We start from the raw sequence: 1,153,433 nt of genomic DNA, 5'->3' as shown, positions 1-1,153,433 counted from the left end.
TGTTTGCATTAATGAACACTTCTCCTCCATCCAAAGCGAATGGTTCTAATTCTGTATTGTAAAACATTACTGTGATGTTATTGGAATGTTTTTCCTATTATGTTGGTATAGATAACCTACCTAATATATTTAAACCCACCTAAAAATTTACTTAATAAAAAAATGATTTAAAAAATTCAAAATTGTTGCATAATTTTATTACACAAACTGTACAAATTTTAAGTACATTTCTCCTTCATATATTCCGGACCTCTCCAAGACCCGCATTAATATAACCCTTCCTTCAACCTCTTCCTTAATCCGCCCCGCAACCCTGCCCAACCCGTGGCGATATAAATATATATATCTGTACAGACAGAGGCGCTCTTGTGAGATGTCACAAAAAAAACTAAGAGTTTAAAGAACAGTTTTTTGTACCTCCTGTAAAATTTGATAAATGGAAGTTATGCATTATACATTATACCGATATTAAGTGGACATAAAGCCGACAATGTATGACTTTACTGTGATTTTGATCATCATAATTATTTTATTTTTTTTACAAATTTTACCAATGTGCGTTTATAGGCGTAATTGGGGAGATATACATCTGGCGTTCGGCTTTCTCTGATTGGTTCTCAAGTATTCTATAACCCACCCCAATAGGCTGCGCCCCTTCCGAATTCGAAGGTCACCTGGACTATGAGATCGCCTTAACTATATAGGAAGATCCCTGTAGTGTTATGCTGTACACCATTTCTCCTCCCAATCTTCTCATATTCTCCTTTCCAATCCCTCTTTCCACTCACTCGGATCCTTCTCTCTCTCTCCCCCTTATTTTCTTTTCATCTTTCCCCACCCTCTTTCCGTTCACCCTTTCCCCTCATTATTTTCCCTCCATCTTTCCCGCACTGTTTCCCCTCCCTCTATCCCCTCTTTCTTTGCCTTCACTTCTTCCACTCCCTCTTTCCTCTGCCACTATCTTTAGTTCCCTCACAACAATTTAGAGATAATACCGTAGTTCCAATTATTTTGGAGTAGGCCCTGTGAAGTACATAATAATATTTCCAATTTATTTTTCAATTGGCCAAGAAAAAAATCATTTCAAAATATACAAAAAAATAGTGTTTAAATACGGGCTAAGGTCGTATCTAAATAAGCAGGAAGAGAGTGAAATTCATGATTTAAAAAAAAATAATCTACCTAAATTGTCTAGTACGTTGCAATTCAATTGGTAGTACGTGCAAGAACACGAAGACTTGCAGATAATAAAACTTATTGATGTAAAAGGGGATAAATTTTACCATTGTTAGTTAAAGGACTGGATACCCGGCAGACAGAACGGAAATAATAGAGTCGTAGGTAAAAAGAGCAAAGAGCAGGCAACTGCACGAACCAAACGACCACTTTTTACTTTCTCTGCACCGCGGGGAATCGGTGCTTTACACGAGGATTACTCAAATATGAATTTAATGTGAGATAAATTTATTTTCATTAAGTTTTAGAAAAAAAAAACACTTGAATGATTTGATTACAGCCACAATAGAGTGCTTTATTCAAGGTAGGCGGCTAATATTTCACTTTGAAATTTCGGCTCGAAGTACTTTCATTGGATAACGAATGGACAAACTAATATTCTTCTTGAAAGATATACAGAACATTGTTGGCTAGAAAATTGTGTACACCACGGAGAAAAATGATCCTGTTGAAAAAATGACAGCATGCGAACTTCCTGATAAAATATTAGTCATTCAGAATATATCGAGAACACGTATTCTTTTCCTAATACATATAACGGAATATTACAATATAAGTACATTAGTATCAACATCAGTATTTATTTGAATACGTGTATCGCTGTCTTCAGAAAACCTTTGCTTTTGACTGATACTGTGTTAGGAATTCTTGCACTTCATTCTTTATAGGACCGCAGTCCCATTTTTAACAGGAAAACAAATAATTTGACCAGTTTTTAAATAATTTTTGAGGGCCTCCGTGGTCGGGAGGTGAGGATCTCGACTAGCAAGCTGGAGGTTACCGGTTCAAATCCTGGCGTGCGCAAGTAAATTTAATTTTATTCATTTGTGTTTTGTCACTAATTACTCATTAAAAATAATGATGGCCGGATAAATCATCATAATGATAATTCATCACATCTTTAAAAAGTTATATAAAGTCACGGAAAGTGATAAATAAAAACTTTATTAACTGGGTTAAGTAGGTTAGGTTAGGTTAGGTTTAGTTTTTTTTTCTTCATATCTTCTAATGACTTTATATCACTTTTTAAAAGTGTGTTGAATTGTCACTGTGTTGAGTGATCATGGAACCAAAATAATATATAGTATATTTAGAGAGGAAGATACTCTTTTTATCGCCCTGGTGTAAGACCACCATTAACAATTAAAAGGTTGTTTGAAATGGCTTTGGCCATGTTTGGTGACCAGATGTGAATATCCAGTTACTTCCCCACCTTCCTTTCTCCTCATCTTATATATTTACTATCATGTAATATTAATATGTGAATAGATTTTCAATAAACATGTTAAGTAGGTGCACACTTAGTTAACACCTTTAAACTATTCCGGTTAGGTATTGTTCATAGCTTTGGCTTTGAACGTGTTTAATTTAGTGACACCTATAACGAGCAACTCCTTGCAAAGTGTAAAGTTTATTAACTTTGTCCAAGTTCGTATATTAGTAGAATATTACTGTACTTGGAACTTTCAGCGATTTATTGTTCTGACACGATGTATTGATGAATATTTAAGTTCAAGAAGATACCATGTGGAATATATTGAAGAAGATTGTAGACATTCGTTCGAATGTTCAGTCGTTTGTCGGAAAGTATGAAGTTCTGACAAAGTTGCCAGTTCATGTTTTCGCCGAGTAATGCGGAGCTTTGTGAAATTATACAAAGGTGGCGGTGGTGGCGTGATTTAGGGGAAATTTGTTTGGTTCTGCCAAACAAAGTTTGGAGGAAAAATATTTAGTGATGTAATGGATTGGAAATCCGTTATATTATTTTGTCTTATAAAATGGAAATGGAAATGCAACACCTGGAATGTATAACAGGATTGTGGAGAAAAAGCGTTAATGGACAAATCGATATTTTTAAAAAGGGTAAAATAATTTTTAGTACTTTATAAGTACTGTTATTTTCTTCCAATTAATTTATTTATTTTGACGTAAATTTCTTTGGAACAAATCTAAAGATTTAAAAAAACAGTTTTTTCGGTTGATAGTTTCTCGTTTTGCAGTTTGAAATTTATGTTTTTTTTTTTTTTTTTTTCAAGCACGCAAGAGGCCCTGAGCAAAATAATTAAGGTGGAGATAGAAATCTGAAGGTCAGTGTGCTCGGGAGTGACGGACATTTAAATTCATGTCTCTCCCACTATGGTGTTAGGTGAGGTGTAGAGAGTCCGCCTGGAGAAGTCAAAAGGTTCCTTTAACCGGCTTCATCCGATCGGCCCCCAGTTGACCTCACCCCATGAACACGGACACCCTTGCTAAGTCACCAAACGTGGAACAGTTAGGGGTGGGGGGGTGGGCGTGGTTGAGGTTTTGGTTATCTCATGAATAGTTGCCGGAGCGGCGCGGCGGTACCTATACCTACTTCCAAACTGTCTCTTGAACTGTGCATACAGTAGGCACAAATAATTTTGTTCGGTATTTTCATTACTTTAATCAGATTCACTTTGAAAATGGAGTAAATTAACAAACTGATGAAATTCAATAAGTAAGTTTTTACCTACCCCAATTCCTTATAATTTTAAATATATAACTCTTCTCATAAAATCATTGCACTGCAGTGATCCCCCTTCGTGTTCTGTTCGCGGAAGGACGAGTTCCCGGATTTGCAGCCTTAATGAGAACAGGGATCAACAACTCCACAAATGTCATTAAGGAATTCCGTCAGAGTTCAGGTTCTAGTATTGAAGCAATAGGAGAGATATATTAGCCCCATACAATCTACTATAAGATGGATCAATAGCGATAGAGAAAAGCTAAAGCGACCCTTATTGACATAAATTTATAGTTATATTGTTAATATATAATTTTATCTATTTCCAATAAAAAAAAACTTTATTGTAGATATGTTACTAATTTCTTGTATACATAATAATTATTTAAACTCTATTGGATGTGTGGGATTGCACCAACCTCCCGAAATTCTGGAATAAAAAAATATTATTATGATTATTAGAAGAATAAGATATATAGATATCCATATTCCCATTCCCACTTTCTACCCCTCTCTGATCTATAGTTATATACTGTCCAACTTTGTTTTATAATAGTTGTAATCCGTAAACACGAAGAAGTAATACACAGCCCTGAAGAAGCTACGGTGGTAGTGAAACCATGTCGGCATTTAGTGCCGCAATAAATTGCAATATATTTGTGTAAAATAAAGTGGTTCCTTTTCCGTGTTATTTGAAGATATTTTTGACGGAGAAAAATGGGTAGGTAATGCTAATTCATTAAATTATTCGAATAATTGGTAATCCTGTTAAAAACGGGATTGCAAGCCGCTACCTGTTATTAAATTCACAATAACCCGTACATACGCTAAATGAATATTTATTAATTTATTTATTTATTTGAGGAACATAAACAGTCTTAGTAATACAATATACATAGGAGGATAACAAAAAAACAGACCAATTATTAATGTTCACAAATAGATATTCAGAAACATAAAACTAACCTGTAAACTAGAATATTTAATAAAAATAGAAAAAAAAACAGAATAAAGAAGCAAATAAGAAAAAATAATAATACGAATGTAAATTCAACAGACGATAAACTTATAATATGCCTACAATAAACAGCAATAAAATAAATGTAATTATAACTATACTTAAATAGACTTGGGTTGGAACGGGAAAGGGGAGGAGAGGGATAAGGAAAAGTTGCCACGCAAGTAATATTAAAATATTAGGTACAATCAATTTAACAGTCGTGAATATGAGTTAGAATGTGATACAATGAAATTCTGTAGTGATAATAATTAGCAGTGAATATGTCAGCACGAGTGTCTATATTTGCAAATTTATTTTTTATTTATTTTTTTTTATAGTGAATACCTCACAAGAGTCCCAACTGCTCCCGTCTGGAGCCAGTGAGACTATGGCATCCCCAATTGTGGGGAAGGGAAAGAGGAAGGTGGGGAAGTACCTGGCTATTCAGATCTAGTCACTAAACACGGCTAAAGCCATTTGGAGCAACGTTTCTATTCTGAATGGTGGTCTTACACCAGGGCGATACTGGTAGTATCTTCCACTCTGTAGTAGTTAAGTAGGTACATAATAATATGATGAGTACATAAAGTGAGAATATCTTGCAGTTGACAGAAGTTGAGAACAGGATGATATAATAAGGTAATATTGTGAGAATACAATAGATATAATAGTAATGAAGTTGCAACATGAGAGGGAGGATAGCGGGCGTGTGGAGGGAGAGGGAGGAGTATACAATAATAATAGAATGAGCAGTATTTTCTTATGAAATTTTCTGGAGGTCGTCTTCCCTCCTGACTAAAAAAGCTGGTGAATTATCGTTTTTTCTCACTAAGATCTTACAGTCCTTTACCCATACAAATCTGAAGCCTGCTTCCCGTGCCTTGCTTTTAACTTTCGAGAGCAGAATCTTATTGTTAATTGTTAAGTGGTTGTTAACATAAATTATTGCTTCTGGTCCGGAATATTTCAGGTCGGTACTGGTGATCTTCCTGGCCTTCTTAGATAGTGCAAGAAATTCCTCCTTTCTCCGTTTGCTTGCAAAACGGATGATTATCGGCTTAACCTGGGCGGACTTGGTAGCCACCAGAGATGTGCAAAATGGGTACCCAAAACCATTTGAAATGCAAAATGGAAATGGGTCAAAACTTTTCCATTTGAAAATGCAAAATGCAAAATGGTTTTTAGAAAAGCATTTCAAATGCAAAATGCAAAATACCTATTTTCAAAATGCATTGAAAATGCAAAATGGTTTCTCAGGTCAATCAAACAGTTTTGTCATTTGATAATGGACATCAATGTAGAACAAACATATTACATGATAGTAAATCAAAAAATGCCAAGACTACGGATTATGAACCACAAAAAATTTGCGCGGGACAAATGTTGCCAACGTAAAAACATAGAAACTGCTATCTTACATTTAATATTACAGCGTCATGGCCCCATGTTCAGTTCTTGAATCAGTATTTTTTGTAATGGTATCACTCAATTGCCAGGGCTTCTACCAGGGAGCAACTTGACAAATGTAAATTATCTCTCATAGCGAGGTTGACGACCGACTGATATTTGGGGCTTATGAAAAAAAGATGAGTGGAGATAGTAGGAAGAATGTTGCAAAAAAGCATTTAAAATGGAAATGCATTGAGAAAAGCATTTAAAATGCAAAATGGAAAATGGTTTTTAGAAAAGCATTTAAAATGCAAAATGGAAAATACCCATTTTGCATTTTGCATTTCCATTTGAAATGGATTTATTTGAAATAAAGTACATCTCTGGTAGCCACTCGCGTCACTGTGTCCACATCTTCTGGTTGTAGTTCAAAACCAATCTGCTCGCCTATAATTTGAAAGAATTGATCTTTTATAAAGACAAAACTATTTATTCATATTCATATTACGTATGTACGGGCGGAAACATATAATTGGTCTTAATATTTTAAGGCCAACTGTAATAGGTACCTTGTTCAGAACGAAACTACAACAATGCCCCCCAGCGGAGGAACTAAGTTTTACTAGACATTTAAAGACAGTTCTGTACTAAAAAAGTTCTGTTGAAATTCGTAATATGTCACTAAAACAATGTCATGACACAAGTAAAAATAAATTACTACTAAATTGCAACTTATAAATTCACATATTAATTTATAAGTAGCATGTGATAAGTTATAAAAATATGGGATTCGAACCCGGGTCCTGCATAACGAGTGTCGAACGCTCTGCCTCTAGACCGCGGTTATTACGTATTCGACCAAAATATCATATAGTCAAAATATCTAAAAGTCGCAGCACGAGAGCATTTTATCACTTTAAAAAAAATATATTATTAAAAAAATCACAAAAAGAAAAAAAGTTCAAATATTTATTTGACATTTAAAAAAATATATAAAAGTGATTACATATAAAATCGTATTTCCATTGGATTTAAAAAATATATATATTAAGAGATTTGAATACTACTCTTCCAATGAAGCATTGGCTTGTGTTTGGAAGTGGAGTGTACAGTACATTATTGGAGTTATTTATAAGTAATTAATAATAAAATAGTAGTAAGTATTATTGGAATAGCATTTCAACTCGTGCGGCTGGGTGGGTTACAATCTCCTGATCACTTAGCGACTTAAGCCGGGTATTGGTACTATTTGGATTTCTGATACGGCGGCTAACTATGATAAATGTTCTGGACCTTAGGCAAAAGAAGGACTCACTACAAGAAACCATCGGGAGATCTTAAATCCAGCAAATCCACAAGAAATGGGATTTATTGCAGCTCGCTCAGATAATCTACCCGATGCTGGTTGACCTACATTATTTTCATGGGAAACTCAAATAGGTGATATTATAACCACCATGTTGTACTTATTTAAAACAAATAAAAAATCTTCCAGATTTATTTCTCCACGATTTGACATCTAAAGTTTTCTGAGAAGAAGTCAAAAATATGTGATTTTTTGTACGATTTATATTTTTTTTTCTTTCAGTTACATAAATGCAATGATAATTACGAATAATTTTAATATGCATTTTTAAAAATTATCATTTAATTATCATTTAAATTATCATAAAAGAGTGTACTATGCAATTGTAAAATCTATATTACAATATGGTATTATTGGCTGGGGAGGAACTTATAACAATATATTAAATCCACTTAAAATAGTTCAAAGATTGATAATTAAAGTAATATTAAAAAAAAAACATACAAATTTTCTACTGAGATTCTCTTTTCAATATTCAATGTACCCACAATAGACAAAATATATAAAAAATATTCAATTCTACAAATTTATAAAGAAATACAGTTAAATAACTTACAATTCAATTAAATATCAAAATATCAATCAAAATCAACTATCAAAATCCCAAAACTTAATACAAAGCACACACAAAATACCTATCTCTATCTAGGTATAACATATTTTAACATCCTTCCATTATATCTAAAAAATATTGAAGATATTCAGGAATTTAAAATAAAATTTAAAAATTACCTAAAACTACTATAAAAGTCCATATCTTACTCTTATTATTATTTCTTTCAAATCTTGAAACTGTATTATTGATAAATCTTGCCTATTTCTTACTTATCCCTTTGGTTTTGCAAATATATTATTTACTTACTTACATGATTCCATATAATTGAGCTAGGATTCACTCACCAAACACAAGAGCCTCGTCTCTTTATGGTGAGGAAAAGCTATTATTATTTACCTTGATAACACTGTATAATATGTATAATTGTATATTTATTGTAAAAAACATACAAATATTAAATAAAAAAATAAAAAAAATAAAAATAAAAATCTTTATTTTTACCAATAATTTTACAACATAAGTACATAGATTTCAAGATTTTTTTTCATGATTCGGTTAGCGATAGGTTCAAAAAAAGGGATTAATATCTACCACAATGTTGAAAACCACTACGTCTAAACGTCATTATCATTTTCTCGGTAAAAAATGGTACAATAAATTATTATCTAATCATAAACATAACACAAAGAACAAATCGACTAAGGACATTTTAAAATACAGAAAAAATGAGGATTTAGTTAATGATTGCTAATAACATAAATAAATTCTCCTGAAATTACACAACACCAAAAAAACGAAGTAAGTAAAAAACAAAGTTTTGACTATAATAGATCAGAAGATTGAACCATCCTACCCAATAACTGAAGTCAACAACTCTACCAACGTCGCCAAAGCCGATCGGGTATGACTTAACTGCTGTAATGTCATCCTATTTCAGAGAAATGCGTATATATCCGTGTGTGTATAAGTGATCGCCACCAAAGGTTGATAGAATGCATTGTCATCAACAACGAGTCTATCTGTTTATTTTCAGTTTGATCGGATTACGGGAGGTGGGATAATTTCTACTTTCAAGATTTGCATTCATTCATTACGGAAAACAAAAGTGAATTTCAATAGTCGAATTTAAAAAAAGACATATCCTCTTAAAATCTTATATTTACTTTCATTATACAATTTATTGTTATTATTATTGTTATATTTCTTTCAAAATTATTTATCGTTTCGTTACTATCTTCTTGACTTATTGTTTCGTTTCTATCCTAAACATTATTAATACGTATTATTTATTTATTTTCGGGAAGTCGACAGTTTTCATTTTTTTCAGTTTGAACATAAGTTTTAAATAGCCAAAATAATACCAATTATGGATTTCCTCCTTGTGACTTTACCTCTACTGAGACAGCATAGTAAGGAATAAGTAAATAAAAATTGCAAGAAAGGAATATGAATTCATAAATTTATTTACAAAAGAAAACATTTATTTATTTTATTTTTTTTATTTATTAGCGTTATAAACAGTCTTTATACATGCATATATGACAGTGATCAGAATAGTTATGTCATTGACCAATAAAATAACGACAAAACAAACAATAACAGAAAAATACATAACAACATACCTAATACAAATAATTCTGATAAAGTACATCAATTATCAAAAATTTATTAATCAATCGAAATATTAAAAAAAATTAATGAAATATTAAGTTTTTTAGTTAAATAAGATGCAGTATCACTTTTTTACGGATGCTGTGAATTTAGCTAGGTTCGTGTTAAACACATCGATGTTTGGGCATAATCTATTAAATGTGCTACAGCTTCTTCTTATAAATACATTTTCAAGGTAATTTGTATTGCTTTTAGGAATATAAAACGTATCCAGAGATCGAGTTACTCTTTTTGGACATTTGAAATGAATATTTTGTAGTAAGTATGGGCTATCAATATGGTTATGAAGTATCTTATAGAGCATTAATAGGTCTCTGATATCACGGCGTTGTTCAAGAGATTTAAGGTTTATGGGGACATAGTATTTATCATTTCGCACGCGATAAGAGACATATTTGATAAAAATTTTCTTAACTCTTTCTAGATTAGCTCTATAAGTAGAACAATGAGGGTTCCACACTGTTGAAGCGAATTCCAGGTGGCTTCTGTCGTAAGATATGTAAAGAATCTTAAAAGTTAGTGGATTTTTGAAAACTGAACTTACTCTTTACTTTATACTTATAAATCCCAACATTTTCAAAGCCTTCGACGTGATATGCTCGACGTGAGATTGAAAAATAAGCTAACTGTCTAATAGAACTCCAAGATCTCTTATTACATTTACCCTGTTTAAAATATTGTTCTGAATTAAGTATGGATATAATATTGTGTTTTTCTTTCGAGAAAAGAAGATGACGCTACATTTATCTGCATTCAGAAGAAGACGATTTTCTAGACAATATACATTAACCAGAGAGTTCAGATCATTCTGGAGCTCCATACAATCCATCTCAGACTTAATTATTTTGAAAATCTTTTTGTCATCCGCATATAGATACAGCTGAGAGTTATGGATAGTTTTGTTGACATCATTTATAAAAATATTAAATAAAAGGGGACCAAGATGAGAACCTTGTCTATACATTTCAATACCTTAACAATTCAAAACCTTATCAATACATTTATGGTAATCGAGATAGTTTGTAGATATAAATCATATCATAATAGGAATATAAATAATAGAGACATAATATTATTCAAAAACCATCAGAGAATATTCTTTTATCAACCCCTTGTATTTGGTAAGTTCGCAACTGAAAATATCCACCTTGGATAATACGCTATTGTAATTATTTTATAGTCTGTTCAGGCAAGAATAATATATTTATTTTTCGGAATAACTTTATTGAGTAAAACCTCAAATTGTAATATTTAATTATTGAAGACAATATTAGCGATTTCTAAACGAAAATCTGAAACAAAAAAATCAGAAAAGGATACGGTCACATCTAGGACTCGAACCCAGGACCCTTGTCTTTCCGGGACACCGCTCTACCAACTGAGCTAATGGGACCCTATCCCCCTCGGTAACTCTTTTAACTGTATCATACTTCGAATAAGAACTACCAACATTGTCTTCATTTTTTCACCGCACATTTTTATTGGCAACTATCTTTATGTATGATCGCAAGATTCAACCCGAACTAAATGCAATCTAGACAGCGTCTTTTTAGATAAACCTATCTTATTTTTAATTATTTTTAATGTGCGACATCTATTGAATTTTTCTTCAAGTCTAGAATGAATATTTATTTTTCGGAATAACTTTATTGAGTAAAACTTCAAATTGTAATATTTAATTATTGAAGACAATATTAGCGATTTCTGAAAGAAAATCTGAAACAATAAAATCAGAAAAGAATACGGTCACATCTAGGACTCGAACCTAGGACCCTTGTCTTTCCGGGACACCGCTCTACCAACTGAGCTAATGGGACCCTATCCCCCTCGGTCACTTTTTAAACTGTATCATACTTCGAATAAGAACTACCAACATTGTCTTCATTTTTTCACCGCACATTTTTATTGGCAACTATCTTTATGTATGATCGCAAGATTCAACCCGAACTAAATGCAATCTAGACAGCGTCTTATTAGATAAACCTATCTTATTTTTTTTATTTTTTATGTGCGACATCTATTGACTTTTTCTGCAAGTCTAGAATGAATATTTATTTTTCGGAATAACTTTATTGAGTGAAACCTCAAATTGTAATATTTAATTATTGAAGACAATATTAGCGATTTCTAAACGAAAATCTGAAACAGAAAAATCAGAAAAGGATACGTTCAAATCTAGGACTCGAACCTAGGACCCTTGTCTTTCCGGAACACCGCTAATATTGTCTTCAATAATTAAATAATATATTTGGAAATTTACCGAATATTTTATTGCTAGAGTTATAAGATTTTAAGTACATATTCAATTACACATAGTAAACCTACCTATTATTTAAGTCCTTAAAATTTCTTGATAATATCGTCAGGTATTCAAATTATAGTTCGTGATCCTTTCTAATGATCTAGTTTTTAGTTACAATCACAAGAAATACCTATGTTCTATAACATTATGCACTTAAATTAAAACTGTAATTTCACTACTTCCCATTTAAAACCAAAAAAAACAACCTTGAAACATTTTGTGCTCGTAAAATCAATCATGTAAAACATAAGTAATAAAAAAATGTAATTTTACTAATAAAACTGATAACAACAAGTAACTACAATTTATTAATATTTATTTATATATAGTTTGCCGGCAATCCGGTCGTTTATTGTATCGAAAAAAGTTTTTTGACAATGTTGGTAGGTAAGTTACCCGTTTCACTAGACAACGTTTGTTCACAGACATGTAATAAATAAATAATATAGAACTGATTTGAAGGAGAAATATTAGGTAGAATTTATATAGAACAATTTTGTTATAATACAGTGGATCAAAATAATATCATATGTCTCATTTTAGAATAATTATGTAATGCATCATAACATATTTAATATAAAAACTTTAAAAACATATTACATAAAATGTACACAGTCAGATTATGAAAGAAAGTGTATAGGAGATAACTCCTTTGAGGATGGTTGAATATTATATCATATCATAAATAGTATAAAAATATAAAAACGATTAACATAACAATGTTTTCAATCTTCTTACAAAGCGTGTTAAATCGTGAAAACATCCCCGTTATTGGTTGTACATTAAAAAACGTTTGAAAGTGATTCGCAGCAATGTTTACCTGAACCGTAATACAATATTTTTCCAATCGTGTTTTCAGTGTTTTCATAAATGTAATTTGAAATGAATTTTTCATTATAAATTTGAAACGAATTGGAGAGAAATAAATCACGTTATTTTCATTCTCCGAACGAGTAGGGACCGTTTATATTTATCGTAAGTAAATTTAGATTTCTCGGGGAATTTGTCACCAAATACTATCAACTTTTTCAATACGTTTCCTTGAAAGATTGACTCATTTACCTACCTGAAATTTGTAAAACGCCCAAGTGAAATGCTTTTTTTTCTAAAAAAAAAAGCATTTCACTTCGTTACCGAAAGCATGTACAAATGTTTATAACTTTTTTATTGCGAATATTTGTGTAGTATGAACGCTACAAGTTGGATAACCCGATAAAATTGGTAAAAATATGTAGGTTCCGTCATCAAACAAAAAAAATCGTAAAGTAATTATTGTTTTATGCAAAGAATTCTATTCATTTTTAAAACAAAAAATGTTTCACATCCAATCAGTGATTTAACATAATTATAACCAGAACATTAACTTTGTTACTCGGTCTATAATTAAAATTGGAATAGACGTCAGACAGAAGAAAATTTCCGTAGATGATTGATGACCACGAAAACGTGATAAAAAAACACGTGCTAAATCGCGAACTCAAGGTTTACTTGCCAACAGTTTCTGATTTAAAAAAAACGGTTTTAAAGTTTTTGTTTTCATATTTAAATACATTTTATGGCCTAAGGGTTGTTACGCCAAGGGGCGTGCATATTCCAAAAATAGACTATTGTCAGTTGCTGGTTAAAGCGCATACGCCATCGTTCGCTTACATCGTCGAGCGGGTAGGGGGTCAGTCCTAAGTAAAAAATAAATGGTTACGTGGATTATTCGTGCGTCGTCGAGTAGATATTGAGGTGTTCTATAACAAGCTCAGCAGAAATATAACAAAACTTTGTAAAAAGAAATAATCTACTACTCACCCAAATTTTTATGTCGGTACTTTAAATTTACGCAAGTGGCAGATACTCTCAGTATAGCCCTGGCAAAAGACCACCAATTTTTTTGAAATGGCTTTAACTGTGTTTGGTGATCAAATCTGAATAGCCAGGTGCCACTTGTTACTTTCTCTTCCCTATCTTCTTCCCTACACTCTACCCTCACAACATATCCTGTTTGGAGATACCATAATCTCCACTGGCTCCATTGCTATGCGGTATTCACATAAAAAACTTGATGGAAAGTTAAATTTGAAATTGTGGAGAAAAATATGTTAATTAAAAATAATTTTCCTCACTGGTTTAATTTATTATTTAAATGACCGCTTTAATAATATTCCGAGAAATCGCGGAACATGTAGAATAAAAGAGATTTAGCGCAAAGCAGCCAAATCCATTTATTGGTCTGGACCAAAGATATTAGAAGAACGAGATATGCTATGTTGGCCGCCGGACCGTAGCCGGAGTACTACCTAATTAGGGTACTTTGAACGGTATCGGGACGTGTACGCACAGAAATCTGTTCTATTTATTAGTGCGGATACCTTAGCGCAAGCGTAGGTGTGCAGTAGTATTGGTGAACAAAACCGGCGACACTCGGCAAAACAATTCCACTCAGTACGAACTGCGCATAGCACATCTCGTTCTTCTAATATCTTTGGTCTGGACTAATTTTAAATGTTTTATTTTATTTAATCGTTTGATGTTGGAATTACGGTATAATTCAGTATACCTTGAGATTTTCTTCGCTTTGAATGACGTTTTTTTATTAAATAATAATGTTCAGCTTCAGCAACCATGTACAATGGTTATGTTATATTTCTCGGTAGTCAAGTACTTGGAATATGCTGCCGATTTGGAAAACCCATAATATAACATGTACATAGATAATGTTCGGTCACCGTTGACTTATTCTTACTTTAAGCCCCCGCTTACCCAATTTATACCGATTTAAAACAAGTTTCTCGTTAACTCTTTAAGTTTTTAAGTTCCGAGAAAAAAATGTTATTGTTGAAGAAAATAACTATAATACATTTGTTACCCTGAAACGTTAATTATATGAAATTCATTCAATCGCAAAGTTAGCTCCGAAAATATTATAAACACGTTTTGTTCTGTTATTTAATATGTTATAGTCATGAAAAAATTCACAGTGTATCTTTAAATGCAACTAAAGCCTTTGTAGAGAAATTTTTGTTCTTTTTCAAATGAGTCGTGTTTTATTAAATATTTTCATAATTTTCGCTTAATTATTATCGTTTTTGAATATTAGCGCGCTCGCTCTAATATTCGTTTCTCCCTTTTAAACCATATTTGAACGCTACCGTCCCCCCACCACCCTCTTTCTGATCCTTTTGTCATTGGGTAAATTTATATATATATATATATATATTTTTTAATGTTAAACCGTACAAGAGTCCCTACCGCTCCCAACCATCAAGAGCCAGTGAGACTATGGCATCCTATGGTTATGTTATAAGGCTGAAGATGGTGGGAAGCAGAAGACTTGCCTATAGAGATCTGATTATCAAATACAGCCAAAGCAATTTCAAGAAACGATTCAATTCTGAATGGTGGTCCTATACCAGGGTGATACTGAGAATATTTTCCAATCAGGAACGTGCCGTAAATACCTGTACTAAATTTTACTAATTATTGTGCCCGTAATTAGTACAATTTTAACCGTTCAACAAAAGGAGCAATTACAATTTTTACTTCGGGTCTGGATTCTAGTTTATAAGAATTATCAAAACAGATAGCATAAACAGTATTCTAAAAGATTTTTACTTCGCGGCCTGCATTCCAGTTTACAAGACCTATCGAAACAAATAGCATAGAAAGTATTCGAAACAATTTATACTTCGCGGTCTGCATTCCAGTTTACAAGACCTATCAAAACAGATAGCATAGAAAGTATTCGAAACGATTTTTACTTCTCGATCTGCATTCCAGTTTACAAGACCTATCGAAATAGATAGCATAGAAAGTATTCGAAACAATTTATACGTCGCGGCCTGGATCCCAGTTTACAAGACCCATCGAAACAGTTAGCATGGAAAGTATTCGTAACAATTATTTTGAATATTTTACCTTTGGCTGATGTAACATAATCTACATCTAATTCTAAACAATAATGTTGTCTGTACCGAAGTCCTATCCCTTATTAATTTTAACATAATTTTAGACGTACCAGCCATAAAGGAAATTTTATTCTACACTTACTAAACAAATGCAACGGCAAATTTGCCAATCAAAAGTGCTCTATATACCTCCAATAATACTTGCCCAAAGTTTTCGAATTCAATGCCAACATTTAAAAGGAGTTTATGCCGACGATATTTATTTATTTAAGTTAAAATTGTACCTACATAATATTATGTACAGTGGTTAAATATGAGCTTATATAAAAAAAATTCGTCAGTACTTTTTAATTTTTTTGGTATTTCTTGGAAGCTCTTCACCACTCTGTACCGTAATAAGTTCTGTGATTTTAATTCTATCGAAAGGGAAGTTTTATTTCAGTTTTTTTAGAGAGATTATGTCTGTGTTGATGTTGATGTGATTTGTTTGATTTTGCATTTAACAAAAAAAAAACAAATAATTGAATTATTTGTTTAAAAGACAATCCGCTTAAATCCATCAACATATTATTAATTTTGGAATATTTGTTTTTTCTTCTCCTCCTCTTTTGCCAAAAACAATAAACTCCTATTCAAAATATAATATATAAAATACAATATAAACTGTTCAAGAACAATATTTCTCACACATACAAACACATTCACATATACCTACACATTTATATATAACTTACATATCTAACACACGTAAGATTCTTTTTACGTATTTTGATTTCCTAATAACTTATTTTATTCTTTTTCCTTAAGGGTGGACGTCTTAACTACAAGTTGCATGGGCCTCTCCAATATTTTTGTCATACATTAAACATTTTTTATTCACGCATTTTTTGAAAAATGACGGTAATCGAAAAAGCGATCCATAATACAGTGTTACAATCGGGGGAAATTTTTGGCACCTGCTTCCAAAATCTATGCGGAAATATTTTCACAGGGAAGTTTATTGAAATAGTAGCACGTGGCAGTTGCCAGATTACACGTGACACGTCACTCTTACACGTGGGGATAGCAAAGGAGAATCACAGGGTTACCCAAACCAACCTTTTTTCTTTTCCACCCTTGTTCAATTCATATCTTGTCATCGGTATTTTCTAAACAATGTACAATGATTTTAATTTTTTTTGATTCTTGTTCTGTCAGATTTTTTTTTTAGTTCACTCCCTTGAAAAATTAATTATTTTAATTTTTGGTACACCGTTGAACAAGAATACATTTTGACAGTTTACAAGACCTATTGCACAGACGCATAAGAAGCAAAGAGAAAATGTTTTCTAGAAAGTCAGAGAGGCCATATTAATAAAATAAAAAGAAGAAACTTCAGTGTTGATTTTGTCCTCTTTACAGTTTTCAATGTATAAATGTTAGAATCGGTGGTAAAATTGCCGCTTACTTGTTAAACATATATTTAAGAAAACTTATTAACGTGTTTTAAAACCAAATGTTTCTTCATAAGTATGCAAAGTATAATTTAGACTTACATATATGTATATATATATATTACGTTATTATTATATATTATTATGTATATATAATAACGTAACATTTATGTAGCGCACTACATAAAAGCTCAAATAATATAATACAAAAATGTATAGTAAATTCAAAGCGATTATAAATTAGTAAAAATTATAATAAAAAAACTATTTATAAAATGATTACTCTATGAAAAACTTTTATAAATTAAATAAACGGAATGATGAAAACTTAGGCTATGAAAAGTTTTGATAATTTTTTTTAATAAAATAGTGGTTTAAACGAAGTTGATTATTTTCATTAAATTTTAAAGAATTTGTTTAATAATGATAAACCCTCCCTATTTACACGTCTTCAATTCCACATAAATTCGAATTAACCAACCCTTACCTACATTTTCCCAATCCCCTTATCTCAACAACACACGATGGCAAGTCAATTCGTGTAATCCACGAGTATTGGCACAATGAATTGCGAATTCACTCGCCTACCGTTTGGGTCATTGTACATGGTACCTACATCCTTAAATTTACTCATTTTACCAGTGGATCAACTTATATATACTATATTTTTACTGATACTGTTGATCGTGGCCTAAACGGTTAGAACCATAGAAGGATAAATAATTATGAAGTTATCCAGCTAGCAATGCTAGAATAGAATTTGGAAAAGAGGCCCCCTTTGAACTGGTATTAAAGCCAGAAAACAAAAAATCGTGATATTGTACCAGAAAAACTGGGTTAAAATATTAATCGGCAACCCTGCTACAGAAAATGTGCTATACTGTTGAACATGCCCTTATTGATTTTGTAAATAAGTTTTATCATCGATCTTTAACAAATTTCATAACTTCAGGATATTTTTGGATTATTGTAGAAGTGTAGACTTTTCACTTTTCATAAGTTAAATTTTTTGTTCAGATTTGATGAGACTCATTTGTAATTGTATCAGCGTATTTTACAAAATCTTAGATCTTTTTCCAACTAGGACAAATTTTTAAAAGTTTATCGAGGTTTTCTCAGAAACCTGATAAACTCGAATGATTTGAAATACGTGAAGCACATGAAGAAATAGTGGCGTCTAAGGAGAATTAATGTTTTTTGCGAAAGTGAATGGTAGTAGCAAACGGGGACGGCCGAGGGAGATGTACTAATGTGGAAATCCAAAAAGATTGCAAGGCTGCTGTAAGCGTAACAAGTAAGATTATGAAAGGGACGCTTTGATGGTTTAGATACGTGGAGCAAACCAACAAAGAGAGGCGTATAAGGAGATTTAATATTTCTCGTGAAAAGAATAATAGAAGAAGATGTGGAAACCTGAGGGAGACAGTAAATAAAGTAAATTTTATTGGATTAATTTGTGTTATTTAACAAATTTCTCGTGTAAAATTATATTTAGTGTATTTGCCGCACGTTCCAGAGTGGGAGATACTCTCAGTATCGCCCTGGCGTAAGACCATCATTCAGAATAGAAACGTTGCTTGAAATGGTTTTGGCCGTGTTTGGTGACCAGATCTGATTAACCAGGTACTTCCCCGACTCCCTCTTCCCCATCTCCTTCCCTTCTTTACTACCTTCAGCCTCACAAAATACCCCAATTGGGGATGCCATAGTATCACTGGCTCCAGACGGTTGAGAGCAGTTGGGATTCTTGTGCGGTTTTACAGGCGGTTAGATTAATACTTGATGTCCACCCTTATTTGCTATCTCCTCTGTCTCTACAATACTTGACAACTAACGCCATAAATGGGTAACCTAACAGACTTATCTAGTGCCATCCATGTGTGAGTTCATACATTACAGTTCACATACATCAGAGTTCATATTTACAGTAGTATTTTGTCTTAGTATAAAGTGTATTTTATTTGTGGCATAGCGGCTATCACACGTAAAGTAATATAATATGAACTATGAAGGTACCTACCTACTTTAATTATTTTAATGATTATAAAAATAACTGCAAAATTTGAAAACAGAATGACTTTATTCATAATTCTAAGAAACATGTTTGCCATATTATAATATGTAATTAAGAGTATTAAGTTACTTTAATAAGATTATTTTGCAACCACCCTTAATTCAAATTCTACGTCTGTGAGGCACTTCATATTTTAGGTCTCACCACTTTACTAGCGCGTAAAGCACAAAAGTCCTGGGAATATAAAATAGTAATAACTAGACAACCCCCCCGTTCGTCTAGTGCTCCTTGGGTTACCTCCCCACACTTGACACTTCATGCAGAAATTCCTGGTTTGATATTAAACCGAGTTTAAACTCTGCCTGTGACAGTAATTATAACCAAAACTTTAAAGCTATGCCGCGGAGTAGCAATCCAATTTAATTGCATCTGGGGTGCATTAAAACGGGTGTATACAATAATTACCGCATTGGGATTGCCCAAAGGAACCCGATTAGGACCACTGTTATATTGTTATTAATTTACGTTAATAAATGTTAGATTCTTAAAACATATTATTTTAGATAATCAAAGCTCTTAAAAATTGTATTTTTTATAATGCTATAACATTAAAGAGTATCCCATCTGTTCGGAACCAGTTGGACTATGGCATTACCAATTTTGTGTAATGTTGTGTGATGAGAAGAAAATGAAGTTTTGATATGCTAACTATAAATGTGCATTTCAAAAAAATATGTACGTGAGTAGGTACTTACTGCTCATATATATCGAATGTCATAATTATCAATCGAATGGAACATCTTATTAGTCCTGTTACACACGCTTTTATGAAGGTATTGAAAAACCTTCTTCGTACTGTTTACTACCGTATTTTTCGTTTAACAAAATGAAATCTTATATCTCATTTCTATTTAAGAGTCCTGTAGGTGTATGCTTTTTACCTTCTCGATATAAAATATTATACCTCTTATTACCTATCACAAATATATTCATGTTTTTTTAAACTAAAATTTAATTTTACTTATAGCATGATTATTACTTATCACATACAGAGGTACAATTTTCCAGCCTTTATAAATTCAACAGCAAAGATGTGATTGTTTTTAATTTGTTCATTCATTATTGCATTAGAAATTCGAAGAAAAACAAATCAAATCTTTGTAAATTTTATTATTTTGTACAATTTAAAAAGGCACAATTAAAACTTTTAATATTATTCCGGTGTCTAGACAATTTGTAGGCACTGCGAAAATTCCACGCCAGTTTTAAGACTCACGGGAATTTTATTTTTCAATTTAACATTTTTACACTCCATTTTTCGTTTTGGGAAACAAAATACCGCCAATTAATTCTAAAAGTGAGTTAAAAACCACTTGATTTTATTATCGTGGAGATATATAAATATTTTCTCAAATTAATATTGATGAAAAAAAAAGGAATATTTTTTTTACGTTGTAAAATTTTTCTATCATTAGATTTGGAATTTCTTTAGGATGACGAAATAGGTCCCTTTGGGAATATTGTATTTGTTTTACCATATTTTTCTCTTGGGCCCGATGCAATATCTGGAGACACACAAAACACGTGCCATTGACCAAATTGACATTAAATTTTGTAGAATTGACTACGAATCCATCATTTTCATCCCAATAGCACAGTCATATAAAATGATTTGCTGGCTTTCATCCCCCCCTTCTACAGAATGGTCTTTTCAAGCCGATTTTTCCTCTCTTCAAAAGGATTTCACACAGAATTCCTAAAAAAGACTAGGTCTTTGTTGACATCTATCTTCAGTATCACGAAATATCTTAAACGGATTAAAATTTGATAGAAATCAGGTACTGCAAACTAACAATTTTTACAAAAAAAAGAATAAAAATAAACATCAACGGTTAATTACTTCATCGATGTCTTATGTGTGAATCGTACCAGAAATTATTTATTTTGAAAAAAAAAAAACAACCGATTATGGCAATCTGTCAATGTTTTTCTATGAAAACTTATCATACACACAAACATATAGTATGTCAATCGATAATTTTGCATTCGATAATGGTTTGTCGAAGAAAACGGGGATGGAGGAAATATTAGCTAGTTATCAAACATGGCTAAAAGTTTCAATTCTCAATGGTGATCTTTCAACAGGGTAATTCTGAGAATATCCCCCACTACATACCTACCCTTATGAACTACAAGTGAAAATATTATTTAAGGGCTTTGCTCCCTTAAGCGAATCACTCAGCAGATTTATAATATTTTTTCTGTTCAAGAAACATAATATCACATTATATGAGCTTATTTTGTACACCGATAAAGTTACAATAAATTTTAATTAAAACATGAAAATCTTGTAATTTTAGTTGTTGAAACTGCTTATCCCACTCACTCTTCTCCATGCAAGGCTTGTAGTAGCATGTAGGCTTATGTACTTTAGCGGAGTAGTACGGAAAGTTTGTTTGCGCGGTCACTGTCAGTGTTGGGAGTCTTGCGGGAAGTGGCAAATATTAGGATCTGTGGCTTCCTGAAATAGCTGACTGAAAAGAGCCTGTTTTGTGAATAGACATTTTGAAATGAAGGGAAATATTATTTTTGGAAATTTTGTTATATTTTCAATATTTTATGCGTGTCTTTAATGGCGAACTAAGGATTATTCCAGGTTTGTTTTGTTGTATATTTCAGGCAAAAATGCATTGGATCTTATACGATATAAGGAGTGTCCTATTCTACCATTAGATGGTAAACGTCACACCTCTATGTAAGATTTGATAAAAAGATTTTAATTAAACATTACAATCAATAATGGAACTCGGCATCATTACTAGGGCTGCGTCAATAAAAAATAAATTGACATTCAGTTTTAATACTAATTAGCGTATCAACCATTTTTAAAAATTTTCGTAACTGAAATTTAAAACATGATATTCAAAACATGCAGTAACTTTCCTTAACAATGACATAAATACCTTTAACACCTCACAAAATATTAGCAATGGTAGAACAAGACATGCACACCAACTAAAAATACCTAAAACCAACCAACCAACCTTTGGAAAAACACACTACAGATAACATAAAGCTATACAATTCACTTTCAACACAATTGAAAACACCTAGACCCTAGACCTACAGAATCTAAAAAAACATATATGAAGTCGATTTTATATTTAAATTGTTTCCTTTTCTTATATGATGTAATCAAGTCTTAAATCCAAATTTTTATATACCAAAAAACTTAAAACACTGCCTTTATTAAGTAATTTAACATTGCAAAAATCCTCCACAACACAGGTGAACTCTTCGGGGATAACAAAATATACTATTGTAATTTAGGTACGTAAATCTAGGATTCTTAAAGCATATTATTTTAGATAATCAAATCTCTTAAATTTTTTATTTTTTATATTGCGTTAGAGTATCCCATCTGTCCAGAACCAGTTGGACTATGGCATCATCAATTTTGTGTAATGTTGTGTGATGAGAAGAAAATGAAGTTTTGGATGCGCCAGTCTTTTCAGATCTATATAATAAATATATATAACAACATAACCTATTGGTTTGACAGTAATAAACTCATTTGTCGTTTTAAGCTGCACACACATAGCGTAGCTTAATTTAAAATAATTTTTTTTTTGTATATGTGTAATAAAACTATTGTATTTACGTAAGTACTTCATTTTTTAATACCCAATTTAAAAAAATGTTATTATTGCGTATTTGAAAAAAAACTATTCTATTTATTTTTAATACCTATTTTAAACCTTTTTATTTAAAATATGTAATAAAAATACCCCATAAAATATAAACTATTTTATGTACCCATAAATGATTTTAGTTCAAAAGTTCGAGTTGTTTATTCGATGATGACGTAGATAGTGATGCCATTGCAAAAATATTCTGCGGAGAGTTTCCTTTCTGAAGTTCTCTAGCCACAAGAAATATAACAATTAACCCCTATCTAAATATTTAATAACCTACCGATTATAATTTTTGCGGCATGGCATCACTGGATATTTTCTTAGATCAAACTGACTCGGCTACTCGGCTCGGTCGTGTATGGCCCCCTTATTTGTACCGTGAACAAACGGATTCAGCTAAATGTTTCGGGGCCAAATGGCTCAACCTTGTGTGTCCAGCTTTACAATTAAACAAAACAAATATCGAATATATTATCGTCTTGTTGGTTGAAATTTACACCAGGTACCTAGATATGATTTGAGATTTTCACGACTAAAAGTGTCAAAGTGATTTAATGTAATACTATTCGGCTTAATAATGGCTAAAGAAGGAGGTAAGGCAACGGGCATAATAACCCAAAAATAAATCACTATCACTATCAGGTACCTATCTTAATACTAGCAGATACACTACTGATTCAATCCATAAATATGAATATTTAAACAACTTAATTGCTGTAATACGTTTCTTCATAAAAATATATTCGACATGAATTTTAACGCCGTTTCCGAAAATAATAACAAATATTTGGTAGGTATTTAGTGGTAATCATAAGGCTATATAACTTAAGTATTTATGGATTAGATTATTTTGACATGCAGCGTCGTTCTACACCGTTTTGACTCAAATAAATTTGGATGCTATAATTGCTTTGCTCCCTAATTGCAATAAAAGTTAGTCCTTAACTTTTACCGCTTTTACTTTCCATAGTTTACGCAAATTCTCCAAACTTGCTAATAGGTTGGATGCATTTAGAAATCCTCCAGAGGATGCTGTGGGCATAATTTACTTTCCGCTTTCTAGCTTCTAATATGAGAAATGTGGAAATTACCACTTTGGTTTTTCATGAAATGTGTCAATTTCGTATTTAAATGGCGGAATAAACATGGAATAGATATTATTTTAAGAAATTCAAAAAAACTTGAAATACCAATTGGATTCGACAACAATCAAATTGATTTAAAATTAATGAAAATGATCCTCCACAACATAGGTGTACTCCTAGCGTAGTGGTAAAGATAAATATTCACACAAATATTTTATTAAAATAATTACATGGTGTTAATGTTCATGGTTGCATAAACCAGTGAAACTTAAAAAAAAATACATGTTGAAAAAACAAACATAAATTTTGAAATAAAAACATAAAGGCGAATTATAGAAAAAGAGCATTAACTTTAATAAAATGACAAAAAAGGGATTGAAAGTATATAGATAGATAATGTAAAATTAAAGTAAGTACCTACTCATGAAAATAATACATACCTACTTACATCCCTAGGCGGCTCTAAAAGTCCATAAGTGGAATCTCCGAAGACCCCTTAAAAATAAATTTAAGCAAACGTCAGACATGATAGTGTTTACCTGCTTTGTCTGTGCCTGCGAAAATTAAAAGTGACCCACGGTGGGTACATACAATAGCTTCTCATTTGGACGCTAAATGGCACTGGAATAAATTGAAAAAAAACTTTCGAATCTGCACGAATATTAAAATTTAATTATTAATCGGGTAGTTTGTAAAATCTTTTTTTTATATTAATACTTTTTATTGAAGCATATCTTTGAGAGGTCATAGACCAAATGACCTTCATAGAAAAGCCGCCACTGCTTACACCATGAAATAATGTTCAAAGGTAAATAAATTGTAAAACGGAAACAACGTGATGAAATAGAGAAGCTACTGCAACAAGCTTTACAAAGAAAAACGTTTATTTTCTCATCACAAAAATGTAAAGATAACGTCAGTTATTCAGCTACCAAATATTTTCAAAACACACCACATTTTTAGTTTTTATGGAATACAGGCTTACATGGTAATCTAACAAAATTCGTATGTTATTATTTACATTTCACAAGAATTCAGGATTGCTTTTATTCAACAACAATTAATAGTGTTTTTAATTTTGTGAAAATGAAAGTAATAACAAAAGGATCATATTCAACTCATCTTAGTAATTTTAATTTTAAATAATTACAGGTATTCGTTCGGGTGGCATGGCAGATGAAGGAGTTTCCACGGAAACAACATTTGTAAAGGAAACTTAAGTGAAAGAACCGGAAAGTGGAAGATGACGGGTGACTGTGATAATTTATGACTTTGTGGGTCCCTACTTACTTCCCTGGCAACTGTAACCATAAATCTAAATAACTTTGGTTCATTTAGTTATGAAAATATTTGTGTTATTGATGACACATTTTAAAAACCTGGTAAACGGAGGAAAATAAATATACACAGTATCAGGAAACTAGTAGTATAAGTCGGAATCTGGTGAATAATTTTTTTTTTTTTGGTTATTTTTTAAAAAGTTTTTTTTGACTTAAGGGCGAAAATATTTTTGAAGCCAGATCTACAGATTTTTATGAAATTTCTTTACTCGAAAACCGAATGTGATGTAGATTCATCAGTTCTGATTGTTCAACGTGTTTCCGTACACCGTGTATACCGTATTTGCTTTATGTGGGAATTCATATAAATATATGTGGGTATAATTTAAGCCGAACGATTTATGAACGTTGGTTAAACAGATTAACAGGGTGACTGGTACTATGCGAAAAATATCCATAGGATAGTTAACAGAGGAGATATATTTTTAAAGCATAACATATTTTGGGTACACACTGCACACAAAACTGTATATTCTTGGATATTGTGAAATTAAGAGAGAATTGGGAGTCTTTTATGTTCACATAGTACATATTTATTCTGAAATAATACTTGCTATAGATAATGAACATTATGATACAGTTGTTATATCATAAGGAAAATCAGTTGTTATACCAAATGAAAAGAACATTTATTGAAGACATAGAAAGGTGGCAACCGCTAGCCACCTTTCACCTGGTGATAGTGCACCTCCGATAGGAGGGAGCGTCAGAAAAAGAAGAGCTTAAAACAAATAAAATTTGCTGATACATTATTTTAATTCATTTTTTAAACACAGAAAACTTATTTCGAGCACAACATTTTTATAATAAAAAACTCGTTTTATTATTAATTTTATTTAAAGTCACTAAATAAACTATAATTATTCAGCAAATTTTTCGTATTTTATCCCATTAGAAGACTTACAATATAAATTCTAATTAAATACTCACAGGCGTAAAATAAACGATTAAACTGTTGAGAACTTTTGCAACTCTTAAACTTGCGAATACCAATAACAACATGACAAAATATCCACTGCAGCACACATAAGAGCAATTACATTGCGAACTTCTCAATACAACGGTTTCCCACTATGGGAAACCAATACTTATATGATGTCGATATACCTAATATTAACTTTGCTAATTTTGTAGATAGCGTAAAAGATTTATTCCAAAATAGAATTTGTATTTTTGTAAACCAGTCAAATCACAGTATTTTTTAATTTATGTTCTTCTTCTTTTTATTTTTGTTTCATGCATATATTTTTTAATGTAATTATATTTTTACTATTTGTTTCTTATGTTTCAAAATTGTCTGTCATCAAAATTGTACCACTTACATGTAAACTCCCTCTGGGCGTTAAATAAATGAATAAAAATAAATTAATTAAAAATATGTTTTTTAAGGTGTATGGGTAGTTAGTTATCTTTAGTTAACGTAAAAATGATTAAAAAAATATTTTTGTTTTACAGATTATTAGTGTAGCATTACATATTTTAAAATATATTGTGTGTATGGTTTAACCAACTGTTGGTATTTACGTTAAGTTTAAATTAAATTTTCATGAACAATTCTTCAGTACAGACGACATTCGCTCAAGTAACAAAGATTCTATTTAAAATTCAAAAGAGCCCGCCAAACCACGCACACTGGAAAACCAAGTTCCTACCAAGTCTCCCTCAAGTCCGAATATTTCACACAGATATATTTATAGAAATTGATGATTTTAAAGCACGGTTTCAGCAAAACACGGTCCAGTTTGTTGTGAAATTCCGAGACGGTCGGTGAAATGAAAATGTAGACGAGAGTTCCACAAAAAATATCTTCAATCTCTAACCGTACAGTTTGATTATAAAATGAGATAAATAAATATATTAACAAGGATAGTGAAATAAGTGTACATGCTTAATGCATAATTTTTCTAGTTTCACCGGTCTGCTTTCTGAAATAAATTAATTGTGAATTTTCAGTCTACTTTTAATTGTCTGTTTGGTTTTGAAAGCAGAAATTCGTGTTGAAAGTGTCCCAAATTAGACCGGAAAACGGGACTTTTACGTCTTGGGAAATAACAAAACAATGTGAAGAAAATCGTAATATTTTCAGACTTTTTGAAATCGAAGTTTTAAAGAGTTACATAGAATTGATATAATATCTTTAAATAGTTAATAATAATTATAATAAATGACACATGTCCAATTTTCAACAAAAATTAACTGAAGGCAACTTCAAATGATATAAAAGAGGTGAAAAGTGAAAACTGTTGGAAAATAAAATCAACTGCCTACAGATATTCTTGAACCCAGCCAGTAAAAAAGCTTTTGTTGGAAAGCGGAAAATAATTCCTATATTATTTGGGTCACCGCAGTCCACTTTTAGATCATTGTATTTTTTCCAGACGATGTAGAAAATTTGTTGATTTTATTCAAATGTTTGTTATCCATTGGAACCTGTCAATATAGATGTTATCTCTGTAGCACATGCTTCTAGTAGATGCTTGATATGTTTTAAAATATATATTAATAACCTTTTTTTCCTAATCTGACGGTTATCTCTTTTCGCAAAAGTGTCAGCAGTCTCTAATATTACCCAATCTATTCTTGTCTCTCCTAGGCAGTGGCGGTTCGTGACTTTTGGATGTTCTAGAGTGCTAATATTAAAAAAATGGCATTATTGATGTTGTTGTAGCTGAAAACGACTTTTTACGTTTTTTCGAAAATTTTGATCTTTTGCATGAAGATTTTCAGGAAATTTCAGTTTGGAAACTCTTTTCCTCGTTTCCTGAAAATCTTCATTATAAAAATCAAATTTTCGAACAAAAATAGGAAATCTTTTTCAGCTACTACAACATCAATACTGTCATTTTTTGTAATATTAGCATTCTAGTACACCCAACAGTTACCAGCCGCCACTGTACTCCTAGGAGAAAGTGAAATATTTTGGCGGATATTATTATTTGGTTGTAGACTGGCATCAAGTTATGTGTCTTGGCTCAAAAAAAAATGTTAGCTTAAATTTTTAATTTTATCTGAATTCAATAAAAATAAAATCAAAACCGTTTTTAAATATGAGTGTATTTTTCCTAATTTTAAGGTCGTATACATTGTGGGTGATAAATTAAAAGTGAAAAGTCAATATATTAAAGATGACTTCGAAATTATCAGTGATTCTAACAATCATTTTATGGTGTTGTTCTGTGCAAGGGGACGCCAATGGGAAAGATAAAAAAATTATCAAAGTTGGTAAGTTGGCATTCATTCATTATAGCAGATAAAGGCCAAAGATATAAAAAAATGTATCTAGATTGCATGTAGTTGGCAAGACTCTAGCAGAAATAGTAGATGTGTTCAACTGCACGGAATATAGTTACAAGAAGGCTATAATAACACACCTTAATAATAATAAATCAATATTGAATAGTAGATGTGTTCAACTGCTCGGAATATAGTTACAAGAAGGCTATAATAACATACCTCAATAATAATAAATCAATATTAGCATAATACTTTTCTTCCGCATGGGTTCTATTTAATTTAAATAAAAAAAAATACTTCAAGATTAATATTCCACAAAATCATTACGCATATTATATGTTTGTTAAGGACTGTTAACAGTTTGTAATATGGGCGGCAAAAGGCAGTCCCAACCTTACAATGATCATGGCTGTGGGGAGACTGACTACGCTTTTAAACCATCTTTCTTCAGAGATGGACATTTTTCAGTCAAACCTCAATGAATTCAAGATTATTTATTTATTTACAAATACATGATATTTGAAATATACATTTACAGATAATATGTGTATTAAATCAATACACTAGGCGGCTCCCCGTTTCATGGTGATCAATAAAACATAGTTATATTGTATCAAGTCTAGCGTAAACATATGAATGAAATATATGAACATGATGAAAATTTGAAGACTTGAATAGAAAGTAGAAAAAACTTGCAAAATGATTAGATTATATACCTTCATATAAATATATCTGTTTACACACGTATACATATGTATATATATAACACATATCTACAAACATGCACACACAATTATATATATAATAATTATAATTATTATATAAATATAATTATAGACATTACATTCATGTGTGTTACGAATCTCATACCACGGACTCTAAAAAGCGTTCGAAACCTCCCCAAGAAGACAAAAATTTTTAACACGAAGCTGCATCGCAACTGATATAATTAATGTATGTGATTGATAAATGTACTCGTATAAATATAATCGATAGTAAATATTGTGAAGTGTTACTGGAAACAATTTTTCACAAAAAAATCAAAACGAAATGGTATTTGCATTGTCTTGGGTGTGTATTTGTACATGCTTATACAAAAAATCTTATTTTTCGAGTTGCAATGTTTTGATCGAATCGAAGAAACGAAAGTAAAATGCACCAACCGCCTTGCAGTGGAAGCTGTTTTACATGCTTAAATTAATCCCAAGTTTAAATAAAGTAATTTTCGAGATACTCCAATAACAAAGTCACCGGAAACATGTGTCGTAATTTTATTTTACGACCCAAAATTTTCAGAATTGCGCCTCGTGCTAACCATTTTCTGATTCGCTTTCTAAGGATTGACCAGTCTATTTTTTAGCACTGGATAAAATAAAACCATTGATTCCTCTGTCAGAAAACTTATATTGAACCTCTGCATCAAGCAATTGACGGAAAACTTCCGTCAAACATTCCTTTGTGTTTTTGTAATATTGTGTCTGGTGGTAAAAATAATTGTATTTTTTCGATTTCCATAAATTCAGAGAACGCCATACGGTTGGAAATCATCCAAAAAATGCAAATACGCAGAATGTAAACAATCTGACATTCTGTCTATGCCTGAAACATCACAATTTTCTTGAAATTTTTTTAATGTGATACCGCAAAAGAGTCCCAACTGATCCCAACCGTCTCGAGCTAGTGAGAGTATGGTATCCCCAATTGGGGTATGTTGTCAGGTTAAAGGTAGTGGGGCGGGGTAGGAGATTGGAAAGAGGATGGTGGTTATTCAGATCTGGACACCAAACACTGCTAAAGCTATTAAGTCTGCATCTGATAAAGCTATATCTATATAAAAAGTATCTTTAATTAAAAAAAGTATTACATTAGATTCGCTTATAGCATGGTGCAAGTAGGGTTTGCAAATCCCGCACCTTTTTTTAAAAATCCGTGGGATTGCGGAATGGAATTTAGAGATCCCGCGAGATTTGCGGAATTTTTTTTCCAAGGGGGGTTAAATTGAAATAATGTAAATTTTTCGTGAATGTATTTTATTATTTGGTATCGACTATCTTTAATACAAGTAAATTATAAAAAAAGATATTGAAAAGTTAACTCAAGAGAAGATAATTCAAGAGGGCTTTTGAGTTGTAATTTTTTATATTTTTTAGCATTTCAAAAAACGTTTAAAAATGCTGCCATTTTTTGACATTTGACAAGTAAAAACTACGTCATTAATAAAAATGGAACAATAAAAGCTTCAACAACGCATTGAAATTATTAAAATTCACTTGAGTGAATCAAATGCAAATCATATTGAGTGATGAGGCCCATTTGCACCTCTGTGGTTTCGTCAATAAGCAAAATTGTGGCATCTGGGGTTCGGAAAACCCAAGAGTTATTGTTGAAAAGCCTCTTTATCCTCAATGTATGACTGTTTGGTGCGGTTTATGGTCCGGCGGAGTCATTGGACCTTACTTTTTGAAAATGAGGCTGGAACAACAGTTACGGTGAATGGATTGCGCTATCGAGAGATGATTAATGATTTTTCATGGCCGGAATTGGATGGTATTAATCTGGACAACGTTTACTTTCAAGAAGACGGCGCTACGTGCCACACAAGCATCGAAACCATTGATCTTTTACGATTGAATATCAAAATAACACCTCTTATTGAAAAACCCTGTATTACTTTAATCCCGCCGGATTTGCTGTTTTATTATGGTATTAATTATGTTCTTACCTCTACCAGTACTTGCCTGTAGAACGTGCAAACATAATATTCTATATCTTAGCTTTATTTAGAAATAGGACTGGATATGTAATGTTGACTAACGGAATAATATATTCTTTAATTTCCCAGCATCTTCCAATGCGTGAATACATTAGAGCAGAGTTTCTTCTGATATGGTTTTAAGAAGTGCATTCATTTTTCTATTTGTAGAATAACGTGGATATACGATATGGAATAAACCAAAGCAATATTTTGCAAAAAATGCTTTAAAAACACTAATAAATATATAGATAGAAAATACTGAACATGAGAAAAACATGATTTAATCTGTATTTATAAAAAAGGAAAACGTTATAGATATTTTTTTGTTTTTTTAAAAATATCTATGAATTTTAGTTTACTTCCAAGTCAAAACAATAGACACATTTTATTTTGCCAGGTAGTGAATTTGTTTTCAATTTTTAACGGAGCCACTTTTCTTTATTTTTGAGTTATACCCATCAATGTTATATATCATTGAAGAGAAATATAATACTAACAAATCTAAATGAAACATGAAACAGAACAAGACCCAGAAAATAAAAAAAAAGGTGACGGTCACAACAAGGAATCGAACCCAGGATATCTTGGGTTACTGGGACAGCGTATTAAACATTTGATCATTAGGACCTAGTTATTAATCGTCATATTTGTCAATAGTGACAAACCAATTCATTAGAAACTTGCAGTCATTAAAAAAAGGTAGCTGTCAAAAATATCGGAAAAAAATAGATTCAAGATAATATTGTTAATTCTAAATTTGAAATATGAGATCGACATATGTTACGTTAAGTACTAGGTCCCAATGGTCGATTAATTAAGACAAGAGATCCTGGGTTCTATTCCAAGTTGTGACAGTTGTATTTTTATTTTCTGTGTCTTTCTCTTTTTCACGTTTCGTTTAGTTTTATGGTGTTCCACAAGTTTATCTTATTTTTATGTGGCAACTATCACTAAAACGACTATGACTGAAGTTGCCTTTAAGACCCATGTTTCACCACTGTTTCAATTATTCACCATGTAATCCCATATATTTTTTGACGTAAAGAACTATGGTTTTGAAGTTGCTTACGTCTGTGTATCTTTTCTTTGTTCTGTGGTCTGCTCAACGTATTCATCCGTTGTATGTTTTATTTCTTTATTCTGTCGACGTGTTTATATTATTCCGTACCTTGATCACCGTAGTTGTTTCTTCACTTGTTATAACGATTATTTCATTTCCAGGTGGTATCTTCCACGAAAACAATTATGATGCTGAGGTGGCTTTTAGGTACGCTATTGACAGGGTCAACATGTACAACAAGGATTTTTTGATCAGCCCAATTATCAAAACTATTACAACTACTGACAGCTTCAAAGCGGGGAAGATTTGTAAGTATCAGACATCTATAATAGTGGTGATTAAAAGACGGTTTAGGAAGTCATTTTTTCACTAATACATTAAAATAATATTGATTGTGATGTCTTTTAAATTACGACTAATCTTCAGATTCCTTAGTAAATAAACTGTGGGAGACTTCAGTAACATTTTAAATGGTTTGTCAAGATTACAAGGTTGTTTATTTACGATAAGAATTACAAAAGTTCTGTTACAGGACTGACGTCCATTTTCTATTGAAATTTGCGAATGAAGCCGCCTGCCTTCACGGTCGGCTATTTTCGCAAACTCGTCGGAATCATTCGGATTTAGGTGTGCGCGCGCATCGCTCGCTCATACTAGCGCTACCTGTCGTAAAATGCTTAAAGTTTTACAAACTTGTTAGGAAAAACTTTTTTAAAAATTTCACAATTTTTTATAATAATCACAAATTTTGCAATTTAAAAAATCCTCTATCGCATATCACATTTCATTTTACAAGACATATTGTTTTTAAAAATTTTGTGAACAAAAATGTGTTTAAATAAATTGCGTGTATTATTTTCAGCTTGCGAATTGACTTCCGAAGGTGTAGCAGCCATATTTGGCCCTGAGTCTATAGAGTCAAAAGGGATCGTAGAGTCAATTTGCGAAAACTTGGAAGTTCCCAACATTCAGTTCAATTGGGACCCAGAACCTGCGGGTAGGGTCACTAAAATGTCCATCAACTTCTACCCCGACCAGAACCAACTGTCACTCGCTATGGCAGCCCTGGTGGCCGACTATGATTGGACCAGCTTCACAATACTGTACGAAGATAACGATGGTAAAATTACACTTCTTTAATACTTATGTTTTTAAGCTGTTAAATTAGAAAAAGAAAAAACAACAGTGGTACATTATACATTATAACAGGAGTGACCTGAGAAGTTTACATTGTTTACATATTATATTTATCAGTATAACATATTATATTTTGAAGAAAAATACAGTTTAAGATCATAGATTAAACTGTTGAGTTTAGGTACTTATTATTAATTGAATGATCACTTCCTCAAATAGTTTAAGTTTTTCTTTTGAATCATGAATATAATTCATATATATATTTTTTTTGATAAACAAGTTCTGCTGAGTAGTTATTATTAAATGTGTTTCTGCCTTTGAAGGTAATTTCAAAATGTAGTGAATATATTTTGTTTTTCCGAGCTCCGAGTTCCGATTCCGAGTGGATCAGAAATTATTAATGATTATTAATTACCCTTTAAAGTTTCATCAATCGTAGCATTGTTTAAATTTGACCAAAGGCCATTGAAGTAAGGTATTTCTAAATAAAACATTTAGATGAATCAAGAATTTCTCGTTCCGCTTTCTTAACTTGAATTTTCGTGTTCTATATAATTGAATATGGTTGGTACAGTTAATTATATACGGGTTTCTAACACTTTCGGCTACTTATAGACTAAAATTCAAACAGCACTGTTCTGGTAGAAGCAAAAGATCAAAAAAGCTCACTTTGGAAAATGCTAATGGCACGGTTTTGTACAATACAAAAATGCAATTACTCACAGAATACATTCGTTACGTAGAAAAATGCTAGAAAATCTTTTTAAAGACACCCTTGTTTGTATAGTGGGGTTCTAGATGGATAAAAAAATAATGAAATTGAACAGCATTTTTTTTGTTTGTTAGGAAGCTTAAAAATGAAATAAAGAAAATATAAAATAACGTTATCGATTTGAATCGCAAGTCCATATTTAAACTGATTTTTGATACTGATCATATATTGAAATACTTGTACATAAAATAACACGGAGAAAACTTACTGATATAAAATACTGTTGTTTTATTAAAAAACTGATCAAATTATTCGTTTTCGTTTTAAAAAAAGGACTATAAGCCTTTAACGAATCAAATGGCAGAGTTCCTAACAAAGTTCAATCAGTTAAATGAAATTTTTTTATCTTAATTTCGTGAGGACCGCGGAACACGTATTCATACAAATATTGATATTGACATACTGATATTGTCGCATTTCGTCATAATATTCTGAGTGACAAATATTTTATCAGGAAATCAGCATGCTATCACTTTTTAACACGATAATTTTTAGAGATTTACAGTGGAAGTTTAAAGGTAAGCAAATCTTTTTTTTTAAAGAAAGAAACATTTTTAAAGAGTTACGAATAACCTGACAATATTTGAAAATCTTCTACGACCAACACACTTAGCGGGAAATGTTGCTTGTGTTGTGATGGAGGACTTAGCCAGCCAAGGAATTGAACACACTATGCCTGGGTGGGGCCCAAACTCGATGTCAACTCAGCCACCGACCGGTCATATATATGTGTAGTTAGTTATCAAACCTGCTCAGTGAAATTTTTAAGCCAGAACTCATCTATGACCCGATTAATTGATTAGGTCCTCAACGGTATCCATAATGTTCAGGTGTAAATAAAAAACTAATTAACATCATCGATTTAATATTTTTTCCAAGGACTTGTCCGCCTGCAAGAGGTGTTGAAGCAACACAAGGCCACTGATCCTCCAATAACGTTGAGGCAGTTGGACGTTGGGGAAGACAATAGACCCCTGCTGAAGGAAGTCAGAGTATCTGGAGAAGTTCACATCATACTGGATTGCGCCGCTGAGAGGATTCTTGATTATCTCAGACAGGCTAATGAGGTCAAACTCATGGAGGACTATCAGGTATTCTTATTGAAATGTCTTGTAATTAATCCCATGTCAATTTTTCGCAGACTCCAAAGCTTTTGTAAGATTTTTTGTTTGTCCTCCAAATTCGATAAAAAATATGTTTAAATCTTTATCATCGAAAGATTTGGTTTCATTTATTAAATCATTTTTAACACCCAGATGGCTTTTAAGTACTATTACTATTATTTATTTATTAGGTACAATATTTTTTACAATTCAAGTTTTCCAGTAATGTAGGCCTCACTGGGTGGCTTGCCCGTGCTGAGGCCTTATATATATATATATATATATATATATATATATATATATATATATTATGTTGTACATACTTCGTTTTTGTGATATTGCAATGAAAATTTAAGTAAAATTATAAAAGATATAACAAAATACGATATACAGAAAACAAAAGTATTAAATATAAAAACAGAATCATCTGCGAGCATCCCTCAAATTAATGTTGCCATTAATAAATAAAAAATGTTGTTAACAATAATTTATAAATTAGACAAAAATATTTGCACATAGGGCATTTAAAGATTGCTAAGTTCAAATTATTGTAAAATACATTTACATACTACGTTTGAATATTTGTTAGTAAGACTGTGTAAACGTTTTGTTGGGGAGTGAGTGGTCGAAATGAGATATCCAAATGGAAAATGTTTATGTATGTCTGTTTACGTACGTATAGATTGATTAAATCCAAGAGTTCACAACAATAGAATACTTTCATAAAGGTCAATTAATTTATGCGCTTTAAAGGTAAGTTGTGTTTGAAATTTGTGAAGCGTGGAAATTTTCTTTGAATTCTTTCTACATTATCAATATGGATACTGTAACTGGGCGAGCACACAATTGATGAATGTTCTATTAAGCTTCTTACTAGGGATATGTACTCATACTCATTTCCTAATTTACTTCAATAAAGTTCATTCCTTTATTCTAGTTTAATCAGCGTTGACGTTTTGAAATTGTGCATGCACTTTCAATGTATTTAAACATGTCTCCACTGTCTCTTTTTAGAGTTATATTCTCACATCCATCGATGCTCACACCATTGACTTTGCTGAGATGAAGTACGGAAGGTCAAACGTAACTTGCTTCAGGATGTTGGATCCCACCAGTCACGAACTGCGAAGTGCTGTGAGAGACTGGGAGATGGGGGAGAAATCGAACAAACGACCAATCGATATCCAGCCTCAAAATGTTAGGGTAAGGAAACCGTATTACTTCTAATATTGTAACTATACATATTTGGTCAAATTCTTGGTGATTCCATCAATGGAAAAATATAAGTAAAAGATTAAAATAATGTGAGAAAATTCCTGACAAATATAAAAAGGTAGCGGCATAGATGCGTCACAAGCTGTAGAGCAAAACTTAGGAAATTAGGAGTTTAAACCCAAAGGTAGGGTACTCGATGGGCACCAATAGTAGGGTACCCCATTTAAAAATCGAAATAATAGGCCAACTGCAACAAAACTTTGCTGATAATGCTAGTACGAAAATCTCGTTTAAATTTTTTTTACTGAATTGGTTTTCAGCTTGGCGCAGCTTTGATGAACGATGCAGTCACCCACTTCAGCAAGGCGTTGGTGGACTTGTATGAATCTCAGGGTGTTGAGACGATGCCCGTTCCTTGTGATCAGCCCAACATCTGGACCCACGGATTAGGGCTGGTGCAGTACATGAAAGTGGTAGAGTAACGGCTTACGTATTTTGTTGGAATACTTAATCTAAACAAGATTTAACAAAAGAAATGCTTTTAACATTTTGTGTTGTAATATGTTTCAATGTTGGTTTTAATTCTTGATTATCGATTGAAAATGTTTCATTTTTACATCGACTGATGCTTGCTTTGAAATGTTAATTGGTAGTAATAACATTATTTGTTACAGATTGCGTCAGAGGGACTTACGGGAATGCTTAAATTTGACGAAGATGGCAAGCGGAAAGAATTCATATTGGACATCATTGAACTTTCAAAGGCTGGATTTAAGAAGATTGGATTCTGGGATGCTATGAAAGGAGTTAACTACACGAGAACATCAGCAGAAGTTTTCGACATTCTAGCTGAGAAGTGGCAGAATAAGACTTTTATTGTCACGTCAAGACTTGGTGCTCCATTTTTGATGAATAGAGAAAGCAAAAATGGAGATATTTTGGTTGGCAATAACAGATTTGAAGGGTACTCTTTGGACTTGATTGATGGAATCTCCAAGATATTGAATTTTACCTACGTGTTTGAGTTGGTACCTGATGGAAGATATGGATCATACAACAAAGAGACTAAGAAATGGGATGGGCTTGTGAAGGAATTGCTTGACAGGGTTGGAATATTAACTTATATAAAATGTGACCTAAGCCTCAACTAATATACGCAATACCCAAGTCTCATAAGGGGACAATTTTCCGAGTGTCACTTATAAAGTTCTATAAATATGTTAATAAAGCCTTGTTCCGTTTTATTTCAGAACGCAGATCTGGCAATTTGTGACCTGACAATCACCTACGAACGGCGGACAGCAGTGGACTTCACTATGCCGTTCATGACCTTGGGAATTAGTATCTTGTTCGCCAAACCTGACAAGAAGGATCCCGATCTTTTTTCCTTCCTCTCTCCACTATCCATCGAGGTCTGGATTTACATGGCTGCAGCTTACCTTGGCATTTCTGTTCTGCTGTTCATCCTTGGAAGGTAATGGTTTTATGTTCACATTGATAATTCATAATCACTGCATTTTCAGCATAGTATTAATTTATTAGTGCGTACAGAAACAATATGTTGCCAATGTTTTGTAACAAACTCGTTACTTCATAACAAAAAATTACTATAAAATGTGTTAGCAGGAGCACAATTTTTTGTGATGTTACAATGATAATCAAATTGAACCTTGAAAATTAAATCCGATGAACCCTCATGTAAGCACGAATCCAAAAGTAGTATATTTTTTGCAAGAACTGTCTTTTGCAAACTTGTTTTCTAACCATCACACGCATAAAGAACGAAAAAAACTATTTAGAGTATCTAAAAGTTTAAAAAAACATCAAAATACGAAAAACCTCATTTTATGGAGCATCGTGCATGGTGATTTTGAAATTGAAGATAAGATTTTTGAGTTTATAAAATAGTATTTACAGGAATTTTGTGCCTATTTAGGATGTCACCAAAAGAATGGCTAAACCCCCATCCCTGTAAGAAGAACCCCAAAGAGCTGGAGAACACTTGGAACCTCTTGAACTGCCTTTGGCTGACTCTGGGGTCGCTAATGGCACAGGGCTGTGACCTAATGCCAAAGTAAGATCAAAAACGAAATGAAAAACAATAATCAGAAATTGTTAATCACCGAGGAACCCTCCTCAATACAAAATAACTGTAAAGAAATCTAAAGAGAATAAAATTGTTTTTTTCTGAATAGTTTGTATAACTCGCTAAAAAATTACATACCATATTAGTAAATATCGATCAGGAAATAAACTATCAACTCTTCCTTAACAACAATTTTATTCCTATTTGCAAAAGTAAGACTATTATTGCGTTACTGATTTATTGTAGTCCAGCCTAATATTATGCATATTTTTATTAATTTTCATAAATGTGCCGTCGGTGTTGTTGCAGTGTCCCATTCCGTACACCTACTCAAATAATAATAAAAAACATTTCTTTTCAGTTGCTTTTGGTGTTTTATCCCGATGGGTGTTGTCGTTTTATACTTATTATAATGTTTTATTTCAATTAATTATGTATTTATATTTTTATTTCTAACCAAAGCTCATTTCATGTGAACGTGCAATTTATTTGAAACCCGTTCGTATATAAATGTTCAACAACGTTCTGAGGTCAACAACTTTTCAATCACAGCTGAAAACACTCCCAAGCGGGAGATTAAGTGTGGCAAGAAATGAGAACTCCTACCTACCCCTCATACTTTTTTCCTAGCATGAATTTCCTCTCCTTCCTTTCCCTAGAAATATCGTACACACAGAATCCCCATAGATGACCTGTGTGGAGCTAATGTAAAAAAGAAATTGCCCATTGCTAATGCAAAACTAATAAATGTATTTGTCTCGTGGCTTTTCAACCCCCGTACAGGATGTCTCCGAAGGAGTGGTCCAACCCTCACCCCTGCGATGACAAAAACCCTGAACTAGAAAACATCCTGACGCTGACGAACTCCATGTGGCTGATGATGGGTAGTCTACTGCAGCAGGGTTCGGACATCATGCCAAAGTAGGAAGTGGTCGAAGTAGTAGCCCTTGCGGGATTCCTTTATTTCTAGAGATCATTTAGAATCCCTTTTGGCTTGTGGATTATATTATGAAAGTTTGGAAGGATACCAAACGTGTGAAAATTATTTGAGACGCTCAAGTACATCATATACAAGATTTTTACAGTACCTGAAAGTAAATCATAAGTACACATGCTTTAAAAATAGGCAAGGTTAAAAGTGTCTGAATTTGGTTTAGCCTGTATCTTTTCAATCAGTGTTAATTTCTCTACTTTAACTTTTATTAGAATGTATGTAAAATATCGGTAAAATTATAAGGATTAAGTTTTTATAAAATAGTTAATTTTTAGAGTCCGAATTAGAATGGTATTTTGGGACCTTTTGGACAGTTGTGGATTGACAAACCATTACAATCTGCGATATTCATTGATTTTTTTTGTGTTTCCAGTAGTTATTTTGTGAAGAGTCTTCACTGCATGTGATTTTCGTTTTATAGGCCTTAGAGCGTTGAATACCCAATCTTTAAACTTACATAATAATCTTTCGTGTCAATTTTTTTTTAATTCTATAATAAGACATGCAAAACACAATTCCATTAAGGCAATTTTTCACAAAGTAAAATGGGTCAGTAGAAATGATCCTCTTTATATTCATAAAATAATTCGAGGTAAACAATATTTATGGAAAACCATATTTTATTTTATACCTACTTGTGTCCATATAAAGCTTTATTTTTATTGTAATACTATTTTAGAAGTATTTGCATCTACGCACATACAGAATACTCTAAATCCAGCTACACGTTTAGTACAAATATATTATATAAAACGTGAACTTTCACAAAAAATATCTATTCTTTTCCTTTGAATATATTATTTTATCGTGATTTAATCTTTACAATCTAATACATTGTGTATTCAAAATTCACATTGCATGGCAATTATAATGAAACAATTGAAAGAAATAAATAATTTTTGGATGACTTAATGAGCAAAACCACAAATTGTAATATTTATTAATTGAAGATAATTTAAGCTTCTCCCAAATAACAATTTAAAACAGAAAAATCGGAAAAAGATTCGGTCCCATCTAGGAATTGAACCCAGGACCTCACACTTGCCAGGGCTTTATTCTATCACTGAGCCAATTGGACTTAATTCGGTAGTTCTTAGTTGAAGTATGATACAGTTCAATATGGCCGAAGGGGAGAGTCGTTAATATTGTCTTCAATGATTGAATATAAATGTGTTCAGTGAGCTTCAAGATGTGTTGTAGGTTCGTTCATTCCTTGAATAAGGTCATCCAAATATTCGTGTTTTGAATGTCATTTCATTGCTTCAACAACAATTCTGTTGAAACTTAACAAAAGCTGCTCTCTTTGTTGCTAACTACAGTTGCTTTGAAATAAACTATCTATTTGTTCGAGTTTAACCAAAGCCGAAGTTTTTTAGTCAATAACCCGTAGTTTACTCATGATTATTAAACTAACACTTATAAACGTGATCAGCATCTTCCAGATAAAGGTTAGTATTATTATGTTCAATACAATAATCATAATTTCGAACAAATTTTTACTTACTAAGCTTCTAATATCGAGTCAAATGTTTTAAAAATCGTCAGCTTTTTTGATATTCTAAGACATTACCAGACGTGGTATTTAAAACAAATATAAAAAGGTTTCTAAATACATAAATATCAATTTTATTTTGGAATATTTAAGATTTTTCAGAAAGTCTTTAAAAAAAATTCTTCTAAAATATTTGTGATTTCTCAGGGCTGTGTCAACTCGGATGGTAGCAGGAATGTGGTGGTTCTTCACGCTCATCATGATCTCCTCCTATACAGCTAACTTAGCCGCTTTCCTGACCAATGAGAGGATGGATGCGGCCATCTCCAGCGCCGAAGATCTTGCCAAACAGACCAAGATCAAATACGGAACGTTGGCGGGCGGATCAACCTCAAGCTACTTTAGAGTAAGTATTTATCAAGTTTTACGCAAGCTATGAAATTAGGTAATCTGAAACAATTTCACCCGCCAAAATTCTGTTTCAACATTCAATGTTAGAAATGTGCCGTAGATTGTTAGGTCAGGTCACTCCAGTGACTTACAGTGTCTATTATCAGGGCAGATCTCAGCATCTTCCGATGATGGACAATGTAACGCTGTCCAAAACGTTGACAATATACTACCATGGAATTCCTTGAAGGTACCACATCTTTGCTATTATCCTTATATCCACCATACTAGGCATAAGAACACAGTATTAGTCATAAAGTGTAATCTCTACAGTTTCTTCAGTTACCAGCAGAAGCTATTACAAAGTATATAAGAATCTATTAAATGTATCAACCTTTAAAGGGTCGAAAAGGACTTCAACAGTCTGAAAATATGGGTGGATCTTAAAGTGTATTAAATAATTTATTTTTTCAGGATTCCAACTTTTCTCTTTATTCTCGAATGTGGGCGGCAATGGAGTCTACCAGACCTTCTGTATTCGTGAAGAGCAATGACGAAGGAAGGGACCGAGTATCCAAGGGAAAGAGGCTGTATGCATTCATCATGGAGTCCATCTCTATTGAGTATATTGTGGAGAGGAACTGCGACCTGCTGCAGGTCGGGGGGCAGCTGGACAGCAAGGGATATGGAATTGCCATGCCGATGAGTAAGAACAAAATTATTGCTTTTAAAAGTTTTTTTACATTAACTCCACACATGACGCCCTGAGAAAAATAATTTTCAACGACACACAAAGGCACAACACAAAGGCCGCAAATCAGTCCACAGCCAAGCTGTTAAACTCAATAACGAGTCGTAAATAATAGAAACGACCCTTTCGCATGTGACAACAATGTCAACCATGTAAAATTGTTAGGCCCACGTTTAGCGTGCACCGGTTCCAGAGGAATAAATGACGCTAGTTCCTCGGAGCATCTTCAATTGAAATACCGGTAAAACAAAGACAGCATTCTCACCTGACGCCCGTACTCTAAATATTGCAATCTGTTCGCAAATGTAGTGAAATCTATCAAACGGACCGCCAGTTTCTGCACAGAGTTTAGGATTTTTTCAGGTATTTTGGAGCTCCAGACCAGAGGTGGCTTCCAAATAGAACACTGAGGTGCACTTTGCGATTTGCACGGGGTCAGCTGTTGCGTACTATTAGAGTATCTGTGGGCCATGTGTTGTCCGCCGGGCTTATGAGAGGCAGTCTTGACTCTGGTTTCGATGGATCCTCTGTGCTTGAGCTGGTCACTTAGAGTTACATTAAAATAATGATATTACCAATTGGTTGAAGAGCCTTTAACAACTTTTAATAATTGTTGGGTAGGCTCCGTTAGCAAGATATTGACATCAAAGGTGCTTCTCCCTTATACGCCTTTAGGAACAAAGAGCGTTAGGAATTCGAATAAACCCTTTACATAACTTAAAATGAACTTTGATGAATTGTTAAAATTCTATGAAACAATTCTCCCTAAGCTTAAATGGCTCCACGGTGCGAAGGCAAATACCATGATCTTAATCATAGGGAACTTAGGTGGATGTAGACGTTTTTGACTGATTTAGTTGTGTATTTACGTAACTGTGGAGGATTGTCTCAATTTAAAATATATTTCTTTTTTAGATTCTCCATATCGAACGGCTATCAGCGGAGCGGTATTAAAGATGCAAGAAGAGGGAAAGTTATCTCAACTGAAGGCAAAGTGGTGGAAAGAAATGTATGGTGGGGGATCTTGTAAGGTACGAACACAAGCGTTGTATTGAAGAAAGATAAAATGAAAAAAGACAAAAACAGCCCTCATAAAGCACCCGACTCAATTTGAGAGAGTTCAAAGGACCAAGATGAACAATTTGATATAATAAACTTAAGAGAATGGAGAGACGTTCGAAAAAAACATAAAATATTATAAATTCTTGATGTGTCCATATTCTGTAATCTGAATTGGAATTTTTTGTCTTCAGGATGACAGTGCGGGTGACGACGCAGCCAGTGAAGCAGAACTCGGGATTGATAACGTGGGTGGTGTCTTTGTTGTCTTGGGTAGTGGTTGCGGTATAGCCTTCCTCATATCCGTCATAGAGTTCTTATGGAACGTTAAGCAAGTAGCAGTTGATGAGAAGGTAAGTTGATGAAAAGGTTTTCCTATGGAACGTTAAGCAAGTAGCAGTTGATGAGAAGGTAAGTTGATGAAAAGGTTTAATCTTGGTTTTCCCTATGTCGCCAATGTCCCAAAGAGGTTTATTCGGGGGATCACAAATTAGAGACGTCTCTTTTATTAAGAGAGTTTCTTAGGTTTGGGTTTTTCTAGTATCGATGAGACAGGCAAACACTCAACATTTCTCGGTATTTTGTTTTGATGATAATTTACGAGAAGGAACCACATCAATGTGAATTGCCATTCCATTCGTAGCAAAAATATCCGTTAACTGTTGGTTGACGCTGCACGACTGTCAGTAACGTTAGCTTAAAAAGAGGAAGTATAAGAAAGAAGGCAGAAATTGAAGGACAAAATAATAAAAAGCCTGACAAAACTCATTGTAAAATGTACGCAGATTTGAAGTTAAAGAGAGCAACACATTAAAGTAGAGAGAGATCAAAGATTTCTAAGAATTAATTGCAAGAGGAAGCCCGATTGGATTTAAAAATAATTAGTAATTTATTACATATTAGATCGACAAGTACAGAAGAAGTCTTTCTTACCCGCTGACCCTTAATTGAAAGCGGACTCAAAACGATACTATCCAGATCATCTAAGATTTCCCTGAACTAATGACAAAACGTTGTATATCGAAACAAAGAGTGGAAGAAAGAAAGAAAAATGGAAATAATTTTTAACGTCCATATGTTTTATGGTAATAACGCAATTTCTGTAGGAAAAAATATATGTTTTATGGCAATAACGCATTTTCTGTAGGTTTTCATTTACGGAACAGCAACTCCAGAAATCACCAACGCCTTACCAAAATCAAAAGAATGGCGTAAATTTATTAAATGCAATGTGAACTACAAAAAACTATTGATTAGTAACTAACTAACTAACCATCACGCCGTTTCCTCGAAGGGGTAAGGGGTAGGCAGAGAGGACTGTCACTGATTTTTAGATCTTGGATCATACTCCTTGCCTCATTCACATTCATACATTGGTAACAATGTATGAATGTGAATGAGTTTTTTGTGAATGAATTTTCTCTGATGTTCACATATTATTATTTGCTGATGATATAAAAAATTTAAAATCATTAAAAATATCAATGACTGTTTGTCCCTACAATCCAATTTCAAAAAATTTGCAGAGTGGTGTTCCATTAACAAACTTACACTCAATATTAAAAAATGTCAAATTATGAGTTTTTTCAGAATAAAAAACCCCATCAAATATAGTTATACACTGAACAACCACATTTTACTATCTGTACCTGAAATTAGGGACCTCAGTATAATCTTTGATAGTAAATTATCATTTAATAATCACATAAATGTCATTACTAGTAAAGCAATGAAAACGTTGGGCTTCATTACTAGAATATCTAAAGATTTCAAAAATATCCATACATTAAAATTACTTTATACAACTCTAGTCAGAAGTCAATTAGAATATAATTCGTCTATATGGAACCCTTCCTACAAAAACCATGCAAACTCCATTGAAAGAATCCAACATAAATTTCTCAGAACAATTAACTTCAAATTAGGAATTCCCTCTGTTTTTCCCTCTAATTTTTTTATTTAAAATAATCAATCACCGGTTTGACTCCCCTGAATTAACTTCGTTGATAAACTACCATGTTCCCTGTAGACCAACTAGACTCAAGTCACCTTATTATTGCAACAATACTGGAACAAACGCAGAACAAAATTCAATAATCCATCGCTTGCACAGATTAGGCAATGAATATTCCAACATCGATCACGCTGATTGTCTATTATCATATAAAAGATGCATAAAACAAAAATTGTCGAATAATACCATACCATCATAATGTTTATGTACTTCAGATTAAAAACTACTAGTACTCGATAGGTAGAAGCTGATATCAGTGCATTATATATCATAGTCATCATAGGTAGGTACTATGTAAAACTTTATCGGACTGTCAAGCAATGTCGCACATTATTATTATACACGTGATTCTCCCATTTATTACTTTTGTTTCCTTTTCATATTATAAAATAGTATTTATTTTATTCTTTTCATTTTCTAATAGTATATACCTTTCTAATTTTATTTTATTTTATTTTTTACAATCTCTTATTGCCTTTCAGACATTTTATAAGCACTTCATTCTTGCTTATACTACTTTATTGTATATTATTACATATAATTTCTTACTTTGACTACTATACTACAGATTGCCACTTATATTTTATTTATATCTCTTTTTTCATACTTTTAACCTTACTACTATTTACTGATTATACCATTATACTTAGATTTATATTGTTGCATTCCTTATGTCGCTGTACTATTCTCTGTAATTTAGTATGTGAATGGCACATGTTGTGCCGTATTAAAAAAAAAAAAAAAAAAAAAAAAAAAAACAAGTTAGCATAGTATATGATATGTAAAGTAATTACTTGAAAAAAAATTCACTTTAAAAAATCTATTGTGTTAGTCAAAAGAAACTTGTATTACACAGGAAATTAACACTACACGTTCATATTAATACCCAGCCAATTTTCTTTTCTTTGTACTTTTTAAAATCTTTAGTAAGAATATTGAATTAATTTTGTAACTTCTCGTATCTGAAACATCACGGATTATATAAGTTCAGAGTAATAATTATTCAACTCAAGTTACACAGAAAGTGAACAGGGCATTCAAAATGATATTTCCACTTCATATTTCTAGACAAGCTTTCATTCCTGGGGACGCCATTAAGGAAAAAGCGACTCAGCTTTTGCCTCCCCACTAATTGCATTAAAATACGAAAAATCGCCTCCCGAGGAAAAGTGTCGCATGTCAGAACTTGTTGACTTTGAGATGGGTTGAAATGATGACGCATGACACATACATCGTCTTGCGAGAAAGATTTGATTTACTTTGTATGAATGAGAAATAATTTATATTTTTGTTCAATGTAATCTAGGCAATATTATATTATGAAAGTGTCAAATGATCACCATTCTTCTTGGAATGATTTTAGATAATATCATTTGCAAACGCGATGCCGGTTTGTTTAGTTGACTATGTAATAGATTTTTATATTAGTTCGATTTCCGTCACTTTGCTAAATACAAATAAAATCAAATGTTTTAAACACCTTCACACGAGATCAGGAATAATATTTCACACATTCACACGGAGTCGGTAATAATATTAAAACCTTCACACGGAGTCAGGAATACTATTTAACACCTTCACATGGAGACAGGAATAAGATTTTGAAATAAAAATTTGGGTCTGTTGTAAACATCGAATTTCTTGTATTATAATGTCGATATCTTTTGTAAATTTGTTTGGTAAATTATGTAGGCGAGGAATTGGCGAGTTTGCTACATAATTTGTTTGTGAAAGGTGTCATTGAAAAAGGTCCTTATGCCTAGTGTGTCGAGTAGGTGCTCGTACATTGACTAGATCCAATATTGAAGATATTTATTTATTTATTATACGCTCATAAGAGCTTTTACAAACATTTGATAATATGAAAATAACAATTCAGTGAAACAGTAATCAATATTAAAATTATACAGAACCCATACAGAAGAATGTTATTATGTTAAACTTAATTGTTATTATTACTGAGGTATGTTATTATAGCCTTCTTGTAACTATATTCCGTGCAGTTGAAATATGAAGGAGTATAGAAAGGGAAGAAGGGAGACAAGGGAAATAGTCAGTTTGAGAAGTGCTTGGAAATGCGTTTTTGGTTTTTTTTAACTCAGCTATAGTAATCAAAAATCTATATTCGAGTCGTTGATTGAATTGTGTTCTCCAACGCGTTGTTATGAACATAATTAGATTTAATGGTTTCTAACATTTGGCAGTAATTGACGCTTTCCAACTTATAGCTCTTTTCTAATGGAGATGCAAATTCACTTACTTAATTACAAGATTTTCTGGAATTATTTTCAGCAGTCTTTTTTAAAATATTCATTGTTAGACATTAAAACCAAGATTAAGTGGAAAATTCTAAAATTTAACTGAATTTTCAGAAGGAAGAATAGATTAGGTAATAAGCTAATTACTGCAAATGATTTTTTTGCTAAATCCTTATAATTTGATACAAAATGAAGATAGCTACTGAATAATATTTTCAGAGCATTAACTATTGTCAATAACAACTATATTTAAAAAAATTAATTTGTTTAGATAATTGAATTTGAAAGTTAATAATAATAAAACAAATTTGAATTTAAAATTTTATTGGAATAACTTCTTTCAATTAATTTTATTTGAATAACTTCTTTCAATTAATATTATTCGAATAAATTTTTCAATTAATTTTATTGGATTAACTTCTTTCAATTAATATTATTGAAATAAATTCTTTCAGTTAATTTTATAAGAATAACTTCTTTCAGTTAATTTAGAATGTTTTACCCATTAGTGTTATATATAATTGAATAAACAGAACAATACATAAAACAATACAAAGGTAACGTTCTCAACTGGAAATTTAACCTAGGATCTCTGTCTTACCGGAACAGTGTCTCTAACCACTCGGCCATTGGGACTTAATTATTTTACTTCATTATTGTTGATCTCATATTTCAAATTTAGAATTAACAATATTATCTTGCAACTAGTTTTGCCACATTGTTGACAGCTATCTATAAATATGCATTACAGTTTGACTTAAGTATGTAGTTAAAATGAATACATGCAATATTGCATAGATGCCATGTTTAATCCTGTTAGTATGATGTGACGTTTGCCGAAAGATTCAACCGTAATCTAAATACACGCAACTTATTTTAATAACCTAAACTAAGAATCCAAAAACCCAATTTGTGCATGATTTTCCATCTCCCCCGACATAAATAGTTGTATGTTGTATTAATTATTTTGAAACAAATTAATTAACTTTGGCATATTTAGTTGTAATCTGAGAATAGAAATTATACCCTCTTGTGGAGCATTCACATAAAAACAATATCGATTGAGTCATACTCGCTGTAAAATTTAATAAAAATATTTGCTCGTTAGAGTAATAGAGTGCTTGTTCAAACAAAATAATTTTTGCTGTATTTTTATTTGTATAACTATTACCAATGTATCAAAACATTTTTCAATAATTTTTTTAAAATGCGTAAATACAGCAAAAAATTAGTCAAAAGCAAAAAATTTGTTGTCAATAATGGTTTAAGAAACAATACACATATTAGTGCTCATCGATCAAATCAAACAATATTTTTTATTAATAACTCACATAAAACAATACTCATATTAGTGCTCATCGATCAAATCAAACAATATTTTTTTAATTAATAACTCACATAAAACAATACACATATTAGTGCTCATCGATCAAATCAAACAATATTTTTTATTAATAACTTACATAAAACAATACACATATTTTGTTCATCGATCAAATGAAAACATCATTTTTATTAATAACTTAAATAAAAAAAATACTCATATTGTGTTCATCGATCAAATCAAACAACAATGTTTATTGATAACTTACATAAAACAATACATATATTAGTGCTCATCGATCAAATCCAACAATAATTTATTTAATATCATCGGTATAAATATATCATAATTAATGATTGCATGTCACAGTATACAAGCATAATCAAATACTAGAAATATATATTTTTTAAATATCAATTAACTGTGGCTTTTGAACGTAAAATGACAACAGACAGTATAAAATTAATACTAGTTTTGGAAGAACTTAAAAATAGGAGATACAAAATATAATACACAAATTAATATTGATTGAAAATATATGATAGTATAGCCTTCTTGTACCTACTTTTTGTGCCGTTAAATAGATCCACCACATCTGCTTATCTGTTACTAACTTCATGTAATCTAGGTACGAGCGAGTGTTTAAAATTATCTATCCTGGTATTGTTGCATTTAAACAGGATTTTGGAACGAATAGCTCTCGCAGGTAAATGAAATTCAATGAGGATATTTAAATCCGAGCTATCTATATTAACATTTACGATTTTGAACATAAATACTAAAATGGTACCAACATCCTTGACAATAACTGACAAATGTGTGTAGAAACTAAAGCAAACTGAGAGGGGAAATAACATTGTTCTCTCCCATAATACACTGGAAATTTATTGTTTTTTTCCGATAGTGATAATTTTTGTATTATGTTTAAGATTAAGTATTATCATTTTCAGCCAGTCTGTATATGCACAATGAAACTTTATATTTATGACTCTATGGCTAAAGGATTGCACAGTTAGGTAGCTCAAAAATGAAAAAAATCTTACGTTCAATATTTTCTCCCGACACCCACATAATTTTAGGTGTTCCTCAGCAATGCATCTATTTATTGGATTCATAATTAAAATATTACATATTTTAATTATTTACATTTTGAAGTAATCAGCCGACCCAACCTAACCCAACCTGATATAATTACTGATTCTGATTTCGAAAAATCAATAATTATTAAAAATTGTAAGTACTAATTTTATTATCTTGTTCCAGATATCGCTTGGCGATGCATTCAGATCTGAGCTAAGGTTTGCCTTAAACGTCTGGGAAACCACTAAACCCGTCCACACAGCCTCCGAAACGTCATCATCATCATCAGGCTCTCAAGGTGGGAGAGAAGATCGAGGTCCTTCGGAAGCCAGGAGTATCGCTGCCAACGTCCTGAACGCTGCCACTTCTTTCATGCGATTAGACAAGATAAAACAATAATAACTGAAAAGTTTTTAAAGGATAAAAATATTTGTAATTGTTTAGGGTACAATGAGACGTACCCGGTAGACTTAAACAGGGATTCCTTAAATTGGTAAAGTTGTCGAATTCCGCCTAATACAAAGTACTCGTGTAAACATGCACAGGTTTTTTAGTTGTTAGTCTGGGTTATTTCAATAATTACTAGGTTTTTCTTAACCATCAAAGTTAACTTTGATTTTAGAAAATGGAACTTTAATGCAATGTAAGATAATCTCAGTATTGTCCTGATGTAAGACCGTCATTCAGAATGGAAACGTTGCTTGAGATGGCTTTAACCGTGTTTGGTGACCAGAACTGAATAGCCAGGTACTCCCCCATCTTCCTCTACCTATCTCCTATCCCTCTCCACAAACTTCAGCCTTATAACATACCCCAATTGGGGATGCCATAGTTTCTCTGACTCTAGACGGTTAGGAGCAGTAGGGAGTGTGCGGTATTCGAGAAGCGGAATTCTACAAGTTTTAATTTTTTTCAAGTGAAAATGTAAATGTCGTTTTGGCATCAGATGATTATTTTTTCTTATTAGAAACAAAAAGTAAAAGTGTCAGTATGATTACCTCACACCTCACACCCTAAAATAAATTTTGCTATTTTTATATACTATGTGCTCATGGAAAAATTCTGATATTATATACACTAAAGTAGCATGTATTTTGAAGGAGTCGGGATCATCTCGGATTTCCGTTATTTTGTTTTCGACGTAAAAACTAACGTGGTTAGATGTGTAGCTATAATTAGAGTGACATTTTTGTTGTCATTTTTTGGAATTTTACATTTGACAAATTAAGTGTTCTTTTTTCATAAATTAGAAATTTTTATTCAAAATAAATTCTTTTGCGCTGCCATTTTACTTTTTAAACTTATTATTATTGTACACTGAAACATTACAATACTGTTCCACCTTCCGCGAGTTACATCCTCTAGCAACTCATTTTTGTAAAATGAAATAATTTTGTATAATACTATAAATAATAGAAATTAATTAACATTAAATAATGGTGATATATAACAAAATACCTCTTTATAATTTTTAACAATGTGTTTAAGAATTGCGATCACCTTACCTTCAGTTATCATTCAGATATAGACGAAAAAATATAGCAAACGATGTGGGTGATTGAATATCATTTAGCTAAAAGCAATTATCTTGAAGATTTCTTAAATTTTTGTAAATCAAACCGTTTAAATTTTTTCCTTAATAACAAACATGTATTCCAAAGGATTTAAAACGTAACCAAACGTTTCCAAATGATTTCTAAAATGCCAGTAATTAATAATATTTTTTTAATACATAGGTGTATTTTGTAAACATTGTTATGATTCATGACTTGTTATTCATTTTTAAAACACTAACAAATGTACGAAATGTGTGATCTGAAATTTAAATATTAAATGTTAATAAAAACATTGACTATTTTTAGACAGTTTTATTACTATGCTATCCTCATCTTCAACCTGAATTCCGTCCTGTCATTTTCAGCATGCCCCGGTCTCTCTATTGGGTTGTTATCACTTCTTGTTTAATTTGTGTGAACGTTGTTCACGACTACTAACCTAATCCTAATCGAACATCACAGAAAAAAAAGCAAAACAACGTAAGGTTTGCTAAATAATTTTTTAATGAGTCTCGCATTCATCTGTGCTAACAATATCGTTGGGTAAAAGCGAAAAGTAGCTAATTAACAATTTTGCTAAATAGTTTAAAAAAAATCATGATAAAGGAAATCATGAAAAAAAATCATGGTAAAGAACACAGTAAAATTTGGAAAAATATTCATTTGTTGCTCTTAACCGATGTGTTAGGGTAATGCAATGTGGGGTAAGAGGTAGTCAATCAATTTCTGAAGGCTTTGGTAAACGAGCAAATTTTTATAGCAATAACTTGTTGGCAATAATTGCAAAAAATTTCCGTAAAAATTTGCTAATTACAAGTTACATTTAAATCTTCGTACTTGTAGTATATGTACACTTATACGACAATTTTGAACCAAATAATCGGTAACCTAACATAACAATCAAATTTTTGTAAGTCCATAAAGATAACATCAAAACTTTTTTCTGTCCGACTAATAAGTTTAAAAAATTCCAACATCATATGAATCAAATAAAAATGATACATCTGTGATAAATCACCAAATTATATACAATTCAGCCACCGATAAGCATCGAGAAGTATCCCAAATATGATAAAACAACCGTGATATGCGTTTTTAGCTTGTTTATTATTATTTTTAAACAAACTATGTTAACTGCCAACTGCATAGTATTAAGCGCATACTATACAAATTATTATGCAAATATACTATTCAAATTAAGCCCATACTATACAAATGTTATACAAATTAAGCGCATACAATCAAATTATTATATAAATATACTATACAAATTAAATGCACACCATACAAATTAAGCGCATACTATACAAATTATTATGCAAATATACTATACAAATTAAGCGCATACTATACAAATTAAGCGCATACTATTAAAATTATTATATAAATATACTATACAAATTAAACGCACACCATACAAATTATTATACAAATATATTATACAAATTAAGCGCACACTATACAAATTATCATACAAATATACTAGACAAATTAAGACATCCTTTAACAATGAAAAGTTACGTGTTTATGTGAAATACCGCACAATAGTCCTAACTGCTCCCTACCGCCAGGAGCCAGTGAGAACATGGCATCTCCAATTGGATACGTTGTGAGTCTGACGGTAGTGGGGAGCGGAAGGATATGGGAAGGAAGAAGGAGTGGGAAATATTTATAAACGATATTTCAGAAGTAATTCTGCATTCTAGGTTTCTTCTCTTAGCTGATGACTTAAAACTTTTCTTAGAAATACTAACTTTAGAAGACTGCAATCGACTCCAGTCAGACATTGATAGAATTTTTGAATGGAGTAAAATAAATCGGATTGAGTTTAATGTTTCTAAATGTTTAATTTTGTCATTCTCTAGGGCGAGTCATACCTGGTATTACCGGTATACAATGGATGCCAGAAGTTTAAAACGTGTCTCGACAATGAAAGATCTTGGAATCATGTTTGATAGTAGGGTGACATTTCATGCTCATATTGAGACGGCATGTAGCACTTCACTGAGAATTCTGGGCTTTGTTCTAAGCACTGCAAGGAATTTTATAGATAATCAAATGCTTATAGTTTTATTTAATTCCTTAGTAAGGAGTAGACTTGAAAGTGGGTCGGTGATTTGGAGTCCACACCAGGTAAAGTATTCTCTCATGTTGGAGAGAGTTCAGAAGAAATTCTTGAGATTGTGGCTCTATCCCACTGACTTTCTTTTGGGTATGCTCGGAATGAACTATTTACGGGTCAGAAGGGATGTGCCCATTGCTACACATTTCTTTAGAATGATTCGTGGATGGTTTGAAAACTCGGTCATCATGGATAGTATTCATTTCTATATTCCCGGTGGTTATCTACGTCACCAACAACATAGACTATTTTATCTCCCGGCCCGCAGAACTAACTTGCCAATGGTCATGCCTATGGGGAAAGCAATCTTGCTGTTGAACAGAATCAATTCGGATATCGACATTTTTAGCATCAATGAAGCTTCCTTTAAAAGGCAAGCTCTATTATCACTGGTATAGTTGATATACACACTGTTAATATTAATTTAAGAATTATTATTATAAAAATATTTTTAAAACGCATCGAAATTAACGATTTTGTAATGTTTTTTAAATGAATAAACAAAATTGAATTGAATTGAATTGAATTGGGAGAGCCTGGCTATTCAGATCTGGTCACCAAACACGGCTAAAGCCATTTCAAGCAACGTTTCAATTCTGAATGGTGGTCTTACACCAGGGCGATACTGAGAGTATCATATATATTATTTTGCACTATAGCAAGTATACTGTATATTATTTTTAATGAATAAATTGCGAAATAACACAAATTCAAATATCACAAAGTAATCAAATCACAAATAAAGACAAAACAATGTAAAATATCACAAAGCAATATAGAAACGTTCATAAGTACGTGCAAAGGTAGAAGAAAAACGGAAATAATTTGTACACATGACTGTACGTTGTGTAAATTGTGAAATAAGACAAATTCAAATATCACAAAGTAATCAAATCACAAATAAACACAAAACAATGTTAAATATCACAAAGCAATATAGAAACCTTCATAGGTACGTGCAAAGGTAGAAGAAAAACGGAAATAATTTGTATACATGACTGTACGCCAATTTTTTTTCACAAAACTGATTTCCTCTCTCTAGTAAATGCACATTTTCCTGGCGTTTGCCAGTGCGAATTGGAGGGAAGGTTGATTTTCAATTTGAAATAAGCCCGCCAAGCCGTGCATGCCGGTAAGGTAACTCCCTGCCTCGTTCGGTCCATGTCCGACTAATTTAACCCAGATATATTAATAGATTTTGATGATCTTAAAGCACAGATTCAGCAAAACACGGTCCAGTTCGCTGTGGAATTTCATGACGATCGGTGAAACGGAAATTTCCCGCGAGATCCACACAAAAACTTTCGCTGTTCGCGTAACTAACTTTGGTTTTAAATTGAGTTTTAATTAATTTATCATCGAAGTGTCAGCGGTAATGATTGAACTACACCTATTCGAAATTTCAATGTTATATTTTGCCTGTCCTCTTTTTAAGATTGTCAACTTATGCGTTTTATTTTACCGAGTTTTCGAGATGCATCTGATTTGTTTTGGAAGCTGACATCCAAGTGTCCCAAATTAAATTGGATTAATGTCTCAAGAAAAAACAGTGCTGCAATTTTCACAAGTCGTAATTACTTTTGAATGATATTCGAGTGTATTGAAAACTACTGAGAAAAAGAAATAGTTTTTTAATGAAACCATATTACTTCGTTAAAACCACTTTTTTATTATATATCAACGCCGACTGGTTTCGAAACTACTGTTCCTTCCTCGAGGTAAAAAATATTCTAACCCTAATTACGAAATTAGGTGAAATCGTGACTAGAGATTGGTGATGAATTAGGGGAGAAAGAACGGACGAGGAATGGGAACATATTTAATATGGGGCTGAAAGATAGTATTTTTTTTGTTAATTATAGACTGATTATCGTTAAGGGTTTTCTTAATTCCTAAGGCTTATAAATTTTCTAAGCGTTTGACATTATCTCTAATATCTAATTAGTATAAAACAAAGTCATTTTCGGCACCTGTCTGTTTGTGCGCTAAGTTCTTCTAAACTATACGATTTTGATAGGATTTTCAATATCATTTAGAAAATTTATTTTGGAAGGTTAATACATAAATATATAATAAATGTATATTGTATTTACAGAAAGAAAAAATATTTTCGGGCGCTCACATTGCCAAAGTTGGCTTAACCTTATGAGATTCATCAAAGTAATGTACTACGTAATTGCATATCTTAAAAAAGCCTCACAACCTCAAAACCTTACCCCAAATCACAAGTCCCCGGGCAACGCCGGATACACGTCAGCTATTTATTCATATTTAGAATATTTATACCTGCCTTTTAAAAAAACCTTTGATTATTTGCATTAATATTATATTAGCTAAATAGGGAAAAATGATTTTTATTAAATTAATTAATTAAATTATGTCGAAAATACGGATTGAGTTACAGGTAAAATGAAGATGTGTCATTAAAATTCAGTTTATATAATATATACCGGAATTAGTCAATTTACTGTCTTTACCTATAGCAATAGTTTATGTATACCACAGTGCGTCAATTTTAGTCTTTACCTTTATTAATAGTTCATATATTATACCGGACTGAGTCAATTTAAAATCTTTACTTTTAGCAATATTTTATGTATACCGGAGTAAGTCAATTTATAATCTTTACTTTTAGCAATATTTTATATGTATCGGAGTGATTAAATTTATGGTCTTTACATTTAACAATAATTTATGTGTACCGGAGTGAGTCAATTTATAATCTTTACCTTTAGCAATAGTTTATATGTACCGGAGTGAGTCAATTTATAATCTTTACCTTTAGCAATAGTTTATATGTACCGGAGTGAGTCATTTTTGTTATTTGTTTTTGGGGTATTATGCCGTGTTGCGCTAACTCCTTCTTTAGCCAACGTTTCGGACAGCATTGCAGTGTCCATCATCAGGGCAGACGTGTTATTTAATAAACAAATAACACGTCTGCCCTGATGATGGACACTGCAATGCTGTCCGAAACGTTGGCTAAAGAAGGAGTTAGCGCAACACGGCATAATACCCCAAAAACAAATAACAAAAATACTTTTGGACGTGAAAATCTTAAATCATATTTTCGGAGTGAGTCAATTTATAATCTTTACCTTTAGCAATAGTTTATATGTACCGGAGTGAGTCAATTTATAATCTTTACCTTTAGCAATAGTTTATGTGTACCGGAGTGAGTCAATTTATAATCTTTACCTTTAGCAATAGTTTATATGTACCGGAGTGAGTCAATTTATAATCTTTACCTTTAGCAATAGTTTATGTGTACCGGAGTGAGTCAATTTATAATCTTTACCTTTAGCAATAGTTTATGTGTACCGGAGTGAGTCAATTTATAATCTTTACCTTTAGCAATAGTTTATGTGTACCGGAGTGAGTCAATTTATAATCTTTAGCTTTAGCAATAGTTTATGTGTACCGGAGTGAGTCAATTTTAGTCTTTACCTTTAGCAATAGTTTATGTGTACCGGAGTGAGTCAATTTATAATCTTTAGCTTTAGCAATAGTTTATGTGTACCGGAGTGAGTCAATTTTAGTCTTTACCTTTAGCAATAGTTTATGTGTACCGGAGTGAGTCAATTTATAATCTTTAGCTTTAGCAATAGTTTATGTGTACCGGAGTGAGTCAATTTATAATCTTTACCTTTAGCAATAGTTTATGTGTACCGGAGTGAGTCAATTTATAATCTTTAGCTTTAGCAATAGTTTATGTGTACCGGAGTGAGTCAATTTATAATCTTTAGCTTTAGCAATAGTTTATGTGTACCGGAGTGAGTCAATTTATAATCTTTACCTTTAGCAATAGTTTATGTGTACCGGAGTGAGTCAATTTATAATCTTTAGCTTTAGCAATAGTTTATATGTATCGGAGTGATTCAATGTATGGTCTTTACCTTTAGCAATAGTTAATTTAGGAAGTTACAACTGTTGTTTCAATCTAACATTTGTTATAAATATTTTTACACCATTAAATGTGATAAAATATTTTGTTAGGAAGCCGAAAACTAAACGGTTTTTCTCAAACTAACTTCATTAATGTTTTGTACAACAAGAGTATAGAATACATTTGGATACAAAATTAAATATTTAAAACTTAACTACTATTTTTAGAAATACCTTTTCATGATTCAGTAAAATTCCCACCATCTTTTATGATTGCTTGTTGATCAAGTGTCAGCGCGTTTGACTGCGTTTTGATCTACTTTATTTTAAGTGCACAATAAAAATTTAGCGGTTTAAATTTATTTTTTATTTTATTTTATTTTCGTATTTTTTACAAAAAAATATACAATAAAACATAAGCGAAAAATTTGACTAGCGAACTAGGAATGGATTCTGTTATTCCATTATATAAATTCGTTAAACTTATGATAGCAGTTCTATCAAACTTTACAATCAGTACAATTTTTTTTTCTAAATCTGTGTCTTTTTGCACTGCGACGATTTGGGAATTTTTAATCTTCCGGCCCCAAAAAACTAGACCTAGAGCCTGTCAAAAAGTTTGACGTCTATCCTCACAAGAATGTTTTTTTTCTTCTTTATTGCTTATCTGCTAGAACCTTCACAATGCTATTACGTATTCATGAAAGACAGATATCTCCGTAGCCCACACTTCCAGTAGATCCTTATTATGTCTGTAGTCTTCTATGTAAAACATATTACCACACAACGGTGTCAAAGTTTAACCCAAATCTGAGCCTTCTCTCTCAAAGTGTTCGCAACTTTTGTGGTAATGCTCATCTTTCTCAGAACCAAGGAAATGGTTGGATATCTGAAAACTCGGAGCAAAGTGGTTGTTCAATTGTTGTTTAAGAGCTAAACTTGCTTTAATAATGAGGCGATACAATTTCTCATAATAATCATACAGAACAGTCATAATTATCATTCACTGGCAGATAAAAACCCGCTGCCGCGGTTCGAATACTTCAATGTTTCTTTTTGAAAATAACAGAGGGCACCACTTCCGTTTACAACATTACTAAACTGCACAGGCATTACAATAATAATATCAGATAGTACGTACATAAGTCGTTACGTTTATTACAGTCAGAAATTCTCGAAGTTTAGAATTATAAAAGTTAAAGCTCACGTAATCATTTTATGAATGCCATTAAACACGAAATCTTAAAGTTTAAAACTTTCATCAAGGACATTGTGAAATAATATTTTAGGCATAGATGTTTGGTCGTTAGTTTTTTAACTACATCGATACAATTGGAATTCATAGCTTTGTTATCTTTGACAAAATGAAGCAAAACATAAGCAAGTTAAACTTACTGAAAGTTTATTTTGAAATCTTTCAAATCATTCGTTAAAGGCCTGCAATCCCGTTTTTAATCGGATTATGATTAAGAGATTTTTAGGATGGGTTGTTTTGGAGAATTCTTCAAATTTCAAAGTTAATTTTCAAGTTTTGTGAAAGACTTTTTCAAGTTATGTTATTATTTCAGTCCTGTCATGCAACTACCCTATAACGATATAATAACAGAACTTGAATAGGACTTTCACAGAACCCGAAAATGAACGATGAAATTTGATGAATTGTTCTAATTCTCCGAAACAACCCGTCCTAAGAATCTCTTCAAATTATTCATAATCCGATTAAAAACAAGATTGCAGGCCTTTAACGAATGAATTGATAGGTTTCATAATAATTTTTCAGTAAAACATGAATGTTGGAACACGTGTTCAATATTTTAAAATTTAATTAGATACTAATATTATAACATTTTGCCATTGTATTTTATCAGGACAATCGCAGGTGCATGAACACGTGTTCCGACATATGACAAATGTACTTAAAGTTCAACAGAATTCTCTTTTTCTATCCGTGCAGTGTAAAAGTGATATATTTCATTTGTTAATCTTACATTTACTCATAAAAAGAATTTTTAAATTGCCTTGTTGCAAAAGTTTATCCAGACTTTCTAACATTTACAAAAGTAATACGTTACGTGGACATAGTGCGATGTTTAAATATAATCAAAGGAAATAAGATAGGATGCAAGTGGGAAATTATATAACTTTATTTACACTGAACATGAGTTGCTGCACTATACACAAACTAAACGACTTTGAAATGCGCCAAAATTAGACGTGGCTTCTGATTTATCGTCTAAATGCCAATTTCTCGGACAAATTTGTAGAGATGACTACAACTCGACCCAGAATGCATGTAAATAGAGTTGGTACTATATGACAGATGGTACGCTAGTACTGTAGAAGTAATAAGGTGAAGTAGTATGAAATAATTTGTCTAGAAAGTTGTTATCTCCTAGTTCAGTGATGAGCAACCTTTTTAATCGGAGGCCCCCTTTATCCATTTTCAATTTATTTGCGGGCCAAAGGAGGTAAGGTAGTGTGGTTAATGTTTGCAGTGAGTGATTTCGCAAACCAACCAACCAACCAACAAAGTATTTAAAAAAAAAACTATAATTTTGAATGGAACAAACATATAACGTAAACTGGAAGCGCCGCAAGTGTTTTTTTTTTATCTCCAGGGCTAAACCAATATATTCTGTCGATTTTATCATTATGAAACATTAAACAACATATTAAAAAATACTTAAATGATAAGTTTGTTGTAAAACCCCTTCGTGTTTTATAAAAACGTTAAATAATTAATTATAGCACCCGGATTAAAATAAGAAATATCAAAATTACTTTTTGTTATTTTTATGTTTTCGAAATTATAATTTGGAAACGTATCTAACCTTTTAAAACGGAACCCACTAAACATATCAAGATATCAAAAGTAAAATTTTCTGCTAAAACCCTTTTTAAAAAACCAAAATAGAAACTCTAATGTTTTGATATTTTATTTAGCCAAATATAGGGGCGTGCGAAGTATCGCGGGCCGTACTAAATACAAAAATGGCTCGTAGGCCGCATGTTGTTCATCGCTGTTCTACTTGGTGAAAATATAAAAAAATATTCAAAATTATAATTAAATAATTCAAAACGAAATCAAAATTATTATTGGAGATTCTCACATTCCAATTTTTGTGTATTTCTGTTCTCTCTAACGAAAAAAATCAAGAGAAAGTATGTAGAAAAAATAAGTGAAATAATTCAAGATGAAATCTAAAATATTTCTGACGATTCTGACATTCCAACTTTTGTGCAGTTCTGTTTTGTGTAAAGAAAAAATTCAAGAGAAGATAGTTTTCAAAGTTGGTACGTTGAAGTTCATATTATATTAAAGATACAATCGCAAATTTCATCCATTAGTAAAATGAATATATATATATAAATATATTTTTTTCTTGATCAATCTTTAATTTTATCTTGGTTAGCGTATTCATTATTTAATGTATTAATTATTATCATTGCTTACTTTGTAAATATTATGTTCATATGATGTAGTAGATGCTTAACTGTCATCATTTTAGGTCTCAACAAATTATATCTTACATATATTATGAAGGTTTCTGCATTTTTAAAGAGAGACAAACATTTCCTGGATACGAATAAACTGACAATATTTTAATTCCCTCAAGACTAAATGGAAAATTATGTTGCGTTTAAAAATGAATGATCGAGTTAGGTAAATGAAAATTTCTTTTCTCTCGGAAAATATCATTTATTAAGAAAATTTATTGATACACCGTTACAGTAAAAATAAGGCAATATTTTAAACTTTTTCAATCAAATAAACCTTACAGCGTGTCGATCTGACAACGACCATATTACAAACAATATTATAACTTACTAACTACTCACGCCGTTTCGTCCAAAAAAACTCGGTCTTGGCACACACTCCTTGCCTCATTCACATTCATACATTATCTTCTAGATACTCTTCTATTATTCTGCCTCTTGACATGGCCTGACTCAAGTATCTGATTCACTTAATCTTGTCTTCTGACTTCTGCTACCATTCACATGCGCGTAGTATATTCTCCAATCATTAATTATTATATTTTTTACGTAGGCATTTCAGTGCTGCACGAAAGTCAAATCCAAACTTCAAACACAAAGTCAAATGCACTACCACAACGCAGTGTGTCATTTTGAATTTGAATATTTTGTACTTAAAAAAATTGAATATAGTTGGAATATTACCAAGTACAAAGCAATTTTTGGCACACTCTGTTTACAAAGCCAACGGAAATAGGTGACATATTTTATACCTCATGAAATTTTCGGAATTGTGCCTTACGCTGAAATGATTTTCTTGTACAATTTCTTTCAAGAATTGATCAATCACATCATTTTTTTTACAATTATTATTACTTCGTAATATAAATTCAGCAATTCCTTACTGGAGAAAGCACTTCCATGATAAGTAATTGACGGAAAAATTCCGCGAAACATTCCTTTGCATTTTATAAATTTAGCTGGTAAAAAGAAATGTTATTTTTGTTCGATTTTCTTAAATTCATATAATGTCTTACCATTGGAACCATTCCAAAATATGACTGCAAAATGCATGTTATCGCTTCTTATTAGATATAAAGAGATAGCAAGAGAGATAAACAGAATTAACAAAATTGATGTTATATAATAAACTAAAATACTTTGTTTAATAACCACTTAATTTTTATTAATTTTCACATCTACCAGTTTCGCTTCAGTTAAGCTTCATCAGGATGTTAATTAAAAACTAAAAACTAAGACAGAGAATGGGCTTATATATAGGAGGACAGAGGGAGACAGAATATAATATAAAACGGTAAGAGTATATAAAAGAAAGAGACAAAATACATGGAAGAGAAGACAAAATTGCTAGTTGATATGTGTGAGGGATTCACTTTGTTCATTCATTCATTCAGGAAGAATGGCTACTCGACCACGTGACCGTAAAATCGCGCGTTTATCACGGCATGTTCAAATCGAATCGAGTGTAAGCTTTTAATTGAGTTACTCGCAGCGGACACCTTGTCACACTGAACTGTTTCGACGCTATTATTCAAATAGAAGCGTTGAAGCGTCGCTCCGTGCGACCGAAGCTTCAAGCCTTGGTGTTTTCATAAGTAATTATGCCCTTATCTTTGGATCCTCATATCTACAAGTTGTCGAAATGTAATGAGATCTATAAAAAATGGCTCGAATAACTCATCGTAATAATTATTCCTCATTTTTTTTCATATACTCTAGCTTTCACCCTTCAAAGGTATTCTGAAGGTGAATTTATATTTTACTCTTATTTAAATAGGCAAATTTATCAATTATAAATTCATACTTCGACGAGATGAAATTATTTTTTAGAACTTGCTTGTGGAACTCGCAAACAGAAATATTTCTTCTATATTTCAAATAAACATATACATGTAACGACGAAATATGTTAAGTTAAAGAATATTAAGTTTTTTTTACATCCACGCATCTTCTAATGCATAACCACATTAGAGCTTCGGCTTTCTGTTATCGTTTTATTATGCGCATAAATATTATCTCCTTTTGAAGGATATTACTGAGCACATACACAAAATTATGGAATAATTAAATGTGTATTTTTTTAGAGAGTGAATTGAAAAGCATGTTTAAATAATTTGACAGTTAATACCTACGACATATTACAATACTTATACACGAAGACGTCTAAAAACATTAGTCAAGGTTTACTAAGGAACTATTTGGAATTCGCACATGGGCCTCGATTCTCGACGAAGTTATTCCAATCTAACGAGTGGTTTGACCCGTTGGTTGTTCGAGTGAAATGACTTTTGATGTTTGGCGAATATAAGTGTGTACCTTCGACCTCGATTGCGAGCGGCCTGTATTGGAGAATCGATACCATGCTATGTTGTATAATTTCTGTTTGAAGAGATTCATATTAAAAGACTCAATCGTTAGAAAATGTTAAAAAAAATTTGATGGAGATCATCTTAAATTTCACAGTTTTTTGGATCATCTTTATACAAGATAAGAGACAAACTTTGCTATTTTTAAATGATATACTAATTTTTATCAGACAAGGTTTTCATGTACATCACAAAGGATAACAAATTTATATGAGCAATAATTTGACCAGCCAAAATATTTCACCAATAAAATTTAGATATAATATATCTCGACGCTATCTCGTAGGAATTCAGAACTAACAAGACCTTACCTACAAAAACATTATAAAAATGTTTTTTACACAAAATTTAGTTTAAAAAAAAAAAACAAAAAATCATAAAAGAAAAAGATAATAACTAATAAATTTAACGAAAGGTGATTTTTTTATAGAGCGGAGATGGTTTACATATAGTTGAAGTGAGCACTTAGGCCATAGGCCCATTGTGCTATCTCCCATTTTACCTCATTCCTTTAACAGTCACCCGGTCCCTTTTATAAAGTTCACCAGGGTTGTTATAGGATATGTGGCTATGTCTTCTGGTTACACACACTGTGTGTTCCCAGGTCTCATTTCTCCTCTCCAACCTCCCTTGGTTACCTGAAGGCCCCACAAGGGAAGAGAGCCTCATCTCTCCTCTCCACTCCTCGTTGGTTCCCTAAAGGCCCCACGATGCAAAAGGACTTGGTCTCTCCTTTCCACTCCTCCTTAGTTCCCGAAAGGCCTTAGGATGGAAGAGGGTTGCGTCTCTCCTCTCCACTCCTCCTTGGTTTCCCGAAGGCCCCGCAACGGAGGAGTCTACTCTTCCTTGGTTCCCTGAAGGTCTCAATAGGGAAGAGGCCTTCGTGAAATAGAACTTAAAAAAAACACAACAGTCACAACTAGGAATCAATCCGAGGATCTCGGCTTTACCGGACATTGTGACCGTTTTCTATTTATTTTCCATGTCTTGATCTATTTCATGTTTCGTTTAGATTTTTTAGTATTATCCTCTTCTTCAATGATAATAATTGATGAATATAACCTTCAAAAGTGAAAGAATTTTTTTTCACATTTCGTCACTATTTACTCAGCAGAATAACTGTTCAACCCCTCATCTTGACCCTAACTGTCTTTTGATTTTTGATCCTACTGATTTTTGATGATTTTAGTTGTAAAAATAAATTTAAACCGGAGAGCTAATCTTTAATCTTTCCCCGAATATTGTTTATAAAAATTAAAAAAAAACAATAAAAATTAAAAACAATAATGGTCCTATATTGGATCCCTGCGGCATACCAGAATTTGTAGGTATGTATTAGAGTTGAACTCACCATAAGACATGAATTGATCTCTTTCACTCAAGTAGTTAATAAAGAATAAGAGTATTACAAGAGCATTCCAAACAATGTCAGGAATCACTGGTGAAAGGAAGTCACATACGTCCCTTAACACCATGTATAATGTTAACACTGAAATTGATAAAGTCCTAAAATTTTAATGCAGATCGTTGACGTATTCCTTAAAAAATATGAGGTTATCTTTTCGGGCTAATTATAACATATTTTACTCCTGGCATAGTTTTTTGAAATGAACGTATTATGATTTAAAATAAAATAATGACTTAGTTAACATTTATTTTTTATACTTGGTTTTGCTACAATCGTAGCTTCATCAGGGCTGTATAAAACATACAGACCTGCTTTATACAGCCGTAATACCTGCCTATACAGCCTGCTATATTCTGCTTTACACAGCTATAATAAAGCTGGTGGCTAAAGCACCGGTAAAACACCAGTGAGGCTCACATTACCAAACAAAATACTTATAGTATATGAATACAATTTATTTATAATTGTATTCCTTAAATTTTGCTAAAATTGTAGCTTCATCAAAGCCGAATAAAATATATAATCCTGCTATATTCTGCTATATACAGTTGTAATAAAAGCTGGTGGCTAAAGCACGGGTAAAGCTCCCAGTGAGGCTCACGTTACCTCTGTAATATAAACAGTATGCGGCAGTATAATATAAACAGTACTGACTAATATATCCATGCTTTATACAGCCCTGACAAAACTACGGTTGTAGTTACACCCGGTCGGCATCAAGAAAAAAAGGTTGTGTTTAATCAGTTTTTGTTTTAGTTTAAATCATAATGTCACGTCACAAAGTATCTGCTTCATATGAACGAATATATTATGTGTCATTAAAATCGCCTCGGTTTGTTATCGGGAATGATTTTCTGACTCTTTTCGATGCGTGAAAAAGCCTCTACCATATATTCTAAATAATTCATATAACCACATCCATATAAATACCACCCTTCGCTCAGCAAATGCCAGACATCTTCCATTCATCTTATTTATAGGTGACATCTCACATGAAAACATGCCGCTGAAATTTCATTCAAATTTCCTGTTTACTATTATTTCGTTTTCATCCACTTTGAATCTTTTTCTTATTTCTTTCTCTTTATCCTAGGCGCTATCTTCAACAAAACAACTACAATTCAGTTATAATGTTTATACAATTCTTATATTATTCTATTAGTTATCATGTTTTCAGTTATCATGTCTATCCAATTTTATATTATTCTTTTAATTATCATGTTATCAGTTATCATGTTTAACCAGTTCTTATATTGTTCTTAATTATTCTATTAGTTATCATGTTATCAGTAATCATGTTTATCCAGTTCTTATATTGTTCTATTAGTTATCATGTTTATCCAGTTCTTATATTGTTCTATTAGTTATCATGTTTATCCAGTTCTTATATTATTCTAATCCGTTCTGTTTATTTTATTTCCAGGTGGCATCTTCCACGAAAACAATTATGACGCTGAGGTGGCCTTCAAGTATGCCATCGACAGGGTCAACATGTACAATAAGAACTTTCAGATCAGCCCAATCATCAAAACAATTACCACATTTGATAGCTTCAAAGCGGGGAAAATTTGTAAGTAATCAGATAGATTTATTATGTTTTCGCGTGTATCAAATACTTTGTGGATATACATAATTATAATAATTACAATAAAATAACTTAGTTTTTATCACCAGTTTATGGTAGACATAGGGCCCACTTCGGATGAAATGAAAGAAGTTAGATTATTTCTCAAAAACATTTTTTACTAGTTAAGGCAAAGCTTAATGCCAAATCACTATTTTGATTAATCTTTATAACAAATTGGTGTACATTATAAATACCAAAATTATGTTTTAGATAAATTAAAGGTTTTCCTATCGTTTTGCTTGAGTAGAGTACAAATATAAAAATAAATTAATCATCAAAAAATATAAATGTAAAGTACTAAAAAAATATATTTTCAATAGAAATTTATGAACGCATAAAGGAAGACAACTTTAAAAATTACAGTATTATAACTAAGATTATCTGCGTCAGTTTCACAAAAATCAAACGTTTCTAGACTCCGTTTGTCAAAAGATTTTAATGCCTGTTACCTACAATATAAGGTATACAAAGAATATACACATTTTTGGCTTATAGCTTCCTCTTAAAGACATGATAAATATGTAGGTAGGTACCTATATTTGAACGTGAATATAAATATTATTACCCTTACAATTTTTCCCTGACACTGCGTGGAGAAAAATGAGGGTGGTTGATTTATTAAAATCTTGTCAAAATTGTGATGGCAATCCATTTCCTGAAAAAATATTGGTCCATACAGAATATATCAGAACGCGTATTTAGGCTAGTGTTCTTTTGCTGATAAATATCACGACGAAATGCGACTATATTAGTATTTTTATGAACACATGTTCTGCCGTCCCTATAACACATTCGCGTTTTACAAATCCTTTGTTAGTTTTTGTCAAAGGCTTGCAGTCCCGTTTTTACCAGGAATACGAATAATTTGACCAGATTTTGAATAATTTAGGAAAACATCAGTAAGTTTTCTCCATGTGTGAGTGCCTAGGACCCCTGGGCCTCTAAGTCCGGGCCTGCTTGCACTACGCTCTACAAATAAGTTAATACGGAACTTTTAATAGTGTTGGGAATTCAGCATTCATCATTAATGTGATAATTTAAACGAGCCAGTTGAGGACAGTAACCATATGAGCTTAGAATTTAAATGCGGTTTATATTCATTCCTATTTCGTACACTCTTATAACTAAGTATAGAAAGGGAAAATTTCACCTGAAAGCCATCGCGTGGGGATATATTTGAATAGACCTTTCACAAGCTATTCATTCTACCCTTCTTGCTCATTTCTAAAGTACGAATTTTTTTGGACAATGAATGTGTATAATTTTCTTTTTCATTTTTAACAGGACTGACATTGGCTCCATCAAATTAACTAAAGGATTTCTTGATTGATGATTTGCTTTTTGAATGTAATCTATTGCGTTGAAAAGTTACAATGGATTTAACAATTTTTTAAATCCTGTTTATTGGAGCGATAATCCCAAGGATAATCCATTCATTTTTAGTATTTAGATATAAAAGTGAATACCTACACAACCCACTCAATCATTTACGTAAAGAATGCCCGAATAGAATAACGATCTAGTAGAACGAAAGTTGTTCACGCATTCGCAAAGACTTGGTGGATAGGAAATCTTAAATTCTGCAATTGTCCTACTTACCCAATGTACCCATCTCAAAAAAATGTCACAATGGCCCGTTGTTGTTGCAAAATGTCAATGCTCATTTGGAGCTCTGCAGGGCAATAACTCCGATCGCAAATTGGAACCGAAATATTGTGACGTCATATGTTTGGCTAACTATATCCACCAATAAAAAACTCTGAAAATCTATGGAATACACTTTCAAATTTTTTCATTGGTAGCAGGGGTTCCCAACCATGGCGCCCGCGGAACGATTCGTATGTGCCCGCCACTATTCGACGGTGATATAATTTTTTCATAAACATTATTAAAAATGTGAATTATTTTTATTTATTTGTTAGTTGTAATTTTTTTGAGTGCCTTGGTTTATTAAATACCTTTTCTATGTTTGCGTTATTGTATGTGTGAGTGGTTCCTTTGCTGACAGTACTTGTCGCAACCTGTCTACCGGCGAGCCAGACTGCACTCTTCACGCTAGCCTGGAACGGAGAGTTCTATTTGCACATCACTTCTTGTACACGCAGAAAACCCGAATTGAAAGAACGCCACGAACTGAGCCGATGAACGCTGAATTTGCCAAAACATATGGCACATGACTCTGCCAGCTCTGTCTGTCAGTGAAAGCAATAAGCATGGCCCCGACAGCCAAACTGACAGTAGTGCTCGTATCGTCCCGATCGGTTCGCCGATCATCGGCTCACTTCGTGTTTTCGGCGTGTACAAGGAGTGATGTGCAAATAGCATTCCCCGCCTGGAACTGCGTTGTTGTCATTTTTATTGCGATTGCTGTCCCGAGTTTGTCGATTAAAAATAGGTGGTGCCCGCCACCATATCGATATTTTAGAATGTGCTCTAGAGTACTCTAGAGGCTAGAGTACAAAAAGGTTGGGAACCCCTGGTGTATAGTATAGAAGTTGGCTCCCAATGAGAATTTTATGGTCTATATATTGGCATATATTTGTTTTTTTAGGTTCAATTTGTTTCATACAAAAAGTCCGAAGTTATCGATCTAGTGAGTTTTTTTTATTTATGGGGCTCAGTGTAAAATAGTATCAGGGACAGGGAGGATTCACCTTGAGAGCCACAACCGTGGAATAAATTATTTTGTAAATAACTTAATATTCATATTTAGAGTCGAGTCGAGAAATTAAAAACAAAATTATTTAAAAATTCTTACCATTCATAAATCTTAAATTCTTTTCGATATTTTATAATTGTTTGGTTTCGGTTGCCCCCTTGTACCTTTTAAAATGTCTGCTCAGAAGATTCACATTTCTGAGCGCAAAGTACCTCCTCTTTTGTATTATGTCTTTAGTTTTAATATTCCTGCTGTCATTGTTATTCTAAGTTTTTTCATCACTTTGTATAAACGGTGTATGTAGTGTTATTATATTAGATCTGTATTGGGTAAGGCACACTGTAGGAATAATTTTAAGATCATAACCACTAATACTAAATTACCGTTTTTAAGTTATAATTAAGCGCACATGAAGTGACATGACACTAAACTGCGCTATATAAATTCCATGTTATTATTATTAAAGATACTTTGGTTAATACATTTACGGAAAGCCAACATTTTTGTGACGACCTGCCTAAATGGGATCCACTCTTACCTCCATTAACATCCCATACACCCCCAATTTTCTTTTCATTGACATCGCCCAGTTCAATTCGACCCCTGAGGGTCCAAATACACCAATTAAGGAATGACTGATATAAACAAACACTTTGAACCGTTCAATTTTTTAAAAGCATCTCTTCATCCAGACTCAAAACTCTTTCTTCGTCAGGACAAACGTTTAAAACTGTCAAATTAACATACGTATTCAGATAAATGAAAAGTTTTTCCAAGACTGTTTAAATCAAATGCGTGATTAAAAATAATCTGCATGGTGTATGGATATGGAAAAAAATCTTCGTTTTCTGTAACAAGATTTATCAGAATTTTCTCAATTCAAATTCCACATTAAACAAATCGTTACACCTTTCAATGCGTAAATATCATTATTTCTTAGCTTTGAGATTTCTAACAATGATAAAACTCTAACAGGGAGGCACAGTTTTACATTGAAGGTAAATAATGATTGTTAAGTTAATTGTAGTCGTTGGGTCGTTTAATATTTAGAAGTTACAAGTCTACCAGACAGTTTTTTGATTCCCCTCACTACTTGCCCTCTATTCTCCTATACGGTGTAGAAGGGCATATGACAAATGCGGGATGTTTGTTCTGCCCCGCAAAGTTCCAGAGGGTATTTACCCTGTAAATTTATTCTGACATGTAGCGCACACAATACACCTGAATATTTCACAACCTGCGCGAAGGCTTTCACGAAATGAAAAAAACCACAACGAGCCTCCAGCCATCCCATTTGCGGCTTTTTTATAAAACAACCCCAAATATAAAAAGGTTCCCCGCAAGCGTCGGAGGAGGAAATGGTCTGTTTGGATACTTAAGTCCTGCCACATGATGAGGCCTAATCATACATTTATATTCAAAGGACGAAGCCATATCACTGTGTTATTACTTGTTCTATGGAATGGTGCTTATTATACGCTCAGTTTAATACATAAATAATATTTAAAAATATGCAATATTTTATTATTATTGAACACAAATAAGATACCTGATTATGTTTATCTTCTGGTTCTCTTTTCGAAAGGTATCAACCCAAAATCAAAGAAAAATACTTTTTAATACGTAGGTATTTTTAAGTTAATCCATTGAATTTGTATGCCTGGAATGTTTGTCGGTGTCTTCACATAGAATGACCTGCCTTCATAAATGAAATACAGGGTTTTCCAATAAGAGGTGTTATTTTGAATAGCCCGCTATTTCAGTAGATGTTACTTTCGAAGCTGTCATTTTTTAATATTTGACAAGTAGAAACTACGCCATTGATAAAAATGAAACGATACACGCTTCAACAATGCATTGAAATCATTAAAATTCACTTGAGTGAATCAAATGCAAATCACCTTGAGTGATGAGGCCCATTTCCACCTCGGTGGCTTCGTCAACAAGCAAAATTGTCGCATCTGGGGCTTAGAAAACCCAAGAATTAATGTTAAAAAGCCTTTTTATTCTCAACGTGTGACTGTTTTGGGCGGTTTATGGTCCGGCGGAGTCATTAGACCTTACTTTTTCAAAAATGAGGCTGGAGCAACAGTTACGGTGAATGGATTGCGCTATCGAGAGATGATTAATGTTTTTTTATGGCCAAAATTGGATGGTATTGATTTAAACAACCTTTAATTTAAACAAGACCGCGCTACGTGCCATACAAGCAACGAGACCATTGATCTTTTACGATTGAATATCAAAATAACACCTCTTATTGGAAAACACCGTAGCTGATTACGCATTAGCGTTGAAATCGTAACGTCCTAGAAGAATTTAAATAGATTTATATGTAACCCGGATGACTTGGCACCTCGATAACCTATGGAGGCACAAATAATTTTTCCCTTATGCTAATTTGATTGCACATAACCATATTACAATGGCTGTTTTCAGAATTTTTTAGGTATGATATATGAAACACTCCTTCATCAAAAATCACAACGTTTATTAGCAAACTTGTAAGAAAATTATACACAAATACGTTTTTAAAAAATAGTCTTATATTTTGTCAGTGTGCATCAAAATCAATCAGTGTTTACGCTAGTCGAGTGACACATAAAGTGGACTATTAACACTTGAAATTATTAATAACCACTTAATTAATTTAAGCGTTCTAATTTTTCCGCTTACCACGAAGGTCATCAAACATTGTCGTCATTTTAAATATTTTTTTTTTTTTTTTTTTTTTTTTTTATTGGTTTTCAAGTTACAATCCCGTTAAACTTCAATAAAGCAGTTTGTCAACAGGATGTTAATGATCAATTACATACATACACACATAATATTATTACTATAACTATACAATTAACACACATAAATTAATATAAACTATCTCTATTTAGTAACCATTGTTTCAGTATATATCTTAATCTATTTGTGGAATCGCAATTTTTTATATTAATGGGTAACATGTTAAGCATTTTTGGCACGTTAAATTCTAGGGTTCGTCGTCCGTATTTATTATTATATTTTGGAACAAGCATTCCTTCATTCTTCGTAAACCTTGTATTATATTCATGTTCCACTTTTCTTTTATAATCAGACTCAGATATATGTTGAATCAATATTTTGTACCATAATAAGGCCTGCACCGGTAATATTGTTAAATTCCGATACAACAATGATATGTTTCGTCTCTGTGAAAAAATATGTTTTTGGGCTAATAACTTCACCATAGAATTTTGTACTGATTGCAGGTGGTTTAAATTAGTTTTACAAGAGTGACCCCAAGTAGTTAAACCATACCGTAAAGTTGATTCTGCGAGTGATAGGTAAATAATTTTTAAAATATTCACCGGAACGAAACATTTCAGTTTGTATATCCTACCCACTATCGCTCTCAGCCGCTTGCAAGTTTTGTTTATTTGTGAATCCCATTTGAAATGACAATCAACAGTAACCCCCAAATAAACGTATTCATTTACCAGTTCAATACTTTCACACATACATGGCTGTAAAATGTTTTGATGAATACATATAAAGTTATGTGAAATTATTTTAGGCATGATCTGAAATGAAGCATGTGGAGACCGTATGTGCATCAATTTAGTTTTCTTGGTATTAATGATTAGACCTGCGTCATGTGACCATTTTATCAGGGACGTAAAGTCATGTTGCATATATTTAATCGCAATGGATAATTGTTCATCAGATATGACAAGAGCAGTGTCGTCAGCATATACAAAGTGTCTTACATATTTAAATATTTTTTTCATTATTGATACAAATATAATATAAAGGGTTGGACCCAAAATCGACCCCTGCGGGACTCCAGCACAGATTTTTTTCCTCCCACTCATTTTTTCTAATATTTTTACACATATATGTCTATTAGATAAATAATTTTTAAACAAATTAAGTAGGTTACCTCTAATTCCAATTGCTTCTAAGATTTTTAATAATTTTTGTGGGTCAATTGTATCAAACGCTTTGGAGTTATCTATAAATAGTACTAAAACATGTCTTTTATGGTTTAATTCATTATTAATATAATTTGAAAAATCCTGTAATAAATGCTCTGTGCTTTTTTTCTTTTGAAAGCCATATTGTTTTTGGTCTATAATGTCAAATTTTTCTAAGTATTTATTTAATTTTAAGGAAATATATTTTTCAAAAATTTTTTCAAGTGCAGGCATTATACTGATAGGTCGATAGTTTCCTATTTCTGAGTGCTTTCCTCCTTTGTATATAGGTCTAATAATAGCACATTTAAGATCATTTGGCAATTCAGCTTCTATAATAAGTCTATTAACTAAGTGCGTTATAATAGGTCCTAAAATATCTATATGTCTTTTTATGTCGTACATTCTTATGTTGTCCATTCCCAAGGATTTTGAATTTTTCATTTTCTTAACAATATTTTTTATCTCAGTGAGAGTTGCCTTTGGTAAATACATACTGTGAGGTAATTCTATTTGATTAACATTGGATGCCTTAAAATCACATCTGTGCAACATTTGGCTTATACTATCTGAGAAATAATTTACATATTGGTTTGTTACACTTTCCACCGTTTGTTCCTTTAACACATATCGTGAGATGACTTCATCACAATTACTTTTAGTTTTTCTTCCCAACAATTTATTTATTTCATCCCATGTTTGCTTAGTATTATTGAAACTACGTTTGAATTTATCTTTAAAATAACAATTTTTTCTTTTAGTAATTAATTTGTTGACATTATTTCGCATGTACCTGTATTCATTTTCATAAGTTTTATTACAAGGAGAATTTTTCCATCTTCGAAACAATAAATCCCTTTTTTTTATTAACTCTAAAATATCTGTAGTTATCCATTTTTTGATCGCATGTGGTCTTTTGGTTGGTTTTTCAAAAAATGACACAGTGCTTTTTTCATATAAATTAATGAAATTATTTTTAATTTGATGATACAAAAAGGTACTTTCTTGTTCATTAAGTAAAGAATTCCAATGTATTTCTCGGATGTGATTATCAATATGTTTTTGGGACAAAATTGTTATCTTTTTCATGTTTTTTAATGGTTCTTTTTGCACATCATATTTAATATTAACGGCTGTCATATAGTGATCTGCTATGGAAATCTCGCATACACACGCTGATAGCGAGTCCACTTTTTTAAGCCCGTTACTGTACCTAACGTATATATGATCTATGCATGATTGTGTTATGCGCCCGCTAACAATTGCTTCACGCGTCACACCGTCTATGCATTTGATCAAATAATTGCTTGCAAGAATATTTTCATATGAGTTTACTACAGGATCATTAAAATTCATCAAGTTTATATTAGTGTCCCCAAAGAACAAAACATTGTCTCGAAGGCCTATGAAATCCGTCAGAATAGATTCAATTTCCCTGATAAAAGATAGTTTGTTAAGATTCGGTGGTCGATATATCGCTAATATACTCAAACTTTGTTTATTTGGAAGAGTAATTATACCAAAAACATTTTCAAAATAATTTGATTCTAGTGGTGATTGTTTAAATACCATACTGTTTCTTATATATAGCGATATGCCCCCACCTGATTTATTATTACGACAATAGTTGTAATTTGAATAGCCCGGAATCTCATACATATTAATTTGGTCAGCTTGTATATTTGTTTCGCTAATCATTAAAATATCTATACGCTCCCAACAATTTCTTAAATAGACATGCAAAACATCCCAATTCTTACATAATGATCTGATATTTACATGAATACAAATTAATTCCCCTACATCACTTTTTTTAATATTTATCCACTGTTGTAGATCGTTAGTTCTTAAAAAATCTACTTCATTATCTTCTTCTAGATAATTACTTAAAGCAATGTTTTATAAAATAATTAGTTCAAATTATGTGCTATTAATATGATAATTTATTACAACCTCTCTGGTTACTATACCTAAGTATTTATTTGAGTAATGATTGAAAGGTAGGTTTACATATGTCATTTTTATATTTATTTCAATTTTAATGCAGTTTGTAAGAATTATTGGGTAATCTAAAATATTAACAATAATGAATTTCGTCAGAATGAGTACTGCAACACCTTTATTATTATTTTTGTTTATTGTCGTCTGAATATATTTAAAATAAGAGTGCCGCCGTTGATAAGCAATCGGCAGTGACTCATGATTTGTAAATGGCTTGTTTAACACTATGCCGTCAGGCTGAATATTTAAATTATTGATTTTAATTAAAATAGTTAATTTATTCTGCATTGTAATCAATTTTTTGTTTGGCAACTTTTAACATATAATTTCTAAACTTACATGCTATACTATTTGGTAGGTGATCCGTAGGGAAATTTTTTTGTTTCTTTTGATTAGAATCCCAGCAGTTGGCACATTTGGGGGGGCAGTCCAGAGATTTGCATTCCCGGTATTGGTGGTCCCCGGCGCAGTGCATACATCTTGGATCCTTTATTTTATCTAGGCATTTATGTGCAGTATGGCCAAATCTTAGACAATGGTAGCATTGCGTTAAAGGGTAGCAGTCTTCAACATATATCCTCAAGAATCCTAAGTTGACACGTTTTTTTCTTATAAGGTAATCTCTCATGTTTCCATTTGTTTCGACAATTATATTGTGGGACTTATTTCTTTTGTTGTCGGTGATAGCTTTCACCTGAAATATATCAGGATTTTGATCTGTCATTATTTTAATGTCATCATTTTGGAGTCTTAAGTCTGTTAAAAATTCTTCTTTTGTGTAATTTGTTTGTATTCCTTTGAATATTACACACGGTTTTTTTCTTTGTATTTCTTCTGCCGTAATGTCTTTTTTTGATATTTTGTTTATTTCATTTTTCAGTTTGGTTGCATCTTCTTTTTTAGGGCAAGTTATAATTAATCTGTTGTTAGTTATTTTTTTCATGCTGTTTACTCCGATGCCCAGAGCAGATATTTTAATTTTATTTTGTATTGTTTCCTTAAGTTGGTCTTGATTTTGGTTCGTATTTAATGAAGTTATTATAATTGGAAAGTTTTTTTCTTCAATCTCTTCTTGGTGATAGTTGGTTTTTACTGCTGACGCGTACGTTACTCTTTCATTTTTAGTTTTTAGCATTTCCTTCAGCATTGTATTTTTTTCTTTCAGTTTTGCTAGGTCTATCGCCATATGCGAAATATTTTCCATAATAGAGCTCATTTTTTTCGAGATTTCTATTTTTGTTTCTTTTGTGATTCTTGATTCATCGAATAATGCGGTCATTTCAGCAATTTCTTTCTTAGCTTTGGATATGTAGTCATGCGGATCAACTTCTTCCTCCATCGCAACGTTTTATTTATCCTGTTTTGTATTCGGGTCTCAACGTGTTAGTGCGACTAACGTACAGTTACACGCGTCCGTTGCCTGCCAGGTTGCAGACTGTACTGATATTCATTTATATGATACTCAGAACTATGTTCAAAATACAAGCAATTTTCATACAATCAATTGCGAGTGCACTACAATAATGTACACATAATGCTGTTTGGCCTACAGCGTTACTGCAGCGCTTCAACGATGTATGCGAAAGGCCGCGTCCACAGCTCTGCCTCCCTCATGAGGCACCGGGCCGCTGGTCTGAAGGGAATACTCACGGGTTCCCCGGAGGCGGTACCCGTGCCCGCCTCCAAAATCGTAATTGTATTTATATAAAAGAAATAGCTAATTCCAACAAAACTCCAGGATAATATTATAGTGTCATGTCACTAACTTTGATTTTAATATTCTAACTATCGAATAGCTCATACTTACATTAAAGTCTGGATCTTTGATAGAATCGTAAGATATTAAGAAAAAAAACTGTGATTATTGTTAAAATTGAGTATCCTATAGCAACACAATACGCATTACAACAAAGTTGCAACAAATCACCACAGTGTTAATGCGCGTTCGGTGCGTAGTTTGTGCGCACAACGACGTACATATACGTGTTGTTGTTTGTATCTGAAAGCGAAGGCGAAGCTTAATGCTAAATCACAATCTTGATTAATCTTTATCAAGAATTGGTGTATATTTTGAATATCAAAAAATATGCTTTAGATAAATTGAAGGTTTTCCTATCGTTTCGCATGAGTAGAATACAAATTAAAAAATAAATTATTCAGTAAAAAATATAAATGTAAACTACTAAAAAAAATATTATTGTATGAATGCGTAAAGGAAACAACTTCAAAAAATACAGTATAATAGCTAAAATTATTTGTGACAGTTTCACTTGATATTTTTTTTTGTTTTCTTATAAAATTGTTAACAAAATAAATAAAAACCAGTTTCGTGCTTGAAATCAAACGTTTCTAGACTCCGTTTGTCAAGCGATTACAATGCCTAATAGGCATTAACAGGTGAGTAGTTAAGAGGAAGCTACAAGCCAAAAATTTATATATTCTTGGTATACCTTATATTGTAGGTATTACCTTCTTGCAGCTTCCTCTTGACGATTCACCTGTTGCCATTTTTGAAAAGGTTTTTTTCCATATAATTTTCATACGGAGAAAACAATGATCGGTGGCCAGGAATCTAACCGATCAATCAAATGCGATGGTTGTTAGAAAGACAGACAGCTATATTTTGTTGAGGTGGCTTAATATATGAACTCTACTCAATTTTGACGAATTTTTGTATAGTTTTTACACTGATTTGTATGTATGAGCTTTTCGTGGAATTGAACTAACCTTCCAACATACTGACAAAAGCTTTTCTATAATATTACACATTATCTATTCATTATTATTATATAATATCCAAAATAAGTATCGAATTAGTTCAAAAGAGATAAACTCGGTCATTATCCCACAGAAGGGTATTGTTCACACTACTTACCGACTAGAAAAATGCCTATTGTTAAGTTTTCAGTAAAGAAAAAGACATTCCGGTTTAAAAATATTCATCTGCGTGTATTTACAATGCAAACAACTTACATGATGACTAGTACCTTTTAATCTATGCCCAGATAAAGGACGGCTTGCCTTCCCTGATAGTTCTGAAAGAACTGCTTTGCCCTGCGTACGAAATAGAAGAAGGGAATTTAAGGGAGCTCATTGTTTTATAAAATACAAGAACTAACAGAACCTGTGTTTAGAATCTTCGCCTTTGGCCACAGTACAAATCAATACAAGTCACAGTTTATTAAAAATCCCTGAAACATTTCTTATTCTTTTCCAACGAACCAACTTAAACATCTTCCAACCTCTTGTACGAAAATGTCGTCTGTATAAAATTCACCGTAGTGGCAAGATTCTGGACATATTTAGCGTTAGCCCTTAGAACAATTTTTTTGGAATCTGTTGCGATGGTTGAATACGTGCTCGGTGTTGAAAGTAAACCATGTAATATTTTATAATAGATTTATTACAGCAAGTATTATTTAAGTCATCGCAGCGCGAAAGGAGTAAGTTATTTTGATTAGGGTGTTAAAACATAGCGCGTAGTTAGTAATTATAATAATTAATTAGTAATTATAATAATTAATTAATATAATTAGACTGACTGAGTTCCTTCCCGCTGTCGCTTATATAAGGTGCCTGTATGATTCAAGTTGCACCTAAAAACGTTCCTGAACTTTCTAGTTGCTATGGCTACAAATATTGTCACCCGTAACGCTGAGCAACGGCCGAAATTTCCAGCACGTTCTATGATGGCCTAGGTACCTTAGCTCTTGGCACTGTGTATTAAGTAGTATTTGACACCATCCGACTCGGGTAGTGACATACCACTACAAATCTCTTGTTTTAACATGACTTCAATTTATTGTCGCTTGTTTTTCTATTGTTACTGTTTTACACACTTATCGTTTTTCTGTTAACATACCGTTGTACGCCGTTATTGGATGATTGGCATTCATTCTTCGTAATTTCTTTTGTTAACCATCTACTCTGTTGTTTATATTAATAAAATAAAATATTTTTTTGTTTCTAGCTTGTGAGTTGACTGCCGAAGGTGTGGCAGCCATATTTGGTCCGGAGTCCATAGAATCTCTGGGGATTGTCGAATCGATCTGTGAAAACCTGGAAGTTCCCAACATTCAGTTCAACTGGGACCCGGAACCCGCGGGCAGGATCACCAAGATGTCCATTAACTTCTACCCGGATCAGAACCAACTGGCTGTCGCGATGGCAGCCCTGGTGGCGGACTACGATTGGAACAGCTTCACGATACTGTATGAAGATAATGATGGTAAAGAAATAACCGAAGTAACTCAAAATCACGGGATATTTTAAATTAGTGAAGTTGTAAGTAATTATAAAATATCATTGAAGAAGAAGATAATACTAACAAATCTAAACAAAACATCAAACAGAAAGAGACGCAGCAAATAAAAAAAGTTAACGGTCTCAACTGGGAGTCGAACTCAGGATCTCTCTTTTAAATGAGATAACGTCTTAATCCACACATCCATTAGTACCTTTACTTTTATTCTGAATTTAACTATTATTAAATTGAATAAAATTCGCCATAAATTCAGAATTGAGAATATTGTCTTACAACTAATTTGGGGCCATATTTTTGGCAGCTATCTTCTTGAAAGTTCTGGAGAATCGGTTTGTAACCTAGATAAACAAACTCTCGGATAAACATATCCGATATTAATTTTTTGGGAATACCAATTGACTTTTTCAATAGGTTTTCACAAGAAGTCTAAAAATAGATGTATTGAGTTTGACTAAGGATTGAACCTGAAGGGAATATCACTTTTGTTTTCTTGAATAAATGTATGAATCTTAAAAGCGGAAATTAAATCACTCGATCCTGCTGAAACTCGACAGACTCGTTGTCAATGATAATGCATCAACTTTTGGTGAAAATCACGTACACACACGTGTGTAAAGATGGCATCACAGCAAACACACGAAATATATGTCGGTCATACCCGATCGGGATTTGGCTCAGTTGTCAGCACTGGGAAACAATGTTCAACTTTTATTTATCAATTCAATCTAAATAAATCTTCAATTCATATACATAAAAATGTTCGTTTGTTCAAATTCTTAAATATCCGAAAGTTCTTCACAGATTGCTTTGAAATTTTAACCCCTTGTTGCATACGAATATGTGTTTTTATATACCTATTTTACACAGATGTCACCTGTGACATATAAAAAAAGCGCCATCTGTTGAACGTAAACGCAACACGCGCCATTGTTTCTCTGTTTACACAGACAGACTGAGCCATCGCAACGCGTGGCGGGGTACAGCTAGTTTATTACGAAAAATAGATGTATTTTTGTAAAAATTTAATTAAATTTTGCGGGTTGATTTTTTTTTATAAATTAATATCCAAAAACACGCATCAGGTACTATTCCAATACAATGGATGCATACAGTAGAAATAACCAATGTGTGCATACAGTAGTAATAACTAATGGATGCATACAGTAGAAATAACCAATGTGTGCATACAGTAGTAATAACCAATGTTTGCATACAGTAGTAATAACCAATGGATGCATACAGTAGTATATATCCATTGATTGAACTTTTGATTTTCAAAATGAAATGCTCTTAATAATACATTCAAACTATTAACTTTTGTGATGAATGAATTTTTATGAATTTTGTGATGATTGTGATGAATGCATTTGTGATACAAATTACAACAAAAAAACCGACTTCTCTTAATTGCCTGCCAAATTTAAACAATAAGTTTAACTCTAGTAATCGAGGAGTTGTTTTAATAAACTTCAAAATCAGCGGTGCATTTTAATTGTGAAACTCTGCCATAAATAATGAAAGTATTCTCTCGGGTCCATAAATCAACGTCTGAATATAAAAGCTTAATAAAAGCCATTGCTATAAATACATAATTTGCTGATTTAGTTCGTTAGCGCCATATCCCATCAGAAAGCCACTGACCGGAAAATTTTATTAGTCACTCGATATTTTTTACGAGGGTAACGTTTTCGCTATAACTCTGTGAACCCATACTATGCAAACATCTTTAATGAAGTTTTGAAATATTGAAGGGGAAAATATGGCGGATTAGCTGTCGGATCAGATAATTAACGATTGAAAATCGTCGATGTTTAAAATCGTTCTACTTATAAGTAAATAATGCCGTGAAATATTGTTTTTTGTATTTCCGACAGAAATCCAGAATGCAAGTTAATATTTTGTATTCATTTTGATTGATTAGGATGATTTTCTTTTCAGGTGATTTGATTCTACAATACATGGAGAAATCTTCCTGCTAAAAAATTATGGTATTTTATTAAAAATCTCTTCAAATTATTCGTATTCTTGTAAAAAGCGGGAATGTGGGGCATTAACGAATGAATTGATAGGTATCTTACCTATCAATGTTTTGGAACGATGTCCGAACAAGTGTTCATAATAGTCCTAACATTTTTCAATTCAATTCATTTCTTTTTTTTATTCCTTTAAAAACAATACAAAATTATATTTGAATTCTAATTTGTAAAATGGTATTACATAATAATTAGGCGGTGTATCAACTATACTAGCATCAATAGAGCTTGCCATTTAAAGGCAGTTTCACCGATGCTAAATATGTCGATATCCGAATTGATTCTGTTCAACAGCAAGACTGCTCTCCCCACCGGCATGACCTGCAGGCAAGTTAGTCTTGCAGGCCTAGAGATAAAACAGTCTCTGCTGTAGGTGACGGAGATAACCATCAGGAACATAGAGACTAATTTTCAAACCATATCAGTTAGAAGAAGTGTGGTACAATATGTACATTTTTTCTGACCCGTAGATGGTTCATAACGAGCATGCCCAAGAGAAAGTCAGTAGGATAGAGCCATGGGTAGTAGCCATACTTCCTCAGGTAGAGGGATCTCAGAAATCTCAGAAATTTTTACACTTCGTCATGATACAATATTCAGACAAACGTAGGTGGATGAACACGTGAGCATTTACATGTGCAGTCCCGTTTTTAACAGGATGATTAACAATTTAAAGAGATTTTCAATAAATCAGCATTACTCATTTTTTCCCGGTATAAGTACAAGTATTAATAAAGACGCCGACATAAAGATACACACCACTGAAAATGAATAAATCCTTCAAACGTGTTATTTTGGCACTTGCAATTAATTCAACGTGAAACATCTTCCTAGTATACTTAAGGTAGTGCAATTCTAGCACTTAAAATTTCCGCCTACGTAATTTCATCATGTAACCATTAATAAAGTAGAGGATAACGAAAAACCTGTATCGATTAATAAGCATTGTATTGTATTGTTTCATAGGACTTGTTCGTCTGCAAGAGGTATTGAAGCAGCACAAGGCCTCTGATCCTCCAATAACACTGAGACAGCTAGCTATAGGAGAGGATAACAGACCACTGCTGAAGGAAGTCAGGGCAGCTGGTGAAGTTCACATCATCTTGGATTGTGCTGCTGAGAGGATCCTCGACTATCTCAGACAGGCCAATGAGGTCAAACTAATGGAGGACTATCAGGTATATAGATTATTTTAAATCTATTTCTACGATATTATAAGGTCAAAACTGGAAGAATACAAGAAAAGACAAGAAGGCATTTCTTGTGTTCTTCATTATTCTAACAAAAAATGTCCAAAAAAGCGAAGATAGCAATTTACAATGGAGTGCTGGTACCTACACTGATTTATGACAGTATGGCAGAATGCTGCAGAAATGAGAACCCTGAGGCATATGTGTGGTAAAACCATGTGTGATCGTTTAAGTAATGTGGAACTAATGAATAAGATTAAGAAAGAAACGTTCAGATGGTTCACGGGATGGGCATGTCTGAGTTGTTTGGCGGTTTGTCGGTCTCTCTGCCTAACCATACGGGGAAACGGCGGGATGGTTAGTTAGTTAGTTTTCTTTATTCTACGATTGTTGAGTATTTGTTTCATTACCGTATTTTCAATTTTTCCTGTAGTGTGTTGAAATGTAGGATAATAGTCTGCAAATTCTTCTAGGAATTCTTGGTGATTACTTTGAGTTCCGTCAAAGACGTCAACATTCAGATTCACTTATTTTTTTATTCGATTTGAGTGTTCCTTCCACCTTTATTTTCATAATCTATATACATACATTATATTCGTACCATACAAATACAGCCAGGGAAGATACCATGATCATCTACGTAACCCACAAAACGTAACGGCATAGTAACGAGGTATGTCGCTATCATATAATATTTATAAGACTGTTAACATTTTTAAAAGTAGTCTTGAAGAATTCAAAGGGCTTGTAAATGCCATACATTACCCATTTGTGTGCTATACATTACACGAGACGTGTGGGCCTGTACAAGAAAAAAATGTAAATAATGAGCACTGGCACACACAAGCCCTCGACCTGTGCAATGATTTAGGTAAAACACCCTTAGGTATTCTATCAAAATAAAAAACAATTTAAAATAAAATTAACAGTTAAATTACATTTATTGTACTAGTATACTGAAAGTACAAAGGGGTATAGCTTATAGATACTTCCTATTTTTTATAGCCAACACAATTCACAAGAAATGGAGTATGTATTTATATACTACTGTGTTTTAATACACAAACAGAAATAGAGATAATCGGTTTGTGGACAGTATCTGTTTAACGCGTAGTGACACATGTCCAAAAAGAATGCTTTCAGTGATAATGCGAATTGGAGCACATTTGTTGATTAGATCAGCGTGCCATACGATACAGCAGATAGCCAGTGGTTGGTGGCCAGCAGCGATGGCTAACAGTCGATAGCCAATTGTAATTTGTCAGCCTAAGGTGACCAGCTGCTGTGATCAGCAGTTGGTAGCCAGCAGTCATTGGCCAGCCTTAGGTAGCCAGAAGCGGTGGCCAGAAGTCGGTAGCCAGCAGTAATTATCCAACCTTAGGTGGTCAGTACTGGTGGTCAGCAGTCAGTAGCCAGCGGTAATTGGCCAGTCTTGGTGACCAGCAGCGGTAGTCCCAGGACGTCTGCGGCGGAATGTTAATTTGATCATAGACGCCCGACTACTGTAATGTCTTGATAGAGTTGCCTTCGCTTCATCAGCTGTTGGAGTGCCGTCAGTATGTAGCTCGTCGCACTTAGCAGCCGGTTCATTTGTCCAGGATGTCAGCGGTGGCTGTGGAAGATAAGGCAGCTTTCAGTTGAGAATCAGAGATGGCAAGTCAAGCTTTTAGAAGTTTTAAGTTTTTTAGTTTGATCGCGTTTGTAGAGTGTTGTATCGATCAGTTGTACATTTTGAAAAACATAAATATTTTGGGTTTCGGTTAATATATAATGCCTCCGCAGGTGTTGTTTTTTTTAAAGTTTTATGCAGATGTCGAATTGAGGTCAACAATCTGTCTTTGGTTGTAAACAACATAAATTCATCTCGAATTGTTTCGCTTAGTGACAGTTGCTTTGATGCATTTAATAATATAAGTACCGTCAGTATTTTCAACTTATGATATGATACTTGGTCATCGAACTAGCAGGTGTTACTTAATGCAGGCGACCAGTAGTAAGCAGCAAGGTTTTATCTATCCTAGCTTTTTATATTGTACATTTTATGTATCCATATTATTTGTGTGTATAATATTAGGCATCCACGTTCGATATACCATTATAACAGCTCGGCTGTGGAACGAACTGCCGGCCTCTGTGTTTCCTCCCTCCTACAACATGGGACTCTTCAAGACCCATGTTCACTCCTTCCTCTCCAAAAAAAGACCCTCCACACAGCATCCCCAAAGATGACATAGGCCCCGAGGGAAATTATTTTCTTCTGGGCCTCCTGTGTGGAGTAAATATAAAAAAAAAAAAAAAAAAAAAATAAATAAAATAATAATATTATTTTATGTTTCATATTTTTTTATTAATACTCGTATGTAGTTTATGTAACATGTGTATTGTAAATGGACACAAAGTCTGCTTTGCATAAAAAATTCTTCACTGTTTGCTTGTCTCTTTCAGAGTTATATCTTGACGTCAATTGACGCTCATACCATTGATTTAGCTGAAATGAAGTACGGAAGGTCAAACGTGACGTGCTTCAGGATGTTGGATCCCACCAGTCACGAACTGGAAAGTGCTGTGAGAGACTGGGAGATGGGGGAGAAGTCGAACAACCGACCAATCGATATCCAGCTAGAAAGCGTCCGAGTAAGTAATCTTTGTCTAACATTTAGTTCTCGGAAAAAAATATCTTCATTTCAAGTATACCTTCTTTTCCACAGAAGGCCCTGAGGAAGAACATCTCTCAGGGCCTATATCATTTTTGGGCATGCTGTGTGGTCTTTTTAGGAAAAGGAAGGGGAGGACGTTCTGGGGAGCAAAAAGGTATGAGAGGTTGATATGAGTCTGGGGTCAATCTGTTCAGGAGCGGCGGACTCTGCGGTGCAAGGTGATGGGTTGAGAAGGTCCAGCCGTAGCGGTCAAAAGGTCTCCTCAACCAGTCTCTCCTGATCCGGTCGCTGTAGGTGGGAAAACGCATCCGACGCCAAGACCCAGACAAACCTCACCCCATTAATCCATTCATCACTGCTAAGTCACCATATGTAGCAAACCACTTGGTGTGATTTATGGCAGGGGTGTTATTAATCCAATAAATGGTTTCCGGTCAGCGTTACCCATAACTGCCTCCCAAATTGTATAACATGGTAATTTCAGGTTTACACGAATGTCATGTTGTTTTAAATTAACTGAAAAAAAATTGTATCCCAGCTTGGCGCAGCTTTGATGAACGATGCAGTCACCCACTTCAGCAAGGCGTTGGTGGACTTGTATGAATCTCAGGGCGTAGAGACGATGCCAGTTCCTTGTGACCAGCCCAATATCTGGACCCACGGATTAGGGCTGGTGCAGTACATGAAAGTGGTGAGTAATACCAACATTTTAGTTGTGCTTTAATATGTTTTTATCATTGCAATATTATTTTTTTATCATTGCAATATTATTTTTTTATCATTGCAATATTATTTTTTTATCATTGCAATATTATTTTTTTATCATTGCAATATAATGTTCATTACAGGATCTCAATATTTACATTGCCATTTAAATATATTCTGAACTAACAATCTCTATTATTTGCTATTTTACACGTCCATAAGTGCTGTTCGTTACTTACACAATTCTTATTTCGACGTCTATTGGTTTTTCGCCGGGCTTTTACATGGATTTTTAGAACAGGATATAACTAGTGAGCTATTGTAAATTATAAACCATGTTTTAAAGCATAAAATAACGTTAAAATGAAATACTGAATATGAAACAATAATCATTAAGCATGTAACAGTAACATCAAATAATATAAAAACTAGAAAAATACTTCATATAAGAAAAATCACAAAAACTACATAACCAACGCTACTATAATTTGTAGGATTGTGGCACAGGTTACGCTTAATTCTATAAATGAAGTCAGCAAATATATATTAGTACCTCAAAACTCATTGCCCAGATCATGCATTAACCTATTGGTTAGTGAGTGTGTCTGATAGTTGATGTGTATGCTTTACAGAAGAATGTTACATTTTGTCTTGTATTCCTAGTCGTCACACGGCGCATTATATACCTACCCATAAGCACTTACTATTTACCTCATCTTTATCTTAAGTTAATAAACATATTTTTTGGCATTCTGATATTGTATTACTTAAACACGATATAATTTTGCTTTTTTATTTACAAACTATGTTACTAATTTCTATTTACTATTCTTTACTAGTTTACGTGCTTATAAGCAGTCTTTATCACCTACTTACGCAATTCTTATTTTGTGTAATAGTTTATATTATGAGTTATAAGTTAAAGCCGAAAAGCATTAATGATATAAATAAATGGTTCCATGATAACTCAATACAGTGACAATTCAACACACTTTTAAAAAGTGATATAAAGTCATTAAAAACGATGAAATTTTTTTTTTACCTAACCTAACCTACTTAACCCAGTTAATACATTTTTAGTTTCATCACTTTCCATGAATTTATATAACTTTTAAAGATGTGATGAATTATCATTGTGAAGATTTATCTGGTCTTCAAATAAATATAAGGTGGATATTCATAGTGAAACCAGCAATTTCATTCGCTCGGCGAACGTATGTCGAAGACTTCAAGAATATGTGGAAAACGATAAGATTAACGATAAGAGTCTGACAATGACGAATAAGACTACCCGTGAAATTCAGGATAAAGTGTCGCAATGTAACAAATATATACAATATAGACCCCTATGTTACTTCCGGATACCCGAACAGCAGTATTTATTCAACCTTCGCCTTTTACTCTTAAATTTGTGTACGAGTTCCACGAGACACATATTTTACATTCAATATATTTTGTCACTAATAATATATAAAATTGGGTGGCTTTGTTTTGACAGAATAACAGGGCCTATAAATCCTACTGATCCCTCAACATAAATATTTAAAAAATCTTTCGTAATCCTCATGATAATAATATTCCTACATAATAATCCTACATAAATTTATAATTGGTGAGTAAGTTTATATTAAATTATTAGTATATTAACATACTCTACATCGTTAGTATATTATAATAGACTAAATTTTCCAATTTTGAGTATATTATAATATACTAAATTGTCCAATGTGATTAATTATTAGTATATTATAGAAGACTAAAATTTCAAATGTCATAAATTATAAGTATGTTGTAATAGGCTTAATTGTCTGACGACATAAATGTAACATGGGGTGAACTAAAGACGGAAAATTACCCACGCTTTTATAATTTTTTTAATGAAATTGAATTTAAAATTCTTTATTTTAGAATTTCGCACGTTTCAATAGTTGTTTTTTACAGTAACGAAGTTAAAGCGAACCGTCATTTTGGTTAATTATGCATATAAGAACAAATCACTGTGACACTGCTAAATTCCGTAAGCATGCGTGTACGTACCCCTGTCACCCATTTTCTCTTTCATTATCAACAAAATTTACAGGCTGTCCGAAATTATCTCTCCGCTCCGCTGCAATAAATAGACTGTCACCAATAATACCCCATGGACTACCATGGCTACGCGCATTATTCTATATCAGATTAACTGGTCGACATTCGACGCACAAAGTGCATCACTTCCCAACTGCGCCCGACGCTATTCGTCGGATAGAAATGTGTGTCCAGGGTGAATTGAGTTTTGCTGGGTTTGGGCTTTTCGTTTTTCAATAGTACCTACCTAATTTGAAAACTAGTTTGTTCTATTAAAAAAATAGCGGGCCAGCGCTTGGCTTTAAACTTTTGCAATTTGTTATTCATTGGTTCTGTCCACATGACGCCTGCACAACGCGCAAAGCCTTAACAATAAATAATAATATGATAATTCATATAACCCAGTTTTTGTGAAAAGTCGCTTCAAAGGCACTGTACAATTATGAGATGCTAAGCTAATCTACACTTATTATTTACAAATAGATACTAAAAACATGCTTACCTGGCAGACCAATTCAGATAAACACGCTTTTAACAGAAACTTTAAATAAATTAACTATAAACTTTGTTTTAAAGCACTTCATTTGAGTTATATAGGTTGACCGGTTTCAGTTGCAATCAACTTTCTTCAGGACAGTGGGAATATTTTCTTAAGTTTTTAACGATTTTTATTGCAGATAAAAAAATATCAAATTTTCAATTATTTAACCTGAAATAACTAACCGCCCAACAGCTCGGACTTGGCACACACTCCTCGCCTCATTGACATTCATACACCTGCTCATGCATAATCTTCTGTTATTGCGACTCTTGACAGTGACTCAACTCAAGTATTTGGTTCATTTGTTTCATCATGTCTTCCTCGGGCGTCCCCGATTTCTTTCTCACTCACATTCACATTCACGTCATATTATAATTGTCATATAGTGGCTCAGTTCCCCACTCAATGAGCGATGGATGCAGATGATGCGGCGACCTCCCTGATGGACGGTTTGATTTAATTTAATCTTTTTGTTTAATTGTATTACCTATTTATATGACTATTTTATTTTTGATTTATATTTTAATTTTATCTTTAGGTACCTGCCTAATATTTTTTTCTCTTTGTTTTATCTTATTTTCATTTTTATAATTTTTTAATTTATTTTATTGTTTCCCTGTTTTACTGCATTTCATGTAATATGGCAGACTGGGATTGAACTATCCTCCCAGTCCTGCTGGATTAAAACTTAAATAAATAAAATAAATAAATAAATGTATCTTCCTTATACTCCTTTCTTTATTCATTAATTCGAAATGTCCAAAATATCTAAACGTTCCTTTCTTAATCTTACTCATATATATTAATAACACAAATTAATCATAAAAAAACATGTTAAAAACATTTTGGTTTACTATCGGGGGATAATTTGATACCTATTGCAGATGTGAAAACGTACGGAAAACTGGTATGCAGGAGTAAGTACGTAAGTGCCCGGTTTAGGGTGTTGAAGGGGGAGTTTAATTAAAGGCAGGAAGTAACCCGGAAGTACGTCATTTCATGGATGAGCTCCGATTAAAATCTCATTTAGACGAAACTGGAAAACTGATATAAACACCAACAGATTTGTAGTCACGTCACTTCCGGCCCGAACTAATGAATGAAAAGTCCTTCCATTAAAAAGGAGTATTGTTGATTTATTACGAATCTCTTGAAATTATTGGTAATCAAGTTTAAAATGCCGTTTCATGATATTGTAACACGTATTCAAACACCTGTGTTTGTCTAAGTAATATATAATGACGAAATGCGAAAATGTAAGGATTTATCGTGATAAAACATTGGTATTTTCTTAAAGTTTATCTGGATACATATCAATTCATTCGTCAATGGCCTGCAATCCCGTTTTTTATCAGATAACAAATACTTATTGACGTCATAAAATCAATAATTATTACAAACGAATGATGAAAGGGGAAGTGCGAGTGGAAGAACTATACATTATCAACGACTAAAACCCAAATTTAAAAATAACCGATTCTGAAAAAAGGGAAACAATTTTTTTTTTAAATTATCAACAGATTTCATTTCAGTTATTCATCCAGTTACGTGGCGATTATGTTCTTAACTAATAATGCACGTCTTTTTTTCAAAACCCCCGTAGGTTGCACTCTTAGTTCTATTGTATTGCGAAGTGACCGATAATTATTCAAAGCTCTCGCGACGTTTCCGCGCTGCGAGGATGTACGAGAGGATCGCGCTGCATTATGATGCAAATTCAGTTCAGTGTTTTCAGGGAACGATATTTTCAGGACTTAGGGAACAAATGGACAGCACTTAGATTATCGCACATAAAGGATGTGTAGTTTTAGTAACCGGGCATTGTATTATGTGCCTTCTTTAAAAATACAGCCACAAAATTCAGTGAAAAAGTCTTGTTAAAGTTCTATTCACGTTCTGTGAATCATCTGGCCTATAATAATAGTGGTATCGTAATAAAACTTTGAAATTTGACGAATAATTCTATTTCTGTGGAATAACTGGCCCTTGGCGTTTTCAGGAAGTTATACATTGTCATTTTAAACCAAACGTAGATTTGAAAAGGGATATTATTGTTAGTTGATTTCACGAAAGAATAAAAATAATATTTTGGAGTTTTCGGTAAGAGACAGTTGTATCGGGTAAACACAAAATGTATATTGTAAACTTTTTCTGCATCCTGTTATAACGTAGAAAAAATGTTCTTTTATCAGCTGAACAGCGTAATAAAATGATTCAGCGTTGTGTCTACGCTTGGTAAAGCTTCTGCTTAGTGAATAATGCAAATGTCGTAAATTCAAGATCCAGGCAACAAACACATTGAACATTCAATACAACGCTAAAGAATATCTTTTGTACTGTGCGGTTTGGTTAAATAAAACATTTACTTTTTAATCTATAGAATGATATCCATAAGTTATGAAATCTTTTAAGATATTTATTTTTCTAAGTGTATATGTTTGGATACTACATTTTTCTGTGTTTTATCATTTGCGTAGATCTATCACTTTCTCCTCACACCCCTAGAACTAAAGCGTATCTGTTCCCTGTTTCCTTCAAACCGAGATACTACGAGATACAATCAAAGGAAGTGAAATCTGATACGCCAATATAAATAACATCGAAGGATTGAAGAATTTATTATGATACTAAGCACATAACAAAACCGAAGATTCCGATGACACCGGCACTGTCTTTTCTTCCCTTGAACCAATAATTGAAAAAAATGGTCTGAAATTAAACAATTTTGTTTTGTTCCAGATTACTTCAGAGGGTCTTACGGGAATCCTTAAGTTTGATGAAGATGGCAAACGGAAAGAGTTTGTGTTAGATATCATTGAATTATCTAAAGTTGGCTTCAAAAGGATTGGATATTGGGATGCTGTAAAAGGAATCAACTACACCAGGACATCAGGAGAAGTCTTTGATATCCTCGCTGAAAAGTGGCAGAATAAGACATTTGTGGTCACGTCGAGAGTCGGTGCTCCTTTTCTATTGGAAAGAGTAGCAAAAAATGGAGAAATGCTTGTGGGCAATAACAGATATGAAGGATACTCTATGGATTTGATTGATGGAATTGCAAAGATCTTGAATTTTACCTATGTGTTTGAGTTGGCGGCTGATGGAAAATATGGATCTTACGACAAGGCGACTAAAAAATGGGATGGGCTTGTAAGAGAACTGCTCGACAGGGTAAGAAAGTTGAAGACTTTATGCTTTGAATAGTTTGAAATATTTATGCAGTTGGTCCACATTTAAGAATATTAAAAATTGCCATTGCATGAATAAAGAAGACAAATATCTCCTAGTTAATACTGAGGTGCATCTATGGCGTTGTTAAATTTTGGATCAACACGAGTAATCCGCTTTCTCCGGACCAGTGGCGGCCGGTGGTCAAAATATGTGGGGTTCACCGGATTACAACATTAAGTCATAAAATAAATTAAATAAAGGTACATACCTATTTATAAAGAAGTTCTATTCTCTGTTCATTTTGTTTAGCAAAGACCTCTATCAATGCTTAACACTGATAGTGCGTTCAGTCTGTCCTGGCTCAACGTGTTAAAAGATTTTATTCTTTTTAACGTTGAGAAACATCTTTAGCTTTCAACTGAGGTCATTCCAAAGGTCACGAATGGTGCACAAAAGTTTTAGTAATTTCACAGTATCGGGAAAGTCTTCTAATAAACAAGTACTATAAAAAAGTTGTAAAATTGATAAAGCGCCGTTAGCTTTTGAAAAATCGTCGCGGGCGTAAATTGCACAGAGTTTACCTTTTAGGTACTGAACTTTATTTAGGAAGTCATACGTTTTAAGCGTCACATTGAAATCATGTTCTGGGAAATTTGACCTGTATCGATTTTTATTAAATAGCTCATTATGGTGTTTACCTTAGGCACGGTAGCCTGAATCCAATTGCATTCTGATGTCAACTTTTCCTAAAACCTTTAAGCTCAAAACTTTTTGTAAATGTAAATGATAAGAATTATGTTTTTTGATTTTTTCAGAAAGGTGAGTTACATCAGTAACACCGCTGATTGTCCAAACTGAATCAACATCGTAAATTAAACACGTAAAACAAAATAAATTATTCAATTGATCACATGCACAGAGCTACAAGCTTTGTTATACATTGTTTTGTTAAATGATCGAGTAAACTTCTTCGATCCAGATTTGCACTCTTATTTTATTATCAGTTCAGGTTTTAGGTGGACCGGCATTTTTTATTATCACTTTGTTTTCAAAACTCGACCTATTATTCTTAATGTATTCCACATTCAAACTCATTCTTAATTTATACGTTGAACAAACACAAAAGTAATCATAAATTAGTATAACATGCAATTGATATGCTTTATTAATAATTGATATACAAGATCGATATAACCTGCAATTAAACTTCAAAACTTTCTCAGAGTAAGAAAAGTTTTAAATTCAAGAGACAATGCCTGGCAACGGCGAGTACTGGCTGAACTGATAATAAGTAATCTGACCATCACTCATCTCTTAATGACAAGTTTTATCCTGTATGCTTGTATCGAATAAGCGTAACATTCGCTGAAAAATAGCAGATGGTAAATTGAAACAACGATATCGACAATAATATCAAACATACGCGTTTTAGTTTAACTTTCTACTGAATAAACCGTTCCTTCTGATGTGGTGGTAAAACTCCGAACGCCGTTCTTGATATGGTATTATTTGCAAAGAATAGTATGTAATGGTATGGACCCACGCTTTCGACTGTTCCACAGAATATGGGACAAAGCAGTTAAATTTTGGATCGCAATCGAAAACGAACTGCTACGAACATAGGCACAAGTCAAAGTCGGTCTGCAAGTTAAGCGCGCTTAATAAGTAGGTACCTTTTGAATGAGATATTATAACCGAACCGAGTTTCGTATTGTGATTAGCCATGTCGGAAATCTTGTTGGTTGTTCGGCGCTCGGGAGCACATATTAGCTGGCCGCCACTGCTCCGGACTCTTGTCTTCCCATTATATGATGTACCAAAAGATACAGATTAGACCACTGAAGATACTCGTTGTATCTTTTTATTTCTTATTTGTTCCTTTTTTTCTTCTAGAAAGCAGATCTGGCCATTTGCGACCTGACAATCACTTATGAACGTCGAACAGCCGTCGACTTCACAATGCCCTTCATGACCTTGGGAATTAGTATCTTGTTCGCCAAACCTGACAAGAAGGATCCTGATCTCTTTTCCTTCCTCTCTCCCCTTTCCATTGAGGTCTGGATTTACATGGCTGCGGCTTACCTTGGAATTTCTGTGCTGCTTTTCATCCTTGGAAGGTTGGAAAATTTGGATTTTCGTTTTTTCAAAGTTGATTTTTTATTTTTTTACAGCACATTTTGATCCTCTGTATATGTAGCCATCAAAACGTAACCTGTGAAATTATAATTATTGAAAAGTTGTCGAATTGTTTATATTTTGCTTTTTTGATATTTGCTGTACCTTTAGATTAAATTTAAAAAAAAATTGATTGGTCAAGTATTTTGACCTCAAATCCAAATTTACGTTTTATATGAAGAAAACTCTTACTGGTATGTTTAATTTGTAAAATAATATTGAAATTTGATGTACTGAATTTTGATCACCAGAATTTTCCTACCTAGTAAAAATATGAACGAAAGTACAAACAAATAGTAAATATAAACGTGGTAAAGAAATAATTAGAATAAATATTATTCTTGTAAAAACGACAAAAAGAAATACTGAGAGAAAAAATTTATTTTTATCTCTTTGATATTGATTGAAGCTATTGAATTTTAGTGTATTTTAGTCGTAGTATAGCATTTTATGCCTATTCAGGATGACGCCGAAAGAATGGTGAACCCCCACCCTTGCAAGAAGAACCCCAAGGAACTGGAGAACACGTGGAACCTCCTGGAATGTCCTGGATCCTTTGGATGACCCTTGGGTCATTAATGGGACAGGGTTGTGACTTAGTGGCCAAAGTAAGGAGAAAGGTCAATAGCGCGATGAAGGACATAACTTTTTCAAAACTCTGAGATCTGTGCTCTTCAGTTGGAGGGTATTTCAGAAACGGAATATAATCGATTTTACCGAAGAGTTTGAATATACATTAAACACTAGAATAGAAAATGACTATTGATACATAGCAATTACAGTGATACATAGCAAGTCCCTACTCTTTTACCATCGACGATCAGTAAAAGTTGATTGAGTTTGAAATTGAAAAAGTAAATTGATTTCTGTAATCTCTTCGGTAAAATTGTTTTCATTCCTGTGTTCAGAAGTAAACATGGAGAATTTGTTTCAGTGCAGTCCAGAATAATATTTATTTATGTGCTATCGGTGTTGTTGCAGTGTCCCATAGTTCAGCTGCTTTAGGTGTTTCATCCAGAATTGTGTCGTTGTTTTCTATTTAATAAGTACATGTTTTCTTATTTAAACATACATTTTATTATAACATGTTATATGTCCTATCAACGTTAGTTAAAATAAAATTAATTAACACCAACTGACTCATTCTCTCCGCTGCGCGCTATACCTATCTAAAAACAGCAAATGACTGCTATAAGGGAAATAGAGGATTAGGTGATTTATTGATTTGATTGAAATCTGTATTCTAATAAAGTTTTATTAGTCGTACCTGCAAAATATATCAATCACTCATTGCTTATGTGAACTTACTAGTAATATTTGTCGTGTATCTTTTCAATCCCCGTACAGGATGTCTCCGAAGGAGTGGTCCAACCCTCATCCCTGCGATGACAAAAACCCTGAACTAGAAAACGTCCTGACTCTGACGAACTCTTTGTGGATGATGATGGGTAGTCTGCTGCAGCAGGGTTCCGACATCATGCCCAAGTAGGAGTGTTCCAAGTAGTAGCCCTTGCGGGAACCCATTTTGTAGATATTTTAGATACCCTTTTAGCTTGTATGGCGTTGGATTTGAGTGACGAAATTGAGTAAGATATCGAAACACACTTTTACATTGATTTGTAAGAAATCTTTTGGCAGCATGCTCTTAATTGAATCTTTAAATTAAAATTGTTTAAAAAACCACTCCAATTTTTTCCATGTACAACAGAGATTTTGTATGATTTTATCACATCAGCTTAATATTATTTTCATACATCACCAAAAGAATTTCTTTACAATAGTCCATTTTAAAAATGTTATTTGAATCTAGCATGATTTGTATCATACCGAGGTAGAAAAAATAACAATAAGAAATTTAAAAAAAAAAGCTTTTTGTAGTCTTCTTCAAGACATCGCATGTGTTTTTTTTTTCTAAGATCGTTGAACATGACAAATCATCCGTTTTTAGGGTCGAAAAATCATTTTATATCAAAGTAAGAAAATAGTTTGATTACAAAACCTTGCTACTGTCTTGTATTCGATATATCGGAGAAATTTCCAGTATTGATTTATTTAAATTTTTTTTATTTATTAATATTATTTTTTTCAATATTCATATTTGTCAAATAATTTGCACGTCACCTAATTTAGAGATTAAATCGTAGTATTTTTATGAGTTTTATGAGCTCTCAAATTCGCATGGAAACATGAGATTTATTTTGATAATACAATTCATTACAAATATTATTAACAATGACTACGCACGTTATAGCGTCAAGATAAAAGTTGTTTTGTGCATTCGAATATATAAACTGATAATATTGTTGTGTTTTTAACGATTAAGGTATTGCAGAAACAGGCAAATATACTGTTTAAGGAAAATAAGAACGTTATTTAAAATAACAAAATAAACTACTCACCTTGGAAACATTTAAAATAAACATTATTAGCTTTTGTCCGATCAATTATTTAGAATAAGAAATGTTGTTTTAACAACTAACACTAACATAAAAGTTTTATACTTCCGGATAAAGGTAAGTCCAGCTTTTTCATAGCTATTTCAATGTTGAACAAATACAATGTTGCCAGATCGTAATCTACCAAGTAGCTTATATTTGATGCTTCATTATAAGTAATTTTCCATGTTTTAATAACTGCGCAGTAAGGATATCCAGCTATATTTTTTTAAAATAAGAATGTTAGTGAAAGTCTTCTAAATTATAAAAATATCAGTATTTTTTTACGAATGTCGATTTAGAAGATAAACTAATTTTCAAGATAGTTTTAATAAGTTTTTATTTTTTAAAGTCCGCCAAATCGATCGAAATCTGACTGGGTATATGCGTCACACGTAACTATATTTTGGGGTCGGTCAGTCTGAAAACAAAACAAAACATAATTTGAACATGAAATAATTTGTCAACCAAGCGCATAACAATAGGCCACTTGCATGGATTTCATAACGACTTGGAAAAAATCGTGTGGATAGATCTTTTTACTAAGATTACGAAAATGTTAGTAAAATTTTGTTGAAATGTACATTTATTTTTATTTTTAAATAAATAAATCCATTATTTGGGCTCGTGTCGTCACTACATGAAAATGTCCCGTCTACTGAAAATGTTCCTATTAATTTTGTAAAATTCCACACTGATTTAATTTTTTTATATGGCATCACTTTGATTTCAGGCGAATTTTTGAATTCGTTCACTAGATTTATTGTTTGTTCTCTGCGAACTTTTCATTTGGTTTGAATTTTTGACAGATGTGAAGAGAACCCCGTACAATTTAGATGTCGGTACGTGTTTTAGAGGTATAATGGTTATGGTGCTGATTTTATCAAAATCAAATTTTATATTCTTATTATTATTATAATTTACAAGTACAAGTATATTACATTGGATTTATTAATATAGACGTTGTACATTATAATGATTTATGATCAATAAGATGGATCAAGGAAAAAAATATTTATGAGATGTAATATTTTTGGTATGCCTCGTTATTCTGCTGTGTCATTCGTGTGGAAAACGTTCTTTTTTTTTAAAATTATTTTCGGCTATGTAATCATTGTTTTTTCTCACCTATAAAATTATGTCCCGTCTTTCCGGTTTATAAAAAAAGGTCTGATTTTTCGGAATGAAATTTTCAAAAAATCCCCAGGGTTTCAAAAATACGATTAAAAAAATAATAATAGTACAGAATGTCTTAGAATATTTTCCTTAACCGGAAAAAAAAAATTAAAAAATATGATGCAAGTGGCCTATTGTAAACCAAGAGTCTACGCAGCGTAACGCGCAACAAAATAGTCCATTCTTAATGCACGCGGCCGGCGAGATATCAGAACCCGCCAACCAATCACAGGCCGTTTTAGTGTCTCATGGTTTTAATCGTTGTAGTATATCGATTCATTAATTCTATGTGAAATAAAATACTATAAAACTAAAAAAGAATTAGTGTTTGTTAATCTAATTTTTAATTAATCATTTTATTTTCTGTATAATATATGTGCTATGTTAACACTTCTTAATTCCAAGGGCCGTATCTACGAGGATGGTGTCAGGAATGTGGTGGTTCTTCACGCTTATCATGATATCCTCCTACACTGCCAACTTAGCAGCCTTCCTGACTAACGAGAGGATGGATGCTACTATCTCAAGCGCAGAAGATCTAGCCAAACAGACCAAGATTAAATATGGTGCAGTTGCAGGCGGATCGACCTCAAGTTTTTTCAAGGTAAATTTAGTACAGAGTCTACGAAATTAGATGTGCATTCTGTATCTCGTGGGAATTGACTGCAAAATTCACAGCTCTTCCTTCTTCAAATTTGACTTACATTATAAAAACAAAACAGGACATAGGTTACAATGGTAGTGATGATATTTCACATATAAAATATTTTATAGTGGGTACCAATAACATGTTTCTTTGTGATTTCTCATTTGTGGGACGTACTGGTGTGGTAGAGACTGGTCGAGGGAGATCTTTTAACCTCTATAGCAGGTCTTTCTCTGAACATCGCCTTCAAATGCAGTAATGAGTAATTTATTGATACGTCACTTCGACCCTCAGATTCCTATCCCCCCCTTATAATTTTTTTCCTTCCAAGAACTTCCTTTCCTTCCTTTCCTAAAAAAAGACCCACACACAGCATCCCCAAAGAAGACATAGGCCTTGAGGAGAATTATTTTTCTCAGGGCCTCCTGTGTGGAGCTAATGTAAAAAAATGTACATTGAGAAATTACCGGGTTTAATGTATAGTAAAGTGTAAAGGGTGTGTTTACGTGTGAGTGTATTTGTTGATGTTAGAAGTGGTGGTATACAGATAAAGGATGTGTGCATTGAGCAGTCCAACAAAATGTCGATGTTAGATTAGGTTAGGTTGTTTCACATAATTTGAAGTTCTGTAAAAAGTTCTATTAAAGTTCTGTTATTATTTCATCATGTACCTATTCTTTCATAATACTTGGATAATAACAGAACAATCATATGTTTCCTTATAATGTCTCATATGTGGTAAGTATATTCAGTAATTACCGGGAGAAGCGTGTAATGTATAAATTGTTTTTGTGTGTATGTGTGTGTGTATATGTATGTGTGGGTGTGTATGTATGTATGAGGGTGTGCGCGCGCGCGCGTGTGTGTGTGTGTGTGTGTGTGTGTGTGAGGGTGTGTGTGTGTGTGTGTGTGTATACGTATGCGCATTGAACAGTTTATAATATTATTGACATGATGCTACTTATTGAATGTATGAAGAGCACGGTTAATTGGGATGTTTGATGCTGCATTTGTTTTGTATTTAAGCATCCGGAATAACGCTGTACTCGTATGTCGTGTACGTCTCAAAGATATGTTAAAATAAATTAGAGACAAAAATTCGGCCCATTCGAAGTTATTGCTTAAAATTCTACGTATAAATGTTAAAAGATAGAAATGTACATTCAAAGATATTATTGAATTAGGGGTTTGATAGTTCGTAAATTTGTTTTGAGTACGTTCTATGCTATCGATGTACAGTTTATATTGTAGATTTCGAATTCATTAAGCATATTCCAGCGCACTTCTGACTAATGCGAAATATAACGTTTGTAAGCAGATATTCTATAGAAATGTTAAACTTACGGTTGAAATCTAATATTTCATTTTTCATTTCAATCAGGATTCAAACTTCTCAACTTACTCTCGAATGTGGACAGCAATGGAGTCCAACAGACCTTCTGTATTCGTTAAGAACAACGACGAAGGAAGAGAACGAGTATCCAAGGGAAAGAGACTGTACGCATTCATCATGGAATCCACCTCTATTGAGTACATCGTGGAGAGACACTGCGATTTGGTGCAGGTTGGGGGACAGCTCGACAGCAAAGGATATGGAATCGCAATGCCGATGAGTAAGGACCAATTGGTTTAAAGTGTAAAAGAACTCCCGATATTTTACGGATTTGCTAAAAAAGTTCAACGATTCAACGAAGTCACCCTCATCGCATTTTGATCCTAGTATATCCCATCGTTAAATCCGAAGTTACATCGAACATTCCCAAACAAAGATTAACCATGGCCCGTATTCGTAGAACACGTATAATTTCGAATAATCCCTTGAATTCCCATATTTTGTTGAAAAACAATTTAAAATATTATATTATGGAGCGTTTTTGAATTTTCTAACCGAAGGAATTGTGACATTTGTATCTGGTTATAACACAACAATCTATGTTTATTTTAAATTTAAAATATATAAATATCAAAATTTTAACAAAATTCTATAAAAATGTGTTTCATAGAACTGCTTTTTCGCAATATGGAATTAATATTAGAGGCAAATTGGTTTATTTTACGTATACAGTAATATTCCCTGAATAGTTGAAGAAGATTGTGAGAATATTTATATTCGTCAAAGTGAAAGTTTGCAAATGTTTGACACGTGAAAGTTTGCAAAATCCGCCGAGTTTAGGTCGTCGTGTCTAGGACTGTCAGAGAATTGAAATAAAAAAAGCACCTTTGAAAAATATATTTATTTATTTGAAAACCTATTAAAAATATTTACAGTAATTAGATGTAGTCAAAAAAATGTTTTACTTAATATGAAGAAAAAATCGTGAAACTAACATCTCAATACATCATTATTATATTTTATTTTCATAATTATTATTTCCGATAAAATATTGATTATCTCTAAATATCACTTCATATTTATGATTTAATTTATCACCCTTATGTAAAATTCTTTTTAGGCGTATCAATAAATAAATATTTAAGATCCATCCAAATTTCGATACGGCAACCAACATCAAGAATGTTCCTTCATGGAATGAGTATTTATTTATTTATTTTGTGACGGTATGTTGATGGCCTCCTTGGTCGAGGAGTATGGTTTTCGAGTACAATTCCTGAGGTTGCGGGTTTAAATCCCGTTCAATTCAAAATTTTTAAATTCAGTTTTCGAAACCTAAATTCATTCGAAATTCGCTCAGTTTCCAATAAAATTCAAAACATATTTGCATATACTTGTATATATTTAAAAACATATATATACAGTACAAGTAAAAAAGAAAATTAACTTTTTTCAAAATCCAACACTTGATGGTGGTGTTGAGGTAAAAAGTTTGAATTGTTTGTATGGGAAAATAAATATTACTTTATAAAACATTTGTATGGAAATTTTTTTTTTCGAAAATACTAATTATCTTTTCTATTTCTACCATTATGTAGAATCACCTCCAGAAGTGAGCTCACTTTATCACCGGACACCCTGTATATATATATATAAGACCTAATTTAATGACGTCATCAAAAATACCATTATCTCTTAAAGGTTACCGTAAGGACGTTAACAACAGAAATCTTTGAAGTTCTTTGTTCAAAAGATACAAAATAATAAATTTAATTATAAATTTTCATATTTTTGTTTTTAAAAACCTTTAATTTGATTTTAATATAGTTTTGAAACGATTTGGAATCATTTAATTTAAAATTATAATAATGAACCATTTATTTGCACAGCCCTATCCATTTCACATGTAACCTGACACACGCTTATTTAAAAAAAAAACAATTATATTTTAACTTAACTACTACAAACCTCGAAATATTAGGACAACGCGGATACTGATGTGATATGGTCCAGCGCAATTATTAAATAATAATAATGATAGTTGGATAATTTGTATAGCGCCGTTTTAATGAAAAATCATCTCAAGGGTGCTGGTTCACTTGATCGTGCTATGTATTCCTCGGACGTCTCCGACTTATTTTACCATTCACATTCGCGTCATACCTTCTCCTTTCTTCGTTCATCGATTTTTTTTTTTATAAGAAAGACAAATATTCCCGGGTTACGAATAACCTGACAATATTTGAAAATCTCCTACTACCACCACAGTGAGCTGAAAATGTTGCTTGTGTTATGATGGAGGACTAAGCCAGCCGAGGATTTGAACACACTACGCCTGGGTGGGACCCAAACGCGATGTCACCTCGGCACCTCAAAAAATTGGAAAATGATATTTTATAAACAGTTATAAAGTAAGAAAATAACTTTCAACACATTTTTGTTATTTGTTTTTGGGGTGTTATGCCGTGTTGCGCTAACTCCTTCTTTAGCCAACGTTTCGGACAACATTGCAGTGTCCATCATCAGGGCAGATGTGTTATTTGAGGTTGTGTTAAAATGTGAGCTTATGTATGAGTTTGTGATACCGTGTTGCCAGCTCCAACCCTCTGAGCTAACATTAACGTATCATTTTTTTTTTTTTTTTTTTTTTATATTTAAAGTGGTTTTCTTCGTTTAGCTCTGGTGTATCCGTCAATTACCGGATACCAAGAACTATTGAGCTTAGCTCCATCGTCTCTATTAATGTTTACGGGATTTTTATGAATTTCAATGGCTTCCGTAATCAGCCGTGCTCTATAAGTTTTGGGTCTCCCCAGATGATGGACACTGCAATGTTGTCCGAAACGTTGGCTAAAGAAGGAGTTAGCGCAACACGGCATAACACCCCAAAAACAAATAACAAAAATACTTTTGGCCGTGAAAATCTTAAATCATATTTTTCAACACATTTGTTCAGTTTGCAAAGTTTTCTGTGTATTTCATATATTATGCTCTATTAATTTTTTCCCGTAAAAACAAGTACTGTTTTAGAAACTAGATAAAATTATCTTTCTTGTGTATGTATTTAAAATAAACATTACTATTTCTAACGCTAACCACAATATCACTTAATTTTTTACTCCAATCGTAGAAAAATTGAGAGAACTCGATATTTCGAAAACACATTTGTTTTGTTTGGGGAATTTGTAAGATAACTGAAACTTCACTTTTATCTCGTCCATATAATGAAAAAAATGATAAATAATTTTTAAAGCTTAACCGTTATTTACCATATGAATTATTCATTTTAACTTTTTTTTTTTTTTTTGTAATTATTTTTTATTTTTAATAATAAGTTTACATGGTACATAATTCATTTTACATCGTGTATTTTTTTACTACTCTTCCATTGAAAGCATTTGCTTGTGTATGGAAGGGGAGTGTACATAAATGTTGTTGTTAGTTAGTACTTAAATAATTCTTTTTACATAAATGTATGTTTGCTGTAGTATTTTTGTTGATAGTAGTGATGGATAATATATTAATTTATTAAATTTAAAAAAGAAAGGAAGTTATGGAAAACTAAGGATATTTGTGAGATTAATTAAATGACAGTAGTTTTTTTTCAGAATATTTTTAAAGTGTCTTTTGACAGAGAGCAGTATTCGGGTTTTATCATTAATGCTTCTGATTTCTTCTGGTAGACGATTGAAAAAAGTTCTTCCCTGGTAAGTATAATGATGTTGTGCAAAAGACGTATTTAGTTTTTGGCATAGAAAAACATGTCTAAGTCGCGTTCTGCTTTCATTTAAAAATTGATATTTATCTTTTCTTTTTATAATTTGGATTAATGAGTTTTTAATATATAGGTCTTTAAATGTAGGTACTTGAAATTCTTCAAACAGGCGTTCTGTTGGGTAGTCAAAGGATTTTTTTAATATAATTTTAATAATTGTTCTTTGTATAATTTCAATTGGAAGAAGGTTACATTTATACGCGGATCCCCAACTAATAATAGCGTATTGTAAAGTGGATTGAACTAAGGCATAGTAAATTAAATATAGATTTTTTATCGACAGAAAGTTTCTAATTCTTAAAAATATATATATTAATTTTCTAATTTTGTTTACTACTTGACATATTTGTTCCTTCCATTTCAGATTTTTATCAATAATTACTCCTAGATATTTAATTTTATTTGTTGTTTTTAGTACTGTACAGTTTGATTTGCAATAGTTTTGGCTGTGAATTTTAGTATTATTATGTATGACAATGTTAAAATTTTTAGGAGTATCATTTGTATGGATTGCAAATGGAATTACAAATGTCTTTTCATTAATAAGTGACAGTAAATTAGTGTCGAAAAAATTCTTGAGCGTGTTGATGTCTTCTGTGGCCTTTAATTCTACATTTTCCCAAGTCTTATCACTTATTATTAATACTGTATCATCGGCGTATGACGTAATTTGACCGTGTAAAGGTTGAAAAAAAATATCGTTTACATATATAGTAAATAGAATTGGTCCAAGCACTGTACCTTGGGGGATTCCAAAGCTTGTAATCTCTTGATCACTATTAACACCATTGATTTTTACTACTTGAGGACGGTTTTTTAAGTAGTCGGTGATCCATTTAATCGCGTTGCCTTTTATGCCGATATTATTCAATTTTTTTAATAGCATCTCATGGGATATGCTATCGAATGCCTTTCTAAGGTCAATAAATATACCCGCACATTTTTTACCTTTATCTAATGATTCGTAAATGTATGAAGTTACGTTAGCAATAGCATCTTGTGTGCTGAGTGATTTTATAAAGCCAAACTGGTTTTTGTGTAATATTTTATTATTATCTAGAAAATTTACCAATTGTTTTTTTACTATTTTTTCAAAGATCTTTCCTATATTAGAAATAAGACATATTGGGCGATAATTCGTTGCTTGATGTGGATCTCCAGATTTGTAAATAGGTGAGATTATTGTGGTTTTGTAGTTCATTGGAAAAATTCCATTTGTTAAACTTAAGTTTATTAAATGAGTGATAGGTTTTATTAAGTGAGGTTTCATAGTTTTTAACATGTGTGTCGTAATAGAATCAAAACCGGGGGAAGAACCTCCTTTCATATTTTCTATTATTTTCGAGATTTCACATTCTGTTGTTGTTTCAAAAATTGAAAGTATATTACGTTTCTGTATATTTTTATTTTTATGGTTTTCTTGGTTTGAAGGTTTATGAATATTTTTCGCAAGATTTTTCCCAACATTTGCAAAGAAGGAATTAAATATGTTTGCACATTGTTTAGGCTGTATATTGGCATCTATAATTTTTTTATCATGTTCAATGTACTTAATGTTTTGTGTTTTTTTTGTATTTTCTATGGCGAAATTAACAGTTTTCCACATTTGTTTATGGTAAAACTATTTTAAACATTTTACTAATGACATCCAATTTAAATTTTTTAGGTAAACTGTAAAAAAATATTATCTTTCTAAGGTTAAACAATTACGTATTTTCGCATGATAGAAAAAAAAACATACAAATAATTTTATGAAATATTGACGCCAGGTCATATAAAACGCTGGAGTGGTTAAACGTTTCAATTTTGATCGAGTAGGAGAGAACATGCATCGATTTAACAATTTTTTATTGTTAAATATCATTTTCGAGACGATTTTTGATGTTATGGCCACAGGTGACTAAGAAAATGCAGAAAACCGTAAAATATTGAAATATCCCTCGTGTCATCTTCACCTTCAATAAATATGTAATTACAAAGTTTTGGACCCCTGCTTCTCATCATAGGTAATTCACAGATGAAGTAACTAGGACTATTATGATCATCCTTCCAGTAAAGTGGTTCCAGGAAGAGGTCGTATGAACGTCATCGACTTTCGTTCATAAAGACGAAAAACACAGAAGTTTCTAGAACGATGACGTCACGTACGACACCCCGTCTGGAACTAGTGTAGAGTTTTTTTTTTTTTTGTTTTAGGCAATTTACCCTAAAAAGAGTGCTATGTGCCGTTAAAGTTAAGGGAGATGGTTATAATTTTATGGGAAATCTATACGGGAATAGGAAATCTCAAATATTGAAGTCATTCAAGTCTATGAACTTGTATAGAACTGAGAAAATGCGAGAATTGTTGAGAGAAAGTAAATAAGGAATACTAAGGGGAGATTGGTGGGTGATTTTTATAAGTAAACGATAAATGCCTTTGAAAGATGAATGATTTTTACAATTAAAGAAAACATGATCAAGAGTCTCATTTTCCATGCCGCACTGGCAGAGTGGACTATCTAGGACCCGGGTTTTAAACAAATGGGATGCAATGGAGCAATGACCAATTCTCATTCTCGAGATACAGGATATAAATATTTTGGATTTTTTCTTGCCGTCGAACCAAGGTTTACTTGGAATAGTGTAGAGTTAGTAACCATTATTCAAAATCCATTAAGTCGAATCCAGAGGAAATATGTCCAGATGGCTAAGCTGTAAGATGTAGAATCTGAAGGAGAGTGATTTTTGTTGACGTCTTGTCAAAGCGACGGGTCAGCAAAGAATAGTCAAATTCTAAGTATATATTTTTTCAGATTCGCCATATCGAACGGCTATTAGTGGAGCAGTTTTAAAGATGCAAGAAGAAGGAAAATTACACCAACTGAAAACAAAATGGTGGAAAGAAATGCATGGAGGAGGATCTTGCAAGGTAAGGGCATCAATTTAACTGTACGAATTAGTAAAGAGGATTTAGTGAAATAGTACATAAGAAACATACGAGAAATGAAAACCCTAGATAATAACAAAAAAATGGTAACGGACGGACATAACAGAAATTATGTAGGTACTTGTCTACAATTTCTTAGCTCTAGTGATGGCCTATTATTGATGGTTGGAGAATAACTTCGAAGAGATGACAAAACTGTGGGGATAAGGGCTATCTAAATAACAATTGTTTTTAATATTCCGATGGTCTTTATTATTTGTTTTCAGCAAGATGGTGTGAGTACCACCGCGGCCAGCTCGGCGGAACTTGGCATTGATAACGTGGGCGGTGTCTTTGTGGTTTTGGGCAGCGGATGTGGTATCGCTTTCCTCATTTCTGTCATAGAGTTCCTGTGGAATGTCAAACAGGTTGCCGTCGATGAAAAGGTACGTTATCGATTTGTGAAATTACCAAAAATTTGTTGGTGAAATACCTACTGACAAGTTCAGATGTGCAGTATTAGTTAACTAACTAACTAACTAACTAACCGCCGTTTCCCCGCAGGGGTAGGCAGAGAGGACGGACCGCCAAACAACTCGGTCTTGGCACACACTCCTTGCCTCATTCACATTCATACATCGTCTCATACATACTCTTCTATTGTTCTGACTCTTGACATGGCCCGACTCAAGTATCTGATTCACTTTGTCGTGCCATGTCTTCCTCGGGCGTCCCCGACTTCTGCTACCATTCACATTTGCATCGTATATTCTCCTAACACTCCTATCTTCGCTCATTCGCTCTTTTTTTATTTTTTTTTTAAATTTTTAAATTTTTAATTTTTTTTTTATTGATACATTACTCTACAGTAGGTACTTCACATTTCAATTCAGCAACGTTTGCCTCACCAAGTTGTTCACCCGTGCTGAGGCCCCCATTTTAAAATATACGAATTTATACATTTAAACAAAAAACAACATTAAAATAAAGATAAATTTACACCAAAAATAAAGATTAGAAATCAAAATCCAATTCTCACACCAAAATAAAAACATTAGAAGAGAATGGAAATCGGCACTTACAATGATCTATGTGCTTGTGCGTGCCGCTTGCCTTATACATTTTTTTGTGTTGCGTGTATATGTTTTATTCTCTTATGTTATTTTGGAAATATTGTCTTTTTTGTTCTTTAATCCATTTTTTTATTTTGTGTTTGAATTTATTTTTATTTTCCTCAATTTTTGTTTCAAGTGGAAGACTGTTGAATGCTTTAATAGCGTGGTATTTATGGTGTCTTTGTCCAAAGGTAGTGTTTACCGTCGGAGTTTTTATGTTTTTTTTATACGCTTTTCTGACCGGTCTATTAGTGATATTTTGTGTTTGTTGGGGATTGTTTTTTTGGTCGAAAATGTAGTTTAGTAGAGTTTTAACATATAATTGGCGTATATCAAGTATGTCACAGCTTTTAAATATTTGGTCTGTGTCGGATAGTTTATGTTTTTTGAGTATTACCTTTAATATCGTTTTCTGTGCGATTTCTATTTGAGTGATAGCTGCGTTTGTTGCTCCTCCCCAAGCAATTATTCCATATTCTATTATTGATTGGCATAGTGCATAATATATTGTTTTCAATTGTTTTATTTTATATATGTTTCTTATATTTAGGAAAATGTGTATTGTTCTGAGGAGTCTATTTGTGATTTGTTTGATGTGATGTGTCCATCTAAGATTATGGTCAATTACGATTCCTAGATACTTTATTTGTTCTGTTTTTTCTAGAGGGGGGCAATCGCAGATGTTGGTGTTTATGCATTCGTGTATTTTTATGGTGTTTGTATTGTTTTTTGGCTGTCCTGTGTTGGTTATGCTGTACGTTGTGAATTTTGTTTTCGATATGTTTAGTGTGAATGTATTTGAGTCCAACCATTTTTTCACTTGCGTGATTCCTAGATTCGCTATGTTATAAACCTTATTCCAATCCTTAGATTTAAATAGTAAAACTGTGTCGTCTGCGTAGCTAATTATTTCTCCATCTATTTCCATGCTGTAAAGTTCATTTATGTAAATTGTGAAAAAACGGGCCCTAGTATGCTTCTTTGTGGAACTCCGTGTGTAATCGGCAGTGGTTTGCTAGTATAGTTATTAATTTTGACTTGTTGTGTTCTGTTGCTCATGTGACTTTTTAATAGTTGTAGTTCTTTGTCTTTGATACCCATATTTTCTAATTTTTTAAAAAGTGTTTTGTGGCATATTGAATCAAAGGCTTTAGCCAAATCTAGATATATCGCTATGCATTTAAACCCTTGATCTAAGTTGCTATGTATATAATCTATTGTACTTGCTAAAGCTTCTTTTGTGCTTCTTTTTTCTCTAAATCCATATTGTTTGTCCGAGATTAATTTGTTTTCTTCCAGGTATTTTATTATTTGGTTTTTTAATAGTCTTTCGAAAATCTTTGATAGAGAGTTTAACAAAGTGATTGGTCTATAGTTAGTTATTTCCGTTTTATCTCCGGATTTATACATAGGGATTACCAGTCCTTTTTTAAGAGTATTAGGAAAGCAGGCATGTGTTATGCTAAGGTTGATTAGGTGTGTAATAGGTTTTAATATTTCATTTTTTATTATTTTAATGCAATCCGTTGTTATCTCATCTAATCCAGGAGCAATCCGGTTTTTTAATATATTTATTATTTTGTTAATTTCCATTTCCGAACTTGTTTTTAATATAAATCTGTGTTGTGTTGGTTGGGTATCGATTTTTGATCTGTTTGTTAGTGTGTTTGTGCTGTGTTTTTTACGATTCGCTAAAACTTTCCCTATAGTTGCAAAAAGTTATTGACGTGGTTTGCCATCATTTATATATTTGTTTTGGCATCTATTTTTTTCGAGTTAATATTTAGATGTTCGATAGTATTTTTTTGTTTGTATTTTTGTGTGTATGTAACTTCCTTTAATATTCTCCATATTTCCTTTGGGTAGTTGTTTGCTTTTTTAAGTTTTTCTTTGTAGTACAACTCCTTAGCTACTCTAATAATTTTCGTGCATATGTTTCTATATCTTTTATAGTAATTAAGTTGTTCCATGTCATACGGTGTTTGTTTGTGAATTTTGTCTCGTTTACGAATACAGTTTAATATTCCTTGTGTTATCCATAGTTTAATTGTTTTTGCTTTGTGTGTAAGTTTTACATGTTTTATTGTAGTGTAATTATTTATTTCTTGCGTTAGCGTATTTGTAAATGTATTCCAGGCTTCCTCGATATTACCTATTTGGTATATTGTATTCCAGTTTATTTTTTGGAGTTTTTCTTTTAAGTTTGAGTATTTATTTATTTATTTATTATTGGATAATTTGTATAGCGCCGCTTTTGTGAGATATCACCTCAGGGGCGCTTTACAGTTGATGCAGGTATTACAGAAAATATAAATATTACAAAAATAGAGTGAAGTTAAGTTAAGTAAAATGAAGTAAAGGAACAGCTGACACGAAGATAGAAGATAGAGACTCTGCAGCAAGAATCCCAGGTGGTGAAGAAACTGGTCCAGCTGCTGCAGCGAAAGAGTCCACCGCGTCCACCAACAGTGCCAGCACGAGGTTCGTCATCCGTCCAGGTATGTGTCTGCTGCTAATAAAGCGCTGACACACTATCCTCTCACAGATACCAGACCTTGACAGCACCGCTGTGACGTTCTACGAAGATAGAAGATGGAGACTCTGCAGCAAGAATCCTAAGTGGTGAAGGAACTGGACCAGCTGCTGCAGTAAGAGAGTCCACCGCGTCCAACAACAGCGTCCAGGTATGTATCTGCTGCTAATAAAGCGCTGACACCTCACATAGATAAGAGACCCTGGCAGCACCGCTGTGACGTTTGGCAAGTCCATCATTTATCTCCATGTAATCCTGTTCCTGGTAATTGTTGAAGTGGTGCATTCTGTCCGCAATAAAAAGCGACGGTTGGGTAATAAATTGCCCTGGGCTTAGTAAAAAACTTGCCAGTGTCCAAGCTTGCCCAGTTTCCGAGAATTTTGTTGAAAACATCTGGAGTGCATTTACCGGTCGCCGTTCGTTTCGAAAGTCCGATATTTTTGAGCAAATTTCAGAATATTCACTTTAAAACACTGCACTCAAATCACATATTATAAAGTTCTAATAATTATTAAGTTTATTTTTATTTAAGTTCAAATGTTGATGGATTTCGATTTTAAAAATAATTTCAAAGGGATGTTGCCTCATTTCCCTTGAAAATACTAAAAAAACACAAAGCGGTTGGAGGAAGCGTTAGGACGCGTCCTGCTGCCACGAAGGGCGCGTAGTCAATTATTTTTTTTGTAAGTATTTTATGTTGTTTAGAAGTAGTGTTTTCGGTGTCTATTGCTATCATATTCATGTAGTGATCAGTGATTGTGCTTTCAAGTACTACTGTTTTGGTTTTTAGTTTTGTCTTGATCATTATATGGTCTATACAGCTTTTAGTGTTTTGTGTGACCCGTCTTGGGACATTTATTATTGGCTCCAGTCCGTGTTGTGCTAGTATTGCTAGGTATTCTATGTTTTGTGGGTGTCCGTTTTGTAGAGTGTTTATATTAAGGTCTCCTATGATGATGATATTTTTGTATTTGTTGAGATCATTTAATGTATTATTAAGATCAGTTAAGAAATTTGTGATGTTGTTTTTGGATGGAGATCTGTACATAGCTAGGATACATGTTTCTTTTTCATATGTAATTTGTATGCAGTTGGAGTCTATGATGTTTATTTCTTGAATGGTTGTGTTATTTTTATCACTGATGTATATAACTATACCATCATTTTGGTTTTTGTGTATTTTTGTATGGTGTGTATTATAGTTTTTGATTGTTTTTGGTATGTAGTTGTCATTCAACCAGCATTCTGTCAGCACAATGACATCAAAATTATTTTCAAGCTGTTGGAGGTTTATAAAAAATTCATCAAAATTTTTATTGATCGATCTGATGTTTTGGTGTAATATTTTGATTCTATGTTTTTCTTTTGTGAAGTTGGTCCAGAGGTTAATATCATTTGTACTTTCACAGTAGTGTTGATTGTCCGAATCTATATATTCCATGTAATCTGCCATGTTGGTGTGTATTTGTGTAAGTAAGTGATGTGAGGTTGTGTTAGATATACAGTCGTGTTTATGTCAGTTTATTAGATATATCGTTTAGGTGTTTTATTTCCATAACCTTTGAGTCTTTGGATTTTCTGACGAGAATTTTTCCCGATTTTACCCAAACATATTTGTAGTCTTTTTCTTGGGCTCTTTTTCTGGTGTTCCAGTGCAGATTTTTGTAATATTGGGTTAATGCCGCATTAAGATAAACATATTTGGCTCCTTCTCCGTTGAATTTTTTTATCGGGTCACTGTGTTTGGATGCTAACATGGTTTGTGCTTTTGTGGTATCCTTAAAATTAATCGTTATTTTTGTTTGATCATTTGTTTTGTTTATTGTGACTTTGTATGTATCCTCTGGGGACATCGTAACGCCTGTGAGTTCAGCGATCCGTGTAACAGCGTGGACTGGGGATATGTTGCCCTGTAATTTTAGGCCGTTTATCTCTATGGAGTTCAGCAGGGCTGCTTGTTCTATATCCGCCAGGTGGATTCCTACCGTAGACAATCTGATTTCTTTATCCGCTAGTTCCTCCTTGATTTTGTTGACGGTGTTTGGAATGTCCACTGCTCTACATGCCCAAACCATCTAAGCGTCCCTTTCTTGATCTTACTCATTACGCTTACATCAGCCTTGCACTCTTTGCGGATATCCACATTCCTCACACGATCATACATGGTTTTACCACACATACGCCTCAGGGATCTCATTTCAACAGCATTCAATCTACTTTCATCCTTTATTTGCCAGTTCCATGCCTCACTTCCATACATCAGGGTAGGTACCAGCACTCCATTGTGGACTGCTAACTTCGCTTCTTTGGACAATTTTTTGTTATTAGTTAAATACAGAAAAAGTTAATCTGTAGGACAGCTGGAGAAAAGCTGATTAAATTGTCCATGCCGAGATGTTGCTTGTGTACCGATATCATTAGAGTTGTCGCCGAGACATTCAGAGAGACTTTTAATCATACCTCTCCAATCTTACCGCGCAGTTGTTGCTTTGGTTATTTCTTATTCGGCAGTGGCCAACTTCCCTTTTCCCAGTACCCCCTTCTAACCATTACTTCTTCACGGTTATGATTCAACTCGCAACGGTGTTGCGATTTTTGAAGAAGATACGTATCGGAGCGCAGGCGGGGCAACCCTCGTTCCTGAACTAAACTAGGCATCCTTATATACTATCGACAAGAGTTTAGAACCCGCGTAAACGTCGATTACACAAGGACGAGATTTCATGCACTTCACTGGCAGGTAATTTCGTTGGTAAGTTCAGCGAATTTAGATTACTAGAAGAGCTCACTTCCTACCACCTGTATGATATCATTAAACATGTCGTGCACCTCATCTCTATGCTAACAAAATAAGCTTAAACGTGCAGCAGTAATGATGGTTCCATGATAACTCAACACAATGACAATTCGACACACCCTTTAAAACTGATATAAAGTCAATAAAAGCGATGAAAAAAAAACTAACCCTTACACCAAAACTATAGGTTTGATTTAAACGTAACCTATTTAATATAGCTTTGTTTCATAACTTTTCATGACTGTATATCACTTTAAAATGGTGTCTTTTTTATTGGCATAAAATACATAGACAGATAGATATTATAAAGTCAACATATTCGTGGGCAAATGCACCTGAAATACTTAAAACATACACACTTAAAGATATAATTATTCAATTACACGCATACAATCAATGGATACTAATATAATTATAAAAAATGTCAATATAAAAAAATATTGATCCATTAGCCATTTTGTCAGCTTTTTTAAGAATCCATTGAAATCTTATTAAATATAGAAGGTACAAAATAAGTGAATGTTCGTACATATCGTGTTTTATAATAAACTGCGTTTAGTTTTGCGGTCATGGTGTTAATTGTTTAGTTAGAAAAATTTTACAAATTTCCATGCTAATGAAAATATGTAAAATATTTGTTTTAATTTTTGGCAAACATTCACATATCCACACTCGTAACGTTTATTTAATGGAGATGCAAATTCATTTAATTACAAGTTTTTCTGGAACGGCTAGCGGCTGTTTAATTTTTAAAAGAGTCCATAAACTTGCAAGCAAAATTTCCGCGAAGGAATACGGAATTTAAAACAATTAACATTGCTTTCTCACCAAAATTTTCAATTTCGCGGTAATTTTTAAACTATGTTGTTTTAAACGTACTTACTACTCGTATGTAATAATTAATAATTATTAGTCTTGAAACAGTTCATGGAGAAAAATAAGTATTGCTAATTTATTAAAAATATATTTTTTATTGTATGTATTCAAATATATTAATATTAAATTAATAAAAGGTTTCCGGGTTCATCGGGTGAGGTGTGTTTAAGATGAGAGCGGCTGATTTGAGGAGACCCTTTGACCTCTCCAACTGGTCATTCTTGAACCATTGCCTTACGCCGCAGTGATAGATTCATACGTCCGTCACTCCTGAACACAGATTTCCTAGATTCCTACCCACCCCACATACCTTTTTGCTTACCAGAATTTCTCCTCCCTCCTTTATTTAAAAATACCCTCCCAGAGAGCATCCCCAAAGATGACGTAGGCTCTGAGGGAAATTATTTTTCTTACGGCCTCCGTCCGTCCGTCCTCTCTGGCTACTCCTGCGGGGAAACAGCGTGATGGTTAGTTATTTAGCACTCTAGAACATCCAAAAGTCACGAGCCAGTCCACATTATATCCTGCTCATTGATCATCAAATTTTCAAAAAAGTGAACAAACATAAATTATAATAACTGAGGTGAGGGTACTTTTACATTAAATTTTTTTTTTAACTAAATGCATTTATTTTTAAGGTTTCTCTTGGCGAAGCATTCAAAGCAGAGCTGAAGTTCGCTTTCAACATCTGGGAGACAACTAAACCAGTCCATACAGCATCTTCTGAATCAGGGTCATCATCTGCCTCGCACAGCAGCAGGGACAAACGAGCTCCTTCCCAAGCCAAGAGCATGACAGCCAATGCCTTGAATGCTGCCACTTCGTTCATGCGATTAGACAAGATATTTTAAGGAACTTCTGCCTAGAAAGAATATGAAATTGGTAAAAAATTTGACGGGAGATTCCATTTTAATAGCTGATATTCATTACGCACATATGGGATATGGTATTCATTTCGGACAAGCTATTGGGCAGTATTGGTATCTTTTCAACGGGTAGGTTTGTTTTCACATAATTCGAATGGCGGGCTGTTTTAAAGTTTGGTAAAATTGTAATACAAGTTTGTCGTATTTTCTTATATTTTTATAGAAGTTCATTGTATTAACACACTTTAAGGAACACCGCGATTGTGTTTAAGCAAGGGCTTAGGTATGGTATTTATATGGGGGGAGGGGGAACTCCAACCTTGGTGGGGGTTTAAGGGATAGTTAGGGGGGGGTAGAGGTTGAAAAATTTATTAGAAAGTTTTTTGGGAGCCCTACTTATACCACTAAATATTTACGTAACATCGATGAAAGAGATGGTGCAAATAGTTTCTAGGAATATAATCTAGCTGTACTATTTTCCATTTTCCTACGTAATACTAAGGCCGATAGGGGGAGGCGGGGGTGTTAGAAGCTTCTAACCTCCTATCCCCTTATATACGCTCTTGTGTGAAAGTAAATAAATTTAGAATGATATTATTAGTACAGTCTAGTTCGTAACTTATTTTCGCCAAAAATTGGGCCATGCAAGATATGATATGTTTTGATGATATCTAAAGATCTTAGCTCCAAAAGAAATCTCAACAGTGGACTATTGTTTTTTTTATAAAAATTCTTTACCCACTATATTGAACTACAACAATATTGTTGTAAAGATTGTTTTTTTCGTGTTTGCAAAATCACAAAAAAAAAAACTGAAATACAAATAAGTAGGTTAAAGAGAAAACATTGAACTATCTAATTATTATTCGCTACTTGTTAGAATTTTGAGAACTATGTATGTATTATAATAATTTATTTTGAATGTGATTTCTTGTGATTCAATGATTGCTTATAAATATTCATATAGTATAATTGAAATTTACTTACGGCGTTCTTGCCATTTTATACCAACGCGATATTACTGGCTTAAAATTAAAGTTAAAATTCATAGTCAAGGTACAATGCATAAAATTAAGAGCAGAGGATGTGCGGATCTGATGGACGCGAAAGTTTTTGAAAAATGAGACGCGTTGAAATTTAGAAAATATCATTAAATTATTGTGTTTACCTTCCTTTGAATGTACGACGAATTAATGTTATTTTACCTTATCATCAAGTAGAAACCTGATAGTGATTCTGTAAATGGTAGATATATCTTGTTATTTAATCAATTGAATTTCTAAGAAAAATATTAACCTGCAGCACAAACACACACATGAAAAGAAGAAAAAAAATTAAGTAAGATCCCCTTCAGAAAAAAACCCAGAGACACAAGTCGTTGATGTCCGCAGCAATGGAGAGATTTGGTGAATTACCAGAAGAAATAAAATTAAAAGAAAACTTTTAAAATTTGGAAAAACATTGGTAGTAGGTATTATTTTTTTGTAAATAATACATGTGTATAATGATTGCATATGTAATGAATGACTGTACCAATTCAAAATACAAAAAATAACAATATAATTAAAATAGAAGACCTCGTATCTAAAAAAGAATGATTCTAATTTTCTCTTATTTAATCCATCAATACCAAAATTTCCTCTGAAATCATTAGGTACTTAAATACCCAGCTACATAATTATAAAAAAGTTACTTTGAAATTGAATAATTCCTTATTCACTTTCAAATAAAGAATAATACAATATTTCCCAAGAAACGGTACCGTAATATTGATTATTCGGATTCCGAAGTATGAAATCAAGGTTCGTAGAAAAATCCAGCGGTGATTGGCTAGAAAATCGTGACGTCGCTAGTAGCCCATTTTCCACTGGGAGATTTGAATTTACAGCAATATAAGTGGCGTCAAGCAACTCGGAATGCATTTACAATGATTGGTTAAAAATGCGTTGGTGATATTATACTCATTATTATTTTAAAACTAATTTTCGGAAAAATGGGAAAATCCCAGGAATATTTGCATTGTTACTTATGCATTGATGATGTAGAATCGAGGTTATATATTAGCGACTTGTACATTATTTTAGACATTATTTATGAGTTTGAAAACATTTAAATTTTCAAATAGAAAGTCTCGTTTCACACACAAACTCTTTTCATCACAGCTAAATGGAATAATTAATTTATTTATAATAAAACACAATTATACTGAACTAAGCCCAATTTAAACATTGTTTTCAACAAGCATTTTTTAACAGCACACCCACACAGGAGCCCCCTAGGAAAATAAATTCCTCAGAACCTATGTCATCTTTAGGGATGCTGTGAGGGGTCTTAATGAGAAGACGAGGTTTTGAAAATGGGTCTTGAAGAGACCCCTATTGTAGGAGGGAGAAAACACGAACATTTTTTCACATCCGAACTATTGAACTCATAACGAGTCGTAGAAACGTGCCGTTGTAGTGAAATAAATAATGTCAAGCTAGTATAAAAGTTGGGCGCGCATTGGTCATGTATACCAAACACGCACCGGTGCCGAATGGATAAATGATACTAGTTCCTCGGAGCATCTTCCATTGAAATACCGGTAGAACAAGGATAGCATTCACATCTGACAGCTAAGCTCTAATGAATGCAATCCGTTTGTTAAGACAGGGGAATCAAACGGACCCTCGTTCCTGAACTGAGTCAAAGGTTTTTTCAAGTATTTAGGGGCTCCAGACCAGAGGTGGCTGCCAAATTCCACAATGGTTAAGAGTACGTAATCGTGATGTATTCAAAGTATGTAGTGGTATGTACAAACCTATAATCTTTCCATATTTAAGTATTTGTTTCACTCGAACGCGAGTGACGTCACCAGCTTGCGAGCGGTCCTCCGAGTGTTTTTTTTTCCGAAAAGTTCCTGTATGAGCCGACTTTGTTAAATAAATTTCCAATGAACCTACCTGCCCGAATAATATTTGCAAAAAGAATTGAAATTAGATAGCGACGTTTCTTTGGACAATTTGTATAATTTCTTACATGAAATAAAAAAAACCGCTCCTTACAATATATGGTTTCTAACTTAGTAGGAACGGTTTTAAGTACTTACTTACGCAAAGTAGGATTTAAGAGGAAATCTTCGTTTTGGTCTACTGTTCACAGAACTACTAGTATAGGCATAAACTATGTTTATATTAAATGATATAATAAATGTTGTGACAAACCACTTAATTTTTTGTGTTGTGTAACTTCTTATTATCCTCTTTTCGTTCCAAAGTTCTGGGAAAAGTTATCAAAAATCCTTCCGTTCATCTTTAGCACCCTTCAACATTGACAAACTGGTAAATTATTTAATGTTATCAAACCACTTTGTGTACGTGTTCTTCCTTGCGGAAGAATGCAGAGGACTTCTGCTTCCGCAATAATCTTCGTAATTGAATTTGATCTTGAGGGGTCTTACAATTCGTGGGCAATGTCATTAGCTAGCTAGCTTCAAAACTTGCAAATGCGAATATTGCAGCCTTTCTTGAAATCTACTGGTATAGATGGTCAGTAAAGTGATGGTATGCCTATTTCCTTATAAAACAATAGTCATTTAGAATATTTCGAGAATACGTGTTATTTTCTTAATAAATATTACGACGGAATGCGAAAATATGAGCATGTTTGTATGAACACGTGTTCTGCCATCCTCATAAAGCATTCGCTTTTAACTATACTTTGTTAGTAACTATTTTAATTCTTCAGTTATAGATCTGCAATTCCCCTTTTAACAGGAAAACGCATAATTTGACCAGATTAAAAAAATACATTATTTGTGCTACTCGATGATTAAAATTAAATTAAATTAATAATAATTGAGTATCCCACATTAAGAGGAATCTACAAGCCAAAAATGTGTATATTATTGGTATACCTTATATTGCAGGTAATAGGCATTACAATTGCTCGACAAACGGAGTCTAGAAATGTTCCATTTCAAGCACAAAGCTGGTTTTTACTTAATTTGTAAATAATTTTATAAGACAGCAAAAAAGTTAATCAAGTGAAACTGTCACAGATAATCTTAGCTATAAAAGAGTATTTTTAAAAGTTGTTTCCTTTACGCGTTCATACATTTCTATTGAAAAAAATATTTTTTTGTAGCTTACATTTATATTTTTTGAGTAATTTTTTATCTTATTTGTATTCTACTCAAGCGAAACGATAGGAAAACTTTCAATTTATCTTATTTTTTGGTATTCATAATGAACACCAATTCGTTATATAGATTAATCAAAATAGTGATTTGGCGTTAAGCTTCGCCTTAATAAAAAATTAAAATATTTATTCGAGACACTATCTAGGTTACAAACAACTTCTTTAGAACTTTGTAATCATTTTAGCATTTTGGCTAATCATCAGTTAAAAACATGGGAAAAATTAGGTATTTTAAATATTGTTATTTCCGAATGTGAAATAGACATTGACAAAAATTACATAAAATAATTAGTTGCCAATGACAAAGTGGTTAGAAGCGTTGTCCCAGTAAGACAAAGGTCCTAGGTTCGATTCTCAGGTGAGACCGTTACCTTTTATTTATCTGTGTCTTATTATGTTTCGTGTTTCATTTAAATTTATTAGTATTATCTTCTTCAATAATAATAACACGATGATAAAAAAATTCTTAAAACAACGATTATAGCATTTGTAGGTTAACTGCGCCAAGGAACTATAAAATTCAATGAAAGATTTGTAGGGAAATCTACAAATGGATTACATAAATGTTTCAATAACTTTATTTAATGAAGGGGTTGGTCTGTGGATGATGAACTAGCCCAACATTTACTTACAATATAAAGGTTGCTTTGTTACCGTCACGTATTTACTCATCACACAATCCGGGCCTCTTAAAGATCCGCATTAGTAAATTCCTTACTACAGTCCTATGCATTGGTAAATTAATAAATGCAGAATAATCGCCTGGAGAGGAACATACAATAACCACGTGAAACCTGAAATTGTCCAGAAGTCTATCATTAAGATAATGCACCAGAAGACCAAGACATATCCCACCGATAAATTGTTTAAGGGAACTGACATTATGGAACTAAGGCGGATCTTCTGTGTCCAATGTCTTAAATTGATAAGCACTGGTCCTTATAATTTCTGTAAAAATCCAAATCGTTCCAGCCAGAGACACAACATATGCGTGTACACAGTGCCTCACTGCAAAACTAGGCTAGCCCAAAGACACATTAACTATATTGGCCCAAAATTGTTTAATTCCTTGCCGAGTTCCATCAAGATGTACCAAAACCTAATCTCGTATAAAATAAATGTTAAAAGCTGGGTAAGAAAAAATCTGGAAGTGAGAGAATTTTTTTTATAATTTGTACTGCGAATATGATTCCTAAAATATGCCACTATCGTCAGAGATGTGCTTTATTTCAAATAAATCCATTTCAAATGGAAATGCAAAATGCAAAATGGGTATTTTCCATTTTGCATTTTAAATGCTTTTCTAAAAACCATTTTGCATTTTGCATTTTAAATGCTTTTCTCAATGCATTTTCCATTTTAAATGCTTTTTTACAACATTCTTCCTACTAACTCCACTCATCTTTTTTTCATAAGCCTCAAATATCAGTCGTTCCTCAACCTCGCTATGAGAGATAATTTACATTTGTCAAGTTTCTCCCTTGAGGCAATTGAGTGATACCATTACAAAAAATACTGATTCAAATACTGAACATGGGGCCATGACGCTGTAATATATAATGTTAGATAGCAGTTTCTATGTTTTTACGTTGGCAACATTATTCCCGCGCAAATTTTTTGTGGTTTCATAATCTGTAGTCGTGGTGTTTTTGGATTTACCATCATGTAATATGTTTGTTCTACATTGATGTCCATTATTAAATGACAAAATTGTTTAAAAATTCTACAATTATTTTAATTGTTTGACCTGAGAAACCATTTTGCATTTGCAATGCATTTTGAAAATAGGTATTTTGCATTTTGCATTTGAAATGCTTTTCTAAAAACCATTTTGCATTTCGCATTTTCAAATGGAAAAGTTTTGACCCATTTCCATTTTGCATTTCAAATGGTTTTGGGTACCCATTTTGCACATCTCTGACTATCGTCTACATTTAAAAAATAAAACTTCTATTTAACTTCAACTTTAACTGTTTTTTTTATTAAATTAACTTACATAACTGACCAACCCCGTGGCACTCTTATAGTTCCCCTGTTTTTTTACACCATATAGACATGGGCGCTCTTGTGAGGTGTAGATAACGCAAAAAATAATAATTAATTATAGCTTCAATAAGGTTGAAGTTTTCTCGAGTTCGGAGAACTTTCGACTTCGAGTACTCTTCCGCTCTTACGAGACTCCTACGATGTAACGAAGTATTTACCAATTCAATTTTTTTTGTTGTATGTCGTATTGACTTAAATAATTATACGAATAAAGTACCAGTCCCAACGGTTCGCAACTGTGTGGAGAGTCAGTGAGACTATGACATTTTATTGGGGTATGTTACCAAGATGCCAAACAAAACGTCTGTAACCATGTGGGTCTTCCGACGACCCCATGCATTGTTCTGTCTTATAGGCTTTTAAACTATAGAAATCCTAATTATCCAGTAAATTATTAATGTTAACTTATGTATTTGCGCAGGGACACATAAAATACTAAAATGATATGTCAAGTATTTAAGCTGATATAAGGAGGATAATAATTTTGGGTACTATCTACTCTCTCACTTGGCTGCGGGATAGTTTAGGAAGTGGGTTGGAATAGTTGGAATTTACCTGTGTATATAGATCTGGTCACTTTATACACGGATAGTGCTATTTCAAGCAATGTTTCAGTTTTGAATTTTGATCTTTCAGCAGAGTGATATTTTGAGTATAGCAGTCCTCTAGAGAGTTTGTACGTACGTCATCGACGAAATATCTTCCTTCTCACGTTTTGTTTGTAAGTGAAAAAAGCATATGGTACTAGAAGGTAACGTCACGTACGTCCCTTCTCTAGGACATATTGTATGCCTGTATATATTATAAATACATGATAATATATTTACATTCTAACGCAGAATCACTTTCATTGGTCAAATGCATTGTGTATGCAATTTGTTAGCCATACGTTGATAGAAGTATGTCTAGTCTATAGTTAATATCAAGATAGATCACTGTAGAAATATATGATATTAATAGGAGGAAAATTATGTATATTAATAATAAAATTTCTAATTGCTTAACAAAAAATGTACCTAATGAAATTCTTCCTGTATTTTATGCAAATAGTAAACTTAAAAATTACATAGTAAATAATAAAGATAGAGATTCAAAAATGAAAAAAATCTTGAATATATAAATTGAAGTATTGAAGATTGAATTGAATTATTGAATTATTGAATTGAAGTATTGAAGATTGTGGTTTCTTTTATATAGGAAAATCTTCGAGAAACTTTGAAATAAGTAGAACATATGAAATCTTTAATCAATGACAGTTTCTCGGAGTTTGCCATCCATTTGTTGGAATCTTGAGTTTGCCAACCATTTGCTAGTCATACCTTTAACTTCAATAGTGGAATAGAATTAATACATTGTAATGTCAATGGCATCCAGTTGGATAAAATAGAAATTTTAGAGATTAGAAAGAGCGTGAATGCAAAATTGAATATTATTAAAAATCAAAAATTATTTTTAAATGACCCAATATTAAACCTATTCCCTTTGTAAATTGTTCCATATTGCCTCTCTTTCCCCTATCCGTTTTATCTTTTCATTGTTGTCATTGTCTATGTCTATTATTTCTCTATTGACACCATTGTCTATGTCTATTATTTATAATAAGTATTATTAAAAACCCTGAAGAAGTGAGCGTTGCTCATGAAACATGTTGGTAATAAACAATAAAAGTGGTAAAAACGAAGTATTTTGTTAATTTCAAATATATGATATATTTGTAGAGCATCCTTGAGGTGATTTTTTCATAAGTGCTGCTCTATACAAATCATCCAAATACAGGGTTTTACAATAAGAGGTGTTACTTTGATATTCAAAGAAACTTTTTCCGTAAAAGATCAATGGTTTCGTTGCTTGTGTGACGTTGTCCAGATCAATACCATCCATTTTCTGCGTTAAAAAATCATTAATCATCTCTCGATGGCGATCCATTCACCGTAACTGTTGCTCCAGCCTCATTTTCGAAAAAGTGAAGTCCAATGACTCCGCCGGACTATAAACCGCACCAAACAGTCACACGTTGAGGATAGAGAGGTTTTTCAACAATAACTCTTGAGTTTTCCGAGCCCCAGGTGCGACAATTTTGCTTGTTGACGAAGCCACCGAGGTGGAAATGGGCCTCATCACTCAAGATGATTTGCATTTGATTCACTAAAGTGAATTTTAATAATCAATGCGTTGTTGAAGCGTATATCGTTCCATTTTTATTCGGCATAGTTTCTACTTGCCAAATGTCGAAAAATGATATATTCAAAAGTAACATCTACTGAAATAACGGGCATTGATTGTGTTGAATCGTTAATCCTCTTAGGGCCGGTAATTCAGAACAATAATAATTAGTGAAATTAGTGCTTCAACAACTTCATATTTCTGTATAATCTGTCGTCGTTGAAGGATCTACTGACGTCTGCTGGATAAATAAATCGCCGTCGTTATTCATAAACGTCGTTAAAAGGCACTACTCCACCACTGTGAGGCAGGTCCTTTAGTAATGGCGGCTGACTAATAATGAACTTAGCGTTTAATTTTCTGCCCCGCTGAACGTTACCGAGAACAGAGCCTATGTGATCACGAATAAATGATACAAAGGAAATGCACAGCAAACAGATTAGTTAAACAAGTATTTGAAATAATTAGTTAATCAACAAGAAACACAATAGGTTATTTGATCAATCGTTATTTATAATGGTAATCTAAATTTAAACAAACTCCGAAATGGCGGTAAGCGGTCAGTCACAGCATAACCAACGTACAAAATGAACAAAAAAAAATGTTCTCATTAGGCTTGTGATGATAATAAGTGATTTGAAATTTTTTTGATAACGACATTCATAAATATTCGTACATATTTGAAAAGGGCAATGACGTTACAATATAACTAGAATTGTTATTGTCTCAAAAAATTAAGATAATATGTGACAAGTATAAAACACTCTTATGTTTTCAGTAAATTCTTATTCTTTTCAGTAAAAAATAAGTGGAAAATTACTGTCTCCATCTCATTTTGATGCCAGGGACACCACTTCAGCTAGCATATTATGCAGAAGAGTGTCTCAGTGTAGGGTTTGTTCGTTAACTACATTTATAACTACGTTTTATTCAGAGATTGATGACATTTTGAACACTTGGCCTTCAAAACTGAATGAAGGTCACTGTCTACATGAGATTTCGAAAAACCACACCCACCCCCCCTTTCCCCACCCCCATTTCCCAACCATTTCTTAAAATAAAAGCTGATTTTTAAACGTCTTCTGATGAAAATTACTGTCTACATCTAATTTTGAAAAAACTTTTTTTATAGCGGGAAACATCGTGGAATTCAGCTAGTTATTATTATTATAAAGCAAATGCATCGGCAGAAAATGAATTTATCGTAGTTACAATAATAAAATTGATATTTTAAGTAAAATATTAAAACCGCAAACTTATGATAGATTCACAAAAAAAAATACAATATTAATATCGACATTTTGAGATGAACAAAACCTCAATATTGATTTGAAGACCAAACTGTATAATTATTATTATAATCAAAAGATAGCAAACCTAATATAGATATGTCGTACTTGATTTATATGGGGTTTAAATTTTAAAAAAAAAGATGTAAATTCAATTTTTCATGATTATTTGTGAGTTACATTAGTTATTAAATAAAATAATTTTACTCTATTTGCTGTAAAAATAACCCAAAATATAAAATAAAATAAAGGTAGTCAAAACAAGAACTTTGATGGGCGTAAATTTAAATTATAAACTTCCGATTTACGTTGGATCAACGAATTATCATACATAAATTAAAATTTATACACAAAAACGCCCTTTTTAAGATGTAATAGTATACATTTTTATATTACACTGAAGTAGTAGGTAGGGAAAGAAAATACTCGAAGATATTGAGAATTTTAACTAACTAACTAACTAACTAACTAACTAACCATCACGCCGTTTCCCCGCAGGGGTAGGCAGAGAGGACGGACCGCCAAACAACTCGGAAGCATATTTTAAAGCTATTAAAAATGGTTTTTAATGTAAGTATGTATGTTGTGTAATTTAATGTGTAGGTAATTCTTTCCACGCGTAATTTCATTCGTAATTCCTGTAGCTTAATATTGAAACGTAATTTTCACGCCTGTGTAATATTGTCATGTAACCTATTTTTGTTATATAATTCTACTAATATGATATTCTGTACCGCCGGAACGATATTCGTATTTTCCCTCTAAGCCAAGTCGGGTTTTACGAATAGTCGAGTTTCTGTAAATGGAGACCTGAGTGTTCTTACATAATTAAAGTGAACTAGGGATAAAAACAAGCTTTTAGGTTTAATCTTATTAAGAAGGTCTTTGCATTAAATTATTAAACCCGTGCCTTGTGGTCACCGTATCGGTACAATAACATATGTAGGGCGTTGTGACGAAACAGCCGGGACAAAAAATTGGTTTTCGAAAAAAATCGTTTGGTTACAAAAGAGCACTGCTACAATTGCCCAGTAGAAAGGTTTTTCGGGTGTGACGCTTCATAAGAGCTCACCTCTGTATGTTTTGTTAATCCAGGAGAATTTCATAAGTTTAAAACCGAATTGGTGTCTTTGTAAGGTGGGTTTAATATAAGGGTCTGTGAGGTGTGATTTGTTAATGCTGACCTTGAAGAATCGGTGATTAAATGGAGGAGAAAAGACGAAATTTTATCTATATATAAGCATGAGTCAGAAATAAACTCGTGCTAACGTCTTTAACCACTGTGACAAAGTAATTTGTCTTATCTGCTGTGATATTCCTAAGATGGTGCTAGTAAAGAATACTTATAAAACAAACTCAGAACACCTGTGTCGTAGAGATGGCATTTAATCCGTTAGAAACGGATTGTTTTGCAGATGAACAGTCGTCCTTTACACATATATGTATAAGTACAGGGTTTTCCAATAAGAGGTGTTATTTTGAATAGCCCGCTATTTCGCTAGATGTTACTTTTGAAGCTGTCATTTTTTGACATTTGACAAGTAAAAACAACTTTTTTAATAAAGATGGAATGATGCACGCTTCAACAACGCTTTGAAATTATTAAAATTCACTTGAGTGAATCAAATGCAAATCATCTTGATTGATGAGGCCCATTTCCACCTCGGTGGCTTCGTCAACAAGCGAAATTGTGGCATTTGGGGCTCGGAAAACTCAAGATTTATTGTTGAAAAGCCTCTCTATCTTCAACGTGTGACTGTTTGGGATTAGGCTGGAGCAACAGTTACGGTGAATGGATCGCGCTATTGAGAGATGATTAATGATTTTTTATAGCCGGAATTGGATGGTATTGATTTGGACAACGTTTGCTTTCAACAAGACGGCGTTAAGTGTCACACAAACAACGAAATCATTGATCTTTTACGATTGAATATCAAAATAACACCTTTTATTGGAAAACCCTGTAGTAAATCAAGCACCGAAGTGACCCCCTATGCCAACTGTCGGATAAGATCGGTGGTACTGGGTCAAAAATAATTGGAAATTATTATTAATTTATTTGTTCACGCCTTAAAGGCCTTTTCATGTATACATTTGTAAGTTGTTCTGGAGTATAATAATAAGACTTATAGTACAACAAAATAATCTAAGCAGGCGCAATACAAGTTATCATAGAAAGTTCAATTGTACAAATACTTCATTTGTTTATACTATTAAAAGTACAAAATAAGTATTTTTTTTTTATGTGACACCTCACAAGAGTGTCCCTGCCTGTGGAGTGCACAGACAGGGGAACTATGTCACCACCCGGTTGGGCGGCGTTGTGAGGCGGAGTAAGGTAGGGGCTGTAGGAAGGGATTTGTTAATGCGGGCCTTGAAGAGGCTCGGATTATAGGAGGGACAAAAAACAGATGCCGGTAGCTCGTTCCACATACGAGCCGACTTACACAAAAACGAGTCGTAAAAACGGCCCGTTCTCATGAAGCCAACGTCAACCGTGAACGGGTGTTCAGTTGGTGTCCGTCGAGTTTCGCGCACGTGCACCGGTGCATCAGGAATCAATGCTGCTAGCTCCTTGGAGCAGGCTCTATTGAAATACCTGTAGAACAGACACAGCATGCCTACATTGCGTCTATGCATTAGAGAAGGCAATCGGTCTGTTAACAACGGATTGTCAATCAGACGGATCGCTCTCCTTTGCACAGATTCAAGCAGGTTTATCAAGTATTTTGGGGCACCAGCCCAAAGGTGGCTCCCAAATTCAATAGTTGGGCGGACTTGAGACTTGTACAGGGTCAGCAGCTGGTCACTGTTGAAGAATCTCCTAGCCCTGTACAAGACGCCCAACTTTTTGGAGGCCTGATTTACTCGGGCTTCTATGGATCCCCGATGCTTGAGCTGGTCTGATATAGTAACTCCAAGCATTTCAATGGAGTCTTTATTGGGGAGAGTGCTCCCATCAAATTGCACCGGACAGTCATTGATCTCCCTCTTTGCCGAAATCAGACACGCTTGGGTTTTTGAAACGTTGAAACTGACCAAGTTGGCCTTACCCCAGGCATGAACCATCTCTAGGTGGTGGTCAATTTTTTGCTTCAAAACTTCCCGAGCTGTTTGGACATCATAGGTGGAAGGGGGCCTGTCAAAAAGATAACCCTCGTGAACGGTGCTGTCATCAGCGTAGCAGTGAATTGGTGCACATTCAACGAGATCATTGATGTGCAATAAAAACAGCGTCGGAGACAGCACAGATCCTTGTGGCACCCCCGCATTGATTTGGTGCGGTGAGGAAGAAGAACCGTCAACCACGGTTTGAATTGTTCTTCCCCTCAGAAAGTCCGCAATCCAACTATGCAGGGTTGGGTGGATCCCATACGATGGTAACTTCCCGATAAGCGCCCGGTGCCAGACTCTGTCAAAGGCTTTGGAGATATCCAACCCAACGGTTTGGGTTTCACCATAACTTTCCATGTACCGCCCCCAAATATGCGTTACATATTCGAGTAGATCGCCACACGATCGGTTTCGACGAAATCCATATTGCCGATCGCTTAGGATATTGTTATTCTCGAGATATGTGAGCAATTTGTTGTTAACCATCCTTTCTAATACCTTCGAGAGTATGGAAGTGATGGCTATGGGGCGGTAGTTAGAAGGGTCGGAGCGGTCCCCCTTTTTTGGGATTGGGTGGACGATTGCCTTTTTCCAAAGATCTGGCACCTTTCTACCCTTGAGAGAGAGCCTAAATAATTTCGCGAGCACTGGAGTCATTTCTGCAGAACACCTCTTGAGGACCAAGGCAGGTATTCCGTCCGGCCCACTGGCTTTGTCGACTTTCAGCTCGTTCAAGACTCGGAGAACCTCTCTGTTTCGGATCTTCGGTTCCTCCATTTGAAAACCGCGGTGCGGAATGGAAGGGGGAGTCTCTCCGTTATCTTGAAAAGTTGAGTTTTCCGCGAAAATTTTGCCTAATAATTCAGCTTTCTCACGGGCCGAGTTAGCCAGCCGACCATCAGGCTTGGTCAGAGGTGGGAAAGTGGTTTTGCAGAAATTTCTTCCGATCGAGCTAGCGAGTGACCAGAAAGCACGGCTACCAGTGGGGCAGTCAGCCAGCTTTTTCGCAATTCTTTGGTCGTGATCGCTCTTAGCTCTATTTAGAGCTCTCTTACATTCCCTTGCCCGTTTTCGGTATTCCGAAAGGTTATTCATGGAGCTAATCTTCCGGAGTGCATTAAAAGCCGTATTTTTGAGTCTGACAGCTTCAGCACAGCGATGGTCAAACCACGGTTTTGTGCCCGCTCCAGAGGATTTGACGGAGAAGGGAATGTAGCAATCCATTGCTGATGTGATTACTTCTCCTACCTCACGTGCACAAATTGATGGGTCCTCGGAGCTAAAGCAGACAGTACTCCAAGGAAGGCGCCGAAGAAAGACCGCATACCGTCCCATTTCGCTGCCCTGTAGTGCCATACCTTCCTCTTTACATGTTTGTCGGGTTGACGGTTCATGGAGGATGGGACAGAGGTGGTAATCAGGCAGTGGTCAGAGGATCCTAAGGGCGCTGTCACCTCCACTCTGTACCCGAGTGGCTCACTAGTGAGAAACAAGTCGAGTAGGTTGGCTCGATGTGATGGGATGTCTGGTATTCTAGTCGGAGATTCTACGAATTAGTTAAAATCAGTTTCCATATGGGAGGCGGGTATGGGTACCGCCGCCCCAAGAACCACTTATACGATAGCCAACACCTCTACCATGATTTAACCTAAGTGGTTCCTTACGTTTGGAGCCCGGGTTTATGGGAGGGTGAGGTTTGTCTAGGGCTGCGATATGCTTTTGCCCACATGTTGAGAGAGACTGGATGAGGAATTTTGATCTCACCGGCCAGACTCTCTCGACTCATCTCCTTGCACCGCAGTTGAAATAATGGATTCATATTTCCATCACCCCTTAACACACTAACCTCCAGATTCCAATCCACCCTTCATACATTTCTCCATCCCAAAACTTCCTTTCATTCCTTTCCTTAAAACTACGCACAACACAGCATCCTTTAAGATGATATAGGCCCTGAAGGAAATTATTTTCCTCAGGGCCTCCTGTGTGAAGCTAATGTAAAAAAGTACTTTAAATTACAGAGCAATGTTAAGGTCCCGAAAGGAAAAGCCTTAAAAAGTTGAATTATTTGTTTATTCACTTCACAAAATGTTGAGCAGTTATTATGATAGGCCTTAGTGTTCTAACACGGCATATAAATACAATATTTACAGTCTAGAATACCACTGAAGAACATGGGAGAAAATATCTTATTATATACCATATCTATTTAATATTGGTTAGGAATAAATAAGGGTCAAAATAAATAGAGCTTTTGGAAAGTTACCCATAAGTATGAAGTTTATTGATATCAATATTTAATTAGTTCTGATAATGACAATTACTTGGATGAAGATACTGGATGTTGTTCTATTAATATCTCAATAAACATCCGATTAAAAATGGAAAGTTTTTACATTAGAATGAGATATTGATAAGTATGAAAATAGCTATGTTCAAAGGTGAATATTTATAGTTGGGTACATAACAACATTTTTGATATTTCAGCGCCTTTGGGGTGATTTCTCACGAAAACGGCGCTATATAAATTAGCCATATTTTATTATTATTTATAAAAAAAAAGTTTTTTGTAAAGGATATTTGTATATAGAAAACCTTTATTACGCTTCTAACTTTTATTGAAGAATCTGTTATGCAAATAATCTTATTCTAGAGTCTGGAGCATCAATAAAGAATTGCTTCCATTAAGGCTACCATGATGCGGCTTTTTTGTCATAGGCTCTTTTGACTTGAAATGGTTTAGTAGCGGTTATTGTTCCCAAGTCTATTATGTCCCCATCAATAATACTTTCAAGTAGGTTCAACAAGAGAAATGGCCTTCAAAATTACCATTCTAATTGGTTTACAAATTTATATCAAACATATTATTGATATCCTTTGCACAGTGCAACGAGAAAGTTTTAAGTGCAGTTAACTCGAGATTGGAGTGTTCGAAATTTGACTTACTGCGCTTTAAAGTTCTGTACAGTTTATGAAATGAAGCGAGCCGGGAGTTAACAATGAACTGATGCTAATTAATTTCAGTTAGTACAACCTGTAGTACGTCGACACGGCTTTTTACTTGCACTTTTAAAAAGTCCACAATGAATCGTATTTAACTTATATCAACAGATTTCCTTATTAAGGCGATGCACTACGTTGTATAATATGTTAAATTGAGCCGCTATTAAAGACAGCCCTTACGTAGATGGCGATAAGGTTTAAATTCCCGCTTAACACCATCCGCCTTTTTTGATTTATGCAAGAAAAAAACATGGCCAAAAAGTGCCTTTTATTTTATTTTATGGATGTTCAGCCATAAATATTTAATTTTTCTCCGATCATTTTGTAAATAACTCTTTAAATAAATTTGCCACATTATACAATAAAATCATAACCGAAAATGGGTTCGTAAGTAGGAGATTTTGAACTTTAAAGCAGTTTTAATAGGCCTTATACATTATTTTTTTCTGGGCTTATAAAAAGACTTGTCTAAAAAATACTCGGTTATTTTAAAGACCAAGATGTATTCTACTTGAAGTATTTAATTAAAGCATCTGAAACATTTCTAGGCGACCAAATTTTCAAACCAAAAACACATGATTTTGCATTACTATGTATGGCATCGCCTTAAGACGAGACCCTTAAATATAGCCAGCATCTTAACTATCGCCCTGGTGTAAGACCACAAATCATAAATAAAACTTTGCTTGAAATGGCTTTACAAGTGTTTGATAACCAGATCTGAATAACCAAGTACCCCCCACCTTCCTCTTAACCATCTCCTTCCCCTCCCCACTACATTCAACCATACTCCAGCAACAAAATACTCCGATTGGGGATGCCATTGTCTCTATGGCTCCAGATGACTGGGAGCAGTTGGAACCCTTGTTCGGTATTCACATAAAAATAAAAATAAACTTCTACACACGATATTTTATATTATACTAATTATTCAATGAAAATTTGTACATTTAAATGGAAAAGCTTTGTGCATTACACTCTTACATTACTGTAAAATGAGATATTGGTACCTATTACCATTTTACTTCTGTTTCTGCGAAATGCGAAACGAAACGTTTTACAAATCCTTTATAAATAATGCTAACAGCGTGGAAGAAACCTTTTTTGTTGACTTAATCCTTCGTCCATCAATAACCATAATTTATTCGTGTGCACACTTACGAAAAGAAAATACAAATCGATCAACTCAAATGTCTGAGCTGGTTAGCAAGAATACAATTCGTTGTAGTTCTCTAATTTTTTTCGGCATACTTCAAGAAGCTTAAGAAGGAATTCTGATCGGAAGTTTGCACGAACAACTTTGAGATAATCTGTCAGCATTGATTGATGCACCGTACTCCCATCTTGTGGAAAGACTTCGCCAAAATTTATAGATTTTAACAAAACAAGGCGTTTAGCTGAACGTGATTTATCTAACGGCGATCGGGTTTCCTGGCAGGTATTTAGGGATAAAATTAGTACCTCAGATATCAATCGCTGATTGGATAATTGGATCCTTTTTTATGTTATTTTCGGTAGGTATCAAATTACTAAAGACGGTTGAAAATTACCAGCAGTAATTGTTTGATTGGGGGATTTGATTTTGGTACTTAGAAATGTCAGGGAACCGAAAAAATCTATAATAATAATAATAATAATTGGATCACCTGTATAGCGCCGTGTTTGTGCAAAATCACTTCAAGGGCGCTGTACATACATTTACAGTTATCTATGTTATTACTTAACTATTTATGGAGATAATATACAGTACAATACTTACCTGGTAGGTCACTTGAGATTAAAACTTAATTCACATTATCTAATTGTTTATTAGCGAAATTTAGATACAGGATTTAGGACTTAATTGGAAAATTGAATATAACTGGACTTTCTCTTAGGAATGGTATATTTAATTTAAGGGTACGACAGCTTAAAATCCAAGCCTTCGGCCCAGATACTCCGAAAGCGCAATCACCAAACTTAGTATTTGGCTTGCGCTTAGGTTCTATCAGTCTGCCTACAGCTGATGATGTTGCTGATCTAATAGTTGAATGCCTCAGACCAGTGTTTTCCGGGACGCATAGTTCAGAGATGTAGGGTGGGGCCATGATTTCTTTCCTCGGATAAAAACGTTATACACACACGTAGTTACAATATTTTTTTATGTGAATACCACATTAGAATCTCAACAGTCCCCAATCGTCTGGAGCCAGTGAGACTGTGAAATCTTCAAGGATTGTGAGGCTGAAGGTAGTAGGAGAAGGAAATGTTAAAGCCAATTCAAGCAACGTTTCAATTCTGAATGGTGGTCTCACACCAGGGCGATACTGATAGTATCTCTACTCTGGAAATTGTCGTAATGTTTAATTTTCAAAACTCAATTTTAATTTTAAATGTTTAATATTTAATATAATTTGCATCTTTCAAAATATATATTATACTAAACATTACAATTTTTTTGCTAGGTCGCTATATTAACTCTCTGAACGCCAAGAATTCAGTGGCGCAGAAGAATGGTTATTAATATGCTTATATTATATGCATGTAAGTATACTCGGTTCGGCAATACGTGCTATAATCTATTCTAGATGCCAAACAACAACATGTTTAAGCACTATATATGCTGAGGTATTACACTAAGCTATAATCTTCCTCGGGAGAGTGGGTCAGATCAAGCGGTCAGATCAGAAACTTCCACGGAATATCATTTATTTGTATGGGATCACCTTAAAAGATGACAGCCGCGTACTTTGCACCCGTAAATTGTTCCCCTTCTTCTGCCGTTGTTAGCAGGAGAAGGGGTTAGCAAATCACGGTGCTACATCTTCGCCACGCCTACACTTCAACATCATCTTTCAGGTGTGACAGGTCTACATGGGATTGTATGGCGAGCAATATTGATTTTTTAAAAATAGAGCTAAAAACGTTATTTTTTACCTCCATTACTCTTGCACTACAATATCTTCTGATTTTCGAGAAAATTCCACCTGCAGAGAAGAAAATGTATCCTGTTATGAAATTAATCATTCATCCAAAATTTATTGAAAATTAAGCCAAGTACAGAAACAGATGAAGTACATTTTGGTAGCATAAGACATTGCAAGTGAAAGAAGTAGGATTTTTTTAAAGAGTTATAAGACATTTCCGTTATATATATATATATACAGGTTTATCGCATTTATATAATATTTTTATGTACGATGTAAGATTTTCGGTAATTTTTATTAAATTTAATTAGATATCTGTATTATCACATTAAATGAGTTTTGAATTGAAAAACATTAGAAATTTGCCGATGTTATATCACAAGTAGACCTTTCATTATTATAATTATTCGTGGTGCCAGATTTATTATGTTTTTAAATTATTACATTTTGTATAGTGTTGCACAAACAAAATACAAATAATACGACCACACTCGTAGTTGGCACCCCACTAAAAGTGCCAAGTAGTACTAGTAAACGCGTGCTTGGTAATCAAAGGGTTAATAGAAATCACATATTGAAGACGTGTAACTAATCAATTATATGGTTCAATAATTGAAAGAGTAGGCAAGTTTTTTAAACAAATTTTCCGTTATGTTTTAGTTCAAATAAAAAAGTTAAATAAGAGACATAATTTAATGATTGTATTTATTGTTATCAAGTTTAATTTATGGAACTCCATTTTAATAATAGTCATTTTTTAATATTAACTAAAAGTATTATTTAATTAGTAGTTATATCCAATTTTCCAATTATGTCCTAAATCGTGTATCTAAATTTCGATAGTAAACAATTAGTTAATGTTGATCTCAAGTGACCTACTAGGTAAGTATTGTACTGTATATTATCTCCATTTATAGTTATTAATCTTTTTAACCAATGTTTAAAGGAAAGTTATACGCCTTTAGATTGGAGAAGGGCTGTGATCATGCCATTATACAAAGGTAAAGGGTCACGTATGGAATGTGGGAATCATAGGGCTATTAGCCTGCTTAGTTCAGTTGGCAAGCTGTATGGTAGAATTTTGATTGAAAGAGTAAGAAAGGAAACAAAAGATAAAATGATGGATGTGCAAGGTGCTTTTATGAGTGGAAGGGGGTGCATGGACCAGATCTTCTCATTGCGTATGCTCACTGAAAAGTTTCTGGCAAAAAACCAGAAACTTTTCTGTGCCTTTGTAGATCTACAAAAAGCATACGACCGAGTCGACAGGTAAAAGCTATGGAAAGTGTTGTCCAAGTATGGAGTGAATACAAATCTGACTCAGGCAATTGCGTCTCTGTATGAGGGAAGCGTTGCATGTGTTAGGGTGAACGGTGATTTTACGGGGTGGTTTGATATCACAAAAGGTGTTAAACAAGGCTGCGTAATGTCACCGTGGTTATTCAGTCTATACATGGATAGTTGTATGCAAGAATTGAAAGAGGTGGGATTGGGCGCGAATTTGAATAATTTGAAAGTATGTTGCCTGTTGTATGCTGATGATGCGGTGCTGATTGCTAATAGTATAGAATATCTACAGTCTCTCGTGTCTAGGATGAACGAAGTATGCATGAAGAATGAGTTAATGATGAATGTAAGTAAGTCTAAAGTAATGGTGTTTGAAAGAGAGAGTACGAAAACAGTGTGCAATATAATTGTGAATGAGGAATACTTGGAGCAGGTGGATGAGTTTGTGTATTTAGGAAGTATGTTTACGAGAGATGGGAAGGCTGACAGAGATATTGAAAGAAGGGTAAATGCAGGTAATTCCGTTAATGGAGGACTGAACGCAGTTGGCGCTAACAAAAAAATGTCCAAAGAAGCGAAGTTAGCAGTCCACAACGGAGTGCTGGTACCTACCTTGATGTATGGAAGTGAGGCATGGAACTGGCGAAGAAAGGATGAAAGTAGATTGAATGCTGTTGAAATGAGATCCCTGAGGCGTATGTGTGGTAAAACCATGTTTGATCGTGTGAGGAATGTGGAGCTCCGCAAAGAGTGCAAGGCTGATGTAAGCGTAATGAGTAAGATTAAGAAAGGGACGCTTAGATGGTTTGGGCATGTAGAGCGAATGAGCGAAGATAGGAGTGTAAGGAGGATATATGATGCAAATGCGAATGGTAGCAGAAGTCGGGGACGCCCGAGGAAGACATGGCACGATCAAGTGAATCAGATACTCGAGTCGGGCCATGTCAAGAGTCAGAATAATAGAAGAGAATGTAAGAGACGATGTATGAATGTGAATGAGGCAAGGAGTGTGTGCCAAGACCGAGTTGTTTGGCGGTCCGTCCTCTCTGCCTACCCCTGCGGGGAAATGGCGTGATGGTTAGTTAGTTAGTTAGTTAGTTAGTTATAGTTATTAATAACATAGATCATTGTAGAAATGTATTGTATATTTGTACAGCGCCCTCGGGGTGATTTTGCACAAAAAGGCGCTTTACAAATCATAAAAATATTATTATTTATTGTTATTATTATCTCTCACTAAATTTAGTTCTATCTTATTCAAAGATCAAAAAACAATAAATTAAAATCTACACATAACTTAAGAATAATGTGACATATAACCACATAATTAATTATTGGTTCTTTGTTGATATCTTTGATATTATGATCATTAAAAAAAGATCATTTTATGAAATTGTTTTTATAAAACACACACGAAAACAGATATATACTGGAGATAAATCAATTTTGTTTGTTTTAACCTGCTTTTAGTTAGACCTGCCCACAAAATTCCAAGGGGTTTAAGTACCCTGTAACCTATCCATGCAACAATTTAATATCTGACATCATAAGGATCGAATCACAAGATCATTTAAAAAAAAACTTTAATATTTTTGATGGAATTTTTTAGTCTTTGGACAGAGAGTTGAAATGATCGTTTGAGTTCTAGTTTAAATTCGAGAAGATCTTCTTAGAAATGTCTGCATGTGTTGTTAGGTGCAAGATATTATTCTTGCGGCTTCGTCAAAGTGGGAGATAAAATCAGTTTGTAAGCTGTGGTTAATTTCTCAACCCTTTTGGCCGGTAAATTTCAATAGTTTCTAAGAAATCCTCGAAATCGAGATACTAAATAAAAATTCTTCAAAAATGACGGTTTGAGGATTGAATATCAATCGTGAGATCTCAAACCCGCTCTCCAGCTGTAATTGGATACTCGAGGATTCTCGTATCATAAGTAATACCTACTACTTGTGCACCTAAATTTGATTGTACGTTCCGTTTCCGGTTCAAGATGGTAGGCGTTTTCATGGTTCATTAAAGGTTATTTTTTCAAATGCGAAATGGTTGTGTTTATTTTGCCTTTCTGATAAGCATTTTTATAAAAAAATATTATGGTACCTAACTACCGGTAAACATTGAAAAATAATTGTCTTGATATAGTGCCCATTCTTTAGAGAAATTGCAGTTTCCATCCTCTATCTTCATGTCCCTGTTCCTTTACTTCATTTTACTTAACTTCACTTTCTATTTGTAATATTTATATTTTTTATAATACCTGCATCAACTGTAAAGGCCCCTGAGGTGATGTCTCACAAAAGCGGCGCTATATAAATTAGCCAAGAATTTCTTATTTGCAATAAAAAATTGTTACATACAAAATGGTGTTTATTATTAATTAGAAAGGTATTTAAGTAAAATTTTATTCTTATTACACAGAACTACTAGTTTCAACTATGTTTAAAAAAATGTGTTTGTCTGTTTGAATGTAAGTAAGTTAATTAATCACGAATTCAGCACATTTAACGACTTAAAAGCAAAGAAAATAGTAACTTTTATTACAAATTGGTTTTGTAAAACCAATTAATAGGTATTTATAATTAGAATATTATAAAATATGTAGAATATGAGAAAATATGTTCAATGTAATTAAAAAAAAATCTTTCAATATACGAAAGGTCGGGTTTAATAAATATCAATTAATATGTCAATTTTTTTCTACTCACCCATTCCAGCACAGACTTCCTCTTGACATCACCATCCCACAAAACGCTCAGCCAGTAATACTTTTAACAAACATTATATTAATGGTACATTCCACACATTCCTAGGTTAACACTTTCGGCACCGGACACAGGTAACGAGGGCCGTGGGCCGGGGGGCCAGGCCAGGGTAAGTTAGGCCGGCACATGACATAGCGCCGACCCGACAGTGATTGATGGGCGGACCCGGCCCCGGGCTCAAAAGACCCGCCTGAGTCTGTGAGACCGCTCCTCTATAAATTATTATTCATTTTAATACAAACACTTTGAGAACTTCTTAGGTTTTGTATTAAATAGTTTAATATCTGTTTATCTTATTAATTTTATGTTCCAGCAAGACTGGAAGTATATCTTAACCCCATTCTGACATATTATATGATTTATTACATTTGAAATAGATAAAAAAATGAATTTCATAGATAATTGGTAATTTCATACACACTGTTGGTGGACGCGGTGGACTTTTTCGCTGCAGCAGCTGGTCCAGTTTCTTCACCAGTTAGGATTCTTGCTGCAGAGTCTCCATCTTCTATCTTCGTGTCACCTGTTCTTGTACTTTTATTAATTAACTTAACCTCACTTTATTTTTGTAATATTTTTGTATTTCTTGTAATACTTGCATCAAATGTCGCCCCTGAGGTGATATCTCACAAAAGCGGCGCTATAAAAATTTTCCAATAAAAAAAATGAATTAATAAATAGGTAGGTACTTAATGACAAAATTAATAAAAACATAGAGTAACAAAAGTTGTAACACAACAACCTTAAGTCCGCCTCAGAACAGAAATACCTAGTGAGGCGAACTATGGACAAGGTACACACTAGGCGTCATGAACACACTCTGAGTACAGTATAACCACGAATGCAGGGCGCTGTTAGGCCTCTCTTGGCGATGCAGCACCTCACAGATATTCGTACAGGGATAGGGTGCATGGGTTTGCTGCCTTGATGCGCTAGAAAGTAGTAAGGACGAGTCAGCGCTACCGGAGACCCGAAAACACTCTTGTGCAGGCCGTTGCCCAGTTGAAGGGCGTTATGGAGAATTTCCCCCAAGCCACCCTAGTACAAGTACTAAATATATTTAAATATCACGTAATTTATTTATTTACACGTTTTTATAATGCAGACAGAGTATTGCAATCACCGCTCTTTTCAGCTGAAATAATTTTTTTTAATGATTATCATCATAATATGTATTTTTAAGAGTCATTATTAAATCAATAATTAAAAAAATAGCTTAAGCTATAATTTTTAGTAACCATATCTGAATATCCTTACCCTGCTGAACATCCTTTAACCTCACAATATTTCGTATACACGGAGAGAAATCGGTTTTCGCCCTCACGATAAATTATAAAAAAATATAATTTTATCAATTTGCCTTGAAAACACAAAGAATTTTCACTGTTATGCAAAAAAGGATTTTCATGAACTCTTCCGACATCATGATAATATGTTCGTAATTTAGTAAAGTTTATAAGGAAACCTTTTAATTCATTCGTTATGATTGCAATCACGCTTTTAACCGGAATTACCAATAATTTTAAGAGATTCTTAATATATTAAAGAGATTCTTAATATATTAGCAATAGTAATCATTGTAGGAAATTTCCGAGTTCCACTGCTTTTGGGTAGTTTGAAATATTATAAAAACACATTTTATTAGTTTCGTTTACAGAAAAAAAAAATTATAAATACATACAGAAAAAAATATCTTTAAAATGCGGTCTTTAAAGTGTTAAATATTTTATGATTCTGCAGTAATATGTTTACTGAAGGACCCTTTCTTTGTTTACACCGCTACCATTTTAGTAAAGTATCAATACAGAACCAATAATGCCAATGATTTATTATCTACCAATTTCCGCTAAAACATACAATATCTAAACCCAATGAATCAGCCCCTAATCATAATGTTGATTCAGTCTTACTGAGAGAAGTAGTCTGGTATCGCATTCGCCAACCAATCAAAACAAAGTTATTAATTTGTTTTTGTAAATATATATGGCAAATAAAAAAAACGTTTTAATGAAAAGCTTTTTTTATTAATGGATATTTTCAGCATTGGAAAAATATTTATCTATAATTATATATCGAAGGGTGTCTATGACTTGCGGCATGGATTTGATTTTTATACAAATGTTCCGATTTATTCAGAGATTGATGAAATTTGCACAATTGAACTACAACAAGATGTAATTCACTGTGATCTTGAGTTCTCTAAAAACCACTCTCCATCCCTTAAAGCCGAATTTGATGCTTTTTAAAGAAATTTTGCACACAAAAATTTTGACCTTCAAAATAAGAGGAAAATTACTGTCTACATCTCATCTATGAAAAACTTTGCGTAAAGCTCTGGAAACACCGAGGACTTTGGGTAGTTGATCATAAACAATAAAAATAACAGCTTTTCAAATGTTTCTGCCTTTCACCATTCAAGGGTGTTCTAGGCCATCATTTCAAATTATGGAGAGAGGGAAGGTGAATTTTTATATTAATTTTGTTCAAATTGGCAAATTTTAAAATTGAATGGCAGATTGGAGTCCTATTCAGACGTTTAATCGAGGGGAGGGAATTTTAGATAAGGCTTGATAGAAGATAGGAAATTTGTTTCGATAGGGATAACCAAAAAATATGTCATCTAAAGTTTCCACACATAGACCACAGAATGTACAATCTGAGGAGTCAAGCACATGAATGTTAAAAAGGTGAAAACTAACGGAACAATGTCCAATCCTCATTTGAATAAGTAAAGAAATTTGTTGAGGAATTGTTGGTTTTGATTGGATATTCCTTTCTATTGAGGCATAGCAGGCTCCCTTAGATTGACTACCATTGTGTCAATACTCTTTCCAAACAGAATAGAAATAATAGTAGGTATTTAAAAAAACTACATATGGGATAAGACCGGGATCTTCCACTAAATAGGCAATTTCTTTGACCAATAAATAACACTAGTGCACATAAAAAAATGTTACTTCACAAAGAGAATACACTGTTTAGCGTTCTTTGTTGGGAAACGGAAGCAGAGGTCGCCTTCAGAGAGAGATAAGTCGGACTAACGATTTGAAGATAACTGCAGGCTTTGGATGGGATGAGAGTTGTCAAGGATCGGCAAATCTTCAATCGAAGCAGGATGCTAGAAGACTTGTAAAGAAAAAAAACGGGTTAGCATGGTAGTACACAAATTTGTTTTAAGACGGAAGGTTTCTTATTCGATTCCTGCCGCAACAAAGATAGCGACAAAATTGAGGTTATCTTCACAATTACATCAAACTCACCAACTACTTAATTTATCAGGTAAATAAGAAAGTACGAACATATTTTTTATTCATAATAGCTTTTAGCCATGCTCATTTGACAGCTGGATGATGGACCCTCCAGTTTTTTCCTCATTCTTTACAATGCTGAGATCGGACATAGATCTAGTTACACTAGTGAGTTACGGTTTAGTGACGTAGTGACCACCAAGAAGGTTAAGTGTGTGTAAGCCAGTACCATTCATTGATAGAAAACCTTAAACATTATTGTAAAATTAACCTATCCTAAAATTCACAGTTCTTACGGTTTATTAGAATCTGAATCTGTGCATATTTGATGACTTCCGCGGCATAGTGATGTACACTACAAAGACGAAGTATTTTGAGTAGATGCTACAAGTAACTTGTTGCTGAAATCCATAACCTGTCCAACATTTGATTTCATAAGTTTCTAGTATTAAGGTACGTCCGGTTACAGATGGGATTCTGTATTCAAAAACATATCTCCGCAAACCCTAAGTCATAAATTTCTTGGATTCCTTCGTATTGTTACATTACCTTTAGGTTCAATTGATGCTTAGAGATTTCCTCTACCGACCGTATAGTGTGTGATTAGTGCATACTTGTTAATTACAGAAATAAATCAAATAATAACTTAGCTAGATTGAAAATGCGAGTAAAGAGATACGCGATGCTTCTTATCGTCCAGTACTGATATAAATCAACAAACTAACCAATGACCCTGATATAACATTAACTAATAAAGTAAGGAAAATTATTTATTACCCACATCTAAGTATGTTCACAACGCGTAAACTATAAAACATATTTAAATAAGTTAATAGGAATCACGTCTTAAACAATTAAGATTAATACATTTTTATAAGCAATAATTAGACGCCTGTTATATCAATACAAATAGAAAATATTTCCCAAGTAAAAATAAATGCCGCCGACGGATATTGAACCCGCAACTTCTGATGTCCGATCAGACGCTCTGGACCACTAAGCCACGTCGGCTTATTTCCAACTCGCCAAATAAATCAATATGTATTAGTATTTCAATCAAAAATTACTGCTTATTATATTTTTTTTTTACCTGTAAACAACTAAATTTATTTTTTAAGATGGAGATATTTTCAATTTGCATTGATATTTCAGGCGAATAATTATTGCTTAAAATAATTTACTATCCTTTGTGCTATACATAAAAACCTTTTCTCAGAAAAATTATTTTATCATTAAAAAAATAATAATTAAAATTACTTTAATGTGGAAAAACGGAGTTCAAAATATCCCACCGAATAAGAAATCTATTATCATAATTATTTTATCAGTAAATCGGGTAACTGGTAATAAATCATAAAATTTATATTCTGAGGGAGTAACATAAAATCATATAAATAAGTCGTCTAAACGTTGCATGACCACAGTTTGAAAATAGCCTTGAAAGCTGAAACAGCTGTAACAATAATAAAAACCAATGACGAATTTTGTAATAATATTATTAAATTTGATTTATATAACATGTTTAAAAAACGACATAGGTCTTTTCATAAAGATTCGAAATTAAAAAAATACGGTTTCTATTTATGTTACTATTTTATGTGGAATATTGCACGTTTATTTCGTTTGATGTTTAATATTGGTAAAAAAAGACAACAATACGTTTTATTACTAATTTTGAACGTGTGTTACTGTTCGCCATTTTGAATTTTGCTTGTATTTGTGATGATTGTTTGACGGCAAATTTATTTATTGTTATCATCAAGGTGTTGCCATTTTTTTGAATTTTTTTTTGATTTAGTACCTATCCAAATATATTTTTTTATTCTAATAAGAACTATCTGTAAAAATCGTAAATAAATAAATAATGATTGTGCAAAGCAAAGATTTTTCATTTTGTTCCCGAAATAGTTTCCATACTAATGTGGATCGGTAGGATAACTTCCATAAATCTTTATTTCCAGAACTACACTACATTTAATATTGTAGTTTTTTCGAAGTACTCACCTAAATGAGTCGTAGCCTCAAGTGACCACGCTTTACTTTGTCTCAGCCGCCCTCAGCCCTTAGCCCTAGCGGGGGTGGCATATGAACAGCCCCACCGTCAATCACCGGGGCCCGCCGGAACGCACCGGGCGCCGTGGGGTGTCGGACCCCTACTCACAGTGCTCACACTCGTGCTGCGGCTATTTTGTTTATCCTCCTTTTGTTTCATTTTTTGTCCCGAAGAATTCCGACAATTCACGACGCGACAAGAGGGTCGGCAACACGGTATTCCGGAGGACTTCTTTGGGGATGGTTATTAACCTGTCAGACCGAAATGGATTCGTAACACTACTCGACTGCTAAACGCAAAGCCTTCTGAAGAGTGATGGGGTGTGTTTTAAACATCACTTTGATAGAGCCGGCTGTTTAAAGTAAAACGCTCACATTAAACTGATCTGAACTCTCTCACTTTTTAGCTGGTAATTTTTGGAGTCAAAGCGCACGAAACAACAAGCATTGTAGGTACTCGAAAGTTTTTTTAAGTTCCTGATATTTTATGACGTATTCTATTTATATCCAATGTTCCGAATGTGTAGATTGCCGTAGAATATGACGATATAGGCATCTTTATAAACAGCCTCGTATATTAAAATAAAAATATATGCTAATTTGTTGATATATTAAATAGACGTGTTTGAACTAAAAATGATGTTATTGCTTTAATATTACTTATTTTCTTTCTTTTTCTTTTTCTATGTACTAGATACTTACGATGATATATATTTTATTTTGCTTTTATTACTTTTCTTATTTCACCAGTAGTATCTCCACATAGTAATAACTAAACCACAATTTACACACGCTGTGAATATTTTGAATTGGAGTGTTAATATGTGTGCACATCCCAATGGCAATTTCATTAATGTAATTAACTCTCTGTAAATGTTTCAAACAATAAATATGGTCTATTATGCTGATAATTTGCAGTAGTATGCATATTTCAGATATTTGTGACGCATTGCAGCATGCTATTACAATATACAAACAGTTTAATCAATTCTTCAAATGATTCAGTGTTATGATAGGGAAGTGCAGTAAGTGCTAATAATTCTAGACATACTCTCGCACCGGGTGTTTCAACATTTTTTAACCTTTACTGGTTGTCAAATACACACTTTAAAAATTTGTTCGATGTAAAATAAAATCAGTGATACCATTCTTTGTTCATATTGAAACGGCGTGTAGCACTTCATTGAGACTTCTGGGCTTTGTTCTACGTACTGCAAGGAATTTTAGAGATACCGGGGTTCTTATAGTTTTAGTTAATTCCTTAGTAAGGAGTAGACTTGAAAGTGGGTCGGTAATTTGGGGTCCACACCAGGTAAATTATTTTCTCACGTTGGAAAGAGTTCAGAAGAAATTCTTGAGATTTCTCTACATGAGGGAGTATGGCTACTACCCGTGGCTCTCTCTTATTGACTTTATTTTGGGTATCCTCGGAATGAACTATCTACGGGTCAGAAGGGATGTGCCCATTGCTACATGCAATGCCCATTTCTTCAGACTGATTTGTGGATGGTTTGACAACTCGGTCATCATGGAGAGCATTCATTTCTATGTACCCGTTGGTTATCTCCGTCACCGACAACATAGACTATTCTATCGCTCAGCTTGCACGACTATTCCCTCAAGTGAATTTTAATAATTTCAATGCATCGTAGAAGCGTGTATTGTTCCATTTTTATTAATGGCGTAGTTTCTACTTGTCAAATGTCAAAAGATGACAGCTTCAAAAGTAACATCTACCGAAATAGCGGGCTATTCAAAATTACACCTCTTATTGGAAAACCCTGTATATTCAAAGATGACTCTCCTTTGGTTAATTAGGTCACGTAAAAATACTTAAAAAAAACGTAAAAAAGCTCAACGTAATTCAAACCCTCATTTATGGTATAAGAAACACGTTTTTCGTATGAGCTGCCCGCTGACATATGAGGTGTCCTCTCAAATGCCACCAATAAAAGTGTTTTTTTTCTTTCAATTCCACTCATGCGTAAGTTTTTTTTTATTCCTACCCCATGCCTTCACGAATGAAGACAATTTATTTAGTACTTCAACACTTTACCACTATACGACATAGTAATTTCATTTTATTTTATAAGTATTTCTTAGTTGGTTTCTACAAAGTATTATCCACATGTCTGGATAAAATATTTAGACGGCCTCGGTGGTCGAGGGGTGGTTGCGAGTTCAAATCCCGGCGTGCTAAACTAAATTTTATTTGGTAAATTTGTGTTATTTCACAATTTAGTCTTTTAAAATAATAGATAGAGAGTGGAAGATACTCTCAGTATCGCCCTGGTGTGAGACCACCATTCAGAATTGAAACGTTATTTGAAATGGCTTTAGTTAGCAGTGTTTGGTGAACAGATATGAATAGCCCGATAATCCCCCCACCTTCCTCTTACTCGTCTCTTCCCCTGCACACTACCGTCAGCCTCACAACATACCCCAATTGGGGATGCCATACCATACGGTTGGGAGCAGTTGGAACTCTTATGAGGTATTCACATAAAAAAACGTATTATTATATTTTTTTTAATAACATATAAAAGCATTACATGACATTTTACGACGAAAATATTTTATAAGGTGTTTGGTGTTCACATTGCTTACTGCAAATAATGTTAGGTAAAACTGGTTACAATATGTCAAGTATATCCCTTAACACCATGTTTAGATAACTTTACACTTGATTTTAAACAATACTAAAAACACATCGCCAGATAAAAGTTCAAGTCTCTTTTTACACATTTGACTTATAATTATAAGTTATGACAATAACCAAACATAACGTTCTAGAAGAGCAGACAAAGGAGATCTATGTCAGTCATGACTGGATAGATAACCACCCGAGTACTTATAACATATTTTCAGTAATTACAGTGCAAATAAATGAATAAATTTAAGGCAAACAACAAATTTCACAAAAAGAACAGCTCACGTTACAATTTAGCTCTTTGATATTGTAGCTTTTATTGCGTTAGGTAAGTCCCTACATTGATTTAAACGGACTTGCGAACGGGTATATTTTGGATTTTAATTAAGTATATACTATTGTTCTAAACTTGAAGGATATTTGAAAAGAAGTTAGTAAAATAATTTAACGCTAACGAGCAACAAAATAAGTTTCGGAGAAGAAAATGGTGGCGGAAACAGACAAAATGGTGCCTTGAGACAACGCCAACATCTTTTTCAAATTTCACTTCTCTTCCACTTTGTCTATCTCTTCCACTTTCTAATAGTATTTAAAGTCAAACGACGTCGAGAACATTAAGATACTATTTTTTTTAAATTTATATTTTTATATATTTTTTTATTGATACAATAATATGTAGATATGTATTGACATTTTAAAATAATGAGTATCTCTACGCCAATGGAAAGAACTAGCTTCTGAGTTTTCTGTAGGAGTTAAATAAATAAATCATTTTTTGGATAATCAACACCTCTGCCATAGGTTACCCCAAGTGTTTCACTACGTTTGGTGACTAGCAGGGTGGCTGGGTACATGAGGTGAGGTTTGTTATGGGTCAATGCGTCTGCCCACCTACTGTGTGGCCGACTGGATTTGGAGAGACTGGTTGAGGCGGATCTTTTTTCTAGACCCTCTTTGTCTAGGTCTTGGCGGCGTACGTATTTGCTTACCTGTATCGGGAGAGACTTCAGCAGGACTCTCTAAACCCATCACCTTGAACTGACTTTCGGAGTGATTGATTCATACGTCCTTCACTCCTGGACACACATTAACCCCCAGATTCTTACCCACTTCCACCTTTTTCCTTCCCAGAATTTCCTATTCTTCCTTTCCTTAAAAATACCCTCCACACACTTGTCACAAAGATGACACAAGACCCGAGAAAAATTATTTTCCACAAGGCTTTCTGTGTGGACCCATTGTAAAAAAATGAAAAAATAATAATTATGGAGTGTACAAACAATGTATATTAAGTACGAGAGTAAGATTACATTAAAAAATATATTGTTTCCGAATCAAGTATCTAAGCGTTTAAAGTAGCATTTAAAAGGTGCGGAATAAAAGCTGAACAATGCGTGGACTTGTTAGAACTCAATTTTCATAGGAATAGAAATGTACTAAAAGTATGTGTATTGAGTGCAAAGTTCATTGCCTAAGTTAAAAATACTTAAAATAAACTTAAATACATGACTTCAATGACTGGCAAACTTATTGAATCACGTTCTATAGGTAATGGCAATTAAAAATAAACTATATTGGAGTACGTAATTGGATATTGTGTGAGTAACGTCGGCAAGTATTACAGAATTTCTGATAATTTTTTTATGTGTAGTATATTTCTTTCTTTGGTAAAGTATGACAGAGATGCACGAATAAGAGCACGATTGTGTGGGTACTGCTTTGTGTAGTATATATGTGTGTTTGTTAAAGTGCGACAGGGATGCACGAATAAGAGCACGATTATGTGGGTACTGCTTTTTGTAGTATATAAGTGTGTTTGGTAAAGTATGATAGAGATGCAAAAATTAGAACACGATTGTGTGGGTACCACTTTGTGTAGTTTATATGTGTGTTTGGTAAAGTATGATAGAGATGCACAAATAAGAACACGATAGTGTGGGTACTACTTTGTGTAGTATATATGTGTGTTTGGTAAAGTATGATGAAGTTTTATCTTTTATAAGCATAAACTTTTTAATATAAGTGTGTTTGTCGAAAGTGACTTGCCAGGTAAGTATGTTTTGGTATCTTTTCTAAATAACAAATGTAGATCCTAGGAAATAAATTGTACAGCGCCCTTGAGGTGATTTTTCACAAAAACGGCGCTCTACAAATTATTATTAGTATTATTATTATTAGATGCACGAATAAGAACACGATTATGTGGGTACTACTTTGTGTAGTTTATATGTATGTTTGGTAAAGTGTGACAGAGATGCACGAATAAGAGCACGATTGTGTGGATTTCAATTTAAATGTATGAGCCTTGCAAATTTGGGGTAACAAGTGACAGGTCGGTTGTGTGTCTAAGATTAAACCTCACATTGTGAATCGTGATCTGAATATTATATTCTAAAGTGAAGCTGGACTTTTATTAATTCATCCTGATAAATCAAGGACGTAACTCCATGCATCTTGTTAAATCATTTGTTCATGTTGATAAAAATACTTATCCACTTTTTAAAATATGAATACCGCACAAGAGTTTCAACTGCTCCCAACCGTCTATAAAGCCAGACTATGGCATCCTTTATTGGGGTAAGTTGTGAAGCTAAGTTAGTGGGGAGGAGAAGGATAAGGGGAAGAGGAAAGTGGGTGGTACCTGGCTATTCAGATCTGGTTACCAAACACTGGAAAAAGCCATTCAACTAACTAACTAACTAACTAACCATCACGCCGTTTCCCCGCAGGGGTAGGCAGAGAGAATGGACCGCCAAACGACTCGGTCTTGGCACACACTCCTTGCCTCATTCACATTCGAGTCACGCATAGGAAAAAAAGACGACCAGTACTTCATGGTACCGCGACTGAGCATAAAGGCCTCATAGCCGTTGAAAGGCGCAAGTATATTCATGCCTGGCAATTCGATGTCAACACTACGGTCGAGGATATTGTAAATTTCCTTCTCAATATAAACAAAGAAATTGTTTACGATGTTGTCAAATTGACAGCCAAAGCTGACTACGCCTCTTTCCGGATTGGAGTCCCGGAATCGAAGCTTTCATTTTTTATGGACCCGAACATATGGCCAAATCATGTTGCATTCAATGAGTGGTTTTTTCGGAAAAACGTTGCAACCAATGATAAAACGAAACACTCTAAGAGTGAGAAGTAATTCTAACCTCTCTATCTATTACCAAAACGTTCGAGGGCTAAATACGAAATTGGCAGTATTTAAAAACAACCTATTTGCTCGAGATAGCTTAGATTTAATAGCAATCACTGAATCGTGGCTGAAACCAAGTGTGCATAATTCAGAGCTATTTCCAGAAAATTATGTTGTCTTTCGTCGTGACCGCCTCACACGAGCGGGGGGTGTCGTCCTGGCTGTTCGTGCTGATTCTGTAACCCATGCTGAGAGGATTTCTTCAATGGACCTCCCCGACACTGAATCCCTGTGGGTGAAGCTATCCTTGAAATCTTCAACTGTTTTCGTATGTGTGATATATGTGCCACCTCGTTCTTCAACTTCGTTATACTACAACATGTTCGAAAAAATAGAAAGTAATTATAATCTTCTCAGTGACAAAAATATCTTAATATTAGGTGATTTGAACCTCCCTTCCTGTAACTCCAATATTGTGAACATGTTTAACTATTTTAAATGTTTCTACGGTTTGCAAGAATATAACTTGATATGTAATGATTATAATAACACTCTGGACATAGTTTTATGTAATGCCAAGGATCTTATAAAGTGTGTTGAGAAATGTCATGACCCTATTACAAACGAGGACAAGCACCACCCTGCTTTGTCTATAAGTATAAGTGAAACTCACTCAGGTGTTGCAAATTCATGTCTAAACCCAAGTCCAATAGAAGTTCCCTCCTATCATGGAGCTAGAACCATAAACGCATGGAGATTCAACAAAGGAAATTTCCACTTATTATATGAATTGCTTTCTGAATGCTCATGGCAACCGGTCTGCCAAAGTTCAACAGATATAAATGCATTATGTACAAATTTTTACAATTCAATTTACAATATAATATATTCGACAAGTGTATACCCATTTCCACACCTCGCACTACGGCACACAGAGTATATCCTAAGTGGTACACCAATAGTATTATTTCAAATATTAAAATTAAACATATTTTTCATAAGCGATGGAAAAAAACACGTCACAACTTGGACTATGTTAGTTTTTCAGCCTATCGCTCCATCGTAAAACATGAAATCAGTGAAGCTTTTAAAAATCATTTAACTTCAATGGAAGAAAAATTATCTATCGATCCCAAACAGTTTTGGAAGTACATTAAGGATCTAAAAAAATCCAACAACTCATTTAAGTCTATGATTCTTGACGGAGAGGAATTGACTACTGATGATAAAATCGCAAATAGTTTTACGACCTTTTTTCCATCTGTTTACAAAAATGTCCAACCAACTCTCAATATTGACTCTACCCTTCACACTGTACAGATTGGGCCCTCATTCGACCTGGTCAGTATTTCAGAAAAAGATGTTAAGGAGGCACTCTCAAATTTAAAGAAACCTCACTCCATCGGTCCTGACAATATTCCAACATTTATACTAAAGGGTTGTTCCGACCTTTTAATACCACCATTATGTCATCTCTTCAATGTTTGCCTAAAAAACGGGATTCTCCCAGACATCTGGAGATTAACTAAAATAACCCCTATCTACAAGAAGGGAGATAAACGCGATATCCGGAATTATCGACCAGTTGCCGTTCTATGTTCCATCATGAAAATATTCGAGAAAATTCTACATAAATATATACTTAATCACGTTAATCCAATTCTTGATGACCGTCAATATGGTTTTAGACCCCAGATGTCAGTAACATCAAACCTCTTATGCATCTCAGATTTCTTATCACAAACTCTCGACAATCGGGGACAGGTGGATGTTGCTTATTTCGACCTGGAAAAAGCATTCGACAAGGTTGACATCGACATTCTTCTAAATAAGCTAGCTTCATTTGGTTTTTCCAAAAGACTACTCTGTTTTTTTTGCTTCATATTTTCGAAATCGTAGACAGTTTGTTTATTATAAGGGTTCCAGTTCTTTGGAATTCACAGTTTTTTCTGGAGTTCCTCAGGGGTCTATCCTTGGACCACTTCTGTTTCTGATTTTTATCAACGATATTGGTTCAGTCATCACACATTCGCTGTATTTACTATTTGCAGATGACTTGAAACTATATCGTTCAATAAAAAACCATCTTGACTGTATTCTCCTTCAACGTGACATTGACTGCGTCTCAAAATGGGCCAAAATAAATGGCTTGAACTTCAGTACACCCAAGTGCAATATCGTCTCGTATACAAGATCAAAGAAACCGCATGTATTTGAATATACAATCAATGAAATTATTCTCCAACACCTAAATCAAATCAAAGATCTAGGAGTTATTTACGACAGCAAACTAACCTTTCACCAACACATCGATGATTTAATAAGCAGAGGATACAGGCTTCTCGGCTTCGTAATTAGAAACTCATATCCGTTTCGTAACACAAAAACACTGACGTTATTATATAACACACTAGTCCTAAGTGTACTTGAATCAAACTCGATCATCTGGGCTCCACATGAATTAACATACACTTTACGCATTGAAAGAGTCCATAAAATTTTTTTAAGGTTTTTATTCTCGCGGCTCTATGGACGTTACCCTTGGCTTTACCCATCGATTTATATATTAGGCATGACCAATTACCACTCCCTAGAGACACGTAGAGGTATTGCTTTGCTTAAATATTTTTTCCAACTAATAAACGGTCACTTATCTAATAATGAGATACTGGCCCAATTAAATTTTTTTGTACCAGAGTCTCACTCTCGAGGACGTCATCACAATCTTCTATATAGTAGAGCAAGCCGCACAAATTTATTAATGAACTCACCCGTGGGGAGAGCTACGTGCTTTTTGAATGCGGTAGATAAGAAATTAGATTTATTTTTTGTGTCCTATAGCGCATTTACGAGATTTTTGGCATTGCATATACACTGCATATCAAATCAAATCAAATCAAAAATTATTTATTGTAAAATTAAAATTACAAAAGGTATAGCTTATGGGTAGACCCCATTTCTTCCAGCTAACCACATTTATTTAATTACAATGTTTATACACATAAAATAACAATATACCAATGAAAAAATAAAAAAATACAAATATATATACCAATAAAAATAGGTGTTTCATTTACGTGAGGTATTCACTCAACGTGTAGTGACATTTATTAACAAGGAAAGTGTTTAGTAACGTTTTGAATTTGTGTGTATCTTGTATTTGTTTAATGTTATGTGGAAGGTTGTTATATACTTTAATGGCCATGTAGTATGGTCCTTTTTGGAATATTGTTTTGTTTGCTTTTGGTATTAGTAAGTTTTCTGTGAGCCTTGTAGCGTATTTATGTGTTGAGTTTTTTAGTGGGAACTTGTCTGTAGATGATCGCACTAACATGCATAACTCCAATATATATATGTCTGTGACTGTCAGTATTTTCAGATTTTTAAACATAGGTCTACATGAGTCTAAACGATCAGAGTTTGTAATTTTTCTTATGCATCTCTTTTGTATGATGAAAACATCTTTAGCGTTTACCGAGTTTCCCCAAAAAATAATACCGTATTTTATTATTGAGTATACATAACCATAGTATGCGGCTATTACTGATTCGGTGTTTAATATTTTTCTTAAGGTACCCAGAACATAAGAAAAACTACTGATTTTTGCTACAATTTTTGAGACATGTTCTTTTCAGTTTATGTTTATATCTAATTCCATTCCCAGTAGTGAACAGGTTTGGGAAGGTTCGATAATATTATTATTAATGTTTACATTTATATTTATCGGTGTAGCTTGCACTGGACAAAATTTTAAAATTTGGGTTTTGTTTGTGTTGAGTGATAGGTGTTGCGATAACAGCCAGTTTGCAATTAATTGGCAAGTCTCGTTAACTTGTTTGTTAAATTCGTCAACGTCTCCATTACATTCAAACAACAAAGCGGTGTCATCAGCAAACATTGAACATTCTGTGCCAGCAATTATTGGAAGTTCGTTTATATAGATAAGGAAGAGGAGAGGCCCAAGAATGCTTCCTTGTGGCACACCCTTGTTTATTGTTCTCCATTTAGATTCTACCATGTACTGGACCATTTTTTCATTGATATTTGAAATTTGAACTTTCTGCTGACGATTTTTTAAGTACGATTCAAACCATTTTAATGCTAGACCTCTAATACCCACATGTTCAAGTTTAGTTAGAAGAAGCTCATGATCAACATTGTCGAATGCTTTTGAGAGGTCGAGAAAGATACCTACAGTTTTTTTACTAATATTAATATTTTCTAGAATTTTGTTCAAAAAATTGAAAACTGCCTGTGTTGTTGAACGGCCTTTACGGAATCCAAATTGTTGTGGACATATTATCTCAAAGTTTTCGAGAAAGTTATAAATGCGATTGTACATGGCTCTTTCAAATATTTTTGAAAAGTTTGGTAATAAGGATATCGGTCTGTAGTTTGAGATTTCCTGTTTAGGACCCTTCTTATACAAAGGTACAATAATAGATTGTTTTAATTGTTCTGGGAAGGTTCCTGATTCAAAAGATTTGTTAATTAATATTTCCAACGGGTAACTTAACGCTTCTGCACATGCTTTTATAATTTTTATAGGGATTTTGTCAGTGCCGACACTGCTTTTATTTTTCAGTTTTACGATGATTTTAATAATTTCCTCCCTGTTTACAGGCGTTATAAAGAATGATCGCGACTGTTTGTTTTTGACTGTTTTGGCAGATTGTGGATGTAGAGATGTGTTTTGTGGTGGTGGCGGTGGTGCAAAGAAAATGTTAAATTCATTTGCAATGTTTTTTGGTTCTGATACCAGGTTATCATTTATTTTAAGACAGATTTTTGGTTTACTTTTAGAATTAGAATTATTTGAGTTCTCTTTTATTATGTTCCACGATGTTTTGGTTTTATTTTGCGCGTTTTGAATTCGTTTACTATTGTAATTCCGTTTAGCTACCTGTTTTACTTTACTGAGAATTTTTTTGTATTGTTTGTAATTGTTTATGATTGTGAGGTCATTTGTGTTTTTTTGTTTCATGTCTTTTTTGTTTAATAGATATCTTAATACCAGTCGTTACCCAATTTATTTTGCGTTTTTGGGGATATTTATACTGTTTAAAGGGAAAACAAAGCTTCATACCACTATTTATTTAATTAATGAAGTATTCGTAGCTGTCATTAATGGATTCAAAGGATTTCAGTGGTTCCCAACATATACACGATAAGTAATTGTTAAAAATGTTTGTGTTTTCTGTGTTAAATAATTGTTTTTTTTGTATACCACGTTTGGTTTATATTATATTCTGTTTTTACGTGCATTAACTGTGCCATATGATCTGATACAGCTAATTCTATGACTTCCCATGTGTAAGAGCTTTTTGATATATTTGTACCTATATGATCAATTATACTTTTTTTATTTCCTTTTATACGAGTAGGTTTATCAATAATCAAGCGTATGTTGTGAGATTTTAGTGTGTTTTTGAGTGAATCTGCGTTTTTGTTCTTGTAGCTTGTATCAATATTTAAGTCACCGCAGAGTATTATTTGTTTTTTGTTGTTTTTGCAAATTTTGTTTAATAATAGTTCAAGTTGTTCAAAAAAAATATTTATATCAGAGTCATTATAGTAAACTGTACAAATTATCATTTTAAGCTTTGGGATTTCAATACCAACACATTCAAATACAAATTCTTTCGTTATTTGTTTAACGCTTTCTAGTTCTGTAAAAGCAATGTTTTCGTTTAGGTAAATGCAGACACCTCCATGAATATGGCTCTCTCGACAAAAAATTGAACCTAATTTATAGCCCTTAAAATTGATAGATGTCGCTTCACCCTTTTGTAACCAGTGTTCGCTAGCACAAAAAACGTCGATATTTTTTTCACACAAAATATTTTCTAATTCTAAGATTTTATTTCGAATGCATTGTACATTTTGATGCATTATATTGATGGTTTTTCCGGCTCTGGTGGATAACTCTTCATGGTGAGCAGGCGAACTTTGTATGTTATGGATGTAAAAACTCTCTTCGTTATCTGATTGGTTGTCCGAAGATAATTTTATGTTACTGTTTACCATAGAGCAGGTCTTTAGTGACATAAAAAATCGATTTTCTTTTTTTCCGCTTCAATTTTTCTCATGTGCACAGAACATTCATCACTCCAAGCAAAATGGTCAGTTGGCAGTTGTAATTTTAGTCGATCATTTATTTTCTTGCAGTTAATGCATTGGATGTCGTTTTGACAGTTTTCATTGTCGTCGTCATGTATTCCGGAACAACGAGTGCATGCTTTTTCATTTCTGCAATCTTGTGATTTGTGCATGTAGCCATTGCACTTGTAACACTTTAAAAGTGAAATGTTGTCGAATACTCGACATCTGTCCCATCCAATATTTACTCTGCCTTCTTGTAACATTCTATGGTATGTTTTTCCGTCAACTTCCGCGAAAATGATGTAGTTAACGTCACCTCGTTTCGTTTTGACTTCTTTTATAAATTTTATTTCAATTTTTGATTCAATTGTTTCGAGGTAATCATTTTGCATTTTAATTTTCGATACAATTTCTTCCGGAGTGAATTTATCTGTTAAACCAATGATTTTTAGTTTAGGATTCTTAGGTTTAGGTGTATTCACGACATATTTTCCTCCCATCTTTGAGATTATTTGCTCCTCCATCTTCTTTGTTGCAGCTGTATTTTTGCATTCTACGATTACTGCTCCTTGTTTAAAATTTCTTATTCCGGTGACACCGAAATTAACTGGATCTATATTTTGTTTTATTTCATCCTTTGTAACTGTATTTTTTTGTTGTTTATCTTTCGGCTTAACAATGACTATTGGTTCATGTTTTTTGCAGTTTGGTGGTTCCACATTATTTTTGTCATTTCTTGTTATTTCCGCATACGATTTTATTTCCGCATTTATTTTAATATCTTCAATGTTTTTGTCAATTTTAGTTGTGACAGCTTTATTTTCTTTAATAATTAATTCTTTGATCTCAAAAATATGCTTGGCCAGTGGTCGTAAATTTTTTAACTCTCCCCTCATTTCAGACATTTCCGTGTTCATATGGCCGACCAAATCAAATAAGTTTTCCATAACAACATAAATAGTTTCTTTTTGTAATACAGATATCTTTCCTTTACATTCAATAATCGTTGTTTTTATTGTATTAAGATATTTTCTTACTGTTGTCATTGCATTTCTGTTGTTGGTACAATTATAACGTCTTAGGCTTTATTACCTGTAATTGTTATAAATAAATGTACAAATTATATATATAAATAAATAAATAAAAATAAATAAACATTCATACATCGTCTCATACATACTCTTCTATTGTTCTGACTCTTGACATGGCCCGACTCAAGTATCTGATTCACTTGGTCGTTCCATGTCTTCCTCGGGCGTCCCCGACTTCTGCTACCATTCACATTTGCATCGTATATTCTCCTTACACTCCTTTTTTCGCTCATTCGCTCTACATGCCCAAACCATCTAAGCGTCCCTTTCTTGATCTTACTCATTACGCTTACATCAGCCTTGCACTCATCTCCACATTCCTCACACGATCATACATGGTTTTACCACACATACGCCTCAGGGATCTCATTTCAACAGCATTCAATCTACTTTCATCCTTTCTTTGCCAGTTCCATGCCTCACTTCCATACATCAGGGTAGGTACCAGCACTCCATTGTGGACTGCTAACTTTGCTTCTTTGGACAATTTCCAGCTATTCCAGCAACGTTTTAATTCTGATTGGTGGTCTTACATCAGGGCGTTAGTTAGGATTCTGGCTTTATTTTAGGGTATTGCCTCGTTTTAATAAGAAAGTCTGTTGATATAAGTTAAATACACGTCAATGTGGACTTTGAAAAGTGCAAGTAAAAAGCCGAGTCGACGTACTACAGGTTGTACTAACTGAAATTAATCAGCATCAGTTCATTGTTAACTCTCGGCTCGTTTCGTTTCATACACTGTACAGAACTTTAAAGCTCAGTAAGTCAAATTTCGAACACTCCAATTTCAAGTAACCTACCTAGCCACGACATGCCTTCTTAGGTAGGTACTTCTGTAGATATTGCAAGGAACTCTGGATTGGAATAAGTCATTTTTATTGGCCGGATCTGAATTGCCACATACTTCCTAACCTTAACTTCCCCCATACATACACCAAAACGGCGATGCCATGGTCCTTTTATCTCTGGACAGACGGAAATCTTGTGCGCCATTAACATAAAATTTCTGAAATTAACGTGTCTTGAATTTATATAAACTGAAGTAGAATTTTGAAGCTTTAAAAAAAACAGTTAAATTCACAAATAAAAAAAATAATTTTTAAAATAAATATCAAATGTGGAATACGTGTGTTTTCTGTATCTATTGTAAATAATTTAATAAAGCCTAGAAAGTTATATTTGTTCAGCGTCCTTAAGGGGATTTTTCACAAAGACGGCTTTAAACAAAATAATTCAACTATTATTATTCTTGAAATTAATAAAATACTTCGTTATTACCACTTTTATTGTTTATTACCAACATGTTTCATGAGCAACGCTCACTTCTTCAGGGTTTTTAATATTGGGTCATTTAAAATTTATTTTTAAATGACCCAATATTAAACCTATTCCCTTTGTAAATTGTTCCATATTGCCTCTCTTTCCCCTATCCGTTTTATCTTTTCATTGTTGTCATTGTCTTTCTCTATTATTTTTTAATTACACCATTGTCTATGTCTATTATTTTCTATTGACACTATTGTTTATGTCTATTATTTATAATTAGTTTTATTAAAAACCCTGAAGAAGTGAGCGTTGCTCATGAAACATGTTGGTAATAAACAGTAAAAGTGGTAAAAACGAATTATTTTATCAATTTCAATTAAAATGGTGCCACAAAATAAGTTTGCTGTGTTAGAAGAAGTATTATTATTCTGTATGCTAGTTGCATACCGCACGACTCAGCATGTTAAAATTTCACTTATTTCAAAATACTTACACCTCCATCAGCCTAAGTTCTGCCCATGGGTGTATTTTACTTTCCATGACTTGAGGAATTTGTAGAGTAAACTTTCTGTCCAGGGGATTAACTCACGGACCATTCGACCAAGGGTGCAGCCCACTTTCTATGTAAATTCTTCCGCTCGGTCGACGTCGCGACGCTGCGCCGACGCAAGCTCTGGTAATGACGTTAACGCCTCGCGACGTCACCATTCACTCTGCCTGGCGACGGCTTGCGGAACTTTTAATTGGACGTGTCTATGCTATTACCGGCCAAACCACGTGAAAATTTTAAATTAATAGAGAAATCTCTTAATTCGATTCTTTGCATATAATTTAAAAAATATGGTCTTCAAGTACTTTTTTTTGCAAAAAACTTTTAAAAATGAAACTCGCTTTCAATAATGATCTGCGAATTAAAACCATTTCGTTAACTCCATTTAAAATTCAAATAAAAATCATTCTGAAAAACCGCCACAGATTTTATGGAAGATACCTATTATATTCATCATAGAAAAGTTGCTTGAAATGACTTCAGTCGTGTTTGGTGACCATATCTGATTAGCCGGGTACTTCCCTACCTTCTTATTCCCCATAACCTTCCCATTTCTATTACTCCCAACCTCACAACCTACCCCAATTGGGAATGCTATAGTCCTACTGGCTTCAGAAGGTTGAGAACAGAGCGCTTTTAATCACTGTCCTACATTGCATGACATCGAGCTCGATGCGTGTTAAGATTTGTTTGGGCTTGATGAAGTCTTCAATAACAGACGCATGGTTTTTTTGTTTTTACTTCACAAAACTGCATTTTTTACTTTATTTAATGATACAAAGAGTTATTAATTATTCCCGACACGGACAAAACACTTTTACTAATGGTCTGTAGACCATAATGACTGCTTGTTACTATTTTATAGGAGAGAAAGAAGAAGGAATCCAGTCGGCGAGGCTTTTTATAATCTAACCAAGTAAAACACATTGACAAGCTAATTGTAAACAAACACTGTCTAAGAAAGCCAATTGATAAGGCAAAAAATCTGTTTTATCTGTTAGCCCTAGTTTTACCTCTGACCGCTAGGTGCTAGGCAGGAGCCTGTAAAGTAACTGGTGGTGAACTTTGCTAATAGTTCGTACATTTTTAACAATGCGTTTAGCCATATTTTATTATTTTGTTCGCACAAAATTTCCAACAGCTCTCAAACGTCCGGAGCTAGTGAGTCCATGAGCACCAATTGCAATGTATGCAATGTGACTGAAAGGAGGAGGTTGGCAAGATATACGGCTAAAGCCTTTTCAAAAAACATTTCAATTCTGAATGGTGATCATTTACTAGGGAGACACTGAGCTACAAACCATAGCTGACAGTGGTGTTGCGATTATAAAATATGTATCGTCTCGATATATGAAAGAAGAAAACTATTGCCTTCCATATTTAGTTGATAGTCCGGTATTACTAGAATTGATAAGCTTCCGGATTCCATAACGTAATATTAGAAGCCAGGTTTTATTCCAGTGCAGAAATTCTGGGACTAACTACCATATGTATTCCTCTTTGCCCAAAATACTAATGAAAGGGAAAAAGTCAGTGGAGATATTCAATTTATCTTTAAACAAATTTAAAAGGTTGTTAATGAAGCAATTCAGTTATGTACAATAAATAATGCATATTTCTCAATATTCGTATGTAAAATCCCCGAAAAAGGGCGTTAAATAATAAATAATAAAAATATAAATTTGAATGGAAACGCTAATGACTTAGTACTTTGACTCTATACCATTTAGCACGCGGTCTCTCTCTCTAACACTCGCTTGAATTGTATATAGTCATTTTTCAAAATTTTGAAACCTCACAAGTGTCACAACTGCTCCCAAACGCCTGGAGCCAGTGAGACCACGTCATCACCAATTGGAGTAAGTTGTAAGAATTTCGCAATCATGCTGAAACAACGTTTTGTTTGGAAAAATGGCTCAAATTGAGCTTATATTTGGATGACGAAACATGCCCACATGGCATTTCTTGTTTTTTTCTTTATTTTGTGTCCTTTATTAGTGTATCTGGAATTAGGATTTTTAGAAAAAGTATTGAAAAGTAATTAAAATATTTTTAGGTGTTGGAGTCATTTATGAAATCTGTAAGAAAAAAGGTACCAAGTAACTTTTTTATAAAATAAAAATATTCTACAACTTTTCTACATAAGTAAAATTATTTTATGACCAGGTAGGTACTAAAAAATTGCCAAAAGATAGTTTTGATATCTATGATTCATGTTTGAAACGGTGATTTCACAAAATTATTTTCAAAACAACACTACTCTTATTCATTCGCAGTTCCTCCTAAAATTTGAGGCAAAACAGTGGATTGGATTAGTTTTGCAAAATTCCATCATCACAATGAGAACAAAGCTGATGAGATCTAGCTTCGGGGATGACAAATGAAGGGTTCAGGGTTATAGGGACTAACGTCAGGAAAATTATGATTTATGAATGTGAACGTTTAGCTTTATGATTTAGGGTAAGTGAACTTCTATGGGAGTTATTAAATAAGATAACCTTTTTGTAATAAAGCAGAAGGTTGGTTTTATAATATGGTATACTAATGGATGATGGAATTTTTAGCAAAGCTTAAAAGGTAGGGTTTTGAAGGATACTGAAGACGGGAGGAGAATAAAGGAGTTTTCTAGAAAATCCACTTTAAGTGGATGACTTAATTGCATAAAATTTAGAAAGTCACGTCCAGGGTCGAAATGCAACGAAATACAATTTTTCGTAGTAAGGAGATGTTTAATTTTTTGGTCTCCTTTCCGATATCATTGATCTGATGGTGGAGTTTATAAGATAATATACTAGTACTAGCAGTTAAAAACCCGCTCCGCGGGTTTTTGCTGCTAGGCCCTGCGGGCGGCACTTCTTGCACGGCACTGATATTAACTGTTATGGTACCTAATATAATTTGCTCATAGGAGACTTGCAGTGCTTAAATATGTGTTACAACCGTCAATGTCTATAAGTTGAATCAATATCGTATAGTTGGTCACAACAATTAAAGATATTTATAACAAAGTTGACTGAAATAATAGATTATTACATATTGATTAATTGTACCCGTGTTTATGGATAAAAGGAGGGTAATTGTGCGATGAGATTAAAAGTCGGTTTAATTAAAAGGTGTAAATTTTACTCCAACTGGTGGTAATTCTTTACCTAAAACTGTTACTGTATCTAATAAAGTTTAAAGTTAGAATATATATACAACTTCATCAGGAGAGTAAAAATCTATATATAAAGGTAGATTATTACAATATAGCGCCCCTGAGGTGATATCTCACAAAAGCGGTGCTATGCAAATTGTCCAATTAATAAATAAATATAATGTTTACATTTTATTATGTACGTATGGATTGATATACAATGGAAATAGATAAAATAATGTTATCCTATTAAACTTTATTTTATTAAAAAACAAATAACTTTTTTAACATCACTTTATTATATATAACCAATACATGTTTCATGAACGAAGTATACACCGAAGTCAAAAATTAAATATAGATTACAATTGGAAAAAAGAAGTGGAAGGAGGGGGGAGGGGTAAGAGTAGGCTGGGTTTATAAGAATTTGGAATTACAATATGAAAGACCAGTTAAGTGGGAAAATATTTAAAAGAGAGTTTATAAAAAAAAATTCTTGTTAATTATATCTACTTTTATAAACATGTTCTCTTATTTCTAAAATTCCGAAATTATTTATTTGTGATGCTTTATATCCTGTGTGAAGTATTTTAAGACCTGAAAAAAAAATTGCATAAAACCATAAAACAATATATTCATAAGACAAATAACATTCAATAACGGTTATTCTAATAAATTGAAAGTTGAAATACTAAATAAAAAAATTAAACATATTCTCTTCAAACGGTATTTTTACCCTATTTCTTAAGATATAAATAAACAATCAGGATTAAAGCATCGCAAATAAATAATTTTTAAATTTTAGAAATTATAAAACATGTCAATATAGAATCAGATATAATTAATAAGCAAAAAAAATTATAAATAATAATGAAAAATGCCATTGCAAAGTTTAAATAAACTTCCAGAAGAAATTTATTTATTTATTTATTATTTAAATATTCGCGCCAGTTATTTGGTTAGTTTTTACACCGCCAGAGGTGCGCTCTGTGTCGGCCAGCTATTGCCGGCCATATTGAATGAACGCGTGCTTTTTTCGTCAAACGTCAAACGTAATCACGTAATTGTGGATAATTTTCACTGTAATTTAATTAATCCAATGGATTATAAACTTTCTAAAACATATTTTCTTCGATATTATCCAAAAATTATATGAGGAGAAACGATATTTTGGAAGAAATATCGTATTACATGTGGCGATTCTTTTTCAGTATGAAATCGTGTCTTAATTTTAATGTCTTATTTTTTTTGTATCCAGTCGCCTGCAAACCGAAATGAACCTTACGGTTGCTTAAAATTGAGGGGCAGATTGGTATTTTTTGCCTGCAGACCCCCAATGCAGGATTTATCCGAATCACATAATATGAATTTGACCAATCAGAGGGTCTACATCGTCCAGACGCTGGGACAATAATACTATCAGATAAGGTGTCTGGGGGTAAAGCTCACTAACTTCGGAAGGCATGATACTTCATGATTGTACAAGTAAAAAAAACTTTTTTAGTAATTCAATTTACAATTTAAACTAAACAATTACGCACAAACTAAAGGGAAAAATATTTCCCGTTGAAAAATATTTTAATATGAGAAAAAAATGGATTTTGAAAAAAATATTTTCTTTTAAAAATTTTACTTTCATGATGAATCACCTTCCGATTTTGCATCTTTCCCCTCGTACCTGTATATTCTTGAATTTCATTTTCATACAAATCAATTTGTGTCTCGGGAGATTGTCACCGAATCATATGTAAAACAGTTTTGTAACAACATTGAATGAGCGCTCCTGAGGTGATGTCTCACAAAAGCTGCGCTTTACAAATTGACCAGTAAATTAATTGAAAATTATGAAATAATTTTTTTTAGAAAAAAAAAAAACAGTCTTTTTATGATATTTTTATGTAATAATATGCATGCTCTTGTACCTGCGAAATCTCCCCGCTTTGAAGATCGTTCAATCGAGGGACTGGTGATAAAATATTACTTAGTTCTTCTGTCTTCACATTATTCTGATAGAAAAGCTCTAGTTAGGTGTCACAAACATCAAGACAAAAATATATTCTGACTGTCAGCTCCGCTTTAGCAATGATACGAGAGTTTGCCAAGAGTCGAATTTTATTTTCTTTCTAAATAGATGCAGTATTTTTTTGTAGTACCTTCAATCGCAAACGTTACTTTGTCAAAAATATGTTTTACAAAAAAACTTACTACGTCAAAGAGTACTTGTACCTCATTGATTGTGAGGCCTACCAATCGCAGCAATACAGCGGCAGATTGGATGACACCGTATCACGTGACACATTGTTGGTTGGTTGTGTACATGAAACTCGAATAAACAAATACACTGTGCGCATATTAATTGAGCCTCGCTCCTCAAACTAAGAGCTTTTCAAAATAGTTATTTCTTAGCTGTAGATACTAAAACAATGCATAGTTTAAAAGCTTTTCGTATTACCGAACTTACCACGCGAGTGAAGTTTGTACAAAATGATGAATGAAACATATTTTCTGTTCGCAAATTGTGGTTATACTGAAAGTTGTTATGAGATATATCTACATTTGTTTAAATTGGGTACTTTAAAACCTATGAATACCGTTAAAAATGTGTGGAAGACTTAGATCAGGTTGTTTCGGAGAATTTTAATAAAAAAATACACTTAGCATTTATGGTTTATAATTAAGTAGGTAGGCTGAAAGCACCTAGGTACTCACAAATCTTATGATTTCAGATGAAACGGGCTATACAACAAATGATTATGGAAGTTATATTGTATTTTAAATACCCCTAACTATTAATTATTTCTTGAAAGACAATAATGAAAAAATACATGAGTTTTTAATAGTTTGCAGTTTAAATCTGCTGAGAGAAATCTTTAATAACTATTAAATAAATTTTAATAGTTATTAAAGATACAATTGAGTCAAAAATCAAAACTGCTTAATTCAATTGAAAATTATTTCTCCTGTTTGAATTGGGGAGAAGCGCTATTATTGTTTATTAGGTTGTCACATAGTAAACAATATAAACATGCATGCGGGTTGAAAGATCTATAAAAATGGATAATTTTGTTCTAACGTTGCTATTATCGACGTCTTATGGATTCTCAATTCTCAGCAAATTGAGAATAATATCTTTTCATCGAAAACTTATCTCTCAAGTGATTTAATAAATTTTTGACGAAGAAAAATAGTCTTTCCTAAGGGACTTCTGAGATGTATCGATTTGACGATCAATTGAACCCGACATCCCAATTCTCTGTTTCAGATCTCTAGAGACGAATTGTAGGAAATTAAGGATCTTCTCGAGATAATGGAAATAAAAATAGAAAACTCGAACAAAAAGGTTAAAAAAATATATGTAATCAATATTGTTTCCGTAGTGTAGTCTTATCAGCTCTTATCCCATGGGAATAATTCATCCTTATTTTGGGGTTTGTTGTGAGGCTGAAGTACGTGGGCAAGGGAAGAGATTGAAAAGATGAAGGATTATTAAGTATCTGACTGTAAGGGAAGGGGAGGAAGTAAAACAATTATATTCGGCTAGCAGATCAAAACATATCATTTACGCCACGCCCACATGGTTAATATATAATCACTCGTCTGTTATGACTGTACAGAATTGTATGGCGAGCGATACGGTGATAATGGCCATACCCAAATACAGCATGAGAGAATGGCTTACTTTAGGCAATATATTTGTCAATTATTTTTTTTAATGATAAACTAATGTTTATAAGGCAAGGTTTTATGCATAGCATAAAGGATAACAAATAATTATAATTATTTTACAAGCAATAATTATTAGCCTGAAACACTCATCCACATTGAAAAATCTCCTGATAAAAGATGAAGACACGGGACAAGAACCCGTGTCCTTTCGATTTCCGGTCGACAACTCTGACCACTGAGCTATGGCGGCTTATCTCTTATCCGCGAAATAATTCAATATATACTAGTGTTTCATTCAATAATTACTGCTTGTTACATTTTTTTTCCCGTTAGCGTCATTTTAATTTTTTTTAAATTTTTTTAAATTTTTTTTTATTTTAAAAAAGAAAGACAAACATTCCCAGGTTACGAACAACCCAACAATGTTTGAAAATCTCCTACTACCACCACAAAAAGCCGAAAATGTTGTCATGTATCTTTTATTAGGAAATTTTTCAATATGGATGAGTGTTTCAGGCTAATAACTATTACTTGTAAAATAATTGTTACCCTCTGTGCTATGCATAAAAAATCTTGTCTTAAACATTAGTTTACCAAAAAAATAATAATAAATAATTATAAGCAATAATTAGTTGCTGAAATATCAATACAAATTAAAAATATATCTCCCGAGGAAAAATAAATGCCGCCAACGGGAATTGAACCCGTGCCTTCTGATGTCCGGTCAGGTGCTCTGAAACCACTGAGCTATGTCGGCTTATTTCCAACCCGCCAACTAATTTAGAGAGAAATTTAGCACTAACAAAGCCTTTCCTACAAAAATAAATTTGGTTGTTTACAGGTGGGGAAAATATAATCAGCAGTAATTGTTGATTGATTTGACTTGACATCAGACGGTACGGGTTCAATTCCCGTTGGCGGCATTTATTTTTTCTCGGGAAATATTTACATTTGTATTGATATTTCAGGCGACTAATTATGGCTTATAATTATTTTTTTTTTCAATGTACCTGTCCAAAAGTGACTGTAATACAGTTGGGTAGTGTATTTTAGATTTAAAATTTTATGCGCGTGAATAACATTAATACATAATTCATACAGATAGATCGGGTCGCTTTTACTACTATTATAAATAATAGCTAGACTATGGAATGGCTTGCAGCCTTTTTCATTATCTTTCATTTCCTCTAAAAACATAATAATAAAACCTGGGTATTTTCATAATAAGGGTTCTCTCGTTTCCCCTCTTCACAGCACCCTTAAAGATGAAAAAACGCCTGATACTTAGAGATTATATATTTACTACACCGATGTCACGTTTCATTTTATTGGGGAAGTCCACGTGACATCAAATGAGTCCAGTAAAGCTGTCGGATAATATCCACGATTATATCTCAATTTCCCAGGCAATAAGTTGCGCCCCGCCGCGCCCACCCTCTACGCCAGGGTTCAACAAACTTTTCTTGTAAAGGGCCTGATTGAAAAAAATTACTCTCGGTGGGCCAGGAAGCAAACTCGAGGACAGCTTTGTAATTCAACTTTATTATGAAAAAAAGGTTATCACGTTTTTTATAATATGTCGAAATGTAGGTAGGTAATATTTTTTTTACTATATGGTGATAATATTTATATAACGACAATATAATTTATATATTTAAAGTCCCCGGCGTTGCCTGGAATATATTTTTTTTCTTTATTTATTCCCAATTTTTACATGAATTACATACAATATTATAAAAATCAATACGAATAATGGGAACCCACTAAGGCGCAGCCTGTGCGTGGGTAATATATATAAGATATTATATTATTGTACCTAGAAATAAACAAACTACGGGCATAAAAAACAAAAACAAGATTACATTTTGTCTAAGCGGTTTGTATAAAAAGTGTTTACAATAGTGTATAGTGAAATCATAAGTGTTTAGTGTAATATATGGTGAATATTTTATGAGAAACATAAATTGATACAAATGAAATAAACAAAAGTTTTAACTGCTGTATCGAAAAGCATTAATTTTAACTCTTTTAAATATCAAGGAAGTTTAGTTAAATAATTTTTCTAAATCAGATGTAGATACTATCCCTCTTACTTATAAATATGTTTTAAATTTTACACAGCTGTGTACAATTCAAAACACGTTCATTGGTTAGGCCATAAGTGTGCAAATTTTCACAAGGATGTAGATACTTAAATTCTGCATTAATGGGTGCGAACAGGGTATGGGAGTGGTTTTTCAAAATGTTAATTGAAAAATGACTTACCTTGTTTTGAATATAAGCGTGCAAAATTTCTCGGTATAAAACTGTAGATTTGCATAAAAATAGAAAAAATTGAAACGATTAACTGAGCGTAACAATAATATTTTAGTGATTTGTTTAGCGCCGTTTTAGTGCAAAACCACCTCAAAACGCGCACTTATCATTGAAGAATTATTGATATATTTAGTAAATCTTTTTCATATATGTCATATGACGGCAAATAGAATATTATTATATAAACTTGTTTAAAATTCAAATACCTATAAATTTTTTTAAATTACAACTTATAGTTTTGTTTCTCATTTTTAACTTAATAATATAAATAGTTATACAGCTATAAAATAAGTTATAATAATAATAATTAATACTATCATGTCTTAAGTCTGCGGCCTGCCACTGCGGTTTGCAGTCTGCTGCCGACCGAAATCTGAATCATATCGTAAGAGTTGGACACTGCCTGTTTGATGTAGGTACAAGACAATTATTAAGATATTGCAGTCGATGAGTTAAATACCGTTTTCTTAAAGTGTATAATATATGTATTTTAAAATGGTTTTTTAGATTGGGAAACAATGTTAAACCCATTATAAAAATAGGCAGCGGGCCGGGTCGGGCCGCGGGCCGTAGTTTGCCGAATCCTGCTTTATGGTGTGGCCTACCGTTGCCCGTGTATGATTTACTCAGCGCGATGAAGACGCATCGCCCGATCTCCGCCCTACAAGTACAAGGTAGAAGCAGAGGCCACGTCAGCAGAGATGACCCGATTTATGGGCTGGTGATATTGCCAAGAATGTTTTATTCGCGTAAGGAGTTAGGTAAGGTGATATTTTCTGATAATATCTAGACATAACGATTAAATGATCACTAGGCATTTTTTGGAATATAAATTCCAAAAACAAAGTGTTTGGTTCAAGTCAATTATAACACGCACTATATTTTTTTATTTAGCTTCACTCAAGAGGTAGTTTCAGTTCAGTTCAGTTTCAGTGCGGCAACCCGTGCGTTTTTTTAAGGTTGGTTCTGTACAGATGTTTTTTTTCATTACCCTCCTCACTAGACAAAGTCTGTTCTGAGGCTGGTAATTAAAAATTTATATTTTAACCAAATGTTTAGTAAAAAATAGTAAAATAAAAATAATAAGAAAAATATTGGTAAAAAAATGAGTAATATAAAAATAGTAAAATAAGTGTAGTACTATATGTGTTGAAAAATTATGTATAAAAATATGAAATGAGTATTTCGTATTATAATTAATTGTAAAATTTTGTAATTTTGTTAGAATTTGTGTGCAGTATGGTTTGTAAAATGCATTAGATGCTTAGAATATTTCTAATATCTGTTCTTTCTTTTACCATCAACCAGTTTACAAATCTTTTGAACACCCAATTCAAATTATTTGGTAAGACGTAAGTTTTAGTTTTGGTTAGGAACATGTTGAATATGGGAAGAGCCAGGTAAGATTGATGTCTTTTAGCGAAATTTGATTTGATATACGGTACTTATAATTGTTTGTGTGTAATTGCTCTCGTGTTTTGCGAGTGAGTTATGTGATGTGGTAATTTTTTTATGCAGTTTTTGTAGATGATCTTCTTTATGAACAGTTTATTTATGTCTAATAAGTTATTTTCAATCATTAGCTGTTCTGTCGGATGTTGATAAGGCTTTCTAAACATATTTCAAATTATTGATTTATGATTAATTTTAAGGGATTTGAGATGAGTGTCTGCTGCTACTCCCCATACTGAAATACCATACATTAGAATAATTTGACAAAGTGCAAAGTATATATTTTTTAGCTGATTTAATGACATAATATTTCGTATTGTTTTGAAGATGTATGATAGTTTCCGGATTTTTTTTGTTATTAGGTTAATTTGGAGATCCCATTTTAGATTATGGTCAACAGTTAAGCCGAGATATTTGATAGTTAGGAAAATTATTTTCCTCAAGACCTCTTGTGTGGAGCTAATGTTTGTCATCTTTGGAGCTTTGTCATCTTTGGAGATACTTAATGTAGGGTTTTTTCGGGAAAGAAAGGGAAAGGAAAAGTTATGAGGGGTTGGTAGGAATCTGAGGGTCAGGGTATCCAGGAGTGATGAACGTATGAATCCATCCCTCCCACTGAGATGTCAAAAGGTCTACTGATCCAGCCCGCCAAGTGGTTGGTGGAAAGACGCATGTGTCGCCAAGACCCCGACAACACTCACCCCATGAACGCGGGCACCCCTGCTAAGTCACCAAACGTCATGGGGTGACCTATTACAAAGGTGTTGGTTATCCAATTAATGGTTCACGGGGCAGCGGTACCCATACCCGCCTCCCGAATTGAATTGTAACTTGTATGATAAAAAATTAGTATGAATTCTTAAAAAAATTCAATAAAGCGAATATTAGAACAATTTTAAATTATCACAAATATTTGTGTTCTGAAGAATATGACTAAAGACACGCCTCGCATCCATAAAAGCAAGTTTCTAATTTTATCTTATTTAATGAACCAAAAACATAATTTTCTCTGAAATCATAAGATTTGTAAGTAGGTACTTCAACACACTATTACTTAATTACTTGATATATTAAATTTTATGAAACATTTAAAATAAATTTCAGATACGAAATTATACACTCTGTTAAAAAAAACGTCACTATATCAATTACAATTCCTTTTTCATATTTTCTTCAGGTAGATTTTCTAAAAAAAAATAATCGTAATTTAATATAATAATAATCGTATTACTTAATTACTTGATATATTAAATTTTATGAAACATTTAAAATAAATTTCAGATACGAAATTATACACTCTGTTAAAAAAAACGTCACTATATCAATTACAATTCCTTTTTCATATTTTCTTCAGGTAGATTTTCTAAAAAAAAAATAATCGTAATTTCTGAAAAATTGCAAATAAGGAAGTCCAAATGAAACAAATTATTTTTTACTGAAGAATAGTTGTTAAAGTTAGCCACCTAATGAAAGAAATAATTGCTTGAATAATAAAGTGTTTGTAGTAGATTTTTGAGAATGGAAACGGAACGCACAAACAAATTTACAGACAAATGATTGAGATAAATATTTAATGCCAAACGATTGAGATAAAACAGGTGTTCGTCAATAAACACGATTATTGTTTATTCACTCTATTGTGTAGCTACACCATTCTGATAAAATATCCAACTGAAGATTTGTAATGTGGAAAAATAGAGAAACTCAGACTTAAATGAATAGTAAATTAAAATTGAGGAACATAAAAATAAATTCACACACAAAATTACAAAATGGATTAAAGAACAAAAAAGACAATATTACCAAAATGTCATAGCATAAAATAAAAATAAAACCTACACGTAACACACAAAACCAACATAAACACACATCACTCACAAACAAACAAGATTATTTTCATTGTATTTTTTTTTAATTTTAAATGTATTATTATGTATTTCGTATTTTTAATTTTAAATTTATTATTTTCTTTTCAAATTTATTATCTTCTCTTTAAATGTAATATTGTTACATTAGCGCCTGATAACGTAACTTATAGTTATAAGTTGTTACATTAGCATTCAAGCCAAGTAATATGCTAGGGGTGAGTACACAAGCTGAGCTTGTACTCCAATCTCCAGGGTGTGGATTATATATAGTCAATTTCCCCAAATGAAACAAGTCTCTTGGTATGAGTTTTTATTGTACAGGTAATACAGGTAATACAGGTAATACAGGTTATCAAACAGATCTACAAAAGGTACATAGCTCTTTAAGGCCTGACTTGTTTCTAGCAATCTATTGACTCTAAGGGCTCTGATGGACAAAGGTATATTATTCGCTCACGTGTAAACTAGGCTGAAGCGGTGAATGATGAGCAGGGGCCATAGGCAGGTGCCTAGGCAGGGTGCAGGACGAAGGGCGGCTATGATGGGCGGCTGCCATAGCACGGCCTAGGCTGATGCGGTAGGGCGGGAATACGACGAAGGGCGGCACAGAAGCGGCCTGAGGCGGCCAGGGCGGCTAACCTCGTGGGTGGCAGAGCGGTGGCAGCGCGAAGGGCGGGAATACGACGAAGGGCGGCACAGATGGAACCTCGTGGGCTGCGGCGGGTGCACGGCCGCGGCCCAGGGATATGACGCAATCATATCCATGATAGTGTAGTCGGCTGAAGATTGCCTGGACGTGATAACTGAGTCTAGAGACGCGGCACATTATAAAACGAATGCAGGCCGATCCATTATTATGGGCGCCTTTTGGCGGTAAAATGCTAATCACGAACTAGTCTCGAACATGTTGGCTGCTACGCGTCTCTCGGGGAACTGAAGCGTGGGCCGGCTTGCGGGGGGAAGCTTGTCCCTTCCACCTCTATTTTTGGTGCCTGTTCCGATGCCCTTATAAGGACACGTTTTGCATCTTAGCCATATGATTGGTTGTAGGTACTTATAGGCCTACGTGACCAATATCAGGCGGAGACATCGCGGATGTACGTGTATGTATTGGTGTTCACCCGATTGTAGACACGCCGAGATGCGTATATATTAGTGTGTTTACACGCTCTGGGTGCATGTTTGATTCCCGGCCTCGCGTGCTTGACATACATAACTATACAGTAAGCTCTTGCAAGCTTTGTGCAAACATAACACTACCCTCCTTGTCGATGAAACAAGATCCCAGGCAACGTGGCTGAAGCAGGGCAACGTCCTCTTGTTTGCCGTACGAGAGGTACAAAGCTACCTCATTTCACAAAGATTTAAACACTCCCTAACGAGCCAAAACAAAAATTTAACTACCTGAGAGCCAAGTTGAACAATCCCTAACAAATACACTGAACAAGGGTTGCCAAACCTCTTTCAAAAATAATTGCAGAAATGATCTCCAAGGCGCGATACAAAACACGCTATGATTTACATACACAACTTTTTTCCAAACAAAAGAAAACACATGGCCTTCTTCCCAAACAGAAAAGAATACATACGATTTTTCCAAACAGAAAAGACTACACATCACCTTCTTCCCAAACAAAAAGAATACACCTGGCTTCCTTTTTTTTCTTAAAAAAAAGACAATACCAAAACAACCAATGTAGCATACAATGTGGTATTACCGAATGGATGTACACAATTTACCACCAGGCCTACACTTTCCATTAAACCACAAAAGAAGAACAATTAACAATGTTCACAATTGTACAATGTTATACAAAATGATATTCTGGTTAGAGAATATTATACGCTTATGCGATTGACCAAAATCAACCCATATTTCGCGTTTTTTACAATGAAATTCTTAAACTAGACATGTTTTTTTTTATACACAAAATTCCTGTTATGGAATGTGTACGCTGATTATATCATGCGATTGATCGAAATCAACCCATATTTGCGTCTTTAACAATGAAATTCTTGACACTATACAACACAAGTATCAATACACATGTTATGTTATTTCTTATTATCCATTGATAATTTTGAAAAACGGAAAACAACAAAAATTCTACTCAAGATTTTAACAATATATTCTCATTTAGTCATGGTTTGTCTGGTTGCTAATAATTCTTAGGCATATAGACCAATCCTCTCGTATCGCATATTGATTATACAGGTCAACGCTACCAAGACCTCCCATGTAATTAATTATAAGGCTAATATTATCCTATGACATTTAACGATTTATTTCCTATAAACCGTACAGCGCTGTACCAGGTGTTAACAAGAAACACCAGCACGTCGTAACGAAAACGTTCGACAAAATTTTCAGAACACTCATAAAGTGTTCTCACCAAATGACCAGACAAAACCCAAAATGACCTTAAGTGCAATTATTAACCCAATTCATTGGTTAAGATTCAATAATGTCCCAAAATGACATAAATATGCAACCACCATTTGTCCTTAATGACCAACAATTTTAGATTTCCAAATCTAAGACATAATTACGTTATCTTTACAAAAACTATTTCTTCTTACCGGGTATATATTATAATTCATCTTCCTATGAGAACATACACACCGCACTTGACATGGCGTAACACATATTACAATTACACAATTTTATTTCGTCTCAACTTTATGAAGGACTTTACACGCTGGTTTTTTTTTATTGATACCGAGGCAATCAAATACGTGTTTATAATTAAAAAAAATTTACACCATAATTGACATGGCATAACATATAATACAATTACACAATTTTATTTCGTCTCAACTTTATGAAGGACTTTACACGCTATTTCTTTTTATTGATACCGAGGCAATCAAATACGTGTTTACAAAAAAAAATTCACACCATAATTGACATGGTGTAGCATATAATACAAAAACACAATTTTATTTTGTCTCAACTTTATGAAGGACTTTACACGCTGGTTTTTTACCATATTGATACCGAGGCAATCAATTACGTGTTTACAAGAAATTACAATACACAACCCATAACTAATTAATAATTAGTTAGGGAACAATTACACAATTTTAATTTACAAACATATTACATACCACTCAACAACTACTGTGTGTGATAATTCAATTTCTGTTATATAAGACTTATTCGAGTCTTTTTAATTTAAAAATCGAGAACTACATAATCCGATTTCTAGAGATTGACTTCCTTAAAAATAACGACACGTATTCACTGCGCAAGAAGGAGAAAAGAAAAAAAATTCCAGAAAAAAAAAACAAATAATTGGTATGTAACCAATTAAATACAAAAACATTTGACATAATTTTCTATATAAGAGAATGTCTGAACAAAAACCACATACGGGGTTTCTCATTTGAACTATACAATTTATAACACAAGATATTTGAGTTATATTTACAAAATGGGTTCCTAATCTACCACTGATAACTTTAAGTGATGAAGAACGAAATCATCACTTCAAAAGTACAGGACATTTCTTACGCCGTTTCTTGTCAACGAAAAGAAGATTATTTATACAAATATAACCTTAATTTGTACTAAAAATTGGTATATATTCTTAGTACAATAATTCCACGAAATATAAATTAAGTTTATTTTTCGGTCCCGGGCAGGATATTGAATGCTTAAGGCGGTTTTTTCCTTACTATAATAAAAAAAATTCCACTAAAACTTAAGGTTCTTGAATTTAACCCTCAATCAATGTAACGTGTCGTGTTTCGTAACGAAATATATACAAAAATGTATATTTTTAAATATAATTTTATATAACTTATGTAGTTACTTCATAACTACAACTTATATCTTCTATAACACAATACTCACTTACTGTGATAAAGGTGTCTGAGTTTCGATTTATTGTTATTATCACTTTAAAACGAGTTATAGTTATGGAAGAGATAGGTGAAAAGAGAGAGAGAAAAAAAATTTATATTGTATTTCTATAAGATGTCTGCTAGCTAGTCAGAATCTCACAGAAACATAATAGAATAAACAGAGTGGCTACTATGTCAGCCAAAATAAATGTACTCAAAGATTCATGACGTCTTTGAGTTATAAACATTGAATGACACATAGCCCCTTGTTTATTCAAATAATATTATTAAAAATGCACGAAATATGTATTATAGTTTACATAATATATCGCATTAAACTGGGTGCGAGAATGAAATATACGTATCAACATGAAAGCGGCGACCTTTGACGAATTCATATTTATTATTATTATGCGTAAATATTGTCTGTTGCGACGCGGGAATGGATCCTTTGTCGGTATTTTTAATAGTCGTGAATTATTAAGATATATCAAGTTACTGCTCGTAGCGTGTTTTATTTTTGACCAAACATTTATTTTCTGTGTAATATTTTTCTGTTGCGAGTTTTTATTCTGATCCATGATTTATTTTTTGTTATATTACTTTTGCGGCAAGTTAATAATAATAATTCCTTGTCGATATATTATTAACAGTGAAATTGTTAACGATATTTATTCTCAGACCGGATGAGCAAAGTGATTGTAATTGTAATGACCGCCGTTGCCTTTTCAAAATTTAAAATTCTACCAATATTGGGAGGATCCATGATTTAATAATGGGAACGACCGGTAAAGTCTATGGATCTTAATTTAAAAACAACCAATACGATATTTATTAAAGAATGTGAAATAAAATAACTGAATTTAATCCTATCGCAAATTGACACTTGGAAGTTCTTTATAGTATTTGAATTATTTCAACTTATTATAATGAAACAGATAAGCAAAGCTTAACCTGACAAAAAGAATTATTTCTATACGAAACAATTAAATTGCATTTCAAAATTGAAATAACACCTCTATCTCTTGGAAACAACCACATTTAATGTTTATTACGCCGTAATTTCTCGTATTTGTTTATTGCGTATTTAGAAATTGGAACTGCGCATTACGTACATGCGTAACCCGGCGGACAAAGCGCGTATTACTACGTATGTGTACCGGTCGACGGAACAAACACTCCCGAATCAGAAATGAATTATAACACACAGCTGTGGATAAAAACATTAATAGACAAGAATATTACAGTAACACATTACAAGAAAAGACACATTCCATCGGGTAATTGACTATCCAGTTGTGGCGCCAGTGTTACATTAGCGCCTGATAACGTAACTTATAGTTATAAGTTGTTACATTAGCATTCAAGCCAAGTAATATGCTAGGGGTGAGTACACAAGCTGAGCTTGTACTCCAATCTCCAGGGTGTGGATTATATATAGTCAATTTCCCCAAATGAAACAAGTCTCTTGGTATGAGTTTTTATTGTACAGGTAATACAGGTAATACAGGTAATACAGGTAATACAGGTTATCAAACAGATCTACAAAAGGTACATAGCTCTTTAAGGCCTGACTTGTTTCTAGCAATCTATTGACTCTAAGGGCTCTGATGGACAAAGGTATATTATTCGCTCACGTGTAAACTAGGCTGAAGCGGTGAATGATGAGCAGGGGCCATAGGCAGGTGCCTAGGCAGGGTGCAGGACGAAGGGCGGCTATGATGGGCGGCTGCCATAGCACGGCCTAGGCTGATGCGGTAGGGCGGGAATACGACGAAGGGCGGCACAGAAGCGGCCTGAGGCGGCCAGGGCGGCTAACCTCGTGGGTGGCAGAGCGGTGGCAGCGCGAAGGGCGGGAATACGACGAAGGGCGGCACAGATGGAACCTCGTGGGCTGCGGCGGGTGCACGGCCGCGGCCCAGGGATATGACGCAATCATATCCATGATAGTGTAGTCGGCTGAAGATTGCCTGGACGTGATAACTGAGTCTAGAGACGCGGCACATTATAAAACGAATGCAGGCCGATCCATTATTATGGGCGCCTTTTGGCGGTAAAATGCTAATCACGAACTAGTCTCGAACATGTTGGCTGCTACGCGTCTCTCGGGGAACTGAAGCGTGGGCCGGCTTGCGGGGGGAAGCTTGTCCCTTCCACCTCTATTTTTGGTGCCTGTTCCGATGCCCTTATAAGGACACGTTTTGCATCTTAGCCATATGATTGGTTGTAGGTACTTATAGGCCTACGTGACCAATATCAGGCGGAGACATCGCGGATGTACGTGTATGTATTGGTGTTCACCCGATTGTAGACACGCCGAGATGCGTATATATTAGTGTGTTTACACGCTCTGGGTGCATGTTTGATTCCCGGCCTCGCGTGCTTGACATACATAACTATACAGTAAGCTCTTGCAAGCTTTGTGCAAACATAACAATATGTAGATTAGATTTTCATATTATAAAATGAAGGCCTCAGCACGGGCAAGCCACCCAGTGAGGCCTACATTACTGGAAAACATAAATTGTAACAAAATAATGTACCAAATAAAAAAAAAAAAATACTATCTCTTAATAGGATATCGATTATTCGAATAACAAAATAAAATCCCAATAAACAGAAGAAACATTAAAAACAAAAATTGGTGACCTTTTGGGTATAACTCTTTGGGTAAGATATCTGGAAGACCTTCGTACATTAAATATGTGAATATGTTATAATAGTAACCAAAAAATTATGTTTGTTCTGGTGCAGGTTGGTGTTTTTGTATAATTAACCCATCGTAGTGATGGGCAATATCAATATCTTTCTAAAATAATAAGATTTTATATAAGTCCCATTTACTAAAAACTGAATGTCACCCTATCTGTCTTTATTATCTACTTTGCTTCTTATTTTGAATAATGATTAATGATTAGTTATGGTTCAAATATTGTTACAATATACTGTCAAATTACCCATCTGTTAACACATCTAATACTTACTTTTTCTTTAATTTTGAAATATTTTGTGTTTGTATGTAGAATTACTTTATGTTTGTGATTACTCTTATGTTTGCTTCACTCAAATGTAAATTGTTAACCTCGATACAGGCCCAGTCCTAGTGAGGTTGATTTTTATGAGAAAAAAGTGTTTTATGTATAGTGAGATTCAATAAATAAATAAATAAATATCCATATATTTATCTCGAAACTTTTTTTTTAACATTAATCCCACACAATAGGACCTGAAGATAATAATTTCCCTCAGAGCCTATGTCATCTTTGGGGATGCTGTCTTTTTAAAGAAAAGAATGGAAAAAAAGTTCTGGGAAGGAAAAACGTTTGAGGTTTACCAACACCTTGGTAAATTGAATTTGGGGATCAGTGTATCCTGGAGTGACGGACATGTGAATATCTCCCTCCAGCTGCGACGCAAGGCGATAGGTCTATAGACCAGGTGGAGAGTTCAAAGGGTCCCCCCTCACCAGCCTCTACCGATTTGGTACGCCAAGCAGCTTATGTGTAGGCGCCTTCTGAACACACCTCACCCGATGAACCCCGGCAACCCGGCTAAATCACCAAACGTTACGATCCAATTGGGGTAACCTATGGCAGAGGTGTTGGTTATCCAATAATAATGTTTTAAGGAGAAGTTGTGATAGTTCCTAATTTTTTTTGGAGACGATTCTTTTAAAATCGTCGTGATAGATTCGAATTATTATTCGATTATCTTGATATTTCGAAATCGAAAAATTACATACAAAAAAATTGTCTATGTGTGCACATCACTTTCATCAGGCGTATTAAACAGATTAATTCTGATCTAAACCAGCACGTGAACAATGGCCAAACATTAAGATGACCGTTGAATTAGCGAATCGGCTTTCCCGAACCGAGGAAGCCATCAAGCAGGATGTTATGTTAGTAAATTAATTTCTAACCGGTAGTATAATTGTTATGACTGTTCAAGAAATAGGATATATTAACGGTATAAAGGAGAGCACAAACATTTAACACAGTAAATTATGATGAAACCTTGCCTACGAATAGAGAATACGGGTTAGTCCCGGCGGTTCCATGCTAACTCAACACGGTGACTATTCAACACACTTTTAAAAAGTGATATAAAGTCATTAAAAACGATGATATATATATTTTTAAACCTAACCTAACTTAACCTATTTAACCCAGTAAATAAAGTTTTTGTTTCATCACTTTCCATGACTTTACATAACTTTTTAAATATGTGATGAATTATCATTTTGATGATTTATCCGGTCACCAGTCCCGGCATGTAATACATATTATTTTATTCTTTATTTTAGGATAATCATATTTACATGTACGAGTACCTTCACAACAGATAATAATGCGTAAAATTGACATATTAACTTTACTATTACAATGTAAACAAATCGAATGAAGATTAAATTTCACATAAAGTTAAATGGACCAACGTACAAAAATGATCATGAATTTCTGTTATTTATTATTTAAAAATATATAACGAAAGATAAAAACTTCTCAAAAATAACTAATTGAAGACAGCATGTTTTTGTCACAAATTAAACTTTAAACATCTATCAGTCGTGGATGCTAATTTAAATATTAAATGAAAAAATACACTTTCTAAAACACCACATTTATTTTGAATTAATATTAACAGTCAACCAGGTTTCGCTTAGCACAAGCTTCGTCAGGGCTTATTATATCAACTAAAGTTATTTTCATACAGACACTATATATAGAAGAAAATAAAACAATGAGTGAAAGAGATAGAAATAAAATGCACGAGTGAAAGAGATAGAAATAAAATTTCTCTTATTCTTTTTTATTTATATCTCTTTCACTCGAGTATTTTATTTCTATATCTTTCACTCATTGTTTATATTTTCATCTATATAATATGTGTCTGTATGAAAATAACTTTAGTTGATATAATAAGCCCTGACGAAGCTTGAGCTAAGCGAAACCTGGTTGGCTGTTAATATTAATTTAAAATAAAAGTGGTGTTTTACAAAGTTTATTTTTTCATTTAATATATAATGTCACATCACAAAGTGTTTGCTTCCTTCGATAAAAAAAGCTAATTTAAATGCTACATAATAAAGAAACTTTATCTTAAATACAATTCAAACTTAAAATCAGTCACCAACAGCTTTGGCTTAAGTAATGTTATGCTCTCTACATATTATGAATTTTTTTGCACTTAGTGCACGATGCACTTGACTTTCTTCTTGCTTTAGTGCTACAATACTTAAAGTAAGAACGTTTTTAGGATAAAGGCTCTTCTGCAAGTATGAATCAGAGTTAGAGACATCTTTTGACAATAATTATTTTAGTAATAATGCTTATCGCCAACCATTCCGCCTACCGAGATACTGCAGCGCTACAAAATGTTCCTGTTACTTATATCGCAGACTACGCCAATCAAATAACACAATCATAACATCCATAGTTGCCTGGATGGAGTCCCCCCTGATGGCCCTCTGGAGAAGGGAGATGTAAAAATATCACCCATAAACGGCGTGCTTTTGTGTTTATCGTTTTTTGTGCTGAATATACGAATTATTATTTTTCTTATTCTAATTATTTTATATATTATTTCAAAATATGCAATGCATTGCATTGCACTATCCCTGCATACATTCTGGAATCAGAACATATTATTATTTAATTATATATTTACTAAGACATACACAGTACAATAAGATACAGTTAGGGATATTTTTTGTTATTACATAGTTGTACCTATTACGTGTGTCCGTAAAATATCATAACGTAATTTCGCCTGAGATTGTTAAAAAAGGAAGAAAGTGTGTGGAGAGAAAAAAAATAAATTGAAATCATGAATTATAATATGCTCACGAATTGCAATTGACTGTTAATACATAGAAGTTTTGAAAAATGAAGTGAAAATATTTTTGAAATATTTTATTAGTTTTGTATGTTAGAAAGAAATCATGAAAGATGTCTAATTGTAATAATTTTTGTAGTGGGTGTAAGTTGTGATTGCGCGAGTAATTACCGAGTTGCTGGCTTATTATTATTATTAAAAAATATATATAAATAAATTTGAGAACGTTCATACATTTTTAAAGTCACTTTAAAAATAATCGTACGTAATTTTTACTCTCATAATCGTTATATTTTTAAAAATGGTTAAAAAATCACGCGTACACCTAAGTACGGGGTACTGACTGAGATGTCACGAACGCTAATATATCATACATTATTAAGTAAATCATTTTTTTATACTTGGAGCAGGTGGATGAGTTTGTGTATTTAGGAAGCATGTTTACGAGAGATGGGACGGCTGACAGAGATATTGAAAGAAGAGTAAATGCAGGTAACTCCATTAATGGAGGACTGAACGCAGTTGGCGCTAACAAAAAATTGTCCAAAGGAGCGAAGTTAACAGTCCACAATGGAGTGCTGGTACCTACCCTGATGTATGGAAGTGAGGCATGGAACTGGCAAAGAAAGGATGAAAGTAGATTGAATGCTGTTGAAATGAGATCCCTGAGGCGTATGTGTGGTAAAACCATGTATGATCGTGTGAGGAATGTGGATATCCGCAAAGAGTGCAAGGCTGATGTAAGCGTAATGAGTAAGATCAAGAAAGGGACGCTTAGATGGTTTGGGCATGTAGAGCAAATGAGCGAAGAAAGGAGTATAAGGAGAATATACGATGCAAATGTGAATGGTAGCAGAAGTCGGGGACGCCCGAGGAAGACATGGCAGGACCAAGTGAATCAGATACTTGAGTCGGGCCATGTCAAGAGTCAGAACAATAGAAGAGTATGTATGAGACGATGTATGAATGTGAATGAGGCAAGGAGTGTGTGCCAAGACCGAGTTGTTTGGCGGTCCATCCTCTCTGCCTACCTCTGCGGGAAAACGGCGTGATGGTTAGTTAGTTAGTTAGTTATTTTTTTATACATAGCCGAGAGCTTTATCCCCCGGCCGTCCAAAGAATCACGGAGTTCATCTACTGGCAGACCTATGAATGATTGTAGTATTGAAAAAAAAAATTAAAAGAATTTTTTAAAAACATCATCATCATTCAAAAAATGTTGTATTAGTTATTTTTTGAATTATTGAAAATGCAATTTCTTATATTTTACCACGATGAGAAATTCCTAAAATTTCACTATGTTATGGAATGTATTATTAGGTACAATTTTCTAAACACTGGCCATTTTTCAGATTTAATCCTAAAGTGTGAATTAGGAAGCTACCTACTAAGCATAATGAGCACGCCTAATTAATACGATTAATATTTATAAGCACCCAATTAACATTAATAGGGATGATGTACGGATTAAAACTCAACTCGGTACCCGGCGTTGGAATGGGATTTGCGGAAAGCGACGGGTGTAGCACACTAACGAGGATTGACTGTGACATGGTTTTACAGTATCACATATACACCATACACGTTACAACGTGTCGAAAATAATTATGGTTGTTACGGTAAAAATTAAATAGAAATTTAGGGCGTAAATGGCATTATAAGAGATTGTGTTCAACATATATTGTAATAACGTTTTCTCTTATTTAGATATATTTTCTTCTGTTGTAATTGTAATACCGATATTTTATTTTAAACACATATTCCCTTATAGTTTTAAATTATACACAACAGATAAGAACCGTTTTTAATGCTTGTTTACCGGTTTTGTAAAATTTTAAGCACGTTAATTAGCTAGGCTGATAATGTATTATTATTATATTAAGTCATTAGAAACGATGAAATTTTTTTTTAACTTAACCTAACTTAACTTAACCTATTTAACCCAGCTTATAAAGTTTTTGTTTCATCACTTTCAATGACTTTATATAACTTTTTAAAAGATGTGATGAATTATCATTGTGATGATTTAACCGGTCACCATATAGAAGATACCTCTAAAAAAAATATCTGTATTAGTATAAACAATAATATATTTTTTAGAGGCCGTTCATTCGTAATAATGATCGGTTATCAGAAGGTCCAGTTATAGATTCTCCAATTCAGGTCGCTCGCAATCGCCGTAAGTACGGGGTTTTCCAATAAGAGGTGTTATTTTGATATTCAATCGTAAAAGATCAATGTTTTCGTTGCTTGTGTGGCACGTAGCGCCGTTTTGTTGAAGTAAACGTTGTTCAAATTAATACCATCCAATTCCGGCCATAAAAATTATTAATAATCTCTTGATAGCGCAATCCATTCACCGTAACTGTTGCTCCAGCCTCAATTTCGAAAAAGTATGGTCCAATGACTTCGCCAGACCGTAAACCGCCCAAACAGTCACACGTTGAAGATGAAGAGGCTTTTCAACAATAATTCTTGGATTTTCCGAGCCCCAAATGCGACAATTTGGCTTGTTGACGAAGCCACCGAGGTGGAAATGGGCCTCATCACTCAAGATGATTTGCATTTGATTCACTCAAGTGAATTTTAATAATTTCAATGCGTTGTTGAAGCGTGTATCGTTCCATTTTTATTAATGGCGTAGTTTCTGCTTGTCAAACGTCAAAAAATGACAGCTTCAAAAATAACATCTACTGAAATAGCGGGCTATTCAAAATAACACCTCTTATTGGAAAACCCTGTACATTGGTCGAAGTTCCTATTCTTGAGTCTCTTCGAAGGTACATACTTACGAGTACATACGCCAGACGTCAAAAGTCAATCCACTCGACGAGTAGACGGATGGAGTGGAATGACTTCGTCGAGAATCGAGTCCCAGAGATCACACTTGCACATTAGTTTGTTAAGATGCGAAACTAGTTAGATTTCGTTCAGATATTGAATTATCAAACTGTCTGTGAGTGATTGTAATTCTGTTTCAATGAACTCATAAGTGATTGTGAAGAAAAGCGATAAAGCAACTATAGTATAATAGTTTAATTAAAAAATATTTTAACTGTCATTGTCACAAATTCTATTCGATGTATTAAGAATTCGGTCGAGCGATAAAGTACCCTCCTATATTTAAATTCTATTTTTGAAACGTGTATTTATTTTGTTACTTGGGTTAATCAACAATTAAAGCCAGATTTTGTGATTTTCAAAGGTTCACGCGTTTTCCATTTCCAGGAAAACGTTATTTACTAACTAGATTTACTTACGTATTGTTTAATTTACGGACAAAATGTAATTGTTTTGAATCTCATTATTATTACGTCATGTTGGAGCACAAAATACTTACTTTTCTTAGATTTGACAATATTATTTCTGAAATAATTGTGTGATCTCAGGGGAGTATGGCTTTTGAGGCTTGAGTTTTAATTATTATCGTTCTTTATCCCGAGGCAGTATTTTCATCTTTCATTATTTCGAGGAAGTTTATATTTAGGTATTATGTAACTTGAGCGGTTTGTTAATTTTTGTTTAATTTGTATTTTCACCGATCTTATTTCACTTTACAATGTAACAATACACGTTATAAATGTTTGCCTTTTAATTTAAATACGGGTATTTTTTTAGAAATATCGATTTCACAGTTAAAATAATATTCAAAGTTTATATTTTTTAAAGTCAACCAAAACGATCGAGATCTGACAGGGTACGCGTATACATGCATACCTCGGTTAACAATAAGGTCAATTCCACTCGGGTCGGTATGAAAATAATAAGAAAACTTACCAAATAATACCTAAAACTTTAATTCTTTAAAATATATTGTAAACCGCAGTAGTGGCTCGTTTGCGATTATACGCGGCGTAACTTGGAGCACCACATTCTTAACCCGCGAGGTCGCGATTTAAGTGCTGTCAGAACCCACCCACCAATTACGAGGCGTTTGAATGTAATGTTTTTTTATCATTTTGAAGTATAGATTTATTAATTCTACAAGTAATTGTATTTAGAATAAAATATATCTTTATAATATAGTGTTTGTTGATCTATATGAATATATGTATAATTTTAAAGCCGCAATATTTTTCACTCAAATTCTTTAATAATATCTGAGTGTATATCATCTGGACCATGGAAATATTATTAAAACTCTTATATCTGCGTTGAGGATAGAATATTTTATTCTGTTCTCCAAGACAAAGACCCAAAACGCTTGCCTATTTACGAAAGCAATTCAAATTAATAATGCCGATGGGGCTAAGCTCAACAGTTCTTGGTATCCGGTAATTGACAGCTACACCAAAACTAAACGCATAAAACCATTAAATTATACTGTAATACCAGCTGTTCCATAAAATAAAAGGCAAGGATGGCGTGAAAATCTCAAATCATATCGAATCTTTTAAGGATCTCGGTATCGATTCTCCAAACCAAGGCCGCTCGTAATCGCCGTCGAAAGTACATACATTGGTCGATGATCTTATTTTTGAGTTTCGCTGAAGGCATATACTTACATACGCCAAATGTTAAAAGTCATTCCACTCGAGCAACGAGTGGGTCGCACCACCCGTTGTTCGAGTGGAATGACTTCGTCGAGAATCAAGGCCATGAAACGCCGCCCCCGACAAAGATCTGGGCCTCGATTCTCGACAAAGTCATTCCACTCGAACGATTGATTTGACCCACTCGTTGTTCGAGTGGAATGACTTTTAATGTTTTGCGTATGTAAGTATGTACCTTCGACGAGACTCAAGAATAAGACTGTCGATCAATGTATGGCGCGAATTGTAGAAGTAAGGAAGCAAGTACCAAGTAGAATTTATTTTCGTTTTTCCATTCGGCTTTAATCATAAAAGCCATTAAAAACCACTACGCAAGAGATAAACAGCACGATTAAAATAATGTCACAATATTTCTTTCAAAATTTCACTTACACGATTATACGCCCATAGTGTGCCATTTTCCACATACGTCACATAAACTTCGCTGATTTTGCTCCATCATTCATACATGGATATGAAAAATTCCTTCGGTTAAAAAACGAAATTAAATTCTCTCTTTGTTTTCGTGCGTATCCGCTTTATGTGGAATTTTTTTATCACACTCAAAGTGAAATTTCTATGTGAATTGTCACTCAAGTCGAATATGAAATTGGCAATTTTGCCCCAGAAAAGCTGTTTAGCTGTTTGATATTCGAAGTTGTAACACTAGAAGTGTCAAGGAAAAGTTACTTCGGGGATCTTACTTCTCCTCTGCGTTACATATTTGAAAGGTTAATGTTAGAATTTACATACTGTACTTGGTACATTCTTGGGGCTGATGTACCCACCGGCGGATTCTGCGTAGGAGTGGGAAAAAAGTTTATATAGAGTGTCATTAAACAGTTAAAAAGATTAGATTAGGTTCAAAACATTAGATTAGGTACAAAAATATTTTAAAAGACGCATTAATATAGACCGGTCGGTGGCCGAGTTGACATCGCGTTTGGGTCCCACCCAGGCATAGTGTGTTCAATTCCTCGGCTGGCTAAGTCCTCCATCACAACACAAGCAACATTTTCAGCTTACTGTGGTGGTAGTAGGAGATTTTCAAATATTGTCAGGTTATCGAAATCTGGGAAAGTTTGACTTTCTTTTAAAATAAATAAATAAAAAAATTAGATTATGAACAAAAAGATTAGATTTGGTACAAACGATTAGATTAGGTACAAAAGATTAAATTAGGTACAAAAATATTAGATTAGGTACAAAAGATTAGATTAGGTACAAAAAAATTAGATTAGGTACAAACGATTAGATTAGGTACAAAAATATTAGATTAGGTACAAAAGATTAAATTAGGCACAAAATATTAGATTAGGTACAAAAAGATTAGATTAGGTACAAAAGATTAGATTAGGTAGAAAAAGATTAGCTTAGGTACAAAAGATTAGATTAGGTACAAAAGATTAGATTAGATACAAAAGATTAGATTAGGTACAAAAGATTAGATTAGGTACAAAAATATTAGATTAGGTACAAAAGATTAGATTAGGTACAAAAAGATTAGATTAGGTACAAACGATTAGATTAGGTACAAAAATATTAGATTAGGTACAAAAGATTAAATTAGGCACAAAATATTAGATTAGGTACAAAGGATTAGATTAGGTACAAAAAGATTAGATTAGGTACAAAAGATTAGATTAGGTAGAAAAAGATTAGCTTAGGTACAAAAGATTAGATTAGGTACAAAAGATTAAATTAGATACAAAAGATTAGATTAGGTACAAAAGATTAGATTAGGTACGAAAATATTAGATTAGGTACAAAAGATTATATTAGGTACAAAAGATTAGATTAGGTAGAAAAGATTAGATTAGGTACAAAGAGATTTTATTTTTTCACCTTGATATGTTATACATATTATATGCTGACTGGAAAAATACCATTTTACTGGGTTGATTACTTAAATGCTACATTTGAGAATTTTTATCCGATTTGATCTTTATAAAGTTGAGATATTAACTTACAAACATAAAACAATTTATTTTATGTGTGAAACCCGGTGAAACCGCACAAGAGCTCAAATTGCTCCTAACCTTCTGGAGCCAGCGATAATATAGCATCCCGAATTGAAGTATGTTGTGAGGCTGAAGGTAGTGGGGATGAAAAGGAGATGGGGAAGAGAAAGGTGGTTGCTATTCAGATCTGGTCACAAAACACGACATAAAGCAACGTTTCAATTCTGAATGGTGGTCTTACACCAGCATGATACTGAGAGTATCCTCCACTCTGGAACTCTTTGTATCATTTTAGTAGTTATGATCGTTGGCTACAAATCCAGAGGTCGCAGGTTCAATTTTTTAATAATACTTTAAATGCATAGTATAATTATGTCACTTGTAGATTTTAGATTTTAGTATGCCCTGGCGAAGCTACGGTTTTTGGCGAAATCTGCTTGGCATTATGTATAACAAATAAAAGGAGGTTTATAAAGTTATGTAATTTTTTTATTTTGAATCACAATGTCACGTCACAAAACGTCTGCTTCACAATTAAAAACAAAATATCTCACGATTTTTTAATTAAGGCGATGCCATACGTAGTAATGCAAAATCATGTGTTTTTGGTTTGAAAATTTTGGTCGCCTAGAAATGTTTCAGATGCTTTAATTAAATACTGCGAGTAGAATACATCTTGGCCTTTGAAATAATCGAGTATTTTTTACACAAGTCTTTTTATAAGCCCGGAAAAAAATAATGTAAAGGCCTATAAAAACTTCTTTAAAGTTCAAAATCTCCTACTTACGAACCCATTTTCGGTTATGATTTTATTGTATAATGTGGCAAACTAAGTTATTTATAAAATGATCGAAAAAAATTAAGTATTTATGCCTGAACATCCTCAAAATAAAATAAAAGGCACTTTTTGGCCATGTTTTTTTCTTGCATAAATCAAAACAGGCGGGTGGTGTTAAGCTGGAATTTAAACCTTATCGCCTTCTATGTAAGGGTTGTTATTGATAGCGGCTCAATTTAAAATATTACACGACGTAGTGCATCGCCTTAAGAATAATATCTAGCATATTTGATACAGAGTGGTAGATACTTTCAGTATCTCCCTGCGAAAGACTATCAACCGAAATCGAAATTTTAATAATAGCCAGGTTATACCCTACAACCCTATTTCCCTTATCCTTCCTATCCCCACTACCTACAACCTCACAACATGAATTAATTGGTGATGCCACAGTTTCACTGGCTCCAGGCGGTTGGGAGCAGTGGGACTCTTGCGCGGCAGGTCCCAACAAAACACAAAAGAAAATAGATCATCAAACAAGTTAAGTATTTTAACAATGTTCGATAATAAATTATTATACAGTAAATTCTTGTAATAGAAACAGATGGGCGATATAAACACATACAATGGGAGTCGTAATAGATACCACATTGTTTGTAACCTCAAGTCCTGTCAATATTATGTTGTCTACCTACAGTTCAGTATTTCCAGAGATGCAGTGTTGACCTCAATATCGCAAAGCCACCTCAGTTGAGTTCAGGTTAACCAACAATGTGAGGGTAATTATCAATAAGCACAAAATGTGGGTAGATATCTTCACACCGTCGTGACGTCTCAATTAAATATGTTATTGACGACTCTCTAAGCATTTGAAATAGTTCGTGACTGTTACTAACCTATTACATATACAGTCTTATAAAAAATGAGGTGAAAATTAAATAAAATTGATAAACAACCGTGTATTTGAAAATATTACTAATATAGAAACTGACATAAAATAGTTAAGGCGATGCACTTCGTCGTGTAATATTTTAAATCGAGCCGCTATCAATAATACCCCTTACGTAGATGGCGATAAGGTTTAGATTCTCACTTAACACCATCCGCCTGTTTTGATTTATGCAAAAAAAAACATGGCCAAAAAGTGCCTTTTATTTTATTTTGTGTCGCGGATTTTCAGGCATAAATATTTAATTTTTTTCCGATCACTTTATAAATAACTTAATTTGCCACATTACACAATAAAATCATAACCGAAAATTGGTTCGTAAGTATGAGATTTTGAACTTTAAAGCATTTTTTATAGGCCTTATACATTATTTTTTTCTGGGCTTATAAAAAAAACTTATCTAAAAAATACTCTATTATTTCAAAGGCCAAGATGTATTCAACTCGCAGTATTTAATTAAAGCATCTGAAACATTCCTAGGCGACCAAATTTTCAAACCAAAAACTCATGATCTTGCATTACTGCGTAGTGCATCGCCTTAATTGAAAGAGCTTTAAATTATTTACACAGCCAAAACGGGTTGTTTATATGTTGTATAAAGATGTCGTAAAAACAAATACCGTAAACGATGTATTTTTTTGTTCAAGCAAGTGATCAAGTAAACCTTGACTAAATATTTGGTGTCGAAACATCACAGTTACCTCTTGTGTTAAATGTCTTTCTGGAAAGAATCATCTTTGTTCTTGATTTTTAAAGGCGTGTGTCCTTGTACTTGAGATGCAGACCAGTTTTGGTGGTTTTAAAAAGATAACTGTAAAAACAATTGCCTTTTTATGAACGTCACACCGAAGGCAATTTCATATATGAAATAAAATTTGTGTTTATGAAATAACATATCACATGAAATGTATTTTTTGCAAGCTCAAATAAACGAATTATCATAAAACGTGTAGCAGGTAGCCGTGTGATAATAATAATTCCAGCGACAGGAATGAGAACTGAGCGCTGCCCCATGTCAGGGCGCTACACCAACACAACATAACATAACACAATACAACACAACGCTTATGTATAATCCAGTCCTAAATAAAGGGAACAGAGAACAGGGTCTGCACAAACTGTCCAGATTAAAACAGTTGACCCCATAAATCAGCTGCCACTTCACAAGCTTTCGTATTTCAGGGGCGTGCGATTTCTCTTATTTTTCATCATAGTTCTCGAAAACTGCAAAAACACCAGAGGTTTTTGGTGTAGTGTTTGTGACCATAAATTATATTTTTATTTGTTTTATTTCGAATTACCAAGTTTGGTTTGTTCACAAACATATGTTCTACAAAAATATCTGGTTTTTTTATGTACGGTTTTGCCAACCCAACGCCAGCAGCTCTATTTATGTTGCTAGCTTATTTCGTTTTATGATAATATTGGAATACCAATGGTCATCCTTTAGCCTTGATGCATATAATAAACAAACAAATAAAAGTTTTGTCGCGGTTGGACGTGTGTAATCACAGCATTCTAAAAACAATACCACGAATGTCGGTGGAAAAACAAGGTTTTGCGATTATAAGATACGTCTAGACAAATGGTTTTATCCTTGGTAATATAACCTGAGAGGAACCTAAACCAACCTCTTTTATTTGTCAAAATGTCTCAAGGGAAGCGATTCCTGGAAATTGAATTATTCTAAAAAAATATTTCTGTTGCCTCGAAAATTTGGAAATATAATTCAATGGCACTATAACATTTCTAAAGCCATTTATTGATAGGAGTTATTGAATACTAATATCATGTCGAAACCTGTTCCGCTAGCGATAACCGCTGTGTAGACCAGATGTTTGCAGTTTACGGTCGTTCGGCGTTAGAGCGTTGGAAGCATTGGAGGCCTAATCAGACTAATTGGATGTTCAAAAGTGGAAACTATTTTTTTAGTATATAACTCATGCAGGAGAAAAGATAAAATCAATATAAAAAATAACTCAGAATAAAATTATGTTACTTAGAAATTATATTTATTATTATTTTATATTTATAGATTTAAAAATGTATTTTAGTAAAAGAAAATCTCCCCGTACGCCACTGACTTCCCGCTGCAGGGCTAAAGAAGGGGAGAGGAGGGGTAACCGGACCTCGCGAGTTATCACGCGCCATACGTCATCACCACGCGCGTTAATAATATTTTGTTTATCAACGGGTTTGTTTACTTTCTACTTGTTTTCAGTTATGGTAGCAACCCTGATAAATATGGAAATGGTTGCGATGAAAAATGAAACTCATAATACGAGCTGATGTTATGGTGCCATGCGTTAATATGGAAATGTGGATTATCCCTTCCCAAAAAAAACCAATATATTTCATAACTTTTTCTTATATAATAAGATTTTATATAAATCAAAATTTTATATAAATTTGATAAAAAACTGAATGTTACCCTAGCTGTCTTGTTTATCTACTTGTTTCTCCTTGAGAATAATTAATAAGTATTTATGGTTCATACATTATTACAATATACTGTCAAATGACCCATCTGAAAACTCATAAAATATTTTTTTTTCTTTTTTTTTTAAATATTTTGTGTGTTGTATGTAGTATTACTTTGTGTTTGTGATTACTCTATGTTTGCTACAATCAAATGTAAATTGATAACCTCGATACAGGCTTAGTCCAAGTGAGGTTCATTTTTATGAAAAAACGTGATTTCCGTATAACTAATATAAATAACTAATAAAATAAATTTTCTGGCCGAATTTTCAAGTTTTTTAACACTTCTTTCACCGATTTTTTGAGCAGACTGTTTTTTGTTTAAATCCCTCAGGGCCTGTTTCATCTTTGGGGATACTGTGCGGATGGTATTTTTAGAGAAAGGAAGGAGAAAAAGTTCTGGGAAGGAAAAAAGTATGATGAAGGTTAGTAATCTGGGGGTCAGTGTGACCAAGAGTGACAGACGTAATAATAATAATCCTTCCAACTGCAATGGAAGGCGATGGGTTGATAGAGAGTCCGGCTGGAGTGATCAAAAGGTGTCCCTTAACCGCCACGCAGCAGATGGGCAAATGTATCCGCCACCAAGACCAGACAAACTTCACCCCAGTGAGTTCAGTTGACTTCAGTACAATTCACCATTTATCAGTTTTTAAAATGTTTGAAATCATGAAAAACTATTACTTTAGTTCCCGTAACATATGTGACACATAATTTAATAAATTTAATTAAAATAAATAAATTTCTTCTGTACTTAAACAAATTAATGTGCATTGGATTTCTGTTTCATAACTGCTCTTCACTACCCCCGTAAAAACGTTTTATTATAAAAAATAATCTATTCAAATTGATGGGACAACATTTTGTTACCATCATTTAAATAATCAAGGTACAATATTATGAACAGCAAGTATTATTTTCAATATTGGAATTAATTGTGTGGAGAATAATTATTCAGATAAGGTATAAATAAGGTTTTTAAATTATAATCACAAAATTATTTTATATTTATTATTATAATTCCATATTTGAAATGTGTATTATTTCTTTTGATTAAATTTTACATAGATTTCGAGAATTTTCAATGGGTCTACGCTTTCTTCATTTTAAAATGATTTCTTCTTAATTTTTTACCATAAAATAATTATTACATTTACTAACGGTGTTCATAAGAAAAGTAAATTTCTGAAATTATAATTATCGTTTGGTTTAGACCCAGCGGTAGCGCAGACAGGTGAACTTTTTTCCTCTTCCGAATACTATTGGTCTCAAAACAACAATTTTTTGCTGGCACTAAAGTGATAAACTTATGAATGTGGAGTGGCTAGATCGAGCGAATTCATCATACTTAAGGTGAAAATCATTAAATATTAAAATTAAAATTTCTAAGACTTTTCTTGAACAGAAAATGAATTCATTTATTTATTTCAAATAATATGTAGTATACTTGCGGCTCGTTATAGAGTGGAAGATATTCTCAGTGGCACCCTGGTTTCAATTCAGAATTGAAAATTTGCTTGAAGTGACTTTAGCCGTGTTTGATGACCACATCTGAATAGCAAATAAATCTCCCACCTTCCTCTTTCCCATCTTCTTCCCTACGCTACTAATTTCAACCTCACATCCTCCAACAGGGGATTCCATCGTCTCACTGGCTCCAAACGGTTAAGAACAGTTGGGACTCTTGTCCGATATTCAAAAAAAGTAGTAATTTTGTGTGTACATTAAACATATTATTATTATTATTATTTTTTTTTTTTAAAGAAATTCAAACATTCCCAGGTTACGAATAACCTGACAATATTTGAAAAAATCTCCTACTACCATCACAGTAAGCTGAAAATGTTGCTTGTGTTGTGATGGAGGACTTAGCCAGCCGAGGAATTGAACACACTACGTCTGGGAGGGACCCAAACGCGATGTCAACTCGGCCACCGACCGGTCTTGTCTACTATATCTTGACATGTATGGGCAGAAAATGGTTTTACACATTTACTTAATTTAGTTAAAACATTGTTAAGTAAGAGGGTCTTATAAATAGTTGCTGGTCTTTAAAAGTCTTCTGATTTAAACTGATGAAATTTCAATTAATTATGACTTGTACCCCTTTTGTCCAAAGCCGCCTTAGATGGCCGAACATTTCTCCATACAATTTTCAGGGCCCAGCTTTTTCCGAGTATTATTTGTTTGAAAGAATTTCCATGTTCACCGCACAAAGGGCGAGGGTCGGCAGATTGAAAAGGGTTTTAATAAAAAGGAACTTAATGTCTCATACAGGCAGTGGCGGAATGGGGATGTGTCACCGTCTTTATTATTGCGAACATATCCATTCAAAGGAGCGGCCCCGAGCAAAAAGCAAATAAGAGTCCGTTCGCAAACAATGAGGGAATTCGTTGAAAGCATCCCAAATTTGAGGGTTATGTATAATTTATTAAATACAACAATGGGGAACGGAATACGCATAATTCATGAAACATTATGCAACTTTCCCCTTACAACTCCTGCCACTCTCAATTCTTGGAAAAGTTTTAGCAGGAACATGTTTGTTGTTAAAGGACATAGCACAGCTAGTCATAGCAGTCCAGAAAATGTTTGTGTTCCTTTCCTTTGGCTAGGCAGAAAGTCTTCCTGACGAAAGTTGAAAGAATGGATACGAAGTAAGCGAAATTAACAAGATTAGGTAAGTGACGTTCAGATGATTTGAAGGTGTGTAGCGGATTGATGGAAAATTAGTTTAAGGAGATTATCAAGTACGTCTCAGGAAGACATGGCACAAACTAGCAAATCAACTACTATACGAACAATTTGAAAAATATGAGTTGTAGAACGTTTCGTCCTCTTTAAATAATTAATGAAAAACAATACTGAAATTGTACATTCCGCAGAGAAGCCATAATATAGAAAATAGAAATAAAATAATAACATTTCAAGTGATAGAAAATCATTAAATACATAGACAGATAGATATAACATAGTCAACATACTCAACAGGTATACATAAACTCAAAGGTACACAACTCATACTTAAATACGCTTATAGGCATAGTAATACAATAAATGGATACTAATGTATTTATAAACAATACCAATAATTTTTTTTAGTAAACCATCAGGTTTTTTACATCTTTAAATAATAAACTTATAACAATACAAATAAAATTTAATGACATATTTTCAGATAAATATCAAATTGTAACAAAAACTAAAGGTCCAGTATTCGAGGGCTAAAATATTTCCAAAAATTCAAATTCGTAAATTTTAAAAATATAAAAGAATAAGAATACAAATAAATTACAATAAATTATCCTCACTACACCAAAAACAGAAATTATCACCAATATATACCCACAACTAAACTGAACACATGTTATTTTGTTTAATGATAACTAATGTTTATAAGACAAGGTTTTATGCACAGCAAAAAGGATAAAAAAAAATTATAAGCAATAATAAGTCACTTGAAATATCAATACAAATTGTAAATATCTCTCGACTAAAAATAAACTTGGTTGTTTACAGGTTAAAAAATATAATACGTGCCACAGGAAGTGGTTGAGGAAAATTCGTCAGTGATTAGTCAATAAGAGGCGCTATTTCGTGCTAATATCACGTCAACACGTGTTTCAATATTATAACGCAATAATTGGAGCGGATAGACCGGATTTAGTAGTCGGACGTACAATAGTGGAACCCATTTATTCGCTTCATGTCTCATCCAATTATAATACTTCAGTGGTTATCATCTCTAAATACTATAAATTAAAGTCGCTATCCGCGTCTGTCTGTGCGCTTAGTTCTTCTAAACTTCGTACTGGATTTTGAAAGAGTCTTAAGCATCATTTAGAGATTTTTTTCCGAAAGGTTTACTCACATAATAGGTGCATTATTATATTTATAGAAAGTAGAGAAAAGTAAATGTTTTATAATAAATTAGTGTAAGTATATTTTCGTGCGCTTACATTGCTAATGCTGTCTAAACCTTATGAGATACATCAAAACAATGTACTACGGAATTGTATATCTTAAAAAAGCCTACAGAAAAGTACACAATGGTATATGTCTATATCCTAAGGATAACCCCCAAAAACGCTGGGTACACGTCAGCTAGTTCAATATAAAACAAATCATTATGTTACGTTGCGAGTATTGGAAACCCACGCAAAGTTTCGCCCTCTTATTTTGTGAGCGCTTACAGAATATTGCATACTATTTGCTCGATATTTCTCCTGATGTTGAATTTACATCTCAAAGCGGACTTTGAAAGTTTCACAACTAACTTTTATACTTGGGGAAAGATCAAATATTAAAATTGTCCTTAGGCATCGATCTAAAAGGATATGTACGCAGATTCTCTATTTGAATCGTAAAACAAGTTACAAAGTGAAATTCTATCATTGAGAACTACATAATATGTGGATTATATTGAAATTCGTTTCATAGTGGTATTATCTTGAAATCAATTTAATTTGCATTATATATAAATTCACTGTAACTGTCCACAATTAGATAGTATAATGCTTTTGCCTAGAGCTTAAAATCTGCCCCTACTTAACGTTTAATTTTTATAATAACAATGTCAATATTAGAAACATTAAATACTTAGATTGAGACATAAGATTAGAAGGATAAATTGTTACATCACATCCATATTTTAAGAAGAGAAATAATCAATTTGGAAGGTGGGTTTGGGTACCGCCGCCCGGGAATCATTTATTGGATTACCACCACCTCTGCCGAAATGTAAAAAATGTGTGTTTGGTGTTTTAGCAGGGGTGCCCGGGTTCATCGGGGGAAGAGCGCCTGCCCACCAGCTGCGTGGCACACCAGATCGGGATATCCTGGTTTGGGGAGACCCTCTGACCTCTCCAACTGGTCTCTCGACCTATATAATGATTCGTCACACTGATCCCTAGATTCCTACCACCCCTCATTTTTTTCCTCCCCTTTTTCATTCCCAGAACTTTCTCTCCTTCCTTTCCTTAAAATAGACCCTACACAACAGAATCCCAGAAGAAAACATAGGCCCTGAGGGCCAGGGTCTCCTTTGTAGGGTTAATGGGTTAAATAGGGTTAAACAACAGCTGATTCTGACAGATCCGTATTTAATGACAAAAGTAGTGAAATTAAAGCAAATTTAGCAAATAATCAAAGTTGAAACATATAAGCTAATGAAAAATTAATCAAAATAATAGTGTATTTCGTGGTGACAGTGCGAAATAACTTTACATATTGCCCTGAAAAATTACGCATAACGAATTCACTGTCATTGTAAACCACAACCACAGACAATTTATGTTTTCGAATTTTTGAAATCTTTTTGAATTTGTGAAGAGGTTTTTTTTTTGTCATAGACAAATAAGTTAAATTATTTTTAACTCAATAAGGGGTATTTCTGAACAACTGTAAGAAACCTACCCACAAACTAAGAAATAAATAAATAAATCAACCAAAATGTCTAAAACTCGCAAGGTTTGCAGTGCAAAGAAAGATACATCTTCACCTTTAGCAACCACGTCTGGCCCTATTGATTCACCGTCGGCGCATCAGTCAATGATTAACATTGACACTGACTCATTAATCAATTTTTTTGAGTCGAAACTTGAAATCATGCGCACTGAAAACAAGAAAGCAATTGACGCTGTTCAGTTAAAATTAGATGCGCTGTCTAACGAGTGGAAGGATCAATACACAAAAATTCTGGGATGTGTGAGCGTTCTCCAAGAAGAAAACTCAAACCTCCGGCAAGAAGTCCAGTCACTCCGAGATGCACAAGATGAGATGGAGCTGCTCAGCAGAATATGCAATGTAGACATCCATGGGATTCCCGAAGCAAAGGGCGAAAATTTGATGACATTAATAGAGAAAATAGGATCCAACATTAACGTCCCGCTTCCAAGTAGCTGTGTGGTTTCTGCGCATCGCGTCGCTCGCGGCCACTCCTCGCCCTCCAACCGTCCACGCAATATAGTCGTCTAGCTCTCCACAAAGCGACTTCGTGATGATGTCATCGCTGCAGCAAGGACTCGCCGCGGCCTTACCACGGAACAATTAGGATTTGGTGCTCCCACCACCAATTTTTATATAAACGAGCACCTTACATTGAAAAATAAAATCCTATTTGCCAAAACACGAGCCGCCGGAAAAGCTAACGGCTTTAAATACATATGGGTGCGGAACGGCAGTATTCTGGCGAAGAGGAACGATCTCTCTCGGGTTTTCACCATTCGCCGTGAAGGAGACCTTCAAAAGATAATCACACATGATCAGCAAAACATGTGACTACAAACATGTTACTGCTGTCTTCGGTATCCGCTTTCTCACAGTATTCTGTATCCTGTAATTTGTTTCTTTCAAAGCTACTTTATATTTTTGTTTACCGCGCAATATCCCTATAAATTTAAACCAATACCATGTTTCTCACATATTCATTCACATTCTAAAATGTCAACATATTTCACATTCCTTGATCTAATAAGTAGTCTATGTTTTTTATGTAATTTCGAAGCCTCATATGCCCTGCATAATGTATCACTCGTGCGATTGTGGAATATGTCAAACAGCACTCCTACTCTGGTAAAATGATCTCATCATCATCTATATCCGTTTATTACCAGAACTGTGGTGGTATTAGGACCAAAACCCAGGAGCTACTAATTAATGTATTATCGAATAACTACGACGTTATAGTTCTAGTTGAAACATGGCTTGTATCAAGTATAAATACGGCTGAATTCATAGATTTGCGTTACACGGTGTTCCGACGTGATAGGGACCGTACACTCACTGGTAAAATGGACGGAGGCGGTGTGTTGGTAGCAGTGCGCAAAGAGCTTGCATCTTCCCGGCTCGATGACTGGGAAAATGGTCAAATCGAACAAATCTTCATTTCTATTCCGTTAAGGTCTTTCAATCTCATCATATATGCAGTATACATACCTCCTGCCTCACAACCTACGGTCTATGATACGTTCTCCGAAAACCTGGAATCTGTATATTCATCACAACCAAATAATACTTTTTGTGTACTAGGAGATATGAATCTACCAACTCTGACTTGGTCATTTTCCGAAGACAGCAGTCAAGGTCTCGCCTCCTCAAATACGGCTGCATCGAAAACTTTGCTTCAAGCAATGTCATTGATGGACTTACTCCAATATAACTGTATACCTAACCATAATGAAAAATACTTAGACCTCGTATTCTACAGTCGCGAAACAAATGTTAAACGTAGCAACAACCCTCTCCTCTCAGAGGATAGACACCACCCAGCTCTTGAATTTGATATATCCTTCGTAATTCAACCAAAAATCAAAAACAAAACACAGCGTAGGCGCAATTTCAGGAAAGCTAATTATGCTCAGATTAATGAGGACATTAATTGTATTGATTGGTTATCTGAAATTGCAAATTTATCAGCCGAAAAAGCAATAGATCGATTCTATTTAAAAATAAACAATGTAATTGATAAGCTTATTCCAGTATTGGCACGACGAAATGACAAATTCCCCATATGGTTTACTCCAGAACTTATTAGGTTATCAAGGAAAAAAGATAAAGTCTGGCTCAAATGGAAGACATATAAAGGTCTTTCTGACTATTGTGAATTTTCCTACTTACGTGCTACATACAAAAAATTGACTTATGAAACCCGAAGGTTATTTTTTGACAACATCGAAAGTTCATTGCAAAATAATATCAAAAGCTTTTGGTCATACATATCCTCATTAAAATCGTCTGATGGATACCCTGCTGCAATGTCCTTCGAAAGGCGCAAATCTAACGATGCCCAGGAAATTTGTGATATGTTCTCTGAATTCTTGAATTCTTGAAATTCTTGAAAGTCAACATTTGAACCTTCCTCTATCAATGACCCAATTATTAACATTGACCAACTTGAAGAAGTTCAGGACTCTGGACTTGCGCACATTCACACAATTAAACTAACGGAAAAAGAAGTACAATCGAGTTTAAAATCGATAGACATAAACAAGGGTGCGGGTCACGATGGAATACCGGCGTTTTTCCTTAGATCTGCTGCGTCGTCACTGTGTGTGCCGCTTACCATAATATTTAATAAATGCCTGAGTGATGGGGTTTTCCCTAATAGGTGGAAGTTGGCCTATATTATACCGGTCCACAAGGGTGACTCGCGTCGAAGAGTGGAAAACTATAGGCTAATATCCATTCTCTCGGCGATCCCTAAACTATTGGAAAGTCTTGTCCATGACAATATATATCCCCAGCTTGCTGCCAAAATTACTGAACAACAACCCGGGTTTGTAAAAGGCAAATCTACCACGAGTAATTTACTTATTTACTCAAATTTCTTATTTAATAGCATGGATCGAGGTCACCAGGTAGATGCAATATATCGCGATTTCAAAAAAGCTTTCGACAAGGTTGACCACCTTATTCTTATTAAAAAAATTATGTACAATGGAATTAGAGGAAATTTATTACGTTGGTTTATCTCATATATAACAAAAAGACAACAAACCGTATCATTACGAGGACAGACTTCTACATGGGAACCAGTTACTTCTGGCGTGCCACAGGGGTCAATCCTGGGTCCGCTGTTGTTTATTCTTTTTATTAACACTGTTACTAAATGTTTCGTGCATTGTTTATATCTTTTGTACGCTGACGACATAAAAATATTTGCCATTGTTCGGAATTTAAACGATTGTCAACTCATACAAAGCGACTTAGTAAGGTTCGAAACGTTTTGCAGTGAAAACAAAATTTACCTAAGTTACAATAAATGTAAACAAATAAGTTTTACTAAAAATCAAAACGCTATCAAACACAATTATTGTATTGGTAATTATTTACTCGAGCGCGTTTACTGTATAAGAGATCTAGAACGGACCACACTCTGGTCCGTTCTCAACTTGAATACTGCACCTCCATATGGAATCCACTTTACGATATCTATAAAGAAAATATTGAAAGTATTCAAAAGAAATTTCTGCGATGCCTCAATTACAGAATGAGCGCACCCAAACGCGGGTACATAAATATGCTCTCGAGTTATAACGTCTCCACTCTATCTAACCGGCGAACATACCTTGATCTCATGACTCTGTATAAAATCTGTAACAACATTATTGACTGTCCCGACTTACTGAAATTGATAAACTTCAAAGTACCACCCAGAGTAACAAGGCTTAACGACTTATTCCACATTAGCAGGACGCGTACAAATGCTGGTGTCAGGGATCCAATCAGAAGAATGTGCGAATCACTTAATCAGTAATAACTGTAGAGAGCTACAAAGTGACTTAGACAGGCTCTGCAACTATTGCACAGCTAATTATTTGGACCTCAATGTTTCAAAATGCCACACCATGTCCTTCACCAGAAACAAGCATATAATTAACTTTCCCTATTCACTCCGCGATGAACCCGTGATCTCAAAAAGCGAATGTAAGGACCTTGGAGTTTACGTAGACAGTAAACTTATATTTAATACGCACATTTCTTCAATAACTACCAGATCTTACAAAATGTTAGGTTTCGTACTGCGTCTGAGTAAATTATTTAAAAATCCACGTACGCTAGTAATGCTTTATTCCTCACTAGTCAGAAGTACACTGGAATATGCATCGCCTGTCTGGAATCCCAAATACACTTACTATGTCAATAATATAGAGCGCATACAAAATAAATTCATTAGGTACCTAGGTTATAAATACAACAATAATTATATCTGCACTCTCCAATCCCTGAAATCCAGGCGAACGGTAGCTGACATGACATTTCTCCATAAAATAATACACAACGAAATAGACTGCTCAGAACTTCTATCCCAAATAAATTTTAACACCCCATCTAAAAGAACTCGACACACCAACCTTTTTTACACAACTAGTAATAATACAAACGCTGCAGCCAATTCCCCTATTTCTCGCATCCTTCAAACATTCAACTCAATTCAAACAAGCACAAATACCGATATATTTTTTGATTCTCTCCCTCTATTTAGGAAAAACTTTTTTAGCACACTGAATTCGCCCACATAACACATACAACCACACACAGACACACATGCACACGTACACACACCCTCACAAACACTCACACACACCTCTCTCCTTCCCCAGCACACTAATTTAACTTAACTTAAAAATGTAACTTAACCGTAAAATGTATAATATACCTCATATGCATATATGTCAGCGACATGTCATTGGTACCAATTATTGTACTAACTTTTATAATTTTGTAACTATTGTCATCTATGTAATTATGAACTGTTTGTTTCTGCAATAAACAAAAATAAAAATAAAAATAAAAACCTCAAGGACTCTGACTTATTTTTTGATACACGCACTACTTTTAGTAGAAAAATGAAGACTGTTTTCCTACAAAGTTCAAAGTAAACAACTTAGACATACTTCGTTTAAATATATTTATATTTTTTTTAATTTCTGTTAACATTGTTTATCTATTTATATATATTTTTTTTTGTTTTACCCTCTAAATTTTTTTAAAAATAATTTGTAAATTCTTAAAAGGATATTGCGCATTTCTTTCATATCTCTATTTGTAAAATAATATTCTTATGTATATATTTTTCCAATATTTATAAGTGAAAATATTTTTAAATGTTTTTAACTGCTGTTTAAGTTAATTCGTGAGAAATAGTTTGGATGCAGGTGAATTTTCTAGTTGATGTTTCGTATATATTTTTGTCAATTGATATCTGTATCTGTTTTTTCTTCTTAATAATAATAAAAAAAAAATAATAAAAAAATAAAAAAATAAAAAATTAAAAAAATCAAAAACTTTTGAAAATAATGGAAATAATTAAGCCGTGTCACATCTAAATCTACCATATCTCTCTCTCTCACTCTCTCTCTCTCTCTCTCTCTTCACACTTCCCACCATTGATGTTTACTAGTGATATTGGAAAAGTACCGTACATTGCCCACATTAACCTGACTGTGCAACTACCTACTTAGCTATGTGCTTTTATACTAGTTCGTGTTCCATTACAATACAATTTATTACTTTTCATAACGTTTCATCACGATTCATATATATTTAATTGCATTTCATCACATTCGGCACATTTCAACATATTTCATCACATATCAACAGATTTCATCAAATTTAATATATATTTAATTGCATTTTATCATATTCAGTACATTTCAACGTGTTTCTTCACATTTCATCATATTTCAACACATTTAATCACATTTCAACATGTTTCTTAACATTTCATCACATTTCAGCACATTTCATCACATTTCAACACATTTCAGTTCCATGATAAGTCAACACAATAACAATTCAACACACCTTTAAAAAGTGATTAAAAATGAAAAAAAACCAATCTATAAATCTAACCTACATAAGTTTTTTAAACTAGTTTTTGTTTGATTATTTTTCATGAATTTATATTGATTTTTAAAGGTGTGTTGAATTGTCATTGTTTTGACTAATAATAATAAATGATAGTAATAATGTCAATTACTCAGATTTTCCAGCTCGCAACAGAAGCAAACTCTGGTGGAAAAAAGGTGCTATCAAATACGGCTACCATCTACCACAGGATTGACTAGACATGGAATACAAACGAATGTGGTCGACGAGTTTGGTTTGTTGAAAGTGGTCGAGTCAAAACAGGACTTTGCCACTAAGCTCACTCAAATATGAAAACATGAAGATTGTGAAAAGTTATAAATTTTACGTGGTGGTATTTATTGATCTCGCGTAAAACACTTCCATAATGGGCCCCATGTCGAGAGGGGCTTAAGTCTGACACATTGTTATTGATATTCCAATAACTTAATGTCCAATGGAGATTTACAGGCACGGACAGCATCAAGTTCTTCGTCCTTTATCTAATATTTGTCCTCCCAGGCGCCTTTTCATATGAATAATGTTTCCATTATGTCGGTACTTCCCGTGTCTCGTTTGAAAGGGAAGCGGATATCTCCCATAGAAACTGAACGCGTCTCTTATGCCATACAATAAATTCTCACTTAAAAAGTAGAATCGTTTAAAAGTGAAAAAAAAGTTTCGTGGAAAATTGTTGTTTTAGCGCTTGTAAAGGTACCTCAAAAACAGTGGCGGCTCGTCTACAGAGGTATTTTGGTCGGTGACCGGATAAATTATCAAAATGATAATTCATCACATCTTTAAAAAGTTATATAAAGTTATGGAAAGTGATGAAACAAAAACTTTATTAACTGGATTAAGAAGGTTAGGTTAGGTTAGGTTTAAATTTTTTTTCATCGTTTCTAATGACCTTACATAACCGCGGTGAGATAGATACTACGACTCTAGATTAATAAGGTATTAGAGGGAGATGTGAAAAAATGTTAGCACAGTCATCTTAAACTTGAATATAAGTTCGCAAATTTTTTTATCTATTGTTGACGTAATTTGCATGGAATAATTTAAAATGTCAAATTCTGTGGATATCATATAGGAAGAAATCGCAAACAATTCACTGAATCACGACAAACGTATTAAAAAAAAGTAATTAGTTTATGTTAAAAGAGAGAAAAATAAAGAGGTTGAAAACAAAAGTTATCATTTTATCAGTGCATTTGTGGGTGCAGTAAAATTAACGTATATGTACTTTTGCTTTCATTGTTTACTTTGTAAATCTACTGATAAACAATTGACTGAGTTTGGAGTAAATACAAATTATTAATATTTAACAGGAAAAGATCTTTAAAAGAAAACAAAACATGAATTATAAGTTTTTAGATTCTCACGGCCAAAAGCATTTTTGTTGTTTGTTTTTGGGGTGTTATGCCGTGTTGCGCTAACTCCTTCTTTAGCCGACGTTTCGGACAGCGTTGCAGTGTCCATCATCAGGGCAGATCCGGTAGATCCGAAGATGTGATCACATCTTCGGATAGTTAGCGCAACACGGCATAACACCCCAAAAACAAACAACAAAAAAAACATGAATTAGTTATATTTGTAAATAAATAATCTCAAATTAAACAATATTATATTACTGGTTTCAGAATAGGTGGGAACCGCCAAATTAATTAAATACATTGGCGTTTTTATAATATGTATTAGCAATATGTATTAACATTTCATATAATTTTTTTTCGATTAACCTTTATTAATCCACCTCTGGACCCCTGGAGCTTCCTCTGCCCGACAATATAAAACCTCCTTTACTATACGGCTTAGATCAAAATATCAATTTCCTTTTTCTTATGATAATATACGTTTATTATGTGAAACCGTACAAGAGTCCCAACTGCTCCAAACCGTCTGGAGCCAATTTGACTATGGCATCCCCAATTGGGGTATTTTGTGAGACTGAAGGTAGTGGGGAGAGGAAGGAAATGGGGTAGAGGAAGGTGGGAAATACCTGGCTATCTTCCACCCTGGAACCTGTCGCATATATACTGTAAAAAAGGTGCCTTTGTACGGAGTCTTACCAGTGTACATTTCGGCGTTAGCTCAGGTGGTAGAGAATAGAGTTCCATATCTTCAGGTTTTAGGTCAGCCGACGGGTTTTTACACGGGGAACGAATGCCAAGTCGACCACTCCATATTCGTCAAAAGAAACACAAAATGAGAGTATGAAAATATATTCAGAAAGCACATTTACATTACAGATACACAAATGAGAAGGGTTATTAACATCCTAAATATTTCTAGCTGTTTGTTAGGAACAATCTCTCTCTATATTTAAGAGTTCTGGCTGGCAAGCCTGGATTTTGACACGATTCTAATCATAAAAGGCACAAAAGGAGAAATGGTAATTAATCAGCTTAAATGAATTTGCAGGAGGAACAACACGTACATGTTGAATCACTAATATGGCGGGATATCTTCTGTACTGTACGCGCTATTGCGCGTGCAGTTCTCCATCGTAAATTGGTACAAAATTAGATACCGGTTTTTAAAGTACTTGCACAAAAATAGCCGTTAATTTAGGCGCGCTACGGGAGCGTCTTTGTTAATTGCAAAGCACACATGTTGTCAAGGCCGTGGTTAGATTTTAAGTGAGGGGGCCGTTGATGATTTCGTCAGCCAGCGTGCGCGAGCATTGTGCAGTTTGCCAACTTGCTGTGCGCAATGCGAACGCATGCTCACAGCGAACAATGGTGACAACTGATAGCTTACTAATTTGAATTCGCGGGAGTTTTTAAACGTGTTGATTTGTTACGTGACAATACTATATATTATTTTAAATGAGTAAATTGTGAAAGAAAATAAATTAATAAAATAAAAGTTACTGCGCATGACGAGATTAAAACCTGCGACCTCCGGCTTGCTAGACGAGAGCTTTACCCTCGACCATTGAGGCCGTCAAAAATATTTCTAATGTTAGTACCTAGTTCATCACTTGCGTGATTTTCGATAAGTAAGTACCTAGTTCCAATTTTGAAAATTAAAGGTCTTCGAACTCGAATAAGCATTAGTTATGCATTAAACAAGAATGTTTCACACTAAACACTTACGCACAATGTACCTATTACCGACAGCCGAAATTATTATGTTTATTTTTTAATACGTTATATATTTATGAAAGTCCAAATATTTTTACACGTCGTCATGATACAAACCGCCCTGAATTTTCTTGATCATATCATGACGAAATGTAAAAATTTTCGGATTTTCATAAACACGTGTTCGGACATCATGATTGTATTCGTAATTAACTAAAATTTTATCAGAAAACCTGTTAATTCATTCATAAAGATTGCAATGCCGCCTTTTAACTGGAATTACCAATAATTTGAAGAGATTCTTATTAAATTAGCAAGAGTCATTTTTCTCTTTGTGAGCAGTTGGAACTACAATTAAGACCATGTATGAATACAAAATAAGCAAGTAGTGTAATTCCAGATAGTGAGATGACAGTCCATCATATTTGCTTACCTCTGCGGATAACCGTGTGATGTTTATTTATTATTTATTTTTATTTAAGTACATAAAACAGGTATGGTTCCCAAAAATTTACATACATGGATGTTTAAATACATAATAATAACAAAAATAGTAACAAAAAGAATAAGCTAAATATGCAGAGTAACAAATAAGAATGGGTAAAAGGTAAATACAAATATGTTCATAAACAATTTGTTATTGTCACACCTGTACTGGTGAGACACTGATTAGATAGGTACAATGTTGCTTCTCTTTAAATAAGGGCTTCCAATATCTGCTGTTATGTTTAGTTACTTAGCCAGTTGGAAGGAATATTTATGGATAAAATGTATTCTAGGCCAAAATAAAATGTACGAATATTAAAACAAATAAGATTTAAAAATGATTGATAGATTATTTTAATATTAAAAATATCGAGATATAAGAGAAATGTAAGAGTTATGCGTTCAAAGATAAATTTTTAATGTACATGCTTACAATTTAAAACCGTTTCATGTCTTAATAAATTCGTCTTAGCCGACAAGAATTAGAGCCGAATAAATAAATTGCTCACATTGACAATATTTATTGCATTATAGTCCTATTTGTGTTGAAATAGGTTGCATTTACGTGAGTTTGCTCTAAATAACGTGATTTAGCTGTAAGTATCGGCATTAGCGTGGTACGGCGGATGTAACTAGGGCAGGGGTTGGAAAATCTCGGCTGGCGAGCCTTTTAATAAAAATTTGTGATTCTTCAACTCCTGCATAACCTTCAGTCCGCAGTCTCACTAGAAGAACAAAATACACGGCTGCCAAACGATCCCAAATGGCAGATTTCAATTTCTCAACGCGCTTGTACTTTATCTTTATGTCCTCAATACTAACGCTATCGACGAAAACTTTCGACACAAGGAGTATGAGTATGGTTGATTTATTGAAATCCTGTTTTAAAAGGATTTAATGTTTTATTAAGAAATGGATTCCAATTCATTTCATAATAAAACATTAGTCTATTCAGAATATATCGCAACATGTGTTTATGCAGGTGTTCCTTTCTTGATCAATATAATGACGAAATGTTACAATATGAGAATATTTATGAACACGTGTTCCAACATCCTAATAAAAAAATCGTGTTGTACCGACTATGTATTAGGAAACCTGTTAATTTATTCGTCTGCTTTCAAGGCTTGCAGTACCGTTTTTAACATGAATTTACAACATTTTATGTCAGTAAGTTTTCTCCGTTCGATAAACAATATGATTGATTGAGCGTAGCGAAGTCCTGTTTTAACTTGACCGTTTATCATTTTATCTTTCTCTAAATTTATTTGAGTGTGTTTCATGTGATCTTTGGTATTTATATTAAACACTTGGCACTGTTTAATTACTTTATTTAGACTTGCTATACAGGAGAGATTTTAGAGATTCGAACTTGCTCGCTGACAATACACATAGAGATTTACTATAGACACTTGACAGTAATAATAGTGATGGCATTAAAATTTAGAAGCTGATCTCTCATGTTGGAGAGAGTTCAGAATAAATTCTTGAGATTTTTCTACATGAGGGAGTATGGCTACTACCCGTGGCTCTATCCCACTGACTTTCTTTTGGGTATGCTCGGAATGAACTATTTACGGGTCAGGAGAGATGTGCGCATTGCCACACATTTCTTCAGACTGATTCGTGGATGGTTTGAAAACTCGGTCATTATGGAGAGTATTCATTTCTATGTTCCCGATGGTTATCTACGTCACCGACAACATAGACTATTTTATCTCCCGGCCTGCAGAACTAACTTGCCAATCATCATGCCTGTGGGGAGAGCAATCTTGCTGTTGAAGAGAATCAATTCGGATATCGACATTTTTTGCATCAACGAAGCTTCCTTTAAAAGGCAAGCTCATTATCACTTGTTTAGTTGATATACACACTGTTAATAGTAATCTTAGAATTCTTATTATAAAAATATTTTAAAAACGCATTGAAATTAATAATTTTGTAATGTTTTTGAAATGAATAAACAAAATTGAATTGAATTGAATTGAATTGAACATAGTGATATGACAGTGCGATCCATTTCCGGTTCAGGATGGTAGTCGTGTTGGATACTACCCTTTTATCCCGCCAGAGTTCGAATGAGCGTTGTACTACGAGCTGTCAAATCACAAAAAATAATTTAATGGGTAGATAACCCGGAGAAAGATTAAAAATGAATTATTGTGTAATATTTTATAAAAAATGAAAAGAATTGAACAAATTTCATGATTTATTATTTGAAATAAATATAAAATATTATATTACGAGATTTTGTTTTGATTTATTAAAAATAAATATTAATTTTTTTTTATTTATTAAAACTGTTTGCATCACTACTAGTATTATTATTGATAATATCAACTAACTAGAAAGAATATTATTCAACTCAACTGAACACTGTCAACTGATTATGATATATTGATTTAGCAGACAGGCGCAAAAAAAGTGCTACAGTTTACAATTCGTGAACGATATTAAGAGTGATTCGTAATTGTCTTTTTGTTATGTGTCTTATTACTAGATTTTTCGTCATTAAACTTTATATGCATAGCTATAGGTAGTGAACATTTATGTAACCTTATGAAATTTTTTGAACAATTTGCCGACCAATGACTTGGGGTTTGGTGGTATCACGTATCACATGATACGAGCACCGGGAGTCCGGATGGTGTGGGGCCAATACGTCCCGGTCCCAGGGCGAGCATAAATCGGGGGGTGATCCTACTGGTGGCTATGATTGTAATCTGCCCACCGTTAAACAATTCCCAATCAGGGTGGGGTGACCACGACTCATTGGGAATAATTACACTGACGATTTTTAAGTATTTTTATTTGGGTACCTACTTGCATTTTGGTGAAAATGCCTAACCAGAAACGTCGAAACTATAAGTATCGCCCTGACAAAAGACTATTATTCAGAATCGGAACGTTGCGCGTTGTTTATAATATATTTCGCCGTATTTCTTATGAGTAGGTATATAAATATTCAGCTACTTTCCAACCTTCCCTTGTCTCATCTCCGTAACTTCTCCATTTTACTGAGGATGCCATAGCACCACAGTGTCTGGCATTTGGGACAAAAAATGTGTAAAGAATCGGGAAAATCTATATGTAAAGAACAGTGTTTGTGTAGCGGTATGGCTAAGCAAGAAGAAGGTCACTATCTATGTCAGATTTAGAAAAACTACATCGATTCAATAACTCAAATTCATAAAGATTGAAATTCTTTCTACGTCTGATTAAAACTACTCGTAAAACCCGGACAACGCCGGGGACGTTAACTTTAAAGTAAATTTTAACCGTCGCGAATTCTTTAATAATTCAAATTCAAATTCACATTGAAAACGGAATAGCAGTTTTTTATTGTCATTGTTAATTCATCACATCACGGTGAAGGGTGATGTAAAATATGCACTTTTCAATATCGTCGGACAGAAAAATTATATTTACGTTTTCAACTCCAAATTTGCTCAGGAACCGCTGGTTTAAATTCTTCGTGTACGTGTTGTTACACCTTACAAAATAAAATAAAGATACAACCAATACATCTCTTTATTCTATAAGCCAAGGCAATAAATAAAATATTATTTTTAAGTGTAGCGAAAAGAGATGTGGTCACTCGCCTCGTTTCATTATCGGGTCATAAAATACAATCGGGCACCCAACCAATCGCTGTGTATAAGGCACAGTGTTGGGCTATTGTGCCGTGGTGATACTAACTATTGAGCGCTGTATAGTGTGAAATGAACAAGGATATTGAATACAAAGGATGGAATCCATCGAAAACTTTTTGATGAACATTTCTAAATAACACCTATGCTTTTGGGATTCACCAATATATATAAAATGACGGTAAAAAACATATAAAAATTAAAAAATATATGTATATCAACTAAATTTCCTCTTAAATAATAAGATTTGCCAGTAGGTACTAAAATATCTACCAAATTAATTATAAACCACCTTGAATTTTATGTACGAATTATTTATTTATTTATTCATTTATTTAACACCCAGAGGGCTTTTACATGTAGGTGGTAAAATTTTAGTGACAGTTTTGAAACATGAGAAAGAAATATTAAAAATAAAATAACATAAATTAAAAAATACAGCGATTTGAATGGCTTACAAAAATATAACTTCCATTTAGGAATAGTGTTTAAATAATTCTTTTACGTAATCCACAAAATTCGCAAAGTTAATATTAAATATATCGACATCACCTAAGTATTGGTTTCCCATAGTGTGAAATAATGAATTATATAAGTTGTCTAAAGGAATGTCGTTTTCCCAAAGACAATATTTTTTTTTAAATTTTCTTCAAACAGGTAGGAGCCATAATATTGAAAAAAAAAATGCGAATAAGATAGTCTAAATAAATACCACAATTTGACACTCGAAAAAATAAACTTTACTGAACCATTAAAGCGGCCACCAGTTTGAATCGAAAACGGAACCTACAAACAAATTTACTAACAGATGAAATGCAAAACTGTCGAGTTAAAACAAGACTTCGTTACGCTCAGTCAATAATCTGCGCAATAAAACAGGGCGAATATTTAAAAGAAGAACATAATAATTATGGTTGAAGGATTGAAAAATTTTAACATAAGAACCTACCTATTTACACAGATGTATGTATAAAGCTATAACTAAAATTATAGCTGAAATGATGTAATATATCATAGATGTATCCCAATATCTGTCATAGAAACCATCCCTAGTATTCCAGGTTCATTGTGCCGAATATAATATGTGCCTGTGGCGCGCGCGATGACGGCCCCTAGCGGCCGTTACCACAGGCGTAATTCAAACGTCAAACGTCAGCTGTTAATGCGGCCGCCATCTTGGAAAACGGACAGCACTGATTGGATAACCAAATTCAAATGGGGAACTTGCGTGATTTGTTTTAGAATATTATCCATATCTCATTCAGAGTGGCGATTTCACCGGTTCCATGACCAAAAGGAACAGAAAAGAGGAGAAAAATGAAGAAAAATAACGCATATGACATACATAACTTACTAACGTAATCTTTATCTGTAAATAATAATAATATTTGGATGATTTGTGTAGCGCCGTTGGCGTGAAAACTCACCTCAAGGATGTTGTATAAATGTTTTTTTCCAATTCTCATCACTAACCAATATGAAAACGTTTGGCTAGAAGATTGTGTCTACCAGTTCATCGATCAATATACGACTATATTATGTCCCTGCAATGCTTTTGATAAATGAATGCATATAATAAATAATAACCCAAGAAGCGTCTTGTGGGCGTATTTTGTGATCCAAATATACGCCCAATCGGGGCCCATATTTCCATACAAAACTCTATTTTCGAAATTGAAATGGGATGGAAATCTGCGGTGTCAGGTGAGTGTAAGTGAGACGGAGCGCTAACAGAATATTTGTTTTCATTCAAATTTATATGGAAGGCACTTCTAGTGTTATATTTTTAACGTCTATGAATGAATATGATGCTGCCTTTAACGAATGAATTGACAGGTTTCCTTATAAACTATCAGTAAAAAATGTGTTATGGCGATGTAAGAACACGTGTTTATAATATTTTTTTATATTTTCGCATTTCGTCGTTGTGTAGGTACTATAAGGGCAAACACGAGTACTTGAACACGTGTTCCGATATATTATGAATGTAGTCAAAGTTTATTTGGAAACGGAATGTTATATCATTTTTAAAAGGATTTTAATAAACCATTAATACTCATTTTTCTCAATGCGTTATCAAATTTATGAAAACAATGCAAGCTTTGTGGTCATGATATGCGATATTTCATGATTCATGGGGTGAAATTTATGATTGGTACTGTCTGAAGGCAAATCAAAGATATAATCCATTTGTGGAAAAATCATCGTTTTTACTGATTTGAAGTTTTCAATGAGGCGAGGAATTGAAAACTGTTTACATACTCTCTAGTGGACCGAGATTTTGGACTGTGATTTTGGATTTGCAGTGAAAATAATTATTCATAATAAAAATCTAAGTGTTGATATTTCACCAATTTAAGGGTAAAATTTGAACACAGCGATCAAATATTGAAAGCGGTTTTCTCGACCTCTATAGAAACAAAATACATAAAAAAAAATCATTTTCGTTTTTTTTTATTTATTTTTTGTTTGTTTTATCCTCTTTTTATACGCCTGTGAGACTTTTACATTGAATACATTGAAATTTTAACATTTTTATACATTATGGTTAACAACGGTCTACAATAATAATTTATTATATTATAGTGCTTTACAAAAACACAAAAGATACAAAAACGCATTATTTTTAAACTGAAATAAAAATTTCACATAAAAAATTGTTTAAATATGTCTTAAAGGTTAAATTTGTTACATTAAAAATGTCGATAACATTGGTATATTCAATTCTAAGCTATGTAGGCGAGGAATTGACGAGTTTGCTACGTAATTTGTTTGTGAATAGTGACATTGAAGTAGGTCCTTATACCTGGTAGAGTAGGTACAAATATTGATCATCTGAAGACAATTCATTGAAAAAATGCAATTTTCGATTGACAAAATATTAATTTTATCAGTATTGGTTTTCTAAGCATTGTTTGATTGAATATTTCAAATAATAGCACTGTAGTTTGTACACAACGGCAAGATTCAGAGATATACTCCAACATTACAATCCTCTAACAAACCACAGATGATTGACGTCAGCCATCGACATGGACAGAGCGCAAAAGCGAACGAAGCATTTTGCTAAAAGGTAAGCCAATGCGGTTTACAGATGAACAAATTTTCCAGCGGTGTCTTTTGTTAGCAGGACGAGCGTTCCACTGTTTAATTCGAGGCTCCGGATTAGTTTGGACCGGTAATTATTTGTGGAAGTTCCACAATTACAAGCCATTCAGCCGTAGAACCGTGAATGTGGAACTGATACTCGGGCGAAAGTAAATTGCTATCATGCACGTCGGAGGTGGAACTGAGGAAAATTTAGAATCAAGGTACCTACACAACATACGGTGGGTACTATTCAGTAAATTTTAAATCATGTCAGTAATTCAAACTGAGAGACTTGATTTCGACATTTTTGAAGTAGGTATCATTGTATTTTTTTTTTACATATGTCAACATACCTTAATAGAAATATTTTTGAAAAGGCGTGTCTGTGGTAGTCGGGAACCGGGTGGGCGTCGAGTGGGTGGGGAGGATTAATTTTTTGTACAAACTTACAGTTTTATTGTAAGATTGACCATCAAAACAAGAGGAAGGTCACTGTCAACATGATTTCGGTAAACTCTGTGTAAACCTAGAAAAATATAATTAAACCCTGGGTTCAGTATCATCTGACCTTCACATTCCGTGAAATTTTAATTTATTAATGATTTCAGTCCATCACAAACATATATATCATTTGCAAATAATAGGTGGAAGTCCCAGTTAAGAGGTTGAGTGCTCAATGTATTAATGATTTAATGGTTTTAAATAAACAAAAATCTACATGAACTTAATGTGTAGATTTTAAAAACTGATAAAGTTGGGAGTGAGGGTCTTGGATAACCAACACCCCAGCCATAGGTCACGCCAAATGGTTTGCTACGTGAACTAATACTTTTTTTTAACGCAGAACTTCCTCTTCTTTCTGTCCCTAAAAAGACCCTCCACACAGAATCTCCAAAGATTACATTGGCCACAATCCCCCAGAAGGGTTTTTTTCCTCAGAACCTCCTGTGTGAACCTAATGTGAAATTCATTTAAAAAAATAACAACTTAACAAGTGTTTTTTATTGCGAACGTGTAAAGCAGGGTACTCATCAAGCCGTGTAACGTGTAACGTAACTGATACTGTATCAAGTGAGTACATAGGCGCGAGCCTACTGCGAGCCGCTCGCGGGTGGAGCGCAGTGTGATCGCAGCGAGCCGCCGACGGCGGATTCACTGCAATCACACTGCGAGCACTAAAGTCGGATCCGGGAGCTCGTAGCTGGATACGCGGTTACCGTGGACGAGCCGTACCCACTTGCAGATTGATACAGTATCAGTTACGTTACACGTTACACGGTGCTACACTCTTGGTGAGTACCCTGCTTAAAACGTTAATTGTGTTGATTTTGTCCAACCAGTATATTGCGATGTGTTAAATAAAAGTTCGCTATGGCAGAATATAAGAATTTTTTATTTACTAAGTACGGGTTTCACAGAATTTGAAAAATTCATCAGATTTCAAAAATATTTTTAAAGTTCTGTGAAAGTCCTATTCCAGTTCAATTATAATATCATCATTACTGTTACATGTTACATTAGTTACTGTTTCATGTTTTAATAACATTATTTTATATTATTTACCTTTAATATATATTTTTTGTATAAATTTCAATAGCCTAATAGCTACATTCTGTTTTAAAATGCATTTAAAAGACCAGCTGGGCATAAAACTTAATAAAATAAAAATTTTAAGTTTTGTGAAGCAACTGGCCCATAATGATATTATAACAGAATTTGAGTAGAACTTTCACAGAACTTGAAAATTATCTTTAAAATTTGATGAAATGTTCGAATTTTGTAAAACCACCAGTCTTCAGTGTCTTTAATAATATATGGATATTATGATTTTTTCATTTTCTTAAATTACATTACGTTATATGATTGATTGAGCTTGAATTCATATATTTAAGTTTCCTTAAACATTTTTGCATACATTAATTTATTTACGATGTAATAAATAATTCATTTCGAGCGGTGTAAGTTTAAAATTGTAATGGGAGGTGAAACGTGAATAACGACTCCACATTTTATTTCCGTTTTGCTGAATTTATTTCCCTTTGCTGACTTTATTTCCTGATTGATAAGAGTTTTATAGATAAAGTTTAACCACCGGTTAAAGCGTTACTGCCATCGTAGCTAAGTCGAACAATAAATTCTATTATTGTTCGACTTAGCTAACATTTTTAAAGGACACTATTCGGATAACTTCAGTATTTTTATTTATTTATTTATCAAAACATACACAGTACAATAAGATACAGTTAAGGATATTTTTCATTATTACATTGTGTTAGTACCTATTACGTATGTCCATAAAATATCATTATGTAATTTCGCCTGAGATTTTTCTGAAAACTAATGATTTTAAGTTAAAATCAATAAATTTAAGTGTTAATTTTTGTGTGAGTAGGTAATAGTTATAAAAGGAATAAACTGTGAAAAGTTATAAAAGGAGAGAAAAAAATAAATTGAAATCAAGAATTATAATATGTTCATGAATTGACTGTTAATACATAGAAGTTTTGAAAAATGAAGTAAAAGTGTTTTTGAAATATGTCACGCTAAGAAATTTAATAAGTTCAAGAATCATGAAAGATGTCTAAGTCTAGTAATTTATCGTAGAGGATGAAAGTTGTGATTGCGCTAAATGTTTTATGCGTTACTTGAAGAAATTCCATATTAATTAGTTAATCAAAAATGGAAATGTGTATTCCGGACGTTTTAAAATTATGTAATCTTGATTCGTTTGCATATTAAGGCGATGCCATACGTAGTAATGCAAAATCATGTGTTTTTGGTTTGAAAATTTCGTCGCCTAAAAATGTTTCAGATGCTTTAATTAAATACTGCAAGTAGAATACATCTTGGCCTTTGAAATAATCGAGTATTTTTAACATAAGTCTTTTTATAAGCCCAAAAAAAATAATGTATAGGCCTATGAAAACTGCATTAAAGTTCAAAATTTCGTACTTATGAACCCATTTTCGGTTATGATTTTATTGTATAATGTGGCAAATTAAGTAATTTATAAAATGATCGGAAAAAATTTAATATTTATGCCTGAACATCCACAAAGTAAAATAAAAGGCAATTTTTGCCTATGTTTTTTTCTTGCATAAATCAAAACAGGCGGATGGTGTTAATCGGGAAGTTAAACCTTATCGCCATCTACGTAAGGGTGGTTATTGATAGCGGCTCAATTAAAAATATTACACGACGTAGTGCATCGCCTTTATGTCTATATTACGTATCTATAATCTTTAAAAGAGATGATAAAAAATTAAAGTATAACATCTAACCTACTTAATCTATTTAATCTAGTTTTTTTCTGTTTCATCACCTTTTATGACTTTATATCACTTTATGAACCTGTCATTTTAATGAGTTATCCGGTCATTATTATAGTTATAATTATAACACAATAAGTGCCTTGTGGAGGAGTTTCGTGGTCGATACCCAAAAGAGGCTTAAATTTGCAATACTAAACTATGTTTACGATATTCAAATAGGAAAGTGATCTACGATGTCAAGCCAGTGTAAGTGAGACAGAGCGCTGGACTATTCAGTTATATGGACCATTTGTTTCCATTCAAATTTGCACGGAGGGCAGATCTTCGATATTCTTTACTTTATGATTATAATAAATTAATTTGTTACTCCATGTATATGATATGAAGAGTCTATAATGTTTACGTCATTCTTATCAATTATTTTTAGCTTAGAACTGGACTGACGGATTAAATTAACTTCAGTGTACATTGACATATTGAAATTACACAAGCCATCCGGGGCTAAAGTGCAGTTACTTCGGAAGGTAATTCTGCATTTGATTACGCAATATTATGTAGTTTAAATCCTATGTCTTTCATATAATAATAATAAGAATTTATTCCAGAATGTATGCAGGGGTATTGCAATTCAATACATTCCATATTTGAAATAATATACATAATAAGTAATAAAAATAATAATAAGGTAGGTAAATAACATAGGTAATTCCGACAGGCACAAAAAAGCGGAATTTAAGTGAAAAAAGATAAAATATAAAGACAAAAATGAGTGTGAACAGCCGTTTATGGGGGATATTTGCACATCTCCCGTCTCCAGAGGGCCATCAGAGGGGACTCCATCCAGGCAACCATGGCAGTGATGATTTTGTTAATTGATTGGCGTAGTCTGCGCCATAAGCTTCCCATGTGATGGCGGAGAAGCGCTCTGAAAGAGTCTACTCATCCCTCCAGGAACATTTCTGTGGCGCTGCAGTAGCTCGGTAGGCGGAGTAGTTGGCGGTAAGCATTATTGTAAGCGACTTTTAGCTTATGCCATTGAGATGCAGTGTAATCCACCCACAGAGTGAAGTGCAGAATGCGTTTAAAAGTATCTTTTCACATTTGTACTGTAAAAGTGAAAACGCCTTGACAGCATACCTGCTCTAATGGATATCGCTCTTCTTTGCCTTTCCATATCCTCGATGTCTTTCAGGTCGTCTGTGATAATATGTCCTAGGTATTTGACGCTACGACTAACATCCATTTTCCTTCTATCATAGTAACTGCATAAAATAAAGTAAGAAGCTTCGTCGAAATGACCACCCCATGAACCCAGGCACCCGTGCTTAGTCACCAAACGTGGCGAACCACTTGAGGTGACCAATAGCGGAGGTGTTGGTTATCCAATTAATGGTTCCCGGTAACTCAGTACCCATACTAGCCTCCCAAATTGGAAAGTTATATTTTATAGTAATTAATTTGAATTGAGGTGTTATTTAAAAATATATATATATTCGTATTAAAGCTTTCCCAGCGATTTTGATAACAAAGTTGATTCAGTACAGTAAAGTTCACTCGTGTTAAAATAGTAATAAATTAATTTTTCACCATTTTGTTTTGCAAACGACAAACAATATTATATGCGACTGTATAGCTGTATGGTATATGGGACAACGATAAAACGAAATGTAGCGTTTTAATTATGTTGATGTGACAAAAGTAACATGCTGCATTTCATCGTTTGTTTTATTGAGGTGTGTTACAGCTTGTAATCCGCTTTTGCTGTTAAAATAAATTGAAAATAAAAAATACAACTTTTAAACGATATTAAAATGTGTTAATTTGCAAAGTAATATTTTAAAGTAATGTTTCATTTTCTCTCGGGAATTTTAATGGCCGGCCATAAATCTATACGCAAATACCCTTCTATAAAACTCGTCGTAAGACGGGAGGTATAAAAAGGGAATAACTGAGGACATAATGTCCAAAACATGTGTCACAAATTCAAGATGGCGTCGTTTATCAGTTTTATTAGATGTCATAGAAAGGTTATGGTCTCTACCGACAGAGCGGCAAAACTGTGATTAAAAAGCGGGAAATTAAAGTTTTTACAACTTTAATGGAATACTATTTACCCAAGTATACTTATTTCAATTCGTAGAATGTCAGAATCAGGTGCTCTGTATCCATTGAGCTATGTCGGCTTATTTCCAACCTGCCAAATGATTCAATATGTACTAGTACCTCAATCAACAATTACTGCTTATTATTTTTTTTCACCTGTAAACAACCAACTGTATTTTTGTAGGAAAGGCTTTGTTAGTGCTAAATTTCTCACTAGATGGCGTCGAGACATATGATATCTTCATTTATTGGTGAAATATTTTTGACTTTTCAAATATTATTATTTTTAAATGATAAACTAACGTTTACAAGACAAGGTTTTATGCATAGCACAAAGGATAACAAATGATTATAAGCAATAATTTTAATCGGGAGATATTTTCAATTTGTATTAGTATTTCGGATGACTAATTATTGCTTATAATTATTTGTTAAAACTAATTTTGATTAAGAGGCGGTTACTCAAGATTCCAGGTAACGTAAACGTTTTGAGTGCATATCATTTGTTTACTCGAGGTTAAATTTTATCATAATTACACTATTGTATGGCAAGATCACGTGAATCAAATACTTGGACCACGTCAAAGGTCAAATTAGTATAAGAGTACTGTATGAATATGAATGAAGCAAGGCGTAAGGATGGCTTAGCAAAATATAGTTGTGGGGCGGTTTATCCTCTCTGCCTACCTGTGTGGAGATTTTTTAAAGACATTAACTCCACACCAGGAGGCTCCGAGTAAAATAATTTCCATCAGGGCTTAGGTTATCTTTCGAGATGCTGTGTGAAGGATGTTTTGAAGGAGAAAACATAGGTCTTAAAGAGACCATCTTGTAGGAAACATGAAGAGCGACACGTTCTCTGTGACAAATGTTAAGGCGATGCCATACGTAGTAATGCAAAATCATGTGTTTTTGGTTTGAAAATTTGGTGGCCTAAAAATGTTTCAGATTCTTTAATTAAATACTGCGAGTAGAATACATCTTGGCCTTTGAAATAATCGAGTATTTTTTATATAAGTCTTTTTATAAGCCCAGAAAAAAATAATGTATATGCCTATGAAAACTGTTTTAAAGTTCAAAATCTCCTACTTACGAACCAATTTTCGGTTACGATTTTATTGTATAATGTTGCAAATTAAGTTATTTATAAAATGATCGAAAAAAAAATATTTATGCCTGAACATGCACAAAATAATATAAAAGGCACTTTTTGGCCATGTTTTTTTTCTTGCATAGATCAAAACAGGCGGATGGTGTTAAGCGGGAATTTAAACCTTATCGCCATCTACGTAAGGGTTGTTATTGATAGCGGCTGAATTTAAAATATTACACGACGTAGTGCATCGCATTAATCGTGTACATATTTATGTTAAGCGCATTTGGCATGTTTCCAGACTATGCAATTGGGTAGAAGGGATCAATCCTCGGAAAATTGCGCGATGGTTGGATAGTTAGTTAGTTCATCAGTGTATAGCATTGTATGCCTAAATAAATGAATAAAAATCCATTAAATAATGGTTGAGAAATTTATCAATAAATGCTACAAAACATTTTTATAACTCAAAAAGAAAATTAGAACTTCGTAAGGGTCGTTTGAATTTGACGTAGAATTCTTATTCATTCGAAGATGAATTCGAATCGAAAAGGTACTTTCTCAAAGTTAAATAAATATCGGAAAGTCGAGCAGCAGATGAGAAATCATGAATATCCGATGTGAAAACTTTGAATATCATTTGATTAGTTTTTAAATATGAGAAGTTAGGGGTATAAGGTTCGTAGGTATCTGTTATAAGTATCAAATTGAATGATATTTTTCTCCGGTCTTTTATTTGAATTTAGGACAAATGGAAACGTTCAATAATTGAGTAGTAGATAGTCATTAAAAAAAATAAAAAACTGTCAACTTAAAATGTTATGAGGGCTTAAAGTTTTTAAGCTAATGCCAAATTTATTCTAAATTCTGTTTAAATTTGATTTTTTTGGCCATATTGGATCTATCGCAGCTTACTCCTCAATTACCTACTGTTTCAACTAAATTAAATATTTCCTCACTAAAAACCGCATTAACCCTTTCGCAATGAGATAATGAATATTATCAGGGTGTTAAGAAACGCACTTGACTTAATTTAACCAGTGATTTCTGATGTTATTTGTAATAAAAAATGTTAATTACATTTAAGATTTCGGTGACTTATTTTTGATCTATAAACAAAAAAGCAGTAGGTATTGGAAACATTGGATAGAGGTTTGGGTTTGAGGGTTGGTCATTTACTCAGCAGAATGACCAGGGACGGTATGTAAAAGATTTTTTTTTGTTTTGAAAAAAAATTAAACAACAATAAATTTCACAAATGGCGGACAACTTCTTCAACATTTTTTATTTCGAACAATATCAAGAATGGCTGGTCAAAATAAGTCAGGTTTGTATTTTGATAGATAAAAAAAACTCATTTATCTATTTCACCACCATTCGGAATAGAAACGTTGCTTGAAATGGCTTTAGCCGTATTTGGTGACCAGATTTGAATAGCCAGGTAGTCCTGCTTCTTCTTCTCTTTCTTTTTCCCCTCCCCACTACCTTCGGCCTCTAACTGGCTAAAATAATCTAACTGGCTCCAGACGGTTTTGAAAAGTTGGGTCTCTTGGGCGGTATTCACGTGAAAAAAAAAACTAAAAAATTGTTGGAACTGCAATCAAAAGCATGATTTTTAATAATGTAAGTGTATTCAAATCTAAAAAAATCGATTACATATATATATATATATATATATATATATATATATATCAACTCGTGCGTGTTTCTAGCGTAGAAAAAACATGTCGATAAATGAAGGAAACTGCTTCTTTCACAAACTTATGAGATAGGATTAACACTGATAGTGAAAGGGTTAACCGAGATAATATTTTATTGGAAAAGCAAGGTAATGGTTGAATGCATCAAAAAGTTCAGTCAAGTCGACTTCATCAAATGAAATGTACTAGTTTCGAAATATTGCTTGCTCTAAAAATCATAATATAATTTAACAACAGTTGGGTTATGTTAGGTTAGGTTACGACTGGTAAACCCTATTATTTTATTTTTAAATATCTCTATTTCAAATTGGATTTTGTTTTCTACGATGAATTTTAAAGGAATGAAATGAAGTGGACTCGTTGACGATGATAATACGTTCTATTGTTCAATCTTTTGGTGGAAATCACGCATACACACGCGGTAATAAACATAAAACATTTACATTTCATAGTCTGCTAACGCAAGAAATACCGTGAATGGTTTAATTTTAAATTCTATAAGTTGTTGGGAAAATGTGAAAAGTTCCGAGTGAATTTTTTTTAGACAGTGAGCTTTAGAATTCTACTATTAAATATAGATCCGAATTTTAAGTAAAACTTATTAAAATTGTCATGTTTATAAAGAATTTAAAACATTACAGTGGGAAGATTTCCTCAAAATTTTTCCTACTTACTACGCGTACAGAATTGATTGATAAATAATTTTTAGTATTGCTCGGCTAATATGGCAGACTACAAAGTGATGGTTAGGATTATTTTTTTTATGCTGAATAATCATTGGAATTTAGAAAAGGAACATTAAGCCGGAGTCACGTCGCCCTAAAATCAAACTTTCAGTCAGGCTGTTTGGCATATATAATAGATATTTCGCCCCTCATTGTTGCCAAAGTTTGGAGATAATAATTATTTCACCCCTCAAAGCGACCGAATTATTTATTGTCTATGTTTTACAAGAATGGCAACTAAATGGGAGCCATGGAACTATTAAAATTCATAGAATTTTGGGTTGCCAAGGGTAAACAAATTTACGGTTATAATACGGTTTCTGTTGGATCAGTGTTTGTGGGATTCAGCCTTTGCAAACTGATTATTTCTTTATTGGGATGCTGTGTGAAAGGTCTTTTTAAAAAAAGTAGGGAGAGGATGTTCTAGGAAGAATAGAGGAATGAGGGATTGGTAGGAATCTAAGGATCTGTGTCCGGGAGAGACGAATGATCTTTCCCTCCTGTTAGGGCGCAAGTCGATGGGTCCAGTCTCCTCAAACCAGCCTCTCCCGATATCAATAAATATTTACTTCATATTTCTAAGTGGTAGATACTTTTAGTATCGCCCTGGTGAAAAACCCCCTTTCAGAAAGAAAAGTGGCTCGAGATGGCTGTGCTTGGCGACTCACTCAATACACTCTACACTACGCAGCTTTACAATTTAAGTGAAGCAATACGATTATTTTTATGTATCCTTCTGAAATTTTTGACCTAGGTATATTGTTCGATAGCAAACTAACTTTTGTGTATCATATTAATAACATTATCAATAAGGCTCTTAAGACTCTTGGATTTGTTTTGAGAGTTTCGAAAGACTTCAATAATTTAGGCACATTTATTATGTGGTTCAAAACCCTTGTTAGATGCCAACTAGAGTATAACTCTACGTTATGGTCTCCCTTCTACAATATTAATTCCGATAATATTGAAAAGATTCAGCATAAGTTTCTGAAGTATATAAACTATAAATTGCATATTCCTGTAAAAAAATTGATTATAACTACTTACTAGATAAATTGTCCATATTAAAACTTTCAGAAAGAAGAATAAACACAGATTTAATAGTACTACATAAAATACTTCATTACAAAATTGACTGTCCTGGGTTACTCCAATTAATCAGCATCGACATACCCAAAAGATCTTGCCGAAATTTACTACCCTTTTATTTTTACAACACCAGGACACTGTCTTATCAAAATTCCCCGATTCCAAGACTTCACAGTCTCGGAAATAAATACTCTGATCTGGGAGATATATTTCATCTTAAAAATAATCAATATAAATATTTTTTATTTCAATTCTTTTATATATCGAGACACAAATGGACATCTATAATTTCCGCAATATGTTTATTTATATTTTTATTTTGAATATCTATTTATGTGAGACTTCTTATCATTTTTACTAATGTATATTATTTTATTATATGCTTTTCTTGTGTAACATTTAATATTTTTTTCTTTTTTCGTTGTATTATGTTTCCTTTATTGTTTTAATTTTGTAGAATTTATAATAACTGTGATACTCTACTATTAAACTTTGTAGTGTGTAAAAGCCCATAAGGGCGTGTAATAATAAATAAATAAATAAAGTAGTAGTCGAGGTTATCTACTATTGACGTTGAAATGCTTTAATTGAAAGTTGTATTGTTTGCTTGACAGTCATAAACTTTTATGAAAGAATATCTGAGTTGCAAACACCAACTGAATAAATATATTCTTTATTCTACACACTATGCAGACATATGCACCATTTAAATTTGCAGATATTGCTGTCAATACAAATGATAAAATTAATCTCATACTGGAATACTTGATGGTTTTGGTTAGCCAAATGGTTTTTCACAGTTTTTGAACCAGGCGTGGACGTACGCGACGCTACGGATGTGTTAACAAATACGCGATAGCGAATACAGTTGTATTCTTACTCTACTTATTTTAATAATCTGTTTATCGATGCTCCTTAAGGGGAACGGTAGCGCGGCCCTTTTCATACAAAACTTTAATTTGAATTTGAGGCCAAAATACCCAACCAAGCTGAATAATATATATTTTTTAATCAAAGGGCCTAGTATGTGCTACTTTACTTATTTGTGTTTCAAATTATAAAATGTGGGTACTTACAGAAATCGATATTTCACGATTTTAGAGGCAAATTTTGCAATTAGTTGCGATTTAATGGTGATGACTGAGAATTAATCTTACGATTTTTAGTATACAAAAAAATGATAAATAAAATACGAATTACTAAGATGGGTTCAAATATAACTCTCAAACGACCAATTTACGCAGGAACACAAATTTGTGACACCAAAAACTCTTTTTTACAATTAAAAATAAACACAAATTCCTAAGACACATTAACTTTAAACCCGGTATTCCCATTGAAAGTATAAACTGTAATTACTAAGTGAAAAAATTAAATTTATTAAAACTCTCAGATCGAAGAATTATATCCGACTTAATGTTTATTTTAAAAATTGTAAATGGTAGTGTAGACAGCCTTGATTTAATTAACCTCATTGAATATCATGTACCCATAAGAGCTACTCGTTCTAAAACCATCTTTAATTGTAACAATTCTAAGACTGAACATTTCAAACACTAGCTAGATTACATGTAATTAGTAATAGGTACGCAGATGTAGCGGATCTGTTTAACTGCACAGAAGCTAGGTACAAAAATGCTTTCATATCATATCTTTTAAATCGTGACCAATAAAATATAAGTCTACTCATACTTACGTAAAAAAATAAATAAATATGTATATAAAATGAACTGCCTGGGGCAACTTAGGAAACTTGGGTCAATAATAATAGTCAATACGGCGAACCAACAGCTTGATTGGCACTTACCTACTTTCATCCAAAACCTGAAAATAAATGCATATATTTAAGCTATTGTAATATATTATATCACGTATCTATACTATCATATATTTCAATCAATACTAATCTAACCTAGTCTACTTATAAGTTTTGCATGTACTTGTATCTCTAACTTTTTATATCCATCTAGAGTTTCTGTTAATGGTATATTTTCTGATGTCATTGTTTATAATTTATTGTATATGGTATATTTTATACCATTGATATTAAAATAAATAAATAAACATAGTACGCTGACGATCAGCAAGTTTATTTTTACTGCGCTCCAAATTAAATCAATAGTCTCGAAATCCGTATAACTGAATGTCTAGAAGCAATAACTCGTTGGATGTCTTCAAACAAGCTGAAGCTCAATCCATCTAAGACTGAGTTTCTCTGGGCAGCCACAAACAAACTTCAACATTTCATGGACAATACACCTATTATTATTTCCGGCAGCGATATCATCCCAAAAACAATAGTCAAACTTCTCGGCGTCAATTTACATTCAGACTTTTCGTTTAAAAGTCAAATAAATAGGACTGTAAGCACCGGTTTTTTTCACCTAAGACAACTCAAATCTGTCCGAAGAAACCTTCCTACAGAAGCAACAATACTACTTATCAACTCTTACGTAGTCTCATGTTCCGATTACTGCAACGGCATTTATGCCAGCCTTCCAAAATATCAAATTGACCTACTTCAATCAGTGTTTAATGCAGCAGCACGGCTCATAACCGGGGTTTCAAAATATTCGCACATTTCAGAACACCTTCGTAACCTTCACTGGTTCAAGTGCCCTGAAAGAATCCAGTACAAACTGTGCTGGATGGTGTTTAAATCCATCAATGAAATGGCCCCACCCTACATCTCTGAACTATGCGTCCCGGCAAACACTGGACTGAGGCAGTCAACTCTTAGATCAGCAACATCATCAGCTCTAGGCAGACTGATAGAACATAAGCGCAAGCCAAATACTAAGTTTGGTGATCGCGCTTTCGGAGTATCTGGGCCGAAGGCTTGGAATAAACTCCCTCCGGAACTAAAATCCATAACAAGTCCAACAGAATTCAGGTCTAAACTAAAAACTTACCTTTTTAAGCTGTCGTCCCCTAGATTAAATATACCATTCCTAAGAGAAAGTCCAGTTATATTCAATTTTTCAATTAAGTCCTAAATCCTGTATCTAAATTTCGCCAATAAACAATTAGATAATGTTAATTAAGTGTTAATCTCAAGTAACCTACCAGGTAAGTATTGTACTGTATATTATCTCCACAAATAGTTAAGTTATAACATAGATCACTGTAGAAATGTATTATAAGTTTGTACAGCGCCCTTGAGGTGATTTTGCACAAAAACGGCGCTATACAAGTCATCCAATTTTTTTTAATGCTTCCGATTTTGTTGTCCGGGTTAAATCTTCCCTATAGGAAAAACTAAACCCTTCCACCCACTTTTCCACAAATGATCAGCTAGTCAATCTACACTATGCAAGTGCATTATATAAGTAAAATAAATACAAAACAATACAAGAACAACAACACGTCAACTCACCAGAGATCAAATGGGAAAAAAAATACACCGACTCCAGATATTTTCATATCAGAGGGTTCGGCTCGGTAGAACTTCTAACAGGGCCTATAAATCCTACTGATCCCTCAACATAAATATATAAAAAAATCTTTCGTTATTCTACATGTATTCAAAATGACCGACTTTTGCATCTTTATATATAAATTTTTTGATAGATCTAATACGCCTAAATTTTTAATGAGAGAGCTAGGTATAATGCCAGTAGCCGAAATAACGAACGGTAATATTTTTATAGTCAGAGAATGCCAAATTCTTTTAATCTCATTTCCTAAATCTGTTTATTTTCTTATTTTTTCATTAACAGATTTTTGAATATTACAGGAATTTGGAATAGCGACATCAATGATATAAGTTATTTTATTTAATTTTGTCATGTAAAACTATATCGGGTCTATTATGTCTAATCGTTCGGTCTGTTAGTATAGTTTTATCATAATATATTTTATAAAATTCATTTTCTAAAAATGAATTTGGTTCGTATTCATAATATGGTATTATATTACGGCAGTCAATCAAGTTATGTTTAATTACCAAACTTTGGTGAATTATTTTTAAAAATTGATTGTGCCTAAATGTATACTCGGACGGTGCTAATATAGAACATCCCGATATAATATGTTCTATAGTTTCCGGAAAAGCAAAATTTTTTAGGAAAAATTATTATTATTTTATAGTAGTTTTTAATTAACTCACCGAAAATTATCAAATTTGTCTCTAAAATTGTAAAAAAAAATTTTTAAAAGCTTACATTTTCTAATTTAAAAGACAAATAAATAAAACATCATGTATCTGTACTAGAAATTTGCATATAAATTTGAACATCTTTTTTTTTATTCAGTTTTTCAAGTATTTTGGCCTCAAATCCAAATTTAAGTTAGCGTAGCCGTTCCTCTTAAAATAGGTGCAAACTGCATAGCCTTTCAGATAGTTTAATCAAACATAGCATTGTGTGTAGCAACATCAATTTTTAATTTGGTAGGCGGGAATGGGTACCGCCGCCCTGGGAACCATTTATTGGATGACCAACACCTCTGCCACAGGTCACCCCAAGTGGTTCGCTACGTTTGGTGACTTAGCAGGGGTGCCCGGGTTCATGGGTTAAGGTTTGCCCAGGTCTTGGTGGCGGTTGCGTCGGCCCACCTTCTGCGTGGCGGGCCGGTTGGGAGATGCTGGTTGAGGGAGACCCTTTACAACCGGTTACCGCTGTCCGGGCCGCTCGATAGTACAGGGGCCCGACCCTCAGGCTCACGACTAAGGGTGGGCTGCCCCATCAGCGAGTGAAAAAACCCCGCCACTGCTGTTGTGCCGGTTCGTGACCGGAGGGGACCCAGCAGCAGCGTTTGGGGCGCATTGGATGCCCTCTCCAGCCGGACTCTCCCAGCCTATCGCCTAGCACCGCAGTGGGTGGGCTGGAACCAAACGCTCATCACTCCTGGACAGCCTGAACCCCATATTCCTACCCACCCCTCATACCTTTCCATTCCAGACCTTCCTTTCACTTCATACCCTTAAAAAAAAAAAAAAAAAAAAAAAAAAAATTAAAATCATGAATATACATAAAAACAAACTTAACATCTTTACAGCGGCGAGTAGCAGGCGTCCCCGGTGCGGGCCAAAACTGTTGGTAAATTTTGCCAACATTCGCGGCCTGCACACAAATTTAAATTCCGTCCATCACCATCTTTTGTCCCAACGTCCCAAACTTCTTTTCCTATCCGAAACTCAGATAGCCGAGCCGCCAGACTCCTCCTATCTGGGCTGCCCGGGCTTTACCCTCGCAAGCAAATTCCGACTGAAAGGAGGAGTCTGCCTCTATAGTCGAGCTGACGTCAACTGTGTGCGACTATTGAGTCTGGAAAACTCCAAATTCGACGTAATGTGGGTGCGCGTCAATCTTGCCAGTACGGCAAGATTCTACGCATGTCTATACCGCTCACCGAACCATAGCGAATCAGACACTTCCGAGCTCTTCAAACATTTGAGCGATACTATTTATGATCTCTTGCCCCGCTACCCTTCGGCCGAGTTTGTTGTTCTGGGGGACTTCAACGTTCATAACGAACCATGGTTGAAGTTCTCAGGCCCAACGGACTCGGCTGGCCGACAGGCGGAATCCTTTGCCATTTGCTACGGATTAGAGCAATTGGTTCAGGAGCCTACAAGGGTTCCTGATGTCCAGACTCACCGCTCCAATCTGTTAGACCTATTCTTAACTACTGTGCCACACGGTTATAAGATTGACGTCACAGCGCCTCTGGGATCATCTGACCACTGCCTAGTGACGACATCAATCCCCGTTAGCCTCAGACCAACCAATGAGAGGCTGAGGAGAAAAGTGTGGCACTATAGGTCAGCAGATTGGTTCGGTATGCGGGCCCATTTCAATGCTTTTCCGTGGTCAGCTGTTTGTTTTCGGACTTCGGACCCTTCAAGATGTGCCCAGGAGATTGGTGAAGTCATCAATTCGGCGATGGATGGCTTCATACAATCGACTTCTAAAGAAACTGGTGTGGGCTCAAAGCCGTGGTTCAGTCGACAATGCTCCGAAGCAGTTCAACGAAAAAACGCGGCTTACCGAGCCTACAACACATCTCGAACGCCCGAAAGCAGATCAGCATACAACAAATCGGCAAAGGAATGCAAGAGAATCATCAATAGGTCAAAATTTGAACACGACCTGCAGATCAGCAAAAAGCTGGCTGCCTGCCCGCATGGCAGCAGAGCATTCTGGTCGCTTGCGGGCTCAATAGGTCGAAATTTTTGCAAACCCAGTTTGCCACCTCTTACCAGACCTGACGGCTCACTAGCAAACACCGCCACCGAAAAGGCAAACCTTTTAGGGAAAATGTTTGCGGAAAACTCGACCCTCGACGACGGGGGTGCTGTTCCGCCGTCGGTTCCTCACTGCGGCTTCTATATGAAAAAGCTGAGGATCCGGCATCGGGATGTACTCCACGTCATACGGGGGCTCGATGTTAACAAAGCTAGTGGACCTGATGGAATACCTGCCCTGGTATTGCAGAGGTGTGCTGCGGAAATAGTTCCAGTTTTGACAAAGCTCTTCAAAATGTCCCTGAAGTGTGGCACTGTGCCCTCTGGTTGGAAAAAAGCGGTAATTCACCCTATTCCCAAGAAAGGTGACCGCTCCAACCCGGCCAACTACCGCCCCATAGCGATCACATCAGTTCTGTCCAAAGTGATGGAACGCGTGATCAACGACAAACTGCTCACATACCTCGAGAAGAACAAAATTATCAACGACCGTCAATACGGATTCCGGCGGAACCGCTCGTGCGGTGATCTTCTCGCGTATGTGACGCATGTTTGGGGGCGGTGCCTGGAACGTCACGGTGAGACCCAAACGGTCGCACTAGACATATCCAAGGCCTTTGACCGGGTCTGGCACCGAGGACTTGTCAACAAATTGCATTCTTACGGACTTCCCGCATCTCTGTGTACGTGGATTGCTGACTTTTTAAGGGATAGGTCGATTCAGGCGGTTGCTGACGGTTTCACCTCTTCCTCGCACTCCATAAATGCTGGCGTCCCACAGGGATCGGTTCTGTCTCCAACTTTGTTTTTGTTGCACATCAATGACCTTTTGACATGTGCACCGATTCATTGTTACGCGGATGACAGTACAGTTCATGATAGCTTTTTGTTTGACAAGCCCCCAAAGGGCACACAAACTCCAACGGCTCGGAGGGCTTTGAAGCAGAGAATGGACGGTTTTCTCGAGAGTATTTCCTCCTGGGGTAAAAATAATCTCGTCGAATTTAATGTTTCAAAGACCCAATCCTGTCTGATTACGTCTAAAAGGGATCCAAATGATAATCTAGTCTCCTTCAACGGAAGCAATCTTCCGAACAGGCCTTCCATTGATATGCTTGGTGTAACTATAAGTGACCAGCTCAGGTACGGGGGCTCCATCGAAGCTAGAGTAAAGTTGGCCTCTCAGAAGCTGGGCGTACTGTACAGGGCCCGCAGATACTTTAATAGTACACAACTGCTCACCCTGTACAAATCGCAAGTGCGCCCTACTGTCGAATTTGGCAGACATCTCTGGTCTGGAGCCCCAAAATACCTGAAAAAAACCCTTGACTCTGTGCAGAAACGGGCGGTCCGTTTGATAGATTCCCCAATCTTAACAAACGGACTGCAATCTTTAGAGCACAGGCGGCAGGTAGGTATGCTGTCCTTGTTCTATCGGTATTACAATGGAAGATGCTCTGAAGAACTAGCGTCATTGATCCCTTCGGCACCGGTGCGTAGTCGGGATACACGCCAAACGCGCGCCCAACATTTGTACACAGTTGACACTTGTCACATGAGAACGGGTCGCTTCTACGATTCGTTCTTAAGTTCAACAGCTCGGCTGTGGAACGAACTGCCGGCCTCTGTGTTTCCTCCCTCCTACAACATGGGACTCTTCAAGACCCATGTTCACTCCTTCCTCTCCACAAAAAGACCCTCCACACAGCATCCCCAAAGATGACATAGGCCCTGAGGGAAATTATTTTCTTCAGGGCCTCCTGTGTGGAGTAAATATAAAAAAAAAAAAATCAAAACAACAAAACCTAGCAACACCGATAATTTTTTATTATTCTAAAATTCCTATGCTCAGCGTACGAATATAACCCGTAACCTACCGACAGAAAGTCAAAAGAGCACACTGCTCCACCACAGTAGCTTACTTGAGGTTAGTACCTAATTGCAAGGGCGGCAGGTAACCTCTCATAAATTTATTGTTTGTAATTGTAATTTGCTAAGGTACCTATATAAAATCAAATATTACTATGTGTGTATTACGCCATTTCTCAATTTGGGCACGGGTATCGTCGCCCCGGGAACCATTCTTTTGAAAAACAACAACGCCTCTGTTACCGGTCACTCCAAGTGATTCATTTTATGATTTAAAAGAGGTACCGGGGTTCGTTTGTCTAAAAGGAACGAATGGAAGGGAGCTAGATCAGATGAAGTCAATTAAGGGAGAACCTTTGACCTCTCCAGCCGGACTCTCTACACCCAGCCCTTGCATCGCATTAGTAGGGAGACCCTTCTCATAAACTCTTCCTTCCTAGAACATCGTCTAATTTCTTCTTAAAAGGACCCTCCACACAGCATCCAAAAATATGAGTAAAAAAGCTAAAAATGAAACACATATTCAGCGTTCAATTTTCTGAAGATTTTATTTGAATATATACTACTTTAAAAATATGAATCAAAGGAAGTTATCGTATTACATGCAACACGAAGACATATCTTAGAGTAATTTCTTCCTGTTTGTATCTGTCTCATATATTCAGTGTCTCACCAGGAACGAGACAATATTATGACGTCTACAGTACCAGGTACAAGTTACTTCGTTTCACTGCATTTCACTTTATACCATTTCGCGTTCACTTACTCTCAACTCACTGATCTTCATTTCACGGATGTCCCGTAGTATTTATCTTGTAAGATAAATCTTGCTGTATCTCTAAAATGAAATATTTTATGATTTGTGTAGACGTCCATCGTGAACGATGAAATATCTTGGGTATATTTTTTTTAATGGATGTCCATTATTCACGAACAAGAGTCTTAACTGATCGCAATCAGTCACTATAAGTTAACACATTGAATTAACTGGCTTAAAGTTTAGAGTTAAGTAACGTAAAATCTGTGAAAAATCACGGGATATTAAACTATTTGCAAGATCGATAATTGCATATTGAGCTGCAATGTGCAGATCCTTGAAAAATAACGAAATCTGGCTTTAGTTGTAAAGTTTAAGAAATATAAACAAAGAAAAAGTCATGACCGCACAAGAGTCCCTATTGCTCTTAACTGTCTGGAGCTAGAGAGGTATGGCTTCCCCAATCAGGGTATCGCCACTACTGTCTCAGTATCTCATCAGTACAGTTGATAATAATAAATTGTTTATGGATATTTTTGTATTCAACTTTTACCCATTCTTGTTGGTCATTACGTATGCATATTTAGCTAATTATTTTTATCATTACTGTGTATTAAAACATCCATGTTTGTTAATTTTTGGGCATCATGCCTGTTTTATGTAATTAAATAATAAAAAATAATTTTGTAATAAAATACCTCAATATCAATCACTTTCACGGATTAGGAAATAAATAAGAGTGTTTAATGAAATATGTTTAAATTGTGACATAAATATAAATGAATAAGTTAAAAACATACTTTAGCTCGTTTTTTCATGGGTGGACAATTAAAAGAGGGATGAACTTAAATAATTAGTTACCGTGAAAATATTTCAACAAAATGAAAAAAAAATATCTTGTGATATTTTTATTGCAGACCACAATGTAAAACAATATTCACTCTCTCTTAATCTGTGAATAGAGATTATGAACAAAGTATTTTCAGCAAATGGATCCACTTTCAAGTTAAATTATTCACGGGGATATAATCTGTAAGGACTGCTTTTAGGTTAAAAGCAATTAAGGCTGTATTGCTGGGTTACCTGATATTTGTAAACCATTTTCACTGAGCATTTGGTCCAATTGCTTTAGCTGTATGAACTACGCACTCCCGTCTGATATTATTTTTGGAATCATTTAATCGACGTGAATTATTGTTGTAGTGCTAAGCTTAAAATTACACGGAATAAGTATCTGCTGTTAAATGAAAATAGCGCGGTAGTTAAAGGAACATTTTATATATTATTTTTTTAAATACGTTGAATTTGGAGAGCTAATGAATTACTAATAATTGATGATTCTAACAAATTAACCGTTAAATTAAAAAAAGTTTTTTTTTCTTATGAATATTAATTTGTATTCACTGGTTGGTATCCGATTGGAAAAATCAAATAAAAGTAGACAAATCCGACAAAGTGGACGGGTTCCCTTCTAGGCTTCAAGGGTTCGATACTGTGTTAGGTAGGAAAGTACAAAGCCAGATTTTTTGCAAATTTGTTTATTTATTTTGGAAAAAAATCAGCACATATATGATGAGTGGTTAACAGTTTACCAGGTTTTAGAAATAATCACAAGGATCGCTACCAATGACATGTTTCTGTGAAATATCTGTTCAGTGATTATATAAATTTTTTTCAGAAAGAAGTAAAAACTAGGGGTATTACATAAAAATGGAATTGGAAGTAGAAAAAAAAGAAAACAGTCAACAATACCAACAACAAAATTAAATCAAATTAATTTAACTGATAGTCCAATATGTAATTTGTTTCTCCTTCTCCTGCTTAGCCTCCTATAATAATTTGTCTCCCACTTTTCCATTTGAATCTCTTTTTATTACCAATGAGGTGTCTTCTTCTTTTCTATTTTATTTATGTATTTATGTCTGTATATGATTATGATTAGTTAATATACAAGCTCTCATGAAGCTTGAGATAAGCGAAGCCTGGTTGGCTATAATTTATTAATTCAATAAAAATAGTATATTACAAATTACAAAGAATGTTTTTTTTGTCATTTTATTATAAAAAATTAGTACATTATTACATGCTAGGGAATGATTTTTGATAAACAATAAATAAATAAAAAATGTGAGGTATAAATGTGATGTATAAGTGTAACTTGTATGTTTACCAATGTGTTTGATGGTGTTAAGCAGTGGAGCGTTGTCAGTACTTGTTTATTAAGTTACCAGTAATATTTTTCTTAATTGACGGCGAAGGTTACTGAATGTGTGGAGATCGCGGTAATAATGCTAGAAAGAGGAACAGTAATAGTAATTATAGTGAAAGGAAAAAAAATAATGGTATTAATTAAGTAGGAGGAATAATAATAGATCAATAATAATAGTAGTAGGAGGAATAATAATCACGGAAATGCAAAAATCTGTCATTTTAAATACATGTAGGATTACGAAAGATTTTTTAAATAATTATATTGAGGGATCAGTAGGATATTTATAGGTCCAATTAGAAGTTCTACCGATAATGTTCCCTTAACTCTGATATGAACATATCTGGAGTCAGTGAATTATTTTCTCATTTAATCTCTGGTGATTTGACGTGTTGTTTTTGTATTTATTATGCTTATATAATGCACTTGCATAATGTGGATTGACTAGATGATCATTTGTGGAAAAGTGTGTGGAAGGGTTTATTTTTTCCTGTGGGGGAAGATTTAACCCGGACATAAAGTCGAAAAAAATAGAAGGAATAATAATGGAATAATAATAATGGTAGTAGGAGGAATTAATAAAATAGTTAGGTAACTATGATGTTAGTTCTGAATGTACAGAATTCGACAATGCCAATACGTAGACATAATTGTGCCAGTATATTAAGGCGATACACTACGTCGTGTAATATTTTAAATTGAGCCGCTATCAATAACAACCCTTACGTAGATGGCGATAAGGTTTAAATTCCCGCTTAACACCATCCGCCTGTTTTGATTTATACAAAAAAAAAACATGGCCATAAAGTGTGTTTTATTTTTTTTGTATATGTTCAGGCATAAATATATATATAAATATATATTTTTTTTTTCGATCATTTTATAAATAATTTAATTTGCCACATTATACAATAAAATCATAACCGAAAATGGGTTCGTAAGTAAGAGATTTTGAACTTTAAAGCAGTTTTCATTGGCCTTTACATTATTTTTTTTGGGCTTGTAAAAAGACTTATCTAAAAAATACTCGATTATTTCAAAGGCCAGGATGTATTCTACTCGCGGTATTTAATTAAAACATCTGAAACATTTCTGTGCGACCAAATTTTCAAAACAAAAACACATGATTTTGCATTACGTTATCTTATTTTATGTTTGTTTTTTTTGGACTTTTCACTCTCCAGTCTACATCACGTTATTGAAACTGCTTTAAAGATCGGACATGAATAATGTTCCCTCAACGCGAGTGCAAGATTCTGATACGCTTACACGTCTGACCTATCACTCTTTATCATCTGACCCTCTTCAGTCAAGTAGGTATCTCTCATATCTGTCAGAAGCGAACTCATCATTCTCTCTTCACATTCACATATTATAATATGTGCCAACATTGACTGCGTCTTTCAAGAATAAATTTCCTTCAACAATTTAAAAAATATTAGGATATTAGAAATGTATTAAGGCAAAGCTTAGTGCTAAATCACTATTTTAGAGAATTCATAACACTACACAACAACCAAAAAACAACATAGTAACTTTTAAAATATTTCATTCTAATATCTATTCTTTATATAATAGAGAAACTTTTTTTTGACAGTCGGGAGTCCAATTGGGGTAGGTTGTGTGGCTTAAATTGATGGAGAGGGGAAGGGAATGGGGAAGAGAAAGTGGGAAAGTACCTGGCTACTCAAATATGGCCAACAGGGTGATACTAAGAATATCTTCCACTCTGGAACTTGCTGTAAATAAACAATACGTATATAATTTTTAATGAATTAAATAATGCACTTAGTAGAGAAACATTATTTATAGTGCTATAGAATATTTTTTTTATGTTTATAGATGTTGGCGCTTTAAAACCTTATTATGTTAAAACGGAGAACGGAAACGGAGCTCTTGTAGATTACATTTTTTTAATGTGAAGCCGCATAAGAGTCCCAACTGATCCAAGCCGTCTGGAGCCAGTGAGAATAAGGCATCTGCAATTGAGGTATTTTGTGAGGATAGAGTTAATGGAGAGGGAAAGAGATGAAGCGGAGGAAGGTGAAAAAGTACCTGGATATTCCGATCTGTTCACCAAACTTGGATAAGGCCATTTAAAGCAACGTTTCAATTCAGAGTGGAGGTCTTTAATTGAAATGACTTTGGTCGTGTCTGGTGACCAGATCTGAATAGTTGGATACCTACTTCCTTACCTTCATCTTCCCTATCTCCTTCCCCTTCCTACTAACTTAAGCCTCTTAACATACTCTAATCGGGTATGCCATAGTTTAACTGGTTCCAGACGGTTGTGAGCAGTTGGGACGGTTTCACATAAAAAAATGAGTCAAACAATAATCTAAATAATAATAACGTTGTGTGTTTTTGTGGGTTTATATGCCAAGTATGTGTTATATTATTATATTTGTGTGTTTATACGCCAAGTGCGTACGTTATTATTATATTTGAGCACGCGAAATTGGTTTAATAAATTTGGTTTCACATAAAAATACCATTTCCAACAATCTCTGGAGAATATTCCGAAAAGATAATAATGTAAAATGTTAGATTGCCATCATAAATAAAACAGGTGTTGCTTAAAAACTTGATAATATTATAAAAAAATCAGATGTAGTGGGTCCTTGAATTTAAGGAGGTCACATACTCTCGTGCGAAAACTGGAGAGGTTTTCAAAATTGAATTATTCCGTTCGGAGGAAGCAGCCCAAAATTGTCGCCCGAGGTCTCAAAGGCTCGACAAATCTTTGACATTTATGACGCGGAATTTTATTATAATGGTCAGAAAGAAAATGTCTGAAATTCTACCTTGGATTTTTGCAGAAAACCCAGGAAAGGACGAGACGCTTGCTGAATAAATTTTATAATACACCTTAGTTAGCCTAGGTAAGCAGAACATTTATTTGTAAAATCACGTACACGGTATTTGATTGCATGAGTTATTCGAAACAAATTTTTATAATGTTTGTAGTTTTTCAATAGACTATCGCTAATTAGTTTTATTAAATTTACAAAACAAAATGCGAATACTAAAACAATCAAATGAAAGAGTTGGCGTTTCGTTTTAACTTTTGATAAATTCCTATCTAAGAAAACACACTGGCCGAAATTGTTCAGTTTGTAGCGATCGTAGAATCATCTTGATTGTCTCGCTAAATGTAGACAATACGACTTACCTGTCTACGAGTACCTACTTGCGAGTGAACTACCTACTCGCGACGTCTAGAGCTACCTACGACTATACGTTGCGAGTTGGTCTAGAACATTACGCGAACTCACTAAAAGGTTCTAGCCTGTTGCCTAGACATAATTTCAGCGCCAACGAAAATTCCAGTAGGACCCAGACTGAGCGAGTTGTTTCCATTTTACCTGCGATCTCGCATACCTACTGATGCCATTGACCGGTCTATATAAATAGGCCCGACGCAGCAAGCAGTCAGTCAGTTATCAGTCAGCTAACAATTAACCAGGCTCAACGAGTTACAACCCGCGTGTAGGACAATATTCCCGGCTCTGCAAGGTCCAACCATCGACTCCATCGGGATATCATCACAGCGCCTTGGCCCGGCCATCGTCCCTGGCCAGCGCTACCCGCGCTTGACACATCACCGCCTGCATCCGGAGTGTTCAACATCGGTCCTAAGTCATCTCACATACGGCAACCTGACTCAATAAAACACTGTGACCTTCACGACTTCTTTCATTTGGTACCTCCTCGCCAGATCCCCAAAGGTTAAATAACAACATTTTCGACGAAATGATTTAATTTAGCGAAGCGTTGCACTTTCGTATATTTTTTGTGAAATATGAAGCATGATATTTTTTTAATGTAAAATATTAATTGTTTTTTACAATCAACCGGAAAATATGTTTAATGACTTTTGAGGTAAATATTAAATGATCTTGCTTTTCTTACTCATCCTCCACTTATTTCGGACAGCCTTGCAGTATACATTGCTATGATAAAATGTGTTGATAAGACACACTTTTTTGTCTTCAACTTATAGGTTACCTCTGACAATTATAGTGAATTCTCGTTAGTGTCGCTTGTCTCCCCCAGAAGCAACATACGATCACTGAAATATCTCTAATATACAAAATTGTCACAGAAAGATATATCATTTTTAATGCACTTTGCATCTGTCCTGATAATTACAATGCAAGTTTGTTCTGAAAATTGGTTATAAATTAAAAATTCAAATGTTGCACACCGACGTCTAGACAATATATAGTAGATAATGCACACTGATATAAAATACATAACATTTCAAAATATGCGTAAAAAATAAATATCTTTCTTGAAAGAAAAAATCGAAGGAGTAAATAAAAACTGATTCAATAATATTTAGAATAAGTAAATAAGGATCATGATGTATTTTAAGACTTTACCAGAATTTAAAGGTTCTAACAAAAATGACTCCATTATAACCAGAACATTCAATTCAGACGACGTCGTCTCGGTAAAATGTTTTTTTCAGTTAGTTTTCATGGCGCAATAAACCTTAGCGCCTTTTTTCAAACGAGCCAATTTGGTCTCAGACAAAGCAGAAAATGTCTTGAGGGTCTGAATTATATTGGACAGAAAGATGAAAAATTTTGCGTTTTACTTCTGGTGTGGAAGCAAGATGAGAAAAGAAAAGTAGAAATAATTACTCTTTGACTGCTTTATTATTACGTTTCGGATGGGTGGTGAAAAATATAAGTAAATATTACAATTTTCATCCATCATAATTACTTTGGTGAAACGGCAAAGCTTCCATTGTTTGTTTTAAAGTAAGTGTTCTGAAAATTATCAACCAAATTAATCAGAAGATTTTAATGCGCAATTCATCTGAAGGCATTAGCATAAAGAGGACGGTTTAAATATTGCTTTCATTTGAATTTAAAAATATCTCTCAACCTTTTTGGTTTCTATTTGCAATCGTGGTATTTGTTTCTTAGTTGTTTTTATTCCAGTTTTGCTACCCGACTTCACCCGAGTTTTGCACAGAACACAACGTCGACACATTATTACTATTTGAGAATATCATAATTAAAACGTGGGAGGTTGCTGTAAACAGTTTTGATGCCATTTTCGAAAGAAATCTATGAGAAAGAAAAAAATGTATTATCAAATTTCATATTGTTAAAGAGAATGACTTGAGTGTTCCAACACGGAATAGTTATAGACCAAAAACATTTTTTGCTCTATTGGTTTCGAAAAAAAGTGTAAAAATTTCATTGTTGACACATTATTTTTATTTTTTATTAAAATAATATAAATTTTTACTGTCTAGTGAAAAATCTAAAATTAAAGGAGACACAGAAGATTAATAGATTTTTTACGAACTTAATCTAAAAGAACTCGGAAAAAAGAATTTAACATAATTTAAAAAAACAGTTATAAGTTAACATTTTGTTTTCTATACACTTATTGTAATTTGAATAATTTTGAGTATGTTTATACTGTTTACTTATTTTGTGATCTTTTTTTGCAACTTGAGTATGCTTCGGATGGTGTTAAAACATGAGATATGATTGCCATTGAGTGCATCCCGTTTCGTGCATTACCCTTAATATTAATAAGTGCAGTCATTTTCGGGAACTAAAAGCCTTTTAAATGGTTTCCGATTCATATTTTCCCGGTCGGAAAAAACTTTTTCGATTTCCGGCTGTGATTTGAATAGATACAAAATCGTAGCTTAAAATCCGCTGGAATTTTGTAAAAGCAAACGGAGTATTGTACAATCAGTCAGAATATTATAATATTCAGCCAGATTATTGTAAATCATAGGTACTGGAAAATGATGATGGATGATGGAGATGGATTTCTAACGGAGAGGAAACATCGTTTCAATTAGTTTTAGATAAAAAAAAAATTATACTGAAGAGAAATTTTTTGTATTATTTTGAAGATTATGCAGTTGAAAAAGCACAGCTTAACAAATCGCGAGTATTTTCAACATTGAAACTATATTCATAAATCGGTAATTTTTTAACGGCGAGTGTAGATTTTTTAAGTGATGCATTTAAAAATATTAAATTATTGAAGACAATACTAGTGATTCTCAAACGACAAATTGGAACAGAAAAATCAGTAAAAGATACGGTCACATATAGAACTTCAACCCAGGACCCTTGTCGTGCGGGACGCAGTACGGAACCTGGGTTTAAGTCTTAGATGTGACCGTATCTTTTCCTTATTTGTTGTTTCAAATTTTCGTTTAAAAATCGCTAATATTGTCTTCAATAATTAAATATTACAATTTGAGGTTTTGCTCATTAAGTTATACCAAAAAAATGAACATTTCAATGATGTTTTTTTGGGGTTACGAGGAATTTTCTTTAAAGCAAATTATTAATATTTTCATCATTATAATTAAAAAAAAGAAGGACAACTTTGTAACAAACAAACTGATACCCGTCATTTGAATGAAGTATAAGGATCCTTATACATTTTCTCATCAATCATTTTTGTTTCTAAAAGTAAATTAAATGTTTATTTTGCTTTTCGTAGGCTTGTTTCAGAGGAAATGGATACTTATCATAGGAAGTTCTAACCGCATTTGGAAATGACCAACTCTTGCCTTTTTCCTGATATTTGCCACCAGCAAATTCTTCCTGCAGTATGCCTTACCGGAGCTGTCCCAATGTTATGAATCTCACCATTGACGCCCCAATTATATTAATTTTCGTTGTTTGTCAAAAATATCCGAATTGTTATGTTAACTATGATTAGGTAATCTTATCCCATAGTTCTTCACGTTTTGAAATTTGTACAAAACATAATTTATGTCATATTTTATTACCTAATGACCATTAAAGACACAAAGTATAATAGTATGTGTTCATAGTCCTCCTTACTAAGAATTCCTGTTCCGAGGTGGACTGTGGATTATTGTGTTGTTGTTAAATCAAATTTTTATGATTTAAAATTAAACAATTACTTTGTAAAAATCACTTTTAGTACATACTTTGTGAACATCACTCATCAAATTTTTATGATTTCCTCATCTTTATGTTTGTTGATTTCCCCATCTTCTTGTTTGTAGACCTCATTGTCATGTTGGTTGATTTCCTAATCTTTATGTCTATCTTCTGTAGGTTGTTGTGTTGTTGTTACTTTAAATTTCTATGATTTTCTCTTCTTCATGTTTATTATTATTATATATATATATATATATATATATATATATATATATATATATATATATATATATATATATATTGATATTTTTTATCTCCTTTTATATTTTGGAAGGGCATCATGCAATTTTGTTCATTGAAATTATGGTTTTTCTGGCCAAAAATGTTTATAATTTTGAAATGAAAATAAAATTATATTTTTTGTTGTCCATTGATGTGTTGGCTAGTAAGGTAATATTTTTTTCCAATTAGCGCTCGTGGTGGATTGAAAAATGAAATGTTTGAAAAGAAAGTAGAATTAAAGTATCATTATTTGTTCAGTTTGCAAGCTCTGTCTTAAATTGTTCCATTTTATCTGAATACGAGAATGTTAAAGTTTTAAGTGGGTGCGCTGAAGAAACTTTGAATTTTAAACGATGGAGTCTCCGTTGCCTGTGCGACCGGCTAAAAATAATTGGATATCTTTATTATAGCAGAATTTACTCTGCAAGTATCACTGCATACATCACTGGTTTTTTCAAGATCTTCAAGGCAATCACGAAAGCAAAATATAGTTAAATACAATTAAAGCTTTTAAAAATACAACTCGCAACTTGAAACTCAAAAGATGATATTTTTGATAAATAAATGTTTATTTTTCTACTACTATTTTATTTATTTTTTTGCTCGTTAAAATTGTTATTTTCCGGTGTCAAATACAAATGTGATTTGAAAGTCAAACTTCAAAATATGTACAACTAAGAAAATGGACTTTGAATTGTTGCATCTTCAATCTGTATATTAATATTAAAAAAAATAATTAAAAAATACTACAATATATTTTTTTAAATTATAGAATAGTATATTAAAGTATAAGTGGATAAACAGGTCTTTAAAACACGCGCGATTTTTCGAGCACGACGGCGTAGCCGAGTGCTCGAAATAAAGCAAGTGTTTTAAAGACCAGTTATCCACGAATACTTTATGCTATTTTTTAATTGGTACACTTTTAAAACATAAATATTGATATTATTATTAAATATTTGGAAATAAGAACTATTAATGAATTCGTGATGTGACATCACAATATCTTGTTGTCATGGAAATGAAAAACACAAACATTAATTTGCAATATGTCACATAAGATTAATAGTTGGATTTATAGTTAAAAGTTGACATTTAGACTTCACATTTTGTTGATTTGTTGATGTTGCCATGGTAACTTTAAAAAACGCGCGTTCCATAAAGTGCGATATAAACACGCTAGAGCGTACTTTAAATGAGTAAAAAAGGGCACCAATAAAAAAAAGAACTTATTATACTTTAAAATATCTTATAAGTACTTATTATGTGTTGAGAGCTCTAAAAATATGTATGTAATGTGGCAGTTTAGGAATTAATTTAATCAGCAGTATAGGTTTGGCTTTTACGCTAGGTGTTCTTTTAAAGAAACATATGTAACCACCAATTTATAAATAAAACTGCTAGTAAATTATATTGATAACATATTTGACAGCGTCAGGATTTATTGGACGTATTGCACTAAGTTGTTAAGATACTATGAGGTATATAGATATAGTCAGCTTGGGCATTTGAAGTATGGGCCACGCAAATCGGATCATTGTCAGATGTGATATATCACGGTCATCAGTCGGTTAGAAACGCTCGCCGGGCACCGGTCTCCGGCGATAACTTCATAATGCCGACTTGCTTGCTGAGATATTATACAAGTTGTACTGGAAAATATAGAAAAGGCGAAATATTTCATTTGTAAGTAGGGTATTATCGTAATCAGTAGTCATGTAAATTTACTTGTTAATGTTAAAAACTCATGGAGCATTTGTTATTGCCGATCACCTTCGATTCGTTCGTTGAGTTCGTTCGCGGTTGGAAGGATTCGGGCGACATCGACGGTTGTCACACCCCCTTCCTACTTCCCGTACGGGAACAATATTTCACATTGATATTGGAAGGAACGTAGACTATGTATAAGTAAAACTAAATGTTTAGATACAATGTGCCTAGCTTGGTGGTCTAAAAATTCCTAACTCTAATAACCATTTCACTGAATAAAGAAATAGAAGAGTTGGAGAGCAGGATCAGTTACACATTTTTTTTTGTAGTATCTCATGATTCACCTTGATTATTTTATCAGACTGAACCGATTTCAAACAATCCCGTTCATCTTCAGAATTCAGACTAGTAGATATTTTCGCAAGTTATGGTGCATTTTTTGCAGCACGGTAGAAAACAATTTTAATAATGTAGTAATAATAATGAATCACTTCATGTGTTTTTTTAAATTTTATATAAACTTTTACATAAGATGAATTACATTGTGTTTTTAATCGACGAGATACAAAGAGTTTTCAAAATGTTACACCCCTAACCTTTCGAATTACGACATTAAATTACGTAGAAAGTATGTTAGCTTGAAGTACATCCATAATATTTTGACATAATATGAAGATTGATCAATTATTTGTTCATAAATTGAGTAGAGGTAATAAGAACGACACATAAAACAAGACAAAGACAAATGTTTTATTAAATTAATACGAGAAGAGTTTAATAAAACCTTGTCCATAACGTTCAAAGTTTTTTGAACTTGAACAAGCCGCAGTATGGGACCTTGTTTAATTTATATTAAACACAACAGTTAGCGAGGTGATTCATCTCTGTGGGTCTTGGTTATCATACAAAAATGAAAACTGAGGTTCAACTTTTCCACGAGAGTATCAAATAATGTATCGTATCTGGTAGTACTGGCATATACACGGCGTATAAAATGTGAAATATTTCATTCCGGGCTCCCGTATCATTTCCCTGGTGGGGGATTTTTGCACCGAATTCACCGTTATGGCGAATATTGAAGTTATGAATATACTTCCAGTGCAGAGATGACTTCTTGGGGCTTGCAAATAAGAGCATTCAATCTGCTTTTATTTAAATTCCAAGCAAAAACAAGATGTTTTACGCAAAGATTAATTGGATAAGTACCGACCTGGAGTAGAATTAAACACACGTTGATTATATATTTTTTTCGGAATAACACTATTGAGTAAAACCTCAAATTGTAATATTTAAATATTGAAGACAATATTAGTGATTTCTAAACGAAAATCTGAAACAGAAAAATCAGAAAAGGATACGGTCACATCTAGGACACGAACCCAGGACCCTTGTCTTTCCGGGACACTGCTCTACCAACTGAGCTAATGGGACCCTGTCCCCCTCGGTCACTTTTAACTGTATCATACTTCGAATAAGAACTACCAACATTGTCAACCATTTTTTCACCGCATATTTTTATTGGCAGCTATCTTTATGTATGATCGCAAGATTCAACACGAACTAAATGCAATCTAGACAGCGTCTTTTTAGATAAACCTATCTTATTTTTTATTATTTTTAATGTGCGACATCTATTGACTTTTCTGCAAGTCTAGAATGAATATTTATTTTTTTCGGAATAACTTTATTGAGTAAAACCTCAAATTGTAATACTAGATGTGACCGTATCCTTTTCTGATTTTTCTGTTTCAGATTTTCGTTTAGAAATCACTAATATTGTCTTCAATATTTACATGTTGATTACTTTAACCACTAAAATCTCTTGAATGGTGAGTTCCAGTCTCGTTTTATTTATAAAGGCGTTTTTCAGGGTTAATATATGAGTCAGCAAGTTAAAGTAAGTTAATTCTTCATATTAATAATACAGAAAAACGCATAGATAACATAGAAGCATTAGAAATTAGGAAATCTCTAAATAATAATGAGTATGTTATTAAGAAAAAAAAATCTTCTCCCCATCTTAGATATGTACCCATTTAGTGTTCGTTCTATCTCCTCCACCCACTCTTTACTAAACTCTAGACTTCAACACTTAGGACGGGTTGTTTCGGAGAATTTGAACAATTCATCAAATTTCAACGTTCATTTTCGGGTTCTGTGAAAGTCCTATTCAAGTTCTGTTATTATATCATTGTAGGCTAGTTGATTGACAAAACTGAAATAAAAACAGAACTTGAAAAAATCTTTCACAGAACTTGAAAATGAACGTTGAAATTTGATGAATTGTTCAAATTCTCCGAAACAACCCGTCCTAATAATATATGTTGCCTGAAGGAGGAAAGGTAACGGTCTCAATTGGGAATCGAACCCAGGATCTATGTCTTACTGGGACAATGCCTTTAACCACTCGGCCATTGGGACCTAATTATTATACGTAATTTTTGTGATCTCATAAATTAAATTCAACAATATTATCTCGCAATAATTTTTTCACTTGTTTTTGACAGCTATCTTTTTGAATGATTACAAAGTTCCAAAGACCGCTACCTTATTATTTTTCTGTGTTTTGTTCTATTTAACGTTTCATTTACATTTATATGTATTATTTTCTTCTCCAATGATTTATTGTTTTTATTTAAGAACAGTTTGTTCTTTCAAACACTTTATTTTAATACTGAAGTCCTTATAAAAAAGAACAGATTTTCTCCTGCATAGAAAGTGGCCATTGATCAGGTTGCAACATTGGCTACCTGACTTAATATTAACCTCTGGCGTTAGTAGTATCGAGTGACGTTTTGAGATCGATCGGTTTACTTTATTTACAAAGGAGAAATTCAGAACGGGAAATTCATATGAAATATACGCTTTTTAAACACCGATTTATTTGAGTTTCTAACGAATTAGTTTAGGAAACAACCGAGCAATCTTTGACGTAAGGATACAAATTGATAACAGGTTCTAAAATAAATATAATCCATTATATAATTATGTTGCAGCACATTATGACCTGCATAATTTAACAGTGTTTTTAAAACAATATTACGGATAAAATTATCCGAGAGGCGGTTGGTCATGTCTTCACTACCAAGCTTAAGAGGAAGCTACAAACCAAAAATGTGTATATTCTTGGTATGTATTGTAGGTAATAGGCATTAAAATCGCTTGACAAACGAAGTTTCAAGCACAAAACTGTTTTTTATTTATTTTGTAAATAATTTTATAAGAAAGCAAAAAGTTAACCAAAGGAAACTGTCACATATAATCTTAGCTATAATACTGTATTTTTTTAAAGTTATTTCCTTTACGCGTTCATACATTTCTAGTGATAAAAAATATTTTTTGGCAATTTAAATTTATATTTTTTAATTGAAAAATTTATTTGTATTCTACTTAAGCGAAACGGTTGAAAAGCCTTCAATTTATCCAAAGCATATTTTTTGGTATTCATAATGTACACCAATTCGTTATAAAGATTAATCAAAATAGTGATTGAGCATTAAGCTTCGCCTTAAAAGGAATGAACAAGAACGGAAGATGGATGGTCGTAAGGGTCTTTATTTACAAAGGTACAAATTACCACTATAGGTTCTGTTACAGTAACTGAAATAACTCCTTACATAGTAAAAAAAACATCGCCCCACTACTGCTTGTCCTCCGTTGAACTGAAAAATTTGTATTTAATTAAATTAGTGCAAACTTCATCGCCCTTTGATGAAATCGACCGCTTCTTCAGCGGTCTTGGGAAATTCCTCCAATCAGGTCATAGGCAGTCGCTGGTTGTAACCCAGCGAATTCTATAAATCATCATCATATTGGTGGACATTCTTTTCTTAAGTTAGATACATTCAGTACAGCGCCTTATAAATTTAGCAATAGTGCATGTAATGTGCACCGATACTCATTTATTGGCCTCCAAAAATATTTAATATTATCTGCAATAGTAACGACTTCACCGCAAATTATCTTGACACTGAAAACTTTAAGCCATTCAAAAAATGCGCCATTCAAATCCTATTTCACTAGGTCAAACCAATATACGTAGGTATGCCACAACCGAACAAGAAAACAAGCAATGTACGGAAAGGCTTTCTGTTATTACAAGGCGAAACATTCTAAATTTGGGGCAGGGTTGGAGCTGAGATTTTTATATCTCTTTCATCCCGAGCCGTGTTTTGTTCCCGTTTCGATACATCAGTTATTGGATCATTTCGGTTTATCGCGTGGGTTGCTTTAGCTTTAGCCAGGGGTTTGATGTGGAAACTGTTAACGAATGAGAATACATTTAGTATAATGATAAGAAATGTTGATTTTTGTAATTATTGTATCTAGGATAATCTAATAGAATATTTGAAAAGATATCTAACTGACATAGACAACCATGGTGCACATTTTGGGTGTTTGACAGTTGTGATTTTTGTAACTTTGCAACGTTAAAAGATATCTGATAATTTCTAACAGAATTTTTCCCTGTTGGTAACAAAGACAATCATGGTGCATTTTTTTTGGTGTTTGACAGTAGTGATTTTAGTAGTAGGCTTTGGTCGTGTTTGGCGACTAGCTCTGAATATCTGCTTCCCTGCCTTCCTCTTTCCCCACTACCATTAGCCTCACAATATACCCCGATTGGAGATGCCATTGTCTCACTGGCTCCAGATGGTTGGGAGCAGTTGGGACTCTTGCCACATGCCTAGGACATCTGTATTAAAAACAACGACAATGTTCAAGGAACAGTTACAGTTAAGTAACATTATCGGAAGTCAGTGTTACGAGAGAAAATATTTTTTTTAAAATATAAACATTTTCCAAGCTGTTAGATACAAGTATGTACTAGTACTTCCAGTATGACAATGTTAAAAATAATATCATTAAAAATTGACGGCTTTACAGCTAATTTTGTTAGGTTTATACAATGCATTGAAAATATATATTATTTTATTTAGTCATTGGGTTTATTTCACTCCAATAATCAGCAACACAACATCTAGTGCAGTGGTTCTTAACCTTTTTGGGGGTACCGAACCCCACCAGTTACATATGCACATTCACCGAACCCCTCCTAATTTGAAAAATTAGGAGTTAATGTCTATGGTCCGTATATAATGACTATGGTCATTTTCGGGCGGCCATCTTGACCGGTAATCGCAAGCTCTACCGCTGCGTGATCACATGCAGCCAATGATGGACAAGCGGGGCATGTCACCACGAATCATATAAGTCGGGGGTCTTGACCTCCACCGAACCCCCGAGACTGACTCACCGAACCCCTGGGGTTCGATCGAACCCAGGTTAAGAACCACTGATCTAGTGCCTTTATATGAATAAAACCAATATTATTAATAAAGGTATGTTATATCTTTGGGGTTATGTTTTATTAACATTTGCCTACCTTGTACCTTCTATATTAAATAAGATGTAAGGATGTAAAAAGCAAATCAACTTGTAACACTGAACTAACACTAAACAAAAAAAAATCTTCTAGATTTTCTATATCGATTTTGTTCATAAATACAGAATCCGTTGATTGTACGCATGTAATTTTTATAAATATGTCTATGAGTGGGTGTAAGTATTTTGTTTGAGTATATGTATCCCTATGATGTATGTGGACTGTGTTATAACTATCTATCTATATATATTGTATGACTTTGTATTGTAGTCACTTGAAATAGTATTCATCTTGATCTATTTTCTGTAGGGTGGCTTATATTTTTATGTGTGGTTTATTTAAATGATTTTTTTTTAAATCGATCTAATGACAAACTGCTTTGGCAGTTGAGCGGGTACTTGTAATGAAAAACAAAAATATATTATAGGCATAGATTTATTTATTGCAGCCGTTTCAGTCTTTTTTCCGTTCCAGTGCTTTCGTTTAAGAATTATTTTCAATGTCAGCTCCAACTTTCTTATCAAAATCACCAAGTAAAAATAATGATATTTGCTGTAAATCACAGCATTTCTACTGCCTTTCCCGTGTGACTATCAGTTTCCTTCTTATTTCTTCTTGTTTTTTTCTACTTAACCTCCCTTTTTGTTGTACTATTTTGTATGAAAAACTTATAATTTTTTATTTATTTTATTTTATATTATAGAAACAAACAGTACATGATTTACAGAGATGAAACAATATACAGGAATAAGATATTTCATGTTGGGTGCCAATGATATGTTTCTTTGTAATGCCTGCTAACTGGTATGTTTATTCCTTAATTACCAGGTGACGTGTGTAGTTTATAGGTGTGTGTGTATGACGTGTGTAATGTATATGTGAGTGTTTGTTTGCGTGTGTCTGTATGTATGCGCATTGAATAGATTAAATTATTGACATGATGCCACGTTTGAATATGAGCAGTGAATCCGAAAAAATGTCAATGTTAGAGTTAAGACTTATTATTTGGAGTATGAAGAGCTCCGTTAATTGTCGAATTAGATGCTGCATTTGTTTTATGATTAATCGTGTAGAATAGCACAGTATGTCGTGTACGTCTCAAAGGTATGTTAAAGTTAATAAGGGACAGAAGGGTAAAGTTAATAAGGGTACAGTCAATGTCATTGTTTAAAATTCTGTATATAAATATTGAGTCATCTACTGCTCGTCTTCGCTGCAAAGTTTCAAATGTACAATCAAAGTTATTGTTGAATTTGTATGTAAAATATTTTATAAATTTGTTTTGGATACGTTCTATACTATCTATGTAAAGTTAAAATTGTGGATTCCAAATAGGCAATGCATTTTCCAGTGTACTTCTGACTAAAATTAAATTATAAGAAATAGCAAAAAAAACATTAATCGTATCCACAAAATAAATTATTAACTCTGAACTTAATTAAACTCTGATAAATCAAACGATAAGACGAAAACCAGTAAAACTGTCTTTCAAACAAACCCATTACCTAACCTACGCGTTTTTACCAATCTCTAAATATGAATTAAAAATAAGATTTGTGCTATCACAGAATTTTCCACCCCTGTGCAAATAAGGCAGCCTCGGCAGTGGAAAGAGCCTATTTTTATAGCATTTTTGTTGCTCTTTGGGGATCGCGTATTGTTTCCGTTTACAAACTTCCGTCGGAAGTAAAATTTCCTCAGATTATTATTTTCCCTGATTTTTACGAAGTAAAACAAATTCCAAACTGGGAGTTTTTTGTTCGGAGAATTTCCGAAGACAATTAATGGAAACAAACGAGCATCCAAATTATGATACGGAAAATTGAATGTATTAAAAAGAAAACATTTGTTCTAGGAATGATTTGTATTTGTAGACCCATACATAATCAATTATGTACCATCAATATATCGATTTAAAAATATAAGCATTTAACGAAAGGGCTATTTTTCTATGATTCTCAAAGCAATTACTGTCCTCTACTAAATTCCCAATAGGTATGTATTGCATTTCTATATGAGCCATCAGTGTTAACGCCGTTAAGGCGATGAACTACGTCGTGTAATATTTTAAATTGAGCCGCTATCAATAACAACCCTTACGTAGATGGCGATAAGGTTTAAATTCCCACTTAACACCATCCGCCTGTTTTGATTTATGCATGAAAAAAACATGGCCAAAAAGTGCCTTTTATTTTATGTTCAGGCAAAAATATTTAATTTTTTTTCGATCATTTAATAACTTAATTTGCCACGCTATACAGTAAAATCATAACCGAAAATGGGTTCGTAAGTAGGAGATATTGAAGTTTAAAGCAGTTTTCATAGGCCTTTACACTATTTTTTTCTGGGCTTATAAAAAGACTTCTGTAAAAACTACTCGATTATCTTCTACTTGCAGTATTTAATTAAAGCATCTGAAACATATGTAGGCGACCAAATTTTCAAACCAAAAACACATGATTAGTATGGCATCGCCTTAATAAGTTTAAGAGTTGATATCGATAGTGCCATTATTCTGAATAAGCCAAAACTTCGAATAATGACACCAGCAAACATGAGCAGCAATATTTAGAATGCTGGAATGTTAGAAATACTGGGTGTCTTGGCAATACTGACAATGCCAGCAATACGAGCATGTTGTGTTGTGTCGGTTTAAGCCCGAGTGACTTTATTAACCTTTTAGCTTCGCCTCTGTCTGGCTGGCTCGCAGACTCACTAGGCCAAGAATGCTTCAAAACAGAAAAGTTTATGTTCGAATTCGCAATACGGCCTTATTGTATCACACTCGGATTACCCCGAAATAAGGCTCCCGAAAGTCGTGAAGCAGCGCTTCTAAAGCTGTTGATTATAATATGTACGTGCTATGGAATAAAGATGAACTAAATTATTTTTTTAAACATAGGAAAAAAAAATCGATTGGGCATAATCTGTAAAATCGCAGTCTGGTGACAGAATGGCCTACCCGAAGTTATGTAGGTAACTCAACAATTCGTATGTTTTGATGATTCTGCTGTTTTTATAATTTTGTTTTTTTTTTGCATTTTGCATTTCGTTAGTCGGGTAGAAAATTCGAATGGTTTTAAAAGTTGTTTGTTTATTTACTTTTTTCTAGATATCTATGTAAATAAATTAATTACTAATTTTATAAAATGGTCAAAATCAAAGCAAATTTTAATTATTTTATCTACGACCAATTTTTTTGAAGTAGACAGGGTACCTACTGAAAAAGAAAGAAATATTAAACCTTGAAACGTTCCTCACAGTACTTTGTCTTCTTTTTCTTCAAATATATTTTCTTATCGGCCGTAGGCTGTAATAACAGGGTAATCGTATGTCGAAGTTATGGTCCAGAACAACTTTACCGAATTGAATTGAAGCAGTTTCGAAGGTGTCAAAGCCACGAAAGGCGACATCTTGCTCTGCTACATCTTGCCGTACGCATTTTCCACTACTAATTCGCTTTATACTTCGCCAATTTCTAATCTTTCTCGAAACTATGGGAAAACTGGTTAAAGTTTTATTTGTTAATTGAAAAATTCAACCCAGTGTTTTTTGCTGTAATTCACCTGTTTTAAAATGTTTTAAAACTTAAAAAAAAACCTTCCTACCCAGGAACTAGTGTCGACCACTCTACCAACCTCGCCACATACCGATCGGGTAGAACCGAGATTTATTTCGTATATTAACTGTTGTAATGTCATCCTTTTTCAGTGAAAAGCGGATATTGAAAAGTTGAAAGAATGCGTTGTCATCGAAAAAGAGTCTATCTGCCGAATTACAGTTTGATCGGATGTCAGGAAGTGGGTTCATTACCTAAAGAAAAAGTGAAATTCATATAGCTGTTGATTAAAATAAAACAATTTTAACCACGAAACTTTATTTACGTAATTTTTGTATAACCGACCGGTTTTGATTAGTACATAGGAAATGGGATATGAAATTAAACTTATCTGAAAATAAAATGTGTGTCCTTATATACATATAAAATGACTTTTCTCTCTTTATATGTATAAATAAACACACATTGAATTTTAGAATACTTTTATTTTATAAACTGATTTGCTTGTACTAACCGAAACCAGTCGATTGTAGAAATTTAAATTAATAAATTTTCGTGGTTGTAAACAAAGTAATTGTCTTATATTCATCAAATTGTTCAGTAATATCGAGTAGATATATTTAAAAAAAATCCAAACATTTTGAGAGGCGTCAAAAATATTATATTATGCCAGTTTTATATCAGCGGTGATGGGATATTTTGGGTATTGTAGTCAGGTGCATATACTGTAACGACGGTATCTTCCAGATAACTGGTGCTACCACCCCTCGGATAAGGGTTATTACGGGAAAACCAATCCATGCCCCGCATAATGTGAAATACATACTTTTATAAGCACACAAATAAACAAGTACCTACTTTTACTTATACTATCATATTTTCGTAGATTTTCAAACATTCCCTTATACGTACTGCCAACCAGTCATTTTTATGTCAAGGACATATTATAACGGTAACCATATTGCGTTGGTACGTATAAAAAGGCCATTGAGTACCCAATTTCCTAATTTTGTTGTTTCATTATTTTTATTACAGGATAAAAGGTAGCAATAAAATATTATGTTTTCTTGCGCATAAAAAAACCCATTTTTTGTGGAAAAAGCGATCAAAAACATCTTGATAGCATATTTAATACATGTTTTATTGTTGTTTACATTTCAATAATATCACGCGCAGTGACTTTCATGTTTGTGCGGAAATCGCAACCATTTAAAATCTCTGAACTATATTTTCTACACACTCTATAACATTTTCTTCCAGATATGTATAAAAACGGCCACCACATTGAAAAAATTCAATGTAATACTTTAAAATAATATTTTTTAGGTGCATTTAAAAACGAAAAGTAATAATTTTCTTGTATTAATTCTCCTTTCTCTCCCTTTCTGTCCCCTGTTTTTTTAATCAAGCATAAGTCATAGCTCAGAATTCCAATTGATTACATTAATGATTTAAGTTTGATGATTCAATTGCATCTAATTACACTGTCTTACAGGAGAATAATATCAACCCTGGTTGTTTTATACAGAATCATTAACAACTAAATTAACAGTCCTGCCATCATTGCCACTATGAAATTCCATTTGCCTACTTATACAAGACAAAATACAACATTCTTCTGCAATACATTAGAGTGGCGTTGGTAATGAAGTTTTAGAGATTTGTCTTATATGTAGTATTGTTCTAGTCACTATAATAGTTTATGTTACTGTTACATGTTTTACCATGTATATTTTTCGATAGCTTACTAGATATATTCTATTTTTAAATGCATGTAAAAGCCTGGCTGGGCGTATTACATAATAAAATAAAATAAATTAATAATCTCTTTTTACCAATGTCTGGTAGGAATTTACAAATATTTTTTTGTAAATTCCTACCTTGGCTTTGTGCTTATGTGTACATCCATGCTTGTTTATTTAATTTATTTTTCTTGTTTGTTCTACTTAAAACCCCTTTTTTTCTTTTTTTGTACTGTTTTGTTTGTGTAACTTATAACTTTGATATCAAAATGCCAATGTTAATCTGCACCTATTAACTTCCACGTATGTATATATTATGTGCCACAGTTGTAAAATGAGGTTTGTAATTCAAATCAAATGTATCCAATACGATCATATTTTAGGTAAATGGTATGCAAGCCAATTGAGCATTATACAATTTTGAAATCTTAACGTAATTGTTAACTTGTGCAAATTAAATCAATTTTAGTTTGCGCAAATTAACGTTTTGGCGTCTTAACGTACATGCTTACTTGTGCAAATTAGAGTTTGTACAAGAAAATAAGTGTAAACGGGCCTTAACATGAAGGTATTTTAAATTTGTATATGTTTATAAGAAAGTGGGCTTGTTACCACCACGATGCGAAGAACGAATTGCCTATAAATATTTTTCTATTGGTTTTCGCTCCGAAATTCAATCGAATTTAGCTCAAAGGTATTTTGTTCAAGCGAAATTTTCTCTTAATAGAAAAATCGCCCTCATTGTCTTTAGTACCTATTTATGTTTTTCCGTTGCTTGTTAAATTTGTGATAGTTCTATTTATGATAGTAAATAAAAATCGTTAAAAAATGTATTCGAATAACGAACAAGAGTCTTCTGCTGTTCAACTGCTCCCAAACTGTCCTCAGCTAGTGGGTGTATGGCATCCACAATTAGATATATTGGTGTATATGTTATGTATATAAATCGTAGACTAAGAATAATTTGTACCAGTCTGAAGATGGCTTTAACGAGCTGAAGCCGGTTATGGTCAGTAAAATTAGAATGGAAATAAATTTTACTGTAATATATTATAATGGAATTCCACCATAATTGTCAGATTCAAAAATAGAAAAATTAAATTTTCTTGTTCACACCAGGATTTAAACCCACGGCCATTATATTATAATGGAATTCCACCATGAATTGTCAGATTCAAAAATAGAAGAATTAAATTCAATTTTGCACACCAGGATTTAAACCCACGGCCTATGTATTCGTAGTCAAGTACCTTAATCACTCGACCACAAGTACAAAAAAACAATCCCAAGTAGTATTATAAAAATGAAGAAGAAGATAATATAAATAAATATAAAATACAACAAGACACATAAAATAGAAAAAGGTAACGGTCGCAACAGGATAGAATCTGAGGACAGGACTTTTATCTTACCGAAACAACAATCTAACCAAATATTGGGAGCTGATTATTTTACGTTATTTTTATTCGATCTCATGTTTCAATTAAATTTTAAATGATATTATTCTCAATTAGAATAAATATGGAACTGAGAAAATAAATAGTTAACAGAATATATCAAATAAAATAAACAGTTCTCAATAACTCAGTGGTAAGTGTTAAGAAAAGTCATTAAAAGAAACTTAAAATTGTATGATACAGTAAACAAAATATTACATAGACGTGTCTAACCTTCAAAAAATTTATTCAAATAAACTTGCAATTGCATGAAGCAGTAAAAAAATATATTACAAAGGCGTGTATACGTGTATAGCCATCAAAAAAGTCATTCAAAGAAACTTACAATTGTATGGTACAGTCAAAATTTTAACATAGACGTATTTAACGTTAAATAAGTCATATTTGTAATTAGAATTTACTTTGTGGCCCGTCATAATTTACAATAAAAATACATAAATTTGTTTTAGACCACTTTAGAGTGTAATTAAAATAAAAGTGGTATAAAACAAATTCATATATTTTTAGTGTTAAAAAAAGTCATTCCAAGAAACTTACAATTGTGTGATACTATAGTAAAAAATATTATGCATACATGTATAACCATAAAAAAAGTCATTCAAAGAAACTTACAATTGTGTGATAAAATAAAAATTATTCTAATATAAGAATTTAAGAGGAAAAAACCATGAAAAAGTGAAAAATATTTTACAGATATGCATTTAAACAATAAGTTCTGTGACGTATAAAATTGGTTAAATGTATGTTTTTTTTAATGTCCCTTTCAAATACTTAATTTATCTTTTGTTGAAAAAACTTCTCGGCGATAAATCCTATTAGGTTGGAGTTCAGTTTGAATTCGTTAGAATAAAATAAAACATTTCTGCGAATAAAAGTACAAACTGCCACTATTCGTTTTGGAAAACCACAAATCTGTTACGGCACGCCTCTGATGTTAACTAAAAAGATTGTGTAACAATTTATCACCCAAATATAAAATAAAATATAATGCCAGAGTTTTTTGGTAGAGCATATAAAAGAAGATTAAAACAATGTCGTTGTAACGTTAAATCTTAATGAGAAATCTTAATAAAAAACAATTAATTGAATTAAGTGATGTAATATTCAAAAATTGGTTTCTGAATAGTTACACGAAACTGTTCGTTTTGAAATAGAATGATATTTTTATTGTTGTTTTTGATGTGAAATGTCTAAAAAACTAACGTTTTACTTTTTGATAGTCGTGGCGGTCATTTTCGACTAGCAATCCGGAGGACGCGGGTTCAAATCTAGACGTTTACATACAAGTACATTTTATTAATTTATTTGAGTTTTTTCATAATTAATTCAATAGTAATAATGTGTACCATATTTGATGCACGTTACAGAGTGATTCAGAGTTGAAACGTTGCTTTAAATGACTTCTGCCATGTTTGGTGACAGCCTCATAAGATACCTCCATTATATCGGAGATAATTTTTTTCCGGACGGCTTTTTTTTGTAATATTGCTTTGTGTCTAAATGAAAAAGTTAATAATCAGATATTATTGTAATCTGAATAAAAAGTACAAGAAGCGTCACAAAATTTCAAAGTACGATTTTAAGGCAAAAGAAGTAAAAAATACGGAATAATGTGAAAATAGGTAAACCATTTTTTGTTGAGTTTAAAAAAAAGCTCCTCAAATGTGGATGTCATAGTCTAGCTGACTCTAGATGATCGGGAATCTTTTGCGGTATTTAAATAAAAAAATAAAGTTACATTTTAGCATTGTTATTTGGCTATGTTTAGAGGTATTCAGATATATAAATCACTAGATCTCAGGGTCAAAAATATATCTAACAAGCAATTACAAATACAACATTTGGGCAAAAGAGCTTCCTATACTATGGTACTAAACTCTACAACAAAATCCCATTCTTATTCCAAACTTATGTCAATATTTAAATATCAAATAAAAAGCTAGATACACAATATAGGGAGATCATAAATCGATAATAAACTGACACCAAATACAGACTGAATCCGAAACCACTCAACTGAAGAAAAAACACCTTGTAATCAATTTATAATTATTTCAGAAAAAAACAATAATCAATCTATTCATAATTATTTTATATTATGCTTACTAATTAATTTTAATCATATGTAAATGAAATCCTCAGCACGGGAGATCCCAGTGAGTATATTATCATATCTGTTTGTTACAAAAAAAAGATAATAAAATAATGATTATTATTATTATATTTTGGTTCCCCAGTTTATGTTTTCACTTAATAATTTAAAAAAGATTATTTAAATGAAATCAGATTTAGCGAAATATTTTTGTAAAGTTTGAGGGTCATGAAATTATTATTCATTAATTAATTCAGTCATTGAAAATAGAAAATATCATTTTCGTTTAAAGATGGAATATATATTATTAATATTTATGTGTTCGATTAACGGTAAATTAGGAAGAGTAACATTACATACAAACTGTCGAACGTGCATTAACAAATTGAAATATAATTACCGCGAAACAGCGTTACGCCTCTGTGCAATACGTTAAATAATTTGGTTCACTGTAATATTTCAATGGCCTCGCTGAAAGAAAATTCCATGGGCGTAAGCGGCTGCCGCCTACAGGGTTCTTATGAATTATAAACACATGTGCGCTGATTAAATTTACATGTGATTCAGCACAGGGGCGGACATGTTTATTTTTCCACTGTCCCATTGCAGCCGGTTCCGAAATTATTCGTGGTTTTGTGGATCAGCGATTCTCAAATATTCTAACCATGGTCAAAGAAAATTTAAAAAGTAGCCCGAAAATTGTTTAATTTTATTGCCTAGCATTAGTTACTATATTGTTTTCAAAGACATAACTTGTAGTATTGGTATCGCCTTAGTGAAAAACCAATATTTACGAAGGAAACGTGACTTTAGTAAGTGGTTTTTACTGTATTCGGTTACGACTCATATTCCTTCAGTATACAACATATATTATGGTAATCGAATGACCGTAATCAAATGATCCTAATCAAATGATCGTAATCAAATAATCATAATCAAATGATCGTAATCACATTATCGTAATCAAATGATCATAATCAAATGATCGCAATCAAATGATCATAATCAAATGATCGTTATAAATTATCGTAATCAAATGATCATAATAAATTGTCGTAATAAAATGATCGTAATCAATAGATCGTAATCAAATAATCGTAATCAAATGATCATAATCAAATGAACGTAATAAAATGATCGTAATCAAATGATCCTATTCAAATAATCGCAATCAAATGATTGTACTCAAATGATCGTAATCAAATAATCGTAATCAAATAATCGTAATCAATTAATCGTAAGTAACGTTGGCTAATAATAACAAATTATTGTAAGCAATTAATACAAAAATGGTGATTTACAATCATTCACGATCAACTGATACGATCTGTATACTTCCGATCATTTGATAACGACCCAAACTTCACAAACCGGCTCCTGTAGTTGGGAGTTATGTGCGATGTTCACATAAAAAAAAACTAATTATACCCCATATAAAAACATGCACATTTTTTAATTTTTTTTACCTAAAATATTTCAACAAGTACACAAAGAAAGAGGTACGCAAATTTAAATTGTTAAAGTCTTAAATTTTTGTTTCGTTATCTAAATAAAATAAAACATTTATTTTTATTGCTTATTATAATTATGTTTCTTGTTGCTTTTTCTGGTGACGAAAATTATTGATTTCGCCACATGGGTAGTTTGTTATTATAAACAACGTTGGTGTTTATAATAAATGAAAAACAATAAAAAATGAGCTACACAATAGCCTCCTTATTAAAAAACGTATTTTAAATTTTATACAACCGCTTAGCAACCACTTGCAATATATTAATGGTTGTTTACCAGTTCTTTAAAATTTAAAACATATTTATCAGTAAGGCCTAAGTATGATAAAACTAAAAAAGATTTACCAAATCCGTAACTACTTCAAAGTACCTATTTATTTATTAACGTCATATTAGACTTTAACAATAAGAGTATAAAATAAATTTTAAAAAGTAATAATCTCAATAACAGAAAATAAAAAATAACAAAAACATAGAGTAAAATACATGATACTTTGTAAGTCAAAAACACGATAACTAAAGAATCCTGAAAATACAAAAAATAATATATTACGAATACGCACATGCGTACATATTTCGTAGTTGAAATTTAATAAAAAGTGATGAATTAATTTGGTTCTAAATGTATTATAATTTAAAATAAAAATATCAGCAAATTATTTTAATTCATTGCTAAATCTGTAAATTCTCTCCACGACATAATTCAACAAAAAGTTACTGTCGTGAAACAATATGTAAGTATATATCTAGTAGGCTTCGGAAGTACACGCAATGGAAATAAATTAGTAGCATCAGGGCAGTCCAATCTAAAATTAACAATTTTAAACAATAAAAGCTGATCAAATATGTTTCGCTTTTCAGGTAATTTCGACAAATTTAGTATACTTCGTAAGTTCATATAATTGATTTCATTTACAGGAATACTAATTTTGAAATTACAAGCGTAAAAGTTTATTTTTTTTCTATTTGTAAGCAATGAAACCAAATGCATGAATTATATTTTACAAGACTTGTAACCAGAGATGTGTACAATAATTTTATGGTTTTTAGGTTATTGAAGTCTTTAAGTATATCTGTTACTCCTTGGTAGATTTTTCAAGTGGTTCTAGTTTGAGAAGTACTGGTCTACGTATGTAGATATATTTTTATACTCGTAGTCCATTACTGGAAAGCGTTATAAAATGTTATTACAACGCAGTGTTATTATTGGTCTACGTTATACGTGTACTTAAACCGTAAATTTGAATATTATTTTTTACTAACCGTATGGAACCCAATTCCTCTTGAAATAAAATGTTCTGCGTCAAGATATAAAAAAACAACTTCGTCGAATTTTACTGTTTATTGTTTTTATTAAAATTTGTACACTTAAGCTCACAAATGACAAATTTATTATACCTTTCATTATATAAATTTTTTTACTGTTTATTGTTTTAATTAAAATTTGTACATTTAAGCTCACAAATGACAAATTTATTATAACTTTCATTATATAACAATTTTTACTGTTTATTGTTTTAATTAAAATTTGTACATTTAAGCTCACAAATGACAAATTTATTATAACTTTCATAATTTAACAATTTTTACTGTTTATTGTTTTTATTAAAATTTTTACATTAAGCTCACAAATGACAAATTTATTATAACTTTCATAATATAACAATTTTTCTTGTTTACTGTGGTTCTCGCAATATATTTTGAATTTACTTATTGATGAAGATTTTGAGATTCCGGCAGCGCATAATAATATTTTATCCCATTAAAAGGAAGCTACAAGCCAAAAATGTATATATTCTTGGCGTACCTTATATTGTAGGTAATGGCATTAAAATCGCTTGTCAAACGGAGTCTAGAAACGTTTGATTTCAAGCACAAAACTGGTTTTTATTTATTTTGTAAATAATTTTATAAAAAAGCAAAACAGTTAATCAAGAGAAACTGTCACAGATAATCTTAGCTATAATACAGTATTTTCAAAAAGTTTATTTCCTTTACGCGTTCATACATTTCTATTGAAAAAAAAAATTTTTGGTATATTATATTTATATTTTTTTTGAGTAATTTTTTATTTTATTTGTATTCTACTCAATTGAAACGACAGGAAAACCTTCAATTTATCTAAAGCATATTTTTGATATTCATAATGTACACTAATTCGTTATAAAGATTAATCAAAATAGTGATTTGGCATTAAGCTCCGCCTTAAAGTACACTGTTATGCGTATTGGGCTTGTCCTTTTTTGGTAATCTGGTTTAGCGAAAGTCCTTGCGTTATGTCTGTAAATAGCCTTGTTTAATATGCATAAATTTTCTTTAAAAATATTTTGGTTTGAGGTTTTTTATTATTTTATGTATAAATATCATCGCGTTTAATGTCAGCATCTGTATCACTGTAAGCCAATCGAGCTCCGTTAACATTTCTTTTTCTACAATATATTTCGTATCTTCGATAATATAACTATCGTTTTTATTGCTCTATTTTAGAGATTGTGCTAATGAATTGTTGTCATATAATAATAATGTTGTCATAATACTGCCGCGGTACCTTGAGATTCTCAAAGAAAACATTGTGTTTTAATTTCAACGGCAATTGATTTAATTATTTTATTTTAAAATATATATTTTGGTCATTACATAACTTCATATTGAAAAATTCATTTAATAATAAAGAAGATATTTCGGAGGAGTTGCAAACATAATCGCATAATGTGTAATACTATTTTTTTAATGTAAATCTGTCAAATTACTATTATAAAAAAAACCGCCGGCAAAGGTTATCATAAAAAATTTTATATTCTTAGTTATCAACTGTTGTTATTTTTCGAATAATACTCAATCCTATTATTGCTTGTAATATTGTATAGGTAGGTACCTACTTTCTGTGAAAAAAGACTTATTTGGTGTAAGTCGAAAAGAGTTAAGAGAAGAAATAACATTAATAACCAGATAACAGTGTTACGCCAATCCGTTTTTTGCAGTTTTCCATAACAAAAAAATGTTTGTTTTTACCAAAGTCATCCATTCTTTTTCTTAAATCCTCAAAGAATTCTGTAAAATGTATACAGCTTGGGTGTACACTGTACAGTAATAATAATTATTAGGGAAGTTTATTCAATTTAAAGATTTCCAAAGTAAACAAGATGGGGGGGAGGGGTGCAATTTAGCGAATGACAGAAAGTAAAGGACGCGCCCGTATGCAGAGAACGAAAATATTTGCTCTACTTAGTTTTTGTAGAAGTTTTGTATATTACGATCGTTTTGCAGGAATAGCACCGTAACTTCGAAAATCCAACCCCTCAAATTAGTTATAGGTTAATATGTCAAAAAAGTTTTACGGATGGTTTAACTACAAAATTTATCGGAAAGTCATCTTACCATCGATGTAAAATCTGTTAAAAAAACTCTGAATCCTTCTCGAATAGTTGTTTTAATCTGTACGAACACTTGATTCAACTGTAGGTTACTGAGCTAATAGAAAAGTGGTTATAAGTTATTGAAAATGGAGAAATATTTGTGCAAGTCACTGTCACCAAAGTCACATCTATGTTTGATTATAATATATCTGTAGATATCTATTAGGAATAAATATTAACTTACATATTTCTATTTTTGAGACCGATAATTCGTGGTGGAATTCCATTATAATATATTATAATAAAACAAATTAAAAACTTTATTCCACTTAATTTTATTTTGACCGTAACCGGTTTCAGCTAGTCAAAGCCATCTTCAGACTGGTACACACAATTCTTAGTCTACGGTTTATATATACAACATATGGGGGAGGGGGGAGAGAGGTAGTTTATAGGGTTTTTAATCAATTTTATTTGTTACTCAGTCGTTTAAGATTGTGGAATTTCTAAATATTTGGTATTCCAGTAAGCTAATTACAGTAAGCTTGGGTTTGTATGATACCAACAACAACTACTTGGGTTTGTATGAACAAACCCAAGGTATTAAGCTTACTGGAATTACCAAATATTTAGAAATTCCACAATCTTAAACGACTTAGTAACAAATAAAATATATTAAAAACCCTACAAACTACCCCTCTCCCCCCTCCCCCATATGTTGTGTATATAAACCGTAGACTAAGAATTTTGTGTACCAGTCTGAAGATGGCTTTGACGAGCTGAAACCGGTTACGGTCAAAATAAAATTAAGTGGAATAAAGTTTGTTATTTGTTTTATTATAATATATTAACTTACAATTAATTTAACCTACTCAATAAAACATGATTACGTTCTCTCACAATCCATTGTTAGCTCTTTTTGAGGTAGATGTTCCCTCAATATTCAGGGACAGTATTTTTAATTGTTCCCCGATATTTTGTGATTTCCCTTGGCCGAGAGATTTGTCGGTCTTCGGCCACTTATGTAGCGGCATAATTTGTGGTCGAAGGCTTAATTAAATTGGGTGCCGCATCACTTACTGCCCTACCTACACAGGCGGTACAATAAACGTGCTGGCGACATCGCGAACAGCGCGACGGACACAACCTTTGCTTGTGGTAGTTGGTGCACTACTACGGGTTTTCCAATAAGAGGTGTTATTTTGAATAGCCCGTTATTTTGGTAGATGTTACTTTTAAATGTTTTGACATTTGACAAGTAGAAACTACACCATTAATAAAAATTGAACGATACTTGCTTCAACAACGCATTGAAATGATTAAAATTCACTTGAGTGAATCAAATGCAAATCATTTTGAGTGATGAGGCCCATTTCCACCTCGGTGGCTTCGTCAACAAGCAAAATTGTCGCATCTAGGGCTCGGAAAATCCAAAATTGTTTAAAAGACTTTCTATCCTCAACGTGTGACTTTTTGCTGCGGTTTATTGTCCGTCGAAGTCATTGAACCTTACTTTTTCGAAAAAGAGGCTGGACCAACAGTTACGGTGAATGGATTGCGCTATCGAGAGATAATTAATGATTTTTTATGGCCGGAATTGGATGGTATTGATCTGGACAGCGTTTACTTTCAACAAAACGGCGCTACCTGCCACACAAGCAATGAAACCATTGATCTTTTGCATTTGAATATCAAAATAACACCTCTTATTGGAAAACCCTGTATTAATTTATTTAAAAACAACACGAAAAAGTTAACGGAGTCAATAATCATGTGTTCCATTTAAACCTTGTTTTTGTGCAAACAGTCGTTGCTTTATTCAGGTAGGAACCTACCATTTACTTCATTCAATGTTACTATTTTTCAATTTATATTATATGCTTTATACTGTGTTTTTATTGGATAATAAATAGCCTCTAGACATATGTAAAAAATGAATTAATTAAATAAATACAAATTTCTAATGGCAATTTGAATAATGAAGTTTTTAGATCGAAAGAAAGTGATAAAATATAAAAGGTGGATCGGATGTAGGTACCTATCGCAAAGCTTCTTCTAACAAAAATAATGATTTGAGTTTTTTTTATAGAACCTTTATTATTTACCTACAATGGTGTATTTTGTTGACAAAACGACGATACCGACCGATGTCCGGACGAGATCATCAATATTCCACGTATTACTTTTCTGTACATAAAAAAGTTACGCAGTTTTGGCTCTGTGCTTAGTTACAAACAATACCACGGTCATAGTTTTGCTTCAGTATTTAGGGGAGAGCTCCCAGAGTCAGGCACCATTCGGTACTGTATAATAATATTATTTTTTATGCGCCAGTAAAATTTTAGCACTTTTGGCTCTGACGTCTCTCTTTGTTCTTGCGCCGTTTAGCCCCAGCGTCCCCTTTATGGAACCAAGAAGTCCAAACAAAACAATGCCACAGAAGAATTTGTAAATCTCGGTTTATTCTGAAAATCTAGGTTCATTTTGTTTACAATTTAGAATTATTGTTTTTTATTTAAGTATTCAGTTCTATAACTTATGTACTTAGTCAATTCTTAGATTCCTGCCAGAATTACGCTTCACCGTTTTTTAAATATAATTTGGGAGACGGTTATGGGTACCGTTACCCCGAGAACCATTTATTTGATAGCCAAAACCTCTGTCACACATCACCTTAGTACGTTTGGTGACATGAGTGTGAGCATGGGTGCCCGGGTTCATGAGGTGTAGGTTTGTACTGGTCTTGGCGGGGAATGCGTCTGCCCACCTACAGCGTGGCGGGCCGGATCGGGACACACAAGTTGAGGGAGACTCTTTGACCTCTCCAACAGGATTCTATCGACCCCTTGCCATTTCGCCACCGTAGAGGGAGAAATGGATTCATACGTCCGTCATTCCTGGACACGTTGACCCCCAAATTCCTATCAATCCCTCATAAAGGTTTTCTTCCCAGAACTTCCTTTTGTTTACTTCCTTTAAAAGACCCACAACTCAGCATCCCCAAAAATGATATAGGCCACGAGGGAAATCATTTTCATCGGGGCTCTTGTAAAAAAAGGTGTTTCTTCGCAAGGATAGCCAGAAATGATAGATCATTCCATAGCACCGTTTTGGCACACACTCCTCGCTTCATTCAGATTAATACATCGATTCATACATACTTTCAATTTTTCTGTCTCTTGACTTGACTCTACTCAAGTTTTTGCTTCACTTACTTGGTTGTTCCTTGTTTTTTCGAGTGTCTCACACTGCTTCTAACATTCACTTACCAGTAATATATTTTTCTGACATTGAAACAAACTATGCGTTCCTTTCTTAATCTTATTCTTCAAGCTTACACTAGTCTTGCATTCTTTCCGGGTTGCTACCGTTAGTTTGCCCATTTTCAGGTTTTTATTAAAGTGAACTTGAAAATATTTTTTTTTCCTGTGTCAAATTACCTTTCCATCTACTTACGTCACCTCTCACCAACCCTTATCCTTTTTCTGTATACCCCTTCGCCCTTTCTACGCCCATCAACATAGTTAATGTGAAAATTTCCCTAAAATTGTCAAACTTTACTTAAATCATTTATACTATCAGCAGATGGTGTTTGTTAAGATGAACAGCTGCGCGGCCTTTTACATACAAAACTTTAATTTGGATTAGAGGCCAAAATTCTTAACTTCACTGAAATTACCCTTTTGAATTAAAAGGTGTAGCGAATATCTATTATGAATATGTGCCATTTTGTAAACTTGTATTTTAAGTAACAAAATATCAGTAATTAGTAATTTAATTAAGGGGGGGGGCTAGGGTTAATTCGTACGAAAAAAGGCATTTTTTTGTGAATTTTTTGTGACAACACAGTTAAAATTTCTTTATTAAATCTAATAAGACAGTAAAGTATGACATTTTAAAAATGTTGTATAAAATTTTCACGGAGAAATATTAAAAAAACACGGCAATGGCAGCAATTTTTCGGACGTGTCTCAAAAAAAGTAGAATGTCGGTGCCCCTCATAACTCGGTGCTGGGTCATCTGAAATCAAAAAATCAAAGTTCATTCGTTAGATAATAGTTTTTCCCAGGTAACGCTAGGAGGGTTTTTCGAAATTTTAATTTTTCACTTTTTTGGAACACTTTGAAGGGAAAAACGCTATTTTTAGTGAAAAAAATCGGCTAATTTGTTATTGTAAAATAATAATTACTAACAAATTTGAAAAAAACTCTCCAGCGTTACCTCGTAAATTATGTACAAAAATAGTTTTTAAAATTTCAAAAGGATCGGTGCAGTAGTTTTGAAGTTATGACGGGCACCGACTTTGAAAACGTGAGTTGTGGGAAAAACGCTATAAAGTTTTCAACACTAAAAAATCTGGTATTAAACGTTTATTAGCAAATTTTATCGGCTTACCTCAAACTGAATCATCAATGCCAGGTCCATAAAGGATGTTGCTATCATCCATGATGTCTAAAGCACCTTTTTGCTCCTGTCTACGACGAATCCTGCCTTCTTTAGTTTGTCTCTCAGCTTCCTGCTCTGCTCGGCTTATACGTATGGTCGGGTAGGGATTAAAATCCGACAGGTATAAATATACTCGTAACTTCGTCAATTTTGTTCCAATCAATTTGAAATTTGAACACAATATTCTTTACATATTAAGCATTTATTTAATTTTTTTTTTTTTTAAATGCAAAAAAAAAAAATTAAAACCCTAGCCCCCCTATTAAAAAATCAGTCTAGTAATTTTTTCACGATTTTAGAGGTAGTTTTGGATTTTTTTTGTGAGTAAATGATAATTATTAAGAAAGTAATCTTACCCAATCTAATATTATATATGCTAAAATATTAAAATCTTATTAATTTCTATTAAATACATGGTGTTGTAAATCTGCAACAATTGTTTTTTCATCAAATATCATTAAAAAATTTAAAAAAAAATTCTTTATATTTCCTTTCATATGCATGTAAAGATCTACAAAATATATTTTTTTTCAGAAAAATAAATAAATCATGCATTTAAGGGTTAAGCCGCCACCCACTCATTCTGACTGCTGCGAGGCTGTATCGAGAACTTAGCTATTTTGGAGCGCGTGAGTCTGTAATGTTCCTGATGACCATCTCAAACAAAATCATCTTAGATTTACTTGAATGACCAACCTGCCAATGGTTTTCCCAATGGAGAAGAGAATTATATTGCTTCTGAACCAAATCTCTTCCGATTTTAACATAATATATTATTTTGCGTCAGCTAGGAGAGATAAGGAAAATTCAATTGATTCTTTGAAAGAGTCTCTCAACATTAAGGCGATAGTAATTCAAAATCATGTGTTTTTGGTGTGAACATTTAGTCGCCTAGAAATGTTTAAGATACATTAATTAAATACTGTGAGTAGAATACATTTTGGCCTTTCAAATAATCGAGTATTTTTTAGATAAGTCTTTTTATAAGCCCAGAAAAAAAATGTAAAGGCCTATGAAAACTGCTTTAAAATTCAAAATATCCTACTTACGAACCCATTTTCGGTTATGATTTTATTGTATAATGTGGCAAATTAAGTTATTTATAAAATGATCGAAAAAAAATTTAATATTTTTGCCTGAACATCGACAAAATAAAATAAAAGGCACTTTTTGGCCATGTTTTTTTCTTGCATAAATCAAAACAGACGGATTGTGTTAAGCGGGAATTTAAACCTTATCGCCATCTACGTAAGGGTTGTTATTGATAGCGGCTCAATTTAAAATATTAAACGACGTAGTGCATCGCCTTAATGTGATCCACTAATGATTGTTGAAACTTTTTGTTGTTTTTAATATTTGGTATTTAATATCTTATGTCTTCGAAAATATTTTTTGTAATTTCTAACAAAAATTAAATTTAAATAAAACTATGTATGTTAGTTTATTTTAAGAATTTATGTTAATTTTCCCAAAAATGTATTCAAAAAAGATCTTCTTCAGCTGTTCAAAGTTCATTTTCCGAACAAAATCATGCTTTCCTGATTACGGAAGTTTGGCCTATAAGCTTTTTGAGTGTTTCATATTTATAAAGTCCGCTGAAATAAGTTTGCCCAAAATTCAGACCTTTTTTAGGATTCCGCGTTTTGATGCGATTCGAAGCGACGCGACGAGACGCGCCTCACTTCACTCGGCAGGAATCTCAGAAGCACTCGGATGTTTCAAACAATATTATGTTAGGAGATGTTCCCATTTTCATACACGAAAGTTTCGAGAAGTTTTATTAATTGTGTTGCCCTAAGACCCCGGGCTGAGCCAGTACGGGAATTGCGTACTTTCACTCAGGAACTTTCAGACAGAAATAAAACTAAATCGCCTCTGCAAAAAGATAGAACCTGTTCAGGTTTACTTCAACAAGTAGTCTTAAACAAAAATTATTTGTTGAATTGATTCACTTGATTTTTTTGGATTCTTTCGAAATCTTCCAACTACATGTGTAGCCACGGCTTTCACAAATACCCTTTGGAAATTAACATCAGCATTATTTATGAAGGTTTTATTATTTTGTCTGCTTTTAGAGTTACATTAGGTTAGTGTATTCTTAGATATTACGATAGATTTCGATCCTAAATCTCCATAGTAGTAACGTGTTCATCTTAAACTTACTCTTCAAAATATAAGCATTAGCTCAAAAGGGCGCATTTGAATATTAAAAGAAGTAAACGATTCTTATGGGATTCAGTAAATAAGATTAAAATGAAGACTTTTTCTGCTTCACTGAATATCTATCAAATACATTTATCGTCACCTCCATGTTAAAGTTGCAAATAAGCCATTTTCGCGTATATGACTGTTTGATTAATATTTTTTGTTATATATTTGATGGTACGCACTGTAGAAAAAAATTCTATCTCGTGCCGTTACGTAGTTATCAAACTTCAAATTTGAGAACCTTAATTATATAACGTTTCATTTGAATCAACCAACGGTAAATTTACAAAAAAGTTGATAGAAAAATTTACCGTGGTGTATATGTATATTTAAATTTAGATTTAAGGGATTCAATACTTCGTTTGTGTTAAAGCACTATGAAACAATACATGATTATTACTTCAATGGTGGAAACCAGAGATGAAGCCCCGAAAAAGGGCGTTAATTAATAAATAAATAAAATATGAATTATCAATAGATAGTGACCACTTTTAACTTGCGAATATGACTTATAAAATTAAAATGACGATAGTTTTTTGCACTCCTGAAAAGTAGAATTTTTGCAGATTAACGAAATTACTTTTGAGTCTTAAAATTCATTCTTTAATGAGTTACGTTTATTTGCTAAATAAATTTGAAAAATCCCGAGTAAGAATTTGTGAAACTGAAAGTATTTTTAAGAAATTTTGCCTTTCAAAAACAGATCTTGAACAAAATCGTTGGAAATAGACATCTCAAATAAAGTGAATGAAATAAAAACCAAAATAATTTTCTGATGGTAGGCAGCTGTACTTAATTGTATTTTCGTGTATTGTCCACACAATCCAATTCCAATTTTCAATTCAAATTTGAGTTCATTACGCAAGCATATTGCAAATCACAGAAAACCGGAATATAATTTTTTTTTTTTAAATTGAAAAAAAAAATATATTACGCGATTATAATAAATTAATTAGATTACGTTAAAGAAACATTATTTTTATTCTATCATGAGGTTTCCCCAGGGTAAGTTTGTACCGTATTTGGAGATGCTGGAGCGTAGGAGGGTAATTAGGAGAGGCAGGACTGAGCCTGATTCTTAAGGAGATCCATGTTAGGAGGTAGAAAACGTTAGCCGTTGGGAAAAAAGAACGAGTAGCAAAAGTGACCCGTCCTCATAAGGCAAGGCGATAGCATATAACTTATAACCGTGCTGGAATGTTAGCAACGTTTAGCTTTTCCCAGTGGTGCACCTGTATCGATGGGATCAAAGGCGGCAGTTTTTATGATTTTTTTAAACCTATGATTGGAAATGGCAACAGAAGAATAATAATGAAATATAAACACTTCCGTATTCAGTTCAGTAATGAGTGAGTCTACAAATGCGAGTGGGCGAGTTAGGTCCAGTAGCTTCGCCGACTTTGATCGCATTAAAAAACCTACAGCGATTGGATCCATGTTTTGCCAGGCCCAAGGGATAAATCTTGGCCAATACCATTTTTACACTAGAAGAACTATCGACTTGAATTATTTTTATAATTATTGTAGAACTTCACAGAATCTTTTAAATAGGTACAATACTTAACCATCACCGTTCCGATGTCCATTTTTGTCCTGTTTCTTTAGCTTGTATCTTTACATCTTCTATAAATATAATGCATATATCAATTATAAAAATAATACTAATTTGATAGGGCGCTGTGATATTGTTTTTCAAAATGTCGTATTTGTTTAATTTTTATATCTTGTTATTTGGATTATGTTAATAATGGAGCAGGTTTCTTAAAATCATATCTTAATATCGTGTGTTTCGATATCTTGTATCTTAATACCGTGTTTGTTAATATCTTCCGTCTTACTTTTCTGTATCCTTACTCTTATGTTTTTTAGGCTATCTTACTATCAAAATATCACGATACACTCCAGCATGCTACGAACTCCTGAGGTTTATCATCAGAACGAGCCAACAGGACCCAGGTGTAATGATAGCCATGTTCGAAGACATTATTTATTTATTTTATTTTATTAATACAATACTTAGAGGGTACATATGGTTTTTGTGATATTTCACCCTCCATAATATTGATTATTCCGATTCCGAAGCATGAAACCACGGTTCGTAGAAAAACCCAGCGGTGATTGGCTAGAAAGTCGTGATGTCGCTAGTAGCCCATTTTCCACTGGAAGATTTGAATTTACAGCAATATAAGTAACGTAATATGACTCGGAATGAATTTCCAATTATTTATTTATGATGCGTTGGTAATATTATACTCATTATTATTTAATTTTAATTTTATTGATACATGATTTAGAAAGTACATGTGGTTTTTTGTGATATTTCACCCTATGATGACCCTGTGTTATGACGGGTGAATTTTACAGTTTGAACAGAATCTATACATTACTATGATATGAAAGAGAAAATAAGAAAAATGATGTCAAGCTAGTTTGGGTTGCAAGAAGAGAATGGAGAAGTTAGATAATTATAAGAAGATTATAAGATCTATTTACTGATAATTTGAGAAATTATTAGTAAATAGATCACACTAATTATTTATGTTAATACTATACCGCTAAGTTAGGGAATAAGGATATGTTATGTTTTGTCTGAAAGATGATTAAATTGATAGAGTGTAGAATGAATGGGTAATGGGTATTATAAAAAGTAAGTTGGAGTATGCTGGTGTTGTATTGATTCCGTACCGAACTAAATATATAAATACACTGAAAAAAGATAACTTAAAATTATTTACGTCTATATACGAACTCATGGTGCTTATCCAAGGTTCATGACATCAAGATACCACAAGGGAGAATAAATGTTCAAGCACAGAATAGCATGACACGAGCAATGGTGCTGTTGAATGAAATATCAGAAACAGTGGATGAATTTATTTCCCCTTTAAATAGCTTTAAGATAATTTTTGAATAATTATATTTCACAAAGAGTATCAGAATGAGAAGATTTTCTAATTTATCCTGGATTTTATTTATTATGTATTAAAAATATTTGTGGATTGGTCAAAAAAATATATTTTCTTATGTTTTTAAAATCCATCCAAAATATTCCACGTCATGTATCTGTAAATTGTAGTGTTTTGGTTCCTCGCCCCCAGGAATTATCCCATCAACTGTTAAGCCAGCTTACGGCCATGGCAGCGTCACAGAACAATATGAAACTCTAGCGGGCCACACTGTCTTTGACAAACATAATTAGCAGCCAAAAGCCGTGAAATTACATTTTCACAAGCTTCTGATTTTAGAGGACCATAACTTGATTGACGTTCAGTTAATTAAACCGCGACAAACTACCTTACACCTAATCTAATGTGGATTTTAGTTGCCTTCTTAAAAAAAACTTCTCTTAACTGTGTGTTTAATTTATAAAATATTGTATGCCAGTTTTCCGTAGGAACCAACTGAGATAATTTGACGACACACACTTCGGTCACGTGACACAACCCGCTTTATCCATATACATATTCACATCACATATTATATAACATTATAACTTGAATCCTTCAATAATATAATTATTAAGTTCTGCAAGTATTTTTTGGTTTTGGTTATTGTTACAACTGTTTCGGCTTTCAAACTGTCTTTTTTGGTTTTTGTTATTGTTACAGCTGTTTCGGCTTTCAAGGCCATTTTGAAAGATATTAATTAAATAAATAAAAAATTAAATTGAGTTCTACGAATTGAACAGAAAAACAATAAATAAATTGAATCCTTCACATCAGTTTTATTTGATAAAAACAAATGATTCTGAGAGAAATATCTACCAGTCACGCACATACAATCATGGGTTTTGGGTTTTAGCTCCAGTTCCAGAATACCATATAACGCCGCATTGCTTTTTCAACATACGGTAAGTAGTAGCAGAAGTACAAAATAGTTTTTAGGGCGTCCACTGTATATTATTTTGTATGGTGACATTAACCTATGGACAAACGAAAATTACTATGCATATAATGCTCGTATATAATATAATACAAACTATACTATAGATATTCATCACCCGTAGTAATGGTTCGACCGCCTCCATGGGCAAGGGGTAAGGCTCTCGAATAGCATGTTGAAGGTCACGGGTTCAAAACCATGCGTGCGCAAGAAAATTTTATTCGACTAATTTGTGTTATTTTACGATTTATTCAATTAAAATAATATAAAGTGTTCTTGTGGCACGTTCTAATGTGAAAGATACTCTCAGTATCGCCTTGTTGTAAGACCACCATTCAAAATTGAATTGAAAGCAATTGAAATGGCTTTAGCCTTATTTGGTGACCAAATCTGAGAATAGCCAGGTACTTTCCTCTTCCTCATTTCGTTTTCCTCCTCACTACCTTCAGCCTCACAACATACACCAATTGGGGATGCCATAGTATCACTGGCTCCAGACGGTTGGGAGCAGTTGTGCGGTATTCGCATTAAAAAACTTCTGAATATGCTAAAGTTGCATCGTTGTAGTGATATTGGGTTCAATAAAACTTCAAGAATAATTTTTTGCACTTCAAAAGGTATCAAATTTCAATTCGGTATTCATTTATAATTTCCACACTGGGACAAAGACTCGCCTCGAGTCATGAACAACCTTTGAATGGAATACGCCATAGTATATATTATTATATAAAATTTTACATATAACTAACAATTTATTAGTATTCTCTCGAGTACCATGAGCATGCCTGTATCATGGTAGTCATACATAGGTGATAAGTACACTCGTGGGAGCTCTTGTTATGATACGAAAGCGAGGAATTACGCCAATCAACAGATCGACTCAACTATTTAACGACTCTGCATTGACCATCGACATTTTCAACGTCACTTATAGACTTTGAAAATCAGCGACTATACTTTGACGTATGTCACAAAATGGTAAAACTGCCTCCGTGATCTTTTTATATGAACATGCACCTCGAATTTGTAATTGGTGTTTAACCGGGTTTTATTACAAACTCTTTTTTTAAATAAAACTCCGGCTTAAATAAAACCCTTGGACTTTAAATGATTGATAATGGGCTCTGGTATCTCATTTAGCTAGCGGTTGGAATAATGTAGACCCTGACTTTAAGAGGTATACCTTATATTGAAGGTAATATGCATTAAAATCGCTTGACAAACAGAGTCTACAAACGTTCGATTTCAAGCACAAAACTGGTTTTTATTTATTTTGTAAATAATTTTATAAGAAAGCAAAACAGTTAATCAAGTGAAACTGTCACAGATAATCTTATCTATAATACAGTATTTAAAAAAAGTTTATTTCCTTTACGCGTTCATACATTTCTAGTGAAAAAAATATTTTTTAGCAATTTAAATTTATATTTTTTAATTGAAAAATTTATTTGTATTCTACTTAAGCGAAACGGTTGAAAAGCCTTCAATTTATCCAAAGCGTTTATACATTTCTATTGAAAAAAAAATTTTTAGTAGTTCACATTAAATTTTTTTATTGAATCATTTATTTTTTTATTTGTATTCTACTCAAGCGAAACGATAGGAAAACCTTCAATTTATCTAAAACAGCATATTTTTTCGTATTCATTATGTACACCGATTCGTTATAAAGATTGGTAAAAATTGTGATTTAGCATTAAGCTTCGCCTTAATGTTAACATCTTAGTTATTATACACCCGGTCTCTACAATACTGACCGACAGCCAACGCCTTCAATAGGTTACCTAATAGACTTATATCTAGCGCCATGGGTGAGCTCTTACACTAATATCTAGGATAGTACAGTAATATTCTCCATAGCGTACCTAGCGTATTGTGATAAACGAGCTCGATCACTTCCTCATTACACCGATAGACTAAATTTCTACAATGTACGCACCCTTGAACAGAGAAGACTAAATATTGATTTAAATTTTCTTTTCAAAATTGTTAATGCTCTAATAAACTGCCCTTTTTACTCTATCAAATTATGTTCAACGCTCCTAGAATTGGTTGCCGACTTATACATTATATTCCGTTACATATTAAAAAATATAAAACTAAGCTGGGGTATGACTCACCTTTACCGAGAATGTGCCGTTATTTTAACGAGACATATAAAAGTCATACCATTGATTTGTCAATGTCATCATTGGCCACCTTCAAATCAAACGTAAACAAGACTTAAAGCTACCTATCATGTTGATCTAAAAAATAATTACTGTTGCTGTTATGAAATGTATATGTAAGTGTATGTATGTGTGTATACATGTATGCATGTAGGTGCATACATGTACATTATTCTTTACTTACAGTGTTGTGTTCATCAATGTTGTGTTTGTCTGTAATTAGTGATAGTATCAACCAAGTTTAATTAATGTTATTGTATTTTGAGAGCTTTGATATGAATCACTGTTGACAAACCTAAGAAAAAAAAAATATATTAATGCATAAAGGTTTTATGGAGAACACGAAGAAATAAAATAATTATTATAAAGTAGTAAAAAGAATAAAATTTTGGGTAGAAATAAAAATATAAAAAAATACCAAAAATTAGTTTAAATTGACTAATAAAATAGATATTTTCAAGAAAATAAGAGTAAAATTTATAAAATTTTAAAAAGCAGTGCCACAATATGTGAAGTGTGATTTTTGTAACTTTTTAAAAAAAGCTCGTCCCCTTTTAAAAATCTAATGTTGAACGTGAATAGTAAAAATGGATATTCTTAGCATTATTTGACTTTCTATCGGTGCTCAATGCTTTGTATATTTTAGGAGCGATGAACCAGAATTGCCATTGTACGTATCTCTTAATAGAAAAAAATAATGCGTCTGTCTGTTTGTGTGCTTAGTTCTTCTAAACTACTCAAAGGATTTTGATAAAGTTTTCAATATCATTTAGAGAATTTCTTCAGAAAAGTTTGTATATATACATATATAATACATGTATATTTATAGAATGTAGAAAAAAGTTAATGTTTATCCTAGAATTTACAACCTCAAAAGCTTACTCCAAATCATTTACAACTCCGAGCAACGCCATGTACAGTAATGTACACTTCAGTAAGTACTTAATATAAATATTATCCATTTAGACTTCTAGTACGTACATTATAAAGTTTATTTATAAGGCAAAGCTTACAAAATGGCTTCACATTCATGGCAAGTGTTATGAGACGGACGAAGTAAACATTAGGATGAGAATGCATTTCCTTAAAATGCATTTGTCCAATCCGAGCGATCAAGACCGCACGAACGTTAGTGAATCTCCCATTTCCTTTTGAGAAATGAGGAAAATCACTTATCATTAAACCGTTCACGTCTCCATGGATATTAGAAGGGTGTGGATTCGTAAGATATCTCTATGAAAAATATTTGTCAATTTTACAACTATGATGTTAATAATACACCTTTGTTAAAATATTGTGAAAATTTAATCCCCAAAAATGTTTTTTTTACCCTACTAGGTCTATTTTAAAATGTTTTTATTTTATTTATTTTTTGTATGGACTGAGTATTTAGCCTACCTAGAACTCTACGAATCTCGCCAAATGCCGATCGCGTGGGACCGATATTTATATCAAATTGTAAAATGACACCTCTGCCCTGATGATGGACACTGCAATGCTGTCCGAAACATTGGCTATAAAATGAAGTAGCGCAACACGGCATAATACCCCAAAAACAAATCACTATAATACTTTTGGGAGTGAAAATCTCAAATCACATATAAAATGCAGCTTTAGCATTCCCCTAATTTGACAACCAGTTAAATTGACGGAGAACACAATAATTTCCACAATCCTTTTTCATCTATGCAAGTATTTTTTTGTGGGAAAAATGTGTAATTAGAACATGTAAACGGTACAACAGTGCAAGGTGTTGAAGTTCTAAAAACGATTTAAATAACAACAATCGTAAAAACGATGTGTTTAACTTGCTGATGATAAAACTGATTCGAGAAAGTCGCAACTATTTCATTGATCACTTCTTCATTTCACTTAACTCGGCAGTTTTTTATAAACGCATTTCAAAGACCGCATTGCCGTTTTACTTCAACGAAAAGCACTAAAATTATAAAAGTTTTATTATTATCATATTATGAGGTATCTCCACCCACGTACGAGCGTAAAACTGAACCGACCAGGCGCTCGGAAATATCCAGACGTGAGACTTTTAAAATGAAAAACGTGTGAGAGATATTAAATGCCTTCAGGATGCTGGGTCCTGTCCCCGTCATCGCTCAAAGAAGGTGTTTTTATATATTCTCAAGTCTTATTCAATCCATCTGCTGCAGTTGATGGTGCACAAATAAAACTTTTAGCTTGAAACTTAAGTGCTTTGAGATAATTTTAACGTAAATTCTTGCTAGTATTTATTTATTACACTTAAAGTAGTTCCATTTGATGTGTGATCTAACATTTTTTATTACGTACAAAATTTAACATATTTCTTTAAATATGCTCATTGCTCAATCTAGGTATATTTAGTATTTCACTGGGAACTGCGCTGTACATTTGGATGTCTTCATACAGAAATAAATCTATGGTTTAATTTGTTGATTCTTTTTGTTTTAATATTTTCTTTTTGTCTCGTGTAGTGGGTGCAGAAGTCTTTATTTTAATGTAGTAATTTGGTAGTAAATTTCTTTAAAAAATCTATAGATAAAAATTTAAGAAAACATATTATATCTACCGATGCAGCTCAGTGGTCCAGAGCGTCTGACCGGACATCAGAAGGTGCGGGTTCAATTCCCGTCGGCGGTATTTATTTTTACTCGGGAGATATTTTCAGTTTGTATGGACATTTCAGGCGACTAATTATTGCTTATAATAATTTACTCATTTCTTTGTTCTGGATTATTTCGAGTTGTGTTAAACCAAGCTATATATACTACTACTAGAACCTTCAGAGACCATTGTCTATACAATTGTCAACCTGCACTTTGAAGACAGACGGATTTGTTTTTCCGTTTCGTAATTTATTACTATATTTATTACTTATGACTCATATTTTTGTCAAACTAATAATTACATAGATAGTAAATAAGTTAAAAAAAACTCATAAAACTAAATTTAAAATAATATATCTACTTTTTTTTATTTTTTGGTTTGACTGAGGATTGAACCTTCTTACCCAGGGACTAGAGTCAAACGTGCTATTAATTTCGTACATTAACTGCTGTAATGTCATCGAATTTCAAATATGTCCGGATGTTTTTGCGTGATTTCTACAAGTTGATAGAATGCATTGTCATCAACAATGATTCTATTTGCCGAGTTTCAGTTGGATCGGATCTCGGGAAGTGGGTTAATTTCCACTAACAAGATTTGCATATTAATTCGTTCACGAAAACAAAATCGAAATTTAGATAGATGTATTTAAAAAGAAAAAAATACCACAAATAATAATTGACTTCAAAGTCAAGATGGAAAAATCAAATGAACAAAGATGATCAATATTTTGTGCGAAAAATAAACAGAAAACAGAATATTGTCGCAGAAGATTACCCTTAAAAAAATGTTTGTGATGTTTTAAATACATCTCGTTAGCTCTGTCCACTATCCATATATTTATTTTTACATTGTTGCAAGCTAACTAATAAAAAGTATGCTGTGATGTTTACTTATTTGTTTAAGGTTGTCCGTTATAAATACGAATTTGAATTTAAGGTAAGAATCACTAATTAATAAATGCTTAGCTTTAGATTATAGAATAGTGTTGATACAAAATAAGTGAATAGACTCAATTTAGTGAACCCACTTCAAAACTCTTGTTTATTATGTCAGAGACAACTATTAATAATAAATGTCATCGAAATTGCACGTTAGCCTTTGACTTTCCTCTTGAACCACTGAAACTTCATCACCACGTGTCACGAAGTTTGGCAAACTTATCTAGGATATGTCCGTATCTCGGTTAAATTTTGCTTCTCATTATTAACATTGTGAGATATTCCTCACTAAGCTATTCTTAACGGGTAATTTTAATTGAAAAAGAACTTGACACATTTCTAGTAGTAGCGGCATACCCACTCTTCGTAACAAATAATAAAAAAACACGTAAACACATTTTGTTAACATTATTTTATTCACATTAGCTCCACACCAGAGGCTACGAGGAAAATATTTCCCTTCGGGTCTTATGTCATCTTTGGGGATGCTGTGTGAAGGGTCTTTTTCGGAAGGAATGAGAGGAAGTTCTGGAAAGGAAAAAACATAGAATATAAAACATAAGAAGAAACTAAAATTCCCTTCGATCTTAATTTTAATGGAAATAAATATCGCCACTGCCTTAGAATCTTTTGGTTCTAGCCCATGTAACACGCGTTCTGCCTTACTTACACTCGCTTGACACTGTAGATCTCCATCACATTTGGATTTCGTATTCATTGTAAAACACAGTTTTGCATTGGAAATTAAAAGCCCGATTGGCCAAATCTTTGTGACACGACACACGTCCACAAGGCAATTCTTGTTTTATTATTTTTTTATATGGGAAAAGGGTACAAGGGGTGGGTAAGAATCTAGAGGCTAGTGTGCCAGGAGTGATGGTTTTATGAATCCATCCCTCTCATTGTGGTGCAAAGCGATCTTCCCGGAGAGACCTGCTAGAGATGTCATAGTGTCTCTATCAAGCAGTCTCTCTCGATCCGGTTTGTCACGCATCCACCGCCAAGACCTGGATAAACCTCACCCCATGAACCTAGGCACCGCTGCTAACCACCAAACTTAGCGAATTACTTGCGGTGACCTATGGCAGAAGTGTTGACTTTCAAATAAATGGTTCCCGGGGCGGCGGTACTCAAATGAATTAATACTTTACAACTCTGGCCACTTTCCACCGTTTTAATAGTCAATTTTAACCTAAATATAGTTAGTTCTCGTGGCATCACTACATACTTAACTAATTTTGAAATATTTAAATAAAAAATTTAGAGGCCCGAGTGATATTTTTTTTCAGTGGATTGCATATTAATACAGGGTTTTCCAATTCATATTCAATCGTAAAAGATCAATGGTTTTGTTGCTTGTGTGGCACGTAGCGCCGTCTCGTTGAAAGTAAACGTTGTCCAGATCAATACCATCCAATTCCGGCCATAAAAAATCATTAATCCTCTCTTGATAGCGCAATCCATTAACCGTAACTGTTACTCCAGCCTCATTTTCAGAAGATGATTTGCATTTGATTCACTCAAGTGAATTTTAATAATTTCAATGCGTTGTTGAAGCGTGTATCGTTCCATTTTTATTAATGGCGTAGTTTTTACTTGTCAAATGTCAAAAAATGACAGCTTCAAAGTAACATCTACCGAAATAGCGGGCTATTCAAAATAACATCTCTTATTGGAAAACCCTGTATAATAATGCGCCTACGCAACAATATTTTCTTTTGAATTAATTGGGGTAGTCTCAAAAATCACGTAACTTATTTGTTTATTTTTTAAATAAATTTATTGAGTAATACCTCAAATTGTAATATGTAATTATTAAGGACAATATTAGCGATTTCTAAACGAAAATCGGAAACAGAAAAATCAGAACAGGATCGTTCCGGGGCACGTGCCCCGGCAAGGCAATGGTCGTTCGAGTCCTAGATGTGACCGTATCCTTTTCTGATTTTCGTTTAGAAATCGCTAATATTGTCTTCAACAATCAACTTATTTGTGTTCACTGATGACTTTAGTATTGTACTAAAGCAGTTCGTGGTTAATTCTGTCTAACCACAGTAAATAGAAATGGCCATTTTAATTTATTTTTTAACACAGTGATAAAAAACGATTAATACGTTTTGACAGAAGTAAGAAAAAACATCATTATAAGTGTATAGCAGACAGAGCGTTAATATTAAGAACATTAAAAGGTAATAACAAAGTGTATATACCAACCGTTCAATGACGGTGTACAACAGTTAGCTATTTCAAATGATCTGCATAAGGATAAGTACATAGAATATGTTCCAAGCTGTTAATTATCACCTCCCTAATTGAGAATAACTCGTGTTTAGAGAGGGAGTGTCGTCTTAAGTTTTTAACATCATTTTAGGAACACTACCATACATTCAAACTTTAAAATGATGAGCATATGTGTACAGAATAACACATGACTTTACACCAAATATTACAAAACAATTTTTTTTTACATGTATACATATGTTTTTAGCACTTATTTTTAATACAATAATATACCAGACAACCAAATTAGTTTGAGGTAAAGTGTATTATTAGTTTATTCTTAAAAATTTTATTACATAATTTTTTTCAGCTTTTATTTCTTTAAGAAGTTTGTTAAAATATTGAATAGCCGAGTATGTGTAATGGTGTTGTGCTGTAATTGTATTGAGTTAAGGAATTATTATTTGTCCCCTGGTTCTCCGTCTGGCACTCAATGACTCTACTATTAGTTTTTTCTTTGTGAATTTGAAGTAATGCTTTTGTTTGGTAGATTTTATTTAATTTTAAAACATTAAATTCTTGGAATAATTCACGAGTCGCATTGTAATTGTAAATTGCTACGGTGGTAACAATGTATCAAAGTAATGGCCACCTGTGCAGTGGCTTTTATTGGCCAGAAAATGACTCCGGACTAATTTAACACTCTCATCTGGATGCAGTTTGAGTCCGTTTGCCATTGCACGTACGGACATGGGTGAATTTTCATCTAAAAATAATATGGCTCACCGCAATGACATCACTTTTTAGACAATCGTCTTATATATCTGTTCACTTGTTAAAAATTACCTGGTTATGGTCTGGATTGTAAGCCACACAGACCATCAGGCAATAATTAATTCCCTATAAAAAACAGGTTGATTACAAAATTCACTCTGCAGGCAGCGTAACAAATTATCTTAGCTACCAAATACATAAAACAGAGAACTCACCGAATATATCACTCGCATTGAGATTGGCAGCAATTCCTTAATCTCCGAATTCGGCAGCGGACGGCAAACAGCACAATAAAACTCGTATTCGCACCATGAAATAATGATCTGTCACGACAAGCTCTCAAGAGAGTAGAATTTAGAATAAATTGAATTAACACATTGTAATCCAAAAAGTAGGTCCTACTGTCACTTTCTTGTGAAAAAAAAAAAAAATTTTTAGTCTTAAATCGACCAAACAGGAAAAGTGGTGCCCTCTTTTGTCAAACAATATAATTCAGATGAATCCAGCTGCTCAATGCACAGATGACTGTATTTCATTGTCACTTACCTGCAGAGCAACATCTATACAATAACTGACCAGAGATGTCTATCCTATCCACTATTTTTAATTTTAATTTTCAATTTATGTTAAATAATTTTTGTCTACTGCTTCTCCATTACCCACTAACTTATTTCTGATTTCACCATTATTTTTTTTTCTGAATGAATTTTTCCTAAGAAATACACGCTAAAAAAAATTCAATACCTGCCCCGAACGTTTATTCCAGTTTTTTATTGTTTTTTTTAATGTGATTACCGCACAAGGGTCCCAAATGTTGAGTGAGTGAGACTATGGCATCCTCATTTGGGGAATGTTGTGAGCTCAAATGTAATGTGGAGGGAAATTATATAAGGAAGAGGAAGATGGGGAGTACCTGGTTATTCAGTTTTGGTCACCAAATACGGCTAAAGCCATTTCAAGCAACGATTCTGAATGGTCGTCTTACACTGTGACGATATTGAGAGTATCTTACACTCTGGAACGTTATTTCTATTTCTTCTAAACAAATATGACTTAGAAGTTTAATTTGTTGAAATACCTGTTAATTTTGATAAAATCTTCGGAGGGCGAGACAACTGTCACGCGTAATAATAATTATACAGTAGAGCCAGTTTAAAAATAAACAGTTATTTTTAAATTTAATTTATCATAAAAATGTAACTATTAATATTGGATAAATATATTTCTGAAGTATGTATATTTTTCATTATCCTAAATCAGGGGTGGGGAACCTTTTTCCCATCAGGAGATTTGAAGTATCACTCGTGAGCCGCACATATATTTTCTGGCGAAGTGTTGGTGGGGGGATAGGGGATAGGGAGGGACTCTCGATGTATTATTATAACCCTTAAGAATTTTTTGTTTAAAAAATGATAAATTACTAACCAAGCGCATGTTCACAAATAAGTTTGCAACTATAGATTTTTTATTGCACTCGAAACCAGATAATGCTTTCCCTTGAATTGCGTCGACGGAGGAGTGCAATTCAAATTCTAGGTTCGTTCAAAATACATTAATGGTTTTAACATAAGAATCCATAATGTTTACACGCGAAAAAAGCAAATAGTTACCTAGGAATTTTTCAGCTTATAGTGTGGAACTCATTTTTAAACTACACTTGAAACATGATAATAGTTTCCCCCACGATGTGGCAGCAGATGAATCCACAACTGGTATTATGTCCGATTAAAATTTTATTCACCACCCCGAACATAAAAACGGAAATGCGTTAGCACATAATTTATCTCTGCAATCGGAACATAAAAATGGTTTAATGGTTTAAAATTTTAACCTAAAGGTGATTCTGCTTAAGGATCCAAAGGCTGAAATAATGGCTACACGCGGAGTAAACAAAAGATTTTCCTTCAAATTTAGTAGCTTATGGTGTGCATATATAATTTCAAAGTGCGCTCTGAACATGATAATGGTTTGATTGGATATTCGTCAGCTGAAGATCCACAACTGGAATTTTATAATTGTTTTCTGAATGCAAAAATTATTTTAAGTTAACCATTAATCAGTAATTTTACTTTAAAATACCTTACTAAAATCTTATTCTTCCTTCATATTTCCTTCGTATTTCTTTAATTTATTCTACTTTGGTGTTAAATTACTGTTAATTATATTTGCCAGATGGCATTAAATTATCTAATAGATATTAGATAACCACATATGGTTTTAATCACCTTCAAACTTGATTCTTTTCATTTTTTAAATGCAATAAGTTCACAAATCTGATATTTTTGGAGTATCTGACATTTTAAACGTAGGTCAAATTTATATTCTCTCACACATTTATTTATCGGGAAAAAAAATTTGGCATAAATTTTTACCAATATAAAGAAAAAGACACAATCTGGAAAACCTACTAACAAATACATTTTCTAAAATAATTTTCAAATAAAATGTCAAATGTAGAAAAACAAGTATCACAAATCTATTTAAAATTTGAATATATCTGTCCTTGCCAAGTCAAGAGAGTAATGAATCTAGTTCGGAGTCCACCGTACACCAGCTTATATTTCAACAGTAAACGATAGTAGTTTTCCTGCATTTAGCAATATATTTATGTTCGGTTGCTACATTTTTCATATTCATTCATATGTTTTAACTTCTAATTGTTGTTTTTCATCTCTACCTAGTGATAAATAAATCATAGATTATGCATTCTGTGAACATTTTTGACAGGATTGTATCAATTTATAAACATATTACGCACTCTGTAAATTTTTCAAAACAAAAGTATACACAAGAAATGAAAACCCACTAAGGCACTGCCTGAGTGTGGGTAATATAAAATGATTACTATATTTCAAGTACCTTAAGTATAATATACATTAGTAGAAAGGTTTTTTTGTTTATAGTTATTATAAAAAGTAAAGAGAAAAACATAATGTACAATAGTTTATAAAGTTTCAGCAAGTGAGTTGTAGAAAGGATCAATAAATTTATAGTAAAAGCGTTTCAATATCTGCCTCATTTAGCCATAATTTTACCTCTTTAATATATTCTATCTTTTTATTTATCATTTGAGTTTGTAGTCGTAGAAGGTTAAATGTACGAGGACCAATGAAACTGCTATGTGTCTGCATTAATTTAGTATTGGTTTGGGGGGTGTAAAATATATTATTTGTTCTTTTGCTCATTCTGTTTTCATTTCTTTTGAAATTATTTTTGTTTTTAAATAAATATTTCATAGTTTGTAATATAAATAATTTACGAATGTTAAATAATTTAGATTCCTTGTATAATAGGTCGGTCGAGAATGTTTTATTTTTGTTATATATGACTTTAATTATGTGTTTTTGAATTATTTGTAGAGGCTTAATAAATGTATCAGGTGCACCACCCCATCCTATTATGCCATAAGTGATTGCAGATTGCACCAGAGAGAAGTAGATCATTTTCAATTTTTCATTAATTCGTGTTTTATATATATATATTTATTTAAATAACATACAAATGTGTCTAACTTTTATCGTATTCTAGATATAGTTTATTTTTCGTGCTGTGCTTCCATCAGGTTGCACAAAAAATGCTCCCAAATTCCCCACCCATGTCCTAAGATTTCATATTCCTATTTAGGTTAGTGAAGAAAACTTTGCGCAAACAGATAAATGGATTTAAGAATGTAATAACAAAGCAAAGTTTCAAACAGAATACCTGTTTTTAATGATCATGTTTTCCGGTCCTGAATGCAGTAGAATTGGAGGAGTTGAGGAGTATAAAAGGAGTAGAGCACCGCCTCGCAGTGAATTTCTCCCACCATCTCGTGAAGAATGGTTCGTCTGGACTGTCGCAAATCCCATAAAATGAAATGGAAATTTTACCAACAAAGAAGCCGCCTGAGATGCACATCGCTGAAACTAGATTTACAGACCTTATCCGTATCTGATAAAATAACTATAACTCAGACACTCCCACAAAAAAAACTGTATCAGGAAATTAAACTCTTGAAAATAGGAAAATTGTACGAATACAACATATGCCTCCTAATCAACAAAATTTAAAATGGACTTATACACACAAACACAACATTTAAACAGAAGTCACAAGTACATGAAAATTGCCTAGTAAGGCAACATAACAAATTGTACACAAATACTGTAAGGACTGAAAGTGGCACAAGAAGCATTGGCCACGAGGGTGTACAAATATACAATCTCCTTCCAGATAACCTTAAAACGGAGAGTATAAATTTATTTTAAAAAATCTTTTTAATCTTAAGTTATGAAAACAAAATTTCAAAACTACTTGTATGTACTTATTTAAGTTAAGAAAGTGAAATGTAATATTTATTTTAACTTCATAAATAAATTTAAAAAAATCTTTATTTTTCAACAAAACGAAAACAAAATCAAAAACACTTATATAACATGCAAATTGTTATTTTACAAAAGTTTTACTTTAATCAAAGTTATCAATTAGATTGAAAAAAATACTGTTTATCCATATCAAATTTCAACAGTTTTGACGTACCACAAATATTATGCCAAAATATACCATTGAAGCTATTAAAAAATATGGACCACGTATCTATCGAACTAGATCGGATAAAAATGACGTAAAAAACTTTGACAGTTATTAAAACCTTTTATTACTAAAACGGACATTCCATTCACACCGATGTAATTATTTATACAGTGCGTTTTTAATGAACGTGGTCGAATTATCTCCGAACTGTTAAACTCTGTTGCAATAGACCATGTCGTAAATAAACAATACGAACCAAATTAAAATCCCAGTGATCCATGTCACAATTAAATAGCACATTACCAGATTATATGAAATTGAAATAGAACCATTATAATCACCATTTTAAAAATATTAGCGCTCTCAAGGTAATTTTACCATCGTGAGCAAAATTAGTATCATTTTTGATCGTGGCATCATTTTTGCGATGTTATTAATATTATTAATTTGCTTTGTTTCTATAACTAATACTTATACCATTCAATAACACCAACAAATATTTTCACCATTATGTTACACTCAACGATCTGGAATAGTTATTCTGATTAAAAATATTTTTACCCATATGTAGCAGTCAACGATATGGAGTAGTTATTCTGACAACAAATATTTTTACCCATAGGTATGTAGCACTCAACGATCTGGAATAGTTATTCTGATAACAAATATTTTTACCCATATGTAGCACTCAACGATCTGGAATAGTTATTCCGATAACAAATATTTTCATCCATATGTTGCACTCAACGATCTATAATAGTAATTATGATAACAAATATTTTCATCCATATGTTGCACTCAACGATCTGGAATAGTTATTCGTATAACAAATATTTTCACCCATATGTTGCACTCAACGATCTGGAATAGTTATTTTTATTCGGAATAATTTTGAACAGCGGCGCTATTATTAAAATAAGATTTTTCGGAAATTATGTTTGGCAAACAAGATGAAAATACTACTGAGCTTTTCATTTTCCGTTTGTGCAGTGTTAGCAGTTCCACCACGATCTCTTCAAAAACATCGTTAAAAAGTCGAGCTGTCTGTATTCAAATAATTTTTAGGGCACAGGCGATTATTTGTTGATTATTGGCATAAAAATTGCTACAAATTGTGTTGGCATTTTCATTAATTTAGGTAGTAGTTCTTTATACAGCAGACCTCGCATAGTATCTATTATTCCTATTTGACAATCCATAACGATCATGCGAACTCTAGCGAGATGAAAAATGTACTATCCAACACGGCCGCCATCTTAAAACGGACGAGATTAAAAAAGGTGTTAGTTAGTAAATTTACGAAAAACATCAAAGTTTTCAATTTACTTCTGCGGTTTGATAAATGCATTTTTAGAAACTATTTTCATGAACTAATTTAAAGTACCAATGTCTGACATAGGCACCTCTAGTAATTATTGTTAGTGATAAAAATGGTTAAGGCTTGTCAGTTCCCCTCAGTTTTTCCTTCCTTCACAACTTGACAGCGGAAAAATTGCGGTGGCATCTTTTATGCGTGGATTCGAAACGTCATAGTAAATAATGTTGCACTTTTTGTGTCTAGAATGAAATATTGCGAAATCTGTATGCAAGCGCTTGGAATGTGATTCGGTCGCTGCAGTGGGAGCTATTCGCTCTAACTGGGTGCAACACATGGCGTTTGTTGAGAGGTTTTGGTTAAAATTGCAATAGCATAATAAAAAATAAAAAAAATTCTGAAACCATTACTAAAAGATGACCACATAACACTTCTTGTTCAAACGTTTTAGATTATTCTCATAAGATTTTTAGATAATCTAAAGTTTATTTAACCTTTAAGTAGCTGAATGGTAAAAAATACATACCTACGATTTGAAGGGGGTCACTTGGTCCCCCATGAAGTCACCGAGCGATCATGTGTCTTAATCCCCGCATTCTCAATTTCTATCCATTTATAAGAAGTTTCTCTTTAACTCTTTAAGTTTTTAAAAAACAAAAAGAATATTTTTACATCTATACATTTGTTATGCCAAATGTATCTTTAAATGTAACTAAAACATTTGTCGATAGATTTTTGCTCTATTTCAAACGAGTCATGTTTTATTAAATATTTTCACTATTTTTGCTTGATTATATTGTTTTATAATATTAATGCGCTCTCTCTATTATATCATATCTCCCTTCCAAACCATATTTAAACGCTTACTTTAATGAAGTGAATAAAAATTTGCAGGAAGGTTTAAAAAAATTATTGTAGTTGAATAGAAACAAAAAAGAACCTCTTAATAAAAAACGTATTTTCCATTGATGCATAATGATGAGATGCAATCACAAATTGAGAGAAAAAATTATTCACCCTATAATACGACTTTCTCAACAAATATTAAATTTATTTATTTATGTTTTTTGTTTAATGTTAACACAACACAATAGTCCCGACTGCTCTCAACCATCTATAGCTAGTAAAACTATGGCATCCCTTATTAAGGTATTTTGTGAGACTGAAGGTAGTGGTAAGTGAAAAGGGATGTTGGGGAATTACCAGGCTGTTTAAAACTGGTCACCAAACACGGTTAAAGTTATTTCAAGCAACGCTTCAATTCTGAATGGTGGTCTTACAACAAGGCGACACTGAGATTATCGTCTACTCTGGAATGTGCCGCAAATATACTATATATTATTTAAATGATTAAATTATCAAATAAAATTTACTTGCGCACTCCAGGATTTGAACCTCTGACCTTATGCTTACTAGTCGAGAGCCTTACCCTTTTGATGGCTGGCCAGTAGTTATTGAAATGCCTTTCTATTCGAAGTTAAAGTATTATTTAATAAAATTATATCTCGTGCTAAGGGTTACTTGCTACTTCTTTGTATTTTTACTTCGAAGGCTTTGGGCAAATATTAAATCGATTGGATGTAAAATTGTCCCGACGAGCTCGGCGGAAGAGGAGGCTTTTTAGAAGAATAAGGACTTAGCAGATAATAGGAAGTTAATCTGTGAAAACAGCTGGTTTAAGATGAAGTCTTCACGTTTTCAGCCTCTGGTGTTGCCTAATGACTTAACTCAAACTAGATAGTTTAACTATATTATTTTTAATCCTTGTTTGTTCAAAGATGATTATGTTTGTTGAAGCGAAAAATCTGCTATTAAAAATACTGCTTTGAATAATCTGCCATGAAGAAAATTAATTCTTTTCTACAGTAATAATGTCTAGCTACATAATGATATCTTATATTTTAAAGAAATGAGACATTAAAATTTTTGGAAATTACGTTATTTGCTGAAAATAGTAAGTTTTTGTGGCCCAAAGAATTGTTTTAAACATGGTGTCTATATAATGTTTATATATGTAGATTCACCAGTTTCCAGTTTATTCAACGAGTTTCCTGACACCGTGTAAACAACAACGCCTTAACGATGTTTACAAATAAATCACGTTATTTCAGCAATATTATTCGATTTGGAAAATAAAGATGATAAAAGAAAACATTTTTTTATTGGGTTGATACTTATTTTGTAACCAAATACCAAATGAGCAAGGTAGTGTATTGGTAGATTAAGTTACTTTTTATTTTTATTTTACTTTAATTTTGACAGTTGCAAATCGATCTCGTGCTAACAAAATACCGCATACAACAATAATGATTACTCATTATTTTTTTTGGTAAACTGATGTTTAAGACAAAAAAAATTTTATGCATAGCACAAAGGGTAATGATTACATTACAACAGACAAGACTAACACATTACCACCCACAATATTTATTACACTGACCTCCAATCAAAACACTTCGCAAGACCCATAAATTTCCTCATCTCAAATATCCAGCAACACCTTAAATAATTCATCTGAAAGTAAAACAAGCCTCTATCTCTCTCGACAAGGACTTGTCTTGATATGAAAGAACCCGCGAGTAGTCTACATCATTCATACTTTATTTCACGGAGCAGGAATCACGTCCTTGGAATCATGTGTCCGCTGATATACGATGTGCTCTCCCTAACTCAACGTTCTAAGGCAGTTTCTGTTTCAAGAAGCATATTTTCTTACTGATGTGGGGACTCTCATTCTTTCCCATTACTTTCTGCCTTCAATTTTCCTATCAAATTTAAAATGATTTTTTTGTTGTTTATTTATTTATTTTCATGTACACGTCACAAAGTAACCAGTACATAAGTTAAAAGTAAAGAAGGTAAACAAGTAAAAAGTTCAAAATAAAAAAATATATAACGTAAGAGTAGGAAATAAAAATTCAAAAGTGAAGAGTAAAATATAAAAAAGGAAAAAAAAGTTCAAAAGTAAAAAATGTAATAAATAAAAAGGAAAAAAAAAATGATTTGTAAAAAGTAAAAAATAAAAAAAAATTGTAATAAATAAAAAATAAAAAAATTAGAATGTTAAAGTACGAAGTAAAAACTCAATAGTGAATAGAGTAAATAGCAAAATTTTATAGTGATAAACAATTCCTTTGTATTCAAGACTTGTTTTGAATTTCAAATGTTAGAAAAAACACTTTCGCCATGGTCTTTACCAGAGTAAACACGATAAAAAGTCAGTATAAAATAAAATGTGGTTTTCGAAATATTTGAAATATCTGGCATCGTCATTTGATTTTAATGAACTAATTTTAAAGAAATTTCATATTTCATCTGACAATCAAATTATAGAAGTTATATGTTTTTGTTAATAGTCAACTATTGAAATAATTTTGTTTTTGACCACGATAGTTTTATTTTCACTCTACCGGTTTCGGAAGATCCCTTCCTTCGTCAGGAGAATATTTAAAACTGTTTAATAAATATTTAAAACAGTTTTAAATATTCTCCTGACGAAGGAAGGGATCTTCCGAAACCGGTAGAGTGAAAATAAAACTATCGTGGTCAAAAACAAATTTATGTGTTTTTATTATAAATTATGATGAGCCACAAAGTGAATATTGAAATAATAATTAGAATATATTTCGGAGTAATAAAATGACATACACCCTAATAATATGCACTTTATATTGCCGACCAAAAGTTTGATTTTGTCTTGAAAAGACAAAAGTACTTATAAGTAAGCAGATTCATAAATTTACACAAATAATATTAAACTATAGATTTGAAACTAACGGAAATATTCAAATATATTCAGAGTTGTACAATATAAATACGAACGCTATCCGAATTAGGACATGAAAACCATTCGTTCAGTGCATAAAAATGTAACAAAATTTTAGTTGACCGTAAATTCAGGTTGATTTGATTATTATTCCCATTGAAGATTGCTTGCAGCATTTACTCCTACTGTGAGAAAACCTGTTTGAAATACGAAAGGTTTGAGGATTAAATTGAAAATCACTAACGTAAATATAAAGCATAATAAATAAATAAGTATTATCGTGGCGGAAAGCGCCAAATACAATTATTTGTATAAATTCATGGAAAGTGATGAAACAAAAAAATATTAACTGTGTTAAGTAGGTTAGGTTAGGTTTTAAATTTTTTTATACACCTACAGGTACCTTGTTTAATCTTTTTTTACACCTGTTCCAGAGTAGATGTTTTGCACGGTGATTGCTAAAACCCTATATCAGTACGATATTGACTAAATCCGCCATTAATGGTCATTTAACGATATTTGCGAGCACGGTCACCATATCATGATTCCGACAGTCGTAAAGACAAAAGTCGCCGCTTTTGGCGCGGATTTGTGTCGGTTAATTGTCAATAATCACATTTTTTTAAATTTCATTCGGTATGCAAAATAACTTAGTTATTAATTAATGGAGATGAGCTAACAAAGCTCTTAGAATTGAAAATAATCGTAAACGTAATCCATAGGCCTAATTAATTCATCTAAGACGCGATCAATTCATTCCGTTCCAAGCGGAGTGGTTAAAAATCACTTCTTGTGACCAAAGACTTCATTTACTAATTGAAGTTTAGAATTGAAATATTAACTGCCAATGTATATTACAGTTAATATTTCAATTCTACACTGTCAATGTAATAATATTTTTAATTATTACGAAGCCGTTTCAATCCATACACAGATACACTAGTGTTGCCACCGTACAATAATTTCCGATTTATTTCGCGTCAATATCAGTTTTACTATCGACAGCGCAACCGTGCTAAGGATATCGATACAAAATTGTCGGTAGTTGAGCATATCGATCCGACATTGCCAAGTTATCAATTTGATCGTGAAGAAACATTTATCCAAATACAAAAGCTTTCGTGAATCTGGACTTGGATGTGCCGCATTTCTTCACCTAGTTTATATTCATGAAGATAGCAATTTGAATTAAGGTAAGTAATATTAGGTATTATATATATGTTTCCAGACGCCCTAATAGAAGCTTTACATTATAAATTCCTAAAGATGTAAATATTTCAATATATGCAGTAACATTTTTGATTAAATGAAATAATCATCCTAGGAGTCAAGTATATGCAAGTATCAAATTCTGAGATGATAAATAATATTATTAGAAACTTTCTCGATCTTTTGTACAAAATTTGGTAGTTATTTCAAAATATTACCGAATAATAAAGATTTCAATTTGTGAAACATGATTTTGGGGAACAATTTACTACATACTCGATTTTAAAAAGAGCTCACCATAAAATGAAGAATGGAGCTCATTTTTACCGTAGTAATAAACCATCTTGGAAAAGCATTTATTATAAAATTTCTTGAAAATACAGTACCTAGCGTGACTACACTTTACACGATGATAAATAAAAATAATAACATTTTATAACGAACAAGGCTATATATGAAAATAGGCAATTAAATGCTCGCTGTAAGATGTGCGTTGGTATTAAATTACGGGTCCAGTAGATTTTATTTACTATTTCAATATAGAACTTTCTCATTTTATACTAAGGCTTTCTTTCTAGCTAAGGTTAACACGAGGGAAAGAGGTCGGTATTCTTTACAAGGGTATTTTTTAAAAGAATATACGATCGTTTAAAATGATAATAGATCAAGAGGAATAATCGAGATTACAATGTAGGTAGATCTAGGAAGCGGAGGATTTTATTTTGTTGATGCGTTGATTATTCCGAAAACGAATACGGGCGGCGCACAAATTATTACGCACGTGGAAAACAATGAAGCACATATTATTTGGCAAATAGAGTATTTTAAGTTCAGATTACTGCGCACATTGAGAACTCGAATATGAAAACTGAATATGAATTATTATTATTAGGACTATGAACATAGAAGAACTTGTTTATAAATAAACTCTTTTTATAAATTGAATAATAGTATTATTGAGTATATAAAAAGAATTTAAAAAAAAACTATGAATGTTTTTAAATATATAAAAGGGGCTTATTGATTGTTTAAAAATAGCGCCCTTGAGGTGATTTCGCACAAAAACGGCGCTATACAAATATTATTATTAAAGCGAGTTTATTCCCGAATATGGGTAGGTTTGTGCAATCCCACACATCCATCAATCGGTTCCATGATAAATCAACCCAGTGATAATTCAACACACTTTTAAAAAGTCATATAAAGTCATTAGAAACGATGGAAAAAAAAAATTAAACCTAACCTAACCTGCTTAACACAGTTAATAAAATGTATTGTTTCATCACTTTCCCTGACTTTATATAACTTTTTAAAGATGTGATGAATTATCATTTTGATGATTTATCCGGTCACCCCGTAAATCATATACAATAATAATACAAAAATATATATAACGATTATATACAATAATAAAAACGAACAATATAATTTTTTTTAAGACGTTAAACATTAGATTAACGAGGCGAACACCTTTCTCCAGCGTGCTGCGATGCTGGAGTTTGGACTTCCACGATAAGGATATTTTAATAGTTGTTTGTCCTCTTGTGAAATGAAATGCACATTGCACAGTTTGGGAAATTTTGAATATCAAAATCCTCGTTGTTACACGGAGAAAACTTATGATATAAAATATTTCTGATTTATTATAAATGTCTTCAAATTATTCGTAATCTTGTTAAAAACGGGACTGCAGGCCCTAAAATAACGAATTGATAGGTTTCATACTAAACTTTTATAAAAAAATAATGTACTAACGTGACGTCGGATCACGTGTTCATAAAAATCATTACATTTTCGGATTTCGTTATTATATATTAACAGGGAAAACGCAGGTGCATGAACACGTGTTCCGATGTATTCGGAAAGTACTCACATTTTATTAGGAAACGATTTGCTGTCTAGTATATAACAGGATTGAAATAAATCAGCATTACAATTTTTCCCCGTGTATGTAAGAACCTTCTACCAAAGGAATACACAAGTGTCTGACACTGATTTTGTGTATTTATATCGCAAACAACTTGTCACGCACAGTCCGTGCACGTCAAGCATCAAGCCCTACTGAAAACTTCACCATTTCACCTGAACTCTTGTTGTTTGTACAGGCCAGATACTAAATGCTCAAGTACACGTTCTTAGCCATCATACTATCCAGCAATTCAACCACCTTAGTTTTGAACTCCTTTTATATAACTATGAAATAGTTATTAGTTAACTAAAACAAGTTGCGACTGAAACTGCTTACGAATTACATCTTCAGAAGCGCTAGGAAATGGACTGTAAGTAGTTTAAACGAAACTAAATAGTGTTTGCTGGAGATGTGTAGTAAAAAGCAAGGTATGAAATAAAAACAGGATGAACAATCACACAATACAATTAAACAGTTCCTTTTTACTTCAATAACACAAGGACACTAGCTTACCAAAATTCTCCGATTCCAAAACTTCACAGTCTCGGAAACAAATATTCTTATCTGGGTGATATATTTCATCTTAAAACTAATCAGTATAAATGTTGTATATTCTATCACTTTTATTCTTCTAGACACAAATAGACCTATGTACCCATATAAATTCTTTGCTTCTAATATTATGTTTTTGTTGAATCTTTTAAATTCAATATATGCGTTAGGATTCTTAGTTCTTGTTCACATTTTTAAGTATGAATTTTGTTTTGTGTTTTTTTGAAATCTTTTTTGTCATTATTCTGTTTTTCATTGTTCATATGTATTTTGTTCTGTATTTTTTTGCAACCTTTTTTGTTATTATCTTTACATTTTTCTTTATTGTATTAATTTTAAGTGTTTACTTTGCAAATAGCTTGTATTTTTTTACAGAAAAGCCTACTAGGGCGTGTAATAAATAAATAAATTATGCACGAACAACACCGACAAATTGCTTCAACAATCTTTCTTCTGTTGTCAAAAAAACTGCACTCGAACATGCAATTTTATTATCAATTGTTCCAAATTTAAATAGTTGCCATCAAGATGATGCTTACGGAGAGGTAAGAACTGGATGAATGAAATTCCGGTAGGAACAAAGCATATTCTCATTTCAAGACCAAACAATACGTTCAGCTTATTCTTGTTATAATTCAAAGAATGATATAACAAAACAGGACCTAAAGTGAAGTATTGTTTTTACGGTTAAAATGCAAAGTTTTGTCTTTTGTTCTGGTTATTGTAATATTCAGAAAAACCTGAAAAGGTCTACCAGAGTAATTTATTTTGTTCTTATAGCCGAGCATAAACCAAAGATTCTAATTAAAATCAGCACGATCCATCGGTTTTCTTGTATTAATAAGAGTAATTGAAAGTATTCCATTGCGGGTGGTACCACCCCATTCTACCAAGGGGGTAGTACTTTTTCCCACGCAATAGATTTCTTCTTGTTTTTCGTTCACGCGAAAAATGATTTATGAACCAAAAAAATTGAGATAAACCAAATATTTATGAGCGCGCCTGTTTAAAGTTTTTTCTATGAAATCACGTGTGAAGTAGTATCTTCGGAGTGTCTACGGAGAAAACTAGAAATAGGTTTAGGTTTTATTTTTTCATTCGAAATTGAAGGTCTTTGAGAAAATAATTTATCTTACGGCCTAATTCATCTTTGGGGATGCTTTGTGGGGGTCTTTTTGATTAAAGGAAAGGGAGGAATATCTGGGAAGGAAAATGGTATATTTGTCGGTAGCAATCTGGGGGTCAGTACGTCCAGGAGTGAAGGACGTATGCATTTTTCCTTACCACTGCGGCACAATTCGATGAGTTGAGAAGTCAAATGATCTAATTTAACCGGACCAGTTGAAGGACAGACTACCAATAAGACATGTACAAATCTCATCATAAAAAATTTCATCATTTCGAAAATTTTATTGTTGTGCATTTGTTGTGTAGAAAAAAAAGTTTTGATGTGTACACCACTTGTTTTGAAACCAGTGGGATAAACATATAATGAAATTTATAAGAAGAGACAAATAAGTACCGATAGACAAATATATTTCAATGATCAAATATATTTCAATGATAAATATATTTCAATGATGATTAATTAGTTTTTGTTATAAAAAATATTATTTTAAAGTAATTAAAACTATTATTGTAAAACAGGTAATTACTGTATTTATATAACAATTTTTTTAATAAATTAACACAACAAGACTAAGATGTCTTAAAAAAAAAAAGTAAATTATTACGAATTAAAATATTGAACTGAAAATAAATTTATGAGAAGGCCATTTTTTTAAATTATTTGGTTACTATCTAATAATATTTAAATTACTGTGAACGCTTTTTCTAATTTATTAAATTTCAAAATTACGTAATTATGAACCCATGGTAACTATGTCAAATTTTTAACCCTTTATTCAAATCAAAATACGGATTTGTTTGCAAAACGTGGTTGGAAAATTTATAATGATAATAATAATTAATCAAAACACCTGAGGCACTCTTTAACTACAGTATTAAAATTTCGTGTAGTCTTAACTGTATAAAAAAAGTAACAATCGTTAAAAATTAATGTACAAATCCCCGATTTGTATAAAATATCATCTTTTTCATTTTCAAGTTCAAATAGTTGTAATGTGTTATCTTTGAGTATTTGTAATATTGAGTTTTTTTATTCTATAATTTTGAGAATTTTGTATCTATATTTTGATTGTCTCTTCATTATGGTGGTACAAAATTTTCTTAATTATCTGTCTTATGTATTTAAAGATTGATATTGTTAATATAAACTCCTGCATTGATTGTATTGTTTAGTTAAACTTATTGGATAAACGTCTGCAAATAACACACTCTATTACGCAAATCAGGAAATGCATAAGCTGGTGTTAATAACATATTCCCATGTTTTGAATCTAGTAACAAAGACTCTCACTTGAATATTATCCGAGATTACCAAAATATGCTTATTTCTCAACCTATACTAATAAACTGTTTTGTTTATGATAACTTTGCGATGATATTCATAAATAAAACAATAAAGAACCTTATAGTGATTTGTTTTTAGGTGAATGTGCCGTGTTGCATTACCTTCTTCTTTAGCCAATGTTTCGGACAGCATTACAGTGTCAATAATCAGGGCAGGTATGTAAAGATTGTGGTGAAGTGTGTGATTATGATTATGTAGATGTGATACCGTGTTACCAACTTCAATCCTCTAAGAGCTGGTATAACATTATAATTGGACTTGGTTTTCTGCTTTTAGTTTTGGTGTAGGCGTCAATTTGCTCAAAAAGTTCAGCCTGGAATGCAAAGTATAACGTTTTAAGGCGGTGTTAAAAAAGCCTATAAATACTTACTTACTTACTGTCATGGGGTCTTCTAGATTCACATTAGTGAAAAGAGATACTTCGTCAAAACTGACAAGAATATCTCCTTCCTTAGTATTAACCTTCTGAAGCTTACTGATCAGTTCTGAGTAATCCATATTCCACGATTCAGAATAGAAGCAGACGTTTCAATTTATTTTTAAAAATACCGAGAGTATTCCGGTTTAAAATAAACGGTTACTAAAAACCGTTTAAAATTAACGTCATACATTACAACAACAAAAAAACTTGCCATAAATAGCTTTAACCGTGTCAATTCATATCCAAATTGACCCATTGCCTTGCAGCGCAGTGGGAGGGATGGATTCATACGTCCGTCACTCCTGGAAACACTAAGTCCCAGATTCCTACCCAACCCTCTCATCAGAGCCTTCTGTGTGAGAGAAAAAAATAGGGATGGCTACTCGACGCATTGACCCCAAGATACTACCCTACCTACCCCTTATACTTTTTTACTTCTCAAACATTCTCGCCTTCATTTCCATACAAAGACCCTCCGCCAGAATCCCCAAAGATGACTTCAGCCTTGAGCTTTATTTTCCTTAGGGCCAGCTGTGTGAGGCTGATGTAAAAAAATGGGGATTGCGTACTCACATTGGCCCCATGGACTTATTGGCGGTATTCACATTTTTATAAACCAATTATAAATGTGAATACTTATTTGAAACGTTTCGGCAACGGCTTACGGGCGGATAATTGTGAACAGGCTGGTAACCGTTTAACAAGAAAGCGTTTAATAAAGAAACGTTTCTTTGCATCGGTTTGCGGACGACCAATCGCGGGCGTGCGGAAGCGCTTCTTTGAACGGCTTACGGGGGGCCAATAGCATTGTTATTGCATCATTTATTGGTTTATTGCAGGTCTAGTTGTACGTTTTTTTAACGGCTATCCCAAAATTCAAAAAAACTGTTGAAACCGATTCTGAACTTAAGCACTTAGGAAAAACTGTTTCACGTTATTTTACTCTCCTCTAATTCAGACCCCACAAGTAAATACCTATAACACTTCTGAAAATCTCAAATCATATCTTAAAATATTTACTTAAAAATACCTAAAAAAAAAAATTATGTACATCGTAAAAATTGACAGACATAACACAAGGATGTGCAATAAAATTAGACCACCAAGAAAATACAAAGCTAATACGCCAAACAGTTTACTCTGCTAAGGTATGAAATATTAAAATGCGCTGCAGAAAACTATAAAGTTTGCACCAATTGGCAGGTTCAAGATGAATTGTACATTGTAGGAGCCATAATCAGCAAGAAAAAATATAATAGTATGTAATTTATAATAAATTAGTTGTTTATAAACGTAGATGTACAAATAACTCAAATAAAATTTATAAATAAACATGTAATAAACCTGATAGATGTAATGTAATCAATTGCCTCGGATATTGTAAACCATGCCATAAAAAATGTATAAGCGGTTCGCTTAAAGTTGATCATTCTAAGAAAATATAAATGAAAGCATTTTTATAAAAGTGGTTTCTTCAGTGGAAACAGTCATAGAACAAATTATATTCATTCTCAAGATGCGTTTACTGTCAATGTTAGCAAATTACCAAAAAGTACAGCCACGAAGTTCTGCTTCAGGCGATATTTCCTACAGAAAGCTCAGTAATATTAGCATTGCACTGCAGTCCTCGGCCCGAAACAACAGAAAGGAATTATATCGACTGTGGTTTTTTAAAACCCTTAAATCCCCAAAATGAAAACTTAACAGGAGACGATAAAAGATAATATTAACACATTTTTTATCTTTAAAATGAAATATTAAAATTTATAATTATGAAAGATTTGAGTGTCAAATAATTTATATAAGTATTTTTCAAAATAACCTAAAAACAATTAATCATAAATTAACATTAAAAATGCCTTAATCAGCAATAATTACTTTACCATTTTGTAATTTGAACTGAATTACCAAAGCCCAGCTGATATGCATTATTTTAAATACAATTTAATGGATACTATTGAACTATTTACAACAAATCCGATACATATTTTTTATCCCTTTACAACTGCAACTTATTGCGATACTACTGCACGTATACAAGTTCCAATATTATTAAATTACAGATTTTTTATTTTTTTTGTACACTCCTTTTCCAATCAGAAGGAAATGTTTATAAATTATTTATTTGTAAGAAACAAACAACTCATACATAATATAATACAAAGTCCTGTACAATCGATGATCTAAAAGTATTAAGATAATTAAGGTTTTTCCAAAAAGTTCACTATGTCAAAGTTGCTTGGAGATTTGTTATGTTTTAAAACTAACTCTTAGGTAAAATCTGGGGGAGGACGAATATAGGATAGAGATAAGAGATACTCTCGATACATTCCAATTAATTAATTTATGTATTATATAGTAGCTATACCCCGCGTTGCTGTTTCTCAGTCTTTCTGTACAGCTAAACAATTTTTTTTTTTTTTTTTTAAAAAGAAAGACAAACATTCCCAGGTTACGAATAACCCAAAAATGTTTGAAAATCTCCTACTACCACCACAGAAAGCCGAAAATGTTGCTTGTGTTGTGATGGAGGACTTAGCCAGCCGAGGAATCGAACACGCGACGCTCGGGTGAGACCCAAGCGCTATGCCCACTCAACCACTGACCGGCAATAGCACATGTTGCCTTTATATCCAACAGATGGTGATTTTTTTTTTTAAAAGCATCATTTTACATGTCAGGGGTGAAATCTGTATAATAAAGGTATATAAAAACACACGCGTATTATGCAACGTTGGGTCAAAATTTTGGGGTAATCGGTGAAGAATTTCGGACATTTAGGATTTAGAACATTTTTATTTAAATAGAAATAAATTCATTTATGATCGTATAATCTAATAGTACCATTAAAACCTCCGATGTAAAAGCCACCCTGTAAAACCTGTCATATATGTAGGTACCCACCTTTAAATATCTTTCATTGAAATTATCATTATTTAAAACAACATTTAATACAAATATAAATTACTTTATATATTGGTTTTTCATTTCTCAAACAAGGTTCCGAACTACTCCCAATCGTCTAGCCCCAATGAGACTATGGCTTCCCCAATTGGTGTATGTTGTGAGCCTGAAGGTAGTAGGAAGGGTATGGAGAAGGGGAGTGAAAGATGGGGAACGTTTCTTGGGTATGAAATAGAAAGTGGAACGAAATGGAACTCTGAGAGGATGCAACCAGAATATTGAAAGTCCTACTTTTGGTCTTGTTGTCCTCAATGTTTCCTCTCTCTGACAGCACAAAAACTTCACGACGAATTACACGTAGTCGTGGTAATAACCTGTGGTCGGTTGCGCGGTCTTCCCGTCTCCTGGTGACAAAAGTAATACGACGGGTAGGTAGAGAGTTAACTATTAGAGCAGATAACAAACGGATATATACCCGAACAGTACATGGCTATTCAGATCTGGTCACCAAATACGTATAAAGCAACGTTTTGATTTTGAATAGTGGTCTTTCACTTGGGCGCAAAACTGAGAGAATCTTCTAGTCCGAGAGCGCTCTTTCATAATTTAACAATAAACTAATTTTTTTTAACCAAAAAACTGTTAACCTCTAACGCATACTAAAAAACGATCTACCTATGGAATAAAATAGTTTTTACTGAGCGATTCAAGAAATCCCAGATTTCTAAAGTGAATCAATCTAATCAGTGAATGTTCAGTACAAACTAGTTTTATTTCTAGTCCTGAAGTTTTACGAATAATTTTTTGTGTGCTTAAAATCTTGTAATAGCGACTTTATTTTTACGGTTAAAAACTGCAGACCTCTTATCTTATAATATTATTTTAACATGCATTTCTTACGTGTCCCTTACTGGCCGTAACTTTAGCCGTGTGTGTCGCTTCTTGGCCTAGCGCCAAAAAGGTTGGCATTCAAGACTTCGGTTCTTGCGTTAAGTGGGTTTCAGAGGCAATGTTGAATTATTCCTTTGTCGTGTCTGGATACTCTTGCAGGAAGCAAATAAATTATATGGGACAGTGGCGTGGCGAGACATTTCCAGCCCCACGGAAAAGCAAATAAACTAATTAGAAAACCTCACCCTTTTACCCAGTTTGATGTTCCTGAAATTCACTTAACACTGCATGAATTTAGTTTTAATTTTCTTTATTGTATAAATTTATTATCAAAGGCATATCATGCCTCCTAGCACAAACTCATCGATAAAAATATTGATGTTGGAAGTTATCTTTTCATCGTTCCCGTGCACGACTGCAGATTGCCAAATATCTGTTCACATCGACAAAAAATGCTTATTTCAGTTGACGTGAAATGTTTCCATGTGGATATAAATAATTATCTGTAGAGTTATTCTTAATCGTCGACGTTATCGATAAAATCTTTACCGATGTGCTTGTGGTGATAGGTTTGCATGTTATTATAACCGTTAAATTGTTATAAATATTGGTTTTTATTAGACTTTTAACACTTTTGATGAAATTTGTAAGATAAAAATGTTAGATGACAAATGTAGGATTTTAGATGCAAAACGTTCCATTACCCCAAACAGTAGTTGGTAGATGATATAAAACTTCAGCCCCTCGTGTAATGATATTTTTTTAATATTTGAATATGACTATTTTGTTAACACGCTTGTTTTAGTGATTTAAGACAGATATTATGCTCATTGTCGTTAATGCTAATTGCTCATTTGTAATTTGTTCCCTCAAGAGGAAGATACTCTCAATAACTTGGCCACTGATCTTTATCAAAATGCTGATTAAATGACTTTTGAACTTTATTCTGAATCACAGAATTTCATATAAGAATATGGGTTCGAATAACATGAAAATATTTGAAAATCTCCTACAACCACCACACTAAGCGGACAATGTTGCATGGCTGTTATGGAGGACTTAGCTAGCCGAGGAATTGAACTCACGACGCCTGGGTCGTGAGACACAGGTCTGAGTCACCCAGACGTGATGCCAATTCGGCCACTGGCCGGTCAACATATTATGTTGTAAAAGTACGACTGACTACGTACAATTGGGACTGTTGTGCAAAATAATATTTAGTGATTGACCACGAAACATCGTATAACATTGGTCCCTCAAATGGTTTCTTCACATTCTTTTTTTATTTTTTTTATAACATATTTTTGGTAAACAAATATAAACATTTCATTTTCTAACTTAATATAAGCTTTATAATATTAACACACATAAATATTACGTATAATAATGTAACTCACCCTTGTAATGATCTGCCCTTTCTACTTCAAACTTTTCCTTCTCTTCTTTCTACGATAAATTTTCCTTAAGTCCCGTAGGTAACTTTTCCATAAGGCTTTGGTTATATATATATCCGGGGTAGGAAGGTCCTCCCTGCCGTTTTTTCTTTATTACACACCCCTTCAAGTGTGTACATCCTAGTTTGTCTACGTGACGTACGACCTTGAACGTACTCATTTCACGTGACGGTTCAGTATAAAAAGGCTTCACCGAACGTTGTGTTGGTTTTTTGTTTCTCGGTTTAGAAACCTAGTTATCTATGTATGTGTGGTATCCCTTGGTTCTTTTGAGATAGAGTGAGTTGAATCCATTACCGCTGTGTTTTAAAACCATTTTATAAACCTTATCTTCTAAGTCGCCTGCTCCCCCCCCCACTAGCTACTCGATTCTACCTATCGTAGGGTAATGTGAATATAATAAGGTGTTAGATTTTATATATGTGATATACATACGATAAATTTACGGTGTTAGTTGTCGGCGCCATCCATGTATATATTTTAGGAGGGGAAGGAGAGGAAAGGAAATGAATTTTTTTCAAGCTAAGATTGACTCCTCCTCTTACCAAACAAAACTGATGGATGATAATTTGAGCAAGGCGATCGATATCTACGTGTCTGGATATCACAACCGGCCGGGTCTCCCCTTGTTCCAAATCGGCAACCGTCACGCCAGAATAAAGAAAACCAGGTCTCATCACCAATTTCAGAATTGCCCCAATCTCATACACCTCCAGGAAAATCTACTTTACTGAGTGTAGAAGGGGAAAACCATGACATCCCTTGTCACGAATCTAGTCGCGAAAATGTGACACGCAAGGTCCTAAGTTGCGTGCCACCTCTAGAAAACGTTGTAACTCCCACGCCGTCGGGGATTTACATCCCTTTCTAGGTCAATACATAGATAACACACGACGATCTTGTCGACATTTAGCCTGCTTTTTAACGATAGGTTGTGTGCCTACCCATTCAGCCAATTATCATGTGAGATATATGTAAGGTCTACTCGAAATGCCAAATTTAGGATGAGGACTGTCTGTATTTTAATATTCGGTTCTAGTAATTATTTTATGAGGTTACTAGCATCCTCGTGTATTAGGTATGGGTAACTCCTACTGAATACCTATCCTCTCAGGTAGGTATAAACGGATAATTGGTTTGATTTTTGCATTTAATTTAAAGAGGCTGCCTACCTCTCGAAAGGGACCTGTTGAGAAAAGTTGTTCGGTTGGTAGTTTTATCTCGGAGATTACCATCTCCCTCTTTCGACTTTAGATTTGTTTTTGTGCATCCCAATTCGTAACTTAGAAAGTCAAACAATAGATGAAAAGTATTAAATTAGAAAGTCAAATAACAGAAGAAAAGTATTCATTCTGTTTTGTCTGGTTGCATCCGATCGCTTTCTATTTGGGCGGTCATACGCTAGCAAAACTTCCCCTTTGACTGACTGTACCTGCGTCTTGTCCTATATATGAAAAGGTCATCGGCCCGTCTCCCTTTTCCAGCTGGTAGATAGTCTGATTGACACATTCCCTTTCGAAACATTATTTGGACGACAGGTGTCGTAAACTTGGATGCTGTATCCGTCCTTTAAAAGGGACTTCTGTTGTTTAATAAATAATATAAAAAAACTCACCCTGCTAGTCACCTCCAAATCCTAGTGTGAAGCTTACCTGGTTACACACTATATAGCTAAATCAGTTTAATTTTCGGTCTCCTCCCTACCGGCATTCCATTACATTAATCATTTTCTCCTTTTAAGTCCTTGTAATTTGTTCCATTTTGGTCCCCTCCCTACGACTTTAAAAGGGTAATTAAATATTCCTGTAAATAAAATTGTACCTCCCTAATCTGTCAGGATTCGAACCCACAGTTAATGATATATTTTGATTCTCTGGTTTTCGGTCTCCGTGGATAGAATGCCATCTCGCCAAATCTATAACTTAGCCCGATTAAACACTTCCTGCCTTTATACGTTCACTCTGTTTTAAAAACGCAATCATTATTTTTATCATTTCCATGGTTTTAAGACAAGTCACTTAGTTTGAACTACATATTTACGAAATCACGTTTAATCTAACACACTTTCACTTCACACAAACACCGGATCAATAATCTTTCTCTTTAATTCAATATTCCACAATATTCTCTAATACCATTTGAATCCAATAATTAACTGTAATTTCACATATCACTTCTGACTTGTATTGATTTCTTAGAGCTGTCAACGTATCTAAGTTCAAGACTCGACTGCCTGTACCTGCGCCCTGTCCCGTGTGAATCTGTTTACTCCAGGCCTGTCTGTCAATAAATCTTCCGTCGTTGTCTAAACAAAAAAATTTTTTTGAGCACGTTCGTTTATTATTTATCGTTTATTTATGTGGATGTTCAAAACATCACACCCTTTCGTAAAAGTTGAGAGTTGTTTACAATATTTTAAAACTTTCCTTAAGTCGATAATTTTTCCAGTCAGAGAGACGAGGATTTCATCTCCTTGATTAATGATAAAACTAGAACAAAATGCTTCTAACTATCAATATATTTGGCATGTAATGCATGGGAGAGAGATAAACAAAAGAATTTTACAAACGTGAGTTATTCTGATTGAAGGTAGCATTCTCTTCCAGGCGTGTTCCTCTGGATTGAAGGTAGCACTCTCTTCCAGGCGTGATCTTCTGACAAGACCTCTTCTGGCTGATGTTAACGAAGTCTATCTCTCATGTCCGGGAATCAAGCGGCAAAAGCGGTATCCTCTCTCAGCCAACTGCGTAAATATGAGCGAGACGATGACAGCGTGGCTCTCGGCACAATTTTCAGTGCTTGTTTTCAACACCAAACGAGCACCCAACAAAAAAAACGCCCGCACCAACCATGGCAACCATTTTTCTTAATGTTGGTAGTCAATGAGCGCAAGAAATCACGCCGTCAATGGGAGAAACGACTAACTCGCTTGAAAACTCCTTTAAATAAGCCTAAATAAAACACGATTTTCAAATCTGCGTCAATATTTCAGTCAAAATCCGGCTTCAGCCTCGACAAAAGCCAGCGCCAGCCCGCAAAAAACAAATCCACGTCGCTCTCCATCTTGTCTTCTTACGAGTACCAATGCCCCGCTCCGCTGTCTCCACTTTCACCGCTCAACATGCTATTGCACAAAAACAAAGTCTATCCACATTTCTAAAAGTGGTTACGTTAAATTATTTTACGATCGAACAGTTTTTCTTAAATATTGAAGACAATATTAGTGATTTCAAAACGAAAATCTGAAACAGAAAAATCAGAAAAGGAAACGGTCACATCTGGGACACGAACCCAGGACCCTTGTCTTTCCGGGACAGTGCTCTACCGACTGAGCTAATGGGACCCTATTCCCCTCGGTCACTTTTAACTGTATCATACTTCGAATAAGAACCATTAACATTGTCTCCATTTTTTCACCGCACATTTTTATTGGCAACTATCTTTATGTATGTGTCCCAGATGTGACCGTTTCCTTTTCTAATTTTTCTGTTTCAGATTTTCGTTTAGAAATCACTAATATTGTCTTCAATATTTAAATATTACAATTTGAGGTTTTACTCAATAAAGTTATTCCGAAAAATGAATAAGTTTTTCTTAAATTTACTTATTAGATTCTCCGTTTTCAGGCTATCGGGAAGGAGATTGTAAATGTTTAAACCCTCATGGCCTAAGCTTCTCATTATTAATTCAGTATTTAATGTATTAGTTTAAAATTTATTATTTTGTCGTGTATAGAATTCGTGTACTTGTGACGTTTTTATAAATGTTGTGTTCGAGTCCATTTTGTTTTTTGTAGATTAAAAGGCGTGTATATCATATCTCTCGCTCATCGAGAAACGTCACCCGGGAACATCAGTTAACATCATACGCGCAAAGCGTGGATGTCAACATCAACCATAGTATTAAAATTTCTCCGAAACATAAACGGCGTTCGCCAATGCCTCGTAAACTCTTCGGTGAGATGGCGCCACTTTAGTTTACAGTTCGCATACCGATCATTTCAGTAGATCGGTACGAGCTTCAAAATTGCTAATTGCTAGTATCTTTGACCTGGCGATGGCGTAGGGATAGATATTGGCAATATTTTTTAGCGTACTAACTACAAACGTAGTATAAGCCATGTGTAAGTTTTAGTACTCCACTGCCACGGAAATATAAATATTAAATTTTATTATCTTCGTAGGTCAAATAAATTTTACTACTTCCGTGATTGGAGCCTAGTTTATAACTTTTGTTATATATTCTACGCAGGACTTCGCGATATATTATATAGTTTTATCATTTCCCATCTCGTCTTTGTATCCCACGGATAATCTTATTTTATAAGTTAAACCAATAAATTTTATAATTTGATGTATGAATTTGGCCAAGTCTCTTTGACAACGGTTCACTCAAGGTTTTGTTACATAAGTGAAACTTGTTATAGATATGTTATATCGGATAATGCGTCATGAATATGTAAAAAAAGTAGAAAACTGTTTCACCAATGTTTTAAAACTAAGCAACCACAGTGTGAAGTAAGAAATAACCCTTGGAAAAATATCACTTCTCATCCTCTTACCTACCCCTTCATTTAGCCTTATAACATACCCCGAATGCGAGTTCCCGTTATTGTCATTTGTTCCGGATATCTGAATCCCTTTTTTAATTTATTTATTTAAGTTATTAATCTAGCAGGACAAGGAGGATATTGCAATCCCAGTTGTCCAAATTACAAGTTATATATACAACGATTGCATTAAAGAGAAAAATAAGAACAGCAAATATAAAATAATGATGAATAATGAAAAATAAAAATCCATCATATATGTACGTTAAATTAAATAACCATCCATCAGGAAAGTCGCCAGATCTTATGCACCTATCATTAACATGCATCATTAACATATCACAAACATGCTGAATATACCCAAAAGAAAATTGGAAAAAAGATATCTTTTTTGGGAAGAATTCGCAAAAAACTGTCCGAAAAAACTGCAATCACCATTTATAACTCCATTATTGCTCCACATTTTAATTACTGCTCAACTATCCTTTTCCTGTGTAACGACCGAGAGCAAAATAAATTTCAAATGCTCCAAAATAGGGCAATGAGAACAATACTCAGACGAAATAGATATTCAAAAGTAAATAAAATGTTAAACGAACTAAATTGGCTAACGGCGAACAGATGTTGACCTTGAACACGATGATATTTTTACACAAAATAGTAAACAACCTGCTACCCAAATATTTTTCGAATAAAATTGTATACAACAAGGACATACACAAACATAAAACTAGGACGTGCAATGAAATCAGGCTACCAAAGAAGGACAAAGCGAATACCCAGAATAGTATATTATATAAAGGGATGAAATACTATAACGCGCTGCCGGAAAACCTTAAGTCTGCACCAATTGAAAAATTCAAGATGTTGTGTGTAGCCACATCAACCAAAGAAAAAAAAAACATAGTATATTTATATGTAACAATTAATTAGTCATTTGTAAACTTAAATGTACAAATTACTAAAATAAAATCAATAAATAAAAAATAAAAAAAATAAAAAAGTGGAGAGGTGAGTTTCGTGTAGTACCCCAGATTATATTCATGATGTTTTCTGTAAGGACGTGTTCCAGGTATTTAGCCTGTGAAGCATCAAGCATTTCATTTCCTTATACATATATTTGTGGCATATAAGTAAGTTAAATTATATGAAGTGAATTATATCAGGGAAGTCGCTACATCTTCTGCACCTATCATCAACTGGAGAGGTGAGTTTCGTGTAGTACCCCATATTATATCCATGATGTTTTCTGTAAGGAAATGTCCCAGATATTTAACCTGTGAAGCATCAAGCAGTTCATTTCCTTCTAGATTGGTGGAATATTTAGTGGCTTGAAAACTACTATGACTGACTTTTTAGAATTGTATAACAAGTTAAGAGAGTTTTTGTACTCTTCCCATATTTGTTCAAGTCATCTCATCGCTTTAAACAAAGGTGCCAGCAGCACCATATAATCTGCGTAATTATAACATATATGCCAACCTGGAGTATAATGCAGTATCAATTACAAAACAAAACACAATGAAGATCCTTGATGAGATGTCAACTCACTGAACACATCAAAAGACAGAACTTTTTGCCAACATTTCTTCAGGTCTGTATAGGTATCTATAGTTACATTAGTAAATAAATTATTTTTAACTGATTTCAAAACGAAGTTTTTCAGATTTATTCCTTCTTTGACATCAAAATTAAAATGTTTCCCTTCCATGAAAATATACAAAATGAATATAGGATTGGCTTAGACAAGGGTATCATTCATTTTAATTAATGAAGCGTTCGGATTCTCAAAAATATCGGATTTTTGAGCGGTGTTCATTCGGCTGACTCCATAAAAGCGTACTTTAAAATTTGTATAAATTTTTTACTATTTACAGCCTCAGTGGTGTTCAAGCCTCCGTGAAAACGTAACGATGCCTCCGGGCGTCCATTCTGTTTTCAATTAAAACTTTTCAGATGTTAGTTTTGTATTCTTCTTTAGTCTTATTAATATTCAATTCTCAAAGTTCAGTCGGAACAATTCAACTTTCAGCCTTCAGAAATTTGAATTATTTAAACTTCAGTTAAACACATAATTTTAATTCAAGTACGCATCAAAATTACGATTAATTTAATTTTTTATGACGAAAAGTTTTTTTAGCTCTAGGGATATGAATGTTTTAACTGGGAATTTGTACTTCGTAACTTGATCAAAACTTATAGATATATTAAAATTTGTTTTCTTAAAACAAAAAGTAGTATTATAATTGGAATCCGCCTTCCAATCTATTAACATTTGTACCTGGAATAGAAAAAAATAGTGGCTAATGTCAGTACTTGAGTTGTGTAAGTTGTATAGTTGTCCAATACATATTAATTAATAATGAACTTTAAACTATACGCATAAATGTAATAATTGCAGATGATAGTATTAAGAGAAATATACTTTTAATAGTACCCTAGTAATAATGAAATCTAAGAGAAAGCTCTTCAAAAAATAAAATCCAATGCAAAATTCATTTTTTATAGTGGTCAAATTCTGACATGGGTGTGATAAGATCCCCCATTTTTTATATTGATCAAATTCTGACGTAGGTGTGATAAGATCCCCCATTTTTTATATTGATCAAATTCTGACGTAGGTGTGATAAGATCCCCCATTTTTTACATTGATCAAATTCTGAAATAGATGTGGTAAGATCTCACATTTTTTATATTGATCAAATTCTGACATGGGTGTGATAAGATCCCCCATTTTTATATTGATCAAATTCTGACATGGCTGTGATAAGATCCCCCATTTTTTACATTGATCAAATTCTGAAATAGATGTGGTAAGATCCCACATTTTTTTATATTGATCAAATTCTGACATGGGTGTGATAAGATCCCCCATTTTTTATATTGATAGAATTCTGACGTGGGTGTGATAAGATCCCACGTTTTTTATATTGATCAAATTCGGAAATGGGTGTGATAAGATCCCCCATTTTTTCTATGTTTTTAATCCGAATATAATCGTTTTTCGAATTCTTAAGATTTTTAGTCTTAAGACCATTCCATTAAAAAAAGCATTTTAAAGCTGCTCGTGCAAATTCTTATGACAATTTAAAATAATCATTGAAATCAGAACACAAAAATAAGCAACCTGTACAATATTCAAAGTGATAATTACTACTTCTAGTTTGGAACAATATCTTCAAGGGGTGAAAATAATTAATTTATAGAAGGTACTCCAATCAAAAGCTATCAAGGAATAATTTTTGTAATCAAACCGATGTTTATTATTAACTGAGAATTATTGTTTACTCAATCATATTTTATAAGAAAACCAACACTTTATACAAATAGTATTCCTGAAAAATATAAAAGTAATAAATAAATCCATTCTGCGAAACATTAATTACAATTTAAAAATTTGTCTAAATCCAGTGATCGAGTGATCAACGATCACTCGAGCGCTTCTACAAATAATATAATTTTCTCTGAAATCACTCGATAAAAAAGTATTTTTAAGATACGTGCATTTTTACCATTTTTAAGTATGAATGGAAAATGATGAAATCGAAATATAGTCACTTAATTTATTTAATTAATTGGAATAGCAGTTTTCTATTGCGGACTGCAAATATAAAATTTTCTTCTGTGTATGTTGCATCTCAGGCCCATCTTTTTATGGATCATCTTATAGTAGTAGTTGCTACGGCTTATACGTACAAATACCTTTACAAATTATCTGTCATAGAACTAACATTATGTTTTGTTGGTCTTATTGCTTTCACCATACTATTATGACGTTTAATTTACGCTGCAAATGTAAATAAAACATTAAAATACTGTTGAATCACTATTCCTACAAATTCTTTGCAAAATTTTATTGTTTCATTTTCACTACAGTATTACCATTACTTCAAAATTAACGTTATGTAACTACTTATATTAAATTTAAAAAAAGAATCATGAAAAAATTGTATTACATTATTATAAACTATCTGACATGTACCCGGCATTGGTGGGAGTTATCCTTAGAATATAGACATTGCGAGCTTTTCTGTTGGCTTTTTTAAGATATATAGGGTTTTCCAATAAGAGGTGTTATTTTGAATATTAATTAAAGAATTAATGATTTTTTATGGCCGAAATTGGATGGTATTGATCTGGACAACGTTTACTTTCAACAAGACGGCGCTACTTGTCACACAAGCAACGAAACCATTGATATTTTACGTGAAAAGTTTCCGGGCCGTGTTATCTCTCGAAGAGGTGATCACAATTGGCCACCGACATCTTGTGATTTAACACATTGCGACTTCTTTCTTTGGAGCCACGTGAAAGAGAAGGTCTACGCCAAAAGCCCAGCGTCGATTCAAGACCTCAAATATGGAATTCGTGAGGCTATCGAGGACATAAGGCATCCACTTTGCGATTTGGTTATGGAAAATTTCATGAAAAGGATATGGTCCTGTAGGTGTGGTCCTGGTGGTCATTTGGCTGATGTTATTTTTCACTATTAACGGCATACTTTCTTCTTTATAATGAAATAATTATTCGATCATTTATATTGAAAAAGGGTATTATTTTGATGTGTCTCATAAGGTTTAGACAGCGTTAATAATGCAAGCGTCATAAAATATTCTTTACGGCTTGATTATAAAACATTTTTTACTTTCTATAAATATAATATGCATGTATTATAATATGTATAAACCTTCCGGAAGAAATTTTCTAAATGATAGTGAAAACAATATTAAAATCCGGTGGGTAGTTTAAATGAACTAAGCGCACAAACAGACAGACGCAAAATGCGACTTTATTTTGTACTATTTAGTGGTTACGGATACTGTTACATTAAAATTTACATCATAGTTAGCTTGATCTTTTATTTTATTTAAAATTGTATTTCTATTCGTATTTTACAAGTAATATAACCCAGATTATTATTACATTACCCACAGACATGCACTGTCTTAGGGAGTTCCTTTTACTTGCCTTTCTTTTGTATTAAAATGCAAAATTATTTTTAATGTATATACTTACTGTAAAACTAATTGGAAAACAATATTATTTTTTTAATATGTAAGTTACTTATGAAGAAAAAGAAATAAATTACGATGTATGTACGGGACAACTTAATAATAAAATTTTCAGATGAATAACTTTAACAAATAAAAACAATAACAATTTTGTAAGCAGAGAGCATTAGGCATTGATGATAGAACAGGAACAAAAAATTGCAAATTCAAAAGAACACATTTCTTCATTAGCTGAAGGGCCACTAGAGTGAAGTGCCTATGACAGAAATTCTTGTAAATTTAAAAGAAATCTCCATAACTTCAAAGAAATTTAAATTATCTTTGGAAAAAAAGATTTAAGCTGGATCACAACATTGGATCAGCTATTGCTGCTACTAAATTACCGTAAGTACCCTATTTACCCTAACTACCTAAGTATTTAAAACCTTTATTAAGTTGATAAAGACGCAAATAATTTGATAAAGCACCATGAGAAACTGTAAAAAACATTACAACTATTGTTTTATGATAATTGGAAAAAAATAACTTTGTTTTTAACAACACTTTATCGTATATATTTACAGTAAATAAACCAACGGTTTCGGTTCTCCCTGAACCTTCATCAGGGTTATATAAAAAATATATCGATACGTTTTTATAACCCTGATGAAGGTTGGTTGGTTGGTTTTATTTATTGAAAATGTATTCAATAAAGTGGTGTTAAAAACAAATTTATTTTATTCTACTTATTATAATTAAGTATACCCACAAAGTGTTTGCTACAAGTGAACATTACAGCTAGAAAAAAACATTATTTTCTACTAATGATAACTAAATAACGTTCTGCAGTTCATTTACGACGGCATCAATGTGTTTGGCCGCCAACAATATTCAGTGTGGTTAAAAATTTGTATATTCTTAAAGTTATTAGTTAAGGTCGTAAATCAATATCCAGTAACAGCATCTTAAAGGGAATCAAATGCGTTTCCTCTGAGCATGCTTACAGTTGAGTGGGCGTTGAAATTTTCGTACACTGACTTATTTTCTTTAGTTTTCTTTATAAACAGTATACGGGCACTTTGAGAGAATGAAAAAATCGATTTCTAAGAGCATATGAAGATAAATTTTCCGACATAAAAGTAAACAGGAACGCGAAAGAACAATTTTAAAGTGGGTAAAAGTTCCGCATCGCCGGAGTGGTTTCAAAGTCTGCTTCAGCCCCACACAAATGGAGCCAGAGTATGAAGCCATCAAAAATCAATTTTGAGTTCAGATTTCACGTCAAAACTTGTTATACCGCAAAAAACACACACTGTAGCAAGTGATGCGTTCAGAAAAGAAAACATTACACTAAGCGCTAGTGTCATTAAGCCTTTACTCAAATAAAAGAGGAAGAAAAAAATAGGTGTTGAGGTATTTAAATTGTCCGTATAAATGCTGTCCATATTACTAGAAGAGGTATACCATATATCATAAATCCAAATCAGATAAAATGTAATGTATTGTATAAAATTACATAAAGAATGTTTGCTATACATTATTTTGTCGATAAACCTTGTTTCAAATTTGAAACTCTGCATCTGACGAGATTGATAATATTTCAGTCCACAATATAGAGAACGTTATATCCAAATTACTTTTATTTCCTTGATAATTAATCACTCCTTTGATAAAAAATACAAAACTGAAAATTAAAAAGAGCAACGTTTAAAATCGCGTTTTTGTACACATATCATAATATTTTGTTTCAATTATACCCAGAATTCATCCTCATGATAAAGAGCACGTGTTATTTGGCTCACGATATTGTTAAAAAATCGTTTTGTCTCTTCAATAACATTGTCTTATTGGTAAAATGAAAATATTTTCATTTTGAATGTTATTTTGTGTCAATCAATAAGTGCACAAACCCACACACTTCACACACACACACACACACCCTCCCTCACCCTCACACACACACACACGCAAATGCACACACATACACACACACACACACACACACAAAATTAATAATCATTTTTTGAAGCAACACACCTAAAATATACCATTCAAAGCATGTGATGAATCAGGGTCTCTCCCGAGGTAAATGATATAAGCCATCATAGTAGAGCCACCTATCGGCACAGTCGCATATGAATTACAGGGAACTGCATACAAAGGTGGGGGAGTTTCCTTTAGGTTTGCGACGGAATGATTGGATCGGCCAGTCATGGTCAGATAGAGAAGGAGGGGGCGCGACTTTCTGACAGAACAAAGGGAATTACGTGAAAAGGGGTGTGTTTAGGCTTTGATTTATATAGCATCGACCTTGGAAATATTCCCACAAAATGAATAGGTGAACGAACGGGGCTAGAGTCAAGGTTGAATCACTTGACATCTTAGGGGTTCAAAACCTTTATTTTTGGCACAACATCACTTGGAAGAAGCGAGATTTGGTGGCAACAGGTCTGTTACTCGAGGTTAAAAGAACTAAAGGGGTTGTCGATTTCAGACACTTGTAAGTGTTGATTTTAGGAAAAATTCGAACATGGTTTTGCGTTATCTAGTCGGTAATAACCGTTATCGAAAGTACTTAATTTTATACGTGGCTTATGGAAGACGAAAATACATTAAAATTAATGTATAAACGTTTGGCAGAGGAATTACGACCGAGTACATACGAGTTTGTTATGACGGGTACTTGAAACCTCTGATTAATGTGAGGTGAGGGGAGAGACAAAGACAAAAGATAGGCGTGTGACAGGATCATTAGGGCCAACACCCATAATTGCAGAGAGGAATCGTGAAAATCCAGTAATAATTCTTGGAATAAAAATGGCCGGAGAGATAAACAGGCTATCAAACCGATGCGGTCTCGGACAGAAGGCAAGGGGTAAGCGACATGATGTGTACTGGGACATTTCAACTAGAACAAGTACCGAAAAGACCTTAGGGGGTTGGAATAATCAGTGAAAAGTGTGATTGTTATACTAAACTACGAAAAGGGAAGGTGAATAAATGTGCAATGTAAGAGACGACCTTACGCAAGGGATTTATCATACGGAGGAATGGGAATGTTTGTCAGAAGTGATCGATTCGGAAGGTAAAGGGAGGGACGAACGTGTACACCATTCAATTCAACAAAAGGCGAGTTGCGAGTTCTATTTTCACACGGAAGAAAGAAGACTGAAGGTAGGCTGTAGGAAATGTCCACGAAAACGGAAAGTTAAAAGGAAAAGTTTGGCTAGTTACGCGTAAGAGGGTGTCTTAGCGCGCTAAAGGGAAGGTCATCAGAACACATATCACGGACCAAATAGGAACGCGAAAAATTTAAATTAGAAAAACAGGTCAATTTTGACAAATTAGAAGGCACCTGCCAGAATTAAACTTAAGAATTTCACCAGTACGGGCCTGTGTTGTGAAACAGCGAATGCCCATTTTTTCTGAGAAACGCAGGATTATAGGCCTGATAAGTTTTAAGTGACACAGGGGATATTGGGCGAGAAATGTAAGGCCGTAACGCTTCGATAAAGGTTGGATCGCAATGACAAGCGTAGTTAATTACTGTTATAAAACATCATGCGCGGGCACAAATCGGGGAGTTCGTCACAAGTCGCCGAGGACCTTTAAGGAAGTATACGCGCCGCGTTACGAGGAATTATCACTTTGGTAAATAATTCTGGAATTCAGAGATTTTCTGGTCAAAAACATACAGTTCAATTCAGTGTTTGAAGAAATTAGACTCAGTGTCCTTGACGTAATAATAAATTCAGGTTGAAAAGTTTAATTGGTCGAAATGAATCGTAACTAAAACTAATAAACGCTAAAATTTCCTTCTCGAGTAAAGAAGAACGCGAGTTTTATGTTTTAAATAAAGTCACGGATTATAAACGAGTTTTAATTAAAATTAATAAACGCTAAAAATTCCTTCTCGAATAAAGTTGAACGCGATTTTATGTTTTAAATAAAGTCACGGATTATAAACGAGTTTTAATTAAAATTAATAAACGCTAAAAATTCCTTCTCGAATAAAGTTGAACGCGATTTTATGTTTTAAATAAAGTCACGGATTATAATCGAGTTTTAATAAAAATTAGTAAACGCTAAAAATTCCTTCTCGAATAAAGTTGAACGCGATTTTATGTTTTAAATAAAGTCACGGATTATAAATGAGTTGTAATTAAAATTAATAAACGCTAAATTTCTTCTCGAATAAAATAGAACGCCAGAGTTAAAATCTCTCGCTTCACTTTGGTGAAGCCTCGGACTAAAAGTTAAATTTATAATTGGAAATCAATTTACCTAAGTATCTTGCTATTCGCGCGATGGTCTCGATCGAAGCCGTGTTACAACGAAATTTTTCAATAACTACTAGGTTAGGGAGGGGATATCGAAGCACATTCATTACGGCCGGTAGAGAGGGTAACACAAGAAAAATTAGGAAGATAAGGTTGAGGATGTATCAGGTAGAGGTAAAAATTATTATGTATAAGCTCAGGGAAAATCTAGTGATATTCGCGAACACCCCCCCCCAAAAAATGGCAACGGTTGTGTAAAACCCAACCTGGATGTTGTTATTTAGCGGACAGGGGCTGGGTAAGTGTTTTTTTTATTTCCAATTCAATTCAACCAAATTCCCAGATGGACTTGGAACGCGCGATGCTGATATTTGCCGACTGACAGTTACTACTTATCCACTTTAATATGTACATAAAACCAACATGTCAATTTTCAGGATTCCCCGACAAAATCAATATTATTACCCTCAAACCTTACCTCATTCCCAAATTTACCCCTCGACTTTAAACTTCATAGTTGGTTAATGTCTGATAGTGTCGCTGCAAATCCGTATCACACAAATACGGACTAGACAGAAGGATTTTTTTTCTCACGCTATTACGTGAGAGGGGTTGCCAACGTGCACGAATCAGGCCAACGGAGCGCTGGAGAACTACTCCCTCTAACGGGGCCGTGTAGAGTCAAGGGCGCGAAAGTGGAATGAAAATTATGAAGCCAACTGGTAATGAACGAGAACATGGCCTGCAGTTGGGGCGTTTAGGATGAAGGCACTTTGGACGTCTGTGAAAATCCACGTGGAGGGCGGCGGCGTAATATTTCGTGGGGATAAGTCCGCAGCGCTATCACATTATCCAGTGGTGTCGACCGAGAGGCTGATGTAAGCCAACTGGAACGCTCCCTTGGCGGAATTACAGCAGCTTCTTTGAGGTGAACTGTAGGTCTGACGGCACGTGGGAGATTGAGCTTCATCAGGCAAAACCTACACGACACACTTTTTGCGTTAGTATCATGATATGGGATGCAATTACCTTCCCCATCTAGACTCAGTAAAGTAGTTCGTCCGGAGGAATGGGCGTTGGAGCGATTTCGGAAATGGCGTGATGACTTAATCCGCTTTCTCTTGGACGTGAATGGATTCGATAGGTCAGGGTACCTTTATGAAATGGGTCGCCAGCTATGGGGTATAGTCTAGCCACGTCGGAGTCAGCGTTTGATTTCTGATCACCATCCACCGTTCTCGTATTTGGTCAGCGGAGGAGCCAACGTAATTTGCAAAAAAAAACATTTCGATCATATAGTTTACCCTTCTTCTCCCCCCCCCCCTCTCGTCCCTTCCCTATAAAAGATTAAGTGTCGAATAACAAAATTAATATATGTAAAACAGAATGGAGGCGACCCCGGAGCTGAGATGACGAAAACCGTCGCACTATGCATGTCAACACCATACTATACTAATTTATGCAATAACGAAACTATTTCATGTCCTCGGATTTATTAAAGGTAGGAAAGAGCTTAAAAGGAAAGGTTTACAAGCGATAACCACTGTATAAGAGTTAGGCGTACTGCAGGTGACAGGAGTAGGCTAAACACGCGGTCTTGTAAGAAAGTTTAAAAAAAATTTCAATGGTAAGGGGATCATTCACTCTAATTTAAACGAACCAGGATTACCACAAATATATGCATTAATAGCCCGTTCATATCTCATATGAATTTCAAAACCAACAAATACACAACGCTGAAAAAGGGGCATTATTGCGAATTAAATCTTAAGATCTTCTGCCGTATGTTCCATACGGGGGTCGAAAGACTTAGCTAGGGCTTCTTCTTAAGGTAGTCCTTTAAGGGCGCCACCAACAGCTTAGGAAAATCGAAGGGCGATGACCAGGATGTTACAACATTTTGCAGATCAGACAGGAGAAATAACCATTATTTCAATATAGGTATAAATGTAGAAGGATGGAAACATTACAAGCATGGCACATCATCTTGTCTTCGGTAAAACTTCATTAGCATCCAGCCAACTTACTGGTACGTGGATAAGACTTATTTGAATTTCCATTTATCTTTGGTTTCTGGAGGATAAAAAATATTCCACTAGGTATTTCATAAGCTCACATGGTTTTGAACTACGAGTACCTATTAACTATTCGGGTTAATACAAAGTTCTAGCATCGTGCAAATAAATTTTTAAAGTGCATTATTTTTCCCTCGTGTACATGTTATTCAACGACGATGTCAGTCGACGAATTCTATACTTTAAGTCTGACCACAAACGTTAAAACCTCGTAAAACGAAGAAACGTTTTTAAACTGTTTGGCAATTTCTCATTTCTAAAATTCCTTATTATGAGAAGGGTAGCTAAAAGTTATTTGGTTTCCTAACTACTGCAAACGACTATTATTGTTGCTTAGCCCATTGATACCTGCATTAAAAAATAAATTTACTTCTTGGGTTCGTCATTAGGACATGCAAGCAGTTCAATAACCAAGATGCCATGTTAGCATTGTTCGATGGCATACTGAGAAGCAAACTGGAGTATCCGAGCGATGTTTGGGCACAGTACCACCAGAAGTACATTGAAATGATAGAGCAAATCCAGAAGAAATTCCTCAGGTATGTCTTTATGCAGACGCATGAAACCTATCCCAGGTTCATGCAACATATCGACTTACTTGAGGAAACTAATTCTGTGAGTCTGGAAACTAGGCGGAAAGAAAGCCTAGCCATTATATCTTTCAAAATTTGGAACAATTTTATTGATAGCCCATTCCTCTTGAGATGCTATGATTTATATGTACCGGACCACTACAGCCGAAGTCCATGACTTATTCAGAGTACTAAAAGGCAAAACCGACGTCCTGGCAAAGCATAGCATGACGAGGGGAGTGGTGCTGTTGAACGAACTAGCAAAGAATTTGGATGTAAGTGACTGTTCTCTAAATGACCTAAAACAATTATTGAAGAGTCACTTACCCAAATGCTGATATGATGTAAAATTGTACTGTAATGTAGCTATACTAAAGGTGTTTTAAAGAAATTCTTTACTATTTTTGGTTTTAATCAATTTGACGATGAATTCGTGTTTAAACAGCAATGCCAGCCGAAACTTGATTTGAAAAGCGTAATATTATTACGCAAATCTTATCATCAGACTTTTAATGTAATATAATAATATTCAGAAGATATCTTACAACTTAGTATTATTAGAAGTATAAGTTGCCTGGACTTTATGCAAAGTTTTCATCAGATTAATAATTAGTAATTTTAAAGAAAAAAAATCTGCTATTGTTAAATAATATGTTGCACTAATTATATTATGTATTACTTGCCTCTCTTACTTATCTGTAATATTTGTGTGTCATATATATTTTTAATTTTGAATTTTAATTTTAATTTTAATTTGTTTTATATTTTAATCTTTATTTAGGTATTATTTCCTATGGCTGAGTAGATTTTGGTAATTGTTGTACCTATTTGTATATTAACTGAGTTTTTATAACTGGATTGTTCTCACGTAAGTGAGATCGTCTGTAAAAACCCAGTATAAATAAATAAACGTCAAATGTGCAAAATTTCATTAAGAAGTATCAAATTTAAGGGGTGGGAAAAGGGGATGTGGGGTTGATTTTCAAAATTTCATGTATACAGTGACCTTCCTCTTGTTTTGAAGGTAATTGTGCAAAATATCATTAGTTACGGAATAAAATGTATGCAATCAGCCGCCCAATATCCGCCACAGACAATCTTCTTAATAAAATTTAATTTTGCACACGAGAGTAACGGTAGACGTCGTGTTTTAAGGCTTTTTTAAAGTAAAACTACACGATAAAAGGTAGCCAGTATTATAAAACAAAATATTAACAAAGTTCACATTGTTAACAGTTTTCGTAAAAAATAAATATTGAGTTGCATTGTCGAACAGCTACCGAGAGAATTGTTCAACTGGCACTGTTTTAAACAACAGAGGGTCTCAGAGGGATGTGTTACAGCATCGCCATCTTACGGAGGTTTCGCCCAAGTAGGTACTTAGGGTTACTTGCGGCTTACTTGGCCAAAGTTTGAGTCGCCCGAGCAAGATTGAAAGCAGGTGTCACCATTATTTAATTCTGAAAATTAATAAAAATATTTGTCTAGAAGAGGCACCGAAATAAGTTCTTTTTTGTCTTCTTTGCTCAGCGGTCAATAGATGCATCGAATTACAATATAAAATAATAATTAATGAAAAAATATATTGTAGGTAGTGCACATCAATATAGGAGTCCGATTGTGATTGTAGACATGTGTTTTATTTCAAAACATATCGTAATTATAACATTTACAATTCACAGTTTTTTATAAGAATTAAGAGTTTTGAAAATATGATTATGCTTAATTACTTTGAAGTTTTTTAGCACACAAATATATTTTCATAAAGACATAATTTTGCAAACAGTTGGTCGGGTGGTTATAGCGCAATACATTGGTCCTAGGGCCTGGACCGACATAGCTTCTCCCACCCTCGCTTCTCATACCTCCACGCGGTGACCAACGGGCAACGGACTGGAGGGTGAAGTTGATGGTAACCAATCCGTCGGGGGACCCCAAAAGTACGGCTAAAGTGAGAAGCAGTGAGCGTCTGTTCCGCATGTTAGTGGCGGCTCACAAATGGTGGGTGTGGCAACTCGACATATTCGGGTACTAGTAGCATACACCATATCTAATGGGTATCCAGGCTCATTAGTTTAATCCGATAATTGACCATAAACGGGCAATGATAGCGGATCCAGCCCTAGTTAGTTGGGTCACTCTGGTTCCACGTCTGACGACCATCGGTGGATAAAAACCATAGTCAATCAACCAAAGCTTCATGGACTACCCTGTCTGGCAGCGAGGGGGAATCTCTCCTCGGTGATCCAGAGACTGACATTATGTTAGGGTCAGCTTGCAGGACTCCAGGGGCAAGCAAAATGAAGCGGAGGAAAGCCAGTCGTTCTGGGTTTGAATTATAACCTGAGAACGAGAAGAGCCGACCCCGACAGCCTACCTAGGCAATGAGTTGGATAGTGCTAGGAAGAAGAAGAAAACATAATTTTGCAAACAAATTGTGGAGAAAAAACTGTTTTTTGCGAAATTCGGTTCAAAATACCAAAAAAGTATTTTTTGAAACTAATAATAAAAAAATTGGTTTAATTTATTAATACCAACCGGTTTCGCATAACACAAGCATTAATAGGGTACAAATTAAACTACTAAAAATATATATGGCGTGTGCTTACAAGAGTGAGACAAAATGTAAAATAAAGAATCAACGAGATAGTATGAAATTATAATATAACATGTAACACCGTTTTTCAGGTGGCGGGTTCAAAACCCGGCGCGCGCAAGTAAATTTGTGGCAGGTATTATTTCACGATTAAATCATTAAAAATAACATAAGGTATATTTTTGGCACGTTCCAGAGTGGAAGATACTCTTAGTATTGCCCTGGTGTAAGACCTCTATTAAGTATTAAAAATTTGCTTGAAATGGCTTTAGACGTGTTTTGTTACCAGACTTGAATAGCCATGTACTTCTTCCTCTTCCTCATCTCGTTCCCCACCATCACCTTCTGCCTCACAACATATCAAAATAAGGGTTGTCATAGTCTCAATGGTTCCAGACGGTTGGGAGCAATCGGGACTTTTGTGCGACATTCAGATACAAAAAAAACAGAGACAGAGACAGATAATTCGTGTATACACGGTGTCCGGAAACTCGTAGTACAAGCGGGAAACTGGAGAATCTACACCACATGGGGAACCCAAATAAACATAAAGTTTTATGATTTGAGCATTTTCACAAAAAAAAAAAAATATATATATATTTTTCGGCTATTTTAGGGTTAAAGTTTTTTCTGGTGTTTAGGGTTGAACAACAGATGTTTTAACCCTGCAGAGCAGAAATATTTTATGATTACACCGGATTAAATGAAGGGTGATTTCAAAATAATGCTTCAAATCCGAGTTTCTTCATTTGTTTTAATTAGTTGGGTACTTTGATCTTCAGTAATAATTTATAAGAATTTGATTAAAAAAAAAATAAAATAAAAATAAATCAACTTCTAACTCGATTTACTCGATAGCGAAAGCTTAAAAAAAAAAAATATACTACAAAATCGACTCCAAATGTGATGTAGATTCACCAGTTTCCCGCTTGTACTACGAGTTTCCGGACACTAATGGCTTATCATATAATATGGAAAGAAACAAAGCGACAACTGAAGAGATGATTTAGGGATAGTGGAGGGAATTTAACATTATAAAAAGTCTTATTAAATTTAAAAAAAATCGTGGTTATGAACAAAGTTATCGTTAGTTTCAGTAATTATCAAACAACAAAGTGACTGATTTCTACCAGAATATAAAAAAAAACTCAGAATTAATTTAGATTTAATTTATCATTTATCGAGTTAGACTAAAAGGTAGATTGCGAAATATTTTACTTTTATAGTTATTATATTTGTAAAATTTGTTTCAATAGTTTAAAGTCCCTGCCAGAAAGAGCTTTAGTGCAACACAAAGCTGTGCAGGGAAGGTTTATTACAATATAGAAGCGCTGATGGTTCCCAAGTTACTTGCTTATCAATTAATTACGCAAAGCCTAAACGGTTGAATTCAGGGCATATTGTTGCCGGAGTATTCTGATAGTTGAATTTTGACGCTGAATTAATAGCTCATACAATCAAATTAAAAATAATATTGTAATGCATTTGTATTTCACATTAAGTGTTTTCTGTTATATTTGGATTGCGGAATAATAGTCGAAAGGCTACAATTAAAATAATTTATTATTTTGGATGACAGGTGTGTCCAAAGAGATACTGGACCTAGGTATTGGACATTGGACATTGAACAACCTAGCACGATCTTACCTCTTATCCCTATAAGAAATAGCTCTGAAATGTTCAATAATCTTAAATTATATATTATTGTGCCAATGACACAATATTATTATTAATGAACAATATTCCTTTATATTCAGTAATACAAAACATATGAAAAAATGAACTGACCTTCCAATTGACATACTCGGTCAATCCTTCCATAACTTAGAGTGTCTTCCTTTCTTGTCTTAAAATAGCCACAGATGAATCTTTCATCCGTGAAAATGGACAAACAAAAAATAAAATATTTAATTTCCTACCTATTATTCCTATTTTTATGTCTCTTATTTTTCAAAAATATACGAAACTGTCATAAAAAGCTAATTTTAAATTTCTGGAACGAAATATTATTAGCACCCCAAAATGGCTTTCGGGAAAATCTAAGTACACTGATGCAATAGAAAATTTAACAAGCATAGCCAGAATATAGATGATGAGAAATTTTTTTTGGCTTTATTCATTGATCTCCAGAAAGCTTTTGATACAATATACCATAAAATAATACTGTCTAATCTAAAAAAATAGAAAAAAATAGAACAATGAACCTGTTGACGACATACATAACAGAGCGAGAACAAGTACAGATTGGCAAAAAAAGAGTAAACTATTTTGCTATTAAACTATGGCGTCCCCCAAGGAAGCCTACTGGGACCGATTCTATTTATTTTATAAATTATGAATCGATATATAATCAATAACCTTAACGTTAAAGGAAACATAATCAGTTTTGTTGATTAATACATTTATATTTTTCAAGAAGAAAACTGGACGAAAACATCTTATGTGGCTGAACAAGGGCTTAGTACACTTCAAAATTGGCTGAAAATTAACTGGCTACCCTAAATATAAGCAAAACCAAATATATAACATTTTCAATGAACTCAAAGGGCCAACCAGTAAAATCATTTAAACAAAAATTACACGGAAAGATGGGACCTAAATATCAAAGGTATCACGGAAAAACTTACAAAATATAAATTTAGTACTTATTTTATTATAATATGTTAAGTTATATTATAAAACATATTATACTTCTCATAAAAATTAAAACATAATATTACTTCATATGAAAATGCATTTCAAAAATTAAAACCGAATTATGCTTCTCATCAAAATACAAGTATAGAACTTAAAACATAATACCCCTCATCAAATTTTAAAACTTAGAACATAATAATACGGTAACCAGATAAATCATTACAATGATAATTCATTACATCTTTAAAAAGTTATATACAGTCATGGAAAGTGATGACAGAAACTTTATTAACTGGGTTATGTTGGTTAGGTTAGGTTAGGTTAGGATATATATTTTTTTCATATTTTCTAATGACTTTATATCACTTTTTAAAAGTGTGTTGAATTGTCACTGTGTTGAGTTATCATGAAACCAATAATACTTCTAATCTAATCAAAATTTATTAATAAAACTCAAAAAATAATCCTCAGTAATGGAAAATAAAAGCTTTAACAAAATGACAAGGTGACTTTTATGCAAAACCGTTGTGGTTTTTCAAAACCGAAAGAGACATTTATTTGGCTCGTAATTTGTGAAAACTCAAATTTTCAATAATAATTCTATTTCCGTAACTTTCAATGCTGGGGGGCAGAGGCGTGATGTGACTTATTTCTGGTTTTGGCGAGCACAAAAAATTGCTTGAAATTTTGCTTTTCGATTTTTGGCTTTTTGTAGTAGTGAAAAATCTGTCCATGAAAAAAGTTGTATAAAAATAATATTCTTGCTATTTGTAGATATTAGTTTGTTGACATTGTTTTAATCACTCGAAAAAAACTATATGTAATCGGAAGAGACAAGAAAAAGAGAAAAATAAAAATAAAAATCATTAAAAAAAATGGTTAATATTCCTGGATTACGAACAACCTGATAGTGTTTACGAAAAACTCCTACTTAGAAATAATATAGATCTTTTATTAAAAAAAATTGAATAGAGCCAATCTTGTCTTTGGTATTACAATGAAAATTCCTTTTTAAGCCTACAAAAATGTTAAGAATCTGACCTGTAAAAAAATGCTTTAAAGTTTAATCTCGTACTTAAAAACCCCTTATCGGATGTTGTTTTATTGTGTAATGTTGAAAATTAAGTTCTTCAGAAAATGTCGGTAAAAAATTTCCATATTTGTGCCTGAACTTCACAATGAAAAAAAAATGCTTTTTGGCAACGTATTTTTTTTCACTACAAGAAACAAAAGGTAAGGCAAACGCCTAGTACAGATGTGATCTATTTTGTTTATTTGTATTATAAATTATAATATGTTGGCCGTAATAATATAATTTTTCATGATTTTCGCAACCATTCCTTTTGCGGGAATTTCAACCTTTTCACCATAATAATAATAATATTTGAAAAATTAAAAATTGGTTTATAGACTCATTTGATTGCTCCCCTCCACGGAAATCTTTAGTAAAAGGCGAAAGATTTATTCGTTATTGAAGGGAAACAGAAAAATTTGTATAGCGCCGTTTTTGTGCAAATCACCTCAAGAGCGCTGTACAAATATATGATACATTTCTACAATGATCTGTGTCATTACTAACTATATATGGAGATAATCATAGACATATGAATATTAGTAGACCTGCCCTAAGTGATTAAAAGCGTACTATCCCCACTCCCCATACCGGTTCCATTGGAGCCGGCTGTGCTCGCGTATGGCCTCAAGTGAAATTTTAAAACGTGACGTCATCATTCTTGTGCGAACTATGGTCGAGGCATCATCGGTTCATTTTACGAAATAACACGGCAAAATGTTGACTTGTACTATGAAAACTTGTAAAAATAGATGTGAAAAAGAGAATAAACCAGTAACGGTTATGTCACCGCTCCTAGAGTCATCAAAATCATAACCAGACGGCATCTATTAAACAGCCGAGACAGCAATTATTCTTTCGAGACTTCAATAATAATATATCGGTACATCATACGTAGACTGCTGACTTGCATATAGGGTGATGCAAACGCCCAGACAATAAACCGAGTCAGCGGTTCTGCGGGTTCGAAGTCCAGACGCTACTCCAACCCGTGCCAGACGAGAACAAAGGAATCGGCAGCTATATAAGCGGTGGAGGACCTAAGTACGTCAGTCAGTCATCATCGGTCTTCATACCACATCACTCCAGTCAACAAGTTCCACGCGACATCATCCTACTCGAGATCTCCGACTCAGCGTAATGGAGGAATCGGCCACCATGGCCGGTTCCCCCCACGTCACGCTTTGATCCTTCTTCACCTCAAGTCAGTCAGTAGTCAGTAGTCAGCCAGTCATCAATCTGCCGCCAACAATTTACTAATCTCACGAGTGACAACTGGGGGGCCCTGCGCCCCTCCGCAAAGGACACATACCCAGCTTCGCCCGTACCATCATGGACTCTACCGGGATATCAATATAGCGCCTTGTCCGGATCGTCGTCCCTGGCAAGCGCTCCTCGGATTACAAGCGCCCTGGTCCCAGCGTCTCTGACCAGCACTTCTTCCACGCATCATGACCACCACGAGGACACGCAGCATCCTCACTGGTCACACCGCGCCCGTTCAACCACCTACAAGGTCCACCGCACCTTTGGCCGTCTCGTCAGCACTGAAGTGCCTGAAGACCTACGTTCTTCGCCAGTGCCTGACCTTCATCGAGTCCCGGTCACCAGTGCCCGGCGTCGACTCACTGACCCGCGCTTGACCATCACATCATCGCAGCAACCGGAGTATCCAACATCTGTCCTACATCATTTCCTCGTCATAGCAACTGACTCTCAATAAACACCACAACAACAACATCCTTATCTTTCATTGTCTCACTACCAATTCTCATAGTATATGGGTTTCCCATACATATGGGACAAGCATCAATTCCCATACATATGGGACAAGCATCAATTCCCATACATATGGGACAAGCATCAAGCAAAGAGGAAGTCATCATCGCTCAGGCAGGAGACGTCCAGGTGGAGACGAACCGATTGCAATGGGCAACTCTCAGCGTACTATCAGCAGCAGTGCTACTGGCCGGTATTTTCTACACTTGGAGGAGATGCGGGAAACATTACAGAAGTCAAGCACTGGAGGAATTGAGTTTCAGCGGCGGACCAGCCCAAGGATGTTCCAGAACCATCCCTACCGAATCGTGAGGTTCCACCTCACTGGGAGCGGACCCTGTAGCGGTTATGTCACCGCTCCTAGAGTCATCAAAATCATAACCAGACGGCATGTGTTAAAACAGCCGAGACAGCAATTATTCTTTCGAGACTTCAATAGTTATATCGGTACCATCATACGTAGACTGCTGACTTGCATATAGGGTGATGCAAACGCCCAGACAATAAACCGAGTCAGCAATTCTGCGGGTTTGAAGTCCAGACGCTACTCCAACCCGTGGCAGACGAGAACAAAGAAATCGGCAGCTATATAAGCGGTGGAGGACTTGAGTACATCAGTCAGTCATCATCGGTCTTCATACCACATCACTCCAGTCAACAAGTTCCACGCGACATCATCCTACTCGAGATCTCCGACTCGGCGTAATGGAGGAATCGGCCACCATGGCCGGTTTCCCCCACGTCACGCTTCGATCCTTCTTCACCTCAAGTCAGTAGTCAGTCATTCATTCCACATCGTTCCAGTCATCAATCTGCCACCAACGATTTACTAATCTCACGAGTGACAACTGGGGGGCCCCGTGCCCCTCCACGAAGGACATATACCCTGCTTCGCCCGTACCATCATGGACTCTACCGGGACATCAACCTAGCGCCTTGTCCGGATCGTCGTCCCTGGCAAGCGCTACTCGGATTACAAGCGCCCTGGTCCCAGCGTCTCTGACCAGCGCTTCTTCCACGCATCATGACCACCACGAGGACACGCAGCATCCTCACTGGTCACACCGCGCCCGTTCAACCGCCTACAAGGTCCACCGCACCTTTGGCCGTCTCGTCAGCACTGGAGTGCCTGAAGACCTACGTTCTTCGCCAGTGCCTGATCTTCATCGAGTCCCGGTCACCAGCGCCCGGCGTCGACTCACTGATCCACGCTTGACCACCACATCATTGCAGCAACCGGAGTATTCAACGTCTGTCCTACATCATCTCCTCGTCACGGCAACTGACTCAATAAATGTATTATCCTGACTCTTAATAAACACTACAACAACAACATCCATATCTTGCATTGTCTCACTACCAATTCCCAAAAACCCAATTGTCATATTACATTCCATATATAAGCATTATTTTACTTTATTTTAAGCATATTCACATCGTATAATATGAATCAGTTGTTACTATCACATCGAGAAACGTCTGGACGCGAAACACAAAGCTGGTTGGTTGCTGGGAAGTAAATTATGAACATTTATAAAAGTGTCTTAACTAAATACTCTGAAACTAACTACGACTCTGAATATAGAAGCTGCCTTACTTTGCCGAATTTGGACTTCGCAAATTTGTTCATAACGTGGCGAGTAATTTGCGCTCCCATGTAAAAATGTCTATTCATTCAAAAGTAGATTTTACTTTTAAGAAGTAAATGGTGATATTATAATGCGAGATGCCTATTTACTGTCAGATTGATTTATTGAAGAATCACAGTCAGCTTCACTCCCTTCGTTCTTCAACAGTTGATTTTACCCCTCGCCATTATCTTCTCGTCTATTAATTCCTATGTCTGTGGAGATAATATTCAGTACCATACTTACATAATAGGTCACTTAAGATTAAAACTTATTAACATTAACTAATTTTTTATTAGCGAAATTTCGATACAGGATTTAGGACATAATTGGAAAATTGGATATAATTGGACTTTCTCTCGGAAATGGTATATTTAATTTAAGGGTATTAGAGCTTAAAAACGTAAGTTTTTTGTTTAGACCTGAATTCTGTTGGACTTGTTCGATTCCGAATGTTATACGACAATGTAAGCGGAAGATGTTGCTTGTGCAATGATGGAGAACCTAGCCATCTGAACTAAACGAACTTTTCAACTCAGCCACCAACCGTTTTAACTACGATTAGCTTTTCTTTCTGCCTTTTGCTTTGATACAACAACTTAAGTTATATTTTCAATTGCCAGCCTCCACAAAAGTATTATCTGAAGTACCGGGTGTAGCATCATTGATATACATCCAGAGAAGCGTTATGTCCATACTAATAGAACAAAAAATATAGCGCGTTCCAGTTTCTAGATGCAAAGCAAATAACGAAACGCATAAGAAACGAATATCCAATTACGATGCGTGAATAGATGAAAAGTTTAAATAACAACACGAATTATTGAGCACACACGAATGGAAAGAAATTTTATCAGATTTAATTTTTCTTGAGAATGATTTGTGCAACAATCAAAAACACAGAAAGGAACCTTTTCACAAAAAGAGCCAAGAGCGACTCGTTCGTGGCAGCTGATGACAGCTTGTCTTCCCAACGTATGCGTGATACTAAACGCAGTAAATCTCAAGTATGTCTATTGGACCTAGTTCAGCGGAACCACGCGCGTTATATCAGTAACCTACATTCTCTTTCAATGCATCAAAGTCCAGTTTTATGTTTTTCGTTAAATTCTGCAAAATCGCACAAACAGAACTAAAACAAACCAGTGACAAACAAAAGTTAACGTTTTTTGGCGAATAAAAAAGTTCAAACTTTGCGATCAAAACTCAAAGTTTAATATTTATTATTGGGAGTCGACTGAGTTCGCTACTGCGAACCTTATCTTCGGTGGAAGCGTATTACGTAGGTAGTACTGTATGTCTCGCAGGATCTCAAGTAAATTGGTCCATGTCCCGCAAAGTAATTGGCCCGGGCGGTCTCCGCATTGCCTTTTTTGCGCGTGCTCGTCATACCTGATTAGGAAATATGCCAACAGGCAGAGGACTTAGACATTTTCAAAGTTTTAAAAATTGGTGTTTTGTTAAGAAGTTGTTCCTTTCGAAATGGCTTAAAATTTCTGTTTGGAAATGATCAAGAAAATGTTTTCAGATTTATGCGTCAATAATCACTGGATTTTAAGTAGCGATGAGTCGTTCACGAATGAGCCGCACAATTGAGCTGGCTCTTTTTGATGAGCCGTATTCATACGACTCCTGGTAAACCGTACCACGAAACTTTATTTTGTCATATTGACTGCTTAATTTAATTATTTACTTGCTAGTTAGGAGCTGCTCGGTGCGTTGTGCGTCGAAGTCCGAAGCCAATCACTCTTCTTGGATATTCTTGAAGACAAGGATATGTGCCGAAATCTGTTGATTTTGAATCTGAAGGTTAAAGTCCAGCCAGTGGAAAGTTTTGCACTACAAAAAGGTGAAGTCGTAGCGATTTTGATATATTTTGCTTAGATCAGGTCCCAAATGAAAAAAATTCAGTATATTTTTTTAGAAAACATTTGTTTTATAATACTAAGACTTAAAGGGTTACAAATGATGATTTTCTTCAAAAAATCGTTAAATAAAAGTATTTAAGTATTTAAAGAATATGACCACTAATACTAAATTACCGTTTTTAAGTTTGTTATAGTAAAACGCACTTGAAGTGAAATGACACTAAACTGTGCCATAAATAACTATAAATGCCATGTTATTATTATTAGACGTTATAAAGGATTTAAAATTTTGTAATATTTGTATGTAATATTTAGCTTATATTATAATGTATTTGTTCAGTAAACAGATCTGGGTTGCTAGTTCAATACCTCGCAGACAAATAATATAGGTATCTTCTATTAGAAAGTATTTTCTCTCAAAAAATTCAAATTTGAACTTCTTTCCAGAGGGTTTGGTATTTTCAGGATCATTTTCTAAGGGCCAGTTTTTTCTTATAAGGAAATTCAGTCAATTAAAAAAAGAAATATAGGAAAGTTCACTTTAAACTAAAATTACAAATGTCAATTTCATAGTTAAAATAATTTAATAGAATTTTCGAAAGCCCTCCAAAACGATTGAAATCTGACTAGGTACGTATGACGTCATTCGTACCTGGGTTCAACAGTTAACAGTAAGGACAATCCTACGCGAGTCAAAACGTTACAAAATACAAAAACAAATTCTTTTGAATTAATTTGTGTACCACAGCGGTAATCCGTGTGCGAGTCTACGCAGTGCAATTTTGCACAAAAATGTTTGCATTCTAATGCACGCGGCCGACCGACCCATATTGTAGCGGTGTAAGTTCTATCATAACCCGCCGACTAATCACAGAGCGTTTAAATCTTATTTTAAATGAAAACTTACACATTCAGAATCAGCGTATGTTGATATATATGAACACATATTTTTTAGGCTAGATATCATATTTTTCACTCCAGTTCAGTTATTAATAATTCATCAAATTTCAAAGTACGAGTTTTGTAAATGTCCTATTCAAGTTTTTTAATTATATAATTGCTAGCCAGTTATTTCACATAACTGAATTCATAACAGATCTTGATTTTTATTTTGATGAATTTTAAAAATTTTATGAGAACCTGTCTTTAGAGATTTCCGTCCTGAAAAACCAAAGCTCTAGTAAATAAGTCTTATAAATAAATTTAAGTATCCAAATATGAAGAGCCAGGTAGGTACCATTTTTGTCCCGCCCCAAAGAGTTCGCTGATTGGTGGATCAATGTCCCACTGGTTTTAGACTAAATGTCTTATTTTCTATCCCTGATACTTGATAATATACCGTAGAAAGGGATTGAACTCCGATAATAAAAGTCACAATTTTATTGAGGGAACGGACGAAGTTAAACTTTATGCTAAGGGGAATAAATTTCTTTTTCACTTTAATTTAATTAATGATACTTTAAAGTAAGGCTTCCTGTTAGATTGTAATGCGAGACTGCTTTTACTTAGCCGGCCTGAGCTCAAGCATGGAAGAAATGAACTTATTTTTAAGAACCTACCTGCCTATCCAGGGGGGAAAAGCGCTACAGACGCGTATTGTTTTCGGTAGCTACTCACTGGCAACATTGGTAAGAATACACTGGGCCCAAGTACATAATGTACGCAACGCATTAATATAATTGGACAACTTACAAATCATACATTTTCTATGAAAATAGTTGCTTCAGAAATACACTTACCTACTCTTCCCACGCCGATCTGCGCTGTCCACTGTCCAGATTGGCGTGGAACGTGTGCAAGAAAGGTGGCGTTGGTGGAATGCCTTCCCACGAGCTGATTTGATTTGATTTTGGTTGTTTTGTTGTGGCGCTTGGCGTTTACTGACGTTGCTCGTTTTGTTGTTCAAATGGAAGATAAACAGTTGATAACTAAGAAAGTTGCAGTTGATCTACCTCTGATGAAACTGTGTTGTTTTGGTAAAAAAAATAATAATTTGGGATAGATTTCAGGACCATTTTCAAGGACCAGTGATTCAAAAAGCTTAAGCTAAAGAATCATCATCACTTTTGGCTTTACAACCCCTGGTGGGTCTTGGCCTCCTCAAGAGTCTTCCTCCACTCATCTCGGTCCCGCGCCAGCTCTCTCCAGTTTCGAAGCTCCAAGGCAGACAAATCTTTGAGGACGTTGTCGCTCCATCTTAACCTTGGCCTTCCCAGGCTCCTTCTCCCTATCGGTCTTGAGCTCAGCAGGGACTTTGGTTCTTGATGCTCGGTCATTCTCTCCACATGACCTAGCCACCGAAGTCTTCCCAGTTTTATGAACTTTGTGAAGTTTAGCCCCTTAAACAGAGTAAAGAGCTCATTGTTATAACGTCTGCGCCAAAATCAATTTTCTAGAACCGGTCCGAAGATGCGCCTCAAAATTTTCCTATCAAAAAAATCCAGTGCTCGCTCATTCTTCTAAGTTAGAGCCCACGTCTCAGCTGCGTACGTAAGCACTGGTCTAATTAGTGTTTTGTACACTAATACCTTGGTGGTTCTGGAAAACAGCTAAAGAATAAGGGAAATCATTGGCTTTATGAGTGTCGTCTCTTTTATTTTGAAATTAGGAGTAATGAAGCTTGATTTCCATAGGTTTGGAAAATATCCAAGGGATAAGAGACGGTTGAATAGTGTAAGTGGTTTAGATATTGTAGTTGAGCATTTTAAAAGGAAAATTGGTGAAATGTTCTCTGGGCCAGCTGATTTATCAGTGTCGTAGGAAAGTAGACATAACAATTGTAGTCTAACTTAATGTATATCCGGTATCATCTGGGGTTTCTATTTCGTATTCGTTTTTGAAAAATTCCGAAAAAAGGTTTACATTGTCCTTTGTATTGATGCACTGACTCCAATCGTACGCATTTTATATAGTCTGTTTTGTAATGTTAATTTTTTTAAGAAATTTAACTATATTGTAAATTAACTTTATTGTAAATACATTTAAATTCCTTAAGTAATGGCACTTAAGTCTATTCTGTATTTCAGAATGTAATTATCTTATTATAAAAGTATTTACAACGTGCATATATTTATTTTAATTTAGAGAAATTTAACGAAAACATATTATCCAATTCGAATGCCCAAGAATTATGATTTATAGGTGGCTGGCTGAGTTGACATCGCGTTTGGGTACCACCCAGGCGTAGGGTGTTCAAGTCCTCCATCACAACACAAGCAATTTTAATTATCGTAAATTAAAAACCACAAACAGTCTGCTAGGCAGTGGCCTGCAATGCTCTATGGCTCGGTATATCGGATGATGTAAAGCTCGGCTTTGTTGAAATGTGGAGCTTAATGCGGCTTGGAACATAATCCATAAATATGTCGGAATCCTAGATATCAGCAATACTACACGTATCGCATATGGTTTTATTAGAGGAAAGTTCTTGATTTTCTATGCTGCGTGAGTAGTTTATCTATGCTCCTACATCATCGGAAGATCGAAAGCTTTCAAAATGTCAATTTTTTTAGTTTTAATAATTTACCAAAATTTTTTGTTAATTTTTCCCCGCTTCAATCAGCACGATGCTATACGCAAGAATACTAATTAAAAACAGTATTTGTTTTGCTATTATCAATGCACAATTCATGCAATTTTGACAAACAAACCGCTGAAAATAGTGCCCTGATACTGAAAAATCGTCGTATACTACCTTACCAGACTATTTTTCTATTATCGATTGATTAATTTATAAGTTTAAGATCCCCCTCATCGCTCGATTTAAAAGTTCACACAGATAAAATTATGCAATAGTCCGTGAGATTGGAGTACGTAATTACTTACGTAAATGTCATATTTGACATTTGTTACTGCTAGCGCCTCGGTGTCTAAAAAGGGAACTATTCCGCGGCTTATCAAGGTTTGCGGCCGATTTAGCCAGCTTAAATTTGGGCGAGGAATATCGCACATAGTGGGGATACGGACTAACTGATAGTTAGGCTAAAGTTTTTTTGTACTTCTGATATAATTTATCGTGCATTTTACTATCATCTCCCCCTATTTGTTTCGACCAACTGAATAAATAGACGTAATAGTTGAAGTTCCTTACAAAATTCACGAAGAGTATACATTTTTTTTAGAAATTTGTCAATGTTTTTGTCAACTTTTAATTTAATTTCGTGGTCCGTTTTTTTAGGGTGGGCACAGCTTCAACCTTTCGACCTTTATGGACTGCACGCCACTGGTATAAGGTTTATCAGAAAACGGTCAGTAATATTCTACAAAAATATGTACATAGAGGTACATAAAGTTATACAGGTAACTCTAAACCGCGTTCCACGCCCATATCTGATGACCTCCGTGGTTACGGGATAAGGTTCTCGATTAGCAAGCCAAAGGTCGCTGGTTCAATTCTTAGCGCGCGCAAGTAAATTTAATTTTATTAATTTGTGTTATTTCTCAATTTAATAAATTAAAATAATAAGTACTTACCGTACGATCCAGAGTGGAAGATCTGCCGTAATGACGCCGTGGTGACCGACGACCATTCGGAATTGAAACGTTGCTTAAAATGGCTTTAGCCGTGTTTGGTGACCAGATCTAAATAACAAGATACTCCCCCACTTTTTTTTCCTCATCTTCTTCCCTTCTCCACTATCCTAAGCCTCACAACTTACCCCAATGGGGATGTAAAAGTCTCACTGGCTCCATACGGTTTGAAAAAAAAAACCTGAAACTTTGGAGCGTAATTTCATTTATGAAAAATGTTGACTTTTTTTTACTTTTACGGTTAACAAAACGATCGTGAAAACACACTTCTATAATAATTATTATTTCTACGCACTCGTCAGCTGTTCTATAAATTACATTGATTTTGAATTTACACCATTTAACTTGCATAATTTTCCAAAAAACTGGTCGGTGAATTGACCGGTCGGTGGCTAAGTTGACAAGCCGTTTGGGTCCCACCCAGGCCTAGCGTGTTCAATACCGCGGCTGGCTAAGTCCCCCATTACAACACAAGCAACATTTTCCGTTTATTGTGGTGATAGTGGGAGATTTTCAAATATGTTTGAAAATATTTGTCCTACTTGTTATAAATTACGGTCCTTGTAATTAAAACTCCGTTCTTGAGAGCAAACTGAATCACTTTTGTTTAACAATAAACCTCCACTATCCCATGATATGACTAGGCACTTTTTAATAAATATTCTGGGTACAGGCTTGTTCCTGTAGTTCTTTAGGATCTTAAAATTAAAGTTACGATTACACTAGATAATTCATATTATATTTTAAAAAAATAACTTAATTGCTTCGATTAAAATACTTTTTGGGGATTTTTTCCCCAAATTTTCGCAATATGAGCGTGGAAAGCGGTGTATAAACATAATATTAAGTTTTTTTTATCAAAGCACGAGTTTTATTGAGCACAGGGAAAAAATATCGTATGAATAAAATGATATATTCAGGGTGACGCGTCAGTTCGTTTCTGTTCCCTCTACCGAGATCTATTTTAGGCCAGTGATGCCGGTTATGGTCGGATTTGAAAAGTGAGCCAAACGCTGGAATACTTTTTCTCTTTTAGTTATCTTTCTCTGGAACACATTTGGAAGACACAATTTATATCGACAAATTTTTTTGTTGATGTATCTTTTGGTGTTTTTCTTTGTGACGTCGAATGGAAACGGTAACTTCATCTTAACTGGGCGAGACAAAACAGCGATGTCGGAAAGTGGCGAGTTTTTCGAAATCAGATTGAAAGAGTAATTATTTTCTTTTTTTGAATGTCAAGTGTGCAAAAATTTTATAAAGAAATATAAAAATTCTGCTTTAGGGGGTGGGAAAAAGGGATGGGGTTCTTTTTAGAAATCTCATGTAGACAGTGACATTCCTTTTATTTTGAAGGTTAAATGTGAAAAACATCATCAGTCCCGAAATAAAACTGCAGATTTTTGTATGTATATTATATATATTTAAAGCACATTTTTTATTTTAAAAATCTTCAGTAACTTTATTCCGAGATTGACGAAATTTTGCACAATTAACTTACAAAACAAGACAAAAATCACAGCCTTCATGAGATTTCATGTATCACATACAGTGGGTGGCCAAATTATTATACTCAAACAAAAAAACGTCGCTATCTGTGAAAGTGGTGGCTATAATTAATTGATAATCTACAACAACTAATTTATTGTCCTTTACAAATACCATTGTTAAAGCCTTGGAAGACAACACTCAGGTTGACGTACTCTATACTGATTTCTCCAAAGCCTTTGATAAAGTAAATCACTCGATTCTCATGGCCAAACTTTATGCTATAGGCATTAGAAACCCGTTGTTATCATTCTTTCGCTCTTACTTGAGCGATAGAAAACAAAGGGTTAAAATAAACAACTTTGAATCCTTTAACATTGACGTAACGTCCGGCGTTCCCCAAGGAGCTCATTTGGCCCCGCTTCTCTTCAACCTTTTTATTAACGATATCACCAAAGTTTTTTCTCATACACGCTTCTGGCTTTTTGCGGATGATAATAAGATTCTTCAGACAATTAAATCCTACCTTGACTGCTTACATTTTCAACGTGATATTGACTCGTTTAATAATTGGTGCAAAATAAACTGCATGGAACTTAATGTTGATAAATGTAAAATTTTGTCCTTTTATAGAACCAAAAAACCTATTCAGTTTGATTATAAATTAAACAATGTTTGTTTATCTACTGTAACATCTATCAAGGATCTTGGGGTCACTCTAGACTGCAAACTTTCTTTCCGTGAGCACATTAACAACATTGTTAACAAATCACTTAAACTACTTGGCTTCGTTCATAGAATAACCTCTGACTTTAAACATATAAGTACCCTTAAAACTCTTTACTGCTCGTTAGTTCGCCCTCACCTTGAATACGCTAGTGTTATTTGGTCTCCTTTCTATGCTGTCCACATCTGTCACATAGAATCCGTACAACATCGCTTCCTACGAGGAATCGCTTGGAGGTTGGGTCTTGAAAGAGGAGAGTACTCATATGATGAAGTTGAACAAACTTTAAACATTTCTTCTTTGGAGAAACGTAGAAGGGACACTGATCTGATTTGCATATTCAAGATTATCAATGGTATTACAGACTCACCTGCTTTGTTGCAACTTATCCAATTCAACATCCCTTCCCGTAGACTCCGAAATAATGAATTGCTGTTTGTCAATCAACATTCTACCAATTATGGATACCATTCTCCTTTGTCCAGAATGTCGAGACTTGTCAACTCACTGTCAAGTCAAAGCATTGAATTTTGTGGTATATGCCTAAATGACTTTCGACAGTCAATACGCAATGTCTAATTTCTAATGCCCTTTGAACCATCTTCATGCTTTGACTTATTATTATCTCCCATTCTTACTTTTATATTATTATTGTTATTGTTATTGTCTTCGCTCCTCATTTATATATGCTCTCCTTTCACTGTCATCTCTCTTTATAAAACTTATTCGTGTAATTAATATGTTGTTAATGGACTATTTGTCCGTAAATAAATAAATAAATAAATAAATTATTGGAAAAATGTTATGGTTTTTCAATTTACTGATTAGCCACTATATCTGGCAACACTTTCATCAGTGTGGCAACACATAAATGTTTTTTTTTATCAAAATGGTGGCTGCTAGTATCAGTACATGTCGAAAATTTTACTGTGGTGGCTTGTGAGAAGTCTTCGAAAAAAATCTTGGCTTCAGTGTTATCGACTTATTATTCAGTAAGTGTTCGATTTTTTTACATTTAGAATTATTCTAGTACTCAATCAATACATTGTGATCATGTTTTAGTTAGTTTTTGTTTTTTTTTGTTTTTTTATTGGTTTTCAACCGACCTAACCTAAAAATGTTTATTAACAGATATGGGGAAGTGTGCTGACCTCACACCAAGGAAAAAAGCACAGATTTCGACAATGTTACGGCATTCTCAATATACCCAGCGTCAAATTGCTGATTTGTGTGATGTATCACAGTCCAGTGTGCGTAATATCAAGCAAAAAGTGGACGCCGAAATACCGATCAAGGAGGATCGAATCGGTAAATGCGGGCGAAAACGCATTACTCGAACTGAGCGAGAAATACGTCGCATTACACTTGAAAACCGTCGAAAGCCACGGCTCGTCATAAAACAAATTCTTAATGATAATGGAGTACAAATATCAGAGCGGACTCTCAGGCGAAGATTTGTAGAAATGGGACTGAAATGTTGTCGGCCACTAAAAAAACCAAAACTCACTCCTGCCATGAAGGCCAAACGTCTGGCCTGGGCCAAGGAGCATCGACACTGGACACAGGAAGACTGGAGCAAGGTTTGAATAACCCTTATACAAGAATACACATGCTTAGAGTATCGTTTTTTACACATTTATACAAAAACAATTTCTTGCAGATTTGTTTCTCGGACGAGTCGTCAATACAGATTCTCCAAGATAAAACTGAGTTTGTTCGGCGAAAGACGCATGAAAAATTCAATGAAGACTGCATTGTGGAACGTGTAAAGCATCCTGCTTCAGTGATGATATCGTCCGTCATCAGCAGTAAAGGGACTGGAAGGCTGTACATCGTCCAAGGAACTATGCGTCAGGATCAGTATAAGAAAGTTCTGGAGGAAAAACTGATCCCACAGATAGCAGAATGGTTCCCTAATAGGAATTTTATATTCATGCAAGACTCTGCTCCCTGTCAAAAAGCCAAATCTATCACAGAATACCTAAAAAACAAACAGATTAATACCCTGAACTGACCTGGAAACTCGCCTGACTTGAATCCTATAGAAAATGTGTGGGCAGTCCTGAAAACTGAAATGTCAAGGGATAAAATTATAACAAACAAAAGAGAACTGATTGAGAATATCATTAGAGTATGGCACAACACTCCAAAACTCCAAGAAGTAGCCATATCATGCATTGAAAGCATGCCACGCCGCGTTCAAGCCGTCATAGAAGCTAAAGGCGTAGTAACCAAATACTGAATAATATGTATTTCTCTTTTAATAGACTATTCAACTTATCTACACATGTTTAATTTTTATTCCTAAATACACTTACTAGTATTAAAACAAAATATATTAGTATATATTGTATATATTGTTTGTTATTTCATAACAAACTGACAAAATACAAAGAAATAGTTTTGAGAATAATAATTTGGCCACCCACTGTAAGTTATTTTTAAACTCTGCATCTGAATAGAGATTATCTTAAAAATACATAAGTGTTCAAATGAAGTGTTTTATATCTTCAAATAAAGTGTTTTATATTTATATCGGTAGAAATTCAGAATGTGGGTCGAAGCGATGGAGTTTTTCTGGAAACGGTATATGAAAAACTGATAGTCTTATGAAGAAATGTAGATGTACCTACATTGTAAATATATAGTGTGGTCTAACATTAGTTCACCGCCAAAGCCACAATCAATTCTCTAATGAAACATTTTTCCTTTTTTTAAATTATTTCATGCAAATAAAACTGTATGGTACTAAATACATTAGTTCTGTATTATTTCACCCACTATGGGCTAGGGACGTCCCTGTGTTATGGGCTAGAGATCTCTCTGTGTTATGGGCTAGGGGCGTCCCTTTGCTATGGCGGATGGGCTAGGGACATCACTGTATTATGGCAGATGGAGTTTACAGATTAAATTTATTCTTGATACGATTGATAGTAATAACTACACAATTAAATTTGATTTAAAAATATTTTGAATGATTATGTAATTAAATAGGGAATGTGAGACATGTATGAAGCGTGTTTATGTAAAATTTAGTAAGAGTGTGGAATGCATAGGTATTATGATTGAAATGTACTGCAGAAGTAAGGATCCATGTCGTTATTTATGTTTTGAAGGTATGGAGTTGGGTTTCGGTTTTTAAGTTATCATGGAGAAGATTGAAAATTTTAGTTGCTGGATAAATGAATTGTCTTTTTGCTGACTTAGTATGTAGTTTGGATTCGTTGTAGTGTCAGTTGGTTATAGTTCTGGTGGAGTAATTGTGTTATAAGAGAGTTGTTTGTTACATTTGTATAAGGAATGAGTTGGCAAAGATTCTAAATATAGTTAATGTAATTATTTTTGAATGTAAGCTTACTTTATCTATCGTCATTCTGATTAGTTAAGTTCTCTCAACCAGAATTGAACCGAAAACAGTACTCTAACAGTAGATAGCATGTTTCAAGCTAACTTGATATTTGACTTCACATTGTTTTATATTTTTTGTAAAAAAATGTTTAAAAAATACCCCGGAAAATAAAGCTATTGAATCTAATAAAAAATAAAAAAATCATGACACTATTATTTATTACCATTCTTATTACTTTTTAACCTTTCAGTTTAATTGCTATCACGTACATTCTAGTAAGAATTTGCTTTTCTTATTTGCTTAGTCTTTGTGTAGCTAGATTTTCAGTGGTTTGGTCGTGTTCTAGATTTTTCTCTCGTTTACGTTTCTTTCTGACCTTTTGTGTTGTAAACCCGAGGCCAGCTTGTTGAGAGTGTCGTAACGAAATTCGACTTCACCGGAACGGAAAAAAGGTTATTCGCCTTCAAAGTGTTCTTTAAATCTAGAACTGAACATCGAGAAGGTAAATGCTAGGCTAAATAATATACTGATCGTTTAAGAATTTTCTCGTCGAAGTCCAACAGCCTTAGTGATAATAAAACACTTCACTTCTATCCGACGGTATTTCAGTTACACATTGGATAAAGACTGTGCAGTATCTTTTTCGAATTATTACTAATGAAAAATATCTTTAACCATTCGAGTGCTCGCGTCAATAATTAGAAAATAAGTTGAGTGTTGGGGGTTGGAGTTGTCCCCAGTTGTTTCTTGTCCTCATTAAAAAATTCCTGCATCTGAAATTTAATACTGAGACATATAAACTGAATAAAGTGATATACAGACAATAAGTTTTCCAAAATTTTGCCGTTTATTTAAAATTTTTAGAATTCATAAAAAAAATATTGAAAAATCGTAAATGTGCAATTTCTGGTCGATCACTCAAGACGTTTTGCAAACTCGGCATAGTATGCCGAAAATCATTCAAATGGTTAATTAGCTCCGAAAGAACTGGCAAAATTCCATTATGGCTCATATTTGACAGATACAGATTTTTGATACAGATTTTAGTTTTGATTTTTGATGAGTGATTCAAATCACGTGTTTGTTCATAATTTTTATTATAATTACCAATTTATTATTGCATTTGAATAATTTAATATATTTACGATTATTTGTGTTATTTTTCGTCAGTTTTAGACATTAATAATGTCATGTTGTGAATTTAGTTTCATGTTAACTTAAAAAGAAAGGTGATTTTGGACATATTATTTTTAATTGACTTTCACCGCGTTAAATAACACTTAAAATATCATAACCTACTCGTAAATGCCATATGCAAGTGAATGAAATACAAATTCAAGAAATCAGCATTTTTATTTTGTAAAATAAATCAAAAATTTTTAGGTTGTTCTCTGGAATTAATTATAATTTTTAAATGTGTGATCGACATAAAAAGTGAAGTAACAGTTTCCTCAATTATTGAAATAAAATTTAAAAAAAAAAACTGTGAATGAGTTAATGTTTGACTTTATCTGGTCCAGCAAAGTGTGGACTTACCCATCACGATATTGAGGAACTACAAGCAGTATCAAGTCCATTTCACAATTATTCTTTCACTCCACCCTAAAGAAGATTTTTTTTTCATTTTTATAATATAGTTCGAGGATTGAATCGTTGTCATTATTCCATAAGTTGGCTTTTTTAATAACAATAATTGTTACGACCAAAAGTATTAAATATATTTATTTTTGAGATATTGTGCCGTGTTTCGCTTCCTCCTTCTATCTCTAATGTTTTTGTGAGCGTTACAGTGTCCATCATGAGGGCAGTTGTGTAATGTGTAATTTCACATCCCAAAAACTAATCACTATGATACGAACAATTCGCCCAATTCATTTGCAAAGTTTCGACAAATTATGTTAATTACAGCATTACTTCAAATACCATGATAAAGTAAAATAAATTACTATACTATACTATACTATACCGAGAATATTTCTCTACAAATTGGGTAAACAAAAAAAGTGATGTCTGATATGAAATGTAATATATTTTTATCTCTTGTGAATATTTACTTTTTTTCTAAATAAATTAAAAAAAAACATATAAGTGATTAATTCTACAGGCTAACTTATTAGGTTTTTTTTTAACAAACAGATACTATCCGTATATTCAATTTGTTCGCTATTGGTACAGCTCATATGGTCTGACAGATCAATCGCTGTCATAAATAAAATAAAATACCAAGCATTATATTCAAATATAGTAGTTAACCCCAGAATCATTAAAATGTACACCTCTATTAAACCAAAGGTTCCGACCGCAAGTTGATTTTGATAAAAAAATTATGAAACTTTGTGAATTTTTTATTAACTATTTTCTAAATAAACATATAAATAATAAAATGAGGTGACCATAATATTTGTAATACATTTGTCTAATACAATGTTATAATTTTTTTATATAATTCATTTTAGTTCAGTTTTTAGAGAAATAAACATAAGGTGAGCCATTTTTAAAACGTTAAAAATTTAAAAACCAGTTACCATTTTTCAAATAAGTTCAGAAATATCTTTTTTTTTTGATTTTATTGAGAAGCGAAAATACACCCAAATTCTCTGACATACTGACGACATCTATTTTTTATTTTTATTATTCTTCAAAGTACAATCCCATTAAACCGCAATTAAGCAGTTTGTTAACAGGATGTTCATGTTCAATTACAATATAACATAATATGTACATAATATCATTGCTAATTACGATACAACTTATACATAATATTTAACACTAACCACTGCCAAAATCTATAGTATTACTAATACAGAGTATCTCTGCTTAGTAGCTATGTTTTCAGCGTAGCTGATCTGAATCTCTTAGGTAATTCACCATTTTTATATTGCTTGGTAACATGTTGAATATTTTGGGCACGTTGTATTCCAGGGTTCGCTGTCCATATTTATTGTTATATTTTGGTACAAGCATTCCTTCATTTTTTGTAAACCTAGTATTGTGTTCATATAAGGAATATAACCGTCATTATGTCAGAGAAGGCTAGTAAAGAAAAACATAAAGGCTTATTGTAAACATTTTAAAGTGTCAGGAATCTTATTTATTTTCCTTTCTTTAAAACTATCAACATTTTATCGTAAATCAAATAGTGTGTTCAGACTAGAATTTTGTTCCTATACTGTTTTTGCCCGTCTACACTATTAAAAACGATCCTGGCAGGCACGCTACACGCATTACTCAACTTCCTAAGCCCCTTTGTTATAAACGCAGAAGGTTCCCTATCACTGCGAAAAACGATTTTCATTCGAGGCCACGCATCTAATATTTAACAGTCAAGAAGTTCCCGGGTTTCCTTGTGCCGTACGATAAAGGAAGCATCTACTGTATTTTATGTAGTACTAGCGTTACACGTCAAAACTCACGAGATGTAACTAGACTTGCATAGTTCCTCTTTGAAAAATGACCTGCAATTATTATGGGTCAAATCTATTCACTAGATTTGAAAAGATTCTAATTAATTTGATAATTTAATAACACAAGGATTCATTTTCGGTATTCCCAAAAAATAGAATTAATTTATTGTCACTGAGCTTAATTTGTAGATCTCCATTTTAATTTTAAGTTTTTCTTTTATATAAACAACAATACACGGAGGAAAACGAGTATTGTTAATTTATTAAGAATTCCTTCAAATTATTCGAAATCCATTGAAAAACGGGATTGCAGGCCCTTAACGAATGAATTGAGAGGTTTCCTAATAAATTTTTAGTAAAATACGAATGTATTGTAATATTATGATAACGGAATTAATGATAACGCATTTAGACACTATATGTATTATCAATGTAAATGCAGGTGCACGAACAATTGTACAAATATATTAGGAATTTATTAAAAGTTACAGGAAGCGGCCTGCAATCCCGTTTTTAACCGGAATACAAATAATTGGGAGAGTTTTTTTGATAAATTAGCAATATTCATTTTTCTCCGTGAAAAATTATCTAAGTTGTTAAAAACAAGTTTTGCTGTGTAATGCGTGACAGCTGTTTTGTCTTCACAACGCATTTTGATAATAATAATTACACTGCAGAATTTTTCAATAAATAATAGGTTTTTATAAATATAAAAATTTTGAATATATAAAAGAAAAAATAGACAACATTACGTTTATTTTACTTGATCGTCTCCATTGACTGAAAAAACTTGATCTAAGTGATATATTTAAATAATCGAAAGGATCACTCCAAGCTTACTTTCGTTTTATCCGTTTATATACAAGGATAATAAAGGATTTATAATATAATGTAACATTTGTATGAATTAAAAATACTAAAACTCAGTTAAAGTAGGTTAACATTCCTGTTTCACATATTACATTTTTTATATTTATTTATATGGCTCTTACAGTCGAATCTTCCAATTGATGCAGACTTTATGGTTTCCGGCAGGCAGTGTAATATTGTATTTCTATAATATTATGTGTACTAGTTTTGTCCTTTTTGGTAGCTTAATTTCATTGCACATTATTATATTAGGGTTGTGAATGTCCATACTAAATATCCATAGTTGCACATAATATCATTGAAAAATATTTTGATAATAGGTTGTTTATTATTTTATGTACAAATTTCACTGTGTTCAAGGTGAATGATCTGTTTCACTAGTGAATGTCCATAGTTCACATAGTGAACGTCCATAGTTCACATAGTGAATGTTTACAGTTCACATAGTGAATGTCCATAGTTCATATTGTGATAATAATAATAATAACATGGCATTGATAAAGCTCAGTTTAGTGTCATTTCACTTCAGCTGCGCTTAACTATACCAAACTTAAAAATGGTAATTCAATATTAGTGGTCATGTTCTTAAAATTATTCCTACAGTGCGCCTTACCCAATACACATCTAATATTATAACACTAAATATACTGTTTATACAAAGTGATGACATAACTAAAAACCATACTTCTCATTGTGTATGTTCATATTGTCAATAGTTCATATAGTGAATGTTCATAGTTCACATAGTGAAGACCATAGTTGTTCATAATTTTATTGAAAAATATTTAGATAATTGGTTGTTTATTTATCTGTTTCACTGTTAGACAATTTAGTTCCATTAAAATTTTGAAAATTTATTTAGTATAATTCTAATTGATTTATTTTGTAGAATATGCAATTTATTTTGTTATCCGTCATTACATAAGAAAATATTCAGTATATCGTCTTGGTACCTATAACTTAAGATTTGAATGTGAAAAACCAAACTTCTTCAAAAGCGAAATAAGTTTTATTTTACTATTTATTCATTGCCGCAGAAAAGAAATCGGATTGCGATTGAACTGAACAAAAATTAAAAAGTAGGAATTTTAAATAATCCTTCTTCAAAAGCTCCTCTTTGAGCGAGCTTATCTGTGTGATGCCGGATTTCCCGTAAAGCATAGTCAAATAAACAACCATGCTAAAGGAATCCGTATTAAAAACTTTTCGTGCTTTCGTAAAAAAAGCACGAATAAAAAATGTTTGAAGCAACCCACGGCTTACCAAGTTAACTTTCCGATACTGGGTAAACGTAGTGATAATTTTGTTTATATGAGGCTTTTAACCAGGGAGGTTAAATATTAACCTGTAGACGTAGATAATGCTTTTGAAAATTTGAAATACTATCATGCGTAAAAGTAACTAAATTTTATAAAAACGTTATATTCAATTTTTGTCAATGTCATTTTCCGTTTGCTATGTTTTTTTAATTTATTTTTTATGTGGTAGCTCATAAGAGCGCCCATGTATTTACAGTGTAAAGGCAGAAAAATTATGTCACCACCTGGTTGGGCAGCATTGTGAGGCGGGTTGAAGTAGGGGCTCTAAGAAGGGATCTGTTAATGCGAATCTTGAAGAGGCCCGGATGAGAAAGAAAAGATGCCGGTAGCGCGTTCCGTAGAATGGTCGTAGAAGCGGCCTGTTCTCATGTAGCCACCTGTAAATGGGTGTTCCGGTCGAGTAGGTCCAGTTTCACCGGGGATCAATGCTGCTAACTTGTTAGAGCAGGCTCCATTAATATACATTTAGAACAGACTGAGCAAGCTCACATTGCGTCTCTCCATTCGAAATGGTAACCGGTCGTTGAAAAATGGATTATCAATAAGACGAACCGCCCTCCTTCACACAGAATCAAATAGGTTTATCAAGGATTGATGAGCTCCAGAATAGAGGTGGCTCCCAAATTCAATTGTTGGGCGTACTTGAGATCTGTATCGGGTTAGCAGCTGGATAAAGATATTTAACTTATACATGTATGTAGATATCAAGGGAGCCAAGCCACAAATTTGGCGAAAATGACTTAAGTGCACAAAAGCATTTTAACAACTATCAAAGATGGAGGCACAAGAGGCCTAAACCTTTTGACTATCACACCAGTGAAATACCTGCCAACTGTTCTTTTCAATATTCAGTGGTTAAGAGATATTAATACACATAATTTTAATTCAACCAAAATAATACAAGTATAACAATTGTGGCGAATCAAATTTCGTCACAAGTAAATTTGAGTTATAAAATGAGCGTGTGCGCCTAAAGACAAAGAAAGTGTTGACAGACGTGGGTTGAAAGGAAAGAAGGGAGAAGTGCGGGGTAGAGCACAGGTCCTGCGAGTTCATCGAGGAGGACAGTCAATACGGGGATAAGAGAGAAAGGAGCGAGTTAGGAAGAGGTTCCTAGGAAGTTGAAGAAAGCGAGTTATATAAAATGGACAGTCAATATATCGTCAGTTAATTAAAGCATGAAGTGAATATTGCTAAAACGAGATAATTTTACGCATTGCAAAGTAATCACATTGAAGGTTTCACAGTCGTCATTTAAAAATAGTTAAAACGAATAAAATGTAACATTTTTGTCGCAAAACAATCTTTTTCTGCCATTTTCTCAGCTTTAAGATTTTGTCGTTTGGCTCCCTTGACATCCGCGTTTACCCGCCTCTTTCTGGTCAAATTCGGCTATGCAGTTGACTCGAATTGGCACAACAGACAGATAGTGTAGTTTATAGAAGAAATTCGATCGGAAAATTGATTAATAAACCTTCACGATAAGCAATTAAACGGGATAATTTTAAACTCGTATATAAATATTGAAGTGTGCTGAAACGAGGAAGAGAAGTATTATTTGGTTTTAATAAAACGAGTTAAATTTAAATGAGAGCTAAATTTTAAATTAACTTCTCTATGATTTAATTAATTAATTAACCCAGTGAGGCCAACATTACTGAATTAGAATATGAAATATTGTAAAATAATGTTTCAACAATAAAAAAATAAAAAAAATGTTGTCCGTAAAACACGTTTCTTTTATAAGAGTATTTTTACCTGTGTTTATTTGTACAGACCGACTTTTCAGGTTCACCTGAAGCCGAAGCACTAAAGCGGTGTGGCTAGCCGCAGCCGCCGTGGAATAGTGCGGCTAAATTCCAAAGTGAAAGTTTTTAACTGAGAGCTTTCCGGATTGCCTACGTTGAAGTCGAGAGACATTTCTAAATAAAATTACGTTCTCAAAAGTCGATGTTAAAATCAAGAGAGCGAACTCAACCAAATCGTTTCTTTACGACTGACCTTACTTAGTAATTAGAATATTGTAAATTTTAACTTGGATTCCGCCTAAGAGTGCCAACTGCTCCCCACTGTACAAAGACAGTAGGACAATGTCATCCCACAATTATAGGGTTATGTTGTAAGACTGGAGTTAAGGGAAGGGAATTAGCTAGGGAAGAGGAAATTAAGAAGTATGGCTATTAAAATCTGGTCACCAAATACGGCAAAAGCCATATTTAACGTAACGTTTCGATTGCGAACACATGTCTTTGACCGGAGCGGTACCGAAAGTACATATCTCTAATCACATATAGGCTGTATCTGATAGTATTAATACTTCAGCGTCTGGACGGTGTAGGCCCTCTGATTGGTCAAATTTAAATTGTCTGTTTCGGTTAAATTCCGCCAACTTGAAAATGACACGATTTCATACTAAAATAGGATCGCCTCATAATAATACGAGATTTCTTCAAAAGCATCGTTTCTCCTCATATAATTTTTGGATAATATCAAAGAAAATATATTTTAGAAAGTTCATAATCCATTGGATTAATTACATTACAGTGAAAATTATCCACAGTTACGTAATTATGTTTGACGTTTATAAAAAAATCACGCGATCCTTCAATGGCCGATACGCACGGCTTTAGATTAGATCGCCGACAGAGCGCACCTCTGGCGGTCTAAAAACGAACCAAATGAACTTAAATATGCAGCTCACAATATTTGAGTACTTACGATTAACAAGCAGATTTCTTCTGGAAGTTTATCACTTTGTAATGGCATTTTTCATTATTATTTATATTTTTTTTGTTTATTAATTATATCTGATTTTATATTGACATGTTTTCTAATTTGTAAAATTTCAATATTATTTATTTGCGATGCTTTATATCCTGAGTGAAGTATTTTAAGACCTGAATTTTTTATCGAAAGTGTGATCATTATTCAAAAGATGATTTGCAAACTCAGATTCACTATTTCCATTTAGAGCCGTGCGATATTCTTTAGTTCTGACTTCAAAATTTCTATTGGTTCTACCTTTGTAAAAGAAATTACAATCATCCCAGTTGAGTTTTTAAACTCCTGATTTTTTTGTTCAACTGTCATTCTTATTGAGAATATATTTCTTCATTGTTATTAGTGTAAAACGCCAGTTGAATAGTATCAGGATTGTTTTTATATATAATTTTAGAAGTATCGTTATCCACAAACAGAATTCTACGCCATTGTTTATTTCTATCTTTAGAAAGACCGTTTGAAGAGAATATGTTTAATTTTTTTATTTAGTATTTCAACTATCAATTTATTAGAATAACCGTTATTAAATGCTATTTGTCTTATGGATATATTGTTTTAAGGTTGTATGCTATTTGTTTTTTTCAGGTCTTAAAATACTTCACTATAAATAATATATAAATTTTGGAAACGAGGAAACATGTTAATATAAAAGCAGATATAATTAACAAGAATTTTTTTATAAACTCTCTTTTAAATATTTTCCCACTCAACTGGTCTTTCCCGTCTAACGATATTGTAATTCCTAATTATTATAAACCCAGCCTACTCTTACCCCTCCCCCCTCCCTCCTTCCACTTCTTCTTTCCCAATTGCAATCTATATTTAATTTTTGACTTCGGTGTATACACAATAAAATGTAAACATTATATTTATTTATTTATTGGACAATTTGCATAGCGCCGCTTTTGTGAGATATCACCTCAGGGGCGCTATATTGTAATAATCTACCTTTATATATAGATTTTTACTCTCCTGATGATGTTGTATATATAATCTAACTTTAAACTTTATTAGATACAGTAACAGTTGTAGGTAAAGAATTACCACCAGTTGGAGTAAAATTAACACCTTTTAATTAAACCGACTTCTAATCTCATCGCACAATTACCCTCCTTTTATTCATAAACACGGGTACAATTAATTAATATGTAATAATCTATTATTTAAGTCAACTTTGTTATAACTATCTTTAATTGTGACAAACTAAACGATATTGATTCAACTTATAGACATTGACGGTTGTAACACATATTTAAGCACTGCAAGTCTCCTATGAGCTAATTATATTAGGTACCTAAGATAACAGTTAATATCAGTTGTAGACATGTAGTCAATAATAGTGTTTCATTTGAAATAATCCATCACAAATACGTAAAATTTAATTTATTCAAACAACTGTCATTCTTATTATGCGTAAATTTAGCATGTTATTATTAATTAACTCCTTTCTGTTCCGTGTTTTAACAATATATATACTCACCCTCTCTCTGTGAACGTCCTAATATCTATCTATTAAATGTAACTGTTGTTAATATCACTTAAAATGGGCGAAGCCCAACGAAGAGCCGCCCGCAGGGCCTAGCAGAAAAAACCCGCGGAGCGGGTTTTTAACTGCTAGTTGAATATAATTGATACAACTCGCAGAATAATAAAAATAAAACGTAATCCCTTAGTATTTCAGATGTAGGTAGGCAACGATGTTTTTTTAAGCGGGCGTCATATAAATATGATCATAATATAACATTTTTATAAAACCTGGAAGTCTTAATAAAATTCTGATGAAGTCTTGGTAACATGGTAGTACTTATTTAAATTTTATGAAAGTTTCACGAAGAAAGGAGCAGTGTTAAACTTACCTCTATTTGTAAAATGCAGTTGAAATATTTTGTAAAGGGACATAAAATAATGCAGAAAAATATGATAACCTTACGTTGAACAAAAATTTGATTGAAAAACAAAATCTTTCAGTAGATGGCAGCAAATAGTTCAAATTGTCGACGAATCAACTTCAAAGTAGTGCTCATCGAAAATTATATCCCATGGAAAAAAATATTTTCTCTTACGCATGGACAAAACGTATAGTTAGATATACTATTAAAAATTTAGTGCAAAACAAAGGCACAAAAACTCGGGTAGAAATTTAACTCCACACACCAATAAAAAAAATTGGGATTTTTGGGATAGACCACTACGTCACGTACGCCGTAAATTTAACCTTTTGAATGCCATGCGTTCCCAATTCTGTTCCGCTGTAATTAGAGACTGGAAAAAATGCAATGTGCATTTTTTGCATTTTTTAAATGATTAGTGCAAATTAAGCATTTTCTGATAAAACAGGCCAGTTTCCCATACTAGAAGTTCTACTTAATTACTTAAAAAAATGTTATTCTAAAAGCTCCAACACGCGTTCAATTTTACAAGACAAATCTCCCGATCTCAATATCTAGACGCAGCCATATTTTTACATACAACAATTACGATGAAATTAAAAGTGTAATTGACAATATGACCGACTTTCCCTCCGCCACCCTAAAACACTTGAAAGATCTTTAATAAGAGATACGGAGCATAGACATCAAAAATAATAGACATGAACTCTGGTTATCATCTCAACGAGTTAGAAGCAAACCACGCAACCATATTTTTGGCACCGGGAGGATTTGAGAACGCTTTGAATAAACTATGATATCAGTCGTACATTGACCACCAAAGAGCGCACTTTGAAATAACCAGAACATATGCAGAAAATGAAAGTTCGCTAAAGTAAGGCAAAGGTAGCGACTCTAATATCGAGTGAAGTGGATAGATTATAACACATTTGTAAAAGTGTTTTATTTTGAAAACAAGCCCGAAAGTTTGTTTACCCGATTTTTGGAAATGTAGTTAAGTTTTTTACGCAGCTAGAAATTTGCGAGACATTTTTAAAAATGACTTAAATCGAAGCAGACTTTATTTTCGAGGACCAAATGGTGATATTACAATGCGAGTCACGCTGCTTCCCGCGCTCCGTGCATGTTGTTCTGTTCCCCTTTCCCCGATTGGCTAGTCTATTTATTTATATGTCTATGGAACGAAGCTAAAGAAAAAAATCTTAATAAAAACATATCATTCCATTGTACCAAAAACTATTATTACCTTTAGAAAGCACATAAATAATATGTTTCCTTAGTAGAGTCAGTTTGGTCGCTCTATTATCGAGTTGAATCGGATTGCGAAAACATCTGGAGTAATCGAATCGGTTATCAAAAACACATTTAAGTCTGTGATATAAAATAGGTTTTGATAAATTGGCATTTTGTAAATAACGTTATTATCTGATTTTTATATTTTTTATAATAAAGTTTTTAAAACATAATCTAAGAGTAGTATAATCGTATCTTTACTTGTTGGAGTTGTAATACACGTGGTCGAATAACATCTGAGGGGGTTACAGTAGTTATTCATCTGGAAACATTTTCAAACTTTCATTAAAAAGTTTAAAAATTAAAATAGCGTACATTTAAATCAATTTTATTTAAAGAACAGCTGACCAAGCGCAGAAATATAATAATAATTATAAATGTGTGTTTATACGAACGTTTTGTAAACCGCACAAAAAAAGAAACTTATCATATCTTTTTCACTGCTGAGTTTTTCATTAAGGCGATACACTACGTAGTAATTTAAAATCATGTGTTTTTGGTTTGAAAATTTGGTCGCCTAGAAATGTTTCAGATGCTTTAATTAAATAATGCGAGTAGAATGCATCCTGGCCTTTGAAATAATCGTATATATTTAGATAAGTCTTTTTATAACCCCAGAAAAAAATAATGTATAGGCCTATGAAAACTGCTATAAAGTTCAAAATCTCCTACTTACAAACCCATTTTCGGTTATGGTTTTATTGTATAATGTGGAAAATTAAGTTATTTATAAAATGGTCGAAAAACATTTAAATATTTATGCCTGAAAATCCACAAAATAAAATAAAAGGCACTTTTTGGCCATGTTTTTTTCTTGCATACATCAAAACAGGTGGATGGTGTGAAGTGGGAATTTAAGCCTTATCGCTATCTACGTAAGGTGTGTTATTGATAGCGGCTCAAGCATTCCCCAAAGTTTTGCGGTATGTGGGAGGAATACGGTGTTTAGGTAGTATTTACTCGTATTTCGGAAAACATTGAAGCTTCTGTCCTATTCACTTGAACAGTCTTCTTTCTAATTTCTCAAGGATAGACAAAAGAGTATTATTTTTTATCCACGATGTACCTATTTTTTACTGGCCTTCTTCCTGCCATTCAAATGTTTACTGTTTTGTGTCAGTGATTTCAATTTTCGCTACCCGCATATTCTTAAATGTCTTTCTTCATCACTGTTGCGGTATGATGTGGTATGATGCTTTTCTGGTCACCGGTTACAGTAAAAGAGTCTTTTAGGTCTTTTGAGTCTTTTTAGAGAAAACAGTCTTTTAGGTGCCACAGATCATTTTGGAGGCACGGATTAAATACCCGAGCCTTCGGTTTTAGTGTTAGGTACTTTCACTCCCATCATTGGCTTTAATTTGGCATAACATGAAATTTGAACTTCTCATAACGTTATGAAACTTCTTGAATACTATTGCCAATTGTTCCAGGGTCTTAAGCACCTAAACGTTTATTTTAAATTAAGAACCAAATTAATTTTTAAGTAGAGCAGTTGAAATAAAATTCTTTGATGACCTTGGCAGCTGCTGAGAAAGTGGTTCGAGCTAAAAGGGTTTATTTTCCGTATAACAATGTTAGTTTAAGCTCGTTTGAGCTCAGCATGGGAGTAAAAAGAAATAAAAAATAACATTTCTGGAATAAAGCCTTTCTTTATAGCTAGGGCTATTGTTTTTTTTTTAATGTAGCATTAAAATATTCACGGTCGTTTGAGAAGATACCTAGAAGTTATATGTTGGGCTGCTTGGCAGTGGCTTTATGAAGAATCTCCAATGTATAAGACATCATTATGGTAAAAGAAAATCATATTTTATAATTGGTTTTTTGATGCTGTGCGAAAATCTCAACTGATGGTGAATTTTTTACATCCCCAGACTGATACAAGTGAGGAAGGGTGTGATGTTTTGGACATCCACAAAAATAAACGATAAATAATAAAATAACGTGCTCTAAAAAATTTTTTGTTTAAACAACGACGGAAGATTTATTGACAGACAGGCCTTGAGTAAACAGATTCCCACGGGAAAGGAGAGACCGGAGGACAGTCGAGTTTGGAACTTGGGTGGATTGACAGCCCCGAGAAAGGGATACAAATCAGAAGTGTTGTTTGAAATTGCAGTTAATTATTGAATTCAAATGGTATTAGAGAATATTGCGGAATATTGAATTAAAGTGAAAGATTATTGATCCGGTGTTTGTGTGAAGTGAAAGTGATTCGACTCAGTGGGAAAACAATTAATAATAATGACAATAATAATAATTGGATAATTTGTAGAGCGCCGTTTTGTAAAAACCCACCTCAGGGGCGCCAGGTGTTGTGCAATCGCGATTGTGTTATAAAGTTGTGTTGATTTAAACGTGATTTCGTATACAGTTCGAACTAGATTGCTTGTCTTAAAAACATGAAAATAATAAAAATAATGATTGCGTTTTTAAAATAGAGTGAGTGTACTTAAAGGCAGGAAGTGTTTAATCGGGCTAAGTTATTGATTTGGCGAGATGGCATTCTATCCACGGAGACCGAAAACCAGAGAATCAAATAGATTATTAACTGTGGGTTCGAATCCTAACAGATTAGGGAGGTACAATTTTATTTACAGGAATATTTAATTACCCTTTTATAAGCGTAGGGAGGAGGTCGAAAATTAAAGTGATTTAGCTATATAGTGTAACCAGGTAAGTTTCACACGAGGATTTGGAGGTGACTAACAGGGTGAGTTTTTTTATATTATTTATTAAATTTCAGAGGACCCTTTTAATAATAATAGGATACAACCGAGGTACAGGAACCGAGTTTGCAACGCCTGCAACCCAAATAATCTTCCCATAAGTAGGGATACGCTAGACGCATTGTCAATCAGCTGTGAGCGAGAGACGAGTCAACGACCTTTTCATATATAGGCCGAGAGGCGCGGAGTACAGTCAGTCAAAGGGGAAGTTTTGCTAGCGTATGCCGTCCCAAATTGAAAGCGATCGGATACAACCAGACGGAACAAAATGAAAACTTTTCTTCTGTTATTTGACCTTCTAATTTAATACTTTTCATCTATTATTTGACTTTCTAAGTTACGAATTGGGATGCACAAAAACAAATCTAAAGTCGAAAGAGGGAGATGGTAATCTCCGAAATAAAACTACCAACCGAACAACTTTTCTCAACAGGTATCTTTCGAGAGGTAGGCAGCCTCTTTAAATTAAATGCAAAAAATCAAACCAATTATCCGTTTATACCTTACCTGAGAGGATAGGTATTCAGTAGAAGTTACCCATACCTAATACACGAGGATGCTAGTGACCTCATAAAATAAATACTGGAACCAAATATTAAAATACAGACAGTCCTCATCCCAAATTTGGCATATCGAGTAGACCTTACATATATCTCACATGATAATTGGCTGAATGGGTAGGCACACAACCTATCGTTAATAAGCAGGCAGAATGTCGACAAGATCGTCGTGTGTTATATGTGTATTGACCTAGAAAGGGATGTAAATCCCCGACGGCGTGGGAGTTACAACGTTTTCTGGAGGTGGCACGTAACTTAGGACCTTGCGTGTCACATTTTCGCGACTAGATTCGTGATAAAGGGATGTTATGGTTTTCCCCTTCTACACTCAGTAAAGTAGTTTATCCTGGAGGTGTTTGAGATTGGGGCAATTCTGAAATTGGTGAAGAGACCTGGTTTTCTTTATTCTGGCGTGAAGGTTGCCGATTTGGAACAAGGGGAGACCCGGCCGGTTGTGATATCCAGACACGCAGATATCGATTGCCTTGTTCGAATTATCATCCATCAGTTTTGTTTGGTAAGCGGAGGAGCCAGTCTTAACTTGAAAAAATTCATTTCCTTTCCTCTCCTTCCCCTCACAAAATATATACATGGATGGCGCCGACAACTAACACCATGAATTTATCGTATGTATATCACATATATAAAATCTAACACTTTATTATATTCACATTACCCTACGATAGGTAGAATCGAGTAGCTAGGGGGGGGTGAGCAGGCGACTTAGAAGATAAGGTTTATAAAATGGTTTTGAAAAACAGCGGTAATGGATTCAACTCACTCTATCTCAAAAGAACCAAGGGATACCACACAAAACATAAATAACTAGGTTTCTAAACCGAGAAACAAAAACCCAACACAACGTTCGGTGAAGCCTTTTTATACTGAACCGTCACGTGAAATGAGTACGTTCAAGGTCGTACGTCACGTAGACAAACTAGGATGTACACACTTGAAGGGGTGTGTAATAAAGAAAAGACGGCAGGGAGGACCTTCCTACCCCGGATATATATATAACCAAAGCCTTATGGAAAAGTTTGAAGTAGAAAGACCAGATCATTACAAGGGAAGAAATTTGAGAAGTACTGGGTCAGTCAGTTCTTATCTCTACACATGGCTATGTCCATTTCACATGAAGTTTCAATGAAGAAAGATGGGATTTTATTAGGTCAATATGAATAATTTCCTCTCTGGAACCATCTAACTAACCACCCCGCCGTTCTCCAAGGATATACAGAGAGGATTAATTACCATTCAACTAAATTCTTCAAGAAGACAAGTTATTTACTTTATTATGTACTGATACATTATAATTGTTTAAATTTTTGTGTTATAATATATTATATTATATAATTTATATTTTTAAAATAATAAGAAACTGGCGTGGGCAATTAAATTTTATTTGATGAATTTGTGTTATTTCACAATTTATTCAATCAAAATAATATATAGTGTTCATGCGGCACGTTATAAAGTGGAAGATACTCTCAGTATTGCTCTGGTATAAGCTCTCCATTCTGAATTAAAATGTAGCTTTAAATGGTTGTAGCCGAGTTTGGTGACCATATATGAATAGCCAGTTACTCCCTACCTTCCTCTCCATATATCCTCCCTCTCCCCTCTACCTTAGCCTTACAATATACCCTAATTGGAGATTAAATTTTCTCACTGGCTCCAGTAGGTTGGGAGCAGTTGGGAAACTTGTGTGATGAATTATATATATACAGTGTTGTGGTGGTGAATATCCAATGTTGGGCATATTATTCTAGACAGGTTGTCGGTGAATTACAAAATTGAAATAAAACGTGACCATTAACAATACTATTATATGTCCAGTAGGTTCTTAACGTTTTTCATGTACGAAAGAGATAGACATTCAAAGAATAAGTATGTATGAACGAAATAAGCAATATGACCGGGCAGTGTTTTCATATTTAAGAATTGCCTTGAATACTACATGCTACATCACGTATTGTATGTCCCAGCACTGTTACTCACTGAATGTTGTAGATTGTAGGTAACATAGAAATAAAGTTTATGTATAGTTAAAATATTTTATATGGTTTAGTATGAACGCTGCAGACGCATTTGTATAGGGAAATTCGTGTGAATGTACAATTCGAATAATTCGTAATAATGAGTATTTATTATCAACATCCTACAAATACAATGTCGTTTCATAAATATCCTGTTTATACCTCTGGGAGATTAATATACGATCTCTGCCCTCGCCCACACTACTTGAATATCATTTGTAAACAATCGCACACGGTATTATTATTTTTAATTAGAAGTTACACAAATGTATGATAAAATTTCTTATTCGTAAGGTGTTGAATGGGGTTTAAGTTTTCCTCTAGATAATGAAATAATAAAGGAAACTTAAATGTCAGTTTGTACCTTACATTGGAAACAATGAAAACAAACATATTTTAGTTCATATAAGTTTGCCGCGAGTGTAAACGTTCTGGAAACTATAGTTCAAAGCTCCGCAAAGCCTTCAGAAGGTATTCTAGTCACGTGGCAAGACAGTTGTATTAGTTTCCGGAAGTATGCTTCACCCCATCCCTTATCGATCACAATACTCCGGAAACGGCGTGGTTACTTACACGCCATCTTTTGTGGCGGAAACAATGTAAAGCTCAGTATTTGAGTCAAACAAGTGTTTGAGAAGTCAGCATAAAGAGTATTAATTTTATAAATCAATGTGAACTGTTAAGATACTTATGATTGAAAAATTTAAATGAAACATTGCGTAATATTAAAAACCCATCTTAAAACAGATTTTCGAGAAACAAGCGAAGAAGGATCACGAATCTTTAAATATTTTGATATTATTTTGCTTAACGTTTTGTTTGATAATTTCTGCACAATTTTTACACACTTGTATCGTAGTTAAAAAATTGTAATTTTTTATTATTTGTGGGAGTTTATTTATTTATAAGTTACATACTAGGCTAAATAATGATACATATATATATATATATTGGATATATGCAAAATGATATTTACAAGTAAAATGTACAGTGAGGAAAAGCTGCAATACCGGCGTGAATACATTATGGCCCAGTTAAGAAAGGAATCAAAATTAGTTCTTCTATAGGCAGTGTCTAGTCATGTCCTTAATTTGTGTTGTTTGGTGCGTAATATCAAATATTGTAAATTAAACAAAATATATAAAAAAAATAATTTATATAAATATTATTATTTTTAATCCATCGATGAATTCAGCGATGAAACCTGTGATGAAATCAGTGATTTTATTTAATTTTTTTTTTCTTTTAATTTTTATTGAAACATATAAACAAGGTTACAATTTTATAACAATATAAACACAGATATTTCAATCACTCTCCTAATAAAGCAGCTGCTTGTGTTTAGGAGAGGACAACAAAATATTTTTACATTTGTTTAAATTCAACAAAAATATTAGTAATTTAACAAAAAATAACAATAAAAGTAATAAAAATATAGGTTAGTTAATAAATGATTCAAATAATTGAAAAGGCAAAAACATATTTCTAAACAATAAGTAAAGTTATGAGGTGGTACAAGAGTATTTTTTTTTTTTAATATTTTTCGTAGTTTTCTTCCGATCGTATATCAAGGGGTAATTTATTAAATAATTTTACACCCTTGAATATATAGTGATGCTGTGCTGTTGTGGCTGTGATGAAACATGCAATGAAACTTATGATGAAACATGCGATGTAATAATCACTGATGAAACTGGCAATGTTGTGTTGAATCAAGTGATGAAGCACGCGTTGAAATCACTGTTGAAACTGGCGATGTTGTGTTGGATCTAGTGATGAAGCATGCGATGAAATCACTGTTGAAACTGGCGATGTTGTGTTGAATAAAGTGATGAAGTACGCGATGAAATCACTTGTATCATTAGTCATATTAATTGACGTTTTTCTCGATCGAGATCCAGGACATTGGCAATTGTAATAATTCAATAATAATACTGTCTCCAAAATTTATTAGTTCTTTGTTTTTCATATTAAACCTTTGATAATCACCCACCAAAAAAGTACACCAAGAAACGAATTAACAAATCTCAGAAAACTGTATGAATATAACATAAAATGACCATTAATCTACAAAATCCAAAACTGATTTATTCACACGAACACAACATTCATAAAAACGTCATAAGTACACGAACACTACAAAAGACAACATAATAAATTATACATTAATTCAGTAAAGACTGAAAGTGATAAAAGAAGCATTGGCGATAAGGGTACATACACATACAATACCCTTTCCGATAGCCTGAAAACAGAGAGTGGATTAAATATATTAAATAAATAACTATTTAATCTTAAGATTAATGAGCAAAATCAAAATATACTTTTACAGGATGTCCAGCAAATAAGTACACGAACTTCGAGAGGTGATTCTGCATTTTGGTAAAACTAAAAAAAAGATAAATAACTTTTTACTAAATTCCGTTGGTTTTTCCCCAAAAAAAATTTTTAACTAAATAAATAAATTAAAAAATAATCATACATGAAAAAAAGAAGATTTTTTTTTTTTGCTTCCTAGCATAAATAAAAAAAAAGTTTAAATGAACATTTGAAGGAGAACTAGAATAGGTACCTACTAAAATATGCCCAAAGGGATATTTATACAAATGTTATTTAAAATAAATTACATTTAATTCTACGCACGCGATGGAGATTTCTTTAAAATTCTTACATATTCATTAATTGTTTTTATAGTGCAAATTATGTTTGTTATATTATAGACTGTGTGGGTAATTTATCAACATAATAATTACGGTTGAGGGGTGTTATATTTTTAAAATGAGGTAAATACAAGATAACAAAAAACTTGTTGCCGTATATGACGCATTGGTATTCTTATAATTATAAACGGATGTGAATAAATTTTAACAGGACAATGTTAACAAAGAACGTGTATGTTAACAACAATGGTATCAACTAATCGGCGGGCACAGCGAGGGAAACAGGGATAATAATGATGTCACCCTCTTAATAATTATACGTTCACAGGATGGACGGGCGAACGTGACAATGGCGTGATTGTTGCCAGCGATAACACTGTCGTAAATACCTAATCTTGTGTAATATTATGTAGGTACTTTCAGTTTGCATAACAAAATAACTACATTATATTATGTAGAGCACCAAGTTCTAGTTTTTAACATTTTTTGGTTTTAATGATGTACCTCACGTTAATTACTCTACAATGGTGTACCACATAATGCTGCTACAGTAATTAAAATTTTGTAATTGACGTGTGCTACAATGATGTACCTCACGTTAATTGCTCTAAAATTATGTACCACATAATGATGCTACAGTAATCGACGTACGCTACAATGATGTACCACAGAATTCTGTTACAGTAATTAACATTTGGTAATTGACGTGCGCTACAATGATGTACCTCACGTTAATTACTTTACAATGATGTACCACATAATGCTTCTATAGTAATTAACATTTGGTAATTGACGTGTGCTACAATGATGTACCACAGAATGCTGTTACAGTAATTAACATTTGGTAATTGACGTGTGCTACAATGATGTACCTCACGTTAATTACTCAATTTTGATGTACCACATAATGCTGTTATAGTAATTGACGTGTGCTACAATGATGTACCACATAATGCTGCTACAGTAATTAACATTTGGTAATTGACTTGCGCTACAGTGATGTACCTCACGTTAATTACTCTACAATGATGTACCACATAATGCTTCTATAGTAATTAACATTTGGTAATTGACGTGTGCTACAATGATGTATCATAGAATGCTGCTACAGTAATTAACATTTGGTAATTGACGTGTGGTAATTGGGGTTAAATATCACATCCTTTAAACAAATTATTTACTTTAATACGTTATTTTTAATCTAAGGAATATATATTTTTTTTAAATATAAATATATTATAAAGTGTTTTTTAGTCCAGTTGAGTGGTTTCGGTTTCTGTCTGTTAATTTTTTTACCTCTGAAATCCATACAGTGCTGTTGTAATTTTTTTATGAGAGTGTAGTTGTAGATTTTAGTACCATAGTATAAGAAGGTTTTATGTCCAAATGTTATAAATGAGTAATGTTAAATAGAATTGTTTAATTTGACTTCATGTTAAGGTTGTTGAAGATGTCGTCTGTGCTAGTTCGTAAAGGAATGTTCAGTTTAATTTTTTCATTACAGTTTATATTAAGTGAATTGAGAATATTATTTTTGGACTGCCCCATCCGATATAACTGTATTTGATAAGTGATTTGCAAAGAGCCAATTTTATTAATTTTTTTCACCTTTGGAGATAAGTTACATGGTCAACGTTTTCCAGTGAGGGACAATTAAAATGCCCATTCAAATGATGCGAGCTATGAATTTTCAAGTAAAGGATTCCATCCGAATTTTTAAGGAAACCTGAAATTGAAATAGTCTTTGGACGGACTCATGGGAAACCTGAAATTGAAATACATCTTTGGACGGACTCATAGAAAACCTGCAATTGAAATACGTCTTTGAACGGACTCCTTGCGTACTTATTATTCACATTTCTTCCTATACATACTTGCAATTCTGTGTTTTTTGTAAATTTTTTTATTTTTTTACTGTACGACAAACCAGTTAGTCCAATTATGGTACAATTTTACAATAACTAACAATACATGTACATAATTTTTTTAAACATGGTATAGTGATATTAAACACATCTATATCCGCTGGTAGGGCATTTGGCAAGGTCATACCTCTTATCATGCTATGTTGGGCAATGACATCTGTCCGACCCTGCGGTATACAGAATAGGTCGTGGCTACGATTTCGACAGTATTTATTAGGAACGAATAAGCCACAGCATGACAGGAGATATGGACAATCGATAAGGTTTTTTAGTAACTTTAATTCAAATACCATGAGTACGGCATTACGCCTGGTCTCCAGGCTTTGGTAATTTGTCTCCTTTAGCAGTTCCACGTGATGCATGAATTTCGGATATATTCCGTATGAACGCATGTAAACATACCTTAGGAATTTGTTTTGAATTTGTTCAATCATATTTATGTATTTAAGTTGATAAGGTATCGAGACAGTACTAGCCTACTCCAGCTTGCTTCTAACCACTCCGTTGAACATGGCGGTCATTGCTTCTATGTTATTGAATTGTTTGCAAGTTCTAATTACAAAACAAAGAGCTTTGGAGCAAGCTGAGGTAAGCTGCACTTGGTTTGAAAATGTCAGCTTGGGATCAAAGATCACCCCAAGGTCCTTAATGATGTTTACGCGTGTAAATACTTCACCATTCATTCTATACTGGCAGAATAGCGAATTTGTGAACGACTATAAGTCATAAGAATGCATTTTTTAATACTGAAGTTAAGTTTATTTTCTACCGACCATATCATGATTGAATCAAGGTCGGCCTGCAGTTTCAAATAATCATCATCTGATTCGATTTCCTTCATCAGTTTCATGTCATCCGCGAATAGGAGACATGAGCTGTGACATTTGCAGTCCTGAATGTCATCTATCAGAATAAGGAATAACATGGGACCGAGATACGATTCTTGAGGAATTCCTGACAGAGCTGCAAACTTATGGGAGTCGTATCCATTTACATTTAAATACTGAATTCTATCTTTTAAATGTGACGCAAAAAATGTCAGTAAGGGTTGATTAAAACCTATTTTATGCATCTTTTTTATTAGAATATCATGATCTACTCAGTCAAATGCCTTTGCGAAGTCCGTGTAGATTACGTCCGTCTCATGCCTACAGTCTAGGCCTTGTGCTACCCGTCGCACAGTGTTTCGTTTCATACAAGCTAGACGGAAAAAACTCTTTTATAATTATAAAGTGTTTGGAACCCTCTTGTGGGGAGTATTTAATCTGAATGTATTGAAAATTTTGGTTAAAAGTGATTAATTTAATTTTTCAACACATAAACATCTTTAATTTTTGAACAAGTAAATTTAACACTTCAGAGGGAAGTGAGCTCGATTTTTTTCTTGGAACCTCTCTAAAACTATTTATTATTGGATCTGATGTAATTAATAGCATGGTTAACATATCTCTGTTTGTTGATGTTCGGTCGATTTTTCTGGTGTGCAATTACCTAAATCTTCTACAGTCTTTATTTCGCGCCTCTTGCGCCTCTTCTGACAGCTGCCCAATAGGTACAATGCACGAACTAATCACATCAAATGAATGGTATAAAATTTTATGAACAGTTGTTGGCATGGTATACCAATCATATAGGTTAAGATATAACTCCTTAGTGTCCTGCACATACTGTTCAAAATGTTCGATGTTAATGCTATACCCAGAAGCTATTGTAATCAAAATTATGCAAAACCTCTTGATGAGCCCCGCATCTACACCTGTTATCTCGGCACTCTTTTCGTGCTCTCGAAAAAACCAGTGTTTGTGTTGCCAAACCCAGGTTTTGGCTTATCTACAATTAATCCTATTTCACTTTTAAACCGTTCCTGTAATTCCTTTTTTCTAGTACTTAAAATTAGTTTATTTACATCCCCTCTGACTTGCCAGAGTTGTATTCGGTAAGCGATATGCAAAAAACATTCAAAAGTTTTTATCCAGGCATGCAATGTAGATAAGCCGAAGGAATAAAATTCTTGTCGTCGAACTCTATTGATAACCGTAGTATTAATTTCACTGGGTTTGGCACCACATATATAACACCACATAGTCGACTTGTTTCCAGTCATTGCATTGCAAATTTTGCCATCTACCATATTAAATAACATTTTAAATTTTACATTTTCAAATCTACATCTTCAATGTTAATTCTAAAATTTATCAAATCCGAGAAACTGCGATCCACTTTTTGGTTATATTCAAAGATATTAACTGTACTTGGCTTTTCAAATTTTTGACGTTAGAATTTACTTAAAATATGATTATATATTCCCTGAAACCTTTCTTTCTTGGGTAAACTTCTCCACGTCTCGAACAATTCCTGCCTGGAAATCTGGTATGTGGTGCCTGTGAAATGACAAATTATGATTGGTGAGCATTAATGAGCAAAAATATCGAAACTGATTTGAATAGAAAATTAATTGTTCAATCTACAAAAAAAAAAATCACGGAACCTTATTGATACTTTATCCGAAAAAAATTCTCGAGAAGTTAGAAATTGAATATTTTTAAACCACAAAAAAATACACAAGTTAAACTTTATTTTTTTTAAAAACTGTTATGTTTTATATTAAAATTTTACAATTATAACATACTACATACCTTCCAAAGTAGTTTCCATTTTTTTTAGAACCAAAACACATTATTTTAAGCACATAAACAACCTTACAGCTCGCGCGACAAGATACGAATAAAAGCAACTGATAATTCATTAATTAATTTACCTAACTTTGGGGCTCTGGTATGAGTCAATCCGTGCATTAATTACCACAATTACAAAAGCATTTGTCACACTAACTACCTGTTAATACCCCCATGACGTCATTTTTCAAGAATTCCAAAGTGACTTTTTTCCGTCTAGCTGTATGAAACGAAACACAGTGCGTCGTGAGAAAGAGAGTAAGTTGGTTACCGTTGATTTCTTCGGTAAGAAGCCATGTTGATTACCTCTTAAGAAAGGCGTGATTTGTGGCCTGATTTTATCACAAATAATCATTTTAAAATTTTTTGGAATTTTTGACAGTACTGCAACTGGTCTATAATTTCTGGCGTCAGTCTTTTCATCAGCTTTGTAAATGGGGCTGACCCTCGTTAGTTTCCAACACTGTGGAAATGTGGAAGACATGATGCAGAGATTAAATATGTACGCAAGGGATACACAAATATTTGGATAGGTTTTTATAATTATTGAAGGAGGAATACCGTCCGGTACCGTATCGTAGCCTTATCAAGTCGGAGATTCCGGATGCAAGCTTCTATTTCCTGGATGTTGGTCAATCCGAGTGAGATATCTCCAACGTTCCAGAGTGATGCTATTGGGAAATTGGTTTCAAGTTTCGGGGTTAATTGACTTTAGACGGAATGAAAATAGTCAGCAAACTTATTAACAATTGTGTCAGGGTTAGTAAAAGTTACGCCTTCCTCAATCAAGCATGTTGGTGAGGTTGGGTTAACTTTTTCTGACCTAATATAGTTCCAAAAAAACTTTATGTCGTCTTTGATCCCATTCTGAACATTTTTCATGTATTGTTTTTTAGCAAAATTGATTTCAGATTTGTTTCTAATTTTAGACATTACATTTTTCGTCATCTGGATGCTCCTGCCAACCAGCTGTGTGGCGGGCCGGAAAAAGACAGGATGGTCCGGGGAAACTTTGACCTAACTAAAATCTCTAACTGGTCTATCTTGAACCATCGCTTTGCTTCGCAGCGGAAGAGATAGATCATTCGTTCGTCACTCCTGTCCCACACCGATCCCTAGATTCCTATCCACCCCTCATAACTTTTCCTTTCCCAGATCTTCCTCTCCTTTCATTCCTTGAAAATACCTTCCACACCGCATCCCCAAAGATGACAAAGGGCCTGAAGAAAATTATTTTTCCATCAATATTATAGTAAAAAAATCAAACCTGATACACAATAACACTTTACCTAAGACTTTCGAAAACCTCAGCACAGGTTCCCTTAGTGAGATGTTCACAAATCATTCCTTCTGAACCATTTACGTCCATAATAATGTCAATGATATATATTAAAATATTTTTTAACTTTTTTCCTCTAATTTTTTTGTAATATATCATTATAATGGAATGCCACCACGAAATTACAGTATCAAAAACAAGGATATTTACATTCAGTTACTGATTACTTTACACTTTGCTACCGTGTTTTATATTATAAAAATATATTATGTTACCTGCACTTATAATTTAATAATCGGTGAGATGTATGGATGAGTATATGATTAATTAAAAAATGTATTACCAATACAATATAATTAATTACCAGTTCAAGCTACTTGTAAGATATAAACAACCTACTTTTAGTTATTGACGAAATGGATGATAAATCTATCCAGTAATAAAGCACCTTGTAGTTCCTTTGTACCCGGACTTTCTTTGTACATTCAAGTTCATTTAATAGTTTATGGTTCAACAAATTTTCACCTGTTTCATTGTCATGTTGAGAGACGGAAATAGAGGCTATAAAATGACCACGATCGTAAAGCTTAGACCCAAGCAATAATAGAGCTTCCTAAGAAATGCCATAAAACCGCTTTTCGATCAACTTTACTTGTGCTCTCTGGACCTTTGTGAGCTGTTTTTGGCGTAAAAATAAACACTTAAATAAATTATTATAAAAAATTATCCTTTGGAAAATACTAAAAATGTTGTGGTTTAACAGTTAGCAGAGTAAAGTGTAGAGCTTGTCTAAGTTCTTGGTATTTTATTTTGTTTGCGAAGGCTCTTTGTCGAGAATCTTCCAACATTCGCCTACGTGATGTGTTGTTTTTGGCACAAAAATAATAAATCGATTACGTACTTATGTACATAAATCGTTGCTTCTGTGAAAAATCGCCACATGTATCTACTAACCTAATAATTTATTTATTTATGGTATTGTAAATAGGTACAGAGTTATGTTGAAATACAATCCTAATTATTAATTAAAATACGTAATAATAAAAAAAAATCAAAAAATCAACATTTTATTTACATTTTATTTTTTCTGATAATTCGCCAAATATATTCATTGCTCCGTACATCAAAGACTTTTTTGGTTTTTTCTGAAGCCGAGTCTAATTTAAATTCTTTTCCACATCCAATGCGTGTGTTTTTACTGCAGGTTTTTATATATGTATATATATATATATAATATATATATAAAGATATATTTAAAAAGAGGAAAATAAGATCAATGTCAAATAAAAAAAGTTCTAATCATTCTATTAAATTTTAACATATAATTGTTGTGTTCGTACAAACAGGCCTCCAACTCATCTTGGAAGGAGTTTATAAATAATGGTTCTTTTAGATTAATAAGGGATTTATTATTACTCCGCGTTATATAATGGTGACTCTACAGTCGACCTAACAAGAAGCTGGCTAATTGGAATATGAAACAGAAAGTTTCTCAGGGAGCCTTCCCACTGGCCCTGGCGACTACTGGCCACTGGCTCCATCTTGCGGACTTCTACTTAGCTCTATGCACTGCCATCTGTGCGTGCATCTACGAAGTTTTTACATCCCAACAAGAAAATCCCAGCGAGGATAATATATCACAGTCTCTTACAAAAAAGAATGATAATAAAACATACAATATTATAAATGTTTTCTATAAAGTATTCTTTCTCTCCCCAATGAGAAAAAGCAAATTTAATAAAACCTTTCAAACTATGAAAATTTTCTTGAAACCAAATTTTACACGATTATCCTAAGTAGTATTTGTTTTGCAATTAATTTCAATAAATAGTTTTTATTTTATTTATAATTATCCATTTTAATTTTAGAATTCCATTTAAATTATTTTTCTTTTACATAATCAATAATATTAATATGTAATTAACAAAAAAAGGTTCTGCTGTGTACTTATCATTACGAGTGACAGCTGTTTCGCTCTCTGAATGCCTATCAAAAAAGTTAAATGTCGTTTATAAATAAATAAAATAATGTAAAAAGAATAACAATAATATTACAAAATATTTAAAATAAAATTTAAATACAAATAAATTAATGAAAATCTTCCTAAGCAATAGCTACACTAAAAACACAAATATTATTCTCACTTATCTTTTTTTACACTTTATATTAACAATTACAGTATGAAAAATATTACTTAGCAATAAATTACATAGCCAGATATCCGATGTAAGGAAAATTAATTGTATCTCTCCGCATTTGAAAAATTATATTTTTATAATATCACATTCATCCGAGATCTGCACTCGTAAAAGATTCTTTCAATTCGTTTCAGAATAATGAAATTACATTTACCACATTTTGTTTTCATTTTCCTTGGATTCATGAAAGGTATTTTATCATTCACAGCAGCGGCTCTCAGTCAGGAAAGAAGCCTTGCTTATTTCAGCATCTGAATGAAAAATAGAATGAGGTACGAAGCCTTTTTCTTATTTACTCACATCAAGAAAGTGAAACGAAGGAATATCTATCATTCAGAGAAGGTCACTTTCTTCTATTGTGTTTTAACACGCTCCCTTTTAACGCAACGTTTAAAATGAAATGTTATATATTTTAATACTTTAAAAAAAAAAACGATACAATTATATTAAAAATCGATTTTATTTTTTGAAGATGAAGATAATACGAGTACTAATAAATCTAAACGTAACATGAAACACATCAAGACAAAGAACAACGTCTTTAAACGCTCGACCATTGGAACCAAATTATTATACGTATTTTTTTCGGTTCCATGATAAATCAACACAGTTACAATTCAACACACCTTTAAAAAGTAATATATAAAGTCATTAGAAACGATCAATTTTTATTTATTTAAACCTAATTTAACCTAACCTACTTAACCCAGTTAATAATGTTTTTGTTTCACCACTTTCCATGACTTTATATAACTTTTTAAAGATGCGATAAGTTATCATTTTGATGATTTATCCGGTCACCATTTTTTCTAATATATCTCATATTTCAAATTCAGAATTATAAATATTATCTCGAAACTAATTTTTCCCATAATGAATCTTATTTTTGCTACGTTCAACTGATTTATTTACTATATTACACGACACGCCCATAAGAATTTTTACAAACATGTGATATATTTTAATAACTTAGTGGAATTTTAGTAAAATTAGTATAAAAAAGTAGAAATAGAGTAGTAATGTAATGAATGGAAATTTCAAGCCCTCATATAAAAAATCATATCTCTGAATTTTTGTACGGAGACATATAAAATGATTCTAGTTCTATATAGCCAATGAATTCACCAACATTTTACCGTTTATTGTATATTTATAGGATTCATTAAAAATATTAAGAAATCGTAAATTTGCGAATTCTGCGAGTCAAAAATGGCATATTATGGCGTGCGATCACTCAAGACGTTTTGCAGCCGAAAATCTCTCGAGTGGCTAAAGAACTCACTCCTAATAGTTTGTTGCAATCAAAAAGATTTTATGATCGAGTATTCCCATTTGGTGTATGGAAGGTTATTAAAAAAGGCTGAGTAAATCAGGGCTGTCTATAAGACCATTAATAATTAAAACAAATAAAATAAATGACGATTTTAAATATTAATACTCCATATTTATGCAGTATAAGATTTATTATTGAATGAGCGAACCGAATATTATATTATAATATAATATTTTATTATTAATATTATAACTCGACCGTTTTGCATTTCACCTGTCTGTAAACTTGTTTGTACGGTCCTTTTCCGTTTCCGAGAATCTGCCTAAGCATTTGGAATTTAAAAAATGTTACCTTAAAAGAATATTATAAATATGCTGGTACCTACCTGCTTTATTTAGGCAGGTTGGTACCAGAATATTGAAAAAGTGCGAGTAAGAATATTTGGAAAAAATAGTCAATTAATCCACAGTCAAAGTTAGTCATCTCGTCAAATTGTTAACTTCGAAGCAAATCTCTCTTTCAAATCCCACATATATGACATTGTCTCCCGCGCCAACAAAATGCTTGGATTTGTTCTTCGTAATGCGAGATCATTTACTAATGGAATTGCAATACGGAGAACATATGAAGCGCTTGTCCGCAGTATCCTGGAATACAGCTCCATTATTTGGCTCCCTTCTGAACAAAACCATATCTCAGAAATAAAAAAGTACAAAAAAGATTTATGCGTTACCTGTACATGAGGGAATATACATACTATCCATTCCTGTATCCATCCTTGTTCTTAACAGGAATGCTCGATTTCAATACATTAGAAGCCCGCAGAAAAATATTTTTAGGCAAACACTTTTTTAAGTTAATCTCTGGTACAATACATAATCCGCCTATGTTGAAAGAGGTTAACTTTTATGTCCCTAACAATTATACTCGAGGGAGATCCCATGCACTCTTATATGCTCCGAAAGCGAGGACTTCTGCCTATCAGAACGCGCCAATAAACAGAGCGACTCAACTGCTTAACGATTCTGCATTAGCCATCGATATTTTCAATGTCACCTACAGAAAATTCAGTAACTATCTTATAACGCATGTGACAAAATAGTAAAACTGCCTGTGTAAACCTTTTAATTTGTAATCTTCTCCATGATATATTGGTGTATAACCGTTTCATGGAGAACATGAAAAAATAAATAAATAAATAAAAAAAGTGATTTTCAATATGGGGGGCGGGTTAGGGTACCGCCGCCCCGGGAATCATTTATCTGATAACCAACACCTCCGCCGCAGGTCACCCCAAGTGGTTCACTAAATTTGGTGATTTAGCAGGGGTTCCCGAGTTCATCAGGGAGTTTTGTTCAGGATGCGCCTACCCACAACCGCGTGGGATGCCAAATCGGGAGAGGCTGGTTTTGAGACCCATGTCCTCTCCGACTGGTATTTATACGTCACTCTTGTAGACACTGATCCCTGGATTCCTACCCAACCCTCATACCTTTTGCCTTCCCAGAATATCCTCTCCATCCTCTGCTTAAAAAAATCTTCCACGCAGCATCCAGCCAACGCAGTTTAACGAATTTAGCATGAATGAGATAAAAGATTGATTAAATGTATGAAGAATGGTTAGGCTGTCGGTTTCGACAATATTCCTGCCAAATATTTTTAAAGTATTATATATGTATAACATGAATAATTTGATTAATAGCTCATTCCTTTTTGAATTTCATGGCTTATAAATGCCTGAAAACGCCGTTGCCGTCACCACGCCTCATTCAAAAGGTATGGTACTATAAAACGTTATTTTTTAAAAAGTAGATATATTTAATTACTCTTTAAAGTTTTTGGTATACTAATCTTCCCAAATGTTAATGATAAAAACAAGAATTTTAAAACTAGTAATTTTATGAACAGAAAATCTTGCGTCCAGAAAGTATGTTCCTAATATTCTCTTATATAATAAATCAAAACAAAATATTCTCTCAAATCTCAACATTTATAATTAGGTACTTAAACACTAGCCACTTAATGTTATATATTTTTCATCATATAACATTTTAATATTTTTACATTTTTCCCTCACAGGAGGCCCTGAGGAAAATAATTTCCCTGAGGGGGGCAAAGATCTCCCCCAAAAAGTCTCTCCAAATTCAGCTCACCATACTGTAGGTGAACGGACGAATATGCCGCCAAGACCTAGTAAATCCTTGCCCTATGTACCCGGGCACCCCTGTTAAGTCACCAAACGAAGCAAACCACTTGGGAGAGGTGTTGGTTATCAAAATTAATTTATATCGATACAACTTGGTTTATATCGTTAACTATGAGAAATATTGTGGATTTCTTGATGTTTAATGTTTTTGGCAACACTTGCCAATGGCTTTCAAAAACCACCATTTTACTGAATATTCCATATTATTGTTATAACTTTACACTTAACGGACAAACAATCTGGAAACGAGCCACTCTAGACGTCCCAGCTCTGTAATAAAGAAATATTGGAAAAATAACTCATAACAACAAAGCGGCCAATAATAACAAGGCCGACAGTGGCCAAAGCTGTTACAAGCAATATAAATACATTAAATCTACAAAATTTCGAACATCATAATTCACACAAATAAAAGCATCATTCCAAACTACAATAATTTAGCAATTTATTTCAGTCATCGATATCTTTTATGGTTGCGAAACAAAATATAAAACGCAATAAAGTAATAATTTCATGAACAACTGTACGTAAAAACAAATGGGATTCTCCTTCACGACACAAACGGTTAAAATAATCATATTATTTTCCCCTATAAAAAAAGAGAGGCCTCCATAAAATTGAATGAAGTTATTCATTATTCTATTCTTGGAACCGAGGCAGATTTGTGACAATTCAATTCAACTTTTTTATACCGGACAGAATTCCAATTAGTTGAATCTCGTTCAAACCCTTTCAGGCAACAGTGGAATTGAAATAAGTACTTCGAACGCCTGCAGAAAGTTATATTTACTTTCGTCGAAAGATTAATTGTAAGCGAAGAATTAACAATTAAGCGTTTGTTTTGATTATTAATGAAAGTCCGTTAATATTATCGTAAACAAATTATGATTAACACGGGAAGTTATTAAAAGTCTGACAAGGACCTAAAATCAACTGTTTATCAATGAATTTACCTAACCCATAAAGGTAGAATTAGTTTTAATTAAATTTCAGTAAATTAGTATCCTTTTACAGTGATTTTTGATCTTTATCTCCATGGTGAGAGACCACTTTTAAAAATTTAACGTTAATTGAAATGGCTAAAACCATTACGTTTAGTAACTATATTATTTACATACCACTTAGCAGACATTACAAGGAAACATATTATAGGTACTTAACATGAAGTATCTAATTCCTTTTTTTTTTTTTTTTTAATTTTTTTATATATACAATAATATTATTATTGGGTTTATAAAAACAGTTTATTTTTACATTATTTACAAATACGAGTGCACATTGAAGTACTTAATTATACTATTAAAATAACCCTATGAGTCATCGTTTGGGAATAACTAACATTAAGACATTCAGTCAAATTTAAACATTACACTAATTGGGGAAACTTTACTAGGGTAATAACCATCAATAATTTCTAACATTTTTACACAGAAATCAATTAAGAAATCAGTAATTGAAATTAAAATACCTACCTAGAAATAATATAAATGTATCGTCTGTAAGTGGGCTACCCACAGTTTGATAATGCCTTTAGAGGGCGAAACAGCTGTCACGCGTAATAATAATTACACAGCAGAACTTGTTTAAAAATAAACTGTTTTTATAAACCCAATAATAATATTATTGTATATATAAAAAAATTTAAAAAATAAAATGGAGTTCTACAAATTAAACTTAATAACAATAAATATCTAATTCCTGTATATTGTTTCATCTCTGTAAATCATGTACTGTTTGTTTGGATAATATAAAATAAAATAACCAATATCTGATAGGTCAGGTACCATTTAAGTACTTTATTTCTCTTCTTTTCGTTATCTCTGTCATTTTCTACAGCCTGACCATATTAGCGAGGTTTAATAACAACATCAAGCCTACGACATCCGTGGTCGAGGGGTAAGGCTCTCGACTACCAAGCCGGAGGTAGCGGGTTCAAATCCCGGCAAACGCAAGAACATTTTATGTAATTAATTTGTGTTTTTTCACAAATTACTCATTTCAAAAATAATATATTATGTAGTAGAATGTTCCAGAGTGGAAGATACTCTCAGTATCGCCCCGGTTCAGGACAATTAAACACAATTAAAACGTTGCTTGAAATGATTTTAGCCGTGTTTAGTGACCAAATTTGATAGCCAGGTACTCTAATACCTTCCCTTTCTTCATCTTCTCCCCACTACCTTCAGCCTCACAACGTACCTCAACTGGGGATGCAATAGTCTCCGTGGTTCTAAAAAAAAAATTATATTCCCTAAATAGTGGATGTCATAGTGGTATCGGCTTTAGGGACTTGAGAAACTTGTGTGGCACACCTAAAATTTTTAAGAATACATGTATAACGCAATGTAATATTTTCATGTACGTTCCATAAAACAAACATAACACGATGGAAGATAATGATTTCGTTAAAAAATATTAACTTTGTTGAAGATGTTAGTTTATTAAATCAATTGAAAAAAGAAAATAGCTCTTAAAACATGTGAAAAATACACAAAAATAAATGAAGGAAATTTTTCAGTTGGGTAATTTCTTCGAGTTCTCGTTATGATTATTAATTTCATCCTTAAATCTGATGGGTAGGAACTCTGGCCCAGATATGCAGTCGAGTAGGGGTAAACCATTTTCCATTTTACGATATTTTAGTCGTAAAGGAGGTTCTATATCGGCAGGATATGCCACACGAAGGCTTAAGCGCGGCCATTAGCGGAGTACGTGTTAGGGAGGCCGCACTCCGTTGGAACTCTGACCGGAAAACCTGTGCCCACGGCCTGTGAAGGACCCTGACCTGGTAAAACCTCGCAAGCCGGGGGTGAGTTAATTGATAATTCGTGTGACGAGTGTGATTGGAATTAAATACGGAAAGTCTTCAAGAGAGTGGTATTTTGACGGGTAAATGTTTGAAATACATATTAAGTACTTATAAAAGGTCATTTTTGTCAAAATTTGTAAACGTTTTATCATTTTTGTACCTATATTTTTATTTTACGTTTTATTACCACCAATACCAGATTATTATTAGAACTTTTTCGTATTATTGCCGAAATTATGGGATCAACTCCCATGGTATATTATGTGCTCCTCATTTCCCAGAATAATAACGGTAATTCCATTGTGAGTGATAAATTGAAGATGTCCACAGAAGAATCAATATTATTATTCATTAATAAATAAATAAAAATTGCTAGGGCACTTCAATAAAGTTAAAAAAATAGAAAAATAAAAAAGTATAAAAACAATATAATTGTACATTATATTATAAACTATTTTTAAGCAAAAGTTTCTAAAAAGAACGTTAAATAAAATAAATGTGGCCACGTAGTGGAATTAACAGAATTTTACCACATGTTAATTTATTAAAAAACAAAAAGAAACCCGCAGTAGCTGCTTTTTATTTGCCAGTTATGGATGGATGTGAGCAATGAAATGTTTTACAATTAAACTCTTGAGGTCACCGTACGATTGTTTTTTCGTATCTAAGGCACTGTGTTTTTTAGTTGTAAGCGACGATAATTATGTAGACTGTTGTTGTCTATTAATATTGGTAATCGTGATTTGACGCGTGACGTCTTAATCTAATAAGTACTCTCAATCATTACAATTAACCATAGAGATACATAATTTTATACATACATCAATGTTGCTAACCAGTTAAACTTTTGATTGCACACTTATTGAACTGGCATAGACTAAACTAGCTATAACATACTTACTCTTCTTGGTCTTATCAACACACACATATATAAGTTTTTCAAAAGGCTCCCGTGCTAATGTCCCACCAGAGTTAGCGATGAAACGTTTTGTTGTCTCCAAATATTTAAATATGTCTCGTGGCCCAAAGGTTGTGGCGCCAAGTGGCGTGTACATTTACGTTACCGTGCGTTTAAAAGGAGAGCGATCAGATAAGAGATGAAATTCACTCTGTGACGGAAAAGGTTAAACGAATTTTCTGTGTGTCGTGTAGATCTTAAAGTGCCTTAAAAAATAGCTGAGCACAAAAACAAAAATTAGGCCCCAAACCGAAGAAAAAATAAAACACTAACGTTACTAAAAATGTAACGGTAGTGAAGAGATACTACCAAGCCAATTTTTTTGCAAATAGGTATGGCTCCAATACGCAAACTCCAACAGTAGACTACTGCATGCTAACGATTGCATTATGGAGAACGCCTGTTTTTGCAAAAGCTTCCACGTCGAAAACACAATTCATCTAAAGCTCTTTCGTTAGTCATATCGACTTCTGACTTCTGACTCAACAAATTTCCAAATTCCGAAAGTTAAAGTTTAAATAAAATAAAATTTTAGAATTTCTTTAGTGCTTCTAACGCTTTTAATTCTATCTATTCTAACAACGATGGTATAGGTTTAATGTTCGAAGGGTATGAAAAATGATATATGCTTTACTTAAGCCTACAAAATGTGAATAAGAATGCCGTTGTGTTTATCTACGACGCCCTTTATCAACATTTTCCAAGGTTAATTACGTTATTACAATATTACACATGATTAATTCCAACAGCAGAATTTTTCCCCCGTGTTTCAAATTTACTTAACGGGTCATAAAATTCTATTGTTTCGTAAAAAATGGTCACGGCTATTGAACGATGATTCCGAAATCGATTAGAATTTTTTTTTGTCTGTGGAACATTTATATTGACAGAAAAAATTTGATATGTACACTGTTTTTTGAAATTATAAATTAATCAGCTTCTCTTTTGAAAAAAAATCTATCGTCTTTTAAACTAACTGCACAGAAATTTATTTATATACATATATACGCCTAAAAAGTCTTTTACATTTTTTTTTATTTTTATATTTACTCCACACAGGAGGCCCTGAAGAGAATAATTTCCCTCAGGGCCTATGTCATCTTTGGGGATGCTGTGTGGAGGGTCTTTTGTGGAGAGGAAGGAGGGAACATGGGTCTTGAAGAGTCCCATGTTGTAGGAGGGAGGAAACACAGAGGCCGGCAGTTCGTTCCACAGCCGAGCTGTTGAACTTAAGAACGAATCGTAGAAGCGACCCGTTCTCATGTGACAAGTTTCAACTGTGTACAAATGTTGGGCGCGCGTTTGGCGTGTATCCCGACTACGCACCGGTGCCGAAGGGATCAATGACGCTAGCTCCTCAGAGCATCTTCCATTGTAATACCGATAGAACAAGGACAGCATACCTACCTGACGCCTGTGCTCTAAATATTGCAGTCCGTTTGTTAAGATTGGGGAATCTATCAAACGGACCGCCCGTTTCTGCACAGAGTCAAGGGTTTTTTTCAGGTATTTTGGGGCTCCAGACCAGAGATGGCTGCCAAATTCGACAGTAGGGCGCACTTGCGATTTGTACAGGGTGAGCAGTTGTGTACTATTAAAGTATCTGCGGGCCCTGTACAGTACGCCCAGCTTCTGAGAGGCCAACTTTACTCTAGCTTCGATGGAGCCCCCGTACCTGAGCTGGTCACTTATAGTCACACCAAGCATATCAATGGAAGGCCTGTTCGGAAGATTGCTTCCGTTGAAGGAGACTAGATTATCATTTGGATCCCTTTTAGACGTAATCAGACAGGATTGGGTCTTTGAAACATTAAATTCGACGAGATTATTTTTACCCCAGGAGGAAATACTATCGAGATAACCGTCCATTCTCTGCTTCAAAGCCCTCCGAGCCGTTGGAGTTTGTGTGCCCTTTGGGGGCTTGTCAAACAAAAAGCTATCATGAACTGTACTGTCATCCGCGTAACAATGAATCGGTGCACATGTCAAAAGGTCATTGCATAAAAGTGATACATGATGCAGTGTTCATAGAAAAATATCTGTATTATACAGGAGATACTGACAGTAAATAGATGTAATCTATTGTAAAGTATTTTATTTTCTCTCCCAGAAATCTACATCCTCTAATTTACTTTGCTATGTCACTACCTTAATCGAAGCTGTCGATAAAGGTCAACAGATATACAGCATCTACACTAACTTTAGCAAGGCCTTTGATAAGGTAAATCACAGATTATTAATACATAAACTAAAACGCATGGGTGTTCATGGTACCTTGCTAAACTGGTTTTACTCCTATCTAACTGACCGTGAACAAAGAGTAGTATTTGATGGTTATGAGTCAAGAGGATTAGATGTGCCGTCTGGAGTACCTCAAGGGTCGCATTTGGGCCCAATCTTGCTCCTTGTTTTTATAAATGACTTGTGCGATGTTATTTTGGATTCTGAAATTTTATTGTTCGCCGATAATTGTAAGATTTTTAAATTTTCCACACATTACTTGATTCAATACTTCTTCAAAATGATATCAACAGAGTTTCTAAGTGGTGCATTGACAATAGAATGTTTCTGAATTCTTTAAAATGTGTCCACATAACTTTTACACGTAAACGCAACTCTATCTCAACTAAATATTTTATCGATGGTACTAAACTCCAGGAAGTCACAACCATTCGGGACCTAGGCGTAATATTTGATAAAAAACTAACTTTCACACCTCATATCGACAGCATTATTTCTAGATCCCTGAAAATGCTAGGATTTATCAAACGAAATAGTAAAAATTTTCAGAATCCCAAATCAAAAATAACGCTTTACAATTCCTTCACCCGCAACGTGTTGGAGTACGCAAGTTCTATATGGAGTCCAACCTACAAAGTTCATATTCAGCGAATAGAGCGGGTTCAAAAACATTTTATGTACCACCTAGCGTATTGTGATAAGCGAGCTCGATCATTTCCTCACTACACCGATAGACTAAATTTCTACAATGTACGCACCCTTGAACAGAGAAGACTAAATATTGATTTAAATTTTCTTTTGAAAATTGTTAATGCTCTAATAAACTGCCCTTTTTTACTCTATCAAATTATGTTCAACGTTCCTAGAATTGGTTGCCGACTTATACATTATATTCCGTTACATATTAAAAAATATAATACTAAGCTGGGGTATGACTCACCTTTACCGAGAATGTGCCGTTATTTTAATGAGACATATAAAAGTCATCCCATTGATTTGTCAATGTCATCATTGGCCACCTTCAAATCAAACGTAAACAAGACTTAAAGCTACCTATCGTGTTGATCTAAAAAATAATTACTGTTGCTATTATGAAATGTATATGTAAGTGTATGTATGTGTGTATACAAGTATGCATGTAGGTGCATACATGTACATTATTCTTTACTTACAGTATTGTGTTCATCAATGTTGTGTTTGTCTGTAATTAGTGATAGTATCAACCAAGTTTAATTAATGTAATTGTATTTCGAGAGCTTTGATATAAATCACTGTTGACAAACCTAAGAAAAAAAAAAAAAAAAAAAAGTAGGTATAAAATACACAATTGTAAAATTGTGAATGATTACAAGTATAATGAGAAAATATTAAGAAATAACTAAAAGAAAAAAAAAACTAAATATGAAGCAAAATTATTAAAACGTAAGACTAACATAAAGTAAAAAATAAATTACAACAACACTACATATAATACAAAACATTAAAACTAATTTACCAACGCTACTCTAGTTTGTAGGATTCGACAAAGTGTTGGTATGGATTATGCTTAATTCTATAAATGGAGTCAATAAATAAATCAATAGCACCCCCATACTTGTTGCCCAGATCATGCATCCTATTTGTAGTTGGTCGTGTATGTATTGCAGAAAAATGTTATATTTTGTCTTGTATTCCTAGTCGGCACATGGAATTAGAGTTTGGACCACACATTCATAAACATTGTCTCATACATTGTCTACTGTTATTCTGTCCCTATTCAAGTTCTGTGGAGCAACTGGTCCATAATAGTATGGTAACTGAACTTGAGTAGAACTTTCACAGAACTTGAAAATTAACTACGAAATTTGATGAATTGTTCATATTTTGTGGACCAACTTGCCCTTAATCTAGCATGTATAATGATTTTGTTTAGTTTCATAGCCATACGACTTGATTTTTATTTCTTGTATTATATTTAAATGGGACATGAAGTGACAAAATAGTTCCTACTTTCGTACGTTTAATTAGTCTGATTTAGCTTCCAACCAACACTCTCAAGCCGAACGACCGGAAAAAAAACATTTAAAAAATAAGTTATTTCTAACAATTAAACTGAATACTACTAAGTTTTATAAGACAAAAGAAAAAACAACGGAATAAAAGTATTATTTAAAAGTGAAGAAAAAAGTGGAACACGTTTTGACGAGATATTAGTATGCAATGGCGCCTCAAAATGTACAGCTATGTGTGTGACTACACCTATGTGTAGAATTTACTTAGTGTAAACGCAACCAAAAAGAGAAAACAATTTTTACCATATATTATGCAAGTCATGCAAAACCTTTTCTGTAGTTTTCATGATATGTCAAACTTTATAAGTAAGGCAAGCTGAAGCTTTTCGAAAATTACTAGTAATGACACAATGTTTTTTGTAACAACAAGAATTTTTAATTTCCGGCTTTGCATCCTAAAACTAATAACAAGTTAAAAGTTTTGATTCCGTGTTAATGTTCAGTCCCCATATGCAGCCCGTAAAACTTGTCATAGATTGGGAAATTTTCGCTTTCATTTTTCTCCTACTGAGAATTTGTTTGTCGTCTCAAACTGTAGGGAAAAGTTTCTCTGCGCTTTCCTTTCCTGTCCCGTAATGTTCCATACAAAATGTCTTTTAGAAGTTCCATTCAAATATAAATGCTTCCAGGGAGGTTGTTGTCCATAGAAAGTAGGTTTCTCATTGCCTGCAAACTTTGTTTTTTCATTGCTTGGGCCAATGAGAGCCAATGCAAATCGAAACTATTTTCTTTGTAAAGTTAATTAAAATATTTCCCGAAGCTTTTAAATGTGTTTATGTGGCTGAAACCAAGTTTATTTAAAAACAAATTTGTTTTGTTCGTTGGAAAAGTTGTATGCATTTTTTAGAACCTATTATTTTTAATATGTAGGTACTCGTATTATGATGTAACCTAGAAATTTAAGAATACAGTTTTATGAAGGTAGGATTTGCGATATTAATTTATTAAGCATGAAATGGATTAATACTCTATGTATGAAATTTGAAAAAAAAGTAAAAAATATTATGATTAATTGTTATAGTGTCAGTAGCCTATTCCAAGTACTCAGATAGAGATGTATATATTGTTTATATGCGTGAGGATGCGTCATATGGGTGTATGTATACATATGTTGTTATATGTATATTGGTATGTCTGCTGCTATATACACGTGTGTGCTTGCATGCACACATATTAAAATTATATATATATAATTATGAACATTTTTACAATCTAATGCTAATTTACTTCTTTCTCCTTTCTAATTTCTATCTTTTACTTTTTATTACAATTTTTCCAAAATTTTAGCTTCATCTATAGTTACTAATTTCATATGTTTACACTAGATTTCATATTTCATACAAAGTGTTTACACTTAATTGGTCACCATGAAACAGGCAGCCGCCTAGTATGGTGATTCATTATATCTACTTTATGTAAATTTCAAAATAATGTAACATGTATTAAATAAATAAAATAAAAATAAATAAATAAATAAAAATTTATAATTGAGTACTTCTGTACTTTGTTCAACGTATAGTAAAGTTAGATACAGTATATATATAGACTTGTTATTGTCTCACAAAATTAAGACAAAATGCGGCACGTAATAAACACGCTTATGTTTCCAGTAAATGTTTAATTCAAACGTTGTTCATGTATGATAAAGATAAACATACATAAGTCGAATGCCACTCGTACATGCTGCATTACGGATGTGACTGCGATGACAATGTACGCTTACTCGCTTACACTAAGATGAGAAGACCTACTGCTAATAGGTTGTCCTTCTTAGACTTATGTGTTACTACGTTCGCTTTCATACTTTCTCAAATGGCACAGACAATCTTCGGGAAACAATATAATTAATTATAATAAGTGCGTGTATTTACGGATGAAATTCCTTGGCGTTTTAGAGTAGTATATAAAACTTTCTCGTCATACACGAGGGCATTTTTGCACTTTGTATGCAATTCAGTTAAAGGTATCACACGACCTTATGCAACGCGTGACAGTTTAGTACTAAAACTATGAGATCGAAAGCACGACAATTAGCGTTTCTTTTGTTTGCCGCTTCGCGAGCTTTATAACGCATCTATTTAAATTGTAACGTCATTGGTTATTTTTTGTTTTTAATGAGTTTTTATTATTCACAATGTACATTTGTTACGTATAAATTTTTTTATAAAATTAGCGACTGGTTTCGACACGTCCGTGTCATTAACTAGCTATGTTAAAACTAATCTCCCCCTCCCTCAAATCCCTCCCCCCAAAGAACCAAACTAAATAAAACCCCATATTTCTGCACTTAAAAATTTAGTTTTAACATAGCTAGTTAATGACACGGACGTGTCGAAACCGATCGCTAATTTTATAAAAAAATTTATACGTAACAAATGTATTTTTGTTATTTGTTTTTGGGGTATTATGCCGTGTTGCGCTAACTCCTTCTTTAGCCAACGTTTCGGACAGCATTGCAGTGTCCATCATCAGGGCAGATGTGTTATTTTGCAATGCTGTCCGAAACGTTGGCTAAAGAAGGAGTTAGCGCAACACGGCATAATACCCCAAAAACAAATAACAAAAATACTTTTGGCCGTGAAAATCTTAAAAAAAAAAATCTTAAATCATATGTAACAAATGTACATTGTGAATAATAAAAACTCATTAAAAACAAAAAATGTCTAGAAATTGTTACATAGTGAATGCCAAAGAAATACAAAAAAAAAGTCATTGGTTATCCCTATTTTATTTGCTGTCCGAAGTTAGCATTTCGATTGTTAGATTTTCTTCCAGAGTCTTATATAATGCGTTCTATTTTTAAATCAAATTTTGAAGTCTTTGAAAGAGCTAAAGATTGTTACTTTATTTGGAATTTCTTGGTGGGTACATCGAGGGCTTTGTTAGTGTTAAACTCTTATAAAGATACATGTTGTAATGTGAACCACAAAAGTCCCAACTACCCCCAACCGTCAGGAGCCAGTGAGACTGGCATCCTCGTTTGAGGCATGTTGTGAGGCTGAAGGTAGTGGGGACGGGAAATAAATGGGGAAGAGGAAGGTGGAGCTGTTCAGATCTAGTCACCAAACACGGCCAAAGCCAATTCAAGCAACGTTTAAATTCTGAATGGTGGTCTTACACCAGGGCAATACTGAGAGTATCTTCCACTCTGAAACGTGCCATAAGTATAATATATTTTTTTAATTGAGTTAATTGTAAAACACAAATTGATCAAATAAAATTTATTTCACCAGGATTCAAACTCGCGACCTCCAGCTTGCTAGTCGGAAGCCTCACCCTCGACAACGGAGATCGTCAATAATAAGTTTCATTTAATATAAGTTAAGTGTTTTTGTGTATTACGTACATCAGTCTGAAAATGATAAAATAAAAGCGTATTAAATGCAGTGGAAGTAGTCTGTTAGCTCTTTGAAAAGACTTGTTTGTTATCTTATATGTTTTTCCACTTTTTATGTCCATAGGGGTCTTAGAGAGATATGGGTAACTATAAAGACAAACAAAATAACTGTGTCCGGCGGAGGGACCCAGTTATGGGGTACTTTTATAACAAAAGCTGATTGTATCGTAAAATGACATATCATATTTCTAATATTGCAAGGTTTTATTTCTACTGTAGCATAGGTATCAGCACCAGTGCTAACACCAACTTTCCAATTGCCTGAAAATGGCCTGTTTTAAAAATTTTATTCGACTAGAGACAAATGTAGTCAAAATAAATATTATAAAAAAATATATATCTACGGTAAAATTACAAAATAATTTTCCGACTTTTCAAGTTCGAACATCTTACCAAACCTTTGGTTATTACACTTTCTAATTTTGTGACACATTACGCACCAATACGTACAATCCTAACTGTGTTTTGTTTCATTAAACTTTAAGGCACTATATTTAAAAGTAAGAAGTAAAGTGTAAATCTGTGTAAGGGCCCTCCTACTGATAAATTATAAATATATAAACTTTGTATAATTAAAATACAACCATTTTTGGGACCGCTCCTATTTATTTTATAAATTAATGTTATAGTAAAGTGCCTAAAGTACTGTTTCATTAAACTTTTTGCAGATGACACACTTTTATATATTATAGCAAATAATATTGAAGATGCATAGTCAAAAATACAAAATGAACTTAATGAATTATCTAAGTGGTTAAACATAAATAAATTGAAATTAAATGTAACTTAAAGTAAATTCATTGTATTAGGGAAAAAAAACTAAACGTACATACTGTCCTAAATATAGACAATCAAAATTTTGAAGAAGTAAAAAAAATTAAATACTATCATAATTCATAACAAGTTAAAATTTAACACTAAGTTTGAAATTTTAAATAAAAAAATTGCGAAAAAGGTTAATTTCTTAAGTACGATAAAGGGAAAATTGGACATTAAAACAAGCATTTTGGTCTACAATACCACTGTGGGATCCCATCTGAATAACTGCAAAAGTGTAATCTTTCTGAGTAACAAAACCCAAATTAAGAGAATGGAAATAATTCAAAACAGAGGCATGAGGTCAATACTGTGTTGTAGCAGGTACACCAGAATAAAAACCATGCAACGTCAACTCAATCTCTTCAGTGTGTGGCAACGATTAGTTTACAATACCTTAGTGTTTATTTATAAGTTAAAACATAAAATGTTATCAGACTATATGTTAAAGAATGTTAGAATTAATAGTAGAGTTCATTTATATCCTACGAGAAACTGTAACGATTATAGTTTTCCTAAAACAAATTTATTGGGAACACAGAACAATATTTATTATACAGGTTTTAAAATGTTCAATGAACTCCCGGTAATTGTTAAGGAAGCTAAAAGTCTTGCAGTTTTTCGTAGATTATGTCTCAATGTTGTGAAGTCCAAATTTTAGTATGTATGAAGTAAATAATATTATAGTAGTCCTAGAATAGAATATATTAGATATAAAACGTAAAATTTTATAGCTAAATAAAATATACTTAAAAAAAACCATTTCCGACGCATTAATGTTTGTTTATCAGATGTGTAAAATTTAAATCACGTTTATAAATAAGGCCCACAGTTGGTTAAAACAGGGCACCGTCCGTTTGATAGATTTAATCTTTTACACGAATCGGTTTACATTATGGATACCAGGAGATATGATTTGGATAAATTGAAGCATTTTTTATCGTTTCCTTTGAGAAGAATCAAGTAAAATTGTTAATTATTTTCTGAAAAATAAAAGAGGAAACTACTAAATATGTATTTTTCAATTGGAAAATTTAGATAGTGTATAAAAATATAGAAATGAATTAAAAAATAATCTTTTATGGCAAAGATTATTTCTGACAGTTTCACTTGTTTTTTTTTTCGTTCTTTTGAAATCATATCAAAGAATAAATGTCGCTTTTGCGCTTAAATTGACCATTTCTAGACTAGATGTAATATAAGACTAATATTTGTGCTTCTGTATTTCTCTTAACGGAAGGATTGCAGTCTATGAACAGACGTGAGGTGGGATTGTTGTCCCTTTTTCACCGGTATTTCAATAAAAGATGCTCTGAGGAAGCATGAAGATTGGCACCGGCGCACAGTCAGAAACCCTGCAAGACGTGCCATTAACATTAATTTGTACACGGGTGACATTCGTCACGTCAATGTGGTTTCCACAACTGGTTTACGTGTTCAACAACTTTTTTTAAATTGTGTTACCTTTAAAAATTACAGGTCTGGACGTCTTGCACGAACGATCGATAAAGTCCTATGTTAATGCTTTATTGGCTAAATCTGTCATCTATGGTCAGTTAGCGATATTTGCGAGCACGGTTAACGATTGATAAGAAATTCTCCGACCGACGATTATACAGGGTTTTCCAATAAGATGTGTTATTTTGAATATCCCGCTATTTCGTTAGATGTTACTTTTTAAGCTGTCATTTTTTGACATTTGACAAGTAGAAACCACGCCACTAATAAAAATGGAACGATACACGTTTCAACAACGCATTGAAATTATTAAAATTCACTTGAGTGAATCAATTGCAAATCATCTTGAGTGATGAGGCCCATTTCCACCTCGGTGGCTTCGTCAACAAGCAAAATTGTCGCATCTGGGGCTCGGAAAACCCAAGAGTTATTGTAGAAAAGTCTCTCTATCCTCAATTTGAGACTGTTTGGTGCGGTTTATGGTCCAGCGGAGTCATTGGACATTAATTTTTCGAAAATGAGGCTGGAGCAACAGTTACGGTGAATGGATTGCGCTATCGAGAGATCATTAATGATTTTTTATGGCCGGAATTGGATGGTATTGATCTGGACAACGTTTACTTCCAACAAGATGGCACTACGTGCCACACAAGAAACGAAACCACTGTTTTACGATTGAATATCAAAATAATATAAGTATGTATCATATAAGCTTCGGTTTACTGTCAATACACACAATTTACTCCGTTTTTAGTGTTAAAAAGTAAATGCGGACTGCCAATGCATATTAAGGTTGGTATTTGAATTCAACATTGCCAATTTATTAATAGTTTTACGTAATTGTTTGACGTTTTATTCTTAGATAGCACCTCCAGTGTTGCCAGCGTATGTCGACTTCTAATTTATTCATCAAAATCGGTATAAAATCGTCAGTAGTTATACTTATCGATCCAATATTGTAAGATTATCGGATTCACAGTGTAGACAGCACTAAACAAAAAGTTACGACCAACGCCATCAAAATACCGTTTATCAAGTGATTAACTGTCTGTCATGTCTGGGATGATATTATGGCGTGGGCTGTCCATTATACGATTAAGTTATAACGTATTCAATAAACCCACTAACAGGAATAAACGGTAATATTAGGGAATACAGCTAGATGAGAAGGTATAGTAATAACGGCGTTGCTGAAAGATTTCCGGAGTGTTAGTAAGTTAAAGGCTTAGGCAGTGTTTTAATTGAAAAATAAATCACGCCGTTTGAATAAAACATAGAAGGGCACGTATGTACGGGGTTCGGTAATGAAGCGGATTAAGTTTGCTTTTACTGGGAAACATGCGAATAACCTTGAATGGTTATGAACATATTAAGCTAATAAAACTTAAGCTATACTAACGTTGGAATAATCTATGAGGAACGCTATTAGGGTTCTAATCTATGCTACCTTTATAAATATATTATTTGTTCCATCAAAGTGCAAAATTGAGAAGTAAGTCTACAATGCCATAAAAGTCATTATACAGGGTTTTCTAATAATAAGTGTTATTTTGATATTCAATCGTAAAAGATCAATGGTTTCGTTGCTTGTGTGGCACGTACCGCCGTTTTGTTGAAAGTTAACGTTGTACAGATCAATACCATCCAATTCCGGCCATAAAAAAATCATTAATCATCTCTCGATAGCGATCCATTTACCGTAACTGTTGCTCCAGCCTCATTTTCGAAAAAGTAAAGTCCAATGACTCCGCCGGACCATAAACCGCACCAAACAGTCACACGTTGACGAAAGAGAGGCTTTTCAACAATAATTCTTTGGTTTTACGAGCCTCAGATGCGACAACTTTGCTTGTTGACGAAGCCACTGAGGTGGAAATGGGCCTCATCACTCAAGTGAATTTTAATAATTTCAATGCGTTGTTGAAGCGTGTATCGTTCCATTTTTTTAATAGTGTAGTTTCTACTTGTCAAACTTTAAAAAATGACAGCTTCAAAAGTAATATCTACCGAAATAGCGGGCTTATCAAAATAACACCTCTTATTGGAAAACCCTGTATAATAAATCGTGTTGTATTCTGTAAATATGGAAGAAACCATTATCAAAGATAATATTTTTAAAGTAAACGTTTTTAATTAAAGATTTTGTCAATTCTTATTTATTTTATTATTCTTTATTTTTTAAATTCCTTTATTTTCCCCAATTTTTACATTAATCACATACAATATTATATAAATCAATACAAATAATAGGAAGCCACTAAGGCGCAGCCTGTGCGTGGGTAATACATTTAAGTTATTATATTATTGTACCTAGAAATAAACAAACTGTGGGCATATAAAACCAAAACGCACATCACAGATAACAAAAATAAGCTTGATTAAGCTAGGCATCTGTCTATCTAAGCAGATACCCGTGATTTTAGAAATAGAACATATCGTAGATACATATTTTCAAACAAATCTTCCCCGATAACAGATTTGTTAATGACGTCATATAATTATGATTTAAATTACGCACAGCAAAGCTGCGCTCGCGAATCCACAATGTCTATCAAAATCGGAGCTACAATTATTTTTTTTTTAAACTGCTCAAGTACATGTTTTTAGTGGCAATTTAACAAACTTTTGAAAAATGACACCAAGTAATAAAAAGTGGTGCAAAAATGCCTATAAATCTATCCAACATAATTTTTGCATCACTTTTCATGACTTTATATCCGTTTTTAAGAGTATGTTGACTGATGAGGTTTATTGAAATGTCCTGAGTTACACAGTTTGTAGCAGTCTTGCTATTTAGTTCCTACCGAAAGCGGCTGACAGGATTCTCAAGTTGCCGTTTTAATTTGCGAGCTACGGGTGTGAAGAGTGCTGTGTATGGTTTCAATTTGTTCCGCCAGTTGTGGCGAGATTCTCGGGGACACGTGACAGTTGTTGAAGCTTCCTGGCCATGGCGGACTTAGGATTTTACGTAAGATGCCTTACAAATTGAGATTGACATTTATTCATTAGTATCTTTAGGGATTACTTTCATTTTTAATAAAAAAAAATTCAGAATAATATGATTCTGAGCTGGCACCCTGTAAACTCTTTATAGCATCTTTATTTGTGTTCTTAAATTCAATTGTCAGGACTTGCATTTTATGTCATCTATCGAGGTTAATTTCTAACTCGACACGCCTTGAGTATTAATGCTATTATATTGAGTCTCATGCTAAATATTATTTTTCTAGAGCAATATGTGTGGTTACAGTTTATATAATAAATGATAAAGTTGTTATTAGAGTTTTATTTAACTGGTGCACACAATATCCTACCCACATATAACATTGAGTTCCCTTTTAGGTTTTTAATAATATTAGTAAAACTCTTTGCTACCAGTTACCCTTCTTTACATTTTACATATTCTTTGAATGTTATGACCCAGTTTCAGTAATTATTTAATTTATTTGCCACTCAGAATAGTGGAAATATAAGACACTTTTGAAAGATGATGCAAAGTCATTAAAAGTGATGAAAAAAGGCATATAAGCCTAACCTGACGTAATCTATATAACCTAACCTCTCTTGTTTACATTATATATAAATGACATTAACCGTGTTATTAGTCATTTTTTTCCTATTTTACGCAAATGACATGAAATTATATAAACTTATTGACTCCACAGATGACTGCAACCTGTTACAAGAAGACGTAAACAAAATGAAATAATATTGCGATAGCACTCAATCTTTATCTAAATAAAGAAAAGTGTAACGTTATTACATTTACACGTAAAAAACAACCGATTAATTATTCTTACAAATGAAACCACGTACCCCTACAATGAGTGGAATTAATCAGAGATCTTGGAGTACTGCTAGATTTTAAAATGTTATTAAAGGACCATATATTGAACATATTTTAGAAAAAGCTTATAAACAATTGGGATATATTATACGCATTATAAAGCCTTTCACTGTAGCACACACACTAATTCTGCTATTTATGTCATATGTAAAGTCACAACTCGATTTGCCTCAGTCATTTAGAATCCTCAAAATCAAACATACATTGATCGTATTGAAAATATCCAATCAAAATTTATTAAACACCTATCGTATCGCTTTACCGGTCATCGGTTTGACTATACCGCTTTATATAAACGCAGAAAATTTTCTGATGCCTTATTCTTATACAAAATCATTAAACAGTCTTGTTGATTCATCATATCTGCTAGAAAAGATTACATTTCATTGCCCTGAAAACAACACCAGATCAAACCACTTATTTAGAACACCACACTGTAAAGCCAGATATGCGCAAAACTCTTTAATAGGACGTATCTGTAAAACTCACAATGCCTCTAGAGATGTAGATATTTTCAAGTGTAAATGCAACTTACTAAACTGATAATTCAATTTTTTATTTTGTGAAATAATCATCTTAGTTTATTTTATTGTTTTTTTGTTATAATCATGCGAAAACTGTATTACTACTAACTGTCTTTAATTGTTTTTATAACATTTTGTAATTCCTTATAATGTTCATTCTTATATTTTTTTGTTATTTATAAACATATTGTATAATTGAAAATATCGAATTAACGACTAGAATTAATGGAACATTATTAGTCTTATATTGTAAATAATTGCTGTTTATTCTAAATAAATAAATGACTGTTTGTTGCCTAAATAAAAAAAAATTGAAAAAAAAATAAAAACCTAATTTTTGTTCATCAGGACTTTATATCACTTTTCAAGAGTGTGTTGAATTGCCACCACCATGAGTTGCTCGATTGCCTATCTTTGGAATAATATTCTTTGAATGTCATTGACCGTTTCATTAATGTATTATTTAATTGTGTTCGATCACAAAATTTTGCATTTTTACGTCAAAATAAATTATTCTTGTGAAAAGGCTGTTTAAAAAAAACTTACACCAATGAAACAGGAATAAATTTTCAAACCAAATAACTTTTAGTTACAATCTAACAAGTCACAAAGTGTGAATGATGGTACATTTACCTTGTATCTCTATTCCCAGTCTCAACAGTGCAACATTAACGATAGCGCTAAGCGTGTTACATTACTCCGCCCTATCTCTTCTCCCATCTCCCGACTTGTTCCCGTATATATCTGCATTAACCTGTGACTTTCTAACTATTCATATTAAGCGTATTATCAGGCAGGGATCTCACTCGCTACACGGCGCAGGCAATTCCCCTCTTTAATCTGACGGAAATCTTCGCCCTAGAAGGTCTTAATTAGCATACTCGCAGAAATTCAATTTTCTATGTTAGGGTGTGGTTTGATTTGAATTGAGAAAACTTTCAAATGTGAATAGGTATATTCTCTTAGGATAAAAATCAAGCTACGATTTTTTTCTTTACTTTTCAAAAAGTTGTTGTAAGCAATGAAATATCATAAACTGAAATACTGTTCTTTTGTAAGCAACATAAATAAATAAAATATCATATTTGAAATTTGTTGATCAAAGTGGGCCTAGCAAATATAAATGCTCTCAATTATTTAATAGAAGTGTTAAATATTTTGATAAATACAACAATATTTGTATTGAAATAGCACAAGCCTTTAACAATGTTTAAGTCGAAAGTGTCGAGTTATTAAAAAAAAACTGACATGTCGTGTTTTCTAATCAGTTTGTGGTGGACTGTATTGAATATTTCAACTTTTTAAATTGACACAATAACTTTAAATACCTGTTTAACAGTTATTTAGAATTGGAAGGGAGTCTGACTTCTGAAACATACGCGAATCGATATTTTATTAACAGACTCGATATTATGTACCCTGGGGGTCACTTAACGTGTATACTGTACTGCACAGGTTTCGTTGAATTGTTGAGATTGTCACTGAGGTAGTCTACACTGTCAGAAAGGGACAGATAATTGGGTGAATGGGAGATGCACATAGTAGCGTCAACACGACGAAAGAAAACTTTATTTCATTTTGGAAATTGACACAATTAATTTTATCTAATCTAAAATCCATCGTTGACCTCTTAAATATATAGTCTATTTGCCGATCTTAAAATAGTTGTGATAAACCAATCCCAGCCATAGACACGTGTAATATGAATAATATAATTAAACATACCTACTAATTTCGGTTGTTGGTGAATGGGTATGTGTATGTAGGTAATGCTAACGTTATTAAAGTTCAATGAATTTTTAATTTTAGAATTTGTAAATACTTATTGGAACTACTTATCATATCAGTCAGGGGGTATGACTCCGATCGAAAATGTGAACCGTAGAAAAGACACGGTAATCTCCGTTGCTTGTGATGTCATATTGTTGCCTAACTATAACCACCAATGAAAAACTCGGATTGTCTATGAAAAAACTGTTGACAGCTAAGTACTGGATGAGTGGTACATTTAAGGTTGTTTGATATTTTTATCTCGAACGACGCCGTTGTCGTGTAGTTTTGGCGGATTTGAATATATTGTTTATCCAATATTAGCGAAGTGTCCGTCAGTTTGTGAGCCGTTTGTCAGTTAAGCTATCGCTTAATCGAAATATCTCGAACATAAAATAAAACATGTGTTTGTAACCAAAAACAGATGAGAAACTTAAAAAAATATTTTTTTTTAAAGAAAGACTTTCAACCATTCCCGCCTAGCAAATAACCTGACAATATTTGAAAATCTTCTACTACCACCACAGAAAGCCAAAAATTTTGCTTGTGTTGTGATGGAGGACTTTTTCAGCCGAGGAATTAAAGAGACCCACGCGCGATTTCAACCCGGCCACTGACCGGTCTGTCTTTGTTTTGTTCCTCATTTGCTAAAACTAACTAATCATCACGCCGTTTATCCGCAGGGGTAGGCAGAAAGGACGTACTGCCAAACAACTCGGTCTTGGCACACACTGTTTGCCTCATTCAAATTCATACATACTTGTTTTTAACTGCACAGAAGCTAGGTACAAAAAGGCTTTAATATCATATCTTTTAAATCATGACTAATAAAATGTAAGTCTACTCATACTTACGTAAAAAGACAAATAAATATGAATATAAAATGAACTGCCTGGGGTAAATGAGGAAACTTGGGTCAGTAATAATATTCAATACGGTGAACCAAAAGCTTGATTGGCACTTACCTACTTTCAACCAAAACCTAATAGTAAATGCATACATTTTAGCTATTGTAATATATTATATCATGTATCTATACTATCATATATTTCAATCAATACTAATCTAACCTAGTCTACTTATAAGTTTTGCATGTACTTGTATCTCTAACTTTTTATATCCATCTAGAGTTTCTATTAATTGTATATTTTCTGATGTCACTGTTTACAATTTACTGTATATGGTATATTTTATACCGTTGATATTAAAATAAATTATAAATTATTCTGACTCTTGACATGGCCTGACTCGAGTATCTGATAACTTGATCGTGCCATGTCCGGCGTCTGACTGGGCGACGGACTTCTGTTATTAAATTTGCCAATTTGTAATAGTCTTAATTTAGCTTTACCGCAGTGAAAATGAATCTATTTTCTTTTTCAAACAGTATCCGTGTTCCTGCTAGGTATAATTCAATCGTTCTGCCTTATACATTAATGATTTAACCTTAGGTATCTATAATTTATTGTCTTGATGAAACAAAAATGAATAACATGTAACTTATTTTTTATTTTTTATTTACCTGTCGTGAGGTAATATTTCGACATTTCAAACATTTCATTTTAGGCTAAGAAGTAGGCTCCTAATGGGAATTATACTGTCTATGGTCGCGCTTTTTTATGTTTCCTCTATCCTCATCGATGGTGTGTGACGTACGAGTAGTATTGTCGCACGCATAAATTTTGTCTAAATATTGGCATATCTATGGTTAAATAATGGACCAATTTGTTTCACACAAAAAGTCCAAAGATATCTAGTGAGTGGTTTATTTATGAATAGAAGACGAGCGTGGTTTTACAGAATTAGATTCAGTGGACATACTTTAGCGGCCCGTTCATATACATATTAAATGAATGGCTATCCTATCATAAGTGGTTCCACATTTTTTGTTCAAATGGTATGAAAAAAGTGTCTTGTATTTTAATAATGTCATTGGATAGTTGTCATTATTTTTCAAGTTTATTTACATTTGATAGACAGATTTCATTCTTTGCAAACTGATGCAAATATTTATTTAAACACACTTTCAGCTTAACAAATCCTACAACGATAATATTCAGTCATTTTTCAAGGATCTGCTATAGTGTTATAATAATTACTCCAACTTTAGTTGGAGAGTAGAGACAAGAGTGATGCTGCGATTTGTCATATGCTTCTTTCTTTAACATATGTTCCTGCATTCGTCCACCGAATTACCTGTCCTTGTCTGATAGTGTGTAATACCTACATTCAGTGAAATTGCAACAATTTATTTATTCATGACCAGTCTGTTAAGAAAACTGATACAGTGAACATATCTCTTCAGTGCGCTTAATTTGAGTCTGTTACAAAAGCTTTGTACAGTGCTGACCACGCAGTGTCCCTTAAGTCCAATATCGATCGAAAAAACAAAGGATAAATCAGAATCCTTTCTAATTCTGACTGTTGACCACAGTTACCCCGATAGTTGTGTAAAATTTTGCGGTACTGCGACTAAAGCGAAAATTACCAATATTGTCACATAAAATTTTTTCAACCACCTTGATTTCAGCTTGCGGTGTAAATTTAGAGATCCTCATGCGGTGGTTGGCTGCTTGTGTATAAGTAATTGCTAAAGTTTGACCTATTCTATGCACGGTTGTGATTTATGTCTTTGTGGAGGAGACTATAAAAGGGTGCTCGCTAATAAATCATCGTCTTCTAGTTACAGATGTTCCACTCTAAGATTACCATAAAGTCATAATACTTTATGCGAACAAGATGTGAACATATGACAGCACTCAGTGTTTTAGTGCCATACCTTTGTGAAGAGAGCGTAGCATATTGGATTGAAAAGAATACGAAAAAAACACTTCTGATATTCAATCTTGTAAATAAATAGAGTGAATAAAACATTTTTCTTGTATTCTAGATGATAGCAAATTATATATTTTTAGTTACGGTATGAGAAAAGATTTATTTTGTACTGAAGTATACGATCCTCGACTAAGAGTCCAAAGTAAGCGGAATCAAATCACGGTGTGCCCCAAATTTTCTTTCTCACCATTCGCAATATGTAACTGCCTAGTGTATTTGCAACAAGATCCTCTCTGGAGACTTGGTGAAACATCACCATTCATAATCGAACCGTTGCTTGAGATGAATTAGACGTGTTTGATGACAAGAACTGAATAGCAGGTACTTACCAATTAGTCGTCACTTGGTCGTCACACTGGCTTATTCATAAAAGACACATTTTTTTTAAGCCAACGATGCCATTCCATGTTATAATTGCAGTGTCATGCAAACGTCATGGTATCACGTCAGACCAGTGAAAAATCATATTTTAACTGCGAAAAGAAATTAAAAAAAAAAATATTAATATTACAGGTAGGTGTTAAGAAACAGTTTCAATTTTGAAAATAACACTTAAATTCAAAGCAAATCCGAGTTCTAGAGTTCATTGAACCGGAGTTATAGACACTCAACCGAAATTAGTTTTAAATAAAAATTAATTTAAAAAAAATAATAGTATTAGCTATTTAGCTTTGTAGTAAGCTTACTAGATACAACATTCAAAAAATGATTTCGAAATAGTTTTATGAATATAATAACGTTAATTTTGCCTGATTAAACCGAAAGAAAATAGAGTACAGTAATTGTAGGCAGTTAAATAACAAATAGATTTTAAAATTTTAAAATGAAGTAAGATGAATGAAATACAGTCTGACAAGAAATAGTAGACACAATTTAATGGAGAGCATTGGGAGCAAATAGTTTTAAAGGACAACACCAAGATGATTGATATAAAATAGTGTTGAAAACAAAATTTTTATTTTTTTATTTTTATTTTGTTTATTTTTGTTTATTTTTTGGTTATTTTTTTTTTGTTTTTCACATCGATATCAAACAGTGTTATGTGATAAGTGATTATTATTTTTTTATTTTTTTTATTAGGTTTGACAACAGTGATTCATACCAGAGATCTCGCAAATACAATTACATTTAACATGGTTGATACTATCAATAATTACAGACAAACACAACATTGATGACAATATAATGGATAATACAGAGTGGGGCAAAAGTAATCACCCTATTCAAAAACACTATAACTTTTGCAAATGGCGCCAAATGTCAATTCGGTTTTGACATTTGTGAAGTAAACAAAATAAAAATTGACAAAACATGATTATGGATTAAATAAACAAATTTCACAAGCAGTACCAAAGTTTATCATTAAAAAAAACTACAGCAAAAGAACATCAAGTATAATTATAACTTTTTTTATTTTTTATGTATTCAATAATATTGTTATTGGGTTTATAAAAACAGTTTATTTTTAAACAAGATCTGTTGTATAATAATTATTTCGAAGGACAGCTGTTTCGCCCTCTGAAGGCATTATCAAACGTGTAACGGAGTTGCATTATTATTGCATTATAATTATAAGAAACTTAGTGATAATAAAAAAGTGATAAAAATAAATAAATAATAGTAAACCAACTCCGTTACACGTACAAAATAGAGGCGGTAAACTGAATCTTTTAGAGCAGTTTGAAATTAACAAAAACTCTAATAATCCGAAAGCTATTCTTATTAATGAACAAACAAATATAATTCGTTCACCCCTACTAGATATCTTCAAACCTAGTGCAAATATGAGTGCATGAGAAGTACTTAATTATGATATTAAAATAACCCTATAAGTCACCGTTTGGGAAAAACTAACATAAAGACATTCAGTCAAATTTAAACATTACAGTAATTGTGGAAACTTTACTGGGGTAATAACCATTAATAATTTCTAATATTTTACTCAAAAATCAATTATGAAATCAGTAATTGAAATTAAAATACCTATCTACAAATAATATAAAAGTATCGTCTGTAAGTGGGCTACCCACAGTTTGATAATGCCTTCAGAGGGCGAAACAGCTGTCACGACTAATAATAATTACACAGCAGAACTTGTTTAAAAATAAACTGTTTTTATAAACCCAATAACAATATTATTGAATAAATAAAAAATAAAATGGAGTTCTACAAATTAAACTTAATAACAATAAATATATAATTATAACATAATGTATAATATGTTTCACAGTATATTACACCCAACAAGAACACCATAAGTATAGAATAATGTACAATGTACATGTATGCACCTACACACATACATATATACACAGTGCGGACTCCTTCTGGATATTGTAATCTGAAAGGGTACGTCCATCCTCGAGCTGTTTTCTGGCGATGATCAACCTCTGCTGATCTAGAGGGATTCTTTCATTGGCTTGGATCTTGGCTTTGACATTTTCGATAGTGTCAGAGGGCTCTACCTCAAGGATGATGGTTTTACTCGTAAGGGTCTTCACGAAAATCCTCATTGTGGCCACTGAAGCGCAACGTGGTCGCTAAATTTATTATTTATTTATTTATCCTATGACAAGATTTATCACTTTCTAAGGAAATTTGCAATTCGAACTATTTTTTGTCATAATTACATGAAAATGTTATTTTTGTGTTTTTGAAATCAATGCGGCAATTTATTATGATGATTATGTTAAATCAATTAAAAACCATTTGGAAGAAATGCAAAATTGATTTAATAAAATGAGTTATTTAATTATTTTCGGAAGTCAAAAGTAACCTCACATTATTTCAAATCTATCATATTTTTTTCTAAAATCGGTGTACTTAGTGTTGCCTCAGTGAACACAAGTAACAGTAACAATCGCTAATATAGTCTTTAATAATTAAATACTACAATTTGAGGTTTGACCATAGACATATGAATATTAGTAGACCTGCCCTAAGTGATTAAAAGCGTATTATTCCCCACTCCCCATACCGGTTCCATTGGAGCCGGCTGGGCTCGCGTATGGCTTCCCGTGAATCTTGAGAATGTGACGTCATCATTCTTGTTCGAACTAGCGTCGAGCTATGGTCGAGGCATTTTATGAAATAACACGGCAAAATAGTGGCTTGTGATATGAAAACTTGTAAAAATAGATGTGAAAAAGAGAATAAACCCAATTGTCGTATTACATTCCATATGTAAGCATCATTTTAAGCTTATTCACATCGTATAATATGAATCAGTTGTAGAAACATATACTATTACATCGAGATACATCTGGTCGAATGTAGCGATTCTCAAGTGTGCGCATCGTTGTTACTGGGAAGTAAATTATGAAAACTTATAAAAGTGTCTTAACTAAATACGTAAACAAAATATAAGACTCTGAAAATAGAAGATTTTTTTTTTCCGAATTCGGACTTCGCAAATTTGTTCATAACGTGACGAGTAATTTGCGCTCCCATGTAAAAATGTCTATTCATTCAAAAGCAGATTTTACTTTTAAGAACTAAATGGTGATATTAAAATGCGAGATGCCTATATACTGTCAGATTGATTTATTGACGAATCACAGTCAGCTTTACCCCCTTCGTTCTTCAACAGTTGATTTTACCCCTCACCTTTAATTTCTAGTCTATGTATTCTTATGTCTGTGGGTTTGACGCACTAAGTTATTCCAATAAATACTACAATTTGAGGTTTAACGCATTAAGTTATTCCAATAAAATAAAAAAAATATCATATACTTTCAGAAGTCAATAGATAATTCAAATAAAAAATAGGATATATTTATCGAAGACACTATCTAGATTGAATTTAGTTCTAGTTGAATCTTGCGATCATACAAAAAAATAGCAGCCAATAAAAATGTGCGATGAGAAAATAAATATAATATTGGTTCTTATTCGAAGTATGATACGGTTAAATATGTCTGAAGGAGATGAGGTTCCATTAGCTCAGTTGGTAGAGGGGTGTCCTGGCAAGATGAGGGTCTTAGGTTCAAGTCCTAGATGTGACCGTATCTTTTTCTGTTTCAAATTTTCGCTAAAAATCGCTTATATTGTCTTCAATAATTAAAATTACATTTACTCATCAAGTTATTACAATTTAAATTAAATATATATTTTATTAAATTTCTATACTTTGATGACGCACAATTTTTTTGATTAATTATTATTATCGTTCGCGTCATTTGAGATCTACCCAGGCAATTAGGAATTTCATTACATGAAGCTTTGAAGTAAGAATTCCCTTATAAACACACAACCGTAATGAGGGAGGAATATAGGTAGCAGTCATATAATTTTTCACGAATAAAAGAATACGCCTCGAGGTACGTTTCTTTGAGCAAGGAGATTGCGTCACAATAAGGGTAAGGTTGCTTCAAAGCATGATTGAATTTTATATTTTTACTTGACTCTTAAATTGCTCCGGGAGAATTTTTAGAAGTGTATACGTATTTAAGGATAATATTTGTGACTAGTAGTTGTAATGGCAGAGGCGGATTTGCCCTTAGGCCTATGTAGGCCCGGGCCTAGGGCGGCCAGATATTAGGGGCGGCACAGAAAAAAATAAAAAAGACACAGATGATAACAAGAAATTTCTTCCTAAGTACCTAAATATTCTACGTACGAAATAGCGATATGCAAGAGCGTGTTCACACACAGCACACAGCGCGCCCCCACGCCCCACAGCCGCCCTCGCCACACCTATGATGGGTACTGAGAAAGGGGCGGCTACATGGTCTGGGGCCTAGGGCGGCCAAGACTGCAAATCCGCCTCTGTGTAATGGGTAGTTGCTTATAAAAACTATGTTAAATAAACTGGGCTAGCAGTGCACAATGGAGTCTTGATAACAATCCTGTTTAAGGTAGGAGCGATAGGATAGTGTTATATTGACTCTACACATCGAAATAATTTCCCTCAGAAACCATGTCATCTTTGGAGATAATGAGAGGATTTTTTTGAAAAAATTAAGGAGAGTAAGTTCTGGCAAGGAAAAGGCACGAGGAGTGGATAATCTGGGATTCAGTGGGTCTAAGAGTGACGAACGAATGGATCAATCCCTTTTACTGCGTTTTACTTTTACTGATGGGTCATGGGAAATAGGCTGGAAAGGGAAAGGGTCTCCTTCAACCTGTCTTTCCCTATTCTGCCCACTACTCAGTAGGCCACACTCTTGCTAAGTCACGAAACTTAGCCAACCATTTGGGATGACCTACGGCCTCCCAAATTGAATTGGATGCAGCTATGTGGACAAATAATAGAAGATAATATCTGAGCATATTGAATAATGCATGTAATATTATTATTAAGTAAGTAACGAAAATGTTACACGCTGTGATGCTTATGGGTTCTGAACGTCTTAAGCCAATGAATGCAGAAAAGAGTAGGAAGTACAAGCGGATGGAAGAAGAAGTTGAGTACGTCTAACATGGATAGCTTGCATTTGAGATGAAATGTGAACACTTTTTAATAGTGAATACAAGTGTAACTGCGTTTTTTCAATAACATGTTTCTACCATGTAGGTGCATAATAATGTTTTTAATTGTTATTTGAGAAAATGTTTTATTAGTTAAGTAAATGCATTTATTTATAGATTTCCACATTTTCAATTAAAATCTACGGACAAGCATGGTACTACAGCTAGTATCATACAAAAATCGTGGAAAAATATCGGAAAATCAAAGTTTTCGCGAGACGGAGTCAGTGAATCGACTCCACCTTTGTGTTGATTTAAGTTGAAACGTGTTACTTGGGAACGAATTATTTCCGTCACTGCAGCAGCATGCTACGTTAATAGCACGAATAAGCAAACTTGGATAAAGCTTGCAATATATCGCGAATTCCATATTTATTTATTTATTTATTTATTTATTTATTTATTTATTTATTTATTTGAAAAAGTTGACAGCAAATCTTTAATTATATAATGATACAATAATAATATTATTAATTATGCCAATTATGAACTTTCCACTGATGAATAGTTAATGGTGTTACAATGGTGTACAATGGCATAGAGATGTTCTCTTAAATTAATTTCTTGTTTAGTTAGAAAATATTAAAAATATTAAAATAAAGGAGGGTGGGGGGGAGGAGGGGGAAATATAGGATAAGGATTAAGAGGCAAAGGACGGGAAAATGTTATCACATAGTGACACCTTGTCGTTAGTTGTGGTAGAACGGAAAGCATATATTATTATCTTTTTAACTATTAATATAATATAGCATGGTTAAGACGAAGCTACAAGCCAAAAATGTGTATATTCTTGGTATACCTTATATCGTTCGTAATAGGCATTAAAATCGCTTGACAAACGGAGTCTAGAAACGTTCGATTTCAAGCAAGAAACTGGTTTTTATTTATTTTGTAAATAATTTTATAATCAAGCAAAATAGTTAATCAAGTGAAACTGTCACAGATTATCTTGGCTATAATACGGTATTTTTAAAAAGTTGTTTCCATTATGCGTTCATACATTTGTATTGAAAAAAAAAATTTTAGTAGTTTGCATTTATATTTTTTATTGAGTAATTTATTTTTTTATTCGTATTCTACTCAAGCGAAACGATACGAAAACTTTCAATTTATCTAAAGCATAGTTTTTGGTATTCATAATGTACACCAATAAATATGTTATAAAAATTAATCAAAGTAGTGATTTGGCATTAAGCTTCGCCTTAATCGTAATGCGACATTTATGCGTTCATAAATGGCTTTATTTCAATTATTTTATTAAAATACACTTTTTCAAGTTGTGCTTTAAATATGAAGACCAATTATTTATTGATGAGAATACGCAATATGAATATGAATAAATAGTTTTGTTGGTTTAAAAACTCAATTCTTTCGAGAAAGGCATAAAAATTCAATATTGTACAGATTTTTCAATCCTATATTGTATTTCTATGCCTTATTTGAAAGAATTGATTTTTTTTACGGACAAAACTGTTTATTCATATTCATATTGCGTATGTACTGGCGCAAACAAATAATTTGTCGTAATATTGTAAAGCGATACCTTGCAAAAAGCGTATTTTAATAAAATACGTTAATTAACGCCATCTATGAACACAAAGAATATAAAAAGCGTCGAATTTAACCTTAAAACCTATGAACTTTTTCAAAAGTGACCAATGGAAAATAAATTATTATGTACTGTTGTGTTCCCACAAACAGTTCTCCAAGTCATCGTTAAAGGAGATAATAAATAATTGGTTCTTTGTTATAAATCAGGGATTTATTGATACTTCGCGTATTACAATGGTGACTCGATAGTCGACCTAACTAGAAGCTGGCTAATTGAGATCTGAAACAGTGAGTTTGTCTGGGAGTATTTTCACTGGCCCTGGCGACTACTGGCCACTAGCTGCCATCTTGCGGACTTCCACGCAAGCTCTGTGCACTTTCCTCTATGAGTGCATCTGTGAAGCTCTTAATTCCAAACATATACCTATTTTCTTTTCGCAGAATGGTACTGAAACCAAGTTGTCAATTTAAAAAGGTTTTTTCTTTTAAATAAATAAATTTATATCTTTAAAACAGTACAACAATATTCCAAAACCAACATGAGGATACTCCAAACTAATTTAATTAATCATTGCGAAAATATTGTTTTATAAATTTACGTTGTCTAGACAAAGTTCAAGGGATTGGTCAGCATTATGGTCATATTGCTATAATTGTCCAATATCAAATTTGATTCGTGTTACGAATAGCCAACTCCCAAAGTTCACTCCAACTACGTAAGCCCCTCAAACCTTATTTGCATGCTCCAATAATATTCTACTCGTTAGATGTCGCTCGGTCAATCGGTGATCAAGGAAAATAGCCAAGTTCCGAACCCGAAACTAAGTTGTGATTTATTGATGCTAACTTTGAAGTGATTTATTAGTTTGTACTTGATAATTATCCAGATACCTTCAGGGTGTTACGTTTGATGATAAGGTAAGTTCATATTAAATAACTATTCAGATTACGCGTAGTATTACCAACTTACCGCAGACTAATATTGAAATAGATGCGTAATTAAATAATATTATTTTTTAATAAATTTTATCTAATATCCTCGCACTTATATTTGTACAAAAGTCGAATTAAAGTCAATTAAATAGTAAAAATGTGGTAATCTAGAAGGAAATGGTAGAAAAAGCGGGCATGCCCGAGGATCACTTAACACGCATTATCTCTGCACTAGAATGAAATACGGAGTCAAATTAAATTCAAATAGTTAATTTTTTAACAGTTACAATATGGTGTACAGTAGTGAAAGGTATAAAAAGTCGGGGACGCCCGAGGAAAAATTGGCGCAATCAAGTGAAAAAAAAACTTTAGTATGGTAAAATTAGGCGTATATAATGACCGGAGAAAGGAGTGTAAGTAGAATGTATGTCGTGATATGGTAAGTGAATGGTAGAAGACGTGGAGGACGCCCAAGGAAGACATGGCGAGATCAAGTGAAACAAATAAATAAGTAAAAAAACGTTTTCAATTCTTAGTAATAATATTATTTATTTCTAATTTAACTACACCCTGTTTTCAGGTAAACTAGATTTAACAACGTCAAACTTTACTATATAACCCTGAACAACGTCGTGTATACGTCAGCATTAAATATAATTTTTGGTATATCTTTCCACGCACTTATGTTGGTTTGTACACACCACTACATACTTTATATATAATTTTTTCAAGGTTTTAACCACTGCTGAATTTGGCAGCCACCTCTGGTCTGGAGCCTAAAATACTTTAAAAACCCTGACTCTATGAAACGGGCGGTCCATTCGATACATTCCACTGTTACCAAACAGTTTTCATTGTATTGAGCAAAGCCGTCAGGTGAGAATAGTGTTCATGCTCTACCGGTATTTCAAAGAAATATGCTTCAAGGAATTAGTATCATTTATCCCTTCGGCACCGGTACATGTTGAGAAACATAAAACACTCGATAGATTCTGAATGGCTATCAGGAAATTATCACAATCAGCGACTTACACACCGCAGATATGTAGATAAAAAATATATTTATGTAATTAATACCAAAATCCGATTATCTAGATACAATACGTATCAATGAATAAACGGTAGGGTAAATTATAGGGAGTTTACATCTGCCAAAAATAATGACAACATTACTTTTACCTAAATTCATGTGAGATTGGTATCACTGTAAGCCTAAACGCGATACCTCGCGTGGCAAATATTTTATTCTGTCTCCAGCGGTCTAGCCGTCGGTTTAGTCCAAAATCTCCTTAACCCTAGATTCATAACCCTATCTAAGAGGAACATTATTCATAAACATTCGTCTCACAGACGACTAAATTTAAGTGACGAGTTTTGGGGTACTTGTAAATAAAATAAATAAATTAAGTATAGCACTCTTTAATATGTTTAATAAGGTAACAAAAAAAATTATAAACAAGTTAAAATTAAATTTCATCGCTAAATTCCACACACATGAGGCCGCGATGGTCCATGCACATATAATTTTTGCATTGCTTGCATTGGAACCTTGTCATATGCCGTTTTTTATAATCACAATAACCACAAACCTTTTTTGAGTACCACTTGGACCAGGTGTGGCAATGGTAGGCATTTCATCTAAAACTTCGTCGATTTTCCTTTTTAGGCATCTCTTCAAAGTTGGCATTTCGTGTCTTTTACGTAACCATGTCGTTATCATTGTCGGAATCTGTCGGGAACATTTCATCTAATTAATAATAATAATAATAATATTGGACAATTTTTATAGCGCCGCTTTTGTGAGTTATCACCTCAGAGGCGCTTTACAGTTGATGCAGGTATTACAAAAAATATAAATATTACCAAAATAAATTGATGTTAACAGAAGTTAGAACAGGAACAGGTGACATGAAGATAGAAGATGGAGAATCTGCAGCAAGAATCCTAGGTGGTGAAGAGGCTGGACCCGCTGCTACAGCGAGAGAGACTACCGCGTCCACCAACAGTGCCAGCACGAAATTCGTCATCCGTTCAGGTATGTGTCTGCTGCTAATAAAGCGCTGACATGTGTCTGCTGCTATTAAAACGCTGACACAATATCCTCACATAGATAACAGATCTTGGCAGCACCGCTGTGATGTTCGACGAAGACAGAAGATGGAGACTCTGCAGCAAGAATCCTAGGTGGTGAAGAGGCTGGACCAGCTGCTGCAGCGAGAGAGACTACCGCGTCCACCAACAGTGCCAGCACGAGGTTTGTCATCCGTTCAGGTATGTGTCTGATGTTAATAAAGCGCTGACATGTGTCTGCTGCTATTAAAGCGCTGACACAATATTCTCGCATAGATAACAGACCTTGGCAGCACCGCTGTGATGTTCGACGAAGACAGAAGATGGAGACTCTGCAGCAAGAATCCTAGGTGGTGAAGAAACTGGACCTGCTGCTGCATCGAGAGAGACTACCGCGTCCACCAACAGTGCCAGCATTAGGTTTGTCATCTATTCAGGTATGTGTCTGCTGCTAGTAAAGCGCTGACACAATATCCTCACATAGAAAACAGACCTTGGCAGCGCCGCTTTGACGTTCGTCGAAGATAGAAAAATGGAGACTCTGCAGCAAGAATCCTAGGTGGTGAAGAAACTGGCACAGCTGCTGCAGGGAGATAGTCCTCCGCGTCCACCAATAGTGCCAGCACCCACATAATCTTCGACATCACTGATTTCTACATCCTTTTGCTGAATGGTAAAATCATCATCATCAGAATCAGATAAACGATTCAAATAGTCATCAATATGCCGATCATCCATTCTAAAATAAAATAAAAAGATTTGATGTAAAATACACACAATAATACATTTTAAACGATAAAATAAGATGTAACTATAAATAATAACTCATATAGAATAATATCATATACTTACTTTTACTCTATATAACCAGAACTCATCAAAAACAATGTTTTTAAAATAACTTGCAGTGTCTTCAAAAGTTACACTATTCATAAACATTCGTCTCTCAGACGTTCAAAGGTCTATGACTTGTCCACAAGACTTCACTGCGAGGCAAACGCACCCGCGTTACTAATGAACAAGCGATCTAGGAAGGTACTTGAGAGGTCATCATTCTATCTCTTTCACTCGAGACACTAGAAACAAATTTACGTTTTGCGCGGTCTGTGGGACGAATGGTTATGAATCTAGGGTTAAGCGTACGCGATCTGTTTTGTTCATAAAATTATTGTAACGTGAGTTTTGTTTAAATACAAAATAAATTGGAAATGTCCGAATTCTCATTCACACCGAGAGTAATCACGCAACCTTGGATTCTGCGGATTGGAAAACCACAGAATCATTCAGCCAACAATCCATTTAAATTGGCGATAGTCACAATCCTCCACAAAACTAAAGTTAATTGTTAGAAAGAAAGACACTTTGTAAAATACAAATTTAAAAACAACTGAATAAATAAATCATTTAAAAAGAAAATTGTATGGAAACTGACCGTTATTTAGAATTCTACTGTATAAATATGAACTTAACATCTAAAGAGGAGATATCGCGAGCAAAGCAACTCCGAGTCGTTGCAAAATTGCCCAAGAAAACAAAAAAAAACACTGAAGTTGTTCTAACTTTCAATCGCACGAAACAAGGGACAGCAAATGAAGTTATGAATGGAAAAGTTAAACTTTCATAAAGCCATGAAATTACATCGCCGTTTAGTTGGAGGAATGTTATTTTAGTTTTGCCTTAAAATGATAAATGAGTTCCTCTGCGGAGATATTTCTCCGCAGTTCAGTGAGCACTGAGCGGAGAACAGCTCTCGCTAAGGGCTTGTAGCTAGTTGGATATTAGATGTCGGCCCACTCTTGCTAATACCATCATTTCCTAGTAAATCTTCGTTTCATTACTGCCTTGCGACTTGACTCGTGAAGTGTGTATTATTAATGCGTGCTCAAGTTAGTTAGTTTTTACCAGTGGCAGTTCGTGGTCATCCTAAATAGGGCTACAATAATTAGAGAGAAAAAATAAATTCATTAAAAAAATCACTTAAAAATCCGTGGGATGTGAGTACATGTATATGTTTTTGAGATTTTCACGGCCAAACGTATTAGTACAGAGTACCACGTAACATGCCTCATGACGAATACTGTGCCGTCAGAAAGTTTCCCACTGTTGGCTAAAGAAAAAGGAAACCCAACACGGCATAGTAACTGAAAATCGAATCACGATAACTTAAATTAATTATTTTTTATTAGATTTGAATTTATGTTGACATCAAATCATAAAAATTTTGGAAAAGCGAATAAAAATTCCAAAAATAATATTTTCTTACTGATCAAACAACTAACCAACACGCCGTATACCCGCGGGGGTAGGCAGAGAGTGTAGACCGCCATACAACTCTGTCTCGGCACACACGCCTTGCTTAATTCATACTTGTCTGTTATTCTTCTCTTGGCATGACATGTCTTCTTCGGGCGTCCCCGACTTCTTTAATTTTCAAGTTCTGATAAAGATTTTTTCAGGTTCTGTTATTATTTCTGTTCTGTCAAGCAACTAGCCTATAATCATATAATAACAACTTGAATAGGATTTTCACGGAACCCGAAAATGAATGTTGCAATTTGATGAATTGTCCAAATTTCGAAGTTGATTTTCTTTTTTAGGAATCCAACTTTTTTAGCAATTTTCTTTGTTATGTATTCTAAGTGTTCATCAAATTTTAATTTTTCATCTAATATTACACCCAGATATTTAATACTACTCACCCTTTCTATGTTTACGTTATACATTTTAAGTATTGCCAGCTCGTTTCCCCCTACACTATCTACAATCAAAAACTTTGTTTTCGTAACATTCAATTTTAGTTTGTTTTGGTTTAACCAAAGTGTTATAAGTCGATTTGTATTTTTTCAATGGCGTCCTGTAAATTTTTACTTGCTATGTATAACAATGCATCAACAGCAAAGAGTTTAATTGCACAATTCTTTAACACTTTGATAATATCATTCATATATATCATGAACAACAATGGACCTAAGACAGAACCCTGCGGAACGCCTTTATTAGTGTGATGTGGTTCAGATGTTGTACCAACATTTTTGTTACTTGCGTTCTTTCTGATAGGTAATCAACGAACCACTTATTTTCTTTACCATTAATTCCATTATTTCTTAATTTTTTTATTAATCTATCTCTGTCGATTGTTTCAAATGCTCGTTTTAAGTCTAGAAATACTGCAATGATATTACTTTTTTATCTCAAATTTTTTTCCACTCGTCTATTATATAGTTAATAGCAGTTTCACAGGAACATTTTTTTCTAAAACCAGATTGTTGTCGAACTAATATCTGCTTGGCCTCAATGTATTCATTTAGCTGTTCCTTTACAATGAATTCCAGTATTTGTTCATATTTGGGTAAGCAATTGATAGGTCTAAAGTCGTCAAATTTTTTTGGGTTGTCAATTTTCGGAATAAGAGTTATTACAGATGTCTTTCAAGTCTTGGGAAATACTCCACTATTTAAAGATTCATTGATAATTTGGACCATCGATTCGCCAATAATATTTATAGAGTCTTTGAGTATATTTATTGTAATACCATCTGTGGATTCCTTCGACTTCATATTACTCAGCACTCTCTTTAAGTACGGTAAATCTATATTTTTAAACTTAAATTCTTCATCGGTGCACACAAGCTTGTCTAGTTGGTTCTCCGAATGTTGTGAAATACTTTCAATTATAAGATCTATGCTCGAAATAAAATTTTAGTAAAATGTAGGTACCAGGCTTTGTAGAAAATATACTACACATTGAACCTTGTACGTAATTTTATGACCGGTTTAAAACTTGACTGAAATTGTCAAATCTTATGTTATTTTTTGTTTTCATTTCTTCTTTTGTAACTTTATTTTTTTATTATTTACTATTAAAGAAAATGAACACCTTAATTTTATGTTTGTTTTATTCTTTCCATAGAATTGTGAAAAAAATTTTTAAAATACTTACACACAAGCGTTGCCTTTTTTAGCTTTTGGGATGTTTTGCTTCACACAACATTGTAATTTTATTCGTATAACTGTTCATTATGTACATATGTATCAAAAAATTCAATAAAAAAATGTTATTAATTCACGTTCATCGTCTTTGCTACAGTTTGGAAGTTAACTGCCTATACGACCCTTCGAGAAAACCGCCACTGTTTATCACGGCTGTTCGTAGCTCGCTGCCTACTGTCTGCTGTCGGAGGCCGTGTTATGCCTCGTCTTTATCACCCCTTTCCCGTGCCTACTGCCTATATGGGAGGGATACACGTTGCGGATATCGTTACGCATAGAATACACAACCAGCCAGACCAGAAAAGAGTTAGGTAGGTGGAAGATTCCAGTCAAATTATGTATGTTGGTAGTCACCTTCATCTGTTGATATTTTGCAGATAAAGCACGAAGCAAATTATTTTTGATAAAAAAGTTTAGAGTTTACTTTTTTATATAACTAGAAGGAGAAAAGGGAAAAAGCATGATTATTTTAAATAAGAAACAACATTTTTTCCGATCACGAGAAGAGTATGTAAGGTTTTGGGTTATAAAAGCACAAACCAAAAATGTTTGTACTTGAATATTGGAAAGTGATCAAAATCATCCATCTGCTAAATTACATTACATTGTGTTTTATTTTTTATAAATAACTAGTTGACATGTACCTGGCGACACACGGAGACTTATGCATGATTCGAGGTAAAGTTTAAGGGTGCATTTTAATGATAGAAATAATATAATTTTTCTGTAGTAAGTATTATTTCACTTGATGGTGCCATGTCTTCCTCGGGTGTACTCGACTTTTTGTATTTACATTATCACGCTCCCATCTGAATAAATAAGTTTGTTCATGTGACATTTCAATTTGGGAGGCGGGTATGAGTACCGCCTCCCATTCTTATTCATTCATTGGATAACCAACAACTCTGCCATAAGTCACCCCGAGTGGTTCCGCTACGTTTGGTGACTGAGCATGGGTGTCCGGATTAATGGGGGGTGAGGATTGTCTAGGATCGGCTTCGGATGCGTCTGCCCATGCTGGTTGAGGGAGATCTTTGTACCTACACAGCAGGACTTTATTGACTCATCAGAGATGAATTTAAACGTCCGTCACTCCTTTTCTACCGACTCCCAGATTTCTACTTACCCTTCATACCTCTTTCCTTCCCAGATTTTTCTCTTATTCCTTTAATTAAAAAAACCCTACACACAGCATCCCCAAAGATGAAATAGGCCCTGAGGGAAAATATTTCCCTCAAGGCTTCCTGTGAGGAAAAAAAAGTGAAGAACGCAATAAAAAATGTTTTAACAAGAAGCGAATGTGTGTAAAATTTGTTTTAAGTCATTAGTCATTGGCTCCAGTGCCCTGAAGGAATCCAGTACAAATTGTGCTGGATGGTGTTTAAATCTATCAATAAAATGGCCCCACCCTACATCTCTGAACTATGCGTCCCGTTAAACACTGGACTGAGGCAGTCAACTCTTAGATCAGCAACATCATCAGCTGTAGACAGACTGATAGAACCTAAGCGCAAGCTAAATACTAAGTTTGGTGATCGCTCTTTCGGAGCATCTGGGCCGTAGGCTTGGAATAAACTCCCTCCGGAACTAAGATCTATAACAAGTCCAACTGAATTCAGGTCTAAACTAAAAACTTACCCTTTTAAGCGTTCATACCTTTAAATTAAATATACCATTCAATTATGTCCCAAATCTTCAATCTAAATTTCAATAATAAACTATTAGTTAATGTTGATTAAGTGTTAATCTCAAGTGACCTAACAGGTAAGTATGGTACTGTATATTATCTCTATAAATAGTTAGTAAATCATTGTAGAAGTGTATTATATATTTGTACAGCGCCTTTGAGGGGATTTTGCACAAAAACTGCGCTTTACAAGTCATCCAATTATTATTATTATTTATTAGGCCGCTATATAAATCATCTAAATATTATTATTATATCATTCCTACCTACCTACCTACCGACGTAAGATTTCGACACATTCTGTATTCCTTTACGTGCTGCATTAAGAATTCACGGCAGGCTTTTTATTAGTTTGTCAACAATGCGACCCGACGTCCGATGGGCCCCGCCGTGTTTGTCAACTTGTCAACGGCCAGTTTGTCTGAGCACCAACCAACCGGTAGCTGATAAACCGACAACCAACCGCTTGTTGATAAATCGATTGACGAACCACGTACTGCGATGTACACATACGTTTTTTTTATCAGCCTGACGTGTTGGCTAACAAACTGTTTGGGATGTGACAGCAACCGTTATCCAATTTGCTAAGGATCTACATTTGAAACATCCGCTGCAACATTTTAAAATTGAACGAATGAAAAAAGCGCCAAAATATATATTTTTTGTCGTTTTAATGCTCCACACTTCTTTCCGTTCAAGCCAAAAGTATTTTTTTACGCACCTGTTTAAATTTTATACAACTGATAAACAAGCGTTTTCCATACATACGTAGTTGTTTATCAGTTGTGTAAAATTTAACACACGTTTTTGGTAAGGGGTAAGTCCAAAGGATGTTACCAAACGTTAAAAGATTTTCTGGCCGATCTCAAATAATTGGTATTATTGATTTATTTTAAGAAACAAATAGCTTTCATTATTATAACGATGCTTATCTACACATATGAGGTTAATAATTATTAGGGTTAAGCCAGGAAAGCTCTTTATGCTAAATTTGTTAGATACATACGATACGATACTATTGTACCATCCAAACCAGGAGCACTCCTGTCGCGGTGCGACCGGTACATCAGATTTTTTCGGACTTGGAACACGTGCTCTGAGGAGAGGAAGGATTTTGGAGTTTAATCGACCTCTATACAGGCAATCTAATAAGCCAATATTTGTATTTAGGCTAGACAGGAATATAATAATTGATTGAGCGTTGTTTTTTTCCTTATGTCTTCCTTTTTCATGCTTCTTTTGGATCTTCTTGGTTGTTCTTTGCTCTTCTTGTCTCTTTTAGTTCGTCTTAACTCTTCTTGCCTATTTTTGGCTTGCCATTAAATTTTATTGCATTTTCTTGCCCCTTCATAACTCATCTTGGCACTTTTTGGCTCTTCTTGGTTCCATTAGAATATTCCTGCACCTTCTTGCAGCTTCTCTCCCCTCTCTTGCTTATTCTTGTCCCTTTTGGTTATTCTTGTCTCTTCTGGTCTCCTCTTGGTTATTCTTGACTCTTCTTGCTTCTTTTGGTTTATTTTGGCTTCTCGCTCTTCAGGCTTCTTCTTGACTATTCTTGGCTCTCCTAGTATTTTCCTGCATTTTCTTGCGTCATCCGGCCCTCAATTTGTATTTCTTAGTTCTTCTTGTCTCTTCTTGCTTCTTCTTGGCTACTCCATCCCTTTCATATTATTTTTTCTTCGTCTTGCTTCTCCTCCACCCCTCTTTACTTTTCCATGCCCCTTTTTGCTTCGTCTCGGTTCTTTTTGCTTCTTCTTAAATATTAGCACCAAACATTATGTGAGTGTATAAATCTGTGTACGATAAAGAACTCTCTTCTGAAACACATAAAAGTGCCGATTCTAAATCTGAACAGAATGGGGTAAAAAAGGACTGCAAATAAACATAATCGATTAAGATAAATATATAAGATCATTTCTCAAACCTTATTCCCTTTGTAATTCTGTGCACATCATTCACTAGGTATTGACATCGAGATAAACAAACACGTAATTAGGGGTGCAATTCGTAAGCTCGACATAACTTTGTTATTTTTTTATTCCAAAACTGTCATTAAATTAGACCTCATAACCATAATCCATGTCCGTTAACGCTTCGAATGCTATCAGATATCAAAGTTCAGTGCCATACAACCTTTTCTTACCAACCGTATATATGAATCCTGCAAACTGAACTTTAATAAGTAATAATAATTTATTAACATCAAATTTAATTCGACTCCGTATCTCATTATGGCGCAGAAATATTACTTAATGTATTCCTCTGGCGTCCCTGACTTATTCTACCATTTAAATATTTCTAAACACTCCTGGCTAATAAAAACAAGCATTAAAATTTTTAGCAATATCAATCGACTTATTTTCGCGAGCACAAACATAAGCAGGCTGAATTTTAATATACTGTTTGAAAAACTAGTTCGAATTTATCTCAACCACTTGGAATGCATAATAATATAAAACGTTGTTCTGCCAAAGACCGCCTTCTTTTAAGGAAGTTAAAATTTGTGGTTGTATGTATTTATGGAAAAAATAAATTCCGCCTTCTATGTAGAGAAGTAAAAATTTCAAATTCGATGTATGTAGTTTTTTTAACAGTAACATTGTGGTATACAGTAGAGAATGTAATGTAATGTAATTTATCTCAACCACTTGGAATGCATAATAATATAAAACGTTGTCCTGCCAAAGACCGCCTTCTTTTAAGGAAGTTAAAATTTGTGGTTGTATGTATTTTTGGAAAAAATAAATTCCGCCTTCTATGTAGAGAAGTAAAAATTTCAAATTCGATGTATGTAGTTTTTTTAACAGTAACATTGTGGTATACAGTAGAGAATGTATTGTAATTTACATCAGACAATATCTACCGTATTATTGCTCACTATTATTGACAACTCCAAAACGGAATCACAATTGTATAACCCTTCGCCGTGTACAGAATATGGATAGTGATTATAAGGATGTTGTTGACATATTTAACGCATAAATCACTAAATGTAAACAAGTTGAATTTATATCAGCAATCAGAACAACAAATCTAACTAAACAAACTGCCTAGCTCTGCCTTGACTTATTTCATATATTTATTGCACAATTCCAAATATACTATTTTCCCATTTAGTATTGTGCTTTTGTGATGTTATGTTCATTTAGATGTTCGTTGTATTTAGAAAAACACATACTAGCCCAGCTGGTTATGAAATTAAAAAAGCAATATTTTATCGTTTATGAAAAAAAGCAATATTTTCATTTATTTTTAATTTTTATTTCAACCAAACGTGTTTCGGAAATTTTCGAAAACAAATGGTGTAGTATTGGAGAGTTGAGTCCAGAAATAAAAGGATTTATGCTTGCCATTCAGGATAGAGTCTTTATTAATAAAAATTATAGGAAGCACATGATCAAAGATACAAATCAAATTGATGATTTATGTAGAAAATTTTTGGTTTTTCCGGAAACTATAGAACATATTATATCGGAATGTTCCGTATTATAACCGTCCGAGTATACATTTAGACTCAAACAAATTTTAAAAATAATTCACCAAAGTTTGGTAATTAAACTTAATTCGATTGACTGCCGCAATATAGTTCCATATTATGAACACAAAAAATATCATTTTTAGAAAATGAATTTTATAAAATATATTATGATAAAACTATGCTAACAGACCGGACAAACCGAACCGATTAGTCATAATATACCCGATATAGTTTTACATGACAAAATAAAAAAAACTTATATCATTTATGTCTCTGTTCCGAATTCAAAAATATGTTTCTGAAAAAATAAGAAAATACACAGACTTAGGAAATAAGATTAAAAGAATTTGGCATTCTCAGACTATAAAAATATTACCATTTGTAATTTCGGCTACTGGCATTATACCTAGTTCTCTTATTCAATATTTAGGCGTATTAGATCCGTCAAAGAATTTATGTATAAAATTGCAAAAATCAGTCATTTTAAATACACGTAGGATTACGAAAGATTTTTTTAATATTTATATTGTGGGATCAGTAAGATTTATAGGTCCAGTTAGGAGTTCTAACCCTCTGATATGAAAATATCTACAGTCGGTGAATTATTTTCCCATTTGATCTCTCATTATTATTTGTGGAAAAGTGTGTAAAAGAGTTTAGTTTTTCCTGTAGGGAAGATTTAACCCGGACATAAAGTCGAGATTATTGAATCCACTGCACCAATATCCATATTATTTGTACTACCCTAACTCCAATACTCAAATAGTTTTTGTCTAGCCTAGGTTACTCTGATCAAACTTAAAACTCTGATGAGCTAATCTAAAAAAAAACATTTTTAGTTCATTTACTCTTGTCAAATGATATATCTTTTTTATCGTATCTCTCTAAAATGCTCAAATTACTTATTTTAAGACAAACAATCCCAAATCCTAACATGCATATGTTATTATATGGTGATGCATATCCCAGTTATGCATATCATAACATTTAGTGTATTTCTGCTACTTCTCTTGTAAGCGGAACATGTTGCTTGTGAAATGGTGAAGGATTTAGTTACATATTATCTGTAACAGTTCCTTACTTAGTTCATTAAGGAATATTTTTGCCCCATTTGTTAAAAATGTGTCCGCATTGCTGCACATTTCTTATGACTGATTCTTGGATGGTTTGAAAACTCGCTCATCATAGAGAGCATTCATTTCTATGGTCCCGATGGTTATCTCCGTCACCGACAACATAGACTATTCTATCTCCCGGCCTACAGGACTAATTTGCCAATGGTCATTCCTGTGGGGAAAGCATTTTTGTTGTTGAACAGAATCAATTCAGATATGGACTAATTAACACCAATAAAGCTGCCTTTAAAAAGCAAGCTCTATTATGACTAATATAGTTGTTATACCCACTGTTTATATTTATGAAAGGTTTTTATGAACAAATGTATTTTAAAAACGCATTTATTTATTAAGTAGTTTTATTATTTTTTACAATTTGAGGTTTTACTCATAAAGTTATTCCAAAAATCAAATATTCATCCCAGACTTGCAGAAAAAGTCAATAGATATTGCACATTAAATAAAAAATAGATTTATTTATCTAAGACACTGTCTACATTGCATTTAGATCGAGTTGAATTGCATTTAGTTCAAAGTTGAGAAAATGAAGACAATGTTGGTAGTTCGTATTCAAAACATAATACAGTTAAATATATATTATTAAATTATATATATATTATTAAATATAATATATGCGCTAACTGCAACTCAGCTAACAAGAAGATAGAAATAAACTCCTTGAACAGTAAAATGAATGAAGTAGACCACCGAACAAACAGCGAAACATGTAAGTTCCGATCTTACATGCTTAAATTAGCCAAAGAAAGAATTAACTACGACATTGAATAAAAATCTTATAAATAATTTTGTAAAATACAACCGAAAATGCATTAAATGGATGATTTCTTAAGTAACGAATTAGAGTTAAATATTAAAATTCAAGAATATAAATGTATATGTACCGATTTGTGTAACAAAATTATTTCTAAAAACATCAATGATATAATTATTATGCACATAAACATCCGTAGCATTCAAAAAAATTTAGATGAATTAATTCTAAAAATAAATAATTTAATTAAAAAACCGGACTTTATGGTGTTATCCGAAACATTTACGAACGCTGAGTCACCGTCTTATCACTTACCTGAGTACAACTATATTTTTACCAAAGTGGACATCAATAAAAATTTGGGAATAATAATATTTGCAAGCAATAAATTTAGTACCTATTGTTAACATAATAGAACATCCAATACACTTAGTAAACTGCATCGAAGTACATTTCAAACTCGACAAATCAATATACCATCTAATAGCTATCTATAGAACGCATAGCTCGAGTATTATTACCTCAAATACATATTATTAAAATTAAAAAATAAACTCTGCTTCATCGTAGGAGATTTTAACGTTAATATTAATGAAAAAATAGAAAATAATAACAAAGGTTCGAGTCCTAGATGTGAACGTATCTTTTTCTGATTTTTCTGTTTCAAATTTTCATTTAGGAATAGCTAATATTGTCTTCAATAATTAAATAATTTTATCCTCTGCCGCATGGTTTAGTAACAAAGCAATTTTACTAATAATATCTTTTATTTGAAGTAGTTACATAAAAAAGAAAAACAGGACGAAAGTGAAGCAAAAAAGGCACATTTACGGTACTCAAAAAAATCAAGTGTTTGTTATACAATCATTTAACCTTCTGCAGGTCAATTTTTTAAAAATAATATAAATATTTACTTCAACGGGTGTAAAATATTAATTATTCGCCATTTCATCGCCTCATAACTTTAAATCGGAAGAAAAGATAAATAATGCTTTTTTATGGCAATATTGTGTATAATAATACGTAGATTGTTACATATTATGTTAAAATGTATAATTTTTCATCAAACCATAATATGTTTTAGGTATTGTAACCATTTAATACAGTGGTTCTTAACCTTTTTGGCTGGCGACCCAAGGTACGAATATATTTGAAGTACGCGACCCTAATCTAATTTTTTATTTTTTTTCCATTGACAGGTTATGTAATTTTACACTATAAAATTTATACGATGTATTGGTAAAATTAGAAATAAACAAATTTATTTAAATGTTCTGTATTAAAATCAGACCAGCATTAAAACAGTTAAAAAATTTACAGCAAAATAATCAGTGACTACCCTGGTGTTGTATTTTTGAACAAAGATCATGTATACGTGGAGTTATGTTTATAGAAAGTGCACACCGCATGTCATGCTGAGGATCCAACCTATTCCTGTACTTATTCTTCATAACAGCAAGGCATGAAAATCCTGCTTCACATAAATAAGTAGTTGGGAAAGGTAGCAGGGCTTTTTCAGCTTCATTGCTCAGAACAGGCTTCCCAGATAATTGTGCCCAAAATTTTGTGAGACTCGTTCTGGCAAATCTCTCTTTTAAAAGTGCATCACCTTGCATTTCGAGCAATTCTTCTTGTAATCCAGCTGAATCGTTTTCAACGCCCATTACATCTACTTCAAATGGATTTCTTACCCAACTGTATTTCACGATATGGACATTTTGTGGAATATATCTTTCCATTTCATTTTCAAGTCTTCTCAAATGTTCTAAAAAAATAGGCATGGTCTCCACGAAAATACGGTTGCCATTAAGATTAAGATCTTCCAAAAACAAGTTTAATGTTGGAAACGCTGCCAATTGACAATATTTCTATTTCTGTTTTAAGAGAAAGAACTCTAGCTAGAATCTTTCCGCGGGATAGCCAGCGAATATCCGAATGGTATAATAAATTCTGGTGTTCTGAACCCATTTCTTCGCACATCAGTCGAAATATCCGAGAGTTCATAGCGCGTGCCTTTATGAAATTTATAATTTGTATTACGTCCTGTAACACCTGATGTAGATCTGGCTGCATATCACGTGTAGCCAAGTTTTCTCGATGTAAAAAGCAGTGTATTAAAACAACCTCTGGATTTCGTTCCTTGACTTTGGCACAAAACCCGATGCGACTCCCTATCATTGCCGGTGCTCCATCTGTACAGACTGCGAGACAATTGTCCCACAGTAATTGGTGTTCCACAAAGAACTTGTCTATTAAAAGAAATATATCAGCCCCAGTTGTAGTTTCAGAGAGCTTTTCACAAAGCAGGAACTCTTCATTGAAATTTTGTGGAGTTCTGTATCTTACGTACACCAACAGCTGTGGGAAATCTTCAATATCAACTGATTCGTCGATTTGAATTGAAAATTTGATGGCTTTTTTGAGATCCGTTATTAATTGTTCTAAAATATCTGATGACATTAAATCTATTCTCTTTTTCACAGTATCGTTTGAAATTGGCACCATTTCCAGCTTCTTCGCAATTTCATCTCCACAGACAGTTCTTGACATGGCTATTGCAGCTGGTTTAATCAACTGCTCAGCAATACTATGGGGTTTTTTACATTGAGCTACTTTTAAAGCTACTTCGAAAGAAGCGTAGGTAGTTTTTTCTAACGAAACTGTTGCTGAACTTGATGGTGCATCAAGTCTCATGCGCTTTGTTTGTGTTTCTTTTTCTTTCCAAAAAGCAAGCGGTTTATTTGCGTACGTTGGATGGACTTTTTCGAGATGTCTTTTCAATTTGTTTATTTTTAGCGATTCATTTGAAAGAAGTTGCATACAAACCACGCATTGTGGACGTGGCACACCAGAGCGATCTTTTATTTCAATAAATCCTAAGGCTAAAAATTCTTCCTTGTATGTTAACATCCGTTTCGCCATGACTGTCCACAATTCGAAAGACTTACTGAAACAAAACGACAAATTATAGAAATATACTATTCTATTCGTTCATCGGCGAATTGTAGGCTAACAATGTCATTTATTGGAAAAAAATATTTTACCTTCTTTCGATAACAGCAATCGCGAGTTGCACTTTTAATCTTCCACAATTGATTATCACAATTTTGTAGCACTTTGTAGTTGTCAACAAAGAGTGTATTGTAGTCAAGTATAAATGTTATTCACGTAAAACAGTATGAGAACGTGCGTGCAATCGTAAACAAACTCGCTAGCAAACTGACCGAGATGAGACGAGACCGACCGACCAGCGCGGTGCGGCGGGCGGCGCGGGTGGTGACCGAGCCGAACCGAGCGATGCCGACTGCGTGAGCCGAGCGGTGGCGATGGCGCGCACTCCTCGCTTTGCGCCCCGCGCCCTTCCGCCCATTAAAACAGAACTAACATGTCGCGATTGTGAACAATAGATGTCCTTGTTCTGAGAGTAGTAATAATTGTGACTATACTAGTTTAGTGACATCGATCGGGATATCAATACGCGATTTCCGCGACCCAACCCAAAACCTCTCGCGACCCGAGGTTAAGAATCGCTGATTTAATAGATAAACGCACATAAAATTGGAGGTCAACGGGGTCCTTAAAATGTCAAAAAAACAAAATGGCGCTGAATGGTCAATTAATGTAAAATGTAATAATGTAAAATTTAAATTTGTTCGAAATAACTGAGCCTCACAGTATCAACGTACCAATATTCCTCCGTGGTTCTGATCTTAGTTCTTTCCTCTCTTATCTTTCTGACTTGAAAATCAGAATCAGGCAACGGTCCAAAAACAATAATTTATATGTTAGTAAATAAAATCAAAAGTCTCTTAGGAAAACTTCTCGGTAAAAATATAATTAATGAATTATGCAAACGCGAATCTAACTAACGTAGAACGGATCTTGGTTTTATTCGCACATTAGCAAGAGAGTGGATGCTTTTATCATTATAATGCAACCAAATGGCCTTTGCACCTTGCAAAGTAGCTTAATAGTTAAACTTTTGGATTAAGTAGAGCAAACGCCGTAATACAGAGATGGAAGCAGCAACAGTTTTTAAATAAAAATCTTAAGTGGATACTCGTACAATAGTGCAGGTTCACTCAGTTATCTTGCTATTTTTTTCCATTGTGTCTTGAATACAAAAAAAACATTCCTCCATGATGAAAGCTAACACCTTCCAGGGCATACCGCAGACGAAAGACTTTATTTGCGTCGACAGCCGCGTTGCAAAAGTTGCGGGCATAAAAATGCATTACCGTATAAGTAAATACGCACACGAGCGATGCTACCCCAGGCAGATTTGTTTTGGATTTGTATGAATTTTGTTCCTAGGTAAATTATGAAGGATGGGTTGTTTCAGAGAATTCAAACAATTCATCAAATTTCAAAGAAGATTTTCAAGTTGTGTGAAGGTTCTATTGAAGTTCTGTTATTATATCATTATTGCCAGTTGTTCTATAAAACTTGAAATAGAAACTTCACAGAACTTGAAATTCAACTTAAAAATTTGATGAATCGTTCAAATTATCTGAAACAACCCATTTTAACCCTTTGCACTCCTAATTTTTTTTTTTAATTACCTACTACCAACTCCTTAATTAATTTACAAAAAAGGGATAAAAAGTGGCCTCAATAAAAAGTTAAACAAAAAATTTTAAAATATGTAATTTTTATTACTCTTTCTTTACATAGAGTACAAAAAACATAGAAATATATAAAATTAACAACTTAATATGCCCTTATTCACTACTAACGAAATATTTGCTACTAAAAACAGTAAAAACAAATGTAAATACACAAACAGAACAAAATATTATGTGATAACAAGTGAATAGGTATAAGAATCCTTTGTTATGTGTTGGGAGAAATCCCTCAGCGCTTCCTATTGTTACGCAGGTAGACAGGCAAGTACCTACCTACTTACATGCGTCGCAACCAAATAACTGCGCAGTGCATTTACAAGGTTAAAAATAATACGATTTTAAAAATTATCTAAAAGGCGAAACTTGACGAGATATATGTATTTTGCGTATTCGGAATATTCAGAATGAGATATAAAGTGTTTAAAAGAAAAAAAAATACATTTGATAATTTAAATTATTTTTCGAAATTGCGTTACTATAATGTCGAGTATGACTCGACATAGGAGTTGGTGTAAGAAATATAATGTCGAGCCACACTCGACAAAGGAGTGGTATGAGTTAAGTCAGTAAATTCATTAAATTAAATGCTATTTTGTACGGAATTTTGTAATAGTTTTTACCTGTCGCATGTCGCTGTAATTTATGACTCACGTCTGCAGGCGGTCAAATTTTAGAATTGGCGAACAAATCAATGCAATAAAATAAAACCAAAAATTTTATAAAAATGATAATTTATTTGTAGATCTTTGTAAAAATATTGTGTTCCCTAAAATATTTATGACACTGTCCGTTGTTCGCTTTTCTCGTTCTCCCCCTTATTAGAGATTTCCTTTGCCGTTTTGAGTACCTCTTCCCTAAGTTTGTTGACAGCCTGACAGGCATATTCACACTTCTTTGCAGCCACTATTGACTCTTCATCATACTCACAGACTATCTTGCAGGCCTCTGCAAAGTCTTCGGAAGGGTCTCCAATGATGGTGCAAGAAACGTCGGACTTTTCCAGCATTGTCATCAGGGATCCATTATTTCGATCTTTGCCATTGTTATTGCTATTTTTGGCAGTCTCATTGTTAGCATCTTCTTTGTAAATTTCTGCTGCATTCGTAATATTGTATTTGGTTTCACTTTTATTTATCGTTTGCATTGCAATGTTTGATTTGGTATTAATTATTGATATGAGGTCTTCATCTTGTTCTGCATCAGATTCTTCTTCGTTATAAACTTCTTCATCATCTTTGGTTGGTGTTGCAGAATCTTCGTTCTTTGCATCAATAGGTTGAAGCTTGCCTTTTGTATTGTCTATCACCTTAATTGTACTATCCTTGATATTGTGTTTAGGAGGAGAATTGTTTCTGAAACTGCTGGCTGCTCTCATGACGTCTTCGGTACAATCTCTGGCGAATTGTTTAAATTTTTCAAGAGCGGCTTTGAAGGAGCTTGCAGTCTTGTTTCGGTCATCCATTTCAAAGTGTTTTCTTTCTTCTTCTTGTAGAAGAGAAACTTGATGATGCAGATTACTATAACGTAGAAAATTCAAGTAACGTATTTGGGATTTTGTTGCCTTAATTTATTTCCAGCGTAAGTTCAACTAAATGGATAAACATACGATGACGAGAATTTCTGAAGCAAACCGAATAATAAACATTTTTCACAAAAAATTTGCAGCGGTAAAATTATAAGGTTATATCTTTATTACGCAAAAGACACTTATCTTCAAAGACAGTTTTTGTTTTTATTGTGTTTTTTGGATTTAATTTTTTTTGATTGTCTACGACATAACAATAGATTTTTCTTCAATTTTTTATGACTAAAATTTTTCACGCTGACACATTTTGTGAAAAATATTTGATCATAATTTGTTCTATTTTTCAACATATTATGTTTCTAAAGAATTAAAATTCTTATTTTCAAAAGTAAGAACCTACAAACGAACTAAGTTCAAACACTCGTTTTGAAAATTATATCACAGTGTTTATTTTAGTTGTCTGCTATTTTCCGGTGTCCTACCCAACGGAGCCGTACGATCAGAATTATAAATTTGGTTATTGATGGCTCTTCAAAGAAAATGTTTGAGTAAAAAATTTCTGTCCAAATAGTAACATGAAAATGGCTGCCAAGATGGCGGCAACGCAAGACCGTTTCCATGTTTATTATTCAGTGGCTTAATATTTTACTAACATTTAAGGGCAGCAAAAGTTATTTTTTTACTTATCATAACCTATCCCATTTAAATAAAATACATTTCGTTTTGCACAATAGTGCATTTAAGTAAAAAAAAAAATCTGGCAAATCTAGGACTTTGTAGAAAATATCAAGGAAATAATAATCAATTTTCGATCCTTGGATAAATAATTTTTCATGAAATGTATTGTTTTCCCTCATATCGCACATCTGTGAAGTATTTTTTTTTTCGCTACTACTGGCACTGCTTAGATAATTGAAAAGTGCACTTATACCACAAAAATGTTAAAAATATACCTATGAAAATGGAAGGTATAATACAAGTCAAACAGTTGGAAGAGTGATTTCCTAGTATCCCATTCTTAGAAAATTATTATTACCTCTTTCTCAAAGGTTTTAAACATTAAATGCCGGTATATTACCTAACATTGACATTTTTTCGGATTTACTGCCCAAATTCAAACGTGGCATCATGTCAATAATTTAAACTATTCAAAGCGCATAAAGACAGACACACACACACACACACACACACACACACACACACACACACACACACACAAACACTTACACATACAATACATTGCACACACACACCTATAAACTACACAAGTCACCTGGTAATTAAGGAATAAACATACCACTTAGCACACATTACAAGGAAACATATCATAGATACACAACATGAAGTATCTTATTCCTGTTTATTGTTTCAACTCTGTAAATCATGTACTGTTGGTTTCTATAATATTAAAAAATATATATTATACTTATTTTTCGGAATAACTTTATTGAGTAAAACTTCAAATTGTAATATTTAATTATTGAAGACAATATTAGCGATTTCTAAGCGAAAATTTGAAACAGAAAAATCAGAAAAGGATACGGTCACATCTAGGACTAGATTTGACCGTATGTCCGTGTGTCCTAGATGTGACCGTGTATGAACGTATGAACGTGTGTCCTAGATGTGACCGTATCCTTTTCTGATTTTTCTGTTTCAAATTTTCGTTTAGAAATCGCTAATATTGTCTTCAATAATTAAACAAAAATATGATAAATCATTGAATGCTGAAAATTGATATTTCAATGAATATAAATATCTATATAAAATAAAAATTATCATTGAAAAAATTAAAAAATAATTTTTTCTAAATCAAAATATACTAGCCCCGGGCCGCACCGTATTTTTACTGCTCCTCAGAATTATTTTATTGTGCAGTGCCAATACTTGTACGACGGCTGCTTGTTAAAATCATGAAATATAAAATTTTTCAGGTTTTATTGTCATAAAGAATAAACTTTTCGGTAAATACAATATTAACTAACAACGTACTTAAATGTCGTACGCTAAAACATGTCTAAACGATAAAATAAATTGAAAAAATGTTTGACAGGAACGCTTTCCTAAGCTTTCACTTAGCTGTGAAATTAAATTCCTTCTGTTTTTTTTCGGAAACACTTTTATACCCGTTGGCTGAACAATAACGCGCCATCTTGAATGTTTATTTAATCAACTTGTTTTCAAGCTAATATTTTATAACTAGCCGACTGACAGTTCGACAGAAATGGTCTGTTAACAATAGTGTCATTCGTCATTCTGTATAGACGACTGAAATTTGACAATGTAGTTTAAAAAAAACGTAGGTGATGAAACTATTATAGTCTCTGTTTAATAAGAGATGATTGTCTTCTCTCTCTGTATTACAAGGGCACTTCCATTGTTTATTCTCTATTCAATGCTTCAAGCAATGAAAAACTGCAGTTTATTATATATTTTCATTTTGTATTAGTACTCGTATGTGAGAAACAATTAAAAAATATGAATGAAGTATATATACTGTATACTTTGTTATGGTTTTAATATTTCTGCCTACCGCTGACAAAAATGGCGTGATACCCTTATGTGTGATGGACCAATAATCAGGAAAAAGTTTAAAACAATTTTTATTGCTGACATTATTCATAAAAGCAGCTTACGTGTGAAACTACCGAGAAATGTTTTTCCATCCCCTCCAATCATACGAGCCACGCGTGTGAACACTCCCTTCCCCGGGGAAACCTTGCACTAGACTAGATACATACATGTACCAACTGCGGGATATTAAACATACCCGACAGCAAGTTGCGAGGCGGTATCGCTGTGCGCTGTGCGTATAGGGTGGCGAACATGAACACGTTGAGAAATTAATATTATTATAATATCAGTATAAACATCAGGCTTCGTCGAGGCATATTATTTTGTATCAGTTGATAGGTTCCATGACAAAACAGAACAATGACTACTTTAATATTTGCGTGGAGAATTTTGTGGTTTATACAAAATACTTATTCCAACCATATTCTTAAACCTTCTTATCTCTTTGTAAACCAATTTGATAATCGTATTTAATAAAAAAATATTTTATTTATATTTCATGTATATTTTTTAAGTATTTAATTTCTTATACATGTTCAAAAGTAATTCTCATTTTAAAGTTACACTATCTTCATTTATGTAAAATGGGCGTTAAATAAATAAATAAAATTAAAAGCAGTGTATTTATTTATTATTTCAGGAATTATAACATTCTAGAAATTTTGGTACAAACTACCATATGTATTCCTCATTACCCAGAAAACTTATGGAGGAAACTATTATACTGAGTCAGTGGAATTCTTTAATTTATCACTTAACAAATACAAAAGATTGTTACTGAGGCAGTTCATTTATGTATCATAATTATGTACTTCATAAATATATAATTTTTACAATGTAAAAGCCCCTAGAAAGGGCGTTAATAAAGTATTAAATACATAAATATGCAGTGCTTTCCAGAAGGGCAGATACTTTCAGTATCGCCTTGGTGAAAGACCAGCATTCATAATAGAAACATTGCTTGAAATGGATTTATCCAGGCCAAATATGAAGAGCCAGATCCTCACCATTCCTCCACCATTATCTTTTCCCATCTTATTTCCCTCCCCAATATATTCAGCCTTATAATATACCCTTATAAAAAATGCCATGGTCTCACTGGCTCCAAAGGATTGAAAGCAGTTGGGACTGTGCGGTAATCACACAAAAAAGATAATTGAAAATAAAAATAACTATTTTATTATAATAATAATAGTTGGATAACTTGTGTAGCGCCGTTTTCATCAAAAATCATCTTAAGGTTGATTCTACTTTATGTTCTGTTTAATCCGGTTCTAGATTGTACGTTTTTTTAATGAAAGTTTTTATGTTTAAACGGAGAAGTTGCAAGCTGTAAAGCGTTGCGTTTTGCGTTTTCCCTGAATATCCAGACAGAAAATCTCTGCGTTTATGTGACTAAAGCTCGAATAAATATCGTATGTTTTATTTTTTTTCTATGACTACAGACACAAGTTGTAAAAATTTGTAAGCATATTATTGTTGTCTTGTTTTTATCGTGTAATAAATATCCTGCTTCCAAATTCAAATCTCTTCAGATTCAGATAGATGTGCACCAGTCCTTGTTAAAACAATGCTTAATCTGTTCTTATTCACATGGCTCTATAGAAAACGCTTCTTCCTTTTAAATAAATAGGGATAGAATAAAATGAATTTGTCAAAAAAGCCATATTTTCGATCGTTGATCATCTATCACCGTTGATTATTGATCGTTTAACACTTTGATTCCTTGTACAGTGTAATTTTACTCGATTTTAAAATTACGGATCACTTATCAAAATCCAAATCCATAATTATGCGTAAATACAATAATTCTCCTACGCCCATAGAAAAAGGATTTCACGAATAAAAAAAAAAATAAAAAAATGTACACACGTTACTCATCACACCTAAAATGCATGATTCCTGCAACAAAAACAGCTTTCACCAAGCGACAGTTCTCTTATATTGCTCCCAAAAAGCTGATGATCTTTATAACACCAGTGTTGGGAATTAGATATTTGTTAAAGGAAGGAATTGGATTTATTTAAAAAAACGCTTATTATTTACTTTTTTAACTTAATTAAAAATAAACTCTATTTCCACAAAGTAATGTTATATGGTTTTAAAACTATTATTTTTAATTTTATCACATAATAATATTTCATTGAACTAAGCCTGGGTTCTCACTGCCTCGCAAAACCTGGTCCGCCATCAATAGGTTAAGGTGCTCCCATAGCCGCTGTGCCCACATGATGCACAGATGGGGCCTTAAAGAGTCGGCGATGTGTGAATGTGGTGCGGTGCAGACTACCGAACATGTGGTCAACGAATGCCCGCTCCATTCATTCCCCGGCGGGATTGATGAGGTCCACATGGCGACGCCTGAGGCCCTAAAATGGCTCGCAGATCTAGATGTCCCCCTCTGACCCCCCACCATACGAAAGAAGAAGATTGAACTAAGAACTAATAACGGAACAATATCTACTGCATTTAAATGTTACTTTAGTACTTTTACTTTTACCCTAATATATTGACGATTAGTCACTCAATCTGGCTCTTTTTTATAATAATTTATTAATTATTCTTATACTACGTTTACATATCTATTCATCTTTTTGAATATTCTAAGATAAGTTTTTATAATACATAATGTACATCTTATGTCGAGGCCAATATGGGAGCCATTTGTTGGATAACCAACATCTCTGCCAGAGGTCACCCAAGTGGTTCGCTACGTTTGGTGACGTAGCAGGGATGCCCGGGTTAATCGGGTGAGATTTGATCATGTTTTCAGGTTGTTTGGCAGAGACCGGTTTGGGGAGAGCCGTTAACCTTTCCAGGTGGTCTCTCTCAACCAATCGTCTTGCACCGCAGTAAAGGGGGATGGATTCATACTTAGGCATAGGCATAGGCGTAGGCCCATAGGGGCATGTGCTTAGTCTGATAATCATGTAAAAACTGTTGTGAAAAAACGATTATATGAATAAAGATAAAAGGCCAACATCCTGTATAAATAGTCATCAATAATAAAGTCTCTTCGGAAGAACCTTATGGGCTGTTTCACCTCATTTCCAAATGATGCAGTGACTTGCATGGATGCAGCCACAGCTGGTGCGTTCAACGATGCCGAAAAGCGCGCTTAATAATTAAGTCACAGTTGAAAATAATTCAGGGTGAAAAGTTTTTAGGTCAAAAAAAGAACTAACTATTTACCTTTTAAAATAAAATAATGGCATATTTGTAATAAGCATTTTTTTGTGGCTTTTCATAATTTATAATAAATGATATAAATTTGTTTTAGACCACTTTAATTTTAATTGCACTCTACCGGTTTCAGAAGCACCCTTCCTTCGTCAGGAGAATACATATTAAAACTAACCTATGATACAAAATATTGACAGATACATACACAAAAAAATATAAATTAGGTGTTTGAGTGGGAGGTCAACAAAGGGGGACGGGTAATTGCGGGAATTCTGGCAATAACATAGCTGTTTATTGGAGATATATCTAGAATGGGACTAAACGATAAATTAATTTGGTTATTCATTATACAAGCGTTATTATTAAGGGATTTTTTTTGATTTCAAGGGCTTCTAAGTTATCTAATATTTTGCTTTTATTATTACGATGAAGAATTTTAACCCTTGTGTCCTTATTAAAAGTATGATTGGTGGAAATAAGATGATTGGCAAACTTAAAAAAAATATTGTTAATTAAACATCTTAAATTTTCCTTTGTTAACCTCCTACTCAAAAACCTAATTATATTTTTTGTGTCTGTCAATATTTTGTATCATAGGTTAGTTTCAATACTCTCCTGATGAAAGAAGGGTGCTTCCGAAACCGGTAGAGTGCAATTAAAATTAAAGTGGTCTAAAACAAATTTATATCTTTTCTTTTAAAATAATGAATTTTAAACACGGCTTTTAATTTTTATACCAATTTTTAAGTTCTAAAGTCAATACCTCTTTCAGATATATAATCTTCAATAAAAATACTCTATTCAAATTACTGCGTTTCATTTCACGTGGAACTAACAAGTAATGCTTTAAATATCTAAACTACAAAGGCCCGATACCTCCTTGGTAGTCTGAAAGACCTTGCTGGTTCTGCGGTTATAATTCAAGAAGAAAGTTGCTTTGATATTCTTGAGAGTAGTTTAAGAGGTTTCTTATAGATAGCACTAAATAGTGGTTTAAGAGATTGCTCATAGATGGCACATAGCTGTCGATAATGCATCCATTGAAACTAGTTTTAAAAATATTGCAACCTCAAGGTCGAGGCCCTGAATAATTCCTACTGCATGATATATAATCCATTAGAGCTCATTATTATTAATCAAAAATAAAGTTCAAAGTGTTTAGTTGACACTGGATATTTTATTTAAAGATATATTTATCTAATACTAACATTAAATGACGAGGTGGATCAGATTAGGGACATGATTTTTAGACTAACTTATATCCACAGACTTAGTCAAGTTCAAAACAAAGTGATTACATAAATCAATAAGCAACAGAGGGCGGCTATTAACCTTCAAAATTATTACAATAGTAAAGTCTTTAACAACCAAATAAACTTGAACAAAAGTCCGATACTAAAGATGTTCCCTATTTATAAAGAGCACTTTTGTCTTAATTCTCTACCTGGACTGGACTGGAGCCGTTAGTCCGTTCTTTCTAATGCACTGTAAAAGTATCTGTACCACATTTAATTTTTGTATTGTTTCATTATACTGCCCGATAAAACTACGGTCCTAGCAAAACTTGGTCGGCAATAGGTATAACAATTGTTTTGTGGGCAATTTCGCCAAAATTTGCACACGTTTTATCATTTTTATACTTTTCATTCAGTTACTTTTATGTTTTATTTGGAAGTTTCCACTAACACCAGAATAATAGAGATCGGGGATATTTTTTTCATTGTAGAAATTCTGGGACTAACTACCATACTAAGTTCTTATCTTTGCCCAGTCAATGCAGGGTAATAACGGGACTCTTCAGTGGACATTTTCAATTTATCACTGAATAAATACCAAAGATTTTTGCTGGGGCACTTCATGTACATGTCTGTTTAATTGTAATACAATTGTAATTTTTTTATGAACTATTCCTTTGTAAACTCTTCTAAAAAAGGCGTTAAAAATAAACATATGGTCGCTAAATGAAATTTACCAGAAATTTTAAACTTAATGTTTTTCTTGTTTTAAAACCACGAGTTTTTAATAATCTTTAGAACCGACCGGTTTTGCTTTACTCAAGTATCTTCAGGATACAAATTATTACTGATATTAATAATTCAGTTAAAACAAAAATATTTTATTTAATTAAATATGTCAAACCACAAAGTGATAGCTTTCTACAATAATATTATTTTTTTTCAATGAAGGTTCAAATTTTTGTAACAATGGTATATTTCCGTTGTGTTACTCACATCATTTTATTTAATTATTTCTCATAATACCTTCAGCCTCGTAACATGATCCAATTAGGTTACATAGTTCCACCTGCTTCAAACGTTTGGGAGCAACACAAAATGAAATTTAAATGACGGTGTGACTATTGAATTAAAATATTTTAAATTTTAGATAAAATTGGCTATATATTTTAAGTCAACAGCCAGAATTCATATAAAATGCCTTAAACTTAAATATATCATATTTTGATTAAAATTACTGTAAACTAATATGAAGTGCCTCGACTGCCTAGCATTCCCCGGGAAAGCTTGTGTATAAAGTTTGCATATTTTGTAAAAAGAAGGTACATAGTTGGTTAATTAGTTAAATTCCGTGATTTCTTAATTTTTTTTTTAGAAAGTTTACGGCTGAAAAAGATTTCTGGAATTTGCTGGACTGAAGTGTAGTGAGAATAAGCAACGCATTTTTTGTAAACATTTCATATTTTGTATCTAGAAAGAAATACTGGGTTAATTGAAATATAGAGGTACTAGGTAAGCGGTGGGAATATTAACATTTCTTTTCAGACCCAATTCTATAAAGATTTACACTAAAATGGCTAAGATTCAAGTCGTCTGAGATTTTCCGACCTCACACTCAAGTAACTTTTAGATATTTTCTAAGATAAGTTGTCCTTGAATACCGTAAAAACATTCAATTCTCAGTCCTAGCATATCCGTTCCTATCAATTTCGTAGTCGGGTTTGGGCACCGCCACCAAAGTTACCACCGTTAGATAACCAAAACCACTGATATAGGTCGCTTTCCTAAGTGGTTCGCTACGTTTCGTGATTTAGCAGGGATCCCTGAGTTCATCGGGTGTGTTCAGTATACGCCTGCCCACCAGCTGCGTCTCTCGACCAATCGGTTTGCGCCAGAGCGGGAGGGATATATTCATATGTCCGTCACTCAAAGATTCCTACCTAACCCTTATCCCCTTTACCTTCCCAGAACTTCCTCTTCTTAAAAAAAAACCTCCAAACAGCATCACCAAAAGATGAAATCCTGTGTGGATTTAATGTAAAAACATTTTCCAACTTAATGTTTGAGAAACTACAACATTTTCACCATGGTAAAATCTCATAAATATTAATATTAGGGACAATGAAGGTAAGCTTAATAGTTCTTGGTATTCGTTATTAGACGGCTACACCAAGGCTAAACGTAGAAAACCACATTACGAGGATACGGTATCACTCATACATACATAAACACTTCACACACTTCACCACAAGCACATTTGCCCTAATGATGGATATTGTAACGCTATACGAAACGTAGGCCAAAGGAAGTAGCACAACACTACATACACAAAGAAAAATGAGTATTGCTGATTCATTAAAATAGGGATTGAAGGTCGTTTCCTATTAAACTTTTAGTATTTTCTTAATATATCGGCCGACGTGTTCATGCGTTTATCCTGATAATTTACAATGACGAAATGCGAAAATATTAGAATTTTTATGAACACGTGTTCCTATATCGTGATAATACATTCGTGTTTAACTGAAAGTTTTTTGGGAAACTTATCGATTCATTTGTTAAAGTCTGCAATCCCGTTTTCAACCTTATTACGAATAATTTGAAGAGATTATTAATAAATTACAAATACTTTATATCACTCAGTTTTCTCCGTACAATAAAACAAAAATATAGCCGATTATTAAGATTGTGGTTCCAATCCCTATCTAAACATATATATTTATATCATGTATCTATACTATTATATATTTCAATCAATACTAATCTAACCTAGTCTACCTATAAGTTTTGCATGTACTTGTATCTCTAACATTTTATATCCATCTAGAGTTTCTGTTAATTGTATATTTTCTTATGTCACTGTTTATAATTTGCTGTATATGGTATATTTTATACCGCTGATATTAAAATAAATAAACATGCATGCAAAATAAATATTTTTTTTGTTGATTAATTAATTCAAGCATTAATATAGTAAATAAAATAATAGCACCTTGCAAATCACCTCTATTGACAATGTTCCCCGTTATGTTGACTCCTCCTTCCGTTTCCCTCTCAACCCCCTCCCCCTCCCTCAAATCCCTCCCACTAAAGAACCAAACTAAATAAAACCCCATATTTCTGCACTTAAAAATTTAGTTTTAAAATAGCTAGTTAATGACACGGACGTGTCGAAACCGGTCGCTAATTTTATAAAAAAAATTATACGCAACAAATGTACATTGTGAATAATAAAAACTCATTAAAAACAAAAAATGTCTAGAAATTGTTACATAATGAATGCCAAAGAAATACACAAAATATTATTGTTTTATATTATAGCAAGCATAACCCAGCCATAGTTCTTTGTCTAAAAAGTATCGAAAATTCAACATCTGCAACATTCCTCATTTTTATTATGTTATGACAGTTTTGTCGTAAAGCAGAATAGGTACACTAGTACAAAGATGCACAAAATAAACGATAAAATTCGTGCATTCACATAACCTTGGTCATAGATTCATCTCGAAAGTATAAATGAAGAAAACAAAGTTATAGAGTAACCCTCCAGCCGGTTCATCCTTTTAATTTTTTTTTACTTTTTATGTTTCTTTGTTTATCTCACCAAATGTTGATTTTATCCACTTCGGTGTGGTCTCATTCAGCACCAATGAAAACATAGAAAGTATATAAAATAAGCGATATCTCACTCGACCTGGTGTGAAAACATGTATTTAAAACAAATCCACATCCCTCCTCTCCCTTGAGGTGCACGGTGAGAAATAGATTTTTGCCTCCACAATAAATTAACAGGCTTTATTAATAAAATATCAACTTAAGAATGTTCTACCGATATGCCTCGTCATGATATAACGAAAATATTCGGATTTTCATGAACACATGTTTTGTCATCATAATATACTAAAAGTTTATCAGAAAACTTGTCGATTCATTCGTAAGGCGTGCAATGTCGTTTTTAACTCGAATTATTAATAATTTAAAGAGATTCTTAATAAATTTACCACAGTTAGTTTTCTCCGCGGTGTGTTTCAACACTTTTTTAAGCGAACTCTTCAGATCTTCATTGATACTTGAAAGATAAATGTATAACCAAAGTTTCACGAATGCACGAAGTTCGTAATTTATCAAACGCTGTTTTACCTGTAGACAGATAGATATTATATGCTATAGATTGTGTCTCCATTGTCCCCTTTCTAAACATTTTTTTTCAATAAAAACACATAAATTTGTTTTTGACCACTATAGTTTTATTTTCACTCTACCGGTTTCGGAAGAACCCTTCCTTCGTCAGGAGAATATTAAAAACTGATCTACTACACAAAATATTGACATATATATATAGAAAAATGTTAAGTGTTTGAGGGAGGGGTGGACAAAGTGGAAGGGGTAATTACTGGAATTCCAGGAAGAACAAAGCGGTTAACTGGAAATATGTCTAGAATATAAGACAGATTAATTTGGTTATTTATTATACTGGAGTTATTATTGAGGGATTTCAAGTGCTTCTAAATTATCTAATTTTTAGCCTTTATTACTACGGTGAAGAATTTTGACCCCTGTATCTTTACTAAAAGTATGATCGGTGGGAATGAGATGATTGGCAAACTCTGAAAAATTATTGTTATTTAAACATCTTAAATGTTCCGTGATTCTAATATTTATATATCTAGTTGTTTTACCTATGTAGAACGATGGACAATCATTGCAACATAGTTGGTAAATGCCTGAGTGGCTAAATTTGTGATCTTTATCTTTAGTATTTTAAGTAATTTTCCCAAGTTGTTATCAGTATAGAACGCGGGTTTAATGTGAGTAGGCAAATTTTTTGCACTAAGTGAAGAAAAATTGGATATGTATAAGATTTTACGCCATTGAAAGGGATTTATGATTTTATTATTAGTTTCAGGTGTACCAAATTAAAATGTATTCGTCGAAATGAGTTTAAGTTTCTTATTCAGGATTTTATCAATTAAGTGTGTCGAGTAACCATTATTAATAGCAATTTTTTTTATTTTTGACAGTTCAATTTCGAAATTAACAGCTGATAGTGGGATTTTTACTAAGCGGTGTACAATTGAATGATAGGCAGAATGTTTGTGTGATATCGGGTGGTTTGACGTGTAATGTATAGTTATATCCGTGAATGTCGGTTTAAGATAGATGTTAAATTCAATTCTATTATTTATTGAAGTTAGTGTTAAATTCAAAAAATTAATCGATGCCTACCTCTACAGTGAATTGAATGTTTTTATGAAATGAATTTATAAGAAGAAGGAATTTAGTTAGTTGCCGCTCTGTTCCCGTCCAGATACAAAAAATATCGTCTACATATCGTTTCCAAGTGAGAACATGATTTAAAAGTGATAACTTACAATTAAAAATCTTATTTTCTAAGTTATTCATAAAAATATCTGCCAACAGTGGGCTAGTAGGATTTTTTTTTCATTTTAATCCATTTCCACTTTGGCAAATTTCTTAAGCTACATCAGAAAACATAAAAATTATTAGATTCGTTAAAATATTTATTTCAAAACGCTACTTTTGAAATGGTGAAGTTGTAAAGATTCACGGTTCAGCCATTGCCAACAAATGCTTCTGTGAACAGGTCAGAGGAAGCGCCACAAAGCTCACGCAAGCTTGACACCTTGCTGGAACAATTAAGCTCTTTCAGAGAGGTTATTTACACCGAGACTTTCAATCAAATGCTTTTTGTTCTCTTTTGAAACTATTTAACCCCCTTGTATTGTTAACTTGATGTAAGAACTTTTTTATTTCATTCTTAAAGCGGTAAACTATAAGTGACCAACTCATGTACGGGGGCTCCATCGAAGCAGTAAAGTTGGCCTCTCAGAAGCTGGGCGTACTGTACAGGGCCCGCAGATACTTTAATAGTACACAACTACTGACCCTGTACAAATCGCAAGTGCGCCCTACTGTTGAATTTGGCAGCCATCTCTGGTCTGGAGCCCCTAAATACCTGAAAAAAACCCTTGACTCTGTGCAGAAACGGGCGGTCCGTTTGATAGATTCCCCAATCTTAACAAACGGACTGCAATCTTTAGAGCACAGGCGTCAGGTAGGTATGCTGTCCTTGTTCTATCGGTATTACAATGGAAGATGCTCTGAGGAACTAGCGTCATTGATCCCGTCGGCACCGGTGCGTAGTCGGGATACACGCCAAACGCGCGCCCAACATTTGTACACGGTTGACATTTGTCACATGAGAACGGGTCGCTTCTACGATTCTTTCTTAAGTTCAACAGCTCGGCTGTGGAACGAACTGTCGGCCTCTGTGTTTCCTCCCTCCTACAACATGAGACTCTTCAAGACCCATGTTAACTCCTTCCTCTCCACAAAAAGACCCTCCACACAGCATCCTCAAAGATGACATAGGCCCTGAGGGAAATTATTTTCTTCAGGGCCTCCTGTGTGGAGTTAATATAAAAAAAAAACAGATATATATTTTGTTTATATTATTTGCGTCTTTTTACATATTAATGTTCTATATATACCAACTCTAAAACAAATAGATATAGGAACTCCTCCAAATAAAACAACTAAATAATAGCAACAAAATAAATATATATTTTATAAACATTGTAAAAATATTTCTTATGATAATTTTTGTCTACAAAAAAAAGAATATTTTTGCATTCACACTCAATCCATTATCGAATAAATGAGAATTCTTATAACTAAAGTGCATACGCAAAAGATGCTGTACAATTCTGTACATAACCCTAGTCAGAAGAATTATTGAATATATGCAAATATAAAACATGCATTCACAAAAAATGTAAGAATACCGCATAAATTTTGAAGACACATAAATAATAAATTACATTTTCTAATTAATTGAACTACCCGAATTGAAATTTTATTATTATTTAAAATCATTAAATGACAATTAGACAATTCTTACCTGGTGAGTATGTTTAATTATCGCATTCCGAATAAATACACTGGACTCCATGATCAATTTGATGTAGCTGCCTCTGGCACTAATTTTATGTATAATTCTTTTTCTCATAGATTGCATCGTTTGGGAAAGAAACTTGCACTATTGACATATAACTTTAAAATATACATGCAGATGTGCAACTAATCCTCAACTGTATCAGTTTGTCATAACTACGAGTAGTATGTATATACTTATGTTCTTATAAGAAATAAGTTTTTAATAAATAATCTTTTTTAATTTTTAATCTTTAATATCTTATTTTAAAATAAGTTATATTTGTAAAAGTTCAATAAATAAATGATGATCAAAATAACTGGATCGAAAAATTTATTTGTATATTTAAGAGTGATTTTAAAAATTATGCATTAGTACAAGTATTGTTGGCCAATGTGTTTTTCAACATAAATATATAACTTTTTCCATTAAATGTTTTGGTAAAACCCTGCAAGGCCTATTTTTTTAATGTCACTTTTCAGTGGTTTCATATAGAATAGTTATTAAAGTACAACATGGTAAAGAATTTTTTTCCGACTGAGGAATTTTTAATACAAAAAACACTAAATTATTGCTTTTCTTTTTTTTGGATTATTTTAGAAAACCGAATATGAAATTACTCAACAATCAAATTTCTCAATATTATAGACAGAATTGTATATAATAACGTTGAAATTTTGAAAAAAAAACTCTTTCATGTTAATTTCAAGATTTTAAATTATATTTACGAATGCGTAAATAATCATTTTTATCGTCTCCTGTAAAGTTTTAATTTTGTGATTTTAAGGGTTTTACCGTACCACATTCAGTTCTAAATAAGGCTAAGACAAACTCTACGAAAATGATGACTGAATTTGCCTCTAAAATTAAACCGTTCTGAGAATCGCTTTACTTACCATCCTGGATTAACAAGTACGTCTTTAGTTTTCATTATAATTAAATATATATACTATTTAGATAGCTGAGCTCATCCTGTGAGCACAGTTATCTAAACAACTTCATCATAATAACAATTATTGCGCCACGTTCATTACGGTGCAATTTGGACATATTGTACCATTTGAGTTTGCTTGCTTCTAATTAGCTAAACCTGATATAAGTTAATAATAATAATTTAATAATATTTGGCTAATTTATATAGCGCCGTTTTCGTGAGAAATCACCCCAAGGGCGCTGTACAAATATATTTCTTAAATAGTTAATACTAGAACTACTGACTTATCTCTAAGACTTATATCTAGTGACTTACGGCCTATAACTACTATTTTAATGACGTATATACGAGTATTCACATATTTAGCAATTTACAACTAAAATTAATACTAACAATCTAATCTTACTAACGCCAGAAGAAGAAGGGAGTTCTATTATATTAGGGTGTTTTTAATGGTTAGCTGGATATATATGTTAAATGAATGAAATTAATGAATAAAATCAATCGTTAATCTTAAACGCATTTAGATAATTCATCTGCCAACAATTAAACCAATTGACTTGTTATGTTCCCGCTGATATTGTTCATTGTCCATTTGTAGGCAAGTCAATAGCAAAATTGAATGAACGGAATCGCTAGATAATGTGACAATTACGGTATAAAAAAACAGTAAATATATTAACTTTGAGGAGTTCGGTACTGAAGAGGAATACTTTATTAAATATTGAGATTTATTTTTTAAAATACTCATCAAATAAAGTCATTAATTCAGTTTTTCACTGAGGAGACCTTATCTGGCACACCGCCCACTTTTCAAGAATATTTTTCTTCAACGCCCCCCCTCTCTTATCTCTCCATTAACTATATTATGGCGGTGTACACGGAAAAAAACGCCGCAAATGATTTTTTTTCCATTCGCCCAGGCGTTGCGGGTTTGATCCTCTACTAGTTTAGTCCCCATCATTGCGCAAGTCTTATTTTTTACTATAATAATGGAGTTAGATGAATTTTCATTGTATAACCGTAAAATGATGGATTCTAAATTAAAGTTTTTTATTTATGGTTTTTGTGTTTAATTCGTAGAACTCCATTTAATTTTTTTTATAAATTTAATTTAGATTAAATTTGATAATATTATTATTAAGTTCTGCAAGTGTTTTAGTTTTTTATTATTGTGACAGCTGTTTCGGCTTACAAGGCCATTTTCAAACTGTGGTTAGTCCACATTGAGACGAAGTATTTATACTATTTCAAATGTAAATTTTTTGAAGGTGCATACATTGATTTATTACTGGTTACACCGATGACATGATCTATTGTTGGTTAAACCAATCTATGTTTTCCCCTCAGTAAATGGTAATGAGTTCTTAATTATTTACTAATGACTTTATTGCTATGAATTATTTGGGTGCATTATACTGCTTGGGTTTTGTGAAAATACTGAGAAGTGGTGAGTAAATTATTTTCCGTACTTTATTAATTAGTGTTAAATTTGGGTCATTCGTTCGTTTATTGATTTCTAATTGTTCAAGTAAATTTAATCTAATGCCCTTTTTTTCCCTATATGCAATGGTTTAGGACCCTTGTTGTTAAGTGGGGTATGATTATTCACCAAGAGATGTTCTGCGAATTTTGAGGATGTGTTTTTATTATTATAACATCGTATATATTCTTTGAATCTAGTTGAGAATGCCCTCCCCGTTTGTCCGATGTAAGTGGCGTTACAATCGGCGTGGTCACATTTTAATTCATATATGCCACTGTTATTGAGTATAGGGATTTTACTTTTAGAGTTTTTAAGGCTTGTTCCTAAATTATTGTTTGTTCGAAAAGCTATATTTAAACCACATTTTTTAATTTCTTTTGCATTTTTTTCAGATATTGGGCCGAGGAATTCGAGACATGCAAATTTTTCTATATTTTTGTTATTTACCGGATATATTAAATTGATTTTATTTTTATATTTCTTATTTTTTATTATTTTTTCAATGTTATTTGCCTCATAGCCGTTATTGGGTCATAACGAATTTGGGTCATAACGAATGACCCAAATTTAACACTAATTAATAAAGTACGGAAAATAATTTACTCACCACTTCTCAGTATTTTCACAAAACCCAAGCAGTATAATGCACCCAAATAATTCATAGCAATAAAGTCATTAGTAAATAATTAAGAACTCATTACCATTTACTGAGGGGAAAACATAGATTGGTTTAACCAACAATAGATCATGTCATCGGTGTAACCAGTAATAAATCAATGTATGCACCTTCAAAAAAATTTACATTTGAAATAGTATAAATACTTCGTCTTAATGTGGACTAACCACAGTTTGAAAATGGCCTTGTAAGCCGAAACAGCTGTCACAATAATAAAAAACTAAAACACTTGCAGAACTTAATAATAATATTATCAAATTTAATCTAAAGTTTTTTAAAACAAAATTATCAAAATATCAACAAAAATACTATTAATGCTTCAAAAATACCCAATTCCAAATTAAACTGTTCAAATGCACGATTCTGGTAATGGTGTACCGTCGACATATTTAAATTCATTTCAATTTTTTTTTTAAACTTCCTAACCGCCAATTCAGCCCTTCACCGCGCACTCATAGCCATTCACCGCCCCCTATTTGCCCTTGAGGCCACTACCGCCCCCGTTAGTAATCATTGGTCTAAAGATTTAGTTTCGCGTCTAGGCATCGTCGGTTAAATTTTTTGGAAGCTACCATTTTGCACAAGCTATAATTTCACCTTAGTAGAAAGCAGAATAATTAGTAGAGAGTAAAAAGAATTGTAAGGTGATCTTGAAAATAATTGACTTAAAAACAACGTTAATTCATCTAATGTTAAACCAATCTAGTGGTAGAGTAAGTCCGAAGAAAAATCGTTGTAAATGTATTATGCAAATTACTGAGGAAGCTCTAAAAAATTATCTAATAGCTCTGCTATAAATTCAACTTAATCCAAATTTCGACCTTCAAGATCTGTCAAGTGAGTTATTTCTTTTCATAAATCACAATTTCTTTTATTTCTCGACTATTAATGTCACACATAAACAGAGGCCTACAAACTCTGCATAGACATTCATTGTACGCATTTTGCAGGAAATGGAAACATTATATGTCTATATTTTTTAACGCAAATCTCTTTTTGTAAAATATTTGAGGAAATCTCCTGCTTTTTAAAACATTTCTTTTTTCACTCAATGCTCAGATAACAGGAAAATAATAACAAGAAAAGAAAAATTATGATATAGAAATACTGTTTTCTAAGCTATTAGTGAAGTAGTGGTAATAATATAAGGGAAGTACATAGTTATTATTCATGCGCTTTTGTGAAGCCATTTGCAAATGAATGCAAATGAATAATTGATATTTTATAAAATAAAATAGCCTTCCAGACTTACAGAAGCTTAAAATATGGAAGCAATAAAATACTCTCCGGTCATTCTTTTTCATTTCAAGTTAATATTTCAAAGCTCTATAACTTATGATGGAAATGACCTTTAAAATAGAAAACAATTTCCATAACTTAGTAAAACGATAATAAAGCACTTGCGTAAATTTTTAAACGCCATGGCTTACATTTACCGAATTTTCAGAAAACAAATGAAAACAGAAAATTTCCCGTTTTATTGTCATAATTCTAAATTTTAACAAAAAAACTTCTCATTTTTTAATTCAATTTTGAAATTGATAACATTTGTCGAAAATTTCTGTCAATTACTTGGTTTTTAATACATATAATAATAAATCAATCGTTGATTCAAAGCGAGCAAGAATTCAGTAGTTGAGTCTCGAAGTGTAATTTATTCCGTCCAGCCTCCAGAACTTGACCGGCTAAGTAATGTCTTTCATCACTGGTCCAAACGAAGGCGTCTCACCGTCTATGAGAGATGAAAATTCAGATACGCACAGTGAATCTCACCACACCCACCCCTACCGACTAGCCGCACCGAGCATGCGCCAAAACCACCCCAACTCATTTAAGGCTTCACCGCTGGGTCCATTCGTTCTCGGAGGCTGCACGCGCGCGTGTCTCTATCGAATGCAGTGAAAATACTCGACAAATCACCAGATCCTACCCACCAGTGTTTATCCATGAGATCTGAAATAAAATTTCGAGTTTTCGCGTATTCTGCAAGTGACTCTGTGAACATTATTGATTTTAATCGGGCTTACGGCGAGTCAAAGGTTTTTGAAAGGATTCACATTTTAAGGTTGTGTTTTCGCTGTCCATAGGCGATATCTCTAGTGGCATCTTTTGAGGTTATGTGATTTTTTGGGATTTCAGTGTATTGACAAAGTGCCCAGTTTTGGTTGGAGTCATCACATTAATGATTATATAAAGTGGTAAGAATCTTCATATATTTACAAACGTGTTGAATTCATTTTACAAGCAAAACAAGATATATTAAACGTCACTTTAAATGATTTTTTCACTATTGTATCATACCGCAAAAATATTGTTTACACATAAAACAAGTGAATTCTTGCTTTTTTTTTAAAAAACACATGAAATTTTTTTTATAAATAATTGTAATCTCGAATGAAAGTTTGCTTGTTTGATTATTTTAAGTCAGTGTAAAAAATATGTTTTTGATTTAATATTTTGTGGCATTGTAAAAATAAATGAATTGTTTAAATCAGTGCTTTTCGAGATATGACAAATAATACTATAAAACTTGGCTGATGTCCAAATACGAATCTTGGCACCCTCATTCAAAGGCTTTTTGCGTGAAAACGAAGCGATGGTTAGAAGGGTAAGACATAAAACAAACGCATCAAATTCATAAATAACAAATAATATTATGGTCACATTGCACGATATCGTTATGACATAAAACGTTGAAATAAAACATTTTTTCAGTAATTTCAGTAAAACGTGACGGGAACATGAAGAAAATAAAAATATATATTTTTTTATATTTAATGAGCTTTGAAAAAAAAGTGTTTTGTACATTTTCCGAAAAGTAAAAACAACTTAAAAAATTGTTGAAGCATTTGAATTTGTGTAGGCTTTTTCATTGCTCGAATAAATGATATTGCTCTAGTATTTGTCACAATACAATACAAAATGTTAAATCAATTTCAAAAGTTAAAAATAAAAATGATATTTTTTTAATGTTTCGAGGAGTTTCAAACATTACATATTTGATGACACCTTGGTAAAAAATACTTTTGGTGCCTAAATACCCACTATCCTGTAAAAAGCGAGAGTGAAAATAAAACAGACAGCATAAATAAAGCATTACAAAAACCTGTTAATTATTTACATACTCTAAAGTTTGATATAAAACCTCGTACAGATCATTGGATGAATCCAATCATTGATTTTAAAATGAATAAAAATGCTTTCTCATTTAATTCACATTGCTTATCTAAAGGTTTTGAATTTATGATTTTTTACAGCTGTCAAGAAAATATGTTCGTCACTAAGACGATATTTAAAACCAATTATATTTATATTAATTGAAAAATTTTCTTTCCTAAAGTTTACTATTGTCAATTTTTTCTATATTATTACTGAGATCTCTCATTTTAAGAATAATAATATATAATTTTGTGTAATTCTAGAACAATAATATGTTAGAAACTTTCCGGTTAGAATGCTGTTAATTGTAACAGTGATGATTAATGCTTCCGTTACCACCCCAAGCGTGTGGCCCTTGTTGTGTCACTGTTCTCGCGTTCTTTGGCTTGTACAGTTTTGTCGCTTATAATAACGTTTGCGTAGGTGGTGCAAAAAGTGAACATGACTAGTCTTTTACCTAGTGCAGTGAACTATATAATATATTAATTTTAATGAATCTATATTTCGCGCAATTGAACGTATATGGTACAATTATTATTTTTTTTAAATTTTTTCATCGAAGAGTGCCAAAGGAAAAAAATTCTAACTGGAGTTAGACTGTAATATTGCACTTTTTTAATTGTTTCTTGGCGTCAATTATTTCACCGAATTTGAAAAATTCATTAAATTTTGACGATAATTTTCTAGTTCTGTAAAAGTTCTATTCAATTTCAGTTCGGTAAAACAACTGGACCGAAATCATAAAATATGAACAGAACTTTCACAAGTATTGAAAACTAATTTTTAAATTTGGTGAATTATTAAAATTCAGTGAAATAACTGGATCTAAGTGTAAAAAACATTTAAAAAATCATAAAAAATTTTAACGTAAAATTTTACATTTGTTTTCCATTTTCGTAAAGTAAGCAGTACTATAATAGCTTCTTTGTTATGGGGATTGTCATGAAACCGAAGGAGGTGGAAAATTGATTAGATATATATATATATATAAGAGTCCCAACTGCTCCCAACCGTCTGGAGCCAATGAGACTATGGCATCCCAATTGGGGTATGTTGTGAGGCTGAAGATAATGGGGAGGGGAAGGAAGTAGGCAAGAGGAAGGTGGGGAAGTACCTGGTTATTCAGATGTAGTCACCAAACACAACCGAAGCCATTTAAAGCATCGTTTGAATTCTTAATGGTTGTCACACTCCGGTACGATATTGAGAGTATCTTCCACCCTGAAACGTGCCTCAAATATTTTTTTTAAATACATTTTTTTAAAAAAAATTTTTTTTAAAAGAAAGACAACATTCCCGGGTTTCGAATAACCTGACAATATTTGAAAATCTCCTACTACCACCACAGTAAGCGGAAAATGTTGCTTGTGTTGTGATGGAGGACTTAGCCAGCCAAGGAATTGAACACACTACGCCTGGGTGGGACCCAAACGCCATGTTAACTCGGCCACCTACCGGTGTATATTCTACATATTATTATAAATGAGTAATTAATCAAATGAAAATGCCACCTCTAACTTGCTAGTCGAGAGCTTTACCCCACGACCACGGATACTGTAGTGCAATTAACCTGGGTGAAATGAATATTAGCATCGACCCTAGCACGAGCTTGCAAAAAAACCCCTCACTTTAAATACGTTTTAATTTTGTCCCTCCGGTACACAACCTGTGATATTTGGTCTATGAACCGAAGAACTAACCGCCTTGCCATGGAAATTGTCCACTCGAATTTAATATCCACTTTGTTTTTTATTACTTTAATACAGAACCCGAAAGCGAAAATTATCTTGTGGGAGTTTTAATAAAATTATTTTTAATTTACTTCAACCACGCGCTCTAATGGCACACCCTGCAATATAATTTTCTTCACTCCCCGTTTTGTGAATCTAATCACATAATAGATTCTTTTCATAAGTTATGGCTATTATCTATGTAATGTAAGTACGTAGTTATTTTAAAAGAAATGATTTTATTTTGATAGTAAAAAAATATTTTTCCACATTATGTTCTTCTTCAGTAAAATTTTTAATTTACATTATATTTCCATTTCTCCGACAAACGAGAAAAAATAAGGTCAAGTACCTATCTATAAACGAACGTAAGTTTTTTAAAATTTTTAATATTTTTTTTTTGTTGTTAAATTAAATTATTAATCGATTTACAGAGTATAATTATTTATGTTAACTAAAATAATTCGTATAATTAGTTTTCACCGCTTTTGATTATTTTTATTATTTCTCTTCTATAGATGCTGGTGCTTGTTTCTAGAAGAGTGGTGAGCATCAAGATGAAGAATATTAGTGTTTTAAATTAATTATGATTTAAGGAAATATAAATATTAAAAAAAAATTACAAGTTATTAAGGTGATAGTTTTATAATTTTGGTATTTTAAGTATATCGTTTTCTCTTATTCTGATATTTTCAGGTAGGCTGTAAGTATTTTTCCCTAGATATATGTAATGATGTTGAACAAAAGTGGTGTTACATTTTTGTGTTTTTGACTAGTACGACTTTCGAAAAGCTTTGATTTTGTTTTTCTTTTATTATTTGAATTTTTATGTTCTTTCGGACAAGATCATTAAATTTTAATACTTTAAATTCTTCAAATATTAGGTGTTTTGGATAATCTCTTGGTTTTTTCAATACAATTTTTATATTTAGACGTTGTTCAATTTCAACAATTAATAAACCTACACATCATGATTTCACTTTATATAATCAGTCCAACACTAATCAATATAGCCTACATAAACGAATCTAACCTACACAAACAAAAACACACAACTTTGCAAATGTGATCCTAAGTGAAGCTTACAAATACTTTAAAATCAAATGATTTTTGGATTTTTTCCTGCTTTCGAAATCCTAATAATGCCAAAATTGAGAGTTGCTTCAAAAGGTGCTGAATATGAGTTTGGAAATGGTCAATGATCAATGAACCGGGTGTCATTTTCAGACCTCGATTACATTTTCTTCTATATTTAGAAGAGGATTTAGCCAAAGGTTATTGAAATATTGTGGTTTCTCCATACGAGGTCAAAATTTTACATTATTACATGAAGTAAATACATATACAGCTAAAATCAAGTATCAAAACTTTTTCTTGTCTTGTGTAGAGTAGGTACCTACTTCTTGTTTCATAGTTCGTCCATTTAAAAGGGACACAAATATTTATGGTCTAGGTTCTTTCAGTCCTTTTCTATTTTCTAAAACAAATATCATTTAGAAGTTCGCAGACAACCCAATAGGTTAACAAAACTTAAAATTATCCAGATCATAGGAATGATACAAGCTTTGAAGAGTAATAATGAAAAATCAAAACAGCAAATGCTAAAGAAGTTTGCAGGCAATAACTTATAGCTTAAAAAAACTTTAAGTAACCCAGATCAGAAGAATGAGACAAGGTTTGTAGAGTAATAAAGATAAATCAATACAGCAAATGCTAAAAAAGTTTGCAGGCAATAACTAATAGCTTAAAAATTTTCCAAGTAATCAAGATCAGTGGAATGAAACAAGCTTTGAAGAGTAATAAAGATTCATCAAAACAGCAAATGCTTAAGAAGTTTGCAGGCAACAACTAATAGCTTAAAAAACTCCAAATAATCCAGAATAGAGGAATGAGATAAATTTGAAAGTGTAATAGAGATGAAAATGTAATAGAAAATGCTGAAGGAGTTTGCAGGCAACGCAACTAATAAAAAAAACTCAAGAAGCTGTGAAGAGGTCTCAAACATTGTTTTGTATTTGGAAAAGGAGTAGGTATGTTGTGAGTGAATTGAGTGAATTTTGTCTTTTACAAGGACGATTCTGAGATTATCTAACATTTTAGAATGTGTCGTAAATATAGATCCTATATTATATTTCGAATTTTCATATTTTCCCCACTTCTTTCGATCTCATAACATTCCCCATTTATATTTTTTATGTGAATACAGCACAAGAGTCGAAACTGCTCCCAACCATATAGAGCCAGTCAATTCAGAGTATTTTGTGAGGCTGAAGATAGTGGAGAGGAGACGGAGAAAGGCAAGGTGAGAAAGTACTTAGCTATCCAGAACGGTTCACCAATAATTCACCATAATTTCAATTCTCAATGTGGTGAAAGGAGAAAAAAGGGTGAGGCTGATTTTATGAAATCCTTTTAAAAACGTGATGGCAATCGATGCAGGCATTCTGTTCCTAATTAATCTAATGATAAAATATGACAATATTAGTATTTTTATTAACACGTGTTCTGCCATCCTCATAATACATACGCGTTTTACTTGTTAGGAATTCACAGAATTGACGAAAAATTAGCAATATTTTATTTCACCACAATTTTTCTGAGTGTGGTTTTCAACCGGGCGATACTGAGAGTATATTCCGCTTAGTTAGAATTACCATATTTCTGGTGGCTCCAAGCAATTGGGAGACTTGTAAAGAAATCACATCCTCTCATCCATTATTCTCTACTACTCTCTTTCTATGCCTTAGTCTATAGTTCAGGTCGTCAAAAGTCGAAAAGAGGTCAACTTACCCGACTTCCGAAACAATCCACTGCCTGATACTGTAGACTTACCGGTTCATAAATTAGAAAGTTTCTGCTTCTCTGCATATTCCTTCATGCCAAAAGAATTCCTGGAACCGAATACCGATATATTAAAGTGTGCTACTTACGCCTGACAATGTGCAAACAATCCATATTTACATTAAAAGTAACTCACAGATGTCACATTTAATGTATTTTGGATAAATTTTACAAAATACAACGAATCATTCTGGTTTCGAAGAAAAAAAACTCTTTTTTATATAACGTTTCAATTTGTTCCTTATAAAAAAGTATGTTTATTTGGCGTTATCTATTTTTGTAACATAAATGTTGACCGGTCGGTAGCTGTGTTGAGGCTTTTGAGTCCCACCCTGGCGTAGTATATTCAATTCCTCGGCTGGCTAAATCCTCCATCACAACACAAGCAACATTTTCTGCTTACTGTGGTGGTGGTAAAAGATTTTCAAATATTTTCAGGTTATTCGTAACTCGGGAATGTTTGTCTAACTTTAAAAAAATAAAAAAGTATTTTTTTTTCAAAATCAGTGTTTATAAGGATGAGATAGGATTTATTATTTATTTCATTACATTTTCCGTAATGATAAAGAATACATTTTTTACAATGAGGTTTTTCATCTTTCTGAGCAATGAAATATGAATACTCTTTTTTTAATCTAAAAAAGTCAACGAAGATATTTTTATTTTATTTTTAACTTGATGAATAAATTTTCCATAATGATTCAAAATGTGCTATTCGTGAAATCGATGGCGTTGTAGCCAGTTGGAACCATTTCGGCTTATGTTGTTTTTTTTTAAATAAGTATATAATTATGAATGAATATATTAAAAATACACACTTTTACTGCAACGATCAGAATGAATAAAAAAATCATAAACTTTAAATCTTCCACACATCTTTAACGGTATTCATAGTTTGTAACTAGAGTCATACATCTCCATATTAATTAAATACTTTTAAAGTTCAAGAAGTTTTTTTTTTTTTTTACGGTGAATACCTCACAAGAGTCCCAACTGCTCCCGTCTGGAGCCAGTGAGACTATGGCATCCCCAATTGGGGGATGTTGTGAGGCTGAAGGTAAGTGGGGAAGGGAAAGAGGAAGGTGGGGAAGTACCTGGCTATTCAGATCTAGTCACTAAACACGGCTAAAGCCATTTGGAGCAACGTTTCAATTCTGAATGGTGGTCTTACACCAGGGCGATACTGGTAGTATCTTCCACTCTGGAACGTGCCGCAAATATACTATATATTATTTTAATTAATTAATTGTGAAATAACACAAATTAATCAAATAAAATTTATTTGCGCACGCCGGGTTCGAACCCGCGACCTTCGGAATGGCAGTCCAATGCGTTACCACTGGACTATGCCGGGCGTCAAAGTAGTGCTCCATTCAATTATTTTAATTGTGCAAAAGTATGCAGTCAAATAACTCGCAATCGCGTTTTGCTGCATTGCATTTTAATGAATAAATTTCAAAATTTATTGTCCACTGACCCTGATGGCAGTTTTGGCAAGAGTCTGTGATTTTGGAATAAATATTACCTACATACAAACCGTTCAGATATTATACACAAGATGGGTCATTCGCTTATATTCGATCGAATTATGATCCCGTTTCCTAAAATTTATGTCGCAAGCCAAATAAATTTATTTGTTTAAATTTTGATATCGTTTCTGACTTCATCATAAGTAAATGATACAAATAGATAAGTAACTAGTTTCGAACTCATATTTAGTGATAAATACTTTCAGTGAAGACTACCGTAGCGTTGCTCGAAATGGTTTAAGCTATTCTCATTAACAATATCTGGACAGCCAAGAACTCCCCAACCTTCCTCTATCCCATATCTAACCTCTTCCCGGTCCTATCAGTCTCGCAATATTCCCAAATTGAGAATGCCATAGTCTCACTGGCTCCAGGTTGTTGAGATTCTTGTGCGTTATTCACATTAGTATATATAAAATCATCTTTTGATGATGCTAACTGATCTTTAAGATCAAAATTACACATCTGCCCTGATGATGGACATTGCAATGCTGTCCGAAACGTTGACTAAAGAAGGAGGTAGCGCAACGCGGCATAATACCCCAATAACAAATCACTATAATACTTTATGCCGTAAAAATCTCAAATCATACAGAATGTATATATTACTTTAAATGAGTAATTTGTGAAATAACACAAATTAATCAAATAAAAATTAATTGCGCACGTCGGGATTTGAACCAGCGTCCAACATTTTGCTAGTTGAGAACTTCAAATCTCGACCGCGGAGGATGTCAGAATTTGGACTAAATGGTTAAATCTAGGAAGATTCGTAGATAAACTGGTGAGTTACCAGTGTCGACATGTTGAAGATTTTAATATTTTTTATTTTTGAAAAAACATCAAAATGTCACCGGAGACCAAAATTTCATTAACACTGTTTTACTCCAAAAATGTAAGGAATCACTGGTTAAATAAAGTATGTCAAGTACCTACGTCCCTTAACATCCTGTATACAACTAACCAATGAGAATGTTTTAATTTAATGTTGAAATTATTTAAATGCCTGTTATTGATGTCTGAAAATACAATGTAGTAAAAAATAAAATCTCTTTTGCTTTTGAGTTTGCTTGTATTAGACCCGTCACTCGTTTCAAATTTAGTACAAGTTCTAGGGTTGGGTTAGAAATAATAACGAATATAAAAAAAAATTATTTCGGCAAACAGCTAAATTGTTGATTTGTTGGCTGGTCTAATAAAAAAGGAAACTCAATATAATTAAGTATTGGATTAATATTACTGAGGCATCGGCGAATAATGACAAACTGTTCCAAAAACACGAAATTATGATACGCATCATACTTTTATTAGAAATGATGTGTCACTCCCATCAAAATAATATTTTTTTGCTTTTAAATTCATTCTAAGGATATCTAATATTGTATAGATACATAAATATTATGTAATAAGAATTATCGTGGAAAATTATAAATCATACGTGATAGACTTAGTAACCGTTTTCTCGACGATCTCCGTAAACGGGTGTTTAAAATATACACAAGTACTTCTCTTAATCATGATTACTGTTAAATGTTAGTAATGTCCTCTTATTTAATAAATCAAAACCTAATTTTTCTCCCAACTTAAAATTTCAAATAAGGAATAATACAATTTGTCCAAGGAAAGTTCTTTATCACGTAGGTACCGTAATATCGAAAAAATGCAAATAAATACTCAGATTTAAAATTTGAAAAAAGAATCTTTTCTGAACCATAGTCAAAGTAAGGATTGCTTGAATAATAAATTTAAAACAGAATATTTTCGAAAATAGAAACGGAATGCACAAACAAATTTAAAGACAGAAATGCTAAACGATCGAGTTAAAATGGACATTGTTACGCTCAGTCAATAATCAAAATAGATCTATGCACATTAAATTATATTTTGAGATCTATAAAACATTTTTTTTTATTCAAGCATCGTTTGTAAGATAATAAGTAATGTATTTAATAAAATAAGCAAGGACGGTAATAAAATTAACTCAAAACTAATAACAGTTTTATCATAACCATTATAAAGTCATCAATAAATTAAAGAAATTCAAAAGATTGGTAATTATATTACTGAATTTAATTAAAATTCAAAACATAACCTTAACAATAATGACTTTGTAAAATTCTAATATTTCAGATATTGTTTTAATGGCTGAAACTATCGGCCCAAACTTTGAATGGCAAATATTAAATATTCAGCTCACGAATATCGCCTACATTGCTGAAAATAAGGTGTAACGTAAAAGCTTTGTTAATTAATTATATTTTCTCTCAACTTTCACGATAAACCGAAAAGGTTACGCCTAATAATGAAATAATTAATTAATCCACTACAAACAAGCAAAAGTGAAACGATAACATTTTCAAAGCAAAATTGAAGCTTTTAAAAACACATTTGTTTTTAAGAATGAATGTTGTTTCAATTTATTTTATAGTCACGATATAAAATGTGTTTTTAACACATTTTGTACTATTTCAATGTGCTTTAAAGAGTTGTAACATATTTTTCTGAGAAAATATATTGAATAACCCGAATATAATAATGTAATTATCAATTAAGGAAGCGGGTATGGTTATGACCTTGGGAGTAATTATTGGATAACTGACACAAATACTATATGTCACTCAAAGTGGTTCGCTACCTTTGGTTACTGTACGCAGAGGTGCGTGATTTATGGGGTGAGGTTTGTTTAGGATTTGACGGCGGATGCGTCTGTTCACCTACTGACGGGTGATCGAGAGATCCTTTGACCTCTCCAACAGGACTCTATCGACCCATCGCCTTGCACCACAGTGGGAGAAATGGATTCATACGTCCGTCCTTGAGGACACACTGATTCCAGATTCATAACCTCACATCATACTTGTGTCCCTAGCAGACCTTATGAGCTAATGTAAAAAAATCAGCATTATTATTTATTGTACTACGGGTTTTCTAATAAGAGGTGTTATTTTGAATAGCCCGCTATTTCGGTAGGTGTTACTTTTAAAGCTGTCATTTTTAACATGTGACAAGTAGAAACTACGCCATTAATAAAAATTGAACGATACACGCTTCAACAACGCATTAAAATTATTAAAATTTACTTGCGTGAATCAAATGCAAATCATCTTGAGTGATGAGGCCCATTTCCACCTCGGTGGCTTCGTCAACAAGCAAAATTGTCGCATCTGAAGCTCGGAAAACCCAAGATTTATTGTTGAAAAGCCTCTCTTTCTTCAACGTGTGACTGTTTGGTGCGGTTTATGGTCCGGCGAAGTCATTGGACCTTACTTTTTCGAAAATGAGGCTGGAGCAACAGTTACGGTGAATGTAAAAGATTTTTCATGGCCAGAATTGTATGTTATTGATCTGGACAACGTTTATTTTCAACAAGACGGCGCTACGTGCCACACAAGCAACAAAACCATTGATCTTTTACGATTGAATATCGAAATAACACCTCTTATTGTAAAACCCTGTATTTGTCTTACAAGTGGGAGCTGGCAGATTTATGAACATACAGAGGCAATAATATAGAATAGATATTCATAATATTCGGACAGGTATATTCGAACTAAAAGATAGACTTACCGCTAGGCGGTATTTTTATCCAAATTATCCAATATTAATAATAAAAAAATAATGTTTCGTCTCCCGCGTGGTGGTTTCCCACTATTAATTAAATTATATATTCGTATTCACTGAGGGAACTGGTAGAACTACTAACGGGACACTAATACCTAAGGAGACACAATATAAATAAAACGTTGCAGGAAATATGAAGATACTTAAATAATTAACGCATGATGCCGATGTCTCTTCATGGAGGAAACAAGGCTAAACTACCTGGGAAGACACTAGTTGTGAAACCTGGAGACATAGCTGAATATCGAATGACAACCCTGCTGGACTATTTCAAAGGGAACAATTTACTGTCAAAGGAATGGGGTAAAATGGTAATGGTAATAGACATTTAAATTAATAGACTTGCCTTAACATGAAATCTGGGTATTATTTCGACAAACTGGAGGTAAACCACGTGAACATATTTTTGGCACCAGGATGGTTCAAGAATGCTTTGAATGAACTACGACATCAGTCGTTCACTGACCACCGAAGAGCGCACATTAAAATAACCAGACCCTACGCATAAAAGTAAAGTTCGCTGAAGTAAGGCAAAGGTTTGCATCGCAGTCGATTGTGGGATCTGGATGATCGTTTTTAAACGAACCGACTGACGTAGCGACGCTAAAATTGAGTGAGGTGGGTAATTTATAACACATTTGTAACAGTGTATAGCTAAATAATGTAACAAAATAAAACAATCTGGAAACAAGCCCGAAGTTTTGTTTACCTGACTTAGGATTAGCAGTCAAGTTTTTTTACGCAGCCAATGTAAAAAAGAAATAGTAATTCGTAAGCAGATTGTATTTTCGCGGACCGAATGGTTATATTACAATGCTGTCGGATTCATTTACTGACAAATGACAGAAAGGGAGATGGTCACGTCGCCTCCCACGCTCCGTACTCATGGTTTGTTCTCCTTTCTTGGCTCGTCTATTAAATTAAATGTCTATGGAGATAGCACAAAGGGTTCATGCCCTAAGTGCTCATGGGAACTATGTAAACCGTCGACGGGGGAAACATGCATGTGTCAAGTTGTGTGGAGTTTCTGTGTTCATTATATTTAAAAAAAAATTGTCTAATGAATAAATTTTCAGAAATTAATATAGCTTTTAGTTCTGAAACATGTAGTCGACTCGTTCACAACTTGTGCCACAATGCCAGGCAGACATAAAATAATACATGGAATAATTAAAGCACAGTTTGGATGATCGAGATTATTGTTTCTGAAGTGTTGGAATAATTAGACGCACCGATTTCCCGTGGAAACTTCAAAAGTACGCCAATCTCACTTTTTACCGAATGAAATTTGAAATAAAGGATTATTAATTGAATGATTCTGTGTGTTTTATGAATAAATCCTTTATCAATTAATACATCCATACTATTTGTACTTCTTTCCACATGGATATTTGTGTCAAATTTACCTTGTCTAACTGCAGCGAGGATAAAATTTAATAGAAAATAACTTTTATGTATCTTTTATGGATACATGCATAATAAATTTAGACTATTAACATTATATAGAAACTATAAAACAAGTATGCAGCTAGAAATCTTTTGTATTAGAGATAATAGTATTAAACAACAATGCATGTATTTGCAACATTTGTACACGCTTGATATTTGTCACATTAGAACGGGTCGAGTCTATGACTAGTTCTAGTATTCAACAGCTCGGCTGTGAAACGATTTGCCGGCTTCCGTGTTTCCTACCTCCTATAACAAGGCTCTCTTCAAGATTCACGTTCACTCCTTCTTCTCCTCAAAAACACCCTCCACACAGCATCTCCAAAGATGCACAGGCCCTAAGGAAAATAATTTTCCTCAAGGCCTTTTGTGTGGAGTTAATGTGAAAAAAATACTAGTAATAAAATTTCGGTAGGCAACATATTTAAACAATGAGGTATTATGTAGTCCAGCATTCAATGGTACTATTTGTTTAAATGCTTAAATACGATTAGTCATTCATTTAAAACGAGTATTGTTAGTGTGGTCCAGTCTATTTATATATTTAGGTCTATTCATATGCTGATATATTATTATATACCACATAATTGCTCTTACTGAGAGAATTTGGAGATTCTGTCTGGAATATTATGACTTTCAAAATAGCGGATTCTTGTCTTATGAAAGTCCAGTTGTAGAATTGCGAGACTCAATTCTCTTCAACACATCAGCGTGACGCGGTGTACGTAATAGTTTCATCACCTCCTCGTGAGAACATTGTTGTCACATAAATATTGTCGTAGCGCGAACTCAAGGCACAAACAATGTGCTTCCCACACATAGTACTTATTCCTTGGAAGTGGCATATTCAACTCGCCTAGATCTAAGGCGAGCATAACCAAAGTGCCTGGCACCGACCCTTTAATTTAAGGCAAAGGGGTAGTTTAAGTGAAAGTGATGTTTACATCAAGGGTTTTTTTAGTAGGTTATACCCACGGAACACATTTTCTAGTACCTTAAAAATCACCAAAGAACTCGTTCGAGTTTGTTTGAAATACATTCCTAGTCTGGAAGTGACTCTTTGGTATAATTCAATTCAATTCGCTCGCCCAATTTTGATTTTATCGAATTACAGTTTTTTGCTTATCAGTTTCGTGGCTCGTGAACCTTTAGAGAACAAAATGGATGGTTTCAGAATTCATATTTTATCGCGTAACTGTATTCTGTATCGAAGTAATTTGGCTTTCAAGAACTGGGCGTCTTTTCTAGTGCTAGCAGATTTTTCAATAGTGACCAATTGTTGACCCTATGAAAATTTCAAGTACGCCCAACAATTGAATTTGGGAGCCACCTCTTTGCTGGAGCCCCATAAAACTTGATTCCATACAAAGGAGGGTGTTTCGTCTGATTGACAATCCGTTTTTAACAGGCCGATTGTCATTCCTAATGTATATACGCAATTTGGGCATGCTGAATCTGTTTTATAGGTATTTCAATGGATCAAGGAGCTAGCAGTATTCAGAACAGGGTCGTTTTTGGGTAAGTTGTCCGGGTCTCTTCAAAATCAGCATTATTAAATCCCTCCCTACAGCCCTATCTTGACCCGCCTCATACAGCTGACCAACCGTGTAGCGACACACACAGTAAAATGTAAAGGCGGGTTCCTTTGCCTCTACACTGTACAAAAACGAGCGTTCTTTTGAGGTGACTTAAAAAAATAGGTATTTCAACCAATTACATCTTAAAATTTCAAGCATAAACATTTTAAAAACATTACATAGAAAAAATCGCTTTTTTACCTTAAATTTTTTCTAAATGGCTTTAGTCGTGTTTATGGATCAACTTTGAATAGACTGGTTCTTTCAACCATTACTTAATTTTCCACCTCCCGGCACCCCCTTTAGTCTCACAACACACATTTGGGAACTAAATTATCCCGCGGGCTCTAGACTGTTATGACTCTTGTGTCGTATTACAAAAAAAAATCTTGTAAATAGTTGTTTATTTAAGTGGTATTTGAACCAGTGAGGCTGACCACAACCACGGAGGCTGTCGAATTTAATCGTAGTTTGTCTTTTACCAGTCGTAATTCAAGTGTTTGGATTACATCTGAGAGAATCCAGGTTCATGCCTAGTAACAGTAGTTATGTATTTAGAAACATGTTCCAGTTATCATACGAAATATAAACAAATAACGTAAAATAAGTAAATTCAAAATAATTGTAATTTACAGATTAGCGGACACAGCGCGGCTCAATTATAATTATTACAATGAAGTCTTTACGCAAACGTTTTGTAAACTGCACAAAAAAATAACAATTTTTTCATAAATTTTATCAAAGTTTCGTAGTATGAGCTTGCAACACGATGCATTTCCAGGAAAAAAACATTATTATGGCATTGTTGCATTGGGAAGAGCCTACAAAACCTCCACTGTGCTGCTGAAAATTACTCAAAGACTATTAATCAAAATTATAATTAAAAAGTCGCGCCGATAAAATATCCATATTAAAAAAAACTTACTTTAAAACACAAAGATATTATTGCAAACAAGTCGCACCGTGCCTTTGTGTGTGTTGAGTGCATTAGCAAAACAAAACGGGTCGCTTGTGCACTCCATTAATGCATACCAGTTTTGTAAAACACTACTAAAGATAAATCATATGTTTAATTTGTAATCTAAAACACCGAATAAGTAACTGTATAAACTTACATTGTAAATACAATTTAAATCGATACAGCAGTTGAAATTATTTTTATTTAATTTGTATCAATTTATGTTTCTCATAAAATATTCACCATATATTACACTAAACACTTATAACTTCACTATACACTATTGTAAACACTTTTTATACAAACCGCTTAGACAAAATGTAATCTTGTTTTTGTTTTATATGCCCACAGTTTGTTTTTTTCTAGGTACAATAATATAATAACTTAAATATATTACCCACGCACAGGCTGCGCCTTAGTGGGTTCCCATTATTCGTATTGATTTATATAATATTGTATGTGATTAATGTAAAAATTTGGTAAAAATAAAGGAATTAAAAAAAAATAATAATAATAATTGAAAAAATCTTTAATTAAAAACGTTTACTTTAATAATATTATCTTTGATAATGGTTTCTTCCATATTTACAGAATACAACACGATCCATTATACAGGGTTTTCCAATAAGAGGTGTTATTTTGAATAGCCCGCTATTTCGGTAGATGTTACTTTTAAAGCTGTCATTTTTTAACATTTGACAAGTTAAAACTACGCCATTAATAAAAATGGAACGATACACGTTTCAACAACGCATTGAAATTATTAAAATTCACTTGAGTGAATCAAATGCAAATCATCTTGAGTGATGAGGCCCATTTTCACCTCGGTGGCTTCGTCAACAAGCAAAATTGTTGCATCTGGGGCTCCGAAAACCCAGAAATTATTGTTGAAAAGTCTCTTTTTCCTCAACGTATGACTGTTTAGTGTTTGGTGCGGTTTATTGTCCGGCGGAGTCATTGGACCTTACTTTTTAGAAAATGAGGCTGGAGCAACAGTTACGGTGAATGGATTGCGCTATCAAGAGATGATTAATAATTTTTATAGCCGGAATTGAATGATATTGATCTGGACAATGTTTATATTCAACAAAACGGCGCTACGTGCCACAAGAGCAACAAAACCATTGATCTTTTACGATTAAATATCAAAATAACACCTCTTATTGGAAAACCATGTATTATCAAAGCTATTTAGCTGTACATTCTAAAATACGTACATACCTAGGTACGTACTTATATTATTATGTAAGCATATAAGTATGTAAGTAGGTTTTAAATACCAAATCGATATTTCCGTACGTCCATTTGGATTTGATGTTAGCAGAGTAGCCACTGAGTTAGTACCCATGAAGAAGCCATAGTATATTGTACAGTAACATATTATTTAATCTTCATTTTTCGTTCCGGAGTCAACCCTCTGCGGTAAGCTGATTGTGAAGCTTCTTTGTTTTTCTTTGTTCAAATAAATAAATTGGTTCGAATATAAAGTGACCGAACCACTAAATTACCGTTTACGGTTGAACAAGCCTGGCTCCATCCTAATTGGCCGGTTTACTGGACTAAAATGGCTCGGATAACGATTTTATTTTATTTGTTACATTGGAAAGAAACTAAATTATCTTTAAAGCTTTAGAAAATAGTTATGCAGTTTTTTTTTAATTTTTCGTGAAAATGTAGCGCCCACCGTTCCAACCATTTGGATCCAGTGTTACTACGATATCCACAATTGAGGTATGTTTTGAGGCTGAAGGTATTAGGAACGGGAAATGGGGAAGAGAAAGTTGGTGAGGTTATTTATAAAATGTAACGACAACCGTTAAAACCGTTTGGAGTCAGTGAGACTACGTCATTTCTAATTGAGTTGTGTTTTGAGGCTGAAGGTATCAGGAAGGGAAAAAGATGGAGAGAGAAAGGTGAGGGAGGTTATTTATATCGATTATTTACCTGCCTGTACTCAAAAATTCTAGGGCATACAATTATCTCAGAGAATAAATATATTGGCCTTCCATACTGGCTACCAAAATGTTGTAAAAGTTCTGCCCCCGTAAAATAAAGAAGAAAACTTTAAGTGCCTTTAATACAAATTTGAATGGAAGCAAGCGTCGCCACTGACTTTGTACCTTTGGGTTCTAGACCATTTAGTATGCGGTCTCATTTGAATGTTGTCATGTTGAAACAAAGTTTTGTATTGGACATTTAAGACCCGATTGGCCTATTTGGATCACGAAACACGTTCACAAGGCGTTATTCTTTATTCTGTGACTGCACCTATGTAACTATATCCTGATACCTTTTACTTGCTTTAGTTACACGCATACATGAATAATCTTCGTCATAATCAATGATCAAACGTTTTCTTAAATATTTTGTTCGTAGGTTTCATTTTCTAGAAATTAGTAATCCATGCAAATTTATCGATCGCGAATCGGATCAAATCTGTTTTGCTCATGTTTCTTCTCTTTATTTTTAAATTTATCTATTCGAATTTTACTTTTGTTTTCGAGAATAAATTAATGCAAATCTCGGAAGCGGAAATTAACCCGCATCCTGACATCCGATCAAGCTGAAATTCGGCAAATAGACTCGTTGTCGACGACAATGCATCTTTGGTCGCAATCATTTATACAAAGGCGGAAATATCTGCATTTCTCTAAAGTTGGATGACATTACAGTAGTTAATATACGAAATAAATGTTAATCCTATCCTATCTGCATTTGGCGAGGTAAACAACACATTTGGCTCCAGTAAATGAGATGAAGGTACAATCCTCAGTCAAAACAAAGTTTTGAAAGACATTTTAATGTTCTTTATAATAGATGTATTATGTAAAAAAACTTTGTTTTTAGCCTGTTTGTTTTTTTATATCTTCTTCACTTCATTCTACCTTTCATGCAAAAATATCATTAAATCCATTTAAAAAAAAAAACTTTCAATAAAAATAATCGTTATTTCACAACCAAACCATTACAGTAATGTTCTGTCATGTTCTTTGACGAATGGACGAGATTTATTATTGCTGAAGATAAATAAAGTAAAAACTGGTCAATAATTCACAAACCAGTCTTTGGAAAATGGTGATGCCACGTTATTCGTTTATTTACAATTTTCTTATTACCGTGAAATGCATAAATACATCTTAAAAATCATTACAACGTATTAAAGGAGTTGTATCTTTTCGTACCAATTATTGACTTCAACATTATATTTATTGAAATAATAACAGAGCTTAAAAAGAACTTGAGAATTAACTTATAAATTCAATGAATGGTTCAAATTTTGTGAAACACCCGTCCTTAAACTACCGGATCCAGTCTACGCGCACCGTTTATCGCGTTCTAGTAATGGAACAGGTTTCAACGAAATATTAGTAGGTACGCAGTAGAACATAACCCGTTAACCCGTTCATAGAGCTACATTTATAAAAAAATAAGAAACTTCCAACATAGGTAATATATACTACCTTTTGATGGCCTCCGTGGTCGAGGGGTAAGGTTCTGCACTAGCAAGCTGGAAGTCGCGGGTTTAAATTGTGTCATTTCACAATTTACTCATTTACGAATGAGCGAAGAAAGGAGTGTAAGGAGAATATACGATGCAAATGTGAATGGTAGCAGAAGTCGGGGACGCCCGAGGAAGACATGGCACGACCAAGTGAATCAGATACTTGAGTCGGGCCATGTCAAGAGTCAGAACAATAGAAGAGTATGTATGAGACGATGTATGAATGTGAATGAGGCAAGGAGTGTGTGCCAAGACCGAGTTGTTTGGCGGTCCGTCCTCTCTGCCTACCCCTGCGGGGAAACGGCGTGATGGTTAGTTACTTAGTTAGTTAAATAATATTTAGCATATTTGCGGTACGCTGCAGAGTGGAAGCTACTCTCAGTATCACCCTGGTGTAAGACCACCATTCAGAATAGAAAAATTGCTTGAAATAGCTTTGGCCTGTTCTGAATAGCCAGGTCCCCACCGTCCTCTTCCCTTTTTTCTTCCCCTCTCTACTACCTTCAGCTTCACAACATATCGCGACTGGGGATGCCATGGTCTCACTGGCTCAAAAAGGTTGGGAGCAGTTGGGACTCTTGTGCGGTTTCACAAAAAAAAATAATAAAAAAAACCTATCAGCAAAAGTCAAAAAATTGAAAGTCAATGACGTAGGATGACTTAATTCTCAAAATACATACATGCCAAGGAATTTATCAAAATAGTAAGGTTTATCATTCCTCTGTCCCACTATAGCACACTACAAAAGCTTCAAATAGCTTGGAATCGAAATCGGTGAAGAAATATATGAAAACTTCCAAGTCTACAATGTACAAAAGCTTAATTTAAAAAAAAATATCTAAATACTGAATATTCCACTGCCCGATATTGATACACAACCAGAGCAATAAGCCAAAATATACTCGTTACTCCCAGTTTGAACACATCTTTTATGCAGAGAAATATTAAATTCTATTCTACGAAATTATACAATGCTCTACCAAATCAAACAAAAATATAACTGAAATGAATATATTTAAAGCAAAATTAAAAACATGGCTGAGAGAAAAAAAGTGATATTCAACTTAGATACAAACATTATGAAGACAATGTAAAGACAACTTGAAACTAAATACAAAAGTATAAAAACTATAGTCCGCTTCAGAACAGGAAACCCTAGTGAGGAGGACTGTGAAATAAAAATTTAATTTATACTTATATAATACTTTATACCTACATTATGTAAAAACTTTGATATTGCAACAAAAATAAAATATATATATCTACGGAGCTATAAAGATTTTGACAAAATGTTACAAATTTTGGAATTAAGTTACAAAAAAATGTTATTGATTTATACTAAGGAATGTTTGATGGTACTAGAAAGTACATTTTAAAAGTATAATAATTCAATATTGGGAGTTTGTGTAATATTTTTAAACATCTAAATATAATAATATTGGATAGATAAATACGAAGGGTTGCATTTTTAATATCCACATTCGAATGTATGCGGCGTACAAATGCTCACTTTCCCTGTACTAAAACAGTGTTTTATGGGGGTCATTTTAATGCCACTGAAAATATCATGAAAAATGTAAAAATATCAATTTAGCGCGAGTAGGAAAGGCAGTAAAGGAGTTACGACTGTAATAATACATTTAGGATTTGCGTACTGAAAAAAGGTGCTTCCCAAAAGTTTAATGTTTTTTACTTACAAGAATTTTGATAATATTTTTTTGTACCTTCATTAGGACAGATTCTTTTTATCATGTTTAAAGTTGTATATATCTATGGTACATAAAAAGTTAAAATAAACGACAAAATATAGTGTTTAAAGCAATTTTTTATCAAGAAACGGAAAAAAAACAATCTGTAATCTATCATCATTTAACACTAGAACGACCGGGTGCTGCTACATACCTATAAAGACCGCGACCGTCATATTGACGGCTGATCAGATGTGAATGTAATTTTTTGGTAAAATATAAAATAAATGAAACAATAGTTAATCAAATTGCTTACTTTATTTAATTAGGTACACATTTGGCAGAATATAATCTACAAAAACACAAATAAAACGAATATTCGGTGATTTGAAATATCTAGTAGAATTTTAGTAACTGACACCAAACTATAGAGACCAATCAACGTACAGATCGAGTTCGAATGAAAAACATTGTGAACAAGCTCAGCTCAATGACTCTAACCGTCACATTGGTGGCGGCGGAGGTTTTTGTAGGTATAAATCATTATATTTCAAAAAGTCAATAAGATATGTACCTGTTTTTTTATCACCGTAGTCGTTCTATAAAGAATCATAAAAAGTTTAAAAAAAAAAATAGTAATTGGCGGAGGTTTGTAGGTATAATTCATTATATTTCAAAAAGTCAATAAGATATGTACTTGTTTTTTATCACCGTAGTCGTTACATAAGAATCATGAAAAGCTAAAAAAAATAAACTTTAAGCAAAATATGGTCGCATTACATCGGGCAGCCGACAAAATGACGGCTGATATTTCAGTCGGAAATTTCAAGGTCAATACGATTTTCAATTTATTTTTCGAATTGAGAGTTTGACCTTTAAAATATCATTATAACTGTCAAATAGTGAAACTGCTCTCTTGATAATATTTTTCAATCTTACTGTAGAAAGTTTGTACATTTAGGAAAAAAACTTTTTCGATTTTCATTCAAAAATGACGTTTTTCTGCGATAATTGAATATGTTATAATAAAACTGTCATAAATACCTAATTTGTTATGATATGAAATTTAAATTCCACTTTATTATATTTTGTTTTGATATTTAGGAGAACACTCTTATAACTCTGTTAAAATAAATTTCTATTACTACTTTCGTTGCTGATACAAATGTATTATAAAAATAACCAGCGAGAAAACTAACGCTTTTCCTTAAAATCATAATATAGAATGAAAAATGAATTTGTTTTATAACTGTACTATGAAACCAACAATATTGCCTAGCTGCACTTCTGTACTTTATTTATTTATCTATGTTCTCTAGTCCTTCAACCCGTCTTTATCGTAATCCTATGTCACTAAAAACTCTTTACTGTAGCAATCACCACCACTAGTGGATAATTTATCATTGGTTTAGTTAACTATTTTTACATGTGTATTAATTTTAAAAATTGCTGTCAACTTTCCCGAAAAAAAAATGCAAGTATCAATTTTTGTTATAGAAACGGGTTAGTTCTTACCATATTTTCAGGCACATACTCGTCTATTATTAATCCTATTGACGTGACCTAAAAATACCGATTAAATAAACACTTGAATCGTAAATCAGGAGACAATAATATATCATGTTGTTCAAGATGTTGTGGAAAATGCCTGTCCATATAAATAAAGCGATTCACGTTCATCCGTAAAATTATTAAAAATAAACAACTTTTTCAAAAAAAGAACACGCCTAGGCCGTTCACATCCTAAACGAAAAGCCCATACAAATATTCTCCAGTTGGAAGGAGAAAAAGTATCCGCAATATGATGTTCAGAAACGTGTAAGTGTTGGGAATGTGTTCATTGGTACAAAGGAGACAAAACAAATAGAATCGTTCGAATTTTCCGTTAAAAGAATCCGTTTTATTTGTGTTGTGGAATGGGGAGCGGTTTTTTGGGAACACCTAGTACGGATATGCCAACGAAATAATATTATATATGTACATTTGTACATTCTATGGGTGGAAAAGAGGTTTCCGGTTTGGGTCGTATTGTATCTCGATACTTAGTATGAATATACATTATCAAATATAATATAAACGTACTTTTTCACATTTATTCTTGTTTTTTTTTTATGTGGCTTGTAAAAGCTATAGTTATGAACGAAATACTTAGAAACAACTTTTTCTTTTTAACTTAATTTGAAGGTGATACCCATCCACCTTTAAAAATGATATAAAGTCATTAAAAATGATGTAAAATTTAACCTAACCTAACCTAACCTACTTAACCCAATTAACCCATTTACGCCTGCCGTGCCCAAACGAGGACGCCTTCAAATCTACCCACCATTTTGTTATTAATGTGGTAAGTTTTGCTAACAGTGCATTATTGTCGAGTTAATTGATGTGTCTTACATTTTATATCAAACATTTTGGATAACACCATTTATAAAAAGTATTTTAGTGTCATAAATAAAGTGAATCTCAGAGTCGCGGTGATTACCAAATGTAAGTATTTTTTTTATATGTTTACGTTCGTAAATTTTTAATTTTTCTACATAATCTTATTGAACACTTTGTTTACTTTGGAATAAAAATTTGATAAGTTAAAATATATAATTTACTGAACTGTGAACTACTTTTTTTTGTTGGTGTCCCCAAATAGGGACAGTGGGCACATAAAGAGTAAAATATTCTTTTTTTTTACAGAATTTTGACTGCACATAAATATGTCAAAACGGCAATTTGAAGTAAGCGATAACTATCATGGACTCCAGAAGGCCCTTGATGCTATTATGGCAGAAGAGTACTCAGATGTTGAATTTGATATCGTTGCTCTTCCCCCAGAAACAAGTATCCTCACTGACGAAAAAGAAGGCGATGAAGACAATATTATTACCAATGACATGCCAAGAGATATTCCTGGAAATATCGAAGTTTTTGTAAACAGAAACGAAGAAGATTGGGACAGTTCTGATGAAGAGCCTTTGTCGAATTCCGCTAGAAGGCAACGATGCAATGTTGGGCCCCGTTGGCGTAAATGCGAGCCTAGCTACGATCACATGCCTTTTGATGAGAATAATGTACAACAACGATGCAAAAACCTAATTACTGATCTCAAAGGTAAAAATCCTGTTTCAATTTTCGAGAAGATTTTTGATCAGGAAGTAATCGATATGATTCTTCAATATTCTGATTTGTATGCATCACAAAACAATAAACATGATATCAATATTATCGTTGGTGAGTTGAAAACATTTTTGGGCATTCTATCTCTATCTGGTTATCACACTTTGCCTCGCGAACGTCTATTTTGGTCTTTAGACGAGGACTGTAATGTACCTGTTGTTTCTAAGGCAATGACGAGAAACAGATTTTTAGATATCAAAAAGTACCAACATTTTTGTGATAATACTGTAGCTGCTGAAACATCAGATAAAATGTTCAAGATGCGAACCCTTGCTGAGGTTCTCATGAAGAAATTTATGCAATGGGGAGTGTTTCACACAAATCTGTCAATAGATGAATCCATGGTGAAATATTTTGGACGTCATCCGTCGAAACAATTTATTCGAGGTAAGCCTGTACGCTTCGGTTATAAAAATTGGATGCTCGCTAGTGCTGATGGCTACTGCTACAATTTTGATATTTATTGCGGCAAGTCGCAAATACCCACCAATGAGCCGTTGAGTACACGAGTTGTGAAAAACCTGTTGAACAAGCTAAACACAGATCCTAGAGACCATGTTGTGTTCTTCGATAATTTTTTCACTAGCTATGCATTGCTGCGGGATTTATGGGAATCTGGCTACAGGAACTGTACGTGAGGGTAGGACCTGCAAATTTCCTCTCACACCCGTCAAGGAGATGAAAAAGAAAAGTCGTGCTGACTTTGACGACCGGTTCAACACGGTCAATAAAATATTGTTTGTTCGCTGGCTGGATAACAGCGTTTGTACAATGGGAACAAACTACGATAATTTTCTTCCGAGCTCAATCTAAAAGAAGAAAATCGATGAAAATATTCCTCAAATATTTATGAATTACAACAGAGGCATGGACGGTGTCGATCAAGCCGATCAGTCGATTTCAACGTATCGAACTTCAATACGAGGCAAGAAGTGGTGGTGGGACTGGTGGGTGTTATTTACATACATGTTCGATCTACACATACTTAGTAACGACGTGAAGATGGACCAGCTACGATTTCACCCATCAGCCTCTGTAGTGCTCAATTTACAGTTTGATGGTTTTGGCCACTTTCCGGAGAAGTTGACAAAACAGTTGCGATGCACTATTTGCCATAGTAAGGCACGTGAGGAGTGCAAAAAATGCAAAAAAACTTTGTGTATCGAAAAACCATCCTTCGAGAAATACCATACTGAATGTGCCCAGTGTCCCCATTTGAGCACGGCACTTTTTTTTCTAGTAAATAAAAAAAAATTAAATATATTTTTTTTATTTTTGTTTAAAAACTCTATTTCCTACTACATAAAATGAATTTATTCTTTTTTCTACGATTACTTTAGTCTTGGGCGTAAATGGGTTAATAAAGTTTTTTTTCACTTTCCATGATTTTATATAACTTTTTAAAGATGTGATGAATTATCATTTTGATCCGGCCACCCACTGTAATATATCATTGAAGAAGATAATATGAACAAATATTAACAAAACATGGAACATTACAAGATACAGAAAAAGAAAACGGTCACAACTAGGAATCGAACCCAGGATCTCTCGTCTTTCCGGGACAGGCGACTTAACCAATTTGACCATTTAGACCTATTTCTTAAACGTAATTTTTATCGCCCTCATATTTCAAATTTAGAATTAACAATATAAATATCGTTACCTTTTAGTTTTTCTGGACCTTGTACTGTGTTACGTTTGGTTTAGATTTATATGTATTATCTTCTCCTTCAATAAAATACTTAGAGTTTGGAGTCCAGAGCAAAAAAGAAACTTGTTATTTTACTGGCATTCTTGCGACAGAGAGTTATTTCAACCTTCGCTGTGGCGGAATTTAATAAAACAATGGTCTCTATGTACCGGCCCTACAGTACTGCAATGACACAAATAAACTTTATACACATTTACTGGTAATAACTCAGTTTGTTTCTCTCTTAAAACTCTTGTACTTAAAATACATACGTGGATGCAGGCGCACTAGAGAAACTTTTGCTCACGCCAGTAAATAATGCAACGTATTAATTTTTAAAGTAATTGTAATTTGTTGCCACCCAGGTAACCATTTATTTTATCACCAATACCTCTGCCATGGGTTATCCCAAGTGGTTCGCTATCTTTGGGGATTCCCAAGTGGTTCATCCGGTGAAATGTGTTCAGGATGCGTCTGCCCAACAACTGTGTGGCTTGCCAGATCGGGTGAAGCTGGTTTGACAGCTCCAACTGATCTCTCGACCCATCGCCTTCGCTGCAAAGGATCTCTCCCTTTGCAGCATATTATATATTCATATGACCGTCACTCCTGGACACTCTGATCCCTAGATTCCTACCGAACCCTCATACCCTTTACCTTCCCAAAACTTTCTTTCCTTCCTTTCTTTAAAAAAAACCTTCCACACAGCATCCCAAAAGATGAAATAGGCCCTGAGGGAAATTTCAATAATTATGAGTGAGCAAAAATAATTCTCGATCATAAATAAAAAAGTTATCCGTACATAGATGCTGTGGGTATGTTCGCTTTGTCAGGTCCATATGGGATTTTCCCAGAATATGGTTTCCCAATTGAGCGTATTTACAGAAACTTGGTAAGCAGTAATCCGTTTATCTCTGGTTTTCATCATTGAAGTAACAATCATGTATTGTTTCATAGTGCCTTCAAACAAACGAAGTATTAAATTCCGTATTAAGTCTAAAGTTGAACTTTAGTGAGCACAGTATACGCAAGAGGTTCCCTATCGATTATCAGACCATCCGATCTGCATTTAAATGCGAATTCGTAGAAGAAATGGTAGGTTCGTTTTAAGTATGAAAATTTCCAGGAAGAGTTCAAATAATACAGATCCAGTGGTAAATAGTACAACGATAAAAAAAATCATTTGGAACAACAAACATTGAATCCCAATACATCAGTTTCATGGGATATGTTAACTGTACAATTAATAAATCACTTTCAAAAACTGGCAAATCTAATCGCCATGGTATGCATATGATCCAGATTCCTTTAAGATACGGGATTAATAATTGTAAACAAATTTTCAACGAATAAAAAACCTTTTTTTTCTCTTAAAGTGCCTTAAATCATACATTTGTTTTTGGCGGTAATATTGTACAAAAAACATTTAAAAGTCAGCCGCTATTCTTCATTTTAACTACTATATAGAATGAAGCTTGTTTTTTTGGTTCAGGAAAAACTCCCCGAGCTTTGCTGTCCTGTTGATATACTCATATACCGTTTTACGCCTGGAATTATAGCTTCATATCCATCAAGTTCTGAAATATTAATTTAGCCTTTAAAAGCATATAGGACTCGGTGCATTTGTACATAAATTAAAAAAATATTGTTGATTAGTGTTATATCTGCGTTACTATGTAGATTCGGTGTTGGGAACTCTTAAAAATTGTAAAAGGTTCTTTATTATAATTGTGTTTATTTACGTTACAATTAATAGGTCTAGATTTAGCTACACTGTTCATTACCCGAAGGTTTGTAGTTGTCTCATTCGAGAAGATTGTTCCCTGGCAATTTGATCTCTCGAGTACTTGTTACACTCTGGCAACATCTGTCGGACTCTGGAGTAAGCTCTATGACTAGCGCCATCTATCGATTAAATACTCAACCTTATTACCATACATCACAATAAGCAAAAACAAATAAAAAAATTCTAAATATGTGCTTTTAAGATTTTCATTTTTTTCATTTTCTTTTATACATTAAGCGATATTATAATTTAATTTATAAAAAAAGTTCAAACTGTTTGATGAAACCTTCGGAAGGCAAAAGAGTTGTGACGTATAAAAATAATTACATGGCAGAACTTGTTTATAAAAAAACTATTTTTAAATATTTACAGGAAAAACTCAAGTTTACAAATTAAACTTGATAACAATAAATTAAGTATTACTTTCAGGACACGCTGTACTTGTGAACAAGCATGAAGTATCCACCCACATACTAGCATTGTAAAAGAGTAAACCATTTAGGAACACTCTATATAATGTACCCCGCATATAGGTATATGCGGGAAATGGAAACGTTTTTGGGTACCTTTATTTTATTATATTATTAGAACTTTAGGTTGGAGAAGGGAGTGCGCTGTTTTGGAACGTACTGTATTTTTACGTAACGTATGTATGTACCATCTCGAGTTCAAATGGAGAAATGTAAATTTTTCATGACAACTAGTATATAATATATCAGTATGTAGGCATATAATATAAGTGAGCAATGTAGTCAGAAGGCCTGGAAAAATGAAATTGTTTTATAAATGGGATTGAGTTATGTAAATTCACCTTTTTGTTTTCAAAATGTAATAAATGTATCTCATTTTGTTTGCGAACATTTTACAGGTAGACGGTTTGAACAAATATAATCAAAATTGGAAAAAATCATTATTTTTTTATATAAGTTAATTTCTCAAAGATTTCCAAAGTTTCGACCTTTCCTTTTCGATTTGATTGCCAGCCACGTATGTAATCCACTCACTCAGCTTTTGAACGATGTGAGAAGCAATTAAAAGAAAACCCCTTGCCCTTGATGATTTTATCACAAGCAGGATACACATGTCAGAATGTCTTGAATGTAATTGTAATCGAATCTTTTGCTTCAAGGAAATACTGCTTTAGCGAAACCAGCCATTATTTTCAGAACGCGTAATGCACATAAGTCAGTACTCAGCTAATACCTAACCAATACTTATCAAACCATGCTAATACTTAAAAATACCTATCAAACTAAGCTAATACCTAACAAGTTACTATCAAACCAAGGTAATACCTAGCAAATACCTATCAAACTAAGCTAATATCTAACAAAAACCTATCAAAAAAGCTTATACGTAACAAATTATTACCATCCTCCAAGTCTCTAAAACATTCGTACAATTTATTTAATATTTATAAAATTAAGTATTTATGTCACTAACATTTTTTAATTGAAAATATGCTTTCGATGCATTTGTATTTTTATATTTGATTAAATCACATTGGTTATTAATGTGTTGCTTTTTCGTTCTTCTATTTTTAATTAAAATATATTGAGCACAGTTTTCGACTTCCATAGTGCGGGCATGTCCCTAGTGTGGTAGTAGAAAGCCGGTAATAAAACTGTACACATAAACTTACAAGTATATAGAAAAAAGATAAAATTACGATCCACTCTTTTTATTTTCATACTTTTTAAATACGATAAATAAAAAAATTATAAGATCTACTTATTTGCATTGATTATTTGTATGCTGAAAATATTGAGTGAAAAAATATATTGAATTTCAGTTTATTTTACTTGTGGGTCCGCTTGACCTCCGCACAAATATCTGTCGCCACAGGAGTGGCTTTTTCAGCAAAAACAAAAAAAAATAAGCGTCGGGCTTTTTCAATTCGATTTTCTTTCTTCTCTGTCAGCTTTTTCGAATCAGAGAAGTTTTCCGTATTTGCTCTTATTTTTTAATGTCGGAGACGAATCTGAATTGGTTTTCTTTGATGCTTTTTTTCTGTTTTCTTAAAAGGGCCTTGAAAATAATTCAAATGTATACGAAAATTCGTCATCTCGATTGGATAAAAAATGTGTTTTTATACACGTGTAACCGTCATATTTTTAAACACGTGTAAATTATATTTTTTGCATAAAAAAAAGTGATATTTAAAACAGAGTTTTAATTTTAAAGGAAAAAAAACTACAGCCACCAATAACATTAGAAATACTACCTCGATACATTTTTCACCCAGGTATTATTTTCATTTCATCTGTGTTATTTAAAAACGGTGAATATAAGGTATAATACTCGCAATGTATCGTGTTTAATCGTTTTAGTAAATTATATTGAAATTTTAATTTCAGTATTAACCTGTCTATGGAGAGAGTGAGAGAGAGAGAAAGAGTATTATAATAATGGATTGTAATGATAAATAGTCGTTTGATTGCAACAATCATCCACACACTAAAGTGTCTCGTTAAATTATTAGGCTTTATAATAAATCACTTTTTATAAACTGCAAGTAATTATTACTTGTCCAAAAGAATTCACCCTTTGCAAGATCTTACAAGCAGTCAAAATATATATTTGGAGGGTTGTTTTTTCAGAACTTCTGAGACCCAACACAGCCTTAGGCGTCGCGATGCCTTATCGCGTTTTGTCGCCTTATATCTCGAGGGTGAAGACGCCTAGATTGAGGTATCACGTTTTATCACCCTGTCCTGTTTTGAGGGGAGGTCCTAATGGGGATTGCGGACCTTTTATTGTCAACCCAAACAAACACACAATTGAAAACGATATCAAGCATGCAATCATATTTTAGTTCTCTCAAAATAAATGTTTTCTTAAAAAAGAAATTTGATTTCGACATTCTACGATGTAACCAATAAAAAAATATTAGAAGAGGGACTGGGAAATAATAGAAGCAGCTGGCTTATTTGAAGTACCTTATGAATATTAAGTAATAATTATATTATTTTTGCAAAAAAGTATTGTTGAAGAAACATCAACTTCAAATTAAATCTAATAACGTTATTACATTTTGATATTAATTGTTACGTAGATTGAAAGATTAACATTAAATAACCAATAAATTCCTCATTTGGTATCAAATATCTAAGAAAAAAATGTTTCCAACATAATGGCCAACAAGCACACGAAATAATTTTTATAATATCATTCTTTTTCCTGGAATTTAAAAAGAAAAATATAATTATATTGTGAGTGAAGAAAAATTAATAATAAAAGCTTTTCCACAATTTTTCATAAGTCAAGTCCATAAAAATCATCTTGTTAGAAAGTTTTTTTAGTAAAATACATTTATTTTTAAGCGGCTGTTTTTAAAAATAGAATAATAAATAATGGTGTAGAAATAAAGACGTTTCCCGGTAAGACAGAGATCTTGGGTTCGATTGCCGGTTAATTTTTTTATTTTTTGGGTCTTGTTCTGTTTGATGTATCGTTTAGATTTATTAGTATTATCTTCCTTTTCAATGATATATTACATTGATATGAAAGAAAAGTTGTACCAATAAAAATTGAATTTTTTAATAGTTTTGTGAAAAAGTGTAATATTTCATTAAAATATCTCAAAAAGATAGTAATTTTTGTTCCTCTAAAAGTTTTAGGTAAATATTCATAAATAAAACTTATAAATAATAACAAAACAACACGAGCGGCACTAATTTTCATGAATGGGTATTCGACATTATAAAGTAAAAAAAGTTTAGTGCGGATCTTCCAAACAACTTAGCTTTTGTCAAGTATTAAAAAATCAAAACAAAGCTTAAAAAGTAATATTTTGTTAACACACTTTTTAGGTTACAAAAGCGTAATTTTGTTAATCCCAGTTTAAAAACAGTAATAAAGGGAGGTTGATGTTTAAATGTTGCTGTCGACGTAGACAAAACATTTAAATTAATGCTTTTGTAGAATTAATTATATTTAATGCTTAGCTACTTCAAAATTCAATACCAAACACTTGGTTGTTTCAGAGAATATGAACAATTCATCGAATTTCGGAGTTAATTTTCAAGTTTTAATAGTATTATTTCATTTGAATTGAAATAAAAAAAAACTTTAAATGTATTGTTAACATCAACGAGTCTATTTACAGAATTTCAGCTCTATGTTGAGGATGTTGAGAAGTGGCTTAATTTTCACTGCCAAAATTCTATTCATTCATTAATTTATCTATGTATTCTTTCAAGAAAACAAAATCGAAATTCAGATATATTGATTTTTTGTAGAGTATATGAATGAGCTATGAATCTTCAAGAATATTGATAATGAATCTTGTAACTTACATTAACATTGTATAATTTAATTACCTCTGAGAGTGCGTCTTCTTTACCCGCACAACAGCATGCGTGCGGAATCTGGGACCGCAAGTCTAAATCTAGACTGACATGTTTACTCCATCACTGCGTAAATTACACAAGCGAACGTGCAGGCAAGCCACCGAGGCAACCAGGGAATATCCTGAAAGTTTCGGCAACGTTGTCAAACTTACAAGCAAACATAGTTGAGGACTCATAGACCGCGCGCGTGCGACGACACCAACATCACCAACTGTATGTAATCAACATGTTATCAACATCTTAATCATCCAGTCATAATATTATAGTATTTTCAAATCTGAATTTCTTCATCCTGTTCGTATTCAAATTTATATGAAATGCCAAAAAGTTAAATAAATCAGAGCCTTATATAATACTATTTAACATATTCTAATCATCTCGTCTGAATTTCCTCATCATGTTCGAGTTCAAATTTTTGTGAAATGTAAAAAGGTTACGGAAATCAGGGCCGTCTATAATTAACAATATTCTAAACATTTCATCTAAATTTCCTCATCATGTTTGTATTCAAATTTATGTGAAATGTAAAAAGGTTACGGAAATCAGGGCCGTCTATAATACTATTAACAATATTTTAATCATCTCATCTGAATTGCTCATCATGTAACTGATGTCGATCCTGTATGAAGCCAAATGTTCGCGGACTACCTTTAACTTCGCAAGGTGCTGTTAACAGAATATTTGACATGAAAACACCTGTAATAATTCGCATAATGTCACTCTCCAGACCGCTTTAGTAGCTTTAGGAAATATGGCAAATATTCATCGATATAGCAGTCAGACACTTCTTAGGATTGTTCAGGGAATTCAGAGCATTTCATGCCAACGAAACTCGTCGATTTTTGTAACAACGCCATGGAAAGTCGGGGATTTGCATAATACATACATATTGTATTTTTGAGGCCGATCGATTCAATTTTGGATCAGGATTATCAGGATTTTCCAATAAGAGTTGTTATTTTGAATAGCCCGCTATTTCAATAGATGTTACTTTTGAAGCTGTCGCTTTTTGACATTTGACTAGTAAAATCTACGTCATTAATAAAAATGGAACGATACACGCTTCAACAACCCATTGAAATTATTAAAATTCACTTGAGTGAATCAAATGTAAATCATCTCGAGTGACGAGGCCCATTTCCACCTCGGTGGCTTCGTCAACAAGCAAAATTGTCGCATTTGGGGCTCGGAAAACCCAAGAGTTATTGTTGAAAAGCCTCTCTATCCTCAACGTGGGACTGTTTGGTTCGGTTTATGGTCCGGCGGAGTCATTGGACCTTACTTTTTCGAAAATGAGGCTGAAGCAACAGTTACGGTGAATGGATCGCTTTCGAGAGATGATTAATGATTTTTTATGACCGGAATTGGATGGTATTAATTTGGACAACGTTTAATTTCAACAAGACGGCGCTACGTGCCACACAAGCAACGAAACCATTGATCTATAACGATTGAATATCAAAATAACACAAAATGAAACACAAAATAACAAAATTAATTTTTTGAAATACCAACTCACATTTTCTCAACCTTCCACATTTTATCTTACACTTAAAATTCACCTTCCCTCAACCTGCCTCTTTTATCTATCACTTATAATTCACCTTCTTTCAACCTGCCACATTTCATATATCACTTATAATTCACTTTCCCCCAATCTGCCACATTTCATCTATCACTTATAATTCACCTTCCCACAACCTGCCATATTTTATTAATTTACTTATAATTTAACTTCCATCAACTTGCCACATTTTATCTATCACTTATAATGGACCCTGAGTAGAAAATAATATAAATTACATATTTCTTGAATTTTAGACGCATTAAGTTGTAAATAAAAACGTAAATTTAATTGTAAATCACCCAAAGAGTGCCGTAGATTTGTCGGCATAAATATGTTTTTCATACTCTAAAAATCTTTATCCAATATGAGAATACAGTAATGCCTTAAATTTTGTATCATTGGTCGACCTGATATTTAATTGTGGTGTAAACTAAATACATAGTCCAATATTAGGTCTGTTTCCAATAAAACCATAAAAAAATTCCCAGTTCTCCTTACCTCCTTACCACCATGCTAGTTGATGCTTTGTTTCTCCCGATTGATATAACCCATTAGTCTACATAATTATCTGGCGGTTTTTCCATTACTTGTGCACTTATGTTTATGTATTTTATGACCGTCTTTGTGTTGCTTATATTTGTATCATGTTGTCTCCCTCTATATTTTGTTATATATATACACACATTATGTACTTCTTGTTTAGTATTAATTTGTACCCTGATGATGCTTAAGTAAAGCGAAACCGGTCGCTTCTTAAATTAATAAATATCGTGGTTTTAAAACAAAAAAGTGTTTTATTTTATTAAAAACATTTAACCTCACCGTTTTTACATTGATATAAAAAATAAAAGCAGCACGTTGCATTTTTATACTTGTTAATAATTCTTTTCAATAAAAACAGAATTCAGCACAACAAACGTGATAAATGGATTTTTATAAGGCCATTAATTAATTTTACTTCCCGATTTATAGGGTTTTAAAACTCCGTAATCCTTTTTATTTATTTAAATGATCACTTTTATTTATCGTATTTTAAAATTTCAGATACCTGTCTATTTAAAAAGCTTAAAAAACAATCGGATTAAAAACATGGATTTGGGATATGAGAATTTTCGACTGGATGGTCAACCATTGTTGTAAATTCCACATTATGGGGGGGTGGGTGACGTCACGAATGTGGTCACAGTGGCGTTACCCGCACAGTGGCGTGCAGTGGCGCACTGCGACTGACAGAAATTCGCCCCGGGGTATTTACTGCGTGCTTATGCTCACAGCCACTGAACTGGATTTTATTTTATTGCAACTTTTGGACATCGAGTTTTGCTTGCGGTGTTTATGCTTTCGTTATACGGATTTAATTATTTGTACAGTCTTACTTTAAAATAAATTTGAACAGAATTTGAACAAAAATAACAATTAACTGTGGCATTTGATCGTAAAATGATGACAGAGAGTATAAAATTTATAGAAGCTCTAGAAGGATATATAAGTAGGAGATACAGAGACATTAAAAATATTATTAAGTAGTCTAATACTGGCTGACGTGTAGTCGGCGTTGTTCGTTTTTTCTCTGCTTTCTATAAATATAATATACATGTCTTATATATTTGGGAGAAATTCTATAAACGAGAGTGAAAACTCTTTCAAAATCCGATGCGTAGTTATGAAGAAGTAAGCGCACAAACAGACAGATGCCAATAACAACTTTATTTTAGTAAAATAGAGGATGTTTGAAAATAAAATATATTATAGCCTTCTTGTACCTATCTTCCTTGCGGTTAACCCTTGACTTACCCGGTAGGTCCTTGGGACTTCATTGCAAACTTTCGGCGCTCATAAAACCGTGCGTTTTTGGAATTAAACATTGTGCGTTCCAGTACCTTCACGCAGTGACGCGCCAGACGCGAGGGAGAGCGGACGTCGATGTGCGTGGCTCCGAAAGGTGAGTAATCACGCTAGTGGAGTCCGTGGGACTCCACCGGGGTATTAATATTACAGTTTTAGTCTATTTACGGAATTTCATACAATGTATTTTTTTTCCCCGGAATGAGAGAAAGTATTGTCACCTGTGTCCACCGCGTCTAAAACGGAAAACTGAATATATTTGCCATAGTTGAACTAAGCCTGTGTGCTTTGGCTGTACAAAAAAAATAAGCGATGACTGTGTCACCAACCGTGACTGGAAAGTCTTGCACTTTTTTTTTGTTCGAACCATGTTTTTTTTTTTGCCTTTTATAAGAATTGATTGTGTTTTTGTAATATTTCTTTAAAAATTTGTTTGAAAAATTGTTTTGTTTTTGAAATGTTGAGACTAGAAGTTAGGTCTCGTATTTTTTTTACAAAAAGTGTCATATTCTAGAAGTTCCTTGATAAAAGGCCGTAATTCTATAATTTTAAGTAAAAACCTATGCCACTGTAAAACCAAATATATAATAAACAAATGTAACTAGCATTTCATTTAAAAAGGGTTTTATTTCATGTTAAATTAACGATTTTATTTCCGGGAGTCCTGAGGACTCCACCAGGTAAATTGCGTATGTATAAAATCACCGGGTAAATCAAGGGTTAAACTCTATTGTTAATTACATGTAATCTAAATATAGCCTTATTTGCTCAGTCCTGGTTTCGTACATTTAAACAAGAGTTTGAAACGAGTATCTCTCATAGGTGTGTAATACAATGAGATTAATTAAATCAGGGCTGTCTACACTACCACTTACAGCTTTAAACATAAATATTATAAGTATTCGGTTATTCAGATGTGGTCACCGAATTCGGCCAAAGTCATTTCAAGCAACGTTTCAACAAGAGTGGTGGTCTTACACCTGGGCCATAATGATAGTATCTTCACTCTGATACGTACCACAAATGTATTCTTTATATTATTTTAAATTAATAATTTGTGAATAACCCAAATTAATCAAATGCTGTAAAAAACTTAACCGCACGTTGGGGTTCAAGCCCACGATCGCCAGCTTGCTAGTCGAGAGTTTTACCACCTGACAATAAAAAAATTAAAACGTGTTTTTTACTAAAGGGTTAGTGTTTATTTAATAGAAAATCGTTAAAAAGGATCTACGCCGATTTTAAAGAGAATTGCTGTCGTCAATTTACATGTGACTTTTTCACTTGCTCTGCACAGGCCAATAAAATTAATTATACGTCTGTATCTAGTACATTTCTTTGTGTGAAAAAGTTCGATCAATTACACCTAAAATAAGAGAAATATGATCCTACTTGGAAACCCAGACACATCCACAAAACTTTTCAAATGATTTGCTTCTTTAATGATGTAAACATTAATTTTATTAGGTAAGTAGCATATTTTCTTGTATTTCTTTCCCCTAAGCGTAAGTTACTTTTGGGGACAGTGCATTGTAGCGACATTCGCTTAAAATTAATGAGATTTGCTGAGAATGCATTACCCAAATTTTTTTTGTGCTTGCGGGATTAATATACTCTCAGTTTCAGGGCTATAAGATATTTACAGCATGCAATTGGAGCTAACATCAAAAACTACGAGATAAACGTTGGCGATGCGTTTATGAACAATGTGCTAATTACATAGTTATGAGACTATATCGAGTATTGATTCATCGCAATATATTTAATTACTACACTTTCACAATTAATTCACCCCCATAACACAGGGTCATCCCTAGCATGGAGGGTGAAATATCACAAAAAACCACATGTACTATGTATCAATAAAATAAACAAATAAAATAAAATACGTTTCGATAGCCCTAATATATTAATGTTGATTTACTTTAATGTTCCTACCATTAAATCATGGCTCCCTAGTGTGTGTTATTATGACGGTTTCATCCTCCAGTTTTCTTATTAATAGATTACACCCCATCGGTCACTCTTATGCTATGACATCTGATGTTTTTAATTTGTCTTTAATTAATTATAAACCTTTTTTAATCAAACATTTTCGCAGTGCACATTTCCGTAATCAAAGAAAAAAGTATAAATAAAATATTATTTTTTTTTGCCGACATTTGTCTCAAATAATGATTCAATTTAAACATTGGATAGTAGGCAGGTATCTACGATAGCTTTCCTCAAAACGCATATTAAATGGCTGTACAATGTACATTAAAATTTTAAATATGAACAAGCAGTAATGTTGCGGTGTTTAAGCTCATTGTAAAGGATTTTTGATGAAAAGTCCACCTGTAGGTATTTGAATACTTGAGAGCTCTTCTTTGTATAACTTTTTTTACATGTGGTCATTTTGGTATTTCACAAAAATAAACCCCACGTATGGCGTACTGGAAAAAAATAAGCCAGGATTTTTTAAAGTTTGCCACAAAAAATTCGTGCACATCCAAAATAATTCTCGGAGATGTGAAAAATCCAAAGAATTTTATAATCTGGGCTAAAAAATGCATTAAATTTCCCTGGAAACGGTGAAATTACGGACCACATGCAAATACAGAATGAATTTTGTCACAGCGGCATTAAAATACACGGCTTTGTTAAAAAATAGCAACTAATACGAGGTAGGCTTAAATTAAATACGTGTGTTATTTGATTATGGCACATTCCAAAACTCCTGCAAAAAAAAAACAATTTTTATAGTTCCAAACTATTTTCCCGGTATTTTACCCGAAAAATCTAGTGACGTAATAGAGTAGATAAATTTAAAAAAAGTGTTTTATGACTTTCGACTGAAATCAGCTAGAAAATTCAACGTTTCACTTATATGACTGCGGAAAAGTGGTGTCCGGTGCTGTCACTCTTTAGGTCAGTGAACCAGTTAGGAGTGGTTTTTTTTATTAGATATACCGTATTAATATTATTAAACATACTGATTTCGGACGTCGGTTGTAATGGTACAACCACGAAAGGTGCCGAAATGTAACAGTGAACGACAAATTGTAGCATGTGTATCAATTACACAGGTTAAAAAATAAAAGAGCACATTACAGAAGACAAAATTTTATATTGAATATTGAAGTTAACAGTTTCAAAAGTAAGAAGATGTAGGATTAAATCAAAAACTTTATTCATTTACTCAATTTGTTAATTAACACAACAACTTATTGGTCAAATTAAAATTCAAGATCAAATAATAACTACTGGTTCCATAGGAGGTTTACCACGAATGATCCATAATGCCTTATGTCAATACGTATTGACTAAATTCGCTATACCTATATGTTTGCAATATTCCTTAGCACGGTCAACGATTGATAAGAAATTCCGACTAAAACCCCAACAAGTCTAATGCTAATCTCCTTGGCCTTTGGTTAAATTTGGAACACTGTTGATATACGCTACTTTTTTAATAATATCATTCTTAATGCAAAATTACTGGTTTATTACTGAAGGTTTATACTAACAAAGCTCGTAGGATTGAAAGACGTGATTTATGCGATCAATTAAATCCGTTCGAACTGAAAAAGCTAAAGATCTAATTGACCAACTAATTCCCTTGTGAATATATACCTCATTAACTAATTACCTCATTATTTAGTGCCAAAAAGTAAATACGGACTGTCAATGCATGTTTAGGTTAGTATTTCAATTCAACTTTCCCAATGTATTAATATTTTTACGAAACTGTATGAAGTTTGACGTCAAATACCTCTAGTATTGTCAATAACTTTAATACCGGACCGTTAGGCGGAACTACCGATGATATTGCATCGATTTACCTAGCGCAGTCGAACTATTAATACTTTGATCTATATTGGTAATGAAAATTGACATAAGTTGGCAATACTGGAGCACATATCTGTGAATTAACGTCAGACGCTACGTTAAAGTTAAAGAAATAATAAATTCACCATATTGAGTTGAAATAATAGCATTAATATGCATAGCCACCCAGCATGTACTTTTAACACTAAAAATTAGTTAAGGCGGGGATCGAACCTCGGTTCTTCACGACGACAGTCAGGCGCTTTGTCTCTAGACCGCGAAACTGAGTTTGGAGAGTGACCTAAACTAGGTATATAATATTAGCTAGGCTCCTATAGCGAAATGATCACGGTTTTGTGTGACGGTCATGAGTCGGTTTTACTCCTGTCCTCGAAAATACATGACGCGCGTAAAGAAGTTTCACTTCAAAAAGGAGTTAATTAGTTCGTGAGGTCTATGAGGAGGAGGAGGAGTTATGACGTACAACCATTGTTCCTCCAAGTTGGAACGGAATCATTTGATTGCGTTTCGATCGTTCACGGATCGTGTATACGATTTCATTCAACTCCAAGGGCTTTGTTGGTTCATCTCTATTAATTAATTAGCCAGTTATTTTGCACAACGAAAGAGATTATCAAAAATGTCACCCATATCAGCTTATACGACACATTGGAGGGTTCGCTAAAAGCAGCGGCTTTTGTCTACCGACTGTCCAAATTATATTTTGACCGTGCTCGCGAACATTACAAACTGACCATAGATGAAGGATTTCGACAATATCGTATTGAAATAGGACTTTATGGATCGGTTTAAAATCATCGGTAGTTACGCCTATCGATCCGACATTGTTACCGATTTCACTGTGCTAGAACCCCAGGGCGCCATATCATTTAGACATTATGATAAATTAATAACATCGTAAAACCAAGTTCAAAGTTATTACTCAAAATAAATGTTTGTTTATGTTTTTTGCTGGTGTCGCTATGTTGGTTTAGCTCGTGGTGAATCCGTCGTTTCACCTCTCTGTCTCTCTGCCTGCCGTGAACTGAAGCCATAGATTCTGTTCAGCCGTCACCAAAGTTGGCATCTGGTGAATCACTGTTCTGTAAAATCAATATTCTTATAGCGGCAGCCTTTGAAACGATGGTACATTTATGCGTGATTGTGTCTTCTTTGTCCTAACCCGTAAAACCGCGTTCTCACTTGCGAGCTGTACCACTGTGTTCGCAAGCAACTCTCGGCGAACCGAGAACCTGGTTACCCTGTCTGCAACTGAACAGGTACGCATCGTGTTGCTAGTGAGTACACGGCTTTACATGAACTCAAATTAAGTTTGTATTGTCAAAATTGGGACTGATTGAGCAGACAAGCATTAAATTTCCTAGGTACCTAAATATTATTATTTTACCAGCGGTAAAGTAGGCACCAACATAATTTAATTAATTTATACATTTTTTTATTTGGAAATGTTGGTATAAATATATAAATAATATAAACAGATAAATATTTTTCACAGATGCCTCGTAGATATCGTTATGTTAGTTTACTAACTTTCGAAGGGATATTTCTTGGTTTGCATCCTGAGCCAAATATTTTTTTAAATAAATACTCTCAGCTTCACAAATCCTACAATTATAATATTCAGTGATTTTTCACGGGTCTGCCCTACTTATTTCACAAAATTGTAAAATTTTTCAATTTCTATAGCAAATCTTTTTTTTTTCATTGAATATTTTGCATTCAGTACTAGTTCGGCTACGGGAAAGTACATGAATATAAAATGGAAATTCAATCGGTTCATTCGATTATTTAGTTAGACACCTTTGAAATTATTTAACGCTCGTGTTTACTCGAATATGAACATTCGATTAAATGCTTTATGTTGAATGCTCTTGGCTTAACATTTTCTGAACGTTGATTTTAGACTTTTAGGCAACACTTTTACAGAAAATGGGAAATGCGTTTTTTCGACATTCTAAATAATGTTATATTCAAAACTCGTTTTTTAGTATTTGGAAACGTTAAATTTGAGATTTTTCTCTTTTAAATTTGTACAAATACGTCAAACAATGTTAAACATCTTGTATAAAAGAAAACGTAAGACGTAGGTAATATATCCACTTGCATTAGTGGTAATATGCACTCATTTGTTAGCTACATTAGTCATTACTTGGCATAGAGCGCTCCTAATAGTTTTTTTTAATGTTTATTTTAATGTTCAGTACAGCTCGTATTTTCTATTACCTATTAGATAACTAGTTATTAGTAAGTTATGAATAAACTGTATAGTAAAACCATACTGGAAAGTGTGCTTTTATACTGTACCTACTACACAAAAGTGTTAATGTTGTGAATTAAAAATAATATTGTCTATTTTAGCTCTCTGACTCAAACGTGTCGACTGTATTATAATAATAAACAGTGTGCTGAAGTAGACATTTTTGTCAAAAATATATACAGTTTCCTAAAAAAATATCCTGCTATTGCTCAAACTGAGCGCCGCGATTCCTGTTTCAACTTGACCACTCTGCATTGCAAAATATTTGTTTGTGTGTTCCGGGTCTGGTCAATTCTGTTTGTAAGTAGCTGTCTACAGAGTCACTATGTATCACTTGTGCTTATAACAACTCAGTTTTTACAACAGTTTTATTCATAAATAAATTTGATGAATAGATAATGAAGAATTTATTTACAAGGCAGACAATTAATTATAGGTAATTACCGTACTTTACTAACAAAAAATCTTTTGATATCTCTCAACAATAAACGTCATTAGCCATCGCCAGAATTTCAGGTAAAACGCAACTGGTGTCCAATGAAATAAACTGTACGCTTATCCCCGGTAGGTTCACGTTAATTCCTTGCGCTAGTTATCGGAATTTACCTTCCCTGTATACAAGACTATGTTTTTAAACATAACCTACTAGTCAACAGTGTTACTGCTGTGAATTAAAAATAATATTACTTTTTTTAGCACTCTGAATCAAATGTGTCAATTGTATTACAATAACATGCAGTGTGCTGAAGTAGACATTTTTGTCCACAATTTATACAGTTTCATAAAAAAAAATTCCAATGAAATAAATTGCACGGGATCACATTAATTCCTGTGGATAGTTATCGGACTTTACCTTCCTTGTATACAAATAAGGCTATGTCTGAAGTAACACGAAGTAGTGATATTGTAAATATTGTGTGTGCCTAGAAAACGGAGAAATAATTTACTATTTAGAAAAGTTGTTTCTCCTTCGTGAATTTACCTACCTACTTAATTAAATTATCTAGAAAAAGTTCGTTAAATTTTTTTTTCAGTTTTTATATCGCCAGTTTCGTGAAATCTCACTTCAAACATAACAAGGTAACTAAAATTATCTCTAGCCACTCTTAATGAATAAAAATAATCGTATTAACAGAGTGATAGAATGCCAATTTCCTGATAAAATATTAGTCATTCAGAATATATCGAAACACTTGTTCACGCACTCTTCTATTCGAAATAATTATCATGACGGAATGCGACAATATCAATATTTGTATAAAGACGTGTTCCACCTTTTAACTGAGAGTTTGTAAGGAACTCTGTCAATTCATTTGTTAAAGGCCTGCAGTCATAAGCAGAATAATTTTAAAAGATTTTGAATAAATTAACAGTATTTTGTGTCAGTTAGTTTTCTTCTTATAATCCGTTTGCAATTCTTCCGTATTCCTTTAGTATATTTTTTTTCTGAGAGTTTTTAGTTGCACTCAGAACATTAGAACGTCAAAAGACGAAATAAACATTAGATCACTCATATTAAAAAACGGCATTTTTCTTTGAATATCAAAATAAAAACTCTTATTGGAAAACCTTGTATTAATATGTAATGCGTAAATGAAACCTACAGTTTACTCTCTCGATACAAATAGATACCTACATATTTCAGACTGTTTTTAGACAAGAAAAATTACTGATTCTCTGGAAAGACTTAAAATCAAGAGTCTATAAGTAATATTGATTCCTTTTATATCTCTAGACTTTTGTTGTCTGTCTTTCGCCTAATATAGTGAAACAGATTTAAGCCGATAATTAAGTTGCTGTTCAGAATAACAAACATTCCCGGGTTACAAATAAACTTGTAATATGTCTGATGAAGGACTAAGCTAGCAATGGAATTAAAACGACCACGCCTGAGTTTGAGAACCCGATGCATTTGTACAGACAGCTTCTAGGGAAATTCACCATCTATGGTGTAGGGGCGCGCAATGCTACTGGGCGACGGCCTTGACAAGAGTGTTTTCCGATCCCGGTAGCGCTGAATCGTCCCTGCCACTCTGTGGCACATCAAGGCTCAATAAATTTAATTGTATTACCTTTTTTTTCTTAATATTGATTAACATGCTTTATTACAAAACAAATGCAGAACTTAATTCATCAATTAACCGTGCTCTTCATAACTTCAATAATATTTTCCCAAACTCTAACATCGAAATTTTTTTCCGATTCGCTGCCCATATTTAAAAGGAGCATTACGTCAATAATATAAACTGTTCAATGCGCATACATCAAACACTTATAAAACCTACAAACACACTCTCGTATATACACACACTTATACGCTACGCACGTCACCCAGTAATTACTAAATATACGTACCACAAATAAGACCTTACAATGAAACACATTGTAGGGATCTAGCTTACCGACCATGAAATATTTAATATACGCAATTTTTATTTCTTTCTACGGAAAACTTTCCTTTCGAAATTCTCCTAACCAGGGTTTTCTGTATTTAAAAAAATATTTTTTATTTCCTTTCTAGCACTAACATTGTCTTCTTAATTGTTAGTTGATTATCACTTTGTTCTCTCAGCCGTGATTTTAATTTGTTTTAATTATATTCATATCCGTTTTTTGTTTTGTTCAATTTGGTAGAGCATTATATAGTTTTGAAGCATGGCATTTAGTATTTCTTTGTTAATTTCTTTTCTGTATTCAAACTGAGAGTAGTAAGTAGGTATATATTGATTTATTGCCCAGTTTGAGTATTTATGTTGGTTGGTGGAGTTTTCAAATATTTTTTGTTTTATTTAAATCAAACATTTAAAAAAGAGTTTGTTTTTGTAGACTTGACAGTATTCAAATATTTCTTCTGTCGTAGTTCTAACCGGAACTTCCAGAATTGTCTTTAGTAATAAATGTTATTTGGGCTTTGTTGAACCGCTCTGATGAGTGCTCAAGGTCTGCCTTACACCCATCCAGTTTTCCCGTACTCTATTTTTGATTAACACAAAGTGTAGTATACTTTTTTAATATCGTTTATTTTGAAGATATTACGGATGAGAATAACCCTACGATATGTCTCTGGTGAGTTTTTTTTTTAAATTACAAATCTAATGTGTTGGTTCCATCAGAAATTATAGTCAATTTCAACCACTGTAACCAATGTACTGTTTTGTTTCTTTAATAAGAATAATAAAAATAAAAGTAAAAAAAAAATATATATCGTTTGTAATTCATGAGAATATAACGTTCTCCGTTTTGCTTCTTGTTAAAAATAAGAATCTGTCTCCAGCGTAGTTTTCTGTACAAGCAAAAAATGTAGGTTTATTATATAAACCTAACTAGAAGTTCGCATGACGTTGTATTCCCTAAGCGAGGTGTACCTATGTCTACGTCTAAACTACGTTACTTACGCAACAGCTGGCACGCCGTGCCCGCAAGCGTGAAAATGTGACAAAACAAGCGAGGGTGGTGCCACGCATATTAAGTACAGTATCTAAAAAACCAACCTTTCAAATACAAATATACTAGCATGCCTTAAAATAGCGAATATACGAAGTAAAAATAATAGGTCTCGAAATAAATTTTAAATGCTTACACCTGCCGTTGAAAAGGGCACGATCGTCTCGTTATCAAAATGCAAAGTAATTCACTGTTCCAAATATTGATATGTACCTGTATTAATAATTAAAAATACATCTTTAAAAAATTCACTTCGCTAGTCAATCAGTTACATTTATTAGTATTCCATTTGTAATTTTATGAGTTTGAATTCAAACTCGAAATGTTGCTTGAAATGGCGTTTGTCCTTTTTCGTGACCAGATTGAAATTGCCAAGTACTTCCCCAACTTTTTCTTTCCATGTTCCTCCCTTTTTTACTTCTTTTGACCTCACAATATACCCCATGATTAAGCATGCGCATTTGCATGCGTATTTATTATTGTATAATTTATCGGGGCAGCTCAACATATATTATGGTCCTTCGAGCCGGATGATCGAGATGCCACAGTCCCACTGATCCTGGATAGTTGGAAGCAGTTGTAAACCTTCCGCTGTATTCACATTAAAAAAAATGTTACGGATACTATTTTACATAGGTTGACTACTAAAGAAACCCCTAAAATAAAACTAGTTTGGAAACGAATATATTTATGTGAAATAAACTGTTAAAAAAATTGGTTACGTCTATTTGAAAATTATCGGTTTTGATTATATATTGAGAGGAAAAGTATTATTAAAATACTTTCACCCAATCGATACGACGACAAACGATTTTTTTTTTCATAATTTTACGAAGGAAAACTTTCGTAAAGAGACTAACAAACTATTACAGCAGCTAAGCTTAAAAACGACGTTCATCGTTTTTGTCAAAGAAAGTGTCAGTTTATTTGTGACTTGTTTTTCTGCAAAAGTAAGCAAACCAATTGATGGATATTTTTTTCGATTCGCTCCATTGGCTTAAGTTTTGTCAAAGAAAAAGTATCTGTAAGCCTTTAGAATTTTATATTCTTTGTTCAGAAGAACTTGCGAATCTTTTGTGTGTGGCGATTCTGCTCGAAAACAAAAGTGAAAAGTCGTTTTCAAATAAATATAAAAATTTTGTTAGAATTTTTTGGAGCTAGTCTAAGCCGATTCAAGGATTAATTTTTGTATCGCTAATATGCTATTTCTATCTAAAAAAACTCATTTTATTTTAGATGTCAAAGAGTCAGTATTTTATCATTGATGCGCTTAGCTACTTCAAATGAGAAATGTTATTAACAATAAATGATTTGTTTTCGTAAATAAAATTTAGCAATAAATTATTGTCGAACTGAACTGAATGATAAATAATTCCTACATTCTTTATTCTATAATTTAATTCAAAAATTATTGCTAAATATTATATTCAAATGTCATCCATTACACCAATCGGAGCCATTTAAAATGAATGCGATCTTATACATTCGACAATTATACATAAAGACAATTCTCATGTACACGTGAAAAAAGGGTTTGAAAATGATCTCTATACCATAAGTGTTTAGAAATGATTTTTATCAACTCAAGCAACTATTTTAATTTGCATTATTAATTTTATTACTTATTTATTAAAATGCATTTCCGTTCTTTCAACAAGTAGAGTTGAATTGTTTTGCTTAGTGTGGTAGTCGAAAAGCTTGTAAAAACTTTGTACAAAAATCTTACAAGCATAATGAAAATTTAAAAAAATATATTTTTATATATTCTTAGAAGACAAACTATTCTTGAAGAAAAGGTATTGTTATTTGTTATTATTTATAGCAAATCAGTTTTTTTCACTCAAATACAGTCCTGTAACGTCTTTTGCTCTTAGTTGGAGTCTTTGTGCCATCGAAATCAGAGTCAAGCTAGCCTCACAGAAGCTTGGTGCATTGGAGAGGACCCACCCTTTCCCAACGGTTGTGTGAGGAAACTGATTGTTTAACCTCATAAGCCGCACCCATCAGGACTCGAAAAATGATTTTCGACCCTCCAATGTCCCTGTACGCATGATTGTTATTACGAAATAATGTATACATACTGAAATTAATAGTAAGTTAAAATAAGGACACATCAGAGATGTTTTCGTCTGATGGTTTGGCATCTAAAGTGAAATAATAAAGAAATAAAACAATATTTACAGGTGTAAGTATGATTAAAACATGAAAATATACAAGCCGCGTATCGAGGGCAGTTTACCCCACTTTCACGGGGCAGTCCCGGCAAGAATAAGCGTGGTGAGTGACCTGGCCACAAGCCACTGGCCACGAGCCTAAGCACCCGCGTCCCTTGGCCGGTTTGCCGTAGCACAGAGAAGGCACATACTCCCAAAGACCCTAGGGATTGAAGTGAGCCTCATGTCGCAGGGAGGCAGGACGGAAAGGGGCTCGCGCAAACATTCCCCAGTCCCGCTCATGATGCCGGAGAGGCACACGTGGTTCGTGGGACGGCCGCACCGGATTATTGTCACCTGACTGAATGCAGGAACAGGGTCTATCCAATGATCCCTTCGGCACCGGTGCATAATCGGGAAACACACCAAACGCGCGCCCTCGATTTGTGCACGGTTGACACTTGTCACATGATAACGGGTCGCTTCCACAACTCGTTCTTGAGTTCAACACTACTTCCTCTCTTCAAAAAAAAAACCGTCCACACAGCATCCCCAGCGGCCTCAAGGCATCCTGTGTGGATTTAATGTAAAAAGGGGTAATACTGAGCGAATTATTATTAGATTTTTTCTAATCACTCCACTTGCAACAAAAAATGGCTACCATATATTTTATTAAGTAACTATTTTCAAAAAGTTTAAATTTCCGAAGTTTCTCCATCTTCTTTCCGTTCCCCAATTTGGTGTGTTATAGTTCTATTGGCTCTGGGCTGTAAGAACCTTGCGCGGTAACAAAAAAAATGGATTCTCGAATTACTCGTCCATCTATAAATAAGAGTGTCTGTAGCGGGCGGCCGGATGCCGGGCGCGTGGGGTGTATTTTGATTTTTATACAAATCTATAGTTTTATTGCGAGATTGATGAGATTTTGCACACTTAACCTTCAAAACAAGAGGAAGGTCACTGTTTAAAAATGATTTTGTAAAACTTTGCGTGAAGTACGAAACAACAAAAACACAATGTAAATATTATTAACACGATAAATTATTTAAAAAAAATCCGCTAGTTTCAGTTCCAAAATAAATTAATTGCATCTAAATAAGATTATTCTGCGTTTGTTTGATTTTTTGTACAGATCTACAGTTTTATTCCGATATTGATGAAATTTTGCACACTTGACCTTCAAAACAAGAGGAAGAGAATGGCTGCTGTCTACATGAGATTTTGGGAATAATGCGTATAGCCCACGAAACGAATTTGATTTTTGTTAGTTATATTATAAATGAAGAACCCATTTGAATAAAGTGACTTTGAGGGGTATTTGATTGAGATCGCATTAGTTGTTTTAATAATTAATTAACTTGCTGGAATGCTTGCTTGAATTAAATATATGTTATATCCGAATGTTTAAGCCATAAAAATAATTGATTTCCAAATTTATTGTTTTACATTAATTCAAATTACAACAAATGAAAACGGCCGCGCCGAGGTAATACAAATATAAAATAAAATGTAAACTAAAAACTATCCTGGTTAATTTAGTTTAGTGGGAAATATTAAAACGTTATCAGTAGCACCCTAAAAGTTACCTCTCATACATATATAGGTATCTACGTAGGTACATGCTTTAGAATAGGTACAAAATGCAAAAATGGACTAGTTTTATTTTACTTCATTGATATCTATTTTCACTAGTAGTTCTGTGAACAGTAGAATGCGTAATTTTTATTACCACGACTTGACAGTTTGCAACAGTTGCAACGCTCATGCGATCTGGTGGAATAAAAATGATCTATCAAACACGGCTACCATCTTGACAGGATTGACTGGATACGGAAATCACTCACAAATTTACAGACATCCAAAATTCAAAGTGGTCAAGTCAAAACAGGACTTCGCTACGCTCTGTCAATAAAAATGTGTCGGTGGCGGGCGGGCTACAAATTTATAAAAATATGCAGTTTTATTCCGAAATTGATGAAATTTTGCACACTCGACCTTCACAACAAAAGGAAGGTCACTGCATTCATAAGATTTAAAACATAAAGCCTGGACAACGTACAAACTTCATTGTTAAACTCATCGAAGACATAGACTTGCCTTAACATGAAATTTCAACGAGCTGGAGGCAAACCATATGACCATACTTTTGACCCTAAGAGGGTTCAAGATTGCTTTAAATAAACTATGACATCAGTCGTAAAAATTGACCACCAAAGTGCGCACATTAAAATAACCCGCCCATAGATACGCAGAAATGTAAAGTTCGCTAAATTAGGCAAAGGTTTGCAGCGCTGTCCATTGTGGAACTTTTCTGCGCAGGATTTAAATGTTCATTATTGCCTGGCAAGCAACGCCAAAATTGAGTGAGGTGGGTACATTATAGCTCATTTGTAAAAGGAGAACTAAATAGTTTTACCAAATATTATATTTTTGAAATAAGCCCGAAATTTTGTTTACCCGATTTGGGATGCGTAGTTAAGTTTTTTTACCCCATCAGCAATTTGCGAGCCATTATTGAAAAGAGTAATAATTCGTAAGCAAAATTTATTTTCTAGGACTGAATAGTGATATAACAATGCCTGTATACGTCTACCGTTAGATTCATTTATTGACAAATCTCTGAAAGTCGGATGGTCACGCCGCCCTCCCGCGCTCCGTGCAACTTGGTTTGTTCCCCTTTCTCTGATTGGCTCGTCTATTAATTTGAATGTCTATGGTTTACATTAATAGATCGAAATATTGAGAAAGAAAATCCGTTACTTATTCACGATAATAAATAAGAGAATTCATTTGCGTGCTTCAAATTGTGGTTCTACATTCAAGCGGAGGTTGACAAGAACCATTTGAAAGTGTGAAGCAAACCGAAGCAGATGCGCGGCATCTAATCCGTTCCAGTTCTTCAAGTTAAAACGATGCCGCATTTCGATTTTACGTTATCCCTCAACGACTTCTGTCACTCAATTATTGAAGGACACTAAATAATATTTATGATTTTCTTTATTTCTCCTTCAACTGCGAGGAGTTTCTTTTCAATTTATAATAATAAATATTTTATTATCTTCACTGTGTAAAGCAGCCACAAAATATTCAGAGAAATGTTTTTTTTGTCTCTCCAATGTTATACAATGAAGACGATGAAGAAGAAAAAATATTCTTGTGTTTTATATTATTTTCAAACAAAATAAACGTTATACGCAATAAATACAAGTCACGTGAGGATTTCCTGTTAATAAATATAGAACTATCACTTTAGAAAATCGGAATTATTACATTTGGCATGGAACGTGCTTTTTCACAGATATAATAAATATGTTTGCAAGTCAAAAAACGATCGGCTAGGATAATTACTTGACCTAGGCATAATGTTTGATCAGAAACTCTGCTTTGTATCTCACAAAACTTCTATCGCTAACAGGGCTATGAAAATTTTAGGTTTTATAGTAAGAATTTCCAAGGATTTTAAAAATATCAACACATTAAAAATTCTGTTCACATCTCTCGTTAGAAGTATTCTAGAATACAACTGTATAATTTAGTCACCTGTTTTTAATAATCACATTAATACCATTGAAAGAATCCAACGCAAATTTTTGAGGTGTATTAATTTAAGGCTTGAAATTCCTTGTGAAACAATAGATTATGATTCTTATTATATTCATTGAAATTGCTTAAGTTAAGTTATAGAAGAAAAAAAATTGATCTTATATTTTTATACAAAATTATAAATTATCAGTTGGATAGCCCTGACATATTAATGTTGATTCAATTTCATGTACCTACCATTAGATTAATGTCATCTGGTATGTATTATTGTGACAATTATACCACAATCTCAGGATATAACTCAGTTATGAATAGATTGCACACACTTGGGAACTTTTATGCTAAAATCGCAGATACTTTTAATATTTCCCTTGTAAAGTATAAAGCTGCACTAATGCCACTAATAACACATTTTAACTCCACTTATTTTAATGAGTTCACTATATAACAGGCTATCGTCAATGCTTCTTACTTTACTGTTATTTGTTATGTTTTAACTAAATTTAATTCTTTGATTTTTCTCATCAAAATTTAATAATGCACTATGTATATGTAAAAAATAAAATAAAAACTTTGTATGTAAATGGCACTTGTGCCGTAAATTCTAAATAAATAATATTAAGATACATAATTTCCTTGTCAAGTTTACGTAAAAAACTTTGTATTTTGAACGGCTTTTTTTGACGGCCTAGGTGTTGAAGGGTGAGGCTCTCGACTAGCAAGCCAGAGTTCGCGGGTTCAAATCCCGGTGTGCACAAGTAAATTTCTTTTGATTAACTTGTATTATTTCACAAATTACTCATTTAAAATAGTAAATTTGTAGCACGTTCCATAGTGGAAGATACTCTCAGTATCGCCCTTGATCACCACTCAGAATTGACACGTTGCTTGTTGCAAGTGCGGTGAGCTACAAGCAAATCCACAGTAGATTATTAGTAGGGGTTAAGCTAAAATGAAAAAAATTACCTACCAAGCCATCTCACCTTGTTTGCAGGTGTAAGAAAGAGTGAACTGCCATAAAAAAATGTCTATTACTTGTTCTGCTTTTCTGACTCTTTTATTACCCGACTCAAGTACACGATTCTTTTAATGGCGGGTTATTTCACAGAATTAGAACAATTTATCAAATTTAGAAGTTAATTTTCTAGTTCTGTGAATGTTCTAATCAAGTTCTGTTTTTAATTCAGTTCTATGAAGCAACTAGCCCACAGTGACATAACAACAGAACTCGAATAGGAATTTCACAAAACTTGAAAATTAACGTTGAAATTCGAGTAATTGTTTAAATTCTGCGAAACAACTTGTCCAAATACACTTTTGATAACAGTTATTTACATTATTATCACAATAACAATAACGTACATAGTTGGCTGTCAGATTTCAGCCTAACTCCTAAAAAATTTAAATTTAAATTTTTATTTTGACATTGTTTATAAATACATTAGAATTCGTTGGTTTTATACATGTTATTGTATAAATTTGCATATTAGTGTGTATAAGTATGCTGTGTGCCTTTGAGTGTTTGTATTTTGTATCAATTTTATATATTGTAGCCACTATATGTGTGCTTTAATGTTATAATTAATATTACGAGATCTACCTGCTGAAAAACTGCAGCTTAGTGGGTTTTTATAATGAATACAAATTTTAGAAAGGTGCTGTGAAACGATTCCTGCATTGTTTTCTTTATTTATGTTCATACAAATTGTTATAAAAACAGTCACTGTCAAGAAATTCTGCTCCGAAAAAATGTCTCTTTCCAGCATATAACATTCTGCTAGAGAATTTTTTAAATATTAAGAATCTAGTAAAGAACAGAAAACCTACCACTTAACTAAATAAGATAATATTTTTGAGGTTGAAATGTGTCTGAAACAAACGTGTGACGCACGAAACAACGTCAAGAAAAGTTATCTTTTTCACTGTCATGCGAATAATTTTAAAAACAATAAAGTTTTCCTTTCTTCTTTGTAGTCTTATTCGCATTTAATTTTGTTGGCATAGTATCCAAGTCTCTGCTAAAAGAAACATCTTAATATATTGCGATGCTCGTACATAAATATAAATGATAGGCAAATACACCGACTTGGAAATTTCCACATATATATTATTAATAATGTAGGAAAATAAAACAATGTATTATTTACTGAGCGTAACAGAGTCCTAATTTAAATAGGAAGTTTTGCATTTCGTCTTTCTTTAAATTTTATTGTAGATACATTCCGTTTCCGTTTTTGAAAATCTGCTGCATCTACTTTATTATTCAAGCAAGCCATACATTGAATATAATGCTTACTTGACTTGGTGGTTTATGCCAGGATCACACGAGGATAATATAAAAGTCAATTCAATAGAATCCTGTCTCTGCTCATATGCTCTGTAATACACGAGGACGCGCTTTACGAGAGAGTTCGCGAAACACATTAGGTCCTTTATACCAAGATGATATTGTTGGAGGACGAAGTAATTAATAAAAAAATAACTGTGGATTAGGAAATGAATGGGACGCAGATTTACACTGAGATTGTATTCAATGATCCTAAACGACTTAGAAGTGACTTTATATATACTCTATAATATAATGTGCACGAGAATGACACGTACGCGGGGAAAGCCACTGGCTATTGTCCTACTGTCTTGTCAAATCGCGTTTCACCCGGACAACGCAGACGAGTGTGGTGGTGGGGATAAGACACTATCTTGCGAAGATTTCTTGCCCATCTATCTCTGTGATAGTGTCTTGATGCACTGTCCTGTCCAAACTATTGTTCCGGAGCCGGTAAAATAAGTTTTGTACTCTCCTCGAGTGTGATGCATAACTTTGTCTATGGTTCAGTGAAGATTTTTTGCGCGTGTTGCTTTTATGTCCAACAGGTGACGTCTATAATATAGGTATATAAAAACACACGCGAATTCTAATAAACGTGCTGTTATAATTTCAAAGTGATCCGTGAAGACTGAAAACAAACGAAGATTTACATTTTTATTTATAAATATAATTTTTTTTTAATATTGCGGATTTAACTACCAGCACGAAGAAAAATTTGAAAAGTATTGTCATTGAGAAAGTGACGTTTCTTTGGACAAATTGTTTAATTATATGCCTGAAATTCAAAAAAATGTTACATAAAATATATGGTAACAATGTATCTAGGGTATTTACGTACCTACCTACGAAACTTACGATTTTGATTTTGATTTTGTAAGATTTGATTTAATAAGAGAAAAATAGAAACACACTTTTCAGACGCGAGGTCTCTTGTTAAAATACTAGTTCTAAGTTAAAAGTCGCACAGTTACGATCCTTCCATTTTTAAACACATTGATGATAATTTCTCGTACATTTTAGATTGAATTCAAACGATGACTCAACTGCACATGAATATTTTGTCAAAATTTCTGAAATCTATATTCCATAATCTCTACAAATGCCATCAGTCGAGTTAAAACAGCACTACGCTCAGTCAAATATATATGTACAATCATGGGCGTATATAAGAGTTTATAAGAATTATGTTCCTGGAAAATACAAAAATATTTTTCGCACAATTTCCTTAATCAATGTGTTGTAAATACTAATTTATGGTAAGTAAAGATACATTTTGCACACACACTCTTCATTTGAATGATCTAGCAACGCCTTTAGGTACAACAAAAGTGAAAAAGCCCACTGAGCTTTTACGTAGTGGCTTGTGGAAATGTTCTGGAAATTTCTCTTACCAGAAACCACTGTTTTACGAATGGAAGTTTATGAAACAGACCTAACTTTATCACAAAGTTGAAACCAGCCACTGTTGAGTGCTGAAGCTAGCCTTGTTGAAAAAAACATGTTTCAGTTGTACCAAGAATAATAATTCTCAAAATGGACTATTGCGCGAACAATAATTTGTTTGAAATACAAAGTAGCGAAAATCGATCATAAATCGAAGCATAGAATAAAGAAGAAAACTAGAAGCCTTCCATATAAATTTTAATGGAAACAAATAAAACTGACTTAGAAAATTTTCTAAGCACACGTTCTGTCTCACTTCCACCCGCCTTTCTTTTTTCTTTTTTTTAATGTGTTTATTCAGTTTTTTTTATTTGTAAATTATTTTCTCTTACTTAGATCCTACAAAACTGATCAATCAGTTTAATTGTAAGAAATCTCTCACTTTTTCTATTTATTAGCTTATAATAATATATTTAATTTCAACTTGATATATTGATCCTCAATATTAATTGTTTTTATGTTTCACGGAGGTAGAACGATCTAATTTTTGTTTTTATTTTTGAATAACATGTCTCATTTTTTAAATCTTCCAAAATAAATAATTCCGGAATTTTATGTCTTTTTGTTCTATCTCCGTACACATTTTGCGATATTTTAATAATAAACACTTGTGCTTCTCTATGCCTAGTAGGGTAGTTATGGTTTACAGGTTTTTTGTATTCTGTATTCCAGAATTCATCTAGCGTTAGTTGGTAATCTACCCTATCATGTATAGAGAGCACATTACACAAAGAGAACATTTTTTTATAATCGCCTTCACATAATTGTATTTTTTTTTGGCTGATATCAATTTTAGGAAACGGATTTGTAATTGTTCTATTTTATTTAAGTACGTTTTATACGTTAATCCGTAACTATTTACTCCGAATCCTATAATTGATTCCGCTAATGCATTATATAAACAGTATAATATATTTTTATTAACAAAGTTTTTTAGGTGATAAAATTTCCCTAATATGGATCTTAATCTAATACATACATTTTCAATGTGATTTGACCAGTTAAAATTGACATCTATTGTAAGACCAATGTATGTTTATTGGTAAACTTTTTCTATGTTTGGGCATTTACATGGCAGATATTGGTTTTTTGTGTGTAAACAATCGTATGAATGACTTTTTATATGCAGTTCTTTATCCTGACAACTTTCATATGGAGAGTTTATAAGCATATATTTTGTTTTTTTTTTGCGTTAATAATAATTCCACTGTCGTGGGACCATTTAATTATGTTATTTAGGTCTGTTTGTAAAAATTTCTCAATTTTCTGTAGATTTCTGTCAGCACATATGATGCAAGTATCATTTGCAAACATGTAACATTTACAACATCGTAAATTTCGTAATCATGGTGAAACAGTGTGGTATTGGAAATTTAACCATTTAGGCTAATTTGTTTGGTTTTCGGAAATGTTCATATGGTATCAAAGAAAACTATGTGTCTCCCTTACTGGCATTATTAGAAATATCATCCAAACGGTCTTAGAAAGAGAAAAAAAGAAAACACCATATTCAAATCTTGAAGTTAATCACATCAAATGTAAACCTCTATGAAACCAAAGGTTCCGACTGCAATCTAAGAAAAATTGATAAAACTTCGTGAAACTAGTTTTTATTTAAATATTTTTAAAAAAATGCGGTAAAAGTAGTGTTTAAAATACATTTGTTTAGTAAAAAGGCGTGTTTTTCGTTATAAGTAATTTCATTCTGCAGTTACACGCGTCAGTATTTTTCATCAGTATGTACTGATATGTATTGTCTTTGATTGTGTGAGAATCCCGCACAAGACGCTTTTAAAGTAATTAAAAAAAATATATGAATAAATTATTTGAAACCGTTGAAGAGTTCCAACTGTCTGTAGCCAGTGACTATGGCATCCCCAATGGCGGTATGTTGTGATGCTGAAGGTAGCGGGGAGGGGTAGGAGGTGGGAAAGAGGATGGTGGGGAAGTACCTGGCTATTCAAATCTGGTCACCAAACACGGCTAAAGACGTTTCAAGCAAGTTTCATGGCTAAATGGTGGTTTAACACCGGTTTAACCACTAGTATCTTTTGCTCCAATTATGCTCAGTTATAAATACTATGAATATAGAGTCTTTACAAGTTGACAGTTGGTAGGTGAGAAAGATTGAATTAACAACGTTACTACATAATATACTGTTTTATCAGTATTGCCAGTTACCATTACTATTATCCTACAATAAGAATTCTGAGCAATGTGGAATACATATGGTAGTTAGTACCAAAATTTCTGCACTGAAATAAATCCCGACTTCTAGTATTTCGTAGTGGAATTGATGTGTTGCTTTATACTTTTGCCATGCTTAGGGCATCTAGAACTGTTGTGCAGTATTCACATTAAAAATTATAATATATTGGCACAATATACACAATTTTAACAACCCAGTTGGCAAAATGAAGCTTACTAGCATACTTTTGAGAACCGCAATCAACAATCAACCACGTTCATTCTTTAGGACTATTGTGCGGAATTAAAAAAATATATAAAAAACTTATGTTTTTTGGTGAAGTGGTCAACATGTTTTGTCTTGTTTTACGATTTTGCAGGTACAAATAGAGGGTTCCATGATAACTCAACACAGTGACAATTCAACACACTTTTAAAAAGTGATATAAAGTCATTAGAAACGATGAAATTTTTTTTTTACCTAACCTAACCTAACCTAAGCTACATAACCAAGTGAATGAAGTTTTTGTTTCATCACTTTCCATGATTTTATATAACTTTTTAAAGATTTGATGAATTATCATTGTGATGATTTATCCGGTTACCAAAAATAGGTAATACTATAAATACGAAAGTGTGTTAATTTGTTTGTTTGTCCTACTTTCACGTTGCAACGGAGCGACCGATCGATGTGATTTTTTTTACTTAGAAGCCTGGGAAGTGACATATGTTATTTTTCATTTCGGAAAAACATTTTATTCCCGTGGGAAAATTCTTTGTTAACTCAATTACTGTTAAACTTGTGAAAGAATTGTAATAACAATAGTTTCTGTCCAAAAACACGCGAGTAAAGCCACGGGTAAAAACTAGTATTTTTTTAAATTTTTTGTTAAAGGTGAACTTATGTTTACAAGACACGGCTTTTATAAAAAAGCACAACGAATAAAAAAACTTAAAGTTTATTTCAAAGGGTGTTATCCAATTCATTGATATTATAATAACGTTGAGTTTTATACGAATGAGGAATATACTTTAGATAGGTATCATGATTTTTTTTTCTCGAATGTTTAATATTGTAAATCGTGGTATAATAAGTAGTGAGGTTGACACTGGCAGTACAGAGTGAGTTAAACAGGTGACAGTATAACTAGTAATGTAGTACGTAGATCAACCTCTCTTACATCCAAACTTCTAGCTAGTTAAGACGTTTTCTCCATCATGTACTCGGTCTAATCAATATTATAAACTATATCGAAGTCTAATTGAAGTCTGCTTGATGATCCACACACAGCATCATAAATAATCTATAACAGTAACACAATAGTTACTTAACAGTGGCGCAGCCGGTAGGAACTTGATAATTTTGAACAATATATAATATGCAAATACTATTTCGCAAACTTACTGTATTTTGTTTCCAATTCAGCCGTTAGGCAAATCGTGTATCGCGTTAGAAACTAACACCCACGTTCAGGTTTACAGACGAGGGCTTCATAAAAGGTTAGCAAGGTTCTCATAAACAGTGGCACACTCTAAAACGTTAATATTGGTTAGTAACCATACACCAATTCTATACGATGTATTTCAATGCAAAATCTTCAATATACCTGCGCTGAGGCGTAATTGAATCAAATTCGCAGGGATACGCCACCTCACCATCTATATAAATCTTTTCAAAGAACATCCATTCGTTTCGTGTCTCCACACCACAAACGAGTTTTATAATATTTTTTATTATTTTTTTATTATCAATATAAAGTTTTTTTACAGGTTTTTTTTTTTCGATGTCTGTCTCACTAGGATAAACCTGTGTCGAGACAGACGTATTTGATACATGAATTAATGTTTACATATTTTTTGATACATAAAATATTTCATTACATTAAATGACATTGTGAAAAAGATACAAAATAATAAATAATAATAATAAATGATAAATTTGTTAATCAGCATCTAGTGGAGTACATACTTATGTAGGGATTTTTATAAAATTTTTGATCATGGATCTGTCTTGGCTGATGATCCAAGACTTGATGTCTGTTTTATATTTCAAAAAAAATCTTTCAGTCTAATGGCTAGTAGGAGAGCATATATAACGATATTTTGAATTAGATTCTTACCACCAAATATATAAAACTATAAAAGTGAGTTGTGAGCGAGTCTGTTTCTACGAAGTCTTTCTCAACAGATTCTTTTCTTATCGCGATAACTTCATTATTACTACTCAGACATTTCTCATTGAAACCCAATTACTAGTGTTTTAAGTCAGTATTTTACCAATGAAACTAATTTAAACTAAAGGCCAGCGTACACAAAAAATCATAAAAACTCCGATGGAACGCACAAGCTTTGGACAAATACTTTGGACAACCAAATTTTAAACACAACAAATTATAGTCAATAAAATCATTTAACAGTCTTTCACTCGGTACACAAAGTGAAGGAAAAAAAAACATTTCAGACTCAAAATTAAAAGATTTGTTAATGAATAAAAATGGTAATATTATAAACAATTTAAAACGTAAAATTATTTAATAATATTTATTGTTATTAGGTTTAATTTGTAGAACTCCATTTTAATTTTTATTTTTTATATATTCAATAATATTGTTATTGGGTTTATAAAAACAGTTTATTTTTAAACAAGTTCTGCTGTGTAATTATTATTACGCGTGACAGCTGTTTCGCCTTCTGAAGGCATTATCAAACTGTGGGTAGCCCACTTACAGACGATACATTTATATTATTTGTAGATATGTATTTTAATTCGAATTACTGATTTCTTAATTGATTTCTGAGTAAAATGTAAGAAATTATTAATGGTTATTACCCCAAACAAACAATAGAGTAATTGGAGTAATAATTGGAGTAAAATGTTAGAAATTATTAATGGTTACTACCCCAAACAAACAGTACAGTAATAAAAACTTCTGCGTTTATTTATTTTAATGTATTTATGTTGTCTTGTCTTTAATCTTATGTTGTCTTTCCCTAAATGAGTTTTGTAAACTCACTAGGAATATTACATTATAAATTTGTTATCAATTTGTTATGTATTATCTTGTAATAAAAAAAATATATATATTCAATGACTCATTCCCACTAGTCTTTGTAATATTTCGTATTCATTCAAATGAAATTTTGAAGATTAGTACCTATGTGATATTATATTTTAATGTAATGCTACATGTTCAAATTATAATTCAGATTAATTATTAAAGTAGGCACCACCCAGACACTCTTAGTTTAGGTTTCAAGTGTAAATATGTTATTTATATAATCCTCTTATACGATCCTCATCTTGTTTAATATGTGTACTGAAATTTATTATTAAGTTACTCGGTACACTTTATTTAAGTGGATGTTAATATTTCTTTGGGAAGAGCAGAGTTGCGTAAAATTCTACGATTTTATTAGATTAATTTCCTCAAGCATACGCGTGCGTATACGGTTATTTACTCGTTCGTTTTTTTTTTAAGGCTTATTTTTAATTTATTATATTTCTCAATGTTCATAAGTACCCACCCACTTACATGTTTTACTGGTGAAATTGTATTTTCGATATTATTTTTATATCTAGACAGCATTTTTGTACATACAAGAAATTCTATATAAAAGATTAAACCATCAATATTTTTTCGTTCATTTTTGAAAACTGCTGTAATTGTAATAAAGGGAACTTCCATTGCTTCCGTTAATGTCTTAGCTCTGAGTAAATCAAAAATTCAAATCGTTTATCAATTTTCCGTTCCAGTGGTGTGGTATAAGATGATAAGGAGAAATTGAAAATGAGTCGATAGAGTAAAACCAAAGATATTATAATACAGGGAGATATGCTGTGAGGTATGCCCGACCATCGGAGGATCACGGTCTATTGAGCGTGATGTTTATACGGATTTTGTGTTGTCACCGAGCATAGTTCGTCCTCGTTTTATTATAAATGTTTTTAATAATAAAATTTCTAATTCCTTAACAAAAAATGTACCTAATGAAATTCTTCCTGTATTTTATGCAAATAATAAACTTAAAAATTACATAGTAAATAATAAAGATAGAGATTCAAAAATGAAAAAATCCGGAATATATAAGTGTAATGATTGTGTTTCTTTTATATAGGAAAAACTTCGAGAAACTTTGAAATAAGGATTAAAGAACATATGAAATCTTTAAACAATAAGAGTTTCTCGGAGTTTGCCAACCATTTGTTGGAAACTAGTACCTTTAACTTCAATAGTGGAATAGAATTAATACATTGTAATGTCAATGGCATGCAGTTAGATAAACTAGAAATTTTAGAGATTAGAAAGAGTGTGAATGCAAAATTTAATATTATTAACAATCAAAAATTATTTTTAAATGATCCGATATTAAACCTATTCCTTTTGTAAATTGTTCCATATTGCTTCTCTTTCCCCTATCCGTTTTATCTTTTCATTGTTGTCATTGTCTTTGTCTATTATTTTTTAATGACACCATTGTCTATGTCTATTATTTCTCTATTGACACTATTGTCTATGTCTATTATTTATAATTAGTATTATTAAAAACCCTGAAGAAGTGAGCATTGCTCATGAAACATGTTGGTAATAAACAATAAAAGTGGTAAAAACGAAGTATTTTATTAATTTCAACAAAAATGTTTTCTTTTTCAATGTAAATTTGTAAAAATGCGAAACGCCAAGTCAATTTCAAAACCAATGGAGTATCATTTCATGCCAATGATTTTTCAATGTTTTTATTGACGTAAGCCCCCGTGCGCTGGCTGCTAAGCTACCATGGCCGGTACATTAAAGCTAGTGATGGGACGCGATTACGTATTAATACAGACTATCGATATTTTAATATAAAATTTTTTAAATGTACTATTTTTGTTGAGCGCAATGTTTTTCCTTTCAAATACAAAATATTATTACTTTTTTATTTTTACACATGAACTTTGATTTAAAAAATAGAATTAAAATGCATAATTGACGTAAATAATTGTTTATTGTGGTAATTTAGATGAAACAAAGTGCTGTTTAAATAATTTGTGCGTGTTGAGAAGTAAGCTGAGTAAGGAGACTTTACCACGTTTAGCCTAATCAATTGAGGATGCCAGAATCTCACTGTCTCCAGAGGGTTCGGGAGCAGTTACTCTTGTGCGGTTTTCACATGAAAAGTGATTATTTGTTTTTGTTGGGTAATTGTTATGTTCGCACAAACAGGTCTCTAACTCGTCTTGGAAGGAGTTTAATAATAAAATGGTTCTTTATATTAATCAGGAATTTATTAATACTCCACGTATTATAATGGTGACTCGATAATCGACCCAACTAGAAGCTTGCTAATTGGAATCTGTCACAGTGAGATTCTCTGAGAGCATTCGTACGGACCCTGGCGACTACTGGCCACTGACTCCATCTTGCGGACTTCCACGCAAGCTCTATGCACTGCCATCTGTGCGTGCATCTGTGAAGCTCTTACTTCCTAACAGTAATGTATATCCCGGACACCCTGTATCTCAGTTTTATGTGTCGTAAATTAGGTATAATCCTGCATTATTTCAGATTTCCAAATAAAGGAAAAAGAAATAAAAATGGATTGACGCAACGGGGAGAGGGGGAAACTTATTTCCTACTTGCCATAGTATAATTTGCTCGTCTCACTTTGCCTAAAATGATTTCAAACCAGCAACAAATATCGAAAACTTTGTGCATAGGTTGTTCCTACATTAAAAATACCACTTATATATGTTACGGTGCGTTTTCTATTTATTATAAAGCATATTTTTAGATTTTGAGTTAGATAAGAATAATGTTTCTTATTTACAGCTCTCAAGTGAACCCACAACCTTTATTTCACTCACAAGAGTGAACCCACAATCTTTATTTCACTCATAAGAGTGAACCCACATTATGTAATCAATCTTGAGAACCTGATATAGGTATTCAATGCATTCAAATAAGGGACGTTATAAAGTACTTTCTGGTACCCAAATCAATTTATCAAAACTGTCATAGGCATGTATAGCATTAACCCCTGGATATTTTAGAAGAGTGTCTCGGCGTGGATTTTTTTAAACAAATATACCTTTTTATTCCGAGATTGATGGAATTTCGCACACTTGACGCTTAAAACGAGAGAAAAATTACTATCTACATTTGATTTCGAAAAAAACTCTGTGTAACTCCCGGCAAAACCATTCAGAATCGAAACGTTGATTGAAATGGCTTTAGCCGTGTTTGGTGACAAAATATGATTAGTTATGTAATTCCTCACCTTCCTCTTCCCGATCTCCTTCTCCTCTCCACCACCCTCAGCCTCACAACATACCCTAATCGGGTATGCCATGGTCTCACTGGCTCCAGATGGTTGGGAGCAGATGGAACTCTTGTGCGGTGCTCAAATACTAAATAAATTCAAATAAGTAAACAATAAAAAATTAACTATTGAAGACAATATAAGCGATTTCTAAACGAAAATCTGAAACAGAAAAATCAGAAAAGGATACGGTCACATCTAGAGCAGTGTCCTGGAAAGACAAGGGTCCTGGGTTCGTGTCCTAGATGTGACCGTATCCTTTTCTGATTTTTCTGTTTCATATTTTCGTTTAGAAATCGCTAATATTGTCTTCAATAGTTAAAAATTACAATTTGAGGTTGTACTCAGTAAAGTTATTCCGAAAAATAAATAAAAAATTACATTTTATGGACTTTCACTAAACACAAACACATATTACGTGTGTTATTGTGATTACCATTAATGGCCAAAACAAAACAATTATCTGTACGGAAGAAATTTAGTTATCTAATTGTAGGTATGAAACAATCCATAATATAGGTTATTGAGCTAAACCTGTCCAGAGTTCAGATCACACTCAACTTATTCCTTTTTGTCTGTTCGGAGAATAACAACTTTTATCAAATGAACGGTAAACTTTGATTGAAATATCGATTTTTATAACAATTCTTGTCTTGCAATCACTATTAGCCTTTGTCATTTGTAAATATTGCTAATGCCGCAAGTTTTCGGGACGTGTAGGCATGGGAATCTGTTCTAGTATTAGTGTGAATGTAATTGGCACGTTTCATGTGTAGGTTTGGAAAGGGGCGGACACTCGAGTGTAGGCGAAGGCGTGCAATAGTATTAGTTAACAAAATCGTCGAAATACAGAACCATATTTAAAATACTTGACAGCATATCTCCTTATATACTTTTGCTTATTTCATTATAAACTCCTTTTTTAAATTGTTTCACTTATACCAATGTGCTTATGTCTTAGTAGCGTGGGTAGCTTAAAAAACTCGAAATAATCACATAATAGCAGTGAGACAAATTTTGAAATGTAATAAATTTAAATCATTACAGAAAATCCTTGATATTTTTTTTTGTACAAGTGAGGTAAAAAGTCAAGCGACATTTTTGTTACGGATTCCTTAAATTAAATGACTTTTTGAATTATTAATTCTCCAAAATTTTTCGTCGTTTCGATTAAAAATGTCTGTAGTAAGCTTTTTTCTATTACTAAATTCATTTAATTAAATGTGATTTTAAAATACAAAATAAATATTGTTTCTAAATTTTTTACCATACCTATGAAATGTCTTAGAAAAATTCCGAAAATCCATTTGGAATTATTATTATTAACAGTTTATACAACAGATAAATAACAATCTTCGGCTGAAAAAGATGAATATGAAATATAATAAGAATAATAATAATAATTGGATAATTTGTAGAGCGCCGTTTTTGTGAAAAATCACCTCAAGGGCGCTGTACAATTTATTTCCTAGGATGTACATTTGTTATTTAGAAAAGATACCAAAACATACTTACCTGGCAAGTCACTTCCGACAAACACACTTATATTAAAAAGTTTATGCTTATAAAAGATAAAACTGCACGCAGAGGACACTATATCAAAAAACACTGGTCATCGCATGACCTTAAGTCTGCTATAGTTTTTATTTTAATTTAACTGTATTTTAACTGTCTTAAAAAACCTACAAATTGTTAGTTGTTATCATTTTTATTTATTTATTTTTAATTATCATTTTAATTTATTTTATTTTATTTTAAGTATTTTTTTACATTTTGTTAATTTAAATTGCCGTCGACTGTGAAAGTGGAGGTTTCTGAAATTATGGATACGACTGTCTGAAAAGGTGCGTTTTAAGTTTAGAACTAAATTCTGTCGAGTCTGTTATCATTCTCAACTCATGTGGCAGTCCATTCCAGGCTTTAGGTCCTGACACGGCGAAAGCACGCTCACCGAACTTAGTATCTGGTGTGCGCTTTGGTTCCTTCAACCTTCCGATAGCTGATGACGTTGCTGACCTAAGGTTTGACTGTCGGAAATTGGAATCTTCTGGAATACACAATACTGATAAGTAAGCCGGAGCCATTCCGTTAAGTGACTTAAATACCATCCAGCATACCTTGAACTGGATTTATTATCGATAAAATGAACTATTTTACGTTAGATTTTATTTTACTTTTCAATTAGTAACGTTTATAACATTACACATACACGGTTGTTTATCAATTAGGTATATTAAATTTTCACCACATTTATAAGGCTTTCTAAGTATATGCCTGAAATAAATTCATAGTATTTAATCATATTAGTGAAACCGAGATGCTGCTTTACACTTCACATATCTCCTTAATTTTATTTATCTATAATTTGTATAAGAAGTTATTTAATTTATTAATTCTCCATTTCAGTTAATATTACTCTTTCAAGATCCTAGTGCGTGAGAAACTGTCAAACATTACAAGTGGATTAACATAAGAATGAATAATTAACCGAATTTCAGATATTCATGTATACTAATTTACAAACAAAATATACTACTCGAAGGGGTTGTGGTTGGGCAGGGGAAATTTGAATAATTTATATTCAGCGGCTTTCAAAATTGCCCAAATACTATTTAATTTTAATGAACCACGACCAAAGTATTCCATTTCGGGGAAAGGTTGCAAGTCCTTAATTTTAATTGGGCATTTTAAATGAACTCGGAACTAAAACCTCAATTATTATGTTTCGTTATTTTTATTTATGTACACAAGTTCTTTAAAGATATTAGCTTTCATTCTCAAACAAAATAATGTTTTTAATTTCAAATAAATAAAAATTAAACTAATGGAGTTGTACGTAATTTTAAATTATATTATTTGTACAACGTCAACTATTGGATTCGTGACCTGCGAGCTAAGATCCAAAGCTCTTGCCAAGGCGATCATCGTTAATTTTTATTTAACGCCTCTATTTTTCGCAATTAAAATTTAAAAAATGCCCAACTGAAGAATTTTGAATCAAACTGAAGTTTAAGAATACATAGGTTAAATTATTTTTTACTGAAAAACAAGCGTTTTGCGAATCCCAAGCTTTTAGATTTGAAAAAAAAAGTTTGTTTTTATTTTGAACCCAAATGGAATATTGGATCGTTTTTCAGATAATTCTTCACACAAGTAGAGTTTTTATTTCATTCACAATTATGGACGCGAGAATAACCAATAACAATTGGATAAACAATACCTCTGCCATAGGTCGCTCCAATTGGTTTGTTAAGAATAAAGCAGTGGTGTTCAAACTCAGGTTTATGTGGTGAGATTTGACCAGGTCTTGGGAAAAAATTTGTCTGCTCACTGACTGTGCCGTGAGCCGGATCGGAAAGGACTGGTTGAGAGAGATCTTTGACTTCCAGCAAGAATATCTTGACCTACTACGTTGCACCGCAGTGGGAGGGATGGATTCGTACGTTTGTCACTCCTGAACATACTGATTGTCAGATTCTTACCAACTTTATTTTTCCTCCCGTGTGCAGCTAGCCTAAAAAAATGTATACTTATATAAATGTACATATACACATTTATTGGTACCTCATCCCTTCCTACATTCATTTGAAAAAAACATTTCACCCTCCTCAGTTTCAAAAAGCAAATCAATGGCTTAGCGGATGGGATTCATTGGCTTTTTTATGAGGTAGTATATTATACCTTGAATCAATTCAGATTTCAAAGTTTGCAACATTCTTCGTGTTAAGCTGAATAAAAATCGGATTTTCGAAACCCATAAAAACTCGTGATCTGTAACAACTGAATACTGATTTCAGCCATAAAGCTACAAACGCATGTCCAAAACCACCCTTATCGGTATTTATTTATCCTTCCCCTAGGAGAATAAGGGACTCAATTCACCAGGGTAATTTTCCATTCCCGGGACCCTATAGATTTCCAGCGGAGGGAGATTCAATCAGGTCACATTAGCATAAAGGCCCTTTTTAGTGACACAGGGATGTTTTTTGCATGAGTGCGTGTGACTTGAAAGCCCCTGCGAACAGTGATTGGTTTTTTTGATTCATGAGGTTTATCGCTATCCAATATAACCAACCCACCAAGTTAACCCTAACTTTCGCGCTCTCCTGCTGAGTGGAAGTTTAAGCTTCGAACTGTTCACATTCTTAAAATTCATACGTCAAGTTCGACGATTCTTCACTCGGTAAGGTTCGACGAACGGAAGTGACTTCAAAAATATTTTTTGTTCAATTTACGAGCTTTGTCGTGGGTATTTATAAACAACCAATAAATAATTCCTTCAATATCAACACCATTACCATTTAATAACATTGTTTATATCCTATTGTCTGTATAAATTATAATATCTATGGTGTATGGACATATCTATGCCTGCTTTCGAACATACACATGTAAACTGGTCGATGGCCGAGTTGACATCGCGCTTGGGTCCCACTCAGGCGTAGTGTGTTCAATTCCTCGGCTGGCTAAGTCCTCCATCACAACTCAAGCAACATTTTCAGTTTACTGTGGTGGTAGTAGGAGATTTTCAAACATTGTCAGGTTATTCGTAACCCGGGAATGTTTGATTTCTTTGAAAAAAAAAACAATTAAACGTCACATAATGCTACACGCATTAAGAAACGAAGATAATAATTTGGCCCTTTTAATACAAAAACTTTTTGAACACAAACTAGACTTTTTTTATTTGAAGCAGAGTTTTGCAAACACATCTCCTTACATATAAATAAATTTTAAGTTTTTCTTTTACACATTCAATAATTTAGTTAATCTATTTAAATTCTATTTATGAAAAAGTTCTGATATGTAATAATTTTTACCCGTGACAGCTGTTTCGCCTTCAAAAAAATCGATGCCAAACTGATCAATTTCATATATAATATATAAATATATATTTTATATAAAATTATATATTTGACGTTAACATCATAGCAAGCCCAAAGGAAGCCCTAAGGAAAATAATTTCCCTCAGGGCCTATTTAATATTTTGGGATGCTGTGTAGATAGTTTTTTTAAGGAAAAGAAGAAGAGAAAGTTTTGGGAAGGTAAGGAGTATGAGGATTGTGTAAGAATCTAGGGATCAGAGTGTCCAGGAGTGACGATCATATGAATATATCTCTCCCTTTGCGGCGCAAGGCGATGGGTCGAGAGATCTACCAAATTAGCCTCACCCGATCTGGCACGCCACGCAGTTGTGGGGCAGGCGCATCCTGAACACATCTCACTGGATGAACGGGTGCTGGTTATCCAATAATGATTCTTGGGGCGATGGTACCCAAACCCGCCTCCCAAATTATGCCTTCAGAAGAAGAAACAGTTGTTACGCACCATAATATAATAAAACAACATAACTAATACTATACATTATAACATAATATACATTTTTTAATAAATTGAATAACAACATTGTTGAACATACAAAAGAAAAAAATAAAAGTAAAATGAAGTTCCACAAATTAAACTTGACAACAATAAATAAATAATTAGAAACTCTAATTTCCGAGAAAACATGAATTATTTTCAATATGTTACGCTTTCAAAGCAGAATAACTGGAAAAACACTCTAAATTAATAAATAAATCCCTTATTAATAATGATACAGTCATAAATAATTAGATCCAATGAACGTATAGCTCCTTACTCTATACTAAGCATGTTTCCAGAAAACCCTCGTGTATTCCCAGGCTAACCTTATATCTTCTGATCTCCACTGTTACTTCTTGCTCTCTTGCACCTGACCTAATTACGTTCCGCTAGTCATAAATTATGTATGAACAGTTATTACATTTACATCCGTTCTGAAGAGGCAATTGACCAATTTGGCTTTAACATAGGTACAAAGGAGTATGAGAAAGTAAACCATCAAAACATAAGTGTTCATTTAGTAACTTGAGAATTATTTTTTTTTATTTGAAAGGTTTTATCTTTCAGTTTAAACTTCGGTATTTTACTACTGAAAACTTATTTCTAAGGTTCAATATGTTCGTATCTACGAGTAAATAAAATTCAGGCTCAACAAAACACTTGACCATTAATAATATGATAGATTAACAGGAAGCTCAAACCAAAAATGTGTATATTCTTGGTATACCTTATATTGTAGGTAATAGGCATTAAAATCGCTTGACAAACGGAGTCTAGAAACTTTCGGTTTAAAGCACAAAACAGGTTTTTATTTATTTTGTAAATAATTTTATATGACACCAAAAAAGTTAATCAAATGAAACTGTCAAAGATAATCTTAGCTATAATAGTGTATTTTTTTAAGTTGTTTCCTTTACGCGTTCGTACACTTCTTTTGAAAAAATATATTTTTTAGTAGTTTAAATTTATATTTTTCTTTGTATTCTACTCAAACGAAAACCTTCAATTTATCTATAGCATATTTTTTTATTCACAATGTAAACCAATTTGTTATAAAGATTATTCAAAATAGTGATTTTGCATTAAGCTTCTCCTTAAATAGGTTGGAATAATATAGACCCGACCTTGAGGTTCCCATCTTGAGAATTACACTCTCAGTCTCTACAATACTCGATGGCTAAACGCCATCTATGGGTAACTTATTAGACTAATATCCAGTGCCATCTATGGGTAAGTTCTTAATAAAATATCAAGTAACTATTGAAAAGCAGGTGACAAACAATATTTTCGCTGAAAAATCACATATTTTCATTTTTTTCATATCTTAACCAGACATCAAAAATGGATAGTAAATACAGTTAAAAAATAATACTTCACTGAATTTTGCAAAAGTACTTATTTGGTAATTAAGTTAACTTTTAGGGTATTATGCAGTGTTGCACTATCTAATTATTTATCCAACGTTTTTGAGAGCATTACACTGTCCATCATCAGGGCAGATGCATAATCGAAGATTGTGGTGAAGTTTGTGCCTTTTTTTTTAAATTTTTTTTATTCCAGGATGTGGCGAGGTTAGTGCGATCCCACACGTTCCATATATAAATACATATTTTTTGTACAGTAGGTATGTGAAATTGAAAAAAATATATGACGAAGAATAAATTAACAACAAAGTAATTAACAACTATGCAGGGCGTGGTCTTGAGTGAGCTTGGGCCCAGCGCTCACTCAGGAGTGGCGCTTGGTGCTGGTAGGCTGCAGTCGCCAACGTGTTGGCGGAGGCCATTAGACGCATCCAGGGTCCAGCGACCGGTCCCTTTATATGTAAATTCAATACCATGTTGCCAGTTCCGATTCTCTAAGAGCTGGTAAAACGATATTGTTTAAAATGGTTTTCTGCATTTAGTTTTGGTGTAGCCATCCAATACCGGATACCAGGAATTATTGAGCTTTCCCCGTCGTTTTTAGTAATATTAATGCGATTTTTGTGAATTTTAAATGCTAATTTGTCATGATTGACAATGTAATGCTGTCCAAAATGTTGGTTGAACCCCAAAATAAATCCCTATAATAGTTTTGGCCATGAAAATCTCAAATCATATCATTGTTACTAGCTGATATGTAACTGACGTTGATCTTGGACTTGAGTTTTGAGGTTGTGAAGCCTTTTTAAGATATAAAATTCCGTAGTACATTATTTTGTTGTATTTCATAAGGTTTAGCCAGCGTAATATGACGTATTAAAAATAAATAAAAAAACTTCCGTTATAAATTCTCTAAATGATATTGAAAATCCTATCAAAATCCTAGAAGAATTAAGTGCACAAACAAATACTATTTAATTAAAGATTATGGTTTCAGTAACAACTAACCAATTTCATTTTATAAATTCTTCAGAAGTTATTAAATATTTGGATCAAGCAATATTCTTTGTTGGGAGATAACATGATAATACTTTCAGGCATGGAAAAACTCTGTTATAGCAGATATTAAATTTCCTAATATTATTACAGACTTGCGAATGTTACCTTCTCTGCTTCAAGCGAAAACAAAACAGACATTGACATCCAGTAAAAGACGTACAGATATTGAGGCGGTATAACTTTGTCATTCATCTCAAGCAATATGATGTTAAGAATCAGATTGTGAACGTTATATTGAATTCCTTGGGCCCAGAGATTAGGGTTAAGAAACCAATGATTTTTTTACAATGTTTTTAATTCACTATTACCCTTATCATAAAATAATAGTGTTTTTTTTTCTTTGTTTCAGAGTGCAAGAGAATCTATGGATTGTCGAGGAGAATGAACGCCAATAAGGCCACATTTAAAATGGCATAATCTTTGTTTTATAAGCAGATCAAGGTATTGAAAATGTATTGATTTTTTTTTATGTTAATTATTGATTTTTCAATAATTCTTATATGTAAATTAGGTACATAAAACATTCATTTTTATGTTAAACACTAAGGGGTAGTTGTTTCATAAAACTGGAACAATTCATAAAATTTCAAAAATAATAATTCTTTTGAGAGTAGCTATAACTTTGTAGTTATCCACTATAAATTAACGAAACAATGTAACTTTGTTTGAACTACTATGTTTTTACTTTTTAATAAACAACGACCGGTTTCGAAACAACCTTTCTTTCTCCAGAACAAAATATATATTGCTATTTATTCAAAGTTAATATTGAAGTTGTGTGTTTTTATTCATGTTCTGTTCAATAGAACTTGAATATTGCTTTCAAAGAGCTGAAATAATAACTTTGAATTTATGTGAATTGTTTAAGTTCTGTAACACAACTAGCCCTCAGAATGTTTGTAATGAAAACATGTTTAAAAAACCTCATTATTTTATGTTTTGTACAAAGCAGCTCTAACTGTTCCAACTGTTGATAAAATAATTATTCATTATAATAAACTACACAATGAAAGAAGAGTTTAATAATAATATAGTTACAAATAAAACAAAAATACTAACTAAGTATGTTAAGTATGCAATTTTAGCACCGTGATTAAAAACATTCGTGAAAGACTTTATATCTCGACAATAAATCGCAGTTCTGCAATCAAGAAATAGATCTTTTAGCTGGGTGGTTTCTCTCAATTTTGCGAGGTGAGTTAATCTAAAAAATAAATAAATGGGTGAGAAAGCTTTTTTCTGAAAACGGCTGAAGAAAAAGTTTGGGTCCGTATCAAAGATATTAGAAGAACGAGATATGCTATGTTGGCCGCCGGACCGTAGGCGGAGTACTACCTAATTAGGGTACTTTGAACGGTATCGGGACGTGTACGCACAGAAATCTGTTCTATGTATTAGTGCGGATACCTTGGCGTAAGCGAAGGTGTGCAGTAGTATTTGTGAACAAAACCGGCGACACTCGGCAAAACCATTCCACACAGTATGAACTGCTCATAGCACATCTCGTTCATCTAATATCTTTGGTCCGTATATATTTCTTTGGTGGCGAATTAACAAAGTTTTGGAACATCGGCGCTTATGAGAGATCGAAATAACTGCCTTTAACAATAGGAAATTTACAAAATACAATAGGAAATTTACAAAAACCCTGCCTTTAACTATTAGAAATTTACAAAATAACTGCCTTTAACAATAGGAAATTTACAAAATAACTGCCTTTGACTATTAGAAATTTACAAAATAACTGCCTTTAACAATAGGAAATTTACAAAGACCCTGCCTTTAACTATTAGAAATTTACAAAATAACTGCCTTTGACTATTGGAAATTTACTAAAGAACAAACTATGTAACTTGCCAATGAGATTACCTATGAATTCATAAGAGTTTTAAACTTAATTTTACTTTAAACCAACGTCGTTAAAAACCTCAGGACGTAAACTTGAAAAAGTGTTATATCTTAATTAAAAAATGCTACGGCTGAGAATCGAACTCCAATCAACGGCTTGGAAAGCAACTTTATTAATTATTACATCACCAACTGCTTACAACAGCAGCGAAAATCTGTATATTTACAAACAGACGTTTGTAATCTGTATATTATGTACAATCAGATGTTTATAATCTGTATACTGTATATTTACGAACTATATGTTTGTAATCTGTATCTCTACAAACCTATGTTTGTAATCTGCATATGTACAAACATATGTTTGTAATCTGTATATTTACAAACATGGATGTTTCTTTGTTGGTCCCGTACGCGTTTCTATACCATTCATCCGATTCAGCTGAAAATATTAAGGTTTGTTCTTTTTAGTGCTAGGAGTGTTTAGAGAGTGGTTCGTATGATAGAAGAAGTCGGGGACGTTCGATAAAGACTTAAAGCGTTATCTCTGAACAGGAATGAGATAGGAAGTCGAATAAAAGTCGACATAATGCAGTTAACAAAAGTAAAAATGTGGATTTCACATGACACGATCAAGTGAAACAATTACTTATTTCCACCTATTAAAGGTTCATCTGTTGTCAGGTCCTCTTGAATTTGCAACCTCAAAACATTTATTTAGTCCCCAAGCAAAGCCAGTCCAGGTAAGTGTCAGCTAGTTTGTTATAAAAAGAACTCTGAAAATATTACGTCTACCGTGAATACCTAGTCATAATTTGTATATAAAACTTACGATATTTAAAATTGTCATTAAATTTTGTTGTGAAATCCCACTGGCATGATTTAATTATAATAAATACTGTTAAACTTTCTTACAAAATAATTCTTAGACCGTTCCAGTTTCAACCTGTCGCGGCCATCAGCGTTCAATAATAAAATTAGGGAAAACTTTATAATTTGTTTGGAATAGAATTACGTTTTTGTTATTTTTAAGAAAGTCATTAGAAACTTTGTGCCTTTTGTAGAATAAACGCTAATTTAAGAGCGAAATTTCCCACGCAGCGGAAAACAACTATTTATCGATCGAAAGTTTACACAACTTATGTTATGTTTTAAGTAAATAATATATATTTTTGATACCCTAGGGCATGTGTGGCGAACCTTTTTGGGCCCGCGTGCCAAAAATCCTCAAATATTATTTCTAGATTGTGAGGCGTGCCCAAGCTGTAAAAAAAAATAACCAAATAGATTAAATAAAAAAAAGTTTTTTTTTTCAAATTTTATTCATAAGCTTAAAAATTACAATAGAGTTTCATAAAAATAAAGTCATAATCAATAAATGTACATATTAGTTATTTATTAATGAGATTTTTGCTGTTGTACATTCGATGACAAATTCTTTATATCTGGATCATATTTCGTCACTTTTAGTGACACACACGACCAACTGGATTCATCAGTCATTCTCGTTCTTGAATCACATTTTATGAAATTCATTTCTGAAAATAATGACTCACAAGCATATTATGTAGAAGAGAAAATTGATAATATTGCTCTCGCTAGTTTTTTTAACTCGCTAAAGATTTCTGGAATGGCTTTCCAAGTTCTCATTATTTCTTCTTCTGCATTTTTATTATTTATGTTCGTTAATCGATCGCTTTCAACAATTTTTTGTTTCCATAGCAAACTCGATTGCATTTCAAAATCTTCTAGATTTAGCCACTCGAAAATATCCAAATTGAGGTCATCTGAGTGTATCTGGATATAAAATAAATTTTTATATCTTTTCAAATCTCCTGAATTGTTTGAATCTCGAAGAAAACTCATTGATTATCGATTGAATAACTACAGAAAATTCTTGTGTTAATTTGATTTGATCTGGCTTTTCTTCTGCAAAAAGTTTTTTTGTGTTTGGGAAATATTTGAAGGTGTTATATACAACGTCACGATCAAAAATTTGTAATTTAGCTTGAAATGCTTTGATTAAATCAAACATAACAATAATTGTTTTGTTAACGCCTTACAATTTAATATTTAATTCATTTGAGTGTAAGCACAAATCAGTAAAAAACATTAATTTTGAAAGCCATTCGAGGTCTAGTAACTCATTATATTTTTCAATGAGTAATGCGTAAAAAAATATTCCTATCGATTTCTCTGGAAAAATTGTCAGTTTCGGCGGGGAACATTGAATGAAATTTTCAAATGCAACGTAAGTTAAATTTGAGTTGAAATAACCCAATTCTGGATTTTTCAGATATTTTTGAAACAACTGGTCAAATCAAAAAAAAAATATTTTTTTAACTTATAAATTAAAAAAAAAAAATTGAACTTGGAAATCGTTAGTGTGCCATCCAAGTGATCAAACGTGCCACCTCGGGCACGCGTGCCCTAGGTTCGCCACACCTGCCTTAGGGGATGAAAACGTGTTTAAAATTTTTGAAACAATTGCGAAAAAAAAATTGAATAACTTCTAGAAATGGCTTGAAGTTCGATTATATCGTTGAAGGAGAGTTAAAAATATTAATTGTTCTATAACTATATTTATATCTTTATTATTTTAAAGGCACTTAAACATTCCTTAAATAAATAAAAACAGTCATGTATTCTATCCATTTGCTGTCAGTGTATGAGGGAACGTTTAAGGGCAAGTTTACTCATGTTTGCTGTAAAAAATGTTTCGTAAACATGAAGGCACATCAGAAAAAATGTCATAGTAACGGTTAGTCGTTACGTTTTTAAGCATCATGCTAAGTGTTGGTTAACCCGGAGTCGAACCAGGTAATTAGTTGGCTAAGCTCAGTAAAAAGGTAGGCAGATGAGACTCGTGTACTATCAGGGGTAGGCAGTTCCTTTAATCATTAGCTCGTCCATCGGTTAGGAGGTTGGAAAAGGTTAACACACAATAATAATACAATGGGTAGAAAGGTACAAGGTATATTAATCATCTCAAGAAATACAGGGGTGACATAGATCTTTCTACTCTCTCCTCTAAATTGGCGACGACCGGATGAAGCGTGGATTCTACATGAAGTTACAAGAATTGAACACAAGAAAGGGGATAGGTTGAAAGCTTACGATTCGCCTTGAGATGCGGTACATCATGTTGACTCAGGTTTCCCGCGCTCAAAAGCAGCGGTACTGTTGATGTGGTGATGTGCACTCGGGATTTTACACGGGAACGGGACTCCATTGAGTTTAGTTTGAGCCGAGATAATAATCATGATTAGTAATTGATAGCGAAATGCATCTAGTTAGAAAACTGGAACGAGATCGCGTTCGTTATCGCGTAATTATGCAAGTCATGTTCGCGAGTAGTTTTTCGCCTTCGCGAGCGACAGTGTTGCTTTGACCAAGGTCGGTTCTGCACTGGCGAAGCGCGCTTAGGGCCGGCCCGTGTTGACTCTAGCAGCCTGGGTGGTCCGTGCCGATCACGTATTTTGACCATCTGGCCGCGTGTGTTGAATACGCCGCAACTAGCTGTGAGGGGAAGTTGGGGTAACTACGCCTTATTTAATTTAATAGGGAGACTGTATTACGTAACACATTCCCCCTCCGCCAGTAAAAGGCGACGTGGTAATGAAGCTTTAGGCGCTAAAAAATCCTCTTCACCTTGTCGTGAGGGGAGTAGAGAGAGAGAAAAAAAAAAGTGTTGATTTACAAAAAAAACAAAGAAGAAAAAAATACATGGTTATGCAATGGTGAAAAGACAACATACAAGGTTATGTAGTGATGACAAGAACAACATACAAGTTTAAGCAGTGATGAAAAGAACAACATACAAGGTTATGCAGTGATGACAAGAACAACATACAAGGTTATGCAGTGATGACAAGAACAACATACAAGGTTATGCAGTGATGACAAGAACAACATACAAGGTTATGCAGTGATGACAAGAACAACAACCTGACTCTAAAATTTCATTGGTCTGTAAGCTAAGTTTGAAGAGCGTAGTTTTCGTTGAGTACCAAGTAGACGTAATTTCACTGAAGTTATTAAAGTTACACTTTCACTGTAACTTGACCCATTTGAGATTGCACTCAAGTATCACTAGGGCCATAGAAATTGAACTGTGCTTCTTGGTTGTGGTTGAGAGATGGTGATGCTGAGGGCCAGAAGTATCCGGGTTCTGTTGTTGTACCAGCGTGAATTCCATTATGCTGATGTGGTGGAGCAGTGGTTGTCAAGGTGAAATGAAGTTGGTAATAACATGGAGTAATACCAGTAAGTTGATTGATGATTGATGCGTGTGATGGTTATTATGTTGAGTTTGCGCATCGGCAAGTGGTTGATTTGTACAAATGGCAAGTGGTTGATTTGTACGACGGCAAGTGGTTGATTTGCACAAACGGCAAGTGGTTGATTGCACAATGGCAAGTGGTTGATTGCACAAACGGCAAGTGGTTGATTGTACAAATGGCTGGTGGTTGATTGTACAAACGGCAAGTAGTTGATTGCACAATGGCAAGTGGTTGATTTGTACAAACGGCAAGTAGTTGATTGCACAACGGCAAGTGGTTGATTTGTACAAACGGCAAGTAGTTGATTGCACAACGGCAAGTGGTTGATTGTACAAACGGCAAGTGGTTGATTTGCACAATGGCAAGTGGTTGATTTGTACAAACGGCAAGTAGTTGATTGCACAACGGCAAGTGGTTGATTGTACAAATGGCTGGTGGTTGATTTGCACAATGGCAAGTGGTTGATTTGCACAACGGCAAGTTGATGATTTGCAGGAACATAGCTAACCTTGAGCTGGCATGCTCTAAGGTTGGTTCTTTTTTTAATGTGTTTTGAATGATGAGACAACTTGATTTGCAACTGCACGCACGACTCACACCTAATTTGGGTGCGGTCGGGTGTTTTTGGTACGCAGAGATTGGAGAGAAGTGAGTGATGGAAGTGAAGGCGGCAAAGAAGTGAAGCTCAGCTTGCAGGTGATGAGGAGGGCTGCTGGTCTTCTTTTTAATCCGGGGACAGGTTATTATTATAGTCAAAATTCTTGAAGTTTACCTGCCTGGTAGACCAATGATGAAAAAACGTTTGGAGAGAAACAAATTGTGTTCAAGAGAAAAGACAAAAAGACAAAAAAACGTTGTTTAGAGAGGAGAGAGTAGAGAGAGATCTAATGTGCTGACTATACCATGAGTATCCCGAGATTGGGGAGACAAAAACTATCACGACTGGCGTGAGGTTACCTAATTGATTTACAAGGTATAGGTAGGTGGTTGTAACGTAGTAACACCAAGTTTCTGAAAGAAGTTGGCCTTCCATGGCCGGTGTTAGCGCTTGAGCGATAACAACTTACGACTTTCAAAATTACAAGAAATGTGTTGATTACCTAGGAATGGGGTGAAAAAGAAAGTTTTTTGAAGCAAATTTCATGGATAAAGATTGTCTTATAGACAGACGATACGCTATGTGCGTAGGGTACACCTTCCAGATTCATGAAAATAACCTCAAAGATAATGAGGGATGAGAAAAAAAACGTTGAGCGAGAAGGTCTGCTGGTGATGGAGCTGATTCTCCGTTCGATTTCTTTCAGAGAACGAAATGTGGTCAACCAGCAAGTTTCCTAGCTTTTACAAATGTACATGGGTTTGATGGAAGGGTGAAGGATGGAGGGTTTGAGCAGCGAGAATTGATAGTGACTGAGCTAATTCTCAATTCGATCTCTATGTGAGGACGAAATATATCAACCAGCAAATTTCCTAACTCTTTACACATATACATGAATTTGATGAAAAGGTGAAGGAGAATACACAGTAATAACAATCTAATCTTTCACGTGTATTTGGTGAAAGATAAGGGGTCGTTTTTAATCTTCTACAGTTTGTGAAAACATGACAGACCCTTGCTCAAGCTTCACAAACCTGGGAGTTTTTCTTATTCGTCTCCCAGATAACGAGTTAGGTGGTTTTGTGTCACTGTCTCAATTAACTCCCACGACACGATACCTCATAACCAACAGTGAAGCTGATGGCTAGTCCATGGTCAATGGATAGTGGATGGTTCTTGGGTCCGCTTGACAAGAAGTCCACAGGTATCAGTTTGCGTAAAAAATTGCTGAATGCACAGCTTCTGTTTGTTTGAATAGAACAAAAAATCTCACTACAGTGAAGGACATTTCCCTCAGTGTCATGAGTTTTACAAAAGAGTCCCAATTAAGGGCGACAAGTCAGGGTAAAATGATCTACGTCTGGTAGAACAAGTACATAGTGTCAACTTATTTAAAGAAAACAACAACAAGATATTGTATCGTTCGCACGAATCATGGTAAATATTATAACGTTTCCACGTCTCATGTAGAAATTGAACGAATTACGAAAGAACCCTAGTATTGAAAGGACGGTACAACATAGATATTTATAACCATTTATGGAACAAATTATCTCTTTGGCCACAGTATATGTGAGCCAGTAAAAAAAGTAATTATAACGAACTTCTCGTATCACGGTAGATATTATAACATTCTCATGTATAGCGTTAGATTTTATAACGATCCTTCGTCTCATGGTGGATATTGTAACATTCTCATGTATCATGAAAATAACATATCAACGTTCAATAATAAAAAAGTACCATTTCAATACCGGAAAAAAGATACATACACAATGTCAAAAACAATCAAGTAGTGGCTATTGGTATTATCAAAAAGACGATGGCATAACCTTTGGTTGGGTTTATGCGTTAAGTTGGCAATAATACAAGACATATGCCTAAAGATGTCTTACAAGACACACAGTATAGCAGAAGAGACCTACTTGGTTTTACTAACTCTTTGCTTACAAAAAGGTTTGTAGTGTGGTTTATTTAAGACCTGATAGGGTTTTACTTACTTAAAATGACCAAACCAAAAAAGGGGAACACACTTGGTGTTGCCAAAATTGCCACGAACACGAATGTTGTGAACTTTATAAATTCTGAAAAAAAACAACAGATTAGAGCAAATGGGAATGTTGAGCGCCATTCAATTTTTTAGACAAAACTGAAAAAACTTTAAACAAAGGTAATTGTAACTTTTATTTGTTACACCTATGTAAACTTGAATCAAATGACGATACCAAACTGGAATTTACACGCGCATTATGATTACAAGTTACAGGGGTAGAAAATTCACCTCAATTGGGTGTATGTTGCAAAGGGTCATTGTTTTATGTACGATGGAGCCCAATGGAACAAATGTGACGAACAAATGTGAAAGAACAATGTGAAAAAACAATGTGAAAAAACAATGTGAATAACAGAGAACATGAGAGAATTAAAAAACATTTACATACAATGTTGTACGTGACTTTTGTGGTAGTTATGACAAAAATAGTTATGTATTTAGTGTCGTAAGTGTCAGAATGGTGACGACTAACAATTAGTGTCCAGGGTCATGACTCCGGGAGCATCAATTGTTTGGGAAGCAGAAAAGTCTCTTGACTAGAATGATCAGTTCCAGAGAAGAATACGTACAAAATATGAGTATAATTTATATACATTACACGGTGAGGTGTGACAAAGAAACAAAAATAACCAAAGGTTTATACAAAAGAGCATAGTAGTACATGTATGGGTGAGAAATGATTAAAAACCACAGTTGACATTTCTGTGTTTTTAGAAAAAATGAGAAGGTTACCTTGCAGAGGTCGAAATGCGGGTTTTTATAAGAAACTTACGCGATGAGACATGCTATTTGTCTGCACGAGGGCCAAATCTCGTGGGACAAAGGTAGAGCCAAAAGTTTGTTAGTTATGAGTGTAGTGTCCTAGTGAAGGTGGTGTCCATTGTGTCCACACTTCCTAGTTTGACAATATCTTTCACGTGGTAGTTACCGATGTGTTTACCAGATGCGTCTGATAGGGTATATACTACATCTGAGATTTTTCTCAGCACTTTTGCTTTAACAAAGCGAGGAGCTAGTTTTGCAGAGAAGTACAAAGCACCTTGTGAGAGTGTGTTGTTGCGTCTCCAAACTGTGTCGTTTTCCTTAAAGGTAACATGTTTCCTGCGTAGATTGTATCTGTTTGCACTCTTTTTGTGGGCAAGTATCAACGCATCTGTGACTTCGCTGTAAATAGCGGAAAGTTCTTCAAGACGGTGAGCGTAGTTCTCTGATGGATTATCAGTAGAAGGAGAAGATGATGGGAGGCTAGCGTCCCAATGCAAGGATCCATGGACAATTTGTTCCATACCATGTTTCAGGAAGAAAGGGGTGTATCCAGTAGTGAGGTTCACCGTATTGTTTAGTGCAGCTTGAATTTTTTCCAGATTTTTGCACCATGTTCGTTGATCTTTGTCAACCAGGATTGCCAGAGCCGTGTTGATGGTCTGGTTGTAACGCTCTACTGTATTATTTTGAAGCGTGTAAAGTGTATTATAGAAAATATCTTTTATGCCGTATTTGGCCAGAAATTCCTTGAATTCCAGAGCTATGAATTGTTTTCCGTTGTCGCAAATGATGGTGCGCGGAGTGCCGTAGGGGATAAAAATGTTTTTTTCTAACAAGTTTATGATTGCAGAAGCTGTGGCTCTTTTTAATGGGAAGATCCAACAGAACTTGGTGAATATATCCACTATGCTAAGTATATGCATGTTTCCAGCGTAGCTTCTGGGGAAGGGGCCGATGAGATCCATAGAGAGTGATTGTAGTGGCCTGTCCGCTCGTTTGGGGTTATTCATGAGACCAGATGGGGGTGCAGTACTATGTTTGTATGCTTTGCAAATGTCGCACTTAGAGATATAGTTGCGAACTTGTTTAAACAGGCCTGGCCAGTAATACCTTGAGGCTATTTTCTTATAAGTTTTGAAAGTTCCTGGGTGTATGGATCCGGGGCCGCTGTGATTGTCGATGATAATTTTTTGTGTGTCCTCTGAGGGAATGACTAGCTTCCAAGCATAGTCCTCGAGTATAGACAGTGGTGGTTTGCAGTTACGATATAACCGGCCTTCTTTTATAATAAAGTTGGGAAATTTTTGCGGGTTGTTTCTGCATTCCTCGTAGGTTTTTAAATACCAAGTGTCTTTGGTGGTAGGAGTTGGTGTTGCTTCTTCGGAGGTCAGAGCGGCGAGTTCTATTCTTGAGAGGGCGTCTGGGACAATATTGTCTGCGCCTTTACGATGGATGACATCAAAGGTGTATTGGGATAGGCGAGACGACCAGCGGGCCAATCTGCCAGAAGGGTTGCTTAATGAAATCAACCACTTTAGGCTGCTGTGATCGGTGATGACTGAGAACTTACTGCCTTCGATATAGCCGCGGAAATGGTGGATAGAGTCCATGACTGCGAGAAGTTCTTTTTCCGTTATCCCATAGTTTTTTTCGTGTTTATTTAGACTACGAGAGAAGTATGCCACTGGGTGTTCGCCGTCGGGGAATTCTTGTGTTAGGACTCCGCCGATTCCAACATTGGAGGCGTCTGTATGCAAGGTGAAAGGCAGATTGAAATCTGGACAGTTTAGTACTGGTGCAGATTGCAGTGCTGTTTTCAGAGAGGTGAAAGCCTTTTCAGTTTCAGTAGATCAAGCGAAGTTACTGACACCTTTTCGGGTACCGGTAATTTTATTAAGAGGGGCAGCTATTGTGGAGAAATCCCTTATGAATCTTCTGTAGTATCCGGCGAGACCAAGGAAACCTTTAACTTCTTTAGCGTTCTTTGGCCTGGGAAAGTTTGTCATAGCTTCGACTTTGGCAGGGTCGGTCCTTAGACCTTTTTCGTCTATTACAAAGCCGAGGTAGCGTAGGCGTGATTTGCAAAATTCAGATTTCTTAAGGTTGATTGTTAATCCGGCAAACTTGAGTTGTTGGAATACTTTTTCTAGGGTGGTGATGTGTTTTTCAAACGTGTCGCTGATGATTATTAGGTCGTCTAGGTAGCAGAACAAATTATTGTCGGATTCGGGGACGAACAGTCTGTCCATTAGTCTTTGTAGCTCAGCAGGGCTGTTTTTTAAACCGAAAGGGAGTCTCTTAAAGTGGAACATTCCTCTGCCGGGCACTACAAATGCTGTTTTTTCACATGAAACATCATCCAGAGGTATCTGCCAGAATGCTTTGGACAGATCTATTGAAGAGATGAATTTTGCGTTGCGTAGTTTGTCCAGGATTGCGTGTACAAGAGGAAGTGGGTACGCGTCCGCCTCAGTGCAGGCATTAAGTCTTCTACTGTCGAGGCAGAATCGGGCGAAACCGTCTTTTTTGGATACCAGAAGTGTGGGGTTGGTCCAGGCGCTTCTGCTGGGAACCACGATGCCCATATTTAGCATGTCGTCCAGTTCTTTTTCTAACAGTTTTAGTTTCTGGGGAGCCAAATTGTAGTATCTTTGTTTGATAGGAGGTCCATTTGTCTTGATGTGATGTTTGACTAAATTTGTCAACCCAAGTCCACACTTTTCGAACGAGATAGATTCAAATTTCTTGATCATGTCTTCCAGTTGTTCGGCCTGTGGTGGGTGAAGGTTTTCGTACGGAATTATTGTACGGATTTCGTTGATTGAGGTGGTGGGTGTGGTGTTGTTGCAAGGGTTGAAAACCTGAGGTGCAATGTTGAATGTTTTCCAAAAATCCACTCCAAGAATAAATTTCTGGGTGATGGTTGGTACGATTAGGAAATTTATTGGAAATGATTTGCTTCCACACTTGACAGGTAGGACAATAGCTCCTGTGACTTTTTGAGTGTTGTTGTCTGCAGTGGTGACGAAAGCGGGGTGTTTGTTGATTGTGAATCCGTTGTTGACAAAGGGAATGTGGGCGTTACCGCCGCGGCAGCTAACTGAAGCTCCACTATCCAGTAGTCCAGAGAAGACGACGTCATTAACAGAAAAATGCGCGTATGGGCGACCATCTTTAGCTTGAGTGCAGCTCACCGTAGAAAGTTGTAAGGCCTCTTTGAAATATGCAACGTGTTTCAACCACTCGGTCCATTCAGTAGGCCTGGATATTGAATGGGTTTGCGAGGGGTTGGATCTTAGTTTTTTGGAGCTCTCTTGGACCAATTCGGCGGAGGTTTGGAGAAATCTGTAGGTGGTCTTGCAATTAAGTTGTTGGAAGGATGTATTCTTTCAAGATTGTTTCTTGATCTCTTGAAAATTTCTCTCAAGTTGTCCTGTTGAGGAGAATGGTCACGGGGGCGCTTTTGGTGGCCTCTGTTGTCTTGGGTATACGAAAGTTTTGCTTTTTTGTAGCAAGATGATTGTGAATGTCCGGTTCTTTTGCAAAAAGTGCAAAACTTCTTTTCGTTAAACTCTGGTTTGATTTGATTGGTTGACCGAGAGGCGAGGCTTGGTAGAAGGGGCTCGTTAGAAGGCTTGGTGTTTCTTATTTTATCTTGGTAGTTTTCCAATAGTAGACAGACATCTTTGAGTTGTTCTACTGAAGATATTTTTTGAGAGGTTATTATGTTCTCATATCTTTCTAAGAGGCCATCAGTCAAGATAGGGACTAGCTCTGTTTCAGGGACTGGGGTTGTCAGTTTGATGTTTAGGAGATCTGCTCTCTGGGCGTATAGTGCTACAGTTTTGTTGGAGAATTGTTTGATGGAAAACAGAGTAGACTTAATCCTGGATGATGATCTGGCGTGTAGGTAGCACAGATCATCCAGGGAATATAATATTTCCCTATGAAAAATATATTGTGGATTAATAAACTATCTCTGCAGGGAGAAAAATAACAAACCAGTCACCAAAATACAAATGAACAGAAAAACTCACCCAAGAATGGCATTCACAAATGGAGGTCTTCTATTTTTGTCATCAGCTTCGGTTTCAGGCAGCAATCAGCAATCACTTTGCATTTGCACTCGAAAAGGTTATAAGGAACAACCAGCTCACAAGAGAGAAAAATTATTAATGATAGAGATGAATCAGCACATTCATCGTAACACACAGTGTCGAATTTGTGACATTTTATTTTGTCAAAAAATATATATTTTAATTATTTTTATCTTAAATAGACCTCTTTTGACGAAATATCATGTCTCAGATGAATCTACTGAACAGATGTAACAGGTGACCGCAATTTGGTTATCATTCACCTGCAGAGAAAATACTATGCGAAATTGACAAGAGATGTCGCTTTTTGTCTATTCTATTTTAAAAAAATTAATTAATTAATTATGTTTGTATATTAAAATAATTTTAAATTAAGTTTTAAATCTAATGCTTCTCCATACTCCCCGCCTTGGAAGTTCTCAGAACTTGCAAAGAAGTAAGAGAACAACGTACAAATAAATAAACGTCCAATCATTTCAAGTGACTCTATTCACAAGTCGGAAGGTCACCAAAAAAAAAGCTTTCAACAGAACGAAAAGTATAAACTTAATAAAGTTCAACTGACAAGAGTACAATTAACTGTAACGGAATATCATGGCATAGTCGGAGATAATTTGAACTACCAAAAAAAATAACAAAAAATAAAAACAAAAAATAGAAGTAAGCAAATTATTGAGTCGGAAGGGGATATAACTTGATAACCGGTCGTTTGAAGAACCCAAATCGTGTCTTCACCGTCGCAACGCGAACAATTTTGTCCAATCCGGGATGGACCTCAGTGATTACACCCAAAGGCCAGTTCAATGGAGGGGAATCTTCCTGTCCCACCAGAACGACAGTTCCGATCTCAATCGGATGATCAGGGGTAGCCCACTTCTGCCTGACTTGCAAAGTGTGCAGATACTCCACACGCCATTTTTTCCAGAAAGACTGAACCATACTATCCAATAATCGTTTGCGCTGAGCGAAATTAATTTTACTGCCCGTCGGGATAGATGCAGGTAAGTATTGTAATGGTGTAGTCATTAAAAAATGCGCAGGTGTTATGATTTCCGGATCAGGGTCGGAAGATACGGCTGTGAGCGGGCGAGAGTTCATTATGCACTCTATTTGCACCAACACAGTCTGAAGCTCCTCATAAGTGAGAAGCTGAGTTCCGATCACTCGGTATAAGTGAGTTTTCATGCTTTTCACATTAGACTCCCACATACCTCCGAAATGGGGTGCGCGTGGTGGAATCATTTTCCACTCGATACGACGCTTGGCGAGTTCTCGTTTTAACGCGGGCTCATATTCCGATTCAACTAAAAACTTGTAAAGGTCATCCAATTGTGCCTTTGCACCCACAAAATTGGTACCATTATCCGAATACAAGCACGACACAGGGCCACGCCGTGAAATAAAACGGCTGAAAGCAGCCAGGAAAGCATTTGAAGTTAAGTCAGAGACAAACTCAATATGAATAGCCTTAGTCACAAGACATACAAACAGACAAATATATGCCTTCTGCGAATGTTGTCCTCTCCGACGAGCAAGCGTAATACGTAGAGGACCCGCATAATCAACACCGGTATGAACGAAGGCTTTTGCTTCCGTAATACGATATGAAGGTAAATCTGCCATCTTTGGGGTAGGATGTGATGGATTTGAGCGGAAGCAGCAGTTGCATTTCCGCACCCTTGCCCTAATAACCGTCCTAGCATCTAATATCCAATAGCGCTGACGTAATATAGACATAAGAAGTCCTGGACCGGTATGACAGTTCATGACATGAAAGTGATCTATGGTAAGATTTACAACACAGTCATGTTTAGGTAGTAATATCGGATGTTTAACCTCAAAAGGTAAGTCCGATTTAGAAAGGCGTCCCCCGATCCGTAACAAATTGTCCTCATCAAGAAATAAAGACAAACCCTGAAGCCTTTTGGAGTGGAATTTGCCTTTCTGAAGTGCAGCAATATCCTTTGAAAAATGAGCATTTTGCACGGAACGAAGTACAGCCTTTTCAGCAGTCACAAGATTATTGACTATTCCAGAGGAAGGTGATATCTTTTTTATGAATCGGAGAATATAAACGACACTCCTTAGTAGTTTATCCCAAGTGGATATACGCTGGGCCAGTTCACCCAGAACCGATTGTTCACCCAGAACCATTGCAGTGAGCACATTAACTTTGTGTTCAGGCATTTCACCGGTATTGGTGGGGCGAAACGGTTTTACTGGCCATTCCAAAGGTGGGTGGCGAATCCATGATGGGCCGTTCCACCATAAATCATGCGAAACGAGTTGAGAGGGTAGCATGCCACGAGAAAGGCAATCGCTCGGGTTTTCAATACCGGCGACATGGTAAAAATTTTCCGGAGACAAATTTTCCTGGCACTGAGCTACACGATTGCTAACAAACACCGACCAACGATGCGGTGAGGAATGTATCCAGGAGAGCGCAATGGTAGAATCTGAAAACGCGTATGTTCCTGCAATAGAAAGACGCGCACGATAACTCTCTTGAACCGTCCGTATTAATTTTGACATCAAAACTGCGGCACAAAGCTCCAAACGAGCGAGAGTTGTCACTCTCGTGGGAGAAACCTTTGATTTTGCACACAATAACCTCACTGAAATATTTCCAGAGAGATCAGTGGTGTGCAAATAAATCACGCAGCCATAACCATTCATGCTCGCATCGCAGAAGGCGACAACGAGCACTGTACTGTCCTTTAGGACGCCAACATGGCGGGGGATTTTTACTGTCGAAATTAAAGGAAATTCCTGTGTGAGAGCCGAAAACCTTTGAATAACGCTCTCAGGGGGTATATCATCCCAACCAATGTTACACAGCCATAGCTCCTTAATAAGTAATTTCGCATACAGAATGACAGGGGCGACCAAGCCGAGAACATCGAACAAGCGGGCTACTATGGAGAGTATGTTCCGCTTCGTGCACTTCTCCTGAACATAAGAAGACGTAAAGAAGAAGCTGTCATCAGCTGGTTCCCACGAAAGGCCTAACACCTTAGCGGCATTGTTAGAACCAACAGTAAAGTCCACAGGGCTTCGGTGAGAATCTGGAAGATTCTCAAGTACCACTGAAGAATTACTAGTCCATTTTACCAAATCAAAGGCACCGGACTTAAACAACGAGATCAATTCTCGCGACAGACGTACGGCACTGGGTTCATCTACAATAGAATATACCAGGTCGTCCATATACAATTTAGACTCTGCCACATTGGCAGCGTCCGGAAAATGTTGTCTCATATCCTGGGCCAACTGTCGAACAGTGCGCATTGCCAAGTATGGACTAGCTGTTAGTCCGAAAGGGACCCGATTGAATTGAAAGGTTTGTATGGGATCGTTGTCCGCGAACCGAAATAGAATTTTCAAATATTTGCGATGCTTGCTTGGAACCTCAATCTGCAAATACATCTGCTTTATGTCTGCAGTAATAGCAATGGGAAAAAGACGAAAGTCTAACAGAAGCAAAAACAGATCGGCTTGCAAATTCGGACCAGTATAAATCACGTCATTTAATGACAATCCTGTATGTGTCTTAGCGCTCGCGTCAAGTACAATTCGAGGCATAGGTTTATCCGGGCGAGTGACAGCGTGATGCGGAATGTAATATCCGTCATCGGTAATATCCGACCTTGAAACTTTTGCTAAATAACCGTTTTCAATGTACTCATGAATAACTTTATTATAATTCTCCCGCAAAGCCGGTGAATGTTTAAATTTTCGCTCCAAAGCCATAAATCGGCGCTGAGCAGTAGCAAGGGAATTACCCAATTGCTTCGGGTCTTTACAGAAAGGTAAAGCAACAGAATACCTTCCGTCGACGGTGCGAGAAATGGATGATATAAATAAATTCTCACATTCCGTCTCTTCCGGACTTAGAAATTGCATGTTGGGTATTTCCTCTAACAGCCAAAATTTTTGTACTAAGTCATTAAGCGCAAGTGCCGAAAATGACGTACTTGTATTAAGCACATTACTAGGGTAGTCACCCATTAATACAAAACCGAAAGTAGTCGCTAATGCCGGAGGTTCGCCGTTACCAGATTCAACCCTGTTCCCTAAATAAATATATGGGAACAGTTGTGCACCTAATACTATATCCACGCATCCAGGAATATTCCACGTTAAGTCAGCGAGAGGTATACCCTTTAAGTAACTCATATCACCCTTGGTTATATAGTGATTAGGTAGCTGATCTGTAATACTGTCAATGACAAGCGCATAAATATTATATTTATTATTCGGGTACACGCGGGACTCAATGTCCAAATAAACGTAACCCAAAATTGGTTTGGATGCTGAACCGATTCCTTTTACAAAGGAATTGTTTAAAGGAATTATTGGTAAGTTAAGGATCTTGCAACAATCAACAGTAATTAAATTGTTCTGTGAACCGTTATCCATTAAGCACCGAACAATAACTTTATTTCCATTTTTACTCTTTGCGAATACTTGCGCGGTTGATAATAGAATCGTATTATGTGTCGCTTTCACAGAAAGGGAACATGAGTTATTTATGTTTAGCGGAGGTTCTTCTAATTGTGTATCACAATTTTCAGATGTCCCTGTAGATGTTCGCGACGTGTGTGCGTGGGTACTTGATGGAGTTTTAGCATTGTCATCAGCACTGCCAAAATGCAACAAAGTGTGATGACGTTTTTTACAAAACTCACAAGTTAAAACCGATTTACACGCGTTTATTGTATGCCCTCCACTAAGGCAATTTACGCAAGCATGTTTTGACTTTATAAATTCAAAACGCGCCTGTGAAGAGCTCATATTTTTAAATTTAACGCAATCTTTAATTGTATGATTAGTTTTATTACAAACAAGACAACAATTTGTGCGCGAAGCCGTAAACCGAGGTACATTCTCGTTGCTAGCAAGGAACGATTTAAAATTTTTATTAGAACGAAATGACGACGTAGTGGGCAGTTTTTTACCGGCTTCATTTGAATTGCCTAAACGTTCTAAAATCTTAACCTGATCTTGAACAAACGAGACTAAATCGTCATATGTCGGAATCTCTTTATTCCTGACTGACAGCTCGAAAATCTGTGCGATTTGAAAATCAATTTTTCTAAATGCACAATGAAATAATATAAAATCAGTTAAATTTTCAATCTCTAATTGTTTTAACGCTGCTACTGATGCAGAAAAATTTTCAATAAAAAAATCAAGACTGCCAGATGTATTTGTACAATTTTTTGCATCAAGAATATTATTTAAATAATGTGTGCCTAGTGCACGTTTATTTTGAAATTTGTTTACCAAAGCATTCCAGATTATATTGTATGTGTCACCTCCAGGTACAATGCCTGAAGTAACCTTTAAAGCGCCGTGTGTCAATTTACCAATTAAATATTGAACACGCTGAGCGTCGGTTAATTGTCTATTATTATGTACATTAGATTTGAAAGCTTGGTAGAAAGTAGGCCAATTTCCCATTTTACCATCAAATGATGGTAATTCCAAAAGTGGCAATTTAATAATACAATGATCCCGCGAATCGTTGCGTGACGCGTTTTGAAGGTTAAATCGACTTCGTTTGACCTTCAAATAAATATCATCAAATGCATTTAATTGTTGGAAATCCGGTTTAAATGAGTCGTCCAAAGTCAACTGACGGTCGTTAAGTTTGTCAATAACAGTTTCAAACTGAACTCTCAAGTCTTCAATCATATCCGACTTTGTCATGAAGTCTTCATTTTTTCTTGACTCGAAGGTATTTAAATTATTTGATAAATTATACAATTCATTCATCCGCAAAAAAAGATTTTCCTTTTTTGCCGTCAAAAGAGTCAACGTTCTATCCTGAATATCTCCAGAAACTTCTTCAGTAATTCTCGGCATTTTTAATGAGATGACAAAATATTCTTAACCAAAAAAAAGTATACAATAATGTTGTAAGTATTGTAAATTAGAATTCTCCAAAAATTACGACAATTCCAATATATTATATGTTTCGAATCTACCAAAGAATACGTAAAAAAACGAAACTAAATTCACTATACCTAAATAATATTAAGTAATTTGAGCTTTAATGAAATTTACCAAAAAATACGCAAATTTCTAATGCTAGAAAAATACTTTATGTATGCTAGAAATTGGTACTGATAGGTACTTCTTAAATCACCAAAAAAAATTACGTGAATAGAACATCCATTTATCATGTTTCCAAATCTAAATCACTAAATATTAATCAATTTTCGCTAGCAATATATCCGAGCTACGTAGGACCAAACTTATGGATGATGATCTGGCGTGTAGGTAGCACAGATCATCCAGGGAATATAATATTTCCCTATGAAAAATATATTGTGGATTAATAAACTATCTCTGCAGGGAGAAAAATAACAAACCAGTCACCAAAATACAAATGAACAGAAAAACTCACCCAAGAATGGCATTCACAAATGGAGGTCTTCTATTTTTGTCATCAGCTTCGGTTTCAGGCAGCAATCAGCAATCACTTTGCATTTGCACTCGAAAAGGTTATAAGGAACAACCAGCTCACAAGAGAGAAAAATTATTAATGATAGAGATGAATCAGCACATTCATCGTAACACACAGTGTCGAATTTGTGACATTTTATTTTGTCAAAAAATATATATTTTAATTATTTTTATCTTAAATAGACCTCTTTTGACGAAATATCATGTCTCAGATGAATCTACTGAACAGATGTAACAGGTGACCGCAATTTGGTTATCATTCACCTGCAGAGAAAATACTATGCGAAATTGACAAGAGATGTCGCTTTTTGTCTATTCTATTTTAAAAAAATTAATTAATTAATTATGTTTGTATATTAAAATAATTTTAAATTAAGTTTTAAATCTAATGCTTCTCCAAATCCTATGCTGTGTTTCTTTTGGTGCGAAACTTTTCAGGAGAGCAGCTTTGAGTTCGGGCCAGGAATTTACTTTTTTCTTGTGGATTCTATGCCAGGAGAGTAGCTCGTGCGAGATGAGATCTATGAAGTTACGGTGTAGTATCTCAGTAGGAATGTTGCGTATCGCGGCTGTTTCTTCAATTCGGTCGATGAAATCTTCTACGTTAGTATTACCGTTGTACTTAATTTTCCATCCAGTTAGGTCGAAGGGTTTTGTGGTTTCCTTGATGGGTATAACTGGTGGTTTAATTTCTGTGCAAGCAGGTATGCTTGTGTCAGAGATTGTTATACTGCCGGGTTGAAATTGCAGTCTCCTAATATATTTCCTGTTGTAGAATGTTGCGTACTTAATCAGGACGTTTTTGGTTTTGTTGAAAGGAGAAATATTCCTGTCTTTTAATTCTTTTTCTAAGCTTTGAGTACTTTGAGAGCAGATGTTGGCTATTATGCCTAAGGTGTTGTTTTGAGGATTCATTTTGTGGAAGTTGATTTAGACTTTGTGAGAAGAAAAAGAATTGTCTGAGTGTGTGGCTGGTTGTTTTTCAAAAAAATACCAGGGGTTTGCTTGTGGTGGTAGGTGAAGAATTTTGTGAAATTTTTCCCCAGTATGGAAAAAAAAATGGCCAGCGGTTTCCTTGTGTTTTTAATGAAAAAGTCCCTGAGATGTGTGTTTTTGAAAAAATTTCCGAAAAAATTTCAAAGTCCCAGTTATGGAAAAAAAATGGCCAGCGGTTTCCTTGTGTTTTTGATGGAAAAGTCCCTGAGATGTGCGTTTTTGAAAAAATTTCCGAAAAAATTTCAAAGTCCCAGTTATGGAAAAAAAATGGCCAGCTGTTTCCTTGTGTTTTTGATGGAAAAGTCCCTGAGAAGTGCGTTTTTGAAAAATTTCCGAAAAAATTTCAAAGTCCTTGATTTGTGAAAAAAAAAAAAAATTTCGAAAAAGAAAAAAAATTCTTCCGAAAAAAATAATTTCAAAGTACAGATTTCGAGAGAGTATTGTTTGTTTTTTCAACAATTATTGGAGGGTTTGTTTGTGATTCGTGACCAATTGTCTGAATTTAAGCAGAACCAGTGTTTGGTTATTTACTCGTAAAATTCCCTTTCACTGGACAAACGACTGGCTCATTTGCGCAGAAGTGCCGAACGTCAGGGACTTACGTCAATCGCGAATCTCAATTATATGTAAAGGGTAAGTCGGCTTTCAAGACTTTTCTTTCAAAAAGGATACTCTACCCACCTTTATTACATATAAAGCGGAATTATCAAATGACGGAAGGGCTTTAGTTTCCTTGGTTGTGTATTTTGCAGAACGATGCTGGCTTATGGTTCCACGAACAAGGAATTATTTTGTATCATGTACAAGATTTGAAACTGTTGAATTGTAGATTATTGTAGCTCATTCTCTCTAATAGTTGCACTTGGAAAGTAAACCATTGTGGTTTTGGATCACTATGTGATGTTTGAGATGTCCGAAAAGAAGTAAACGTTGATTGCGCACTTTGTGATAGAATATCGGTACTTAAAATTTTGTCGAGTGACGATTCGTAAAACTTGTAATTTAACACCGAATAGTTTTAATGTGACACGGTTGTTTTAGATTTGACGCGATGGTTTGTAGAACAGCTATGATTTATTGGAAGAAAACATTGTTATACAAAGGTTAATACAAAACAAGGCATGAAAACAGAGTGAAGGAGTACAAGATTATTTCCAATTTGACCTCCCGATGGACGATTAATTAACCAAAGAAAACCCACGTTTTGCGTCAGTGCTAAGTGTTGGTTAACCCGGAGTCGAACCAGGTAATTAGTTGGCTAAGCTCAGTAAAAAGGTAGGCAGATGAGACTCGTGTACTATCAGGGGTAGGCAGTTCCTTTAATCATTAGCTCGTCCATCGGTTAGGAGGTTGGAAAAGGTTAACACACCATAATAATACAATGGGTAGAAAGGTACAAGGTATATTAATCATCTCAAGAAATACAGGGGTGACATAGATCTTTCTACTCTCTCCTCTAAATTGGCGACGACCGGATGAAGCGTGGATTCTACATGAAGTTACAAGAATTGAACACAAGAAAGGGGATAGGTTGAAAGCTTACGATTCGCCTTGAGATACGGTACATCATGTTGACTCAGGTTTCCCGCGCTCAAAAGCAGCGGTACTGTTGATGTGGTGATGTGCACTCGGGATTTTACACGGGAACGGGACTCCATTGAGTTTAGTTTGAGCCGAGATAATAATCATGATTAGTAATTGATAGCGAAATGCATCTAGTTAGAAAACTGGAACGAGATCGCGTTCGTTATCGCGTAATTATGCAAGTTATGTTCGCGAGTAGTTTTTTGCCTTCGCGAGCGACAGTGTTGCTTTGACCAAGGTCGGTTCTGCACTGGCGAAGCGCGCTTAGGGCCGGCCCGTGTTGACTCTAGCAGCCTGGGTGGTCCGTGCCGATCACGTATTTTGACCACCTGGCCGCGTGTGTTGAATACGCCGCAACTAGCTGTGAGGGGAAGTTGGGGTAACTACGCCTTATTTAATTTAATAGGGAGACTGTATTACGTAACAATCATCACACGACCAAGTTGATTTTTTACAATTCCACCTTTTCCACCAAACTCAGATTGTATGTTTTGTCTGCGCAAGGCAAGGAATTGTTAAATAATACATTTGCCGTGCGCGGTAGTAGGTAGGAAGCGCCCGGAAAGATCTTGTTCCGTTGACGCTTCCGAACGCTTGCTAAAACCCTTTTCAACTGGTGGACGCATACTGCCGGAGTTTTGTTGACAACTCAACAACTTTTATAAATAGCCAATAATTCTCCAACTTTAGAGATTACAAATCAATATAATTACACAGTTTTTTTTAATTTAAAAGCTGCATTCAATTTTTTTTAGGGGTCAATGGTGAGGCACAAAATAAAAAAAGCGGTGTCGTGAAGGTCACTGTGTTTATTGAGTCAGTTTCCGTGACAAGGAGATGATGTAGGACAGATGTTGAATACTCCGGTTGCTGCGATGGTGTGGTGGTCAAGCGCAGGTCAGTGAGTCAACGCCGGGCGCTGGTGACTGGGACTCGATGATTGTCAGGCACTGGCGATCTGGGGAATCAATACTCCAGTGCTGACGGAAGGCCGAAGGTGCGGCGGACCTTGTAGGCGGTTGAACGGGAGCGGCGTAGACCAGTGAGGATGCTGCGTGTCCTCGTGGTGGTCATGGTGGCGTGGAAGAAGCGCTGGTCAGAGACACTGGAACCAGGGCGCTTGTAATCCGAGTAGCGCTTGCCAGGGACGGCGATCTGGACAAGGCGCTAAGATGATGTCCCGATAGAGTCCATGATGGTACGGGCAAAACCGGGAATATTGTCCTTTGCGCTAGTAAGAGGAGCGCGAATTAACACTCGTTGATTCTTGTTAAATGACGACGGACTGATGACGGACTGACTGACTCGCTGCGTCGGGCTTATTTATACGTTAAATGGCAACTAAATCGAGGCTACTCGCTCGGTCTGTGTGTTTCGGGAACCTTCGACAGCGCGGCAATTATGCATAGGCGGCAGACTCGAACCTTCTGACGAGTTTTCGTAATGTCCCAGACTGACTGCGCGATAGTATTGTCGCGAGTAGATACTTGAAACAGGTAGGTTGCTTTGTTTTGATTTCGGCTGCAAATACGTACCTAAGTAGCAAGTAGCAAGTACGTACTTAAGTAGCGTCGAGCTGCTTATTATAAATTATTCAACGGATTCTTCTCGAATGCTACAGATATGTTTTTATGCATTTAAAATCAATAAAAATAACTGGAGCCTTATTAACACGTAATATGTGTAAGTCAATTTTTAGTCATTTAGTGATGTTTTATTTGTAAAAAATGTACGTATTTATTTATTTTTTATTCATGCATAAAAAAAAAAATCATTTTTGCTGATCTGCACGAAGAAAATCTGTCTTCTAGCAAGTTTGTCCCGATGCTCAATATACTGGCTTTATGATGAAAAAATTTCAAACACAAATTTGAGGCTGTTAGAAATATTTTAGGAAAGGGCTCTTGCGAACTTAATTTATCACCTATATGAATGAATGCAGCTCCAGCATATCTATTAAAGCAACAATTGATAAAATATCTTATATTTCTTTCTTACAAACAACTATATCACGCAACAAATCACAATAACACTTTTGACACTAAATGAATAATCGTCGGTGGTTTCGCGTACGTTTTTAGAATTTTAAACAACAAATTTTACATCAAGTCGGGTTGTTAAATTCATCTCTATATCTTGTGACGTAATGTCTTTCAAAACCGCAGCTTGATAACAGAATAAGATTTGTGCTCTGTTTTATGTTATAGAGAACTTCAATTTATATAATTGGCTTTAAAAGCGTTAAACCAAACATCCAGCGTCGTAGATTTAATTCTTCGACTGGCTGAGTCTTCATTCACTACAAAATCAACAACTTCCACTTTTATTGATTGTAGTAGGAGATTTAAATATTTTTAACCCAGGAATTTTCATATTTATTTAAAATAAACTATTGACCTTCGGCTTTGTAGTAAGTAGGAACGTACACATACCTCTCTAATAAATACGAGAAAGGGGAAATTTGTTGGTTAACTTTGGTACTATAAATGTCCCATTCACCGTGCGACTGGCCTCCTTCAGTTGTTACTTTATAAATTGTTAATACATTTGTTTAGTTTTATTACTTTTTACCAATTTTTTAAAAACTTTGAGGATATTTTGCATAGTGCCTAGTTCACACGAGGAAGGATAATATTGTACTGTTCCAGCTCCAGACCTATTTTTCTAGTTTGAACAGAAGTTTGGAAGACAGGACAATGGCCCAAGACATTTTCCTATAGGTAGAAGGACAAGCTGTCTCCACAGGACAGTGTTTTACTCCCACTACTGCTCCCAAGAGGACAGTAAGACAAACGCCAATGTCTCCGCGCGTATTAGTTCGTGAAAATGTCGCATAAATGGAGCCCGAAAGTGATCACTAAATTGATAAGTATATATAAATATACTTTTTATAGTTTATGGCGCATCGATTGCATAACATATAAAGACAAGCAGTGCAGAAAAACGTGGTGGAGGCAATTGTTGTTGCTATGGAAATTAACTTGTGAGAATCTTCAAGCTCAGTGAATATCTTTTATTATTTAGTTCATCCTCCAACAATTGCTATGTTGGTTTAAACGAAATAATTTTTTCGCGTATTCACTCTCCATTTTCGCAGCGTTCTGCGTTTGAACTACGGTCGAATTTTTGTACTTTTTTTGTAATTTTGTCCCATTGTCCCATCCCGTGAGGTAAAGGCTGTTCGCGGAGATGGGACAGGACAATATTTTCCTGTCTTCTGTATTGTATTCGTGTGAACTTGGCATTAGTGTGATCCAGAGATATTGTTTTTTCATAAGATACCATACATATTACAATCTGAATTGAATGAATAAGTTAGAGTTGAACAGAAGTATGTAAATTCACGTTGTTATAAGATTTCTTACCAGGTAAGTCTTCGATTCTTGTCAAAAAAATATTAAGATTTATTTTTTTATTTTTTTTATAATATAATATTGATTACATTTTATGATTTTGACTGTCCAACTACGAAGAATTCCCGTTTCAGGACAGTCAAATTTACAGGTTTCAAGTTATCCTAGACGAATACGGGATTTGACTAGCTAAAATAAGTATGTTAAAACGAAAATACATGAAAAGATACTTAAAAAAGATACATAAAGATACATAAGATTCTCCTTTTGTTTAAATTAAATCCCACACAAAAGGCCCTGTCGTTTTTGGGGATAATATGTGATTTATCTTTTTATGGAAAAGAATGAGATGACGTTCTGAAAAGGAGAAATGTTTAAGGGGTGGGTAGGAATCTACGGTCAATGTATCCAGGAGTGACGGACGTATGAATCCATCCCACCCACTGCGGTGCAAGGCGATGGGTTGAGAGAGTCCGGCTGGAGGGGTCAAAAGGTCTCTTTCAACAAGTCTTTCCTGATTCAGCCCGATACGCAGTAAATGGGCAAACGCATTCGCCGCTAAGACCTAGACAAACCTCCCTCCAGAACCCGAACACCCCAGCTAAGTCACCAAACGTAGCAAACTATTTCAGATGACCTATGGAAGGGGTGGTGGTTATTCAATAAATGGTTTCTGTGGCGACTGTACGAAAAAAATATGATAATGTGATTATCTTTCTCTTACGACATTGAGATCTCCTGATCCCCGACTTTCCACTTCGTGCATCAACTATGGCCACGTTCATCGATTTTCGGTTAAGTGCAGTCTTGTGCAGAGCTGTTCCAGTCCGTTCCAGTGACTTGTTTCACCTTGTCCATTCATCGGCTTCCGTCGTCTAATTTATCATCGTCTTGGCTTTCTCTGAAAAATGTCCAAAATAGAGTGTTGCTGCTTACATTTTATTATTATTTTTAAATAAAATGCTTAAAGTACATATATTAACGGTCCATTAATTACACTGGTCGACATTTATTTTTTTAAGTGCAGTCCCTTAAGCAAAACTAATTGTTTTATATGTATTTAGTATCTATAAACGCGAAATGAAACAAAAAAATTTATAGGTCAGGTTTTTTTATTATTTAACAAAGTTTTTTCACATAATTCTTCCATAGTATGACAGGTACTTACTGAAAAAATTTTCAAACTAATTCAATTTAATATTTTTTGCTCCTGATTTGCGCTTGTGGGTATCTTTATAGTCTCTCTGCAGGGTCCAGTAATAGTCTGCTAGCATAGATGGACTCCACTTTCCTTGGTATCGCTTTTCCATAGCCGCAATGTCCTGGTGAAATCGTTCGCCGTGCTCGTCACTGACATCTCCCATATTTTCTGGGAAAAAATTCAAATGAGAGTGAAGGAAGTGTATTTTTAGTGACGTTACATCCCATATGTTTATAGGCCATGAGCATTTCAGAAACAATGCTGATATAGTCTTCACTTTAATGACTTCCAAGAAATTTCTCGACAACATTCTTGAAGGCTGACCAAGCGGCTAGCTCGATTGGTCTCAACACTGTTATAAAATTCGGATCAGTCAAGATCTCCCTTATTTGTGGTCCCACAAATATTTCTTCTTTAATTTTTGCGTCGCTGATCTCAGGAAACTTTTGCTTTAAGTAAATCATGCCATTTTCATCCTTTTACAAAAATTTTCATCAAGCCCAATTTAACGTGTAAGGGTGTAAGTAAGATATCTTTAGATTTTACTAAGGGAGCATGTTAAACATGTCTTCGTGCCAGGTTTAAGGTGCTTTCTAGTAGGTTTTTCCTGTCTCTGCTGTCCCACTCGCACAGAAAACAACAATACTTTGTATATGCCGTTTGCAGTCCTAGTAGGAGCCCTATTTTTAGATCACCACATATTTTCCATTTGTATTTTACAAATTTATTTTTTGTTAACAGCAGCTTCATGTTGTCATAGTTCTCTTTCATGTTTGCAGCATGAAAAAGTGGAATGGATGGTCAATAAATCAAAAAATCAATGATAACTCACAAATAAATATGAATTAATACACATTTTAGTAAAACTTAAAACCCATAAAAACCTGACGTGATAGAAAAAACTAATCACATATCTGAAATCAGCGTGAAATTTCCTGTCAGATTTGGCTACTTTCGTTCAAGGGACAAAAAATGTGTTGACCAGTGTTATTTGATTGGAACGTTACAAACTACAAAAAAATATATTTTTGTAGTTTAGGATTTCAATTATAAGTTACACAAATATGTGTTTGGATAACCAATATACGATATATTTTATAATTTATTTTAAATGTGAATATCGCACCAGAGTTTCAACTGCTCCCAATCGTCTGGCGCCAGTGAGTGTGTTGTGATGCTGAAGATAATGGAGAGGGAAGGACATGGAGAGGTACCTAGCTATTCAGATCTGTTCGCCAAACACGGCTAAAGCAACTTTTAAATTCTGAATGGTGATCTTATACCAGGACAATACTGAGCGTATTTTCCACTCTTCAGTGTGCCGCGAGTACACTATATATTATTTTAAATTAATAAATTTTCAAATAATATAAATTCATGATATAAAAATTACTTGGGTATGCCGGGATTTGAACCCGCGACCTTCAGATTATTAGTCAAGAGCGTCAACCCTAAACCAACCTAGGACCATCCGTTTTGTTTTTATTTAAAAAACAAAACAAAAAAACAATGATTTTAAAGGCAAAATATTTCGATTGATTTGAGTTAATTGAAATATGAAAATCAAAATTATTAAAAGGCTTAATAGAAATTTCGATTGCAAATGACACTCACCGGAAACTCAATTAATTTACCTTTTCAGTAGCATCCCGTCGAAGGACACATTTATTGTCATTAAGGGTGGAATTATCGATTACCAGAACATTTCAATTTATTTTGACACGGTTGAGTGAGTACATTTAAATTTTTGGGTTTGAAATGAATACGCGCAAAACCTGCTGCGATTATTGTGTAATGCTGTTTTTGTATATTTATTAAAAATATTTCCAAATATGTGCGGTAAGTCTAGCATATAAAACAATATTTTTATTTATTTTTATTTGTAAGTACATGTTACATGATTAGTACATTTATTTAGAGAAGATACATTAGAGCACCATACTAGGCAGCTGCCTGTTTCATGGTGCCCAATGAAGGAATGGTTAGTTTGAATTTAAGTCTAGTGTAAACATATTATGGTAGAATTTGAAAAATTTACGAAAAAAAATTTGAAAATTGGTAAGAAAATGTTTTCAATAACTCAAAAAATTGCCAAAGTTTTTTATAAAATAAACACAAATATATAAAGTAGTACACATATGTACAAACATACATTATATATACATACATACATGCATGTATGCATATACATATACATACATACACACAACATACATATACTTACATACATGTATCTTCTTACTCACACATGTAAACAATATATACACATCTATCTGAGTACGAGAAGCAGGTTACCCTATCCCACTCACTCATCAAAAAATTCCCAAGCGCCTTCCTGAAACAGTCGTATTTGGCAATTGACTTAATTTCTATTGGTAAATTGTTGAAGATTTTAGGAGCAAGAAAATTAAATTGTGACTGAGCCATTGAGGTTCTTGTTGCTGGAATATACTTAAGTATCATTGTTTCTATTTTAAATATTATATTGGTTACATATAGTGTGTGCATTGTGTGCAATACAAATCCGCCACACTAAGTATTTTTATTTTCTCTTTATTTTTCTTGATAACAAGTTCATATTATTAGGGTTTTAGCCTTGCCTTGTCAAAACAATATTAAATAATTTTTAAATTAATAAAACCCCTTTTTTTAATTTTGGTATATTAATGATACAAGTATTAACTAGGATAATCAAGAAAGAACGTCGAAAATTTGTGCATTGCGTTATTGGCATGTCCCACGATATTGATTATTTTTTCATTAATTAGTCCCAGAATCCAAAGTATTATTTTTACATATTGTCTGTTAGAACGATAACTTTAATATGGAAGCAGCTAAAATAACTTAACTAATTAAAATAACTGCTATCGCGCATTTGACTTTTAGTTACTGGCAAGGCATATCAGCACGTGACCCTGAAACAATACGTTGCCATCACAAACTATTGCGGCGGATTTCAAAATTATTTCTACTTGAGCACCTGCATAGAGACGTCATATCTCTTGCATAGTTCCCGTTTTAGAATTAAAGTAATCTATCGAACGATTTTCTTTCTTCATTCATATCTACAATCCGAGACCTTATTAGCACTGAGTTATGGTAAGATGCAGTTACACCTCATTGATAAAAATAGGAATGAGGTTAATTATTGAAGACAATATTAGCGATTTCTAAACGAAAATCTGAAACAGAAAAATCAGAAAAGGATACGGTCACATCTAGGACTCGAACCCAGGACCCTTGTCTTTCCGGGACACAAGGAAAGACAAGGGTCCTGGGTTTGAGTCCTAGATGTGACCGTATCCTTTTCTGATTTTTCTGTTTCAGATTTTCGTTTAGAAATCGCTAATATTTTCTTCAATAATTAAATATTACAATTTGAGGTTTTACTCAATAAAGTTATTCCGAAAAATAAAAAGAATGAGGTTAAATGTTTAGTCCAGGATTTGATCTTAAGAAACTTACGTTAACCGTTCTAGTCACCAGTTTCGTGATTTTTGTATCTCAATTTTCTATTGAAACTTGAACTTTGATCTCTGTTTAGAGTTTAAATAGTAAATTATTTATCAGTTACGCCTATACAATCAATTTCGTTATCCTCAAATAAATAAATATTGATCCATAGTGATAAAAAAAACGTCTGTGGGATGACAATGAAAGTCAATATTATTGACTACCGATAACTATTTTGGGAAAACGTCCCGTACATATATATAGAAACCGCTACGTCAAGTTTTCCGCCAATGCTTCAACAAAGCAAGCAAATTCAATATACAAAACCTCTTACGAAGATTGTCGCGCGTACTAAATAATCTCGTAGGGTGGCTTTTATTCTCACATCCTTTTATCGGAAATGCGAACATATTGTGATGGGTTGATTCTTGACACAACCTCTTTGGAAAGATTACACTTCCAACGTGATTTGGCTGATATCATCAATCTAACAATAAGTGCACTGGAATATAAATGAACGCGATGAATCTTGAGTTGCAAGACATTTATTTGCTAGAAAATAGCCACTGAAACAACACTAAAACACATTTCACATTGTGTACTGAACAGATTTTGTTTTATTTATTTTCCTAATCTGTGTCATATACAATTTTTTTTTAATAATACCATAATAATAATAAACAAATATTATTTATAAGAAATATTGAATTTACCTCCCTTAAGTGAAATTGAAGATGCAGAAAATATGAAAATGGTATTTTTGTAGGTAGTTTTAGAGATATATTTTCCTAAAAAAGTGGATGGTAATTTGTTTCAAAAATCTTTAATTATAAAGGGTACTATACAGTTTTGCGCTACTTCCTTCTTTAGCTAACGTTTCTGAAATCATTATGGTGTCCATCATCAGGTAAGGTTTATACTCTTAAACGGTGGTAGCGAATACTAATTACGTATTAGCAACTTAATAATAATCAATAAACTTTATTCTTCCTCGTTATTAAATTATTTAAATTATTTAATATTGAAAATGATTTTGATTTGATGATGACTACGATCATGGTAATCTTCACACTCTGCAGCCCCAAATAAACTAACAATATAGCATTTATTACTTATTATTCTCGTCTTTATTCGCCGAAATTTGCCAATTTTAAGTACTAAGTTTCTAACCAGTCATGATTTATAAATGTATTTTGATTGTGTATATCAATGTATTTACTTTTCAACTATCCGGTTTTGGAAAGATACCAGAACACTACTTATAATAAAAAGCTGGCCAGATGTTCTTAATCAAATAGAGTTCAACATTTGTAGCAAATATATTTTTGTTTAGGTCTCAAATAAAAAATATATATTTTATTTCGATCATTGCATTACGCAAGCTACCCTAAATATATATATATATATGGCATTAAATTAAGAGTGGATATCATCAAAAGCACACTTTTCATGCACTCGTTATTTTATCATTCAACCGAAATATTTCACACTGAAAATCTAAAAAAACAGCGCAAAAGAAAAAAGTTTTAGGGCTGATTTATCAAATTGTAATCCGCAGCGTATATCAGGTATTGGAGTACTCCATCATACCGGACACCCTCCATCGATAGGGGTGATTGAGTGAGTAGATGCGACCAGGTACCTTATCGGTACCCGCCCGGCTAACGGGAAGCCTCAACTACCTGGCAACACCGACTTCCTATTAAAACTCATCAAAAAGCCCCGCAAAATGACAGATGTTGAATATAGCAAATCCGCTATTTGGAAGTTTTGGAATATGAAACGTTGGCGTCGTTGAAAATGTAGAAGGGATAATCCCTTTATTGCAAATTTGCATGATGTAACAAAAAAATTGACATTTTGATTTTGTGAATATTTTTGAATATAATGTGTGTAGTTTTAATAGTGGGAAGAAAGTATTGTGCTGCCTTGTTATATTTTTTAATGTTTTTATTATATTTTTTTCAATAAATGTAGAAATTATTTTGACAATTACACTGTGTTTTAAAAAAAAAGAAAAGATTTTCCTCACTATAAACTGACAATGCTATGGTGTTTGGTGAGGGAATTCAAGCTCAAATATTAAAATCTTATAAATAATTAATTATTGTAAATAATAATTAAATAAATAATAAATATTCTTATATTATATTTATCAATAAAAAATGGAGAATTGTAAAATATAGTAGCAAATATAGAATCTGGTTGTAGTTTTAGGTAATTTTTCAATTTGCGCCGTAAATGTGAATTTGTTCAATAATGTTTAAATTTAAATAAAGGTTTTTTAAGTAAGTACTACATCTGTGGTAAATTTTAGGATTTCAATGTTAGTCTGATATCTCGCTGATATGTTATAGTGTAAGCTATTTAACCAATTGCTACACCGTTTGGATAAAACCTGTCCTTTTTTTAAGAAAAAATATTTATAAAACTGGATTTTGGGTTCCCCCAGGGAACTGTTCTAGGCCTTGTAATATTCAAAACTGGTAATATTGAATATTTTTTACAAATTTTATCGTTTGTAGGTACATTGAATATTAAGTTATCGGAAGAGCTCAGTACATTCTTACCTTCCTCTACTACTTTCCTTCCCCTCCCTCATTACTTTCCACTGGTGAGGTATCACATAAATTAAATCATAATTTTTTATATGCATATAAACATTGAAGTATGGGATTTTTTGCTACATAAACCAAATTCTATTTTTAGCTTGACAATTGTTCCAATGATATTACATCAAAATTTTCAATTGAAAAAAAATATATTTAGGTTGGTACCTACTTGTAAAAGTACATGGAAATTGAAATTGAAAAACTTTAAAATATGCAAATATAATGTATATCTTACTTTTCTACTATATATCTGATAATTTAAAGCTCATTGAAAATTTTTCTTATTTCTATCTTCGTAGCGGTTAATAAGATATTTCTAACGCGTTTTACAAAAAACATGTTTTTGAGGCACATTTCCTTTTTACTTTGCGTCAAATGCACCATCAAAGGGGCTCTTTATGAATAAATAGCTTACATGCCTTTATATGACTTTTCAATGAAAGTGAATAATATGCATCATGACGCGACATAACATTTGTACTTCAGTGAATGCTCTTTACTATCTTTTAGGCCTTTATTCCATTTTGGCATACCTATTCTGTGTTTTATGCTTTATAACATATTACATAACAATATAGAACTTTCTCCTAAAAATAACAGCTATCCCCTTCTGCCTTTTCACAGTCCAATGAATAGGGTGATATATTTGATAGATATGATATACTCAAACATAATATTCCAAACGTGAAACCAGCAGGTACTGTTGGTATCTATATAAGCAAATTTTTAGCTTGTGGTGTCCCGTGCACGAAATGTTTTGTCTTTTAAAAAATGTATTAACAAACCTTCTCTCATTTTGGTTTCGAAGTTCCAAAAGGGTGGCTAATAGCTAATCTAAAATACTAGCACTTATTGTATGTAAAATATATTCGTAATATATTTCCCAGACTTGGGTATACCTCAACCACAAGCAGTTTTAAAGAAACACGCTCAACTACAATAACATATAAAATGCGAATACTTCACGCAAGTAATTTACCCCTTGAAATTGTCAAACTTTTGCTTAATCTGTGTCCTTAATAAACCCTAATGAACTTTATGCATAGTTTATTGAGCCTCAAATGTGACAATTCCTTCCTGTTTGACTTCATTAGAAGCTTTGATGAAATTCATGAAATAATAACGCTGAATTCTCGGGAAGTCTCTGCAAATAGCTTCTCTTGATGCGATGTTATAAAGCTGTTTCGGGAACATAAATATAAAATTTGTATATTAATAGAAGTTTTAATATCAAAACGATATTATTTGGAGTCATGTTTGAAATGTACTTCCGTTCTTCCCCAATTAAAAATTAAATTAGGTAAAAATGTTTCCCTTTAATTTTATTTTCTAGTACTCATCGTTGTCTCCGCATAAATTAAATCATATTTATTCTAATAATGAACCTTATATGTATCCACGTATATGCATTTAGTTAATTGGTTTATATCACAATATCGATAACTGTGTATAATTTCAAAAGTGTTGTCCTAAAATGTTATGTTATGACATTTCACAGTTCGTGGGTTTAGGGTCACATCTACAAAACTTAGTTTTTTTAGTTAAGGCCCTTTAGTTAATCTTCAAAAGGATAAATTCTAGATAAAAGCAAATGAAGATTGGAATGCTCATATGCCCAACTGTATGTTCAACTGATATGTCCACTTGTATCTTTTAAAACAGTTATATATACGAGATAAAGCTTCGTGTCACTAATAAATATGTTTATGGCATTTCCGAAACCAAGCTTAACTCAAAACACTACCGTTTTTTTAGTTAGACCCCTGTGATAATAGCACCTGAGTTTGTGACGCGATTCTTGGTAAGTGTGGAAAACATGTCGGTAGTTGAAGGTAGGATGATTTTTATTTGAAATTAATTAATTTACGATCTCCGTGGTAGTGGGAAAGGCTCTTGACTACGGATTCAGAGGTCGCGGATTCATCTCCAGTAAATTTTAACTTCTTGGGTTAGGTACTACATTTATGCATTTTAACCCTTTAACTTAGAAAGTGAATGTGTGTTAACACGCCATTCTAAATTAATGCCTTCTGTTTATTTTAATATTTCATTAAAAGCATGTTGGCAGCCACTCCTTTTTATCGAGTTGGTGATATTGAAGGCTAGACTGGGCGCTGTCACGTGCCAAAGCAACACACCCTATTAATTTGTGTAATTATTTACAAAATGTAAATTCGTTGAAGGAGAACGTACTTAATATGAGTTTTTCCATCTGCATTTTAATAAAATTTGAAAAAACAGTGCATCAGACGTCATCACATAAATAAGTTAAAGAATAATATGTATCGAATAACAGGAACTTATTCCTAAAACATGATACATATTGTTAACCATTCTATTGTTTATACAAAAACCTCGAAGTTACACGTAATGGCGTTAATTAATCGACAATTAGTAATCTGAGACTATTGAAATGCTCGTAAATTTCATTTACCTTTCAATCACGTAGGCATGGTAAGGTAGCTGAAAATGCTTGCTTTAAAATCCAGGGAAAGAAAACTGTGACATGAAAAAAAAATCACTACACGAGAGCTCATTCTTTGAGAGTATCAGTTTATCCATGGGAACAGATTTTACGTTAAAGATAATAATTTAATAAATATGATACCAGAGCTCATTATTTGGGAGTTTAAGTTTATACATGTGAACAGATTTTTTCAATGAAAAAATATTTCCACGACGGGAAGAAAACTAGTTATAAATGTCATCTTCAACAAATCGAGACAATTTTTGTAAATCGTATTCACCTTATGTTATTTATTACTTATATTAACGATAAATTAATTTATACATTCCTGAACGTAGAGAGGTTAGTGCAACCCCACACATCCCAGGGGTATAGTATACATTCACGTAAAAGAATGTACATGCAATAAAAAACTAAATGTATATCTCATGACATGCTCTAAAAAAGCTTTAACCTGCGAACATTAAATATTTACATTTTTAATCTGCAATCATAAAAAATATTATAAATGCAATTCAATCGACTAGATATCAGGCCAAATTTCTATTAATTTCCATTTTTTCGTGACAAAATAAAGCTCCGAAACCTATTTTAAAAAATACATTAAGAATTTCCAGCCAACTTTTGAGAATGAATAAATGGTAGGCGTTTGACACGTATTAATTGCCTAAAGCGACGTGGGGCATCCACGATTGCATTATAATAGTTGTCTCGCTTTCCTTGTAATTAATTACTCTTTTCAATTTGGGTTTGCGTTCGGAGATGTAAAAAGTTAATTCTCTGGATGTTTTTTCCAATTAGTAAGTCCAAAAGGAATTAATAATACTTCTATATATTTTTTTTACTCTTAAGCAGTTTTATTTAATTAAAAAAATGATAAATATATCATTATTCATTTGAAAATTAAACACTTTGTTTCAAAGCCAATGGATTCTGCGTCAGGATAGTGAAAATTAAATAATATATATTTTTTTTTAAACAATTATATACAAATAAGTTAATACAGAAAAAATTCAACATGTACTAATTTGTCTATACTTATCTATTTTTAAATTCGTTAATTTTCACTATCCTGAAAAGGAAATCATTTGCTTTGAAACATGTAGATTATGATTATCATTTAAAAGTAGTGTATACAAAGTGTTCTATTTTCTTATTTATTTATTTATTGCATTTCACTATACATAAAACACCTTTTTTACATAAAAATCAACCTCACTAGGACTGAGCCTGTATCGAGGTTAACAATTTACATTTGAGTGAAGCAAACATAGCAGTAATCACAAACATAAAGTAATTCTACATACAAACACAAAAATAAAGAAAAAATAGTATTAGATGTGTTACCAGATGGGTAATTTGACAGTATATTGTAACAATATTTGAACCATAACTAATCATTATTCAAAAAAAGAAGCATAGTAGATAATAAAGACAGATATAATAGGTGACATTCAGTTTTTAGCAAATGGGACTTATATAAAATCTTATTATTTAAGAAAGGACAAGGATGAAAAAATATTAAGACTATTGTCTGTCAATACAAAAATCTTAATTAACTTTTTAAATTTAACTAAGGAATTGGTAGACTTAATAAGATTTGGTTGCTTATAATTTAAATGACGCCACGAAGTATTTTGCAAATATTGAAGAAGCCATATAATTATTTGTTTTTTGTGTGTTGATTTCGTAGAATTCATACTGTAATTTTTTATGGATTTCCACAAATTACATTAATTTAATAATCGCATCAATAAAAATAAACCATCTGGATTATCTGTTCCACGTTATTTATTTAAATGTCACTATTACTAGTATTTATTGGTCGATTTGTGCAATTTTACGAAATGTTTTACTATCTATCATTTTAAAGGCATTACCACTGAACATATAATATACAATAAATGCCTTCCATGTAAATTTGAATGAAATCCATTCTGTAAACTTAAAACCAACCAACCAACTGAACCTTAGAGTTCTGACCTATTTACTGCGGGTTCTCTCCTTCTTTCATCGCCCAACATCGTTTATCGCCATTCGATTTGATTGAAATGTAAATTTTGTAATGCTGAGGACATTTTTAATTTTGATCATACTGTGTCAATGGAATAAGAGGAAATGAAAATATCGCTAAATCATTTCGTAACTTCCTCTTTGTAGCTTAGAAGCAGTAGAAAATATCCGAACATTTTAGTTTGAAAACCGAAGGTAATTTGTTTACTTAGGAAAACTAAAGATTTTTTTTACATCTATAAAAAATAAATAATACAAAAAAGAGCTAATAACTGATTTTCATATAGTGATCAAATTATAACAAAAAAACAAAAGGTCGAATACCTGTGGGCTAAAATATTTACAGAAATTCAGAATTGCAAATATTAGACAAACAATAAAATAAGATATAAGAACAAAAATAAATGACAATACCTAAAAAAAATATTCTCCCTACACTACCAAACAACAGCAATAATTACTTATATATACCTACAAATAGACTGAATTTTTTTATAAAATGGTATGCAACTAAACAGGATTCACAGCAACAACATGATAACTTGCAGAATTTTATTAAAAAGTATTCAATATTAGCTAATCTTTATTTTGTTATGTTCTTAAATTACACGAAAATATCACAATGTCATTAAAATTCTTACAAAATAAGTAAAACGCTCTGATCATAAAAGCGTTTTGTATGTTATTAGCAGAGAATTTATGAATATGAAAAATTGATGTATCTCTAGTTCTGAAGCTTGGGACTCTAAAATTAATTTAAGACAAAAGGGACGAATAATCAATAAAGCCAACAACACGTCAAATCACCAGAGATCAAATAGGAAAATAATTCACCGACTCCAGATATTTTCATATCAGAGGGTTCGGCTCGGTACAACTTCTAACTGGACCTATAAATCCTATTGATCTCTCAATATAAATATTTAAAAAATCTTTCGTAATCCTACATGTATTTTAAATGACTGATTTTCGCATTTTTATGTATAAATTCTTTGACAGATCTAATACGCCTAAATTTTGAACGAGAGAACTGGGTATAATGTCTGTAGCCGAAATAACAAATGGTAATATTTTTATTAATTATTAGTATTTTAGTAATCTGTATATTTTCTTATTTTTTCAGAAATTTTAAAATTAAATTAAATTTTTCATTTTTTACTGTCAGTATAATTATTTTTATATTATTACTACTACAGACCGACAAACGCGTAAAAGTGACTTTGCCGTACTTAATTTTTAATATTGAAATAAAACATTGTTATCAGGTTCTTAACCTTTTCACGATTCGATTCAATTTAGAAATACAATCCCCTCTATAAGTACTTAAGCTTTTACTACAATAATATTATAATTTATTTTATGTACGAAAGCTAAATATTTTAACGTGTTATACTTTTCTTTACACACATGGTATTTTATTGTATAAAGTAATACAGCAGTTTATTTTTCATTTAAAATGCTGCTGTGTATATGAACCGCCAAATTCACAAGTATATCACGTGTACATGTACATATTTCCTCAAATGAGATATGACAGCTCCACAAAGAAGCAGACGTAGTAAGCGAAGGAAGATTTAGGAAAGGTCAATATAAAAGGAAATCTACCGAATCTCTTATTTATACGAAGTTCTACCCTTTACCGGGGTGGATATACGGTCCGGGGCTCAGGCGTCAGCCTTTTTATTAAAGCCTCCTGTGAGAATACTGATAAAGTATAGAAGAACCATCAAAAAATAAATGTTTTGAATTCAAACATTTCGTTCATTCTTCAGCGAAAAAAAAACTACCACGAAATAGTAAAGAACTGTCGAGATTCCAATGTAACAATTTTTTACACTGAACATTTGATATTTTTTGAATGAATGTGTAATCTAGTTACCTGATAGGGAACGGTGCCTGTTAATAAGAAAATTTTCACTTTGATTTGAGAGGGGATGGAGATAGTCAAGAGGAAGGTGGGGAATTATCTGGCTATTCGGATCTGGTCACCAAACACTACCAAAGCCATTTCAAGCAAGGTATCAATTCTGAAAGGCGGTCTTACATCAGGGCAATACTAAGAGAATCTTACATACTGGAACCTGTAGTAAATACAACTTACATTATTTTATTTATTTATTTGAGGAACATAAACAGTCTTAGTAATACAATATGCATAAGAGGATTACAAAAAAACAGACCAATTATTGATGTTCACAGATAGATATTCAGAAACATAAAAATAAACCTGTAAACTAGAATATTTAATAAAAATAGAAAAAAAGAACAGAATAAAGCAGCAAATAAGAAAAATAATAATACGAATGTAAATTCAACAAACGATATACCTGGATTATGCCTACAATAAACAGCAATAAAATAAATGTGATTATAACTTTACTTAAATAGACTTGGGTTGGAACGGGAAAGGGGAGGAGAGGGATAAAGAAAAGTTGACCCGCAAGTAATATTAAAATATTAGGTACAATCAATTTAACAGTCGTGAATATGAGTTAGAATGTGATACAATGAAATTCTGTAGTGATAGTAACTAGCAGTGAATATGTCAGCACGAGTGTCTATATTTGCAAATTTATTATTAAAGTGTCCTTTACATAAATTACATATCCTTTGCATAAATTCATTTTGATTGGAATTGGTATTGCATCTATCAATGTAGAAAAGATTATTTTTTCTGCTATATCGAATTGGCGCATGGAAATTTATTTTGTTCAGGAACTCCGAGCAGTCAACTTTAGAGTTAATAATTTTATACAAGAGCATCTGATCAGCGACAATCCTCCTGTTGAGTAGTTTCGTGATTCGAAAATGTTTCTCGATTTCGTCGTAAGAGTTGTATATGTTGAATGATTTAAAATTGAGGAATTTGAGAAATCGTTTCAGAAAATTTTTAAATATTTGAGAAATTTTAAATGAATAAATTGTGAAATAACACGAATTAATTACATAAAATTCTGATTGATTAGGAAACTGAAACGCAAAGGGAACCGTGCAGTCAGGAAGAATCGAGGGGGGAAAACGCAAGGAGATATGGACTGTCATAATTAAGTCGACTCGATTTTGCCACCTCCCGATGTCAAGTAACAATCTTATTGCCACTCGAATAGTACATGAAAATTATCAGAAAAGCATGTACATCTACAAATTTTAAGTGATTCTTGCGATTGGATTTTTCAATAAACCAACAGCATTCAAAAATTAAAACTTTATCCTTATCTTTCGTTTTCCCAGTAATTGCAATCGATTTAAAAAAATCTTTATTAAGTTAGCTAAAACCGAAACCTGCATTTGTGATGTTTCGGTATTAATTTCGGCTTTGTTTGGACGCCCTGGACTCAAGAAAACACAAATTTTTATGTTTAAATTACGTGTTAAATGTACACTTTACTTTGTGGAAATGGGAGAAATTCTATTCAAGATAATTTTGTATTATTATACACTATGATTAATTATATATCATGAACCGATGCAATATAATGCAAGCGATATTTATTTTGTTATATTATATCATGCATGTAAATAATGTTTATAATAATTAACACATTTACTTACTATTTAAATTCTTTTGTAATTTTTTATTTATGTCTCAGTATACTTATACTTCCTTTGTTTATTCATTTCGATTTTATATTTTTCTTTCTTTATTTTGAATATCTTACTTTATCACTGTAAGTACAGTTTTTTTATTATAAACAAGCAGTACTTCCCTAAAACACAAACGCCAGCTTCCATTAGAAAATAATGTAATAACTCACAAAATAAAATTGTGTATTTAGAAATCAAGTAATATTATGTAAACAAAAATAATACAACGTAATAAAGAAAAAAAATCTATTAAAATTACTGGGAAAACGAAGGATGGATAAAGCTTTACTTTGTGAACGCTGTTAGTTTCATGAAAAATCCCATCATAAACATAATTTATGACGGGTGTTTAATAGAATTTGAACAATTCATCAAATTTAAAAATAACTGGTGTACTGTCAATGATATGCACTTAAATGTTGAAAAATGTTACATTTTCAACTTTACTCAAAATAAGGTTATAAAGAATTTTTCCTATTTCATTAATAAGATTATTTTTAAGAAAGAGTCTTCTATAAGAGATCTCGGAATTAATCTTGATTCTAAATTCATATATGATTTACACATTAGTGAAATTAAGTCCAGATCATTTAAAATGATGGGATTTATTCACAGAATAACCAAACCTTTCAAAGATCCTCAATCAATTCTAACCCTTTACTATGCCTCAATTAGAAGTAAACTTGAATATGGAAGCACTGTTTGTTTACTGTTCTTTTACGTCTAAAAAGGATCCAAATGATAATCTAGTCTCCTTCAACGGAAGCAATCTTCCGAACAGGCCTTCCATTGATATGCTTGGTGTAACTATAAGTGACCAGCTCAGGTACGGGGGCTCCATCGAAGCCAGAGTAAAGTTGGCCTCTCAGAAGCTGGGCGTACTGTATAGGGCCCGCAGATACTTTAATAGTACACAACTGCTGACCCTCTACAAATCGCAAGTGCGCCCTACTGTCGAATTTGGCAGCCATCTCTTGTCCGGAGCCCCTAAATACCTGAAAAAAACCCTTGACTCTGTGCAAAAACGGGCGGTCCGTTTGATAGATTCCCCAATCTTAACAAACGGACTGCAATCTTTGGAGCACAGGCGTCAGGTAAGTATGCTGTACTTGTTCTATCGGTATTACAATGGAAGATGCTCTGAGGAACTAGCGTCATTGATCCCTTCGGCAACGGTGCGTAGTCGGGATACACGCCAAACGCGCGCCCAACATTTGTACACGGTTGAAATTTGTCACATGAGAACGGGTCGCTTCTACGATTCGTTCTTAAGTTCAACAGCTCGGCTGTGGAACGAACTGCCGGCCTCTGTGTTTCCTCCCTCCTACAACATGGGACTCTTTAAGACTCATGTTCACTCCTTCCTCTCCACAAAAAGACCCTCCACACAGCATCCCCAAGGATGACATAGGCCCTGAGGGAAATTATTTTTTTCAGGGCCTCCTGTATGGAGTTAATATAAAAAAATCTTTATTTAGGTATATGAGAATTAATGTGCCTTTGTATGTGTATTTGTATTGAGTTTTTATAACTGGATTATTCTCACGTAAGTGAGATCGTCTGTAAAAACTCAGTATAAATAAATAAATTAAGGGATTTAGAAAATGTTTAAGACATGATTTGTATATTACGCTTTACCAAAAAAATACACCTATGTATTTCATTTTATTCGGCGAACAGATCTGCAAAAAAACGCACCTGACAGAAGTTTCAATATTTTCATCTTAATTTTAATTGAGCAGGGAGCTCTAAAATGTAAATAAAAAATTTGGCTAAGGGAATACTTTGCACGCATGAAAAATCTTAGACTCGAAAGCTCCGTAAATGCGAAGATACTTGCTGAATTTCTTCAAACATAGAATATAGATGGAAGAGAGTAGTTGCATCCCCGGAGGCTTTTATCTTCTCTATTCGAGCTTTTTACCCGCCCACTGCATAACATTAAAGAAGGGTATAGTGTTTTTGTCACATTTATATATTTCAGAAACATAACACAGAACAAAAGATCTTCGAAAGGATACATATTTTTTAAGGCGGTGAAAGTACGTTCGGATTTCGGATCGACAACATTATTATTAAATAATCTGAAAAAATAAATGAAATTCTCTAATGTCCTGTTGATTGACAGACATATTAATGTAACATTTTCGTCAAATGGCCATTAATACGCCATTTTTTTACATTTGATAAGTACCCGTTAAACGCCGATTCTAGATACAGCTTTCTATCAAATTGTAATGTTGATAAGCTTAACGAAACGGACTTAAAATCTGCATTTAACGGGAACCTTTCAAAAGTAATAAAAACCAAATGAGTGTTCATTCATAACTTTATCGCATTTGATTTTTTGCGAAACAACTGGGCCTTAGACTCTTAAAAAATGACAAACTATATAAAATCTAAAACTAAAACTATATATATCTTGAAATATTTGATCATATATTGTAACAAATAAACAAAAAATTTTAAAAAGAAAGACAAACATTCCCGAGTTACGAATAACCCAACAATGTTTAAAAATCTCCTACTACCACCACAGAAAGCCGAAAATGTTGCTTGTGTTGTGATGGAGGACTTAGCCAGCCGAGGAATCGAACACGCGACGCTCGGGTATATAAAAGTCAATGGTTATTAAGTAAATTAAGCTGAACAATAAAATAATAAGTTTTTGATTGGTTTTAGAATAATTACGGATAACAGCGTAGTTCCTAATTATTAATAGTGAAAGAATAATTACTTCATAATTTCATACCCACAAGTAGTAGGTACGGATAAAAATCACTTACATTGAATATTGGTAATTTATTAAGAATCTCTTAAAACTATCCGTAATCCGGTTAAAAACGGGGTTGCGGGTCCTTAACGAATAAGTAGATAGGTTTCCTAAGAAACTTTTAGTGCAGAACGAAGGTATTATCACGACGTTGTAACACATGTTCATAAAAATTCTAATTTTCGCATTTCATCATTGAATATTAGGTACATGCTTCTCGGTATGAAATATGCTGTAACTATTCTTTCACAAAAAATTTTACACAATCAATTTTTTTTTTATTAATTCGTGTTATTTCACAATTGATTAATTTTAAATAATATATAGTCTTTTCGCGATACGTTCCAGATGAGAAGATACTCTAAGAATCGACTTGGTGTAAGACCACCATTCAGAATTGAAACGTTGTCTGTAATGGCTTTATCCGTGTTTGGTGACGAGATCATATTTCTCTTCAATATCTCCTTCCCCTCTCCACTACCTTCAACCACTGGCTCACTGGCTCCAGACGGTTGGGAGCAGTTGGGACTCTTGCGCGGTATTCACAACAACAAAAAAGTCACTAGGAACTCAACATGCTTTTGACCTTAATTATTCTAGTGTACGTACTACAGATGTCAATCTTTTTTTAGACCTACATACACATAGGGCAAAAGTAATGTCATAATGTGAATGTATCATAATTTTTGCAAATGTCATTAAATGACATTGTGTAACAATAATTCCGAGTTCTTCAGGTGTTTATCGCTCCATTGCTTGTTATCAACTAATTCTCTATCTTTTTACAACACAAATGTCAAAGCACAAAAACATTTGACACCATTCGAATAAAAATCGATTATATAAAAATCGCACAGAAAACGATTTTAAAGATAATACTAAAAAACATAGACTGACTGATACAGACCAAATATTCAACAGTTGTTTGTGACTTACTAGATATACGCCAATTATGCGGTAAAACACTACTTAACTACATTATTGAACAAAAAAAAAATTTCAACACACACAAAATATCACTAACAGACCAGTTAGACAAACATAAAAACTCCGACGGTAAATACAAGCTTTGGACAAAGACACTATCAACATCATGCAATAAAAGCATTCAACAGTCAAACACTTGAAAATAAAATTGAGGAAAACAAAAATAAATTCAGACACAAAATTACAAAATGGATTAAAGAACCAAAAAGAAAATATTACAAAAAATTTTTTAACCAAAAATAATAAAAAACTACATGTAACACACAAAACCAATATCAAACACTCACAAACACACAACATTTAATATAAATATACCGATTTTAACTTTATTTAATTCTATTTATTTTTATTTTACTTTAATTTTAAATCTATATTTTTGGTTTAAATTTATCTTAATCTTATATTTTTTTTCTTCACAAACATTATATATATTTTCTTTAAATGTATTATGTATATTTTTTGTATTATAAAATGGAAGCCTCAGCACGGGAAAGCCACCCAGTGAGACCAACATTACTGGATTTAAAAAAAAAAAATATGGCACGTTCGCATAATGACATTAATACTATTAATGAACATCAGTTTTTGCCTTTGAATGTTTTATTTCTTAACAGTCCATCGCAAAAATCTCAGCATTTTCATAGCCTACTGGTAAATCAAAGTAAAACGGCTGTTAATATTTCAACGTGATTTATTTTAAATTGAAGCTCCCTAATGGTTATATTTTATTACGCCAACCCTTGATCTGACGGTGAATATAAAATTCTTATATGTTTTTGCGATGTTGTATTATTACCATTCCTGTATAAACAATAAATTTATATGAATTTAAATTTTTTTTGTGTATGCACAAAAACACTAATTTTTTATACCCAGCACTAATGTTTAAGGAAGGCACACGGACCATTACCATTTCAAGGTTATGTAAAATGGGTCAAGCTAACACTGTTAAAATAGAAAAATTCAAACAAGTGAATTTCTTGGGTGACAAAATTGCACTATGCAAACTGGTCCATAGCGGAATTTCCGGGGTCTAATGGCTGGTTCTTAAATTTATCCAGCACCTCGGAGTTTTCTTACAACTTTCCGTGCCACCGGAAAAGCACCTTAAAAGCACTTAACGTCGCTTTAATTAGTCGATTAAAACCGGGGATATGCAAGTGAATGCTTTCCCCCTTATATAGCACTTATATAGCGTGTTTTTTTTAATACTACCTACCGATGCTCACCTATTTGTTTAAACCATTTGAGTTTAACATAATTAAGGAAGCTTGAGACGTTTATTTTGTTACCAATTAATAAATTAATTTATCAACCGCAATGTTAATAAGGTTGAAAAAAATTCATAAAAATTGGTTATCAGAAAACTTCAACACGATATTTTTCATGACTGTACATAGTTAACGTTTAAATATTACTTTGTAGTTAATATTAGATAATAATTTTATGATGCTTATTCTCGGTGTAATGTCCTTTCAATTTCAAAGACAAATGTCTCAAAACCGATCCTATATAAATGAATATATAAAGAAAATTAAAACAATATAAAGAAAACTTTAACATTTACAAAAACATAATTGCTCAAATCATCTTTACAGTGAAAGTACTCCCAGAAAAGCAGTAATTACAATTAATGTTCTTCCAATTAATCCACAAAACACGTTCCACCCATAAAAAATATCCATTAATTTATTGAAAGTATGTATTTACATCTAAAGAAGAGATTTTCAATGATTTCTTTTATAATTTTGTCTGAAACATTTTGAATAGGTACCAGTTTGTCGATAGCCCAAGAACTAATTAAACGTTCTTGTTTCTAATAAATTGGTTCAATTAAGAATTAATTGAAACCATCATTGCTCAATTCCTGAATTACCTTAATTTTAGTTTAACGTTTGAGGATTCTTGTTTCATTTCGCTAAAGCCTTGAAAATTATCTTTTTACAAGGCGATTAACGAGAGACATAAGTAAGGGTGGAAGACGAGAATATTTAAAGTAGGAAATTTGTGATAAGGGTTGAAACATGAGAAATGCTTTATTAATCTCCTGGTACCTTTAGAATTATTATTATCTGTCGACGGTTTACAGCTTTTGGTAACATAATTAAACTTAACAATGCGGTCACCGTTATTTTAAACCAACTAAGTACGAAATTTTGAAATTAATTACGTAATAAACTATTGTAGAAATTTCAAACGATATTATCAGCAGATATGGTAGGTATAGATTATTCTTTGTACGTTTTAAGGGAATTTATAATAATCAAGATTTCTTTATTCCAGAATATGGGGAGGTTAGGAAGAAGAATGCATAATGCTATATGAAAGTGATGACAAACATTTTATTAAATTAAAAAAATATGTGAAAAGCAATTTCCTCGTTTTAAACAGAAACAAATTAAAACATCTGCAGTGTTTATTAAATTATAGACGACGTTGTAAGGATAATTTCCTATGTTCATTAAGTTAAATGACATTAATGATTTTACATGCAATACCCGGAAATGTCTTTAATTTTTTTATTAAATAATAATTAAAAGAACATTTAAATATTTTTTACAGCTGATCGTGGATGTGGAAAACTATTGTCTCAATTAAAACTCGCTTATGTGAGCTCTGTTGTCATGCAATTTGAACAACTTTAATGCTTAGAGTTTCTAGCTTAATGCTATTATTTTCATTTCAAAACGTCAATTTCATGATGAGATATGAAATTTTGTAATATCCATTAATCAAAAGCAAAGAATTTCAATTTGGTTGTTTGATAAAATTAAACAATACTAAAATCGTGTATCTAGTAATAAAACTAGTTTTATACACTCTTTGTACATTCGTTTTTCATGAATATTGTGCAAAATACGTTAAAAATTTAAATACAAATATTTTTCTAAGCATTCTCTGTGCTTCCTCCACTTGAATGCTAATAATTGCCAATTTAAGTTCAAAGGGGAATATTATTTTTCCGGCAGAAACCAACTACCAAGATATCTATAAATAACTGGGATTATAAAAATATTTTTTATTTTATATTTCTTACGTACTTTACTTAGGTTCAACCTTTATCCAGAATGAGTACCACTTAAACATTATTTAAAAGGGCCCACATTCTACTATGAATTTGTAAAAACTAATAACCCTCGAGCTAACTAGTAATGCTTTATAAGATAATTTATAATTTAATTGATAGCCCGTACCTATTAAAAAATATAAATTTAAAATTTTACGTTAAGAGTTGCTCAATCTTTGGACATATTTTATATTCGTAAGAGCAATACTAATTATCTTGAAAATGTATTTATAAGAAAAGGCTGTAGCACGTTTCATAGTTTATGATCAAACATTGATTTGTTTAACACGAAACTTACTAAATTCAGAACATTCTTTAAAACATAACATTTCATCAATCGAATATAATATCGAAAAACTTATTTTATTGATTTTTTTTTCATAAAAATTGCTCTTTTCCGTTTCTGCTTTCAGTTTGAATTGAAAAGAGGTTTGAAAAGCAGCTCAATAGCAAAATTACATAACAACAGTTTTAATTGAATAACAAGAGTTTTCTTTGAATAGTAAGAGTTTTAATTGAATACCAACAGTTTTAATTGAATAACAACAGTTTGAATTGAATACTAACAGTTTAATTGAATGACAACAGTTTTCAATTGAAAAACAACAGTTTTAATTGAAAAACAACAGTTTTAATTGAATACCAACAGTTTTAATTGAATAACAACAGTTGTTTTTTATTAAAAAACAGCAGGTTTAATTGAATACCAAGAGTTTTGTTATTTGTTTTTGGGGTATTATGCCGTGTTGCGCTAACTCCTTCTTTAGCCAACGTTTCGGACAGCATTGCAGTGTCCATCATCAGGGCAGATGTCTTATTTGAGGTTGTGTTAAAATGTGAGCTTAAGTATGAGGTTGTGATACCGTGTTGCCAGCTCCAACCCTCTGAGCTAACATTAACGTATCATTTTTTTATTTAAAGTGGTTTTCTTCGTTTAGCTCTGGTGTATCCGTCAATTACCGGATACCAAGAACTATTAAGCTTAGCTCCATCGTCTCTATTAATGTTTACGGGATTTTTATGAATTTCAATGGCTTCCGTAATCAGCCGTGCTCTATAAGTTTTCGGTCTCCCCAGGATTTCAGGAACAAATCCAAAGTAATGCCCGGTGTCAATCAAATGCTCGGCAATTGCCGATTTGTCAGGGTGGCCGAGTTTACAAGCTCTGAAGTGTTCCGAAATTTTTTTGGAGATAGTCCGCTCTGTCTGGCCTACATAGACCTTGTCACATCCGGAACAGCTGAGTTTATACACTCCATCTGTTTCCAGAGGAAACTTAGTCTTTGCAGACCTCAGTAAGTCCTGTATCTTTGTTGTTGTTCCGAAGACAGTCTTGATATTTTCCTTTCTCAAAAGCTTGGCAATTTTGTCTGTCACATTGTGCACATAAGGCAGGAAGGCACAGCCTTTCGACTCTTGTTCAACTCTGTCTTCGTTTGGTGCAGATTTGGCTCTTATGATTTGCCTTGTCTGACTTGCTGGGTAGCCGTTACGCTCCAGTGCATCGGTCAGCTTCGTAAGTTCCGCTCCGATTTTATGTTCTTGACTAAAACTTAACTCTGAGCAATTGGAGGGAGTTGCGATGGGCAGTCCGTTATCGCCAGTACTAGCCAACTTTTTTATGTAGAAGTTTGAAGAAGTGGCACTCGACACAGCTTCGGCTGTCCCTAAAGTATGGTGGCGCTACGTCGACGATGTCTTCGCCATTTGGCCTCATGGAACGGAGAAACTAAACGAATTCCTGGACCATCTTAATTCTCTCCACAGCAAAATTAAATTCACAATGGAACTGGAAAACGAAGATAAAATCCTGCCCTTTCTAGATGTGGAGGTGATGCGGAAACACGATGGTAGCCTAGGGCATACTGTATATAGGAAACCAACCCATACGAATCGGTACTTACACGCTGATTCGCACCACCACCCAGCGCAGAAGAGAGGACTTATCCATACATTGGTGACCCGAGCGACCAGAATATGCGAAGAACATAAAATCGGAGCGGAACTTACGAAGCTGACCGATGCACTGGAGCGTAACGGCTACCCAGCAAGTCAGACAAGGCAAATCATAAGAGCCAAATCTGCACCAAACGAAGACAGAGTTGAACAAGAGTCGAAAGGCTGTGCCTTCCTGCCTTATGTGCACAATGTGACAGACAAAATTGCCAAGCTTTTGAGAAAGGAAAATATCAAGACTGTCTTCGGAACAACAACAAAGATACAGGACTTACTGAGGTCTGCAAAGACTAAGTTTCCTCTGGAAACAGATGGAGTGTATAAACTCAGCTGTTCCGGATGTGACAAGGTCTATGTAGGCCAGACAGAGCGGACTATCTCCAAAAAAATTTCGGAACACTTCAGAGCTTGTAAACTCGGCCACCCTGACAAATCGGCAATTGCCGAGCATTTGATTGACACCGGGCATTACTTTGGATTTGTTCCTGAAATCCTGGGGAGACCGAAAACTTATAGAGCACGGCTGATTACGGAAGCCATTGAAATTCATAAAAATCCCGTAAACATTAATAGAGACGATGGAGCTAAGCTTAATAGTTCTTGGTATCCGGTAATTGACGGATACACCAGAGCTAAACGAAGAAAACCACTTTAAATAAAAAAATGATACGTTAATGTTAGCTCAGAGGGTTGGAGCTGGCAACACGGTATCACAACCTCATACTTAAGCTCACATTTTAACACAACCTCAAATAAGACATCTGCCCTGATGATGGACACTGCAATGCTGTCCGAAACGTTGGCTAAAGAAGGAGTTAGCGCAACACGGCATAATACCCCAAAAACAAATAACAAAAATACTTTTGGCCGTGAAAATCTTAAATCATACCAAGAGTTTTGATTGAATAAGAACAGTTTTTAATAATACCCCAAAAAATAAATCACTAAAATAACCGTCTAGTTCAATTATGATTTTAACGGTTTCTTAAACATTTTAATTTTAATAAATATATTTATTTTGTAAAGCAAGGTAGTTTAGCAAATTGTGTCTGGGGCAAAATTTATTAACAAAAAATTAAGCAAGACATCAACATTTCAAGGAGGTGTAGGTATTTCTCACACAAAAAAACACTGTTCAAGGTAGTCCAAGTAACTCATAACTAACCGTCAAATATTACGTAGAAGTACATATTAATCTTCATGCGGGTAACATCGTCTAACTAACATTGTCTAACTAAATCAATTGAATGATTATTTTACTACATCATACCAATTGAATATAAAATATATAGAAAAACCAGATTTAGATCGATAACAACAGAATCGATAGTTTTTATCTGTCTATAAAATTAAAACTATTTTGCTACATATTCATTACTATTATTTACTCAATATTTTTTACTTATCATTAATTACCTGTTTTGATATTTTTAGTTAATAATTTTCCAAACAATTTATCAATTTGAGAGGCGGGTTTGAGTACCGTCGCCTCTGAAACCATTTATTGGGTAACCAACACCTTTGCCATTGGTCACCTGATTCAAAATAAAACCAGAAACATTTGATTTAAAAAAATATTTGCCATAATTTTTTAGGTTTATATTTTTAATATTATGTTTTGTATTTTTTATTTCTATAAATGTAAAGCTGCACGTTTCGACATACAAATGCCCTAGTGAGATGAGTGGCATATGATTGTATTGTATTACACTATTTATTTTAATAAATAGACGTTAGTTTGATCATAAAACAGTATATTTTTTATGTATTTGGGTTTTTTTTTTATCGTAACTCAATATTTTCCGATCCGTGCGGGAGATAGTGCTTGTCGTAACGCTCCCATCCGTAAAGTAACCTATCGCCTTTAATTCACCCCCTCAAACTAGTATTAAAATATAACCCTCCTCTCTGCGGATGATCAAAGGCGCTGGAGGAGTGCTATTGTTTCCTTTTCTACCCTTATAAAACAAGGGAATGAAGTAAAAGCCTCTCCCGGTACCAGCCCCGCATCTGCAGTAATCGCTTGGAAAATCTTCACAATTTTACGACGCTCGTTATTTTTGATGAAGCAGACGCTAGTAATAAGTATAAAGTAACCAAACAAGAAGAACAGGCCAATCAGAAGGCCCCTGAACAAAAAATACTGTGTATAACTTCGATTTATTTGTATTGCCCATCAGTGTAAGAAAAATTGATACTCAGATGAAATAATACAATGATAAATAATATTAAAATAGAGGATCAGCATTGAACTTGAGTATTAAATAAACAAGCACTCACTGCTTATTACTGAATACGTAACAAAAAATCATGTTAATACCTCACAGTACTTACCTGAGCCAGTGGAACTTCCAAACGCAGATAAAGTCATTTCAAGCAACGATTTGATTCTGAATTATCTTTTCCCAGGATGCTATCTTACACGCTATATAGTAAAATTGTTTCGTTAAGGAGTTTTACAAGAGACAAATTAAATGTAGATAATAATTTGTAGGGTTAGACGGTTTTATCATTCTTACAAATAATTGATGAATAAGAAACGGTTTAAAGTTCCAACAAATAACACGAAATAAATAATATCGGTAGACCAATTTTCAACATTTTTTTTGTGGTTATGGCATATTTGGTATTGGCAAAGAATAAGACCGCTGTGCAAAAATTACAGTTGTTTAAAAATATAGTTTTTAAATTTGAGCTGTAATACTGAATATTTTTGAACCCCCATAGTGCTTTTACTTGTTCCGTAGGTAGTAACATGAGAAATAAATAATAAAAATTGAGAATTCAATAAAAAAAAAATATATAAAAGGTACCAAGTAATCGGGTAGGGTTGGAATAAGTACTTTTATGGTCAACATAAGTCACATAGTTAACATTAAACATCTCAATATCACCATGTTAATATCATGTTTTGTGTTCCCCTACTGTTAAATCGAGATTACGTAGGTTAATGTTTATGCTTTTATTAGAATTGTCGGTGAAGCGCGCGCGTAGCTGCAATTCGCAGCGGAACTTCGCGCGCATTTTTTGTTTTGTTTTGCAATAAATTAAAAAATTTGCATGCTGTTTATATTTGTATGCAACTCGAATACGGTATGTTAGGCATTAAAGATACTTACGTATTAAAAAAAACATAATCTTAGCCAACTGATAAGGAAAAAAACAATTTTAATAATTTTTATTTCGTTTATTGTGACAAATGAATATCGGTTAAAAACATCCTAAGTACTTCACAAACGTAAGAGAATTTAAAACGCTCATCAGAACAGACCAAAAAAGAGGCTACCTACCCTACAGGGCGGTGGGGTATCTTAAACCGATTGTTCTAAAAGAGATGAAAAAAAAAAGTTTTAATTTTTCTAAGTGAAATATTTCGTTTAGTTAACAAATTTAGCCAATATTGGAAAAAAAATCCGAATGCCATCACATTTTCCAATTTTCATATATTAAATGTATTTTTATCATAAAAAAATAAGTGAAAACATTTAAATATGCAAAAAATGCAATAGAATTGGAATTTAAGCTTATGGCATTCTTCCTGTACCAGGATTGTTTCCTTTCAGATTAAATGCTCCCACCGCTTATGTCATATGGTTAGGTTAGGTAAGGTTCTTCCTGTACCATTACTGTTTCCTTTCAGCTTAAAATGCTCTCACCGTTTATTTCATTTGGTTAGGCTAGATTAGGTTAGGTTAGGTTCTTCCTGCACCATTTCTGTTTTCTTTCAGCTTAAAATACTTCCGCCGTTTACTTAATTTGGCTAGGATCGCAACAGTTTAAATAATCGTATGTTACATTCCTTGCTTGTTGTATAAATATTTTAAGTGAAGTTAAAGAAGAATTATTTTATCTCATCGTCTACCAATGCCCTTACAAGGAAGTTCTTATAATACCTTCCTGTCAATATTCCTTTTAAACTATGTTAACTATTAATGTTGATCAGATAAATCCCACCGTCTTTTGATATTATTCATCATGTTTAAATATTCCTTACAATACATTGCACATTAGCAATATAACGCATTACCTAGTAATCTAAAACTTCCGGCAACGAACAAAAAAACACTGGCAAAGCTCTTAAAACCTATTTCCTCAGCAGTTTTATTAATAACTGACACATTCTTTCTTTGGAACTCCAAAATAACTCCTGCGTTTATTTATTGTAGTGTATCTATGTTGTCTTGTCTTTAATATAATGTTGTCTTTCCCGAAATGAGTTTTTTTTAAACTCACTGGAAATAATACATTATAACTTATTATTTTGTAATAAATAAAAATAATCTTCCCCTACCACCTTCGCACATTGAACAATCCTCGCACCAATTGGTTATAAAAGTATCACTGATGAAAGTGGTAGGTATGTAGTGATACAAATTGTTATCCACTGTATTCAGACAGCGGGTGGCTCTCCCCACGGGTTAATTCAGATACAGATTTAAACGACTCACTTGACAATATAACAAGTTGTGGCGACGTCCCATTATCTTTATATGACATTATTTTCTTCACCCAATAGCCCTACAATTCAAAAGCGTTTTTTCATTGTTTTGTTTCAGATATCTTCATCCATATTTTTAGTCAACTATATTTTGTTAACTCTTGTGCATTATTAATAGATTTTCATTGCATTTTTTTCTCAAAAATATGTACTGCATTGTATGTTAAATCCCTTAAATGGCGTTTGAATAATATAAATTAATCAGTTCTTAGATAATTTCCACTGCATTGTGACATTTTTTTCCCAAACCTTCTAATTTCATGCTTCACTGTCTTACGTTAAATACATTAATTTTTCGAAGAAAATTTCTTCTGAAAGCTTATCACTTTGTGATGTCATTATTTATTATATTAAAACATAAATAACTTTGTTTACATCACTTTAATATATATAACCCTAAATGTTTCATGAACAAAGTTCACCTCATCAGGAGTATATACTTGCTCTTGATGAGGTGAACTTTGTTCATGAAACATGTAGAGGTTATATATATATATAAATATATATATATATATATATAAAACTCATAAAAAGTAAAAGTGTAAAAGAATAAAATGTAAATATTTGAAATATTATTTCCAGTAAAACAGTTTTGGTGGTCGATGTACATTATTCTAAATAGCTGTAGGAAACGATAGGGCAATAAGTTATAATTACAAAATGTCAGAATTCCGGCTAACAAAGTCTAAGATATTAACTATTCACGGTAGATTCTCCAGATACATATTTATGGTTACAAGTTATTCGAGGAAATGTATATCATTGTGGCCGCAAATGTAACGGAAGTAATGCTCACAGAGTAGGCTTTCTAACTTTCACCAGAATTCCATTTAATTTATTCAAGTTGCTTAGTTGGTATTCATCTTGAGGACGAGTGGATACTAGCCACAATAATACGAAATTTACTCTGACCGAAAACAAAAGGGATAATTAGAAAGTCTTAAAATTAAATCATTTTAATTTTGTTTTAATTTTAGTGACGAATAAAGGAAAATATTATGATTATTTAAAATATATACCTACCTAGCGATGGGAACAAATTCACTCTGTATGTATTTCCACATTAATGATTTATTCAGTGATTTAACAAACTTACGTTATCCACGTTATATCTACACATACTATTCATAGAGTAAGTACTGCTTAAGGTATTCCATATATCCAAGATACGACAAAGTTATCTCAAACATTACAAAACACCAGTAAATAATTAAAACAACAATTTTTTGTTAGTTTTACCTAAACTTTTCCAAAAACTGAATGAACGGTTAAGAGAATTAATAGTTTTCAATTATCAAAAACTAAAAATAAAATAAAAAGCTATTTGTATCCAGTAAACAATTTAAAATCTAATGTCATATATTTACAATTTGGGAGGCGGGTATGGGTACCGCAGTCCCGGAGAAGCATTGATTGGATAACCAACACCTCTGCCATAGGTCACCCTTAGAAGATCGCTACGTTTGGTGATTTAGCAGGGGTTCCCGGGTTCATTGGGAGAGGTTTCTCTAGCTACGGGCACCGGATGCGTCTGAAGGGCTGGACCGAGAGAGTCACTCCTAGACACACCGACTCGCAGTTTCCTACCTACTCGTCATATCTTTTTCTTTTTCGGAACTTCCCCTCCTTCCTCTCATTAAAAAACCTCTTCACATAGAATCCTTTAAGGTGATATAGGCCCTGAGGTAAATATATCCTTCAGGGCCTTCGGTGTGGAGACAATGTAAATAAAATTTATTTGAGCGACCACATGCAACCGCTTACCATCCCTTCACCGTTACAAAATAGTTATACGTAAAAGTGTTTTTTCAATGTTATGTTTCAGAGTCTGTTTTTATCCCCTTTTTAGAGCAAATAATTATAATCAATAATTAGTCGCCTGAAATATCAATACAAATCAAAAATATTTCCCGAATAAAAATGAATGCCGTCAACGGCAATTGAACCCGTGCCTTGTGATGTCCGCTCAGGTGCTCTGAAACCACTGAGCTACCTTTCCAACCTGCCAAATAATTCAATATGTACTAGTACCTCAATCAACAATAACTGCTTATCATTTTTCCACAACAAAAAACCAACTTTATTTTTGTAGGAAAGGCTTTGCTAGTGTGTTAATTTCTCACTAGATGGCGTCGAGACATATTATATCTTTATTTGCTTGTGGAATATTTTTGACTTGTCAAATATTATTATTATTTATTTTTTTAATGATAAACTAATGTTTATAAGACAAGTTTTTATGCATGGCATAAAGGATAACACATAATTATAAGCAATAATCAGCCGCCTGAAATATCAATACAAATTGAAAATATCTCTCGAGTAAAAACAAATGCCACCAACCCATACCCTTTTTATATGATTACTTACCTTCGAGTGCTGAATGTTCTAAATCTAATTTATTTTTGCTACATACATTATAATGGTGTTTCTTAAAATTTACCCTATTATGTCTGCAAATTTTTATTATATTGTTAAAAACAATAGCTTTTTTCACGAGATAAATTTATTTAATTATTTTTCACGTTCTTAATAAAACGGTTATACACCAACATATTACGGAAAAGATTACAAATTTGAGACAAATGTATAAACTGTCTGAGAATGACGACGAAGTTGTCGATGGTCAATGTAGAATCGTTAAGCAGTTGAGTCACTCTGTTGATTGGCGCAATTCGATAGTTTCGGAGAACAAAGGGTGCATGGAATCTCTCACGAGTGTACTTGTTAGGTACATACAAGCACACCTATTTTAAATTAGATGGATTAAGAGCAGTTCCAGGATTAACTTAAAAAAATGTTTCCCTATAAATATTTTTCCTGTTGAGAACAAAGATGGATACAGACATAGACAGCATGTATTTTTCCTCATATATAGCTATACAGGTACCGAATAAAACTCTTTAAATACTTAAATTTCAGTGTATTTCACTTGTTTCTAAAATAAATTAAAACCACAATTTCCTCTGAAATCATAAGATTTGTAAGTAGGTACTTACATATCTACCTACTTACCTACGTAAAATTGTTTTTTTTTTTTATTTCAACGAGGATATATATATAATCTGTCCAAATAAATGTCACTATCTCACGTCATTGGCTACATCGGTTTTCATTCATATTCATCTACAAGGAAGGCATTTCCAGTGTTAATTATCTATTAGTCTTTAAAATAGACTTGATATATAACATCTTCGTAGTTACAATAATTAAATTAGTACAGTACATTTTTAGGAGTTGAAAAGCTTATGTTCTCGAAAGGTAGTTGAAATAATGAAGGTACTTTGCTCCGTACATTGCTACTCGAGGGGTGAAATTAATTGACTATTTCAGTGGACCATAAGTCTCAGACCGTTAAAACCTTGTTAGTGCTGTCATATAATACTGAAAAATGGCGTCTGCTATTGCACATGATATGGCTATTGGATAGGGTAGATTCATGATGGGAAAATCTCTCAAAAATGACAAAAGCTTACGGGAAAAGTAATTAGTAGTCTTGAAAACAAAACCGCTTTGTAATTATTATTTCTTAGTTGAATAATTGTAAAGAATTACCTGAACGTTTAACCTAATTATAAAGTTATCCAGAAAAAAATTTTATCACGAGTTACGTTATTAAATAATTGCACTTATTTCCGATATTCTTGAAGTTTTTACAGGAGCCAAGAAAAAAAAGTTGTTTCCATGAGAATTTGCGTTATAATCGTATTGATAATAATGACTGTAATTAAAGAAAAGTATATATTCATAATGCTAAGAATGACATTTGAAAAACAATTTATGTTTTTTTTTTTATATACAGATAAACCATTTTTCTCATATACAAAATACAAGTTTGTAATGTGAGATGGAAAATACTATTCAACAGTAATACGTAACATCTTTTAAACTCAAAATTAATACTGATATTTTTGTAGGAACAGTAGACCTTGCTTCCAAAAAAGGATGTTTCTAATTTTGACTTATTTAAAATCACCAATCAACTCGGAAATTATGAAAAATTTCCGAGGAAAGATTTGTAAGTAGTTTACTTTGATTCCTACTCGCTTAATTATAAACCATAAATATTTTAAGAATATTTTTCTTCAGCACCGACACACATGATCATAAATAAATTTAGCTATTTGATGAGCAAGCCTGTTCATAGCTTAATACAATTTGTCCAAAGAACTTTTTTCAAACTTTCTTCAGTCAGGTAAGTACCATAATATACTTACGCATTCAACACAGCACCATCTTAAACCGGAAACGAAACACACTAACAACACTACAGATGAAATGCCAAATGGTCAAGTTGAAACGGGACTTTGCTCCGTTCAGTCAATAAGCAGTATAAGCACTGTGGTAATGATTTCATCCATTTTTTTTCCTGCTGTAAACCTTTAATTGCATCACTTATGTGAACAAACGCTTCAATGAATGTGATTTTATCTCACATTTTAATATCTCACTCAGCAATTCCTGTCAACTGTGGATGGGGCACCAGTGTCCTCCATACAAAAATCGATGAAATTTTTTTAGGCGATTTTAATTCTTGTGTACAAATAAATTGTATAAAGACTAAGTTCAGAATCGCCTGCACTAATAATGCTTTAGAAAATATTTTTTATTTGATGTATGCAGCTCTGCCAGCTTTGGAAAAAAACATCTAGGTACAATTTTTTCTCCACAGTCAACAGTCAATAATCCAAACAGCTTTCAGATTAGATAAGTAGATTCGCGTCCATGTAGAAGGTATATCAGTTAATTATTCAAAATGTAGTGCCTGTAGTAGCTATCCATATTTGCAGAATATTATATTGTATCACCCAACGTTGTTATTTCTACCCAGCATCAAGCCATGGTATATTATTAACTAGCGAATACCCTTGAAAATATAATCACGCGATATTATAATTCCGATATTGAAAATGTCCCATTGAATATTTCTATTTTTGAGACCGATAATTCGTGGTGGAATTCCATTATAATATATTATAATAAAACAAATAAAAAACTTTATTCCACTTAATTTTATTTTGACCGTAACCGGTTTCAGCTCGTCAAAGCCATCTTCAATAAGTAACTTTGTAATTAGTATTCGCTAGTTAATAATATACCATGGCTTGATGCTGGGTAGACTAAGAATTTTGTGTACCAGTCTGAAGATGGCTTTGACGAGCTGAAACCGGTTATGGTCAAAATAAAATTAAGTGGAATAAAGTTTTTTATTTGTTTTATTATAATATATTATGTCCCATTGAAATAATTTTATATTAAATGTGACACAACTAATTCCGATTTATAAACTGACATTAAAATTCAAATTAAAAATTGAGTTCATCGAACGTGTATAATTTAATTTTTAATAGAATAATCACTCGGAGTTAATATTTTATGATAATCTTTAAATGTACATTCAATTCATTGTTAGACATGATGACTTATGAGAAGGGTTAATGCATTTTTGAAAAGCCATCTATATTTAAAATGATGTCAAAAATTCTTTTATAAGTGAATTTTTTTTCTTAACTAATATCTTTATCAACATTTTTTGAAAAATTGATTTCACAAAGAAAAATATCCTGAATTTTATTTTAACGGTAAAAATGTCACTAATGTATTTTTTTTTAAATTCCTATACCTTATAAATAATTTATAAAATTAATATATTAAAATTTAAAAACAATTCCTACTTTTGAAAAACTTCATAAGTGTGTGTTAGCTAGGCAAAAAAGAAAATAATAGGGAATCGGAAATAAAGTTTTTTTCCATATACACAGTGTCCGGAAACTCGTAGTACAAGCGGGAAACTGGAGAATCTACACCACATGGGGAACCCAAAAAAACATAAAGTTTTTTGATTTTGAAAAAAAACCAAAAAAAAATATTTTTCGGCTATTTTAGGGTTAAAGTTTTTTCTGGTGTTTAGGGTTGAATAACAGATGTTTTAACCCTGCAGAGCAGAAATATTTTATGATTACACCGGGTTAAATGAAGGGTGATTTCAAAATAATGCTTCAAATCCGAGTTTCTTCATTTGTTTTACTTTCAAATAGTTTTAATTAGTTGGGTACTTTGATCTTCAGTAATAATTTATAAGAATTAGATTAAAAAAAAAAAAAAAAAAAAAAAAATCAACTTCAAACTCGATTTACTCGATAACGAAAGCTCAAATAAAAAAAATATATACTACAAAATCGACTCCAAATGTGATGTAGATTCACCAGTTTCCCGCTTGTACTACGAGTTTCCGGACACCCTGTATACAACTGCCGGCTAACTCGGATACATTGAATTCTGATAATAATGGCTGTTCATTATGATAACCTATTTATTTCAATTTTAGATGTAGTAGGTAATTGGTGTTTCAATTTTTTCAATTTTCGCGCAGATAAATAAATTGTTTTTTGAAAATCTGATTTAGCCATTTCGAAAACACCCACACCCACACCCACACGCACACCAAGAGAAAAATAAGAATAAAAACCATTTTTCTTTTGTGAAAACACTTATTATTAGTATCTTTGACAATATTCGCGTTCAATCAAGTAGGTACCTTTTTGAATTTATTTGTACAGCAAAATAAAGAAAAGAGTTTGACAGACAACTATAATGACAGGATAGAATTTCAATAGTTTTATTCGGTCGAAACAATATTATAATTTCTCCGAACTTGAAATATTCAAGTACCCTTTATGTAAACTAAAGGTCTGGTAAGTTTTTCTAAGAAGGCTTGGAGCGCAAAGTTCAGGGAGGAAAACAATTATAGTTTGCTACTTACTTGTTGCCAGACCAACAACAGTTAGACAACAACAACAATACTCGCTTTGAAGACTACCAAGACCCAATAAAATCTAAAATTAAATATTAATTTAATTTTTTTGGTTTTAGGCATTTCACCCTGAAAAGAGTGCTTTGTGCCGGTAATAGTTGGATAAAAAAATTCGGTCAATCTATTGGGAGAATAATAAAACAAATTAAATATTGGACTCATTTAGATCACTAAAACAAATTAAATGTTGAATTCATTCAGGTTAATAAACTTACATAAAGCTGTATGAACACGAGAATTGTTAAGAGATAAAAGGTATGAAATGTTAAGAGGGGACTGGTGTGTGATTTTAATAAGCCGGCGGTATATGTTCTTGAAAGATGAATGGTTTTTACAGTTAAAGAAAACGTGGTCGAGGGTTTCCTCTTCCAAACCGCACTGGCAGACCGGATCATCCAAAACTCTAATTCTAGCCAAGTGAGATGCAATTGAACAGTGACCAATTCTCATTCTCGAAATACATGAAATGAATCGTTTTGAAAGTTTTTTACCGTGAAACCTTGGCTTAGCAGGGATATGGTTTTGAATTCCAGCATAGAAAGATCCAGTTCTTATTTTGGAGACTGCCCAATTTTCTTCCCAGGCACGAGTCATGTTGGATTTAAGAATCGGGTAAATATTAAATTCACTCCGATTCAATTGAAAAAAATAAATTGATGGCAGAGGTTATCCAATGAACGGTTACTGGGTGGCGGTATCCATATCCACCTCTCAAAGTGGTTATATATTAAATCAATTTTATTTTTAGCATTTGAGAATTCATTTTTAAAACGGTTTTTAAATATTTTTATAAGGTTCATAAAACGTGAAAATGCCGTGTATTTATTTACGAGATTTAAGTTGTAAAAGTTTCAACTGCCCGGATTGCGTACTTGGATACGGATTAATCTTTTGTATTGCATAACAGTATGTATTGCTTTATATTGGAATAACTGTGTGCCCATAAATATGTGGGAGGCAGGGGAGAGTTAGTCAATCCAGGTTAGTTATAAGTCATTGCAAGGAACTTTTTAAATCAAAAAGCCAATCAGAATAACCATTGGGGAAACGCACGTTATTACATTTTTTTGCACATTTTATCAATGTTTTATAGTTAAATTTTTTTATAATATATTCTAAAAAGGGATTCTTACTTAGAAGTAAAGTTCTTTGAATTTTTTTATGTAGACATATTGGCAGGATATTGATAAATGGAAATATAATATTTTTTAACATAAATACACTTCAAACCACCACCAAATAATAGCTACCCTAGTTTTAGACATAAGGCGCATGACTGAACCATGACGAAGAAAAACTATTATTTGCTGGTGGTTTGAAGTGTATTTATGCCAAAAAATATTATATTTTTTAACATAAATACACTTCAAACCACCACCAAATAATAGCTACCCTAGTTTTAGACATAAGGCGCATGACTGAACCATGACGAAGAAAAACTATTATTTGCTTACCAAATAATAGCTACCCTAGTTTTAGACATAAAGCCCATAACTGAACCCACGACGAAGAAAAACTAGTCATTCAACGTCCGCGTGACATTTTAGGGAAGTTTCTTCTTTTTTTAAATAAATGTCTTACGTCGTGAAATCTTTGCAGTCGCTGCTTTCGGCAAAAATTAACTGCAAATAAAAAAATATCTGAAAAGCTTTTAAATAATATTATATTATTAAGAACAGCATCAGTTAGCGTGTTGAAACGTTTTTTTTTTAATTTAACTTTTTCCAGCATTTCTTACAGATAACATTGCTTATTGCTTTTAAACGATTTTTTTTAAATAATTCGAATGGCGTTTAATACCACTACCAAGCTTTAAAAGCCTCTGTAAATCAAAGCGGAGGAAACATAAATATTAAGGCTTAACATCTCCCTAAAAGCCTTTGCAAGAAACCCAGCATCTAACGCAAGATATCATAAAACACCCCGCAATATTCCAGCAATGCGAGCTACCAGCCGCGAACTACAGATCTGTCCCGCTTTAATTAAGATTAAACACAGATCATTAGTCATCTAGAGTTCGTTCACCCTCCCACCCGTAAATTAAGAGATGTGACCCCATATAACAGAGTGTGAAAAATAATTTCTCGGTTATTTTCGCCCATCGGGGAAATTGGGAGACCCAGTGTAGAAATTCACAAGAAATTGGATATTAGTATCACAGTCGAAAACAATTCCTATAATAACGACATTTTTATGTTGACGAATACATTTTCAGCACGTAAATGTTTAACATATGTCATTTTTAAATTGCCGCAAAAAACGATTTCTTCTGGCGAGCGTTTTTGACATCACACTGGTCAACGTTTGTAGGGGCAGCTCCACTTGCCGGTGATAATATATATATTAACAGCCATTAACATTACCTACATCATAGCTAAGAAAGATTATGTTTGCCAAACAATGTACATGTTTATATGTTTATAAAACTATTAGCACACATGAAGATGTGAGCTAACTTAAGATTAATAAATAAAATAGCCAAATTCAAATTATTTTGAATTTGCGATTTTAGCTAGTTTTCAAACTCAGCAATTATTGACGAAAATATTACGTAATATTAAATATTATTAGTGCGACGAACAGAACCAGAAAAAATATCGCTAAATATTCCACGCATTTTTATTTTATTCTGAAGCCCCCATGGAACTCGAGACATTTATAATATATTACTCAAACAATTTGGTGTGAGAATGGTTTTATCGAGTAGACGTATTTTTAAGGCTTTTTAACGTGGATGTTTGAATTGATGATGGCGTTTTTGCGAGCGAAGTAAGCGATGGAAAAATTGTGCGATTACCCGTTGAGTTTATTTTATATCCATTTTTCTCCCCCACTCGCCGTAGATTTTTTAAATTTCAGCTCTGCTGACTGAATATTTTATTATAAGTAAAATTATTAGATGTTGGATTAAAATTCACGGTTCGTTTATTTGTAAAGAAGGTCGATTTGGTACAATGTGAGAAATTAGTTATTAAATTTCACACAGATTTTCGTTTTAAGAATTATATTGATGGTTATTCTCTCAATATCCTAAAATATGAAGAAAAACGCACTCAACTTAATAAATTTTTTGCTTAAACAATAATATTCATGCTTAGAGTTGCTAAATATGATTCAATTTAAGGTATCTGCGCGCTCCACACGCTCTTCTGTCATATTCAAATTACATCGATGCAAAACCAGAAAAAAAATTTTTGCTATATAATTACAATAACAAAATAAAAAAGTGGACGTTTTCAATTGCAAGTTTAACAAATATAAAAACAGTTCATATAAGAGCATTTCTGTGATATTTCACAATTATGTAACTTTTTTGGTTTAAATTTATAATTTTGTTATGAATTGAATTTGTTTTATGTACATCTTATCTTCTAATGGTTACCAATAAATGACAACCGTGACTATTCTGTTTTATATTATTTGTTATAATAATATCTTTAATATGACACCTTTAATTATACCAGAACAAGCTCCATAAAACAAATATTATTCTTCGTTTTCATGTTTTGTTTTTATATAGTTTTCTTACAAATGTCATTACAATTATATGTATTTTACGTTGTCTTATAAGAAATACAATTACAAGGAGGAAATTTATAATCGGTTTAATTTTGGCCATTCTATGCAAATACAAACTGATAAAAAATAAACTGTAGATTTCCCGAAAATAAATAAATTTGTTGGAGAACTGCGTACTTACCTGATCACATTTTCAAACAAATTATACATTTAAACACTGAACGTCTTAATAATTCGATTTTTACACGTCCGTTCTATGTAAGCGTGGTAAAACCGACCTTGAGCCTGATTTAAGACCGTTTTAAACAAACAAACGCCTTGGCAATATGTAAAGGTTTTCAATGTTCTTACTTTACGCGCCGCGTAATATTTACACCACGTTTTAAGTAAGGCTGTGAATAGATAATCCTAATAAATGGGATCTATACCGATTAGAATGTGAACTGATTTTGCAAATGTATGTAAAACCTTTCAAATCTCAGGCTAATGCATTTTATAAACACTTTTAAAATATTTTTTAAATAATGGCATACAGAGATCAGGGCCAAAAAGGCCCCTTAATCTTTGATCATGATTTAATTTATTTCATTATGTTTTAGCAATTTAAATAAAAGCAAGGAAAAAATGAACTTACTTCAGTCATACCGACACGCTCATGGAGTTGGTTATCTAACGCATGATTCCAGGAGGGATGTGTTAGGAGGTTCCATTCCCGCCTCCCAAATTGTAAATATTATTAATTCAAGAAAATGCTTTTTTAATATAAGATACTTAACCATAACACGAATTAATTACAGCCAATTAACCATCGCGTCTCGGCACATACTCCTAGCCTCATTTACATTCAAACATCGTCTCATAAATATTCTTCTATTATTCTGATTCCGACTCAAGTTCTGTATCTGGCTGTGTTAGTATCTGGTTCCCTTGATCGTGCCATTTCTTCCTCGGTCGTCTCCAACTTCTTCTACTATTATTTTTATTGCATTCGGTCTCAAGATTTAAAATTCAGCATCAATAGAAAAAAAAATCTTTTTGACAAGTTTACATAATTTGTAATCACAATCACCAAATGTCGATAGCTTTAGTAATTTTGAAAAATACAAGGCGTATGGGCAAGCATTTTGTTACGATTATAGTTTTTAATAATTATTTTTATTTAGTTTATCGATTCGACCAACGTTATTGAAAATATACGAATTTCAGACATTTTATTAAAACAAAAATCGCTTGTGTAAATATTTTTCTTATTATCGTAAGCAAAATTTTTAACTCACAGCAAATAATAGTAGTAATGTAAATGTTATGTTATCAACGTTCATTTTTATCAAAATTATAAAATAATATATTACCCTTTCAAATATTTTACCTTTGACGTTGTTGAAATACCTTGTAATAACCTTGTATAACATTATATGATATTTTTTATAAAAACTACGAGCTACTAAACAAATAATAACGATGAAAAGGTAGCAAATAACTGCGCAATATTTAATACGTCAAAAAACTGTTTTATCCCGTCAAACAGCAGATAGGCTAGGATTCGGGTTGCGTGTAATGAAATGGTATAAAAAATGTAGATATTTTTATAAGTTTTTGAAAATAAATATTGGTATTTGAAGTCCACAGCAGTTGACTGAAACAAATAAAGCGATATTAAACATAGCGTTTGTAAACAACGAATAGTCCCATGGGGACACGCATTTGTCATAATTAAATTCGAGGTCAGGGCATAACAAAAATGGAAGCAACGTGTAATAATAAAGTACCTATAATGGGAAGAGAAAGAGACAGCAAGACAAACGGAAACAATTTTATCAGCATGTTTTTTTCTGATCTTTCGTGATTTGCGTTATCATACTCCTTTTACACGATCATAACTCACCATCACGCCGTTTCGCCGCCGGGGTGGGCAGAGAGGAAGGACCGCTAAGCAACTCGGCCATGATACACACTCCTTGCCTCATTCAAATTCCCACATCGTTTCATTTGATTTACTTAATGGTACAATGTCTTCCTCGGGCGTCTCCGATTTCTTCTACCATTCACATTTGCGTCCTATATTTTCCATGCATTCCTTTCTTCGTTCATTTACTTCACATGCTTAAACCATCTTGACTTCTATTTTTTTTGTATTTTTTTTATTTTTTTTTATTTATTTTTTTTTTTATAAGCAATAATTATTAGCCTGAAACACTCATCCACATTGAAAAATCTCCTGATAAAAGATACATGACGCCAACGAGACATGAACCCGTGTCCTTTTGATTTCCGGTCAACAGCTCTGACCACTGAGCTATGGCGGCTTATCTCTTATCCGCGAAATAATTCAATATATACTAGTGTTTCATTCAACAATTACTGCTTGTTACATTTTTCACCTGAAACAACCAACTTTATTTTATATGAGAAAGGCATTGTAAGTGCTAACTCTCTCACTAGATGGCGTCGAGACAAATTGTCTACATTTTTGGTGAGAATATTAGAACTTGTCACATATTAATTATTATTTTTTTGGTAAACTAATATTTTAAGACAACATTTTTTATGCACAGCACAAAGGGTAACGATTATTTTATAAGCAATAATTATTAGCCTGAAACACTCATCCACATTGAAAAACCTCCTGATAAAAGATACATGGACTTCCTTTTCTTAATTTTACTCATTACGCTTACATCAGCCTTGCATTCTTTGCGGATCTCAACATTTCTCACACGATCATCCTACGATATTTATAAAGATCTCCGGGCTTTATACTAGAATCAAACTTATGCCTGTATCACCACCTTTAGTACCATTTGCGAAGAAAAATATGAGATATAATATAAGTTTTTAGCCACTACAATTCATACTTGTTCATTTCGTAACACGAACATCACACAATTAACCAAATTAATTGCACAATGGAAATGAGCCAGTCATCTATTCTTGTGTCACATAAAGTAACCACAAAGTGCAATTAAATGCAATATACAAACGCCTAAAGACATGCACTTAAATTCAATATACAAACTGGCAAAGACGGGAGCAAGGCCTCAAGATATGCACTTACGAGACTTGTATATTTCTTCAAAAACCTAAGAAACATACTACCTAGGAAAGACATCAAAAAAGTATTTTATGCTTTATGTCATTCCCGTCTTGAGTACGGAATTCTAGTATGGGGATCTGCTACAGCAAATAATATTAACCACTTAGATATTGCTCAGAAGAACATTATAAAAACCATACTAAAATTACCCATCAGAACCCCCTCAAAAGATATTTTTAAGTGTTTTGACATTCTAAATTTAAAACAAATATATGCCAAGAATATTTTAATATATCATTTTAAAAACAGAAAATCTAATGAAACTCGGATACATGATACAAGAGCTTCAAAAAGGGATATACGAGATGGTCCAAAATTCAAGACAAGCTTTGGCCAAAGAAACCACATATATCTGGCAACCAAACTTTACAACATCCTTCCTTCAAGTTTGAAAAAGATAAATAAGCTTAAGGAAAAAATCAAAACATGGGTGAAAGAAATCAATGCAGACATACTAGAAAATCTATTAAAAACATCATAGAAACTAAATAACAGAAAATCAAAGAAATCTACCAGTCCGCCTCAGCACAGGACTACCTAGTGAGGAGGACTAAGAAGAAACTATATGAATGAAATATTATAGATTTTTATATAATGTAACTCTCATCAAACCTTATTAAATAGACATTAATAAAAAATAATAAAAAAATGTAATATACAAACTGGCAAAGACGGGAACAAGGCCTCGAGATATGCACTTAAAGCGAAGCTTAATGCCAATCACTATTTTGATTAATCTTTATAACGAATTGGTGTACATTGTGAATACCAAAAAATATGCTTTATTGAAGGTTTTCCTATCGTTTCGTTTGAGTAGAATTTAAAAAATATATAAATTACTCAGTAAAAAATATAAATGTAAGCTACTAAAAAATATTTTTTTTCAATATAAATGTGGGGACGCATAAAAGAAACATTTTTTAAAAAATACAGTACTATAGCTAAAATTATCCGTGACAGTTTCACTTGATTAACTTTTTTGCTTTCTTATAAACTTATTTACAAAATAAATAAAAATCAGTTTTGTGTTTGAAATCGAACGTTTCTAAACTCCGTTTGTCAAGCAATTTTAATGCCTATTACCTACAATTTAAGGTATACCAAGAATAAAAACGTTTTCGGCTTGTAGCTTCCTCATAAATTATGGGTATTTCAAAGCTTCAGTAATGATCATTTTGTGTTTTTGACAAACAACTATAATGATAATAACATAGCATTTATATAATGCAATTTAGTGTCATTTCACTTCAAGTGTAAGAACCTATAAAGGTCGATATATGACAGCCTCCGTGGTCGAAGGATAAGGCTCTCGACTAGCAAGCCAGAGGTCGCGGGATCAAATCCCGGCTTGCGCAAGTAAATTTTATTTTATTAATTTTTGTTATTTTTAAATTTGGTGTAAGACTACCATTCAGAATAAGAACTTTGATTGAAATGGATTTGGCCGTGGCCGTGACCAGATGTAAATAGCCAGATGCTTCACCTTCACTTTCCTTCTCCCCATCTCCTTCCCCTCCCCATCACCTTCATCCTTATAGCATACCCCAATTGGGATGCCTCACTGAATAGTCTCACTGGTTCCTGACAGTCGGGAGCAGTTGAGACTCTTGTGCGGTTTCACATAAAGCAAAAAATTAATAAAAAACCTTCATTGATTAAGGTTTAAGACTGGGTAATATATTGCAGATTTGTTTCGAGTGAAAGTACATAAACATTACAAAGTTTTATGAGTGAAAATCACTCCCGACGTCAATACAATATTTCGTTAGTATGATTATTTTTCTGATATGGGTTGAACAAGTTACAAGAAAGTTTTTATTACTCTACGACGAGGCTGTTTGGCGGGCGAGATAATACTATAAGTAATAAATAAGCTAATCAACTATGATATATTGTGTTCCGTAACAACGGAGTAAGCTGGTAGAATAAAATACTACCGCACTAAAAATAACTTAGTGCCGTATAAACATTGCTTTATTTCTCAGTTCTTCAATTATTTTCTGTTTTCTTATTTCAATTTTGGTACTAACCGGACAAGAGTCAGAAAGAAAAAAAAACTAATGATGGGTTGATTCACAAAATTTGAACAATTCATCAAATTTTAAAGTTGATTTTCAAGTTCTGTAAAGGTTCTATTCATATTCTATTATTGACCAGTTGCTTCACATAACTGAAATAATAACTTGAAAAGAAGTTACTCGAACTTGAAGATGAACTTTCAAATTTGATGAATTGTTGAAATTCTGTGAAACAATCCGTCCTAAGCTTTACATTCAAATATAGTAAGCCACAGAAGTATTAAAATGTGCATCTTTGTGAAATTTAACACTCCGACAATTTGTAAAAAGTGATTTTTTTACTTATTATTTTTACAAGAAAGACAATAAAGCGAGAAGACAATAAAATCAACAATTTATTTGTATGGTAAAATATTTAATTCAGTGTTTAGATGAAAAGACGTAACGTGAGCCACTTTAAAAAAAATTTAAGTGTGTGCTCAAAATATTAATATTTAAAAAATATTTTTATTTAAAATAACAAAATCTTTAATTATTATTGTGTTTTATCATATTTCAAAAACAATTTTTAAATTTTGGATAAGTTCTGAAACATTCCAATAATTTAGATTTTATTGAGAAGCGGAAATACATACTAATTTTCTGATTTTCTGAGAGCATCTTCAAGAAACTAAGAGTTAAACATAAACATTGAATTTACTTTATCATTCTATTTGTCTCGTATCAAAACATTTATGTTTGTATTTATTGCAGGTATTGCAGACAGGGGTGACTAGATCTTAAAAATGTCATCAAACTAACGGTAAGTGAAAAACAAATTATCATCGCGAAATATTTCAGCACATATTTATTTCGGGTTTCAACGTTGAACGATGAACTTTTTTTTATTTTAAACGCATAATATACGAATAACTTTACTGCGAGCATACCATAAATTTCTAATTTATGTTATTTTTTCTACAAAAAAATTTAGAGCTTGCAAAAAAAACTTTTTGCATAACAGCTGCAAAGAATATTGCGCTCAAACACGGTGCGGTTTAAAAAATCTGAAAATCTTAAAATCCACCCTATTTTCAACAGTGAATATAAAACAAACACGTTTCATACTTTAATATCCAGGCCACGTCCCGATGCAAATGCCGGTTCGTGCCCTCGCCGCAGGGTGTCCTTATTAACCCAGATAAGGTTGTTAGCATACCCTTGGGTCCAGACTTGGTCGCAAGGACCTTAGGCTGCCAATTTACAAATGCTTGGTCATCAAAGATCGTGCGGAAAACGTGATCACTTTCTCTTTGACCTCAAATGGATATAGAACACAGTGAAATAACACAGTGGAACCTTGAGGTTTTTCTTCATTTATTAAAATGAAGGAAAAATATCTGCAAGTCTTCAAATGATGTTAATGCATATCTACTCTCGCTGTTTATCGTGCAATTGGGCATAAAAATGATATATCGCACTCCCACAACAATAAAAACACGAGTTAAATAATCTGGAATTTTATAATCTATCTAACACGTTATATTGAACAAAAAATTAACCCTTTCAGCCACGTATAACTGTATCCACATATAGATAATTTTTGATTGTGATATATGCTTGGTGAAATCTTGATTACCTGAAAAGCTTTGGTGGTTGTTATTTTTTATTTGCTTAATATTTTAGATTTTTTTTCTAATATGAAATCAATAATGTTAAGGCCTCAGAGGGTTATTTTAAATTAATAAGGAAAAATACATAAGACACAAAAAATTGTTTTAATAAAAAAAAAACATTTAGAGTCTAACATGAATGAATACATAGTAAAAATGATAATAATGTATCCAAGACAGAGGCGCCTAACTAGCGTAACTGAAATAGTCAGTTAGTCATTTAACTACAAAAAATTACCTAGTGTTGGAGGGTTGAGGTCAATATCAACATTTTTATTTTTTGATTTCTGGTTGTACAACTTTGAAAAAAAAAGATTATAGCTTATATTCCATAGAACGAAATTATTTTATATAACACTATTATTCACACTTTCAAAAAGTGAATCACACATCTTTATATTAATAAATGCATTAAAATATTGAATCATAAATAGTGAAGACGCGGAACTTCCTTAGTACATAAATAGTGAATACGCGGAACTTCTTTACTACATAAATAGTGAATAAGTGGAACTTCTTTCGTACATAAATAGTGAATAAGTGGAACTTCCTTACTAAATAAATAGTGAATAAGTGGAACTTCTTGGTACATTACCGCAGTTTGACATAATTTCGACTTACATCAATCTAGTTATGATTGATTGTAGTGATATAACAATATATTGTCAATTATATTTTAGACACAAAAATATATTTTGCATTTTCAAAAGAATTCAAAACCAGGGTTTTGATATATAAACGTGCAGCCATTGATAAAATCTTGAATAGGTTGTAAGACCATCACAATAAGGCGACACAAGTCTTTAATAACAGGGGTTTGTATATCAAAAACAGGATTTTGATATATAAACGTGCAGCTATTGATAAAATCTTGAAGAGGTTGTAAGCCCATCACAATAAGGCGACACAAGTCTTTAATAACAGGGGTTTGTATATCAAACCCAGGATTTTGATATATAAACGTGCAGCTATTGATAAAATCTTGAAGAGGTTGTAAGACCATCACAATAAGGCGACACAAGTCTTTAATAACGGGGGTTTGCTCAAGGCCCACATTTCAATTAATTCCAAAAAAATATGTGTTATTTATATTGATTAATAAAAATATTACCTTACCATTAAAATATTTAACGGAAAATGGTTAGAAAAATTTAGAAGGCGTTTTTCAACCATTAAATTAGCGGTAAGCACTATATCTTACTTTTCTAGGCGATGAATTAGTAAGTAACCTCTAATCTGAGATTTTAGCATGTTTATCAGAAATCATTAAAATAACCGTAGATATAGATAAATTTTCTCGGCCTCCTAGAGCAAATTCGACCGTTGGTCCGTCTAATACGCCTGCTCACGCGCCGAATATTATTGTGTACGCCTTCTTCACTTACGTCGTTATAATTTTGAATTTATTTTTGGATGTCTCAAAGTATTGAGAATATGGCAATATAATATGGCAGTATGTTAGAATATGGCAATATAAATGCAATTCTCTTAGGTTGGCAATACTGTTTAACCTTGTTCCTATTGTCTATTACTGAGAAGAGACCTGTCAATGTGTACATTTGTAAGAAGAAGAATAAAGTTATTACTGAATAAACTGAACCCTTTTATTGAAATAATCATAGGTTATGGGCCCAGAGTCGCTAATCTGTTGATGAAGTTAAAAGTACGCAAAATAAATCAACGGGAGTGAATATCAGCGAAAAGTGAGGTTAGGTTGCCGGAACGCGTGCAGAAAATTTTCGTTGAGAAGGATAAAATACCACTGATATATCTGATCAGGCAAGGCAGGATAGCAAAATGAAAGGAAACGTGATGACTACCAATGTATTGAAGTTGGAAGGGGCAAAGAATTGGAATATTTGGAAATTTCAAACGACAGTACTTCTCAGAGGACAGGGATGGCTGGACATTGTTGAAGGGCGCACTATGAAACCTGAAGATGTTACCGCGCGAACTACTTGGGAGACAAAAGATGCTAAAGCTCAGACGCTACTGGTTACGAGAATGTCGGAAAACGTTATGCTACATATCATATCGTGCACAACTTCGGCTGCAATGTGGAGTAAGCTTTTAAGTGTATATGAACAGAAGTCGGAAACCAGTATCCATATTATCCAACAAAGATTCTTTCAATACAGATATGAGAAAGGCACCGAAATGTCAGTTTTTCTCTCTCAAATTCAAGAGATGCAAAATCAGTTAAAACAAATGGGCGAGGATATGTCTGATAAATTTATAATAACTAAAGTCTTAATGAGCTTGCCAGATGAATATAAACATTTTATATCGGCGTGGGAATCGGCGCCAGACGACAAACAAACGTTCGATAATTTAGTAGCCAGGTTATTAATTGAAGAGGAAAGGGTGAAAGTTAAAAGTGATGAAATACAAGATACTTCGTCCTCATCTGCGTTCGTAGCTAAAAGAAATATTAAGTGTTACATGTGTGGTAAAGTCGGACATTTACAAGCTGAGTGTAGAAGTAATCGAGACAGTGAGAAAAAGTTAAATGAACGTAAATGTTTTTACTGTGGAAAATTCGGGCATTATAAGGCACAGTGTCGGTTCAAAAAGTCAAAAGAAAATAAGAAAACAAGTAATGCTTTTGTAGTGTTGAATTCCTCGCATACAAATTATGAACAATCAAAGTGGTTAGTTGACTCTGGAGCGAGCGAACATATGTGCAACGATCGCTCTTTATTTACATCATATTCAAATGTTCCGCAAAAGTCAGTTATTGTTGGAAATGGAGCTATCATTAGTGTGTTAGGCTGTGGACAGATGGCGGTACAAGTATATAATGGGACTGAATGGATAAATTCAACCATAAACAACGTTTTGTTCGTTCCGGATCTGAAGTCAAATTTATTTTCTGTGAAATGCGCAGCTGACCGCGGATACACTATGGTCACAAGTGACAGTTCGTGTTTATTTTATAAAAATGGCGTTGTTTGTGCGATAGCAAGTCGAGTAGACAGTTCATATTATATGGATTTTCGTTTCAAATGCGAGGTCGCAAGTGTTGCTAATATTATTAAAAATGACCTATACGAGTGGCATGAGAAATTCGCACATCAAAACTTTGATTACGTAAAGAAAGCATTGCAGAAAAATAACATTGAAGTAAAACAAACTGACGTACCCCAATGTGAAAGTTGCTTGACAGGAAAGATACACCGGCTACCATTTAAGAGGAGTGAGCATGTGAGCACAAAAACATGTGAAATCATACATGGGGATACTTGTGGACCCATGGAAGAAAAATCAATTGGCGGGTCGAGATATTTTGTCGTTCTAAAGGATGACTATTCTAACTTTAGAAGTGTGTATTTCGTTGAAGCAAAACACGAGATTAAGCGCTGTTTGGAGGATTTTATAAATAAAGCCGAAAATACTACTGGAAACAAAGTCAAGATATTTCGGAGTGACAATGGGCTAGAATTCATAAATAGAGATGTAAAGGAAATATTTTCCAAGCGTGGAATAACCCACCAGACTACTGTTCCCTATACTCCCGAACAAAATGGGAAAGCTGAAAGGGAAAATAGAACCCTAGTTGAAGCAGCACGAACAATGCTACACGCGAAGAATTTACCTAAGAAATTGTGGGCAGAAGCGGTAAATACTGCTGCTTTGGTCTTGAATAGAACTGGGAAAGGTAAAGAAGGAAATTCTCCATATGAAATATGGACAAATAGTAGTTTTGATGTTCATCAACTGAAGGCATTTGGTTCACCAGTGTATGCACACATCCCAAAAGAGAAAAGAAGGAAATGGGATAAGAAAAGTGAGAAGGGTTTGATGGTAGGTTATGCTGAAAACGTCAAAGGCTATAGAATTTACTTCCCTAAGAAAAACAGCGTAGATGTAAAGAGAGATGTAATTTTCTTAAGTCAAGAGGAAACAGAAGAAATTGAGGATGTGTCGGATCAGAATACTCAAACTTTGCTGACATCAGAAGAAACAGTGGAAGAACAAAAGGTTGCTGAATGTGAGGAAACTCAAGTTACTCAAAATGACAGTCATACAAATCTCACTGAAAACAGTTCTTTATGTGAAAGTGAATATGAGCCATGTGATGATGAACTATCAGACCTAGATGAAACATTGTTACCTCAAAATGAAAGAAGCAAGCGGGTGAGGAAACCGACAACATTCTATCAATGTCAAAATGTTGTAAGTGAAGAAAATGAGCCAGTGACATACAAAGAAGCTATGGAAAGAAGCGATGCAAATAGGTGGAAAGAGGCAATAAGTAGAGAATTGCAAACTTTAGAAGAGAATAATACTTGGGATTTTTGTAATGCACCAGTACATGAAAAGGTAGTAAGTAGCAAGTGGGTTTTTAAGATTAAAAGAAATGGTAATGTGAAGCAGTATAAGGCTAGGCTAGTTGCAAGGGGGTTTGAACAAAATGGTTGTTTTGATTTAAGTGACATTTACGCTCCTGTGGCTAAATTATCAACATTTAGAATTTTTGTAGCGATAGCGACTAAATTAAATTTACCTATATATCAAATGGATGTAATAGGGGCGTTTTTGTATGGCGATATAGACAAGGAAGTCTATATTAAATTGCCAGAAGGGGCTTATTCTGAGGGAAATAATATTGTAAAGCTAAATAAGTCACTGTACGGTTTAAAGAGTTCACCAAAGTGTTGGAACATAAAATTCAATTCTATAGTAAATAATGAGGGTTTTGTTAAATCTAACTGTGACTCATGTTTATATTTAAAGTATTATGACAATGAGAAAATGTACATTTTACTTTATGTCGATGACATTTTAATTTTTGGTACAAATGAGGAAGATATTTCTAAATTTAAGAGTATATTATGTAAAGAGTTTAAAATGAAAGACTTAGGGCTAATATCAAATTTCCTAGGTATAAATGTAAAACAAAATTTGAAAACTGGTATTACAGAGTTAGATCAGAGAGAATATTTGGAGAATATTTTAAAGAGATTTAATATGCAAAATTGTAAGCCTATGTCAACCCCTATGGACCCTAATTTTAACACTAAAATATTTGTAAAAGACAGTACTGCTGTAGACAACAGTATTCAGAATTTGTGCAGACAAATGATAGGATGTCTAATGTATGCTGCATCAGGTACCAGGCCTGATTTGTGTTTTCCGGTTTCTATGTTAAGTAGGTATCAAACCTGCGCCAACAATGAGCTATTAAGTGCATTAAAGAGAGTGTTAAGATATATAATGTATAGTCTAAATTATAAGTTAATTTATAAATGTAATGATATCATTTTGGAAGGATATTGCGATGCTGATTGGGGTGGTGATATCAAGGACAGAAAATCCACCTCTGGTTATATACTTTTGATTTATAATTGTCTTGTCGCATGGAGTTCAAAGAAGCAGGCCTCTGTTTCATTGTCATCCACTGAATCAGAATATATATCTATGAGCATGGCTGCTAGTGATGTGTCATGGCTTATAAATCTGCTAACTGAACTTGATTTTAAAAATATTTGCCCTGTTAATATATTTTGTGACAATCAGTCGGCATTAATAAATGCAAATACAGATGCTATAAGGCGATTAAAACATGTAGATATTCGCTATCATTTTGTTAAGGAATTGGTCAGAGAAAATAAGATTTGTGTAAGATATGTTAACAAAAATTTGCAACCAGCTGACATATTAACAAAAGCTTTAAGCAGAGAGCTGATTGTAAAACATTTAAATAAGTGTGGTGTTATGGGCAAAACTGTATAACATTATCAATGTTAATATAGGAATTATTATTAGTTTGTTTATGTTTAACAACTGTATTTACATTGAGAAGGGGTGTTAGAATATGGCAATATAAATGCAATTCTCTTAGGTTGGCAATACTGTTTAACCTTGTTCCTATTGTCTATTACTGAGAAGAGACCTGTCAATGTGTACATTTGTAAGAAGAAGAATAAAGTTATTACTGAATAAACTGAACCCTTTTATTGAAATAATCATATATTATAATACAGCCGCGTCCATCATCTTTTAAATAATTCAAGAGTTTTAAATTATTGAGTAAATGGCCATGTTTAATTTTATTTGTTTAATCAAACAAATTAACTGTGGTAAACAGAGAACTAGGAGATTATTTGGTTTAGTTAATCACTTACTGGTCATCATGAGTTTATCCATAGAGTATTAAAAGGCTTGTTTTTTTTTGCTGAAGGATTATTGGAGCTATTAAAGGTTTAAACTTTTCAGTCCCAGCTTAAAAGCTCGGAGTAAATTAATTAGTGCGCTGTATATTTTCTTATTATACGATAAAAAAATAAGGTTTGAACGATATATATTTTGACTAAGTAAATAAATAAAAATAGACTTATATAGGTTTTTAACTTTTTTTTATTTTTTTTATTGTGTTTATTTCTTGCTAGAGCAAACCCGATGAGTTACAGAACTCATTTTAGGGCAGGAGGAACTTACAATTCATATGTAGGAGGTAGTAGGTACAATTTTACAACGGTATATTGATATCAAATATAAGTTTCACATTCAATACAGCATAAAAACTAAAAATTAAAATAATGACACGTTAAGTAGAACAAACAACAATAGAAAACAAGTACAGAAAGAAAAAAGAAAAACATGGATAAGATACAACAAGAAATGACAACACAGTTACATATTTTCTTTTTTAAATGTAGTTAAAAAATATTCTTTTAAAGCATTGCTTTGCAATTTTTTATTGTGGTGGATGTGTTTGTACATATCTGGAAGCGAATTATATAGTGTATAGGCATTATAGGATGTATCGATTTTTAACTTTTTTTTGTTTTCAAATTCCAAGTTGAAATAAAGTTGCTACTAGGTACCACAACTTACCACAATTTTTTTTGGATTTTTAAAAAAATGTGTAGGTCTCCCGCACAAGGCCTAAAGTTTTAATTTTTTTCAAAAAATATCAATTTTTTTTTAAATTTAAAAAAATAAATTCATAACTTTTGTGTTTATTCCAAGTTAAAAAACAGTAATATTAGGGCATAAAAATAAGTAAGAAACGGTTTTTTTTTATAAAATATGGTATTTTGGTCTCCCGCACAAGCCCTAAAGTTTGTTAATTTTGATGAAATTTTGTAATTTTGTGTACATATATGAACCATGTTTTTTTAAAGTTTAAGCCACCGGAATTAATTGTACTTTTCTTACAGAAGGCATAAAATGAGACAATATATATATACATAATTCTTATATACATACACTAAAAATATATAGCACATATATACTATATATATATAATATGTTTTATACCTGAAAAAAGATAGTTGGACGGTGTAAATTGTATGAGAAAGGTGTTGAAAGAAACTGATGTTATTTGCTATTACTGTTGTTTATTACAAAAGTATAAAAGGTTATAACATGTCATAAAATGTAGTATAAAAACTAAGTACAAAATGTTGCTGATTACTTTCCATACGACATAAGTGGCAGTTTTCTTGTTCTACTGCAAATTTACTGACTTGTTTAAGTATTCGTCCTTTCATCTTGGCTTCAAAACCTTAAATCAAAATTATGTATAGTATTTACATAGGCCTAGTGAAAATTTTATAAATGTTATTACAGTTCCCAAATAAAATTTCAATTTAATATGGAAGACAGTTACAAGTTGTGGTACCTAGTAGCAACTTTATTTCAACTTGGAATTTGAAAACAAAAAAAAGTTAAAAATCGATACACCCTAATAGGCGATATAGTTCAGTGATTTTAACCCATATTTTGTAGTGTGTGTTTGAGGAATGCGGATTTTATTGTTATTTCGAGTATTGTGGTTGTGGATGTTTTGATTGTGAAGTGGCTTGATGTTGGTGTGAGTTGATTTTTGGGTAATTTGTAGGATGGTGCTTAAACAAGTCAGTAAATTTGCAGTAGAACAAGAAAACTGCCACTTATGTCGTATGGAAAGTAATCAGCAACATTTTGTACTTAGTTTTTATACTACATTTTATGACATGTTATAACCTTTTATACTTTTGTAATAAACAACAGTAATAGCAAATAACATCAGTTTCTTTCAACACCTTTCTCATACAATTTACACCGTCCAACTATCTTTTTTCAGGTATAAAACATATTATATATATATAGTATATATGTGCTATATATTTTTAGTGTATGTATATAAGAATTATGTATATATATATTGTCTCATTTTATGCCTTCTGTAAGAAAAGTACAATTAATTCCGGTGGCTTAAACTTTAAAAAAACATGGTTCATATATGTACACAAAATTACAAAATTTCATCAAAATTAACAAACTTTAGGGCTTGTGCGGGAGACCAAAATACCATATTTTATAAAAAAAAACCGTTTCTTACTTATTTTTATGCCCTAATATTACTGTTTTTTAACTTGGAATAAACACAAAAGTTATGAATTTATTTTTTTAAATTTAAAAAAAAATTGATATTTTTTGAAAAAAATTAAACTTTAGGCCTTGTGCGGGAGACCTACACATTTTTTTTAAAAATCCAAAAAAAATTGTGGTAAGTTGTGGTACCTAGTAGCAACTTTATTTCAACTTGGAATTTGAAAACAAAAAAAAAGTTAAAAATTGATACAACCTAATAGGCAATATAGTTCAGTGATTTTAACCCATATTTTGTAGTGTGTGTTTGAGGAATGCGGATTTTATTGTTATTTCGAGTATTGTGGTTGTGGATGTCTTGATTGTGAAGTGGCTTGATGTTGGTGTGAGTTGATTTTTGGGTAATTTGTAGGATGGTGCTTGTGATTTCATATTTAGGAAGGATTGTAATTGGAAGAATACCAGAAACTGAATAGATGTCCCTAACATGAGTGTCCCATGGAAGTTCAAACACATTTCTGAGAGCTCGGTTTTGAACCACCTGCAGGTCAGCTATCAATTTCTTTGAGGCAAAACCCCAGATACAGCAGAGATAGGAAAGGTGTGAATGTACCATGGCATAGTATACTGAAGTTAGTAAAGGAATGGGTAGTAATCCTTGAAGCCTATATAGTACACCAGTTATAGGGGTAATTTTCTCTTTTATATGATTTATATGGAGATCCCACGAGAGTTGGGAATCTACGATCAGACCTAAATATTTTGTGCTCATTTTCTTTTCGAGGCAGTTGTCTCCAATTTTAATATCGAGACTGAAATTTTTCTTGTTACCGAAAAGTATAAAATGGGTTTTTTTTACGTTAAGAGTTAGTTTGTTTATTCTCAACCAGTTTGTGAGATGGGAAATATCAGCATTCATCTCCGTTTCAAGCTCCGCTAGGTTCAGTTTATTGTAAAAAATTACCGTATCGTCAGCATAAAGTTGTATAGTTCCTTTAATACCCCACTTTGTTATGTCATTCACGTAGATTAGGAATAGCAACGGTCCGAGAATTGATCCCTGTGGTACTCCACATGTTATTTTACCTAATTCACTCATTTAATTAACTTAAACCCCACATATGCGCTGAGGAATATACTATCACTCAGGGCCTACTTCATCTTTGGAAATGTTGTGTGAAGGGTATTTATACTAAAGGATGAAGAGTAAATTTTGAGAAGGAAAAATGTATGAGGGGCGGGAAGGAATCTGGGGGTCACAGTGTCCATTTCTCTCACTGAGATGCCTGGCGTTGCGATGGCTATTGGCGATGCGCTGCTAAGATCTGGACAAACCTTACCCCCTGAACCCAGGCACCCCAACTAAGTCACAAAACATAGGGAAATTTTTGGATTCACCTATGGCAAAGGTGTTTTCTAACTTACCCATACCCGCCTCCCAAATGAATAAATAATGTTTAAATCGCCTTTTTTTCCGCTTTTGTTCTATTCAAGCTTTCCTATATAACTATAATATATTATGTTATAATAAAGCCCTCTTTAATCTCTGAAACAAGTGCAAAGCAATGTTACGTTTAATAATTCGATTGAATAATATCACTATGGCAATAATTCTACTTTTGTGACATCAATTGTGCAGTCATGGAGTAAAATTTGTCATTGTTCTTCCGACTCCACTAAGCTTTTCCATACCATATGCGATGGGATAAGTGGATCGAGGAACTTAGAAAATAGCTAATATTACATGGCCAAGAGATTTTTGCAACTCGACAAGTACACAGAAACTAAAACTAATTAAAATAACGAAAATGTAAAATAAAAAGGACATTTATGTAACTATCCATACATTACAAACTATGAACATTTTTCGCGAATTTTTTGGAAAAAAAACTTTTTCTTATTATATTGTACTGATATCAGATAAGAAGGTAGGTAAATAATTGGAGAAATTCAAAATACAAATAATTTTGATACTTCTCCGCATTAATGCGACCTTCACTGCCTATTTATTCCATTCGAATCCATGATAACACGGATATTTTCCTTGTACTAAAAATATACAGCTATTATTTTATTAAATACTACTAATACTGCTTGGCATTGATTGTTGACAATAGTTAAATAGATGCTACTTGGCATTGATTGTTGATACAAGTTACATTAATAGTACTTGGCAGTGATTGTCGACACTCGTTATATTGATACTACTTGGCAGTGATTGTTGATACTCGTTATATTGATATTATTTGAGAGTGATGTATTTTAGGCAAAATTTGAACAAGATTCAAATTGATGTAAAATTAGGAAATTACGCAGAACGGCAGGATATTAACATAATAAGCAATTCGCCTGAAATGTCAATACAAATTGAAAATTGACTTATTTTAACCAGTGATTCCTGGCAATACTTCGAGTAAAAAATTTTAACGAAATTTTGGAATCCGGGGACTTTTTTTGTTTGTTTTTTCAATTTCTTTTTTCAAAACCAAGTTGTTTTCTTCCACATTTTGTCACTGGCCACTCAGCCTAGTAACTGATCAACCCCTTATCCCGATCCCAACTTTCCTAAACGTACTGATTTTTCATGTTTTAAGTTGAAAATGTCTCCGGATTTTTAAATTACATTCTCTTTTATTTACTCCAAATAATGTCGGATATCGATGGTCAAAAAAATTTAAATACGTTCCTTAAACCCATAGTAAAAATAAATGCCGCCGACGGGAATTGAACCCTTCTGATTTCCGGTCAGGTGCTCTGGACTTCCAACACGCCAAATAATTCAATATGTACTAGTACTTCAATCAACAATTACAACTTATTATATTTACATGCTTACAATAATATGATATGCTATGTGCTATACATAAAACCTTGTCTTATAAAAATTAGTTTATCATAAAAACATTGTTTAAAATTTTATCACCGAGATTAAATCAACCCTTCCAAAAGAGGACAAGTATAAATTAAAGTTTTCTTTTATTTTTCAATTTCAAATTTAATTTAATTTTTCAATTTCAAAATTCTATTTAATTTTGACAGTTTGATATTGTCATTTAAATGACTTAAGATTAAATAGATTTTTAAAATTAAACTTGATAACCATAAATAAGCGACGATTTTATTCATTCATCCAAATAACACGAAATGCACTACACTATACGAAAGTATAAATAATAATTAAACTCTTTAATTTTATTGAGAATTTTATGTATACATCTTGGATTATTATCAAGATTCTAAAAATTTCTTTATTCAACTTCAACGAGGTTCGGGATTTATGACGAAAGGTGAAGAAAACTAGTGTAATATCATTGTAATTAAACATTCTCGCGGCAATTCAGATCGAAAATCCTCGACGATATTTTGAAGACATATGAGTATATAAGTAATTCAGAATCAAGAATATAATAACACGTACAGCAAGTAAAATCATAATCTTAGTTTTATTAATTTTTGCGTTGTAATTATTATAACACCTAAGTAAAGTACACAAACTAAAAAATAGCGGCATTTATAAACTTCATTGTGACTAATACAACGTTGTATGTGTTAGACAAACTGGCCAGTCCTTTAACACTAGATTCAAAGAATACATGCAATCGTTTAAAAATAAAATGCAGAGTTATTTTGACAAACATCTTCTAGGTAGAAATCATCAACTCACTGATAATAATAAACCAAATCTGTTACATATTTACTAAAGAATGGCAGTAAACTCACAAATTCTAATAATCCTAAGCTTGTTTGATTAATTTACAAAAACGTACAATTCGCTTACCACTCGAGTTCGATTATTAGGGAATACTAAAAATACAACTTATTTTTATAATTATACAGGGAAAAAGAAACCCCTGAGTCCTCAAATTATTCATTTGGATACACTGACTTCGACGATTTTTAGTAAAATTTAAACAATACAAAAGGATTTTTTTCTGGGAAATCAATAAGGACAAAGGTAATAAAAACAAATGTAATTAGTTTCACATTTTAACTAGCATTATAGAAATAGTATAAATATGTTTTGCTTATGCGTATATCCCTGTTTAATATTTTTGTGCTGTTTTGTAAGTGAAACTTATAATTTTGATATCAAAATACCAATGTAAAATTATAAATAATAACTCCCACCTTTGTATTGTTTATTGTTCTAGGATAAAAGTATTAAAACAAAATTTAAAAATCGTATAAAAGTGACATAACAACAGTTTGATAATGCTTTCAGAATGTTTACAAAATACTTTTAACTAGGTACTGGGGAAATCCTGGGGGTAATTGAAAAATTCTGATGTATTTTGGTTGCCGTTTTTACAGTAGTTTGGTTTTATTACTACCGATCTCCCCGTCGAGGTATGTACTTAAAAATCCACGTAAGCTTTTTAAATTGTTCAAACTACCAATGTTATTTCTCTGAAAATAAACTCTTTGCAAAAAATTTGGGTATTCTTTTATGAAGATTGTTCTTAAAGGTTCTTCTTTTACGATTGCAAAATGTCAAAACAGACATAGGCGTATATTTTTATACTCCAAGTCAACATGAACATAAAAAACATAACTGTCTTACACGGGGCGAATTGGTAGTAAGTTATATTATGTCGTTACAGCTAGTCACCATACACTATTTGACTCGACGTGGAGTTGGCCTACTTCGTTCGTCATTACTATCAGGCATTTATCAGGTTTCCATTCTCGGGTTTCGCTGACGGGGTATTATTACATTCTGTAATAAAACGCGAGTGGCCTCACAGTGGGTAAGTTGTTTCGACAGCTAGCCAAAATTTGGAAATCAAATAAGAAAATTTCTCATCTGGTGGTAGCAATTATTGAAGATGCAGGGAGTATTTTGGATCCCGTAATCTGCATCTTCATCAGCCGTGACTTGTGGGTAATGCTTTATGATAATCAAACATTAGCTATTTTTTGTAAAACACCAATCCGGCGTATTAAAGGTTTGGCAAATTCAAACACACTTTACATAACGGAGTCTTTATGTTTATTTTTATTATTTTTAGTATTTATTTTGTACTCTTGTTTTTATATCTAACTGGAATACATACATTTTAAATTATTATCAATACATACAATAGAAGATAGATGTAAAATTAATGATTCAATTTTTTTATTCAAAATACTAAACTTTAGTTTCGACTGTTGCAAGCTCTTGCAACTCATAAACCTGCACATACCCACACTAACAACACAAAAAAATACACTATTCTATTGCAGAATATCCAAATGCAACTATATTGGAAATTCCGCATACAGCAGCTAAACACTGTGAGAAACCAATACTTGGCGATATTGACATATTTGATGATAACTTGGAGAATTTTGTGAATCACAAAAAATATGTATTCCGACGCTACTCTTAAACAATGTATATTAAAAAATATCCTGCTTCATCAAATTAAAAATACCCGTATGTATGAAGAACGAATAAGTACTAGAGCATTGAGACAGTCACACGTAAAATCTTTTAACATCCCAGTTTGTCAAACCTTCTATACACAAAATAGTTATAAATACAATGCTATTAAACTATTCAGTTCTCTACCTACTGAAATTATAAACAGACAAACCAAAGCTTCCTTTAAAAGTAAAATGATTGATTACCTCCAATGAACATTGAAGCAGTCTTGCTTTTTTAGTTCCTACCGAAAGCGGCTGACAGGATTCTCAAGTTGCCGTTTTGATTTGCAAGCTACGGGTGTGAAGAGCGCTGTGTATGGTTTCAATTTGTTCCGTCAGTTGTGGCGAGATTCTCGGGGATACGTGACGTTTGTGGAAGCTTGCTGGCCTTGGCGGACTTAAGATTTCACGTAAGATGCCTTCCAAATTGAGATTGACTTTTATTCATTAGTATCTTTAGGGATTACTTTCATAATTTATATAAATTGTTCAGAATAATAGGGTTCTGAGCTGGCGCCCAGTAAATTTTTTAAAGCATCATTTTATCCGTTCTTAAATTCAACTGTCAGGACTTGCATTTTATGTCATCTATCGAGGTAAATTTCTAACACGACACGCCTTGAGTGTTAAAGCTATTATAATGAGTCTCATGCTTAATATTATCTTCCTATAGCAATATGTGTGGTAACAGATTATATAATAAATGATAAATTTGTTATTAGAGTTTTATTTAACTGGTGCACACAATATTCTACCCACGTGTAACATCGAGTTCCTTTTAGGGAATTGATAATATTGGTAAAAATATTGCTACAACATATTATACATTAGAAGTATTTCATAACATACTGTGTATATATATGTACACTATGCCTTTTGGTCAAACTGAAATTTAATTAATTAATTACTTAAAATTATTCTCGCTTTGTCTTCATTTTCTACATTCATTCTTGAATTGTATAATTTAAAAATTATATAAAATATTGATTTTATTTAATCTGGAATTTGCATAGTATTGTTTAAACAAAAACCTAGTTAACAACCACTCTGTAAATTGCCATCTCAACTTAGGCGTTACATACCTATTGAGATGGGCAATAAGTCATTGTTGTAATCAAATGTAATATTCAAATAATTAAATAAAAATAAAAAAAAACCTAAAAAAATAAATGATTGCATCTATTTGTCTACGCATCTTTGTTCTTGAGTGAGTTCGTATCAAGACTGGATGTCCATATTTTAATTGATTCACGCTTCCAGTATTTATTTATTTAATATCAACGGTATAAATATACCATAAACAATGATAAAATGTCACAGTTAAAATCGTAGAAATATTTTAAAAAAAGAATCTCAAATATACGTGGCATTTGATTGTGAAATGACATTAGAGAGTAAGTAAGTAAGTAAACAAGAGATACATAAGTTTCTATAGTGCAAATAAGGTAGAATTAGATTAAATTAATATTGATTGAAAAGATTTGATAGCATAGCCCTCTTGTACCTACCTTGCGTGCAGTTAAAAAGATCTGCCACATCTGCGTATCTATTACTAACTTCATGCAACCTAGGTACAAGCGAGTGTTTGGAATACTCAGTACTGATATTGTTGCATTTAAACAAAATTTTATTAGTACAATATTCTTCTGTAATAAATTTATCAAATCTATAACCAAATAGTCGTATCTTATCACTAAGCCAAGTGCCAGTGACAGTTTATATGTCTCAATATTAAAATTCGGAGATGTGATTTGTTACGAAAATTTTCTAAAGAACGCTTAAAAATTTGCGAGAGCTGAAGAATGAAATTTATTACATAGCGTAACGCTCCAGCTCTTGTTATTTTGGAAAAAAACAACAATAAAAATTTAATTTACGTGTTTTACTCCAAATTAGTTCAGGAAAAACTGTCTTAAGTTAAGTCAGGTACTTATCACATCCTGTATCGTAGTCCGATTGAATTAAATGCAATTTCAAATTTAACCAAAATTTTCAGTAGATTTTTACGTAGGTTAGTAGATTATCGGAGTGCTATTTTTAATGTTTTAATAGGTTGTTGAAACTCTTGATAATAGGATCGAAATATGAATACTAAAATAATTTAAACAAAATATGTTCGAACCAAATGACACCCCCATACACACAAGCCTAGCTTTATTATGGTGGTACGTTTTATGCATAAAATTTGGTGAAATGATGACTATATTTTCAGTGAATTATGTAACATTATTTTTTGACTAAACATTAAAAAATCCTTAAAAAATATATATTTAAAAAAAACTCACTAATGTATATCGTACTTCGCATTATTTTAATGAACACAATATTTCGTAAAAACTTGGCAACATTTTTATCAAACACCCCAATGTGCGTCCGGGGAAAATAATCAATGGATTTTTTGATGATATTACAGAAAATGAGACAATTTCAGAATTGTATGAAAAATGAATGCCAAGAATGTTATCATATTTTACAGCAACTCTTAAACGTGTTTCAGTTTGACGAACACCGACATACCGAGTATATTGCAGGTAGCCTGCGACTGATAATATTACTGTCGCAGAAACACGTACTTAAGACTGAAATAATCTTCTTCTGACGACACCATTTTTGAAAACAGTTATTTAAATTTACCCAAATCTACATATGAATGTATATCTGTAAGTTTTTAATTGATCATCAGCCTTTGTAAGGTATTTATTATCTTTGACTACGAGAATAATATCCAACCAAGTAATCGATGGATTTATTGATCTATAAATTAACCGTTGTGTGAAGATTTTTCTTTGAATATACCACGACGGCCGGCATAGTCCAGTGGTAACGCATTGGACTGCCATTCCAAAGGTCGCGGGTTCGAACCCGGCGTGCGCAAATAAATTTTATTTGATTAATTTGTGTTATTTCACAATTAATTAATTAAAATAATATATAGTATATTTGCGGCACGTTCCAGAGTGGAAGATACTACCAGTATCGCCCTGGTGTAAGACCACCATTCAGAATTGAAACTTTGCTCCAAATGGCTTTAGCCGTGTTTAGTGACTAGATCTGAATAGCCAGGTACTTCCCCACCTTCCTCTTTCCCTTCCCCACTTACCTTCAGCCTCACAACATCCCCCAATTGGGGATGCCATAGTCTAACTGGCTCCAGACGGGAGCAGTTGGGACTCTTGTGAGGTATTCACTATAAAAAATAAAAAAAAACTAACTTGGTATGGATAAAAATAGGGTTCTGTGAGTACTTTGTTGATTATAAACCAATTTCGGGTATAACCCTTCACCATTCCCAACCAAGTACCTCTTGGGGATGCTTAACTATAAAATCCTAGAAACAAGTCGAATTGTATACTCAATTACACACTTACATGCAGAATTATCAAGAAATCCAAGGTAATGATAAAAATTATTTGTCTAATATTACCTGGAGTAAGAGTGATTAAATAGAACAGAAATCATCCCTTGAATAATGATTGGTTTAGTTCAAAACAAAAAAACAAAATCAAATCCGCGATTATAGTTAGTCACAACTCTTGGTATTGCTTCCGATATTCAATAGACAGGGTTAAGAAAAGGTTCTCAATAAATGTATTTACAGATCCACTTGAGAAGGGATTAGGTAGAATAGATTGAGCGCAAATATAAGAAAAGGATTCTCAAGGAAAAATGGTCTTTATTTGCTTTTCCAATAATTCTAACTCTTTTAATAATCTACTAAAATTAACAATATAAATTACACGAATAATATAAAAATAATTAAGATGAAAAATGAAAGTGTATCATTACTTTTTAAATGTTAAAATATAAACATATAGGTACTACTTGTACAAATTCACGTCATCCTACAGGCAGTTAAAATATATTAAATTAAATCATTGAAAACAATATGAACGATTCCTTAACGAAAATCTGAAACAGAAAAATCAGAGAAATATACGGTAACATCAAGGACTCAAACCCAGGACCCTTGCTTTGCCGGGCACCGCTCTACCAAATAATGGGACCCTATTTTCTTCGGTCATATTTAACTGTTTTATACTTCGAATAAGAACTACCAACATTGTATTCATTTTGTTCACCGCACATCAATAATTAAATATTACATTTTGAGGTTTAAGTTATTCCAAAAAATAAAATAAATTATTTCAAATCAGTTCTTCCGACAGCCAGTTAACGAAATTGGATACTGCAATGCTGTCCAAAACGTTGGCTAAAGAAGGAGTTAGCGCAAAACGGCATAACACCCCAAAAACAAATAACAACAAAAAAAATTTAACGAGACTTTTTATATACTATTGGAAGACTCCCTTATTTAGATTTTATTTGGGATAGAAGATTGTGAGTTACATTCTGTTCAAAAAATTACAAAAAATGATTATACTTTAGTTACCGAATGGCTTAAAAAATATCGGAAAACAATTAAATAAAACTTGATTACCTTTATATTTATTGAATCAGGCCAAATTTCTTATTCCTTTAGAATAAAAATCACATTAAACTCTTCAAGTTTTTAAAAACGAAAGTTAGTATCATTTTTACGCATGAAATATTCTTTCAGAACAAAATAAGAGAAATAAACATTAGAACAACATTTCGTATCTAAACTTTCCTCAAAGAGTATTAATGATTCAAACATCTTGCCTTTTAAAACTTAGTTTCGTGTTTCCGCGCTGGCTACACTGAAAAGTGCAGAAATTTCAGTATTTCCTGAAAAATTATCATGAACAATTTTCATCCCTAGTAATGGTTCCCTGTGGTGGGGTGTTTCAGATTATTAAGTGTTATTTTCCAGTGAAACATTCGCCCGTCGGCGGGGATTAAATGGCATTAATCACTTTTGTTGAAACTCCCTCAAAATACATCCTTTGGAGATTTCTTCCTTTATTTGTTGTTCTTCTTGTTATAGCTTTATCACCATTTTAATGGATTGTAAATGCTAAATCGAGAGTTCAAAATTTAATGGAATACATTTGTTATAGCACCTCTAAAACATTATTATACTTAGTCTCTTAAATTTTATTACTTATATTAATTACTTTAGTTAGCTTATCATGATACCAATGGGAAATTCTCTTTGATCTCTTTGGTCAATAATGTCAATAATATGACATTAATAAGGTTCTGAATGAAATACCATGCTTGGCTAGGCTGATTAAACGAAAGAGATTTTATTTCGTATCATAGACAGGTTTATACCGTAAGAGATAATTATCCAAAGACATGGTATTTTAAGCATGATACAAATAATATGTATTTTTGGATATATTTTAAACACATAAACCAAAACGCTAGCAATAACCGTTTCGTTCTTGAAATCTTAAGTTTGATTTGCATTTTCCGAAAAAAAAAACAATAATGACGATTCATCGTTTCAGTGCGACGCTTATTTGCTGTATGTTTAAAAATTGCCATAGTTACTTGTTACTTGTGAGATTCTGATTTTCACAGTGGAGTATTTTGGCCAAGCACAATCATGCCAAAGAATGACGTATTGCAACCAATAAGAGGTAAACAGTAATAATTTATGTTATTCCATGTATTATAGGTACAGAATAATCTATAAAATATTAATATTCACGTTTTGAGGGATTGGTATTCCGTTGCAGTGTTCTTCCATGGTATTTTACTACTTGCGCTAGGGGAAGAGCAGGCGGGGGGATGAAAGGCAGTGTGGGTAAGGGGTTTCAGGATTTCAGGAATACTTCCAAAGACTTTAGGCTCTGCGCGGGACGAGAATAGGTTCATTGTAATTCAGGTTGCGTCCCCTTTCCTTGTACTCTGGACAGATTGTAATTTATATGGGACATTATTCTTCAGCTGTTTTTGAACGATTTAATATTGTGGAATTTATTTTATACCTCTTACAGCAATAGAGCTCAATATCAAATAAAATGAAATTAATAGCACACTTGTTGTATTGCAATCAAGTATCTTATTTTATTTATGTATTTTAAAGATTCCTTAAAAAACATTACTTCCTAGAAGAAGTTTTCTATACTTTTTCTCAGTAAAGGTAAATAATTAGTAAAAAGTTGTAAGCATTTCTACAAAATCTTCTTTTCATCTTAACACATATTTTTTAAAAATTTAATGTTATTATGTGGGCGGGAAATTCTCAGAATAAAAATACATTTATCAAAAGTTGGAAAGAAAAAATAATAATTCAAGTTTGTCAAATACCATTGATTATTCTTTTTCTACTCAAATAAAATTTCCATGACATATTTAGCAAGAGTTTTTGTGTCTTATTCGGCTTAAAAAAATTCCCACAAGTAGTAAATTTATATATAGTTTTATAAAATTTGGACAAAATTTAATAATACTTGTGAAGCATCTTAAACTTTATGACGATAAAAGACAACTTAAGATTTTAACTAAAAGAAACAAAAACAAAAAGTCAATGGCACTTTTGCAGTGTAATCATCAAATAAAGCTTTTACGTGTATTGTGAAATAACTGAATAAAGAATTGCATATTGTAAGAAAAAAAACTTATTATCTTATATTTTATTGCCTTTAAAACAAACTTCTTTAACAGAATGATGAAACAAGCCTTAATCACATGATATCCGGTATCAAGTTGCGGAAAGGGTCGGCATAAGGCGGGAAAATGCAACCGGAACCGTGGAAATGGCATGAAAGAAAAATGGCTGCCGGCATAATAGGCGGCAAGAGTAATGGCACCTCTCGTCACGGCCAGACAGAAGTGACGGGACCACTGACTGGGTAATACCTAGATGTGGGATTTATACCGATTTGAATTAAAACTGATGTCGTCAAATAACATAATACTTATCGACTCATATTCCCCAGAGGGCAGTCAAATTGATTTTCTGTTATATTTGCTGATTTTAAAATATTATTAATTCTGCCTTTAGTAAAAACAATTTGTAGGTACTATGACCAACGGTCCCACAACTATAAAATGGTCCCACTACAACAGTGTAGACATTAATTCCAAAAATTAACTAAATATATGCTTAAAAATTAACCATATGCAAGTTATTAGAATAATAAAATGTACATAAAAAGTTTAAAGTTCAACTGTTGGCATGCAAAAAACCAATCTCTGAAATACAAATGTTCAAACAGAAAAAATGTACCAATAAACATATTTTGGTCTTACAAAAGAAGTCAACTTTAACTGGTCTGGTTGAAAATATGTGTAAAAGATTAAGATTCATATTAGAAAAGTTATATTACCTTAAAAATTTTGTTCATGAAAATATGTTTTACTGTATGCAAATAGAAATTTTAGAATACCTCCGGTGAACACGAAAACGAAAACCTATTTATCTATGAATGAATAATACTATAGAATATGCATAACTACATACAGCAGAAAATAATCTTTCTAAATAAAACATTATTTTAATATACTACAATACGCATATCATAAAATTTTAGTTGCCAGAAACAGATATAATTTTAAATCGTACTGCAACATGTATCGAGTAAAACTTTAAACTTGAGTATTAAAAACAAAACTAACCGATAATAATTAATGTATTAAAAGGGTTAAAATGAGAGATTTCTTAAAATCAAACAGAATATTACTCAGTTTGTAAGAAATATGTACCAAAACAAATGTAAAAAAAAAAATGACTAAAAATATATATTTTTAAAAACTTTGGATATCAGGATACTCCTAAGACACACTTCTACCAGTTTATCTACTAGTTTCTCTACTGATTCGAATAAAACTGACTTTTTGAATACTCTGCCCCAGGCAAGTCATTTTCGTTAAAGATAAAATGACAATGTCAGAAAATTCACCGGAAGTTATTAATTTAGGCACTTAACCACTGAACAGAAAATCTGTAAGAGTGTGATCAATACAAATTTTTAAGGAAAGCTGAGAAAATTTAAAAGGTTTTTTCAATCTAAGCCCCAAACTTGCAAATGAAGTTAGTTTTTATGGTGAAAATATTTAATCAATTCTAAGAAAAGTAAGGAAAAATTGAGCTCAAGTTGGTTTCAGGGACACGCACGTAACGCACTTCCACTGGTATATTTCTCCAGTGGACGCGCTAAATGGAAAATGGTAAACCTCTGAAAATCCAGCGATTAAACGGTGATGCAGCGAAAACCATTCTGCTTTATAACGATTGAATAATCTCCACAATTTTAACTGTTTCAATTAATTTAACGGGTGTCGATTAGTTGTTAAACAATTAAGGGAGGGTTTTTTGTATAGAATTTTGATGATTCATGAAATTTTAAAGTTATGTAATATTCAAGTTCTGCGAAAGTTTTATTCAAGTTCTGTAATTATCTAAGTACTGTGAAACAACCGGCCCATGATGAAATAATAACAGAACTTGAATAGAAATTTCACAGAAATTAAATCTGAAACTTGATGAATTGTTCAAATTCTATGAAACATCCACCTTAAGTGATTTTCTAAATTAATGGGTTAAACACACATTAAATAGAGCCAGGAATAGAAAACGGAGCTTTTTATGCTATGTTAGGTACACTTTGTAAAATGTGAAACGTAGTTTCAATATAATTCAATCTATCTATTTAATTAATGTTTTGAAGAAAGTTGTATTAAAACAGAAGTTACTGAAAGCAAGTAAAAAAAAAATATTTTACAAATACTTACGTATTAGCATAATTCTTAATTATCAATTTTTTGCAATTTGAAATAGTTGATAATATCACTATACTTATATTAGTAGATATTTTTACATAAGATGTTTTGGCGTGTATTTATAAATGTAAATGTAAAGCCTAAGCTCACGGTTTTAGATTAAAGTCACAGATTTTCAAATACACTACGTTAAACACGTCAAAATGTAAGATCAAACGTAACATGTTTTTTTAATTACATTAATAGTATTAATTTATTGAAACTTTTGCATTTTATACATATGAATGTAATATTAAGTCATCGAATAAGAAGATAGAAATATAAACAATTCTCAATATAACTATAAAACTGAAAAAGAAACAAATTAAACATTTGACGGTCGCAGCTATAAAATAAACCAAGACCTCCTTATTATCGGACAGCACTCCCAATCTAGCTACTGAGACGCAGTTATATTTGGTCATTTTAACAATCTCATGTATATAAATTAGGAATTACAAGCAAATAATTCCAATTGTGCCATATTCGCGTAGACTATCGACACATGGGTTGGATTATAATGGTTATAATCTAGGCCGGTATGTGCTTATGTACATAAACCAAAAGATAGGTATTCGCAAATGTGACTTACGGAAGAGTTGGTTGTGATGTTCGATGATATGGTTCTTTTGGTAGCGCTCGTATTGTGGAGGAATTTACAGGCACTCGTATAAGATTGAGCTAATTATAACTCCGGCTAAAATTCGAATTAACACATCAGTTGTTCTATCGGTACGGTTTTTTTGGTCAACTACCAATATATGACGTTTTTGTTACGTCGCTGGCGCGGGCGGCTAGATTTAACTCAAAGCAACACTGCGCATATTCAAACCAGTAAAATTTGAATCTTAGCCCCTTTATTGGTTGGAGCGAAAAAAGCGTTCAGCGTCACGAAACATCTTCAATTAATTCCTACATTTTTAAGTACGCCATCTTTATTTGCAACTTTGATGGTGTCACGGATATTACTGTTCATCCGATTTTTTTATATGGGCCCACTATTGACTTTTATAAAAGTCTAGAATTAATATTCAATTTATTTTAATTTGTTTTAAAGCATAATACAATACAATTGATTTATTTATACTGAGTTCTGATAGATGTTCTCACTTACGGGATAACAATCCAGTGACAAACAATCAGATATTATAAAAATATGTACAAAAATCTACTCAGTAAAATGAAACAATATCTCCTTGTCATTTTTTACATTTAAAATAGAGCGTTTTATTTGATTTTGCCAATTTCAGGCACAATACCATTTAAAAAAAAAATATTTTCTAAAAATTTATTTTTTTACATACCACCATAAAATCATCCGCCAAAATGGGTTTGTAAGTAGGTCACCTTATTTTTTTCCTTGCTTATTTTTTTATTTTTCATTTCAAGCACCCATTAAACTGCCAAAGCAGTTTATAAGCAGACTTATTAATTAGAAGAAGAGAAGAGAATTCAAAGGCCTTTTTATATTTTATTTGATATAAAGCGAATATAAAATTTGAATGATTACCAATCAAGAATAAAAATTTGGCTGAAAGTGATTATTGAAAATAACTCTGAAAAAAAACATTAAAAACGATATAGAAAACCAATAAAACAAAATGAATAACTTTAGTTCACCTAAGCACAGTTAAACCTAGTGGGGAGGAACAAGAAATACAATTTTAATAATAATAATAATAATAATGATTTATTGTCTTCTTTTCTTAGTAAAATATAGAGATAATGATATCTTCACTGGGATCTCCCGTGCTGAGGATTTCATTTACATATTATAATTTAATTATAAGAAAATTAATATTACAACAAAGTTACATATGAATTTAATTATGAAAATATATCGTGTAATATATTTTTTTTTTTTTTAAATTTTAAAATATGTAAGATTGTGTTTTTTTGTATAGTTCAGTTTAGTAGATTCTGTTTTAGTCTGTGTTTGATATCAGTATATTTTCTATTTCAGATCTCCCTATATTAAGTATCCAGCTTTTTATTTGAGATTTAAATGTTATAATGTTGAGGTTTTTGAGTGAGAGTAGTATTTTATTGTAAAGTTTAATACTATGATATAAGAAGCTTTTTTGCCCAAAAGTCGTATTATTAGTTATTTGTTGGATAATTAATAATATATTTATTATAAATATATTTAAAATTACATTTTGTATGAACAATATTTAAATAGTCGCTATAATAAAAAAAATATAGTTCAGTAAAGATGTGTTCTACTTGCAATATTTAGTTAGAGCATCTAAAATATTTCTAAGCAATCAAATATTTAATACAAAAAACAGATGATATCGATGATAATATAATATATTATATTTATCGTACTTAAAGTGAAACACTACAAATCAATGCGATATCATCTGTTTTTTGTATTAAATATTTGATTGCTTAGAAATATTTTATGTTGGAGCTCTAGAATGGTAAGAACTAAGTAATATTTGTCCATTCCAACACATTCCAATGAATTTATTTCTATCTTCTAACAATTGAATTACTCTATGTAAATGGTGGTCTATTTTGTAAAGAAACTAAAGGGATGTTTACGTTATTCTGTCTTGCATGTGAAAATAAACAAGTAAAAATAATAACACAAGTTTAAAAATCCTGCCCAGATTTTCGGAACAGATTCTTATCAGTCCACAAACAAATTTACACTATATTCGGGTTTTACGAGGCGTGGAGATATAAATTATGGTCTTACTGGTAGTACGAGACGTTCAGGAGAATAGCAAAAGTTTCTTTTAAATCTCAATAAATCAACAAAATCATTGTGAGATTAAATCTATTCTTTATGCATACGAGTAAGTTCAAGCACAAGTACCCTGGAATTCTTCGAACAGAATACCAATAAATTTGTTTGTTAAGTAGCGTCGTCTTTAACGTTAATACTAATTGACTGAGTGTAGCAAAGTTCTAACTCAACCGTCTTGCATTTCATCTGAATGTAAATTTGTTTGTCCGCTCCGATTCCGTGACAAGATGGTGGCCATTTACATAGTCCAGTAAAGATTATTTTTTCAAATCTGAAATTTCCGTGCTTATTTGGACTTTCTTAATCGCATTTTTTCACCATTATGACACCTACCTGCATGAAGAAAGTTTGTCAAAAGATTAGTCACTAACAAAGTAACGTTTCTAGGGATAAATTGAAGAATTCCGTATTTGAAATATGCAAAAATGTTTGATAGAATAAGATTTCAGAGGAATTTTTGTGTTTGATTTATTTAAGAGAAAATTAAAATTATTCTTTTTAGGACGCGAGGTCTTCTGTTCACAGAACTATTACATATTAAAAGAATATAAAATTTTAGATGCTGACATTTCAGAAGATAGAACCAAAAAGCTTTTGAGCGTCACTGATTATGGAGTTTTTAAAACCGTTCAAAATGCAGTTAAAACAAATTTGGTACAATTATTCTAACAATCAATGTAACTAGCCATTTTTATATGCTCCTTATTTTATTTCCACCTCCGAAAATTTCGATACTCTAATAACGAAAATACCTAATAAATGACCGCAATAGTTTATGGATTTTCCTATAATTAAAGGTAACAGACATATCTGACGGCTTCCGTGGTCGAGGGTTCAAATCCCAGCATGCGCAAGTAAATTTCATTTTTTTTTTTAAAGAAAGACAAACATTCCTTAGATACGAATTTGGGGATCAGTGATGAGGCACTAAATAAAAGGCGTGTCGTGAAGGTCACAATGTTTATTGGTGAGTCAGTTTGAGCCGTGATGAGGAGATGACGTAGGACAAATTTTTAATACTCCGGTTGCTGGGATGATGTGGTCTAGGCGGTAGTTGGCGACGGCGCGTTGAGACCGGACTCGATGACTGTCAGGCACTGGCGATCTGGGGAATCAATACTCCAGTGCTGACGGGAAGGCCGAAGGTGCGGCGAACATTGTAGGCGGTTGAGCGGGAGCGGCGTAGACCAGTGAGGATGCTGCGTGACCTCGTGGTGATCATGGTGGCGTGGATGAAGCGATGGTCAGAGACGCTGGAACCAGGGCGCTTGTAATCCGTGTAGCGCTGGCCAGGGACGGCGATCTGGGCCAAGGCGCTAAGATGATGTCCCGATAGAGTCCATGATGGTACGGGAGAAGCCAGGAATATTGTCCTTTGCGCTAGTAAGAGGAGCGCGGGTTATCACTCGTTGATTCTTGTTAAATGACGGCGGACTGATGACTGACTGACTGGCTCGCTGCGTCGGGCATATTTATACTACCCGGCCGAAAGCAACAGTAGGTAGTGAATTGCAACTAAATTCGAGGCACTCGCTCAGTCTGGGCCTCTCGCGAAATTTTGGCGGCGCGGCAATTATGCCTAGGCGGTAGACTCGAACCTTCTGGCGAGTTCTCGTAATGTGAAAGACGGACTGCGACGTATTGTCGCCGGTAGATACTTGAAGCAGTTAGGTTGCTTTGTTTTGATTTCGGATGCAAATACGTACCTGCAAGTACGTACCTAAGTAGCCTCGAGCTGCTTATTATAAATGAATTAATCTAGATTCTTCTTAATGCTACAAACACCCCCTTCCCACTGTTCGGCCGGTGGCAAATATTTGAAAATCTGAAAACATTTGAAAATCTCCTACTACCATCAGAGTAAGCGGAAAATGTTACTTGTGTCATGATAGAGGACTTAACCAGCCGAGAGATTGAACACACTACGCCTGGGTGGGACCCAGACTCGATGCCAACTGAACTACTGAACGAACTAATTAATTTATTTTGTATTATAAATGATTTATTTAAAATGATACATAGCATATTTGCGGCACGTTCCAGTGGAAAAAGTCTAAGTATTGCCCTAGTGTAAGATAGAATTCAGAATTGAAAAGTTGCTTAAAATGACTTTGGTCATGTTTGGTAACCAGATCTAATTAATAGCCAGATATTTGCCTACCTTCTTCTTCCCCATCTTGTTCTACTCACTTCTACACTTGTAATACTTTCAGCCTCACAACATACCTCTATTGGGGTGCCATAGTCTCACTGGCTCCAGGTGGTTGGGAGCAATTAGGACTATTGTGCGGTTTCAAAAAATATGTGTGATGTAGGCAATGTGTACAACTTTAAGATAAAGTTTTATTTGAATCAATGGTTAGAACCAAAGATATTAGAAGAACGAGATATGCTATGTTGGCCGCCGGACCGTAGGCGGAGTACTACCTAATTAGGGTACTTTGAATACTATTGGGACGTGTACGCACAGAAATCTGTTCTATGATTAGTGCGGATACCTTAGCGTAAGCGAAGGTGTGCAGTAGTATTGGTGAACAAAACCGGCGACACTGGGCAAAACAATTCCACACATATGAACACACGTATGAACTGCTCATAGCACATCTCGTTCTTTTAATATCTTTGGTTAGAACGTTTGGAATTTCTCCTAAACCGGTAAAGATCGAAATGGGTTTATTGAACGGCGTTAAAACATTTTTAATAGTAATACAATGAAATGGTAAAACTTGTATTGCTAGCTGATCAAAATTTTAAGTTTTTTTTATGAATTTTCAAGTTCTGATTATTATCTTTCCTTTGTTATCAATAATCTTCAATCAAATGAAAGCGGCGAGTATTTACTCCGTGCTGTAGCTAAAGATTTCCTCAGAGATATGCCATAAATCTCCATGATAGTGAAACTTGACAGGGGAGGGTCAGTATTTTATTTATGTGGGGTCATTTCGGATGTTTGATTCCCAAAATTGCTTTCCGAACCGATGCGGTGAAAGGGTTAAAGGGTTTATTCAATTGCTGATGAAATTTCTCTTCCCCAAATTGTTTAAATAAGAATTTGAGCTTTGAAACAACAAGCACCACTTCTTCAGTACTTCAATCAGTATTGGGTGTTTACAAAGTGAAATGTTACATACTGTTCGACGACGTCCGTGGTCGAGGGACAAGGATCTCGACTAGCAATCCGGAGGTCACGGGTACAAATCTCGGCGTGCGTTTTACTTGAATGATTTGTTTTTTTTTCACAATTTAAATATAATTGACAATCTGTTATTCGACTGCTTAATTTTGTTTAGTATATTTGGGAATGTTGTCGACATGTTTAAAGATTCCGTTTTAGTGATGAAGCGATATCTTAGACAATATTAACAACGAAACTTTGAAAAAGATACGGTCGCATCTAGGACAACTTTTTTTTCCAATTTTCGTTTAAAAATGGCAAATATTGTCTTCAAAATTTAAATATTACAATTTAAGGTTAAATTTGTTAAGTTTTAAAAAAAATTATAATAAACCTTCATTGATAGTTTTATGAATTGTACGAGTTTGCAACTCCGTGGGGAATTTATATATTTTTTTAAATCTTTATTTTTATTGTTACATATTTCAAAAAAAAAACTTTCATATTTTTTATTCACTAAACTATAAAATTTAATTTGTAATTTTTTTCTCATTTTAAAGAAGGGAGTTTTCGATATTATTTCAACTGTCCATAACATATGCGTTATGGTTTGTAACCTTCCTTCTTTATAAATCAATAACATATACTTGCTATACGACACATGCCTAGTTAACACAACTGTATTACTTATTTTTATATTTATTTCATGTAAAAGCCCACTAGGGGGTAAATCTTTATAACTTAAAATTTAAATGTTTGTTTATACAAAATCTTACATCTCCGAAAATTCTTCACCGATTGTTTCAAAATTTTGACACAGCTGTTTTAATCTTAGTATATAAAAATCACATGTCACTGTGTTTATACAAGCTAATCTCCGAAACCGCATAAACTAATTTCAAAGAAATTTTGTAAAATCTGTATGGTTGGTTCCAGCTTCAAACATATTTTTCAAAGATAGTTTTGGACCCGATATGTGGCGCTCTTCTCGATATAATAAAAAAAAAAATTAATTTGAAAAGAATTTTGTTGTTTTTTTACAGCTTCGTCATGCAAAAATACATACAACCACAAATTTTAACTTCCCTACATATAAGGAGGTCTGTGGTAGGACAACGTTTTATTTTATATATTAGAGTCCAAATAGATGAGTTAAATTCTAACTGGTTTCTAATCTTAATATATAAAAATTCAGTCTGCGTATGTTTGTTGTTATTAGTGCCAGGAGTGTTTAAAGATGTTTAAATGGTAGAAGAAGTGGGGGACGACTGAGGAATACTTAACGCAATATCTCTGCACCGGAATGAGACACAAAGTCAAAAAGTCAATGTAATTAATTGTAGTTTATTTAACAGTAACATTGTGGTACACAGTGGAAAATAGTAGCAGAAGTCGGAGGTGCCCGATAAAGAAATAAGCAATAGCAAAGCATTGAGGCAAAAAAATAAAAGTTTTTAAAATAGCGCCATCTGTTGGACGTAAAAGCAACACGCGCTATTGTTTCTTTATATGTATAGACATACGCACAGACATGGCAGCGCGTGGCGTGGTACAACTGGTAAACTTTGATTTGAAACAAATAAATATTCACACTCTAAGGGGTGAGTATTGTTCTCCATAGTGTCAAATACATTGGAAGACAATAGTAATAATGGCTATGACATAAATGTTATTTTACAACAGTTATGAAAGTGTCAACAACAGAAAATTGTCGTAATTAACAAAAATCGCCAAAAAGGCCGTTTAATACCGGTTTTGAGCACCTAGTTTATTTGAAAAAATAAAATTATTTTAAGCCTGGTATAAATAATGCTTAAGGGAGTCTTTACGACTTTTAGTACATTTCTTACAATGTTTCCGAGAATTAAACTTAATTTTGTATAGTGTAGCGAACAGTGGCTTTTCCGTATCTTCCATCATGCCTATAAGGCTATAGCGTATCATTTATGCAGTAAAACAATTTTTTACGAAAATGATATTATTTGCCGTAAAAAAGTTTCACGGGCCGGGTTTATTATATCATTTTTACGGCCTTTTCCCTACATTCTTATGAAGCCTATATAAATCTCAAAATTAAATTTTTGGACCTTTCCCGCGGCGTAAATATTATAATATATACTAAAAGGGAAATATGGTTTTCAAAGCCAAATGGGAGGGGATAATGTAATTAATAAAATTTATCGCAAATATTACGATATGGAAGATTTTAAGACCCATTAAATGACTAAGCCTAGCAAAGTCCTGTTTTGACTACTCAAATATTTGGCATTTCGTTTGTCTGTGGATTTGTTTGGTAAGTTTCGGTCCGGTTCAGGATGGTGCCCGTTTTAATGATTCAGTAAAGATTATTTTTCAAATGTAAAATCGTCATGTTTTTAAATAAAGTACGTATTTAACTAACTACAAACAAATCTTATGATCCGATACTAGTGATCCGGCTTGCTAAACTGAGCCCCACTGCTTGCGGCTTGTACTCACGGAAATCATTACCTGACTTGCTGGATTTATCTATATGCAAACTGTGAACTATAGTGGTGCCATCTCAGCGCGACAAAGAAATGTAATCCACGATCTGCGCGTATAGATAATCGATGTTTCCAGGTGACATATCGAAGAGCGAAATGGAATCCGCTCGCACCTCGTGACTTACTCAAAGTTGTGATACAAAGAACGAAAAATTACTGTTGGTTGAAAATTTTTATTTTTCGATTGACGGAGATTTGCGGAGTGCGTTGCTTCAATGTTCCCTAGCGCCAGCCGCCACTGGTTGTGAAATTTATAGGAGAGGGGAGATTTTTATCTGGGCAGTTAAGAAACTTGTCAATCACATAAAAATAAATATAAATACATAAATATTTTAGTTTTTTTCAGAAAAAGATAACAATACACGGGTTTCAACATTGTTTATTTAGTACCCCGAATTCAAAGAACCTGCATAAAAAAGGAACCTCATTGATACAACGTTACTACCGCACCGCATCGTGCGGAAAGCTAATGAACCAACGTTGAATTGGCCGTTCGCCTAACTACCCCTTTCAAAAAACTGCCCCCATTCATATTTTTTTTCACGCTACGTAATGATGCCGTAAACCTAATATTGAACATAACGTTACTTCATTTTAGTTGAAACACATACCTCATAAAATACGACATCGTTCTAAAAAAATAAAATTTGGGTGCGAAAAAATCCCATGAAAATTACATCATTTTTCTTTCAGGGGATTCATTTACCTATCATAAGTTTTGCTAGAACTCGGTGAATTTATTTTACGCAAACCACAGTGAAAATACGTTTTATCTCATTTCATCCTAATTGAAAAGAGTGAGAGGGATGACCGTTTGACAGTGCATGAAATGAGGGTTTTATTTATCTTTTTTATTTCGTTCGCGAGAATAGCGTCTAAAATCTGTTTAAATTTATTGTGTGCGTGCTGCGTGTAATGGTCCATTAAATCTGCACATTCAGACAGTGTGCCAATGAAATGGGCAGTTATATTCATAACTTCTCATACAAATTGTGGCACATTTTAAAAGTGTAACGCATGGAAAGGTTGATGAATTGATCAACATTACCGTAGACATCTAGTGACGTCAATGAAAGTGCATATTTTCTTTAAACTCAAATACAAGTATTATAATAAAACAAAAATTTAGAAATCGGACAGTTAAGGTTATTGATGACTTTGCTATTAATGTTTTTGGCTTACCGTAACCTCAGTGCCTCCAAATTATCCAGACTGCTTTCTATTCCGTTTTGATGTAGTAAACTGACCCTGAATTTTTATTAAATGTCTGGTCTGTTTCAATGAGATTGGTTGAAAAATTCTGAGAAGCCATTGTAGGGTAAATTACAGAGAGTTTACATCTCCCGAACATAATGACAACATTACTTTTACCCACATTCTTGTAAGGCTGGTATCACTGTGAACCTGCGTGCAATACCTTGCGCGGCAAATAATTCATTCTATCTCCAGTGGTCTAGCCGCCGGTTAAGCCCTAAATCTCCTCTAATGTAGGCGATCTGTTTTGTTCATAAAATTATTGTAACGTGAGTTTTGTTAAAATAAAAACTAAATTGAAGATATCCGAATTCTCATTTTTGCACGCCGAGTGTAATCACGCAACCTTGGATTCTGCGGATTGGAGAACCACAGAATCATTCAACCAACAATCCATTTAAATTGGAGATAATCACAATCCTCCAAACCATTATTATTTAGACATCTTAGGTGTATAACTTTATAAGTATAACAAATAAATGTGGTGTTTACTTAGTTATCGCGGCGTAAAAGATAATAGGAATAACAATTAAAAGTTATTGTTTTATTTCAAATTATAATCTCAAATCACAGAGTATCTGCTTCATACGATCAAATACAATGTAAATAATTAATCAACTTGTTTTAACTTAATAAGCATGAAAAGGCATGTTCAATAGGGTGGAGTGACGTTGTATGGGACTTTTTTTTTTTAAGATGCCAGTACTGTAATAGCAAAAAAAAGTTGCCTTTATATAACACCTCTTTCGTCTAAAAAAATCAACTCGATCGAAACATTCCTTTATTCAACAACCAGCACATTTATATTTAGAAAAAAATTGTATGAAAAAAGTCGCTGAAAACTCTGCCAAGCATTATAAACAAGCGATATTCATAGCAAAAATACAATTTTATTAGGGGTTTTATAGCTAATAAGGTGCATAACACATCTGAAAATAAAAGTAAAATTACCATAGTTTCAAGGCGGGGTCTATTTTTGGTTTTTTGAAGAGGATTATTGATTTTTATTGTTTTTTTCGTGTTTTTGAGAAACATGTTTTTTTATTAAATAAAATACTTTAACAAAGAGAATTTTTTTAAACATTATCGAAGTTTTATAATATTTATCGTGTTTTTAAATGAGATTTGGTGTGAAATTCGGGCATTATATGCCAAGATTTTATTGTCGCCCGAATGAATCCATCTCTTGCTTCAGGCCCAACTGTAGAGAACGATGCCTGGGTAACTAATTTGATGCACCTCTCGACTGCTTGAGTGTGGCAGGGAAATCTGGGAAATTCAATACTGTCCTTTTCTTCACCGAAATTATTTTCAATTTTGATTAGGCCATCATTACTGATTTCGGATAGTATCGGTGGCGGTGTAACTTCGCATTCCTGCCAGTTGATAATATCGTAATATTTACTTGCTGAAAAGTTTATTGTTGGAATAATAAAGTCTCTAACAACAGATAGACTCGGACATCTATCTCGCGCCTTTAATATTCGTCTCAAACCCAATTCTCTTACAATAAGGTTGTCATCCATTATCATGGATAGTAGCAGATTTTCCGGGTGGCAAAAATAAGCGTTTCTTTTAATTACTGGATTAATTATATCTCGTAGATCGGTGCTCAAATATCGGGTGAGTTTTATTATAGTAAAAACATGTAATGCCCCATTTTTACACGACGGGTGCCTCTTTATCTCAAACCATGTCGGAGCATATGCTTTAACAACATATTCAGCAAGAATTTTTAGGTTCACTGAAGGGTTAGTTGTTCCTATATATAATCGAAGTATTGAGTTTACTGTCGTCAACCAGCGTGAGTGACAAATACTACCTGGATGACGGTTTGCTAAATTTGGTGGGCAGTGACCTGTTGTAACTGCAAAACATATTTCGTACAAGTATTTTTGGTCCGTGCTCAAATTTTTCAATTCCTCTGCGTTGAGTTTGTGCATCTCAAAGTGTATTGGTGAATAATTTATAACGGTGTTTTCAGAGCTGCTTGAAAGAAGTTTTCCAATAGGTCCTGAAAACCCTTTAGGTCCTGTTGTAGCACCATCTAAGTGTTGAAACAAGTGGCAAAGGGGAAGTTCGTTTGCATGCAGCTGACAGATAAACCATTGTAACGGATGACCTAATTCCAATTCCATGAATCTATTAGTTCCATTTCTTTTGCCTGTATTGACAGCAGTCCCATCACATCCAATCGCTGATAAATCATTCAAATTAAAACCGTTCACTTTTAAATGGTGTAACATGCTCTTTGCGATGTTTTTGCCAGTTCCTGATGATGGTGTAACATGTCCAACATATTGAGACCCCGGCTCAGATAAAATGGAATAATGTTCTTCTGAAATCGTTCTCCGATGATATCTATCCCCTATTTTTTCCTGAGACAGTGTTTTATCCTTCCTTCCATCGAAATATAGACCTCGAATTTTCGTTGACTCCGACGACATCTGCCATGTTTTTATTAAAGAAGTGCGACACGTTTGTCTAGCTCGTCTGAGTTTGCTCTTATCAATCACCATTTTAGAGTCGTCTTCGGTTACTATGCCAAAATCTTGTAATGTAGCACTTGCAACAGCTGATGCCGACCTGTCTGACAAACCATACTGATCGCAGATTCTGGCCGGAGTGGGGAGTTTTAACATCATACGGGAATTTTCTGGAGGTTGCGAAGAATGTGAAGAAAATGATTGGTTTTCATCAAAAAAGGGTTGACGTGGTTTTGTCGCTGATGCTGTAGATGAGCTGACCTTCGAAGCAAGTTCAGATAAACGAGCTTGCATCCTCATTTTCCGATGTAATTTTTTTGTTGTGTCGGTGTCTATTGCTCCCAGTATCATTTTTCTCGAGGATCTATGGTCTTGAAGGAATGCTTGTTCTTTGGTGGGTACCTTGCGCGTCTTTTCGCAGGAACATATATTCAGATTGTTACATTTGCATGAAGCAATATCGAAAAGTTTATTCATTTTGATTTTATAAGAATTTAACTTAACATAATAATGCACAATTTTTTTTGGCCAATTTTTAAGTTTTAAGTATTCGTTATAATGATCTTGGATCAGTTTCATCACTCGATTGTGTGAAACAATGGGAATAGAAGCGCGCTTCCAAATTCCTTCAACAATTGCAGATATAACACTTTTTATTTCGAATACTGACGGTTTTTTTGCAGAGTTAAGATTACGCTCATATCGTAAGAACAAATAATGTTTAATCACTTCTGAGACAGTAGGTAACACTTGAGAGTTCATTTCAGTTGGTGCCCCGAATATTGGACATAAAATTTTGCTTCTCGTGTAATTTGCATTCATTTTCACAACAATTATATGTGTTAAAATTTAATCGGACAAGGATTCTAACACGTCTACGGTCAGCGGTAGCCGAAACGAAACTAGATGCAAGTCGCATCTAGTTTCTGCGACGAAACAATAGGAGCGAAATTATCCCCCCCACCTCCACAGCGCTCACAAACTCACTAGTTTAAGAGCAATTTATGCAGTGTTTTTTTTTTTATAAAACATGTAATGTTCAATAAGGTAAATGCAATTGAAAGTAATGGATATTATTTTATATTTTTGAGACTGTACTCAGATTTTGGGAAAAAAAGGCTAAATTTACGTTTTTTACGTTACGAAATCGCTAGGTTGTTGAATGAAGACATAAGTTTAGATTTTTTAAAGTATTTTTACGAGAATATGAATGACATGAAGCATCTTTTGGCAGCTATTACAATACCGAGATTTGATTTTTGCAATGTCACTCCACCCTAAATTGTTCAAGAGTAACAACATCACTCTCTTGGTAAACACGAATCAGAGAAATTCGAGGAGTTTAAATAAATAATTACTTTTGAAGTCGTTGTATTAAAATCCTGACCTAACCTAACCGAAACGCCATTTTCTTACATGAATGAAATGGATAGATTGGAATTCCATAACTATTCGCTTCGTTCACATTCAAAGATCGTATAATTTTGCTTTGCTTTATAAATTAAATTGGATAAAAACCTTTTTTCCATCTTTATCTTTGTTATGGTATTTCTAGTGTACAGTTTTTCATGGTCTGTACATAATCTTATTTTATTCTTACTCTACACGGATAAAATTGAGTGTTGCTAATTTATTAAGTATCTCTTCAAATTATTTAAATCCGGTTAAAAACAGGATTGCAGGCCTAAACGAATGAATTAACAGGATTCCTGATTTGAAACTTAGAATACATTACCACGGTGTCGGAAGGTCTGCAGTCCCGGTTTTTAACCAGATTATCAATATTTTTTAGAGATTCTTATTTTTTTTTCGTGAAAGTATAACCTGACCCAGGCGTTTTCAATAACTTGATCGTACAACGCCATAGAAAAAATATTTTTTTCATTTTATGTTCACTCAATTTTCTATACCTACATTAATACCAAATCATTCAAACGTCCTTATTAATCTTTAGAAATATAAAAGTTTGACGTGATCTTTTAATCGTTCCGTATTTCCTCTATACTAGAGTTGGGTCATGTCAAGAGTCAGAATAATAGAAGAGTTTGTATGAGACGATGTATGAATGTGAACGAGGCAAGGAGTATGTGCCAAGAACAAGTTGTTCGAACAGTCTGTTCACGTAGAAGACATATAAGAGTATTTTAAATATATTTTTCGTTAAAAATTGTTGTTATTGCGCACTTAGATTAATCCAACAAAAGCGAAACTAGCGTCTGTAGAACGTTTAACAGAATATTAATTTATGTCGTAAACCATAATAGTCCATCGCATTACCTCAGAGGTGGTATTTAAGATGCAGTTTCCCGTGACCATAACTGCATCCGCATCCATTTATTTCCCATAACGCGCGATAAATTCCCAAGTATATGACAGATTAAATTAAGCGCGGGGATAGGTCAGAATTAATGCTGTAGATAATTCATCATGGTGTGGAAAATGGTAGCAGATTCCGTAGGGAAGATTGGTGTAGGTGACTGCACGAAATTAGGAGTACGCATGTGGAAAATATTTCCATGTAAAATGCATTCATTGTTTTCGTTTTTGCCGGCTTTTTGCTGTTTTTTACTGAAGGCCAGTGAATTTTATTTCACATGAATTTCACACCTTTAACAAATCATACACATATGTTTTTTTTAGTTGAGATTTGTTCTTCTTTGTTTTTGTAATAGATTTTTCTTAATAATAAAATCTATTCTTTGAATCATAGTCGACAATTATGGATGGTAATAAAAAGTTGAAATTGAGAAAAGATTGAGGGTGGAAACCGTATAACTTGGTATTTGTCAGTTGTACTTATGTAAGTTAGTACTTCTCTGCAAGATACCTACGTAATATTTATAAGTCGGCTTTTATCTTGAGTTATAAGTTATTAGTTGCTTATAATTATTTATCTAGTTCTGTTCGGCTTAAGATTTTTACTTTATTTTTATGTGACACCTCACAAGAGCGCCCCTGTCTGAACAGTGTACAGGGGAGCTATGGTGCCACCCAGTTGGGCAGCGTTGTGAGGTGGGTTAGGGTAGGGGCTACAGGGTTTTCTAATGAGAGGTGTTATTTTGATATTCAATCGTAAAAAATCAATGGTTTCGTTGCTTGTGTGGCACGTAGCGCCGTCTTGTTGAAAGTAAACGTTGTCTCGATAGCGATTTAAAAATTATATGAACACTCTGGATGAACGTCAGCGATTACACAGAGTAATTTATAATGTTCCTGGTATCAAACGATTAAGCTTTGAGAAAACAAGCGCTTAAAAAGCGGTCATCAATCTTATTTGGATTTTCGATATGTCTATAATTGGACCCATCGGTTTATCAATAAATCGTTCTGAACCAATATTACAGATTGATTCTCTTATTCACAACTCAGACCATGAATCAATTTATTAAAAACTGAGTTCTGAAAGTTATTAAACTAGTTAAATTTTACATTAAATTTTTAAAATGCGAAAGTTTATAACCTTGCTTTTTAAGTTAAATCATTGACTAATTATGCAGTATTATTAATTGTTATTATAATTAAAAAAAAACATTTATTTTACAACAGAATTTTACATTATTATACGTCTTATTTTACTTACTATATCTGTGGCATTATAGAAAAAGTTGAAATGTCTGATTTTTTAAACTTTACAAGAGAGGAAATATTAAATTTATTCATTGGTGAAATATTAAAATCCAAAGTCATTTTTAACTAATTTATGTGATTAAGCCATAAAATGCAGAATTGTGACTTATAATGTTTTGCCTCAACATGTATAGTTATTGCATTCATAAATCATTAGAGGTTATGTTGGATATATCTTGAAACCAAAATCTGTATAGTTCGGTTTGGATGTATATTTTAATATTAACTTATTTATTGAGTTTTAAAGACGAGAAAGGTGTGTTGGCAATTTTTAATTCCCTCAGAGCCTATGTCAATATGGATCCATTATCCATGTCAAGTAATACAATCACATAAAGGTATAGGAACATTTTTTCTGTATTTTTGTTATGGCAAAAAGCTATATGTAACATGATTATATTTTGAAAAATCTTCCTTTTTAATAAATTGACGCCTGATGTTTAACGGTCTCCATGATCGGAGGGAAAGTTTCTGGATTAGCAAGCCGAGGGTAGCATGTTCAAATCCCGGCGTACGCAAGTAAATTTTATTCGATGAATTTGTCTAATTCGACAAATTAATGAAAAATAATATATAGAATACTTGCAGCACGTTCCAGAGTGAAAGATACTCTCAGTATCGCCCTGGTATCACCATTCAGAATTGAAACTTTGGTTGAAATGGCTTTAGCCTATTTGGTCGCCAGATCTGAAAAGTCAAGTACCACCTTCCTCTCCTCCGTCTTCTTCTCCCCCATTCCCCGCAACCACACAACATACCCCAATTGGGGATGCCATAGTTGGCTGGCTCCAAACGGTTGAAATGAGTCTGTACTCTTGTGCGTTATTCACATAAAAAAGTCTCACCAAAATATCTCATAAATGGATTTGATAGCAATATAATATTTAGCTACGTACTCCGAAAACTCTTCTCTACAAAATGTCTTAAAAAATGACATATCAACTTTGCCATATCGCCACAGATATATAAAGTTCTAACGGAAAAACCAATTTTTTTAAATACCCATTATAAATTCTACTCTCAACTGTTTTAAGCTTCTGAATAATATTTGTTATTTTCTCCGCGAGAACCAAGAAGAAATTACAAATGAAGTTGAAAAGAAAAAAATATCATCTTCAATACGGAGAATCATATAATGGGTCCATTCAAAGTTTTAAATACTTTGAAAACAGCGGCGAAGAGTATAAAATTTTGAAGTGTGTTTTTAACTACAAAAGGAAAGAGTTTGTGATGAGTTTCAAATCGTTTTATACAGACAAAAAGTGCAACGTTTTTTTTCTTAACTTTGTATTTAAATACTTAAAGAAATTTTAAATCTGCGGTATTAAACTTGTTGAACTTTGAGGATGTTTATTACAATGGTTGCTTTGGTGTCAAATCTGTGCGCTTGAACTTCACAGGAACTTATTTATAAAAATGTATTTTTTAAATATTTTGGTAGAATGAACTTTTAAAAAACTAAATTTTTTTTAATGATCGATACTTTTCGTTTAATACCAGCATCATCAGGGTACAAAATTAAACCAATCAAAAATATCATAGTTATTATAAATCCATTCCAAAATTATTATAATTATAATTCCACGGAATGCAAATGCTAGAAAAATTACCAGTATCCTCCAAGGAGATAAACAAAGATTAAAAACAAGTGAAATAAGTTATAATGGTTTTTTTTCAAAATAGTCATATTTAATTTGAAGTCTACCAAGAATTTTTAACTGTTTCATAATTGGAGATAACAATTTTTTTTTAAATACAAAGACAAACACTCCTGGGTTCCGAAAAACTTATGCTTGTGTTGTGATCGAGGACTTAGCCAGCCGAGGAATTAAACACATTACGCCCGGGTGGGACCCAAACGCGATGCCAACTCAGCCACTGACCGGTCAATACAGTTAAAAGTTATTTATTTATTTTCGGGAAATCGACAGTTTACATTTAATCAGTTTGTACATAAGTATTATATGGTAAAATAAAACCAATTATGGTTTTCGTCCTTGTGCCTTTACCTCTAAAAATATATACAAAACAAAAGATTATATAAAACAAAAATTTTACAAAACAATACATTAATAGTTATGGAGAGAAGTTGTAGATATAAATCAAATCGTAATAGAGATATATACAATAGAGACATAAACATTATTCACAAACCATCAGATAAATATTCTTTTATGGACTTCTTGTGTTTGGTAAGTTTGCAACTGAAAATATCAACCTTGGATAATACGCTATTGTAATTGTTGCATAATCTGTTCATGCAAGAACTCTGATTAAAGTTTGTTTTGCTTTGATCAACCCTGAACAGAACACAAGATCGTGTTGAACGCGCAGGTAAATTGAATGGAATCTTGTTTAGCAACTCTGGGCATTGAATATTTTTGTTAACTACTTTATACATGAATAGTGCATCCTTATTATGCCTCCGTACACTCAGTGAATCGATTTTAAAGTATGAAGCTGCCTTTGCATAGTTATTAAATGTTACAAATGACTTGTACCAAAGATATTTTAAGAATTTGTTTTGATTTCCTTCGATTTTGTTTATGTGGATTTTGTAAAATGGAGACCAATCAACCGATGCGAACTCCAAATGACTTCGTACATAGGCAAAGTAGAGTAGCTATACATAATAATGATATATACATAAGTTTTGCAGCCTTTCTAATAAAAAACTACTTCACAACCGCTAAACGATGTTTTTGCTACACGTTGAACAAAGACTGTACAATTTTCTTTTGAATTGTTACTATTAAAAAAATGTCTCGAAACATTGCATTTTCGCAGACTGGCGAATTTTGACGGAAATGTGAGTAATATGACAGCTGTTATTTGTGATTTGTAATGTGTGATTTAAATCATGTTTTTGTTAATAATTATATTCTAATGAAGAATTCACTGTTGTATTAGTATTATTCAATATATTTACTATTATTTGTGTTCTTTTTTGTCAGTTACAACTCATAAATAATGTCATTTTGTGAATATAGATTCACGTTATTGTCAGAAGCGAGGTTATTGTCAGACATTTTAATTTTGAATTGACTTTTACAGTGTGAATTTAATACAAATTCCATGAAAGTGATGTTGTTTATAATGACATATATATGCCTCATACATGTGTAATCAACTTTTATATAGTGACAAAATGGATCGGAATAAAAAATGGGGAATTAATATTATAAATTGAACGAGATAAAAAGTTAAGTGAATTATTTTGCAGAATCTGCGGGAATTCTTTGAATTTTTAATTCCCTGAAATTTTTAGATGTTTTGATTAAAAATGTTTGTGAAAAGCTTTTTAACAACTATTTTCATGTTTTAGGTTAAGTTATTATCTCAAACGTAAAATAAGAATCTAAAATGTAATTTTATCTCGTTTTTTATAAATACGACATCTTTAAAATGAAGAAATATGTATAACATTTAAAGTAACTTGATGAGAAATTATAATTATTTCATGTTTATACAACGGATAAACATTCCTTTTTGACTGAATAAGCAATGTTTTTATCTCATGTATCTTTTAATAGACTAATTTATGTTTTTTATCAATTGAATAAAATTTTAACCACTTTTAATAATTAAATTCTTTAAAATTTATATTTAATCAAATTCAATACTATTTTTATTCTTTGGATATCTGTTTCGGTGTATAAGGTCATATTATAAGCAACATAAAAATAAAAAAAAACATTTGATTGGCAGTTTAAAAATGGCATTAAACGCCGAAACAGCTGTTAAAATAATACAATCTAAAAAACTTGTAAATACAATAGTAGCATCATTAAATTTAATTTACTCAAAAAAATAACAGTTTTTCATTAATCGCATTGTCTTTTTTGTTTTATTTGCAGTTATTTGACAATACGTAATAATTTTTGGTCTAGAATTGGTGCAAACATTATGCATCACAAAAAACTGGTGTTTTGAGTCGAGTTTGGTTTCGGTAATGCCATAATCAATATAATCATGTTTATTAGTGACAAGAATCTCTATCTCGTTAATACAGCCGTTTAAGAGATGCAGTTGGGTATATCACTTGGGCATGCAGTTGTGCATACAGTTGGGTATATGAGTATTCCAATCTTTATTTTTGTTTATTTCAAAACAATGTTTTTGTAGATAGGCCCCTGTGATTCTAAGCCCCCGATATTTTGGAAAAGGTTAAATCAACATAAAGAGAAATATTCATATATTTAATGACACCATTACACTCATTACAACTAGAAGAATAAAAATGTATTGTTACGCCTTTTTGTATCTAAGGTCGACTAATGGAATGTGAATCAAGACCTAAAATCTATAACAGATATAGCATCGTGACCTCCAGTTTTTTTAAAGCTTAAAATAATAATGATTGGATTATTTGCGCTGTTTTGCAAATTTAAAATCCGAACAGTACTTATTACCCAACGGCACAATAAAAATTGCAACAATGTCTGCCTTTAAAATTCCCACGACATAAAAAAAATGAACTTGAGTTTTTACAACTACATTTAAAATTTAAAGCAGGATTTTAAAGTTGCGCCAAATGTGGAAAACATTTAACATTTTTATTTATCCTTAGAGGAAAAGTTACGAACTTTAATTCTGTGTTACGATACTATTTTTTATATGATTTTGTTGTTCGTTCGGGTATTTTAATCGCTATCTTTGCTACAATTAGTTAAAAAGATACTTAAATGAAATAGGTACTACATTTCAATGGGTATTACTTTTTTCTGTTGCCTGAACCTCTTATATAGTGTTCTCGAAGGAAAGAAAAAATTGTAGCAGAGGTTATGATCGTAATCAAATGATGGTAAACAAAAAGATCATAATATACAAAAGATCGTATGTAAAAATATCGTAATTATCATTTGATCTTAAGGGCATTCGATCGTAATTGATCTTAAATTACCATATGATGAAATTATAAAATCTTTATTTTTGGATTAACTTTATAAGTAGAACCTAAAATTGTAATGTTTAATTTTTTTAAGACAAAGATAGAAGCCAACAAAATGAAGATAATGTTGATAGTTTTTATTAGAAGTATGATTTAGTTAAATATGACTGATGGAAATGAGTTCCCATTAGCTAAGTTGGAAGAGCAGCGCCCCGGCAAGGCAAAGGTCCCGTGTTTAAGTCATAAATGCGACCGTATCTTGTTCTGATGTATCTATATCACATGTTTTTACTTTAACCTGACACAAAAATACTATTATTTGCTTAATTTTTTCCTATAATCATTTTGCTTGGAATCATTCGAAAGTTACGATAATTTGATTACGATCATTTTGTGTATGATCATTTTGTGTACGATCATTATATTAGGTATATATATATATTTTTTTTTATATCCAAACTTCAAGCATCATCAAAATATTAGTTTTATTTAAGGTTTTGGTAGTAGGTAAACAGAGTTTCATGCTATTATTTGACAGGTTATTAATGTTTTATCGAATTATTACTCGAAACATCGCTTTGTTTTCATTTAAAATCATTTGCCACGATCCACTTAAACGTATCGTGCACATTTTAAATTTAAGACATTTTTTTAAAATCACGACAACGCACGAACAAAATATATCTGAAAACATTAAAACTGTTAATAACACTCGTAATACGAAAAATTATATTTCCATAAAATTTTTTTTTAAATAAACGTTGTCCGAAAGTTCAGGTTATTAGAACTTTGACTGATGAGAAACAAAATGACTAAAGGTGGTTTTTTTTCACAGAGCAGCTTAAAATCAAGGTCCTCCTAAAACTAAGTACCAAACTTTGGTTCTAAACCAGCTTTCTCCGTATGTTCTCAAACTACTAATTTAACCCGAATCTCCATTTAACAGGCTATATAAATATTTATCTGTTCGTAAATTTTAACATCATTAACAATTTTCTGATTGTCAAAATTATTTTATCATTTTGCGTTTGTCAGATTATAATGTCTGCTTAGGGTGCCAATTATTTTAAACTATTAATTATTATTTTTAATTGTGCTTAATGTAACCAACTAACAACTATTACACACTCCCGCTGGCTGAGGCTGAGATGACAGAACGCAGAGCAGCTCATACACTCTTTGCCTCATTCAAATTCTTACCTCGTCTCATACACACTCTTCTTTTATTCCGACACTTGACATGGCCCGACCTGTATCTGGTTCACTTGATCGTTCCATATCTCATTCGAGCGTCCCTGACTTCTTTTACCACTCACATTCGAGTCATATATTATCCTTACGCTCCTTTCTTTGTTCATTTGCTTCACGTGCACAAACCATCTACGCGTGTTTTTTAGTCTCACGCATTACGCTTACATAAGTCTTGCATTCTTTGCAAAACTTGACATTTTTCACAACTTTTTTTCAACACATGATTTTACCACATATACGCCTCAGGGACCTCATTTTTACAGCATTAATTCTGCTTACGTCCTACCTTTGCCAGTTTCATGTCTCGCTGCCATACATTAGGGTAGATAGCAGAACTTCATCTAGCTTCGCTTCTTGGATTTTTTTTGTTACCGCCAACCGCGTTTAGTCCTCAAATGATGGAGTTACCTGCATTTACCTTTCTTTCAATATCTCTATCAGCTTTTCCATCTCTCGTAAACAAATTTCCTAAATAAAATGGTAAAATTAAATTTTCCTTGAATTTAATAGTGATTTAGGAAGAAACGGTTGTTGGAAATTGTCTTACATCTAAGGCAACTTTATATTGGAAAATGGTGTACGTGTTCAGGGTGGTTAATAATTATAAGGAATACAATATGTACGGCGGTAATGCGGACATTTGGGGTAAGTTAGTAAACAAGCTAACGCGAATGCCGGGGTTAATGTAAACAAGAAAATATTCTTGTTGTTTGTTACCCCCGCACTGCGGTCGACAAAAGTGAGTATAATCATAAGATAGCGCTTGTATATGGTAAGAAAAACGGTTACAATAGAATTCCGGAGAAAAGAAAGAGCCACATAACGTGTAGTCACAGATGGCGTTGTTGTTGATCTTCTGAGTTAAAATTTTATATATTATTACTATTAAAATACATTTATATTAAAACTACTTAAGTTTGCTAAATATTTTTGCTAAAGACGATGACGTAAATGAAATAACCGTGCAAACAAATATGCGACGCGCGGCCTTGGTTTATTGGACAGACCATCGCTTGAATTTGCCTTATCAAATTTCTAAAATGAAGTTGGAATCTTAACGACATGTGATGAAGTCGTGTAAAACAATATTCGGCACGCGGTCCAGCGTAATGAACGGACCTACGGTCGACTTTTCCCTAGCACGCCTGGAAGATCGATTTTTCCCTGGGGTTTATTTGGATTATTTCTGATGAACGTATTACTAAAATCCCACATATTTCTAGAGGGATCGTTCGGAAAGTTATTAAATCATCGATCGTCTAGAAAAATAAAATTTGGTGTTTACCACTAATTTTATATTAAGAAAACGTATTATAAAATTCACAAACTGTTAAAATATATTTATAAAAACAAAAATATTTTAATTGTACTGTCGTGTTTTTACTAACCTTAAAAATAAATCATTTTAATCATTAGGGATCGCTCTAGGAACTTTTGAGATTTTAGTAATACGTTCATATAAAATAATTCATATGAACGTATTATGTCGCCTCAATCTATATTAATAAGTTTTGTTTGGTTAAGAAATAGGATTTTTAGGAAAACATTTTTAAATGTAACATATTTTTTAAAGGTGGAATTTTTAAAAAAATTTTAAATTTTGAAAATGTGAAATTCGAAAATGTTGAATTGTGAAAATGTTGAATTTTGAAAATGTTGAATTTTGAAAATGTTGAATTTTGATAATGTTGAATTTTGTATAAGTTTAATTTTGAAAATGCAAAATTTTGAAAATGTTTTGCTTGTGATTATTAAAAACTTTTCATTTTTCAAAGAAATCTCCGAATCGAACACAAAATGACACTGTTACAAAAAGGGTAAACTTTTAATTAACATGTTGTGAGATAGAAAATTGGTACCTATGCAATTTCCGTAAGGTTTTTTTTTAACATTAACTCCACACACGAGGCTCTGAAAAAATTAAGCCCATGTCATCTTTGGGGAAGCCTTGTGGTGGATCTTTTAAGAAAGGGAAAGAGTAAACATGGGCCATTAAGAGATTCACGTTGAAGGAGAGAGGAAACACAGAGGTCGGGAGATCGTTCAAGAGTCGAGCTGTACTTGAGTTTTATTTTTATTATAGAGATGTGCTTTGATGATGTTGACGGTTTCTGTGGTTGAGAGGTAAGGCTCTCGATTACCAAGCTAAAGGTCGCGACTTCAAATCCCGGTGTGTGCAAGGAAATTTTATTTGATTAATTTGTGTTATTTTGCAATTTATTCTTTTAAAATAATAAAGTATACTGGCGGCACGTTCCAGAATGGAAGATACTGTCAGTATCACCCTGGATTCAGAATTGAAACGTTGCTTGAAATGGCTTTAGCCGTGTTTGGTGACCAGATCTGAATAGCCAGGAACCCTCCCACCTTCCTCTTCTCCACCTCCTTCTCCTCCCCACTACACGTCAGCCTAATACCCAAAATGGGGATGCCATAATCTCACTGGCTCCAGATGGTTAGGAGCAGTTGTGACTCTTGTACTGTATTCATTAAATTAAAATGAATTGATAGAGCTAAATAAATAATCTATTTAAAGATAAATTTTGCTGTTACCTAGTCATTTTTAATCTTCCGGTATATAACTCAACGAGAATATTTTGTGAGAATGTTGATAAACATTGAGAAGGTGAATCAAATATTTTGTAAATAGCACGAAATAACCTGCTAGAATTTCTATGTATGCCTGAACTAAGAAAATAGATTTCTACTCAAGATTACAACCATTTCTCTGTATCATATAATTTTCTGAAGGTTAAAGCCGTACATTTGAAGGTCAGATTTGAGAGATACACGTACGAAACATATTAATAGAAATGGGACCCAAACCCTTATGGTAGAATTGTGTGAGAATTAGGTATCATGAAATGAAACAGATTCAATTTAAAAGGAACTATATTTCTTGGCTTAGATCAAGGCTTCACCAGAGCAGTAATATTACCAATAATTATATTTTATTTTTACACTATAGAAAAAAAAAGTACATTGGTTACAAAAAGTGATGAAATAATGTATAAGCATTTTGTAGTCGATAGTTTCGACATGTTTCCTTGTAATATCTCATCTGTGGTAGGATTGGTAGGTATGTGAAATATATTATTGACTCTGAAGAAATGGTTGATCAGTTTGACAGTTTCTCTTATTTTATCAAACGGATTACAATCTTTAAAGAAGAGGCATCGGGTAGGTCCGATGCCTTGTTCGACAGGTATTACAACGGGAGATGCTCTGAAGAACTAGCACCGGAGCATAGTAGGGAAATACGCCTAACGCGCGCCCAAAATATTTTATAAAAGCGTGACATTTTTCACGTGAGAACGGGTCGTTTCTACGACTTGTTCTTGAGTTTAACTTAAATCTTTTACTGGTCTCTGTATTTCCACCCTCTTTTCCATGTTTTTTTCTTTCCAAAGACTCACAAATCAACGCCAAAGTGTGGAGTTAATGTAAAAAATAGTAAAACCGTAATGTTTTATTTTATATTAGTTAGATTGACCACGTGAGAAACAAAAGTAACAGAGAATAGGTTAAGCAAATGATGGGATGGAATATTACAGGGGTTTTACGATCATTTTTTGATGATCATTTTTTTGATCACCATGCGAAAAATAAAGTAAGAGTGTGAGAGAAATTTTGAATTATTTTAATTCAATATTCAGTGGTAATACTGTTTTCCTGGCATCTATCATATTGCACGTCTTTATTTTTCATTAAAATGTGATCAGTTTGGGTATATTTGTAGTTTTAATTTAAATATAACATATTGGGGGTTTTATTGTATAGTGGAGAAGGCTGTAAATTGGAAGTCTACCGCGGAAGGGTTATCAAGGATGGAAATAATTAAATAATAATCAGATTTAATTAACACGCTTACCTTGTGTTGGTCCTACTTCACCTGGGGTTAATTTACTCGAGGTGAAGACGATATATTGTGGAGGAGAGTTGTTGGGCGCCCACAGTCACTCAAGTGATATATTGTCGTTGAAAGGTAACATGCAAGGCTATATGCAAGGTAACAGATCACTTTGACGCGTAGCTTTGCTACTGATATGAGGCAATGGTTCCGTCCACACGATGCCCCCAAACGTTCCCAACTAGTAAAAACCTTAATAAACGCTTAAAAATTGTTGCGAATGCCCGAGCAAACTTATATTGTCACAATTGCGTTCATACACTATATTTGCAACTTGGAAACGGCATAGTGCATTGTGCGGGCGTCGTGTTGACGAAACCCAACGGATTAAACTGAGCCATGACTCAGTTCCTTTAATTGAGTATCAATTACGTGTTACACATAAACGTATTACACTCGCATTACACATAAAATTTTGCCTTCCTGGACTTAATTGTTGAGAAAAATTTAAAGAAATGGCCGGCCATGATCGAATGATAATAGTTGATAATTATAACATTACAGCTATATGTCAAATCAAATAAATTAACGTTTTTCCTAATAAGCCTCTTAAATTTGCAACAAAATTATTTGTATTAACTATGTTTTGCTGTCTCCTTATTGTGTTCTATATTACTCATCTGTACAATTTTATAAATGTGAATTATTGAGTATTATTTCCATAGTAAATATACTGCCCTAGTGAAGCTGAAATCTAACAAAAATAAGTTTATAAAAAAATATTAAGTATTGATTTAATTTCATGACTAACGATAATGATAAAGCACAAAGCATTGTATGACACAATCATACCAAAAGCATCGAGAAATATCATAAAAGTGCTCAGTAATATATTTTATAAACATTTTACTGTATTCAAAATAACATGAGAAATATATTTTCATTCTTTAAAAATCTGCCCCATTCAATATACGTCATCGTTGAGTTCGAAATCAGGAAAACCCTTTAGATTGGTGACAAATTGAGTTACCACTTAGACCGGAAATTGCGCCCCAGTTTGTGCCCATTGCGAGGGGATGAAAATTTTCCCCGTAAATAAATAAAATTATCACCGAAAAGTCTGTAAGCAATTTTCAGAGTAAATTCGAAAATTCGTTCGCAATTAAAATTGGAAAATTTCAGTGACTTCATGATAATATTTGTTCGTTCCTATATACAGTAGAAAAATGGTTAGTACGTATTTTTATTTTGGGTTTAACGTGTTTATTGGATAATTGAGAGTGACAAATGATTATGGCGAATTATGTTTTTACGCATTACAATTTGTATCTCTAAATTTTATAGTACGTAACAATTTAACAGGAGAAGGTTATTTTCACTCCACAAACAGTTATGTGTAATCGTAGTTATTATTTCTTTGTTTTCTTGTGTACAGTGTTTGAAAATGAATTCTATTTGTTGGCCCGGGTTTATCATTGATTTTGATCCATTACGAAACACATCAGCGTCAAATATTGAAGAAATATTGATAAAAAAAAAATTTGACTAATTTTTTTAATATGTTTTCATTTTTCACCATTCTGTTTTGTCTGGTTACCCATATTAGCAATGGTTCAGGGTAGTGTGATCATTGTAGGGTGTAAGCAATGAAAAAAGTTTGTTGGTAATTCATCGTCGCTCGAAAAGGTTAAAAAGCGCAGTAAGAAAAGCAAAAAAGAATAGCATTGCTAGAAATCAGAATTATTACACATTACATAAAATATCTAGGAGTAGTACAAAAGAAAATTACATATAAAAGATTTTACTGAAAAAAAACTCACTAGCCTTAAATATATATTTTTAAAACTAAGAAATGCGGTAAATAAAAAGGCTATGAAAAAAGTCAACTACGCTATATATCACTATCGAATCGAATATGGAATCATAGGATGGGGATCTGCTACGTCTAAGTACATACATAACCTGAATGCAATCGAATATAGGATCGTAGGATGGGGATCTGCTTCATCTAAGTACATACATAACCTGAATGCAATCTAATATGGAATCGTAGGATGGGGATTTGCTACATTTAAGTACATACATACATAACCTGAATTCAATCGAATATGGAATCGTAGGATGGGGATCTGCTACATCTAAGTACATACATACATAACCTGATTGCAATCGAATATGGAATCGTAGGATGGGGATCTGCTACATCTAAGTACATACATACATAACCTGAATGCAATCGAATATGGAATCGTAGGATGGGGATCTGCTACATCTAAGTACATACATACATAACCTGAATGCAATCGAATATGGAATCGTAGGATGGGGATCTGTTACATCTAATTACATACATACATAACCTGAATGCAATCGAATATGGAATCGTAGGATGGGGATCTGCTACATCTAAGTACATACATACATAACCTGAATGCAATCGAATATGGAATCGTAGGATGGGGATCTGCTACATCTAAGTACATACATACATAACCTGAATGCAATCGAATATGGAATCGTAGGATGGGGATCTGCTACATCTAAGTACATACATACATAACCTGAATGCAATCGAATATGGAATCGTAGGATGGGGATCTGCTACATCTAAGTACATACATACATAACCTGAATGCAATCGAATATGGAATCGTAGGATGGGGATCTGCTACATCTAAGTACATACATACATAACCTGAATGCAATCGAATATGGAATCGTAGGATGGGGATCTGCTACATCTAAGTACATACATACATAACCTGAATGCAATCGAATATGGAATCGTAGGATGGGGATCTGCTACATCTAAGTACATACATACATAACCTGAATGCAATCGAATATGGAATCGTAGGATGGGGATCTGCTACATCTAAGTACATACATACATAACCTGAATGCAATCGAATATAAAATCATAGGATGGAGATCTGATACATCTAAATACTTACAAAATCTGAACACGATTAAAAAAATAATCATAAAGTCCATTCTAAAAGTACACATGAGAGTGAATTCGATTGAAATTTTCAATAGTTTTGACGTACCAAATGTACATCAAATATATGCCAAAAATACTTTTCAAACTACATTCCAATTTATAAAACCACATTCGGATGAAGAAACTACATTCATTTTGCAAAACAAAACTCAAAGAACACAGACGTAAATTTAATAGAAATGTTTGATGAGTAAAAATCAAGAATAAAAATTTGGCTGAAAGAGATCATTGAAAAAACTGGAAAAAACATTAAAAACGAAATAGAAGACAAATAAAATAGAATTAAATAACTTTAGTCCGCCTCAGCACAGGACCTAGTGAAATTAAAATAACATTACTCTTCTTAATTTCACCACAATTTCTGTTGAATATTTTAAATGGTCGCTAAAATAAAAATAAAAATTTATCCAACAATCAACCAACCAGCAACTCATCATATTTTTATGATTTTCAGACGTTATTTTTTTTCCACAAACGGATATATTTTTGCTAAAACAACATCAAAATGTCTGTAAGTAAGTCTCACAATAATAAATATAGTTAAGAATATAAGAAAATGCGAGTCATGACGAACAAATGATTGATAAAGCTCCGGAAATATGATTAATAACCCATGTGTCAAGTGTATGAACCTCCCCTCTAGAGGGTAGTAAGTACAAGATGATAAGGATCTTCATACATATTCTCTGCCCCACTCTAAACGCCTCCTGACAGTTATAGAAAGCGGTTTTTAATATTTAATGAAGTTACATGTAAACACTGTAATAACAATGAAGTTATTTAAAATTTTAAGCAATAAGAAAATACACAAACGATGTAATTGTGGTAAAATTTGAACTCTAGGTATCTTTAGTTTATCAGGCAACTGCTCTAAACCACTGCGCTATTGAGGTCAACTTTAGACACCCTTTAATGAACTGAAAACGTACTTAGCCCTAATATACCGTGTTTACATTTGAAAATATACATACATTCAAGATTTGTGTTTGTTTGTGACATGTTTCTCACTATGGCGAGCGAATACAAATTGGTGATTTTTGTTTACCAATTGCTGGTACAACTGGCTTTCCACACACTTTTTTGTTAAATTTTAACTAGCTTAGGCGGTAGCCATTTTTATATTTTAAAAGTTAATTTTTGTGTATAATCTGGACCGATATTTTTCTTCTCATTTTCTTGTGATGTAAGTAATGCAGGAATTTTTTTAATATTTAATATTTATGTAATATTTTAATATTAAATAATATCTCATTTTTTGGTATTTAGCTTAAGATTTGTCATTTTATCTGAAATGTGCCATCTGAGATACTTTAAAATTAAAAATAAATTTAAGTATCATATTTGTCTTTTTTGCTATTTGTTTTTGGGGTGTTATGCCGTGTTGCGCTAACTCCTTCTTTAGCCAACGTTTCGGACAGCATTGCAGTGTCCATCATCAGGGCAGTTGTGTTATTTGAGGTTGTGGTGAAAATGTGAGCTTATGTGAGCTTATTGAGCACAACCTCATACATAAGCTCACATTTTCACCACAACCTCAAATAACACATCTGCCCTGATGATGGACACTGCAATGCTGTCTGAAACGTTGGCTAAAGAAGAAGTTAGCGCAACACGGCATAACACCCGAGTAAAAGTACCGGGTATTTCCATGCGATACTTTGTACTTGTGACAGATCTCTAAAATACTCATTAGTATTTTATACCGGGACTAAATATTTTTAATAGGTACTTTTACAAGTTATTGTTGATAGGTATTTTTGATGGGTATTTTTAGTAGTCATTTTTGATGGGTATTTTCAGTAGGTATTTTTGATAGGTATTTTCGATGGGTATTTTTAGTAGATATTTTTGATAGGTATTTTCGATGGGTATTTTTGATGGGTATTTTTAGTAGGTATCTTTTATTTATTTATTTTTTATTTATTTATTTAATACATGTTACATTATTTTGAAAATTACATAAAGTAGATATAATGAATCACCATACTACGCGGCTGCCTGTTTGACGGGTATTTTTGATGTGTTTTTGTGACTGGTATTTGATATGATATTTTGCGACCGGAAAAATGTGAGGAATTTTTCTGGTGAGGAAGCTACCCCCCCCCCAAAATTCGGGGAACATAATAACAACCCCCCTCCCCCATGGATTTCAAATATTTTGTGGGGAGAACTAATTTTTATTTTTTTTTGTTGGCAATTATGTTTTACAGAAATTCTCTAACAACCCCCCTCCCCCCATCGATGTCGAATAATAAAAGTGGGATCAAGCTTACGCAGAATATTTGTGGGGAATATGTGGGCAGAATTTATGCGAGTTCATTAGAATTACTTATTCTGAATCAATCCTCAGGTCAGTATTAAATTAAGACCCACCTCTAGAGTCTTGGATAAATAGATCCATTTTTAAAACTTTAACATGCGACATCTATTGAGTTTGAAGTCTGAGACGAATAGTTTATATTTTTATGGTGAAATATCTTATTGAGTAAAGCCCCAAATTGAAATATATATCTAATCAATGAAGACAATATTAACCACTCTCAGACAAAAATGTGAAACAGAAAATGAGGTTTCAGGTTTCATTCAATAAGTTATTTCACCATAAAACCACTGAAAACCCACAACTGTTTTGTAACGTTCCATTTTATAAGTCTTCCATAAAACTCATAAAGTATTCAACGGTAAAATGACAGTATGCTTGTGGCTACAAGAAGTTTTTAAGTGTGTTACCTAAATAACCCATTCCCAAAATCTTCAGCCATAAGAAGAACGTCCTGCGTTTCTTGGCAACTTTTCATCCCTTTTTGCTTACATTTATTGAATTTATTGTTATGCCCTTTGTGAGAGAAGAAGCCGACAATTTATGAGTAGGGTTAAGTAATATATATGCCCAAAGAAAAATACATAAGAAATATTTAATACCGTAGATCAGTGATGTCTAATCTATGGCACGCGTACTCCTAGTGTTATACGAAATATTAGACTGGTCGGGTGGTGGACCTATATTTTTTCAAAATTTGTCTAAAATAAGTTAGGTTGTAACATTTATTATCATTTTTTGTCAACTAATTTTAAATAAAATTAGACACAGACAGCCTTGTTGGAGTCCTAAAATTCGCAAAGCCAAAACCCCAAAGTAAATACAGCCAGCTTTGTTAAGATATGTATATTGTATATCGACGGCCTTCGTTGTCGAGAGATAAAGTTCTCGATTAGCAAGCCGAAGTTCGCGGGTTCAAATCCTGGCATACGCAAGTAAATTTTATTTGATCAATTTGTGTTATTTAAGAATTTATTCATTAAAAATAATATAAAGTATTCTTGCGGCACGTTCCAGAGTAGAAGATACTATTAGTATCGCCCTGGTGTAAGACCACCATTCAGAATTAAAACGTTGCTTGAAATGGCTTTAGAGTGTTTTAAATTTAAAGTATTTGGTGACGTGTTCTGATATCGCAATAATACATTTGTATTTTACTGATGGTTTATTGGAAAACCTGTCATTTCATTCGTTAACGGCCTGCATTCCTGCTTTTAACCGGAAGACGAATGATTTAAAGAGATTCTAAATTAATTTACATTATTTTACATCAGTAAGTTTTCTCCGTGTGTAAATTACATTAATCATTAATCACCCTAAATATATGCAAATCCGTCTTTAATATTGGTATTTTTGTTTAACCGTTTGAGTGCCGAAAAAATTCATACAGTTGCTTGTAAAATGCCACCAAAAAACGTAATTTTTTTGTGAAACTATATATTTTTTTAAAACCCATAAATTCTTTGAATTTTCAAGGATTTCGATGATTTTTTCGGTGTTTTATTAAATAATATTGGTTTAGAATCACGCGGAGGAGGATCCCAAAGTCCAGGCGTTTCGAAAAAATGAGAATTTTACGTACAGACGTACGCGCGAATCAGAACACGACTGACGCAATCGACGGAAATCGACGATCGGCAATCTTCGTTAAAACACGAATCGACGAAAATCGACGATTGGCACCCAAACGGTTTATTAACGTTTTTCTCTCTATGGTTGTTGTAAGTTTGAGAAACACTGTTGCTGAGGCAGAGCTTTCTCGCCTCAGATCTTGTGCTATCACAATAACAAATAAAAATCAATATTGATGGCTGGAGTATAAACATTGTAGAACTCCATTTGTATTATAACATTTCCAGCAACGCGTTTATATTATTTATGTAATACCTACAATTCATCGATTTATTTCAATGCCATTATAAAAATAGAAATCGGCGATCTCGAACGAAAGTTTAAGTGTTTTATTGTTATAAAGTTTTCTGCTCCAGCCACGTTTTATTCAGTGCTCGAGTTGAAAACTTTTAACGGCTATGTTTTTACTCAAATGACTAAATAATTTAGGTGTTCTTTGTTTTGTTTCAACCCACTCGTCATTTCAAATTCACTAAATAATAATAACATGTTTTTCCAACACAAATTCACATTTACAAGACCGGATCAGTTATTCCAACAAATTGCTTTCACCTGTCCTACTGTTGACACTACCTCGCAATACATCAACGGTTTATATATATTACCATATTATGGCTCTGAATACGTCAAGGAGAGATCAGTCTAGTGCAGTTTGATAGAAGCACCCTCCCTTATAAAGACTTCATTGAAATGCTTGGAGTAAGTTGTTCCCTCCCTAAACACAAGTTATTCTCCATTAAAGAGGTATTAATTAACAGCTTGGAACATATACTACGTACTTACCCTTATGCAGGTCGTTTGAAATAACATACTGTTGTACAGTGTCATTGGATAGCTGGTTTAAAAAAAAAAGTATCTCAGACCGACTCAAGTATCGGAGCTACACAAGCTAAATAAAATGGCCGAAACTTTGGTGAGTAACTGTCAAAAGATGCACAAATATATTCACTAGCTTTTATTGACGAGTACCGCCATCTTTGCGTTGAGGTCAGAAACTTTTCAGACCACCCTCGTAGAAGCCAGAGTAAATGTGACTCCCAAGAAACTGGGCGTCTTGTAATAGGGTTAGTAGATTCTTCAAGCCAGCTGCTAACCCTATATAAATCTCAAGTATGCCCAACAAGTGAATTTGGGAGCTACATCTGGGCTGGAGCCCCACAATACTTGATAAACTTACTTGATTTTGTGCAAAGCGGGGTGATTCATCTGATCAACAATCCGTTCTTAAGAGATCAATTGCCATCTCTAATGCAAAGATCCAATATAGGCATGCTAAGTTTGCTCTGCAGGTATTTCAATGAGGCCTACTTAAAAGAGTTGCAGCATTGATCCACTGTGCACCGGTGCAAGTACGCGAAACTAAATGAACGCAAGCGGAACCCTGTTCTCATAAGGCCCAGTAAATATGGGCTTCATCAGAACAGGTCGTTTCATCGATTCGTTTTTGTGTCAGCTCCTATATAAAACGGAACTCCTCAAAACCCGCATTAACACAGTCCCTTCATACAGTCCCTGCCTTAACTCGCCTCACAATGTTGTGCAATCGGGTGGTGATGTAGTTCCCCTGGCTTTACACTGTGCAGACAGGTGCGCTCTAATGATGAAAAAAAAACAAAAGTCTTTTATGGGTGTTAATCTACGTAAGAATAATATTTAAAAAATGTTCACAGATAATGGGGTTGGCATTCTGAATGATTTATTTTTGCCCAAGTCACACCAATGAAAACTATAAACTGACACATTTTGAATAGTGGAACTACTCTCTCGGTCTGACAATGTGAATTTTGCTATGCCCTCAAAGCTCATTTAATTAAAATCAAAGAGAACAGAACTCTTTTAATTTCGTGCTAGTTTCTTTAAAACTGTTTTTTGACAATCCAGATCCCTGTGTGGAATTTAGATGTATGTAATATTTGTATAAAGCTTGCGATCCGTTAAAGTGTTCTGCAAACAGATTTCAGATCAATTGGCAAACATTTTCAATGTATGACATACTTGACATTTGAATCCACATTGATAATATATGCTTTCATCGTATCTGAGGTGGAGGCTCTGTATACTGAACCTTCACATAGCCCTCCTTTTGTAAAACATATACTTAACTAAGTATAAGTACTTTCAACGGTATGAGCTGGTCACAAAGTTATCTAGTATAGGGATGGCAATCTAACAACATACAAGTTTCTGTATGTTAATGAAATACTATCTTGTTGAATAGAGTTCTTCCCTTGAAGGAGTTTTAATTTTCATTCTGATCCCTCTTTTAAATTAACTCTACCCGGGAGAGCCTGAGGAAAAAAAATCCCTTAAGGCCTTATTCATTTTTGAAGATGTTATTGGGAGGATCTTTTTAAGAAAAGAAACGAAAGAGAGTTCTTGGAAAGAAAGAGGGGTGGGTAAAAATCTGAGGTTCAGTGTTTCCATGAGTTTATGTATCCATCCCTCTCACTGCGGTGCAAGACGATAGGTCAGAGTTGCTGATCGGAGCAGTCAAGGGGTCTCCATCAACCGGCACAGTTTGTGGGCATACAACTGCACAAACACAAACATAACTCTGGCACCCCAGCTAAGTCACCAAACCACCTGGGAAGACCTATGGCAAACGTGTTAGTCATCCAATGAACAGTACTCACACTCAATTACAAATTGAACAAATTTTGTTTTAAATAAGTTTTCATTCAGCAGAGATCGTTCCTAAACATTGAGTCATAATATCACAGATATAAATTACAATTTTCTGGGATAAAACTAAAACAAAGTAAATCTACGCCTGAGTAATAAACTTTCCATTTATGAATTATTTTGGTATTTGTGTGTTGGTGCGGATGCCGAAGTTTCTGTAGTTTCAATTGTGTTGATATCTTATGACAACCTGCCAAGCTGAAAATCAAACAATCATAATTAAGTTTGTTGTCAAGATATTGCCTGACTTTTGTTATCACCGAATTTCACTAGCCGAATTATTTTATTAAGATAAAACTGCTTCTAACAAAATAGTAAACATTCTGGAAAACAAAATAACAAATTAATAAAAACTATGTAGGTACCTTCATTCATCGATATCTTATTCTAAGGCATAGAAATAATAATAATAATAAAACATTTATTTGCTAATAGATAAATTTTACATATTTTTTAACATAAATTCTATTGACAAAAAGGTCACTGCTCAGCTATGCTTTCCGGATCTCTCCGGGAATGCAGCTGGTTTTCAGCAGTGTCTCCAATAAAAATATATACATATTTAGGTATAATAATGAACAATGAAATAATATTAACAATAAAAACTCAAATCAACACAAACAAATGAAAATAGTAGGTATACAAATCAGTGCAAATTAATAATATAGTCAACAAAAATTCAAAATAAACAATATACAAAATCGCAAAAACATGTAGCTAAGTATCTCTTTCATTGTAACGATAGCAACCATTCGTAGCAAAGCTTTTTGAAGCAATGCAACGATGTTGATATTCGAATTGACAGTGGTACTTCGTTTCAAAGCTTTGACGAAGAATAGCCATAACTTTCCTCAAATACAGTTTATGTAACCGACCGGATTATATTTTTTAAAGATTAATTTTAACATTTACGGAAATGGTTGTACACCATGAAGAGAATGTATCCTTTTTTCCTGTGGTGCAATAATCGTTAGTGTCAACCGTGTATTGGTTGTGTAAAATAATATTTTTTCACGAAACGGTAAAAATCTACGTTCACCTTATACCTATTATATCTTCGTCACTAAAAACGCATTCTAATATGTCTTACCTCTAACATTGACATTTTTTCGGATTCACTGCCCAAATTCAAACGTGGCATCATGTCAATAATTTAAACTATTCAATGCGAATACATACAGACACACACACACACACACAAACACTCACACACACACCTATAAACTACACAAGTCACCTAGTAATTAAGGAATAAACATACCACTTAGCAGACATTACAAGGAAACGTAAAATAGATACACAACATGAAGTATTTTATTCCTGTATATTGTTTCAACACTTTAAATCATGTACTGTTTGTTTCTATAATGTGAAATAAAATAAAAATAAGATCTTGTAAACTTACAATAACATTTGCTTGGTCATTATTATCTAGTAAAGATTTTAATGAGAGCTTTCCGCATCCTTTACAACCATAATAAATATAACTTTTCTTCCTGCGGCCCATTGTTTACATCAGACATGTAATTTGATGCGAACAAGATGGCGCCTAGCTACTCGCAACAACAACTGTCACCAGGGCCTCAATTCTCGACGAAGTCAATCCACTCGAACAACAAGTTGTTCGACCCACTCGTTGTTCGTGTGGAATAACTTGACGTTTGCCGTGTGTAATTATGTACCTTTGACGAGACTCAAGAATAAGAATGACGACCAATGTATGTATTTTCGACGGCGATTGCGAGCGGCCTGGATTAGAGAATCGATACTCTCGTTCACAGTTTTGCTGCCATTTCGCTCGGTTCATTCCGAAATTCGTTTCCAGTTAGAGAGCGCTGAGCTAAATTATTTGGTGTACTTTATGTAAATAGAATATACATTGAAATGGATATCACGTTGTGACCTGTTTTGTTTATAAATAATGCTGGCATCATCCACGTGGATTCAATTTTGTTCATTACAATAATGTGACTATCTTTTGCATTGAGTTTGAGTTGAGATTGGTTTTAAAATTGCTTTTCAAAAGTTGTAACCAGGGTTTTAGGCTAAATTTTGAATTGAAATCAGGGCATTTTGTACTTTGCGTTTTTGTCATGTCACACGATTTTGAATATTTTTTTCGGAAATACGTAGGCATTCTAGAATATTAGAAAATGAATAAATGAAAATCTTGAATGTGGAAATTAACGCATTAACTTAAATTTGATCGAGTTGAAACTCGGCAAATAGGCTCTTTGTCGATGATAATGCATTCTAATTTTTTGTGGAGAGCACACATTTCTCTGAAATTCTGACGAAATTACAGCAGTTAATATACTACAAGTACCGTTTGTGTAAGTATTTGTATCATGTTGTCTCCCTCTATATTTTGTTATATATATACACACATTATGTACTTCTTGTTTAGTATTAATTTGTACCCTGATGATGCTTAAGTAAAGTGAAACCGGTCGGTTCTTAAATTAATAAATATCGTGGTTTTAAAACAAAAAAGTATTTTATTTTATTAATTATTTTATGGATTATAATTCTTTATAAAAAAGAAAAAACTTAAAAATTTTATGGATTATAATTCTTTGAAAAAACAGATAAATTATATATTGAATATTTATGACATAAGCAATAATATCCTATTAAAATTAGCGTGAAGACTCGTGAAGATTTTTATTCCTACTCCATTAAAGGCAAAAAAATTAGAAAAAAAGGTAAACTTGGAACCAAGGCAACAGTTATAATTTATGAAAAAAAAATTTTTTTTCAGTTATTTAAATAAACCACGTATATTAAAGAATATCTTAAGTGATTTTTAAAAATACTTTTTTTGTACAAAAAGTTCACAAACAACTTGATTTCGCACGCCTACAAACTTGCCTAGATACAGCAGCATAGTTGCGCGCCCGAACATCTCAGTTCTGTGCGTAATTACCGAGTAAGTAAGCTTCGGATGTTATTTTCAATGGTTTTTTTAATGTCAGTAATTAACTTCGGGAACATGACGATCCGGGGTCAATGTCGCGCCAGCGCTCAAATTTAAGCCACTGTGCGTTCCCGGCAACTTATCGGTGGGGGATGCGCAATGAGGAAAGTACAAGAAATCACAACTCAATTCAATGGCGGGTAAAAATAGTTATTCGACTTTTTCGAATCACCCGGTCTTATATACATTAAAGTCACCAATGGTGGGTTAATAACGTTATACATTGAGGTTGATATCGTAATGTGTATAAAAGTAAATTAAATTGTGCTCCCGACTGAATCTCCCGACTCATCAGAAGTGTACACAACTAGCAAAATTGGCCAAAAAGTTACTGCACGCCGCTGATTGCGTATGAAATATGCACAGTTAATAACACCATATTTTCAGGTACCCTTTCGTCTCCTCGAGGTACTAACACTCAGTACTCGGAACTCAAGACAGTTAATCGCACTCAGCGCTCGAGCGCGAGCGTAAAACTCGCTGAGGGAGCCGCGCTATTCTGACTTCGCAAAGACTCGAGAGACTCGAATAACATAATATTACTTAAATGTATTATACAACTGACGTGTAAATACCGAACTGCTCCCCATGCACTTTACCGTGTATCACATAGAATATGATATCAAATGCATAGTTTATAATTGCTAAGGGGCTAAGAGGATCAGGTGTGCAATGTACGTCTTAAGTTCTACTAGCGAAATGTAATATGTATATGAAGGCAATATTATGCACGCTGTAAACTATGCTTTCATTAATTAACCTATCCGTTTTAATATTTCAGTGAATAATATCAAGAACTATGCGTTTGTTGAATTGCCAACTATGCCATTGAATAATAAGCACAATTTAATCCTGCAACCAGATCGAACTCTTGAAATAACAAGGTTCCATTTGATATTGCAAAATCGCGCGATGGTAGACTCTATATACAGATAATTTAGAGATCACTAATGTATCACACAGCAGATGTCAGATTGAACCTTGTTATTCTAAGCGGTCGAGATTATTAATTTTGATATGCATTGAATATACTGATCGTAATAATATTAATATTTCTTTATGAGGTATGTTATTATAGCTTTCTTGTAACTAAATTTCGTGCAGTTGAATACATCTACTATTTCTGAGAAAGTATTGCCAACTGCATTTAATCTAGGTACAAGCGAGTATCTAAATTACTCAGTCCTAATATTGTTGTTGCAAAAAAAGTTTCTAGTTGGTATACCTATTGAAGGTTAGTAGGCTTTATAAATTAGGGCAGTCTATAATAACATAACAATTTAAAAAATTAAAGTTTAATGGGAAACAAGGAAGTATTCTGCCTTGTTGAGTTGTGAGTGTTTTATAATAATAGTTAAAATTAATGATACGTTTAATACACGTTTAACTTATAAATTATTGAAAATAATGGAAAATGTGTACTGTGCCCTTGTTAACTCTTTGCTTATCTACGGCATTATCGGTTAGGGAGAATCTTACAAAAATAATCTTAACTTAGTAAAAGTTTATCATCTTAAAAGAAATCCTTTATAAAAATCTGCCTTTTTAACAAATTAAATTTTTAGGCCGTTTCCATTACCAAATGAAAAATACTAATATTTAAGCAAGCTTTTATTATAATGAAATATGTAGAAAAAAATATCGTTGAATATCAAGAATACTAAAAACCAATGAGAAATGGAAATCAATTTATTACACCTAATATAAAAAAAACTACAATAATTTCAAGAATACTAAAAACCGATGATAAATTTTAATAAATTTAACACCTAATTTTGAAAAAAACTACAGTAATACCCCTTTTAAATTGATCTGTATTATAAACCAATCAGAAAAAATAGACAAAACTAAACAATTTATAAAAAAATAAAAAAATATGTTTGCAAAACATTATAACATATCTACTACCAAAGCAAGATTCGTGGCTCATTTATCAGGCACAAAAGTTCTTCTTTTCTGATAAGGTATACGTGAACAATAATTACTCTAAATATAACATTTTGTAAAATATGTACAAACGTTAATGTAACCCATATTTTTTACATTACAATATACAGGATTTTCGGTGGTAAAGTGTGCTAATTTCGGGAGGTGATTCTACATGATGGTAGAAGTAAAAAAGATAAATCGATATAATACTAAAAAAATCCATGGAAAAATATTTATTTTCCCATTCAAACTATTCAACTTTTTAACCTAAAACCTACATTAAATCTTGGAATTTCTAAAAACGTTATTATTTTTTTACTTCTAAAATCATACAGAATCAAATTATAAAATTTTTACAGTAGGTACAAAATATACACATAATATTGTTAGTTATGGAGATTACACATTAAATCACATCATATCGTAATATCATCATGATGTTTTATAAAACCTAAAAGATATAATAATGATAAATATATTTATTGTTGGCTGACAAAATTAAGAAAACTACCGCTAAATACGAAATGTAATGGTAATTGCATTATATCGTTTTTGACTAGGAAAATATTCATGTTTCTTGGTGAACGTTACTTAAAAATCTGCATAACAAGCAGGAATAGAGGAACAGCAAATCTACGCAATAGTTATTTTCAAAAGGATGTCATACAAAGTTTCAACCTTTGAAAACGAAACCATTGAGGGAAACGTAACCTCAGAAGTCAGAACTAATTGTCATAACACAATTGAGGAAATTCTATAACTGAATTTGAATGGATTTCTCTTGTATTTATTTATGACTTTAAGTCCCAATATTTATCAGGTAATTTGATTTTTTATAAAATTAATGAACAATTTTATTTAACATATTTTTCAAATCGGTAAATACAACTAAAAATTTAAAAATATGTTAACAAGTTGTTCAAACAACATTATATTTTCTGATTACCAATTTTGTTAATTCTAATAAAGCACTTTGCAATAAATAAAGTTCACTTTTAATAATTTTTTTGTACAAATCAAACACAATTACCATTAAAATATCAATCTGGTATATTTAACAATGTTATCAGAATAGTTGGCGTAAATATTACGTTAAATAAATTTAGTGAAAATAATTCATATGAAAATTGAGTATTTTTTATTTTTAAAAATCCATTCGAATTATTGGAGATCCGGTTGAAAATGGGACTTCAGGCCGTTTACTGATAAACTTTTAGTAAATTCGTAATAATATCACAACATGTGATCATGCACCTGACTTTGTCTTACAAGTTGTTCTACTAATATCAGACAAAATGCGTTTATATTCAGAGCCTGTAGTATATTTAATAAGGATTTTAATGATATGGACATATTCACATGTAATTTAAGAACCTTTAAAAGATATGTAATAACTAACATTAAATAATTTTAAATATTCTACTGGAAGTTATCATGTTGTTGCTTTGAATCCTTTCCAGTTACTTACCTTCCAATTTATACTCATGTGTTCATTTTAGTTGTAGGTGTACATTTATTATATTGTTATTATTGCTATTGTGTAGTGCTTTTATTGATTGCTGCTGTGTTGAAATTTTACAATACATTATGTTTTGAATTTTAGCTGGTTATTAGTATAACAGTTAACTTTAAATTTTTGAAATTATTAGTTATTTGTATATCAGTTAACTTTAAATGTTTGAAATTTAGCTGGTCATTAGTATATCAGTTAATTTTAAATTTTTATTTATTTGTGTTCTTACATCTTCCATTATTTTTTATTTATTATTTAGAATATTGTATTTTTTGTAAATCTCTCAGGCCACGGGTACAGAACACTTAGTTTTTTTTTAAAATATATTTTTAAATATTTTTTATTATTATTATAATTTTAAGTGAAAATCTGTTATTGGATTTTATCTTTATTATTTAGTTTATTTTTATATACGTTAATAATCTGTTGATTTTCCCAAATAAAAAAAAAATAAAATAAAATAAAAGTACCTGTCACTATACGACTTTACCCACGTTTGTGTGACATTCTACAACAATGAAGGTGACTGTCAAATTAGTTTATTGATGAAGCCGGGTTAATGAACATTTCTTTGTTATCAGTGCTATTATTGATATCAACTCAGGGTAGAAGCCTGTGCAGTGAATATATTCGGTTCCCCAGTGTCTTTCGTATCCAACCTGGATGTTATGGAAGCTTGTGTGTAAAATAAATCATATCTTCTGTGAGTGAAACCAACCATCAACATTTTTGAAGAATATCATAGGGGTAAGTCGGATTCCTTCCTTACTCCATGTTCACCATCACCAACCACAGTGTTGTCAACTCCAAAGTTCACAATTAATTTTTACAGTCCACACTTGATTCGCCTATTGCGATGTATTTTACTAAAAAAATATTGGAAAATCTATCAATTCATTTGTTATAACAAGATTACGAATAATTTAAAGAGATTCTTAATAAACTATCAAAATTTTGTCCTTGCAGCTTAGGAATTTTTTGGGTTTATCGTTTTTTTTTAGAAAAATAAAAAATCAAATGAAAATTAAAACCTCTTTCCAAAAATAAAGGTAGGTACATTGTTCGTCTACAAAAGCTTTCATTCGAATTTCGTTACGTTAAGCGGGGCGTTAAAAAAATACAAAAATACTCACAGTACTTTTTGCGCTTCAAGCTTTATGGGGCTGCTTAAAAAGTGCAATGCGACTATGTTAATGAAGGCAACATTTCCATTGTAAAGTTTGCTTTACACCAGCAAACAGCGCAAATAACGTATAGGAAAAAGGAAAGTGGCTGACTTGAATTACCTCCTAAATACAACATCTCCCTAAACATTACCTAAATGAAACATAATTTGTAGTTTTATTAGAATATTATTTTTTAAATTGTAATAATATTATTAATACGCACCCGAATTTCGATTGCCTCCGTGTTTGAGGGGTAAAGCTCTTGACAAGCAAGCTGGAGGTCCAGGCATGCGCAAGAAAAGTTTATTTCATTAATTTGAGTTATTTCACAAATAATTTATTTAAAAAAATACATAGTACCTATATTTGCGGAACTTTCCAGAGTGGAAGATACTCTCACTATCGTCCTGTTGTAAGACCGTCATTCAGAATTGAAACTTTACTTGAAATGACTTTGGCCGTATTTGGTAACCAGATCTGAATAGACAAATACTTTTGACGTTGCTCTTTACTGTAATATACTTCCACTGAGAATTACCAACAGAGTGGAAGTTACTCCCAGTATCGCCCTGGTGTAAGACTGCCATTGAGAATTGAAACGTTGCTCCAAGTGGCTTAAGCCGTGTTTAGTGACTAGATCTGAATAGCCAGGTACTTATCCACCTTTCTCTTCCCCATCTCTTTCCCATCCCCACTACCTTCAGCCCCACAGCATACCCCAATTGGGGATGCCATAGTCTCACTGGCTCCAGACTGTTGGGAGCACTTCGGACTCTTGTGCGGTATTTACTAATAATGGCCAAAAAAACATACCCCTTACTAATAAACGTGTTTTAAATGTTGCACAATTGATAAGAAACATAATTTGTTGTAAAATTTAAATCACGTTTACTGTTAAGGCACATATACTATGGGTGGGCTTATTTAATTTCTAATTTTAAATTTCTCTGCAATTTCTACTAGAAGAGAATGTTTGATGATAAAAGTAGTGCAAAAGTAGTTAAAAGCCAGGTGAGATGGATAAAACCAGGGTGTTTCTTTTTGTATTGAATGCTGAACTCAAGATAAAATTTTGAATGTTAGTGATTTTTATATACGTTAACATTTATTTTTATATATGGCAGCCTTATAAAAAGCACATGTGAAAAATACACGCGTTTCCGCATGTTTTGCTTACAAATCATCTAAATCCATGTAAATTCTATATTGGGTTCCAAGGTGAGCGTTTTCAACATTTGGCTTTAAAAAAATAATTTATTTTGTATTATTTTATTTTGGAATAATTCTCGCAATATTTTATCCCCTATTGTCCTCATTAAAAAAGATTCAAGATCGACATAGCTCTTTGCCAATCACCGTTAGAATACGTTATCAACGAAAGAGGCAGTGCAAATAAAAATATCCCAAAACCAAAAACCCAAAAAGCAATGATGAACATTATTCTGAAAGTATCTGACGAAATCTTCATCTTGCCAACTAAACGACTCTATTTTAAAACATTACTCGTTTTTAACCATTCGAGCGATCGGTGTCATATATATTTACATTTACTATATCCTTATAATTATTCTTATTTTAATGTGAAACCGCACAAGAGATCCAACTATTCTCATCTGTTTGAAGCCAGTGAGAATATCCCAATTTGGGTATTTTGTGAGGCTGAAGGTAGTGAGGATGGAAAAGAGATGGGAGGAGGAAGGTAAAAGAGTATCTGTCTATTTTGATCTGGTCACCAAACATAGCCAAAGCCATTTCAAGTAACGTTTCAATTCTGAATGGTGATCTTAGACCAGGGCGATACTGAGAGTTTCTTCCACTCTTTACATATTGTTAATTAGTATCATTTTTCAAAATATTAATATGGGAACATATATGAAACTGCTAATTGCGGTTCAAAGTCAATAAACCCACCTAGATTTCGCCGTTTATCGCAACTTTTTAGGTTCTATAAAACACCGTGATAACATCATATTTTGACGAGTACATCAGTAAATTTAGTTTTATGTTTTTTGATGTCGCAAAACAACAAAATCACACACTTATTTCAAATCATAACAAAATTATAACATTTAAATCTCAAATAAAAAACTGGATAGTTAAAAATAGGAAAATAAGAAATAGAAAATATAATGACACCAAATATAGACTAAAATTATTTCAAAACAAATTAACAATATATGTATAGTTACTTCATAATAGTAAATTTATATAGAATGTTTGTGAAATCCTCAGCAAACATGAAGAAAAATTAGTGTTCTTGATTTATTAAAAATCACTTCTAAGTCTTGGTAATCCGGTTAAAAATCGGCAGCTTCCTAATAAACTTTTAGTTAATTCTTAGTAATATCTTAAATTATTTTTCATGCTTCTACGTTTGTCTTAGTAATTAAAATGAAGAAATGCGAAAATGTTAAGATTATTATGAACACGTATTCTGACATTGTATCAATACATTGGTATTTTATAAAAAGTTTATTAGGAAACCTATTCATTCGTTAATGGTCTGCAATCCCGTTTTTAACCGGAATACAAATAATTTGAAGAGATTCTTAATAAGTTAACAATATTTTTTTTATCAGTTAGTGTTCTTCGTGCGATCCAAATAGCATCATCTCTATTTGTTACAAAAAAGGAATATAATAATTAAATTATAATAATTATTATGTTTTTAATTATACACTTAACCGTCGCGACGCGTCGCAGTGATAGTTAATATTATATGCTTAACAATAGGCGCTGGAAGTAACCTTAGTTTGTTGATTTAATTAAATTTTCCCAAGCAACCCTCGCCACATTATATGCCATATTGTTTTAGCCACGCGATACAACTAGGCAATCCTACATAATTCTATTGATATGACGTTCATGGATATATCACAGGCATATTAATAATGCTCATTGACAGAGTATACGATTTATAAGATTAGTTATTAGGAAATATAATTTATGGAAAAAGGAGATCTAGATATCAAAATGATGGCAAACACTGATTGACGGTGATAAAACAATTGGTAGATATTTCAAAATTTTATGGAATATAGGTATAAATACCAATATTAATACTCAAGTGCATAATTAAGTACATGCATTTACTAGCTCTAAGCTAGATGCTGTGGAAACCATCAGCGGAGATTCGGAGAAAGCGACAATAATGATTCCGTCTAACTCCTTCTGTACTTTTGAAAAAAAGTTAAATTATTTGTTCTAGCCGAGGATTGCAAACATTTTGTTTTTCATATTTATCCTTTTAAATTAATGGCAAAATATGTATATTTTTTCATCCTTGTCCTATTACATTGTAATTCTTTTTTGTTCTCTGTGATCCTTTTTAAAATAATAGTATATCATGTTTTTTTCGCCAAATAATTCAATATGTACTAGTACCTCAATCAACAATTACTGCTTATTATATTTTTTTCGCCTGTAAACAACCAACTTTATTTTTGTAGGAAAGGCTCTGTTATTGCTAAATTTCCCACTAGATGGCGTCGAGACATATTATATCTACATTTGTTGGTTAAATTTTTTGACTTATCAAATATTATTATTTTTTTAATGATAAAATAATGTTTATAATACAAGGTTTTATGCATAGCATCTATATCACATATTTTTAGGTTATTTAAATATGGAAAATTATGACAAGCGATCGCTCAAAAGTTTTTGCAAACTTTGGATAATATGCCAAAAATCGCTCCAGTGGATTCATAAATACAAAACCTTTAGATACTATGATAAAAAAAATAATTAAATAAGCAATAATTAGTCGCCTGAAATATCAATACAAATTGAAAATATCTCCGGAGTAAAAATAAAAAAAAATATTTGGCTAGTGGCCTAACTTTGATTTCCGACCAAAGGCTAATTAGTTCAAATTAAATTATGCATAATCCCTCTATCACTGCACAAATGCACAAGCGCTTAAAATGAATTTTATGGGTACAAACCTATCTACCTACAATTTTTGATATATATAACGAAAATAATCAAAAACCGTGCACAATTGTAAGGGGTTACTTTTGTTCTGAACTGATTCAGTTCTTTGAGTAACCCAGTAGTACACAAAATTAATTGCGTTAAGTATACGCCATTTGTTTCTAGTTCAATATTGGTATTGCGATCGAAATCGATCATGTCCAGCAAACCAAATTTATCGTAGTAAATAATTTATATCCAACATACCAAAAAAGCCACTACAGATAATGAAATAACGTCGACCAACCGACATAGTTTGCCAAACTTCGTAATGTAATTCCTATTGGTATTGTGATTCGGCAGACAAAGAGACCGTAATGAGATGTTGAGGTAAACACCTATATATTGTAGGGCGGGAATGATTTAATACTTTAAAATCGCGTTTGAATGTAAAGGTTCTAAAAGTCGGTGCTTATCAATCTAAAGTATTTACCGTGAACGAAATCTGAAACCAGATTCAGGCCTTTGACACGATTAAGGCGTTTTTATGGGTTCACAGCATTGACTAAATACATCAATGGTTCACAGTGATGGAGCCTAGGAATATTATAATAAAAACATAAATTTTTAGAGCACAGGCGTCAGGTAGGCATACTGTCTTTGGTGACTTGATAAATCATCAAAATGATAATTCATCACATCTCTAAAAAGTTATATAAAGCCATGGAAAGAGATGAAACAAAAACTTTATTAACTGGGTTAAGTATTTAGGTTAAAAAAAAATTCATCGTTTTTAATTACTTTATATCACTTTTTAAAAGTGTGTTGAATAGTCACTGTGTTGAGTTTGCATGGAACCACTGTCTTTATCCAACCAATATTACAATGGAATATGCTCCGAGGAACTAACTTCATTGATACCTTCGGCACCGGTGCATACTCGGGAAACACGCCAAACGCGTGTTCAACATATTATGTACAGGGTTGACACTTGTCTCATAAGAACGAGTCGCTTCTACGACTCGTTCTTGAGTTCAACAGATCGGCTGTGGAAAGATTTGCACTCCCTCCTGCAACTTAGATCTTGAAGAGACCCAAGTTACTCCATAATCTCATCGCAAAGACCACTCAGCATCCCCAGAGATGATATAGGTCCTGAGGGAAATTATTATCCTCAGGACCTCAGGAAAGTTATTTAAAAAAAATGATCACTCACAGTTATTGTAGATGGTGATAAAACAAACTGTATTTGTATTTTGTATATGCAAACAATAATGTGACCTAACCAAACGCCTTGTCATTGATAGTTATTATAGTATGTATTGTGCTAAAACTTGCTATATTTGTATTGTGTATATGCTAATAAACATGTAACCTAAAATAATGTATTGCTGTATAGGAACCTATATTAAACATTTATAAGTAAACCATAGACAAAATTCGAGAAATAATTAACTGAAAAATCTGCCTCAACATAGGTTCGCCTAGTGAGGCAGGTTATGCACAACTTAAAATATAGTATATTATGCCATATCTTTAAAACACTCGTACATATTTACTTTTTCTTCTATTAAAAACTGTTCTATTACTGTAACATTAGTTTTTCAACAATGTCATTGTGACTAAATTTAAAAAAAAAAGTACTCCGTAAAGCTGTCTCTCTGTGCTGAAGAAATATTTCACTTCGCCAGTGGCGTGTTTCGGTTTAAATTGATAACGTGTCAAGAATCAAACCATTCACCTGGAGTTGTGCAGTTTGGTGACCAAAGCTAGTTTATGGATTCAGAAGATGAACTTAGAAAGACCATTGTGGTAGAACTGTAGTTTCTTGGTTATGGCTTTAGATATTGTAGGTTCCACATTCTTGTGCAAGTTTATTATTAAGTTGCTTAAAAGTTACTGAATAATTTATGAATTTTGTAAGTAGTTTGTTTCCGCCCCATTCTTTCTCGCTACTTTATTCAACATTGCCTTTACTGGAAGGAGTGTTTTCAGACAAATTTGTTCGCTTTTAGGAATAGCTCATATGGTTTCATAAAAATCGTTTTGTCCCTTACCATGATGTGGTGAGAAATATGATTTAAATGGTGTTAGAAAGAAAAAATAGTATGATTTATATTCAAATCTAGAAATTAACCACCGAATAATTAAACGTGCTGTAATGAAGCCATAAAAGATGAATTACAGAATTCTAATGCAAAATAATACCAGAAACGTATTTCCTGAATTATTTCCGCCATTAATTTAAAAACGCACACTTACACGGATAATTTTGCGTACGGCCAAACAAGAGATTAAGATAAACTGAAAACCATTACTTTTCATCCAGTTTTTGAAGGGTATAAAGCGGATTTTGAGGCTAGCTTGTCGACTTTCCCGATAGGTGTCATTAGTATTCTATCGGCAGGCCAGTGTTCCAGAATGTTCCACAACGTTTCCACAAAATGTACTGGCATTGAAAGCGCTGTATATCAGGCAGAACTCCAGTATTTTTGTTTCTGTGAACATACTTATACACTGTGTATAAAGGCCATTCACAAAAGGCGCTATCGCTTTCAATGGAGGTTACCAAGTTAACTTGTGTTTCCCCCTAATGAAAGTTACTACTAACTCTGCTTGTATTGAGCATCGCCTACGTTTTCTTCATTCCGATCACGGACCCGACCCGGAAGATCATTTGACTTTGTATTATAATCAGGACTGATAAACCAAATACATGGGAGGTGTTGGGAGATAATTGAGAGGTCATTGAGGAGTAATTTGAGCTTCGGGGTTATGGTTATCTGATGGTTTTCTGGGTTTCACAAACATAATTGTAAAGTAATTGTATGCTAAACACTTATTGGTATTAAATATTATTGCTGTAGGTATTTATGCCTTTTGAATAACGAAACAGAGTACCACCTAATTACAAATATTATGAAAAGGTTCTCGCTGTCAGAATCATGTGGAACTTGATGATGAAAATACAAGTTGGATAGTAATTACATTTGTATTATATGAAAAACGTTATTTAAAGTGGATAAGCTCAAGCTATTTTATCTTTGACTCTAACTACAGAGTAGTAACTTTTGAATTTGCGTCGGCGTCGGCTGAAAGCTGGATTATGAAGCTTAACTATCGATATCTCAGAACTGGCTTATGCAGATCCACGGCATAGCATCCCCACAAAAGGTTATGTGGAAATAGTTATCCGTATTTTTACGATTAATGAGTAAAGAGTATTTAACATTAGGGGAAAATTAGATTGAGGCATATAATAAAAATAAAAACTAGGGAAAATTAGATTGAGGCATAAAATAAAAATCAAAGGAAAACACAGAAAGATAAATAATGCGCAGCCAATTTTATTTGAAAATGTATTTTTTATCATATTTGACGAATAGATTTAGAAGTTCTATCGGCAATGTGATCGTTAATTTTAAACAATTCAAACTGGCAAATAAAATAATATTATTTTATTATTTATCAATAAAAACATGACCCCATTTGGCGACGATGTAAAGTGGGCTGAGAACGGTTTCGAAGAAAGGAGTTTGATTTTAAAGGTCTTAAAAAAACCTGAAATAAAAGCTAAGAGTATGGACAAGTTCCAGCAATTGTCAGCCATCTTAGAAGAGGAAAAGTTGCTAAAAAGATTATCTCTGCCAACAAATAATGAGATCGGTGGAATTCCACCGGTGGCAGGAGATTAATGCATTAATGCAACGAAATCAATGAAGATAGAGAGAAAGTTTTTGGTCCATCAACTGATGATGAAAAAATGTTTAGAGACCTTTATCCTATAATATATTGAAAGATCACAATCGAAAGCGTAGATAATAGTATATGGAGGATATGGAATGGAAGTATGTCGACTCTCGCCGAACCACGACCAAACTGCACGGACTATCAAAGCGATGGAGCCAATGAAGAAAAGAATACCCAAAGGTGACAGACCCTGAGGAAAAAAATCCTTGAAGGCCTTTGTCATCTTTGGGGATGCTGTGTGGGGGTCCTTTTAGGGAAAGGAAAGACGAAGTTTTGGGAAGGAAAAAGTTATGGGGGGTCAGTATTAATCTGAGTATTAATGTGTCCAAGAGTGACGGACGTATGAATCCATACATCCAACTGCAGTGCAAGGCGATGGGTCGAGAGAGAGTAAGGCTGGAGAGGTCAAAAGGCCACCCTCAGTCAGTCTCTCTCGATCAGCCCCAAAGACTTAGACAATCTTCACCCGATGAATCCGGGCACCTCTAATAAGTCCCCAAACGTAACGAGCCACTTGGGGTAACCTATGGCAGGGGTATTGATTATCCAATAAATGGCGGCGGTACCCATATCCGCCTCCCAAATTTGGTGTGTAGGTATAAACAAAGGAGGGCACCGATGAGCCTAGATACGATTCACAGTAGTATTGGTGAACGATGTTAGCGACACTTAAGTGCACACGGTTACATATTAATTATGGTTCATGATCCATCTTCATTGTTTCTATTATCTATGTTCAAAATCCACTAGAGTTAAAGCTATTTCATGTAGTAATACTATTATTAGTTTCTCGCCTAGCCACTTAGCTCAAACGTATTCAAGAAGTGAAGGAACAAACAATGTGCCACAAAATAGCGGAACCAAACAACACCGCCGCAGGAGATTATGTGAAGCCGAGTGGACGTGACATGGTAACATTTTGAGCCAAATCTCTCGACAAACAAACAACCACGTCTTTCTACATACTGGCTATACTGCAGACAGTTAAGATCAGCTTCGTCTATGTATTTTATGAATGACAATAATACAATGACCATGATAATAAATTTATCAACATTGACAAAGGGATTATGTTATGATAAATTACCACGGTAAACTTAAACATATGCGCCCTTGAAGATTTTCATGGTTTTTACTGCTTGCTTCATGCTCCTAGTGAAATGTACGAGGAACGATAGAACTTGCGGGGGATAGAGCGCCTGCTGTTGTCGGTGTTGATTTTTTTATACCAGTAGTGGTCATTAGGATCAGTCATAATCATCGCATTCATTTACATAATTAGGAGAAACCCAATTCATAGAAAACTGTGTTTGCATAAATAACTTTTCTTACAAGTAAATGATATTTTCTTATGCTGAAAACATGAATCAAAGAGAAAAAGAAAATATTAAAATGATGTTAAATAACTCTAAAATAAATTTTATTTTTTAATACTTACAAAGAAGCGACCGGTTTGTACAAATGTACATTGTGAATAATAAAACAAAAAAACTTACAAAGAAATTACAAAAAATAAATACGGGGTTTTCAGCTTTATTGGAACGTCTAAAATTACTGAATATTGAATATACAAATTACGAAATGAACTTTCATTTTTGACGTTCAGCTATTTATAATTCGTCGTTGTCCATTGCGGAAAACATCGAACCACGATGTTTTACACCATTAATCAAGCTGATGTATTCGCTACTTTTAATATGATCCACTGAGGTGGGAGGATTACGTAATTAAGTGAAACCACAGATCACTTCAGTTGTTAATCACATTTTGGAAAACCCGAGTTAGCCGAAAAACAGTATTTGAAACTAAATTAATGGTGAAAAAAAATATACATGTTCCTGGATGGACAATGAATGATGTTTTTTTACGATAGAGGTACAAAAGAAAAGGGATGAAAGACAAGGTTCTCTCATAAATATAATATTTGATTCCTTCAACTTCACACAGGAAGCCCTAAGGATAACAATTTCCCTCGAGGCCTGTGTCGTATTTTTGAGGAGAGAAAGGGGTGAACATGGGTCTTGAAGAGACCCATATTGTGAGAGGAAGGAATACAGAGGCTGTCAAATCATTCCAGAGCCGAGCTGTTGAACTCAAGAATGAGTTGTAGAAGTGACCCATTATCATGTGATAAATGTCAACCATGTAAATATGTTTGGCGCGTGTTTCGCGTGTATCCCGACTATGCACCAGTTCGAAAGGACCAATGATGCTTGTTCGAGGAACGAACAAGGGTTGGGATAGCCGTTCTTTAAAGGGCTATCCCACACAGATAAAGCATGAATGAAGCCTATGGCTTATGACAGGCGAATGCGAAAACACAATTCGTAACGTTAATTCACAATCAAATTACCGGGTGGCGAATGAAATCTGCATCTCGAGAATCATCTGTCAGCACTGGAACGGTGATCAATGTACGGTAGCACTCGTTATTTTGAATTGGTTGCGATAAAATACATATTAAGGTATTATTCCGATAAATAACCGGCGATCGTGTACACATTGGTTTCGACAGGACGAACGGTTTTTGTGCGATTGTGCGGATCACGGCACTCCGTGGTTATAGCTGACGTGTGTGAATTTAAACTACACAGTTCAAATTCTGACCATACTATTGGTTAGCACATGGCCTGTCAAAAACAAACGGCGTGACGGAACAGATGCTAGTGCCTCGGAACACCATCTCTAAGGATTGCAATCCGTTCTTTGAGAGATAAGACGGGAATCTATCAAACGTACCGCCCTTCGTGCACAATCAAGAGCTTTTCTTCATAAATTTTGGGTCTCCAGACCAGAGGTGGTTGCATCGTTCAACAATGAGGCGCACTTGCAATTTATACATGATCAGCAGTTGCGTACTCTCTGATGTATCTGCGGACCCTGTACAGTACGCCCAGCTTCTGAGAGGCTTACTTGAATCTGGCTTCGAAGAAGTTTTGTCTACCGTAACCGAACAACAATGCATGAGTTAGTTGCTCAGTTATAATATTACTTATTCCGTCAATATCAATTCTACTTAAGACGTACAGTAAAATGTTGCCGTTTGTACCTTTGTTACACTTGTCTAATGTACATAGGTATTATATATTGACTCCAGTGAAATACTGCTAAATTAACCATTTTGAAATATTTGACGCAGGTAACATTCCAAACATATCCAATCTATACCAGTCTAATGGGAATAATAAGAATCGAGGTTGAGGGCGATTTAATGCGGAAGGAGGTTGAAGGAGATAATCACGTGGTTTATGGTGAGGGTCAATGGGAGAAGGTAGGGTTAATCCCCCCTGCCTCCCCAGAGACCGCTAGCGACCGTCCGGAGAATTTCTGGGAATTTTATATGAGCCCCAGACGGGTGAAAGGACCTTGCCGGGATTAGAACGGAGTTCCGCAGCGCTCTTGAAATTCTGTTTGAGGCGTTGTGGTTTATGCGCCCTAACTTTTATTGGTTTTGTGGAGGAGTGTATGACAATGGGGCGCCGTTTGAAATATATGTGTCTAAAGGAGAAGCGTGATGTGAGAACGTATTTGAACTTCGAAGACAATGGAAGTCTATTTCAGTGGAATGAATTTAGTAAAAAATGAATATTTTGATATTTTGAAAATTACTACGAACGTTTGCATGTTTTACGCAAAAAAATTCAGTCACATTCATCAATTACTAATCTTTTTATATATTTTATTTTAAATAGATTTTTGGTAATAATCTTTTAAAACCAAGCTTTTTTACTATAATTGGTACATCTATTTTAATTATTTGTTGTATTTCAAAATTCTTTTAACCTTCCACCTCAAGGACTGGATTCAAACATGCTTACAACTGAGCTAAATCCCGATAGGGTAGTACTGAAGTTCATTCAATATATATATATATTATCTGCTCTATGCTATATAATTTCAGAGAAATGCTTATGTTTTCGCGTGTATATGTTTGATTGCCGTTAAACGTTGGTAGAATGCATTGTCATCAACAATGAATCTATCTGCTTAGTTTCAGCTTGATTGAAGGTCGGGAAGTGGGTTAATTTTTAATTTTAATTTTTAACTTCCAATATTTTCATTAATTCATTCACGAAAAAAAAAACCGAATATCAAATAATTAATTGAGAAAATATAATAAAAATAAAATGATGGGATTGAAATACGAACACAAACAAGAATTATTGTAAACAAAGAATTTTTTAAAGATTTGCAATAATCCAAAGGAAACAGGAACATACATAATTTAATTATTTATTCAATAATAACTGCAAGTTCACTTTGTGGCATCATTTTAATCAAATGAAAATGACAAACTTATTTTGTACGAGGTTTGTTTTAGGATACAGAGTGTACTGAAAAATGAGTTATACAGGATTTTCCAATAAGAGGTGTTATTTTGTTATTCAATCGTAAAAGATCAATGGTTTTGTTGTGTGTGTTTCACGTAGCGCCGTTTTGTTGAAAGTAAACTTTGTCCAGATCAAAACCATCCAATTCCATCCAGAAAAAATCATTAATCATCTCTCAATAGCGCAATCCATTCACCGTAACTGTTGCTCCAGCCTCATTTTCAAAAAAGTACGGTCCAATGACTCCGCCGGATCATAAACTGCACCAAACAGTCACACGTTGATTATAGAGAAGCTTTTCAACAATAACTCTTGGGTTTTTTGAGCCCCAGATGCGACAATTTTGCTTGTTGACGAAGCCACCGAGGTGGAAATAGGCCTCATCACTTAAAATGATTTGCCTTTGATTCACTCAAGTGAATTTTAATAATTTCAATGTGTTGTTGAAGCTTATATCGTTCCATTTTTATTAATGGCGTAGTTTTTACTTGTCAAATGTTAAAAAATGACAGCTTCAAAAGTAACATTTACCGAAATAGCGAGCTATTCAAAATAAAACCTCTTATTGGAAAATCCTAAATATCAAAGAAGAATTATTGACAAATAAGTACCTACCTACAGACAAAAATATAAGCGCTGGGAGAAACTAATAAGTTACTTTTTATTTTAGAAAATATTTCTGTTATACATATAAAATCATTATATTTTTTATATAAAAAAATCTTTTGTAAATTGAAACAACAGAATCAACCGAGATGCTTAAATAACAAAAACTATTGTGAATATTCGTATCTGCTTTAATGACATTTAATTTCAGTGATACCTACAATAAAATAATATAGGTATTAGCATACTTTGTATCCTAATGAACACACCATTGGTTTTGAAACATATTGATAATCTTTTTTATTAGTATCGCAAACAAAATTTGTTATTTTCAGTTAAGTGCATTGCATAGATTCTGAGAATAACATTTATTGAACAATAATGAATCATTTGTTAAAATATTAAACAAAAATTTAATGTGGTTACATTTGCCAAAGAATTTATATAGCTTCTTAAAGCTTGTGTTAATTTCTAAATGAGTTGATTTTTAGTATATCTGTATTTATTTGTACGAGTAGGTGTCGATAAGTGGAAGCATGTGTTTTTGCAGAAATAAAAATTTATTTGATTAAAGTTGGAGCGTGATGAACATTGAGTTACTAGGTACGTTTCTCGTTAAGGCAATGCCATACGTAGTAATGCAAAATCATGTGTTTTTGGTTTGAAAATTTTGTCGCCTAAAAATCTTTCAGATGCTTTAATTAAATATTGCGAGTAGAATACATCTTGGCCTTTGAAATAATCAAGTATTTTTTAGATAAGTCTTTTTATAAGCCCAGAAAAAAAATGTGTAAGTCCTATGAAAACTGCTTTAATCTCCTACTTACGAACCCATTTTCGGTTATGATTTTATTTTATAATGTGGCAAATTAAGTTATTTATAAAATGATCGAAAAAAAATTAAATATTTATGCCTGAACATCCACAAAATAAAATAAAAGGCACTTTTAGGCCATGTTTTTTTCTTGCATAAATCAAAACAGGCGGATGGTGTTAAGCGGGAATTTAAACCTTATCACCGTCTACGATAGTTGTTATTGATAGCAGCTCAATTTAAAATACTACACGACAAAGTGCATTGCTTTAACGATGCCATACATAATTATTATCAAAGCAATTAATTAACATACACGTTATTTGAAACAGAAAATTCCGAAGCTCTTTGATTGATTCCGCTTTCAAATATTTGCTAACCTGATCAACCGTTAGAAAATGGTCTCTGGAATCAGACTTGGCTCGCTCTTTATGTAACTACAATCTTCCGCAATTGCATGAAAGTGGGCTAGCCTTTCACCCCCTGAATAGAGAACAGATGAAGTGTGGTTAGTCCGTGAAAGCCTTCCAAATACGTTGTGAAAATAACATACGAATTTGAATGCAGTTGACTCGAATCTCCCAATGACCGGTACTCGAGATTGGTCAGAAAATTGTGAATATTTTAGATGAAATTATTCATGGACCTCGTGGCCGTGGGGAAAACCAAAATAAAACCCTTTTCCTGGATTTCGTTATTTAAGCTGCCGCTTTTGCTCTCTGGCGGGTTTGGTATATAAAGGTGTTGGGGTATTCAACCTCATAATGGTTCGTTTGTCCTTGTGAAAATATAAACAGAAAATTTTTCTAATTGAATATTAATTGTAAATGATTAAATGTACGCAAAAAGGATTAATTTATTTATTTACTCCCTTTTTCGGGGCTTTTACATATGAATAAGAAATATACATTATTAATTGTACATAACTGAATTGCTTCATTATCAACATTTCATATTTGTTTATAGATAAATTGAAGATGTTCACTGACTTGGTATAATTGTTTCCCTCCATTAGTATTCTGGACAAAGAGGAATACATTTGATATTTAGTCCCAGAATTTCTACACTGAAATAAATTCTGACTTCCAGTATTACGTTGTGGAATCCGAAAGCTTATCAATTCTAGCAATACCGGACTATCAACTAAATCATTTAGAATTTAATATAGAAATACATTAAATAATTATTATTAATTTTTTATTAATAATTTATCACGAATAAGTTACATTTTTTCTTCGTTTGGAAAACTTTTTCACGCCCGCATTATTGTTTTCACATATAGAAATAATGTAAAGAAAATTATTTAAAAAAATTATGTAAATAATTGTTTTTCTTTTTTAAAATAGTTTTCTGCATTAATTTTGCTTTACATTGCACGTCAGGGTGTATTTTTTTAAATAGTAAGATAAAATGAACATAACATTCAAATAATACCAATAACGGTTATATTCAACTAGTAGAAATGCACCAAAATATTGAATTAATCACTGTGGATTGAAACAATTAACATTTTAACTAAAATTCATTCGGAAATTATGAAATATTCAAAGGTATTAAATAATCTTTTAAAATTCGTCATAGTACTTGTCGAAAATCAATACATTTACGTAAAAAAAAATTTAACGTAAATGATTTTCCAGGATTTCAGTACTCGCTAAAATTAACCGATGCTACATAAACGCTGAAATATTATTTTGAAATTGGTCAAGGCGTTAATGAAATCAAACCGTATTTCCCGTTTCCATTATTTGGATAAATTGTAGGTACATCAATCAAAATTCCGTCCCTTTCCAGACTTGTGATTTCTCTGATTAAGGAGATACAATATCTAAACTGAACAACGGCGCGTCATATTTAGAAAACGAATTCAATGATTTATTGTTGAAAGCCTTGAATAAGATATTGAAGAAGCCTTTTCAATTACTCTGAGCCATTCCTCAGCCAACGGAAGTTGAAGAATGCGACAAGACTGTAGAAAATATTTGTTAGAGGAATAATTCTACGGGGAACGAAGAAAATGGATTAGGCCATTACTGAAATTAAACCCTTACCGAAATATGGAATTATGATAAATGCTCATCGTCATCTCGTGGCGTCAAATATTTTTAACAAATGTTTCGCTCTTAATCAAAATCAGGGGAAATAATAAAGTTTTTCATTTACTGTGATTGGCTTCTGACTTCTGGATCGATCAACGGTTTTCAGCATTATTTGGGTAGGTATAACGTGACTCTAATTTGACGTCGCTTCGCGAAATATTTTTCATCCAGGAAGGTACTTTTACTTTTGGATTTTCTCGTACCAGGAAGTAATCAAACGATACCATTTTCCAATTTAATAAAGTAGGCGCTCGCGTATCAAGAACCTCCGATTTCAGATGCTTTCAATAAGGTTTGCTTTGCTGATAAAATGCAATGAATTCATTTAAGTTTTAAACAGATTACTTTGAGAAATAAATATGTTAATTAATTCCTGATTTTGGTGGTTTTTACAATAATTTCAAAATAAATTACATTTACATAGTTACTATTAATCTATTGAGACATTACTTATTTATTAATAACTGTTTTTTTATGTCCCAACCGTCTAGAGCCATTGAGATTTTGGCAACCCTAATTGGGGTATGTTGTAAGGTTGAAAGTAATGGGGAGGGGAAGGAGATAGGGAAGGATGGTGGGGGTACCTGCCTATTCAGATCTGGTCACAAAACACTACTAAAGCCATTTAAAGCACAGTTTCAATTCTGATTTATGGTTTTCACACCAGGTCGATACTGAGAGTATCTTCCACTATATTTCAGCTGTATCTGTACCTAAAATATTTATTTTACCTTTTTAAATTTCTTTTGTGTTATTTTAACAAACAACGTTCTCTAATATTAAGAATGCCATTGTAACAATGGCGTCGAGCTGTTTGGTCAAAAAACACGACGCGACGCGACGTCCAAAATAAGAAATATTATTCTAACATTTTATACTTTCAAATGAAGTTAATTCGTGTAAGCCTTTTGAGAATGTTTATTATGAGAGACAAGAATAACTTTGCATATTTACGGTGGTTGAAGCAAACATAACGTGATATAGCTTTTCCGCAAAAACCCGCAAGATTATTTACCATTCTCGGATGGAGGATTTTTGGAAATATATCAAGTGTATTTCTCTCAATATTCTGTAGATATCTGCGCCCGTCTGAGCCTACTGTTTAATCTTATCAGTATTAAATTCCTTCCCAACATCGCCCACATTCCGCCTCGTCCCTGTTGTTCCAAAGAAGCTGCCGATACTTCAACCCCGAGATAATCAAATGTGTTTGCTCTGCATACAAATTACCGAAGTCCGAAGTTTGGAAGACCCCTAGCCTTTATGAAGCATATTTGACCATGTGGAAATTAAATCTCCACTAACTATTAATCATATTCAGCATTAGTCGGTTTGGCTTTGAGTGGCAGTTGCAATAACTTTGCGATTAATCCACGGCACAATATTAAAGGTTTTCGTGATAAGCTCGGTCACTGAATAAACATGGCGTAACTTACAGACATAACTTGTAAACACGTTTGCTTCATTTAATATTATGCAGATTTACTATAAAATTATTGCACACAGGAAGAACGAATATGTCGACAAGCACGTGTACATTAAAAATTGTAGCGATGAGGTGGCATAGTAGTGATTTTTTTTTTTTAATAGTGTCAATTTCCTGTGCTTTATCGCAGATTTTACTAAAATTAATCATGATGCGTTTAAATAAATGTTTAACGATTTATAAAAAAAAAATATAATGCCTTATAGAAATTTGTTAAGTTTATAAAAACGTTTTGATTACTTTAAAGAGATGTCCTTTGTGGTAGTGTTAAGACTCTAGCTAGCTGGAGGTAATGGGTTCAAATACCGGCGTGCGCAAGTAAATTTTATATTATTAGTTGTTTCACATAAGAATTAATATATAGTAAATTTGAGGCTCGTTCCAGAGTGGAAGATACTCTCAGTAACGTCCTGGTGTAAGACCACCATTTAGAATTGAAACGTTGATTGAAATGGCTTTGGTCGTGTTTGGTGACTAGATCTAAATAGCCAGGTACTTCCCTATCTTCCTCTTGCCAATCTCTTTTCTAAACCTACTGCCTTCAGCCTCACAACCCACCCTTATTGGAGATGACATAGTGTCACCGGTTTTTCTTGATGGTTGGGAGCAGTTGGGACCCTTGTGCGTTGTTCCCATTAAAAAAACGTTGGTTTTAATTAATAAACCGTCATATATACAGAAAAGCAAAAACAAACGTTTTCAGACAAAGCGTTAGCAATTTTTGCTATCCATCTATTTCAAAACTGTCTGGGGAGGGATGTAGGTACGGGGCGTGCCGAATTCGTTTGATTTTTATACAAATCTACAGTTTTATTTCAAGATTGATGAAATTTAGCCCTCCTGTCCTTCAAAATAAGAGGCAGGTCACTGTCTAAGTCGGAAATCGAAAAATTTTGTGTAAATTCTATGTAACGCCGAAGACTTAGGCTAGTAATTTAATACAATGATGCGAATTTGACGATACCTACAAAAAGTAATTTAATACATTGATGCGAATTTGACGATACCTACAAAAAGTAATTTAAAACATTGATGCGAATTTTAAGATACCTAAAAAAAGTAATTTTATACATTGATGCAAATTTGACGATACCTACCAAAAGTAATTTTATACATTGATGCGAATTTGACGAAACCTACCAAAAGTAATTTTATACATTGATGCGAATTTGACGATACCTACCAAAAGTAATTTTATACATTGATGCGAATTTGATGATAGCTACAAAAAAATATTATTTTACACACGAAAGCTGGTATGAAATTCTAACATTTTCTAATTTTTGTACCGATGAAGATTCTGTATATATAAGATATACTGAGATTTCAACGGCCAATGGTTAATTTTTGGGGTATTATACCGTGTTGTAAACATATATGTTTTTCCACATCTGCCCTGATGATGGAGAGTGTAATGTTGGCTAAAGAAGGAGGTAGAGAAGCACGGCAGTTTACCTATTTCATACATGTGACTCTTTAATAAGTGTACCTATTTCTTGCATGTGACTATTTATAAGCGAAGTTAGCAGTCCACAATGGAGTGCTGGTACCTACCCTGATGTATGGAAGTGAGGCATGGAACTGGCAAAGAAAGGATGAAAGTAGATTGAATGCTGTTGAAATGAGGTCCCTGAGGCGTATGTGTGGTAAAACCATGTATGATCGTATGAGGAATGTGGAGATCCGCAAAGAGTGCAAGGCTGATGTAAGCGTAATGAGTAAGATCAAGAAAGGGACGCTTAGATGGTTTGGGCATGTAGAGCAAATGAGCGAAGAAAGGAGTGTAAGGAGAATATACGATGCAAATGTGAATGGTAGGAGAAGTCTGTGACGCCCGAGGAAGACATGGCACGACCGAGTGAATCAGATACTTGAGTCGGGCCATGTCAAGAGTCAGAATAATAGAAGAGTATGTATGAGACGATGTATGAATGTGAATGAAGCAAGGAGTGTGTGCCAAGACCAAGTTGTTTGGCGGTCCGTCCTCTCTGCCTACCCCTGCGGGGAAACGGCGTGATGGTTAGTTAGTTAGTTAGTTTTATACTATTTGACAAGTGTAGCTATTTCATACATGTGACTCTTCAAAATATAATACAAATTATTTTTATCATTATTATTGACTTGTGCAAGCTGATGTTAATGTAATTGTTTTACAGCCTATAAAAAAACCTGCACATACGGAACGAGAGAACCGGAAAAACGTACCGCGTTGTTTATTTACGTAAGCCTTAAGAGATCACGTCCGGAAGTGCTCGTTATGTAACGTGTTTGCACAATATGAGCGTGTAGCGCCTCGGCGTTGGAAGGTCGACGCCAGGCTTCCCATCGCAAGCGTCGACGTCGGGACGCTTGATTTATTCACATTTAAAATGCATAGCTGTTGCACCCAACTGCATGACACATATTCACTGAAATGTTCTAAGAGACCCATTTCTCTACTGCGAAGCGGGGAATTCGAGTAGAAATGCATTTTTTCATAATTTAATAATTTCATTACGCTACGATGCATGTCTTGCTTTTGAATATTTTTTATTTCTTTATAAGTGAAAATATCTCTAAAATATGATAATTTTTTTTATCTCTCGGTGGTTTAGAGACTCTAGTATTTAAATATGCGTAAATCTTCTTCCCATTGTTCTATTCCGGTCAGGGACCCATCGCATCAAAAAGGCGCCTCAAGTGTCCCCATCGTGTTAAATGGATAATATTTCAATGTTTTGTATCTCATATGCATGTTGGAAATAGTCGGTTTCACCCTAAAATTGCTTTAATATACGTTTTCTGCTTCAGTAATCACAAAAACCAATTGTCTGCTTTAGATGAGCTATTTTCACATCGATCACTATCTGTTACCTAATCGGGTAATAAATGTGTCTGAACAAATAAAATGTTTCAAACTTTTTTATCGTTAAGGCAAACTGAAATGCCACTTCTTTACCAATTTTGTTGTTGATTCAGTATTCCAAAGCAAATAGATATGATAAAAAGCCCATATATTACGGGGACGGTTACGTTTTTCCCTATTTTCTCGAAGGGAAGGGGTGACGACACATAGCCATTTGCGACTTTTGCAAGCTTTTTTATAGTGCATTGGCCCATAAAAACTCCCCTTGGGTCACAGTTCATATGTAGATATGACAGCGGGGGCATACATGGATCAATACTCGTACAATAAGTAAACAAAAAAATACACTTAGGTATGTGATGCGGAAATAAAATATGCCGCATAGTCTGCAAGATAATCTTCCATTAACATTGTACTTGCAATTTTTCCCATCTTAAAGTGCCTGTCATTATCTGACTGTACCCATGTTTGTGTGAAATTTTACAGCAATAAACGTAACTGTTAAACCAGTTTATTGATGGAGCCTGGTTGAATAACATCTCTTTAGTGTGCAGTGAACATATTCGGTTTCCTAGGTGTTTTTCCTATCCAACCTGGATGTTATGGAAGATTAAAAAAAAAAATAGAAATTACAGTGCTTTACCGTTAACTATGAAAAGGCAGTTAAAAAGCTACTATCTTTATCCTTTTAAAATAGGAAAATCGATAAAAAAATCTTTCTTTAAACTTCAAAGACATTAAGCTTTTTAATTTTTCACTGGACAATATCACATTTCTTCAAGCCGATAGGTACTTATCAACGGGTTCATTGGACTATTTCGGTCGATAATTGTTTTACAAGAGACAAAATATACACATACCAGAGTAGTATGCATTGACAATAATATAGAGAAGGTACTTATAGGTATAGGCAAGTCTGGTACTCCTGCCGATACCAGTTCATTTTATTTTCTTGAATAATAAAATTGAATATTTTTAAACCTGAAACAACACTTTATTTAAAAAAGCTCTTTTCTAAGTTAAATTATCACCATTCCTCAATTCTATGGAAACTGTTTTATAACTCAATTTCGAAAATCAACCGAAAACATTTACTGAGATTATTATAATTTTATAATAAACCATGATATTATCTAAATTGTCGTTTTTTGAAATTTCAATTGGATAAGGAACTTTTCACCACCAGAAAAAAAGGTAGAAAGTGGATTATAATATATACGTGACAGAACAAAAACAGATATTTTTTTAGTAATAAAGTTTTTTGCGCATTTTTTTACAAAAAAAAAACATGCATATAACTCGCTTACTGAGGCCTAAGAACAAAAATACCTCTCTTTAAATACGTCTATCGTAACACCTTTTTAAAGAAATCTCAAGAATCAGAAGAAAGGTTCTGCTAAATACCTCGCAAAACACATTTATGTAGCAGTTTGTTTCTAGTTTATTACCAAAAACTTCCTTAAAAAAATTACAAATAACGTTTTGGACAAAGTGCAAGTCTTAGTCGCAATTAATTTGAATGTGTCATTTGTTTACTCCGGGAGTTCTTTTCTCCACGCTGATGGTAGTTTTATTTCAAAATTAGGGTGTTTTAAAATATATACTTAAAATGCTCGAAGCCAGTGGTACATTTCTTGCTTAGATAATAATAAATTGCTTACCTTTCATGAAAAACATATATAGAATATCCGTAACAAAAGCCAAAAAAAATCATTTACTTAGGGTGAATTTAATAACTTCCAACAGCGAAGATTGGAAATCATATCAAGAGACACAGAACTAAAATAGGTAAGCATAGGTACGTGTAGTAGGTTATATTACCTAGTAAAGATTTATGTTAAACATTCTTTCAAAAGATGCAAAAAATCATATGATAAATTATTATGTTAATGAAGTTTTAAAATATTTTAATGATAAAAATCACTTAAAAATGTATTATTCAGAAGAAAGTAGATTTAAAGCCGATGTGAAAATGTTTATACTGAATGTGTACACAACACGAATTACAGCGTTGAATAGTTTGTTCTAGGTGACATCGCTTCGTTATGATAACCAAGCATGAAAATTATCATGATACTCACATTGCGTGCTTTTTTTGTAATGTGATATCTAACTGGAGCGCCACTGATTGTACAGTGAAAAGACAGGGGAGCTATGTTGAAACCCGGTCAGGCAATTTATTAATAAAATAAATGCCAGTATCTCGCTCCACATATGAGCTGATTCACACAAAAAAGACCCGTTCTCTTGAAGCCAACGTCAAATGTGGACGGGTGTTCCTCTCGTGGGTCGATGGGTCCTTAGAGCAGGTTCTATCAAAATACTCGTAGAATAGACTCAGCATACCTACATTGCGTCTGTGCGTTAGAAATGGAAATGGGTCTGCTAACAACAGATTATCAATCAGACGGACTTTCCTACTTTACGCAGAATCAAGTTGTTTCGAAATGAATAAAACTATTCAATACAAAAATAGTGTAAGTTTTTGATAAGTAAAACGATAAATTTCGTGTTTTCTAGAGAAATATATTTGGATCAATGCTATGCCGCCAACGCTTTATTTAATGATGTAGAAAGACGAATTACTTTTAAATTTTTTTAAATTGCTTGAAATATTAAAAAATCAAACTTTAATTACGAATGTACTCATGTATAATAAAGAATTCAAGTGGATTAACTTATCAACGCTTACGTACTAGAAACTATCATTGTATAAAGCAAACTGAAGGTTAAACTATCATTACGAAACGTGCTAAAATATACTTTAAAATTCATTTAAATGGGGGTTCAAGAATAAACACTGGCAAATTTGAGATGTCTACAAGTCTTTCGTCTTAATCTGTACCAAGAAAGATAATAATGACCTACTCTTACACCTTCGTAGGTTGAAGGTACTTCAAAACATTTGCTTTTACACAAAGTAACTTATTGAATTAACAACGAGCAATTTTTAGTTTTATTGCTTCTCCATTTAAATTAACGGCGCAGTGTTCATTAGGTATAATATCAGGTGGCCTAATTCCTTACACAAGCACTCACAGTTTATCATCTACGAAAGTTTTTAAATGTTGGAGAGTTGTTTATAATATTATATAGTAATGAGTTTTACAGTGAATCTTTTAGATGCACTTAGTGATATATAGTTGAATAATTTACTTTGCAACAAAATTCAATATAGGTAATAATAATAAAAAGATTTTTTCCGGAATGTATGCAGGGGTAGTGCAATGCAATACATTCCATATTTTAAATAATATATATAGTTAGAGTTAGAACAATAATAATAATATATTATATAGATGATTCCGGTAGGCACAAAAAAGCGGAATATTGAAAAAAATATAAAATGTAAACACAAAAATGAGTGTGAGCAGCCGTTTATGGACGATATTTGCACATCTCCCGTCTCCAGAGGGCCATCAGAGGGGACTCCATTCAGGCAACCATGGCAGTGATGATTTTGTTACTTGATTGGCGTAGTCTGCGCCATAAGCTTTCCATGTGATGGCGGAGTTTATGAAAGAGTTTACTCGTCCCTCCAGGAACATTTCCGTGGCGCTGCAGTATCTCGGTAGGCAGAATAGTTGGCGATAAGCATTATTGTAAGCGACTTTTGGCTTATGCCATTGGGATGCAGTGTAATCCACCCACAGTTCTGAACTGTACAGCGAAGTGCAAAATGCGTTGAAAAGTACATTATTCACGTTTGTACTGAAAAAGTGAAAACGCATTGACAGCATACCTGCTCTATCGGATATTGCTCTTCTTTGCCTTTCCATATCCTCGATGTCTTTCAGGTCGTCTGTGATAATATGTCCTAGGTATTTGACGTTACGACTAACATCCATTTTCCTTCCATCTAGCCATATTATGAAAGTAAAAACAATTACATCTGCTTTATGTGTTCAAAAACAATTAACCTTTCAGTTCTCTGGTATGTTGACCATTACATTTCTTAAAGATGTTGTCACAATGTCGGAGTTTTAGTCGAAAACTAATAACTGTTTTTGAAAGGTGATGAAATACGCCTATTACACGAAATAAACATGAATTTTTTTAAATTTTTAACATTTTGAAATCAAACATAATAAGTTTTGAAAATGGCTCACATTGCGTTTTCCGTCTAAACACTGAACTAACATAACTGATATTTTAAATGAACGCTTTATAAAAATTACTGCCATCTCACTTCTTTGTTGTTTCAGATGCAAATAATTAATAAAAAAAATTAACTCTACAGATAACAGCTGTTTGTTAAAACCGAACAATTTAAACCGAGGAGTTGAAAATAAATTTAACCACATTCATTTCTTCCTGATCGTATCCTTCCCGTAAAGGGTAGCAATTCCCTTCCTGTGGTATCTAAATTGCAACGTGGAGAGAGAGAAAAATACAGGGTGCAGCAAAACAGACAGTGCAGTTTAAAATGGCTGGTATATCTCGTTTGGATCCCAGGTTTCTGTTCCACCTGGAAGGGGTCTCTTTTGTGTTGGGAGGGTCGTGCCGTTTTCAGTCATGATTTGGTCCGGACCACACTACGTTTCTTGAAAATAGGCCCACCCAGCGGGCCTTCCAGATGTAACTTTTACTTAAAGGCAAAAGTTTTTAAACATCGGCCTCACATCTTGGAAGAACTCAATGATCGAATTCGGGAAGAAATCGCCGTTATACCCGTCGAGATGTGCCAAAATACGCCTGAAATTGCCTTTAATGTATCGTTGCTCTGGGTAAAATTTCCCATTTTTAATAGTTTGACCAGATTTTTAGTAATTTTGATTTTTAATATTTCATATCAGCAAGTTTTCTCCGTATATGTACAGCAAAAGCAAAAATGAAAGCGAAGTACTGCTCAGTACTACAAAAGTTAATCTACCAAAATACAGTATCTTGTTTTTATTTTTTATGTTATTGCATTATAAATATGTACATGGAGAAAATGAGAAGGTATTTTTAATTTATTAAGAATCTCTTCAAATTATTGTTAATCCGGATAACAAACGGGATTGCAGACAAAATTAACCAAATTCCTAATATATTGGAACATTTGTTCATGCACCTGCATTAGCCTTAATAATATATATTGATGAAATGCGAAAATATAACTAATTTTACGAACACGTGCTCGGACGTCGTGACGCATTCGTATTTTATTAAAAATTTATCAGGAAACCTATCAATTCATTCGTTAAAGGTCTGCGATCCCGTTTCACGAATTACGAATAATTTGAAGAGATTTTTAATAAATTAGCGTTACATATTTTTCTCTGTATTTTATGAAAACATTACACATATAAACTTTGTTTTTATGTTATCACATGACAAGTTATCAAAATTATCGATAAATCTTTTATCAATCTACCGTGCTAGAAACCCACATCTGAGTAAATTGAAAAAAAACCTAATCGTCTTATCGAGTAAAACATTATTTTAGTGCGTAGCCAAACTCTAGGTAGAAATCAGATTAACATTATTAATAAAATATTTAAATCAAACTCCCGAGAATTAAAGTGTACACAAGTCTTCAAATCCCCGGATATTATTTGAAGATCCTCAAGACAGAATGCATTATACAAAAAGAGACCTACCATTTTAATACTCTTTTTCAAGTGTGTATACTATTCGAAAGGGGGCCTCATTTTAATTTAATCGTACCTCAGTTCCTACCTGATAAAATGCTGAGGCCAAATTGAAATTCCACCCTATTATTGAGGCTCTAATCAGGGCAACCCAAGGGCCTCCCAGCACCACCTAGTCTACCCGCGAACCACCCAAATGTCACCCATTTCTCCCACTACCCACTGCTCATCCTAACGTCTACCAACCAATGGATTTTAGGAGTCAAAGAATGAAATGGAGCGCGCTCTAAGATATCATTTCTTTACTGTTGTTTCCCAAAAGATCAATACGTTGGGATGTAGTGTAAAAAACTCAAGGCACAGCGTGGATTTAAATATAATGAGTTTTACAAGTTAAACAAAAACTTTTATTTTGTACAAGTGGGCCCCGCTCAATGCTTCGCTATTGCTTATGTCTTTTTCAGGCATCTCTGACTTTTTCCACCATTCACTACTGTATGCCACAATGTTACTGTTAAAAAACTACATTACATCGATTTTAATTCGACTCCGTATCTCATTCCAGCGCAGAGATATTGCGTTAAGTATTCCTCGGTCGATCCTTACTTCTTCTACCATTAAAACCACTCTCAAAACACTTCTGGCATTAATAAAAACAAACGTTGTAATTTTCGGCAATATCGCTGAAGAACTTTCAGAGACTTAAGATTTTGTACAAATGCAAATTTATATTTTTCAGGAACAACTTTTTATTTTTGTGAACTTATTTTGAAGGTTATATATTAATGTTATAAGAAAAGAGATCTTGAGTTCAGTTCTAAGTTGTGACCGTTATCTTTTTATTTTTCTGTGTTTTGTTCTGTTTCATGTTTCGATTAAAAACAAATAAGTTTTTACTAAAATAGAATCTGCTGGCGGGTGGCAAAAATTTTGAGATTTAAGACATGTACAAACGAAAGTGACTCATTTTATGTTCAGCGTGTTGTAAAAAAAATATTTCTTAATTCATCCCTAAAAAAGAATGACGGCGTGTTCAAATAAAAAAGCAGATTTCATGACGAAATAACGAAAGTTTGAATTACACGTACAAATAGATACACAAGGACGGAATTACACATGGAAGAAATTACACATTTAGATAATTACGATTGTACCTTTTGATTATACACATATGAAATTTGTTTTGTAACTGTAATGTGGGATAAAAAATTAGTAGTAAAAGTAGAATTTTCAGTACCGTAGAGTGAGACAGCAATAGACAATGCTTTACATACATTAGATCGTACTCAGTAACCGTACCCAAAGTCCTCCAGTTCAGTTGTTGCTAATCATCGTGATCAATAAACTTGTTATTATCTTTAGTGTGATTCTAAATTCTACATTCAAACAATCTAAATGAAAAATAAACTTATTACTAACTTTAGTGTTATTCTTAATTCTACGTTCAAACAATCAAAATGAATAATAAACTTGTTATTAACTTTAGTGTTATTCTAAATCCTACATTCAAACAATCTAAATGAATAATAAACTTGTTATGACTTTAGTGTTATTCTAAATCCTACATTCAAACAATCTAAATGAATAGTAAAATTGTTTTTAACTTTAGTGTTATCCTAAATCCTACATTCAAACAATCTAAATGAATAATTAACTTGTTATTAACTTTAGTGTTATTCTAAATCCTACATTCAAACAATCTAAATGAATAATAAACTTGTTATAACTTTAGTGTTATTCTAAATCCTACATTCAAACAATCTAAATGAATAATAAACTTGTTATAACTTTAGTGTTATTCTAAATCCCACACTCAAACAATCTAAATGAATAATAAACTTGTTATAACTTTAGTGCTATTCTCAATCCTACATTCAAACAATCAAAATGAATAGTAAACTTGTTATTAACTTTAGTTTTATTCCAAATCATATATTCAAATATTTTAAATAATACTGGTGCAGTCTATAGACTATACAGGCTGGGAAAAATTGTTTAATTTTAGATTTATTTCTTATCATGTGCAATATAGGTATAATTTTTTTTAATTCTTTAACCTACTAGGTGTAATTCTCCCTATGGGTAATTCCGTCCGTATGCATTGTGTTCCGGCATTGTAATATTGGTACGTGAAATTCAAGCCTCTGTAATTTAGTCATTTAACCAACATGTGTACGTACACTCGTTCATATACTATTAAAAAAACACATCTTAAGTTTCGCGGAAACATTTTATGCGGGTATTCCCACCCGTGAAAACGCGTCTATAAATTGTCTCGCCCGGTACGACGAAAACGTACATATCACATATAAAAAACCTAAATAAATCCTTCATAAAGTTTAACCTCCCCATATTGCAGCCATTTCCCTACGCAAATATTTTTTCACAAACAACCAAATAAACTAATTTTTCAACAACCACTATTTTAAAATCACGATGAAAAAGAAAGGGGCATTTTTGGCCGGGAGCTCTGTACGCCAGTATTTCAAAAGTCAAAAGTTGTTCGCATACTCTTGATATACAGAATTAATTATGAAACTCATATAAGATGGCTATTATTATACAACAATGCGATTCTGAAAATTTCCACTATCTCTTAACCCGGGTACATTTCATTAGAATTACTTGCTTTTGTTTAAGTGTGCTATGAGAAAATACGCACTTGTACAAAAGTTATAAGTTTTCTGGCCTTTTATTTTATGATAACAATAATACTGACTTGACTTTTATTTTTAAAATTATTAATGGATTTATAGACATCTCTGATTTACTTAGTCTAATAACCTTCAACATACGAACTAGAAGTACTCGATCAAAAATTATTTTTAATTGCAAATGCAATTTAATAATATCAAGACTATAAAGATACTCGCTTATACCTAGATTGTATGCAGTTGGCAATACGTCTATTGAAATCATAAAGGTTTTCAAATGTACATAATAAAGTTACAAGAAGGCTGTAATAACATACCTTAGTAATTATAACAACTAAGGTTGGTATAATACTCTTCATTTACATGGATTCTTTATAATTTAACTTTTTAACAAATTTTAATTTTCGTGACTGTGTTTGTTTGTTCCAATGTGTTTGTAAAAACCTATATGGGTGTATTATATAAAAAATAATAAATATTTTTTTATCATCGGATTTCTTCAAACTACCTATCAAACCTTTTAGGTACATGCGACCTCCACCGTATTTAATAATCTCAATCCGAGTTTCCACCTGTCGACATTGCCAATATAATTCCTTAGTTAAATTTTCGAGTATTTTTTTATGAATTCGGATCTTTGATGAAATTGCTAGTCAAAAAAATGCTAAATTCTGAAGTATATTAATTTCGAGTTTATTAACGAAGTTCGACCCCTTCTGGTTGGAAACGTTTATTAAATAAATTTGAAAAAAAAAACGTGTAAATTTTATAATTTTGACTGAGAAGCTCCCTAAATAATAGTTTGTACTTCTAAGACTGATAATAATAATTTTGAAACAATACCTGATTTAAATAATTTAAATAATGCAAAACCGGCAAGATTTCGAAGATATGTTAATGTATATTTGGACGAGGGATGAAAGTCAGGATTAGTCACGATCAACGAATTTTGCTATAAAATATAATATAACTGTATTCATAGAGCAGAAAATCAACGAATTTTGTGATACAATATAACTTATCTGAAAAGTAGACAATCTGTTTCCTGAAGCGGCAAATAGCCTCGAGCACAATATTTAATCACCGTGGTGTACATTAGTGTAAGCCGTGTTTACAAGAAAGGAAAAAACATTTTCAAATCAAAGGAATAAATTTTGTGAAAGGACATGCAATTTGGATTTTATTTTTGAAATGGGGATGTTATTCTCGTTTGCTAGCAAAATAATACCGACCGTTTTCATCAGCTTAAAATAATACTTTCCTGAAGAAGGTATGAATATAATGCTACCATATGAAAGTATATTTGGATTTGTATGAACAGTTGTTCCACCGTCCTCATAAAACATTTACTATGGACTGTATACTTTTTTACAAACTCTTGCAATTCATTATGTATAGGCCCGCAGTCCCATTTTTAACAAGAAAACGAATAAATTGACCAGATTTTTAATAAATTAACAGTATTTCATATCAGTGTACTTTTGCCTCAACCCTTTCAGCCCCAGTGTTAATTCAAATTTACATGAACTTTGTGATTTTTTTTTACCGTAAAAACATTTACTATGGACTGTATACTTTTTTACAAACTCTTGCAATTCATTATGTATAGGCCCGCAGTCCCATTTTTAACAAGAAAACGAATAAATTGACCAGATTTTTAATAAATTAACAGTATTTCATATCAGTGTACTTTTGCCTCAACCCTTTCAGCCCCAGTGTTAATTCAAATTTACATGAACTTTGTGATTTTTTTTTACCGTAACGGTAGCGATTTAGAAAAGCCATGTTTTCGTTTTCTTATAGTTTGTAGTCTTTTCTGTGGCGTCTATATTTTCCGCTCGGTTGAAATCCTTATTCCCGCCACAACAACGATAAATATTTTGACATCTGCTGATTGTGAGTTTCATTGAATTTCTGCCGTCATTGATTACTTAATTTAAGGTGAGATATCAATATTTTATACTCGAATTACAAATAATACTTTAACGCATTAAGATATGTTCTATAATAATAACATCAGTTCAATTCACTGATCACAGTCATTTCCCAGAATATCGAAAATGAATTTCAATGTTCATTCAAATTAACACTGGTAGTGACGGACATGTTTTCGACTAGTATGGCGAATTTTTAAAGATTTGTTATCCAAGATTATTTCTTTATTTATGAATGAATTTTAATTAAAATGTTATTTGTTTGTACCTTAGAGATTATCACTACATTGTCAATGTGCATTATTGACAAGAAACAGTTATTTGTATTACTTTTGTGTTATGTTTATTTTACGTTACTATTTAAAATATACCCTCTGACGCCCAATGTTAATCCAAATTAACATAGAAAAATTTCTAAAAAAAAAAAAAAATTAAATACCAAAATTTTTCAAATAATTTTCTGAGGTATTATCAAGCATTACATATTTTATATGTGTGGAAACAATAATGCGGGTGTGAAAGGGAAGGCTTTCGAGAAACAAAAACTCCAGCTTCTACATGTGTCGAGGGTACTATTTGGAGTCAGCCGAAAATCCAAAGATAATTTTACAGTCTCCCAAGAACAATGCAAAGGAAATGTCGCGGTTCCATTGTTTTCCCTCTATTGTTGTTTTTATTTCCCCTATCTACTAAATAAACAGTTACCAATTTTTTTCTTATATTTATCCAACTATCTCTGCGGTGACAGCTTTTGCAAGCTTTGTGTAAACTTGGGATTGAGATAAGAAGAAACGGGATTCCCGGAATGTGCTTGTTAAAAAGGTTAAACATTAAAATAGACCAAACAGTTGGTTTGTTCTTGCGGGTTGAATAAAAATACAAAATATTTTTTTGTCGGAAATAAAAACACGAACGTTTGAGCTCACTTAACGTATTCCGGTGGAGGTTTTTTGCTGAATAAAATATTTAGACATGAACCTAATTTTTTTTTTGTTAAACTATTATAACACTTAGGGCCATTAGTTATATTGAAGTTATACAATAAAAACAACCCTATGACTCTGAAACTAACGTTACTGGAAAACGTGCAGACCGCGATGGGTATGTGCACCAAAAGGAGAAATACTTATTTAAAACTATAGTTAAAAATAAAAATAAATGTGCTGTGAAAAAATTAAGACAATGTTGGAAGTTCTTATTCGAAGTATGATACAGTTAAATGTGACGGAAGGGGATAGGGTCCCATTAGCTCAGTGGTAAAGAGCAGTGCCCCAGCAACGCAAGGGTCCTGGGTTCGAGTCCTAGATGTGACCGTATCCTTGTCTGATTTTTCTGTTTCAGATTTTCGTTTAGAAATCGCTAATATTGTCTTCAATAATTAAATATTACAATTTGAGGTTTTACTCAATAAAGTTATTCCAAAAAAAATAAAGTAATAGTTAGTGTTTTATCATATTTTTTTGTCACAAATAAATATAATGATATCCTCACTGGGATATCACGTGCTGAGGATTTTATTTACATATGATTATAATTTACTAGTATGGATAATATAAAGGCAAAATAAATATATTGAATAGTGTTTTTCCAGAAATAATTATAAATTATGAGGTTTTTTTTGCTTATTTGAGTGGTTTCGGTTTCAGTCTGTATTTGGAGTCAGTTTATTTATTTTTGATCACTTTATGTTTTGTATCCAAATTTTTAGTTGATATTTAAATGTTAAATTATTATTGTGATTTTTGAATGGGAGTGGGATTTTATTGTAATTTTTTTAATGTATCTGTTTTGGAATTTACAAAAAATAAAAAATGTTGATTTTTTCGCATTTATTCCTCAACTAATAAACACGAAACACGAAAAACCAACATTTTTTATTCCTTACAATCAAGATTTTTTGTAAGGAATAAAAAATGTTGTTTTTTTCGTGTTTATTCCTCAAAATAGAGGAAACGCAAAAATTTATAAAACTTGGAGTTTTAGATTGAAATAAGCTTTTTAGCAAGCCAATTTGTCGTAAAAGGGTAGATTGGTAATTCCCTTTCTGACTAAGGTTTGATATTTTGTGAGAGGTGAGCTGATGAGCGTTCGACGGGAAAAGTTTGAAAGTTAGAAGTTGTTTTAATAGCATGTTTTCTCACATAAAAACCCTTTGTTTAGAACTTTGATTAATTAAAGAGATAATTAAAATATTTGCCAGCAACTTTTACAAACGTCTGAATTATAAATAAAGGGAAAAAACTGGGAGGTTAAAAAATTTAATTCGCTTTTTATCGTGTTTTTAACAACTACTTAATATAAGTTTTTTAAATTTTGTAGATGGAATATAATGTCAAATGATTTTCACTAAAAAAAATGAAACTTCTTCAGTTACGATTTATTGGATAAGCAACATACCTGCCATAGGTCATCCCAATTGGTTTGATACATTTGGTTACTTAGTATGGGTTCGGGCACGGAATCGAAAGAGATTGGTTGAGAGAGATCTTTTGACCTTACTAGCCGGACTCTCTCGATCCATCGCCTTGCACCGCAGTGGGAGGGATGGATTCTTCTAGATACTTTGATTTCCAGATTCCTACCCACCCTTCATACCTTTTTCCTTTCCAAAACTTCCATTCCATAAAAAGTTCCCACACACAGCATCCCCAAAGATTCAGTTCCCCAAGTTCAGAATGTACCTGCCCACTAGTTGCATGGCGTGCCAGATCGGGAGAGGCTGGTTTGAGGAGACCCTTTGACTGTTATCTCGATCCATCACCTTTCGCCACGGTACGAGGGATATATAGGTAAGTCCGTCACTACTGGATAAACTGATCCCTAGATTCCTAGCCAACCCTCATACCTTTTACCTTCTCAAATTTTTATCTTCCTCCTTTCCTTTAAAAAGACCCTCCACAAAATATCCCAAAAGATGAGACTCAGGCTCGGAGGAAAATTATTTTCCTCATGGCCTCTCGAGTGCGGTTAATGTAAAAAAATCACAAATCGGGTGAAGCAGTTCGGTTTTCTTTCCAATGTATTAAATTTAAATTATTATATTACATTTTGCTAAACCATTTAGTTGACACTTTCAAACCACATTAAATTTTAACGCGCTACGCCTGGTGATTTGTTTTAAAACGAACATTTAGATCCTGTACAGAAAGTCCCATCTGCAAACCCTCATTTTAGCGAACTTTACTTTTCTGCGCACAGTCTGGTTATTTAAATACCGCTCTTCGGTGGTTAACATACGACTGATATTTTAGTTTATTCACAGTATTCACAAACCCTCCTGATACCAAAAATTTGGCCACATAGTTTGCCTCCTGCTCGTCAAAATGATACCCTGATTTCATGTCAGGGAAAATCTGTTAGATTGGATGTGTATAGATCAAACAGACGTTGAAAAACATGATGAAAACCAGAAACCTTATATTACCAATTAAAACCTAATTACAAAATATAGTTCGCAAAATAAACATCCATTCTTAATTGTTTGCCTAATTCCAAAGGTTGACTTTTATGTATTTAATTTCATTAGATGTAGACACTGTCAACATACAAATAGCGCAAGTTAGTTAATTCGCGGTAACTTTATACGTTTTACTGCCAGATGTAAGATTGTTTATATTACTTTCAGCAAAGCTTTCTCAAAGGCTGTTTACAAGCTTATTTTAAGCATATTAACACTGGAAGACACGCGCGCTCATAATGTGATCTCACGTCTACAGGGTTAACTTACAAAACAGGTCAATTTTACTGCCTAATTGCTTAAATAATTAATTCCTTTTGTACGTGTTTCCAACACTTGCTGTTGATTCACTTAACATACAAATTCGTATCAAAAGTCTTCAGCTCGAAACACCTCATGCATCCTTCATAAAAGTTCATATACATTCATGAATAATGATTATGCATAGTCGCTAGTAGAATGTAAGCCTCACCTGGAATGAATGCTGTACGCTTGACTTGCCTGTTTAATTTCAATACTGTTGCTATTTGAGGGATGTTTTGTATGTTGATACCAGTACCATTATACTTATAGTCGATTTGTAAACAATTTCTCTTAACTTTAAATTACTATGATTTAGTCCGCACAGTCTAGAGGAGGCATTATATTTAAATTAGACATGAAACGTAAAAATAGGTTCTGTTTTTTTACCTCCAACGCTCCCAATGCTCTAACTAAAATTGCAGAATGTGAACTACGCACACCGATTACTAATTTCTAATAATGGAATTCGTTTCAACGAGATAATATTAGTACGCAATAGCACCTCTAATTGTATAGCTCTATGATAGGAGTCATAGAAGATGCGTTTGAAAGTCATATTTTGAAATACTGAGTGTCAATATTTATATTGTTCTATTATATTAATTCATTGGCATGGTATATCATTATTAATATACATATATATATATCCTAAATAACGATTTGAATAGGTACTAAAGTTTCATTCAGAACATGGTATATTATTTACAATTCAGTGAAGCGAAAATAAGTAATAAACATTTCTTCTCTCCGAAAATTCGTTTAATTTTCCCAGTTATTTTTTATCTTAAATGAAAAAATAATACGAATACGACGAGTAGAAGCCATGGGCATATAAGAATAAATAAAGTTCTCCATTTTGTAATTAAGTGGCAATCATCTTGTACAAAAATCCTTAATTAGCGCGTTTATTGTGATAAAACATATTTTCTAAGCATCACCATTAAGAGGAAGCTACAAGCCAAAAATGTGTATATTTTTGGTATACCTTATATCGTAAATAATAGGCATTAAAATCGCTTGACAAACGGAGTCTAGAAACGTTCGATTTCAATCAAATAACTGTTTTTTATTTATTTTGTAAATTATTTTACAAGAAAGCAAAAAAGTAAATCTAGTGAAACTGTCACAGATAATCTTAACTATAATACTGTATTTAAAAAAAGTTGTTTCCTTAATGCGTTCAAACATTTCCATTGAAAAAATATTTTTTTAGTAGTTTGCATTTATATTTTTTATTGAGTAATTTATATATTTATTTGTATTGTACTCAAACGAAGCGATAGAAAAACCTTCAATTTATCAAATGCATTTTTTTGTATTCTTAATGTACACCAATTTGTTATAGAGATGAATCAAAATAGTGATTTGGCATTAACTTTCGCCTTAAGAGGAAAGGCTGCGCGGCTCTTTCATACAAAACGTAAATTTTGATTTGAGGCCAAAGTACCCAAACAAACAGAATAATATTTTGAGGATGTGTGCTATTTTATTAATTTTTGTTTTCAATTACAAACTATAAGTAGGTCATTAAAAAATTAGATTTTTCATGCATTTTTGGGTGGAAATTTGAATTTATATAGGACATACAGAATTAGTGTGTCAACGTAGATTTGTCATTTGTAATTTATAATTTTGCCCATCAAAAAACCTTTTTCCAAAATTTTAATAATATTTTATATTTACTTTTTAAGTAGGACAAAATTATTATAAATTCACTTATAATTTCCAAAGATTCATCCAACATTCTTTAGTAGTATAATTTAAAACACAAATAAATAAAATAGCACATTTTCAAATTAAAAATATAATTTCAATTTTTGTGTTAATTTATTGACAAATATTAAATAGACATCGTAAAAAATTCGTTGTTTTGGGTTGAAATTTTAATTTAGATAAAAATTGTGTTCTTACGTAAATCGATAGTTTGTAAGCTATTTTCAATATTTTTATTTTATTTTTCATCATAATTGCATAGTTAACAGAGCAAAAATATGTTTTTAATAATTACTAAAATTCACAAATATTACAAACGTTGCCATTACAATGATTACATATTGAATTCTTTAATGGCATTTATACTATAATTTAACATCCAATAAAATAAATTAATACATTACCGCACTAGAAATTTACATTAAAAAATAAATAAACAGTTTGCTTGGGTATTTTGGCCTCATATCCAAATCTAAGTTTTGTTTTAACCCATTTACGCCTGCCGTGCCCAAACGAAGACGCCTTCAAATCTACCCACCATTTTGTTATTAATGTGGTAATTTTTGCTAACAGTGCATTATTGTCGAGGTGATTAATATGTCTTACATTTTATATCAAACATTTTGGATAACACCATTTATAAAAAGTATTTTAGTGTCATAAATAAAGTGAATCTCAGAGTTGCAGTGATCAACAAATGTAATTTTTTTTTATATGTTTACTTTCGTAAATTCTTAATTGTTCTACATAATCTTATTGAACACTTTGTTTACTTTGGAATAAGAATTTGATAAGGTAACATATATAATTTACTTAACTGTGAACTACTTTTTTTTGTTGGTGTCCCCAAATAGGGACAGTGGGCACATAAAGAGTAAAATATTCCTTTTTTTTACAGAGTTTTGACTACACATAAATATGTCGAAACGGCAATTTGAAGTAAGCGATAACTATCATGGACTCCAGGAGGCCCTTGATGCTATTATGGCAGAAGAGGACTCAGATGTTGAATTTGATAATGTTGCTCTTCCCCCAGAACCAAGTATCCTCACTGATAAAGAAGAAGGCGATGAAGACAATATTGTTACCAATGACATGCCAAGAGATATTCCTGGAAATATCGAAGTTTTTGTAAACAGAAACGAAGAAGATTGGGACAGTTCTGATGAAGAACCTTTGTCAAATTCCGCTAGAAGGCAACGATGCAATGTTGGGCCCCGTTGGCGTAAATGCGAGCCTAGCTACGATCACATGCCTTTTGATGAGAATAATGTACAACAAAGATGCAAAAACCTAATTACTGATCTCAAAGGAAAAAATCCTGTTTCAATTTTTGAGAAGATTTTTGATCAGGAAGTAATCGAAATGATTCTTCAATATTCTGATTTGTATGCATCACAAAACAATAAACATGATATCAATATTACTGTTGGTGAGTTGAAAACATTTTCAAGCAGTCTATCTCTATCTGGTTATCACACTTTGCCTCGCGAACGTCTATTTTGGTCTTTAGACGAGGACTGTAATGTACCTGTTGTTTCTAAGGCAATGACGAGAAACAGTTTTTAAGATATCAAAAAGTACCTACATTTCTGTGATAATACTGTGGCTGCTGAAACATCAGATAAAATGTTCAAAGTGCGAACCCTTGCTGAGGTTCTCATGAAGAAATTTATGCAATGGGGAGTGTTTCACACAAATCTGTCAATAGATGAATCCATGGTGAAATATTTTGGACGTCATCCATCGAAACAATTTATTCGAGGTAAGCCTGTACGCTTCGGTTGTAAAAATTGGATGCTCGCTACTGCTGATGGCTACTGCTACAATTTTGATATTTATTGCGGCAAATCGCAAGTACCCACCAATGAGCCGTTGAGTACACGAGTTGTGAAAAACCTGTTGAACAAGCTAAAAACAGATCCTAGAGACCATGTTGTGTTCTTCGAGAATTTTTTCACTAGCTATGCATTGCTGCGGGATTAATGGGAATCTGGCTATCGCGCTACAGGAACTGTAGCGCGATAACCAAACCTGATAAACAAACCCTGTAACCAAAGATATTGCTATTAAGAATAGCAATTAAAAAATCGTTGTGTTAGAAAATCTCAGAATTCATTTTGTAAACGAATATTCTTGAATATTTCACCTTAAAATATTCTTGTCTGGGAATGTAAATGAAAAATTATCTACTTTTCAAAATTTGTATTTAAAAGAAAGCATTTTATCATAAAATATACTATTTATTATCATAGATTATTTATTGATGGAACTGGAACTTGCGAATAATTTTAATTAACTTCACAAAAAGAAACATTTTTTATTTAGGTGCTACGCAAAATCTTGATGCTTTTTCTGATTATTTTTATAATGCCTCCATAAAAATATTTTCCCAGAAAGGCTGAAATCCAACCTTTGAGATTATATTTTTTATGATATTAGTAGTATGCAAAAAAAATAAATCCGGCATTTTTTAATTTAGTATATTTCATATGTGTGTCTATGTTTTATTTTCGACTTAATAAAAAACAAACACGTTTTCAGAAGGCCATATTACTTAATCACAAACAGTTTTCAGGAAGGTTCATAATTCTATAAATAATATTATTTTTAATTTTGCCACCAGTAAATTTTCATGAGTTAGATTAGAAAAGGTTCAGTACCTTATTCGACATTACGGAGAAGAGAAGGCATAAGTTCCCAGAAAAAAAATAGGAGTCTCTTTCAACAAATGAATTGACGCTCATTTGATGAAAGAGATAAATTCAAAAATAATATCATCTAGTTAATCCGCATCGTATTTCATTAAATTTATTTAATTCTTTATAAGGCCAGTCTACATAAGTATGGTACACACATATTTTCTAGTGTCTGTCTCGCTAAGGATATTCTGTACCGAGATTGGCTAGTTCACATATATATTATTTTAACAGTGGGTTCATTTAAGGATAATTTCTATAGGTACATTATTTTGACGAGTTAAAACATATTTGATATAATTTAATCTGGTTAGTAACGGCAACAGGGATTAGAAAACTTTTAATTTAGATTTGGGTGAGTTGAATAATTATAGCACGACATTTGTCGATGATTTTATGTATAGCCAAAATATTAAATTTTTTTAGATTTTTAATTGTCTTGCTTTGTCAGCTATGTTATTGTATATTTTAGTCGCAATGAGTTTGAAATATCTTTGTCTAAATATTGTATTTGTTCCTGTAATTGGATTTCATTTGGAAAGACTCCATCTAACAAATGTGTATTTTATATTATCCATCATCCTCAACAGACTTATCATGCACCCACAAGTTAACAGAGTCTTTGAATCAAGAATTAATAAATTGCTTTATATGTATTCCTTTTGCCTCCTACTTAGGTTATTAACAAGAAAATTGAAATTTTGATTGAATAACCATGTAAAAATAAAATAAGATAAAATAGTATGGAATTGTTGAAATTTTTCTTCTCTGAGATGGGACATTATCAAGGAAACCCCTCAGCTAAACTATTCCCGTACGGTAAATGTTGTACCAGTCTGCAAGTTTGGAAGTAATAATCTGTAGCATCTTCCCTACGTTGTCTTTGATCAATCTTCTGCAGCATTACAAAAGACTTACCTGGTCGTGGTTGGTATTTTTCTTCCCTGCATTTTTTGTATTTTTCAGCAAGGTTTCCAAACCGTAAAGTAAACATTAAGATGCATGAAAGAGAACCAATCAATTTTTAAATATTACTTGATAATTTGATTGCATTTTCAAATATAATAGGGATTTTCACGTATTCGGCATTGATATCAGTGACAATAAGAGTAAAGAGGCTAGACGTAAAAATTGCAATTTTCAACGCCGTTTTGCAATCAATATTCTCATTATAAGGAGTGAAAGTTTGAACCATTCCAAGGGCAACAGAGAAGACACTACAAGTCTTTGAACTCTGGCTATAGGTACCGCGCATCGAATGCGAAATCGAATGAATAATCATTAATGAATTAATTACAAGATAAATAGTTAATTTTAAGTATTATGGAAAAGCCGCAAAACGCATTATCAACTATGAAAATATTATGATGAACAAAATAGTATTACAAAAGTACATAAATAGCTTGAAAGGGTGCATTGGTATCACACGAAGAAAAATTACTGATAAACATGAATGCTGATTTATGAAAATTTTCTTCAACATATTCGTAATCCGATTAAAAACGGGATTGCAGACCAATAACGAACGAATTGACAAGTTTCCTGATAAAATTTTAGTAAAATACCAATATATTATCAAGACGTCAGAACACGTGTTCAAAACATTTTCGCATTTCGTCATTATATATTATCACTGCATGTGCATGAACAAGTGTTCCGATATTATTACGAATTTCCTAAAAAGTTTATCAGGAAATGGTCAGCTATCCCGTTTTTAACTGGATTATCAATTATTCTCTCCGTCCAGGAACGATTTTTATTTCAAACATTGGTATCAAGGGTTCAGATGCCATGCACATTGGATAATAGGAAACATGAAAAACGTTTAGTTACAAATAAGTAAATGGTAAACTCTTGGGGTGTCAATTTGGGTCTCCAAGAACTTGTATATCTTGAAACAGATCTCATTGGTGATGATCGTATGATGTTTAAAATGGTTTAAGAGTTGTTTCACTTAAAATGAAGCTACAAGCCAAAAATGTATCTATTCTTGGTATACCTTACATTGTAGGTAATAGGCATTAAGATCGCTTGACGAACGGATTCTAGAAACGTTCGATTTCAAGCACAAAACTGGTTTTTATTTATTTTGTAAATAATTTTATAAGAAAGCAAAAAGTTTCAAGTGAAACTGTCACAGATAATCTTAACTATTATACTGTAGTTTTCAAAAGTTGTTTCCTTTACGCGTACATACATTTCTATTGAAATATATAAATATTTTTTTAGTAATTTACGTTTATATTTTTTATTGCGTAATTATTTTTTTATTTGTATGCTACTCAAGCGAAACACAATACTACTACCAATTCGTTATAAAGATTAATTAAAATAGTAATTTAGCACTAAGCTTCGTCTTAATTTGTAAAAGTATGCAAGATTTTCCATGTATCCACCGTATGATTTTAATTTAAGCTTTGCTCAAGGGAATCGCCGTGCTAAGGTGAAATTATTCACATGTTCGCATTACCGCCGAAAGGGTAATTTCCTCGGAAATGGGTTCTCAATGATGTGGGTACCTGCTGCTACGCGATTCAGAAGATTTACTAATTCAATTTGCATTTGGTTTATTGGAATTGATGATATAAAATACAGAAAACTCGAATCGACCGGATTTGAACCAAGCATGTTATTTCCAGATTTGTTTGCTTGAGTCGAAACATTTATAACCTTCAATAGAGCCTTAGAATTTTATGATTATTTAATAAAAAATTCAAGCTGCTAAAAAAGCAGTTCTAATGTTTTACTAATCACTTTTCCATCTTATATCATAAGGCGTACGTCTTGAATACTTCAAGATTAATACACTTACAAGTAAAAACGCAATTGACTGATCTAATTTTTATACACTCTTTGTCACGGACATCTTGATACTGCATTATGTCTTAGCAATATTAAAATAAACATTCCCAATTCCCACTGTTTAAGATGCAATAGCATGTTTCATCTAAATATATTTAAATATAATATAGTCTATTTTAGCCCTCTGGCCCAAATGTGTCAACTGTATTAAAAGATAAAATGTGCTAAAGAGATAATTTATACGGATTCCGAAAATACTTGTGTCTCTACGTGTGTCCCTCGTGTCTCTTGAGTAATAATTTTGTTGTTTAGTTATTATTTAGATGTACGCAAATTAATGCATCCTATGTCTGAATAGATTGTTGTAATTGTATGTTGTAAGCAGTGGCGGTTTTCTCTAAAGTGCGTTTGTGCGGCGAACCCCCATTAAAAAGATGAGAAAATAAAACAAACTTGTTTTATAATAATATAAGCACATTATAGATAGCACGCTATTAAAATTTCGCCTTCAAAACCCGCGCCACCGAAAAATACGATACATATTCCAAATTTTGTGCGAGTTGAAATCCGCGCCAAACTCTTCATACAAAAGAATTTTAGCCGGTACAGATCCCTATGACGGTGACATATACAATATTTGGTCTTTCTTTGCAAAAGTAAGACAAATTGTGTGCGCCGAACACGCGTTATGTTATCACGTGACCTCCGAACATTGACGAATGTAACCTAAGAAACCCGAGAACTTCGCGGTCGACGTTTGACCTTTAGGGAAGCAAGTGTTATTTTTTATGTTATATTATGGTATTTAACTTTGTAGTCATTTTTGTACATATTTTTGTTTTCTTTTTTCTGCATTTCTCCAACCGTTTGCTTATGGCATTTGCAAATCTACTACCTATTGAAGTAGACTTAGTAAATTTATTTCGTGCCACCTTTATTTGTTTTTTTTTTAATGTTTTAAATATCTATTATATGTATATTCTACGAAATTATTCTTCTCGAAAAAACAATAATAATTAGCAACATACATTGAGTGCTATAAAAACATTAAACAATTTAATTCCTATAAAACTTTTCTCATTATCTAATATTTGTGTCTAGTGAAGTGATTTAAAAACAATAATATGTAGGTACCCCTCCCACTAACTTTATTTAAGTTGTGTGACTGCTGCCGTATTCGACTATTTGACGAAGGACAACAGTAAGTAAATTTTAATTAGATATGTTTTTCTTCTCTTGAATTTCTGAACCCCCTGTTAAAAAGACCACGAACCGCCACTGGTTGTAAGTGTTTTTATAACTCGATTGTTCTCACGTAAGTGAAATCATCTGTAATAACTCTAATCAAATAAATAAATAAAGATACACTTGACACAATACAGATTGAGAATAACTTTTTATTAAATTTGTCTTTCATCATCAGACATTTTTTCAATATTTTAAAATACAAACTGATAAAACCTTTACTTGGAATGACCAATAAAAAAGCTCAAATTTACCCTCCCTGAAAACATATGGGTACATATGTTCAAATGAATTTTAAAAAAGAAACATCCAAAATTAATTCAGTTCAATAGTATAAAATAAATGTAAAATTATGAAGAAAAAAAAGCGCAAAGCGAAAAGAGATTAGTTGGCCAAAAACCGTTTTCATTTCTCACTTATTTACCTCCATTCGGTAAAATTATGCACACCATTGATTCCTTATAAGAAGGCTTTATTCTCATTCGACACAACATAATTATATTTTCAGCATTAAGATTTCTAGAAAAAATTTTAAAAGATTTTTTTGTAATAAATGCGATTTATACAGGTCTCCAATTTCAACGTAAAAACAAATAAATCTTCGTCAGCAAGATGTCGCGTTTCCCTGACACGTGAGCTGTGCTAGAGGGATATACAGTATTAATGGAAACTTTTATTTCCTTTTAAACCTAAATCCTTACACATACAAAGAAAGGGTCTTGAATCAAATTTACTTGAACAATTGGAAATCAATAAATGAACGAATGATACTAATGAAACATTAATTAATAAAGTAATGAAATTGATTTATTCCCTAACTTTCAGTATGTTCACAAGACCAAAAAAATATATAAGATATTTTAAAACGCTAATAGAAGTCACGTAATTATTGATTAATTAAGAAAACATCATAATTTACATAAATGAGGGGAAAGTAGATGTCATAGTGCACCACAGAATATAGAATCCATTGCCACAGTTAGTTTCTTAGGGCCGTCTGTTTCAACAGACTGCTAAATCGTGAGCTAAGTTAAAAATTTAACTGTCAGTTAAATTAACAAGGATGTTAAATCGGACCGCGCGCTGTTTCAAGTGCCTTTATGCAAAAGTAACAGTTACTAGTGTGGCCAGTCTAAAAAGCAGAATATTCCTCGAAATTACGTGGAAAAACGCACGGCATTATTTTTTGGTACGGCCACACCGAAGATTAAATATGATCTCTGGTAAGTGACTGTCAAAATACAGAAGTTTGTTGTGAGTCATTATAACCTCTTCTTACTTCTTGTTTGTTATTGTGTTCGAATTTTTTATTTCAGAATTTAATTTTTACTTACATGATGAAGATCGATTTATAGTTTTAGGAATAATTTCTTGAGAGTATTGGAGGGGCTAGTTTCCTTTGATTAATAATTCCAACCAAACTTTGTAAAAAAAGTTATATATTTATTACATAGTTTCTTTTCAATTATAATATGTATATTGAAACATTATATACAGGGTTTAACATAATAATAAGTTTTATACCAAAGTTTATGAAAAAAGATATACTTTTATTACATTGTTTTGTTCCTAGAAAAATATTTCTGTGGGTATTTAAAAATAAATGACGACCTGTTATAATATATACGATATTACACGGAAAAAATATAATTTACTTTCCAGTAGTCGTAATATCTCCCTCAATTTGATCCGTCACAAATTTTGCAAGCTATTTCGACATGCGATACCGTGCCAAAAATTCAGAATCATCCCAAATGACCATATTATTAACACGGGGTCGAAATGTTTTTGGCTTTTGCTGTAAAACATATTTCATGACGAATTTATCTTCACTACTGTCATCTTCGATAATACTAATCATGATTAATGTCATCTTCGATAATATTAATCATGATAAATAATCGTTTCGTAACAACACTCAACAGAAGAACCTTACGTATAGAACTGTCAAATATATCAAAATGGCGGAGTAACTCGAGAATCGCGAATAACTCGCGAGTAACTCTCGGATTTCGGGAAGTTAAAACAAAAGTTAAAAGTGACGTAAAACCAGGAGTTAAATTGATTGAAAAACGCATTTTGGTGAAATTTAACTTTAGCATTTACTTTTATTCTTACTTTTACTATAGCTAGCGTTGAAACAGACGGCCCTTAGTAAATCGGTTAAACATTTATGACACGATAAAAATTATATTAATAAGTTGTCTCAATTTAGCCAAACAACGATTTGAAAATGGCCTTGAACACTGAAAGAGTTATCACATTAATAAAAAAATATTATCCTTGGCTTTTATTAAATTTGAAATAAAATCAAATGAAGTTCTACGAATTTAGAGTTTGTTGATAGGATATTGTGATGTGGTTATTGTAATTATTATTAATTAAGGCGATGCACTACGTCGTGTAGTATTTTAAATTGAGCCGCTATCAATAACAACCCTTACGTAGATGGCGATAAGGTTTCAATTCCCGCTCAACACCATCCGCCTGTTTTGATTTATGCAAGAAAAAAACATGGCAAAAAGTGCCTTTTATTTTGTGGATGTTCAGGCATAAATATTTAATTTTTTTCAATTATTTTATGAATAATTTAATTTGCCACATTATACAGTAAAATCATAACCGAAAATGGGTTCGTAGGAGATTTTGAACTTTAAAGCAGTTTTCATAGGCCTTTACATTATTTTTTTCTGGGCTTATGAAAAGACTTATCTAAAAAAAACTCGATTATTTCAAAAGTTAAGGGTGTATTATATTCGCGGTAGATATTTAAAGCATCTGAAACATTTCTAGGCGACCAAATTTTCAAACCAAAAACACATGATTTTGGATTACTACGTATAGCATCGCCTTAAGAATACGAATACAAAAGGATTTTACTGACCAAGTTTTTATTCCATCTCAATAAAATGTGCATTTATTATTTTTTTCACATTGGATTGTTGTATCCAATGTGAAATAACGAGATGAGAGAAAAATATTTTAAGTCAATTATTATGACGACTCGATTTAGATTTATCTTTAAGAATCGATGAAAAAAAAGTAAATATTATATTATGCTCATCGGTAGTTGTTCAGTCATATAGCCGATTGATATCTCCAATAATTTACTCCGTACATTCCTGTACTATAACTTTGTCACCAGGAGACGGGAAGTACCTTCAGTACAATTTCTGCAGCTCTTCTGTTAACAGGTTGTTAGGTTGCGATTCCGGGTTTAGTGCAATACGACGTGGAGTTTTTTCGTGCTGGCAGAAAGAGGACCAGGACCAAAGGTAGGACTTTCATTATTCTGGTGGCATCATCTCGTAGTTCCATTCCGTTCACATTTCTATATTTCATACTCAAGAAACTCACAGTCCGAAATATTTCCGGTATATTTCAAGACATATAGAAACAATAGTTGCAGGGCTTGCTTATTGCGAATAGTCTCATAGCATAAAATATAAAAAAATAATACGATGTGGGCGTGTTTCGTAATCCAAAAGTCATACCATTCTTTACTTAAATTTTAAAATTGAACTGTGTATGAGCATCATTCTGAAATTTTCATTCCGATCAAATGGGATGACAAGTGTAGTACAGCGCAAAAGAGGCACTAAGTTAGTGGCGATATTGATTTCCATTTAAATCTACGTGAACAACTTCTAGAGCGAATTATCAATTTCGTCTCTCACAGTTATATTGTTCTAGTCATAGATCGTGAAATAGTTATCTTCGCTTCAATAGTTTACCTATGATATTGTTAGTATGGATTAATTTTTTTTTTACCAAAGGTTAAAAGTTTTCCACAAGACGTTCTATGGCGAATTTGATTGTAATAACACTTATTTTGTTTGGTTATGTTTTTATAATTAATTTTCCAGTCTCTGAAAAAACAAATTTGAAAGACAAAATTTTCAAACCAAATTTTTTTTTTCTTCCTGCTTGTTGGTGTGAATTATTTTATTAGCTGCTCTGAGTCAAAGTTCATTAGTAAATGTTTCCCACGAGTACATTTTTATTATTAAATCTGCTTTGATTTATTTGAAATTTCAATGGAAATCAGACGCAATCATTTTTCGTGCTTGTTATTTTCCCAATTTATGAATTACAATTCCAGTGACACAACACATTTATCGTCGTATAATAATGTTTTATTGATATTCAAATAGGCAAATAATATATTTTATTGCTTTTCATAAAAATAATGGCCATAATCTCGGAATGTCTCGAAATCTATTGTCACAGAGCCATAAAGTTCGGAGAGAGTATCACGGTCATAAAAAAGTCATAATATAACCAACATTCTAGGTTCAGCCATCACTTCCATATCAATATTCTTTGTGATCTATTTGAAGCGACGAATCAAGGATAAGAAGCGGCGGATTTTCCTTTTGGGCAGTAGGTCGAGTAGCTAGCTATCGGAGGCTATATTCGTATTTACCTTCCCCTGGAGATATCTATCCACCCCAGAACACAATGCCTTCCCTCGGGCAAGGCTTTTGTGCCGAAGGCTCTGTTCTTGCTATTTGCAAACAGAGTTCTTATTTGAATTGCGACATATGTGTTTTATGGGAGTATTTCGGACTCGTATAATGTGGCCATTTAAATTGTACGACCAAAATGGGAATGCACTTATTCATTGCGAACGGGTCCCTGCTACGGAATAGTTTTAATGTTGGAATTTTGATATTATTATTCAAGGAACCATGATCATGTACAGCTTTTAATCTTGTCTGTGGTTTGGTTTTGTGATTTTAGCTGATTAGGTAATACTGTTAATCTTGGTTTCGAGTTGGTTTGTGGTTTTAGCTGTTTGTTATTTTAGCGAAATTAATAAGTAGTATAATTAAGTAATTGTGATGTTCAATTTTAATTTTGATTTCTTAAGCTTGTGTCACTATTAATATTTCAATGTGGGGAATATTCTTACGGCAAGCCGCAATGTAACAAGTTTTATAATAACTAGTTGAAATTCAATATGTTTATTCATAATAATAAATTATCAGTCATCTACCATTAAATTTTTGGTGCCATGATGAGATCGTGCCCATATCGTGTTGTAAAAATATTAGTACGTTATTTATTATATTCATAGAAAACCCATCGTTGTTTATTTTTAATATATGTATACGTTAAAGTTGCCAACATAATCTAAAATACATTTTTTTCTTATTCTAAACTGTTAAAGTTTTCATGGAGTGACAAGCGACCAAGATTAATTTTCAGAATAGTACATTCATTGGCGGGAGTAATCGTTTTGTAAATCTTAATGTCATCTCAAACAAGATTATGTTTACTTCTTTAGATATTGTTACAATATCATGGATCATTATTTATAAAAATAATATACGTCCTAAGTAAGAACCTTGTGGAACTCCACTGGGAGCCTCAAATTGCATTGAAATGTAATCTGATTTTTTAACAAGCTTCACAATGAAACAATAATTTTTAATTTACTACTGAAACAACCTGGCGGATTGACTTTTTAGTGTTAACGACACATAATATTTTCGGTCAATAACTGAAATATAATAATTTTATTATTTTTTTTTATTTTATGACACTTTTATTTCCAGTCCGAAGAATCAATTGTAAATATTTATGAGCGTTAATATTTAATAGCTTACCTTTGATGAATAGATGTTTCCCGATATGATGCATGGCTGGCGATTTACCAAAACCGCAATCCAGTCGTAAAATAATAATGAAGGACGTCCATTCTCATTGAATTTATTGCATGGAGAGAACAGTCTATTCAATATACCACAAAAAATGTTTTTTTTTGTACATCAGTCAGTCAGCCTTTTTTTAGGGAAGGCATTATTTTTACAGTTTTTAAATATTTAAAGTATCTGAAAAGGGTACGGGTATTGCCAGTGAGTTAATTAATTAAATGTGTGTTTGTTTTGCATGGAAATCGAAAAAGAGTTGTTAAAAAAAATTTTTGTGGAAGTGAAGCATAGCAATAAAGCATTTATTCAATTCAATCGTTGGATAAATATTCTAGGATAATTTATTTGAAACCTATGTGAACGATACATTCTTGGAAGGTTTCAGTTTTTTTCTAAATATCATCAAAAATAATAAACAGACAAAATATCTAGGAGTAGTGGTGGAATAAAATCTTAGATGGGATTACACATTAGAAGTAGAAACGATTTTACATTTGAAAATCCGGATTCTGTGAATAATCTGGATATGAAAGAAACTTTTAGTATCACCTCTGTCTAGACAACCATTTAGAGTAGAACGTAAACGTTATTTAAGATGGCTTTACCACGAGACTAGCTCTAAATATGCAAATAGTTGCAAATCCTTTTCTTTCTCTTTGTTATCATCCTCCCCTCTTTGATGGTTAATAAAATTTAACTTAAATGGGGTGGCCACAGTCTCAATGACACGAAGCAGTTACGGCACGTTCGATATCTTAAAAAAAAACACTCACTGTTTCACGTTATTCATTCGTTTAATTAGTTAGCCTGCCAGGTAACGTTTCAAATTCGAATAACCATAAAGATTTTTCATCCTAAATTAAAACTCTACTCCGATTTGAACATTTCTACAGTTCATCCGCAAATTTTGAAATATTATTTGTTCGTCGACCTCTCCGTCAATACATTTATGAATTTCTGCAGTTCCTACGTACGTGTATATTCACTAGTAACCGAAAAATCAGGACAATGGCAATACAGCACACTTCAACACACACAAGTGATAATATAAAGCTAAGAAAAAATGATCAAAAAAATCAGGTTGAAAAGGAAACGTTAGGTTAGGTTTACATGCCTTTTTACTCACTTGAAAGCAAGTTCGTAACGTTATTACTGGTCTCACTTGAAATAATTATGACGTCAATAAAATCGTCAATCAACAATTAACCCTTTTATAATATACATTTATTATAAACGCCGCACTGGTGGTTTTAGGAAAATTATATCATCGTATCATGCGTGAAACCCAACATAACAACCGTTGTTTTAAGGAACCCAAAAGTTTTGTTTGGTATTATTAATATAAATAAAATGCAGGTCAGGTTAGTATACGTTGTAGGTTATCAATTAATGTGTTTGTCGATATTGCTGGAACAATGAAAATAATCGATTGAATAATGTCCAGTCAGTTTATACACCAACTATGCATCTCTAAATAGTATAAAACAAAATCGCTATCGGTGACTGTCTGTTTGTGAGCTTAGTTTTTCTAAACTACGCAACGGATATTGATAGAGTGTTCACTATCACTTAGAGAATTTCTTCTGGAAGGTTTTTATATATATATATATAATAATAATACATGCATATTATATTCATAGAAAGTAGGAAATTCTCCGAGCAACGCCGGGTAGACGTCTTCTACTTTGACATGTATACTTGTACATATGTACGGGACATACCCACTATACACGTGACGTATATACGATTTGCACGTGATGTATGTAAATATGTAGGTTAATACCTTCGAATGGATGGAACACCCCGGAAATGAGACGCTCACGTGGTTTAGTAGCGCCCTCGCAGCCATCTGTCGGTGAGCGCCGTTATTACCCCCTTCTTCCGGTGGACAGAGACGGAAGACCCATCGCGCATATTTACTGCTGCATTAGGCCTGCTTTCTGCTTAGCTACCAGTTAACTTGAGCTCTGAAATATTACTCTAAATGGCGAAAGCGTGGCGCTCGTAAATTCTGGAAAAATAATACAAAATATTAAATAAAGGAAAATTTCATTATTTTTACAGCTTTGTGCGATGCCATCGCGCTATTTTCTACAAGAACAACTGCAAAGAAAGAAAAATAATCGGAAGGTCTTAAGAAACATAAAATGTCTAAAAATTTGAAATTAACAAAAGCATTGTCACAGCTTGCCCACGGTAGCACGCACTTATGAATGACTATAAATACTCTGGATCTTATTTATGTTTATCTCTGCAAAAACTATTGAAACAGCGCATGCCATGGTTGGTTTTTTAGTTTGTCACAGTGCATATTAAGTTACTTGTACCATTTATCTACATTCGCCAATGGTTAAAACAGAATAGCGGGCCTTTACCGAATGAATCAATAAGTTTCCTAATAAACTTTCAGTAAAACACGAATGTGTAATCGCGACGTCGTAAAACGTATTTAGAAACAAACGCAAGTGCTTTAAAAATGTGTACTAAATGTATTAGTAAACGCTTAAGGTCCCATTTTTAACAGGATGTAAAAAATACTCGCTTTTCCCCATGTGTACACAAACATAATGCCATTATTACTTTCAAACTTTGTAACTTTTATAAATGTACTGGACAATCTGTACATGTTTCCAGAAGAATAAAATGTAAAAAATTATCTAAGTAATTGATAAAATTCATCATTCAAATATTGAATGACATATTTTATCTAGTACCTAATAGTGTTGTGCAAAGATTTTTTTCAGCTTAATGTGTGGGAATAGAATAAAAGATAATTTGTTTTAGGTTGTTCTCTTTCTCTTCATCCGATTACCTAATTTATCATTCCTCACATGTTGAGTTATTTACTACCGAGAAGTCTTATTTTATTATCATCTTGTCATGAGAGTGTTTACAGTGTATTGCTGAGCGTTGTGCGCCGTAAGAAAAAATGTTATGAATTAAGATAAACGATGTTTGCTACGGGAAGTAGGGTTGCTACCCCAAGGGCCCATCACATTTCAGGTTCATGATTTGTGTCTGGGTGAAAGCTGATGAAAATTCCCTCTTGCGTCATTTAGTTGTGTTTGTCTTTGGTGGCTGAAAACTCTCACAAAGGTTCCATTTTCGTAATACATAGTTAAATCTCCAGTGAATAGTGTATTAAATCCTGGATAAGGATTTACAAAGGTGCCTTTATACAAGCCACAGAATAATGGTTTGTAAACTCTGACGGCGCATCTCATTTTGTATGTTTATTGTTATCTATGCACTACAGAACCGACTGTAATCTCTCCAATTTGGGAGGAGGGTTTGGGTACCACCAGCCCGGGAACCATTTATTGGATAACCAACACATTGTAACGGTTTTAAAACAACAAGAACCAACTTCCGTTACTAATAATGATTCAAAGATCTAGGCAATCTATCGCTGCGTACCAACACAACTAGGCGGACAACTGCTTGCTACTCGCTGATCAGTTCAAATCTAGAAGAACGACACGGAACACGCTACGGACACGAAGCAACCATCGCAAATCTTGCCGAAGCAGCGTATTTCGACTCGTAAAGAAGTAATCTTATTATTTAGTTTTCTTTCATATAAATTTTTGTTTAGCATATAGCATTATTGCTTGTTTGTTATGTTTAAACAAACTAGCGCCCTATAAATTCATTAATTATTCGACTAACTTATGAATAATACTGTGGTGACTTCAACTCTCAGGAATAATTTTCTTTTGAACCACCCTTAAGATTTAAATTGAATTAAATCTTTTCCTTTTTAGAACATCAACCTTTAAATAATAAAAGCATATTTTGTTAACTAGAACTTGTATTTAAGGCGATGCCATACGTAGTAATTCAAAATCATGTGTTTTTGGTTTGAAAATTTGGTCGTCTAGAAATGTTTCAGATGCTTTAATTAAATACTGCAAGTAGAATACATCTTGGCCTTTGAAAATATCGAGTATTCTTTAGAAAAGTCTTTTTATAAGCCCAGAAAAAATTATGTAAAGGCCTATAAAAACTGATTTAATGTTCAAAATCTCCTACTTACGAACCCATTTTCGGTTATGATTTTATTGTATAATGTGGCAAATCAAGTTATTTTTTGGCCATTTTTTTTTCTTGCATAAATCAAAACAGGCGGATGGTGTTAAGCGGGAATTTCAACCTTATCGCCATCTACGTAAGGGTTGTTATTGATTGCGGCTCAATTTAAAATATTACACGACGTAGTGCATCGCCTTAATTTACTTTTGGTATTAATGACTTTTTATATCGGCTATTACAACCATTTTAAAATTATTTTATAAGTTATAACCTCGACAATGGGTCATCTCAAATGCTTCGATATGTTTGGTGATTTAGCAGGGATGCCCGGGTTCACCGGGTGCGGTGTGTCCAGGATTCGCCTGCCCACCAGTGTGGCATGTCATATCGGAAAAAGGCTGGTTTGGGGAGACCCTTTGACCTCTCCAACTGGTTTCTCGACCCATCACCTTGCTCCGCAGTGGGAGGGATATATTCATATGTCCGTTACTCCTGGACACACTGATCTTTAGATTCCTACCCAACTAATACATTTTACCTTCCCAGAACTTTCTCTCCTTCCTTTCCATAAAAAAGAACACCACACAGCATCCCAAAAGATGACATAGGCATCTTGTGTGGAGTTCGACGCTAATTCACCAATAAATTTGAATTATACCCGTAGTCAATATGAAGGAAGAAATTAAAAAAATACTTTTTTTTTCATCATCCTTTCATCCCCAATTATACCAATGCTTTTCTCCAACTGCGTTTGGCATCATATTTAGTCCGCTAGGTCATCAAATTTTTAGGGCGACTTTTTTTATTTCTTCTAAGAATGATTTTTGAAGATGGAATTACATTTACTAGTAGTGCTATGTATTCAGCACATAACAGTATTTTTTTTTATAAACCACTTCCACTAACGTGAAAAATTGTAAGAATGCATTATTATTGTTGATAATTCATGTTCAGGATTCATATGGATAACCTTATTAATGAGACTAGAAGTTTTAATATGTGGAGGGTCTTTTTAAGGAAAGGAAAGAGAGGAAGTTCTGGGAAGGGAAAATGTATGAGGGGTTGGTAGGAATCTAGGGACGAATGATCTATCCCTCCCGCTGCCTTCGAAAGGCGATACGTCGAGAGACCAGTGGGAGAGGTTAAAGGGTCTCCCCAAACCAGCCTCTCCCGATATGACACGCTACGCAGCTAATGGGCATGCGCATACTAAACACACCTCACCCGATGAACTAGGGCACCCCTGCTGAACCACCAAACATAGCAAACCCATCTCCGAAATTGAGAATGAGAATGCTTATGTTGAATGCCCAAAATTGAGAATGAGAATGCTTATCTTGAATGCCCAATTTGAGAATGAGAATGCTTATGCTGAATGCCCAAATTGAGAATGAGAATGCTTACGTTGAATGCCCAAATTGAGAATGCGAATGCTTACGTTGAATGCCCAAAATTGAGAATGAGAATGCTTATGTTGAATGCCCAATTTGAGAATGAAAATGCTTATGTTGAATGCCAAAATTGAGAATGCTCTTGTTATCAAAAAAAGGACCAGTAGTAAATTAAACAAACCCGCTGAAAACTTTAAATGCTAATAATATTTTGATCGAGCGCTACAAATCAGATTTTTTCTAGTGAGGAATAAGTTTCTCCATTTTATGGACTCTGGGCATTCACTCGTTCAGAAAAGTTACGCAAAACTGGGTCATTTTTTCAAGCGCGCAGTCACGACTCTTCAAGTAGCCATTCACGGGCCGCCCGCCTCTACTGCCTTCCAAAAACCATCCCCTAGAATATGGGGTGGTTTTCATCCGTATTTACATTCCCTTCACTTGTATTTATGATCGCGGGAAGCGAGCGGCCGCAAATAATGTTGTGACTGCGGTGGAAAAGCTTTTGTTTACCTTATACACCGCTAGAATTTTTAATAGATAATTATTTAGCAAACTAAAAGAGAGTCGTTTCATTTCCATTCTATAGCAAAAAACACTTTAAATGTTAAATTAATTAAAAAGCCAGCAGGCTACGTATTTGAGAGAGCGTTCTGTTTTCATAGTTTTTTTTTTATAAGCGTTGTGGAGATTTTGCGCAAAGGCGGTTACAAATATGTTTTTTTAAATTTGGATCATGTCGCCAAATTTTTAATAAATTAGTGTTAAGATTGTAAATCACACATTTGAGAAAATTGTTTTTAATTTATCTTCATAACTTACGTACACAGAGAAAAATGATACTGGTAAAAAAATGACAGCATGCCGACTACGCGATAAAATTTAAGTCTTATATCGAGAACACTTGTCCTTTTTCTAATACAAATCATGACGGAATACGCAATCTCAGGATGTCAATATCAATATTTGTATCAACATGTGTTCCGCCGTCTTCATAAAACATTCGTTTTTAGCTGATATTTTGCTAGGAACTATTTTAATTCATTCGTTGTAGGTCTGCAGTTCAATTTTTAATATGAAAACAAATAATTTAACCAGATTTTAATAAATTAACAGTATTTTATATCAGTAAGTTTTCTTCATGTATTTAAAACTCATAATGTATTTCTTTGTTTCAGGTAATTAGCAACAATTTTCAGTCATCATCAGTCCGGACCAAGTGGGTTTGTTTTTTAATCAGTAATTTGATATATTTGTATTTTTTTTTATCCTGATTTCACTGCATACGTTATATTTGTTAGTAAGTCCTCTTCTTCAATTCTTCAACGTCGGCTATCGGAAGTTCACTACGATGACCACATCGATGGCTTAGAGCACAATCAATGTAAATCCACTTTTTAGCAATAAGTTACAAACAAGACTGTTGTAAGAAAAACTCATAATTTATTAAATATTATAATCGTATCCCCATAACAAACCATTCTAATGATTTTTACACGTTCAACAAGTTCAAATTAATTTAATTCATCCTCTAGTATAGAATAATTACTGAAACAAGATTATGTTTTATTTGTTAATTAAATACTGTTGGAGCGTGTAAATAGCCCCAACAAAGATGGGCTTTATACCGAAGGAAAGCATAACTCACAAATAATGGTAAAGAATTGCATATAATAAAAACGTGCACTAACTTGTTGCAAATCCATTCCTGCAATCGCAAGGTTTCGTCTGGCCCATGCAATGTGCGCAACAGATCATTCTCATAAGGTGGCACGTTTAATGTTTCAAACTTGCAGATGCCACATTTCAATCAACAGTAAGTGACAATCATAAATATACTACTCTCTAGATCGATATCTTCGGGCTTTTTGTATGTAACGGAATTATACAGTACTTAACCACAGATATACAAGCAGTACCTACCGTGCGGAGCAGAGCAGTAGACAAGGTAGAGGAAACTCAAGGCCATTTAATAAAGATGCGATCATAGACAACATAATTGCTCTCAGCATACTCTATTCATTCACTAGTCCAAAAAAATTGTTATAAAAATAAAAATGTCCTTGAAGCAGAAAAATGTCGAAATGTTTTCCGAGGGCAAGGTAAATCTGACTAAGAAAATGAAGTTTTACAGTTTATTTCCTCAAGATGAAACTTGTTAATCTGAGAAGAAGAAGCCCAAAATTACAAGAAAAATTCCAAAACATGATTGTCCGACAGGACGACGATGAATTCTGACATTTACTGCCTATTTTGAACTCATGGTTGCATATGTTTCAAAACTTTAATTTCACCAAAACAATAAGACAATACAAGATAACACTAATCAATAACATGAATAAGTTGGTCGATATAATAAATAACATTTATACGTTGTGGAGGAAGACATATTATGCCAAGTATGTTACGTAATAACCTAAAAACTGTCAATTCACTTTAAACTTGAACTTACGTAGGTAGGTTGAAATTATGCTTGTAACTAGCTAATACTACACTGGAATAATAATTTTATCACGAAGAACTTTAACAAGCAACATTTTCGACGCGAAATGATAGTATTATGACAGCAAATGACAACCCGCGTGCATAAATAAACCACTCTCATTTTGTTTGAATGATCTGAAAACGGTCAAACGAAACCATTTTGCCCTCTCTTTCTGTTACACAAGTCACTATGGTAGAGAGCGAGAGATCAAACTAAACCTTCTACTCTAACCAATGAGATCTGAGCTTTTAGCCACACTATTCGTTTTCTATAAGAATAATGAGGTGGGCGTGGCGGTTTCAAATGGGTTTCAAGGCCAAAGCTGAGAGAAATGTCCCTGGTGACAATAGACACCGAAAAAACACAGTGACGCGTAGTTCTATTTTTGAAACATAGACTAAAACCATTTGCCATGCATTCGGGTAAGTACCTACCAGATTTATGCACAATATAAATACATAGAGGCATGAAACACAATATTTGAGGTACTTATTTAAAATATTCGGAATTTATAAACTAACCGAAACAAAGATAAATTATATTATGGTGCTTAACCAAATACTAAAAAATACAATTATAGAAGAATCTTTGACTGTCCAAATGGGAAGGTTTCCCGTTTTAGGACAATCAAATTGATAGGTTTAATATAAAAAAGTAATGTAACACAAGTACATCACAATATATTCATGCCATTGGAGAAATGACTTTTTACATGATATTAAATTCATAACACAGTGGAAATTACTATCATGTTTACAATATTATAGAAATTTTAGGTGTAAGTTTATTTTTTTTCATTGTTTCTAAGATTTAAATAATGTATGTGTAAGAATTATTATAAACTTATTTATTGTTAAATGATCTAAAATTATTATTATTATTTGTATTAATGTGATAAAAAAATTATTTACGTAGTAAGCGAAATATTTCTTTAATTTTAATAAATAATGAAAATAAAATTAGCTTTTAACTTTCGCTACTTCAAATCTTAAAGAAAGTAGTTTTTGGAGGTACAAACTGCAAGCCATTTATTTGGAAGATCACAGGGCAAAATCAAGAATCGTCAATTTAAGACTAATTTTCAGAAATCCGAATTTAATATATTTAATAAGAATGTTTTCTTTATGCTTTTTTCTACAATCATTAGTAAGTATTCTTATAAACTATTAATTTCAAACTAGTTTTTTTAAATTTTTCTTTGTTCTCCTCACGATAACTTATCCTCTCTTTTTGTTCATGTCACATGTGGTAAATTACTGAAATAACGTTGAGCCTCTGTAGAAAAAGGTTGTTTTTTTTACTATTTGCACACGGAAGCTCATGGGTCTTCCTTCCGCAAATAATAAATATAAAAACGACGTAGCTTTCGACAGCGTCGATTGTTGCTAACACATTTTTCCTTGAGTGAAAGACACACAATAAAGTCACTTAATGACAGTTTCTTCAATTTGAGATATTAACTGATATTCCTTATTTTTAAAACGTTAGAATACAATGTCGAGACTCATCACCTCTTTGTAGACTTCAAGGCCGCGTATGAGAGTATTAATAGGAACGCATTGTATAATGCAATGAGTGAGTTTGGAATACCGCGTAAGCTGATCAATCTGGTGAAACTGACAATGTCCCCAGTAACGTGTAGAGTCAGGGTTTGCAGTGATCTGTCCGAACCATTTGAAGCGCTCTACGGAGAGAGACAAGGAGATGGATTGGCCTGCCTCTTATTTAACATAGCCTTAGAAAAAGTTATTCGTGACTCAGGCATTGAGAAAAGAGGAACGATATTTGACAACTCTGTGCAACTATTGGCTTACGCTGATGATATCGACATAATTGCGAAAAATCCCGATGATTTACAAGACGCCTTCATAAATCTTGAAAGTTCTGCCAAAAATATGGGTCTTGTAGTAAACCAGCAGAAGACCAAATACATGGCCGTAGGATGTACCCAACAAACCCCATATCTCGCATGTGAAATACAAAATTTTGAAACGGTACCAAGATTCACATACCTGGGCTCCCTGATAACAAACAATAACAACACTACAGAGGAGATCCAGAAGCGCATCGTGAATGCAAACCGCTGCTATTTCCGCCTACAAAAACAAATAAAATCCAGACTGCTTTCCAGAACCACCAAGGTATTAGTGTACAAAACACTAATTAGACCAGTGCTTACGTACGCAGCCGAGACGTGGGTTCTAACTAAGAAGAATGAGCGAGCACTGGACGTTTTTGAAAGGAAAATTTTGAGGCGCATCTTCGGACCGGTTCTAGAAAATGGATTTTGGCGCAGACGTTATAACAATGAGCTCTATACTCTGTTTAAGGAGCTAAACGTCACAAAGTTTATAAAACTGGGAAGACTTCGGTGGCTAGGTCATGTGGAGAGAATGACCGAGCATCAAGAACCAAAGTCCCTGCTGAGCTCAAGACCGATAGGGAGAAGGAGCCTGGGAAGGCCAAGGTTAAGATGGAGCGACAACGTCCTCAAAGATTTGTCTGCCTTGGAGATTCGAAACTGGAGAGAGCTGGAGCGGGACCGAGATGAGTGGAGGAAGACTCTTGAGGAGGCCAAGACCCATCAGGGGTTGTAGAGCCAAAAGTGATGATGATGATTCCTTATTTTTATCGTGCGGTCTTCATATTAATAATAAAAATCATTTTTATTCCAGCATGTGGGGAGGTTAGTGCAATTTCACACTTCCATTTAGTTATAAATATTGATAGGCTAGTAGGTATGACAATGAATCGTAAGAAATACCAAAAAATCTAAAAATAAACAATTGCTAAAAGCTCACAAGTGTAGTGCTTGGTGCTTGAAGGCTATGGTCACCATCGTGTTGTCGGAGGCCATTATACGCATCCTGGTTTCAGTGACCCAGTGTCTCATCCTGCCGGCGAATTCATTCAGTCCTAGTTCCGTAAACATTGTCGATGTTCTGCTGAACCTTCCGATTTCAAATATATCTATGCAGGCGTTATAATATTGGATTCAGTTTTGACTCCATATCTCTTACACTACATCGACTGGCACGAAATGCATTGAATAATATATTTTTTAATTATGCATTTGTACAATCTGCGGGCAATCATATTAAACACCTTATACTTCTTCTTCGTCGTTCAATATCACCATCGTCCGAGAGGTATTCTAAATAATTTTTTGTTTAACTTGTATAGACAATGAAATCTTATGACAAGTGACCAACCTCTAAAGTTCTTATTTATTCGCTTATTCATTTTTAAAATAATTTATTGAATTCATGTGTTTATCCTGCCAAAATTCTGATTAGTTTCGCTTTAACTGTATTCAGAGAACGTATTTATTCAGTGCATATTGTATGAAAACGAATACGAATGGCTATACGTTAAGCAGCAAATCCAAATTATAATTGAATAAATGAAATCTCCTAAAAAAATTTCTTTGAGCTCTGAAATCTCTCACAGTCAATATTGCTTAGAATTTAAAATTGATTCATGAAGCAATGTAAGACTTTTTCATCAAACATATAAAAAACACGTGACAAGTTTCAGCACATTTATTATTTTCAAATAGACTGCTTTAAGGTAAGTTTTTAGATTCTCACGGCCAAAAGCATTTGTGTTGTTTGTTTTTGGGGTGTTATGCCGTGCTGCGCTAACTCCTTCTTCTAAAGAAGGAGTTAGCGCAACACGGCATAACACCCCAAAAACAAACAACAAGACTGCTTTAAATTTAAAAAAAAAACCTGATGTCAGTTGAAAAGGATTCCATACTATTCCATAGAGACAAGTTCTCAAATTTGACCTTGAAAGGAAATGATTTGAATTAATCATGATCTCTCTTCATGAATTCCCATCCGAGCAGTGACTATGTAATGTATGAGATTGAATACTGAAATGACATTATTTAAAAAGAATATTTTTTATGAGATAACTAAGTAAGTAATTATTTCTTTTTAATGTTTATTTACCTTAATATTCTAATGTGGTATTCTTTACGATGTCAGGACCACATTACACCGAGGCTGATTTAATATTTGCCAGAATTAAAGACACTGACAAAATTGGGGAGCTGGATACAATGACAATTTTTTGATCCTGTATTTTTTTCGTTACATCTATTCGAGCGATTTTCGGCATATTATTCCATATTTGCATCCCTTGCCATAATGTGCCATATGTATGGAAACTAAAAATATTGGAATAAACAGTGACATATAGGTGGATTCATTGGCTTTACACCGTAGTAATCAGTTTCCCCGTTTTCATAATTATATTTTGATGAATGGTATTAATTAAACAATATGGTATATATATATATATATGCATGACACCAATCGCTCGAATGGATATAAAAATATTGGAAACTTTGATAATCTTTCGTAAATATGATAAATATTACGGTTGCTGAATTTTCGAACATATTAAAATAATATGGTAGTGTATTGTAATCTTTTAGATGGAAATACAAAGCTTGGTGTTGCCTCTTTCGAACACTGCATTCATATATCTCATCGTACATCATACAAAAGAATCTACATTCTACAAAGACTTTTATGAGTCTGTCTCAGTTTATACTGTAAAGTACAAAAAATACAAGATGTGCGGAAATGGGTTTATTTTAACACACTATGCCGACATTTTACAATGTGTTTTTCAATGAAAAGCGGTATATTTTATGTTTTTCTTTCGAAATCCAAGCTCCATATGACGTCACACAGATACGCCACTGATTTGGTGCTTTTTGACGAGATTCAAAAATTAAAACTTTGTAAATTAACTTTGACAATTTAAAAAGCTGGTACTAAAGATAGAAGGTCCCTATTGAAAAAAGAATGGAATTCATTTGTGAAAATAATTATAACAACTGAAAATATAATTTATATATTCCATAAAATAAGTAGGTACAATTTCAATGCTCTTATGTTTTGACAGATCGATATTAGTTCATAGTTAGCAAGGCATATTGCCTGTTCTAAGGAACCAAATATTCTAGTTTTGTGTGGTGTTTAATTCTGCATTTATATTTTGCACTTTTAATAGTATGTAATAGGTAGTTAGATTAGTTAGAATAAGCTCCTGTCAGTCAGCAAGTGTTAATCTTTAACCCTAGATAACTAATCGCTCGTAGAGGCGACGACGCGCTACTCGGCGAAATTCGAAATCACCTACTTCCTCCCGCTCCCCAACCTTGACTCTTTCATTACCTTCCTAATTTGAGTAAACAGTGCAGCACGTGACGCGATTGCAGCCACACGCATACTAGGACGTGCCCAATGACCATCTCGTCGTCCGCTAGACGAAACTTAAGTTATAACAACAATTTTTATTTTTAAGGTACGTACATTCATATATTCTTATATTTATTGTTAATGTTGGCGAATCTTCTACAATAGAAGCTGCGGTTCCATCTACGTCAAACGTGCGTAATATTTGCTACCTGTTTCCATCCAAGGCCCAGAGGATGACAAAAAACCGTTGCACCAGATGTAGAGGGGCTATTTGTGGTCCATATAATGTTGACATGTGTGGTCACTGTGTAGACTGATATTTTGATATTAATTTGTTCATTATAAACCTTAGTTTTGGACCATGTTACAAGTTTCTATCTTAATTAAATATTACTGATTTATTTCTAGTATTTTTTTGCGTAGTCCATTCGACAAAATTGTAGTTACAATGAAACAATAAAAACAGTTTAGTTATCTAGGGTTAAGTGTATGAGATCTGTTCATATATACATATTTAAAAATTTAAAAAAAAATCCTCTAAAAAATCTTCGTGATTTAATTACTTTTACTATTTGCCGAACCTATTTACAATTTTTATTTTATTTAATCTCTTTTTCAGTGTATCAACAAGATTTTAATTATTATTCAATCACAACGTAAACATTTCCAGAATACTGAAAAAGTAACGCCGCAAACATTACCGTATATTATTCACGACACAAAATAATTTATTTACGCAACGGTTCAAATCCCCTTTTGTCCGTTAGTCTATTTTGCTAGCGATGCGCATCGTTTATAAATAAATTTATGCTTTCGCAAATAATTTCTCTCAATCACATTCAAATGAACACGGAATATTAGTTTTGATGTTTGAAGCACAAACGAATTATTTCCATTAACCCATTCAGACCTAAGTTAAAACTTACGCCTTGCAGAATTATTACCAAATTTTTAGAGTAGTTTTTTTTAAATGCTTTATCATGATTGCTGTGTTCACTTGAAAGAAAAACAGGTCTTCAAATGTATGTTTCACCTCATGAAAAAAACTTACGTAATTCTAAACATTGAATATAAAATAAAACAATTAATTTATATCAAATGCTAACTGCTGTAAATTTTTACAATGTTTATTATCAGTATATATTATTATACATATCCCTTGTATTTAGATGTTTCTAATTACCCTCTTAATTGCTAAATATTTAGTATGTAAAATAAACTTATATTGTACACCTACACATATAGATGATCTAGAAGTTTCAATTGTTCCTATTATATATATATTTATATATATATATACTTATTTCATAATTTTATTCTATTTTCCTTATAATTTGTGTAACTCGCTTACTATATTTATATGTAATTTGTACCGGTTTTTATTTAATATAAAATAATTTCGACAAAAAAAAATAGTTTAAAATAAAAAAACCTTCAAAACTTCCATTAAAAAAATCAGTCTGTAAAAATAAAGTTTTTTAACTCTGATACACCTATTTTTACTAAATACATTTATTTGGTTTGACTGAGGATTGAAACTTCCTCTTCAGTGACTGTCTTTAACTGCTGTGAACTTTTCAAACGATTTTGTGAAGTCTTAAAATGATTTGACTGATATTTTAACCTTCCTCCGCAGGGACTGACTAAAATGAGTGAACACCGATATTACATAAGCGAATTTCAAAATGGATAGAACCGAGACTCATATTTCGTATATTAACTTCTGTAAATTTTTACAATTTCAGTAAACTTCAGAGAAATACATATGCGGTGAGTGACACCGGTTGATAGAATGCACTGTCATCAACAACGAGTCTATCTGGAGTGTTTCAGCTCGATCGGATGTCGGGAAACAGATTAATTTCCACTTTCAAGTTTCTATTTCATTCTTACATTGTGGTTTATTCATTCCATTAAGAAAACAAAATCAATTAGATGTACTTTGATAAAAAATGATTTATTTACGCGTTGCATAAAACTAGGTGTAATACAGGGTTTTCCAATAAGAGGTGTTATTTTGAATAGCCCGCTATTTCGGTAGATGTTACTTTTGAAGCTGTCATTTTTTGACATTTGACAAGTAGAAACTACGCCATTAATAGAAATGGAAAGATACACACTTTAACAACGCATTGAATTTATTAAAATTCACTTGAGTGAATCAAATGCAAATCATCTTGAGTGATGAGGCCCATTTCTACCTCGGTGGCTTCGTCAACAAGCAAAATTGTCGCATCTGGGGCTCGGAAAACCCAAGAATTATTGTTGAAAAGCCTCTCTATCCTCAACGTGTGACTGTTTGGGCTTTTTAGAAAATGAGGCTGGAGCAACAGTTAAAGTGAATGGATTGCACTTTCGAGAGATGATTAATGATTTTTTATGGCCGAAATTGGTTGGTATTGATCTGAACAACGTTTACTTTCAACAAGACGGCGCTACGTGCCACAAAAACAACGAAACCATTGATCTTTTACGATTGAATATCAAAATAACACCTCTTATTGGAAAACCCTGTATAAACGAGCTTTAATTGCAAAGCAAATATTGCCAACAATTAGTAATCGAAAAATTAATGTTATTACTCGCTCTAGAGATGGAGTAAAAATGATAAAATTCTCAAAATCTGTTTATATATTTTAAAATATACGCACGGTCCGAAATGGTTAATGTGAATAATGCCATTCCGAAAATTGCCCAGTTAACAATAACATCAAACATTTAAAATTATACAAGTTTCAGTTACGCCCGATATAACCGATTACCTAATTTATAAGTTAAGAGATGATCGCGGTACCCTTTACTCCATGGGCACAATCATGCGGCAGTACAAAGGGGCAGTACGAAGGGTAGTACAATGGAATACCCACAGGTTTTGAATAACGCAAGGGGTTAATTTATTGATTGAGGGTTTGCAAAGTTGTTCGGTTGGAATTCTTTTACATCTTTCTCGGGGAAATGTTTAACTATTCGAATGTAACATTTGGCATTTTAATTGAATATAAAATCAAGTCGTTCAAAAATGTTGATTGATATATTATGTATTAACTTGGTAAAGTCGTTTTTCGCTTCAAAGTTTGTTCACACTGTTAAACGGTCGATAAACTAATTTTAATTTTAAATTTAAATTTATTTATTTCATCAAAACAAAACAGAATATATAATATATAATTAGTAAGTAAAATACCTATATGTAAGTTAGTAACAATGACATTGTTGAAATACTAATGTTAGAATAATAGAGCAGTTTCTAATAGAAGAAAAAGTAAATTTGTGTATAAGAGTGTTATATAGATATGGCATAATATACTATATTTTAAGTTGTGCATAACCTGCCTCACCAGGCGAACCTATGTTGAGGCAGATTTTTTAGTTAATTATTTCTCGCATTTTGTCTATGGTTTACTTATTTTTTTTTTTTTTTGTAATTATTTTTTATTTTTAATAATAAGTTTACATGGTATATAATTCATTTTACATCTTGTATTATTTTACTACTCTTCCATTGAAAGCATTTGCTTGTGTATGGAAGGGGAGTGTACATAAATGTTGTTGTTAGTTAGTACTTAATATAATTCTTTTTACATAAATGTATGTTTGCTGTAGTATTTTTGTTGATAGTAGTGATGGATAATATATTAATTTATTAAATTTAAAAAAGAAAGGAAGTTATGGAAAACTAAGGATATTTGTGAGATTAATTAAATGACAGTAGTTTTTTTTTCAGAATATTTTTAAAGTGTCTTTTGACAGAGAGCAGTATTCGGGTTTTATCATTAATGCTTCTGATTTCTTCTGGTAGACGATTGAAAAAAGTTCTTCCCTGGTAAGTATAATGATGTTGTGCAAAAGACGTATTTAGTTTTGGGCATAGAAAAACATGTCTAAGTCGCGTTCTGCTTTCATTTAAAAATTGATATTTATCTTTTTCTTTTATAATTTGGATTGATGAGTTTTTGATATATAGGTCTTTAAATGTAGGTACTTGAAATTCTTCAAACAGGCGTTCTGTTGGGTAGTCAAAGGATTTTTTTAATATAATTTTAATAATTGTTCTTTGTATAATTTCAATTGGAAGAAGGTTACATTTATACGCGGATCCCCAACTAATAATAGCGTATTGTAAAGTGGATTGAACTAAGGCATAGTAAATTAAATATAGATTTTTTATCGACAGAAAGTTTCTAATTCTTAAAAATATATATATTAATTTTCTAATTTTGTTTACTACTTGACATATTTGTTCCTTCCATTTCAGATTTTTATCAATAATTACTCCTAGATATTTAATTTTATTTGTTGTTTTTAGTACTGTACAGTTTGATTTGCAATCGTTTTGGCTGTGAATTTTAGTATTATTATGTATGACAATGTTTAAATTTTTAGGAGTATCATTTGTATGGATTGCAAATGGAATTACAAATGTCTTTTCATTATTAAGTGACAGTAAATTAGTGTCGAAAAAATTCTTGAGCGTGTTGATGTCTTCTGTGACCTTTAATTCTACATTTTCCCAAGTCTTATCATTTATTATTAATACTGTATCATCGGCGTATGACGTAATTTGACCGTGTAAAGGTTGAAAAAAAATATCGTTTACATATATAGTAAATAGAATTGGTCCAAGCACTGTACCTTGGGGGATTCCAAAGCTTGTAATCTCTTGATCACTATTAACACCATTGATTTTTACTACTTGAGGACGGTTTTTTAAGTAGTCGGTGATCCATTTAATCGCGTTGCCTTTTATGCCGATATTATTCAATTTTTTTAATAGCATCTCATGGGATATGCTATCGAATGCCTTTCTAAGGTCAATAAATATACCCGCACATTTTTTACCTTTATCTAATGATTCGTAAATGTATGAAGTTACGTTAGCAATAGCATCTTGTGTGCTGAGTGATTTTATAAAGCCAAACTGGTTTTTGTGTAATATTTTATTATTATCTAGAAAATTTACCAATTGTTTTTTTACTATTTTTTCAAAGATCTTTCCTATATTAGAAATAAGACATATTGGGCGATAATTCGTTGCTTGATGTGGATCTCCAGATTTGTAAATAGGTGAGATTATTGTGGTTTTGTAGTTCATTGGAAAAATTCCATTTGTTAAACTTAAGTTTATTAAATGAGTGATAGGTTTTATTAAGTGAGGTTTCATAGTTTTTAACATATGTGTCGTAATAGAGTCAAAACCGGGGGACGAACCTCCTTTCATATTTTCTATTATTTTCGAGATTTCACATTCTGTTGTTGTTTCAAAAATTGAAAGTATATTACGTTTCTGTATATTTTTATTTTTATGGTTTTCTTGGTTTGAAGGTTTATGAATATTTTTCGCAAGATTTTTCCCAACATTTGCAAAGAAGGAATTAAATATGTTTGCACATTGTTTAGGCTGTATATTGGCATCTATAATTTTTTTATCATGTTCAATGTACTTAATGTTTTGTGTTTTTTTTGTATTTTCTATGGCGAAATTAACAGTTTTCCACATTTGTTTATGGTTATTTTCTGAAGATAATATTTTATTTTTAAAATACTCTTCTTTACTTTTTTTAATATAAGATGTTAATTTATTTTTATATTTTTTATAGAAAATATATGCTTTTTCATCTTGGGGATTTTTTAAAGTTATTTTGTAAAGTTTTTCTTTATTTCTGATAGATATAATAAGTCCTTTGGTAATCCAAGGTTTTAAACATCTTAATTTTGATTTTATGTGTGTTGTTATCTCAGTTGTCGAATTTTTAATGTGTTGTGACATAATATTTTCGAAGTTAGTCGAACAAATTTCAGTATCATCACTGTTTAAAACATTATTCCAATCTTCCTTTTTTAATTTTTCAGAGAGAATAGTCATATCTATTGTTGATTTTTTGGTTATTAAATTATATTTTTTATGTTTAATATTATTATTATACAGAAGTAAGCATGAGTGATGATCAGTTATGTTAGTTTTCCAAACAATTGATTTTATTTTGTGAAGATCTTTAATGTTTACATTTGTCCAAATGTGATCTAAACAAGATGGAGTATGTTCTTTTATTTCCCTAGTATTTTTATTTATGCAAGATATAAAATTTTGTTCAGTCATACAATTGATGTATTCATTTTGGTTATTATTTTCTATTTTTTCATTAATATTAACGTTAAAATCTCCTACGACGAAGCAAAGTTTATTTTTTAATTTTAATAATATGTATTTGAGGTCATTAATAAATGTAATAATACTCGAGCCATGCGTTCTATAGATAGCTATTAGATGGTATATGGATTTGCCGAGTTTGAAATGTACTTCGATGCAGTTTACTAAGTGTATTGGATGTTCTATTATGTTAACAATACTAAATTTATTGCTTGCAAATATTATTATTCCGGAATTTTTATTGATGTCTACTTTGGTAGAAATATAGTTGTACTCAGGTAAGTTATAAGACGGTGACTCAGCGTTCGTAAATGTTTCGGATAACACTATAAAGTCCGGTTTTTTAATTAAATTATTTATTTTTAGAATTAATTCATCTAAATTTTTTTGAACGCTACGGATGTTTATGTGCATAATAATTATATCATTGATGTTTTTAGAAATAATTTTGTTACACGAATCGGTACATATACATTCATATTCTTGAATTTTAATATTTAACTCTAATTCGTTACTTAAGAAATCATCCATTTAATGCATTTTCGGTTGTATTATACAAAATTATTTATAAGATTTTTATTCAATGTCGTAGTTAATTCTTTCTTTGGCTAATTTAAGCATGTAAGATCGGAACTTACATGTTTCGCTGTTTGTTCGGTGGTCTACTTCATTCATTTTACTGTTCAAGGAGTTTATTTCTTTCTTCTTGTTAGCTGAGTTGCAGTTAGCGCATTTGGGTGGCAGTTCCAGGGATTTACACTCGGAGATGGGATGATCTTCTGAACAGTGCTTGCATGTTGGTTTATTCATTCTATTGTAGCATTTTTGTGCTGTGTGTCCAAATCTTTGACAGTGGAAACATTGGGTAAGAGGATTGCAGTCTTCTACATAGATTCTCATGAATCCTAGATGAATTTTTTTTTTTGTTAATAAGATGTAGTCTCATTTCGGGATTTGTTTGTAGTATTAAGTTTTTGCTGTTAGTTTTTTTGTTTGTAATGATGGCCTTAACTTGTAATATTTCTTTGTCTTGGTATTTTTCACATATCATTTTGATGTCGTTGTTTTGTTCAATGATGTCTTCTAAGAATTCTTTTTCGGTATAGTCTTTGTCAAGACCTTTGAATATTACGCATGGATCCGTTTTCAGAAGTACCTTCGCTATTATGGTTTTGTCGACTTCATTTATCTTATCTTTTAATTTTTTTGCGTCTTCTTTTTAAAATAAATGTTTAATATAGGTTCCTATACAGCAATAAATTATTTTAGGTTACATTTTTATTTGCATATACACAATACAAATACAACAAGTTTTAGCACAATACATACTATAATAAACATCAATGACAAGGCGTTTGGTTAGGTTAAATTATTGTTTGCATATACAGAATACAAATACAACAAGTTTTAGCACAATACATACTACAATAACTGTCAGTGATCATTTTTTTAAATAACTCTCCTGAGGCCCTGAGGATAATAATTTCCCTCAGGACCTATATCATCTCTGGGGATGCTGAGTGGTCTTTGTGATGAGATGATGGAGTAACTTGGGTCTCTTCAAGATCTGAGTTGTAGGAGGGAGTGCAAATGTTTCCACAGCCGATCTGTTGAACTCAAGAACGAGTCGTAGAAGCGACTCGTTCTTATGAGACAAGTGTCAACCCTGTACATAATATGTTGAACACGCGTTTGGCGTGTTTCCCGAGTATGCACCGGTGCCGAAGGTATCAATGAAGTTAGTTCCTCGGAGCATATTCCATTGTAATACTGGTTAGATAAAGACAGTGGTTCCATGCTAACTCAACACAGTGACTATTCAACACACTTTTAAAAAGTGATATAAAGTCAGTAAAAAAATGACAAGGCGTTTGGGTGAAGACACAACTATATGCTCGATCATTTGAATAAATCCAAATTTTAACATTTTTTTAAACTCTTTCTGTGTTTGACACAATTAAATATTTTTTGGGAGCATGTTGAATATTTTTGTGGCAAAATATCTAAAGATACGTTGACCAAAGGTGGAAAAAAGTGCTGGAGCTTGCAATATGTCTTTGTTCGAATTACGCGTAAATCTTAATTTTTTTTGTAAAGCTTGTGTTTGTTTATAAAGGGATGCATGAGGATATTTTTTACATAGATCTGTCGAACATCAAATACTCTCATTATGTGGAAAATTAAGTTACTGCTTTCACTTTGAGGAAATTTGAGAATAATTTTCATAATTGTTTTCTGCCGCCTTTTCAACAGGATCTAGAGCTGATAAAGTACCCTCTTCTCTATACAATGATTTTATATTCATTGATGGATTGGGTGATTGCAAAATAAATCGTTTTTAGAATTTGTAAGTTAATGAAGTTCCTTGTGGATTTGAAGAAATCTATTGTTTTCCTAATTTTATTTGCAATGATCTGAGTATGTAGATTCCATTTGAGGTAGGGGTCAATGGTGAGGCCGAGGTACTTCATCTTAATTAACTATACATCACACCATTTCCCCAGAGGGGTAGAAATAGAGTGTACAGATACACATAACTGACACACATTTCTTGCTTCATTTGCATTTATGTTTTTCTGTTATTCTGACTCTTGACATGATACGACTAAAGTATCAATCCACTTGACCGTCCACGACTTCTACTCTTCGCTTTTGTGTCATATTTTCTTCGTTTCTTCGCTCTGTATTATTATTATGTGGTATTTACAAATAATGTTAATACTGCTAAAGTAGTTTACTCGGAACAAGTACATCTACAACACCCTCGATAGTGGAATATTCTAAGTCGGTAGATTTATTAGTAACTACTAACTATTCTGATAATGTTACTAAATATTCAATATTCTCATGGCAGAATAACTTGAGTGAAACCTCAAATTATAATATTTAATCAATGAAGACAATGTTATCGACCCTCAAAAGTAAAATGTGCATTTCCCAAATGCGACTGAATCTTTTTTTGCTTTAAATTTTTCATTTGAGAATCGTTTATATTATCTCAAATGGTTAAAGGTTACTAAACATGTTTAAATCCATTTTGAACAATTTTCATTTATAGGCGTCTACCATTGCGCAGAATTGTTCATTCAAGAACACAGCAAAATCTTATATTTTATTGTATTTACAATAATTCTTTTATATGTTTCATAATAACGAAAAGAATTATATATGTAATCTGTTCAACATCGGTTCTTAAAAGGGATTGCTAGGAGGCTAGGATTAGAAAATATGATGAAATTGAACTAACTTTAAACCTCTCTCCTTTGGAAGTCCGTCGGGAAAGAAATGACCTCATTTGCTTCTTCAAAATTATAAATAGTATTATTGATTCACCTACTCTACTGCAACTTATTCCCTTCAATATCCCCTCGCAAAGATTCAGAAATAATGAACTGCTCTTCCTCAACCATCATTCGACAAATTATGGATATTATTCACCACTTTCCAGAATGTGTAGACTGGTCAACTCAAGTCAAAACCTTAACTTTTTTGGGATAAGTCTGAATGATTTTTGCCAGTCGCTAAACAAGTGACGGAATATTATAAGTGTCCTGTGGTCCTGACCCACGGCGTATTCTTGACTAGATTCGACTTGTCACTTTATTTTCTTATATTATATCTACCATATGTATTTGCTTTTATGTACCTTTGTCTACTCCTGTATTTTTCATTTTACTTTATTCGTGTTATTATTTTGTAATTTGGACGATGTCCGTTAATAAATAAATAAATAAATGATATAAAACATATTTACTATGTTGCACTGTCACAACATGTAAAATTTGGGTACGTTGTCTACTTCACTGTGTTACCTGAATTAAAAATACATGTTTCGTTTGTGTTTCTCTGTTAACTCCGGTTGAATGAATCCTAGAACTTGGAAATGCGTTGAATGTATTTCATATTTTGAACAGGCGGCTTAGTTGGTACCAAAATTATTTTATTTTTTATTTAATAATTTTACTTTTAAATTTGAATTTCTTTTGTTTAAATTATGACATCCCGTGATTTTAAACATATCTGTGTTAGTCCTCAATAACAATTATCAAAGAATTTTGATATTCATAAATAGTCGTCCAATTTACACTTATTTTTTTGTGACAAATGTACATATTTAAGGAAACTATAAAAAATCTAGTCAATAATTCAGTATTTTTGTGTAGAGTGGGGTGATTTTTATATCACATATATTCGTCAGTATTTCAGGAATTAGGTCAACAGCACAAAAAACCGAAAGCAGACTGAAAATGATCCCTCTGGCGTTTATAAATGCTGCCTAATCTTGTGAAAATAGGCCTGATTCCATCACAAACACGCAGGTGCCGCATTGTATGGATAATCAATTCCACAGCCTTTTCGGAAAGTTTTCAGGGCCGAAACCGAATGGTGGGCGTTTCGTCGTGGGGTGGGTGCTAATTCAAAATTGATAACTCCGCACTAATTCAGGACTTTTGTCTGCCGAACGAGATTAAACAATGTTACCTTTAAATATTTCAGGTCTAAGTTAAGCACATAATTGAAATTGAAAAAAGGGAAAAAGGGTGAATTTTAATAGTTCTACTTAGTAATAAATTATAATATTCATGTATATATATAAGGCAAAACAGCTGTTACGGTAATAATAAGTACACCGCAAAACTTGTTTTTAAATATTTTTGATAAATCAAATAATATGATTGAATAACTATAAAAAAAAAACTTTAATTAAAATTAAGTTTTTCAAATTCAACATGACAACAATAAAAATCTTTTTTTTTCATTATTATCTACTTGTGTACTCAATTGGGACAATTATAAAGCATTAACTGCTGCATAACTTGTGCATTTATCACACTTTTTAAAAATGAAGTCTCTCTACTTACATGTGAGTATGGTGCCTTCTTTCTTCATCGGTCTAACATTTAGGCGATCATCCAACCCCCTTAACTATTGACCACCTCACAAATAAAACATCTGGGTATCTAAATACTAATTTTAAGAGCATGACTGCAGATCGCTAACATACAAACCATCGTTCGCTTTGAATAAATTAAGAACACTAAGGACGGATTGTTGTAGAGAATTTGAAAAATTTTCAAAGTTAATTTTCAAGTTGTGTGAAAGTCATTTATTTATTTATTTATTTATTTAACGCCCAGAGGGCTTTTACATGTGGGTGGTACAAATTTAATGACAGTTTTGAAACATAAGAAAGAAAAGAAAGAAATAATAAAAATAAAATTACATAAGTATATGCGAGAAACAAAATTAAAAATATCAAGAACATAAATTAAAAAATACAGTGATTTGACTGGTTTACAAAAATATAACTTCCATTTAGGAATAGTATTGAAATAGGTCTTTTACATAATCCACAAAATTCGCAAAGTTAATGTTAAATATATCGACATCTCCTAAGTATTGGTTTCCCATAGTGTGAAACCGTTGTATTGGGGAGTTCGCAATGTAATTTCGCTTATGTGTGTTGCAGTGGAATAGTGTATTTTGTCGTGTTGTTATTGTAGGTATTCGTAACTATATGAGTTGCAGAAGTTCGCAACAGTCGAATTTAGAGTTTAGAATCTTGAATAAAAAAGTTAAATCGTTTATTTTACGCCTGTCTTTTACTTCATGTTGAAGTTTTGATATTATAACAACATAGATCAGTTGTTGAAATTCTGTGAAACAACTAGTGATACAACTCAGTCCAATATCCATTCGGATAAAAAGAGATCTGATTTGCTTAGCCAGAATAAACAGATAAATAGCGTACCTACTTATGTTTCAAAATTCCAAGCACAGCACTCTGAATATTATTAAGTCAGCTAAGTATTACGTTTTATAATATTTTATTCAGAAATCTTATGTTGAATTTTTTTTTGTTTCATATTCCGTTGAAGACAATGAAGTAACCTAATCCAATGATCCCAAGCAATTTAGTTTGAAGTTCTCATTAAAATGAACTTAAGCTTAAGCGCTTCAAAATTCAAATGGATTAATAAAAACAAGAAGAGTTGTTTGTTTTTAAGTATGCCGTTAATAAAAGTTTTCATATTTTTATAATACCATAATTCAAAGCTGATTTTCAGGTTCTATTCAAGTTTTGTAATTATATCATTATTGGTCAGTTGTTACACAAAACTGAAATGATGAAAAATCTTGAACAAAACCTTTCCCACAACTTGAAAATCAACATTGAAATTTAATGAATTGTTCAAATTCCGTGATACAACCCGTCCCTAATTTTATTGTATTTATTATTTGTTTGAACTTCAATGCTATTGTGGTGAGATGTAATTATTTGAAAGTGTAGAATTCATTTAAAATGGAAAACTTTTTTTAGAACAACTACCTTTGTCACATTATTTTTATTAGTAAGAATATATATTTATATTAAATTCATCTCAACGTCTAGGCGTGTACATTTGTCGGGGAAGAAAACTTCATGTTTTATTCACATTATTTCATACGCTTTGCTTTTTTGTTTGCCTTTTATTTTACAAAATATCCTTGCTATTCCCTGAAGGAATGAACTTTGTTTTTGACAGGTTATTTTTTCAGTTTTAGATTTTTAAATTCAACGAATTGTGTATTTTTTGTTCAATATTGTTTCATCTTTTGTATGATTGAGTAGCCTGGGTTCCAAAGTGCGAACGAATTTAACATACTTTTGGCAAAGGTGATATTTCATTCCCAAATGATTTTGAAAAGGTAATAAAATATTTTCGCGTTATTTTTTATATAACTTCAATTGTGATGTAAATATATAAACACTAATGCTATTGTTCTAAGCTACTTTTCTATTCTCTTTAAAAGTTTACCACTAAAAAATTATTTTCTTAAAAAATGTCTGTACGACTATCCCAATCAATCCAATTTAAAGTTTTTAATAATGAAGAAAAAAATATAAATACAAAATTAAATAATAAATTTGACACACTTCATCTTTAACTACAATCGAGAAGATTATTTTTCTAACATAACTCTAAACAAACAATTCCATTTTAATATAAAGAAGTATGTTTATTTTATCAATTAGCATTCAAATAATTTCGAACATATTGAAAGGGACCAATCTTTGACTTTTTTAAAAATATTACCTCTTAAAAGTTTTACAAACTTGCGGAAAAAAACTTAACTGGTTATATTGTTTTAAATGCATATGATGCAAAAAATTTAAATGTATTAAAAAACAACAAAAAATAATGTTTCTCTTTCATAAATCGCAATGTATGTAGGTGTGTACATTATATTTTGCCTGTTATTGAACAAAACTAACAAAATTGTTCAAATTGATCTATGGACAATAGTAAAAATTCCATAATACAGAAGCAATCCCGAATGAAAGTTCATTATTTCAGATGACAAAATGGCAAAATCAAATTAAGAAAATTTCAGATACATTTATTTCTCGATTTGCCCAGTTTTTTTTTATAGCAAAAAGCCGAAACGGAAAAATGTGATTTGCGAGGAAAAAATATTTTGTCCAGTTCGCAATTGTCTAATCTATTTTCTGACATCCTGATATAATGTCTAGAAGAATATTGTCTAAGGAGCGAGAGGCGGTAGCAATCTAGTCCTTCGAGAAGAAAGAACGATCCTACAAGAGAATAAGAGATAATAGAATTCGGTACACGAGAAAGTGGAGGAGGGTATATCTCATATCTGAAGAAAGGAGAGAAAACAAAGCACTATTTCTCAAAGTTCTTGATCATTTTTCAGAAGTCACCATTAATAGGCTGTCAAATAATTTGTTAGGGTGTTTTCGATGCTTTTTTATCAAAAGAATACTACTCCGAGGATGATATGATTTTTTTATTAGAACGATAATAGTGGGTAAGAAATACAGCTCTTTAGGGAATAAAATAATATCTTTTGTACTCCATTCGCACGAAACATCCTGAGAAGTAATTCCGATTTTAGAAGGGATTTTTCGTCACCTTAAAGTTTCTGAAAAATTGAATAGTAGTTAAAGAAAAAGTATTCTATCTTGAGGTTAAATATAATTGCATAACCTTAAGTAAAATCGAATTAACCTTAAAAATCGTAAATTTTGAAGTAACGACAATTCCTTATCTTTATTATTAAATCTTTATAAGTATTTTATTTATTTTTATTTTAAAATACGGATTTAATCAAGGCCATTAAAGAAATTGAATTTTCAATTTCATTTGAAACTTAATTTTAGGTTTGAGGCCAAAGTACACAACCAAACTAAATTATCAATTTTTAATACAAAATATTAAGGCAAATATTATCTTGTTCGGCTCATTATCTTTTTTTGTTTTTGTTTAAAAGTTTAAAATATTGGACTTTGAAGACACATATTTTTCAAAATTTTATAGGCAACTTTGACAATTATCCCCATCTCCTTAACCCCTCCCGTTGCCTTGAGCCTCACATCATACCCCGATTGGGAATGCCAGAGTCCCACTGGTTTAAAGCGGTTAATAGCAATTGGGACTCCTGTGCGGTATTTAGTTAAAAAATGTTCATTCCTTTTCCATTCGAATGCAAATATTTCTAAGGAAAGGGTGGTATAAATCATTTAAGAGAGGATGGCCGTACCGTGTATTAAGGTAAAAAAATGTGCGGCGTTTGTAAATATTTATAGTATTAATTACTAATAACAATATACAATATTTTTTACTATTGATATCTGGTGAACTCAGATATTTTGGTTATTATAAACGTATTTTAAACGAAGTGTGACTTTATATAACACATACTATGAATACAAAGATTTTTTTAATGTTATCAGATCTCATTTTATCTTTCTTTCTCAAAAACATTCTTCTTTCAAAAACTCTTTCCTTTTCTTACAGGTTAAGATGTAAATAACTTAAATTTATATTTTAAATTAAAATAAAATAACTTTGTTTAAATACCACTTTATTGTAAACTACCAATAAATGTAAATTACCAATAAAGTGGTATTTAAACAAAGTTATTTTATTTTAATTATTATAATTATGTATACCCACAAAGTGTTTGCTACAAGTGAAAAATTATATTTTAAAACTAAATGTAAAAACTATTTTTATGTACTTACCTCAAACGTTTCATAAATTTATAGAAATATACAAATACAGGGTCCGTCATGGAACCCGCGTATTTTTTTATTGGCTAGTAAGGCAGAGTAGTTGGTCTCAAGAAGTGGGGAGAGGGGGGCTTTGATTTGTCTGTTAGAGTGGGAAGTTTAGTTGTCGCGATATTACGGAACCTAGAGCAGAAGTGATACCATTCCTAACAATTTCGTCAAAAACTTACTTTTTATTATTTCGTATGGTGGGAGGTCAGAGGGGAACATCACCAGGCGACCAGAGTTTACGGGGTAGTGCGGTCGTGCTCACATCGGCCGATTGGCACTCAAGTTTCCACCTCTCTTCAGGAGTTAGAGGTATTTGGAAGAGCCTCTCTCCATCAATTCAGAATGGTTTTTGGGACTTCAAGCGGCATGCAGGGTGAGAGACGACATCATTGTGAAAACGTTTTGCTTTTTTGCAGCGCTTTTCAGCGTATTTCCTCAGAATTGCAATCTCTCGGCTGATATTTAGCGGGATTATATTTTTAAGTGCAAGGGCCAACGAAAAGGTGTACATTCTAAAGTCTCGCTGATGGTTTGCATTGTGGCATTAAGTTGAACACCGACCATGGAAACGTGGGCGCTTCTAGCCCATATTGGAGCAACAGTATTCAGCTATTGAGAAAACCAGGGCAATTGGTACCATTCTTAGGGTGTTGGCGTAGCCCAGCTAGCTTATTGACTAAGTTGAGCATTTTCCTGGATTTTTGCTCACTGTTTGTATGTATTGCCGGAAGTTCAGTCTTCTGGCAAAGTAACTCCCAGGCAGCGGGGGTGGAGTTCATGGTAAATATTTTTCCCGTCCGATTAAACCTACCGATCTACCAATATTCGTAGAAAATCTACCGAAATTTGTGAAATTTAACCGATTTTTTTTAAACTACCTGTGCAACTGTACACACAGGTCGTAATTCATTTTCTGTCTTACGAGATCAGCTTACAGGCAGCACTATCTCCATATATGGCAATATTCACTGGCTTCCTCGCTCCCCTAATCTGACTTATTTGTGGAGATATCTCAACCTCCGAGTATACATATTGATAAACCAGACTGCCTTGAATATCTCAAGGCTACAATCATGCATACATGTAAATGAACATCTGAGCAACGACGATGTGATCTTCAAAACATTAACTGCCAACAAAAAATCCTTAATTACACTCTGTTTTGTCATAAATAAAAATCTTTTTAAAGAAAAAAATTCCGAGTTCATTTTATTTGAAAATTATACAATTCCCGTAACGGACCCTGTACATAATATTAGATAAAGAAAAAATATTCACTCAATGCAGATTATTATAACATGTTAATTAATAACATCACAACTCCGTTACTATTGAAAGCAAATAAATTATTGTTTGCATAACTTTCAACACAGTTGTAGAAGCTGGGTTTTTCCAGCAGTGCGAATTCAACAAAGGAAATGAAACCATTTTTCTATATAAGGTGTATACGGTACACGTGGGATTCTCTTTATTACATAAATTGATCATTTTCATCTGCAATCTGTTGTTTCGCAAACATCCTTTCATTTCTATATCATACACATTTTTTTCCTTTGTGCGTCGTTTTATTTAAACAATGATTTGTTTCCTACTTTACTATGATTTATTCTCTCTGAGAAATGAAAAAACTGAGAATTTATTAAGAATCTCTTCAAATTATTTGTAATCCGGTTAAAAAGGGATTGCAGGCCTTTAACGAATGAAATTATAGGTTTCCTGATAAAATTTTAATAATTTACGAATTCTTTATTGCGACGTCAGAATACGTGTCATATAAATCCTAAAATTTTAGCATTTCGTTAATATTATTATCTAAGCACATGCAGATGTTTGAACACATGTTCCGATACATTAGGAATTTACTCAAAATTGATCAAAATACGGCCCGCAATCCAGTTTTTAACTGGATAACCAATAGTTTAAGAGAATTTTATTAAAGTGGCAATATTCATTTTTTTCCGTGCGGCATTTTTATTTAGGAATGCAACCAACAATATTGAAAAAAAGAAACACACAAAAGAAAATTCAAAAATTGTGTGAACTTGGGAATTTAAACAAACTCCCAAGTTCTAGGTTCTAAGTGCTTAAAATTTTATCAAACAATTTATTCGAGTGTACAAAAATACCAAATAATTTTTATTAATAGTGTATATAATTGAATCATTTCAAATATAGACAAGCAATAAAGCTAGGTCGGTATTTTTGAAAATGATAATTTTTAATTATAATAGTTTGCAGGCAACCTTGTCGTTCATTGTACTGAAAAAAGGTTTTTTGAAAATGTTGATGGGTAAGTTACCAGTTTCACTAGGCCTCGTTTATTCCGAGACGGGTAATAGATAAATAATATAGAAGAGATAACATTCGATTGTTTCCCGTAATAACACTGCAGTAAGAATAGACAAATAATGCTATAAACATTCTGTAAAAATATCCAATACCCAACTTTTATTTGACTTGGCAAGATTTTTTTCGTTTTCAATTGGCCAATTTGGTTGATTTAGAGTTATGCGCCATCGTCTGGCGGGATGCTGTGGAACGCCATACGTACGAGATTATTTTTTCATCCGTTGTATATTTTGTTTATTTTTTCATCTGCTCTGTTCGCGGGGAAGGCATAAGCGAACTTTTTTGTTACGGTCCTTCATGAATATTCACATCGCGTTGTTTTGTTGGCGGTGCGATAGCAAACGGGCCGGTACTTTAAATTGGTTTACGTTTATAAAACGTATGGAAACCGCGGATTTTAGGTGGAAAGTGGATGCCCTCGAGTTTTCTGAGCTAGAATGAAACATTCAAAGCTTGTCTTCAATAGCATCACATCAAAAATTACAAATTATATTTAACTTTTCAGGCCTCAACTATACTCTGTCAGAATGTCTGAATATTTCACTTTTCAATAAAACCCAAATAAATAAGATACTATACAAAAACTTTAAACTGTTTTTGAAAGGTGATAAAATAAGCATAAAAAATATAATAGTTTGAATGCAAACTTAACAATTTCATTTAAATGACTCACTTTATGTTTTTTATAAATAAAATTACTGATTACGAAAAAATACATAAAAAACACACTTATTTTATAAGACACAAACATATAACAAACGTTAATGCCACCTCACTTAACTGTAGTTTTTAAGGCGAAGCTTAATGCAAAATCACTATTTTGACTAACCTTTATAACGAATTGGTGTACATTATGAGTACCAAAAAATAAGTTTTAGAAAAATTGAAAGTTTTTCATCGTTTCGCTTGAGTAGAATACAAATAAAAAAATAAATTACTCAATCAACAATATAAATTACTACTAAAAAAAATAATGAACTCGTAAAGGAAACAACTTTTAAAAACTACAGTATTATAGCTAAGATTATTTGTGACAGTTTCACTTCATTAACTTTATTGCTTTCTTATAAAATTATTTACAAAATAAAAAAATAAAAAACAGTTTTCTGCTTGAAATCGAGCGTTCTAGACTCCTTTCCTTAAGCGATTTTTATGCCTATTACCTACAATAAAAGGTATACCAAGAATCTACACATTTTTGGCTTGTAGCTTCTACTTAACAAAAAAAGTCTATTAAAATTGTGTCGGATCCTTTGGTTTCATAAAGGTTCACATATAAAAAGTTGTATTTTAACTTTCTAACACTGTTTAGATCATATTTTTCACCATAATAGTAAGGCAGACACAGCGATTTCCGTGAGACTAAATGAATTGTTCCCAAAAGCGAACAAATTACCATGAAGGGTTAATATTTAATGAATAACCCCTACAGTCCCTTTTAAAGTTAACGTAAAGCACCCGAGCTCACTATTTTAGAACATCCTAAAGAAAATTGTTTGGGAATAGTTTAAGAAGAAATTTTTTTATTATTTTTCTTTGTCTTCTGGTGTTTAACTTAGAAAATTGGCGTCCCAAAAGTATCCAGTTATGCAAATTTTTGGTGGCGTTCAACATTTTATGTGAGCAAATCTTTTTAAATGCATCTGTTTGAATTTCACTTACGTTTTAGGTAATGCATGAATGCAAATCCTTGAAACGGAAATTAACCCACTTCCCGACATCCAATTGAGCTGAAACTCAGTGGACAGACTCTTTTTTGATGACTGCATTCATCGAAAATGAGTCGTGATGGCAATTACGTACATTCACGCGGTTGTATTCGCATTTCTCTGAAATTGGATCACATTATAACAGTTCACATACGAAATAAATGTCGGTCCTACCCGATCGGCATTTGGCGAGGTTCGAAGAGTTGTTTAAAACAGTTTCTGGGTAAGAAGGTTCATTACTCAGTCAAACCGAAAAAAAAAAATTTGAAAGGCATTTTAAAATATATACGTTTTAGTAAAAAACATTGTTTTTTACTGGTTATTTTTTGTGTCGCTAGCTCACTTCTGTGAGAAACTACTCTTTCTCTTTCTGATCTAAATACTCCGATAACCAATGATATTTTACAATTTTTAACTGTTATTACATTACTTTCGTCCATTTACGTATGTTGCCACCCAGCAACTTGTATGTGCGAAATTTTGACATCGACTTATATGCACAAACGTTTTTGCAAAACTTGCAATCATTATTTGAAGTGTTCAACCCATTTACTTCCCATCTTAACCTATTTGCTTACTTATGCAAATTAGAACAAAATTAGATTGTGCAGATTATCATTCGTGCAAGCCGTTTCGCGGTATACTATTTTTCGTTTTAACGTACATGCTTAATTCTGCATATTAGAGTTTGTGCAAGTAAGTTTGAGCGCGTAGACGAGCTTTTAGAACCAATGATATTTTCAATACTTATTACTTTTATTAATAAATCAGCGGCACAAAAAGCACGGTCGATCATATGTTACTTTATTTTTCCCATGAACACATTGTGTACTTGTATCTGTCTTGACAAAATTCTTCAAGCAATACCGTCAGTCCATAAACAATGTGCAAATGAAATTATTAACTCAATATTCTTCTCAATTTATTAAACTTGTCAAAACTACACTTACTAAATTTGTAGACATGCTTTACTTCAGGGAGATAATTCTGTAGGGTGAAAAGTTGTGGCAAAACTATTAATGAACGAATCACTTAAGTAAGCCGTTCAATAGATCATCGCTAAGGTTAATGTAAATATAATACTAATAGGCCATGTGTAGATAAACTTGTCAGTTGTTTTGACTGAAAGTTGACCTACATACATAGAGAAGCTTAATTGAACCCAACTTTCCAAGAAATGGGTTGCCAAAGAAAAGGGAGGATGAAATGGTTCGTTGGAATTGGAAAAGTTTTAGTTAAAGGATTAGTCGTTTAATTTTTACCTTTGATGTTGGAAATGGCTTCGGCTGTATGCGCGTCATTGTTATTTGGCAGCCGGATACCTTTGTAAACTTTGAAATATTGAAGTAAGAAGATTAACACGTTGCTTACTCTTCGTTCTACCATCTTCGATGAAAGTTTGCTTCAATAAACGGGAATGGTGGATAGAAAATGATAAAAATTGAAAATAGTATTGAATTTCTTAAAGAGGATTTACGGAATATTCACGGAAGTCTAACACAGTTAGAATAATTATATCGGCCCAGGAGGGGAGACATTTATTAAAATGTAAATGTATTTAGGCTCTCGACAACCAACGATGTTCTTTGGTTTTGACTCAAAGTATGAGAAAAAACATTAGTGTTGTGTATAAGATGATATGTTATGTTGTTTAAGGAGTGTAAAAAATGTTTGTCGAAGGAACTTGAATTTAGTGTAATTACCACTGCACTTGAGACAATAATATGTTGAATGGAAGGAAGGACTCACCATTAGGAACATTAGCACTCGTTTCTTCCTGTCTGTTCTTCTCACAGCAATGGCACTGAACACATAACTGTTTTGAACGATATTGGCGCGGATGTAAAGATATAATAAAATAAGCAAAGTAAGATCTCGCGTGAATGTGGTTTTTTATTGTGAGCTATGCGCTTTATTGTAGCAGACTGATTGTAAAGTGCACAGAAAGGTGTAGGAATGGAAGTAGGTAGGACGAAGGAACAACAATACTATCTCAGTATAGTGGTCGCAGGTATGTATATATGTGTGCATGAGATGTATGTGTGAATTAATGTGTATTGGCGTAGCCAATTTGTTTTTTTTTCTCTTCAATTCTTTGTTGTTCATAAATATCATGATCGAAAAATACTTTTTGTGATGATAACTTAATTTATATATTTTATTAATTTTAAGAATTTTGTAATTTGCCAGTCGATTTCTCTATGTATTCTGACTTTGAATGAATATTTGAAAAATTTATCGGAATTTTCGTTTCAGGTCAATTTACGATTTTATAAGCCCATTCAAATTCAATTTTAAGGCCATTTAGTTTCAGACCCTTAGCAGTTCTTAAATTATGTTCTATTTTCAAATTCGCCCTCTGTTGTATTGATTTTGCGTCAATCTGCATTTCATTCAAATCCCAGATTTCTATGGTATTGATTTAATTCACTCCCCTACCTTTGACTGCCCAAATAACAGTTCAATTATTCAAGTTAATTTCTTTGTTGTTGATTTCGTTCACACTCACAGTCATTTGGCACTCTGGATGTTTTTATTATTTTTATCTATAATTAACAAAGAAGATTGGCGGTTTGAATACACGATTTGAAGACCCAAAATTCTCACCCACTTGCTTACAACTACGTTTACTGTAACTCACTTTAACATCCTGATATATATATATATATATATATATAACGGTTAAAAAAGACATTCGTTTGAACAAAAGCATCATTTAATGCCAGTATCAATGGCATCATAGCTCCGTGTTAGCGCACAGTATTAGATATTGCTGGAGAGGAAAACGGTTACTGGGGTTTTCGTAACATAATGACTCATAAGATTTATTGCACTGATAACAGAAGTGTACTTTCATTTTGATAAACGCGCTGAAATTTAAAGGTTATTAGTTGAATGCGTCGACCGTATAATAAGCCTTTTAATCTCAATACTTATTTTTATCTACTTACTACGAACCCCCGAAGCTGGAAAAGCATTTCATACTGACAGCAGTCAGGGTTCCTTTTCATAGCAATGTATTTGAAGTTGTTATTGACATTGATACATCGAATCACCATACTATTTTGAATAAAATGTAAGCAATACAAATTAAGAATTTGGGCCTTACAAATAAACGTGTTTCAAACCCTAAACAACTAATAACCAACCCTTAATGTAGAGTAAATAGATGTTTCTCAACTGTACAAATTCTAAAACACGCCCATTAGTAAGAGGGTGAAAATGTAAATATTAGGAATAGATGTAGTTTTTAATTAAAGTTTTAATTTCTTCATTAAATCTTTGCCAAAACTAAATGTATAGAATATAATCTACTAAGTTAAATTACTATTAAAAATGCATTTGTTTTCCTATTTTTTTATTACAAAGCTGAAAAAATAATTATTAGCATTTATAAAGAGAACAGATAAATGTAATAATTAGATAAAAACAAGATAAATAATCATGCTTAAAAGAGATGAATCTAATTAAAATGTAAAAATACAATTGTTTTGGTAAATATTCCTCATTGAAACGCCATTGACGTCCTGTCTGCAGACAGGTAATTGGAATAGGTTTCGCTGGGTTAGACATGTACCAAGAATATAAGAAAATTGACCATTTATAAAAGTTCATATGAAAAAAATGTTTGAAGAACGTAAAGTAGGTTATTAGATGGTGTATAGGCCAACATTGTACCCTTGCAAGGACTTTTTCCTGCTAAGGACTATCAGAAGGTTGCAACACCAGTGGTGATGATGCTCAATGATAAATCATCAATATCAAAGTCAAATGCAGAGAGTCTGCATCGTAGTACCTACTTAAAGTAAGAAAAATTTAATCAATAAGCTTTCAAAAAACCGTTTACGAGGAAACAAAACTTTTGTCCATAGTGTTATATAATAATAATTAAAAATAACAGTTTTAAAATGTGTACACATCTTTCAGGTACCAAACAAACAAATTACAAATTATTATTCATCCCCTACCAAAACACACTTTATTCCGAAACGATTACTTTGCAAATTCAAGAGGTGACCGAATCCATTTTTGCCACCGAGAAAATTAGGGGTTGTTTTTCCAGCCCATAACTCGCCCGAATGTGTGTGCGTGGATAAGGACAGGGAGGTTCTAGGGGAGGATCGCATCGATTTAACATAGGAATGCGTCGGGTTCGCGGAAATCGGAAATGGATTTTGGGGATGCCAGGCTGATCAGTCAACCATAATATTTCTTCCCCTTTTTGATATCTGTGTAAGAATAGATTTAAAAAATTGATAGCTTTTGACAAGGATTTGAAACAACATTGAACTATTCTTGGTACAAGCGGGTTATTATAATGTTGTACGGTCTAAATAACTGCTGACAAAATCTGTCAAAAAATTGTCGTTGAACTGTCTATAAGTAACGTTGAAAATTAATGTCGATGGTCAATGCGGAACCGTTAAACAGTTGAGTCGTTGAGTCGATTGGCGCGTTCTGACAGGCAGAAGTCCTTGCTTTCTGAGCATAAAAAAGTGCTTGGGATCTCCCAAGAGTGTATTTATTACTTTATACGAGAGTAGCTACTAATATAAATATAAGAAAAAGATAGTACTTACCTAGTCGACTTCAGTCAACTCAAATTAAAAGTAGTATTAATGACTGTGGGTTACTATATAACATGAGAACAGATAACCTTCAGAACAAAAGAGTTGGATATCCATGATCAACACTTTTAACTTAAAAAAATATAGAATGAAAACATTCTGCAAACCATTTTTCGCTGTTAAAATATTTTCATGGATCCATCAGAAAACCCAACTCGTTTTCATTTGAAATATGCCTAAAATATGTGCATTGTGAAGTTTTGTGCAATATATAAAGTACAGGTTTACACTATTATTTTTTATATTTTATCATGCATGAATCGCACGCATAAGTTGGTTAAATAATAATATTGTTATTAATGAAACATTTAATTTGACTATAAATGTACACTGCGAAAAAAATTGATACAGCAAAGAAGCAGTGTTTCATTTAATGAAAGTTTTCCCCAAACCACCATTTTCACAGAATACATTTTATATACAGTATTATAAATAAATAAAACAGAGAGTGGCTAATAAACGAACACATTATTTAAAACGGACGCATTCCTTATTTGGTCGCCACAGTCTAAACTTCTGTGTTCAGAATAAACTGATATCAGTACTGCAAGTAACGGCAAAGAGTATTAACAAAATCAAGCCACTAACAAACAAGGGTTTAAGACATCTACACGAAAAGGAAAGAACAATTGTTTTGGAATGCAAATTTTTGGATCGGAATCTGGTTGCTCTCCTGTAAATTGATTTCATTAGGATCGTCTGCGGTATATTTTGTAGCGGAAACGGAAGTGGTTCACACTTTACAATGGCGTATGTTGGGAATTGCGTGCGGTTAGCCGAATTTCGCCAATGCAGTTAAGGCTTTTCGGGGAGCCTGCAAATTCGCAAACTCCTTTGGTTTTATCCCAGTAAGTCTCAACGCCGCTTACATTTGGGTATTGCAGTTACTCTGCATTGCAGTAAGGTGTTTGTAAATATTATGTTTGGCCAAGAATTAGTTTTGAAGGATAATATTTATAATTATGAAAGCAGTAAATTTTACTCCATAAATTTTTCATTTATTTAGACGAATTGTAGTAAAAAAAGTTTCTTACGGCTTGATTGTTTTTCTGTTTTCTGCTAATTGCGATTAACTATTATCATATAATTAATCATCAATCGCTTCCACCGAAATTTAACAAATTTATTTATGGATACTGGATTTTTTAGTTGCTTTTACTGTCTGTGCACAATACTACGTGATTAGTGAACGAAGCCAAGTAACGATCCGTGTAATGTCTGATGTGAACGTATGTTATCGATTTTCAGAATGCAAAATAGATGTAGGTAACATAGTTACATTAGTGTTACGAATATGTGTAACCTAGTAACATTAGTGTTACGTTTATGTTTTAGTCAGATCCATTCAGCTTGCAACATGTTGACATGTGTCGCACGATGCATTGGACCCGCGCGGATCCAACAATTTCTATAATACTAAATAACCAACGTAATTTAATCAACCGTTCGTATTTCACTGGTAGAATAACAATTCAGGAAAGTGTATAAATTATCATCGCAAATAAGCAATAAATTTATTGAAATTAATTTGTGTTATACTATGTACAATGTGTCCAGGTACTTCAAAGTTACTTCGGGAGGTGATTATTACGAAAATTAATTTTTTTTCGGAATTTCGTAAAGCTTGGAGACTAATTTTAAAGAATATTTATTTAACAATAAAAACACATAAATTTGTTTCCACCACTATAGTTTTATTTTCACTCTACCGGTTTCGGAAGAACCCTTCCTTTCAGGAAAATGTCAGGAGAATATTAAAAACTGATCTACTACACAAAATATTGACATATATACACAAAAATGTTAAGTGTTTGAGGGAGGGATGGACAAAGTGGAAGGGGTGATTACGGGAATTCCAGGAAGAACAGAGCGGTTAACTGGAAATATGTCTAGAATAGGACTATAAGACAGATTAATTTGATTATTTATCATACTGGAGTTATTATTGAGGGATTTTCTGATTTCAAGTGCTTCTAAATTATCTATTTTTTTCCTTTATTACTTTAAAATAAAATTTTAGTGGCCAAAAACAATTTATGTGTTTTTATTGTTAATTATGATGCGCCACAAAATGAATGCTTTTTACAATTACGGAATATTTATTTATTTATTTTTTTATAATATAATATTGATTACATTTTATGATTTTGACTGTCCAACTAGGATGGATTCCCGTTTCAGGACAGTCAAAATATAGAAGTGTAACACTAATATAGAAGTGTACTCTGTAAAATATGAGGTGAATTTACGTAAATTATGCTTATGATTTAAATCTAAGCAATAATTTTATTGGAAATCACTCCAATAGCTTCCAAATACGTTTATATGTTATTTATTTTTGACAGTGGCACGTCAGTAGTTAGTCCAGCAGCGAAAAAGGATTTTTTCATTTATAGATTAAAACCACTATACAGAATATTTAATACTCATTATTAGGATGATTTTTTTTTTGAACGGTCGCTCGCTGTTAAGTGCTATTTCAGCTTTTGATCACATAAAACAATTTTGAAATAATTCTTAGGCTACCTATAATTACAGACTCGAACCTAATCTTTAATATTATGAATGTGTTTGATGTTTGGCAGCTATATGCAAAAACTATCCTAACTCATCTGTACACAAATATATATAACTAGCAGTCAAAAACCCGCTCCGCGGGTTTTTTTCTGCTAGGCCCTGCGGGCGGCTCTTCGTTGGGCTTCGCCCATTTTAAGTGATATTAACAACAGTTACATTTAATAGATAGATATAAGGACATTCACAGAGAGAGGGTGAGTATATATATTGTTAAAACACGGAACAAGAAGGAGTTAATTAATAATAACATGCTAAATTTACGCATAATAAGTATGACAGTTGTTTGAATAAATGAAATTTTACGTATTTGTGACGGATTATTTCAAATTAAACACTATTATTGACTACATGTCTACAACTAATATTAACTGTTATCTTAGGTACCTAATATAATTACCTCATAAGAGACTTGCAGTGCTTAAATATTTGTTACAACCGTCAATGTCTATAAGTTGAATCAATATCGCTTAGTTTGTCACAATTAAAGATAGTTATAACAAAGTTGACTTACAGTGGGTTGCCATATTAATAGGGACAGTTTCAATATTTCCTGATTTCTTTTACAAAGGTAGAACCAATAGAAACTTTGAAGTCAGAACTAAAGAATATCGCAGGGCTTCAAATGGAAATAGAGAATCTGAGTTTGCAAATCATCTTTTGAATAATGATCAAACTTTCGATAAAAAATCAGGTCTTAAAATACTTCACTCAGGATATAAAGCATCGCAAATAAATAATTTTGAAATTTTAGAAATTAGAAAACATGTCAATATAAAATCAGATATAATTAATAAACAAAAAAATATAAATAATAATGAAAAATGCCATTACAAAGTGATAAGCTTCCAGAAGAAATCTTCTTATTAAACGCTTGTTAATCGTAAGTAGTCAAATATTGTGAGCTGCATATTTAAATATTCGCGCCATTCATTTGGTTCGTTTTTATACCGCCAGAGGTGCGCTCTGTCGGCCATCTAATCTATAGCCGTGCGTATCGGCCATTGAAGGAACGCGTGATTTTTTTATAAACGTCAAACATAATCACGTAACTGTGGATAATTTTAACTGTAATGTAATTAATCCAATGGATTATGAACTTTCTAAAACATATTTTCTTCGATATTATCCAAAAATTATATGAGCAGAAACGATGTTTTTGAAGAAATCTCGTATTATTATGAGGCGATCCTATTTTAGTATGAAATCGTGTCTTAATTTTCAAGTTAGCTGAATTTACCCGAAACAGACAATTTAATTTGACCAATCAGAGGGCCTACATCGTCCAGACGCTAGGACATTAATACTATCAGATTACTACGAAAAAAGTTCAAATACACGATGTACTCGAAGTAACAACAAAAACTTACTACAAATACCGATAACGCATACTTCTTTTGGCCAACGAAACTTTAAATATTTTGCTACAAAATTCTATTCTTTCAGACAATATAAAACAATGTGATTCACAAAAAAATCAAAGACAATGTAAAAACTTGGATCAAAAATAAAATATGGCCTTTACCGGTGCATTCACCTAAATTTGCAGTTATTGAAATAACCACATTATCAAACGAATACATCTTAATGCAAGTATAGGTATGTTCAAAGGTATTAGGAAGTTACTTGAAAAAGTCTGCTTCAACACAAGCTAGCCTAGTGAGGTGGTATTTGAGAAACCTCAACTTATATTGTACTTATATTTTCTTTTTTTCCCCTTCATCATATTATTTTTGTATTTTTCTGATAATTTTCTAACCTTAAAAAAATCTACAAATCAGTGTACAATATACATCATAATATGCATTTTTAGGTGAAATGTACAAACTTTAAATAAAGATATATATTATTATTATTATTATTATATAATTATAAACAGATAATGCATAAAACACAACCGCCATTCTTGTCAGATATTCACAATTTGATCGGAAGCTTAAACGTACCGAGAATCAATTAAAAAACAGATCAGTTCCAATTTAAAATTGACGCTATATTTGTTTTGATGTTCATAGCGGTAAATATTTACAGTATCACCCTAGTGAAAGACCACCATTCGCAATCAACGCTTTCTTTGAAATGGTTATAGCTGTATTTGGTGATCAGTTCTGAATAGCCAGTAACTTTTTCATCTTCTTCCCATCTCCACTACTTTCAACCTAGCACCATTGAGGATGCCATAGTCTCACTAGCTCCAGATGGTTAAAAGCAGTTGGACCTCTTGTGCAGTTCTCTCAAAAATGAAATTTTTTGAACTTTGAAATACCCCAACCATAATATTCACTATTTAATCTAATTTAAAAAAATAATAATAATTAATTGAACAGAGGGGGGGTTGTTGGAAGGTAATTACTGACATTGTTGTCTAGTTCTAAAACTATTTCCAGGGAGATATAGCATGCACGTCATCGACGATCGCCCTAAAAGCCTTTTATAAAAATCTCCCCTCTCACACGTATTGTATGAAAATGAAAAAGACAGAACATACTAAAATGTCAAATGTCTTTAATCACATTCCTGTATACATTTCGCGAACGTACGTGTCTTTCGAATTGCATTGGAACTATTGTAATATTGCCAAGTATTCAAATCAGAAATATTCATTTTTCTCCGTGTGCATAAAAGCTCTGTCTGTGAATATTATAAATAATAATTATTGACTTAAATGAAATTGATTTAAACTTTGTCGTATTAATGCGTTTCATAAAACAATTCCTGAATAATCGTTATACGATACGTAACTGTAAAATCAGTACAAAAATATTTATTAAAATATCTTAACAAAGCCTTTCCATATTTTCGTATTGTAAAGCACGTCGAGATCATTACGAACCCCCCATGTAAATATGGACTGGGTGTACCGAGACTTTCCGCCGCATTGTACCGTGCTCAATTATTAAAACCCAGCGGAGGAGAGTGAACATTTTATTTGCGTTTTAAACCATCCTGTTGTTATCGTTGGGGTGTTTCCCTCGTGGATGCTTTTTCCCCGGCAGAATAATTTTCATCAAGGGCGCCGCGTGGGATACCGTATCCGTACTTTAAATATTTAACACCCCCGGGACCGTGCAGTGATACGGTAGAGATATCTTTTTTTGAATAAGTGGAGATAATTTGTATTATTATTTGCTAACTTTGCTTTGTAAATGGAAATGATACCTATTCCCACAGTTTTTTTACAGGGCAATTGGGAATATTAATCCCGCGTCTTTTTGTTGTTTCAAAATTTTGCTTTAATTTTTCCATCTTTTGTTTGGAATATACGTATACGACATGAAAGTGCATCGGGAACGTGCGAGGAGGATATGGAATAACCAAGCAAACCGATTACTTGAGTCAGGTCATGTCAAGAGTCAGAATAACTGAAGAGGTAAGGTGATTTCTATCAAAATGTCTGCCAAGACGTTTTTTTTGTACGTTTGGAAACGTCTCTCTGCCTACACTATAGGACAATCAATGAGATGTTTAGATATATTATGATTAAAATTATGTTATTGGCAATATAATAGATATTTTCTCATTATTATGGGAAAACGTCAATTTACAAATGTTTTAGAAAATTTTTGTATCCATTTAATAATTATTTTTGCCAATACAAATGTGATCAAAGTATGTTTTAGTAAACTTCAGCAATAAATGTACTCTAAACCTATATTCAACCTAAAAATTAAATCGCTATGTTCACCTCAAAGTCTGTGTAAATTTCCTTTTAATTACAGTGGCTTATTTTGCACCTTTCTTAAACAAAATATAACGCATATATTTTTCAATTTCCCAGAAACCTAAGCTGAAACCCTTCCCTGAAAAATAAGCATCTCTTTCTTCAGAGCTTTGAAAAATAAGAAGGAGCGTCCTTGTGTATAAGAGTAATAATATATCATAGCACAAATTACTGCATCCCGAAAATTTCATTTTTTATCCTGCCTACAAAGCCGTTCTTGTGTAAAAATCTAAATTTCCTTGGGTTTAGGGAGCTTTCGGCAATTTATTCCTACAGCGGAAGTAGCTTGAATAAGGTTGCCTTTTTCGGGCTTTATATTGTTTAAATCGCATTTTATATAAGACTAGATATCGTTTAAGATTGTAACGCAAGATGAAAATGGACCTGAGAATAAAAAAAAATACATAATAGAAAAGCTTTTAACTAAAGGCGCACAAACGTAATGCTTCAAGAAATATGGAAGTAATCGTAAATATGAAAATGCCTCCTTCGGTTGAATTTTGCAGTTAATCCTCGTAAATTATTGTAGACCTTCTTATCAATATTTAGCGGTTCAGAATTTAAGGGCTTATGTTATAATTAATAATAGTTTTAGTTTCCAGGTATCTTAATACTGATATAAGGTTTTATATTTAATTGTTTTGTTAAATAGATGTTTTATATTTAATTTTTAAGGTAGATTTTTATTTATTTTCAATGCACAAGTGTAAAATATTTTTAACCACACTGTTAATTATTACTGTATTTTTTAAACAATCAAACAAACAAATCATTCATAATTTGATAACACGAAAAAATGAAGCAGGCTACGTTAATTGGATAATTTGATTCCTCTGCGCATTTTTTCAGCCTTGGAAAAATTTGCAGAAATAACGTAATAAAAATAACGCTCTTCTTTTATAATAATTAATCACATACAGATTTTCGGGCGGCCAAGTTGAAATAACTTCTGACCCGCAAACAGCGCGATGATGTATGTATTTGTCAAAGTCATTAGAATTTTTAATTTAAACGCTAGAAGGTACACGGGAATTAGGTAGGTGTACTGGGTCGCCTGTATTTTTACGACGTGGCTGTACCTACGTTACTTTAACGTCGGAAACAGACAGTTATGCGGCCCTAAAACGTACACAGTATAATTTCACGTGTTTTTTATTGTTGTTTATTTAGTATTATGCTTTATATTTTATTTATTTCGTAAGGTTACGACGCACGTTGTCAAATAGTGATGATAAACTTAAGCATTTTAAATACTTAGAGAGTGACTCGTGTTATTTTCAGCATGTTGTAAAAAACTCTGACTTTAGCCCTAAAAAAGAAATACGGCATGTTTATTTTAGTATTTAATTCGTATACGCTAAATAAACAAAAGTTTCCGTAGATGAAGATGGTTCAAAAACTTCAACGAACCGGGAAATTAATCAAAGAATAGGAACTTCGCGAAACAGTAGGACTATTCACAGAACCGGTTCTGTTAGTGGACAATACCAATAACTGTCAAAGATGTACAGTTAATGAAGGAACACCGATTTGTCTACGACGTTAATCTCCTCATTTGATGGAAAAAAGACTCAAATATCAAGGGTGGTTATGAACGAAGAGACATAAGAGCCAAATTTCACATGACAACAATGCAGATCCTTGTTAAATTTCACATGGCAACAATGCGGATCCTTGTTAAACATCACATGACAACAATCCAGATCCTTGTTAAATATCACATGACTACATTGCAGATCCTTGTTAAATAACACATGAAACCAATGCAGATCCTTTTTAAATATAACATGACAACAAACAGATCTTTGTTAAATGGCCTGGGCTACTATCAAAGGAAACATTTGAAGCATTGCTGAGAGCACAAAAGCCTGCGGTTTACGTTTCTAGTGTAGGTATGTAAACCGTCTTCTATTAATGGTACACGTAAGCAATCATCAATCATTGTTGATGTTAAAGTAATGGTCATATAAAATTTGTAGTTATATTTTTAGAAGTAAAGTTAGTAAAACGTTTTACAGAAAATATTTCGGCAAAACTCTTAACACCGCTTTAATTGCAGATGTTAACATTTTAAGACAATGTTTACGTCAGTCGGCTTTACGAAGCACTACAGTTTTATTATTAAACGTAAATTCTAACACAGCGTTATTATCAAACCCTTTTCTCAAAATGTAATATATTTACCACAATAACAAGAAAAGTTTCCTTATCAAAACATACTTAACCTAATAAAAGTAATAATAAATTCGTCCGATTACCAAAACCACTTAACTTTAAAAGATCAATAAAGTACCCACGCAGACTTTTGGGAATCCTGAACCCATATTGTATAGCAACAGTGTCACCGCTAAGTGATTCATTGCCTTTCCAAAAAAATGTATTGTTTGGTTAAAATAATTTATCTTCTTTTATTAAAAGAGGCATTAAGAAAAACAGCAGTAGGTAATCAAAATCTTCATATAAAATAAGTTCGTAAATAAATGTTAATAAAATCTGCGTATCTCGTTTTAAAAAAAGTTATGAGATAAAAAACCATTCAGCTTTCGGTGATTATCTTCGGTACCTAGTCAGATTCCTTTTATTTTATATTCATTAGTGAAATCTCACAAGTCTTGAATTGTTGTATTTATGGAATTTCAAATTTTGTGATTGTTATAGGTTGAATGATATTGTGGGAAGGAAGGAGAGATGCGGGAGGAAGGTTGGTAAATATTCTGCTGATTCGGTTCCGACAAATCAGTAAAGCTAAAGGAATATTATAGGTGATTTGGAATATTGAGATCTTACTAATAGTTATTAAAAATATTACTCCCTTCCCTGAGAATATTTCATTCCCATTTCTTTCATTTCAATTTCTGACATGAGTTAATAAAATAGTATTGCAAAAGTTCAAAATCTTATGTTCGCACTAAGGTATGTAATGCTTGTTTGATCCACTACCAACTATGTTTTATATCCAAACTAGAAATAAGACGCATAAAAGAGAAATCAAAAATTTTGTCATTGCAGTAACGAAATCTGCAAAAAATATTCGTGTCAACGTTTAGCATTTCTTTTTATTATATCTCCTAGCAGAAATTGGGGACGAACATTTGGAAATACCGCGGTCTGCTGTTGCATAAAGTTGAAAAGCGATAATCATCTCAGCCAAGTTCTTCAAGTTCTTTATCAAAGATATTTGCCGTCTTCCAATCACACGATTTCCTCAAAATTTTCTTTTCACTGTAACTTGAAAGAGATAATATTTTACCTTCCTTGGTATTTAGTCGCGGTACGCAGTTTTTTTAAATTTAATTAGTAGTTATAAAGAGTTCAATTTCATGTAGGTACCATTTCACGTTTTAGTGTACCTAATTGCATGTAATTGTTTCACTTGATCACTTGAATCGTTAGTAAGATCCTGTAAGGATATGTTAAGCCTTTTTAAGATGCACATCGTTTATTTTGCCATCAAAGCATCCATGCCCACAGATCAGGGCGAATAGTTGTTTTTAAAGCAATGTTAAAAATTTAATTTATTACATTTAGAGGATTCCGGCAAACAATACAATTCAACAAGTTAGAACATGATTTTGGGAGCATTTGGAAGGTAATTTCTAGGCTTAAAACAACTTAAAAGTTGTAAGGCAAGAAACCACTGGTGTTCGATATAAATGTGAGAAACGCTTAGTCAAAGTTTTGCTTGAAATTTGAGCTCAACTCGATTTCTGTGTAAACTTCTCAAGAACATTAAGCCCAGTATTTATTAATTTTCACCAGCAATCTCCTGCTGAAAAGGAGTTCTAAAGATAACGCAAAGGAATTACCGGATGTGTTAAACCAAAAAGAGATGTTATATTGAGTTTTACATCTTCGGGATGGATTACTTACTTACAGTTATTGAGGAAAGGAAAATTACTTTTGTTCAGGTTCAAAAATAATATATATTGCAAGCATTTATATTAAAAAATGTATTATTACATTTTACAACTAAAACACTCCGAGAATCGTATCGAGGGGCTTCAAAAAAAGTTAACTCACAGAGTTTTCACAGTGTTCAAAACTGTCCGTAGCCAGTGAGACTTATTTATTTTTTATTTATTTATATATATAATTTGTACATTTATTTATAACAATTACAGGTAATAAAGCCTAAGACGTTATAATTGTACCATTTATGCAGTGTATATGCAATGCCAAAAATCTCGTAAATGCGCTATAGGACACAAAAAATAAATCTAATTTCTTATCTACCGCATTCAAAAAGCACGTAGCTCTCCCCACAGGTGAGTTCATTAATAAATTAGTGCGGCTTGCTCTACTATATAGAAAATTGTGATGACGTCCTCGAGAGTGAGACTCTGGTACAAAAAAATTTAATTGGGCCAGTATCTCATTATTAGATAAGTGACCGTTTATTAGTTGGAAAAAATATTTAAGCAAAGCAATACCTCTACGTGTCTCTAGGGAGTGGTAATTGGTCATGCCTAATATATAAATCGATGGGTAAAGCCAAGGGTAACGTCCATAGAGCCGCGAGAATAAAAACCTTAAAAATTTTTTATGGACTCTTTCAATGCGTAAAGTGTATGTTAATTCATGTGGAGCCCAGATGATCGAGTTTGATTCAAGTACACTTAGGACTAGTGTGTTATATAATAACGTCAGTGTTTTTGTGTTACGAAACGGATATGAGTTTCTAATTACGAAGCCGAGAAGCCTGTATCCTCTGCTTATTAAATCATCGATGTGTTGGTGAAAGGTTAGTTTGCTGTCGTAAATAACTCCTAGATCTTTGATTTGATTTAGGTGTTGGAGAATAATTTCATTGATTGTATATTCAAATAAATGCGGTTTCTTTGATCTTGTATACGAGACGATATTGCAGTTGGGTGTACTGAAGTTCAAGCCATTTATTTTGGCCCAGTTTGAGACGCAGTCAATGTCACGTTGAAGGAGAATACAGTCAAGATGGTTTTTTATTGAACGATATAGTTTCAAGTCATCTGCAAATAGTAAATACAGCGAATGTGTGATGACTGAACCAATATCGTTGATAAAAATCAGAAACAGAAGTGGTCCAAGGATAGACCCCTGAGGAACTCCAGAAAAAACTGTGAATTCCAAAGAACTGGAACCCTTATAATAAACAAACTGTCTACGATTTCGAAAATATGAAGCAAAAAAACAGAGTAGTCTTTTGGAAAAACCAAATGAAGCTAGCTTATTTAGAAGAATGTCGATGTCAACCTTGTCGAATGCTTTTTCCAGGTCGAAATAAGCAACATCCACCTGTCCCCGATTGTCGAGAGTTTGTGATAAGAAATCTGAGATGCATAAGAGGTTTGATGTTACTGACATCTGGGGTCTAAAACCATATTGACGGTCATCAAGAATTGGATTAACGTGATTAAGTATATATTTATGTAGAATTTTCTCGAATATTTTCATGATGGAACATAGAACGGCAACTGGTCGATAATTCCGGATATCGCGTTTATCTCCCTTCTTGTAGATAGGGGTTATTTTAGTTAATCTCCAGATGTCTGGGAGAATCCCGTTTTTTAGGCAAACATTGAAGAGATGACATAATGGTGGTATTAAAAGGTCGGAACAACCCTTTAGTATAAATGTTGGAATATTGTCAGGACCGATGGAGTGAGGTTTCTTTAAATTTGAGAGTGCCTCCTTAACATCTTTTTCTGAAATACTGACCAGGTCGAATGAGGGCCCAATCTGTACAGTGTGAAGGGTAGAGTCAATATTGAGAGTTGGTTGGACATGTTTGTAAACAGATGAAAAAAAGGTCGCAAAACTATTTGCGATTTTATCATCAGTAGTCAATTCCTCTCCGTCAAGAATCATAGACTTAAATGAGTTGTTGGATTTTTTTAGATCCTTAATGTACTTCCAAAACTGTTTGGGATTGATAGATAATTTTTCTTCCATTGAAGTTAAATGATTTTTAAAAGCTTCACTGATTTCATGTTTTACGATGGAGCGATAGGCTGAAAAACTAGCATCTTGGCATTTTGGCACTTTGGCATCTGACGACGTTTTTTCTAAAACAGGTCAGCGCAAGAGATTGAGGAAGAGAAGGAGATAAAGAAGAGGATGGTAGGAATGTACCTGGCTATTCAGTTCTGGTTCTTAACATAGCTTAGACAATTTCGAGCAATTTTTCGATTCTGAACGGTGGTTTTTCTTTAGGGCCATGCTGATTTACCGCCACCACTACCTATTTATTACTATATCTACGACTATATCTACCACTACATCTATGACTATATCTACCAATTTATCCACGAATATTTCTACCACTATATCTGCGACTATATCTACCACTATATCTATGACTATATCTACCACTTTATCTACCATTATATCTACCACTTTATCTACCATTATATCTACCACTTTATCTACCATTATATCTACCCCTTTATCTACCATTATATCTACCACTTTATCTACCATTATATCTACCACTTTATCTATCATTATATCTACCACTTTATCTACCATTATATCTACCACTTTATCTACCATTATATCTACCACTTTATCTACCACTTTATCTACCATTATATCTACCACTTTATCTAGCACTATATTTACCCCTATATCTGCCACTGTATAATATACAGGGTGTTAAGATACGTACTTGACTTACTTTAACCGGTGATTCCTTACTTTATTTGGAGTTAAAAATGTGAAAATAAATTTAGTTCTCCGGTGACTTATTTGTGGTTTATTTTTTTTAAATTATTTTTTTCCAAAACAATTTTAAAAAAATGACTACTTTTCACATTTCGAATAACTGCCCAACCCCTCACATTAACCCTAGCTGTCCAATTCGTACTGATTTTTTTTTTGAAAAAAAAAATTGTATATATTCCGAAGACAAATATTTGAGCTTATTTTTCGTTTCAATTATTATTAATATCCTTGCAAATATAAACATCGCAAAGCCTTGAAGAATCTTGTTTCCTTGTAAAAAAAGTAAATAAAAGCATTCAAAACAAAATCCAGAACAATCAAATGCTTTTAATATCAACTCTCTTTAAAAGAAAAATCAACTTTTTTGGAATAACTCTTTAACTTCCAAAAATCTTTTTTCTCATTTAAATCTTCCCACTTGTATTGATTTTCGTATTTGCATATTTATTAGCGAGCGTTCTTGAGGTACAAGCATTGATCAAAAAGAGAATTCCTTTTCCCAACTTAATCAAATCTGCGGAATTTAATTCCATCGCAAGATGACGCTTCAAGTCTTGACAGCTTTGGAATTCCAATAGCGTTGATTCGATTTCCCATTGACTATGTGTACTTAATGGAAATTTATGCAAAATTTGAAGGCAGACGTATGCAAAATCTAATGTTTTCCATATTCGTAATCCTCGATACAGCATTGCAAATCCCTTCAATGCATAAAGAGAATTCTCTCAAGGCAACAATTTTCTTTGCTGTTTCCGTTTATTTTCGTTTTATTTGTAATTATAAATTAACATTTATAATAAGTAGAGTACTTGACTGATCTTTAGAGTCCTCTGCGGGTTGTTTTAGTTGGCCTAAAACAGGATTTCTGAATTAAGAGCTTTCGGATTTTATTACGTTTGCATTTAAAACTCGTTGAGACAAACCCAGAATCCTGGTATGAATACAAAGAGGGTTTAGGAACATTATTTAAATAACTAATTTAAAGCGAAATGAATTAAGTTATTCTACCAAGCCTACAGGAAACTTCTTACACGAAATGATATACATAATATTTTTTCCATTAGCTCCACACCAGGCCCTGAGGGAAAAAATCCCTCAAGACCCCTGTCTTCTTTAAGGACGCTGTATTGAGGGACTTTTTTTCTCGAGGGAGTAATTGAATTATGGATCCATCCCTAATATTAAAAGTCTGGCTGGAGAAGTCAAAACGACTCTCTCAACCACGCACGCAGTAGGTGGGCAGATGCATCCGCCGCCAAGACCAAAAATCTCGGCCATCCCTGCTAAGTCACCAAACGTAGCAAACCCCTGGGAGTGACCTGTGAAAGGGGTGTGTGTTATCTAAATGAATGGTTCCCGGGGCGGCAGTACCCGCAAATAGAAGACGAATTCTAGATAGTACAATATGTGTTCTAAGTCAAATTGATTGGTATATTAGTATAAGTAATTATTGTGCTCGTCTTTGTCACATCATCAAGTGCTATTCTCTATTATAAATAATGATTGGATTTACTTTATAGCGCTTTATTTATTGGGAGTTCCTAGGCCCTATCTAATTTATTACCTACAAACAGATTCAGAAACAACATACTTACCTGGCAGGTGACTTTAGATAAAAACATACTTACCTAGCAGGTGACTTCAGATAAACATATTTTTATTAAGACGTTTACGACTTTGCACCCAGTACAAACACTGTTCATTAAATTTACTACTGTTTTAACCTGTTGATATTAAATTTATCAGAAGGTTTTTTCGCAAAAGTAGAGTTGATATGTATAAGACTGGAGAATTAGAAAATCTTTAGGACAGGAGATTTTTTTACGAAATGACCTTAAAATGTAAACAAATTAGAATTTTTTTAACGTTTTTTATCAGTTCATAGACTAGCTTCCAAGAACATTTCTCAACTAACTGGCAACTAAATTATTTGGTTACAAATATTTTGTATTATGGTATCAATGCTTTATAGTTAAAAAAAATAAAAAAAACAAAAAGAGAAAAATGTATTTTTACGATTTGCGTATTAATAATAAATAACAAATAGGATCCGCGACTTTCTGATGCAAAGTCAATTAAACTTATCACGTGCTTCTTAAGACTAATTATAAATCAAAGTAATAAACAGAATTATATTTACAAAACAAGTTAAGCTTTAAAAAAAATGCTATGAGAACACCACTGTCTATTTTTGTGCGTACATAAATAGGGTGCCTTATAAAACACTAATGTGTCCTGATTGTCAGATAATGAATTATTATGAATCTGTTGAATAATTCAGCCATACAAAGGGCCAGGGAAAGGGTCATGTAATGTACTGGTATATAATAAGGTAGGGTCTGCGTGGCGGGACTGGAAAACTAATGAAAAGGACAGAGACAAGACAAAAGTGGACGACATTTACATTACAGTTGCCAAACTCAAATAGAACAATGCCGGGCATTTGGAACGACTAATGGACGACAGGTGTGACTCAATCGTACCCAGGAGAAGAGAATCAAACTTGCTCACAAATGATAACTTTCAGTGACCTGATGAAGTCTACCCACTTCTAGATGTTGAAATAAAATCCTTTAAAAATTTTGGGATCTCAACACTGTAGACCGCAGCTTGGGGCCATATCGATAACTAGGCAACATTGGCAAGATAAAGATAGCTGTTGATATTAGTTAATTGATATCCCAAGCTAAACGATCGCTGTTCAATATATCGATAAATTTATTAATGTTGGGGAATAACGTTCTACGTTGGCAAGACCTAGCCATTTTACCGATTGCGTAAACCAGTAGACGTATTGAGACGTCAAAATTTTACATTTTTCTATGTAACATAATCGAGAATATATCCTCCGGCAACTAGCTCATAATAATATTTAAACATATTGTTGTTTTATACTTACCTCCTCAGTCGCATGTTCTGCCTTCTCACCAATTCGGGTGGCTTGGGTGGGGACAAGCGAGGTGAATTTAATTATAAAACATCTAAGTTGTAATACAAAATCTAAATTATACTTATATTTACTTACATCTATAACTTAACTAGTTGTCGTATGGTTCGGGGTTGCTTCTCCACTATTCACATCGTCATTGTTCACTGTAACTACACTGTTGTCACTGAGTTGGTTCTGTGCGTTGGCCTTAGTAAGGCCGAAGTCCTAGGTGACAGCTTCTGAAGTTCTGCAACTCAGGCCCTCCTGGCCGCGTCAGGTCACCGCACTTTCTTCGTCTTACGCCCAGCATTGCGTCGCCGGGCGGGGACAATATATCTTGCAAATCGATTTCTCGAATTTGACTGTTACTTCTTCATCCACCGCCCGGCAGCACACCGCTGGGCGGGGAATGCGTATTTCACCACCACTCCTGTCTCAGTATCCTCTCTCTCCCGCCGCGGTCTTCACTGTCATCGTTCCTGAGCTCGTCGGACCTGTCGCTCTACCCCGCACTTATCACTTATTTCCTTACAACCCACGTCTCTCAACACTTTCTTTGTCTTTGGGTGCACACTGCGGGACACATTCAGTTTATAATTCAAATAATTTTGTGACGAAATTTGATTCGTCACATCTATAACAATCTTTTATTTAATAATTTGAAATGTTTGTTGATTGTTTAATTAAACTTAGTCGCTAGCCGTCTGTGACAAATATTTGACTTGTGGATGTGTTGAGACTCCATTTTCACAAGTTTAAATCCCCTTCAAAAAACCTGTTTTTTCAAGTTGATTTTAGCCACAATAAGTAGACAAGCCTGTCTACGGAGTGGAAGCTTCAATAAACAAACGATATTTTAATCGATGTCAAATGTCAGGTGTAGTTTTTTTTATCATAATTGTCGATTAATAACCAATATTGTTGATGGAGATCATCACCGGTGTCGATGTTAGATTTCATGCTAGAGTCCCTTATACAATATAACTGAAGGGCTACATAATTGTCACTTAGCGTCTATTCAAATAATCTTCCTTTAAATAATCGTTATTTCACTTTGTATTTGTTTGACGTACCCGTTACAGTAATTTAAATGCCTCAGATATATTAGATCAAAATTGTTAGATCAGTGAATTCGACATAAATGTCTTTATCCCTCTGTCCGGCGCACCTGATCTGACAGACATTGACGGAGATCTTTTATTTCACCCTCCCCGTCGTAGCGGCGTCGGATCACCCCCTCCACAGAACCTTATTGCTTTTAAGAGGCGCATCGAACCCCTTACTAACTTTTTATCGTTTTCACACTTGTTTATTTATCTCATGTATCGGTTTAAAAACATTATTTTTATAAAAATAAGTAGAAATGCTGACGGTGACCTCTCAGGTACATTGCACAAACAATAATGTTTAAACCTGTTTCAAAATGTGTTTCATTAGGTAGTCATATTTATTTTTTCTATTCATATACATCTCTAAAAAGGTAATTGTCTTTTCAAAGAACTGAAAATCAAGAATTTTATATTTATTTTTTGGACTAACTTAGTGAGTAAAATCTCAAATTGTAATATTTAATTATGAAAGACTATATTATCGATTTCTAAACGAAAATCCAAAACAGTAAAATCAGAAAAAGATACGGTCACATCTAGGACTCAAACCCAGGACCCTTGCCTTGCCGGGGCACCGATCTACCAACTGAGTTAATGGGACCCTATCTCTTTCGGTCATATTTAACTGTATCATATATTAAGATAAGAATTTTCAATAAATGAAAACGAATGAAGACAATGTTGGTAGTTTTTATTCGAAGTATGACACAGTTAAATATGACCAAAGGAGATAGGGTTCCATTAGCTCAGTTGGTAGAACGGTGCCCTGGCAAGGCAAGGGTCTTGGGTTCGAGTCCTAGATGTGACCGTATCTTTTTCTGATTTTTCTGTTTCAGAATTTTTGTTTAAGAATCGCTTATATTGTTTTCAATAATTAAATATAAAATTTTTGAAAAAGAGGTACGCCCGATGGAGGAATAAAGATATCTGGATTACTTACAATGTTTTGAAAGAAAACCAAAAATAAACGTTATATTTTTCCTTTTGTTGCGTAAGGCCATTCAAGTTCTGTTGTGTACCATACCAATACCAGAATGATTTATTTCAAGTTGAGTCTAGGCTACCTATCAATGGATATGAATCAAAAACGCCTTCAAATGATTGAGCTTCTATTATGTTCTCACTCAGCGATTCAACAATAGAATATTTGAGTAACATAGATAATCATCACTTGGTTTTAATTAAGATTACCTGAAATCAAAAAGGGCGAAAATTATTGCTCAGTTACTTAAACTAATAAATAACTAATAAAAAATATTTTTTCTAGTGTATATTTCTTATCGCTTATCTCTAATCCTATCCGCGTCTGTCTATTGTCCGCTTAGTTCTTCTAAACTACGCAACGGATTTTTTGATTGATTGATGATTTAGAAAATTTCTTCCAGAAGGTTTGTATATATAAAACATGCATTTTGTATTTATAGAAGTATAGAAATGTCAAGCAAGGTCTGGTACACGCCAGCTAGTATACTATATTGAAAATAATTAGGCTTAGTAAATTAGGACTGTCTACAATACCATCTACAAGTCGGAATGTCAATTCTAATTTTTAAATTAAAATTAATATTAAATTAAAGTTCAATTTTAAAAATAAAAGTCAATCAAGATGGTCTTCGATTGGAGAGTTTTAATAATTTTAATTATTTCATTAAGTTGTTGAAATTTTATTTTTTGTAGGTAGACTGAGTTTATAGTTAATATATCTTAGAAATTTATGTTGAATATTTTTGATGGTACCAGAGTGGATTTTCAAGTGAGAGGACATTAACTATGCCATTACGGATAATTAATCATTATTTTTTTAAGCAATAACCTAACTTCCGTAATTCTAAGGAAGAGGGATCCTTTCTTTAGATAAAATACGTGTAGTATATATTACATGATTTCATTACATTGAAAGTTATATATTGTGATACATCAAGATCAGAGAGACCGTCTTGAAACAGAATCCCTAATCAGGGCATGGTCTCTGAAGCCCTAATCGGAAACGCCCCCCTTGGGCAGATCGCATAATTAACATCAGGACATCTGAGGGAGTGAATAAATTTCCTTGAATTCGGAAATCGGTAGACCGGACGACTAACGGAACAACGATAAGACAAATATCCTCTACAGTTTATCGGAGATTATTTTGCGGAGGGCGCTTATAAAAGATTATTAATTTTAATAATTTAATAATTTAGAGTAACCACAAAATAGATTCTGATTAATTATTTGGTAACGTGTGTAAATGTAAAAAAAATCTTAATATATATTTATTTCCGCCCTGTTGTGTTTTATATCCGCAATTGCAAGCTTAATTTATCTTGTAAACAGAACACATGGCTTTATAAAGCACTTTATCTTGTCGAAATAATATAGAGAGGTGACATATTTCTATAAATTATTATAAACAATAATTAGTCGCCTGAAATATCCAGAAAAATTGAAAATATCTCCCGAGTAAAAATAAATGCCGCTGACGGGAATTGAACCCGCACCTTCTGATGTCCGGTCAGATGCTCTGGACCACTGAGCTACGTCGGCTTATTTCCAACACGCCAAATAATTCAATATGTACTAGTACATTTCTCAACAATTACTGCTTATTATATTTTTTCACCTGTAAATAACCAACTTTATTTTTTTTAATAGGGAGATATTTTCAATTTGTATGGATATTTCAGGCGACTAATTATTGCTTATAATAATTTGTTATTCTTTGTGCTATGCATAAGAAACCTTGTCTTATAAACATCAGTTTATCATTAACAAAAACATATTTTTATGTTTAATATTTTAATACGTTTTAAACTAGGTTTTTGTCTAGGAAAGAAAATCTGAACAGATTTACAGACAAAACGGTCCAAAAGAGGACTTTGGTATGCTTAATCAATAATCAGTTAGCCTTTTAATAAAAATGTAAGTTGAAAATCGCGTAACTTCATACAGCCCGCTTATCTGTTAAACTTCCCCCCAGAAACAGGCCGGAAAAATTCCCCGCGTCCGATAAAATAAAAATCCAAATCATATTATTATTTATCTTTCCAGGGTAGCAGGATATCAGGAGAGATGGTGGGTCCGTTATGAGCAACTTTTATTTTGCTCGAGTCCGGTCGCTATCCAAAAGTTATAGGAATTTTCTTTGCGAGAAAACCGTCCCCCGCCTCGTTTCTTATGACTAAACTAATTTGCAAACTTCCAGGCTATTTTCCCATCAGCTTTGTGAGGTCTAGAATGAGTATTTCATCTAATTTTTGGGGAAGATATAATTATACTAAATTAAATAATTGTATTAAATTAACTAATTATATTTATTTTAGGAGGCTAAGGTAATTTATATGCCGCATTTATCATTATTATTTAATGAACAAGCGGGACATAATATTATATCAATGTTTCACAATGAGTTTAACTGTTGATAATTGAGTTGTTTTAAATTTAAAAAAAAACTATTGTTTTTTCCTCCAAATAAGAATCCAATCAAGCTTTTTAATTGGTTTATATTGGAAGCATTGATGGCATGTTGAGGAAGTTTTTTTTGTGATTCCACTACTTTATTTGTAAGGAAATGTTTCCTAAGATTGGGTGCAAAAGGAGTTTTATTTAATTCTTTTGAGTGTCCATGGAGATTTATATTTTTGTTTGCGGCGAAGATATCTTGGATGTCAAGGCAACTATGTATAATGTCCAGAAGAAGATAGAATCAAGAAGATATTTATTTTTTTTAGTTATTTTTGTTATACGCTCGTACGGGCTTTTACACACATGTGATGAGAGATCAGTTGGGGAGGTTAAAGAGTCTCCCCAAACCAGCCTCTCCCGATCTGGCACACCACGCAGTTGGTGGGCAGGCGCATGCTGAACACACCTTACCCGATGAAACCGGGCACCCATGATAAATCATCAAACGTAGCGAAGCACTTGGGGTAAACTATGGAAGAGGTGTTGGTTATCCAATAAAAGGTTCCCTGGGCGGCGGTACCCGAAACCCGCCTACCAAATTGAAAATATTTTTCAAGGCTACAATCGACACCACATGGGATCAATACTGATAATGAAGATTTTAATATCATTGAATATCAGGTTTTATTTAGAATATTTGTAGAAGTATGCAATCAATTAATATTATTTTCGTATTTAAAATCTTATATTAAATATGACTGCGTTAATTGATGTATGCAAATGGTTTTATCTCCTAGTAATAATTAACCTTTTGAATTAAATTTTGTATAATTTATTTTTTATAATATTTAAGGTTATGCTCTACGTCTTGTAATATTTTAAATTGAGCCGATATCAATTACAACCCTTACTTACATGGCGATAAGGTTTAAATTCCCGCTTCACACCATCCGCCTGTTTTGATTTATGCAAGAAAAAACCATGGCCAAAAAGTGCCTTTTATTTTATTGTGTGGATGTTCAGGCATAAATATTTTTTTTTTTTTCGATCATTTTATAAATAACTTAAATTTCCACATTATACAATAAAATCATAAACGAAAATGGGTTCGTTAGTAGGAGATTTTTAACTTTAAAGCAGTTTTCATAGGCCTTATAAATTTTTTTTTCTGGGTTTATAAAAAACTTATCTAAAAAATATTTGATTATTTTTAAGACCAAGATGTATTGTACTCACAGTATTTAATTAAAGCATCTGAAACCTTTCTAGGAGACCAAATTTTCAAACCAAAAACACATGATTTTACATTACTACGTATGGCATCGCCTTAATTATTGATGAATGCAACGAACGTTAGCGTATTATTGATTCTATACACGTTTGTGATAATGTAGGTACTCTATTTAAAAACTGTCGGAAACTGTTTATCAACTATTTTCACAAAAAAATTATTTTTCTAAGAATAGAAAAGATAATATGAAGATGATTCAATGATAAATAAACAGAACTTTGCCAACACGTGCTAATGACGGTCCCGACCATGATCATTGATACTCAATTTAACCTCCACGAAATAATAGTAAAACAACACAGTATTAGCCATGCAATAATGGCCCCATACACTACGTTAATTGATTCTCCGATCTTCGTGATATTGAAATACCGATGTGGTGTAAAGGAATTCCCACGAAAGCCTCTTACAACCCCCTGCGGCCCTCAACCGCTATAAGTTATCAGCCTCCCCACACCCCTCCGACGCTCCACCCCCTCCCTTCAACTCGTTAACTTTAATACAACAATAATCTCTAATAGGCAACGAATATGTGGAAAATAGGGAAAATTTAATAATGCTTCATCTCTCATCACTTTAATATATATTTCGAATTTCAGCACCTTTTATCGAAGAGTTTTTATCAATACTTTACAAGATAAATATCACACTTCTGTGGAGAGGTACAGCATTTTGTATAATAAAAGTGTAATTTTTTAATTTTATTTGTCTGTCATTAAAAATAAAATATAGTACTGCATTATAATAATATATTATGTAATGAAGAAAAATGAAAAAAATTTTACATTAGAAAAACTTTGGGAGGACTTTGATTTCATCTACATTTTCAAAAATATGAATGGTATGATTTACTCACTTACTTTGTTACAACTCATCACTATCAGTATACATTCCCGTAGACTCAGAAATAATGATATGCTTTTACACTGTACTCCACAAATTATGGATACCATTCACCATTGTCCAGAATGGCAAGATTTGTGAACTCCTGTAATGAACTTGTCATTACTCAAGTAATATTTTTTATTCATGTGGCAAAAGTCGTTAATTCCATCAACACCTTGTTCTTGTCTTGATTTGACATTATCTTTATTGTTTTTGTGTCCTATTTTTGTCAAAGTTGTAATCTGTAGTATTATTATAACAGCGTCTGGACGGTTTCACCCTCTGATTGGTCGAATTCAAATCTTATATTTCGGGTAAATTCCGCATAGCCTCCATAGCAAAATATCACGCATTTTAGAGTTCCTCAAAAATGTCGATCCCTCCTTTACCGGCCACTGGAGTAGTTTCCTTATTGGCCGACAGAGTGCACCTCTGGTGGCATGGTGGCGAATAATTTCATTTGAAATAATCCATAACAAATACGTACAATTTCGTCGATTCAAACTACCGTTTTAATACGCATTTAAAAAGAAAACAAACATTTGATTTAACTTAATGACAAAATACTACAACTTTTTGCACTTAAAATTTAAAAAAATATTGATATTTAATATTTTTTACGTAAATAATAATTTCGCACCATTTTGACAGAACACTGATATGAAATTCGGGCATAATACGTTACGCATTGTTTGTAGGAAGTGTAGGCACTGCCAACCAAATAAAAAAAACATGAAACAAAATCGGAAGCTAAAAAAGCTTCATTGATTGTAAAATTAGCAAACAAATCTCTAATCTGACATGTACTTATATGTATAACGAAATGTACATGTACTCATATGTATAGTAAAATGATAGGTTAGGTTAGGTTAGGCTGGGTTATTATAGGTCAACTGTTGTTAGTATCCCAGCGAAGCCCAACTTTGTGCCGCCCGCAGTTTTTGTCAATTATCCTTTATTGTAACATGTCTTCTTTTATTAAGTTCGTCCAATACGCATTGTGTTATAATTGGACATGGTCCGTTAGTAAATAAATATTTTTTCAAAAGAAGCAACACATTGTGACTTGACATTTCTAATAAATGAAACGAAAATACTTGGTTTTAAGTCACTTTATTTTAGCTTGATATATGGATTTGTAAACATACCATTTTTATTATTGTAACACACCATTTTATTTTTAGATATTCGGTTAAATTTTTCATTCAAATAATTCAAGTGAAAAAAAATCTTAAAACACATTTAATTAGGGAACACTTTAAACTTTGTGGACTGTTGGTAAAAATGATGAAGTGACTTAAAACCAAGTATTTTGGTTTCATTTAAATAAATAAATTATAGTGGTGAATAATTTCCGTGGATAGACATACTTAGTATGTATGAATAAATCAATAACTCCCTTCATTTTAAATGAAAATTATTTGAAAACCAAACACAGCAAAAAAAACAAGTTTTGAGTGGATATTACCGAATAGCAAAACTTTTTAGGTAGTGATGAATGAATGTGAATGACGCAAGAATTGTGTGCCGAATTTTAGTTGTGTGAAATCGTCCTAATAGACGAGGGGTTCTACCTAAGTCGGTCGGGATAATACATACATAGATTTCAATCCAGTGTGATCTAGTTTGATTGCATCAACCAAATGAAATTGAATATCTTTTTTAAACAAGTTACGAAAATAGAATTAGAAAAAAAATTAGTTAATCATGCATATTATTAAGAAAAAAGTGTTTAGGTATTTTATGTAGTAAGTCAAAATAGGTATTTTTTTCTATTTTTCGGGTAGTTTTTAAAATAAGGAACAAAAATTCAATGTGCCAATGAGGTGCTAATGTTAAGGTGTAAAAATGATAAGTAATGAAAAAGGGTTACGTAGATACCATTTTGTTAAATTAATTGAAAGAATTGTCAAAATGGTTTGAATTCCAAAAATAGGTTCTAAAAACCTATTTTCAATTTTAAACGGGACTAAATTTTCTGTTCGCATTTTTTAGTCACGATATCTCAAAGTATTTTTTTTTAAATACCCTGTTTCATGAAAGACGGATCTTTTTGAAATTTAAAGGACTTGATAAATTGTAATGACCGAGAAACATATTAATACAGTCGGCCAAAGATAAATGTAAGTGCTTTTCCAACCCTACTAATTTGATGAAATATGAAAATAATTCAAAGAACCAGCACCTGAAGGGTTGAAACTTTCCCATGCATATTATGGGGGTAAAAAAAATAATTTTTTTCTCATTTAATTCCGCCATAAAAATTTCAACCATTATATTCTATGAGAATGGTAAGAAACCTCATCACAGTCCTGATGTTTATTAAAAACATTTTTGTTAAACACATATTTATTGAAAACATTTCATCGAGTCGTAATGTTTGTCGTTGGTTGAACGGACCAGTGGTTACCTCACATTTTTTGCCAAATTGAACAATCTAACTAACTAACCATCACGCCATTTCACACAGGGGTAGGCAGAGAGGACGGATCGCCAAACAACTAGGTCTTGTAACATACTAATTACCTCATTCACATTCATACAACGTCTCGTGTATACTCTTTTATTATTCTGACTACTGAAATGGCCCCACTAAAATATTTGATTCGTGCCATGTCTATCTCGGGCGTACCCATCTTCGTCTACCTTTCACATTTGCATAATATATTCCCCTTACACTCCTTTGTTCATTCATTTGCTCTACATGCCCAAACCATATGAGCGTGCCTTACTTAATCTTACTCATTATACTTACATCAGCCTTGCATTCTTTGCAGATCTCCGCATTCCTCACATGATCATACATGGTTTTACCACAAATTGCAGAGATATAATTTCTACAGAATACCGTCTACTTTCATTCTTCTTCTGCTAGTTCCATGCCTCACTGTCGTACATCAGGGTAGGTATCAGCACTCTATTGTGGACTGTTAGTTTCGCTTTTTTGGAATTTTTTTGCTAGCGCCATTCCCGTTCAGCTCTCATTTGGTTTCATGCTAACTCAACACAGTGACTATTCAACACACTTGTGATATAAAGTCATTAAAAACGACGAAAATTTTTTTTTTAACCTAACCTAACTTACTTAACCTAGTTAATAAAGTTATTTTTTCATCACTTTCCATGACTTTATATAACTTTTTAAAGATGTGAAGAATTATCATTTTGATGATTTATCCGGTAACCGTTTTATTTATAAAGGAGGCTACTTTTTGTAAAATGACTAAAGACCTCCAATGTTCAGGCATACAGTGTTAGTAGACAGTATGCGAGTGCGTACATGTTGTTATTTATATAACTGAATTACATTTCATCTCCGCCAATTGGTGTTTCTGCTAAAATTTTATTTTAACGAAGAGAAAAAAGTTACAAGAATTATAAGAGAAATATTAAGATGAGATTTTGAGTTGACCAAAGCAGCTATGTTTCAGTCGTCTAGCAGTCATGCCAAGAATGAGCGGAGTGGTTGGCAGAGGCGGTTCCTTGGTACGTGCATTTGTGCATTGCACTGCTTATCTTCAATCTCCACATAACAAATTACAACGACATCTGTGCCCCAGTGATCGATGTAAGAAATTCGTAATTCCCGTCAGGTCATTATTTGAGCTATCTTCTAGTAAAAAATCCCGCGCAAAAGCAAGCGGTCGTGCATACCCCGATATGCACAAAACCAACTTTTACCATACTACTAAAACAGCGTCGGGCGGTATCGAGACAGCCCGAAGTAGCCGAAACGGTGACATGAGCGAGACAGATTACACTCTTAACGTCAAATTACGTGTTAGAGCAGTGCAGATACATAACCCATCCGTGCATTATCGAAGTGCTTTGACGGCGAGTGAATTTTGCATCACTTTGATCATGCGTAATACAATGCGTTTAGAATGGATTCGCTTAGAAATACTAATGTTCAATGTTAACGCAACAACATTAACACATTGGAACTCGTTCGCGGTGAAATCAAACGGTTTCGCTATATTTTCAACGATGAATTGAGTGTCCTTTATTTTCAAGATAATTTTGTATTATTTAATCAGTTATTTTACAAATATAACTTAGAAGATAGAATGAATTGCAGTAGGTGTTCCCATTCTTAATTTGCTCCACCTAAATTACAGACTAGGTACATTTTAAAAGTGATATGCACTGCTGGTAATTACAGTCACGGGCCGCGTCTGGTGGTTGGACCAGCTGTAAGCGAGACTATAGTAAATAAAATACATAAACCTGAAAATTGTATAAAAATTATAATTAAAAAAAATGTACACATGTAATTTACTTTGAGCGAAATGACAACCTTTTTACTTCACCGTGCTCGTATACCCATTCAAATTTGTTGTGAAGTCATTATAAGTTGGTTTTGGAGTAGTTAAGTGAAATTGCATATTTTGCGAAGTTGCTATTCGCAGACCTAATGTGTCAGGAGTTTGAAGCAATCGGAATAGAATTTCAGTACATATGTATCTGCTTTACATGGCATAATCTATTCAGTAAATTAAACAGTAAGCCTTTTTTTACATTCTCGGGTTACGAATAACCTGAAAATATTTGAAAATCATCTACTAAGACCACAGTTAGCTGAAAATGTTGCTTATGTTGTGATGGAGTACTTAGCCAGCCGATTATTATTATGTGTTATCGGATTATTTCGATGTATTTTAGCACCTCAGGAAACTTTTGATTAACATGAAGCAGACAATTATTTGACGGGTACTTAAAGTCACTCAGCGGTGCGTGGGGAAACAGATAATGTGCGTTACACGACAAGTAGCGTTAATTTCCTGAAATGTGGTCAAATGCCCCATTAGATTTTTTTTTCAACGCTTCAAATTTTACACAGAATTTTTTTAAGATACATCCATTTGAATTTTGCTTTTGTTTACGGGAATGTGAGGTTTTTCAAGATTTAATTAAGCTAAAATTAACCCACTTACCGATATTCGGTCGATCTGAAACTCTGCAGGTAGACTCGTTGTCGGTGACAATGTATTCTATACATTCGGTTGCAATCATAGTCACACACGTGGACGTGGACATATACGAATCACACGTTATAGCAGTTAATAATAATAATAATAATAATAAGTGGATGACTTGTATAGCGCCGTTTTTGTGCAAAATCACCTCAAGGGCGCTGTAAAAACTTATTTATTTATTTGTTAAGACATACACAGTACAATAAGATATTTTTAGTTATTACATAGTTGTAGTACCTATTACGTATGTCCATAAAATATCATTACGTAATTTCGCCTGAGATTGTTATGAAAGGAAGGAAGTGTGTGGATAGATTATATATTATATTATAGTTTTAAATGAATTGAAAACAAGAATTATAATAAGCTCTAGAATTGTAATTGACTGCATAGGAGAAATTTAATAAGTTAGTTTTGTATGTTAGAAAGGAATCATGAAAGATGTCTAAATGTAGTAATTTTTCGTAATGGGTGTATGTTGTGATTGCGCGAGTAATTACTGAGTTGTTTGCTGCATTGGTATTGTTAACTTCAATATGAAATAGTGTAGTGTGCCTGGTACGCCTCGTTGGAACATTTAAACCAATGACGGATAGCAATTCGGGACTATCTATTTTATTATTTAGCAGATTATGTAGAAACAACAGGTCTGACTTAGCACTTTTGAAAACTTTGTATATTCTTAATAAGAAACCTAGCATTCTGTAGGATTTTGATAATAATACATTTCTACAGTGATCTATGTTATTACACTATTTATGGAGAAAATATACAGTAAAATACTAACCTGGTAGGTCACTTGAGATAAACACTTAATTAACATTATCCAATTGTGTATTGGTGAAATTTAGATACAGGATTTAGGATTTAATTGAAAAATTGAATATAACTGGACTTTCTCTTAGGAATGGTTTATTTAATTTAAGGGTACGACAGCTTAAAAAGGTAAGTTTATTAAAAAAGGTAGTTCATTCATTATGTATTTAGTTAATATACTAAATACATAATAAATATTGGTCTTACCCGATCAAAATTTGGCGATGTTCGTAAACTTGTCGACTACAGCTTTTGGGTAGGAAGGTTCAATATTCACGCAAGTATTAGATTTGTGTTTTAAAAAAACATCTCTCTGCATTTCTCTGAATTATAAAAAATTACAACATTAGTATACGAAATAAATGTCAGTCCTACCCAATCGGGATTTTTTAGCGCGGTTGACTCCAGTCTCTAGGGAGTAAGACCAAACCATTTTTTTAAAGTTTTCAAAGACATTTCAAAAGATCACAGCAGTTTAAGAGGCAGTCCCTGGGTAGTATGGTTCAATCCTCAGTCAAATCAATTTTATTTTTTTGCATGGTATTGGCGCAACTAGGTCGAATGTTGAAAATAGTTGTATAATGGTAAAAAAACTTTATTTTCTAAAGAGTTAGGTTTAGTTTAGGTTAGGAGTTAAGTTCCTATCCATTTAGTAAAAATAATGTTGATTGATTAATTGGATATTTCCGTTTCTGGATTCAATAATTTCATAATTACACCACAAAAGGTAGGTTTATAACATAACAATTTTTATATTCAACCGTAGTACTTCTAAAATATCTTACCATTGTAGTTCACTGAGTACCTGTTATCATTTTTAACCATTATTATAAAACCGCTTGGTGTAATATTTTCGGCAAGAGAAAGCTGCAAAACCCCAAAACTTACGAGCTCCGACCACCGCGCGGTAGTTATAAATAAAAATAAACTAGTTCATAAATTCTCCTCGTTCGTTTTCTCCCCAGTTTTCCTAAAAATCTTGCATATGACAAAGTAAAGAACTATTTTATAAATGTGCTGGGTGTCCTAAAATTCGAATTATAACATGATACTATGGTGTTTTATTTTTGGGGTACTATGCCGTGTTGCGCTACCTTCTTCTTTAGTCAGAAATAAAGAAAGGTCAGAGGTAAAGAAAATCGACATGATATCCCAAAAATAAATCACTTTTGGCCGTGTATCTCGAATCATATCATAAATAAATATTAATCGAGTGAGTACTCTCGATCGAAAGATTTAATGATTATCTTTTTTAGATTATCTGATTATCTGATGATTATCTTTTTTAGATTATCTGATTATCTGATGATTATCTTTTTTAGATTATTTGATTATCTGATGATTATCTTTTTTATGTCTATTTGAACGCAGAATCAATAAACATATATACTTTTTATTTGTTTGACGAGTGGTACATTTAATGTTTTGAGGCGATTTGCCCTTCTCATTTATATATTTTTTAGTAATTTAATGAAGCGTAATGTAATGTAAGTAACGTAAGTAATGTTACTTAATATTAGATTGACTAGATGATCGTTTGTGGAAAAGTGTGTGGAAGGGTTTAGTTTTTCCTTTGGGGAAGATTTGACTCGGACATTAAGTCGGAAAAAAATATTATACTTTATTAGATTATTGGACAACTAGAATCATCATTCTATTTTTATTTTGTCTGCCAATAAAGAAGAATTTTTTTAATTTTTTCCGACTTTATGTCTAGGTTAAATCTTCTCCACGGGAAAAACTAAACCCTTCCCCACACTTTTCCACAAATGATCATCTAGCTAATCCACATTATAGTGCATTATATAAGCATAATAAATACAAAACAATACAAGAACAACACTTCAACTCACCAGAGATTAAATAGAAAAATAATTCACTGACTCCAGATATTTTCACATCAGGAGGTTCGGCTCGGTAGAATTTCTAACTGGACCTATAAATCCTACTATCCCTTAATATAAATATTTAAAAAAATCATGAATCATTTTTGCGGATCAATTGTGTCAAACCCCTTGGAATTATCGATAAATAATACGAACAAACGCCTTTTATGGTCTAATTCATTATTTATATAATTCGAGAAGTCCTGTTATAATGTTTCTGTGTTTTTCTTTTGAAAGCCATATTTTTTTGGTCTATTATTTAAAAGTATTTGTTTATTTAAAGAAATATTTTTTTCCAATTTTGTGCATGCAAGATAATCAATAGTACCTACAATTGATGGAGGAAATGTTCCTACAATTTATAATTTTCGCATTATAAATGGTCTTATGATGAGTGTCGTATTGAATTGATAAAAAAAAAAATTCTCATGTACCTGCTCATATAGACTTTGGCAAGGAAATTATTTTCAAATTGCTCTAATAAAATATAAAAAAGTCTTGAATTATTGCACCATCTAATGTAAACACAACACCTTATCCCTAATGAAAAAAAACCTACAAAGTTTTGGGAAATTCGTCAAAAGCCTTAAATATTATTATTGAGAAAGTACGCATCTAATTTCAATCATTTTCTGGATATCGGTCCGGCCACAAACCTCACTTTTTCGTAAAATTTAGAATTGAAACAATTGCTGAATGATGATTGATGGTCTTATACCATGGTGATACTGAGAGTACCTTCCACTCCGAAGCGTTCCGCAAGTATATTACATATTATTATGAATGAATAAATTGTGAGAAAACACGAATTAATCAAATAAAATTTACTTGCGTACGCCGGGATTCGAACCCGCGACCTTATGCTTGCTAGTCAAGAAACTTACCTCTCGACCACTGAGGCGGTCTAGTAAACTTATCCATTATATGAGAGCAAAATAATAAATTCATTTAGTTTCAAAAAAATTACTTTTAATAAATAAATAATAATCCATATTAATGATTCTTCTTCTATCGCATGTTAAGGAGGGATTAGCCTTGATTTTTTTAATTGAAACTGACTTGGGAACAATTCAAGCAACTGAGTAGGTACTAAAATAACGCTGTCTGACAGGAAAATTATATCAAACCTGGTTGTGTTACAGAGTCATCAAAATTTAAATGACAGCCTAATAATATTCTGTTCTTGAAATCCATGAAAAGCCCGGCTGGGCGCAAAACCAAATTAAATAAAAAAATATTATTTTAATATTTGAAACTGTTATTTCGTGGTGGAATTCCACTATAAATATATATAAAGAACACAATTTTAAACTTTTTTCCACTTGTTTTTATTTGACCGTGACCGGTTTCAGCCTGTTAGGGCCATCTTCAGACTGGTACAATTTTTGTCTTAAACTATGGTTTATATACATAGGCAAATTACATTGAGGGGAGGGGTTAACGTAATAGGTTGGTTTGAATTATGAGGGTTTTTTTTTTTTTGTGAAATATCACATATCCCAAATAAGTATTGTTATTAAAATCAAATGAATTTATCTATAGAACAATGATAATTATGCCAATTAGGACTATCAATTTAAGGATTTACCCAACATAAAGTTATCGGTAATCTACTGTGTGGTTAGGAAAAAATATTTTAATGGATTTTATATAATTCAAATACATATTTAGGATAGGTGACACACTGATTATAATGGATATAGCAGCGGAGATTAAGCAACTGATTCTAATTTTGTGTTCATAACATTGTTGGAGTTTTCTTTTTTAGTTAGGTGGGTTATCTCTAATGACTCTAGCCTATCTAATTTATGACCTTTGTAGCAGGTATGTAAAAATTTTACGTCTCTATCCTTGTCAAACGTGTGTTTATTCTCAAGTAAGTGTGCCGCAACATTCAACATTTCGCCTTTGTCATTTACCCAGCTTGTAAAATGTTCTTTTATGCGGGTTTCGAATGATCTACCTGTTTGGCCTATATAGTAAGACGGGCAATTGGCACAGTTTATTTGGTAAACTCCTGATTTTTCCATTTTATCGCTTTTATTTTTATTATTTATTAGGATTTTACCTAATGAATTTACATTAAAGAATGCTGTTTTACAATTGTCTTTATTGGTTATCCTAGATATTTTTGTGGATATATCACCAATATAAGGTATTTTAACCCATTGTTTTTTGTGACATCATTTTCATTGATTGAAAATTGATTTTCATTGAAGATTGAGATTGAGATTTAAAACACTTGCTTTATTTCGAGCTCTCGGCTACGCCGTCGTGCTCGAAAAATCGCGCGTGTTTTAAAGACCTGTTTATCCACTTATACTTTAATATAGTATGCTGTACCTGAAAACTGTAATTATTTTGTATGAATTTATCTTTTGAGTCAACTAACGGTAATATGTAATTATTTAAAATGTAAATTTTTTATCGTTCTTGATTTTGATTATCACGAGGTGAACATTTTTTTGAATACTTTCAGCTTCACGAATCCTTCAATAATAACATCACGCGATTTTTCTGCGCTAGTGTAACATAAAATTTGTTGGTTGTTTTGATGTGGAATATAATAATATTTTGTTCAGGTTGTAAAGGTTGTTGAATCGTTCCACACATTGGATGAGGTAAAACATTCAGAATGCCTGTGGGAAATTACAACAAATTTCAATGGTAGGTAAGAAAAGCAAATATGCTTTTTTATTTGTTTCCTTTGTTCCGTATGATGAATTTAATGTTTTCATTTAAAAGTTGCTTGTAGGCGTGGATTCTCTTAAAATATTTTTTTTAAATCAGACAAATTTATTCACTGTGTTTTTAAAAAGTAAAAATTTTCGTATTAATTAATAACGGTGTAGCTTTTTTTAACACGTGCCTGACATTTTGCCGCGTGTATTCAATAAATCAGATTTAGGTAAATATTTTAACGATAAAGTCTGGTTTCACACCCGTCTTACGAAATTTCAAGGAATTGACTAAAAACAAAAATATTCAAAGTTTTATAAAAATTTATATGTTATTATAGCTATATAATTTTTTTTAAATAGCTTTAAAATAAAAATATTAAAAAAAGGTTTTCTGTAAAGATCGCGCATCAGGCAAATTATAAATATATATTTGGATAAAGAGCACGTATCAGGCTGATTAAAAAAGTTATTTGGCAAGAGGGCGCTCATCGGGCTAATCAAAAAAGTTATTTGGCAAAGAGTACGCATCAGGCAAATTTAAAAAAAATATCTATTTTTTTATGAAGAGCGTGCATCAGGAAAATTTAATAAGATATCATGGTATAGATCACGCATCGGGTAAATAAAAAAAATCCTTTGATAAAGAGCGCGCACCAGGCAAATTAAAAGAGGCAAATATTTTTTCCTGTTTAACAAGTTAAGTCATATATTCAATGCACGCAGATATTCATAATATGAAATTAATTTTAATGTACTTGCAAGTTCCAGCTTTAACCCTTTTCTGTAAATTTATTGACACCTTCATGTATCTTTATCAACCATCTTATAAGATAATATTCCCTCACTTATACCTACTCTTTATTAATCTTACTAAATCAAATTCTATTTTTTTTACTTAGCTTGACTTGATTATTTTAGACTCCGACCCTTATCTTATAAAATATGAAAATAATGAAACATATCTGATAAAGACAGCTAGAGATTTTCCACAAAAAAAAAACTATTTCAAAAACGATATTTTTTTTATTCGAAATAAAATTTGTCACACACACTTAAGAATTGATTTACAAAAACATTGACAGTTTTACTTCAATTTAAAAGACAATATCGTGTGTCCACTCTCCAAATTCATTTTCTTACCAGGAAGTAATAGAAGAATATACAGAAAACCCAAAGATTATGAATATTGTATGTTAGTGATGAAATATAAAAAAGGTTGTTTGACATTTCATGATACGCCATTGCTCTTAAAAATTTAACATATTCTCGGAAAAAAATGTGTATGATACCAAAAAATTCAATTTTTTTTTAAACATGATATAATGGTATCATCCATGTTTAATTTTTCTTTTTGAACATGAATAAATAGTTTTGTTCGTAAATAAACTTTATCTTTCAAGCAAGATATACAAATACATTTTTGTATCAGTGATCGATTTTTTTTTTATTTGAACCATTATATATTATACAAAGGTTCCCCCTACTCTTCACTAAATCCTAGTCAATTGGAGTAGTCCGCTCCGGGCGCCAAAGCGCAAAGGTGCCATAGCGCTGATAATACCTATCACCTAACACATTGCCCTTGCGATTATTTTTCATAAAAATGGCGCTAAAAAAATACAATAATTTGAATATAATTAATTATAATGATCACCTAATTAGACGTCTACTATTTTGACAAGGGGCGCCAAAATTGAAATTGCCCCCGTTATATATTATTATTATTTAATGAGCAGGCAGCATTCTGCTGATGTGCTCATATCTGATTTTACAATTTGTTTAACAGTACCTACTTGAGTTGTAGAATATGTAATTAACACATTTACTTAAATTAACTCAAAACAGTACATATGTACCTACATTTATAGTGGTTACATAAAAATGTGCTTATACAAAAAATATAAAGAAACGAAGTAATTAACTACATATGACAGGTATTAACGATTACGAATAAAATACAAAAAATAAAAATTTTACATTTAATTTCGTCACTTTTTATATTTTTCTCTTATTTTATATTGTTCGGCAATCGTTGAAATATTTTCAACGCTCTTCAACGGTAATGAATTCAGTGATTCTGATTTTTTTCAAAAGGGAAGCCTTATTTTTTTCTTTCTTACAGATTGATTAGTTTATTTTAGATTTATTAAGATTTTGTCTCAATTCTTTACTCTGTTGAACGTTAAACGAGACAATACGTTAGTATGATTTAACTTTTGAATATTAGTTTCATATTTCATTGTCGTGACTTTGTGTTGAGAAATTATTAGTTTTTTAAATTCCTCCTCTGTTGCCAAGAGAAAAATACTGCTACCATTATTATTATCAGGAACAAGGAAGGAATACAAGTTATTCGGAGTTAAAAGTTTAAAATATTTTCCTATTATTTATTGACCGATCTCCATAAGCCTAAAAAAGAGGGTAAAAGATAGATTGATTTTAGCGCCTTTCCTAGTTTGACCCTTGTTCCCTGGGCCATTTTTTAAGGGTTAAATACCCGAATTTGAACTGTGACGGCACATTTAAAGGTCATAGTTTAATGTGATGGTTGGATGTCTAGACCATAAATCAAGCCTGAAGAGTGAACAAACTTTCATTACAAAGGTTTTGAGGAAAAAACGTAAAAATCTGTTTAAATTATGGGCACACCAACAACGATTAATCAAATTATATTTTGACTTCAGTTTCGGTAACGATTATCGTAATCACGTTTTATGAATAAATGTTATGGGCACTAAGAATGGCTATGGTTATTTTATGGTAATTTTAACTGTAGGTTTGAATTTCTGACTTTGTTATACGCCTTTTAGTCTAGACATTCACTTATAATTCTATGCAATACTACTTGTTCCAAAATTAAAAAAGGCTGGGTTTGAATCATATTGAAGTTATGAAAAATGTTTAAATTACTCACCAATATGCACGCAGTTTCCACGAAGGGGTATTTTTATATATATTTTTTTTTAAAGTGAAACCGTTCGAAAGTCTAGTCTAGTGAGACTATGGCATACCTGGCTATACAGATCTGGTGGCCAAAGCCATCCCAACGCAACGTTTCAATTCTGAATGTTCGTCTTACGCCAGGGCAATACTGAGAGTGGCTTCCACTCTAGGGCGTGTCACAAATATACTATATATTATTTTGAATGAATGATTTGTCAAATAATAACACTCAAGGTATTCAGAGAATATACCACTGCGTAACACCATCTTATATATATTATATATATATATATATATATATATATAATTTATTTTTTTTCAATACATGCAATATAAAGTTAATGAAATCACACAGATTTCACCGTCTATCCCATATTTTTGAGTTCTTTAATTTTGGCACATAATGCAAGCGATCGCTCAAAATGTTTTTGCAAACTTGCCATAAAATTCAAAATATCTTTCGAATGGATATGATATATACGTGTGATATTATGATACGATATATATGTACTATAAAGTACACAAAAGAACTGACTGTAAAATAACACAAATGAAATTGTAATGCGCACGCCGGGATTTGAGCCCATGAACTTCGGCTTGATAGTCGACAGCTTTACCCCTCGACCACGGAGGTCGTCTAAATGTTGTTATTTATTTATAATAATAATATGAAAATTGTGTCCTGTCTGACTTTGTGATGAATAAATAAATATTTCAAAGCCCCATAGCTCTTATTAAATTTGACACTCCGAGATGATTTTTTAAACGAATACCGCTTAAGAGACAAAAGTGCTCCCAACCTTCTGGACCCAGTGAGACTACGGCATCAACAATTGGGGTATGTTGTGAGGCTGAAACCGAACTGACGTTCTAAGGGCTTATTTTATGTATTACCGAGTTCTGCTGGTAGGACCATGTACAGTTATCTTTCCTCAGTCATTATGTTAAACACTGTGCTGGAGAAGTCGTCCCTCCGGCTGGTGTGAATTTTTTGGAGACACTGTTCTATTTTTTGTGTGCTCGTTGATTTTTTTACCATGGCTGATATTCGTGAATAGAGAAATGACCAAATTCAAAATGACCCTGAAACAAATCAACAATCAATCCAATGAAATAATTCGAATGTCGCCCAAAAAAGTTCACCAAGTGAGATCAAACATCAAGAGAATGTTGATATTTTTTCGAATTGATAGGAATCGTTCATTCAGAGTTTGTTCTCTATTTGAGAACCACAAACATTTGTGGTTATCATATTTTATTTTTCCCCAAAGCATCCTTGTAGGCTGTTTTTAACACTTCTAACGGTGTCTTTTGGGCACCTCCTCCAATATAATATTTGTTCTCTTTTTTCTGGCCATGTCTTCATTGGGCGTCCACAACTCAATGCGTGATTATTTTGCATGTTTTTTTTGTTTGCAATTTTTATTAAACCATTACCTTAATAAAGTCTTCCATGAAATACAGGTCGTTATTGATGGTTTTGGCTTAGTAAATAATGTTACTTTCAGAATCTGTGAGTTGATGAATACCTCCACCAATTTTTAAGACCATTATCTTAAGCCAACTTCAAATTGAGAGAGACAAGTGAGTGGTTTCCTACCTGCAATACTCTGCCACTTGAAGTTTTTCCCATCCCTAAATGAGGTTTGCTGTAATTTGGGCCTCACAAATGAGATCAACATGGCTCTTTAAAAATACTTAAGCTAAATTCATCAACGTTTCTAATCTAATTTGTTTTTCAAAATTCGCATCGAAAAAAATAGATGGGTATATATATGTATATGTACGTTCATTGACAGTAGCCTCTATGGTGGAGCGGATTTGTAACTCCCCGTCTTCTTTTATCCACGCCCTCACAACACACCCTTATTTGGAATGCCGTAGTCTGACTGGCTCAAGACGGTTGGGAGCAGATGGGACTCTTGGGCAGTATTCCCAATATATTTATAAAAAACTCTCTAAAAAAAGTTATTTGTTTATAGTCAAATAAAATTTAAAAAAAAAACTTGTTCGATAAATCTATCTTGGTATACTATTTACGCTGGCATGCTCAAGTATAGGGTTTTCCAATAAGAGGTGTTATTTTGAATAGCCCGCCATTTCGGTAGATGTTACTTTTGAAGCTGTCATTTTTAATTTATATACATAATAAAATAAAATAAGTGATAAAAAAGTGATAAGTGATAAGAAGTGATGTGTAGTTTGTGGCAAGGGTGTGTTAATTTATACAAAATAAATAAAAAAAAAAAATTTATACTTTATAAAATAACATCTCTTATTGGAAAACCCTATATATTCATAAATTTGAATTTTGAAAGTTTTTGGAAAGAAAAAAATTTATGAAAAATCGAACACGTGCCAAGAACGGTAAGTTTATTTATTTATTTAGAATTTACGGCACAAGTGCCATTTACATACAAAGTTTTTATTTTATTTTCTTACATATACATAGTGCAGTATTAAATTTTGATGAGAAAAATTAAAGAATTAAATTTAGTTAAAACATAACAAATAAAATAACAGTAAAGAAAGAAGCAATGACAATATCCTGTGACCTCATTAAAATAAGTGGCGTTAAAATGTGTTATTAGTGCAACTTTATACTTTACAAGGGGAAAAATATTAAAAGTATCTGCGATTTTAGCATTAAAGTGCCCAAGTGTGTGCAATGTATTTATAACTGAATTATATCCTGAGACTGTGGTATAATTGTCACAATAAAACATACTAGAGGACCTTGACCTAATGGTAGGTACATGAAATTGAATCAACATTAATATGTCAGGGCTATCCAACTGATAATTTGTAATTTTGTATAAAAATATAAGATCAAAAATTTTTCTTCTATCACTTAACTTAAGCAATTTCAATGAATGTAATAAGAAATCATAATCTATTGTTTCTAAAGGAATTCCAAGCCTAAAATTAATACACCTCAAAAATTTGCGTTCCATTAATGTGAAATTAATTTAATTTCTTGTGCTTAAAAAATATTAAGAAACGCCATGATCTTTGAAACACCTTTACGCCGGCAGATGAAAATATAACCTCATCTTCAGCCAAAAAAAAATCTATTTTGCATTTTATTTTACATTAACCCTACTAAGAAGCCCTGAGGAAAATAATTTCCCTCAATAACTATGTCATCTTTGGGGATGCTGTTCGGAGGTTGTTTGTAAGGAAAAAAAGGAGAAGTTATGTTAAGGAAAAACTGGTGTGATGGGTGGGTAGGAATCTAGGGATCAATGTGCCAAGGAGTGACGAATGTATGAATCTATCCCTCCCGATCTGGCACGCCGCACAGCTAATGGGCAGGTACATCCTGAACACACCTCACCCGGTGAACCCGGGCACCCCTGCTTGATCACCAAACGTAGCGAACTGCTTAGGGTGAGCTATGTCAGATGTGTTGGTTTTCCAATTAATTATTCCCGTACGGCAGAACCAAAACCCGACCCCCCAAATTGTAACTATCATGTAACCTAACAGAAGCTCCATGAGTTCATTTCCTTAAGCAAGTAAATCCAACACATTTTATGTACATAGCAGCTTCTTTTGACTTGTATACAACCTTAAAAATAACGAAAAATAGCCTCGTTGCAAGGAAGCCTATGTTGTTCAAGATAATTAATTATTTATCTTAATGGTCTTCCTTTCCGTGAACAAACAATCAGGCTTTGTTATTGGAGGAGTTACGGTTGAATAATGTGAGTGGGATGTGCGATTAACTTACACCCGTAATCCTCAGGAACTATAAATCCGTTTGGCTTGTATATGTACATTAGGGTGGGCGGTCAACAAAATGAAGCGTTTAAAAACATACTTTCGTTCAAAGATTGCAAAAAATGATTACAATAATTTGGCTTATGACCTCATTTTTAAATCTTCTGATTATTATCTGCTATCTGAGGCCGAAACACTTCAAAAGTTGTCAAAGAGTAATTTTGTGAACACTTTTCAGATTTTTACCAACCGAGTTTATCTGATCTGATCAAATTTGTTATCGCCAGCTGCTATGAAAAGTCACACATAATAACTTTTAAGTAATGAGATGGGTAAAAATAATTGTAAAGGCATTTTAGGTGACTTCTTTATGAAAGCTTTATTGGAATACATTATTAAATGTAAATTTAATTTAAGTCAATCAAATAAGAGTCTTGTTGAAAATTCGAAAAAAAAATATGGGCCACCCTATTGCACATTTTTCACGCTCAGAAAACTTATCCAATTTTCTCCACACGAACGAAGAGAGGTATATCTTAATAATTACCAATGTTTTCCTAGTGCTAATTTACCTACTTGTGCCCTTCTCTTTATTTTTTTAAAGATTTTTTTCAACATTAGAGAATTAAAAAAAAAAAATAATTATTCAATTCAAGCATTGTTGCAACGTCCCCATTTCAAAATCGCTTTCATGTAGCTATTTTTTGCGTTAATTGCATTTTCTCTGCAATATATAATAAATAATTTACCATTGTAAATTAATAATATTAAAATCGAACTATAATAACAAATCGAACCAGTGAGACTTTGCCAACCCCAATTAGGGTATATTGTGAAGCTGAAGGTAGAAGGGAGGGGAAGGTGAGTAGGAAGGTGGAAAAGTACCTGGCTATTCAGATCTGTACTCCAAACACGGCCAAAGTAATTTTAAGAAAATTTTTAATTTTGAATTATGGTCTTACACCAGTGCTATACTGAGAGTATCTTTCACTAACTACCTGACTAAAGATCAAGCCGTTTCCACTTAAGGGTTGGCAGAAAGGACAAACCGCCAAATACACACACTCCTTGCCTCATTCAAATTCATACATCGTCTCTTATGTACCCTTGACATGGCCTGACTCTGGCTTATTTGATCTTCCTCGTGCGTTCCCGACTTCTTCCGTTTGAGATTCGTCCAAACCATTTGAGCGTATCTCTCTAAATCTTACTCATCATGCTTACATCAGCTTGCATTCTTTGCGGATCTTCACATTTCTCAAACGATCGTACATGGTTTTACCACACATACGCCTCAGAAATTTAATTTCTATAGCATTCAGTCTACTTTCATCCTTTCGCTGCCAGTTCCATGCCTCACTTCCATAAATCAGGGTAGGTACCAAAACTCCACTGTGGACTGCTAACTTCGCTCCTTTGGACAATTTTTTGCTAGCGCCAACTGCGTTCAGTCCTCTTTTGATGGAGTTGCCTGCATTTACCCTTCTTTCAATTTCTCTGGCAGCCTTCCCAACTTTCGTAAACATACTTCCTAAATACACAAACTCATCCACCTGCTCCGAGTATTCCTCATTCACAGCTATATAGCACACTGTTTTCGTACTGTCTCTTTCAAACACCATTACATTAGACTTACTTACATTCATCATTAACTCATTCTTCACTCTCACTACCATACATCAGCACTCCATTGTGGACTGCTAGCTTCGCCTTTTTGGACATTTTTTCTCCATGGAGTTACCTGCATTCACCTTTTTTTTGCAAAGAAAGACACATATTCTCAGGTTACGAAAAACTTGACAGTATTTCAAAATCTCCTACTACCATCACAGTAAGCGGAAAATGTCGATTATTTCAATATCTCTGTTAGTCTCCTTATCTCTTATAAACATTCTTCCCAAATACACAAACTCATTCATCTGCTCCAAGTGGTCATGATTCGCAAATATATTTCACTCTCTTTTCGTACTCTTTCTTTCATACACCATGACTTTAAGATAGACATAAATTAAGTAACAAATTTTTCAAACATATTTTCTTCATCATAGATACGAGAGACTGTATATCTTCGATTCAGTTTTATTTTGAGATCGATGAAATTTGCACACTTTCAAAACAAGAGACAGCTCACTGTCTATAAAAGATATTGAAAAACCACCGCATCCCTTTTTCCCACCAATCACAGCAAAATTTTAAACATTGACGTTCAAAGAGGAAAAGTACTACCTACATCTATAACAAAAAATTATATTTGAAACCTGGGCAACGAAGTAGATTTCACTATGTATAAACATTTTAAGTTTTTTACATGTTTTTTACTAATGTATTTGTTTCTCTTTCAGATGTCAGCAATGTGTTAGTGGATAGTCCGTAAATCTTAAAAAGGGATATGGTCTCTTGAGAGGTCCATCGCACGTGTGACCTCAAGCACTGCTCATGATGGCCACGTGGTCTATTCCACTCTTGCTGGTCGTGCTTTTTGGCCAGCTCACTGCACTACCCGAGACTATTAAAATTGGTGAGTAGCTACCTACAATTTGTTACTGTAGTAGTGTATCAACTGTTCCCTTCTCTCTATTAAACGACCAAAAATGTAATCAATTAACTATTTTTTTTGCTTCAACTTGAGATTTATTATCCGTCATTTCTAGAATGATTTGATGAAGCATGTTTTAGCTAATACCATCGTAAATAAAGTTACTCCACTCGAAAGCTAAGAAAGTAAAATACAAAGTTTCTCGAACGAATTTCCTTCAGCACGGGGAATAATAATACGTCTGAGTGATTCTTACACGAATCATTCAATTAATTATTAATCTGTGTTTATGTTAGCTGGAAGACCTGCGGGTACAATAAACATTGACACAAGATAACACAGGCATAAGATCGAGGGTATATGGTTACTAATAATGCTCAGGCTGTTCTTGGAAATTATCTTGTCATAGGGAAGGGAAAGGTAAGGGTAGCTGCCTGCCATCCCCTATCTTAGTTTAAAGGTTATTTCTCGGTTGAAAAATTATATTTTGTTAATTCATGCTTGGATAAACTAGTTGAAACAATGGACTATTTTTAAATACATTGTGTTCCATGTTCAACAGCGGTAAAACCTTTATTATTTTAAAACCAAATACAGGCCCGTGAAAGATCACGGGGCAGTCGGAATTCTTCACACTATCAGTTCAAATTTCCAAAATAACACTTCAATTCAAACGAATTTTTAATTTCAAACAAGAATGAGTTGATAAAAATAGTCACTGATAACAATATTTTACGTAAAGCGGGTAGTTGAACAAATTGTGCATTATTTATTTATTAATTTTCAAGAAATAGGAGGTTTACATTTATTTCCGCTTGTACAGAAGTATTAAATAGCCAAAATAAAACCAATTATGGATTTCCTCCTTGTGACTTTACCTCTTATGAGACAGCATAAGAAGGAATAAGTAAGTAATAAGTAAATTAAATTTGTTAAAAAGGAATATGCATTCAAAAATTTATACAAAACAAAAGATTATATAAAACGAAAAATTTACAAATAAAACATTTATAGCCTTGGAGAGAGGTTTTAGATATGAATCAAAACATAGTAGAAATATAAATAATGAAGACAGAACATTATTCACAAACCATAAAAGAAATATTATTTTAGGACCTCTTGTATTTGGTAAGTTCGCAGCTGAAAATATCCATCTTGGATAATACGCTATTGTAATTATTGCATAGTCTGTTCAGGCGAGAATTCTGCTTAGAGTTCGTTTTAAATTAAACCACCCTGAACAGGACATAAAAGCGTGTTGAACGCGCAGGTACATTGAATTGAATAATTTTTATTATAAAAATTGGTAATACTATATACACTCTTAATTTCAGATATGTAAGAAACCCCTATCGAAATATTGCTTTATAACTTTATTTTGTTAATAAGTTACTAGATTATAAGTTTATTATTATTTGATTATAACTTTACAAGTTACTAGATTTGAAGAACACGATTCTTACGCACCATTTTCTTACCTCATCTTCATTCCAAATTGTCTTTCGTCTCGCCAAATGTCTTCAAAGGGTTAATATGTAACCACGAACCCTTGTCAGATGGACTCCTCTTTAACGCAACATAAAATATGTAATTATAACCATGTACTTTAAAAAATTAGGAATTATTTCCAAATGAATCTAATTCATTGAATTATTTCCGAATGAATGTAATTCATTGAATTATTTTCTGGTCACCAAGTACCTACACAACTCCACGTTTATGATTTAATTGGTATATTAATATTTTTTCACAACAGCTTGTACTTAATAATAAATTATTCTTGTAACAGAGAAGTTGAGAAGGTAAAAATGTTAAAGTATGAGAAGTGTTTAACCCAAAAAGGCTAATGTCTTTTTAGGGGCTGTTTAAGTTATGCATACAGGCCCGACGGAAGGGGGACGCAAGGGGTGGCGGCGGTAGAATTGATGAGTTTTATCTTGAAAACTTTATTCCTGCAGGTTGACAGATGGTGGATATTTTATTTTCTTGAGAAAATTGCCCACAATCTGGATAAAAGGTCGGCCCTTGTTAGAAACTTTTTCATTTCTTTTTGGAACCAAATTTTCACCCTTGCCCTATCCATTGAGAATTTAAGGTTAGAATCCAATTAAGGGCGGCAAACGCTTTTGGCCATCGATTTTTCTCTATATAAGCTATTCCTGTCGCAAGAGCGTATTAGTTTGGGTTTTTCTAAGATTAAGTAATTGAGCAAGAACGTTTACGAGAAAATGATTAAACCTTCATTTTGGGCAACTAATGGAATACCATTTTGAAAAACACATAGAGTTTCATTGTATGACCTTGTTGAACACTCATTATCTGAGACGTTGTTTAGTATCTAGGCTTTTACTTAGAACTAGACAATCAATTAACAATGAAAGTTAGGTAGAATCAAAACTTGAACCGGGATCATATTACAAAAAATAAAACTTTTCGAAAACAATGATTTAAACCCGCAATATTTTGTTTAGCGAAGAACAATTTAATAAAGGGCGCTTTAAATATTATTTTTATTGATGTCAGACAGAACGAGACATCCTTGATGAGACATTTATTGAAAGTAAAGCAGCAGAGCCCGTGGATTTAAACCCAAAACCGTATAAAAAAATTTGTGCAAAAGATTTATCTTTTTATCTCTAAAAAATGATTATCGATTCATAGATTCGTGAATAGGAACTAACTTTACAACAAATATTCACAAAAAACCTGCAAAAATTCATATTTAGTTGAGTATATCTATTTATATATCTATTTTTTAATTTCCTTTAAAATACATTACTTGATTCTTCATTCAACGAATTGTGATAAACTTGTTGAAAATTCAATGAGTGTTTTTATTTTACAAAATTCCAAAATACGAGCATATTCTTCTTCCAGGTACTAAACTTTTCATTCTGTAGCTAACCATAAACTACGTTATATTTTCTGAGGATACTAAAAGTAAAGAACGCCGTCATTTTTTTAGAGCCCCCATATCATAAGTTTAATCTAAAAACACAGACTTTCCGGTATAAAATGGTAACAATTTATACCACAAAGAAAATACCCCTCTGAAAATATAAGAAAAAGCCTTAAAAATTAAATCTCGTTTAAAGAGGAGAAAATAGGATAGTTTCAGTTCTTTTACACTTTGTGTGTTTCTTTTTTATTTTCCCTTTCTCTTGAAGGAAACCCGCATGTCTTGTTCGGATCTCTGGAACCTTTCTTAAGGGTAAGGGAGGAAACTTTGTCCATGACACGTGAGACAGAATGGATGGTCAAAGGTAAGCACCAAGCAGGCCCTTTTGGGATAACTTTACTTAGGGTTAATTGGAATGATAATCCGGCAAGAGTTCTAACCCTGAAATACCCAAATATTCACTGGAGATATTCAATTTTGGAGTATTTTGAGAAATGTAGCTTTATTTTAGATACACACTGTTGTGTATTTTCTATCATTATAGATTCATTAATAAAGGGAACCTAATTTACCCTGGTTTATAAAACCTTTTGACCTATTATTTTCCAACCATTATAAATATAAATCTACATAATTTTCCAAACTTATTACCACAAATATAATTTTTCCACAAAAGTTATCCCACGTCTTGTTGAATTAAATTTTGTTGTGTCCGTATTGTATAAGCTGATACTATATTACAACTATTGTATAAGGTAATCGGGTTTTTATTGCGAGTTTCAACATTTTTGATTACAGAAAATAAATAAAAGAAAAATAATTCGGGAATCCAAATGAAAAATGAATGAAATAATTGATTGCATTCTTGTCTTGTGTTCGAATATTCAACAATCTTATAGTATATATAACAATCAAATAATTGAGTGTTTACATTTTAATATGGGCAATGTCTCTTCACATTAATTCCTACAGGCTTCTTATTGAAAGAGATTAAGAATTATTGCGAAGAGATTTATACCTCATTGTATGTGTACACGAAGATCACACTCTACTCAATATCAGAATAAAATGACACACGAAGTCATGCATCACAAAAGTGACATATTTTGAAATGGGGGAAGTAGGAAGAAAAACACAAAGGAAAAGAAGAGGGTCCTGAAGTGTCTGAATTAATCAGATTACACATCGCTAGCTGAATATCGGTTTGTTCTATAAATCATTTTTAACCACCTGCAGCCAAGTGGGGGAGTAGGTAGTACCCAAAATTACTATCTTCCTTATATTAGCTTAAATACTTTACATATCATTTTAGTATTTTACGTTTTTCTGCGCAAATACATAAGCGCCCTTGAGGTGATTTTGCACAAAAACGGCGCTACACAAGTCATCCATCTATAATAATTATTATTATTATTACCAGCAATAATTGACTGAATGATTGGGATTTCTATAGTTTAAAAGCCAATAAGATAGAAAATGCATGGGGTCGTCGGAAAACCTACTTGGTTACACACGTTTTGTTTGGCATCTTGGCCTGTCAAGAGTTAAAGAAACGTACTTTTACATATTTTAGATTTTTTATATATCCAGTAAAAAAAAACACTTACATCTTAAAAAGTTTAAAATATCTGTTCTAATTTTAAATTTAAAAATAAAATAAGAATTGTATTTATTTGTTTCATATCAGGATGTAGAACAAAACAATAATAATAATTCGCCAAAAATTCATGTTCCATGTTTTCTTTCGTATTGTTTTCTTCCACATCCTTTTTGACCAACAGCATTTTTTCGTTCGCCTCTAACATTGTAGACGAAGAACAAAGCAATACTCAATTCTTGTTTTGTCTTGGCGGTTTGTTTTATGTCATTCACTTCCACAAAAATGGAAAAAAGTGTGACGTTTTGTATTTGTGAATATAGAATTCAAAATATCGCAATGAAATGAGAACTTTTAAATTTCATGTCAAATATAAGATACAGTGGTATCTCGACATACAAGTGCCCCAACGAGTTTTTTGAATTTTTATAACCATGGATCGGAAGAAAGTTTGTGAACATGAGCAAGGTGTTTCGAAATTGGTTTCGAGGAGTCAGAGGAGGAGGAGGATATTTCTACAAGTGAGATAAATGAGATCTGAGGAATGTGGGAGAGAGTTGCACAATCACACTGTACTTGTACATTGATACAAACAATGACATCCTAACAGAAAATATCTTTCTTAACCAAAAGCAATCACTTAAGTCAACATGATAGTTACAGATTATAATGAACATAACTAAAGCGGGGATCACTTTAAACCCACGTTAACTACTTCCACTTATTAAAAGTGTGTGGAAATAAAAAAGAATTGAAATTTTTCATAGGTCTTCTAAAATATCAAAATTTCTGTTGTAATTATCACTGTGTCCACATCTATTACGAACCTCGTCTTCTCTTTCAAACCAAGTTATAGACCAAATAAGAATTCATATTTTCAATATTACCGTCCAATTGAGGGTTATAAATAATAATACTAAAACACGTGCGGGTTGCTGAAACCAACCACGTGATACGATAATGTTTGTTTTGGGTTGGTCAACAGAAATGATGATCTGGTATCTACCTAGAAAATCTTAAGATGTAATATAAACAATATTACATATAATAAACAACGAATCACTGTTTAAATCTCCAAGGATCACAAAGGATCAAGCAAAACAAAATAAAATATAATTTCATTAAATATAATGTCATGTTCCTTATGTTTATTATGTCTTTGCCATTTGCGTCTCTGTTTCTAACGAAAATCCGAATCTTAAGAAATATTATAAATGCGAAAGTGTGTTTATTTGTTATTCTTTCACGACGCAACGAAGCAACCGATTGATTTGATCTTTTGTTTAAGGATAGATGGAAAACAGAAAAGTGACCATTGGGAAAATTCTTTGTACAGTAAGAATAAGGGAAAAAACTGCGGAATTCCAAAGGCTTTAGGCATATTTCAACCTTGCAAATTTGAAATACTTCTTTAGTTCGAAGTCATATCGAAAATAACTCTACGATCTGGTCCCCCATTTCAAAACATATTCAGATTCAATCGAAAAAATTCATCAGACACTTTTAAACTTGGTATTCCCATTGAAATCATAAGCTATTATATTTTATGAAAGAATTAAATTTATTTTTCGGAATAACTTTATTGAGTAAAACCTCAAATTGTAATATTTAAATATTGAAGACAATATTAGTGATTTCTAAACAAAAATCTGAAACAGAAAAATCAGAAAAGGAAACGGTCACATCTGGGACTCGAACCCAGGACCCTTGTCTTTCCGGGACAGTGCTCTAAACAGAGTAGAGCATTTGGTACAATATTAGTGATTTCTAAACGAAAATCTGAAACAGAAAAAATAGGCACAGTCCAGTGGTAACGCATTGGACTGCCATTCCGAAGGTCGCGGGTTCGAACCCGGCGTGCGCAAATAAATTTTATTTGATTAATTTGTGTTATTTCACAATTAATTAATTAAAATAATATATAGTATATTTGCGGCACGTTCCAGAGTGGAAGATACTACCAGTATCGCCCTGGTGTAAGACCACCATTCAGAATTGAAACGTTGCTCCAAATGGCTTTAGCCGTGTTTAGTGACTAGATCTGAATAGCCAGGTACTTCCCCACCTTCCTCTTTCCCTTCCCCACTTACCTTCAGCCTCACAACATCACCCAATTGGGTATGCCATAGTCTCACTGGCTCCAGACGGGAGCAGTTGGGACTCTTGTGAGGTATTCACTATAAAAAAAAAAGAAAAAAAAGAAAAGGAAACGGTCACATCTGGGACTCGAACCCAGGACCCTTGTCTTTCCGGGACAGTGCTCTAAACAGAGAAGAGCATTTGGTAGAGCACTGTCCCGGAAAGACAAGGGTCCTGGGTTCGAGTCCCAGATGTGACCGTTTCCTTTTCTGATTTTTCTGTTTCAGATTTTCGTTTAGAAATCACTAATATTGTCTTCAATATTTAAGAATTAAATTTATTAAAACTCTCAGATCGAAGGATTACATTCGACTTCATTTGAAAATGCTGGTATAGACTAGACAGCCCGGATTTACTCAACCTCATTGAATTTCATATACCTACAAGAGCCTACCTACAAAATTATATTTAAATGTAACAATACCAGAACTGAGCATTTCAAACACTCACTTGACCTAGATTACATGAAGTTATTAACATATGCGCAGAAGTAGCTGAACTATTTAACTGCACTGAATATAGGTACAAGAAAGTTCCCATATATTTTCTATCAATACTAATCTAACCTATATCTGCTTAAAGTTTTGCATGTACTTGCATATCTCACTTTTATATAGGTTTCTGTTAATATTTTATGTAATTGCATATAATTTATCGTTCATGGCATACTCGTACTTATAATTTTGATATTAAATACACAAATTTCTCCCCAATACCATGCGAGTAAAGACATTATTTTTTTAAAAATATGTGTATAAATTAAATTTGGGGTTGGATCCATAAATGATACATTAATAATAAAGCTGAATAGCAATTCAAGGTTAGGTTTTTAATCAAGAACGAGTATTCAAATTAATTAATCACACCTAAAAAGCCATCTTTATAAATTTACCAACAATTTTAATGAATCAACAAGCATACAAAACTCACCAACGCAGGTAGTGTAAGCAGCATTTAATTCTCGTAAAAAAATGTAAGTCTATACCACTTACCTGTAATCCTGGAAAGGGTTGAGGTAAGGGGCTCGTTCACATGCACACACTTATTTTGTAACACACGTGTATAACATAAATTGTATTGTTGAAAGTAAAGTTATCTCGATGAACCCTTTTCTCAATCCACCCTTCACCGAGCGTTGAAAAAACACCCGTGCAAAACATGCCTTCCTTTGGTTTGTTTATGGCACCCATTTTATTAATTGGCTCATAGATTTTATCGATAAATTTTCCCTTTTGTGGCATTACCAAAGGCATTTTATTAACTTGTCATGCAACGAATAAACTTCAAAATGTAAAATGATAAAAAGTAAATACAATTAATAATTAATATGTATTTTCATTAAAACAGTGTACCACTTATAATCTAGTTTTTTTATTTTTGGAATATAAGCGACTCTCAAACAAAAAAAAATGAATCGACAAATTAGATAAAGATTAGGTCGCATCTAGAAATTGAATCCTAATTGCGTCCGAATCTTTTTCCGATTTTTCTGCTTCAAATTTTCGTTTAAGTGTAGTTAATAATGTCTTTAATGATTACTTATAAAATAATATACTTTATGTACACCACCATTTATTTAAAAGGATAGTAAGGACGCTTAGCAAGCGTTCAAAGGTGGTTTGAAAGGGAAATATGTAAATACGAATGGTAGAATGTTAGGACGGGTTGTTTCGGAGAATTTGAACAATTCATCAAATTTCAACGTTCATTTTCCACTTCTGTGAAAGATTTTTTCAAGTTCTGTTTTAATTTCAGTTTTGTCTAGCAACTAGCCTATAATGATATAATAACAGAACTTGAACAGGACTTTCACAGAACCCGGAAATGAACGTTGAAATTTGATGAATTGTTCAAATTCTCCGAAACAACCCGTCCTAAGACTCGTTTGAAATAGAGAAAAAAAAATATCTCGACAAATCAATTACTTGCTTTCAAAGATACACTGTTAATTTTTCATGCGTGTAACGTATTGATTGTGATTTTTTTCCATCTAGATAATTTAATAAAACTAACGTTTCGGCATTACATTGATATTATCTTAAATACTTAAAGAGCTAGGTAGAAATTGGAATGGTGAGGGCTTAATAAACCACTTATTCGTCAGGATAAACATAATATATTTTAACATGTCGATCTTTTGGATAAAATAGTGGTTTACACAAAGTTTTTTATTTGTATATAAATAAATTGACGCCAGAAAGTAATTTTGTATTTGTTGAAGAACTCATAAAATTGATTGATATTATGATAAGGCAATATTTTTTTGGTGCTCGTTTTGTGCACGATTGAAAAACCCTGTCAGCTCCTTGTATTGCCAATAATTTTTCAGTTAACAAAATTAGTTTCCTTTTAAAAAAAAACGAGGGCAGCATATTTTTGGTGCATATCCAATAGGGTGTCCCAAAAAAATAAAACTTGTTATATTTGAACGCATACCCTCTAATTTTGTTTTAATAATGACAAAACACTTTTAAAAAAAATTCGTTTACTTTGGACAACTGCAACCCGTGCCGACTTGGATCGAAAGATGTCGGTACTTGTACATTAAGACGCCAGCGAGAAAACGTGTTGATGAGCTTGTAGTAACTTGCTATTGTGTTAGTAAACGAAAATCACTCGTTCAGGCAAGATGTTGTTAGATTTACGCACTTCTAAAAAGAGTATATTTTTAATAGGAGTCGTAAAACACCAAATATCGGGTTCTAAACTGCCATCTAATGGACAAGTTCTTGAAGTTTTGTTCTACAATATCCGGAAAGTGAATTTAACTGTCAATATACATAGCCATGTATACCAAATATAGCCATAGTTGGTATTAAAAGCTGTGCTTGAAGTAAAAAATCAGTCCAGTGACTACAAGCCCTGATATAACACTCTTCAAATAGTTTCAAGATAACTGTAAAAATCTTGAACCCGATAAAATTCAGTGCTACAGAGAAAATCTTACATTGCACCTAACCGCTTCCGAAATCGATGATTTGCTTGAATTTTACCATACTGCACTGACAACAAAAATACTTGGAGATGACTATTGAGAGTTTTTAACGCTCTGTCTGATAGTTTTAGGAGAAGATACAGCAAGAAAATTTAAGATTCGGCCTCCAGGTGCTCGATGGATAGCAAAGGCGCTTTATTCCTTGAAAATATCATTAATTTGTGCGCAATTTAAAATTACCGGTAAGGATAAGGCGGCACTTTTAGACGTTTGCCTGTTCATAGTAATATCCTATGTCAATCCATGGTTACAATGTATTATAGCAGTTAAAGCACCTTACCAGGACTTGTGCTTTTTGAAATCGATGAAGGCTTAAGAAAAAATTGATGAAAACATCTCAATGGCAGCTTTATTTCTGTTAAGTAAGCAGTTATGGTATTTGACCGATGAAGGATCTATTTTATCGCTGTTTGACGACGCTGTGGATCAAACAACTAAAATAAAAATGCTCGAAATATAAAAAAAAAATAATTTATCAACCCACGACAAACGTTATATCCCATCGAAGGAAGATCTTGATGGTAAATTGTATGGTAAGTTTATTAAGTAGTTTTAATTATGTTTGTATTGAGGTTTTTATTCATATCATAATTTAGTGACTTTTGTTTCAGAGAAAAATATTTACGACTTCATTTCAGTCAAGAGCAAGTATTTGTTTGATCGTCTGAAAACAGATGCCAGTTTTCTTAACGAATTCCCTAGGATGTGGTAAAATATTGCTTCGTATCAAGAAGTCAGAAAGAAGGTATCGCCGCTGAGGGTAGTGAATGATACAGCTGAAAGAACTGTTAAGTTAATGAAAGATTTTCATGGCTTAATCTCATGGTCGAAGAGGAACAAAAATAATTTTTGTTACGATGCGTTCAGGAACACCGGAAGATTTATCCTGACTGTAAAAAACAAAATATGAAGAAAAATTAAAACAATAAACCATTTAAATATAAAATACTACATAATTGAATATTTGTTCATTTTTAAATTTTATTTATCCGACAAAAATGAAAGTTGAAAATCCTTCCATATTAACTCTGTACCATATGTTTGGCATCAAGTCGGCACGGGTTGCCGGTGTTTAATCAAAATAATATTTATTATATGAGTTATTGGGATCACATGGAATAAAATAAAAGGGTATGCATATTTAAATTCATGAAAAAAAAATTCTTCCATATATCCTGGGACACCCTAATATCCAATATCCCAGGAATATTGACATGGGAACCTTACCTATAATTATTTTATTTAAACTCAACGTAACATCGTTTGAAGTCTTTTGTAGACATTTTATCTAAAAATTTCGGTGAATTAGTAACCTTTTTGTGCGTCTATAAGATACCCTTTTGAGGAATATTTGACGATTTTTTTTTCTGAATTGAATTTTGTCAAAAGATCACTTTGGAGTTAAAAATAAATCTGAATTTGTTGAGAGGCATGAAAAATGATAAAAAAATGTTTTATCTCTTTTCTCTTGCATGCACTGAAAACCATTAGATTCACGTTGTGTTACGAAAGAGGGAAGAAAACGCATTTTTCTTGTTTTCGTTGAAATATTTTCATTAATAACAGTAAGATAGGTGGCCATGTTCAAGGAAAATGTGTAAACAATATTAATTACGCAAATGATATAGTTCTTCTAGCACTTTTACTTAGCGCTCTAATGAAACTACTCCAAATATGTGAAGATTTTGAAAAAAAATCATAACTTTGTAAATAATACGTACAAATTAATAGTTTTGGTTTTCAAATGCTAAAACCAAAACATGCTAACGCCTTCAGTATGGCTAGATGGAAGGAACATCGATGTTAGTCGTAGCGTCAAATACCTAGTACATATTATCACAGACGACCTGAAAGACATCGAGGATATGGAAAGGCAAAGAAGAGCGATATCCGTTAGAACAGGTATGCTGTCAATGAGTTTTCATTTTTGCAGTACAAACGTCAAAAGGATACTATTCAACGCATTCTGCACTTTGCTGTATACGTCAGAAATGTGGGTAGATTACACTGCATCCCAATGGCATAAGCTAAAAGTCGCTTACAATAATGCTTATCTCCAACTATTCCACCTTCCGAGATACTGCAGCGCTACGGAAATGTTCCTGGAGGGACCACATTAGAAGCTTATGGCGCACACTACGCCAATCAAATAACACTATCATCACTTCCATGGTTGCCTGGATGGAGTCCCCGCTGATGGCCATCTGGATGGAGTCCCCCCCCTGATGACCATCTGGAGACAGGAAATGTTAAAATATCCTCCATAAACGGCTGCATGCACACATTTTTCACTTCTATACCGCTTTTATTTGTACCTACCTATGTATTCTTATTATTTGTCTGTTATTTTAAAATATGGAATGTATTGCATTGCAGTACCACTGCATGAATATATTATTATGATTATTAACTAATTATTACATACAAACACATGTAACATACATAAGAAAATACCAATAAGATGTCTTCTCCTCTATTTATCTCTTTCTGTCATTTTATTTTCTATATATATGTGTGTGACTGTATGTAAAGGTAATTAGTTAATATTATAGTCCCGATGAAGCTTGAGACGAGCGAAACCTACAAAGTGTGATTTTTCATTTAACATTTTTAATGTCTCACCCCAAATTATTTGCTTCATTGAAAAACAAAAAAGAGTTATTTTTGTATGTTATATTACAGAAACAAACAGTACATTGGTAATAGTGTGAAATTATTTACAGATATTAAATATGTCAAGGTGACAATACCAATCACATGTTTCCTTGTAATGTCTCATGTGTTGTAAGAATATTCAGTTATTACCGGGTGATGTGAGTGTAGTGTATAAGGGTGTGTGTGTGTGTGTGTGTGTGAGTGTGTGTATATGAATGCGCATTGAGCAGTTTATAATAATATTGACATGATGCTAATTTTAAATTTGGGCAGTGAATCCGAAAAAATGTCGATGTTAGAAGGATAATGTTTTCCAATTTCAATTTTATTTCACAAGGAAAGTCCGTATCACGCTTTATATTCAGAACGTATCATTTTTTGCTGGGGAAGATCATATAATTTTTTTTTATTATTGGTGCTCTTTTTTACTCATTTAAAGTACGCTCTAGCATGTTTTAATCGCACTTTATGGAACGCGCGTTTTTTAAAGTTACCATGGCAACATCAACAAATCAACAAAATGTGAAGTCTAAATGTCAACTTTTAACTATAAATCTGACAGGAATATTTTAAACGTCAAATAAAACATTACAAATGTTTCAAAAAATTTATTCAAGGTTTAAATTCTTTTTTACATCGTTTACATTCTAATTATTTAAATGGATGTGAAAAGAGCAGTTCGTATTATTTGAAATATTAATACCTTCATTTTTTAAATCGGAGGAAATGCTGTTCAAATTAATAGTATTCTCGGAAGTCAATGAGGCTGCACTTCCATTAATGGCAGTTCCAATAATGTTTGAAACATTTTTCTTATTGCTAATGCTCTCTTCCACGTAACCAGTCGCCACAGCTGCCGATTTCCATCCTACTTGTCGTTGGATTTGATCAATTGTCATGCCACTATTTGCCATAATGGTAGCGGATGTACGTCGAAACGCATGTCCTGTATATTTCTCAGGATCGTTTAATTTAAGATAGCGTGCGATTTGTAAGGGGCATGATCCAAATGTGTTAATACCAACCACTTGATTGGTGTACTTACCCTTATCATACCGTAAGAAATCCCTGTCTGTACTTACATTTTGGGGTCGCAATGATAAATATTGCTTCATCAAACGCACATAATTAATTGCACCACTGTCGGCAACAGTAAAACGTCGAGCCTTCACTGTTTTAGATGGTCGGATGGTAATAAGCAATACACTTCCTTCTTCTTTGATATCATATAAGCGTAAATCGCACAATTCACATCTTCTGCAAGAGCCAAAGATTCCGCAAATGGCTACCACCTTCAAAAATAAGTACGTAATGTCCGGTGCTTCCGTGAAAAACTTCCGCAAATTATCTTCTTTGAATACATACGCCTTCTTAGCAACGTCATCCTTGCTAATTGCCTTCATGAATGCATGCACTTTCACAAATGATTTTAAATCAACCCCTTTATTTATCCTCAACAGACATTGCAATTTCGAATGTATGGCCCATATAGTCGATGCTTTGTACTGTTCCGACATTTTCTGAAGGTAAGCAAGCACAACTCGTTCATCTTCATCTACTACGTTTTGCTCCTCCATCCATGTTATGAACCTTTCATATTCTTTTTTATAAATGTCTTTGGATTTTTCAGGTATTAACCGCGATTCTGCTTTGGTATTTAAATTATGAATGTTAGAACTCATTTTACAACACACAATAACTAGTAAAAACTGTGATGTCAACTATTAATCTTATGTGACAGATTGCAAATTAATGTTTGTGTTTTTAATTTCCATGACAACAAGATATTGTGATGTCACATCACGAATTCATTAATAGTTCTTATTTCCAAATTTTTAATAATAATATCAGTATTTATGTTTTCAAAGTGTACCAATAAAAAAAAGGTGAATATTCGGAATCGCTGGACAAGGATTATATGAAATATTTTTAAATAAAACCTTCTGATTTACCTTAATTACTATAAAAGGAATCTGACTGCATTTGGGATATTTTTAATTATAGCATTTTAATTTTTAATTGAGTAAATCGAAAATTCACTTTCGTTGTATGGGATGACAGCTGGAATGATTTCTGTTGATAAAATTTTCTTTTGTTGATTTGCTGATACGAGTGGCTATATTTTTTACCATGTGCAAATACTAGGTAGGTACTATTTAAGCCAAACTCGAAAAATAAAATAAAGATATTTAGGTATGTTTTATAAAATAGAAAAATTAAAAAAAAGGTGAGGTTATTATAGGTTAGGTTGGTTTATTATTAGGATTTAGGTTAGGTTAGGATAGATTGGATATTATAGGTTAGGTTGGATTATAATAGGTTAGGTTCGATTATTATAGGTTAGGTAGGATTATTATTAGGATATAGGTTAGGTTAGGTTAGGTTGGATTATTATAGGTTAGGTTAGGTTGGATTATTGTAGGTTAGGTTCGATTATTATAGGTTGGGTTGGATTATTATTAGGATATAGGTTAGGTTAGGTTGGATTATTATTAGGATATAGGTTAGGTTAGGTTAGGTTGGATTATTATTAGGATATAGGTTAGGTTGGATTATTATAGGTTAGGTTAGGTTAGGTTGGATTATTATAGGTTAGGTAGGATTGTTATTAGGATATAGGTTAGGTTAGGTTAGGTTGGATTATTGTAGGTTAGGTTCGATTATTATAGGTTAGGTTCGATTATTATTAGGATATAGGTTAGGTTAGGTTAGGTTGGATTATTGTAGGTAAGGTTGGATTATTATAGGTTAGGTTAGGTTGGATTATTATCGGTTAAGTTAGGTGTGTTGGGTAAGGTTTGGATATAGGTTAGGTTAGGATTTAGGTTAGGTTAGTTTAGGTTTGGTTATTATAGGTTAGGTTACTATAGTTTAGGTTAAATAAAACAATAATTATAATAATACCTAAATATAAATAATTTAAGATTTTAAGTAACATAGAAATATTTTATATTTCGAGTTTGGCCAAAACAGTACCTAACTAGAATTTGCATTCTGAAATGATTCAAATTCTAGCTACTCGTATGTATTCTAGCTACTACTACCAGAGAAAATGTCATCAACAGAAATCATTCCAGCTGTCATCCCATACAACGAAAGTGAATTTTCGATTTACGTAATTAAAAATTAAAATGCTAAAATTAAAAATATCCCAAATGCAGTCAGATTCCTTTTATAGTAATTAAGGTAAATCAGAATGTTTTATTTAAAAATATTTCATATAATCCTTGTCCAGCGATTCCGAATATTTACCAAAAAAATAGCGTAAAGTATTCGTGGATAACTGGTCTTTAAAACACTTGCTTTATTTCGAGCACTCGGCTACGCCGTCGTGCTCGAAAAATCGCGGGTGTTTTAAAGACCTGTTTATCCACTTATACTTTAATATACTATTTTCGTTAGCTTCACACAGGCCCTGATGACAAAAAATCACTCAGGTCCTTTGACATCTTTGTGAATGCCATGTGCAGTGTCGTTTTAGAGAGGATGTTTTGGGAGGAAAAATGTATGGGAGGTGGGTCGGAATCTGGGAATCAATTTGTCCAGGAGTGAGGGAATTTTCCATTTCTCCCACTGCGGTGCAAGGTGATGGATCGAGAGAATCCGGCTGGAGAGATCAAAAGGTTTCCAAAATCAGCCTTTCCCGATCTGTTACGCCATAGAGCTGATTGGCAGGCGCATCCTGAAACACCCCACCCGAAGAACTCGGGCACTCCTGCTAAATCACCAAACGTAGCAAACCACTTACGGTAACCTATGGCAGGGGCGTTGGTTATCCAATAAATGGTTCCGAGGCGGCGGTACCCATACCCGCCTCTCAAATTTAAAAAAAAAAAACGTGCAGGTAGAAGTTTGGGGGCATTCCAGTGACTCCTTAAATAAATGTAAAACTTCTGTTTCCTAAAAATATAAACCACTTTAAATTCCTACTTGCCATTTTCACTCAAACTTAAATCAACAACATTAAATTGTTCGTCAAAAAATCAAAACAGTATTTTGATTTTCAAACATTTAAGATTTCTGACAAGCAGAATAATTTTACAGCAGTTCGAGCCCTTAGGACTTTAGGGAAACAAGGATTTATCTGCCGTTGGCATGAATCTGAGCTATAGAGCTTCAAAGTTTGAATGAGTAATAAAATATGAAGAACTTTAGTTAATTGAACTGTCTTTATGTTTCTTTAAAAAAACATGGTATTCTGCCATAAGGCTTAGCCAAAAACCACTATACTCCGTGCAACAAGGTTCTATAATCTGTTTAATTTAATTATTGTTTTGGCTAAACGCCATATTTTCCATATAATATTCATAAAGGTAAAGACAATTCCATCAAAATACGTTCAGCATATTCACAATTTTTTTTTAAATCTCAGTTGTCGCAATTGGCAGATGAAACTTTGTTGTTCCAGGGAACGAGATAGAAGTACACATGGAACCATTTTGCTCCGAAAAGATTTTTTATAAAGCAGATAGAAGCAAGTTTCCTGTAAAATTTACAAATTTACAAAAAAAAGTTAAAAGAAAATTATGTTGCTTGTATACTGATTTATTTTTAGGGTATTATGCTCTATATCCTTTTTTAGCCATCGTATACGTAATATAATTTTCTTTCACTATTTTCAATTTTTTAACAAGTAAACAAAGCATTAAAAATTGTGCTTAAAGTGTCAACTAACTATATATGTAAGAAATTGCTGCCGATTGCGAATTTTAACTTTGAAATAAATACACTACAGAAGTATTTTTAGCGAATCTCAACAGGAAATAATAAAACTTTAGGTTTCATATCCAAGTCCTCCGATAAAGCGCAAAATGTAGCCAATCTCAACTATCGTCACATTTCTCCCAACAAGCTCTATCCATCACCCAACACAAAAACATTCCGACATATTTCCGGACTTGAGTTCCACTTTTCGACACGCCGCGACTTTTGAAATGTTTTGTAAATTTTCTCTGGTAAACACGCTGTAAACAACAATACGTTTTTATTGGCATTCCGAGAGAATGAAAAATGCGGAAAGCCCTGTTAAGATTTGATGTGATTGAAATAAAATACTCATTTTTAAAGACGGAACATGTACCTAAGCACAGTTAAAGTTTGGGGCTTTGAGGTGATTGAAATAAAATACTTATTTTTGAAGACACAACATGTACTTAAGCACGGTTAAGATTTGAGGCTTTGAGGTGATTGAAATAAAATAATTCTTTCTAAAGAAATAACATCCAAGTGAATGCTAATGATACGATACGATTGTACCACTCTAGCCAAGAGCACTCCTGTTCCGGTACTCCAGACCGGTACACTAGAGGGCACTGATACACGTGCTCTGGGATGGGAAAGAGGTTGGAGTTCAATCGACCGGTTTACATGGAATCCTATATTAGAATTTTGGATGAGCAGGAAGAATGGATCTGATTGAGCGTTGTTTTTTCTTCAAATCTTTCTTCTTCTTACCTATCTTTGGCTCTTGAGGTTCTTCTTGGTCCTTCTGACTCTTTTTGGCACTGATTGTCTTTTCTTGGCTCTTCTGGCATCATCTTGATATTTTTGGCTGTTAATACTTCTAGCTGGTCCCTCTTATCTCTTTTTGTTTCTTATTGGATCTTATTGGTTCTGCACGACTCTTCTTTTATCTTCGTAGTTATTTTATTTGGCTCTTCTTGTCTTTTCTTGGCTTTTCTACACTCTTCTTGGCTCGTCTTGGTTGGCCTTGGCTTTTTTGCATCTTACTTTAACTCTTCTTACATAGTGTTGCCCCTCATAGGCTCTTATTCTGTCTTCTCACCCCTTCTTGTCATTTATTGGCTCGTCTTGGCTTTTCTCGCTTTTTTTGGCTTTACTTGGCTTTTTTTGGCTTGTCTTGGCTTGCCTGGGCTTTTCTTGTCTCTTGCATTTTTTTGCCCCTTTTTGGGTCTTATTTTTTCTTTTCTCCCTGGCTTCACATACAACTTCATGTATGTTCTCATCTCTTTTTGGCTATTCTGGACTCTTCTGCCAAAAAACTGATGTTCTCATTCACCCTCAGTCAACACATTGTCTTATGCTTCTTTAAAAGTTCTATCCTATCATAACCCGACTAAACCACCCAATGCAATGATCTAGCCATGTCTCTATTGTGTGTCCCCAAACACCGCTTATATTACCTTCCGGGTTACATACTGGCACTCTCCTCCTCGCTCATCTGCTCCACATGCACAAACCATCTCAGACAAAGTGATTTTCCAAAAGAGCCGAAACTGACAAGAACAATTTGAATCTAGGATCGTTTAGCAACCCACCGATTGTGTACCACTGGCTCAGACAACGAAATATATACAAATCATCTGAAATAATAACATAAATTTTAAACAACTTATAGATTATCTCTTTATCCTTGGAATACAGCTTGGTTGAAGGGGTCCCATAAATTTCTGATCTAATGGAACTTGAAACTAGATCCTTGCCTCTTGACTGCAATCCAACAGCATTGGGAGTTTTTTTGTTAGTTGCTTCACTTTACAAATCTAATTGATTTAATAAACGATAAAAACTACGCACATTTTGTAACATGAATAGCTAAGCGCTACGTAAAACACGTATGTTGAACACTTTTCAGCAATCTGTAAGCAAAGGAAGCTACTTAAAAGGATTAAACACACAAGAGCGTTGAAAACGTGTTCTCTGCGCCGGTGATCCACGGAGAGTTACCGAAGATGTACGTAAACACGAACAGACAAAAATAATAGTACTATAGTTAGGTAGCTATTTATTATAAATATAGGCTGCCTACTGGAAGACTGCTCAAAGAGAATTTCAAATTTTGGTATATCGACAAAAAATAGCTACGAAAAATAATTATCATTAAATCATTCCTTTACTCCTGCATAATAAGTATGGGAAATAAGAGTATGGTTGATTATATTTAAAGGTATACTAGTGGGCTTGGGCAGACGATGTCCTGCCACAGACCGCCTTCTATGAAGACCGCATTTTATATAGACCTCATTTTATGTAAACCGCTTTTTATCTGCTGTCGCTGTTGTTGAATATTTTATGCATTTGACATACATACGAGTAGAAAATATGAGCAAGTCAAATCCATCGTAGATATTGTTTTGACGTTTCATTTTATGTCGATCATTTCAGTAGATTATAATTATTATTGTTGAGTACGATAGAAAATAATTAAAAATGCAACCGGTACGGTTTTTATACTTTTGAAACTGCCTTGAAGTATATATCTTTACAGTGTGACAGATTGCCATATGAATACCATCCATAGACAACACTTTCAATTTTTATTTTTAATTTAATTTTTTTGTTCATCTCATATTTAAGTGTAATAAATAAAATTTAAATTCTCAATTGATAATGGATAAAAATTAAGATTGTATCTGAAGTCTAAATTATATTATTATTTTTAAATGATTAACTCATTTTTGTAAGACAAGGTTTTTATGCACAGCACAAAGGATAACAAATTATTATAAGCAATAATTAGTCCCCTGAAATATCCATATAAAATGAAAATATCTTACCAAGCCGACGTAGCTCAGTGGTAATAAATTAGCAATACTCATTTTTGAAAATTACATCCTATGGAAGTGGGGTTTGTTCCTTTTTGCCTTCAAAGTAGGAGAATAGATTATTTAAGTTCTTAACATTCAAAGAATACATTCCTGAAGTTCTTGACATTCCAAGAATTGTTTTTTTTTTTAAAATAGAAAGTAACTTTTATAAATGTATTTATATATATTATACGCATTAAGAGGTAATCAAAAGTAAAAACATATTATTTTTTATTATTATTACTAAGATATGTTATTATGGTCTTCTTGTAACTATATTCATTGCAGTTGAACACATCTACGACTTCTGCAAAAGTGTTGCCAAGTAAATGCAATCTACGTACGACCGAGTACCACAATTACTCGGTCCTGGTATTTGTGTTACAATTAAAAATAAATTTCGATGGAGTAGTTCTAGTTGGTATTTTGAAGGTGATTAGACTCAATAAATGAGGTTTGTCTATAATTCTATTAATAATTACAACGCATTATCATTTTATACTCGTATAAACCAAGTAAGTCATAAAGTGCAATCAAATAATAAGAAAATTATTTGCATTTTAGTTACCCCGCAAGGGTAGGCAGAGAGGACGGACCGCCAAACAACTCAGTCTTGGCACACACTTCTTGCCTCATTCACATTCATACATCGTCTCATACATACTCTTCTATTATTCTGACTCTTGACATGGCCCGACTCGAGTATCTGATTCACTCGATCGTGCCATGTCTTCCTCGGGCGTCCCCTACTTCTGCTACCATTCGCATTTGCATAATATATTCTCCTTACACTCCTATCTTCGATCATTCGCTCTACATGCCCAAACCATCTAAGCGTCCCTTTCTTAATCTTAATCATTACGCATACATCAGCCTTGCACTCTTTGCGAATCTCCACATTCCTCACACGATCAAACATGGTTTTACCACACATACGCCTCAGGGATCTCATTTCAACAGCATTTAATCTACTTTCATCCTTTCTTTGCCAGTTCCATGCCTCACTTCCATACATCAAGGTAGGTACCAGCACTCCGTTGTGGACTGCTAACTTCGCTTCTGTGGACATTTTTTTGTTAGCGAAAACGGCGTTCAGTCCTCCATTAACGGAATTACCTGCATTTACCCTTCTTTCAATATCTCTGTTAGCCTTCCCATCTCTCGTAAACATACTTCCTAAATACACAAACTCATCCACCTGCTCCAAGTATTCCTTATTCACAATTATATTGCACACTGTTCTCGTACTCTCCCTTTCAAACACTATTACTTTAGTTACAAAGCTATGATACAGACTTTTTTGAAAGCGCGATCCTCAAATGTATTACCATGACTTTAATCCCTTCCTAGCTTGTTTACTAAAATATACAAAGTAAATGAAGAGACTTAATAAAACGATTTCACGACACGCGTAAGCATAACTGGCAAGAATGATTTTTTGTGAACAAAACATTCATTTCATCTTCACTGAACATTTTTAATAATGAACTCCGTATATACCGTAAAAAACAAATATCAATTGAAAATCTATTGTTTTTAAAGTGTTTTTCCGATTCATTTTATTAATTGGAAAAATTACATCAATAAAGTGTTTTGATTTTGAGATTCTCCGTATAACCATGATAATTGAAATTAGATTCCGGCAGTTAAATAAACGAAAACAAAATTCGTTCACTGCAAAGTGAAAGCCGCCTACTAATAACTGGAATTGAATTAGAGGGAAGTGCCTTTGAAGCCACTACGATTTGCCCAACATCCAAATATTTTCTTGAGTTGAGATAAGAAGTTGGACCGTAGTTAGAACAGTAAATTACGTTTTAATTTTAGCTAACGTTCAGCAAATAATAAGCACTTAAGAGAAAATTAACGACCCTTTGCTTCGTTTTGCGTAAAAGATTTTGACAATATTCGCGAAGGCATGACGTGATTGTATTTAAATAATAAAAAAACCAGTGAGTAAATTAACGAACCTTTGGTGGGTAGGTTATTATTATTGTAGTTCTTTAACGTGAAGTAAGTTTTTTTTTATTTTTTGTTAGTTGCAATTGCAAAGATTGCAAATGATGTAGGTATAAAGAATAATATACCTAAGTATAAATGAATTTTTTTCACAAAAGAATAATATACCTAAGTATAAATGAATTTTTTTTCACAATCCTCCTCCTTATTGTACCTTTTTAAAGTGTCTGCTCAGAAAATTCTTATTTCTGAGCACAAACTGCCTCCTGTTTTATATTATGTTTTAGTTTTAATATTCGTGTTTTGTCCTGTCCTACTGTTATTGTTATTCTAAGTTTTATCATCACTTTGTATAAACAGTGTATTTAGTGTTATAATATTAGATCTGTATTGGGTAAAGCACACTGTAGGAATAATTTTAAGAACCATTAATACTGAATTACCTTTTTTTTAAGTTTGTTATACGAGTAGTTAAGCGCACTTGAAGTGAAATGACACTAAACTGCGCTATATAAATTTTTTGTTAGTTGCAATTGCAAAGAATGCAAATGATGTAGGTATAAAGAATAATATACCTAAGTATAAATGAATTTTTTTTCACAATCCTCCTCCTTATTGTACCTTTTTAAAGTGTCTGCTCAGAAAATTCTTATTTCTGAGCACAAACTGCCTCCTGTTTTATATTATGTTTTAGTTTTAATATTCGTGTTTTGTCCTGTCCTACTGTTATTGTTATTCTAAGTTTTATCATCACTTTGTATAAACAGTGTATTTAGTGTTATAATATTAGATCTGTATTGGGTAAAGCACACTGTAGGAATAATTTTAAGAACCATTAATACTGAATTACCTTTTTTTTAAGTTTGTTATACGAGTAGTTAAGCGCACTTGAAGTGAAATGACACTAAACTGCGCTATATAAATTCCATGTTATTATTATTATTATTATTATTCCATAGCGTTTCCTGTTCTGAGGCGGGCTGCAATTTTTAAACTTCTCTATTTAGTTTATTTCAAATTGTCTTTACATCGTCTTCATAATGCCTGTAGGTTGAATATCACTTTGTTCTCTCAGCCACGTTTTTACTTTCGTTTTAAATATATTCATTTTCGTTTTTTTTTTGTTTGATTTGGTAGAGCATTGTATAATTTTGTAGTATGACATTCAATTTTTTTCTCTCTCCAAAATATGTATTCAAACTGAGAGTAACTAGTATATTTTGAATTATTGCTCGGTTTGAGTATTTATGTTGGGTAGTGAAGTATTAAGAAATATTTTATTTTTTACTTTAAATAAAATATTTTCTTATATTTTTATTATTTTAGCAACACAATAATATATTCCGAATTTAGGAATCGATAAAATTTTATTTCATTTTTTTTAATTATAAAAAATATATTTACACAATATATTATTTCGTTAATTTTTTTTGAAAATAAAAAATTACCAAAAATTTGGTAATTTAAAAAAAAAAAGGCAAATATACTCGTATTTTATATGTTTCTTGATGTTAGTTTGAATGTATCTCCCTAATTGAATAACTCAAGATTATGGAGATGTATTTTATTGATAATGCAACAAAAGTATTAAAAAAAAAAGAAAATGAATCCAGTCAATAATAATTAGACACCTTTGTAGGTATATTCCAAGAAATCTCGCATAAAAAAACTGTGTTAATTCTTTTCTGTGTACTGTGATTTAAATTTTCATAGAATTATTGTCTTTATTGTCTGATTCGCCTCCAAGTTAAGGCGATGAGACTACGTCGTGTAATATTTTAAATCGAGCCGATATCAATAACAGCCCTTACGTAGATGGCGATAAGGTTTAAATTCCCGTTAATACCATCCGCCTGTTTTGATTTATGCAAGAAAAAAACATGGCCAAAAAGTGCCTTTTATTTTATTTTGTGGATGTATATTTTAAGGCATAAATAATTTATAGGCATAAATATTTTTTTTTCGATCATTTTATAAATAACTTAATTTGCCACATTATAATATAAAACCATAACCGAAAATGGGTTCGTAAGTAGGAAATTTTGAATTTTAAATCAGTTTTCATAGGCCTTATAAATTATTTTTTTCTGGGCTTATAAAAAGACATATGTAAAAAATACTCAATTATTTCAAAAGCCAAGATGTATACTACTCGCAGTATTTAATTAAAGCATCTGAAACATTTCTAGGCGCCCAAATTTTCAAACCAAAAACACATGATTTTACATTACTACGTAGTGCATCGCCTTCATAATATTTATCTTCTTGACATTTTAACTTCACCCAGTTTGAGTCTTTCATTCATATTTGTTCAATCTGACGTTAAAATAGCTTATGAAAGTTCAATCAAAATGATTCGACCTTGTTATAATAACTCCATGCAGAAAACACAAAGAGAAGTCATTTCCCTCGGGCCATATGGCTGTTATTACAATCATTCGTCTTTTAAAATCATATTGTACTTTTAAAAGGAATACTCAGTGGTTCAAGTGAAGGAGTTACGTAAATATTCTGTTAACTTCCAGTAACATTATGTTCCTGAATTCCCTCACCCTGCATTCTCTTATCCAATCACCTGTCCCTGTCTGATAGTTTGGAATACATACATGAATGACAATCGCAACATTTTATTGATACCTTGACACTATATTCCACACGATAAGTGACCCTCAGTGTATATAATATCGAGTCTGCTAAGAGAACCAGGATAGTTTTTATTTGTTCTCAGTGTAAAAATAACTCATTTTCCAATTCGAATAACTGTTAACCAACCATCCGAAGTAGTTGTGTCAATTTAAAAGGTTAGAAATATTGATTACAGACCACAAAAACAAATTTCGCATGCAATTTGCGACCACATACACCGTGCATCTTTTATAATCATATATTGTATCTATCTACCAAAATTACGTGAAGATTTTTTGTCAAGTGCTCTGATTTAAATCTTAATGGATTTATTATCTCTGTGTAATTTCACAACAATGCTTCCTAAAGCCACAATTACACACAACTACTAATGCATAATAACCACACCATAAACCAACTCTTTTCAACCCCCATAAACGTATATCTATCACCCTAGAGTATTCAGAAGGGTGTAGAACCATGGGGTAATAATAATATGGTGGGAGAGACGATACCCTAGTGAATGCCTTTAAAACGAAAGTGGAATGGATTATCCAGTCCCACTCTTCGCCGGTTCCCCCACATGGGCTGGGGAAGATAAAGACAGTTCGCAAAGCGCAAGGAGATAAATATTTAAATAAAACTGCGACCGAACCTTTTTAAAGGGCACCTTTGAATACAGTTCCGTAAAGCGTCACCATTTCAAATAGAAGACAAAACCACAAAAGATTTTGTTCGTGGCATCATTATTCTCGGACGTTGATAAATTCATATATATTTTTAAAAACCTCGGTTTTAGATATCCATAACCATTTTTATTTATTTATTTATTGGATGATTTATATAGCGCCGCTTTTGTGAGATATCACCTCAGGGGCGCTTTACAGTTAATGCAGATATTACAAAAAAATATAAATATTACAAATTGATATTGAAATTAAGTTAAAGAAAATGAAGTACAGAAACAGGTGACACGAAGATGGAGAATCTGCTGCAAGAATCCTATGTGGTGAGGAACCATGACATTAAGATATGATACATACTCCCGCAACTAGGTACTCTTTAATATTTCTTATGAAAGTGTGCCTAGTTGCAGAAGTATGTACCATATTTTTACATTACATATCCATAAACACGATATTAAGATATGATACATACTCCTGGAGCTAGGTACACTTTCATAAGTAAAATGAAAGTGTATCTAGTTGCAGCAGTTGGTATCATATTTTTAAATCCTCAGTTTTAGATATCCATAAACATATTAAAATATGATACATACTCCTGCAATTACGTAGACATTCATAAGTAAAATGTTTCAAAACTAAGGTAAGCTTGTACAAACTTGTTTATTGTTTGAATTTTATGAATTTGTAATTTACACGGTTATTTAGACTCTAAAATCAAGACAAAATTAATTCTTCCAAATTGTAATATAATATTTACTCGTACGTTAAAATCTTGATTACCACAATAATACGTAAGATAACATTTCAATATTCTTTTATTTTAACACTATTTTACGGGCCCTTATTTTTTTTTTGTCAAATTTCTCCATACTCCTTTCCAACAAGTTCTACTTTTATAAATTCAATAATATTACTATTCAATTTTTAAACAACGGAGTATTTATAAACGCGTGACAGTTTTTTGCTTTCAAAGCTTAATCAAACTGTAGAAACTCACAAACGAAATATGATATTATTTCCATGCAGATGAAAAACATATTTACTATATTTTTGATTACACTATTGACTTTCGAGAAAAAAAAATCTGAAATTATTAAAGGCCATAATGTTTCTCCACTTAAATTTTGCTAAAGATCATTATGGTAAGGTCTTTCCAAATGAATAACTTGGATGAATGAAGGTCTTATTATTCCCTTCATAATTATTATACTTACGTCGTCAGTCATCCAAAGGCCAAACTGAAACCCATTTCGGAAATAACAAAAAATAATTTCTCGGTATTAAAGAAACGACTGTATAGTAATAATTATTCATTATAACTAATCGGTTTTCGCAGCGAAAATAACTCAAAAGGGGACTTTAGAGCGTGGAAAAACTTTGAAATTTTCACCTGTCGGAAAATTCATACCTCTTTTCTGCTGGTTTCCGGCTTCCCGAATCTTAAAAGGAATACTTACGCGGTATTTCCGGAAAGCTTTGAAACCTTTTTTTCATGTCATACCGACTCCTTTTCACTTTTTATGCAGACTATTAATTGAACGAGTTTTTTTTCCACTGGGATAAAATAAAATAGTTTATTCACCATAATACCGAATAAATTAAGGCTTTATTTTGGTAAGAGTTGAGAATACAACATTTTATTAACCCTTTTTTTCCCCCTAGATATTTTATGCTTAGCAATTTTTCTATAACTGGGCATCGACATTGAACATTTATATATAAAAATGTTCAATAACACGTAATTTTAGTTCAAAGTATTTTGCTGGTTGGCAGTGAAGTTGTTAATATTAAATGTTAAAAATTTAGTTTTGCTTATATTAAAGGTAAGCGAGTAAATTTTCAGCCAATTTTGAAGTTTACTAAGCCCTTTTTCAGCCACCAGTTTTCTTCTTGCAATAATATAACGGTCTCATCTGCAAAATTGATTATGTTTCCTTTAATGTTAAGTTAAGTGATATCATGTATATAGATAACAAATAGAGTCGGTCCCAGCACGCTTCCTTGGGGGACGCCATAGTTATAACTATGGTATTATAGAAATACATTTGATTTATAAATATTTTTTTGCCATTACAATAAATACATCCGTATGTGTGATTATTTTAAATGAAAATTTAAATAAAAAAGATTTATTGATTTTATTTGTCTTTGTTATTTCAATGTAGAATTTATTAAAAAATGTGAATAAAGTTTATATGGCAAAAGAGACAATTAAAATATAAAGATCGGTAAATAAAAGGTATTGAAGACAACGAGCGGGCTGATGAACTAGCAAGGAAAGGGGTGAAAGCACCACTTGTAGGATCCGAGCAGGCCGTAGGAGTAGAAGCTTGCCACACATATGGATACGTGGGTCAAATCCCAGCACTGCAAAGAATGGTAGAGAGCATCTGGAATGAGACAATCCAAAGTACTCATAAAAGGACTAGACCAAAAAACTACTCGATACGGACAGAAACTCGCTGAGGGAACTGGTAGGACTACTAACGGGACACTGCCATCTCAGGAGATACGTGCATATATTGGCAGTAGAAAACACCAATATATTCATGAAATATGAAGAGGATGCTCTCACACATCCCGTAGCATTCTTCATTATACTCGTACACAAACAATAAACTGCAAAATCAGTTTTTCAGCTAGTTTTTGTCAATTTCCTAAAAACAAGTCACCACAACACAGGTATGTGCCTAGCTTGGTGTTCTAAACATTCTTAATGACTGTAATAAACAATACACTGAATAAGAAAAGAATATTAAGTATAATACTAAAGCACAATACAGAAAACAGAGATATATATAATAATAACATTATAAGCGACTTCAATACAAATATAATACAGGCAAGATCTCGTATACACAGCCCCTCAAAGGCACGCAATATACTGATACACACTCATGGGAATATTTATAGATAATTACACACAATCCATTCTCTAGCACCGTATTTACATTATTTCCTCGTTTCGTAATTTTTTCTCCGTCATTTATCGTTTGCACATTATTTGTCTTTTCGACATTTTAACTGCATTCATTTCTTCTCTTTCATTCTTACTGGTCCATTTTCACACTAAACTGCCTCTTTCGAATGCCGACAAAACGATTCAAACTGCAATCATTGTGATTTAATGACATGTTTTACATGTGAATTGGATGTTTAACTAATTCTAGCCTAAGTGCGGTTGATAAATTAGAAAAAAATTGTGGATTGGGAAAATATAATACTCGGCCAAAATATTTTTTTTTACTTCTACAAAGTATATTTTTTTATAAATGCAGTTAGTTCACAAGAGCTATCTTTTATACAAAACAAAATTTGCGAGGCGGGTATGGAACCCGCCAAAGATAATAGAGGTACCGCCGTTCCCAAGAAGCATTTATTGGATAACCAACACCCCTGCCATAAGTCACCACAAGTGGTTCGTTACGTTAGGTGACTTAGCAGGGGTGACTGGGTTCATGTTAAGAGTTTGTCTAGATCTTGGAGGCGAATGCGTTTGGCCATCTACTGCATGGTGGGCTAAATACGTAGAGACTGGTTGAGGGAGATCTTTTGACCTCACCTAGGGAGGGATTTATACGTCCATCACTCCTGGACAGATAGACCCCCAGATTCCAACCCACCCCTGATACTTTTTTCTTTCACAAAACTTCGACTCCTTCCTTTCCATAAAAAGACCCTCCACGCAGCATCCCCTAAGATGAGGCCTTGAAGGAAATTAAACAGAGGGGGCCTTCTGTGTGGGGCTAGTGTAAAAAAAGCTGAAGTGGTTTACTTTTTTATTCTTAATGGTATCCTCTCTTATCATAGGTTGGCTATCATAACTTACAATTTGACCATTTCACGAGCAATTTATTTATAGCTTCATATATTACCACTACACGAGCAATTTATTTTCATCAATACAAACTACGACTTCATTTTTTTTCATTCTAATTTGACGAAACATTTCTAAATATGTTACTGTATCATTTTGGTGCAGTACCTATGATAATGCTATATTAAATTTTAATTAACTTAAACGGTAGGTTATCATATGACTAATATTCAATTAATTTTGCGTTAAATATGAAACAATTCAAAACTTAATAGTTAAAAGTATGAATGACCCACAAAACTAGGAGAGTGAATATAATCGTAGTCGAACATTTTATATGAATTATATAAAGAAAATAACATAACTCACAGTAAAATAAAATATGAAAATTGCGTTTATTTTTATAATATAATAGTGGGCATGGGAAGACCTCATTTTATTTAGACCACCTTTTATCTGTTGTCGCTGTTGTCAGATATTTTATGCATTTGACATACATAGAATACATACGCAAGTCACATCCATCGTAGATATTGTTTTGACTTTTCATGTGATATCATTGATAGTGATTATTGTTCAGTACATAAGTAAGTTGCCACCAGTATCGTTCTATACTCTTAAAACGATACTGATCGCATCTCTACTTATTATTGTTCAGTACATAAGTAAAGATGCGACCAGTATCGTTCTATGTTAGTAAAGATGCGACCAGTATCGTTCTATATAAGTAAAGATGCGACCAGTATCGTTCTATACTCTTAAAACGATACTGTTCGCATCTTTACTTATTATTGTTCAGTACATAAGTAAAGATGCAATGAGTATCGTTCTATATAAGTAAAGATGCGACCTGTATCGTTCTATACTATGTATACAGTATCCATCTATTCAATGCCCACTAAATATCAACGAAATTCACACCAGAGCAGTCATATATAATAGCCAAAAATCAAAATCCCTACTAGACTTTCAAAATTTGACTGGACTTAATCAGTTCAATCACGTCTCTAATAATATAGATCGAATTTTAGATTTAGTGTTTTCCAACTATCACCTTGAAATTCAAATTGCTTCACATGTGCTATCTAAAGTTGACTCCTATCATCCTCCCATTGAATTCGATTTTCTAATGTCTAAATACAGACCCCTACCCACCAACCCAGATCACATCAAATATAATCACATCAAATATTATCCATACGTACCTGCCTTAAAGCCTATGTAGATTCAAAAGAAAATTCTCTCCCTAACAATATCAAAAATCTGTCAACCCTCATTAAATCGAAAAGAGTTTCTAATTCTCTCCCAAAAATCATGAATCTCCACGAAAAATCAGCAACAAATGGCAAAGTAACATCCGAACTCTTTTCTACTTACTTCTCTTCTGTATTTAGCTCACTATCTAATTCTAAAAGTGACTCTAAACATTCTTTCCCACTCTATAATTATCCACTATCTCATATCAAAATAACCCTAGACGAGGTCAAGGTGAAGTTGAACACTCTCGATATCAATAAGGGTTCCGGTCCAGATGGTATTCCTCCACTATTCATTCGAAATTGTGCAAATCAACTTGCAGCACCTTTACACAAATTATTCGTCAAAAGTCTGAACGAAGGGGTATTTCCAGATCTGTGGAAAGTTGCCCACGTCATTCCGATCCATAAAAACGATGTAAAAAACTACCGTCCTATCAGCCTTTTATCTTGTTTTGGCAAAATATTTGAGTCCATTGTATATAAAGACATATTTAATCACGTAACACACATACTAAGCCCTTTCCAACATGGCTTTGTAGCTAAACGATCCACAAACACTAACTTACCTAACTTAACTAACTCACTTTCTGTGTAAATCAATGAATAAACAAACACAAGCAGATGCCATATTCACCGATTTCAGTAAGGCTTTCGACAAAGTTAGTCACCCTATCTTAATGAATAAACTGGATAAAATCGGCATACACGGAAATCTGCTTCGTTGGTTAGAATCATATTTATCAAATAGAAGTCAATTAGTTACTGTTAACGGTTTTAACTCTTCCCTAATATTAGTTACGTCGGGCGTTCCACAAGGATCACACCTTGGACCCTTGCTTTTCTTAATCTTCATCAACGACCGTACATGTAAACTCCACTGTAATTTTTCTCTATATGCTGACGACCTCAAGATATATAAAGCAATTAAATCTATGGAAGATTGTGAACTCTTACAACAAGACCTTAACACATTATCTGCCTGGTGTATTGACAATGAAATGGAATTGAATATAGCTAAGTGCAAAGTTATAAATTTCACCAAAAACACCAACAAAACTCTATACTCATATAGCATATGTGGTCACAATCTGGAAACAGTTGAATCGATCAAAGATTTAGGAATTATATTCGACAACAAACTAACGTTCAACCAACACATAGAATACATTGTAAATAAATCAAATAAAGTACTAGGATTTATTGTAAGATCAACGAAACTGTTCAAGAACTCTAATAGCCTAATAATTCTATTCAATTCGTTAATCCGCAGTGTTCTTGAGTACGGGTCAACAGTCTTGAATCCACATTACATTACACAAGTATCCAGACTTGAATCTGTCCAAAGAAAATTTACACGGATTTTGTCTTATCGATCAGGTGTCTACCATCTTCTAAATGGGTATGAACAAAGACTTATTTAAAATTAAAGAGTTTAGTTAAAAGACGAAATATAAATGACCTCTTAATGCTTTACAAAATTGTGAATAATCGTGTTAATAGTAACTTAGTCAGTCAAATCAATTTTTACGCCAGGCCCAAATATACTAGAAATATGAACATATTATGGACCGAAATTTTTGCCAATAACACTGGATATTTTAATCCTATGTCTAGAATGTCTCGATCATACAATGATCTTGCTAAAATACACACTGTCATAGATATTTTTGCAAATAATATAGCGTGTTTCAAGAAATATCTCCACGATTTCTGTACTTAAAAAAAAAAGAAAAATAAATAAATAAAAAAATTGTTTAGTGGTTTAGAATTTTTTTTAATATATACTCTTTAAATTTTTCTTCTTATTATGTGCTTCAATCTTTGTAATTAAGTTTTAAGTTTTGTATATAAATACTGTCATTGTTTTACATGTTTGCTTATGTGAATGTGCAAATGTGATTGCTGCAGACACATTAGTCTAGGGATACTTATAATTGTACTTTTTTATTTTGTAATCCATAATTAATGTTTTTATAAATATCCTGTTTGTGTCTCGAATAAATAAATAAATAAAAAAAACGATACTGGTCACATTTTTACTTATTATTGTTCAGTACATAAGTAAAGATGCGACCAGTATAGTTCTATACTCTTAAAACTTTCTTGAAGTAAATGTCTTTCACAGTCTCTACCGATTGTCGTACGAATGCGATCCATGGAAAACACTTTCGATATACATTTTTTTGTATTTAATTTTTTTATTCATCTCATATTCAAATGTAATAAATAAAATGAAAATTCCTAATTGATACTGTATAAAAATTAAATCTTCTTAAATGAGGTAAATCAAAATTGATTCTTTATTCTAAACAATATTGTTATTTTAAATTATAGTAATTCAATTCAGTGCGATTTGGTGAACAATATTTTTTGTCAATCCGTCTTTTGCCAATGTGAATAGATAAAGTTTATACAACTTAAAAATTAATTATGACTTTTTTTCAATAAAGCTAAAAAAAGTTTTTGTCGTCAAGAATGAGTTAATAGTGAATGTAAGTAAGTCTAAAGTAATGGTGTTTGAAAGAAAGAGTACGAAATCAGTGTGCAATAAAGTTGTGAATGAAGAAAACTTGAAGCAGGTGAATGAGTTTTTTGTACTTAGTAAGTATGTTTACGAAAGATGGGAAGGCTGACAGAGATGTTGAAAGAAGGGTAAATGCAGTTAACTCCATTAATAGTGGACTGTACGCAGTTGGCGGTAAAAAAAGTTGTTCAAAGAAGCGAAGTTAGCAGTCCACAACGGAGTGCTGGTATCTACCCATATGTATGGAAGTGAGGCATGCAACTGTCAGAGAAAAGATGAATATAGACTGAACGCTGTTGAAATAGGATCTCTGAGACGTATGTGTGGTAAAAGCATGTATGATCGTGTGAGAAATGTGGATATCCGCAAAGAGTGCAAGGCTGATGTAGGCGTAGTGAGTAAGATTAAGAAAGGGACGCATAGATGGTTTGGGCACGTAGAGCGAATTACTGAAGAAAGTGAATCAGATACTTGAGTCAGACCATGTCAAGACTAAGAATAATATAGGAGTATGTATGAGACAATGCATAAATGTGAACAAGGCGAGGAGTGTGTGCCAACACTGAGTTATTAGGCGGTCCGTCCTCTCGACCTACCCCTGCGGAGAAACGGCGTGATGGTTATTTAGTTAGTTATAAATGTTGGCGTTATAGAATTTTATTTTCCATGATTTTAGTGGCAACTTTAGTAATTATTATTGAGTCGATGAGAATTATTTATTTTATTGTATTTAACATGTTAATATTAAGAAATCTAAAATAAAAATGCTTTAAAAAAGCATTTTGATTTTCACAGTGACCGATTTACATTGAAACATAAATTAAAAGTTGTACCTAAAAACCCCCCACTTTTAAAATGTTTTAATTCATTAATTCAGGTATTTTATTAGGTACGGAAGATTATTTTTATTAATTTTAATTATCTCAAAAAAATGCCAAGGTTGCCTCTGTAATCATGAAATATTGTATTTTTAAGACCAACACGTAATTATTTAAACACTGATAAATAGAATGGCACATATCCGTACTAGATATTTTACAAATTACAAACTTTGAATTAATTTCTTTATTTGACAGGCGACCAGATTAATATTTATCTGATTTGTCAATAACAACAATAACACAAAAGTTTTTTTCTGTAAAATTTTCCTTCTATAATTTACTTAAAACTATCTGTTATTCTGTACATATATGTTTGAATTACTTTATTTAATTTCTTAGTGTTCCTAAAATGAATAAACCCTAATGTTAATTAATACCTTTTCAATATTATCTATTGAGGAGGTATTAATTAACATCAAGAAACAAATATCATAGTGCACCTAACCGTCAATCAGAAGGCTGCAGGTTCGATTCCCGTCAGCGGCATTTATTTTTCTCAGAAGATTTTTTAAATTTACATGAGTTACAGGCTAAAAATTATTTGTTTTACTTTTGCACAAAAACCTTTTTTGTAAACATAAGTTTTTCATTAAAAAAATATTATATATTTACCCTTAATTTAAAAAATAATAATTATTGTAAAATTTTGTATGGACCAAATTAAAATTAGAAATTTGCCGTTTATTTTTATTAAAACATTTCTTACTCATAGTTTGGTTTGGTATTTTGGCATCAAATTCAAAATTTCAAAGTTTTGGGTGAAAAAGTTCTCGCCGCCATTCTTCTTAATGCATCCTTCTGAAACAACAATGCCCTAGAGAATAGCATGCTTTTAACATATCTGAAATATTAATTTACTGAAATCCGTGTTACCAAAACAACCCCACCAAGTATATACTCGTTATTGATGTATTAATTATTCCTGATATCCTGTTGCGATAATATACGAGTACCTAATGATTTTCTGCCCTTTGTGTCCCTCTGGAAGGAAACAATCTCCTTTATTTCACGAAAATAGGATAATGAACAAGGTTTATTTGCTACATTATAGAAATAATAGTGCTGTAAAGGGTGAATCCGTTTTGCAAATTTTAAGATTCATGTTGTACTCATATAACTATACTATTAAAAACATTGATAAAATATCGGTTGTATAATATATAATAACATTAGCCTATACACAAGCAAATCATCGTTAAAAATAAAGTTAATAATTTTTCTTTAATCGTTTTAATCTCTACTTTCATAATCCTCTTCAAATTGTGGCTCAGTCTTTCTGTGCAGATAACAATAGCGCTTTTTACTTTTACTTCCAAGAGATGGGGCTTTAAAAAAATGTTTTAACCTGTTACAGGTAACATCTATAAAATATAAATATATAAAATCACGGTTCCATGATAACTCAACACATTGACATAAAGTGATATAAAGTCATTAGAAACGAAGTAAATTTTTTTTAAACCAAACCTAACCTAACCTTACCTACATAACTTAGTTAATTTTTTTTTTCATTACTTTCCATGACTTTATATTACTTTTTATAGATGTGATGAATTATCATTTTGATGATTTATCCGGTCACCAAAATCACACGCGTATTTGAATGCAAAGTTGTGTCAAAATTTCAAAGCAATCAGTGAAGATCTTTCCGAAGAAATGAACATTTTCGTTTTTTAAAGTACAAAACAGAATTTTAATAAAACGTCATAAAAACTAAACGGACTTAACGGGTACAACCAATGACATTACAAACCATAGACGTGTTGTAGAGATCTTAAAATTGGTAAGCAAAGAACACGGTAATTGTCGTAATTTTAGTTTTAGCGGTTTTAGTACTTAACTGTCACATGTCGCGTGAGGTTGAATGCTATCTCTAACCAAATTGCATAAGTGAGTGCCAAAATGCCCCCGTGTGTGATTAGTAAATGATTTCCTTACACGGCAAATACTAGTAAAAATCAAGGAATAATATTGCATTAAATTTCACGCAAATTAATTATTATTATAAATTTTACAATTACCACGATTCTTTCCGGAAAATTTTAAACGCCATTAGAGAGAGCGAGACAGCAAACGTAACATCACTTAAGTATGAGAAGGACAACCTATTGGCAAAAGGTCATCTTATACAGTGTTCCGTATAAGTCTTGGTTTAAGCGAGTAGTAGTCGTATGTTGTCATTTCAGTCACACCCGTGAGATAGAGTGTAGTATTCACCGCAACTTTTAAATACAGAAACGCCGCATACATGAACAATGTCTTAGCGATAAATTTCCTGGAAGCATAAGAGTGTTTGTTGCTTACAATATTTTACTATACTTTATTTTTGAAAGCATCGAACGCAGAACTTCGGATGTAACTTCTATATAAAAATGCATTTTATTTAGATATAGCAATTTGAGTTAAGAACCCAGTACTCATACCGATGCATTGAATGCATACAGCACATTTTAACGTTGTTGCTTGACTTCAGGAAAAGAAAATTTCTATGAAAGTGTATTCCAGTGAAAAAGTAAAATATATAACAGAAAGAACAGATTGCAAATTTTTACGAGTACTCATATACGGACACGGAGAAAAATTAGCATTTTTTTTTTTAAGAATCTCTTAAAATTATTAAAATTATAAAAAACGGGATTGCATGTCAGTTCCTGATAATCTTGTTGTAAATTAAAAATATCGGAACATGTGTTCATGCACCTGCGTTTACATGATAGTATAAAATGACGAATTACAAATATGTTTTATCAATTCATTCATTAAGGACCCGCAATCCCGTATTTAACCGGATTACAAACAATTTTATGAGATTTTTAATAAATTAGCAAGATTTTTTTTTGTAATTTTTCTCAGTGTGCAATGTATTGTGATGTTCCTTTTTTGCTATATGAAAACAAAGTGCTGTTTCTCAGTGACTTTTCGCATGTTTCTAAGAACACAAAGTTTGGATCAACTCTAATTGTGTTACCTTCAACATGTCCAATCATATTTTACATAAACCTCCTGCGGGATGTTAATGTTAAACTATTTTTTTTTTCCATCAAATTAATCCAATAAAATAGTTGTTTCTTAGTAAAGTTTTATAGTTATTAGTCTTTTGTTTGTTGATATGCTCAACTATTTTATTAGATAAATTTGATTGAAAATAAAATTTATCTAATAAAATAGTTGAGCATATTTTATCAGATATTTAACATATATTTATTTAATTTATTTATTTATTAATCTTAAGTTAGCTCACATCTTCGTGTGTGCTAATAGTTTTATAAACATATAAACATGTACATTGTTTGGCAAACATAATCTTTCTTTAAATATTTCAATAAAGTCACAAAAAAAGAAACATTAATAATTGAGATAGACATATTTTCTTAATTCATTTTTGAACTTATTAATATTTTCTATCACAGCAATTTCCTTCGGGATTTTGTTATAGAGTTGAAAATTAATTAAAATTACAAATTTATCCAATAAAATAGTTGGTTCTTAGTAAAGTTTTATTAGTTATTAGTCTTCTGTTTGTTGATATGCTCAACTGAAGTGCTTTGTAAATCTGCCAACAGTTTTGATTTAGATTAATGGTTTCAAGTAAGAGCTGTATGTTTAGTCAGCGCTTTGATATCAGGTTTAATTGTCGGGAAAACCAACGGTGATTACTGAAACGATAATGTATTTACGTGATACTAAAATGTTTTGACTGGAAATCAGACTACCTTCTAGCAACCTCTTAGGGGAATAGTTTCATATGAACAGAAATCTTCTAGGGCGGCGGGTTACTTACTTGTTTGTATATAATGTTATTTCAATAAACGCCCAGGTTGCCGAAAAATAAGAAATAAATAAAAATGTGTATGAATACATATGAATGTGTATGAATACGTATTAATGTGTATGAATACATATGAATGTGTATGAATACATAGGAATGTGGATGAATACATATGAATGTGTATGAATACTTATGAATGTGTATGCATACATTTGAATGTGTATGTATACATATGAATGTGTATGAATACATATGAATGTGTATGAATACATATGAATGTATATGAATAGATATGAATGTGTATAAATGCATATGAATTTATACGAATAGATATGAATGTATACGAATACATATGAATGTGTATGAATACATATGAATGAGAATGAATACATATGAATGTGTATGAATTCATAAGACTTCAATGTCAAAAATACATGATTAAAAAAAAATTAAATATTTAAGTTTTGAGCTGATGATAATTATAAATAATAATAATTTTCTTCGTGGAACACTAAAATTATTCAAATATGGCACTTTTGGTGGTCTAGCACACTGAAAAAAAATACACTAAAATAAAATATCGTTAATTTATTAAGAATTCATTTAAATTCATTAAAAAAAATTCGGCATTTCACAATTAAATTGACAGATTTCATAATAAACTATCAGTAAAACACGAATGTGTTATGGCAATGTTCGAACTCGTGGTCATAATTTTTTTAATACGTTCGCATTTCTTCATTGTGGATTATCAGGACAAACGCAGGTGGATGAACACGTGTTCCAATATATTGTGAATGTGCTCAAAGTTTATTAGGAAACAAAATGCTATCCCGTTTCTAACAAGATTTTAATAAGTCGGCAATACTTATTTTTCTCCACGATCAAATTGACAACTCTATATCGGACCGATATGGTCAACTTTCGACGATTTTACATCGATATCCCTAGTATGGTTGAGCTGTCAATAGCCGAACTGATATTGACACGAAGTTCTGTGAATATTCTATTCAAGTTCTGTTATTATATCATTTTTGTTTCACATACCTAACTGAAATAAAAACTTTCATAGAACTTAAAAATTAACTTTGAAATTTGACGAAGTGTTCCAATTCTTGCAAACAACCGGCAAGAATGCAAAGATCAAATGAGGATAGTACAATAATATCTTTTCCCAGCTTCTAGTGTTAACAGTAGATTGTAGGACATGACGATAAACTAAGACACTGAAAGAGATAGAAAAGCAAGCTATCTCCGCAGGATATTGTGTAAACGCGTTTTTACCAAGCATTCGCTCCACGCGTACCTATTTTCTGTTCTGAGGACACCCGAGGTTTTAAAATAATTGTATATAGTTTCTAGCAGATGTCTTTTACATTGTCATCGTAATAATTGCATTTTGTTTATCAGTCTCTTCTCTCAGCCGTGTTTTACTTAAGTATATTCATTTCTGTATTTTTTATTGTTGTTTGATTTGGTAGAGTATTAAAAAGTTTTATTTTGACATGTTGCATGATGATGGTATGACCTTCCTTAGTTTCACACTCACCTGAAATAATTCTACTTTCACTCACAATGACATACCGCTTTTGCGGGAAGTGGTGGCAACTGCAAACCCAGACGGAAGACAATACTACAAGGAAGAGGTCTAGAAATCCCGGAAACTACGTGAGCCGCAACAGTTCGCAAACACGTGAGGTAATCGTCTATCCCGGATGCAAATCGGATTGGCAGGTGCAAACGCGAAAGCCTTTCAAACAAACTCGAATAGTCTACATCATATAGCATTGTATAATACATGGAAACTAAGGCTACATCCGTATTGCAGGAGGAAAAGCTAACCTCGAAGTTAAGCTTTTGGTATTTTAAGATTAGTGTTTGTGAAAGGTATCACACGTCGTTTAATCCTGATATATTATGGCTTATGGACAGTAATATAATACTTTAGGCAAGCAAAATAGAATGATATTTATGTATCTTGAACCAGAACGTTTACAGTCGTTACTCAGAGATGTCGAAGACTTCCGCGGAATTGCATCATAACTTTTGAAATGATTGTCTTTGATCGATGCATCGAAAACTAAGTACTTGCAATCACACTGATAATTCTTTGTCTCTTTAATAGCCCTTACAATCATTACCGTTGTTGGAACTTTTTGTGTTACTTGTTTTACCAAAAAACTAGTTTTTCTTTCTATTTGTAGCAATGGAACACTGTATAATAGGGTGTGTCGATTTTTAACTTTTTTTTTGTTTTCAAATTCCAAGTTGAAATAAAGTTGCTACTAGGTACCACAACTTACCACAATTTTTTTTGGATTTTTAAAAAAATGTTTAGGTCTCCCGCACAAGGCCTAAAGTTTTAATTTTTTTCAAAAAATATCAATTTTTTTTTTAATTTAAAAAAATAAATTCATAACTTTTTTGTTTATTCAAAGTTAAAAAACAGTAATATTAGGGCATAAAAATAAGTACGAAACGGTTTTTTTTTAATAAAATATGGTATTTTGGTCTCCCGCACAAGCCCTAAAGTTTGTTAATTTTGATGAAATTTTGTAATTTTGTGTACATATATGAACCATGTTTTTTTTAAGTTTAAGCCACCGGAATTAATTGTACTTTTCTTACAGAAGGCATAAAATGAGACAATATATATATACATAATTCTTATATACATACAGTAAAAATCGAAATTGAAATTTCATTTGGGAACTGTAATAACATTTATAAAATTTTCACTAGGCCTATGTAAAAACTATACATAATTTTGATTTAAGGTTTTGAAGCCAAGATGAAAGGACGAATACTTAAACAAGTCAGTAAATTTGCAGTAGAACAAGAAAACTGCCACTCATGTCGTATGGAAAGTAATCAGCAACATTTTGTATTTAGTTTTTATACTACATTTTATGACATGTTATAACCTTTTATACTTTTGTAATAAACAACAGTAATAGCAAATAACATTAGTTTCTTTCAACACCTTTCTCATACAATTTACACCGTCCAACTATCTTTTTTCAGGTATAAAACATATTATATATATATAGTATATATGTGGTATATATTTTTACTGTATGTATATAAGAATTATGTATATATATATTGTCTCATTTTATGCCTTCTGTAAGAAAAGTACAATTAATTCCGGTGGCTTAAACTTAAAAAAAACATGGTTCATATATGTACACAAAATTACAAAATTTCATCAAAATTAACAAACCTTAGGGCTTGTGCGGGAGACCAAAATACCATATTTTATTAAAAAAAACCGTTTCGTACTTATTTTTATGCCCTAATATTACTGTTTTTTAACTTGGAATAAACAAAAAAGTTATGAATTTATTTTTTTAAATTAAAAAAAAAATTGATATTTTTTGAAAAAAATTAAAACTTTAGGCCTTGTGCGGGAGACCTAAACATTTTTTTAAAAACCAAAAAAAAATTGTGGTAAGTTGTGGTACCTAGTAGCAACTTTATTTCAACTTGGAATTTGAAAACAAAAAAAAAGTTAAAAATCGATACACCCTACTGTATAATAAGGTAATACCTGATTTTAAACAGTCGTAACTGTTTTTTTCTGCGTTCAAAATGTAGTTGTTCATGAATGAACTTATTATACGAATCTATGCAATTTTAGTTAGTCAAATTCTATTGTTTCACGCATCTATATTGGTGATCTCAAGAAAGAAAAACGGTCAAGAACTGTATTTTATTTATGGAAGGCTTTGGAAAAGGATGAACTCCTTTCTTGCTCAGAATAAGACCTTGATGCACCATCAAATTTTTGAAAAGAAATGCGATATTAGCTCAAACTAATTAATTTAACTGTGACTTTATGATCTGTGGCCTCATTATTTTTATAAAGACTATTGGAAAATATAGTGGAGGGCGTTTTAGGGTCCAGGTTTTCGTCACAACACGCCAATGTTTTTGGCTCGAGGTGTAGGAAGGGTTTGCTGTCTAAAGGTTTAGAAAGCAAAGACAATGAAGGCACAAAACCGTTAACATAAGTATGCTTTCATTATAATATACTGTATTAATTGAAGAAAACTGATCGATGAGTCTGTTTCATTAAGCAAGTCATTCGTGGTGGGGACCTTACAATATTAGACCATTCTCTCGCCGAGGCGTCACGGAGATTATACATGAATTATAATTCTATATTAGGAACCGGCTAAATCATTACGTCATTTCAAACCCACTGTGCGTAATTTTGAGAAAATTCATGTAGTTTATCCACGTCACGACCAATAAAATATGTGAATATTCTGAAATCTCGGCTGATTCAGATCTATTTCTTGATTTACATGGAAACTACTAATATTTGATATTGTTGATTAGTAAAGTTTTTTTTAAGAACATGCATTTATTTCAACTCTGATGAAGTAAAGGGTTTTATACATCCCCACGGAAAATCTTGTGAGCTATCATAAAAAACGTTATGAATCAATTGATGAAGGATAACTTAAATTTCTTTTTCATATGAAACCGCGCAAGAACTCTAACCGCTACAACCACCTGGAACCAGTACGACCATGGCATCCCCAATCGGGGTATGTTGTAAGGCTGAAGGTAGTTGGGAGGGGAAGGAAATTGGGAAGAGGAATCTTGGAAAGTATCTGGCTATTCAGTTCTGGTTACCAAACACCTCCAAAGCTATTTCAAGCAACGTTTCAATTCTGAATAGTGGTCTTACGTCTTATACCAGGGCAATAATGAGAGAATTTTCCACTCTGTAGTGTGCTGCAAATATATACTTACTATTTTAAATTAGTTAATTGTGATATAAGTTATATTAATTACAGATAAGACATTGAATTAATTAAATTGAACTAAATTTACCAACAACATAATTATGTGTCATGCCTATTGGCAGTTATGCGTCAATATTTTTTTGTTACTATTAAAATCGGAAAGCTTCCTGAATGAAATTATTGTCTGAGTGAAGAAAGACCATTAAGTGAATTCATTACGACTTTATCCATATTATCGCATATATATTTATTATTTTTGTTTTCGTTTTACCATTTGTATAACGATATATGGACAACATTGTATAATTGTGTTTATATTTTATTTTATATGTTTTTTATATTTTCTTATTTATTACCACCATAATACGGGCATTTGCCTAGTTTGGGGTATTAATAAAAAATAAATAAATAAATAAAATAAATTATAGTAATATCAATGTTTTATATTTTACTTGCTCACTCCGAGATTCGAAGTCGCGACCTCCATTTGGCTAGAGAGAGAGAGTTAAGAGAGAGTTACCACGCAATCACGGTGGTTGTGAAATTTTATAGCAAGTTCAAAAAATTCTTGCAACAAATCGACTGATGGAAGCAAAATAAATAATTAAGAATTTCAACAATTTTGGAGATTCATTATGTCTATTCTAACATCAGGCATAGGCGTCGCTTTGTAAATATTTATTCTGAATTTTACTCGAAGAGACATTTGAACATAGACAATACGATAAGAGGAATGACGCTGCTGAATAAGCTTCTAAACAAATAGGTGTTTGTTGTAATGCTTACTCTCAAAATAGTTGTTTGTAATTATTTACATAGATTTAAGTAAAATATTGAATTTTTATTGTCGATAAAATATTCTTTTCTACTACAATTCACAAATTCTAACTAAATAATACAATTTTATTTTATTGACATCAAATCAATGAATACTAATTTAAACATGCTTGGAAACAATATCAATGTAAAAATTCTTGAATTATTTACCATTTTTTCATAATTTTTTTGAGTTCATTGGTGTAATTTTCAATTATTAGCATGTTATTAAATATCCTGTATACAAGATAAGTGAATGTTAATGGCCCGGTGATATTTATAATTTTTCGAATGGGTAATTTAAAAATAATTAATATTTAGTGATAAATACTGTAAAAATATAAAAAGGATTTTGATAGGTTTATAGTTACTTTACAAACGACCACAAACAAGTTGGAATACAAATAAGTATATTAGAAATTTAAATTTTCGACCCAAAATAACTTTAAATTCGATAATTTATTTTTTTAAATTTTGTTTTTAGTTTAAACCTAAAATCATAAAAAAATGAATTGTTTAACGTCCTGTATTTTATAATTTAAAACACAACTATATTGAATTACATGTACTAGATATTTGCTACACCTTTTGATTAAAAATAATTATTCAATTTTGTTCCATATTTTGGCCTGAAATCCAATTTTTTGTATGATAAAGGTTACGCGGCCGTTCGTCTTTAACCTTTTATAAAACTTTGGTTCTGCCAGATAGGTTGACTAATTATTTCTTTCGATATTTTAGGTACAAATTTTTTGTAAGGGCCCTTTTATATTGACTGACGTACTTAGCTTTTGTCGAATAACCTTGAAGATCTGTAGTGAAACGTACATTGGTAAATATATTGTGTTTTCCTTGGAATCAATTCAATTACTTAACAGATTTGAAACCATTGCGGAATACTAAGAAATACCAAGAGTAAGCACTAAAATCAAACTTTTCCCAATTTGTTAGTACTAACTTTTAGGTAGCTTCGCTTTAATTGTACTGCTCAAGTTAATTACCCCTAGTTATTCAAAGTCTGTTTTACCCATTCCAAAAAGCGAACTAAATAAACTTGTATCAAAGTGTTTGTATTGTTTAAATTTACCAAATAAATTTGGTTTATTTATTTCTCAATTTTAGAAACAGACAGTAAGTTATTGAAATGATTGGTTACAAGTTTACAAGGTTTTAAAAATTATTTTAGGAAACGGTATCTATGAAATATCTGGAGATTGATTTATATGTTTATATGTTACCGTTTGGGGTTAGTACATAGAATATAATGATTTGAGGTAACGATAAAAGAAACGATATAATTAATTTTAAATAATGTGTTAAAATTTTAAAAAGTGTACATGTGTGTGTATATGACTGTTTACCGTGTTTTGTGCATGTGTATGTGTAAGTCTGAATTGTGTTTTGTAGTGAAAATTTGAGAGTTGGCATTGATTAAGGCAACATAACGGGAGTTAACAACATAACTACTTCTGATTAACGTATTACTAAAATCTCGAATGTTTCTAAAGGGAACCATACGGATTTAAGTTATTTATATTAAAAAAAAATAAAAACAGGACCTTACCATTAAAATGTATTATTTAAAACGGTTTGAAAACTAAAACCGTAATTCGGCCGCACGCCAAATCTTGTTTTCACAACACTTCATTACTTATGTCGTTAAGAATCCCACTTTATTTAAGAGATTTGATAGGGCATATTCAACCTTAGGTCTGTTCAATACGCAAAGGTCGCGCGTCACATACTTTTGTCCCCGGCTGCTTCACTTACCTCGTTAAGATTTTAGGGTATTGTCTAGTCTTTAGTTAAGAATAATGGTTTTTTTAAATGACGGTAGAGAGTTTCATTAAATGACGTAGGGTTAAGTTGGAATAAAGATTTTTGTATGTTTTGAAAACCATTACTTCTGTCTTTACTCGCAATTGCATAGTATAAACGAATTTTTTTGTTGTTGTTTATTACTTTATTATTTCTCAACGTCATTGATTAGTAAGTAGTTATCAGTACTTTAAAATTTACGATGGTGTTTTTTTTTAAATAGTTGGACACTTTTAAGGGTTCTTTACTTTTGCTAATAAACATCTAATTTTCATGACGTGACATGAAGCTTACTTTTCATTCACCTACAACAGGTTCAAGTAGAAGAATATATGATAGATAAACATTACAATGGGGATTCACGTTTAAAAAGAATAATGGGCTCAAGTGACAGGCCCTCTTCTAATCAAGGTTTATTGGCATTTTCCCAACAGTAGTAGAAAAGAGCTTAATAATTATGAAAATAAGAAGAACAAGAAATAATATCAAAAGTAGCGGTCTGACCTTATCTTCAATAGTCCTTTTCACTAGGGACGTTCAATTGAAAGACTTCTATTGAACCATTTTCTTTAACGCTGTTAATTCATTTGCTCTCAGTCAGTTCCACAAACTTCGTGTTATAATGGTTTTCATATAGTAAAGAATCTAAGTATTTTGTTTAAAGACTGTCTTCTCAGTGGGTAAATGAAGCGAAAAGAGGTTATTATGTATTCACGCGTTTGTATTGAATTTACAAAAAAAAAAAAAAACAATTAACCGCAAGAAGTATGTTGTTGGATATTTGTAAAGAGTTATTTAACAGTTATTTTTTGAAACACACCCACCACAAATACATTTAGCGCGTTAGGGAGCTTTAGTTAAAGGACTATTCGATGGAAAAGGATTACCCCATCTTCTTATTCTATCCATTTCGGTTGTCATGAACTAACCTTTCTCCTTTCATAAAGTAAATTATTTCCAAAGTATCCAAATTATCAGAAATTTCGTATTTTTGTTTAACATAAAACCGTACAAGAGATAGGGATGAGGACGGTGAGGAAGTATCTGTCTATTTAAATCTGGTCACCGCACACGGCCAAAGCCATTTTAAGCAATTTTTATTTCTGAATGGTGATATTATACCAGGGCTATGCTAAAAGTATCTTACGCTGTGGAATTTGCCGCAAAGGTACTATTATATTTGTGATGGTTTGAATAATCACGAAAATAAATAAACGATAAATAATAAACGAACGTGCTCAAAAAAATTTTTTGTTTAGACAACGACGGAAGATTTATTGACAGACAGGCCTGGAGTAAACACATTCACACGGAACAGGGCGCAGGTACAGGCAGTCGAGTCTTGAATTCGGATACGTTGACAGCCCCGAGAAATGAATACAAACCAGAAGTGATGTGTGAGATTACAATTAATTAGTGAATTCAGATGATGTTAGAAAGCTTTGTTGGTTTCTGAATTAAAGTGAAATATTATTGAACCGGTTTTTGTGTGAAGTGAGAGTGGTTGGACTCAGTGAGAAAAAAATTAATAATAATGACAATAATAATAATTGGATAATTTGTAGAGCGCCGTTTTGTAAAAACCCACCTCAGGGGCGCCAGGTGTTGTGCAATCGCGATTGTGTTATAAAGTTGTGTTGATTTAAACGTGATTTCGTATACAGTTCGAACTAGATTGCTTGTCTTAAAAACATGAAAATGATAAAAATAATGATTGCGTTCTTAAAACAGAGTGAATGTACTTAAAGGCGGGAAGTGTTTAATCGGGCTAGGTTATTGATTTGGCGAGATGGCATTTATCCACGGAGACCGAAAACCAGAGAAACAAATATATCATTAACTGTGGGTTCGAATCCTAACAGATTAGGGAGGTACAATTTTATTTGCAGGAATATTTAATTACCCTTTTAAAGTCTTAGGGAGGGGACCAAAAGTGAACAAATTGCCAGGATTTCACTAAAAGGAAGAAGGAATGCCGGTAGGGGGTAGACCGAAAAATTAAACTGATTTAGCTATATAGTGTGTAACCAGGTAAGCTTCACACTAGGATTTGGAGGTGACTAACTGGGTGAGTTTTTTTTATATTATTTATTAAACAACAGAAGTCCCTTTTAAAGGACGGATACAGCATCCAAGTTTACAACCCCTGTCGTCCAAATAATGTTTCGAAAGGGAATGTGTCAATCAGACTATCTACCAGCTGAAAAAGGGAGACGGGCCGATGACCTTTTCATATATAGGCCGAGGCGCGGTGTACAGTCAGTCAAAGGGGGAGTTTTGCTAGCGTATGACCGCCCAAATAGAAAGCGATCGGATGCAACCAGATAGAACAAAATGAATATCTCTCGTCTGTTATTTGACTTTTCTAATTTAATACTTTTCATCTATTGTTTGACTTTCTAAGTTACGAATTGGGATGCACAAAAACAAATCTAAAGTCGAAAGAGGGAGATGGTAATCTCCGAAATAAAACTACCAACCGAACAACTTTTCTCAACAGGTACCTTTCGAGAGGTAGGCAGCCTCTTTAAATTAAATGCAAAAATCAAACCAATTATCCGTTTTTACCTACCTGAGAGGATAGGTATTAAGTAGGAGTTACCCATACCTAATACACGAGGATGCTAGTAACCTCATAAAATAATTGCTAGAACCGAATATTAAAATACAGACAGTCCTCATCCTAAATTTGGCATTTCGAGTAGACCTTACATATATCTCACATGATAATTGGCTGAATGGGTAGGCACACAACCTATCGTTAAAAAGCAGGCTAAATGTCGACAAGATCGTCGTGTGTTATCTATGTATTGACCTAGAAAGGGATGTAAATCCCCGACGGCGAGGGAGTTACAACGTTTTCTAGAGGTGGCACGTAACTTAGGACCTTGCGTGTCACATTTTCGCGACTAGATTCGTGACAAGGGATGTCATGGTTTTCCCCTTCTACACTCAGTAAAGTAGATTTTCCTGGAGGTGTATGAGATTGGGGCAATTCTGAAATTGGTGATGAGACCTGGTTTTCTTTATTCTGGCGTGACGGTTGCTGATTTGGAACAAGGGGAGACCCGGCCGGTTGTGATATCCAGACACGCAGATATCGATCGCCTTGCTCAAATTATCATCCATCAGTTTTGTTTGGTAAGAGGAGGAGTCAATCTTAGCTTGAAAAAAATTCATTTCCTTTCCTCTCCTTCCCCTCTTAAAATATATACATGGATGGCGCCGACAACTAACACCATAAATTTATCGTATGTATATCACATATATAAAATCTAACACTTTATTATACTCACATTACCCTATGACAGGTAGAATCACGTAGCTAGTTTGAAGAGCAGGCGACTTCAGAAAAATAAGGTTTATGAAATGGCTTTAAAACACAGCGATAATGGATTCAACTCACTCTATCTCAAAAGAACCAAGGGATACCACACATACATAGATAACTAGGTTTCTAAACCGAGAAACAAAAAACCAACACAACGTTCGGTGAAGCCTTTTTATACTGAACCGTCACGTGAAATGAGTACGTTCAAGGTCGTACGTCACGTGGACAAACTAGGATGTACACACTTGAAGGGGTGTGTAATAAAGAGAGGAGCAAAGGCTTGTAGAGACGGCAGGGGAGGAATTTTCCATCCCTGCGAACACATATGCAAAGCCTTATGGAAAAGTTACCTATGGGACTTTAAAGAAATTTATCGTAGAAAGAAGAGAAGGAAAAGTTTGAAGTAGAAAGGGCGGATCATTACATATTTTATTTTTATAAATGAGTAAATTGTGGAATAACACAAATTGATCAAATAAAATTTTCATGCCCTCGTTGGGATTTAAACCCGTTACCTCCGGCTTACTGACTTGCAATTTTTCTGATCGCCTCATTTGTAAGAAGGTATGAATGATTTTTCCATTCATATGAGTATAAAGAGACGCAAACATGAATGGTAAAAAAGGTCGTGGACTCCCGAGGAAGACATGGAACTATCAAGTGAACCAAAAACTTGAATCGGTCCATTTCAAGAAGAAGAATGGTATGTATGAGTCGAAGTGTGAATGTGAATTAAGCAAGGAGTGTGTCAAGACTGAGTTGATTTACTGTATATACTTTGTGCCTACTCTAATGTGAAAATAGTATGATGGTTAACTTGTTAGTTATTCTAAGATATACATTGCACGTGCGCAAAAATTCTTGTGATATCATTTGAATTTTGATTCCTTCTCAGTGAACAGAGAATATAATCAAATGTAGATACGGGTTATCCCTTTTGATCTTTTCGCAGTCGATATTATTATTGGTTCCAGCATTGAAAGATCATATTTCCAAACTAACAGTAATGCTTGCGAGAACGAAACGCGCTGGGAATGTTAGATGATTCAATAACACAGAATTTAAGCCACAACGTGACCGGAAAGCCAGATTACCGACCAGAACAGAACCTTGAACAGATCGATAAATTAATACTTACGTCAAATTAATGATATTTGCTAAACCTTCATAAGGATGTTATAAAACTATTACTGAAAATAATTTCTTATGGCTGGGTTATTTCGTTTTTATTATTTACTTAATTCTCCGGGGTCGCCAGAGCTTTACCCAGAATTTTTCGAAATCAAATGTGGACCGTTAATTTTCATCTTATTTTGAAGTATCTGTATACCGTCACGCGTTGCAGTAGATCAGTCTGTCTGTGCAGATATACACATTGGCACCTGTTGCTTTTACGTCCAATGGATGACGCTGTTTTATAAAAAAGGTATGTTTGTCTAACAGATGGCGATGTTTTTCAAAAGCGTTATCTAAAATTTGCCTGAAAAGGTAATATTCTGTTAGTAATAAAAATGCTTTGTACTTATTTTAATTGATGTCAAAACAATCAATTGAGTAAACAACGACAAAAGTATAGATTAATAACGTTGTAATTATAATAATAAAGTTTTAATAGTAATAACTTTTTTATAACGTTATAATAATAACGTTATAAAAATAACGTTTAAATAATAACGTTAGCTGGTATAATGCTCATCACTGAGTATCAACACTCCACATATTTGTATGTATTTTTTTTATTTTTAAATGAATGAGTATAAGGTAAAATGACTCCACACAAAAATAAATATGAGGATCTTATTATATATTAAGCCAACTCCAGTCAGAGTCCTGGGTCCTGGCTTGGGTAGTGTTGATAATAGTGACTTATTTAATCGTCAGGGAGTATTGACGGGTGTAACCTATGACAATCTTTATTTGCATTAATATATTATAAATCACGTTAATCAGTAACCACGTAATTGAGTCATACCTACTGATAATTAAGTCGATATTGCTTTGTTACATAAATGCGCTGATTACGTAGTTTTGCCATGGGCCACGGCATCATTAGGATAATCAAAGGGTAAATGTATCAACCTTTAATCCATTGGGATGATTACAAATTATTAAGCAGATAATTATGTAAGCTGACAACATGAAAATCATTTTGATAAAGAATTCTATAAACAACACCTTTGAAAATGGTAGCAGTAGCTTTCGGTGATTTCCAATCATGTTATTTTTGTTATTGTATAATTTAAACATAATAAAAGTGAACTATTACCTAAAAAACCTCATTTTTCGAAGAATGCCATCAAAATATCACCGCTAATTAAATACTACGAATCGTCCTATTTTTGAGAAGATGTTAGGTTACGCCTCCGTGGTTTAAGGATAAGGCTCTCGACTAACAAGCTGGATGTCGCGGGTTCAAATAATTTGTATTGATTATTTTGTATTATTTCACAAATTACCAATTAAAAATAATAATTAGTGAAATCTACGACATGTTTTAGAGTGGAAGATACTCTCAGTATCACCCTGGTGTGAGACCACCATTCAGAATTGAAACTTTATTTGAAATGGCTTTGGCTGCATTTGGTGATCAGATTTCAATAGTTCTAGACTTAGACTAATAGACTTTCCTCCCCACTACCTTCAGCCTCACAATATACCACAATTGAGGATACCATAGTCTAACTGGCTCCTGATGGTTTAAATTAAAAAAGACTCCTACTTATATTACCCTTTTTCCATACAACCCTAAAGGTTAAAGAAAAAATGCAAATAAAGAAAGATATAGTTATAGTTATTTTATTAATCATTGGATTTTATTTTAAATTATCAATAAAATTTTCCCTGTTTACAAACTTGTTTTTTTTTTTAATTGTGAATTACAAATGTACTTAATCTTATTACAATCCACATTACATAATTTATAACGTTAAATAAATAAAAGAAAATATCAACAAATATACAATTTAGAGTCTTTTCCTAAGGCCGATGTTGAAAATGTCAAAAAGACCTAGAGACACCATACATACCTGTCATACGCCTGTCTTGTATGCTGGGCTAGAACGTCTGTTCTGTAATATTGAATGTAAAGCAGGTGTAACACCCTGGCAGTAGTTTTTTAGTATGAACAATTCATAGCATTCCAGGAGGCATGGGTTTTAAATAAAATAGTTTATTCTTTTAAATGATTCCTAGATTGGACACTTTTGTAGCGCGAGAATTTAGAAAAAAATTACCCTTTCTAATAAAAATTCTCCACGATACGAATTAATTTCTGATTTTCACCTAATTCGGAAAGCAAACCGTTCAACTAAGAATTATCATAATTATGAAGTAAGTAGCTACCGATTGTAAGCAATATAAGAAAAGGTATTCCCGCCTTTGGATAAGCTCTATAAAAAGGCATTGTCTGAACCACGCCCGCAGATATGAACGAACCTTTACAATTTGGTATTCCTTTTGGTTGCGGTCCATTATAAATGATGAAGTCCCTAGGCTTAATCCGGCGGTCCCGGTGACAAGGATTGCGAGGATCGGGAGAGGATCGGCCGGACTAAAAGGTGATTAGAGCCGGAATCCAGGTAAATGGCTCTGTGCCCGGTGTCCTAATGCGGTGTTGAACATTGCCTGCTATGATTGATTGTGAGACAAAATTGTATTTATCAGAGATGAGGATTTAGCGTTGCGGCCACAAATTCATGTCGTGTAATCGTGGGTTTAGTGGGGATACTTTTTAATGTACAGTACAGTGATCGTTCAAAGGGAGAAGAGAGTGGCCATTTAATAAAAATAAAAAATCTAAAAAATAACCTCTAACTTGCTCGTTTTTCCTTCCTAAAACCAAAAAGTTAAAAAAAATTCCTACCACTCTTAAGATTGCGTATGAATTCCCATTTAAATATTGACTAATTTACCCATTTATTAAGTGAAAAATTTTATAATTAATAATAATTTTAAAAATTTATAAAAAAATTTTTACATACCGCCATTTTGGAAATATATTATATTTTTTAATATTACGTGTCCGTTATTTTGTGGCAGATGTTTTTTTAAAATCATTATTTTAATCATCAATTATATGATTTCCTGTTTTTTTACAATAAATAAACAATTTATATATTTACATACCTACTGGGTATATGATTTAAGTTATAATCCTTATTCCAAGTAAAAAATATCACAAATAATTTGGTCTCTATCATATTATGTATATACCTACCATTCCGTTGCGATTCTGTTTTTTGGGATTTTAGGAAATTTTTAGATATACGTGTGAACATAATGATTATTTAATTGTTTTTTTTTTTTATTTTATTTTACTTGAAGTTGTAAATACAATCTTTAAAGTTGAATATGATATTTAATGCCGTTATTCGTAGCGGTGATTGAAATATTGGATACAAAATCGTAAAAGACCTTTATTTATCTTTTTTATGTTAATGTGAAGCTATGACTTTCTTTGTCCCTGTACATGAATTTAATAGAGTGTTGCGTCGTAATCAGTCAAAATCAACATATAAAGTCAAAATTACCAATTTGGTTTCTGTGTGGTAATTTTATCAACAGATACATTGTAAAAGCCCTAATCTAATGGAACACGCTTCAGAAGTAAACAAAGGGTAAAATTTAAGACACACATAATATTTTAGTGAGCGAGTATAATGTTGGTCGCACACTAAAATTTGTTAGCAAAAGCAGGGCACAATAAAGGGAACATGTTATTGTGTAAAGTAAAACACAACATCGAGTAGGTTGGGCATAATACTTGGATACAGGGTATATCAACACATACCTGAAAGACTTTGACCAGCGATTCTCAATATAAAAAAAATAAATTATTTGATATCCGATGTTTTTTTTCAATTAAAAATAAACAACAACAAAAACATTTTTCACCACACGTTGCCACTGATCACGTTGTTAAGTGTCGCAACGAATCACGTGATATGCGCTCTGTCTCGTTTATTCGGTGCTGCTGGAACGAGACGGAGAGCTTATCACCTGACGCGCTAGTTTGTGCCCAGTGGCGACGTGTGGTGGAAAAAGATATTATTTGTTTTTCGATTGAAAAAAAGTCATCGGGCAACAAGACGGCATATTCCGTTTTTAATCCAAATATTCAAAGGAATCACTCGCTAAAGTGAGTCATGTAATTAAAACTTTGTACAGAAGAGTGTCTTTGGGGGGTTGGTTTTTAATAAAAATCAAAAGTTTTATTCAAAGTTTGAATAGTTGCACTCTTGACCTTCAAAAAATGTTTAATTTAATTTTTAGTAATTCAATGTTTACAATCAATTTTGGAAAACCACTCCCACCCTTTTTTCCTACCCTTTTAATTAGAATAAAAACTTGGCGATGTTTGTTGCTTCAGCTAGTTGTTAAATATAGTCGAATTGTTTGTTTTCAGGTGGCCTATTTCACCCAGCTGACGATAAGCAGGAAGTGGCTTTCCGATATGCCGTTGAGAGGATTAACTCAGACAGAACGATACTCCCCAGATCAAAGCTTCTCGCACAGATTGAAAAAATCTCCCCGCAAGACAGCTTTCATGCTTCAAAACGAGGTGAGTGAACCATTTCAAAAGATGAGTCAAATCCCTGAAAAGCGTAATGGTTTAAAAAAATTCTTAACAATTTTATTGGTTTTCAATACATTCACGTGATAGTAGGATATTTCAGTTAAAAATTTCTGTTAAAAATTTGAAAAATATAAATTTGAAAAAAACTACTTCCTTAAATGTAAAATTTTGAGATAATCCTTAAATGTCTCAAGGCGATTCTAATTCGCTTATAACGAAGGTAACTCTAACAGGACTGACGTCAGAACTTGGGACTCACTTACGAACGTTGATCGGAATGACGTCGAAAACTCCCTCATATGAAAATTAAGTATTGCTTAATACTACATCATTTTAAACCGATATTGGAATTATATTCGTCAACTTAAAAAAAAAACATTATTTTCATAGTATATCGCAGAAGCAAATTGCGTAAATACTCTATTAATTTTTCAATAAACGTGATCATTGCGGCATATTTTTTAAATAATTTGTAACTGGAAAAAATGTGTCCGAATGTTAAAAATTTAAGATGGATTACCCAACGTCAATTGGAAATTTTGTGTTACATCCTATTAGTTCGTACCTGTGAAAATATTTTTTCTTTTGCTACAATATTAAATTTATAATGTAAATTGAGGAGTGATGAATCGTAATTTGGCCAATTTAGGATTTAAAAAAATAAAGGCGGGCCAATTATTAAGTAATTTTGTACGTGGCAGGTATCCCAAAAAATTCTCTTTATTGATAAATTTTCGCTGTGCCCTCAATAAAAATAAAATTTTCAGTATGATTATTTATTTTGTGTTATCCGGGTTCCGCGAAATCAAAACATCCCTCCATGACCTGATACAATACTATCTTATAATTATTATTTAGTAACAAGAAACAATTTATTTTTTATGACTGACAAAGAAACCAATTATATCGTATAAATAAATTTATTTTTTAGTAATTGTAGGTAAAACCATATTTTTACAATTCTGTCACGCCTCATATTTCTCAGAAAAAGTGGTTCTGTATATTTTTTTGGGCAAGCACTCAAGTAACGTGGCATCATATTTCAATAAAACTCATAATAATTATTTATTTAGGTAACCAGAAGGTACTAGATCACAAGAATGAGCTTAATTTTAAAAGAGAAACATTATCACGTATCGTAAGTTTTTAGATTCTCACGGCCAAAAGCATTTTTGTTGTTTGTTTTTGGGGTGTTATGCCGTGTTGCGCTAACTCCTTCTTTAGCCGACGTTTCGGACAGCGTTGCAGTGTCCATCATCAGGGCAGATCCGGCACATCTTCGGATCTACCGGATCTGCCCTGATGATGGACACTGCAACGCTGTCCGAAACATCGGCTAAAGAAGGAGTTAGCGCAACACGGCATAACATCCCAAAAACAAACAACAAAAATTATCACGTATCTACTTAGTTATGGTTCGAGCACAAACTACTTTATTTAATCAAATATTTTTGAGATCTTTGAGTATGTTTTAAAAAGGGAAGTACAAATTATTGTACACTTATATCAATAAACCTACATTTACATTAAATAATGTTTAATGTCTTCTTCCACGAATAAAAGATGAAATATTGTAATTAGTCTATTGGATAAGCTTTTAAGTCTCAGTTAATAGACAGGGTATTAGCAAAAACGTTTTATGAGTACAGAAAAAGATAGATCGACAAGCAAATAAAACTTTAATTCGTCTGTATTAAGCATATTTAAACTCTACCTTCGTTTGGTTTCACGCGTGTAAGTATAACTGAACAGAAAGTAAAAATAATTGGAATATTTGAACGAGTTATAAAGTTAAAACCTACACAAATTAAAATAAACACTTCTGTTAAAATAAAAAAAATCTTATCTACGACAACTTCCAAAATGTGTTCTAATTTTATTAAATATGTCAATGTGTTACTGGTATTTTAGTGTTTTAAAAAGTTCACCTTTTTTTGGGTGAACAATTCTGTTCGCCTATTTTTCTAATAATTAATTAAGGTCAGTAGGGGCAATCGCGTCATATTTTTTGATTTTTTTTGACAGTCATCTTTACAGATCACCTGACTGCAACTCATTGGATTTTAATTTGTTTTTTTTGTGAATAATTCATCAAAAATAATTTGTTTATCAGAAAATGTTTGCTTTAATTAACAAAATCCTATTGATTTCGTTAAAATGAAGTGAAAGTAAAAAATCGAAATTATACGCATTTGCCCCTCTTTTGGCCCCTCTATGAGGTAAATGCGTCAAAGATGTATTTTTCATACCGAAATTTCAAATTCCTATAACAAATATTATTATCTTAATTGTTCATACATTTTTACTTCTGATCAAAATATAACAATATATTTCCAGATAATGACAGCTGAAATATATTGTTTTTAGAAATTTCGGGGCAAATGCGTCAATTTAGTAAATGCCGCATTTACCCCTTCTACTAAACATGCATTGCCAACCTTTAGTTATGTGCCTACATAATTAGATAGATGGAACCCCCCCCCCCATACACACAAGCCCTGCTTATTTATGGGGGTAAATCACATATTTAGATAAATACATATTATGTTATTAATTATTTTATAAAATTTTGTAATTTAATTACCTATCTTATAAGGGAATATGTATAGGGAACTTATCTTCTTTAAATATATTGCGACTGACTTTTTTTCTAATTTGAGTTGTTTCAAACACACGCGGTATATTAAAAACAGCGGTTAAAACCTTTAGTATTTTAAAAAATAAGTAAATAAGGTAAGCAGAAGGCCGTGGGTTCGAGTCCCATTGGCGGCATGTATCTTTTCTCGTGAGATTTTTCAATTTGCATTATTCTTCTCTTACAATAATTATTGTTATAATAATTTTTAAAACATATATTATTTTAAGGTAATTTGGCAATTTTTAACCATTACCAGAGATTTTAGTTATGGCTTTATGCAATAGGAAAATAGCTTAAATATGGGCTTACAGTATTATTATGCATACCACCGATCAAATAACTGGCTCTGGAGTTTGTAATATAACAAAATAGCTTAAATACAGGCTTACATTATTATCCGACCATCAGACTAGGCTAGCCCGTGTTATGACTGTCGGTAACAACACACACATATAGGCAAATCCTGTCAAAGGTACCTATACATAATATAATATATACATAGAAGTGAAAAAAATATAAACACATTTCTTTTTCATTAAATATTTATTTAAACAAATGAACATTCATTATAATTACCTTGTTATTTTACAACATAACTATTACTGATAAAGAATGTAAGATTACGTTAGAGAAAATTTAACATGGTCTTGTGAGAACAAAAATAATGATGTTTTCGAAGGGAGTGAATGTCTAGCCAGACACAACAACAGCAAAAAAAAGTGACACTGAAACGCCATTAAAATAGTTAACTTATTATTGTATATTAAAATCAGCGAAATTTTCTTTAAATATTACGTGACCTCTTCTAGCAATAATAGGTTTATTCAGAAACCGAACTATATCTCCTAGGTCTTTTAATTCAGATATATCTTCCACAACAGGATAATGGAAAGCAGTTTCATATTTTCTTTCGGAGGTTAGAATTTTTCTGACATATTTCACAACAGGGATATTGCTACGAGTAAATATCGATGTCATATTGCCTACGTAATATTTTATTGATTTTTTTGAGGCAAATTTAACCAACACCCAGTCGCCCACATCTGGTTTTCTGGTCGTCAGAAAAATGTTATCGTCATTAATTACTTCGGTATTTGTGTTGAATATCAGTTCATCCATGTCGTCAATATCGCTTAAATAGTCATTGCAAAAGTCACTAATATTTTCGTGGTTTGAGTCAGTATTCAATTTAAAATTTTCAATATGAGATTCTTCAGAATCACTAGAAGAGTGTTTCTTTGTAAATTTTTTTTTGGATTTCTTTTTTTTATTATTAACCCCACACATTTTTTTTTCGATCTAGACTCGCGTTTTTTAACAGCAATTTCTTGATTAATCTTTTTCTGTATCATATCGTGTTCCTTTTTTCCCCTTCATCCTTTAGTTTTTTAATAAATTCCTCTCTAGTTATGACCTCGCGTCCTTTAGCAACTCTAGTTTTCTTTCCTTTTATAATATCAGTTCTTTTTAAATTTTTTAACAACAAGCACTCAAAAGAAATTTTCTCAGTGTCGTTCAAGATTCGGTTTTCGGTTATAGTAATTATTTAAGAATTTTCGGGGTATTTATATTAGATATATCACGTAAAATTGAATTTGTTTCTGCGCTTCTGCTAGGAATCTCGGAGTTGGAAACTGAAGTTGTTGGAACATTTCTAAATGGAGATACACGCGACTTTTTTGGTTCATAATCTTTATGAATTCCCCCCTCATTTATGGTCTCTTTTTTGGTTAATGCAAGAAGGCACAAGTACCTTAGAGAATGCATGATATTTCTTTGTTGTGAATCTTTCCACCTCGATAATGCTTCTGGGTCGTATTTGTCTTCCGATATAACTTCTTTATTTAATGGAAATATCCCTCCCTTTTTAAAACCATTTATTATTATTTGTGTTGATACGCCAGCCCAGACTTCGCCTAATATTCTGCTAAATTCACTTTTTCCAAGCTTAGTAGACGTCTGTCCCAATCAACTTTCAACGATTTAAATACCGACAAATCGAGAGGCTGCAAAAGATGACTAGAATGAGCGGGTAATTTCAAAATAGTGATCCCATTTTTGCGGGCTGTTTCTACTAATGACAACTGAATATGTGTTTTATGTCCATCGTAAATCAAAAGAATTGGCCTTTCTGCGCCAATATGTTTAAAAAAAGTCGAAGTAAAGTATTTTTCAAATACATTCGCCTCCATCCAGCCGTTCTTCGTTGCAGCATAGGCTGTATCAATATATACATTTTCTGAAGTCCACTCGGTCCAGATGTTTTTTCCACGATATATAATAAGTGGTGGAATTTTGTCACCATTTGCATTGCACGCAAACAAAGCTGTTGTATTTTCTCTCCTACAAGAAGTTGTAGTTCGAATACTGGCGTACCCTTTTTTACCAACAATTTCGGTCTGGTTAGGGTCACTGGAAAAACTGGTTTCATCAAGATTCCATATTTGTTTTGGCTTATCTGTTAGGTGGAGATCATTTACAATTTGATCCAAAGTGTTAAAATAATGTTGTATGATAAATGGATCACAAGCAAGTTTTCTGGCGTATTCGACTGCTTGCGGTTTTTTAATGGAGATTTGATGTCTTCTACAGAAGCCTGAAAACCAATCATGCCCCGGAATATTATCTTAAAAGGAGTTTCCACTTTATTGGCTTCCATATAATTTGACACTAATAAAATCATTTCTTTCTTTGAAAGGCCGAAACCATATTTTTCCATCACATGTAGGTTGGACGCCAGTTCCTTCTCCACCTCCTGCGCCAGAACAGTACGTCGACCTTTTTTATTTTTGAATACCCCTCTCTTACCATTTGCTCTATCCATTATTGTCATCCGTGGCACATTGTACTTTTTGGAGGATTGATAGCCACTTAAAGTACCATTACGTACATCTTCTATCGCTTTCTGCAATGTCTCTTCTGTATAAAGAGGATCATTTGTTTTTCTCTTGTAATTACGCACCATTTTGTATAAGTTATACGTAGAAGATAGTTGAACCTGTAAACAATAACAAATTAATAGTTTTTTTTGTTTCAACAAATGAACTTGACAATATTAAACAGGCAACCTAATGTTTGTTTGCTTAAGGAGGTATATTTTTTTATAGAAGGGCAAGTAGACAACAATTCAAAAAAATTTAGTAGCAATCGGATGAAATTTTAATCGCAATAGTATGAAAAGTGTTGGAAATAATTTCATAACGCCAGAGATCACTATCCTATAACCATCCCGAGTATGCGCACATCATATTTCCAAAGCTTCATCGCAATCGGATGAACGGTATGGCCGCGCATAGGGTACGAACAAACAAACAAACAAACAAACAAACAAAAAAACAAACGAATATTAATTTTTATATTACAGATGTATTATACTTTACTTACTTATGTAAATAAATAAATAAATAATGAAAGAATATGCTTCAATGCACAATTGAAAAAATATACCATTTATGGTTGTCGATATCTGGAAACGGGGTAATTGCGCCTACTAGACGCATTTGCCTCAAAAAAATAGTCGCATTTACCCCGGGTCACTACTAATAAATCGTATTTTTTTAGTTGTCGTATCTCCAAAATACGCAATGGTTTCTTTAAAATAATTATTTTAATTGAAAACAGTATTACTTTTTCTTAACTCACCGTAAATTCAAACTCCACACTCTAGTGATCACAGAGATATTCAAGAATATAGAAGACCACAAAATTTGACACGTCACTCGTTTTTCAGTCACTTTTTTAAAATGGCGAATTACTTCCTACCTGTCGCCAAAAGCGTTGCCTGCAGACTTCTGAGTTATGACATAATACACAAGAAAACCGCTAGATGGCAATAATTACACTTATTGTAAACATTAAACGAAGCAGGATGGATATACGCAATTGCCCCGTAGACGGATTTACCCCGGCTGACTACTTGTTACCCAAATGAGTTTGTAACAAAAAAAGTACACTTGTGTACTTGTACATTATATATAAGCACGGACTAAGAAATGTTGTATTTAAATTATCTTAGAATATCCGATAATTTACAACTTAAAACTGTAGTTCGTTAGCATCAAGATCAAGAAGTATTTTTATTTATTTAATAATACATATATCTATGTTCTATATATATATATATATTTAAATAATATAAAAACAAAATACTTTGTTCACACCACTATTTAATCAGTATAATCGACATATTTAGAAACCAATGATTGCTTGTCAGGATGAACTAATAATAAAAGTTAACAAGTATAAGAATAGACAAATAAGTACGTATGAACAAAAAATATTACAATGAACGGTGGGAAATTAATTCCTTTTTAAAAAAAATTTATATATATAAAATTAATACATTATTATAACATGGTAATTATTGCATTTATGTATCAAAAACTTTTATTGATTAACAAAATGGAATCAAACAGTAACTAAGATGTCTAAATAATAAAAAAAACTTCATTATCAATAAATTTTCTTTAAAAAATATTAATTTGGTTATTAATGATGGGTAATTGGCCGTTAAAACTTAATAAGAAATTATTTATAGAAAGATAAAACATAATGAATGCATTGATATAAATATATTTTTCCATTCTTCATTTTGCAAAACGCCGCCCAGTTTAAATTCTCTTATTTGAATAATATCACTTCTTAAGGCACTCGCATAAATGCCTTCCACTCTTCTGATTTCAACAATTTGTGGTCTAAAGATGTACCTAAGTTTTCCTCGATGAGAGTTCGCAAGCTGCATAATGGTGTACGTAATCGTTTATCGGAAGGGAGGTTGCGGGATCGGTTCCCACCTCAGCGCAAAGAAACATATAACTTTGGAAGGAATAGTAAAGAAGGCATAAAAGATAGGTCATGTTTTTTTTTTATCTATTACCGATCAGTAATTGAATGGGCAAACCTGAAGAGATTTATTTCTAAAAATCAACGATTGTTGGTATTTTTCTCCATACGCAGATAGGATACTGATGTTAAGCGTCTATAATTCAGAATTTTACTGGAATGAGTAAAATAAAAATGGATTATTTTTACGAGCCGTTGTAAATCCACTGCTGGATGTAGGTCGTTCCAGGTGTTTTCCACTTTTTCATGACGAATATGTGGAACTTTCAATTTTAATAAAAGACATCAGCTGAGTTGACAAATGCCTCGGGTTCCCCCCCAGACCAATATCATTGTATCATAGCTTGTGGTAATGTCGGTGTGTTTTTCAATCATTGTCTGTTTACTCGTAACGTGAGAATGTGACTTTTTTTTCTAGAACGAAAATAATTGATTTACAACTGCGGTGAAAAACAAACTGCCCAAATTTTATTTGGATAAAAAACCGATTATGAGAATTTTTTTTATATAATCACCGCGAAACACCGGACCAATTATATAATCGTTATAAATTAGTTACAGCAAGAAAAAACACTAATGAATTAAGTAATAACTTCCACGGGATTCCAAATAACACACTCTTCATTTTTTGTAGTGATTTCAAACATTGGCAATATTGCCCACCACCGGGCAATTTAAGCCGCTTGTGAGGCCATCAAGAATTAAAAGTGCTTTGGGGGGCGTTTTATGTGTTTTTGGGCCATAGGCATACTTTTTGCGCATGCTATTTAAGGAATAGATAATTTAGCGCTTTCTACGGAATGTTTATTATAAGGGGGCGGGGGGGAGTGGGTTGAAAAAATACACGATAGTGGCAACGGTTCCAAAAAGGTTGGAAACCTGTTACTAAGTGAAATGCCTGCGGCCCGCAGAGACTGCTCCCGTGATATAAATTCGAATTTATTGTTCGGAAATTGCTGAAAACTGCATTCAAGATTTATTTTTCTCGTAACTGCAATGTTTTATTAGACGCATTGACATTTGTATGGTTTGCTGTTTCCCAAACTCGGTGAATGTTTCATAAAAGCTTTTACGAGAATAATTCAAGCTTTCCAACCTGTTTACTAGGTATATAAACGCATTTAAAACATCATCGGTTCATTTCACGTAGTTGCTTCTAGCACTAATTTTATTTTCGATTCTTGTTCATAAATGAAAGAATAATTAATTAAATTGCTTACTTTATTTAATTAGCACATATTTGGTAGAAAATAATCTACAAAAACACAAACGAAACGAATATTCGGCAATTTGAAATAAGTGCGCAGAGATCAACATGAGATAATAACAACTAACAACTGACACCAAAAGACAGTGACGAATCAACGTAGCGTATAATATGCGATACTGAAAGAAAGATACAGACAGATTATACTATCATTTAGCGAGGTGGAATGGGTATGTTGTAAACAAACTCTAAACTTTATGGGCCTAACCGTCGCCCTGACGGCGGTGGTCTGTGTAGGTATGTGATCGCAATAGGCGAATCAAGAGTGGACTGAAAAATATTAATTGTGAACTTTCAAATTGACACAACTATGGTTGGAGATGGTGAACATGGAGTGATGAAGGAATCCGACTTACCCCTTTGATGTTCTTCAAAGATGATGATGGATAGTTTCACTCACTAAAGATATGATTTATTTCACGCCCAAGCTTCCATAACATCCAGGTTGGATACAAAAGATACTGAAGGAAAATATGTTCACTGCACAGGCCTTCTACTCTGAGTTGATATTAATAACAGCATTGATCACAAATAGATGCTCATCAAACAGACTCCATCAATAAACTGTTTTGACCTCCATTTTGACCGTCACTTTATTGTTGTAAAATGTTACACAAACACATGGGTATTGTCGGATAATGTTGAGTTCTTGTAGGTAAAAATGGGATGGAAAAATGCAGGACAATGTTAAAAGATCGTTGCGTCAACAAAGTATAAATCATTATATTTCAAAAGGTTAAAAGGATATGTACCATATTTTTCACCATAGTCGTTAACTTAAGAATAATGAAATACAAATAAAAATCAAATAAACTCTAAGCAAAATATTGTCAGATTATATCGGGCAGCCGTCAAAATGACGGCTACGGTCTTCTAGTGTTAAAAATTTCTACCGCCGATATAACAAAACAATAATGGATATAGCTGATAAATAGACAAAGCGCTATTTGCGAAAAATCTATTGTTACCGAAATTCAATAGAAAATTATTACTGCCTGTACAATTGTACGTACTGTAATTTTCCACTTAATGTGGATTCGTGTTTTTAGTTCACGAAACCAAATAAGTAAAATGTTTTGTGTGAGATTTTGCCCATCTCATTTACATGTTCCAGCTTTTTTGTCTTGGCATGTATTTATTTTAAATTCATACAAATTTCAGACGGTTGAAGAAAATACACTTTATAAAGAATCTCTCAAGAATTAAATAAGTTTTTTTGTTACTTTGTGGGTATTATTATTATGTATTGTTGTATTAAAGACTGATAAATTCATGTTACATTGTAGGAGACATATTAATCTTAATAAAATGTTAAAAATGATGTCTAATAATAAATTAAACATTTGTTAACTTGGATGTGCAAAATGCCAAAATAATATTAATAAAATACTCGACATAATAAGTTAAGTTTCCGGAATGTATTTGTTAAAAATTATTGGTATTTTTTTAACCTCTCTATTAATTAATTATTTTTGTAAACGAATGCCTATTATTTGAAATTTGGATTTTCAATAAATACATGTATGATTGATCAAAAAGACGATTTTTTTTTAAAGAAAGAAAAACATTCTCGGGCTACGAACCTAACAATATTTGAAAAACTCCTACTAGCATTAGTGAAAGCAGAAACGTCGCCCTGATTTGTCACCTCAGCCACTAACTGGTAGAAGCGTTTAATTGCTGCCATGGCAAAGGTTAGTGCTGGTCTATATAATCCTCATACAATTTCAGCGTGATATCATGTCTGCAGTAATTATTGCTGATAAGACGGAACAATACCCTAAAATGGAGTCGGAATCTTAAAGACGTAAGTAAAGAAGCCATACACAAAAATAAGCGATGTGCGGCCCTGGGGTATTGGACAGACCAACGGTTCAATTTGCCTTATCAAATCGCTAAAATAAAATAGGAATCTTAACGAGTGACGAAGTCGTGTCAAAAAATACGCACATCCCAGCCTAATGTACGGACCTAAGTTAGAATCTTCCCTAGCAAGACTAAAACATTGATCTTTCCGTGGAGTTTATTTTAATAATTTCTGATAAACGTGTTACTAAATCTCAGATTTTTTATAGAAAAATACTAATTCATCGGCTACAAAAATACTATCTGTTACTTACCGCTTATTTTATTGTTTACAAAATTTTCAAACACTTTTACATAAAATAATTGAATGCTAAGGTATCAATCTTAAATATAAATAAATTACACCCATACCATAGATATTGGTCTTAAAAAATATTGTCTTTAAAAATTCGTCGAAATTGATCAAAATGTGAGCCTCGAGCAAGCCCCCGTTATTAAAGTCTGAATGTTAAGAATAGTATTCAAAATGTGACAAAATTGGTGTTTCACAAAGTTTACTTAAACAACCCATGCGTGGTTAATATTTTCAAATTTTTCCCTTTTCATATATATGATCCCATTTTTCTGCCAAAACTACGTAACGAAAATGAAAACCCTACCAGCTTGGCTTTTTGAATTAGCTCATATAAAGAAGTTCTGTTGTAAAAAGAATAAGAACAGCTGACCTACGTACATAACCATTTTGCTAACGTCTAATAAAACAACGAATTATTATATTTCAATTACGGAGAAAACATTTCTGAAAAAAGCACACCCAGCTGTTACAAAAAAAATATTTTCTTAAAGTTGCGATTTAGGGCATGCGTAAAATCACATAAAATATAGTCTATAGTAATAAAAAAAAATAACGCCAACTGTTCAAGTGAGCATCAATCATCTCGTAATGTTATCTGTGGAGTAAAACAACCACCAAATCTCACATTAAATACTTCTATCTTCTTGCCGGCAGAAAATTAATTATCTCTTCCCTGTAAGAAGGTTTATAGAAAGAATACCATTCCGTGTGCGTGTTTACAAAAATTACTTTTTTTGGCAGTTTGGGAAAGCTGTCACCCATAAAATAAATTTTGTAATATCTCCGTAAGTATTATTATATGAGGTTTAAAAAATAAAGTTGTGCCTTCTTCCTTGGAAGATGTAAATAATATTAGGTATTATTTTTAGAGCAGAATAACCAATGAGTAAAACCTTTAAATTATTAGTATAATAATCATTAAAGGCAATATTTTCTCGCCCTAAACAAGAATTATTCTCAATTAAGGAGATATTAATGAACAGTTTGGAACATATGCTATATACTTATCCCTATGCGAATTATTTGTAGTACACCGTCATTGGACGTTTGGTATTATATACTTTGTAATTTTCTTAATATTAACCCTCTGTCTGACACACTGATGTTCTTACTTTTTTCTATCAACATGCATTATTTGTTATCTTCTGTTAATAAAAAAATATGTTCACGTAAAAAAAAAACTCTCAGATGAAACCAGGACCTCTCTCTTGCCCTGGAAATTTTTTTCTGTATTTTCTTATTATTTTTTTTTCTAATTCGTAAACTTCTGTAATTCAGAAGATTGATGTATTCACACATTGTGAAAAATATGGGTTTTTTTCCAAGAAGGAAAACCTTAATCGGATTTCCATTTTCCTCAAAAAATATTAAAGGTGCGAGCTCTGTTATGAGAAGTTTTTCTATTACATGTCTCATTAAAGAGAATGAGAAAAAGGTATCCGTTTCAATAATTTTATAGTACGTTCAGGTAAGCAAGAAAAATTAGGGATTTGATGTGGCGGCTATTTGTTTATTTATCAATCTGAAATAAAGAAAATATATAAATGTCATCTTCATACCACAAAGACTCCTTGTACCAAAAAATAGTTTTACTTCTGTTGCTTATATACGAGTGCATTGTTCGATTTGAAAGCTATTATTTTTGTCTGTTCGGAGCCCGAGAAAGCAAGATTAATTAGGGAGCTTTATTCGATTCGAAGAATCTCCTACATTTACTGACATTCAGAACGGAAAAGGTAGTAACCCTAAATAATCTACTATCTTGGATAATTATTAAGAACGGGGGTATTTACCTTGTTTGGAATATTTACTCTAACTTTCGTTTTTGTATACTCAAATCGTTTTGCTAATTATTAAATTGAGAAGTTTTGCATACATTATATATTTTTGATTAATATAATTGCAAAAATCAATGAAAGGGGAGAGTGAAAGATGTTAACTGCAGATAACATGATAATTTTATCATACGCGTGATCGATAAGGTACAGGAATTGAATCTTATTTTTATTTTGTTAATTTATATGTACCTACACTAAAATATATCCACTCATATGATCTAATATGAAAATAGGTAAATTTTTAAACTTTTATTTGCACTTCTTGTAATTATTACATTCATATTTTTTAACATTTTTCTTTGAATTCGCTTAAACTAGGTCTATTTTTGATTTAACTGCAAACCTAGCTGTACACATGGATTGTGTTTTTTTCATTTTTTAGTCTGTTGTTATCTATCTCTCTTGTAAGGTGTTTGTGAAAGTCTTTACAATAATGTAGTATGTCTCTAAAATAGGTCTGTAGAATTTTTTTTGAAACTTAATAGATATAAATTAAAAATAGAAAATTTGACGAAAATCAATTAGACTTACACTAAGAAATTCAATGTTTTGACTTGAGTTGACAGGTCTTGACATTTTGGATAAAGGAGAATGGTATCCATTATTTATAGAATAAGGAATAGCAATTCATTATTTCATAGTCTACGGGAAAGGAAATTAAACTGGATAAGTTGTAATAAAGATGGCGAGTACTGTAAATAATTGATTAATCAATGTTTTTTATATGTTATTTTAGGTATAAACTTTGTTGAATTTCATCAGTACTGCACTCACTCGACTCTTTTTTCTTTGACTTATTTGTCTTTAAAATTCCATAGACCCATGCAGAACTTACTTATTTGCAGTTGAACACATTTAAAATTTCTACGAAAACTTTGACAACTGCATGCAAGCGGTACAACTGGTACAATCGGTATTTAATTTATCTAGTCCTAATATTGTTACAATTTTAAACCATTTTTTGATTGAGTACTTTTAGTTGGTATGTTGAAGGTGATAATGCTCAATAAATCAGGCCTATCTATAATTTCATTATTAATTCCATGAAGTCAGAAACAAGTCTTCCATTTGAGAGTTATAATAATTTTAACTCTTTAATTTATTGGTTGTAATTTATAGTTTCTATACGCAGACCTTGTTTATAGTTAATTTAACTTAGAAATTTATGCTGAATTTTTCAATGGAATTAGATTGGATTTTAAAGTGACCCCTCATAAGAATCATATTCGACATTCCTATAAGGCATGATTTGGATTGTAATAAAATGCGAACTTAACATTATAATTTTTTTATTTTGACTTCTTTTGATATTTTCAATATAAGAATTGATGTCAGTTGAATTGAGCATTACAGAATAAGTATAGTGAGAATGTTTACTCATTTTTGAAAGAAATGTTAGTTAACAGCTGAGATGAATTAAAAGAAAAGATACAGATAAGGTTACTGATACAACGCGCCTGGTTTCACTGAACTAGGTCCAGTGGACATACTAGAGATTTATTGCGTTTAGTATCGCACATAAGTTCATTGGTCAGACAAACTATCACCAACTGCCACGGACACGTCTTTCTTGGCTTTGTTGTGAAAAAGTTGCCTTCCTGTGCTTTTGAGAGGGTGCACAAATAATTCTCTAGCAAAAAACAAATCTGAAAGAATTTCCTTCCATTCGTTTGTGTTCAAAAGTCACTTATTATTTGAATAAATATAATTATTCACATGGATTTTCGTTTCATGCTTACTCGTTTCTTTCTAATGCGTTCCGTTTTATGCTAGACAGGCTGTTAAATGTAGATATTTCATATATTGAAACTGGAACGTGCTACATTTTTGTTCAATTAATATATGAACATAACTCACCTTTGTACATTTGTCAATCGCTAACAGATTCATGCCTTGGGGTTTTTTAGATGCTGATCGATTCCACCAAGACCACCGAGATCTTTCATGAAATGAAACATAAAATAAACAAGTTTTCTAATGAGATTATAAAAGATTCAACATGAAAACAGGTTATAAATACTTTCTACATTATTCCGAAATATGTGTTTGTTTTTACTTAACAAAGTAATGAACCAAAATTCATGTTTTATGTAATGTATCCCAGTCGCTATTCAATTCGCTGTCCAGGTAAGCGAGATTTAGTGGAAGGCTTTATTTGATTCGCTTAGCGCTCCTGCCGTTCCAATGGAGCCAGTCATTCTACTACAAGAACGGAATTGTGGGTTAAGTGGAATGGAAATATTATTGATTTGTAATGGGTCGTTCGAAATCTATCGTGAGGCGAACAATTCGATTATGTATATCTGAGAGGTTGTGGGATCTGTGCTCTCTGGAAATCGGAATTTCCGGAGCGGAAAACTTCGATGGTCCTTAGATAGGAACACATTATATTTTTATTTGCAGCATTTATCTTCTTGTATTTTTAGATGTGTGGGACGTAATTTCTGTTTTTTTACAATAGCTGCCCACAGGAGGCTCCGAGGAAAATAATATCCCTCGTGGTCAATGTCATTTCTGAGAAAGTTGTTTGCAGGGTTCTTTTTAGGGAAATAAAGAAGCGGAAGTTCTGGAAAGGAAATAGGTGTGAGGGGTGGGTAAATAAGTAGCTGGAGGGTCAGTATTTAGAGAGTGATGACGTATAAATCCATTTCTCCCATTGCAGGGGAATGGGCTGATAAAGTCCTGTTGGAGAGAGCAAAAGATCTCCCTCAACCAGTGTCTCCTGATCCGGTCTGCCTTGCAGTATGTGAACACACGCATCCGCTGCCAAGACCTAGACAAACTTCATCCCATGAAAACAGGAACCTCTGCTAAGTCACCAAATATAGCAAACTACTTGGGTTGACATATGGCAGAGAGTTTTGCTAGCCAATGAATGATTTTTGGGACGGCGGTACCCATTCTTGCCTCCGAAATTGAATGCGTTAGATTTCAATAAATAAATAGAGTTGACCAATAGGTGACTCACTTTTTTGATACAGGGAACATATTATTTTGGTGGTTGCAGATCTCGCAGTGTTTATTGAGTCAGTGTAGTTGATGTTGCGATGGACTCAAGGCATGACGCTCAACACAGTTGGTGGACATTATCTCCGGCAAATTTCCCAAGCGGATGGTCAACACTGTATTAGTGGAGATGAAAGTGGCGTAGTGAAGTGAAGTCGGTAATCTGAATGCATAGAAGCCAGACCAGGAGATCAGACTAGCAGATGTTGTTCAAAACTGGTGAAGACCATGAGTCTTCCGGTACTCCAGTGTGAAGTAGGCCGAAGGTACGGTGGTCCTGGTTGGCTGATGATGGGCTCTACGCTTGTAGGTACTTGCGGCTTGATACGGGTGCGAAGCGGGTGCAAGGGGTGGAATGGCCACCAGTTGTCAGTTGCAGCTGAACGCCTGAACGAGCCAAATCTACTAAAAGTACCAAAGAGTGACTAGGTACATCAACTTAACCGCTTTGTTTAGGGCACACTTTCACCTGGTAGAGTCTAAAATCTTCCCAGCCATAAGTAGATACAGTGACGGGTTCTTTTTGATTCTCGTGGGTACGATATGTACAAAATATCTCGTACATTCTATTTACACAGGAATACGCCACATTATTATTTGACGCATTAGATATCAATAAATAAAGACAGTTGATGACCAAGATACATAGTTTGTAGATGGATGACTCTCACAATGTGCCTGATGTTGTTTTATTGAATCATTTTCCTTGTTCTTGTTTCTAACTTATCTATAGCACATATTATGTCTTTTTACAAATGGAATAGCTTAGCAGCTAGAATTTTTGACTTATCACACCTACATTATTTTTTAAATATTTAAACAATAATACATTTATGGTAAATTGACACAATAGATTCCTAATAGGCATAATTATCATAGTTCTTTAAATAAATTCATTTGATTTTAATAGTTAACAATTAGCTAATAACCTTATGTTGGGTAAATCCTTAAATTGATAGTATAATACTTATTTGTGAAATATAATATTTCACGAAAAACCCCTCATAATTCAAATCGATTGATTATGTTAACCCCTCTCCTCAATGTAATTTTCCTATGTATATAAACCCTAGTTTAAGACAAAAATTGTACCAGTCTGAAGATGGCCCTAACAGGCTGAAACCGGTCACGGTCAAATAAAAACAAGTGGAAAAAAATTTAAAATTCTTTTCTCTATATATTTATAGTGGAATTCCACCACGAAATAACAGTTTCAAATATTAAAATATTAAATTGACGAAATTGCTAAATGTAAATATACCATGATTGTAAAGTGAATATTGTATATATTATTATGCTACATTTAGCAAACAAAAGTACAAAGTGATTGGGCAGCTTTGATTATGACTTATCAAGTTAATCCAAAACACGGATTCAAAGTAAAATAGTTTCTTTGTAAATAAGTAACGAGGAAAACGCGACTGAAAGGGAAGTTTTTAGGAATTTGTTGTTTTGGAACAAATATTTCATTAATATAATGTTAGTAGAATAATTGGGAAAAAAAATGCATATAATTTTGCATAGTGTTATAATTTGAAATGTTATATTATTTTGTAATAATAAAATTAATAAATAAATTAAAAATACATTTCCTGTTAGGTTGTTTGAACAGTGTCATCATTAATTAGGGGTTTTTATAAACTCGACATCTCAGATGTGCTGTGATGCGGTTCTGGTGTAATCGACCTGAAACCTACGGTCGATTTTGAACTTGCAGGCCTAGAAAATTGATCTTTATTTCCGTGGGGCTTATTTAAATTATTTCTGATAAATTTTTTTACTGAAATATCAGATATTTCTAGAGGAATACCTGGGAAAGTTACTAATTCATCGTTAAGAAAATAAAATTCGCGCTTACCGCTAATTTCATAATTGAAATACGTTTTATAAACTGTTCACACCATCCTACATAAAATATTTTAATGGTAACGTACTGTTTTTTACATCTGTAGGTAATATTATCGTTACGTTTAATAAAATTTAACCCTGCAAAGCCCTGTAATAAGAGTATTGTGTCACTTTAAACTTTCTATGTTATCGTTTGCCTTCTGGCAGGCGTTTTGAATTTTGACCTTTAGGATTCAAGCCTAAGAGTTTACAGCTCCGTCATAGAGGTTGTCGAGAATTTTTTATATGATTTAATTTAAGAAGGTCTCCTAAAGTAACCCCTCACATACACGTATGTCACACTATTCAATCGCCCAGTTCTTCACTCTTCTCCCTTGTTTCAGTGATAAATACATATCTAGTAGCCCAGATTGGAAGATACTATCAGTATCGTCCTGGTGTAAGACCACCATACAAAATTAAAATGTTGCTTGAGATGGCTTTGGTCGTATTAGTGACAATTTTTTAATATCCAGAAACTTCCCACATTCCTTCTCTCCATCTCCTTCCCTTTTCCACCACTTCACAACACATCCCAATTGGGGATACCATAGTTTCACTTTCCTGACGGCAGGGAGCAGTTGTGAGGTTTCAGAGAAAAAAGAAATAAAATCATTGTAATTTTAAAAAACAAATTAATATGATATATTTAAAAAATATCCAATAATCATAGAAATAAAATACCTTTCGTGTTAATAATTTTAAAATATTTTCTATGTTTTCATTCATGTTTTCTCTGCTTCGATGAATTTGTTAGCAATCTAAAAAAAATCTTTTAATATCTTCGATTTTCCTTTCATCAATTTTTTTCTGAAATATATAGATGGCAAAGAGGCCTTTATTTGTGCCGTTTTGCTCTGCACTATGATAATTTTAAATGAGAAAATTTCATGCTGTTCACTAGAGCGAAAAAAGTAAATATGATGTGTGGCGTGTAGTTTAATAATTCCAACATAATGAAAAAATATTTTCTAACCAGTAAACAATTTTTCAATATTCTTCAAAAGAAAACTTGATTAAAATGATTCGAAATCATTGTAAAAGTGGCGTTATGAAAAGGAGGTTTTCTTTTTATAAATAGATTCTTATTATTGTGTCCTTGTCTCTTAGAAATTTTAGTAGGTCAATTATATTTATTCTAAAATAAATAAAAATATTACATTTATCCACTAACTTTAAATCATATACCATCACTTATTGCGGGATTATTAAATTATAATCCCTCAATAAGTGTTGCTTTAAATAATCTTACATCTACTGTTTTTCTCGTTGAGTTTTCAGTTCCTGAATCTTGGGAAAGTAACAGAAAGAAGAACACTTGTGACCGACTAAGCAATACTAAATGGACGTTTTATTTAATATAATATACGGTTGATCTCGCAAGATCATTTTTAACCCTTGCTTATATCGGTTTCTTGGTTAAGTGCTTACAATGCGTCTAGCAGGTAGCAGGATATGCTGAAATAAAATTGCCTTAGGATATAATCATCAAAAGAAAAAAGGAAACGTCATATTATTTAGAATAGGTTGTGGGAGAAAAATTACGATGTTATTTAATTGATTAAAATTTCTAAAACAAAATAATTTAAATCCAATAAAACGAGGATGGTAAAACACGAGTTACCCAAACGGTGTCCGTTTTTCAGAATTTAATTTTAATTTAGAAGATTTTTTTTAATTTCCTGATTACAGAATAAACTTTTAAGTGTGAAAAATCAGTTTTTTTTTTGTTATTTGTTTTTGGGGTGTTGTGCCGTGTTGCGCTAATTCCTTCTTAAGCCAACGTTTCGGACAGCATTGCAGTGTCCATCATCGTCCAAAATCTTAAATCATATTTGATCCTTCAGTCTTTTCACTAAATATTTTTTGGTATTAAATGTGCCCTTAAGTGTAAAAATTGAACTGAGTTTTTTTTTATTCACCTCACACATAAGGCGCTGAGGAAAAAAAACCGTCAGGGTCTTTATCATCTTTGGGGATGCTGTCTGGAGGGTCTTTTTAAAGAAAGGAATGAGAGAAAGTTCTGGGAAGGTAAAGGGTATGAAGGGTGGGTAGTAGTCCGGGGGTCAGTGTGACTAGTAGGACGAATGAATCCATCCCTCCCACTGCCGTGCAAGACGATGGGTCGAGGAAGATCAGCTGGAGAGGTCAAAGGGTCTCTTCAAACCAGCCTCTCCGGATACACCAGCTGGTGGGCAGGCACATCAGCTGACTAGACGCGAACAGCTGAACCCCGGTACCCCTGCTAAATCACTAAACATAGTGAACCACTTGGGGTAACCTATGGCAGAGGTTTTGGTTATTCAATAAATGTTTTCCGGGGCGGCGGTACTCACATCCGTTTCCTAAATTAAATATCCAAGAGTTCACGATTTAACATAACGCCTGAGCGTTACATTAAAAACTATATCATTAAAAAACTTAGCATCGTTTTAATTCGTACCTACATTTCCAATTTTGAAACACTCATAATTATGAAGAGAATTCATAGAAATTGCATATTACACGCTTAAAAAGAATACAATATTTTTTTGTTTGTCCATCTTCGAAAAAAAATACACTTTTCTAAGATACACGGGTTTGATCAACAAAAAATCTGCAAGCACTGAAGACGTCGCTAAAACAATTACGCAGTTAATCAATGCTGGCCCATCAGCTGCCATTTTCAAAGTGGGGATCTTAATCTCTCTATTTCTTATCTCCCGCTAACGATGATGGATGAGGCGTCCCTAACTCGGTGCAAAGTTAACCCCGACTTACCGGGGGTAGCGGGTAGTGGGGTAGTGGTAGGTTGAAGGTTCTAGTCGCCTAGGGGTGACTCTAACCACGGGGTAACTTGTAACTTCACAGTGAATCAAAACGTCGGAACTCGGCTTGGAGGTGACAGATGCGGGCTCATTTGTTGCGTAATAACTTTTTTTTCGTGGAAATCTTTCAGAGTGAGAATGGGGGTGGTTTATTACGCTACGGTTAAGCGCCGTTCTTATGACTGATTTTCCGTATAACGACATATTTTTGTTTACTTTTATTTGACGGTAAGATAGGTTAGGTTCTAACTCATTTTTCCAGTCATTGTACTAGGTTTTGTAAAAATATGTGATGAGTAAAAAAAATAATTAGTATATTTAAAATATTTCATAATCAATAGCTCTTTTTTATCATAAAAAAATCAGTGACATCTAAAATACAATATCTCGACTTAAGAAGCATTGATAAAAGGTGCCAACAGTATTTGTTAAAACCATTTTATTTGAACCATAAAGTTTGTGATCAACTTGTGAATCTCGCTATTTTGTAAAATTTAAATTACTCACTTATGTTGATGTAATTAATATTCTAATTTTAAGCCTGGATTTTTTATCAGACAGTTCATACTCTTCTTTCCCGCTCATATAAGGTAGACTGTCGTGCGTTCCTTTATTAATTAGCCAGTGAATACCGGAACATCCTTTAGAGAAAAAAGGTTTTCTTACAAAGCTCCGTTAATTTATAATATGTTCAGTGAAAGTATAAAAAATATAGGTTCGTTAAATCTTTTAAAGAAAATGGTCAAAAATTCCATACTTGCTGAGAATGATGATTTTGGATTACCTACATCTTAGTTTTTGTTATAAATCACCCTACAAACTCCATATTCGATATAATCTATCAATGTATGTAATGTACATTACTTGTTAGATTTATCATAGTTGTAAAGCTGCTCATCTCGTTATAGAAATTCCCCAGTGAGAAAAGCAACGGAGGATTCTACTGAAATGTACCATTTTATGAACGAATAAATAAATAAATTAATTAATTAAAAACTTAAATAATTATGTAGTGAAATGCCTACGTTTTAAAGTACAATCTCCAAACCCTTACGTTAAATTTGTCCTTTCCCCGTCTTTTTTTGTCTGCATTCTCAAATTATCCATTTTCAGAATCGCTGGATCAATCAGGGAACGGGTTATAAATAAATATTTGGAGTATAAATTCCCAAATCAAATGACCAGGCTCGCATGTGCCTGTTTACACGTACCAAATCAACCAATCAAGTGGATTACATGCCCCATCGAACCTTAAAACCACCCAATCAGATACGATCCTTTGATTTTCCTGAATTCGAATAACAAGACTCTTGAATTGTAAAACGTCACTCGAACTTCAACTCGATGCTCAAACTACAATGCGTAGTAGTTAAGTACACGACATAAAAATAATTAACTCAATGAAAAACTTATGAAATAAAAGAGTGTTTGAATAATAAAAGCTATGAATTTTATCAGCATTTTTTTAATTTATAAAAAAGTAATGGTTTTCTATAATTATTATAACGTCTACTGATCACGGATTATACACTTGATGCGAGCACATAAAACGCATTAAATTTTATACAGTATACAATATATTTATTATTACATAATTAAAGAAAGTAATAAACTATATTGACATTTACTTTCAAGTTAGAAGATACCCTTATTGATGCATGGCTTAATACTTACACACCATTGTATTTACTGGTAAAATATTAGTGATGCATACGCTTAATACTTGTACACCATTGTATTTACTGGTAAAATATTAGTGATGCATAGCCTTAATACTTGTACACCATTGTATTTACTGGTAAAATATTAGTGATGCATACGCTTAATACTTGTACACCATTGAATTTACTGATAAAATATTAGTGATACATAAGCTTAATACTTGTACACCATTGTATTTTCTGGTAAAATATTAGTGATGCATGGGCTTAATACTTGTACACCATTGTATTTACTGGTAAAATATTAATGATGCGTACGCTTAATACTTGTACACCATTGTATTTACTGGTAAAATATTAGTGATGCATAAGCTTAATACTTGTACACCATTGTATTTACTAGTGAAATATTAGTGCTGCATAGGTTTAATATTTATACACCATTGTAATTACTTGTAAAATATTAGTGATGCACAGGCTTAATACTTACACACCATTGTATTTACTTAATTTTGCGGGTTATATTACGTGTAGTGTATACTTGCCGAAATAAAAAATACTCCCTTTTCATCCCGATGAGAGTACACTATCCTAGTTGAAATGATTTTTGATAAATATACATTGTAACAGTAGTCTGAGCAGACAGGTATCCCGATTTTCATCTATCTCATCTTCTACCCTTTACCACTCCCGCCAGACTTACAATATTCCCCAATAGAGGACATAGTGCCACTGGCTCCGAGTAGCTGGAACTCTACTCTATGTTAATAAGGTTAAATAAGGCTATAAGGTTAAATAGTTTAAAACACATGCTAATTTTAGCTGTAATGTAAAGTGTATCGTTCAATTCACATATTGAAAAAAATAATAGCTTTTGTGCGTATTACGGACAGCTTAGGAGTATTCAAAAAAATCGAACGTAAAATTAGTCAGTGTTATTGTAAAATAATGGACACTGTTTTAATAGGTGAATCACTTTTACTATTTCAATATAATAAAAATACTATCGCTATATTTATAAATCAAAATGATAATGAAGACATCTATCAATATATTTTGTATTATTGGTGGGCAAAATATTGATTTCACAGCTTCAAATCAATTTAAAATAGAAGTTTTAACAAATCTTTTAAAATGTAACAATAATTTATTTTTCGAAAGAAGCAAATCCTTTGGTGTGACATTATATTAAATGAAAAAGCACACTTTAACGACAACCAGGTTTAGCTTATCTCAAATTTTAACAGGGCTATTATATTAAACTAATATATTACAATATTAGATTTATATTAGAAGCTTGAGATAAGCGAAACCTGGTTGGCTGTCAGTTATTAATTCAATAAAAATGTGGTGTATTGCAAAGTGTCTTTTTTCATCTAATAATTATTATATTAATTTCTGTAATGATGAAAAAATACAATATTCGTGATATTAGCTACATTCACCTAGAACTTTATACTAGACCGATTGTGTAGTTTGATTTAAAAGGTCCCTTCTGGTAGTGAGTTGGGACAATGTCCATTTTACGGTCAGGTGCCAGGCGACCTTACGTTGAAATACATTTCAATAAAAGCAATTATTATTGATGGCTGTAATTCGAACCATGATTCGTGAATTAATCGAAGAGGTTCTTTGACTATACCATTTTGAATACAACCTTAAAATATTAGAAAGTATGAGTTTTGAGAAAAAAAGGAGTTTATGAAAAAAAAACTTTACTTGATATTCGGAATTTAAAGACGATAAAATATCTCAATTTAATAACATAAACCAAAAAAAAATTCCCAATTGAAAAAAATTAGGTCTTGCAAGCAGTGGCGGCTCGTGACTTGCGGGATCACTAGAGTGCTAATATTATTAAAAATATCATTTCTGATGTTGTGGTAACTGAAAACGATTTTATTTCGTATGAAAATTTTCAGGAAATTTCAGTTTAGCACGGATTCCCTGAAAATCTTCATAAAAAAATTAATTTTTCAAAAAAAAATAAAAAATCTTTTTCAGCTAAAACAACATCAATAACGCAATTTTTCGTAATATTAGCACTCTAGTAATTCAAAAGTCACGAGCCACCACTGCTTGCAAGAAGCCTAAAGTTAATTTTTTTTCCAAAATTAATAAAACCACATTACATGTTTTACATTTCTATAGTTGATGTTAACCATTAACTAAATGTAAAAGCTTGCGAATAATTATTTACAAAACTTTTAAAATAGTATTAAATTAAGGCAATAATAGTGCGTCAAACTCCGTTTATCCGTCAGTTTTACCCGGCTCCGTTTATATTCTCATTCAAAGTTGATATCTCGCTTGGCATTCATAAAGTGAGTAAATCCTTTGGCTCAGATATAACTCCTTTCGTTTCCAACTAATTTGTGTTGCCCAGAATAGCTGGGGGCACTAACGCAAAATAAGTAACATTTTAATCCTTTACAATGATTGTGAAGGCTGAATGCTGCGTGTAGATTGTATTAAAGGGAATTTAGAAGTGCCACCAAAGTAAATGTTCGGGCAAGTGATAGCGAGTCATGGAAAATCATAATTTTATAATTTCAACTTAATATTACACAGTATAATAATGTTGGAAGAAGCAGATACCGCCCGAACCCCAGCGCTGTTTTTTTTTTATCACAACCTCATACTTCACAACAACTCACATTTCACAACAACCTCAAATAACACATCTGCCCTGGTGATGGACACTGCAATGCTGTCCAAAACGTTGGCTAAAGAAGGAGTTAGCGCAACACGGCATAACACCCCAAAAACAAATAGCAAAAATCCTGGTAGTTCACCAACCATCCACTTCAGCGTCAGTCTTAGAACATGTCATAGTCCTCCAGGACGTGCGGGACGTTGGGACTGTACGGTATTTAATAAAAAGGGTGGTTCGAAAAGACGCCAGATTTTTAATAATTGTATAGTTGCTGCACGGAGAAAACTTTCTGCTATAAAATATTGCAAATTTATTAGAATTCTGGTTTGTTAAAAATGGGACTGCAGGTCTTTAACGAATAAATAACAGATTGTAACGATAATATGTTCAAAGTGATGTGAAGCACTACTTGTTCATTAAAATTGTAATTTTATGGGATTTCGTCATTATATTTAGCAGGAAAAGCCCATCTGCGCGAACACGTGTTACGCCAATATATTACGAATGGACGAATATTTTATAAGGAAATAAATTTCCATCACGTTTTTAACAGGATTTCAATAAATCAGCCATTCTTATTTTTCTCCGTATGCATTCTACAAGTAACAGACAATATTAATTTTTTTAAATAATTGTTTTCGGGGATTCTCTTAAAATAAAAATAATCCTATTTTCTAAGAGGAAATCACCCATCACCAATTTTCTTTCAGGTTCTCTGCGATTTCAGAAGGAATTGGGTCTGGACCACGTTTTTGTACTTTTGTCCGTGTGTTAAATGCGGAAATGGATACAACTTCTTGGAATACCAAACTTTTTAGCAATCTCCGCCCTTCTTGTGAACATTCCAATGGTCCTTCCATTTTATTTGAGTCGTATTGTGTCCTTTTCGACATGTTTTTGGATAAGTAGTTAGGCTGTAAAAAAAGGGGGAAATTGTCGTAACACAGTTATCGGACATCTGCCGGACATTTACTGAACAATATTCCGATTACAATGAGTCCAAAAGATTCGTGAGAAAAAGGCCAAAATTGGTTTACTAAATAATTAAGGAAGTAAGGTCTAAGGAGAATACATATATAATTAAAATTATGTTTTAAAATCTATTTCTTATTTCTTGGTATGTACCTATTTCTTTATTAAAATTTTAAAAATTAAATTTTAAATTACATAATTAAATTTATGAAATTTTGAATAAAAATTTATTAATTAAAAATAATATAAAGTATACTTGCGGCACATTCGTCCTGGTGTAAGACTATCAGTCAGAATTGAAAAAAGTTGCTTTTGCCTTATTGTTGACAAGATACGAATAGCCAGGTACACCCCGACCTTCCTCTCCCTCATCTTCTTCCATATCCCACTATTTTCTGCCTCACAACATACCCAAAACAAAGATGACATAGTCCCACTGCCTCGAGATGGTTTGGAGAAGTTCTAGGGACTCTTGTGTGGTATTAAAATAAAATAAAATTAAATTAAATAAATTGTGTGTTGTATAAAAAAAATAAGTTAGATTGGTCAGGTTAGTTAGAAGGTTACAAGAAATGGAGGAAGATAAAATATGTGGTAAATAGATAACTGAAATTTTTTTAAAACCAGTTGTTAGGTTCTTAATATGTTAACTATCACGTGACTTCTACTTGAGAATAGGCAGAAAAGATAAAATGTCAAAAAAACAAAATCTTCGCTTCTTTCACATTCATATGTTGTGTCATTTACTTTCTGCACCTTATACTTTTTTCACATTCATATGTTGTCTCATTTACTTTCTGCACCTTATACTTTTTTCACATTCATATGTTGTCTCATTTACTTTCTGCACCTTATACTTTTTTCACATTCATATGCTTTCTCATTTACTTTCTGCACCTTATACTTTTTTCACATTCATATGTTGTCTCATTTACTTTCTGCACCTTATACTTTTCTCATTCATATGCTGTCTCATTTACTTTCTGCACCTTATACTTTTTTTCACATTCATATGTTGTCTCATTTACTTTCTGCACCTTATACTTTTTTCACATTCATATGCTGTCTCATTTACTTTCTGCACCTTATACTTTTTTCACATTCATATGTTGTCTCATTTACTTTCTGCACCTTATACTTTTTTCACATTCATATGTTGTCTCATTTACTTTCTGCACCTTATACTTTTTTCGGTCAAACATACTTAACCTTCATCCGCACACGTCTATTCAAGTTACACTTTCGCTTGCTAATGTGGTAGTATGACCGGTCATTATTTTGACGGGTGACATTATGAAATAATATATGTTTTATGTTAGAACTGCGGCAGTATTTAACCAAGCTTTAGAAAAAAAACTGTTCTACAATCTAAAATGTAGTCACGAGTAATGACGATTGAAACTTGTGTATTTTACTAGAAAAAGGGCAAAAAGGTTCCAGAGATCAAAGAAAGCTATCAAAGCTCCTACAAACAGATACAGTTTAGTATCTACATTTTTCCCACCGTTCCTCCTGCTTTGCTTTGAGCAACTTCCCGGTAACTAGTAAGCTACGCTTCCTCGGATATCTTTAATTATGTATTGGAAATCGCGTTTATTGCAAAATCTTTTCCGATGGCGTGCTGTAAGCATGAATTTTTTAACAATCAATTTCATACTATTATTAATTAAAACTTTGATTAACTGATAAAGTGACGTATAAGCTTAGTGCTAATATTTATCAAGTAGGTATATACTTGTCAAATAACTGTCAAAACTTCTTTAATATTTTGCACTAACTACAATATCAAAATGCCATTCCCGGAACTAGAAGAATTACGGCACCCGCAATTATTAGGGATATTAGTTCAATCACACATAAAGAGTGCTGTAAAATTAAAAATAAAATTTTCCTATAAGATTAAACAAAATTGAACATTTATATTACTGTAGAAAGCAATCACTTTGTGGTTTGACATATTAAATAAAATAAAATAAAATACTTTTTGTTTTAAAACCACGAGTTTTTAATAATTTTTAGAACCGACCGGTTTCGCTTTACTCGAGCATCTTCAGGGTACAAATTATTGCTGTATAGAGTTATGAGTAATAATTTGTACTCTGAAGATGCTTGAGTAAAGCAGAACCGGTCGGTCCTAAAAATTACTAAGAACTCGTGGTTTTAAAACAAAAAGTATTTTATTTTATTTTATTGAACATTCATAAATACCGCTCATAAATTTTGAGAATTAATCGTTCATTATTGCAAATTAACCATTAAGTACGAACGTACTAACAGAGTTCCTCATTATTTGATTTCGTGGACTGTTCTTAAGCTAATTTACTTTTGTTCGTTTTCAAATTAGATAAGAATAACTTTCCGGACAGCCAAGTTCCAATTCGATTCAATTATAGAATCTCAGTGAAACAAAAAAAAATATTCAAAATCATTCAAGGATTCCTTGGGAACCATTTCCACGTCACGTATGAGTCTAGCATGGTACCAAGAATTTATATGAGAACGGGCATATGGGTAGACCACGTAGATGGAAAAAACGTAGAAAGGAAATAGGGTAGCCGGTGCAATATCCCGCTTAACTGGAAACCAGAGGATAAATTGCAACGAAGAAAATAGATTAAAAAATGCAAGTAAAAATAAAGAGATCTAAAAATAAACGGTACATTTAAATAACGGAATCTGTCCTACAACGACATTTTGTGCAATGATTCGGTTAGCAATACTGACCAGCTATTTGAAATTACATGCCTAGGTATAGGTACTCTTTGATATCTTGGGTAATTAAATTATTTATCGATGTTGTTGTAGCAAATTTATTCGGTTCAAATCGCAAAGATATTCCAGCGTAATATATTCGTCTATGTGTATTAATGCCAACCTAAGTACGTACGTAAACATCGCTTGAGTTTATGGCACAATATATTTAATTATTTGGTAAATAATTTCTCCACTATAATTCTTCGGTACAAATTGTCGCCCAGTATCTACACTTGTGTTTCTTGCGCATTATTTTATAAATAATTAAACTTTTAGTTTGCAAATAATTCTAAAAATGGAAGACAAACAAAAAAGACAATTAGTTTTACTAAAAGGTAAAAGAGATATTATTCTAAAAAGGGTTCAAAATTTAGTTTCGCTTGCAAACAATTTGCCGATCAATTTCGAAGCCTCACGTTCAGGTGAAGCGTTTATGTCCGAATCTGAAAGTATTTTAGAAATTAAAAATAAATTTGAATTAATTATTGATCAAATTAACGAGAATACTGTTACGTCAGACCCGAATTCTGAACCAGATTATTCAAGCTGGGAACAGTTTGAAGAATTATACACACGTATTATTCGCGCACGAAATAATTAAAAACCAAATTTAGCTACGGGACCGCAAACATCTACAAGCGCATATGCTGCTACGAGTAATAATAATAATTTTACTAAGTTACCCGCTATAGAATTACCTTCGTTTGATGGACGGATGGAAAATTGGCACCTATTTTATGAAACATTCAAAACAAATGTTCATTTAAATTCACAACTATCTGATTCGCAACGCGTGCAATATTTAATTGGAAAATTAATTGGAACCGCGAAAAATGTAACGTCAAGTTTAGTGCCAACTGGAGACACATACAAAATAATCTGGCATACGCTAGTCAATAAATATCAAGATAAGCGATCCCTTGCCACTTATTACCTGAATAACATATTTCATTCAAAAACCATAGCTCACAACGCAAACAATCTGACAGTTTTTATAGAAAAATATTCAGCATCTATCGCCGCACTATTGGGAATAGAAGACCTTTCGGATTTTATATTACTACAATGCGCTTTGCAAAAATTAGAGTCGCAAACTGTACAAGCATTTGAGCTCTCAGTTCGAGAAATTGAGATTCCCACCTGCAAGCAATTGGTGTCGTTTGTGCAAGATCAGGTCAAAATTCTGCAACGAACTTCAACAACTCGTGGACCTAACACCGCCAACACACATTCAACCAGTTCCGGTGGAACTGGTCGCACAGCTCAACTCCGCACACATCATACTTACACGAGTACGCAATCAAAATGCCTTTATTGTCAAAATGAGAGCCACACGCAACTGAACACTTGTACACAATTTTTAAAATTATCACCAAAAGAAAGGTTTTCCTTCGCAAAGGAAAAATCTTTGTGTTTTAATTGCTTGAGCCCGCAACATACATCTACAAAATGTAAATCAAAAGGCACTTGTCATAAGTGTCATGGCAAGCACCATACTTTTCTTCATTTTGATAAACCCAGTCAAGCAAACGCCTCCACATCCAATGGAGAAACTCAACCTAACGATGCAGAACCGCCGATATGTACTATGTCAGCAACCACGCGACAAGGGGCAACCACTGAAGTTCTTGCTACCGCCAAAGTTCACACTGTTGGTCAAAACGGTGAAGAGAATACCGTCCGCTGTCTTCTAGACCCAGGCTCACAAAAGCATTATATAACTTCACAATGTTGTGAAAAATTAGGCCTGGCAGTCAGTTAAGGAACGCGCTTCGCAGTCCAGGGTTTAGGGGGCAAAACGCAATCAATAAGAGGAAGTGTCACGTTGACAATTCAATCTAGGATTGATCCCTACTTCAAATACTCCATAACCGCTCTAGTTTTAGAAAAAATTACCGCTCATTTACCTACTTGCAAGGTGGACTTGACGTCATATAAATTTATAAATGTTCCGCTGGCAGACGACACCTGGGCAATGCCAGGCCCAATCGATTTGCTAATTGGCGTCAGTCTGTTCTCTCAACTGTTGCTACCAAATAAGATAATCACCCCCGGTTTTCCAGTCACGATTCAAACCACATTAAGTTATGTTTTTATGGGTGACGCTCCAGTAAATTCTCAACTAAACACCGCATTAACTTTCTGCGCTACGCACGAAATTGAGAACTTAATGCAAAAATTCTGGGAAATCGAAGATATTGGTTCGGAACCAGTTCACAGCCTCGAAGAAAAAGTAGCTGAAGACATTTTTAAAGGCACCACAACTCGCCTCGAGGACGGTTCTTATGAAGTGGCTTTGCCATTCAAAAGCAACCCTTGTGACTTAGGTGATTCATTGCAAGCTGCGCAAAATCGGTTTTATGCACTAGAAAGAAAATTTAATCATCTGCCAGAATTAAAACCGCTTTATGATGAAGTGATAAGAGAACATATTCATAAAGGTTATCTGTCCCAGGTGGAAACCTTACCGTCAGAAAACGCATACTACATCCCGTATCACGCAGTTAGGCGTGAAGATAAAATGACAACAAAGGTGAGAATGGTTCTGGACGCAAGCGCAAAGACAAAAACTGGTTTATCTTTGAACGATATTTTACACACGGGACCAAGCCTACAGAATGATTTATTTTGCATTCTTCTGAATTTACGCCTTTTTCATATCGCAATATCCGCAGACGTTCGTCAAATGTATTTATGTATAAATTTTCGCAAAGAAGATCGTCGTTATCAACGAATTTTATATAGATTCGATCCGCAAAAGCCGCTTCAGGCTTACCAATACAATCGCGTAACATTCGGTCTTAAATGTAGTCCGTTCTTAGCCCTTCGAGCAATCAAACAATTAATGTTAGATGAAAGCGCTCGCTTCCCTCTTGCAAGGGATATTATAAATAGAGATGTTTATGTAGACGACATCGCTAGCTCTGCTTTAAATGAGCAAGAATCTATCCGCGCGGCTGAAGAGTTGATTGAGCTCTTCCAGTCAGGAGGTTTTCAACTCGCTAAGTGGGCATCCAATTCAAGCACAGTTTTAGAAAACGTTCCATTGGAACTTCGCCTGTCGCAAAGTGTAAATTTCGATAGTGATGCATCGCTACAAATCCTTGGGCTACGATGGCATCCTTCGGATGACATTTTCGCATTTGAAGTTACTCCAGACAATTGAACTTGTACGAAACGTAATATTTTATCATCTGTCGCTAGACTCTTTGACGTGATGGGTCTGGTAGCACCTATAATTGTACAAGCCAAGCTTCTCATAAAGGAGCTGTGGAATTTAAAAATCGATTGGGATGAAATCCCACCCGCAAGGATATCACAACAGTGGCAGCAGTTCAACGCGGAATAGCCGTCAATATCGTCGATTCGTATTCCACGTCATATAGGAGTCACTGAAGGATGCACGTTAATACTTGTTGGATTTGCGGATGCAAGCGAAAAAGCATATGGAGGAGTGGTATACGCTCATGTGACCACTCCTGATAACCGAATTAAGGTTCAATTAGTTTGCGCAAAATCAAAGGTAGCACCGCTAAAAATCGTCTCCTTAGCACGCCTAGAATTATGCGCTGCATTATTGTTATCGCACTTGTTAAAAAAGGTAATTGATAATTACTCCGCGAGGTTTACTATTCATTCAACATTTGCTTTTTCTGATTCGACTGTAACTTTAAGTTGGATTCATTCATCAGAGAAACGCCGAACTCGAATTTGATAGTCGTTATCCTATTTTATTACCCGCTCATGATCATATAGTTGATTTAATAGTAGATTATTACCACATTAAGAACTTGCATACGGGACCCACCTTACTTATGTCTCTGTTGAGGCAAAGGTTTTGGATACTTTCTTCGCGCAATTTGATTCGGAAATGCGTGCATCAGTGCAATACATGCTTTAAAGTCAATCCCAAACCGCAATTCCCAATAATGGGAGATTTACCCGCTTGCCGCGTCCGCGAAGCTAAGGCCTTTCTGCACACGGGGGTTGACTACGCTGGGCCGCTTCAAATAATCCCACATAGACGTCGGGGTGTTAGAAGCCAAAAGGCATACATTTGCTTATTTATCTGTCTGGTGACCCGCGCGGTTCACATTGAACTCGCTTCAGACCTCTCGACCGAAGTCTTTCTCAACGCGCTCAAACGTTTTCTATCCCGTCGAGGGCCTGTAAATGTAATATATTCTGATAATGGGACAAATTTCGTAGGAGCTAAATCGCATTTGAAGGCTTTATTCGAACTTTTAGAGTCACCGGACTATAAGAAAGAATTCTTAGAAAATTTGTTGGAAAACCGTATCGAGTGGAAGATGAATCCTCCACAAGCACCCCACTTCGTTGGGATCTGGGAGAGTAACATTAAGTGCATTAAATGTTACTTAAATAAAGTTGTGGGTACATCTCTTCTCACATACGAAGAGATGCAAACGGTTCTTTATCAGATTGAAGCTATTCTAAATTCACGCCCTTTATCAGTGCTCAGCGTTACCGATGTTTCGGCTCCATTGCCTTTAACACCCGCGCATTTTTTAACGCTCACTCCATTACAATCTTTACCCGCTGTTGATTTGTCAGATGCGCCAGTAAATTTGCTGCAATGAAAACATCTTGTCTATCGTCTCGTCCAGACTTTCTGGAATCGATGGCGAATGGAGTATCTGAACACGCTGCAATCGCGTCAGAAATGGAATACAAATTCGAATCGAATAACGAAAGGCACCGTGGTAATAATTAAGAGTGACAATATCGCACCACTAAAATGGCCTATTGGCCTAGTGGTAAACGTCCACCCCGGCGTAGATTTGGTGATCCGCGTTGCGGACGTTAAGACTAACTCCGGAACATATCGCAGGGCAGTCGTTAAACTCTGTCCCCTGCCTACACAATAACTTTAACGTTATCTTAGATTTAGTTAGTTAATTTAGATCTACCACAAGTTTAGTATTGTTATCTTAGATTTAGTTAATTTAGAATTTAGTTCTATCGCAGGTTCAGTATTGTTCATTGAATCCTTTCATAACGTGTTTTTTTTGTTGTATTAGTGACTTTGACCATTGGTCAAGGCGGGGGGCATGCTCGGGCCAGTTATAATTGTTTCATAGTATTTGGTTCTGTTGTTTCCCGCCCGCGTTCCACGCCTTTTACCTACATGAGTCAGTTGTATTAAAATTATCGCGCCGCCCGCAATGTTCAACCGACCTACCGCTTCCACATAACCTATCTTGAGTTATTAAAACCACCGCGCCGCGCTGTAAACGGCAAATGTTATACCGCAAAAGATCGCCGTGAAAAGTGCATAAAAATAGCAATCTCTAACGCATTGACCATTTCGCAAATCCAATATTAGATTATTTTATCTAGGTAATCTTTTATTTTTTAATTTCGTTTCTTTTTCCTGTATTTTGTATTTTTATTTATTTACTTTGTTTTTTTTATTCACTTTTATTATTATTGATATATGTAATGGTAGATACTGCTACCCGGCTCAGAACAGATATTGTCTAGTGAGTCGGGTAGCGCACATAATTTGTAAACAAATATTGATGTCAATAAACGCCCGGGTTACCGGCATTAAAAAAAATATATATATATCACTATTCCCTTTCCTGACCTATCTTCCAATACTAACAATTACCCTACCGGTGATTAAAGCAGAGCAAAGTGGAAGGTGCCGAAAGCTTGGAGATATTGGTAAGTCAAATCAAACAAATTCACAAATATCGCAAATTACAGTCCATTCACGCCGCAACACTAAGTATTAGTCTGAGAAACTAATATTTCGCGGAATTTTGGAAATTAACACGGTAAGAATACGCGGGTCCCTAATTTGATCACTTATGATGGCACTGAAAGGGGCGGTGGGAGGTGCATCGGGAATACAATTAGACACTGAAGACTGATATTTTGTGACATGGGGTGAAAATTGACTATTGAAAAGATTTTATTAACTTTTCACTTGTAGCAAACACTTTGTGGGTATAGCAATTATATTTAACAAACAGCCCTATTTTAAATATATTTTCCTTCCCTGCACCTATATTTACCCCCTCTCTCTTACCTACGTCTTCCACTTCCATCAAAGTTGATGTTCTCTCTCCCTCTTCCAGCTTAACTTACTCATACATCTCTGTAATTAATTTAATATGTTTTTATTAACCCTGATGAAGGTTCGAGTTAAACTGAAACCGGTTGGTTATAAATATATACAATAAAGTGGTATTCAAACAAAGTTATTTTATTTTAATTATTATAATGATTTTATTAACATTGTGTTATATACACGATAGGTACACGGACAGTTACATTGACAATATTTAAATTTACATACCTTCATTAAATATTTATTGGCTCGTTGCGGAAAGGGAACGCTTGCGCGGTATTCGAGTAAATAAAAATTATCAAAAAAGTAAATTTTATAAATGATAATATAATTACTAAGCAACCATCAAAATTTCCGTTTTAATAAATTGATACGAGTAAATACTAAAGTGATAGTGACACTGTCCAAACACACAAGCCATTGCATAATTCGTCCCCATTATTCCAAATTGACCACATATTACTATTATGCAAATGGGGTCCAATTAGTATTTTAAACCATTCAATTATTATTCAACTACTTTGAGTATAAAATTTTAACATACAATACTCTATGATGGCATTCAATTACTAGATGAACTTTTATTTATACAGAGCGTAATTTGTTTACCTATGAAAGTTTTGCAAAATTAATTTGCAGATTAAAATTATGGAATAAAAAACTGAAAAATGGGCATAACAAAATAAAATTTTCCGCAACATTTAAATTGTTTTTTTTTTCTTAATTACTCACAAGGGTCTCAACCATCGCATAAACCATTAAAAAGATAAGAAAAACCTACACATTCTAGATAGTGAAAAATACCTGGGCCTACATATTTACAAACATCGAACCTTTAAACAGCACATAGAATAACTAAAATTAAAAATTATTCCATAATTGGTGCATTTTGGAATAGCTCATCTTCAGTCAACGAATATATGGAGGGACTTCGTATTTAACTAAATCCAGTCCTACCTAAGTAAGTATCTAATAGAAATATGGGGAAACACACACATTAGATACTGAAACAATTTACAAATAATACAATATAAAGTTATTAAAAAATCTTCAATTATAAATAACTAAAAAACTGTACCAAGATATGAACATATTAATTATGCTTTTGTAACACATGCCTTTTATTTAAAAAAAATACCAATTGGAATTATAGTGGAATTATAGTGGAATTATACAAGTGGAAGTACATGACCACTATACAAGACAACATAATAAATCGTACACTTATGCGGTGAAGACTTAAAGTGGAAAAGGAATCAAAAACCATGAGAGTACACAAATTTATAATCTCCTTCCCGATAGCCCGAAAACAGAAAAATGAATAAATATATTTTCTGTCTAACTTTTCAATTTTAAGATACGTATAAGATAACAAAAAAACATTGGGTCAAGGGAAAACAAGAGATTTGAAAAATCTAGTACAGTTTTGGAGATTTTCGCTAAATACGTCCAGAATCTTGCCAATATAGTAGATATTGTACCTAGATTACATGAAGTCACTAATAGGTACGCAGATGTAGCGGATGTATTTGACTGCACAGAAGCTAGGTACAAAAAGACTTTACTATCATATCTTCTAAATCATTACTAATACAATGAAAGTCTGCTCATACTTGTTGATAATAATTTGTATGTACTTGTATCTCTTTCTAGTATTAATTTTATACTTTCTGTCGTCATTTTATGATCAAATGCCACAGTGAGTTGTTATTCTGTGACATTAATTATGATGTATGGTATATTTACAACGTAGATATTCAATAAATAAATATTGTATAGTCAACAAATTCGAATGGTTGAGTGAAGGTTAAGTTGATTGATACGTATACAAATAAATTTGGAAAGTTTAGGGTTTATAAGTGGACGGTAATTGATTGATTTTGATTAGTTCAAAAATTAGGATCAAGTAAGTAATGTGTCCCAAAGCAGATTTTATTGATGGTCTATTCTCTCTTTTGTTACATAAAAAACCGTCTCGAACCGTTTTGGTTATTGACAATATCTATAATTTCCGTTAGAAGCTCAATTGGGGAGTTATATGTCGTGTTTTAAGGTTCATTGATGGTTGACTAGGAAAATCACTGCTCCCCAAAGCTTGGGAAATCGAAAGGTAGGTGCATAAAATACAGGAATGTTTATACATAAAACGATCTGTTTTACTATAATAACACCTACTTTAGAGTCCTATATTGCAGGCAAATGCCAAATTTTAGCTTAAGCAGTTCTGTGAATGAACCTTAACATGTAACAAAAATTTAATTTACTTTACCCATCGCATTGCTCTACCGCAGCCTGGATAAGGGACGCTGAAAACTACTGAAATGATTTCTTAACAATTTATCTAAGATTTTTTTTTAAAACATAGTTTTTTAGTTCAATTAAAAGTTTTGAATTCAAAATTCGAATACATCAGAGTGTCAAAAACCAGAAAGAGCCCGTTAAAGGACTCACGAGTGTCGAACTGATCTACTCCCTCAAAACTCTCGACCAATGAAAGTGCCTGTCAGTGTTAATATTTTTTGACGAGCAAATATTAAATATTCAGTACCTGACGTAAAATATCTTAAGAAGTTGAATGATAAACTTTCAAAAAATAAATTTCATGACACTTCCTATCTCTGCGGAGAAATGGCACATGAGACGATAATATAAGATAAGAAATTAGAAACATTAATGATAACATACAAATAATAAACACTGTGAAAAAATATTTTAAAGACAAACTTACAAAAAATAAAAATGTTTCCAATTGAATTAATCTTAAGAACAACTCATCTCAATTAGTTTCCTTAAGTAATATTCCATTCTTCAAATAAGTTTAAAATCATTTTATTTTTAATTACCTACATACTGTAATAAAACAATGTACACTCCATTTCCAGCCACAAACTAATGCTTCTATGGAAGAGGGGTCTTGAAATATTTGATCATATATTGTAACAAATAAACAAAAATGTACTTATATAATAAAAAATAATAATACCTATGTAATAATCCGTGAAAGTGTTTTATGTTCATTCATTATTTCAATCCACCAAACCTAACATGAAATCTCGGTGTATAATCTCTACACACATATGTTCTCTGTAAACTGGACATGAGGCTTTCAGGGCCTATTAAAAATAATTAATTTATTCCTAAAATCATTCCAAAACATGATTCTGATGATTCATTTCCATAAGCCGTATCATATTCGTATTATATCACGTTCACGTTGAAAGCCTAATATTTGATGGACAATGCTTTGTCATGGAACAACGAATTAATTTTGGTAGGCGGATTTGGGTACCGTTGCCCCGGGAACAATTTATTGGATAATTAACACCTCTGCCATAGGTCACTCCTAGTGGTTTGCTACGTTTGGTGGTTTAGCAGGGGTGCCCGGGTTCATGGGTGAGGTGTGTTCAGGATGCGCCTGCGTGGCGTGCCAGATCGGGAAAGGCTGGCTTAGGGACCTCTCCAACTTGTATTTTCCTTCCCGGAACTTCTTCTCATTTCTTTCCTTACAAAGACCCTCCACATAGCATCCCCAAAGATAATCAAGGCCTCCTGGTTGGGGTTAATTTAAAAACGATATTAAAGTATAATCAGTTTGACTATAGGTAGTAAAAATTAAACAAATATTCCTAGTTCAGTTAGCGTACGAATAAAAAGTATTTCTAATCATAAACATTTTAATCACGATGGAGACAAATTTGAATGAATAAATTATGTATAATAATTACATAAAAAATAATTGGTTGAAGGGTAAGGCTCTCGACTATCAAGATGGAGGCCGCTGGTTTAAATCCCGGCGTGCGTAAGTAAATTTTATTTGATTCACTTGTGTTATTTCACACTTTAATCATTTTGAATAACATAAAGTATTTGCGGCATGTTCCATAGTGGAAGATACTCTTAGTATCGCCCTTGTGTAGAAACTTTGCTTGAAATGGATTTGGCCATGTTTAGTGAGTAGATATGAATAGCCTGGTACTTCCTCTTCATCCTCCTCCCCATATCCTTCCCCTTCCGAGAACTTCAGCCTCACAACATGCCTCGATTGGGGATGCCATAGTCTCGCTAGACGGTTGAGCAGTTGGCAGTTTTGTGCGGTTTCACATTAAAAAATATAATTGTAGGTATCTATGGTCCAGTGAATAAAATGTTAATTTGATCAGAATAATTTATTGGGGATGTTACTTATAAGCGTGATGAAATGCAAGATCAAGAGAACGTTCCCATTTTAAAAAAACAAAAAAAATGTGAATACCGCACCAAGTTCCTGCTGCCCGGAGTAAGTGCGACAACTGTACCCTCCATTTGAGAATATCTACTGTGATATATGACATGCCGCAAATATTCTCTGTTATTATTTGATGTTTAATATAAGTGTTAACATAATTCGAATTTAAAGTAGTGTTTCCAACCCACGACCACCGAATTCGTAGCTGAGAATCTTATTGAAGAGGTCGTCTGTAAATTATATTTTCAAATAATTAATATCTACTACTAGTATTCGCTTGTCTGATTTTGTATTGAATTTATTTTAAATAGGTTTCATCTGCGAAATATTTTTTTCATGTTATTTCAGTGCGTGTCGTGCTGTCGTGAACAAAACATTTAATTATTATCCTTGTCGCTTTCTTTTGTTCGGATGAGATAAGTTCTGCAGACAACATTTCTTCTACTTTCCCTTCAAAGACCCTTCTGGGTGTGACATTACAATTTAAATAACAGTTCGGTGATTCTTTCACTCAAGCAGATCGACATTTTACAATTATATCCACTTCAATGAGGAAAATGAACAAGGGCATAAAAAAAGAAATAAGAAAAAACATGATATATCGTTTCGAGAAAAACAAAAATACGTATCGATTGTTTGACTCCCTCCATAGTCGACCTTCCAACTTCGTTTTATTATCTTTTACGATTGAAGCAGATCAGTATTTTAAATTTTAGGACTATTGAACGACCAAGTAAACATGTTTTGAGGAGGAAGAAAATAAGATATATATATAATAAACTTTATAATTACCAAATAATCTTGTTTCGGAGAATTTGAACAATTTATCACATTTCAACGGTCATTTTCAGGTTCTGTGAAAGTCTTATTCAAGTTCTGTTATTACATCATTATAGGCTAGTTGCTTGACAGAACTGAAATAAAAACAGAATTTGAAAAAATATTATATAGAAATAAAAATAGATATATATATATCTTATTTCCTTCCTCCTCAAAACATGTTTACTTGGTATATTATATATATATGTGTATAATTATACTTTTCAAGAAAATCGTGTCCAACATACACAAACGTAATAACCATAAAGTCTGCACCAATTGATAGATTCAAGCTAGATTATACGTAGGAGCCATATTAATAAAAATTAAATGCAATGAGTGATAAAAGTGTGACAGTTTTTGTACGAATTTAGTAATACATTAGAAATATGTAAACTTCGACGTTTAAATGGATAAAATCAAATGAATTAATAATAATTAATAATATAGAATGAAAAAGGAAGAAAACGTAACAAGATAAAATGTACTTTACTATGCAGATATTGAAACAGACAGATTGATTGATATTTTGATTCTATAACGAAAAAATATATTTATTTTATTAGAAAAATGTATTACAAAACGTTGTCATGTTATCTTACTTTTTTGTTAGTTTATTTTATTTGGTTTTACGCTCAGCCGGGCCTTTACTAATGTTGAAGTATTTCCAATATTTTGGGCAGATTATTAAATTCCTCAACTATCTTATAGAATAATGCGAGCTTTCATGCGTTTAATAGAACAAAAAGCTAACCACGGTTAAAGCGTAAATTACTTTATAAACTATTCCAATCGTTAATATATGACCATCCTCTTTACATAAACAATATGTTTAACCTTCATCAATCTCTATACATTGTTACTAAGTTGTTTGATATTAAAATAGATAGTTTAAACATTAGCATTAATAATTAACGTCTTACCTAAAAAATAAAAATCGCTGTATTCCAGTATGTACGTATAGGTTGCAATAAAACGTACCTTACAAACTAACTAATGGTTCCTGATTTGGAGTAAAACTAGGTAGATTGATTTTTATTTGTTTTTGACACCGCCAACATCATAATTAGTTATGACCATTTATTTAAAAGTAATTACAAAAACATGATCAATAACCAAAACGAGTCTGGTGGATTTACGTTGTATTATCCGCGGTTTTCATATTCATTTTGTAACACTCATGTTTTTTCTTCAAATCCAGTTCCAGTTTAATTATAGATGTGTATAAACGGTTTTGTACTTCGAATATAGTCATTTCGAAATCATTATCAAATCTATTTATTGTTTTTGTGTTTAATTCGTAGAACTCCATTTAATTTTTTTTATAAATTTAATTTAGATTAAATTTGATAATATTATTATTAAGTTCTGCAAGTGTTTTAGTTTTTTATTATTGTGACAGCTGTTTCGGCTTACAAGGCCATTTTCAAACTGTGGTTAGTCCACATTGAGACGACGTATTTATACTATTTCAAATGTAAATTTTGAAGGTGCATACATTGATTTATTACTGGTTAAACCGATGCCATGATCTATTACTGGTTAAACCGATTATTGGTTCATGATAGATTGGTTTAACCACCAATAGATCATGGCATCGGTTTAACCAGTAATAAATCAATGTATGCACCTTCAAAATTTACATTTGAAATAGTATAAATACGTCGTCTCAATGTGGACTAACCACAGTTTGAAAATGGCCTTGTAAGCCGAAACAGCTGTCACAATAATAAAAAACTAAAACACTTGCAGAACTTAATAATAATATTATCAAATTCAATCTAAATTAAATTTATAAAAAAAATTATCAAATCTTTCGAATTTGTTCTTCAAAATATTTATCAAATAAATCTAAGCAAAACTTTATAATTACCAAATAATCTTCTTTCGGAGAATTTGAACAATTTATCAAATTTCAACGGTCATTTTCAGGTTCTGTGAAAGTCTTATTCAAGTTCTGTTATTACATTATTATAGGCTAGTTGCTTGAAAGAACTGAAATAAAACAGAACTAGCAAAAAATCTTTCGCAGTACTTGAAAATTAACATTGAAATTTGATGAATTGTTCAAATCCTCTGAAACAACCTATCCTTAGCTTTTATACTCATAAAACAGCTTTAGGAGTCAGTTTATATTTAGTTTTATATTTAGGAAATTCCAAAAGGAGTGCAAAGGATAAAAGGATTCGCAAGTATGAAGAAGTAACCCGTATTTATGATCTGAAATACAACTTTTTCATACTTGTGTCTATACGCTAACTTCCTCAGTAACCATCAGTGAAGTTGTTCTAAGATGGTATACTAGCTTCCCCAAAAGTTAACGGTGGGAACGATAATGCGGTTATATCTTCTTGTGGGATTTCATTCCGGGCTCTGGAAATATTTCACTTAATCCAAAAGCTGAGAGATATGTTTTATTCAGAAATGTTTTTATGTATGATCATCTAAGTTTATTCTATACAGCGCCAGACAGTTAGGCCTTAGATAAAACTATGTACATTGTATAAGCAAAGGAATATTTTTGATGATAGATAAATCATAAAGATATTTTACTCTCCCGTGTTTTAACAGGAAACTACAAGCCAATAATTTGTATATTCTCGGTATACCTTATATCGTAGGTAATAGACATTAAAATCGCTTGACAAAGAGAGTCTAGTAACGTTCGATTTCAAGCACAAAACTGGTTTTTATTTATTTCTAAATAATTTTGCAAGAAAGCAAAAAAGTTAATCAAGTGAAACTGTCATAGATAATCTTACCTATAATACGTATTTTTTTAATAGTTGTTTCCTTTATGCGTTAATACATTTCTATTGAAAAATATTTTTTTTAGTTGTTTGCATTTATATTTTTTATTGAGTAATTTATTTTATATTTGTATTCTACTCAAACGAAGCGATAGGAAAACTTTCAATTTATCTAAAGCATGTATTTTGGTTTTCATAATGTACACCAATTCGTTATAAAGATTAATCAAAATAGTGATTTGGTATTAAGCTTCGCCTTAATGCGCCAGTCGGTGGAGTGAGCGCGCTTTTTATTCGTTTGGTTATTTGTAGAGAATTGTATTACTTCAATGTAATGTTTATATAACAATACTATTTATTTATACTTATGAAAGTTATTTATCATTCCACATCTCTGGTCCATTATTTGGGCAGCTGTCCATCTATTGGTGGCTGAGGGATTTCGGTGCTTCAGTTTTGGTAGGCAAATCCCGAGACGTCGTGTTGGATAACAGCAGACTGTAAAAAATCTGCCTCTCCAGTCCTCAAGTTCTGTCCTGTCCAGTTCAGTTCTCAAGTCCTGTCCTCTTCGTAAACTTAATCCTTTACTTATCAATAACATTATTATCTCAATGTAAGAGTTATTTGTTAAAGTGTATCTTTCTTCAGCCAGGCTATGATTTTATTCAGAAAGAATAACAGCCAAACTGTAATTTGATTTTTAAATGGGTCTGTTTTATGTCTTCTGAATCTATTGTATACCTTAGGAGCTAGCCAAGCGACGTATTCATTTTTCATACTATCAGTCTTTGTTCAGACCTTAGTCTTGTGGTGTAGCTGTGATCTACAAGATTATGAAGCTCATATAATAAATTATATGTATACGTATACATCTGCCTTACATCTAATAATTTTGTTTCCTTAAATAAGGGTGTCGATGGATAGATGTAAGATTTTTAACGCATCAGTCTTAACACAGTTTTTTGCGCATTAGCTAACAGATCTTGAAAGGTTTTGGATGAATCGTCCTAGCTTGATATGCCATACATGATAATTGAATGGCACAATGCGTAGTACACATTTTTCACAGTTTCAACGATGTTGCATACATCTTTCAAGAAGGATATTAGTTTGCGGATTCGTTAGGCCATATGTTTATTGTGTGCTCTCTAAGTTAAAGAATTCTATATTAAAATTCCCAGATATTTTACTGAATCCACATTTTCAATTTATTGAAATTTCATAATTGTCCAAACTTTTAATTAGAAAATTCTACATGAGAGGAGGTTTTATTTCTTTATTTAAATGAAAAAATACGATACGTGAATTATTATAAGCAATAATTAGTCGCCTTTAATATCAATAAAAATTGAAAATATCTCTCGAGTAAAAATAAACGCCGCCGACGGGAATTCTGATGTCTGGTCAGACGCTCTGGACCACTGAGCCACGTCGGCTTATTTCCAATCCGCTAAATAATTCAATATGTACTAGTACTTCAATCAACAATAATTACTGCTTATTATATTTTTTTCACCTGTAAACAACCAACTCAATTTTTGTAGTGCTAAATTTCTCACTAGATGGCGTCGAGACATATTATATCTACATTTTTTGGTGAAATGTGTTAACTTGTCAAAGTATTATTATTTTTTTAATGATAAACTAATGTTTATAAGACAAGGTTTTTATGCATAGCACAAAAGATAATAAATTATTATAAGCGATAATTAGTCGCCTGTAATATCAATACAAATTACAAGTTATTTTTACTCCGTAGATATTTTCAATTTGTATTGATATTACAAGCCACTGATTATTGCTTTTACTAATTTATTATCATTTATGCTATGCATAAAAATCTTGTCTTATAAATATTAGTTCATTATTAAAAAAATAAAAATACGATACGTGTTTGAGATATAAGGTGTTTATCGTTTTTGGAACTTTATTTATACTTTTAAAGAGAGATTGAACAATTTGCTTATTGATTGTTTTCTTGATTCACACAAAAAATAAAATAAAATAAGCATATCATTCATTTTTAACTAACTTTTGTAGGGGTTGGCTGCTTTTAATTTTGAACTGTTCTTAATTTCCACCCAGAATTTGATCAAATTCCGGTACAAGAAAGGCTTTCTTCGGGTCTTGGCCCATTTTTGTTATGCAACCTGAACGAGATCTCCATTGTTGTTGCGGAAAACGTAATTTCAACAAATTAATAACATCAGGGCAGTTCATTCAAGAATTAACAATTAACAATTAGAAAGTAAAAAAGAATCGAATATTTTTCGCCTTTGTAGAGATGGTAAAATGTAAGTAATTAGGAATTCCGTTTTCCTTCCATATTTCCCCCGGTTCCCCACATATATTTATCAAAATAACATATCAAACACTCCTGTATTAGTATTTACAATCGATTTTCAAGTTAAGGTGAATTTGAAAAAATAATTTAAAAAATACATAAAAAATACCGAATATTAGCCATCCATAAAAATATTTTTAAAATTGATTTAAAATGATGTTTATGAAGGAGAAAACGGATAAATTGTTTTATAATATTATTCAAAAATTCCTTAGAGAATAAATAATTTTTATTGAATCAAAAATAATAAACGTTTTATTCAGGTTCCCATGTTACGGTATAGTATTTCAATTTGAATACATGTAGAATTACAAAATGTACAACATAGCTCCAGGCATTGTTTTGTAATACATCGTATCGCTTTATTACGATGTTCATATAAAATATGACGCTCTGTATTTCGGAATAAAATACAAGAATCTTTAAATCTATTCATTAAATTCTTAGCTGGCGGATAATTCTTCAATTTAAGCTCAGAATTTCTCGAAAGCGTTGAAAGCTTTTTAATTTAAAAGCTACGAAGCACGAAAGCTTTTCCAATTCTTTGCACGTAGATATCGCGTGGTTTTCACGTGTGAAGTGTGAACGTAGAACACGTGCCGTTAGTGTTCCCATGTTACAATACGCGAATTCCCTGAAATATGTTTAACACGTGTGTCTATATTTATGTCGGTTATCAATATCAAAAGGTGTCATAAATGTTTAAGTAAATATATAAAATCACGAATAATCCACTTATATTAAATTCAAAAAAAATTTTTAACAGATAATAAATTTACAAAATTAATATTACCTGTCCTGCAAATAACTTTTTTTACAAAAACATTATTAAAATGTGTAATGCACTTATTCCGACCAAAAGCTAATGCTTCCCTGAAATAGCAGAATTAAAATTTCTTAATTTGTGGACTGTTGTTTTTATACGTTATTTTTTTTTTTTTAATATAACAATTACATAATATAATTACACAATATAGTACAGTTATTAATTACATAATATAAGTATTTGATGTACCCCCATAAATAAGCAGGGCTTGTGTGTATGGGGGTGTTGTTATATTGGTTTATATTTGATATGATTCAGTTCAACTGTTCGGAATACTTTGGTAGCTTTTGAATTCGTTTATATTTGCATTCATGTTTCTAATTTTTTCTGGTAATGAGTTAAAAAATTTAACTCCGAGATATTCATGGTTGAACTGTCCTATTGTTTTGTTATATTGTGATTATTGCATTACCATTGTTATATTGTGATTATTGACTGTTGTTTTTATATATTATATTGTGATTATGTATTAGAAAATCACACTATGGCCATTTATGTATTATATATATAAAGATGAGACATGAAGCGCGAAAAATTGGTTCCGCTTTTGTACCTTTAACTGACCTCCAACTCTCCCACCGCTCTAACTTTTAAACTACCGAATCGGGCCTACGCGCACTGCTTATCGCATTCGACCAGATATTAGTGCGCAGTAGCGCTAATTGTAGCTCTTTGGCTATGGTAAGGTTTTTCAACAAATAGGATTTGAACGTAGGGATCTTCCACCAACTCGTCGACTTATGTAAACCTATTTTTTATTATTCTCTATCTTAAGTACCCGCTAAACACCCGTTTTTCAGCAGGTTAATTTCACAACATCACTTAAAGCACTTAACCGCAAATAAACTAGAAGCCACAATATAGAAAAAAAAGGATACAGAAGAATAATATTTTTAGTTTTACGGGTTGGTTTGATATAACAAAAGGTGTTAAACAAGGCTGCATAATTTCACCATGGTTATTCAATCTATAAATGGATAATTGTATTTAAGAATTAAGAGAGGTGGGACTTGCTGATTGCAAACAGAATGGAAGATCTACGGAAGTAAGTACTATTTAAGTAAGTCTAAAGTCATGGTGTTTGAAAGCGAGAGTACGAAACCAGTGTGCAATATAGTTGTGAATGATGAATACTTTGAGCAGGTGGATGAGTTTGTGTATTTAGGGAGTATGTTTACTAGAGATGGGAAGACTGACAGAGATATTGTAAGAAGGTTAAATGCAGTTGGCGCTATCAACAAAATGTCCAAAGAAGCTCACAATTAAGTGCTGGTACCTACACTAATCTACGGAAGTGAGGAATGAAACTGGAAGAGAAAGGATGAAAGTAAACTGAATGCTGTAGATATGAGATTCCTGAAGCGTATGTGTGGTAAAACCATGAATGATCGTGTTATAAATGTGGAGATCCGCAAAGAGTGCAAGGCTGAAGTAAGCGTAGTGAGTAAGATAAAGAAAAGGACGCTTAGATGGTTTGGGCATGTAGAGCAAATGAGCAAATAAAGGAGAGTAAGGAGAATATACGATGCAAATGTGAATGGTAGAAGAAGTTGGGGACGCCCGAGGAAGACATGTCACCACCAAATAAATCAGATACTTGAGTTGGGCCATGTCAAGAGTCAGAATAAGAGAAGAGTATGTATGAGACCGAGTTGTTTGGCTGTCCGTTATCTCTGCCTACCCTTGTTTGTTAGTTAAATATATATATCACGATCAACATACTCATAAGCATACATAGTACACTTTCAAAGGCACACAGCATATTCAAACACACTCATATTTATACAATTACATGCTATACTAATACATGCGATACTAATGTATTTATAAACACTAGCAATATAAAACATCTTGATTTACAAACGATTTTTTAATATTATTTGGGTACAGCGGTACAATTTGATTGGCTTTTTATAAGCATTGGCATCTTATTAAACATAGAAGATAATAACTAAATAAGTGAATGTTCATTTCCCGTGTTTATTAGTAATTTACCTTTTATTGTATTATTATTATTAATTTTTAATTTTTTTAAATTATTTATTAAAAAGAAAGACAAACATTCCCGGGTTACGAATAACCCAACAATGTTTGAAAATCTCCTACTACCACCACAGAAAGCCGAAAATGTTGCTTGTGTTGTGATGGAGGACTTAGCCAGTCGAGGAATCGAACACGCGACGCTCGGGTGAGACCGAAGCGCTATGCCCACTCAACCACTGACCGGTCAAAATTTCACTTATTGTGGAAATTCTCAGACAAGCCGTAATCATTAAATATTTATATGTTCTTATTTTTATATGGTTTTAAAATACCGTTTTGGTCAAATTGACCTTGAATATAGATGTAAAATTTTCACAGTGTTTTCCTAGCTTATTCTTATTAGATTCAATGTATCTATTTTTATAAGACATTCAATAGTACATAAAGGTCTTCAATAAGCTCCAATAAAAGCTGCCGGTACTTTTAGCCAAGTTCAAATGATATTAGAAGAAATCAAATAAATTATCTGGACGAATTCTGAATTTTGATACCTTAAGCACATGTAAATCACTATAGATAATATTCAACCCATGTTCAATAGATTAATGATTGACAATCCGTGGGTTGTTTATCTGCTACCAATCTCACACGAGTCTCACGTAAGAACACTCCCTAAACGCGTATGTCTGTAGTATTTCATCCCTATAACATCTTGAATGACATTGATGCCTAATTCATCATCACTGTATCTCAGAACGTGAGCATAATAATAAAACCACCCTCGTCCGAGGGAGCTCTAAGTTGTATTACCTACGTGAAGGATTAATACATTAAATATAAATTATACAATCAGGAAGAAGATTACAAAGCCTAAGCAAGATTAAACAATTTAATTTGCTGGCTTACTTTGCTTACATCTAACAACAATGAAAATATAAATTGGTTGGACGTACGAAGGCGTTGTTTCTTGTTTTGTAATAAACTTAATGGCCAATACAACTAGTCTAGAAGGATTCTTACTTCCCTTTAAATTTTAAACGTCTTTTTATCTCGCCGTGTGCTGTCTTGTAAAGTGTTACAACTAGATAAATGTGGTGCAATTGCAATGATCAGAACACATTGAACGACCAATTGGTGTGTCGGGATAAGGGTAGAGAGAGAAAGATACGTCGAAAAAAAGTACGTATACATAGGTGCTGTTTAATTTTGTAAAAGATAAGTTTTTAATAATTCTGAATACAGTCGCCATCTATGGATTGTTTGAATAGTTGACTATTAGAAATGGTGTAAATCTGTGCTAACATTTTAGAGCTCTAATTTGTCTATAAGCAGTTGCCTTTTTTTTCATTGTGCATATCAACAAGTGTCAAAGGATTAGTATTTTTAACCTATAAAGGGACTGTTCCCAGTAAAAAAGTGTTCTTTCCTTCAGAAATTTATTACAGTAAACAGTGTTTATCTGTACAAGGGTCGGGCCCGTTATCAATAAATTGTTATTGTCAGCGTAGATATTTTAAAAAGCATGTTTTGTGATACGAAATAAAAAAAGTTAAAATAAGCTCCAAGTGTTTCCAGTAAAGTCCATAAACCAGAAAAATATACAGGTGCATTGCGGACTGTGAAAAAGTAAAACAGAGAAATTCGCAAAGTAATGTTTTAAAAGTGATATATCATTGATGAAGAAGATGATACTAATGAATCTAAACGGAACATGAAACAAAAGAAGATAAAGAGAAATAAAGGGTGCCGGTCTCAACTGGGAATCGAACCCAGGATCTCTGTTTTACCGGGAGAACATTAGGTGTCTCATATAATTGGAAATCGGATGTTTATCCTAGACACTACCTATCACTGTTTATCCGAGACATTAACCAATTACATTTTTTTTGTTGATGCCTAGTATTTTATTTACCATAATTATCATATAGCTGCCCAACTACTCAAAAAAGTTACACAAATTCGTGATCTAGGTGTTATACATGACAGTAAACTTGCATTTGAGGCTCATATTGATATGATTGTTAAGAAAGCTCTTAGAATGCTAGGATTCTTATTCCGTATTGGAAAAGAATTGAATAATAATATAACACTTAAAATATTGTATTTTTCTTATGTTCGCAGTCATCTTGAATTCGCTTCTCCCATATGGAATCCTCAATAAAATATTTACATAAATCGCATTGAAGCAATCTAAAGAAAATTTGTCCATCATTTAAATTTCGAATTAAATTCAAACCTTGACGTAAACAGCTCGATGGACCTTTATGGACTTAAGCCATTAAAAACTAGAAGAGAGTAATCCGCAGATATAATATATCTCCATAAAATTATCAATGGCTTTATTGATTGTTCTCCCCTTCTGTCTGAAATTAATTTAAGAGTCCCAAGCGTTAGAACTGGAGAAAAATCACTTTTTCATCTCCATAAATGTTCTACTAATATCAGACAAAATGCGCTTATATTCAGAGCCTGTAGTATATTTAATAACAATTTTAATGATATGGACATATTTACATGTAATTTAAGAACCTTTAAAAGATATGTAATAACTAACATTAAATAATGTTGTTGCTTTGAATCCTTTCCACTTACTTGCCTTCCAATTTATACTCATGTGTTCAATTTAGTTGTAGGTATACATTTATTATATTGTTATTATTGCTATTGTGTAGTGCTTTTATTGATTGCTGCTGTGTTTAAATTTTACAATAAATTTAATTATGTTTTGAATTTTAGCTGGTTATTAGTATATCAGTCAACTTAAAATTTTTGAAATTATTAGTTATTATTATATCAGTTAGCTTTAAATTTTTGAAATTTAGCTGGTTATTAGTGTATCAGTTAACTTTAAATTTGTATTTATTTGTGTTGTTACATCTTCTATTATGTTTTATTTATTATTTACAATATTGTATTTTTTGTAAATCTCTCAGGCCACGGGTACAACACCCTTAGTTTTTTTTAAATATTTTTTTTATTATTATTATAATTTTAGGTGAAAATCTGTTATTGGATTTTATCTTTATTATTTAGTTTATTCTTATATTTGTAAATAATCTGTCGATATTCCCAAATAAATAAAAAAATAAAGTATGAAGTTGCACTTCAAGTAATTTTTGAGATTGGCAATAAAGATATTTTATTTAAGGTAGTTTGTTATTCCAAGTCTCTATGTATCGCTTGGAATTATTCCAAAACGACTTTAAAGGAAGAATGTATCGAAGAATTTACGACGATGCTTACTGATGCAACAGTATAAAGTGCTGCGCAATAATAATTTACATAAATATTGGTCGGGTTATTGGATGTATCGCTATGGAGAATCTCATTCTGTTTTCCATATTGCAAAGGTAGTTTTGAAATAGGGTATTAAATTGTATCGGGAGAAATCATTCCTCTTCTGAAGTCGTCACAAAATAATACGTATTTTGTATTATACAAGGTTTCTTGAATGAAATTCTGCGTTTTTCTGCAATTATGTTTAGATGCAATGCAATGCGCACTGAAAAAATTAGGTTTGCTGATTTATTTTAATCCTGTTAAAAACTGAATTGTTGGCCGTTTAGAAACAAACGTATAGTAGGTACATTCGTCATGTCACACGTGTTTACGCATCTGTGTGTGTCCTGATAATATACAATGACGAAATGCGAAAATATTTGCACTTTTGTATTCTTACTTCGCCATAACACATTCGTGTTTTAACAAAAGTTTATTAGGAAACCTATCAATTCATTTGTTAAAGGCCTGCAATCCTGTTTCCAACCGAATTATAAATCATTTGAAGAATTTTTCAATCAATTAATAAAATTTTATATTAGTAAGTTTTCTCTGCGCGAATTAATATAAAATTGTTTTTTTTACATTAAAAATTGCGAATTTAGTATTTTTAAAATAATATTTTGAAATGCCTAGGAAGAGAGTTTCTGGCCAATATTTTTTTTAAAAAGCTTTGAAAAGCTCCTACTCGCGAACCCCTATAATTTTATTAAGTTCTTTAGATTATAGATTTAGATGTGTTTTTTGCATAAATCAAAACAAGCGGCCTTGATTCGTAAATCTCAATGCATATTCTGGATACTGTTTCTGATTCTGATCACCTGCGTAAGGAGTGCGTGATTTTGGCAGATTCCAAATGTTACATTTCGATCGAAGTGGATTGCCTTAAATACCCCTTTTTTACAACAACTGTCCACAGTGTCAACTCTTGAGGTACTTTTGAACGCCCTTTTTGTGAACATTATTTATGTCTTTATTCAAATCAAAAGCTCAGTAGCGTATACCTACTTTCTTTAATTATAATTACATTTGACTTGTCAAATTAAGCGAAGTTAGTTTTCAGACGTTATCTCATATTTTCTGTGTAAATATTCCAATGATAAAAATGCTGATTATACTACAAGCATCTACAATGTGCATTCATAACAACGAATCGATGATTATGATTACGTTGGTTAAAATAAAATCGGAAAATAAATAAACTGTTTAATGTTACAAGGATACGTGTTGTACAAGGATATCTGTTGAAAATTTATGATTCAACATCACACGGAGAAACCAAAAAAAATCATTTTTCCACCCCGTGAAGTTTTAATCTAAAACAGGTATTACGTAGAATCGATTTTAAAAATAATGTAAATGTACTAGTTTCCCGCTTATACCACCAATATCCGGACACCGTGTATAACACGCGTTTAATTATGATGGCACTTTACCGCTATCTTACAGTCTGTTATTGATAGATTGGCCATCATAATATTATTGTATGGTTGGTAAAATGCTTCAATCAGGTAAATATAGAATATTGTGTGTTGTGGTTTGAAGGGGTTATTTTTTAAAATAACAGAGTGCACCACTTCCGCTTACATCAATCCTTTAGAGTCATTAATATAATAATACTATCATATTAGAAAAACTGTTAATAATTCGTGGTTAATTTTCATTTTAACAGTAATTTATGATAATAAAACCTTCATTAATAATAAGTGGATTATTTTCGTTCCGCCGTTTTCGTGAGAAAATCACCTCAGGAGATCTTTATAGCTTATTTTACCTGACTTTTAACTTAAAACTTTGACTTATAACTAATAAATAACAGCTATGTTTGCTTAATATTTGCCTAAAGCTATGATTTATATATTACGTTATGAAATTTACAGGCAGAATTTATATGATTTATATGGAATTTTGATAATTTTATCGTACTCTGTTTGATTTGAAAAAAAAAATCAAAACAATCAGATCTTGATAAATACAGATAACATTGAGTTTAACATCAGGAAATAAACCTCTTTTTCAATAACCATTTTACAAAAAAAGGCAAGAAAAATGTACTTTGAAATATTATCTTCGTTTCTAAAAAAATGATACTACGAAGGAGGAAATTTGCATGTTTTCGCTAAAATTACTTTTAAGCTTTCACTTGACAGCTTGAGGTTCGGGATCAAGTATGTCAAATGAAAAATGATCACATTTCTTCCTTGGAATGTAACAACGAAAAAATTTCTAAGGCAGCGCGTTTCACAGTTCACTGAATTCTGACAAATCAAGTTAGTGAATACGTTTCCTCACAGTAACAGTATAGTATTTCTACAAAAATAATGCTTACAATAATGTATCGTTCTGCTCAGGTCATTATGTGGAACTGTCAAGATCAGGCTATCGGTAGGTAGGTAAATATTGTGGTAGCTTTATTTTTTTAATATCCGTTAGATTAATCAATGGTGTTGTGAGTAAAAACCCTTCAGCTAAGTGAAATTAAAGTCATATATGATTGAAGAAGAAGATAATACTAATGAATCTAAAAGAAATATTGAACGGAACAAGACACAGAAAAATCGAAAGGTACATAGAGAAAAATGAGTATTGCTTTAATAGGTTTCTTGATAAACTTTTGGTTAAGTTCGAATATATTATCACAATTTCGGAATAAGTGTTTATAAAAATTCTAATATTTTCGCATTTTGTCATTACATATCATCAATGATATGAAATGACGAAATTAATAAATTAACATTCTCAACTGGAAATCAAACCCAGGATCTCGGTCTTACCGGGATAATGCCTTAACCATCCCTACCATTGGAAAAAAATGTTTAAGCACAGTTTCATTTTTAATTTAGATTTAATAGAATTATCTTCAATGACATATATATTAAACTCCATATAGACCACTCAATTTGTTGGTTCAATTTGTGTGTCAACCATTTGAGTGTTGCATTCAATTTCGTCGGTTGCTCATCTGGGGAACTCACGCACCATTCCTCCTACTTAAAAAAAATGCGATCGCTCTAGTAACGATGTTAATTATTAACACAAAAAGAAAAATACAAACGTAGTAAAAAAATGGCTCATGGAAAGAAAAAAAATTAGTCGTATGATGCTACTAAAATAATAAAAATGTTTTTTTTTACTGTTTCATTCATTGCATTCTTTTCAATACATTTGAACTGCGCAAAATGGAAAACAAGAGATTCATTCCGGGTATCTTTGTCAGAGTGCATCTTGCATATTATATCCCAAAAGAAAATTAAATCCTCGTATAAGTTGGTTCAATCACTTAACCACGCTACAGACCATTCACCTTGGTTGGCGATTGGGTGGTTGGATGGTGGTTGGATGCGATGGTGGTACAACCGTTCTATTTGATAGCAACGCCCCCTTATCACATACAACGTACGGTTAAAATTAACATTAAACTCAAAGAGATTGATATAACCGCTCAACCAAATTAAATGGTCTGTAGCGCCCAATACATTGATAGGTTTATGTGACACCTCACAAGATCGCCCCTGTCTGTACAGTGTAAAGGCAGGGAATGTCACCATTCACTTGGGCAGCAATATTAGGCGGGTTAAGGTAGGGGCTGTAGGAAGGAATTTATTAATGCGAGTCTTGAAGAGGCCCGGATTATTGAAGAAGTAAAAACAAATGCCAGTAACTCGTTTGTCTGAATCGTTCCCACAGTCAATTCCAATTTTGAAAATTAAAGCTTATCTCAGTTCTAGAGTTCGTTGAACCGGAGTTACTCACAGACACAAAGATACACCACCGAAATTATTATTTTTAATGAATTTTATTACAATTTGTCCCTAAAGTTTCTCATTTTTAATCTGAGTTTCGGACTGTAAATGTGTTTTTAAGCTATTTGAGTTATCTAATTGCTCGTTAAATATTAAACCCAACCTATCTTTCAAGCAGCTCCCATTTACTTAACCACGAATTGGCTTAAAAAATTCAGCACGAACGTAAAATTTCCGAGCTGAAATAATTAATTACCTGGAGTGTTAAAATTGCAGGAATTTTTCGAAAATATAAAGCTCTTCTTTGTACCAGGAAGCTGCTTCAGAGACGGTAGTTTAGAAGTAAAACATTAAACAGAGATGTTATTCTGGAAAGGAAGTTTGCACGTAACTGCAGTTAAAACTGAAAGTTTGCTCATTTCCGGTCGGCGCGAAAGCCTCCGTGGGCTCAAAGGTATTGCTACTCTGTAGCTTTCAAATGTTCCTTTAAGATTTATTCTGAAAGTTCAAATGTAATGTAGCAATTACGTTTTTTTCGGCAGTTGGAACTACATCGTGTCGAAGTTTGAATTTTAATTTTCGACTGACAGAATTTTTGAGACATACTGCTCTTACCTCTGTCTTTTTTAATTATTTTTTGAACTGTCAAACTGCATAAGATTCTCAACTATTCCCAACCATCAGAAACCAGTGAGACTATGGCATCCCCAATTGCGATATGTTGTGAGGCTGTACGTTGTGGGGTGGCGAAGAAGATGAGGAAGAAGAAGGTGGGAAATTACCTGGCTACTCAGATCTGGTCACTAAACACGGCCAAAGCCAATTCAAATAACGTTTCAATTCAGAATATTGGTCTTAAACCAGGACGATACTGAGAGTATTTCTACCCCGGAACGTGCCGCAAATATACTTATGTGTACGTGAAATAACACAAATTAATCACTTTAAATTTACTTGCGCACGTCGGGATTTGAACCCATAACCTCCAGCTTACTAGTCGAGAGCCTTACCTCTCGACTACGGAGACCTGCAATAGTGTTACGAAACCACATAATAGTGTGTCTCACAGGCCAAAGAGAATATATATTTAGTGACTTATTAATGCTCTATCATTGACGATAGTCCTTTTCCTTCTCATGCGCGTTGCTCGATTTTGAAAAAAGACTGGTGGTCCTAGAACGATGACATTTTGTACGACCTATGTATGAAACCATTATACTGAAATATTACTGAAATTAAGCGGTCAATACGGGGATATGATTTAAAGCGTGTTGTACTGATTTTTTTAAGCGATAACATCAAAATGTTGGTTAGGTTAGGCATTATTCTCTTGATTCTGAAAATGATTAATTTTTCTGATATCTAAGGCGAAACTCATTTGCTTTAGATACTCTCAGCTTTGCCTTGACGAAACCACAATTTAAAATCAAATTTTAAATCAAAATAATAAATATTGTGAGGATGGGATTGATAAAACGAGAAAATGAAACTTGAAAAGATGGCAGTTTGTACATTTGTTTTCATCAAAAAGCTTTAAAATAATTTATAATAAAAACACATAAATTTGTTTTTGACCACGATAGTTTTATTTTCACTCTACCGGTTTCGGAAGATCCCTTCCTTCGTCAGGAGAATATTTAAAACTGATCTACTACACAAAATATTGACATATAAATACAAAAATGTTAAGTGTTTGAGGGAGGGGTGGACAAAGTGGCAGGGGTAATTACGGGAATTCCAGGAAGAACAGAGCGGTTAACTGGAAATATGTCAAGAATAGGACTATAAGACAGATTAATTTGGTTATTTATACTGGAGTTATTATTGAGGGATTTTCTGATTTCAAGTGCTTCTAAATTATCTAATTTTTTGCCTTTATTACTACGGTGAAGAATTTTAACCCCTGTATCTTTACTAAAAGTATGATCGGTGGAAATGAGATGATTGGCAAACTCCGAAAAATTATTGTTATTTAAATATCTTAAATGTTCCGTGATTCTAATATTTATATATCTAGTTGTCTTACCTATGTAGAACGATGGACAATCATTGCAACATAGTTGGTAAATACCTGAGTGGCTAAATTTGTGATCTTTATCTTTAGTATTTTTAAGTAATTTTCCCAAGTTGTTATCAGTATAGAACGCGGGTTTAGTGTTGGTAGGCAAATTTTTTGTACTAAGTGAAGAAAAATTGGATATGTATAAGATTTTACGCCATTGAAAGGGATTTATGATTTTATTATTAGTTTCAGGTGAACCAAATAAAAATGTATTTGTCGAAATGAGTTTAAGTTTCTTATTCAGGATTTTATCAATTAAGTGTGTCGAGTAACCATTATTTAGAGCAATTTGTTTTATTTTTGACAGTTCAATTTCGAAATTAACAGCTGATAGTGGGATTTTTACTAAGCGGTGTACCATTGAATGATAGGCAGAATGTTTGTGTGATATCGGGTGGTTTGACGTGTTATGTATAGTTATATCCGTGAATGTCGGTTTACGATAGATGTTAAATTCAATTGTATTATTTATTGAAGTTAGTGTTAAATCCAGAAAATTAATCGATGCATTACTGCCTACCTCTACAGTGGATTGAATGTTTTTATGAAATGAATTTATAAGAAGAAGGAATTTAGTTAGTTAAAATTCTTCACCGTAGTAATAAAGGCAAAAAATTAGATAATTTAGAAGCACTTGAAATCAGAAAATCCCTCAATAATAACTCCAGTATAATAAATAACCAAATTAATCTGTCTTATAGTCCTATTCTTAACATATTTCCAGTTAACCGCTCTGTTCTTCCTGGGATTCCCGTAATTACCCCTTCCACTTTGTCCACATCTCCCTCAAACACTTAAAATTTTTGTATTTATGTGTCAATATTTTGTGTAGTAGATCAGTTTTAAATATTCTCCTGACGAAGGAAGGGATCTTCCGAAACCGGTAGAGTGAAAATAAAACTATCGTGGTCAAAAACAAATTTATGTGTTTTTATTATAAATTATGATGAGCCACAAAGTGAATGCTTTTTACGATTTAAAATAATTCATTAACATATTATTGGTTTCAGTCTGTCACCTCTTGCGCAGTGGCGTGGCGGCCATATTTGGGCCTCAAAGCGCGCACGCGGCCAGCCACGTCCAGTCTATCTGCGACACCATGGAGATGCCCCACCTGGAGACGCGCTGGGACTACCGCCTGAGGAGGGAGAGCTGCCTGGTCAACCTCTACCCACACCCGACTACCCTTAGCAAGGTAAACATTATTGGTTTTTCAAACATGTAACACTGTATTTTTACGCCCCAGAAGCACTTCGGTGCTGAATCAAGTGACTTACGATACCATCGTCTGGTTGAATAATCTCAGCATCTCACTATAACCCCCACGAACGCTTTCGCAGTACAAAACAGACAAGAAACTGAAATTATATAAAAAACTATTAAAGGTATATAATTTAAAGATCCCCAAACGGCTCACCCAATCACATTTTTAATGTGTCTAAACCGACAGTTTATTATGCATCTCTGTTTAATAAAGCCTTTGAATACTTTAGTGCTCAATTAAAATTATTAAATGAAAAATTAAAATTATAATTAAAATTTGAAAATTTTAATTTTAAATAAAATTACAAATTACGAATTTAAAATTAAATTTACAAATCACAAATTAAAAATAAGAATACACAAAATTCAAATTTTAAAATTGTAACAACAAAATTAAAATAAAAGACGAAAGCTTGGCCTCGAATCAATTGTATCTACATTGTGAATTGTAACAACAAATTGGAAACAACAACGTAATTGTATTCGGCTATGTTTTTATTCGTTACAGTTGGGTACGGACCCCGGTTTTTTTTCAAAGGAAATCCTTGTCTTTCGGAGGAAACATCATTATGTATTTTATTCTGGAATGCTTTCGAACAGCAAACTTCTTTTTTAATTTATTTTTTTTTCTATTTAAGAATTTTTTTTTCTATTTTTGGTGTACTTTTACTGAATTTATTTTAAAGAAGAGAATTTCAAATCAATTTACGGATTCACTTTTAGTAGACTTGAGACTCCAAATGACAAAAAAATTCAAATTTAAATGTCTTCATTTTTTATACGCTTCGCTTATAATTTTAGTAACAAATTCAAATCAGTTAGACATATCAAGTTAAATTCTTTTAATCGTTCATCAGAAGTTGTATTTTTTTGTTTTTTTAATTAATAGGAATCATTACTTTTCAAAAAAGACGTATATTTTTTTACTCTCTTCCATTCCATAATACACGAGTAAACTTTAATAATATTATGAAATATTTCCAGTCTAATCAAAGTTAAATTCAGCACTTATAATAACGATCTCTTTGTGTAAATATAGTGAAGAAATACAAGTGTTGGAAACTGTAAGGGAACGCACGTCTAAATTTATGAAACCGATAAGCGAGTACGAATGAGATATCATGATAGTGAGACTTAATATGCTAATAAAATAGTATGCTTGTTGTGTTTCTACATCTTATTTATCTTTCCGTTTGAGCTTGTATCTTCTCAAAGACGTATTATACGAATTATACCACTTTTAAAGTACACGAATGACAATTTTTTTTTCAAAGAAAGACAAACATACTGGAGTTATGAATAACCTAACAATATTTTAAAATATTTTACTACCACCACAGTAAACGGTAAATTTTTCTTATGTTGTAATGGAGGAAATAGCCAGCCGAGGAATTGAACAAACTACTTCCTGAGTGGGACCCAAACGCGATGTCAACTCAGCCACTGAAACTCTACACACACTATTATTATTATCAATCGAGCAATCGAGAGTATTTTACTTGTTGTTGTTCGCAATATCCCAAAATGAACTACCACCACAGAAACCAAGTCAGAAAATTACCAATATCCTATTTATTTGGTTTTCTGCATAGACCCAAAGCATAACAGTAGTTGTCACCTCTGAATGAAGCACACCAAACAGATAATTGTATTGACCGCTCTCCACAATCCCTTAGGGCACTTTATCTATTGAATAAATAGCGTGATTCCTCTCAAGGGATACATCGCGTAAGGACTGAGGGTTTGTGCGAAATGTGTAAAGATGTCACCGTGGGGCCTTTTATAAATAATAGTACCCTTGCGGCGGAGGAGCAAAGATGTTCGCTGAAATTCCACCTGGGGAAAGATTGATACAACTCGGATTCCCTAGAAAGATAAGCTATTTTTTATATTATTTAAAATATTTATTTAAAAATGTAGGTGATGACAGTGCGTCTCATTTAATATTCTTAAGTAATATTGAGAAATTTTAACCATTATTGAAAATCATCATAAAAACGTTTACCTAGATTCCTAGATATTATATACACTAAGATCCTGATTGAATTAAAATTACCAGAGCTCACCATTCAAGAGTTAGTGCGGATTTAGAAATCAGGCAAAGTGATACGTTACTGATCAAAATGATCATTATAATCCATTATTAATTATTTTATACCAGGCGCTGCTTGTAATTTCAAAATTGAATATAACATGTGAGAATAAATTCAATAATATTAAGTTTACGTAATAATAATAAAATATTTAAAATTGTTCTATTCCAATTGTAGAACAATTTTCGTTCTAATCACATCAAAGATGAGGTCCAATTACAATAAAATTTTGATGGAATACAGTAATTTATCCCCGACGCATTAAATTTAATTTTTTCTTTATTTTAAATTCCGTTCATTACCCAAGAGACTTCATCAAACAAAAATAATTCGACAAATTGTTTGAAATACTCTCACCGTATTTGTTAGTAATAAACTTAAAAAAATCAATTGCAAGAAAAGCCTAAAATGTTTATTCCGTTTCGCGGAATTTAGCTGTATTAAATGTCGAATTTATTTAAGATTTTTTTTTCATATTTGATTTAATTGCACATTTTCAAAAACCCAGAAGGTTAAATTTTAAGCCTCGGGGAACGATTTCTAACGCAATGAAATAATACCCATGTCAACCATTCCCGATCCACGTCACTTTCAATCTTAGACATAAGCCTGTCATCTTGTTTTCAACGATTGATCGTTTCCAGCACTTAAAGAGATTGGCATCAGGCCAATGATGGTATAGGGAAAATGTGGTATTTATAATTTATTTCAAGGTTTATTAACTCTAAAAAAAACAAACATCTAAAAAAGGCGAAGGATTTCGATGTCTTCGAAAAAATGAATCACGGAATTTTTACACTTTAAGCAAATGGGGGAGAGGAAGGTTTGGCTATTCAGATCTGTTCACCAATCACGGGTAAACCATTTTAAGCAACGCTTAAATTCTTAATGGTGGTTACACCAAGGTGATGCTGAGAGTACCCATCTTCCACTTTGGAGCTAGCCGCAATTACACAATTAAGTATTTTTTTATGAAATCAATTATTATTTTGAAACAACACAAATTAATTAAATATAATTGCGTACGCCGGGCTTGAACCCACAACCTCCGGATTGCTAGTTGAGAGCCTTACCCTCAAACAAGGAGGCTGTCATTATTGCTTTAATTTTCAACATAATTTTTTATCAACTATAATATGCCATGCGAGTGATCACCTGTTTCGCCTGTCACGAAAGATCAAATTTAGAATAACAGTTTTAGTGAAACATCGTAAAACCTCAAGAAATGGATATTTGGGTAGGAGATAAACAATTATCACAATAATAACTCTATTCTTACTGTGAAACAATCTCAACAAATTTAAATAGGTATGGACAAAATAGTCAAATATAAAAGTGTTATAAATTAATTAAAAATCCTACGTTTGTATTTTTGCATAATTTTTAGTGAACTCAGTTTCATCAATACTTTTCGTTTAGAATATTGTTTTTTATTTTTTCATCTCGTTTCATGGTGGCATTAATTGAATACTTGGGTAGTTCAAAGGTAATCAACTTGGTCCTGGTCTAAACCTCACATAGATTGTGGCAATAAGTCTAAGTGAAGTTCCATTTTATAATTATCAAACAATAAGCTCTTAACATCCAATATATTTTATCATCATAAATTTTATGACTTTTTACGATATAAGACAGAACTAAATTCATTCTTTTGGTAACAGAAATACACCAAAAGGCTAAGCAATAAAGATGAGTTATTTCTAAAAACTATATTTTGAAATCCATACCTGAATAAGTTTCAATTTCCTAATGTTGAACTTCCACAGTAAATAACTAACTATCATAAATAATAGAACAGTTCGATTAATTTATAATAATACCATCCGCAGACTGATTATTTCGCCGCTATCGTGAACGAAATTGTAATACCTAATATATACCTACAGACAAAGTAGCAATGTAGAAATATTGTATGTTATAAGGGTCTTATTTCAATTAAAAACCACCACTGTACAGTCACATCACACGACTTACGGAAAATTCAGGTCTGAAAATCATACTAAGTATGGATATTCAACGGTGGAATATTGTAAACCAGTCATTTTTTTTAAAGTAAAAAAGAACTTAGCAGCTGAGGAAAATAAAAATCTTAGCATAAAAAAAGAACTTTGCCCTTGAGGAAAACCAAAAACCTCACACATGAAAAGAACGTTGCCCATGAGGAAAAGGAGAAACCTAGCAAAAGAGAACTTTGCCCTTGAGGGAAAGGAGAAACCTAGCAAAATAGAACTTTTCCCTTGAGGAAAAGGAGAAACCTAGCAAAAAATAACTTTTACCCTTAATAAAAAGGAGAAACCTAGCAAAAAAGAACTTTGCCCTTGAGGAAAAGGAGAAACCTAGCAAAACAAACTTTTACCCTTGAGGAAAAGGAGAAATTTAGCAAAAAATAATTTTGCCCTTGAGGAAAAGGAGAAAACTAGCAAAAAATAACTTTGCCTTTGAGGAAAAGGAGAAACCTAGCAAAAAAGAACTTTTACCCTTAAGGAAAAGGAGAAATCTAGCAAAAAAGAACTTTGCCCTTGAGGAAAAGGAGAAACCTAGCAAAAAAAAACTTTTACCCTTGAGGAAAAGGAGAAATTTAGCAAAAAAGAATTTTGCCCTTGAGGAAAAGGAGAAAACTAGCAAAAAATAACTTTGCCTTTGAGGAAAAGGAGAAACCTAGCAAAAAAAGAACTTTTCCCTTGAGGAAAATGAGAAACCTATCACAAAAAAAGAAGACTCGTTGTATCTTTTTTTCGACGGCCTCCGTAGTCGAGGGGTAAGGCTCTCGACTAGCAAGCTGAAGGTCGCGAGTTCAAACCCTGTGGTGCGCAAATAAATTTGATTGGAATGATTTGTGTTATATCACAATGTATTTATTTGAAATAATACATTGTTTCCTTCCAGAGTGGAAGATACTGTCTGCCCTGGTGTAAGACCACCATTCAGAATTGAAACGTTCCTTGAAATATCTTTCGTGGTATTGATGAGAAGATATGAATAGCTAGGTAATTCCCCACCTTCCTCTTCCCCACCTCCTCCCTCCTTCTACTAAATTCAGCCACTATTCACACATTCAGTCAGTAGTCTCACTGGCTCCAGACGGTTGGGAGCAGTTGGGACTCTAGTGCAGTTTCACATTTAAAAAAATCTACAAAATTAATATTATTTTATTTTTTATTAACTACGCAGTCTAAAACTTTATTTCATAACCGTTTACTTCGCAGACTATTATTAATACCGCTAACGCGGTGTTGACACAGTATAAATAATATTTTTCAATTTTCTATGAATATAAGAGGTGTGTATAATTATGCTCTTTATTCTAAGTAATCATTACAAAATGTTAAAGCACAACCTACAGATAAGCGGCCAGGTGATATTTTTGCTGAAACCTGTAATATTATTAAATTGAATAATTAATCTGAACAAATTAAACACGTCTTGTTTTTAGGTGGTAAAAAATATACCAAAGAAAGACTTTATTAGGATAAGCAGTTAATATTTCACTCAGAAACTTGTGCAGTTGAATAAGTTACAATTCTAATGTTGAACTTTCACAATACACGTGGTTATACTTTAATTTTCTTGTCTGATTTAATCGTCAGAACTGGTAAGGGAGAACTTTGTAATTAATTTATTCAGCCCTGAGGAAAATTTCGTTACACTTCTGGCGGCAGGAAATTGGGAGACAAAGCAGCCCTGGTGATTTTAAGGTTTAAGGGTGGAGAATTTTTTTCATTATGGGCAGGTGTTTCTATTTGGATTCGAATAAATCCCTGATTTATTTCTTGTAAACATGAAATTTTGGCAGGTTATCAAATAAATGAGAAATTTGTATGAAAACTGAGCTATTGTGGGCGTTGAATTCTTATATGCCTTTTCTTGGTATTCAGAAATATACCACGTATACGCTGGAGTTTGCAACTGCCTTCTACTTTCAACTCAAAATAAAAGTTTTCTCTGTTACAATGTTATAAGAAAACAGGTTTTTAAAAATTCTCCCCAATACTTCAGAATGATTCACTCCTTAATATGGAGTTAGGAGGACTTCTGACTCTTGGAAAAACTAATTACTTCTTTAAAAATGGGTAATGGTATAGCAACGGAACAAAAAACGTAACTCTGCACATATATATTAACAAAAACAGATTAACCTTGCAATGCACCTTAATCACAACGATTATTTTTTATTATTCATCTATTTTTTAAATTCCTTTTTTACCAATCTCTTTAAATATTTACTTTCTTCCTTACCTGCAAATATAAAAAAATGTAAATGGAACTTAACTTGTTTAGGTTTGATTTGAGATTTTCACGGCAGGGCAGATGTGTAATATAAGGGCAGATTACACATCTGCCCTGATGATGGACACTGAAATGCTGTCCGAACGTTGACTAAAGAAGGAGCTAGCGTAACACGACATAATACCCCCAAAACAATTCACTATAATTAACTGGTTTATCTTATATTCAACACAAATGTAAAATTAATTCACATGAACAATATTCGGTTTCCTAAATAAACTAAAATAAAAATAATAAATAAAATATTGTACATCTAATAATACCAAGTTCTATAATGCGTAGTGCATCAACTGAACATTAAAATCTATAATTTAATGATGAATAATATAAAATCACTTTCGAATATGTTGAGTTCGTTTTGGTGATTTGAATTTTTTTATTTTTTTTTTATTGTTTAACTTATAACATTGTTACATTGTACATAAAATTAGGTAATAATAGGTAATAGTTAGAACATATTTTTTTGAATTTCTACTCCAATGAAGAGTGCTAGCTCTTGAGCTTGGCGTAGGAGTTATTTTACAATTATTTCATGTTTATATCGGTAATTAACATCAATAAAGTACAATAAATATAAACTTAAAAGAGGATTGTGACGTTAATTTTGGTTGTAACATGAATTGAAGTTATAACATTTGAAAGGTGATATTAATTTTTTTTAAATATAAATTTGACCTTTTTTTTGAATAAAATAAAATCTGGTATTTTTTCACTTCTTCGGGAAGACTATTAAAATATTTTATGCCTTTGTAAATGTAATTATTGTGCATTTGTTGAGTTGAAAATAGAGGAATTTGGATGTTAAAATTATGCCTTAAAGATGAGTTAAATTTAAGTTTTTTTATTACAGTTTCTTTATATATTTGTAATATCGCATCTTTTTTGTAGAAGTCTTCAATTTTTGGTACTTCGAAAATTTTGAACAATGATGCTGAAGAGAATGTTGGTTGTTTTTTCAAAATTACTTTAATAATTAGTTTTTGTACCACTTTTACAGAGCTTAAAAGTTTTTGATATGCACCTCCCCACCCAATGATTCCATACTGAAGTAATGATTGGACTAGTGCGTAATAGACTTTTTTCAGGTTGTTTAGCTTGAGAACATTTCTTAATCTAATGAATATATAGATACATTTACTAATGCGCTTAACAAGTTCACATATGTGTCTGTTCCATTTCATATGTTGGCCTACAATTACACCGAGGTACTTTATTTCAGTTGTTTGGTTTAGTATGGTACATGATTTATTACAAACATCTTTGTTACATTTTTTGTTGTGTATTATTATATGAATGTTGGGATTGTTGGGGCAAGTTTTGAATTTATTTATTGTGAATGGTATATAAACTGTTTTTTTTGCGTTAATTGTAAGTAGATTTGTATCGAACCAGTTTTTTAGGATTTGGATGTCATTATTTGCATTTTCATTTACAATTTTCCAGTCATTACCCTTAATTATGATACTTTTATCATCTGCGTAAGATATAACTGTTCCATTGAGGTTTTGTTTAAATATATCGTTTACGTACATGATAAAAAGTAATCGACCCAAAACAGTACCTTGTGGTATCCCAAAATCACTTGTGAGTGGTAGACTAGATGCGTGATTAATTTTTACAACTTGTGTTCTTTGGTGAAGATAACTTTTTAGCCAACTTAATGCTGTGTCATTAAAACCCACGATATTTAATTTTTGTATTAGTTTGACATGAGATATGCTGTCGAAGGCTTTTTGGAGATCAACAAAAATACCACATTTTAATGATTTGTCTAAGGCGTCTTGTATGGTACTAGATAATTTAGCAATGGCGTCTTTTGTGCTTTTGTTTTCCATGAATCCAAACTGGTTTTCGTGAATTATATTATTAATTTTTATGAACTGAGTTATTTTTTTTGGCAATTTTTTCAAATATTTTTGCAATGTTTTATAGTAAAGAAAAAGGGCGGTAATTGGTTGGTTCGTCCGGATTGCCGGTTTTAAATATTGGTATAATTACAGATTGTTTGTACATGGATGGAAAAACTCCGCTTTGAAAACTTGTATTGATTATATGAGTTAATGGTTTTGATACTTGTGATTTTATACATTTCAGTGTTTGTATTGTGGCCCCATCAAAACCAGGGGCAGAACCTCCTTTTATACCTGTAATAATTTGTTCGATTTTTTCTGGTGTTGTTGGTTGAAATAATTCAAATTTATGCTCATTATTTACTGTAGTATTTGGGTCATTTGGGGTAATGCCTTGTTGGATTTTTTTAGCTAGGTTTTTTCCTACATTAGCAAAAAAAATGTTAAATACATTTGCGGCTTCTAGAGGTTTATCTTTACAGCAGATTTTTGAATCATTATGGTTTACATGAAAGCTTTAAATCGCCATGCTTTAAAATTAAAACTGTATTTATAATTTAACAATCTAACAATTCAGCCTGTTAAGATGTGAGGCTCAAAGACCCAAAGGTGGAATATTTGTGAACCATTAATTTTTTACAAACTTAGAGTAACCTAGCACAATAAAGGAACTTTGCCCTTGAGGAAAATGAGAAACCTAGCACAAAAAAATAAAACTCGGTGTATCTTTTTTAACACTAATTTTTATTTACTTGAAATGAAATGAATAGCTAGGTACTTCTTCACTTTTCTCTTTGCCACAGCCTTACTTTATCCCCAATCATAACATAACCCATTAAAGGTTGCCATAATCTCACAGGCTCCAGGTGGTTGGGGGCAGTTGGGACGCTTGTGCAGTAATCACATTTTTTAAATAATAATTATGCCTTTCCTTCTAGGGCTAGGTGGAGATGATAGAACACTACACATTCCCCTTGATCGTTCAAATTCATGCATTATAATATTTTCAAACTTACTCTTCCGTTGTTCTGTCTCTTGACTTGACTTGATGTGATGAATTAATTTATAAATACATTGGTATTAGTTATTCTAGCTCATACAAAGATAAGATCTATATCACTGCGACAGTAACCTAGCAGGTGGAGGGATCTCGAGTTGAATTTTGGGATGTTACAATAACTGTGAAAAATTTGAAACAGAAAAGACAGGACAAGATTCAGTCTAGGAATTGAACCCACGACTTCTTCGTTTCTAGGAAAGTACTCCTACCAATAAGCTAATTCTACCATATCAACCTACGCAAACTTAATAAAGTCTTCAATATCTATATTTTTTTCTATACATACATTACAGTGTCTACCAAATTATTGACATTTGTGTATAATATATTTATATATATATATATATATATATATATATATATATATATATATATTTTTTTTTTTTTTTTTTTTTTTTTTTTAATTGTTGTTAATATGGTGTTTGTTACATGTTATTACAATGTCTACCAAATTAATTCTAAATCAAATCAATGACTTAATATTTCAATTGAGGTTTTACTCATTCTGCTTTAAAAATACATCCTAGACTTGTAAAATAGTCAATAGATGTCACACATTAAAAGTAATATGGATATGTTTATCAAAGACATTATCTAGATTTAATTTAATTTGAGAAGAATCTTGCAAAAATACGTAAGATGGCTGCCAAAAAGCCTGCGTTAAGAAAATGAAGAAAGTGTCGATAGCTCTCAGTCAAATTCAGTTGAAATTACGTAAATTGATATGGTCAAATTAGCTCAGTAGTCACAGCACTTTCCAGGCAAGTAAGAGGTTCTGGGTTCAATTCCTAGATGCGATTGAATCTTTTTCTGTCTGTTCTGTTTCACTTTTCCGTTGGTTAGTTAGTTATTTTTCGTAAAAAGATTTTAAATAAAACTTTTTTGCTTACTTATCTTCTAACTTACCTTGGACATGTTTTAGATAGTTTTTTTTAAAGAAATAAATTCTTAGAAATTTTTTGCAGAAACAGTCAATGTGTTGTCCCAGGGGACCGGATTATCTATTAAAATATTCCAATTCAGTTAAATGCATTCTCTTGTATAAATGCGTACATTTTTTACTAGCCGTTAATAAACTTTTAATTCTATTTATTCCATCTGAAATGTGTGGAGTGCGCGTACAATTTTATTCGCAATATCTAACTTCCAGCTCTTAACATTCTAACTAACGTTTTTCAATTTCAAAACAGCCCAACTGTATTCCACGCTGGCAACAGTTTAAATGTATTCCATGTTCAAAACCGCCAAAATGTTCGCAATTCAAAACAGCCCAAGTGTATTCCACGCTCAAAAAAGTTAAACTGTTGTATTCGACACTTAACTCTAGCACACTTTGACCGTAACGCACATAGTTTCATAATTGTGATTCACAATAACTGTTCCCATTTAGAGAGAACACTGAACAAAGTTTAAAGTGTGCGAGCAACGCTAGCACTGGCATGATTTTAATTACCGCCCCCCGACAGTAAAACCCGAATCTAAGCGCTTGTATTAATTAATTTGTAATCTAAATGCTTGAATATATATTTTAAACGGAACCACTTAGCAATTGGGTTAATATATTTTTTATTTGTGATTTTAATAAAATAAATAAATAAAAGTTAACTATTAAGTAGGATAAAGGGAAAATTAGACATTACAACAATTAAATTGGTTTCCAACACCACCTTGGTACCTCACATGAATTACTGCTCAAGTGTAATTTTTCCTAGAAATATAACACGAGTTAAAAGATTGGAAATAATTTAGAACAGAGGCATGAGGTCTATATTGTGCTCTAGCAGATATACTAGGATTAAAACAATGCAACACCAACTCAATATTCTAAATGTGTTGCAACCTTTAGTCTGTAATATTCTAGTATTTATTTAGAAGTTAAAAAACAAAATATTATCATTTTAAAAAGTGTTAGTAGTAATAGTACAGTCCTTTAAATGTTAAGGTAGCTAAAAGTATTGCAGTCTTTTAGAGTTATGTCTGAATGTTGTGAAGCCAAAATTGTAGTAAGTAAGACATGGAATATTTATTTAGTAGTTTTAGGATAGATATACAATAAAAAAGGAATGGTAAAAATTTATAGCTAAATAAAATATACTTTAAAGAATTTAGGAAAATGATTTGAAAAAATTTTAATGATTAACAGTTTTTAAAGTCTTTCATCCATTGAACATGTACAGGATATCCGGGATTGCTAATGTAGGTGATGATTTCGCATGATATTAAAAGAAAAGAAGAAAAATATTTTTTCTAATTTTCGTTTTTAAGTAGTTTTAAGGTTAAAAAAGTTTATATTTTTGTACGGGAAAATTATTTTTCTTCTATTTTTTACGTTTTTTTATTTTGATATAAAAAATTACATGTTTGTATCTAGTATAAACATTTAAAACTTATTCTTTATACTTTAAAGCATAACCCACGAAAAGCTGCAAGGCTTTTGGCTTAACATCCGACGCGTCGGTAATTAATTGAATGTCTTGAATCTTTCAAAATAGAGATTATTTTGAATTTCCGACAATTGTTTTTGAAAGTCTAAAATCTTCACAGCTTCTCGGTAGGTAGCCATGTATTTTGAAATGGAAATGTAAAGGAAAATATTTTTCGTTGGAAAATAATAATTGGAATATCGAAAAAAGTTATTTCACTTTTTTACTTCTACTATCATGTAGATTATGTATAATCACCTCCCGATACCCCCGAATACCCTGTATAATAACAAAAAGTTTGATTTACACCACTTTTAAAGTAAACTGATATCGCAATTCACAAAATTGTGACCTCACAGGCAATTGAAATTTAATATTGTTCTAGACAGATTTTCTATGTTTTAAAATGTTCAATATCAAAATTGAGCTGGACAGTAACTCTTAATATCCAATTCCGATTCGAAACATTGCGTTACTTAAAATGTTTTATAGCTATTGGGCAAATGTAATGAATGAAAGTCAAATTACTTTGTTTACATGAGTTTATTAGATAAAAAAAATAGATGTTTCGAGAACAATATTATCTTGATCAAGATCAGTCGTGTACTGAAGTTAAACGTAGATTAACATTGAGAAAGGGGTCAGAGGGCAGGAGGGAGTGGCAAACCCAAATCGGCAGAAGCATCGATGAATGAGTGGAAGGGAAAGGGCGGGAGGAGTTAAGTTTGGAATTACATGGTCGTTAGACGGGGAAAATGGATAATATGAAAACATTCAAAGGAGGATTACAATTATTTCTGATTATTACCCCTATCCCAATGTTAAGCTATAATTAACCAAACAACATCACTCATTCGATGTAGAGACTTTTGATCTCAAAACAATTAGATTCTGTATCTAATACAGTTTCTTACTTCTTACAAGAGAGAACAATAAAACATTACAACCAACGAAATTTAAAATTGGTTTTTTGTTTGTTTGTTGGAATTATAAAATGTCAAAAAATATCTATTTACTGAACTTTTACGAAAATTTCGCGTTCTTTTGTTTTTTCCGTGTCCTAACCATGTTACGTAAATAATTTTATAACTTTTAAGGTAATTTTTGGATGAATTTTCAAGAAGTAAATTATAAAATTTGACTACCGGGAATTCATTCCCTTGACACATGACCTGAGTTTTAGACTTATTGTTTTGTTGAAAGTACCGGAAGTGAGCCTACATTTAATGCTAATTCCTGAACACGTCAGGCAGCTAACTTTCCCTATTTAACTTTCATAATAATGTTATACCAAAGAGCTCTAATAATGTTCTTTCAAACTTTGTACAATGAACCGTTTAAACTAAATAACTTTTAAAACAATCATTATTATTATGTTACTCTGCATGTAAGCAATTTAAAACATGTCAAGAGCATAAAATAGCTTGATATGAACTTATTGAATGTAGAGATCTAAGAATCTGATCATTTCTACAGCGCCCCTAATCATCTCGAAGGTGCTTCACTTTTCACTTGTATTTACAACAACATAAAATTTGTTTGATGGATGGAAAAATGGCGTAGTACTCATGATCAATAAAAATAATTTTGTTTATATTATTAACAGATTCTTAGAGAGAGGTATTGTAGTAATTATGTGTCGTGGCCGACGAATTACTCAGATTATTTATTTGTGATGAATAAGACACTTAGGTACTTTAACATTGTTTAATTCCATCAGGTGTATAATGTAAGGTTGTTGTCATTGATGTATTATACTAGATTAGCCCTGTCTAGTTAAATTCTTTTTAAAAATAACACCACGTAGCGTACGTCACAAGTATGGAGATGAACTTAACAACCCAACTCTGTTTAAACTCCTTGTACAAGCGTTCAAACTCGTAAGCGAAACCACGTAGAATTTGTTGTCAGAGGTGTTGTAATATGGACATAATTCAAATTTAAATATTTGGAACTCGGTTATTTTTGTGATTGAAAAAATGAACTTGCCCAGCATAGCTGAGAAGCAAAATAGACCAACAAAAGGTAAAACGCAATGCACAGTGCCCATTTCGCATTGCGACATAATGCGTGGGCCTTTTCATAAATGTGCATGCGAACCAAACCAAAATTGTGTTTGGGTTATTTTTAAATGAATATGCCGTGTCTAGTCTAATTTAGTCTATGGTTGTTGTACATAATCTGAGACACGAGAGAGACGATGGATAACGTAAGTACTAAATATGATTTAAGATTTTCACGGCCAAAAGTATTTTTGTTATTTGTTTTTGGGGTATTATGCCGTGTTGCGCTAACTCCTTCTTTAGCCAACGTTTCGGACAGCATTGCAGTGTCCATCATCAGGGCAGATGTGTTATTTGAGGTTGTGTTAAAATGTGAGCTTAAGTATGAGGTTGTGATACCGTGTTGCCAGCTCCAACCCTCTGAGCTAACATTAATGTATCATTTTTTTATTTTTTTATTTTTTATTATTTATTATTTAAAATGGTTTTTCTTCGTTTAGCTCTGGTGTATCCGTCAATTACCGGATACCAAGAACTATTGAGCTTAGCTCCATCGTCTCTATTAATGTTTACGGGATTTTTATGAATTTCAATGGCTTCCGTAATCAGCCGTGCTCTATAAGTTTTGGGTCTCCCCAGGATTTCAGGAACAAATCCAAAGTAATGCCCGGTGTCAATCAAATGCTCGGCAATTGCCGATTTGTCAGGGTGGCCAAGTTTACAAGCTCTGAAGTGTTCTGAAATCCTTTTGGAGATAGTCCGCTCTGTCTGGCCTATATAGACTTTGTCACATCCGGAACAGCTGAGTTTATACACCCCATCTGTTTCCAGAGGAAACTTAGTCTTTGCAGACCTCAGTAAGTCCTGTATCTTAGTTGTTGTTCCGAAGACAGTCTTGATATTTTCCTTTCTCAATAGCCTGGCAATTCTGTCTGTCACATTGTGCACATAAGGCAGGAAGGCACAGCCTTTCGACTCTTGTTCAATTCTGTCTTCGTTTGGTGCAGATTTGGCTCTTATGATTTGCCTAGTCTGACTTGCTGGGTAACCGTTACGCTCCAGTGCATCGGTCAGCTTCGTAAGTTCCGCTCCGATTTTATGTTCTTCACATATTCATTCATTAAAAAAAAAATAAAAAATAAAAAAAATAAAAAATAAAAAAAACGTAAGTACTATTTATACTCATATTCATCTGTCTCCTTCAGGCACGCGGTCTCTTTCATATCCGCAAACATACGATCACGACATGTATTTCATTTTTTATTTTAATTATTAATTGAACGCCCATAGGGCTTTTAAAAACATAAATTTACAAAAGTGTTACAGAAATAACATTTTATTAAAGAAATAACATTTTATTAAAGAAATAACATTTCATTTAACGGTGTGTTTTATACGTAATTATAAAACACATCGGTACAAGAAATACTAATCATATATACAATATGCAGAAATATATCGGTGAAATTAAAAACTAATTAATTTTGAGAGAGTTTAAATATATTGAAAAATGTATGTACGTCCATTGGACGTTCGGTGAAATTGCACAAGTGGGGAGTAATATGAATGATTGTGCTATGGTTATCATGGTGACCGGATATATCATCAAAATGATAATTAATCACATCTTTAAAAAGTTATATAAAGTCATGGAAAGTGATGAAACAAAAACATTATTAACTGGGTTAAGTAGGTTAGGTTAGGTTAAGTTAAAAAATCATCGTTTTTAATGACTTAATATCACTTTTTAAAGGTGAGTTGAATCGTCACTATGTTGAGTTAGCATCAAAGATATTAGAAGAACAATATCTTTGGTTAGCATGGAACCGGTTATCATAGTGGAGTCGAGTAGATTTAACAAGGACATGGATATTACGTAACATTTGAGGGTAGTATGAAAAGTTATTAAAAATATTTAAAAAGTACGAGTATTAAAAACATTTTAAATAGTTATCCAAGTCGAAAGTAGCGCTAGTTGTCTATTCGACTTCAAATTAAACATTTATAACTATATAGAGTAACCGATAGTTTTCCCTTGTTTTGAAAACATGTCCAATGATCTAACAAAAAGGTTCATCTAAAAATAATCTCATAACAACTTTGAATGCTCTTATCTCATTGCCTCGTGGTTAAAGCTCTCGACTAGCAAGCCAAAGATAGAGGGTTTAAATCCCGGCGTGCACAAGTAAATTTTATAGGGTTAATTTGTATTATTTCACAGTATAGCCCTTGTGTAAGACCACCATTCAGAATTGAAAGCTTTCCTGAAATGACAGACCAGGTCTGAAAAGCCAGGTACTGCCTCACCTTCATCTTCCCCATCTCCTTCCTCTCCCACAATCTTCAGCCTCACAACATACCCCGATTGGGGATGCCATATACTCACCAGCTCCAGACGGTTGTGAGCAGTTGGAACTCTTGTGCGGTATTCATGTAAAAAATCTCAGAACGTAATTTTTGCAATAACGAACCTCTTCCATCAAACGCTTCAATTTATATTCTAAAAACATCAATAACTGCAAATAGCTTGAATACGAATAGGACTACAATATTAGTAGCTCCTCTATTATAAGATAATAAGATTCTCTTCATATTTAAAAAAATGAAGTCAACGTATTATATTTAAAGAGAGAGATATCTCCAAAATTACGACGTTATGAAGTTTTAAAGTTAATATTTGTCATAATATGTATTATTTTTTTCGTGTTCTTAATTCACAATTCAAATGGCATTGCTGCCACGCATGTACCGTGATGTCACACGTTTTTTGGTAGGCCGAAAACATCAAAATTCGACGTCTTATATCTTCGGTGTCGAGCGCTATTTTTCAAAAATCACAAATGTTTTGTCTTCAAAATGTTCTAATTAATAACATTTGTTAAAAAAAACATAAAAATTCGTTGTTAGAGACAACCTCATTCAATTACCTATATAACATGAAGTTAGTAATAGATACGCAGATGTGGCGGATGTATTTAACTGCACAGAATGTAGGTACAATAATATGTACTATCATATCCTTTCAATCAATATCAAGTTAACGTATTCATACTTATATGTGTTGTATCTGCCACAGGTCAACCCAAGTGGTTCGCTACGTTTGGTGACTTAGCAGGGGTGCCCGGGTTCATGGGTTAAGGTTTGCCCAGGTCTTGGTGGCGGGTGCGTCGGCCCACCTTCTGCGTGGCGGGCCGGTTGGGAGATGCTGGTTGAGGGAGACCCTTTACAACCGGTTACCGCTGTCCGGGCCGCTCGATAGTACAGGGGCCCGACCCTCAGGCTCACGACTAAGGGTGGGCTGCCCCATCAGCGAGTGTAAAAACCCCGCCACTGCTGTTGTGCCGGTTCGTGACCGGAGGGGACCCAGCAGCAGCGTTTGGGGCGCATTGGATGCCCTCTCCAGCCGGACTCTCCCAGCCTATCGCCTAGCACCGCAGTGGGTGGGCTGGAACCAAACGCTCATCACTCCTGGACAGCCTGAACCCCATATTCCTACCCACCCCTCACACCTTTCCATTCCAGACCTTCCTTTCACTTCATACCCTTAAAAACAAAAAAAAAACAAAAAAAAAAAAAATTAAAATCATGAATATACATAAAAACAAACATAACATCTTTACAGCGGCGAGTAGCAGGCGTCCCCGGTGCGGGCCAAAACTGTTGGTAAATTTTGCCAACATTCGCGGCCTGCACACAAATTTAAATTCCGTCCATCACCATCTTTTGTCCCAACGTCCCAACCTTCTTTTCCTATCCGAAACTCAGATAGCCGAGCCGCCAGACTCCTCCTATCTGGACTGCCCGGGCTTTACCCTCGCAAGCAAATTCCGACTGAAAGGAGGAGTCTGCCTCTATAGTCGAGCTGACGTCAACTGTGTGCGACTATTGAGTCTGGAAAACTCCAGATTCGACGTAATGTGGGTGCGCGTCAATCTTGCCAGTACGGCAAGATTCTACGCATGTCTATACCGCTCACCGAACCATAGCGAATCAGACACTTCCGAGCTCTTCAAACATTTGAGCGATACTATTGATGATCTCTTGCCCCGCTACCCTTCGGCCGAGTTTGTTGTTCTGGGGGACTTCAACGTTCATAACGAACCATGGTTGAAGTTCTCAGGCCCAACGGACTCGGCTGGCCGACAGGCGGAATCCTTTGCCATTTGCTACGGATTAGAGCAATTGGTTCAGGAGCCTACAAGGGTTCCTGATGTCCAGACTCACCGCTCCAATCTGTTAGACCTATTCTTAACTACTGTGCCACACGGTTATAAGATTGACGTCACAGCGCCTCTAGGATCATCTGACCACTGCCTAGTGACGACATCAATCCCCGTTAGCCTCAGACCAACCAATGAGAGGCTGAGGAGAAAAGTGTGGCACTATAGGTCAGCAGATTGGTTCGGTATGCGGGCCCATTTCAATGCTTTTCCGTGGTCAGCTGTTTGTTTTCGGACTTCGGACCCTTCAAGATGTGCCCAGGAGATTGGTGAAGTCATCAATTCGGCGATGGATGGCTTCATACAATCGACTACTAAAGAAACTGGTGTGGGCTCAAAGCCGTGGTTCAGTCGACAATGCTCCGAAGCAGTTCGACGAAAAAACGCGGCTTACCGAGCCTACAACACATCTCGAACGCCCGAAAGCAGATCAGCATACAACAAATCGGCAAAGGAATGCAAGAGAATCATCAATAGGTCAAAATTCGAACACGACCTGCAGATCAGCAAAAAGCTGGCTGCCTGCCCGCATGGCAGCAGAGCATTCTGGTCGCTTGCGGGCTCAATAGGTCGAAATTTTTGCAAACCCAGTTTGCCACCTCTTACCAGACCTGACGGCTCACTAGCAAACACCGCCACCGAAAAGGCAAACCTTTTAGGGAAAATGTTTGCGGAAAACTCGACCCTCGACGACGGGGGTGCTGTTCCGCCGTCGGTTCCTCACTGCGGCTTCTATATGAAAAAGCTGAGGATCCGGCATCGGGATGTACTCCACGTCATACGGGGGCTCGATGTTAACAAAGCTAGTGGACCTGATGGAATACTTGCCCTGGTATTGCAGAGGTGTGCTGCGGAAATAGTTCCAGTTTTGACAAAGCTCTTCAAAATGTCCCTGAAGTGTGGCACTGTGCCCTCTGGTTGGAAAAAAACGGTAATTCACCCTATTCCCAAAAAAGGTGACCGCTCCAACCCGGCCAACTACCGCCCCATAGCGATCACATCAGTTCTGTCCAAAGTGATGGAACGTGTGATCAACGACAAACTGCTCACATACCTCGAGAAGAACAAAATTATCAACGACCGTCAATACGGATTCCGGCGGAACCGCTCGTGCGGTGATCTTCTCGCGTATGTGACGCATGTTTGGGGGCGGTGCCTGGAACGTCACGGTGAGACCCAAACGGTCGCACTAGACATATCCAAGGCCTTTGACCGGGTCTGGCACCGAGGACTTGTCAACAAATTGCATTCTTACGGACTTCCCGCATCCCTGTGTACGTGGATTGCTGACTTTTTAAGGGATAGGTCGATTCAGGCGGTTGCTGACGGTTTCACCTCTTCCTCGCACTCCATAAATGCTGGCGTCCCACAGGGATCGGTTCTGTCTCCGACTTTGTTTTTGTTGCACATCAATGACCTTTTGACATGTGCACCGATTCATTGTTACGCGGATGACAGTACAGTTCATGATAGCTTTTTGTTTGACAAGCCCCCAAAGGGCACACAAACTTCAACGACTCGGAGGGCTTTGAAGCAGAGAATGGACGGTTATCTCGAGAGTATTTCCTCCTGGGGTAAAAATAATCTCGTCGAATTTAATGTTTCAAAGACCCAATCCTGTCTGATTACGTCTAAAAGGGATCCAAATGATAATCTAGTCTCCTTCAACGGAAGCAATCTTCCGAACAGGCCTTCCATTGATATGCTTGGTGTAACTATAAGTGACCAGCTCAGGTACGGGGGCTCCATCGAAGCTAGAGTAAAGTTGGCCTCTCAGAAGCTGGGCGTACTGTACAGGGCCCGCAGATACTTTAATAGTACACAACTGCTCACCCTGTACAAATCGCAAGTGCGCCCTACTGTCGAATTTGGCAGCCATCTCTGGTCTGGAGCCCCAAAATACCTGAAAAAAACCCTTGACTCTGTGCAGAAACGGGCGGTCCGTTTGATAGATTCCCCAATCTTAACAAACGGACTGCAATCTTTAGAGCACAGGCGTCAGGTAGGTATGCTGTCCTTGTTCTATCGGTATTACAATGGAAGATGCTCTGAGGAACTAGCGTCATTGATCCCTTCGGCACCGGTGCGTAGTCGGGATACACGCCAAACGCGCGCCCAACATTTGTACACAGTTGACACTTGTCACATGAGAACGGGTCGCTTCTATGATTCGTTCTTAAGTTCAACAGCTCGGCTGTGGAACGAACTGCCGGCCTCTGTGTTTCCTCCCTCCTACAACATGGGACTCTTCAAGACCCATGTTCACTCCTTCCTCTCCACAAAAAGACCCTCCACACAGCATCCCCAAAGATGACATAGGCCCTGAGGGAAATTATTTTCTTCAGGGCCTCCTGTGTGGAGTAAATATAAAAAAAAAAAAAAAAAAATCTCTTACTTTTAAATCCTTCAAGTGCTTGCCTTCATTTTAATTATTTTTTTAATATCAACGGTATAAATATACTATACACAATAATAGCATGTCACAGAATAACAATAAACTGTGGCATTTGAGCATAAAATGACGAAAGAAAGTATAAAATTAATACAAGCTCTAGAAGGAGATACAAGTACATACAAAATATTCTACACATTAAAATTACTACACATTAAAAATACAGAGTACAAAGGGTATAGCTTATAGGTTACATCCTATTTCTTCCAGCTTACCCAACAAATACACATTATATTACATAACCCAACAATTATATGTTAACAAATGTATGTAAATAATAAATTTAAAAAAAAAACAGAGGTATTTAATTTATGTAAGGTATTCATTTAAGGTGTAGTGACATTTGTTTGAAAGAAATGTTTTTAGTGATGATTTAAATTTAAATATGTCGGTTATTTGTTTGATGCTAAATGGACGATTGTTATATACTTTAATGGCCATGTAGTGTGGTCATTTTTGAAATATAGTTTTGTTTGCTTTTGGGATTAATAAGTTTTTTGTGAACCTTGTAGCGTGTTTATGTGTTGATTTTTTTGTGTGAACTTTTCTGGAGATGATCGAACTAACAGGCATAACTCCATTATATATAAGTCAGAAGTTTGAGATTTTTATAAATTTATCTTCCTGAATCCCTATAGTAATAATAATAATATTTTCTTGTGTCACTATACGAACAAATGACAAACTGAATTGTTATTTGTTCGGAAACTAATTAATTAAAATATTTATTATGTCAGTGACATGCAATTATCGTTTGCGGTAAATTTTTCCCGCTGATATTAAAAAAAAATTAAACGAAAAATTATAATTGCGATTTGTCATCACACGAAAAACATGTGAGCACGACTGCTATAAATAAGCATCAAAAAGCCATTGACTACTGCTAACATATATTCGAGGTTCTATAAGGTCTCCCAAGTAATGTTTGTTCGGAAATGTGTCTGAATATTCGAACGATAACCTGCGCCGCAAACGGATAGCCTCGCACGTAAATCAATATGGAGAGGAGCTGTCAGCGAAACTAAACAAATGTTCATGGATATTTCGAATTTGCTTGATATGTTCGAGTGTTTACTATTTGGAAAGCTTTCTAGTGAAAACATAAAATAATTCCTTTATGAAAATATGTCTCCATGAATATCAGAGACAAAATTGTTTTAACCCTTTTGGTTCTAAACTGATTATTTAATTTTTTTTAATCTTATTTTAAACTAGCTGACATGTACCCGGCGTTGCTGAGAGTTATCCTTAGAAGGGTTCCATGATAACTCAACACAATGATAACTCAACACAATGATAACTCAACACAATGATAACTCAACACAATGATAACTCAACACAATGATAACTCAACACAATGATAACTCAACACAATGATAACTCAACACAATGATAACTCAACACAATAATAGTTCAACACACTTTTAACTGTGATATAAAGTCATTAGAAACGATTAAAAAATTTTTTTTTTTAACCTAACCTAACCTAACCTAACCTACTTAACCCAGTTAATAAAGTTTTTGTTTCATCACTTTCCATGACTTTATATAACTTTTTAAAGATGTGATGAACTATCATTGTGATGATTTATCTGATCACCATAGTTATTAATAACATAGTAGAAATGTATTATATACTTGTAAAGCGCACTTGAGGTGATTTTGCACAAAAACGGCGCTATAAAAATTATCCAAATATTATCATTAAAATTTCGGAAGAAATTTTCTAAATGGTAGTGAAAACCCTATCAAAATCCGCTGCGTAGTTTAGAAGAACTAAGCGCATTAACAGACAGACGTGAATACCGACTTTATTTTATACTATTTAGAAATAATTTACCCTTGAGTGTGTTTTAATTGTTTTTTTTTTTCTTTTTAAGTTATCTTCAAAAAAGGGTAGGTATTGCGTAAAAATGAGATCAAACATTTTCAATTTTCTCAGAAATATCTGAGTTTTGAAACCCTCATCATGTAAGCATATTTTTGGAGAGATTCATGCCTTTAATTTCCGTTATATTAAGAATTCATTTCTAAATTAATTGAACTCAAGACGTCGAGTATATTTTTAATAACTGAAAAAAGGAAAAAAAACTATTTTCTCAAGCCAATACCGGTAAGATATTTTTTCTTCGACAACATAATATATATATTACATTTCGTGAAATCTTATTTCAATTTGTTGTATTGATATTATATTTGTCAAATACTGGTTTCACTTTTACCGTAAGTTTTTTAGGAAAGTATATACATAACTAGCTACAAGTTTGTGATTATAAACAGTTGACATTTGTCACATGAGAACTGGTCCTTCCTACAATCTGTTCTTGAGTTCAAAAGCCCGGCTGTAGAATGATTTGTTGGCCTTTTTGTTTCTTCCCTCCTACACCATGGTTCTCTCCAAGATCCAGGATACCTAACTCCTTTCTTTCTACAAAAAACCCTCCCAAACCCAAAAATGAGATAGGCCACTAGGGAAACTATTTTTCTCGGGGCCTCCAGTGTTAAGCTTATGTTAAAAAATTATTTTTAGATTTTATTTTAAGCCTCACAAATATCAGACGGGATTGATTTAATATTTTCACGGTCAAAAGTGATTTATTACTTTGGTATATTATATTTTCTTCTTAAGCCAACATTTTGGACAGCATTACAGTATCATTACACATTTTTACATATCTGTTAATTACACACTCATCATCTTCAAAATTACACATCTACCCTTATAATGAACAGCGTAATGGTGTCCGAAACGTTGGCTATAGAAGGAGTTAACGTAAAACGGCATAATACCCGCAAAATTTCATCTTCGAAATATTAAATCAGTTAGATTTTTAAATTATCGTGTGTGCTGTGCAGTGCTGTGTTTTAAAAATATTAAAATAACAATTTTCAACTGGTAAACATACCAAACGCGCAGGCGCATTATCAGTCCGTCATTACTATCGCCATTGGTCGAAAGTGTCGTCACTTTTGAATAGTGCTAAACAGTTTGCGGGAAACAGGCGTTTGTGTATAAACTAATTACGAATAAAGTTAACATATTTTTAACTCTTTTTAAATAAATTTTAATATGGATTTAAACGAGAACTCTCTTAACTATATGACCAAGGCCAAGGATCTACTCTGTTCGCTGATAAAAATTATTAATGACCCCTGCAACAAATTTACGAAGGAGCAAATGGGTAAAATTACCCCGATAACAACGGATCTGTTAGGAACCACAGGATTGATGGCTGTTCGTATGGGAATGTTGGAAGGAGAATTGTCAACATTAAAAAGTGTAACGGATACTCAGTCTATTGTTACTAACCCGACAAATACTTCATCTTCAATAAATGATTTGCTCGCAGAGGCCGAGGAAAGAAAAACCCGGTCAAAGAACATTATTTTATTTAATGTTCCCGAAAGTATTTCAGAATCAACAACAACAATTATTAAAATGGACAGCGATAAAGTAGTTTCAGCGATTAGTGATATAAATAATGAATTAATACCGAGTGTGGTTAAGTCGTACAGACTTGGTGTAAAAAAGTCCAACAAAATTAGACCGATTAAGGTCGAATTCAATGACTCTGTCTCGGCTCGTGAGGTTTTGACCAGGAACGCAAAACTGAAAAACGGTATAAAGGCCAGTAACGACCAAACACCATTGCAGAGGACTCAACTTCTAGATTTACGCCAACAACTCGAGACGAGGAAGAACAACGGTGAAACCAATATAACTATCAAATATGTGAACTCTGTACCTAAAATTATTGAATGTGCGCCAAAAAACTGAAACAACAAAAAATAAAATGCTACTACCAAAATGTGAGAGGGATCCGCACTAAACTTCCCATGTTGCTGACTTCGGCGGCAACTATCAGCAGTGATATCTTCATTTTAACCGAAACATGGCTCGACTCAGGAATCAATTCCGCCGAATTAGGCTTCCCTAATTTCAACATCTACCGTATGGATAGGAATTCTAAAACAAGTGCCAAAACGAGAGGAGGTGGTGTAGCCATTGCTATCTCAAAAAATCTCAGTTCTTCAAAAATATCCACAAAAAACACATCCATCGAGCAACTATTTGTCAATGTGAACACTTCTAGAGGTAAAATAATAGTGGGATGTGCATACTTACCTCCGAATTCTGATGTCCAAAGCTACAGCAATCACTGCGACGAGGTTGAATCAATTTGTGCTAAATATCCTAATACTAAACTACTTCTAGTTGGTGATTACAATCTGCCACATTATGATTGGTGTAATATGAATTCTGTCAATTCTTGTTCTAATGTTAATACTCGTGTTATTAGAGATATGGCACTGTTCTTAGGTCTAACACAGTGTAATAATGTTCTTAATATAGGAGGTCGTACGTTGGATTTGGCACTGTCAAATGTGTCTGACATCTGTGTTGTGAGTAGTACCGAAATTCTATTACCTGTCGATGTTTACCATCCACCACTAGAAATATGCATGTCCAATCTTAAACCAATTCCTATCGTAAAAAAGGTAGTAGAAACTCGAAATTTCAAAAAAGCTGACTATGTTAAAATTTCAAATTTCCTTAAACAGACTGACTGGTCATTCTTTGATAGCGACGATGATATTAATGTACACCTTAAAAAATTTTACTTCATCGTTAATTCTGCAATTGAACAATTTGTTCCTTTAACGACTTACAGAGAAACTCTATACCCAAAATGGTTCTCAAAAGACCTGATAGACTTAATTTACCTCAAAAAATTATCTCATAAGAGATTCAAACAAAGTCGCCTGGCCATCGATTATACTGCGTTTCAAAAATTGAGGGCAGAGTGCAATAAGCTCTCCGCAAAATGTTACAAAAATTACATTAGTGATGTCGAAGGCTCTATCATGGACGACTCAAATTTCTTTTGGAAATATGTTAAATCCCAAAAAGAAAATGGTACTTACATACCTAGTAGTGTGTCATTCGATTCTAAATTATCCCAAAATCTTCAGGAAACTGTTAATCTTTTTGCTGATTTTTTTAGCGGCGTTTACATTAATGCAAGTGAAGACAGCAATATTTCGTGCTTTGATTTGGTTGAAACTCTTGATATATCTGACTGTAATGTAACCATAGACGATATTATATCTAAGCTGAAGAGTCTTGATTCCCGAAAATCCGCAGGACCTGATAATGTTCCGCCCAGGTTTTTAGTAAATTGTATGCATACATTGTCATATCCTATTCATAAGTTATTTACAAAGTCACTCTCATCAGGTGTATTCCCGGACCTTTGGAAGTTTAGTCTTTTAACGCCCATTTTCAAAAAAGGTAATAAGAGCGAAGTAACAAATTATAGGCCAATATGTATAATGTCTACTTTACCCAAACTTTTTGAAAGCCTAGTACTAGATAAGTTGATATCCCGAATCAATCGAACCATCTCTCCCCTTCAACATGGATTCATTAAAGGTAGATCTACTCTTACCAATTTGATATTGTACACGAATGATATTGTTAATGCCCTTAATGCATCACATCAAACTGATTCCATATATACTGACTTCAGTAAGGCATTTGATAAAGTAAACCACAAAATATTATTACGTAAACTAAAATTGTTGGGAATAAGAGGGAGCATGTTGGAAAGGTTTAAGAGTTATCTATTAGGAAGGTACTTAGCAGTCAAGATAGATTCGTTTACTTCTTATACTTTTGCTGCCTCGAGCGGAGTACCACAGGGATCTCACTTGGGCCCAATATTATTTTGTTTGTTTATCAATGATATTGTTAATATTTTTACTAATGTTAAAGTCCTGTTATTTGCCGACGATCTGAAGATATACAGAATAATCAAAGACGATGACGATCGCGCAATTTTGCAGTTGAACCTTAATAAACTATGTGCGTGGTGTTCTGTCAATGATTTGCAACTAAATTTAGGTAAATGCCAGATTATCAGTTTTTACAAAGGCAAAAATCCACTTAATTTTTCCTATTTTATGAATGGTGCTAATCTTCTTCGTGTATCACAGATTCGTGATCTTGGTGTTATATTCCACGAGAGTCTACAGTTTAACGAACACATCGATGAAATAACAAGCGATGCGATGAGAATACTAGGTTTTATTTTGAGAATGGGAGCAAATTTTAAAAGTATGTCAACATTAAAACATCTGTATTGCTCGTTAGTACGAAGCAAATTAGAATACAATTCCACCGTATGGTCACCGTACTACAAGGTCCATTCTCAATCATTAGAAAAGGTACAAAATAAATTCCTTCGGTACATTAATTTTAAAATGAAAATTCCAATCGAATTTATAAATTACAATAACTTGCTTGCTGAAACTAAACTTCTTAAATTATCTGATAGAAGAGTGTTAATTGATTTGCTATTTTTATTCAAAATTATTAAATCTTTAATTGACAGCCCTAATTTGTTGGAACTTATTTGCATTAATGTTCCTGCTAGGCAAACTCGCAGTAAAGATACTTTTAAATTTAACAAGAACCTCAACACTAATTATTCTATTTTTTCACCAATTCCTAGAATTCACAACCTTGCGAATAAATACTGTGAACTTATAGATATGTTTGGTTTTGACAATTTTGTGAGCTTTAAAAGGCAACTTATTTCGATTCTATCGGCTAATAATTAACTTTTATAGCTTTAATAATTTTATTACATCTTCTCCCATTCGAAACCTTTCAAGTAAATTATATCCATATTTGTTTGTTTTTTATTTGCTCTACTATACACTTATAATTGTATGCATATACCTACTAACTACTTTTTATACATAACACTATGTTCCATCTCAGATCTTATTATTTCTTATTCATGTCGATATTGCTAAATTCTATTAGTTTTTGCTTTTTACAGGTGCAACTCTTATTTTGTTATTTTTTTTTTTTTTTTTTTTTTTTTTTTAATCTCTGTTATAATGTTCTTTACCTCACGAGTAAGTTACACTCTAATTTATATTGGTTTATCGATTTGTTAAACTCACAATTAATACTGGGTTTAAACACACCCACTTACTTACTTTTTATGTTGAACTTTCTTTTACTTACTATTTCATGCTTGGGTATATTTTATATTGAATCCATCTTATTAGTGTTTTGCTAATTTGCACAAAATTTTATTATATGTGTTGCTTTCTTACAATTAACTCCATTTATCTTCTTATGTTCAATTATTGTAATCAATGTAAATGTACATTTTCATGTAAAAGCCCATTAGGGCGTAAATAAAATAATAAATAAATAAATAAAAATGAATAAATAAATAAAATAAATCACTATAAATCAGACGAGTTGTTCGTATTATCGACTCTGTCAAAATACAGCAAAGAATGTTTTAGACAGTTAGAACTATGCGACAATGGATTATTGCATTTCTTAACTAGAGATTTGCACATAATACATTGAAAGTTTTGCAATTAGGCATTAGCGAAAAATTGAATTATTTAACTAGGTATAAAGTCTTTATGACTAAAAAAGAAAAGAGGGAAATTATTATTTCTAACAAAGTGTTTATTAAAAGCTTCATTGCGTTTTATATTTTTGCTCTTATACTGAATTAGGTATCTAATGAACACGATTAGTCATGACTCAAAGAAAAATGAAAAAATCACCATCAAAATATTCCGAAAGTTTTCATTATAATAACGCTCCATGACACCCATGCTTTTATCAGCATTTGAAGAGGCGCATCACTTGTTACCAACGAAAAACAGTTATCTTGATGGACGTGTTCAAATCCGAAAGCCCGCCCACTGCCTGTCAAGTATTTTTTGAATTTGTAGTGAGCCGGAATAAAATAACGTCAATGGGGTTGATTTTTTTTTAACATAGAAAAATGTTCAGACGTCGTAAATATTTTACCCAATCGATAAACAACCGTTTATGTAAAAACCTCACTAATAGAAGCGTAAAATAAAAACTGGTTAGAAATAGTTCGGGAAATGATGGGTTGTTAGCCTGTTGTATAAATTTGAAAATTCTAATCGGATTTCGGAATATTTCTTCATCCGTTAAATGTATATGTTTTTTTAAATATTTTCTTAAAAACAAATACCATTTCAAAAAAAATATTAAATTACAGAAATATATAGCACATTTGTACCTTGGAAATGTCCCAAAATCTGATAGTATATTTCAAGTTTATTTAACGAATATTCTACCCTCTTCCGCTGAATAAACAATGTTTTACTTTTCATGGCCGTTAAATTTCATTTTAGTTTATTAGTAAGATTTTCACACACACAGGTTGTTTAGCAATTGTATAAAAAAATTCACTACCCTAATTACTAAGGCCATTATTGTTTGTGGAAATGAGTTGAGTTGCAAGATATAATGTGTGGCAAAACACGCATTATAATTCGAGCAGTGTGATTTTCATTAAATTCTTTTAAAATAAATCGTAGTAGGTGTAAGTTCTTGACGTCCGGCAAACAATATAAATATATAAATAAGCATTGACGAAAATCTCACAGAAAAAGTGGAAAAGGTTTCCTTTTTCATCTGTAACAGACATTATGTTTGTCAAATGGATGTAAATAACCTTGTGAATATAATAATATATATCACGAGATATTGTAATCCCCATGGCAAAATAAAATATTCTGCGGATTTGCAGCAATAAAATATTATGCTTTATTGTGAATACACGAGGTAGTAGGTACTGGAAGTTTATGAAAGCACCACACATTTCTTCAATAGCAGTAACAGCTTTATGGGAGGCTATACAAAGGAAACCTGCGTTACGTTATTACTTGAGAAATATCTTAGGAAACGATGGCTTTTGGTGATTTAACTATAATACATTGTAAGGGCAGTTTATTTTTATGGTAAGTAGCAGCAGTTATTTGAAGGGTAACGGTATGAACGAATGTAGTGATAAATTTAATCTGCTTTAAACAAGGAAGTGCGCTCACTTTGGAAACGTGTTTCGAAATCTGTTATTTGAATAAAGGTGCATTAAACTATTATGCGACTAGAAATTCATCTTTGCACAATTTTGATTTTGAATTTTGTTATAAAAAATATATTGTTTAACAGATTACCACGGTCATAATCAACCACGAACATAGTCTTTTGCAATATTCCCCAATCGAGCATGTCATAATCTTACTGGCTCTAGACGGTTGGGAGCAGTTGGGATTTTTATGAAGTTTCAGATAAAAAATATAATAAAGGTTTATAAGTGCCGATTTATTTTTTCAATCAAGAAATTATCCCCATAAACTTAAATTGAGAACAAATTATTTGAGAATGGATTTGCAGATTTCTCTATTGACATAAAACAAAAGCTTTAAATATGAAACGCAATAAATAAATGTATTTTATTCAGTTGTGTTATCTAATTTTTATACGAGTATATAAGTAACAACAGTGAACCAATTTTGTATTGGTCCTAGCACATTTAATTTTAGCGATATATATTATAATGGCTGAATTATTAAGATGTTGAATCACCATACCTATTAAATTCTTTGCAAGCTTTCATATTTCTTTTTGTGACTACAGTATCACCATGATTTAAATTTTTTTATTAAATTCTTATTTATTCATGGTATTTATATTATGAAACTTTGTGTTTCACTTCATCACAACAATATTACATTGATACATTATAACTTGGTTGATTTTGTATTTTAATATTTTATTTTATTTAGATAGTATATTTTTTCTATTATTTTTGTATTTGTATTTTTTTATACTACCCACATACAGGCAGTGCCTTGGTTGGTTCCCAATACTTACCTTTGTTTTATATTTTATACGTGTTATATATTTACATAGGTTATTTCACACGTATTATTTTTGAAATGTTAGTATTTTTTTCTAAAAATGTATGCATTTATATTATGTGTACGTTCAATACTGAGAGGTAAACTCGTACATTTCAAAAAAAGTATTTATGAAGATTAGAAAAATTATTTGGGATGCGGGTTTGATCACCGCCGCCCCGGGAACTATTTATTGGATAACCAAAACCTCTGCCACAGGCCACCCCAAGTGGTTCGCAACTTTTGGTGATTTAGCAGGGGTGCCCGGGTTGATCGGGTGAGGTGTGTTCAGAATGCGCCTGCCCAACAGCTGGATGGCGTGAGACACTTGAGTGAGAGAGATATATTCATACGTCCGACACTTCTGGATAAGTTGTATCATAGATTCCTATTCAATCCTCATACCTTTTACCTTCCCAGATTTTCTCTTATTCCTTTCCTTAAAAAAGACCCCCCACAAAACATCCCCAAAGATGTGCGTTAATGTAAAAGAATCACCCTTTATAAAATAACATTTTAATTGAATTTATATATCACGGTCCACTAGGATTTCCTCATCTCAAGCTTCATCAGGGCTTATTGAAAAAAAGTGAAGATTTTTTAGGTGTAAATACGTATACCTGATGCAATTTTGTGAACTATATACTCCTTGAAAAAAACTTGTACTTGTATTTAATTAAAACGTTTTTTTGGAAAAATTAATACATAAATCAATAAAATGTATAAAGCAAAAGCATGTGTAAAACGAACTGGCTTACTATTGTATATTTTTTAACCCATCTTTTGATTAAGGTTTGGTTACCATCATCCAAATTCATTGGTAATCAAGCGTCGTGCTGTAAAAACTAATACAGAACCAAATACAATAATAATTACAAGAATACGCAGAAGTCTTTAGTTTCAGAAAAAAAATGTTTTATAAGAAACTCAACCTGATAACATTATAAAACAAAATGAAATTATAAGTGCCCAAAATACAATCGACCACAATAATAAAAGCAAATGGAAGACACCAACCAGTACAAGGATGAATACGGAATTGAATAAATAATTAATCCGAGTTCGGCGAAGTCGAACTTGGCCCATAACTGAACCTTTAAAATTATTATAAATTCATAATGGGAGGGTTCACATAATGCGAGTACCTACCTAATCCCTTTAGAAAAAGGTAAAGCTCCTTCAAGGCATTTTTTTTCTTCTTTTCAATCAGTTAAGTAGGTATAATTTGGCATTGTATTATTTGCCCAAAAATATCGAAAGTTTTTACCAATTGTTTTAAGATTATTTTTTAAGTGATCATCAAAATATGTTTTGATAATTTGTGTGGAAAGTTTTTTTTTAAATGACCCACATCAAATAAATCTATTAATACCTACAATTTTTTTGGTAAGTGTTAGAACTTAATAACATCAGTTTTTTAGGAATAGCCGATTATTATTTTTCCGATTTTAATTTAATCCATACGTAGGTACCTCCGACACTTGTTCGATCCTTTTGTCTTTATTGTCAGAACAAGAGTGCCCGGGCAGTACCATTTCCATGATGGAATACCTAAATAAGTGAGGAGTTCAAGATCAGTGAAACAATTTCAAAATCAGTGAAACAAGGAGTTTTTCGTATATATAAAGGAACACAAAGGATACCATCAACAAGGTAGGCCCTTTCTATTTCCTGGTGGCATCCTCACTACAGTTCCATTTCTTTCATTTGTATATCTTTGCAGTCATTTCGTCATCAAGAAACTTGCGGCCCTAGATTACAATTCAAAGAGATTGATATTTTCTTTAATCGATTATGAAATCTTTACCACTCTTTAGTGTTGAAACAGTTTTGAATAATACCTACCATTTTTCCCATCATATACTATCCATTTCCTTCCTTACACAGCCTTACACACATTTGGAAAGAAGGAGATTTTTTGTTGCATTGTAAATTGTCGCAAGTACAGTATTCGAATTTGTGTCGTGTAGCAAGAAGGTGCAACCGTCGTGTCCTCGGCGTATTATTCACATGCTTTGTGCTCTGTTTGCAAATATCAAAATCATATTAAAGATTATCTCGTTTTGGAGGAAATTTCACCCCGTGAACAGTGCAAGTTCGTCGAGAGCTCTGTTGCCGGTATTCTTGGAAATTCAAGGTAGGCTGTTCCTTCATTCCACTCTTCCCGTGAATTTTTAAAACCAATTGAATGAGTTTTACACTGTCGTTTTTCGTGGATTTGATTTACAGTTCATTTACGTATAATAGAACACGTTACAACCACAGTATTGTAATTTTTCCGAAACATGAACGGCGCTCGCCAATGCCTCTTAAACTCTTCGGTGAGATGGCGCCACTTTACAGTTATCTTTATAGCCTATCATTCCAGTAGGTAGTAATTTTTATTTGTGGATTAAATGTGATATAACTATTAAAGAAAAAAATATACTGAAAGCATGTCATTGAAAGGCGTTAAAATATTTTATTAACCATCAGCTTTAATAAAAATGTGCATAATAGAATATGTCGGTCCTGATCCTGATTGAGTTGTAGATATTAAGTTACACCTTGGTGAAAGATCAACATTCAAAATCAAACGCTGCTTGAAAGGACCGTATGATCAGTACTAAATACACGGTTAGTTTTTAACATTATTTTTCCCATATGCTTTCCTCCCTTCAGTTCCACAACCCTTATTGTTTGTCGTAGTTCTACTGCCTCCGAGTAGTTGGAAGAAGATAAACTTTTACCCAATAATCATGTAACTTTTTTCTTCTAAATACATTTAATTGTCCCATATATTAATTAATATTTTTATATCAATACTGCACAAGATTCCCTACTGCTCCCAACCACTTGGAGCTAGTAAGACTATGGCATCCTCAATTGGGGTATATTGTGAATGTGGAGGTAGTGGGGAGGAAAAGTAGATGGGGAAAAGAATGGTGGGGAAGTACCTGGCTATTTAGTCTGGTCACCAAGCAAGGCCAAAGCCATTTCAAGCAACTTTCCAATTCTGAATAGTGGTCTTACACTAGGGCGATACTGAGATTATCTACTACTCTTGAACGTACTGAAAATATAATATATATAACAAACATTCGAAAAATTTCCCCAATTCCTCGTATATGTACACAATATAATTCAAAACTTTACGGCATTGACATTTTTTGTAATAACTAATAACCTAAAGAAATGTCGATATGAAGTAATGCGTACGATCGACTATTAATATGAGAGTATGGAATGTATCGGAAGCATCTCCTATCCTCTTCCTATTTTCCTCTTCCTCTCCCCTTCCTTTAACACCAAATTAATTTTAAGATATTAAAACTTCATTTCCAATGAACTTTAGCATAAGAAACTTGTGTGGCTTGACTTCGGTTAACTTGTATATTTATATCTATCATTGTATATAATGTAAAAGCTGTTTGTTTCTTACAAATAAATAAATTAATTAATTATTTTCAATGAGTAATTTGTAAAGCAGCACAAATAAAATCTCCTTGCGCACGCCGAGATTTAAGCCCGAGACCTCCAGCTTTCTATTCAAGAACCTTACCCTCGACCATGGCGGCTATCATAATGCATCTAAACATCAAGCGTTAAAAATGATTATGTTTTGATCCTTGGAGTACACCACTATACAAAAAAAGTATTTTCAACATTATTTAATTGAACCATGCTATAAAAAAATTAAAATTAAATTAACACCATCAATTTATTTGTTTTTACATAGCTTATTTTGAAACTCATTAACTCGGATTCAGTATGCTAATAAGTTCATCTGAACCGAAAAAAAGCTTATACATTTCTCTATGCAACTGATTAACATGTTATTTTATTTTCTCCAACCACCGCTTTTCCTATTTAAATGAGGAATTTTGAGCATCCTTGCTTCATCACTTGAAACGGGAAGCAGCTGGTACTTATTCTATGTGGGAGAAGGGGGATCTGGAAAGAATTGGGAGGAATTTGGGGGTGGGAAATCGAATAGGGAAGGTTTGGAAAGTCTGATAAGATTCAAGTCTTTATGCAAAGTAGTTTGCCGCTTTGCGTATTGCTTTTCAATTAGAGACTGATCAGCCTTTATTTTGAGTTCAACAAGAATCAAAGTGGAGATCTAATCAATCAATCTTAAATAATTCTCGAATATTATTGATTGTAGCCACAGTATTATTACAAGAAATTGTGTACACAGGCAGGTACTACAAGTGAAAAGTACTTATAAATTATTTAGTAAACAAATTTCTTGAAACGAAGTGTAAATATATAATACTTTGAATCATACTATAAAAGGCAATTTTTAATTTAAAAATTCAAATTTTTAAAAAAGTAAAATAAAAATTCGCTTTCGTTGTATGGGATGACAACCATTTCCAATAACTTCTGTCAACGATATATTTATGTTCTGGAATTCCTGATACTACACGCGGGGATAGAACAAACTTTATTACCATTTATTTCATGAATATTAGGTAGGCACTATTTTGGCAGAACTCAGAAAAATGGATATTTAAGAAAGGTTTTTTCTAATTAATTTTGAATAATTTTGTTCTTAAAATAACCTAACCTAACCTAATCGATATGTTTAAATAAGGAGGCAAATATCTATTGTTACACCATCGGCGATTTTTTGCACAGTTTGAAACTAGCGGTCGTCCCGTCGAAGCAAATTTAAATTTTATTATTACCGAAATCAACTCAAGTTTAATATAGAAATGGGACCACTCCCAAACAAGTTTCATAAATTAAAAACAATTTCGTGAAAATTAAGGAAACAACTCTCGAAACATGGATTTGCTCAACTGTCATGAAATCTAATTTTCATATCATTTAAGAATACAAACTTTTCAACAGTAGCATAAATTAAAATAAAGCTGTATTTAACGCAACATTTACTACCCGATCATTTGAGTAAATTTTCATTTCTATCTTCGTTTGGTAACTATTCAAGATTGCTGACCACGCCAAATACGTTTTTTTTTTAAATATAATCTCTCGATTCACCTTAATTACTATAAAAAGAAACCATCTGCATTTGTAATTTTTAATTTTAGCATTCTAATTTTTATTTTTTACGTAAAATGAATATAAGCTTGCTTTATATGGGATAACAGTCTTTTAAAATAATCTGTTGGGGACATGTTGGTATTTCTGATACTGTACCAGTGGCTAGAAGAGACGTTATTACCAATTACTGTATGATAATTAGGTAGGTACTATTTTGGCGAAGTGTACAAATAAAATAATGGTTTTATGCATGTTTTATTTTAAATAAATAAAAATTAATTTAATTTTTTTTCTAATTGAAAAAATATTTTAGGATGGTCTGATGCTCTGTAGGGAACCCGCTGGCACAGCGTCGTTGTAAACTGTGCACCCTGAAATTTAAGTTTTGACTTACGGAATTCAATACTTCGTTTTTTTTAAAGCACCATGAAACAATACATGATTATTATTTCAATGGTGAAAGCCAGAGCGCTTCTGTCTGTAGATTGAAAAGGCAAGGGATCTATGTCAAGGGATTAGTTGATGCGGGTCTTGAAGAGCCAGAGTCTATGAAGGAGGAAAAACAGACGCCGGTAGCACGTTCCACATGCGAGCCGTCTTACAAAAAAACCAGTCAAAGAAGCGGTCCTTAGTCATGGATGTTATAACCATAATAACCATCCGCACAGCGGATGGCATGTCGTTTGCTCTCATGCCTAAAGTCCACGACTCTCCGAGCTGAAGTGCGGAGTTCTCCATACTCTATAGGGCAGTCCCGCTGTATATTCCCGCTATCCGTCTGTTCAGTCTCACCCCCTCTTCTGTAGTTAATCATTCCTTTTATGTGCATAATTTTTGCGTTAGCGCTTGTTGCTCTTTCGTCGATCACCATATAAGGTGATCCTTCTGATTGCACTTGACCAAGGCATGTTTTACACTATTTTGCTGCGTGATCGATGTGATGGTGTATAATCTATGATTTGTAGTAGTAGGGATACTTGATTAATGGAGGATATTGGCAACTCAACACAACTTGTTAGACTAGAGTTTCAATATATTTAATCATTAATAATTAATTGTCAAAGATATTATTAATGGCGTCATATGATTGTTTCAATTTTATTTCAATTTCAACGCCTCTCCTGCAAAATAATATTTTAAACAAACTTGTGATAAGTAAGCATATTTACTTCCAAACCAGTATCTCTCAGAAGACAAAGCGCTCTATTTAGGAGATTCTGCATTAAAGGAAAAATAAAAGTTCTTCTTAACAGAGGGTGGAATTATTCAAGAACCGTTAAGGATTTCAAAGATCGAGATCCCCGAAGAGACTGCCTCTAGCTATTGAAACTCGAAGTAACCAAGAAGCATTTACTGCGAGAAAAATACGAAATGATTGAATTCAAATAATGTGATGAGTTTAAGTATCCAACAAAAGTTTACATAGTTGGATGTTATTCGATTTTTTTTCTTCATAAAGTATAATCGCGATTTATTTTTAAGGTACTATGCTGTATTACGATTCCTGCTTTAACCAACGTTTCAGACATCATAACAGTGTTCCTCAACAGGGCAGATTTATCTATCAACATCTTCGCTGTTGATGGATATTGTATCGCTAGTGTCCGAAACGTGGGCGAAAAAACGCAAACACAAGCAAAACTAAAAAAGAAAGCTTTATCAATAATTTGCATAGTTGTCCTATCTCTCTTCAATACAACACCCTTCATCCGAGATTATACATCGTGCTTATAATAGTCTCTTGAGTAATTTTACTATTATATTATTTAATGGTATATGTACCTTTCAAACCTCTCTCTAAATACTCCTGGCGCTAATAAGAACAAACTTAGAAATTTTCAGCGATATCTGTATACTACTTTTCGAGTTTTAAGAGCACGAACACACGCTGGTTGAATTTTTAGAGATTACTACCTGACACGTACTCAGTGTTGCTAGACATTTCTACTTTCATTAAACAGAATATGCATGTATTATACAAGTAAACCTTTCTATCTAAATCCGTTTAGTAGTTTAGAAGATCTAAGAACTAAGCGCACAAACAGATTTTAAACTATTTAGAAAATTTTTTCCAATTTCATGTTGTTCGTTCAGAACTTATCTGATAATGCTTCTTTTAACTAACCATCACGCCGCGCCGTTTGTACAAAATACTGTAATTATAATTATAATTAACCGTGATTTTTTACGGGTTGGCGCTATTTAAATACTACAGAATAAAACATAATATAGAATGATAGAAACCTTTCTAAAAAACATGTAACTTAAACAAAATATGAGAGAAAGTTTATTTGTAAAGAAGTTTTGCTGTTTAATTATTACTACGCGTGACAGCTGTTTTGCTCTCTGAAGGCATTACCAAACTGTGGTAAAGCCTCTCACAGTCGACAAACTTATATTATTTCCAAAAAGATACTTATAATGAGAACAAATAGATATATTTTTAATACCTTCATTTCATTATTAATTACGTGTAAATATCGGAAAATATTATTGTTTTTTGTTATTACCCTTTGAAGTTTCCCTTACTTATTGTATTATTTAAATTTGAATAAAGGTCGTTAAAGTAAGGTGTTTCCAAAGTAATAATTTGGGTGGCTTACTTTAATGACCTTTATTCACGAAAGTACAATAATTGGGGAAAATTTCAAAGAGTAATAATAACCATGAATATTTTCCGATATTTACTCGGTAAACAATAATTGTATAGGTAATAAAAATGAAATCTTTTTGTTTGCATTATAAGTACCTATATGGAACTAACAATAACAAATAAAAAATAAACACAAAACAACATACAACAAACAATAAACAATAAACAATAAACAATTAACAATAAACAATAAACAATAAACGATAAACAATAAACAATAAACAATAAACAATAAACAAAAAACAATAAACAATAAACAATAAACAATAAACAAAAAACAAAAAACAATAAACAATAAACAATAAACAATAAACAATAAACAATAAACAATTAACAATTAACAATTGACAATAAACATTAAACAATAATTGAAAACAATATCGTCTGTAAGTGACTTCACTACAGTTTGATAATGCCTTCAACGAGGGAAACAGCTGTCATTCGTATTAATAATTTACACAGCAGAATTTGTTTATAAATTAACTGGTTTTCGTTAATTTACTAATAACATTATTGAATAATTAAAAGAAAACCATTAATTAAAATGGAATACTACGAATTAAACTTGATAATAATATAAAAAAAATACGATAGTTTTGTAAATGTAAAAAAAACATTGTTTTTATCACCGCATGGTTATTTTATTAGTAATTGGAGATTAATAAGGACTGAAAATTAAATTTAAATAAAACAAAAAAAAATACCTCCTATATATTTACTTTCTGTAAGTGCTATGGTACCTACTTAACACCCCCTGAAAAAAAGAAAACTTGTATTTACTTTGCGATGATTTACCTTCATGAAAAGTTGTATAATGTTGTTAAGAGAACTAAGTTTTATTTAAATTTATGAACACCTTATCCCGTTTGAAAGAAAAAAACTGCCGGTGAAACGTCTCTCTTTACTATAAATTACTGCAAATTATGAACAAGAGACTTATCTACCTAAATACATAGTTTAAAATTTGGTAAAGTTAAAGTAATTTTTTGTTTTTAATGAGTTTTTATTATTCACAATGTACATTTGTTACGTATAAATTTTTTATAAAATTAGCGACCGGTTTCGACACGTCCGTGTCATTAACTAGCTAGTTTTAAAATAGCTAGTTAATGACACGGACGTGTCGAAACCGGTCGCTAATTTTATAAAAAATTTATACGTAACAAATGTACATTGTGAATAATAAAAACTCATTAAAAACAAAAAATGTCTAGAAATTGTTACATAGTGAATGCCAAAGAAATACAAAAAAAAGTTAAAGTAAACCTAAAAATTACACGTTTTTCGATCGCGATTTGTTTAAACTGTCATAAAACAAACTTCTTTTTTTAAATAAATCTATTCGATTTTAAATTTAAATTTTGGTAACGAATTAATTCAAATCTTGGAAGCAGAGATTAAACCACTTACTGAAATACATCCGATCATGCTGAAACTTGACAGATAGACTTATTGCCGATGACAATGCATAATATCAACATGGTGGCGATCACTGACACACGCGTGGACATAATACGCATTTCTCTGAAATTGGACATTCCAGCAGTAACAGTCACAGAATAAATGTTGGTCCTTCCGATCGGCATTTGGCGATGTTGGTAAAGTTGTTGAATCCAGTTCCTGGGTAGGAAGGTTCGATAGTCAGTCAAACATTTATAATAGTAATTTATATATGTATTATAGTTTTAAAAATACTTACTATGGCGCAATTTCATTGAGTTGAATTTTGAAACGTAGTTTCCGTAGTAACCGGTCCAGTTTTGACCTACGTATACAGTCATCCATGATATTTATTCCTGAAAATAAATTACATACTAAAGTTTATGATAAATCGCGCATCTCTTCCGGGTGGAGCCTTATAAAAATCTTATATAAACAATAACTTCTCTTGTAAATGTAAAATTAACGGGTGTGACTAAGTTCCTAAGTGACACTATACAAATGTGACTTTTCTTAAGCAATTCTTCGCTACATAAAATGACGGTAAAGGTTACGAATTCCGCTTTACGGTAAATATGGAATGTTTACTTTGAATTAATACTTGAATGTAGTTATATACTAAAAGTTACGATAAATGTTGGGGAAAACCAAAAATAAACACTTCAAATTTTAATTTCGTTTAAATTATTTCACATACACCATATACACCGGTCGTCAACCAAAATCATAACGCCATACAAAAAATTGCCCCTTTAATAATGCCTGCTCGCGTCTCCTTTAGAGTTATATCCCAGTTTTCAAGTAGTTTGTGGGCTACACTAGGTTTGTATAGACTGGTTTGTGATTTAATTCTAATACGATATTATGAATATAATCCAACCCATGATATGAACATAGTCGCCGTCGGTTGCGACTATAACGGCGCCGCATACTAATTGACATATCGCGTAAGTGACTTAATCAACGAAATTAAAATTAAAAGTGCGTATTTTTCCGTCTCCCCCGACATAATAAATCATGTTTTGAATTAATAAAGCTAAATCCATTTATTTGAAAGTGAAATATTGCGTATTAAGAGTGAAGCGGAATAAGAGAAAAATAATAAAATGACAGCAAAAAGTATTGTCATTGACATCACAATATTTATGATGAATGTTTAATATTGAAACAGTTTTATGATTAGCTAGAAAATCCAGTTCCTACACAAATTTTGAAAAAAGCAAGAATGAAGATTTTAAAAAAGAATCCAAAAGCAAGTGACATTTGTTTTTCTATTCGAATTCTCTTCGTCGCATATAGTTACATATTTTGTGCCTCTCGTAATAATTGATTTTATGAAAGGTTTGAAAAAGAGTATAAATTATCATCCCTCAGTAAAAATATATGAAATATTGGTAATTTTTGGATAGGGCCTGACACGCTTATTACGAATATTTTTTAGAAAAAAACTTTATATTCGCCTTAATTACTATAAAAGAAAACTTTTTGCATTTCGGGCGGCGGAAAATTATGAATTTAAATTTTCAATTGCGTTAACCAAAATTCACTTCGCGAATCGATGCGGCGGCAATCAGCTGCCATTAGGTACGTCACTGTTATGTTGGTATCCCTGATACATTGATTTGTATCACAAACCATGTTACACAAACCTAGCGTAGCCGGTAAACTAGTTGAAAACTGGGATGTTTTTCTTGCCTTGACGCGAGCAGGCGTTATTAAGGGGCACTTTCCTTTGTATCACAAACCATATTACACAAACCTCGGCATCCCACGAAGATAGCAACGGTCGTATTTAGCTCTTGTTAATGCATCAGTGATACCAACATAACAGTGCGTTCCTAATGGCGTCGCGTTGTCGCCACATCGATTCGCGAAGTGAATTTTGGTTTTATGCAATTGAAAATCAAAATGCATAATTTTCCGCCGCCCGAAATGCAAAAAGTTTTCTTTTATAGTAGTTAAGGCGAATATAAAGTTTTTTTCTAAAAATTATTCGTAATAAGCGTGTCAGGCCCTATCCAAAATTTACCGAAATATTTTCGTGTGATGATCACACAAAAATTCGTGTTGTTAAGACAACGGTGCTATATGTACATCTATAAACTATTAATAATACTCATAGAATCTTCTAGAAAACACCCGAATTTCCAAATTATGTAAACATCATTAACAAGGTAAAGGCTTCCTTTTCCACACTCCTAATTTTTCTTGTGATAAATAAATACTACTGTTTGATTACTTGTATCTTGTTAAAATTACTGTCCGTTCAAAGGTACCAATTGTCATTACGTTAAATACAGTGCCTTCAAAAGGAGACGGAGAAGAAGACAGTTGAAAATAAATCATTATATTATCCCAGTAGGAAATAACATACGTGCTTCTCTTATGTAACTAACTTCCTCCAACTGTTCTCGAATTTCTATTCAAGATCCCATGATAAACAGTATCATGTTCAATTCATAAATATTGTAATATTAAACTAGTCATGATATTAATTACACTATTAGGGATAATATTACCGAATTGCGAAATCGTACGAGACGCGAGCACCTGTTTACCTACCTACAATTACGCCCACAAGTAGGTAGGTACTGTATGTTCCAGAGTACAAGGATCACCTTTAACCCTTAACTATTAGGGTATTTCCCAGAAGGCTTATTGTTACAAAGGGATTGACGTTTTGTAAGGGTAACAATAGAACGGGATCTGTACCTTTGCGGTAAGGCTGCTCTGGTACAGGAAGTGTTTGAACTTTATTACACAAATTAAAACGTTTAGCGATAAAACTGAGCTTTTTTGTGTGTATCCTGTAATTGAATCTAATCTAGATTCACAAATAAAAATATACGGCCACAAAGAAAAATAAAATTTAGTACTAAAAACAATATGAAAGCGCCTTTGTAAAAAGAAAATGCACAAGAGAAAAAGGTTTCACCACCTCTGGGCTCTGGTGCAGGGAGATTAATTCTTTGCAGTGGAGGGTGCAGTCATTTCCTGTTTGTGTACTTCTAAAAAAATTGCAATAATTAATTTACACGGTAAAAACGTATGATGCGACGTGATGAAAACATAACTACTGTGTTGTTATCTATACATGTAAAAAACAACAACTCTTTAGGATAGTGATTTCAAATTGGGTGATTAAGTAACAATTTGATTTGAAATTTTTATTATTTTGATACCGCGTGAAAATCTTGCTGTCCCAAAAATTGAATACTCTTATACCTAGCTTGATAGTACAACGTAGTCACTTTTAATTTGTGGATGTGCTTTTATACTGCACAAAAGAGATGAGGTTGGCAGCGACGCTCGAAGTGGAAAGGGCAAAAGTGATTGGTTTATTTATGGGGCAGGAGAAGTACAGATGGCGGATGACGTGAACTTATGTACGGGCTGTCGGAGGTGCTTTTTGAATTTTCTCTCGTTGGAGTTACCGTTATGTGGCAAGCGTGTTGAGTTGGATCCATTCGGTTTATTTTGGCATTCAGACCTGCGAGGTCTTGTTCAATCCATGTGCCGATAGTAGGTTATAAATCCATGCGACTGCCGTTATGGAAGTAATTTCGGAGTATCTAATTATGGAGTTGTGCTTGCTTGAGCCACTCGAATCTTTTTTTCTGCGCCCAGGGCTAAGGAACACAAACACGTGTGCGATGTTTTGAAAACACTCATTTTTCAACCTACACCGGGAACCTTTGGGAGAGACCATTATATGTTATCACTACGCATTGCTAACAGGTCAAATTATTTTCTGTCATCTTGCTGGATGGTCGCAAAAAGGGGCTCGAATGTTGAGAAATAGACCATTAAATTCACTCCAGGAGGGAAGATGCTGTTGGGTTTGGTTGCTGCTCTTTTTCTCAACTAAAATTTACCCAGATATAATGGTTATTTATTATTTTCTTTATCGCGTGTTGTGATGCGTACACATTTGAGTAACCAGGATTTCACTTTAGAATTGAGGGTGTTTTCTGTTTTTGATGCTAATTATAATGATTGATAGATATTAGAAGTTTTATTTTATTTTTCATTTTTATAATGCTAATCTACTACGCATTCATCAGCTTCTACACTACTTTAACCCTAGAAGGAACTCTCTAGCGACATTTGCCGGATGAGCTAAAAAAAATATTCTTTTACCGTGCCAAATTTTTAGAGTTTAACAACAAATATCAAAACTTACTTTCTATCCAATGAGTAAGAAACAAATATATCTTGAATGAAAAACTTTGACACAAAACTGGTAGGTACATAAACTTTGAAAGAAAACCATTTTAAAAATACACGTATCAAATTTAAATAGACTTTAATGCATGTACTAAGATTATTTTCACCAAATTGTACTTAACTCCTATATACCAAATGTCTTGAAAAGATTTGCATCTCAAAGTGATCTACTGTACAGTTGTCCCTCTTGGATAGAAATACTAATTGTTTTGCCAGAACAAAGAAAACAGAACATAAAATTAATAACGAGCACGATGTTAACAATTTTCACTTCGTCATACAAATCCCACTGTAGTAAAATATGTCTCTTCAAAAACAAGATTTCAGGAACTCCGCGACGTGAAGAAGCGTCACTTGAGTCAAAGTAATTAAACGACATCTATGTTATAATGTTCAAAGTAACTTGATTCCGTGTGACGCGCCGGCGTAATGGAGCCTGCGATCTGTGACACGGGGAATGTAATAGTGTGAATAAAATATGCCAGGTTAGAATAATGTTTCCAAGAAAATGGCTTACATGAGAAACAACACTCTTAACGACAAACGGGAACTCGTATTTAGATTTCCGGGAATCTGGTGCTCGATTTTGAAGTTTCCTCTCAAGGTATCTCTCTATCATAACATGTTTTTTAAGTGTGTGTAGGTTTATGTATAGAAAATGTATTTTGCTGACGATCAATGACTAGAAATTCTCGTTTGTTAGAAGTGAAATATATTCTTAGAGTAGCCTTTGTTCACTGTTAATTGTATTGACTATTTGCTTTTCTTGTGTAATAATCATTAACATTAACTACATAATATATGTATATATATATATATATATATATATATATATATTTATTAACTTCATAATATATATATATATACATCATATATATATATATATGCGTTATATATGCCAGTCGACATGCGAACATAACTATTTTACGTTTTATCTTAAATTTAATGGTTTACAAGAGAAACGTCATAAATATATTTATATATATTTTTAAATGAAATGCAGGAAAGCGTTTATGAATAAATGATGAAAAAAATATTTACGTTTCTTTCGTTCGATAATCACATACACTTTTGCCACATGCACATGCCCGTGATAAAATTACTTTAGAAATTTTTATTTTTCATAATATATACAGGGTTTCCGGAACAGTGGCGACTCGTGACTTTTGTGTGTTTTAGAGTGACAAAAACTGGCATTTTTGGTGTTGTTTGAGCTGCAGCTGAAAACGATTTTTAATTTTTTTTTTCATAAATTTTATGGAAATTTTAGTTTGGCCGTGCATTGCACAGATTTTCTGAAAATCTTCATACAAAAAAATCCAATTTTCTAAAAAAATAAAAATAAATAGTTTTCTGCTACAACACCAACAAAGCCATCTTTTGTAATATTAGCACTCTAGTACACCCAAAAGTCACGAGCCGTCACTGGTCCGGATCAACGTGTGCTAACTTCGGTTAATTCTACGTGATTTTAGAAGTAAAAAAGAAAATAAACTTTTTTCGAAATTCCAGGGTTTTAAGGTAGTTTTTGGGTTAGCAATAAGTGGAATTTTCCGTACGGAAAAATAGATGTTCTTCTATGGAAAAATACTTTTTTTTGGGAAAAAAACATTGGATTTTCTAAAAAAGTAATTCGTCTTTTTACTTCTACCATAACGTAGAAGTTAGCGCACTTTACCTCTCGTATGGACGCGAAGCTCTAATTATTTTTAATTTTAAAAATGACGCAGAAGTTTGGAACAAAGTTTCACGTTTATTTACTCAAATACAGTGTTTTCCAATAAGAGGTGTTATTTTGAATAGCCCGCTATTTCGGTAGACGTTCCTTTTAAAGCGGTCGTGTTTTAACATTTGATAAGTAGAAACTACGTCACTTATAAAAATGGAACGACACGTGCTTTAACAACGCATTGAAATTATTAAAATTCACTTGAGTGAATCAAACGCAAATCATCTTGAGTGATGAGGCCCATTTCCACCAAGGTGGCTTCGTCAACAATCAAAATTGTCGCCTCTTGGGCTCCAAAAACCTACGAGTTATTGTTTAAAAGCCTCTCTATCCTCAAAGTGTGACTGTTTGGTGCAGTTTATGGTCCGGCGGAGTCATTGGACCTTACTTTTTTGAAAATAAGGCTGGAGCAACAGTTACGGTGAATGGATTGCGCTATCGAGAGATGATTAATGATTTTTTATGGCCGAAATTGAATGGTATTGATCTGGACAACGCTTGCTTTTAACAAAACGGCGCTGCGTGCCACACAAGCAACAAAACCATTGATCTTTTACGATTGAATATCAAAATAACACCTCTTATTGGAAAACCGTGTACTTGGTATTTTTAGTTGTTAAAGAATCTTTGTAGCCTGCACGATACGTTCAGGTTTTATCCAATTTTTTTTTCGTTCTCAGTTTTCAAAGTATTAAACGTAATATCCCCAGGCAAATTTTCAGAAGAAATTATTGAAATTTGAATAAAATTGGTGATATAATTGCAATAATAATTGTTTCACCCAGGCATCTCTTTTTACCTTTGTCGACCAAAGCTTTCCAATCTTTGTTACGAATCAGTTGATATTCTGTCTTTTATCGAAATTAAACTGCAAACTATTTATTCAAATGTCAATAATACAACACTATAGAATAAATATTTCTTCCAGATAATAATAAAGAAACGTTCTTGAGCACCTGTAATAACATCACAGAATTGTTCCAAATCTAATGAATATCAAATATCTGTAAAAAGTTTAAAATAAAGTCGCTTTCCACGTCTGTCTGTTCGTGTGCTTAGTTCTTCTAAACAATGCAACAGATTTTGAGAAACTTTTCATCATCATTTAGAGAATTTATTCCGGAAGGTTTATTTATGCAGGGTGTATCGGCACGTACCCGACAAACTTTAACCAGCTATTCTTTAGCACATTTGGAGTAAAAAATGTTATGGGCACTTTGCTGTCCGGTAACATTTTTTTTAATAAAAAATTTATCATTCATATTTTCACCACATGTCACCACTGTTTTATCCTTTGTCAAAGTTTGAAAACCCACCTGGCAATATTTTATTCGAGTTTTGTTGATAAGAGAATTGATAATTAACGTACGTACTTACATGTACTACCCTTTCCTGTATATAACGTATGAATATATGTACTACCCTTTCCTGTATCCATCCTTATTCTTAGCAGGAATGCTCGATCTTAATACATTAGAAGCCCGCCGAAAAATATTTTTAGGAAAACATTTTTTTAAGATAATCTCTGGAACTATACATAATCCACCTATTTTGAAAGAGATTAACTTATATGTCCCAGACAAGTATACTCGTGGAAGGTCCCATACCCTTTTTTATGCTCCAAAAGCGAGGACTTCTGCCTATCAGAACGCCCCAGTCAACGGAGCGACTGAACTGCTCAACGAGTCTGCATTGACCATCGACATTTTTAACGTAACCTACAGGCAGTTTAACAATTATCTTTTGACGTATGTCACAAAGTAGTGAAACTGACCTTTTTATGTGTTTTGCTATACTTTTTGTCTAATTTGTAATCTTCTCCATAATGTATTGGTGAATAACCGTTTTACGGAGAACATGAAAAATAAATAAATAAATAAATAAATAAATAAATAATAAATAATTAGCGCGCTTTTACGATCACAACGAAATGTCATGGCACCATTCGTTTCATTTTTAGCTATTATTATTTAATGTGTATGAAAGAGCGAACACGCTTTTTGACACACTTGCTAATAACAGCTGTTGAACACGAGAAACAATGCCAATGACAGTGACGGAGTGTGGATTTTTTTATCATTTTTTTTGTTTTTAATTGAAAAAAAATGTCACCGGACAGCAAAGTGCCCATAACATTTTTTACTCCAAATGTGCTAAGGAATAGCTGGTTAAGTGCCCATAACATTTTTTACTCCAAATGTGCTAAGGAATAGCTGGTTAAGTGCCCATAACATTTTTTACCCCAAATGTGCTAAGGAATAGCTGGTTAAAGTTTTTCGGGTACGTGCCGATACACCCTGTATATATATTTATAATACATGCATATACTATTTGTTGAAGGTATAGAAAACTCGATGTTTATCCTAGAATTCACGACTTCAAAATTTTACTCCAAATAATTCACAACACCAAGCAAAGCCGGGTACATGTCATCTCGTAATATATAATAAGTATCATTGGTAGCCTTGAAGGAATGGTCATTTAACAGTTGTTTTTTTTCAACCCGTGACGGTTCAAGTGCCTTTTTATATTCAAATTATATTCAATGGAAGTGACACTCTTTTCTTGCTTAACTAAGGTACCATTAAGAATAATTGAGCTGCTTTTATTTCCCGTTTATACCCGGTCTGCAAAGGGTTTTAGGGTCTAGATAGTACCCATGTTTCCAACTCCTCTCTACATTTTCTGTCCCTTTGTGAATTTGTAGGCGGCGAGAAGACCTCATTAGTGGGTCGGGGTCCAGGAAATGTTTCTTTAAATTGAAATGAAATTTAAATTACCGCGAAATTTAATTCTAGCAGAAAATTTTCAGATTCTTAATTTTAATAATTATTTTGTGTCTGACGACGGAAAAACGCAAGTTAAGTTTGTGCGAAACATTGCGTATTTAATTATGAAATAAATGATAAGTATTTTTCTGTTTCATGGAATCAAATATTTTTTTCTAGATTATTTTATATTTCCGAGTGAGTGAACTTGTTCAATTTATCACTGAATAAATACAAAAGATTGTTACTGAGACAGTTAAGTAATATATAATACTTTGTCACTTACTTGTTCACTACAAAGGCATTAATAATTGAATGAATAAAAATAATTCGCGTTACTTAAAAAAATAAACGTTTTCCTTTCACGATAGTTGCTCTAAATAAATCTAGAAGTCTACTTAATGAAATTCGAGTTATTTTTAAAATTTTTATTAATTTCTCTGTAAACTTGTCTCAAAATATAAATATTTTTGAAATATTTTGTTGTAACTATATGTCACCATACTATGTTGTATTGTTTTTTTATTATATTATCGAGCACTCCTATCAAAAACACAACATCAGCTTATATTAAGAAGAAATACAATAATGCTCATAATTGTATATTGCCAAATCTATTTATTTTGAAAAATATAAGTAACAATAAAGTTTGTCAAGTGAAGTCAAGTGAAAACAAGAGATTCGGAAAATTGTTTTGAAGTCCCGGGGATATCGCTAAATTTATGGGGAATCTTGCCACTACAGTGGATGTCATATATAGTCGACACATTTGCACAAGATGTTGGGAAAAAGTTAAGTTTATTTTTTCGTAAAGGAATATGGAAAGTTTTAGGAAATTTTCACATGTTCGAGATCCTTATTATTATCACAACTCTCCTTGTTTCAGGCCTACGTGGATATCGTAAAAGCTTGGGGTTGGAAGTCATTCACCATCATCTACGAGAACAATGAGGGCTTGGTCCGTCTTCAAGAGCTACTGAAGTCTCATGGCCTTTCAGAATTCCCCATTGCAGTTCGGCAGCTGGGAGATGGAACAGATTACAGGTAATTTTTATTTTTTAAATGTTCTGGCACAAAAAGAAAATCATTATGAAGATATAAGAATGAATGTGTCTCTGTTGGTATTATTAAAAATATACAAGTGATAACTTTATAATATTATGATTTATGTCACACCACTGAACAATTAATCCTTTTTCCCAAAATGTAGGAGAATAGTCTTAATAGATATATGTATTCACGAAAATATGTTTTAATTTGGACAAAAATGTTCAAAACTTCTAACTTACCATTGCGCTGTTTCTCCGCAGTATGTGGGCAAAGAGGACGAATCACCAATCAACTTTGTTTTGCATTCACTTCTTGCTTCTTTCATATTGATTCACTGAGTGTACGGAGGTATAATAAGAATGCACTATTCCCGTATAAAGTGGTTAGCAATAATATTCAATGTCCAGAGTTGCTAAACAAGATTCCATTCAATGTAATTGCGCGTTCAATACGCTCTTGTGTCCTGTACAAGGTTGATCAAAGCAAAACGAACTCTAAGCAGAGTTTTTGCCTGAACAGACTATGCAATAATTACAATAGCGTATTATCCAAGGTTGATATTTTCAGTCCCGAACTTACCAAATATAAGAGGTCCATAAAAGAATATTTCTCTGATGGTTTGTGAATATTGTTTATATCTCTATTATGATTTGATTTATACCTACAACCTCTCTCCATAGCTATAAATGTATTGTTTTGTAAATTTATCTTTTTATATAATCTTTGTTTTGTATAATTTATTTAAATAAACTATTCCATATTATGCGGTCTCAGTTAAAGTCACAAGGAGGAAATCCATAATTGGTTTTATTTTACTATATAATTCTTATGTACAAACTGATTAAATATAAACTGTCGATTTCCGAAAAATGAATAAATAAATAAATATTCATAAATCGTCTCATACATAAGTACCCTTCCATTATTTTGACTCTTGCCATGGCCCGACTCAAGTATTTGGTTCACATGATTGTGCCATAATTTATAAGTTCATTGGCTCTACATGCCCAAACCATCTAAGTGTCTCTTTCTTCATGTAACTCATTACGCTTACGTCTTACGTCTTGCATTACGTCTTGCATTCTTTGAAAATCTCCAAATTTCTCACATGATCATACCAACGTAATTTCACCACTCAAAAGTCTGAGGGATCTCATTTCTACAGAATTTACTGCTAGTTTTATGCCTCACTGTCATATAGTTTGATCTCTATGCCATTTTTAGGAAGTAACCTTGACACGACTGTGTTTTAATTAAATTTGTGTTCTGTTTTGATGAGATTGTTGGAAACTGGTTGTTGTGGTGACGCCCAGTTTGCATTAAGTATTAAAAATAAAAGTGATGTTTATAAGTAATTGTTTTATCTTCAATTATAATGTCACATTACAAAAAAACTGCTTTATTTGAGCAAATAAAATTTAATCACCGACAAACGAAAGATATACCAATATTAAACATTATTTTATGGACTACTTAACTTTATTGTTAAATAGAATCGAATATAACCCTATCAATTTTTGTTATTTGTTTTTGGGGTGTTATGCCGTGTTGCGCTAACTCCTTCTTTAGCCGAAGTTTCGGACAGCGTTGCAGTGTCCATCATCAGGGCAGATCCGGTAGATCCGAAGATGTTTGCATAACACCCCAAAAACAAACAACAAAAATGCTTTTGGCCGTGAAAACCTAAAAACTTACATAACCCTATCAACTTCGTGGAAATCAAAAGCACTCTTTAAAACATGAGTAATATGTCAAAAGAACCTAAAGATTTTTTTTAAAATACGTGCAAAGTATTCACCTTTTCTTGTTAATTAATTAATCATTTGTGGTCTTTAGTCCAAGTTATTATATATTATTATATTGTTATATGTAAGTGCATGTGAGAACTCAGGCAAGACAATACCTTTTTTTATCTCGACAACGGTGCCATATATCGTTTCTAAAACTTACCTTACTTTCAAGCTGAAACTAGCTAAACACATTCACAAAGTTTCATCAAACTGGTTTCATTCATATTATTTCATTTCCCCATAAACTAACTTACACATGTGTGATTTTTAGTTCTTAGTAATAAAAAAATATATGTCCTTTATGAACAAGGGTAACTTACATAACTTCACGTAAAGGACGCATACGTATTCAACCTCCATTGTATAAAATAATATATAAGTTATTTCCCCCTTACCGACGATTATATCTTTATGTTTCTCCTTTTTTTCTGTTTGAAGAGCAATTAATAAATTATTTTAACAAAAAGGTACTTCAATGGCATAATAAATTCATGCTCTTGTACCCAATAAACTTCGTCGAAAACTTAATTCTGAATGAGCAATGAACTCAGTGTGGGGTTTAATTTCCACACGCCTTTTTAGAAACATACATAACTAATTATTACAGTAAAATTGATTGGATCATATATTTCTGGAAACCAATAAATTACATTTATGAGCTAGTGTAATCTTCCAAAAGAAAAAAATACCTACCTTCCAAAAGAAAAACAAAGACCATTTATCAAACAAACTGATTATGTTGCAGGAAATTTCTTTTCTAACACATTTTTCTTTTTCTCTAGTAATAAAAAGCAATGTTTTCCACTTCAACGGAACTTGAACCCGAGGAAGTACCCCGCAAACGTGATGCTGCATACAATTAATCTAGAATAAAGAGATGACGGTTCTAACAAACTCCCTTTCTGTTTTATCTCTCGATTTAAGAAGATTTTGCAACTAAAGACATTTGCATTAAAGCAAGAAAACAGAAACGCCCTTTATTATGAGATAGGAAATCCATTACAAGTGGTGAATAATTCAAACCAAAAAAAATGTACGGCTTTTTGTACCTTTCCACATTTGTTGAAACTTATGCATACCTAGTTTACAATTTGGCCTTGAGGAAAAAACTTCTTTCAGCACCTATGTCATGTTGGAAATATGCTGTGTGGGGGGTCTTTTTAGGGAAAGGAAGAAAGATGTTCTGGGTAGGATAAACGTTTGTTAATACATCCCGTCCGGCTGGAGAGGTCAAAAGGTCTCACTTAACTAGTGTTTCCCGATCTGACCCGCCACGCAGTAGATGGACAAACACATCCGTCACAAAGACCTGGACAACCCGCACCCCATGAACCCGGGCACCAAACGTAGCAAACCATTTGGAGTGACCTATGGCAGGAGTGCTGGTTATCAATGAATGGTTTCCGGGCGGCGGTACTCATACCCGCCTCCCATATCAAAAAGTTAAAAAAATATTTCGAAAGAATAATTTTATGCATTTATCCGTATAATAAGTGCCAATGTTATAAGGGTAATATTTCGGAAAATAATCCAAATATACACTAATTAAACGTTATTTAATCATTTAAGCCCTCAGGATAATTTCATATAGTCTCATAAAAATCGTTGTCTCCCTCACCGTCATAGTTACAAATATGAAGTAAACGGTTTTACAAAGATTTATATTTAAGGCGATGCACTACGTCGTGTAATATTTTGAATTGAGCCTCCATCAATAACACTGTGGGTAGATATCTTTACACCGTCGCGTCGTGACGTCTAAATTAAATATATTATTGACGACTCTCTAATCATTTGAAGTAGTTCGTGACTGTTACTAACCTATTACATATACAGTCTTATAAAAAAGGAGATGAAAATTAAATACAATTGATAAACAACAACTAATATAGAAACTGACATAAAATAGCTAAGGCGATGCACTTCGTCGTGTAGTATTTTAAATTGAGCCGCTATCAATAAAACCCGAAGATGGCGATAAGGCTTAAATTCCAGCTTAACACTATCCAGCTGTTTTGATTTATGCAAGAAAAAACATGGCCAAAAGTGCCTTTTTATTTTATTTTGTGGATGTTCAGGCATAAATATTTAAATGTTTTCCGATCATTTTATAAATAACTTAATTTGCCACATTATACAATAAAATCATAAGCGAAAATTCGTTCGTAAGTAGGAGATTTTGAACTTTAAAGCAGTTTTTATAGGCCTTTACACTATTTTTTTCTGGGCTTATAAAAAGTATTATTTAAAAAATACTCGATTATTTCAAAGGCCAAGATGTATTCTACTCGCAGTATTTAATTAAAGAATTTAAAACATTTCTAGGCGACCAAATTTTCTAAACCAAAAACACATGATTTGAATTACTACGTATGGCATCGTCTTAACACCAAGATTTATATTCAAATATAGCAGATATCCACAGAATAATTAAAATGCACACCTCTATCAAACCAAAGGTTCCGACCGCAATTTTAATGAAAAAAATATGAAATTTGATCAATTTTTTAATTAATTATTATTAAATGAAATGACAAAAAAGATAAATGACTTTAATGCTCATAATACATTATTTTTTTATTATAATATGTATTTTTCTTTGTTATCTATCAGTACTTTAAAAAAAAACGTAATTGTTATATTTCTAATATTAAATGTTTATTTCTAATATTAAAACTTTGAGGAAATTAACATATATAATAAATTAATGATTTTTTTATCTTCCTTCATTTATTTGAAATTTATTGAGTTGCGAAAATACACGCAAATTCTCTGACTTTTTGACAGCTTCTTTATGAAACATATCGGTTAATATGTTAGAGCCTTTAGGGTTAATGATAAAAAAATATATTTGTTATCTTCCACGTTTCAACACGGGATATCCCTAGCGTGGCAGGCACAGTAAAAAAACACACGATGTAAAACGAATGTTATATTAGATGTACCAGTAAATATAATGCAAAAGTATTGTTGCATCTATTATGGGAAGAAAGATATATTATGCAACTTTGGCGATGCCGATATACGTATTTTTTTCTTCTCTTTTGTGCAGGTGTAAAAAATGTTTTTTAATGTAATGACGAACAAGGTGTAGAAACGACAAATAATATAATGACAGTGTAAAAAGCAGTTCTTAGAATTAACGACAGTGTACTGAATCCTTATGATCCGCTAAAGCTGTGTATTTGTCGCTCATGTGAGAAAACGCAATGAACACGCTCATTCCAATTAGATTAAGATAATCAAGCTAAAAACAAACAGATTTTATCAGAGGAACATTGTCAAACAGTTAATCTTTTCATGCCATGGCCATGGTAGTACAATATTACCTCATTTTACTCCATAGACCTTCAACTCCCATCATCCCTCACACAGATTGTAGGTAATACTGCTTCCATGTCACGTTTTGCGGTCGCCAACAAGAAACAAACCAACACACAAACAAATTAATGGCAGAACGTCCACCAACATCAGCATATCAAAATTATAAATCCCCAGGGCCGACGCGTGACGCGTGACGCGGTATCATGACACGTTTGGTCCATACAAACCCCAGAATAATATACGATTTACGAGATGAAAATTTCTAATTTGTTTTAAAGTTTGACGATAATTTTTGTGGTTTAGGATTTTTCTGCCCTGCGTATTTTTAATGCCTCGTAGCTCGTAACAGCTTGATGATAATGCATAATTTTCCAGAGCTTAAAATTTGACCATGTGAACGACAGCGAAGAACGCGTCGGCGAGTATTTTTGCTCCTTAGTATCTTTATTGAATCAATCAAATTAAATATTCAAAAATTGATTCCAAGAATTCATCCCTGATTTGGAGGTATTGGACAGAATAGGGGACTACAACTTTTACGTAACCGTAAATTAATATAAAACAAAGCCCAATAGACCGTTCCGTCCCTGACCAACACCGTAGCGTGCCGTGACCGGACCGTCAAAAAATCCACGGCTTGAATATTTTTCCGTTGGAGATACGCTTCGTGCATACAAACATACGCGCATAGAACGCTGTTGATCAATTGTGGTGGGAATAGAAATGCGTGTCGTGTTTCTTTTAGTTCCTAATACGTTCATAACACGGTCATGGCATGCTCCGGTTATGTGTCCTATAACTTGTCACTATATCTCATGTTTATTCTAAAGTTGAGCATATCATTCGTGAAGCAAACCAAAAAGCAACCATATTCCCTTGAAAATTCATGTCATTCTCCACCCTTTCATCTCTATTAACAAATAAACAAAGCACTCTCGCAAAAATGGAATTGCGAAAAGCGCAACAGGGTAAAAAAAACCTAAATTCTCGTTCTTCGCTCACTCGTTGATTCGGCCAATCTGCTCTGCATCGCGGAGTGGATTCAATCCATCAGCAACTATTAAATATTCAGTCGCGGGAAATTGCAGATTTAGTTCCGTAACGGACAAAGGGCGCCACGGTGAAAACGGCAATAAACAAATATTACAAGGAAACCGTTCGCTTTTACACTGATGAAATAACCATGAGAAACGTGAGCAAACTTTTAACGCGGATAATGGGTGAAGAATTTTGATGAATGCTCAGAAAATTGCTCGCTTTTACAACGCGAACAAAATTCGTAGAATTATTTATGTAATTACGTGACAGCATAAATTCTGACGTCAATGCGTGACAGCTGTTTTGTTGAATTGCTAATGTTCATACATCCAAGGGCATTTTTGCAAAAAATTATTTACTTATAACACTTTTATACTTTCCATTCAGTCACTTTTTATTTTATTTATAAGTTTCCATCTATTCCAGATTACTTGAAATCAAAATTTTATTTCTGTGTGGAAGTTCTGGGACTTACTAACATAATATATTTACTAATTTCCCAGAATGATTACTATTGGAGTGTAATAATATCAATTCTTCAGTGGACAAAATAAAATATCACAAAAAATACAAAAGATTATAGCCGGAGCACTTCACATATGTATTAAAAAATATAATTGTACATAATTTAAAACAACATTAATATATAAAAGCCCTCAAAAAGGGTGTGTTAAAACGGTTCCATGCTAACTTAACACAGTGACTATTCAAAACACTTTTAAAAAGAGATATAAAGTAACAAAAAACGATAATTTTTTTTTTTTAACTAAACTTACCTAATCTACTTAACCCAGTTAATAAAGTTGTTGTTTCATCACTTTCCATGACATTATATAACTTTTTAAATATGTGATGAATTATCGTTTTGATGATTTATCCGGTCACCGTTAAAACATGAAAAATATGGTAACGGATTCTTTACCAGAAATTTTAAACATAATTTTTTCCAATTTTGGTTAAAATTTATGTTGAAATTGTATATCATCAAAATAATTTACTATGCCAGCTATTTTAGACGCCACTAAATAAATCTTACACAAATAAAATTAAATACGAAATCAGACTTTGTTTAATTGCATGTAGAAATGTTACTTATTAAGAATATTCCTTTGGATTTAAATATTTAATTAACGATATATAAAGGTTAAACGATTATATTTAACAGACTAATAAATTTAAAAAATTTTAAAAATTCCGGGATAAGTATTTGTATCTTTCAAATATTCTTTAGCACGTAACTAAAAAAACCAATCCAAATCGTGGGACATGACAATAATGCAATGTTAAAATTTTAGCGAAAATACCCACCTACTTCGTGTAAATCGAATATGTTTTACACATATTAATAACGCTAACGAACTAACAACGCTGACAAGTTACTCATATTCAAACTGTTATTATAGAAAAAAAGTTAATACAAAAAAAATATTAAAAATTGGGTATTTTCACCGAAAAATTCAAAGTCTTTCGTCTTTCATGTATTTTGGATTTTAGAATGTTCAGAAAAAAATTAAATTGACGCATTTAACAGAAAAGTAAGAAGTTTCTAATGCATTCTCGAAAGCTCTAAAAAGCTTTAAATGGTACAAAGTGTCAATATAACATAATGATTTTATTTGATTTAGGGCTCGAATAAACTCTACCGTTGTTTTGCACATACCCTAATCGGTAATGATATTTACAAAATGTTGTGGTGACTAAAAGGGGGTTCGGTGTTTGGGAAGGTAACATATTTTCCAAGGGATATTCCATTAAATATAATTCACATTTAATTCAGAGGGTGGGTCCACAAGGGGAGGGGAGATTATGGTTTGCTCAGAATTCCTACGAGTGGGTAACGATACGTAATATGAATTGAATTGGTCAAAGGCATTGTATAAATGAAGAACTACCAACTCCAAACCAGCAATTAAATATTGTTTGGAAGAAAAACTGCCAATACTAAACCAGCAATGAAATATTTTAATCAATGTTCGAGTAAGTTTTAAAAGTAAATGAACAGTGTGACTTAGAAACGATTCCTGGAAAGATCATGGGAGGTCCTCTATTCCCCATCCATGAAGAAGGTTCCCGTTTTTACCCGAAGGGCGTTTTTTTGAAGAAACAGGGTGTTCCAATAAGAGATGTTATTTTAAATAGCCCTTTATTTTGGCAGATGTTACTTTTGAAGCTGTTATTTTTTGACATTTGACAAGTAAAAACTACGTCATAATAAAAATGGAACAATACACACTTCAAAAACGCATTGAAATTATTAAAATTCACTTGAGTGAATCAAATGAAAATCATCTTGAGTGATGAGGCCCATTTCCACCTCGGTGGCTTCGTCAACAAGCAAAATTGTCGCATCTGGGGCTCGGAAAACGCAAGAATTATTGTTGAAAAGCTTCTTTATCTTCAACGTGTGACTGTTTGGTGCGGTTTATGGTCCAGCGGAGTCATTGGACCTTACTTTTTCGAAAATGAGGCTGGAGCAACAGTTACGGTGAATGTATTGCGCTATCGAGAGATGATTCATTATTTTTTATGGCCAAAATTGGATGGTATTGATCTAGACAACGTTTACTTTCAACAAAACGGCGCTACGTGCCACACAAGCAACCAAACCATTGATCTTTTACGATTGAATATCAAAATAACACCTCTTATTGGAAAACCCTGTATAAGGGCTGGAAGTTTCACCCTCTATAAAATTCTAGAACAGTCCAGAACATTCGAGAGCATTCATAACATTCCAAAACATAATATTCTGGAACCTTTGGCAACATCTCAATATTTAAAAAATCAGCCTGATTATGTTTGTGTTCGCAAATCGGTGAAAATGTAAAAGTTTGTTGTTATTAGTGCCAGGAGTGTTAAGATATATGTTTAAATGATGACAGAAGTTGGGGATGCCCGAGAAAGAAATTAGCAATACCGAAGCATTGCGGCCGATCCACAAGTCTCTTTGTGTAAAGAAAATTGTCTGTAGTGGATGGTTGGACACCGGACGGGTGGGGTGGATTTAATTTTTATACATATTTACCTACAGTTTTATTTCGGTTTTTTAAGACTGTTCAAATTTTGCACACTTGACCTTCAAAACAAGAGAAAGGTCTCTGTCTAAAGCTGAGTTAAAAAAATAAAGCCCGGGAAACGCCGGGGACTCCAGCTAGTTATAAATAGTTGTATCAAAATGCTGTGGTGTAAAAGCTTAAAGCGTTATTTCTAATTAAGAAAACTTCACAAAAATATTCTAGTAAATCGTTGTTGGAGCGAAGTAAAATTTGATTACAGACAGCAAACTCTGTGAGCAGCCATATCAGAATGTCGGTTCGTCTAAAATCTAGCCTTTGCATCAAAGAAATTGGATTGATCCACTTCAATAAACAAGCTTATTATACAAAAGCCAAATCATCTGGATAAGAATACCCAAAAGATAAATAAAATTTAGAAAACTTCCTAGCAAAAACTAAAAGACCCAAATAATTTTGCCTTTGAAAAATTCGTCAATTGATATTCAAAGATCTTCATAGAAATTCGCCATGGGGGGTTTTGACAGTTAAGCCTTCACGAATCGCCGCCTTAAAAACTAAACAAAACAAGTTACAAGATGGGTTTAACTTTTAAAAATTGCCAGCGGTCGTCAGGATTATTAAAAAAGTTTTTTCTTCTTCAAAGCTTTCTTTCAGGAGATATTCTGGAATATTCTTTTCCCGTGAGGTATATACCAATACAAAAGTCCTAGAAGTTGTCTGTGATGCTATTTAAGCTGCCTACCAAAGCTTAGGAATAAAAATTGTGTTTTAGTTTTCTCAAAAAAGGGTCAGAAATTTGAATCAAATTACCCGAACTTATGGTGATCAGGTTCTAACCGCATTTAGAACCAAACCTTATAATGGGTAAAATATTTAAGGAAGGTATTATACCTACATTAAATAATAATAATAATTGTTTATTAAAGAATGTGGGAAGGTGAGTGCAATCCCACACATTCCATAAAATATAACTACAATGTTATATACAGAGATAAGTAGGTACAAATAAAATTAAATATGAAATGTAAGTATGATAAAAAAAATAAAACATTAGAAAAAGTGAAAGGAAATATATAGAGTGAAGAGTGATATCATAGGAAGCTTATTGGTATATCGGAGCGATAATTATGGGGGCCAATATTTTTCTCCAATGTTTTTCGATGCTCGATCCTGAGGTCTGGCGGGTTTCGATGATGAGGACGTTTCTGGAGTTGTTGATTCTTCCTCTGGTTCCTGCTATCCTGGTTCTCATTAGGGCTGCAAAGGCTGGAACTCTCTCCTCCATGAACATCGAGAAGGCACTGCAGTACCTTGGAAGTCCGAACATTATGCGGTAAGCATTATTATATTGAATCCGAAGCCTTTCCATGGTACGCTTTTTGAAATTGGCCCACAGCTCGCACGTACACAAGGTAGTGCAGAAAGCTAAGAATAGCGTTCTTTTCACCTTCGGGCTGCAGAGTCTAAATCTTCTACTAAGCATGTTACTTCTTATGCTCAGTGCTCGCCTCTGCCTGTCGATGTCGTCGTCATCCGTTAAGTTGTTGGTGATGATATGCCCTAAATATTTCGTTGTTTCTACTATTATGAGAGGTTCTCCATTTAAAAATGCTGGGGGAATATTTTTTGGTCCTTCTCTGTAATTGACGACCAGCAGTGCTGTTTTTTTCGTGTTATATAACATGTTAGTTTCGAGGGCATATTCTTCGCAGATCTTCAAGAGAATTCTCAGTCCCCTTATTGACGGTGCCATCAGCACCATATCGTCTGCGTAGCTCACGTTGTTGATGCATTCTCCTCCAATATGGCAGCCTACCCCAGCGTTATTTAACCTGTGAGTTAATTCATCCATATATATATATTGAACAGTACTGGGGACAAACAACCTCATTGTCTGACCCCACTCTTTAAGAAAAAGGGTTCTGAGAAACCATCTTTCCATTTAACTATGTTTTCTTGTCGACGGTGCCATGTGTCGAGAATTCGTACTACTTTCCATGGTAGGCCTCTTTCTTTTAGTTTGGTCCATAATAATGGATGGTAGACTCTGTCGAAGGCCTTACTAAGGTCCAGAAAGTATGCGTAAGTTGTTGTTTTTCTCTTCATGTAGTATTCCACCGTCCGTTTTACGCAGAATATGGCTGAGTCTGTGGAGCATTCAGTTTTGAAACCCATCTGATTATCTTTCGTTTTCAATTGGGGTCCGACTTGATCTAAGAGAACTCGTTCAAATATTCTGGCGGTGACGGTGGCGATGGATATCGGTCTGTAATTTTCCTGTAAAGTTATGTCTGTCAGCTTAGATTTTACTATCGGTATTATGATCATCTTTGTCATGTCTTTGGGTAGATAACCACTCTTTATAATATCGGTGAACAATGTTGCCAGTAGTTTTAGAATCGCTACCCCTGCATGTTTGACGTGTTTGGTACTTAAGCCGTCATGTCCTGCTGATGTTCCGGATTTCATGTTTTTGATGGCTAAATGGATGGATAAATAAGTATTTGATTAATATTTTTTGCCGTCAACAATAATGACTATAAATAATTAGTAGCTCGAGTACAAAACCGTCATTTGTTAATGCAAGTTCTTCGAATTGATCTCACAAAATTCTGTTAAAATAAAAAATAAATTTTTCACCCGATTTCTAACTCAAAATTTTCAAAAATATACAAAACTTTTCATATTTTTCATAAAAGAAAGAAATGCAAAATCTAGCTAGTTCCATGGCCAAGATATTTGATCTCTTGACCAGAGATCTCAACAGCAGAGTACACTACTTTCAAGGTTTACAAAGTCGACGGTTGAGTATTACTCGAACCAAGGTACCCAAAACTTAAATGTCTCTGACGACAGACTGAAGAGTCTTCGGGTCCCAGTTGCAACCGTTACCTGTTTATTTTTTGTGCCCTTTTCTGTTTCATATTTTCATTGAGAGTTGTTGATATTATCTTTTTACTTATTAAATATTACAATTTTTAAATAAAATTATTAAAGCTTCAATAATTCCGTGGTTCTCTGGTAAAAAGGTATGTCAGTAAAAATTATATAACATAAATTTAATGTTTTTCTGAGAAAACCTAGATTTAAAAATTTTTATCTTGGAAATTTAATCACCTTACTGAAGATGCATAATGCAAATTTATTTGAAGTTAGATGAACCAATTTATTAAAAATAAAATTCTCAGAGCACCCGGTTCTATCCTTTTGCCCAAATAAAGGGCTTATACTCATATTTTGATGTTAACTAATGTAAAGAGAACTTCAATAGTAAATATGCTGCTGAGAAAATCAAACTTGAATGTGACCGAAGATTCATCTGACAAACTTAATCCTTCTTTTTAGCAGTTAATTTTGGTAACACGATACCTATATGTTGAATTATTTCCCTTTACTCAAACATAACATCACACTTTTCTTTCTAACTTCCTTTTCACATACCCGTTTTCCACTTATAAAAAGAACTACCGATATTCCCCTTGACTCAAATGAATATTTAATAAATAGCATTCGATCTGTGTATTTAATTCTATATGAGCAAAAACCCGGGATTTACCCTTTTACCTGAGAGCCACGAAATGTAAACCTCATAAGTTAAATAAACAATTATTATTTGCTATTTGTCCAGAGTCACCAATTGTAGTATACTTATACGTGCTATTATTGTATCTGCGGTGTCTGTCAATATTATGCCCAGTTTCCAAAGGTAAACTTAACTCTGGCTTCGATAGAGTACCCATACCATATTCCCTTAAAATAAATTTCGTGAGATATCATTTTTTTATGAAATTTAGTAACCGTAATAATGTCAATCTTTGAAAGAAAAAATCACTAACGTATTTTTATCTTGCTTAGTTGATGTTTCAACATTTACATGTTATGAAACCTGTCTGCTAAATTTGGCTCAAATTTAATATGTCTAGATAACATATTAAATTCTCCCAAGAAGATGCGCAATATTTTTATAAGATTTGCATGTTTTAGGATATCAAACATTTTATTTTCCAGTCCAAAATATTCTCATTTAAAATTACGTAAAAAAGTCCACTCCTCTATTTATTTCTGTTTTTTATTGTTACGAACGAATTTTTTTCATTCTATTTGTCCAAGATTCAAATAATCTGGAGTATTTCTTACTCATTTTGTATTTTATAATAAAGATCTAATGGATGTTTTCTGCTAATTTAATCAGGAAGAATTATATCAAGACGCCGTTAAAGATGATGAGATTATCTTTTTTATTGCTGAAGGATATCTTCTAGGTAGCAAAAGAACTAATGACTTTAAAATAACAGCGCTGAGATGAAATCAAATGAGAACCGACTGACCCCGGCAGTCATAAATTGAATACTCCAGTATTTTTAAAAAAATATATACTTGGCATACTTTACTGCTGCTAACTGAAATCTGAAAAAAAGGGTTATTTTAAAATTTTATAGGGAAAAAATGTTCTTTAAAGTATTATTCATATTTTAACCACGTCATATTGTCACTTTTTCCTAAACACAAAATACAATTGACTGTTTTCGGAAATTTACATTGGTACAAAGATAACTTATTAAAAAAAAAATTGAAATTCGTAAAAGCTTAAAATTTTCCCTATATATTTTGTCAGAGCAGAAGTCTATTTCACTCAATGCCATAATATGGATTGGTCTGTTTCTCAGTTGTTTGTGTCAGTCTTTTTATCAATTATTGATATTGTCACTTTCCATAATGATATTACTTTTTTTACCACGAATCATCAGTTTAAATATATTGCTACAAGTACATCTTTTATGGAAAACATTTTTCTAAAGCTGTGTTGTAAAATAATAAAAAAAACGAAAAATACCTGAAAACATAATCATTATACCTTCTTATTTCAAAACCGAGCAACATGTGTAAACCGTAAAACTTGACACAATAAAAGATTTGTAGATGGAATAAAATCGTAATGCACTTTTATTGCGCACTCGACATAGTAATATTCCTATGTTGCGATAACAGGTCAAAAGTAACTTATATTCACCGTTGAACGAGTTCACAATGCAGTGACAGCATGTTCTCAGGTAAAATTTGTACCAGCAAGGTGTGAAATAGCCGCTCTAGAAGTTCGCACGGTTCACTGTACATCGCTGGAATATGAACAGTGAGAAAGTACTGAAGCGAATCTGAAATACATATTTTAATTCCCAACTTACTGGATTCGTAACGACGATGAAATCCAACCAAAACATCATATTTTCAACGAAATGGGAAATACTTTTGAAAAAACTTAGACAACAGGAATATTACACGTACGATCATATATATATATATATTTTATTTTTTCAATTGTAATTTTCAAGTACATGATGTAGTTCTGAAGTGGCCTGTAGTTTTAAAAATTTTGAATATAGTTTTTTAATATTGTACAACAGATTGTTAATCCAATTACTGTACAATATTCTCATTTTGATACTCATAACACCTGAGAAGATAATTATACAAAAAAGTTTTAATGCCCCAAGCGTTCAAAGATGATTTGGAAGGGAGGTATGTAAATACGAAGGAGAGCGCCAATAATAAAAAAACGATTATAATTAAGTGAAAATGGTGAAAATATTTAATAAAACATGACTCGTTTGAAATAAAGCAAAAACCTCTAGACAAATGCTTTAGTTGCATTTAAAGATACACTGTCATTTTTTCATCCCTATTTCATATTAAATAACAGAATAATTTTCGCAGCTTACTTTGCGATTTTTTTCTATCGAGAGAATTTCATATAGTAAGGCGTTAAGGCCTCAGCACGGTCAAGCCACCCAGTGAGGCCAACATTACAGGAAAACTTTGAAATGTTAAAAATATTGTATCAAATAAAAAAAAACATTTAGGCATAACAAATGTATTGATATTAAGTTCCCCAAAAAAAAACTTTTTTTAGGGGAACTTCAAAACTTAAAGAGTTATCCGACAAACTTTTTATAAATCAGTAGAAATTTGGTAAGCGGGTTCAAGGCTATTTACAGAGAAATAAAATACATCTACTGTTTCTGCCATTCCTCGTTCCTCATTCCTCCTATTTATGTTTTTCTAGTACATCTTTTCTGCAATGTGGTATTTTGAAAATATTTGGTGCCGACTACGGCTGAAGTTTTCGGGATCGTATAAACCATAGAATTCCAAGAGGAATGGGCTATCAATGGAGTTGTGAATTATATTAAACCTATTTAATGCAATACTTTATGCATAATTGATTTGTTGCCTCAAATAAGTCAATATGGTGTATGAACATCGGATAAGTTCCATGCGTCATAGATTCGATGCATATAGACGTACCTGCATTTTTCAAGAATATTTACATATTTAATTTGGTTTGGATTTCACACACCACTACTATACTCCAACTTACTTCTTCGATTATAGCATCTGGGTCATTAAACTGTTGTCTTTACATCGTCTTGCAAGTCTTTAACGCAAGATTTTCATAACGTCTAGTTTCTAGGCTTAATCTATTTGTTGCCTCAAATAAGTAAATATGGGGCATAACTATGCAATATGAAAACCTCATGTCTCATTTTGGAATGACCAGATGTATAAATGATGTGACTAGAGAAGCGATATTGACTAACTATGTAACGGCTTCATGTTTAGACCATATCTATGTAAGAGTGAAGGAGACGACCGAAATCAGTTCATGCGTATGCGATTCAATAATAGCTGACCACTACCTAACTGCAGCTAGTATTAACTTCTGTTACTATGATAAATGTACCGTCGACAAATCGCACCAAGAGTATTACACTGCACTATCGGACAAAAGGATTGATTTATTGATCGAAATCACCGATTGGAATGCAATGTTAAAATTGTCTGAACCAAACATTATTTATGCAGAATTAAAATCGATTTTTAAAAATATTTATGAAAAAAGTACCTTTACAAAATTAAAAACAAAAAAATTTCGAAATAACCAAAAAACTTGGATGAATGACAGTCTCGCTGAAAGTATTCTAATACGAGATGCCATGTGGAAAAAGTGGAAAAACACGCCTAATAATAAAAAATATGAAATCTCTTTCAAAAAATATAGAAATAAACTTAATAAACAAATATTAAACACAAAAAAGGCATACTATAATAACAAATTTAATCACTGTTTCAAGAACATTAAAAAAACATGGAATGAAATTAATACAATTTTGGGTAGGAAAAATAAATCTGGTTGCGATGAAGTCTTATCTAAATATTTCCTAAAGTCACAATCTTCTGATGCAGTGGCAGAAAATTTTGCTAACTTTTTTGATGAAGGAGTTAATAAGTTGTTACATGAATGTGATTTCCGAGCGTCTAATCACTTGCAAGAATCCCTACCGCATTCAATGTACTTACCTAGAGCTAATGCTAAGCAAATTGAATATATTATCGGAGGTATGAAAAATTCAAAGTCACCGGGCATAGATCTAATTCGTATGTTTGATTTAAAAAAACATGTCAAATTACTTAGCCCTGTTATTGCTCACTTTATCAACAGAATAATCGATACCAGCCTCATCCCCGATGAATTAAAAAATAGCATTGTAAGACCTATTTTCAAAAATGGAGATCACTCCGAAATTAACAATTACAGGCCAATTTCTATTCTCCCGGCACTAGAAAAAATTTTAGAAAAATATATTTCGATAAATTTAGATAAATATTTGAATAATTTGAATATTATAGATGAATGCCAGTACGGGTTCCAAAAAAAAAAAAGTTGTGATAAATTGCTGGAAAAATTTTCTGATTTTATAAATTCTCAACTTAATTCTAAAAAACATGTACTGGTGCTTTTTATTGACTACTCAAAAGCTTTTGACACTCTCAGCCATATACAATTAATTAAGGTTCTTGAAAACATTGGAATCCGGGGTAAACTCCTCTCATTCTTTAAAAACTACTTAACTAATAGAAAAATGAACGTAAAGATTTTAAATGATATGAGTAAAGGAAGACATATTAAATCAGGAGTACCGCAAGGATCAATTCTAGGTCCAAAATTGTACATTATATATGTTATTGTTATGTCAAAACTCTTTAAAAAGGCCTTTAGATTCATTTTTGCTGACGATACTGCACTTGTAGTATCCAATGAAAATCCTATCAAAGCTATTCAACAATTGCAAAGTGACTTTAACGAGCTACTTAAATGGGCTCATGATGTTGGTTTAATTATTAATGTTAAAAAAACAAAATGTATGTATGTAAAATCACCAAGCCTGGGAATATGGAATATACCCAAAATAATTGCTCATAATTCTGAATGTATCCATAGAAAAATTGAAAATATTTGCCACTGTGAAACAATTGACTTTACTAACGAATATACTTATCTGGGACTAATAGTAGACAATAAATTTAAATGGGATAAACAAGTGGCTAAAATCTGTAACCAGCTCCGATCTTTTGCAAGTAATTTTTATAAACTGAAATTTGTTTTGCCTCATTGTACTCTTAAAATAATTTATTTTTCTATGGTCGAATCCATACTCAGATATGGCATACGAACTTGGGGGCACTCAAGCAATATTTATATTAAATATATACAAAACTTACAAATTGCTATAATAAAAAAAATTGTACCACCGAATATCTACAGACAAAGAAGTAATCTAAAACTACTGTATGGTTCTGAGGGCCTACTTCCAATAAAGGGTCTTCTTTGGTACATTATTATAATGGATAATGAGGGAGATAGCAAATATAAAAAGCAACCGGTGCATAATCACACTACAAGATTCACTGAAAATAAGGGCCTCATTATTCCAAGAGTAACAAATAAGTATGGAAGCCGAACGCTTAAATATTTAATACCAGAGATTTTCAATAAATTTAATAATTATTTTAAACCTCAGAATAATGAGAGACCCTGCCCCAAAAACACTAAGCGTTGGCTAATAAGCGACGAATCAATGTATCTCTGAACATTATTATTGATGTATTCCTGAACATCTCAACGTACCTGCCTAAATAATTTGTATATAGGTAGGTACTTTGATATATATTATTTTGTGATATTGTTTATTGTATAATTTTGTGTCATACATGTATTAAAAATTAAAAATGTTTTATATATATTATTTGTAGAACCTACAGACAAGCCGTCATGTGTGACAGCTTTGTGGGACTGCATATACCTGTATCTTTAAAAATTTATAATAAAAAAAAAAAAAAAAAAAAAAAGAACATCGGATAAGTTCCATGCGTTCACATATCGACGTACCTGCATTTGTTCGAGCATATTTACATATTTGGTTCGGAGTCCACATACAACTAGCTATACTCCAGCTTACTTCTTCGATCATAGCATCTGAGTAATTAAACTGTTGTCTTTATATCGTCTTGAAAGTCTTTATTGCAAGATTTTCATAACGTCTAGTTTCTAGGCTTAATCTATTTGTTGCTTCAAGTAAGTCAAAATGGTGCATGAACATCGGGTAAGTTCCATGCGTCTGCATATAGACGTACCTGCATTTGTTTCAGCATATTTACATATTTAATTTGGTTTGGAGTCCGTACACGACTTCTTAGCTTACTTTTTATAAAGCCATCGATCGAACATGGCGATCATAGCATCTGGGTAATTAAACTGTTGTCTTTACATTGTCTTGCAAGTCTTTATTACAAGATTTTCATAACGTCTAGTTTCTAGGCTTAATCTATTTGTTGCTTCAAGTAAGTCAAAATGGTGCACGAACATCGGGTAATTCCATGCGTCCGCATATAGAGGTACCTGCATTTGTTCCTTTACATATTTAGTTTGGCTCGGAGTCCACAAACCACTAGCTATACTCCAGTTTACTTATTATAATGCCATGGGACATGGCGATCATAGCATCTGGGTAATTAAACTGTTGTGTTTACATCGTCTTTTCATGTTTGTAAGTTTATTATCACGTTTTCTCAGCCATATTTTTAAATTTATTTCAAAATTCATTTCTATATTTTTTTACATTTGGTACAGCTTTGTATAATGTCGTAGCATAGAATTAAATATTTATCTCTCCCAAAGATGTATTCAAACTGGGAGTAAACAATATGTTTTGTAGTATTCAGATATGTTTTTTTTAGTTTAAATAAAATATGTTTTTTAGTAAAGTTTTTTTTTTGACTTGGATGTTTTAACATATTTCTTCTGTTGGAGTTCTAACCGGAATTTTTAGAATTGTCTTTGCTATTCCTTTTTGAGCTATGTTGCCATTAAAGATGAATGTTTGGTATTTTAAAAAGAAGGTTACGACAGACACTTAAATTGAAATCAATTAATCATTAAAAAATAAAATTTTGAATAAATAATAAACGCAATTTTGTATAAATTTTGTTAATTTTAATTGTGTTCAATTCGTAAAAAACTCGAGATATAAAAATCAAAATAACTTCACATAAAATTTTTTTAATATTTTTTGGAATATTTTTTTTAGTAACCTTTGAAGATTATACACAACAATGTAATAAATCATTGAATAATAACATAATAATAATAAATCTGAACGAAACGTGAAACAATACAGAAAAATATAAAAAGGTAACGATATCAACTGGGAATCGAACCCAGAATCTCTGTCTTACCGGGATAATGCCTCTAACCATTCGGTCATTGGGACTCAATTATTTTACGTAATTTTTTTTGATCTCGTGTTTCAAATTCAGAATGAACAGTGTTATACTCAACATTTTTGTCGATCTCGTGTTTCAAATTCAGAATGAACAATGTTATCCTCAACATTTTTGTCGATTTCGTGTTTCAAATTCAGAATGAACAATGTTATCCTCAACATTTTTTACCAGCTATCTTTTAAAATAAATAAAATAAAACTATCAAAGTCAAATACAAAAACCGTTAAGCTATGGAAATCGGCGTTCAGTTGGCTTTGCGATATTGATTAGATTTACATGATAACACTTGACTATGCATTGAAAATAAATCAAGTTATTAAGTATTTAAATGCAGTCGTGGTCCAATTTGCAGCACCATTTCTGGTTCGAATAATCACCGCTGGTATTTAATCACTCGAGCGATTGGTGTCATATGGATACATTTGCCATATTATATAATAAATACCATTCCTCAAAATATACATATCTAAATATAATAAATTAGTCACCTGTAATATCAATACAAATTGAAAATATCTCCCGAGTAAAAATAAATGCCGCCGATGGGAATTGAACCCGCGACTTCTGATGTCCGGTCAGACGCTCTTTACCGCTGAGCCACGTCGGCTTGGTAAAATAAAAAACTTTGTCTTATAAACATTAGTTAATCATTAAAAAATAATGATATTTGACAAGTAATATTTCACCAACAAATGAATTTATAATATGTCTCGACGCCATCTAGTGAGAAATTTAGCACTAACAAAGCCTTTAATATATAAATAAAGTTGGTTGCTAAAGGTGAAAAAAATATATAATAAGCAGTAATTGTTGATTGAAGTACTAGTATGACATATGACATTTTTTTTATTAAATAACCTTCGTATAGTTGTATAGAAAGCGAATAAATTCTTCTTTCGTATGGTGGGGGGGTCAGAGGGGGACATTAAACTCATCAACGTCTGGGTGGGACCCATACAAAATGCCAACTCAGTCACTGACCGGTCATATATTTTTCATCTATTGACAAAGTTTTACATATATATATAAGTATTTATTTGCGGAATCTATCTGACAAATTGTACTCTCACCAAATGATAGGTCTTCATAAAACTCGTTCTATCTCCTTTTCTATTGTTGTTAGCTGTGTGCTCTCTTTCTACATCTGTTTAAATATATATATATATATATATAAACAGATTTAGAAAGGAGAACACACAGCATCCTCTTTGCATTTATCAAAATTACCATAGAAGCTCCCGAGTAATTTAAAATAATTTTATGATTTTGGGTTTATCAAATTATAATATATATATATGTGTGTGTGTGTTTGAAGTGACGTATCCAACCAATACTAATAATGTATACGTTTGTGTAACCAAATGTGGTTTTTAGTTTTAAATATGGTAAATAAATTTTACAAGAAAAAAACCACCGCAGTAAATATTAAGCAAATGTAAATGTTTGCGTAAAAATAATTTGATTTATACGTCCGTTTGTAATATTGAAATCTGAAAGAATCAGTCGCCTGCTTTTATAAATAATAGATATTTCTCTAATATGAAGACGTACTTGATATTGAATGTCAAGTGAGAATATTTTTGATGACAATATATTTTTTTACTTTCTCAACCCGAGGGGTTAAAATCGTCCAAGTGATAATTGAGACTTTATTTCCCACAATTTTTTTTATGTGCCACTAATGAGATCCGCAAATCAAATAGATTTTTATATGTGCCACTAATGTGATCCGCAAATCAAATAGATTTTTAGATGTGCCACTAATGAGATCCGCAATTCAAATAGATTTATTTATGTACCACAAATGGGATCCGCAAATCAAATAGAATTTTTATATGCCACTTATGAGATCCACAAATCAAATAGTCATGTTTTTTTGTTGTTGTTAAAACATTGATCATCACTGATCTTCATCAAACCCTATTTAAACAATGCATTATTTTAAAACGGCTTGTTGAAAGTGTTTAGTATCGAAAAAGCTTATTTAATTACAATACCTACATAGCAATCAACTTAGGAACCAATCTCTAATTCACAACTGGATAACTTCAGCAGGATTAATAATTTAATTATTAATTAATAATTAAAAAATCTAATATGAACTAAATATGTCAATTTGACTCTCCTAAAACAGGATCCATTCCTAATTGGCTAGTCAAAGTTTCCACATATGTTTTATTTTATATTTTTTGTGAAATATATTATTATTATTATTTCAGTACCCTTCTTGGTTCTACATAATGCTCTACCTCGTTCCTTAGAACCTTCTTGAGTCTTGAGCCTGCTTGGATCGTTTGGATCCACTGGATGACAATATGTATTTGCCCATCGGGAGTCAGTCCTGATATTGCGATAAATTTGCTTGAGTGGCATGTTTATTTCTACTCTGAAAGATGCTTTGAATCGCAGATTGAAAATTTGTAAATTAAATTAACTTAATTTAAGGAACCAAAAATGTTTAATGAAACAGTAATTCAATTTTGGTTTCGTTGGTAAAACGTAACAAAAAATTCGAAATAATAATAACAAGCACATATCATAATATTTTTGAAATTTAAATATTGTACGGAGTTTTTAATAAAAAAACTCAATTTACTAGCGAGTGAGTTTTATATGCCCTTTATGTAACCACTTTCATTCAGTTATGGTGAATATTTTATGAACATTATCTGTCTCAAGCTCGGGGAATACATTTTAAGAAATACATTTTTTCGTTTACGGTGGCTTGCTATAAGAGTAATTGTTTTGTTATTTTATTTACACTGAAAAAAAACTTTTGGTAACATTTCTTATCACACCAGTTTTATTTCAAATCAGTGTAGATAACACTTCTAGGAATTATCAAATTATTCAGTGGATTTATTAATATGTTTGTCTCACATGATTTACTGAAATATGAAAAAATAATTTCTCTGTACCGGGGATATTTTTTTTATATTTAGATGTCGAATACATTATGAGTTGGGTAAAATGAAATAAACATACGTACAGGTTTATTTGCAATCTTATTTATAACTAAGCTATTAAAAAAACAGTTTCGAAGTAAATATCAAAATAGCAAAATAATTTGTTTGTTTCCAAGAGTAAATATTTCAAAAAGTAATTTATTTAGAGTTAAGATAAGATCAAATAAATTCGGATAAGATCAAAGAACGCGTTTCGTAAACTGGAAAAACACAACGCAATCAAAAGGTACAATTCACGTTGTTGTTAGCATTATGACATATAATATATTTGAATAAAACTTAGGTAATAATGCTATTATTAAATTTTTGAAAGCTTAGACGAGGTTATCAGGTTCTTTTGGTAACTCAGATCCAAGTGCTTTAGTGTATGTTATTGGTTTTGTGTTTTTGCCACGTGATATAGCTCGCCACTCTTCACTGAGTTCTTGACGAAATGGAACCTGTTAAAAGATAAACACTATGTTATTCAAAATATGTAAATTAATCTTAATTCTAAATTTTGTAGAAATTGAATATTTGAAACCATATTGAATGGTTGAATTTTTCTTGATAATTGACGAAGGAGAATAAATTTAACGAATTCTTTTGTACTTACTACAGATGTATTATTAGATTTAATGTATTTATCAAAATTAACAAATTTACCATTGTATATAAAGAATTCCTCGGTTGATCTTATTTATTTCTACGAAAAAAATATAAGAATAAAAATAACATTTCTAATCCTTTCGTAGACATTTAATATCGCTGAGTTTTTCCCTTCAATTTTTATTATTAAAATCTTTTGTACCTTGTGTTTGTGAGAATTCTTGACAACTCCACAAATCATTTCAATACAAGCCACGAACACTGCTGCAACGCATCCTATCAGGAGCACGTAGAAAAGTCCCCCCATCTTCTCAAAGCCAACTGATGCGACGTTTTGCCCATCGTCCTCGCTTGGCTGAAATCAAATCAGCCAATATCGAAAAATTAATAAAACAAATAAATATTAAGCACGAAAGATATTTAAAAACACAATAAAAAGAGTAAATCACTCCAAGAGCCGTTATAAATTGACATTGTTATATTCTAGTAATTCAGACAACAGCTTTGATTAAATTTTAATTCTGTCATTTTTTTAATAACCGCAATGTTAAGCCCCATTGAATTGAGTATATGGATAATATCTACTTACTAAAAATACAAATATTATTTTTTACTTCTTCCTATTTACCCAACGAAGGTCAATGTTTTGGAAATAAGGTTTTTCTTTTACCCTATTCAACATTTTAATAACAGATGTAACTACATTTACGTCACCCTCACTCTCCACATGCCCAAAACATATTTATTTATTTATTTTCGAAAAAGGGCTTTTACATAAAAGTGAGACATAGAACCATAAAAAGACAGTGTGCTTATGAGGATATCGGTACTATATGTATTATATTACACCCAACTATTAGATACACTCACTAGTCCCCAACCAATAGAAGAATCACGATTTGTGCAAAAAGTTTGAAGGTAACAACTACTATTGATATATTTACTGACTCCATTTTTAGAAATAAGCCAAATCTATACCAGCACTTTGCTGAATCTTACAAATTATTGTATCATAAGTAATAGAGTTTTAATGATTTTGAAATAAAATTAAAATAAATGTTAGTTCTCAAAACTTACGCAAGTTCCTCCTCCATATTTTTCATTCCACCACTTTGTCTTCAAGCTAGCGAGGGTACCATCTTCCTGCATTTGTAGGATTGCATTGCTGAAAGCATTTCTGTATGGGGAATCTGAAAAAAATCACATATATTATACACTCTCAATCATCTTAGATATATGTTATCGAAATAAAAAAAAACATTATTTAAAATAACGATGATAGTTTATTGTATTTAATAGTATGGAAGGCAAACCACATTCAAAGAAATAAGTATGTGCTAGAGCATGATTTTATTTTTTTCTCACTCCTCTATCCTCCCAACATGCCTTTTTTTAGGATGCCGTACTAATAAACAGGTTTTACATTCTATAGCCTTGAGAAACGATACTTTATGTTATGTTAAACGGTTGTTAACCAGCTGTGTAAAAGTTGTAAAGTATGGCCCTTTTATTTTTTTTAAGCTTTAAAATATGAATGTCAGAATTTTGATATATTTTAACTAAGTGCCGTTTGATGTTTAAAATAGTAAAATACTTTATAAATATATTTTATTTTATTTTAATATCAACAAAAGTAGCGAATATAAATGCAAACGGTACAGTCTGATATTAATAGCATATAGAAATTGAGGCGCTGCGATTGTTTCAGAGGTTTTAAATGGCAATACCAAGATGGCTCCAAAGGAGATACCGTTGTACTTTGTGATCATTTGTTATAAAATGATTTCCAAGTTTATTACTTCAAACGTTTTCCGCGTAAAATTACCCAATAAAAAATATAAATATAAACTTCTAAAAAAAATATTTTTTTAATAGAAATGTATGAACGCGTAAACAAGATTTGAAAAATACAGTATAATAGCTAAAATTATCTGTGACAGTTTCACTTGATTATTTTTTTTGCTTTCTTAGAAATTTATTTCCAAAATAAATAAAAACCAGCTTTTTGCTTGAAATCGAACGTTACTGGACTCAGTTTGTCAAACGATTTTAATGCCTATTACCTGCAATATAAGGTATACCAAGAATATACACATGTTTGGCTTGTGGGAGTATTGGACCTCCTACGACCGGCTATCCCCATACCTCTCTGCGCATAATACACACTGAGTAGTAAATACATGCACGGTATGTGGCACCGTGTTATTTCGAAACCGTGTAATTAGGGATCCCAGTGTATAATTACATGGAAAAGCGATTTTTGTATTTCGTAAACTTACCTACCAAAACAGCTATTTATTAGATGTAAAATCATGATCTAATTCACAGATCAAAAACAAAAATTCTAAAAAGTTAGAAACATCGTCAAACTTGAGTGTGATAAAATTTTAATGTGAACAATTTAAAAGTACTTTGGTATTGAGATGGAATTTCTACATTTTATTGCCAAACTGTACATATTATCTGTTGACATTTTAATTAAATTAACAAATGGTCTTACTTTTTCGCATGGCAATTCCGAATCCCTTGCTATTCAATAATCCTCCTATCTGTGTCAAATCGCAATTCCTCTGGGTGATGTATTCAATTGTTGTTGACTCCATCAAGAACGCATAATTTCCTGCTTGTACTCTGCAAAAATTTTTTTATTTCCAGTTTTAGTTATTTTTTTCAATAAATTCAGTGACCTTGAGGTAATTTTTATAAAAACGGCGTTATAAAAATCATCCAAATAATATAATTATTAAATTCATCTTTAAGTGGGGGTTTACCTGTTCACTCCTTCATTTATGTTGGTTGACAGGGTTTCTGGATTGTTCATCATATTTTCATACATTTTATTATACAACGGATTTTCAGCCTTCTGTAGTGAAAAAAATCATATTATTCAAAAAAATTCTTGCGTACTTTAAAAACATTCAAATGATAATAATTTTATCTTGTCGCTGAAAAATTTATATATGCGTTTTTTTTTTTTTTGTGATAAACTAATTTTTAAGATACGAGGTTTTTTAGGCATAGCACAAAGGATAACAAATTATTATAATCAATAATTAGTCGCCTTAAATATCCATACAAATAGAAAATATCTCCCGAGTAAAAATAAATGCCGCCGACGGGAATTGAACCCCTCACCTTCCGATGTTCGTTTAGGTGCTCTAGACCACTGAGCAGAAAATAAAGATGTTTGTCTACAGATGAAAAAATATAATAAGCAGTAATTGTTGATTGAAGTACTAGTACATATTGAATTATTTGGCTTGTTGGAAATAAGCCGACGTAGCTCAGTGGTCCAAAGCACCTGACCGGACATCAGAAGGTGAGGGGTTCAATTCTCGTCGGCGAAAATATTTTCAATTTGTATGGATATTTCAGGCGAATAATTATTGATAATAATAATGTGTTATACGTCATACTTTATTTTTTTTCATACAATGTTCTTGATTTATTAGAATATTTTTTTTTCAATATTTCACACGCTTATATTTATACTTTAATGGGTATTACTAATTGCAATAAGCGGAAGTGATCTAGATATTTCAAAGCAAAAAAATAAATGCGAAGATAAAACTCAATGCAAAAACAAGTTTTCTGTTTTACACGTTCGACTGAACTTAGAGAGGTTCGTTTTAAACCTTTCATGCATATCCATTTTTTTTTTCAATAACATTTTTGGACAATAAGATAAATTTTAATGATTTCTATCTTTAAGGTGATGTGATGCAACTACTGGTTTTATGGTCTAAATTATTAAAAAAAAGTTATTAAAATTAAACACAAAGTTATAGTTTTACTCGCTTTGAAGATCTATAAAGTTATGAATAATTCATAGCTGCAGATTTAGATTTGGCAGAATATATTTTTTTTATCTAAATCGTCTAATTGGAAGCTCTACCAGTAGAGTGCAGCAAACCTTATTATGGAAAATAAAAAAAAATATTGCTACCTTAAAGTATTCGACGGTAGCTCCGCCCATCATTCCTCCATAAGCAATACCATGTTTGTGGTTAACCAAGTCTTCAACGCTATTAATTTCAGAAGTGTATGACTCGATACTGTAGAATAAAACTAGGTTTGCAATGTAGAAACAGGCTACGATGAGAGTGAAAAACCACCACAAGCACGCTACCATTCTAGTAGAGATGGCCCTGAAAATAAATAAAAAAAGATTTCGTAAAAATATGTATATGAAAGTTGGGTGGAGTTCTTCATTGGTGGAAGCGCTACTAAATCAATTTTTTAGAAGTCTATGATGAAATCAAATCCTAAAGAGTTGGAAATAAGTAGTTTTTTGTTACATGGCCAAAATACAGCCCGTCAAAATACGTTATGGTAGACGTAAAAAGTTAAAAAAAAATTTAGAATTTTTTTTCAAAAAAAAAAAATTTTTTCCTCAGAAGTTTTTTACTTTGCAAATAATTCCATAAGCACTACCTTAATTTCTATATAAAACCTTAATATTTTTAACTTTTAGTATCATCTCCGGAAGTAAGTGCTTTATCCAGACACCTTGCATAGGGTACTAATATTATTATTTTTTTTTATTCTCGAGTTTGCTTAACAGGTTACGTTTATATGTAAAAATATAAATGTATGTACATTGGTGTATATCCGGATCTCTGCTGAACAAAACTGGCCCCAGTGAACCACATAGAGTTGAGGAGGCCAAACTGGTTCTCTAGTTGGTCCGACTTCTGGTTGGAAGGATCCGGGCTCTTCCACTCCTTGGGTGCAATCCTCGCCATCACGTAGAGGAGTAAAGACACCCCGAGGAATGCTATTACTATGTACAGCCACACCTATAAAATAAAAAAAACAAATTCAAAGATTGAACCTTCTGAAATCTGTTTGTTCCCTTTACGAAAAAGTGTACTCCCTCTTGTCTCGTTTAATATTTGATTTTAATTCAAATGAAATTTGTAATAGCTTTTTTGGCAAAAATATAGACAAACAGGATACCATCTTATTATAAACCCGCTTATTTTAATTTAAAAACGCTTTATATATAATTTGATGTCTTTTCTACATAATAATATTAAAATAAATTAACAGCTAGTTTTTAAAATATTTTTTTTGCTAATCCCAAACTAATTACCTAAGAAACTATTTTAGCCTGTTAAGTTCATTATCTATTTAATTTACACTCGTCAGAATACTCATAACCCGGCAAAGGTTATCATTCTTTTAAAATTGAGGACACAAAGAATTCCGATTGCATTACGAGAGATGTAACATTATTCAATTTGTTAGTATTGCTTTACATTTGTCTCATATTTGAGATTTTTATAATTACGAATGTGTGCGATAAAATATAAAGTACTTTGGACACAATGTACACTATTCGTACCAAATACCACAGTTCAGATAGTTATAAAATTTTTTAAAGAAAACAAAGTGACTTGTTGATGTTAAATAACTAGTTGCAACGTATTTACCTCACAGGAGAACGGCGCCAAGAAGAAGAAAAAATCCGGAGCCGCAGCTGGTGGTTTTTTGTATAAAATACTTATTCCAAGATTCATGAAAGGCATCGTGAAGTCAACTGCAGCAGCTCTTTCTGGTGTTATTGTTAAGTCAGTGACAGCGAGGTCTGCTTCCTGAAATAAATACAAAAAACAATTACATGTAGATAATTAAATTTTAAATAAAGCAAACGGTTTTTTTATTTCGAATTTTATAAAATTCTATTACCGCGCTTGCCATTATACTACCGGTACTGGTAAACGATTTGTTGATATACGTTTTAATACAATTTATATACAAAACTATAGCGTAGGCATCACCAAAAAATACCATTATTGTGTTATTTGATGGTGAATATAGTTGACTGAATAAAACCCATAACCCGTAAACCATAAAACAACTAAAGTGACTTTATTAATTTTTTTCTTACCCAGTTTATGATTGACCCGATCATTCCATTCCACTCGTTTGTTTGTTTGTCGAAATGTCCATATCTCCCATCCTTCTGAATATTCAATTCGTACTCGAAGTCTAGCATCTGGGACAACTTTTTAATCATGTCAATCCCGAAACCTTCAAAGCGATCGTTTCCGTGCAATTCAATGGCAGATTCCTTCATCATTGCGTAGGGATGATGATACTAAAAAAATATTATTAATCTATCTTTTTTCTCCTAAAGTTTTTATTAGATACAAATTACATATACAATCAAAGGATAAATAAAGTAATTTAAGCCATTCTAACAAGCAAACTGTAAGAAATGTTCAAACGAGGGTGACGAAAACGAAATGGGATATGTTTACGTCTACAATCTAAGAGCTGTGGAAATAAATTAAAAAATCCCTAAAAATAAATAAACACAATTACTAAATAAAAAAATATGCTTGTCATATAGCAAAATTTTAAACATATTCCCCTCTCTTCAATCTACAACCGAAACCAGTTGATTTTAATTATTTATATTATGAAGTGGTATTAAAAACCAAATTTATTTTATTCTTATTTTATTTTTTTATTTTATTGATTTTATTTAATAAATATTTACACGATGATGTAGAATATTTTCTTTTGACTATCACACTAGGCTAATTTCCGTGTTGTGGTAGTCATACATAAAATACTTCAATAATAAAATATAGTAATAAACAGATATAAAGTAAAAAAACATTAAAATCTTAGATAAAATTATTATTATAATATACACGTTTGACAAATAAAGGTTGGTTTGTCGAACGGTCCAAAGAGTTGTTTTCCCACAAAGTATAGTGAGATTTATCATCTGCTTGCCATTATCTGCCCTCAATCATTGAATAATCAATACTTGGCTAATAATGATGGCAGAAGTAGGAAATCCGTTATTATTGTCAGGTTATTCGCACCCTTGGAATTTTCGCATTTTTATTTTATAAAGATAAAGAGACTTAAGAAGAAGAAAAAAAATCGGATCGCGCATACACAGGTTGCGACTTTTACTCAATTATACAAATTTTTAAAGATTGTATTTTTACCAAATTATAACTTACAGGAGATATCGTAACAATGAATTTCTTTTTCTCAGTGACTCCTTTAATAAGTGTGGGTGATACAGAGCTCGTAGTCAAATTGATCTTTTGAGAGATGGAGTCCCATGTTCCAATCTGAAAATCAAACAAGTCTTCTAAATAAAGAGTTATTGGACACCAAGCTTTTTTTGTAATAGGTCATCTCCGAATTGAAATTATTGGGCACAAGAATAATATTTGTAACATTTGATTCAATGTAAAAGTAATGAAAAACATACATTGTTTTGTGTGGTCTCATTCGAATTATCTCAGTCGATTCAATATTTATTTTCTTATCTCACAACAACCCTTTTCAGGTTAGGTCTGTATTATTATTCATATATGTAACTTCTTTTAAATACAAATAAAGTTTTATTCGTACACAAAATCACACTTTTGCAGTATGCCTAGCCGTGAAGCTACCAATTTTCAAATAATATTAACTTACGGTATTCAAATAATTTGAAATTTAAAAATTGAACGAAAACATCTGGCTTATCACAGACCATTTTTGAAAAATTAAATGTTTCAATTTTTTAATACAGGCAATAAATAACAAGTAATACGGTTACTAGAGGTTTGAATAAAATAATGATGTCATGTTTTCTGAAGATGAAACAGTAAAGTAATTGTTACAGAATCCCAGTCATGAGAACATCTAGCAAGACATACAAAACTGTTCGTTGTACATTAATATTTTCATGTCGTTTTTTAGGTATAAATAACGAATAAATTGAATTCTCGGTAATATCACACCTAGAAGTATAAACAATTCCTCATCATCATCGTCTTAAATTAATAATAATTATTATCTTTGTTTAACTCTGGGTTATTCTCTTATTTATGCGTCAATTATATTATTAATAAGTAAATATTTAATCTTCCAATAAAATTTACCCGGTTGTTTACCTTTTGATTGCCAGAAGATGAGAACTCGATGACGTTCAGACCAAAATCAGTCCTAAAACCGGATTCATCAAATCTACTCAAACCAGTTAGGCCTAGTTTAGGAGTCTGTAAAAAATATAATAGTTAAATTTTAGCACTGTTATAATAAGTCAATCATTTTTATTGTAAAAACAATTCCAATATAATAGTAACAGAAATACGCCTTGGTCCTTTAATTAAGCCCTTCGTTTAGAGTTGGAATTTAGAAGAAGTAAATTTGATTCACATTGTACATGAAACAAAAAGGAAATGGTTCCATTAAACAGATAGGTAGTACTAATATCGCTCCGTTAATAAATAAAAATGAGAATAGAGACATCTTTTTGCAATCTGTTATCTTTATTTCAATGAGAAAAATTTAAATATCGTAGCTTCAAAACCTTTTTTGTCATAATCATTTGTAAATATCTTTAAAAATTAAAATCATATATTAAAAACTTTGGGATATCAATACTTAGATGATATTGATATGATTAATTTTAACTTGGTGAATTTTGTGAATCATATTAATAACATATTCCAACCCTATTCTTGACCATTTGGTTGTCTCTTTGCAAATCTGAATTGATCACTTTTTTTTTAAATTGTCGTTTCTTGTTTTTTTTTTTTATTTCATGTATGTTTTATTTTTTGTTTATTATAATTTTATTTTTATTATTTCTTTGTCATGTTCTATATTCATCATGTCAAAATTATACCACAGTAAAAGCCCTACGGCCGTAAAAACTGTTTGCCTTTTAAAGTTTTTCAACAACGCTCCCGAAAATATTGAAAATAGTTCACTCGATCAACGTTTGACTTTAAAAAAAATATATAGATCAATATAATACAAAAAAGTAAAGTGACAATAACCTTTTTAATGCGTTTGTCTAATTTAAAAAAAATATATTATAATAAGAAAGAAAACTAAACGAAGAATATCAAGCAGGAATATTTCTAAAAAAACTTTAAATCTGACCGATGTTTTCAACTTACTTACATGATACCTCAAGCTATTTTTTCTAGTCCAGAGAAGACAAAAAAGATGTTAAATATATCGGTTGCTTGCTCAGTAATGAATAAATTGTTAACATCATGCAAAAAAATATTTGGTACAAATTTTACCAAGAGATCAAAGATATCATTTCTACAGCAGCATTTATTCACCCTCTGTCAGATTCTTGCCTCACCTCCATACATATTTGAAATTAAAAAATATTTACTATGCTTACAATTTTAATTTTTTCTGTGATTTCCATACCCTGTTCGAATATTCCATCTTGTTCGCAATCGATTGACTTTCGCCCCTTTGTGTTGATATCCGTCAAACCCGATGCAAAGACAAACACGGCATCCATAATCATGGCCACATCAGTAGTTATCTTATCAGCGTCCAGGTTATCAGATTCCGTGGTTCTATTGCTGGAGTTCCAAAACTCCATTGTTGCTACCAAAGCTTGGTTTTCGGGATCTGTTAAACGTATTCCTGTAAATAAGAAAAACGAGTCGTATAATACTTCGTATATAATTTAGGACTCCAGTGATCTCCGCATGAGGGACAGTCTTACATAACAATACATTATATAAAAGTCAGCACAATATTGATGCATATATTATACTCGTAAAACATCGTATTCGTACACGGTTGACATTTGTCACATGTAAACGGGACCTCGAGGCCTCCTGTGTGGAGTTTATGTAAAAAAACGGACATTCAAACTTCAATTTATGGGGACGGAATATTTTATATCCTTACCGTTGCATTTTGATGATGTTAAGCAAAGGTTTTTAATTGGCAAAATATTTTATAAGGTCCCTTGAAGGTAATTATGATAATAAAATTTGTTGAATTATAACAATCCGAACATCGCCTACAAATCCAAAGGTTGCAGGTTAGAATCCCCGCGAAATTTTTGCGATATATTCAAGAGTAGTAACTACTCTCAGTATCGCCCTAGTGAAATATTTTTTATTTATTTATTCAAAAAACAGTTTTTAACATAAAAAACATACTGTGCACATCTCACTAGGGCATTCCTGTATCAAGATGTGCAGCTTTACAATTACATCATTTAAAAATACATATATGTAAACTTAATATAGTTATAACATTAAATTTAAACCCAAAAAACAAAAGTTTATGACACGGTCGTTTCGAGACCGGTAGACAAAAATAAACAAAATTTTAGTAACAAATGTACGAAAAATAAAAACAAAAATGTCAACAAAAGAAGCATCGGTAAGTAAGTTGGCAACAATAATATTCTTCTGTTAACTCAAGTACAAGGTACCTGTGCTGGCTTATCAGACACAAGCATAGGGTAACCATATTAACAATTACAACATGGATAGTATGAATAATAAATTATAAGAAAAAATAAAATAACTAAATAAAAATAGGCAAATAATAACCGACAGGTACGTAAATAATATTAATAACAATATAATAAATAGTAAGTAAGTAAATGAATTAGCTAGATAATGATTAAAGTAAATATAAGTAAAGTAAAAGGGTACAGAATCGAAGCGATGCTTCGAAATGGTCGTAGTTGCGTATGACAAGATGTGAATAGCCAACTGCTTGCCAACCCGCCTCTTCCTCATCTCCCGCACACTCGTTTATGCCTCACTACACACTCCAATTGAAGATACTACAGTCTCACTAAATTCGGGCAGTCAGATTATATTTATTTAATTATTTATACGCCCAATGGGCTTTTACATACATAGTTCATAGAAAAAATAATATTCTGAAGGTTGTAAATTCACAATAGTAACAGTAAAAATACATATAACCATATCCATTTGACATATTATAACAGCAAGTAAATGCATTAAATAATTATATGCCTACTCTTAAGGTATACAAACGTAAATTAGTTAAAAAGAAATGTAAAGTTTATATGTACATACTAGGTAGTGGCAGCAGTAACATGATATCATACGACACATAGTGTATGAGGCCTTTGAATTAGAAAGTTAACGAAATAATTATTGGCAGTATTGTTAACAAAATATAGAGCGTTTGACAGGTTGTCGTGGCCTGTTAAATCGAGGGCGTTCGGTCTGCCATTTTACATAAATATTTTACAAAGTTTGTATAAAAAATATTGTGAAGATTATAAATATAGAACAGTAAAGCAATAATATAACCTTCATCATTAGACATATAAAAGCAAGCAAAAAGCAAATGTAAACATGATAGTTTGTAGGTATAAGCCTGTTGTAAGAAAATAAGAATATGCCTACTTCTAAGGTATATTTGGGTAAATATATTTCTTCGATACGAAACTATAAGGTTATCGATAGGTATTGCTTTGATGGCTAAATGCAAAATTAGGTTTAAAATCACCATAACTTACCGGTTATGTTAGCCCCTCCGTGCATGAAAGCTTCAAGGTCCATTGTGTGCAAGTCTGGAGATGTTATGATAAAACTGTACTTGTCTATCAGCAAGCCTATTTGCTGGGCTTGAAGAAGAACCTCATAAATCTTCTCAGTTGTAGAACAATCTAGAATAAAGTTGGTCTCTCCTGACGCTTTGGCGTTTTGCAGAATATGCCTGTAATACGAAAATATCTAGAACATTAACAAGTGTATTCGGAATATTGATGATGAAGGGTCAAGGTTAAGAATACATCATCATCATTTTCATAATCCCCCACGCAATAGATAAACAATGAAATCGAGTATTTAGTCAAAAAATAATTTTCATGTTTGATACAAAAGTAAGAAAAAACAGTTAAAAAATAATGTTTTTCTTACTGGGTTTAATACATCTGTTTTTAATAGTAAATGCATTTTATAATATATTTTTTTGGATTGACTGAGGATAGAACTTTCAAGATAGCGATGCTATCTGCCGAGTTCACAGACATAGGAATAAATAGACGAGAAGATAATGGCGAGGGGTAAAATCAACTGTTGAAGAACGAAGGGAGTGAAGCTGACTGTGATTCGTCAATAAATCAATCTGACAGTAAATAGGCATCTCGCATTATAATATCACCATTTACTTCTTAAAAGTAAAATCTGCTTTTGAATGAATAGACATTTTTACATGGGAGCGCAAATTACTCGCCACGTTATGAACAAATTTGCGAAGTCCAAATTCGGCAAAAAAATTCGGTTCTTTTTTCAAAGTCGAATATTTCGTTTAAGTATTTAGTTAAGACACTTTTATAAATGTTCATAATTTACTTCCCAGCAACCAACCAGCTTTGTGTTTCGCGTCCAGACGTTTCTCGGTGTGATAGTAACAACTGATTCATATTATACGATGTGAATATGCTTAAAATAAAGTAAAATAATGCTTATATATGGAATGTAATACGACAATTGGGTTTATTCTATTTTTCACATCTATTTTTACAAGTTTTCATAGTACAAGTCAACATTTTGCCGTGTTATTTCGTAAAATGAACCGATGATGCCTCGACCATAGTTCGCACAAGAATGATGACGTCACGTTATCAAATTTCACTTGAGGCCATACGCGAGCACAGCCGGCTCCAATGGAACCGGTAGGGGGAGTGGGGATAGTACGCTTTTAATCACTTAGGGCAGGTCTACTAATATTCATATGTCTATGGCCGAGTTTCATTTCTCTTGTATTAAGGGAAGTGGGTTAATTTCCACTTCCAAGATCCATTTCATTCAATTCATTTTGAATTAAGTAATTAATTAATTCAGTCATTCATTCATTCATTCATTCATTCATTCATTCATTCATTCATTCATTCATTCATTCATTCATTCATTCATTCATTCATTCATGCTTCATGCCTTCATTCATTCATGCATTCCTTCATTCATTCATTCATTTATTAATTCATTCTCATTCATTCATTCAATCGAGAAAACCAAATCTAAATTCAAATAGATGTACTTAAAACTGAGCTAACTTGCGCAAGGATATGCCGAAAACCCACTCCCACCGGTATTAGTATCACTATACTGTACTTATATTAAGTCACATTCGTTACCTACCGATAATTTCCTGTCCCATAGTCGAACTGTTTGAACGTAATCTTTCGTTTATCATCATAATTATTCTTGAATAATCCATTAAGTGTGGTTAAACTTTGAATGTTTTCATATAAAATGGTGAAATGCTTCCACTCCATCGCCTCTGCTAAATCAGCGTATACCTGCAACAAAAAAACATTCATTCAAATAATTCATAAAATATTCCATAAAAAAGTTAATGCAATCCTAACACCATTTAGCTGTAAATTGAGGTAGTTTTGATTCGATCATCAATTAGCTAAATAAAACAAATGTTACAGGAATAAATATGTACCGAGGGATTACAAATAATTAATCAGGTTGGAAAAACGCGTGTTGTAATAAAAATTGTATGAATGCCAAGGAAGCGGCAGATCCTGGTTTATGTTATTATTTTTTTTATTTATTATTATATGTTGTAGTTATCTTGAATGTGTGATTTTTTTAACATTACGTCATACTTATTAAGTTCCTGCGCGCCGATTTAGCCTTGGTTTAGTTAAACCAAGTTTTAATATTTTGTGGTAATATATATAAATACAATTGTAAATGTTCTTGTTCTTCACCAATCGCTTTAAAATTTTGACGCAACGTTGAATTCGAATACGCGTGTATTTTTAATACCTATATAATACGAGTACTTGTACATAATATGTAACCTGTGAAAGGTGAAAGCATGCATTTTTTGACAAACAGCTCCATCTGTTGGACAAACATGTTTTTTTTAAAGAAGCGCCATCTTGTAGACGTAAAACCAGCACGCCCTATTGTTTCTCTATAGCTAGAAACGTTTATAAATAAATAAGTTTCTCACTATTCCGACCTTATGCTATCGTGCTAAGTAACGGGTCAATTGTTTAAAATGAAGATTATGTTTCACTGAAATGAAACACTGTTTTTAAACGTCCTTGGTGCAATTAAACGATTGACACTAAGTGCAGTTGTCGGATATTACGCGTATTATTTTTATGCTCCAATTCGCAACTCAACTTATCCAATTTAAGTACAGTTCTTCGCCTAGTTCATTGAGATACATTATAGTACGTGGCAATTTCTGTTACTCCGCGCCTACGGATTTCTGACGCCATGAAACGCGCCTACTGGGTCTGCCCATTATGCGATGCCAAAATTAAGTTGATTTGAATAAATTTTCTAAATTAAATAGCAGTGGGTATTCATAAATATTTTGTTGAGTATTCCTCTGAATAATTGATAAATCTCAAACTTGACACCAAAACAAACATTAACAGTGAAGATAGAAGCTATTGAAATATTGATTTGTAATAATTTTCTCTGAGTACTGTTCATTTACAATGTTCGTTTATTTGGTCAATAACACCGCTTCTATGGACAACAATACATACCACAAATTAATGTTTTAGGTATGTTTCGATCTTCTGGACAATTTATTTCACGACGATATGAATCTGCGTAATATTATATATGGCAAATCCTCAAAATACCCTTACATGGGTCGGGTGTTTGGAGTTTATCTCGGGTTTTCATGTTTTTTTTTTACATTAACCCCAGACAGGAGGCCCTAAAGAAAATATTTATTTATATTTCATCTTTAGGGATATTGTGTGGAGAGTCTTTTTAAAGAATCTAGGGATAAGTATGTTCAGGAGTGACGGAATTATGAATATATCCCGCCCACTGCGATGCAAGGCGGTTGGCCAAGAAATATCAGTTGGAGAGGTCAAAAGTCTCCCCAAAACAGCCTGTAAATTCTAATCTGTAATAATTCTAATCTGGTACGCTACGCAGCTGGTGGGCTGAACATACCTCACCCGATGAACCCAGCAACCCTGTTAAATCACCAAACACAGCGAAACACTTGGCGTGACTTATGGTAAAACTGTCGGTTATTCAATAAATGGTAACTAGATAGATGAAAGACTTGATGTATATACCGCCCTCATGGAGTCCAAATCTGAAAGATATCCAATAATATGAATATGAACCACTGTGCTGACAGAAGGATAATGATAAGAATTGTACAGTACCTTTGAAAGAATTGCTGGATTAGGGTACACGTTGATCAGATTATCAGTTTTATCCTGGTAATGGTCCACTCTTGTCTTGATGTACGGAATACCTTTGGATGCGCATATGGATTGTACTTGTCTTGATGCAGGTCCTACAGTTGGATCGAAGATACCTACAACGCCATCCTACAAATAAAATTTTTACTATTATTCCTTTCTATCACTAATGGCGTTCGAATCAGAATCAAAATTCTCCTAAGAATCTCCCATATTTCTGTTTGTTGTTGGTACTTATTATTCATTTATTATAATTCATAATTTAGTCAATGGAATTTTTAATTTCTTACTTAAATTTAATGTTTTTTTTTAAATGTCGATTTCATAGATAATTATTTTTTTTTTTAAAGCTTGTATTTTTCAAAGCTCGCCAAAATGATGAAAATCTGACTTGTTACGCATGACGTCATACGTACCTCGGTTATGTCGGTTCACAGTCAAGTCAATCCCACTTGGATCGGTATGAAAAGAACCAATTTTAATATTTAGGGAAATTTCTAAAAAACATGAATTCTTAGTAAGTATTTAGTTATTATTTTATTAACCAAGTTGTGACGGGTATGCGAGTATACACAGCGCAACTTAACATTGTTCCCATTCTCAATGCACCCGGACGACTAACCCACGAGGTAGCGGTTTAAGTCATGTCAGAAATTTCCAACTAATCACAGGACGTTTGAGTGTCTCTCGTTTTTAAATGACGATTTATTAATTATATGTATTAAAACTTATGTATTCAGAATCAGCATTTGTTGGTCTACATGAAATTATATTAAGCCATAATATTTATCACTTAAGTTTCTTTATTCATAATTATTAGACTACGTTTTACGATGCAAAAAAGGTGAAGGTGATGCGAAAGAGGAAGTTGGGGAAGTACCTGGCTATTTAGAATTGATTACCAAACACGGCCAAAGCCATTTCAAGTATTGTTTCAATTTTGAATGGCGGTTTTGAACCAGGGAGGTACTGAGAGTATCTTCCACTATGGAACATGCCGCAAATATTCTATAAATTATTCCAAATGAGTTATTGTGAAATACTTAAATTAATCAAATAAAATTTACTTGCGCCCGCTGGGATTTGAACCCGCGACCTCCAACTTGCTAGTCGAGAGACTTACCCCTCGATTACGGAGGCCGTCAAAGTGGGCCGTCAAAGTACAAAAGAAACATCACTTTTAATTTGGAAATATTTGGGGTTTATAGATTGATTTTTATTCGTACCTTAATCATTTTGCAAATAGCTTTCGAGACTCCAAAGCTATCCAGCTGTGAGATTCTTTCTGTTCTAGCCACTAACATTCGTCCAGGTAGATTTCCTTGATCAGAATTGCTGAAGTCGATTGCAATATTAAATGCCAGTTCCTGAGCCGATCCCACCTCGGAATCGAATATACCACCTGAAAAACAAAACTGGTAATGTTTCTCGATCTTTCTATCCCGATCTTCTCATCGGCTTTAACTTAAACAATAGGCTATTTTCAAAAACTATGAATATCGTTAATAATGTGTGGAAGAATTATAATGAATTTTTCGGAATATGATTATCGTCCATAAAATAAGTCATTTTAATATTAACTTTCATAATTAATGATTTGAAAAACGTTCTAAAACCGAGCATTCTGAAACGGTTCCAACTGTCTACAACGTCAACACCAATGTCTGGTAAGACGGCTGTCGCCGACGTCGCGCGGCACGGCGTCGTTGCCGCCCCGATTTCACGAATAAAAATGAACGTGTCGTTTTAAGGGCAATTCGAAGATTGTAAGTTTTAAATCGATATTGAATTTTTTTTCCTAATAATCAACAACAACAACAAAAATCGTAATTTTTCTCAATTTTTTTCGAGTATTAAAAAAAAAGTGGAAATGATCCATTTTTAGGTCATGGAGAACCTTATGTTAATTGGCCATATTAGTTTTCTTTAAATCGGTATCTATAGATCTCAGACACCTATGAACTTTCTGATCGGGTAACCTTTCTGTTCGGGTGACCTTTCTGTTCGGGTGACCTTTCTTTGTATCGGTATCTGTAGATCTCAGACTCTTTTGAACTTTCTGTTCAAGTGACTTCATATTGGTATCTATAGATGTCAGACACTTATGAAATTTCTATTCTGGAGACCTTTCTTCATATCAGTATTTAGATCTCAGACTCCTGTGACCTTTCTGTTCGTGTAACCTTTCTGAACTTCCAATGCTACAAAAATATTTAATACCCTTCCAAGCGAAATTTATAAAAACCATGGAGATAAACAAGTTTCAAAACAACATCAAAACTCGGATAAGAAAATATGAAAATGGTCAAATTATAAAAATTTTGACAACCGCATAAATATACATAACACTAACATAAAACCTACAGTCTGACTCGTAACATGAATCTCTACTGAGGAACTGTGAATACAAAGAACTTATTTTATAATATACTATCCTAATAGGATCATAATAATAGTTGACCTTAACCCATTAGCTAACTTAAGACGTGTGATCTGTATCGTTTGGACAGAAAACTAATTTCGCCAGTATAACTTTTCGACTCATCGGCCCTTAAAAAAGCCAAATAAATTGATAATAGGTATAACGTTAAAGAAAGAAGTTCAGGACATTAAAATGTTAAGTCAATTCCATCAAGTGAGGGAAAATTAAGCTTAATATCATCACATGGATACATCCACAACACACTTATCTTTGTTTGTGTATTAAATGCTGACCTTCAATATAAAAATGAACCGAGGTCAAAGTCAGAGTAGATTCCGCAATATATCAAAGAAAATTTTGCGGGAAACCCATTACGTTTGTCTTTAAACAAGCTTAGCTGTGAAAATAAATTGTTAACTCGGACCAAAATATTTATATTGTTTGTTATTGAAATTTTATAAAACCAATCATCTGTTCAACGTTATTGAATTTTTTTTTAAATATTTATTATATAAGTACATTTTTGTTTATTTGTTACAATATATGATCAAATATTTCAAGACCCCTCTTCCATAGAAGCATTAGCTTGTGGCTGGAAGAGGAGTGTACATTGTTTTATTACAATAAGTAAGTAATTAAAAATAAAATGATTTTAAACTTATTTGAAGTGAGTTATTCTTAAGATTAATTCAATTAAAAACATTTTTTTTTTGTAAGTTTGTCTTTAAAATATTTTTTCACAGTGTTTATTATTTGAATGTTATCATTAATGTTTCTAATTTCTTCAGGTCGTCAATTGAAAAAAAATTTTGCCCGGTAAGTGTAATAACTTTGTGCAAAGGAAGTGTTTAATTTTGTGCAAGGAAAAATACATTTAAGTGGAGTACGGTTTTCAGTTAGAAATATACGTGGTACGTATATTTCAGTACACTTGTGCATAATATGAGTAATTAAAAGTTACTTGAACACGTCAACTATATGCTTAATCAATGGATGCATATCATTGGATTGTTAGTCATAAAATTAATGGCATTCAGCATAATTGAGGAAAAATTTCACTCAGTTACGCTATAATAACCTACAAAATTTGATTTTATTATTAAAATGCAAAAGATATCATAATAGTAAACAGCGATACAATTTTTTTAAATAATGATTATATTGATAAGACAATTTTAAGAGCCACACATGATATGGATGTTTTCACGAAATGTTATTTTTCCATACAATTTTTTTTAAATTGGTTCACAATGTTTTATATTACTTTTAAGAGGAAGCTAAAAGCCAAAAATGTGTATTTTCTTGGTTTACCTCGTAGGTAACAGGCATTAAAATCACTTGACAAACGGAGTCTAGAAACGCTCGATTTCTTTTGTAAATAATTTTATAAGAAAGCAAAAATGTTAATCAAATGAAACTGTCACAGATAATCTTGGCTATAATACTGTATTTTTTATAAGTTGTTTCATTTATGCGTTCATACATTTCTGTTGAAAAAATATTTTTTTTAGTAGTTTGCATTTATATTTTTTATTGAGTAATTTATATATTTATTTGTATTCTACTAAAGCAAAGCGATAGAAAAACCTTCAATTTATCTAAAACATATTTTTTTGCATTTATAATGTACACCAATTTGTTATAAAGATTAATCAACATAGTGGTTTTGCATTAAGCTTCGCCTTAAGTAATGTGCTGTTTTTGACATTTTGTTATTGCAGAAATCATAAATTTGATAATATAATTTTGGGTTTCTTACCGATTTTAACATACTCGATGTCAGCTGTTGATCCATGATTAACGAAGATCACAAACATAAAAATCCATATTGCTTCAATTAACTCCCTTCCTTTCATAATTGATCTTGAACATAAAACACAAAAAACGTTATTCAGCTTATTAAAATCATTTCACAGATGGACTTGTGTAATTGGGTACCTATAAGAATCAAATTAAATTATATTTTTTCTTATTTTATATTAAAAAATATATATTTATTAAAGCATAGCAACTAAACTGCAATAAATATTTTTAGCATAGCAACTAAATCAAAGTTTAAGAAAGCTGTTGGTGTCAACACAAAATCTAAAGCAACACTGATTCAAAAGCAACACAAAAAAATTTAACGTCAACAGTGTCAACGCCCACAAAAGTTTATTTATATGCCACAAAAACAAGTTTGTAAAACATATTAGAAGACCCAGATTAAAAAGATTTTAATTTTCATGGATTGATTAATTTCAAATTCTAATTTAATCAAGTGATGGCTTCGCTTGAAACAAAACACAAAAATAATTTTTGACAAACATCAAAACTGTTAAAAGTGTTATTTACATTTGTTTTATCTCTGAGATGTGTTTGTTTCAGAAACTGAATGCAAACTGAACGTATCTGGCGCGCTTCTCGAGTCTTATGTACGCAATTGAGAGATTTCGCTAAACTTCTGGAAAATCATAACATACTTTCAGTAAACAAGTACACTGCTATGTTGTTATAATCTTTTCAATGCTAAAAACAATGTGCAATAGTTATTATTAGATAAGTTAGATATTATTATAGGTTTAGCACGGATCACAAGATGATCACGTTATTTCGCTGTCATTGTAAATACGTTCAAATTGTTATGGGTGATCTAAATGGATATTGGAGTTTCATATATTTTTAATATTACTTACTAGCTGACGTGTACCGGCATTTCTCGGGGTTATGAATGTTTTGGAGTAATGTTTCGAGGTTCTGAACTCTGGTGTACCTAAAAACTAGGTATATTTTTAGATCGTGCCACCTCTTCCTCGAGTGTGTCCAATTTCCACAATTCTCTATTGTATACCACATTGTTAATATTAAAATTCCACGGGTGTCCCCGACTTGTGTACCATTTAAACCACTCTCTAAGCACTCCTCACACTAATAAGAACAAACTTATGAAATTTTCTGCGAAATCAGTCTAGCAGTTTTTGAGTCTATGGTGGGCAAACATACAAGCAGCCATTTTTATATGTGTAGATGATTTATTAAGCTGAAAATTAGATAATCCTCTCGAACTAGATTATGGCGTGCTAAAATTAGAAAAAAATTATTTATTGGAGATAATGTTCAGTTTTAATTTGGGACGCGGGTATGTGTACCGCCACCCCGGGAACCATTTATTGAATAACCAACACCACTGCCATAGGTCACCCCAAGTGGTTCGATACGTTTGGCGACTGAGCAGGGGGCTCAGGTTAATGGCGTAAGGTTTATCTAGGTCTTGGCCGCGGACGCGTTTGTGCACCTCCTTCGTGCCGGGTGGAATTTGAAGAAATTGGTTGAGGGACCCAGCCGGACAACCCATGGGGGGAGAGGGATGGATTCATACGTCACTCCTGGACACATTGACCCCCCGATTCTCACCCACCCTCATATATTTTTCCTTCCCAGAACGTTCTCTTCTTCCTTTCCCTACAAATGCCCTCCGCACAGCACCCACAAAGAACATATTATAGGCCCTCAGGGAATTTTTCGTTAGAGCCTCCTGTGTAAAACTAATGTAACAACAAAAACAATAAAGTTGAAGCCTTTAATTATTCATAAAAAAGCACTTCAATTATGAGCTTTTGGGCTTTGAAAAATTCATTTTATCTGTCATAAAATAATACACATTTCAACATCAATTGATTTATTTTCAACTGTTCTTAGTCAAATATGTATATATGAAAAATCGATCTGGCTTACTACGTAGTTAAACATAATTTATAAAATAATAATATAACCTAACCTAACCTTCGATAAAGATATTTATTTAATCGGAAATAATAACTTTCCCAACTTTGTTTTCGTTGTTTAATAATTATCGTTATCATTAATAACGTTGAACTTCGGGTTAAGAGTACCGCGCAAATTATCAACAGTTCTCAATTGTGAAAAAATGAAAACATTACATATGCAATCACTTAATCTTATTAACAAGGGTCAACTGCGTGAATAACATGTACAACACTTTAATATTGTAAGTAGGTACCTGCCTAATGAAAAAAGTAATTACTTTTTTCAACAAAACTATTTTTTACATTTTGAAAATAATACTGACGGTCTCCGCAGCCGAGTGATTAAAAGTTCAACTGTTATAAAATGAAAACGTTGCATATGCAATCAATTGATCTTATTCACAAGGGTCAACTGCGTGAATAATATTTTCAACACTGACATAATATTGTAAGTAGGTACTTGCCTAGTCAAAAATGTTATTACTTTTTTCGACAAAATTATTTGTAATTGTCGTTTACTAAAATTGCATATATTTAATATTGACAGTGGTTTGTTCAAAACCCTTCAAGCCACGAAATCAAAATAAAAGACAGTAAAAACGAACATTTACTAATTCATAAAAACTATTAAAAATATTGAAATTTATATGAATGTTGTTGTGTTAGTATAAACAGGTTTCCAACTCGTCTTGGAAGGAGTTTATAAATAAAAGGTTCTTTTCGATTAAACAGGGATTTATTATTATTACTCCGCGTAATATAATGGTGACTCGATGGTCGACCTAACTAGAAGCAGGCTAATTGGAATCTGAAACAGTGAGTTTCTCTGAAAGTTTTTGCACTGGCCCTGGCGACTACTGGCCACTGGCTCTATCTTGCGGACTTCCACGCAAACTTTATGCACTACCATCTGTGCGTGAATCTATAATAAAGCTCTCACTTCCCAACAAAAGTGGTTAGTTGTTTTCCAAAATTTTGTTGTAAAATATTGCCATTCTATGTTTGATTATCAAAGATTTTTGTGTTGAGTAATTTTATCTATGGTTTCCTCGAAATAACGTTATAAATGCTTACATAAGTTATAAGTACAAGAATTACTTTAATAATAATAATAATAATAACATGGAATTTATATAGCGCAGTTTAGTGTCATTTCACTTCAAGTGCGCTTAACTACTCGTATAACAAAATATGTTGTACTTCGAATTCTATTTTATACGAAACCACTGACATGTGATATTCACAAAAAATCTGGCTTGAAGGGTTTTACCAAAACACAATAAATATTTCCGACATTTTTCAGAGTGTACAGTGTGAAATGTTGTTTGATATGGTGTGTGTCATTTTTTGTTACCGTATCTAAATAGCACGCTACTTTCCAACTACCTTCTTCCTCATCTCCCCCTACACTGTATCCCTCCTTTAAGCCTCACAATGTCTTGTCTTTAGAGTGTACCCCCGGGTACCCCTGTATAGCCCTTGTTCGGTAGCCTCGGTCTATTGCAAGAAAGGCATCTCCGGGGATAGCGGATAACCCCTGAATTTGTTTTCCCAAGTCTGTCTGAGGTAACCAACCGAAAGTTTTCCCCCTGGAATTGTTGATAACATTTTGTACAGTTGTCTTTATGCCGGCGTTCTGAGCACATACTTTGGTGACTTTATCTGGATTTCGTACATTTTAAATAATAACAGCGGTTAGATAATACCAACATTCCTTCAAAAAATTATTATATTTTTATATTTCATTTGATGTATTCCCATCTCTTATCCTTTGGATATTTGATATCTGAAATTGGATTTTTTAGGACGAACAAACGGCGTCCAATACCGAATCTTGCACGTCATGGAGTTCAACATCAACATGGCCACAAAATTGCACGGTATCGCAAAATAATTAAACCACTACGAAGCAGAAGCCCAAACAGATTCAGTTTTATTGTGTTTCTTTGCATTTAATATAAATCTTTATTTTTATTCATCATTCAGATTGCAAAAAAACAACCAAAAATGCTGTTGCATTCAGGTACTAAGGGCTTTTTAAATTTTAAAATATTTAAAATATTAAGCTTGGTTATTATTTTTTAAATTTTTAATTAATTTTATTTTTTTTAAATTGTTATAACATAATCCCACGATAACATTTTGGCGAAGTAGCGAAGAGTTCCAATTACCCAGTTAGTCGGGGTAATTATGACATAGATATTCTCAACTATATTCTCAATCAAAATATGGAAGAAGTAAAAGAAATTAAATACCTGGGAATCATAATAGATAGCAAGTTAAAATTTAACACTAACTTTGAAATTTTAAATAAAAAAATGGCGAAAAAGGTTAATTTCTTAAGTAGGATAAAAGGAAAATTGGACATTAAAACAAGGATATTGGTCTACAATACCACTGTAGCATCCCATCTAAATTATTGTACAAGTGTAATATTTCTAAGTAACGAAACCCAAATTATGAGAATGGAAGTAATCCAGAACAGAGGCATGAGGTCAATACTGTGTTGTAGCAGGTACACCAGAATAAAAACCATGCAACGTCAACTCAATATTTTAAGTGTGTGGCAACGATTAGTTTATAATACCTTAGTGTTTATTTATAAGCTAAAAAATAAAATGTTACCTGACTATATGTCAAAGAATGTTAGAATTAATAGTGCAGTTCATTTATATCCTACGAGAAACTGCAACGATTTTAGGCTTCCTAAAACACACTTATCAGAAACACAAAACAATATTTATTATAAAGGTTTTAAAATGTTCAATGAACTCCCGGTAATTGTTGAGGAAGCTAAAAGTCTTGCAGTTTTTCGTGGATTATGTCTCAATGTTGTTAAATCTAAATTTTAGTATGTAAGAAGTAAATAATATTGTAGTAGTCATAGAAAATAATATATTAGGTATAAGATGTAAACTCTTATAACTAAATAAAATATACATTAAAAAAAAAAAAAAAAAAAAAAAAAAAAAAACTGGGAAATATTGCAACCCTGTCGGCGTGGAATAGAAGGGAAAATAAATTAAAGCTGAGAGGCATCTGAGTATCTAGTCACTAAAAAATAAATATGTTAATTAAAAGAATTTATAAAAAAAATAGTAATAATGAAGATTGTTAGACTTGATCCGAGAATTTCAAAATTATCAATAGTATCCTCGTGAATTATATTTGGGGAATTATGAAGTCTTGCCCTGCCTACTTTTTAGCCGGCTAATTTTGGATATTATATTGTTCCAACATTTTTGGTGCCTTTTTTACCCGATATGTCAGGGATATCCTTCCGTTAAAATAACTACCAACTAGATCAGGGGTGCTCAAACTTGAACTGCTGGCGATCTATCTCAATATTATTAGATTCCGATCGATCGACTCTGAGAGGCTGCAAGTATGTGTGATGCAGGATTGTCGTCTATGTAGGTAAGGTGTATCGTGGCGCAGGTATAAGTGTATATATAGGGACGTTGCATATTTGCATGGCCACGAATCCACATAGAATTTGGAGGAACGTCAGAAATTAGTTCGCAATATGCATTTTTTAGTCAAGGTAGGTGGAGGTCTGCACTAAAAAGTCAATGAACAAACTTATATTTATTCAAAATTGCAAGTTTATTGGTTCTTACAAAAAACAAACGAGTTCTAGTTTATAAACTTAACTAAATAATGACATGGATGTTGAAGCGTGGCACTGCATGTCCTCAGCATACTTTTCATACGATGGTACGTAATTACCGAGTGCTAATCGCAAGCACGATGACATATGTTCGTCAGTTAGTCGATTGCGATATATTGAATTCTACAAGCTACAAATAAATAATAAAAAAGAAGACATGAAAAATGGGAAAATTTTCTCGAGATCGACTCAAAAAGCACTCGCGATCGACTGGTCGATCGCGATCGATCGTTTGAGCACCCCTGAACTAGATTCATATGATTTTACAAATTATTTCACACTTTCGAAATTTGCTTTCAGAGTCAAGGAACTTAACTACTGCCACGGAAGTCTTTCCATATAATTTCATTTACTTTTTGAAAAGAAAAAAGTATATGTCCATAATGGCATATAATTATGACATTATAAAGCTTGAGATAGTGATTTCTAATAATTTTTATAGTGTAAGTAGGTATCTTCCATAACAATAATCGTTAAAAATCACCGTTCCTATTAATTATTTACGCCCCAAAGCTACAAAAAGGTCGTTCTTTGCAATTTCTTTAATGGCCTTAAAATTGTTTTATGTTACCAGCGTTCCGTGTCATTTGGGATTTTCATTCAAGTTGGATTTGTAATAAAGCAATAACCGCTCGGTCGATTAACGCAGAACTTAGCCGAGTTGACAGGAACGACTAAACCAACAATTTCTGCGGTGTATTCAATTCGTTTGCGTCATAAATAGCGTGCTCTTTTTAGCGGGAAGTGATAAGAATTCGGGGCTCCGAGTGAAAATTGCCTCGTAAAATTCAGGCGCAGCCTTTTTAACGACCCGACCAAGTTATCTCGCTCCGAGAAAATTCTTTCACTAATATTAGGTTAGCAAGACGAAAACTTAATGATAGACGATATGAAAGTCAAATCAAAGATTCTGGCGATGGAAAATATTCTAAGATATTATTTATCAGCGGAAACCGCTAAGAAATACATCAGAAAATTAACTCATCTTGGGAATGGCACTATTTTAATATACATTTCTTTTAATCTTTGCGTAAATAGAATTTTCACGGATAAATCATTTATAATTATCAATTCGATTATATATTTTTTAACAAAATACGTTTTGCTAAAGTGTAACTCTCAAATATTGGAATAATATTGAGATAAGAGATTTTCAATATAATATAACAAAAATCGAAATGTCTTGACTGGGGCCAAAGTTTTTAAACACCCTCCACATAGCAACCCCAAAGACGACGTAGGCCCAGGAAAAAAATATTTTAGTCAGGGTCTCCTGTGTGGAGCTAATGTAAAAACGTAGCTTAAATGTAGCGTGAGAAAAAATGTAAAAAACATAATTCTTTATGGAATCACAGGGAATACAAATGACCAACACCAATTTACAGAAGTGAGTCAAAAATACACTTATTATTTCAATAATAGATTTCTTCCAGTAAGAAAGGTATTATAGTGATTTGTTTTTGGGATATTATGCCGTGTTGCGCTACCTCTTTCTTTAGCCAACGTATCGGACAGCATTGCAATGTCCATCATCAGGGCAGATGTGTAATTTATATTGATAATTAATAGTAACAGTTTGGAACATATATTAAATACTTACTCTTATGCAGATCATTGAAATAACATACTGTTGAACACCGTCATTGGGCGGTTGGTATAAATACTTTGTTATTACTTTGTAATTTTTTTAAAATTAATTCTCTGCCTGGGTACCACGACATATTGAAATTAGGGCAGTGAGCGGGCTGACGGAATAGCGAGGAAATGGGAGAAAACACCATTAAAACCGGCCGTAGGAGTGGCAACATGCCACACTAAAATTCCAATTGAAAGGTGGGTCAAATCCCAGCACTATGAGGAATAGGAAAGGGCACCTTAAAATATGTAATATCCAATTAAAAATAATGATGTTCAAAATAAGAAAGACACTTATTTCATTAAAAATATGTATTTAAAATGGGTTGTTTCATAATAAAATTAGTTTTTCCAAAATTATTGACAACTGGACTACGCAAGTTTCCTTCGCCAACCCTTCAATTCCAAATTTTCATAGCAACAACGTAAATCCATATCTTTGTAATACCCAATTGAGTACATAACACAATTGCAATCAATCGTATTACGTAATAAATCAATCTGTCAACTTCGTCCATCAGAACTCTCTACCCCAGCATGGTGGGCTAAACAATAATAAAAACTATTTGTGTATTGTACCCTACGCGAAGAAAACTCACTTATAAAACATTTTGCTGCTTTATTAAGAGTCTCTTCAAATCATTCGTAATATGTTTAAAAACTGGATTGTAGGTCCTTAACGAATGCTTTAATAGGTATCCTGATAAACTTTTATTAAAATACCAATGTTTTCTCACGATTTCGGAACATATTATGTTCACAAAATTTTTTTTCAGTTCGTCATTATATAATAGACAAACGCATATCCATGAACACGTTTTCCGATGTTATAACTTATTTACTAAAACTTTATCAGGAAGCGTTCTGCAGTCCCGTTGTTAACCGGATTACCAATAATTTGAAGAGATTTTTATTAGAAATATTCTTTTTTCTGCACTTTGATTGCACGAAAAAAATTGTACGTATTTTTATAAGATGCTTTATATACTTGATCAAAATTCACATTGTATATTACAAAACCACATTCTTTAACGCGTTTGGAAAACTGAATTCTCACTTAATATGTTTGAAAATGTAAGCCTCTTCCAATGAAAAAAAAAATTTTTAAATTATTAAATAACCTAATGGTTATTCACGGCGGGTTGATAGGTTGTATTGGTGGCTCAGTAGTTTATAACAGCTACCCATATCTAAAAAGGTTTCAAGCTTAAAATAGGTTCAAAATAATCTGGGGTGTTATTGAAAGGGTGGGTACTATCAATAAATTTTAATTAAACGTATTACTGTAATATTCACAATGTCAAGGAAATAATATTTGTATTTTGCCTACATAATATAAACACTATACAAAGTCATGTAAATGTTTTATTTTCGAATTTATTTTTTATTTATTATTTTAACACCCATTGGGCTTTTATAGAAATTGAAACGCAAAATGTAATTATTATTATTTTTTATTTTTTTATTTATTTAATACATGTTACATTGTTTTGAAATTTACATAAAGTAGATATAATGAATCACCATACTAGGCGGCTCCCTGTTTCATGGTGACCAATTGAGTGTAATTACTTTGTATGAAATATGAAATCTAGTGTAAACATATGAAATTAGTAACTATAGATGAAGCTAAAATTTTGGAAAAATTTTAATAAAAAGTAGAAGATAGAAATTAGAAAGGAGAAAGAAGTAAATTAGCATTAGATTGTAAAAATGTACATAATTATATATATAATTTTTGATATGTGTGCATGCAAGCACACATGTGTATATAGCAGCAGACATACCTATATACATATAACAACACATGTATACATACACCCATATGACGCATCCTCACGCATATAAACAATATATACACCTCTATCTGAGTACTTGGAATAGGCTACTAACACTATAACAATCACACATCGAAAAATCCCCGAGCGCTTTCCTGAAACTGTCGTATTTGGCTATTGATTTTATTTCTAACGTTAAATTATTGAATATTTTTGGAGTAAGAAAGTTAAATTGTCTTTGTGCCATTGAGGTTTTTATTGGGGGAATTTGTAAGAGGCTTAGTTTTTCTGTGGGGAAGATTTAACCCGGAAATAAAGTCTGAAAAATAAATTTAAAAAGAAAACTGATACAGTTAACGATTACATACATTATTTCAGATCTCCATGCATAATTATGTCGGAGTCACCATTTTATGGAGATATTAAATATTGCATATTACATCAAATAAGAACGCTGTCAAAATTACTTATTGGTAAATTTACCACATAATTTAATATTGAAATTTAATCGAGAAGGTGGTGAGCGAACACGGAAGCACCTCATGGGTTGTGGTTGCTTTGGCTGTCAGGAACATAATTAGTTCGGGCTACGTCACACGTCACCATGTCCGCTATTGGTGAACGAGTCGCCAATAGAAGGAAATCTAATATGAAAACGCTGTTGTGTTGGCTTCTCGCATATATTTGCTTTTTACAGGATGTTATTAAAATTAATTTCTTTTCATTACTTTTATTCCCCGCACGATGAAAACAAGAAGTCTATTTAAACTTTGTGCGAGAAGCAACTGGATTAAATGCAGTAAATAGTCAAGGGTTGTATTCATGTGGTCGAGGTGTAAGGCTCTCGACTGGCAAACTGAAGATCGCGGGTTCAAATCCCAATTTATTAATTTAAAAAAAATCAATTTACAAAGAAATATACTATACTTGCGGCGCGTTTCAGACTCTTAAGATTTAAAGATTTAGACTTAAGATTGCCTTGGTGTAAGAACACCATTCAGAATTGAAAAGTTGCTCAAAATGGCTTTGGCCATGTTTAGTTACCAAATCTGAATAACCAAGTACTTCCCTACCTTATTTTTCCCCATTTCTTTCACTTCCTCACTAACTTCAGCATCACAACATACCCCAATTGAGGATGCCGTAGTTTCACTGGCCTCAAACGGTTGGGAGTAGTTGGTAAACTTGGCCGTATTCACATTAAAAAAAATTACAATATAAATAATCATACTCACAGGGTCAGGATTGTCTAAATGTACGCTAATGTTACATTTTCTTCGCTGTGACAATTTGGGTAGTTTAAGTGTTTGCATTAAATGATTTTAATTTATATTGTCAATGAAATTACAAGTTGTATTCTTTCAATTATATGTGAATGTATGTTATACGAATATAAATGAGATCAGAGATATGAATTATAACGAAGAATACTTGCGATTAGCCTTATTTTTATTTTGTAGAAAATCCAATCATCATGGTAAAATAGAATAAGATGGTTCGATCGGGAGATATGTAAATACGAATGTTAGAGAGAGCGCGCTAATATACAAAAAAAACGATTAAAATTAAGCGAAAATTATGAAATGTTTTAATGAAGTACGACTCGTTAAAAATAGTGCAAAAATCTCTTGAAAAAGTTTCATTTAAAGATACATTCTGAATTTTTTCATGCCTGTAACATGTTAAATAACTGAACAAAATGTTTTCTCATAAATAAAAAATATAAATATTATATATATTTCCACAGTATAAACATTAAATAGATAATATAGAACGTATCCAAAAGAAATTTATAAAATATGTTACCTCCAAATTCAACAATAACTTTAAATGTACATTTGAAACTTTGCAGCAATGACGATTAGTAGCTGACTCAATTTTTATACATAGAATTTTAAACATTAACATCGACTGTACCGAACTTCTGTCCCTTAATAATTTTAACATATCTTTGAGACGTATACGACATACAGTGCTATTCCACTCGCTTTATAATAAAACTAATTCGCCAATTAACCCAGCTCTTCATAATCTAAATAATATTTTTCTAAACTCTTACATTGAATATTTTTCGGATTCACTGCCCAAATTCAAACGTGATATTATGTCAATAATTTAATCTGTTCAATGCGCATACATACAGACACACGCACACACAAACACTCACGCATACATTACACACAAACACCTATATACTACACACGTCACGTGGTAATTAAGGAATAAACATACCACTTAGCAGAAATTACAAGGAAACACATCATAGGTACCCAACATGAAGAATCTTATTCCTGTATATTGTTTCATTTCTGTAAACCGTGTACTCATTGTTTCTATAATTAAAAATATTTTTTGTAATGCGGGAATTTCATAGAATTATCGTTTTGGCTAGGTAAATGTGCAGATATTATCTTCAGAAACACCAAACTATTTTTTATGAAATTAAAAAAACTTATTTTTTCAAGCGAAATATGTTGCAAATCGGTAGAAATCTGGAATGCGGGTGTTTAATTAGCTTTTCCAAAAGCTACTTGGTGTACAGGTTCTACATAGATATTTTACACTTTTATAGCCGAAAAACACACGGATACGACGGCGTGAATTTTTTATCAATCGCTGAACATGCGCGAATAATAAAAATAACACGAGTGTTAAGTTTTATAGACTGAGCAAGTGAACACCAACGTAATATCAAGAAGGGAGGAATTTGAAAGTGCTCAGTTTTATGTTCGATTTGTTTAGTAATCGGGTGTTTTCAGCCTGCTATGACCTGATAAGCATAAAAAAGAACGAAAATAAAGCGCTTTAAATTTAAGTAACTTCCTTTATGGCAAATATTAATGATTTCATGAGATTTTTTGTTCTGATTTTTAATCTGTTATATTGTGTTAATATCTTTATGAGTAATATTCATTATTTTTTATAAGGTTCTCCTTTTTTATCTCCCAACCCTTCGTGAAATTAAAACTTTTAAGGATTTTTTACAATATACCAACTTTAGAAAAGAATAGATTTACTAAGATGCAGTTTTACAAAATAAGCATTTATAGTTTTTTTTATCCTCAAACATATAAACAAAAGTATTAAAAAAACTTATTATCTGTTATGTTTATCTATATGAGACGTGTGGGATCGCACTAACCTCCCTACATCCTGGAATAAAATAATATTATTATTATTTACCGACCTCACTCATTTTCAGAGTCGTGAAGCGGTTCGATTAAAAATGAACATTCAGATACTGCGCAGAAGAGTTCCACAATGGACTGCGCTTCAAATCGTTGCCTTACTTTAGCGAACGTTACTTTTCTGTGCATCTGGTTACTTCATTGTGCACTCTTCAGCGGTCAACTTAGGATTGATCTCGCAGCTTATTCAAAGCACTTTCGAACCCTCGTTTTGCCTCCAGCTCTGTTCCCCAGATTTTATGTTAGGGCAAGTCTATCATTTGGATGACTATGGTTCCTACGTTGCTAATAGTATGTGCATTTTGAGAACTTGAGCTTTTCTTTTTTTCCTACCCGGTCACATTTTCCTATGTAATTTTCTTGTGCTATGGTCTTACTGGCTCGTGGTATGGTGTCACATAAAGAAACCTTAACCTGGATATTATATTATTCGTGAATTCGTGAATACGGAAATGTGAGAATTTAATCCCAGCTTTCTGACTAGTGTGACTGTTATTTTTACATACCATGAAATGAAAGTTCATAAAATCTTCACTCATAAAATTTCTCATATTCATTTTTATTTCTAGTCTTTAAATTACGTGCAATCGTTTATAATTATTATACTCATTTTCGGAGATTTTTAAAACGCTTTTGGAGAGTTCAAATAATCATATTTTGATAAATAAATAAGTAATTAAAAAATAATAAAATGACTATTATGACGATTAACTTTAGTTGATTTTTCAAGTTTTCTGGGGCTCCATTCCAAAGGAGGCACCAAAATTCAATTGTTGGGAGTGCATGAGATTTATATATGATTAGCAATAAGTAGGGTTAGCAAAGTAAACCCAACTACATTAAATCTAAAAAATTTGCATCCATTCAATGCCAGTTTTTAATTATTTAGGAGGTTAATTCATGAGGCCGATTTGGTATACGGCTTTTAAAAAAAAAAAAATTTGTAGAGACAAACAGCTTATACATAAAATATAAATATATATATATATGTTAATTTTAGTCAAGCCAAAAAAGTCTCCTGTATTAAAATTGATTGGAGATGGAGTTTTATTTCATAAAAAAATATATATATATATAATTATATTATAGGTGAGGAGGGGAGGAATAGGAATTTAGGATGAGGATAGGAGATGCTCTGGATACAATTCATACTATTGTAATAATTTTCGATCGTACGTGTTACTTCTAATCGATATTTGTGAAGTGTATTGCTTAAAATGTCTATATTTTGAAATTTAGTATTGTATTGGGCACATATACGTGGAATTGGTGAATTTTTTCTAAAGTTAGTTCTATATGTAGGTAAATGAAACAAATGGGATTGCCGTGTTGATCTTGTTGGAATATGAATATTTATTAAATTGGTTAGCTCTGGTGAGTCGAGGCCATTGTTAAGAATTTTAAATAATAAGATTTGGTCAAAAATCAAACGTCGTGTGTGAAGGCAGTTGAAGTTGTGGTAATTAATAGAATCGGTGTAATATAAGAAATGTAAGTTTTGTTTATAATAAATGTGTTTAAAATTTATTTTTTTGAATTCTTTCGATTCTTTTAATGTGAGCTTGGTAAAAAGGAGTCCAGATCGGTGTGCAGTGTTCTAGGTGGGGACGGATGAACGCTGTGTAGAGGGAATGGTTTGGTTACTGCTGCCCCTTAAACCATTTATTGGATAACTAACACCTCTGCTATAGGTTACCTCAAGTGGCGCTACGTTTGATGATATAGCAGGGGTGTCCGGGTTAAGTTTCTAGTAAGGTGTGTTCAGGATGCGTCTGCCCATCAACTGCGTGGTGTGCCAGATCTGGAGAGGCTGGTTTTGGGAGCCTTTTAAGCTCTTCAACTGGTCTCACGACCTATCGTCTTGCGCCACAGTGTGAGCGATATATTCATATGTCTGTCACTCCTGGACATAAGAGATGAAATTCGTTTCCCACATTAATGTAATTACAAATAAAACACTTAACTGTGTGGGTTTTGTATTACGATCTTAATTAATATTACGACCTTAATTAATCTTACGATATTATTATAGTACTCATAACGTTAGTCAGAAGCGTTCCATAATATAAAGTTTCCTCTCTCTGGTCAGCTTTACAGCACGCAATCACGTGCAATTGAAAGAATACAGCAAATGTTTATGGAACATAAATTATAAATAACATACTCCAATAGATAACATACATTTTACTAATTTAAAGAAAAAATAAAAAAAATATGATGTCATATTATTATTTGAAATCACTAAAGGAAATTTAATCTGTCAAATGTCGCCAGTGTCGAGTATTTTTAATTAATGCGTACCGAATATTTTCAAACTATACTATGACAAACCGCAACTGTCTACTTCCAACCGTCTGGAGCCAGTTAGACAACGGCATCCCCAATTGTGATATTTTGTGAGGCTAGGTAATGAGAAATGGAAAAGATGAGAAAGAGGAAGGCGGGGAGTACCTGGCTATTCATTAAGTATCGATTCTCCAATCCAGGCCAATCGCAATCGCCGTCGAAAGTAGAAACGTAAAAGTACATTGGTCGACGTTCTTATTTTTGAGTCTCCTCTAAGGTACATACTTACATACGCCAAACGTCAAAAGTCTTTCCACTCGAATAATTCTCTCGTTGGTCGAGTGGAATGACTTAGAGAATCGAGGCCCTGATTACCTAACACGGCTAAAGCCATTTTATGCAACGTTTCAATTCTGAACGGTAGACCTACACCATGGCGACACTGAGATTATCTTCCACTCTTATCTTCACGTGCTCTATACATATTTAATTTATATAGTAATTTGTGAAATAATGCAAATTAATCAAATAAAATTTATTTGCGTACGCCGGGATTTAAACCCGCAACCTCTAGCTTGATAATTAAGAGACTTACCCCGTTTCAACGGAGGCCGTCAATACAACACTTAACTATGCTTAATGCTCCATTATATGTAGTTGCTTCTGGCACTAATTTGATGTTTAATTCTTGTTCTCAGAGATTACATCGTGAGGGGAATGAAATTCGCTTTTGTCAATATATGTAAGCTTAAGAACATTGCTTGCTTTTAAAAGCAAATATACACCCAGATTTTCAATAATCCTTAACTATGTCAGTTTGTTATTAGGTGTGATTATTAGATTATTATTATTATGTAATTGTGCTCTCTATAAAAATAAAATAAAACTAACCATATCTTATATGTTCTCGTGTCTAGGATGAACGAAGTATGCATGAAGAATGAGTGAATGATGAATGTAAGTAAGTCTAAAGTAATGGTGTTTGAAAGAGAGAGTACGAAAACAGTGTGCAATATAATTGTGAATGAGGAATACTTGGAGCAGGCGGATGAGTTTGTGTATTTAGGAAGTATGTTTACGAGAGACGGGAAGGCTGACAGAGATATTGAAAGAAGGGTAAATGCAGGTAATTCCGTTAATGTAGGACTGAACGCCGTTGGCGCTAACAAAAAATTGTCCAAAGAAGCGAAGTTAGCAGTCCACAACGGAGTGCTGGTACCTACCTTGATGTATGGAGGTGAGGCATGGAACTGGCAAAGAAAGGATGAAAGTAGATTAAATGCTGTTGAAATTAGATCCCTGAGGCGTATGTGTGGTAAAACCATGTTTTATCGTGTGAGGAATGTGGAGATCCGCAAAGAGTGCAAGGCTGATGTAAGCGTAATGAGTAAGATTAAGAAAGGGACGCTTAGATGGTTTGGGCATGTAGAGCGAATGAGCGAAGATAGGAGTGTAAGGAGGATATATGATGCAGATGCGAAAGGTAGCAGAAGTCGGGGACGCTTGAGGAAGACATGGCACGATCAAGTGAATCAGATACTGTAGTCGGGCCATGTCAAGAGCCAGAATAATAGAAGAGTATGCATGAGACGATGTATGAATGTGAATGAGGCAAGAAGTGTTTGCCAAGACCGAGTTGTTTGGCGGTCCGTCTTCTCTGCCTACCCCTGCAGTGAAACGGCGTGATGGTTAGTTAGTTAGTTAGTAATTTTAATGATAACAGAACTAATCATTTAAGAGAGTCGAACGTCGAGATTTCATTATATATGGTATATCTGAAAAAAATCTGTGATACGTCAAAAATTTCCATCGTTGAAAAGGTAATTTCGTAACATTTTATATTTGAATATTATTTCATCAGAATCTACTTAATATTCAAAGAGAATAACGGAAACCCTGGAAAAATATACAGAATAAGTTATAGTCCAAATTTCTTCGTATCATCCTTCAAAGAACTGACTTCCTGAACAAATATACCAACTTGTTCGCGACATTCATCTTGGTCCCATAGCAGATTTATATGAGGGGGGCGTGTAGGAACGTCTGCGTTTATACCTCACAACGTATATACACGTTAAGCACGAAAGTGCCCTTGAATCTCCCATTCTTGAAAGTTCAAAAAGCCAAAACGCGGAATGAGTGGAGGCTTTAAGGGACGTAGATTTATGCACGCTTCACGGCGGAGAGATTTATGCAAGACGGATGCCTCGAGAGTGAAAGTTGGGAGTGTTAAGAGATATGTGTACAGTGTGCGCCAAGATAACTTGTCTTGTTTCCAACAAAGTAATCAGTTTTATTTATTTATCACTTATTTCATAGCCAACAATAGGTGTAACAAATATTTATAAGCAATAATTAGTCTCGCGAAACATCAATACAAATTGAAAATATCTCCCGAGTAAAAATAAATGCTGCCAATGGGAATTGAACCCGTACCTTCTGATGTCAGGTCAGGTGCTCTGAACCACTGAGCTATGTCGGCTTATTTCCAAGACGCCAAATAATTCAATATGTGCTAGTACTTCAATCAACAATTACTACGTATTATATTTTTTCACCTGTAAACAACCAACTTAATTTTTGTAGGAAAGGCTTTTTAGTGCTAAATTTCCTACTAGATGGCGTCGAGACATATTATATCTAAATTTGTTGGTGACATATTTTGACTTGTCAAATATTATTATTTTTTAATGATAAACTGATGTTTATAAGACAAGGTTTTATGCATAGCACAAAGAATAACAAATGATTTTAAGCAATAAGAATAATTAGACCTATTATTACGTATAATTATATGTTTTAAATTTTTTTTCCTGTGCATAAAATCTTGTCTTATAAACATTAATTTATCATTAAAAATATAACAATAGGTATGTTATGGAATTGACAAGATACTATTAACCTATTAGTACCCGAAAACAATATAACAGTTCACGGTTTTAACTATGTCCTTCTGCATCTTGGTTTTACAGTTAATTTTCTGATGGAACTTATAAAATGGTGGTCCTTAATGCCCTGTAGTAAGTATTCAAAGATGGTTTGAAAGGGAGATATAGAAATACGAATGTTAGAGGGAGCGCGCTTATATTAAAACACGACAATATTTAATAAAACACGACTTGTGTAAAATATAGCAAAACTCTCTTTGATCATTTTACAAATGTTGCATTTAAAGATACACTGTGAATTTTTTCATGCCTTTAACATATTAAATAACAGAACAAAAGTGTTTTAAATAATTTGCAGAGCTTATTTTGCGATTTTTTTCTATTGAAGGAATTTCATATAATTAATGTTTCGGAAAAACAAATGTATGGATATTATCTTCAAAAAAATTTTTTTCGAACTTAAAAGCTTAAGAAGTTTACGACAAAGTTTGTTATAAATCGGTAGATATTGAGTATGTGGGGGCTTAAGAAATGGCGCTTGGAGAATGTGGGATAACTAATCAAATGTTTTATTATACGTACTTAAATAATATTGGAATTATTTGTCAACATACAAACCAATTATTGCAGCCTTTTTGCAAACCAATTATTGCAAGCACCGGTTTTTTTCACCTAAGACAACTCAAGTCTGTCCGAAGAAACCTTCCTACAGAAGCAACAATACTACTTATCAACTCTTACGTAGTCTCACGTCCCGATTACTGCAACGGCATTTATGCCAGCCTTCCAAAATATCAAATTGACTTTAATCAGTGTTTAATGCAGCAGCACGGCTCATAACCGGGGTTTCAAAATATTCCCACATTTCAGAACACCTTCGTAACCTTCACTGGCTCAAGTGCCCTGAAAGAATCCAGTACAAACTGTGCTGGATGGTGTTTAAATCCATCAATGAAATGGCCCCACCATACATCTCTGAACTATGCGTCCCGGAAAACACTGGTCTGAGGCAGTCAACTCTTAGATCAGCAACATAATCAGCTGTAGGCAGACTGATAGAACCTAAGCGCAAGCCAAATACTAAGTTTGGTGATCGCGCTTTCGGAGTATCTGAGCCGAAGGCTTGGAATAAACTCCCTCCGGAACTAAGATCCATAACAAGTCCAACAGAATTCAGGTCTAAACTAAAAACTTACCTTTTAAAGCTGTCGTACTCTTATATTAAATATACCATTCCTAAGAGAAAGTCCAGTTATATTCAATTTTTCAATTAAGTCCTAAATCTTGTATCTAAATTTCGCCAATAAACAATTAGATAATGTTAATTTAGTGTTAATCTCAAGTGACCTACCAGGTATTGTACTGTATATTTTCTCCATAAATAGTAAAGTAATAACATAGATCAATGGAGAAATGTATTATAAGTTTGTACAGCGCCCTTGAGGTGACTTTGCACAAAAACGGCGCTATACAAGTCATCCAATTATTATTATTATTATTATTAATTATGTTTTTTAATAAGTGAACAGGGCTTTCATTAATTTTTAACACTGATGAGTAACCACCGTTAAAACCTGAATCTGTCGGCATCCTTATAATATTATGATGTAAAAAAATATATCGTATTACCAGTATTTTCTGGTCCTTCATCCCTTCTCTCTCTGATTTATCTCCATCTCATAACATCCCTCGATTTGGGTTCTCATCATCTCATTGGCTCCGGACAGTAGATTTATTTTTTGTTTACACAGATTTCGATAAAAACTTCATTTTTTTTAAAATTACCACTCATTCTGAAATGTTTTTTTTTGGGGTACACAGTTCAGATATATATTCAACTTACCCTTGTTTGAAGAAAGAATTGAAATAAGAGCACTTTAAATAGAGTACACTGTAAATTAACTCCTTTAAAACAGAGTTTTGCTTTTAATTACTTAAGCCACTCTTCCTATCCTTTATATCTACATTTCATCATTATATTAAAAGGGATGATGGATTACTGAAATTATGAAAAAAGAATAATGATTGATGGAGAAAAAGAAATATTTATAATAAATTTTTCACGAATGGAAATGATATTGGAATATCATCAATGATGTGGAAGGTTTTATTCAACGTTTAAATAAATATAATCGAAAAGACCATGATTTAAAATATGAAATATTGTAAATATCATTCAATAATTGAATCAATCTAAATAATTCAGGACATAATTAAAATCTCTTCTTTTTTTGATTTTATTTTAAAAACTGAAAAAATATTCGTCATTAAATTAAATCTTAAAATTGTTTTTAGTTCTACCCTTTCAAAATTTTGAGTGTAAATTGACACAATTAATAAAATATGAACTAGAAAAAAGCAATTCCTGTTAAATCTAAGTCTTGGCCATCCGGATTTATAAAATAATAATTATTTCGTAAACATATTTTAAGTACATTACATCCATCGCTTAATTTGAGTGTTATTTTTTTAGCAATAAAACGTTATTTAAAAGAGTGGAAATAATTCAGAACAGAGGTTTGAGGTCTATATTGTCCTGTAGCAGATATACTAGGATAAAAACAATGCAACGCCAACTCAATCTTCTAAGCGTGTGGCAACGTTTAGTCCATAATACACTAGTGATTATATTTAAGTGAAACAATAAAAAGTTAGCAGATTACATGTTTAAAAGTGTTAATAGTACAGTCCAGAGCTATCCTACGAGAAGCTGCAACGATGTTAGGCTTCCTAAGACAAATTTACCGGCAACACAAAACAATATTTATTATAAATGTTTTAAAATGTTCAATGAACTCCCAGTAAATATTAACCTTTCCTTATCTGTGGTGTGTATTTACTACGCATTGCTTCTAATGACTTTAATAACTCTATAAATATAATTAATTCTGGGTTCAGATTTAAGGCATTCCTCCGATATACATTTATGCACTGAATCAAAAAATTAAATCTTACATAGTTTTCAAATTCAATTAAAAATCAGAGAGTTTTGTTAAAAATCGGAAACAAATACACCAATACAATAAACCGTGTGACAATGCTACGCGAAGAGTGTGCGAGGAAATGACACGCTATTGATGTCCCGCTTTAATTCGTTATGCTTGAACATGAGAAATCCACACGTCCGCAGTTGTATTTTTATTTAGACCATCAATACCTACGACCGCATAGCTTTTTGTGTGCTAGCACTCCTAGCCGCCAGCCAGTTGGTCGCGGACCGTCGTTAGATGTGGACTCCTCGCACGTTTTTTAGCATCTGCCGATGGTGTTTTCATGTTTTCAGCAATTAAATTACAATTATTAACACTTTTGATATAAAATATAATAAACATAAGAGATTAGCTATGAATATTCATGTTTTTCCGATATTAAATCGCTTATTTTGAGATGTGTATTGACTACACAGCACTGGAACGCGTGGATTTTTTTAGCACAGTAAGGGAAAGGTTAAAGAAACTAAAAGTCTTGCAGCTTATCATGTATTATGTCTCAATGTTATAAAATCCAAATATTAGTACGCTGGTAATATAATATTATTATAGTAGTTTTAGAATAGGTTTGTGCTAGATATAAAATTTTACATTTTATATCTAAATAAAATACAAAAAAAATCCAAAAGTACTTCTGGATTCATAACAACATGTTTTGTTGTGAAACTCTATTTTTTGAAATGTGATTTTGATACACACGAATTGTGTTTATTAGCATGCAAATAAATTACGTATTCATCAATTTTGTATTGACCTCTCCCGTCATTCAAATGAACGGAAATAAATTTACTTCGAGCATGTTGTTCACCACGATTGTCAATATATTGATATGAAGCCCCATGACCATTGATGTTTATTAGTCTATACCCATGACACAATAGCATAATATATTATAACTTTTCTTTAAATAAATACGTAGGTTTGTGCTTCAAAACAAACATTACAACTCCAAAATAATGTTTTTAAACTTCATCAACTTTTATGCTGACTTATTTTTTTTAATGATACCTTGTGAAACATTATTTTTTCAATTAACGCATTACTCAGAATTGTGTTACAATGGAAAATGGAAAAAAAAATCTGCCTGAAAATTATCCCAATATTTTTTGTATCGGTGCTCCGATAAACTGACTCAAGGGAATTACAATATTTTATCTCTATAATTCTGTCGTTGTTGTTTTGTTTTATATTTTACACTAAATAATAGCTGTAAAGTCGCGTTTGTTGTATCAAACTTTGAACAATATCACACGGACTAGCCCGGCAATGCATACAATGAATATAAATATTTTTAAATATTGAAGACAATATTAGTGATTTCTAAACGAAAATCTGAAACAGAAAAATCAGAAAAGGAAACGGTCACATCTGGGACTCGAACCCAGGACCCTTGTCTTTCCGTGACAGTGCTCTACCAACTGAGCTTATGGGACCCTATTCCCCTCGGTCACTTTTAACTGTATCATACTTCGAATAAGAACTACAATATTTAAATATTACAATTTGAGGTTTTACTCAATAAAGTTATTCCGAAAAATAGATATTCATTCTAGACTTGCAGAAAAAGTCAACAGATGTCGCACATTAAAAATAAAAAAATAAGATAGGTTTATCTAAAAAGATGCTGTCTGGATTGCATTTAGTTCGGGTTGAATCTTGCGATCATACATAAAGATAGTTGCCAATAAAAATGTGCGGTGAAAAAATGAAGACAATGTTTGTAGTTCTTATTCGAAGTATGATACAGTTAAAAGTGACCGAGGGGAATAGGGTCCCATTAGCCCAGTTGGTAGAGCACTGTCACGGAAAGACAAGGGTCCTGGGTTCGAGTCCCAGATGTGACCGTTTCCTTTTCTGATTTTTCTGTATCAGATTTTCGTTTAGAAATCACTAATATTGTCTTCAATATTTAAATATTAAAATTTGAGGTTTTACTCAATAAAGTTATTCCGAAAAATAAATAAATATTTTTACTAACTGAAATTATTTTGGTACATACTTTATAGCTTTTCTGATATGATAAGTACTTTTAATTTCGAATTAAAAGTTCATTGAACTTGAATAATTTACGCATTACGCAGGAATATTTCACATTACTAACCAGGTCACCGATAGTCAATGTATAATTTAAAAAAAACACAGTTTAGATAGTCCCCGTGAATATTCAAGTCATTGGCCCGATAGCGCTATCTCCCATTCTTTTGGGGGTAGCCAGGTCGATTTATTAAAGTTCACCAACACTATGTATTTTCCCAGGTACCTTGCTTAGCTTTGTTATCAGCACGGCGGGAACAACTTTCGAATTATTGGACTCTCTTCATCCTCTTCACATTTCCTACATCCATTGGAGTTTTTCATTCCCAACGGCTGCATGTACACGAAGAAAACTTACTGTTAATTTATTAAAAATATGTTAAAATTATTCGTTTTCCTTTTAAAAATGGGAATGCCAGCCTATTACGAATGAATTTAAAAAGTTCGTAACAAAGTATCACCCAAAAGCAAATGTTTTATGTGGAAGACGGAACACGTGTTAATACAAATACTGATATTGATACTACATACTTATATTGTTACACACCGTCATGATATCTATTCGTAAAAGAATACGTATTCTCTATATATTTTGAATAACTATTATTTTATCAGGAACTTAGGATGCTGTCATTTTTTTAACAGGATCATTTTTCTTCTTGTGTCTCCTCGATGACAGTGCTTCCTCAGTGAACTTCTGTTCATATTGAGTTGTTTCCTGGTTTAACTATGGGGTCTGGTATATTTAAGAGTAAGATTATTGTCTCATTCCGGGTGCGCACTAAAAAATATACCAATTTGTTGCCACTTTTTAAAATACACAAAAATGACGGGTTTATCACAGCGACAATTATTTGAATATCACCACATATTTTTTCGTGGTGATAGAAGAAGATGAAAAGGATGAGAATGTTTGGGAAGTTTCTGTTTATTATCATCTTTCCCCCAAACGTACCTCAAGCAATATTTCAATTCTGGTTCTTGTTTGAAATACTTTTGTGTTAATTTTTTCAGACCTCTTCTAAAACAGATCAAGAACTCTGCAGAATCTCACATCGTGTTGGACTGCACCACTGAGAGGATATATGATGTCTTGAAGCAGGCCCAGCAAATTGGCATGATGTCGGATTATCATAGCTATCTTATTACATCGTTGGTAAGTTTACTTTTTGTACCATAGCGTTACTCCTTTTTTTAAATTTTATTTATATTAACCCCACACAGAAGTCTCTGAGGAAAATAATCTCTCTCAGAGCCTATTTCATCTATTGTGATGCTGTTTGGAGAGTTTTTTTAAGGAAAGGAGGTAGAAAATTTTCTGGGAAAGTAACAGGTACAAGAGATGATTAGTAATCTAGGAATCAATATGTCCAGGAGTGACGGACGAATGAATTTATCCCCCCCACTGCGGCGTGGAGAAGTCAAAGGGGTCTCCCCAAATCCGGCTCTCCCGATCTGGCATCCGACGCAGCTGGTGGGCAGGCGCTTGCTGAACACACTCCACCCGATAAACTTAGGCATCTCTGCTAAACTTAGCGAACCACTTGGGGTGATCTGTGGCAGAGATGCCTACCAAACCTGCCTACCAAACTGCTGGCTTTTTACAAGAAATCAAACATTAACAAAAGTTATCTACCTACAGGCTTATTGTAAGCTGAGTTTTATCTTCTTATTCTAAGAAAATTCAAACATTCTTCTTACTATCTTAACATTAAACTATTTTCGGACTCATTAGAGTTTTATCTTAGGGATGAAAAAGCGTCCTTCTGAAAAATAACTTTGTGTTCATTACTCTTTGTCGGGAAATTTGTCAACTTTTTTTGTTCTTAAATGATTCAAACACGCTTTTATTCTGAAAAGAAATTAAGTGCCTTCTATTTGTTGACTACGTCCTTTGTAAGGGTAATTTTATATGAAGAAATATATTAAGCTCTCTTTGCATAAAGAAGGCAAGGGAGCAAATTACAATAACGACCACTATTTGTTTTGTAAGAATAAAAACTCAAAAGGGGATTTTAAAACAAAGACAAAATCTGAAAAGATACTTACGTACCTTTAGGTAAGTACTTTTACAGTTCCTACGCATCTTCATCAACGGAAAAAAATTATTGCTTACGTAATATTTTTATAGATTTAAACAAAATCTAAGGCTTGATCTCTTTAATAGTAACATTTTTAAGGCTGCTTGTATTGATAAAAGTTTTTTTTTTGAAAAAAAAGGTTAAAAACTGAAACTGTAGTGCTATTTGAGCATCCGATAGTATGCAAGGTCATTTTTAGTGTAACAAACACGTTTTATAAAGAGAGGCTTAACCCCAGCATCCCACTTTGCCTCCACCTGCTTTCTTTCACCATCGCCGTGAGAAAAAGAAAAATAAACGAGGCTTAGATCGTTTTGAGATGTAGACTTGTAGAGCGGATGAACGGGGTAAAATTGATGACGTGGAAGTGAATGGAATAAGAATTCGGAGACGCCAAGATCTTAGGACGATCAACCGATTTAGATACTGAAGTAAATTCATTTCAAGAATTCCGACAGCAGAAGAGTTAAAAATGTTTAAAACAACGTGTAAATAAATTTGGATTAACTTTTGGTGTGCCGCCGCAAAATTTTTGCCGGGTACCATCTGATTCTATTTTCGCTATAGCTCATTCATTTTTTTGCAAAAGTATGTGTTTTTAAATGATACCAGTTAATGTGTACATATTGTTAAATTATTATTTAATCTACATAAATAGTTTTCCCAGAATAGCTCAGAGAAACGATTAGTTTATATATGCGAAATAGAACAATACAATCGGTAAATTGTGTTTGTTAACCGTTAGTGTGGAATTTCGCGATAGTTTATTTACTTGTCTATTATATCTCTGATCTGACGTCTGTCGGACTCTGGAGTAAGCTTTATGACTGGTGCCATCTATCGCTTGAAAACCTAACTTATTACCAAATATCACCCTTGTCATTAATTAATAAATAGTATTTAAGTCTTTCGACAATTCAAAGATATTTTTTTTCAATAATTTTATAACAATGCATGTTGACGCAACTATATTCCATTAACATTGTCCGTTACTCCTGGACATACCGATCTCTAATTTCTTTCCACCCCTCATACCATTTCCATCCCAAAACTGTAATAAGTTCCTTAAAAAGACCCTCCACACAGCATTTATCTCCTGTGTGGGGTTAATATAAACAAAAATCCTATAACCACTCTTGAGAAGAGTTTCAACTGTTTTATATACATTATTATCATCAATGTACATTGTTAAGTGCTTTTCACAAGGTTTCATACCTCTTGGAGAAATCTGTAATTAATTTATGAACAGTGTGCAGTATTATCCATTGCTGCCCTCTGTAATTAAAAATCTTAGTCTTTGATGGTTTTTAACTTGACTAAATCAGGTAATTTTCAATTGAGTTCACTCAAGGCTTACAAGATCACCGTCTTTATTTTTAAAATGTCGAGTTATCTTTTTATAATAAAACAGATGATTAATAGAAATTTTCTTCTTCCACTACCAACTGTCATAAAACCCGATTCCTTCAGAACTTCAGGGGAAGGAAGTTAGACCCTTTTTTAAGTGTAGATGTTTTAAATCATCATGTGATTGTTCTATTGTAAAATATAACTCAGTGAATTTCAAAGGAGTGTTTTATTAGAGAGACCTGAAAACTCTATTAACAGTAAAGAAAAAATACTTATCAAACAAGCAAATTATGTAATCTTCACTTTCATATCCTAATAAAATAAAATATTGTTATAACATGCCCGAGCGTACATATCTCCTATATAATTACTAAGTTTGTGTAAATCATATATTATGAATCTGCTTAAAGGGATTCTGACAGTTTCTTCTCCTGTAATATTTGCCTAATTTAGGCAACCAGACTAAGTTTAATAATTTATACAGACTAATATTTATCAAGTCGTACAACTTTAACTTAGTTGAATTAAGAAAATTAATAATTAAAATATTAATAAATTAGATAAATAGGAATGAAGAAGAAGCGAACTTTATAAAAAGTTTTAAATCTACGAGAAGTAAAAACCGAATGTAAATTTAATTAATAATTATAAGAAAAAATATTTTTTCTAGTAAATGTAAAGAAGTATAAAAATATAAAGTAAAACACAGAAAATATATACATGGAAAATAACAAGATACGTGTACCAGAGAATACTATGTAATAGAGAATACGGTGATGATGTAATAAATTGACAGAACGTAGCGAAGTCCTGATTTGACTCGACCACCTTGTAATCATAAATTTGTTTGTATGTTCGGTGTCCGGTAAATCCTGTCAAGACAGTTAAAATAATATCTACTTTACTACCTGTAGTGTGCCATTCACGAAGGCTCGAATTCTTCGAGTCATTGAAAGGGTACTTGATATAGTAGGTAGAATTTTGCCTAATACCTGTTTATTCTCATATAAGTTGGCAACACAATGGCCTGTCTTCAACAATGTAATACACATAAGTTGGCAACACAGTGGCCTCTCTCCAACAATATAATACACATAAGTTGGCAGAACAATGGCCTCTCTCCAACAATATAATACACATATGTTGGCAGAACAATGGCCTCTCTCCAACAATATAATACACATAAGTTGCCAACACAATGGCCTCTCTCCAACAATATAATACACATAAGTTGGTAACACAATGGCCTGTCTCCAACAATATAATACACATAAGTTGGCAACACAATGGCCTCTCTCCAACAATATAATACACATAAGTTGACAACACAATGGCCTCTCTCCAACAATATGATACACATAAGTTGGCAGCACAATGGCCTCTCTCCAACAATATAATACACATAAGTTGGCAGCACAATGTCCTCTCTCCAACAATATAATACACATAAGATAAAAAAGATGATGTTATAAAAGTAAAATTCTATCTTGCAAAACAATTTATTCAAGAAATAGTAAAATAATATATTTTAAATTTGTTTCATTGTATTAACTACCCTATGTTACACATGTTTCTAAGTATGTGCAAAAATTCCCTTTCATATAACCTTCACAAAAAAAAAAAGGATACCTTTGTTGAACAATATGTCACAATTATAATTAAACTTATTAATTTCAGTTGAGTGTCTGTCTTGTGTAACTCTGGTTTAATAAACTCTGGAACTCGAAATAGCTTTAAATTTGAATCTTATTTTCAAAATTGTATCAGATTATGTGAAGAATTCAGACAGGTGATAAATTACCTATCGATATATATATATTTCCACTGTGGCACGTAGATAATAAGTTCCAGTAATATAAATAATGTTAATAATCAGTAACTGCAGGTACTATGTCAATGGTTAAGGCCCTTCATACACAGAGATATTTACAAGCTACATGACTGTGATTTAACCACAAGTCAAATTATACTAAACTTGATCATTTTTTCACGTGCAGCCCTGGAGTTAATACAATGTCAAATGACTGTAGCTATAATGACAGTCTATTTCTTCTACAATTTTATTGTAGCATAAAAATCATCTAAAACAAAATTATGAGTTCATGCAAACATTTAAATAAATATATTTATTGTATGGCGTTCGTCGCCGACAAGAAACTACATGATAAAGATGTCTAATCGACAACCAAACATCAAAACACGGCTTCTCTGCTAAAACCTTTCTTACGTATTCCGGAAAATTATAGTTATATAAACATTAACATTTTCTCACCTATCATCATCTATTTACCATCCAAATCGTGCAAACGAGTAGTAGACGCGTATGCAACTAGCGTAGCATACTACAAGCACTGTCAGTGTGGTGTACGTCGTCAAACCCGTCGTCGACACGTCGCGTAGCAAAATAGTATGCGCATACCACGCGCACAAAACTCTAGTCGTTTGTAAGTATCTCCGTGTACGAATGGCCTTAGTAGTAGTGTTTTGTGAACATTTCACTAGGAGAACCTGTGCTGAGATGTTCACAGGTTTTACAAAGTGTTTTTCGGTTGTCATAAGTATCCTATTAGATACTCTCAAGGAGGATTATGTGATTCTACCAATGGCAGCGGTATTGTTCATTAGGTTAGTAGCAGTTAAACTATATCAATTATATAAACACAATGTAGTATAAAGAAAACAAAAGGGTACTACATGAAGTCCAATGAAGTCAAGACGAAAATTGTATGCTTAATAAGTGTTTTATTATCTTTCTAACAAATGATGGATAAAATGATATTCTCACTGGGATATTTCTTACCAATTTATTAACTATTAACTCCACAAAAGAGAATAATAATTTCTCTAAAAGTCTATGTCATCTGTGGGGATGCTGTGTGGGGGGTCTTTTATTTTTAAGGAAAGGATGAAGAGGAAGTTCTGGGAAGGAAAAATTTTATGGCTTAGATTTATTGCGATATTTTTTTTTGTTAAATTATTGGCGAAATCGATGAAACCACCTTTGCGCTAAAATCAACTGTTTTTGGACTCCGTTTATCAAAATATACATTTATGATTTGTGATTCCTTTTGAAAATTTCAGTATATTAATCGCCGTTCTCGCTTAAAAGCTGGTGTTATAAATCCTACAAGATGCTGAATTGATATTCTTCGTCATTTATCCGGCTGAATGCAACACATCTTCTAAAGGCCATTCTGCAAGATTGATAGCCCGCCAGCCAAAGCGAATAATAACGCAATGTTCCTGTTTGCTCAGACAGAACTACGGTGGCCGCTAGCCAAAGTGGCCAATGAAAACAAATCCAATGGATTAAACACGATATAAACACTACCATTATATTTTTATACTCAAGTCATTAGTCAAGAAAAAAATCACCATTGAAGCGAATATTTCTGGCGGGCATATGCTGTATTTTGCGTTGCACGCTCCGAGATGATATTTCTTTGCAAAATTAGTTTTCAGTTTTGGCAGCGTGGCTTTTTTACAAAAATTCTTCCAATTCGGGAAACACAGCGGAATAATAACCACCGTAAATAAATGCAGAATTGCGAACGGTACCGCAAATTTTCGATTTGTTCATTTCCTGCGCCTAATGGACACTGACTTTTATTATGCCGGTTTTGTGACCACGCGAATGCATTTTTACGTGAGCTCCGATAACCTTTGGACACTAAATTATTTTTGCTACCGTCGGAGTTACAATCACCGAGCTCTTTATTTGCTTGGTGATTCATTTTGTGTGGATTAAACAAGTTAACTTAGCAAATTGTACCTACTGTTGGCTTTTGTTATGATAAATTATACGAATCCATGGAAAACGCATACAGTGATTTTTATGTTTTATTTTGTTTGTTTATATTTTCAAAACAATACTTTATGGACATTTTAACAATATAGAATCAGTTCAGTACACATTTATTTAGTTACAAATATTTTGAGCTTAAAATTCCAAATGAATATAATAATTAAGTCAGTTTGACGAATCTGATGATCTGGTATTACACATATTTATTAACATCTTTATTGACAGCCTTGCTATCGTCGCCACTATTAAATTCCGTGTACCGACTAGGAACACAAAACAACACACTCACTAACCAATAGTATCAGGATTCATGCTCTGGGCAACAAGTTTGGGACTGCTATTGGTATATTTACTGTCTCCATGTATAGAACTAAGCATAATCTATACAAAGACTTTATCAAAGCTAAGCGCTCAAACAGACAGGCGTGGATAGCGACTTTATTTTATACTATTTAGAGATATACATAAACAAAACTAAAGTACATAAAATAACTCTCTTTATAATATTATTATTAAACCAAAAGGTAAACACTGCTTGGTTATCAGTGTTATCACAGATAAAGTCATTACCTTAATAGAGATTAGACAAATGATGTTTAAATCTAAATATTTTTATAATTCGAAAAGAAACACCTAAATTGAATTAGTTTCGCTGATGTCTTTAATTTGGTTGATAATATTGCAGCATTATTTATGGAGCTAAGACAGATATATCTAAATCTAAATAAGTTAAAAGCTTTTCGATCAAATCAATCCTAAATTCAAAGCAAATCCGAGCTCCAAAGTTTATTATACGAGATTTACGCATGACACAAGCAGAACCAAAATTGCATTTTTATAATATTACATATGGATGAAGATGTGATTGTTTGTAATAAGATTTATTATAAGTTTTCCACGACCAGGCTGAGGTTAATAGACAAAACTGAATAAAATGCTCTACAAAAAATGATTGACGCAGGACTGCAGTAGCTACCTAAGGACACAATACCACTGGGACAACGCTGCACGATAAAAGAAATGCTAAAAGTTTCTTGTCGTTTATACTTGTATGTCGCATGCGTCTTCCATCGAGGCAACATTATGTTGGTGCAACTTATCTTTAGCTAGTCGCAAAGGTTGCATATTTTTGGTAATAGCTGTGAATTTAAGAAAAAAAGTAGAAATCCGCTGTGGTGGAGAAGATTGATGGTCAATAAGCTCATAGTGATTTTTACAAGAAATAAGCTCATAGTGATGGTTACAAGCGTATTTACTAGCAAACTTCTTTAGCTTATCATTTTTTATCTTCTTGTATTTATAAATACTAACTTCATTATTCCACGATTCTGGTGAATTATGAACATTTTCAATAACAAGTTAGTTTTTTTTCAATATTCCACTCTGTGTATACGTACCGAAACGATCCGCTGACTATTGAATAATGGCAACATTGTTCAAGACGTTGACTATGCGTCGAGAAGTGACGCATGCGTCCTAACAACAACAATAAACACGTTAGCATGCGGCAAAGTTACTTGCTTTTAGTATTCTTTCGATTGAAGGCTTGTTTAACACGCCTCATTTCCGCATGCTACATGTTGTCTAAATATTGCCTCACTGGAATTGCGCCATAACAGTTCAAAATTTGGCTTTTATTTTGCCGTATATCCAGTCTTCATCTAATCAAATAACCTAATAGGAATTGCTTGGAAAAGCTATCAAAAAAACTTAGAACTATTATAAAAGTATGCAATGTAATTTCGCTGTCCATGACAAAACAAATCGGTTTGCATGGACTGAATACAAACTTCTGCCTTTACGACGAAGGATTTTTGGCAACCGATTGTTTTCATTTTGCTTATTACGATTGGTGCGTTGTTGGAAAATTCTACTATTTTCTAAATTAAAGTCATATAATTTGAATAATACAGTTAACAATATTTATGTTTTAGCTAGTAGAGGGCATTTAATGATATTTCTTGCCTAATGTATTATAAATTAATTAGCTATGAATTCATTCATTAACGTTTATCTGCCATTGACAAATTATCATGATTTTACCATACCATACTTTACCATAATTATATCGCAAAATATTTTACCAACAAAAAACAAGTTGACAGTACCATAAATTATTACTTCAGTGCTTATTACTAACCATTAGTCCCGAAATTGTTGCAAAATACTATATTTTGCCTAGTTGCTCGATTTGATACTTTAAATTTGATAAGGCGCAAGCAACAGTCTAGATCGAGTGAATAATTTTAAACATTAAAATTTAATGATTACCACATGCATCTATTTCTCGCTGTCCTACACTTAGAGATAATTTACCTCAAATATACTTCAGCATATATTTACCGGTATCAAAGAGATACCTTAATGATAATGGAATATAATTATTAAGAAGCATCGTATAGAACGATTGAATATATTTTCATAATTTTATTTATATCGTTCACTTGTAAATTGTGTGTTATGAACTTAAATGCCATATGCAATTAAAAAACTTGTTCCTGATTTTTACAAAATTTTCTTTTATATCTTAAAAAGGTCAAAATGTAAAATTAAATAACACACAAAGAATGGGTTTTTTCAAAGAATTTGAACAATTCATCAAATTTCAAAGCAAATTGAAAATCAGCTTTGAAATTTGATGGATTGTTCAAATTCTGTTCCAACCCGTTTTAAGTGAAGATAAAACTTTGGAATATGGAATTCCTCAAGGGTCCGTCATCGGACCAATTTTATTTATAATTTACCTTAGTCAAATCTTTAAACTATCACTAGCAAATGGTAAACACATATCCGTTGCTGACGACACTGCTATAATTATCGAAAAAAGACATAGAACGAGATTACTAATGCAGCCATCCAAGGCATGAAGGTTTTCTAAAAATGATTCAATAGCGAACTATCATCACTCAACACAGAAAAATATTATTAAATTCTCTTTTCTTTACAAGAATATGTTTTAAAAATTTTAATTGATATAATCATTCACTCAAAAAAATTATACAAATGACATTACATGTAATACGGACGGCGCTAAACTTAAACATAAATCTAATGTTAAATATTTTGGAATCATAATAGATAAATATCAATCTCACAGCGGAAAGAATAAGAAAACTTATCTATGTCTTCTATAACATACACAACATATTAACCAAGAAAACAATAAAAATTGTCTATTATGCATTAATTCATTCCCTATTGCAGTATGAAATTATTGGAGGGGCATATAAAGTTACTTTTCACCCCATAAAAACAATAATTTAAAGAATAATTATCAAACTATCGTTAGAAAACCTTACGACTTACCAACTTTAGAGATATTTCGTGAATTTAATGTACCAAATATCACAGAATTGTGTAAAAAAACGCGTTACATCAAATTTATAAAGAATATTTCATCATTAATATTCACCCCTTAGAAAGCATAAGCAATAGGTTCAAATCAAATGGCTTGATAGCCCTCCCAATGCTAAGAATGTCCACGAATCATCACCACTATTTGTATTTAGGTGTGAGATGGAACAATAAATTATTGTCCAAAAACAAAATTGATTTAACCGAAACTTTGAAAAATGAACAATTCAAAAGCAAATTAACTCCCTGAAATTGGATACTCTATATTGTACTCTTAATTTACAGTTACTTAATCTATACCGTCTAGCATTTAAAAAAACTATAAGCTCTGGCTTTTGTTAATTTGTATATTGAATTACGTTTGTATTTATTTGTAGCCTTTGAATATTGTTTACACATCGCCTTTTAAGCAATATTTTCTTTTGTATGTAAATACTCCTCCCATAAACACAAAAAACTATAAACTCTGGCTTTTGTTAATTTGTATGTTGAATTGCGTTTGTATTTATTTGTAGCCTTTGAATATTGTTTACACATCGCCTTTTAAGCAATATTTTCTTTTGTATGTAAATACTCCTCCCATAAACACGAGCTCCTAACTCCTAACTCGAAATAAATAAAATATTATGTACACATATATGAAATGAAACGTTATAACAACCATGTAGGGGAGACTTGGGATAATTGTACCACGCGTCAGTAGTACCAAAACGAATAACTCTAACAAGTATTATCTTAAAAACAAACACTTTGTGGCTTGACATCATATACATTATGTACAACTGAGCCCAGGGCCGGGGTCAGTTGTAGCACTCCCCCCGATCTGTTTACGCGCTTAAAGCTTATTTTTCTGTGAGATTTAGATAAATAATAATCTGAGAATTACGACTAATTATTTGCCGTTGATTATAACCATTTTTTCATAGACCTTATACCTAATACTAAGAAAATGGTTGAAGTCAAACTGGTACATCTGTACTCGGTATTTTTTTGTACATCAAAAACTCTTGTTGTCTCTGTATCGCGCAGTAAATCATTTAAAATATAAAATCATGTATAAGCCCATCAGGACATTTATAAAAAATAAAAAGTGGGTGTGTCAAGCCTACGCAAGACAGAAGTGAAACTTCTAGTATTCCTCTCTCTCTATTTTCATTTCATCATCTCTATTTTCTCTCTTAGGTTAGTTTGAAAATTAGAGGTTAAATAATTCAACGACGAAGCATGGATTTGCTTTTTCTAATATTTTCTTATAGATGAATGACGTTCGATTAATGTATAGTTCCAAAAATTTTCAATTTATTCACAAGTATACAATATTACATAAATAACAATATTACAATTAAAAATTACAAAGAAATTACAATGACAATTTACCAATCATGTGCCATTTTCATTGTCAATTTCATGAATATCATTTCCTAATGTCGTGATAATTGGGTTATGGTAACTAAAGTGCGAGATATATACATGAGCACTTAAATCCTTAATGAATCGTGCAAAAACTGCATCGATTGTTGTCCCGTGTCGGGAGAGAACGTTCGTGAGCGGCTCCCCCACCTCAACAAGCGCATATGGTGAGAGAGGGACAGTGAACGGTGAGCGGTGGTGGGGGTACCCGCATTTTCGTGTCGATCCTGACTCGGTTTTACTCCGTCCCCGAAAATCCATTACGCGCCTAAAGAAGTTTCACTTCAACAAATAAAATAATATTTCGTTCAAATTATTCAAGCTTGTTTTGCAGGAAATACCTGGAAGGTGTTTTACATATTAAAATAAACCGTATTGAATTGATTTACATTTTCAATCTCTCTCTTAATTGTGGTTGTCCAATTCATTAATCCATTTAATTGGCGGTGTTAAGTAGCCGCATTTGAGGGAATGGAATTGTTTATTATTTATTAATTCACTTCTTCGAGGGTTGTACAAAATACAAATATTATTTTGATGTAAAGGCTTGGAAGTCAGAAATCGTTAAAAGTTTAGTGAGTACGTTAAAAAGTTTCCAATTGCGGGTGCAACTAACGTACTTTGTGGAAAATTGTGATAACTTTCCACAAGCGGGAAACTTGTGAATCTATTTTGTGTCATCACGAAATCATCGGAATCGATTTTTTAGTATTTTTTATGTGAGCTTTCGTTTTCGAGTAAATCGAGTCCGATGTTGGTATTTTTTATTTCAAACTCTGAAAAATCTGCTTTTTTGTCTTATAAACTGCGTAGAAGCATATAACTTGCTTAAAATGTTTTTTTATCCCTTAAGTTGTCGTAAACATAGGAAAATGATTAAAATAATAACAAAACGCTCAGGACCAAAAAATTTTTTTTTGTGTGATGATTCTCCAGTGTTCCCTTTATACTACTAGTTTCCGGACACCATGTTTAAAGACTGAAAAGGGCTAAACAAAATAACTGAAATTGAAATGAGAGTAGTATTTTTATTGAAATAAAACATCGTTTGGAACATAGACTTTTAATTAAGGTAATTTGATAACGTAATGATAAACAAAGCATTTAAACTCTTTTGTAGGCGTTGAGGTATTTGTCCGACTTTAATTAGAAACATTACCACCCCTTGAAGCTGGAATGGTATCATAATGAACTACCGCCTAGAACCACTGAATAGGCCTTCTTATCTCTGAAGGAGATTGATAAGGCCCCCCTTCTCTCGCTCTCTCTCCCTTTCTCTCGTTGGTATTAATTTTCTCGAATTGGATATTCGATCTATATCATCACCTCCATCTTTATTTACAAGCGGCACTGAAGATTGGTGGAACAATAAAGAGGCCTATATAACTATAGAGGCAAGAAGTGAAATCAATATTCCTGCCTCGATTTTAAAGTTTTCAATAGAAAATATTGGTAAACTTAACAGTGAAGGCAATCAATACACACAATTATTTTATTTTAAATAAACATTTAAACAAATAAATTATCAATATTACGCTGGTTCTCATAAATATATTTTTCATCTAATATCGTATTTTTTACTCAAACTAAAGTGAACCTTGTTAATTTGAGAGTCCCTGTAAATAACCACAACCAGTGGTTTTATAAAATAACGGGCATTCAATTTGCAAAACTAACCTGCCAATGGTCATGCTGGTTTGTGAAGTTGTTAATTTTCACACCAAAATACCTTTGAATGCTGCCATAATTTGTTTTACTTTAATTGATTTTAGAATAATAACAACCGCAGATCCGTGAAAAAACATCGCATATTATGATTGCAAGATTTTTGTGTAGCTGAAAGCATTTATTTAAAACTTGCCTCAGGATCTCTGCAAAATACTGTCAATTTTCTTTATACCTAAAAAATTATATTTTTGTCGAAAAATAATTAGAGCGACGATCAGAAATTAATTCACCTTTCGAATGAAAACTGCTAGTTTAGTTTTAAAGTGTTTTTTTTTGTGTATTATATAATGTGATTATGTGTAGTCATGTATCTCGTATCTTATCAGAAAAGCGGAACTCTCGTACCTGATAAAGTAGCCACGCATCTTATCTTAGTTGATTATTATAAAATGTTTTTTATCAAATATAAAATTATTAGTTTTTTTGACCGGTCAGTGGCTGAGTTGGAATTGCGTTTAGGTCCCACCCAGGCGTAGTGTGTTCGATTCCTCGGCTGGCCACGTCATCCATCAAAACACACGCAACATTTTCCGTTTACTGTAGTAGTAGTAGTAGATTTTCAAATATTGTCAGGTTATTCCTAAGCCGAGAATGTTTGTCTTTCTTTTAAAATTAGAAAAGTTTAAGTTTTTTTCAAGTGTTTGATTTAGTTCATTTGTTCTGATTGGTTGATAATTCAATAAAATAAATTATTTACAGGATCTTCACAGTGTGGACCTGGATGAATTCAAGTATGGCGGAACCAACATTACTGCGTTCAGACTCCTGGACCCAGACAAGCCAGATATACAAAGGGCTGTCAAGGACTGGGTGTACGGGGAAGCTCGACTGGGAAGAAAACTACAGTTGGGACCTACTTCTGCCAAGGTAAAATGAATTACTCACCTCAACAAACATTTTTTATTGGCTATTAAGATTTATAATGCTGACATTTTCACTAGGGATCTGATGTTTGAAAAATAGAGTTAGTTGGTGGTCGCTTTGTCTGGCGTTACAAAGTTTTGGTGCACATGCAAGCAAGAACTGTTGTATTTGAGTACTGGACTATACTAACCGGCTGTAGACGTGGCGTTAATACAGGCGCGCGTCTTGTGGAGCGGTCCCGACCGTTCTAGAAGCTGCGGGAAAACCAGCGGGTTCTCGCCTTATTCACATTCATTCATCGTCTCATGCATATTCTTCTGTTATCCAATTCCGGACTTCATTAACAAAATGCAGTAACTTCATTTCGAACCATATTTATATTTTTTCATGTTACCAGATCCTTTATTATACACTTAATGATATTTCTTTTTACTCCTCCACCAACCACAAGAGCTAGTTCTTTGAATTGACGAAGAAATACTTAAAAATATATAAATCATTATTTATTTTTTCATGTTCTACATAAAACACCAATATATCATGGATAAGATTACAAATAAAAAAGTTTAAAGAGGCAGTTTTACTCTTTTGTGACATGTGTTAAAAGATAGTTACTGAACTGTCTGTAGGTGACATTGAAAATGTCGATGGATAATGCAGAATCGTTAAGCAGTTGAGTCGCTCTGTTTATTGGCGCGTTCTGATAGGCAGAAGTCCTCGCTTTCGGAGCATATAGGAGTGCATGGGATCTCCATCGAGTATAATTGTTAGGGACATAAAAGTTAACTTCTTTCAACATAGGCGGATTGTGTATTGTACCAGAGATTAACTTAAAAGTGTTTGCCTAAAAATATTTTTCTGCGGGCTTCTAATGTATTGAAATCGAACATTCCTGTTAAGAGTGGGTTATAGGGCATAATGGTGATTTGCTGGAAAACAGCTCCCTAAAACGGCTTAATACTACCTTTCGTATGTCATTCTCAGACTTCATATTTTTTTATACCAATTAATGGACTATTATTTTTCAGTCTGCCTATTTTTTTTTGTAGTTGTTGTAGGCATTCGACTATAAAAAATAAAAACATTGATACACCATACAACCCACTTTTAAAACTTCGATCCATGATTATCGCATTAAAAACGCTTTTACACAATATTTTTAATTTAAAATATGTATATAATACACACATCTGTAGAAGTACGGCCTCTTATTATCGTTATGATATCTGTGGATATTAACAATTAAATAAATACTTCATCTTGCACCAAATTTTCAAGACATTTCACAGTATTTTACTTATTACGGGTGAGAAGCCCCCGTGAACGGTACTGAAGCTATCGCTCCCTGTTTCACGGCGTATATATTTCGAAAATGCCATCAAAATGTTTCATTAATGGGTCTAAAAGTAGAATACCGACTCACTTGAAGCATTGCAATAATCTAATGAAGCTACAAAAACAGTAATTACTCACAAATTCTCTTTTTCATGTAAATTTGACGTATTGTATTTTTTCAAGTGTCATATTTTAAAACTCAACATTTAATATGCGTTCCTTTTCCTAACGGTTAGCACTAACGTCATGTTGTTTACTGGCGGCATCTTTATGCAAGTGTGTGTGAGAGAATTCATTGTCTTTACGCGCTCTGACCAAGTGGGAGAGTGAACGTTTTATCATAGGGCACGTTTGGTAATTGAACCAAAAATTACCAATATTATTTTTCTCTTTGTAGATCAATATTATGATTTATCCATGGCAGCCGGAAAAAATACTCCAAACAAGGTATGCTTCAAGTAACGAATAAATGAAAAAAGATTATTGTTTAGTTGTACTAAATAACACAGAATAATTTAACAAATATATAAATAAAAAAATAAAATTTCTTTCATTTCTCGAGGTCAATTTATTAATGATGGTATTAATATGTATAGATATTCTATCAAATATAAAATTAAGAAATTTACCAAATAAATCCACCTTCGATTTTCTCGAAAACGAAAGCTCAAATAAAAAAAGTCATAACCCAAAATTGACAATAAATGAATAACTGCTTTGATAATTTTATAGAGAAACTGACCAGGACGCGATTTTCGTAAATTTACTCAACATGTGAGAACTTTGGGCGGTTGGTTCGATTCAAGACCTCTGTGCGTTACCTCAGAATGATTACAACCCAAGGGCTTATAACTTGTAAACATAAAGAAATATAAACCTTAATGTTGCAGGTTTCAAAACTATCCGTTTTTAGCTTATGACCTATAAAGGGTTTTACCGTTTATACCACGAGTTTCCGAACACCGTGTAAAACAAACTATATGTATCGGAAATGTTCCTCAACACTAATGACAACAGCAAGTGAATGATGAAACATTTATAAAAAATGTCAAATTAAATGCTTTACCAAAATAGTAGGTTCTGCAAATAAGTCATACTTTTTTACTAAGTTGTTTGTTTTACTTAATATTTCACATTCATATTATACGTTCATTGCTTTGCGACAAACGCACGTGTGACGTTATATTTTAACAAGTTCATTAATGTACAACTACCGCCCTCTAGTGACATAAAAATGAAGACATTTTGACAGTTTGCGAAATTTCGCTATCATATAACAAGCGCTTAAGAACAAGGATGGATACAGGAATGGATAATTTCGATTTGGATTATTTGATGTTATGCCAGTTATTATGTAATACTGTTACAATATTATTAATGTTTGAAAGAAAAAACATTTTGCCGTGTTCGCACGACATACCCACCTGCCCTAAAATACATTAAAAAAAATATACAGATCGCGAAAATCTACTTATATGACATTATTTTGAAAATTTAAAAACTTTGTTTATTCTACACAATATTTATTTCAAGCTGTGAATTAAATTCATAATAAATGATAGGGACTGTTCCACTTAGGAAGGTCGGCACAAAAATAAGAAATGGCAAAGTACATCATTATCAGGTGCTCGGGGAGTAGACTTGATAACAGTGGTAATTAAATCAGGTTTAATGTCACTGCAAAGGAAAATAACGCCATAATAAACCGTTGAAAGAAGCTCAGAGTTCGAGGCGTAAATAAAGAAAGAGACGGAAAAAGTTTAAATGAAGGTTTTGAAGTTAGTTTGAAATATAGCCTCATACATATAACTTACAAATTATGTTTCTGAACTTTTTATTTATTATTATTATTTATTTTTGAAAAGAAATCATTTAAAATTTGGGTGGCGCCTACAGGTACTGGTACCCCGGGAATTATGTATTGAAAAACCAACACCTCTGCAATAGGTCACACCAAATGATTCAGTACGTTTGGTGACTTCGCAGGGGTGGACGGGTTCATCGGATGAGGATTGTTTAGGTCTTGTCAGCAGATGCGTCTGCCCACCTATTGTGTGGTGGGCCGGATTTGAAGGGACTGATTGAGGGAGATATTTTATGAAGGGGTTAATTCATACGCCCGTCACACCTGGACACACTGACCCCCGCCCCTCATACCCTTTCCTTTCCAGATCTTCCTCTCCTTCTTTTCCTTTTAAAAAATCTCTACACAGCATCCTCAAAAATGCCATAGGCACTGAGGTAAATTATTTCCTCAGGGCCTCTTGATGTGAACATAATATGTGAAAAAAATCGGGTTATGAATACCAAAACATATTACTTAAATTCCTCCCATTTCCATCGTTAAAAGCGGAAAATATACCAAACATAAAGTATTAAATCATATATTTTTTATTTTAAAAGTAATATTGTTTTCTTTGATTTTCATTTGACAGGTAAAAATAAAATAAATACCTTTTCGACCATACTTATATACGGAGAAAAAATGATTAATAATAGATGAATGGAGAAACAAATGCATCAGGTTGTTTCTTTTTACAATTTTACTTACCATGCGCCAGCTAAGTCCTCCATTATTCCACAAGTAATATGTACATTCTGATTATAGTTATCGTAATGTGAGTTTTTCAAATGTGTAAGGTGTTGGGGATGGAATCAAGGTACAAGGGGATTGGAAATCTGGAATGCCGACTTGCGGTTTTTTCTTCTTCCGCTTTTGAATTGTACTCGTTCAATTCACAGCCACTAATTTGTGAACTCAGTGACTTTTAAAATGGACACAGTCAACAAGGGGCTCCATAATCAAACACAGATTAATATTGTTGAATTTTTAATTTCATCTGAACTACACACGTTGTAAGTCGACATAGGAAGATAGGAATTAGTTAGGTGGACAGTAATAATGTTAAAGGAATCAAAAGGAAAGGAGTAAGGTATAACAATGTTAGGTACCAGCATAAGATTTTTCATAACGCAGGAAATCTATCGTTTTAAAAAAATGGAAAAGTGTAGTAATCAAGAGTATAAAAAAATTATAAAAGGTGATACTTTGTAAAGGATCTCAAGAATTTATTAAAGGTGCTTTGGTACAATATGAAAAATTCCTTAAGACATTAGTAATGGATACTTTCTATTAGAATTCTCGTTTCATGTTGTTTAATTCTTGTTTTTCAATTTCTTTGCACCTCCTTGCCGCCTGGTAACCCGACTCGAAAATGAAGGAAAATATGACATTCATTAAGGTAAGTTAATTGTTTTTGAATACCTACTAGTCTTTCTCCCAAAATTATAAAAATAAACCACTTTTTTGTTACTTAATAACAGGGATTTGTAAATAAAAATATTTGAATTTCGATTTTCTTTTTGAGAACGAATGGGTGCAAATCTTGGAGGCGTAAATTAAACCACTTTCCTATATCCGGTCGAGCTGAAACTCGGCTCATAGACTAGTTGTCGATGACAATGTATTCTATCAATTTTGTGGCAAGCACGCATACATGCATTTTTCTGAAATTGGATGACATTATACCAGTTAATATACGAAATAAATGTCGGTCCTATCCAATAGAGATTTGGCTCAGTTGTTAGCACGGTTGACTCTCGTCCATGAGGGGAAGGTTTAATCCTCATTCAAATAAAAAAAATAATAATAATTTCATGTATAAATAATAAAAAGAGATGTATTACATTAAAAAAACTTTTTTTTATACGGGTTGATTTTTTATTAATGTAAAATTTTTACATTTTATTTTTTTTTAAACAAAGTTCTAAGTGATTAATTTTAATTTGTTACGTAAATAATCACAAATATTTTCACTAATTTTATAATAAAATATTTCGCTTCATTGTACTTGATACCAAATCGACTGATCGTACCGAAGTGCTGTTTTAACTCCATCACTTTACATTTGGTCTGTTCATAATATTTTTCTGTGTGTTCCGTTTCCGTCAAATATTTCTCCGCAAATAATGGTTAATTTCGTTGTTATTATATGCGTGTAATTTAATTTGTACATTATGTGAAGTAAAAATAACTTATCCTAATGCAGAAACCATTGGTTTTGAAACATGCGTTTTTTGATTAAATAGTAGTGCAAACAAAGTTATTTATTTTATGTAAATTAAAATGAAATTGCAATTATTTTAAAAACATAACTGATAATTTCTGGTTCAGAGTCTTAATCTATAACTACAACAATGTTATGTTTTTGATGTTTTATTAAAAAAACTATGTTTTTTTATGTATCGCAGTTGCTTCTAAAATGAAATTATTTTATAAAAACGTTACCTAATTGAAAAATAACAAAGACTTAATTTCAGAAAAAATATAATAATGTATCATCTCAGTTCAGGGTGTTTTTAAATAGAGATATTGTATCAAAGGACATATTTCACACCAACCATAATGTTAAATGCAAAATTATATCCAATATTTTGTCTACTTTTCTTTTATGAGTGCGAAGTTCTGGATTGTCGTTAAAAATAATTTATATCAAATAAAAAATGTGTCTCTTGTTAATATCATCAGCTGAATTATGGTACTTGAAAATGTTAAAAAAAACATTAGGGAGTATGGTTTTTTTGCCCTCATTACGGCATTTTATCTGGTAAAATATTCCGAAAAATAATTTCAGTTTATATAAAAAATCCCCATACGATAAAATAGGGATATATTATCAGTAAGAACATGAAATTCCTCCATCTGAAATGTGTAAACTTTATAAAAGACATATTTATTTATATGTTCTACGCCCATTTAAGCTTTTACAACAATTTTTATTTTTATTTTATTTATTTGGGAAAATCAACAGATTATTTACATATATAAGAATAAACTAAATAATAAAGATAAAATCCAATAACAGATTTTCACTTAAAATTATAATAATAATAAAAAATATTAAAACAAGAAACTAAGGGTTCTGTACCCGTGGCCTGAGAAATTTACAAAAAATACAAAATTGTAAATAATAAATAAAAAATAATAACAGATCTAGGAACATAAATAAATTAAAATTTAAAGTTAACTGATATACTAATATACTAATAACCAGCTAAATTTCAAAAATTTAAATTTAACTGATATACTAATAACCAACTAAAATTCAAAACAAAATGTATTGTAAAATTTCAACACAGCAGCAATCAATAAAAGCACTACACAATAGCAATAATAACAATATAATAAATGTATACCTACAACTAAATTGAACACATGAGTATAAATTGGAAGGTAAGTAACTGGAAAGGATTCAAAGCAATAACATGATAACTTCAAGTAGAATATTTAAAATTATTTAATGTTAGTTATTACATATCTTTTAAAGGTTCCTAAATTACTTGAGAATATGTCCATATCATTAAAATTCGTATTAAATATACTACAGGCTCTGAATATAAACGCATTTTGTCTTATATTAGTAGAACATTTATGGAGATGAAAAAGTGATTTTTCTCTAGTTCTAACGCTCGGGACTCTAAAATTAATTTCAGACAGAAGGGGAGAACAATCAATAAAGCCATTGATAATTTTATGGAGATACATTATATCTGCGGAGTCTCTTCTAGTTTTTAATGACTTAAGTCCATAAAGGTCCATCGAGCTGTTTACGTCAAGGTTTGAATTTAGTTTGAAATTTAAATGATGGACAAATTTTCTTTGGATGGCTTCAATGCTATTTATGTAAATATTATATTGAGGATTCCATATGGGAGAAGCGAATTCAAGATGACTGCGAACATAAGAAAAATACAATATTTTAAGTGTTATGATATTATTAAATTCTTTTCCAATACGGAATAAGAATCCTAGCATTCTAAGGGCTTTCTTAACAATCATATCAATATGAGCCTCAAATGTAAGTTTACTGTCAAGTATAACACCTAGATCACGAATTTGTGTCACTTTTTTGAGTAGTTGGCCAGCTATATGATAATTATGGTCAAACTTAATTTTATTTCTAGTGAAGGTAATTACATAACATTTAGAAGTGTTCATGTTGAGACGATTGCGGATACAATAATCATTAAGCCTATACAGATCTTCTTGTAGTTTAAAGCAGTCAATTATAGAATTAATAGGCAGGAATATTTTCATATCATCAGCGAAAAGTAGAACATTTGCATAATTAAAGCATTTTATAATGTCGTTGATGAAAATTGTAAACAGTAACGGTCCCAGGTGAGATCCTTGGGGCACACCTGAGGGTATATTTACAATCTCAGAGATGAAGCCATTTATTGTTACTCCCTGATTGCGCCCATTAAGATAGGAGACTAACCATCTATATAAATCCCCATGAATTCCCAAAGCTAGTAATTTGGACAAAAGAAGACTGTGGTCAATTTTATCAAACGCTTTTGAGAAGTCTGTATAAATTACGTCAACTTGGATTTGATCATCCATTGATTTAGTAATATTTTCAATGAAAATGGCAAGATTAGATACAACCGATCTTTTTTTCATAAAGCCATGTTGGTTCACGAGTATTACAGATTCGATGCAGTTATATAGTTGTTCATGAACAATTTTTTCAAAAATTTTACTAAAGATTGGTAATTTAGATATCGGTTGATAGTTCTGGACATCATTTTTAGCCCCAGACTTAAAAACAGGTGTGATGAGAGCACTCTTCCAACGATCAGGAAAGATACCTTCTTTCAATGAGGATTGAAAGAGCAATAATAGGGGCTTCGAGATTACCTTGCTACACATTTTGATAAAGAAAATTTTGATAAAGAATTTGACGAACAGAATAGTTTAGTGCAACTATAATCGAGAAATAAAAGCTTGCTTTTAGTTATATAGAAATTCAATGCAGAAGAATAGTATTATGCTTTGCTTAGTTATTAATATTACTGAGGTATGTTTCTATAGCCTCCCTGTAACTATATTCCGTGCAGTTGAACACACTTTCTGATTTCTGCAAAATTATTGCCAACTGCATGCAATCTAGTTACAAGGGAGTATCTAAATGAGTCTAGTCCTGATATTGTTGTTAAAATTAAAAATAATTTTCGATCGAGTAGTTTTAGTTGGTATGTAAAAGTTGATTAGGCTCATTAAATCAGGACCGTCTATATTTCCATTAACAAATTTAAAAAATAAATGTCAAGTCGGAAACGAATCTTTTATCTGAGAGTATTGATAATTTAAATTCTTTCATCAAGTGGTTGTAATTTATAGTTGCTCTCGGGAGACCAAGTGTATAGTAAACATATGTGCAAACCAATATAATAATTAAATGATTATCTACTTGATATAGACCGAGACGGCCCTGATGTACGACGCAGTTCATCTGTTTGCCAAGGCCCTACACGATCTGGACACCTCTCAGCAGATCGACGTCAAGCCCCTGTCCTGTGACGCTGAAGACACGTGGCCGCATGGATACAGCCTGATTAACTACATGAAAATTGTAAGTGAATAATATTTTTACTAACAGACCGATGTGGGTATAATGGTTTATAATTGAAACTTTGTTACTTATTATCATAGGTTTAATTCGAATCTGCTCTGAAAGATTTTTTAGTTACATAATATACATGGCAGATTGAGGGTTAACGTAAAATAATAGCAAAATGATAAATACCAACCGTCCAATAACGGTGTGCGGAGTGCGATATTCAAGAATAAAATAAAAACAGCCGATAAAACATCACTTCTAAACCGTTAAACGGTATTTTTGTCACACATTGTACAAAGACTGTCCAATTTCATTTCCAATTATTACTAATACGAATAGTTTCTAACTGCGCTGCAAAAGAACTGGCAACAGTGAATTTTGAAAGTCTTTTTTTTATTTGTGATTCAAATCGTGTTTTATATATAAATATACTAGTGGTCCCGGGCAGACATTGTCCTACCATAGACCGCCTTCTGTGTAGGGAAGTTAATAATAATAATATAGTTTTGAAATCCCACATTTCCCATATATATACGCATATTTTTTGTACAGTAGGTATGCGAAATTGAAAAAATATATGACGAAAAATAAATTACAAAGTAATTACATAAAGTAATTAACAACTATGCAGGGCGTGGTCTTGAGTGAGCTTGGGCCCAGCGCTTACTCAGGAGTGGCGTTTTGTGCTGGTAGGCTGCGGTCACCAACGTGTTGGCAGAGGGCATTAGCAGCATAAAAAAAATTATAAAAAATTAGTTTAAATTTGTGGTTTTATGGATGAGAAATCTGAAATCAAAACAATCGTTGAAATTTTTTTTTCTATCTCGACAACAGCGTCACCTATCGGGTCCAAAACCATCCTTTATTTTAATCTGGAATCAGACATACACGTTCACAAAATTCTACTTACATCGGTTGGGCGGTTTTGGAGATTAGTGTGTACGATCATAGTGTCACGTGATTTTTATTTATTAAAATAAATTAATGTTTCTTTGTTTATCCCCCTATGCAATCAAAAACTACTGGACCGATATCGCTGAATATTTCTAAGTTATTACTGAGATATAATGTAAAAAAATTCGGAGGAACAATTCCAACCGTAGGATTTAACGGTATGATGATGATGTAGTATCTCCATCATTATCTAAACAGTGAAAATTCGTCTCTTATTTTTTAGTATATTTTTATTATGTAGGCATGCTCTCTGAAAATAAACAATATTTCGTAAAAAAAACAGTTTTAACTTGGACGCTTTAACAATATTATAGTATGAGGCAATACATTTTGGAAAAAATAAGCAATAGCCATAAAATGACTCAAGGTACTTTAAGAATATAACACAAATTCTCACTATTACGTACAAGACCCTTAGGCAATACCCTCTGAAGATCCCTGTAAAGGAAGTGATTTTCTCTTGAGGCTTTTGCTTCCTTTTCCTTGGAGCTTTCCTTTACCCCGCGGTAATATCCAATTCGGGACTAGCAGGGATGTGCTTTGGTAATCGAATGCTGAGCTTTTTAGAGGCTTTCCTGCTCTAAGGGGAGCTTTATACTTTATAGAGACCTAAGTGCCTCCTTCAGCCTGTCTAGTCACATGTTTCTTTGTATCGGCGTGGTTCCGGATCACCAGACTATCGAATCATTTGGGCTCTAGCTTCGGGAGCTTCTAGGCTAGGGGCAACTGCATATTTCTTATAAAAAAATTAAATCCTCAATAAAATATAAAATAAATATTATATTATTCATAAATAGCGATTGCAAATATTCTTAGTATACGATTTAACTCTTATTTTCAAAAACATCCTTCGTGGATTTGCTAGAAGCTCATCGCACTTGCCTCGATTTTATGGTATCATCCACAAAAATGCTCCTAGCATATAATTTATTTTTTATTCGCTTTGAGGAAATAATGTATCTTGATATTATTCTGACTTGTCGTCACTGTTTAATAAAATATGTTTATTTTATCTGTGAAAAAGTGCGACGCGAAATTCCATATCAAATATGCTTTATTTACAGGAAATCCTCAAAAGACTTACTTTTATTTAAAAAAACGCTTATTTAGCTGGTAATTATAATAAATCTCAAGAATACCTTCGTACATCATCATTACGTAAAACTTTTTTGTAAAATTAAATAGAAAAAAAGGTTTGTCTGAATATTATAAGCTATCCTGTGGAAACTAGACAGGATCGATAGATAAAAATTGATTATCTGTTAAGAAGTTAATAGTAAGTTCTTATGAAAATAGTGTCAGTTTGTGTACTGCATTTTACCCCCGGATACCGAAAGGTTAAAAAAATTATCTTTTGAAATCCAATGTCACGTGCGAGAGACATGTGTTTTAATCCCTCCTTACCCCTGCCGTGAGTTATGAAAATGGTTTTACGATTGTTATTATTATATGTTTATTTTTTATTTAAAATAGAAATTAATTGCATATAAGCTGTTATCCTCATTTTCACTAAAATATGTAGCGGCAGCTACTAGTAGGTTCTAGGAATTCAATAAATGCAACGCGCATCACATTGGAACCTATGAGTAAGTTGGCGAATATACGCTGCAATAACCTATCTAGAATAAGAGCGAAGCCGTCAACCTACCTAGTCAGTCACATTTAAGCGTCCAGCTACAACTTCCCCCGCGCCCGCGACATGCACCTCGCTTTTACTTCACCGCGTTGCCATTGAGTCACCAATTAATCAACTAATCATCAGCTCCGCAAGAGCGCTTTGGCTTTATCACATATTATATGTTCCCTGGCCACCACATACTTCACACTGGAGCACCAGGAAGACTCAACGTCTTCACCAGTGATGAACACCATCTACATGCATCCCATCGTGATGCGCACCAACTGACGACATAGTCGTTCGTCGTCAATAACTCAGGTCTCCACCGAGACACAAGACATCGAGACAACAAGACATAGAGACACCAACTTCATCACCGTGATCATGGCCCACGGATTCACATCTCACCGTGATGTGACCTACATTCATCCTATCGTGACGTACATCATCAACCATGACGATATCGTTATTCATCGTCAGCAACAACTGTGATTACTATGGCTGCTCCATTTGGACTCCGTAAATCGCTACTTCAACAAAGCCGCTGCTAGGAAACCATTCATTCGTCTCCTTACTATATTTCCAAAAATATAACATAAAAGGTCATTGTCGTTCGTTTTAGTTTTTAATAATTCATCCCCATTTATAATATTGATCGAATGGTAAAAATTTCATTTAATAATGAAAATAAAACCACTTTAAGCATTTTAAATTACTTAAATTAAACGCATTTGTTAACTTTGTTTTGCAAATAAAATAAAACAAATATTTTTAATCATATACTCTATCACCGTATCGACAATACATGAAAAACAAAGTAATGGTAAAATAATATTACTTTTAAGAAAATAATTTATGTTTACGATTATAATAAATTGAAACGTTTTCATCAAACATAAATCATTATTAAACACATTATAATTTGTGATTGTAAAATAATGGTTCATTTTAAATACAGAATCTTTCATAGAAAAAAATACTAACACGTATGCTAATGCTAAACAGTAAAAAGCTGGCATCGAATTAAACAAACTTTTAAAATTTTCATTTAATTTGCTTTACTTAACTGCAAAAAGGATTTGCTGGGTCTTTCACAAAATCTGTTTTGTATATATTTAATATCAAATTAAGTAGAAATGATTGATAGGTTCTCTCATACGTTTATTCTCTAAAGGTTTTCTCTTTCATTGATTTTAAAACCTTAAATGAAAAAAATGAAAAATGTAAAAATTAACCCTCTTTGAATTGAAGAGACCTGTTTTAGAAAAGTAAGACCAATTTAAAATTCAAATGTTAAAGCGTTCCTTTTTAAGTTAACAACAAACATTTGTATTTAGCCAGGCAAATTTTTTCTCATCCACTGGCATTTTGCTGTCTTACACCCTCAATATTTTGATGAATTCGTACGAAAACACCGTAATACAATTAGCATGCCTCAGTGAGATTTGAATTTGGTCGTGCGCACTTTAGAATAAATTCGTAAGACAGAGATTTTCGATTTTGTCGCCAACAATAAGACGGAGAAAAAGTCGCTGCGAAATTCCCGAATATTTCCGATATCTATTCATGGGGCTCACAGTACGTCATATTTTTTTGAAATCTCTCTTTAATATCTTTAAAAACATGCAGAACAAACAGCAATCTTTCGCCCACGATTTAATTTTGTTTGATTAATACTAGTATATAAAAACCCGCTACCTCGGTTTGAAAACTTTGAAAACAGCTGTTATTTTTTTAAATAATGGCGACACTACAGTTTACAATAATCCTACACTTTACAGTCATTATAATAATAATATTATCAGATAATTTGATCTTCCGTAAAAAAAATCAAGTTGAAATAAAATCTTCTCAAAAGAATATGTTTAAATTACTTAATTTTTAGGGACTTGAGAAAATATACCTTTTTAACCTTTTGTTTTATGTTGAATAGTATAAACACTATCTGCTATGCTAAGATTAATCATACTCTTATAATATTTACCAGATTATAAAATTACATTTTTAAAAAAAATTATAGGATAAACTTTTTTGGATCTCAAATGTATTTTTAATATTTGGTTCACATCAAAAGCCTTTCAGATAATTATTCATGTGTCTTTTTTATTCCAGGCTAGAAATATGCTTGTTCTGGGAAAAAATGTTAATACAGAATTAAATATTTTTATAACAAAAGCTCAAATATTTTTGGTTATGGTATATTAATGCCCGACACATATATTCAGGAGAAGGTATTCTCAGAATTTGGGTGCGATACTGTATCGTCTACGTTCACGAAATGGGAATATCCGCCAGCAAAAGTTTATTTTGTTTAGTTTTAGTCCGAATTACTTTGTGGACACATCGGTTAATTTGGGCATTTATAAAGTTAATATCTACCATAACGTATTTGTCTAAAGAAAACATCTAGCTACGAAGACCACTCCGGTTTATTATAATTCGTTTGAAGAGGTTAAAGAACATTTTCGATAATTTATTTTAACTGTCAAATGATACGACAAATAAACATGTTTCCCAAGATTTTTTTCACATTTACTTTGCAACATGTTAAAAAAACTTCAGTTTTTTTAATACTGTAAATATTTTTTATATTGATTTGTTTTTGGATTATTATAACATGATGCGCTGCCTCCTTCTTCAGCTAACGTTTTCAAAATGGAGTTATGTTATCTAACCAATTTAAAATGATTATTTAGTTGGCAACATTTCAAAATCCAAGAAATTGTATCTATTTGGTTCCATCCAAAGATATTAGAAGAACTAGATATGCTATGTTGGCCGCCGGATCGTAGGCGGAGTACTACCTAATTAGGGTACATTGAATACTATCGGGACGTGTACGCACAGAAATACCTTAGCGTAAGCGAAGGTGTGCAGTAGTATTGGTGAACAAAACCGGCGACACTGGGCAAAACGATTCCACACAGTATGAACTGCTCATAGCACATCTCGTTCTTCTAATATCTTTGGTTCTATCCCTTAAAAAGTTTTTAAAATTTTTTAATCATTTAAAACATGCTACCTACTAAAAAAATTATATTTTAGAAACCTTCCGTAATAGTTTCCCCTGTTTGAGATTTTTACTCACAAAATCTCAAGAATATTTGGCGTCTGGACAACGGAGTGTTAAATAGAAAGTCGTGAAAATAAAGTGATCATTTGCGGTTTTATGCGGTTTTATGCCCAAAGCATTCTCCCTGATTCTTATGATATCTCTCTCCGCTGGGACGTTTGTAGTTCTGAACATTAGAATTAGTGGTCAAATTAAAATTTGTTTAATTATTTCTGAAAATACTTACATTGCAATAAAAACAGAAAATTATAACTCCCAAGTCAAACATCGAATTTTTTCACTGTTTTGAATTTGTGATAAACTTCACAATAATAATCAAACACATAATATTATTACAACAAAAATAAAAAATCTCCATTTTGATGAATTTATGATATTTCAGATTTGTTATTTAAAAATAATAAATGGTATACTTGCGGCGCAAATATACTCTCAGTATCGCCCTGATGCAAGACGACCACTCAAAACGTTGCTTTAAATGGATTGTTTTGTGTTTGGTGATCAGATCTAAATAGCCAGGTTTTCCCCACCTTTTTTCCCCACCTCCTTCCTCTTGGGGATGCCATAGTCTCACTGGCTCCAGATGGTTGGGAGCAGTCGGGAATGCTGTGGGGTTTCCACATAAAAAAGGTAAACTTCATATAAACAATAGACTATTTTAGAGAAATAATTTCGCCCTGTATTTATAATTTGAAGCGTTAATTTCTTCATGGTCTTTTATACTTTTTACCGAGTCAGATACAGTCTGTATAATTTTCGAAAGCACTCAAGCAAATGCATCATATTTCACGTTCCCCTGGCATTCAAGCAGTAGCCCAGGAGCATTGATAAACTTAACTAGGGTCGTATTGGGTGTCCAGAGATTCATCGTGGTTTGACAATATGACCCCAGATATCTGAGCTTTATTCCTATCAAATTTTAACATTTGTCTTTTGAATGATCCTTCGAGTCGTAAACCTCAGCTTCTGGTATGTATCAGAACCATAGACATATGAATATTAGTAGACCTGCCCTAAGTGATTAAAAGCGTATTATCCCCACTCCCCATACCGGTTCCATTGGAGCCGGCTGTGCTCGCGTATGGCCTCAAGTGAAATTTGAAAACGTGACGTCATCATTCTTGTGCGAACTATGGTCGAGGCATCATCGGTTCATTTTACGAAATAACACGGCAAAATGTTGACTTGTACTATGAAAACTTGTAAAAATAGATGTGAAAAAGAGAATAAACCCAATTGTCGTATTACATTCCATATATAAGCATTATTTTACTTTATTTTAAGCATATTCACATCGTATAATATGAATCAGTTGTTACTATCACATCGAGAAACGTCTGGACGCGAAACACAAAGCTGGTTGGTTGCTGGGAAGTAAATTATGAACATTTATAAAAGTGTCTTAACTAAATACTTAAACGAAATATTCGACTCTGAAAATAGAACCGAATTTTTTTGCCGAATTTGGACTTCGCAAATTTGTTCATAACGTGGCAAGTAATTTGCGCTCCCATGTAAAAATGTCTATTCATTCAAAAGCAGATTTTACTTTTAAGAAGTAAATGGTGATATTATAATGCGAGATGCCTATTTACTGTCAAATTGATTTATTGACGAATCACAGTCAGCTTCACTCCCTTCGTTCTTCAACAGTTGATTTTACCCCTCGCCATTATCTTCTCGTCTATTAATTCCTATGTCTGTGATCAGAACAAAGAACAACCTTTTTTACAATCGTATTTCCTAGAAGATTCTGAAGCGATAGATATTCACATTATCGCCCAGTTGAAATACCACAAAACATAATCGAAGTTGGAGAATGCATAAGTCGTCTTCTGTGACCAGATGTGAAAAACCAGGTAGTTTCCAAACTTCTCTACCGTATCTCATTTCCACCTCCATCAGCCTCACAATACACTCTATTTTTTTTAAACTGGCTTCTAGCAGTCAGTCAATGACAGACAGTGAACAATATTTTGAACATTGAGGACAATAATCGAAAAAAGTTGGAAGGTAGAAGTTTATTTTACGAAGGAAAGAAACATTTTCTTACTTGAAAAACGGAATCATCCAAAATCCTTTTGATCAGAATGTCAATGTCATGTCATTGATAATGATACGATTCAAAATAAAATCAATCGTTTCAAATCGGTAAAGATCCGAACTCATAACCCCAGACGGGCAATCATATTCATATATATTCTGATCAAGAAAGAATTTTGAAAAAATGATTTCATTTTTTCCAGAAGGAAAGCTTTTTGATATAAACATCTTTTGGCGTACGGAGGCAAAACTGACTCTTGCGTAACAAGACGGAACGACGTTATTGAACGGAAACGGGACTACGGAGTCGGCATCTCTAAGGCCGGGTTCCCACTATGCCGGACCGGCAGATCTGCCGGAAACCGGACACCGGAAAAGAGTGTTCACATTACACCGGAGCCGGAAAGATAATGGGAGGACATCGCTTCAGGATTCGAAAGAAAAGCCAACTTTCCTCACTGTGTTGGAGCAGTAGATGGCAAACAAATTAGAATTTTGAAACCAGCCGAGAGTGGTTCTATGTTCTTTAATTACAAGGAATATAATTCTTTTGTATTAATGGAAGTTGTTGATTCAGAGTACCGTTTTATTTTTATTAGTATGGGCTCATATGGCAAGGAATGCGATTCTACTATATTAAAGGATAGTAAATTTTGGCAAAAGATCAATGATGGTACTTTAAATGTACCAAAGCCTAGACCGCTTCATGAAAACTTGCACGAGGAATTACCGTTTAAACTAATAATAATAATAATATTTGGCTGATTTATATAGCGCCGTTTTCGTGAGAAATCACCTCAAGGGCGCTGTACAAATATATTTCTTAAATAGTTAATACTAGAACTACTGACTTATCTCTAAGACTTATATCTAGTGACTTACGACTAAAGCCTATAACTACTATATTAACGACATATATACGAGTATTTACATATTTAGCAACTTACAACTAAAATTAATATTAACAATCTAATCTTACTAACGCCAGAAGAAGAAGGAAGTTCTATTATATTAGGGCGTTTTTTATTGTTAGCTGGATATATATGTAAATGAATGACATTAATGAATAAAATCAATCGTCAATCTTAAACGCATTTAGATGATTCATCTGCCAACAATTAAACCGATTGACTTGTTATGTTCCCGCTGATATTGTCCATTATCCATTGGTAGGCAAGTCAATAGAAAAATTGAATGAACGGAATCGCTAGATAATGTAACAATTACAGTATAAAAAAAATGAAAAAAAGAAATATTTGGATAGAATGACGGATTTATGAAAAAAAGTGTCTGAAGGCTTTAATCTCCTACGTCCGTATAGAGGTTCACATTTGAATACTGATAAAAAGATTTAAACGAGCGGAGCGAGGCGAATACGTCTACTTTCTTCAAAAAATGCGAGCCGATGACGAGAGGGGAGCCCGGAGCGCGGGCGCGGCGAGCGGGGACAGTCGGATACCGGCACAAACTCGTTCACATTACTCCGGTCCGGTGGTTCTACCGGCACTTTCGCAGTGACAAAACGCTCGGTAAAAATGCCGGGCTCGGCAAAAATGCCGGACCCGGGATAATGTGAATAGCTACATATAAATTGTACAGCCACTAGCCCTTCCGGCAGTTTTACCGGCCTGGCAGATCTGCCGGTCCGGCATAGTGGGAACCAGGCCTAATTGGGGTATATTGTAAGGCAAAAGTTAGTGGAGATGGGAAGGAGATGGAGCAGAGGAAGGTGGGGGTAGTACCTGGCTAATCACATCTTGCCACCAAATACGGCTAAAGCCATAACTGGAGAGTAATGAATATCTTACATAACAGCGATACTGAGAGTATCTCTTGCACGGAACGACGCTTCATTCGTCCGGACTAAAACTGGTCGGCTGTTGCCACCCGGCCGCCAAAACTCTGTGCGGTTTTTTTGCTTCTATTCTCACTAAAATTGGAAATGGATCTAATCTAAGTGATGATGATTTTTTTAATTTTTGATGTTTTATTTCTTAGATTTCATAGATTCTTTTAATAAAATAAATAAGAATATTTGTCATAAATATAATAAAGATCGTCTTACTCTCATCCTTCAACGCACCAGTGAGTAATTTAAACTCCTCGAATCCGAAAACGTCAGCAGATATTACTATGTAATATTTGACAAGGAATGGTTTCTTACTTGTACGAGAATTACTATACCCGTATTCCAGTTTCCCACACTGATCCGATTTCAAATCGTCGATTTTGGAAGAAAATCCCGCAATTCGTATTTTATCTCGTATGGACTTCCATTAACTTGTACTTTCATCCACCAAAGAAATAAACCGATATAAGTTATTTAAATTTAAGGTGATGGTTTGGAATAAAATTTTGAGGATGTGAATTCTAATACACCTGATAACTGGGTGCATTATGTAAATAATGTTACTATAAACAAGTATTTATTTCACTTGATCGTGCCATGTGTTCCTCGGACATTCCCGACCACCACTTTTGTATTCACTAGTGTATACCACATTATTATACAACAATACCAAGTGTCACAGTGAACACATACTTTTTTTGCTCCACAAAATTTAACAGTAAACATTAATCTAAGGACTCTATGTAGTGATTTTTATTACAAAAACTCAACTAAAATCTAAACTTAAACAGTGAAATAATAGTTGCAGCTGCCTAACTGGTAACTCTTTATTTATAACTTAATATCTCAAATCTCAACTGTCACCAGAGCGCATTAAACACACACAAACAAACGCCATACAGAAGGAAGTACTACTGACATACACATTCAGAGTATCGAAGTGTGCAAGTGAATTGCCCATCTAACTTGTCACAGACAACTCAAGTGCAGGGTTGTCACCGCTATATTATATAAAATAAAATTAAAATAATTTTATAAATTCCAACTTGCAAGATGAGTGCCACAGATGCTCTTTCTTATATCAATAAAGCGAAAGAAGAAATTAGTGCTCTATACAGTAACATAACGGATCCCGCTTTAAAACTAACTAAAGATCAGATGACCAAACTACTCAATAAACTGTCCAACCTCTCTGGCACTATGTTGGATGTAGGTGTAAAAGTTGGAATTCTCGTGGGACAAGTCAAGTCGTACGAGCACATGGTCTCTTCAAAATTGATAGATTCAAACTCATCACAAGAATCCACAAACTCATCAACTGTATCAATGTGTGAAGCTGCCGATGAGCTCGAAGAGAGGAAAAAACGGTCAAAAAACATAATTATTTTTAACTTCCCTGAAAGCTCAGCCAGTTCCCATATAGAAAAAAATACTGATGATACAACGAGAATCTTAACCACACTAACAACTCTTAACTCATCCATCACCCGAGCCAACATAACAACTTTTCGTCTGGGAATCACAAAACCTGACAAACCTCGACCTCTTAAAGTCATCCTTGACAGTTCCATCCAAGCCATAGACATACTAAAGAAAAAGAACAACATAACCGAATACCCCGGTATTAAAATTTATTCAGACCAAACCCCAGCTCAAAGAAACTATCTCACCAAGCTACGTTTAACACTAGAACAGAGAACCAAAGATGGTGAGATTGGACTCACAATAAAATACAAAAATAATAAACCTGTTATTGTAAATAGTAACTCAAAAAACTAAAACCTATCATGGCTTACTATCAGAATATCAGAGGCTGCCGCTGAAAACTTAATGAGCTAAGATCATCGATTCCAATCCATCCCTTTCATATATATTTCCTGACTGAAACTTGGTTGGATCCGTCCTTTAACCACTCGAACGATCGCGCGTCAAAAAACTTTTTTCTCCGATTGCTCGCGGTTTTTTGGCGACGAATTTGAATATTTTCCGCCAACATTAAAAAAATCAAACCTCCGAATTTTAATACGGAGACATAAAACTGATTGTAGTGCTATACAGCCAATGAATTCACCTATATTTTAATAATTATTCTATATTTTTAGAATTGATAGATAAATTATTAAAAAATCTTAAACTTTATAAATGCGCGAAATTAGCGTTTTTGTGATTTGAAATTGCCGCCAGTGGCAGTTTTAAATATCTTTATAGAATATTTTCTACGTTTTTATGTTCTCTATGGCCTGTTTGATAACCACAAATGCAAGAATGTAATAGAAAAATAATTTTTTGTACGTTATGCTCTCTTCAAAAGTTTGGTTAGAAAATAATTTTTTTAAAATTTGAGTGCGTGACGTGTCAAAATTGAAATCACTGTATTATACTATATAATAAATTTACCACAAAAACTGGTATAACGTTAGGAAGATACATTAACTGTCTACAATTATTAATAAGCATAGTCGCCATGTTGGCTTTATTTTATTCATTTGATGAATTATACAGAGAGCCTATTTCACGATGTCAAAATCATGGTGCTACTTTTTAAATAATTGTAAATTAGAACTGGAGATTTGTCACCATGTTTTTATATAACGTGCAAAACGAGGAAATAAGGCTTAAAATGAGATATATATCATAGATATAAACATTGCCAATATTTCAGGGGGATACTTTGAAAGTTGATGAAATTCACCAATATTTGACGAAAAATCACTTCTGACAGCTACCTTAAGGTCAATCTACATAGAGTGAATCGGAATATGTAAAATGATGATAAATTTGTATATATATCAAACCTTTGTATGACCGTAGAGTGCAAATAAAATCATAGTGATAATTTTATATCTAAACGCAAAGGTATCGAAAAAAAGGGGTGAGGGGAAAATAATTGATGGAACCAATAATTTATTTATTTATTAAGCCCTAATATCCTTTTAAATCAATATAACAGTTGTATGGTTACAATGAAAGAGCAGTATATTGATTTAAACATTGTTTACACACTTTGTCATAATAAAAATGTATTCAGTTTATTGGTTTATTCATAATTTAAGAAAATCAATACATAATAATATCATTGTGCCTCGCTATAGAGTGAGATTCTGAGTATCGCTCTGGTGAGGGACTACCATTCAGAATTGAACATTGCTTGAATTGGCTTAGTTATGTTTAGTGACTAGATCTGGAAAAGCCTCTTTACAGAAAAAAACTCAAAAAGACTCACAAAGCTCGTAAGACTTTATACCCGCACTGGCCGCTTTGGTTTTGATCATCTGGACGAATCCCAAACGGCCTTTATAGCAGAGTAAGGATTCATCCAGAGAGATGTCTTGCTCGGGCAGGTATAAAGTCTCAAACTTATTTGAGAGGTGGTCCAAGACGGGCTGAATCTTTTGTAACCTTCGCACAGATAATGGTGCATCAGAAGAAAGACTTTCATTGTTGGTGAAGTGAAGGAACTTTTTAATTAGAAGAAAACGATTATAATCCATGGCTCGGCTGAAATAAGGCATGGCGGTGAGTTTTTTTGAATAGAAGTAGTCTTTTTCAACAGGAAGGGGACTAATACCTTGATACATTAAAATTGCCAAGAATACATACATTTCCTCTTTATTCGTGGGAGCCCATTTATTGGTACGCGCATGACGCTTAAATTGTTTTTTCGCAATCCATTGATCTGCATACCTGTTGGTCTCTCTCGCGATCAGTTCAACGAAATCTGCATCAAAGATTTTAAAAAAGGTTTGCCCATTTCGTCGGTATTGAAAGTTGGTCTTGGCGTGCCTGTGAAAGTCTCCCTTATCCCGTAAGATATCATTAGACCAATCGAAAGAGTAACCTTCAGGCGGCAGAATCGAACGCATTGCCTCACTATCTACCTGGTCTTGTCTACTAAAGTCTATGGCCATAGCGGAGTTAGGTGAAACGTTGATAATATTATGATAAGGTATTGGTGGCATGTATCCTCATCGCTCTCTTCGTGGTCAACGTCGCTCGCTTCGTCATCCTCGTCGCTCGATCTGTCCATATCCATTTCTGAAACAACAGAAAACCCAAATTAATTTAATGTGTCTATATTACGATAACCCACTGCCTCTGGTACGGCTTATGACTCGCTTATACGATGGTCGCGGGATGAAATCAAATAAATTATATTTGAATAATTAGTGTTATTTTCACACAAAATTCATTAAAAATAATATATATTATATTTGCGGCACGTTCCAGAGTGGAAGATACCCATAGTATCGCCCTGGTGTAAGACCCCATTCAGAATTGAAACGTTGCTTGAAATGGCTTTAGCCGTGTTTGGTGACCAGTTCTGAATAGCCACACCTCCTTCCCCTCCCCGCTACCTTCAGCCTCACAACATACCCCGATTGGGGATGCCATAGTCTCACTGGCTCCAGCTGAGGCTCTTGTGAGGTATTCATATAAAAAAATAAATAAAAAGTTAATCAAATACTTGAGGCGGGCAATGTCAGGAGTCAGAATAGCACAGTCAGGTAGGTATGGAATGAAGAAAAGAGTGTGTGTGCCAAGATCGAGTTGCATGGTGGTTCATTCTCTCTGCCTACCGAAATGGCGTGAAGGTAAGTTAGTTAGTTTTATAACTCACGGTTTCCAAGTACAGACTCTTCTAGTACAGCTGCCTCGTCCACGTTACTGTTTCTGCCCATGTCTGACTCTGAAATAAAAGAAAACACAAATTTACAGTAGAATTTGGATATAATGACTTTGCATTTAACGGTCTACTGTTTTAAGTGACGATAATGTAAACTCTAGTAAGGTTTCAAAGCTTTTAGTAGGAAAACGTATCCGTTTAAAGTGACCAACTACGTAAAGCGACCTATTTTAATGATAATTTGTCCGGTTACAAAACCCAGCTCGACTAGGAAGCTCGACACAATGAGTCCCGTGAAGCGAAAGTGTTTTTTCAATTTAAGAAAAAAATGCTGTATTACACCGTTTAGAAGCCGGTGAATCAAATGTAATCCTCGCAAAGAAGTTCGGCATGTCTTATTTCTCACTCTGCATCCACGTCATAACAACAATACATTTTGTATGTTTGTTATGTGGAATTTTTAAGTACTATGCTTATTTCCTGCCAATATACCAACAGTGAAACTGTGCTAGGGATATCAATATAAAATATAGATAATTGATTTTATATTGAGCCCCTGGTATGACATTTCAAAAAATAAACTCACCGTTCCCAAACGCCGACAATTCTTCGTAGAATGGCACGTCCACCCACAGCTCGCTATGATAGCCGGCCTCCGGAGAGAAGAGTTCCCCACTCCGCGATGTCCCAGGTAACGGCTCGGGAGATGCTGCACGGATAGGCATAATTGGTGCATTGGGAGCCGTTGATTGGGTCTGTGCGGGAGTGGACATCCACGGTGGTGGTACGGGTCGTGGCAACGGTGAAGGCGTCCCTTGTGAAAAGGGACACGTTGTTCTCTCCGGAGATGGAATTCTGAAAACATTTACATAAATCATATAAATTGTTCTCATTCACGTGTGAAACAGTATGTACAGTATGTAAATAAACAATAAAATTAGAACTCTGTAAAATATGCACTGAATGTGCCAAATGCACAGAGCGCTGATCTTACCAACTCTCACTGTAAGAGTGGAACGCTGTCAGGAAAAAACAATAATATTGTATCAAGCATCTAAATACGATTACTTACTTTTGTTTAGTTTTTCTTGGAGGTGCGGTAGGGAGCAAAATGCGCGCCGCCTGCTTCTTGAATTTTCGGCTTTCCAGCTCTAGCCGGAAGGAAGCAGGCAGGGCCCTAACAGCCTTTAGGGCCTTGACGCGATCCTCTCGCACCAGTAGCAAAGCAGGGTCGCTGTTTAAATAAATACAAATATATGATGAGTTCAACGGCCACAGAAAAGTACTTACATAAAAAAACATTAAAAAATACTAACACTCCAGACGAGGCTGCAATTGCAGCTCTGCGTTGACGTCCACGTGCAGGTAGTCCGGCACCAGCTCGTACCCCACCTCTCCCTCTTCCTCTGCCTCCTCTTGCAGTCAGCACCACTCTATATATTTTAAATTGAAAACACTTAATGCAAGTAATGTAAAATGTAAAATGTTTAAATTTTGTTAAATATTGCACTAATATAAAATTTGAAAATAATTATTGGGTCGTGGAGTGATTCCTTTCCCTGGACGACAGCTGTTACTGCACAAATTTGGTAAAAGTAAACAAATTAATTAATTATACAACTATATTACTAAATTTTTATTGTGTGACGAAGGCTTTACACCATTTTACATGTGAAAAAGAGTCAACTTTTTGACATATGACTTAATATAATTGGTTACCAAATATCTGTATTAATAATGAACCAATTCAAATAAAACTTATATATATCTCTTTGTTTTGAATCACTGTGATGGAATATCTATATTTCAAATGCGCGAATGCAGTATTTAAGACATTATTGTAAATCAAAAACAGATGACGTCTTCAGTTGACGTAATCTTACACAAAAACTTCAACCAAAACAATATAATACAAACAAACGAATTAAAAACGCATTTCAAAGATAGTTAAGTCAATCATGATTACACAGATATATAATTATGCGTTAAAAACCCAATAAATTAATTACTTACGGCATTTTAGGAAGAGTCCAAAATTTCGTGAATGTTGAAAATTTATAATTATGTTTTTGACAGGACGCCATAAAAAAACCGCGAAAACTCGTTAAATAACACTTCAAAGACAACGGATAAGTTCATAGACAAAGAGAATATATTATCAGCTATTCGATAAAACAAGTAGCTGGCCATATAAACGTTTTAAATAATTACAATAAATATTTTACGAATGGTAGAAAAATCGGTCCATTTTTGGACCGATATCAATCGCAGAAAAATAAAAGTGGTCGATTTTTCGACCGAAATCGTTCCAGTGGTTAACACAGAAGAACTAGGCTTCACTTCACACAACACCTACCGCTTAGATAGAAGTACCGCCACCAGCACCAAATCAAGAGGAGGAGGTGTATTAATATCAGTCACCAAATCTATAACTTCATCCAGGCTAAAATGCCAACACAAAAATATAGAAAAAATTTTCCTACCACTCAAGACGAACCTAGGAAAAATCATTCTTGGATGTGTTTATATTCCTCCCGGATCAATTACACAAATTTACGTAAACCACATTGAAGATGTGGAGGCCCTCAAGCTCAAATATCCGGAAGCTAGAATGCTGCTAATCGGCGACTACAATACTCCCAATACAGACTGGATTACCCATAGCGATAACTCAACAACTCATTTTAATACATCTGCTAATGCTCGTGAAATTATAAATATGTCAAATTTCCTAGGTCTTAAACAAATTAATAACGTATACAACTCTAATCACCATTTACTAGATCTTGCATTTAGTAGCGATCCTTCAGTAAAATTATGTAAATCCATAGACCCCCTTCTTCCCGAAGATTCCCACCATCCTCCCTTAAACATCACCATTACTCACAACTTCCTAAACATTTACTCTAATAGTGTTCCTAAATATTCATACAATTTTGCAAGGGCAGATTATCCACTCATAACAAAATACTTAGAAAGTACAGACTGGTCCTTTTTAGACAAAAACACAAATGTTAACCAAAATCTTGAATCTTTTTACTCCATCATCAACACGGCTATTGAAAAATATGTTCCCTTAATTCAATTCAAACCATCTAAGTTCCCCAAATGGTTTAATAATGACTTAAAACACTTGATAATTAACAAAAAAATCTGGCACAAAAATTTCAAAGAGAGTAACTCTATCTCAGACTACAAAATATTTCATAAATATAGAACTGACTGTAAAAAGCTCTCCAAAAAAATATATCAATCATACATACTCAACACAGAAAAGTCTATTCCTTCAAATACCAAAAACTTTTTTACACATGTAAACTCACTAAGAAAAAACAAACCTAGCCTACCAACATACATGTATTTCGAAGGGAAAAGTAGTAGTGATACTAATGACATCGTTAATTTGTTTGCCGACTTCTTCAAAAATGTTTACGATAATGATATCCCAAATGTTCAACTTCCACCCTTTCATCCAAAGGAATCGGTCCACATTCCCGCTTTACATATAAATGTTCCTGATGTTATACGCAAAATAAAAACACTCGACTTAAAGAAAAAAGCGGGTCCTGACAAAATTAGTCCTGCCTTTCTAATTAACTGTGCATCAATAATAGCCAATCCACTATGTCATATATTTAACCAATCATTAAATTCTGGATGCTTCCCCGACCTATGGAAAAATTGCTATCTAACACCTGTATTTAAAAAAGGCGATATTCATGATGTCACTAATTACCGACCCATCTGCATGCTCTCAACTATCCCCAAACTGTTTGAAAAACTTATCCTCGATAAAATCTCCATACATATTAACAACATCATTGTAACTAATCAACATGGATTTATGCCAGGCAGATCCACACTAACAAATCTCTCCTTATATGAAAATTTTATAGCATGTTCACTCGAAAACAAAACCCAAGTCGACTCAATATATACAGACTTTGTAAAAGCGTTTGACAAAGTTAACCATAAAATTCTTCTTAATAAACATAGTCAAATCGGAATTGAGGGTAAACTATTGGAATGGATAAAAAGCTACTTAACAAATAGAAATCTACAAGTAAAAAATAATTCTAACCTTTCACACAAATTCATAGCTACTAGCGGTGTACCCCAAGGGTCACATTTAGGCCCAATACTGTTTCTCCTTTTCATAAACGATATTGTTACTGTATTTGATAAAAATGTTGAAGTGCTCCTTTTTGCCGATGACCTTAAACTATTTAAAATTATAAAAACAATAAATGACTGTATTCAAATTCAATTAAATTTAAATAAACTTCAAGATTGGTGCAAAACTAACAAACTTTATCTCAATATTAGTAAATGCCACATTATAAGATTTTTTAGAACAGCACAACCCCTTAACTATCAATACAAAATTAATAATGTTTCTCTCGCCTCTGTAAGTGAAATTAACGATCTCGGCATTATTTTCGATTCAAAATTTAACTTTCTTTCACATGTAGAAACAGTCACCAACAAAGGACTAAAAATGCTCGGCTTCATTCTCCGAAATGGCAAAGACTTTAAAAATATTTCAGCACTAAAAATCTTATATTCCTCACTTGTTCGAAGTCAAATCGAATATAATTCTCCTATTTGGTGTCCTTACTTTAAAATCCACTCCGACTCTATTGAAAAAATTCAGCATAAATTCCTAAGATACATTAACTATAAACTCGGTCTACCTATAGAATCAATAAGTTACAATCACTTGATGAAAGAATTAAACTTACTTAAACTCTCAGATAGAAGACTTATTTCCGATTTGACTTTTATTTTTAAAATTGTCAATGGTATTATAGACAGCCCTGATATATTAAGCCTAATTACCTTCTATATACCCACTAGAACCACTCGATCCAAAATTCTTTTTAATTTCAATAACAATATCAGGACTGAGTCATTTAGAAACTCGCTTATACCTAGATTGCATGCAGTTGGCAATGCTTTCTCAGAAGTAGTAGATGTATTCAACTGCACGGAATATAGTTATAAGAAGGCTATAATAACATACCTCTGTCGTAATTATCAAAGTTATTAGGCATAATACCATTCTATTCATAAGTTATCACAGAACCTAAACTATGCACTTACATCAGATATCAGACAGAAGAGTGTTATCTAATAATTTTATATACTTAATCAAAACTATAATTTTTCCCAAAATTGTTATGAGATGTCTTACTGACAGCCCTGTTTCAATAGAGCTAACTCTTAGTTCTCAGCAAATTCAACCAAATCCAATATTGAAGGTAACAATAACCTCAATACTAAACTACTGTACGGATTGAAAATAAAAATGCTATTGTACCTATGTATACCAGATGTTATTCTTGTTTAATTTTCAACATAATTTCTCAGTAATTATTCTGTTTAACATAATACTGTCTCGCTCCTGTGAACCACTGTAAACATAAATCATGTATATTGTAAAAGCCTTTTACGGCGTCTAAATAAATAAATAATTACTATTAAAAAAAGTGTATTATTAAACTCCGTATTTCATTTCATTGTCAAACAAAGAAACATTAGGTTGGGTTTTCGTTAAGTCTCGTTCATTCGTTAGATCTCGTTCGTTAGGTTTCGTTCATTAGGTTTCGTTCGTTAGGTTTCGTTCGTAAGGTTTCGTTCGTTAGGTTTCGTTTGTTAGGTTTCGTTCGTTAGGTTTCGTTCGTAAGGTTTCGTTCGTTAGGTTTCGTTTGTTAGGTTTTGTTCGTTAGGTTTCGTTCGTTAGGTTTTGTTCATTAGGTTTCGTTCATTAGGTTTCGTTCGTTAGGTTTCGTTCGTTAGGTTTCGTTTGTTAGGTTTCGTTTGTTAGGTTTCGTTCGTCAGGTTTCGTTCGTTAGGTTTCGTTCGTTAGGTTTCGTTCGTTAGGTTCGGTTAAGTCTTTTTGTAACAGATTAGTAATATCGTGGGGTCTAAGAGTGAAATAGTTATTTATTTTTTGTGCATTACAGATTGATGTAATCCTATTACAATACACATGAAATATAAAAAGCTTTAAATGAAACATTTTACAATAACCGATATTTTGGAGTTCTTGCCTAAAATGACTTTTTAAATCTTCAAGGCCAATGTTGAAAATGTCAAGAAACCTAGAAGTATCATTTAGCAGCACCATACCTCTTGTCATGCTATGCTGGGCCATAACGTTCGTTCTTCCGTGTGGAATACAGAGCAAGTCGTGGCGTCGACACTGACGGTAGTTGTTCGGTACAAACAATTTATAGCATTCCAAGAGGTATGGGTTGTCAATAAAATAGTTCATGATTTTAAAAGCTGTTACTTGAAGGGTCCCATTTCTCCTAGGTTGGAGTCTTTCGTAGTGCATTTCGGTGATGCATAAATCGTGGGTATTCACTATGCATTCTCATATAAAGATATCTTAGAATTTTTTTTAAATTTGTTCTAATAATTTTATGTATTTTTGCTGGTATGGGACCCAGACAGCAGAAGCATAATATCCTAATTTAGATCGTATAAGGCAGTTGAACATCGATATCATTGCTTCGGACTTGGAGAATTGTTTGCTTATTCTTATCACAAATCCAAGAAGTTTATAACAAGATGATTCCAATCCCACTATATGATCTGAAAAGCAAGTTTGGGATCAATATATCTATTTACTAAGAAAAACCAATCATTTAAAAAATATATATATATATATTATCATTTTTTAACTTTACCAGTAATTATATTCTATTTTTATAAAAAATATTGTTTTCTTAGATAAAATATTTAAAAATTTCAAAGCACGCCCAAACGATCCAAATCTGGTGAGGTACGCGTGACATCATAAGTACTTCAGATTTGTCGGTTAACAGTAAAGCCATTCCAGCATGAGTCTGTATGAAGTCAACAAATCCCAATAAGCAAAGATTAAAAAAATGAATCCTGTACAAATAATTTTTTGATTTTATTTATAATTAGTGGAGTCCATGCAACGTTACGGTTCTAAGTTTTTTTAAAACCCGCCAAACAATCACAGGCGTTTAAGTCTCTTATGGGATTAATCGTTTTTAAATGACGATTTATTCTATTTACGGTCAGTGGTTGAGTGGGCATAGCGCTTGGGTCTCACCCGAGCGTCGCGTGTTCGATTCCTCTGCTGGCTAAGTCCTCCATCACAACACAAGCAACATTTTCGGTTTTCTGTGGTGGTAGTAGGAGATTTTCAAACATTGTTGGGTTATTCGTAACCTGGGAATGTTTGTCTTTCTTTTAAAAAAAAAAAAAAAAATTATATTAAAAAAACTTACTCATTCAAAACATTGACATAATTTTTTTTAAGCCCTTAAATTTTTCAATCAAGTTCCTAATTCTTCTTTACACTTCTAGTAATTTTTTGTTCAGCGTTTCCGCTTGTCATCTATCCATTTTCATAAATATTATGATGTACGAGCGTTTTAATGCATGTTTAGTATCAGAACTAAAGTTTCGACAAAATCGTGAAATATTGTCAGATTACCTAATCTCAGAATTAAATGTTTTATGGTGATACGATTTAGATTAAGGAATATTGCTAAAGAAAACAATTAATGCAAATAATGTGAATGAATTTAAAAAGTTGGAGTAATATATCAGTGAGTTTGTTCATACCTTGAAAATATTATTAAAAAAATAATTTTCACCACAGATCGGTCGAGAGAGCCTGGTTTGGGAAGACACTTTGACCTCTCTAGCTGGTCTCTTTTGACCGATTGCCTTGCGCCACAGCGGGAGTGATAAATTATATGAACGTCACTTCTAGACACACAAAGACGACATAGACAATTAAGGAAATTATTTTTATCAGGGCCTCAGTGGAGTAAATGTAAAAAAAAACTTCGTAGTAGGTACATCGTAACTATTAAAAGGGTGATCCATTGGATACGCCGGATTTAATTTTTAAACGATATTTTAATGTGTTTTAACGATAACAAAACGTTTGTGCAGCGACTCATTTTTCAAATATCTTTTTTTAATTTTTTTTTATTGGTACAATATTTTTTTACATTTCAAAGTTTTCCAGTAATGTTGGCCTCACTGGGTGGCTTGCCCGTGCTGAGGCCTTCATTTTATAATATGAAAATATAATCTAAATACAATCTACAATATAAGATAAAATAAAACATTTAATATATAATCTTGTGTGTTTGTGAGTGATGTGTATTTATATTGGTTTTGTGTGTTACGTGTAGGTTTTATTTTTATTTTATGCTATGACATTTTGGTAATATTGTCTTTTTTATTCTTTAATCCATTTTGTAATTTTGATTTCTTTTTATTTTCCTCAATTTTAATTTCAATTTTTACACTGTTGAAAGCTTTTATAGCATGGTATTGGTAGTGTCTTTGTCCAAAGCTTGAATTTACTGTCGGAGTTTTTATGTTTTCTTTGTACGCTTGTCTAACTGGTCTGTTATTGTTATTTTGTGTATGTTGAAAATTTTTTTTTTTTGTCAAAAATGTAGTTTAGTAGTGTTTTAACGTATAATTGGCGTATATCTAGTACGTCACAGCTGTTGAATATTTGTTCTGTATCAGTCAGTCTATGTTTTTTTAGTATTACCTTTAAGATCGTTTTCTGTGCGGTTTCTATGTAATTGATAGCCGAGTTTGTTGCTCCTCCCTAAGCAATAATTCCATATTCTATTATTGATTTGCAAAGTGCAAAATATATTGTTTTCAATTGTTTTATTTTATATGTGTTTCTTATGTTTAGGAAAATGTGTATTGTTTTGAGAAGTTTATTTGTGATTTGTTTGATGTGAGGTATCCATCTAAGGTTATGGTCAATTACGATTCCTAGATACTTTATTTGTTCTGTTTTTTCTAGAGGAGGGCAATCGCAGATGTTGGTGTTTAAACATTTGTGTATTTTTATGGTTTTTGTGTTGTTTTTTGGCTATCCCGTGCTATTTATACTGTATGTTGTGAATTTTATCTTTGATATGTTAAGTGTAAGTATTTTTGAGTCTAGCCATGTTTTCACTTTCGAGATTCCCAGATTCACTATGTTATATCCCTTCCGGATAAAATTAAAACTGAAAAAAATTACAAAACTTTCAAATCACAAATCAAACAACTTTTAGATAAACCCAACGGTAATCACAAGTTTTAATTTCATTGGATACATTTTTCAAATAATTGTTTAAATGAACTCATTTGTAATTTTTATTAATTAAATTTTCCTAAATTTACGTTATGAATTTAGGAAAATTGATAAATGATTAATAAAAAAAAATATATGTAAACAAAATTTAATATAAAAAAAAAATACATATCCTCTAAAGTTATATTATCCGCTTCCAAATATGTGCTAATATGCGTTTATTGTTGTTGCATTTTATTAAGTAGGTACCCATTTCATACAAGATTGCCAGCTCGGTCTTTGAACAATTTACTACCAGTACTGTACCTACCTACCATTATTTCGTACCTAATAAGTACATTTTTATTTTTATATCTTATTTTTTCTAAGTTTAATAACTATTATATTATTTAAGTTATATTTTTTAGTTTGTAATTAAATTTCTTATTTTCTTAATTATATAGTGTTATCAAATTTATCATTTAGTTTTATAGCTATTTGTTAATTTTTAGCTACATCAACTAGTGAAATTTTACAACCTATAAACCATAATGACTCACAACACTCCCCAACTCAAACACGAGAAATAATTTCTCAATTGAGTTGGGCAATTTTTTGTTAAAAATTTCTAGTGTTTTCGCAATCAGCCTCGAAATATCTACATTTGTAAATTATTGTAATGTGTTTATATATTCAATAAAAAAAATAAAAATAAATATATATATATATATATATATAATCAATCACTTAGATTTGAAGAGTAAAACTGTGTCGGCAGCATAGCTAACTATTTCACCGTTTTGAAATTGTTAAAAATCCGCTAACTTTGCACGGGGATGTTGTCTCTCACCCTGAATGCCGCCTGAAGTCCCGAAAACCCTTATAAATGGAAGGAGAGATGCTCCCTTATACATAACCCCCCACCATACAAAAGAATAATAAATCATTTATAACAGTACCTACCTCATACATCAATCTCTTTTTTTGTTTAACAATTTTTCATGACATTCTATAAAGTAGGGAGAAAAAATAATCAATGCACGACAGTTACGAAAAATTGTTTTTACACGAGTTCATCACTTATGTCGTTAAGATTTCCACTCTATTTTAGAGATTTGATACGGCAAATTCAACCGAAGATCTGTCCAATAGACAAGACTACGCATCGGACATTTGTGTGCTTGGCTGCTTCACTTACGTCGGCGTCGTTGAGATTCTGGGTTTATTTTAAGGTATTGTATCGTCTTAATATAATATATATTTAAAGCACGTAATTACATCAGCACAGGTTCTCTTAAGGTAAGGTTTTTCACAAATCTTTATATTATTTGAATCATTTAGAGTACACATCATTCATTGTACATTATATTCGTTAACATTAAACATATTATATCAGAGGCATCAGAACTAAATTAAATGATTTCAGAATAAATGTTCCGACTTTCTCACACGACGTCATCATGTTAACGGAAACTTGGTTAATCCCATCAATCTTCTCGGCTGAACTTGGATTTCAAAATCACAACATCTATCGAGTAGACCGGAGTCTAAAAACCAGCTCCAATACAAGAGGCGGAGGAGTCCTGATAGCTGTCCACAAAAGGGTTACTTCGAAAGTGCTTAAAATTAAAAATAGTGATGTTGAACAAATATTCGTGTTGCTCGAAAATAAAAATGCTGGCAAATTAATATTAGGATGTGTATATTTCCCGCCATCTTCTAATTCACAGCTTTATAAGAATCACGTGGAAGATGTAGAAATTTTAAGGTTTAAATATCCTAGTGCTAAACTTGTAATAATAGGTGATTATAACTTGCCAAATATATGTTGGAACCATGACGACCCCGAATTATCTGGTGTTAATTTGTCAACTACAAATCTCAGCGAAAGAGAGATTCTGGGTATGTCGAATTACTTATCAATCCCACAATTAAACACTATCACTAATATAAATAGTCGTCTTCTTGATCTAGTGTTTTGCAGTGAGCCCACTGCTACCGTATGTAAATCCTTGGATGAACTATTGCCTGTAGACCTCTACCATCCTCCTCTTGATATAACTATTCCATTTATTAACAACACTTATCTTAAAAATGTCAAGTCGCATTATAATTTTTACAAAGCAAATTTTCCTAAAATTTCTGATTTCTTAAATTCAACAGACTGGTCTTTTCTGGAAAACACAGATATTAACAATAATGTCAATACATTTTATTCTATTCTTAATGATGCCATTGCAAATTTTGTGCCCATTCGACATAATAAAATTTCTCATTTTCCAAACTGGTTTAGCCCCGAATTGATCACATTAACATATAAAAAGAAAATTGCTCATATAAATTACAAGCGATCCAGAATGTCAAGTGATTACAATAAATTTCAATTGTTAAGAAAGGAGTGTTGTAAAATCTCAAAATTGTGCTATAAAAATTATATTGATAATATTGAAAATGATATTCGTGTAAACATAAAACATTTTTGGAATTACACTAATTCTCAAAAAAATAATAAGTTGGGTATTCCTCCTTGTATGAACTTCAATGGGAAAATTGGTTGTAATGATGAAAACATTGTAAACTTATTCGCCGATTATTTTAAGTCTGTATATGAAGAGAATATACCTAGCAACGAAATTCCCCAATTCTCATCAAATCTTAGTCTGGATATATCTGAAATACGCATAGAAATTAATGATATCAAAAAGCATGTAAATTTGTTAGATGTTAGAAAAAATGCTGGACCTGATAATATTCCACCGGTGTTAATTAAGGAATGTTTAAACGGCCTAGCTGTTCCTCTTTTCCTAATTTTTAATCAGTCTCTAGAAACAGGTTGTTTCCCTGATACATGGAAACACAGTTTTCTTACCCCTATTTTTAAAAAAGGGGACAAAACGGACATTACAAATTATAGACCGATATGTATCCAATCAGCGATACCCAAACTTTTTGAAAAAATTGTACTCTCTAAGATAACTTCCTACATACAAAAAATTATAACTTCCTACCAACATGGCTTTTGTTCAAATAAATCTACTTTAACTAATTTACTAATATACGAAAACTTCATATCCAATTCTTTAGCAAACAGATGCCAGGTTGACTCAATATACACTGATTTTAGCAAGGCCTTTGATAAGGTGTGTCACAAAATATTAATTAATAAATTAGCCACACTTGGAGTTTATGGTAGTTTATTAAATTGGTTTATTAGTTATTTGTCCAATAGAAGTCTTAGTGTGAAAATAAATGGCACAAATTCATACACATTTATAGCCACAAGTGGAGTGCCACAAGGCTCTCATTTAGGGCCCATTTTGTTTATTATATTCATAAATGACATTGTTGATATATTTACTAACATAAAAGTATTACTTTTTGCTGATGATTTGAAACTTTATAAAGAGATTAATAACATAAATGATTGCATTATATTACAAACTAATTTGAGAAATCTTTTTGAATGGTGCTCTATCAACAAACTTGCATTGATCATAAAGAAATGTCAGTTCATTAATTTTTACAGAATAAATAATCCAATATTTTTTCAATATACATTAAATGATAAAAACTTAAATTGCGTCAGTGAAATTATTGACCTAGGTATATTGTTCGATAGCAAACTAACTTTTGTGTATCATATTAATAACATTATCAATAAGGCTCTTAAGACTCTTGGATTTGTTTTGAGAATTTAGAAAGACTTCAATAATTTAGGCACATTTATCATGTTGTACAAAACCCTTGTTAGATGCCAACTAGAGTATAACTCTACATTATGGTCTCCCTTTTACAATATTCATTCCGATAATATTGAAAAGATTCAACATAAGTTCTTGAAGTATATAAACTATAAATTGCATATTCCTGTAGAAAACATTGATTATAACTACTTACTAGATAAATTGTCCTTATTAAAACTTTCTGAAAGAAGAATAAACACAGATTTAATAGTACTACATAAAATACTTCATTACAAAATTGACTGTCCTGAGTTACTCCAATTAATCAGCATCCACATACCCAAAAGATTTTGCCGAAATTTACTACCCTTTTATTTTTACAACACAAGGATACTGTCTTATCAAAATTCCCCAATTCCAAGACTTCACAGTCTCGGAAATAAATACTCTGATCTGGGAGATATATTTCATCTTAAAAATAATCGATATAAATACTGTTTATTTCAATTCTTTTATAGATCGAGACACAAATAGACATTTATAATTTCCGCAATATATATATTTTTATTTTTATTTTGAATATCTATTTATGTGAGACTTCTTATCATTTTTACTAATGTATCTTATTTTATTATATGCTTTTGTTGTAACATTTAATATTTTTTCTTTTTTCGTTGTATTATGTTTCCTTTATTGTTTTAATTTTGTAGAATCTATAATAACTGTGATACTCTACTATTAAACTTTGTGGTGTGTAAAAGCCCATTAGGGCGTGTAATAATAATAAATAATAATAAATATTCTACAAAAAAATTTAAGGATTTTTAAAATATTATTATTCAAAAAATATAACTGTAAAATAAACAGAAATAAATAAATATTAGTTAAATGAACACATAAGGTAAAAATGTGGAAGGACCGCATAACGCTGAAATTGGTAGATAGCTTAAAAAATCCAAGACTTTTTGAAAACACTGTAAACGTTCTTTATATTATCAAAAGATTAAATTTAATTTAAAAATATTTTACGGTTCGAATATTTTTTTTTGGTCATTAATTTATTTCCCAAGCAAAACCAATTTCGTAAATTTCGCTTTCGAGATTTATCCGTAAGCAAAAAATAGGCAATTATTTACTGTGCACCATAAATTATCGGACATCCCGTCACCTTTAATTCCGCTCAAGCGATTTCCGTTTAATTCGAAACTTTATTTGCTCCTTCCAAAACAACGGGTTGTACATCCGCTCCTGAAAACAACACTTCCGGATCCGCCTTCTGAGTGCTCATCGCTTTGTGCCATTTGTGAACAACTTGTATAATGAATTTGAGAAACATCCCTTCACGCAGTCTCGAGCTCAGCGGCTGTATTTAAGCACCCCCCTTGTTTGTGAGAAAATCATCTTTCCTTCAAAAAAACCTTCTTTGTGAAAAAGTAATAAGTAGGTACCTGAAAACATTTGTATTTGTGAGAGAGACTAATAATATTTCCACCATCTTTTTAATCCTTTTTCAATGTCAACAAAGAAATATTAACCCCTCTGGCTAATTTGTTCGCTTTTGGGAACAACATGTCATTGTAAATCATTTACTGTCACGGTAAGAAATATTACCAAAAATGAGTTAGAAAGAAAAAACACGGCGTTTTATATTCATTTTAGAAGTTATCCGTAGCAGATTTAAAATACGCACCTGTATGAAGCCAAAATTTCTGACCGTAATTAAAAAAAAAATAATTAAAACTTCTCTTATATATATTGTTTTTATAATTTTTTAATGAAACAGCAAAAAATGAGATTCCATGTCTTGTTAATCAAAGTTTTAATGATTCTAAAATATATTTAAAGAGTTTTGATTTTATTGCAAAGTGGAAATATTTCAGCCTTCTGACAGAGTATGCCTTCGGCCTGAGCGCTTAGAGAAATAATGTTTTGTCCAATATAATAGGAGCACATAAAATAAATTTCAAATTTTAATGCGACTTTGCAAAAAATCAAATTTTTGCCAAAATTTGCTTTTCGATAACAATTTTTAATTAATTTAAATAAATAGGTATTTCAAGTTATTTTCTGGATAAGGAAAATAGCGAATTTGCGTCTAGTTGAAATGATCGTCGTGATTTCAGTACAACAAAACAGATTCATAATATTACTAATAACAGACGGCCGGCATAGTCCAGTGGTAACGCATTGGACTGCCATTCCGAAGGTCGCGGGTTCGAACCCGGCGTGGGCAAATAAATTTTATTTGATTAATTTTTGTTATTTCACAATTAATTCATTAAAATAAAATTTAGTACATTTGCGGCACGTTCCAGAGTGGAAGATACTACCAGTATCGCCCTGGTGTAAGACCACCATTCAGAATTGAAACGTTGCTCTAAATGGCTTTAGCCTTGTTTAGTGACTAGATCTGAATAGCCAGGTTTTTTTTTATTTTTTTTTATTATCAATATAAAGTTTTTTTACAGGTTTTTTTTTTCGATGTCTGTCTCACTAGGATAAACCTGTGTCGAGACAGACGTATTTGATACATGAATTAATGTTTACATATTTTTTTATACATAAAATATTTCATTACATTAAATTACATTGTGAAAAAGATACAAAATAATAAATAATAATAATGAATGATAAATTTGTTAATCAGCATCTAGTTGGAGTACATACTTATGTAGGGATTTTTATAAAATTTTTGATCATGGATCTGTCTTGGCTGATGATCCAAGACTTGATGTCTGTTTTATATTTTAAAAAAAAATTCGTTCAGTCTAATGGCTAGTGGGAGAGCATTATATAGCCTTGTTGCAAAATATCTAAAATTTCTCTGGCCAAAAGTTGTTTTAGCGAGAGGGATTTGTAAGAAATTATGTCCTTTGGTTCTAGTATCACGAGCAGTTTGGATATTGTCAAAAGTAGTTTTGTGTTTGAAGAGGTATGTTAGTATGTTTTTAGCATAAAGTTGCCTAATGTCCATAACACAGATTTTCCTAAAGATTTCATCCGAACTGCTTGTGATTGGTAGTTTGAGGATAATCTTTATTATAAGTTCCTGAGCTTTAGATATTGGATCAATGGCGGCAGCGTTTGCTCCTCCCCATGCTATGATAGCATATTCTATTAAAGATTGACAAAGTGCATAGTAGATTGTTTTGAGCTGGCTTAGGTTGAGAAAGTTGCGAGTTTGTCTAAAAAAGTAAATGAATTTTCTAAGTTTGTTTGCTGTAGAGGTTATATGTTGTTTCCACTTTAAATTGCTGTCAAAAATAATACCTAAGTATTTAATTTTAGTTACCTGTTCTAAATAAGGGCAATCACATATTATCGTATTTGTCAGGTTGCAAGCACATATTTTAATTTGATTTTCTGGGTTTCTTAAGGAAGGATTAATACTAAATTCAATGTATTTAGTTTTGGTCACATTCATTGTTGGTGTATTATTGTTTAACCATCTTTTAACCACAGTTATGCACCTGTTAGCTTTTATGTATACATCATTCCAATTGCTTGATTTGAAGAGGAGAATCGTATCATCAGCAAAACTTACGATTTTGGCATCTATTTGAAGGTACTTCCCCACCTTCCTCTTTCCCTTCCCCACTTACCTGCAGCCTCACAAAATCCCCCAATTGGGGATGCCATAGTCTCACTGGCTCCAGACGGGAGCAGTTGGGACTCTTGTGAGGTATACACTATAAAAAAAAAAAACAAAAAAAAAAAAACAAAACTGAGGTGGCTTTTCTGAGCTTGTCTTGCTAGTTTTTTATTAATATTATAGTGGTGCAAAAACTATTTAAAAAATTTTCATGCCGGGGTGTAAATTACATGGAAAAATTTTTAATCATTGTGCTTGCAATTGTGATAGTTAAAAATATAATTATTTAACTTGAACTAAATTTTCTTTTTTCTTAAAATGCTTATTCAAATAATTTTGGTTAATTTAAAAAAAATTAAATTAAAAGAAATACACACATTTCACTTTCTTTATTTAAAAGTGCCCATTAGAAATAAAAATCTAAATAAGATTGTTTACTACCAACTTTCAAAAGATTACATTTTAATTCTGCTCGCTAATCTTAAGAGCAAACAGTTTTTTTTAATACAATTAATTCTATTTACTGATGTCACGCTATTGGGAAGGACATTCTATGTATGGCCTATGTTTTTTTTTACCACTTGCAGTCTTTGCTGAATGTGTATATAGTTTATTTTGGTGTCTTGTTTAATATTTTATAAATGTTGTGTTCGTAATTAATTTGTGTTATATTCGTATAGTATTCTGATTTTCAGTCATTTCGTTTCTGGTTAAAATTTGGTTAACCATTACATCGCTTAGTCTTTCACAAAAATGGCGGTATCAGAATTGCAGATAAAACAAAACTTTATGTTTTGTATTATCTGCATTTCTTCACTAATGTCGCAATTATAACAACCCCTTCACTAATAAACGCGGTGTAAATATTAATCGGCTTGTAGGGTCAGAGCAGTGAAAAACTTATTACCATGACGTTTGTTTTTTTAAAACGGTCTTAAACCAAGCTGAATGCCAGCTTTACCAGACCAATGTAATAAGTAATTAGTGATTACCTATCGGATTGAAATTGAATCTTTCTTTTGTTTTCAAGGATTTTGATTACAAATTCTTCTGATTAAATTTTGGTTAATTAATTTAAAGAGTCTGCTATGTGTTCTATTTGTTTTGTGTCTGTGGCGTATTAATTACAACGGAGTTTAAAACAAGGGATCTTACTAATGAACGTGTTTTACATTTACACAACTGATAAACCATTAATATAGTGTAAGTTTTTGTTTATCAGTAAGGTTGTGAAAAATTAACAATACATTTATTAATAGTAGAATATGTGTTTTATCTAATATAAAAAGGCTTCAGACTGAAGAGACACGTTGAATAAGAAGTATCTCTTAAAAAGATGAAAGAAAAATACCGTCCTCGGTTGGCAAGGAAAAAACAGTTTTTGTGGCCTCCAGTGAAAATTCAGTTCCTACTTTGTATTAGATGTGAAATAAGCCAGACTGCGCACAGAGAATTTTGTGTAAAGTGTTTACGTGGAACGCTTCGAACTCTGTAATTCGCATGTTGACAAAAGTTAAATACAAACATCTTATATTTACTCGAATTTAATTAAAGTACGCTACATTCTTTTGTTTATATGTTAATTACGTTTAATTACCTACTTACATAAATTAAAAGACTGGAATTCTTAATAATGAAAATAATTGAAATTTTATTTTCCACTTTCAAAAATGCTTTTGATTATTTATTCATACGAGATTACAAAGAACGTCGTTCGAAGCTCAGATAAGTTAATTATTTTTTAAAAGAAATAAACATGATCTTTTTCATATTATTTTTTATTTTTATTTATTTAATAAATATTAAGATTAGAAAGAATATACTATAGAGTAAGTACTTTTTTTATACATTATTAGATATATATTATTTTTTGAGTTTAAGGAGTCTTTGTAGAAAGTTCGTCCCCTTTCAAATAACCAATATTTTACTCGGGCATTAAAAAGGGAGTTAGAATTATACGACTTTATGTCGGTACTCAGTGCATTATATATTTTCGTAGCGATGTACTAGAATTGGCATTGAGCGATTGAGGTTTTTGTTTACGGAACCAAGTTTACCAAGTGTAACCAAGGAGCCAATACTTGTGGTGTTCTGGGACCACTAGTTATTTTTCCGTATATAACATAAGCTTATCTTAGTAAATAACTGTCGAATATCTAAGATTTTAGCAAAGAGTTCATTTGAGAGATGGGTAGGTTGGCATTTAATTATAATTCTCAATATAAGTTTTTGAACTTTTATAATTGGATTGATAATGGACTCAGCACAACCACCCCGTCACACTACACCATACGTTGCTTTGGATTGGAAAAGAGCAAAATATACACTTCTTAGGACGGGTTGTGTCGGAGAATTTGAACAATTCATCAAATTTCAACGTTCATTTTCCAGTTCTGTGAAAGATTTTTTCAATTTCTGTTTTAATTTCAGTTTCGTCTAGCAACTAGCCTATTTTGATATAATAACAGAACTTGAATAAGACTTTCACAGAACCCGGAAATGAACGTTGAAATTTGATGAATTGTTCAAATTCTCCGAAACAACCCGTCCGAGTCTGTAAATCTAAGATGGATCTAAGGTAGCAGAAAATATAGCAGAATATTCGGCTGTAACATTGTACATAAAAAAAGTATAACTCTTAGTTACAAGCTATCGTCTAAGGTTAGGCACTCATTTTTAGAAATCTTTTTAATATTTAATATTTAAAAGTTCCATTGCTTCTTTTCGAAACAAAATAAACTTCGCAAATTAGAGATGTCAATATTATAATTACCGCTTGAGAGTTCTTTCAGTACACAAACCCTTGTCTTCGAATTGTTGTCTTATTGTTGATATATATATTTAAAAATTTTCGAAAGAAGTGAAACTAGCAGTCCACAATGTAGTGCTGGTACCTAGTTGTCGAGTGGTCCGACTTTTCTGCATACCCCTGCGGGGAAACGGCGCTATAGTTAGCTAGTTTATTTTCTTATATTGATGTAAGTCTAAGTTTGGTTACCACCGCTCCGGAAACCATTTATTGGAAACCAGTACCTCTGCAATAGGTCATCCCAAGTGGTTCGCTAAGTTTGGTGATTTAGCAGGGGTGCTCGGGTTCATCGGATGAGGTTTAGAATTAGCTTTCTAACCAGCTGCTTGGCGTACCAGATCGGGAGAGGCTGATTTGCGGAGATACTTTGATCTCTCCAACTGATCTCTTGACTCATTGCCTTGCGCCGTAGTAAGAGGGATATAGTATATTTCCGTCACTCCTTAATACACTGATCCCTAGATTCCTACTCACCACTCATACCGTTTTTCTTCCCGGAACGTCCTCTCATTTATTTCCTTAAAAGGTCCATATTTTCATCAGGACTTCCTGTGTGGGTTTAATGTAAAAAAGGTCTACATTATGATATTTGTTGGTGAAATTATTATTTAAGGAGCTAAAAATATAATATTCTGGCCTAGAGATTACCCAATAACTGTTGAAATTGCGTCACGGTGTGGGGTGTGCCTGATATTTATATGCAACAACTCGGGACATCCGCTTGTCACAGACTTCCGTTGTCAAGTCCGCATAAATTAAAATTAAACAAGGTGGGGCATACTTGTTAGCTAAAATGTGTTGGTCCCTACTTATTAACTTTGAATAGTCCAGGGTGCTACGGTTTTCATCATTAATATTTTAAAATTTCACAGTTTAAAGACTTTTTACTGCTTCGAATATGAAAATATCCAACTATAACAATGTCACCCGTTTGCATGCTGTCATTTATATCTCATACTAAATAATATGTTCATATATAATTATATACTTTCATGTAAAACAAATATAAACCATGTTCAATCAGTTCAAAATTCACTAGTTGAATTATGAGCTCATAAAAGTTTATACGAACAAAGGCATAATGTTCCATACCTTTATAAGCATCTTAAAATTTTCTCAGTAAGATCAATTCTGTGGTATAAAATCATATTTCAGCATATGAATAGCCCTATATACATAAATAGACTGGACCACACTTACAATACTCGTTTTACGTTAAATGAAGGACTAATTGTACCTAAGCATTTAAACAAATATGGACAAAGAACTCTGGACTCCATGATACCTAGTTGCTTAAATATGTTACCTGCTGAAATAAAAAAATGTACAAATGTAAAAATAAATATTATGTTGAAAAATTGGCTCGCTGAAAGAAATAGTTTGTATTAGAGTCTAATACAAACTATTGGTAGATACTATCACTGTTGTGTATATGTTTTTATATGTTTAAAACAAATTGTTATTTTTTATTGTTATCACTGTTGTCATTAAGGTTAAACGCAACGCTCGTTGTATTCTACGTGTTCACAGATGGCGTTAATTAATCAATTTTGTTTAAATACGCTTTTGCAAGGTATTGCTTTACAATATTAAGACAAATCATTTTACCGATGATTCAATCCAATATTGTATTTATATGCCTTTCTCGATAGAATTGAGTTTTTATATGGACAAAACTATTTATTCATATTCATATTGCGTATATGAGGACGCAAACAAATAATTTGTCATAATACTGTAAAGCAATACCTTGCAAAAGCGTATTTAAACAAAATTAATTAATTAACGCCATCTGTGAACACGTAGAATACAACGAGCGTTGCGTTTAACCTTAAGTAAAATAAGTATTATCTTTTTTTAATATTTTTTATGTGAAAAGTTTCCATCGACAAACTACTGAAAAGTAGTTTATTGTAACTTTTCTGTTTTTTCTGTATTTTATTTCATTATTTACTGTTATATATATTTTTGTCTTGCTTTCTTTAAATTTAAAAAAAAAAAAAAAAATATGAAGAAATTTTTTTTTTACATTAGCTCCCGGATTTCTCGGAGAGTCAAAACATTTTTTTTTTTTTATAATATAATATTGATTTTATGATTTTGACTGTCCAACTAGGAAGGATTCCCGTTTCAGGACAGTTAAATTTACAGGTTTCAAGTTATCCTAGACGAAAACAGGATTTAAGACTAGCTAAAATAAGTATGTTAAAACGAAGATACATAAAAAGATACATAAAAAGATACATAAAGATACATAGAGGCGTTCATGATACATACATGCAACAAAATATTTCCGCGTAATACTTTTCAGTAAAGTTATTTTTGTGCAGGTTGTTATTTTATTTTATTTATGTTACACTGAACCGCGCAATGCTTCGCTATTGCTAATATCTTTGTCATCTTTTCCACCATTCACAACTGTTAACCACAATGTAAAAAAACTACACAACATATACCGACTTTAATATCTCATTCCGGTGCAGAGATATTACGTTAAGTATTGCTTGGGCATCCCCGACTTCTTTTACCATGCAAACCACTCTCTAAACACTCCTGGCACTAATAAGAACAAAATTTAAAAATTTTACATCGATTGATATCGGTCGACAAATTTTCAAGTTTTGCGAGCGTAAACATTCGTAGACTGAATTTTTATTAATTTTAAGATTAAAAACTAAAGAAAAACTTAGGAGTCTTTTTTAGTCAGTGCATATAGCAATAAAAAACAATGTTTACCCTACCATAGTGATTTCACATACGCATTGAATTGCTGGTATAAATAATGTTTAAAACTTGTTATTACACTTTAAAAATCCGGTGAAAATTAAAAAATTTCATTTCCATTTAATAAAAAGACACGCTGTAAAACTCTTCAAAATTTTCCTTTTCCTTTAGTAATTATTCAGGATTTTCCAATAAGAGGTGTTATTTTGAATAGCCTGCTATTTCGGTAGATGTTACTTTTGAAGCTGTCATTTTTTGACATTTGACAAGTAGAAACTACGTCATTAATAAAAATGGAACGATACACGCTTCAACAATTCAATGAAATTATTAAAATTTACTTGAGTGAATCAAATGCAAATCATCTCGAGTGACGAGGCCCATTTTCACCTCGGTGGCTTCGTCAACAAGCAAAATTGTCGCATATGGGGCTCGGAAAACCCAAAAGTTATTTTTGAAAAGCCTCTGTATTCTCAACGTGTGACTGTGGTGCGGTTTATGGTCCGGCGGAGTCATTGGACCTTACTTTTTCAAAAATGAGGCTGGAGCAACAGTTACGGTGAATGGATCGCTATCGAGAGATGATTAATAATTTTTTATAGCCGTAATTGGATAGTATTGATCTAGACCACGTTTACTTTCAACAAGACGGCGCTACGTGCCACACAAGCAACGAAACCATTGATCTTTTACGATTGAATATCAAAATAACACCTCTTATTGGAAACCTGCAGTTGGCTATAGACAAACAGCTGTTAATCTGTTATCTCATTAACACGTCGCAAGGATATCGATGCTGTAAGAGATAAAGAGTATGTGTAATCAACAACTGTAATTATTCGAGTCCCAGTGGTAACATCAGCTTTTTCTTTTTCGTGTAATGGTTTGGATTATTTGACTCTTATTTATGTTTCAATCAAAGCTAGGGGTTGCGTTGCACTGAAAAGCCATGCTAACTATTATATACTATAATATCAAAACCCCTTTGGGCGAATTTATAAGGCAGGTTTCGGAATGGGACTGTATTGGAACACTCAAATTGAACTTTGGATAAAAGAGGAATAGGTACCTTTATTTGCCAATTCCAAATACGTGCCATTTTTCAAACTAACCAGATTTTTCCACAATTTCACGATTCCGTGTTATCACGTTACTGTAGCGACAATAATGGTCTAAGGTGGAAAATATTGTCGAGGTATTGACATTGTATTTCACCCGAGAAATCGAAAAAGAAATAAATATTTGTGAAAGTGACTCAGAGATTCGTAATTAACGCTATTTAAGTATTTAGAAACGAATGACGAATTTTCGTTTTATATAGTCATCGGCAAGTTTAAAATTTCCTTACTCATTCTTGCAAATACCTACGTTTAAGTATGTGAATGTTCATAATTTCCATAATTTCATTTATCGAAATAATGGAAAGTAAGTATTATAGTGATTTATTTTTGGGGTACTATGCCGTGTTGCACTACCTCCTTCTTTATCTAACGTTTCGGACAGCATTGCGGTGTTCATTAATTAGGGCAGATGATGGACACTGTAATGCTGTCCGAAACTTTAGCTAAAGAAGGAAGTAGCGCAATATGGCATGATACCCAAAAAAATAAATCACTATAATTCTTAAATCATACCTGTTAGTAGATATATTTTTTGTGCTACAGGATTTTACAATAAAAGGTGTTATTTTGATATTAAATCGTAAAAGGTCAATGGTTTCGTTGCTTGTGTGGCACGTAGCGCCGTTTTGTTGAAAGTAAACGTTGTTCAGATTAATACCATCTAATTTCGGCCATAAAAAATCATTAATCATCTCTCGATAGCGATCCATTCACCGTAACTGTTGCTCCAGCCTCATTTTCGAAAAAATAAGGTCTAATGACTCCGCCGGACCATAAACCATACCAAACAGTCACACGTGGGGGATAAAAAGGCTTTTCAACAATAATTCTTCGTTTTTTCGAGCCCCAGATGCAAAAATTTAGCTTGTTGACGAAGCCACCGAGGTAGAAATGGGCTTCATCACTCAAGATGATTTGCATTTGATTCACTCAAGTGAATTTTAATAATTTAATTGCATTGTTGAAGCGTGTATCGTTCCATTTTTATTAATGACGTAGTTTTTACTTGTCAAATGTGAAAAAATGACAGCTTCAAAAGTAACATCTACCGAAATAGCGGGCTATTCAAAATAACACCTCTTATTGGAATACAGTGTAGTAAAATAATATTAACCATCCCATACCCCATGATCTAATAAACGCGATTTGACTGCACTTGTAAAATAACAAAAATATTTTTCCAAAACGAAGAAGTGTTTTTACTCATTAAATTTATCTAGTGAAATAAAGCACCTGAATCTGTAGCTTTCAAGGCGATTTAATAACACTTATAGGTCAATCTGTTATTCGACTCTCGTATCGATTCCATTCTCCTCTGATTAACAGAGGCAGTTTATAATGAGTTATCACTGTTCATATCCGCTTTCCTAGATAAGCTAATAAACCTTTCATAACTTAACCAAAAATAATCTTCCAAAAAAAAAAGCAGAAATTTCATAAGTTTTAATACTAGAGAGTTTTCTTTGATTTTCCCAGAGAAGTTTAATAAAAGATAAGAGATGCTAAAACAAAGGGAGATATGATCGGAATCGTGCAGACTACGAACTACGACTAAACTGCACGGACATCAAAGCGGCAGAGCCAATGAAAGTTAGGCGTTTGGTGTAAAAAAAGGCGAGGCACCGTTGTGGTTAGATGCGATTCGCAGTGGTTTTAACCCTAGAACCGTACCCATCATACACTAACAGTACCCAGGGGTACTGGAGTACCCCGTTAAATAAAACATCTTTTTTACGTGAGAAAAAACATTTATTCAAAATTAACTTACATAGACTGTTTTGGCACGTCTTACATCATACAATAAGGCTTAATTAAAAGTAACTTTTCTTAACAATTTTGGCAAATCTTTGTTTGGTGCTCTAAACATATGAAACGTTTACATTTCTGACATTGAGCGCGCAACTTACGATCTTTTGACCTGGGACAAAATAAACATCTTCCAGATTTTGATTTTGAAGGGGTTGTAGCATCATAAGACCGCTTTTTTCCTAATATTCCGCTAATACTTTCTTGGAGATGCATCGGCAATGTTTTGTATAAAAATCGATCCTCCAAGTGAGGTTTTATAAGGTCAAAAGCTAAAGTCTTCAGATAAATTCGTCTATTCTTGAAAACTTGTTTTCCGGTAGCGTTAGATGAATGCAGTAATATCATAGAATTGATTCCGACGATATTTAAAATTCCATAGAAGACACAAAGGCTCCAGCGACGAGTTTTACGAGACACGCTGTATGTATGACAAAGTTGATCAAACGTATCCACACCCCCCTTGGTTTGGTTGTAAATATTTCTGGTAAATCAACAGATTTTTCTTGGTCTGGTTGGAAGTGTGTAGTGGAAAGCATAAGCACGTTTTTCTTTTTTCTTTTGTTTAGCTTTGGAGGCACATATGATAGTAAAGTAAGTTCGTTATGAAAAGCAAACATTGATGTATTCATGAAGTTAGCAATAATTTCATCAGGTTCATCTTCCAATTCATCCCCAAGAACCACATCTTCTTCATCATCAGCATACAGAAGAAGGCGATGAATTTCATCTCGCGATAGATTTTGACGTAAAGCCATCTAAAAAAAAGAATTATTCAAGTTACACGCAACTAAATGCAAAATACCTAAATATAATAAATAATTACACATTTTTTCCAAAACAAAGTTATGTGTAAGGTTATTATGCAAATAAAAATAACATTCAAATAAAGAAACACGTATCAAATAGCACAATAACATGCTTTATTTCGCAAAAACATTAAAATCATAGTAATGAAAATAATTACCTTAACCGTACCCTGGGGTACTGGAGCGCCCCACGCACGTTTTGCCACGACCAAACACTAGCAGGACTCCCGCTCGACTGATGCTTCGAAGCGACTCCCCCCCACTTGCAAATACGCGGCGGCAAGAAAAGATCCGTTGTGAAACGAAAAAGTTATCGCAAATTTTCAAATTTTTTTAAAATTTGTACCCCAGGGTACGGTTCTAGGGTTAAGAAACAAGGATGGCGATAGTTTTGTGCTTGCGGTTTCTTACTAAGAACTGTTCATGGCCCACTCCGTTGTTTTAATTTCACGTCGATAAAGGGAGACACTAGAATCTTCATTTTAAAATTAACTTCGCGAGTATTTACCCATCTAATTTCAAACAACTAATAGAAGACCTCACCTAACTTAAATAATATTGTACCGTAATTTTATTTTTTTTTCAGGTCGAGATGAAAGGCCTTACAGGAGTTATTAAGTTCGACCACCAGGGGTTCAGGAGTGACTTTTCTCTGGACATAGTTGAGCTGAGCAAAGATGGTCTCAGGAAAGTCGGCACCTGGAACTCTACTGAGGGTGTCAACTACACCAGGACTTACGGAGACTCGCAGAGGGAAATTGTTGAGATTCTTCAAAACAAGACTCTCGTCGTGACTACTATTCTGGTGAGATACACTATTTAAAAAATATAAATATATATCTATGAAAAATCTATATCATGCGTTTATCTTGACATTAATTAATTTCACATCAAAACAGCTAGACTGGAAGCACCCACATATCCAATATGAAATAAATAAAAAAAAAACATTTCAGCATATTTTTTTTTTAATTCAACGGTAATCATACCCACATGATTCAGAAAAAGAACGCCATGGAGGGTCACAATAATTTTATTAATATAATTATGTTATATTTTTATCAATACTCACATAAAAAAAGTATTCATGAATTCAATAAAATGTACGTTTTTTAATGAGATGTTCAAATGAATATTATCGATTATGGTAAGTTTAGTGTTTTGAAAAATTACATGGTTTTTAGTAAAAAAAATAATAAGTTTTTATGACAACAAAAAAACTGTTTGACTGAATATTGAACTTTCCTCCATAGGGACTGGCTCTTAAATGCTGTGAACTTTAAATATGTCTTTAAAACCTTTGTTGGTTTAACCGAGGATTGAACTTTTCTTCACAGTGACTGGAATCAACCGTGCTAATAATTAAGCAAAATCCCGATTGGGTAGAACCGATATTTATTTCGTATATTAACTGTTGTAATGTCATTCGATTATAGAGAGATGCGTGTATCCCCGCGATACACGTATACGTTGATATTATGCATTGTCATTGACATCGAGCTTACTTGACGAGTTTCAGCTCGATCTGAAATTCATTCATTCACGAAAGCAAAAGTAAAAAGTATATGAATGAACTCTCTAAACTCTTTTCTGTACTACTTGTAAAATTTATAATGTTGGCTATGTCTTTTCAATACATAGAACATACTGTATAATTATTATTGATAGCGGGATAGTCAGCAAAAATGTGTGAAATATTTAAGAATATTTTTTCTGTTATGCGTCGTTGTGTTATAAAAATTATCAATTTTGAATTTTCATTATTGAATTCGTAAACGCTTTGAATTTGGCAATGACATAGTTAAGACTTGAGGTATATAATGGCTAAGACAGCTGTCACGGGAACCCGACATCGCTACAAACGTTGGCCCGGGGCCGACCACATCACAGGCCTATTAAGTGTCACGTGATCAAGTCAGTGCCATCGAGCGATGACAGTTTGCAAATGGTGGCGATTGTTGTTGACACTCGTAAGGATATTAAATTAGCAGAGTAATTAGACTATTTAAACACTGAGGTTTATTTATTGGCCGGTACTAGTCCGCACGAACGTAAATAAACACATTATAAAGTTTTGACTGCAAATGGAAAATGGCAATTTGAAATCGTAGAAAAAATTTTATTCATCTTCTATTCGTTCAAAATCAAAATAAATAAATAATAATCTCTACTATTATAATTTTTCCGCCATAAAAAATGGTGGATATACCTGTTTCTCATAAGGATCGAAGCCATAAAGCCTATTCTCCGATCATAAGCAAAAAGGCATCTGGGAATTTTCAATGTTCGCATTCTGATATAATAGGTTGATGAACATGTAAGGTCTCGTACATCAGAATGGAACCAATGAATATTTCCAGCTGCCCTTTTGCTTATGATGGCAGGTCTTTATATTTTTAAATTAAACAAAAAAATGTATTTTTCACTTTAGAGCTCACCCTACTGCATGCGAAAAGAAGCCAGCGAGAAGTTGACAGGAAACGCTCAGTTTGAAGGATACGGCATCGACCTGATCCACGAGATCTCCAGGATCCTGATGTTCAACTATACCTTCCGCCTGGTGCCCGATGGAAGATATGGATCCTTCAATCGGGAGACCAGGGAGTGGGACGGAATGGTGAGGGAACTGCTGGACCAGAGGGCGGATCTGGCTATTGCAGATCTTACAATCACGTTTGACAGGTAGGAAATTATTTGTTACCTAACCACGTTCTATCGGGAATCTATATTAATCTGATTAGAGAATACGACATCGACCGAGATATTAGGGGGACAGATGCTCTAGGAGAGTATGGACAAATACTCTTGAGCCGTACTACGCTGATTCTAGCTATTTTGATCTATGTCATCATCGTACAACCAAGTGAACAACTCGAACTTGTGATCTTACATCGTTTGTGAGAATAAATGGGTAAATATTTTTAATTTATATCATCCAGAAGAACATCACGGCCGCTAGAAGAGACAGTACTTAAGACTTGAGGTCCGAATTAATGCTGAACGGATTTTGTCTTTGGGTTCTTATTCACACGACGAGCCGGTGAGACTTAACGAATATCAGGCGGAGCCTGCCAAGCTACCCCGAGCCATTTTTTTAAAATTTGGGATGTTTTTTGGGTACCGCCGCCCGGGAACTATTTAATGGATAACCAACTTACACCTCTGCCATAGGTCATCCCAAGTGGTTGGCTATGTTTGGTGATTTAGCAGGGGTGCCCGGGTTCAGCGGGTGAAAAATAGATCATTCGTACGTCACTCCTGGATACACTGATTCCTACCCATCCTTCACAACTTTTTGCTTTCCAGAACTTCCTCTCGTTTAATCTCACTTTTTATCATATCTATATTATCTGTCTTCATAAATATATATTCGATTTTCAATATATATTTTCACTAAATTCACATTTTAAATTTAAGTATATTGTGATTGTAACGTAAAACATAGTGAAAATAAACCATTTTAAATGCATTCAAAGTGTTCGTTAACTGGGTAAATATAATATTAACATTATAACAGATATGCCAAAGCACCCAGCATAGCCCGAGCTTTATTCTGCTTAGAGGGGTGAGAAAAGAGAATGGAGGTGTTTTTTTTTTTAATTTTTGTAGTCATTGACTTTCCGCTTGTTTTGAAGGTTATGTGTGCACAATTTCACGAATCTCGGAATAGAACAGTAGATTTGCATTAAGAAAATCAAACCCACATACTCGTATTCTTATTCTATTATTCTTTATATATCTAGACAAGCTTTTACCCGCCGCTCCGCTCGTATATTAGGGAGAAATAAGTGAACCCATTTCAGTTCTCAGTCCTCCAACTAGTCATACGCAAAAACAATACTATTAACTATAGGGTCTTCCAATAAGAGGTGTTATGTGTATTTAATTCTGGCCATAAAATGATTTTTTTATTGCCGGAATTGGATGGTATTGATCTGGAAAACGTTTACTTTCAACAAGACGGCTCTACGTGCCACACAAGCAACAAAACCATTTTTATTTTACGGGAAAAGTTTCCGGACCGTGTTATATCTCGAAGAGATGATCACAATTGGCCACCGACATCTTTCGGAAAATTTCATGAAAAGGATATGGTCCTGTAGGCGTGGTAGTGGTGGTCATTTGACTGATGTTATTTTTCACTATTAACGGCATACCTTCTTCTTTATAATGAAATAAACATTCGATCATTTATATTAAAAAATGACATTTTACATTGAATATCAAAATAACACCTCTTATTGGAAAACCCTATACTATCCATAATCTTATTTCGGTCCAATGCGACGTGAAAAAAGGACGAACGAACAAACAACACATTTGGAAATATAATATCAGTAAGGATTAAGATTATGATTATGTTCATACCACATCGACTATGTTATTGTGCAGTTACCATAAGAATCCATAAAAGCATGTTACGAAAAAGAATCATTCTCCTGCATTTTAAATTATAAAAAAACTTTGCATTTGGTCTGAAGGTTTCGTTTTATTTCGTCCAAATTTAAGCATATTATTAATGAGTGTTTGAATAAAAGATATTGTATGAAACCTTTTAAAATGTTGTATCAATATTTACTGCAGTGGTCTCTTTGTATTTACAAAAGCCTGAAACCTTTCCCCCGAAGTTTTTGCAGCTCCAAAAAAGTAAACCAGAAAGGGTTGCTATATTATGCAAGGTTTTGATATTTTACGAATCCTTTTCACGACTCAAATAGATGAAAGTCTCTTGTGTGCATTTAAAAAACAGATTTACTGTGAAAATATATCATTTGTAATGGTTTACCAGAAGAAATACAGGAAATCGTATATTTTTTTTCCAGTAATAGGATCCATACTTTGTTTATTTTTCGGAATTTATCCCTCCTGAAAGCTGAGGGTGAATTTTTTAGAGGATTTTGGATTTAACAGGAAACAAAATATGAAACCTACACAGTGTATTTTTTTAGGGAATCTGATATTTAATCTATTATATATAATATGTTTGCAGTTGAATTAATCTGTAACTATAATATGTCTACCAACGATGCTTAGGAAGGGTACGGGGTGATATAGTACCACTTTTCGAGATATTATTAGAAGTCAAAATAAGCCAGTAAAATAGGGTTACATACTTGGAAAAACAAACTTAATTACCACCGTTTTATGGGTAGACGTTTGCCCATATCTTAGCAGAGGATGCGTTTGCCCACCAATTGCACCACAGTGGTACGAAAGGATTCGTACGCCCGTCACTCGGTGCCTCCGGGTTTCTACACACCCTTTTCCTTCCCAGAATTGCCTCTCCTTCCTTTCCTTAAAAAATCCTACACATGGCATCCCCAAAAATGAAATAAGCTCTGAGGAAAGATATTTTTTTCTAGACCTCCTATCATTTCGTCTCTCGACATATCCCTACTAAAATACCCACATAGTTGGTCCCTTTGTCGTTCCATGTCATTCTGGGGCTTAGCTGACTTCTTATTCCATTCACTTTCTTGTTGTATTTTCTCCTCATATTGATTTTTTTTCCATGTGATTTCTTTCTCTATCCATCCTATCTATATGTACAAACCATGCAACCAAATAAGAGTTGTATCATTTTCTGTGGCTTTTTAAATGTTATAAATAACACTACAGTTATATCGTAAGAAATCTCAGCAGACCAACGTTGCTTAAAATACCTCGAGTTTTGTTAAAATCAGTCCAAATATAAAAAAAAAACTTATTAACCTTCCTCTTGCTCTTCTCCGCCTTTTTGTAACATTAACTCCGGGAAGTAGTGATACTCGGCGCTATTTTATTGGTCAATCACTTTCTGTCGTCCTACTTTGAACTAGACTTCCCTCGAACGTGAACGTTTTCCCCGATTTTTATCCATTAAGTTTTTTATATAGCGGCAGTATAAAGTAAAGTAAAAAAGATACAATATTAAGTAAAATAAAGATATAAAGTGATGTAGTTTATTCTCAGTCCTCCTCACTAGGTATTCCTGTTCTGAGGCGGACTGTAGGTTGTTTTATTTGTGTTGATCATGATTTCCTCATCTCCTAATTTGTTGGTTCCCACAAAATATAAAATAAATTAAGCAAAAAGTATTTATGTTTGTTGTCTGTAGGTTGAGTTGGGGTTACTTCATAAATTTAATGATTTTCTCATCTTCATGTTTAGTTAGCCATAATTTGATGTCTTTTTTAAACTTTTCTATATCCATGGTGTTTTTAATTTCAATAGGAAGTGCATTATATAATTTTATAGCATGGAAATAGTGGTTTTTTTGGCCGAAAGATGTATTTAATTTTGGAATATTTAGTAGATTTGAGGATTTCGTCCTTGTAGTGTAGGTGTGTTGTTCAGCAAGGTATTTATATTTTTCTTTAAAATTGAGTAGTGCATTTTTTTAGTACGGTTTTATAATGCTGAACACGTAAAATTTTTTGATGGAGTCCTTATGGGTGGGTACTTTCAGGATTATTTTTACTATTAATTTTTGTGTTTAAATAATTAATACTTATTTTTGTGTTATAATACTTATATTAAGAATGTTAGCCCATTATATGTTTGTGTAACCCCTGTTTTTTGTTCAGACTAAAGAGGCTTTCCGCATAAAAGCCTAATGTATTATTGAATCGATAAGAGTGGAAGTTTTCGTACCTGCATATTTAAGTAAGGGCGTGTAAATAGTCCCGAACTAAGCGGGCTTTTTATTCTTAGAAGGAATAAAAGTAATTTATGTTTGCGGCGTATTTTTTACCTCAAAGATTGTGATAAAGATAAGCAATTGCCTTAATGTATATAGAAAGATGAACAAACCCGAAATTATGAAGTTTTTCCGACTAGACCCGGCGGAAACCAAATTCAAGATGAAAAGGTGGATTTTTGAAATTCATACAATAATAAAGATTTTGATTTTCACTGCCATACCATCTATTGCGAATCATAGCAAGCGCTACCCATTTTATTGCTTATTTAAATATATATGGGCATGAAACAATCCTTGATGTACTTAAAGAATATTACGTGATTTTTAAACACATAAATTATAAACTAAACTTACATTTCTCAAATTATACCGAATCCAATAAATTTCATAATTTTAGCTCCCTCCAAACACGATGTCTAATTTTTGATCAAATCTTATTGTTTAAAATCATAAATAATAGTCTAGACTCACCAGAACTTACCAATTTAATAAATCTTCATATTCCGTCTAGATCAACCCGACAATCTGATTTATTTTAATTACCCTCGTGTAGAACAAATATTCGAAAAAAATCCCCTCGTATATGTGCACATTATAATACAAAATTTTACAGCAGTGACATTTTTGGTAATAACCTAAAGAAATATCGAAATGAAGTAATGCGTACGATCGATTATTAATATGAGAGTGTGGAATGTATCGGGAGCATCTCCTATCCTCTTCTGATTTTCCTCTTCCTCACTCCTTCCTTTAACACAAAATGAATTTTAAGATATTAAAACTTTATTTCCAATGAACTTTAGTATAAGAAACTTCTGTGGCTTGACTTCAGTTAACTTGTATATTTATTTCTATCATTGAATATTTTGTAAAAGCTGTTTGTTTCTTAGAAATAAATAAATAAATAATTAATAGGCAAAAGAAGAAGAAAAATATGATACTGAACCACTGCAACTAGATCAAAGTGGTCTTCTTTACCTGGTCGTATTTATACTCACAGTTACAGTAAAGTTATTACTCAATTTCGAAAGTTTGGAGCACCTTTAATGTCTTCCAGTGTTCTGAATTTCAATCTTCAGCATCTGTTCTTACCCGAAAGACGCTTATCTTATTGCCCTTAGCACCCATTCATGGTAAACTTTGCATCCTTGGTTGGTAGGTAAGTAGGTGCCAACTCCTTAATGTAAACTTTAAGCGATGGTCATTAATTATGAATTGTTAGATTGATGCTAACTTTGAGATTTAGCGCAGACCCGTGAAAGATCACCGGAGAGCCTGAATTATTGACACATCAGATCCAATTGCGGAATTCAAAAGAAATTTGAGTTCATCAAACCAGAGTTACAATCACAAACATGCAATCGAAAAATGATGGTAGTCATGTAGGGTAACCATACGCGGCGTGAAAGTGTACGCGACGATATTTTCAACAATTTCATGCATAATTCACCTGCGCTTTCCTCAATTCCTAATTATGTAGTGCTTTCGATCGCCTTGAATCCGGTTGTATATACTGTAAGCCCTACTTAAAAAAAGCTTGGTAAATTTCTCTTACGAGGGTTTTTACTATTATTATTATTTATTTACTTATTTGTTTCGCCTTTGTTACCAATGGGTGTTATTGTGTAACCAATTGCGCCAGAACGGTGTTTGTTTTATGATTTTTATGTAGTTACTGAAATACTAACAATCTTATTTAAAACCTTACCAGTGAAAAACTTGACATATTATCATGGAGTTTGTTTGGGTAAAGCGGTCTTAAACCAGGCTCAACGCCGACTTTACAACACCAACCTTCTACGGGCGCGAAAGAATCTAATTGGTAAGACGGTAAATAAGGATTAAATAATATCAAATTCTTATTAAGCAGTTATATAATTTGTTTAAAAAATAATTGCTATCTCAACGACAATTCTTTTTTTAAACTTCCTCCAGGCAGGTAAGTACCATTTTACTGATTATTCCGATTAGCTGATCGTATTTGGAACTTTGGGCAATATAAAAAAATGGCACACACCAACAAATTTTAAACGGTTGAGATAAAACAAAACTATTTTATTAGACTAAGAGCGTATTGAGTTAGCCTATACACAAATAACGTACAAAAGAACGATAAGTAATTTACAAAAAAGAAAACCAAAGTGTTCCATTCCAGGCCTTATAATCACAGTCACTTTTAAAAGTCATCTATAATCCTCTCCGAATCATTTGAACGCCTGATTATACAGGAAGTACGACACACAATCTACTCTGACTCGATAATTCTACGTGACATTTTCAGATCACTCGGGCTTACCCAAACTAACCTAGAAGACGTGTGTCCTTAGCCTTAAGTCCTTATGGAAACGTTGGCACAGACTTGCAGGAGTTTACGAAACATTAAGCGCGAGGTTAAGTTAGTTGCTCACATTAGTCATTGAGCAGATTCGTATTGTCGAAGGAGCAATTAAATTGATTAAACGGATGCTGTCTATGTCAGACAAATATATACGAGTATACGTAATACACGTGTAAAGTCTGAACATTATCCTTTGTCTGTATAAACATAGTGTCTATTCAGAACAGTGTGAAACTGTGTAGTGTTGTGTACATAGGCTCGCTTGAAGTGACGAGGTGATAGATTGCTCTGTTAATGAATTGGCCTACTTCAGTAAACCAGGTTTAGTATGCTTGTGGCTGTGTAATGATCCATTTATCCGAACATGCACTGTACACTAACATTCTGATAATCAAATTATCAATTTTGGAGTTATGATTATGACCAACCGTTTTGAGTGGAACGACAAAAGGTTCTATAATTCCAACATACTTGTATATAACAAAATAACATGTTTTTTTACAAGATTAGTATTTGTTTTATTTACACCATAAAAATGTGATATAATTTTGAGAAAAAAATTGTATATATAAAAAAATATGTTAAAAATTTTTAACCTTAGATAACTAAACTCTTTTCATTGTTTCATTGTAACTACACTTTCGTCGAGTGGACTACGCAATAAAACACTATGAATAAATCAAAAATATTTAATTAAGATAGGAACTCGTTACATGGCACAAAAGTAAGGTTTATAAAGAACAAATTAAGTACAAATTTATTTCAAAATATCAGTCTACACAGTGACCACACATGGCAACATTATGTGGACCACAAATAGCCCCTCTACATCTAGTGCAACGGTGTTTGGTCATCCTCCGGGCCTTGGATGGACACAGGTAGCAAATTTTACGCACGTTTGACGTAGATGGAACCGGAGCTTCTATTGTAGAAGATTCGCCAATATTAACAATAAATATAAGAATACATGAATGTACTTACCTTAAAAATAAAAATTGTTGTTATAACTAAACGAGGTGGAGGAAGGACAAGATGGTCATAGGGCACGTCCTAGTCTACGTGTGGCCGCAATAGCGTCACGTGCTGCACTGTTTACTCAAATTAGGAAGGTAATGAAAGAGTCAAGGTCGGGGAGCGGGGGGAAGAAGGTTATTTTGAATTTCGCCGAGTAGCGCGTCGTCGCCTCGACGAGCGATTAGTTATCTAGGGAAGCAGGACTATAATTATTAAGGACGGATTGATTCACGGAATTTGAACAATTCATCAAATTTTAAAGTTAATGTTCAAGCTCTGTAAAATTCCTAATTCAGTTATATTATCGTCCAATCACAACAACTGTAAAACAACCGGCCCATGTTGAAATAATAACAGACCTTGATTTTTAACTTTGAAATTTGATGAATTGTTCAAATTCTTTGAAATAACCCGATTTTAGTGGTGGATTCTCTCAGTGAGTGAAACAGGTGAAAGACCACCATTCAGAATTAAACATTGCTTCAATGGCTTTAGCCATTGTCCGTAGACTAATGTGTTGTGCTGAAATTTTGAAATTTCAAATGCGCTGTAAATAATCAAAGTATTTTAATCTACACTTCTGTTATATATAAATTACGTAAGCCGAAAATAAAGAATTTTTATCAATCAGGTACTTCAAATTAGATTTAAAAATTAGGGTAAAATGGAGAGTCATTTTGTAAAATAATATTGTCAGCAAAACTTTTATTTTTATAATTTTAATCATTTTGCTTGTCGTCAAAAATATAGTAGTAAAAAACTAGTTTTAAACTACGTTTATAATTTAATTTGATTTCCTTAGTGTAAACTAGCGGTCTAATTTAATCAATATGATTTTTCCACTCAAGGGAATGTGCCGACAAGTTTATCTTTGAAATTACGTAATTGCGGTAGACGTATTTAATGTTTACCTTCAATTATCCGAGGACTTCGAGAAGTCATCAGCTCTCCCACTCCACACTTCTGTATCGTTACCTCGTGTATGCTACATACCTGCCGCCATAGCTTCATCCAGGAATGTCAGTGAATGTACTGAAACTGTTTATCTCCGCTAATTGGAGTTCATTCCATGGCAAAGACACCTCAAATCAATATTACAACTTCGTTTATGATGTGATGATGTTAGTACTTACGTAAAATTCAAAAACTTACCTACGTAATTCATGTCACCGTTCTAACGATAGTGGGTGATTATGGTGGTTCCATGATAACTCAACACAGTGACAATTCAACACACTTTTAAAAAGTGATATACCTACAGTCATTAGAAATGATGAAAGAAATAAATTTTTTAACCTAACCTAACCTAACCTAACCTAACCTACTTAACCTAGTTAATAAAGTTTTTGTTTCATCACTTTCCATGACTTTATATAACTTTTTAAAGATGTGATGAATTATAATTGTGATGATTTATCCGGTCACCGTTTATGATAAGCATAGTTTTTGTGTTTTTTTTTAACTTTTTATCATCCGATCCCTTGAAAAAGGCTGAAGCAACAAATTTTCAGATTTACAAATCCAACAATTATATTCTCCCGTTTTTTTCACGGGTCTGCGCTAGTTTTATTATAAATGTATAATTTTTATGGTTATTTTATTAAGTAATAAAATTTTCAAAATATTTGAACATTGACTGTCTTACTAGGTATTTCCATTTTGTGACTAAATACAATTTACAATACAATTAAACCAAACAAGAGTCCCAACTGCTCACAACCGTTTGGAGCCAGTGAGACTATGGCATCCCTAATTGGGGTAGTAAAGGTGATATACAAGAATTAGACCAGATTCCATATTGGTAAATTATAGCATGTCTGTTGATAAATTTTAGTTCAGTAAATATAACGATTTCAATCAAATTAGGTCGTAACTCAGGCGAAGGTGTGCAATATTATTTCAGGTGCAATACGCGTCTACAGTTACCGTAGATGGCGTCTGGTTCCGCGAGTTCGTGAGTTCAATTCCTTGGCTGGTTAAAGTCTTCCATCTCGACACAAGCAACATTTTTCGATTAATTTGGCATTAGTAGGAAATTTTCAAATCATTGTCAGGTTTTTTATATGACGAAAATGTTTGTCTCTCATTTTAAGGACATCTATTTGAAATTCACTCTTGTTTTCGGGAATCAATGCATGTGAATCTTGGAAACGGAAATCAACCTATTTCCCGACATCTGATCGAGTTGAACTTCTGTAGATAGACTCGTTGTCAATGATAATGCATTTTGTCAACTTTTAGTGGCACTCCTGTACGCGCACGTGTTCAAATACGCATTTCTCTGAAATGGATAACATTAAAACAGTTAATATACGAAATAAATGTCAGTCCTATCCGATCAGCATTTGGCGAGGTTGGTAGAGTTGTTGATTCCAGTTCTTGGGTAGGAAGGTTCAATTCTCAGTCAATCCAAAAAATAATACTAACTAAAAGACATATTGTATAATAGTACAACACTTTGATTGTACGCGTTGATTTAAAAAAAAACATTATACAAAAAAGATTACTCTAGAAATAATCAGATTTTGCTGTGTTGTCCCAAATGTTGAGAATGTTGAAATGAGAAATCTTCTGCTTGGATAAATAATCTGTCGTATAATAATAAAAAAATAATCTGTCTTACAATAATAAAAAAATAATCTGTAGTAGAATAATAAAATAATCTGTCGCACAATAATAAAAAAATCTGTAAAATAATAAAAAAGTGAAACAACATTATTGGGTTGCAAATAATCTAACAATATTTAACCCTTCCTACGTGGATTATTAGACAGAAAATGTTGATAATGCTACGACAGAGAATTTCGCCTGTAAAAGAATGGAGAAGTAAATCAGATATTTAAGTCTGGCCATTTCAAAAGTAAGAATAATAGAAGAGAATGTGAATGAAGGTAGGAGTGTGTGCCAAGACCGAGTTGTTTGTCAGTCCGTCTTCTCTGCATACCCCTACCAAGAAACGGCGTGATGGTTAGTTAGTTAAGATTGAACCCGCGAAACCTCGGGGAAAAACTGACGCTTTTGAGCAATCGCCCACTAACGGGTTAAGAAATATTTTTTTTTGAAGGATACCAAATCCTTTCCACTATTCCATTTTTTAATTCGCGCAACCCTTGAAGCATGAAACCATGCAGAATTTAGAAGCTCGTAAAATAAATTTAACTTCACCGCGTATTTTAATTTTATGAATTATTTTAAACGAAATATGTCCCGGAATTTTAATAGTTTTCACTTCCAACGAATTCCAAAACATAATTTACAAATTTGTTAGGTCGCCCTATTCAGGTAAGTCAACTAGACTCCTAACCTACTCCATAAAGTTCTCACTAGATAGTGTATGGGAGAGGAAACACGAGATGGGATAGTTGTTGACACGAGGTACGTTTCCGGTGCAGAAAGTAAATCTTCATGGTAGGAAAAGCGTATTAAGTCAATTATATCAAAAATACCCTAAAATATTAAATTTTTGCTGAATCAACAACGCTGGCTGCTGAGGCGTTAGTTTAGCATTTTAACGTTAACATTCCTTTCAACGGCGTTACATTGAATTAATTTAGTTCTTCATAGCGGTGTTTCGCACTTTCTAGTTTGCATTTTGATCAAAATTTATAAAGAAAAATACGTGAATAGTGAAAATGTCCCACAAAGTAGGTTGTGAATGTGCGGTTAACGGATGTAACAATTAAAAACAACAAAAATATTCCAAGTTGTTTGTCAGGATGCTTAAAATCGTTGACAGGTTATATGTTGGTGAAATATAGAGTTCGTTAAATTCTAGCCAATTAAATGTTTTTGATTATATAAAATCTACAAATAGGAAAATAAAGATAATTGCTCGCAATTATATAATTATTTTATTAACTTTTTAAACCACCGAAGACAAAGTTAATAGCTGCTTTAAATTTTTTTATGTATAAGCAAAAAAGCAGTAAGGTAGTTCGTAGATTGCCTGTTTTTTATTTACTAACGTAAAAGAGAAAAAAACTTTTCACATAAAATCCAAATATATTAAATAAAACCAAAGCACACAGCTCCGGCTGTTAGGAGGCGCTAGTGTAGCATACTGCCATCAGTATGTAAAATTTTAGAAGTTGGAGGTATTATTAATATGATACCTAGGGTATAATATTAACAATATTAATTCTGCAGGAGAACCAAATAAGCTTTGCTTGTATATGTAAGACAATAAAATTATCAGGAAACCAACATTTTATTAAGTGCATCAATTTTTTTCTTTAAATCTTAAGATTTTATATTTTTTATTGTTCTGCATTTTAAGATAATTATTTTGTTCCTTTAGAATCATAAGAGACACACTTTTTAAAGGAATATGACGTTTTGACTTGAAATTCAAAATACATATTGATATTCTCTAAAATAATGTACCCGCTACTTAATTTTGTACATCCTAAAAAAATGTCTTACCAATAAAGATTCAAATTTTGCACAACCGATAAATAACCATTTATGTCTCGTAAACGGCTGGTTTTCAGTTGTATGAAAATTAAGACACGTTTATTGGTAACGATGTAATGTTTTAGTCGTGATGTCCTAAGTTGACTTATCATCTTTGACGGCATTTTGTCTTATGTTCTTAGGGCTAGTGACTTTTTAAAACAACAAAAACTTGAAAAAGTATTCAAGTATTTTTATATCTGGATATTTATCATCTAGACTTAAGATGAATTTACCGAACGATTTGTCAAAAAATCGGAATCAAGGCTGTATACTTAAGAAATTTTGTCAATTTTCTGACTTAAGACCTTTTTCCCGTCCGTGAAAGAATTTTAGCTGAGCTACGTGGCACTCGGAAATTGCAGCTTTAACGTCGTATTTACACGTAATTACCTGCTCAGTATTTATCCTTGGAGTATAAGGAATAAGTAAAAGGAAGTTTTAGGGCGTTTACTTTTGTCGAACGATAATAATTATAATGCTTCAACGAGATTACTGCGACAAAATCGTGGTCTCCACAAGTCTTGGTCTACTTCTTAAATACATAGGTTCGCGGCCATTGATGTAAGTATTTTACATCTATTTTCGCGGTATTGTAAATGATTTCAGAAAACTTACTTAATATTCAGCTTTCCTAATACAACTGAATCTTGACTTCAGTTGTGAAAACAATAAATTAATATAAACTCTTTAAAAAAGTTTAATTTTTTATCACAGAAAAGCTTAAAAACCATCTTTGAGATTTTGAACACGTAAAAAACCACAATATATACATATATATATATATATATATAGACGCTAATAAAAATTCGCACACAAGTATATAGACTGTAGGCGAATTGTGATTTTATCGTGGACTGTTATCAATATTTGACATAACAATTAGGGAGCCGTGGTTAACAGTTAGAATTGAAAAGGGATTCATATTCTGGATTATGACTGTCTTTGGTATATGTCTTGTTGTAAATTGGTATTATGGCCTTCAGGGATTACTGCGGTGATTACTGCAACAGCTTCCCCAATAGACTCGAATTAAACGCACTGCGGGAACACTTAACATGTACAGTTTTTTTTTAAAAACTAATAATGAATGAAATGATTTTAAAAATAAATATTTTTATAAATTAGAACTACTGTGTAATTGATAGTTTTCCCTTCCGAAGGCATTATAAATATCACAATAATACATAAGTAATATAAATAAATTGTCCGTAAGCAGCTTCGTCGGGAGGCAAAACAGCTGTGACGCCTGGTAAAAATATTACACGGCAGGACTTGCTTATAAATAAACTATTTTTTTTAAATAATATATTAATATTACAACCTTATCAAAAATTAAATTTATTTCTTATTCAAATTACTTTCATTTAAAATAGAGTTCTACAAATTACTTGACAACAATAAATACACAAAAAAGTAAAAGCAGAATTTCTTTTTTCAAAATACAAAAAACACTATTCTTGTTATTATTCAAAACACCTTTTCACAGACAGGGCTGAACTACGTCTACGAATTTAAAATTATCGCTAAATACCTCGTTTTTTCACAGCAAGAACCGCGGTTCGTAACTTAATTATTTACCTGAAACCACCATTCAGATCGCATCAAGTTCGTTTTATTCATGTTTGGTCTCAATTGCTAGGTAACTGTCGACCTTCCTCTTTCTGTTCCTCTACTTCACACAGCTTCAATTTTTTGCGTCATCACAAAAAACGATAAAAATTAAATAAAAAACTAATTTAAGTTGTATCCTGAGTAATACCAGATCAATGAGATTGGAATTCAAAATTGCTTTGATTTCAAGCTTCATTTAGTATCCACCTATAACGAGTATAATGTTTTAACAGATATATTTTTTTATTTCGAAAATGAAGTCGCTTGCTATAAAATAATTTAAAAAAAATTGTATTAATCGAATAGATTTTTGAAAAAAGTCATTAGACATCAAAATGTTGATATTTTCAGCCGGCTGAAATGATCGCGATATATATAATCGCGGTACATACGCGGTGGTCCTGCAGCACTGTCATTCAAATCACAGATTTATTGTACCAAATTCTCTCTCGTGTAACTCCATTGTAGGTTTTATATTAAGTTTAGTTTGAAAGCTCAAAACCTTAGAGATATAATTATTTCCTCGAAGCTGATTTTACTGTCGTTATGAACTCTTTAAATACAATAGGCACATTTTCATGAAAAAAACGATAACCTCTTTCCCGTGATTTTTAATGGATCTGCGCCAGTACTTAATAAGTGTAGTTGTGAAAAATAATATTCACTTTTGTCCTCGACACAAACAAATTATAACATCACTTTTTTAATGAAACAAAGACTTTGCCTATAACGACGACCTTTTGTTATTTTACGCCAAGTTTCATCAGGATATAATAAGACACAGTTATCGAATGTATAAGTAGACAGAGGGAAAAAATTAAAACATTACTTACAAAAACACCAGCCTTATATTTTATCTACATCATTACTTCCGTTTTTTCACAACGTACGTTTCCTACTCTGGCGAGGTAATTACGTGAAACATTAGAAGCTTAGAGGGAGGAAAAGAGAAAATTACTTGGATTTTGGGATGACTTCCATTTCCACCGCCGGGAAAAATACCCAGCAACCTTCAAATTACCATTTAATACCTTATGTACTTAGGGACAAGTAAGCAATGTATTTATATCATCAGACAAAGGAGATCTCCTTATTTCGCCTACCAAATTACTCTTATTATCGTTGGACTATGTTATTATTTGTTAAACAAAACGAGACATTTTCATTTTGTTGCGACAAGGTTCCGCATTTTGGCATTATTCTTATTTTAAATAAAATGTGGGTCGGCATTCTATGCGGACTCATTTGAATACAGACGTTTTGTAATAAACAATTTCATTCAAAGAAAATTCCCTGTCCTCAGGCAAATGAAAACGTGACAACACATTATTATTGTTAAGGGAGAAGTAAGGCTCCAGTGGCACGCTGTGACTTTACTTACAATGAAAGCAAATTTTAAAAACAAAGGAAATCACGCTAAGATGGTTTGGACGCGTAAAACGGATGGACTGCTAAGGATTAGTCCAGTAAAATAATATGTATCACAAAGCTAGTCTATAAAAAATATATATTTAAAAAAAAACTTTGAAAAATATCTGAACCCTCAAATTTATCATAATTATAATTATAACTGTAATATTTAAATAAAATAAGAAAATACACAGATTTAGGAAATGAGATAAAAAGAATTTGGCATTCTCAGACTATAAAAATATTACCATTCGTTATTTCGGCTACTGGCATTATACCTAGCTCTCTCATTAAAAATTTAGGCGTATTAGATCTATCAAAAAAATTTATATATAAAAATGCAAAAATCAGTCATTTTAAATACACGTAGGATAACAGTAGGATTTATAGGCCCTGTTAGGAGTCCTACCCAGCCAAACCCTCTGATATGAAAATATCTGGAGTCGGTGAATTATTTTCCCATTTGATCTCTGGTGAGTCGACGTGTTGTTCTTGAATTGTTTTGTATTTATTTTGCTTATATAATGCACTTGTATAATGTTGATTGACTAGATGATCATTTGTGGAAAAGTGTGTGGAAGGGCTTAGTTTTTTTCTATTGGGGAAGATTTAACCCGTACATAAAGTCGGAAATTAAAAAAATAAATATTTTAGATGAACAATTTTAAAAGTATAAAATCACTTTCGTATAAACTTCAAGGTTTTTATTAAGTTTTAAGAATTTAAATCAATGTAAATATTTCACATAAAATTTATATTTTTTTGCTTGAAGGGTTTTTACCAAACCACAGTTATACTTAAAATACAATTTTATCTCATCCTGAAATTATTCCTGCAATGCTGGATTAAACCAACCGAACATTCCACAAATAATGAATTTCATTCTGTTAATTATAGTCGTATAGCCCGAAACTTTTTATTTGATAGAGTTCCGTTTGGTCGTTATCAACAAACATATTCGAAATGTGGAATCACGTACTCTTTGTACTGCTGCACAATGGGAAATGGTTCTGAACAGAATTTATGTTTGACACTACTATGCACGTGGCTTCCAGAAGCTAACAGCTGTACGTTAATGTGCTCGAATACGATACGAAGTTGTACCGTTAGCGGTTTACAACTAATTCAACCAGCCTTTGACCGGAATAGTCGCCGAAGTGATGTGAAGTTTGTGTTATACACTTGCATAAGGTCTTTCATTTAAATGTTAGGTCATATTGTGGAAAAAATATTATCGTGGATCTAAACAAAATTCAAATAAGCCGTATGGTAATAAAATATGAGATGTTCCGCAATTTTAATATTTTTTGCATGGATTATTGGAAAGTTAGTGTCAAAACTAAAATGAGAATTGCAAATCCGCTTGCCAACGCGAAGTTAATTCTCATGGTCAACAGATACATTTAATTTTTGAAATGTCACTTAAGTCACCCCATGCCCATTGAGTTTTCTAAATTCAGCAGCAAAATGAAACTGCTGATGGCACCTTGATATTACTATGACCGTGCGATTTATTTCTGAGCTGGTCAGGATTCCAAAGTTTCCTTCCCAGAATCCCAAATAATTCTAAAGTTTTTGAATGAGCAAGATGTTTCATCATCAAATGTAACTCTACTACTATTTGTGTAAATCTGATGTAAAACTGCAATATTATTATTTTTTTTTTTTTTATATATTCAATAATATTGTTATTGGGTTTATAAAAACAGTTTATTTTTAAAAAAGTTCTGCTGTGTAATTATTATTACGCGTGACAGCTGTTTCGCCTTCTGAAGGCATTATCAAACTGTGTGTAGCCCACTTACAGACGATACATTTATATTATTTGTAGATATGTATTTTAATTTCAATTACTAATTTCTTAATTGATTTCTGAGTAAAATGTTAGAAATTATTAATGGTTATTACCCCAATTACTGTAATGTTTAAATTTGACTGAATGTCTTTATGTTAGTTATTCCCAAACGATGACTCATAGGGTTATTTTAATAGCATAATTAAGTACTTCATAGTGCACTCATATTTGCACTAGGTTTGAAGATATCTAGTAGGGGTGAACGAATTATATTTGTTTGTTCATTAATTAGAATAGCTTTCGGATTATTAGAGTTTTTGTTAATTTCTAACTGTTCTAAAAGATTCAGTTTACGGCCTTTATTTTGTACGTGTAACGGAGTTGGTTTATTATTATCACTAAGTGAGTGATTTTCATCTAGGAGATGTTTGGCAAATTGAGATTGTCAAATCGTTTTAATAAGAGATAACGTTGTGCAATTTCTCAGTGTTACTTAGAATACTGCTTTCATGCACTAAACTCTGAAATGAATTTAAAAACGGCAGCCAATCTTAAATGTGCCCCCTAAATGATGGAATTTTTATTTTCGGAACCAAAAAAATATCAACAGCACGTTGCATCTCCCTGTCTTATATATAAACTCGCGAGAAACCTTTAAAATATCGTTCTTTGACTCGAATTCTGGAAGAAAATCCAAATCTGATCATTTATATTAAATTGTTTCAAATTCATCATATGAATAATCCACTTTTTCCATGTTTGCCTTCAACTGACATTATTTAGCTTTGTGGTATCGGAATTTAATCAAGTCGTGTGCGGTCTGCAAACGACCAAATAATCCTTGCCATTTTAATTTTATCGAACTAGTAGCTATTTTATCCATTGTAATTTTCCAATTACTACTTCTTGTAAATCAAACTATTTTAAATGTAGAATTTTGAAACCACCAGAATAATGAAAGTCCTACCTTTGGTCCTGGTGTCCTCAATGTTCCCTCTTTCTGCTAGCACGTAAAAAACTCTCCACGGCGTAATTGCACTTAAATCGGAATTGCAACCTAACAACCTGTTATCAGAGGCAGTACAGAAATTGTACTGAGGTACTTCCTGTCTCCTGGTGACAGCAAGGTAACAGGACGGGAAGGTAGAGAATAAATTATTAAAAATAGCAATTGGTTGTATATTTTCTTCTATTTCTCTAGAATTTCAATTTATTGACAAAAACTTGGGAGAATTTCATTCAGTCAGAACTTACGGTTGAAGAGACTTTACTATTCAGAAAAAAATATCCTTTGTACTTTAAGATAACAATATAATTCCAACATGAAGTAATATTTTCAAAATTATATAAATATTTTTACATGACTTTTAATTATAACATTATTCCGCAATGTCAGTTCCATTAATCACGGCCACCCATCATTATTTTCCCTTAAATAAGACCGTGGTGTCAATTCTAAACATACTTTTTACATTGGAACTTTGTTACATCACTTATAATTATTTAAATGTACCGTGACTACACGGGAATCCTTTGTCCATTTAGAAAATGGATAGAGGGTTTACAAGTTTTAGCTCAAGGTAAACATCGCATGAACATTGATCAAAGTAGGCATACGATGCGTTATTAAAATCGATTAATAGGAACGAAGTAAAATTACCCTTCGTGCTCCAGGAGATACGAAAAAAACATTTTAATCAATGTGCTTTTAGCCAAAATTAAATCTACTGGTAAAATTGCACTAGCCGTCACATTATCTGGCATTGCAGCTACACTTTTGGAAGTGGGCCGAACCGTAACGCGACATTCCCGCTAAAAATTACTTCTGATACAGTATGATAGACAATAAAAACCTTTGCGTTTTGGCAAATAACCTTTATGAAATGGTCGACAATGTTTATCCCGATATTATTAATAACAAAAGTTGTAAGACTAAACCTTAATTCGAGGAGAGAACAATTCCGTCACCTACTAACGAACTAGTAGGCAAGGTAAATAACTTTAGTAAATCAAAGATTGATGCACCGACATAAGCATACTACTCTGTAGACATTGTGCTCAATATTGAATACATGTTGCAGGTTTGGATTTGAGCGTTGATTGTTTTTCACATGGGCAACTATACGTAGGCCTTTTGCGTGTAACTTCTAATCAAAACCTGCTTGTGCTGTCTAATGAAAAAGAGCTTTAAACATTGTACATATGTAGTTAGACATTCTGTAGTTACTGGCAGTATAGTCTGATTCATGATAAACTTTGATATTTACAGCTAATATAATCTAATAAAGTCGCTAGATACCGATCTGTGTAAAAAAAGGACAGTAACAAAAAAATATTAATAAAAAATAAAATACATTACGTAAAGTAAAATTATTTTTTAAAGTTAAGCTAAACGCACTTGATGAAACTATTGACTGTCAAATTCAAAGCCCCAAAATGGATCGGATAGTTCATGTGTCTAAATCACTCGGACACGCCATAGTACACACTGCACCAATCAATTAAATAGTATAAAACACAATCGCTATCCGCGTCTATCTATTTGTGCGTTTAGTTCTTCTAAACTATGCAACGGGTTTTGATAGGGTTTCCACTATCATTTAGAAACTTCTTCCTGGAGTAAAGTGGAAAAAATTCGATGTTTTTCAACCATTTGTAAAAAAAAGTTTTGGGCGCTTACATTGCTAAAGCTGGCTAAGCCTTATGAGATACATCAAAATAATTTACGACGGAATTATATATCTTAAAAAGACCTACACAAAAGTCCAAGATGGTAAATGTCTTTCTCCTAAGGATAACCCATAGCAACGCCGGGTACTCGTCAGCTAGTATTTATATGGTCAGAAGATAAGGTTTAATGGAAAACTTCTTGTCGTCCAGTACAGCAAACAAATATCTGCGACTGTTTTTGCTAGTAACTTTTATCGAGATATAGAATTAAAATATTTAGGTGTTTATATTTCGTTTACCGTCATACATTGGGAAATGACAGTCTTTGGCAGTTATAGAGTTAGCATTGTGAAATATGAACAACTGCACCAAAAAGTAATTTATGGTAAAAGTGGAATCGACTATTTTTCAAAAAGTATCGATGATATATTTTACTGCTATTTTTATTTTTTTTAAGTTCTATTACTCGGTTTTGGTTGCAAGATCTTTATTTATATAAAAAATATAGTTCAATTATTGATAAATAGTGGGTAATACTAATTCTGGTATAGATATTGGAACGTTTTATTTATATGTAAGTTTGTTCTTTTGTATCTACATTTTAATTTAAAGTTCTTCCTGGGTATTGATTTTTGCAATCCAGGCCGCTCGCAATCAACATCAAAAAAACTTACATTGGTCAACGTTCTTATTTTTGAGTCTCGTAGAAGGTACAAATTTACATATGTCAAAAGTCATTCGACTCGAACAGCGGTTAGGTCGAACCACTCGTTGCGCGATTGGAATAACTTCGTCGAGAATCGATCCCCTGTACCTCCGTAAATAGCTGGGGTTAGTGTTATTAATTTAGTAATTGAGCAGTTTTTTACTGTTGTTATGTTTAGTTTAAAACTAGTATGTGAGTACCTACAGGATAAAGTCAAGATGAATCATGAAGACAAAAAAAAATTAAAAAAAAAAAATTATTACTAAATAATTTTCGAACATCGACCACCGATGACTTAAGGAAGAGACAAAATAGTGAATGCAGCCTTAGGCAAACGTCCTTAAAGCTCTGTAATAGCGCGGGAAACCAAATAAAAATGGCTTATTGCAGTTCTCTTTCTTTCTCTTTCTTTCTTTCAGGCTTTCTCCACCGACGTCAACTATTCTGTATTTTCTCCTGAATATATTGCTCTCAAGTTGATATTTTAACTGCATAGAATTTAAATACCAGAAAGCACTTAATTTTTTTAAACTTATTTTTCTTACGTCACATCTACCGGAAGATGAACGACGTCGTAGCTATTTTCACTTTAGAGGCAGCGACGCAGACAATGATATCGTACAACTTTACCGTTCTCAAAAGATCTTCAGCCAAAACATTCCCCGCCCAAGGACAGTTTATTTCTCTTTATTTTTTTACTTGAATGAACAGTTGCAGTACTTTGCATTAATCTTTACTGAATTTGAGTTTCCTGCTATATAACTACTCGAGTGCTCGCGTCAATAACCGAAATATGAGTTGAGTGATTGGCGTTCGAGGTGGGTATTTCTCGCCCTCATTTAAAAAAACATATCTATGAGTTTTAATACGGAAACACATAAACTGATTTTAGTACTATAAAGTTCATAAATGTTATATTTTTAGGATTAATAAAAAAAATATTAAAAAATCGCAATAGCTTGAATTCTATTACGATTATAGTCAAAAATGACAAATTACGGCGTGAGATCACTCAAGACGTTTTTCAAAGTCGGCATAAAATGCCGAAAATCACTCAAAACGTGTTGCAAACTCTGCATAAAATGCCGAACATCACTCGAGTGGATAGGAGAGTGATTGTTGTGAAAAATACAAAACCAAATTTTTTTTCAATTTAGTTTTGTAGAAAGAGAGGAAATATGCATTTAGCAAAGAATTTAGAGATTACCATTAATAATCCAATATAGTAAATCTAGCCTCAACATAATATATGTATATTTTGCTATAGCTCTGCACGTTTTATATGACAGGGTTTCAAAATGATAAGTAGCCAATTTCAAATCAGTATTATATTTTTTACTACTCTTTAAAATTCTTTTTTTTATATCCAGTGGTCATTCTTCTTGTTCAAGGCAGAAAATCTAATGTTTTATAATTAATGCATACTTTTTCTTTCTGTCACACGACCCTCAACTAATCAATAGCTACGTTCTGATTAGAGGCGCTCAACGCGCTGAGGTGCTCCCAACTTGCAATAATAATTGTGTATATCCCTTTATATTTATTTCTTTGATTTTTCTTGTTTGTTCTTCGCAACCTCGCCTATTCTATTTTTATACTGTTTTGTATGTGAAACTTATAATTTTGATATCAAAATATCGATTTAAAAATGTGCCTTTTAACTCCCACCTACTAATTATAAATTCTTCTCGTCTTAAAATGATTTTTGTAACTCATCGGCAATGCTCTAACAAAAAATAAAATAACAGGGGTCAAAACACATGTATTAAATCAATAATTTATTATGACCAAAAGTGTTTTCAAGTGCCCTTTTGACAAAATCACCCAGTTTCCTATAATGATGATAAGACAGCAAAAAGTTATAACTATTTTGCGTCCTGTCACAGTCCAAGCAATCACTTGCACATTCGTAAAATAGCTAAACGAATATAAAATCAGTCCTGAATTACCTAGCTGTATTCCTTCGATCCCCGTCGCAAATGCATTAGCTACCAAAGAAACGAATATACTTTGCTCCTCAGGCCACCGGTTCGGGGCAAGCGTCCAAAAGTAACGAAGTATATTCCCTTCCCAAAGCAGCTGCACTCGTTTGCGGGAAAGGGTCAAAGGAATGTATGAGGTGACTCATTGTTGACAATATATTCGCTGTGCCTTTCTATAAATTATAATAAATTGGAGTAGAGATTGCCTCCTATAAATCTATCAATAACGCAGCTCCAGGAGTATGCTGTGGACAAGGCTGATCCATTGATGGGAGAGCCCGAATACACCATTAATCCCAATATATTGATTTTAGACATTATTTTATGTGTCAGCTTAATTATTCATTTGATAGTTCGGAGCGGCTCAAGATGCGTTGTGCGCTGATGTGTATGAAACTAATGATTTTTTTTTTAAATTTACTTATATATTCTAAAAACTTGTTTACATTTCCAGGGAACAAGTGGTGGACTTCACGATGCCATTCATGAACCTCGGGATTTCAGTTCTGTACCGCAAGCCCATCAAGCAGCCTCCCAATCTTTTCTCTTTCCTCTCCCCGCTCTCACTGGACGTGTGGATCTATATGGCCACTGCCTACCTCGGCGTGTCCGTGCTGCTGTTTATCCTCGCCAGGTACGTCGTACTACAGAATTTTCTTAAAAATTTTCTATGTTGGTATCTAGTACGTTTATCACCGAGCTGTAACACTTTTCATTCTTCTTTTTTAATCCCAACTGCTCTCAAATGCCTAGAGCTAGTAAGACTACAAGGAGAAAACATCGAGATAAAAATCTCTTCAAATAATTCGTATTCTCGTTAAAAACGGGATTGTAGGCCACTAACGAAAGAATTGACAGGTATCCTGAAAAAACTTTGAGTAAAATACCTATGCTTTGTCACGATTAAAATTTAAAAAAGACGAGTCCTAAATTTTTCATTTCGTCTTAATATATTATTAAGACAAACGCAGGAGGATGATTACGAATCTATCACCACTCTATCAGGAAGCGGCCTAGGGTCTCGTTTTTAACAGGATGATTAATAATTTGAAGAAATTTTCAATAAATCAGCAATATTAATTTTTCTTTGTGTATGACGTGTATTGGATTATTTAGTGAGGCTGAAAGTAGTAAGAACAAAAGAAATGAGGAAAAGAAAGGTGGATAAGTACCTAGCTATTTAGATCTTGTCACCAAACACAGCCATTTTAGGCAAAGTTTCGATTCAGAATGTTGGTATTTCACCATATAAATATACTTTATAATTTTTTTAAAATAATAACACAAATTAATCAAATAAAATTTCCAACTGCTTAGCGACGGAAGCCAAAATATATAAATTGTGTACCAAACAACACTATTTTTTTACCAAATCATCTAGAATAAAGATAATTTACTTTTCAGTTATTTTCACGTCGTTCCAGAGTAGATAAAGGCAAATTAACCGAAGCGCGACGTTCAGAATCGAAACATTGCTTGTTATATTGTCAAACTAGATTTAGTTTTAAAATATGAGTAACGAGATTCTTCTGGACACTTTCCTTTCATTTATAATTCAATATATTCACTATCCCAATAAAAATACATAAAAATGCAGTATTTCAAATACTCCAATATCCGTTAGACTCTTGAGATATATTGGTGTATCTCTAGAATGATCCTATCTGTGTCCTTGCAATATACGTCCGGTTCGAAAGGTTAACTTTTCCTGAATCAAGATGTTAGAAATACATCGTTCGTATGAAAGTGAGTTGTTTACAACAAATTTGTTTTATTTGTTTTTCCCCTAAATAAGAAGGTTCGAAGGCTTCATCTTATTACGTTGATTCGTCTATATTCCGTTCAAGAATTACCTTACAATGTAAATCTGGTGGTAAATAAAATAAACAGCATTTTCCCAGCATTCTCGTAAACAAGTTTACGTTTTCAAAGATCAACCAATTCTTAGATTTTCTCCAATATATCAATACCCCTCCATGGTTGAGGGGTAAGGCTATCGATTAGCAAGCCGAAGGTCGCTGGTTCAAATCCCAGCGTGAGCAAGTAAATTTCTCGAACTACTCCCAGTATCGCTCTGGTGTAAAACTACCATTCAGAATTAAAAAAGTTGCTTTAAATGGCCATGGCCGTGTTTGGTAACCAGATCTGAATAGCTAGGCACTCCCACACCTTCCTCTTTCCCGACTATTTTCCCCTCCCCGCTACATTACGCCTCATAACATACTCCAACTAGGAATGCCATAGTCTCACTGTCTCCAGTCGGTTGGGAGCAGTTGGGACTCTTGGCAGAAATCACATTAAAAATTTATCGGATTGCTTAAATTCCCTACGAATAAATTATGTATTTAAAAAATATTTACAATACATATTTTATATGAACCACGACAAATATTTTTTTGGACGATAAATAAAAGTGCCTAATTTTCAAAATATACGTGCTATTAATGACATTGAGCATTTTGGAGAAACAAATGAAGACGTCATTTTGCTCACACGTCGCTCTAATCACACCGACACATCGTAGCAATAAGCGTTCTGTCTCGTCTATATGGTGCTGCTGGAACGAGACGGAATGTGTATCACGTGATATGCTAGGTTGTACCCAGTGGTGACGTGTGATGGAATTATGTTTTGATGTTTAATTGAAAAAAATTTAAAATAATCATAAAGCAAAATGGCGTATACATGTTTTACTCCGAACAATCAGAGGAATCGCTGTTTTAAATTTATGCTAAATCAAAATAAAGTTGGTTGTTTTCAGGTGAAAAAATGTAACAAGCAGTAATTGTTGAATGAAACACTAGTATATATTGAATTATTTCGTGGATAAGAGATAAGCCGCCATAGCTCAGTGGTCAGAGCTGTCGACCGGAAATCGAAATGACACGGGTTCATGTCCCGTTGGCGTCATGTATCTTTTATCAGGAGATTTTTCAATGTGGATGAGTGTTTCAGGCTAATAATTATTGCTTATAAAACAAAAGAAATTTACTTGCGCACGCCGGAATTGGAACCTACAACCACCGGATTTCTTATCGAGAGCTTTACCCCTTACCACAAATCAATGAGTTACCCGGTATACATGGTAGAACGTCAATTTCTTACTAAACAACATTAACAGATTCCTACCGATCTTTTTTGTTACCTTTAACGTTTTGCGTATTTCTGATAAAACCTACCCTAATTATTAGTGTCTTTATTTTTAAGGTTTAATTAAAAAACTACAGTTAATATAAATATAATATAATATAAAACTAGACAGGCCCAGAGACACATTAGTTTTATTGCTCCGAAAATCTATAATTCAGTATGTTCAACCCTTAAAGAGACCACTCGTCAAAATCTTCATTCATATAAAAAATATATCAAAACTTGGCTCAAAACAGCCAAAATAGATATTTTTTTCTTATATGTTATTAACAAAGCCATGAATTATACTTACAACTAATTAGCTTTAAGAGTAGATATATAATAAAGTCTGCTATGTGTTTGTTGTATCAATTAATACTTGTTGTACCAATTAATATTCATTGAGCACTTAAATATTTTTGGAATTTTAGTAAAAAGTAACTGAAATTACGGTAAAATCAATCACCATGTACAATATTTTATTTTTATTTAAACCACTGTTTTAAATATCCACATACAAATAATAATGCCCACGCACAGGCCTCGCCTTTGTGGGATTTTTTTGTTACTCTCTTTTATTTTTTGTTATTATGTATGTACCTGTATATATATGTATCAAAAAAATTTTCAATAAAAAAAAAAAAAAATAAAAAAAAATATATTGTTTACCAATATTCGCAATTTCTGTTCAGGTGAAATCATTGATTTTGTCATCCAATGAAAATTTGTAATAGCGAGCAAAACATGTTCGTTCTGAGAAACTGAAATACAAGGCGTTTCACTAATATTTCGATCATATTCTGCTTACATAAATCAAACCTAATGCAAAGATATTTATGCTAGACATGACCTAAAAATAGTATAATATATATTTAAGAGATTAATTAATAGTAATTAAATCAAATAATAAAACTATAAGTAGCATATTATATAAATTATTAATAAAAATGTAAAGGTCACCCATGATTGAAACAAGTCACCTAGTTATTGTGCTTAATTAAAGATTAATGAAGAGTTATGTTTTACAAGACAAGGTTTTTATGCAAAGCACAAAGGATAACAAATTATTATAAGCAATATTTATTAGCCTGAAATACAAATATAATTCTAAAAAATCTTCCGCGAAAAAAATCAATAAGCAATAATTGTTGAATGAAATACTAATATGTATTGCATTATTTGGCGGTTAAAAATAAGCGGACGTAGCATAGTGGTTCCGTGCAACTGACCGGCAATCATAAAGTACGAGTTCAATACCCATTGGCGGCTTTTTTTATCTTGGAAGATTTATGTAATAATTATTTATTTATTTATTTATTATTTATTAACGCCGATTATAGCGGCTTTTACAAAAAAATAACATTTGTTATACATATTAATACAGAATATACATAGATAAAAAAAATATAAATATAAAATACATAAAAGAGAACAATAGAAATAGTTATTATAAATACAATACAACAATTGTTTATATATTTATATATATATATAAATATATAAACAATTCATATAAATAAATCCCGGATAAATTAATACTTTAAAACTATATTTGATTATAATCAATCTGAGAAGCGCTGACATACAGTTTTAATTAAATAGTGTTTGTATGAGGTTAAGCTAGTAATGTTTATAGATTCATCCAAAACATATTTATTACCAAGTACATGTAGGCGATTTATTATGGAATTGAGTTCAGCGTTAGATCCTGTATTGTTGCAATGATAGGGTAATTTGAAACGAACTGATCGACTAGGTACATGGAAACATATTAACGAAAGAAGTTCAGGGGAGTTCAACAGGTTGGTAACGATTTTAAATAAATAAAATAGGTCAAAACAAATTCTTCTTTCTTTTAATGTATCGAGTCCCAATAATTGTAACAGAGAGGGGTAATTAATGTTTTCGACGAATATTCCCAATTTAAAATTAATATAACGTAAAAATTTATGTTGGACTCGCTCAAGGGAATTCTCATGTACACTGTAGTAAGGACTCCAAATGGTGGTGTTAAATTCTAGTTGGCTTCTAACAAGTGAAGTGTAAAGTAATTTGACAGTTTTTAAATTTTTAAAATCCTTTGAAATCCGTAAGACAAATCCTAACATTTGCATTGCTTTACTGGTTATATTATTAATGTGTTTAATGAATGTTAATTTAGTGTCAAATGTTATACCAAGGTCTCTTATTTCATCCACAGATAATGAGGTGTGATTATTGAGAAAGTAGGTGAACAAAAATGGGTTTTTTTTTTCTGTGGAATCTCATAAGTTGACATTTTTTTACATTAAGAGTTAATTTGTTTTTAAGACACCAATCGTAAAAGCTATTAACAATAGATTGAAGTGTTAGACAGTCCTCGATATTGTCAATAATTCTATATATCTTCATATCATCAGCGAACATTAGAATGAGAACACGGGTGAATATGTTTGTTACGTCGTTAATGAATAAATTAAAAAGTAAAGGACCAAGATGCGAACCCTGGGGTACGCCACTGGTAGCTTCGAACATGTAGGATAAGTGATCATTAATACAGACAGTTAACTGACGCCTAAGTAGGTAACTCTTAAACCAAGATAAAAGGTTTCCATTAATGCCGAGTTTCAAAAGTTTATTAATGAGGATTTTATGACAGACCTTATCAAACGCCTTACTGAAGTCGGTATATATAGAATCAACTTGTTGTTTGTTGGCAAGTGCATTGGAAATAAAATTTTCATATAATGTTAGGTTAGTCAAAGTTGATCTGCCGGAGATAAAGCCGTGTTGACAAGTTGCGATACAAGAGTTTACAAAGAAGCTGATTTTCTTAAGAATCAATTTCTCAAAAAGTTTAGGTATAGACGATTGAATACAGATAGGCCGATAATTTTCAACAAAGGATTTATCACCACTTTTAAATACAGGAGTTAGGTAGCTAAGTTTCCATATTTGTGGAAAGTGTCCTGTGGAGAGTGACTTGTTGAACAGTATATTAAGCGGAACAGATAAACTTTGGACACAATTCTTAAGTAAGATGGAAGGAATCTTATCAGGTCCCGAGCTCGTTTTGGGTTCAAGTGATTTAATACAGACTATAATGTCTTCAATATCAATGTGTATTTGCGATAAGTGTAAATTTATATCCGAATTGAAGTAAGGAATTAAGTCATCTGGAATATCAGGTTCATACACGTCCTTAAAGTAATCAGCAAACATGTTAACAATTTCATAAATTTTACTGGAGCTATTTTGTCTGTAACGTATATTACCAGAAATACCAGCATCATTGTTTTTCATTGATTTTGTGTATTTCCAAAAGTATTTTACATCATGAAGTATCGTGTTCTCAACCGAATTAATGTAATTTTTATAACATCTTTTTGTCATTTTTTTGCAATCTCTTCTAATATTGTTGAATGCCGTATAGTTGGGAATTGTTCTGTGTTCTTTATATTTTTTATGTGTTTCTTTTTTAATAACAATTAACTGAATTAATTCTTTGCTGAACCATATCGGATACTTTCGTACTTTATGATGAATTAGAGGAATTGTGTCGGAAATGATACTATTCAGTTGAGAGTAAAATAGTTCTACGCTATAGTTGAGATCACTTTCCTTGAGAACAGACCAATTTACTTTGTTAAGTGCATGATTAATGTCCTGGTAATTAGCATTAATGAAATTACGACTACAATTTTTAATTAGAGGGTCACACTCTATTGTAATAGGTACTAGTATTGTAAGTGGAGGGTGGTGACTATCAATTGGGTCAAAGGATTCGGCTGACTCATAGACTTTTATACCCTCATCAGTAGAAAAAATTAAATCAAGTGTCCGATTACTACAATTCAGCACATTGTTACATTGAAATAGACCTAAATAATTCGACATGTCTAAGATTTCTCTCTCGCACGCCGTTAATGGTAAGTAATCCAAATCATTAAATTTACAATTAGGTAGGTTATAATCACCGCAAATTATAATATTGTGATTAGGGTGGTTAGATTTGAGTAGCTCGACATCTTCACAGTGATTTTTATACATTATTATATTAGAATTTGGTGGAATATATACACATCCGATGATAGTTTTTTTGGATTTATCGTTTAACATTACAAAAATTTGCTCAACATCATTGTTTTTGTTTTTTAATAATTTCGATGAAATTTTTTTATTTACTGCTATCAGGACGCCTCCTCCTCTTGATTTGGAGCTGGTGTTCCGATTTCGGTCAACTCGGTAGATACTGTGGTTAGGTAGACCGAGCTCCGCTGAGTATATCGATGGTTCCAGCCAGGTCTCAGAGAGTATGATGATGTCCTGTGTGATGGTGTGTGCATTAGTTCTAAAGTCACTGAGTTTAGTCCGAAGTCCCCTGACGTTCTGGTAGAAGATGTAACGTGGCGCGGTTATAAGTTTTTTGGTATATTTATTATAATTTTGGGTCTATTGTTGATATATTTGATAATTAAATTATTTTCTCCCTTGCTTTTTCGATCTTCCAGCTCCTTCCACAAGTTTTGTACTTCTTGCCGTTGAAGCATTGTTAAGTCGTTCTTGGTCTTGATAATTACATTTCCATACGGTATTCCTTTTTTCTGTAGAACAGTTCTGGTTTGATATTTATCGGACAGTTCGACCTTGATGGGGCGTGTTTTATTAGTGTCCTTCTTACCCAATCGATACACTTTAATTAGCGAGGTATCTACATTATCAACATTGTTAAGAATATTCTTGACATTATTCAGATCTTCACTCATTGTTGCAGTTTGAGAATTACCCGAGCTTTCAGGAACATTGAACATTATTACATTTTTAGATCGCGATTTTCTCTCGTCCATTTCATTCAAAGTTTCGCAAATTCCTGTTAGTTGTTCCGTTTCGATGTTGGTAGTTGATAAATTTTTGGAATGATTAGGTGAAATGTTCCTGTAGGCATTCAATTCACCTTCAAGAAAACCAACTTTTGTGGAAACCAAACTAATATTGCCTAGTAGCACTGAGAGTTGAGGCGTTAATTTACCCATTTGTTCTTTAGTAAATTTATTAGTGGGATCCATGATGGTCGTATTTAAATCACGTATAATATTGTTTGCTAATGTGATGAATGCATATGTATCGCAGGAGTCCATGATAAAGTAGCTGGCGAGATAGGTTTAGCTGCCCTGACTTGTATCGGCGGGAAGGAGTGAGTACTTGCGCTGAGCGGCTAGTACGGACACGCACACAGTCACACTAGAGTAGTAAGTCGCGCTCGGTGGAATTAGGTACCTAATAGCGGTAATGGCGGATTATTTTTAATAAACTTAGGTTTTGAGTTGACACAACACGTATGTGGAGTGATGCACTACTTTCACTGCACTGTTACTAAATTAGCACTAGAGTAACGTATTACTTATGATCAGGATCTATTTAAATTCGTTATTTTTTTAATATTTTAGCAGGAGCTGATTCAAACACGTTAGTAATGTGTATATTCGTATTGTTGTATATAATAATTTGTTAGATTGTTTCAGCTCAATTTTCGTATGATAATGTGAAGCCGTCATACTTGAAAGGTGTTTGTATGTAAATGGAGAATGACAGCATTTATTACATCACAACCTTAAACGACTACTGTAAGCACTAACGAAATTACCACTTGCAAAAATTAAGTGCTTGTTACCATATCATTATTTTTCTTTTGGTTCGAGTAAATCAATACAGTCGGAGCAAAAATGAGAATATTTGTTGAAGCTATTTAGAAGTAAGAAGCTATTTTAAACATTAATTACATAGAATAAATAATATTTTTAATTGAATTAAATGTTTTTCTTTTTTTTATGAAAAAACTGTTGTAAATATTTTTTTAAGCTTTAGTTTAGATAATTCAGGATTTACAAAAAAACAACCGAAAAGTGGTTCTGCAAAGCTGATATATGGCTACAATAAAGATTTTATCTTAATGTACAATTTATTTTAATTAATAAGGAATAAGGAGGATAAATAAAAATTGGATGGATTTGAACTGTTTGAGCCGCATGGAAATTATTTTGCTGTAGACTAAGATTATTTTCTTGGAAGGCGGTTTTGGGTACCACCGCCCCGGGAACCATTTATTAGATAGCCAAAACCCCTGCCCAGAGTGGTTCAGGATGCGCTTGCCCACCAGCTGTGTGGCGTACCAGATCGGAATAGGCTGGTTTGGGAAGACCTTTTGACCTCTCCAAATGGTCTCTCTTGACCCATCTCCCTACGCTACACTGCAGCGGCAGGGATAGATTCATATGTCCGTCAGTTCTGGACACACTGATCGATAGTTTCGTACCAACCCTCATACCTTTTTCCTTACCAAAACTTCATCTCCTTATTTTCCATAAAAACACCCTTTACACAGCTCCCAAAAGATGGCATAGGCTCTGAGGGAAATTGATCTAAAGATTTTTTTTTTACGTTAATAATAAAACTTAAACGTAAATAATGATGGTATATTAATAACATCGAGCAAAAGAAAAATTAGCCAGAACTAAATAAAATCTTAAGAAATGACTTGATTTGGGAAGGTACCAACTCATTATAATTATAAAATTAATATTACAGAATTATTACCCTTTGTGATAGTGATACTTTAATAATATTAAGATCAAAGAGAGAGTTCATCATGTTTTAGTGATATCAAACAAAGTATTCCGAGAAAAATGTCACAAAGTAGAATTAGTATGAAGGAGGTTTTGATATTTGAATGAAAATATAATAATATTTATAATAAGTGTTTTATTATCTCTTTTGTTATTGTAATCATACATATATATTAATATTTCCAAGTGTATTAATATTTATGGGTGTATTCATGAATAATATTGAATAATTTTTTTTTGGGGTGTTATACCGTGTTGCGCTAACTCCTTCTTAAGCCAACGTTTCGCCAATAACACATCTGCCCTGATGATGGACACTTCAATGCTGTCCGAAACGTTGGCTAAAGAAGGAGTAAGCGCAACACGGCATAACACCCCAAAAACAAATAACAAAAATACTTTTGGTCATGAAAATCTTAAATCATATTTGAATATTGAATAAAGTTCTGTTCAACTCTTAAATCATATTTTAAATATATTCTGTGTATTTTTAATTAAATGTACTACCCAAGGTTCACCCCTTACGAGTGGCACAAACCCAACCCTTGCAACCCATCGGAACCTGACAGGCTGGAGAACATATTCTCGATGGTCAACTGCCTCTGGTTCGCCATCGGATCCCTCATGCAACAGAGTTGTGACTTCTTGCCAAAGTAAGAAACGAAGAAACCTATGCACTCAGCTTTGCTGCAAGTGGTGTAAATCGTCTCAAGAATGGGAGAAAAATCAAACCAACAAAAAACTCTTTTCAACCGATCTTATATGATTTTTGTTGCTGCAGTAGATGTGATTTAAAAAACAAATTGTTTTCTGTTGTGTTCCAAATCTCCCAAACTTGAGACGAATTTTTTTTTTGACTTCGGGATCAAGCTAAAGATGGTACGTTTAGATAACAAATAATGTCGTATTCTCGACGGAACACGGGGTTATTCATCTTTTTTTCTTATTTTGAAACAACATCTAACACCTGTCCTTTTATGTTGAACCTTCTCAGGTTCAGCCCTTACGAGTGGGACAACCCCCACCCTTGCCTGGACGAGCCCCAGGTTTTGGAGAATCAGTTCTCTCTTCTCAACTCCCTTTGGTTCACCATTGGATCCCTAATGCAGCAAGGTTCTGACATCGCTCCGAAGTAAGTGCAAACCACGCGATTATTCACAAACGCACACTAACAGATTAAACTTATGAAAACAGTCAAATCAGTAGCCAAAACTAAAATGAATATTAGAAGCATTAGTAGAAACTTCGATAAAAAGTTATATCGTTAGGAAGAACTAATGATGTAATAAACATTATATAAAAGTAATGAATGATCATAAATCTGACGAGCAATAAGCTTATCGATAATTAAGCATGATAACTTAATGTTTATTTCTTTAATGCTTTTATTAACATTTGAATTAAATACGACTGATAAAGAAAACATCTACCAAACACTCAAAAGTACAAAAATATTTAGAAAAGTCTGCCAACACAATACAAACAAGAACAATTATCAAATTGATTTAACAACCCGGGCTAAAGCTAAAAGTATATTTAGGTTTTGGTGTCGTTGTATGTGATGTCTCAATTTTGCTGCATTTCCTTTCCTTTTAAATTTATTCTTGAAATATTGTATGTATTTCCACTTGCTTTCAGAAACCCATATAAAATTATCTAAGCCTACTATATTTGCTTGTAGTCCCGGGGTGTTAAATTGCATATTTATGATTATATTAGTCAAATCAATGTTTTACAGATTAACCAAAATATGAATTAAATCTGTCAAAATGATATTTTTTTAAATGTTCAACAGTTATGACAGTATGTGATATCTATTCATTGATCAAAATTGGTCATACCTTACTTGTAGCCTTTTTAGAAAACAAAATTTAATTTCAAAGGCACCCGTTTTTAAACTTCTTAAAAATATATTTCATCGTCACCATAAAATTACTAAGCAAGACAAATTTCATAAAAGATCAATTAAATTTTAGTCTTTTTTCTAATAAATCAACTAATTTAGGGCTGTATCTACGAGGATGGTGGCAGGAATGTGGTGGTTCTTCACCTTGATTATGATTTCCTCCTACACTGCCAACCTCGCGGCTTTCCTCACTGTGGAACGAATGGATTCCCCCATTGAAAGCGCAGAGGACCTAGCCAAACAAACTAAGATCAAGTATGGGGCGCTTAGGGGAGGATCTACGGCAGCGTTTTTCAGGGTAAGTACTATTTTTCGGAATATATTATATTTGTATTAAATAAATTGTTTTTTGTCATTCTATAAAAATTGTATTCGTGTGCTCCACAACCGGTTTAAGTCCCTAGCCATTCGTTCCCATTCTTCAGATCTTCATCATTCTTTTCTCGAAATGTCCGGTATCTGTTGGAGCACCCACTTCATGAAAAAAATGTTTTCCCGTTTGGCAGTCTACCAATATTATAATCATCCCCTCACAGTCTTCAGAATCTACGTAACCAAACATAGTTTCATGCATAATTAGATTCGTGAGTTAAACTCCAATGTGCCAAGAAAATCACCGTGGATTTCTAACATCTGTAACTGTCGTGTGCCGTCGAATCCACAGTGAATTTACTAGTAGCTTACCGATTTTACTCGATTTGATGGTATTTTGAACCATTAATAATAAATGCTCCTAGCATACTAAAATATATTTTATTCGCTTGGCAAGGAAATATGAATCTTAATATTATTTTAGTTTATCATTTCGTCACTTGAAAATGTGCTTATTTTATGTGTGAAAAGGCGCGTCACAAAATTTCATGTCAAATGTCATAATTCCATTATTTTATTCATTTACATGAAAATCCTCATGACATTTGCTAAACTTTTAAATAATGCTTACTTACCTGGAACATATTATAAAACCCAAGAATATTTTTTGTAATTCTTCATTGGATTATTTTTCTTATGCCGTGTTTATAGAGAAAAAATATCTCTACGAATATAAGCAGCTATTCTGGGGAAACCGCATAAGATATATGTTTATTTTAAATACATAAACATTTCATCTAGTAAGACGGTACAATTTACAAAAATAAAATTTTGCATAAAACAAGTAAGTTATTACTAAAATAGTGCCGCTTGGCGCATGGATGCCCGCTCGGCATTTTAGTGCTCACACTGATGGTTGATGTATTATAACACTAGCAAATATATTGGTATAAGATACGCTCGGCGTTGAACCCCTGTTACTCCTTTTTAAATAATCCTTGATGGGTGATGATAATGTGCTCAGGATACGGAACACCGACGGACTGATTACTATAAAGAATTCTAGGCCAATCACAAAGGGAAGACGTTCAATTGATCGCCCCAGACACGACTCGAGAAACAAATGGACCAATGCCAAGGAGTAACATAAAATAGAGACATCTGAATGTGCCTCATAGAAGAAATGGGTACTGAAAAACTACCCTTTCAGGAAAATGGGATGAATTTGAATAATTGAACGAGTGAAGAAAGTCGAAAGTAACTACATAATACCTGTTATTTACAATTTTCTGACAATTTAATATTCTATCGATGAATTGAAACATGACTGTATTTTCTATGGGTATTTTTTATTCTGAAACTATAGTACAGCATATATTTATATACTTAACTATGAATACGTAATTTAAAATCCTTAAATAAATATGAAATTTAGCAGTGCGTAAATCTGTTTTTTTCAAGCAGCATATCTCTCAAACAGTGAGCTCTTTAGCCTATGAAATTTGCACAGCATTTCACTTTGTAAATATATTATAAGGTTCACGCATTTTTCCATCTCACAACATCATGTACCTAAACGTTATCTATTAAGCTTTAAAATATCAATAAACTTAATAATTTTTAATCTATAGAAAATATCCTGAAAATACTTTTTTTTATAACTGAGGTCTTGTTTCTCCGAATATGAAAAATTCATCAATTTTCAAAGTTATATTTTAAGTTTTGTGAAGTTTCTATTTAAGTTCTGTTAGTATATCATTATTGGCCAGTTGTTTCACAAAACTGAAATAATAACAGAACTTGAATAAAACCTTCATAGAACTAAAGAAAATCAACAATAAACTTATTTTCAAAACACAAATCAGTTTGCATTTAGCAGACGTGGAGCTGGAAAAAAGACAACTTGAAATGAAAATATTATGTGATCGGTGCATGCTAATTAAGATGACTATATTGATTAAAAAGGTAAAAGATGTGACGTCTGTAAGGGCTGCTAACAACTTTGACGGCCGGCATAGTCCAGTGGTAACGCATTGGACTGCCATTCCGAAGGTCGCGGGTTCGAACCCGGCGTGCGCAAATAAATTTTATTTGATTAATTTGTGTTATTTCACAATATTAATTAAAATAATATATAGTATATTTGCGGCACGTTCCAGAGTGGAAGATACTACCAGTATCGCCCTGGTGTAAGACCACCATTCAGAATTGAAACGTTGCTCCAAATGGCTTTAGCCGTGTTTAGTGACTAGATCTGAATAGCCAGGTACTTCCCCACCTTCCTCTTTCCCTTCCCCACTTACCTTCAGCCTCACAACATCCCCCAATTGGGGATGCCATAGTCTCACTGGCTCCAAAAAAAAAAAAAAACAAATTACCAGTTGTTTTAACTTAAATTACTAATATAGTTTCTATAAAATGTAAAAAAAATTACACATTTCTTAAACATTTTGAAAATATCGTATTTTTTAAATATACTTACGTGAGTACTTTATTTCGCTTCACCGGATTTGAAAAGATTTAAATTATAATTTATTTTATATCGAATTCAATTTTGAAAATGTCATCCACGTAAGCACAGTGAAAATTGAGTAATTGTTTGTTTGAAATTTAATATATTTTCAGGATTCCAACTTCTCAACATACCAGCGCATGTGGAGCTTTATGGAATCGGCGCGCCCCTCGGTGTTCACGTCCAGCAACGTGGAGGGCGTGGAACGTGTGGTCAAGGGCAAGGGAAGCTATGCTTTTTTGATGGAGTCCACCTCCATTGAGTACGTAATCGAGAGGAACTGCGAGCTCACGCAAGTTGGGGGCATGCTGGACTCGAAGGGATATGGAATTGCTATGCCGCCAAGTGAGTCAAACTAATCTTTTCAATATACCAATAATTTGGGTTGCGGGTTTAGGTACCATAGCCCTGGGAACCCTTTATTGGAGAACCAACACCTCTCCATAGGTCATTCCAAGTGGTTCGATACGTTTGGTGGTTTAGTAGGGGTGCCTGGGTTCATCGCGTGAGGTGTGTTCAGGATGTGCCTGCCCACCAATTCGTAGTGTGCCAGATAGGGAGAGGCTGGTTTGAGGAGACGCTGGTTTAGAGAGACCCTTTGATCTCTCCAACTGGTCTCTCGACCCATCGCCTTGCGCCGCTGTGGGAGGAATATATTCATACGCCTGTCAATTTTGGACACACGGATCACAAGACTCCTAGCCAACCATCATACCTTTTATCTTCTCAGTACTTCCACTTCTTCGTTCCCTTAAAAAAGACTCTCCACATAGCATCCCCAAAATTGACATAGATTCTGAATTAAATTATTTTCATCAGGGCCTCCTGTGTGGGGATAGTGCAAAAAACAATGTTTATTTAGAGCACGTTGGAATCAGCAAAAAGTTTAAGATTAAATGTCGTTATCTTAGTATTATTGTTGTAGAAACAGTGGTTAATTTAAATTATTTTTAATGTTATTGTTATTTTCAGACTCTCCGTATAGGACGGCCATCAGCGGGGCAGTTCTAAAGCTGCAAGAAGAAGGAAAACTGCATATTCTCAAAACACGCTGGTGGAAGGAAAAACGTGGGGGAGGATCTTGCAGAGTAAGTTTATTTATTTCTAGTATTTATTTATTTCTTATCAAGGCCGACTAGAGTACAGGCCTAATTTGCTAGGCAAACTTCAAACGCCCTATGTGCGAACTATTCTATGTAGTTTATAAAGGTAACTGAACAATTTAACACACCTTTAAAAAATGATATAAAATCATGAAAAGTGATGAAATAAAAAAAATTGGTTTACCAGTGGACTAAGGTGACGTCCATGACCTTGAGAAAAAAAACACGCCGAAAAATCGTAGATAATTTATTCCAAAGCCGTCAGAGAAGCTGCAGACATTAAATAAAAAATATTTTTTTAAAGCAAGCAATTCTAAACGTATTCTTCATGCAGTTTCTTTGTTAATAAGGGTTAAAAAGACTCCATCGATTTTTAATCGAGGACACAAGTGTCCCATCCACAGTTGACAGGTTATTATACACACTTTACAAATATAAGGCAAAAAAGTCTTGATAAAATACTTTTTAGCAGTTTGTCTAACGGGTTCTTTACATTATAAATCTTATTATAGTGAGTTTACAGTTACATTTTTACAATTATATAAAACAAAAAATTACAGAAATATATCAAAAGAAAATTATAAAAACTAAAATTACTAAAACATAAATAACAATTTTAAGTCTTTAGAATAATATACCATTTGAAGCTAACACAAATTAATTCTTTCAGTGAACCAAGTCTTCAGTACCTTCACGAATTGTTTGTTTTGGTCACAATTTTTGATTTCAGCAGGTTATTAAAACAACTGAGAATCATATTTTTTAACGTTTTTTTTCATATTTATTTGTATGCTTAGGTACAAAAAGTCCTTCATTAATGTTAAAACGAGTTCTATTAAATTCTAATTCTAAATTCTATACATTGTGCTACAGTACGATTTTATTCACTTTCAATGTGTGTAATCGTATATGTCTTACTTTTGAATGTGTGTTATCTGTGTGCTATATTGTCTTGTACTTTTGAATGTACGTTATCGTATTGTCATTCAAAGTGTCAGTGTACTTGGGACGCTTTAGTGAGTTCTATGATTGTATGTAAGAGTCTGTTATTTATTTTATATAACGGGAGACTTATATTGTATTATAATTGTATATTGAGATAGAACCTGCAGACAAGCAGCCATGTGGCAGCTTTGTGGGACTATCTATACATTGGCTAAAAAAATTGTAAAATTTTCAGTAAATAAAGAGATCAACTTAAAAAAAAAGTATTATGATAGTGTTCTAGCATGTTTATATATAAAAGGGTTAATTATGTGTTGAAATATAGTTTTGTACCACAGAATTGCTCTCACTGAAAGAATTTTGTGACTCTGATACAAGTATTGAATATTATGGCTTTCTTTGTATAATTTTTATTCAGCTAATAATTTAACCAATGAATAGGTAATTTTTTATAGTAATTTTTCAAAAAAAGATGTACTGCATTATATTATGTAAATAAAATATTTTTTTATGGTATTTCCAGGATGAAACTTCGAAGTCCTCCTCAGCGGCCAACGAGCTAGGGCTGGCGAACGTGGGCGGCGTTTTCGTGGTCCTCATGGGCGGCATGGGAGTCGCCTGCGTCATAGCCGTCTGCGAGTTCGTGTGGAAGTCGCGGAAGGTGGCCGTGGAGGAACGGGTAGGCACAAATGTTCTCATGGACACATAGCCCGAAATCACCGCCCTGGCGGAGCACGAAGACGTTCTCTACCACCTCTGATGCTGCTCCGAGACCAGGACGCTAGAAGGTTTAGGCTACAAGCACGGTCTAATCACTTTATCCTGAACGCGAAGAAGTACAAAAAGCTTAAACTGTGTCCCAAACCTAATGATACATTAGCGGACACAAAAAATATTGATAATAAATAATTGATAATAATACTAGTACATAGTGTATAAATATTTTTTTCATCTGTTATTTTAATTTAATGATTTTTTCGTTGTTTATTTTTATGACTGACATTTTTATGTTTTTTCATGCACGAATTATTCAGGACTTATGAACATTCGTCCAAAACACAAGTATCTTTTTAATGATGGTAATTATATTTTATTATTTATGTTTTCTATTATGAGTATTTTATTTTTGGTTACTTTCCAGTTTTTAACATAGGTGTTTTATGTTTTTATGGATATATTTTTTTATGAAAATGTGATAATCCAACTTACAAAAAAATTTACAAAATTACAATCTTAGTTGTCTGGGTATTTTTCTTGCTTTCCTTGCGGTTTTTGTGGGCGATATATTTAGGAGGTAAGTCGAAGTATCTTTAATTTATTTAAATAATTAATTTTAGTTTATTTTAATGCGAAAAACATAACTCTTAAAACCTATCTATATTGCCATTGAGGTGATTTTGCGCCATTGAGGTGATTTTGGACATAATCCAAATATAATTATTAGATGTCTTTATTTGAGACCATTCTCATATTCATGCCAATTACGACATACTTTAATACAATTTTTTTTCAGTTTCTTTTAAAACGTACACTTGTCTTTGATTTCATGTCGATGTGGCATGAATAATCCATTTATGTCATAGAATGAAGAATAAAACTAGAAGTGCCTTGCACACAAATTTGAATGGAAAGAATAGTTCCATTTTGCAAAATAGCCCAGCGCTCATCTTACTAACACTCGCCTGACATTGAAGATTTCTATCCCATTTGAATTTCATAAATAATTATAGTAATAACATAACATTTATATATCGCAGTTTTGTGTTATTTCACTTCACGTGCGCTTTAGTATAAAAAAAAACTTTAAAAAATTAATTCAGCATTCAATGGTCATGTTCTTAAAATTACTCCTACAGTGCGCCTTACCTAATAGGTACAGATCACTTTAAGAACACCATAATAAGAACCACCTTTCAGGATTTTCTCTTACGTGTTTGCAGCTTCTAAGCTCGAACTATCCAGAGTTTCTAATTGAAAATTTAAGAAATGATTAAATAAATATTTGAATGGCAAAATACGTCCACAAGACACTTCTTGTGTTATTATTTTTTCTATTGCTTCTATTTACTATTTATTAAACAAGGTGTTCTTGCTTAACTTTTTATCAATGTTCGTAGCAACTTAAATTATCTTTAAATAAATCAGATAATACTAAATATTTATTATTGACAACCTTCAACAATGATTAATGATTAGTTCTATTCACCTTTAATGTTTCATTGAAGGCATCCCTATGCTCCGAGATGGCATCTGAGCTTCGCCAGGCCCTGCGCTGCCAGGGCGGCGGCAGCGGGAGCGGAAGCGTGAAGGGCGGCACTAGGAAGAGGGCCCCGCCCACGGGCCAGACGGACATCAGCGCCGGGCAGCCCACCGGCCTTGGCTCCCCTTACATGCACTACGGATTCGGTGGCAAAGACTCGCTCAATTGACAACAATGATCGGTCACCTTCTCCGCCGATTTTGAGGGCGGAGGAGGTTAGGCGAAACCTACCACAATTAGCTGACATAGAATCCAGGCTCAAAATAATAATCAATCTAGCTAATTAACATAACGAACTTAATATGTAAAACTTACAAATAAATTAAAGAAAAATTCAAATTGTGAACTAAGGAGGAAGTTTAACGCAAGTTAGACGTGAAATTTAAAAAGACAATAAGTATATTAAAAATCAGTAGAAACCCGAAAATGCTTTCAAAAAACAATGAAATACGTACAATATTTAACGTAATCTCCGATCAAAGGTGTAAAAAAACTTGATTTGTGAGGTATTTAGCTAATTTAATGCCAAGTAAAAAAAAACTTCAGTAAAAGTTTGAGAATTAAGTGTTATAAAGTTTTTTTAAAACTTAAAATATTTAGCTCTTTGATCATAAACTAGTAGCTGTTTTTTAAAGTGCTCATATTCAACATAATTTAGATAAAATAATTAAAGAAATATTGTTCACCTAATATAAAATAAAACATAGGATACAAAAAGAGAAACGTGTAAATATCGTGTTACCAAGTTTTTTGTTTTTTTTTTTCTCTTACGATACTATAGATATCAAATAATAGGTTATTGTTATACCTTTATCTCGATTCTTTGATAATTTAACTTTCTTCATTTGGTTTTTATGTTACTGGGGAGACTAATTTGATTGAATGTGAGTAATACTTTTTTTCAATTTCAAATAGTTAATAAACAAAACAATTTTTGTACATAACTTTTCAAACAGTCATTGAAAATGAAGGATTTTAACTAATTATTCAGGATCTATAATACATTATAGACCTTATATTATATTTGAACGTTATTCAGTTAACCTTATAAATGTTAATAATCAAAACCCCAAACTTTTTTTTTTAAATCATAAATTTTGTAGAAAATAGAGAATTGAAAATTATAATTTCAGTGGTGTCTGTGTCTATGCAAAACTCGGGTTCAATGAACTCCATATCTGGGATTTGCTTTCATTTTCAAAATTGTAACTGTCAGTGGTAATGATCATCGATTAAAATTTACAAAAAATAATTGACTAATGAATAATTCTATAGGTATTTTAAATGTGTGTTTCTTTTGTTAAATTTTTTGACAGATTTCGTGATTTCTCAAGTTTGTGTCGAACATCGTTTTTATATTTAAAAATACTTTCAGCTTCACAAATTCAATATCCCATGATTCTTCACGGATCTATATTTTTTTGTTTTTTTTTTCCACAAACAACATATTGTTTCAATTCTTTTCAGCTTCTCTGAGAATCACATTAATCCACTAACGAAGGGATTCACTGAAAATATTTCATATCAATATTCAATTATTATATGAAGGAAACCATATATCTCAGCTTATTAAATTAAATCAACCGTCATTCAAAGACAAAAGTTCGTATGAATTGTCCCTGTAAACATTTAAATCCAACAAAACCTTAAGAGTTAGGATTCGTATTTAATAAGTACAATGTGAATGAATATCCCATATGCACGTTTTTTGAAAATCCATTATTTTAGCAATACAAGCTAAGAAAAAGTTGATAGCGTCCCATATACTTCTTCCAACTCAGAAATCGAATATCTATCAGAGTTGTGATCAAATGAAAAGCCAAAAAAAAATGATAATATTGCTCTTCTGCTTCTTCAAATGCTAAAAGAAGTCATGAATTGGCGTAACTGACGAATTTCTGAAAAAATACCCTAATTTTAAAAAGTAAAAAACAAAATAAAATAGTGGCGATTTTCCACATTTACAATGCTATTTTTGAATTTCTGTGGAACACCCTATCTTTCAAATGTTAAAACACAAAATGGCGCTGATTGGCCATTTCTTGACAATGTTATATTTGAATTTCTGTGAAACACCCCACCTTTCTGTTGTTGAAACACAAAATGGCGCTGATTGCTGACTGACTATTTCTTGACAATGTTATATTAGAATTTCTGTGAAACACCCCACCTTTCTGTTGTTAAAACACAAAATGGCGCTGATTGCTCATTGGCCATTTCTTGACAATGTTATATTTATATTTCTGTGAAACACCCCACCTTTCAAATGTTAATACACAAAATGGCGCTGATTGCTGATTGGCCATTTCTTGACAATGTTATATTTGAATTTCTGTGAAACACCCCACCTTTCAAATGTTGAAACACAAAATGGCGCTGATTGACCATTTTTGACAATGTTATATTTGAATTACTGTGAAACACAGAACCTTTCAAATGTTGAAACACAAAATGGCGCTGATTGACCATTTTTTGACATTCTTATATTTGAATTACTGTGAAACACCAAACCTTTCAAATGTTAAAATACAAAATAGCTATTATTGTCCATTTCGTGTCAATGTTGTATTTGAATTTCTGTAAAACATCCTACCGTTAAAATGTTAAAAAATAAAATGGCGATGATTGGCCACATGATGACAATGTTATAATTGATTTTCTTTAAAAAAAAGCCACCTTTCAAATGTTAATAAAAAAATGGCACTGATTAGCCACTTGATTATATAGGTATGTTTTAATTTTTGTAAAACACCCCACCTCTCAAATGTTAAAAAAAAAACGCGCTGGTTAGCCATTTGTTCATAATGTTACTTTTAAATTTCCATAAAACACCCATATTTAAAACCTATTTACGTTGGTGTGGGTAATAATGTTCTTGTAAATATGTTGTTTAAACAATAAAATTTATTTAATAAATCACCAATAATTCTAATGACTAACATTGTACATAACATTTATTCAAGTTGTATGAACAATATTCGAATTAATATACCTTAACATAGTTAACTCCTTAATTAATAAATATTCCTAAGAAATAATTAAATGTCAACAATGGTCTCAATTTGTTTATTGATATCAAAACTAATTTGTAAAAATAATCAGTAGGTTATAATTATAATTATAACGATTATTATTAGTATTTATAATAACAAGTTACAGTTTATAAAACATATTATGAATATGAATACTGAATACAATGTGAACGATTAAAAAAAATCTATGGAAATTTCAAATAAATAATATAAATGTTTCGTAAATATCTGTGTTTTTACTTACATTATCTGCTTACAATATTTATTACCTTTGTATTATTTTCGTTTGTTTTTAACAGCTTAAACACACATGTTCAATACTAAATCTTCTTACTTAAGGCGATGCATAAGGTCATGTAACATTTGGAATCGGACAGCTGATAATAACCCTCCTTACGTAGATTGGAATTATGTTTAGATTCTCTAAAATTGTGTTTAATTTACTGTGTAAATGTTTTACGATCATTTTCTAAGGAAATTAATTTACCGCATAAATATTCCATTAAATCATAACCGAAAATGGGTTCCTAGGTAAGAGATTTGAACTTTAAAGCAGTTTTTATAGGCCAGGTACTTTTTTCTGGGTTAAAAAAAGTCTTGTCTTTATTTTTATTTAAAAGTTATTTAATTAAATTAAAGTATTTAATTAAAGCATCTAAAGGATTTCTAAGCAATTAAATTTTCAAACCAAAAACATACGATTTTGAATTAATGGGTGGGGTGTGTTCCCGATGCGCCTGCCCATCAGCTGCGTGGTGTCAGTGTTTGGGGAGACCCTTTGACCTCTCCAACTGGTCTTTCGACCCATCGCCTTGCACCGCAGTTGGAGGGATATGTCCATATGTTTATTTTCCTTAAAAAATACCCTTCACACAGTACTCAAAAGATGACACAGGCCCCGAGGGAAATTATTTTCTTCAGGGCCTCCTGTGTAATTTAAAAAAAAAAAGAGAAAACACACCAGCGTCCGAAATGATCCCAGCCGTCTAGAGGTCTAGAGAAGGTGAGACTATGGAAACGCAATGAGGGTTTGTTGTCAAGCTGAAAGTTTAGGGGAAGGAAAGGAGACGGAGAAGAAGAAGGTAGTGCCTGGATATTCAGATCTGGTCCTTTCATGCAACGTTTCAATTTTGAATAGTGTTCTTCCACCAGAACAATACTGAGAGTATCTTCCACTCTGAAACGTGCCGCAAATATACTAGGTATATTATATTATTTGAAATGTGTATCATTTGAAGAAACAAAAATTAACCAAATAAAATTCATTTGCGCACACCGAGGTTTGAAGTACTTCCTTCTCTCTGACAACATTACAAAATATGTGCTTCCATAGTCCCCGTGGCTCCGGAAATTCGGGAGCATTTGTGTGACATTCACATTAAAAATTGTACTAACCCACAAAATAATTTGGGTAAAACGATTTAAAAGTTGAACGTTACCTGGAGAATATTTCACTAGATGTCGCTACTAAAGGAAAATATCCAACTCGACGTTGATGACATCTGTGTGACTTTTCCCCAAGTTTTTACTTCTGCTTTCAAACGTGACCATGGAACAGTGTTTTGTTTAACTAAAATTATATTTACCATTAATACTTTATTAGGAATAAGAATTTTTTATTACTGGTGATTCGATAAATTATTAAAAAAAGACAAAGCAATCCGAAGTTTTATTTTTATTTTGACGTTTTTTAATTTGTCAATGATTTTATAAATTCATTTCGTAATGTAAGTTGGTACGGTTGGTATTTTAACGATTCGGGAAAAATACAGAAATATATTATAATAATGTTATTTAAACCAAATTTACATGTAGATAATTACTAACTCAGATAATTTATAACCAAAAAATGTCGTGAAATATGACCTCTGAGGTTCGAGGCATAGATTGTTCGTGATGATTTTCTTGTTTTAATAAATACTAAATTAATTCGAAAATATATAAAGGTGACTAACAATAATTTTGTATGGATGTTTATTATCTTCGTCTGAGAAAATAATGATAAAATTAAGTAAGTAAAATGGACGCATATGTTGGGAGCGTGTCGCAGTAACACTATTCTTAGAAAAGTCCAGCGCTTGCCAACTACCGAGTGTTCTGAAAAGATTGTCTTACAATAAATTATAGAAGTTCTTAAAATTAATTTGGCACGGAAAAGAACCGGCACACATACAATTTCCTAGGATTGCCGTATATATCTATTTACACAAAGAACGGTGTCTGTGGCGAGCGGCTTGGATTTTATTTTTATACAAACCTACAGTTTTATTCCTAGATTGATAAAATTTTACGCACTTGGCCTTCAATGTCTATATCACATTTCGAAAAAACACCCCAACCCCCTATTCACTCCTAAAAGCAGAAATTTGATACTCTCGATGAACATACTTGAAAATTTATGTTTTTACGCCCTCCGGAGTCAAGTGTAGGGCTCTCGACTAGCAAGCCGTAGGTCACGGGTTCAAATCCCGACGTGCGCAAGTAAATTATATTTGATTAATTTGTATCATTTCAATAATTAGTATATATGCGGCACGTTACAGAGTGGAAGATACTCTCAGTATCGCCCTGGTGTAAGACCACCATTCAGAATTGAAACATTACTTGGAATGGCTTTGGCCGTGTTTGGTAACCAAATCTGAATAGCCAAGTACTTTCTCAAGATGCCATAATGTCACCGGTTCCAGACGGTCGAGAGCAGTTGGGACTCTTGTAAAACAAAAGGTATAAAAAATTTCAATTTGCCTGCCAGATTTGGTCTGTCGAAATACATAAGCATTATTTTAGCACAGTTCTAAATAAATAAATCATATTTTTTAATATTTTAACTACGAATCAAGACTGCAACTTCTCGACTAAAATTTCATTTCATAGATTATTAAAATATCAATTTATTTTTTTTTGAATTTCATCTACACCTTAAACATGCATATCGCCGCAAGTTATGAGTAATAAAATAAGATTTTTGAATGGGTAGATGTTATTTTGAAGTGGAGAAATTACATTAAGATGATAATTTATTTAAAAAAAAGAAAGTTGTTGAAAGTTGAAAGGAGACGAGTTAGTTTAAAGTGTAGTAATTTGAAAGAACAAGCTCTTCGTACATATCACCCTGTTACCAAATTCTTGAGGTCTGCACATCCCGTCGTTCTCATTTTACGTTTGACACGCGCACAGCCGTTGGAAAAGCATTTTCATTTCCACATAAAAACCACTATTAAATTTAACACCCAAGGCAAAAAGAATATTAACTCTTTATCCTAATTTATTTTTTGTACAAACAGCCACTATCCATTGAGTCAATTTATTCAATTTTAGGAAAAGCTCATAATATGCTTTCATAGAAAAGATACAAGTGGTTGTGCTGTGCGAATGAAAAAACATATAAAACTTTACATTTAAACATAAAAGATAATCACAGAATAATTAAGACCAAAGGTTCCGGCCGCAATTTGAGAAAAATTATTTATTATGAATATTTTATAAATTATTTTTTTATGAATTGACAAAAAAATTATGTCCCAGTAATGTCTATAATACATTTGTCGGATGAATTTTTTTATTTTTTTTGTTATCAGTAAATTTAGTTAAAAAAAACGAAAGGTAAGCCATTTTTACAGCTTTGATTTGAAAGTTTGAATATTTAAAAAAATTAGTGTTTATTTGTAATAATAAAATTTGTTGGCAATTTCATCACCTTTCAAAAACAGTAATCAGTTTTGGAAACCTTCAGAAATACCTCATTTATTTGAATTTTATTGAGAAGCGGAAATGCACTTAAATTCTCTGGCTATTTGACAGCATCTTTAATTAAAATGTAAATATGCCAGAAACCTGAAGTTTCGAAAATACAGAGACTTCTCTTAAAAAATAACTACACAACTTTACGAAAGAAAAACAATCTATCAAGTTAATTAAATACTTTAAAAATGTTATCTATTTTTTTCATTTCAAGCAGTAAAATTGTGATTTTACCTGAAATTAGTAAAATATTTAGAAAAAATTGACTTCGATATAAAGTATTTTATACAAATAATGGAATATATAGTGAAGCCCAAATTACCAATTATTTTTTTTTTAAATATATATTATCTAAATACTAATTTTTATCTTTTTTTAGAAGACACGAACCAATAAGTTCAACAGTTTGCCTTATTTTAAACCCATGAAAATTTTAAAGCGACTGTGGCAATATGTGACATGTGTGCTTTAAAAACGGTAGCAAATTCAAAAAGGTAGTAATCACACCATCGCAAAAATGTGCTTTAATAAAAAAATGAATGATTTTTTCTTCTAAGTGCCCGCTGGCTAAAATTATCAATTAGCTTCGCGACCGGGCGGAAAGCCCTCCGAATGAAAGCTAAGTTTGTAAATACTCAGTTCAGTTAACGATCGACTTTGCATACAAACGCTCCTTTGCAGAAATAATAACAAACAATACTTCGATATTTCCCAAACAACTCTACCGATACTTTGTTTCAAAACATCAAACAACTGTGCTCTTGAACGTGTGGATCGTGTTGAAGTTCCGAACAGTGCCAATTTTCAAAATCACCGATAAAACAAACTTTGTGCAGTTGAGTTGATTCATACTTCCAATTATTATTTTTTTTGGCGGTATTCTTGGTGTGGGTGTAAGGTATTTCAACAATTTTGGTCGTACAGACATGTCTTAATTGAGAAATCAGTGTGGTGATGATTTTGTGAGAAGTTGACACAGTTTCAAAAACTTAAGACGAACTCCTAATGTAAAAAGAAAAATTACATTATTTTTATTTGTAGTGTATTGAAAGTGATTTTACGTTCTTCCAAATAAAAGAGTTTAACTAATCTACACGGAATTGCGGATCATTCCAACCTCGTCAAATCTTCGTCTGTGATTTTAAATTTTGAATTACGTGTGAACAGAAAACTCACATGTTTCGATAAAATTTTCTGTTCTCACTATGTTGTTCAGTAAAATTTTATAATAATAATATATATTTAATCGTATGTAAATAGTTAAATAACGGTGTGATTTAAAATAGCTAATATTTTTGATTCTGTATTGAAGATTATTAAAGAAGCGGTGCTGCTAACAGAGTAATAAAGCTAAAAAAATGTTCGAGTAAGTGTCCTAAACAATGTATTTTATGAATACCACGTGTAAAATGGATGGAAGAATGGTCATTGAAGCAGTTTTCCTTCTAGTGTTAGTGGTTTTCTTCAATGAAGCATCAGCAGCGAGACACATAAACATAGGTAAGTACACACCAATTCAAAACTAATTTTAATAAATGTGGTAAAAATGCTAGTGATGAAAATATGGTGATTTAAATTTTTTTGTTTCTAAAAGTTAACAATGTACTTTTCGCATTATCTTATATGAAATCAACTTAATATTACCTGCAATCATCGTCTTTAACTACAGTCTTTTTTTAAATGCTGGCATAAACAGATATTATACTTTTTAGGGCACTTTTTCGTGGTTCCCTTAACGCATATTGTGAATGAACTATCAATATAAGCTAGTAGATTTAAGTATATAGCTGCTTATTGTTGCACAAAAACTCTTAATAAATTATACTTGAAGTGTATTTTAATTAATTGATAACTTTATTTCATGATTTGCCGAATTGCACGTTACAAAAATTTTTTTGAAACTTTTGACGTTTTTTTTTTGTATGCTAGAGAGTATTCAAATCTTTCAATGTTTGAAAACAAACAAATTAATCACAATTTTTTTAACTCATCTTAAAAATGTTGTTTTTGCTACGATTCGTTATTTATTACACGATTATATAATTTTCGTAAAAATTTGAATTCAATGATAAAAAATAAAGTGATATTTCTAAAATTGTTTTTCTTATCATCTGAGTACACACATTAATAAATAAACCTATGTCCCGTAAATAAATATTAAAATACGTATTTTTTAAATCATCAGGTTATTTAGTTTGTTAGCTTTAATATGACGAAAATATAATTTTAGGAGGGCTTTTTGACTCCGAAGATGAATCACAAGAGAAGGCATTCAAATACGTCGTGGAAGCCATCAACGCTGAGAGGGAGATGCTTCCGAAGCACATCCTCGTCGCCAAAACAGAAAAGGTTCCTCAACACGACAGTTTTGCAGTTTCAACTGCCCTCTGCAATATGCTAAAGGTACGAAAATAATATAACAACTTTTTTCTTAAATATTGTCAGCCCAATGTTTTCTACGAAGAAAACAATATTTTTGTTACATTACCCACCTGCCGAGATTAATATTCCTTTTTCCAACGGTCGGAAACATTTACTTTATTAAAAACCAAAAAAATATATATTCTGAAAGCTTATTTCACACATTTAATAATTCGACCCACTATTTTTGTTAGATATTCCGGAGATGGTAATATTTTCTTGAAAGTCCATTTAAGAATTTACAAAGAATTTTAAAGGTTTGAAAAGCTGAAAAGTGAACGTTTTTGGAACATAGGCTTCAACAAATTACTCAATGCCCAGAAAGTGGACAAGAGTTGCTTAAAAATTAGCAAGTCATTAAAAATTACTTTTGAAAAGAAATGTTCTAAGAGCAAATTGTAAAATCACACTTTTCTAATCTTTTTGAAAATATGGCTGGAACACTTGCATGTAGTTAGTGGTCTGTTTTGGCAATAGTAGGATATTTACAGTATATTTTTTTCAAATTAAAAAAAAAATATTCTCATACTGAATTTGACATTTGAAAAGTAAAAATATAAAATCACGCCTGTAAAATACCTTTTATTACGAAAAAAAATCATTTGAAAGTTTTTTGTCAATTTTCGAAGTAAAATACATCACTGTGGCGTCAGGAAGGTTAATACATAATTATGTGGCTGTAGATAGTTGAAATAAACTTTGAGGAATTATTATTTTTTAGCGTGGAGTAGAATATTAATCACTTGTGAATGCAGATCAGATCAGGCAGTGTTATAACATGTAATAGATATAATTTCGATTTTTTAAAAATATTTTTCAGGATGGAGTCATTGGAGTATTTGGTCCCACATCCGGTACCACATCAAGACACGTACAATCTGTCTGTGACTCTAAAGAAGTACCCCACGTAGAAACCAGAATGGACCCCGACCAAGGTAGAGGAAACTGCCTCATTAATCTGTACCCTCATCCAGCAGCCCTATCAAAGGTACACCAAAAAATATTAAAACATCTCGTGGTTAATTGGGCGGTCTTCTGCAAGTATTGATATAATACAAGGTCATCGAAAAAGATCTCCGTGATTTGGAAATGAAATAACTAAGTGTGTACAATTTACATATTAATGATTTGATATTAATTTATTTGACCTCTTTTCAACGTAGATACTAAATTACATCAGGAGAAACCTAAGTTAAAACTAAGTTGAAACTTAAGTTGCAGATTCCTGGAGTCCCGAATTTTTTTACTAGTAAACAATGCCACAACAAAAATTCGATTGTAATTAAGTCGGAGTTTTTGAGTGGCTACAAAACAGGACCATTCCTAATAAACCAACGGCCAGATTTTGAATGTGACTGCTGTAGTTAGGCGGCGCTCAGTCCTATTGAAAAAGTCTTAACTGTTCAGGCCTCAGGCATATTCTGTCAGAAGATCGGAGTATTTACGCTTTGTTATAACATCCAAATGAATGGAATATTTCGTCTCAAAAAAGGACGAAAACATTTCACAAACAAAATTAAGATATGGATTAAAGAACAAAAAATGCCATACTAAAAAAAAGTTTTCATACAAGAATAAAAATTATTCCTACAACATACACATATTTTACATAACTGGACCATTAATTACATACATATTGCTTAGTTTTTATAACTGCCTTAGTTAGTTTTAATTTATTAAATTATTGAAGACAATATTAGTGATTCTTAACATGAACCCAGGACCATTGCCTTGCCGGGGCACCGCTCTACCAACTGAGCTTATCGGACACTTTCTCCTTTGGTCATATAACTAATCATACTTCGAATAAGATCTACCAACATTGTCTTCATTTTTTCAACTCACATTTTTGTAGCCTCTGCTACCTTTATATATGATTGCAAGATTCAACTCGAACTAAATGCAATCTAGATTTCGTATTTTTATTTTAATATGCGACATCTATTGATTTTTTCTACAAGTCTAGGATATATTCTTTTTATTTTAAGAATAACTTGATAAGTAAAACCTCAACTGTAATACTTAATTATTTGAAGGCAATATTGGCGATTCTTAAACAAAAATTTGAAACAGAAAAATCAGAAAAAGATACGGTCGCATCTAAAATTATATTAATTTTTTATACGAATTTATTACTTTACTTTATTTTATTTTATTTATTTTACTTTATTTCTTAAAACTTTATTTAAAAACGTTTAATTTAAGATAATTTCAACACGGTTCATTTTATTTACATACATAATTTGTCACATAAAATTGTAAAATGGGGGCCTTAGCACGGGTAACCACCCAATGAGGCTTACATTACCTAATAATATTATATAAGAAAAAAACTCATTTGTTTAAATAAATAAAAATCTGAACGTATCACAAAAATTGAAAACTATTTTGGTACTTAAATAAATAGTACACTTGAATACACACCTAGTTATTTTATTTTAAGATCCCGACAATTTTTTCTATTGCACATACGTACTTTAGTAGAAAAATAAATTAATTGCTGTGTTATGAGATTAAGATTGCATGTGAAATCTTTTTTTCTGCAGGAGATAGTCAGATTAAATTAGTGTATAATACTAAGCTGAACATTTGATTGATCTCAAAATAGCGGTTTGCAAACCTCAGAATAAGTTAATAATGTTTTTGAAAATAAAGTTTACTCTAACGAACGGTCAATGTTTTCTTTGAAGGTTGCTGCTGTAATCTTCTGTTGTTTCTTCTTTGTAGTCTGAGGAATTAGTTAGATGGTTTGAGAAAAAAATAATCACGGCATCTAATGGACCTATCGAAAATGTATTCGGATTCTATGTGAATTCAAACATTTTACTCATTACGCACTAAACTAAAACTAAACCTACAACTGTATAATATTATGTATATGTCTATTTATATCGACGGTTAAAAATTATCACATGTCATATGACTTGCACTTAACTGGTCTCTAAAAGTCAAAAAACGTCGTCTTTGATGAAAATAACAATTATGATTTGTTTTTATTCGAAAATAAACAACTTTTGATCATAACCACACTCCTAAACGATAATAGTACGTACTCACTTTCTTCCTCGAGTTTGTATGCAGAATAACATATATTATTTCATTATTTCATTCTACAAATCAAAGCTCAATTGCAGCAAACAAAACTGCAACCAACATATTTTGTCATCTTATTGACCAATTATAAAACTACTCATTTGTGTTAGTGCACGGTTATACCTACTTACTATATTTATTTATCTCAGAATTGTTATTATTTCCAGGTGTTTGTTGACTTAGTGAAAGCTTGGAATTGGAAACAGTTTACAATAATGTACGAGAATAGTGACAGTTTTCCAAGGCTTAGTGAGCTTTTTAAGCTGTATGATCATAAGGGCCATGTTATTACCTTCAAGCAATTAGATTATGGAACTGGAAATTACAGGTTAGATTTTTAGAACATTTCTATTTGACTTTCGAATAAATTTTTGTACATTGTGAGTTAACTTAAGTCCATTTGATTGAAATATGTGAGATAACAAATTATATTCTTATTGAATAACAATGATTTATTTTTTAAGTTTTTGATTAAACCTTTGATTAAACTATTTCGTTACCTTCAAATTTACCCTATGAAAAGCTTTATAAGATCAAACCCTCACATTAACAGTTGTTCCGTAAAATCTGTAACAGTGTTGAAAAGTTCCAAAATGATGACAGAATATCTTTAAATTGCGTAAATAATCAAAATTTCCGAGTTTTTCACTATGCAATGGTTCAGCAATGAAAATAAATCATAATTTTAAGGCCGATTCTCCACCACGTGAAAAAGTCCGGCGACACAAACTTCGTGCTCGACTGTTCCATAGAAAAGCTCCACGATATCCTGCTGCAAGCCCAGCAGATCGGCATCATGTCTGACCAGCACAGTTATATCATCACTACCCCAGATATGCACACCTTGGACATGGAGCCGTTTCAACATGGAGGAGCTAATATCACAGGTAATTTGTTTCAAATGTAACTGCTTTTGTCGTAGGTACTTCTAATACATCGTCCTTCTAACGTTGATTAAAAGCCCTGGTGTAGGTACAACTGTATTGCCTTTCATACACCGATGAGAAAGATTGTATTCAAAATTCTGTTCAATTTTACCAATTTTATACATATTATGCTCTTATATAAAATTATAGAACTATATATATAATATATATAAAACTGAATCTTTTGGATATCTACCCACTTATACTTAAATTGCAGTAAATGCAGATGATTCAACACGGAATCACTTCTACATATATATGAGTTGTTTGGTATCAAAACTGGTCAGATCCAAAATTAAAAAAAATAAACTAAGTATTGAACTGTGTTCATTATTAACAAAATAACAGTTCTTAATTTTCAAAAGCAGTCATATCCGCATATTTTGTAAGAGAAACCGGTTTAAAAAGCTGCTGTTGTATGAAAAATAGTCAAATCCAGCACTTGTTTTGGTGTTTCCTGAAAATTCACCTAAAGTGGAGTTGACCAGTTTTGATACCAATTGACACATATAACTAGTTGATCTATATATGCATGTTTCTAATTTTCTCTTTCTTTGAATCAAAATCAAAATTTTCTCAGCAAATTATATGCAACCAAATGATTTTTTTTTTTTATCGTGGCTGTCGGCTACTTTGCACACAACAGGTTAAAACGGCCACCATCTTGAACCGGAACCGGAACATATCAAACAAATCTACAGACAAAAATGCCATATGGTCAAGTAGGCCGAGTTAAAATCTAACTTTGCTACGTTCAGTCAAAAAACACACACTTTACCGCAATCAACGCATCAGCCCGAATTATGAATACTGTAACGTTGACCAAAACGTTGGCTAAAGAAGAAAAAGTGCTACTTAATCATGTAATTTCATAGAATATCAAATCTCTTCAATCGTGTAACCTAATTAAACAAACAACACAACGAAATATTCATACTACACAGAGAAAACTTCTACTAGAATCTCTTTTAATTATTTGTAATCCGGTTTAAAAAGAGATTTCAGGGCTTTAACAAGTGAATTGATAGGTTTCCTGATAAACTTTCAGTAAAACACCAATGTGTTATCGCGATGTCGGAACATGTGTGCATGTTCAAATATTTTTGCATTTTGTCATTGTATATTATCAAGACAAATACAGGTGTATGAACAAGCATTGCAATATACAAATGTAAATAATTTGGTAGACACTGTAATGTATGTATAGAAATAAATAAATATATCGGGAATGTACTAAAAATTTAACAGGTAATGGCCTGCAATCTGCAATCCCGTTTTTAACCGGATTTTAAAAACTTTGTAACTAAATCATTCTTACCGATCACATGAGGAGTTTATTTACATCTGTGTTTACAGATTAATTTAAGACGTAAAGCCCCTTTGAGCGTACCTATACAAATAAAATTGGCTTCTTTAAACTTTTCTTTGTTTACCTGTCATTTGACAAATCTCTATTATTTATAAAATTGTTTTCTCCATTTCTGAAAGGGATTTTAATTCCTGAAAGAACTCATCAACAATCAAAACACCTGTTCACTGAAAAATGTTATTCTGATGACGATAAATTATTGTTTGTCTTCCTACCGTTTAATTTTCAAAGGCTCAAACTTCAGTATAATTTTATGACTACTTTGATCTCTGATCACTGGTCTGCTTTACTTCTTCGTTGAGTAATGGCAACTGACTTAGTATTGTTATAACAATCCAATTTCTTTCTGAACAATGAAAGCTGCAAAAATGTCTTTTTGTAAGTAATGATACCCTGAAAAGAAAAAAACGCTGATGAAAATCAGGAAGAATATTTTTATAAAATTTAATATTTAACTTGTTTGAAATGGTACCACTTTATAGATTGATGGTTGAAAAATAGAATCTTCTGTTTATGAATTTTGATTAGAAACCATACATTTTTTAAACAAATTTTTGCTTCGATTTTTCAGGGATAAGACTGATTGACCCGGAAGACCAAAATGTCATAGAACTAGTAGAGTTATGGAACTCCAAAGCTGCAGAAGAAGGTGAATCACAAGCAGAGCCTCTAGTTCCAGAGAAGCTTAGAACTGAGATAGCCCTGATGTTTGATGCAGTTCTGGTTTTCGTAGAAGGATTAAAAGAAATCAATACTACCAAGTTCCATGATCAGACTTTTGACTGCGAACAAGATGATAGCTGGGAGCATGGGTTTACTATGATCAACTATATGAAGACGGTTCGTACTTAAAATCCTGTCAAAATTATCTAGGACTCGCATTTCTTCATCTCAATAAGGACAACTTAGAGTTTCGTGTTCTACTCATCATGCACAACGAATTAGCATTGCTTGCAAAATTTATTAAAATGTAAAATTAAATATCATGTCATTATTTATAATATTTTTAAAAATTATTTTCATTGTTTCACTAGTAGATTGATCTTACGATTTTCTGCAATAATTACATTTATTTCTCTTTTCAAAAGATTTCTGAATGAATAACCATTTTTTGTCAGGCCTTGAATACCATACTATCTGACCATGATATTAGATTGGTATTAAATATTTATATTCCAAAATATTTTTGCAGAATTACATAAAGGGACTGACTCGAGGTATAAAGTTTGACCATGCCGGTTTCAGAACAGACTTTCTTCTAGACATTATAGAGCTTTCGGGAGTTGGCATCCAAAAGGTAAACACATTAGGTACCTAATAATCATTAAGTTGTTATTCTAACAAGTAAATATTTACACTAATTTAATCACCACATTTAACTCGCAGCTTGATGCACTGCTGTCTCATGGAGAAGTCTTTAAATACCAATGAAGACTCTTTCACTATTAATGTAGTACAATTAACCATTTAGTGTATATACCACATACGTGTGTTTTATGGGCAAGTTATCAAACAAATTTCAATTACTTAAGTCAATATATTCATCTGTGGAGTACCTCAAGGGCCGCTTTTGAGTCGAATTTATATTTTTTTTTGTATCTGTCAACACTACCGTTCGTATTATTATTAATTAAGAAGTGTTAATGTTTTTTTAATTATTTGTTTATGTTAGCTAATTGTTATTTGGATTTTTTTAGATAGGAAGTTGGAACTCCACCGAAGGTCTCAACTTGACCAGAGCTAATCAAATATTCCAAATACCTGCTGAAGATGGTTCATTGGTCAATAGATCGTTCATTGTTCTCACGGCTTTGGTAAGATGAAACTCTTCTTACAATTATGTTCTACCAAAAAAATACTTTTAATTAAATACCTACCCATTTTAAAAAAAAATTTTCCAGAGTCCTCCGTACGGTATGTTGAAAGACTCTAGTTTAAAACTGGAAGGAAATGATCGCTTTGAAGGTTTTGGCATTGAGGTAATCCAAGAGGTCGCTAAACTACTTGGTTTCAATTATACCTTCGTTCTACAGAATGACGGAGTTTATGGTTCTCTGGATAGGAAAACTGAAAAGTGGAACGGAATGGTAAAAGAACTATTAGATTGGGTAAGTTTCGTCAACAATTTTATACTTTTTCATAACATAAGCAAAATTCATCTCCATGGTTGAAGCTTGATCGTTGAAGACCTAAACAAATCAATATAACATTCGTTTATGTTGCAGTAATTTGTAACATACTTTTTTATGTTAATTTTACCATAAAGCTTACTTTTTTCTTTAATGTAGTTTTTTTGTATTTACTTTAGGCAAGTATCTATATTTTTTTCTCTGCCTTTTACTTTTTATCTCTTGAACGTACGAATATTACGTTTACCAATTTGTTTATATCTTATTTTAGTAATATTCTGTTGTTTGCTGTAGTACCATTGTGGATAAATTGTGTTGCACATCCCATTTTTATAACTGAGAAAAAACTATTAAATTTATTATTATTAGTATATTAATTTTAATGCACTTCTGTAATTTATTAATACATACTTGTAATATGTAAAAGCCCTATGGACATAACGAAAAAAATATTATAACTGATAAGATAATAGTTTGTGGTCTCTTTGGTATCAAACTATCAATGACTTTAGAATCAATGCTTTTAGAATGCAGACTTGGCCATCACAGATCTCACCATAACATCAGATCGAGAAAGTGCGGTTGACTTCACAATGCCCTTCATGAACCTTGGAATAAGTATCCTTTACAGGAAACCCACAAAGCAACCGCCGAGTCTTTTCTCCTTCATGTCTCCATTCTCAAACGAGGTGAATTTAACCTACCTTGAATTAAAAGCATACTTTCTGTGAGAATAATGTGGTAAAACCATTTTTTCTTAGATTAATTAAAATATGTTGCAATATGGTACTGTTAATTCTGAATTTTTAATATGAGATCGACGTACAAATTAATAAGGTCTCAATGGTAGAGTGTTAAGACGTTGTCCCGGTAATACAAGATATCCTGGGATCGATTCCCACTTGGGACCGTTATCTTTTTTTATTTTCTGTTTCTCATTTATCATTATTATTTTCTTATATTCCATTAGATTTGTTATATTCCACTAAGATCACCGTTGAAAAATCCACCTTTCTCATCAACGATTTATGTACAATGTAGTTTTTCAGGACAAAGGAATTAATTACTGATTTCTTCATCAATTTCCAGGTGTGGCTCTTCTTGGGTTCTGCATATCTTGGCGTCTCTGTGCTCCTATTTGTGATGGCCAGGATAGCCCCAAAGGAGTGGCAAAACCCTTATCCCTGTATCGAGGAGCCAGAGCATCTTGAGAACCAGTTCAGCATGCCCAACTCACTATGGTTCACAGTTGGCAGTGTGCTGCAGCAGGGATCAGAACTGGCACCTATGTAAAAACTTATTATAGCTGTACTTTTAGCATCTGAACAATATATTATATCTTTGCAGACATTGGACATCGCTATGTGAGTGGGTATCCATCGAAAACAACATCGACTGACCAGCCCGGTGGTATTCTCCTGGTGGGCAGAGATTCTTAATGACGTTAAAATTTATGGGTTATTTACTTAATATCGTTTGTAAGAGGTCTTAACTCAATCAAATTTTTTCCTTGCAATGAATATATTTTCAAAGTGAATATTCTTGTAATATCTGAATAGATTGTTATAGAATTTTTGAATTAAGTTTATTTACAAAGCAATTCCGCCTCGGCAAAAACTCAATTGAAAAACAACAATGAGATAAAATTTATTTGCTTTTCAGAGCAATATCTACCAGGATGATAGCAGGAGTGTGGTGGTTCTTCACACTTATCATAGTTTCTTCCTACACCGCTAACCTTGCTGCCTTCTTGACCATCGAGTCCATCACACCATTGATTGACAGCGCCGAAGACTTGGCCAATAACCCTCATGGTATCATGTATGGAGCGAAACGGGATGGTTCTACTTTAAGTTTTTTCAAGGTTTCACATTTAATAATTAATTTTGCATATAACATCAGACTTTTTTTAAATTAGAGGCATCTTGCATTATTAGACACCTTTTTTTATGAACGACTATTTTAAGAATATAAAGAAAAGTAGTTTATTCGCAGTCCTCCTCACTTGGGATTAATTTTCTGAGGCGGGCGGACTGTGGGTTATTGTATGGGTGTTCTTGGTCAATGGTGTTACATCATGATTTCCTCACCTTCATGTTGATTTTCAGATGCATTGTTCAGACTAATTGGTTAGGTTTGGTTGGACTAGTTGGCCATCAAATGGCCAACATATTGGGGTCGCATAAATTTTCAGCTAACATTATAAAATATTTTATATCTACGAGGTAACGCAAAATTTATGACCCTGCCCAGAAATTGCCCTCATATTTTAAATAGTCATAAGTTTATGTGTGTTCGGTTTTCAGTCATATATTTACCTTTAATATACTGGTTTTGTTATATTTCCGACATTATAAAGATGTCGAATAATGGACTAAAATAAAATAGTAATCAGTACTTGAAAAATATTACAAGATTTTAAATAGAAAAATGTTTTTTTCAGGATTCTGACTATCCAACATACCAAAAAATGTATCAATTCATGCAAGATCATCCTGAATGCTTAACCAGTTCGAACAATGAAGGCGTTGAAAGGTACAGATATCCTTTTATTGAGGGTAATATTATTTGCATGAGTTCAACTTCCTCGTTCTCCTAATATATAATATCTACATTGGAATGGAATTTCTGCGGTTCCAATCAAATAAAAACTAAAAATCCTAACAATTTTTTTCATTTAATATATAGGGTGTCCAGGGTAAAGTGCTCTAACTTCGGGAGGTGATTATACAGGAAGGTGGATGTAAAAACGAAAAATAATTTGATAATTCGATTTTTTTTTCATCTTAAGAATATTTGTTTTCCATTGAAATCTTTTTTACCTGAAAATACAAGGCTCTTGTATTTGGGGGGTAATCCAAGCTCTAATAATTAAATCTAAGGTACATAAATAATAAAAATGATAACATGAAAATAAATTTTAAAAAACGAAAGATTTAGAGTGAAAGGTTTTTTTTAAATTATAACAAATATGGACTTTTATAATACTTTTAGATATCTTATTCAATTTTAGATGAAATTCGTCAATAGATTTGAAGGAAGGTTGTTAAATAAATTATTTAGTTTAAATAAATCTGTTGTGTTTGAATATCCCATCAACAACACGGCAGCACAACTACATTGCTAATTCTCTGATACAGAGGTTTCACAATATGGGAAATTAATATTCAAGTGAAATTGATATGTTTAATGTTAACTTGGTGAATTTTGTGGATCATATTAAAACCATTTCTAACCATAATCTTAAACCATTGGTTGTCTCTTCGTTAACCTTACTGATGGCTTTATTTTTTTTTTTTTTTTCATTTCTTGTATTTTTATTTAATGTATGAATGTTTTTTTTGTGTATTGTAACTTTATTTTTATTATTTCATTAGCATATTCTAATAATATGAGAATGAAATTATTTATCATGTGAAAATTATACCACATGTATTTATTAAATGATAAATTTATAAAATAAATAAATAAGCATTATAACCATAAATAAGTTGTTCATAGATATAGGCAGCATGGTGTTCAATTATGGGATTTTAATATCATTCTGATATCTTGCTGATATATAAAATTGTAAATTATTTAGTCGATTTTTTTTTTCAAATAAGTTTTTTGTATTAATTACTGATTAACAAGCCATCATTTCAAAAAATTATTTTAAGGGTAAAAGAAGAGAATTACGCCTATTTAATGGAATCAACTTCCATTGAATATATCATTGAAAGAGAATGCGAAGTCACACAAGTTGGAGGATTACTAGATGACAAAGGATATGGAATTGCCATGAGAAAGAGTAAGAATTATTACCTACCGATAAACACACATACTAATAGAAGTAATATATAGTTTTTTTTTAATTTGTTCCAATTTGTTACACCAGAATAACAGATTATGATGAAATAATGTATAATACTTTAAAGTTAACTTTCCTATTATAAAACAGTTTCATACAGTTCTGTTGCTCCTGGTAGTCTTCCCCCCATTGTTAGCACAGGGGTCGTCACGAGTGCGCACTGCGCATGTTCCGTCGCCATGTTGCTTAACCGCCCCTTTAACCAGGGGAGCGGGCGGCGACGCCTATTATCCGATATCGTTCTCTTTTCCTCAAGATGACGCTCTTCTGACACGGTATGTTGACGGACTGCTAGGGCGGAACACCTCCTTGCATTTCTGCAACCCGGGTAGAATGTAGAGTAAGAAGACTCCCTACGCCACTTTTTCGACCGGCAAAAGAAGCTCTATGCGAAGGTAGTACACGTCTAGCATCTACGCCAAAATATTTAAAGTAAATTTATTCCCACGTAAACCATAAAAATAGCATAAAACATTCGTCTCAAATTCGTGATTTTTTACCCATTTATTTATAAATATATAAATAATGTTCAGAAACATTATTATAAATATTACGTAATTTAAAAAATATTATTTAACCGATTCCATCGCATGTTACCCCGGTAGAAACCTTCCCTTCGCGTTCGAAGAAAGGTAACTTCCGCCGTGTGGTACATCCGTCGGTTCACCCTCCCTTAAATAGCGCGAAATAGCTGGTGGAAAACGTAAACACGCTTCATCCCTGCTGTTTCTTGCGAGCCTGGTAGCGCTGTAGCCCATTTCACTTGCCGGAGACTACGCCCTTCTACGCCTACAAACTGCGAAGAATCAATATTAAATGACGTAGTTCACGATCTATTCATGTTTTAGGGTAGCAGACAATGCGGCGAAAAATTGACGGAAACTCCTTTTTTTATAAATCTAGAAACACTTGTAATATTTTTAAGTTATTTTTGGAATAACTAATATAAATGTTTTGCAAGGAGACGAACGCCAGGCCTTAGAAAACACACGCCCTTTAAATCATATCCATCGTTTATCTTCTTCTATTCTATTTCAAGCAATGTGAGTGAAGAAGGTGCGAGTATTAAAGCTCTTTACCAATACTACAACCCCCCGATCTCGTACGAATTTTATACTGTGAGAATACATTAGTAGGAGAAAGTTTCTATGAAAACCCTGGAATGCGGTTTACTCTTTCAACTCGTGTACTCCTGGTGGAGTGAAATGATTTTCTTCTCTGACGTTTCTCCGTTGGCCTACTGTTTGAGTTCCCAGAACGATTTCCTATCAAGCATAACGCAGGCTGCATTAGAAAACCGGGTGTGTATTTTCCGGGGAAATTCAGGTACACGTCAAAGTAAAATGAGCGACTTACTGGCAATGGTTTGTCGCTCTCATTCTTGAAGGAGTTTTTTAAGCTAGAGGGAGACGATTGCATGCGGCGGTCTTTCGCGGGGTTGATTCACAACCTCTCACGGTGAAAGAAAACATCTCGCCGCTTTCATGTTAGCCTAGTAGAAAGCTTAGTCTGATTTTTCACACGGGGCTCTTAGATAATTCTAGCTAACCTCATTTTCCTCATAATACGAAAAACTTCTCAGTACCAAAAGAGCATGACAGGAATATTTAAAAAAAAAAACAAAAGAAATAATGATCAAAAAAGTGATTTGTTATAAATTTTTTTTCCATAATGTTTTGTTTGTTAAAAGTGATTTTAAAAATAATTTATAAGATATAAAATGTTAAAAAATCAAAACACATTCATAATCATTAATCAAAATTGTATCTTGGAATGTTAAAGACAAAATAGTTCTATAATGGTTAAACGTTTAGGATATCAAATTAATTTTTGTTATTTTTTAGATTCTCCATATAGAAATACCTTAAGTACGGCAGTGCTTAAATTGCAGGAGCAAGGAAAGCTACAGGCTATGAAAATAAAATGGTGGAAAGAGAAAAGAGGCGGAGGCGCTTGTTCCGTTAGTATTACAATCAATTATTTCCAATTTAATACAAAAATTAACGTTAACTTTAAATAAAAAACAGTCAATTAAATTTTTTATTATTGGACAGTTAAATATTTTATATAAAATACATACTTTTAAATATTATCTAATCTTATTTTGACAAAACAATATTATTTTTTAATTAAATAATCCATATTATTTTATTATCGTATTATGTTTATTAATATTATTTCATATTTTACTAATATATTTTTTTCTATGTTGGAAACATTTGGTAATTTCCAATACGACAAATCTATAACTACTACGTTCGTATGTAAACTATCGATTATTATTCACCCTATTGTGTGACCCCCTGTACCGGTAATTTTCTACCCCTTGCAACTAATTACAAAATTTAACTAACCCCTCCGGTTTTGACCACATTGATAATTTTTTTTAAATATATAAATATTAGGGTGCCGAACCCGACTCATCCGGAGCTCTTGCCTTATCCATTGCGAACGTGGGAGGTGTTTTCGTTGTATTAGTTGGTGGTTCTCTTCTAGCTATTATTGTCACAGTTATCCAGTGGACTTGTGATATTTGGTTCTATGCAAGATCACAAAAGGTCATCGAGTTTTTTTTACTAGTCTTGCTTTTTTGTGTACAAGGTTATGACAAATAATTACCTAGTCGAGTTAGAATTTTCGAGTGTTGTTTTTATTAAATTATGAAAGATTTTGCTGAAGGTCACAGCTCAGAATCGACAGATTGTTCAAATTAAGTTTTTTGTTACCCTGCTTGTTTCCTATTTTCCATATAATTCATTGTGTTGTTTTTAGTTTTTCCCCTCCACCAGTAGATATTTTTACCCATGTTGTAACTAAACTTATAGAAATCCAGTTGCTTTTTTTAAGTGAAGATTTTTGAACTTTTTCCAAATGAATTTGCCTCTCTATTTCCAAATTGTAAGATATTATTATTACCTACCCATCCGATTGAAGCAATTTATGAAATTCCATTTTAAATATTCCTTTTCCGGTGCTGTAATCTAAGTTGTCACGGTTTCTAATTATTCAATCTCAATACAGATATCACTTAATGATAAAACATTTACAATTTGTTTATCGAACACAACAGCAAAAAATTTTTGGTCAAATATTATTTTCAGTTCGTATACAGATTTTACAGCATCGGACAGTGCGGAATTTCGTAGCACTGAAGGAGATATATTATATTGAAATTGATTAGCCTGCGATTGATTTAGAGCATTTTCCAGTTTCGCATATTTTTATTGCATGACCCTCCTGAATTCACCACCCTTCTGTTTTTTGCCACCAAAAACTTGGTCATGGATCCACCATTTGACGCTTCAAAAAACCCCTGCGCTTCAAATTGGATCATTGGATGATCTGCCACACCTTTTCTTCTTATGGACCGTTATATGACGTGGTTTGATCCTGCTTCAACCATATCACAGGACGAAGGGACAGATGATAAACCCGAGGACTTGGGGATTGCTAATGTGGGAGGTGTATTCGTGCTTCTGGTAGGTGGATGTATAGTTGCAACGATCACGGCATGTGGAGAAATGATTTATGGAATCATTAAGAATTCCTATCACCACAAGGTAATATTCTTAATACTATATTTTTAACCTGACATACACAATATTTCGTAAGTTTATTGCAATCTCTCTATCTCTTTTAAACAATTGTACAACGTATTTCATATTTGATGTGGTTTAAATGAAATTATTCATTTTTTGTTTTTAATGAGTTTTTATTATTCACAATGTACATTTGTTACGTATAAATTTTTTTATAAAATTAGCGACTGGTTTCGACACGTCCGTGATAAAACTAAACCGGGATAAAACTAAGTTTAAACATTCTAACATTAATAAATATTTTAATTTGTGCGCATTAGAAAAATTAGAAATCAACAAAAAAATTAATTCAAGCATTAATATAGTAAATAAAATAATAGCACCTTGCAAATCACCTCTATTGACAATGTTCCCCGTTATGTTGACTCCTCCCTCCGTTTCCCTCTCAACCCCCTCCCCCTCCCTCAAATCCCTCCCACCAAAGAACCGAACTAAATAAAACCCCATATTTCTGCCACTTAAAAATGTAGTTTTAAAATAGAAAAACAAAAAATGTCTAGAAATTTTTACATAGTGAATGCCAAAGAAATACAAAAAAAAAGAAATTATTCATACTTACCGCATAATCAGCCAACCTAAACAATAAAAACTCTCTTTCTTTCTCTTGTAAATGGATAAAATCGAGTAGTGTTTTATACTTGAGACTTATTACGTTTGACCATCTCAGTGCATTTTAGCTATTCGCGCAGCTGAGTTACTTTAGTATTTTTGTATACCTTATGATATATTTTTCGACCCCCTACAGAAAAACATTTTTCATAACTTAATCAATGCGGACTCACGCTAATTTTCCACTACATAACACAATTCAGAAATGAATCTTCACATATATATCACAATTCAGACATAAATGTTCATACACATAACACAATTCAGACATAAATGTTCACATACATAAGACAATTCTTACAAAAATGTTCACATATATAGCACAGTTGAGCTACATACACACACATAAGTTTATAAATATACACTACAAAATGTTTGTATGTTAAATTGTTAGTCTTTATGTTTAAATTAATCGTTACCATGTACCAACCCCGCGCGGTAAAATGAACATAATCACCCAACAAATATTTTTGGAAACATGACATTGTCATCCCTGTAATAATTTCTTAAACCTTGTAAACTGTTTAACACTATTTTAATTAACTACTTTTTGTTTCTAAAATAATAAAAATTTAGTTAAATAACTCATCGCTTTTCAGTTTGGACAGGCGTATAGAAGATATTATTTTAAAAACCAAATAATTCAGAAATATTTTTATAAATTCTTGCACAACAATTTACCGCCTTCATAAAAATTTTAATATTGTTTTTGTTCCACTAAATATACTCATATTTTTTCTCTGTAAAACAGGTACCATTCCGCCAAGAACTGCTCGAGGAATGGAGATTCGTAGCTAAATGCAGCGGAGACACGAAACCAGTGAGACATAGAAAATCAAGTTCACATACTAGCCGGTCCAGATCTGGGTCTCTTGGCTCAGGGTCCTCTAAGTCCAAAGAAGAACTGAACCAAGTGTTTGGCTTCAAAGTTCCTGAGAATGGAAACGGGAATACAAAAATGGCTTGACACCTGTTCTGACAACTGAGAGATGTCATTTCAAATAATAAATGAATTATGTATTATGTTTACAATGCTTTTGATTCTCCTTGGACAAGTTTGGGAGACAACAAATACCCCTAGAGTATTTTTGGGAGATCACTTTTGGCATCTCACAGCTGAACACGGTTTCATAGAAGTTATGCTATTTAATTTTGTATTACGATGAGATATATGATTTAAACAGTATTAGAAAGAGATAATACAGCGCTTTCAGATTGCATACAAAAAATTATCATCGTCACTCCCGAAAAAATTGAAATAATTCAATGAAACAACATTTTGCATTTGAAAAATATTTTTCAAGGTTTGCAAATTCTTTTAATAAAACGAAAAACAGTGAAGTAGAGTAATTTTATGATACATTTGTCTTTTTAAATACGTTTTTTTTTAGTTTCTTGTGAAGTGTAATTACAGTTTTCACAATGAAAACCATCAGTAAGCGACTTTAAAAAAATGTTGTATTTTTGAGTAAATTTTTTAAAAATATTTGTTTATCGTATGTTAATTAGTAATAATAAATTGGAATGAGTCTTTCGTATGCTTTCAAATACAGTATTTAATTTTGAAATACGTTCAAAAACAGTGATTTTTTTTCAATCGACTAACATTCTGAGAAGTACATTGCAAAATATCAGTGGCTTTAGGGGTTAAAACGTTAATTTAAAAATATGAATAAAAAGCAAGAAAAAGTGAAAGTAATTTCTCTGAAATGGATGCTTACTTATATTATTTATTAAATAATATTATTAATTTTTATTCTCGTACCGAATACTATTTTTTTGCATTCACCATTAGCTTAGTTTAATGTCCAATGGTATTTTTTTTCCTAATGCTACTCTACCGAATATGCAATAAGCTTTCATGAAACCCTTATGGTAGTTTGTAGAAATTCCGCGAGGTGGCTCTAGTTATTTCCATATAACTACCGCCATCTATTGGGATATTTTGGCAGCTTTGATCAAGTCACTGTAAAATCTTCGGGAAGTTAAATTAATATTATCAGTGAATAAATAAAACAGAAAGTTCTAGAAATTTCGTTTTTCGAAAATCATTTTACTGTTGTTTTTACTCTAATTTTTAGGCACCGTTTTGTATTTTCCAACAGTTTGATTAATCGGTTGAGGATTGGAATATTAATTCGATTTTATAAACCCATTCAAAAAACTGTGTTTGTTTTTTTTTAAACTCAAAAGGTGCAGTAAATATGTATTACCGAAATGTACTTGCTTATGTTCAGGTATGTATTTGTTTTTTAAATAATAATATATAGGCCATTAAAAAGTACAAATTTTCGTTATGTTGGTGGCAACTTTGGCAATTATTTGTGAGTTAATGATATTTATTAAATATAATGATTTTGCCCTACCTACTAAGCAAAAATAATCAAATATATATATTTTTTAAATTAAATAATTTAAAAAATATGTTTTGTGGGCTTTAGCAAAAGCCGATGTAAATTGCTCACTTATAAAAAAAATCAGCAATTTACATCGGCACAAAAACTTGTCGTCCGTAAATTAAAATTTCCATCCAATAAGCGCTTTTTAAAGAAGTTTTATTTTTTTACATTAACTCAGGAGGCCCTGAGGAAAATAATATCCCTCAGGGCCTATGTCATCTTTGGGGATGCTGTGTGGAGGGTCTTTTTAAGAAAGGAGATAAAGTTCTGGTAAGGAAAAAGGTATGACGGATGTGTAGGAATCTAGGTTGGTATCAAAGTGTCTATGACTGACGGACGTATGAATCTATCCCTCCCGCTCCCTAGGCCAAGAAAGACCAGTTGAAGAGGTCAAAGGGTCTCCCCAACTAGCCACTCCCGATCTGGCATGCCACGCAGCTGGTGGGCAAGCGTATCTAGTACACACCTCACCTGATGAACCTGGGCACCCCTGCTAAGTCACCAAACGTAGTGACACAATTAGATTAGGCCTATATTTTAAAATTTAAAGCAATAAATAATAATAATAATTTCTTACTAGGTATTTGCTAAACCTTTTGCTATTGCTCAGTTTTGTTGGACATTTTAGCCCGAAATCCAAATTTCACTTTTGTAATAAAAATACTCTTTTGGTAATTTTCAATTGCGTTTGAGGTTATCATTACTTGTGATAATTTCTTGCAGATGTTTTTTTAAATATTTATTTAAGGAACATACTCAATATTAGTATTAATTAATCCATGTTCATTAAAATAAAAAACAAAATGAAAACAGCCGAACACAAACATCAAACCAGAAGTAAGGGAAGGAATGACCTTTCCGTTCCAACAAGCAATAGAGCGGCTTATGAAAAAATATTCTCATATCTCGGTCCTAAAATATATAATAAAATCCCCTCTCAGCTGAAACTGTGTGAATTGTCATCCTTCAGTCCAAGAGTGACAAAATGGTTGTTGGATCTAGGCAGGACTGATTCCGAAATGATGCTAAAAATGTAATTTGAAATCACGAACGCCTCTATGTATCTTTATGTATCTTTTTTATGTATCTTTTTATGTACTTTTGCTATTTGTTTTTGGGTGTTATGCCGTGTTTCGCTAACTCCTTCTTTAGCCAACGTTTCGGACAGTATTGCAGTGTCCATCATCAGGGCAGATGTGTTATTTATTATAACGTTGGCTAAAGAAGGAGTTAGCGAAACACGGCATAACACCCCAAAAACAAATAGCAAAAATACTTTTGGCCGTGAAAATCTTTTTATGTATCTTCGTTTGAACATACTTATTTTAGCTAGTCTTAAATCCTGTATTCGTCTAGGATAACTTGAAACCTGTAAATTTGACTGTCCTGAAACGGGAATCCTTCCTAGTTGGACAGTCAAAATCATAAAATGTAATCAATATTATAAAAAAAATATAAATATATATATATATATATATTGCAGAATTTGCAGAAAATAATGAAAAAAACAGACCATTTTAAATGCAGAAAGGTTGATTTAGATATGCAACTAAGTAATTAATGAATGTAAACTAAAATTTATAAATCAGAATTAACAAATACCTATATAAGAAAGCCAAACTATGTAGCAAATATTAAGAAAATCAAAATGGAAGTACATTTTATATAATGCATGATAATGTCCTATACATTACTGTTGAAGATTTCGAACTTAGTTCATATCCGTCGATACTGATGTTCTTGATTCTCTTGACACTAAAATATACGGAAACGGTTGTGGTGTTCTTTGTTTCGTTATTGTGTCTGTTATGGCATCGATAAGGCTGGACACAGATTCGTTTACTTTTGACATAATTATATTGCCTTAAATCAGTCGTTCGTTGAGGATTGCACAAAGAATATCCTCCAATTCTGTGTTTTCCCTTCTTTCCGATATTTTCGTCATGTCTAAACTCCATCTTAATCATGTATTTTCTACCATTTCAACAATTTGATCCGTATTGAATGTGTCTGCAATTGACGACCATGTCTGTTAATTTTGGTATAATCATAGAAGCTTTAACAAAAATCCATTTTATCATTTGTTCAAATTTCCGTGCATATTTCCTCATCTCGTTTCTACAATTCGGTCTAACTCAGTTTTAACTCGGCTCTTGTTTCTGCAATACTTCCCGTTTGTGTGTCTCTCCTTAGTGTATTTCTCCTTATTCCTTGCTTTCTCCGTTCCCCTCCTTGTATTTTTGTATCTATTCCCAAGTCCGTATTTGTGAACATTTTTTTAAATTTCTTTCCTTTCTTTTGTTCCTATATTGAAAGGTTTTCTCGCTCAACTTTAAATGTATTCAAACAACTAACAGTCAAATATATTACAAAATGCACGACACAAGTTCAGCCTCCATAATAAATTTTTATAAATATTTTTTTTTGTATAGAAATTTCAACAAATCTATACGTGAAGTGTACTTTATTTAAGATCTTTGTTCTGTATTTCTGCTCCGTGCCGCATTTTTTCGCACCTGCGTATTTCCCCTACCCTCTGTGCTTTTTCACGTTTCCGTAATTTTTTGCGTTTTCATATACCCTGATGCATATGTTTCTGTGTCCCCTCTCCACCACGGACATCTTATTTTTTCCTTATTTGCCTCTCTTCTTGCTTCCGTGTTTCCGTGCGTTTCTGTATTGCTCTTGCTTTCCGTGTTTCTTCTCGGTTGCATATTTCTAAGTGTTTTAGCATCTCCACCCTCCCCCTCTGTAATTTTTATAGTTTCAGTATTCTCGTACGTCTCTGTATTCCTTGTCCATTCCCGAATAATCTTTTTTCCACATTTCGTAGTATTTCTTGATTTGAATTCTTGATTTGTCTTCGATTTGAATTCATTCTCGTTTCCGTATTTTCATATGCTTCTGTATTTTGTCTCCGCTCCGGATTTCTTCCCATTTTTGTTTTCTATTTATTTCTGCAATCTTCTTTCGTTTCTGTAGGTCCAGGTATTTCTATTTCGCTTCGTAATTGGTCATTTTCAGGTGCACTCGACCAGTTAACAGTTAAACAAACCACAAAAATATCCAAGTAGAGCACCGCCTTCATTATGCAATACTTTGCATGTTTCTTCGAAGAAAAACCTGAATATGTTTGATGATTCTGATGATTCATTCACTCTTAGGCAGTTTTGTTGGGACTTATTATTTCATTGTGTTTATTCAAGTATATACATACCTATCACACTTTATAAATAGTTAATCATGACTTGTGTTGGTCATCAATGAATATGCTTATTTTATGTTTCCAATTAAAATTAAATTGAACTGTTTATATAAGTAAGAGGAAAATATTAAAATAAATTAAATTGTTTATATAAGTAAGAGGAAAATATTGAAATAAATTAAATTGTTTATATAATTAAGCAGATATTACAACATTTGTACTCGTTTTTTGTAAGATAGTCAATAAGCATTGTGTGAAAATAAAGGAAATAAATACGATAAATTGGAAATATTTAACCCTTTGAGACATGGTTAGTGAGATGTTTAAAACTTCTGCCATTGACGACGAAACATATTTAGCAAAATGAAATTGAGTGTACGAAGACATCACATCAATGCGTTATTCCATAATATTCAATACCCGAAATTGCTAAATAAGATTCGATTCAATTTATCTGCGCACTACACACTCTAATGTCCTATTCGAAGTTGTTTAATGTACACAAAACAAACTGTTGACAAGTATATTAATTGAATATATAAAAAGTACATAAAATAGTATTCTTCTGACATGTCATGAGTAACTTCTTTGTTGTTGTTTATATTATAATGTATTTGGTTTGTTATACTTCGGTTCTTCTTATTATATTATAATTATATGGTTTTTGTTTTTGTATTTTGTAACTAATTCTGTGTACATGTTTTTAAACGTAGAATTATCAGACCGAAATCTGTTATTGATTGTATTTTTGATACTTTTATGTACCACACTTCTAAAAACTGATAAAATTCATCTGATGATTTCCCAAAATTATTTTTTTTAAATGTGAGTGGAGATGGAAAATAATGCTAAGGGTCAAATAACCTATGATATTTAAGACGACAAACATTATTATTTCAATGGCTAGTCTATGTGAAGCCCGCATAACGTGCTGAACTGTTTTGAACTAGCTAAAAAAAGTGTACCGGCGTTCTCATCAATATTGAAATATTTATTTGCTTAAATCGTAATTACTAACTACAATGTTAATGATTCGTACAAAGCGTTTCATGTACACATAAGGAAATAACGCCTGCGGTTAAATGTGTATTAAATGTCAAAGTTCACTTTGTTTGCTTTTCACTGCTGCATCATTAAAACAATAAATAAATCATCAAAATTCTTAGAGGAAGGAAGTGACAAATAACCATTTTTACATGAATTAAATCATTTATTGAATACAGGGATAAGCAATACAGGAAAACATGTATTAATTTGCTTTAATATAAAAAAAATGTCTTAATGAATAATAGTAACGTCTTACCTATAGGTACCTAGATGTAATTAGAGTACAACATGACTTCGACAAAAACACAAAACATTTAAAATAAAACTTATCCAAAATAAAATTGTTTGTTTCTTTGAATAAATCCTTATTTACAATAAAAAAACGTAAAATTTAGACATGCACATGCTCATATCTTATAAATTATTAATAAATGTGTACAATGGAAAACTGCAAAAAGCTGTTGGAAATAACTATGAACGTTAAGTAACTAAAAACTAAAAAACAACGACGTACTATTATTAATCAGTATTTTTTTTATTTATGTACCAATCTTCTCCCATCTACATGTTAAGTTCAAATTGAATTAGAAACTAGGAATTCAGAAAAGTAAAAGATTAAGTTTTATAAAAATACGCATATTTAATCAATTAAGTAAAAATATGAATACCGTTACCAATATTAAACTAAATAAATCTATCCAAGTCTAGTGCACATAATACACATAATATACAAAAAATGTACACAAGGTTTCAACTTAGTTACTTATAAATATCTAGATATATAGTGGGAGATGGCGGTTAAAGAAGCATCAAAGTTAGATTTTTTCTCAATCAAAGGTAAGTTTGGAGGTTAGGTTAGGTTGGGTTGAAGGTTAGGAAATACACACAAAATATTAAAATAACCCAAACTAAACCCTAAAAACATTTTTTTTGCATGTAATTAAACCCTTGACGTAAATAGTCGTCTCAATTCGATATTTAAGTTGAAATCAAATGTTATTTTTTAAACAATCTTTGCATGCAGCGGAATTCGTCAAGTTTAATAAAACTCAATATTTACTTATTTTATGAACCTATAAATAAATTAAATAATATATAATATAATTTACGAAACAATAATCCACGTCAGAACGAAATACATCTTTGACATAAAATTGTATATGAGAATTTAACAAGTATTTTTTTTTCATTTATATTATTTTTTAATGATGTTTTTATTCGAATAACACTGATACTATTTTTGACACGAAGAACTGGTACATTATTTTTTGTGGCTTATTTTGAAACATCTTTTCGCTGTACTTGTGTGACGATTACTTTAAGCTTTATTCAGACACATAGTCATATCCGAATATAATTTGCTGAACAAAAGTTAGCACTGTCAACCAGAAATTGTTGACTTCCTTTTGCGTCCGGCTTTGAGGAATTTGATCTTCGTTATTTTCTTCTTGGGCCTTGATTTGTTTAGCCTTTTCATCGACAGACTTCACATATGTTATCAACAAATTAGTGATGACTTTTTTCGCCTGCTCCCAGAGTTGTATTGCTGCCTCTACGTGCAGTAATGCCATTGACAAGATGAAGCAATACAAACAAAATTTCACCAAACTCCTCATGATTATGTTTTAAACTCAAAAATACACAATTGCTGTTGACGCAAAAAACTGTTTTACGACACTTATAATGAAAAGCCTTGGTTTGTCAAACACTTTGAATCAACTTTTCATTACATATATATGTAGGTACTTTAATTTGAAAAAAACATTCCACACAACACTGTTAAAAAGTTTTAGATTTAAAAAAAAAATGTTTCGGTTGATATATTATTTTGATAAATAAAATAAAATGTTATGTGGTTGAATCTGTTTTCTAATAAGTAAAGCTATTTACTTTGTACGCAACTGTGGGAAACCACTTAGCTTTAAACTTGTTGCGTACAAACTAATTTGTAAAACTTCATACAGTGATGTTATATGCATCCGCATACTTAGTTATCTACTAGGTTCAGTTATTCTCAAAGATTCCGTGGTTTCCGAAGTAATAATTATTAAAGTATAAATATCTTTACTTAAATTGTGTTGTAATGGATTCCAATACAATTTTGGCTTAAAGCCGCGATAAATAGTATTAAAAAAATCATTTTAACTGTTCTTAGATTAGCATCATCTCACCGAAAGTATGAGAGTGACTTTAATACTGATTTTCACCTTAATTTTAGCATGTGGCTTGGTTTGAAGATAAACACAAATTATATGAAATACTACACAGAATTTATATGAAATATTACACAGAATTTGAAAGAGTTTGTTTGCTTTTGGGAAAATTTTGGATATGGGTATCATAGAAATTGTTGTGTCTCCTCTACTGTCATGGTGAGAAACATCATTTAAATGGTGATAGAAAGAAAAAAATGATGCTTTATATTCAAATCTAAAAAAATAATCACAGAAAAATAAAACGTATACCTCAATAAAAACCAAAGATTTCGAACGCAATTTGAAGAAAAAAATTATGAAACTTCATGATTTTGTATTATTTTTTATTACGTGAAACGACAAAAGTGGGGTGGCAATAATATTATAATTTTTTCTTTAATAACACATGTGCATTATTTTATTTTTTAATTTTCAATAATCATAGATGATGTCGATGGCGATGCTGAAAAGTACTTACAACTGTAGGGTAACAGGATCCCAAACACGAAGAGAATGTTGTGAACCTGAAGCTTTCGGGAGAAGAAATTAAGGAAGCAATGTGAAGAGAAAGTTTGAGAAGTGCCTGGCTCATCAAATCTAGTCACGGACGATTGTTTTACAAATGAGTGAAAACTAGCTACTAAATTTCTGCGAAATGTTATCAATGCGGTCACTTATCTGAAACCGAAGCAAAAATAACGAATCAGCGGAAGTTCTCCCACAATACTTAAATAAATATACCGAGCTTATGTAAAGTTAGAATTGGGAAAGTGAAAGTGATAATTGTTTATTTAAAATATATATTTTTTTAAATTGATTTACAGATTACATCCTATAATATAAACGATGTACTTTAACCAGAAATTCCTTAGCATAATAGTTGGAGTAAAAAAATATAGGTGACTATGTAGGTGACTATGTAGGTGGCTATGTAGGTGACTATGTAGATGACTATTTAGGTGACTATGTAGGTGACTATTTAGGTAACTATGTAGGTGACTATGCAGGTAACTATGTAGGTGACTATGCAGGTAACTATGTAGGTGACTATGTAGGTGACTATGTAGGTAACTATGTAGGTGACTATGTGGGATAAAAGTAGGTGACGTTTTAATGCAAAATGATTTAACTCCCCAAGCCTCTGCCATATTTTGAAAGAAGGTCAGAGTATTTCCACTTAGCAATAAAATCCATATGAACGGAATATTTCTGAAGGTATCCGAAAACAAAGAATTCGATTTCAATTTTTATTATTTAAAAAAATATATTTGTTGTTGTATTAAAAACTTGAATTCCATCATAAAAAATATAAAAAAATTTCATAATACATTTTTGTGACTAAAATTATGCGCGCATTTTATTACACAAATGTATTGAAAACGTTATTGTCACCCCACTTTTGTCGTGTGATAATAATAATGTTTTTTAATGAAAAAAATAACAAATATGTTTGTACTACTTCGGTATGTGCTGATGCACCCAGTTCATATACCCTGTACAGAACTATTATTAAGTAATTACTTGAAAAAAAAAATTATTAATACATCGTTTTTTAAATTCACAAAAAACAAAGGTCCAAAGGCCTCTCACCTCATCTGAATCCGATCGAGATTTCGTAGAGTTGAAAATTATGGTGACGTCATCATCCGGTGCACAATAGTTTGGCTCCACTACAAAATAAGATCGTTTTAATATTTTAAAAAAATCGTTAATCAGATGGTCAATATAGTGACAGAAAGTAAATAGTACACAGGATTTCGTAATTGATTTATGTTATATAATAAAAAGCAAAAAACAAAACAAATTTGAAAATTACGTTTTTGAAAAAATTATATTATTTACTATTCCAATTAGCAACCGATTTACGATTGCTTCCTATTTACCTTTAGTTTAACTATTCTTCTAAAGTAAGAAGGTATTTCACTACCCTCTTGATAGCTTATCCATAGGATAACGCATATTTTCGATTAACGATTAATGTATTTATAAAGTCCGAGTTAACGATTTGGTATTCGAACCCATGAATACTGGCTATATATCGGATAAGTTTTGCTGTATAAATTATAGAGTTATCTACCTATTGCAAGTAGTTATATCGCACCTCCGGTGCTAAACTGTCACTTATGCAAGTTTTGTCAAAATTGATCTGAGTATGAGAAAAAATAACTAATGTACCTCTTTACTTGGTGTATCATCGTCGCTTGTGTAGTGCGTATAATTTCCGCGTGAGGGCAGTTATGCCGTTATGGTTTTGGTGCAAATCTAACCTCCACTGGGAGAAACAACGTTTGATTGGTTAGTTGCGCGCGGCACCCCGTACGAATAGCAGTCTCCTGGAGCTACAACGCCACTAAGGTAATTGTGACAATTCATTTTTATGATTTTGCAGCAATAACAACACTTAAGTTTGTTGTGACATTTTTTTCTTGAAACAATAAAGATACTTGTGTACGTAGTGACATTGTTTCCCCAATCCTTATGTTTTATGGTACAAAGTTTTCGTTCGATTAACAATTGTGACAATGTTACATGACAGGTTCAAGTTACATCAGGAAGAAAAAAATTTAAGTAGACTTGAAAAAGACAGGGATATGAAAAAGTGTCATGAACCTGACACCAACACAATTGTTTTCATCTATGACTTACAAGCAGTGTTACCCTGTCCTGTTGGCAAATCAAGCTTTTTATTACAAATCGACACTAAATTGTTATAATTTAATAATTTCTAATGCAAAAAAGGAAGAAACAACCTGTTATTTTTGGCACGAAGGCTTGGGCAATAGAGGAGCCATAGAAATAGGATCGTGTGTGTATAAATACCTGGAGCAGATTGCACTTGAAAGTCATGGCTGCGATATAATTATTTACTCCTACAATTGCTGTGGCCAACAAAAGAACAGGTTTGTGTTTGCGATGTACTATTATGCAGTCAGTAAGTTTGACATTAATTCCATTCAACATAACTTTTTGATTCGAGGTCATACGCAAAACGAAGGCGACGTAGCGCATTCGGTTATTGAAAAAACTGTAACAAGAGCAAAAAATGCTGGATCTATTTATGTACCCGACCAATACATATCACTGATTCGTGGGGCGAAAAAGACTGGTAAACCATTTGTGGTAAAAGAAATGAATTACGATGATTTCTTTGATTTGAAGTCACTCGAGGAAAACATGAAGTTCAATATAGCAAAAAATTTAAACGGAGATGTAATCAAAACTGGTGATATTAAATGCATTAAATTCACAAAGAATTGTGAAAATTACCAATATCGAACAACTTACAAAACTGAAAACTGGGAGGAAGCAAAAGCTATAATTCAACCAAGAGGAAAAAATTTACGCGGAAGTAGAGGCAACGCCCAAAGAATAGATGAAATTCCCTTCAAGCAAGCATATACTTCAAAAATACCAATTACAGAACGCAAAAAGCGTGATTTATTGCAATTAGTGGAGGCAAATATCATACCAAGATACTATGAAAGTTTCTACAATGTTCTCATTTCATTTTTCGTACTTCTAACATTCTATAAAGTCACATTTCCACTTGCAAGGAAAACAAGTTTATTGAAACCGCAGTGTTAAAGACTCCCTGATTTTCCTGGGAATGTGACAATAAATTAAAGGTTTTTGATTTTTTAAGAGTACCCAATTAGTACAAAATTAATGCCAATTAAAAAAATAATAATAAGTAAAAGAAATTGTATTTGTTTGATACTGTTGTTAATTCCGTAATTATAGTATTTAAATAGGTACAATACGTGACCAATGACTGATTTAATATGAAACGTCGCTGAAAACCGTTCGTAAAATGGTAAGAAGACTGAGATTAAAAAGTCTGATTAATAGTAAAGTTCTATATGTAGAATTAAGAAAGTTTGTTATACTGCTTTGATTTTTTAATTAATAAAACTTTAGAAAAGTATGATATCGTGTTTTGATTGTTATGACATAATTGCCTGGTAAATTGTTTTCTAGTGCCATAACGTCACTTCTGGGAGGGTTGTAAATTTAAAATGTTTATATTTTTTTATTACAAAGTTGTGAGACGTTTGCTTTTACTTTGATATGAAGTTTAAAGTTGTAGTTTAAATAATTACCAGTTCATTTTTTAGACAAGAAAAACTATACATCATAATAGGCTGTCGAATTTTCAAACGCTTCTCCTGAAAAATTACATTATTTGCATAAGTGACAGTTTAGCACCGGAGGTGCGATATGTTACCCTATGGATAAGCTATCAAAAGGATGGCTATCAAAATACCCCCTAAATCATCTTAGTACATGATTTAAATTATAAACTCTACTTTATAATTTTTCTTCATAATTTTTTAAAGTTGTTATTTTTTTGTACTTCCATGTTGTCTTTGTGTTAAATTTTATCAATTTGTTACACATCCCGTTAAATAACAATATTTGAGTTTTAAACTAAAATATTGCCATCTTAAGAAAATTATGTATAGAGACTAGACTAAAGGTATAGATGAAACAATGCACTAGTTAGTTTGTAGTCTGTGAAAACGGCGTACTGTGCTATTTTCAAAAATGAATTTAATCAAAATAATTCCAACTGAAGCGCAAAATAATAACTACATTTAGAAAAAAAAACTTCAGGTATTTTGTACCTAAATTATAAAATAACCTACAAAACAAGACAAATAAAAAAGTTGAATCAATTTAAAATCGCCATTAAAAATCTATATTCAACAAACGACATGCAATAACCAGTGAACTCACCCAAGTCTGGCGAATTTCGTATGAAATTATTGTATGATGGACAATGACTAATGTTGTGGGTAACTACTAGTAAATAAATGGTTGTAAGAACTCGTTTGTTGTGTGTGTTGGTAAACTATATACAGGGTAGGTACGACTAGCGCAGTCTCTTGAACAATCACAGTATACTATTATTTTACTGGAAGAATTGTTTATTGCACGTCAGTCCCTTCGGCGTTTGACGGTCATATATGACCGGGCGTACATATTTTATAAAAGTGTTTTTATCTTTTTTTATCAAGGGGAAATCCATTTTTTTGACGTTTGAAAGATAAATAATATTTTTTTGTATTTCTTTGGCATTCACTATGTAACAATTTCTACACATTTTTTGTTTTTAATGAGTTTTTATTATTCACAATGTACATTTGTTACGTATAAATTTTTTTATAAAATTAGCGACCGGTTTCGACACGTCCGTGTCATTAACTAGCTATTTTAAAACTAGTTAATGACACGGACGTGTCGAAACCGGTCGCTAATTTTATAAAAAATAATTTATACGTAACAAATTTACATTGTGAATAATAAAACCTCATTAAAAACCAAAAATGTAAATAATAATTCTTTCAAGTTATTTTCAAATACTGGAATCCATTAATAAAATCCTAAAAATAGCCAAAATTAAAAATTCATATTTCGCCGCTATCGTAACAATCGGTTTAACTTTAAACATTATTTTTTATAATACGAGAAAGATAAAAGTGTAGGTACAGTTTTTGACAAATTCCCCAAACATAGTGATTTTGATTTCGAAATATCGAGTTTTCTCAATTTTTCTATGATTGGAGTAAAAAGGAAGTAATAAATTTGGTTGTCGTGTTTGACAACATTTTTCACGTTTGATACTTAAGTTTTATTATTTTGAAATAGTAATGTTTATTTTGAATTGGAAAGAAAATATCATTAAATTTCTAAAACAGGTTTATTTATACGAAAAAGTAAAAAAATAGATGTTTACAGCACATTTGAAATACACAGAAAAAACTGCAAACTGAACAAATGTGATGAAAGTACTGAAAGGCAAGCGCAGACAATTGAAAAACCACAAAATTTTACTTTAATTATAAAGATTAATGTAACTAATCTAACGAAAGAATGTCACATTTCAAACATGGAATTAAAATAAATTCCCGATAGTAAAATATTATTTTATATGTTACCCTGTGGATAAACAATCAAGAGGATTGTAAAATATACCATAAATAGTCTTAGTACATTATTTAAATTATATTCTTCACTTTATACTCTTTTATTTATAATTTTTCGAAGTGGTTTCTTTATTATTTTTGTACTTATATGTTGATTTTGTGTTCAATTTCATCAATTTTTTACACATCACGTTAAAATAACACTATTAATGTACTTAATCGTTTGTCTGAATTCTTGAGCCATCAGTTCCAATTTTGAGATTAACAATTGTTAGTTATTTGTGTCATTTTACTGTGAAAAGATTTTACTGTCTGCGTTGTTTGTTCTTAAACAATAATAATCTGTTTCTAATAACATTGTGATAAAAAGTGTTATCCATATGTGTTAATAAATAATAAAAATTTTTCATGTCTGGAATTGTGTTTTTAAATGCGGGTAGATATTTTATTTTTAATTAAGTTAGTAATTATGAAAAGATGCACCGGTGGAAGAGGGTAATTAACCTACTTGTGTGCACAAAGTAAGGTGAATTTAATCTTACAGTTAATCTTTTTCAAGTACAGAAATTCTTTCTTGAATAAAAAATCAACTTCACTGGCTTATATGAGGCGCAGGAGTCGAAATTCTTCTTCCTTTTTGATAACATTTCTATTGAATTTCTGCTCAGTGGTTGACACCCAATTTGTGTGGTACACACCGTGTTCCACGCTCATACCTCGAATCTTTGAGGAGTGGTTATTCATGACCGGATGAGAAAAAAATATGGTAATTCTTTACCTACAACTACCGTTTTTAATACGCATTTAAATTTAGTGTCTGGCCAGCAAAAATCCTAATTAAGTTTTTTAAATAAAGCACTTTTTAATTACCAGAGAAAAATGTAATAAAAACTTGTACGAGTCGTAATGCACGTGCTCAGATAACAGAATGGCCTCCCTCACATTTCAAATAAAATAAAGCATCTAACAAATAATAATTATAAAGGTGCATTTTTACGAACGCTTTGTAACCACTCAAAATAATAAATCTAGCAAAACTTTTTGTTTGGGCACATACTAATGAAAAAGTGTCGTGTTTTGTTCAATCGATGATGTTTTGTAACATTCTGTGAAGACGAGTAAATTATGTTAATTATGATCATAAAGTATGGAACAAGAATATGTGACTTTTGAGACATTACTTTCAAAATTAAAATTTTCTGGAAATATACTTTTACGTCCCGAAACAAAGTATCACACCAACGCCAAAACCATTTGTAAAATATTTTTTGATATAGTCATCAAAACCCCAAGTATGCGTCATTATTTCCGAGAGTATATTTTTATGTTCGCTATTGAATTCCTTCCCATGTCAGTCATTCTCATACAAAGTGGAATGCAAATGCAAAATTACGTTGCAAGCCCCAGGATTTTTATAATAATGTTCAGAAATAAGTACCCTGTATGGAAATGTCTTCTTTGGGTGATTATCGGTTTCTCTGTCAGACAGCGGACTAAGTTCAAACTCTCTATTTCGTTTATTGTCCGTCGTTACAAAACTACCCCGATCAGTGGCAGCGGTATTATTTAATTTCATTAAATTATTGTATTTAAATTATTGATAGTATCGAATATCCGAGAGAAAACGCATAACGCTAGTTAACGGATGTAAAACTTTGTAAGAGAATAATACACATATTTTTATGGGATGCAGTGAGCCGCTAAGAAGCATTAGATAGAGACGCTTCTAGACGTCTTGACGATGCAGTGAGAATCATCTTGCATATAGGTACAATCCCACTAAATATCAGACGAGAGATTGCAACACTGAAGAAATACAAGCAAGCGCTGCAAAATAGCCTTTAACACCTTTACACAATGATGTCGTGTTTCACCATGCACGCCACCTGAAATTCCGAAAACCCTTCTGGATGGAAGGATAGAGGCTTATCCGGTTATCTCTCACTCCACAGATATGGAAATATTATAATGATAATTGGCTGACATGAGAAATGCCCATAACGAACTGAGATATCACTTAGGATGCCTCATAAACTGTGGTCCTCCATCAATGGGATAAGGTTCTAGCCATTGTACACTCATAATTCAAGGATGTATGAATGCGGTGCAGTGCAGACTACCAAACGTGTGGTCAAGGAATGCCCGATCCATTCAGTGCCCGGCGGGATTGATGAGGTGACTCTTGAGGCCCTAGACTGGCTTGCAAACATAGATGTCCCCCCCTGACCCCACCCACCCCCACCAACATCCTAAAAAAGTAGTTCTCAAAAGTGAATTTGATACGATGGACAGCCGTAAAGTTTTGTGGCATGTACCCTATTATCTTTCCCAATTTATTATTCTTCTTCTGGTGTCTCTTTTAATTGGAGGTCGGCAATCAGTATCAGATCAATCCTCACTCTGCAAGAGTTTTCTACTGTGTGAATACGTCAGGAATAAATACACTGCACTCGTATGATTCATGTAGATTACGATGCTTTGACGTGTGGCATCTTCTTCCGCTGTGTCAATCAATCTTATTCTGGGATATCAATTGGGTAATGTTGTATTTAGCTTTAACTACCAGAAAAATATCTTACTTTTACCTTAATGCACCAAAACTGTACCATTAGACATCGTATCATCTTCAAAACTAAGGTAAAACTAAAGGTTCTTGTACAGCAAATAAATAATAATAAACGCTGATGCATTTCAAATAATACTTATCTTGTATCTGACTAGTTAGTTGTCCCACAAACGGTATTCGTTAATAATGTATGAATAGTGCAAAATGAAATTCTCTTAACATTTGAGTATTAGTTAAAAATAAATTTGCTTACAAATCCCCCAGAACCACGCTATAGCAAAATTGTTTTCTTGTGTAAAATCATTGAGAGGTATAAATAACTGCCTATCAATTAATAATACTGACATGCTTGAAAAAAAAAGTCAAGATTATATATCAGCCAAGGATCAGATTACCAAAAAGTGTGTTGAATATCATCTCGAATTCACGAACGGTTCATAAAACGCGTCACTTTTTTAAATCATCCACTTCCCCCTCAGCTGGTGATGTTTCATAAAGTTACCTAAGTGAAATTTCCACGCTTTGAGAGGGTGTGAAGTAATATTCTCAACGCCAAATTATAGCCGTTGATTGATCGCCTTGTGGGTGTTTTTTGCCCGTCAACCAACCCTTAATAAATGAACCCCATTAGTTGAGGTACGCTGTTTATAATGAAGGCGGTTATCATGCTGAAAATATTATTTTGTGTGAAAAAATCATCAAAGTAATAATGATTGACATACCGTGTACTACATCCACAAGACAAAGGTTAAACATTATTTTTTATCTGAATCAAGCCCAAATTAAAACGAAAAATTAGAATTAATATCGGAAAGCAGGTAATAAAATTAACAATCTCATATTCACAACATTCGAAGCCTCCATAGACCATTCAATTTAGTTGGTTCAACTGTTGAGTGTTGCGTAACGATGACGAGATGGTTAGTCCAATTTCGTTAGTCGCTCCTCCGGGGAACACACTCAGCATGCCTCCTACATTATAAAAAAACGAAAAATTCGCTCCAATAGCAAAGTTTACCATGAAAATTAAAAGATAAACGTGGGCAAAAAGTGGCTCACGGAACGAAAAAAATCAGTGATAAGGTGTTACTAAAATAATTAAAAAAAAAGCTTTATACGTTTTCATTCGTTGCATCCTTTTCAATACATTTGAACTTCTCCAAAGGGATCATAAGACCTTTGTTTTGTCCTGGGATCTCTATCAGAGTACATTTTGCTTGCAGTAAGTATCCCGCAAGCAAGTTGAATCCTCGTAAAATGTTTTTAAAAAATCAGTAAAAACTTTACATTAATTAGTTATGCCTGTCATTTTATTTATTTTTATTCGTTAAATATACACTCACAACGAACCAATCTCGACAGATCCATAGGCGGACTGATTAAATTGATTCAACCGCCCAACCACACTACGGTTTATTCAACGGTGTTTGAAAATTCTGACGGTACAACCCTTCAACTTGATAACCACGCCCCATTATCCAACACAGCGCATATCTACATGATTCTCCTTTACGATCCACTTAACCAGATAAATTCAACCGCTCAACTGAATTGAATGGTCTATAGCACCCATTAGCTTCATATTAAGGCGAAATAAGACTCTAATAACGGGGGCTTGCTCGACGCTCACATTTTAATTATTTCTGATTTTTTTATATTTAGAATTAGTAAGAGCAGGACCATACCATTAAAATATTTGATGTAAAACGGTTTTAAAATTTTAAAAACGTTTTTCAGCTTTAAAATTAGTGGTAAGCATCAGATTTTATTTTTGTAGACAGTGAATTAGTAGCTTTCGGAGAGATTCTTCTGGAAACATTTGAGATTTAAGTAATGCGTTAAAGAGAAATAATTTGAATAAACCCCACGGAAAGACAGATTTTCTAGGCCTGCTAGGGCAAAGTCGACCGTAAGTCCAATCATTAAGCTAGTCTTAAAAAAAACCCTAGAAATTAACCAATTTATTACCTGGATGTATACGGTCTCTGAGTTTTTCCAATTCATTGTCGTCTGTCCGCCATACTTTCATTCAAATCTTTTAACTAACTAAATTCCCAGAGATTAAGAAACAGCCAGTATTGGTAAATATCGTGTGGTAAATGGAAACCAGGCTATTCAAGATAATAGAAATATAAAGGGAAAAAGAAAAATATGGGAGAATTCTTTCATAGTATCAAATATATTACTTAAATTAAAATTGCTGATAGTAATTAGTAATAATAGAAACCACACTGGACACTGTACAGTTTTAGAGAAATTTGCTTAAAATAATCAATAGCAATTTTCCTGGTACAGATTAGAGGTGAGGCGTATTTATCGTACCCAGTAAAAGTACCGGGTATTTCCATGCGATACTTTGTACTTGTGACAGATCTCTAAAATACCTGGTTCCAAAGTACTCACGAGTATTTATAGGTTCTTTTACCAGGTATTTTTGGTAGGTATTTTTGACAAGTATTTTTAATAGGTATTTTTGATGGGTATTTTTAGTAGGTATTTTTGATGGGTATTTTCAGTAGGTATTTTTGATAGGTATTTTCAATGGGTATTTTTGATGGGTATTTTTGATGGTTATTTTTAGTAGGTATTTTTGATAGTTATTTTGGATGGGTATTTTTGATGATTGGAATTTTTATTTTGAAAAAATTTGGTGGGGAATCATGGTTTACAGAAATTCTGTAACAACCCCCCCCCCCGCACGGATTTCGAAAACGGGGAATCAAGCTCCCGTAGAATATGTGGGCAGAATTTATGCGAGTTCATTAGAATTACTTATTATGAATCAATACTTTTGAGTATTTTGTCACCGGTATTTTTTTGTACCTGTACTCATTGTACCCAGTAACGAAAAGTACTCATAGGACCCACCTCTAGTACAGATCTGGGATTTAAGTGATCAAATCAACAGAGAACATAAAAAAACGTTTCTGAAAAACATCGCTATTAAAAAGAAATGCCCTAGAAACCATTACCACCTGTTTTCAAATAAGATTTTAATGATTTTTTAAATTCATTCTACGGCACTGGTATTTACTACTCCAAAGTCACAACCAACATCGTCTTTATGACGTTTCTGAAAGCTGTAACAGCGTTAGAAAAGGAAGAGTGTTGGCCATCTCATTTCGCTGTGTGTGTTTTCGAAATACCGTACGTACGTAAGTACGAAATACCAAATAGTACACCTTATACTTTCTTGTACTTGCATTAGTGGTATGTACCTGAGGTACAGATTTCTTCGGAGGATGCAGCATACATATAATATAATGAAAGCAAGTACATGAACAGTTTTCATGCATGATTTTGTCACATTTTAAAAATGTGTTATTTTTTCATTTTACACCCAAAACTCTTTTGGTTCCTTCATAATATTATACTCTACGTTTTTTTAATATATCCCACAAGAGTTCCAACTGCTCCCAAGCGTCTGGAACCAGTTAGACTGTGGCATCCCCGATTAGGGTATGTTGAGAGGCTGAAGGTGGTGGAGATGTAGAAGAAGATGGGGAAAAGGAAAAAGAGGAATGTCTTGTCTATACAGATCTGGTCACCAAATACGGCTAAAGCAATTTCAAGCAACGTTTCAATACTGAATGGTGGTATTACACCAGGGCGATACTGAGAATATCTTCCACTCTGGAACGTGCCCCAAATATGATATATATAATTTGAAATTAGTTGATTATGAAATAACACCAATTAACCAAAAGAATTTTACTTTCACTTCGGTGCACCGAGATCAATCGCTGCCACCTCCTTAGAGCAGGCTCCATTAAAAAACCTTTAGAAAACCTAAAGATATTAAACGGATTTTCAACCAGACCATTGAGCTACAATTATTATTACCTACATAACCTTATTTTCGGATTCCGCAACGTAATACTAGAAGTTAGGATTTATTTCAGGTTAGAAATTCTGGGACTAACTACCATGTGTATTCCTCTTTGCCCAGAATACTTATGGAGGGAAACAATTATACTAAGTCAGTTGAAATTTTTAATTTATCTTTAAACAAATATTAAATGTTGTTAATAAAACAATTCAGTTATTTACAATAAATAATGTGTATTTCTTAATATTCACATGTAAAAGCTCCGAAAAAGGACAACCTGATAACTTTCGGAAGCTTTTCCATTAAATGAATATCATACCTCTAAATATTCAAACGGAAACATTTAAACTGTTTACTGTATTTGTACCTTATTCTATTACACGGAATGGACTGTAAACCAAATCAACAAGGATGAAAATATAAAGTACATTCAATTGGGTTTGAAAATCACGGGAAATGTTGAATGATGGAAACAGTCTACCTTGAATTCCCATGAATCCCTGCAATATGGCTCTTGACGAACTGGCACTATACACAGAGTGAAATTTTCCTCCAAAACAAGATGATAATTTGCAAAACAGAGCACAAAGCATGTGAATGGCATATACGACTCTAATTCACGACGACACAACGAATGTAACTGCTTGCCACAAATGCGAATAATTTACTGACTTGCGAAAATTTACAATGCAACAAAATCTTCTTATTTCCAATGTGGGTATGGCTGTTTTTAAGGGAGGAAATGGATAGTAGGTGTGATAGTATATGACGGGAAATTATGGTAGATATTATCCTAAACTGTTTCAATACTGAACAGTATTTAAAACCAATGAAAACACCTATATTTAACAAACCAATGTATCCCACAATATTAACCACCTTTTTTTAAGGTATTTTATAATTTTATAAAAATTTTCAAAAATTATAAATTCAATTTTTTTTTTATTTATGCAAATCACATACCTAAATTATAGTTGTTCAGTGGTACAAAATAAAAAATCTTTTTTACATGTTCTCTTTTTGTGTTTAGTCATTAAGTATAATACTGACGCAGAATGCAAGCTTTAATTGCAGTGAACTTCAGATCGTTGACTCTGAAACTCCGATAGCTTTGTATAGAAATGGAAAACTTGATATCCCGGAGTTGAAAACTGAAACGGAGGGAAGTTCAGATTGTATCAACCACTATACTAAAAAAACATTATTTTTTTTTATAAATTCCAGTTAAATCACTAGTATGTTATTTTAAATTAAAAATATATTGTACCGGATTTGGCGTAAAAATGTTTTTTTTTGTGGTTAAGTTAGTTCACTGAAATTTTTTTACCGAATTTAATTTCAGTTTGATTTGAGATTTTCACTTACAAAAGTATTGTTGTAATTTATTTTTCGTTGCGCTACCTGCTTATTTAGCCATTGTTTCGGACAGCACTACTGTCGTCACAAATCTGCCATGTTGATGGACACCGTAAGAAGGAGTAGCACAATAAGGCTTAACACCCCATAAATAAATCACTTTTATTTCATTCAATATGTAATCTTCATCAACCATAAAACAATTTAGAAAAATAAGATATATATTAACCGACAACCGACAAGTATTTGTATAACCTTCCGAAATAGCTCATCAATTTAACATAACGAATAGAAATTGTTACCTTATTTTAAATTAAATAAAACACGCAGAGATAAAGTGCCAAAATACCTTTACAAAATATTATATGTTCGCATATCACGTCTAGCATGAGGTATTTCTGATTAGGGATTTAATCCAGCATATGTAAAAACCCACCAAATCATAAGGAACTTAAGAATATAAAAAAATATTT

General features: G+C 32.9%; 9 protein-coding genes and 1 non-coding gene across 18 annotated transcripts; 5 read left to right on the top strand and 5 right to left on the bottom strand.

Moving 5' to 3' along the window:
* Positions 1-27,202: 27,202 nt before the first annotated feature.
* Positions 27,203-52,002, top strand: LOC149419756 (glutamate receptor ionotropic, kainate 2-like). 4 transcript variants are annotated; one of them, XM_089637265.1, is made up of 15 exons: positions 27,203-27,289; positions 28,542-28,690; positions 32,679-32,825; positions 33,380-33,637; positions 35,306-35,517; positions 36,544-36,732; positions 37,065-37,217; positions 37,419-37,850; positions 37,995-38,218; positions 39,614-39,751; positions 41,524-41,722; positions 42,181-42,412; positions 43,373-43,488; positions 43,711-43,869; positions 50,376-52,002. In XM_089637265.1, exons 2-15 carry the CDS (start codon positions 28,594-28,596, stop codon positions 50,589-50,591), a joined length of 2,772 nt encoding a protein of 923 aa, XP_089493391.1. In that variant the 5' UTR covers positions 27,203-27,289; positions 28,542-28,593; the 3' UTR covers positions 50,592-52,002. The 4 variants fall into 4 exon arrangements, with proteins under 4 accessions (XP_089493391.1, XP_089493392.1, XP_089493393.1 ...); XM_089637266.1 differs by lacking the exon at positions 39,614-39,751 and adding an exon at positions 38,681-38,818; XM_089637267.1 differs by having other exon boundaries at positions 27,224-27,541.
* A 3,115-nt stretch (positions 52,003-55,117) lies between these two features.
* On the top strand, positions 55,118-114,807 carry LOC149419755 (glutamate receptor ionotropic, kainate 2-like). Its single transcript, XM_089637263.1, has 15 exons — positions 55,118-55,242; positions 60,913-61,049; positions 66,451-66,597; positions 79,232-79,489; positions 82,525-82,736; positions 85,194-85,382; positions 85,944-86,096; positions 91,458-91,889; positions 93,783-94,006; positions 95,412-95,549; positions 98,081-98,279; positions 99,703-99,934; positions 106,225-106,340; positions 106,625-106,783; positions 114,297-114,807. Exons 2-15 carry the CDS (start codon positions 60,950-60,952, stop codon positions 114,507-114,509), a joined length of 2,772 nt encoding a protein of 923 aa, XP_089493389.1. The 5' UTR covers positions 55,118-55,242; positions 60,913-60,949; the 3' UTR covers positions 114,510-114,807.
* Positions 114,808-324,574: 209,767 nt separating this feature from the next.
* Positions 324,575-324,701, bottom strand: LOC149419754 (U5 spliceosomal RNA). Its single transcript, XR_016302849.1, has one exon. It is a non-coding gene; the product is annotated as a U5 spliceosomal RNA (small nuclear RNA).
* A 71,042-nt stretch (positions 324,702-395,743) lies between these two features.
* Positions 395,744-395,965, bottom strand: LOC149419753 (ubiquitin-like). Its single transcript, XM_089637539.1, has one exon. It carries the CDS (start codon positions 395,963-395,965, stop codon positions 395,744-395,746), a length of 222 nt encoding a protein of 73 aa, XP_089493665.1.
* A 43,621-nt stretch (positions 395,966-439,586) lies between these two features.
* Positions 439,587-934,150, top strand: LOC149419752 (glutamate receptor ionotropic, kainate 1-like). The gene is made up of 6 exons (XM_089637538.1): positions 439,587-439,904; positions 580,307-580,355; positions 773,421-773,596; positions 827,093-827,248; positions 884,894-885,078; positions 933,989-934,150. The coding sequence occupies exons 3-6, from the start codon at positions 773,515-773,517 to the stop codon at positions 934,148-934,150; spliced, it is 585 nt and encodes a 194-aa protein (XP_089493664.1). The 5' UTR covers positions 439,587-439,904; positions 580,307-580,355; positions 773,421-773,514.
* Positions 934,151-944,423: 10,273 nt separating this feature from the next.
* LOC149419751 (uncharacterized) lies at positions 944,424-945,173 on the bottom strand. The gene has a single exon (XM_089637537.1). The coding sequence runs from the start codon at positions 945,171-945,173 to the stop codon at positions 944,424-944,426; it is 750 nt and encodes a 249-aa protein (XP_089493663.1).
* An 11,852-nt stretch (positions 945,174-957,025) lies between these two features.
* LOC149419750 (glutamate receptor ionotropic, kainate 2-like) lies at positions 957,026-977,296 on the bottom strand. The gene is made up of 18 exons (XM_089637260.1): positions 977,235-977,296; positions 976,660-976,763; positions 973,705-973,880; positions 972,440-972,607; positions 970,416-970,576; positions 968,789-968,988; positions 966,659-966,912; positions 965,409-965,513; positions 964,482-964,595; positions 963,389-963,598; positions 962,931-963,092; positions 962,095-962,294; positions 961,442-961,643; positions 960,267-960,358; positions 959,996-960,126; positions 958,573-958,685; positions 957,698-957,850; positions 957,026-957,347 (listed from the first exon to the last, which is right to left on the bottom strand). Exons 2-18 carry the CDS (start codon positions 976,754-976,756, stop codon positions 957,222-957,224), a joined length of 2,664 nt encoding a protein of 887 aa, XP_089493386.1. The 5' UTR covers positions 976,757-976,763; positions 977,235-977,296; the 3' UTR covers positions 957,026-957,221.
* A 22,840-nt stretch (positions 977,297-1,000,136) lies between these two features.
* On the top strand, positions 1,000,137-1,105,787 carry KaiR1D (Kainate-type ionotropic glutamate receptor subunit 1D). 2 transcript variants are annotated; one of them, XM_089637262.1, is made up of 13 exons: positions 1,000,137-1,000,271; positions 1,013,543-1,013,710; positions 1,018,264-1,018,284; positions 1,022,308-1,022,460; positions 1,062,822-1,063,040; positions 1,064,667-1,064,917; positions 1,087,353-1,087,532; positions 1,097,142-1,097,282; positions 1,098,635-1,098,833; positions 1,101,473-1,101,704; positions 1,102,332-1,102,447; positions 1,103,931-1,104,701; positions 1,105,633-1,105,787. In XM_089637262.1, the coding sequence occupies exons 1-12, from the start codon at positions 1,000,233-1,000,235 to the stop codon at positions 1,104,114-1,104,116; spliced, it is 1,905 nt and encodes a 634-aa protein (XP_089493388.1). In that variant the 5' UTR covers positions 1,000,137-1,000,232; the 3' UTR covers positions 1,104,117-1,104,701; positions 1,105,633-1,105,787. The 2 variants fall into 2 exon arrangements, with proteins under 2 accessions (XP_089493388.1, XP_089493387.1); XM_089637261.1 differs by lacking the exon at positions 1,097,142-1,097,282 and adding an exon at positions 1,097,624-1,097,761 and having other exon boundaries at positions 1,000,147-1,000,271.
* LOC149419749 (uncharacterized) lies at positions 1,035,884-1,038,876 on the bottom strand. Its single transcript, XM_089637499.1, has 6 exons — positions 1,038,623-1,038,876; positions 1,037,926-1,038,042; positions 1,037,682-1,037,843; positions 1,037,196-1,037,464; positions 1,036,604-1,036,672; positions 1,035,884-1,036,020 (listed from the first exon to the last, which is right to left on the bottom strand). The coding sequence occupies exons 1-6, from the start codon at positions 1,038,691-1,038,693 to the stop codon at positions 1,035,884-1,035,886; spliced, it is 825 nt and encodes a 274-aa protein (XP_089493625.1). The 5' UTR covers positions 1,038,694-1,038,876.
* Positions 1,105,788-1,113,098: 7,311 nt separating the features above from the next.
* LOC149419747 (glutamate receptor ionotropic, kainate 2-like) lies at positions 1,113,099-1,131,455 on the top strand. Of its 5 annotated transcripts, none has more exons than XM_089637258.1 (17): positions 1,113,099-1,113,940; positions 1,114,671-1,114,843; positions 1,115,682-1,115,849; positions 1,118,122-1,118,282; positions 1,118,645-1,118,841; positions 1,120,821-1,121,089; positions 1,121,442-1,121,546; positions 1,121,947-1,122,063; positions 1,122,283-1,122,357; positions 1,122,906-1,123,067; positions 1,123,468-1,123,667; positions 1,124,041-1,124,242; positions 1,124,822-1,124,913; positions 1,126,038-1,126,168; positions 1,128,073-1,128,188; positions 1,128,634-1,128,786; positions 1,131,188-1,131,455. In XM_089637258.1, the coding sequence occupies exons 1-17, from the start codon at positions 1,113,823-1,113,825 to the stop codon at positions 1,131,401-1,131,403; spliced, it is 2,655 nt and encodes an 884-aa protein (XP_089493384.1). In that variant the 5' UTR covers positions 1,113,099-1,113,822; the 3' UTR covers positions 1,131,404-1,131,455. The 5 variants fall into 5 exon arrangements, with proteins under 5 accessions (XP_089493384.1, XP_089493383.1, XP_089493382.1 ...); XM_089637257.1 differs by lacking the exon at positions 1,128,634-1,128,786 and adding an exon at positions 1,129,639-1,129,707 and having other exon boundaries at positions 1,122,151-1,122,357; XM_089637256.1 differs by lacking the exon at positions 1,128,634-1,128,786 and adding an exon at positions 1,129,639-1,129,788 and having other exon boundaries at positions 1,122,151-1,122,357.
* The last annotated feature ends 21,978 nt before the right edge of the window (positions 1,131,456-1,153,433 follow it).

This window comes from Hesperophylax consimilis, chromosome 11 (assembly GCF_061612785.1).
Source record: "Hesperophylax consimilis isolate HC1 chromosome 11, BYU_Hcon_1.0, whole genome shotgun sequence".
Classification (NCBI taxonomy): Eukaryota; Metazoa; Arthropoda; class Insecta; order Trichoptera; family Limnephilidae; genus Hesperophylax; species Hesperophylax consimilis.
This window is presented reverse-complemented; position numbering and strand designations above follow the sequence as displayed.

Excerpts from the sequence above, each read along its gene's own strand:
- LOC149419752 (XM_089637538.1), top strand. The coding sequence starts at position 773,515 with ATGATGGCCACGTGGTCTATTCCACTCTTGCTGGTCGTGCTTTTTGGC. Across the intron at positions 827,249-884,893 it reads CTTTCATGCTTCAAAACGAG|TCTGTCACCTCTTGCGCAGT; the intron begins GTGAGTGAACCA and ends TATTGGTTTCAG. Across the intron at positions 885,079-933,988 it reads ACCCGACTACCCTTAGCAAG|GCCTACGTGGATATCGTAAA; the intron begins GTAAACATTATT and ends TCCTTGTTTCAG.
- LOC149419749 (XM_089637499.1), bottom strand. The coding sequence starts at position 1,038,693 with ATGGCGTCCTGTCAAAAACATAATTATAAATTTTCAACATTCACGAAA. Across the intron at positions 1,038,043-1,038,622 it reads TGGACTCTTCCTAAAATGCC|AGTGGTGCTGACTGCAAGAG; the intron begins GTAAGTAATTAA and ends TAAAATATATAG. Across the intron at positions 1,036,673-1,037,195 it reads ATTGTCGGCGTTTGGGAACG|AGTCAGACATGGGCAGAAAC; the intron begins GTGAGTTTATTT and ends CTTTTATTTCAG.
- LOC149419755 (XM_089637263.1), top strand. The coding sequence starts at position 60,950 with ATGAAATCTAAAATATTTCTGACGATTCTGACATTCCAACTTTTGTGC. Across the intron at positions 98,280-99,702 it reads CGACCTCAAGTTTTTTCAAG|GATTCAAACTTCTCAACTTA; the intron begins GTAAATTTAGTA and ends CATTTCAATCAG. Across the intron at positions 106,341-106,624 it reads ATGGAGGAGGATCTTGCAAG|CAAGATGGTGTGAGTACCAC; the intron begins GTAAGGGCATCA and ends ATTTGTTTTCAG.
- LOC149419753 (XM_089637539.1), bottom strand. The coding sequence starts at position 395,965 with ATGAGGATTTTCGTGAAGACCCTTACGAGTAAAACCATCATCCTTGAG.
- LOC149419750 (XM_089637260.1), bottom strand. The coding sequence starts at position 976,756 with ATGAAAGGAAGGGAGTTAATTGAAGCAATATGGATTTTTATGTTTGTG. Across the intron at positions 972,608-973,704 it reads CTATTTGCAAAATGATTAAG|GATGGCGTTGTAGGTATCTT; the intron begins GTACGAATAAAA and ends TTTTATTTGTAG. Across the intron at positions 958,686-959,995 it reads CGGAATTGCCATGCGAAAAA|ATTCCCCATACAGAAATGCT; the intron begins GTAAGACCATTT and ends GATTTTTTTCAG.
- KaiR1D (XM_089637262.1), top strand. The coding sequence starts at position 1,000,233 with ATGATGTCGGATTATCATAGCTATCTTATTACATCGTTG. Across the intron at positions 1,013,711-1,018,263 it reads TGGGACCTACTTCTGCCAAG|GAAAATATGACATTCATTAA; the intron begins GTAAAATGAATT and ends TCGAAAATGAAG. Across the intron at positions 1,101,705-1,102,331 it reads TGGAATTGCTATGCCGCCAA|ACTCTCCGTATAGGACGGCC; the intron begins GTGAGTCAAACT and ends TGTTATTTTCAG.
- LOC149419756 (XM_089637265.1), top strand. The coding sequence starts at position 28,594 with ATGACTTCGAAATTATCAGTGATTCTAACAATCATTTTATGGTGTTGT. Across the intron at positions 28,691-32,678 it reads TAAAAAAATTATCAAAGTTG|GTGGTATCTTCCACGAAAAC; the intron begins GTAAGTTGGCAT and ends TTTCATTTCCAG. Across the intron at positions 39,752-41,523 it reads GGTTCGGACATCATGCCAAA|GGCTGTGTCAACTCGGATGG; the intron begins GTAGGAAGTGGT and ends GTGATTTCTCAG.
- LOC149419751 (XM_089637537.1), bottom strand. The coding sequence starts at position 945,173 with ATGGATGAATTAACTCACAGGTTAAATAACGCTGGGGTAGGCTGCCAT.
- LOC149419747 (XM_089637254.1), top strand. The coding sequence starts at position 1,113,823 with ATGTATTTTATGAATACCACGTGTAAAATGGATGGAAGAATGGTCATT. Across the intron at positions 1,126,169-1,128,072 it reads TGGAATTGCCATGAGAAAGA|ATTCTCCATATAGAAATACC; the intron begins GTAAGAATTATT and ends GTTATTTTTTAG. Across the intron at positions 1,128,189-1,128,633 it reads GAGGCGGAGGCGCTTGTTCC|GGTGCCGAACCCGACTCATC; the intron begins GTTAGTATTACA and ends TATAAATATTAG.